General features: G+C 38.7%; 6 protein-coding genes and 4 long non-coding RNA genes across 19 annotated transcripts; 6 read left to right on the top strand and 4 right to left on the bottom strand.

Moving 5' to 3' along the window:
• Window positions 1-70618: 70618 nt before the first annotated feature.
• Window positions 70619-72065, bottom strand: LOC132916065 (uncharacterized). Its single transcript, XR_009660007.1, has 3 exons — window positions 71925-72065; window positions 71549-71851; window positions 70619-71427 (listed from the first exon to the last, which is right to left on the bottom strand). It is a non-coding gene; the product is annotated as an uncharacterized LOC132916065 (long non-coding RNA).
• Window positions 72066-112286: 40221 nt separating this feature from the next.
• Window positions 112287-113657, top strand: LOC132914481 (uncharacterized). The gene is made up of 5 exons (XM_060973631.1): window positions 112287-112379; window positions 112480-112627; window positions 112698-112850; window positions 113068-113109; window positions 113175-113657. Exons 1-5 carry the CDS (start codon window positions 112287-112289, stop codon window positions 113627-113629), a joined length of 891 nt encoding a protein of 296 aa, XP_060829614.1. The 3' UTR covers window positions 113630-113657.
• Window positions 113658-149933: 36276 nt separating this feature from the next.
• Window positions 149934-649354, top strand: LOC132914727 (fat-like cadherin-related tumor suppressor homolog). Of its 8 annotated transcripts, none has more exons than XM_060974086.1 (25): window positions 149934-150330; window positions 308873-309792; window positions 310730-313443; window positions 581867-581973; window positions 583506-583710; window positions 596769-596830; window positions 620531-620686; window positions 623652-623762; window positions 626748-626900; window positions 627582-627795; window positions 628832-630392; window positions 630791-631361; window positions 631624-631795; window positions 631873-632097; window positions 633282-633305; window positions 635594-635830; window positions 637318-638370; window positions 638587-639233; window positions 639471-640868; window positions 641133-641270; window positions 641366-644068; window positions 644316-644649; window positions 645027-645167; window positions 645500-645625; window positions 646030-649354. In XM_060974086.1, exons 2-25 carry the CDS (start codon window positions 308993-308995, stop codon window positions 646578-646580), a joined length of 14403 nt encoding a protein of 4800 aa, XP_060830069.1. In that variant the 5' UTR covers window positions 149934-150330; window positions 308873-308992; the 3' UTR covers window positions 646581-649354. The 8 variants fall into 8 exon arrangements, with proteins under 8 accessions (XP_060830069.1, XP_060830063.1, XP_060830087.1 ...); XM_060974080.1 differs by having other exon boundaries at window positions 645479-645625; XM_060974104.1 differs by lacking the exon at window positions 623652-623762 and having other exon boundaries at window positions 645479-645625.
• LOC132916064 (uncharacterized) lies at window positions 337682-340242 on the top strand. Its single transcript, XR_009660006.1, has 3 exons — window positions 337682-338397; window positions 338755-339423; window positions 339484-340242. It is a non-coding gene; the product is annotated as an uncharacterized LOC132916064 (long non-coding RNA).
• A 303-nt stretch (window positions 649355-649657) lies between the features above and the next one.
• On the bottom strand, window positions 649658-652913 carry LOC132915013 (heat shock protein 75 kDa, mitochondrial). The gene is made up of 13 exons (XM_060974626.1): window positions 652758-652913; window positions 652492-652587; window positions 652349-652431; window positions 652019-652246; window positions 651732-651898; window positions 651515-651624; window positions 651370-651443; window positions 650949-651295; window positions 650712-650859; window positions 650467-650594; window positions 650218-650399; window positions 649849-650147; window positions 649658-649769 (listed from the first exon to the last, which is right to left on the bottom strand). The coding sequence occupies exons 1-13, from the start codon at window positions 652870-652872 to the stop codon at window positions 649668-649670; spliced, it is 2079 nt and encodes a 692-aa protein (XP_060830609.1). The 5' UTR covers window positions 652873-652913; the 3' UTR covers window positions 649658-649667.
• An 8441-nt stretch (window positions 652914-661354) lies between these two features.
• Window positions 661355-906350, bottom strand: LOC132914899 (neurogenic protein mastermind-like). 3 transcript variants are annotated; one of them, XM_060974407.1, is made up of 9 exons: window positions 906140-906350; window positions 904233-905405; window positions 838505-838621; window positions 737468-739174; window positions 674272-674610; window positions 669048-669225; window positions 666369-666674; window positions 665420-665674; window positions 661355-664565 (listed from the first exon to the last, which is right to left on the bottom strand). In XM_060974407.1, exons 2-9 carry the CDS (start codon window positions 904722-904724, stop codon window positions 664324-664326), a joined length of 3636 nt encoding a protein of 1211 aa, XP_060830390.1. In that variant the 5' UTR covers window positions 904725-905405; window positions 906140-906350; the 3' UTR covers window positions 661355-664323. The 3 variants fall into 3 exon arrangements, with proteins under 3 accessions (XP_060830390.1, XP_060830398.1, XP_060830406.1); XM_060974415.1 differs by lacking the exons at window positions 838505-838621; window positions 904233-905405; window positions 906140-906350 and adding an exon at window positions 776233-780997; XM_060974423.1 differs by lacking the exons at window positions 838505-838621; window positions 904233-905405; window positions 906140-906350 and adding an exon at window positions 776233-780997 and having other exon boundaries at window positions 737468-739171.
• Window positions 715768-717375, top strand: LOC132915299 (uncharacterized). The gene is made up of 2 exons (XR_009659836.1): window positions 715768-716384; window positions 716964-717375. It is a non-coding gene; the product is annotated as an uncharacterized LOC132915299 (long non-coding RNA).
• A 1149-nt stretch (window positions 906351-907499) lies between the features above and the next one.
• Window positions 907500-909611, top strand: LOC132915190 (elongator complex protein 4). Its single transcript, XM_060974919.1, has 6 exons — window positions 907500-907763; window positions 907866-908003; window positions 908081-908116; window positions 908190-908809; window positions 908892-909104; window positions 909193-909611. Exons 2-6 carry the CDS (start codon window positions 907886-907888, stop codon window positions 909298-909300), a joined length of 1095 nt encoding a protein of 364 aa, XP_060830902.1. The 5' UTR covers window positions 907500-907763; window positions 907866-907885; the 3' UTR covers window positions 909301-909611.
• A 105-nt stretch (window positions 909612-909716) lies between these two features.
• Window positions 909717-916872, top strand: LOC132915219 (tetraspanin-9-like). The gene is made up of 6 exons (XM_060974964.1): window positions 909717-910392; window positions 910581-910799; window positions 912572-912754; window positions 913426-913638; window positions 914689-914896; window positions 914967-916872. Exons 1-6 carry the CDS (start codon window positions 910330-910332, stop codon window positions 915023-915025), a joined length of 945 nt encoding a protein of 314 aa, XP_060830947.1. The 5' UTR covers window positions 909717-910329; the 3' UTR covers window positions 915026-916872.
• Window positions 916873-988231: 71359 nt separating this feature from the next.
• LOC132908725 (uncharacterized) lies at window positions 988232-994773 on the bottom strand. The gene is made up of 2 exons (XR_009658406.1): window positions 993886-994773; window positions 988232-992235 (listed from the first exon to the last, which is right to left on the bottom strand). It is a non-coding gene; the product is annotated as an uncharacterized LOC132908725 (long non-coding RNA).
• Between the last annotated feature and the right edge of the window lie 18850 nt (window positions 994774-1013623).

Genomic DNA, 1013623 nt, shown 5'->3' with positions numbered 1-1013623 from the left:
ATTAGGTTCCTAGTTATCTTGGCGAATTGAGAAAGTATTCGCAACTATTGGCAATTTTCCTTATTAAGCGTTACGTTCGTTGGCACGTAGAAAAGTTATTGGGACAGGACGAGGACAAAAAGAAGGCTGCTCAAAGTTCCTGGAACGCGTTAAAAACGGTAGCTTGTAATCCAAGTTTCGAGGATCGTTCAGAAGAGTAAAACGACACACGCGTGTACTCCGACGGAATTTCCATAATTAGTGGGTGGCAAAGGTACAACTATTAGCACGCGAAAGTTGGCAAGTTGCTAACTGATTTGCATCGAAACGTGGGCCACATCGTATCAACATGGGCTCGTTCTACTTTCGTTATTACTTCATCAGAGCGTGCTTTCCTTGGCTGCGCCGAATGGACGAGAAATTAATTCGTGTCGGGGGAACGCGTTTTCGAGAACCAATCGGGCAAGAAAAGTTCCGCCGCCACTGCTGGAGGACACGCGTAATCGTCCGATTTATGGGACAATTTGTGGTACCAGAGAAGGAGATCAAAAATAATGATCGATATATAAATTTACCTCTTGTCGAATATATCCTTTATTGGAGCGCTATATCCATTTTCCACAATTTATATGGACTAATTTAGTTCGGTTAACGATCCCAAAGCACGAGAAATCGTCCGAGATTGGGGACATATGGCCCACTCATCAGCCTCACGCTATTTTGTCCTCTTAATGGCGTTTGGATCATATATAAAATTCTTTATATTAATGAAACGCGTCCAATATTTTATCGCTAAAGTATCCATTTGGAGAATGTTTTATGTTTACGAAGTTAATGTAACGAGATTGTCAATGTTATAAACCATAGATGTGGAAGAAACATAGGCGAGTAGATTTTTGCTTGTTATTTAAAAGTTATTCTGAAAATATGAGATACGTTTCACGTTAGTGTTCGAATTAAACGACATACATTTGCATAAGGAAGTGTTTAATTAAAATCGAGTTACGATACCATGAACATTTTTTTGTATCTTTTCAATACCATATTCCAAACTTTGAAAAAGGCAACAAATTGGTAATTTTTTGGTAGATCATCGATAATTTGAAATGAAACGCGATTGTAAAGTTTGCATAGTTATCATTCGGTTGCACCAATCGCTGTTAAGCGTCTTTCATTTGACGGTCGACTAGTTACTGCGTTTATGGAATATGATTTACGGTAGGAACGCCCAAGGAAATTATGGCGTCTTGGGTTTCCATAATGCCGAGATTTGCCACTCCTGGAGCCACCTAATCCAGCTGCATGCAAGAAGATCCTCTTATCTTGAGGACACGTTCCCTAGCCGAGTAAGACGATTATCTTCGAAACCTTGCGTGAAGAGATACCCGGCCTCCCGATGAAATTCAAAGAACCACGCGATGTTATTTGTACCTGCCGCTATTTTTCTCTGATGGAAATTTTTAATTACTTTTAAGTCAGGTATCTCGATGATCGCTGACACGATTGAGAAACGAATGGTTAATCGAATAGGACGAATGAAAATCTAGGATTGAATTCTAGACACGTTCTAGTCAAAGTGTCGAACAAGATCGATTTACCAGCGAGAAATTATATTTTCCGACACGGTGGGACCGGTATCGATCTGCGGATTTAATTGCACAGGAGCAAGCTATCTTACGGTTTACACCAGTAGGTTAGATCCTGATCCTCCATAATCTCTCTTCAAACTGGTAACCTGAGATGCTTCGGTATTACTAGAGAGATTTCTTGGACATTGGAGAACCCTTTCAAATCTACGTTTGTTTACTTATACAAGTATCTTACGGACTATCATATCGATTCCAATGATCAGCATGCCAAAAGCAAAACTATGCACACGAAATATAGTTCACTAACAAAAAAATAAAATATTAATCCTACTCTTCCCTACCACTGATCCTATCATTTTTTAAACTCTTCGATACAGAACTTTTTCAAGCCGATCGTTTTATCTTCCATTGAAATTTTGCTGAAATTAGTCGTTCATTTGGAAAATCAACAAGAATGTACTTATCAGGATCTTATCTGTGATTTTCAGATACAAACAATTCATGATTCCGTGAGTACCAACATGATGGCTAAACACAAACGCGTGCATCTATGCGGGTCGGATTCATCCGACGACAGGGCCAAGACTTTGACCGCGAAACTCCACTAAAGATGCCCCTATATCACAAAGCATAGACCACGATGCGCATAAATGTTTACTGGTGTTTAGTCTTCAGAGACGTGTCATTTGATTTACAACATTCTCTCGCATTGATTCAGCAGCTGTAGCAGTAGCAACGACGTCAGGTGTAGGAATTGTGGAACAACAGCAGGCGTCTCCTCCTAGTTGCGCACAGAATTGTGCTGAGTTCGTGCTGGCAAGGCGACGTACGAGTGATTTGCATCGAACTCGCAACCCACGGGAGGAGCGAGAATAACGGGCCGGTTAGCCACTCGACGCCGTTTCGTGTCTGCCACTTGGTCACCGGTAATTAACAGGCTCTGTGAAGCACTGTATGAATCGAGTGGCGGCGCGCGACATGCTTCTGAGGCCGTGTCAAGATGCTCCCCGGCCGAGACGCGTCGGCTTTCCTTGTGCCCTCTGCTACCTGCCATCTCACCGACGATTAATTGCCACGGAAACGCTGTTGTTTCAACGGAACCAAGCCCCTCGACCTTCTTTGGCCATCTATATAGTACATAGTATATCGGTTTTTCTAGGTTTCTTTGGAATTTCTGGCTCTACAAGTTTGGAGAACTTTTTGGATCGAATTTTATGGTCTTCCGAATTCACATCGTAGTCCTCGATGATCGTCTGTTAACTTTATGGGTCCGAGGAATGAGCGAGTGTTGATTCTTATTAGAAAATCGAACATTAGGATTGAACATTGTTACGAGTACGTAGATCGTTGTGGGATTCCAATATAATAATTGTTTGACTCTTACATCGGTACTGATTAAATATAGAAATTAAGTATGGAACTCCGTAATACAACCAATTGAGAAAAATATTATCGAACTTATGAGTCAAATGGTTAATATCGGGATTACTCATAGTTTTCTATTATATCGTAATATTTTTCAATCTACGATTAAGCGTTTGTCGATGTACTCGTATATCGTCAAAGAACCTCTTGAACGTCTGTTCGCTTCTCTTTCATCAAGAACGCACAATGCGATCCATCGAGTCGTCGCGCCTTTAAACACTGTATCATTCCGCTGAATCAGGTTGAATAAGTGTGGAGAAGTTGCCGGCGGGCTGTTTACTCGAGAAGCTTATAAATTGGCTCGACGGTCGAGAGAAGGCATGCATTTCCAATTTCAAAGAGTGTGTCTGATTGTATAGAGGCGACGTGTTTGCTAGAGAAGCTGAAACAGAAGGCGATTCTAGTTGCTAGAGAACAGAGTCGCCCGTGAAGAGGATTCCACCTGATACTCGGCTATCTTCTCGCGCCACCCAGTATTGTGTTCCTGCCGTGAAACCCATTTGCTTTCTGTTAGAGGGCCGTGTAACGGTGGAGACGGCGGAGAGGACGACGTAGCAACCTCGGCTACTATCACGAGGACGAGAAGAAGAGTGAGAGAAGAGCCGACTTCGAGAGCGACGACGGTGTTCTATTTAATTAAGTTTGCATTGTATCGAAGTGCATGCTACAGGAAAAGATCGTTATCGAACTTTCGCGAGATATGACGTTCACTGGCCCACCACACTTATCAGAGCCGATCTTCCGGAGCAAATGAACGGTCGCGTTCGAACGCTCACTCCTAACGAGATCGAGAGCTTCCTTCGTCGGCTTTCTTCTTCTTCTTCTTGACGTCGTCATGTAGCGTGCTCGTTTCAGAAGTCTAACGTGACTTCTCTACGCTTCTACATGCAGAAATGCTTCTGTTCGAAGGGGAGTACTTACCTGACTCGCGGTGCAGCGACGACATCTGTATTGCGGAGGCGCGCGGGTACAATTAACATCCTGCAACGTCGACGTCCGACGTTGTGCTAGGGAATCTCGTTTTCTGGAACAAATGTGCCTCGACGGGTGTTTCGACGTAGATATACTGCGCTGAAAACGATACATAGGAAACGGCGACGATGAAACCAGCCGAGTTACTGACAATTGTGAATATTGACGTCGAGAATGGAAAGGATGCTGGACAAAGCAGTTGAATCGTCCGTGTAATCTCGTTACGCGAACAATTGATGTTGGCTGGCGAACGTTTGAAAATCACAAGATACGAGTGTTAGGGAATATATTAATCTTTGCTTTTAAAACTGGCGTGGAGATGGAGACATTGATTTATAGAAGTCATCAACTACTTATAATCTTCCTCGAAGTTCATATTTACTATTCAGCTCAGCGTGTCTTCGATGCTTCAAAATGTCTTCGAACTTTTAATAACATTTACAGCAATAAAGAGGTAGCTTCGATGTTTGAATTCTATTTATTACGTTGAATTAAGTTTGAGTTTGATTATCAGTCGAGTTTTGCTGGTTTACTCAAATTACTAATAGAAGGTGGAGCCGCTTCCTTATTGCAACGGTAGAGTATTTCGAATTCGAATTTTCAATTTCTTTCAATATCAATTCAATTCTTTTCTTTCTATTTGGAAAAAATTCGACAAACAGGTTTTGATGAAACAAGCATCAAAGAGCGTGGCATACATTAAAGCCAAATTTTTCGAAACGATTTTAAGATTCGGGGAACGTGCTGATTCAAAATGCGGCCTGATCACGTACATTATATTAAAAAGGGTTTCGTATACGTGTGGCCTTTTCAGCGGCGCGTATTATTGCGAGTTATTAGCCCGACGCATCACGTGTGTCGCGTTAAACACGCGGGCAGATTATTTGCATTCATGAGTACGCCGTGTGTCGGTAAAAAAGTAAACTGTTTTCACAATGGAATCGTGACAAAATATTCCAGGAATGCAACTGTTCGTCATACATCGTGATCACGTCCCGTTTGAAAAGTTTCTATACGGATAATTAAAATCGGCCGAGTGTACGCGACATAATGAAACGCGTGAACGCGTGCCCTGGACGTGTTCGAATTTCTGTATCACGACTAATTGAAACAAGAACAGCCGCTTTGTTGGAAGCTACAGATAATAAAAGTTTTTCGCAAGTCGCTTTTAATAATCCCGAACTATTATGAAGTAAACTTTTGCGAAGAATAATATTTCAAGTATAAATCTCGGGAAGTTTCGCGTGTTTTAAAGATACCAGATGCTTGGAAAAGTTTTATCGTTACTAGATGCAAGACAGGAATTCAAGCTTTTAAGACAATTTATTTAACGTCAATTTAATGTGTTATATAGGTACAAGTTTGTGGCAGATTCGTGGCTTCTGTAAATTGATATAAAAATTAAAAATATAGTTTTAGATGTACTTGTATAAATCACGATAGATACTTTTATAGTAGTTGTTCTCGAAAACCTGGAACTGTACAACAATTTTCACAAATGCTTTCATAGTTCTAAAGTCATTCAATTATATATAAAAAATGAAAAGAAAAGACAAAAATGTTATTTATGGTTATAAAAGTATGTACATAAAGTATAAATAAAAGTAAGTAAAAAGTGCTCAACTATAATTTTATATACTCAATTTACTGTACTTAATATAATATACTCAATTTTTATCTGCTAATGAATAATGGCTATTATTTAAAAAAAACTATAATATAGTAAACTATAATGTTTTCCATTGTTGATATTTAGCCTGTTTTATTAAATAGTTTGAAATATAATTATCAAATATTTATTTGTAACGTTTCAAATATTATTGTCAAAGATAAAACCATCGTTCAATATCCAGTCGGAAAATTTGCAAATTGATAATGTCAATGTTTATTACTTTCGGACGCTGTGTGTATATAGGGTTAATTTATCGTAATACGCACATCAGTTTGCTGTCAAAATCATTCTACCGAATATATATCGAACCAGAAACTAAGGCGTGACGTTACTTTCATGCAGAATTGCAATTTCCCTATTGTAATATTTATGAGTTGCATTCATTTTGTATCGGCTATTGTAAAATTCCTTTATTATGCATAGCGTTGTTTCTGAAATCGCAGCAAACGAACAAAATTTTAATGCGGACGCTGTTTCCAATCAATGCGATACCGTTAACATAAATTACGACATAAAAAGAATAACGAAATCTCTTTTTATTTAGTTCCTTTTGTATGTTAAACTTCGCACAACAAATATAAAATTCCAAATTCGGAGCGATGGAATTGAGACAGACGAAACATGAAATTTTGAATAAATTTTTGAAAAATTGCTGTAACTATTTGGTTATTCAGATCTCACCTGATTGACGTTTAGAAATTGTATATTTCCTACCCGCAAGATATAATGACAATAATTTACAGATTAGACGAGGTACGGTTATTATCGATCATGTTAAATCCGGATTACAGTGATATTTGGGTTATCAGAGCAAGCGTAAATTATCCGTCTTATTATAATTAAATTACAGATGGAAGTCGGTGATAATATTCAGGAAGTATCTAAATAATCAATGAAACCAGGAAGCAAACAAACATGGTTGATCGATATAGCGATTAGATCACAGATATAATATTCAAACGTAGATCTGAAGCAAAACCATGCTCAACATATAAGATTTAAATCAGCACTTAATTTTTATATTTTCTGATTGAAAATTTCATTTTCTTCGTTTTACATGCTTATTACCATTTCTGTTGTTTTGTGTCTTTTACTTACAACCTGATCAACGTGTATTACAATGATTTGCCAGCTCATTCGATAATGATGCTCTCCACACAATAAAACGCGTCACTCGTTTAGACAGGGTTATTGAACAAGAGTTAGTCGAGTCGCAGTTATGCAACAAATTTAATAGCAACGAACACAAACGTGGCCTGTTTCGTTCAGAGTAATGCAGTAGCTTGCGAAGATCATCTCCTGTCGTCATAACTGCACGGTTAAATGCCTTTTCATGGCAGTAATGAATTTCTCGAAAGATTAATTCGAAAATCTTCATGCGTCACGCAATTTAACGAGGGCCCGCGACATGTGTTTCAGTTTCGGCTGTGCACACGCGCCCCGTATGCGTGCTTCATGCACCGACGTGTACTTTATCTACCACTCGAATCGTAAAAAATACGCTCTAATGAGCCGGCCAGCATCGTTAAAGTAGCCCTTTAAAGATTCAGTGATGATAAATCATTGTGATTACCTGTCAAGATATCAGGTCCTCTTTCCTTCCGGCAATCGCCGATAGGTACAAATTAAAAGGACATCATCTCTCTGTCGCGGCGTCATTAATTAGGATGTTTACGCCATTAGCGAAATTCTACGTTTTTTTTTAATTTTCTTCGCGATAGTCTTACTATTCGTTTCGTTCGAAATTTTCAATTTGCAAGTATATTAGGTCATAAATGTGCTTAATGTAGACAATGATGATTGTTAGATCAGGTAAAACAGATTGTGATGAAACTAATATAATTGTTGTGATTAATCTTACACATATATTCTAGTGCCTCCAGATGCACTTAACTCCAGTACACTGCATTTGACTCCTGTAGTATCAGGTGTTAAGAATAATAGGTAACATTGAACAAAATGATGAAGAATATTTATTTGTAAATCGAAGAAAATTGGAACAATTTTTCTAAAAATTTTACAATCCACATTAATTCTGAAGCCAATACTAAATTATTTCCTCGATAACACGATTCAGGTTTTATTAAACCGGTGCTTTATCCAAGCTAATGGCTCTGTTAAAGTCTACAAGAAAAAGAGATTCTCGCTCTAGAATGTCCTTAGAAAGTTGCCGTATGGTCGTAAAATTGGCACGTTCCGACTTATATCGTCAACGAATTATCCGGTCGTGGTAAGTTGCGAATCTTGTAGGAAATCGATGCAGCCTAGTCGTCGCGATGCTCTTTCCGGCTTAACGCGGATCTAGCGCGTAAATACGCAAACCAACGTCGTCCTGGCGAAACGTATCACGAACCGGTCTACACGCCACTTAAAATGTATGTCTGAACGAAACGAAAGGGAAGGACGCTTAAGATTACGTTTCAACTGTGGAACACTTAATTGTATTTATGTTATGTCACGAGTCCTGTAAATTTCATCGAAGTAGCTTGTTATAATTACCGTAGAATTCAACGACATCAACGCGACAGTATTAAAGTTAGCCGCCGATCAACGTTAATCGCGTGCTCATCTCCGGTTCATTAGCTGCTACTGACAGAGTTAAAGAAGAAAAGGCTAGTTTCTAAGTCGCTAGAGGCTTCGGGAAGATCTGAACAAGGAGCGGGAGAAATTGGCTTGGAAGATTGGTTAGATTCGTTGAATATCGAATTTATGGTAATTATTGGGTTGTGAGGTATAAAACGTCTGCCTGATGAAGGCTTTAACGATGAATACGAAGTTAGAATCTCAACGAATGCAGTAAATAGACAGGTTCGGGTTACTCTTTCGTATAAAATTTGACTCTACTATATACTATCTTATATACCCTGTATATGTTATGAATTTGACAAGTGGAAATTGGATTATCAAATTATGTTATTAAAAGGCTTGAAAATGTGAGAGAGAAGTTTGCGAGAGAAACAAGAAAACAATAAAGCGATAAAAGACTTATATTAATCAAGAAAATTAGATATTATATCGCTTTATTCAGTGACCTGCTGGCTTCGTTTACCATATATTTATATCTTGTTCCACCATCGTAAAATCCAATACACCTATTACAAGTTAATGATACGTAATCAAGAAAAAGGGTTTACTTCAACTCTCTTCAATGCAAGAGAAAAATAGTTACCTCTGTCTCATAAATTCACAAACCCGCAGCCTAACCATGAAACGAAAAGATTTGTTTTCCAAGATTCAGGGAACGATCACGAGACACGCTATCCCTCGAACAAATTTCCCGAAGAGTCCCTAATCAAAAACCTGTAACGATTCGTCTTCCTTCTATCCGAAGTCGCTGGCATTCTACAACTTTTGCAACTCGTTCGCGAAAGTGTCTCGGCTTAAACGTTGTATACCTTGATTAATAGAGCCGCTCAGTTAAGAAGACAAAGTGTTCAAGCTATTCCACCGTGCGCTAAACTTCCTCGGCTCAAACGAGGCAGTCTTTACGATGGCGGCACGTCGCGTCGTATGGAGGTGGCATCGATCCGGGTTACTGGTCCACGTCGGAAGAACAGTCTAGGTTCCCGGTTGAACAGAGGTTGGGCCCTATCTCACCGGGGTTAAGTAATTTGTCGTTGCCGATGGGTTAATGTTATCCATCACTAAGCGGGAATTTACGATGTAATAAGGCCACAGACCGACTTCCACGATCTATCTCGGGAACGTCTCTTCTCGATCCTCGATTCTGTGGCTCGTGCTGTTTCCTTTGGTTCTTGTCGCAGTTTCCATCGTATTCTGTGTAATTTTCCTTGCCCCGAGAAGTGTCACTGCTCCATCCAGAGCTGGATTTCTTGCCGTGATTTAACTGGTGTTCCGTTACCTATTAATTAATATGATCGAGACATGGATGACGGACAATAAGAAAATATCGTGGCACCTCATAGCTCTCATGTACGCGACTGTCGGAGATGCTTGTGATTCCATAAGCTGCAGAGAACTTTAGAATCCCCAGAATCCGGAGGATTCTAAATATTTTGAAAACCTCGAAGAAGGTAATTTAGTACAATTAAAACTTCTATGTATGTTAATAATTAGTATTCGGAATTCCTTAATGATCAAATCGATATCGAATGAAAGGATACAACAAAATTATCGTATCCTCTATCGTTCCTCCAGATTCTAAAATAGGAGTTTGGATGAAAATATCGACGAAGTCGAGTGTCTGAAAAATGAGTAGAATTGTCGGTTTGCTGAAAGTTTCTCGAAAAGGAAACGACGATGCTTCTTCACTGTGGCAAAGGAACACAACTAAAACGACGGTTTCTTCCTCTACGAAAGTTTATCGAATTGCGGAGTCTCGAGTTGTACTCCCTTAAGTATCGTCAAGCGTCGAATCGAAAACATGACGAATGCACTTCTGTCCGGGCTGTCGCGTGGGAGAAAAAAAAAGTGCAAGTTAATTTCAACCGAATGGAAGGAGGAGGAAGACACCCGACGGAATAAAGTACTCTGACGGTTTATGCAATGAGATTTATTCTCGATCCGGGACTAGCGACGAATAGTACTGTGACTGTGGTGCTCGAAAAGCATTCGACTTCCGTGTTGATCATTTTTACCGAGAAATGTACGATAGGCACGCAAGTTTTATCGTAAATCCTACGCGTCCCGCGGCGAGGCGGAAATAAACGCGACGCCGAAGATAAGTTGGACGATCGTCTCGTTATAACGCGTCGTGGCAATTAAAAAATGACAAACGGGAAAGCTATGAGGTGTCGCTACAAATTCAGATTATCTGATAAGCGTATTATTATTTAATGAATCGTGACTAGAAATGTCGTTACACGTAATATAGCTTTTTTTCGCTGGACCGCGCGTTTTGTATATTTTGCGTCATTCTACGAGTGTAATATTTAAACTTTCGCCATAATCGTATACCAATCTTCTTGGCTGATAATGATATAAGATATACTGCAAGAAGATATGCGACAGCATATTCGATACACATTCGATACTTCTACAACATGATGTAGAAAAAAATCATAGAAAATTAATCGTATTAAATTCATGGTAAATTGCGACTCAAAGGTGAAATAAGTATTAAGCGAATCACAGTATTCTACGAATTGAAAATGATAGATTGACAACAGTACATATAATATATATTAGTAATATCGATTAAAAGGACACAATTATAAAATTTGTATTTATCGGTCCAATGTGGAATGAAATTCATTATTGCGATGGCTACTTTCTACAACATTAACTCGATAATTTATGAAAATGTTCTTGATTATTTTCCATCATTTCTCATCCGATAGTAGACCATCAATTTACAAATAATGAACAAATTCATTAGAAAACCATAATTATAATACGAACATTTTTCTTTATGAAATTACACACTACCCTATTAGCGAAATTGCTGCAATAGACTTAATGAAGTAAAAATTCTAATAGATACGTTCTAAAACCTCATAAAATCACACTTACTATACATGTATGGCGTATAATCAGCATCATTCCAATTCATGAATTCTGCTTTCAATTAGTAGTATTCGCTGAAAAAACGTGCACTATCAGGATCAACGGCCACGTTGATCGTAAAGACCAATGAAAATTGCGCGAGGGAATTGCGTTTCGCTTTGAAATTGAATAAAAAGGAGTCGCGATACACGTTGCGTCGTTGGTGAATACCGAATGTTCTCTCGAGATTGCTTTTAATCCGCGAACGATCAGGTCAACCCTCGTTAAGTACGATGTCGTAGTTTCAGCTCATGGAGTTGGCTTACACGCGTCGTGTACACGCGTGCAGGCGTGCTCATATAACGCGGTTGCGTGATGATACCAAAATTAATTGGAACCTTCAAGAGAGAAGGAAAGGAGAAAGGAAGGCAAGTCGACGTTTGTAGCGGAGATTACGGCGTGTGTGCGGGCACCTTACGAGGGCGATACCTCGTTAGTCCTATTCCATGTGCCACGTGATACGGAAAACGCGCACGCGGTCAGAGTGATCGAAATAAAAGAAAATCATGAGATGACGCGCAATCCTGGTGGTCACGTGTGACCGGATACTTGGACGCGAAACACGACCAACATGGCAGAAGGCTCGCTTTTTCTTGTTCGAGCTGTGAGCTCGAGTTTCAGATTTGGAGCCTTCAAAAAGAAACGTACGTCGCGTGAGAGAGACATATTAGTTTGGAGGAACGTGTTTGAGACATTAAAAATAATCATAAGGATTTTAGAGTTTGTAGTTGTTGATATATCGAATTGAGAGAGCATACATAGTTGGCTTAAGTTTGTTGGGCAACTTGTGTTTCGTGGTATTTGATAATTTCTTGGTTTCACGATATACTTGACTTTTCGTCGAATTTAATATTATTTTTTGTAGTTTTTTTTATATAACATATTAAAATTCGAATTTATGCAAAAATATTAATATTCGTAATTGAATATTTATAATATATTTAACATATAAATCACCGACGATTACTATTTTATGACATATTTGCAAATTCATTTTACCTAAATATTTTTTACTCACACCTACTGGTTAATTTAAAGCATATAATGCTTGTTCTTAAAAATCAAGTTCAAAATTGAAGTCTCCAAGAGTAAGGGAGATATTAAGATATTGGAAGAAGAGAAGAATTTTAATTTGAACAGTCCACGCTAAAACCAAACTTTCGTTTAAAAACCAATATGAATACTTTTTACGAGCAACTCAGTACGGAGAGGTACCCGAAGGAGGCAACCGACCCGATCATGTCGCGCTACGTGAACGCCGTATTAATTGACATTTAGTATCGATGTAAAACAATTTGAAATCATTGCTCGAAACGTCAAAGTTACGGTTATTGCTAGTGGTACACATGTCGTTACCCTCCGGTCCGGCTGTAGGGGTGACTTTATGAGCGCATCTACTGACGTGTTGCCTCGTTATCTGGCACACGTAAAAGCAGTAATTGATAATAGACACGGTGGCTAAAGGTACAGCATCATACCTGGTTATTAACTCTATTTGATGTCCAACGTGTATCCGACACAGATAAATGCCTTAAATCGGTAATAATCGTTTATGAACATTTTCTCTCTGCTCGTACGTCAAAGACATGCAACGTATTATCTTTTATCTTGTTAAAGAAAATCAAAATAAAATCCTCCAACGCGTAACAGCCTTTATTTTAATAACTCATTTTAACATTTCTATCTTTTAAATCTTGAATTTTCTGTAGAGCACTCACACTGTGTGACAAGCGTATCAGAGTAACGGATTAAACAAAGCCTTCAAATAACGTCCATTATTTCAATAATTAATTTTTAACATTTCTGTCTTTTAAATCCTAAATCTTAAATTTTCGTGCCTATTAATACTTAATTATATAATATGTTAATATGATATGCACAGAGAAGAGATGACTAAATAAAGAAATGCTAATTTGATTGATTATTTCTGGTACACTCAACGATTGAGTAATAATGTGCAATACTTTATTTATCTCTGTTCCGCTAAACGTCTCCCTAGCTCTGCAATATATATTTATAGACATAGTACGCGCATGTGACAAAATTGAACAGTTAATCTCGCAAATACGTCGAATACCGATAAGAGATATATCAATACTTGCAGTTAAAGATTGGATAAAACTCTTCGAACGTATAGTAATGAAACGTACAGTATAACGATTTACAAGAGAAGCAATTCAAGGTGCATGATACTGCGAGACCTCGCGAAGAAATGCTTCCATCACATTCGTGAAACACCGGTTACGACGAGTAAATAACCAGATAAGATACCATTTACGTTCAACTGTTCGAACAACATCGTACATCCCCGCATTTCTCAATACCAGATATCTAGGTACATAGATATTTTCCAAGTAATGTACGTGCATCGTTTCCATTTCTAGAATAATCAATTCTTTAAATCCGTGGTTAATGAACCGGAGTGAGGACGTCGCTGTTCACGGTACGTGTAAACGTGATTCGCGTTGCTTTCACGATTCGATCGATCCGTTAGAATCGGGTAGAGATGCGAGCCAGGAACCGATGAGTTCCTGCAACTTGAACCCTTGTTGGCCGTGATTCCCGCCTTCCTGACCATTCAACTGTCATTAGAGTTATTTATCGGCTCTGAAATGAATTACAGTCGGTGTAAATTCTAGGCTGACCTACCTGACCATTGGTATTACCGGATGAGGCGCCATGAAATCTTAATAATGACGACAGCGCGTCTATCCAATCGTTGTCGCTGTCTATTCCGGACTTGTTCTCTCTATTTCAAACGAAGTGCTCAAAGAAGAGCGTCAATCCACTTTGTAATAGAAAGAAAAAACGGGACTACTTGAGAGAGAATAATATGAAGATGTAAAATCATCGTATGCTGAAGGATGAAGAGTGAAATGACAATGGGACAATCTAGTGAAAGAACGTTGTGTAATTTATTAATTTTGATACTGTTAGATCGAATACGACAGTAATTTTCTTACTTTTCACATAGAATAAAAATCAAAGATTAATGTGAATAGTACCCCTTTTTTTGAAGAAGAAAGATTTTTTTTTAAATGGGATGAAATTGCTACTACATTGAAATCATATAAAAAAACAAGAGAGTAAGTTTACTAGAACTATATGTGCTTTATCACATTACAATGTTTGCTGTATAAGAAATTCATAGGAATTACATAAAGTGAGAGACTCGAGTTTGTACAATCATCAGGAGCGCCATGTTCTGAGCAGAAACTTATGAGACCTAATGTCTTGTAATGTAATAAATTAAAGGCCGAACTCAAGCTATTGATACTCTCACGTAGAAAAATGAAAAAGACAATGACCTCAAGTAGATTCGTGCTTGCAGTGAAAGCTGAGATCTAAAAGCAAAGAAGAGTGAAGAAACTAAGCTGTAATCGTATCATTAAACCGCAATTGTAACCTTTCATCGTACCATCGCTTCTCAAACGTTTCTTTATCCTCTTTAAAAATTGAAAGATTTCAAGAGATTACAAATAGTCAGATGCAATCTCTCGAGTTAACGATAGAATTTAGTGCGCGTAATTTAATGATGATATTTGTACGTCGATTAATGGCGTTTGATGAATTTCCACTATTTAAATCATTCTGTCGATCATGCGACCGGCCAAACGGATTATTATTTCGCTTCTATGAATTACCATCGACAACGTCAACTGTTCGGCGCATGAAGCCATTCTCGTTCATTTGGCTGCTACACGAATGTGTCGCCTATATTTGAAACTGATTGGATACTTCAACAGCCAGAATGTATGTTTCTCTCGTTATTTACCGACGTTCCAATATTTTGTTCGTTTTTCGTGAGAGCTAGCTGCAATTAACATGCAGCAAATGCGGGTACTTCGTAAATAGAAAAAATACGCTTAACCCTGGCGATATCAATTACGGTTATTTTGTGGAAATCTGTGTCGAGAGTTTCTGTTTGAAATATTCATTTCTTGAAAATTGTTTAAATATAATTTGGAAAAATGTTGTGATTATGTGGACGCATAAATATTGGCTGATGAAACTTTTTAATACGAAGACCAGGAGTTAATCAGATATTAATGATTTACGAAGAAATACCATTTATTTAGAATATGACGACATTCTTTAAAATAATGCAACGTGCTGAAATAAATTTTATACTATTAGTGTACGTTGAGTGGCTCTCGTGATTCTCTACGAATCTCATCATTCTCTGTGAATCGTGAATGTGTTTTTCATTGATCATAAAGTCAGAGAGAACTGTTCGCCGAAATAGGATTCCACGTAATTGAAGGTAGACAGAAAACTGGAGTTTGGTGTTATCTACCGGTAATAGAATACAAAATTCCATTTTATACGGATAGCCCAGTTGAAAAAGGATTATGCAAACGCAGTCTCGCGTTACGTCCTAATATTTGTACGCAACAGAAATTATACTTATTCAAATTTATTCATAAGGTTTTTCTATCTCACGGACGTAATTGATACCTACCGGTGCCGCGTAGAGTCTCCGAGTCTAGAATGAAATTTATCGATACGAGAAATGGGCGAAATTTTCTTGGTAGACAGAGGAGAAGAGAGAAAAGGAGATTGCGTGTCAAAATAAGAAACAAGTGCGACAAAAAATGAGAAGAAAAATGAGAACGAAAACAAAAAAAAAACGGGAATGAGAAGGAACGAAGAAAGAAACAAGAAACGAAACGAACGAGTTACCGTAATTTTCGCTCAACTTCTCCACGGTGCTCGGCCAGCGTGCGTCCTTTTCGTTTCATTATGTTTCAACTTTCGTTAAAGGGGGAAACGAAAGTAACGCTCTCGTAAATGAAAAGGGAACGGAACGAATATTTCTGCGGTATAATGAAAACTTCAACGCGCTGGCTCATTAGCCGCGATATTACGTGACTGTTTTAACGTGACCGCGACAAAATCGTTCCTCTTTTTATTTTTTTTTCTCTTGTTATCGTTTCCTTTCTTTGTAACCAATACGTACGCATTACAATATGTGTATGATGGAGTGCAGGAACGTGCCGAAATATATACAACGACAGGAATTAACGGCGGAACAAAAATGCACGCGCCGATACTTCGGAAACTGAAGTGCCGTAAAACGCACCAATTTAATTCAAAAATGTTAGCACGCGTTAACGTTGATTCTCTGTTACAATAATATTGAGAATATTGAATACATGACGAACTCTCGAATTCTCTGTTTTTCTTCTGTAATTTATTGTTTGCATTGCTGTAATAATAAAGTTTGAATAGAGAATTTAGGATAGAATCAATTTCATTGGATATTGAATATTCCAATATCTATCGAAACACGTATAGAGTAAAACGAAATGTTCCTGTTTCTTTGGCCTTTTAAAAACATATAGGCGTTTCGTTTTCAGAAAATAGATCGACGTGAACCATGTGTCAATCGCCCAATTCAATAGAACCAGAAAGTAATTTAAGTTTGTTCAATTTATTGGAGGATGTTGGCTGTTCTTAATTCTCGTTACAGCGATTTCCAAGTTTCCCAACAATGCTAGCTCTTACAACAGTTTAATTGAAATCCGGAAATAATCGGCGAACGTGCGTGGAGTTCGAGCTATTCGCCGTTCCAATTGCCCCGTTTTTACAATTTATTGAATTTGTTCAAGCTGGAAGAAGCACTGACTGTTCGGTTTTCAAGAGATTTGTCTTTTCTTCGTTCTTTAAATAAACAATCATTTTTTCATATATATCGCTTGAAGAGGAAATATCTGCCGATAGTTTGAATAGATTGATTAATTGAGTTTTTCGATAAATGAAAGATTTATTTTAAAATCATAACTCGACAATCCGATTAGTCATTTCAAAATATTATTATATATGTTTTATTTATTATTATTTCGATTCATATGGTTAACTTACATATATGTATATCCTGTTGATACAATTTCGTAACGTTTAGAAAAACATTATTGTCGAGATCCACCCTTGTATGTACATTCATATATGTTTTTCTTTCTTCTAAAGATATAACATTAAAATACTTTTCGTGGCAGTCGTACCTATATAGTTATTTGGTACAATTATTCCAAGTTTCCTTGATTTAGGTCGATCTGCTGTTTGAATAGTGATAAAAGAATTATTAGAAATATTACAAAAAGAAAAAAAAAACGATGATTTTATACTAAAGTAATTTTATGACGAATTAATAACTATAAATTTTTGAATGTTATTTTCTGAGAGAAAGCGGTGGCCTTGATTTTATTTTTCGTGAAAGTTCTTTATTAAATTTATTAGCATACTCTTTTTTTTTGTTATTGTTCCATTTCAATCTTGACAAGAGAAGGAGAAAAAGAGAAATAACCGGGTTATTGCGGGAAATTACGTTCCTCCGATTGAAGCCAGCCTGATATTAGGTTCGAATCGATGTCGACGACGCACTTCTATGTGCTCGCCAATTGTCAGCTAGGATACAATCGTGATATCTGCATGTGCCAATCCGTCAAATTCTGGCTGATTTGCCCACTTGCTATGATTACTCTGCCAATCTGCGTCGCGACGATACGTTAATTTGCTGATCGTGCTTCAGGAATATCGAAGCAACATTCTCGAAATGTTGTGCGCGTAGTACATAACAGTTTTTCCTGTTAATTGCACTTTCTTTCATAAAAATATGCACGTGAACGAAAAAGATTTGATAACAGGTTTCGATAAATTTTCTGAGTACTTTGAAACAGGCATAGTCATTAATACTTTCTAAGGAACTTCTTGACACGTTTCTTAAGGAACAGCCTCTTGTCATTAATGGCGGTTTTCTGAGAATATAACTGGTAAGTGTTAATGATCCTGTTTACGGAGAGCTATAGTTCCTAGGCGAAACATGTAGAATACAGCCTTAGAACAGATAAATTGGTTGTAAGAAAACTTGTTTGAAGGCAGTAAAATGTGTACCCTGTCAAAAGTGAAATTCCCCTATTTTTGCTAAAAAAATCGAAATTTATTATTTTCTAAATCAATTGTCATATTTTTGTGGGGGAAACAAGATTTAATAATTAGTGCTGTGTATTTGCATCTATGTGTATTTATTTCTAAGCTGTCGATTCAAAAAGAACATATATTATTGGTAAGTTTGAACATTTTATATTTGCTTGCCCTATTGATTAAATTTACCATCGATTGTTTCTTTTCAACAAAGTGAAGTTTTCAAATTTATAACATTCCTCTGAAACATTCCAAGAACAAGGAGAAAAGGATTCCTTTCCAACAAGCACAAAAAGCACTTCATAAACTTACAAGATTTAAACTCTCAATAACTTTGAAATACAACCAAAAAATGTATAAAAGTCAAACTTTTAATCGTTAAATCATAAAATCCGCGAGTACTTTTTGACCGGATCACCGTATAAACTTTCACAATTTTAATCACGGGACTGAACATCTCGTGTATTAAACAGTCATATTTTTCCCGTGAGACTATACAAACGTAGTTGTTACGTACTTATTACACCTGTTTGAACAGAATGTACAAGAATAGATGTTCATGACGAATAAAAAACTGGAATTACGTTCACCATCCGATATTGCATACGCCATGAGAGACACGTTATTCGAATGTGCACCGACCCTTTTCCTCGCGGTTGAATCGTTCCTGTCTCTCTTATAGGGTTGGCCACGACGTTCAAAATTATTGCTCTCCACCTACGAACAACTGGAATTCGTGCATTCTCTCATGGAGAACAAAGCTAGAACCACGATCTGCAGAAACACGTTACGCTGGTAGCAACAGCACCTTTGTGATGGAGAAGGTGAACCAGCGGTATCATACAAAGCTAGTATCTTCTTAAAACGTTTGATGTTTCCTGGCAGTTCGCGGCTGCTTAGTTTACGTGAATAATTAGGAACTCTCAGAAAGCTCTATTCCTACGATCGAGCTGGTGTAGCTGTATTCTTCTTTGTTATGACTTGGTACCAGTGTAGTAAATCAAAAATTCGCATAGTTCGCATTCTTGGATATCATAAATTACATTTCATTCTTCTTACGGCGCATTGTAAAATCCCAGAAAGCTCGTAAGCGCTGATTAATTAAACTAGCACTGGAACATTGGTTAACCGCGGCTGGGATACACTGAAAGTGAAATCTAGCCCGCGGCGACAAAACATTAATAAGACGAGTAATTTGCTTCGAATTATCGCAAAAGGTACAATAGCGTTGCTGTTACGAAGTCGTTTTTTTTTTAATGTAAAAATTGGTGCGTTTGAAGGCGCTAAATTTTGATATTTGATTTTTTTTTGTTTTAAGTGAAACGTCTACGAACACCACGGAATTTGAATTTTCCGTATTATTTTGCATAAAATGACATTCTAAATAGAAAGGAAACTTAAGGTTATGGAAAAGATGTCTAAATCTCTCCATCAGAAAAGTTTGACTTAAATGTATAATCTTCTTTGGATTCATAAACAAAAAGAAAATATCCAAATAAAGGAAGATCAAATATACGTAAAATTAAAAAATGGCAGGGTATCAGTCTATTATTTCAAACTGAAGTTGAAGTTACTGAATATCAGATCTCGCTTCGCGGTATCTTAAGTATTCACCCGCGCTACAGTGAGTCCGGGATCAAAGTGGCTCTGTTTCATTAAATTGCAAAGCATTTCACATTGTAGTCAAACTTATGCGCCGTGAACATATCAAATTTATTATACGAATTATACGTGAAATTGGATTCAGTCACATAGCTCTTGACGTAACAAGTGTTCGAGAATCACAGAAGCGGTACACAGGGACACTGGTGATCCTTGAAAGGAGAGAAGCAAATAGAAAATAAATAGAAAGAGTAAGAGGAACGTGTGCATGCAACAGAGAGGATGTACAGTCTCGGTCATCTTATTTTTTGATCGTTTTTGACGACTCTCCTCTCGATGGGTCGACGTGGCCGTTAATTAGACCGGCTGGCGACTTGCCCTCGGCTGCACTTGGCAATTGCAACAGCGGCTTAAGAATTCAAGGTGGCGTAATCTCTCTCCCATGCGAGTACGGACTGGAAGAGGCGTGCGCAGGTTAAAATAATTCAGCGTATTACATGCATAGTTTAGCACGCGAGCCGACGTCTGGCGTCGTAACCACCGACCTTCTTCACCGTCCCTTCTTCTGTTTCCCCATTCCTTCTTCTCTCAATTTATATTTCCCCTTTCTCTCCCATCCTTTAGTTCTCTCATTTATTTCTTCTTTTACTTTTCTTGAACTTTCCCTACAAACACTGCACTCTGAACCACGACTTTAGTCCACCATGAAAATGGTAAGCAAACTTTCGAAGCTCCAACTGAAGTGCTAGATTTTACGTTGCTGACTACCATCAACTACTGGCAAGTATCAGCTTCGTGTATAGTTTAAATAAAAACGAACTGTTCGTGCTATGTGGACCATAGGTGAGATACGGTAATCAGCGGAATACAAATTTTCATTAAATGAATAAGTACTCATTCAGATAATAATGTATGTAAACGAAGATCAGTGTTAAGAATATAACGTATTTTCTCTTCATTGCTTAATTATATGGGATATTTACTCCGACGCAGGTTTTTTTACTACAACTTAAAATACCTTACAAAACCTTTAGCTTTCTCTTTAATTGTTAGTCGTGTTTCTCCTCCAGTCAATAGATACGCATCTTCGATAGAATTTGTGAATTTACAACGTTGCTGGTCCGTGTTTCACGAGATTGAAAACAGCGCTTTTTCCTGATACGGTTTTCAATAACATTAATTTTATCGAAGTCGTAACTGAATTTGATGGAAAGACGAGGAGGAGGAGGAGGAGGAGTAACTGGAAATTCTATTTATTTTCATGTATGTACTACCATAATTTTTATACAGAAATTGGAACTGAAACAAACGTTAAAATCATTACAGATATTTCACAGGTATACCGTGACCCATAACGGAATATTTAGGACCACTGCTTCCACAGGTTAATACGGAACATCATCGAGCCGATCGATCGAACCCATAAATTCTGCGACCGAATTCCCCATGACACACCGTGCCGCTACTTCGGTTTGGTCCGTTGTGTAATTCCGGCAAAGACACGATTACAAAGTCACGTGATCGCAAATGGTCGGCCCAAGTCCGCGTTGATACAGGCGCAGACGCGCGAGTATTTAATAATGTGCATTAAAAAATAATTACGCATTCCGTAGAAAGGAGGCTTTTAAGCCGCGACATACATTACGAGTACGGCCTGCCCAGTCGGATTCACAAAGGGTCCCGCCACATGGAATTTTTCATGAAGGTTAAACCCCTCTGAAATTACTTATTCGCTCCGGCTGTTCCACTCGAATAAATATGCTTTGAAGTGATACTCTGACCGCGTCGCTTTATTGCGAACACCAGTGCCTGTTGACGTGAAGCGCCACGGAGATATATACGTATGCACCATCAGAAACAACGAAATCTAGGACTATTGCGAAGGCTGTTTCCAGATAGACGAAATGAGAAACACGTATCGTACAGTCAAACTTTAGATGTCTTTACTTGAGTTTGTCGTATTTTTTTAATTGTTTGTGGATATAGTCCATGTTTTATATATAGTACATTATCGGTCATAAGTATTGAGACAGCTGCTGATACTTAGTACAGGTTGAATGTTTTTCACTGCTTTCATTTCCTAATTATTTTATTATAAATCTGTTCATTCGTGTAATACGAGGCTTATAATATGGAATATTAAACGACTTTATTAACATTTCTCAATCATTGTAATAAACAGTGTTAATATACATAGAAAGCGATATTCATTTATTTATCAGCTATTTCTTGTATAAGTAGATAAATGTAGTTTCAAGACATCTTTACACATAAGTAAAATGGAATTCTCTATTTATTTCAAATCGTCATCATCCATGGTTACGTAAAACCGGGTAACTGACCGAGTAACAGAGAGTATATATATATATATATATATATATATATCGTTGAACCAATAATTATCGTGCACCTTTAAAAGCAGATTTAAAATGATGGCCTCATTTTTTCCGTAATAATCCGCAATATCGTTTGCGAATCGTTCGTCACACACGACGAACGTTTTTATCATTATCACCTGATGTTATTCCTTTCTGTTTTTTCTTTCGCGAACTTACCCGGAGCTTTATACAATATCATTTTTACGCCGCGGTTTAAAAAAAATACACCAGCGAGAGAGGTCGATACTCAATACAGCGAGCAACGTTTCGCCGTGCGAAAAAGAAAAATTGTCACGCAGCGAAATTGACGCGAATCGAATCCAATGGAAAGAGAGGATCGCGACCGCAATGCAACGAGACCGATGTCCCTGCAAGACGAGATCCCCGTGAGAATACGAATGGACCATTCGGTATAATATCCGCGGCCCTGTGGCTTCGTCGAGCATTATTATCCCCCTCGAAACGCCCTTCGCGCGCTTCTACGGCCACAATCTAAATCTTACTTGTTAGTTACGACTTAGCAACAACCGACGATTATGGTTTTGCGGTAATTATAATGACGGACAACGTAACAGCCCCTTTGACAATCTCGCCAACCCTATTGCAGCAACCATGACCCGTGCACTTTGATATCCGACCCGTCTTGTTTCGCGGCACAAGAAAAGACCGGTCCTCGTCTCGAAGGCGAGCCAGTCCCAAGGCGCGCTTTGTATGAATTTGTATATACGATAACGTGCTCGGATACTTATTGCATCCTCTCGATAAAGTGTGGATGAAGAGAATGATCAAGCGAATGAATCTTTGAGAGGATTGCTTTTTGTACACTTCTTTTTACTTGGTGCTGCAGTAGAAATTTATCGAAGAAGTATTTCTTGAGCAATCGTGGATTTAAAGGGTGAAAGTCGATGTATGGACATGAAGTTTGAGATATTAGCTGTTAATGGACTGATATTGTTGCGAGAAGTAGCTATAAATATACTTTATTTTGTCTTGGAATCGTGTTCGGCTGTGGTGTTTTACATTATGAAACAGGTAGATTGAGTGTTCAAATGATCGGTTAATGAGTAGTTGGATACTCACTCGACGTTACATAATGACTTATGCAGTAAGTGTTAAAGTTCATTTCGATTAAATAATTATCATTAGATGTAGGTTAAACATATTAAAGAAGATGTTAGAGATCTGCGAATATATTGTTGTAACAGATTCGATGATAAAGGTATATTTATACCATTCTCCATTGTTTAGGTCAGATTTAAAGTAATAAAAGTTGTTTATATAACATAAGAAGAACAAAAAGACGTCTCTAAAAATTGAATAATGAATCGCTTAAATAAGAACCGAGTTTGACCTACAAATGAATTCCCAGTCCACGAATATATCACGAAGTAACTTTATTCCCTAGAAACCATCCTTCCATTCTTGCGTGGCACCATTGACTGCAACGTTACCCGTGACCGCAAAACACGACAGTATTTCATAATATCGAAAGAACTACATCTGCCGGTAAAAATTTAGAAGAGTCAACGGAATTGGCAAACTTTCGGATCGGGACAACACGTATCGAAGGAATATTCTTCCAAAAACGAAGCATAGAAGCGTTTCATTTTTCTCATTATCTTCCTACGACGTAAGAGCTCTTGAAACTCGTCGCTGAGCGGTGTTCTTTCGGCCGCATCGAGAAATTAATAATCCCATAGCGGAGCAACTTTCGAACGTTACCGCAGAACTGTCGCCACCAGCTTGGTATCGAAGAATTCCCGATAGTGTGTCGGTTAATTTGGATCCTTGCGGAAGGCAGAGTAAGAAATAAATATAAAAAAAGGAGAGAGAAAAATCGGGAGAGGCCTTCAACGCTGCTAACGATACATAACGTCCGTTTGAAAAATAACCGTGCCGTAATGGCAACTGGCTAAGTACCTCCAGCCGCGTCGCTGACTGTTCGTCATAATCTGTTCACGTTCTCTGGTGTGCTCGGATCGTTCAAGCTTGCAACAATGTCAAGGTGGGTCGCCGTGGGTCAATTAAACAAATCTGGAGCAGAATTTTTAAAGTCTCTGTTTCAAAGAAAGTTCTCTTGACGTTTGACGAACGAGACCAATCCCTGGTTTATCGCGAGCTCGAGTGGATGCCTGTGAAAAATCGTACCTCCGTGAATGGGGGTTAAATACGTAATTAATGTTCCAGCGAGAAAAGCTGTATCGTTAGCGACAGCTTTATTTCGAACGCTGAACAGTGTTTGGTTTTAATTATTTTCAGTGGCGCTGCTTTGCGAAGTCGCTATCCATGTTTTATCCCTGTCCAAGAGTGTAATATCTACCAATTCATACTGTATCCACGCTTTCGCGGTCTTTTTATATTTGAGCATTGCATTGTCCTATTTGTGCGATTATCCGTTGAAACTGATTGTTATATAGAGCGCGACCGTGAGTATTTAAATGACTACTGATAGTGTGGTTAGTTCCTATAGTGGATCAATTATTTGATATTGATATCAGAACATTTTAATATTTGAGGGCGTTTTTAGATTCCTGTATAGAAATATTTTCTTTTTCAGCGAATGATTTTTAAAAGTTCTCGATACTTGCAAATTTCTATATACGTGTATGAAAATTACATATCTAGGATTTAACAGAATATTTCCATGTGCGTTGATCCGAACGAGTGTTCTAGTATTTTACTCAAAAACGAAGAAAAACCGCAATGTTAATAATTTCACTTTCTTGCACGGTTTGTATTTTACAAGCAAAGATTGCACAAGTTGAAGAGACGACAATGTTTATGGCTTATTTTACTAAAGAAGTTTAGAATGCTCGCCAATCATTCTCAGTAAAATTTATACCTTACCTATCTATATACATAAATATTTACGAGGAAAAGAAATACTTCGCTCGTATTAACATTTACACACGCTATACGATTTGTCAAATACTCGACAAAAAGTATCGTCGTGTACGTTCCAAATACATTAAGCGTCTACGATATTACACTTTTTTCCGTATGATACGTACAGCTCCTATTATGGTTCTCAGTAATAATATTCGTAGATTTACGATCACGTAAGTTCCACACCGAAATACACAAGTATATGTGTATTACGAGCAAAAAAGCATCGTTTGCTTGCAGTAAAAACTAATGAAGTTGTAAATAGTTCCAGCTTTAATATTAATATCGGATTAAGAAGAGAAACGTTTTACGATTTATTACTCGCATCTTTTACGTTCGACACACTTAAACCGTGTCAGTTTCCGCTTAAGGAAAGCAAATATTCGTAGAAGGAGGATCCCGTAAATTGCTCCTGAACGATCCGTTTTTTCACGATTTCTGCCTCGATCCATTTCGTTTGTAAAACCTAGGAAATCACTGTCAAGGCTTATTTGCGATAGTCAGTTGCTTCGTTCAAGAATGATAAGAAAATCTAATTAGAACACTTTTTAATATTTAGACGAGTACACATGGATTAATGAAATACGCGTTCAGTAATTTGCGCAAAACTTATTATAATCAATTCCATCATTTTCTGTTGCTGTAACGCAGGATAAATTTTCGCTGTGTCGATGATCGGCACGCGTTAATGGTAGCGATTAAACATTATTGATTCGTCGTTAGCGCGTTAACAGGTCCCATGCCCGGGGAAAATTAAGCGTTCTGGCAGAATTTCAAAATAGAGAGAAAAGGTGATATGGAAAAGTTACACAGAATTATTTAAAGTCTCGATATTCTAATCCTACTTTTTTCGTACGTACATCTTTCACTTACCCACCATTTTACTTAAGTAACGTTTATAAGAAAAATCTATCTTTACTTAGTAAATCTTATTCCTATTAATTATCACGAGTCATTGCGATACGAAAAATATTAGATTTGATTTCAATTTTGATTGTCAGACATCTCCTTTATCGATTGATATCAATTTCATTGCATATCTCACGCGTGACCGATTGTTCTGGTTAGATATTGCACTATGAAACGCATATATGACGTCGTTGCCATATGGCTGAAACACGTTAAGGTCTACCCTTCGCGACCAAAGTTACAACAGAACGTGCGACAAGTGAACCGTAAAATAACGATGGCGTTAATATTTATTTCTCACGCTTTTGTACTAAGCGTAGCACCCACCCATCGAGCACAATTTTATTCGTTGCCTTGCCCTGATTCAGCGTCGACGCCCTCTTTTAAAGACTGTTTTCGTATCTCCAGTTTAACGTTATAATGAATGCCGTTTCCGCAAAGCTGGATGAATTTAATCTCGCCGTTCATGTTATTCGACTCCACTAATTTCTGCCGAGCCTGACGTTTCTATTTTCCCCTACTTTCCTTTTCTCTTCGCCCATCTTTGCTTTTTGTGACTGGGCCACGAAAGCTTGAATAGAAGCCGGATGAGACGTCGAAAAAGAAAAATTCCCGCTAAAAAACGACGTGCAGACGATTAACGAAATACGAATAAACTACATAAATTAATAGATATATTTGTTTACGGAAATGTAAGGTATGAGTGAGCTTGAACTTTAAAGCAACTCAAAGACATGGATACTTAAAATGAAGATTTTCACGTTTCAACGAATAGTTTCAGGGGATATATTCAACCGTACAAAAACTCTTTTTTCACGTTAACGTTACTGTTTTAAAATAACAAGACAGAAAAACATTTTATTATTAAAAAAAAAATAAATTGATAGAAATGGTTATCGATTGTGTTAACGCAGTAAAATATACCGAAAGCTTGGTCAAGAATCGTCCGTTTCCAAATATTTTCCGTTCGTTTCGGTGTTTTCTCTGCTCAAGCACGATTATTATTGATTCGAGTATCAGCGATCGTTTAGCATAACCAACTGTAGCACACGCGCTGTTCAAAAAGCAGCGGAAACGACCCGAATACATGCACGAATATATTAACGCGGATTCCGTGCTCTTTCGTCGATGGAATTTCTCGCATGCACGCCGACGAACGTCACGAACGATAGAGACGTACAAAGGGTCTTATTTTTCAATTTCTTCGAGTTCGAATCGACTTTAAAATTGCTTTTCTTCTTTCTTCCATTTTCCGTATTGCTGTCTTTATCCCTTCTCTTGGAAGGGTTCTAGACACGCGACGATAAATGCCGCTTTATCGAATATTAGACCGGCATTGTTCAATAAAGATAAAAGTACATTGTAAATCCCAATACATTTGAGTTCTTTGATTATAAATTCTCAAGGTATTTTTATTTCATGGAAGTTTGGCGATTTTTATAAATTTTTATCTTGCTTTTTTCAAAAAACAGTAGTTGATAATTTTTTAAAAAGTCGTGACTTTGTAATTATCTTTTACGTATTACATATTAAAATTAGCGTACCTTACAATATTTTCAAAATACATTAACTGAGAAAAGATATATTTCATATTATTTCGTTATTAACTTATTCGATAGAATTTCTACTGTTAGTTACAGATGATCCATTGTCTAACAGTAGATTTCTTGATAAATTCTCAACAAGGAATGTCAAGTCCATTGTAATTGTATTTTTACACTTCTTACAAATACTTTCAGGAAAGTACCAAGATTCTTGAAGCAATCGGAGTTTTTGTGGAACGCAGTGAATTTAATTTTAATTTTGTGGTGTGCTTTGCGGAGCGGCATCAATTAAACATTCTTTGCCGAAATTTTGCAGACAGCCCGCAATTTTCGGGGTAACGAAGCGAAAGGAAAACCGCTTGTAATGAGGGAACCGACGTTTCGTGTTGCGAACTACATGAATTTGTGGTCGTTCTCGCTCGTGTATACAACATTTCTACTAGGTTGAGCTTGTAGTTTCTTCCGCCGCGAAAGAAACATTTTCGTCGTGTAGAACGTCGAAATGTGGAAGAGAATTGCTTTACTTGCAACATATTGAAAGACAGCAGGAAACAGAGTAGAAATAATTGCTACTTATATCATGGAATTTCTACGGAATTTCAATGAAATTTCAATGAAATTTTCTACGAATAGAACGTAATATATGCTGTGTGTTCGTGTATGTGAATGAATAAAACATGAATGGTGTTTGTAACTAAATGTTACTTTCGTTCTTTTTAATTCGAGAAATTATAAAATCGTACTTATACGTGTGCTAATTACACATTGAATGTTTTTGAAATTTAATAGGAGCAAGTTATTAATTAAGTTCAAGCTGTTAGCTTGCCTTAATCAGAAACTGTTGTGAGATTAAAAATTCATTAATTTCAAACTCCAAGAATAGACTTTTGCTACTGAGACAATGGATAATTAATAATCTCTAGATAAATAAATTACTATGTTCAAAAGATATCGAAGAAAACGTCCTCAATTCAACGGTACGAATTCTCCGCAAGCAAAGTCCAACGTACCCTGCACTCTTTGTATAGTTTAGCCATAATTTGGGCGAATTTCGCGAATGCAATTTTGCTCCAAAATTCGTGTGTGAGGCGGAATATCTTCCTATTAATTTCTGTTTGATCTACATTCTAAAATCAATTTAAACGAATGCATTTAAGCTCAGTACTTGTGGTTTAAGTTCAAACGGCGGACAAACGAGTGTATAAATCAAGATCTTTTTTCTCATTAATTCGCCAATTAAAATCCCATCGATGATTAATGATCCATAACACTAACATGAATACTCGAAGCGAAAGACAACCATAAAGCGCACATCAACCTTAACGAGCCGTTAAATTACAAGCGAAGATACAACCATGGTATTAAACATGTTTCCGTTTCCAAACACAAATATCTTCATCGTCAACAACTTGATGCCCAAACAAACGTTCTTAAAAAGTTCTTAAATCAATGCATTTAATATCCTTAAATTATTTTCAATCCTCAAACGAAATATTTAGGACGTAGTTTGCCCGCAACAGTTATATTTGCTTAGTCTTGCTTAAATCAATCATCAATAAATTACATAATACATAGAACACGAGTGAAGATTAAATACTGTAAAAATATAATGTAGTGGAAAACTTTAACCTAAACTACCTATCATATATTATAACGAGTACTGCACGTTGGATATTTTATATATTTTTGTATTTCTGCATTTTTGCACCTTTAAATTCCTCATAAATAAAAAAATCCCTGGTCTATCTCTAATCAATCTAAAGTTAGATCAAGAGGAATAACTGTTTAGTGACCGTACTAATTCATACACTATCGATCGCGACAGATGTCTCCTCTGAGCGGTTTAATTATTTTATCATCGGAGGAGAGAAGTTCAGCTGCTACTCCGTAGATCTGGTTCGAGGCAAAGGAGAAAAGAAGCGGATACAATTAGACGCGACTTTCCTTGAAGATCGTAGCGCAGCTCGTCTATGCCGGACAGTTATTCTTCCACTGACGTATCCATCAATCACGGTTGCCGTGCCACGTTGTTTCTTCGTCCATGCGACGTAAGAACTTTATTGTTTTAATTAACCCGCCTTTCTTTCTTCTACCAGTGCGCGTTTTCTTCGCCGTAACCGCGAGCAGTCGCGCACGACTGGCTCCCTTATTATCGCACGGCAATGATCGTTTCGACGAAGATCATCACGATCCGAAAACACACGGCATTCCTTGCGTCCGTGGATGGAGCAAATGACTGTCTGCAAGCCCCGATACCAGGTCGAGTCGTGCTCGTTTACGGAACATACGGTTCCTCCGTTTCTACTTTACTTCGTCTCCAACTCGTAGACTCATAGCGGACCACAGTTGTTAGAATTTCTGCACACGAAATTTTTGGAACGTTTTAAGTGTTGCTTCTTGTAGTTTATTTTAGTATTTCGTTTAGTAATTTGTTTGTTATGGTTTGTTATGAATATATGGTTTGTAAAAGTTTGCGAGGATCATCTATTTTTTTGAATAGTTATTTCTTAATTCTTGGTTCCTCATTGGTATCATTTCGAAGATATTGTTAAATATTTCTTTGACAGATTATATTACATTTTATATCAGTATAAACTGATAAGCTCGGTATAAACTATAACGGTATCTTTCTTTTTATTTTTATTGATCACGTATTGACATGTATTTCTTCCACAAAATTTGCATCCTAAAAAAACCGTGCTACATGGTTCCACGCAATATCAGAGTTTTCGATTACTTTTTCAACTTTGTATATTGCACTATACTTCCGTCCACTGGCATTCACTGGCGCGATACAACGACGAGCCCAACAAACGCAGAGAAAGTAACGCCGGCGGACAGCGTTCCCTGAAATTTAACGACCGCTAAAACGCGACCGCTCTGCTCCACGAGGATACCAATTACAGAGGGATACGGCGTCGAAAGCGTGAAATAATGCCGCAAAGAGAAGTTAACGGGCGACATTTACGGTACGCTAAACTTTCGTGACGATCGAGTCGCAGATACAGGCCAGAATCATTTTCGCTACTTAGCCCCGTAACTATTCACGAGCATCGTCCGTGCATCGGTTAGAAAATGTCACTGGTCGTTCACGATTTGTCACGTTTCAAACGAAATCAACGATGTTCGTAACATCGCTCGAGTACTATTCTGCGTCGTTTGGTATTTATTGGTCCCCTCGTAGAACGTCTCTATTTGCATCGGTGTCAGTGAATAAACGTTCTTTTAGGCGCAAAAGATGCAGGATGTGTCGGGCTGAGAGTAAGAACTTTGATAAATTGCTCGAGAGATTGTTTCGAGCAAAACGATTCGTATGAATTGCTGTTTTAAATGTGTTTGCAGCTAAGAGTGTTTAAAGTACGATCATGATTATGACGGAAGGTGGTATGCTTGAGCTTTTAATTGTTTAAATATTAATTATATAAATTGTATAAATGTCGTCGCGTTATACTTGATGTAGTGTTTATTAATAACATTAATCAAATAAAAACATGAAAATTCACGTTTTCCGCTATTTTGAACGGTTACGCGCTTCTTCCTGAAGATTAATACTTGGCAAAACATCCTTGCAGACTCTCTCTCGGTAGCTTGTAGACGACTTCTCTATTCATAATCATAATTATCATACCATGAAAATAAATAATACAACCAATAATACTTAGGCGGCAAGCTAATATCGAATTAGGGAAATAAATCGTCCGAAATGATTAACGAGCGTCCACAGGCCGGTATGTCTGTGCGGTTAATAGCTTTCCCCTTGATTGCCTCGAAAACGAAGAAATTAGACCGTGCTTTTATAGAGTTAATAAATTAACACCGTTCGGAAGGATCGGCGGTGAAGATGTGCTCGCTAATTGCTATTCACCGCCGCAGTCGGTTGGCAAAATCGTATGCCAGAAAACAGACGATCGTGATAAACTTGCCATTACGCGTCGTTATTTTCTCGCGTTTCAATCTCGTGGCATCGTGTGCACGTTCGTTGCGCGATTCCCTGCCGGATGAACGGCGTGTCTTTTTCACGACTCTCCTTTTAATGGATGGCAAATATAACGGTGGACGGTCCCTTTAAGTAGACTGCGCACTTCTAGAGATGAGGTATTAAATTAAATTACTGCTCTTCCGTCTGTGTTTTCACGGCCTCTTTAACGACTAGCACTCATTAAAATTCGCGGTACGCCCTTTACGAAGGCGACTTATAGAAGAAGAAGACATCTTTTACGAAAGCGTAACCGGAAATTATTTGGTGTACGGGATTTTCCAACTGTATCTCAATTTTTCACCGCGTCATTCAAGAGGACTTCTTGCCTGTTTCTCTGTCGGAGAATACAAGAATCGCAGGTAGCGATGCATGGGGAGCATGTTCGTGACAGAATAGAATCGAGCAACAATAGATTTTATGATATATCGCGATCCAGAATTTCAATATTTTGCTTGATAAAGGAAGGCGTGAACTAAAAGATATTAATGAGAAATCTTTAATAACACATGCGGCAATTAATGAGTGTATAGCGCTTCTCCGAGTGACGATAAATTTCGTGCATATTGCGCGCTGCTGACACGAATGATAGTAGAAATAATAATAATAATAATGATAATAATAACGGTAAAGATAACAATAGCAATATCAGAAATGTTGTACTGCGACAGGTTACGCTCGACACACATTCGGGACGTAAACACCTTAATAACTTAAAAGTAAAGACCTTAATAACTTTTTGTCAAAATTGCCTGCTCAAGATTTGAATTATCATAATTTGTTTCAGATTATGTGAAATAACATTGGTTTTCTAGTTTTTGAAAAGTTCTTTCGAATAATTCTTTATTTCCACTTCTTTTTCCCTTCTTATCTTTTTCGTCTTAGGAATATTTTATTCCATATCTTGCATACTTTAATACTCTATATATTTTTACTTAATTTCAGATATTTTTAAACAGCAATTTAATCAATGAACATTGTAACAATCATGATAATGACCATTGTAAACGTTGCAATCCATCGTTTCGATGGCGACGCAACATTCTTTAATGTTACTGAACGATTATGCACGTTGATTATACAGAACTCTGAAATTAAGAAAAATATTTAAAAAACGAAGGAACACCTTAGAGCATGAAAATGATCGGCGATCAAAGGCTCGAATTAAGACATGATTTAATAGGTAGTAAAATGTAATGGCGACACGAGCGTTTTATATCCTTCGTGAAACAAGACATCAATAACAATAAATTTATTTCAAACTTCACTAATATAATCACGATCGTCGAGTCCCATAATAATGCTAATGAAATTTCAAGTTACGTACACATAACACAGATAATTCAGCCATAAAAGGTGTCTACAATTATTCGGATATTTTCGCCAACCTGTGTACATGTATGTACACTGTACAGTGACTATCAAAAATATTGACATACCGTTGCATTTATTACAGCATTTGCATACCAATTAATTAGGTTTAAGTATATTAAATTTCGTATCATTTGGTACTCTCGTATGACTACGAAAATTATGACAATATATATTAGTATGACAATGAAATATAGAACCTGTTCAAAAAATCTTTTCACCGACAAATAAGAGTGCGCGCCAATATTTTTTAACACCACCGTACAACCCTTAGGAGCGAACTAAATCGTGCATGCTGTACGCTAAAACGTGGTCGTGTTCACCGAAATTCCTCTAACTGTTTCCAATAGCGACAAGCGTGGAAATAAGGAGACTCGTGGCCGAGGCGACGCGCAGGCTAATTTATCGCGTCTGTCCGTTCCATGTAGCCGATGTTTCGAGTTTTCGAACGTGTCCGACGCCGACTATTACCGCGAGGGGCGGGCGCGAAGAATGCGACAAGTGGCACACTATAAACGCACACACAGAAACATTTCCATCTATTCGTATAGTTCTTCGTCCTTCGCATCCTCGTCGTCTTCGCCATACACGCACGTCGTCGTAAATCTCGTTACGGGCTTATAATTTCGTTCTAGGGGAAATTAGGCGCAACGCCGCGCCATAGAGTGCGCGGTGCAAATTGAATTTGCATAACATATCCACCGATCACCGGTAGACGAGGCTTGTGCAACGTTCGACGCGCATCCGTGCCTCTGTCACGCAGTTCAAAATAGGTCGTCAGACAGATCCTGCTGCATCAGCCGATGCGATCGCCCGAATCGTTATCTTCGCGTTCAGGATCCGTTATATAGTGTGATGGTGGAAAATTTTGAGAGATATTTAGAATTGATTTGCATTTTGAGTCGGTGAACGGAGATACTGCTTCTCTGGGTCTTTCACGGGGTTTAGACGAGAGGATGGTAACTGTTTGGCTTATGAAATTCAGAGAAAGATATGTATTAGTAGATGGAATTATAGAATAGAATGGCTATTTGCTTAATTTAATATAAGAATGAAAGATAAAGTAATATTCTCGGTATATTTTTCCTGATTATTTATTTTTTAATAATGGTACTTTGCCTTCAAGTTATTTAAAGTTTTAGTTTGTTAAAAATTTTGTGACACGATATTTATATCATTTACTAACGTATAAGTTAAGTACTATGTCACGATATATTTGTAGTACTTTTGCGTTAGTATTATGTAGTAATTAGTGTTTTAAGCTACATTGATTTCTAATAGTAGGGAGAGCTTTCACTGAATAATAACTGATGAATTGAGTTGAGAGAGAAATACACTCGTTTCATAAAACTCGCGCGTGTTAAATTTTAGATTAAGTTTCAGTTCGCAGCTCACAATTCTTCATTGTGATCATAATAGATAAATATTGATACTATTTCATTCGGTCTTATTTTTTTAACGTAATGTATATTCTATTATAAATTGATATTTGAGAAGCAATAAAACGATTAGTTGAATCGCAATATTCTTAATAAATTATTGTTCTCTAATTGTATATCATGTTTCATAACAACATAAATACAACCACGTGGGAAAATCAAGTTGTAACAAAAGAGTCGATAAACAAGGAGCTTTGGTAAAATAGCGAGTGAGAGGAAGGAAAAGGTAATTGAAGAAATGTTGAGTACGTTGAGTTGTAAAAAATATTCAGAGAATATTAATTATTCGTGGTGATAAGATAATTATTCCATTTTTAAAGCTGAAATTACACGGTGCTGGGAAGGAGAGTTCAAAGTACAACGTGTACGACATTTTACGATCAATTGGTTGCAACATTTTCTCCTTTTATCGTGAAAATTTATGAAAAGAAGACAAATTCCTTCCGAGTAATTACACTTCGTTAAGGTTAACAAATTACCTACATTAATTCAAGAGGAACAGCCGTAAAAGGTAAACCGAAAGTATGCAAATTCATAATTTCTAAGTAAATTATTGAAATAATATTCGAGTTTCTTCTTTAATGATAGTACTTGAACTGGTAGCCTTGATCGTTTTTACTTTAATTATTACATATTTATACGTAATTATAGGATATAGATAAAACATATATATATATATATATAAAAAGTTGATATGCATATGAATGCATGAAATGAATTGCAAAAATCTTTCTACCTTACAAACCTAAAGAATCCCATTCTACTACAAAAAATATTCTAATAGTTTATTGCTATAAATATAATCATTAAAGCAATACCACTTTATTAGTTTCAAATTTCGATTAATACACCATTTTCTATCAAGAAAAATATTTCTAAATTTTCCAATTCAGTCCCGAAACGTTACCGTCATTATTCTATTATTGCTGTATCCCGTTTATATGTTCTTTCCGCGAGTATAATAATATCGATAGTCGTTGATAAGACAAATCGGCACGAGGCAGGATTTTCTTTATTTCGACTTCGATGCGGATAATCTCGGTCATTACATGTGTCTTTAAAGTTTCGCGAAGTATTTATTGAGAAGTCGCCTTATCAACTGGAAGGCTTTAGCGCTTGTAAAAGGATACGAGCCAGCCTGTTTGGAATGTCAAGTATATATCCGATATAGTTCACGGTTCAACTAGTCCCCCTCTTTTCTCTTCGAATCCCTGGACCGTTCGAAACTTTTGAGACTTTCATTCTCCGCCTTTCGGAAAATGCAGTTGCAGGTGCACTCTTATTCGAAGCAGAAGTTCATGGAGTAGACAGCGAGATTTACTATCCGGATCGTCAGCGTTCCGCCGCGAATGAAGATTACGGGAACGTCATCCGCAGCGGTATCGCCCGCGCGCTGATTAATTATTCAATTAATCCGCAGCTATTTTGCTCAGTCGTTGCCTGGAGAAGTCGTCGTCTCGTTTAGAATTTTACTGTCTAGCAACGGCGCGGCGGTCGATTACGCGATTAGATTCGAGCTGATGGATTACGCATATTAATCAATTAATTTAAAATAATTGGTTGAAATCAAATGTAATGGTCTTTCGTCATTTGCTATCCATAAGTACGTTTTTAAAATAGTCAGGAGATTAAATGGACACTTATTAGTTGTCTAAATTACAAGTGAAACTACATCATAATGTATTTCCAAAATTTTACCAAAAAGTTATCTCGCAAGACGATGTTACTGAAAATTTATTTCATAAAATTAATAATAAATAATGTGATAAATGTTTGACGACCTACGACAAATACACATATGTAAATTATTTTATTTAATATATTTCAAAGATGTTGACTACGAGATTCTCGATATAAATCCATTTGCCTGTACATCATGCTCTCTGTGAGCGGTTCCCATCAATATTTACGATAATATGATCGTGTAACCTTTTTAGTATGAAGTTAAAATTATTTTTAACACTCTATTCGTAAAAACCACACGGGCGACACACACACACAAATACATACTTTCTTGATGGGAAGAGACGAAGCAAGTTCAAAATTTGTTCTCTACAAATAAGGACATTATCCAGTTAACGCTGGATACAACTTATTACGATGGTAACTGTGGTTATCTCCTTTTAATGTAGCTTTGCCAAACACGACGACGTTAGAGGGGATTAAGAGTCGCGGTTCCACGACGGGAATGGATGAAACTGGTAACAGCTAATGCGAACATAACGTAATGTGACACTACAGATATCCTACGTCCCCGAGACCCATTTGAACACGTAGCTGTATACTGTAGGAAACTCTCCAGCACTCTTGGGAGTCGACGTAGAAGAAAGGAGGGAAAGAAAGGACGAGCCTCTCCTCGTTCTTTAACGGCAGTCAACCTCTAGACGCCTATTAGAACCAATTATCCATTGCTCCGTAACATAGAGAGAAAATATCGCCCTGCCTCCGGTCAGCCATCTTCCATCGTTAATGTCCATCATATGGGTCAGCCGAACGAGGAACTAGTTCTTCGCGTCTGCGTGCCTATAAGCGGAAACGAGCGCCAAGTGGTTAGATTTCGACCTTCCTTTCAATCGAAATATCTGTGCCACAGTGTCTATTAATATTCCTGACGTTGGCCTGCATCTGTCGATACGCTGCGATGACGATTTAATAATGAATCGACAGAACCAGCAAGAAGCGCGAACAGCCATTTCTCAATATTGTTCGGGAAATTGACGATAGCGTGCATAGAGAGAAAGAGAGACACTCTATTAGACTTTGGATATTTTTATCGTTCCTGATTTGAGGAGAAAATGGATATGGTTAGAGATTGATGATATCAAGGCAGATATTATGAACGTGAAATTGTGCTCCTCCTCTTTGACGAAAATGAAAAACAGGAAATGAACAGGAAATACTTTTTGTATAGTAAGGTAGAGTTATTTGAATTAGCTGAGTTCCAGTATCTTCAAATTCAATCTTGTATTTTACACAGAATAATGGAATTTGTTATATTATGAGTATTATGAGAATATTAACATTAGCCGGGCACATTTTTCTTTCAACGAGTAGAAGTTATATTCTCGTTGAAAACTATGGTTTTCCAGGTGTCAAAATAAGTGCACGATATATTTAATTATTTGTCATGCCACTGATAACGAGTTAAATAGTCTATTCTCAAATAATGTAGATAATCTAATTTGGCGAATTATAAGGTAAATTACTTGAAATTACTTAACTTATCTCAAATATCCTAACTCAAATAACTTTCCTTAGCCGGCTCGAAGTAGAAATAAGAAAGTTGAATATTTCAAACAACCAATGTGTTATCTTGATCGTTACGATAGAAACTTTGTAAGAAAGAGTCGATGGTTAAAAGTTACATATAAACTGTAAGCTTTTTGGTTATCGAACTGTGGAAACTCGCGAGAACAGCGGTTACCAGAGAAACGCAACTTCTCTAAAACTTGTCGTTTGAAACGCGTTCCGCTGCAAACGTATACGCGTATAAGGCATAACATAGTTTTCTTACCCTTTACTTATGCATAGTTGCTGCTTTCGTATGTATTCATTCGCAAACAACGCGCTGTCTTACTTTTAGCCGGGTAAACAAGTTTATCCAGTCGCGACGACGAGTTCCACGAAAACTCTGCCCCTACTTTTACATTATAAATTCTCGGTTCGTGCTCGTATTAAAATATGAGCGATGCAGAGGTCGGAACAGGCCTGTAACCGCGAACGTTTAAGTTTCCTGGGTATCGATACGAGAAACTGCGGGTAACGGTATCAGATCGACTGAGGAAAGATCAATCGATTATACTATCCAGATAGATAATTCCTAAGAAATCTTCACTAATTTTTACGAGAAAATTTTTTAATCTTCCTTCTATTTGTTGGATATTTAAATATTTTTTACGAACACAGGTGCATAAATTTTTGTGGAAAATATTTCCATAAATTCTATGCATAATTTGTTTCTATATTTCTGTCTTGACAAGTTATATCTCATCTTCTATATATTGGTCTTGGTATACGTATATTCAAACAGGAAAGAGTAATAGAGAAAGTAATACAAATTAGAAAATAAAATATCTATGTAAAGATACATTAAACAAGAGATAGTAAAATATGACTTATGATATAAATGAATAGAATTATTACAATCTAGTGAACCAAAGAGTAATTGACCAATTAGTGTGAGGATTATTTGTGTTGCAACTCGAACTAAAAAATATAAAAATATTTATAGAATTTTTTAAAATGAGATACCTTCTATATCTTTATATCCGACTGTCCAACTTATTCTAAATGTCAAGCTTTACACGTGATCGGGAATAATCACATTACCGTCGTTTTCGAAAGCAGCGCGAGAAGGAAGAATCTGTCGATAACCTGGATAATTCTGTTCATAGAACGCTCGTCAACGATCGATTCTTCTTCTTCACAGACAAAGGGCAAAAGCAATCTCGAAGAGAGCTCGATGTTCCCGATCTTTCTGTTTCATGAAATGGGACACGTGTCGAAATAATACGGATAAATACATGGCTTGCCAGTAGCATTCTCTTTGTAAATCCCGTTAATCAATCTCGTTCACCATTGGTTTGCGGCCACCACATGGAAGCCGATGAGAGGCATTTCTAATTGGAAGTCCTTGATCCTTGATTACTTCCACGACCTCTTGTCCACGGTGTGTAGATACGATATTGTCCGGTTTTAATGAAGTTTACGAGGCCGATGCAAACGATTCACGTTACATCCCCTTTTGCGTTTTTCTCGCGCCATCAATGAAATCGATTAAGCCGGATTACGCGTTCTGTTTCCTTTGCATAGCTTTCTCGGCTTGCGATGAACTTCCTTGTATTAGATTAGTCGAAAGACAAACTTGTTTCATCAAGAGATTGACTTGACTGAGTGGTACGAAGAGGATTGTGCTGTTAATAAGACGAATGAATTTCCAAACTTGAAATAAGTAACGTAGGTATATTGGTATATGTATTATGTATCTATTAGAAGATAATTACAGACAAAATTGAAAATTGAATTAACAGATTATGACAGGAATATTATTGTTAAGCAAATTTAGTAGTTTCGGTTTATCATAACAGATAATGTACGATGATAGGAGTCTGTGGAAATTTGTATTTGTTTCTAGCTAGGATATTCAGTTAACGAGAATCATTAATAATAAATTATGCTGAACGAAATTAATGCTTGACGTTCTACACACTATGATATATAATCTATTTCAAAGTCCATTAATCCTGCCTTCAGCTTGATACTTAGCTTGACCGCATTTTAAAGCTACGTTTATCCAAAACGAATAATTATGTACAGAACTTTTGATTTGCACTTTCCAGTTACCTTCTCCCAGAAGAACCGCCCTACTTTTTCCTTGTTCCATCATTTTTAACCCATCCTCCGTGAACAAGAATCAAACATTCAAGGCAACACACCTCCTGCATTCGAACTAATACCATTTTTCAAAAACTCCACTGCATCTCGTATAAATCAAGAAGCACCGAGCTTACGCGAATAGTTCTTTCACGATCGATGGATCCTCCATTTTCATGATTTCATAAAAAAGAGTACAGAGAAAACGAACGATTCCAATATGTATGTTATTGGAGAATTTGCAAGTCCTACACAACAAAAATTCTATCGTTCCACGTGATTTGTCGTTTCAACCGAACTTTTCCAAGTATTCTCTCCATATTCCTATATTATATATTCTTGGTTACAGCAATTCTCTGCATCCTGATAATGTCTTTCCTGAAATTACAATTTTTGTACTGATAGATCGTTGTTGAAAGTAAGACGCGATATGTTTGGTGATTTATGTAACATGCTTTTATTCATCAGCAAGGTTATTATTCATGTAAATTTTATTTTAAGTACTATTTTCAGAAAACAACAAATTTTAGATAAAGATAGTTATTCTCAATTCAGAGGTATCGATTAATTGTCTTCCTTCCTCAACTGGAACTCAGACATTTCCGTGACCATTCTATGCTCAAAATCAATTATCCGATTCAGGTCACCTCTTAGACTTTGAATGACAATCTAAATAAAGCATTCATTCACATAGCTTCTATATAGAATATACCATGTATTTCGAATAAAGAAGTAGATATAAAATATTGATAATTATCTTACGTATAATCATATTTTTTAGAATATTTAAATGTTTAATTACGCTATAAAATTAGAAAATAAAAGCCTAGATGTCACGCACCAAACAGGCTCGTAATTCATGTAAGGACTAATTAATTCGTGTGATAGTGGACCACGCACGGCTACCTTACCAACCGCGTCCAATAAATCGAATTCGTCGATCGAATCCACGGGAGTTCACCGTTTCACTTTAGCTGGTTCGGAATGTTTCCAGTTTAGGAGCGTTCCACACAGGAGGCAATCACGGAATTGAAAATTTATCGGAGCGCCGAGACAAACTGTTCCCCCCTTTTCTTCTTCTTCCTCTTTCTTCGTCGTGGGTGTCATATTTTCTTGTCTTTGTTAGTCACGAGACGAACAAGGTTCGAATGCCCTGCAGAAAACTTTTATTCGACTTCGAAAAGGTTTTTTTCCACTGCCAACTGTCGTCTCACAGCGAACACTTGCTGTTACGTTTCTTGTGGGTAGGATCGTAAGATCGCTAAATTGTTCGACGACCGGACACGTACGAAAATGTCTCCGAAAAGGATAGCTTCCTCCAGGCAAGAGCTTTGAGTAGTAAAATAAAGTGATCAAGCTATTACAAACACGGAGGCCTTAAGGTTTAACGAGATAAATGTTAACGACAGAAGAGTTCGAAGAAAGTGTCGGAAGTATGTGTTATAATACTGTTTGGATTTTGTTCAATTAAAAAATTTTCCCATTGAATCTTCTTGTAGAAATATATTTCATTAATTGAACAAACGATACAAATAATTATCGATGGTGTATCATGATAATTTATAAAGTCATCAACCATCATATAATCGATTTACATTCCCATTTATATAAGAAATATCTCAATTGTGTAATATTGGGCTTATTCGACAAATAAAACATTAGTTCAATAAAATATAGTCTTTATGGTGTCTTCACGTTGCACATATTTATTCCAATTTTTCTATTATTTATATGAAAACCTGTAAAGTACCGTATCTATAATGTCTATAATGTGTAGTGATACTTTCAGAGATTCTACATAATTCTGAATATTGCACATTGATATTCCATTAAAGGAACGTTTCCATGTTCGAATACATTTAATAATATTGAAATTAATTTCTCGCATAAAAGACTGTCTTCTCTAGAAACAATCCATAGGAAACAAGGAACGAAACGAGCTCTTCCTTCCCGACCTTGGCGACGTTCATGAAACTACCGATTAATGAAACATTACAGTATAGAGAATCGAGAATAGAAGGTAAACGATTGACGGACATAATCATACGTTTCACTCGTTATCGGTCCATTAATCGATTTAGTGATCGGTCCATTAATCGAATTACTAGAGCATGGAGCCCAATGAATAACAGCAAGATTCGCCATACACAAGTATCTACACACGTTCGAGATAGCATCTTTTCGAACGTTGAAATTTACATTGGAGCTTTTTCGAACAGCCATAAAAGAACGCGTGCTGTTATTACTTGGAAATTCATTTATTACATTTTTTCCTGGTTGCACGATATCTATCACACGTTATCCGACCCTCAATTTCCAGGCTCGACTCTCGGCGATCATTTATTTCGCCGCGTTTATTGCATCATAATCACGTAGAAACCTTCACTCATATTTTAAGTCAAGTGGCATCACGTAATCGCGGCAGCTATCGATCTTCCTAACTCGGCTGTCTGCCGCAACTATCCGTCCAGTAAAATGCAACCTCGATAAATTTTATTCATTGGAATATTACTCCTCTAACCTCTTGCAGTAATCATATCGTAGAAGATGTCGGTGAACCTTTCAATCTCCAGTCTTTGGTGACATTAATCGAGGGAAAAATCGGGAGAAATAATTGGTATTACGTTTATGCTTAATCACGTACCACCAATCGCTCGTCTCTGGGAAGATTCTGACTTCTTATTTCGTTATTATAACCTAGAGAGAAATTTTATTTTAGTCAATAGCTGCAGATTCAGTTTACGATATAATTTATATCTGGCTGTACTAATTATAGCTAACATTATATGTGTGACCTTCGATGAAAGATAAAAGATTAAATGGAAAGATTAAAGCTTAAATAAAGAATTAATGCTGCAGAAATAAATCAGATCAAAGAAAATCTCTATAACTATCTAATCATGGTACGCAGGAAATCAAATAAAACCAAACAAAAGGTAGGATGTCCAATAAACATGTGTTTAAAAGGACAATGTGGTCACAATTATAAAAAAAAATTATCGAGAGAAGACAGTATTATTCGATCAATCGCGTGGGGAAAGTACGTACAACGTGTGGAGAGAGTATTCCTTGAAAGCGCTGTAGATGATAAAGAAGAAGGAAAGAAAGCTGCAAATGTGAGAGAGAACGTCGAGGAGGAGTGCCACACAGTTCTCATTATCCCAGATCGTTTTAATCTTCGCCGGTGGCGGCGAGAGTTATAAACAGAGAAAACCAGTGAACTTGCATTACGCGACCGGCCAGAGAAATGAAATGAAAGAATAAATTATTTGCCAGGACTGTTTGCACCCGATCTCTTAGCTTTATTTCTGTACCATGCTTATTCGTATGTAATTAGCATGCTATAGGTATTGGGAATTATTCAGATACGCTACGTGATATCTCGCGAAGATTTCAACGGGTCACGCATCGTCGACAGCCAATGGCTCCTCTTTCCTTGCCTCTCATCACCCTCGTGACGAAACGTGCCATCCTGTTTTCCATTTTTAATTACGATTTCCGCGACGATAACTCTCCAACTAACGCGACCTCTATCGTTGAATAATGCGATGAAGGTGATGCGATGCGTCTGTCTCGAAATATATGAGCAACCACAAATGGTCGATATATCTATCGGTATCTTCGCCATTTTTCTTCAGACTTTTGGACCTGTTGACGTCACATTTGGTGGTAATTCTTATAAATTTAGAGTAACAGTCGTAAATTGTTGCCTTCGTGAATTGCAAAGAATTTTGTGATTTATAGAACGTAGCTCTCTTTTGCGGTAATAGCAAGCTAATCTAGCTAACATTATCTTTATTAACACAAAATTTCACAATCAGGAGACTCTCTGTCTAAGAAGCGAGCCAAGCTGACAATTCGAAGTCTCGGACATTTTTATATAACTGTACAATTTCAGTAATTTTATCATTTCATAACTTCTCAGAATTTTTCATCATTTTAATTAAAACCAATTTATTCCAGTTCTAACTTTCTACTTTAATTATTCGATTCCAATATCTTTTATCTGCAATTTTATCAACTGAATGGTCGCATCGCCTCCGTACCTTTGATCTGAATTCGCACGGCAAACGTAAAAAAGCGAAAGAAAGAAACGATTATTATTGCCATTATTTAAGAATGGTTCTCGTTAACAAACGCAATATCGATTAGCAATGTAACCAACATGGGTCGGATACCGGTGTGTCCACTTTCACCCTCGTCAGTTTAATATCTCGGGCGGAAGTTTTTGGTTTGCCCAACTGGAAATATAATGGCGTGTTATCGATAACCCAGGGACAAGCTTCGAATTTCGATTCGACATTCTGCACGATTTCGACGCTTTGATGTATTCCGCCTCTCTTGTTAACGCGAGCAACCGATCGAAATAGTTGGCTACCGAACGAAAAGCAAAAAGAGGGCAACACGTAACACCGTATTAGTTCCACTTGCGTCACGTTCACCCCTTTCTCGATTCCTTTTTCGTTCTCTAAGGGATTTCTAGTTCGCTGTACGATGACGCGTGTCTGCCTCCAATCGGGTTAAGAGCGCCAGCTTATGATACTTTTCACGCGAGCTTGAAAGGTCGTAACGGATATTTATACAGATATAAAATGATCGTGAAATTATATTCGTTTAATTCCGTTGGTTGTGTACATGACAATGGTTGATTCCAATGATTCCGATAATTAATTAATTTACAGAGCCTCCATTAATTAATTATCAATTAATTAATTAATTAATTTCCTCGTAGCTGCTTTACGTTCGCAATGGGACATATTAACGTTATCGTTGTATTTTATTTTATATCCTTAATTCTTCTTTCCAAATCTATTATTTTGTTCGTCTGTTTGTACTTCACGTTAAAATATTATTAAATAAAACAGTTAGTCTCTTGGTATATTATTATCGTAAAGATGGAAATACGAATACTTCTCCTGTAATATATCTAATTTATGATGACTACAAAGAGTATCAAAAAGCGGATTCCTGGCTGAATATTGAAATACTTCGGATATATCGACTATCCAGGGAATTTTGTGAACACTTGAATTAATCTTGATTTATATGAAATAACAGATTTAATGTATTAAATGAAAAATGACGACAATATTTCTTTTGGTCAAAAATACCATCGATAATACTAACATATTTTACCCTTTCCCGTATTTATTCGTAAAATGCGTGCTTGCGTCCAGGATTGGAAGCGAATACGTTTCTCGAAGGAGAATTAGCGCGTGTTTGCATCAGAAATGTTCGTAAAAAAAGGCGGACAGCTTCGATGGAAATCCTTCAGGTATAATAAAAATTTATACCCCCGCTGTAACTGTATTTCATCTTAGGCAGATTCCGTATTCTCCTGCTGTGCCACAAGGAAAACAATTTATCCGAGGACGAGCAACTTGGACGCAAACTTGCTTGACGTGTCGAAAAACAAAGAGGAGGAAGAAAAAAATAAGAAAGACACCAAAAGAAAAGGGAAGGAAAGGGAAGAACTTTAAGAAGACTGGACCAGGACGCGTTCGCGTTTTTTCATACTCCAAATTGATATCTGTGGTGAGCCATGTATGCTTACTTCTATCAAAGCGATACGATGCTATAAAAGTATAACCTTCTGTCATGTTATAGCTGACAGTTACGATGGACATTATAGCGAAGCACTTTTAATAATGCACTCTCGTAACAAATGTGTTGCCTTAAAATATTCCATCTTTTTTTTCTTGTCTCCACGCCCGATGTTTGCATAAGCAAATACGAGTACACCTTGCCTTGGTGACAGTAAAACAACGAAAATACATAATACAGCAGAGGCGCGTTAATTAAACTTGAACCGTTGAATTAACGAGTCCCTGGTGAATTTCTCTCCCAAGGATTGTTAGGGCTTGGGAAGATACCAATGGAAAATGCATCCAAGGGAAAACACAAATATCCCGACTATTGTAGAGGATGGACGATAAAGGAACAATAGAATCAAGAGAGAGAAAGTCAAAGAAGAGTTTTTTAATTTTTTGGTAAGGAAAATAGAAGCACTCGTTATATTGCGATTAATCCACGGAGATTGATATTATAGATATAGTATCATACTATACATAAATACTGTGGATAGACAAATATAATATCCACTTTAATTAGATTCTTTAGTTAGTTTGTTTCTAATGCTTGCAGCAATGAAATCCAGATGATTCGATTATTCAAATGACGCGTTTCAGAGGGTGAAAGCCACTTTATGTAATTAAAAAATCAACAGCTGTTAGTGATATACTATTAGAAATCTTATTATTAGAAATAGAGTTATTAAATTTTAACGTTATTCAAGTTTTAAACTGAGTCGAAAAAGCCACATTATTTTAATTTCCATTAAATAAGCAAATATGTTTAGTATGTATACATTTAATGCAGCTGTAGAGTACACCGCGTAAAATTAAATTTAAAATTTAACTGATAGTGCAGGCACCTGCTACGTAGTCTATACCACGTAAATCCTCGGGAATAGAGACGCTTTCGTCGAATTTCGCGCGTTTTAAGCTGCTTGTCGAAGAAAGCTTGCGCGGATTTGGTACGAGGAAATAGAACGTTCATCGCGATAAGAAGAAAATTGCGGCTGAAACGTGACGTGTAACAAACGAACGCAATTCTTAACGTCAAAAGGTGGCTAGCAAGGAAATAATGTCCAAGTTGTTCACCTTCTAAAGAGCGTACAATAACAATCGCTTCAATCATCGATCCCCGTAACGTTGCAACTTCAGTCAAAGACTGTAATTTGTTTCATGATACTGGTCACGCGAGTCACAAAATTGTTTAATCATTTCACGACTATGAACCGACATATGGTTTTAAACGATACAACCCTACGGTTCAAAGACCTATATTATTTTTTCTTCCAAACAATTATTAACGACGCATTGGATGAAAGATTGTTTTAAAATATTCTTGCAAAATTTCATATTAAAATTCATTAAAACAACGAGATTATGGCATTTTATTTTGAAAATTTGAGCTGCAAGAGATATTCGATATGCTTCAAAACTGTCCTCTATACATTTTGTAAAGCACAAACTTCATGGATTTACCTGGTGGTTCCTGCGCGTTGCATCAACCAAGTTTTTAATTAGATTTGCATATTTGTGACATATCATGTTCCCCTCGTTTTCATTAGATCTATCAAGAGATAATAATTCAGCGAACGCTAGATTAAAATGTATTTCGCTAACTTTGAAATTAGATGAGCTCTCTGATTTAATTTCATTAGACCTGCGTTGTATTCGTTCATACTGAAGGCAACAGCATAACGATTACATCGATGTTTTAATTTACGTTGAAAGCTTTCAATTAACGTAATCAATTTTCGCAAATACTCGATCGTTAAGATAAATTACATTATTTATTTAGTCATTTCTTAATATTATTTATTGTTCATATACTTAACAGTCATTATAATAATAGAGGAAATAATAAAAACTCGTTATTCACACGATATTGAAGCTTTCGATGTCCTCAGGTTTAACAACGTATATTACGGTCGGAGCATATGACTTTTACTTCATTTAGTGGAGCAAGGACGATAAAAGGATCCATTCGATTTTGCAAGCAGATCGTTCGAAGAAAATACAGACATTCCTATATGAGTGTCAGGGAGTAGTAACGTTATCATGATGCACAGATCAGTGGCTAATTGCTTAGTATGTTACAGCAAAAAATGGGGTACGCGAAGTTTCATGGTAAGCGCGTATGGTGAGAACTTGTATCATGATCGAGGTAATTGAGCCGATTGTTACCTTGATTGACAAGGGTAATAAAGATGTATGTATGAGCAATGTGACGAACGCTATTATTAATATAATTACACGAGTTACATAGTGCTACTGTATAACAGGTAGTTGCTAAATTGTTCCAAGAAAATTATCGTTCGACGCAAAATTAAAGTGTATCACATCAGAAACGATTTCGTAGAACGTTGTCCGATAACACGATCAGTTCACGTCGGTCTATAAAATAAATATAAAAATTAATTAACAGCGCCACGTGATTCGTTAAGGCGCCCAACCTGTAGGTTTATATTTCACAAGTATTTTGATAAGTAATAATTACAGGCTTAATCGACGTTAATCTTATCAACGGTGAATCAACCGTTTCAATTGTCCCTTTCCTTTCAATAACACAGTATTTTCTTCTCTTTCTTTCCTTTCTTTTTATATTTTATCATTTTTTCTTTTCTACTTTTTAACCACGTTAATGATATATTGCACGGAGAAGGTGTATATTACAGCTAAACGACGGAGCAGGCGTTAATTAAAAGCAGACGTCTTGGAATTTTGAGTGCGTCCCAGATGTTGAACCTCGATAGGCAGAAAATTAATAATAACTTTAGCGAAGTCCCGGAATTCTTCGTGAGGCGAACACGATATCGCGTGGCACAGGAGAATGTGGCTCGTAACGAGTTAGAAAGCGATAATTATTGGATTGGACAAAACTTTTTTATTGGGTTTTCGTGAAATTACGACAAGACGAGGGAATGGTTAAACCTAATTTGTGCTCGTTAATACATTCGTTCGAGATAATTACCTACAGCGAGTAATATCCGTGAATAAATGGAGGGATAAATTTTCGAGAAGTCGGTGGGGGTGAAAGAAACCAGATTTTGATTAACGAGTCGATCGATGCATCGCATTTTTCCCGATCTCGATAGCCTACGAGCGTGGACTGTTTCTTCGAGAACTATAAATAAAGCTGACTTTTACAGCTCCCGCCGGATTCATTTGTTAATTTGCCCTAATGCGTTCCACCGTGCTTGGGTACACGGGGACCATTATTAATTAAATTATTGAATGCACTACGATTCAATATCCGCTCGCCTACTGTCTACTGTTGTTTCCTTATCGATATCCATTATGGTGCTTGTTGTTTATCGGTATCGATTAACACAGAAAATACGAGCGTCTTCGCCCATTTATCGTTCAAGTTTGCAGTTAATTATGTTGGACTTTTTTTTTTATTTTCTTCAATACGAATAATAAATACACGTTATAAATATGATAGTATGAGAAAAGTAGCTTTATTATACTTTTCGAACTTTTTACCTAAATATATTGTCATTTGATGCGTGTGTGTGTGTGTTTTCTATAATACATAATTTCTGTTTGCATTCATTACTGTTTCCCTTGTTTGTATATTTGTGTTATCTAATACCATAATACTATATCAACAGTGAATATAATAGTCTGTATTATCGGTATTTCGGATACACACGTAATAGATATTGATCTATGACAAACATGAGTTAATGTTCATCGTCAATACGAAGTCTATTTACTTCGACAAAACAAATGAACATGACATCGATCATTATCGATAAACAAAATTGAGAATATTAGAGGATATTTAATAGTTTAGTTAATCAATACCAATCTACGTAAACCTAATGATTGAAACAAATGTGAAGCTTTTCACGTTTACTTACGAGACAGATGAAACTTTATTTAGGTGATACGACAAGAAGGGTGACCTAACAGGAAAGATTCTTCTCGGTGTCATGCTCGAAGTATGTTCAACCCCCTAAACACGACGTCACCGTGGATACACTGATTTTTCTTCTTTTCAACGGAGCGTGAAGCGCTTGCGAGTGGAGACAGACGGAAAAGGAAGGAAACGAGGAAACAAAATTTTGTTGGACAGCAGAAAATGTGGTGTAACGCGAGTACATGCATTCAGCGGAGAGTTACGTCATTGGAGAACACAAGGACACACATCCCGACGAAAACAACGTGTTGCTGGTCAACGAAACTTTCCTACTTTGCTGGAGACACTGACCAAATATTAATCTTCATCTAATGGTAGAGTTAAAATTCCCATGAACTCGTTTTTCTGATATTAGTTGGATAATAAACGTTGGATAATAAAGTCTTTTTAGGTAATATCCTTTGTGAGATTTGAAAACTTAGACAGTTTTAAAGTAGAAGAAATAAGTTTGAGGAAATTGTCGCTATGTACCTAATCTTAAAGTTATATTCTAATTCTTTGATAATTATGTTATTTTGCAACAGGTACGTTTCCATTTATGCTATAAATATTTTAAATTATCTGTTCATTATCTGGTACAAAAATACATGCACTTTTTATGCAATAATGCAACTGTATTATCGTTTTCGAATCGAAACATTGACATTTTTTATTATTACGGAATCGACAGGGTTTAGTTCATTTCCGTCTATCTGAAACTTGTTTTTTTCAAACTTGGACTCAAATTTAGGAGTCAATTTTATGCAAATTACTTAAGTTATGTTGTCAAAACATGATTATCGCAAATAGGTGTAATAATACTGGCTCAATCATTTACATAGACAGACAATAACAGACAGAGCATCATATCATACTGTGAAGTTAATTAAACGCGAGGTACGCTAGCAGAATACAAATCGCGTAAATTTACAGGCGATGAAACGGTGTTGGTCTTTCAACTATCCGAGTTTCGCCACGATACGTACGTATACCTGGTATAATAGAGGATCGAGGAAGCGTCTCTTAATTTGAGATACTCGCTTCGTGAACGGTGAGTTTGCAAAATTACACGCTACTTTATCAAACGAACCTTGAACCGGCCAGTATGGAACAAGATCTTTTCCTATTTTTGACAAAATGCCCATAAGAAGATTATACTCTCTGTTCTTATATTTTAATACTCGTCAAATCTTTTCTAGAAATTTGATCGAATTTCAACTAAGTTTATAAGTTAAGTCCTTGTTACAATTAAATTGTGATGTTTATAAAAAAATGGAGTTGATCAGTTTGACATTTGAGCGAATCAAACATCGAAGCTCTTGTATTCTTAATGTTTCCTAAATTCTCTGCTAACAAGTAAGTAACCGAATCGAATTAATAAATCTTCCCTTTAATGCAATTTTGTTCTATTGTAAAATAAGCTTCTCGACGATCACAGTGCATGCTTTTATTTTTATTAGAAACCTACATCCCACAGAAGAATGATAATGTAACCTGAAGCAATACTACAAAATGATATTAGTCGAGTATGACAACAGTTAATGCAATTTCAAGGAATATCGTTTTTAACTGGTCTTTCAACGCTATTATTCTTTCCATAGAGAAGGTATCTGGTTTCTGTGCGACGTTAACGGATATTTATTCTCTTATAGCGGTACTTTAGATTTTCAGCCATGAAGATGATTCACTGGTAGAAGAAAGACAGAAGGAGGACGTGTATCGGCCGTATTTATGCGCATGGAGGTAATTAATAATTGTTGTCACCGACATACGCTGTAACGTCCATAAATTAGCACCCTTCCTCTCCCATTTTCTTTTCATTCACCCTTTGCCACCATCCTTCGTTCAACGATGTTAGCATTGAATCTATTGCCCATTCTTTACGTACCTAGATGACAAACTCGTACCTTTATTATTAATTGACTCATAAATATTCTGCAATGCGCTTTGTCTTAGGGCTGTGTCTGTTATACCTTCTTCATTAAAGAAAATTCTTCTTCATTGAACTACATAGACCAGTTATACCCCATCTTCTTTTCATAATTGAATATTTTTAATATGGATATAATTAATATTTTCTAAACTTACTCTTTCTATATTTTACAAATTTAATAGAAATTTGTTCTTCTATCGTATAATTTGATATCAAAATAGGAAATTTAATACATCCGTAAAACTCCAAAAGATTTTAAATTTGATTTTTATTCTTTCCAATGAAGAGCAGAATATCTGCAATAGTTTTATTTATTAATTCAATTAAAGTGGATTCTTTTGGTTATAAGATATAATATTGTGTTCTAAATACGTTATCCGAAACAATGTCTCATAAACTATTGGACCCGTATTGTAACGATAAAGTTCTGGCTATTATCATGTTATCTATCTATGACAGCAGCTGTTATCAATGCCACGTAAATGTCGGCGAAATCAATGATATCATTAAACGACGTTCCAGATAAGATTCGGTAGCTTTATGGAATGATACGATGAACTCATTATTCATTATTTTTTCCTTTTATTTTATCCACATATTTCTCCTAGAAAAACACGAGATAATTGTAAATTGGTTAATCACGCCAACAAAAATAATTTATTCCGATTCCATCTGAAAAAACGATATTCATTAAAGAATATTTTCGAAAATAATTATCACAAAAAGATAAGCAAACGGATAACTAAACGAATGAATCGTATGTAGAAAGAAATCTATAAATAAAATTGGATCGGCATATGTTTTTAATATCGAGTGGCTCTGCTTATGTTCGAAATTAACTCAGAAGCTATTATATCACATGAATTCCATTATATTAAATGTCATTAGTTCCGACAATTTTAACCTGAATCGAAACGCAACGAAATCTCGATTGATTGTCCCGCCATCCGTTTAAAATATCGAACGCCTGCCGCGAGCCGCGTTTGTGTGTAATAAAAATTCGTTCCCTCGTATATTTGAAAAGCCAGGATTACCTGCAGATCCCCCGGGGAGCAGCAACAATGTTCCATATCGATACCGTAAGATTAAAAGAGACTCGTATCGTGCTACAATTTTTCAATATTGGCAACGGACAAATTCCTCCCAAGTTTACACGTCGTGAACACTTTCTAACTTTATTCGACGACTAATGACGGTTAATTAAAAGTCTCGTCAAATGATTAACCGAAACAAACGATTACAACGCGGTTAATCGTGAAAACGTTCGTTGTTCGGGACAGGGTGAAAGTTTAATGGGAAATTCATTCTGCTCCCTAAACCGGCAACTCCTATTAGTTTGTATCACGTAGTTCTAATAATCGATGTTGTAAATAATACGTCGTGAAAGCGCACCTTTCGCTCCTGGTTATGCTCGTTAAGTATATACGGTGTATTCGATATGCGTTGATCACCCTCAAGGATCACCCTTGCAGTCAGACAGGAATACCGAGAAAACTTATTGCTGTAAGGAAATTGGTTTAATGGAACAAACGTGTAGATTCACCGTAAATAATCCGGTGTATCGTGTTTGTGATTTATAGTCGTGTTATTATGTGTGCATTTGCACTTGATGATATTTAATTCGAAGTAAAGTTGCGGTTCGGTTTAATGATCAAACATGTTAGAACTGCTTGAGATGCATTGGTGATAATGATATACGTAGTTAATAGAACTTTTGTAATAGATTTTCTACCATGCATATTTTAGTACAGTATATATGTTTCTATACGAACATCAATTCCCTGTACGTAACCAATATAGATAATCTTCGAGAATAAAAATACTGTTGTACCAATACATGGGGTCTTTTTATTTGAAATACGTATATCGAAGAAATTAATATACAATCGTGATTAACTTGAACCTGTCTTTCCAGTATTCGGAGAAATCGAATCAGGTAACTCAAATAAAAATAACACAACATACTCATTGCATTCGCTCTATATGTTCTATACATTTCTTCACATTAGTTCCACCATATCCATCATGCGTCTTTGCTGTTCAAAATCATGTAACCAAAGAATCAGTAAATCCTTTATAAAATTCATTTTATCAAGTGACAAATCAGAATAATAAAAATAAAACAGGATCGATGGACCACGAATAAATACACAAATATAGTGGCATAAATTATAATGGCATAAAGCCATTCTCGATTTCGACCTTGAAGACGCATAAACGATGGGCAGGAAGATACGTGCGATGGAAAATCGCGGTACGGGGCGATGAACGTGCGAAGTTCGCCAGCTCAGTTCGTACTTATTGTCTGGGAGAATTTTTCCGATTCAATTTTATCGACTCATCGGGACTTTATATCGGTAAAACGGGAACGAACGACGCGGGGAGGGAAACAGGTTCGAAGCGGGCGCGAATACGAAATTACGAGCGGGAAACGAGTCCCACGGCTGTTCTCCGACTTCCGTTGATGGCGCTTTTCGAGTGGTTCGTAGCGACGCAATATCCTTAGGGTGCCGAAAGTCACATCATACTCGCGACGGTAAACGTTTCGTCGAACTTCCGTTTGCCGCGCACGCCCATCTAGATCCCGTGATTTTGTCCTCCACTCTTACCGCGCCAAATGCTTTCTACCGTTTGCTACAAGTCCAAGTGGCACGCGCATGAAAACGAACGATTTTTGCAAGCTGGCATTTTCATAAGATTCAATGGAGAAGAAAGTGGGATGGTTTTATGTTTCTGTTTAGATACTCGTAAGTATCGTCATCTTTAGAAGAGTATTTTAATAATGGTTATTGTAGTTAAGTGTTAAGTAGAATTTGAGGCTTGTAATTTCTACAATTTGAAACTCGTCTTGCTGGAAGTTAATAAGCCAAATATAATTTTAATCTACTTGAATTCATAAATGGAACCAAAATAATATAGCTTAATAATATAATTTAATTGCAAGAAAATAGAAGTTAAATTTGTACCTATATGTTCATGTTTCATTTATATTAGTCAGTGATATTGTTCGTGATATGGAGTATGTAATTCCCATTGTTCATAAGGGAAATGTAATTTTTTGGAACGTCCAAAAAGGAAGAGCTTATAAAGCACAAACAAATGGTCCGCTTTTACAGAGTAAAGAACACTAATGGCCATAGGAAGTCGAGTATTTAAATTCACGTGTGTAGCATTTTCAAGATTAATAATCTGACGCGTATTTTAAAATCTTAAAAGCGTTACACCTTCCGGATCGTGTTTCACGAAATATTAATATAATCGCGATGTCTCATTAACATTCTCGAACGGGTAAAACGATACACGGAAGTATTCAGCTCGTGCAAAACTAACAACCGATTCAACGTATTAACCGATCATTGCTTTAACCGTCCTTTGCAAACTTTGATCATAAATTCTGCTTTTTTTTTCTCCCGTCATCGTATCTTTTAATGCAAATAAATGTAGTGAACGTCCCCAAGTGGCTGTGTACTTGAAGCCAACGAGCATAAGTTTCATTTCCATTTGCACATTTTATCGACGTTTACTAACGAAATTTGAATCCGTGGTGTGCCTTTTGCGTTAGAAAATTATATGCCTTAGGTAAATGTAAATGTATGCCAAATTATAGGCAATGTGCTTTGTTTGCTATTTTATTTGATGTAATGTAATAAAGTAAGTTTGATCGTGTTTCGAAATATATAATATTGGCGCTGTATTGCATTCGCAAATTTTATTGTTACGAATTTTCGAATAGTTATACGTGCGCTGATTGAACACGTAATGCAAGCAAATTAGAAAGAATATAATTGGACTAACAAATATGAAATTGTTTTAAACGTAATAACGTAATAAATAATGAATGGAAATATTAGATGATACTAATAGCAATTATATACATATATTATTAAATCTCGGTCTGTTTTGTTTGGGTATTTCAAACAGTAACAAATTTACACGAATATTGACCACAAAATTCTATGTTACACTGTTTACGATAAATATTCATTTACTGTAATTAGTTGAACACATCATAACGATGCATCTTTGAGAATATTATGGCGTATCATTATAAACAATTCATATATTAATACCGCAATGCTGATTTATTGTAATCAAGATAAATATCGCGAAGCAAATGGGATTGAAGAAAATTGATTGGAATTCATTAAGCCGAATGTAGTCATCCGTAGAATTCAATGTAGACGATGTTGGAATTATAAAAACCATCGCAGACGATTTTCAATTAGCTGAATTCGAAGCGGATTATAGCGGATCAATGAAATACATTACAAACATGAATACATATGCATAAAACTCTCACAAATCGAGTCGTATCTATAAATCTTAACAAAAATAATGCAAAAATAAATGTTTCATTTTGATATAAGATGGTTTAGTGTCCACTGTAAACTGTCTAGTATTTTATGTCAGACGTCTATTATTCATTGCTTCATGTTCAGTATTCAATATTTATTATTCATTGCCAAGCGTCTACTACCCATTTTCCAACTCCAGTACCTTCTGTCCAGAATCCGGCGTCCAGGGAGCAGTATATAGATTGTAAAGTGCAAAGTTCAGAGCTTCCTGAGTCTCAAGATGATCCCTGCATATGACAGAATTACGATTGCGTTAACGGTCTTCTAAAAGTTCACCGATTTTATATCTCACATATTTCAAGCGACTTAATAGTTTAAAAATTATCAGCATTACTCGTGAAATATTGCTCCATCCGTGGAAAATTACACACACTTCCCTAGTTTTTATTAAATTCCTATTAAACAAATATCAGTTTCCCGATATCCTAAAAAACGTAAAACTCAGTGAGAAACATTTTCAATCATGTTCGACGAATCTCATAAAAAGAAGACAAATACATCCTTCCGGATGGAACTCCATTAATAAATGGAACAAAGTTGCAAACACGTGTAACGGCAATTAAAATATGAAAAATATTCATCAAACGAAAACAGGTTGCCAAACACGCGCCACTCCAATCGTATTTTACACGATCGTATCATTACGCGTCATTGCGTGTACTACAATTAAAATCCGGTCGCTTGGAAAGTTTCGCCAACGTACCACGATGTACAACAGCTGCAAACAGTGTGAACACTGCCTAAAACACGAGCTTTGGAACCGAAGACAAGAAGTTACAAGCCGCGCATCGTTATCCGTGACCCTGTACGCATTTACCATACGCCCCGTGCAAAAGGTTTCTTCAGGGTTAAACGCGGGTATTTGTAGGTACGGTAATTTACGAAACGACAACCTTGGGAGGTTGTAACGATCCACGGGAGGCGCTATCCACCGCAGAGAGCGTCTCCTGTTTGTTTTAGAGGCCGTTATGAGGAACGCGTAAGAATCACCGACTCCGCTTTAATGGCTCATCCGCCGATTTATCGCGAACCTTCAGACGCATACCTTTATGGATCGTAAAGAATCCAAGTTTCGACGGCAGCCCAATTACTTCGACGATAACTTTGAATCGCGGTCACATTGTTGCGCGCATTTACTCTCTTTCGCTTCTTAGAAAAGCGTACGCCGCACTTTTCACTTAATGAGTATGTAGGTATGTACCCAGAATCTGTTCCTGTCACTTTGGAAAGTATAAGTTTTAGCTGTTTCTGTTTAGCTTTTAAGGTAGACGTTCTTTGCTTCGATGAAATTCCACTTACTTGGACCTGTTGAGGGACAAACAGTTCATGATTCTCCTTGCTATCTACAATTGGATATATATGGGGTTTTATCGTTTCATAATTTATCTACTGGTTAGATATACAGAGTCGGTGAATTGGTGGTGCGATGGTAAAGATGAAAACGGTACAGATCTCGGGGATGGAAACATGCGTGCTATATAAATATTTTCGAGTGGCAGAGCGGCCAGATTGAATGCAATTTATTATGCACCATTACATAAAGGCTGTGGTTCGCCCGGCACGAGCCCTCATATTTTATGATAAATAACAGGTTGACCCCTCGACACACTGGATATATGGTGAATTAATGGTCCCCGTTTGGGTAAAAGTACATACGTCCGGTAGATTAAAATTATTAGCGGTGGTCGCGAGTCGAATAACTCAATGCACGGAATGTTTCCTTTTTTCGCTTCTTTTTCTCCCCAACCACGACAGGGGTTCTCAAAATTTCGTATTCTTCAGGGAGAATCTCCTTTTTACTAGTTCCGTGCGATTCTCCTGCAAAAGGAATATTTATTTCTTCTTCTCCTTTTACCCTCGGACCAACGACTGATTCTCTATGGCTCGTAAATCATTCCGGGTGGTTCGTCGATAAGCAACTCCCGACTCGAACGTTCCCCTTGCGATGCTTGAAATTAAGAAACAAACCACGGGACGTGTGACGAGGAATGCTCACGAAACGTAAATACGTACATGTATGTATGTCACGTTCGTGCGATAAATCACGCGGACCTTCCGGAATTCCTGACTAACAATTAGAACACGAGGAAGGACGACGATTCGTCGCTAGAGTTCTAGATTTTCCACGGGTAGTCAGAGCGAGAACGAGGTCGAAGAGAAATTTTGTAATTGATTAAGACACGCGAAACTATAATAAACGATGAGATCACGAGAAGCGGAAAAAGTAGGTATGGAAAATTTAATGGGAGAAGTAAGTGGAATAGAAATAACATTTGTATTTGAAAATATGCATATTTTATACAACAAAAGAAGGAATATATTGAGAGAAAGGAAGCTAGAGAAAAGATGAAGCGTTAAAGAGAGGTGATAATGAGAAGCAGAGAAAAGCACTGATGAAAAAGATAAGAAAAAGAAACTAATTTGTGTATGCCCTTTCAAACACCCGCCGGGTATGCCATCAATAACTAAATCCAAGAAGAAAAAGGATCGAGCAATCAGTTTACTGGACCGACACTCGAACCCGAATCATTCGTTTGATGGACGATTGCTCTGATCAATTGAGCTGTCCAGCCGGTCGAAGGATTCTTTCTTCGCTAAGAATAATACTTCAAAGTGGCCACTGCCTATTAAAATCAATCAGTTTTTCGATTACGGTCTTTATTAGCAAGTATCACTTTGCACAATTAGCGATTTGCGAATGACTCGACTGTTCGCCGAGAGTATCCATCGAATACTTAAGGTAATGCTGATTCATTCGGTCGGTAAATAAAGGAAATTTCTTTATTTATTAATAATTTAATAATTTATTATGATCTTTATAATTTCACTCAATGAAATATGTGTAAAACTACTTGTGTATATTTTAACTAATAGAGACAATTTTTAATAAAGATAATTGTAATATCTGGATTCAATTGATAGTTATGTATCCAAACAGAAGGAAATTTTGTATACTCGTTAGATTCTTTAACCAACTTCGGCTGACATCATTACGATACTCTTTGCGGATGAAAATTGAAGTCTTCTGTAGAGCCTTAATTTGTTTTCTCAGCGCACTGAAGTTTTGGCTTTCTAAGCGATTGAACTATCGTCATAAATTAAACATCGATAAATCTTCGTTTCAACTTATAAGAAAGAAATGGAAAAGGTAATAAAGGGAGAAGGGAAACGATCCCAGGGAGAGGTAAGGATGTAAAGTGGAAGATGATCGAAAAGACAGAGAAGAACAAGACCGAATCAGGAAGAAGAACCGAAAGATGGAAAAAAGTGTTAAGAAAATATATACATTGATAGGAATGAAGGCGTAGAAGTAGAAGAATCATAGAAGTATATGCAATGAATAATTACACGCGGACTTGGTGGTGCAAATAACGAATGATTGATCGTTCGTTGCTGCGGGCGGGGAAATGTGAATTCGAAATTCCCTAAGGTTCTAACAAAAATAACATTCCGCTTCTCCAGAAATTTCCACCGACATATATGTACATATAAATATATCTATATTCATACATACAGACCCAAGTATTTATGATAGCGCACACGAGCGGCAGAAATAGGCGCTCAAGAATAACTGTACATAATGTGTACCGAAGCGCAGGAACGCGAAAGATAACGCGAATGAATGATTGTCTGAATTCGTGTCAGACCGTTGAATAGCTTACGATAAACGATCGTAGGAACTGTACTGAATATCGAGTCTAATCGTCGAAGAGGCTGAGGAAACGTTAACACGGTGCTTCGGCGTGTCGCGTGATTCGTGATGAAACCTAACCGAGTACTCGAACGATCCTACAGTGGATCATGATGGCTTGCGATTATGGTAAGGATCATGTTGCGAACTTTCATGAGATTTCTGCTAAAATTTGCTTCAAGCATCTATGTATATAATTAATTTGATAGCGAAGAGTTTTTGTAACAGAGAATTGTGTTAATCTATGGATTCTTAATGATGTTAACGGTTGATGCTATCTACGTTGGTCGATTCGATCCACGAATATGATCCGTTGTTTGAAAGGAGGGAAAAGTCTTTCAAGAATTCCAACGACAAAGAAGAATAATCAAATTTATACAGATATAGATGCAAATCTTGATTGATGCCACAGCAATATGTTCACAACGACATTTTGACACATTGAGGATAAAAAGCAGAGTGTTATAAACATTCACATATTAATCTTCTATAATGCCATATAGCTTGGAAGTTACCGTGTACCTATATTTTATACGTATTATCTTGTTTGCTTATCACTGTTACTAGTATGTATGTTTTATGGCTGTACTACTGTGCTGTCACGAAGCAATTAATTTGAAATTATTCTACCATCAGAAAGAAAAACTCCAACCCAGCTCAATTTCGTTTCTGATAAGGAAACGAAAAGTCCACTTACGACCATTAGAGTATATAATTCACTTAATAACTTTTTTGTAACAATTGCAGATTAATCTGGTATCAACATCATCCAACGACACAATGTGCTTGATTTTGCTCTGTTAGATCTAGAAGCCTCGAACCTTTACGAAGCTGAACGAAGACTTCTTGATCGCTCGTGTCGAAGCGCACTCCGACAGCGAGCTACCTTCATTCCAATCTCAGTCACGTTTTCCGATCGAAGTTTCTGCCGCTTTTATATATGATATTATGGCAATCATTAAGGAAGAGGAAGACAGCTTTCGCCCGAAGTGGATCACTTTGAATTTTAATCAATTCCCAACGTCTTTAATACGTCCATGGGGCCGCGATTACGAAAAAAAGAATTGCGACACGTCCTGCGACGAAACGCGGCGCCTCTGGCTGACATGGAAAATTCGTTGCACACCTCGACCTGCGGCCATTCATGCTCTTGGCTATCTAACTCTCCATCTCCAGATTATATCGATATTTCTATCATAAGCTCTTCGATTCTCCACGTACACGAAGTGCAATTAATCCTTTGATTCCTAAGCTTCACTATGGTGCTCTTTTACCAAGTGTTAATATTTGTTAGGAACGAAATATTCTCAGAGTGACGATGTCGTAAAGAATTTTTCAGAATGAATGAATATGTATTTTTGCCTTGTACTTTTTATTACAAGCTACTACTATAGTGAAATGTCTTAGAAATGTTTAAATCTAAAAATTAACTCAAAACGCGGACTATTTTCTAGGATGGCAATGTCTTTATTTTAGTGCTTAATAAGAAGAATGTGACACACAGCAAACCGATATCTTTTTATTGTTAAGATGAAACTTGAATTTTAACCATTTAGAATTATTTCTTGAACGATCATGAAGAGACAATAGATTTCCACCTTCTTGAACATCAGTTGCGTGATTTCTGAGAAATATGATGACATAAACTCAACACGTGTAATTGAAAGAAGAATCATTAGCAATTAAGGATAAAGATAGGTGTTGTAAATGGGACATAGCGGGATTTAAACTCGGAGATGTAAGAAGTAGGTACATCGACTTGGTAGCTTCGGGCTTCGTTTTCAAGAAAATCGAGTTTGGAACTTAGTTAGATAGATGGCTATTTAAGTATTAATAAGAAAATTATTTTTGTTATTTGCCGAGATTTTATGTGAAGTAAAGGGGACACACCTAATGTAATAAACAACCTCGTGATACTACATTTTTGAAATATAAATTACACTTTCAAGTATAAATTAAACTATACTGGCTTTCCAAGACCTTGTTCAGGACTACCTGAAGAAATATTTTCCTCGCAATTACTAAGTGTCCAGTGACTTACGGATGAACGTACATGAGAAATTCTACGTAGAGACACTAATACCCTAAGCTGATTATCTAGTCATAAAACCCTGCTATTTGTTTGCAGTGAGCGAACTTCAAGTGGCATTGAAAAATGATCAACTAGCCACAATCATAAATCGTATTCCGGAGAAAAGAACCAGTGACTTTGGCGACTGTAAAATTCATAAAAATCTAAGAAGTACATTACACGTCACGTGGCTCTCCTTAACAATCTGCTGCTGACGCTCGTCAAATGAAGTGTTGCTTTTTATTGAACCTCTCTATTATTATTCGCCGTTATACCGGTCCTCGTTAATGTTACAGCAATGAGAGAGTTCTCCAGAATGGTATACGATGTTTGAAATGCAAGGGTTTTCAGGATGCCTACTTATGTGCATTCGAAAGACCAAGTGACCTGCCTGCAACACTGATTACACTGCGTACAAATGAATATTTAAAGGCGAATGAAACGAAGAAGAGTTTAGAGAGTTTTTAAAAAAGGATCTTTATAGCTTAAAAACAAAATTTACATAGCGATTTAATGTTACCCTGAAAAGAGAAAACTCAGTCTTGAATTGATTATGAGGCAAAGTATAATTGATAAGGAAATAAATGTGTTCGCTTATAATACGTTGGCCTCCTGGTCGGTCCTCGATCAGAAAAACTCTGATTTGAACGACGAGGCAAACAGGCGAAAGATTTATCAGTTTCAACACGGCTTAGTGTTGCTTTCACTTCGAAAGAGATGTTCGATTCGAATGCCGTTAACTTCAATGCATTCCTCAACGGTATAAACGTATAACTATGTTGCACTTTCAACTGTTCCTCGAGTGATATACACTTCATAATCCGGAGCTACGAAACGGTATTTTTTATTGTCTAACATTTACATATATCAATTTCTCGGATTAACCTTCATCGAGATATCAACTTATCAGCTTTCTAATCTAAAATTTCCTCTTCTTATTTTTGAAAGACACAGTAGTAAATAATATGTAATCACCTAATCACTGGACAGAACGTCACAAATTTCTTAATTAAAAAAGAATTCATAAAAAATACAAATTCTCAGTCATTTAATTCGTGTCTCAATTACGATCCACTGCCAAGAACAATATCATCTTACTCGTTTCAAACAAACGAACAAACCGTACGAACCATTTGGAGCAACGTTCGCGAGACATCGAGTTTCAAGAACATCGTTTCTTGAATTCTTTTAACGAGACAATTTACGACACAAGGATACTTACAAGCATAGTACGCGACAAAGGCAATTTCTCGCCAACAAAGATACAGACTCGGTATTCAAGCATTTCATACGAGGCTAATAAATGAACAGTATTTCGAACTTTGCCACTAATGACGTTAATTTCGCGCCGTCTCTTTCTCGTTTGAACTTCCGCGAGAAAATCAGATTTATCACGATCTCTCGCTAGAGAGAGAGTAAGAGCTCGTGAAATTATATCCGCGTAAATAGCGGCGCGGAAAGCTCGTGTACCACCAGTATCCGCGTATTTCATGCGTGGTCGTCGCACTAGGCGCGAATTTTTCCTCTCCCTTTAAACGTACCGCGATCTCATACGACCGCAACAACTTTGATGCTTCGACTTCGTTAATAAAAAGAAAACGGACAAGCTAATTACCGTTATCGCAACTTACGTAAGCGTACTAGTACCTACGTATCCGCAACAGGCAAATCGTATTGCGATTTACTGGTAGGGTCAACATCGTTAAGAGCTTGAGGAGGCACGTTATTTTCACGAAGGCTCGCGAAACGCGTCGGAAGAAGAAGGATATACCGATTGGTACATGCTTGACGATTTTCCCAATTCTCCACATATTTTCAAACCGATGTCTGCGGTTACTACGACAAATTCAGTTGCGTATAGGGCCGCGATTATTATCGAGACACGAGCTTATTCCCTAAGTCAGAATGGAACATCGATTAAACAGACATTTTGCGGTCCGTAAAACGAAATTACGTTTCGAGATGGTTTCTTAGAAATCTATTGGAAACGTTTACGAGAAGACGCGTTCACGGCTGAAATTTATTTTCTAAATCATTTTTTGCTAGGAAACGTTGTAATAGCGCGACCGTTATGAGGTCATTATGCGTGCGGAATCGCGAGAGGAGGTAACGCGGTGTAAATCACCGATTTTAACGAGCTTTTGCACGGCGATGGAGCTTGAAACGGTGGAGCTAATGATATTGTAATTTTAGGGGCCGACAGTTAATAGTTTAGTAGATATTTAATGTACAAGTTTCTAGAGCTCTTTAAATGTCGTAATAGATGCAACGATGATTGACTGAGTAAGTATCCATTGTTTTTGCGTGGAGATTCTATTTGCATCCTGTGATCATATTTAGTGAAACAGTTACATTTTAGTACAGCGTGTAATTACAGAAGTTAATTTATTTGTATGAGAATGTTGTCAGTTTAATATTAACTTACACTGCACACACAATATAGGCTATAAAACATTCCTGTTAATATTTTTTGATACTTCTGTAAGCAGAACTAATTTTCCAAGCATTAGTTTTTATTACATTTATAATGTTAGCATAAAAGTAGACTTTTACACAAATAATATTATTTCCTTCGTAAAATTTCTAAACACACTCTTTTGTATAATTAAGATATTTATACTAGAAGATTTAATTCTATATACAATGTTAACGGACAATATTGTTACGTTTATTACACGAAGTTTTTTATAACTTATAAATTGATGAAATCTGCATTGGAAATACAGGACCTGTTTAAAAGGTCCTAGATACAGCTTCTATAATAGATACCGTTTTGAGGATCGGTATCAAGGTGGCAAATTTATCCTTTTATAGACAGCCTCCTACAACATGACTGGCATTTAGAGAGTCGTTATTAAGCCTTTAAACGCCTGATAAAAATGAAATCACGATCAAATTCTTGGCAAACGTCGTAATTCATACATCTAGACGTTAGGAAGTCTTGAGACGCGGGGATAAATGAGCGTTTCATGAACATCGTCCGGCCCGTCGTGCTTCTTAACGATCGTAATAACGACGTCCGATCTATATTTTTCGCGTGGCATTACATTTCCCGCGGGGGAATGTAAATTTCACTAGAACAGGATAGAGCTTGCGGAATTCAAGAAGACAGCCGGCGCTGTATCGCGGGTAGAACTGTATAATTTATGTGGCATCGCGTATCATTACCGTTTCAACTTGGAGCACCATTCGCGGTCTATTTAAACGATGCGCGGAATCGATCATATGGATATTTATGCGTTCGTGTGTCGGCATATCGCGTCCGGTTAACCCCCGAAACACGATGGTTATGGTATTATTTTGAAACGTGTATACAACCGTGTATAAATATATCAGCCGATGGGAATTCCCTTGGAACTCGAAATCGTGCTATGAAAATATACATAAATTTCTGCAAATTGTGGTTCTAGGAGCTACGTTGCTCGCGGTAATCCCGCGAGGCAGTCGCTTTAAAATTAATGGAAGCTAAAAGCTAATACCACGCGTGGCTTCGCGAGTGGTTTCGCTGTTTCTTTGCGGATCGGACCGAGATCTTGAAAAGTTAAGCGGAAGAACAGGCTAGAATTTAATAAAGAAGAGAGAACGCGCACATTTATATAGATTTCCGTTACGTATTCTCGTTATTTTATTTTTTTCTGTTGTCCATGGTGAAAAGCAGGATATCCTTTGACGTGGCGGATTCTCGTCGCTGCATTGCCCGAGGGTTTAACCGATATTAATTAACATATTATAAAGACGAAGGGGGCGTACCTGGAATTATCATAATTCCTCAATTACCTCTTAATTGCAATTACCTCTTGGTCGATATCTTAATTACGAATCTATTTACCGCCCATTTCCTTCACTATCAATAAGCCGTGGTGCGTGATTTAGCTGGTCTCGAGGCGTCGTCGGCGAGCTCGCTGACGCGCGCCGCGACGTTGAACCACTTACCGGTCGAAGTAAAGTAGTGCAGCGACCGGAAAACTTATAAGAGCTAAATAAATTCAATTACGGATCCCAACGTTTCCCGTAAGAAGCTGTATCTGCCGCCGATCTTCTTTCTACCCGCTGATATATCTGCTGCAGCTTCTAGAAAAGAATAAGAGAAAGTCAAACCGAACCAACAGTCGGAAGAAATGTAAATTTGCAAGAAACGCTGCGCTCGTAATGTTACGTTGCAGCCGGTATTTGCGAACGGGCGAATAGTCGTTCGTAGCATTGTAAACCCGGGGCTGGAACGTGGGAACCAGCTACGTGCGATTTCCGTCCGATTCGTTCCGCGAAATCGCCAGACGCTCGCCGATTTCGAATATTAGACCCATGGTGAAAGAATCCCTGTTCGTTGTTGATTCGGATCGTTCAATCGACTGAATAGTCATTGGAAGAATGAGAAATGCAAGTCTAACAATCGACTCGATTGCCCGATTTCTTCACCTTTCCTATAATTTTCACGAAAGGCAGATTCGATTTGCATTAGGAATTTTGATAATCGTTCCTGAGAATGCTTGGTTTTACTAGGGTGTAGTTATTTATAATTTGAACAGGTGTTCTGGTAAAAGTGAAATATTACTCTTCAATTTGATGTAATTCAGTCGAATAATTATATGGATAGTTAATATCGTTGAATCCTTGAAGAAGTGATTTAACCAAGAAATTTTACGGAAAATTAATTTATAATAGACATTATATCATTGCTGTCTTAGTAAATATTTCACTGTTAATTTGTTACAAACACCTGAAGATTTACTCGCCGAAGAATGGTGTCATTGAATAGTTAAATTGATTTGAACCGATGATAAGAAACTTTCGTGAATTGGAAACGGAAATTGGAAGCAATTACCAATGATATAAAAGATAACGGTACCATAATCTAAATACGTCTCTATCCAGTCTATAATTATTTTATGTGAAAGATATACTTTAAACGTATTATTTATTTTAAGTAATTTATTTCACATCCTTTCCAATTATCGTCCATTATAATGATCATCAACGTGTACCAGTCGCTCGATCCATCACTTAACTTGGCAACAATCGTTTCAAACAATCAAACTTTCCTATCAAATGAAACCGCTCTATGCAGTTGAAAAATTCGAATATTTGAAAATTTCTCTATTCAATGCCTTGATCGATCGATTCTTTTCATTCTGACGAAATCAATCTTGACGCGAACCTCGGAGCTGCGCTTTCAGACGCCCACATCATGTTATTTTCACACACGGACACGACAGGATATCACGACTCAAGGAGGTACGATATATATTTAGCCAAGAGAAATTGACCTTTTCTTCCGATCGAACAGAAACGTCGACGTTTCCGCGAGCGTTTGCCACAAATTCGCGGACCTCGCCAATAATAAGCGTGAACTTCCAGTTGCGTATCTCTGCGCTTCGTCAAAGAACGAACAATCGACCGACGAGGAACTTTCTAATAATCACGGGCCCGTGCCGCTTTCACGATCGTGGCGAGTGTACGTGCCAATGCGTTTCATTAAACGATCCGATGGTTTTCGTCCGATCGGCTACGAGGAAATTATAGATCCGCAGATGGGACGGCCCTATCGATATCGGTAATCAGAAAATACTCACAATGCCCGTTCTCTGAAAGATTCTTCCTATCTAAAGCCAGATTCACACATTTGTTAAACACGAATATTGGACATTCATTATGATCCACTGACCAATGCTCGTTGTATGATTTGTTGTATGCAGTATCGATGATTTCTATCTAGATACATATATCTATTCGTTGAAATATCAATGCTTAAAATTCCAAATTCCATGCAATGGAGTTATTGATCAAATGCCATATTATAAGATTTTAATATATCTGAGAATAAACCAATAATATGGAATTACATTTATTTTCTACAAAAATGGAAGCAACGCAAAGATTGATAAAGAATATACAAAATTAACATATAATGCGTACTTTTAAAGCCAAAGAAAAGATAAAAAATTTTCGGGAAATTGCTCAGCTTGGCTCCTGAATATTCAAATGTTTGTCGAATCGTATATATTATACGTTCTTACTTATTACGTTCCTATTTTAAATTCGTTAAACATCAATGTGTGAATCCGGCTTAAATGTAATGTTCACCCTTAATGATATACCAGGCTATACATACACGATATTCTCGTTTCGCTGTTATTCACAGTGTTTACTTTGTACCATGAATACCCGTGGAATGGTAATAGAAACATCGGCGGAAGAAATTTAAAATGTGTACACAAAGTACGTCCGAAGTTTGCGCTTATCCTACATGTACAAAGAACGGTATGAGTGAGAAAGAAAGAAGAATATTGCTGAATCCCTTCAATTTGTTATTTTTCAACGAGTCTTCGAGCTTTTTCCTCGTCGGAACTGCAGTTTGCATGGACGTTGTCGGTCACGAATGTACGAAATATGTTTGATATCGAATGGTGATACTGGTTTTTGCGACTCAAAGCAGACGAGTCTGTTTTTGTTCTATAATAACGCGATTGGTGCGCATAAATGCATCCTACGTAGCATTTCGAAACGCATCTATGAAGAATCGGAAATATCTAATTGCTTCAAGAGCAATTCATTTGGGACTTTCAGGAATTTCTAAGTCGGCGATATTATTTAGCTCGTCTACTTAATCTACTTTCCGCGCGTATTCTTTTTTCATATAAAATATATTTTATGTCACTCGAGAAAGGTATAAGAGAATAGAACTATTGACATTTTCTTACACCATGTTAAAAATTTATTTTTTTTGAAAATTTCGAAATTTTTTTTAAAAACGAGAGCAGGAGGCTATTATCGAAGTTAGCATCATTCGGTGAGTTTAAATCGCAATAGATGGGCTTTCAAAACTTTCTTGCGATTGAAATTATTGCAGAACCGTATTTGAGATAACGCGCAAATTAATCGAAACTTCTTAAGATGTATGGTACGAATCTCAAGGGACAAGAGGAAGTCCGCGGGTCAGTCGCAACTACATTTGTTACGAGACCATGTTCCTTTCTTCAGCTCGTAAAAGGACTTTACGACCGTTATGGATTATGCAGGTTCCTTTTGTGAACGGCGAACTGTAGTCCAGACTACGTTCTCCACTAACCCGACTGCGTCTTCGGGTGTTAAATCCCTTGATTCTTAATTCGTGACGCGGTGTGAAAGTTCATCAACGTATTCTTGGCCAGAAAGCATTTCTGTAAAAACACAATTCCGAATGAAGATTTAAGTACGTGATTCTTTTTTATTCAGTAATGAAAGATGCTGAGAATCACAATGATATTGAAGAAATCGAATTATGGAAAATACTTGATGGGAATATCTATCGAGTTATTCTGTGAATTTGAATACGAAAAGAAGCAAAATAATTTCAAATATACCCTCCGCGTAACGAAATGGTTGGCGACGATTCGACATTGTAATTATTATTATATTATGTACATAGTATATTCGTCAGTAGCTTGGACCAGTGTTGCTAACGTTAATTAGACGGCAATTGCACGAAAGTGGCGTTCAAATGAATTATGCGAGGAAATAGTTTAGCCATAGGACTACTGTGCGTCTACCGTATTTTCATTCCAAAGTATTACATTTTATTTATTATAATGTAACTAAGCGGCGAATAATTTATCAGCAACTATCAAAATGTTACTTTAAGTACTTTTGAAAGATCAGAGATAAGATATCGATAGATAATAAGACGGATGTAACTGTATCACCATTCAAATTTTCGATGTGTTGAGCGAACGAGCGACCACGGTTAGTTTCGCTAATTGTTTGTTTCTTGCACACGACATGACGTCTTCGTTCACTATGAATGAGACGCGCCGTTTATTCTCGTTTTCCCGTTAAACAATTTAATTAGCGACGTGTCGCGAAAGAACTTCCGGCTTCGAAGCCAGTCTCGCGACTTGACGAAACTTCTAATTGCCTTCGCGAGACCGCGTTAACAAGCAGAGGCATCCCTGCAGAAAACGCTGATGGATGCGGTGCGCCGGCATTGTTGCGCGATCAGGCCGCGTGAATGCGGCTTTCGAAGTGACCTGCCCATCAAATACGATCATTAAGCTTTTATGTTACTGTTCTAATGACGTGAAGTATGAAGATGAATAAAGCAAAGATACAAGTTGCGTTTCTATTGTGTTTAATGTATACCGAAGCAAAAATAATTAACCGAGGAATTAACGAAATTTAAATTAAGCATACACAAAGTTGAAAGATTTAACACAAAAGTAAATAATATTCATGGAACAAGATAAATCGAATTTGTTTAATATTCTCCACGTTCTAACTTATAAAGTTTGTTCACGACATTTTTATTGCGAATAGATTCTGTTGCTTTCTTACCACGCTGTGTTGGCTGTTTTTGCCATAGTGTTGATCTTAGTAATAATTTCCAACAATATGTATGTATGTTTGTAGTTTCAAAAGTAAAATTGGAGTGTATGAAATCTGGCGCCAGTGAAGTTTCACCGCGTCTTCGGCTTCCTGTTTAATTGAACTGTTGGCAAACTCATTAGCAGACTCTAGACAGTGCAGTTCAGCCGAGCTTTAATCTAGTTTTAGTTCAGTTCTACTTATAGTTGTGCTGCTAGGTTTTAGATAGTTCAATTATCTTGTAAAATTTTGTACATTCTAATAATTGCTTGCAACTAAAATTTTCTAGAGAACTAAACACATAATAGAAGAGTAAATTGCTTGTTCATAGGTATATTCCAGTTTATGTTCTTGCAATATACAAATTTCATACTAGCGTATGAATATAGAAATATCGCACTGAAATAATCAGAAAGTTTTTTAACCTAAGACTTTCCAATGAATTTCTAATATACTTTCTGCGATGTATGTCATATTTTCAAAGTTTATAAAAATATTATTTTAATCTTGCCAACGATCGAAGGATTTTACATAAAGAAGGAACAGCGAAATTTGATGCGATATAGATTTCATGAACCTTCAATTTCATCATGCGTCGCAAACTGGAACGATGTTATGCGTACAGTTTGTTACCGATGCTATTTCCACGGAAGCATGTAGCCGGAAGCATAGTACGTGATAACAGACATTGTCGTTTTCGTTGCATGTAGTTTGATGTTGCCATAACGGAACTCGAGAACTACTCTCGATATTAGTAGGTGGAATGCGTCTTTCTAGCATAGTAGATTAAATTCTCACCAATGTTTCCGGTACGCCAAACGATATTTTGCACTAGTTCAGTACTTAGGTATTTTAAAATATCTGACATCTTTTATTAATCATATTCTATCGAAATAATCATTCTCTACCCCTATAAACGAAAAGTATCCTTTCATTCTTCGAGTATCTCCCAATTCCGAATATTCTCATATCTGTCTAACATCTCCTGTTTAAATTTTTCTAAAATTCACGCGTAATCATTCCATGCATACAAATACATCATCCAACTTGATCTTCATCGTCCATGTGTCCAACAATAAATGCACACAACGAATGAAATACATTCAGCTCTTCTTTCTCATCCTCTCTCTTCCCTCCGTTTCTATCCATCCGATTTAAAACAATAATTTCATTAACTAATAATATGTAGGTGTTTCGAGAAACATTCAACATCGGAATACAATTTTATACTCTCATATACACCGTGTGGATCTGCAAACGTTCAAAGATCAGTATTCATGATCCGATTCAATCACGACAGATATAACAACGGTATCGGTGTTCAACGCGAAAATTGAAATAATCCGCTGAATCTTTTCTCCTGCGATCAGCAAGCATTCGAGGCAATTCGTATAGCGCACAAAAGGGATCTCTGCAGCGGCGTGATCGCGCGTCAGTGGCAATATTGAAAGGATGAAATCCCCATTTACGCTTTCAGCGATCGTCGTTGATACATCATTCCGTGGACTAGCGACAGAGTTTCATGGACCGTGCCGGACCAGACAACAATGGTTGATCCGGGCGAATGGTATTTTTATAGTTTCAGGGCCTCGCGACGTTGTCCGGATGGACGAGTAGAGTCCAGACGCGTTCGCGCGCTTATTCGTTTCGGCAACAACAAAAGCTCGGCAGATTGATGCGCGATTGCTCTGAGGCAAGAGCTTGAAACTTTTCAGACAGCAAAATGGTTTTTTCATAAAAATGCGGCGCAATTCGTATCGTTGCTCACGTTTGTACGCGTATGGTTGGAAATTTGTTGTTCCTCGAAATAAAAAAGAGAACAGAGAAAAATAAATGAGGAGGTAACACATAGTCGATAAAATAGAACTGTTCATGTACAATTACAAGGATCAAACAAAGAAGATCCATACGAGTACTATCGAGTAACAAATTCTATAAAAGAAAATACAGAAAACGAAAGAAGAAAACAGCACCGGAAGCGAGTCAAGTACAACTAACAAATGACATCCGCAGTAGATGCTCCTAAAAAAGAAATAAGAAGAAAATAAGGGATGAAGTAAAAGAAGGAGGAAGGTAAGAGAAGAAAAAGACAAAACACTTGTCGTTGATCAAGGTGAATCGATGAACGTGTAAGAGCACATACGTAGTTGGACACCGGTTTAGTTGGGTTCGATCGGAATCGAAGGGGGTGACGCGTGTATCGGCCTTAAACGGCTGCTCGTTTACGACATCGTGGGGCCAACACAGTAGCTACATCAGGCGGTACAGGCTTGGTGTAAGTGGCAAGAGTTGCCAGTGAGCCGGAGAAACCCTTTTTAGGTTAATGCAGAATGGTATAGTGCACTCGAGCGCGCAAGAGTGTCCCAGCGGCACTTAAATTACACCGATGCGCCTGTAAAAGCCTGGTCCCATGCAGGATGAATGCAACTAGAAGTAACGTTGCTGGCTACAATAACAAGGTCAACGTTTTTTATTCCGTCTATAAATTTTCCTTGGCTAACATATAGGGCTGCAATTACGCATTGGCGTTTGTTGCAAAAATTGCGTTTCGCTTGTGCCTGCGCTGTTGCAATCTCATTGAAGGAACGATATTTGGGAACGGTGCACTAAATATTCCAGCGAATTGCGCTAACTTTTGACGATTTCTTCGATTAACGCATTTGCACATTTCGCCTTAAAAATCTCTCTCTAAAAAAAAAAAGAACAGAACCATAGGTACATATTTTTGTTGAATGTTGTTCCACTTAGAGCATGCTAATTTCTCTTAGAGTTTCTTCTGTGTTTAAGAAGAAAACGTGGAATAAGGAAGAAAGGATGCAAGAAGCTGCTGGAATTATTTAAAAATCGACAACAACATCAAGTAGATGTTCTTGTTGAGAAAGTTTTGTTTGAAATTGGACATGTGTAGAACAAGATTAAATCGGAGTGTCAGACTTCAATGGGATAATTGATTCTATCTACCATAATATTTTATGAATGATGGAATAGTTAAAGTAAATGATTCGTTTATTGAATAAGTATATTCGCAATGACGTAATCTATTTTTCGAGATCCTCTTAATCATTCGAAAAACGACCACCGTGAAACACTTCCTATCCCGTGTACTTGTCACCAACTTTAGTATTCTTGCACACGAGGATCACTGTTTGTGCAAGTTACTTACAACTAGTCATTTGTCATTCGCTATCTTAAAGTAACTTCTACATAAATCAAGCGTCATCGCTTAGTATCTGATTCTCTGTACAAAAAACCATAATCCAATGCTGCTTTACTCGTTTATTAGAATCATATTCGTCGAGTTTCATAGTTTCTATATCTACAATATATTTATATATATTTCCATGTTAATTAAATCCGAATATTTTTTATTTTAACTTCCATTGTTCAATTTCATGGTATGAGTAAACATTTTAATGAAATCTGAAACGCTATTAAAATATTTAATTAGAGGGAACAAGCGTTTGCGCTAAATTCTTGGAATTCTCATATCCCTTTACTCTCACTCTGCTTAAACAGAATAATAAATAATATTTTTGGATTTTACATTTTCGTTAATTATTTTAATAAATATATTTTCGCCTAACGCTATTTGAATACTTTTATACAAATTTTATAGCAAACTTCTATCACTTACAAGTAAAATTTGGAAATCTTTTCTTCGCGTACTATTTTTATGATTCACAATGCGAATGGATCGGACTTGAATGATTTTTCTTGGCGGATGCCCCGGGCCCGTTCATCGACTCAAAACCTCGTAGTCAACGTTGGTGGCAACTGGCGATGGTGAAAAACGGGTTTAGTCCGGACATCGTTAGCTGGTTTATTACCGATTAAAGACTCAACGAAAGACGCACGCGGAATTGGCGTATTTGGGAACTGATTGCGACACAGAACGATAATTATAAATTACGCGGTTCTTACGCTTTACTGCGGTGGGTTACGGTTCTCTTCTCCTTCGACTCGTAATGAAAATCATTAATTCAACCATTGTGCGTGATCGTATAACTCACGTGTTTGCCGGTCAAGGTCCGGGAACAGCTATTTTCAACCACGACGAATACAAAGACGATTGTTCGTTCGAAGCGTGGATCATCGACAACAGCTGTTTGAGAAATGGCAATGCCTGTTTGCTCATTGACTTAAGATCGTGGAGTACGTTTACGAAATAATGAAACTTTATTTTCAATGGTTTGAGCGAGATAAAGGGAAAACGATTAAAGGATTTTAACTGGTGCGGCGCAGGAGTCATTGATTAGATTCGCCAGTGGTGTTATGAAATTTACTACTTTAACTTTATAAATTCGAATAATCGAGTGTCCGCGCTTCCATAAACCAAATAAATTTGGAATCTCGCGTGCTTGAATGTTTCAAACATTTGGAGATTGTATACTTCAGAAACTCGGGAAAATTCCATATTATTCAATGTAATTATGAAACAAGTATTTTATTAAAATGTGAAGTTCTTCTTAATCATAGATCCTCGTAGAACGCGTACTTGCTTTTAACGTCTTACAGAACTTTAGATTCCCTTCGATATTCCTCCATACGATTCTCAACGTTATTAGAAAAATAGATGCACTGAAACTAATTTCTTCCACTATGCAGTTAAGAATCTATGCAAAAGCCATCTCTAAAAAAAAATAAATTCAAACCTCGAAATGCCTCAAGAATTAATCCAAACGGCATTTCGTCAGAAATAACCCCCAAGCTATAAGTATATCAAATAAACGTACATACTCATCTTCCAATAAAACGTCTAAGCGAAGGAAGGAACCAGTTCCTATGCCATATACCGACTATAATTTCACCGTTTCAGAGACGTTGGAGTCGAATTCTGGGAAATTCCGGCTATTGTCGATTCCCGTACATTCCCGTATATTTCTCTCGAACCGTTTCGCGGAGAACGTGTTTGCCAAGAAGAAGACGGCGACAATCCCGACGTTCGTATTTCGATATCGAGAAGCATCCTTATTCACTGTTCACCATCGGATTTATGCGACGACTACAGATATGCGCGTGTCGTAGCTAACGGCGGATTTATCCAACTTAATTCGAGCGAAACTCCCTCGAGTTTCGTCGCAACATCGCGTCGCGCACGACGCTTCGACTACGTCGTTATCCGCGCGACGACGCTCGAACGAGCCTCGCTATTATTTAATGGATGCAATAATCCGTAGCTTTTTCCCTCGTCGACCCTCGTTCTTCTCTCTTTCTCGCTTCTTTTCTCGTCTGGTCGGCCAACTTCCACGTTGCTGTCCGTTATCATCGGCGAAGAACGTGGCGCAAGTTAATTAATTTCCCCGTCGCGTCGTCTCTCACCGCGAAACGTGTGTTCCGCCGTTGCGTAACGCGACGAAAAGACGCGACGGGATTACCAGAGCTGCAACTTTTAGGATTACGCAACGACGTTAATTAATTTCGTGAGAACGATTCGATCGATGAGCCGCGGCGAGAAACGACGACGAATTACGAAGTTCCTTCGATGCCATGTGGTTCATGGATTTATGAGCGAGTTAATCCCTTCTGAGAGCTAGAGATGGATGTATCTACGATCACGCGGTTGGCAGGGGTCATTTTGATACGCACTGGAAACATTTTCGCCCGTGTTCAAGGAGCAATGCTATATTAATCTTATATATGATGTTGTCACAGTGATTTTTTTTTTTTATTTTATTTTGGTTATTTTACAATTTGTCCTTGTGGACATTTGGTAAAGTGTTATATCTTGTTGGTGAAGAAAAAAAAATATAAATAAAAAATAAATATAGCATGTGGGCGGCTACCCCTAGCGGGGTGCCAGCTTCGTTTTTTCTAAGTTATATCTTTTATGAGGTCTATTGGGTGTTTCCTTTTTAGTCTTCTTGCGGTATTTGTTGTGTTGCACGTTTCAGCTGCCATCTGGTTCGGGTGTGTTTCTATTCTTGCTCTGTATCTTGTTGCGAATCTGGTAATCTCTTCCTTGACTGTTGGTATTCCCAGGTCTTTCCGTATGTCCTCGTTTCTAACGTACCATGGGGCGTTTACCATTGTTCTAAGGATTTTGGCTTGGATTGTTTCTATTTTGTTTATATGGCTCATTGCTGCTGTTCCCCATAGTGGAATTCCGTTCGTCACAGTGATGAGCGAAATTTTTGATACAGATCAAGTTTCCTGGCAAAGCCTTGTATAAACTTTTGAGGATTTTTAATTTAATTCTTATTTGTAATTACTGTGTCATATATATAGTAGCATTTTTCATGTGTATAATTGCGATTTTTTGTTGCATTTAATTTTAGTCTATGAATTGTAACAGCATTTTGCTTTTTATTGTTCGGAATATATATGTTTAAAGGTATTATAATATCAGGAGTAGTGTAAATCATAAAGGTTAAAACCCGATTTCTTCGAAACAAGCGCTTAACTGCCTGTCGGAGATAAAACCATTATACCTCACATATATTCTGCGTTTTACTATCTCGTTATTTAAGTCGTAACGAGAAACAAATATAGGTATAATTATTTTCCAGAACATAAACTTTATTATATTAAATAATACAAATCAACAGCTACATTCCCATTTACATTTCAATTTGTCATCAACCAGAATCACCCGAATAATTATGTTTCATCGTAGCGACAAAATTTGCAACACATCCATCAAGCTAGACTTAAACCAGACTTTGCTGACCACGTTTTACCGCGGATAGGAAGTGACACTGTTTTAATGCATAATTTAAAAGTGTACTCTTTATCTCCGCGAACCGTTCTTTCCTCCTCCCGGCGACTTCTTATCGTTCCGTTATCGCCGTCACGCTCGGAACAAGAATATTTCGCTAATGAACCTCCTCGTCTGGGAATCTGGTCGTGCGATCTAAATCGTAATTTTCTGTGTGCGTAATTTCGCGGTCTTGTCCAGCCACGTCGTCAGACGAAAAGAGAAAGAGGAAGGGAAAAAGCGGAGAGATCTCGAACGAGTAGAACGCAATTGCGTGACTGAAACGATCATTCGTTGGCCTTTTCATTCGAAAAGCGGAGTTCGAAAAGAGATTCGAGGGCAAAACGACGAGTCAAAGCGCGAAGGATCCTCTTGAAACGATGCGTTCGCTGTTCGTTGAAACGTGGACCTCCGGCTCCTTTCTTAGACTCTCTTTTTCACCGTTTCCCCACCTTCTGCATAATACTCGATCAGCACGCGAAATGAAACACGTCGCGTGTCCCGCTACAGGGTAGAAAAATAGAGAAGAGGCGTATATGCACAAAGAAAGAAAGAGAAGAACGACGATGGAGCGCGATAACCGGCGTCGAAACGCGTCTATAAATCTTGGCGATGTGTTTGGCTGGTGGCGCGCGCGCACAGCGACATAATTACCGCCCCCATTCGCCACCCCGCGAGATATATCGCGGCTCTTTCGTCGGTAGGCAATCACGTTTGTTTGTACTTGGCGTTCTCGCTTTCTTATTTACGACAACCGCGATCATTCATAATAAATATCTTCGCGGCAACGATATAATGAATGACTTCCCCGATCTCGGATCGGTGGAGAAGAAACGAGGGGCAGCGGTCGAGGACACGCGAAACCGAGAGAAGGTATAGCGTAGGTACGTACTCGATGTGCGTACAACGATAAAACGAGAGAAAAAGTCCGGTTTCCTCGAGGGGCAGGGGGCAAGGTAAAAGAGGAAAGGAGCAAGTCTACGAGCATAGACATATACAGGTATTAAAGCGAAAGAGGGAGCAAACGGTGAGAAAAGAGGAGGGGAAAAAACGCGAGGCGGAGATCGCCGGAGGCATCGCGCGGGTAGGTACGCCGTTTTTACTTGATTTATATAGAGGCGGTGGAGCGAGTAAAGTTGCTAGAACATAGATATTCTAGTTAAGAACCGGCTGAGTCGATCTTCGAGGAAAATTGCCCGCGAGTTTCGAAGTTAAGTTAGGACGAGCGACACGAAAACCGTACGAGCCCTCTACGTTCGTAGATGATGGATGGTCGCAGTGACATAGATCAACCAAGAGCCGAAATTTATAACAGCGGACGGGATCGGAGATCGTTTCTGTATTTGCTAGATATGTGGTCGTTTTGGTTTATGCGTTGCTATTGGAAGGTTAATAATTCTTCGTTATTAATTTTAGTGATTACTTGCTGTTTGTATCGGAGTTGGATAAAACGACGGGTTTCTGAAATGAATAACTCTGTCGATTGTAAACGATCAAAGGAATAAAGAAGATAAATGTGAAAATGAATCGAATTCTCTGTTTTCATCAAAGCATGATGTATTGCCGATAGCGTTGAATGAAAGTAACCTACAAGCAAAGGATCTAGATTTGAAGTCGACATCAGTAAATCATACGGTGCGGTTCTTTTTCTCTTGCGGTGATACGGCCTTTTCACCGAGTTATTTTGTTATTACACGCGTATAACAAGATTTTCTAATATAAGGTTTCGGAGTAGTTCGAAGAATGAATCTGTCGATAGCCTAGATATCTTAACTGGTCAGTGTGACAAGCTGTAAATAATAGGTTTGGTGTCCCATTTAAATAAATTGTGCAACTCAGTCTTATTCTTTTATTTTTTAATCTAGATTTTTAACATTTCCTTCTCTCGATTGCAGATAATATCAGTGTAAAATGCAGATTCTGTATTTAGCATTATTATCTTGACTCTAAACGTTTTGTTACCATAGAAATTAGTTTCTTTTCTTTTTAAAGTGTATGGCAACTTTTCGAAGCACATAACGCAAGAGATTCGTGTACTTTTCTTAAAAAAGTTCTTCCAATAAAATAAAACTTACCGTCTAACAAACTTTAGATACTGAAGAGGAGTTTGAAATCTTTCTTACGAGTCAAGAGTATTTAAAGAAACGTCACCGTTCTGTGTTTGTGACAATAAATCTTCTTCACCCTTCTCTACACGAGAGTCTCCTTACAATCAACTATGCTCGAAGTGTCTGTAACTCTTTTATACTTTATTTTATAACAGTCTCCATGCTTCGAAACAAGAAAACGAAATCTTGGCGCGATTTAACAGAACGCCGCTGAATTTCTTTCTAGTAAATTGTCAGAATTTATCCAAGAAACGTAAATACCAAGCTCTACGCGACAATAAAGAAAACTTTGCTCCTTCGCGACATGAAACACAATGGAGTTCGAAAGCGACTTAAAGATTTTCTTACGCGAAGTATTTGTTACAAATGCCAATTTCCAACTATACGTTTATCAATGTCGGTATTTATCGAGCAATATTGGTAATCTCGCACCCGTTTCAAAAAACAGAAAGGCTTTCAATGTTTTAAAAATCACTAAGTTAACGATAACAATAAAGGATTTTAACTTTAGTCTTTAATTTATCCTACTCCGTTTTATTTCTTTTTTATTTCTTCTCACCTGGTCGATTTTCTTTTCATGCAACACTCGTATCAAAGCTACGTGTCACCGGTCCCCAGTGTCTGCTGAAAATTTACCGCTTCCTCGAGACGAGCGTAACCGTAGACGTCGCGTTTCCGCCGTTAATTCGCACAGCCGTTCTGCGGGTCGCAGTGTTCACGGGCCACGGAGTGGTCGTGATTCAAGTGACGCGAACACAATAAGTAGCGTCGACTCATGGCAATTCATCGCACATGGATATTTAGAGAAACAAGTCAGACACGTAAAATGAGGTACGCTAGTCTCAAACACACTATGCCGAGCTTCTAAATTAAATCAGCAACTAGCAGCGACAATCACAGTGATGTAAGTCAATCAGTTAAAATTTGTATAAATCAACGCTTTGCGTTTATTATTCTAAAATCTGATAATTTATTAAAACGTGTTTTAGAGAAGAAATTATCTGCTGTAGAAAACAAATTTGATATGAAACTAAACGAAGCTAAATCGTAAAGATAAATTAACCTAAACAAACGACTTTTAGGAGTTCAAAGACACGCTTAACTTAGACTCGTACTTAAAACATTGATTTACACTACTGTAGTTCTCGTTTCGATAATTATGTAGGGACATTAACGATAAAGACAGTGGTTTACGCTTTTTCAATTGGAATAAAAACAAGACTGAAATATAACACGAGTCTTCTTTTTTCCACGTTTCTTTCGATTTACTCGTCCAGGCGCTCCTACGTTTACATTTTGTCGGCTGACCGATTCTACGAACTCGCTGTAGTAATGACGGAAATTGCTACTCGATACCGCTGTGGATAAGGTGTTGCGGTCGTTTCGTAATATTTAATCGTTGATGGTAATCACATACGGCAACCGGCAAAAACGTCTCTAATCGATTTCCCATAATTATCGCGACGCCTGCACCCTGATCAATGATATCTCGTCGACGGTAATAACGCTCTCTAATCCGCGTGTCGAATTTCATTCGATCGACCGCAACACTATTGCCGCTATCTAATTATGCATGGTACAGCTCGCCGGAATTGCACTCACAGTCGTCCGGCATGTAGACGCGATTCGTCGCGACGCGTTACAACATGCGTAATCGAGATCGGTGAACGTAGATAATGTCTGTTCTACATATTATGGTTTTCAGATCACTGTGGAAAAGCATTTGGCCGTGATGTAGTACGAAGATATAGAATTATGCAAATGTCTATCTCATTTGTATAATAAATAATAAACTTCCTTTTCCAAGATATCATGCTAGTTTTACTATTCCTTTTGCTAGAATCTTTCAGGATTCCCTATCTTTTTTCTTCTTCTTTCTTTTCTATTTGAACTTTGATGTTCCCTCGTCCTTTCTTCTACATTATCTCCTTCCGCTCCTTTCCATTTCCATTTTATCTCTTTCTTTCTCTAAAGCTTGCCAGGACCAAGTATTATTATAAAAGATTCTAATGAAATTAAATCCCTTTTATTACTCAAGTAACGCAATTAAAACAAACCACGCCGTTTCAAACAAAAAATTAACATTTTCAGGGAAAATAGCAATTTTCTTTCCTCGTCTATCCCTTCTTCGATCTCCTTTCGTTTTCGACTCCTTCGTTATCCTTTCATGAAAAGAGGCAATCATCGTCGCTGAACTATCGATAGACGGAAGGGTGCGCTGGACGTAAATTAGCCCCGAACTGGTTTAGCTGAATGTGTTAATTGCATCACTCTCTCGGTCTTGATTCGCAGACCGGCGATTATACGGTCGATTCGAGGCTATACAGCCAGCAACAATTACCTCACGAGTTAGTCGAAGCTTCTGCCTATCTACGTGTGCCTCGCGCAGACCAAAGGACCTATCCTCGTCTCTATTGCAGGCTTCGTAGGTAGGTGCATGTACTCTGATGGAGAGGATGAGCCGCGAGAATTGGACCCGATCGAACAACGCGTTCTGATATTACTTTCCGTTGCTCACGAGATGCTCGTCGTCTCGCGTGTCTTAACCCTCCATTAAGCTAAGTACCTTGGGTATAACGATTGGCCGATTCCCCATCGGAAAATAAAGAAAACATCGAAAGAAAAAGACCAGACACTAAGAGGAGAGTATACGTAAGTACGCCAGGCTGGAAACGCTGCCACGAAGAGATTCCTTTCCTCGATTTCTTCGTCGCTTATCGATAAAGTCGGCAGAGGGAAAGAACTTCATTATATGGAGTAATAAAGGATCGTCAGCTCGTCCCTCTGGGCTACGAGGACAATCGAGCGAGAACCTTGGATTATTACGTAAATGTTGCCCCTGATAGCAAAATGACGTTCTCCGGCTTCGGCTAAAAGAACGAGGAAAAGTACGACCGAGACTAATCGTAAGATTTAATTACTCGGGTGCCTCCAAGCCCGACGATAGTACTGACTTTTTAGTTATCTGATTCGAGGCAGCCGTGGTTCTTCGCGATTGCGAGATTATTACATAAATAACGTTACTTTCTGCGGTGTTGCGAAAAGGGAACAACGGAAAGATCGCATACATCGATGCAAAAGCGCAAAGACAAAGAATATTGTTTGACGTAATAACTACTTGCTGGAGGAGGTGCATGAAATTGTACAGCTGGCTTTAAAGCGTATGAAGCTCGCAAGGAATCGCAAGATACGAGAAATCGCATTTGCTTTACAACGTAGCGAAGTGTAATGCTACCGTTGGATATCACTCTGTGGAATACTCTGTTTCGAAAGAGCTGCTGGACTCAGTAAAATAGGTAAGGAAAATGATAGCGACGATTATCTGGAACGGAGATACGAACAGTGTGTAACCATAGCTCGAGATGAATATAGTCGAGGCATCAAAAGGGGAAAGCATCGAGAATGATAGATCATAGATATTAATAACGTTAAGCTCGCGGCGGTTTCACGCAATTTTCAACAATTTCATTTTAATTTCTGTTATAATAGGCCCGTAATTACGGCCTACTTGCTATCAAGATGCATTTAATTTACACTGAAACGTACGATACTTTACGTTGAACTCAATTCAGGAAAATACAGAATCTAGAATGTAGCGAATTAACAATGCAAGAGAGTAAAACTAGTTGTAACCCGATATATTTAATGAAAAAGGAACTTTAAAAGATACAGTTGTCAGAAAATTGATCGAAAAAACTTTAGACCATCATTATTACGTATCAAGAAAGAATGAGAGATCGATAGATATTCTATCTATGCTATCCTACTTCCTTTTCACAAATCTTTCTACTAAAAACGCTTCTATACACCAGACTCAGGTATATCTTAACAAGTGCAATTAGTCGTTACATTCCTATGTAAAAATCTTCAAGCTGAAGCAGCTCGTTATTTTAATACGATTAAATCTGAAGGATTGAAACAAATTTCTCTGAATTTTATTTCTATTGATCTCGCGAAGCTTTTCATTATTAGGTTTTCCAATAGGTTAGCGTTAAGTTAATTCGTAACATAGAACGATCGACATCATCCTCAATAATCTTAAATTGAAAAGACAGATCAAATATCTTTGTATGATCTGTAAGCGGTAGCATATTTAGAATAAAACAATCAAAAATAAAAAATTAAAAGAGTATTTACGATACCATCGTCCCTAACGGAAACACGTGCGTGCATGATTTCTTGAAGGAGATTCCAAGCGCAGAAACAAGTCGATGTCCGGCGCCATTTCGTTCCTGTGGTAATTAAAAAGGAAACGGGCCAAGGCGCGGTCATCATTCCGTTCACTCGTGCCAGACAATATATGTAATACACGCTTTCGTCCGTGTCACGTACAACTGCGTCAACTTTTTCCAATGGATCTCGTCGACTCGAGCCCGAGGCAATTTCGGGATTTCGCAATTTATATCGCTACGTTAACGAGAACACGATGGCAAGGAAGATAATTCCCTCTTCGAGTTCCCCCGATAATGCACAGGTCGAAATCAACCAGTGATCATCGGAAATAAATTCGCTAATTGATGCTTCCGTATAAAATGTATTATATGCATCGATTACACAGCTGCGAGAGTAATTTGCAAATAATTCCTTCGCGAGCAGCGATTGCAGGAGTTTTCCAGCTGAGTTGTAAAACGTAGAATATTGTGATGCAACATAAAAGAGAAAATAAATATCATACCGTATGAGCGAAGAGTGAGAAGACTACACAGGGCGCAGTTAGCTTACTTATTATTACTTTTAATATCTGATTTCTGTCCATTTTACTCTTTGGGGGATTCTTTGTGAGTTACATGTGATTTTGGAACACTTCGATACGCGCTATCATGTGCGTTTTTCATGGTTACATGATGTTGTAAAAACAAGAAGTTTAGATGTTTGTATCGATTTCTTCTCGCAAGAAAGTTATGCATATAAGATTAAGAAAGCGTGTTGACCGTGAAATGACTTAAAAATGGTACAAAATATAATAGATTCTACATGTAATTAATATAACCTTGCCTCGTTCTGCAGAACATGAAAATATTCAAACATAAACATTATGCAGCATCTGAAAAATAAAAGTGATACGACAATAATGATAAACAACGACGGAGTTTGTTAAAAGTTTCTTCTGTTAGTTGAAAGCTACGATTTGTCACAACTTTGTTATAACTTTGTTACGACTTTTTCTCATAAATAGGAACGTGTTACGACAATGAATAGATCGGTTACAACAAGCAGTCAAACGACGAAATTCCTGTGCTTCCAGGATCAATTAGATTATTCGAGACAGACGACAAGTTGAGAAAGACACACCATGACAGTACGCCTGTATTCGCAGTGAAGAAAACTCCGTCTCCCAACCGCTGTTCATCATTGTCGAAACGACAATGTTCTTAAGTATATTACGACAAAGAGGGGAGTTCAATTTACTGCTACAAGACACGAACCATTTTAATGGCGTCTTTTAGGAAGCCACCGGCGTGATTCGAGACGACAAAATATTAAATTAGCCGACGAGCGAGAAGGATGCTGTCTGGTTCCTTCGAAATTTATACTCCATGCCGAAAACTATGCCGAAGCGTCGCGCATCGTTCGTGATAAATCGCCTGCTTGGAACTTGCTGTTGCGCGACGCGAATCGACGAGCAACCAGCAAGAAATTATCAGGGGACCGTATCTCGTACGAGCATACTTAATATCTAGGGGGAAATTGGGTCGTCTAATGTTTAGAGCAGAGTTGAGAACTCTATTTCAAGGCTACTTAAGAAAACGCAAATGGAAATTTAATGGAAAATATACTTGAAATTTATGAATACATTGCAAAATATTAATAATATCGTGCAAAAGGAAAATGATAATTATGTGTTTATTATAATGAAAGTCAATGTTATGTTAATCTTGTCAAAAAAATTTGGATACTTTTATGTACTAACTGGGGGAAAAAGATTTGAAACACGGTATTTTGACAAAGGATAAACCATAGGAGTCGTACCATATCATCACGAAACAATTAACTCTTTCATAATTCTAATATCTATAGCATCTTAAAACTTAAAACATAGAGTTTAGTTTCACAGTCTTTAAATGGTTTGAAATAACACCTGCGGCTCTATAATTTTCTAGAAAACGATGCCACAATACTTTAAAATTGAAAACCCCATAACTCGGCGGTTACTAACAATAAGTAGGACGGTATTTATTTTTTAGATCATCCAGAACTAATTTTATGTCCTCGTGGCGATACACGCGAGGCTCCATGACCTCGATATTGTACTAAGTGAGTCTTGTGGCTCTAGGGTTATAAAAATTGAAGTCATAATGCTCTGAGACGGTTCTAAATAACTTGCATAGCTTTTTGCTTGTTCGAGATAATTCATGTGAAGTCGAGATATCGTCGTGGAATTCGAGATAGTTCAAAATGAATCCTACGTTCTCCATAAAACTAACAAACACGAACATTTTTCTATATAGAATTTTCTCTCTAACAACAAAATATTATGGTACTTTAGCCTATTTCTCAAAATATTGACACTCAATATCCTCGTCAAACTTTTTTGATCAATTAAGATCTGTCTCATCGATCTATTAATTCATTCTCACAAATTATCACTCGCAATCCTATAAGCCAATCGGATTAAAGGCTCTGAATCGTACACGAACTAATTTCTCGGAAAAGATGAAGGGCTAACGTTCAATCTTATCCACGTCAACGTGTAATAGAGAGAAATGACATCGTCAGGTCGAAGGTACCCACGGTTACCAGTGAATTTTTGTTTCGCAAACGTCCGGCACAGTTTCCGAACTTCCTATCTGACACAATTATATTGAGAGAAGTTTAGATAGTTCTGGTTGGTGAATCGGGAAATTGCAGCGTTCTGGTTTCGCTTACAATATAAGGAAATGTCGGACGTACCGGCGACAATGCCGCTTGGATTTCATTATAACCCGAGAAAACGTTTCTTTGTCGTCGTGCGTATTGAAGGGAACATCGACTGTGCCCGAGAAATATTGTCACGAAACAATGAAACGTACTCGTTCTTTCAATAACGAAATTCCATCTCAGGGCTGATTTAACATTTTCTTTGTCACTGCAAAATTTCTATCAAATTCTAACCCTAACGCGTTCTACAACCTTTACGATCGTTCGTCGACTGATTACATCCAGTTCGTTACTACATTGTTGAAAAGATTCAGAATTATGTATCTTGAAATGAAAGCTGCGACTCATTGCTGATACAGCGGTGCATGTTAGAAGGGACATAGGAATACTATAAACTGATTCTAGAAGTTCGTTCATTAGTATATCTGTTCGCTACACTAACGTATGAAGACTGAAATATGTAAATGTATTTAGGAATAATCCGTTCTAAGTTCATACTTTAAAGGAAAGTTAGCATCAGATAAAAATAATATGAAATGAATTTATTCAACTTCTATACACCGCATATGGTAGCCATATCGAACCTTGAACAAAATTTTTTTAATCAAAAGCATAAACAACTTTATACATACGATCGTTGTAGTACCTTGATTTTATTGGCAAAAATAATACAATCTAACATACTGTATCTTAACGAAGTAGCAGAAATAACATTGCCAATGATCAATGTTACGCACATTACATCGGCCGTTCAATTAAACTCCCGACATATTTAAACATCCGCAACAATTCTCGCAGCTTCGAACATTCCCTTACTGTTCTCCCTTAACGAACCTGATAACTCCTATTCGCCTACGATAAACGAGAAAAAAGGTAGAAAAATCATTCGTGCAACAAGATTGAGATAGACCCGGAAATTGACGTTCATCGAGCGCATCGCAAGTTGATTTCACGGTAGCCAGTATGTAAACCTGCCAGAAACTTTGAGCAAGAATTTTTTTGTTGCAATCATATGCAGTTATTAGGTATGTTTCGTTTCAATCGGCGGTTTTATTAATTTTTATTTAGCCAAGTAATTAAAGGGTTTCCGCGTTTCGCGGCTCACGTACGATATTGCCTGTCTAGTCTGAGGCCGGGCCGGAAGGATGGCCACAAAAGATTTATCAAACCAGTTTGCCGCGGCGATTATCAGCCGGAATGAGTTACGATCGGCTGCTTCCAATCTCTTTAAATCTCGTCCGCTCATCACGCGTTATCTCCGGCCAATACGTTTTCCACTTTCAAAACTGTTTACATCTATTTGCTCGCAATAATTTAATGATTCGGTGTTCCGGGGGAACGATCAATGCCGACGACGCGATAAAACGCAGTCGCAGGATCAGCGAATAAATTAGAATGCGTGTATAATGCTCGCATAAATTATCCTGGTCGAGATACACGACCGCGACATTCTGTTACATTATTATATTATTAATAAGCGTAATTTGTACAGGAAAATTAATATTTCGTCGCGAGGCGCGACGACCGCAGTTCGGAACATCATCGAATTCTATCACAGCGACACGCCATAAAATATTCCTTCCGGAGGACGAATCCGTCGAGGCTAGATCCTGTAAGATGAATGTGCGCCTTACTCTGTTTTGCGTGCACCAATCGATTGTCCTTATTCCTTAAGGGACGTGTATGTAGACGCAAGATTATGATTTCAATGGTCTACTTAACTTCATCCATCCACACTCGCTGGTTGTTTGTTCTTCTTTTATATTTATATTACATTTCGTTGTTTAATCGATAGGTTGTAACAAAAACATTTATTGTTATTGTTTGGTACTAATGATTAACAACATTCGGTAGAGTAGATATATTAGTCAGACTCAAGACATAATATCATTTGATGAAAATATTTTGACTAAGTAGATCATATCTTTTCCGCGGTTTACATTAATTATTTATACTGATTCGATATAATGAGAAAACACACTTAACAAGACCCAAAACCTCTTGAGAAGATTTTAGTCGCTTTACAAGGATAATGCTTCTCTCGATAGACACAAACAATCAAGTAATTTCAAATAGAAAATAGAAACTATGTCGCTATATCACAAAGATCGTGACAATGCTTCAATCAGTTCGCGCCCCTTTTAATCCGTTGGAATGGCAATTCAGCCTAAAATGGCAAGCGACGCTTTTCACCGGGTTAGGGAACAACAAACTTTCGACGAACAATTCCAACAAACTCCGTGAGAGAGGCAGCCCTTTGGCCTTTCTGTTTCTCTGGCTCGCGAACGCGGTCAGATTTCAGACTTCCGGTTACCTCGATCCTGCCTCCATCCTCCTTTCGCACAGACCATTGCCGCTGTGTGCCGTTTACCACGAAGGGAGAAGTCTCGGCTCTTCTTATATCGAAGCTAAAAGCTCGTCCCGTCGACTTCCAGAGCTGTTTAAAGAAAGTCCCTCGTTGCAGGATAACGCCGGAGGACAGAGAGGACTCTTGTAGCAACACGACAACGGACAGTCCAAGAACTAGTAATTTTTTTCTTCTCTCGCGCGTGAACCGATTTTATCCACTGAAAACGTCGCTCGTTAAATCCGTCCCTCGACCGCTGTTCTATTCCGCTTACTGAAGGAAGTAGCTTGATTTTTTGCAGAAAGGGAATGATGTTCTTTTGAAATGTGTTGTTGCATTCGTGGACTTTTATATGGTTAACACACGGAACTGGATTATTCTACTTTAAATAATACCGTGTTCATAAAAATATACATAAGTACACGAAGATTCTTATGTTTTACTTCAGTTATATTAATTATCGTTTGTTATTTTATGCAGTTTACTTCTCATTAGTCATTAGCATTTCTTATAAGAAGGTATACGAACTCGTACGTAGAGATAATGAGCAAGAGAAACGAGTGCATATTATACATATATATCTGATGCTAATGCAAATAAATTAATCGATATTTCCTGTAGCAAGAACCGACAGCTTCCTGTTCTTAAACAGGGGCAAGTATTCGGCGAAATCCAGCGTGTAATCGCAACGATATTAATGTGAAACGTAATCGACTCAACGTAATATGTACCCATTTACTATAAAATTCCTCTTTCGTTTCGGAATTTTTATTCTTAATCGAAATCGTCGCAGTTTGAAATTCGAGACATTGTACGGCGATAACTTAAAAACTTCCTTTCAGTTTAGTCGAGAACAGCTTTTGCGAGTCAACGAAAATCATGCTTTATACGCGTCCCTATCTCCCATTTACGCTTTTACAGCGTTATTCGCGAAATGATCATGTCCAAGTTGAAATTCATTTAATTGCACATTGTAAAGTGATATTGGCCGTAAAGGTATTCGGATAATCACGTTAGATGCCCTGATCACGGGCGAGGTTCGACGAGAAAAGATAAGCGATACTCCTCCAAAATTGAAGCTATGGCGTCTGACTTTACGATCCCGTTGTTCTTTTCCGTCTATAAACCGGTTTCACGTATCAGATCGAGAAAGAGAGAGAAACTGAAGCGGACCTGCCTCCGCTACGAGTACAAAGACCATTGCACGGGATGCAAAGGTGCATCTCTCTTTTCTCGGTAGAGGAATAAAATGATGCGTATCGAAGCAAAAATTTATGTACCCCGACCACGTTCCCCCTGAGATCCACCATAAAAATGATGACGCTATATTATCTCTCAATTGATAGATGAAGTATTTGTTACATAACTGATAGGGCATACGAGATTCCATTACGACATAAAGTAGAGACGAAATGCAAAAATAGAATGCTACCTGAACGATTGTTTCCCAAGTTCTTACTATCGAATCAGATTTCGAAGAATTTTTCAAGTAAAATTTTGATACACATGCTAACTAGATTAACGCTAAAACTATTCGAATAATAATAATAGCCAATTTCTAAGTCTTCGTAGAAATTTTATAGGTTTTATAGATGACTTTCTGTGATTGTACTATGTAAAGAGAATAAATGCTTGTATTCCTTTGCATTATGTCTTAACATAGGAACCGTTTCGTAGTAGAAACCATTCGCGATAAACTGTTCGTTTACAATGCAATTAACCAACTTTACAATTATCATAGATCTCGATGAAGCTACGCTTTTAACGTTTCAACAGACTCCGATAAAAGCTACATTTACTCAATCCTTTCTACTAGACATCCTCGCGACTAAATGTTCGATTCAAGCGGCAATGGCGAACAAGCCGCGTTTCCGTTAAACGTAACGCAATTATTCACGAATCGTTATTAGACAACCAAAGTTGACTTTCTCCACGATTTATATGCTACTTGTGCTCGTTCGACCGCGTTTCGAATGGCGTCTCGTGCACCGCGACCCGCGCAAACTCCACTCGAGAACTTGAATACGCTGGATCACGAGAAATCGAAGAACGCGTATACGACGAATCGAGAGAGAACGAATCGAAACTGGCCGAGAGAAAGCCAGAGCAGGTTTAAGGGATCAAACGAGCATCGATATTTTATATTAGGAGCTTAAACCTACGTCTGACAAGGAAATCTGATTTCACGAACCGGGTAATGCCGCGTAATTGCCCGCTCTTATTACGACGCTTGCCTGGCTGTTACTTTAACGACGCGTAATCCGGAACGGAATCGACCAGCGATATCTGACCACGCGGCAAATTCTGTTTTCCGTTTCGATCGGCGCTCGTATTACGCTGCCACGCCGATGCTTCTCGATTGAATAGCTAACCAGCCAGAAAATAGGATGATCGATTCTTTCAGAGATCGCCCTTGCCTCGCTTTTTTCTTCTCTCCTCTCTTCTTCTTTTTCGAGGACGAGCAATTGCACATTATCGATGACTTAAAGCGGCGCGAAAGTATATAAAAGTGTGCACCGGAGATCTGTGAGGTTGGTAGATAAACGGAGGTTACTCGATTGGAAATCAGCGTTTCAAGTGTTTGAGGTTTATTACGTGGATTACTAGCTTCGAGTATTTATATTCGATATTTCGTTGAGGTAGCGCAAGGAAGTTTTATAAAATACAAGAAAATTGAATCTCTCTTGAAAGTAAATTGAATCTCTTCGATTGCCACATTTCTACGAATATAAACGCTAATGAGTGTTCTGGTTTGCTATAGGAATTCTAAATTAATAACGATCTGCATTCAAAGTATAGTAGATCTTCTCAGGGATTTATGTAATAAGAGCTCCCCCACTATTATATTTCGTTAAATAATAGGAGTTCACGTTCAGATACATAGATTTAACCGGTCGGAGTTCATTCCATCAAACAATAGCTAAAATTTCGTTTAATTAAATGGAATCTTATTAATACATACTGCAGTAAAATTACGTTGATATCAAGAAAAGTACATCGCCGCTAATAAATAATCCTGAAAAAAATATACGTAGACTCATCCTCATTTTATTCACTCACGTATAACTCTGCATTATAGATCGCTGTAACAACCGTTCACTATCGAGTTTTTCTACCAGTGTCGATTTCATCCGTGAGAGCTATTCGTCTGAACAGTGTAAAGTCTAACTAATAGATAGGTGGGAAACTTTTCATGGTTGAACGCATGGTGACATCGGCGCGGCGCGAAGCGATATTCTTCGCTAACCTAATTTCAGTAAAGGATGATATTTTAGCCGAAGACGTGTCTCGAGGTTAGAGAGTTAATGGGTGCCTTAATAGGCACCTTCGACTCGAAGAAGATAGGGGGTACCATTTACCAGTCGACCGAGCGCTGAGCGCCACTGAAAACAATTCAACGTAACGGAATAAGACGAGGGCGCACCTGTACGGAACGATTGTTCTCTATTCACTACGTCTGCTCGATACTATCTCCCACGGCATCTGCCTCGTAATCATTTCTCTCGATACGCGAACCAGGCAACAGCTGCATCACTCGGCATTTGCGAAAACATTTCTCAAGATGACAGTCGATTAGCCCGATGAGCTTTCCATCGACGATTCTCCCCGCCACTTTCCAATCTACTCTGCACATTTTTTCACGCAGACTTTCTCGTTGCGTCAACGTTCGGTCGTGGTTTGCCTAACGACGCGAGGAATCCCCGTCTGTTTGCTCATATTTTACCTCGTAATGTTTTACGATGCGTCGGCATAGGAAAATGGAATGAGTGGTTTTTTGTTAAATATTATCGTAACGCGCCTCCGTATCGTTGAAACCATGCTAAACATCCTTTGAATCTCAAGTTCTTCGGTCATTCGGATGTTTTTCTTACGCGCATCGTGACTCTGATTTGTTTGCTTAAAGAATGTCATATGTTTTGTTAACGGCGTTCTATGATACAGAAGCGGCTCGAGTGTTCTAGAGAGGAATTTTTGAAAAATATGGTTGCGAGGAAGGTTTCCCTTGAAGATTTAACCAGCCGGATAGCCAGTTACGTCAAAAGTGGAAAGTTACAAATCGTTTATAATATGCTCCAATAACAACGAAGCTATTTATTTAATAGTTGAAAATTCGATAACCCAATAGTTTAGCAATCCTATTACGTAATTCATTTTTTTTTTTTTCAAACTTCTATCTGCAGCATCTGCAACTACAAGTCGTTCAATTTCTAAAATTAATCGAGCAGTAATCATATACATATATAATTACAAAGAAGCAACTGCAGTAACTAAAGAGATAATTCTGAATAATCTGATTATTTCCTATTGCCACTTATTTAAAACGAGATAGAAACGAGCGTATCGAAATTACAGAGAAAGCAAGAGAAATCTGTTAGTGGAAGCTTTAGAAGAAGGAGAAGAAGAATCACGAGAGAATATTTTATTGTATCAATTGTTTTTTACGGATGACGAGGTCTGAGAATATTCGTGTCGTGAAAGGCGGTGCGGGGAAAACGAAGGATCTCGTGGTAACTCAATTGAAGAATCGTCGAATGTGCTCGACCGGGCCCGGCAGTCTGTTTGCATGAGGAACGTCCTCCATGGCTGAATACCGCAGAAGTATCACTCCGAAATCTACAGGCGCGCTTCAGAACATTTGAGAACGGCACTGTACTTCGTTAGTATAACCGCAGAAGTGGAACGTGATCCAATCGTTCCTCTCTTGTTGCCGTGACTGTGGACGATGCGGTGCAATGCCCGTTGCACTTCGAAACACAATATCAGCAAGCACGTATGATACGCGGCCGCGCGTATACACGTCGAATAGTACCAAACAGAATAATTGACGTTCCTCGTCACGGGAGTCATCGAAAGGTCGACCGTGAAACCTCACGAAGATGCAGTAATTTTTGTTCTCATTTTTCTTTCTTTTTCTAATCAATCGTGAATAGGATGCTGTGCTACGAAGGCGGTAAAAGGAAGTGCTTCGTAAGCTATTAAGATTTCTTCTTGTTTCTCAAGCATTTAACGTATCTTATTGTTAGTGTTATTTTACTAAAAGTATATCACATAGTATGAAAAAGTGGCTGATTGGTTATCAGTTTCATTGGGTATCCAAATTTTGATTAGAAATTGATCATTAGAAAAGAAGTTGGTATCTAGTTAGACATAAACTCTATGGCTTCGTTAATTAGGAATAATGTAAATTCATTTATTTATCGTAAAATTTGTGGAAATGGCAAAGTTTTTATCTGATTTGAATTGAGCATTTTTGTGCACAAATACAAGATATTTTGTCGATTGTATCAAAAGAGATTTGAGAATTTCAAATTACAAAGGAAGTTTTTGTTCTTCCTTTCTCATTTCCGCAAACATTCAGTCACACGAAAGGAAGCAACAATACATAAAACATAACTCGTCCATGTTGGTTATGATATCGTTTCATTTCGAAATATGGCGGAATACACAATATGCGTCAGTACAGTTTCTCGTTTAAATACCGTTGCACGCGCGTCTATCTAGTCCCTTTTCTCTAGCTACTTATTAAATGTAGGTTGTCACTCTTAATAGCATCGTGCACCGTTCTCTGGCAGAATTAGCGATGCATCCGGATCTAATTCATGCAATAAAACGAGAAAGAAAGTGGAGTAAAATTACACAACTAGCTACAAGTAACAAGAGAAAACCTACCGATAAATTAATTTGATTACTCTTTCTTTTAAAGTTCAAGGATATTTTGTAGTTTTGGTTTTCTAAAATTGCAACTATGTTTAACCATTAAGAACATGTTTAAATAAATATTACGTCAAAAACATTTTTTATTGCGACTTAAATAACGTAACACGTATTTTTATACACGAGATATGTTGTTCAAGCATGTCTGTATCAAACCATTTTAGAAAATTGTGTATAAGAAGTCACATATTCTTCCGACATCGGTTAAAAATGTTTATCTTCCTCGTACAGCATGTTTGTTAAAAAGCTTGCTTATCACTTCTAGTTACTATTATTCATTTTATACCATGGAATTACATAAATTCAATTACGATCATCTCCATAAATAAAACACGATATACCAAAACGATTCCTAGCAACAGATGTTTATCTTTATAACGATCAAATTAATACAGTCTAGAAATCATTGAATTCCAGCAATCAAGGATCGGCACTTACACGAATGAGACGTTCGCTACATCCATTACAATTATCGTCTCAATATATTTCCTTATCTACCCCACACATGCTACAGATTATATATTTTTATCTCTTTCATTCAAACTAGTTCATCAACAAACGCAAGAAAGCAAACTCTAAACCAGAAAATATTACCAATTTCGTATCTCATATTCACCGCAAAATTCCAACGAAATTTTTACAAGATGCAGAAAAACCAACTCGCCCATTCCACAGCTCCTACCCAGGACATTGCACGATGCACCCTGTGCACGTCGCGACGGTTCCTCCGTTTGGCATCAGCTGAAAAATCAATTTCGCGTGGTCGAGAAAGCACATCCATCGCGTGCTTAAAATTTCTTCGTGAAGACGGAATTCAGGGTCGACGATGGTACGGCCACTGGCAAAAACGAGGAGGCGTTTCCATGGTGGAGCGCGGCCTCATGAGAAATCGTATACGGAGTTATCGTTGAAATTTCAGCCAGGTCCATTTATCAGCTGGCTCCGCGGCCTCCTTAGTCCTGGAGTCCGTGGTGTGTATCGTGGTGAACCGACCTGAAAGGAGCAGAGAGAAAGAAAGAGAGAGAGAATAAGAAAAGGAGCGGGGGGAGAGGGAAGAGAGCGATGAGAGAGCGTCCGGTCCGGTGGAGAAACGTTACGTGGTCGGTACCGTCGGGCGCGGACGTTGCCCGACCGATAACGATCTCTCGCGGGGAATTCTCAGTAACATTATAACTTCTCTGCTTTGAATAGCTTGGGCATTTTATAGATTCCGTGAACGGCGGACTCGTGCTACTCCGGGAGCTGTCGACGCGAGCCCCTCTCGAGTTTCGTACGCGTCAGCGAAAATATCAAAAGGATAAAAGGCGGGTCCGTGTCCCGTTGTCCTTCGCGGATCCGCTCTCGCCACTTCCGGCGGAGATTCCTCGAGTTCCTCGACGTTCACCGCGCAAGCGAGATACGGCCGCGATTTATAAAGCCAACCGCTTGGTAATTGTCGGCGTCTTAATTACCGCGGCAAAGAAATGTCCGTAGACTTCGTAAATGTCGTGTTTGCGATTTCAGGTGATCACCGGCCATCTGTCATCTGCGTCAACGGCGCCCTGCTACCGGCCGCGTCTCCGCTCTTAAACGTGAGTTTGTGGCATGTGGTGATGAGAGTTTCAGGTAAATATTGGAAAATATGGGAAACATGTTGCGAGAAAGAATATAATAGCCTTCACTTCTTAATATCGGATGGAGGGCTAAGAATCATAGCGATGTAAATTAATGTACCAATATTTTTCATTAATTTTGCGTTCACCACTACTCTATTTTATTTATAGTATTTTTCATAATTTTTATATTTATGATAGCATAAATACTATCCTTAATAAAGGTAATTTTATGCTGCACTAAGATAAAATTTAGGAAAAAAATTAATCGATTAGTATTTTTTACACGTAACTATTCTTGAAACTATTTGAAGCAATATAATTTGCTTTTACACAGTTTTGCGAATCATTAACCATTCATCCATTCGTCACAGTTACAACTTCTATAAACATTAATGCTGCGGCCTTCGTCAGAACTGCTTCCAGTGTTTCCATGTTGCAGCGATGTTCACCAGTTATATCAACAGATAACAGTTCGCCGTACCTGTTGGCAGCCTGATAAATAAATTGTTTCGTTAGCTTTAGAGATTTCAGAATATTGAAATTGAAAATCTCTGTCAGCAATTTGTAACAGCTGCACCGTGCAATAACAGCAATATGGTTTTCTTCAATACTTCATTTCATGTAAACGTTGATTGAATTTCAACGAAACATGTTTTGTTTTTGAACGTTCATTTGTAACTAACGATGATTTTCGGAATTTTATGATAGAAATATTTTGCTTTCGAAGACCAAATCTATGGAACGTTACAATCTACATATTTTGTGTTCTTTCACAGAAGAACAATTTAAAAATTTAATACATCTTCAGTCAATCCCATATCACCAACATTGTCCTTTCATGCAATTTACGATTTAAAGATATATTTTATCAAAACTATTAGTCATGGCCTATTTTTAAAATGATTATTCTTTAACCTAACGAATTAATCTTCTTTTCGACAAATATGTCATATTAAAGCATACTTTTTTTCTAGAAAATCAACAAAAACGGAACTAACTGATGGTTTTTCCTCCATAGTCTTCATATAGTACGATCGACTCAATCAAACTGTCTACGATCATTTTTTCGATCGGCGGAAAAGTGATTGAAGACCGATTGATTAAACGCCTTCATAGGAAAACCACGCGATTAATCTTAAGAATCCCGGAATGATCGATGGTAAGACTACAAACAGAAGCTAGTTACCCGGGACATCTCACCATTCGTCACACCTACAGCCCAGTAAATCACAGCCTCCCTTCACGAAGATCGCGTTCGATGTGCCATCGACTTATCGAGGGGCGACCACTTAATGAAGCGTACCGCGATAATTTAACGAGTCTGCCCGGCAGATTGGCCACGTTCCACGGCGCAATAACATTAATTAGCTCGGCAAATGTTTCGAGTGTCGAATGGTCGAAGGATAGGCGCGAGGCACAATAACTCAAACTCCGCCTCGATCGACGAAGACCAAGCCGGCTTTTGCGCTCGATCAGCTTCAAAGAAGCGCATTATCCGCTCACGGTGGATCTAACCTGCGATTTACGCGTTGCTAGCGCTGAAATTGGCTAAATATTTTGCCGGTTGCAAGTTACTTCACTGTTAGAGGTATCGTTACTTCAACATCGCGAGTAAGATGCGCTGAATCTTTTTTATTATATTTTATTTCACTGGTATAAACAGAATATTCGAACGATGCGATCGCACGAATTTCGTAACATGAATTGTAGCGCTATTAAAAATAATTTGAGCAATGGAAAGAATTGATTCAGACTCAGGTATCTTGATTAACACGATAAATTAAATTTTATATACACGCAAACTCATCGACCTGAAAAGAAACTACGTTTAATGAGTGTCTTTTATTAAAAGAAAGTCGGAGAGAAAAAAAAAACAGTTATCGCTGTACCGATGTATTGCCTGTACAACTGATGACGTAAAACAATGTCGATTATCTTAATTATCTCGTCTCATAGACGATTAAAGAAGAATGTTTGTCGTACGCGTACACGTAGATTGTAATTATTCGCAAGTGTGAAGTATATTTTATGGAAATATAATTGCCTTCGAGGTACGTTCGGAGAATAAATACACGTAGATTGAATACGAAGCATCGTTAAAAATGCTATATGGAAACAACGGTTAACGATCCAGATGTACGTATCTACAAACATTTCGCAAATATAATGAAAGATTGATATATATCTATTAAAAGTTTCAAATTTTGTATTTATTCACTTGTACTGTTTGATTGTATTCTTATTTACTTTCTTCCTTATTTCTTAATTTATTTTAGTTGCGTACACCTGCTTTAAAAAAGGCATGTTTAAAACGATCTTTATAATTACATTTCCAAAATGATTACTTGGCGAACGTTTGCTCGTAAATATAGAAAGCGATTTCGTTTGAAAGTAACCGAATCGAACTGATCTCTGCTGTCTGTCGTAATTACTTTATATAATTTTTTATTAATCAAACTTTTTTAATTGCTCGAACGAAAACTCGTTGCCAACGTATAAATTTCGCAGTCCTCTCAATGTTTTGCCAGAAATTGAATTTCGAGATTAATGCGCCTGTTTCATTTTACTCGAAGATTTATCAAAATTGTAGTTTCGAACCTGCTCGACCATGTAACTCCGACTCCAGACATCTCATTGTTCGTTTTCCATAAAAGAGAAACTAACTAACGTTACTGAGGAATCGAAACGCCGATCTGACGTGACACGTGTGGTATTTTAAGGTGAGAATTTCAGGAAGTTGAGTATGAGTATCTTAAGATGAATCATTTCTGACTACATATGTGCCTGTGTTCAATGGTGATATACTGAGAATTTCTACTTTCTTAGTCATCACCGCCCAAAATATTAATTTTATCAATCGTTAATAGATAGTAGAAACTCGACGGTTTGATTATAATCGTAATCTTCTAGAATCTAGAATCTTGGAAATCCATAGTCACTAAATCAAAATTTCTAAATGTATAATGCCATAAATCCTCTGAATGTGGCCACCGGTATACCATCAAGTTCAGCTAGTTTTTGCGAAATCTTTCCTTAAATAGACCTTCCGTGGTAAATAAGGATTCCCATCTATAATTCGCTGGACACATTTTACGAAGATAAATACTCAAGGAAATTCTGGATAACATAAATTCCTTTGAAGAAAACGTACATATAAATTCCACGCTAAAACAAATTGAAATAAAAATCCGTAACTATAACGATTCCATTCTTCCTTGAAATTTATCAACCGTCCGATCCTGGTGTATATTTATAAACCGCTAGAAATTCACATACTTCCGTGGTTCGTCGCTCCATCACGAAGAACATTTCATAGAAACTTTTCCGCGATTCGACACGCGTTACCGTGAACGCTACAACAGCCGCGACTAACGAACTTTTTGATCCAAGTAATTGGCCGACGATCGTCCAACTTCTCGAAGAACGGTACGCGGTGATTCGACTTGACGAGCGTCCGTAAAACCCGACGACGAGAGTCCGGAAACGTTCCGCAGCGTCATAGGGCGGTAATTAATTCAACTCGCCGGCGTTGGTGATCGTTACACGATCTCGACGATTGCTATTAATCACAAGCTGGTAAGAACGTCGAACCGATGACCGACGAAAAACCGGAAGCCGAGTTTGAATCTGCCTACGCACCCCGCAAATATTAGTCAGCCAAGTTCGATCGCCATTTTGGTATCGGTTCCTCGCACGTCACGCGATCGATTTCACAACTGGCCACGCTAACGAGAACGTGTTCACCATCTTTGAATGCTCCTCTACGATAGCGCGGTAAATAAATATAATTTATGTGCTGTCGACGCAGATTGGCATTAATTTCGCTTCGTTCGGTTGCGCAACGTTGGTTGGTTGCTTGGTTCGTCATGGACTAGGGTATTTCGCAAAGAAAACGGAGGATGCCGATAAAATCTGTTCACCGTCGGCCCGCTCTAGAACCAACGTCGACGAAGACTCTGTCATTGGAAGAGTTCTTCCTCGGAGCACAGCTGCGCCACGGGATAAAATGTTTACGAGCGAATCACCGCCACACGGAACACATACCAGCCGTGCGACACGTGTTTGCGTAACTTCACGAATATTGCTGGAGTTAAGATCGCTCGCGCGAGAATACGTAACGATATCTGAGCAATGATCTTCGCGTGGACGCCCCGGCAGCGAGCGTAAAGAACAATTTACGCTGGCGCAGAGTCAGTCGGTTGCAGAGGGTACGTACGCTCATGAGCCTGAAAAGGCCGGCTTGCCTCGTAAATGTTACATTGCGTGTAATCGAACCGTGATAAACAGTCTTGTACTGTTTGATAATTTATTTGCTCCTGCAAGAACCGACGTGAGATCTATGAAAGACTTGCCTAGTTTCTCGTACTACCGAAGATCGCAGATCGCGATGATGATAATGTGTACGTAATTGAATGTTCGACAGCGATATTCGCAATTCTGTGGAAGAATTGTTTGCAAGAGGTGATTTGGGCAATTTGTTACTATGGTATAGAAATTTGTTTGGATGGAATTGAGATAGTCTTTTGCCGTTCTTTAAATACCATTGGCTATGCTGGAAATTTTAATACGTAGAATTCAGTGGAAAACGAGATACGTATGAACGAGTAGTAGAGGCGTGGCTTGCTAGTGCGTTCCGTATCTACTTGACGCCGCGCAACCGATAACGCGGCATGTATTACTTTGTTTAGCGAACAAAAACTGGTGACTGATAACACTGTACTGTTCTATAAATTAATACTAGCGACTGAGATACGAGCTACTCGAAATTTTTCCGCTTGTTCTATTAATTTTGACTAAATGGGAAGAAAGGTAGGTGTAAGGAGACAGGGATAATGGAATGGGCTGAATGATGCATCTGTCTGCAAGGGAAAGGTAAATATAAACATCATTAGCGTAAATTAATCTTTTTGTTTGTTAATTTAAAACTTTTAATACTTTGCCTACTTTACAAGAATGATCATCCTCTGAGTTCTAGCTAAATATACAGTTTGTAGAACTTCAAGTAAACAAATTATGTTTCATAATGATACAAGGATACTTCAGACTATTCTACCATGAATAATATCTACCCAGCAGACAAACTTCAATTTTGTATTACGCGAAGCTCGTACTCGATAAAATTTACAGAACTACTTCTAGTTTTAAACTTCGCTACAAATCACGCAAACACGTGAATTGTCTAAGTCGAGTGTAATTCACGTGGAGTTTAAAACCGGAATGGTTTGCAACTTTCAATTTTAATCGTTAAAATGATCCAATATAAGCAGCTCAAGAATCGCTCGAACGCGACGAAGGAGTATGCTCAAGTATTTTGCAATCTCGTGTTCTCGTACTCTCGAAACTCGAGTCTCGAGTAACAAGCGTCCCTTTCGCGCGGATCTTGATTCAAAACGCACAACTAGGAGAATTGTAAACTCGCGCATCAGTTGATGAGCATTTGAATATGTTAACGAGCATTTGTGACGAATATGCGTCGCGTATTTCTGCTTTGAAACGTTAATATAATAAAAACGTTTGTAATTATACGAGCACGAGGAAACAAATATTAAATGTAGAATCAAGAGGATAAAGAAGGGAGAAAAAGGATAATTATAACGAAATTATATCCAGAAAGAAAAGCCGCTGCAATTATCTCATTCTTAGGAATTAAAAGCTGGTAGAAAAAAGGAAAAAACTTTTCTTAAGAGCTGTACGGCAATTGCTTGATAATATAATACGTTGTCTTTAATGGAAAAATGCCTGCTACTTACGTTCAGAAGAAAATTACGATTTAACGCGTATCCATCCACATTCACTATCCAAGTAACAATTATTCGCCGACGTTCGTGAACCACTTGCTCCACCGACAGATAAAAGAACTGAAGAATCAGCACGATCAACGCGGCGAAACATTAGAATCACGAGCAATTTCAATTACGAAAACCAGGGACAAGCGAATCGTGAGATTGCCAGACGGTAAAGGAGTGGTTCTTCTCGGACGAGGATGGATCGTTTTACGAGTGGTTGTCGCGGCTCGTTCCGCAGAAAGCGCGAGGCAGCCTTGCAGCCCCCGTAAAGCTAGGATATTAGAGACCTTACCTGGATCCACCGGTGTAATGACTATTTAAGTAATCCAGAAACCAGCTACTTCGAGTTAATCTAATTGACATAACTGCCCGTTAACGGATCTATTACGAAAGCCGCACTTAAGCGTCGGTTTAACCGGACCGAGCTTCATTCTGTAGCAATTTTGCAATTTCTGCTGTACCAAGAAACGTGTGCATGTATATACATCTCAGTCTTAATGACGAAATGTCTTATCTAGCAGATATCGATTCTCAGACCACGACAAACAAAGGCGCGCCATTGATTCGGCCTCCTCTTTATCGAGCGACTTAATTTCCTACTACAATGTAGAGTGCCTGTTTGAAAGTTCGTTTTACCGAGTTAACAGAATTGAAGTGGTCTCTTTTTAATCTTTCTTCTTCTTTTCTTTTCGGTCGCTGATTGAAATCGCGAAAGCGACAGTACGTGACTGTTATTCATCGTGATAAGCGAGTCGAGAGTTTCACCGATGATCGCAAAGTTCTCAGGAGTGGACCGCGTATTGACCGAGAATGCGACAAAAGCCGAATTGAACCACGAGGACACTTTCGTATTGAACAGAGTATAACATAATTAAGGGGAAAAATGAAACTTTCAAAATTAGCGCCGCACATAATGACCGGCCCCGTATTAAACACAGCGACACATGTTCTTTATACGCGTGTACGAGCCGACGTTAATTACGTGTCGCACTTGCGATATCAACAACAGCCGCACCGCGTTTTATTTATCGCTGCGAGCGTGTGATATTCGTATACGCGCGCCATTTCGAACACAGTAGTTAGCCTGCCGTGCTCGATGAAAATTACACGCGCGTAATTTCTCTCCGGCACAATCCTACTTTGACGCGAGAAGAAGCTGCTCTCTCTTTTCGTTACTGACAATTTACGACTTAAATTCGCAGCGAACGCGCGACTCGGTATACAGGTGTTGCGCTGCCTTTAAAAAATGACGATGATCATTGGGGCTTGCTGCAATTTTCAGGTTGCAATTCGAATGTTGTAAATTTCGAAATGTTCTCTTGGTAGTCTTTTTAAATATTCTCAATAAATCCTTACCTTTTTTAAAGAAAGGCTAAAGAGTTCTGAAATATTTCTTATAATGTATACCGTGCAAGAGCTCGCAACGTTGTACATAGAGGTCATTCGTAAAATTTATTAAATTTCTTCATTTCCTTTCGCGATTCTGCAACTTACGAATAAAACACTGGAAGCTAATAACGAAACGGAAACATTCTGAGCCAACCGAATATTCTTAAGAATCATATACTAATTGATAAAAGAAATTAATTCATCGATTCTATCTTAGAATTACAAGAAGCTCAGATTGACAGCATGTACCGGACTCCCAGTGAACACAACTACGAACAAATATTGGCACGATATTAAATCCACAGACGTAACAACACGCGTTATTATGATTTGCAAACCACCGGCTGTATCTTCTTTTTCATGCAGGCTGAATGCATTCATCTCAAACGATCCACTCTCTTTCATTAACACTCTCACCTCTGAGTCGGTCCAATTGGCCGCTCGTCACATAATAATTACCTTTACGATTAATGGAAGTGCAGGGTGTCTCGGCGGCGTGGCGGACAGAAGGCCGATGAGAAGCAGGAAACTTATAATAGTCGGAGACCTCTTTTAAATTCCGCCCACGAGGTTGCAGTTGGCGCGATGGCCACCAAGGGCCGAAACCGTCTCTTGGCAATCTGCCGGACGAACGTAGCGTCCTTCTACGTTTTATCGTCACCCTTTTTGCTCTTTCTCCCTCTTCCTCTCCCTCTCGTTACTATGAAACATCTTTCTAACAAGGACGGAAATCCACTCGTTATACATCTTAGAACGTGATGTCCAGAAGAAAGAGATACGAGTACATGGAATGAGCCTGGGTTTTCCGGCCGTATCTGTATTACTCGACTCTGTGACGGAATTAAGCTAGGTTCTACCTATGTTAGTAAGTGGATTAGCAACCTTAAAATACGCAACGTGTTATATTTCATGTTGTGATCCACCGGTGTCGTGGTAATCCGTCTCTGGGTTGTCGAGTCAGACATGGTTGTAACGCGGTTCACCAGGGAAACAGATGATTTCGTGTTTGTCGAGATAATTTAATATTATGAATTCGAATGTCTTAGTCTTTGTACCAGAATGTGTTTATCTTGAAGATTTAGGAAGATGACGGCAGTTCACGAATTGTCTTCGAAATAATGTTTATGTAAACAAAGTATGTACATATTCGTTTAGAACGAAGAATTAAAGAAACTTTTTCGTCGAACTTGCATTTATGCGAAGGTAGAATATTTTATACAAAAACAAATCTGTGACATCTGCTAGTATATTAGGAAAATTATATCGTATTTTTCTAACTTTGAAAAAGAACGGGATTTATACGGACTCGTTTAAAATAACACGACAAGAAATGTTATATTACTCTTAATAACTTCGCAGCAGACCTATATTTCAACGTAAGCTTCGAAGCCTATAGTTCGATGACAGAATGCAATTGATACACACTAAATCGAATCATCGTAAATCTCGTGATCGTGAATATTGGTTAGGCCTACAGTGGCGATAGATCGTCGCCGTTATTGCGACCAATTAGTCATGCCGTTACGATATAGGTCGAGACACATTCTCACACATATTTTCAGACACGAGAATCGTGTAGGAAGGAACGATGTGCCGAGTTTGCTAATCGAGAAACGATGCAGGTAACTGTACACGCAGTCAACGTTTAATCGAATTGAATGGCACATTGCATTTACTCGGAATAAGGTTTAACGAACTTTGGAAATCAAATGTTTCCAATAATGCACTTATAAAACATAGGAAGCTCGCATTTCTCGAATTTATTTAGAATTGTACAGTGCAATGCTTCAGAAATGAATAACAACGAGTGCTCAAAAATTGTATCTCACACTCCATACATCGTATTTTCATTTTCCATTTCAAAGTTTACCCAATTTCATATTCAATCAATAAAGTTTATGAATATAGAAACTTTCGAAATAAGATAAATTGAAATGAAAAATTAATCTTCGTGCAAACGAATTTCATATAAGCCTTGTACAATATTTTATAAAAAAAATCCGCGATTTCTACGAGAACTTCCTATCAAGGGTTGCTATATCTTGTACGAAGAATCTATGAATTCCCTGTTTTCTATTCCCTCAATCACGGTGTTCGTTTACATTTTACCTCTTTGTTTCGAGCACCGTCAAAAAACATCACCATGATTGAAAACATGTGCACACGCTCGTAACCGTTGTCTAAACACACGCACACGGTGACTAACTTGGCTGTTCTGGCTTACACGCATGATTGATACGAGAATGGCGATCCGGTAATTTAACAGGATCCCGGTTATCCTTATACATAAATTCGTCGGTGACGTTGAAAAGCATCATTTAAAACTAATGCGTCGCGATATCATAATTCATGGTGCGCGTACCGCGCGGTGCCATATATTTTGAAACCGGTATGCGCGCAGTGCGAGCGTGCGCGGTGCAAATTTAACGTTGATTTAATCGTTGAATTCTGAATAACAGAGGCCGCGTTTAAAATAAATGAAATACACAGGGAACTACTAAATTTCGCATTTCGATACTGTCGTCGCAATCAATTATGCTCTCCTCCATAGTTTTTGGCTTGTTTTCTCGCGAAAGCCCGCGAGTATCGCAATATAATATACGCACCCTAATCGCGTGCGTTTATCGCATAATTTGCAGTAGCTTTACGCGACGGCAATATCGTTAAGAGGAATTGATCGAAGGTGTGAGAAATTAAATTTCGGCTCGGTCAATTGGAATTCCTTGTAAACCTGTGTTGAATATTTGCATAAATTCGTACGAGGGGTGGCAAGAAATGGGTGCGATAACGTTGGTTAATTATTAAGGCAACCTATCTAAATATTTCACATTTTCGATCACTTTATTTCCAATCATTTGTTAGTCGCATCGCGGAATAACGTGTAGGCTATCACGTGGTTTTTGGTGCGTTTCTACGTTCACTATTGTAGGTTCAGCAATTTTTAGTACTTAATATTTTCCGTATTTTGTTAAATAAGATAATGTTTATTCATTTTGCTATTTCTTTAGTAATATTTTCTTTAAATATCTTACAAATTGAGAAACAGCTAACATTACAAAGAGCTAAATTTCCTTCTCGCCACTCCCTCGCTTTTTCCTTCATTTCTTTCAGTTCGCTTTAATAACTTCTTAAAAAAAAAACATTAGAATTGTTGATATACATACTGTATAATATTATACTATGTTTACTCCATCGTGTTGTGTAAGAACATCATAAATCTTCTCGAAGTAAAAGTTGACAAGATCCTCTAATGTCGGCGTCAGGGAAGCAGACTCTCATCTTACAGTTGTTGTATTATGACAAATGTCGCGTACATTTTCTTGTTTCTTATTACAATCGTTTTAAAAATAAAACTTTTCTTGACTCGACACGGAGTTTTCTTCCGCTGTCCTGCAAACAAACGAAACTTTTATTTGTAGGAACAAGAAAGCGAATCGCTCCATTTTCGCTTGTCAAGACTTCCATTTAACGTAATAAATCTGATGAATTAACCTGCAGTGAAAAGAGTTGCTCTGACACTATATCACTAGATAATTAATCAAGTATCAGTCTAGATGATGAACTGTTTTCATTAAGTACGATTGTTCCATCAACTATTTCGATGTAGCTTACGTGCGTAAAAGAAAAGAAGATGAAAAGAATTGTAAAATGTAGTTTTTCTATAGAAATATAGACAAGCGTTGCTCGTGTGTTTCACGACAATGCGATTAACTTCTTTACAAATACAATATCGTAGTATGTCTATTATTTTTGACCCAAATTATAAAATTTACCGCGGCAAGCCTTCTAATGGCTCAACAGGAGAATGGGATCGATCGTTCTCGTAAAGAGCACTCTAAAGTAAATCAGGTTTATGAGAGATTCCGAGGAAATAGTTGCTTAATAAAACTACGCGATGAGTTAAATCCACGGGATAATGTAATGCTTAAATTAAAGTTAAAAGCACAAAAGCGAATAATTTTTCATTTTACTATTGGCTTACTATTTCTCAGAGCAATATTTAGTACATCTGTGAAGCTGTATTTGCGAAGTCGAAATAACTATTATTTTTAGAGAAATTATAGCAGGTAACACTGATAAGTTTGTTAATTTAACGAAAGAATCTTCGTAGTGTTTCAAAATTAACAAAGTAAATAGTTGTTCGTACGATGAAAGTATGCCTCGTCTTCCAAAATTATACGGAAAATTTATTCTTCCATTTACACTTGCACTTCGATAAACTTGGTACAAGCTGGTATAATTGCAGCAAAGGAAACTCTCCAAAACTCCTTTAATCAAACACCACAGATTCCGAGCTACGTTTAAATATCGCAACCTGCTTATTCGAATCCCATGGAATATTTACAATGCAACAATTAACTACTAAATCCACATCGATTACACCTAATATGCACGTACAATCCCAAAATAGTCCACGTATTTCTATCTCTGTACCATAATGGATAACTGCAAACAAGAAGCGCAGCTACAGATCTGCCAAACGTGTCCGAAGGTAGCTACATCCTGTCAAGCACCGCTATAAAAGGCACAGCTATATATTATTCCTCGAGTTGTAGGTCGAGGCTGAAGCGGAACAGTGCTTTTCTTAAATCACTGCACCTTGCAAAGGCCGGTGATCGATGGCCGGACGACGAGGAACAACGCGACACGTCTCTGTAAGCTCCTCTGGAACACCGTCACGATCGTTGGGACATCGTGTAATAAAGCGAATACTATTCGTGCCTACGCATAGATCCAGCCCGGAAGCGTCTTTTAAAGTGTCCCCTCTCTCGACTGAAAAGGTATCCTTAGACTAATTATACATGCTCGTGGCGATTACACGTTGCTCGTAGATGCAGATGTAATAGCCGCATACATTAGCCCTATGCACCAGTATGAATATTTCAACCGCGTCGAGGACACGACATATCGACGACGGAAAAGGCAAATTATTCGCCAACTTTTGTAAATATTGATCGCGTCGTCGGTTCGGTAACAAATCGAGGGCCACTCGAATCGAATCTGGACTCCCGTAGAACCATTTGTTAACAAATTGTAATAATTCGAGAACTTCTTGACTCCGGGCAAACCGTTCGACTTCGCGACTCTTAACAACGAAATTATTTCAGAACCAGTTTACGCGAAACGTTAATCGTCGACGAAATAATTTCCCGATGCCAATTTTATGTAGCTTACTTGTTTAACGTTGCAAATCGTTAGCAAACTGTTAATTGCGACAGGAAATTATGAAACTTTGGTTAAAAATGTGGCGTAAAGTAAAACGAGATGGTAAGAAGCGAGGAACATAGAGACGTGTAAAAATTGAATTTACGATCGTTCGTTAGGAATCAGTTTCAATAATTCTCGAGGCGGTGCTTCCCAACTGGAGTTTGCCGTAATTGCCAGTTCCGAGTTCGCCATGCCGCCAGAGAAAATTTTTGGATCTTGATAGCGCATAAGTAAGGAGCCGCGATAGAATCTTTATGTCGCGCCCTAAAAACGCGCCATATTGCTTGTTTTATACGACAAAAAGAACATTTTATCGCGAGATCGTCTGCTCGATATGCGACATCTTCTGCGAGCGTGTCGGGAATGAAAAAACGCTAAGAGAAAAAATACCCCTCGTATGTGGTTACTTGAATCCATCCAGAAATTTATTACTAAACTATACCTCTCTACCGTGGCTGCTTATACGTAAAGTATGAAAGTTTGGAATATTTTACGATGGCTAATTTTATTTCTTAAACTTCGGATATGTAGAATTTCCATAAAAAGAAATCGATATCGTGTCCACGACATAGGTTACAGTAAGTAAACGCTTCATAAAAACAGACGATGAATTTTTTACTCTTTTACTTAGAGTTATTTATCCACAAAGTTCCCTTCCTGCTTACAAAATAATTATATATTAATTACATTTTATATTATCGTCTCGTATGTCATCTACGTTCTACATAATTAATGAAAATAATTGTAAACGATACGCATTTGTCACTGTAACTGCTCAGCTTTATATTATTCCAAGTGTGTAACAAATGTTTCTGCGACACTTTATCAGACACGGTTCTGTACACGCATGCCATCGATTGTAAACCAGTCGTCCATCATTTGAAATTCATTTGCGTCAAAAGTGGTGTTTTCATCGGAAATGAATTTTCTTCGCGTTAAACTTTCGCTCTCTTATTTGTGTTATACGCGTATCACGTCACTTATACATCCATGCGTGTATATATTTTGTATTGATGATATATACTTGATAATTCAGGTCTTTTTTATTCAGCAGCTCACACCACTTGCACTCTTCCAAAATATGTACATAAAAGATACCGCATGTTCGATAAAATGGTGACGTATACGGTCGATATAAATCCAAACGATGCGACATAAATATCTCAGCGACACTCGAAGACCTTCGGGTTGTCTTTCGTGAAAGTAGACACGGTGCAGTTATTTACCACGACCATACGTCTCAATCTCCATCTAATCTCGCGGAACACCCTCGATCGATCGATACCATACCTGCTTCTTGCATTACTCTTCTATCTTCAACCTTCTGCACTTTTTATTTTCATTCTGTCTCCCTTATTTCCCTCCTTAACTCTCCTTCTTTCTAATTTGAAATGAAAATACATGCAAATCGACGGAGAAGAATTTTTTCTGGCCTTCTCACTTAGTTTATCGACACCACTAACCGTATTAATTTTCACGGGAGAACTTGAACGAACCACTTAACATACGAATCGTCGCCGGTTAGCGAGAGATATCGTCGATGGGAATTCCTTTATGCAGAATATGTACCATACAGAGAACTATTCCTCTCTCGAACGCAAATATCACGATGTTCTAATTACTTTTATCTCGGCTGCGACGACTGCTCCTTCCCAGGAAACTACTACAGAGATGTCTTGAAGATCGAATTAGCCTCACCGTGCTAACGATGAAAGGAAGATTCTGTGGTTGATCGTGTTCCAACGAATTCCAATAATCTTATGAAAATAGACAACGAGTGAACTTGTTGCTTCCTCCTTCTTCCCGTTTTTCTTTCTCATCGGTGTCAGGTATAAGTAATATTTTCAAAATTATTAACACAATTAGTTATACAATGATCTGGTCAGATATTCATAATTATAGTATAATAACTTATACAAATATATAATTAATATATGTATATATAGAAGAATATATAAAATTTAGTCGAAAAGGAACGTTATATTATATAGAAGTGGCTACTGACTGTGAGGACTACAAATATTAACTACGTTGAACATAAATTCTTATACGATGAAACGCAATTAATTTGATAAATAGCTTTATTTAATGATTTTAAGGTAGCGTACGAATATCCAAATATTTGTACGATAATTTATACTTTTATTCGCTTGTATACATATGTATACAAGAATCGAAGCTGGAATTTCGACTGCTTTAATTAAATTTATCTTCGGAAATGCAACAGAAGTAGCTAGAAAGATAAAATGTTAATGAAACAAAACATATAGAACGGACGTAAAAGAAGGATAAATACATTTCTCCTCGCAAAAGCGTAATAAATCATCAACGATGTTTTACAAATTTAATATCACCTTATCAATGAAAAATTGGAAAAACCATCAGATCTAACAGATAACGTATTATTTTTTACGCTAGCGAAACATCCCCCGACATTTACACTGAGCAATTACGGATTTTATTTTGATTAATACGAATTCCTAGAAAAACTGCTTTCCCGATATTGGATTGCCCGGAACAATAAAAAGTCCTACGGAAAAAGGAGCAAGATATTATTCTTTCATTGAATAACCATGCTCAAAGCGGAAACGGGGAACGACTTCGTTGAACCTGCCTTTCATTCATATAATAAAATACGGCTAAAACCGATTAATCGAAATGTCTCTCAAAAATTCATATCCGCACCCATATGCAAATGTATGGCAATCCGAGTCGACATTACACGTTATAATTTACGAGTTTCAGGGCTCCCTCCGTAACTTGAAATATAATTGGTCGCGGTAACGAAATAACGTGTACGTCAGTGCAGAGAAGACGAGACTCCAGAGACAAACGTTTCAGTGGAATTCCTCCGGACGATAAATTCACCATTGTGGAACGAGACTTCGGGCTCTGTAAACGTTAATGATGCATTGACTCAGGCTCGTGAATCGATATTAAGATGATTCACGCTGTTCTAACGGTTAGCCGTGTTGAATAACGAGAACTATATCGATGAGAAAGCGAACATGGTGCGAAGCGATCGATGTTTCTACGTGACTTGAACAGTCCCTCCTCGAAATCGAGTTAGTATTACCACGATCGATGCGACGTTTAATACGATTAATAATCGTACGCCGCGACGGTTCAACGACCCGAAGTCATTCGTTTCGTCAATTAGTAACGATTAGTGGCTCGTTTGACCACAGATGGAGAACTCACCGGAGAAAGTATTTGTGAGTCTTCGTTCGTCGCTCACCCTTCGGAACATCCCCGGTAATACCTTGAAACGACTCAATCGGCTTCCCTGGCAAAGATTATTTACTCGTTAGGAAATTAGTTGCTTTATTATCGAACGGTATCGACTGATTCTATCTACGGCATCGCTCGCAATTTCGCTACGTCGCGTCGTAACCGATCGCCAGCTATTACGCGCCCTGCTGTAGCTTTCATCGTAGCTTTTTATCCCCTCTCCCGTACAGTTCACCGTGACGAAGTAAAAGCCGGTGAAGCAACCTGTTCGAAAACTAATTTTTACCTCGTATCGGCTGGTTGCCATTAAATTACCGATCCGATCGATTCCTCTTGGTGCGGCCAACGAACGAGCAGAAACATTGCACCGAAAGGAAAAACCGGCACTTTCGGGTTAATGCGATAGCCGTACGTTTCCGCGGAAGCTTTTGCTGAAATTTTATTTCCACCGGTATCGTTTAGTAAACACATTAGATCTGATTTAACCGGCTATCTGGTCAAAAAATATTTCTTCGCATCGGTACACGCCCACGAATTCTCGCTATCCAGAGGAAGCTGTTCGCTTTATGGAAGAACGTTTCATTTTCGACGCGGAAAAATTGTCACGGACCTGAACGAACGGGAATGAAATCAAACGTGAGACGAATATCGTCGAGTCGCGTTCGTTTCGGCTAAATTTTAAGAATTTTTCCTTCGATGTATACCTTCGGTGCATGATGGGTACGACGACGACCAGGGACGAACAAAGTTCCTTGATCGTCGCACATAACGAAACAAGCTTCTTTTCCATCCGCCTGGCGTTCCTCGTATACACTAGGTACACTCACTTTCCAAGAGTGAAGAAACGACGAGACAGGAAAAGAACAGAAAGACTGAAAAAAGAAAGAAAGAATGCCGCTTCATCCAGTGCAGCCGAGCGGAAAATAGCTAATATTCTAAGACATGGGCGACATCGTGCTGGAGATGAGCTTTGGCTGGTAGTTTGTGTATTTTGGAGAACAACCACCCCTTCCGAACTATTTATTCCGACAGAGGACGAAATTCGCCAGCAATGAAAGGCAACTCTGCCACGCTCTGTACGTTTTTAATTTTAACGTTATCATTTGATTGCACGATAATATACAAAAAGCTTCGCATCAACGAATTTATTCAAAATGTATATTAAATATTTATATAATACCCACAGCATACGTATGCCATCTTTCTGCAAACATAATTTGTAAATATTTCAAAATTGTATAATAGACGTTACATCATTCGGTTAACGGAACATGATAAACATGAAAGAATACTGACAAACTTTACAAAAGACGAAATCATATTGAACGGTATAATATAGTAACATTGATTCTAAAAGAAATACGTAGTTTCGTGTATAACAGCAATGAAAACACATTATTTATCAGTTTGAAGCAAATTGAAATATTCTTTATATCGTTTATAAAGTTTAATCGGGAATTTGCAGGGATACAATTGAAACGATTGTAATATGAAATATGTTATATAAAATACACGATAAATTGGGTTGAACATAAAAGAATTCTTTTTAATACAGGATACATAATACGATTTTGATCATCGGCGAATATTTAAAATAATCTTTATTGCACATTTAAAAATAAATATAACAACAGAATCCTTCCATTTTCGCAATCCATTCCAATTAATCATGACATAAATGCATAAACGTTTGTAAAAATATTATATTTCATGCCCAATTACCTAAAAGCAACATGTCTTCGGATTCGATGCGTTGGAAATCGATCTGCGCCAATGAATACGATAAGCACATTAAACACTGTTATCTTGCCAGAGATGCAAGTTTCCGGAAGCCATAATTTACACCCTCGCTATTATATTCTGTGTATTAAGGTGTTTTTGCAACTGTGAAACGGAGTATATAATCGACTAACTGGTCCGTAACCATCAGTAGTCGAGACCTGGCGTAACATGAAAGTGACAACGATACTACTGGTGTATTTTGCGTCATGGGTAGAGGCCCATCCAGGTCTTCTGCTCTCGGAAAAAGTCGAGAACAATTCGGTACGTAATGCAGTTAAACTATTTTATAGTGTCTTACTAAATTCTATATAAATTATAGTTATGTTAATTTTACGAATTAGAAAATTTGTTATCCATTTAGGAAAAAGAAATAGTAGAGAAGCAAGAGGTGCCGAATGCATTAATTGGAAATTTATTATCATTGAAGGATAAATTTATACCACTGCAAATGTTTGAAAATAAAAAGTTAGGGGAATTGGAGACACTTAATATAGCGCAGCAGAGTATCGGTAATGTAGTACAAAAGATTAAACGAGATTTTAGAAACATTGATAATATTTGTGCTGTTTAATTACGCAGAGAAATATGCAGTTCCTCCGTCACCGATAGCGTTCTTTTTTGATAAGAACAATTTCATCATTTCGGCGATCTTAAACGTGATTGGAACAGCCACAGAAGTGATTGGAACAGCCAAAGAAGTGGTGCAAACAATCAAAAACAATATTCAGAAAGGTAAATCGATTTGTATATAGACACACAAACATTTAAGTGCAAAATATTTCTTTGCAAAGTACACGTAGACTTTGATATTTGAAAACAAATAAAACGAATCTGTAACGCGAACAAACAACTAATTCCCAATCAAATGGGGCTGAAAAAAGGAAATTCGACAAAAATACGGGACCAGTAGAACGGTAAAATTAATGAAGATGCAATTTATATTTTTCAGTGATAAAGTTGCCTTTCATCGAGCATGAAGAAAAGACAGCAGGTAATGTAGAAAGCCTACCCCCATCGTTACATTGAAAAAGTTTACTTTTAAAGAAGCAGACAAATAAAGAAACAACTACATATTACTTTTTAAAGGAGCCAGTCTGGGCTTCGATAAAATTGATTCTGCTCGGTTGAAAGGGCATGAATCAAGTGGTAAAGACGATTCTCGACTATCGACAGGAATTGAAAGAATCGATATAAACGAAGTGAAAGAAGGTTACAGCAACGGTTATCGGAAATCAACAGAAGGTGACGCAAAAGAAATTGCCAGCGAAAAACACGTTATTCACTCTGCTGATTCTCCGGCATCGTCGAAAGGGAATGCAAAAACAGATACCAGCGAGGGAAAACACTCGGAAGGGTCTCAGATATCAACGAAACTGGAAGAAAAATCAACTAGCACAAAAAAGCAGAGTCATTCCGCCGAAAAAGCTGAGAAAAAGTCGTTAACTAGCGCGAAAGAAGAGACTTCTCAAGGTCCGATGAATGTTACGGAAAAAATAGCTGTCGATGAGTAAAAAGACAATTCGAAGAAGAGTAGAAGAAGCGTAGTTCTTCATCGATCGATCGAACAGAGAAGTAATGCATTAGATAAGAATAACACGATTGTTTGATTTTGTCAAAGTTAAGAAAAAATTTTCCAAGAAGTAACAAGGAAAGCGAGATAACCGGATGATAAAAATTGATCAAGAAACGTCTATCGTTGAAAGAGAAAATAAAAATGCTTCGCATTTATCTGGAAAAGTTGCTACAAATTTCAAGAAAAGACATAGAAAACGCTGACACAACGACATCTGTTGAAAATAATATAATCACGCACAGAATGCTCGAACATAAAAGGATGAACTCCATCGAGTGAGAAAATTGATGAAAAATCATCCGCTGTCATGTAACGATCGATCTGCTGGAAAAATAACTATGACCAGAAAAAGGCGACAATCTTTACAGACTATTTCAAGACATCAACAGAAATTGATGAATAAGCAGTAATCGAGGAGGAAAAAGACGGCCGCTAGTGGAATTTTATATCATCAACTGGAATTTCTAAGCAAGAAAACTAGAAAAAGACGGTCACTGGAGTACCTCTAGTGAATCGACTAAACGTGTCATGCAAAACATAACTTTCAGAAGAAAATAGTTTTAAAGTATCAATCGATGTCGTCGGAGATGGAACCGAGAGCATGGAAGAAAACGAACGCGTCAGGATTTCTTGCGTATTAGCTAGAATTGATGAGTAAGCGATTGTGGACAGCATTGATGTCGTGATAGAACGATTGTGAAGGACTTTAAAGAATAAACGTCAAGTGCATAAGGAGGAATACTAACTAAGGCTATTCAGAAGAATGAATAATTATAAAATCATTTGCAAATATCAAAATGTCATATGTTTGAAATATTAACAAATGCATCTATAATCGTCATTGTATAAAATTGTGAATGGTATAGTTAATATTGTATGAGCTAATGGACAAATTATTTCAAACGTTATGGTCACAACTTGTAATTTACAAGTATATGTATTAGTGGTCTGGAAAGTTTAATTATTTAATTATATAATCTACGTTACATATATGGATGTTTCTTTATTTTTATGTATCTTGAAGGTAATACATATCTTGTGTAGGCATTACCTGCTTGTATTTAATTCGTTTATTCACCTTGTTTTGTTAATTTAACGCTAGTTATTAATATGAATATCTAGTATTAATTTACCGCGAAAGTTACATATAATTTATATTTATAATTTATATGATAATTAAATATAATCCAATAGAGATAATGGTTTCTGTATTTTGACAAAAGGGAATATATTTAGGTTCGGTATATTTTCAATGATTAAATTCTCTAAAATTTCTAAACTCACCTGTCTATATAGAAACACAGCACGACAATAATTAACTGTAAGCTTCACTTTGACTAGTTTCTTCGTATTTATCGAGTTACATTTATGTGATATCGCAAGTGTGACAATGCGACTGTTACTAGCTGCAATTGCGGATGATCTATATCGAATGTGAACGTTGCGCAGCATGTAGGAAGTTCTACGGCGGCGACCAATTACGCGTCTCCGGATATAAATCATCGGAAATATGAAGCCTACTGACGCAACCCGTCCATTGATACATTGTTACCATTGTGAGAAAGTAGCGGTGCATCTTTAAAAATATACGCCTCTAAAATGTCAACTCGTACTACGAAACGCATTGCACAATATTCAGAATCCTTTCTCTCGATTCTAACGGAAGAAAGTTTTCCTTCCGTCAGAGTTTCGTAAAGAAAACGATAAACTAATCGTTTTACGAATTCAAATTTGAAACGAAAATATTTTACAACTAACACATAATATAACGTTTGAAATGTTTCATGGTGTCGTGTTCCAATTCTAACATTTCAAAACATTAGATTTATTAATCACATGCTGACCTTTCAAAGACTACAGCAGACAATAATATATACTAACGCTAGAATGCTAGAACTCTTTCGTTCGAACATACTTCCTGTTGACCGACGGATACAATGTAATATACAATTTATTTCAAAAAAGGGTTACGAACATCTACGAAAATGACATTAACTGGTTTATCCAAGTTTAACATAGGTCAGATAGAAAGTCGCTTACAATAGACATAGTAATTTCTTGAAACGTTAATCTCGTTCAAAGCTTCGACAGAATCGGAACAATAATCTACCAGGAAACCCAATTCGTCTCGAAGCTTCCACTAACTAGGAGAGTGCAAGCTTTTCGCGTCACCGACTTCACTGAAAGTTTGCGCGCGAGTAGATTCTATTTTTACAAAGATTACTACAGACTACATTCTAGGATTAAATATACGAGATTTTATGAAACATTTGTTACTGAAGGTTTTCTGGATTAAAGTACAGTTAAATTATAATTTTAACAAGAGAATAAAACCAATACATTAAAATCTCTTTCACATATACTATATCAAATCGTTAAAAATATTTGAAGCTTCTATCTAGCTTATAGGGAAAACGGCACAGAAGTCGACGCTGTTTCACAGGAACGCAAAACAGACAGTTTATAGGCGTTCGATTTTCTGGAGGTTAATAGGCGATCGATAGTCAGTAACTAGCAGCGACGCAACGCCAGTGGCGTTTTTCCCGCGTTTATCTGGTGTCGATTGGTTTAAATCGCGATCCATCTCGCGGTGGGCCGCTGTTAACGCTCGGCCCGGCGTGAATCGCGCGCTCCGCTGGCGGCCCGCAAATTACAGACTTCGTTAGAATCCCCGTTATCTCGATACCTCATCTCTTCCCCGGGAATTATAAAAACAATTCAGATTTATACCTTACGGCTTATCACGCGGGAGAAAGTTATCTACGTGCGCGGGCCTGGTTAGTATGTTGCGCAGACAGCGGTCGATAAATCTCCACGAGGGAAAGGTTTTGTTTCCAGTAAAGATTACAGCCGTTCGATAAAAAGTCATTGTACTTGGTCAGGCAGCGAGCAAGAGAAACTCGGAAGGAAAGAAGGAGACGCAACACGTTCGCTCGGAGCCAGGAATTAGAGCAATTTGAGTAAAGATGGATCAGAAGAGACAGGCCAATTAAATTCGTATTTCTCAATCTATTTGTCAGATACGTAATTCGTTGATACTGGCTGTTATAGTAATTGCAATCGACCTTGTAACAATAATGAACCACATGTAATAAAAATTGAGGTAGACTTTGACATCTCACATGCATTACTAACTTGCATTAATTTTATCAACAAAATGATAAATACAATGCTTAGTGCCTTAAAAATATTTCAATTCGAGAAGTGTTTTAAAAATGAAGTCCACCTCCTTCTTGTTCTGCCCTACGATGTAACCATAGAAAAATGATGGAAATATCTGTCAAATTGTTAGGCCACGGGAAACCTCCATTTCCAATCGACCGTTCATCAGACACACCGTGTGTGAGGAACGTGCGAAGGAATGTATGTATCCTGGCGCCCTTCGCACGGCAGCAAATTTCGCCAGACTCCGTCTCGGGAAGCCATTCTGCCTTCAGGAGAGGATACGGGCGCGCGAGATGGGACGCGTACATTCGAATTAATAAACCTTTCATAACGAGGCAAACGTTACCGTATAACTAGCTGCGCGTACACGGGACCCTGTCGCGGTCGCAAAAATACAACCGTGTACGAAATTTACGCGCGTCGTGCCGCATAAACTGGCGGTGGCCGCGTGCCTTCCCCTTCGTGAATCGGGACCAGCGCGAGTACAAGGTGGTGCGACAAAGATACGCTTCCTCGTTACCAAATGGAGATCGAAGTTCTGCTCTCTATGCCCCCACGTGCTCGCGAATCGAGAATCGTAGTCGGCCCATGCACGAGATTTATACCGGTGCACACGCATTATGGCGTTGTTAATATGCAAGCCAGCGAGCTGAGTGTACGTGTGTATGGCGCGCGAAATGGAGAAGGTAGAGTGCGAGCAACACACGAGTAAGCGATCAGAAAGAGAAGAAAGAGGGAGAGAAAAGACACAGCTGAGCCCGCGTACTTTAGTAATTTATTTAGCTGCCGTGCCGTAATCCGAGATATTCATCCGGGTAATGGGTAATCGTAGACGCACTCGCAACCGTGCCTCGGAATCGCGGCAATTATAACTGTATACACCGACACATCGGTGATACACTCGCGTACGGGTTGCGGCTACGAGAACACGCGAACGCACCACGCTCGATCTTGCACCACAAATCCAACGATTCTGTCTCTTCTATTGCTCGACTATGTCTGTTTAACGATCGGTCGAGCCGCAATTTTGCGTTCTCGGCTGGCGTGCACTCTTAACGTGGATACTTTCAACCGTTCTATTGTCAGATGTAGAGTGTTTGGAAAGTTCAAAAGTTCAAGTAATTTGTAAGGGTATTTATATTTTGAAGTAGGATGTCAATTGAATTTATAAGGGCGTTCTAATGGATATGAGTTGAGCAATCTTGTGTTTTATTTGAAAGACTCGTGTGCAAAAAAGAAGGACAGAGAATGAGAACAACTAAGTGGTATGAAATCTGACCTTATGAATTTAGAATTTTAAATTAGCCCGAGTTAGGGTTAATCTAATGCTAATATCGAGCAAAATAGCTCGGTGAACTGTATTAGTTATATCAAACAGGACTTAATGGCAAGTGATTTCATAGAAGACATTTATAGCGGTCTCTCCTAGAAGCCACACGTGCGTTGTTATACATAATATTGTATATATATGTGAACCGTCACGTGCATTCTAACACGCCCGCCTTATTCCAATTGAGTTACGCGCATTGATCAAGTATTTTTGCAATTCTTGTAATGTTCGTATCACGCCAAAAATCGATATCACGATATCTCTGCCATGCTATCTGCTTCTAGTTATATAATATGTCTGCAAATTATTCAACAGCTCTTTCGAAAGATTTCTTATAGTAAACTTACCAATCAGAGGATGAGGTTCATGAGATGAATAAATGTCGAAGACGATCGTTTCTAGATACTTGTAAAAAATTAATGTTCATTGTTTTGTTGTTTGACGAAAGAAAAGTTGCTTCGTCGAAAGTTAACGTAAGTCGACTGAGATTTATACCGGTAATCCGGTAAGCCATTTCGAGCAATGAACAGCGAAGCACTCCGGCGACGAAGTACCGTGGCGAGATTTAGCTCGAGATTAAAATTTTAAGTGCCACGGAAAAGCCGATGAAACGCTCGCGTTTCAACGTGATTCACTACCGTATCGTGTTTAGTTGCATTTGCGACGAATATGAAGCTTTCTTAGAATTTCTATACGCGAAACGTAGAGCCAACTAAATAAATGATTGCGAAAATACTCGCGATTCAAAAAGAAATACGTAGGTTGTAACGTATCCACGACTACGAATTTTTAATATCGAACATAGAGTATCCACAGGCTCGACCTGTTTCTCTTCTCCTCATCGTTCGATCAATTTTTATCATCAAACTGAACGTAGTCCGAAGGAGACCCGTAGGGTAGGCGAAGGTTAAAAAAGTCATGGAAAGGTCGCCTTATCGAAACACGTGGGAACCATTGATCTAGGTAATACGTACATACAGGCGAAGTTGGAAACATTGTTGAGGTTGATCCATCGGGGAAAAGGAAGGAGGAAAAGAAAAGGGGAGGAGGAAGAAGACGACCCACGCGCCTCAATAACGATCACGATGCGGTCGTGGCACTAGCCCGAAGCGGGCAACGAAGACAATAGCCGTAAATACTGGACACGAGATGCTCGTCATCGTACAGGGAAGCAAGGCATAATTCACAATGGGTATATCTCTTTAAATCGCGCGAAAGCGTAAAAGCTCGTCGCGCGTTCGCCCAGCGAGACCGTGGCTGCACCGGCTATGATATATTATCGCGGCTGAACTTCGCACGTTTCACCGACTGCGATCGAACGTGACTTTTCCGCGGGCAATTGAACGCCGTTTCGCGCGAAAAGACGCTACAGGGATCAAATACGTACGAATGATCCTTGACACTGCAACCTGCGACAGGAGAGCAACGAAGGTTGATAGATTAATCTCGTGCCTAGTTAACGTCAGGTTCTCCATTCTTCGGCCTTCGGAAAACGTGAAACGTGTACGTGAGCCTTTTATATATCTCAAACGTATCGCGACGTGCGTTAAAAAAGTCTGATCAATAACACCATGTGCCAGAACGGCGACTATTTTTCAACATTTAGGATCGTTTTAATAGAAACGAATATCCTAGGTGATAACAACATGTCGATATTCATGTACAATATCTTCTGTGTTACACTGCAATTTATTATTAATTAAATATTCATAAAATACATTAATTAAAAGTGAACATAATAATAGCATTTCAACGCAACAAACGATAGAGTCTGTTTTCACACATATAGGAATCGTGTACCATATTTTGCATAGAAATTTCTAGAGCATCGAGTAGTTAAATGGACAACGATATAATGGAACAGACCGCAAAATAATACATTTGAAGCGTTATTGACACGGCCATTAATTTAGGCGTAACAAAGGATATAGAAAGTACGTGTTTGTTATAACTAATGAACTGAACGTCAAATCGCGATTCTATATCGCGGCCGCGGCATTGTTTTTACGGGTTCGTTTGAATACCGACGTGGCGCACCGCGAGACGAGTCGAGCGAAGTTTCCTGTGGAATGGAAAACAGATAGCCGGCGAGTTCAATAGCTTCAGCAAACGTGACTTTCGACAATGTCGGCATTCAGCCGGTCGACTACTCTTGTCCCTCCAACTGCGACCAACGTCGATTCAGTCGCTGCGTCGTTTTCAACATGATAATCGTTTCCCGCCGAAACGTGCATTCGTCTGTCACCGTCCGCCAAATGAACACGGTCTTTCAAGCCGGTCTGAATCGCGGCGCTGCCTTGAAAACTACATCGAGCAAAAACACAGTCATTTAATCAAAACCACCAAGCTCCCCGTGAATACGCCACCCTCCTTCGCTCTATCTCGCCGTCACTTTTTCTTTCTTCTCTTTATTCGCCGTATCGCGTGTTGCAAAGCACCGAATTCAACTGAATTCGCTGGAACGCCAGATTTTCGTCGTTAAAATACAATTCGACTGTAAACTCCCCCGTTGACAACGCGCTCGCGTGATTTTACCATTTTACCATCGCGACATGTCTAATTAATTGAGATGATAAACGTATCCGATTCTCGAGCCAGTTGGCGCGGTGTGTACGTCGTTTCGAGGCGATCAGTCACCGAGGCTGGACAAAGATGCGATTTCCGTTAGCCACGCCGCCATTGAAACCCTGCCTGCCGCAGCTCGATTATAAGTCGAGGCTTAAGAAGACATCAAGCGGTATTCGCGGCTATCGCCTCGTATGTCATCTACCATTCAATTCATTCGTCATTCCTCGCAGGCATAATACCACGCGTATACAGAGACAAACGGCGCCATCAGTTCAATTAAAATTGACGACGACTCAAGTTCCAGACGTAACACCGTGAATTGTACGTTGTGTATAAGGAGAGAAGGATGTCAAGGAATAAAATAAATTCTGCGACGCTTTCATTGTAAGGTATTTACGTTGAAAGCATAAATTTGTTGAAATTATCGAACAGATAATATACCAGGATACAATGAACTATGAACAGGTTCGATCGTAAAAAATAGAACTGTCAAAGAACGTTAAATTTAAAAATATGCTTAATAAAATGAATCGTTTGATGCTTTGAACGATTGACAAGGAAAGTTCGCGAACGACGAGTGATAGTGGTGGATAATAGGTGATAGAGAAAACTAACCACCTCAACGTATAATTTTCCTATTCGTTCGTTTGCAATTTACTGTCAGGTGTTACGACGTCTTAGAAAATTGCTCAGGAGCGCCGATCACTGCTACGTAACTGAATATATTTAATATTTCTTCCGTTCCAGGATAATTTAAAGACGAGCCGCGTTATTTCGTAGCTATCGAGCCTCGAAACTAATTGCCGCGGAACAAACGCGACTGACAAGTGAAAGTGTTCGAGGAAATTATGCGAGACTAAATTGAACTTTATTAAACTTCGATACGCGTTAAGAGGGAACGTTGGAGGAGGATCGGGCCGGGCATTTAGTCGCTTTCACGTCGAACGTTATTGAAAACCGCATGGAAAGCAATCGAGAGAAAACAAATACGTTGCAATTTACGTTAAGAAAAAAGGAAGAATAAGAGAAAAAGAGAGCAGAACGAATGGACAGAAAGTGGAAAAGAAAAGGGGTTAACTGCAAATCGAACAAGCGTGATTCGTCGAGCAAAATAGCCGACCCGATCGAGGATTTTTCCCCATGAAACGCGACTTTGCAATATCCGTCATTCGTTGTTCATAATTCATCATTGCGACGTGTATCATGACAAGAAAGTATATTGAAGCGTGAGCATAAAACACCAGCAGCGCTGAACGATTCATGCATTATAAATGTCGCCAATCAAGCAAGTCGAAACGACGTGAAAAGACCGAGACGAAGGAAAACTTGTCTAATCGACGTGCATTCGTCGCAATAAAAGATGCAACGGGATGGTTGTACCGTAACTGGAAGGGAGCTGTCGTCGATTCTAGACACGACGCTATCGTCTGTGAAAGACTAACGACTATCTGGGAATAAGCAGCTGCGGCGTAATGTGTTTCGTTGTACACGCTGTTTGACATTCGCGAATCGTTTTCAGCGTCCGATCACTTTTCACCTGGCAGTTAACTATACGAAGTATCGTGGTAAATGTTAATAATAACTTTCGACCAAAAATTTGCCGTAAAACGACATATAAATTTGTATTTAGTATTCTCTTAGAAAATTCTATGCACGCGGTTTATTATCATCTGTATAAGAGGTAAAAGTAATCATAGAGAATTTTTTTTCCCTGTCTCTGTGTCCTCTTCAGATTGATTAGGAACCGAGAATTACGAAGCAACAAGGAAGATGACCGTGCACTATCGAAGTTCCCACTAACAAACCGTGTTGCAGTAAATGACGCGTACAGATGTGCGAGTTTATAAATTATGTAACCATAATTTAGAGGGTAGACGGAGCTACATATTGTCAATCGAATTCAAAAGAATCCTAACACACGTCTGAGAGCCAATCTTTTCAAAAACATTGAATTTTATAGAAATCAGTAAGACTACGATACGAGCGTACACGTAAATCGCGCGCTCACTGTCGGTGCTCGCCCATTCGATCTGTTATCATCGTAATCTAAATAGCGATTCGTATCTTCCGCATCCATAGAAATAAAATTTTATTCGACAAAATCGAACGATTCTACGAACTACAGGGCGTTACCAGACTTTAAAGAAAATATCCGCTACGTGCAGTACGCGCACGTGTGCGTTTATTGTTTTCGTTGTGGTGGACAGTCATTAGGTGGGTTGCGAGCTCGACTCAATCCCTCGCGCCAGCGAATCGTTCGTACGGCCGTTTTAATACTCTCCGCCGGTAAACTGGGAATTTCTCCTGCGGGCCGGCGTGGCTAACGGTAAATTAACAACGAGCAACGAGCGAACAGCGCCCAACCAGGATCGAAAGGCTCTCTCCGTGTTTCAGAGGAGAGACTTGCGGCCGAAACGCGCGCATCGGCGCCGTCTCATCCTCTTCCCCTGGAACAATGCGAGACCCGCTTACCACCCAGAAGTAATTTCGCGAACGCGTAAAAACTTTTTTACGATACTTTAATCGTCCTCTTTGCCCCCGCTTTCTCCACGCTGCGCCAACGACGAAGATGACGACGACCGGTCGTTTCACCGTGCGTTTTCAACCGTGGCCGAACGATTCTGCAACGTCCTGCTACCACGTTTACCGTGGACAAGTGTAACAGTACGTAATTGATGATGAAATACGCGATATTGTAAAGATTTAACGTTTCTATGCTGGTTCGGGGTCTCCACGGATGGGAGTTCATTGTGTTTTTAATTTTACTATAATTCTGGATTACTGGAAGCTGGATTAATTTCTCGTAAAATTGCGACAGCGTCGTGAATCGTGGTTTGAAAGTGGAAATGAAATGTTAAATCCTGTATTATGGAAGAATCTGGCCCTATTTAACGTTCTGCTCACAAAAGCTAGGGATTCGTATAATTCCTGCGGACTGTTTGGTGAGATTCAAATATTTAGGTACGAAGTTACGACGTACGCGTGATTGAGTATGCACATCTGTGTGTACGAGGTGAAAATCGGGTTAACGAGTATGATATGAAAACAGGATAAAGGGTAGCTTGGAATGGAATTAAATACTGTATAAGCCATAAAGAAGAGAGATAATTGTGAAGAATTTTTATCTTGTATTTTTTAAAATTGTATTTTTTTAGCTGTGTTCCCAAAAAATTCAGAGAAAGAACTCCTATTTAACAAAAGTTATTCTACCGAAATCATAAATATTCGATGCATTTGTACAGATTATTCATTTAACTGCAGTATTTGGAGCACCGATTGTGACTAACTGTGTAAAAACTTGTGACACATCTTTTATGACATTTTAGATTAGAATTGATATACACTATTTACGTTGATACTATTCGCATACGTATAATACACAAACATGTTAATTTTTGAAAATTTCTGGAAATTTCTGCAAAATTTTCAAACTTGATGAATCAGCGAACTTTTCTTCTTAGCATTTGCTCGAAACTTTTGCTGTTGAATTTGAAGTTTTTCTTTCAGCACGAATGAAGTCGGAAGTCAAGCATATAGAAATTTTTCTAAAGAAGATTGCAGTACATTTGTGATAATTTCTCTGTTCGTTAAAAGACATCGCAAGAAAGTAGAAGTCTAAAAGGACGAAAGGACAATTTCTGTCAAAAAAGAAATTGTTCTGGGGACATGTCTGGAGATTTAGATACATCTTGTTTCTTTTCTTGATTAGAAATATGAAAATATTTAAAGCATTCTCAAATATTTGCATGACTATTATTTTGTATTTAATTTATATTCAATTTAAATTATCACTGACATTTGAACTTCTGTGATCGTGGATCACTTTAATCATTTCATAATGTAACGGAATAACAGGATATACGACGTGAACGTTCCTTATCAACAAAATTTCTCTTACTCGCGGCATCAGATATAAATAATACACGTCACGTATGACATATTACATTCTCAATAACGAATTTAACTACTTACCCGATCTCTAGATGCATTATAAAAGGATTAAGCGGTATATATACGGATATACACAGGTCCATATAAGAAGAGCAATGATCTCGGATCGATCTAATTTATTCTCTGTCGTTCACTTGCAACCCATTGGTCAAACTCTCTACAAAAGAATGACGAACATCTCGATTGATTAAACGTTAACCCGTTTCAACCAATATCCGTACACTTACTTTACGCGGGCAAACGTAAAAGGAAAGGAAATCACATGTACACAACGCGTGGCACTGTACCGGCCTTCAAACTTGTACAACGTGAGCACCATCGGCGAGAATTGTCGGACGTTCGAGGAGCTCGGGACCAAAGGTAAGGAGACGGTCCTCGAATCGTTTCGTTTATCTCGAGCAACGTCGTTTCGCGATGAATAAACAGCAGCGGAGCTTCTTCGAAACAATTTAATCTACATAAGCTAACAGCTACCTGTCTGGCCTCGTGGCCAATGGGGAGATTTGAAGCACTGGCCGGAATATAGCCCGGAGCATCGTCTACAGCAAGTCTTGGACCTGTATGTACGTTCGGAAGGACACGATAGTCAGGACATCGTGACTCGAAACACGAGAAGAATCATGTAGACGGAGGAAAGTGCGTGGACAAAGAGAAAAGCACAAAGAGAAGAGCGTTTCTGAAATCTACGAGGCCACAAATAAGAGATAAAGCTGGCCTGGCACTTCCTATCTCGGATCTGGCCGCTGGTATCACCGAGAATCCAGGGATAAGATGGAAGACCTCCCAGCGGAGCGTACACCTTAGATTGAATTATCGAATCGATCGATTCCAAATTTAACCTTGCACCGTTTTCTCGTATGTCGGCAACGTGCTTGCAATGTGCTTGCAACGTACTGGCAGCGTGTCGCGTTGTCGTCTATCGGCGTTACATAGTTCGGCGAAGTTCAAACGAAGGATCGTCGTTGAACAAGCAACAATTAATCGTTCGTATACGAAGTCACGGTACGCCGAGTTCGACTCGAACAACAAGTCACGCGCAAGATATTAAAACATATTACGCGCGGCATTAAACGGTAGGTTGTGGGGCCCGCACGATCTTCGAGAATGTTATTCGGCTGTGAAATATCAAGCAAACGAGCCGCCCGCGGCGCACTTTCGAACGGGCTAATTGAAATAACAAGTGCAAACGAACGATTTCCACGGGGGCATTAATCTTTTAGCGCGATTAATTAGGGGTGGAGCGTAAAGCTCTTTGATAATGAAAACGTCGAAGCTCGTTAGTAGTGTTCAACGATCATTAGTCACACATTCGTGCGGCGATCGTCGCGGAATGAAACGAATTTAAATGATAAAAATTACGGTGAAACCAGTCGCCGATGTTTCGCCCGAATATTGATCATCCTTCATTAACGGATTCATTAAAATTTGACAGACATATATTTTCAATAGGCTCGAGTTATTCTTTCGCTTGCTAGTGATTAAACATACTCTTCTCGATTACGACAGTGTGATCGTTGAAAGGTAACTGAAAACGTTGGAACTCGAACAAACCTACGAGTATGTGTATGTACACGTAATCTTACAACCGAGACGTGACTGTATCTCTTTGCAAAAATTAATTATCGAGAATTACCGATTTGCAATATGTACCTAGATACACTATAGATACATAGACGATTATAATTGAAGCGAACATACATATATCTAATCGTACGTTTTCCTCGATAAAAGTCAATATTAGCTTTGTGAAAGGTGCGTGTACGTACATTTCCAATAATTGCAAAACCAAAATATCTTGTACTCGTCGCTTTAACGTTGAAACACTTGTAAACAATTACATTCGTCGGATAAAATCTCCATATGCATCGGACGAGGACAAACGACGTCGATATCCTTCTCTTCGTGTTCAGAATTGGCAGATTGACGGTTAATCCTCACGTTGTATCGATAATGTTCGTCGAAGTAGCAAAAACCGGCCAGAAGTAACGTTATCCAGTCGACGAGGGAACAAAGGCGTTGAAGTTATCTTCTCGATCCGTGTCAACTTGTCTCGACTCGTCACGACCCACACCGAAAATGTCTGAACTCATCATAATCCGGCTAAAATCGTTTTCAGCATACGCTGACTCGTCGCAACCGGTTCTGGCCCGTGTGCGTCCGTCCTAACCCATCTCGACCCGTCCAGATTCGTGGCTCGTTAAACTCGTTTAAACCTTCCCAGACACAGTTCGCTCGCGTCACCCTGTTTGGATACGTTTACTTTTGCCGTTCAAATTGACCTGGACCTTCTTCTTTAACGTTTCAGATCACGTGGATCAACGTGGATTTGTCCACATTAGCTTGGATTGTTTTCTCGTTGCTATTATTCGCATCAGACGTAATCCCTCGCGTCGATCTTATCCTGACGATGTACGTATTTTGAAATTTCTGCAATCAATGACTGATGGTCTCCTTGATCGATTCGACACAGTGGTTTCGTGAAATATTTTTATGTTTATTATTATACGTATAAAAGCAGATAGCGCGATATTTGCAAATTCTCGATTCGTTCCGCAAACGTAGAATATACATACGAAATAAATTTGGAAATTGCAGGAGAATGGTTTGAGATTACAACATTCTATTTTATTCAAGTATATTAATTCAAGTAATTTTTCTAGAAAGTAAAATTTGGATGAGAAAAATAACAACAACAACAACGATATTAATACTAATAAATTTTACTTTTGAAATGGAAGTATTATTATCGTCACGCTGCTCTACATACTTAACATAAGCTATTACCTTGATTCGAATTCTTTATAATAAGAAAAACCGGGTAGATAAATTAGAAAATAGATCCATACGAATAAAAGCTTTTGATCTTCTATTTCGGTAGCCAGCAGGAATTCATAAATTCATAAAATTTATCTCCGATTCAACTCGGCTCGCTAATAAAATTTAATTGGAATCGGATTCCCATTGAGCGGAGCGCGCGATGCTCCTAATAGTTAAGCAAAGGACAAGAATTTCGTAGCTGGACGTGTAGTAACAGAGAGAGAATACCGAGGAACGTAATATACGCACGGACGTACAGTAAGCGAGAGAACCGCCCGTTTTTCTCCGTTTCCCGCAGCAAGGTTTCAGGGTGGTTCGAACAGCCAGCAGGGGTCTTTAATTAGCGGACTATTTAGCTTTTATCTTATCGCAGCAGAGGATCGGATAAGTTACGTGTGGCCACGTGTAGCTTTCTATCTGGATAGCACGTCGACGGAGGGAAGAAGAAGAAAACTGTTCGTTGGACGACCTTTTAACTCCACCGTTGAGGAATATGTTGGTGAAAGAGGACGACAAAAGTGGGAAGAGGAACCGAACGGTAGGATGCAACCGCGAGGCACTTACCTTAACAACTCGACAGATTTGTGAAGCCCGCCTTGATAAAAACACACAATTACCGGGACCGTCCCGGCACATACGTTCACCGTAGCCCGAGCCTTTAAGCATTTTTACCGAGTCATTGCTTTATGCGCGATGGCCGACATTATTTCGAGTTTCCTGCGGCGCCGTAAACGTCTCTCCCTTTTGCTTTTAAAAAGAAATCACCGTATTCATAGGTCGCGGAGAGAACGAGCGCGCGTTTTTGCATAGACCGTGTCGCAAACCTGCGACTCTGATTCGTCAAAACGTAGTGAAAATTAACACTTTTGCGTCGCGTGCGCGATACGAATAATCAACCGTACGTTTAGTAAATTAAACGAAAGTTCATGCGACGAGTCGAGTCGGTGCAAATAAAGAAAAGATACGCGTGAAAGCACGCGACTAGTCGCAGTATCCTCCTCTATGGCAGCAAATATTGCTCTTGAATTTCTATCATTATAAACAAATATTAATTGCTTTAAATTTGTTATTTACGTTCATGTCGATAGCGAATAATTTCACTATATGTACTATGAATATATTAAGATTCAAAAAAATAAAAAAGCTCTCTATTTCATGGTGCGTGTAGAATACTATTATAACGTGTAACACATCACAGGAATTTCCTCAAAGTTATTAACTGGACTCGTTAAACAAATTATACGCATTAAAACACACCGCTATTTGCGGTTAATTATGTACTTGTTTTTGACCATCGATCGTGTGGTAGATAGTAACGATGGTCTGAAAATGAACAAGATTTTTCTCCAACCGAGTAAACGACAACGATCGGTAATTAAAGTCCGTTAATGGATTCTAAACTGTAAATTACGAGTTTTTAGCATTCGTTCACGCACGATATCGCCTTTACCTACAAGGTTTTCATAGCGCATAAAGATCGCGGAACATGGAAACTCGTCCGTTTGCAGCGCGTAACTTGTAGTTAGCATCCCACGTAATTCGTTAGTCGAGCGAGACAAGCTCGTAGAAAAGCTGTACCTTAGCTGGAAAAACTGGGACTACATCGAACGACGACTATACTTCACCTGGGATCGACATTTACTCAGAGTTCTTATCTGGTCGCGACAAAAACGATTCTTTTTAACGAGCTTTAACGCTGTTCTAGCTTTATCGCGGATATTTTTCTGCGTTTCTGCGAGATTTTCATCGATGTTGAAATTGCTCGGATCGTAAATATTAATGGAGCGTGCCAGGTACTGCGCAGCGGTGTGTTCTTGCGTTCGATTTGCGTAATTTGTCGATGTTCGATCAGCAATAATTATTGACAGCGGACGACAAATTAAATCGTCGCGTGTATCTCGATCGAAGCCATTCAAGATCCGATTAAATACGCGGATGATAAGCATTAGATCGAATTCAGGTCTCTGTTGGCCATTGAAATGAGACGTGGCGCGCAGTTTTCCATACGATACAGCTAGGTATAGCCGGCAATTTCGTCCGCAATCATAGAGACAAATGAGAATTGCCGAGTGACATTAGCACTGATTACGAACAGGATTGCTAATCTATTTATAATTGTCCCGGCTGCATCGTGTCCCTAAATGCGATGCCAATTAACCGTTGGAATCGTTTGTGCGCGCATCAAGAATAGTCTATAGACACAGGATGCGCCAAATGGTGAAACTTGCACCAAAAATGGGACCACGTTTACATGATCGAGCATGTAATTATCAATCGATGTTTATACGAATCGTTTATTTGATCGTTAATGTGTAAGTAAATGTAAACTATGTATAACGTAAACTAGGTTGAATCTTAGGAATGTAAGTGGAATAACCATACCTGAAATTCATCTTTCTAATTTACTTCTTGTTTTTTTACAATTTTGTACTCTTAATCGCCATCCCTTTAAACTTTCGGCTACACAACTTAGTACCGCAAAACACTTTCTGTATAGTTAAGGATTTATAGTAGAAAAATCTCGAATAAGGTCTTAGTAAGTGCATTTCACGTAAAAGGTATAACAAATGTTGATTAGAAAATGAATTTTACAATGTATCTTAACTGAAACGCAGAGATATTTATATTTTAAAGACAATATCGTATAAAGATTTATGGCGTATAGAAAACGCTTAGACAGTTCAAAGGCAACTTTAACGCGGTTATTAAACGTGTAGGTACTAAAGACGTAAGACTAACTGACAGTGAAATAGCAATAATTTGCTATCATTAAACGAACGCTAAATAATCACATTAAACGTAGCCAGGGTTTCACTATCGCTCGTACAATCTTATTGTCTTTCTTTCCCATATAAAGTAACAATGCATTCAAGTAGTCCCGTGCCTCTAAATGATTGTGCACGCCCACTAACAATAAAACATGACTTGTTGTTGTGCATACATAGATTATCAAACAATTTAACGAGACATCGAATTAGAAAATTGTTTACACGATTGACAACTTTGCACGCGAGGTTCTAACATACTTAATTTGAAAAAAAGTAAAATAGATATAATTCAAAACAAAGTTCCAAATAAATTTCATCCAAAAAAGTCTTCTGAATTTGTTAGACATCAAAGCAATAATTTTTTATCAGTCCACCCAGTACAACATTTACTTAACATTTTCGGTCAATTAGCCAGGGCAAGCATTTGCTATCCGTGTTGGAAGTTGTTGCATCAGGCAATTATCGAACAGTTGCGAAGTTTAATGAATGCGACTTCCCGACAGGATTTCTCGATTTCAGATCGAAATCCGTCGGACCTCGGAACCGCATCATTAATTCCCTGTTCGTTTCTTGTAGGGCAAACTTGAACGAGATTTCTCTACGAAATTAGCACAACGCTGTTTGCTGGTGTCACCGCAAAAAAGGATTCCATCCAGAAGAAATTGTTGCGCTTGGAGGCTGCGCTCGGTCGGATAGTTACCAGTGAGATTGCAGCTTTGTCCCCATGACACGCTATATGCCGAGAAAGCAATTTTCTGAATTCGTTTCTTTTTTTCGTTGGAGTTTTGCATAGTTCGAATAACGAGCGACGATAACGCGAAAAACGACACAATTATTTTGAACGAAGTCTACGAGGCGAACGGAGGCAAAGAAGGCGATCGTGAACGACATAAATGGAAATTATATTGCTTTTGACCGCGTTTACTACCAGAGAACCGAACTAATTTTCTATAAGCATCCTCGCGATAATAACTTTGCAATTACCATTTTCAAGAACAATATGAAATTCTTGCGCGGTGTTACACGCGAGTTAAACACTGTTTAAAGGTCGTTTTTGTCCCACGACCGATCTGTTCGATCGTTCAGCTTTTCAAACTGTGTTTAAACCGCTGTTATATCTAACCTGCTTGTAAAGCGTGTTAACTTTTAGAAACATACAATTTTGTGTTTCCCTGCGTGTATAGAATCCGATAGAAGAATTTTTCCAGTCTTTCTCTAAAATATTACCGACATGTAAATATACATATAATTTCTTTTAAACCGTACTATTTCATAATAGATAGTATTAATGAAACAGATTGTAACTGCAACGTAACCAATACGTACTCGATAATTCGCTGTACCAGCACGCTCATAAAAAAGAGATAATTGCAAGATTCGTTAGTAGATCGTGTGGATACTGTCAGGAAGATGGTACACGATATCGTTGAATTGTGTGAGAGCCAACTTGTTAACCGTACAACGGATCGTGAGTGTTCTTTCAGTGGAAGGACCGATGTAGTACGTTATGTTCGCAACAGTAAGAAATCGAGACTAATAATTTTGATTTAATAGCAACGGAATGAAATAACTTTAGCCATGATAACTCGTAACAATTAAAACTTGCCGCGTTATCCTCTACGACTTACCTTCCATCTTAGACTAAGGGGCACTATCCGCACTGGCAAACTTTGTATCATGATCCACGGTTATGGCGACGTTTTCATGGGATTACGATGGTACTACTCTTTCTCATTTCGTCGACCAACCAGGAGGATACCTTATTGAATCTCGATAGAAACTCACTTCTTCTCTCATGTATTGAAGCAACCATTTTTAGTGATGATACATATTTATAGCCGTATGAGGTAAAGTGCAGTTCATCTGGGATCATGTACCATGTAAAAAGGACAGACTGGTCGTGTTGGCGCTTTAATAATGCTTGCTACTGAAATATTAACTTTTTTAACGTAATGACTGATATTCATCTCCCGGTTTTTTAAAGCAATAAAGTTATTATTATTTATTTATGTATCATAATGCACATTTGCGTATAACACGCTCTCTAATTTTGAGTGAATTAAAACGCAAACAAAATCGAATAACGAGTAATGAACAGAGGAAAGAGTTTCCATTTTGATTAATTAATTTTTGTCCGCCTTTGATTTTAAAAGCTCATTGTGCACTTTAGCTTCATACAGATATGAAATGATAGTTACGAAAGCGTGATAAAATTATATCAGCTTTAGGATAAAAAATTCTCAAATTTTTTTCATTTCGTAAGTGTTCAATCACGAACGGTATACTAAATAAAAGAATTAATTTCATTTGAAAAAAAACCTGTTGCTATACATTTACCGCTATTGACACCTAATGACCAGATGTTTGATTGCTGAATCGTTGGAAGCAAACGATGAATCACAAATTCTGCTGACTCAAACAAACATTCTTTGCCCGATAGAATCCTTCCTCTCAGCCACTTGACACCGACACTTCGTCGGCTCAAATGAAACAGTAAATATCCGTTTAGTTCATTCATTCATTCAACGACAGAGGTTGTACGTTGTACTATACTGTGCGAACAAGTATCCAATCCATCCAGATAAACGAATCGCATTAACCTACACGTTGCCTATCGTTTAAAACATTGTTCGTCAAAACGCTATACAAGACAATGAATAAGGTCGCGTACACGGCCCAAGACAACTAATAAATTTGTATTAAGCTTTGTGAAAGTACAGACAAGGCGGTATCGTATTTCGTTGCAGCACGCACCAGTAGTTTCATTGCTCACGCTTTTGCGATAGTAAATACGTTTCGGGCCTCTCCTTCCCTTTCAAAACCTGCGTACCTCGTAAACCGGATTTTATTCGAAACACTTATCTCATCAACGATATCGAGTGCAAAAGTCTCGCGTTCGCGCGAATTCATCGTAAATCGTTGTCCGGTCGTTCGTTAAGCGACCAAGAACTCATAGACAGTACGTATGACGCTCAATTAAGCGTATTTCGTGCCGTGCTTCTATGCGTTTAACATTAAACGAGTTACACGCAACATGAGGAGCACGTGGAATTCGGATAACGTGCAACTAAAAGTCGTGCGATGATTGTTTCCCGGTAAATAGTTAAAACTTTAATCGTGGCGCGACGTTACACTCGATTACGGTGAAATATGGCCTGTTTCGAATAGCGAAAACGATTATCGCGTTTCACATTGGATAACATACTCAACGAGTTTAGTCGATAGACTCTTCTCATTCGTTTACACCCGTAAATCACCACATACATGTATTTTACAGTGTTATCGTTTGGAGATTAAAAGTTTGTGCTATGAAATTGCAGATATAAAAGGTTGAAATAAAATTTCGTTTTCCAGAGAAATTAATTCAATATGTTGCAAATATAATTAACGTTTGTCGGGATTGGACTAAAATCTGTACCGTGAGTGCTATATAATTATTAAAAACGATTAAAAACGTTTTAGAGATTTACTAGATAAATCAGAGGATTTCCTAAATAAAAAGATATCTATCAAAGGAACATTGTGTTACGCGCAGAATGTCGTTCTTGGAAGTTTTCATGAGTTCTTGTCAGATTTTCTCTCACTGACGCTAAGCTTCTTTTGAGTCTTAAAGTCTGGAGATAAAGTTCTTCCTAGTCATTATAGAAGAATTTAACAAACAAGATGACATACCAGGTACTTAAACAATCCAGCTCTTGACGATTAGGGGGGTTGCTCAGGTTAACTGTTCCGAGCACGTGCGAGACGACGTGAAATTACGGTTTAAACTACAGACGAAGCTGATGAATAAAACAGACATGTCGTGGACTGAAAAGTCTCGGCCTCTCGAACCGTTCTAAGATGGACTTGCATTTCAATGCAAATTTATTATACAAATGTCGATATTAATGACAGAGAAAGAAAACTTAAGAAAGAAACTGAAATACGACTTTGTATGCGATTTCTTTAAAACATGGTGAAATTAATTCTACAAATTGACTGAGCTAAAATAGGCTAAATTTCTTTAACGCTATGTGAAATTAACAAGTTACCAAAGGAAATATTTGACAATTATTTGAACGTTTTAATACGTAAAAAATTTTCTATTTGTCCAAATATAAATTTCGACGATACCACTGTAGAGTTATTGTTTTATAACATTCTTCTATAACGTTCTTTATTATAGACGTCGTGGAAACAGATTATTCTCTTTCTCTACGAAAAAGAAGAAAGCTTCAGTGTTGACATTATCGTAAAAGCTTCTATGAAACTGAACCGCGTCAGATCTTTCAGCAAAATTTGCACCTTTAACTAAACGTGCGTCCGAGTTGCGCCGTGACCAGTGTGGGCGTAACCTGATATCAGAATACCATGCGCGGAAGTAGAACGTAAAGGCAGCTCGTTTAGTACGAACGTTGCATCACAAGAACGATAGCACCGCATAATACTATGGATGAGAATAGTTTGTGAGCGTAACGTAGAAATTCGCCTAGCTTCGTCTGTTATTTCGAAGTATTTTATTAGCCGGACTGACCGCTTCAAACGTAAAACTCACCCTCATTCGCGGTCGTCTAATAGAAAGCCTTGTAATTCCTTGCGCCGTTTTAACCTTCAATTATATGCATTACGCTCTACAGATGAGTCGAACAACGCGGCACGATAACAGCACACAAACAACGATCTATGGGACGATCTATGTTCCGAAGGGTTTTATGATTTGAACGTCTGAAACATGAAAACGTTTGCATAGACGTTCAGAGTCTGACTAACAATTTTAGAAGATTTAAAAATTCTATTCCTTCATTAGAGACATTGTCATCGATTGCAAAGCGCGTTTTCACAAAATAATAATAATAACTAGATTAAGAAAAAAATCTAGCTAGTCACACCATGGACAATTCAGAGTAGAAATGCTAAAACATTATCTCCCCCAAACCTTCAATTCCTACATCATTCCCTCGTTTTATGAACGATGTCCTTGAACTCTTTATCAGAGCTTGTACTTTCGCAGTCACTTTCTCGCATTCATCTAATTACATGCATCTAGGTGATCAACCCTCTCGTCGACAGCGTAGATGTTTCACGGTCCACGTCCAGAGTTGGCACAATGCGATTTGCTTAGCTATGGACGGAAGTAGGATGTCGTTTAACACAAGCGCTGCGTCGTAGCTATGATAGCGCCACGTAATACTACGGATGAGACTATCTGCAGAGCGTAATGCAGCAGTAGGAGGGCTCGGGGGAGTCAGGAGCATGGGAAGTCGAATGAGTGGGGTGCGAATATAGGATGATTATGTCACGGTATGATGTATGTGGGTTGGCAAGCAGCCACGCGGTCACCCAGCCGCAGCATAACGCTCTCTTCTCGTGTCTTCGTTCCACCATCGTCTTCCTTACAACGCGCCACTACCTTCGCCGTTTATCCGAGCATCTTCCTTCGAGCACACTCGCGCGGAAGTTCAAATCTGATTTGGATTCGTCAGACTCTTCTGTGCCGTAATGAGAAGTTATTATCGACGAACATTATCGGATACGAATTTTAACGAGGATATCGACAGAACAAATCGATATCCTCTTTGTTAGCGTGTATGTACCAGTGTACACCGCGAAGATGCGACGTAGACAGAGAGCTTAATGTCGTGTGTAAATACGAAGCAGATGATGTACAATAGGAAATCGATGTGCGAAAAATTTACACGTACGCGTAAGAATTCAATTTGGATTTATTTGCATCGGTGGGCAGGGAAACTCGCTTTGCTTGTCTTCAGGAAGCTTCGGAAACGTTAAGGAATTCGTAATTTAATATCATCACGAGAAACCACTTTGAAACTACGTAATTTGAAAGCTGCGTGTGTTTTAGAGCCGCAGCACCACCGTTACGACATCGTATTAGGCTTATGGCAGGTGATCACACCTCGGTGAATTGCAAGCAGCCGTTCTTCAGGGACGATTCTGATATGCTATTATACCGCTTTAATATACCCACGCGAGATTCGGCTTACGAAACTTATATGTACAGGCTCGATTCCTACGTAAATGTTACAAACAGGTTCATTTGAACGGAGACGGGGATAATGTCGCTGCGGCCGCAACACGATAGCGCACGTGAAACCAATTTCTCGTAGGAACCAAGGCTTTCCGAACATTGTCGCCATCTGTTCTGGAATTAATCGTTCGTTCGCGTATTATGACAACGTTGTATATGGAATTTATGGAAATTTAAACGGGCCAAAAGTTCAACCTATACAGTACGGCACGCTAGTTGTATTAATGCTCACCCACTTTCCTGCGCGACTAACCCAATTAATACAAACACTAGAAATAAATTTTGATACACGAACCGCTGTACCCTGTTTACTGTTTCATCTGTACAAATCATTTTCGTTAATGGTCGACATTATTTTCTCAAGTACTTGACTCAACCACAAACTAAAATGATTTTATGGCATTTCACAGAGTAAACTGATTAAACAGAAGAAATCGTTAATTTAATTAATTTGCGGATCGCTAAGCGATTTCGGAAATTCGCCAGTGTTTCTTGGAAAGTATCGTGGCCAGTGCCTCCGCGAAGAGGTCGATCGGTGCGTCCCGTGAGTCATTCATTCTCACAAAGGGGGAAAAAGTGGCGCCAAGTAGGAACACCTTGCGAGGTTTACGCATCCAGATAAGACATACACACACGCGTCTGTTAGCGAAGGAATCGCTACTTTCCCCTTTCCCCTTTTCTTTATCTCTTCCTTCATTTTTGAATTTATCACACGCGCGTCTCAGCTGCATTCAATTTAATCGAACCGATGTTCCGTTACCTGCTAAAATACTGTACGCTCTTTTGAATTCATTTGAGTCGAGAGGGGCGCGCATCAGCGTCGCCTCCGTGTTCCGCGCTCGTATTTATGAGCCGTGGTTCGAGTTATACGCGTGCATAAACGCGTGTAAGAATCAGACGCGAAGCAAGCAAGGGGAGAAAAGAAGAGAGAAAAAGAAATGGAAAGGAAAGAAGAGAGTATGGTGGAGGCGGGAGAGGGTTTCGTAAAGCAACAACACCGGCTCTGTTGGACAGTTAGAGTTCTTATGCCGGTGCTGTGCATTTATTACGTAATGCTTACAAGCGTACATAAACGCTCGTTCGTGACTACATGTTATTACACAGACCGTACAAGCCTTCAGATTGGACTATTCAAAGAGCCTCGTGATAAGCTTGAATTGCTCCGTTGACAAGTAATTCGGATAATTTAATTGCGCCCGCCACGCTGTTGCGTCCTCGGCATTTGTGGAAGAAAAGAAAACCACGCTCACTTCTTTTACCGTGTCGATCCGTGTAATGAGAGCAACGAACCAGAGCTAATTTTAATCCTGGTCAGGTGGAAACTGTGGCTCGTCTTTTATTGATGGTTATTATTTCGTCGTCGTATTGCGTTCACCTCGAATTACGAGCATTTGCAGATTGCTTTTTATTACAGTGTAAAACGGATGGCGGTTTTGGCTGGAGACACGTAGAGGCTAAGATTTCAGCGACGATAATTTAGAGTGGAATAAAATGTCGTGGATGTTTAAACGTCCGTGGTGACAGGCTGCTCGGTGTGCTCGAGGTGTCACGTTTACAGTACGACGGGCAATTTGGCCAGGTCTACGTGTGTACATGTACACATATATATTTACAATATCGACAATGCCTTATTTCTTTGACTCGTTTGAAGGCGTTGAAGATAATCTCGATATTTCCTTGACTCTTTTATTTCCCGTTATCATTGTTATCGAAAAAGAGATACAAAGATTGGCCATCTTTTCGCGAATGTTGACATCTTTGCTCAAGGAAACGATATACTTAACACGTACAAAATTCATTTATAAATCTAAACGTAAAAGCACAAAACACTTATACATCATGAACCACGTAACAAAAGTTATACACCATATTTCCATGTAACAGAAGTTATCTCGATTCCACAGACGATTGCACGAGCAAAACCGTGTCGTTAGACAGCAAGGGAACTTGTTGCGCGATTCTGTCTCCGCTAATGGCTTTCCTAGTAACGATGATCGAAGAAACAGTCCCTATGCCGCGCCGCAAGGATTCGCTGAACTATGCGTCTCGCTGCGAATCCCTGGTCAATGACGAATTCCTGCGGAAGGAATTAAAAAAGGAAAGAAAAAGGGGAAAAACGGGATCGCCGTCGGTGCCTGTTAAAGTTCACGAGCGGCGCGGCGGCATAAATTCCCGCAAACGATCACGGATCCTAGGAATTCCTGTCCCACGATCCTGAGATCGGGGAAAAACGGGCCACAGACGGGTAGGGTCTTGACGGGACTTCGCGGTTTGGAATCGCGGTAGTCGAGGTGACACCTTCTACCCCGAAGGCCGAAAGGAGTCCAGCGGGATGACTCAACCGGTCGTGCAGCGTGCCGCAACCGGTCTGCATAGAAACCTGTAGCATGCTCAGCACCGAGTATCTGATTACGCTCCGAATTTGGTAGTCTTTTGTGCGTAGGAGCCAATTAACGTCCGAAATCGGTGGACGAACACGGAAAGTCCCTGGGATGCTATTACACGCAAGCTTCTACCGGTTGATGCTCGTACACGTTTACGTCGAAGGAAAACGATAAAAAGACCCCAACGGATGTACTATAACGTATTGTCGAACTGTTGTAAATACGGGCTCGTCCGCTCGTCCGAGAGTCGGTCGAAACCAAGCATAGCCACGGTAATCGCGAGCGCTCGCACGAAAGAGCTCGAAGTTGGTGCGAGATAAGTGGCGAATTCTTGGCGTCGTGTCGTACACGAAATATGCATTTATGTTGACCTACGTATCGTTGCCTCCGCGCTGGGAATCACGGTCGACTTTTGCGTTAACTGGAAACCTTCTGCTGAACGACCAACACAAATGTATACCACCAGGAAATTAACTTAATATTTCGCGATTGTGGCCATTGAACGCTATAAATCTGGTGAAACGAACTTGAGATTGGAACGAAAAATTCATCGCGAAATAAATCGAATCGAGAAGGTAAACGCTGGTTCGTCGGCTTCTCATGACAGCACCGTTTAGCTTTCTCTTTTTCAGAAGCTGCCGGCGGCGTCGTTCGATAATAATCCGATACCTCAGGAGTACACGTATTTCACAGCGTCCAACCATCAAACGAAACGTACACCGGCGAATGTTGCTCGAATTCGCACGGTGATGGTAGGCGCGGGATACAAATGAACGATTGAAACAAGCGAGCAGTTGCATTTACACGGACGTACGTATCGGTTACATTAATTAAATAAAGTCTGGCCCCTGGTATCAGGCGCAGCGTCAGTGGTCGAGCATGTATACCATGACTCTGGTATACGTTACAACATTTATTGCACGGCATGCGATTCGCGAGGGCTCGCTATAAGTCTGGCCATACTATCGGGGGTTCCGATCACGTAGGCCCATCCACTCCTGCACTCGAATACTTCGCTTCTGAATACTATTGGTCGTGGCCCGATATGTGTGCCGACTTACACTACACGGAACCGTGTGTACGCGCAAACATGATCGTGAACCGTGTATCCGTTTTCTGCCTTAAACCACCGTAATCCCCGGACGAGGATCGTCCTCGTGTCCCGATGCACCGAAGTGGCCGCTCGCTTGCACGCTTTACGAGCTGGACCAGACGATCGACCTCCTTCGATTAAGCACCACCTCGTCGCCGTGCGTGTAATTAACACGTCGATCGCGAACCGGCCACCTGATCCCCTTTGCGCTTCAGGGCTGCTTCCACGTACATTCCTTGGTTCGCGGAACTCAGAGAAACCATCGTATGCAACCGTATATACCTACATACGTGTATGTATGTAAATACATTTACTAGGTCGATCTCATGACGTCTGTCGGCAGAAAGCACCGCATGAAACAACCGCTTTCAAAAATGGCCGACCTTGTCACGGCATACCTCGTCGTGGAAACTGCTATTTGCTTTGCAAATACATGTTGATTATCGATAGTCGATCGCGTACCGCTACGCCAAACAAATAAAAGGAACATGTTCATATATCGGTCAGAGAAACGTTGAAAGACGAAAAACAGCGGGCAAAAGAAGAATAAGAAGAAAAAGGCAGTTCGTTCGATTGGAACAGACTTTCAGTTAGTTCGCAGGTTGATATAAACACTTGGCGTTTCCGCAGGATACGAACCGCAACTTGAACATAACCGTTATAGGGTATAACCGGCTGGTATCGAGCAACGTTCAATTTGAGCGTCCCAATGGTGAAGTAATGGTACCCCACGGGTGCGTCTACGAGACCCGAAGAATCTCGCGGTGCATCGTCATTTTCGAATACCGGTGTCTAATTACGCGTTAAGAAACACTGACTCTCGAATTGACGTTCTCCGCGCGAAAGAAGTGCAAAATCGTCGCGCGAACTGTTTTATACGCGGAACCGGCGAACGTACACGTGTAAGTACGCGTCGAGAGAAGCAACGAGGAGACAGACTTAATCACACGTTTCGCGGCATTATTAAAATTTTCAAGATTTACACGGACGATAATAACCTATAACCGTACTATTAACTGCGTTAAAGGGAATTTTTACGACGCATTAAACAGATAGACTCCGCGCGGCTCATAGCTACCGGTAATTATTCTTTATCGCGGAGTATTATCGGTCGAGAGACGCCGTTGCAAAGTGGAAAACGAACTAGATTAAAGTGGACGTGTACACTGGTCTCGACAAGTCCACCGGTTAATAGGAGAGGTGTAACAGATCATCGTGGAAGAGGCGCGTGAAATTTCTTTTCAAGCACCGGTCGCGTTCTCTCTCTTCCTTTTTTCCTTGCGTCAAGATGGCATCAGTGATAGCGATGACGATGGCGGAGACCATGATTTTTATTACGATCGTTCGAAACGCCGTTAAAAATTAAGGCATCGATGCGCCCGGCTATGCCATGTTGAAAAATAATTCAATTCGTCGACGGCAGTATCAAAGAGCGTTTAAGACCGCTTAATTCGCTTTGCTTCGAAGCGGTACCGGCACCTGGTGCAGCAGGTTAAGCGGGAGACGTTGACAACCCCTTACTAATGTCCGTAATTCCTTATTCTCTGGGGATCATTTATAAAATGCCACTGGCTGCGTGTCCGTCGAGATCCAGGGATAATTTGTTTGAAATTTGGTCCGTGGATCACAGAAAGTGTAACACCTTGATTAATATTGTAACTAACTTCGAGAGTTAAGCCCAAGCTGGATTACCAAATAAAACGTTACCTGAACATGTTTGATTTGTTCATTTCTTTGCTTTCACCTCTGCTTCGCATTGTCCCCTCTGTTGCAACACTGACTCGAGCGTCGATTACCTCATCCAGGCTTTCGCTCTTGCGTTTGAAAATGTTTCCTATCTTGAATAAATCTTCTTAGGCAGGATTGTCGTTGAATGACACAAGAGGAGAAATTTTACTATATATATTTAATGGTAACCGTAACTGACAATTTTAATTTAATTTCGCCATAACAACTGGAAACCTCGTTAAATCCTGACCGATTACTATTCTTCATAAGTACTTATTACATGCCGCTGCAACATCCGGCATAATTATTTCTTTATTAAATAAAAAAGTTCTAGATGTTATAGTGTATTAAAACATCATAATTGGAGGCTAGCTGAGTATTAGAGCTAAAATCTTCTTTATTTACGATACAAGAACGAATATAAAGTAACGTGGCCGATGACAGTCGCGGTCGATTAAATATTATTCGCCGCATGTAGTAACATTAAAACGATTATATATTGCTTTGCCTTGTTGTTTTATGACATTTTCTAACTTAGGACAAATGTTACGATTCGATTATTTATGCGTATATCAACATGCTATAATACGAGGATAAAATATATTCAGTTACCGTACATATATACAATTCTGCGGTACTTTCAATATCGTAATTACTGTTACGTCTTCTCTATGCAAATCTTATTCTTTTTTTCTATTTTCTAATTTTAAAATTAAAAAATTAACGGAAATCGTTGGTCGCTAAAGCACATTCCTTCATCGGGTCGATGTAACAGCAGTAGTAAATTACAAGGAAGGAAACCACTGAAAATTAGTCACGCTTTCGCGGTTCTTTGTAAGTGAACTCCGCGATATCGAATTAAAGAATCCTCTCAAGGCAAAACCATCGCTTCGAGTACCTGTAGGAAGGGTGAAATCCTCCTGGAGCGAGTCCCCTTTGAATGGAGATTGAGCGAGAAACTATAGGGCGTCGCGTGACTCGACGAGCTTAGAATAATTTCGAACGCGAAAGCGATCATTCTCCGTTCTTTTGTCGCGACGAGTATTCCGCGAAGCTTTGAACGAAAGTCTTTCACGAGCGATCGATCACACTGAACGAGACTCGCCTTGATTTGTACCCCGATCATTCGCTCGCCTTTAGATTCCTCTTCGTAAAAGGGACGCAAAACGCGAAGGGGATGAGGAACGATGGTGCGTTCGCGATAGGAATGTACGCCGTGGCAAATGCTTGATATATGATGGAAATGATACGAGGGGGAGTAGAAGACTGGATGGGACAAGGTCGTCCCATGAGCCACTATCCCGGCGTGTATTGAAATATTTGCAATGGAATTCCTGTAAAAGGTAGCTAGAATACGAGTGAATGAATGGACGGACGACCGGTTTACACTCACACCTACAACCTTTGCACCATTGGGATTCATAATTCTTTCAGGAAACTTTTTATCGGTATTTTCCACCTGTACGCACCCTGAGACATAGGGTTTCGTCTTCGGAATATCTTACGGAGGTCGAATCTTTTTCGCTGGCGTCTTTTCCCCTCGGTTACTTATCTCGCTTGAAAGTGTTCGCGTCAGACGAAAACGTCAAAGCAAATCTACGGTGCTTTATTTTTGTGATCCGCTAGTCATTTACAATGCAAAGGATACAGTCCTCTTACGATCGTGATACATGTGACAAAGTACGAACAGTGAGGTAATAATCTTCGTATTCCTATATAAACAGAGAGAACCTGTCTCGTTTTGCCACACGATGAACGTACTTGTAGGTTCGAATAAATCTGAATAATTAAACCGTACACAAATTATCGTTCAAATAATGAGATCACGACGAGAACATCGACAGACAGAGCGTATAATTACGTCAGATTCGTTTCCAATGAACAGCATTCCATGTAGCATTTATTTCCACTCTTGGATCTACGACAAATCCGACAGTGGAATACAGTCAAATCCAACTAACTTCTTTCGAATGTGCAAAATAAACTTTTAAGTTATCCACGTTCAATCGCAACTACGAACCACAACCGCCATCGGTTTATTTTACCTGGCCATCAGAGACAGAAAGACGTCTCGGCTTCTATCAAATCCTGTGGTTGACAACAATAATTACAGTTTTAATCGACATTCTACTCAAGTTTTGTTAGTAGTCATTGAAACGTTACGTGATCGCCGTATATACGAATTCCAGAATACGACAATCGATTACTATAACCGCATCGAGCGTTTACAAACGAACCGACGATTAACAAAAATTAATTCAATACGAAATCAAAAGATTGGCAAATTGGATACGTGAGGAAAAAGAGCGAGCGCGCTCGGTCGCCTACGATCGTTAAACGAGAGAGCCGATCGACTCCGGAAAATGGGTAATAATGTAATCAAGTATGCGTTGAACGAGATACTCGAAATAGCCTAGAACGTATATTGCTTTTAGCGAGGATGAAAAACTTGTTACACTAAGGAAAGTGATATAGAAATTGCCGTATATACATTATATATACATTACGTCTGTCTATAAGTTAGCTCAAAAGCTTGTTCTTAGAAGATGCTTGAATATCTCGTTCGTATAAGTGCATTTCAAATTTGTAACATTAGTTAGCGGCTAAGTAGAAGTAAAAGCTTCGATAAAATGAAAATGCAGTCAAAGGCTTACCAAATTTCCATCTGATGATAGTAATAATCGATAACTTGCTCGTTAGAAAGTTTTGTGTATGCACGACATCGAGGACAGCATAGAAGATAACACAAGCTTCGGAACAAAATACGTCGGTAGAATTTTGAACATCATGGTTGTTGAGTCGGACTCCAAGCTCCGAAAATCACTAAGCCGTAAGGCTCACTCCGGATCATCGTAATTCCGTGAAACCACGAAATCCATTACTTCTTCGCTGAAAGAGCAACTGCGGGAAACCAAGGGTCAGTGCCACTTCAAAATCCATGAGACACCACACGACTACTACAAGGCCGAACTCAATGATCCTGGAATGGAAGAGTTGCAACGCGAATTCCAAGGCTCGTGTAACTGAAATCCCAACACTTCAGTTCCATAAGAAACAATATGGAAATCACACGCTCTTCGGAACGAGGATTTTCATTATTCTCAGTTTGCAAGTTTTGTTCTTTGTTATTTTCGATTTAGATTATTTTGGATTTAAAACGGGGCTCACTTCTAAATTCTGGACCGAAACTTCACGTTGTAATTTTGAGATCACAGGCTCCAACACCGAGACGTTAGAATACTAAAATCTAAATCTAAAATCTTGAGCCTCAAACCCATGATTTTACATTTCAGACCTCCATTTAAAACTCCAAATTTGAGATCCCAGGCTAGTCAGGAATCTAAAATCGTGAACTTTGAATTTTGGCACTGGCTGCTAAGATACTCATTTCGTTTAAATTAAACAGATAATGTAATCGTGTCATTAGATAATCTTACAAATGAACAATTTTATATTCTATAATATATATATTCAATTATGTATACTACTGTGTACGTATATTCAAAATATATATATTCTGACGAATATACATAAATTAAAATTTTGATAAATTATAAATTACAGATGTAAAGATCCAATGTAACTTAGTCAAATGCGGCATAACTATTTCCTACTGCTATTTTTATCCCATGGTGAAGATGAAAATCTTAATGCGTGTAATGTTAACGTTGATTACACTGCCGCCCATTTTAATCAGTTACGGTATTCAAATATCTAATCAACGATAAATTAATCAGTCTTCATCATTTTCTGTACAAGCGCAACAACATACCTGTAGCAAAGGTTAGTTAAGAGCAATAAAGATATTACTTCATTTATACCGAAAAATCATCGGATGGCGCTTAATGTTGAGGTTTGATTTTTTTTTTCGTTTCGTCGTTGTAAGAATGTGCATCGCGTGTTCGAATTCGACCTGAATGATTACGAGTGGAGTCACTACAGCTTTCCCGAAATGTACGTATTTACCTTTACACAGAAATCGAATCGATAGTCTTAATGGGGTAATCTTTCGGGACTTTGTACAATCTTAGCTGGAACCGGCAAGGAGACTGTTTCGTATGCTTTCATGGCGAATATTCTCTTATACACCGACGAGTAATTCTCTCATCACGCAAGCTTGCGATGTAATTTCGCCGAATGATTTATGACGGCTATAATGACCCAACGAAGGTCACGATCCCGACGAGATCTTCTGGAATCGATCGAAGATCGAGCCATACCGAGCGAGCCGCACTGTTGTACACAAACCAGAAAACTCTATTTAGTATTGCTTTTCGTAGTTGATTTTGTAGCTGATTTGCTTTCAACAAGATCATTTATGAAGAAGCTGTATAAATTACCTTACTCTTTCTTCATGAAAATGTTAAAGTACATCGACGCAAATGCGTAACCTTGAACCTACTTTTCTTCCACTTATTAAGCCACCAGATATTTCATATAAAAGAATATTCTTCTGTATATAAAAGCGTTATACATATATGTATACTTGTAGCTTTTTATAATATATATTGTTTAAGCAATAGAAACACAGAAAGAGGCTTGTTCTCGACTCAGAGACGAATCTGGATCCAGCCTATATCCTAGTATATTTTGTTCCCACCGCTTGACCGGACTAGTTTTTACGATCGGGCATGACTCATTGTGCGCGAGAGATGAACCTGTTAGCGCCACCCTCTGCGTCGAACCGATGTATCTTACCACCATCTTAGCCAACCGTTCATTAAAAAAAAAAAAAAAAAAAAAATCCAACAGGTCCAACGAAAAATGACCGTTCCTCAACGTTCTCTGAAGTTATAGCCATGTATGATACAGGTAAAAACGATGGTCGTGATCATACCGACTATGGATGCCGAAATGATCGATCAGACCGATCAATTTCCAATGAACGAACCAAACAATTTAATGGGTCCATTAAGACAGGTCCTCGTCGAATTAATAATACGCGTTCGCTGAACGTGGACGTATCTGTATACTCAAATGACGCGCATTCGGCGAACGCGATAAAAATTCTTGCAATGCAATCAGTCGGCTTGCTTAGGACCGCAAAATTGCGGGCACCGAGGGTAAAATGCCAGGGAATGGGTATGACCCTTCGGACGTGTATATGCGGACAAGGGTCGCACACATTGACAGCGCAGTAGTTAATGGAAGCTTAGAGGTTGATAACCTTGAGTATGTACCGCGGCTGGTCGTGCCATGGCCGACCGATTCTTGGACTCTCTCTTGAGCTCGTCCGACTTGACCGCTCTTTACCTCTAGAAATCCAGCCGCTTCTCTCACCCTCCTGCCAGCTGTCCATCCCATTCCATCCCTATTTCTGCGGCTCGCTCCTTTTCCAGGCCATCACACTGCTTCCCTACTCCGGATGTGTTGCTGCTACAGGAACGCCAGCCGGCATTCCACGTAAACAGCGAGAAGGTTTTCGCTTGCCAAATTGGTCGGATAACGAGGCGACCGCTAGAGGGATAGAAGATGTATGGAAAGCCACGCAGGATCCCACGCCGTTGTCCTAATAACCATTCTACAATGTTTCCCACCTAAGGGAATATTATTATGTATTAGCTTCCTGTAATTCCATAATTATCATACTAATTTACAACTTAACAGCATTTTGTGTATGTCAACGATTAGATCGTTAACCTTGAACCATGATCATCATAAGATTTCACATCTTTCATCGGGGCAAAATTAACTCGCTTTAAGAAACACTTACGGGAATGGGTCCAGGAAAACTTGGCTGTGACCGAGCAAGCAACGCTATCCCAACACAATTTCAAAGCAATGAGCGAGGATACTTGAGAACCAGAAGCAGGAGGGAACGAGAGAAATATATAGGGGTCTTTGATCTGTACACCCTTCCTGCAAGTTCCTGGTACATGGCCGGTCCGTTACTCTAGTCACTACCAACTACTGGAGTAAATAGTATCGTGGTCACGTGTTTGTTCAGATCCGGACGCAATTTACCATCGTTCGCGGTGTCTATAACTAGTGTTCACGATAGGTGTTGCGGTGACCAGTATAAAGGACACCGTAAATGAGACATTTGGAAACTAGAGATTACGTTCGTGAATGTATCTTCCTGTTGTACAAGATATAGTTAGGTAATTCGCTCATTTATAGTAGCTCGTGTTTCATTCAAAATTATTTATCAACTAAACACACCAGGATAACGATGATTTATCGAAATCAAATTTCACGCATGTTAACGAGATAAGAAATCGAACAATAGGATTATGGTACGGCAAAATATAAACGGTATTCGTTTTTCAAGTAACAAACAAAAAATATTAATGCAACAGTTGGAACGAGCAGCGAGTGAGCTTATTTTAACTACTATAAATATCGTATTCCTTCTTTGAAATGGATAGCATTGAAATTCCAAATCTGTTCGTCCGAGGCGCATAAAGATATCATCTTTGCTATAGAATTTTCTAAGAATTGGCTTCGCATATAAATTACACAAAAACATAAATCGTCATTGGTGAAAAAATTTAAATAGTGTTAAAGCTTTAATCAAAGCAATATTCTACATTATCAATTTCAAAGTATTAACGAAATCAACGACAATTGTCGACTATTCGAACTTTATATTGCAAACAATATATTGGTCGATGAATCGCGTGACCATTGTTAATACGATAAGTTGGTTGCAAGGCAGTTCTAACGAGGCAGTAAATAAGAGAAAACTAAGGAAACACAGGACAGTAATAAAAAGAAAATTGAGGTTATAAATAATGGTTATGATTAAGTGAGGAAGAGAGAGGCAGACTGGTTGATTCTGAAGATTCTTTCGCTTACAAATTGGCTGTCCAAAAAACAAGCAAAGAGTTTAAAACCGATCCTAGAGGTTCTACTGGTTCTGAAATGCCCAAGGGTAAGAGACAGTCGAAAAACTTTCTTAGTCATGCAAGATATAGGTCGCAAAATTTCTGAAGGTGATTTCAGGAACACAAAATTTACTTAAAATGACTCGAAACAGAAACTCTTATTATTACCTCGCTTCCAATTTAAATTAGCTTAGCATACATTATTTGATCGGACTATCGTTTCGATACGTGTAAGTCGTATTATGCAAATGTTTCTTGTTTCAATTTTTCCTTTACTGAATGACAGAACTTACGTAAAAGTTGCTCGGTAAATCACAGCACGAGATAAAATAATTTCCTAAGATGTAAATTTGACAGTTAACGAACATCTGGTCGATCGACAAAGGAACTGTTTAATATCGCTCGCAGATGTTAACGTTAGCCATCGATGATTTCTCGAAACGTCAAGATATTGTAATCGTAAGTACACTGATACGCAGCGGTACGATACAAAGAACTCCTTTCTGGCGCCATATCGACAGTCACGGGATTCTTAAAAATTATAAGTCATAATACCTCTATAAATATCGTATTGCGACGGTACGATGTTGTCACTTTGGAAAAAATGGTATGTCGACATGATATAAACCATACTAAATTTCATCGATGATGAAACGATCTCACGACAGCTTCATATTCAAACTTGTTTTCTTTTTTCAAACGACACGCAATCGAATAAAACAAACGAAATTTATATTCTTATTTCATTCTTTATGAGCAATCATTGCCCTTTCAGTCATAGAACAGTTCATGAGAGTACATTTTATACCAACGTACATCATAAAAATTGATTTTAATTCGGAGATAAAAATTTTTGGCGAATAAAGCTATACGATACAGTGTATCAAATTCATAGAAAAAAATCACATGGAAGACTAAACTATTTCGAACCAAATTATTTTACCCGTACGGACACTGGTACAAAACTGAACAATCGAAAAACAGACTTTAACACGCCCTAACTCGAATTCGTGCTACCTACCCGTTCGTCTCACTCTAGCGTCATGAATCATGTTATATGGAGCAACTTATATTCTCCATATCCACACAGAGGCCATCCATTCATCAAAACTCCGAATATCAGGTCGATCGGCGTTGGTGAGATCCGCGTACACCAGAGAGAGTATCGTTCCCGATGTTGCGTGCACTGTGTGCAGTGGTGCATAACGTGGCCGAGGTTCTCCCAAGTGGGGAGAACGAAAGAGCACGGTACACACGGTGGATGTGGATATTCGTGCCGGACTAGAGGGACTCGGCTGGAAAAGGGATCGGGTTGGCTGGTCTGTGTAAAAGATCGTTCGTGGAGAAGGGATCGTCGTCGGCTGTGGAACACGGTGCAAAGAGGAAGGGATTGCGCGTGAAGGGGAACTCTGGGTCCGTAGAGGGGAGGAGGACACCGAGTAGACAGAGAGAAACGGTGCGACGGAGGGAAAGAGAAACGAGGGTGCTAGAAAGGAAGAGAGAGAAGGAGAGTTGCCGCTCGAGAGAGATGGGAGAAAGGCCTGCTAGGCTCGCCTTCGTTGACTGCCGCGCGGCGCGCTAGTTTCGGCTTGCCGCTCCGACGTGACGGACGCTCTTTTCCAGTGGTCGCCGGCTTACACGTGGAGACGGCCTTCTCCGGTGTGTCGTGGTTTTCTTTGTTTTGATCGCGTGTGATATCGGGTGCACGGCCTCGACGTACAGTGAAAATTCGGTGTAATAGTGAAAACAAACGAATTACATGCGGTAATTTCGTTTTTCGACCGCGTGTACGCAACTCGAGTGAGTTCAGTGAGCACAATACGACGCGTTGAAACACGCGTTTGTGAGACTCGGACGGTGCGTTTTATTCGAGTCTGATCGCCACCAACTACCTCGATTTGGATTACCTGAATCTGAAGCATCGGAACGTGACGAGAACCGTGAGGGAGAGAGCAGCCAGAGCGAAACTCGACATTCAAAAAGGTGCGTCTCGCATTCATACAAGTGTCTTGAAATGTTCGAACGTAAAAACAGTCAAGGATATACATATCACCTCAACCCACTTGTCCGGGGGATCATTTGTAAAAATATTCTGTGTAAAGTGTCTGGATTACGTGATCGGTACTTGATTTCGATGTGCGCAGTTCTAATCGTCGGTGATCTCTAACTGTTTTGGTAGAATGTTTATTTTGAAATGCTCTTGGAGTTCAGTTTATCGATCAAATATTCGATCGCGTATATACCACAAAATGGCGTCGTCTATCCACTATACCATAGTCCTATGGCGCGGGAAAGAAAATTAACAATTTCAAAACGTTTTGTAGTAAAACTTTTTTCGGTGCAAAGCTTTCGTGAAATTTACGCTTTTCTTATTTCGTGCACTCCGAAACTTGTTACAGAGAAGCCAAGAGTATTGATGGTAGATTTTTCGATAATGAAATCGCGACAACTGATTTTCGTTATGATCAACGGCAAACTCGAGTGACCAATCAAAAACTGTGACGTATGTGTATCTTCGACTGAATGTCAAATCGTTAAATTAGAAGAACTCCGATTCGTTGAATTTATCCGATATCTTGATCCAGTATCGAGTGTAAACATATGTATACGTTTTGTTTGGCGGCGAATTCTTTTTAATCGTAAAATTAACCTGGGACGTATTTTGTAACAACAAACATCGTTCCATTTTGCGCCGCAGATGGTGTCTGGCGATTCTGGGAATTTTAGATTTAGGGGAACACCTGAACCATTTGTTTGGCTTGACGAACCTTAGCAATGCCATGTTTTTACTAAGGGCATCGAGAATGTGTTCGTCTCGTATACAGTGTCAACAAACTCGGTCGTTCGTTTACTTCGCTCGTTGCTTTGTGCTGCTCGTAAAAGTATTCATAAAAAGAAAGAGAACGTAAAAGAAAGTAAAGTTACATGAAATTTGTAATTATGCTTTTTCTGAAATTCGAATAAAAAAATACAAGGGCGTAGATAAAAATATAACATTGACGCAGTCGGAAGAATTTTAAACGAATATGCACAAGAACTACCGAGGGTTAGAGTGTTATTTTACGATGCTTGTGCTGTTTTATCATCAAGAATGTTATTTTTTCATTCGTGAGAATCAAAAGGGAAGAGAGGAGTGGCGGAGGAAAGAAAATGATAGATGCGATATTTATTCGCATTAAATTAACCGACGACGAGACCGATCCGTGTTAAGACTTAACGAATGTGTACCTTTCCATGGACGTTGAAATCCTTCAGGGCCACTCTATTATGTCGGAACGAGTTTCTTAGTTTCAAAAACCAGTTCTCGAAAAAAACATTTTTTTTACCGTGTAACGCGTCGTGCAGGCAAGAAACATTGGAATTCGTCAGGCGATGAGCAAACTTTTCTTTCGCCAGCAACGACGGAACCACGACGTTTTAAAGCGGATAGATCGTAGCTATAAAAGAATGTCTATATTTCATTATCCTTTAAACGCGAATTGTACGCACGTTTAAAAGTCATCACTCGAGCATATTATCGTAGCTACATAGATCGTACCATTGAATATGTATGTATTTAGATAAATTGTATTCGTGTTTCGACGTTCAGAGAAAATAATTTTGTTACAACTTCAAACGAATAAATATATTCTAAACTACATGTAGATGGAGAGATATTGCAAAATTTTATTTTTAGGATCGTTTACCATTTTTGTATATGTGATAAAAGCAAAATGGTCCAGTGGTTTCAAATGTTATAAAAAATATATCTAGCAGTTCGTTTTTCAAAAAATTGTCATGGAATCGGAAAAAAGGTTTCCGAAAGTGGTTTTATTAAAAATTATCTGTTTAGTTTTTTGCTTTATGGTTAAGGTTGGGTAGGAAAATAAATCGTTTTAATTATGGAAAGGCAATAGTTTAAACGTTGGACGTGAGTAATATTCTTTGATTTGATTCTCTTTTTTCCCTGTATCTCATAAACTTATTATTATCAGATATTTTTCGTGTAATTATCACTTAGTTGGCCGAAACAGCTAAATCATATTTTTAAATAACTTAAAAGAAGGCATTAAATGTCGAGAATAAAAAAATCAACATGTTCAATTTTCTGATTTATACGTAATACGATAGATCATTTGATGTTTCAATTGCTTTATTACACAATTGTCCAATTACTTTCGAGCAATATGTTTCAATAAAGAGCATAATTCTCCGTTTGCAACCAATTCCTGATAAGCTCGGCAAGTTTGTATATTTTAACAGTAACATTGAGCTAGAATAGCAATTTATGTATCTGATCAGGAATTTATGTATCGCTGTTTTTTTAAAACTGAATACACGTGATAACGCGTGCAAGCCACTTTACGAACCACTAGAGAATATCATAAAATTCAACACAGCAGAATATTTACATAGACTGTATATAAAAATAGAAACATAATTTTAAAATGCAATATACTGTCAACCTATTCTATTTATTATCAAATAACCTATACTTTTACTTAAATATTACTATTAATATAATATTATATATATTAAAATAATATTATTATTTAGAAGTGAAGTATATATATTTTCTTTGTCCTTTTGAAAGTTTCAAAAATATCAGTTGTCATAACATCTTTGGACCTAACAAGCTTTCGACTGTATCATATTAAACTACTGTCATTCAAAATCAGAAAACCAAGAGAAATGGAGTTGTCATGTATTCGTCCTCGGTTGTCTTCATCCGATATTGTTCTTCGTAAACTGACTGATATGTTTGCGTGCAAACAGGCACCACCTAAATTTGTCCAACGATAAGATTCACCGTAAAGAAATCATATAGGAATCGAGGATAGTGGTATATACTTGGAAATCGTATCGTCGGTTATTTCGTCTATTAGTAGGGATCCACGGTACGTTGTTAAAAGCTACGTACGTAGTTTCCACGGGTGCTTTGACCTCTTGTCTTAGTCCGCATGTTAACGAGGCTTCGTTAATTACACCTCGTGGGATTACGACAGGGACAGGTGGCCGACGATTATCCATTATCCGTCCTAGAAACGTTGCTCAAATGGACACAACCAAGCATCGGAGATAACCGCTGATTAATACAGTCCATTCGTGACGACGGAATCGATGTCCAATTGACCTGGTCGGTTTAACAGTCGAATCTATAGAAATGAAAAAGTGGTAGGACAGGTATTTTACGATTCCACTGTTTTATCGTGACATTTCTCGGAGCTGCTTGCCTAGATAAAAATTAACTTCGTCAAATGAAAGAGAAGAGAGAAGGAAAACTGTACCTATAGATCGAATTTCAGAGAAAAGTAGGTGAAAGCCTTAGTTAGGATTCGTAAAAAAACACCGATGCCAATAGGAAAGCTACGAGAAGGTATCGTAAACTCGACCAAGACAATAAATAAATGGTTGAGTAGAAGCTCGGCTGGTGTATAAAGACGACAATGATGGGTCGGCTCTAATACACGGGAACAGCTGGCACGGTCTTAGATTCAGCCTCTCGAGAGTGCTGATCCGAAAGTGACAAAGGCTAATTTTACGAAGGGAAGAAACACGAGTGGTAAACGCTCTGCTCGAATTCGTACTGGCTATTCCATTCTTTTCGTGTCTTAATCGATCGAGATCCTGATTTTTATTGAAGTAATATATATTCTTTCACGACGCGGACAGGGGTATTGATTGATTGTCGTTGTTATCGTCACCTTATTTTTGCTTTGTTACAGTTCTCTATTGGTTCTTTCTTTTATACGTCCTTTGAAATTGATATGTTCTTTTTCAAATGGAGCTACAGCTCAATTGTATTTTCACATGTAAAATTGCTTCCTTTTATGCGTCCTTTGAAGTTGATATGTTCTTTCTCAAACGGAGCTGCAGTTCAATTGTATTTTTATACGTATAGTTGCTACGATAAATAATTTCAAATCAGACGTGTTATAGTTTGTACTACGTTCTCGAACGATCTCGTATCGCGCTTTTAAACGCTTGTAAGAGGCCGGTGCAATCTGAAGTAAACTCGCCTCCACTCGTATCGTAACCAGAGCATGAAAAAGGCGAGGACCAAACAGCGACACGTGCATCGGTGGAAAAAAGATGGATTTTTGAAATGCATGCTCGAAGCATAGAGAAATGTCTGACGCACGAGCAACGTGGTCTAATCTAGCTTCGAGTTCCATGGATTGTTCGACGTTCATTGAATATCCTGTAACGAAGTTTTCGGCTCGATTAAGAACGCCGTCGAGATCGATATTTTGCACGCTTTTATGGTTCAACGGCATCGGTCGCGCAACCTTCCGTTTAATATTCTAACGAACTTCCATTCCTTCGCGCCTTATTTTCGCATAACTTGGTAAAACACGGATTTTACTTTTGTTGTTGGTTTTTACATCTTACAAATTTAGTTGTTTGATAGTATATGAAGATATTTTGGTTACGATCCTTAATATTTTTAAAGAAACGAAGTATAAGAGTGTTGAAATAATTTTGTAAATTTATGCGAGATTATATTTATAGTATATTGCACGTACAATAAAAACAAATATCAGATGATAATATATGCAGGTAACATACTTATTTGTTATCCTCCTAATATTTGCAAGATTTAATCGGTAAACTTTAGTAGGTTAAATATAACATGGCAAAAAGCCATTCTCCAAATAAGTAAGCAATTCTCCAAATATCGCTAAAAATTCAGTGAATACATTTTTTCAGCGAATAATTTTACTAGAATTAATTCGATCTATCCGCGAGACAGTATAGTTATTACCATCGAGGTGGTATTGCCATCCAGAGAATTAGAATGCGTTATATGATATTCTTAGGATGTAACGAAGAGTTATAAAATTTGCGAGTAATGTTCGAACGTAATACATGGTGTCCTCTTTATACGGGAAGAAATAATAAATACTTGAGCGTCATACGTTTGACCGTAATCGAGGAAACTGCCGGAAATGAAATATTACTTGGCGTATTTACCGGCTTTAATAGCATCGCGGAAAACGTGGAAATTCATGGTGTGCGATATAACGATTACGTGCATGGTTTCGCTGGGAGAAAACTGCCATCTTACATTCTCGTTAACATTTATAAACTACGTCAGATTAGCAGGAATTTTTCTGGTCTCGGCAATCTCGTATACCCGCCGTTTCTTTGTCTCTTATTTGTCTTTATTTTTTTTTTTTTTTTTTTTTCTAATAGCTGCCTGTAGCGTACAATAACTCACGAAAATATTCAAACACATTTATGAATGTATAATCTCATTTATATTTTTCCGAAAAAATGTGACCGATAATCATAATGAGAAATTTCGGAGAAATCTCAAAGGTATACGTGATTCGATTCGAGCCGTCATTGCTTTTCCTTTTTATTTAAACTCATTTACCGCGAAAAATGGAAGACGGTTTCGGTTGAATAGGGTAACGTAGCGTTGTGCTCAGTTTTGCAACAGGTATACAAAGTATTCAATAGGAGATACAGCCACGGACAATGCGTTTGCTAGGTGTACGCATTTTTCTTTTTCGGGAAAAAATTGATCGAAAATCGGAACGTAAAATGCGTATAGACGTGACTGAAATATGAAATCGTTTTGCTGCCTTTTTCGTAAGAAACTCGTACAAATTGAAGATACGAGATGGAATATTTTGCATGAAACGTGCATTTCACGAGCTCTTATGCATTATATGCTACCGAGCTATACTTGGAGCTCCTAAAAGATATTGTAACGTGGAAGATAGATTCTTCTCTATAAGATGTACTTGTATTGTTTCTAACTCTTCTTGTTCTTGCCGTCGCCGTTGTGCGTGGAATGTTAACGAAGAAGATATATTCTTCCTCGATTTTTATATTCATAGCTATTAATTTCTAATATAGCATAGAAATAGTTTGACGTTGAATGAACAGCGTTAGAAGGTTTTTCTTCGATTGAAATGTGACAGGGTATTTTGTCAAGTTTAATTAACTTCGATATACATAATTCGCGATAATGCCCCGAAGAACGTATCATCCAATAACATGTACTAATTGAACGTCATTTGCTGTAATGTATACAAAATTAATGACATATAATTAAACATGAATTGTGTTAATTAATTTGTCATTCGTAATACGTTAGTTAATTGAGATATATGTTAAACAAATTAACCGTGGTTTCATCCATTCTCACGTTGTTTATTTAATTATGTTCTTTGACTTATAACGACCTATTTTACATGCGCTTCGATCTGTTTAATATAAAGATGGAAAAGTCACTGAGTTACGAAAACTATAATTCTCAATTCTTCCATAAATACTTGATTTAGTAAACGTCTGTCTTGTCTACTTCCCCCCGGATCTAATCTTGTTTCTTACAATTGGTTACAGAGCCGGTAGATCGTTTTCCATTATTGTTAAAGAGCGTTATTGTTTCGAGATTATACATATACGAACATTACTGTTATTCGAGACAGTTGCTAGTATCCGAGAAACGCCAGTTTTTTTCTTTTTTCTCGGTATTTCCGTGCCGGTAGCCGCACGAGTCAGCACGAGATATATCGTACCTTGTAAGACGTGTAGTTAATAAAGTATTATATATAACCCAACTCTGCAATTTTCTTACCTATGCAACAATTATCAACTAATTCCACCGCTATTCTCGGAGTCGAGCCACTCCCGGCATGAATATTTCGTAAAAGTACGTTTCAGATAAATGTTGAAGCACTTAAAGTAATCTGGGCTTAGCACGATATTGCGATTATTAAGCTAAGTCCACGGGATGTGCGACGAAACGATCGCAAATGGGAATGCGCTAGAACTCCTGAGCTGATTAATAACCTGGAAATTACGTAGACTCGTCTCTGTCTCCGCTTCCCATCTTCTATTATCTATCGCTTCCTGCTTCTCTATATTCCTTTCTTTCTTCTTTCTTTCAATTTTCTATCTTCGCCTCGCTCCTTTTTGCTTCTCATTCGTTTCACGTTTTGTTCTTCTCATCCTTCGCAACAAAATCAGATCGTTGAAAATTGGTCTGCGATGAAGGTGAAGCAAGAAGTGCGAATACAGCTCACTGGATGGACCAATTCAGTCGCAGACGTGAAGACGCCGGTAATCGTGTCGTAAAAAAAAAAGATAATAACTCGACCAGTTTCGCGCCGAGTACGCCTTATTACGAGGCGCTCGTGAGATCGCTCTCCTCGTAATGAACAGAGATGCCGTTTCGTTCACTCAGGCGATGATCGTTGCCACGAGGAATATTTAAAACCCACTGTTCCATAAATAAATTTTCGGTTACTCAAATACCTTTTATTGTCGTTCGAGCGGTACATGAAATTCGTATTCTTTCAGCGTTTCCTAATTTTTGTACTTAATTTACGCAGAGATAGCTTAGGTATATTATCGACGTGGAAACAGTGCGCTCGAGTTGAAACACGTAATTGCATATTTAATTAAGTGTTGGAAAAAGTGACGTTTGTCAGATTCTGTTCTTCCCATACCACTTCTTGCGTGTGACTGACAACGTATATCTGTTAGAATGTTTTTCACTTGAGGTTTTGTACATAGGATAAAATATTCATTGAAATTTGTAAGGAGAATTTGCTTGGCTGAAGGAACCTAGAATCTTCTTTACCTTTTAAATTACTTGTATTTGTAAAATCATTGACATTTTCTGTCGTCTAAAAGAAAGAATCAGTTTCAAACATTAATGCATTAAAATCTTACTAAATTATCCTAAATGAACAAACTATCTATACTGTAACATTGTGTAAGGAAATGATTCAGATACCTTGATACCACGTTTCCTTTCCCCAGTTCACACCAAATATCTTACGTCGTATAAACGTCTTCCTTACTTGTTCCTACAATTCCCTGGGCTTTGCGTTTAAACCGACACAAATCGCTTAGATCACTATCCCGACCATCAAGGCGCGATATATAACACCAAGTGAGACGGCCGTTACCCATATAAAAGAAGCTGTGAAGCAAGTGCTTTACGATTCATTCTCTTGTGTCTGATTCGTCGTGTCGCAGACGTCTGCCACGCGAAGCCGTGTTGCCAAAGTCGAGAGAATCGGCGACAGAGTCGTTGACCGCCACTCCGAGGAAGCCTACGCGTATTCTGCACGCATAGCTGACCCTATATAACCCACGTAACCTCGTTCCTCGCAACGAACGAGGAAACGAATGAATGAACCGAGCCAGTCACCCGTTCACCTAGCGTACACGAACGACTTAACACGGTGGCGTCTAGTTTCTACTCGGCGCGACAGGAAATCGTTGCTTTAAATTAGAAACAATAACCATGTCTCGTTGTAGACAAAGAGAGAGAGAGACCCGTAGTTGGCTCTGGCGCTTTGTTATACAGTTATCTATAGTCGTGGAAAGTGCGGCCGGATTATAGAGTGCACAGCTACAGCCACGGTAATAAGCTCCTCTTCTAATTCGGTACATGCCGCTGGAGTAGGTATGCGCCATGATACGAATGTCGCTAATCTTCGCCGCTACCTTCGCTCGTTTTTATACCAGTGGAACGCCTTACGTAAACGATCCCCATCTCGAAACCGTCTTCGGTGTTTCTTGGTTAAACGAGCGCCGCTCGACAGACCGGTCAGCTTTTTTCGTTGCCACCGTTTTTTGTCACGCTTTCGAGACGCGTACATGCTTCTCTATGTAGGTACCTACCGGACCGAAGCAGCTTACGATCGTTTACGATTCGTTTTACGACCAGCGTTTTGCGAGTAAATCACGGAACGATGATGTACATACTTAGTACGCGAGGTATCTGGATAGTGTGTTTCGTTATATGTATGTACACGTAGTTGGGTGATGATTGCTGGAGCGAAGGGGAAAGAATTTGTCGGTAGGTTGGACGACTCAATTCGTCGTTGGTCGGGCTAAGCTGTTGGGCTTAGGGATCTTCCCCCATTTTGTCTCTATTATCGCAGGTCGAAAGCAGTGGGTGATGGCATGAACGTGTTGGCGAATACAATGGATTCTTCGGAGAATCGTTGGGTTTATATAAACTTGTAGTAGCATGTAGGAGATATGTGATTGTTTTTTTGTTGTGGACGGTATCGGTACATAGGTCGGAGAATGTAATTGAGGGAGAGATGGAATAAGCGTCCTTTGTAGGGAATTTATGGTGCTTTTTATGATCTCCTTTCGCATTTATGGATGCATTGCTATGTTATACTTTTATCGTCCAAGTTTTTACACGCTCGAACAAATTCTATATCGAATAACAAAATAGCGTAGCATTTTTATGAAGAATATTTTATTTTCATTTCTAAACGATTTCTCCTGGTTAAATTTTAGATAGTACCCTCCGTTTATATGAATTTCATTTATTTGAACGAGCTTATACGTATAATGTCGAATTAAATGAACGAAAAATTGTAAATAAACGATGGAGAGAATATGTGGCCCCCTATTATATATCACAAACTACTTGTCGACCGACAAGTTCATATAGATGGAGTTTACTGTACGCACTTTTTATACAAAAACTTTAATCATGATCAGATTAGTTTCTACTTACCAATACAAATTCAATTTCGATTCATCAACACAATCCAATAATTCCTAATCTTCGCAACAGAAGAATCTTCACGCGCGCTTTCAGACGATGATTCCTGACACGACGATCCTAAGAAATCGACAATGGACGACCACAGGGGAAATCTACTTTATTGGTTTCTTTGAGACGCTCACCTCGTCATGCCCGCTTTTGTTTGTTGAGTCGGCTTGCGAATTTTATCGTCGGCCATAAAGCGCCGGTATAAAAGCAAAGGATACGAGAGTAACGATACGAGGGAACGAAAGAGCTGAGCTACCTTGCTTCTCTGGCACGCACACGCGTGTGCGTTCTTCGTACTTACACGCGAGGTACTCGCCGGATACACCGGCCTAGTACCGTCAGACTCGTCGGCATTGTTCCCTACTAGTCGAGTTACGTGTTCCGCGAAGAAGTTTCGCGTTATTTCTATAATACACGCGATACGGCGTCCCGTGTATGGAAGCACGACTCGCGCGATACCACTTCGCGTGCTCTTTACGCCAGCTTACACGCACGGAGCCGACCGAGAGACACCGTGAATTCTACGTCAAATCTTGGTTTCGTGCGTGATGAAACTTCGTTACAATTTAATTGCACAATCGTGAAATTAAACGGCGCTTTTTTCGGACTAATAATGGAAGCGATTTTATCTTGGATGAATTTTGGGCAAATCGTTTGGTAATGTAATGCAGTTTTAACTTTTTTGGTGTGTTATACAGGATGTAATAAAAATAAGCGTGGAATTGTATATGATTGTGTATTAATGAAATTATAGTGATTACGGAAATTGGTGGAGTTTTTGGAACGATTAAACGGAGATGCTTTTACCTCTGATGAGTTCTAGATGAATCGCTGTATGATACTGGTGATTTATTTTAGAGTAATTTATTTTTGCAGAGGATGAAAAAGTAAGGAAATAAGTTTATATAAATAGATGTTCTATAGATACGACTTGTTTTTGTGTTACGGAAATTTATTGAATTTTATTAATTCTCGAGTGGTGCACGAATGGAATAATTTTTCATATTTGTTTCAGAAATAAAGAACTATGAAAGTGCTACGTAAATTTATATGAAAGGTTCTCTGTAACTCGATAACAAGGTGAAACAGAACACACGTCCGTGCAAATCTTTTTTATTATCTTTGAGTTTAGAGAGCGATTCTTATCTCATATTCATAGTATAGTTAGATTCGATACAGAAAATTGAACAACCGTATTGAATTAATAGACGTTGACTCAGATTCAATCTACAAGAGGAAACAGATTATAAAGCAAGCACTAGGATCGTGAATATCGCAGTGGCTGGAAACTACCAGTCATCGTTTCGATTATTTTAAATTCATTGCGTATCGTTCGTAGCCTGTAATAGAGTATTAGTCATTAGTCTGTGCAGTATGCAGAGCAGGTTTCAAATGTTCGTGGAAGAAAATGCATTTATATCCAGATACGTACTGCGGAGGTCATACGGTTTAGATAGCTGGATCGTTTTTTCTAATTCGTCACACTAGTAAACAACAACTTGGACACATACACGTACAACTTTACTTTTATTATTCCGTATACACCTCTCAAGCGTTAACATATGTTTAAAAAAGCATTTTACAACTTTACACCATTACAGACGCAACCATACGATCGACGTACGAACGTGCATAGCCATACAGTTGCATTTTATTGCACACGTTCCTCGAAGCAGTATCTTGATATTACATTGTCAATAACCATTCCCTGAAATAGCATTCTGTGTATTCTTCGATGCTCGTTGTCATTTTTCACCAGCCAGATATTGACTATTTTTTGTATTCCTTTTTTTTCCCCTTAGATTTATCAAAGATAATGAGTCTCTGTTTCTACGCTTTCTCTCCTTCGTTTGCTATCCTGCTTTTTCTTCTTTTTTCCAACGTCTCTCTCGTTTTCCATCGCGACGTTGCCTGTTTGATCTTCAGGTTTTCTTATCGGGCATCGCGACGTCTCCACTCGAAAGTTCATCAATATCGACCTAAGATGCTGCCCACTCCACGTTTTGCTTGTCCCATTACCGCTTCTACTTCTGAAACAATTTCTTTGATAATCTTTACACGGATCCGTCGATCTCTTCCGCTGACGAAGACGCTCCGCCGGCATTGGTAATTGGTTCGAGGGGAAAGGACTATTCACGATCGGCTCGCAGCGCCAATTATTCATGTTCGTGTTGCTGTCCGATTATGATTAATGATTCACGAACATTCCTATCCTTCGATTATGCGCTTGTCCCCTATCCTTCCGCCGGCTCCAAAACCATTTTCATTGTTTCACACAAAATGATATCAACGATATCGCTTTTTGTATCGATAATACAAAGTTTCGGAGTCTGAAGAAGAGAAAATTTCACCTAGGATCACGAACGTCTAGATGCGTTTGAAGAATGATTTTTAGATTATTATTTAACTTAGGTACAATCTGACTCGTTAGAGGTATTGATATTCGATAATTAATGAAATGTATGCAAAATAAAAGACAATCATTGTCGATCGTATGCACAGTATTTAAATGCAAATTGCTCACTTATGGGAGTGTATCCGGAATCGTGAGTATCTCTCTTGCTTGAAATATTACACAATTTCTACGGTGAGATACCTGACGATGATAATATCAATGTGACTTGTCCCAAATAGAATTTGGGTAGCCGAAATCACAGTAATTCCTGTTACCGATCATATGTCAGTGTCACACGCTTTCGAAATCGTAGTCCACGAACGGAATGCCCGATGCTATTCAAAACTTGATATTCATATACATGTTTCTAACTGTTAATTCAATTTTCAATCGAAGCAGGAGCAGATAGCCATCGAGTCGCTTTTTGTTAAAACCAGATGTAGAAGGGAATAACCTCTTTTACAACAGTACATATATCAATGTTTCTCGCTATCGAGGATTTAAATAAATATCAAGAAAACTAAAAGGACGAAAGAGAAAAGAATTGAACAAACTCCAAACGAATTTCATTTGTCTGATAGACAGATCATTCAACACAAGTTCGTTGATTCTCTCCATTACTTGCGACTTTTCCTTTGTATATTGGTTCGTATCTAGATAAGTGAATTCCATTGTCGTTTCTTGAATTCTACGTATCCAATTTTGTTAGAGATAGAAAAATCGAATCGTTTTAATCAATTACCTGTTTAGAATCCGCGTTCGTGACATCTTGTATAACGTGTTAAAAATTCGAGCCAGTTTTGTCGAAAATAAATCAAGTTGAAGGCTTACTCGACCACTGATTACATAGAGTTTCGTTCCAATAAACGAAGTTTCACTGTTAATTTAGTAAAACGGTACTACAGTATCGAGCAAGTTCTTTTCTGGCCGTAATCTATAAAGGAAGCATATCTCATTGCCAAGGTTCCGCTAATATACACATTCATCGATACGATATAATAGCGTTGCTCCGTAGATGCTCATGGAGGCCGGTAAGTCGTGACAACGACAACGTGGAATCCGGCGAGTTGACCGTTCGCTTGTTCCGACTGCAATCTAGCGTCATTACCGACATCACAGAGAGCTCGTTAGTCTCATTTATATTCACGTTGCTGGAGTACAACTTATGTTGCGAAGGAGATGAGGAAGTTGGCCTGGACTCTCCTGCGCTATCGTTGTTGCGCCGAGAGTAGACTATGTTGCTTTTGTTGCTCTAGAGCGAGCAGCTGACAAAGTGCTGGCCGGTTCCGGCCTTCCGTATGTTCTTCACGTTCCGTATAAACTTTCCACCCGGGTGGTAATGCTGCTTTTAACGAAACAACCACGTTCTCATGACCCGTTGTCGTTGGCGTCGTCCCGTTCGTCGAGATTGTTTCGGAAACGTCTTAATTGTACGAGGGCTGTATTACTCTACCGTGTACCACTTGTGCTCTCTTGAAATTCAATTTAAGACACAAGTTACAGACAGACCCCATTGAGGAATCCCGTTTCACTTCCGCGTATCGATACTCCGATTATACCGCTTCTCAGATAAAATTGGCTAGCTAAGACTCATCGCTTTTATTTGATTCTCAAGTTACACATGTATTTTTCAATCTTTTCAAACTATCGAAGCTGTTAAAATATTTCTCGTCTTATTTTTAAAGAATTTATCTTTGGACCAAACAACTTATTTTCATTTTCAACAATGTGATACCAGAGTTGTCTTGCTTAATCAGAAAACCGATATAAAGTTATTTATGTTTTCCTCCCATGATCTTTATTTTCTTATTATCGCTAATCTTTCCATTTTATTCGCTTGGAATCTCGTCGCTCCACCTCTTGCTACATACCAGCTCACCGTGTTTTTTTTTAAACTTCAGATACGAGTATATACCGATATTTTTGCATTCAACTCTGTTCCAATCGCGACACAGATCACTATAAAGCTGCACCCGATGGCACACACGCACTTTGATTATATGACACGATTATACACGCGTCCCAATCGCTCTCTTCGTTCTTGTCCGCCTGGATTTCCCCGGGGCCTGATGCGACTATAATTAGTAGAACGTGCCTGGATAGCGATTTCAGCGAACACTTCGGCAAGGTAGCGCGCAAACACGGTGAAATTAGTAAGCCTACAAAATTTTCGGACCGTTTCCCCCAGATTATTCGGCTCGATGGCGTTTACGCGTGCTTAAATTAGATGATATTTTAACCCCTTGGTGACAACGTCAGGGTGATGGAAACCCCATCGTGTCGCTGTTAAGGCATGCACGGGCGACTAGGTTGTTGTGCTTAGGTTAAGCTTATGTTTGCGTCCTTATGTTTGGGCAGGTTGTTTGGAAACTGTTAAGTTTGGGTGGTTTTATATATAACATATTATACAAGGTACAAAGTAAGTTTTCCTATGTTTTTTTTTAACCTGCCTTATTATATAGAATACTCGTAATCTAATATCTCGTTTGGAATCAGACTATGTATACTTACACGAACCAAGTTCACGAAGAATAACGAGCACGTTAATAACGAGATCGCAGTACAAGAGTTTCCAGAAAAATTAACATTTAATCTGCACTTTCAAAGGAAAATTCCAGAATTGGCGAAAGCTCTTTCCCTATTTTGTTGAGTGCAAACATTTATTCTAGCACACCGTTTTAAAACCAGAAATCGCAAGTTAACCATAGGCGAAATTTCCTCCTCCATTGTGCGTAATAACTCCAAAATTTCTCTTCTAACAAGAAATAATATGTACGTACTACATATTCTAAAACTAGCTACGGAATTACCTCACAACTGATTCGCGTGAACTTACCACGAGCCAAATCGAATGAACAGACACATTTAGAAAATTCTCACTCCTAACACCAATAACCCTAACAAACAAAAAATACGAAATAACGTAAGGAATAGCTAGGCGGTCATGAGCATATTACCGGCGAGTGTATTTCTGCATGAAGATAAACGCCAACTGATTCTCCATGTAGTCTTGTTACCGCGTGATTTCATGGCGCTATCGTGTAAGCAATTTAATCGTTGTGAGAGTCCGGTGGTGGAGGTGCATGCTTGCTTCTCGTGCAAACGATACAAGACACAATTAAGCGGTACGGGTGAATCTCGTTTGTTTCGCTAAGATTCCGCTTTACGACGCAGTTCGTCAACACCCGAGTTACGAAAATCCCCTTGTAACCATCGCGAGTTATAGTGCCACCCCTGAAACGAGGGCGGTCTTCGCGCGTTCCTTCATTGTTCCCGAATGTGCCGGACCTCGTACTGTTTATCATCGTGTGCACCCTTTTCGAAACGATGTACGTATCTTGTTAAGGGAGCCCGACCCCCGGGATGATGATTCACTCGTGCATCTCCATCCCTTCGAGAAGGGCGGGTGGGAGAGACTACGTTTAGGAATATGTATGGTAGTAAGCCTCGCCCTTGGATACAAAACGAAAGGAAATTGCCATTGCCGCGAAACTTCCCCTCGGTACCCTTCTTCGTTCGGCTCGTGCCTGATCTTCTCTTGACCCTCCGCTTTTTGTTTCGCTTATACTGGTCCCTTCTCTCGTGAAGGCTCAGGATATTAAGTCACATGGGGAGCTTGGGTGGCCGAATCATTCGTTCGCTTGTGAATTGATATCCTTCGTAGAGTTGGGATGCTGTTACGTTTCGATTTTCGTACTGCGGAATTAGTAAAATAAATTTTTGTTGGTATTAGGTTTGAGGGTGATTTTATTTTGAAATTTATTTATTTATTATTTTTCGCACTCAATATGAATCCAATGTTAGAAGATCTAAAAAATCGAAAATCAAATTGATCAACTCCATTTTCTATTCATTTCTTAATTTCATTATATAAGTACAGGATTGATATACAATTTTCAAAAGTCAAGTGACTTGGTTCCATAGGTTCGTTCATCGCAAGAGAGAGCATAAATTATAGTAGATTCTAAGATGAATTTACGAAATGGTGTTTGTAACGTCATCATTTATGAACTCCATCAGTGTTGCTTCTGAATGGCTCATAATTGCATTCCGACTCGTATTTGAAATAAATAATTCTTCGATCCGGCGCATTGCAAGACAGCATGAGACGTGGCGTATGCTGCAATGTGAATGGCACATGGTTTCCGCTTTATATACATCGCGATTGTAAACGGCCTTTGCACCCTTTCCTTTCCTTACATTTTTCTCTTACATTTCTCTCTTTCTCTCGTATTCTACACGCACTGCATCGCGTTGCGCTGAACCGCGTTGTCCGGCTTTGTTTGTCGTTGCGACAAAAGCGTTTTGTTCAAACCACGCGCAAGCCCCTGCGTCAACATTATTATAAAATGCCGCACGCATTCCTTTCTCCTTTTTCGCTGCTTTCCGAGAGACGACAGATGCTTCTGAGAGAAATAAAGCCACCAATTCGCGATTCGCGATGAAGATTTACGTAGCGACCGCTGTTTTCAATCTCCCGCGGGAAACCATCAGTAAACGGAGTAGGAGGGGCAGTCCAGAATCAAGTTTAATTCGACTTAATCAGACTCTGAGTTCGTTCGAGGTTCTTTGGAGAATTAGAGTTGGAGTTGGATATTGATTTTTGAATGCTTGAGAATGGAGAGTTGAAGGGGTGAAACGCGCCTCGAAGGGGTTGAGATGACTACCGAGGTCTAATGTTGTATTTTTCGAAAGTTAAGCTCAACGTCTAATAGTCGATTACTGTAGACACAAATTAAAAAATGTACAATATTAAAATATGTAATTTTAAGTTGAAAGTAAAAGAGCAGAATATAGTAAGAACAAATGAAATACGATGTCTTATATTTATTTTGTGCATCGGATAAACTTTCGTATCAAAGATATTATCAAACGAATGAATAATAATTTGTATATTAAAATACCAGTAACTGTGTTTAGGAGCTACTTTATTGTAGAAAATCAAATATTTCATAAGCCATTTGCGCTCTGTTTAAACAGTCGCGTAAAGATTTAACGTTTCGATTCGATATTCATTGTTCACAGTTACATCGAACTTAACGCATTTTCCTATTTCACGTTATCATATATATAAATCGGAGCTGAAGAAACTGATAGAGATTCGATGGAAAGCGAATATTATTAGAAACGCCATTTCGAATTCTTAGTACTCATTAACATAGTGGACCTATAAAACGGTGTGCAGTGACACTTTCCGTGACACGTGCGCTCGTAAAAACATACATACGTTACTCAAATACAGTATATCAAAGTAACTAAAACTAGTACTATTCTTTCTTCACGATAATACGTATTCAAGAGGAAGAGATATCCTCGGCAATATCTGAGACTGTATGTCGGACAGAATTGGCTGGATGCCAGCCAAGAGCCCGGAAATGTGGTCAAATTAATTGATATCGACGTGCCAGAATTGCGCGAAGATAGCGCCATTGCTTCCGATCACATCGTGTAATGCTTTCAACTCCGCTCCTTTGCATAAGGACAGCTTATTTGCTACCGAATAATCACAGTTCGTATCTTTTTCGATTTAATGGCAATGTTCGACGAATAATCGATTAGGAGTGTCGAATAACTTCTATTAGCGATGGAAGGAGAGGATGAACGATTCTAATCGTTAAAAATCGCTATGAAGTACGTCCGTATTCCTCCGAAATCTTTTTATAATATCCTGATGTTATCACAGTTTATATCTGGGATCCACCGATCCACGATGAGTTTACAATGTGCATTGAGAGACGCCACACGATAAATATGACGTACGCGATTCTTATCATCGATTACTCGTGTTCTGTGTCTCTCTTTCTCTCTTTTATTGGATATTGTATACATTACGAGGTATGGTTCATTAAGCAAACGCAAGCTGCGTTTCTACGAAGCGATATGATACTCGTATCGAGACCGTCTTGTCTGTTGCAGTATAAGTACTATCGGTCGCTGATTTATTGTGACGCCAAGCAATAAAAATGAAATCGTAATCGTGACCGTGTTAGTCAGCGATCACGATAATGGCCGTTATTTTGTCTCTTCTCGTTTATGATATCTGTTGCATCCACGACGTAATTAAATAGCGCGTAGCCAGCTCGGTTTCACATTCCGCTACTTTGCCGAGCAGCGTTCAACGTTATGTCATAAATCAACTCCTCTAACCACTTAACCACTCGACTAGTTGTCAACGTATGATCTCCATATTTGAAATTTCGCCACCTAATCAAGCGATAGATTGCTAAATTAGCAATTATACGTGTCTTTCTTCATCGTCGTTTTCAGTCAGAAGATGCAAACGTGAACAAAAGGCAAGAAGAACAGAAGGATTATCTCGATCATTAATTACATATTAAATACATATTATACGCATAGTTTATTCCTTTTTATTTCACTATCTATTTTATGCGACTAAATCAATATTTCGAAATGAACGATATTTTACGAGACACGTTAATGCTTCACTGACTATCGTCAGGCATAATACAATCAATCAAATGTAATCACAATTGAAACCGACGTTGCCACTATAACTAATGTCGTAACACGCACCTAAGTATCGGGAAATCATTGTAAGTTGCATTGCGACCTTAATCTCGAATATGCTATTTGATTTGTTGAAACAGTAAACTATTAGCACGCAAAATGCGTGATATAATATGTTATGATAGTAACATATAGGCGAAGGTAACAATATCAATGTTAAACACGAATATTATCACTCTAACTAATTAGACAAATATTCCTAAAGACATAAATTCTAACATAGGTAGCGTGTTAATTTTAGTTACACTATACGCTTGGTCTGGAGTACCAATAATTATTCTCGCCCATGACATCCAACGATATCGTAGCCATGAAAAAAAGACTTGAAATATAATTAAGACGGAGCACTTGGATCTCGTGTAGATCGTAACTAGCTTTCTCGAGGGTGAGCGTGCAATTTCCAGCGACGAATGGCATGACTTTGATTCTTGAGGACTGAAACTCTGGCGCATCGATTGTTTCTTTGCAGCGGGCGTTTATCATCGGTTGGCCGTTGACATCCAACTCTTCGTGCTCGGAACACGCCTATTCGCCGGTGACTCGCAACTTTTGCAAGATCCCACCCACAGATGCTGCTTGCCTTACCCTTCCTTTCGTGAGTGGTAATCCGAAAACTTCTGACGATTTGATAAAGCCACGGGCTGCCTTAGATTGCACCGTGAGAGCAACGTGGAAAAAGTAAGAGAAGTAATCGTTTCGCGAGATTTACTGTAGCACTTAGGAAGTTGTTTCGTGTGTACGAACGCTTTCGTCGGTGGCGAAAGACGAAACCGCCGTACCGCCCCTCAACTTTTACCGACGCTCGTGTTCCGAATTTCTCAGATTTTGTCGCGTCAGAGCCTCGAGTGAACTTTTGATAAGGGGAATACTACTCGGCATTAGCGTTATCGCGTTACGACGAGAGACAGACTTCTCGGCGAATTCAAGCGTGTGCCAATCCCTCGAGAGAGTAACGAGGTTGATCGTATCGATCGTGCGCGATGCTCCAGATATCGTTATTTCGGTGGTTACCTGGCGTGTGGCGAGAAGTAACGTTATTCTCGTATAACCTTCGACTTAGGAATGATTCGGACAAATTTTCTTGGCTCTATTGTGTTCTCTTACGGTACGAGAGTCGTTGGCAAAAATCTGAGTACTATCGACCAGACGCTGTTGCATTGGTTAAATTATGTACATAGTTTGCATGCAATTCTTAGGATATTATTTGGAAAATAATTGTATGTAGGATGATTTCGATTTTCGAACGGCGTTTCCAGGGAGTTAATTATGCAATGCAGACAATTCAAACGAAGCGATACAACAAAGCGATAGAAGGATGTATAATTTACATTGCATCACAGTCCACGAATCTACTTTTAATTATAAGTCCCGTTTCACAATTTCAGTACCTAACATAATTAAATTTTTCAATAGAAGCGTAATCACAGAGTTGGTTATTCTCGATCGGCGTAACGAATTTTAAAAAGTAATCTTCCCCTCACGAACTTTTTATATGAATTTTAATCACCCTTTTAACGTACCGATCTCACGTTATCAATTTGTTTCAAGATAAAGTTAAATAAAAATATGGCTCTTTAATGGAATGATCTCGTAGAAATAAACGTAGTCGCGAATAAAATAAAGAAAAAAAGAAAAGGCACGTGAAATGTACCGGTGTCACGCACGAGACCTCGCACGATCTCCAAAGGTGATAGCATAAATTCTTTCGAACCGGATCTGCTCGCTAAATACCTTGAATCGAATTAATTAAGTATCACCACTGGCGGTGATAATTTTACTTAACCGTGGGATCAAACGACTGTTGTGCATTAACGATCCCTTCGGTGGTCTGCCGTTTTATAGAAAATTCAGCTATTTGTGGCGGATGTACCGGCGTATTTACAGAAGGAAATGCGTGCCGTGCCAATTGAATAGCGATTAATATTAAACGTCCGACCGCAACATGACCTGTGAATTCGGCAAAGCAACGCTCTGCTATCGAAACGGTATCTCTCTCACCCTCTTTCCCCGCTTTCTCTTCATTTTCCATCTCTCTTTCGCTTGTTGCAGTGCGCGCACTACGGTTCACTGATTTGCTATTTGCGAATTTACGCAATTTTGGTTTTAAATTAGACCAATCGACACGTACCGCTGCATACGATATAATTAACAAATATTTATCTAAGAAATTATCGCGCGCACACTTTTGCATAATGCGCGCCAATGTTTTATTTATCATTGCCATAAAATATGCAGTTCTAATAAACGTGTTCGCCTAAGAGGACCATCGATATATAAATATCGCATGCGATAATCTGAGTGCGATATTTATAAACGCGATTAATAATATCTTTAGTAATATTGGTCTTCGACGAAGTTCTATTCACAATCGTGAAATCTATTTTCTGATCTCTGTAAACATTATCAGATTGCCTAAACCTAACCCCAAATATAATACGGTCAAATATATATAATGTAATAATACTGTTTTGTATGTAGCGGCACATGAGTCGACGGAAGATTTGAATCGGAAGAGACTCATATTATTGTACCTTGGAATATCAACGTTGTTTTGGTTTGCAAGGTTCAAAGGTAAATGAACTCTGGACAAAATATTATTGCCGTTATTTGTAATCGTCAACCGGAGTTACGTTTTTTAATAACACCGATGCAAATAGACGAACGTGTACTCTAGAACAGGCAGTATAGCGAGTGATTATAGCGAGTCATACAGTCGAGTAGTAAAGCGTATAGTTGAACAGTAGCATTGAGCGAGCGACGATTACGACCGGCATACAATATTTCTAAACTTGTGAATTAAAGTGATTTTAATATACACTGACTATTACAATTTTATCACTCGTCTCTTTAATAAACTAACCAACACGTATAATAATCCACCTCATGTACGAATTAGAATTATCGTTATCAGATCGTAGAATCTTAGTTACCATTTCAGCTAGTTCGCAATTCAGTGACGAAATTCGACCACAACAGGCGGAGAATGTGGTCCAATGGTACTTTCTAACTCTCTTTAAACATGATTTCGCAAAGCAGAATCAGCGAACGAGCGTTACATTAAAAAATTCTGCGTGGACAGTGCCAAATACGAGCGTGCGCTCGTAACCAGGACTTAGATGGAATGTAGGGGAGCAAACATTAAGAGAACAAAGTGGAACTCTAGGAAATATGCTTCCGCGAGAAGTCGTTCGAAACGAAAGCGCGCGTAGTAACCTTAGGAATTGTGTTGCAGTGTAACTGTTTTTAAAGGAAGGGAGCGCGGAAATATTATGTGTAGTTTTGGTCCATATTATTCTACTGGGAATTTTTGGTACAATGTGAATAATACAGTACATGGATGTGAAAGTAAGATGTTTTCGTAGAAATGGTATTTTACTAATCTTTTTTTTATATTCTTTTCATATTAATAAAATTTCTCCAAAATTCGAATCGTATCGTTAATCCATCGAAAAATAAATGCAGATTTAATTATGTTGATTTGATTTATGTAGCTTATAAAAATTTCAGTGATCTGAAATCTCCAATTATGTGCCTTGTAAAAATATAGATCTTAATAAAAGTATCTTACTTTCTTAGCAATTTATTTATACCAAATGTAAATCGATAGTAGCATTATAAAACTTCAATGAGACATAATGTACCTACGCGATATTTATTAAAAAATGATGCTTTCAAAATAGTATATTCTATCTAGTAAGCATATCTATTTACGTCTTGCTAATAAGGTCGTCCGGTCGTTCGACATCGTCTCGCATACTCGCCGGGGAAATTAGTGGAGTACAGTCTCGGAAAAAACACCGGTGGAATGGCGACGGAGTATTGTTAGCTAGCCAGACACCGATTTAATGTTTGGTTGAACTACCACGGCCTCATTAAACCTCGGCCTCGTACGTATTTTCCGTCTCCGAGATAAGGAAGTAGGAAAAGGAGACGGAAAAACGTTTCTTGCGAGAGCGCGCCATTGCGTACTTTCGTTCTTCGGGTACAGGAAACAGGGGTAGTAATCATGCTCGTTGTTTTCACTGATCTCTTCTCCTTTAACGACGAAAAGCACTCGATGCTGTTTCAGAAGATATTCATCGTAAAGGTGTTGCTCTCGTCCCCTTTAATAATAGTTTCTGTTGTTAGGAGTAAATAAAAGTCTCATTCTACTTTAGCGAAGAATCTCCGTAATCGTACTCGCAAGAAAATTAATGTCGCTTAAGTAGATAAGATTTGCGACAGAACGGAATTTCTTCCGGTATCTCAGTCTCTGCTTCTTTCGCACGTAATTAAAGCCATCTGAATGTTGAATATACTTGAAACGTAGTTCCTGTTCTCTCCTTTCGCTTATTTGACGGAGAATTACCGAAATTCGCATAAATATGAATAAATACTTAAGATTCCTTTCTTACGCTGATTTTTACTCGTCTTGCGTTCCCTCGTCGTAAATACATCGCAACCACTTATCGTTTGATCTTCCTCGGCTACGTTTAAGTCGCGATTAGTACCGGTAGAACGGCAGCCGTTCACTTTAACAATGACGAATGTTAGGTATTACGTGTACGAAGGAAGATTTGCATTGCAAAGGCTGTTCGGTACAGGGCGCAATTGGCAACGTTTGCCACCAAGTGGCACACACGGTGTATCTACTTGCGTCGGGTATACTTGACCGGCAAATAATCGCGGAAAATTTGTATTCGTAATTTTTGTTCTCTCAATTTCAAACGTTTTTCTACGAACCTCGTAGAACGTACCTGGAAGAACGTGGAAAAGTAACGAACGAATTGCGTTTGATTAATAAAGAGAACAGGTTATACTCGCGGTGTTCTCGTTTATTAAAGTACGAACGGGATAATGATAACGAAGAATAAAACAAATTTAAGATTAACTGTCTATTAAAAATAGGTTGAGATTTTAAGATTAATAACGACACGAAATTCATTCAGATCATAGTATGTTATTTGGTGTGGCGGTAAATTCCGCATAGTCGTAAGAAATTCGAACGAACGACAAAATAAAATAAGATTCGTACGAAACGAATTTCATTAAAAAATATTCTATTCGAACCAAACATGAAATATATTTCTGAATTTAACACTTCTAATGAACATTGTCAACTGTCTCCCGAATAGTACACACAGCGGATGGACCTTTTATAGAGCAGAACGGTTAAATCGATTATCAGAACAATTCTCAACGTATCGATGTCTCCACTCGGCATTGTGGTTGCGAGCAATCTTGCGCATATTGATCCAAGGAATTATAGAGACACCGCAAGTGCAAACGTTCTGATTTACGTTGATTAATTACGCGATGTTTGACCTAATTGAACGTCTTGCCGCGCGATTCGATAATTCCGTCTTAACGATCCAACACAACCTGCATGTACTGTACACATATCGTGCTTGCTCGATGATGGTCGCTATTAAAATTGAAAAGCCAGGGGAACACCGGGTCGTCGAGGACTGCGCGGAGAATTAAAAATCGTGGCGCAACGGGTCGTTTTCGCGAGAAAGAAATTACGCGGCACACTTTTTCCCACCGCCCTTTTATATTTCGCGAGTTACGTCATACGCGTTTAAATCAAGCGCGAGCGGCCTGTTTGCACACGCTGGCATTTTTCTCAAGCAGGAGACTCTACCTTGGCTTGAGGTTGGTTATATTACATGTTAAAACGGGCAAATTATGTTGCTCGTTGTTCTACGAACGGAATTTGCAATAGTTGTAACCAGTGTTGGTCATTTTTTCCTGTGTAGTCGTGAACTTTTTCAAAACGAAGTTTACTTTCAAAGTTGCTATACTTTATCATCCAGTGAGCCACTCCTGCGATACAAATTTTATTCCGCCGATTTATTTCTTCCTCCGTTTACTTGCTTTTTCTCTCGCCTGTTTTTCCTGGCGTTTCACTCGTAACGAGTCGAAAGAAATTAAACTGTGATCTCGATTCGTAACGCACCGTGAAAATGTTTTTTCATCGATCGATATATCGGACGGATTGCGATCGTTTTTGCTATGAGACGCATGCCGTGTCATACAGAGTTGGCAAGTTGGCATGCGGAAGGAATGTTCGATAGATCCACCTGTCACAGGATCATAAGGCACACTAATTTTTGTTCGTGACCAAAACTGTCGTATCTGGAATCGAATGATATAGCATCGTATGACAAAGAGAATGAACGAGACACATCAATCAATTCAGAGGAATAAACAATTTCGAAGTATTGGAACTACTACAAACATAAACTCTGAATTCTAATCATTAGTATACCATAAAAACTGTGAACACACGTGATCTATCTTTGTATATCATCTTATTCGATCAAGAACCTAACAGGTTTGGGTCTCTCGAAGTATCAAGTTTCTAGTACCTGTCATTTTATTAACCATCTTCTCGTTTCTATTCCTTCAAACTTGTCACTCCTTCGAAATCAAAATTCATACGATCTATCATAAATTTATTGTCCAAAACTAATTACGCAGGATGAAATTCTGACCAACGTTTTTATCGTTTGCCTGTGAAAGACAGACTCAAAATTGTAACATCATCGAAACGGTTCGTTAAGTCACGTTTTTGTTAGCGACGCATTTTCGGGCTCTGAATAGTCGCTGCGAAGCTCGTATAATCCGTATGTTTAAAATGATACCCAATTATTGGACCAATTACTCGGCCAGATTCCGCGTTGCAGCATTTGCCTTCATAAAAGATACAGAATCGGCGCGCTCTGATAGCGGTGTTAATTAAACGAGAGGTTGAAGGGCACGCGAATTCCACTGCGAACTCGCCGGGAATTCCCATGGAAACATCACCATCGGTTCGCGTTAATAACGTCCTCGATCGATCTTTATGTACAAATGACTTGCAAACGATGATACGCGTATGGATACTTACTATAGAGTTACTGTTGCCACCAACGAGTAATAAACGGGCTTAACGCTCGATGGTTGATGTTTGTTGACGGAAACTGACTACGATTCTACCGATGGAATATAGGAACTGGTATTTTATTGCAGCCAAACGGAGTTGGATCAAGAGAAGTAGCTTGTGGTTGCGAATGGTTTTCCGTATGGCATGAATTCAGGCAAAGATTGATTTTTTGGAAATTGTGATCGTTTCTAGAGGATTAGAAATAGAATTTATGTTTGCACGTACATTTACTGAATATCAACTGTTTAACATCTGGTGTAGATTATGAAAACTCGAGGATATCTTTCTACGTACTTGAAATTAGTAAACGTAATGTATAAAGTCGTAAAGAATGGCATACGCTTCGTTCCAGATTGATTTAATACACAAAGACCCGTCACAAAGGTTGTTTAGCAAACTTGATTTACTGATAGACTGTTAACAATTTACTTTATTTTCATACGACACTCGAAACAGTATCTCGTATGTTCTAAATCCACGTTAACTGAACGCATTTAATATAATTTATCAGAGATGTCCGTAAATGAATTTTCTTCGTAACGTACCGTATTTCATGACTGCGATACAAGCTTCCGTTCACTTCAAATACTCCAATTGCAAATATGTAGATATTTGAAAATTCACGAAGCGTAACATCTAACAACCCACAATTAGCATCAATCTGCTCAATCATACTGCCTTAAGAACTGTCTCATACTGTTTGCAAGAATATTACCATCTCGAGACACTTAGAGACCAGCGCTATTTGGGTTTCGCAAGCGTTCGCTAGCTCTAACCACAGGTCTCAGGTTACGTTTGTTACGCCAACTTACATATGTCCGCACGCAGCGAACATTCGTGCGAGCAGGTGGAATGTGCGCGAGTCGCATACTTAGGAGCCAGATATCTGACTGCTCGTTAAATAGTGGGTAGATGTTAGACTACCCGAACACGCCGTGACCTATGTGTGCTACGTATTACAGTTCTAGGCTGTTGTAATGTTCCGATATTCTTCTTCGTGGACAACCCCGCGTGCAGCGTGTGCATGCATGCTCCACCAGGTCACCGATAGAATAGAGGCTGACGTGAGCAGATCTGCAGGGGTTCTCTGACCTTCCCCTTGGTAGGGTCGCATGTCGAAGCTGGCCGACTATGTTCTGGAAGCTTTATGTGGTGCACTGTTGTGCTGTTCTCCCGTGACCCTATTGGAGCCATTACCAAACCGTGCATTTTCTCTTTTCTCCTCATGTGTTTTTTTCTCGTAAGTCAATGTCGTTTCTTGGTTCCTTGTCTTAACGACTCGGCTCAAACTTCACGGGTGTTTAGACATTACGTCAAATATTTGAACTGGACTCTAGCTTTGATTTATCCAGACTCCATCAGCGGGTAATCTGAAACCCCTTGATCCCGTATAGACCGCCCTGGGTTCCTCTCATATCCTTCCAGCCTGAATTAGTTCCGACCCGCCTGTGAACCTGGCCGCCCTCGATCAGTTTCGCCTTGTTTGGATCCACCGGCTTCACGGACGGATTCTTCGACCTAGCAACAGTTGGGGAGGGTCAAGAAAGGCCTGGCTAGGTAGAGGAGAATAATGGAAGGAAGTTGCGGAGGGTTCACCTGCGTGGGTATTCGTAAAGTACCTCATAATCGGTTTATGGCAGTCCCATTGGAAATATTCTTTAGTCCATGTTATAGAATTTTCAAGAAGACGAATTACACTTCTTCTTTTTTTCTTTTTTTGAGATTTGATATGTAGCTTTAGAAAGTAAGCCGATGTAACGTTGCATAAATTACCTTGTTCTCTTCTTAAGAAAACAAGGAATTAGGTGCTACGTGTAACATCTGTTAGAGGAAACCAGAATCAACCCAAGCGAACTACGTATTAAGTCACGTGACACGTGATTTCCAGGTGGTAAGGATCCTTCGATAGAGGCGCCCGGTTTAATCTGATGGTGTATAATACACGGGGCTTTTGACATTCAGGTGTGGTACCGTTTTAGCTTTAGGATCTTGCGTTTACCTTTGAGTTATGTAGCGGTTTTAGTCACGAACTAATTAAGTCGCGCTTCATCTTAACGCCTGGCGATAACTGTTTGAATTTCTTACTCACAGAATATCATTTAAATGTTGAACTGGACATTTAATTTCTCCTTCATATCCATAACTCCTTCTTTTTTTATTAATTTCTAACCGTCTGCCGCTACCATACCAGCAACATGTATACCGAAAGTTGACACCAATGCTATACCAAATTAAACATAATAACAAGCTATTAGTCCAACATCTTTTCCAAAAACATCAACGTACCTCGTAAAGGTTCTCGTATCCGTATATGTAAAAGAATTTCTCCGAAGAATTCAATCTACCTCTTCCCAATTAAACATCGTAAAAGTCGAGATTCTCTTCCAAAATTCCACGCTTCGTAGTAAGAATACCACGCGTGCAACGGTTCGTCGGTTTTTCTTAGCAGGTATGCATCAACAGTCGTTTCCTATGAAAAGGGGGGCCTGCGACTACTTTTTAACGGGGGCTCGGTTGTAAGCGTTAGAGAACAAAGGTGGTTTGGACATGCAGCCTTACACAGTGGCAAAAGGGTAGATAGATAGATCGGCGGTTCCGTTGCTTGTTACGTGGTATGTCTGGGACAATATATGCGTGCACACACGAACCGTACTCGCTCCGTACTTATACGGCATTACCATTGCAGGTAATCCAGACGATAACGTACCGTATCTCGCGCTCTACGACTCGTTGTTCGGCATTATGAGCGGAGATACTAATACGGACGGTCGCGAAGATATTGCGCTCTCAGAAATACACTATAGAAATCCAAATCTCCGCGCAGATGGCAGATATTTCATAAATAATTCGCCTAGTGTAACTCTGGGCGCGTGAGAACCACCAGGGGACGCTTCCTGCTCGGGGAACGGTGCTTTCAATAGGGCTCGCTTTTCCTTTCACTCGTTATCCTCGTTGTTCAAGGGTGATTTTTCGATGGTAACTTCGATAGTAAACGATCAAATGTTAAGTATCGGCGGATGTGTTATTGGGGTATTTATGAATGTTCGTGGAACGTTATCGAATTATTTTCTCTATACATTTGACGTTCACTGTGTAGAAAATTGTCATACATTGAGAAACTTGGGATAACGGAACTGGGATACTGTTTTCACGTTAGAATAAATTAGAATTTACTCTTAAATGCGTGTAGTATTTCACGTTGTATTTACGCGCAGACCGGCCGCGAGATTACCTGCGGTGAAACATTAATGTTGCGCTGCGCTGTCTAGATCGTAGTCGATATTTTAGTTTCAACACGTGGACACTTTATCGTTTGTACACTGTGTTTTCGGGGATATTTGCATTCGTATTGTGTGTTTTATGTACTACATTTACATTGAAAATGAATATAGTGACGTAGTGGATTTTAATTTTACTTGCCTGTTTCTCAATTAGTAACAACAGTCATATTTATGCGATCCAGTTAGACCGGAAAATGTAGCTCCTATAAGATAGCTGATTTTATTGTCTACGTCTAGTATACGGAAGAAAACTGATCGCGGGTAGATTTGGAATTTTTCCTTCTTGGAATTTCGTCATTTGGACGCGCGCTCGTGATTGGCGTCGCTGCACAATCAGTGACCGTTGAACAGTCCAGACGGTTACGCTCGACCGAGCGAAGAAATGCACGCGCCCCATTGATTTATTTATTGTCGAACGCATGAACCGCCCCACGAGCCTCTTATTCCAAGTATTTTAATTGCCTGAATAAAACGCACGAGTGTATCGACCACGTGATACAAGAAAAACGTAGTACGAGTAGTTTGGAATGCGCTATGGTCTTTCTTCTGCACTTTCCTTCGTGTTTCGTGTTTGCTTGATATTTTTTTAGTTTGACATTGAGATTATTATTATATATCGTAATATATATTTTTTTTTACATATATCTTTCTTTCTAATATATCTGGTATAAGTTTTGTGGTTTACTTGTCGGTAGTTCCATTAGTCGGTAGTTAAATTATGAGTTTGCCTGAATACCCTATGGGATACTTTAAAATTAGACTCTTAGCTAAATAAGTACGTTTTTTAGTCTAATGGATGCGTGGTGCCGGTTATCAGTTGGTTCTTTACTGGTTACGTATTACAAAAAAAACGTCCCACTTTCTTGCGTAAGTGCTATGACTAAGTGATAAGAATAAATGTGGGTTGAAAGATATGAAATAATTTCAGGAAATAAAAATTCCAAAGTATTTTAAGAAATAGTAGTTGTTCAACGTAATAACGTATCATGTTACAAGGTATAGTTAACAAAGAATGTCTATAGTAGATTAAATCGTTATGCAAATCGAACGTAGCAGTTGTGACGAGAATAAGGCAGTAGAATTACAATGAGAGAATTCCGTTCGAATACGTATCATTATGAATATAGATAAAAAGGTATATTGAACTCGAGCGAACATGACTTATTAATATCGAGAATAAAAATAGGTGGTGAAAAAATAGAAATTATATCAACAAGAAAATTACTTGTGTACGCTACGAGGCCATTGACTTATCAAGTCCGATATTTATAATCGTAAGTTGAAGTTCAATAGTTCCGATACAAATTTTTTCATTAATTCAGTAGTTTTTCGGGAATAAAATTTTTCGCACTAATAATTATTGATACACTGAACCCGGAATTTAAAAATTTTGGTAGAGAATAGTTATCTGCAATAACCTTTCCAACATCACATAATTCAAGAATTATTCGTAAAATAAGATTAATTTTTGATCGCTATTTAAGTCAGCGCCATCCAAACTTTTCTCCCGAGAGACAAATGCCATCCCAATTATAATCTTAACGAAAACACCGCACTTTCCATTTGTTAAGCTGCTAGACGTTTTAGACCACGAAATCGTGGGTCTCTCATGGTTGACCTCTTAGCATCGTGCGGTTTCTTTGACGACGAACGAACACGTTGAGTAAAACAACGGGTGGGAAAGTATCTCCTCGTTTGCATATATCCGACTACTAATTAAAGGCAGTATTAATAATGAAACGCACGGAGCAACACGGTGAATTCTATTGCGCGAAGATTATTCAACAACGGATGGCGAAACATGGTAAAACCTGGCTACGTCCACAAACAGGAAGAAATTTATTGCTAATTGATTGCACCAATTAACGTGGCCGATACTTTCTAATTACGCTGTCCGTCCGTTTTTCCGTTGGTCCGTCCGTATGACAGACGAGAAACGTTTTTGCAAGTCAAAACAGCTGTTTTTACAGAGCAACCTGGAGTGATAATTGCGCGAAGCAATCGGCGCGGCGCGACGTTCAATTTCAACGAATTGCCGTGTGAATGCGTGATAAAGGCGAACAGTTATTTGAATATTTTACCGGGTGCTCATTAATTATGCAACGCTTGCCGTGTTACGAGTCGGAGCAGAGCTCAATTGTGGTAATCGCTCGACCTTAATCGCGCCGTCGATCGATCTTTGTCGATCATTGCGAAATCGATTAATGGTGGGGAGAGCAGAACGACGAATCTGAAATTTATTCCTATTTTCACTTTTAACGCTATGATTACACTGCTTCGAATAACTGTCGTTCTAGGGGATGAAATAGCTGGAAAACGATATTATGCGCGTATCTATTCTCAAAAGGATCCATGTATGAAGATCGCTGGGACAATAGCTCATCAGAAAACGCATTCTGTGCAACCATAGCTTTAGTAGCGATGGTGACAAATTTCTGGAAAGTACGTGATAGTGATCAAAGTCAGAAGCTTGACAGAATCTACACGAATGCCTGCAGGCTAATGCAGTCTAATAATTGTCCAATGTGGACGTTGAACATATATCTTTGCTTGCAGCATGGATGCATTAGAGATATCACGTATCGACCCGATTGTAGCCGCGGAATTGGAAATGTTGAAGCGTGGCGATGCATGATTTTGCAAATTCAAGTGAAAGTGAAATTACGTGAGTTAGGCTTCGACGCAATGAAAGATCCATTCTATGTCGGTATCGGTATATGACAAAGTTGAATTTGTCTGTATGAAGAAAATTGCTGGATTAATATGATGAATTATCTTAACCATGAATAGATGGCAATGTCACTTTCTCCCTGAATGGCTGTAAAAAATTTCAGCAAAAAGACACTTGGCACGTTATCTTTGTTCATCAGCGCGCGTTTTTGCACTATTGATTTTCATCGAAAGTTTAACGAACCACAATATTGGCGTGTTTTACTAAATATTACTTTGCTCATTGAATCCATTTTGGGATACTTTTCCATCAAAATAAATGATACTATGTTTAAGTAGACTTCTTTTACTAGAAAAGAATTCTTCTAATATCGTTAGGTCATCTATCATTGATCGAAACGTATTGTAATTACGAAAATAAATTTTCCTTCCAATCTACTAGTCCAATCAGACAACGATGAATCGACGACGGATTTAAAGCAGACGCGTTGTAGCTTCGTCGTTTATATCTCGTCCCCTTGACATTGCCATTGCATTTTGTAACGCGTCACAGTGCTTGTTTCGCGCGTGTTCGCCAGTCTGCCGCCAGTTTACGCATGCTCGCGTGATGTTACGGTTAAGAGAGTGCTCGCGATCCACGATATTCTATTTCTGATCCGTCACGCTGGACGCGAAGATTTGTCGGACACTTTCCACTCGAGATTGCGAATGTACAGATGTCCCGTGCTCTTACTGCGCGTCACAGAACGTAATTTTCGTTGTATGACTCGTTCCGCTCAGAATTTCCATAATTAAACTAACTAGGGAAAGATGGATGACTTGTTGAGATAGAATTATTGCACTTTGTCCAGTTTTCTGACACAAATTGGCTAAATTCTAGGGAAATTGAAACTTTAGAACAATTGAAAAATTATTCATATATACAACTAACATGATCGACGAGAAGTAAAATTTTTTGAATCAGAGAATTTCAACAATTAGTTATATCGTAAGTTAAGATTTCTGGGTATTCGTGTAAAAGAAACGATACCGTTGTTTGTATCAAAATCCACGAACGAAAACCTTTAAAATTTACAAATGCTTTAGTCCTTTACCTTTACTACATTTATTAAGAAAAAGATGGAATTTTTAAGCCTCTTCTATTACTTTATCCATCGTCTTTTTCCACTTGTTAGCCAAAAAGTTACGAATGAAAAATAATTCATCATTTGTATCCGAAGCGAAGAATGAAGCGATCCAAATAATACAGAACTTCGTTGATTAATAATGTACTAGCAAAGGAACGGAAAACACGTTTCAGAGTAAGCGAGAGGTGAACTTTCTGATTTAGTTGACAGGAAAAATTGTCAGCAAAAATGTTTACATATCAATGCCTGTAGCAACGCAATATATCTGGGATGAAATAGAGTTGGAGAATTGTTCGCGGATCCCATTTCCCTTTTCTCGCACGAGCAGAAGTTTTCCGGTAGTTGAAGATTGCCTCGAACTGGAAAAGAGCTACATAATGCGGCTGGCTGAAGAAGAATGAACAAGATGGTACTTTCGATCGCGATTGTAACGCAAGACGATCCATTTATTAAACCTTCTGCTCCTTTCTATTCTATTTTTCTCGAACGTTCTCTCGTTTCGATAAACTTCACAGCGAATTCCAATTGAGTTTCGATCGAAAGGAAACGAATATAGCGGAACACGACGCATTATGTAATACTTTCTGAAGAAATAAAAGAAGAAGATTCACATCTTTCGAACTCTGCGCAAAACGCGTTTCTTTTTCCAACGAACGTTTTTATTTTCGCTCAAATAATTCTTTGAAGATAATACGCTATTAGAAACGATTCAAACACGTTTATACGCATTTGTGAGCATACAAACACCGGTGAGAACATCTCGAGCGTTTTCAGTAGAAAAATGTCAAATGCAGAACGGCTTGGTCGTGTCACCCGCCAGACACAGCTTCGAGATTTTGGCTGCTATGAAAAACACTGCTGTTGTCAATATCATTTTCTCGCGTGAACTGAAAGGAAGCGAAAAAAGCTGCTCGTAACTTGGTCACTTTGAAAAAGTTGAAGTATTATTTATCTGATTTTCCAATGACGATATAGGTATCTGTAGGAAATTATTATACAACATAAAAGATTCTAAGCATGCGAACGCGTTAGTGATACGATACTTTTTTTTTTTTTTTTTTTTTATAACGTTTATTGTCCAAGAAGATGAGTATTACATGTGTATGTTATTCACAATAAACAATGAATTTCGGTTGTAGGGTGGATTAGGCAAAAGTACCGATACGCGTCGGTACGATGTAGCCATGGTCTAATATGTGTCGTGGGTTTTCGGTTTTTGCGTTTATTTTTTTGTTTTTTTGGGTTTAAGTCGCATTGGTGCGTGATTTTTGTGTATTCTTGTGTGTGTTGTATTTTGTCCTGAAACTTGGCCGCAAAACAGGACTAGTGATACGATACGTTTGTCTTCCGGTGATTCTTACAATAATCTAAGTTATATTCTTTGTATTTCTCTATATGTATGGAGCATCTGAAGTATATGATTCACAACACATCGCTAGATAACATTGAGGTACTTCTATAGGGTATTGAGGCAGGTTGACAGTGAATTCGAGCAATACTTGACAGTTTCGAACGAAAGAGATCTATGATAAAACGTTTAAAAGCTTATATTCGAGTCTGGAATGTGATCACTGGAAAAGGTTTCTATAAGCATGTAAACAAGTGGTACAAAGAAGGGGATATATAGAACATGTATTTATATGTGAACTATTCTTTCTTTGTTATGTTCACTTATTTTGAAACATATTATACTTATTATTATACCAAATAGAAATCGACGGAACATCGCAATAGTTGCAGCGTTTTGATCGAAACCGAAGTATCCGAACGATACGCGCGGTATAAGGAAACAATACTCCCAGAATCCATAAAGTATGAGTCCATTGTGTACTAGAACGATAGTTATTCCGGAAAGAAGCATTATCGGTCAACATTGATTCGGAACTATACATCGTACATTATCCTTTCCATAAACGAGTATCGACGCGGTCACGTCATCATCGATAATAATCGTATTAATCGTAAAATATGGTGTTGCTCGATAGAATTTCTCGCATCTATACGATCTCTCTGGGTTTCACGCGTCGAACGGTAAAACACCGTACTCTCGTGCGTATCGCCAGCAATATCTCGGGTTTGCTTCATTTCGAGACGCAACACGGTCTTGTGTGCTCATCCCTTTCTCCTCTAATTGCGTACCGAGTACGAGGCAGACGTTCGGTTCAATTTTCTGGCCAACGAGTCGGACGGGGATTGTCAGGATATGATAAATACCGTGTCTCGGTTTCACGGTGCGTGAGACAGCCTTATCGTCGGCATCGATCGTAGATTTATCGACCGTTGTTCGTTCGACTCTTCAGAAAATCAATTCCACGCGCGCGAACCAGGGACTCCATCTCGATTTCTCGAGCGGAGAGACCGACTTTAATACGGTCGTGAGTAGTGGACCGTCCGTAATCGCAACGAGGTCATTAATCTGGCGAGCATCGGCCACGTCGTGGCTCTTCTGTCTCCTCGGAGCACCTACTGCTCGATATTGATCCCTTGGACCGTCTTGGATCGCTGTCTCCAACACCAACTTCACTTTCCGTGGCTACCGTCTTCGTTACACGTCCTTTTCCTTAACTTCGTCGTGTCCTCGTCGTTGTTTTGAAGAGGACACGTAGGTATAATCAAACGCACGATGGAATAGCCCTTCGGTAACTGTCGTGCCAATGTAAGGCAGCAGAAATGTAAAGAGAAAGAGAGAGAGAGAGAGAGAGAGAGGTCACCGACTGCAGGGCAATCTTGCTTGAACGTCGGTCCCCGCGGTACTCGAGATTGGATCAGCGATTTGAATGGGGAATGAGAAGAACACGGTCGTCTCGTCGAAAGGAACAAGCGTACGCGCATTGGAAGAAAAGATATCGCGGGTACAAACGATCGAATCGTAATTTCGGTAATTATCTTGACAGCGATAAGGTCGGATGACCGTTACGCCAGGCAGATTATCTATTCCTTCTACAAGACGACGGTTGTTATTGAATTTCTTCGTGTTCCATTAAACGACCTTACCACGAGCACAAATGGAATACGGGTGGGAGGACAGTGCCACGACCGGTCAGCTAGAGCTAAAACGAGTTTCGAGTTATTGGGTAACCCGATAAAACTCGGCCCAGACACGGAATTACTAAAATTTATATTTCGCAAGTTTCGTCTTACGATAACGTGCTACGGCCTGGAATCCTTTCTCACGTGCCGTTTTCTCATCCGACTCGCTCTCTCCGTTTTCGTTTTCGTTTTCCATTTTTCCCTCTTCTATTAACACGGGCTATTCGAACGGGCGCGCGCGTGTTACGCTTCGCGTGGCCAGCGATAAACCGTTTCGGCTAATCGCACCTGATATCTACCACTTCTCGCGTATACCGACAGAACTTTACACCAGATTTCCAACATGTGTAATGGAGTTAGGATAGCGGGACGATAATCCAGGGGAAATACTCGGCCAGGTAAAGTTTCGCAATTGCAGCTGAAAAGTTCAACCGCGATCTTTGTTTCGTCGAACGATGGCTCGATGGCTAACAACGCCATAGCGCCTTGATCACAAGGAAACCTTTTCAATTCGTATTTACGCGCTGTTCCTGGTTAATTAGGAAATGAATATTGTTTCATTGGAAATTGAAATAATATATTTTCGATACTAAATGAAATACGTGGTGTATATACTACTCCCTATGGGATCTCACTCGTTTGGAATTCTGATATTTTCAAATTTCCATTGAAAGTAGATGTTTAATTACTTCAAAATGAGAGGTGCTTTGAGGAATTTCCTAACACAGGAACATTTAAGTCTTCCAGAAGCCATCTAATAGCAAAGGTGTTAATTCTTTTACAACGGATAGTAATTAACATAACGATAAATATTTGTTCACAAATACCACGTGCTTATACCGCTATAATTATCCAAGAAATTACATGAAATTCGTGAATTGCCTATGACATCTCCGCAGTTTCCACATAATGTGATGTTCTTTTAAAGTTCGACCATGACGTTCCATAAGTAAGGTACCGTTGCGTTCGCGCGACAAAATTTCGCCTCTCGGCAACACAGCGCTTGCATACTTTGCTCGATTATCCGGAAACGAACGACGAATGAAATTCTGCTTTGATTTGACCCTCGATCGCCGAGGCCAACGGAGCATAAAGTGTAACGAGCCATTCGCGGTTACAATACGCGTGTACACGAACGTGTGTACACGTATGCGTGAGTTTGCGTACGGTAATAACGCGTTCACTTTGACGAGACGTGTGTAATAATCAATGGTTCCCCCCTTTTTTCTTCTGTTACAGGTGAGACTGACAAAGGGCTCATTGAAATTAACGAAACGTCCGGTAGTTATTGTGCCTGGGTACAAAAGGACCCCACTTCACACGCAGGTAGACGATCTTGTCCGTTTTCTCTCGCGCCTCCTTTGTGCTTTTTAAACGTTCCTCTTGCATTGTACGAAAACGCATACTTACTTACACGACGCGTACTTACACGATCCCTCGGGTTAATCGAAGCATCGACCGGTCGATCGAGGAGCTATAATTATCATTGGCTCGGTGCGTGATCGTTGAAGAGAAGAATCGAATATATCGGACGCGGAGAAATTTAACCAAATACAAATTCACCACCGAATCCCTTCGATACGTAGCCCGGTTTGCGCGGGTCGTTCACCTAGGGATGTTTCGAACTCGCGTTCCGCCGGAATACCTCGGATTAGCACGTGTTTGGAAGATTTCGAATTTGCACATGCCCGGAGATTCCATTGTCGCGCGTTTACTCAAAGTAGCGTCTACCTGCTGACGGCTCATATTGGAATATTTCAGATGCGATAGCTCAGAGATAATATTGGTGTAATCGCTAAAGTATTCACCAAGTTTCACGAAGTAACTATCTTATAAACGAAGTATATAAACGCGTAAATTGTTGATTAAAAATTCCGCGCGAGTTATAATTGTCGTTATTAACGGAAAGATTAACAAAGACTTCCATTAATAGCAGCATTCTTTCCTCATCGTTTTAAATATAGTAACGAATCAGAACACGTTGTCACTATTTACTTACTCAAAAAAAAGTTGCATCTGACTAAAATCTTCGTCTATAATAGCGTACCCTTCCCATCACTCTAAACCTAATAACAAATCGAACCACACTGTCATAATTTAATTACACGTTCGATTCATAAACACACTGACGCGGACATAGGAAAATCATTCGTTTCGTTGCTTATCTGAATGATCTGCCTACGTCAGAAATCAGCATACAATGCCGCGAACATCGACGGTTTCCGTGGACATTTACCGGTGCCGTACCCACGCGGCGAGGACCATCTGTTCTTCGCAACGCTGATGGAGGTTTCACCGGGGGGAAAACGAACGCATCTCAAAAATCAGCATAGCCGTTTGCGTGCGGGGGAACGGTCGGTCGACGTCTGTCAAAGTGATCTATGTTAATGCGAACGCGTATTCTAATCTACATTTTATGCGAGACCGTCGGATTTGTGATTATAATCCTGGAGTATATAGCCGGAGGCGCAACCTTGCCGCGATTTCTTGGTCCGTTTCTGCCCTGTTCCGCGCGAACCGTCGATTGCGCACGAATCAGGAATATAATGTCTCTCCTCTCTCATTTGCGATTCCAGCCGCGACGGAAGGCCGCGAGAGATGGGAACGGAAAGGTGACTAAGCCGTGTTCGCAGAAAACATTGAATTTACCGGGTATTCGACATTCCGGAATCGATTAACGCTCGAACCGTGTCCTCCGTGACGAGCGACGCGACTGCTTCTTGTACTCGACCGGGGTTGACGCTCGAACGTGCGCGGAATCCTGTCCCGGTCCTTTTCCAATCGAATCGGCCTATTTGCGAATCCTCGCAACTGCCTAATGAATGCGAAACGATAGAAATTGGATTTGTTCCATTTGATTGATCCAAGCATGTTACTACGTCTAGATCATGTAAAAACAGAAAAGTTTCTCGGTTTTATTTTATTATCAATTCATATTTCGCATAAATTTCGTATCGAAGAAAGGAGACTCACTTTTTGCGAAAGAACTCGCGTTTAATAACCCATCGAATGTTTATTAAAATAACCAAATATGGTGAAAGGAGAAGAGAACTTTTTTTACATCTTAGATTTCAATACGTGTGTTTCAGTATATTTTAATCTTCCTTTTTTTGTTACTTTTTTGTTAATTTTTAAATCTTTTAACAATTTTTAATGATTCCCTTTTATTGTATTTGATCTATGGACTATGCATTCAAAGGGTTAAAAAAGTTTGCTTTGTGACATTGTTAGATGAGCATAATGAAGTTTATTTTTACATCTCATGTCATCTGTCCTCGTAAGATAGTATTCTTTAGAAATCTCTAGATATACGAGCGTAACTCACGCGACTGGGAATGTGTCAGGATATCGCGATGTGTATCTGCCACTGATTAAAACTCGTACCACGTCTCGTTACCTTGAACGGATTAATATCTAGAAGTATTACCTACGGCGCAACGCCAGATGCGGCTATAAATATTGAGATTAAGATTTCTCGGTGTTACCTGATATTAATATTCCTTAATGATAGGACAGAATCTAAAAACGGATGAATGAAAATGAATAACTATATCGACTGGGACAACTTTCATCTTTTCTGCGTATTCTTTTTTCATACAAAATCGTATTTCATGGGTTTTACAAGCGACTTTTAACTCAAGGTGTTCTTTCTTTCTTTTAAGTTGTTAGCGCCAGACTATTCCTGGAACTTTCACATTCTCCGCATTCTAAACCATCTTACGCTTACTCTTTTCAGGAGAAAAAGCTGTTCCTTTTCTCAATTTATGAGATGTTACCGTTTAAAATGCGCATTAAGGAATCTTATAAAAATTTTGTGTTATACGTTTCTGCTTATCTTTCAACTCGAGAACGTATTAACCCATTTAGAATCGAGCAATGTTCATCGTAATGTTGTAAATAAGTTGATTTCTTTTAGTTCCATAAAATTGTAAAATCTAGTAGATAGTAGAAGCAGTGACGTAAAATATGTCGAACCAATCCTTGGAATTTTCTTTCATGGCTACAACGTTAACAAGCAGAATGTCGTAACGTAGATTGATTGAAAAAAGTTTCGAATGAAACGTTGCGTTGAAGCAACGTTGGCCCTCTATGGGTTAATGCATTATCCTACACGAGGTTAAAAATATAATTCTGCTGGATAAGTTATTATAATAAGGGGAAGATTTCATAATTTTCGAATGATATTAACATAGTTTGATATTATTCGGTTTATTTCCTTTTACCTCGATCGTTTTCTCAATATCCTGCAAGTTTCTCAAAGATTGTAATAACGCGGTAATCTGCCATGTCAGATTCCTAATTAACAGTGAAACGTAAACGTAAACATTACGCGAAATTTGATATTCGTCCGATGTTCTTTAATTGATTCTCGTTTTCATATCGACCAAAGGCGCAATGTTTTTACAAGTAACCGGTATTTCAAGATTTGTAGAGTTGATTTGCGTTAATATCGGTGCTATCTAAAGACGTCGTCTAAATTATCATAGCTGATAACTGGTTTGCATGCGACGTTTGAAGAAACATAGAGAAAATTCGTCTTTGACACTTTGCTGGAATAATTGTCTTGTAACGTAACTCATATTTATCGCCGCACGACTGATAAATTAATAAAAAGAACGAAAAGAGTGAGTTTTTAATTATTTCAAGTAACGTTCTTTTATTTTTTATTCGTATATTTACAAGTTCATATCTATAAATAAATATTTGATTAAGGATGTATAAATAGTCACTCCACACAGTTGAGACTTGTGCATATTGGAATTACATGTGTAGTTTAAATATTGACTCGATAATCGATCAATGTTACGAAGGCTGAACTTATTGGATTGGTCGATGTCGTCTGAGATTGACGAAGGTCGAAATATCATATGTTAAACGTGTTCTCTACATGGATTGTGTATTTGCGCGTATTTTTATATATCGTTAACTTCTCTACGAATTCACCATTTAAACATTTAAGATCTATTTGAACGAAAGAGCAGAACAATTTCTCTGCGAACAAGTTGCGTAATCTGATTCAAATATCCAACATTAAGTTGTATGCTCACGGAACACGCATGCTATCAATAGAAAATTAATTCCAACAAATTAAACGCTCGATGCTCCTAAGACTAACTACGAGTTTCTTTCGATTCTGAGATTCACAGGCAGCATTAGAAGCACCGACTAAAACGCTGAAACTATTCCAGGAGCATGGCCTTAATTGCCGTTTCCCTCGCGAGTTACGCGCTTGCCATTCAACGGAGGCTAGCGGGTGACCGTTAAGTCAGTTCAGCAATTATGACTTCTCGTTATTCTTCTTGCCTCTCCATGCGCGGCGAACGTTGACAATCCCACCAACCCGATAGAATGCAAACGATCTCTCTCTTTCCTTTGTAATGAACGCGCCAGCTATTTACACCTTTCCTCTCTCTGCTAAGCTCTCGAGCTACTAATACTCTTTTCCCTTGATCCGCGCGTTTAACGTCGATTACAATGGGCCGTATTTCTTTCGAAGCGCGGACCAGACCTTTGTGTGCAAAGTCGTTCGCGCGCGTTATTTGCAGTCGCCAGTTGCCAGATTTATCTCGTTGTGCCGCTTCTGCTTATACCAGCTGCTTCGCTGTTTACCTGCAATATCTGCTCCCGGCCGACCCTCATTACGGAATGTCGTGGTCGCGTATACACTTAAATTTCTCACACTTAAATTTCTTTCGTCAGATTCCACCGCCCTTTTTCGCGCTGCCCTCGTAGTCAGGCTGCCCTAACTGGGCTCCTCCTGCGCGCACATGAATCTGCAGCATGGATCGTTTGTCTTGTCGCGACAATGCTTCAGGTAACACATCCTGGTTAGGTCTGTGGCAGCCGACACGATGTTGGTTGCAGGTGTCACGATGTGGTTTTACATGATTTTCTGTTCTGTCCATGGCTCCCTCTCGTTCTCGTCGTCGTACTTTCTCCCTCTGTCTTTGTCGCTCTCGCGTGAAATTCACCTCGGTGCTCGTGACACCAGCCGTGTAGGCGTGAAGCGAGCGATATTAATGCATTTATTCATGGGAGTAATTAAAATTAGCGCGAGACAGAGAGAACAACGTTCATATACGGCACGAACGCGACGCGATCATTATCGCAATCAGGATGAAGTATTATCGCGCTTGCCATTAGTTCGTACAACAGCCTCGGCCGTGAAGATGCCCAGGATACCGAGTAACATCGAAGCGAATTGGCTTGTTCCACCGGCAATATCGTGTGTGGCTTTGCGATTTTGGTCTTTTTATGCGCGCGTTTGGGAGGATGCGTGGGCTCATCGGGGAAAAAATATGCGTCGTCACAGGTGTACGCCGTTAGCAGGATCAAGTCCAGCCGAGGCTTTTATGCAACAAAAGCAACGTCAGGAAATGGTAACGAGCGACATATTTTATTGGCGGCTAGATGAAAATATAATTTTTGACCGATCGTACGTATCACGTGCGATTTGTGGAATTTGCTAACGTACTGTGATCGAAACGAACCGTGTCAACGTACAGATATCGAAAAACCTATTGCTTCGATTAAACAACCGCTTTATTGAACAAATACCATGAATGATTATTCGCGAGTCAAGCATTTGTTGCGCAGTTCTCGTTATTTAATGTCAACCGCCTTCGACAGCGCGATATAACGCTGCCTGTGTAATAACGTCGGTGATTTTAGCAACGGGGTTTGAAATTTAATGAAACAAAGCGGATGGGATTCACAATGGATAACATTAACGTTCTTTTTTGGTTCCTGCCTGTCGTATTGATTCCCCGGAATAAATATCTCTGCTAGTAATGTGTTACAATAATTTGTCAACCATTAAACGTGAAATATCGATGTCGCGTATAACAAAGAGCATAACAGGCGAAACAGGGTGCTCAGTTGGTTCGTAATTATAATAGAAACTGAAATTGTCACAGCCTGACCAAAGAATAAAAGTTGTATGCGAAAGATCACAGTATAGAGAAAGTTTTTGGTTATCTCTAGCTTTTCTCACGCCGTGTTCCCTGAGACTGTCTTGTCTGAGACAGCAGCTCGAAGATTGCCTCGTCACAAAACTTTTAATGAAAGTTCGCCTAACCCCCGCCATCAAATCTTACCAGCTAATTCACGGTATAGTTCCGCGTTTATCTGGTTGCCAGAGACCACAGGGAAGCTGCTTTTCTACGTGGTTTCACAGGACAAGACGCAACATGCATGACAAGCTTTAGGAAATATTAATTTCCTAGAAGCTTCTACGTTGTGACTTCATTATCGTCTAATGCACGTTGCATTTGGTAGTGGTACGACGAAGTATAATCCATGTAACGTGGTAGAAGTGGTCTGAGTAAAAAATTGTATGAACTTTTTATAGAGTAATTGATATAAATTCTGATAAATTCAATGTTTATCTTTCTTTTCCTATTTTCCTTCACTCTCTTCAGTTTTTTTCTTTCTTCGGTTAATTGTCTTGATACTTGTTGAAAGTCGTGATTGTGTTACATTAAGGTTATTTCAGTAGATAACATAATCAGTTGATTAAATGGTGTCCGCGTGTCAAGATTATCTCAACGTTTATGGCTTATGATATCATTCGGACGATAGTTGTGACTTTATCTATAGCGGTTTTATTATTTCTTAATTTGTCAGAGGAATTGAAGCTTATCAGCTCTACTTTTCATTCGTATTGCTTAAATATACTATGCAAATTCAGGAGATCAGAAATCATGATATCAGTTTGTCATTAGTTGCGTCGATACTCAAATTCAAGAGAGTAAAACACTGATTTTCGACGGAGTTGAGCCACGTTCTTTATTTTCATATAGCATTCCTAATCAAGCCGATGAATGAAACCAGCTACAATTGTACATTTTCACGCGTGACATTTTATTGAAATTAAAAAGTCAACGTACTGAATACAAAGAATCTAATTTCATAGTAATCATGCGAGACAAATCGAGTTCTAATTTTTCCTTTATTTCCTAACAAATAATACGATCCGATTATTCTTTAAACTACCTAATCACATGGAAATTGTTTGCATTTTACCTTTTTCTTAGACATGGCAATTAACGGGACGAAAACCGTGAATTGGCACGCGCGTGCTAATTTTCTGAGTTAATTGAACGATAACAAAGGCTGTAACTTGTCACGAGTTTTGTCGAGTACTGACGAAATGCGTTTTAATGGAATAGAAATGCGATGGACGTGGTCCAATGCAAACATCGAAGAGAACAAAAGTTGAAAAATTACATACGAGACTCGTCAACTAGACAACGCAATTTCTACGTATTTCCGTTGCTTGTATACGCCAACTTTCCTTTGCCTGCAAATGTTTGACGATGTATCGGTTTCGCGTCGAAGAAACGTCACGGATGTTTTATTGAAATTGCTCGTTTGAACAGCTTAACTTCGTCTTCCCCGTGTTGTTTCGCCGATTACGAGAATAGTCGTGGGAAAGCTGCGGTTGGGATAAAAATCACACGCAATATGTCTGTTAAAATTTTAATTACACAATATTCTTCTTTATTTTGTAGATCTATCGATTTTTATTATATATATCATTATTATTAGGGTATCATTATTATTAGGAAACTTTTCTATATTCTTTCTCTGATTTTTATCGTAATATTTTCATTAGAAATCTTGAATCGAAAGTCAATCAAAGCTTCAATTTCTAATCAATCTTGTTTCTAAATCACAAAACAAATTAGATCACGTATTTCCACTTTTTTTCAATTAGTCTCAATTAGTTGAATCGTGGGTAGACCTTTTGCAGTAAGTTACACCACCTCGACGTGACCGAAGCAGCTTATTAGCGAGCTGCTTTCTCCTGTTCGACTTTGCGTTGGATTATACGTGTTCGTGTGATCCCATTGATTCAACGCCACCATTAAAATCTGTCAATTAACGCGACGCGACGGTTCGAATATACCACGAAATCAATAACATGTTGAAAATACCATCTTGAAATTTGTTTTACGCAAAGTTTCGTGTTACGTTTACAAAATGATTAAATATCAGGTACTGATCCTAGAATCAGATTCTGTTAAATCTGTCAAACGACATGTAGGTTACGCGTATGTATTTTTAGTCGATCATCTAACCACTCGTCCATCTTATCAACAAGTTTTCTTATTACGAACGCTTTCGAAAAATCTTGTAAAAATATTTGAGATGATTCACGTTATGCTGACTCGGTATAAAATTACAACTGGAAGTGATATCAATCGCGCAACAAGAACCATTAATCTTTCAGTCGGCACATTTTTTGATTACAGACGCTTTTCGACCGAGTATTAAATCGTATCTCTCCACTCCATTTATAGCACACGTGATTCTTAATGCGATGTCTACCATAGACGTATCAATGTTAAAAATAAAGACATTCGTTGACTAATGATAAAATAACTTATTCAAAAAAGGAAGTATATTTTCAAGTAACAGGTCAACTCGTCTTCGCCAGTTAAAATATAAACTTCTGGCACATCATACATCTTGTACTTTTCCAACTTTAACATATACATCCACTTTGTAGCAAGTTATGACATAACTTTGTAGCAACTATGTTACCTTAACTTGCAGTACAGATGGCGTACGAGTTTTCATCATCATGATGTGCTATACTATACATGATCTACTTTATTACCGTTGAAGCCACTCGTAACTTATCGACACGCAACAATATATTTAATTTCATTAAAAACCTCATTGAAACCTTCGTTGAAGCCTTTTAATAACTATAAGTCTTACTATCGATCAGCACAATGCAAACACACGATAGAAGGAAACCAACGTGGCAAGGGTCCTAATTTAATAAGATGGTTCTCTGTGTACGCGTTGAAAGCAGAGAAATAAAATAGCTCGTACAAAGTATGAGTTACGCTTATACTTATTTCATGAAAGCGCTTTCGTCGTAATAACGTATAAAGTAGCTAACACCCAAGCAGGTCGAGTTTATCCGCGTTGACGAAGTTTTACGAGACACTACTTAAACGTGGACACGTAGCTTGCAATATTATTTGTGTATCGTCACCGCTATCCTTGTTGCACTTTTAACCTTATTATCGTCTCTTAACCGAGGTTAACCATCTATTAAGGTTAACTCAAATATTACTGCCAACGACGAAGATACCAGAAACGCCAATCTTAGATCTTGCGCCACGGGAAGAGTTCAATTGTCGTTTCTTGGATACTGCGAACGAAATGAAATTATTGCAAAGATTATTCGATCTTCAGAATTTACACATATACATATGAGAAAATGGTTTGGAAATTTTGGTTCTAAATATAGTGGAATTAACATGATACTAAATATTAGATTGTCTCGTTCAATTTTTACTGTTGTATAACAATTATGAATTTCTTGTAATGTTTCCTTCTTCTGTATCATTAATTTTTTGTCACGCCATTAATAATATCGGAAATAATATCAAACACGACGTATAAATTCAAATCATGGATGAAATTCAAGTCGATCGCTATCGATTTTTGATAACTCTTTGGAACTTATCGCACCATATAAACCAAACATACAACTTCCTGTCATTATCTTATGACTATCTTCTCAACGATGCTATACAGTACAACCTAGCAAACTTTCCAAAATCTTTGTTCCGCGACCAGTAGAGTTACGCGAACTTTCTCCGTAAATATGCAAAACACGTTAAAACAAGCATGAAATGCAGGGACACGAGCCAGCTGGAAGGCAACACGTGCGAAAGCCAGCCAATAAAGCGAGAAATTTGTTCGCGCGTGGTGATAAACCGGTCGACCAGACGAGAGTATCGATGATCTTGATTTTGACAGGGAAACACACGGCGTGGATGGGTCTTGCTAGCAATAAAGCCATTATCGAACAGTGGTGTGGCGCTATTAGCGGTGACACTCGCATGCACGAACGGTGCGGTACAACTAGCAATGCAAAATAGCGGCGCGGCGCGAGTCTCTCTCTCGCAGATATATCGAGGTCCGTGTGCCGTTTCATCGTCGTCGTTCAACGCCGTAAGTTTCACCAGCCACGGTTGCCGGTAGCCCTGCGACACCCGAGAAAATCTACTCTCTGACCGGGACGCGATTAGGTGTATCGTGGTGTGTGCGCTTGTGGACAGGGAGAATCGTCGCCGGTCCGTCGCATAAATCCTTTGTAAACGGAATAGACGTCCGCTGCATCGAATTAGCATCGGATTAGCCGAGTTAGTGCTCGTGCCGGTCGGTATCCACGGTCTAGAGCATAGAGTCTAGAGAGTGGATAGTCCCTAAGCCGGCAATGGGACGATGCGAGATCGTGAATTTATGCGGCGCACGTATCAGTCGTTTCGGTGCTGCCGCTTGCAAAACCCGCGGACAAAAATCACGCCGCTTTGATACGTCGTTGCCTCTGCTACCACTACCGAGCGCCGCCGTTCCTCCTAGTACTTTTAATTACCATACGATCGATCCCCCAACGTCGACGCTGCCTCTACTTCACTGTTTCGCAACGGTACACGCCGACTGTGCCCCTGACTAGAGCGTTTCGACCCGGTTCTTCTCTCGATTTTCAATGAGTGCGTGTATTGCGACGTGCAAATGGAAATTTCATGGATTGTAGAATAGACACGATCGTTGGTCGTATATTCACAAATTTTATGATAAAAATTCGGCGTATGTTATAGGTAGTCGGTGCGTGTTTTCTAATATGCATATGATAGTTTGACTATAAACACATGTTTTAAATTAATTGGTAAACATATTGGCGCATTACGAAACACCGTGTGCCTTTCTCGTATATCTATTAGATGTCCATTGATTGTAACCTTTGATTGCTTTCCGGAGCCAGTAGTCATTCATGCGATTCTGACTACGAACACACGCACAGAGTACAACCGGGGATAATTAAAGGTGCATCGAGTAGATTTACGAAAGTACTCTCGCAAACGCCGCCTGTTCGAGTATCGGGGTTACGTCATCGCGTCGAAATGTCGATACGGTTCGACCGTTTATCGGGACACCCACGGAACGCGATGTAAGCGCACTTTTTTCTTACAGTCGAAATACACCTTTAACAGATTTTCTAGATACGTACATTGGCTCATGAAAGTACGTGAACATTTATCTTAGAAAATTCTTGTAAATATATTGTATGCGTTATACGAAACTTTTTAAAATTTCATTGCAGTGTAATAAGATACGACTATCGTGATTATAGTGGTAAAATATGAAACCAATTCGAAAATGTATTTGGAAGTCGCAAGGCGTTTTCGTAAATATATATGATACTAAAAAATTAGAATATAGTACGAATAGGCATCTTAAAACTAAAAACTGTTAAAGATGATCTCATAGAATATCAAGACTTATTAGTATAATAGATAACTGACTGACTACTTAACTATTTAAATATTTTTGTGATGTTGTACTTGCAATTTTTAGGTTCGTTTCAAATTTTACCAGCGTTACCATGATTGTCGTGTCTATGCATAAAAGATGTCTATAAATATTCAAATATTTTCGTGTATCATCGTACACGGTACAGAAAAGTACTGGTCGGATATAAACAGCAAAGCTAAAACGAACATGGAAAGGTTCCGCAGCGTATCTTTCGAAAAATTTCACCAAAGGTAGGTGAAACGTTGCGATAACGTTACACAAGCTAGATGACAATATTTACCGATATTCGTGTCGACTATTCTCATGGATTTACTTTCAAAGGTTGAAAAAGATTTTTATCGCATGTTCATACATATACTATGATGGAAATCACTTACGACTCCACAACGTTCCCACTTTTCTCTTCGATTATTTTTCGAGTTCGTGCTCTCGGTTGTTTGTTCTGGTGCAGGCGTACCTGCCTTATTCGTCGATTGCCTATGTGTAATTTAGGCAGCTTGGATTTTGCTCATGGCGTAAAGTTTTAATTAGTGCTACGAGAGTTATTGATATTTTCAAGTATTTATTATTTATATTTATTATATAGTATTTATTATATAGTACGCTGCCACACTGGTGACAGTGATCGATGGTACACCGCACGTGTTACTATTTTTAAAAATTTTAATTTTTGACAACATGTTTGATTCAACTCGACGAAATAAAATGTATTTCAGAGAAAATAATGCGACATATATAAAGTAAGCACAAGAATTACTAAAAAATTATTTAAAAGAATTATGCGAACGTTCTCACACGACCAACACATTCTCTACCCCTTCCAACTTTTAATTATAACTATTTAGTACCAACAAACTTGAATCAATGACCACCATTGTTGCAAAACGAAAAAGAAAAAAAGAAGAAAAACGCATGCACAGTGCCAATCATACAGTTGTTACAACAGTGAATTAGATCTCTGGCGTTTCAATTGGTCGTATCCTGACTACGAGATAGGTTCTTGACTGCAAGCTTTCGCGAGCGTAGCAGCGGTAATGAAGTCTTTGACGAATCTGGTTGCACGCGATCGGCCGGTCAATAGGATTGGCATCGATTATCAGGAAACACAAAGGGGAACGAAACCGGCGAGGTCAGCGATACCCCTTCAAGCTAGCTACGCGTTTTGTTTCGATTTCCTGAATAGTGTAACCGGTAGATCCAACGCGAACGGGTCGATTGTGGATGTAAAATGTTACCGTCCAAGCGTCCGAGAAACAGGTGTGCGGACTATATGCAGTCAGTCGATTAGACGGGTGTCCAGAGCGCATGTCGCCTAGCGGTGGAATTGTACGGTCATCGTGTGCGTACCGTGACACACGAGTCCTCTGGTACATACCGCGGTCCACAATACCATAGCGCGGTATGCTCTCCTCTGTAAGATCAGCAACACGTATATCCATGTACTTACACATAGACACGTGTGTATGTGGCGTGGTCGTGCGTAGAAATAGGAGGTAGCAAGTACGAGGAAGCTGTGAGCGGAGAAGCATGGGATTGAGCATAACCAGTTTCTGTTACTCGTCGACCGACCGTGTGGCGTAACGTGGTCAATTGGTCAATCAGCTCGCTCCAATATACACAGCCATACCGCTCGATTTTCTCGAGAAATGCAGCGCGCTCTCTGCGAACGTTTCAACCTCTTGCAATAAAAGGTAGAAGAAGATTCCGAAGCTCGCCGGGACAATCATTTCGCGCCGCGTAATTGCATGGCCAATTACCGACGCCACCCAGTTGATCCACGCTGATCCGACCGGGATCACGGTTATTGCTTCTACTGAAAGAAGTCGAACCGCTTCTACGAAATTTGCGGACTGCCAGGAAACTACCCTGATAAGATACCTGCTGCGATTAGCTTTTTTGTTTCTTTTTAGTTCTTATCGGCTGACTGACTCTTTTATTCTGACAACTTTTGTTGATTTTCCTCGTGGTTGCTCGTTTCTTGCTGGTTTTCTTTTTCTGATTTTTGAATAACTACGAATAGCATGATAGAAATCCTTACAGTACAGAAGATGCGTGTACTGTGTTAGGTTTGGTTCAGTATCAAGTGTTCATCAGAAAAATGTGTTTCTGTTACCAACAATTGATTAAAAAAAAGAATCTTTTTTTCACTTTTTTTGATGTTTTCGTCGAAAAAAACATCATACACAGGTTTTGTGAGGAGCGAATGCATTTATTGTTTAGTTAGTTAATACGTTGTTAAAGTAGAATATTGTGTGGATATACGGAATGTGGAAGAATTAATAATAATAGGTACCTATATTTTTCAATGTAATTGTTCCAGTTTAATATATTAAATGATATACTTAACGGTGCAAAGTGTATTTCGCAGCATTTAAAAATTTATTACGTTCGTTATGCGGAATCCACGGTAATTCCTTAACTACGCTATACGAGGGCTCGCTATAATAGAAGATACAGTGCGCGTTATCTTGACATGATTTAAATTGCTCGGGATCGTTGTATACGAGTATGTTTAGTAGAAATTTAGTTGGTAATTGTCGGATGCGAGGCGCGAGTACATTGATTGTCACGTGGGTAACCAGCGTCCAATGATATTTACCAGGTACGGAACTTTCATTGTACGGGCGAACATATTTCGGATTTCGATAGTCGAGTAAAGTAGAGATAAAACGTGGTTATGAATTATTTAACGTAATTTCTACTTTCCTATAATTAAATGCTCCGTTTCTATCGGAAACCGCAAATTTTAATTAACTTACGATGTAACGGTTAACGCGCGATTGTACGCGTTACATACATGGAAGTATTTTAAACTAGAGAGTATGAAATTATGTATCGTAGTTCATACTCTTTAAATAACTGTTTAACGCGATTCTTTGTTATCTCTGTTTGTTAAGAAGGGGAAAACTCGTTGAAGATTGCTATAATAACTTTGACCTCGTAGAAAGAAGATTTTAAAACATCTATATCTTCAACGTATAGGAAATTTACCTGTTAAAGGGACAAAACAATCTCTTATCTATCTATATCTAAAAAGAATATTTATTTTAAAAATGAAAATAATCTACATCGTAACTTTACGTATAATCACTTACTAATTTATCTTTCTTAACGACAATACTCGAAGATTAAAACGATAGATAGTCATCATTCACTCGTAACGTGTTAATTAGCAAAGTAAACAATTATCGCTTCTTCTCTAACGATTTAAACGACCTACTCATCTGACTACGTTTTAGTCGTCGTTATTCGTCCATTGAAGTTCACCTGTTAATCTTTTATCTCGGCACGAATTGGTCGGGACACGGGAATCGGCTTGTACCTCCTGTGTTTTCGGTGTCGCGTCGATAAGTCTGACAGGGCCGACGAAGCGCATAGCACGCTCGGTTGAGCTATGGGTGGTAGGTGTTTTCCATACCTGGATCCAAATGGCTTATCTGGCCTGAAACGTCATGCTGCCAAGGCTAATGTACCTATGTACGTATATCTCGACTCGTTGGAACTGAAATAACACGAACGATGATGTCATAGTTGCGCCGCGTGCTCTCGCGCGCGCCTTTATACGCCAGACTCGGCAATGAAATACACTGTTTGCCTATGTTAAAGCGTGCTGCATCGCGATAGCGGTAATCTAGTCGCTTAATGAATCTCTTCATCCTTCCACGTCGTTCCGCCGATATTCCGGCTTTTCAAGACGCCACATCTTACGTCATTTCTCGCGAATGCCTCCTCGCGGCGCACAGGTGCGCCTTTATGCGGCTAAAACCGTCGTCCATTTGCATGCGAATGAGCATCCTCGCGTCCCCATGCCTCTTTCGTGAGTTCCCTGAATTTCACGATTGTTACAGAAATCATGGCCCTATCCGGTGCTCGTCGTCGACAACCACGAGTATATGGCAAGTGGGGAAACTGCGGCGAATACTTGTTGCTTTCTCGGTTCGCTCGCCACCGGGTGTATTCAGCCGCGGATGATGTTTTTAGCGGGGACTTCGAGTTTAGCGAACATTTTACTATCGATGAAATTTTCAGAAGAACTCGGAGGGTGTTATTCGATGAAACGGTGAACGTTAGAGGGAAAGCGACACGTGATGTAAATTGGCAAGAAGGCGTTAGTAGAATCTGTGCGGCTTTGATCGCTCGATGAGAAATGGTTTTGTAGGATATTACTGTGTTATCTCCGCAGTGAAATATCTGGAATAAAAGCGAGGTGTGTTATAGGGGACTCGTGGTCGCAAAATGGAACAGCGTGAAGAAGAGAGGAAAGGGTGAGGCGCGTGTAATCTCGCGTGTCCAGGGGATACCGTGGCGTTCGCTATGAAATGAAATTGTCGTTCTTCCCACCTCGCTCGGGATTGTACTGGTAATAATGCCAAACTGCGCTTTACGTTGATCATTTTTGGCGAGGGAGATTTAGAGGTTCGTTCATGTTGGGGGTAGGTAATCTTTAACTCGGATTATTCTTTAATCCCTTGATAAATTAACACGATGGTGAATATTCAGACGAATATTCAGGTCTTACTGTGTTTAAAGAAACAAGAAGCGATGGGCTTCTTTTCTCGACTATATTTTATAAAATAGTTCCGCAGTTGTTTTCTCTTATCTGCATCGTTGAAACAATGCCATTTCAGGCTGACACAAATAGAATGCAATATGCTCGGTCTATCATCAGCACAGTTAAAGCACCAGCCACTCGCTAGAAACAAAACCAGGTTCTCAAACGTGGAAAAACGGTACACGGGACACGCGATAGACGTGATACATGATTTTCTTTTTTTACACGCCTCTCGATTTCCACACAGACGTTCAACGCGACACAATAACGTACGGTCGGACAATTAGAACGCATGGGAGTGTTAGCCACTGGCCAATTTAATTCTCCAGCAATCGCGTAGCCATCCGGCGTATCGCGAATTCACCGAGTTATCAGAGGTTATAAAGGGAGTCTGTCAGGAGATCTGTGTAGATTCAGAGAGCATGAAATCCGCGGCTTGAGGAGCATTCCATCGGTTCAAATTCATTCGTGCATCTGCACAAGCTGAATAGATCTGGGGGCAACTCTCCCGAATTTTGCAATCGCACCTTGCGGCATTTCCTAGTTCCACTACACTCTACGGCATGGACATTTATTCGAACGCGACCAATACAATTCATTTAGCGGGATTTCTGTGTGGTACCGAGAAACTGCATTTCTCCCACTTTGTTCCGGTGTGCTCTCGTTGCTCGAGTTTATAGATCATCGCCGGGGACGGCTTTGTCGTATTATGTTCGAAACGCGCGCAAGTTTGTCTGTACGGCTCGCCAGCCTTGCATAATAAAGTTAATCTTTGTAACATTGTTGGGCTGTTTATGTGAATAGGTATCGATCGCGATACCTATTGTTGCTTCCTAGTGAATTTGTTCGTTGCGAACTTGATTCGAAATAGAATTCTGCGGGTGGGTGAAAAGACTTGCATTAGAAAGTTCCGTCGTGCAAGTTTGTTCGCGTATAATGCGAACGTTGACCAGTCACGTTTGATGTTTATAATTTTATTCAGATTTGAATAACGAGTATATAACTTGACGCTTTCCTGTCTACTTATGCAGATCTGCCCGGGAACAGATAATTTGTATGATTGAGTCATCTTGCAGAATTATACTACTATCATTAGCGAAATTTTACAAGTCACTCGTGAATTTATTATTATTATTATTATGGTAAATCATATAGAAGAGCGCTCACGAGTTCATCGATTCTCCACGTTACCTATGATTTTTCCTTCAATTAAATATACGGAATATCGTCCAATTAAATTTCCTACATGTAGAATGTTCATATAACTAGTACTTAATGTACCACAAAGAAGAGCTAAAAACGGAAATACCTTAATATAATATTCGAACAAGTTATTTAAATCGCTTAAGAAGATCACAATGGAATATCTTTAATTCTCGTCGAACAAACTCGGCCACGAATATACTAAATATGGTCTAAATACGCACAATGGAATTTCGGTTCGTTACCGTTAAAACCAGTAGTTTTTTAAGTTGAGTTTGTATTACAGGGCTTTGAATTGTACAAAAGAGGGCTATGCTAGTATCGTAATGTTTCGTGGATGCACGCGTGTATTGTTATTGCCTTCAAATTTGATTGAGCGTGGTATTCCCGGCGTTGCGATGCACTTGTCTCGGGTGTTAACCGTGAAAATATCAATAGCAGGATCAACCATTGCCCGGCGAATGGGCACTGAATTGCGGTTTTATACGCACTTGGAGCTGGAAACACTGGTGTGTGCTGCATTCGCACTGCTGGATTCTGTCAATCTATTTATTAGAAAGAAAAACACGTTGCGCAAAAATAGAATACGCGCTGGTGAAAATCCGGTCGGCGGTGAACACCCTTTACAGGAACAAATTCGCACGGATAATCCCGGGACCTGTTTTTCACGCATTTACATCTGCTCGCCACCTCTCCTCTCTCTCTCTCTTTCGCTCCCTCATAAAGAGAGAACCATCGTGAACAATGATTTGGCTACCATTTGATGCGCTGGATTTATTTCCGTCCGTTTGCGATTCTATAAAAATACATACATATCGTATCTTTTTGATTTGGTTGGCCTTTACGCCTCCTTTTTTTTCCTGTCAATGCAGACAGTCGGTATTTCGTTTGCCCGTGAAATTCAAACTAACGAATGTATGTATACGTGTGTACGTGATTTTTTCGAGAATGTTTCTTTCCTCGTTAAAATTGCTCGCTGAATGTCGAGTTTTTAACACTTGGCTTTGCGTGATTTCGCTGCTTGAAGATTCAAGAGTTGTTAGGATGAGAGGCGGGGTTTCAGTTTCTTGTAAGAGGTCTTGTCGTTTTGTGTTACGCGCCCAGCGATTTTTATTGTATCATGTAGGTTAGTCATGTTTGACGAGAGATCGCGCTCCTGATATCTGAATTCATTAAAATAAGCGTCGATGATAGTACGCTCGAAGGTTGCTCAAGATTTTAAGATTAAATTTTTCAAGTTAAAATTGAATGCAAAGTAGAATGATATTTATGCAAAGATGGTTATTCAAATTATAATTGCTTCTGATAGAAATGCATAGATTGGAAAAGCGCTGTGTAATTTAAAAACGTTCTTTCCTATTTAAGACATGGCTGGCGAAACCATTTCAGGTCGTGAAAGTCATTTTTCCCAACTTCCTTCGTTGAATCTGAATTTGAATCGCCATTAAATATCGTCTTGGCAGGCCAATAAAGGAAAGGGGAAGCGAGCAAAAGCGGTATGCGTTTCATCCGAAGCGTGTTAATAGACTCGCCAGTAAGGCCATCTAGCATTGTCCTGGACACAGGGATAATCGACATTAGGACATCGGAGCTATATCAGTTCCATTCTTGGTTAGCTTGGGAAGCAAATTACTTCTCCCCCTCTGTCTCCGTCACTGTGCCATAGAAACGGTGTGCTTGACACGGCATTACACGTATGAGAAATGTATACTCCCCACTGTGTTTCCAGCAAAATCTATTGCTTTTAATAACGGTACATGGTGGAAGTCAAAGCAGCAAGAGAAATCAAATATCAGTGATCTAAGAAATAAATATCAGTGGAAAAATTTATGAAAAAGAACTGTAAGATATGTCAAGAATAAAAAAAAGGGTCATAATATAAATTCACTTTATGCATAGTTTGAGAATAAATATTTCTATAATAAATAAATATGTGCGAGGGATGCCATATTTTAATGCATACATGTACAATTTCCTCAAATTTTTTAAAAGCATAAATCGTTAAGAAAATCTGTCTTGGACATAAACGATCCAATTGTTTATGGAAAGTTGACAATCAAGCAAATATCATAAACGCACCGAACTGACTTTTCTAATCTCTCTCATATATTTCATCTTATGGCAAATGTTCGTATAAAAATCGCTATGGTCTCGCGATCCACGGAAGTATACTTTCGCATTCCCTTTGGTTTCCTGTTTTGCTGTTCGTGGCCGATGACGAAACAAAAGGGGAAGCAGCAACCGTGAGGCGGATTCCGGTGGTAGAACGGAAAAGGGAGCAATTCGCGGGCAACATTACCTAAAAGCAATCTTCGTGCTAAAGTAAATCGCTTTCGTTTTTGAGGCGGCCTGGCTGCTTGCCGCACTTCATATACTTCCCATATACATACACGCGTGTATACGAGTCTTCTCACGTGGGTTATACGTAAGTGTGCTTTACATACAAGCTCGCGAATGTATTCGAACATTTGCAGGCAACTTTTACGCATGAATATATTATGTGTGTTGCGCGATACATTTAAAAGTTTCATTAGCATTTTAATGGCACCATAATTATAATTAGAAGGTGTGAAATTTGGAACGCGTCGGAAAATGCTTAAGATGGCTCTGTTCATGCTATATTCTTACTAACTTCTTACTAAATACAGGCTTGCAATAAATATTTTGTAATTTCTACATAGCGCATTTTTATATAATTGGTTTCAAATTTGGCCAATGTAATTATGATACACAATATTAATGAAATTTCAAAATGTTTTATACAACATAATGCGAACATCAGAGCTTTCTATCGTAAGCGTTCAAATACTTTCGTGAGTCACGTATATGCGTGTGTTTCTGTTACACATGTATGTACACGTGTGCGCAGGTTACAGGCATATGTATAAGAGTGTAGGTTGTTGCAAATAGGCAAACAACGCAAGAAGATTGTTAGCAGTCAAGCCAGCCTTCTGGCTCTCGTCCAGAATCGATAAACCGTCGCGTCGACTGATGAATGAATAAACAAAAAAGAAAAAAATGCGAAGAAACGGCGGTCGCGCTCCCGCGTAACCGCACAGCGTGGTTTAACATCGGCGTCGACGTCGCTCGTTGCTCCACGGCTTGGTTAATCCGCGAGATCAGCTTAAAGTAACCACACACGGTCGCTTCGGCCTTGTGTAAGCGCGAGCGTTAGACCGACGTCGTTTTAATCTTACGGCGCCGATGAAAACACAACGTATTCCGTGTGTGCCCGGTATATCGGCTGATTCTCTACTGTGGCTGGCAAACATAATTTGCGGGCGGAAAAATGGCGAGAACGAGCGGATTTCGAGGAATTTCAGTGAATTTCGCGTGGAACGTACACGGGGTTTATAGCGGCTGGACGAGACGATTAGCGAATTCGTGTTTAGTAATGGTTACTGTTATTTATCAAGCCGCTAATACAGGATCTGACCACGATAACGAATGCGAATTTGATGATTCATTGAACATGAACATGGATGTACCACATGTAGAGCGCCATTCGGAAAATTAGAGCTTTGCAGGAAGAAAAATTTGTTGAAAGAAAATGGTATCATAGAAAAATATTTAATAGGTATAATAGAAAGATTAGGTATGAATTTTAAAATATCTAGTTGTAATATTCCTGTGTAAACTTTAGATGAAGATTACGGAGATATGAAGGTTCTACATGAAATCTTATTTTAATTACAATTTCTGGGCTATAGTTCATATACTGTATTCGTTATATTCTATATCTACATGATTTGTACGTTTGCAGTTTGAATCAGAGTAATATTTCTTGCTTATAAACGCGGAATTTAAACTGTCCTTTCATCTCTCGAAGATGATTCATGGTGTATATGGCGATAATTAATAGGTAGCCTGTGTTTGCTCGAGGCGTTACTTTATCACGATTCGCCGTCGCTATGAGACTTGAATATGATTTAATACTCTATATTCCATACACTTTTGTAACACGAGGTTAAATACCGTCAATCTTCAGCATATAATTCTATGCATTGCGCATACAGCGTCAATTACGGTTCTTTGATTAGTGTTGAAAGGCCATTTTATGCATTTTCCTTATCGTTTAAGATCATTTACCTTCATATGCTATCAATCTCCATGATACAGGAACTGGGGAATTCTATTCCTTTATTTATCCTTTTTATATTGTAAAGTTCGATTAATTACCAGTCACGATTAAAGACATGTCTCTGAATTAGAGTCAATCACGATGAAACGATCGAGACAAAAGATTATGAAGATTCACAGTGTTTTAAAAAATTCTGCCTTACCTTCTAATAATCGTAAAGAGATTTCGATCAAATGAACGGTCCTCGTTAAATTGCGTTACATGTCTGCGTTAAGTAGTCTTACATTTATCCCCTTCTCTTCCTCTCGGTGGATAAAATCAAATAAAAGTTCCTCGTTAATTGAATTACGTTTCTGCGTTAAGTACTTTTACATTTGTCTCTATCTCTCTCTTTCCCCGGATAAAATACCAAGGCAATTTGCAAATCTTGCTCTCTGACTTTCCAATCGATTAATCATTTTTTTATCCCGTACTATCGATGTGATAAATTACTTGCACTATACAATGTTACACGCATATTCATTATCACGTCGTCCTTCGGTTTTTTGCAAATCGAAAATGGTCGTGACGCGCGACCGGTTTAGTTCTGAAACTTTCGATGCGTTAATTTTATCGCAGTTGTGGCGTTATATCATTCAATGCCTCAGGGTTCTATCGTATAATTACGCGATTTCAACGGCGATGCGCTTTCTGATAATTGCTAGGATTTGTCTGTCCTCTTCCTCTCCCTGCCGGAGCTGTCTGTGTTTATGGGTGCACTTCGAACGCATTTATTTCGAACAAGCGGAATCATGGGTACGTTTTATCCACGCGATGTGTTAATTGGTAATCAGTCTGCTGCAATTAATAAGGCCGGTTACCGTGTTGCGTTGCCGCCGATATCGCGGAATACGCATCGATGATTCTGCTACGACTATCAGAATGTTATCGCGGCCAAATGAGTTTAAAAGGCATTCAACTGTTATCCGCCGTGTTACTTCTTCTGTCCATTTCGGTTGTCAATTATAAGAGCGTTATCTATAAAAAACATTGCCTGCTTTTAATCTACCCTTTGCTTTCTTAATCTTTTCATCTCCTGTAAGATATTGTTTGACCAGTATTTTATATTCGATAATTCCAGCAATTCGAACATCAGTTACAGCTAAAGATCAATATTCATGGACAAGAAAAAAGTGTTGCGAAACGTGTAACATCAGATACCAGACATAATTGGAATAAGCGTTTTTGGAAGTGAATATTACGTTCGGTATTCCGTGTTTCTTTTTACACCTTCAACTTTTTAATCGTCGGTATCGCACGTTCCACTTTCCTCACGATGTGAGAGAAGTATCCCTTTGAGCTTATCGACGAAACAACGTGCATGCTTCGCTGACGCAGATTTAGAAGTCTGATAGGGTGAAACGAATCTCGACGATGTACTCGTGTGCTTATTAAGTATCACTTGCCGTACAATTAGGCCAGCAACAGAGGCTCAGTTATATTACGTAATAGAGCTGAATAAGAGAGATTCGCCGAGACAGGAAACTGATTAAAACGAAATTTTGTCTCTTTCCTCCTGCGTTTTTACTCTTCCTGAACGGTGTCATATCAGAAACATTTAAGCACAAACATACAAAGTTGCAGAATAGAAAACAATTTAAATTATATAGTAGTCTCTTTTGTGTCTTTCTCTTCAAATTTTTTAAAGATCGGAATCTATGATAATAATTTACCAAATTTTGCAATGTAACTGAAACTGTTCAATCTATTGCCTAATATAATATTTATGATTATCCTAGTGACCAATTTATCTGATTTCTAGTCATCTTGACGAAGAACAGAAACGCAGAAGACGTTAGACGAGCAAATCCTAATCAGGAAATATTCGCACACAAATTCTGAAGAAAAGCGATGTTATGGCCAGAGTAAACTTCATTTAATGTATGCTACTAATTAGTTCGAATATCTGTAGTATGTCGTTGAGGGGTTTACAAAGCTGACATTAAGGGCAAAGAGCGCAATGGCTCGGGACATGTAATTAACCGACGTTGATTCGTAAATATTTGCACGCACTCGAGGTTAAAGTTACAAAGCTATGACACGCGTTGGTACATACTATATGGGCCTTGACTTGAGTTGTACCTAATATTCCAGCCAACTATCGTCAGGTTGCTGCTCTTTATCGATGTCAGAGAACAAGGGGATCAGTTACAGAGGTGAAAGTTACGAGAGGAATTTGACAGTAATGCGATTATTAGTTAAGATGTTAGTGATAATATTATATCATTTGTAATTCAACGTTCGTCGTTGTCGTTGATAAGATAAAGTGTGATTATCCGAGTATTCGCAATCGTGATTAATACGCTTCTTCTGGTTTGGCAGTGATGGATCATTGGTGTTTATCCAGAGAACAGTAAGGTTTTCGGTAGTTGCTTTTTGTTTGTTCCCAATGCAATCCATTTTCATTGGAGTGGCTGTTGACTACAAGCTTGCTAATAAACAGAGAATTACTAATAAAGAAGCTTTATTATCAAGTTGATATTTAATCATTGGTAGACGAACAATCGAGATCTCAGTCATCGAAAAAATTCTTAGTTTCATTGGAAAAGTTCGTACGATTATTCTATTGCGTAAATTTGTCTCCACGATATCCAAGTGTAAAAGTAACGATTCTCTTCAAATTCTTGCATTATACCTAAAGTTTAATAGCGAGTCGTGTCTCTTCACGATTATTCTTCGTAGCAGTGAAAAATAGTAACCAACTCCGAAACAAAGCGCTCTAACACAAAAGATCCACGACCAACATGTAAATTAATTACTATATCCATCCTGATTTCTCGCTGTCGCTGGTGAATTGTACTTTCTGAACTTTAAGTAAACGTAACCTATGCTCTCTGAAGAAACGTGCAAAGAAAAGGACACGACCGAACGAACGCGTTTGAAGAATATTCTCGTCGAGCCAGCAAGATTTTACCACGACGGGATCGTGTAAACGGCGAACGTAACCGCGGGAACATCGGACGTCTCGTTTCTCGGTCGACTAAAGCGAACCGTTCGCTTTAGCGAGACATTACTCGCGCCGTAGTCCAAGATTGCGTACGGATTGTAGGATGGACTCGTTATACGCTCGATGCACCTTTATGGCCGCATCAATTCGAACGTAACGTTCTAGAATAATAACGCGGAACTTAACGTATGTGTACTTGAACGCGTCGTTCGTACGAAATGATTCGTTTCCTTTGTTTACCTCCAACTTCAAAAACAGAATGCATACGATTTTTAGAAGAATAGTCAAACATTGAACAGAAGCATGTTCTTTATTAGAACCGTGTTCTTTCAGTTTCCTTTTATTTCTTTATAATGTAGTCATTATTGATGCTGTAAATATGTACAGAAATAATCTCTAGAATATGCTTAACGTATCAAAGTGCGATAAATAAATTATTTCCACAAGTACATATGACCTACTTGTGAAACAGTAACTGGATTAATCTTAAAATAATTGACGTACGTATAAGTAAGTCTTGTATAATATTTGGTAAATTTTAAATTTTCTCTAATTTTTTCAATATCATTCTCACAGTATCTAACTATTATATCTAATGATATTTCTAATAAATTATTTCTAGTAAAACTTTTAAGAATTCCCTACTTTGCTAAAAATTCTTCGAGATGAATGATCGTCATAGTTTCTCCATGTAACAATAGAGGCTTCGATGTAAATGGAACAAATGAATTCCTCTGTATACCTCAGACGCGACTGTTGGGACACATTTGTCTAGAAGTGTCATAAATACAATCGCTTACGCGTCGTGTCTATCTCCTAGCGGTTGCTGTAACCTATCCATCTTGTCGATGCATGCTCGACACTGAGAGGGTATCAAAGTGACCGCGAGCACGTCGAATAGACGCGAGCGAGTGCTTTGCTTGATGTACGATCGCGAACGCAGCGTGTCGCATTGCTCTTGCCCTTTGACGTGCAATAACACTACTCGATCGCTACAACAAAATGCATGTAATACCGTAGTCTCGTTAACTGCCCCGATTTAATGGCAAAGTCTCCATACCCTTTTTATTTGAGTACTATTATGACTACTATATGTATAATAATAATACGATGCATTAGGCTTTCGTCCATCTATACATTTTGTTTATTGTGAAATGAATTTATCGTTTCTATTGAAGTGATCGCCACTTCTAAGAAAACTCTACATCTGGTCTTCGGTTTTCTCAAGAGCTAAGGTCATCGATAGCGCATAGACAAAAGAATGTGTCGGTGACAGACCATAAGCGGTACACGTGCGACGTTGGCTTCAGGGTTTTTTTTTTAGTCTCAGGGTAACATTGCTAGCGTGCGGATCTGGACCAGCTTACACTGTATTCCACACTTTGTACTTTAATATTCACAATATATATATACTTACAATACCTTACAATTTACCCACGCGTTTCTTTAATTCCACATACATCGAATAACCTTAACAGTTTCTCTTATTGAAAATCTATTATTTCGAAAGATTCAACGATGACGCGTGGAAACTATAGCGCGATGTTTATTATATTTTTTATTCTCACACAAAAGTGGTACAGAGTTCTAAAGTACGAATCTAAGTCGAAGAATATACGAAATAAGAAATTACTACAAAACAGTGATATCTTCAGTGTACAATAGCAAGCGAAATCATTCATCATCGTGAAAAAACATCCCGAAGTTGTAAAATATGTAACAGTGTATAGAAATGTCTACAAATTATTTCAGAGTAAAGTAAATAACGTAAGTGGTACGCGGTTAAGTCATTTGCAGCGGCAGTCGTTGTAGGATAGTTTAAACGTTTTGGCAAAGTTTGTAGATAGACTAAATATTGTATATCAGCAACACACCAGACTCTGGCGGCTTCATCGCGATCCTGAGGACGCTAATGTCCGATGCAGGTGACTTAATGCACTTTTAACTTTTGGCTTTAGCACGAGGTAGCTTGAATACTCGGTACATATTAAGAATTGCGATTTATTATAACAACATCGTACTATCACATAGCTCTTCTACTTGTTCGAGACGTTTAACGAGTCTGGAATAAACAGAATAATCTACAAATATTTTGTATAAATCATATGAAGTAAAAGAGATGTTTATGCGAATCATTTTCATTATTTTTAAGAATTGAATTCTTTTTTAATTTGGGTCGTACATTTAACACACAATAATCTGTAATTTGATATAGATAGCGAAACTCCACAAATACAGTGAAAATCAACATTTTCCGGAAAATTTTCCACATAACCGTCTCTGTTCGAATAAAACAAAGTCGTTGCCCAATTAGGACGAGAATCCTCTCAAACGTAATACGAGAACGTAGTATTCTCATGAGCTACAATTTAATATCTGCCGCGAGCAATTTGCGAGATCCTGTGTTTGTGGGTTCGTTATAACAACCCGGATAATACCGGCAAGCAAATCTGTTCTCCTTTCCGGCCGTGACTTCAGCGTAGTTCGAAAGCTCCCGCGACAGCTAACGAAGAAACGTCCCTCGACGGCTCGACAGGACGCCTCGACGGATCGCGAACTTGAAGGAAGTCGTAAATTAACCGTCGTCCGCTATACTCGCGTTTGTTGGCGCGCTACCGAGCGTAAGACGCGGCAATGTCTCGACGAAATTGCACCGGTACGGCCAAAGCATCGCCAAACAATGCACTCGGATGTCCAAAGATGGATAGTTGCGAGCTGAATGGTCCTCGACGAGTCTTTGGATGTATACGCTACACGTGGAACGCGGGAAACGCGAAGGATAATTCCCCTGCAACGGTGGATACGAGGTTCCTTGCGAATTTCTAGGCGCACGTGAGACCAACGATATTTTTGAGAATAGCAAGCGTAAGATTTTTCGTATTTCGAAGCACACGCGAGTGAAAGGAAATTTTTCAAATAGGTGGATATGAGATTTCCCGAGTTTGAAAGTATACAGAGCAGACGTAGTGTATGAAAGTAGCGAGTATAAGATTTTTCATATTCCAAGGCACACTCGAGACAATGGAAACTTTTGGAAACAGAATGGACATTCAATTTGTTGAACATTGAAACGCATAGTGGAGAAGTCGAGAAGCATTGAAAATTTTCAAAGGAGTGGGTATGAAAGACCTTTCGCTACTCTCATTCTTAGACGCTTACGCTTATTAGGATTAAACAAATTTTTTAAATAAAATTCTCAGTGGTGTTTTATCGGGATTATATCTTGTTCTTTACGAAGAATTTTAATAACGCGCTAATAATACGCTATTGCGTAATGAATATCTCTGAACCAGAAGTATCAGCACGTTCTTTGAGACCTTACGAAGTAACAGATAGGATTAGCTTTATAACTTTAAGAGATCTACGAAACTCGAGAATTTTGAAAGCTTTGTAAATACAGATTTTATAGTTAACCCTTTGGAACTTTCGAGTTTCGAGATCTCCGGTCTTTGAAGTTGTATCATAGTTTATTGTGTTTGCGAAAGGCAGCGTTACCAATCTTGCCTTGCCAATCTACAAGTGTAAATGTATATATTTACCGCAAAGTCTTTTTATACAGATGATGCATACACTTGAACTCCTTAACTCCAGTCCGTGTCTTACTGCAGTTGTAATTGATATGCTTTTACCAGCGATTTATTTATTGCAGCAGTTGGAGTAACCAACGTTTATGATACATTGAGATAGTGGATCTGTGCCTTGCAATTAGACTGCCCACACTTCTCATTGTATACATACATCGCTATATAAAAAGCAGCTGCAACATTCGCATTCCAAGTTGCATTTCTTACGGATCAACGTGATACAATTATTGACATTTGTATACCACTAGAAAATCTTTATTTTAAAGAAACGTGTTTTTCGTATTTATAAAAGGACTGTCGCCTTTTATTTGCTATTTTATGTTGCATTTTCTTAAATTGTTAAAACGGTTGCATCGAAAAGTTCGATGATTTTTAGGTTGAAAGAAGCATGAACGTATTAAGAGTCACAAAGCTTAACGGTGCTGGTAATTTTTGCTCGCATATAAAGACTTCCGGAAGTAATGACTTAATATAACATTCAATTGGAGAATGTCCGTGAAACCTTAAAGTGATAATAAAAATGGGTAAAATAGTATATGTACCGTTTCCGCCAACAGGTTATAGTGATCTTCCAGGCAATAAGGAAGAATCTCGAGTTTGGTGCCGGATGGAAATTTATTGCTGGCAATAGCCAATAAACATGAACAAGTAATTTAACCGTTTGCACGTAACTGTGCTTAACATATACACCCGTAGTAGTCGCATAAAAATAAAACGATTCATCATGCTGCAATAAAAAGTACGTGTATTTCATTTCGAAGCAGTAAACGTGGGAAATAATGATTTAAAAAGCTTTATACGTTCATACGAAATAATTTTCTTTCACCATTGTTCGATCTCACTTAAATACCGTATTTCCTATCGTGGCGCACAACGACCACCGATAAATATTAATTTAATATTCATAAATGAACTGCATCCGCCGACCCACAATTAATAAACCATTTTGGTATTTCCTGTTGACGCTGCTTTCACCATCGATCAGTTGCTTATTTTTCAATTAATCTTCCACCAATTCTCAATACTTTGCGCTCGATATGCATTCATTTATTTAATCCATCGATGATTCTTCTAAAAAGGAACGTCACAGGGTGTTATTTCCCTCGATGCATTCATTACATTACCTCGTTGATCTATAGAAGCGCTTATTAATTTGCACGAACGGAGGAAATAAAAGGTCCGGTGTAAATGAATAGGATTTGAGAGAAACGATATTAATATGGATATGGAAATCTTTTATATTTTTCAAACATTTGAAAAATACTCGTCCTGTACTAAACTTTATATTCGATAATTATTTTAATATACCTCATCGTCATTTTATTTCGTATTTAGCCTGCGTCACAACCGCAAGAATCTTTGATTCCTACGAACACCAAATCACTAATTCTAGATTTCTCGTTTTGGTCGATCTGAAAAGTTGAAAAGTCCAAGTTCTTGGACAATTCGCTGATGAATTACGTTACACACAACACAACGGAATGTCTTCGCGGCAGCGCTTTATTGTTTTAGCTGACGGAAGTCGATTGAACTCGCGCGTCGAAAGGAAGAGCTTTGTCGCCCAGACAAATAATGGGAATCCGTGGGTGTCTCACGCCGGCACATGTATTCCATGGTGAACACTGGCGAAGTTGTCGCGTTACGGACGATAATTCGCTTAGCTGTCGCGACCCAGTCGTTCTCATAATGAAATTCCGTTCGAATCCACGGTGGCCTCGGGTTGACGCGTTTTGCTTATGGTTTAAAATCAAAGGTACCACCAGCCATCGAATACGGTCTCGCCGGAGACAATAAACCAGAAACTCGAGTAAAACGTCCTGGCTTTAACTGTTCCGTGCAGACAATACACCCGGGAAAACCAAGACGACCGTGAAACGCGAAGTATGTACATTTTCGTGTCTTCCTTCTTTCCCAGATCATGGTACACAGGATTTACGTACTGATTCGTCGTTGCAGAAAATATTATTCGCTTTATTGACGTAAACGTTAATAAAACGTATAACGAGTGATGGATTTCACGTGTTTTAACATTTTTGCGGAATAATGAAGGTTTATTCGTTTTGTACGTAGGCGAGATTAATATTTTGATTTCAATAGAAGTAAAATGCATACGTAGTAGGAAATATTAATCGGTTATTTATCGTTATGGATTTACGTATTTCGTAATATTCATTGCATAATTGCAAAGCAAATTGGAAAAACCTTTTGATATCGACACACGAAGTTAAGAAAAATAGGACTAACGATATGGCAATGAGAAGTAATTAAAATTATTAAAAATTCTTACAAAATCAGCGATACAATATCTTTTTAATATTGCTACGCCAGAAACGAATTAACAAGCGTTCTGAAACTTTGAACGTTAGTGTAGATTGTAGACGGAGTAGAGCGAGTGGTTTGAGAACGATCAGCACGCAAGAGCGCTACGTTTACGAATTCTTTGTTCAGGAATACGGCTACGCCTGGGGCGCATAAATTCCCAGAGGAATTCGCGAGGGTCGACGTATTGGAAAGCAGCACGAAAAGTAATATTGAAAGAAGAAGATATCTCGTTTGAGTTATAGCCATGCGGAATCGGGGCTACGGTTCGCGACGACTATCGTTTTAATAAAACGCAGTTTCGCGATCCGGTCGGCATGTTCGTCGGTTCTTTAAAGGGGATGAAACGAAAGGAAAAAAGTTGCGCCGCGGGGGATGGCGGGGTAAAGAATGAAAGAGCAAAGGAGTGGAAGAGAGACAGAAAGTAGAAAAAAGGCCGTGTAACCGCGGGCCACGCGGGCGAAAAAGAAAGGAAGCAAATAAGGAGAAACGGACTGGAGAAAAGTTAGAAAGAGGAAAAAAGACAGTGGAACGGGCAGAGAAAACGGGCGAGTAGGATGAAAGAGGCCAGGCCAAGCTCGCTAACTTGAACAATATCTCTCAAGATGCCGTGCCGCCCGGAGATCTAGGCTCGAAACTTCCTGGGTACGCGCATCTCGCTGCCAGCCAGTGAGAGACCGAGTTTTCTACGTCGGAGAGAAACTTTCACATATTCCATTCACGAGCAGCGTTTTAGATCGGTGCTTAAAGAGAAAAACCGCCGACGGGGGGTAAAACGAAGCTCGAAGAGAGAAAGAGGAAGAAACAGAGAAAGATAGAGACAGGAAGATTTCCGAGAGAGGCAGCCGTGACTATCTGCCTGTCCGCTTTTCAAACTTCCCGTTTCTCTGACCCATTCAAAGCGGTGGTAAACGATCCAAGAGATGCCGAAACGACTGGAACTCGTAAATAAATTACGGTGGAACGCGCGAAACCTCTCCGTTGACGGCCTTTCAATTCTTCATTCGATTCCCTTGGCCCCGAAGGAACGCTCCGAATTCTCTTCAAGGGGATGAAATTACTACCCCTGCCGTGCGGCTACGACTCTCTTTCGGGCTGTTTCGCGTTCGACGCGAGAATCGCCCGCTTTCACGGTGATTTCGCGCACCGCGTAAAGTCCAAAAGGTAATCCTCCTTGTTGTTCGTAAAAGTTTTATTTCAACGTCGTCGAGTACCCCGTGCGCAGATTCTAACTCCCTCACAAACAGCGAGCTTTATTTAACGCGTCAAACGACCGCTACCGGTCGTAAACTTGGCGAACGATCGACATATGCTACACTGGCAAACCATCGACGCGCTTTTTGGTCCGTAGACTTCGCGACGCGATACATGCGAACGTGAACAACGCTCTGTTATGTCTGTCGCGGCACTTTTTCGTTGCTTTCTGAACCAGCATAGAGTGGAATGGCCTTATTCTTCTACTGGAATCCAGGCAAGAGGTTATTTCCGGGTTTAAAAGCATGATTCTTTAAGCTGTTGTAAGATGTTTGAAGTTTGAACAAATACATAAGAATGGTCCTTAACTTTCTTGTACTGCATGAACAAAGTAGACTTTGAATGAGTTTTGATATTGAGCAATAATTTCGAGTAACGTTGGAAATGTTTGCGCTCCATATCTTTTTGTATTTTTTTATTTGGTCAACCATATATGAAATATACTTCAACTCTTATTTTGTGGTTTCTTTTCTATTACCATTCGCAAATATCTATCGCAAACAATGATATCACGTTAAGCTAATTTAAGATGTTTATACTGGTATACGTACAATTTGTCGATGCTCTCTGGTAACTTGTACAATTATCGTCCAAACTTCAAGAGTTCTAATTTATGCTGTCAATATTGATGTACGGTATCTACTAACGTTACGAAACAATTTCGAATGTACCTTTTTCTTTACACCCACTCGAACGATTCGAAGGAATTTACGTTTGTTTTTAGCCGGGTATTGCGGATTCGAAGGTGTAGGCCACGGTCTATTTGTACTTTTCAAATTGAGATCCCGTTACGGTCGGAAAGTTTCCTGCTTGAAAAGTACGAAAGTCCCTTTATTACCTCTCTGCCTTGCCTCGACATCCCCCTGTGCCATCTTTCTTGCATCACATCAGACCACTTGACTCGAAGACGCTCCACACAGTCGTCAGAGTTTCGTATTACTATTCGCATCGTTTTTCTCGTGTATTCGTAGAAGCTCCCATCTCTGGAACGCGCAAATCCAGTGAATAAATTGCGCAATCATGTCGTCGGCTGAGACAAAAAACTGCTTCAGGAATCGTTTTCACCTTTGCCGTTTTCATATTCTCTCCAATTTTTGTCTCAGAGGGATATTCTTTTATAATTTACGTAATACTTATATTACCTCTGATATATAATATCTGAAATATCGTTACCTGTAACGTAACGTGACATTAATAATTTTCTGTTGTAATTTTCAATTATTTAATCGATGTTATGGAAAATGTATCGATTAATTTAATTTAGTTGTATAATTCCAGTAATTGTAAAATATTTTAACACACGTAACATACTTTAATATTAACGTACGATTGAAGATTACAGAGAAACAGCATAATAAGTACATCTTTGTGTTTTGTTAAAATTGTTTTCCTGTACAAAATAAGAAACGTGACTTGTCATGTACTTTTGTGTGTCTGCGACTGTTAAAGATAATGTAAGAGATTTTTATATGCATAGCGATATGAATATTTTAGTGCAACTAACAATTAGCACGCAATTCAAGAACAATTCCATTGCTTCCGATTTTAAAAATTCCATAAACTTTTTAATTACGAGGAAACGTTGCAGACTTAAGCTTAGTTGAGAAAGGAACTTCCAGTCTCCATTGTGAAGCACAGAGTGCCTATCGCAAGTGTAACGCGTTCGAATAACGCTAACGAGGGACACCGGCCGAATTCAATTGGCTGCGAAACTTTCGTCGTTTCCGCGTGGAGTTTCGACCCGTGGTGTATTTAAAGGAATCGGATTTATAATCCATTATACGGCTAGTGACAAAAGTGGCGTCGCGGAACGAAGTTTCCGAGGAAACTGCTCGATTCATAACCGGTCGACGCGAATACGCGGCGAGCGTCCGCGCCACTTCCAGCCCCGAAGTTCAGGGTGAAGTTAAGCGGCCGTAGCTTTATTGAAATTTCATCTCGGTGGCTGACACGAACCCCCGACTCTTCTCGTTCTCGTTCTCAGCCCGCGGGCTAGTTGCAAATAGTCTCGTTTCATCTACATTAGTTCATCCGGTTCTGTGTCTTTGAATCATCTGAAATCTGAAATCAGTGTCACGTTGAGCGCCACTGCTTTCATCCTAGAGGCTGTCGTAAAATTAGTTTCGCGATGATGTGCTATGTTTCGAAAGATTTTACATGTACTTGGATATAATATTCATTTTATTTGGTTATTTTATCTATCATAGAGAAACTGTCAAATCTACTCTTTTATAATTTCTGTATTTTAACTAGTCATGCTTTAACTAGTTTTTGATGCAACATACAATACAGTATAGTCTTTCTAAACAGCTTTGCAACGAAAAGGCGATTTTACTTTGAAGTGCTTAAACGATATGTAATGTAAGAAATGAAAAATTTCACAGAGGATTTATTACATAAAGTTGTTATTCAGCCTTGTGTTCGATAAGTCATAAAAAAGCTTGTTAAACGGAACACTTTTTGTGTAAATTTACTATTGACAAATATTCCAAGATATTCCAAAAAAGAGGGATACCCAAAGAGATGCAAACATGAAAAAATAAACATAAAAAGACAGCAGGGTTGAGCTATAAAAAGATTCTTAAGAAATTATTAATATAAGAATTCGTAGATTACTTTTGAAATCGAACAACAATCAAATTGACGAAAGAAGAGCATACCGAACGATAACAAAGTATCTAACCAGTATCGCGGAATCTACAGCTAAACGATCTTGATCGATCAATTGATTTCAACTCGTCTATAGCTCGAAGCGCCACGTCTGGATCGAGAAGTCCGGTTCGTGCTGGAATTCGATGAACTAGACTCGTCCGTGTGACAACGCGCGTTGGATCGCGCGCGTGGATCACCCACGCTTCTCGCGCATAAGGGCAGAGCGACGGGTGTAAAACGGGCATCACGTCGGTCCGTTCGTTCTCGAGATCGTTAAGCCTGACCCCCCGGCGAGCGAACGTTAGCTACGGAGAAAGAGAAACGAGCCTCGACTACCGGACGTGCAGGTCGGGCGACGTCGTTAGCGATCCACCGCTTGCACACCGACCAGATATCGAGGCTTCCCGCGAGATCGCCGTCTCACCGTATTCGAGTGTGACCGCTTTCGCTTTCTAGAAAGAAAACCTTTCGTTTTTACGTAACAGACGTTGTTGCCTTATTAATGATCACTTTTCTAGAACGAATCCGTGGGAGGATAGTATCTTCGTCTTATTAACAGATTCTGTAAGCCACTTGTTACTCGCGATATGCATCAAAGGATGATTTGTCTAGACGAAAGGATAGGTTACTCGATCTGTTGTTCGAGATCGATATTTTTAGTATATCTATATAGTATTCACTGAACCATGCATCTTTCTCCTCTTGGCTTCTTGACTTCGCTCCTTGACGATCATTCGTTTCTACCTTCTGACGTATCTAAGTTGCAAACAATCGCTGATACAAATACCAACCCAAAAACGAGGAGGTACTGACCCCCATAAAGAAGCCAAACAATCTATGTGTATCAATAAATCTAAAATAAAGATATTGAAATATACGTCACACTTTGAGAAGAATTAATTTGTCTCGTTCACGTTAAACTTGGTCCATCAATTCCATCAAATATCCAAGTCGATCCTTTGCAGTGCAAACGCGTGGCATGCATCTTGCGACCATCTTCGCATACGGTGGAACGCTTTAAAAGATAACGCCCCGCGAGCGAAACAGCCAAGAGCCGTTAGAAACGGAATACATTAGCCGTAACAAAAGGTTATTGGCGAAGAGCGGCACGAGGGTGAGCGCAAACGTTGCCAGCACAATCAATGCGGCCGTTGTGACAGAAGGAAACATTATGCACGCCTGTCGAGCCTCGCACTTCGCCGTAACCCCTTCGACTGCTCCAGACGTGTATTTACGGGCAAACTTTGCTCATTGGCCGCGCTTGAAAGGTATACTCTCTTGTCGGCAGAATAAATACTATGCAATGACGCCATGACGCCTGGTTTCGTTCGGCTCGCCCGTGTTCGCGCGCCTGTATATTCGATTCTGGCGTGCAGTATTTATCCAACAGCGCGGCTAATATCAGTAAACACAATATACGAGTTTATCGTTTCCCGTTCGAATCGATAAAGCGCTATTGCTTTTGCATAATGAGAGGGGCAGAGGTTAACGTAAATACGTTTCTCTAATCTGTACTTATTAAAAGGAAATCTATCCTTGTCTACGTTTATCTGCTCGTGCGACGACCTTTTCAGATAATAATCGATACACGAGGCCTACGATCCAGGATAAAACGAGGCTCGAAATAAGAACGAAACAGATTGGGAATGTTTTCATAGTTACCTCAGTGCACCTGGATTGTAGTATTTGATTGGAATATATGGGATACATATGTGTATGACGGGATTGATGAATTATATGGAACATAGGTTAAGAACACGAAATTAAATCTTCTTTACACGAGATCCTTTAATTTGTCGAGTAATAATTTGTATAGGATACAAGAACGATATTTTTATCAGTTTATTACTTCACGAAATAATCAAATGAATGAAATTCTTCAAATGATTAACGCGAACAGATATGGTAGACGAGTTCAATGAATCAAAATACTCATCATTTACCAAGTGAACAGAAAATGAAGAGTGAAAGGAAATAAAATGAATGATGCAACTTTAGAACAGAACGAACGCTGATTCGACTGCTGGAATTCGATCATTCACCACTTATACCTACTAGCTCGCCTCCACTATTATCGTTATAAATTATGATTACGTACAAAATGCTGTACACTGTGTACACGATCCTCTGTGTAATCAATCTACTACACTTCAACATTTACAATCTGGGATGAAACTGCAGAAAGACTGACTATCCTCCAATTTCGATGAGTTTTGGATATCTTGTGAGACTCAACATTTCGAACTTCTTCCTACATATAAATATATATGCCGAGTTATTCACGAAAAACTGCCGGTACGAAACATTGAACTCTGGCTATATTTATGCGTCTGTGTCAGCGTATGCCAGTATTGGTTGCCAGGCGCCGTGAAGCGGCCGGATAAAATAACACCTAACTCACGCCTCATTCTTATCTTTTGTTTATACTTTATATAAGTTTGGGTTGGGTGTCATTTTATCCGGCCGCCTCACGGCGCCTGGCAACCAAACTGACGCATACGCTGCGATAGACGCACAACTATAGGCGGAATTCATCGTGTGGTGCTGGCAGTTTATCGCGAATATCTCGAAAACTAAGCGAGTCCAGTCCTTATGTGTATAGGAAAAAACTGTTCGTCATATCGATTTCTATAATATCGTTATCCAAAAGTCACCGAACTCGGAGGGTAGTTTTTCTACGGTTTCACCCAATCTCGTTATATCTTATCCAACTAGGTAACCAACTAAGTGAATGCCACTGTATATGCTAATTTCCTATATAGGTTAACATAGGTTAACAAAGGAGGAAACTTGATATCGTATCGGAATATAATTTTCCTCGCGTTCTACGACCACACCCGAATTAGATATTTTTACACGATTGAGCGAATTTCCGCAAGACAGCGTTTCGATAGTTAGGGTATTCGACGACGCGGTTGGAAGCGGTGAGAACGAAGAGAAGCGAACTTACGACCAGACGCGGTGATGTAGTGGGTTAGCGCGAGCATCGCAGCACGCGATAAGATAGACTAAATAAATAATTGAACGTCCGGCTGTTAGCCAGCCGCGGGTTAAGGCGTTGATAACCCCAGGGTGAGACGACTCGGTTCTGGGAGTTTATCTCGGATCTGTCCAAGTTGGACGACTAGGGATACGTCCCAGTTTATAGTCGTCGCGCCACAGTTGCGGACGACAGTCACTTCGTGTGTCCAAAAATTAGAGCCATCTTCTTCAGAAGGATGATTATGAACGATGAAGACGAATAGCTTGTCGCCACTATTCTGAGAATAATAATTGGCGATGTGGAGCGCGTTGAAATTCAATGGAAGGGAGAGAAATCTGTTAGCCTAGTGACTTATCGTGACATTTTTTTTAGGATTGTCATTGTATCCGAGAGTACCATAATTTTAAGAAACTATAATATTTTTGTCAAACTTGTTGTTCGAGTTGAAAGATAACTTTGAAACATGTTTGCGATGTGAAATGTAATTAGAAGATAGTATTCTTGTGAGTTCTTAGCTGTTAACGAGACACGTCTCAATCAGAACCTCCTATTCAACTTGGGATTAAAAATTAATAAACAGAACTTCACTTCTGCCGTTGCCAATGCGAATACGGTATAACGTATTTTTAATAGGAACGTAAGCGAGTAATAAAAGAGTCTCAAATCTCTAAATCGATAAATCATTACGTCCAGAAGACGTAAATCACTTAATCTGAGAATAAAATGTGTGTCAAGACTTTCTGTTAATCGTCTTTCGTTTGAAACAAGGATTTTCAGAGTATCTCGCAAATAATAAGAACGAAAGAGAAGTTAAAACGAAGAGAATATTGAATATTGAAAACAACCAGTAATATCGATTCGTGCCGCTGCAATCACGCGTGTATGCAAAAGCAGAAAGTTGGAGTGCACAGCATCACGAGAAACAAAGTTATTAACCGGAACCGAGGTCATTCAACAACGGAACACGATACTCCAGGGTCTTCGAACTTTCGAGATGCAATTTTAGAAATCAACGCGAATTGCCATACGATAATAGACAGACAGTGCCATTTCCGTGTTTTTCAGCCTAAATCTTGGGGGATCGATAGCGCGAGCTACTTCTGCATGGCAATTGCAGCGGATCGAGTTTATGCAAAAGTTTTCGAGATGGCGAACGATACTTACATGGCCGACGGCGACTGGCGTGCAGTTTCGTTATACGATTGTTAAGAGTTTACGACGTTCCTTGGAAAGAATATATCTAGGAAAGAATCGATGATTTTTCCAGGAATAAAATAAACTAAGAAACTCTTCTACGACTTTAACACGGAAATTATCAACATGCGATATAATAAATATTATAGTTGAATCGTTCAAACGCTGAGGTCAACTTCCTAAATTGGAGGACCAGATATTACAGATTTTAGTTATTAAGATCTACCTTGAAATTTACGATTAAAATCTGCCTTGAAATTTGCGATTTAAATTTACCTTGAAATTTACGCCCCTTCTGAGCCGCGAGTAATCTCACAGAAATAAGATATTTACTTCCTGAGAAGTTGGACGCAAATCGTATAACTAGAAAGTGGAATTGAAAAGTGTATAAAAAGTTCTCAATGAAAATCAGCATCAATTTTGCTAAAATCGTCTGCATGATTTTTGGTACTTGTAAAAATAAAAATTGAAAATTCCGATATTTTGATGGATTTGATCGCTTTAGTGTTACTCACAGTTAGATCATTTTCCACGGTTCATTCAGGATGAGAGAGATCTCGGTTCGATTTCACCTTCATCACGTTAGACGGTTAACTCAAGACGGGAAAGTCGTTTTGATCGACTAGACACGTTACGGTATCGTTTCATTTTATGGCCAAGCGATATATCGCCAGATTATAATTATTAGATGTCAATATGTGAAATGTCAGCCGTTAGACAGTTTTGCAACGTTTATGTATTATAAAATGTAATTAGATATAGTGTTTGGTTACTCTGTTTCTCTTTATCTGACTTTTATCGGCACGGTTTCTGTTCCTGACGTAGAACTAACCGGCATTTATGAAAGAAGCCGATCTTATCGGTTTCCTTGGAAATACTCGACCCTGCCTTTAGTAGCATGGTAAGGAGACAAGTATCGATCGATCATCGTCCCACTCACAACACGGAATTTTTAGTGCTACCGTTTTCACAAATTATTTGTATCCATACTTCTTTTTTCCAAGTGTCTTGCTTAAAATAATGAGCAACTGTCAGCTGTCACTAGAAACATCCTACATTTTCTCGTTTGCATTAATTTGCCCTCGTGATGTTTCAATATTTGTAGAAAGTTTCATATTCAAGCCTCTCAGCGCCAAACTAATCAACTCCACTTTTTATTACCTTCTTAATTTCATTACGTAATTACATACACGATTAATATTCCATTCCGAAGATACAAATGACGTACTTTCATAAATTTCATTCATCGAAAGAAGACAATATAAATAATGGTAAATTTGATCATTCGTCATTTTCATATTTAAATTCGATTCTAGAAATATCCTCCGCATATTTATTGATACTCCGTATATACATAGTACTGTATCGTATAATAAATATATAACGATCATATAAAAATCGCTAACTTAGAAAGAAAGTGTCCTTTGGAACGGTGATCGCAAAGAGTTCACTCATCGCTAATAGGCTTCAATCGGATCCGCAAGATTTCTATCGAGGCGCGATAACATAGATTAGCACGCGTGGCCCTTGTGTGGATACACATACCGGATATATATACATACATATGATGCACGTGCGAACTCTCGACGCGGTTGTTCGTAAATCGATTTCGATCGGCGTGTAATGCTAGTGCAATTCGTATCAGCGATAACCGGCGCTCGGCACTCCTAGCATTAAGATTAATTACGGTGTACACGGATCCTCGCGTGTCGATGGAAATGCGCGTTTGATAAACCCGCCGCCGTGTGAAAATTAATTTCGACCGACTATCGAGGAAGTAATCGCAATTACGGTAGGCTGATACGTAGCGTCGCTGAGATTGCGGACAGATACCAAAAATGACGTACAACGCGTACACGTTTGATTAAACGGATGAACAGGCAGACGATACATACTCGCGTAATCAGAGAGGACGACAACCCCCTAGCGTTTCACCATCGTCATTCGTTTCGTCGTAGTTCAACCGATGTCTAGTCTGTAGAGGACATTAGCAGTTGTTATCGGTTTTATTTAAATAAGCAGCGATAGAGCCTCTCGAAACACGATACCGTGGATATCGAGGTACGATCAGGAATCCCTTGTGTACACTGGATGTTATGTCGGTTTATACATATGGTTGATCTTAATCTTCAGTATACACTGGTCGTGATGAATAACTATGCGCGCAATATTAATTATAAGGACTGTGTGGCTGGAGAAGATGCAGCCTCCTGCAGAAGTTGGTACGCTGTTTGTTACGGATAAGTCTCGCAGATGGAAATGGAGCTGTGAACCTTGTGTTTGAGACACTAAAATTTGCCATGAATTGTATAGTTCGTGATAGTACTAAACAAGCAGAGTTTAAGTTCTGAAAATTGTTAGGTTAAAAGCTACTTCTATTTCAAGAGTTATAACGAAGTTGGAGGGAAAAAATTACGAGCAATATACAATTTTACCAGATTCACGTTGCACGAGCATATGGAAATTAATCAAAACTTGGTGCAACGATGCTGCATCGTTCTCACGGAGCAACGAAATATGTTGTATATTTTTCGACCTTCCGCGCTTCTTCCGCTGTAATCGATCATAATCGAGCCACTGCGACCAGCGTTCAAAATTAATTTAGCGCGGTCACGTGAATTCTCGCGTGTCAATTGAAATGCGGCTCGCTTCGTTCCCTGTCGTATAGCGAGAATTAATTCGGAACAGATGCGGGATAATCGTGGGCGTGCACGTCGCTGGATAATTGCGATTATGACTTGTAATCGATCTCCGGACCGTCATCGATCATGTTCGTGCTTGTGCACGCGTGATCGCGTCGATCGAAACTCGTGCAATCATAAGACTAGTCATACGTGTAATTTCCAGTAGGACGATTTTAATTTGAATGCCCGGTTGTTATTTCCTGGGCCATGATTTCTTAGTTAAACTTTAAAGTTTCTTCGATTGATTGGAACCGGAATGCAAATACGTACGATATCGCGTAATATCGAGAGGAATATTAAAATGCAATCGAGCACTTTTGTAGGATGAGAGAAAATTTTATTTTGATGTGTAGTTTCTCGTAGTTTTAACCTTAATCCCAAACTAAATCTAGACTCTGGGCTCTAGACCCAGAACCTAGAGACTTCTAGACTTTCGAGAGACTTAAACCTCAAAATCCAGATGTCGAACTCCGAATCCGAGGATTCTATATTCGGTTGATCTTGGTGATTACCGCGAGGTAAAGCTGAACCTCAACATTGTACGCTCATAGGGTAGCTCGTGATAGGTTCCGCAATTTTAGATTCGAGTTTCGTGGTCTTGTGGCCTAGGAATGGTTCCCAAGATAGGTTCTATATCTCTAGATTATGGTTTTCGAGTTTCAACTATCTTATAACTATTCTAGACTTGAAGATATCTTATCACCTTTAGCTTGCAGACCTTCTACAACTTCGTGATTTGAAGTTAATCGCGTATCTTAAAAACACAAGGTTAATAACCTTCATAATTATCACGAATCTAATATGTATACTTTTACACAAGCAACAATTATACCGGTCTCTTAATATTATATTCCAATTTTCATTAATTATAATTTTGTTTCTTCGTTAATATAACGCCTAAGCCTTTACTTTCTCGGTTCTCTAACTCCACGTTCATTTTCATTATGTTCACAGGTATGTACGAATTAACGAAAATTGAATTGGACAGCATTGCTACAGGGTGGAAACTGACCATAGTCACGCGCGACCGTCAGTTTCGAGCGGAAGAGCGGCGGGCCAGCGATGAACGATAAGTAAGGATAAACGTAAATCACACAGATTGACTGTACGTCGCGCGCAGGTTGGTTCGGTCGGTATCGATGCGCGCGGTGTTATTCAAATGTATATGACGTGCATATGCCACGAGTAGGTCGTACTCGTGCACGTGGCCACGCATGCACGCGTTCGCCACGGAAGTGCATCGTAATGGATGCGGTGCGCGATACATGGCTCGCGTGTCCCGTTCGATCTTTGCCTATTCCGCTTCATAAATTTCGGCAACGAGAATTCGTTGTAAAACGCTTGGAATTAGATTATCCTGAAACGTCCTTCGACTTTATCGCGTTGGTTGCGTATCGGTACGCGTTACGGTACTTGGCGTTGTTTAAAACGCGCGTTTAATTGTACCCTATTGTGTTCGCGTAGTTGGCTCGCGACGATTATGGCGCGTGACGTTCTTTAAGCGTTCGCTTAATTGCGTCTCATTCGCCACTATCTCGGTGTGGCAGGATCGATCAGTAACGTCCGGCCCTCGTTTCGATTCGTTCTGCTCTACTGCCACAGTGAACCTTGAGATACAAAAGCGATTGCCGCTTTTTCGAGTGTGAAACTTCTGCTGAAAATGATGTGTATATATTTAAACTTAAAAGAGCGAATCGCTCCGTCATTTTAAAGTAAAGCGTGAGGGTATCGATGTCTGTATCGTCAATGTTGGTAATACATTTTTGGGGGGAATGAAAGAGCTTAAAAGGGAAAGTAAATGAGGTGGGAAGAGAAGAAGAGGAAGGAAAGAAAGAAAGGAAGCATGGATGTGAGAGGAAGAGAAAAAGTGAAAAAAGTAGGTCGAAGGAGAATGTAGAGAAGCAAAACAAAATTAAAGGGGTTGAAGAGAAGAAGAATAGAAAAAGGAAAGAAAGAATAAGCAAAGGAAAAAGTGGAAAAATGGCGGATAGAAAGAAGAAAAGAGTATGTAAAAAGCAAGGGTAGGTTATGAATAATTGAGAAAGTAGTAGTCTGTTAGGTTATCCGAGTTTTCCACGAATGTCTATTTATTAAAACGCCGTAAATTTTAACTAATTGTCAGTTTTTCTGTATTAAAATTGTTCTAAATTCTTCCAGTATTTTCATCGTATTTCCAGTTTCTCTTCTAAACGACTGCCTACCATTTCTCCTGATACACGGAAATCGTTCGAACAAACTCACGGTCAGTGATTCCTCGTTATCACGACGTATTCAACGACATTGATCCGGATGTAACGCGCAGCGAGATATCGCGTTACAGCTGGCGAAAAGGTGTATCGCGCAATGTCCTTTACTTTTCCCGGCACTTCTGTTTTCCATGCTCCGGAATTCAAATTCCAGATGAAATTCTATCGCGACACACTCGTTAACCGATGGAGTTAGATCGTGATGATCGATCGAGCAATTTTTCCTGATTTATTTGCGTGAGATGCGCGATTCAAGGAAAAAGAGCCGGGCTGTGATTCGCGGCAGTGATAAATTTCGATCGTTAAAATTGTTCAACGAGATGTTTCTACGCGTATACAGGCTATATTATTATAGAAATATTGGTTAAAACTTTCGACGTGGATTCCGTTGGTTATAAAAAGAAAAAAGAATCGTATTGGTAATGTTAGTCGTAAGATTTAAGAATCTTTAAGAAACAGAGATTACATGATTTCCTTTTATTGATTTCCATTATTTCATACAACCGGTTGTTTATGTGTGATAGGAAATTATAAATTTTATCATTAGTAGTATTTTTCGCTTCGAAAAATCAAATTGAATGAATTCTTATAGAATAATAAAATAAAGTTTGTGTAGAAATTAAGTATATATTTGAAAATAGTTTTGTTCCAAGTTATAATTATATACTTACAACTTTTGCTTCAAATTTTTCACCTTCATATATACCAAAGCTTTAAACCAACACTTTCGATACACCCTGTACACCGACCTAGCCTTACACGTTACAAGGAAAGATATTTTATATGTTATTTACTTATTAAAATTCTTCGGTTTATTATAGTGTTTCGATAGGATCGACGTGAATTTACAGTTCAATATAACGTTATACGTGTCAGACAGGGAACTATAAAATGGCGTTTTGAAAGGAGGTACTGTAACGTGTAGCAAGATCACAGATGGAGGAAATAGGGTCGATAATTCGAGTTGAATAACCATGATTCGAGATTAAATTGCGTCATACTTGTATCGTAATTACGATCTTTTCCACGGTAACGCTTTCGCCTTTTGCCCGTTTCATAATCGACCATTTACAGAAGCTTATGTCGATTCAGTTCGAACAAAATACAGTCTTCTAGAGAGCTATAGAGCTGGAAACTGTAAGATACGCCGAACGAGTGTCGTGTCAGAAATAAAAAGAACAAGCGTGATATTTTTAGAATGTAGAGATTTCTGTAATGCGGGAATAATGTTCGATAAACGTTGAATAAGACTCAAATATAACACACCAGGGTCACGTTCTGTATAAAGAGCTGTATTTATATGAAGCGACTGTAGTACTAATCTGAGACGTATCGGAAAATAATAGCTCTTTCTTGCTATCCGAACGTCTCAATACGTCAGACTTGTTAACATTAAAATGCATGCCGTGTTTAACTTCTGACGTATTCTTCTTTGAAAAGACTAGATCTACGGTGACGTCTGTAGAAAAAAGGTGACAGTGCGTAGATGAACAATTTCTAAAATCATAGTTGTAAAAAAGGAACTTGTGTATTCATAATCGTTCGCTTCGTGTATCCGTTGATGTACGATTTTATTATAAATCAAGGAAAGGAAAAAAGAAGGAAAAAGAAAAGTTTTCGACAAGGATCGTAGACGTGTGATAGGCAGGTTGAAAATTTGATGGGCTTTTTCATAGAACCGGAGATTGGTTTTTGTTCACATTAGAATGGAAAATTGAGAATCGTAAACTCTAGATTGGTACAGCATACAGAATTGTGTAAGTTTCAGGTAGGAGAAAAGTTGCAAAGAATTTCTCCCTTGCAAAAAATTTAAATTCGGGATTCCAAGAATCTACCATTTAACGCTTGAATTCCAGTTATGTACTCCACCATTTAAAAAACATCTCGTTTCTGTGGCAATCCAATTAACGAAATTTTTATTTACTATTGCAAAGTTTAAGGAAACCACAGAAAATTCTACTTGTATATGAAAATTGCTTTTCCACGAATGTAGCTAAGATTCCCCTTTCAAGCTTCAAAAAATAAAAAAGAAAGTAGGGCAAATTCGAAACGATAAATATGAAATAATACTATAAATATATTACTTAAATCCACTCAACGGAAGAGCAGTACAAAAATGAATTTGATCGATTCGAAAAATTCGTACTACTGAATCGATAAATTTCGTGTTTGCCTGCAACCAAAAAGAAAAAAGAAAACGAAAAAAATACGCATTTAAATTGAAATCTCTCGTGAGTCAATATAAATATATACATACATAAATAAAATCGCTAACGAACTCGACTCCTTCGTAGCATATCTTCTCTCTCGCTTTCTATCAGGTTTTTTCCACTCTCTTTTCCTATTCATCTTTGAGGTGAGTCGCTGACGCGCAAGAGGGTAGTCGGCCGCACGGTTTACCGATTACTCGGTTGGCGGATAGAGTTCTGGCCTTTAGGCGCGAGAGGGAAGCGTCGTTCCTTGCGAAACTAAGGGGTGAAAAGCACGTGCACTCGTTCTACTCTGTCGAGCGCTTAAATATGAATTCAGGTCAACGGCGGAGGCTGCGTTGCAAAATAATGTGCGAAAACAAGGGCTCTGTTTAGCTATTCTCATCAATTATCTTTGACTCATAATCGTAAACAGTGAGGTACAACGAATTCTGTTTGTGAAATTAAATCGCAAGGGACGCAAAAGATTCCTATGACGAAGCAAGTGCGTTTATTTTTGTCTTTGCTAGTATTCGATATCGTTTTGACTTTGTGATTTTAATTGGGACTGCTATAAACAGACACAAATTATCTTCTTGTCATTTTCGTATTGTACAGTATAGGATATTTAAAAATATTTCCATCAAACTTTAAAATGGTGTTCTAGAAAATAAATAAAAATATTTAGAAGATGAACTCCAAATATTATTTTTTCATGGGCGTGGAATGAGTATGCATATTTGTTTAGCAAGAATATGAAAACAAAAGGATTATGTTTTTTCTATTATTTATTATACTCACGTAAATATACATATGATAATACAGCGTATACTTATATTAGTAACATCGAATAATATTACGAGGAAACAAAAGTTAACTATGGTATACACTTCGTAACTTATGACAATAGAATATTCACAGTTTATAGCAGTACGCAAATGAAAACAATGAAATCCAACACAACGAGATAAACTTGACAGTACTGAAACGAGAGATGGATATTTCGAATAAATATTTCATTAAATGCAATAATCGCGTCTTGTCACTTGGAAATAAATGGTTCTCGTACGCACTTTCTCTTTATTATTACAAACGTTGTATGCCTTTCTAATTTAATACAATCTCTTTTAAATCTAAAAAACCATCAGATCTTATATTTTCTTTGAAGATTTATCGTACTTCTATTATCTCAAGCGTAATAGATTTTCCAAATCATCCGATACGCACGCGCGTCCTGATTACACGAATACATACTTATTTGTAGACATTAGCATCCAAGGGATAAAATTTTGCGTTGAAATATGTACGGAGCATGTCTAACGGTAAGAGATTAAATTCCGTTTGTTTCAATGTACGACTTCGTAGATGAAACAAGGCGCGAATCCGCGTTTCTGTCATGACGATAATTTTCTCGCTCGAGCGATCTTGCTATCTATGCTTCTGCTTAAAATATTTCTTCGTACCTCACTACGTATACATAGACAGACCCATAAAAATATCCGCGCACTTATCACAGGAAATTTTTATCAATATATTATTACGAGTATATTATATATAAATACTTGCATTACACATCTTGTAATTTCTATACATACATATGTATGCATGCTTTTTCAGATTTGTTTAAATCACAGTCAAGTCGCGTAACAGCGCTAATGAAATTCCAAAATGTTTCGTAGATATAATCTACATGACATATTCATAAAACTTTTCATAAGCGTTCGAATACCTTCGCGAGTCCGTGTACATTCAAGAGCCTCCAAGCAGAACATACTCTTTCCGATCTATTTTCTCATTCGATTTCTTTTCTATTTTTTTTATCTCGACGATCGTATGCATTTGTACGAATAGCACACGTATGTTTATGTTTGTGTTTGCGTTTGCTTTCGTATATCTGAAACTAGAATCGATGAGAGTATCTGGCTGCAAGGGCATCTAACGGGTTCCTCGAGGCTCGTATCAATACGGTCGGTTGGCACGCTCCGCTTGGAATTTCCTGTCCACGACTGGTGTGTAACAACTTTCAGTATTTCTTCCCTCCGTGACACGGGGATGTGACGCCGGCAACCGCGTTTTTTCGCGATAAATCGTCGCGTAGAAACGATGTCTCGTGGCTGGCGAAAAAAGCCGCGCGGCTAACGCGAATTAAAACGAAGCCCGCTTCGTGAACGAGCCTCGCGAAATCCTGATAAATAGCTGGATAATATTGTGCAAACAGCGTGCAGTATCCCCGCCATACGTCTTCGGATGGACGCGGCGGAAATAGCTTTGATACGCTCGCGTACTGTCCGCTCGAGCCTTCCGCAAATTATGCTCGAACGCGCGCCGTAAGTGAATTTAATCGGCTGTAACCTCTTCGGCCGACTGCGCTCATGACATTACCTGTTCATACAGGACGATCATGAAAGTATACTGAAATATATTTAACCATCGTCAATTCGTTTCGTTACTGTGGCGGTGGATACGTGGGTGCTCGAATCGTGCAATTCGTAAAGTAGAACTTATGGGTAGATTAACTTTGAGATATAAAGTTTTCATTCTTTTTTCAACAACTATATATAAAACAGTATTTGATCTTTTACAAAGACTCTTTTTTCATCAGTCAATTAGAGATCTTAGAGACATCTCGTATATTTCTATGGTCTGGTATAATGAGTACAATAAAGTATAGTATTTTGTTGATGCAAAAGTTACGATATCAAGAACTTTTAAGTGGTTAGTTTTAAAATTGGTACTGAACTGAAACGTTCATTTACGAATCGAGAAATACATCTATAATTTAAGTCGATGAAGTTAAAAATTTTTAGTAATATTCTCCTAGGTGTACGAGCATATTATATCACCGTTAAAGCCAAACTTAATTTAATTTTGCTGTTTCAGTATCTCCCGAGCGATAGTAAAATGAAAGTTTTCATAGCGCTATGCACCCATAATGTTATAAATATTAGGTCAGCGAACTTTTATGTGGAGGGTAATTTCGATGTCAGTGAGTTGACGGTCAGCTACTTTTAACTTCCGTTCTCTTAAGAATCATCGGCTACCATCGCTCGATATAACCTCGTAAAGGTCTCGTTTTCCGTTCCCAAAACGCTGGCTCGTCTCGTGATAGCGCAGCCTTTCATCTTCTCACCTTTTCATCCTAGATGTTGGTCATGTAAAACTACTCGGTTTCATTAAAGCTCGCGTGTTCAACTTTTGACGTGATACGCGATTAATCAACGCTGCGTTAATCACCAGAAGAGAAATACTTGCAGCCTCCCCTGATATCTCGTGCTTGATACTACTCGTCCACGTGTCTTTTTTCTTAAATTATGTTATACAGCGTACATGAAATTTCAAAATATTCCGTGTATCGTACATGTTATCTTAATAAAAGAGAAGAGAAGATACACACGATACATATATAAAGGACGCATTTAATTTTCATGAAACTTTTGCTGTTTTTGAAAACTCAAGTTGCTATCATTATCAATCATGCAATCATTATTACAGCGAAAATAGGATTTAGAGCATGCATATTCACGATAATTGATTGTAAATCGATGGATGGAGTACATATACGAGATAATGGCTCATTATATAGAAAAGTAGTTAGTGTTTTGTGGATTTAATTATGTCAGTAAATCTATAACGGGCATGATCGCCTGCTATAAAGAATATATAAAATACTTTCGGAGTAATTGTTCATTTCCTAGGAGAGAGGGAGTACTTGAAGAGTACTTGCACCGTAAGTTTCTGAAGCACCATTGTCGGGTAGCTTTTATGACTTTCGGGACAATAAGATTGAGAGTTTACGAGCGAGCATAAACATCCTCGAGACCGTTTTATCACAGTGTTAGAGAATATCGACCATATTCTCCTCATATCTATCAATTAGATACGTATAAATCAGGAAATAATCAATGGGATCGTAAATTCTTCTAGTCACACTAGGTTGCCTTGAACTTTCCATGTTTCACTAGTTTCCTTTTCCACGGAATATTATCGTCCATATTACACGTGGAATACGCTTCCATGGAGAATAGAAAAAAAATTAAAAATTAGAAACTTGATTAGAAATCTTTGTAGTAGTAGTGGCAGCTTCTACGTACATATTCAAATTTGTTTGAAATTTTCCCAAATAAACAGGATAGTCGTATCTCGTTACATCTGTAATAAATATACATAAATATATATAAATATACAATGCTAATAAATATATTCATAAAACTTTATATAAATGTCCAAATATTTTTGTAAGGCATTGTACACACGATAACCAAAAGATGACGACGCATCGTGATAAAATCCATCATGCTCCTTCCTCCACCACGTTCCACGGAGATTGCGTGACATTGTAAAATTTTTTAACCATTGCGTCTGGCGATTCACTCTCTTTTTTTTTGTACGGATTCTCGACTGGTTTTCAGAGCTTTTTTTCTTTGTTCGAGGCGGCGGTTTCGCCGCCTGGTTTCGAGGATCGTTGATGTAAAGACCTCGAAAGCCTGGAAACTCTTCCTCTGTGTACTACAGGCTGAATTAAAGCAGCTGTGCGCGAACTTTCACGTGGGTCTGGCTACCATTGCCGTGCATTGGTCTTTCGCGGACCAGCCTTAATATTCACCGCGTAACAATGGTCCACTAACCCAGATGCTGGCACACCGGTCGTGATTTACAGTTTTCTTTCTGGCCAGTTCCGTCGTTTGTGTGGTCACGTGACTTTGTCTTCGCTTTTTCGAGGCCAAACCGTATGTGTACTCGCAACTCCGCCCTCGCACGGGTCAAGAATGTTTCTCTAGAATCTTGTAAAAGGCCCGGAAGATTTCTTTCAGAGATAATATCAATGAGAACGTCTTTCATGTTTTCTCCTGAAGGGGCAGCTACCTTCACGTGAATAGAGGAACGACTGAGCATCGCCTTCATGTTATAATCAGGAACGTGTTTAAATGTTCGCATGTAAAGGTGAGACTGTTGGGAGAAGCGGGGGCCTCGATAATTGAGGTTAAAAGTAATGATTAGAGCAAAATTAGATGGATCGAGCTAAAATTAATGGTACATTAATCATTAGAGAGCGGTGACCCAGGCGGTGAGTCATCAGACTAACACCAAAGGTTGGGGACTCATTGTCCGGGTCATTTGTAAAGATTTATGTTACTAGCCAATTTTCGGATTGCAACTGAACAAGGTCGTTGAGTCAGAGAAAAGAATCGTGAAATGAAGAGTCAGGAGCATAAAATAGATGGCTTTAAACTTAAGTAGGAAATGAATATTCTACTCAGCTACTGGGCAGAGCCCCGTTAGTATATGCCGGTCACATATGTGTTAAGATCATCGAACTTGGCTTCTGGATAAAGTCATTATCTTATCAATTTCCAGGTTTAATATTTATTCTTTCGTGCCCTTGTTCGTTCACAAAATATCTCGCATGTTTGTACTTTTATATTTCACTATATTTTTATATATCTACGGTAATAATCGTGCGTGTCACGATAACTGACTGGATAGATAGTCAAGCGTGTGTACATTGGTAAGATAACGAGGCAACAGTTGCGTGTGGAATGTTAAAAAGTTGCATTCTAATTGAACGGCATGCACAATGACGAAGTGTCAGCGCGAGGGTTGAAACTTTTCTGCTCGCTAACGCGCGTTTACCTGTTTGCCAGCGGAGAATAGCGCCGGCCCCCTCGGGGCTAGGCTCCGTTGAAGCTAGACAATCTGCTCTTTCGACTCTGTTTATGAGGAAACTTCGCGACGAGTCGCGGCGAAGAATAACTTGAACGAACACCGGACGGTCCTTTTGTTCGTTTAATTGCGTTTACAGTTGTACGTGTTGGTTGTTGCGACGTCTGGTAATTAGACAGACTTCTCCGTTGAAATAGGTTCAAAATAGGTTTATTCATTGTCACTATTTCATATTTCTTTTATTTTATAAGTAGGTTACGATGATTAAAAATATTTCACAGATTTAATTAGATCAAACATTACGTTTCCTAATAATAAATTGTTCGTTTAGAGACTTTCGAAAATCATTGAAATATCGTACGTGACAGTCCGAATTTTTAAAAAGTTTGTTACGAGTAAAATTTTTATTTGTCGTGGACAAACCGTGGTGGACTACTACTACTATCTTTGCCAGTAGTGTGTCTGAATATTATAAAGCAAAGGATTAAAACTGTATTCAGTCTAAGTGGAAGAGTATGTTTCTGAAAAGTAGCCTGACAAAAGAACGCTTCAATTTTTAAAAGACTGTCTTGTATTATTCGCGACAGCCTTCAAGTTTCCAGGTGTCACGAGTCACGACGCCAGGTTTCTCGCTTCATGACGTATTCTTTGTTCGAATGTATTCTGCGTTTGTCTCGCGGACGGATCAATATGTTTGTCGTTGGGGGAACATATTTTTCCACAAAGAACTAGAGACCGCCATGAATTTGTATTTGCAAAGTAGCGCGAGAACGAACGGCATTAAAATTGATAATACCCATTGAGATGCAAAGACTGTATTTTAACGATGCTTTCACGTGGAAACGATCCTTTTTGAGTTGCATCTGGTTTGTCGATAATTTTGCGATACATTCCACGATTCTGGATTTTCATGTTGGGATGTTGCGTAAGGCAACCTTAAATGTAAAACAGCTTTTCATTTGAAAATATCATTTATAAATATATATTTCTTATGTTACAATGCAATTACAATCTTGCACAAGCTTTAGAGGCTCTTAAATGTCAGACTGAAATAGATCTGGATAACTCGTAGCAAATTGATTTCTATGAATTATAGTGCTTTTTAAGTAACATTTAAAGTTACAGATATTTCTGCATTTTTACTGTCATGATATTAAAACACCATGTGCTTGTAATCATACGAAAGAAACAAGATCGGTGAGTTATTAAAAATTATGAATTTTTCCCACTAGTTGATTAATCTTCCTTTCACAATTGCCTGACATATTGATGATTGATCTTCTTTCAGTGCTCGCCATTGTATGGTATATCGACGATTCAGACGTTGCTACGTCACTCTTCTTCAAAAGCAATATTTGTCAACTTTTTGAAACTAATGGTTTATAATAAACCCGTTACAAGATAGTAATAGTTGCTTTCAATGATTTTCTAAATATTTAACAATCTTGATCAGCACGCATAGTCCCACCATATAAAACCTGTTCAAATCTTTTCTAATATTCTATGCCAATCGATTCATAAAATCAAACCAGAACAACAAATCACGTGTCATTTAGCGTTCGAAATCCGTCAAGAAGCAATTACGCGAACTCGTAGTATTGTTCGAAACAAAAGCTTGGCCAGTCACGGTTGCCTACGAAGCAAGAAGAAATAGAACGAGCTGTAACGCGTCGGAATGCACGCAACAATGCATCTTGGTTGGTTGATTAGATACGAGTGGAACGATAACGGTCGAGCAACCAGTCACAATTTGCTGTCAGGCAAACGCTGTTGGGACTCGACGCCACAACTACGGTGGCTGAGGAATGATGGCGCCTTCGGCCACGAAGATGCGCGCAGACAACGTTGCAAATTCGTGGCCATGGTGCACGCGAGCTGACTAATGCACGCCTTCCACATTAGGAAGTGAACCTCTTGCAAAATGTAACACGGCTGAGTCTATTAATTTCTACCGATCTTCGACTTCTGGATCTTTGATTATTATTCATGATCGCGTGAAACAAATATCACTTCGATCTATCCTTCACATATGAAACTGGGCGAGAAGAGAATGAATCGGCCGGGGAAGCTGAATATTCATTCACGAGTGAATGATAAATAAATATAAAGCTCAATTTACAATTATAGTTATCGTTAGGACCTAAGTGTTACCTATTATGCGAGTATAAGATAAATATTTAAGATTAAGAGAAGAAATAGATAAGATTGCATTTATCGCAACGCACAATGTGAAAAATTTTATGATCTAAAAATCCGTTGCATTTAGTCATTGTATTTATTATAATTCAAGATAAAACATTTTTACGTAGAGTTTAGGTGAGTGATAGCTCAGGCCGTGTTTATTACGGTAGGTAACATTTCTACGAGTCTTCTTCGAAATGAATTGCATATAAACTCCTTGTACATCGTATACAGAAAAACTTACTTATCATTCAACCGCAATCTCTCATTGTAGAGAAACTCTAGACAAAAATTCCATCATTCAAAATCTAATTTCTCCACAGTATTATAGAGCTCTTTCAAATGAACATAAAATTAATTTTGAAAGTTTTGAAACATTCGAAGCGATATAATGTTATAGAACAATTTTTCTGTTAACCACATACTTAACAATTTCTCAAATACACCGTGATACACTAACGAAACCCTATTATACCTCAGTTTTGATACCGTACTATCTACGACTTGATAAAAACATAGACATTCCTTGGTCGATCATTAAGCAGAACGCTCGTGTGTCGTGTATTTTGTTTTTGCGGGGCGTGGAAATCGTTCAACGGGGGATTTAGCTAAAATCATCCACGAACGTCAGCGATCTTTGACCTTTTGTGTCTTCGGTCCGTTGATCCCGTCGGCGTTTCGTCGAGGTGGTCTCGAGCAGCGAACTTTCTCCGATGCTCACGAATTACACGCTTCGAGGTGTTTCTGACATTCGAGCACGTGCGTCACGCTGATATACGCGCGTCGAGTTCTAGATTCTAAGCGAGCGACGCTCGCGGCACGATACCAACCAGCCTAGTCGAGGCCTCGTCGTTAACCTTTAACGAGCGCTCTTCGTGTATTTGGAAATCTATTAAACGCGCTACGCTGATCTTTCGCCCAGCTCGAGCTCGCGCGATCTAGCCCGAGTGCTTAACTGTTTTCACGATCTGCTCGACGTTGATTAGAAATAAGATCTTTGGAAAGATTATCACAGGGTGTTTCTTAGAATATAAATAATTATAGGGTTTAATTAAATTATTATAGACTATAATTACATAAATAGAAACATAAATAATTGTAAGGCTTGTGTTAGTCTATCGAATTTCTGATACTTCTCTAAAAATAGCGTTCTTGAATAAAACTCGATTTGTATTTTTCTTGTTTAAACAAGTTTCAAGATACAGATGTGAAATATCGTCTTCCAGTTTTATGGGATCTTCCTTCCAACAGAACTGAAATAATTTAGATACAATTTACAAATTTCAATTCGAGTAGACAACAAAGATTTTTAGAGGCTACCCTACTTTCCACTTTCCATATCTCTATATGAGGGACAATACGTTAACAGGGAAAAAACGCAATGGACAAAATATAGAAACAGAAAAGATCGACTAGAATACAGCGTTAGAAGAAAAGGAACGAAACTTCGTGTCCAGCTACATTGTTAGAGATTTGAACCATTTGTATATAACACACGAACTACGAGTCAAAGCACGTGATATGACTGTAAACGTGGCCCACATACTCGATCAGAGTTACACTTCAGAGAATAGCTCCGAGCGATTAAAATCAAAGATTTTAATCGTCACGCTCTACAGATTTTGTCCCTTTAAGTGTGTTATCATTGTCATTATTGCAAATCAAACTAAACACCGGATTCCAAAGCATCTAATACAGAATATCTTAGCAATGTATCTAGTGGCGCTAGATAAACATCGAGTCGTTTTTTCAAAAGCTGGCATACTCAATTCTCTGCTACTGTATAATCACAAAACCGTGAGTTGTAAAAGCACCGAAGAATAGAACACGGTTCATTTGTCAAACTGAACGAACGATCAAGATAGGAACAAGTATGTACTTCTTCCGCTCTACGGTTTTTATACTTCGTTGAACAAATGTGTCGTTATCGATAATGATAAATAGTACATTTATTTAGTATTATAAAATACCAAAGATATTAGAAACATAACGCGGAAAATATCAAAAATACCAAAAGTATAATGCACAAAGTGTCAAGAATATCGGAAGCATAGCGGAGAAAATATCAAAAAAGGAAAGATAAATATAAATTACATATATAGCGAGGAAAATATGAAAAGTACAAGGCGCCAAATATGTCCATCTTTACCTACGATATCGAAGCAAAAATAAATCCATTAATTAATTCACACCTTTAATCTTCGCTTTGGAAAACAATCTAAGCAATACTTGACATAGCAGTGCCAGTCGTTTCCATAATTGCAACTCGTGTTCAATTTTCCAGTGGTTGTAAATCACCTGGACGTCGTTGGGCTTGCGGGCACGTATCTCGTCGGGGGGATCGACGTTGCTTCAATTGATATCGCGACCGGTCGCGCTCGATTCTTTAAAGCGTGATTAACGCGCGACTAATAGGCGTCATTAACTTTCGCCGCGGCACGATAATCAGCGACGACCGGGTTCAGGCTCGTGTGTTACCTTAGCGACGCGTGTGAAAGGTGGCTCGACGACGTTCAGAGGAAGAGAGGATGACTGTCGAGGAGGAGGACGGGGCTAATGAAAGATAGATGCGTTCGTAATTATCGGTTCCACGCTGGGAAAATGCTGTTGGTTCGATGCGTCGCGGTTTTTCACGGATAGAGACGCGGCCACGGCGGAATTTATCAAAGCGGAGAAAACGAATAGTCATCGTGGTAGCTATTTACAGGATACTATTTTGCAACGTTTCCTGGCATCTAATAGCGTCTGCCATTCGAGAAAGGTGACTGTGGATCGGCTACAGAAGATGCTAATGATCGAGACAGTCGGTTTTTTTTTTTTTTTTTTTTTTTTTTTTTTTGGTAAGTGTGATTGAAACTAAGAATTTTCTTCTTGCGAGTTTGTAAACACTTTATTGGCTGCACATATTGCGCTTTATCAGTGGTAAATTCGTTGGTCATTGCATATCGATACTTGCAATGTGATTACGATGTCATTTATGATTGCGTATTATTATGAACTTTGTTGAATGGCAGAAGTAAAATAATTTTTTCGAGAAGCAAATAAAAGACGAGTAGATTAATTCTTTCTTACTTTGTTGTTGATTTATCGATACGCAAAAGTATTTAGTAAGCAAAACAAATTTCAGTTTAAGTACTGTTTTTTAGTTGCGTCCATGAAAATATGAATTTGTATGAAAATCCGCTGTCAATTAACTCATCGTCGTTATTCGCAATAATAGAAATTCCTACTCACAAACAAAAAGAGATAATAGGAATATTTTATCGACTTTTATACGGATCGAATGACAGCGAACGATTAAGCGTAATCGTTCCTGTTTCGTGTTCAAAGCGAGTCGAGCTTTGAACACCGTTGAAGTGTAACCTTTACTATCCTACGTGGCATTCTATCCTTTGTATTTCTGCACGCCCGTTTACTCCACCCTGTTATTTGTTTTAAGGATAGAAATTGTTAACCTGCAGGTACTCTTTCTTCTCACGCGTATTGAAAAGCGAGACGCGTAGTCGGATTACAAAGAGTAATTTCTGATTACGGCAATGCTTTAGCGATGTGGCGAAAATGATCCTGAGAAACTAGTTTATTTTTAGATTGTTGCCTCTGGAAACTAATCAAGCTATAATATAGTGGCGGACTTGTTCTAAAATTGCTTACAGAGTCGATGTGCTACCCATACAAAAACTTGCTCGTATCAAGCTGAATATCTCGTCCTGTCATTTGCACTGTTGCTGGAGCTTTTACACGAAATGACATTTAACCAGTGTTGTAAATCCTCGCAACGAGATTCATTGATCTTCGTGAAAGTAGAAAATTGAACAAACGTCGCTTGATCGTCCAACTCGATCGTATGAAAATAATCTTCATCTTGATGATCTCTTTGCTTTTCGGAGAGACAAACAAATAACTTGGGAAAGTAAATAGATTGAAAATTGCAATCAAGAAATTTTTACCAATTTACAAATTGCAACAAGGGAAGGAAAACACAGACCGAAGGTTTCATAAATTGCCTAAGCTTCTTATTAGATACCATCTAAGGATGCCATTAAATCTACCCCATAAATATCCGCTGGGTGTTCATTTAGGACAATATCCATGACGTTCCTCTCGGAATTACAGAGCTTTGGATCATTCCACGGCTCCCGGCAAAAAACTTAGTCATTTCTAAAAACTTCAAGTCGCGGGGGCAATTACAAAAATCAACGCAATCAACGTTCCTTTGGACGATCAAGAAAAACCGAAAAACAGCAAAACCGATTCGCATCCTGGGGAAAAAGTCGTGGTCGTGGTTAATGTTAACACAGTGACGTGACAGGGGCTCGATATCATTGAGTAAACACGGCCGAAAGCGAACACGACGGCATGAGTCGGACTTTTAAAAAAACCTGTTCGCGACAGCTATATCTCGTATGGTCGACGACACCGGTGTCCGTGAATGGCGATGGTAATATTTGTAACAATGATGGCTGATCCCCGGCGTCGATGAGAGGCTCTGCTCGCTTCTACCTGGACGTACAGGCGTAGAATCTTTGTAGTCGATAGTAGCGTGTAGTGGTCGAGGCAACACCGACGGTGGATTCGAGCAAGGAAGGAGACTCGTAGAAGGGCGAGAGAGACTCGAGGTAAACGCGAGACGTCCTACCGAGTAACTGGACGAGAGCGGAGGCCGCTACTCGTCAAACCAGTTTTATCGGCTACTTCCTTCGGGATGAGCAGGTAGAACGATATTCAGCTCGAAGCCACGGCACCCACCTTGCGCCGCTCGTTTTCGTCGACTACAATGTAAACGGGCCACGCTGGTTTCTTTTATGAGGAAAAAGAAATTACCGTGCTCCGACTGGATGTAGGAAATTCCACGTCGAACCACCAAATTCTCTTGTTCGTTCTTCGATCCCCTTTTTCATCGAACGCTCTTTTTCCTACATCGTGGAATCGCGTTGTCAGGATTCAGCTGAAAAATCCCTGAACATTGTGTCGAGTGTGGGGCAGATTTTGTGATCCGTGCGACATGGGTTCGCGTCTAGCTCCATTGAAATTCATTCGGTGGAAGTTGGAACGATCGTGTTGGAACTGGTAGTCGGATGGCGACAAAGAGGCCGTCTACGCGCAACGACCCATCTCCCAGAGAGTCATCGAGAGTTGCGTATATGTACGTATCCTTGGAAACTGCAGGATTTTTCATTCATCGAGTTCTCCGTCTGGAGGCCGAGTCAAAAGGTCAAGAACGTCCACGGTTTTGCTGGAGGTTCGAAGTTCGCTGTGCCAGACGACTAATTAACGCGTGGATCGGAGCGTAAATAGAAATTACGGTAACCGGATAGATAAGCCTTGACGAGAACTCGGGAGTGTCGAATAAGCGTTCCGCGCGCGGCGAGCTCGAACGCCACGGGGATTATCAATTATGAGCTACTGTGTCGAAACGTGATATACGTGCACGTTCATGCGTCTCGGTACGTGGCCGCATTTATGCGCGCGGATTATACGCGTGCACGCGCCAATTGAAGCGGGCCTGTGTCGGTACGCGCACCCGCTCGCCTATGAATGATTATTTGGCACGCACTGTTACGCGGAGCTGATTGAATAAGTAAACTGATGGACCGCGGTAATAATCGATACACGCCGCTCGTTACGAGTGAACGTGTCTCGGTCTAGACATTGCGGACTTTCAATTGGCGCCCCGTGTCTGACGAGAGCAGCCTTAGGCATGCCGCTTGATAGAGGCGTTGTATTTTTTTGTCTCGCGCGGAACATGCACTGGGAAAATTGGGTGAGTTATAATAATCGATAGTGTTGGTAGTACGAGCTTGTGTGTGAGACGAAGCAAAGGAGCAATGTCATTTCTGTTGGTTAAGGGAACACGCGTCGAACGAACTTTGATATCTTTTATTCAATGGTGTTTTGATGTTATTCGAAGTTGTCAGGCGTGGTTTATGATCCTTTGGAAAAGATATCTGACGCGAATGTTTAAAGATGTATGAATGAGGTACGGTTACGAAAGATTTTGATATTAGGATTATGGCGTTACTTTCACGTTTTAGATTGTAACATATAATTATACATTTTATATGAGAAATATTAGAACGTATCTATGGTAAAAATATAATTGACAGATATATAGGAGTATAGTTGCTATATTCAAAAAGTATTTGTCGGAAATATTTCACGGAAATCCAACAATTCCTTTTCTTATTCAAGTTACGCGACACCTGTCGCATTCGCCACACCAGACTCCTCTACATCAATTCTCTCTCCATCTGAAACCTCTTATTCTAACCTCTCACTTTATCGTCGTATAGACTCTCCTTCTAACCTCCTTGGGTATAACGCCGGTATCCCTAGGACACTGATCGCTAACAGACCTTTACCATTCTACCCATCTTTTTCTCCTCTCCTCTCCGATCTCTCCATCAAATTCTACGATCGTCGAATTATTCGCGATCGTCGTCCATCAAGTTCTCTGATTCACTGATCGTTCAACCGTAACAACACCGAAATAGTCGGAACATTCTTGAAACATTTCCTGTAGCCTTTCTCTCGCTTGAAAATCACGGCGACAATTTGCATTGCATCGCGACATTGCGTCATGACGAGTCTCTTCTTGCTGTAACCGCTTGCTTTCTGTGTTTCAAAGACGTTCCGACGAATTGTCTTCGAAGGAAAACGAAAACTCCGAAGGACGTAACGTTGATTTCGCTACTTTCGTACGCCGCCTGTTCTGTGCCTTGAAATTCACTCCGGTCGTTACGTGTACCGTTTCGAGAGTGGTTTCGCGATATTACAAGCTCCGAACCTGTTCCCGACGCGAGCGGGATATGAAACGAGCCCTTGCTCGCGACACACGCATCGTCTTCTCTATCTCCGATCCGCGGAATGTACAATTGCTCAAGAAGACGGCGAGGATCGCTGGATGTCTGCGCGATGACTCATTGTTGGTGAGCAACACCGAGATCCAGGGACCGGTTTCTCGCGACTCGCAGGCCTTACGATCAAGGTCAAAAATGTGGAACATTTTTAAGGGATCGATCGAAGACAATAAAGCGATCGAGCAATAAAGCGAACGATCGAAGCCAGAGAATTGCTCGATCGTCGATGATTGCCGTGCCGATGCTGCAAGAGGAAGTATCGTCGTGTTGGAAGGATTTCTTCTCGGTATGCTGGATTTACGATATAATGTGCAATGGGTGGTCATGTTTCGAGCGAAAGATTGAGTATTTGTACGTATGATCTGGGAAGTTTGACGAATTTTGAAAAATTGACTAGATTAGAGAGTTCCAGGTTGTTTGATCTCACAGCGTTTGGTTTGATAAAATGGAATTCGTTTGGAAACGTGAATTATGAAATACTTTAACAGGTATTTCGGCTGTAACACATATTTTAAGAAAGCAGATTGCCAAGTTTCGCAAGTTACACAAAGATAATTCTCTTTATAATAAAAAGAACATGATTTTACGTATTTATCGAAAATTCGATATGTTTGGAACGATCGAGCAAATATTTAAAGAACGGGTAAACAGCGAGTGTATAGGAAGAATCGTTCTCAATAAAATGTTCCAAATTTTAAGTCGCACAGATAAATTTGCATTCTACACGAACGATGTTTATTATTGTCTTATGTTTCACGAAACGACGACAAATGTTCGAAGCAAACGATCGATGTTTCTTCGAGAAATGCAGCCAGAGTTAAACGTTAAGATCGAAATCAAGGAAAATAATTGGTATTACCCAGGAAGCAAAAAACTATCATAAATTGGACGCACGCAAATAAGCGCAAATAAAGTCCGCGTATGGATCGGCGCAACGATTGACACGATTGTCGTGTTGACTTCGCCTACGTTCCCAATTAACGAAACAGAGAGGTGTAGCGCAATTCCCAGGGATGTTGATCGAATCGTTGTGTGTTTAGCTTGCAATTAAGCTTTTACGGCAGGAATATACAAGGTATTGACGACAGACTGCGAACCGTACTACTAGTATATTTAAACAACCAGGACACGATACCGTTCAGGGAGGTTTCAGCACTAATCGAACGACTGTTTGCCATCTAATTGACGTTTGTTCGTTCCAGAAAGAGCTCAACTCGCCTTGTAATATCTTGAGTTTCACTTCCAGGCCGGCTACTATTTGAATTCTGGCTGTTTCTACTTGGCTAGCTTGCTGAACGAAGGAATTTGATCGATGAACGGTAGAACGTGTCGATCGATCGCCAACGGTTGACGTTTCACTGAATGCGCTTTTTGTCGATGCCTGTGCAACTCTCTAGGAATGCAAGTGGCAAAGATTTATGTGCGGGAAGTGGCCTGAGCGCGACGGTCAACGAATGGTCAGAGGAGGATTTAAGATTGACGTATCGTTCGAGTTTTCTAATCGATGCCAGCGACATATCCGGTGCGCGTTGTCTCTGAAAGTTGCCTGGAAAAGTAGCACGAATAGTGCATATGTATATACGATAGGACGACCATTCATCGTTGGCTGACGGACAATGAGAGATAACTTGTTTGGATAAATTGGAATCGATGTATCGGTTATCGATTGTCTGAACCAAGCTTCTACATAAAGGGAAAAGATATTGAACGCAACTTTACTAGTTTGGGAAATAGGACATTTCTGTTAATGTATTTATTGGTAAAGGGTTAAGGTTTTTAGAGAGAAACCATTAAGACTATCTATCATACCGCCTCTCTTCATACTTATACGCGGTGCTTATATATTTCTGTAGAAAGAATTGTTCCAACTGTAATTCGTTGGCGAAGAATTTATGATAAACGGAAAGTTCGCAGGTGAAATTGGGATCTTTTCCCAGTCGAAGACACGATGCAGTTTTGTGTGGTAATTTATGGTTATCCACAGCAATTTCCCTGCTCGCTGATCAAACAGCCGCGTAATAAATTTAACCCGGCGCCGTGGAAGCTTGTAAATAGTGCGCGAGGGCTAAAATGCCAGTACCCGGCCGAGGTGGAACTTCGTCGAGGCTCGTCTCTTTGACCCCGGCAACGGCTTAACTTTCTAATTAAAATATAAACTTGCCTGGAACTTGGTCTGCTTACACGCTTAAACAAGAAAAAAAAAAAAAATGGAAAAATAGGGAACAAAAATCACTTCTATCTAGGCCTCGCAACCACGTTCCTGCATTACGTGCTCGAACATATTGTACACGTTAATCTGCAAGAAACAGGAAGACGGAAAAGGGTGTAACTCGAGTTCTGTCCTGTAAATTCCTAATCTTGATCTGCTCGTTATCTCATGTCGCTATTAACGTTGCTTGTTCACGGATTTATCGAAAGTCCGATAACTAACTGATTTTTCCTCCTCGTTCGACCTTTTCTCTCCGCGACACGCGCCTTACTTTTCGTTTTCCTCTTTCTTTCTTCTCGCAAGATAGATCTCGCTTCTATTTCGCCTCCATTCCTTTCGATCCGTGGCCTTTCTTCCTTCGAAACTATCCGAAACTCCATCAGTCGTTAATCTACGATTGCAATCGAATGCGTTATCAAAGGGGAACTTGCGGTCGTTATACTCGACCACGTTTCTATCTATTCGGCTATTAATCTGCGCGAATCGTTCGCCTTGCTTTCCCGCGACCATACCGCTGCATAGCTTCTTTTATCCATGGCTGTATCCTGTGTCGATAGCTTTTTCTTTGCTTTTTGGTTTTCTTTTATAGTCTAGCCGTTGCTGCTTGGTTTTATTCGAGTGAAAGTAAAATATTGTTTTAAGAGAGGCGGAGAGTGGGAGCAAGTGGTTGGCCTGGATATTGTACTGTCGCCGAGCAATTAAAACGATGAGAGAGAATTTCGGAAATTTCTCTGTGATTTTACACTGGCTTTTAATTTCCTCGGTAGAGATTTGCAGATTATAGTCAGAGAGAGTTTTTGTAAATGTCCGTTTCATATGAATTTGATGTGTAAAAAATTATGATGGTGAAGATAGAAATTCCTTTAATCGTAAAAAGTCATAATTTAAATCCTTGGCTTCCTGTGGCTGTCAAGATTTACGAAAGTCCTACGTACTTTATGATCATTTAGTTTGAATTTTCCTATCTCCTTTGTGACCATACTTTTTACATTACCTCAGCGTTACTTTACGTTTCTTTCACTCCAATATGCATAGAATTGACACGCCCCGTTCGAGTCATCGCTATCTATAATATCATTAGAAAACAAAGCGATATTGAAACACCCTGGATAATCGTTCACGGGTATATTATACCTAGCGTGTAATCATTCAAGAAATTTCTATCACAAACCATCATAAACGCTAATAAATGTTATTTGCGTGTACTTATATCTGACATATGTCCAAGTCTAAAATATATTTACTCGAGCGAAACAGAATGAAGTCACCTTCTTATATATAATATTCTACATTTATTCTCATAACTGTTTTCCGTGCACGAAGGCTGAATCAATTTTACAAATTTCCTCCTACTGTTCATGCTAACAGACGTACAAACTTTATTTTTTAAGATCTATGTATAAAAGCATTTAGTAACTACAAGATTATCTTAGTACTTGTTTTCCAGACTTAACACAAATCTGAAACCTTGACGATACTTTTGGATAATACTTGCTAGGATGACGTGTTTAAAAAGAAGTCGCATAAAATGCGTACATCGATCGTGATCAACTTCTTAGACGGATGAATAATCCCAATCCCTCTTTCGTCTTCTGATTTCACACTTAAATTATTGATTGACAATTTAGAAGTATTTATGAATCTATGCTTGTTTCGCGAATGGTATATTTCATTTATAACGGTAATACAACTCATTAATTATTCTCATATTGACCTTTCCCAAACCTAAATCGATCAAAATTCCATACCTTTGTTAAATCGCTGTATCACGTGTCTGTTTAAATCACGTATAGTGTCTTTATTATAGACGCACATAGTTGCACAATGTTGAGATTGCGACAATAACCGTGATCGTTAAATCACGTTCGCACGACTCACCGATACATCAGTTTCGTTCAATCTCATTTTGCTCGATCCGGCTTTCCCAATTTGTTGTAGCGACGTAAGAATTACGGCTAGGTCTCGTTACCGAGCGCGTTGAAGTTACAAATGTAAGCTAGTCAGGGCAGAAATAGATCGCGTACTCTGCCGTGGCTCGCAAAGATAAATCATCCACGATCTCGATGAATTTCTCGGCCGACACTTTGACACTGTCAGTCACTGCTTATTAGTTTAAGAGTCGCTCGTTCCCCAGTCACTAATTTAACTTAACGAGCCTTTCATACCGTTGCCAGACATTTCGTAGGAATCCTGGCTAATAAGGCGTGTTCCCGCTGGTTCAATTATCATTTCGTCGGGGTATCGCGTGCTTATTCTCGACAATTCGTTCGTTTGTTCGTTACCACGTTGAGCACCATCGGCTGAAATTGCCAAGATGAATTGCGATCGCGTGTTTTGCCAAATTTCATATAATTATCTTCGTTTGATTACACTTTTTTTCACGTTACTCGAAGCTCGAGAGTGTGAAAAGAATTTCTTTATGGCGGTGTCCTAGCGTTAAATTTGAATTTAAGTGTAGGTTGTTTTGATAAATGAAACGCTATCTAAAAGAATTTGCAGCGAAGAAACGTTTCAGGTTATAGTAGTTAAAGATTGATCCGATGAAATTTTCAATTTTAACGTTCAATCTGATCCTATTTAACCCTTGATCGTTGGTTCATAGCTGATCGGAGTTACATAACTTTAGAATATTTAATTTTATCTTATAGGAGAAACTATCAATCACATTTATGTCAGATTCGGAATTGAGTAATTTCTACCAATTTCAGATTAAAAACGGCCAATCTTGATTAATAAAAACCTTGTTATGTCACAGTTTACAATGTAATCTGTCAAAATTCACCATCTGTTCGATCAAGCCGATGTAAAATCGCTCACGAAAAGGATTACCGGGAACAGGTTCAAGCGGGGGATTGTCAATGATTACACAGTCGACGACGCCAACTTATTTACGTAATCATTTTCGTTTACTTGAGAATTTTTCAGTGCGATGTTCCGTTGCCATGAGCGTACGGTTACGTAACAGCTAATATTTGGTTAGTTTATTATCTACAAACGCTTGTTCCTGTTTGAGAGCACGATGGCTCGTTACGTCGGATGCCAGACGTTAAGTCCGAGAACCTTGCATTAATCCGACGAAGTGCCGGACGTTTGTTACGCTCATGCTTCGTCATAGACAACCACGATAAATCTTATCGGTTTTAAGCGCCAACAAATTGATGAGCTTTCCTATGTTCCTATGTTCAAATGGACAACCAACTAAACGACGACGATCCAATAAATCCACGAATATAATAATTGTAATCTCTCAGAAATTATACCGAATCGTTAAAGTGTCATGTATGATCGTCTAATTTTTCAGAAGTAGAAACCGGACGTTTAAGAGGTTGATGTTTTAAGAAATACTATAATAGCTATAAGTATGATGTACTTAAGACAGGAAATCACGCGACCAATGCACATTGGAAACGATTCTTCCTAACGTGTCTCGAACTTACGAAATCTATCAAACGATAAAGAGACAGAATTCGATCTAAATCGAACGATTCAAACAATATAGATGGATTAAAGAAACCAATTACTCCACCTCTTTTCCAAAACCACTTCACTCTCTTCAAACTCCATCGCTTGCGGAATCGAAACGATGTTTCTGAAAAGCGTTCCGCATGCATGCACGCACACACACACACACACACACACGCATGTATATTTATCGCGTGCGTTCAAGGAGGATCGTGCTCCGCGCGGAAACGTAGCGGAACTCGATTACGCTCGGAAGCAGGATGACATTCGCGGGTAGGCGTAATAACATTCATGGTAACGTGTCGGTGGTAGCGCGTGGCAAGGGATACGAGGGAAAATTCAATCGCGCCGCGGTCGTAATAAAGCGATATGTAAATCCGTGAGCGCGCGAGCCCCGCCGTTGAATTTGACATTGTTCGCATTCGCGGTGTAGCTCGGTCGCTTCCTCTTTGCCGCACGACCTACCCCTAAAGAGCTTTAATTGGAAGCCTGTCGCTTCAAATTACTGTCACTAGAGACGCTCCAGTTACTCCTTTCGACGCTTCGTTCCCAGCAGCAGCTTTTCCAGCTGCGCCGCGGCGAAGAGGACCGACATTATTTCAACAGGAAGTAGGTTTATAGGTCGTACCTCTCTCGCGGGGACAACGCGTTTACCTTCTCTTCCGTGGCGCACCGACCGCGTCGAAAGCTCTCGTTTTGGATTCCACTTGTACCTTCGTTATTTTTCCTCGTTTCTTTCCTTGGCCTTGGAGCTACGCTAGCCTCGTCAGCTGGGGAAAATCGCTTTAACGCGATATCGACTCCCGACGACCTGTCGGCTTTCTTTCTCTTGCCAGCGTGTTCCGCGGAGATTTCAGAGAGTCGAGAGACGTTTCTGCGAGGGGGTTGTTTGAAGCCGAGCTTCCTTTGTGTCGAGTTAGGGGATGGTCGACGTCGTAGCCTGGTTAACGAGCACCGGATTTTCAGGATTGCGTAATGAAATGATTTCTAGGTCGATCGTATTGATCAGAGTTTATCCACAATAAGGTTTTTAGTCGAATTTAATGGGACAATTTCTTTCACGTTGAATTAATCGCTGATCTCAATTGATATGGGCGAAATTCTGCTAAAATTTTGTTACATTTAGTAAACTAGAACTAGGTGTCATTAATTTAAGTTATTAATACAGGGGAACAGTTTACGACTTTTTGCCTTTCACTATATGTGTCAAGGAAGAATAATGGCTGACAGCTTATGGTCAGCCATTATTCTCATTTATCATGACTATTTGTTATGTGAAATGTAGGAGTTATTTTACGCAACAGTGGTCCCTGTTATCTTTTATAAAAGCAATCGTACCCTTTGATTTGCCTTGATAATTACGGAAATTGTAATGTGCATTTCTGTAAAGGTACAACGATAATACCTACGTATAGCAAATATTTCATGTTTGTAATACAGTAGTTGGTTTTGATAAGTGTGAAGTTTGATTATTTACGAAAAATTTTCACTCTGACGTTAGAAAATCGCCGCGAATTGAAATTTTTATTATTAACCTGGCATTGCACGTTCGGTGCGCCTTCCTCATGTGCTTTATTTATGCTCGTTACTGTTGATAACGACATGCATACGTGCACGAGTACCAAACAATAATTCTACGCAGCAACTAAATTATTTTGTAGCCAACTGTTACCGACATAATTAATGAAAACAACTTAAATTAAGCACGGTATCCCGCGGAAATAATAACCTGCACCAACAGTTGAAACTCTGTTTATGCTTTGCATCATTGTCATGAATATAAAACTACATTGTTCGCAACTTTCTGGGTGGTTCATTAATATTCCTATGTTATATGTTTGTGTACAAATAGAAGTAATTTTCACTTCCCTGACCATGAATTATTATACAAAATAATGAAAATAAATTGTATCAATTTTTGTACTTCTGCAATTTATGCTATTACCTGTTAAATTACTCTTTACTACGTTCGCACGAGATCAATGTTCTGTTGAAGAGGTCGTGTTCAATTGTTCGTTCGTTTATCATTTCATTCGTTCCATTCATACTTCCATTCCAGTCTGCGTTGTTGCAAATTACCCGAAGCAGGATTTACAATCTCACGAAGTCCTGAATCAGGATTTTGTGTACTCGTTGTTACAAATAGTGGCGATCTTAATTTCTCACAATTGTACAAAGCAAAGCAGAAGGAATATACAGAAGGAAGTGTTATTAGACTTTTGAAACGCGTAAAATGACATGTTCTGATAAACATCCAACTACAACTCCTTTCAAGTTATGAGATAACTCATGCTTGAAAATTGACGCGAATGACATTTAGTTCGAGTTTCCGATACAATCAGCGACACGACAGATCGATTCGAATCTCTCTGTCTTACATATTTCTAATATCTCGTAGTTATATTTCGCTGTATGTATTACAATTTCCGCGACAGACAACATTCTTATCTATAAGCCACTTGCTAATTTTCAACGTAATGTTTACCGTGATGGATAATAGTTAGATTTTAGTAACAAGATATAATTCCTGTTTTACTTAACAATTTTCTACAGACTTACACCGGATAGCGTGCGTGTCTAAACTTTACTTAAAAATTCACCCTCTATATCTATCAAATCATGTAGCGCTTAGTAACACTATCCGAAAATGAAATAAATGTCACAATTTATCGTTCTATCTATCCTTTAAACTCCCCCTCAAATCCCAAGAAGCCATTTGACACTCAAGAAACTACCTTAAAATAGAAAAAGTCACGTTCCACCGAGATGTCGCGTCGCGTCATTTCGCTCACCCCAACCTATAAACTACAAACTCTCCATCAACCTTGCGCGCAAACACCCCAACGTCATCTTACAATCACCACAGTCCCTCCCCTGTGAGCAGCATCTAATCCTTAAAAAAACTAGTCGAAAATAAAAGAGGTGACACTCCATCAGTACATGGTTCGAGGGAGTGTTCGAGCCAAATTGCCCGAACACGATCACCGCGCGTGTAATTCGAGCGTTTTGCGTGTCGAGCGTCAGAAAAATGCACAGCAGAGACTGCAGCAGCAGCAGCAGCTGCCGCCGCGTTTTTCGTCGCGATGCGACCGCATCGACGCGCCCTTTTAAACGCCGCGCTAGGACGCGAATAGAAGCGTTTTTATCGAGCTCGTTGCGCGTTAGTTTTATTCTGGGACGACGATTCGAACGCATGACTTTGGCCGGTAGTTTTCGTCGAGTGCGCGCAAACGACGTTCACCACGTTGTCCTCGTCATCATGGTCGCATCTCGCTGCGAGACACACACACCGGTGACTCGTTAAAGCGACATTCACGACACACGATTCCATGGGAGGCCTTTTTGCCCGACGTCGTTTGTCATGCTTTTGCTCTCAGAGGCTGTTGTTTCACGGATATAGGACGCAGCTCCTTATGAAGCGCGCCGAGACTCCGGAAATTCAATTTTATACTTTTGCTGCCGGAACACGATGTATCCGGCCCACGCCTCTTTCGCGATTCGCCGTATCTCTCTATCTGGATCTCCTTGCGATTCTTTCTCTGTTAGATCGCTATCCAACGATGTTATGGAAATTTTGTTTGACGCTATGTGTCGTAAATTAGGCGGACGACTGTGCTTTCTTCGTCCTTTTTCGAGTAGCGACACGATTCGGTGAAGAGTTATTGAGAGGAAAATTGCGAATGTCGTACTATAGTAGATTTTGTGACGGAGAATATCGTGTAATTTAACTTAGTTTTCCAAGATTTTCGAACATTCATACGCGAACATCTTTTTCCAGAGTGTAAGAATTTAGGTACTTTGTTTATGACTCTTCTGGAATTTTCTAATTTCCTTTATTGCGTCGATGGTAATATTCTTTTACCTGTTTCTTGTCAAGAAACATACCTTTATATGGCCAATTTTAATAATCACGTATAGAACAATGTCAAACACACATTTGACGCGTTCTTCGAGACTACGAGGGAGCAAAAGTTCAGATGTCAGAATATTACCTATCTGCAAGAGAGAACTTATCAAAGAGACAGAAGGAAAACCGTACAGAGAATCTCGAGTGGAAACAGTATCGCGGGTGGTTCGTGTCTGTCGCGTATCAATTTTCTCCCGAGCGAAGCGTGATTCACGCCTTTCCCTCTCGATGTCTCTCGCCTTTCCTTTACGCTCTACACTGTTTGATTAGGTCGGATAAGCTTGTACGTGTACCTAGCATTCCGGCCAAGGTTTATCTGGCTGAATTAGAGATAAACTCGAAACACGGTCCTACGTTTAGGTGGAACGTCTCAACGTCGAAGTTTGTCGACGCGATAACGACCAGGTGAAAACGTATTCCGACGCGATGAACGTGGAAATCTTGTAACGCTTGTATACGATCTGGAAAACGAGTGGATTCGTTTCAATCCGATCGTTGGCTAGCTGCTGTGTTTCTGGTTGCTCTCTTCTGGCTCTCTCGACCGCCCACCGTCTCATTGATTTACTGTCCCGCGTCACGATCCAATCGGTCGATAAAATTAATCATAATTGCGCTTAGCACACGGAATGCCGCGGCTTGTGCAATGCTCTCCGCCGAGAGTCTCGACCGAGTCTCGGCTTATAGATAGAGCTAGCGATATTAATTAGTCGTTAATAACATGTTGCGCGAACGGCTCCGTGTTTCCTTGGTTTTCCAGGAACTGCGTGATTGTCCGGTTGGATATCTTTCTCTTCTCTTTTTCGATCCTGAACGTGATCTTGTTACGAAATAACGAAGAACCATTTCGAAAGTGAAACTGGATGAATTCCTTCTCTGGTGGAATTTCTGAATGAAGTTCTGTATTGAACGTTTGGCATGAATGGAGTTACACATGGGGGATTTAGATTGATGCGAGTGACGAGAGATTGAGATTATGTCGAAGGGATTAAGTTAATCTGTTTAAATGCGATGAAATGGAAATTGGTATTTTGCGTTCACTTGTTCTTGTCATGTATTATCTTTCTTACTCGTTTATTTCTTCTTTTTTTTATGTACGGTATTTTTTTACCCCTCCTGACATATTGAAATAATTAATATAATATGTTTATATCGGAGCAGATGGTATTAATTAGGAAAGACATAGACAGTAGGCTAATTGCTAAAAAATGTACTCCGTTGTTTCATATATTTAATTAAAATATCAAATAATTTCACTATCTTTTTATTGATAAAATTATGCACGTTTCTATAACACGTGATTGATCTATATTTCTAAATGTCGAAGACAACCTAGTAACAAATAAGATGTAAAAGTATATACAAACTAGAACTGAGAGGTTGACAGAGAATAGTAACACAGAATCAATATCTGTTCCCCATTTCGTTAAGTTCCATGTAAATTTCTACTACAAACATAAGGACGGTTATAAATTACAACATGCATCTTCCTTCTAGAATCCGAAAGAAAGAGCTTTCTTAATACAGAGATAAAATGGCCAGATTTATCCCGATTCAAGTTAAGTAGAGTCTTCTTCATAATCCAATTAGTATCCGTCCCAGAGTTACATCGGTGATAATTTTTCCGTAAGGGAAGCAAATTTCTCGTTTGCAAAGAGGGATCTACGACAAACACGACGAAATAAGACGACGGAACGAAAACAGGCCGAGCGTGCAAATTTATCGCATCGCTTTTGGATTACTGTAGGAGTGTAATTGAGAAACGATCCAAGTTTCGCGGGCTCCTCGACGATCGTTTAATTGAATGGGTCGAGGTTTGCAAACTGTTCCAGCAGCACGTTCCCGTAACGGAACGGTTGCGATAAATTTTCATACGACTCCGTTAATGCAATTATATCCAGCGATGAATTGTCGTGACGAGCGCTTTGATAAAGCTAATGCCTGTTTAGGATCGTGCTCTCCCCGTTCTCAAGGATATAACTGTGCTTAGGAAAAGGACGATGCTTTGGCTCGAGAGAGCTTCAAAGAGATCAGGATCATTGTGAAGTCCCACTTTGAAATTAATTCTCTACCTTGTGAAGTATCGTAGCACCAGAGTTGCGAAATTTTCTGAAAATTGAGTTGGCCAATTCGACTTTCACGCGCGAAGGTCACAGGGAAAATTATAATAAGTCAAATTATCGAACAATAAGAAATTTTTATTTCGTCTAGAGAACGCATATTACGATAAAACGCTTAAGAAATAATTCTTTTTTTTTCGATATAAATTCCTTCCTACAAAATGAAGTTAATACAATGAGATTCAAATATCTCTTCTAATAGAAATATAAAAGGCTCACCAAGGATTAAACTGCTCAATGAAAACTATTATCTCGAGAATCAAAGAAATTTCAACGAAATTACACGAAATCAAGGTACATTCGATACACCATAACTTAAACGTGCAGCAATTGACGCGAGGACCGATGACTTCGCAAATCTATCGACGTGGCCGCCAGTGGAAGCCGGTTTGCACGCGATCGTGTGGGTGTCGCCGCTATGCAGAAGAGAAAGTAGTGTGCCGTTAATTTATGTAATGCTGATTTATGTCCATCCAGGATGATCTTTTTTAATCGACCGACCGTTGACGCGTACAGCCTTTGTGCAGAGCCATCGTCGCGCTCGAATTACGTTCATCGTCGTTCTTCAAGAACGACCTAAATCGACTTAAATCGAAGATTCGTCGACGGAAGTGTGACAATGTAACGATGCTCCCCATTTTTCATATATACTTTAATCGTGGCTAAATACCTTTAACACTAATTCTATATTATCTGATTAATCAATTTCTCAATATTTGTTAATATAAGAATTTACATAAAGTTGGATGGACAAAGGAAACAACAATGAATGTACAATTCTAAATTAAGTTTTGGAGCTGTTGATTTGACCAGGCCTGGTAACATTGGTATTAATGTTGATTGATTTGTGATATAAATAGATTAGTACATTTTATTCGATGATAATATGACGTGGTGATATAAGAGAGATTAATCGCGTAAGAGAACTAAATGAAATATGCAAGGAACAGTATATTTTAATAAAATATTAACGATATTTAGTAAAATTGGAATATCGATGTCCGATTGAAATGATTTATGGAAATGAAAGGTTGGACAGGAAATTGCGAGGATAACGATTGGCAGACGAATAAATTCTATTCTTCGTAATGAGTGTGGGAGGTGTCACTGTAACTGGAATAGTCGCCTTACTTTCACTGTAGGTTAGTCACTCGCTCAGAGTACGGTTAGAAGGTGAGCTCATATCAAAGTCCTATGTGGGTTCTTACGTTGCGAGTTCCGAGTATAGGAGAGTATGTATGTAGCATTCTTTTTGCTTCCGTCCCATCGCGTTTCATTATACTACGTGTCCGTTGAACGTATATTACAGATGATTTTTAAGAAGTAATCGAGATATAGAACGTAGATGAGAATAATTGAGATATAGATTAAATAGGTTTTAAAGAACACGAACCAAAGAATGGAATTGTTAAAACAGCCTCTGTAGAATAAGACATATGTTGCCTAATAACGCCCAATTACGATGTCACGGAGATTCAATATACATTCAAGAAACTTGGGGGGATCAAAGTTATAAAGATAGCTACCAGCATCCAGAAAGTGACACACGAGGATCATGAGTGTTGTGCATTGTGTATCCTCCTTAGTCTTCCTTCTTTACAATAGCAACTTTACGATTCAATTTTCCGTCATTGTCTTCACAAAAGCAACGGAGAATGCTATATCTGGTCCTTAAGGGAACGCTGCTCGTACCGAAGAGCGTTCATAGCGAAGAACTTAAATAGAGGATACGAGGACCAATACCGGAAAGTTTAAATATCACGATCCTCCAGGCAATCTAAGGTTACCGAGGTGAGATCAAGTGCGATCGAGAGAGAAGCAATTTTCGGCGAACGAGGAGGAAGTCGGAGCGGGATAAGAAAATCCATACTCCTCTTGCCTCTGACGCGGCTCGAAATCCGGCCGTAAGTCGATGATCCAGCCGCAATTATGGGAATCCACATCCTCATAACGCTGCATCCCCTCGCGGTTTGCCCGTTGCACCTGCCGCTCCAGCCAGGCTGGTTCTCCTCCAGCCACTCCACCATTCTTCTTCTTCTTGTTTATCTCTTGCCATCCTGTGCTGCGCGCCCTTCCTCTCTCGTGGCTCTTTCTCCCTTCCTGTGCCGGTTCGCTCGTTCGTTTTTGCCTATCGTCCTCTCGTTTCTCGTCTTCCTTTCGCCCGTTGCCCTTGCCGTGTTGCACCGACTGCTCCTCGGAAAGAACCTTTTCCTCTCTTCTCCTCTCGTTCTTCTTGCCTCCGAGGCAATGCACCTCCGAAGAACGTTGACCTCGCCTCCATGGCTTCACGGCTCCGCTGGTTCGGTCTGTGTTCCTCGCCGAGAGTAGGCCCTACTCTTCTCTGCGCCTCTTGCTGGCTGCTGCTGTTGCTTACTTGCTCGCTGTTTGCTTCTTCTTCTTCGCTCCTACTTCGTCTTCACTCTCGTCTACTTCTATTTTCTTGAGCTTCGCGTTCAGTGCCGCTGCCGCCGCGCCGCCAGGAATAAACCAAGCTCGACGCGAAGCAACGGCTCTCGCTCCGGGCCATCGGCGAAGAATCTCGATAAGCCGCGTGGAGAAATTAATTGGCTGGCCTCGAAAACGAGCCTACCTTCCCCCGAATCGCCGCGGATCGTTTCGCTTCGTCTTGAGAATCGCTGAATCTCCTCTCCTGGTTCTCTCAGAGGCGGTACCCATAGGGAACGTCGGATATAAGTAAATTGGTACCGATCGCTCGAGCTTCGATGCCAAATTGGATGCCGTTGTTTCTTCTTCTTTGCGTCGATATCCTCGCGTTTTTGGGATTCCAGTTATGCAAGGATCAATTGCGTTTGATTTCTTCTATTCTAGTATAATTGATATCGTAAGTGAAATTTAGTTGCGTACGTAGAAACAGATGCCTAAATAGATTTAGATAATGTATTAATTACTCTTTCATGGTATTTCATATTTCGATTACAAAACTACAATTTAACGAGTCGGAGCAAGTAGTATTTAACCCCTTCTGCTAACAAGAACCTAGATATCGCGGTGATTGTGTAATTAAAGAAAGCTCGTCTTTTCTCTAATAAAATGACCTCTTTCGCTAATAGACACCCGAGTACCGAGGTTATTAGTTAATTACAAGAGACACGAGGTCTTGATTCATAATACGTCTTTTCCAGCTAGATAATTTTCTTTTTTAATCTATTCCGCACGATACCCGTTATCTTTAACGCTTTAACGTCGAACCATCCAACAAGAAATCTTTGAATACTCTTCACGATTTCTCCAATCGCATACAGCTTTCTAAGACATACGACGAACATCGAACTCTCTGGCTTTAAGATTTGAACCGAACGTGGCCCAGATGAGTGGGCTAATTGCAATTAAGGACGCTGGGACAGAGGTAGGAGGGAGAAACAGACAGAAGGTGGAGAGGAAGGACAATCCGTAATTGTCATTCGCGCGCTCATTATCCTGAAATCCGTGGAATCGGCTGAAGGTGCATTAGGAAGAGGCCACAAGGAGAATTATCCGAACGGGCAGATATGACGTTAAAGTCTCCATTGTTCTCCGTGTCGCGTTTAAGGCGCGAAGACGAAATTGGGTCAAATAGCGATTAACCTCATCCAGAGTACGTGAGCAGTTGAACAGAGCGAACTTGTTGAAAGGACAGGCACCAAACCAGAGAGAAGGGGAATCCGTCTTTGAGACGTCGATCGTCGAACGAAGGAAAGGGTAGGGAGTCGATGATAGCGCTCTTCAGACACCAACCACACGATGTTCGTGATATCGGAATAAGAATCTGTGGACGTGAACTCGGCTCTCAATGAAATTGCGAAACCTGGAACGCTTTTATGTTGATTAAAACCCTTAAAAGAACAGTGAATTGTTGTTTACGCTCTGCATGGTAATGGTTTTGTTAATATAAAAGGTAGAACGATAATTCGAGAAGTTAGATTGGAAAATTAACAAGGGGATCTGGGAGTTTGTAGAGTCACAGTAGTGTAGCTGAGAAGAGAGAATGCTTAATTTAAATTCTTACAATATTTTATGTGAATACTTATATGATATTGATTATTTACTGCTCGAATATCATGGTAGATAAAAATATTGAGAGACTGTGTGCACAATCTATGCTCGGCCATCCTTTCAGAAGAACTGTAAGTAAAGTTTCTTACAAATACAACTCGCTTTTGTCGAAGTAAAATTATAATTCGTATTACAAGTACTCGATATCGTAAGAGATATTTGTTTTCTACGAATAGATTTGTGTCAGATAAGACGTTATCTCTGGTTTTATTATCAGCATATAATTCTTGTTAGGAGACGACTCTGAATAAGCTCTTAGTGCTTTACACCTTAGTACGTGCTGCATCAATATTATCTCATTTACGAGTTCGGTAAATGCGGTAGTAGAGCAAGGTTAATTAATACCGCGAAGTTGATATCCGCGAATACAATTAATATTGTCCATGTAAATTTAATTCTATATATTTAACCTGACAAAATTTAATTATAACATAACCGAATATATACTTTCCAAAAGACTAAGCTACTTAGCTCACCAGAAAGATAATTCTACTTCTTTCTGAAGATCCAATCTAAACCATAAATCTACAAAGTGACTTACCATTTATTTGACTGGAACAATTTATTGCAAAATGTGAACGAGCAATTCCACCTTTCCAGCGAGTAACTTTTATTTCAACGTAACTGAAACTTCAATTACATTTGGACATCTGTTTCCACGCGGCGACAGGTCCTCCAGAGCGGGTTTCCGAGATCGCGCTAACCTCCGGCATAGCAGCAACGTCGTCGATCAAGCGGATCATCAATCGCGAATGATGCTTCTCGGAGGGTCCTCGACGGGTTCCGTTTACACGTCAGGAACATTGAAGGAGTGTCTGCTCTTCACGTCCATCAGTAACCTGACAGATTCCATCGGATCAAAGGACAGACCAACACACACGTGATACCGTCCCATGGATTCAGTTTGTTCTGGAATCGAACGATCTCTCCCTTTCGCTCCGAAATTCCAAGAGCCACCAGCTACTCCGGCATTCCCCTTTGATTGGCTACGCACACGATAAGATGACTCGATATACGTCAAGGGTGAAATAAAGAAGAAATCTAACAGATGGGTGTTTACGATTCGATTGATTCGAATTGCTTCCATTGCGGAGTAGATTTTCCAGAACTGACGCAATTACGATCTACGCGTTCAAGTATTCGCTCGTTCGGAATTTATGCGCTCAGTATCTACGCGCAGAATTTACATGCGCAGGATTCACACGCGCAGGATCCACGCTCGTAGGACTCAGGCGGTTAAAATTCACGTACGCAACAGCATCCATATGTTCAGAATTTGTGTAAGCAAAATTCGCTTGCGTAAAATCTATGCATGCAGAATCCGTGCTTTTAAAATCCACGTGTGCAGAATTTGCTCGTGCAAAGGACGATTATCGCGAGAGTACGCGTCATCGAAATTCGTAGCACCTCCATTCTCGGTAAAGTATACTCTAATTCGCGATAAATAATCGTAATTGGGACGAAATGGCCGAGCACTCGAATAACGTAGATAACTCGTGCTCGGAGAAATATGAATTTACTTCCTTAACTAGGTAATCTGCGTGGTTGCGGCGCGGCGTTTGTTTGTCTCGATGACACGCAGTTTGATTTGATACGCGCAGCAACAGGTTACAGACCTAATCGGCTCGTTCGATTATGTCGAATATAGCAGGATATGTTTACTGGGGGATGATGTTCGTCATCGTTGATCATTTTGCAAAAGTTGGGAAGTATTTGCGAACGTTCTTCTTCGAATTTACTTTTCTCGATTTGAATTATTCAGTGACACGTTTTTCGAACGTTGTTTCGCACATGGTTTGATAAATAAATGAAAATGATAATTTGATCGAAATACCAATTTTACATTGGGATATTAAATCAGTTGATTAACGAGTGTTTGGTAAAGGATAAAAGATAATTTATATGCACCGAATTTAACGATAATTTAAGCAGCAACACGAATTGTTGAAATATTTCGTAAGTCTTACTAAAATACATAGCCTTCGTATCAATGGAATTATTCGGATTGTCTTGTTTTGAAAAATCAACGTTCTTCCGTTTAATCTTCGAATACTTTATACGTCGCAAATATCAGGATGCGTTTCAACTGGTTTCAGAAATAATTACGAACCGCAAGGAACGGTTACATCAAATACAACGTATAGAATGGTGCACAACGGGAGAGAAAATTAAAACGGAACAGCAATCAACGTTCATCCAATCAACAGACTCTCAAGTCACGAGCAAACGGTACACGTATATACCCGGGGCCGGCATTGCAATGACTCATTAACTTTTGCCGTGACCCGTTTCGCGGTTTTCGGTTCCTACTTCGTACAATAATTATCCATTTTCACGACGTCTCGTTATCTTCCCTCTGTGACACGATTACCAGTATGCCATTCAGTTGCAGTGTTTCTATTCGACAGAAGCGAAACGCGACCCGAATATTCGCGCCAAAGTAAGAGTGGGCAAGGAAAGAAAATGAAAGGAAAGGGAAAAAAAAGCGAAAGAAAGAAAGAAAGAAAGAATGAATGATGGGGAAGAGAATGAACGAAGGTAAACGGGGAAATAAATTACGCGGCTGGGAAAAGCGTTCAAACAATCGACACACACGGTGGCTTAACTGCACGCGCACCCGCGTCTTTTCAATTCTCCGACTCGGCCCTTTGATCACCGCTCGTCCGTCATTCGCGCGGAATTTTCATTGCGGACAGAGTTGTACCGCGTTACGCGGATCGCAGTCGTGTCATAACAAATAGAGAACAATGCAGCCAGCGCGCGGATGGATAATCTTTCACAGTTTTGCGTACAATAGCGCCACGTTCTAACGCGGCGATGTGTCCCTCGGCCCTTTTTCCAGCCGGAGCTTCGCATGCCACTGCCACCCGCGTGATCTACGGCCGTGGAAAGTCAACGCGTGTTACTCTGTTTTATGGAGAAACGAGATTTCAAAAAGAGAAAACAGCCGGAGCTCTGCTCTTTTTTCCTCGTGTAGCGTGCACGGTCTTGCTTTAATGGCGCGTAATTAGTGGTTTGGGAATAGCGTGCCTATACCTATGCCATTCTAAGAAATTTGAATGTGTAAAGATATAAAAGATACGCGTTCGACACCTTGTTAGACATTTTCCTCGGCCCTATCGACATGTTCAGAATTTTCAAACTTTATCGAATTCTGCGGTAGGTCACGAAAGTATTGGAACATTTATAGAATTCCTTTGAATATATTAATTATGCACGTTATAAAAAAACATTAACACGCAGGTTCGAAAGTTCTTATGAGCATCTTAATGCTTTTTACAAGCCTGTGTCTGTTTATGTACATGCATTTTACACTTGTACGCTAATGGAACTTTATTCTGTATATAAAATAAATGAATAAATAACGCGAGGGAATATAGAAGACGTCCATTATGAAGTATAATATTTAATGGGTTACGTGAATCTTTATTTGGTTTCCACTAGCCCTTGAAATATGTACACAAAAATGACGTAGACAGTGGAAGGTAAGAAGGTTCTATACAACTGGCCTTCGAAAGAGGAAAGAATACTTGGAAGAAAATGGAGCCATGCATTTGAATAAATATTCATAACAAATAATATTCGTACGTACCATCCTGAACTTTTGCCATATCCACACGCGCGCATCGAAAATGTACGGTGAGCGGATGTCCTGGCTTTGCATCTCGTATGAAAAATTTACGAATTTTTCAGATAGCAAAACGTGATCTTGCACTTTTGAACGACAGCGTATTTCTCTGAAATTCCGGCGGTCTGTTCTATCACGAACCATTTCGGGTACGATCTGTAAGGGGCGAAAGAATGTTGGGAGAAACGTCGGAAATTTTCGCCGGAAGACGTGAAAAATTTCAATATTCATTAATTATGTCTCTTACATGGAATGTAATATCGATATTTCTATATTAGCGCGATAAAAGTCAGTTTAAACCGACGTGATCCTCTGCCACGAATTATATTTTTATCAGGTTGTGTAATCTATCGTTTTTTATACAATAATATAAAAATATTCCCCAGAAAAAATGGTGTCGAATATTTACATGTCGACTTATCCACAAATCTGTGAGTGTTAATCCTTCGGGACCGAATTTAATTCAGCACCGAGTTTTAAAACAATTGTCATACTTTTTAAGCCGTTGCTGCTCAGATAAATCTTTATCGTTCAAAAAATGTTTTCTCCGAGATAACTTTATTATTGACAAATTCCACATACAGAGCTTAACTTCTCAGCCCGCATTTTGCTTTTCAGATGATAATACTTTTATATTTCTATTTTCACGCTGTAGCTTTTAATTTACAATGTTCTAGGACAAATTGCTAAATACACAGCAATTTAAACCACGGCAACTTATTATCTTCACAAATATTTTATAACTCAAAACCATTTAGACTATTCAGTCAGCAATCCTACCATCGCTACGTGGACGATAAATAATATATTTATTATTCTAAATTAATGAATCATTTCGGATGTCAAACCTTTTAAGAAATTAATTTCTAACCTTCAAATCCTTCAATACTCGCCATATATCTTCAAACACAAGACAATAAAATGAATGTAGTTAATCTTACGAAACGTAACCGATCAAAAAATCCAAAACTTTAAAGTTAATCGCATATTTACGTTCTACGACGAAACGATGCTCGGTCGAGGGTCGTAACATCCACCTGCGGACGTATCCGAACCTTGATCGATTCCCAGAAGAGGCGTTCTTGCACGTTTCAACCGAGGCGAAATTAAAATCTTTCGTAGAAAGCGGGCAAGAACACAAAGCCGAAGAAACCGAGAGAGAACAAGACGACCGAGGGATTCAGCTTATCCACGGTAATCGCGACCACGTTTTTGGGCTCCATAAATCTCATTATCGCGACAGTTTTTGCCCCACGGCGCTACGTTACTGTTGCACTTCCCTCACTCTCGTTTTTCTCCGCCTCGTCCTCACCCTTACTCGGACATTTGCAAGGTGAAGCTCCTCTTCGTTCCAAACGACCTCTTTTCTTTTCTGTCGCGTAAAGCACGCGGCGAGAAGCCGCTGAAAACGACTCGCAAATTCGTCTTTCTCCCGCCGCGTAGCTATCGCATTATCTTCCAGCGTCTTTCGGGACCTCTTGGGACTTCTCGCGAGTTCGTTTCACAGGCGGCACCGCACAAAGGTGCTTGGTTTCGCGGCTGGTAATTACCAAGCGGCCGAATATCCTCTTTCTTGGATGCGGCCATAATCGCAGCTACCAGAAACACGCGCGTGGCCGCGAGCATACGAGCAACGCAAAAACCGTTCCTGTTTTTAAATCCGTCCCATATGACCGTGTAATCAGACTGACTCTTTTCGCGTAATGGAGTGGAATTGAGAAAAGTACCGAGAATTCAACACGAGTACAGGTGCGAGCTGGTTTTAAGCTCCGCGCGAATCGAAATGGCTCCATTCGTTTCCAGAACGACTTTTCAGACCCTTTGCGGTTTGTCCTGTTGGGTAATTGCCGAGATACAGCTGCAGTTGGTTCATGTTTTCTTATATGGTACTTTGCTACAGTATGAGAGACCAATGGATTCTCGATCGGAAATAAAAAGAATTGCTGATGTATTTAAATTCTAAATATTCTTTATCTATGATCAACTACAATTGAAAATTCTAATTAAGCTTCAATCTCGAATCTCATTGAAATTATTAATCTATCATCGCGTTAAAGTACCACTTTAAAATCACTCAGGATTCTTAATTACATTCCTTCACTTTCTCCATAAGAGATTATCTATAGGATAAATGACCAGACTTGAAGATGCTTCAAAATACCTACGTAATATCATACTCTAAACACCACACTTCCATGTTTCCCGTATCTCGTGGTACGCGCAAGATAGCATCGGTACACCTACAGGGTGCGCCGTTAGAATCCGGACAAAAGAAGTTTTGTGCAGAAAGTTGTTTATTTAAGTCAATACACAAAAACACATGAAAATGTTGTTATATCTCATTTAAAGGGTCCTTGCTGAGAACTTTTATTCTATGTAACCACCCTCTGCCTCTATGACCTGCTCTATTCTTGCTCTAAAGCGCGAGCACGCTGACTTCAACTGGTCGCGTTTAATTGTCGCGAATTCTGACTCGATAGCAGCTCGTAGGGAGTTGACGTTGGGGTGCCTGCATTTATTAGTTTGTCTCTCGATAACGCCCCACACGTAATAGTCCAATGGGTTTAGGTCGGGACTGTTAGGAGGCCAGAAATCTTTCGACCAAAACATGTCCACATTGTCAGAGAGCCAATTTTGAACAAGATGACTTGTGTGAGCAGGTGCGCCATCTTGTTGAAATAAATACGGCCTTCCAGAAGCCGTAATTTCCATCCACGGCTTTATTACTGTCTTCAGGACCTCCAAATAAACCTCCTTTGTGATTCTTTCGCCTTTTTGGAAGAAGTGCGGAGGCATGACGTCGCCCTCACTTGAGACAACGCTCAAAACGTGAACACTTGCTGGAAATTTGGTTTTGCCCACAACAAAATTAAATTACCGTCGATCTTGGGTAGCTAAAGAATTTTATAATTTCGACCGGCGTTCTCCCGGCGCGAAGACTTTCTATAATCGCCGCTCTTCTATCGTATTCCGGGTTTTGCTTAACGAGTTCTGTCATTTTGAGGTTATAGAAGACTTATTGACATATTTAACTAACTTCAGAGTCAATCAGCACAAACATCTGAATTCTAATATGGTGGGAACTACAAATTGAATTCTGTCCGAATTCTAACGGCGCACCCTGTATATCTGTTTGCTAATAACCGACATGACTCGCGTCCGAATGAATGATTATTTCATCAGACAACGTAGCTGCGCGCAGATGATACCGTGTCGCATCACGCGGAGCGTTGCCAGTCGCTAGTTTCGCGACGAGGTTTAATCGTTTTTCTTGCGGATAACGGTGCCACGTCTACGCAACGGGTCCATTGTTTGCGCTAGTGGGGCGCGCAATAATTCATCGAACGTACGATCCCGTATAAAACTCTATTCGGAGCCATCCAATAGTTTAGTGAAGCTGTCCCAGCTTAGTCGAGCAGTTTAGTGAACTGGTTTGTCCACGCGGATTATACAGCTTGGTCGAGTGATTTAGTCCAGTTAGAATCGCCATCCTTACGAGTTTCAGGAAAAGTGCTTGTTTACGATGGAAGTTGTTACTGTATCCTGGTTGAGATTTTATATCTGTATTCCTCCGTCAGACGTTTCTTTTATTAAATTGTTCGTTTTATTTCTTCGGTATCTTTAATAGCGCTTTAATCCTGGAATACTTAATTTTTAACATTGGCCATTTTGATTCAATGCTATTGCAAAAGTTAGATGATATTTTCTATTCGATTCTTATTGCTCTAATATGTATCGTTCGAAGATATACTTTAAAAAGGTAATTACTAGTTTTCTCCTAGTTACAAGAAGAAGAATCAATGAAACAGCCAAATAAACTCAAACCATTGTAAGAAGGATTCTTTATCTGTCATAAATTAATCCTTCGTTAAACCTACTCGACAAGCAGAAGCAATCTATATACATACACCTATTAAACTTAATGGTTCTACTAATTTAGTCGAAGCTTCGTTTGAAAGCTACTTGTCTGTCAAGCAGACAATGTTTCGACTAAACTGGTAGAAATGTCTAAAGCTGTCTCTCGACGAATAGAAGGCAAAGAGCGTGATCAGGCAAGAGTTAGCGTGGCATTTGCTTCGACGGCGAAAAGATCAATTGACATTTCAGCGCACGAGAGGCGTCGAGTATTGATTTCATCGATTGCACAAACAACACGGCTGACTCGTGACTGAACGTTGCAAGGGGTGCGAAAATATTTCACCACGATTTCGATCCGAGGCGATACCGATCCTCTTTTCTCGCGCAATGTTTCCCAGCATCCCAGAACGTTGAGCAATCTGTACATCCCAGCAAGTGTTTAACAGTTCTCGATGGGAAAGTTCTACGTAGAAGCTCGCGTTTCTGAAGTTAATTAATCCGAGCGTCTACGGTTTCCAATAAGGTTTGGTTCTCTGGTTGGAAAACCGAGAATCTACCAAACGCTCGAAATATTCCGGAGTATCGTCGATGCTATTCCAGCTTAGGCGGATACCAAACGTTGATTTTATGATAATTGCACGTCAGACTGAACGCGGCCGCGGGACGTGGCGAGCATTTGAAAGGCAAGGCCAATAGCGTTAGCCTTCGACGGGGAACGCGCTCTTTATGATTTATGCTGGCAATGAAAAGTGCCAGGTATTATGGAGGAAAAGGTGAAATAGCGCTGGAGTTGTCGCTTGCACGGTGAATAGTGGAGGGTGGGTCGTTTGGAACGAATTTCTGACGCGGTTGATTAGTGTTCATGCAGGATGTGTATTCCAGATGATGTTATTTGAAACTGATGGTTTCTCTTGTAGATGTTACGTAAATGTGTATGTGAATTTAATAGATAGAAGTGATTAATTCGATCAAACTGTGAAATGTCACGTCAATTATACCTGACAGTTTTTGACAAGCACTTTATCGGTATTCACGATTATTTTATTCAATAATGTAATAGTTTAATTTTCAATCTAATCTTGTGAACTTTGTGTGTGGCACATTTTCAGAATGTTTCGTGACATAACTTTTATGCATCTCACGTTTGGAATTAACTTAACAATTTTAAATTTCAATTTCAAATCGGAATTCAGATATTAACTACACACATGCAATGCTGCGTCGGAAGAAAATTACATATCAGAACCAAAAGCAGAATCGCAATGACGAAGAATCCACATCAATCATTCCTTCCCACTAATTCCAGTACTATTCACCTCGTACCAAGATATCTGATACCCTCTATCAAGAATTTCGAATCATCCTAGTACCTTCAACACGTTAACACACCGTTACACCATACACCATTTTCAATCTTAGAAGATGATTTTCAAGCGAAAGCTACATCGTCCAACGTTCGCGATTTCTACCATTAATGTTCACGATTTCAACCGATGGACAATACTCGCGCAGGTGAAGTCAAATCGCGTGGCTATGGTTAACCATGGTGAAACGTCAATGGACGCATCGAGAATAACCAGATCGTATATCAAAACGGTTTACGCGTCCCGGATCTCCGATCTTGCTCCGCGAGCCCTTTCACCTCGTGACCAAGGTTGCGGGCCAACGTTACGAGACTCGTTGATTTGTGCACCGACTTCGCGGTCTTCCCTTCAACTGGCCTTTCGGTCGTTCAAAGATCTGACTCTCGATGCTTACCGCATCTACATTCGAAGATCTTCTCTGTACGTTGTGAATCCGTAGCCCGGCTGATTCGGAACTTAAGCTGCCTTATTGAACGATGGATAAGGCGAACCGCATTTCACGCCGAATTGCAATTGACTGCTCATCGATTTCGATTTTAGCCTTTGAATTTGGTATTCGAAGATTCAGATTGATTTCAGAGTGGAGTATGATGAGCACGTCTTGGCCGTTAGGGAGATTTTCAAGTTGGTTGTGCGTGGAATTCCTTTAGGAGTTCTCGTTTACCGAGTAATCGAAGAATGGCGCTTCGCGAGAGGGATTTCTCGCAAGGGCCGTTTTAATTCTACTGTTAATTTAACAGGTGTTTGCATTTACTTTTCATTTGGAAACAGGCGTTTGAATAAACACTAAATAAATACTGGTGTTATTTTGTTTTCGCTGGTGTCCATTTAATGGGTATTTTTTCATCAAACTGCGAGAGCTTTTTGAAATCGAAGGATTTTGATGAACAGCGTAACAAGTTTACTCGTGTTGTATGATATTTTAATATGAAACAAATAAAGTGCAAAAGTAACAAGCTTTTAGTTACGAGAAAATATCGATAAATTGTCGTGTATCAAATAAGAAGTTTATATTCGAAGCTGACAATGCCTATACATTTCTCCACTGAGAAGCAATTTTCTTTGGACCGCAAAATAATACGCGAAAAGCAAGAAAGAATTCCAAAAATGCATATTCTACAACATGTAAACAAAGATGTTCATGATCGGACAAAACAGCCGCCGTAATTTATGAAAACCGTTCGACGTTAAAAGCTGTCGACGACAGGAATACCGGTCTTTTTTCAAGTCGTAAAAGAAATCCCAGGCCGGACAGCAATTTCCATTCCATCGTTCATCCCCGCAAAGCGTCTTATCATTGCGGACGTTTCCTAGTGTCCTGTCTCGTGGAAAATTCCGTCTTTCCGACTGCCAGCGTGGAAGCCCTCCGGCTTTGCTCCCGGAGTCATAGTTTTTTCCGAGCTTTGATCAGAAGTCCCAATCAGGATTCATTGCTCAAGATGAAACGGAATCTATTTCGCGTCGGACGAGATTACGGAGTAACGCGGGCCAGGTTGAATGTTAAATCACCGACCGTCATTGGGTTGACGTGTCCCAGAAAGGCCGAGAAATGCTAACGAGCTGCCGATGCGGCGGCACAGCAATCGCCTTCAAAGCTTCTAAATCCACGATTCCACCACGTGTCCGTCTTGCGTTGCTTCTTCTGCTTTTCGCTTTCTCCTCGTTCGAACGAATTCCCCTCAATTTCTGTCATTCGTTCGCCTGAAATTTCGCCGAGTCTTCGCCTCAGCTAGCAACTAAGCTGGTTACGACGAGCCCGAACATCTCGTGGATTCGATGAATCTGCCCCGTTAAACTATCGGACCAAAGTGGAACAAAGGACCGGCGTTCAGCACCTTCTCCCGTTCTCTCTCTCTCTCTTTCTTGCACACACGCTGTCCTTCTCTTTCGCTCTGGTCTGAAAATGAGATCCAAAGATATCCAGCGAACAACAGCGTCTAGAGTTAGCCGAGAGTTGGCAGAGACCGGGGCAAGTCAAATTTCGAGCACCTCCGCTTTTCCAGCGCGCCGCATCGAAAGTTTCGAGTAATTGCGCCACCGAACCACGTTCCATATATCCGGATACTTGTTGCTCGGCCACATAACGATCTAATTTCGCATTTTTACCGAGGCACGCTCGTTACCGAACGCCAACTGCGTTGTCGAAGCAAGTCGAGGGAAAATCGCTGGTGGAAGTCCTCGGAAAGCGAGCACGAGGGGACACATGGAGGAAATTTATCGAGCGTGGAACTCGGAACTTGTCTCGAACCATCGTAAATAACCGATAATCCGGGTGTAATTCATATTTTACGAGGAAGTGGGGCTGCTTCGTTCTTCGCGGGTAATCGAATGTAGTAAACGTTACTGCGTACGGATTGCATCGATTGATCTATGTATCCGTGGCTCAACGTGATGACTTACGTGGCCTGTTCAGCTCGAGTTGGAGAATGTATGTTGAATTATGTGAGGTAAAGTGGCACATATAAGTCAAAATCGAAATAATTGTTTCATATACAATGAATAGACAAAGTGCTTGCACAATGTCGTATTTAATGCAGTGTATAGTTAAATCCAAATATATTGAATTTCGTATCATTTAGTAGCGGATACTTTTATGTGATTAAAAATTTCGATGGTCCTTAAATGAAATGTAGGACCTGATAAATAACGGATCATTGGAAACTAATGGTGTGCGCAAGTATTTCTGCCGCCGCTGTATTTTTTAGATTCGAAAAATGAAAAATGTTGCAGCAGTAATATGTTCTTGAAGTTATTACCACTAGAACAAGATTCTTTTAAGCAAAATAATGAGTTCCAGGTTTTTTCCAAAATTAATGCTGGCTGTTATTAAAATGGAAGCTTTATATACGTCCTTTTTTTATGATATTGCTTTAATTATGATCATTCGTGTATGGAGATACATACATATACATATGTATATATGATCTTGCAAAGCAATAAAGATATGGAGGTCGTAAACAGCTTTATGGGTGAAACAAAATGAATGTATAAACATGTATAAACATGTATAAAATAAACATGTATTTTTAATGGGAAGAAAATAGTGGCGAGGCTTTTTCGTTTAAAAATAGAATTTCTCTACCGAGCAGACTAAAATAAACTCGAAAAATTTGGACGTGGGTTTGATTTGATACAAAACAGAATGCATACGTGCGTGTGGTTATTGCGAATGAAAATTTTTGCGTAGGAGGTAACTTGAAACTTTGGAATTGCGACAGCTGCGTCAATAGTGGACAATTTCTCAGGCTATTAGAGGATCGAATTACGCGCAATTCTATGAGTTGATACGAAATACAAGCATTGTCAATCACGCGAGTAACTGATGAAACTTCATAACTGTCCGCCATACAAATAATTCCAGTTGAAGCTCGGCTTGATTGAAATTACCCACAGTTTGTTACGCGTGTCGTTCCAATATTGTTTGCACGCTTATGGAGCTTGTGTTACACCTGTATGGATCATTGTAATTTAATTCGCAGCACGAACAGGTTAGAAAATCTGTTTAATTTTATTCTGATCATTCTCAGTTCGGTCATATTCAATTATTAATCATCTTTCTAGCATTCCAATGAAAGTTCATAAATTTCCTTAACGTTCTTTTTATATTGTAAACTACAGTTTATAATTCTGTTTATGAATACAGAACTAAATTGCAGATAATTTAGAAATAAATCACAGACGATCTCTTCGTTGTTCTGCAAGCTATTTAAACAACCGAAAGTTCCACCGCATCAGGAAAGAATTAGGGAATTTCTACTGTAATATTTCACCAGTTTCATAAAATAACAATTTTTATAAAATGCCCCATCGTGATTTACGAAATGCTATAACAGACGATGTATATAATAAATATCATACTATACCGTTTTACCACAGTCAAAAAACAGGAAATAGTTGAGAAAATAAATAGTCAGGGGACATATCGAATACGTCGTGAATTTGGTAACCACCGAAGAGTTTAACGAGTGTATGACCGACTCGATAGAACTGGCACATCCCGGGATTCGTCGACTCGTCACCCCCGCCTCGATCCGGTCAATCGAACCCGGAAACTAATTCGAAGCCCCGATTCGAGCACCCGGCTTCCGTGAAAAACCGTGCTCCTGGGTGTTCTGTATTATTCGAGCTATCTCGACGATAAATATCGGCGTGCACGCGGTGGCAAGCTCGTGGCGAAGTGCATGTACCCGCCACTACCGGCCGGGGCACAGGAATATTTACACGGCCGTTCGATTTATCGCATGCTCCGACCGCACCCTTCCCTCCGGCACTCCGCCTTTCTTTCCCCTGTCCCGATCGCGCGAAAATTGAAATATATTTCTGGCGAAGCCTGGCCGATTTTATTGCCCAATTCGATCCAGCTTCAGCCTCAGCGATTGTTCGTTGCTGTCGCGTCGCGACGCATCGCGAGGCCCAATGCGGACGAGATGTTATCGTGATTTTGTAATGGTGATGTTGGATGATTTGGCAGCTTTGTGTTTTTTATTGAAGGATTGTACGCTATTGTGTGTTGTGTTTGGTCAAAAAGTTTCCTGATATATTCGTAAAATATGGAGAAATTGTTGTTGGAGAGAGATTTGATAGTTATTAGGGGACTTTAGTATTTTTATTGCGAATGGAGCATATTTTGTCGTGCTAGTTTTCCTTATTAGGTATAATGGAGATGGACGACGACGCAACGTTGCAATTTCACAGCCGCGATGCAGTGTGGAATTCGCTATTTCTACATTTTGAATAGCAAGGTCGTCGCATGTTCGTGCATCGCGTCACGTTTGCGCCTGAAGAAATCACAGATGAATAAATCAAGGATTTGGAAGAAGTTACAAGCGAATGCAACAGCGACAGGATGATACAGGTTTATCTCGACTCTGTAAAACGATTCGGCCGGATTTCCTTCCGGTTTGGTTCCTTTCCTTAGCCCAGTCGCGTCTCGACGTCTTTGCCAACGTTTTCTTAGCGTCACCAAGCAAATGTGTAGAACGCGACTTGAAGGAAAGTTCGAGGCTGGATAAATTCCAGCTACCGTAGGCTTTGACGGTAGTTTGTTTTATCGGGATCGATGCTGCTTCTATCGGAGAATTTTGGATGACGTTAAGTCGAGTAACTCGGAGACTTAGCACAGTGTAGAATAACGATATCCTTATGGTGGTAGTTGAGTAAATTTATGATTTTCCTGGTTGGGACTTTTAACCTAGTATTGTATTTTTATAGATTTTTTTTTTTTTGTGAAATATTAATTTCTAGGTATACTGATTGATTTTTTGCATAGGTATATGAAATATTGAATTTACATTTAATTGGATTTTTTGCTGGCTTTATTCTAAGCTGAAATCGATATCAAATTTTAATAGAAATAGATATCTTATATTGGAGATAGAAAAGAAGACTAGACTGAAATTGTGCAATTCATTTATTCAATTTACCTAGTTAACTCGCTAAAGATGGAGCAATAATTTGTGACAGTGTTACAAACACCGCAATTTCTTAAATTTCATAAAATCTAAGTGCTAGGCATCCATTCAAGTGAAAGAAATAGCGATGAAAAAAATATTACGCGAATTTCTGTCCAAATAATCCTAAAAATTTCCACGCTTCAACTTCGAACGTAAGTAACATTTTCTATCGCTGGAGTCAAACATTCGTCGCATTTTTGACGATAGTTATTTGCCGGATGTCGATCAAGCGTTTGGCGACACGACGTGTACTCGAAATACCGGGCGCGCGAGTGGGCGTAACGATTAATTGTCTCAACGTTCAGGGATGGCGTCGATTACGAGAGTTCCGGACGCACGTGCGTCGGCATGCAAGCCGCTCGTAACCGCTCGACGATGTGAATGAGCTGCCGTCACGTCGTCGAGTGCCTCGAACAAGAAAAGACGGCCGTTCTCCGCGAAAGAGGCGTCGCGACGCCGACGAAACGCTACGTTCGCTACGGCGTTTTTAACGCCTATCGTCGTCGCTCTATAAGCTGTACATTCAGTGATCAATGGATACGCCTCGACAACACTCGTCCTTGTGCCATTGAATCGCGCGTGCTGTTTTCTAAAGCCTCTGTTGGAATATATACGACAGACCGTAAAATGAATTTGCGCGAATGAACGTCGGGAAGGTGTGTCGGCGATGAGACGGATGAAGTATTATGGAAAATAAACATTTAGAAACCAACGAGACATGAACAGCGACAGGAGTTGTACGGTTGATAAGTGAGACGGTTGTATCGAACTTGTCATCGGCCGATCGTTATGATTTTATCAACGATCGAGTTTGGAATGAAGAGATCAATCGAAGCAGTAAGGGATGCAGACATTGTTTATGAATCGTTTATGGAAAGCAATCCCAGTTACTATCGTCAGGAACTGAAATATCGCGAGAAATTATAATATTAGATAAATATCGTGATAGGTACTTAATGAGAAGAGAATGATCTCGTGATATCATCGTGGTTGCAACATTTGATTTGATGTGATTGGTAGGTATGTTCTAAAAATATTCTGTATTACGATATCATCGAGTTCTCAATGAATAATGCATTATGATTCTCTGTAAGCGCCATCATAGATAGTTCTCGACAATTGCTGACGCCTTTCTAATGGTAGTTATAGTTAATGGTAGGTTTTCCTAACGATCGTATTTTACGGTACACTGAGTAAATATTGCATATTGTATGATAAAATGATTATGACGAACTGCTAGAAATGCATTAATCTTGCAAGTATTTGCATTCTGTTTTTATATCGTTCGAGCATGTATTTGATCTACCGACGACGCAAATATTCTAAGAAACATCGATAAAAGATCAAAACCTTCGCACCGATAAATAAATTCGAACATCTCCTTTGTTACTGAACTATGTTTCAGCTAAATAATCAGATTTAATTCCATTAGAATGCAGAATATAAAATATATTCATCCAACGGTACGTAGTTATAATCTCAAACGCGATTATTGAGGATTAAATTCTCTGCAAATGATTCGTATCTCTTCCCGAGACGGTTTTAGCTCCCACACTTTCAAACGAACGCCATTCTAAAACGTTTCAAAGCGGTTGGAGTCGCGTGTGCACGTGCGAATAATGCAGGGTCCTGGTGCACGCACGTCACTGCGAGACAAAACGCATCGCCGTCGACTAGCTGCAACGCGACGCGACGGTGAAACGTGCACCGCGGTTTCTATCCTGGAAGCCCGTCGCGGATTATGAGCGTCTGTACCCGATGAATCGGCAAACAATAAGTGCGACGGCTCCCTGTGCACTAACGCAGAAACAAAGGTATATTCACAGAAAGAAACGCGGTGATTTTGTCTTACACGTCACTGAAAATAGTCTAAATGGATAAACGCGAACCACATACCAGTCATGGAGAATAGAACGTGCTGAATCAGTTTGAGATTCGATTGTCGAATTTATTGGAAATAAAACTATGATATATGGGAAATTTTCTAATTTAAAAGTTTGGTTGAGTGAAGAGGAGTTTTATGATTGGAGTTAGATTAAACGTACACATCTGGACGAACTGTGAAATCAAGCCAATAAGTTTAATCATTTTTGTCTAGTAACTATCTAATAATACGTTTCTCGCAGAAGAATTTTCATAGGCAATTAAATTTAATAAATAATAATAAAAGGTAATAGGTTGTTTCGGATATATTATTGCATGTATTAAATACATTCATGTACCTCTGAGTACTTATCGACGTAAAAACATTTAACTATTGTAATATAATCTAAAAAACGTTTAATCCACATTTACGACATATTGTATCTACTCGCGTGTAACGATATTAAAATAATTAAATAAAAAATGTATCAAAAATTATAGTAACAATCCTACGAAGCCATCAGATAGAAAGTATAAAGGACTTCACGTTTCTATACAAGTTTCACAATTTTTCCAATAACAACTTCATACTGTCATGCGACGAAACGATCTTTGCAACTCGTAATACTTCCCAATTCAGAAACACGTACACGAACGAACACAGCTATTCCGCAGTTCCTATGCGGAAACGAACCCTCTCCATGGAGAACTACACCCGATGAATGGTTGGGCGGGACAAAAAGCCGCGCGCGTGGTACGAAAGTGAAAATAATTTAATTCGAAAGCACGTCGTTCCGTTTCCTTTGCACCGGCCGATTGTCCCGTTGAATGTCGCCTTCCATGACATCGGTATAAAACGGCCGACATTCAGAGAAGAAACACGGCAGAGGGATATTGATGGCGTGGAAACAGAGAGACCGACGTGCATCGCGTATTGTTCCAACCGACGAACAAAAGGGCCCACGATAAACAATTCCTGTTACACCGGCACGCGAACGCGCGCGCGTTCTCCACGTTCCAAGATAACTTCTGCTGTTCGTTCCGGCATAGTTGACAACAAGGCGTGGAGCTAGTAGCGTCCGTGTATCTATTCAGAATTTCTCATGTCACGACGTGGGTTTTCGCGTTTTAACGCTATAATAAGCAGTGACGCCACGGTGGCAACACGCGAGGCCCAACCGTTAGTTAAAACCATATTGGTATCACGTAGGTGTTCATTGCTAATGTGTAATTTCTATTACTGAATTTTGTCAAGTTCACTTATATATTTCTATTGATATTAAAAGTTCTTGTACTTTTCTACAAACATAAAAAGCCCACCATTGTGTGAAGCGAATGTCCATGTTTATTTTATGTTTCGAAGGGATTAGGTTTACGCGGCTCTAGGTTGATCTATACGCGTGAAACGTGAATTTCATGGTAATTCATACTTTGAATAAGAGATCGTTGAGTTGGAGGGAAGATGTGAAATGTTTAGGGTTAGGTCAATGTTTAGGGAAGGGATACTTTAAAGGGAGTTAAAGTGGGATGAGACATTTTCACGTGAGGAGTAGAAAAACAATTTAAGCCTACATATTTGGAGTTTACGTTCGGATAAGTAGATTCAGTCGGCAACAGTTCATTTGGTCAGACACCGAGCAAGACGTTCCAATACATAAAGTTCTATCGTAGAAATGTACAGAAATATAACTTCTTATACGTCGTAACGTAGCTTTATGAACTTTAATGTACTTTTATTCTCATTTTTCAAACATACGATATTTCGTTATACTACTTATCAATATACTGTTACATTTTCAATGTATTTTGGAAAAAATAATCGTTCATTAAATAATAGGAATATTTCTTCCAAATCAAACCTTTTCGACTAAAATACAATCTTGAACCAGAGTAATCACCAGTTCGATTTTCTTGTCTGTTACAGGTACACTGACTAAATTACAAGCTCTCCTGTCAACAGCTTCGTCAAAGAGAAACATTTGGATTGGTCGACCTGGCCTTGCTTTAGCTTGAAAGGTAGTCCCTTCAGTTTGATTGTACACGATACCCGTCTTGAATCTCTGGATTTCCTCTCAAGGAACGTTTTGATTTTGCCAGTGGGAATTTCAATCGCAATCTCCTCGTAACGAATATGTTTATTCGACCGGGTTTGCGCGCAGTAACGCAAATCGATTTACTTAAGGAACGCAATGAGGATGGTTGACCTCAGTAACTTTGATTTACCTTGTGTAAACGTATGTATCTCGTAGCGTTAGACTTCGTGAATAATCGTTGAATCGAACGAATAGTCGTTATCGCAAATATATTTGTCCAATGCGTAAATGTAAATTATGATAGAAATTGTGAAAAAGACAATGCATCGGTTATTGGAATGAAATTTTAATTCAGGAAAAATTTATGCCATTTTGGTTGTACTCTTCTGTAGAAATGTTACTAACGGAATTATATTTAGGTAAAAAAGAAAATGTTTATTTTGTCTCTGTTGCCATGCTATATGAATATCGACTAGGTATTATTTGTAACGAATTTAACGGACAATCGATTGTTCCCAACAATCGTCTTAGTGGTCTATCTATAGGCAGCTTTAAATTAATCGTTTCTATCTTCAATTCACTTTGACATTCTCTAAGTGCTTTTCTTATAATTCGAGGAACTCACGATATCTGATTTATGCATGACATCAGCGTGCTAAAACAGTATTCGAACTTAAATGTTTTGTCTATTCGATCACCGTTCTCAAATCGAAACTGATAAATTCTCTTTCTTGAAACTATGTCGAATCTTAAATCTATTATTATTTTTCAGAAGTAAAAGTTCCATTTTTAAATTAAAAACTGCATTAGATAGTATCAAGAAGAATAATGATCGCCAGTTAATTCCTCCATTTTTATGAAATGCATAATTACACTACGTCAATCCAATATGTGAATGTTAGAATTTTTCTGCAAAATTACCGATGAACGTACCAAAGCAAATATTACCTTTTCATAAATCTCTCGAGAATGAATTCTTCGTCGATTATTAGCTAATATACGTTTCAAGTTTCCATCGAGTGTCTCAGTTTATACCAAACGTTTATTGGATCAATCGACGAACTACGTGAAGTTCGTCCGCTCGATCGATCATAAGCCGCTCAAGTATCTTAATGGATTCATCGGATTAAGCGAATTCGCAAAGTTGTAATTACTAGGTTCTGGGAATTTTTGGTGACTTTCAGCGAAGCTTCCCGAGAACGAACATTAGTCTAACTCCTTGGTGGTTCGGGAACTTTGCTTTTAGTCGAAGTTGACTTTCATCGGGAGCACACTCGGAGAAAACTCGAAACACTTTCTTGATAAGTGGTCGTAGTTCTATCTGGACGAATTTGTTAATCATAGGGGCCAAAAGTAAACTAATAAATAGAGCGCAGCTTTTCTCTCGAGGATACCGTATCGTTGAAAGTGGTGCTTGTATCGAAAAACAAAGACTATTCTGTATCGAATGTTTGTACTTTTCGAAAATTGTGAAAACGCTACAGGGGGCAAATAAGTAAAACAAACAAGCGAACAGAAAAAAGAAGAAGGATATCGATGGAACATTCAAACTCTTCTCGCACGAAATTTTTTCGCATTTTTAATTTAATTGCCCGTGCAAATAATTTGAGTAGATTAAATAGACGTGTGTTTCAAATTGAAATCAACGTATTTTTTCATAAAATATTGTTTTTTATATTTTGTGCTGGTACTTAACAATTGGAAAATCTAGTCGCCCAATGTCATGTAACTGGATATAAAAAGTTCTTTGTCTCTTTTTTCATTGAGTGGAATTACCGATTCGAGTGTAGCGGAATATTTTCTCTGCGATGGGGTATTGTGTACAATCGATAAATAAACCCTGTCGGCGAAACACTGTTTCGTTTCCATTGTTACGTAACGAATTTTTCTCGAGCGTTTATATCCCGGGTCGAAAACTATAAACTATTCAAGGAGCGACCTGTTCCCACTGCGTTAAAGCGTAACCTTCCTAAGTCGAGCAAGCATTTCATGCAAATCTATCTATTTTCAAAATGGATTGAACGAATTAGAATAACGGTTCGAAGTAAAAAATGAAATTTCTATAAAATTGAGAAACATTCCTCTGCGATTTAGGAAGATTAATAAAAAGAGATAATAATATACAATATATATTGCAACTATCTATTATACAGTAGATCAATTAAATCGATTTTTTAAAATACTAAACACAGAATTATAGAGAAAATACGAATAGGAAAACAAATTTCCCCGCGAAAATGGACACATAATTTGTCATCCTGCAATTTGTAGTTTTAACACTTTCGAGGTACCACGAATGTTTTTACTTGGCAGGCAATAATTTTTCCACTATCAGTTACACCAAGTAGATAGTAGTTTCTTCTAATACGAACGCAGACCGCTTGTCACAGTTTTAATCTCATTATCTCCATTAGCGTGAAGAGTAATAAAAGACTGTACTTGCTTCTACCCAGAGAGTGTTCACCTTTTAACGCTAGTTAAATGAACAAAAGAGTTCCATTGCGATGCAAAAGGATCACGAGTACAAGCCCGTTCCAGTAATTACCTGACTATTGTAATTAATTCACGAAGCAGTTCGTTCCACGCGACTGCATCGAAATCTCTCGCTTCCACCAGCCAAACTCAACTATTCACATTTACAATTTTTATGTTTTTATGACCTGTTACAATGAAATCCTTTTATTCTCCAATCCCACGGTCCATCCATACAAAAAGAAAATTTCGAATAAATTGCAAACAATATTATAAAGTATATTTTACATCTTAATAGACATATTGTAATTAGGAAATTCCCAAATGAAATATATTTCTAAGGATTTCTTCGAGTTTAGTTTTGTTTAAACGAAAATAACCAATTATTTGCATTAACTGCATTAACTGCATATTTATCATATTTATTTTTTGAAATAATATTAGATACACAATCCATCAAACGTCATTCTCTTAATGAGAAATTAACGCTGAAAACTCGTGATTCTTACTCGTTCACCTTTAATTAAATACCCCTTTAACGTGAAAATTAGTATCTGTGTAAAAGAGAAAAAGACAATTTCACGTTAATGGTTATTTCTCCATTTCGTAGTGCATTCACTGAGAGAAATTTTAAATTATCATCATTCCATATTATTCTCCATATTATTCCGTATTGTTTTTGAAATACTCGCTTACTTATTCATCTCGAGTCAGTTTCCACGAGGATATTTCCATCATGGCTGCGTTATGTAAGACAAGATAATTTTCTCTCGTCCTGTGACTGGTGCAAAATCAAAAATTTTATTCGAAATGACGCAACGGGAAAAGTCGTAAGAATTTTTACTAGAAGGATTTATCGAGGCTGACATCTTCGACTGGAATTTACATAAGGAAGCGGTTGATCGCCCCCTATCGAGACACCGAACTGTTTGGGTGCGCATCACTGAATATTAATTTATGATGAAATTGATACCTCTGCTTCACGCCTCTCATCTTTTTGAGTTACAATCTTCTTTAACCAATAATTTTGATGTATAGAGTATACCGTTCAATTTGCGTGGGTTGAAGATATTCGTCGATAATGTGCGAAATATTGATTAAAGATTACATTTTTTTAAAGGCCTTCAAAAGAGAATAACTTTATTTTTGTGTAGTCTATTTTTATTCTTCGCTTGTAGTTCTATGTAATCAGTAGTTATTCCATAGCTTGCGCCAGCTGCTGATTTCTTTTCAGTTTCGCAATTCTACAAAAATGTCATACTATGAAAATGAAGGGTAGAAGTTCATAAAAAAAAGCGTTATTGAAGAATGAAGGTAATTTGTAACTATTATATTACAAATTCTAATAATATATGAAGTTGATTCATTGAGATTCGAGCAATGTTGTAATAGAAATATGATTGCAGTCGCGTTGTTGTCAAGTTTTCGATAATTTCGCAACATATAACTAAAGAAAAATGTCCCTTTCATTTCATGGCTCTAATTTCAATTTTCCTTCCTACTATTCATCAAACATTTTCTATCTATATTTACACATTTCGCATGAAACGTGATAGAGAAACGAAGTTTCGGGAAAAAGTAAAAGGGGATAGGGACGATTAAATATGGACCCCGTCTAACCCAATTCGATGGTCACAGGGGCCAAACCAATAGTAGTAGACCTTTCCCCATTTAACGCGATTCGTGCATTGTGCAGGGGCCTTAACGGGCTTAAATATTCAAGGCACGCGCAGCTGCTGCCATTCGTGTGCCGCACGTATGTCGTTCGTCTTGGCCGTAGTCCCCAAAAACAACTCGTCTCCGATATAATGTGCGCGAGAGTATTCACGCGGGTACTCTCCCACACACTTGCGTGAAAATTCTTTGCGGTCACGTCGATGTACGACCGAAATTGTATCCAAATTTATGCTAAACCGTTGGAGAGTTGGAGGACCGAGTGGTCATCGTGTGGTCAGACCACGAATTTGTTGCGAATCGAGTTTGATCGAAGGGTAGTTGATATATGGCAGCTAAGTCGAGCTGGATCTTGTCGTCGCGTCGCTGCGGCTAAAGGGCAGGGACACGTTTATGGTAATCGATGCGAGTACTTTAATTCCTTGGAGCTTAGTTTCCTATTAGAGATTGCAGTTTGGGAGAAGAAGCTAATAGGATTGGTGGTTTCGATAGTGGACGCTGATGATTTCAGGGATGTTGATCCTTGATCCTTTTAGAATTTGGTCGAAGGTTTCGGTGGAGATGTGGTTTCGTTAGGTGAACATAATAAATAGAATGAGAATGTTTATGCAAATTTATTTTTATGAATATAACCCAGGAAATATTAGAACTTATGCAAAAATTTGTTTTATGCAGTGAATATTATAATAAAGTATTAAACATAGGTCTAACTATTCTTAATTTGATTGAACAGCCAGCGTTTCTTAATTTTTGAGGAAGAAACTCTGCAGTTTCTAATGTCGAATCGATATTTTTAAGTGCAATTACAGTTATGTGATTGACATTCACAAAGTAAAAGACAGTGAATTATTTCGACGAAAACTAATCAAGAACCGCTGATGTATAAAGAAAATCAGTCACGACCGAAGTCATCCTCGATATACACAACAATTATAATCATTCAGTAACGAAACAGTTAACACAACGGGGACAGTGAACAACTAGAACGTTCAATACTCTCAACGAAGAAAATCCGTAACTGTATAGCAGCAGAGACCAGTCTTGAAAGTCTATTGTAGGCATTTTTAAACTGGTTTTCAGGGGTTACACAACAAGGAGTTCGTAAGGTTTCCACGGCGTGATCATTCGACGCGATCAGTTTTTTGCTCAATATATACACAGGATTTAAAAATAATGCGAGTGCTTTTGAACGCTTATACGCAATTGAAACAAGGGTAACAAAATTATTGTTGAGGTTATTAGATGTATTTGAATACAAAGGAACGCGTGGATAAATTCTAAGGTAGAAAATATATATTTCAAATACTGAAGTGTAAATATAAATCGGAATATAATTGAGCTGATCCAAATCCGCACGCTAGCTGTGTTACCCTATGACTGAAAACCCTGAAGCCAACGTCGCCTATCTACTGTGTATGATTTGCCTTCGACGCATTCTTTTGTCTATACGCTGTCGATGGCTTCAGTGCTGGTGTACATACTTAATTACTTAAAGATATCGTAAAAGAAAATTTCAACAATTTCCTGTAGTACAGAGAGTACAGTGATTCTTGCGAGGTTTGAAGCAAATTTAAAACAATGAAAAGAAAACATATAAGAATGAATTCTGAAGGCGAAGCGACGCAGCGTGCATGCTTGTTTGACAAAGCAGAAACACGTAGGCTGTTGGATTCGGTGTGTGCAGTTCGTGCAACACCTGGCCATCGAAACGCAGAGAAATAAAAGCTGCTTCATCGAGTAAGCGCTTCGAAAGTGTTAAACTTTCTTCGGCATTCCAATGAAGTGTTTTCAGCCGTTCTGGTCAGAATGTAAAAGCACTTCGTAACCAGTATCGTTATAGAATCAGCAGGGTAGTTTGAAAGTGTTCGCAAACCAATGCAGACGTGCAAATCAGAAAAGAACCCTCGTTTTTCTTCCTGTAATTGTTCCGTTGGATTTTTCATCTCGCGACAGATTCCAGCATTTAATTATTTGACAACTACATCCTTATTGAAACATAAATTTCGAGCACAGTGTGTAGTTTATCGAAACATCGGATTTGAATTTTACATTTATATCATTTATCACATTTATTAATCATCGCAGACAGTTATCTTTTTTCTCGATTTTAACGTCTGGCATCATAGATAATTAAAAAGAGGAACAAAGAATAATTGGGAATAATTGGGAATAATTGGGAGGGTATTTGCAATTTTACATAATTTTACGCTTCGAACAGCTGACATCTTCCCAGCATGCAAAGATTTATTAGAATATTTAAATGTAAATGCATGTTCGAAAAATTTCAATTCGAATGATTCGAAGAGCTTGAAAATTCAATATTATTTGATTCAGTCCAAACAGACTTGTTCTTTATGAAGCAACAGATAACAAGTTTGACAAACTAGCACAACTCGACTCATCGACATCCAATAATCGATACAATATACTTAATGCACATTGAATTAACCATTCCATTTACACGTAAATATTGCGCATCGACCCCACTCGTAAATAATTTTCATATACGTTATTAAAGAAACGGTGTCGTAAACCTTTCAGAAAGCTCCATTTCCTGTGTTCTTAATAACATCGTGAGACGATCATCGTTACGTAACTACATTTTCTCATTCATAGGTGAACGGGTTTAGGCGGTCGATGAGGAGTCGATTAACATAACAAGCTGGCCGTTTGTTCGCGTCCTAACGGGGTACGGGTATTATCGGGGTCATCGTGATGAAGCTCGAAGCTACTTGTTGTCGGGGTGGAAGTATCGGTTTCCTCTCTGCTGCCAACTTAACTAACAATAAGATACGAACCCATCGTAGAAAGTAGGGAACAACGAACGAAAACTCTAATCTTGCTCCACTGTGCTCGTATACACGGAAGAAGACACTCTGTACAGTTAATCGACTTGGAGGCCGCATTGCTGATAATGAAGTACGATGTTGCTGCTGCGAGCCAGCGATCCTCGAAAGGTTCGTTTGCGCGGCGTTTGTTGATTTTTCAAATGGCCGCATCTTTAGTTCGCGGACGCGCAATCACTTTGACTTGGCTGTAGAAGTTTCATTGGCTGTATGGGATGGAAAACAAACGAAACGGAAACGTGAAACCCCCTGTGCCCGATATTTCGTTAAAAATGAAGGATACACCGTCGTAGTTACGCGAAACGAACTGTTCGAAAGCAAGACCGATCAATGCTGTAAATTGGAAAGCAGAGAAGAGCGAGGATATCGCGAACGTTCTTTTTAAGAATTGACGAAATTTATACAAAAAGACAAAGTTGATCAATTAAATTTCAAACTGCATAGCATCTCGGTGACTCTGAAAAATAAACGTTTCCGTTAAGACGGCAAACAATTAAATACGCGTCTTACGAACTGCTGCGTAATTACACTACACTGTAGGAGAATACTCATTCGTAATACTCTTTCGATTCTCCAAGGGTGTTACAGGTAAACCACGTTGTAGAAACATAGTATTTATTCGTGTTACCAGCATCTACTAATTAATTACTCGTCTATATGAAATCATACACGCGAAGAGTTACAATTTAATTCAGCGATGATTAACAGCAAAAAAATTACTGTCCTCGATACTTCATTCTCTACCTCTCTCTCTCTTTCTCTCTTTATCTTTCTCTTTCTATTTCATAATACCACGGCGCGTTACACGCGCGCAGCGTTCAACGTTTAAAATGCTAATAACGAGGCTGTTAGCGTAATGGCACGGCGTAATCCGGACGCTTTCGAGCGGCGAAATCTCGCGTGTATTTAGCCTGGACTTGGAGGTAGACGACAAAAGCCAGTCAGCCGCGACAAAAACGTTTAATATACGTAATTACTCGGCCGGATGCAATGACCGTTCTCGGAAACTATCGATCTGCGCGCGAAATTATGAAAAACAAGGATGGAAATCGGCTGGAAAAGTGTCAGCCGATCGTCGCTGTCGTAGAGAGGCGAGAAACACGGGGGCATGTTTTCCGCGGGGGTTTATATATCGGCGCAGCTGGTCGAAACGCTCGTTTTTATGTCAGTCGGAACGATGGCTCCACAGGACGAAATGTGAAACGAATACGTGGCTACCGTACTCTTCGATGCCAGCCACGCTTTTGTCATCGTCGATTAAATCCGCTTCATCGAAGAATAATTACGACCGAGAATATCGGTCGTGTTGGATCATCGATGGTGAAATGCGTCAATCTTTCGACCTATTTATTCCACAGAGAATAGTTCGACACCGCCTCGTTTCGATAACGCATCCTTCCTGATAGATTTTCAGTCAGGCCTTTTCTCTCGATAATACGCATCCGCCCTCTGCGCGTTGCCACTTGTACGTGTATTGTAGCTTACGAATGATTGTTTGTGGACTTGTTTTTAGGTCTCTGAAAGGTGCAATAAAGACGCTGTGCCTTTTTATAAATAAAATAATAGTAATAATACGTACTTGCTTCGTGATTTTATCAGAAAAAATAGTATGCAAAAGTACTCGCGCTTCTTTCCTGTGTCGTAGAAGTAATCTTGTTCCTGCTCTATTACTATGTTCAATGATATTGCTGCCTAGTGGTCCTTCGACTGATGCCTGTTGTTACGCCTGAATCACGTTCGTATCATCTGTCGTATCTGTTTCCCAGATTCTGGATGCGATTTCTCGATCCTTGTATCAATGTTTCGATGTCGCAGCTGATCGACTCGGTGTTCAATCTATATTTCCTATTATATATAAAACTACGTCTTTAGAAATCGTTTGGACATTCCATTATATAATACAGCAAGAAATATACTATAAAAGAAGCTATAGAATATCTGCTCTTTATCTAAATATTATCCTTATAAACGGTCGATTATTATATAACTGCTCGCAATACGGTTAATCAAGTTTTCATATTTTTTACTTTCATGGTACAATCGATTCGAAGAACCATCGAATGCAACTTCCACCAAATTACCAGGCTTCTTAAACGTGCAGTAAACGTAACCACATACTGCCGCTAAAATGTAACCACAGAACGACTTGGGCCAAGTTGCATTAAGCCATCTTGATGTATTAGCGGGGTACCACCACTACCCAGTTTGATTCTGATCGGCCATTAAATTGAAACTCGGCAGAAATAATACTCATCGTTCCTAATTCAGCACGTACCTCCACATATGGATAAGAAATTAAGCGCTGCAACCGGCTAATGCATGTAATTGTAACGTTATAAGTGGACCTGAACCGAAAGTAACGACGGCTTTGTTAATCGTCTTTTTCTCGATCAGTTTGCGTCTTTCTTCGAAATAGCTTTGACCTGTACCTCTCTTCCTTTTTTTCTTTCTCCCGATTGAAAGTGCAATGAAACGCGTCAGCGGCGTACACTTTAATTTCAAGCGGAAAGTCGAGGAATAACTGTGGTTTCAACATTTTTTTTTCTTTTCGTTTTAACTTAAAGCAAGCTTTAGTGGATTTCTTGTCAAGAAAGGAACAGAAACGATATCGAACGGTGTAATTTAGCGCTAGAACCATCGATACAGGCGAAATAAACTATTTCTAATTTTTAATAGAAAGTTTATAAGTTTTCTAGGAAATTGAGAAGCGATTTATTTTTGATAGATCTGAAATATTTTTTTTTTACAAAATATATACACGAGAGCCTCTATTTCTTTTTGTATTATAATATAATATTTCATTTTGATTTATTTGGTACGAGTGCTATAGTTGATTCGTCGGTAGCTCTACTGTTAATACTTCGCGATTCAATCGCGCCCACGGGCATCTTCGTGTGTTCGCAGCGCGAGCACGACGTGTCTTGGAAGTGATATTAAAATTTAGATTAGTGGTGCTACGAGTGTAATGAATGATACCGGTTGAACGAGAGCAATTCACGAGAGTAGAGGCGAGGGCGAGATCGAAAAGTATTAAAATGTAATTTTATATTCATGCCGCGATTCGTTTGGTTATCTTTCAAGTTCTCGCTCGAGGTTTGTAAACGACTTTCATGGCTGTCGTACTCTTTCTGATTTATGCTAGGGTTTGCCCTATTTATCTTACGTTTATCTGTGACATTTTATATTATTACAACTCTCTGATTCTGTGGAGGATATAATTAATAATCCGGAATGGATCACTTAATGAATTCTTTATTATACAATCGTTATGATTAATTGATACTTTCGGTTTACAATTCAAGTCAATCCAATCTTCTGTTATTCTCGAAGAGAACCAACTTTTCATCTAAATTCTACATGTGTATACATGTAAAGATATTTTCACGTGGCTATACATATCTAGGACCCAGGGTGTGTCGTACAGGGTTATTCGTTTGATAAATGTCAATAAAAAAGAAATTTTCAGTAAAGACACCAATAAGACGCCGAACATACCGAAGACCTATAAATCAACAAGTATCATCCCACTTGGCTATCCTGGGACCGCGTGTATTCCCGCAAAAATGCGAGCGCACGCCTCGAATTACGTCGAATACTATCCTGTCGAAACGCGAATTGAAAAATGATAGACACGCTCTCTCTGAGAGCGGAAACTATGACCGCAGGAATTTAATATCCCCGTTGAGCTCTCCGTATACAGGTTGCTGTATACATTCCCAAAGAACACGCATCGTTGTCGTCGTCGATGTCGTCATCAAATTTATATTTCACCGGCTGGCGGAGGACCAGCAGGTGCCCGTAGTGGTCTGTCGGTTATACTCGTTGGAATCGACATGGTATACGTGTATTTATCTATGTGTGTGTGTGTCTGTGCCGTAGGCGCGCGCAAAAGATGGCAATCATTATAAATAACTTAGCCGACAGCGACGTCACTATAGTACAATGGGGGCTGCGCTCGCGGGGGAAACGGCCGCGATAAATAACTGGGTAATAATAAAAAGCCGCGCGAAAGGGGCCAGAGATCGGTCGTTCGGTAAAGGAGCGTTATTTCCGACGAACGGGAACGAATCGGGTAATGTACAGGGGCCACGGACAATGCGTTGCACACCGAGGGAGAACCAGAGAGAGAAAGAGAGAGAGAAATCGAACCGCGCGTGTCCCACGGAATCCAAGTCCCGATATTAAACGCTGCGGCGAGCAAGCCGTTCGGAAAATCGTGAACGAGACCTGTGGACCGTGGAACCAATGACTCAACTCCCCTCTTCCGCAACCAATTGGATCGGAGTCGAACGATGCGGGAATCTTGGTACTCGCCGTGTTCCTTGTGACGTTTATAGCTCGAGCCAAAGATTTAGGCCGCTCAAGGTCGCTGGTCCCCACCACTCGGACCACTGGAAACGATCGCCAGTTTTATGATCTCGTTAGGTCTTTTCCTGCTTGTTACTAGCGTTACGAGTGTAGGTAAATGATTTTCTTCCACGTTTTATTTGTCTCTTTATCGTTTTACTCGCCTCTTTCATCATGTGATGATATAGGTGTTTATGTTAAAAGAATAAAGAAAATCGAATTTCTTTTTGTGCGGTGAACGTTGGTTATTGGGCACAGCGAATTTAGGATAAATTTAACGTTAAACGTCCCCGAAGAAACCTTAAGAATAAATTAAGCCTCGTTATAGGATTCTTTCTGAAAATTCAAGCGTTCGCTATTGAAGGTTTAAACCGACTTCAGAATCTGAAAAGGTGCTTTCCAAGCGTTTCAATATAATCCATTGAACGGAACATGTTCTCGAGGAAACTTTCGTTCGGCAAACTTGAAATTTAAACTCGAAAATTACTCAAAGTTCCGGAGGTAGGTAGAGTCTATCGTCGAACGACGAGGCGACAATCAGTTCTGTGGAGAAGTCTGCCAACAGGTAAATACCTTTTCAACCCGTAACCCGTTATGTTTGTTCCAGATATTGGGTTTATTTTAGCGTCTGTTAACTATTCGCGAGCTATCGAGTGTTCCCGGCTTCCGACGCATTGCGCGCAGAATTCGCGGCTGAATTGAATTATTTCGAGGACGAGGCTAATGAACTCACCAAGGGATTAATTGACTCGACGTTTAAACCGTATAACGGAGTGCGGTGGAAAAAAGTTGAATGGTAACTCGTCAGAATATAATTGCCGCTCGCGCATACTTGCGAGTTATATTCAGAATCGAAACGGGGCCGTCTCGAAGGTAACGAGTCTGTTTTAAGTTCATTAGCGCCCCGTTTCTGATTACATCCACCGGCAAGGGATTGAATATGCATCGACGATGTTTCCGTTTCTAATTAAGTAAATCTGATCGCTGATTCTAGCTAGATGCACGTTCTTTCCAGTTAATTTTACCTTTGCTATTTGCCGTTAGGCGGTTCGAAGGATGTTGATACACGATATAAAATCTTGAATGTGCCAACTTGCAAGCTGAAATTAGACCAGAATATATATACTGATAGCGCTCTTATACCGTACGTAATCTTTGTTTGTATTTATCGTGCACGTTTCTAGTTTATTAATGGAAGAGGAAATATCATGGACCGACAGTATCAGGCGATCTTACTCGACATAATTAAACTGTGAGATTTAATTTTTTAGAATACGTAAGTAGGTATACGACTTGTACAGGGTAGAATAGTGACGGATTACAAAGATATTTAGATCATAGTTTTCTCAGTTATGTAATTAGTTTCTTAATATGAAGTACTTTTGCGTTAAAGAGAGAATAAATGGATGCAAGTTGAGCTTAAATTAAATCACCTGTAGATTAAATCTTTTTAATATTCACTATGTAATTAGTGAAAGCTTACAGGAAATGTTGGTATATTTTCGTGCTATCTTTCACTAAACCGAAGACAAATTTTAATAATTTCGAAATAAATTCGTCGTGGATATGACGTGATTCGAATAACAGAAAAATCTTAGTTTGTTTGAAAAATGAACTTAAGCGCCAGATAGCTTTTATTTTTGGATTTACATGGAACAAATTTTTAATTAAAATTAATTTACTGTTAGTATGTATAAAAGTATAAAGTGACGCTGTAAATTGTAATTTTACCTACTTTTTTAAGCAGCGAATAACAGTAAATATTGCGTGACAACTGTGTATAAAGTATGGTAGAAATGTGTAGTGAAAGCTTCCGCTAACAACTGTTTTGTGTTCCTTGCCGCGCGGTTTTGAGGATACCAGTGAGAACACAAAAAGAATTAATGCTCAGGAGGCGAATCCATTTTCAACGCTTTCCCCGTAGCTTTAATCATTAACGCTCGGTGTTTCTAACTTGAAATAAAATATTAAGCCGACGTGGTGCGGCATCGCGGAAAAATAAACCGATAAGAAAAAACAGCTTAATTTATTACACGACGTTTGCTTACGAAAATAAACACTCGGAGACAATTATTTCGTCGAACGATAAATCAGATGTGCAATTTAAAAAGTCACATATTTTACGGTGATATATTCGCATTACCATAACTATCTACAATATTTATCATATCATTTCTACAAGACTACGACCGAAGTTAATGATATCAAAGTTAAACCATATAACAGACATGCAACGATGTAAATTTCATACGTAAAATATTTTTCCTTTGATTTGACGGAAAGAAAATATCAGCTGGACTTTTATTCGCTTGCTGTTGGTTTATTATAAAATCCATATTATATTTTGTATTCTCGCGTAAGAGATAGCGCATGGATCCTAACACTTACAGATGTTAAAAAAAAAAAAGAATAGGTCGTACAAACCGCAGCCCATTTCCATCACTTCTTCCAGCTAACTTTCACCGGGCTCAGTATTTTATCCAACTTCCTCGATCGAACCGCGTATCCTTCTTACCCTCGGCACAAAGTAGCGCGAACGGTACTTTGTAAACGAGCTCGTTTTCGATCCAACCCCTGGTGAGATAGCAATTGAAGTAAAGCGAGAAACAGACTCCTTTGCCGCACGTCCTGAAATCCTAATATCTTTCGTAGAAAACGACGATGTTAGAAGAAAAGACAGACGAGACTTCGATCTTTCGAAAGGCGGTGTTTTCGATTTTCGAAATGGAAGGACGCCGTTTTTCAATTCCAATTCGATCTGCTTCGAATGACGCGGACGACCAGCTGCTAGGGAAATACGCGTCGATTTACGTGCAAATTACAGCTCGTTGTTCGCGGCCGAGGCTTTCCAATCGCGCGCACGCCGAGAACAGCTTCGCGGCCGAAACCTCGTTCCGGAAATTGCAATGTATCCGGTCGGCGAAGTTGCCGGCCGTGTGTGTGCGCTTTGCGCGAAAGTAATTAAAGCTTTCATGCTTCCGGTCCATTGCCGCGCAAATTTGTTGCGTCAGAACTGACCCACTCGCTATCGAGGTAACCGTGCGCGATAGAACCAAAAGTTTCGATCACCATGTCAAGGAACGAATCGCTTTGTTTCCTTATCGAGTCGAGCGTACCGTGAATGCGAGTGAATTTTCGGGTACTTTTTTCTTTTTCGTTCTGTCAAATCTTGGATATTGTAATGCAGTACTCCACGTTCTTAATTTATGAAAATAAATATAAATAGTTTCTTTCAAAGATTATATTCTGGTTAAAATATAAATTAAAACACAGTAGAATTCCGTTTATATGAACTGAACATTTTTGTAATCAAAGTTTATAGGATAGGAGTCTACTAATTGCAATTATAATTTTTCGTTAGTATAATAGGAGTTCACGTTCAGATAACCATTGTAGGTTCAACCCAGAGAAGTTCGTTTAATGGAGTAGATTTCGTTGAAATAAGTGGAGCTCGTGTAATCGAAATTCTACCGAAGCATAAATTATTAGAGAAAATATTTCATTACACTACATTTTTGTCAGATATATACTGTTACCTTCATATTTCAAAGAATTATTAATATTCTCTAATTAAATTGTAAAATAATATATTCGCCATCGAATTACAAATTCAGAAACAAACATCAAATTACAAATTCAAAGATGTATCTGTTCGAATCTGTTTTCAAAAAAACGATCTCTATTCCGCGTTGTCTCTTTTGACGTGATTCGAACAAGGTAACAATTTTCATGCTACGATTGCTAGATCGATTGGCCAAGTCGGATCGCGGAAAAAGAACGAGTTTGCAGAGGAACGAGAAGAGAGAGTTGCGCGTGGAATTTTTTCGCACACTTGCTTTATTGAATTCGATATTGCATTTCAAAGTAATCCTCTAGCTGTGTGGTGCATGCTCTCGACCAAAACATTTTATATCATGTTTAGTCTATGAAACGTTCTTTGAACATTTACGACAGTTTACAGTAATTTATTCCATGATGTTGAAAAATCGGTATAAAGTATATAGAATCCTTAATACATAGACTAAGAATCGTGGTTGGATCGTTTCGAATGTTAAATAAAAAACCAATTTTCCAGGAAAGGACAATGTGAAAATTCGTGTATCGATCTTTCGGAAGTATCGTCTCACGTGGTACCTTTCCAGTATTTCGGAACGATTCTGTGTGTATGTAATTCAAATATTGGATCAATGTAATTGCATGGAGTGTCGGCGGCAGAGGTAAAATTTTGTTCGACCGATGAAATAGTTTCATTCTGGAAGCATAAACCTACCTACCATTTGCCTACGTACAAAGTCCAAACTCACCGCTGCAACTTCTTAATTTCCTTTTTTCTTACTCTTTCTGTTCGCTTTTCACTAGCGTAGTCTAGAATTATTTGAATTTATTTATCTTAAAATTTCAATCTTAACTCACGTTCTTTCATATGGATATTCCATTTTCACCAAGTTCTCGAATTCTTACATTTAAATTCAAGAATTCGCTGACGATCTATGTATGTACGATACAATATCTCGAACATAAAAGTAACGAAATATTCGGAAAATTATATAAAGTTCGCGTTTCAAAATTATGAATTTCCATGGCGAAACTCTTCTCGTGAAAAATCGACTCTGTTTGAGTTACACGGCTTGTTAGCATAATTGTCACTCGCTGAGCTGTCACTTTTCGCCGATTTAGCGTCGCAGCGTCTCAACTTGGAAGCTGAAGGAACAGGAGATATCGATTTAACGAGTTGGGAAGCGTAGACGCGAAGCCAGACACGTCTACTCACCCCCTTCCCGGGTATCGTTTAAACTGGAGCGAAGCCCCTTTGCGATGTCTTAACCGGAATTTGGTCGCGGCGAAGAAGGCGAACAACCTCGAGGCCGCTTCATTTATATCTACTGTACGTGTTCCACGTCCCGTGACTCGTTTGAGGGATTTGTCTGTACCGGGGAAACAAAATAAAGGTTGACAAACATCCCCTTAGTCCTAGCTCTCGAGATTCAAGAGAACGAGAGTCGAGGATAGATTGGCCCGTGGATTGCTTTACGACCTCGAAAATAAAAGGATATTTTCGTACGGCTCGCTTCGTGCTTTTAACGTGGAACGTGTTACGGACCGAGCGTGGGATTGCTCGTGTGGATTATGGAGGATAAAACATTTGGGTAGGAGAAATTTCGGATCAGCCACTTGGAAAATAAACTGATCAACTCTATTTTCCGGAAGAGTTTCTTGATTTTAAATATAACGATAAGTTTAATTCTTCGAAAATCAAACTGTTAATTTCGATATAGTTAATATAGTTTGATTTCTATATGGCTCGTTTGTCCAAGTAATTTTCCGAGAATTTATTTCAGTGGATATTCGATGGTTAATCTATCGATTAATTTATTTTTGCAACCCGAGAAGGAAAGGGAATATTTTGAGAATCAAAATAGAGGTTCATATATATTTTACAATGTATTCAAGTATTATTTCGCGTTTGTATAGTTTACATAGTTTCTATAACATTCTAATAAAAAGCGCATCGAATCCGTTTCAACTTCTCAAAGCATAGTAATTGAATCAGTTCCTCGGAATATCCTTCGTTGTCTATTTTCTTAGTAAATTAAGTTGCTTCCGGATTCTGGTTTCATATCGATGGAAAGAATATGAGAATCCTCCAGATGGATATTGTGCTCAGAGAATCATAATACGCAATCGAAAGTATCTTAGAAAACTCGAACGAAAAGTAAAATATCATCATACTATTCTGGGTGTTATTGCTTTAATTTACGTAAGTTTGCGCTATGTCGTAAACGTTGGTATAATCTCTTGTGGAAAATTAGTTTTCGGAGTAACGTCATATCCAGAGGCATCCTGAAAAGCGTCGTTTCATTTCGAACCGAATTACGCCAGACAAAAAGCATCACTGAGTCTAAGCAGCGACCGTCGAGAAATTATTCCTATTAATCGTCCACTTCCTGCATCGATGCTCCTATTCATCGTCACCATACGATGTCCATTGGTTGTAATACAGTCATATTTTAAATCATATTAATCCATGTTACGATTTAAACCATATTAGGACAGATAAAAACGAAATAGAATTGATTAACCATGACGTAACCATTACTGATGTACCATGTTTAATAACATGTCCATTTGATCTATTGTATTATATCTACAATATATATATATTGTATATATATATATATATATATATATATATATATATATATATTGTATATATATATATATATATGTATCATAGTCTTCCTTTTTATGTCACATTAGAACAGCTTCAAATAAGGGCTGAGACACATTTGATAATTTTGAATGAAGTCCAAAGACAAATATACACTGAGTTGACCATTATTATTCTTGTCGGTTCATACACATTTTCAAGAAAAAGTCAATTAAGTCACTATCCTCCTTGATCAATCTACTCGAAACTTAATTTTCAAGTCCCTTGAACACCCAAGGGAACGAAAATCGTTTCGTTATTTTCGTCGTCCAAATACCTCAACTTCGGTCTCAACGCGTGCGTTTAAAACAAGAAGTCAAATCGAATATCTGTGGATGTATTAAATAAAAATAGTTTTATAGAGGTCGTTTGTTGCTCTGTTATGCGTTCGGTGCGACATGCAATTAAATCTCAAGGGAGTCGGTCATTTTGTTGATTAACGTCTCTGGCCGATTTGAACGCCCACTGTCTCGATAATTACCGACAACAAAATTCAAGGCGAATCTCGTTGGACGTTTTATCACCGGACTTGAACCACGCAAAAGGAGAGAGACCTGACCATCGAGAAGAGTTTGGAATCCCATTTGGAACAGATGCAGTCGAAGCTGAATTTATCGTCGAACCAAAGGAGCACGAAGTCCTTCGAGCAGTTTTTCCTTTCGGTGACGATTAACACAAAGAACGAACTGGCTCGAGCTTGCTTTAGTATAATTACCAGCCTCAAATAAGGTATAACCGGTTAATCGGTGGAATTGATCGTTGAAGCGCTAAAATCGTCATCGAAGGTATGGAAGGAACGTTCGCGGTGGCAAAAGCAATTTAAACGAGCGAATGGCTGTCGATCGTTCGACCGTGCGTTGCTAGTTAATAGATCCTGCTCCTTTTCAGTGAACGCTTGGTGAAAAGTAGACGAGACGTGGATACAACGCGTCCAAAATCAATTGCACGTTGAAGGTCGTCTCGTCCTCCTCCTTTTTCTGTCTCACCGTCTCCAACACGTTTTCACTGTTATCTGATACATTTTAAATTGAGAATGCGTGTCTAAATTTCTCGTCGTTAAAACGAGTTATGTGAGAGAAGTGTAGAGAAAAAGGAGGTAAAATCGGGATTAAAGTTGTTGATTGGTACCGTGAGATTTATTCCGTGGTACATCGTGGCGTGCACGCTCATAAAATGAGTATTATATCGAAAATATGTTCGATCTTTTATTGAATCGAATCGTAACTCTATCTGTTACAGTAAAACAGGTTCTACTGGAAAGTTACTTCTCACGTGCGAGTACTTCGTTAAATTCTAAATAAAGTTCGTGCGCTTATTTTTATATATTTTTGCAGATTAATAAAATCTTTCGAAAGTATAGCATAAAATTATTAAATACCCATATAATTTAATAAGATATCCACGTTTATTTATAAAAATATTCTCTTTCGTCGTAATTCCCAAATAAATCTTAAAGCATCGGCTTATTTTAAATTTCATTCCTTAGGAAAATTGTTTATTAATTGTTAAATAAAACGTTCTAATTTCTCTACCAAATGAACGGATGCGTGTAGAGAGACAGGGCGTATCTTCTAGATTGATTTAATCGTCAGCGGTTGTTTGTCAAGGGTGACGTCCAAATGCGGGTGGCCTGTCACCCCTTGCTCTCTGTCCTTCCTGCGGAACGCGCTCTTCTCTCCCTGGGGAGCCGGCGACTCGATTAGGCTACTTATAGCTCGTTTGTCAACGCAATCGCCTTGCACCGACTCTCCACGGATCCTTCCTACTAGTATCCTTAACTTTAACGAATCCACTCGAGTTTTGAAGCCAAGAAGTTGTCGCTTTTAAGCTGTTTTCTAGAAAAGTTTGGCAAAGTTCGAGAAACAGGAGCTTGTTTAAACGGAATTTGATTAGATCTTCGTTGCATCGAGAGGCTTCTAAGTTATGTATTGGAATCTTTCCCTTGGAGCAAAATTTCTGAATGTTTTTGCGAGAGAAAGGACACGACGCAACAATGTTTCTTGATTATATCTAATTCATATGAACTTCTTCTTGATATTGTCGGAAGCTTTTCAGAGAATCACGTCGTCAGTCTTTCTACTATCGATAAACGCAGACATGTAACACTCTACGCGTGTTCATAAATATGCAATGATGACGTACTTTGAATCCATTGGAAGTAATTTTATTCTGCTTCGCGCTACCATTTTCCATATCTTGTAAATTCTTTAACGAGCTATAATTACGATCATTTGAAATTGAACGAACAATTTGTTCATTCGTAAAAAATTTTTCAAATTTATCCTGCTTAATTATTTCTGCGAGTTATTTTGAAGGCAATAATCCAATTGAGATTACATCGTGCCATATATCAAGACACTGCATCATCAAGATGTTACTATCTCTACGACTTCATTATTCTCGCTCACCTCATTTTTGCACCTTCCATCTTTTATCATTATCGCGATACGGATTGCCACCTGGAGGCTATACCGTTTCGAACTAATAAATCAATCATCTTTTCCACCCGTCCGTCCAGATCGTCGACAAATTCATCCTCCGGCTCCTATCCCCGTTATATAGTTCGCTTTATGAATGAAACATTATCATCCGTAAACGATAGCAGCTCGATTCGACGCGGGCCAAAATGCCGCGCCCTATCGACCACGGCCTCGACACCTGCCAACTGCACGGAGTCGATAGTAAGACACGTTAATCGAGCCGAGTATCTGCAAAGGTCGAACGTGGAAGTCGATTCGATAGCGTGGGAACGGGCCAGAACTGGATCGTTCGTGAGAGACGTTACGTTGTCATCTTTGAGAGCTTTAGTTGCTGATCTAGTAGCGGTACTAGGGCGAATGGTCGCGTTTCCAACGTCTGGACACGTTGCTTTCCAGAACAACTCAGGAAAGTTTGTAGTAGAGACGATTATTTGAGCTACGAGTTATATTGCTTGGCACAGAATTATCAGCGAGTAGACTACAGATTTTTATGCATTTAAAATTAATGCACTCTTTATAACAGCTTGTAGATAAAATAAATTTCTGGTTAAGAGGTCTGGCTCTCCACGTTCATAAAAACATAACATTGCATGAATGTCTGTAGTTTCTTTTTAAAAATACAACTTTTTATTTTCTTTATGGTATTACACTGTTGCGAAAACCACGAACTGTACGCTTTATTTTTCCAGTAGTTTTGAACTGTACGTACTGTATGTACTCGTTCGTTTGTTTTTCATATAGCTAACTGTCCAATCCTTTAATTCTTCGCGATCATATTATCTGTTCCAAGTTTCAATCCATTCTCTGTTAAATGTGAACGAGTTGCATAAATTCCGAACGACATAAATCATCGCGATCGAGCAATAGTGTACATAGAATCTGACCAAACACCGTGAGAAGTTACATAAACAGAGTTTCTTCTACGGCTCCCCAGGAAGCAGACACACGCTTACACCAGGGCTCACTCTTGAAAAGACGCGATAGTTGGAAGTATAGCGATCCCAGTCGTGGTCTGGTGATAGTGAGAATTTGATAAAATGCAGCCATGACAACTAGCGGAGAAAAACCATAAAGAGCACTCACGCGTGGCGGAAATCCGTGCACATGGAAGTTAGTCAAACACCAGTTCAGACAGATGGTAAAATAATGGCTTTTCCGGCTGGGTGGGCGACCGGGACTGCCGCGAGGTCAAAATAAAAGCAGCCTCGGTGCCGCTTTGATAGAAACCGCCAGCCGCGTTAGAATTATCAAATACTGAGAACGCGTGCGCGAGTTCACATGTTCCTTGGCCAACGAGAAAAATAAGCGCGAGCCTCTGAACGATCTCTTGCGGGTGTTCTTGCGACTCGAGGGCCTAAGGCTGGCTGCTTTTTTACTCGTCTCTCCTATTTGTTGATCGCAAAAAGAAAGAAAAGATACTTGATACACGGAGAGTCCTTTTGGGACTCGAACGCGTGATCCTTTTGTAACAACTATCGTTTTAACAAAAACGACAGCGAAAGCGTTGGCAGGTGCGATTCTTTTTCAATTTCAGTTAGGATTTCAATTGTCTTGACTGCGTATAATTTTCTTGATTCTATGCATATTTTTAGCGAGATTTATTGTTTCGTCGTACCTTCGTCGATTATCAAATGATATTCGATGATTTGTTTTTATTCGTTAGTCGATGAATTGTTTATTTTTTATTGGAACGAGATAATGTATCATCGTATAATTTACAAAAATTAATCTGTTTGTCTCATTTAAAATTCTGTACATGTCGGAGAATATTAAATTACAAAGAAATAATGATTTTAATCTATTACGAAGACTTTATGTTGAAAGATGTTGGCTTTAGAATTTGAAAGTACAGCTGAAAGGCGAGATAAATGTTGCGGTTCTTTGTTTCTTACGCTATTAAAATTCAACAGGCATTCCATAATATTCCTTATCGGTTCAAACAAATGCTAGCTTTCAAAGTAGCGGAGAATGTTCAACGAAGACGACATGGGAAAAATAAACAAGGAATTAAGACATTGGTTACAGAATGTATCGAAACAAGCTTCTACTGCCTCGATATCGTGCTTCTAGTATCACTGAAAACGTTGTCGTATTAATCTGACAGCGTCATCGTTCGCATCGACAACTAGATATACAAGCGTCCACCTGTTAATCGGATTTATTCCGAGTCATACGCGTGGCTCTCGCGAAATACCGACAGAACGGTTAGTTGCCTCTTTTATTTTTACACCGTACCGTGCACGTTGCAGAGAAATGGTCGGTGGCGGATGGACGACGTTTGCCGAAGCTCAAAGAAATTAATTCTACGCTCTGTCTGATTCCTCCACCGGTCGTTCCGTTAACGAATGCGGTCGCACGTATCGTACGGCCAAAATACCGACCGTGGTCTGGTTTACCATTGTTTTCATTCGTCCTCTGCCGATTCTTTGATCGCAATTGGAAATCACCTGAAACTTTGCCACTTTTTCTCTTTGGCCTTCGCCTTAACATAAATTTACGTTATCTCCAGTTAAAACGTTTTATTTAAATTTAATTTCTTAATTTATTCATTTCTTCAGATATGTTGAAACATTTAGAGTTCTCGTGTTCCTTATTTTTCAATGCAGCGTTTTACAAAATAATTACTAAATAGTTTTGATTGGCCAAGGAAAAACATAGACGATGCAAAGATATTAAAAGCTCTGATTTTCTTCAATTTTGATATAGTAAATAGAATATTTTAACTGATGTCTATTGCAAGTATATTCATTGATACAGAAAGTTCTTTTCTAAGAATTATCTAATTCTTAAATCGTACAGCGTCGTCAACGTTGCAAAATTATATATCATCTGCACTGTATCTAATATTTTCATCAGCAGAATCACACGATCGCTCGTGTTGCATCATTAGAAGTATAAACTTGCTGAATGGCAGAACATCACCGCTGTCATATCGCAACGACATGGCATTTCTCGTCGGCGCTAAGCTCGGTTTGAAACATGAATTCACTTCCCGGCAGACTTAGCTTGCCGTTGATGTATCGGGATCAGTTGCGCGTCTCCGTTTCTTTTCAGCGACGTGACGCGAAAATTTATTTTGCCAGCTGACATCCCGCGGGACCAGTCTCGTTTTCGTCGCCTTGGTAAAAGCATTGTCTCATCGGAACTCTTATCGTGCCTCCTCACCTCGTTCACGAGGCCACCTTACGAATTGGAACACGCCAACACGAAGAAAACGTTCCTCCTGATAAATGGTTCAAGGTAAATCACTGGAGGGTGGATGAACTCCTCTGGCGTTCGGTGGAGTGAAGGCCGTTTAAAATGGCGTTAAAGTGTTTCGTCGGAACCCAAGGTATGAGGTATTTCATTTAATACCTGTTTTCAAACGTGCCATATTACGTGTGCGATGCATTTCTTGGGAGATAGAAAGATGCTGCTGCAGTTCTTGGGAGATGTTCGGTTAAAGTATATTAGACTTCTTTTTAGTATGCGAGCCAAGTTGTTCCTATTTTCTTCTTGAATTTTTATCTTCTGCAATATTGTACGATTGTGTCTTGTATTCGTATTTTCCTCTCTTCTTTCGTCTAGCATTTTCCGTCTTTTATGAGATTAATTTTTGCAAATTGGCTTCTGGATGTAGACGTGGAAAAATTAGTACCTTTAGAAATAAAACAATATGTTTCATCGTATAATAAACAGAAGTTAAAGAATACAAATTCAATATAAAAAAAGACCACACGACGTTTTGACTATCCTCGTAAAACGAAATTTGGCTATCTATCAAATTCTTATTGCAATACTAAATACAATATTAGGTATAGCGATTTTTTTTTTAAATTATAAATTTCTAAGATTTATTTCTTATAGTAAAAATGAACATACCATTATTCAGAGCTATGAAACGAGAGAAAGAAAATATTTTGACATTCCCATGTTCAATAGTTTCACCGTAACGCTCGTCTCAGCAATATACAAGAGTCAAGCAAAGCTCATAATAAATCCCATAGGTGTTTTGCAACTATCTGTGTATACCACGCCCTCCGTCATCGGATCCTGCAGCAACTTAACACGTCGCTCGCCGAACATTTCGTATCGCTAGCACGTACGATGCCGCTTTGACGAATCGAAATGAACGATGCGAAAAGTTGGTTCTCGGTACAGGCCATTCTCATAAGCAGGTGTGGAAAACGGGCGAGCAAGGTTGTCTCGGAAGGTTGGTTCAAGGTTGGTTGGTCGTCTTGCCGAGAACGAAACGTGAATGGCTGAGCGGCGCCAACCTGGCGCGCTCGCTATTCTCCGCTCTCGCCTTGTAACGTGGAAATCTCGAGAATGCCTAAAAATATACACCGTCGTTTTGGTGATTTTTATCTGAAACAACTCGAATCATGGACTGTTTGTGCTGGTGGACAGGTTCGTTTCCTCTTTGGAAAGTGCGAGGAGTAAAGCGAATATGTCTCTGCGGGAGTTTAGCGAGCTCGTTTACTGAATCTAAAGTCACCTATCCACTGGTCGAACAAGCAATTCGCGACCGTTTCTTGTAATGTGGATAGATACGACTACAGCTACGAACACGCAAACGTTTAAAGTTGTCTGAACTTATCTCACGTGTAATTCACTCGTTTTCAAGTATCTAAGTGTTTGCGACTGGTATTAGAATTTTTTAAATTTGAGTTCATTTGAATTACCTGTCCGTATATTTCTGCGAATAATTTCCCTGTTCGTTGTTTAACGTGTAAATATATGCGTTTACCTAGCGTACTTGACTGCATAAATGTGTATAAAATGGTATATTTCGGCGAATATATATAATGCCGAATACATTCTTCGTATTTTACAATTATCGAAGTACGAAACTGGTTTTATTTTTATTCCTACACATACCACAATAGTAATACTACTACTAATAATAATAATAAGACGTATGCTGCAGGATTCGACTTTATCCACGTGTCATTAAAATTTATTTTCTCTCGCCGTGAGCATCGACGATAAAATACACACACACACACACGCATGTATTTTTAATATAAAAATGCACACAAGAATATAGAAAAATCAGATATTAAAGAATCTTTTTTCTCTTTAAATTGATAGATGCTTTTCAAGAATAAATGACAAAATTAATTATACACTGTGAGAGTTAATTTATTAAACTAACTTTGTTCGTCGTTACATGCAAATTTATCCAGATGTTGGCGAATGATTTTAAACATTCTAGACAGTCAACGGTTACGCTGCTTATGAGTAGCGGCGTGCGCCGTAGCACGATGCTGTTTATTGTAGTAACTGTACTGATAATCTCGTCGATTTTACACCGTGTAAGAAACCTGGCGAGCAGCGTGGAAACGCACCGCGATAATTAGCCGGTTTGTCTCGAACGTTTTTCCTCGACGAGGCTAAACGCACCGTTAGCAGGTTCGACTTTTATGTTCTGTAGAGGAAAACGTTGGTTAGAGCCTGTCCGGAGATTTAGCAAAGAAACAAGATGAAAGGGGGAAAAAAGGTTCCAGTGTACGGCATCTTACCAGCGTCTTTCAGTTGTCTAGGCGCGCGCTTTGAAGTCGAAAACTGCTCTTGGTTATGCTGCGATCGCGTATTAACCGGTTGCTCTTTGCGGTTATACGGAAATAAAGGCTTGTGTTAATTTGAAGAACAGAGAAGAGGTTTAGAGAGTGGAAGATATTTTGACGAGAGTCTCTTTCGAGACACAATATAGAAGCAAGTTACATGGAAATGTAAAAAGTTATTATCACTGTTCATAGAAGTAATGACGAATAGTTATCGTTCGTTTATTCACTATAAGGGAATCATCGAAGTTCGGAAACTGTAAATTTCAATGTTCTAGAAAGTTAGAATATTTAAATATTTGAAATTTCAAACATTCGAAAATTCGAAAGTTAAAAGATTGACAACTCGAAAATTCGAGAGCTTGAAAATTTAAAAGGCAAAATGTCATACTTGGAAACGTTCCGCAATAGTCGGAGAGAAGCCTGTGCTTCATCGTCGTTTCCAAAAAATTCGTACACCAATCAATACGAATGAAGTAAATAGTCGGCAACACGAGAGCCTACTTCATTTGTTTATATTCGAAACAGAACGCATTTCACTGCTTTTTCACCAATCGATGTATCGATATCGTATTTCCGGAGCTTCGCCGTAGCCGAATATATCGATCAGTTGGATCGTCGCTGCTGGATACGTTGCGTGCCAGGAACTACAGATTGAAGAGTGCGAGCGCCGATCGAGAGCTTGGTCGTGGAGCGTTCGAAGATAGGCAAAATCGCGGCGCCTGTTATCGGATCCGACGTTTTGCATTGTTATCAAACTCGACTACTGAAACTGTCACGGTCGAAATATTCGCCGGCCCGGCTAGAATTCGAATGAAAATGTTTGTGCAATGGTATGACACTTCACTGAAATTTGCCGACTCTGTAAGAGCGTAATTGTGATGTACAAGTCCGATCAATTAATCTCAAAATGGAAAGTCGTAAATTGGATGGGAAAAAAGGAAAATTTTGTCACAAAAGTTTAGATCTTGATTTGTATTGCTTTTATAGATATAGCAGTGAGAACTGAAAAGTTTCCTAATTTAGATCCAACCACATTATTGTCTCGTTTGTAACTATTGTTGTCAATTATTAAAATGAGGAAAGTTGCTAATCAAATATGAATTGAATGACATTCGATTTAAGACAGGAATAAAGTGGGGCAAGAAACAATGAAATTATTATACTTCGTTGTCTAGAACGACTAATTATGAATTTACAAGAACAGAGATATCTTTAGTGTTTCCATTCTATTTCAAGTGATTCTACTGAAACTCAGTAAAACTTTAAAGGCATTAAAAGATAGATATGAAAGTTTTGTTATTAAAATATACCAGTGTGGTTTTACCAATTCAATTATTCCTCTATAACCCAGAAAAACAATTAAACGCATTAAACGACGTTAAAAGATATTTATAATCTTAAAATGGCGCGTATGTATCTTGTCCACCTAAAAGCAAACGTACGAGCTCTATAAAAGTGAAAAGCAAATAGCAAAAAAAAAAAAAAAAAGATATGTATAATACGCGAATTAAGTTGACGATAGATCGTTTGTGCGTAATTGAACGCAGCGGCGTCGGTTGTGCATCAGATTTACTTTTCATCGCGCTTAATAGCCGCGGATATCGCTCGAAATTGAGCGTTATTTTCCACGCTTTTAACAATCCTCGTTTCTGGATACGCGTTTCCAATTGATGTCAATTATCGTCCGACTATTGAATTCCGGCTCCGGTTACGCATGCTTCCAAAAAATTATCGCATGGCAAAATCAAAGCTCGATAAATTCATTAAGCGAAACGACAAATCGATAGTCGTGACAAGTCCGCCACGAACGCATTATATCGTGCTCTCACCGAGCATTAATCGAACTCACGTATCGAACTGGTATTAATCCTAGAACTAAATTTACAATTAGAATTTCCAATGAATCGTTTACGTTGTCTGCTATCGTTTGCATTCCCGTGAAACAACTTGTCCGCTACACCCTCGGGCGGATCGATTCTGTCACATTTATAGGGAAGCCAATCGTACCATGTATTTAGTTAACAGAACCTCTTGTACCTTGTCAGATGGTTGGTTAAACCGCGATCTTTACTTTTTATGTCGGGTGAAACCTCGGAAGGATCCAGTTTATCTTCATAGAGATTGCTTCGAAAAATATTTTGAAATTTATTATTATTACTCCTTTAATCTAATCTACAGTACAATTAAAGTGGAAGATAATAGTCGTTAATTTGTCATGAGATACCTGTACTTACATGTAAAAGTTCCATTTGGCTACATTACAAGATTCGTTGTTCCGCAACGCGTGCATCGATCGAGCCGCTCGAACCCCATCACAAACGATATAAACTCTTACCCTTCGCTGTCAATAGCCCTTTCCTTAACCCCTTCGGGTAAACCATCTACTCATCATGCTCGATCGAGCGGAAGCCAATAGCTGTCGTCAAGGATAACCCGGATTTAGCGCAGCGACTGCCACTTCATCCGAGCTTTTCTCTCGAATCGATCCCCTGGTTTGGTTCGGCTAAAGGCGAACGACGTAAAGGATGTGCCCGATTCTAACCACCATATTATTTTCTGTTCACAGGTTCGGCCAGTTCAACAAGGACGGAAAGCTCAGACCACGGAGCCACGGTTCCCTCGTCCAGCCAGGGAAACGACGGATTTCACTGGCAAAAACCACTGACGATGAGCTAGCGACACGACGATGAGGAGGATGAAGCAGCGCGTGCTGCTCGCCTGGCCATGGTTGTGGCTGTGGCTGTTCGCGGCCACAGCGGGTTCCCCGTCTTCCGACCCTTTCGCGTCGACCACGTTTTCATCGTCAGCCAGTAGCAGCAGCAGCATCAGTAGCTCGAACGCCAGATCGTTCTCTCCGACGCTACCGACATCCACGTCCGCGTCGTTCACCGAAGACTTTCCCTTCCCTCCAGGTCACAAGTTCCGCTTCACTCTGCCATTGTACAATGTGTCGATTCCGGAGAACTCGATCGGCAAAACGTACGTGGTGCCCGAGGAAAGAATGGGCATCAAACTCGCGTCGCTCGACTCCAATCTCGACATTCGTTTCCGCATAATGAGCGGCGACCGCGACAAGTTCTTCAAGGCCGAAGAACGCACCGTCGGTGATTTTTGTTTCCTGTTGATTCGGACTCGAACCGGTAACGTTGACGTGTTGAATCGCGAGCGAAAAGACCGTTACGTGCTCGAGGTGCGCGCCACCTTGAATAAAGGCGACGGAAAAAATCGGGTAACTATCATGGAGGCGGATACCACGGTCGTAGTGACCATCTTGGACACGAACGACCTAAACCCGCTGTTCTATCCGACCGAGTACGAGGCAACTATCACAGAGGACACGCCTCTGCATCGCAGCATACTCAGGGTAATAGCCGAGGACGCCGATCTCGGCAGGAACGGCGAGATTTATTATAGCTTCGCCGAGGAGACCGATCAGTTCGCCGTTCACCCGGTCAGTGGGGTAATAACGCTCACCAGGCCGCTCAGGTAGGTCCGCGTAATAGAATTCTCGTGTTTCGTTTGATGAGCTTGAGGATCGTCGGTCCACGCCTCGAGATACTCGTTTGCCTGATCGTTTACGATGCCTTGCGATGCTTTAGGCGGATCTTGTCATGTACTTGGACGGGTTCTTATTTTTTCTTCTTTTTCTTTTGATACAATGTTATGCCGAATAGAATAAGGAGAATGTGAACATATTAACGAACAAATCATTTTTCTAATTTTTCCATGATCTTGATTGATACTCGAACTTCTTGCTTACGACGGGATATTATTTTTCAAGGGTGAATATTGAATCATGAAGCATACAGGAAATGCCTCTGAAATAAGCGATCGCAGTTTGAAAGCGTGTCAGCTTTGAAGTTGAAAAATTGACTTTTATATAAAACCTTGCAACAGAATTATTTCAGAATCAATGGTACACGGCATCCGTATAAATTTATTTCTACGATAATACTCCATTTATTTGACCTCTAATTGGCGGAACATTTTTCTCATTGCCTAATTTACTGAATTTCTGAATTCGAGCTATGTAAATCCAAATGGCTTCAATTATGTAAGATTTTGCAATTCTACTCATATTACGAATCAAGCTATATTTGAATTCAGTTATTCCAATGCAAACTCTGGTTATTTGAACGAAAAGCTATGGGCAAGGGAAATTAACGAACTGCTATTACGCAAACTTCAAACCATCCAGTTATTTGAACTATTTTATCTTCAAATGTAATGAAATAAATGGAGTTGGATCGTAATTGCTCAATTATGTATAGATTGGTTATACTAAACCATAAAACAACCAAAGTGAATTACCGCTATACTGGAAACTTCTATTAATCGAACAGTCAAAGAATTCAAATCAAATCCCCAACAAACTAATGCTCAACTCTTCGAAAGTAATTTATTATTATGTATTTTCACCCAGATACTCGGAGCGAGCACTTCACGAGTTGGTAGTGTTAGCAAAGGACCGTGGAGCCCTTTACCGCAGCGGAGGGACCAGAAGAGCCAGCACAGCCAAGGTGACCATTAGAGTTCGTCAAGTCAATTTACATTCACCCGAAATCTACGTGCACCACCTGCCAGATATCGTAGAACAATCGAACGCCGACATCTACGCGATCGTTCGGGTGGTCGACAACGACGAAGGTATTCACGGTCAGATCGCGAGTCTGGACATCGTGGGCGGTGACCCAGCCGGTCACTTTAGGGTACGGCCAGCCGGTGGACCACATTCGGGCGAATACAATATCGAGGTGCTACATTTACTGGATCGCGAGACAGCGGTTCAGGGTTACAATTTGACACTCCGTGCAACAGATCGGGGCGTTCCACAACGTTACAGCTACAAATTTGTGCCCGTCCATCTGGCCGATCTGAACGACAACGCGCCAGTGTTCAGTCGAGAAATCTACGAGGTGAAGGTGCCCGAGACTGCTCCCATCAACACGCCGGTGATCAGACTGAAGGTGACGGATGCTGACGAGGGGAAGAACGCGTTGGTGTTCCTGGAGATCGTGGGCGGTAACGAAGGTGGAGAATTCTACGTGAACGCGGAGACGGGAATGCTGTACACCGCGGTGAACTTGGACGCGGAGAAGAAGGCGTTTTATACGTTGACAGTGTCCGCGGTGGATCAAGGAAACGCCGGAACAAGGAAACAGTCGTCCGCCAAGGTTAAGATCAACGTGGTCGACACGAACGACAACGATCCGACGTTCGAGCAGTCGGAGATGGAGGTGTGGATCGACGAGAACGAGCCAGCCGGCACATCGGTCGTGAAGATCACCGCGAAGGATCGTGACTCCGGCGAGAACGCCTACATCTCGTACAGCATCGACAATATCCAGAAGGTGCCGTTCGAGATTGACCATTTCTCCGGTATCGTGAAGACCAAACAGGTGCTTGACTACGAGACCATGAAGAGGGAGTACTTGTTGCATGTGCGGGTCAGCGACTGGGGCTTGCCATACCGGCGACAGGCAGAGATGCAGCTGCACGTGAAGGTGCGCGACGTGAATGATAACAGACCGCAGTTCGAGCGAATCGACTGTACCGGCCACGTGCCTCGATACGTGCCCATCGGCTCCGAAATCATCACCGTCTCGGCCATCGACTTCGACGCCGGCAACATCATCAGTTATCGCATTGTCTCTGGCAACGAAGACGGCTGCTTCGCCCTGGACTCGGCCAGCGGCGTACTATCCGTGGCTTGCGACTTGTCCGACGTCAAGGTTACCGAGCGAATGGTCAACGTCACGGCCACGGATGGATCACACTTCGCGGACGTGAATCCCGTACACATGCACCTGGTAAATGCAAAACGGAACCTAGGCTCGCAGGGAAGAATTTTAACGGATCAGAGCGGCGCCTTCGAGTGTCGTGACACGGGAGTCGCTCGAAGATTAACGGAAGCCATCGCTGCCGCAGAAAGAAACAACATGCCTTCCAAAGACGACGAATATGCTTTGACACCAAGCAGATACGGCGAGAACATTCACGCGCCCGAGTTCGTCGATTTCCCTAGCGAAATAAAAGCCAATGAATCGGTAAAGATAGGAACGACCCTCGTCAAGATACGTGCCAGAGACAGAGACTTGGACTACAATGGGAAATTAGTGTTTTGCATATCCAGCGGTGATCGCGACTCGGTATTCGGTATCGATCCTGACACGGGCGATTTGAACGTCATAGGCTACCTGGACAGGGAACGCGAGAGCGAGTATTTTCTGAACATCAGCGTGTACGATCTGGGCAAGCCACAGAAGTCTGCGTCGAAGATGCTCCCAGTCACAATTCTCGACGTGAACGACAACGCTCCGAAATTCGAGAAGTCCCTGGCAAGCTTCAGGATTTCAGAGACTGCACTGAATGGAACGAACGTGTGGCGGGCGAACGCGACTGACGCGGATCTCGGGGAGAACGCGCGCGTCACTTATTCCCTGGTGACCGAGACGAACGATTTCCGTGTAGACCCGGTGACGGGCGTGCTGACCGTTTTCGGCAGATTGGACAGGGAACGACAGGAGATCTACGAGCTAAGAATACGAGCGCAGGATAACGGTGGCAAAGGGACCGACTCGCCGCCATTGTACTCGGACGCTTTGGTCAGGGTGACGGTCGACGACGTGAACGACAATGCACCCACTTTCGCGTTGTCCACGTACACTGTGAAAATTCGAGAAGACGTACCGATATGGACGGTCGTGGCGGTCGTGGACGCGACCGATCCCGACGAGGCATCCGGTGGCGATATCGAATACTTCCTGTCTGACGCCATGGAGAGCGAAGGCTACTTCAAAGTCGATAAAATGTCCGGCACTATTAGGACCACCCAGAGCTTAGACTTCGAAGAGCGCCAAGTGCATACGTTGACGATTGTAGCGAAGGACAGAGGCGAACCATCCTTATCCTCCGAGACAATGGTTATCATAGAAGTGGTCGACGTAAACGAGAATCTACACGCGCCGGTGTTCGATGATTTCGTCGTGTCCGCGAGTGTATTTGAAAATCAACCAATCGGGACTTTAGTGACCACTGTGCGCGCGAAGGACGCGGATCCGCTAGGAGGAGACTCCAGGATTGGATACACTATTAGGGGCGGCGACGGCATTGGGATCTTCTCCATCGACAACGAAGGTGAGTACTTTGATTCATTTATTAATTTACGTAGGATGGGTTTACAAGTTCGATCGTTTTGATTAATTCTGTTATTTTCAGAAATGTAGAAAATATGAAATATATAATATGAGGAAGGTCAGATTTTTTTAGAGCGAAGAATTTTTAAGGATTTCGAGATCAGTTCTTTTAAAGTAATATGGTATTTATTATATCCCGAGGTTAATGAATATTTGCATAATTTCAATGGGCTGTTAAAATCAATATCCATACACAATAACCGTAATTCTGGCATTAATTCATTGAATTGAATTCGATCAAGATAACACGTGTAGCTTTCTCTGCATTCGTTAAACTTCCTGACCTCTCGTTGTTCCGCGTTATTTCCACAACGATTTTCCCGACATGAAAAGGAAAGTTGCAAATCCACTGCTCTGACACGCGACCTGCTAAAAGTGTTAAACGCGAAAATTAAGCAGGAGGAGGAATATTAACGGCCGGTAGCGTGGTACGACAATATTTAACTTTTTCATCCGATTAACTCCAATCCCGCGCGATAACGCAAATATATTGGCATGGAAAAGTTGCTGTTGGACAAAAACCGACAGCTTTCAGCAACCGGGTTCTTCGTATACCCATAAATTAATTGTACTCGATTTAAACTCGATATTCATCAGCTTTTTGTAAAGCAGTTTCTATAGAACAATTTCACATTCCGCTTCCCTATATTGCGTACATGGTGTTCCAATTTCTTTCACCATACGTTTCTTGAATTATAGAATATTCTGACCATAGTTTGTTCCTCTGAAATTGAGAAACTTTGTTTGAGAAATGCAATGAGACAAGTGAATTTCATTTTGTGATATTTGTGCTGTCTTTTATTATCGGTCTTTAATGTTTTAGTTCCAAATTTCGTATACATCCGCTAGTCAATGCAACAAAGGTTTCTCAGCTACCGTTTATTTCGCTAAAACAAATGGCTGTTCTTTTACGAGATGTTCGTTAATAGAAAATTTGAATTTTAAACGAGGAACAGAAAATCAATCGGCGTGTCGACGTAAACGTTTATTTAAATTTTCACTCGCCTTTTGACGAGCACCCGCCGCATTAAACCATCCGGCTGTCGAACCTGTCGTTTGCATATTAACCTTTTTTTTTCACCAGCAACTTTTCCCCCAGGCGTTTCCGTCGCACCAACGGCCAATTTAAATTCATTTCTTCCCGACTTTGAAATTTCACGCGCGAAATTCTTCTCATGTACCGTTGGAAATGGTCGATAGTTCCCCGTTCGAACGCTCCATGAAAATGTTACTCAAGTTCTCGCATGCTTTTAGGCGACAACTTTTGTGTAATGCGTTCAATTCGGTTAGTTGCCAAGTTTCTCTGTTCGGAATTTGACAGTTTCACGATTGTACGAAGTTCGTGAATGCGTCTTAGGGAAAAGAAACTTGTAACAACGTTCCTTTGTGTTCCTTCACTCCTACGGGTGTAATGTTGCAGATTATCTTCTTCCTTTTAATATAAAATTTCTGATATACGACAGTACCTATCGAGCAGTTAAATTTGAGTTTAATTCTTTCAAACTATGCTTACAATTTTTTCACTCTCCCGTTAACAAGATTAACTTACTTAGAACCATGCAATAAAATAGTCTAAGTAAAAGTTGCTTCCTCTGATAGTCTTAAACCCTTAAGTTCTAAGAGTAATTTAAAAACAAATAGAGAAAATTACGAAATTTTTTAAATCACCAAATTGAACTAAAACATAATAATATCCCCTATTTCTCTGCTACACTACATTCTATTACTCACCGGAAAAAAATTAATTCGACTAATTCGCAACAGGTCAGTGGGAAGGTTGGATCTCGTATCCAGCGAGAAATCGAGTCGAACGAATCGTGTTTTCGCCTCAGAGGGTTCGTGTTTTCGTAGATGGGGATTCCGTTCGATGCCCGGAAGTAGATTCGAGAGCAACAATAGTTTACTTTAAAGTCGGGCTGTGGAGTTTGTCGCAACCGTGTTCCAATTTATTCTTCGAAACGGACGAGCCGTACGCCGTACGCCGTACGTCCGCGGGACATGTCTCTTTTCCGCTTTGCTTGCTTCGTCTATTTTGTTCCTTTCCTGCTTGCTCTGTGCCGCTATTGATCGATCAAAAGAAACGAAAGAAGAGCACGAAGAAAATGAACGAAGAAACGAAGAGGAAGAAGAAGAAGGAACAGAGAAAAACGAGTGAGTGAGAGAGAGAAAGAGGGAGAAAGAGAGAGAGGAGAAAAATACGGTCGAAGGGGAATACACGCCCGTTGTGCAACGCTTTTACATCGGACAGGCGAAAGCCGATGTTCCGTGGCACCAGTCCAAAACGAAGTTACAGCGTCGCGGCCCATTAAATACCGACGCAGTGGGTTTAATTGAATTATGGGACTCGCAACGGGTCCCTTTTTTCCCGGGCCAAGCCTGGTCGCGCATTAAATTCCTACCGCGGTCTCCTTTCACCGCGAAAACCGACTCGAGAAATAGCACGTCATCCTGTTTAATAGTTGATCCCTCTCGATTGGACCACGTTCTTCGGCCACTTAACTCTGCAACAAGCTTCTCGCGGTCCTTTTTCAGACCAATTGCGACTAATTTTATAAAAGGACGAAATGGAATTAAAGTAACGTGTGCGTTCCGTGTCTTTAGGTATCGTTAAAAGAGCATCTTTGTTTATGAAACTGTTTTATGAGTTAACATATTTGATAAACAGCTTTTAAATAAAAAAAAAAACAAGGGCTTGTGTATCCAGCTCAAGCTTTTAAATTCTGTATTTTCACTCGCATTTTGGTCTACGGTTGTGTTAAACTAGTAAACATTAAATAGGAGCTGTAGTTTATTTGCTCTCGTTGAGTGTACAGACGACGATATAAACGTGACTGAAATTCGAGAGACATTTAAGAAAGAACAGTTTGCTTATGTTTTGCTTAAACATTATGTATTTAGTTCTCTTATTCTTCTTTACTCTTTAACAATGGCAACCTGATTCTCAATTTCAGTTCCAAGTTAGAAAGAGAAAACAGAACGGAGTTCTTTTTCTTTCGTATTCATAAATAGAAGCTTATATTTATAAAATACAAATAGACGTACAGCTTTAATCTCATCCTAAAAGGCCTAAAACAATTCTATACTTCAAGAACGATTACACCGGAGTGCTTGAAAAACCTTCTTGGACGGAATCTGTCCTTCGCGTTGTTTTCTGCAAGACAGTCGCTAGACGTCTAATCCGAGATTGCTCGTCGGATCTTCTTATTTTTCATTTGCAGTTTAAACGCGCCATTTTCTGGAACGAGCCCCAGGAAAGGTTGAGACCAGTCCGGATTACTTGAAGCGCAGCCGGCTGAAAATATCTGCTAAAATCTCGTCGTGTCAACTCATCCCTTTTACCCTTCTTCCTATCTTTCTGTCAGGGAAAGAGTCTAATTGATATAAACGCGATGCAAACGACACGGAGCGCTGATCACTATCGCAAGCAAGCCCGCTTACTTCTTTCTCCCCTTCTTTTCTCCTTTTTTTCTTTAGTCGCGATCTATTTGCTAATGACTAGTCGGCGGTTAGATTCGCAGAGAACGACTGTCGGTCGGTGCGCAACTATAAATCGAGTCGTGACGTTTCGATTCCAGTTGTACATTTCGCGCGATAAAATACACCGGTAGGAGGTTGAAAAAAATACAGTGGCCATCGTCCACGTTTTAGTCACGATCGACGAGTTTCCATCGTTCACCGGAACAGAATGCGGTCGTGCGCGCAGCGCTCTCTCGCTCTGCACCCCGTGGCCTCGGTGCTCTCTTTGCGAATAAGCTTATACACGGTGAGCTCGTTCGAATGTTCCGTGACGATTTTACGTCAATATCGTTATCGTCCGGGACTGATATGCCACGAGAATATCTGCGTGATATTGAAACGAGAGGAAGAACACGTAGAGAAATTTTTTGGAAATGTTTTGTCTCCAATTCTTGCGAAGGAATTTGTACGAGAACAGGATCGAAATATAAATGTTATCGCAGTAAAATTAATCTTGTGGAAAAATTTATCACAAATTGAATTGTCATAATAAAATTTGCGAAATAGTTGAATTTTACCTTCAAGGTTTCAAAGTACCTACTCTTATAAAACTTCAAATCCATTTTTTCACTTCTAAAATATCACAATTTTTATACCATAAATCTTCTCAAAAAAAAAAAAACCAATAAAATCGACAAAAATCGTCGAGCCAAATTTAATTGCAGCAGAATCGGAAAAATAGTTGGTGACTTTAAAACGCCTCTCTATAAAATTTTAATTCACGCTGTCTCCCTTAAAATTACACGATTTTATACCGCCCAACTCTTCAAGAACCGCTAATTTTAACAAGAGGCATCAAATCGAATGAGTTCACCCCGTATACGTGACCAGGTAACCCGCCTACTTACGTAGTTCTCTGTTGCGCGACTGTATCAAATGGCGGGAGTCGGTGCGCGGTCGAATGTGTGCCGCGCGGGGGTTGTATCGATCCCCCGTCGAGCAAAAATAATACATTGTCAGTGGTATGCATATTCAACCGGTGTAAATATTCATAAGTTGTGCTGGTGTATTACCTTCGTGTTTGAAACACGACCGATCGTAACGTCGTTCGCGGTATTGGTGCAGTTCCTCGACTGACAAATCTCGCGACTGTAGCTCGCGTTCTCGTGGGCCGCAATGGAGGATATTCGTTGTGGCAAGATCGTTAGAATCGTTCGCGAGTTTAACGAGAACCGTTCGCCGAGCAATCGTGGCGTTCTTTTCACCGGAGAGTGATTGCCTCCTGTCGTGTTTGATTACGAATCCATCACATGTTTCCCAATGTGTACGCAAGTTTGTTTTCTAGTCTTTGGCGATGAAATTCACGTGGGATTGGCTGTTAATCAAGTTATGATATCGTTTGTATTACTTTTTAATTGTAGCCTTTCGAAACTGAATTAGAACGTGACATTTACGTTGTATGATTTATTGACGAGGGAATTTATAAAGATAGAGAGTGAAAGAGTTGGTGTAAGAGTAAAGTTGGTAAATAAGGCACGGTAATAAGAAGATGAGTTCACTATTGCACTTGTGCGTACACAATTTTAATACTTTATTGCCTTCTGTCGTATATTAGTTCAACATATTACGATTTAAAGAGAAAATTTGCATAAAACTCTTCGTAAAAAATGTTCTGTTATGCACATGATTATTATAGTTCACAGTCTTTTATTCGCATACGTTCTACATTACTATTCATCCTAAAGAGAACTTTGGTCACCAACCTACGAACATATCTCTTCTATTTGCAACCACGTTAACAAACAAATAACAAATAAAAGGATAAAAGGCAACGATCATACACGATCATACAATCTTCCAATATAACAATATCAATCATCAAATTTCGGAAACCACTCAAAAGCCTATACCCACCAGGTATCTTCACGCGCATGGTTAAATCAAACCTAAATCAGGTTTGTCACGAGCGGCCGTTGATTTCACAGATACGGAAGATTACATCGACGAAATTGAAGCGGCGCGTAGATCCCGCACACCCGTATGAACACGGTCGTTAGTCGGCTGCGGATTCACTCGTCCGTTAGACGGTTCGTTGCGAGCGAGCGACGTCGCCGGACGATAGACTAAATTTGCCATGACGCGGTTTACCCGGTCGCCACCGCGAGGAAAATGCAGTTAAACTCCGATCACCATAGAAAACTGGCGCACCTAGTTTGCGCGGGATGGAGCGGAGAGACGCGCGTTTTCCAGTAAACGAGCTAACGCATTATTCCGCACGCCGCTGTCCACTTTGTCGCCCGCGGCTCTGGCGGCGTTAGTCCATTAATAAAGCGTCCTATACACGTGCACCTGTGCATACGCGCCCATATTACTCTCGTTGTTCGGACTACATCAACTATATGCGACTCAAAGCTCGATCTTGGAATATCTCTCTCTCTTTTTCTGTCCCTCTCGACTTTCTAAGGAACGCAACTTGAAAAATTCGAACGAGTGAATTGTTTTATTTTTTCGTATTTTGGTCGTTTAATGTGTGGTAATAAGTATAGATTGTGGGTGTTTACGCATTTTAGAGAATATGAAGATACGCGCAAAAGATTTAATCATTGGAACAATTCTGTCGTTTGATTCCATTTCTGTTATTGGATTTATAAAAATATGAATTTGCATGAACATGGTTTAATAATAATACTGTGAATGTTTATACAGAACTGCGCTGAATGCGCATATGATATGCAAAAATGTGTGAAATGTCTAAAGATTAGGTTTCAGTTTTCTAGTTACGTATGCAAGGATATAAATTTGCATAAACATCCGCAATAATAGTCAATGTAGTGGAATAACATTACGCGCCTCTGTGACATACATCCATCTTTTAAACGAAGAAAGAATTTTCGCACGTGTCCTTCGAGTGATGTCTACAGAATAAGTAGATTAGGCAAATGCGTTTCAGACTCGCAGACGTGGAATAATACGTTACACAGTCTACTGATCAGACAAGATTGATATCAAAGATATACCATACAAGCGAATATGGAAGTACATAATACATTATGAAGATTTGTAGACTCAAATTATGATCGAAGACTGTGGACTTATATCGTGATTGAACACTTGGTGACTTATATTATGACCGAAAAATGTACGGTGGAATACGATGTTGCTCAATGTGCTGATTTTATATTCTAGCATACAGAAATACATTTTATAACTGTGTTTTATATGTTATAGTATTCTTTTTTAATTAAACCACATTTTCTGTTTAACATACATTTTCATACAGAAAAGTGTAACAATACGCGTATATTACATTTTCGTAAAATTTCAATTATCGCGAACTCTCTATATTTGACTCCGAAACGCGTTCAGGTCTGCCTTTTACGAGCACGATGTCTCGCAAAGCAAAGGGAAACGTTGTCGCGCGGTCAGACCGCGTAATTTCAAGCAGATGAATCGGTATCCGGAAACGGTTGACCTCACCACCTTTTCCCCAGTTGGGTAGCTGGGACGTGTTCTCTTTTTCTCAAGCTGTGGCGAGTTACTGTCTCAGAGGCAAAAGGTCCGCCACGATTTGCAGCACTCACCACGATAAGACCGGTGATCCATTACGACGGGCATTCGAAGAATTCCGCGGACAACCGACATCGGAATGTAACCCTCAGTTCCCCTTTTACAAGAAAGAGCTCAATACGAAATATTCTCGTTGCAAATTAATGAGAACTGCACGTCGCGCGCGTTTCTCCCTTCCATCGAGACTCGAGCAAATTAATTAAATCATTCGAGCAGGTCGCTGAAGATCGTGGATTGAAATTTCGCGAGTAGAACAATTTATAGATTTCCTACAAGTTTAAAAAAATGTTCAATATATTTTCTTTTTATTCCTTGTCAAATTAATCTCGTTCCGCTTATCCCTTTTGCTTCGCTCTCTGATTGCTTACTCTGATCTCTTCATTTTCCAGTCTTTAATCTAAACTATTAAAAACCACTGTAGGTTTTCTTTTCCAATTTTCGTAAACTCTAAATCAAGTTAACGTATTAAATTCAACTCTGATAAGGTAGCCTCGTGATGGTTGAAAAGGAATGGATCAAGGACTAGCTCGATAAATACTAAGCTACTCGTCGGATAAACGAATTAAACGATTCATCTGATCGAACATCTCATTAGTAACGCCGGCGTTATAAAGTAATTATCGGTGGCGATACGTCGACGGGACGATGTCGATGGAACGAGAGAGTTCCGGTGACGTGAACGCGCGAGGAATTGGACAGGGAAGGAGGCCTCTCTCATCCCCATCGACGCGGCAAAAATCCAATTTAGCCGACGAGTGGTGCACAAGGCTGGGTATATTCGTAGCAGCTCGTGAATTATACCGAGCATAACGATCGTGCGCGCACCCGCCCTAAATTACCTCTATCGACAAACGCGATGTTTTTATTCCCCTCGAAAGTCGTTTCGTTCGACTACGTTCCGCGCACACCGCCGTTCCACGTCCGCGTTTTGCAATATTGGACGATCTATCGATCCCACTCGAAGGAAACGAAAGGCCACACGCAATCGATGATATTTTATTTACGTTCTGCTTTCGTATTAATTCGAAGCTTTTACGATTTAAAATGGCGAGCAGCAGCAGAATTAAAGAAAATACTACAAGCCCCTGAAAGGGATGGTTCTGGAATTTTGCATTTTTTAATCGTCGGAGAGTTTAAACGTATTATTTTAATGATTACCTGAATTGAAGGAATTAGATCAGATGTTTGCTTTCCAAGTATTTTTGGAGTTACAAAGTTTTTGAATTCGAAAGATTAAGTGCACCGTAGATTTCTCCCTTTTATCTACATTGCACAAATTATTAGATTATTGGAAATGAACTTCCAATAAAATGATCTGTAAAGATTCCACCAAGAAAGGTAGAATTGAATTATGTAAGATGTTAATACTACTTGTGAATTGACTTTTTTTATTAGAGTACCTTCGATATCGATCGACATGCTTGACCTGAATTTATTTTACGTAACTCTGCCACTTTGCAATGGTAAATTCCACCTTTCGCCACATATTCTATTAACGCAACTAATTACGCTATAAATACTCATTCATAAATAGATATTCGTTATCTAATGTTTATGCATTCATAGGATATTTAAAGATCTAAGAAATGCACGCAATGTAGGTACTATTCGAAAATGTATAAAATATCAGAAATAAAACGTTTATTTTGATATACGACGAGTGCAAGAAATTTCTACTCAGATTCCGTTTCTTTAATCGCATTCGTAAAAACACGAAATTGCATAAAGATTAACGTTCTAATAATTAGTGTCGTTATCTACTAAATCACTCATTTATCGAACCAAACATTAAATAATTCCAAGACTCCAGACATTCCTTTTATATCGTAATGAAGACATTCCATTTTCTCAGAGCAGAGAAATCACGGAAGCCAGATAGAGCGTCATCGATGGTGGTCAAACGATTCTAAGCTGTCGTTGGTTCTTGTCGTTCTTCGAACGAGCAACCCGGCATTTGGCGCATTGTGTCGTCGGAATTTCTAGCATTGTTAGCGGTGTTTTGTTGTTTTTTTTTCCAGTCCTCTGCCAGGTGGGAAGAACAATCGAGGCGACATCGTGGTCGGGACAGTTCCCTTTGCCTCCTTGCGCGCCTCTTTTCTTCACGGGCAACGTGCACTTACTTACGCGTCTGTCTCTCGCGACGAACACGCTGCGTAAGCCGTACAAAGGCTCGAGAAACGCGAGTACCGTTTTTGTCGTTTGAACAAGACGCGCTGGTGAACATCGTTACGATCCCAAGAAGAAACCCGCGATTGGAAAACACGGTCTTGTACAGAGCTACTTTGTTTTAGTTTAGAATAAAAAGCAGCTTTTTTTAAGATAGCTGCGCTGATATTTAATTGGAATATATATATATATATAAAGTATAGGATTTTAAAATTACTTTCGTACGAAAAATTAAAAATGTGGGTTATCTTGGTTTTTCCGCGTCTTTGATTTCTTCTGTCATTGGAAATCTATAGAAGTTCCTCATTTTAGTGAACGAACGTGATAGGTAGATAAAAATTCTGACGTTTGATGTATTAACCCTTCACAAACTAAATATTGGTCTTAATTCAATAAAAAAAGTAGATGAATATTTTTTTGGAAAATATATTTCTGGACCATGTTAGTATTTTCGAGAATTTTTAATAATTTTATTAAAGGACATAGAACTTTAATATACTTTCCTAGAATACGAAATTAAATTTTTTATTCAGTTACTAGAAATTCCTATGATATTAAATCCATTCTTATTTTATCATAATAAAAAATGTCGTCCAAGCCACATACGTTTGAAAAATTCAAGGCATTTCATTATATGATCGTACTATAGCTCTACCTTGCAGGATGGACCAGGCAGCATCGTGACGAGAGGAAACATCGCAGTATGCAGAATGAAATTTTGTTTGTACATTCGTTTCGCGTGAGCTCCGACGAGCGGTACACGATAGAAATGTTACTTTTTAATTTCCCTTTGAAACATTAATAATCGTTTAATGGATATCCTTTTGACGCACAACAAACTTCCCGAAAAGTGCAAATTAATGAAGCTAAAGAACATTCTTTTAGCGCGAAACTGGACAAGATTCGCTCGGCTGATGTATGTCCGGCCACGAAGCTCTACTTAAATATTGTGCTAGAATTAACAGGGCCGTGTCGAGCTGCAACGAAGCGCAGAAAACAAACGAGCACAACTGGAATAACGTATACTTACGCTCGACGATATGTTCGCGCCTCGAAAGACTGACCACGGTTTGTAACTGTCTTGGTATTTCTTTAATACGCTGTCATTATTATCATGTGGTCGAAAGATGGGCGGTTTAATGCTCTTGGTGCTCCTCGCGTGTAAATTTAATCTTCCGTTTGTTAATTTTAACGAGCTAATTATTGTCTCTGTTTTTGATGCAATGATATCTATCATTACTTGAAATTATGGAGAGAAATGTGATAAAATTAGGACTAATTACTTTTTTGTGCGTCAACTTCATTTTATTTAGGATATTTCTTCAATTTTCTTTTTCTATATAGCGATCAGAATATTGAATTACACGCAGAACTTTTTTAAGACAACTATTTCAACCTCGTTTAGGTATTTTAGATTTAATTTACATCGCTTTGGCGAAGAATACTTAACATTTTCTCAAAGTAGCTTCGTCGAAGGTCTATAGATTTTTCTGATATTTTTGGTTTTCAGTTGCAGGGGATGATCTTATAATAGGAAGCCGAGTATTAGTGACTAATTGAGAATTAGCTATTTGGATTAAGTGAAATACCATTGAAGCGATGGGATACCATTTTAAAATAAAATTACTTACATCCAAAACCATGAAGTAGAATTTAATTAGACTCGCGAACAGTTCAATTAGTTACTGAGAGGACTAATTAAAATTGAATTCGCTTCTACGAAATTATCTCTATATATAAATCCGATCTTCTTTAACGCGCGAAGGAACGTATTCTCTGTATTAATTCCAGATTACAAAATGATTTAATATATCGAACTTAATCTTCTACAGTAGTATAGAATTTATGACCCCTTTAAAGCATCTCGAACACGCGGTTCGCAAGTAATGTTTCATATTCGGGAGTGAAAGTATACCTCAAAACTGATCGTATTAAGTATTCAATGTGGTTCGACAAAGTAAATCAACGCCGGAATACGAACGCCCTTTTACCAATGAACCCTCAATCGACAAACAATAAAATCAAACTCCCATTAACCTTATATCCCTTCAAGTAATAAATATGCAAATACGAACTTTTGCCACGTAGTAGAATCCGAATGTAGGAGAAAATTCTTCGCGCGCGAAATATGATTTAAACGCCACATTAAATTCCGGACGATGTTCCGCCGCGTTCTCGATATTATTTATCTTCGATGAATCGAGATTTCGTGTATCGGATACTGACGATACGAGAACAGTATCTTGTCACTATCAGATGACTTTCTTCTTTACGATTTTATAATTTTTCCGCCAAATAAGATAATCAGATAATGTATAATTTGTAAGATTTCGTTTATTTCATTATCAATCCTCTTAATGTTAAACAAGGGTATTTATTAATACCCGTAACTTGTAACTTGTGGTTTATAAAATTTCGTTAATATTAATTACGCGAGTTGGCTAAGCAAGCTTTAAAATAATTGAAATCACGTATATTGATCACATTTGTCTCTTTCTAGGTGTTTCGAGTATTCTGTAAAAGTAAACTGTAAAAGCAAATTGTAAAAGCGAAATTTTTAACCTTTGATGGTATCGAATAGCACGTAAAAGCGTTATCGGCAAGAAACGGGAACCGTTGAATCGAATGTAACTACAAAGGACATCTTTTTCAAGTCCATAAACTTAATTATTTACAAAAAGGCTCTGTGCACACAGCCTGCAACACGGAGGAATTGGAAAAGTAAATAGTTGAAATGCGCTTGTTTAGTTTTTTTTTCTGTGCCCTCTGAACATCAAAGCGCAAGACAAATTATTTGTTCCAGCTGTTTTTAGTTCGGTAAAGCCACATATTGCTCCCTGTTTTGTTAAATACTAGAATATCATGGCTTTTCTATTTTCGTGAACGAGCTGCACGAATGCAAGCGTTATTTCTGTCACTTTCAAAACGAGATAGTCCGATACTCGTTGTTTACGGTGTTTTTCGATGATGTATATAATTCGATCTAGTCATAAAAAGATTTGGGTAGAACGGAAAATGTCGATACTGTTTGGTTTGAAGTTTGCTTCAGTTATCGCACCTGGCGAAGCTTTTTTTCAGATTTCTGTGCCAGTTTTTCATATTGATATATTATTGGCATATTTCTCGTGACGTGTAACATGAACCTATTTGTTCATTTACGTGTTTCTATTATCTCTCGCATATCGACGTTTACCTTACGATACGATCATTGTAGTCTATCTCTGATAACTTTATTAAAGTACAAGTTGATGTTCTGTTTCGATGTATATCGAACATTTATCACGGAAATTTAATATCTAGGGTGAATGTTTATAAAACAATTTCCATTCGAAATTCTACATAGAACGGACATAATTGCCGTTAAAACCACAAGTGAGGCTGATGATAAGTGTCACGTTTGATGTATAATGTATTAAATGTATAACGTCAAGATTCCGGGCGACGAATGTAACGTTGTAAAACACATTTTCGACGGACGGTCGTGCGTGAGGCGCGTATGAATTTTCATCTGAACTTCTTATACGCGAAGGTGTCATCAAACTCGCGTCATTAAGTCCACGTATCTTCGTAAATTGCTCGCTGCGTTTAGCCAGCCTCGAGTAAAAGTAAAGTCGGTCGACGAAGGTTGGGCCACCTGTGTCCCAGCGAAAGAGGCTCTAAATCAGCGTCACTGTAATGCACGGTGATTTTCACGTAAATTTCGGAAGGAGAATTCCAGAAAGCGAAATAATCATTATGGCGAGCAATAAAATGTTCGCGATAAAATTGAGCGATAAAAGTTGGTGCGGCTGTACGGATAATTAGATTTCATTGGTATCGGTTGGTCGATCTTGGTGCACGATCAATTAAGTCGTAAACGATGGTAGAATTCCAAGACCAAGTGCATTGCTTGAGAACAGAGTCTGGTAAAACGTGAAAAAATCTTGATCCTTTAGTATCAGGAGACTTCTGTAGCACCAGACTGTGATTTTTTATCATTTCTTCTCGCGTTGCTCCATTCATGGATTATTTTGTTAAATCGATAATTAGCACTTTTAATACGTTGCTCAAGAGCCCTGCAATAAAAAGTAGTTCACCTGTATGTATATTTAACATTTTTTAGAAGGAAGAAAGTGGTAGTAGAAGAGTATGACGAAATTGCTATGACACGTGTCATGTTAAACGTTATTAAGACAACATCATTACGAAATAACCATACTTATATTTCTCTAGTTATACGCTACGTTAGCGCAGATTTTATGGAGGCAGTTAAATATCTAGTATTGCAAGCTATTAAACACGGCTCGTTACATTTTGAAAATCTATTAGCATTCTTAACAAGTTTATGATCGGGCGGAATAAATCTTGGGTATACATATGTATTGAATAATTGAATGACACTTAAATATTAAATACATTTTGATAATGCAGTGTTATATAGTATACTATAATTGTTCCGTAACCAATTTACATTATATTATATGTAGTAACTCCTATGACGTAGAATGGGCACGCGCGCACGGCGGTATATTATCTGTCATAAATTAACGCTACAGCACAATATCGCAAAGAGCCGAATATGTTAAGTCAGCTTTATTGTCACGTATGATTATCCGGGTTTTAAAGCAAACAAGCAAATGGATAGAGAAATTATGCAAGCGGAACAATTTATATTTCATAGGGTTGTATCGTTACAAAATGACGAGGATGTTGATGAATCTAATCTACGCTGTTTGTGCGAGGAATGATTATAACCTGTGTGTCATAGAGCAGTAATAATTTAATATTCCATAAAATAGATATCCTGTTATAGAATTTTACGAAATTTTACGTATTTCATTGTACATAGAAGAAATATAAAAATACAATTTCTGAAAAAGAAATCATCGAGAAATGTCAAGAATTAAAACGAAGTTACAATATTTTTGTCTTCGCTGTTATTCTACACGACGGCGGCGAAGTAACGACAGAGGCGTGAAATAATAATAATTATAATAATAACATAGCCTTTTAAGTTCTCAAGCGTATGTATAATCTAAACTTGCACATCATTTGCGTCCGTGGCATTGATACAAAGCGATGCTTGCATATTTCGACGGGAACGAGTTCGCTAACGAGCTTGCTGAAAGCATTAAGGGGTACGGACACGAGCCGTGTCTTCGAACGAAAAAGGAAACAAAAGAAAACAAAATGCTAAGCGGGACACAATGTGTCAGTAATTACGAAGTCGTCGCGTACTGGTTGCGTGCGAAGCCGTCTTCGAATCCGTCACTCGGTTTCTTTACACCAAATAGTTTTCGTTTTACCGATGTGCAGCATGCATACGTGCACGTACTTGGGAAAACGTCAGCTTTTCGTCGTTTATAATAGACGACGTCGAAAATGAAACGGTCGTAAGTCACTGACAGTGACTCAATTTGGAAGTTATTATTGCTATACCTGGCTGAACGGGCCGAACGACCTGAATATTTAATTCCAGCCGTAGCTACCAGACAAGCCAATTGTCTGTTAACTGCAGCTTCCTTTGTCCGCCGTTTTCCGCGTCGAGTATTTTAAACGATGAAGTGCAATTTGCCCGGTGAATATAATAGAAGGAACGCCTCTTACCTCTGTTCCTCTGGAAGCGTTATTCGCCTCGGTTTTCATTTGGTTTCCATTGTAAAATACCGTTTGTCGTTGAAATTGATTGTGTTACGCACGGTCTGTTCGCGAGCTGTCCATCAGACAGACATCGTACGCTATGCCATCGTCTAACGACTCTCTCTAGTCGCATTCTGACTTGTGTTAAAACCGTAACTTTTCTTTCATCCTCCCGTCTGTCGCTCTCACCCCTACTTCTTTTCTAGATTTCCTTTCTTCTTTTTTTTCCCTTTCATCTCTCGACTAATGTTCTTCCCGACTATTTCCTCTTCGCGCTAGCCAACATAGCGTCCGCCAGGAGGAGGAAGAGACCGACGAAACTTTTTTAATAAATCCACCGGCAATGAAGTTAGAATCGGCGCCCCATAAACCGGTGCACGCTTCAACGTGCAAATTTCATAACCGATTAAACATCTCGTCGAGACTATTCCGCGTACGCGAATCAGCCGAGACGGACAAAGAGCTCCTGGGATGGACGGAATAAAGGCGAACGAAACGCGCGTTGCTCTTTGACGAAAGATCGAGAAGAACGTAATCTGCGCGCGGATAAAACGCGCTCGTAATTGACTGTCTTCTGAAAACGAGAGAAAGGCACGTATATATATACCTGAGCATAGCCAAAAGAAAGGATTGTTCAGAGCCGAGCAGTTCCCGAGCCAACAGCAAACTCTCTGTGTATTAAACAGAATCCAAACTCGGGTGCGTTTGGAAGATTTCGACGTCAACCCTCTAGAAGACTCGCTGCTAAAGCTAAAAGCTGGCTGGCGCGAGTAGCTTTTGGAGAATGCTCGCGGTGAAGATGGCGGAAGGGTAGGAAAAGAGGAGAGAGAGAGAAGAGGAAGCCAGGATGGGTCATTGTCTCGAGACTGTGCAGGCCGCGATATACGCGTGGCCCCTATGTGACGTCACTTCCGCCGCCCCCAGCCTCTGCCTCCTCGAAAACCGGTATAGAGAGAAAGCGTGGTTCGCGAGAAAATCTCGATGCAGCTCGGCTCTGGCGTGGGCGGTGTTTCACCGCTTCGGGGATTAGATTCACGAAGAAGCGCATACCGGTCATGCTCTCCTCACCCTTATCCGCTGCATTACGAGCACGTAAGTGCCGAGCTCTCGTTTCCTAGAACATGTACCGGCGGCTGAACGCGCTGAAAAGACCAACGATTTACCCCTATATACGTGTGCCTCTAAGTATATCGGAATCGCGCCGCGGCCGGTTATAGAGCGGTTCTTTTCACGGGATCATCGAGTTTTTTGCCTATTTACCCGATGTGTGTGTGTGCTTGTTCGCCTTGTACGTATTCCGGTCGCGTCGAGGCTTCCATCGTCGAGTTTCAACGTTTCTGAGAGTTTGGTCTTTCTCGCTTTCGACTCGTAGATCCAAGATCACGGTGTCGGGCCAACGTGTGAATACACGCGTTTAAATTGGTTTATGTAAACGGAGATACGGTGTCTCGTCGCGGGTTAATCCGAGCAAACCGATAAATTACACCCGGCGTTCGAGTCTTTCGGGCAATTAATGGTATCGTGGCATCGATGCATTACGCGCGCGTTACGTCGATACCCGTACACTGATAAACGGTGCGCGCGTGTTATAAATCTCGCGATGTCCGACCTCGTCGCAGGGGATGGCTATGGCAGTGCAAAAAAGGGCCAGGATATCGAGGATATCGTGATCTTCTTAGAGTCGTATCCTTGTGTGAATATGTATGAACATATTGGTTTATTACGTATAGTCCATTTTATTCCAATAGAACAATAACGAGAATAGAACAGTAATTCAATGGAATAATATGAAACAAGAAATGTCGTGCATCTACTACCTCCTTGTAAAACGAAAGAAACTTTTGGGACAAGCTGATATTAACCATATTTCCATCTTGCATACACTTTGAAATTGTGTAATCTACCAGAACCAACAAATTGCTTCAGCAAATTCCTATTTCCCTTACCTTGGAGATATTCTTATATATATTATCAAAAATATTCTTCACAGCATATGCGATTTCTATCTCTCGTATAGAAACATTTCTTTCGAATTTCTTCCGACCTTTCCGTTAGTCACAAATCCATCTTCTACATCCTACGAATCGACATCACGTGAATCGTTCGCGAGGTAAAGGAACGCGCGGTGCGAATTCGCGAAGGAGAACGGCACGAACTTTCGCCGCGCCCATCGATATACATATATCGTAAGGTGCGGTGGGTGCGTGGACGTGGCGCATACATCGACTACGCGGGGATCGGCTACGTGGAAATGCACGGTTGGATGAAAATTATACGGTCCGCTGGCCACGGGCCGGCGGCGGTATCCTATGCCCTTCATTGCTTATCACTTCGGCTCGATAACCGGCGAACCGTGGAAAAATCTTCCTGTCCGATTTGGAACCATCAATTTTCACTTGGCGTGCGCCCGTATGCGCGCTGATATTGGCAGCTCCGTGCAAAAAGCTCAGCCTGACTCGAGCCGATACGCCTAGATAGATTCTATGACGGTTCGTACTATTAGTAATCATCAGATGTTGACTTCAAATATGATCGATGCTTGGATACATTTTGAGTTGATAACTTGGTGACTCGATATTGATGGATTCATTTTATTTTGTCGATTCGGAAGCAATTCTCCATGAGAGTTTCTCCTTTCGAAACACTTCTTATCGTCCGCATACCAAAGAAATCCTATTTGAGAGACTTTATCTAAGTTAACCACTTTCTTTAATCTTCTAAAACCAATTTGTAAGTATTTGACTTCCCACTTCTGTTACCAGATAGCGAGATACTCTGTAGTTCTACGATACTTTAGAGTGTAATAGGGAATCGTATAGGAGATACGATTTTGGGGCTAATGGTCGAAAAACCTTTGAGTGTTGCGTAACAGGATGAAAAGAGGTAAATTCCGTCAAACTAACTCTTTTATTCAGTGTGGAGAATCTTTTATATAATTGTTAATGATTGACGTACTACTCAATCAAGCGTTTTCGAAGCTAGTATTAGTTGTCGAATAAATTAAGATCTCGATAAACCTTTTCTTCGAACTCTAGAAATATGCATTTCCAACTTGTTTACTACGTCCGTAAGGAACTGGTGACCAGAATTCCCGATATATGTACGCTTGAAATAAAAACGTAGATCTGCGCTCTAAATCGTTCGAAATGGCACTAAATCGTATCTTTCATATCTGGTCAATTATCGTAAATAAACTTCTCACCCGACGGCGATTAAAAACGAATAATTAAAACGAGCGCTCGTTCCTCATGTGCAAATTCTGCATTTAAACCTTTCGAAATCTCCTGGCCAGAAGCCATTACGATGCTGGTTTTTAGGCTGTCTCATAAATTGGCGTCAATGTGCCGTCAGTTATACCATAAAATTTTACACGATCGTTCGCGACACGATCGTTGCATCTAGCGATCGTAATCGAAGCAGAAACTCGTAAAGATTAAAAATTTCATAGGCCATCTGTTAATATTATACTTTGGATGTTAGGAAAACTTTGTTATATAACCGCGAATGTTATTCAATCTTTCGAGGTATCTTCCATCGAAATCTTTTGTAGAATTTTTTTAAATGTTCCATTACTCGCAGCAATTAGTCAGTCTTCGCCTACAATATGTTTTTAACATGTCTCGTGCTACGCGACTCATTCGTCATTCGCGATAACCATCAAGTGTAAAATTTTCATTAGACGGATAAAGATGTCCTTTGATTCAGTGTTCAAGCAAAGCTCGTACGAAGCATTAAAGTACCCAACGTTGGAATTCAATATTATTGTTGCTTCTCTGTAATCAATTCTATCCTTTAAGTGCTATCATATCGTCTTCGTCATCTATTCCTCATTCAATTTCCTACGATTTCACGCGAATGCGATTAATCTTCGTGCATAAGTATCTTTGTTATTAAATGGTAAAAACCATCGTAATTATCAAAACATCGTTGCCTCGCGTGTCTGCTCATATTACCGTAGACATTTTTCTTGGCAGCTTGGGTAAATGAATTGCAAAAAACTAATACAGCTATGTATTAAAAATTCCGTTGCTTCATACGTTTACTCGTATCACTGTACTACATTTTCTAAGTAAACTTTCCTGCCTGATGGTACTCGAAGTTAGAATAAAGATAAACGATCCATAGGGAGGCAACGATCGATGGTGCCCCGTCATTTCCATTGGAGCAGGGTGAATCGTTGTACGAGCACGCTTTACGAGCCCTTCCCCAAGCTCGTGCAAATGGTATACATCTAACGATTAGTCGGCAGAACGATTAACCTAAATTCGCTGTGGGCGCACCTGCACGCGTTGCACGGTTAAGCCGGTCTTTTGTGGTTAATGATACACGCTGTCTTGCAGGTTACGTAACTGCCGCGCGTTCACTTGTTAACATTCACCGACTTTAGGCGAAGGCAAGCGAATCCAGCTAGAACGGAAAATTTGGTTACCTCAGATGAGGTGTGTGCCGTCGTCGTGTTCCATGTCTCTCATTTCTCAGCCAACATCGGGTTAAGCTGCGCATTATTCCGTCTTATTATCAATTCCAGAATTAATCTCGACGAATATTTCGTAGGACTTGGCTAACTTCGCTATTGTTTGGAGATTTCGAAGTGCGTGGAATGGAAAACGTATCACTCTGGATGGAAGAGGTCACGTTGCAGAAATTTCAGCAAGTATTCACAGAGCTAAACGGAATTTACTAACGGTGTTTTATCAAAACAGTGTTTCCAAAGTATCGTATTATGCAAAGCTTGCTCAATTTTCTGGCCTTCTTATATCAGAGTCGTATTCCCAAAGTACCACGCCGTATAAAAGTTAGGCGCGTTTTAAATTAAAAGTGTTTTATGCTTTCTACTTGACAGAACCGTTTCGTTACGTCCGAAGCATGTAATAAATTGTTATATCGTTCTTTTTTCTTTTTCTACTGACAAATAATCAAACGAACTCTTATCCTTCAAAGTCACATAATAATTTTCAATTCGTAATTTGAATTATTTTGCTAAAATTCTCGACACTTTAATTTATGTATTTGAAACCAGTTCCACGAAATATTCTTCTTATATATCCAAGGTATGTGTCGGAAAAATTGATCGTGTTCAACTATCTAAACTGACGAAACGTGTCGATAAGATATTTCCTCGGTAACAAACTTCATCTCAGACTCGACAATTGTATCTCGATTCGTTAGAAATTCGCGACACCACAATACAAGACGTATTCATCCAGTTTGAAGACCTATTCTTATTTCTCAAAAGCGGCGCCGGAATGTCGCAACGTTAACTTCCGCCATAAATTTATCTGGAGTCTCGTTAGTCTCGCTTTTATAAGCTGCCCAACGTAAGCGAGCAGTGACGTTGCAATGTGAAAACAATGTGAAATTGTTAGTATCAAAAGACTTATTTCGGTGACTATACCGAATATTCATTATCAAGACTGACTTTCAATCGCTCGTGGTAACCTACACATTCTCAAATTCCACAGAAGTGAAAAAATTGACGTTCCATGCATATTTTTTGATTCGAATTGAGTTGAAAGATTTATTCTCTTTTTCCTGAATTTACGAACGGTTCGATGTATTCTAAGCATCGAGTTCAATAACGTTACGAAAAGCTTCAACGATCGATGAGCGAACTTGGCGGGGAAACCGTTTGTTAAAATATCAATAGAACGGTATTTTATAAACTTCGTGTATTCGTAGATAACTGGTAACATTGTTTCGACTATGCGAAGCTCGTAACTTTTTTCGCGCGCGCTAGGTAAAGAACGTTTCTTTCTGCGCAGACAATAAATCCTGTTTTGATTATGACCATTACATCATAGACACGGAATGGACAACAACACGCGATGCTGGAGTAAGTTTTACAACTCAAGACCGTCTCTCGTTCTTTTCGAATTCTCCTTAAAAAGCTTGGAAACTGTCGCTCCGTAGTTTATTTCGGTGGTCGCCTTGGCTCAGCCTCGCGACGCTAAACTTCCCTTTAACTGTCGTCGTTTCAGCGAGCTTTTATGCCACGTTCTTCGCGTTAGCTCTTGTGGATCTGATGTTTTCTACCGTTCCATTTACGAGGCTGTTATGAGAGACGTGTCCCTAGTCTCTGCAAATTGTTTTTCGTATTTTTAAACGACCCCGACTCATTTTAAGGAGTTACGTTACATATACGCTTTTAAGCTTATAATTAAAACCAATGGTAGTTTTGTATTTCATTGCAAATACATATACATGTATACGTATAATTTCAAAGTATAATTTTGTCGGAAGTTTTATGAATTTTAATTCGTAACTGGTGCAATGTTCTTTTTACTTACGAAATTCAATATGAAGAATTTTATAAGAATCAAACGAACGCTATTTTTTAAATATAATACACTCTATGTGTATCAGTAATCCACGAAGTTCTGTAATAATATTGTGATAATTTATATTTTCAAAATGTTTAACAGGACGCTTCCGACAATATTTAATCCTAGAACACAATTTTAAAATGACTTCATCAGTTTCTAGATTTCAGATCAAAATAAAAGAGTCGTAATCCATTGCGATTCTATTCTCGAAATTCGAGTTATGGAGGGTTTGAAACGAGATAGAGTTGACTGATCCGTGTCGGGTAATGTCACGTACGGGCAGAGGCGAACGAAACTAATGCTTACGATAAAACCGGGTGTCGAGTGCCGCACCGCGCACGTTTCCAACTTACAGAGCCTCGAAAAATACGTGATACATGCCGACGATCAGTCTCGTGATGGATGGCGTTTCGTGGTAACCGTGTGCCAGCCTGTACATCGTAGAAACTTCCGCTTCCCTTCGCGCACGATCCTCGCCAAGTTTCCGCGAAATCGTTTCGACGGCGGCGAAATTTCCTTAATTCCCTCTCATAAGCCCCGTGAACTCCCTTCCTGAGGAAAACCGACGTTACGAGAAAGATGCTAATAAATACTAAAATGGGGCAGGGTTATACGACTTAGAGTTGTTTTATAATTGAAATTTTTAAAGGAACACAGGCATGTTTGACGAAATAATAGCTCGTTTTAACGAGTGATCTTTCTCTGGCAGTGCTGAATTTCGAAAGTTGGAAATCCTGTTTAAGCGAGGGTGATTTAAAGAGAAACGGTATAAGAATACTTTTAAGAAAAGTTAAGAAAAGATAGTGAAAAAGTATATCGAATTAGCAATGATTGTTAAGAAAATCGATTGTTCTTTCGAATTTTCGTTAATTGGTCAAGTAAAACTTGTTGAGCTCTTCCAGCTTATAATTAGCCTCAGAAACAAAGCTGAAGTGTAAATTTCGATAATTTAGACGAAGAAAAACATTTAACACGTTCAAAGTTCTACTCTGACCATTCGCTATTAAACTGATAGATTGCGGCTTAATAGAAGATTTCTATATAACTTCGTGTACTTTTAACTCTGAAAAAACATACAATGTTTCCAACGGTTCAACGATTCAGATTAATATCACGCATTTTTAATATCGTAAAATATAGAACGATTATCCCATTCCAACCTAGCTTCCTAAACTATAATGTTAAATCTAACTCTGCAAGTCTACACCTTTATCCCTTTATATCTCCTAAATCGCTAAATTTTACGTACGAAATATAATTCCAACTAATGCAGCGCGAAAACACCACCTTCGGTATGTACCACGCGGACATTCGGAAGTTTCCTCGAGAGACTATCGACAGAAGTTGGACAGAGAGGCGATAACGCGATGATGCATGTTCGTGGCCCTGCCTACGACGCGCCTAACGCCTAAAATATGGCGTAGGTAAGGCGCGAGTCCGGTCCGGCCCACATCCGCACATCTCGTTCGCGGGTCGCGGAAGTCGCTGCTTGCAACTGCAACCGGCGGCGGCAGGAAAGAAGCTCGGCTGGCCCGGTGTCGGTGAAGTTCGCACGGAGGAAACAGACTGTGGAGAAGGAAGAGAGAAGCGTGCACGTCGAACTGGGAAGACGAAGAAGAAGGCGGAGATGGAGTCGTGTGGGTACCCGGATCCGATGGCGCATGCGGTTCGCAGAACCGATCGGGAGAACCGGTTTTAGGACGTGTTTCGCGCCGTATATGCACGCCGGATCGTCGATAATGGACGGAAGAGCTGTCCGCCGACGGTGCCTCTCGTCTCTTTTTTTGCAGCTGAAACGCAAGCGGGAGACTCGTAATAATCCGCAGATGCGACTAGAATTCGATCTCCCGTGAGCATCGAGCCCCTGTCTCGGCCACGTCTTGTCCACCGGGACGAAGAGGAAAGATCGTTTCTTTGGATGGCTGGCTGGTCGCGACGACGACGATGACTCATCCCGTAGACCCATTTCTCGTGTTTACGGTGCGTAGGTTCGACGCGTTCCTTTGGTTCTTTCATCTTGGCGTTCGTGAAATGATAAGTATTGTTGGGTGTACTGCTTTTTCTATACATGTAATAAGTAGCTGGTTAGTTTCGCATGTTAACTATTTTTTGGTTCTAAAGATTAAATATACGATTTCTTATAGGTTTTAAGATTGAAGGGTTTGCTGCAATAGGAAGATAACTACATTTTCCTGTAATTTGAGTAATTCAATGAAAACCAATTGATTAATTTACCTTTCTTTCATTCAAGTTTATAGTTTTATGATGGTAGCGATAGTCATTAATGGGGCGAAACGTGTGAAATTTGTTCGATGCTTAAAATAAAATCGTGGAATGTATAGATCGATCGTCCCTCGAAGATAAATTCGAATGATTAGAAATATGTATATGATTAATTATCGATATATCTTTAGCTTGGTAGAAATCACTCGTTACGTTAACTGATCCTAATAGATCGATTGATCAACCTGACAAATAACCACATAGCCCGAACGCGGTTTATTGATTGAAAACTAACTATAATTGCTCGCTGCTTAATTAACTAGAAAACCTTGAGCGTTTCTTGATTAATCCATTCGTTTGTAATATTAACTACAATCACCCATCATTAAGCTTATATTAGCTGCAAACGTATTATTATAAAGAATGCTACTTTCACCGTAACAAAAACTACGATATATACATTCTCGAATTATAAAGTAACTTATCAAGAGGATTATAGTTACACGAAAGTCGAAGAATCGATTGATTTCTGACTATATTCATTAGATAATTGGTTTGTTAGACAACATCCTAATTTGCAACAGCATCTCGAGAAGTAACTTCGGCAACAACGTAATGGCATTTGCTGTAAGATCTTTGATCCACCACAGCATTTATGTAGAACCGTCGTAGCTAATCTCAACGTTAGCTTCTAAATGAACCGCATCTTTGCCTTGCTAAAGATACAGTGGCTACGAAGACTATTGGCACGTGGCCTTATTTCTCAATGAAATATTTTTTCGTTAAGTTCTACATTTCATCTTCAATCGCCAGCTCACAAAAGTATTCAGACATTACTGAAATTTTTAAATGTGTCATATAATGCATGCAATATATGCATATGTATATAGACAATTTTTTTATAGTTAAATTTTTACAAATTTTGGATGAAGGAATTACTAAATGATACGGAATTTAATATACATGGACCTGATTGATTAGTATGTAAATGTTATGATGGATATAAAGATATGGCAATATCTTTGTAACCATTGTAGGAAATAGAAATTGTAAAAACCTTATGAATAATAAATTTCGATTTCCACCGGAACGTTAGGTCGATGATAAGTTTTGAAAAATGTCGTCGTTGCATATCCGTGAATTTTGCGTACTTTTCAATGTGGTATCTCTTACCTGCGTTTTTCGGAACCACTGCAAGTGGCTGCTTTGATTTATATCGGCGTTCCCGTCTGCACGAAGGAAAATGGGTCAGATAAAAGTTACATAGTTTTAAAAAGAACGCGAAATGGATGAAATAAAATCTTTCTTGGTAGAAGCTCATGGTTTGCGTCTTTTTTTTTTTACAAGATCCTCTGGATAATATAAGGGCAGATAGAGAGAAATTTTGAGTAAGAAATGCGAAGTAAAACATATCGATGTAATAACGTGGGAAATTGGATAGTGAAACATTGATTTATACATTGATTTATACATTAGTTACGTGAAACCTCCTATTGGAAGTGAAAGATAATTTTATCTTTCGATGGAACGTTGAAAACTTTGTAAGTAAACCTTCATAGCGATGTATAACAGACGCGATACATTAGAAAACATATATTTTAGAAATGAGCTTTTACATCGTTGAAGAAGCTTTCAAAGCATATCGTTCGACCTATTTTAAAAGATTCATTTTATTTTTGAAATCATATCCTCTTCTTTCGAATTAAGGCTTGGTACTTATATAAAAATCGTTAATTAATTGAAATTATTTTTCTGCAATTGAAATTCAAGTTAGAATTATGCAATTAATAATGTATCGCGAAGCTTCTCCGTAATAAATCTCCTCGTTTGGTTAAGGATCGTAAAAGAAGATTAAGCCCGCTTCTAATTTCATGATATAAACCCAGCTTGCAATTTAGTTTGAGATATGCATCCACCGTAATCCGTTAAAAGATATAATAATCGATGCAGCGCATATTTTCAAGCTTTCTTAATAATTTTTAAAATGACAAAAATTGCCGAGGAATGGAATCGCAGAGCGAACGTTAGCAGCCGGATAACATGACCGAGCTCGTGCTACACGAGAGAAAAATTAATATCCAACGAGATAAGCGGCAGGAAAATATAGAACGGCGATAAAACTGTGGCAAACGTTCTTTGGCACTTAATGTCCGGCGTGTAATTTACCACGAGTTCGAGGTAGTTAACTTCCACTTTGAAGTACGCTGGCCCGGGAAATTAGCTATAAACTCGAGTTTATCTGTAAACTTTTCTAGTGGTAAAACCTACCACTAAGGCGAATAATAAATACATTCTCCCGGTAATTATTATTTTTAATTAAGCGTCGCGACGCTGCGGCGAGGCGGCGACGAGTGAGAAAATTTCGTCGAAGACTGTAATTAAACGCGGAAAAAAAGCATTTTTGCTTAAGGTGAATTAAGGAAGATTGGATATTTTATCAACATTACGGAAGTTAAACAATCTATCAATTAAAATTTTTAATTTCAAAGTAAATATATTTTTAGCTTGTGCATTTAGTAGGTGCATCGAATTATCGGATTATGTTGTTCATATTTTATTCTGTTCAGGTAAATATCTTCTTCTCTCGGAATTTTCAAAGATATATATTCGTAGAATATTATTTCCAGATACACCAAACGATGTCTGACTGACGTTCCAAATCTACTTTAAGCGCACTGTTGTCCAGTTAACAACAATCTTATTTTCGGACACGGAATCTTGTTCGCGGCATGGATTATGGATCAAATACGACAAAAGCAGACTATTTATATCAAAGTACGATCTTAACTTTATATGCATGTGCTACTTGAGACATAGTGTTCAAGCAGCAAATCACTAGTCCCAAGAGAAGATTCGCAATAAAAGTGGTTAGAATGACACGTGAAATTGCCAGACGAAGCTAAATAACTTACGAATCGACTACGAGTTAAGAGCATTCGTAGATTTTTCTTTTTCTGCCGTTTCTCATCCGCAAGAACACGTATCCTGGTTACGGTACTATCCTCTCGCGAAAACTGCTAACACGTATATAGTCGAAGGAAACGTGGACGCGCGGCTCGCATATGAAACTGTCGAGACACGTGGAACACTAATTCAACGCACGTGTCACCTCCTGACATCGCGGCACGTGCAAGTTCTTCCGTGACCACTGTATGTGAACATTGTGAAGCAACTTGCCGACACGCGATAAATTTCGTCGTTTGCAACATCCTCGCGAATTGTCCCGTGCCAATGACACGCTACAACGCTGGATATTGCGCTAGCCGGAGGAAACTAGAACTCTATTTGATCATATATGTTCCCTTAATCGTGACATTAATCAAAATTGAATTATGGTGTTATTGTTCATCTTGACAATTATTATTTTATGGTTGATGAAAACTCGAACATGCAAGAAAAATTCATCAACTGCATCAACTATTGTACATGTTAGATTTTTAAGAAATGAAACACTAATCGTCTATATTATTATTAAAAGTGAGAAACTTTTAGAAAATAGAATCCATATGTCGATTTTTAAAATGATCAAGGTCATCGGAACGTCCACTTTGCTTTCGCTATAATCACAGCTCGTGTATTTTACTCATGGACATCAATCGTTGTAATCGCGCGAGTTCTCCAATTTCGAAACTGTTAAGGTTTTCATGCACTCGAACTTGGCTCGATCGGCTTCACGGCCAAAATCATTCAAAGTCTCGAAAGGCCTCGCATTTGTCGTCTGTACTCTCGAAAGCCGTGTAATTACGCTAAATGAACGGCCACGCGGAAATCGAGACAGGAAAAAAATCGATAAGTACGTAATGACGCGTTGCAAACTGCGTACCGTCAATTATCAGTAATACATTTGCGTATCGATACGTCACGTGAAACTATTTTTGTCTCAGCGGTTGTTTTCGACTTACGAAGGCCGCCTTCCCTCTTACTTTTACCTCGAAATTAAACCAAGATGCATTATATCCTGTAATATTAAACTGTCCGTGGTTAATCTCGAGGAAAGGAAATTGTGTCCAGAAGGAGCAAACCGATAGAAAAATATTGAATTTGGTCTCGGATCGGTGAACCTTGGTTTGGGTTCTACTCGTTTTGCCGCATGAACGCGTGAGAAAAGTCTGCGACATTCAGAAATCGTCGGGAGTTATACATCATCCGCGAATGATAGCGCCGTGCCATGAAAGTTATTCGTTTCAATGCGTACATTCATGGTCGTGGCTGAAAGCACCGACATATTCCGCCTGCTTTTTCCACGCGATCTCTGTCTATACCGAACGAACTATACTTACGAATTTTCTGTAATTTATGTTACGGTAAACAGAAATCAATAAACAAAATATATATATCGAATGCTTTATTTTTATTGTGGTGTAAAAAAGAATATATAATATTCGATATATAATGATAATATGTTCGATATGTCCAATATATTCGATAGAATTCGATATACTCTCTTTTTATCGAGTTTTTATCGAATATTATATTATTTAAAATACTTTAACATTGCAACAGAAATAAACACGATTCCTAAAATTACATTTTCCCTCATCTCGAAAAGAATGGATATTAATCTGGGAACTTTCTCATTTCTTTCAACGGATTTTATGTACACTGAGACTTCTTCATATCTCTTTTATGAAATGTTCCTATCTTGCGAACAGCTTTCATTCAGATCCGGTGGATTCTTGCTCACAAGAATTTTCGCTTTCCTCGGCAACTATCAATGGCGAATAACTTTAATGGAAGTTGTTCATCATCGCACGATACGCCTCATCGTGGCAAGATCGCTCGTGATCGGATACCTAATCGAAAGTCACGGCACGTTTTCCAGCCAGATCGGCATCAAGCTATTTCGATCGCGATCGTCGAACCGCATACGGTCAACAATGACCCTGTTGAGGTTTTCTGTCCATGAAACGAAACGTTTCACGTTCTTCGCGTAAAAGGAGGACGTTCATACTCGTTGAGACTTTCTTTTACGGACATAACATTCTAAAAGTCGAAAGTGAATAAATATAGCGGAAATTTGTTAATTTTTAGATATAAAGATTATTTTTAAACGTAGTAACTTATCTGAATTATTTTTTTTTTGTCAATGTAAAAATTTAAAATTTTAGAAGTACCTTAATGATTATAAACCGAGATCTCTGAGTATTTAACTTAATTAAAATGGGATAAGAAATAAGAATAATTATATTTCAGCGATATAGGTGAATCAGAGAACATCGTAGCTTATAAACAATTTCACGACGCTCGTCGTAATTAAAACGAAAATATAAACGTGATTGAATTAAGACTGAAGCAAATCGCGAAACGCTTTTCGTCGTCTCGTTGTCGTCGACGACGACGACGACGACGACGACAACGTAGCTTCTAAATAATTTCAGTTGCCTCGCGCGAGCAGTAGTTGCGTTTCATTCGCCTTTGTCGTGTTTAATTCTCGACGATCCTGAAGAAATCACGGAATCCCATCAGCGCTTGCCAGGGCGAAATTCAATTCGCTGAAAGAACTTTCATTAAGACAGAAATTAAAACGAATCCAATAAAACCCGATTAAGTATTAATTGTTTCATTCGACTATTTGCCGACGGCCGGCAAGAATTCTTCACGGCCACGCTCGACAGTTAATTTTGTCTGCTGCTGCTTCCAGCAGATGCGACCATGACTTTTTAATGTTTCCTTCGGAACGCTAATTGGAAGTGAATTTACAACACGAATGAAGCGTTTGTCGTTTTTCAGACGTTGAGCGTCAAAACTTGAATACTTTATTCAGTTATCATTTATATATAATATAAAGGTTTTGAAAATTAAAAGTAAACGCTACATGATCGCAGCGTAAATTTTTAACAATGATAAATATTGTAATAAATATAAATTTAATATTTGAATGGAAATATTTACGTTTACCTTAAGTTCTAGGTAGATAGAAAAATTCCAAGAGAAAAGAAAGATTAGAATTTTTCTATAAAGCCCAATTTCAAATTTCACGGTTATTTTAGTTTACTGAATCTTTCCAAGCATGTATACGTTGATCAATTTGAATCGATTTTCGATCTGATGCAACTCTTCACAAATATGTTCGTGCACCTGCTGAATCCACTAGGATTACTCGTATCTCGAAGTATGTATTTGTATTACAACGTACTCTGATACTCGCATTCGTTCGGTATTTATTCATATTTCCAACGCAATGCAATCGTATTTGATCCGTATTTTCGTGCGTACCATCAACAATGGATTGGTAGATAAGACGATTAATATGGTCGCTGTAAATTACGGCTTTGATTTTACGTGAATGAGGTGCGATTTCACGACGTGAACGATGAAGCAAATATTTGTTTCTCCGCAAGCTCTTTCCGCTTATGAACAATTGAAAAATATCGTAATTTTTAAAGGAAATTTTGGGGTTTTCAAAAGCAGAATTAAATAAATTTAATAGGATTAAATATATAATTTTTAAAATACCTATATGTAAATTAATTTTTCCCAATCATCTAATAGATGATATCATAGATGATAGAACGTACACGTCCGCTTGTTATCGTGTCCAGCGATATCCTCGAGTAAATAACGTAACTCGTTCACTAAGTTTTCTTAATTAACTGGATTTTTCAAAGAAACTGCATCGTTTGCTTGTGAACAGGTTCTAGAAGGCGCGAGCAACTTTGTAAACAGAATTCTGCCAACTACTTGTTAAACGGTTGATGAAACACACGCAAAAGAAGTGCAATTGCAGTTTTCTCTCATTGCCTTTCCTCTTTCTGTTTCTTTCGTTTTTCATTCGCATCGTTAGAAAACTTCCAGCGATTCAATTCCTTCATAAAACCTCAAGTATTCGAGTGTCCTCCCCGCAAGAAACGGTTCATTTTTTGATAAATGTAGCACATTTCTCGTATCTTACGAGATTATGAACTTCCCCAAATTTTTACTAGTCTCATGAAACGGCTCTTGACTGTTCTCCAATTAAATTTAACAATATTACAGAGAAATTAGAATTTATTTGTATAATTTGCTGTTATAAATATGGAAAATTAGTATAAAACTGTTTTATGCATGAATGAACACATTTCATTAACCTTCTGTAACTAGCATTTCGTTTGCATACGAGGGGAACAGGTTATAATTCGTTACAATTCGTTCGTTTAATTAAAAATTTAATATTAACTATGCAAGTAGTAATTGTCGCAAATTAGTGATTTCTATCAAATGTTCAAGTACAGCGTTGCATTAATAAAATGTATAATAGTACAATGGTAGAGAAATAAAATGACATTAAAGAACAATTAGCACACAGTTATACAATTTCTGTATCACATAACGTTATAATCTTTCAATTAATGTCTAAAATATACTTTAATCGCCAACCATTTAATATTGCTCCAATTAAAAAATATACAAATATAAAAATAATCTCCCATAAACATTGTTTACGAAACATAACGTATAACGTGAGAAATTGAATAAAGTATCAAATAATCGAACCACAGATTTACAGTATATATTCACCTCTTATTTCAAACCCTTCAACAGCACACTCTGACCCAAATACAAACGAAACTCAGTACGCTGTAAGCTCGATTCGTCGAATCCGTAGAAGTTCCTGATTTATTCGGTACGGTTCGCAGCTTCCGTGTCAACAGAAATCAGCAAGCCTGAAGTTTTTATCGGATTCGAGCTATCGTTGCGGGTTAGGTCGACGGGGATAGCCTATATTCTACTCGTAGTTACTGTAAAATCGAGAAACCGACTGGGAATCGCGTTGCGGCGGCACATCGAGACATCACTCAGAACAGTGTTAATTAACGAGGTTCTAGGTCGTTTTGCGCGAAAGCATCGCCTGTCTGTCGGGTGTGCTCGGGGAACAATCACAGTTGCCAAAGTTCAAGCTAATCAAGTTGCACAGTTTACAGGTCGGTGATGAAGCGACAGCATGGACTTTGACTAATTCATCAACGTACATTGAAATACTTGGCTCGTGGACTGTTCGAATCGTTTCGATTATCGTGAATGTTCTTTCCTCTCTTGGCAAATGATACATAATTCGTTCTAGAAAATATGTATATGCACAACGAAGGTAGTAAAACTTCAGTGAAGTCGAAGACGAAGTTCGAGTGGATCGTGCGTGACTAGAGTTCGTTAGCTAGAAACTTTACAATCCGAAGTCGATGGAGCACGTACCTTTTCTTTACACTGACAGCAATAACGAGTTGGATGGTTTAGTGTCACGAAACGGTGTATTCATCGGATCAGATGACACGTTGCTCGTAAAAATTAAGATTTATTTTTCGGTTGTGCATTGTTTTAGGTGTTTCTACATTCTTATAGCGTTTACGAAGTATTCGATAACTTTGATTTATAGACATTATCCTGTTGATATCTTCTTTCGATTACATATAAATTAATGCAGATGTAAATGACCGTATAACGTATTGTCTCGGAATGTCAAAAGTTAACGCAACATTGTTGTATAACTTCGGAAGTTATTCAAAGATACGTATTTTAGTTGACATCAGAAGGCACTGTTTTAAAGACACTAGGAGTTTCAACATTGAATTCGTTCTAAAGAAAACTCTTTCTATTTCGTCATCTGTCATTTCACCTATCGCACTTCTACTCAACAATTTCAGGGACGATGCAACACCTATAGGTTATCTTCTGAATAAATTTAGCAACAGAAGAGTGTCTTTCTTTTAGAGACACGTCTTTTACAACAACGCATCTTTACACAAACATGAAACCTAATCTGTGATCTTTATTTTGATAGAAGAAAATGGACCATACGTAATTTGATAAAATAATATAAAACGGAAAATGTTGTGCATCCATTATTTCCTTATAAAACGAAGGAAACTTTTCTGACGACCTAATACAAGCAATCCCGTTGCATTGCTCGGAATTACCATAAACATTTTCTCTTAGTCACGTCACTGCAACTCGCATTTAATTGGTTTCTCGACAGGATCGTGAATTTTTTCGGTCATTCGATAATCAGCGAATTTTTCGAGTAGGGAAAACAACGAATAGCACGGTTGGCTAATAATTAATTAGGAAGCGGCCGATGCTCGATGATTGGGTCGGTGATCGCGTTATGGGTATAGCGGCGTAATCATCCGAAAGCATTAGGAGCATGCGAATAAGCACGGTATTATCCAGGCTAATGGGAATAAAATTATTGTTCCTGTGAGTCGATCGACCGTTCCAGCTAACGTCGCTGGTTTGTTGTTTGGCCTCGTTTGCGATGGTCGATTTCAGCCTTCGACGATCGCCGCTGATAACCGAATGATCTTCATGGTGTGTGATTTTCAACTCGCCTTTGGGTTTTTAACATCGAATTACCATTTTTGATGGTCCGCGATAGACTTTATGGTCGTTTTTGCGGTTTTAATGAATCTGTAAATCGGTGTTCCCGTTTCATATCGAAATTATAGGTTCTCTTGTACGGGAAACTATTAGTATTATCATAGTAAGTTATTATAATCCGGGTTCATATTGGATGTTGTACGAGTATTATCAAACTTCCTTTTTCTCTTATCTTCCGAGAACATTGTAACAAATTTTTAACATTGCCAGGAAACTTCTTCGTAAAATAAATACCTTTTCGTTCTTAGAAATAAATTATTCGTAAATTTATGATTTCCTATCTTTTTAACTACATGTTTTCGTTATACTTTGTCTTTCAATTACGACTCATCGATACACACATACATATTTCCACTTATTGCAATACATCGTGATCAGAGTACATTAAATTTCTCACTTCCTGATGAGCCCAAAACGGATTAAAATCGGCTAGTACTCAGTCAACTACCCGAATTATGAATTATTTCCTTCACTCGTTAAATCGCGAACCGCAGTTAATTTCACGGCGGGCCGACATATCCGACATACATTATCGAATTAAAGTTACTCTTTTTCTAGCACCCAGCAGCCACGAATTGTTTCTCCATTAAATTAATGTTTCTCTGTACACTAATCCAAAGCGATCGATGATCGAGTAAGATAAGCCTGCACACGGAATATCGTGCATTACCAACCTGAATCGACTATGTTTTTTCGCGTTTTCCATTTAACAGACTGAAACACGAAGAGCCGCGATGCTGTTCGCCAGATAGAAGAGGCGAAGCTCGGTATATCATTGAAATAGCGCCAAGACAGAAACGGTAGGAAAAGGATTTCCAGATAAAAATTCAATTAAAACGAAATCCTTGGCCAGCAGTTGTTCTTGAAACGTGGCAAATAAAAATTCGACTGCATCGTGTTATTAGGATGCATTTAGAAGGCTCGTCGAGAAAATAGCTTGTGCGTATCTTTTTCTAAAAACCACATAAATACATACGGGAAACGATACATAGGTCTTGTATTTATCTAGAGAAAATTTTTACAAATGTTCCTTTATGATATTAACGACATTTAATTTCTTAATATTTAGAAACGTACAGAGATATTTTTATTAAAATTTCATTAACTTTTCTCACAATTCCTTCAACTTAATGATCTTATCTTAATAATAATAAAAGATTGGTATCATAAACCGATTGTCTCGAGTATATCATCGAACAATAAGCAGTTTGAACGTATCATCAATTTTAATAGAACAGCCTACACAGACGGAAATCATATTCTATCGGTGTCACATCGTACTGTATCCTCCTCTCTAGTTTCTCGGCTTTTATTCATTTGTCTCGCATAATTGCCACAAGACAATCGATGTATCAATCTAATAATAAATTCAGTCGCTTCAATGGCGTAAACTGATGGTGAAAAAATATAGTAGATTGAAAATATATTTACAGTTACGGAAACGATCTTCGTAACTTGGTCGACTGCTTTTACAAGAGGAAAAGTCGACGAGTACGGTGAAGGAGGACGAAATTGGAATTCAATCGAGACACCGGTGAAATCTTCACAATTGAAAAGTACATCGGGAAATATAATACTAATTGGATTGTTACCGGGATTGTATCGCGCAAACACAGTCGTTGCCAATAAAATCAATCTAAAAGCAGTTACGATTTTCGTCGCTTAATAACGTCGATTGATTTTACTTTTATACCTATTTTTTCTGTTTTCTCTGTTGAAGTTTAGCGGAACTGGTATTCGACCGCACTCTGACGAGGCAATAAATGTAACGTACGCTTGGAAAGCTATTTGTTTAAAGGTTTGATTCTTTGTTAAATTTTATACAAGTCACACTTATTTTGTCTGATATTTCTGATAATAATGCGGCATCGACGAGATATGAGATATTACTCATTCAAACGAAGAAATTGATACACGATAAGATGACGATTGATTCGTGATCACAATTAAAATAAAGCTGGTCAGTTGAACTATTGGTACGGCTAGTCGATGTATAAACTGATTTCGACGTTCCAATGAACAAAGTAATTTATGAATAACGTCGATATTTGTAAAAATAATACATTGAGAAAATAATATCCAGATCGATCAATTAGTAAAATTACTTGTATAAATACAAGATGTGCTGAAATATTGCATATTCCACTCGTTCACGATGTTTCAAAGAATAATTCTTTATTCTTTTTCCGAGGGCTAATTTCTGCAGGCTAATATTACCTTGAAGCAATATTTTATTTGCAATTTTTTTGATCAATTTATATTACCAAATACTGCCTTTTAACATTACTGTTATAAAAGGGAATTCTAAAAAACCATCATTATTTCCACCATTTAAATCTTACAATTTCATGAAATTTAAAAGACCTAAAATATGTATAATATTATGACAAGCCATTGTTTGATCGTTAACGGATTAATCTTCTTTTTCCTATCTTTCATAGTAGCAAAAATAATTTAGTTATACAATTTAAGCGAGAATCCCTTCGGGGAGACATTCGCTTGTAGAACGAGAGCATCATCTTGTTCGAAACAAAGGTGTAAAACAGAAGATAGAAATATTCGAAGAAGATAGAAGCTTGACCGAAGTATCTGTGGAGGCATCCTTTCGCGTGTAAATCACACAGGCGCTGGAGCAGGCGAGTTTGCGCGTCACAAAGCTCGAACTTTTACGTTTATTTCCCATCGGCGAAGTAGCCGTTTCCTTTGCCTCGCAACCGAAGGCTAGCAGCCGAGAAAATTGTTTCTCCGATTGCTGGCGTCGAATTCGACTTTGTCAGCCACTCGAATAGTCTACATAAGCTGGCAGCCAAGCAAAAGGGTAGTCGGGCTTGGATGCCTTCGACGTGAAACTTCTCCGACGCCAAAGAGGAATTCGCGACGTTCCTTTGCGCGTATTTGATATAGATGCCTCTTTTCCTCCTTATTACCATCACCACTCACCATCTCCCTCTCGCACGTGTATTTATCAGAATGGAAGATCCGAGACTGTTTTATCACGTGTATCAGTGTGGCTGTGCATCGAATTGAAATTCAATTAGCGCCCGGTTTTCCCCTCGTTTGCACTGAAAACGAGATCCAGATGGGCGCGATCAGTCGTGTTAATTCCGTATTAACGTGTTGGCACGAATATACAGGTCGTACTGGCTGGTTTTTCGTTTCGATTAGCGTAGCTGCACCTTTGCCCTCTGTCTCGCGAAGGATCACGTGAAATGAAAGATTAGGGAGATTAGTTATATTTGGAATGAGAGAGTTAGATACGAACCACTTCGAAACCATGCTTCTCTGTAAATTCAAATGAATAGAATAACAACAATTACAAACACGGTTTCTAAAAATGTTCCTTTAAAATTTGGAAAATCAGACTTACAGAATATCATTAGCAGAATTTTACAAATCGCTTATAATACGCCGAGTAACAGTGCGAATAATTTTTCTTGTATAACAGTAATAATTTTGGCAATAAATCAAATGAAATTTTGCTATCAAATATTACGGACCACGAATTGTCTGATTATCTTATTCGATATAAAATTGTAGAATTATAAAAAGAAAGTCTATAACTCGTACCCTGCAAGTTATCAATTTACCACTATTATTAGTTGGTAGATTATTGTATTAACGCTGAACATCTACATGCAAAGAATTAACAGACAAAGCAATGATTGAGTGAATTGCGATAGAATAAAGAAAGATTCGTTTCCTCACTCAATAACGATAGACGATGGAATCCCGACCTTTCCCTGTTGTTTCGCTTGGTAATTGAATTTTTCCCGCTGCAAAGAGAGACGTAAGGCAGTACACGCTAACGTTACGTAACATGGGATACAATGTGTATACAGTGAGTTTGAGCGTTGTAGACTGACCGAATCGGCAAACCAATAATTTCAGTTGGTGTAAATGTTTACGGACGTGGATAGGTAAGCTGCATTAAATCGTACTAGTCCAATGTGGTAACCCGCGAGTGTGACGTCACATCCGGACCAGGATAATTCGTAGCTGGAATGTTGAGCGGTACAGATCACCCGAAGATCAACAGTGTACAGAATTACGATGTTAGCGTGCTTGAGTAATATCGAAATCGAAACGTTTGTTTAACGTTTTCTATTTGTTCAGATTTATTGCAGCAAATAATATTTTAATATTATCGATATTTTAATAGCACGGCGAGCGATATTTTAAAAAATTTGTTTAAATATGAAAGAAGAAACACATATTTAGCTCCAAAATCAAATAAAAAGACAATTTTGGTAACACGGGACAAATTGATAATATGCTACATTTTAAAACTGCTTCTGTCTAAATGATACGTTATAAGTCTGTAATAGACAATTATAGTTATAGATACCTCATCAGCATAAGAAGCCGTAATATTTTTACGGTCAATATTTCTTTAATATCATAAATATATATATAAAAAAAGGAGAACGAAAATTCTGACTTCATTTTCCTATGAAACCAAAGTCTTATCTCCCACTTCTCGGGGAAACGGGGTTGATTAGTGTAAAAAAGATGGTAGGATCGATAAGAGAGTTCGATCTGGAAACGCGTAGCGAAACGTTGGTCTGCGTCATGGAGGAAACAAATTGAGGACGATAGATAGAAGCGGCGGACCACTGTCAGGATGGATAGTCACTTAAATAAAAACAGCGAAAGGAATCGAGGCAAAACGAGTAGGAACGCTGACCCGCGTTGCGTCAGGTGTTAGGAGATTCATGGCCGTCCGTTCGCTCACAAATGACGTCGTTACATAAGTACACCCTTGGCCGGGGCCACTTCCGACGATGAAAGACACCCTTCAGCGTAGAGGTAATGGAAGTAATCATTCTATAAAGTCATTTGAATTTTTATCCCTTGGGAAATCGCCGGTCGGTTTATCTTCCTTGATACGCTGAGACACCGGTTACTTCACTCTAAATGGAGAACGCGTTCTACGTGCCTGAAAATAATATATCCTTGGCGAGTTAACCACGGTTGAAAAATCCCCGAACGATTAAATTACTTCCTCGATTACGTTTTTCCCTCTCCCGTCGATCAATCGCCTCAGAATTTATAATGGAAATTTATTTTCTACTTGGTGAAAGGTAGACCGAGTTGTGCGCTGTGTTTAATTTAGAAAAAACCAAAGGAGTATGTTTAATTAGGGGTTGATAATAAGCAGCTATCGAACCTTCGATGAAATTAAAACGATTAACTAATTCTGTGTATATCCGTCCCGATATTATCAATTATTCCATGTAGTATCGTATCTCGGTACGCGACGATGAAAAAGATTCGATATATCGTAGACTTCATCTTCGAAGACCATTCGTTTTATTTCCATCGCGTCGAATGACTCGTTTCGCGTGGAGGTATCGCTCGTTGAAAGCAAGAACAACATCCTCGGATACTCCGCGACACGTACCTAGAGCCGATGAAGGCTCGAAGGCAACCGCTACTCAGCGGGATCGAAAGTAATCCCAGCTATTTGGCTTGCACGTTACTGTACGGTTGATCGACGTTTTGTCTGGCGGATAAGGTGATGCTCCGATGAACCTTTTGAGCAATAATTGTTCCTCTTCTGAGATAATGGTTACAGTGGCTGGATGTGTTCGAATGAACTACTCTGACGAATACATACGTCACAGCTATTAAATGTGTATATAGATTCTTACGGTTGTATGCATCTCGATCTTCAAACGTTTCGTTCGTCGAAATTTATATAACGAAGGTATTTACAAAATTCATGAAATTAATGTATGTGATATTGCACCGAATACATCACAATGTAGAGAATTAATAAAGATTAATACAAGAACAAAGATATCAAACAGAGGTAACCAGATTTGTCTAGAGCACCGTAAACACCCTCGTAAATGTTCTCAGCTCATTTTTCCCTGCTCCAAGACACGACATCGTTCCTTCTAAATTTCTTCCCGTTTTTGCGATCGAGTAATAAGCAAGAGAGTGCTCTCTACCGTGCTACGTATCAGGATGCAGCGAAATCGTTTTTCTGGCAACCTTCTGTCCGAGGGAACTTTGAAATATCTGGCATGCTAGTGCCTGAGATGAACGGTCTCTCGTAATTAAGCGACGCCAGCGGGGGGGGGGGGGCAGCGACGGCGCGAGTACTAGCGAGGCGATTGCTCTTCCGGAACGAGTCGCCGCCGGAAGGAACGTCGATCTTTCTCGCGTGATTTTATTCCTTCTCTTCGTCTCAATCTCCGGTGCCCTTCCTCTTTTTTCCACCGATCGAGAGACGCAAGAGCGAAAAAAGAGCGTAAAAAGGATGAAAACAAGAAGCAGGATCAGTTGGAAAACATTTTCATGAAAATAAATTTGTTTTTGCTATTTTTCCACGGATTGAAAAGTCTTTTGGGGCGAGGAGAGGGGCAGAAGCCTCTCGGACCGTGAATTGGATCCCGACCAACTTTGATCCTTTCAGACTCGTCCCAAACTCCCTTCCTTCGGAAATCATGCCTGCCATGAAAAGAAACGCCCAGTCGACCACTCCTTCCTCTTCGAATTCATTTATTAATTCCCTTCCAACGACTTCTCTTTACCTTGTTTCCTCTCCTTCTTGTTTGTTCTAACTGATAGCTGTTTGTTTCTCTACCGAGTTCTTTGTCACTTGCGTTAATTTAGTCAATATGCACGATGAGGAATTTTATTTTTTGTCGTACTTGATAATAAATTATGATAGCGCAGAATCATCTAGGTGTTCCTTTTACGAAACTGCAAAGTTATTCTTAATGTTTCTTTTATAATGGATGATGATGGATCTTGGAAGCTTTTGAGCTGAACGTTAAATGCGAAACTCTTTTTGCCACTTAACTCTAGTGTAAGCAACCATTTCTATATATTTTTTTAACAATCTTTTTATTCCTTATGCTGATCCTCTGGGTATTTTTATGTTGAATTTTGCTGCAAAAGTTTTAAATATTAAACTCGGTAATCTGCAGCATTGAGGTTGCCTACTTAAGGGTCAATGGAGAATTCTGGATTACCTTTAATATCTGGCGTATTTCCATTGAAATTTTATTGTAGAAGCTTCATTGTGTTCCTCTTTCTCTTTGTACGTAATGAAATATTTATCAAAAACTTTTCAGAAAAACTCGTTCGACAACACGTCTATTTAACAGAATCTGATACTTCCATTTTTACGAAACGTTTAAGCACATAAATTTATGGATTCTATAATGGAGCCGGGAACGCTCAGGTGACAATTTTGATTGCCTTACAGTTAAGTTGTTTGCTCACGTCGTGGAAAGAGTAATCCGGAGTAACCACAAAGTTGCCTAATCAAAGAGAGCGGCTGAAGATAGACAAACTCCGTTTTACGCTGTGTATGATGTGTATATAAGGAGAAAATTTCAAGCAAGAAGCAGTAGTAGACTTTCTTGGTTTTTTTGTCAACTGTTAGAAGGCCCTCTTTCGTGATTGGAAATCTTCGGAAGCTAACTAGAAGTCACCGAAGTTGGTCTTCGTATCGAGTTGAACGGCTCGTAATTTCGAGAACTTGCTTGTCGATGGAAGATGAAAGAGAATGAAATTTTTCATAAGATGCATAAACACGTAAAAATATAAGAAGGAAGACTTCGATTTTCTGGGAAAGAAATTAAAATCTGTTTACGTACATTTTATATTTTACATATCGACTAGTTTTAATCCGAGCTTTACACATTACTATTTTTATACATTTTTTATTAATACTACGATTATTGAATTATCTTCTATAAAATACTTTCATTTTCGAAAGATATCCTCTACTGAAAGAATTTATGATAATTGGATTCGATCTGCGCAACTTTCTACAAAAGTGTAATTTACTCTTTTCTTCGAAAAATTCTTCATAAGAAAAACGAACACGTAGGGAAATGTAAAGGAAACGAAGAATTTTCCAGTACGGTGTTCTTGGTGCTTTTCATGCTTCCCCGTGCGATTGTTCTTGATACTTTTAACGTTTATTCAGTTTCAAACTCGATTCAAAGTTTTGCCTCGTGCGGAACATGTTGGTCAGTTTGCAATTCGAAAAATAATATCCTAGGCAAACCGGCGGGATATAACTGCGGACATCAAGTTTGTCAGCTTGTCGAAGAAAGTTCGGTCTCTGGAGCATCTCTGGTAACCGGATCCGCTGACTTCTATAAATAATTCTTATTTGGATTTATGGATGTAACGTACGTTCCAACTTTGGAAATCGACTTCTCGCAGGGCCGGCCGTGCTCGTGCGAGGACTCGCCAACTTCTTAACGAGATACCGGTGTTTTTCTGAAACGTATAGTACGTGCTTGAAATGTGGTTGAATATTGTTATTACGTGTTAGCTCTTCCTATTCGTAGAAAAATATTTACAGAATTATGGGAACATTGAAATGTCGAATTTATCGTAGATATTAATGGAATAAATTATTCCTTTTTACGTATTTTATTCCTTATTTATTCTATACATTTCTATTCAGACCGCTTAGGACGTCTCCTATAGTATTCAGTGTAGCTTATGAATTTCAAATTGCATTTACGTTTCGATGAAGACGATGATATATTTGTAGCCTATACGTATGTTTTCTTCTTCCTATAAATATTATTTTTTAATGGCCTTACTATGTGCTTAATCTTTCCAATTTTGAAGCTAGTACAGATAATATCTGGAAACTTTTGAACGGGAGTGTATGTAGAACGTAAAAGACATTTTCTTAGGCTTTCGTATAACGTAAAAAGGCTTTTCGTGTAACGTGAAAAGACGTATAACGAGTTTCGTAAAACCCGTATTTTTCGCGTTTAACCTGTAAACCTTACCACGAATCTCGCGACAAAGGATTAAAGGGACAAATTTTCATGTCGCTGTAATCGCGAGAAATCTTCAGCGTACAAGGAACGTAGCTTGAACGCGTCGCATTAAGAAGAGCAAAAAGGCATAGACGGAATATAAGAGGATAATAACTTGTTTCGTTCGTTCCACTTGACGAAGTGGCAAAATTCTAACGTGAACACGGGCGAGCGAGCATTTTTTTGAAGAAAGACGGCTACGATGCTATGAGACGAACCTTTAAATCAAGGTAGCCCAGTTGAAAACAAGTAGCCCGGAAGATTGAATCATACTCGGTCAGGCGATGCTGTTCTGCATTATCCTCGACGTTTTTCCGCGCGGAAATAAAGCTGACAAGGACCGCGAAAGAAAGGTTGAGTAAGTGGAGGAGGATCGAGGGACGAAAAGAGTTGGAAAACCTCGAACGAAAGTCGTGAAGGTGGTAACCGAAGTGTACCGAAAGAAAGCCTCCTCCGACCATCTTTTCTTCGTTAAGAGATTCGTCGAAATTAAAGCGACGTTTCGTTCTCTGCTTACGAGGATCGGCCACCACCGCCAAATTCTCAGAACCAACCAGGAAATCTTTTAACAAAGAATCAACGGAACTGGTATCGCGAGTCTTGTAGGCTGTTTCCGCGAACCTTTCAACGTTGGGACCACAGCCGCTCAGCAAGACGACTACTACGCTGGCTATAGTCCGTCTGAAATCAATTGGTCGCTCCAGGCCATTCATGGCTCTACTCTAGCCCCACGTTATCGTGTCTTGACTGTAACTAGGGATCGCGATTTTCACGAGTACCTCTCGAACAGAATTGCACTTAATCTTGAAAGTTAATGGCCGGAAATAAGTTTTAGAATATTTTTGTCTGTTTCTCGATTTAACGGTGCGCTAACTTCGTATATAATAATAGGATACGAGAGAGTTGAAAGAGATTGGACGAATAACGCGCAGGTTATTTTACGATGAACATTACGAGCTATAGAATTGGAAATGTCGAACCGTTAATTTTATTAAGTAAAACGAAGAGATGTTTGTGAAGGACAGATGCTTAAGAATTTGTCGTTGAAACAGAACTGTACAAGTAATTACTACCTTGGAGAGCTATTTTAATTGCTCGATTATATCCTTCCTACTACAAACCACTGAAATGTAATATCGTTTCAAGATATCGATCAGAAAATGGCTTTAAACAGCGAACCATAATCTTGGAAATCACAGTGTTTGGGTCTTCGACGGTCGATGGTGTGTAGCTCTTCCGGTCCGTTCTCCTCCCGGAGCCAAAGCGATAGCAAACAGGCTTTCCCTGGCGAAATTCCATCTAATTAATTTCCTCGACTCGGCGTAGCCAATTCGAGTCGACGACGAACGGGCGTGGTCGTTCTAGTCGCAACTGTTTTCCGGATTTCCGTCGTCTGGAACGTGAGAAGAGAAATGGTAGAGAACTATGGGAGGAACATGAAAGCGAGAAAGCGAAAGGGTATCCCAGAACACAGATAGAGTCGACTGTGTCGGTGTTTGTCCCGGGCTAACCTGTGTACACACGTGCTTCCTCTCTTTCGGCGGCCATTTAAATTCAATGTTAAACCAGCGTGTTTTCTCTTCTTCCATTCGTTGGTCGTCTATCGTGCTACTACGAAGAGACAACGAATGGATCGTCGTCTTTGTCGTTAGGAAATCCTTCGAAAGAGAGTGTCTGCTCCCTCGAATGTATCCAACAAGAAGTATGTCGACTATCACAGAAGGTGGCAGACATCGTCTTCGTTCGACCGGAGAGAAAGAGAAAGAGGGAGGTCGAGTATGCAAATGAACAGCCCGGGAAGGTGCATTGATATGCAGGTGAGGCGCCATCGACGGGCGTCGAGGTGGCTGTGAATGCTCGTTGCATTTCGCAAGAGAATGAGAACCATTAACGCGCTTCCTGGCTCTCGTCTCCGTTGCTCTCCGCCTCTTCTGCTACTCCTACCGGCCGTCGCGCATTACGTCTACGTGTCGTGCCGCGCTTTGATTGACTAATAGCTGTTTCCTCCGAATTGCTGTCGCTCGCCTTAGTCCGTGTCACCAGTATACGCGTTCATCCTAAATGCATTCGAAATGTCGACGCCCATTCCTTCGCTATTCCGAATGCGAGATTCCTTTATCATATCACCGTAGATGCCGTTTTCCAAGTTCGTTATCTACCTATCGCTGCTGTATCCTCATTCTACAATGCCAATCGTAGTTTGTTTAAAATTTATGTTCAATCGTTGTGTAGTAAATATTCACGATTGGTGCAAATTACATTGTTTTAAATTCCGGAAATATAATTCTACCTCCAAATATTCCTCTCTTCCTCCAAGAAATACGTATTTCTTCTATCATCTTATGCGACCTTCGACATATATATTCAAATATGCCCAGTGTCTTATCTATATTGCAACCTTATCTACTTCAAAAACGCCATTCTCTGTCAGTGATTACAAAGGAATCAAATATGCATCAGTTTATCGCGACTATTATTCTTCTCCCTTCACGAAGTAGAATTAGAATGTGGCGCATTGTTTGCCACGAGATCGTTTCGCGTTGTACAATAAGATCTTGTTCGAAATCCAGAATCCTTGGCTGGCTCGCGGTCTCCGAAGAACGAACAAACCTCCGGCAAAGGGAACGTAAGAACCAGCTTCGCCGTTATTGGCCGCCATCGCGATTTATCACGAGCTCGGGGGTACGAACGGGGAAACGAATCGTTCCCCGGAGCACTCAGCCAATAGGAGTTCCGTATCTCGTTCCGTCGACACTTACCGCAAAGCACATTGGTATCCACGCGCAAAAACCATGCAAAAACAATTTCACGAATGCCAATCGCGGCTCCTTTTTCTCCCGATTTTCCTTTACCGTCTCTATCCACTTGCTTCCCACCCTGATCGCTTCGCGAACACGCTATTAACGCGACTGCACAGGAAAGCCAACCAAAAACTCTGGGATACCGAATTTTTAGGAATTGAAAGATGATCCGATTTGTGCTCGAAGATTGATGCTTTGGTTGATGGCTCTTGGATGGTATATTATGTAGAGTTTCACTCGATCTTTTCTTCGGAAACTTCATGGCAAATTCTCCATATTTTAGAGCTTTCAGATATGTCTTCTTATAATGTAGTGAGTATATTACTCTTTGTGAATTGATATTTACTCTTGTCACTTATGTTACTCTATCCGAAGATTTGATAAGTTTGAAGAATTTGTCCTGCTTTCTAGGGATTAGGTTCTTAGCGCTATACGATAAAATCACATAATTATGGATATGTCTCTTATGGAAGGTAGAATATTATACGATATAAATATGGTAATATTATTAAATATGAACATATGGAAATTTAAGCTGTAAATTACCACTAAAAGCATCGTGATTATAGACGGAGATTCCATTTCACACGAGGATTAAAGCAGAACTGTAGAAACCAATAAGTTGTATCAGATACGGAAAATAATAATCATATTTTAATCTTTCGTTAGTTCTGCAACAATCTTCTTTGAAAAATATATTAACAAGTATTGCCAATTAACTAATATTTACCGCAGATCACCAGTAACCAACCTACATGTCGTAATCTATGCATAATGAAATCTTGCACAACAGTTATTCTTTGAGCGTAACAAACGTCTCTTGCTTCCAGTCACTGTGATAATAATGCAGCGTTAGTATATAAACGTAATTTGGCCGTAACGAAATGCTTAATAATTACATTTCTCACGCCCAATCTTCTAACATCCGTCCGCCTATAAATGTCTGTTTCTACTAGGCGTTGGGAACCTGTCATCGAACGTGTTTGCATATGATTCACGACGATGACGTACGATCTATAAATACACATACGTATACGTATACCTCGTATTTCATTCATCTAGCTCTTGTAATACCGTTCGCAAGAGCTTATTTCGAGATTTGGAAAAATGTATTTTAATCATGAACGGATAGGCATATCTTTGCAACATCACGTATACGAATACACGTTTTCCTATCTACAGACTGTAATAAACAAAAATGGATAGAATTATTGTAGCATAGGTATTTAATAGTCCAAAATTAAACGACAGCTCGAAACATCTCTCATATCCATTCACATACTACTCAAACTATCCTATCCACAAGAAAATAAACAACCAAATACAATATATTCTACCCCAAATATACTAAACTAAACAACATTCTACGCGAAATCCAAAATTAAAGCAACCGCCGCAATAAGAAGGCAGTTCCACTTTTCATTGATTTGAGAAAACTAACGATATCCATCTCAAAATCTATCAAAATCTGACCACTTTTTGAAACATAATCGATTAACGCTTGTAGCAACAAAGTTATACACTTTTGAACATGAAACCTGTACCTTTCTTTCTCTTCCAATAACTACAATTTAAATGTTGGAGCAGCCACCTTTTTCTGCGAATCTTTCTGTTCTTCTTCGCCTGTTCGTCCAAATTGACATTCCTTGCCAAACTCTATCCAACCGACAGCTAACCAAACCGAACATATCCACATTTCTCACCCATAATTGCTTCCTAAATCAACACGCAACCAATACTCGACCGAGAGCGCATCAATAACGTTCCCGGGTAACCGATCTTCCTCAGGAACTAGACACGACACACGGTTCGCGCGCGGAAACAATTTCGTGGCGATATCCTAACGTAGTCATCTATCGATCGCGAGCCAGCTCTGTAATTTGAATACAAAGGTTCCGAAGCGGCGGTGATACGATGGATGCTAGGAGAATTCTCGATTTCTAACGTTCCATTGAGAATAGCGCGAGCACGGAATTCGAGGTGTAGCGGAGGTTTGCTGGCGGAGCGATGGAACTGTGTCAGAATTCGAACAAAATTTCCAGAATAAATCTTATCGTGTGTTTGTCGATCCATAGCATGGATCGTAACGTTCCGTGAAAAAGAGGCAGACGTAGACGAGGTTCAGCCGTAGATCAACCGGTTTTCGATCGCGTTTTGAAATATGTAATCAACGGCCGTGATTTATCCTCGCGTCCTGATTACTATCCTCGGCTGATCGGCCGGCGCTGATGCGCACCGCAGTTCGCGATATCGCTTGTTTACCGGAAACGAGTCGTGATCCGCTGTTTCGTTTCTGTGCTCGGTCTGGATGGTCGTGTTATGGGTCATTGGACAGAGATCGTCGAGTTTTTGACGCACATGTAGCGTTCTTGAACGTGGTTAAGGTTCAGCCAAGGTGGAATCGCTTAAAGAATCTGTTATATTACAAGTTGAGCGGAGAGCTTAAGTATATTCGTAACAGCCACGAATTTTTGTGAAAATTCATAGTTTTATGAATAGAGATTCCGTTTAGTCCTGTTTTGCGGCCAAGTTTCAGGACAAAAATACAACACAAACAAGAATACACAAAAGCTCCGCACCCCTGCGGCTTAAATCCAAAAAATAAAAATAAACACAAAAACCGTAAAACCACGATACATAATATAGCATGGCTACGTCGTAACGTCGCGTATCGGTACTTTTGCCTGACACACTTTACTCAAATTCATTGTTTATTGTGAATTTCAAAAATGTATAAAAAGAAACAAATCTTGGCAAAATAAACGATTTAAAAAAAAAAAAGAGATTCCGTTCACTCTCTAAATATTATAATGTAAGAAGTTTATTTGGATAATTTTATATAATTTAAAGGATTAGGTATGTAAAGTAAAATTATTCATGGAGTGGCTTGATAACAGGAAAATTCGATCTAGAGCGATTGTAATTGGTAACCTATCCATTACGTTCTCAATAACATAATCAGAATATCAATGTTTCTATTACGATTCATCTAACCCGTAACAATGGGTTACGAATAGCAAGAATAGCATTCGATTCACATACAGCCAGATGGAATTTTGAGGAAGCCACGGTTGAAAATTACATCGCGCTTATTCCCATTGAGTGGTTGTAATAGCGTTGCTCTGTACCGCGTTGGAGATCGTAATTAAACAGACTCGCGGCATAAATGCACGTCTGATTAAGCGGTTGTCGCCTGAATCGGTTCGTTAATTTGACATTCGGCGAATGCGGAGTCGCGAGCGGTGCGATTCTCTCTACGGCGACGTTTGTTATTTCCGAGCAGCTGTGTCCCGGATCGAACACGTTAATTACATCATTGCAATCAATAATAATCGAAATATTATCAAAAAATTCTATTTCGCGTTAATTCGAACATCTTCCCGCTAAAAGTCTTTGAGCAATCCTAGTATACCATAAATTATTAGCCATCTACTTCCATAATCAGATATTTATTTCAGTTTCAGACACTCTACGATTATGTAAGGACTCATCAGATAATCAACGTTACATCATGAAATCTATCCTTGATAGTCTCACACGAGACACTCCTATGACTTACATTATTTAACACGTGCACTGTGCTATGTAACACGCTGACATGTCACACCTCATCTGACCTACTGCGCCTGCCGACATACCGCGTTACATTATGGTATATCTTACTTTGTATTCTAATGTAACAATGACATGTTTCACTTTATTATTCTATGTCTTACATCAGCTAATAGAACAATTTATTGTGACTATTACACGGCGTGTAGAATCTATTTCATTGTATTTCATTTTCGTGATTTGAGGATTGCTTTTACTTCGATTGAAGAAATTCCGAGATAAATTTATCATTTTGTTTACTATCGCACGTAGAGAGAAAAATAGAAATTGCAGGAATTGTATCCAATGTTAATATCATATAAGGTTGAACATAATTCCCATCATTCTATCTTCCTGGCGATTTTTCCGCAACCAACATCACCGTGTTCCAACCACACCGCTGCATTGCATTCTAACGAGACGTTTGTTCGTCGATTAATCGGCCTTGATCCGGATCCAGCAACGGCAAACAGTTTGCACGCAGCGCGAAACGACGACCAATCACGCCCCGGAATAATAGAACAGTCAAATGTCACGACGAGCCGGATGACGCCACTCTTCCGTTCGGCCACTTTACGAATTCGCCGCGCAATTCCGTCCTCGCGCCGATGATATAAGAGGCGTCGTTGTTTCCCGCACACGAAATGGCCATTTGGAGCTATCAAATACGAACAATCAACCGTTTTATTTTCCTCTTTTCTGTCTTCTCCCACTCTTCTTTTTTTTCTGTTTTTTTCGTTTTTCAATTTGGTCGTCGACGATTCTATGGTGACGATTGATTATACGGAAACAGCAAGACATCAAGCAAACGCAAGCTCGTTCTTGGTTTACAGTAAACTGTACGCGTTATTACCACGCAATAATGTGGTGATTAATTAAACGTTGGTTTATATCGGTACTACGTTACAAAGGAAACTAATTCACACGTAACGAGTTCGTCCGTGTATCGATAAATTTTCGAGTGGTTAATTAAAAAGTAATTACGAACGAAAAATAATTTCATCGGTGGTGACTTTCATGAGGTCGCTGCTCGACTGCTTCTTTAACGGGACACACGCGTTGCGTATTGACACGCCATAAAAGTGTTATAAAGACCTCACCGTAATGCTAGTTAATTTTCAAATGACATTTAAAATATGTTATAAAGTGTATTTAAACATGCATGATAATCGTATAGAAAGCGAAATTTATAGATAAACGCACACGTATATACAAAGTATTACGTAAGTATCTTCTTTGTCAGAGAAGTTCGAATCCTCACGGCTGATCGTATCTCTCAAAGTTGTCTCCTCGCTCGGAGAAGAACCGAATCCACCACAGGGAATTCGAAATTTGTTTCTTATCGAATTCACTCTGTCACATACCGAGCAGGCGTGCATACACGAGAAACAGTAGGAGAATCGAGACACGTAAAGCACTGTTGTGGAGGCTAGCCGGGTATTCCGTCTTTCTATCCTTCTCTCAAAGTGGCAACTCGAGTTTCATTCGAGAATTGCAACTCCGTTGAAGAGTTTTTGGACTCCAGACATTTTGGAGGGATCAGAATTTTTCAGAATCGATAGTTTTCCAATAATGAAAGTGCTCCAACCGGTTTGAGTTATTTGATGTATAGCAGAAATAGGAATTAGAAATATCTTTCATATTTGAAGATGCTCAAACGAGACGATGCTAAATCTCTTCTTCTGCTTCTCTGTAAAATCTACAGGATTCCGTTTCGGATCTAGCGTTTACAGAACTAAGAATTTGCCGCGATTGAGAAATACAAAGAGAAGGCAATCAAAGGGTGAGTTGCGATTGTCAATGACGATATTCCATTCATACGTGATACATAAATTGGAAAACAGAGCACTTTTGGGGTCGAATTGTTCATTCTACGACGATGTTTGAACGCCAAACATACGCGGCACAATTCCACGATGGATATCATCATATCGAGTACCATTATCGATTTGGCGTCAATAAGCAAATGGCGTTTGTTTTTTAACGAACCAGCTCCAGGGAGGCGAGTTACATCATCGATTCGCTCGATCAAACATGCGAAATAATCGAAAATCACAATTAGTTGAAAGAACAGGTTTTTGAAACTACATGAGCTATTACTTCTTTAGACTTTACGATGATAACGAGTAATTGAAACTAGAATTCACTCGTTCCGTTTCAGTGGTACAAGTAATTTTCCTAGTAAAATTTATTCTAATATCTCTCTATCCCAATAACCCGACGATTTTCTCGACTGTTTTCTGTAACACGAGAAATATTCAGGTAAATCATTAGACGTAGCATTATAAATTTCACATCTTAAACGTCATCATAACGCAATGATTATTAATATTTAGGGCGTACAAGAATTTGACAAAAGTATGCATTTCGTACAATAAATCTTAAGGATAGAGAAACAATTACTTTCCAAATTCTTCATCCTGAATTTATCGTTATTTTCTTTATACTATCAGAGGGTCGAAGCTTCCAAGAATCAACTGTCAAGACACAAAATCAATCTTAACACTTTCCCAAGAATTCCTGTATATCTACCATCATTCACTTCCAAACTATTTCTCGCTATCTACAAACAAGACGCTCAACAGAGTGGCAAATCATATAGACGTTCCTCGAACAAGTCGAAACACAACGATCCGCGTGAAATCGCGCGGCGCTTCGAGCGACGATAAAAGACACCGTTGTTCTTCGTTTCTCTCCAGAGAGAGCGGCTTTTCATCGCTTGCAAAACCGCGTGTTTGACATGCCAGATTTAAGGTATCCGTCGTCGACAACCGCAGAATAATAATGTTCCCGTGGAAGTGAGCTACGAGGTAGACGTGTCTGCTCACGGTGCTTGGTGTAGATCTGCCACGTACGATCGCGCACCTCGACATGGCTGGCACATATTGAAAGCCCTCGCTAGGGGCTTCGCCACGATTTGCGGATATTCTCGTCCGATTTCTTCAAGCAAATACGTCGAATGTCTGAGTTCTCCTGTTTTCTAGTCGCATTCGGATTGAGCCGATCGGCAGACGATCGTCGATGATCTCTCTCTCTGATTCTTTCATGCGATGCAGGTTGATGGACAAATTAAAAGATAATCGCGCAGAAGGTAATCTCTGAGAGAACGTGAATTGGTGCACTGGTGTCTTTTACTGAATCTCGGAAAGTATTATTGCCGTACAACTAATTTTGAATTTCGCAATCGTAGAAGTTTTTGGTGAAGAGAAGTGATCTAGTTAAGAAGTTAATGATAGAAATACTCATTTGTTAAAGGGAAATAGGAAATCTGTATAATAATATAATTGTAACAAAACTTGACTTTTCGTGGGCCGCTTTACTTGTGTGTGCGAGTATAGTGCGTCAAGTTTGAAAAAATTAAAAGTTCGGGTGCAAAAATTAAAAGCATTCGTTGAGAATTCCGATGAATTTGCAGGAAGTTTTAATTGTGACCAAATATGGGTTTCCATATTCCCTCGTACAATAATTTAATGATTAATAAATATTCGAAAAATTGGGAATTTCTCAATCGAATTAGTTCAAATATTTCTGAAGAACGTAAATCTCATCGTTCTTGCGACATTTAAGTGAAACAAAGCATCGACCTACCAAATAGTCAAGTCTCTCTCGCTCGACCTAGCTCCGTCGCAGGAAGTCAAATAAAAAAGTCGCTGTACGAGGTTGTAGTTGGTGAAGCATGGGTTGGAGTATATTCAAGCGAACTGAATTCTTGTTTCAACGACCGGCTGAAAGAAGTTCGAGAGCAAAGGATTCGTTCTCGAGAGAGAGCAGAGAGAGAGAGAGCGAGGTGAAATTCAGGCCCTTCGCGGCTCGAAAAGGTCAAGAGTATCCTGTGCGTTTGCAGGCGAAACGACGTGCAAGGTCGTGGCGCGAAATTCAAACGTTGCGAGCCCTTGTCCCGTGAAGGAGCTTGCTCTTGTACCCGGTGACCGAGTTTCCGAGTGCCGCGATTATCGAAACCGTGTCTGTCGTTTTTGTCGCTCGTCTTGGTTTCCTTTGCTCCGCTGAATCGACCCAGCTGTAGCTCATTAGGCCTGCCAACGGAAAAAAGAACGAAAATCTCCGCAGCATAAAGGCTGCGTCGTTTAATTTAAACGATCAACGAAGAATATTCTCGCGGATATCCGTGACCGATTTTCCCCGAAGAATGCGACAGTGAGAAGATGAATTTGCAACGACGTGTGCGAGCGATGATAATATGTAGTTTAATGGAATGTTAAGAATTCCACATGTTGAGAATTTGTTATTCTGTATTAAAACACAACCAATGATAGTTCTTTTGAATGTGTTATATTGCTAGAATGATTCTCTACAATATGTTAAATACTATTAATTATTTATAGTAATGTGTCAAAGTTTGACTATCTTGGCATGTTCTAAATAAGAATAGATTGACAAAGTAAGGATGTAATGATTTAAGTTATAAATTGTACGTTCCAACTCTGAATAATTCGCATAATAAATATCGCGTCAACAACAATGCTGCTCACAATGAAAAAAGGTAGGTTAAAACGCGCGAACATGGCGGAACGAAATTGAAACAAAAGAACCGCTCTTTTCCGCCGATATACAGTTTTCTCTTTTTTATTCGGTCGATGGTATATAATTAGTGGAGTTCTCGTGAGTACTCGACAATGGCGGATCGAAGCGAAAGAACGACTAATTAAAGGGCGGGCTAGGAAATCACATGATCGGATAACCGAACAGATGCTCGTCGTCGACTTATCTATACGATGAGTTCAAGAAGCGTTCCTGCTCGGAAACTGGCCTTTCCCTTTCTGGTTCTTTGATCCGGAGAAGCAAAGCGCCAGCCGACGATAAGCGTTAACGTGAGAGGTTGTCGGATAAACGGGGGCCGGAAGCGTTATTTCGGATTGAAATAGTTTCCGTCAGAAGCGGCGCCAAGGTTTCCGGTATCATGGGTTTCAATTAAAACGTCGGTGAAACGGAAAAATGTTGATACCTTGCATCGTTTTGCTCGATGGCAATTACGCGGAAACGGTCGGTGGGGTGAAGAGACGAGGAGCCAATGGGAGAAATAAAAACGTGTTTCCCGTGACGGGTTCCCTGCGTTCTCAGTCGAGCAGAAAATTATATTTTGTCGTAGTTGGTTGTTTGCTCGAGTCTCGTTAAAAATTACAATTTAGTTTATGAAACGACAGACATATTGACTGACTCTTTCTAACTCGCGCTCTCTTCGCTTGACGGTTTGCGAACAGAGAGAAATTTTTAGCTAAATACATGACGCGTTACAGATGATTTTACGTCGCGCTTGTGGTTCTGTGGATTATGCTATAATTATAGTAGAAAAATTGAGGTGAAGCGGTATTATTGCCGAAATTGACTCACAACAAATTGTTTTCTCTTCAGACATCCTTCGTGCTATCATATTTCATAAAACAGCGAGTTTAAAAAAATCTATTACAATAACAACAGCCGCAAAATCTTATTCTCCTTTGAATTCTCTCTACTTTTAATTCTTTCACATGACACAAACTGTTAACTATCAGCCTCGTAACCTCCAAAACAACGTTATTCCTTCACGAATCTTCCATCTTATTAAATTAAAGTACCATTAGCATTCCTTGGCTACGACACACCCCCCGGCTTGCATGAATCTCCATTGCCGTGGTCGTACGTATTCGTAATAGCGTCTTTCTCCTGTCCTCTCTTCTCCGTTCGCGTTAGTCGCGCAGCTGGTTCGAAAAGAAGCCGCGGGCGTACACGGTCGCGGCGCATGCTTGACCTCTCGTACGCGCCCGTATACGCGGCTGGATAATTTGTAACGCGGTTTTGCCGGTCGGCCTCGGTAAAAAGCAACCCCGAGAGAGGTGTGCACCTTTTTCCTACGTTCGACTGGCTCCACTGCTACGGAAACCAGCGGCAGGTTACCTTCACACCGAGCTTGCTTGCTCGTGCACAGGCTGCGGCTTTATCACAGTCCACATCAGTCTTGCAGCTGTCTGTTTATCGTTGGCTCGTAACAACGCAGCAACTCTACGTCGAATTTTCATCATTTTGAGAATCAATCCTGTCTTTACGTAGCTTTTGTTTCCTTTTAACTTTCTGTTACAAGAATAGGAGAGTTACGGGAGGAATCGGTAGCTTTAATATTATTTTCTTGCTTGATTGACTTTTAATTCAGAAGAAGATAGATAATTAGAAGGTTTGGAGCAATAAGAAGCTCTAACATTATTTCATTTCTTCTCTGTGTTAATTCTCGTAAAACAAATAAATTTGATATGCTTCGATCCAATATTATGTAGAAAATATACCACTTTCTAGTACGTTTTCGATTTTTCCAATAAAATAAGGCCGTAATTATTCCGGCTATTAGCAGTATTTGTATTTTGCCTCGCAAACCGATGTACACGAATTCTTATAACGAAGAAACCACTTCTTATTACGTAGATTGTAGATACTGGTCTGTTTTGCGATTCGGCGTTGAATTCGAATTACAGCTGCGTATGGACCAATATTTGCATATTCTACTCTCAGGTGCATTTCTCCGGAAAATATTCCGATTCTACGGATCATTTTCCGCATCTAGGGCAAAATCTAAATTTATTGTATTTCGTCTCTATTGGACCTTTCCTTATTTTTTTTTCTTTTTCTTTTGATTCTATTCTTTTTTTTTTTTTTTTTTTTTTATTGAGGATTAAAGTTTAGATTTATATCTTGAAAGGAAAGACTAAAAACGTAAAATACTAAATGTTAAAAATCATAGAAATTTCTTTCGTACATAAATCTAATAAAATGCAGGTGACAAGCGTTCAGAATTTCAATATAAAAAATTAGGCATCAGTTGATCGTATAAAAGCTTTTCGAGGCTTTAATCCGACTCCGTGTTCACAATAGCGGCAAGCATAAAAAATACCGACAGCGGCACAACGAAGAAAATTTCCTGTGGTCTGTGCTACGACAAAAGGAAGCGTTCCCTGGGTGGGCCATAAGCAAGAAGATATGTGAAGGAACCAATTTACTGCTCAACCTGCCCTTTGAAACCACAATCCAGTTCCGAGTATATCTCACTTTCATGAAAAGTGAATTTAGCGCTAGATTATATCAATTTCTTCTCAATCTTGTTTGCTTTGATTGCGTTTTATCGATTCCACTGAATCCCATTAACGAAACGTTCGAAACGGTGCATTCGACATTTTAAATACGAAAATACATGTCGAGGTGAATGTTGTGGACAGATCCCGGAATACGTTCGCTTTCTTCGCGTGTCGCCTTAACAAGGATTTCGATTTCCTCGAAATTTTATTTTCGAAGTTTACCAGGATGCTCCATTTCCGCCGAGACACGCGAACTTTCGCACGCCTTCGTCATGCAACGCGCTCGTTCAGCCCTTCTTCCAGAACATATTCACGTGACCTCGCTCCTCAGAGACCGTCCGCGAATATCGTTTCGAGGGAGCATGACTCTACCTCCTAATTTGAAGACTTGAAAACGTGACTTTCTTCGAATTCCAAGCAAATGCGTTTGAGTTTCAGTCGTGGAATTCGTTGTAATTCATCCAACTTAATCGAACTTATCTTTTTGATCTATTCTTCACAGAATTATTTGTGCTCGAACTCTTGTATTTTCTTTCCTGTTTTAAATATCAATTTGTTAAAATTAAGATAAAATTTCTATCTACAGCAGGAAATTTTATATACACGCGTGAAGTTGAATAATATAAGTTGTATTTAAATATTAAAATACAAGACGTACCGTGTAGGTATCTCGCATATTCAATACGGTTGGTAAAAGTAGAATACAAAGTACGTGTGGAATTGGTGCAAATAAAGAGATTATAGATTTAGAGCTGATAGCTATGTAAGTAATAATTTTTGCAACATAGTTGTGAAGTAGCTGTCGTTAAATCTATATCTATGATTTAGTGTCGAATAACGAAAAAAGGCTCCTTACCGAAATAAATTAGAGTTTAACGAGCAGAATTTTTTAAGAACTTAGCCTAATCTATTTTCGATAGCATGTAAACGCGTTACAAATCCGTCTAGGTTCTAGAAAGTAACGCATAGATTAGTTAAGGAGATTAGATTGCAAGTAAATGGCGCGCTGAGCTAAATGTCTCGGTGTTCTAGTAATTACAGTGTTGTTCGATAAGCCGTTTAATTAATGAACTTTAATTAAGAGTCTATCAATTGTCAACGCAAGACATTTAAGTCTTCGAAGAGTTAGCTGATGTTGTAAAACTAGTTACTTACTCGGATCTGAACTAGTTATTGATCAAGCAATGTCAATTAAAGTAAAAGGAAATTGGCTCCTACTAAGTTAACATCAAACCATGAAAACTAAACTTCCATAATTAATAATTTTGCTTCTTGTTCGTTTCAGGTAATGGCAACTCAACGTTTAATCAATTTCGGGTCTTCAGTAAGCTTCAAACAGTACGTCAAAAATGAATATATATTTTTGACAAAATTAACAGAAGTTTCAAGAAGTAAGTCCATCTTTTACATGTAAGTTTTATCTACAAAAATCATTACAAACGCAGGACTACGAATTCACAGTTAGTATTACTAAATTATCTCATCTTGTCGTCACATTTTCGTTCATATAAAACTAAATCCAAATCGTTAGAAAATTAATTACACAACAGTACAGAAAATTCAATTTCACTGCAAGAAATTTTACAAATCAAGTAGCCATACAAACACACCTACATAAACATTTTCCAAGCTGAATTACCAGCAAAATTCTCCGAAATCAGCGCGTAACTCTTTCTTCGTTGTAGTCACCCAACGATTCGAGGAAACGAGTTACCCGAGCCGACGAAAAATTAACTCGAAACCTCTTTCCTCCAAGCAACGCTAGTCGCGACTGGTCTTCCTCGTGACTGAACGCTTTCTCTGGTTTGACCGCGGGACGATATTGAAATTATGCGCGCAATGCCCGAAGCGGCACGGCACAAAAGGGCCCGGCTGGTCGGGCATAAATTGGTCGGTCGAAATTCCTCGAGGCCGTGCCGACCGATACACGCCTCGAGTCGTGGAAATCTTCGGAGGATCGCAGCTTCCATCGAGTGGTTCGCGAAGAAGCTTCGAACTAAACGAGATTACGAATTTATGGGAGGAGGCCTATTAGGCTTTTGTTTCTTCGATTTCGAATCGACGAATAGTTTAAGCTTCCACGGTGCCATTTGGCGAAACAGCTGCCGAAGATTCCGTTCGACATCTGTTAACCGCCCGCTCCGAAAAGATAAATGCAGCCGCCCTTTGCCGATTGTAATTCTTCTCTCGACTGACCTAATGGCAGAGAAAATTAGGACCCTTGAGCGGTGAATGGTACTGTTTCGTGTGCAACGCGCGAGCGCCGTATCGCACCTATACTTGACACCCATTGTGTCGCGGCCGGTTGATGGATGTCTGTCCGTAATTTCGTTCGACGCACCCGCCTGTTTTGACGAACGTGTGTTTGATGACTCGTGATGTGACAATGCTTTTATACAGTTCATTACCGGGTTCTTTGTGTCCTTCTGTTTCTTTTATGCAACTTGGCAAATCGAGCTTTCGGTGAGAGTTGTAACACGTTCGTGTGCGTGCATCCTATTAAGAAGGTGTTTACTGATGACTCTATTGGCGAAAGTAATACGAAGTGTTACTGTGGCATATGTGAGGTTTTGCTGATTACTATGTAACTTGGTACACACGATGTTTCGATCTTGCGAATCATATATCATCACATTTTCCATCATCATGTGGAGGTAGAAATTTGATACTTTTTATTCAATTCTAATATATATTTATTTAATTAGTATTAAATCTTACAACTAATACTAAAAGGGCTTTAATCGATCGTAAAAATATTCTTAAAGAGAACACCGCCACTTTTAAACGCCTTTTAGCTGTTGCTATATTTTCCAAATTCGTATTGTACACAGAGACAGCGTTCGTGCCCGTTGCGATCGTAACTCGAAAATCGGAAGTAATGAAATTGATTCTCGGCGAGGCGGTAACTTTTGCCGATTTTACTCGCGTCGAATTTACGAGTGGACTTCGATCTCATCCAGGTTCTATTTACGCGCTGTCCACGACGAATATTTCCAAGTGGTATCTACCGGTGGAGCGATAGTCCGTGAACAATTACCCCGGTTAGCGTTCGCAGCCGCGATAAGTCGCGGAGAGTAAATGCGCTCGATATAAAGTGAAATAAGACTGGGAGATTTTGATAGACTATCTCGTTGGCCGGTGATTTATAAACGTGCGCCTCTGGTTCACGGCTGAAATTAGTTATTCCCACTCTCTCCCGCACGACTCCCCGCCGTCGGTGAAATATGAACAGAAAATGAAGCCGGTTTTAGTGAACATTATGTCGTATATCCGGCGCCGATACGTAATCACATGAATCGATCAACGCGATTTCGAACGGTTCCGGACAATTTGTGCTTGAGGTTTTAGCGAGATTGTTCTATTTAATAGGAAATTTCGGGTGATTGAGGAAGGTAATGCAGTAGTAAACTGCGGCGATGGAGATCGTAATTAAATGGAAAAGTATATGTGCGACCGAGGTCTAAACTCTAATCATGAATTTTCTATTTATATTGAATTAGGTGCAAATTTCGTTTCTTTGATGTTCGAGTTTGATGAGCAAATATTACCAGTTAAATTTTATCCTATTACATAATTTTGTCAATTATTAAATAACTACTTCAAAGGAACAATAATTTATGATAAATTATGTAGATATATTCTGTATACATATTAGAATATTTGTAATAAAAATATCAAGATTCATGGCGCATGCGGCATATATATTTCTTATGATAAAATTAATAAAAGAAATACCGTATATAGATATTAAATTTGTCCCTATGAACATTTTTATATCATTGATCGTAGTGGATTCAAGAAGAAGAAATCAGTTTCGTCAATTTTCTATCAGCCTTCTGTCGATGATTTCTTACAAAAATTATACTTGTATCGGACATCGTGATTCTCTCGATTATTAACAACGTCAGATGGATATACATACTTGTTCGACATGATATTACGAAGGCAGTGTTTCGAATTATCAAATGCTGCGTATTTATACGTGCAAACTCTACAGATATACGATACAGCGGATATAGATGGATCATAAATGTCCACTCGTACATATTCTCCCAAGCACAGTGCGGTATTTGTAAATTATTAATGACTATCAAGGCAAACTAGTCGTGTCATTTTTGGTCGGTAATTTGACGTGAATCGGAGCTAAATATTCCAAAGAGCACTGGCATATCCGCGATATCGTAATTGTATCTATTAAACGATATCGATTTATCCTCCATCATTCATATATTCTCCTAACAATTATCTCCAAATTTTCAATCTAAATGTACTTTTAACAAAACGAAATCAAAGATTCCAATTTATGTACGAGCAATAAATAAATAAATAAGTCAATAAGAAATAGATCTAAGTAAAGACGAACAGAGAAGGAAAATTACATATTTTGTAGCAAAATTGTAATTCATAACTATACTCCAGCATCTTCTTTCTACACCGTCGATATTCATCCGATTACATCACCTTGTCAGTCGCTTTATATTGGAAACCTTCCCTCCGATCGATTCGATCGGTCCAGTCGAGAATACTGGTGGTTCTGAGCATTACATGAAGCCCAGGCTGTCGAAGGAAAGCCGAGTGAAACCTTAGACTGCTACGTCACCGGAGAACAGAATCCATATTGAAATGGAAGGAAGCCGGGCCGGCTCGTGTCCGCGTTCAAGATAGAGTTACTCCGCAGACGACGTAACAGTGTGACGATAATAAAGCGGCATGAATAATTCATAATTTTCACAGCATGTCCAACAGGAAAGCTCTCGTGGTCGGCTACGAACCGATGGATCGCCTTCAAAAATTCATAAACCTGTCTCTCGATAGTTCCCTAGAAATCTATTCTCCATCTCACGGAACGCTGACATAGTCTCGACGAACAATGGTATCTGAATTTTACAAGATCTTTAGGAGACAACGTTTTTGAAAACTATGAATTCACTAGTCTACGGAAGAAGATGTAGCAAACGTTATTCTGAATAAGTATTTTAGACTAAAACCAATATAGTATTCTGTATTTGTAAATCAGTTGGTGTTTTATATTCAAACATCGCTCGATTGAAAGACGCTATAATGCTTTAATGCTGTAGATTGTCCAAGTTAGATCATCTCACAAGTAACGCGATTTTCTAATAAGTTGAGTTCAAGTCAATCACTTAATGGTACTCATCGTTGATTAATTTTACCAAAATTCTTTATCTTCGTTCGATACTCGTACGAATCGAATTACTTAAAGAATGACCCAATAAAATAGCGAGCTTAACCCACAAGAACCGTGACATAAGCAGAATCGTGCCCTCTCGTAGCGCAAATACTCGCTTGTAGAACAATACGAGAATCTTTTGCTGCGAGCGCAATCGGCATGTTTCTCGTATCATTCGTATCATCGAGATTCGATAGTCGGCGAATGGACGGATATGTTCGACTCGATCGCTGCTTACTCACGTGGTTACACGCCGCCGCTGTCACGAAGATTCCCGTCTGTTTGCTTTATCCATGACCCTGGTGGCAGGCTAACAAGACCCCGGGGCCGGCGTACAAGACATCGACGATTCTGTGGACTTCGATTCGCCCAGTCATTACAACTATTACAACGGGACCTTTAATTCGACCCCTTGAGCGGATTAACGACTTCATCTTGCCTGACGGGAGAACACTCTGTCGCCGTGGCACGTCGCGCAGTCTCGCGTCCATCACCGACGATTGTTCCTTCGTTTCGTGGTTTTCTCCTGTCACGTGAACCTTGGTGCTCTCGCGTAGAGGAATTCGCACACGGATGAAACCTGACAGGATTTATCGAGCCGCGTGATTTATTTTAAACTACGTCTCCACCGTGGAGATGTATGTCGAACGAGTTTTGTTACTGTCGAGTAGGCGGAGAGTAACTCAAGTTTTTCTAGAATACGCGATGCAATAAATTGTCAAAGAGGTATGACTTGGTCTTCAAAACGCTCGGAAATTATGGCATCGAAGGTGAGCGTATTTGCGTTCAGGATGCAAGACACGCGTTCTTTCTTCGTATTAGGATTACTGCGTCTTGTATTTGTTATTGGCTTGTGTAACTGGGGATTTGGATATCAGTGAAAAATGTATAGTTCTGTAATATTGAAAAATGTGGAAGAAATGGGAAAGAGTTAAACGTATTGATTTTCAGTCGTGTCCTTCTCAATGGGCATTACCATGTAATAAAACTAGGTGATCGTCGAATTTCGTAAATACGTGAATGAGGAAATTACGATCGAACTGTTGAATGAAGCGTGTGGAACATGCGTATGGCTTACTTACGAGGGTGCGTATTCTTGGTCAGGGTGATTCATAAATGGAGTTTGTGCGATTTAGGGGAGTGTGAATAACCCCATATTCCCTATCGTCGTCGATGATTCAGAATGTTTAAAAAATTATTATTAGAAACTGATATGCACGAATATGAAAATCACATTATCTATAAATCTTTATTAATAATTACGTGCAATTTGAATTTATTTTAAAATTATACCAGCATGACTGAAAATCACGAGAATCTTGTTCACCGAATATGTTCGTATTAAACGAAGAAAAAAGCTATCAACCTACTTCGTACTTACTAATCAAGTAATTCACATTTTTCGATATAAATACATACTTCGGTTAATTGCAGGAGATGGTAGCTTACCAAAGAATGGATGAGCGAGCATCGAAACGGTACTCGGCAAGTACGTATCGCTCGAGCGGTAAGAAGAAAAACAGAGAAGGGAAATAAACTGAAAGATAAATAAAAAGAAGTAAGCCACATCGTATCCGTTGCAGTATCTCGAACTAATAAATCATGGTTTTCGATATAAATGTTACGTGGTCGAGTTACCCCGAGGAGACGTAACTCGAGTTCACGCTGAAAAATTACCCGCTCTTAATTCCCGCCGACATTTAAAGGAACGCACTTAATTTTTCGTAATGGCCAATCATGGTTATTTATATGCGCATTTATGTATGAACCATCCAACGATGGAGAAGTCATAAATGAGCGTCGTCGGGTGTTCGAACACCAAATTTTCCTTTCTTTCACCCTTTCATCCCGCTGTTCTCCCCTGCTGATCAATAGTTAATGTAAACGTGGCGTAACGAATAAAACTGGCCTGTCTGCGGGGGGTAAAACGCTTGATCGTCGTCGTATAATTAAGCATTTTGGCGTGGGCTCGATAAGACACGCTACGGAGGTAATTAAACGTCGGCGTGTTTTCAAGAAGCGTTGTCTGACGTCTCGACGCATCGTTCCGTGTGGCCAATGTTAAGTTAAAATTGAGGACGAGTTTATTGGGCGGTATAATTTTCTGATTAAATTTGATGATGGGGGCAGAACGATTTCAGCACTAGAGTTATCATAGCGAGAATTGAAAGATGGATAATAAATATTTAAATTTGATAAGGATCGAATATAAGACGATAAGAAAAAGCAGAATATCGTAGGTATAGAGTAGTATGTAATGTTATTAAGAAGAATTTGATAATTTATGTTATACGTGGGCTATTTAAGGTTATTGGTGCATAATGGAATATCTATATACAATACACATTTTATCTCGTAATTTTCCAAAGTACATCCTCAAGTTTTCAGCACCTATCTTGTGTTATATCTCTATGCTATACCCTCTGGATTATTCTATTATTTTATCATAAGCTCGTAAGATGAACCCACGTAATAAATCATGCAATTCCTTCTAAGGATATTACTATTGTATAAAATATGAAGTTAAGATACCACACTGCAAAAGAATATGTGTTTCTATTATTATACGATATTATATTGTACAATATTAATTTAGCAACCTAAAACCTAGCGATTAACTTCGTTACAGAACTTCCGTCTATGTATTTGTATAATCTGTGATAGAGGTTTTAAATACTGGATATAAGCAATAACGCACACCTTATCCAAAATTACGATTACAATTGCAGAATAACATTTTTCCAAAATTTGAGGCCACGGGTATGGGAAATATAAAATTTCAGAAAAATATTCATATATGTACATTTCAAAGTAAAATTCAACTACTTTGCAATTTTATTCGCTACTTTTGTACTAACCCACCAATTGGATGTACCGTTACTTTCCGTTTCTGTTCGATTTCCACTTTTCGCGTGTCGTTGTACAGTTCACGGGCCATCAGAGGAAAGAAGAAGATGCCGCGTGCGGTAAAAGGCAAGATTCGATATCGAAAGCGCTGTTTGGTAATCAAAGAACGGTACTCCGGCGTGGGTTCAAGGGTCAACGGTAAGTGGCATTGCGCCAGGCCAGAAAAACGGGACGAATGTGTAATTATCGGGATCGAGGGAACATAGTCGGATAATGAATGTCGACCAGATCGCGCGGTACCTTGGGCGCAGCTTTCGCGGTTTGTCACGCGATCGAAATTTTCAACGGTATGCAAAACACGGTATACCACTTTCGTCTGTTGCTAATGGGACGAGCGTACACGCTCGAGAAGACGTAACTCGGGTTCACACTGAGAAATTACACCGCCATCCATTCTTTCTCTGTGTTTACTTTGATTTCTTTGCTGTTTCTTTTTAATTGTTTTTGTCGACTATTTTTTTATATATTTTTTTTTATTTAAAAAAACGAAAGGAGATAGTCGATTTTGTATAAATTGTTGAATAGAATCGTAAAGGCAGAACATTCAGGGTTTTCAAGCTTGGATAGAAATAGATTGAAATCCATAGAAAAGTACTCCAATCTGTAGTATAATCAATGCACTGAATAGAAACGAGTATTTGCTTGCGTATACTCCGTATGAGTATGTTATTTGCTACCATGCAACTGACCAGAATATACATCGCGCGGATAAATCTTTCAGTTGGAAAATAATAGTTTTTCATCGGTATCATTCTTCTTTGTTCGTCGAGAGCCATTACAGTCACTAGATACATCTCAAATAAATAATCACGAAATTTTTAGAAAACTTCATCATTTTTTTTTTTTTACATGTAGTACACACACGTAATATACGTACAGTTTTGCAGATATTTCTTATACAGAAACAGATCTTGCGTGGAAATTCGCGGAGCATAAGTCATAGAAATTCGATGAACAGTGAACGTATTGATCTAGCATGATCCGTTCTTTCAAAATACACACATTGTATCGAGAAATCCCTGGTAAACGAGTTATCATGGTTTGCATAGGAAATAGTCGTTGATCCTACTGATCTTCGCTGATGCGCCTACAGGGAAGAAAGTTTCGATCGAGCAGATTCACCAATGGAAACGAAACTATCGCGTGTAACGTCAATCGTCCGGTATTCTTTAGGTTTTTATCCGGCGATGATATCTCGCAGTGGGGCATAATTTCGCGCGGACAGGATCGGCTAAAACAAACACGCGGGGCCCATTTAAAATTTCTACTCGTGACGTCTTCATTTCGCGTGCCACGCCGCCACAGAAATAAATTGTTCGCCCGTGGCCTGTCGAGATCGAGTCGCGTGTTCATCGATTACCATCGACTTTGCATGGGAACATTACGGCCACGGAGAAAGTCGTTCGTAGGCGTTCATGCTCCCCTCGTAACAATTTCTAAAATCCGCTGTTGCGAGACCTCTTTCGAAGCTGTTTACCTTTTTAAACGGTAATTGCAGGCCTGCGTCTGGTAATTGTCCCTCTTACGGAAGGGACACTCTGTTATTTTTCCCCTTGAAATCTTTCGTCGTTGGTTTTTTACGAAGTAAGAAACGAGGGAAATAATAATAGCGTATTTTTCGAACGGTAAGTAGATCGTGTCAGAAGAGCCAAACATCGCCGAGAGCATGCCTTGCACGGCGTTCTCTTTGTATAATCTTTTTGCATTCTTGTCAATCATAATAATCGGACGATGTAACGAGGCGTGATGCAACCAGGGAGAGAGAACAAACTTTGGACGCGTAACTTCGCTCCACGTGTCGATAAGAGCCTTTGTATTTTAAGACTTGTCTGAGTGAATGATCTGATGGTACTGCTTTTGTCTTATATAATTGCACGTTTAAAAGCTGCATTAATTTGAGAGGTTTATTTTAAAGAAGAAGTGAAATATGAAGGAACTCTTACAATATCTCTAGCCTGCACAAATGGTTCATTACTTTATCAAATTTAAATATGTCAAATCAAACCATGTATCTTAATTTAAATTACCGTTTAATCTACGATATCGTAAACAATAAATCGAATTTTTACAAACGACGAAATTTTATAACCGACTCTTTCCCTTGTTTACACACTTAATGAAAAACATGGTGCCAAAAGTGTTCATCAAATAGGAAGAGACAAGACGAATGCTTTGACCAACATTAAACGACCGCGCAAGTATATAAACCGAATAAAAAATTCTGAGAATAATTGTCTCTTAAGTTGGCCGACAGCCTAGATGTTGAGATATTCCCACCGGTGTGGTTTCCGGTCCCGCGGCCAATTATTATCTACCCCGGGCCGGATGCCAGGCGAAAGAAAACCACTTACGTGACACGCTAATAATAGGTCCTCGTACACCGGATTACGCGGAGCTTTTGTTCATTAGCGTACCATTTCGGTTTAATTGACACCTCTGACCCCGTCGGCGTCGGCTCATAGGCAAATAATGGATATCCTCGTCACTTTGTGGACGCCGGCACCGGTGGTCCACGCCAAAACCGATCAACCGGATGTGATTTTCCTTCGTAAGCCACGAATACATACTCCGCTTCTCTCGGCTTGCTGGTCAATCTTTTACCTTCATCTTTTTTAGTTTTTTTTCCTTCTCTGGTTTTCACAGAGTAGACGTCAAAGGATAGAGTGGCTCGTTTGGCAGCGATTAGAAGTCATCGTTAGCGATAAAAGTGGATTGGTCGGGGTGTATGGCTTTGATCTTTGATTGGTACGAACTAGTGCTTGTTACGTAGTTAATTGCGATCACTGGAATCGCTGGTCGAATTAATAGTAGATAATTTATTGCTTCGAGTTACGTCTTGTATTATATTTAATATGCTATCTTTTCTTTTATTAAAGAGACTAGAATATTAAATGGATAATAAGAATATATTGTTATCTATGAATCGCATTTTTTTCGAGAAACGGCTCAAAGTTAAATTACTAAATCCGTTTGTTTATCGACATACATTTTTAAAACGTACCATTTTAAATCAATATCAAATGAAGATCTCATTTTCAGCCCGCTGTGAAAAACAAGTCTCTCGGATTAATGACCAGCCGCACGAAATACAAGGTATAAAACTTCCGATAATGTTCCAGATAAAGTAAATGGAGCGGTGAAAAAAGCGGCAGGCTGGCGACCAGAGCCAATCAGAAACGATGTCCTAAAGTAACAGTGTAAATCATTTTAACACCAGCCCCATTAACCGACGTCCAATTAAATAATAAAAATAATTAACGAAAAATCGCTGCTGCGATGCTCGTCAGCGACAACCGGGTTGATCAACGAGAAAAAAAGAAGGACAAGAAAAATCGAGATCAAAGAGGAACACCGTGCGTATCGATGATGTCTCTCGAGAATCTTGTTTCGACACTCCGGAGCCGGTCCATTAACGAATTAATACAGGGAGAAACTTGGTAATATATTCATGACCGGTAGTCGATTTTCTCGTCATCGACTGGCCCCTTTTGTACGCACCTTTCAGCCAGAGATCACACACCACTCCGGTTAATCACCGTACTCGCCTCGCGGGATTATTAACCCTCGTTCGGTCGAGAAAGAGGCGCATTACCGGCGTGTTCGAGTAAAAAAACAGTGCAGCTTTCTCGTCCAGCGTTTCATCGATACGTGTACCGGTACAGAAATCGATCGATTCATTCGGCCCTTGCACGCGAAACCGATTGTATCGGTGATTTCGTCAGACACAGTCTGGTGCACGTGTATCTCCATATTTTCTTCCCTCTTCTCCTCTTCTTCTTGCTCTTTTATTTCTTCTCTTTTTTAATTTTCTTTCTTTGTTTTTTCTTTTCTCTTTGACCATTCTCTCGATGGAAAAAAATAATGAGGCAATTTTTGTTCGGTCGCGTGTGTTGACGCAATGGACCCGCTTCTCTTAGGCAGAATTTTAAGCGCTTTCACTCTTGTTCGATCTCGTCCCAGTTTTTTCTTCTCGGCGAAAGTCTCCAGAGGGAAATAATAACCGAGAGCAAAGGTACGTAAAATCGGCGGATCCTTTTAACGAGATCGCAAAGCGATTGTGTAGCGATGATGTGTTGCGGGTTCGTCTTGTGTAATGGAGGAATGGGATGATCGAGTATTGAACATTTACAAGTACAAAATTAAGAAGTAGGAAATTGAGAACTCGCCTGTGTTATTGTGCTGGCAGATTGTTCTTGTGAGTTTTAAGTAAATTAGTTTTTGATTGTATTTATTGTTTCATATTCAATTATTCTTAAAAATCTAATATTCTTTTCGCATCAAGATATCTTCTTACTGGAATAAACATTCATTTTAGGAATCTTAGGTGATATAGTAAAAAACTGTATGCATTTTTTAATATTCTAATATATTTTCTAAGAAAAAGATAATTATCCTCGAGATCTCAAAGTCACGTTGGTATCATAAATTCTAGCGAGAACATCAAGTCAAAACATAGTATGTAACACTTTGATATTTTCGCACTACTTTCTACCTATTGCCTCAAAGAAAATCCACCGAAAATATATCAAAATAGATCAACGACATTTGTAAAATCCTACAGCTATTTCTATCCTCGATATAACACTGGTTTAATAACAATAATTTTTACCAACCCGTCGAAGCTTCGTTCAAACCTCCTGAACAAAGTTTCCACGCATAAATTGAAATAATATCTCCGCTGGAAAAACAACGGCGACTAAAAAGTGGTACTCCGGGAAACGCTTAAGCTTCTCTAATATACCACGAGACAAAAAGATTAAATGACAAAACGGGTAATCAAGGATTCGAATGAACTGAACGCGATTCGTGAATTGTCTGGCGAACTGCTCACGCGATATGACCCGGCGGAACAGAACAAACGGGAATTGGGATAACTTGCCATTATTACCATGACGAGGCGGCGATTCTTTTGTTTCGTCTGAAATTACTTTCACGTATATGCGCAACGTAATTCCAGTTGCAGACCGAAGAGACACGGGGCGATTCGTCTTCGAGTTGATGAGAAAACGTCCTTTCCCGTGGACGAGCTTATCTCGCCGCTGCCAGAACCACTTTCGAGAAATGAAATAACATGGTAACCGTGTCCCTTCAACTGCTGGAAGTCGTGCGACGACATCGCGACGTCCTATTCGATGAACGTGTAAGTAGCAGCGACAGCAGCAGCTTCGGCCTCTCGAGTGTCAATCCTCTTTGCATATCGGACGAGAATCATCGAAGGAGCTACCGGTGATATCGTGTTTATGCATAGAATATTTCTATTTAACGTCCACGAGAACAGAATAACTCAATTAACGCGATTGTCGCTAAGAGAGCACATCTAATAGACGATGTCTGCCGTTGAAAGAGCTTTCGTTTCTGAACTTACCTTGCCAAAGAATGTTTCAGTGTATTAATTTTACTTCGTCTAGTTCGTTCTTTTCGATTAGAGGAGTTTGTTTTAGAAGAGAAAAAATTCCTCGACTTCTATTACATTTTTACGTTGCTGTCGATTCTTACATTGAAAGGGGAATGAATTCTATTTTTCACTAGATTAACATCGAATTTCGTGCAGCGAATATAATGATTTTATAAGTCTACTAGATCTTTGGTGTGAAACTTACGCATGTGACAAAACATAAAAATACGATTTACTTCATTTTGTTCGTCCTATTTTCACGAATATTAATCGAAGCATCAAAACACCAACGCTGATCATAAATTAAACATACGCTTTGGAACTGACTCGTTCTAAACGTTACGCGGATACCAAACCTCAAAGTATCAGGAAGGTGAGTCTTTCACGTTCTGTCAAAGATTCGCACTCTCGAAGATCGTTGGTAGTCGAAGTTAGCATTCCCAAAACCGTCCATTACAAATTCCTCGTATTTACATAAAGGCGATTAGTATGTATATAGTCAGCGGGCCAATTGACGTGACCGTAGCAAGCAGAACACTAATAAATGACCAAACTTGATCTAATTATCCAGCCGTGCGGCAGCGTATTGACATGTGCATCGAAACGCACGTGCTGATTTCAATTCTCCACCCCGACGCGTAATTGCATCTATTTGCTTATGCTCGATTGGCCCCGGCGTTACTCGTCGCAGTTCGTTTCGTCTGTCCATCACCGGACAACGCTGTGCCAATCGTCGCCCCCATCGTCGATCATAAATACATTTCCATTTGCGAGACACTTTTTTTTTTCTCGCCATATTTTCAATCGTCGGGGTATCGATTGACCACGTACAAATGTTTGATAAAATATCGCGAAAATATTGAGTCTGGACGATTCATGTTTGGATAGTTTCAATTTAACAAAATTTCAGAGATCGCGATACCAGGGCCGATAGATTTCCACGAGGGAAGCCGACCGTCCCGTGTATTTTTACGGCCAGCTTTATACGATAAACGTCGTTTTAATAATTCCCTGTACGGGGCCGCGCCCCGATTTATTTCCGTGCGATTCCACAGCCACGGAAAACCGCGCCGATACAACACGCTCGATAATGATCGTAAATATTTGAAAGCAAACATTTCGTTGCCAAATATTTAATATGTTTTCACTGGGGATTGTGTTAAGCGGTGTCGTTCGATCGTTAGAAAATAATTATCGCTAAAACAACAGAGTTATTGCCGACTGTTAGCGAATATTATTCCCCTTTGTCGATATTTATCTACGTATCAAGCGAGATTCTTTCGTCGAACGTAGCAGACTTTTTTAAATGTTTGATAAACTGGAAAAAGAAAAATCGTTCTACAAAAAGATTTCCTTGTTCGAGGATGAAAAACAACGAACAAAGTAGCCTTTGAGACTTCAAAAATCGCCGTTCCTATATCCTACGAAGGAGAATCCACGTGAAATCTTAATAAATCCGGTAGAGATCTCGCGAAAAGATTGGACACAAATAACACTCCTTTTTCCCTTATATCAGATGAGAAACGCTGCGTCATGCTCGTGACTGACCGCGAACTCCATTCACGAAAACTAGGTTACGTTCTTCGAAGTAACGATAACAGTGACGAGTTATCGTCTGGTTCGACTCGTTCTTCAAAGACGCGAACAACGATAACGACGCGACGAGCGAGAGCATCGCGTCTTGTTGGCGGCCTTTATGTATCACCCCGTAACCGCGCCCCTAAGAGGCCCATTCTCGGTTGCATTACTTTTTGAAAGTGCGCCATTCTTGCCGCGACTCGCGGTGGAAAGCTCGTTCCATGCTCCTCCGGCGAGATACTATCGTTATGTACGACCTACCCTTATTATCGGACTGCTTTATCGGCTCCATGCTTACGAGTATAAGAGCGTGAAGTCCGCTGCGCTGTTGTTACTATGGTTTGTAGAGGGTTAACGCGAGCTATCGCTAACGATTTGATGGACACGTGTGTTTTGTGCAGCGTGTTTAAAGTGGAATGCTGCGACGTTTAGATCATGATGAACGATCTTTTGATTTTGATGTTCATGAAGTCAGTTGTTTGAACATTCTTGTAATCTGACCGTGATTTAGGCTGCGTGTTATATTTAGTAGCATTTAGAGTTATAACTCTATTTCTCAAAGTTTGTTTTCTGCGAGTGCACTTGAAGATAACGGAGATTTAAAAATATAAAAAGAAATTTTTTTTAATTTAATCCTTGCTCATTTCAATACGATATAATTTACTTTTGTCGTTCCAAGTGACAAATTATCTCGCCTTCCACGGTCGATAGGTTAAACAACGACGCATCACCGGCGATTAGCGAATCGCGACCTTCGTCGCATTCCCAGTGCGGCTCCGATAGTTGTTCTCGCGGTGAGGATGAAATTGGGCGACTCACGGACGCGTAACGACATTAATTACCAATCCTCGAGGAAACGCAATCAGCGTTTATTGTCACGTGTGCTCGGCGTGGACGTCGGCAGGTGCCAAAACAAACGAACCTCCGACGCATCGTGTCGGACATGCGCGCGCGGTTAAATTGGCGGCATAATCTGGCTAAATCGGATAAGCAATTAGAACGATTCACTTGATACGCTCGTTATGCGAGGAAATAAGAGCCTCGTAAAAGTAGCTCGTAAAACGGTCGATGCGACCGACTGGGAAACACGGTCTTTCTCCCCTTCTTTTCTTCTTTTTTTCTCTTCCTTTTCGCTCTCTATTTTTTTGCTGTCGTCCTACCCCCTCGTTCTATTCGTAGTTTGCGGAGTGGAGTCGACGTACGCGACAGAGGGATTTATTTACTACGTGCGGGGTAAATTCAGACTTTGACGAGCAGCAATATTTACCAAGTCTCGCGCCAGGGATAAACTGCGACAAACTATTGGATTAAAACTGTGAAATCGAACGTGTGAATTCGACATCGCGATGGAAGATAGGATTTCCTTCGGTTGGTTAAACGAATGGCGCGTCTTTCCGATTGATTTATCTTTTGTAAAATGCTCTATGTACTTCTGACTGGTTTTTAATTGTCACTTGGGGCTTTTAAGGGCTAAGGATCATTCTGTTCCATTATTTTTATATGTCGATTTGAAAATTTCAGAAGATCAAGGGATAATGCAGGAAGAAATAGACGTCGAACAAGACAGATCAGGTGATTATCTAGTCGATATTTCATCCAATTTATTCTTCGTCGCTTAAGACACTTTTCACTAGGTCAAGCTCTTCTTTAATTCCTTTTCCATCGATTGATTTTACACACACACCTGAGAAATAGTATTTTAACATCACTGAACAGTAAGAATCATTCTATTTCGTTTCGACGTGTTTAGGACTGTACGTGGAACCGTAATCGAACTGTATGCATTTGCAAATGCGATTACGTGTATATCGCATATTTACACGCGAATTTTTATTTGTTCACCGAAAAGTCTGTAGGTTCATTGTAAGTTGAAACTTGATTACGAGGCTACACAGAAGATATCGATAAAAAGCACAGAACCACTCGTGGCTAGTCGTTGGGTCCATGAAAGCGACCACGTACATTGAAACTCTGCCACGAAAATATACGACGGTCTGGCTGGACTAAATGGACTAAGTGAAAGAAGATTTAATTGAAACGAGCTGGCCAACGTTGAAACTTTGCTTGGTCGGAGATGGATATATCGATGGAGAAACATCTCATAGAAGTGCGATATAGTTTTCTTTTCAGAGACTGTAAGAGCGTAAATCTTATTAGTTCTCAACAATTTTTTTTTTTTATTAAGATACACATTTTTCAATAAGAGCTTAAGTCACTCAGTCCATGAGGGAAGGTATTGCAAAACGTTTTCGCAGAATAATTTGTCAACTAGTAAAATCGGTAAATTAAAGATCAAGACAAGTTAGAAATTTTAGTTAGACTTGTCTTTCATAACTTTTCAATTCTGCGTGGAATAGAATATTCAAATAACCTCTAACTTGCAAAGATTGACGCTTGGAAAATCATCTTTCGTTTGTAAAATTATATTCACTAACTTCGTCCTTATATTGTAAGACAACCAACTAACTTCTGTAATTAATTTTCTTTTGCACAAACGACGAACGAGCTATCTCTTATTCCACTATTGTTTTCCCTATGTTTCGCGACGATGTTCGTGAGCTTACGAATCCCCAACCAGTCACGTCCGATATAATTACCGGCTAATCGAGCGGCGCGTAACGCGGCACAATCACGACGCGACTGCTCCATTCGATTCGATGAGATAATTTAGCGACGTGACATCGACGAAACATCGTTAGTAATTAAATTCATTCGTGTGTTTCACGTTAGCTAAACTCTCTAACCATCGTTGATTCTACGTTTATTTCATCGATTAATTATAAATCATCTTATTCTCTTGCGAATTGTCAGAAGATACATCCTCGATTAATATTATAGGAATTATTATACTAACAAGATCGCTATTATCATAAACTGTATTATTACAATTTGCAAGCATCTTTAGCATTTTTCACCTATCAAGGCTGAACGTTGCCATAGCGTAATATTCCATTTATGGTCAGATACAATATCAAATTTTAATCTGAGTATCCATGATCAGCTTACTTATAATCTCACCAGCTACCCGTATGAGAACACGAGCGAATCTTCTTCTTTCGATTCGCGTTGGTTTAGTTTCGTTTTACCCCTCGCACGGTCCGATACGCTTGACCAGGCCGGTTTTTCCGTACTTTAGCCGCTCGCAGAGCGGAAAAAGCGCCGCCGGATTTGTCTTCTCACCCCATGGTGGCTAGTGGTTCTCGCGAGCTCGTAAACATTGCCGGCAACGTAGTTTTTCACAACGTAGAGCGTTACGGAGGGCTGATAAGGCGAGAAAGATAGAGTGAACAGGCGTCGTTGGTAATACACGATCGATCGAGTCGTGTGGACGTTGATAAATCCTTCGTTCGATAAACGATGTACACGAGGCCTCTCGTGTTATGACTAACTCTATAAATAAATCCTGGTTGAGATGATCGCGATGTGGAAATTAGCGGTGTTTAGCTTTATAAGCTCTCACTTAACGCAGCGAACAGTTTTGGAAAAATATACGTGTCTGACGCGAGGATATTATTAGTATTAATAGAGTGCTAAATTTTAATAACCTAATATCTTGTAGTAGGATTATGACATATACATACATATGTATAGTGTAATAACTAAGGAGATGGCAGTGTAATATTAGCTTTTCAGGTAAGATACGAACGACGTTTTGTTTTCAAGCATCTCAGATTCTTCCTGACTGTTTCAACAGCTTTGAATATTAACGAAGCCATCGATAATGAAAGAAGATTTCAAGCTTCCTTCCTAAACTTCTATAAATTATGCATTAGTTGCTCTTAACGTTTGTACTACGTAATTTACGATTCTTGATAGAATCTTAAAAAAAAGAAGAATAACTAAGACTACGGTACGAAACTATATTACAATATTCATGTACTAGAAAGATGTGTTTTAATGTAATATCTTCAAATATAATTTCTCGAATTTTTTATAATTTGCATTTCGATTCGGATCCGAAAGAGTAATATCCACATTTAAGAATATGTCCAATTACGATAACGGGACAAATTAAAATTCATTGGTTTAATACAATTTTTAATCCCTTAATCTCCATTAAATTTCTTAATCTCCAACTAAACGAGTGACCCACATACACGACTCTAGAGCTACCAAGAGTTAGACTTAAATTTCAGGAAAATAAAAAAAAGGATTGCTTCCATCTCCTTAACGTTACGCATACGCTCTTACGAATTTCCATCTTATCCGTCCGAATTCCACTCCATCCTATTTGCATCCCAGGATACTGAGAACGCGTTCCTACACAAATGCAGCGATCTCTACGTAAATTTTTTCCATCCGATGAGAAGTGACGCAATGCAGTTTCCATAGGAAAACTCGAACGTGTATCGCGGCGAATTTTACGATTTACGAAACTTTTTGACGCCTTCAGTCACCGCTTGACTGACGAGTCTATCTAAACTCTGCTGTCGGGATACTGGAAATGTTACCAAGCGTAGACGATAAGCGTATCCGTTGCTGAAGTTCAGATTGATTCGTGTGCTCAGAATCGATAGAAATAGTTTGCAGTACAAACTTCGTATGGCGATGTCGAATTTTGAATATTTTGATTTGTAATGTAACATTTTGAGATGAATTCAGACGTAAGGAGTGTAAATTGGTAGTCGTCTGGAATTGTTAACTTTAGGTGAAATTAATATTCGTGCAATTAGTTGAAATACCTTTTTGTAGAAATTTATATTAAATAAAGATATTCTTTATAACGTGACAGTGGTTTAAAAAAAGATCTAAGAATCAATTTAAAAATCAGAATGTTCAAAGGAAAATATGCTATCAGAATTCCTCCCAAAATTATTATTCAAAAATCTCCGGTAACATTGGAAATAGTCGTTTTTCTCTCGTTTTTAATTTTCCGCTCGTTAATCGATCGTTCCACGCTCTAAACCAAAATTTTAACGCGATATATCAATTTCCGAATCTATTTGAAAATCTATTTTTTGTTACAGCGATAAAGGGGGCGGGAGCAGCGCGAGAAAATCGTCGAGGTTTTTGAGTGAAATCGAGTGAATTTCATGTTGCAGGGAATGCATTAAACTCGAATGACACCGCGTCCAGGCTGCAGCGCACGGAATAAAAGAGCAATTGCTGTAACGGGTTCGGTATTCATTTCCATTGAAACGCGACGTTCGTAAATGTTTTAAAATGAAAGACAGAGAGAAGCGATACCCACGATCCAGGGGATCGAGAAAATGCCGCTCTAAGCTTCGTATGATTCGTTTTACGTATCATGCATGCATACATTTCGATCATGTAAAAATACATTTGGACCAGGTGTTCGGTTCCCAAAAATTATTCCGTTTGGTTGCTGCAGGCCATACAATTTCGTGTATTATTGCATTACCGCTCTTGATTCCATTGTAAAATATCGGTTAGGAGAATGCCTCGTTGTTTCTTCCATTTATTCTATTTGAATAGGCTTTAACATTTTAAAATTTTGGAACATGTCGTGAAGCTTGCGAGGAAAATAAATGGGTAAACTTGAAGATATTAATCATCCTTTTAATGATTTTCATTGTACATAATTCTCAGAAATGGAGCACGTAAATAATAAACGGAAGCGTAAACGTAACAAAGCGTAATAGCCTGTTCATCAAAATCCGATATTCAAACATTCAAACATACACCGATATTTCGATATGTAGCAGCAGCTTGCCCCGCTTCAAAATTAATTACTCTAAAAGGAATATTCCATTAATACAATATTTCAAATTGTTATCGACGAATATCTAGTTTGTAATGTAAATATTTCTGTACTATTCGAAAAGATTTTCTGTCGATCATTCTATAAGACAAACTTTAAAAAGAAAGTTTTGTAACATACATATGTACCAAGGAAGTAATCGCGCAAAAGAACGCTCGTAGAGAGAAGCACTTTTGCATCGGGTCGACACGTGACACGAAACGAAACGAAACTAATGTATATACAGCTAAGAACGAGAATGGATATATAGCAGAGAGGAAAAAGCCATCGGGTGTCGTCTTTCGTCCGTTATGGATCATTCTTGGTCCGCTGATTTTCCACGACATAATAGCGGCTTTAGAAGGTACGCGAGCAGGATACGCGCGCCATGATTGAATGCCAGCGACGAAAAATAAACCAGGTCGACGAGCATGAAACTGTGCAACGTGACGCCATTGTCCAGCGAATAGAGTGAAGCGTTCCCGGCGTAGCCACACGGTGTCGTCCTGTTGAAAAATGCGTCCCGTTGACGCAAATAAACTTCCTCAACGTGTAATGGATATACCCCTGTGCGCCGTTTCTGCCACTGTCGACCCAGATAATAACCCCTTCGTCCTGCCTGAAACCGTTCCTTCCACCCCACCCATCGTCTTTTCTTCTTTCGCTACTTTTTCTTCCTATTCGTCCTTTTTCTTCTTCCTCGTCTTCGACCTACTGCTTCGCGCATCTATCGCAGCAACGCGTGCGACGGGACACGTCGTTTCTTATTAATGGTCGAAGACGCATTCGTGGCTCGAACCATCTCCCCTAGCCGTGTTTTACGGCCTTTAATCATCCGCAGCGGTAATGGAGAACTTCTAAGGTCGACGTCCGTGATACGTTCCTATGCGAGACACCCCGTGTGTAATTAGATGTTGTTGGGTGCTTCGCGTGAATCTCGAGTACGCACGCTCGTGTCGTCAATTTTTGGATCTTGCGCGGCTTTTCGGTGGAGGGATAGAGATTTGAAGCTTTAGGATTCTTCTCTTTTGTATTTGGAAGATGTTTGGTCAGTTTGGAGTTAAGTTTGAGTAAGATAGTTATTGGATTTAGATTAGGTAACATTTTATTGTATACTTGCGAGGTGTTTTGTTAATTACAGCATTTAATCATGGTTAATAGGATATATTTCGTTGCAATGATCTCTTTCTCTTTATTTACGACTTACTGTCGTAATATTTAATTTCTCCCATCATTACATCGGAGAAAAGCCATTCCTATGGAAATTTCGGTATTTTGATACGGACTACGTAAGGATTATTTATGGATGAAATAAAACTTATTTATAACTGTAGAATTAGCTTTTGACCAGCCGTTTACCCATTCTAGTTCCCATAATTTTAGTTGCATAGAAATGAGAAGGTTAGATGGAAAAGCGAAATAAAGTTTATGTGAGATGATAAATATTATTAGATGATTATAGACTAAATGTTCATGGTTCGTTTCACTCTCTGACCTCTTTAAAGAGTCTTCGAAGAAAAACTTGAGTCTTGTATACTTAAGCAAGGGGTCAAGTATGACAAATCGGTCAGGCCTGACCACAGTCACGTATACCCGATCATAAACTTCCGTTTTATGAAGGTATAGAGCTTGCCATTAGATTTATGGGGAGGCATTCATTTGTTAAGAACTCTGATTTCTGTCCGTTTAACACGTTTAGCTTAACGTGACTCACCAGTAGGTCACGACGTCTTGAAATTTCTGTAACAATCAAAAATACTTGTTATGCGTGTAAATAGTCTACAGTTTAAACGTGTTGATCTAACATTTTATATGTATTTATAACTTTTTTCATGGTGAAAAATTGTCAAATTTACTAATACTAACTCCTATTCCCTTTGTATAATATATATTTTTTTTTATTTTATTTTGGTTATTTTACTATTTGTCCATATGGACATTTGGTAAAGTGTTATATCTTGTTGGTGAAGAAAAAAAAAAAAAAAAAAAAATAAAAAATAAATATAGCATGTGGGCGGCTACCCCCAGCGGGGTGCCAGCTTCATTTTTTCTAAGTTATATCTTTTATGTTGTATAATATTTGTTCCATTTTCTGGAGTTTGATTTTCTTCAATGTATACACAGAAAAGCGAAGTGGTTTTCTTCGCTTTCATCGAAATTCAGCGAACGTCGCACAATTGTCCGCATTGTGGAATTTCACCATGATTCAGACAGAAACGCGTTGATCCTTGTTTCCCTTCTTATAGAATATCATGGACAAATCACCTGCCCAGGAAAATCACTCATTCGCCAATATCTCGTATCCCTGATCTCCCTTTCTAAAGTCGACCGCCGCGTTCTACTGGCGTCCAATAAACTTCCCGAGAAACCTACGCGATCGAGAGCTATACTATAAGAAGCAATCGACCCAATCAATCTTTGCTCTACTGTGCATTAACCCTTTCATCAGTGCTTAATAAAATGGCGAAAGTCGAAAGCGTCATTTTTCGAAGCATTTAGATTACTTCTTGTTGATACGAATAACGTATGTTTTACATATACATCAGTGTACTATAGTTTACATTCATTGTATTATCTTTTATTTTTCTAGCGAATTTCCTTTCTGAATAACAGATAACAAATTCTATTGTTTCTAGTTAAATAGTCGATCAGGTTGTAGAATCTCCGTCATCAAAAATCTTCATATTTTCCCATTGTATTTATAATAATGTTCATTGTCATTCAATGCAATATTATTTATTATGGATCATATAGCGATATAAAATACAATAAATTATTTTTCTATCGTTGGATTAAATTCGCCAAGTATTCTTACAAAAGTTTGAATCAATCCTTGACAACGCTCGATAAGTACTTAACGAAAAATAATGCATCCACAAGTGAAAACAGCTCGGGAACTCTTCTATTATTTTTCCAAAGCACGCTTATTTCAAGACTTCAAGTACTATTACTCTCTGGACTTCAGCTTCCAATAAGAATTTCATGCAAGATATTCAAGCTCTTTCTCGCGCGTATAGAACTCGTATCGATACTTTCGCGCGTTAAACTTTAAAGTTGGTGAGCAGAATGGAACCGTTCGAGCGTGCTGTGAAATATTCGTGCCGGCTAATAACGCGGCAGATACGATCGTTTCTGGCTTACACTCACCAGGAATAACGGTTCCTGTATCCATGGAATAGAGCTGAAACGCTTCCGATATTCCTCTCCTGATACATGCTTAACAGTAACTTAGTAGTGTCGTAAAACATGATCGAATTTGCATCGTTCGGAGAAGAATGACGTAATCGGCAACCAGCTCGATATCAACCCCCGATCTATCGTTAACAAAACTTAGCTTTGTGTTACGAAACGAGTAGAGAAGAATTTTTGTGATTTATTTTACGTGTTGATATATGCGTATAAACATACGAGTTCTATAGAAAATTGTTATATTAAATTAACTGTGTACATTAAAGTAAATAAAATGGTTAGTTAGTGGATAATTTAGTAGTAGCTTCAAGAAGATGTATAATTGAATAATTGACAATTGTATGAACATATTTAGTTTAGTTAAGTAGGGATTAAAGAGATTTCCGTTGATTAAATTGTGCGCTGAAAATTTTCCTATTCGTTCCAGCAGAATGATAAATTTAGTTAATAAATTTAGTTCGTGCAGCATGATAAATTTAGACGAAGTTAAAGAGGTTGGTTAATTACAGTCTGAAATAAATTTTTTAAAAACTTGGTTCCTTTCAAAATATCTCTCTTTATAAGATTATATTTAAAAAGTAATATTCAAGAATCTTCTAATATCGTAGAATAGTAAGATCGAAGTTTAAATTTAACTAAAGCCTTCAAAATATAAAATTTAATTAACCAACGTTTGAAGATTGAAAGAATTATTACTTAATACATAAAAATTACGAAGCCAAGATTAATTACGATCAAAGGGCACCGATTAAAGGATGAAAGGGAAGAATAAATCAGTATATAAGAATTATCGCTTAAAGATGAAATAATACAGCGCGATTTTCATCCATTGTATCAGGGCTTAAATTAAGATTCATTACTTTTCCTGTATTATAGAGGATTCCAGTATTTAACCTACCTATTCTTTGTCCTTACACAATCTATTCTCTGTACCCTTAATATTGTTAAATGAAGCGCCTTAATTTTTTCACCTACCGTTTCTTTAAAAAGAAAAGCGAAAGAAATAACACGAGTAAAATTGTTAAACAACATTTCCCTTACTTTAAAAGTAAAAAACATAAAACTCATCTATTATGAAATCGATAATATTTCACACGTCAGATAAACTATCGATCTATAAAGGATCGATACAATTGTAGCGTTGATTTGGCACAGTCGAAGGAGTTGATTTATGAGGCGATTTGCAATGTTGCAACTCGGTCGCCTTACAAATTCTAAACCATATATTGCAATGCAAGGGAGAACATTATTCAAGTATCAAGAATAGAACATCGCAAGAAATTTCGCGAATTCGTATTGTCGAGCGCGTTTGCGTGGAACATGCGGTACGATATATCACGTGGCAAGTGGACGAGGATTCGGACGGAAATTAGTCGACGCTGTTTTTCAGAGACAACAAAATAGGTGTGCAGGGACAGGTAGATACGAGGCTGGACGCGGTTAAAAAGAAGAAGAAGGGCGGAAACGATGGGAAGAAAGAGAAAGAGAAAAAGAAGAAGACGTTTGCCGGGTGAAGTTCTCGGCACCGTTAAACGAACTTGGGACTGGTCGTATTTTTTCTCCAGCTCATTTTTCCTTTTACCCCAGCAACTGCTATCCTTCGCGCTACCCGGCTGGGATTCATTGTCGCTGCCGGAAAAACAGGAAAAAGAATGGACAGACGAAAAGCGACGAGCAAAGGCGTCGCTTTGCACGCTTTATTTACCGCCGAATCTTGGACTCCGTTGTAAATCAAAATCAATTGTTTGATCCATTTTGAACGATTAGATTAATGTTACTAGCTACATTTTACAAGTCACGAATATTGTATCGCGAGATTCGATTTATGGAGTTGACAGAATCTTTTAAAAGGCTCGTATAAATTTCAATTTTCCATTAGTCAAATAATTGAATTATTATGAAATTATAATTTATTTGGTACATATAAAAAGAAGAAAGCTGTTTAACAATCGTAACAGTTATCGATTCACGAACATATATAATATCAAGAAAGTAAAACTAAAATTTTCAAACTTTCCAATTTCCCCAAGTTCCTATTTTGTCTTACGTACCTTTCTTCCAGAAAACTTTTCAATCGTAAAACTTGTTGAATCGTAAATCTTGTCAAACACTTGCTATTATTAAATTCCTCGTTCAGTAGATATATGATAATACCGATATAATGATAAATTGTCAATAAACTGAAGGAAATCTTGCAAAACATAGTACGAGTATATTCCACTTGTAGAAACGAATTGCAATTCGTTGCACGCTAGAAGACGCTGAGAGGTACTCCTAATTCTCCGACAGAGCTTCCTTGACGATTGTTTAGCCATGAAGAAAATTACATGTTTCCACGAGGACGATTCGCGTTTCTCAAAACGTAGCGAGCACACGGCCAACCATCAGATTTTTCAGTAAGAAAAGAACCAAGTCCGGCATCAGGCAGCTGCCTGTATACGTTCGAATCGTTTTAAACTGGAGGCAGATATTTCGATTTTTAAATGGGGAAACACGTATCGCTGCTTTAAGTCTAAGGGGTTAAAGATCAGATAACCGTAAACGCTGCGGCCTACGTGTTGCTCTTTCCATGGAAATGTTATCCGCGAATGATTTCCGTTCGTTTCCGTCGATTGGTGAAATTGATATGCCAGGATATCTCTGTATAGCGGCGGAGAGGCGATGAATTCATGGATTGATCGTTGCGCAATGCTACGTAGCCTTAGGCTCCTATTGCTTTTTCTGTTTTATTCTTGGATATAAATAGCAGTGTAAAAAACGTGTTCTTTCTAGCTTCAATGCAGACGATGTATTACATAAGCTTTTAAGCACGTTGACTTTTTTTATTCAAACAATTTTTCTTCGGAATAAGGACTTGGTAATCTGTTCTGCTGTTATCTTCGAACATAGTTTAAATACAGAGTGTAATTTTCTTCTTCAAAGAATGTAATTCTTTTAAAGAAACTTGATAATATATAATGTAAGTTCTTTGTACAATATATTACTGAATTTTTGTAGGAATTTAACTTGGAATGGAACGTTATTCTGAGCGGTAACTTTCAGCAGCCACTGCATATGTATCCCAGCCATACTTTCAAAAATCTCTTTAACGTCACTTTGAAAAGAAACTAAAAAAAAAAAAAAAAAAGAAAGAAAGAAAGAAAACCGCATCACTAAATCCCGGTTACTCTAGCTCAAAGTTCCGTTAAAAGAACTTGTTTTCGCGGCTCATTCACTCCGGCGCGAGACCAATCAGCTAACCCGTGCACCGAGACAGCTTCTTACACAACACAGTCATTCATGGGCGCAATTACCGTTTTCGTTCATGTTCCGGCTCGCGTATTACACCTAATAAAACGCGCGCAAACGAAGGACATTCACGTTAAACCAGGCAGAAACCGCACAATCGTAACGTGGTTGACCATCGAACAAAGCGAAACAAATTCTGACACGGGCCGGTCCAGACGATGAACAATAACGAATCTTCGTTGAAGCACGCGTCTTCGACAGCTGACGCGAAGGATTAAAGAGCAGAGAGCGAACGAAAACGGTTGTGCAACGAGGGAAGAGCGTAGAGAACTCATTGAACAAACGGCGCGCCAATGTGAATGACCTTGCCGCTTATTGCTCACCAGTCGAACGGGTTGACAGCGGATATGCAAATCCCGCTCATGGCCTGTCAGAAGCTGTCCTTCCGTCCTGCTTCCTCTCCCTCTATTTTCTTGCGCGCGGCCAGACGCTCGAAACTCGTTCCGCGCGGAACTGGGACTCGCACAATGCCCGGAGAAACCGAATCGCATTCTCTACCTTGTGTATTGTGACTGCGTTTATCTGCACGGGACATCTCGGCCGAGAGCATCGAATCGAAACGCGACGCCGATTCGGTTTTGCGAAACAGGAAGCAGCGGCTGCGAATGCCGAGGGCGTGTTTCTGCTGAAGTCTGGAATGTCGCACCGAGATGGTTTTATCGTGCTGGTTCCGCGAATCTTCGTCGGAGAATAGCTCACCGACCATTTGTAGAGGTTCTTCCGAGGAAGATGGCGATGAGGTTTTTGTATGATTGTTTCGTGTACTTAGTTCTCTGTATGTACATAGTTTCTTGTAGTATTCTATCTCTTGTAGGTTCTTTGAAATTGCTGTCTTTGATATTACGGAACTCGTTTCTTTTTATGTATTCAAAAAGATAATGGAGAATTTTATTTGTCGTTTCTATTATCTGTATTTTATTTTCTGTTTATCTTGTGGTTATTCGTCGTTTAATGGATTCGTAATCTTTAAAATTGAAAAACTTACGAACAGTTCTTATTGTTTGTATCGTACTTTCTCTTTATCTTGTGGGTATTTATTGTTTGGCGAATTTATAATCTTTAAAATTGAAAATTTTCTCAGCAGTTTTCTCGAGAATCAGTAATTACTCGCATTTTGTATTATCAGACATAAAAGATATAACTCAGAAAAAACGAAGCTGGCACCCCGCTGGGGGTAGCCGCCCACATGCTATATTTATTTTTTATTTTTATTTTTTTTTCTTCGCCAACAAGATATAACACTTTACCAAATGTCCATAAGGACAAATTGTAAAATAACCAAAATAAAAAAAAAAAAAAAATTTTGTATTATCAGAATAAACTATTTCTAAGGAAATAATCAATGGATACACAATCTCACAACCACTCTTCCTTTTACAAACAACTTACCTCTCGATACAAAAAAGTCTACGATCCCAAAGAAGAAACTTCTCGATGAAGTCGACGCATTCCATTATTCCTTTCGCGGACTCGAAATCGAAAGCGAGCGGGAGAGGCTGGCGAATACATACATAAGTATACTTGTTCGCTGCACGTTCGAGCAGCCGTAACACACGTGCACACGCACGTTCTCGGACCGGACCTACGCAGGCGCGTTTTCATTCACGCGCGTTGCCACTCGTGAATGGTACGGGAAACCGTGGGCGGACGTCCGTGGCTCGAGCGTGCACACAACCCGAGACTCTCAGCTTCTCTCTGGTCGGCTTCTTTTTCCATGAATGAATTTACACTGAGTACGTCGCTTCTTCCTCCGCCCGTTCGTTTCTCAACCCTCGTCGTCATTGCCCGTTATACCTTTATCTCGACGACCCGTTTCGCTTCTCTCGTTTTCTTCTTTCTCCCTTTAGCGACTCGTTCTACTCGTATGTGCTGTGTACGAGTGCTGCATCAATGTCGTTTCGTGTTTCACGAGCGAAAAAGATTGCACATATTTGGTTGATAAAATGTGGAAGATTTGGTTAATATCATTGTTTACTTATGGACATTTATACTCGCAGAATGAAATGTAAATAGAAACGGCAGAATTTTTACAATTGTACGTGTAATAAAGCTAATGTTTACGGTGCGTATAGTAAAGTTTGAAGTGCGAAATAGAGTTTCATGTTTAATCATTTACGCGAATTGTTGTACCACTGCATTGCGGAAGAGTAAACTGAACCATTAACATAGATATTATGTACCTTTCCAGAAAGATAACCGCGAGAGAATTTTTCTTTCTATTTTACCATTTTCCTTCTGCTTGAACAGTTGAAATAATAAACGAATAATAAACAACGGCGGAAAATGTAATCAAATATATTGAATTAAAATTCCAAATGAAGGACGCAATTATTTTGACAAATATGAAGAGCAACATTTTTATATCGGAGATGTGCAAATACTAACTCGATGCAAACATGCAAAAATTTAATGAACATACCCGATATAAATTCCAAATAAAGAATGAAATCATTTCGAAAAAGAACAAAGAATAAAAGTTTGCATATGTATATGTATACAAAGAGTACCACCTTCCTGCAAACAGAGTTGAAAAACACATTTGCTTGGACGTCGAAACATCCTGTGATTTCGAGCCAGCAGGGCAGAGATCGGGATTGGATTCTTCTCCCGAGGGGTCGCGAGATACGTTTTACCAGCGTAGCGAAACTTGCCGCCGATTTACGGCGCTTTATGGAAAATCCGAGGCGGAAGAGATGCCTGTTGTTCGCCGCGTCCGTAAACAATCCGCCTATGATGTATCTATCGCGGAAGTTTCAATGGAAATGCCGCGAAACTTCTATCCAATTTCGTCCACGTTGGCTCGCCATATCCATTTATGCATTGCGTCGATACGAGGCCAAAGTTTCACCGTCACGCAGTGTCATCGATCATTTGTTCAGCACTGGTTAACTTGTCGAGACTTTAATGGAAGGAACGGCGGTATCCCCCCGAGGAATAAGAAGCGAATGAATAGAAGTAACGACGCCGGAAGCTGTCCGGAAGTTATGCACTCTGGCTTTTACTTAAATTTTTCGTTATGGCTCGACTATCGGAATTTTGGTCGTTCGAGCACGTCAAAATACTTCCATTAATTTTCTGTATCGACCTTTATATTGTAAAGCGTATGAATATATTTGAACATAGTATTGATTTTTCTTATATTGATTTTTTCACAGTTAGAGGTTTTTGGAAGTTGAAGGTGTTCGTTTTGCACCTTTTTGGATATCAAGGTAGTAGGATGGTATATTAATTCGTTTCGATTACATTTTATGATTTAAGTATCTTTTGTGTGGTTCAAAATTTTTAACGATTATATTCTACGTTCTAATATAATATCCATCTTTCTTACAGTCAAATTAGAAGCTTATAACATACAAGTTTGTTCGTCTATATTTTTATTGATTTTAGAGATCGAACTAGCAGGATAGTCTTCTACTTCGTTCAACTTTGGTTTTATGGTTCAGAACATCTTTTACTACAATTGTACTTCAAATTCGCCAAATAAAGATACTGATATTACCACACGTAACAACAGTCAGATTCATCCTTTTAATTCCATCATACTTTTAATTGCAACACTCAGCACTTCGTTTCCTTCCATCTTCCAGTCATTGATGCGTATCGAAAGTAGGCAACGAGGTCAGATATTTCTTCACTCTTATCTTCTTATATCTTTATTTCACACTTATTCGACTATCTTGCTCTCTCTCCACCCCGACGTTTTCGCGAATGATCCGGATGATCCGATCCCACAGGGAAAGCATCGAGCTTCCCTTTCGAGGGGTTGGCTTATAGACTTTACGTAACGTCCCTGACGACGAGTAATGACGAACAGCTCCATTGAGAGATACTTTAGCCGGAAGATCAACGCGTTCCTCGTCTGCTTTGCACGCTTCCAGGGGGTGGTTAAAGACGCCACTCACGTGTCTAGAGAGAGGTTGTCGCTTCGAAAGGCTGTCTGCTCGGTCACTATGTCCCTCGTTAAAGTAGTCAGGCCTGCATCATCGTTGTACAGTGTCCTGTTTGCTTTGGCAAACCTGCCATATAATGAAACCTCATGAGACGAAGTTGAAGAGAAGAGAGAGATAAACAGTTAGGAAGCAGCAGCGTAACGCAACCGTGGAATTAAAGACGGAGAGTAGCTCTGTCACGGAACAAGTGTCAAAGCAAATAATTGCAATTTGCAGTTTAGCTCGGCACACTACCAGACTTTAGTAATTAAGGCTAGCTCGGACAGCGTGGAGACGTTACCGTTGAAATAAATCGTTCCGCAGGGGCAAGGGACGACGAAGATGCGTTCAATCCTCGACCAAGCTAAGCGTGTAATGAAAACTGTGGACTCCTCGTTCAGCGAGTCACGACCAAGAATTTTACTGGTTAGATGGGAAGCACGGGTATTGAAATTTTTTCTTTTTCACGGATTTTCGTCGGACAATTTGAGTAGATTAAAAATACTAGCGGTGAAATTGTAGAAAACTTGAAAATTTTAATTAACCACTAGTTTTGCGAAGATTATTATGTTAGGTAGGGTATAATGGAAAATAAAGGTAAAATAAAATATTATAGGAGAAAATTACATGAAGAATTCAAGTGCAATGATAATGAAAAAATAGTATAGTTTGGGCTAGAATATAATATATATAATATTATGTTGAAATATGACACGAAATAGAAATACGTAAATTCTAAATTGCTATCGAAATCCGAAAAGTTTGTCAGTATTAAACTTCGTCTACGTAGACATCTTCCCTTAAAGTACGTAGGTAAATTTTCCATAAGTCTTGCGTTCGTACTTCGAACTGCCATGTCTAAATACTTTATAGTCTCTTTTTAGACTTCATTTACATATTTCGAAAAGGAATTTACCCGAAATATTCAAATTTCAATTCTCACACGCTGACCTTTCTTTCAGATACTTTTAACATTTTTCTATTACAATAAACGGTCAAAGCAATAGACATTAAACAAAAAATAGACACGTGAATTTGCATTTCCATATATCGTTCAAACATAAAAGTTGGAAAGGAAACGTATCCATATTCGATGGGATCAACTTCGTCTCTCAATTTGCCGACGGAATATTCGGTAAACAGATAATCGAAACGCAATATGTTTCTCTGTATACGATTCCCGTGGCATTGTCAAAACGTTTACTCGATGGAGAGCAAATCAGCGTGAACGATATGGTTCGAACCTGCGACCGAATAGAGAAGACTATCGCGATTTCGTTCGCCGGAAGCAGAGAATTCGAATGGACCGACGATGCTTGACAGTTTGAATTCCGTGTCGGTACGAGCTTGCATTGGAATTTGCGTTCGCTAAATATTCGCTCGGATGAAACGGTAAAATAGAAACGCGTCGCGGTAAGCGGGTTAGTGTCAAAACGTCTTTCACGATTGAAAAGATGAGACGGGAACGATCGATAATTTCCTTGTAATCGGTGTATTCGCGAGGAAACTATCGACGGTAACGTGTGAAACCGGAAGATAAAAGAAGATTAAACGAGGTAATTAAAGGGAATAGACAGAGGTTGGAAAGAATCGGCGTGATATGTGAATCTTTAACTCTACTTGCTTTGACTACCGTTTATACAGTAGAATAAGTACGTGTAGGTGCAGCAATATCGACAAGAGTTACTGCGGAATGTGCTTTGCAAGTGTTGTGTACGTGTGTGTGAGTGTAGTTATTACGAGAGGATGAGAGATTGTTTCATGGGAAATTTTCTGGATGGCTATTCGTATCTTGCTAGAAACGTAGGTATATTGCTATTGAGTTGTGTATTACGTAATTTCAAATTTTCTAAGGAATAACTATTGACTGAATGTACGATCAATAACTCTGCTTAATTTTTTTATTTAATATTTAATTATTGCAGTATTTTTTAATTTAATATTGTGTACTCTTTATGACGAGTAAAATATTCAAATATTTATTACGTAAAATGTAAAAATTTCTTTCTCCACGTGCAATCTGCTGAATAGCATTATCAAACAAAATTCATTAAAAATCTACTTATTCATCGAATTATTCTAAAATAAACATTCTATATGAACGTCAATTGGAACAATCGATATGACGATGTTTTCTAACAAGAGAACTTTGATTGATTAATTTCTCCGAAAAAATAAACAAAAAATGAAATGAAACTGTACAAATGTTCCGAAATTCCATGCCTTCTGCAGCGCGGGCTGGCAGCGTTTTCTCTGTGGAATCGTGCGCTCCTCGGTGAATAGAATCTCATCGAGAGGCTGTCGTTGGTGAATATAAAAACCGAAAAAAGGCAAGAGGGACGAATGGAGCAACCGCGGTAAACAGTCGACGAAATAGCTGTTCGTCACTCGGTTGACCGCAGACTGTATGCTGAACGTAGTTTCCCTTCACAGCGACCTCGTCAGAAGTGCACGCCGACCTGCCATTTTTCTAGATGATAAGGATGATGCCGTGGGTCGCCGTCGAGGATCAGTGGAAACAAAATTGTCGGGAAAATTATGGGAACGGTGTCCGTGAAGCTGGTTGCGGTTGCAGGTTACATCTTTGAATGTTCTGGGTGCTTGTAGGAATTTTGACTCGAGAATACACGATCTTTCTTGTAGCTTTAGTGGACGAAGATCGAGAGATAGCTAGAAATACCTGGATACTTAGATCTACTCGATGTAAACGATGAAGCTTCGACGTGGTAATTTTACACAAATAAATTTTTAATAATTCTGTTACTTTTAAAAGTAATTAAATATTATTATTGTAGATCAAGTTACCTTCTATCTATTTTAAAAACATTTTTAGATGAATTTTTGTGAGTTGGAAAGTTCCTATTTGTTACTCCGTTTAAATTTTGCATCGTTGAATGTCAAACCAACTGGGTAAAATCGTTTCATACACTTTTTATAGCCACAACGGTGCCTGTGACGAATGACTAGAGCCGCACACATTTAGGAGAAGATTTAAAACAAATACAGCGATATAAAAAATATAAATGTAGTGCTCTGACTCGTACATCGTGAAAAAAAGATTTTCAGTCGAGGCATTAATCAAATATTTATTGTTGTTTTATTGTACCTTTGTGTACCTTTTACCTTTGCGTACCTTTAATATACCTTTACACCGTACATCACGTTTTGTGGAAGTGTCGCCGTGCATATTTGGCCAAATATCATGCATCACTATTTTTAATTTTGTATCATTTCTACTTTTATCTTTACTGTTTAAATATAGGTTTTTCCGCTGCAATTGCAAATATATCTCGAAATCCTGAACACTTTGCAAATTGCATGCATCGAGATAAAATTGCACATTGTATATATAGATTACTCAATATAAATATATTCATACTCTGTATAGATAGAGATAGAGATTTTTTTAGGTATGAGTTCGTAGTTTGATTTAAAGTATGGACAAAGAGTATCACAAATAAAAACAGTTTACTCACTGCCTACAACCCTCTTTACAGACTTTACCTTCTTTTACTTATTTTTATTATACATAGCTATTGCACCAAGCCAAGTTGCAATCAATTTTTCACGTCATCGAATCTAATTATCAGAACTTCCATCCTACAGGCAGGTCGTAAACGTGACGTTAACATGCAGCAGACGTGTAGAACTGCACTTTCTCGTGCCATTCACCTTGTTCTACGCTCACCTGCTACCAACTGTGTTCTCAACTTGATTGTCAATGCCCCTAAATCAACGTAGTTTCCTGCTTCCCGAATTAGCCATGAGGCATCGTGATGAGACGACCGCTTTAAACATCTGTCTCCTCCTCTTTCGTACCCTCATCCTCTCATCCTTGGTTTTGCTGTCAATTCGACGTAGTCTCAATCAGACGTCGAAAAGCATAGAAAAAAGCGGCTTCTCGAGAATTAGTGTCTCTTAAATTGCACCGAATTTAGTAGACGCTGTTCAAAGGTTGTTCGTATGTACGTTTGCTTTGTTCCACTCAATTCGGACAAACGACTTGGATTTGAGATTTGTGTGTCTAACGAGATCTTGATGAATAAAAACTTTTTGCAAGTTTCTCAATTTTATTATCTGGTTAGAACTACTCAAAGAGCTTCGATAAGTATATTTCTTACAAAAAAAAAATCACATAAATATGAGGAAATTCTAAGGAAATTTTTTGGTTACATTCAACATATTTTTTATTTTCCAATTTATGGTGTTCGTCATCAATTCCGCCCGATCATACCTTGGGCAGTTCAAATAAAATTTCTATTGTTTCATTTAAAGTTTCATGATGGCTCACTGCACAATCCAACACTCCTACAGTTCCAGCTCTCCTTTTTACTTTTCCCCTGCTCGCTTCTATTCGATCCAACTTCTGTTAAATACACGAATTCGTCAAGCGTGTAATTAAAGCGGCACTATTGTATACCTTAACGTTGTAGCAGTTGCGACGGAGTTACAAAGCGAAATAACGAAGCAGAGTAAAAGTAATGAGGATATCATTTAGTATATACCGTTGCTACTAAACATCTTTGTTCGCTAACGACATAGTTCGAAATTTCTCTTTTTTTAGCGTTTAACAATCGACGTTACGATATTCAATTTGAGATGATAGAACAGATGATAGAAAATTTAGCCCGGAACAAGCAATTTCTAATCCACTCTACGTTATACATTCACGAAATTACAATGGAGCTAGTGATAAGAGCATCGTCCAGTCAGGGGTTCGTTTATCTAGCAACGATTGCCCGAAATTCAAAGAAATTAGACAAAAACTTGATTTATAAGACGTAGGTAAAACGTTTCTACCATTCTTTAAAAAACAAGCATTCGATCCTCCTCTTTTTAACAAAAACTCGAACACAAAAACATTATAGCACACTTTCTATTTATATTTATATGAGCCACTTAGTTTACTAAATAAATAAATTCTACAGAACTGAAAGTACGGAAAATTGATGAAACTAGCATTTTATTTTATTAGATAAGCGTCTATCATAAGCGTGCGTTGACGCTAAATCGTGAAAAATTTTAAAAAGTTTAAACGACCACTTTAACCTGTAAACGGCTCATAGATGTAAATGTATTCCTTTCGCAAGAAATCGACTCTTCCTCGGTTACATCACAATTTCTTTTCACGATTTTATTGTCGATAGTCATCGATCTTGCAGACGTTTGAGATAGGCGTAATAAAGTACGCGAAGTTATGCAGGCGCATGGCCACTTCACGGCGGATATGCACTTTAGCCCGGGTGAAATTAAGGGCATCATCGTTTTAATTAAAATCCTCCGGTCGCGAACCGCCATCAGTTTATGTAAATCTCGCTGATAAATGGCCCACCGTGATATACGATGAAGTTTGGCCGGTTATCTCGATCCTCGTAACTAGCTCGGTCACACTTTTAAACGCCTTCACATTTTACAACTCACTCCTGTTTCATCGTACCGTGCGCCACGTTACCACGCTTCTATTTATGGGGGTGGCTACATCCCTGTTGCCTCCGTGTTTACATTCACCGAAAGAGAGAAAAAAGTACAGCGCCCCACCCGAGCTCTGGCTTTCTCGCTGCATTTCATCGCAAAATCGCTTTTTTCTTCGCTGTTGCGAAATAGGAGTTAGAAATATATTACATGGGAATGGAACATTAATTACTCGAGATCGTTTCGCAAAGCGTGGCGGTTGTTCGAGTAAATTTTAGTCGATGAAAGGCAATATAAATGGCGTGTTAAAGTGGGGAAAAATGGGGAATGTTATATAATTGGTGTTTGAGATATTATTGACGTTAAAAGTTGCATTTGTGGAAGATGTATGAGGAGAAAGGGAAAACTTTGGGCTTTTACGTAATTTCGCGTCTGGTAGTGTTTCGTGTTTCGAGTGAGAGATGAAGTTACTGCGGAGTAATACGTTGGTAGAAAGTTAGCTTAGTCTGGTCTCGTTTATGTTTTCATAAATTGGTTTGGCTTATCATTTCTGGGAATATTGTAGCAACTAATGAAAGAAAATATAATTGTAGTGTAGTAAAACATTATCTTTTCTGTTACATGAAATCATTATATTAAAGGTAATTGTATTAAAAGAGTATAATAAGGTATATTAAGTACGTATTAATCATCTCTGCAATAGTTACGGTTTCCAATGATGTTTCCTGCTTCTGGGTTACCGTCTCTACATCATTGTCTCGCCAAAATTCCTAGGATAAAATGTACAAATACTTAGGTAACAAATTAGAATAATTCCAACGGAATAATACGCAGAATAATACGTTCGAAATTTTGTAATAGGAATTACAATAAAAATATTTTTCTTGGTACAAATAACTTCAACTATCCTTATTAAAAAATGCCTCTTGCACTCGCACGTTATTAACTGAATTATTAACGCGATCAATATTCTAATTATAGTTAAATATTTATCAAATACTACGTTACATATTATATCAATATTGTAGCAAATTAGTATACTCTCATAATTTCATCTTCATAATCAAAATCTAAAATATACATAGCATAATAATTGAGGCAAACAGGTATATCAATGAAACATTTTCTACCATAAATTGAGTCGCATACAGTAGATCATTAAGTCCACAAGATCGCTTATTCGGAGGCGACATTTTATTAAACCCAGCAACTTCATTTCTCTTTTTCCCCATTTCGCATTTCATTCCGTGCACCGCTAATACTCCGGCCAAAAACGCGGCCGTTAAAACAATATACAATCCCGTGGCGCAGCTTCTAATAAAAACAATCGCGCGGCAAGAACGCAAGGTAAGCATCGAGCGTAATAAACGAGGCGCCAAAAACTCTGGGCCGCTTTCGCCTCGTCACTTTACCAGAATACGTGAGCCAAACCTTTCCATTTCTCGAGGATGGAAAAAACAACGAACTCGCCGCGCCGCGCCACCCGATAACGTAAATGCAAAGACTAAAAGCGCGTGTTCCTGTTGACGTGTATGCGAGCATAAGTTTCTGATAGGCCTATCGTGTTGACTGCGCAGTCGGTTCCGCTTCACAGTTTGCGTACGTCCGCGGCGTCATCGTGGTATGCAGATCTCGTGTTCGAACTTGGCTTTAAGTGCCGCGTAATTCAGTCCGCAACCGGCGACCCTTTGCCTGCACCGTTCCTCTCTTCTCTTCGTGTATTTTCCACTTCCTTCATTTTCCTCCGTATAATATGATTTTCTACATCACAATTTTAGAGAGATAAATAAACTGAATTATAAAAATGGGATCTTACAGGTGATGTTATTTATTAATCGTCGCGAAAAATTTTATCAATGAATTTAGCTAACCATCAAATCCATACAAGTTTCAGATGAAAATATGTTATCCTATAGATTTAATTAATTTTTTGTAAAGAATCTGTATTGAGAGTTACACTTCGCTTTTCACTTGGCTTTTGCGATTAATTTAAACTTCGTGAGGACTAAAGCAAAACATCGACGTCCCAGATCATCGCGATCGAGCGTAACGAAACTTACAGCCTCGTAAAATTGAATACACGGAATCTCGGTTCTTTCGGTACGTGTTCCTTTCTGTGAAAAACAGACGACCGCTTGGCGTAACCATTAAAATGGCCACGGGACTTTCGAGAAGGCACAGTTTGTCTCGTATGAAATATTTTTTTTCCAAGGCCCGATCGTCCGACAGATAAACGGGCAAGATTCGCTCTGAACCAGATCCAGCACCGCATGCAGAATGATTTATCGCAGAGACGTGCCACTTAAATCGTTTCTTTTCGAGAGAAGACAAACGCTACAACATAGTCGATTACTGCCCTCGTATCGGTGCAATTTAGTTTCCGGTGCAACTTTTGGTACACGGTTAAATGAATTCCGTGAGTTATGGACGGCGGTTGATGGAAGAATTGGTTTCGCGATTGTAGGCTCAATGCCGGTGCTTTATAAGTCGTTCGAATTTTTGTTTTCACGAATTTTGTATTCGTGATGGTACTCTAAGATTTAAGATTCGCGCGAACAGAACGCGTTAATCGAAACTTCTGAACATCGTGTATATACGTTACAGCGACAGGAATTCGGATAAAAATTTCCCACTCAATTAAATTGAATATAATATCCTCGAATGCGTAAAAAAATGCTAAGATTTACTAGCACGACTAACGATTAACGAAAGTGTTAATTAAAGTTGACCTGCTAGCTCGATCGGATCAAGATTTATTAAACAAGCCTATCGACAAGATTATTGCCTACCGGTAATTTATTGTCGTCGAAAAAGATCCCTGGAAGCGAATCTCGAGCAATGATCTGAGGAAAAAAAAGGAACCATACAAAATTCTCAACAGAACTACTCTCCGTCCAGATATTGATTTATTATCTGTTTATATCTAGCTTTATCGGCGAATGATATCAATTCGCGTTAGGCGTAACTCGATGACAAGTGTTCATATGTGCTTGGTACCGTGAGTCTCGCGAGAAGGGGTTCGATTTTTCGAAAAAATCGGCCGGATTCTGGTGTGTAATTTAAAATGCAAAGCGCACATTGAAAAAACTGGTTCGCCGGGTCGAACCACGCGGTTGCGCTTATAATTACACGCATGATATATCGCGCGTCCAGGGTAGCAGGGTAAGACTCGTTATATCGACGTGTCCAACTTACTCGATTCTCGATAATCGTGATACGCTTTCGTAATTTCTCGTTCGACGTCTTTTTTCATATTTCTTCTTTTTAATCTTTCTTCCATTTTTAATTCTCCTTTCGAGTCAAACTTTTTTCCCCTCTGTTCACGATTTTAGACGAATTACGAGCAGACCGCCAGATAGATTTCGTTCGGTATTATCAATCATTGCCTATTAAGCTTCACCGTCGTAAAGACCACTGCGGTTTATTATTAAAAAAGCAATCTCGTTCTTCATCTCAAGCCGCTTAAGACGCGGCGACCGTTCAGATGCAAAAAGGACACTCATGCCCTGGTCGGGTGGTTTTTGAATTATTCATAGGTTTTAATACGAAGTGCACGCCTTCGTTTCGTCGATTTCCATTAAATTGCGATACTTTCATTTCGTTTCATTAACCGAGCCGTTTTCCCGGCACGTTCGTTCGTTCGTTCGTTCGTTCGTTCGCGGGGCTACCGGTTTTCTTGGGTTGTCGTTCGTCCCAGTTACGTCTCCTAGCTTCCTGTAATTGAGAAATTTCTTATTGCGCCGGATATGAACGACGTCCGTTTCGATTTCAACAGCCGTTGCAAGAATTAAAACCATCTCGAAATCTATAATTCCACGTTCCTCCGGTATCGTGTCTTTTACATATTCAGAGACGAAACAGTTATCCAGAAAAATTTGACCGAATTTTGTTTTCAGTATAGAAAGATATATGGTATTTTATTGTAGAAATCGCAAGGGAGAAAGTTAGAAATCGTAGAAATTTCTCGGTGAATCAAAGAAAATTGTCAAAGAAACGACCGAGCAGTTTGAATATCAATAGATTCGTTTAGGTTGCTATTCGAAATAAGATTTCCGTTCATTAGAACAACTGAAAATTGGCGAAGATGAAATGAGTGTGGATATCGGAAATGAAAAGATATTCAGGTCTGTCAGTGGTTACCAGACGGATCGAAAATCGATAGGGAGAACAGAGGGAATTGGCGGAATGCGAATTGCTCAGTTGGGAAATTCCATGTAGAAGGGAGGTGTAGAATTTGTAATAACAGAATGTAGAACTTGGAGAATTTAGCGTAATGGTTTACTGATTGCAAAGTGCACTTTGGAAATAGAGAGACAGAAAAGATTCTTGCTTATCTTTGATAAGAAACTATTTGATTACAAATTCATTATAACAGTTGCGTATTGCCAGAAGTTTTGCCTCAACTTTTTCCTATAATGTATATTTTCGGATTTCTTTCAGGATTTACCAACATAATCGTAATAACTATGTATCATTACAATGCTAATGTTTCAAAATGTTTCAGTGTACAACACGCATAATACTATAAAAAGTATCTACGAGTTTTCTTATAGAAGCTGTACGTTACAAGAGTCAAAAACATCTTTCTTCTTGTATATAACATTTTCCTCTCATGACTTCTCATCGTAATACGACGTACGTATTACGTAACATCGTAATACGAGAGCAGTTGCCAATCTATGGAAAATATGGGATTCTTGCGCGCGGAACATCGCGTTAACCAATGCGCGCATTAATCCTTAATTTACGTTTCAAAGACGAATATCTGGTGTAGCTTGCGTGTAATTTGTAAAGCGAGCACTGAAAGAGCATCCGATTAAGAGTAGCAAGCTACGATCGGAGACTGCGATACTTCACGACGCAGGATATGGGATGTGGTGTCAAGCATCCTTCTGTCTCGGATTAACGATCGACTGACAAATTAAATTTATTGCGAGATTTCGTTCGCGTGATGCTTAAAGCGGCTAAACAAGCGTGAAAGGGACGCTATTTGCTTCCACGATTTCTACGATGCACATAAATTAAAAAATCCAGCCGTTTGCGCGAATGATCGAAAACTCGGATCTAATACTTGACATTTAAATCTAGCGAGAGCCGAGGATAATTCGCACTTTGAAAAGATCGTCTTGGATATAAGTTCTATATTCGAGTCGTTCAGAAGCCATGTTGATCAACTTTATCGATTGAAATTATTTTTAAAGCTTATCTTGGAATTTGCTGCTATTTATGTCATCAGTCTTTTAATAAATGAACTTATGGAACCAAGTACATATTTAATTTGGTTTCCGAGAGGCTGATTTATTGAAACGCGTTGCAAATCTTCCGTATTTAATGGCTTTGATCGATCAAGGCTGATGGTAGAAATGAAATTATCGTATGAAAAATTTCGTTTCGCGGAGTCTACGTAACGAGAAAATTCCGTGGTCGTTGATACGTTGTGCAAGTAAACGTGCACGCTAAAAATCCAAAATTCAACACAACGCGAAGAAAAACAGACAGAGAGAAACAGAACAAAGCGCGTATCAAAAATTTTCATGCGTTCGCTACGTTCAGAGGTAGACTATGATAAAAATTTTACACCGGCCGTGACCACGCGTTCAAATTTCGTCCACGAGACACGCGATGCACGCGGGCTTTATCGTACACCGAATGTTTCGCGGGATGTACACGAACCACACTACAGAATTAAAATACAACAAAAACACAGCGTACCTATTTTTGCCCTTTGTATTTTTCTTACTTTTATTTTGTTTTCCATTTCCTTTTTGTTCGCGCGTTTCGCCTCGCGTAACCTGCGGGAAAAAGCTTTTTCATCCACGATATCGCGGTGGGATCGCAATTATCGATGCATCGCTTATCGGAATTTCCCATTATACGAAAATCTGTTAGTCGAAGTATCGATAATCCGAAACAACGAGCGGTCCATGGAGTTTCGCGTGCAAAATATCGGCCGCGTCGGCTATTAAGGCTTCATCGATAGGCTAACGAATGCAGTTTTACGCGAAATTCGTCCTCTTTTCATGAACTCTCGACGAACGACAATGAGAGAACCGAACAATGATGCCATGAAGATTAACTTGAAACCATCTCACCGCCGATACCGATATACGCGTGTCGCGATTTTTTCGAGATAAACAACGAAATTACTGATCACTGATAATGATTATTTATGCAAGCAAATGTTGCTTTTTAATAGTGTTTTTTTTTTTTTGTCGGAAAATTGTAACGTTGTTCGAAAGGGTAATTTTACGGAACGGTAAGTTCGTTAGTAAATTTGATGATTTGTTGGAAATAAACGACTGTATTATCGAACACCAAGTGCTGGTAAATTGACTGTAAGTGGAACTGTGTGCAAGCGATTCGTATTAAATACTTGCTCGAATTAGGGTTTAATTGGTGTAGAGTAATATGATGAAGGTGCGACAAATTATTCACGTTTCTTTTACGTAGAACAGGTTTTTCATTATGAATAATAATGTTTCCGTTTGATAGAAACAATTCAGGCTGTAAAGACAGCACCTTTACGAAATTGCAATTTACCATAGTCACGCAACATAGTATTTTCATTTCCTTCAGACAGCGTAAGTCACAAAGAACTTTATAAATAATTCTACGAACGACAAATATTAGTCACTGCGATAAAACATTGTACAATCGACTGAAGCAGCCATTCTTCCGAAGAACACGATGCTCGACTTTCAACAACGCCGACATTCTCGAGAAAAAAAATTCATAGCGCAGTAGCATAATCCGCGATCAGCGCGTAGCAAGGTACACATAACGTTTCTCGCGAGCATCACATTCTCCGTTCGCATTGTTCGACATTGCATTCTCCGTGCTAGCGCACGGCTTCTTTTCAAGTCCAGGTCAACTCCTTGCTACATCGAAGCAGAAAGAAAGAGTGGCTTTATCTCAGAAAGGCACGGTTGGATAAAGCCACGGTTGGATAAAGCCTTTCACGACGCGTCGAACTGGCTGTTACGCGACGCGATAATGCAAAAGCTTAGAATTTGATGCGTCGATCCTTTACAAATAGCCATCGAGAAGCAAGCATCCTCAAGGATCGTGCAAATCAGCTCACCATGGAACGAGTTAATCATGATTGATATGGATTTGCTTATCGTCTGTCCAATCTCTATTATCCTGTCCCTTTTTCGTCACACAACCTCTTTTCACGCTTTCTTACATTTTCTGTTCCTCGTTCTTCCTCTTCAGATTAGTCTCTCTCTATTGTTGCTGTATTTTCTTTTGTTGTCTTGTAACTTTACTTTTCACCAAGGTTCTTCGCTTGCGGTAAATTAAATTTTCAGAAGATTCGATAGAAGTATAAGAAGAAGTATTGTGATTTATTATTAGATCGTGAGTTATTTTTAACTATGGATAATAACGATTTACCTATAGGATGGCTTGTTTGAGGTAGATGTGCATGCAAGCTTGATATATGTGGAAATCGTTCAATAGTCTTTGCTTCTTTTTACTGGAATTAGCGGCAGGATAGGAATGAAGCACGTGAAAACATAAGAAACAGATGTAGAAAGGATTTGGATTGAACTACCTACGCAAAAATCAAAGCAATACACACCTATTTACGAAATTAGTGTCATAATTCAATAAAATTATTCTCAGACATTACGCGTTCTTCTCTCGTTTCACATCGATTCGAACATTCTCCTAAAACGCAACACACAAAAGATTACACAATTATAGGCACTACTCGGTCAACTAGCACGTCACAACAAGATGTCGTTCGACGAGATCACAAACGGAGAAACGGAACGTTCGCCATTTCGCGAACTCTACATCACCGTAAAGCTTGGCAGTTATATTCCGCACTATGAAGTCGCGTAGATAGGAGCAGCTTCGTTGTCGTTTAGATGCTAGAAAAAGGCCGCGAAGCCCTTTCTTCGCCGGATAACGCGGAGGGTGAAAAAGAGATTAATTCCATCTGCTTGTGTATCGCAAGCAAACGTGGCTAAAAGGGGTTGCCTGCCCTCTTTCTCTTGCTCTCGCTTTGCTCGCCTAAAGAATTGCTAATTAGCCGAGACTTGCTCTTTTTTGTCAGTCGGTGTTACACGCGCGTGTTTTCCCTTCAACTTTCCAGCCTCTTGCATCAATTTCGCATCTCTTTCGCCTCTGCCATATCTCTGCGAACATCTTTTGCGTCCATCTTCCCGGACATGACTTTTTTGGACGACGGTTCTTAGGAAGCCGGACGGTAAACAGTTTTCGGAACGTGTTCACGGGACCCAGACCGGGCTGAAGCTTTTGGAAGGAAAAAGGTTTAGGAAAGGGTTGTTACGTACTTCGGATGATGTGAAATAGGAAAGGGACGTTTGTTAGGATTGCGTGAAATGTGTTTGGAAAACGCTTATTGCATGAGGGATAGAGAACGAATTTTACAGTTACTGGTGGACCTGATGTTTGTGCATTTATGGGAAATTTAAGGGTGCAAAAATGTACAAACTACGTATGGAGATCACAAGATCACAAGATCGAAGACGTAATAATTTGCTAATTTCCTAATGTTAACGATATCTTTTCTTAACTACGATCGACTGCGCATTTGCGGGGACTTGATTAAATAGCGCTCAATTAATCGTCGAGAATCTCATTCCTCGCACTTTCACTGAGATAATATCGACGATTTCACCGGTAGCTGGTTACTTCGTGAATAGGCGTGGATCGATCTTCTGTGTTCTTTCTTTCTCTCGTTCGCTCAAGAAGACAGGCCTTTGTTTTGATATTTGCGATGTTGAAGACAGGCAAAATAGTTACATTAAGAGATTGCATAAAGATGAGAGGAAAGGTTGGCAAGTTTATGATTCTCTGAAAAGAGATTCCCACGAGGGAATCAGACAGGCGTAGCTTCATGTTAAATGAAAGTGATTTGTTCGTAGATATTTTTATATTCCCTCGGGAGAGATGTTTAACATTTGATATTTGAGAAGATGCATATTGTTACGAGCGTTTGAACGCGTGGAAGGAACGCAAAGAGCAGCGGCGGAAGATGCATATAAAATATTTGGCTGAAAATAAACTTCGCTTAGATATTCTTAGATATTCTAAGTAAAGACTATGTCGACCCAGAATCCTCGAGTTACCGTGGACGATTCCGTGAGCTGTCAAACGCGACGCAAACACTAGACAACTGTACAGACAGCACATGACATCCAATACTGATAATTCGGGATCCGTAGAAATTAATATAGCTCTGCCTCGTGCCGTTAAATCCGATACAGATATTGCTAGGGTCATAGAATTCGATATAGATCACGTAAAGTCTAGGAACTGGATATGTACTAAACCCAAACCTGCGGGATCTCATCTAGACTCCGTCAAACACGCGAGAGCAGATGTAAATGATTATTAACCCAGGAGATGTTGACGGAAGCAAACGGATTCGTATAACCTAGCTCCGACATCAGAGGATTGGGCAGACCAGATAGAGACGTTACCAGATCCATAGAAACTATCATATGAAAGACGTTCCACCTACGAAATATAATATGTGAAATATATGCGTATAATATAAGCGACCTTTGGCACGCAAGATATAATATAGAGGATTTAAAATTGGTAAAATTACACACGTTACTAGATCTATCTATGAAATTTAGATATCTCCAAAATTGTGCTGTTACGTAAATAAACGGCGGATTTTTATGTATTTGTAGGAAACTTGAAAGAGCAAGATCTAATAAAATACACATAGTATGGAGAAATTTGTAAAATATCCAAAGTATAGTCTTTTCTATAATACTTGATGGTTAAAACAATTTTCTACCGAGGTTCTATGTTTTTTAATTATATAATTTGTATAGAATTTGTATAAAAATCCGTACTCTATCTGTTAAATTCTATATTATAGTCACTTGTTCTATTCTCCGATTCCAGTTCCATCTCAATTCTCGTTCGACAAACCCATTATCATTACGTCGATAGATTCTATCGACACATGTAAGTCTAAATCGTCGGTCAATGGACAGTTTGCAACAAGATCTGTACGTTCAGAGTCATCTGTATCCTATTGTATAAACGTGACATCTGTATCGATTCTCATGAATTCGAGGACGTTTGTGACGTGTCCCAGGAGTACATATCGTCTGGTCTAGTAATCCACTACTTACACGTGTCGACTTTCGTTGATACATAATGTACAGTTGTTGTCTTACCTTATATGTGCGAAAACATTCGCTGTGCTTATGACTGTAGCTTTTAGTGTGTACAGTTCCAGGTCTTGCAGCAGTGGCAAATACCACTGCGTACTGGCGTTAATTATTCTTTCAGCTTTTTGGTTGAAGTTTAACAAACATGTAATGTAAATTGTAAGTCCAACACAAACTTGAAAACGTAGAAACGCACTACGAAGAAAATCATGTACATACTGTCAGAAACATGTAAGAAATTAATTAATATCGTAGATTAATACTCGCACGTTTTACATAAAATTTAACTCGGGTGTAAGCAACCAGGAATCCATTTCTGTACTTCTTTTAAAAACTCTTTTATCTCTAGAAATTTTAAGATATTAAAAAAATTATTTTTACGCTAATTGAATAATCATAGAGTTTCGTTGCTTACATAAATTTCAGATATAAATAAAATACATTACAATGCACAAAGCTCTAAGAATATTTTTACGACAGAAAAAGGAAAGAAATCGCAATAACAACGATGGAAAAATGTCATAGGCTCTTTTGGAAAATGTAAAGGCAAAGTTTCGGTGACTTATAGACCATAACTGGTTGCCTAAGTTAAACGACTGGAGTTTTGCACCGGATAGTGACACGATGGATTAACGATTCTCCGCGACAGCAGAAAGAAACTTTTAATTTATACCGAAACGGGCCGTCCCGCACAGAAGAGTCTTTCCTTCGCGATATCTTCGTCCACCCATCTTCCACCGTGACCATCTGGATATGGGACTTTTATTTTCCGACCAGTGTCCGCGTTCTCCTTTATATCTTACCAGCAAACGTCAAACGATGTGGAAACTAAGATATCCTTCCTATCGGACGTTTCTTCTTATTCTCTCAGCCAGCCGAATATCGTCGATTGCGACTTCCCTTCAGGTCTCGAGGAGTTTCTACGATTTCTCCGCCAGACTTCTCGCGATGCTATATTGCCTAGTTTTTTAAAGCCTCGAAAGGAGTAGTTGAAACGTGAACTTTCGTTTGAATGGATCAAGCCTCTTGGTTATTGAGAAATATCTTTAAAGATGGTCAGAGTCTTCTAAGTACTTTCTTAGCTCGTTTTCTTACTGTGATTATCCTTCGGCGTGGAAATACAGAAAAAGGAGAATTGATTAACGAAGAAGAACTTGCTTATGCTGAAAGATATCCGGAAGTTAGACTATGTATCAATAAAGAATATATATCAAGAAAGACTATATTAAGATTTTATCCGGATGAATGAGAAAAGATAGATTTCTTACAACACGAAAGCTTTAGAAAATTAATTATTTAATTAAAGTCAGATCGAGCTGTCGGAGAAATAAGAAATTTCAAGAGTAGATAGTAGAATTTTCCTTACGAAGACCGAGTGCCGTTGACAATCTAACAATAAGTGAAATTTCTCTTTTCTTTCGAATTTTCGACTTAACGAACGATTATGTTATATAATGCGAGAGATACGTCGATAAGTATTGCAGAATCTTTTTTTAGATTTCTGAAAACTTATGCTAAAAATTTGTTTACCCTTGAAACATTATATAAAATATAAATTCTTTTTAAATAATTTTTCTATAAACTGCAAATCAGTACAATGTTATTTAATATTTTCTGATATATTATTTGATATATTGCAAGTGCCACTGTGAATTTCCATCAGTCTATTTCACTCAGTTATCAACTATTAACTATCCACCGCAAATTACTTCGTTAATGTTAGCATTGGATTCTCGTGATGGTTTCTTTGACTAAGATCTTGCTACACTATTCGCACTGAGAGAATTTCTGTTGTGAAACAGTAGTTTCCACAAGTTTCGAGTTAACAATCAATCACTTCGCGTGGATCAGTTGTCTGAACGCCAGGCGCAGTTGCATTTAAAGCACGAGCTTTAGCTAGTAGGCGGCTTACTGGCATAAACTACCATTTGCTCCATTCTCCGTCATCGTTCCGATATATTCCATCGTTATCATTTCGTTAGAAATCATTAGTTTCTACCTGGATTCTTCACGCTAAGTGAAACCAAAATTTGTACCATCATATGTTAATTAATATGTTAATTTCTATGATTTTTTCAGTTTTTCATAGTTAAATAGATTTTATAGAATAAAGTAAAGTGAGTCATAGAAATTTCGTTGAGAAATTAATTCCTATACAAGACTGAGATGTTCTACAATTATTGCTTTAGTGTGAGATTAAATAGAAAGGTTTGTGATGCAGTCAATGCAATTTAGGTCAATGTAATTCTCGTTTGAACGTACTGCCAGTACACAACGTAATATCGAAAAGGGTGAAATATATGAGATCAAGTGTTTGCACCTTTCTCTTGCTACGTTGAGAAAGCAATCTACGTTTTCTTGGATTAATAATTTAATACAAGAATTACTATAATTCTTATTTAATTATAATAATTTAATAAAATAATTTATTACAATCTTCTTTCATGAAACCTCAAATCCGGCGGTATTAAGTCTTCATAATCATATAACAACAGGTTAGAATATTCCAAAAATCCATTCATCCTTGCTTCTAATCTCCCTGAATCGCACGACACAACAATCAACCCTCCTTCACAATCCCACAAACGACATAACCAATTACTAACTCCACTTCACGTGGCAGTCACGTCAAACAGTTATAACCCGTTTCGTTGACAATAGATAAGTCCGTCGTTCACATCGATGAAACAATTATTAAAATTCTTCTTACCTGACATTTTCCACGGCGAACACTAGGAACGTTTGCGATTCAACCCGCTGCGTCCCTTGCAGTCGTAATGTATTCGCGTCGTACCAGAGCGAGCAATATTTCAGCGGAGACTGAGATAGCGTCAATATGGCGGCTACCGGGCCCAACACCCATTGACCCCGCATCCCACTCGTTCGATCTTAAACGGTTCATTCATAAACGGACGGTGGGCGTAAATGAATCGTATTCCGGCGTTGTTAATATCGTAACTCGGTGGCGTGGGCGTGGTCGCGGGGTTTGTTAATCGAGCGTCGTATCTACGGACGCGGAGAAAATGTATTACTTAGCCAGTCGGAAGGGCGTATCATAAATTTCCCAGTGCCACGGCCGAGATTTATATGAGACACGGTCGAACGCAGCGTCGCTCTACCACCGTCTAATCGCTCGCCCTTCTTATTACATTTTCTTACGACCTCTCTTACCCCCTGTTTCTTCACCATGTTCTTCACCACGAATTTGTCCCTTGGAGAATAATCGTTTATCCGAGAAACCGATTTGGCGCGGGCCTGAATGATGGACGAGGAAACGTTAAAGATGGTTACACTTGTTTTGAGAAGTTTTTGAAATCTCTAGAAATTTGGATGTCCGTCGTTGTTGGATGTAAATAAGTTTGGTCCAGGGTACCTTTGTAGAGATTCTTTTTGTTCTTACTTGATGCAGTTTCAGTTGATAGTAGAAGGTTTCAGACACTTTAACTCGAATTAGTGATTTTCAAATGAAAGGAGGAATACGTACTACGAATCATAATTTGCATCATAACCGCATATTATACTGATTTGTGTCCTAGTTCTGTCTTGTCTAAATTAAAAGTTACCACACAAATTGTTAAACTATAATTACCGGCTGCTTAAGTGATTAATTTCTGACACATTCAATTTTGTGACAGTATCGTAGAAAATTAATGATAATTAGAAAGCTGAAGAGAATCGCGACAGGGATTAAACTAACTAAACTTGATTAAACTATTACGACAATCAGTAGAAATCTTCTTCCTAGTAGTTTAATTGAGTTTAACTAACTGCCATTTACAATTCTACGAAATCAAAGGTCGCTGTTTGTTGCTTGGAAAAGACAGGTTGTAATTTGTAAATCATCTTGAAACGGTATGACAAAGGGGTTATACATCTGCTAGTAGGTTGATAGATTTACTTCGGTTGAATGAAGATATATCGATTGAACTAATGCGTATAGATCTCGCCTGATCTGATAACCTGAATTCAGTCCTACGATGATCAAAGTTGTGTTAGCTTCTTAAGATCTATTGTCGCGAAACGCTATAAATCCCGACTCTAGACCAGGCTCTTGACGTTCTATTGTGCAGTGCTAAACAGAATTTCCAGTTCGATGGTTCACAAATATTTTACTTAAAGGCAGTGATATGAATCCTATCTATTGCAGAAAAGCATTAAATCGGACTATTCTTTCCTTCTACCTTTACTACAAAGGTATGAAAATTCTAAATTTTATTCTATGAATTTTCTGCACGTTCACACAATTCCGTTCAATTTTCGTAATTTTCTTTGCTTAAATACCAAATTTCACGACAGGCCAAATGCCACATAGTAAATCACAAACCGGAGGGTTCTTGAATAATAATTTACCAACTAATAATACCAGTAAACTGATAAATTACAAATTGTAGACTTCTTTTTACGTGACACAAGTTGATCAAATAATTTGTAATTTGCAAAATTTATTGGTAATATTTAATCAATCCTATCAAACTCGTTACTCTGTTAAGATAGAGAATTTCCCAATATGTGTTTATATAAATCGTGGTTTATGACTTGTGTAAAGTTTCATTAATAATACTAATTATATACCTAGTTATATAACACTAATTGTGCAAGAGGATCTAGAACCTGCACAAAAGAATTACTTAAAAAAGGAAGCTTGTTCTAAAAACAGAACTCTAAATATAGAAGACTAACCATTATACACATACATTCGTGGCAGTTGTTGCGGCAGGTAGTCAGTTGAACGAATCAGGCTTTTCCCCGGTGCTACGGAGATAAAGTCACTGGGACACATCGGGTAGGTAAGACAAATAGAGGACAGCTCTGTCGGGCCTCCCGGTAAAGCCGACCAAACACTAATGAACCCGACGAGTCCCTTGGAATGGTATCGGTCTGGGGACTCGACCACGCTCTGGGTGATTAGTCGTTAATGCTTATCATTAACCCCCGGGGTTAATTCCCGCATTAATTACTCGGCCGTGTCGCCTGTTGGAAACTATCTCAACTCGGTGCACGCGTGCACACGCTGCCACACAGGTGCTCCTGGTTTCGCGTGGTTCGTGTGCGCTGCCACCGTGAAAACCAGACCCAACCTCCTGTTCACGAGAACCAGAGATCGTTCGTCTTCGAACGAATTACTTCGCCAACGATTTATTTTCCTTCTGATAATTGTAATTTGCAATTATCCCGTTAAATTCTACTTTTAATTGAAACATTATTTGTCCCTATGTTTGTTCCTTTTTATTGAAATTTCCTTTTTGAAATCTAGAAGCTAATTTGTTTATTTACTAATATTATTAATCGGTAAATTATTACGTAAGAGATTTCAGCAAAATATAAGATTTGTGTACCGTTTCTATGTAATAAATCTACAATATCGATCATCATATTTGTTGAAGATTATTTCCAAAACGCGTTCACGAAAAGGTATTTTGAGCAATTATGTTACATGATGCGCCAGTCACAACTCACAAAAGGAAGGAGTGAACTTTACGATATACAGATATCATCGGTCATTATATCACACTGGTAATTAAGGCATCGCGATGGTCAGCCAGTACGTATTAAGAGACCTGGCGTTTAGATCGACCAGAGCAGTTTAAGTTCAGCGAATCGCGTGTCGAGAAAATATTACGACTGGCCGAGTTCCCCGGAAATCCGCTTCTTTATGCCAACGCGATACAGGTCCCCCACGAGGATCCTTTAATTCTCCAGAAACCTAGATAATACTAACAAACAAAACAACTATATAACAACCGCAAACGACACTATCTAAATAATGTACTCATTAAAATGTATAAAACTCTTTTTAAATCCTCCCTGAAAGCTCTTGGTCACACGTACATTAGTCTGCAAATTTTCCCTGCCACACAAAGTATGCATTTCTAACTTGCGCTTTGCTCGAAAATTTTCATTGCCCTATCATTTCGACGCGTGCGTTAATTTATTAAAAAAACCATCGTGAGTCACTGGGATGTTTTCAACGACGAAGCAATTAATTTGATCACTTAGTCACCGGCCGATCTAATTCCTATCGAACCCTTTGTTGAGTAGAATTCAATTTGTCTCGAGAACAATTTATTACTCTTTTAGGGCTATAATTCAATTTGTCTCCGAAGCAATTTATTCTCGTAAAAAGAACGATGGAATGGTTCGAACGAAAAGCTAATTACGTCGTGAAATTTGATAATGCGCCATGAATAAGGAATTTGCTTTCCCTTTGACGAAAAATCGCGGATGTTCTCCGGTGACGTAACGCCAGTGCGACGTATCGGATATCCGGCGCAATAACTTCGGTTCGCGGGACAAGTTTACGAGGGAACTGTCATGCAATAAAGATGTACAGTTCGGTAAATAGCATTTGGAATTCAATGCAATGTGTGCCGAAGGCATAATACACTTGTAACCGCCATACAGAGCCAATAAAATTTCTCCTGCGTTCTTCGCCCTCCCGAGTGAAGATGTCTGCTGTGAATAATCGTGCCACGAAGTCGAATCAATCGTGCGAACGCGGCTTAAATTCTGAAAGAAGTAGCAGTTTGTTGACCCTGAAAAATACGAACGTCGTTTACAGCTCGAATTCGGACTGGTTGCAGATCACTTGTTTAAACCAGAATTTTTTTCAAGATCTCCGTCTGTTTTGAATTGCAAATGAATGAATTTATAACGATTTCCTTTTACCCTAATGTAGCAAGAATATTAAATTTAAAAGAAACCTTCGTCAATGTTTGATTTTTAAAAAATTTTTACAGTAACACGAACGCCACGAATATAATAATAGAATATTTAGAAGAATTCATTTATAAATGTAGCCTTCATAATCAGCAGTTTTACCGTAATATTTTATGCATTCTATTTAAATGTTCTTCATCAAGAATTTTCCTTGTAGGTTCTTTTATCCAAGCACCTTGGCGACTTCTCACTGTGAATCAGGTTTACCGTTAATCGCACAAACAACCCGTCTGGCCTCCAGATTTTTTCTTCGTACGTTCCTCAATGTTCAACCATCACACGTTCATGAAACATTCAACCAAGAAGATATCCAACATATTCTTTCGAAATTATTTGAATTATACTTTACATATTTTTCACATGCTGTACACTTTTTAGACTGTTGTTAATTTTATTTACTATTATTATTGCTTCCTATTCTTCTATTTACATCATATTGCAAACCTCTAATCAGCTTGATTAATGCTCTTAAAGTAATATGATGAATATCGTTGGTAAGCAAATTAAATTCCAGCAATAGAAAAGTAAAACGATTCGAACAATACAAACAAAACGATACTAAAAACGCAGGTGTTTTTTAAAGAAAGGTGTGGCAACGGTATCTTTGATCATTTGCAAAAATAGGCAGACCGCGTCCGCTGTAACTCTTCTCGAGTAGAGATTTAATCGTCCGCAGCTGACCGAAAATATATATCGCCTAGACGGGTGGTGTACGGAGCTGAAAATTTCCTTAATTTCCCCGACGAAATTGCGCCGACCTCGATGAAACCGGCCTCGCCGGTGCCTCGCGCCGTATATATCCGAGCATGAGACCGGTCTTTCCACCCTCGAACGAGGGTGATGGCTGGATAGACGTTGCCAAGCCAGTCGGGGTAACTTGAAGTATGCACTTGTCGCATGCAACCTCAACTACGCCGTGTATTTTCGAGCAGACGCGGAAGCCTATCCTTCTTTTCTCCTTTCCGGAATCCTTACCTTCCTTTCATTTTTCTCCCTCAATTATTTAACCCGCTGCCGTCTATGAAATGTTTGGTGTAATTTCGACTTCCTTGCTTTTTATATATCAAAGAAATTGGAGATCTTTTATTGTATTTAGAAACTAAAATTAATAGGAAAATTTAAAGTAAAATTTACTTTAATCGTGTTATGGAATAGAAATTCTAGGCAATTGAATTGACGGATACATAGTGAATGATATTATTAAAAAATGTATCGATCGAAAGTGAATATTTTCAAATTTATGATCAATAGTTTTCGATATTTTGTTGATGGACAGTAGATAATCGCATAAAAAGTGACTAAAGTTCGTGGATTTCTCTGTGTTAAATACGAAGAAAGTTCAAGTACTAAACCTGAATTGTGAAAGATTCTGTCTCTGAGATACAATTACTTTGAAAATCGTTCCCTTGTTGTTGAACTTGCAATCTTGTCTTATAGTTGATCACTTTGAGATCGCTTTGTGTTACTTAAAGCGGTTTGGACACGTAGTTGCTCTGTACTCTAGTAATCCGTAAGCACTGTGACGAGAAGTTTCCTCACGGGTAGATAGATTGCAATGGACCAGTTACACGGTCTTCCTTTGGAATTGTAGTATATTTTGCTTCAATACAAACGCCTCAAGAATACAGAAGTGCATAGAAGGGACTATGTTCCAACTAGAATTGTTTTATGTTTCTCTACGTCTTACAACTTTAATTCTCAAACACCATTGTAAGATTTCACATGATATAAAATAGTAGTTAAAGTACGAAATATACGAATTTCTATAGTGTGCAGAAATAAAATATTCGTTAAATGAACAAATATATTCTTTAAGTACATTGTTCGTGTAGATGTAAGAGAAAATGAAAGAATCAAAAATTCCTCTTCCTCTTCCTCTAATCCTTTGACATAAGATTAAATAACAAAATATTCTACATGAATAATACTTAATTTCATCGAATTCTGCATATAAAAAAATGACCAAAACGAAAGAATTTGTATCATTTTAGAATTCAATAAAAAGTCGATGTTCTTATAGTGCGAATAAAAATATTTAACTTGTTGGTTGTTGTTTGATTTAAATATTTCAACTTAAAGTTCTTCATTCCTACACCTGGTGCTGTCTGGTCACGAAAAGTGTTAAACCACGTGATTCGTTCAAACTTATCCGAAGTTTGAAAGTGGTGGTTCGCCCTCCGGTCCTTTGGTTCGCTATCGGTTCTCTCCCTTGGAGACACGTGTATCTGTCGACGCTCCGGAAGTTCTTTTCATCTTTCTTCTCCTCTGCCTCCCCTCGAACGACACCTCGAGAAAAAGTTACGCCTTGGCCAACTTGTTCCCCGAGTTTCTTGTGTCAACCAGCCTCTGTACATGGCTTCCAGCGGCAGTTTGGCGATTGTCAAGGCGGTTTGCAGTTGGTTTCGTTGTCGTGCTAGGGGACTCTCGTAACAGTGTCGAATTAATTGGCCGTCGTCCCGTCAATATCCAGTTTCGCGCGCGTGTTAACTGATACACGAGATTTACGAGGCGAAAGCGCGAAAAAAACCAGATATAATATCGCGCCGTGGTGGTTCTGAATAATGAGTCCGATATCCATAATTGTCTATCAAAACTCGTTCGCGCTCGCGTGCACCTTGATCGCCGATTAACCGTGGCGCAGCGAATCGTTTCTTCTCGATCCTTCGCTCGCTTTAAAATAAAAAGAAGGGGCTAGAGACTTCCAGATTTGTGAAAAAAAAAAAAGAAAGAATTATGCGGGAGTTACGTACTCAGTGTGGGTCAATCCAGTAGGCGTTTAGTCGCGAAAAATCCTACAGGTTTTGTTTAGCTTGTTGGTGAAAGTTTCGTCAGGTTTGTAAGTGACCCGATATCGATGAATAAATTAGTCATTCTTGAGATATATGAATTTCATTGATACCATATCCTTTTATTCTACTTAGAATATAGGAAGAAAAATGTTGATCCGTTATGTGTACGAGATCTCGATCTCTCACAATTTTTTAGAATTTTATTTCTTTCCATGTTGTAAAGTGTATCGCCTACTTCACATCGTAGGAAATATTTATTGTTCTCCAATTTACTCACAATGTTAGAACATTCTTGGTACTATTTCTATATCAGAATTTCGATATAAATACCTCTTTCGTAAATTCATAACTTGAAATATTATCTCTCTCAAAGACCAAAAACCAAATGGCCATCGGCCGCAGCCACGGTATCCGACACGTTGCAAGTTCAATCTCCCATTCAAGAATCGACCGCACTCGCGATTTTGTCGTTGTTACACGTCGTTGTAAATGAGCCAACGGGACCACCAACGTGTCAAAAATATCCGCGTATTCCGGCAAACGGTACATACGTACTTCGCCTACGGCGTAGCTCTGTCCGAAAACGAGTGAAACAAACAGCGTTATAGACTCGCGACGATCACCGGCGGTGAGCTCGTAAAACGTCTGGAAACTTGTGTGGGAGGAAACGTCAAAGTTAGTGAATGGTCCATTCAATGCACTGTCGCGTCCGGTCAAACCGGTCCACGATCTCTCGCTGTGTTTATTTGGTACGCTCGCTATCCTCGCGCGGACGAGACTGCGACGTGGAGACCGGAGGAAACAGAGAGGCCGTGAACGACAAGAAAACGAGACACGGAAACACTATAGAGGAAAAACCGACGGAAACGTATAAGGGACAGCGGAGAATGAGCGTTCGAGCACGTTTATCGCGAACCGAGCACGAGAACTTTCTTCGTTTCCAAGTGTTATCGATTCGTCTCGACAGGAAAGGAACACTATCGAAGGACAGGAAGTCCTGCTGTCAGCTCGAATCAGAGCGACGGCAGCCAAGTTCCTTAGCAACACTCTTACTGTTCGAAGACAATGGCTCGTGACTATGGCGCGTCTTCGAGGACCACCGCAGAATATTGTCTTCGTCGCTTGAAGCACAACTCGAATCGATTGGCTCGCGAGAGTTGTCGAGCACTGGATGATTCACCGCGTCGTTAGCATCCTTGACGCGACATGGATCGATTCGCAGCTGGTCGTGGGAAAAAGACAAATTTCATAGGAGCGCGAAAATGGGCCAGAGATGATGAATGTGCATTCCGAGGCTCTCTTCCCTGTCGCGTTCCACCGATCTTTCTTCCGATAAAAAATAACGTCGCGTCCGTGAACACGTTTTTCGGATCGCGCACATGAATCTTTGCGATTTGTTTTCTTTTTTCTTTCTCTTTTCATTTAACTTATTTGGAATTTGTCGAAATTGTCCCTGGAAATCCTCCCTGTTGATAAGTTCGATAAGAAACGTTGTATACGTTTTATACTTTTTAATACTTTATATTGTCGTGATTATGTCGAGTCATATCCATTTATATCGCCCATATTTACATTTATACGCAATAACCAGCATTACCTTTTAGTTTCGATATTTCGAAAGTGAACGTTATGAGTTCATCCGTTCCGCGTATCAACCGAAGGAACAAAACGAGTCGTTTAAAGCAAACATTTCTTAATCCAGTGTCGCGTTTGCTTATTCGATCGACTTACAATGACCATCATTTTTTCTGTTGCAGGTAAGCCTATGGCAAAACGTTTTTCATTCGTTCGATCAAATTCAACATAAGCCGTGAGTATTTGACGATGAATAGAAGTAAGAGCGTTGGAGCAGAACCTTCAGCATGTGTTCATAAACAGCGGTTCTCATCCGATCTTCAGTCTACAATTTTGCTATGTTGTACATAAAGTAGAAAAGAATCAGTCGATTTAAAATATTTGACCAAAAATTAAATCGTGTCTTTTTAAAATTACAAAAAATCGCAGAATCGTGAAATTCGAATTTTTTCTTGATAAAGATACGAGTATATAAAATGTCGCGACGTGTGAAGTCATACCGGTTTATACCGTTCTTGTCCGACAGGACTATGCACTCGCGATCGTTTCGAGTCGAAACGGTATCGAGACGTTGTCCGTCTTGTTTCGAACTGCAAGCTTATCCAATCGAACTCGAGTCGAACGTGCTGAGGGCAATTGTTATTCTCGTATAACTTAATGCCTTAATCAACAATTCAAATCAGACCTCGCATAAAATGCACCAACGACAGCCGCTATCTCTGGGGTTGGATATTTCTTGCAGCTGTAAAATTGCCTTCTTGCTGACTATTGTTTATTTACGGAACTACTGCGTAATCATCAATTATGGATGAAGCTACGAACCGAAGGAGAGGAAAGAATATGACCTACTGAGAGGAATGTTTTGTTGGAATTGAAATTGAAAGGATCGTAGTATGTATTTCAATGAGAAACGCTCTTAAAATTCTTTCAATTTTTGCGTTGCCAATTGGAAAATGATAATTTTAAGACGTGATCCATAAAACGATTCCAAATTTTTTGTATGGGAATCATAAAGTAACATCTTAACGTAGGATCTTAGAATTTAGCGTTCTCCTGTTCTCAAATGTTTGTTTAAAATTCAAAGTAGAAATCATAATTATTTTCCTGAATGTTAGAAGACACGTAATATTAAAAGTTTCTTTCTTAAATTTCTGTCAAAAATTCCTACAGTCAAGAATTACCTTACCCAAACTGCACCAATATTACATCAAGTAGTTAATGTCAGTCATTAGTCAGACAGAAAGACAAAAAGAACAATCATGCACTAGTACCTTTTTTCACATACGTAATATAAGTTGTACGTAACTTAGATCGACGAAAGACACTATAACGATAAGAAATAAACCCAGAAAATTTCTCGAATCGAACGAATAATAACTTTCGAAATGAGTATTTTTGTTACAAATGACAGACGTACGAGGAGAAAGTCAAAATAAATTCAACAATACGAGAGACCAATCATTGTCAAGATCCCAAAGAAGAATGACCGCGTCATAATACCATACAGACATACGTATTCGTCGCAATATACTTTCTAATTCCTCAACACCAACACACAGTCCAAAGAATCGGTGTGTAATACCCTTTGACAGATTCCTTTCGTCATTGCTAAGATCATACACGGTCCTCATTATCGTCGCTGTAAAAGGAATAATAATTTGCCGATCGTTGACTGATACAATTACGAAACTTTGACGAGGACGTTGATCCTTGAACGTAGGCGGAAACATGGTTCTGGAAAGAACGCGTTTCTGGCTTCTGGCAAGCAGAGGAGGGCCGAAAGGCGGTTACACGACTGGACTCGCGCGTGTTACTAGACCAGCGGCGATCTAGTATGCGGATACAGACATTAGCCGTACACAGGGACCGATAAAACGCTATGCGTGTCGCGTTTATTATGCACGCTGTTGGCTTGTCGTGGAATCAGAGCCCGCGTCGTCCTCGGAATCTCGTTCCTCTCTCTCTCTTTCGATGCAATTCCCTACGGCGTGTTCCGGTTTTACGTAGCTCGCGTGCCCGCCCGCGAATCGCGTGCGGAAAATCGCTTGCCGGCACGCCCGTTAACGAGCGTAATTAACTTACAATCGGTATCACTTGCCAGATTGCGAGGTTCGTGTCACTGAATACGATATCATCGATGCTCTTCTTGGAGATTGATTTGAGATATGAAGAGATTCCTCAAATTAATTGAAGATTGAAGGAGATTCTCAGGGAGAAAGCTAGCGGGTGTTTGAGTCTTAGCTCATCTTTCTGTTGCCTGATAGGAAAGTATAGATACGTGATATTTTCTGTACTGGATTGTTCTGCAGTGATTTTGTAAGTGAGTGCTTTGTTTCCTTTGTTTCTTTGTGCGAGGATATTAATTGCAATGGTTAGTGACGTAATAAGACGGGGCGCTAAAATATTCGATGAACTGTTGGATAGGAAAGCTTGGAAAGATGCAACTGTTCAGTAATTTTCTTAATAGCTTGATTGATTAAGGTGGTTACTAAACAAGAGGAAGTTCCGAGTTGCGATTCTGATACCATAATCCAGTCATTGATTACTTGGATTCATAGAATTTTACAATTTTTTATTTCGCTTTTCGATATACGCTCTTACTGAAGTATTGCTACAAAGAATGCGAATATTTTTCAAAGATAAGTATCGACATGAATCTCCACTTTCGAAGACAATCACACTACATTCTGCTCCAGGTACGAACTACCACTGTTCTACTGCATACCGCAACCAACATTTCCCACAAGAAAAGCCAACAAACTTCCACGTGCACCGTTGTAACAAATCTCACTAAAACTATTCACCATAAACGTTCTCTCGTTACAAATCCTGTTCACGGCAATGTCTGTCACGCGATAAACTTTTGCACTCGATCAACCAGCGAGCGATCGAGCGAATAGGCGCATAATGTTGCGTTCACACTGAGAACAGAAACACGTGATAAAAATTTGGTGATTTGGACATTCTCGCTGCGAATTCGTTAGCGAATAGCTAACGCTTTTTGTCAAGGAGGCGGTATATTATGATAAGCTTGCTTTTAAGTTGTTTGCAAGCTCCGCAATGCTACTATTCAAAATACATTAGCACTCCATTTATCTTAAACCATTAAAGAACGAATAACTCGTGTAATAAAAATTTACTGATTCGGATAGCGGAATCTAAGCGGCAGGAATATCAAATTTTAAACTAAAATTTTGTCGCAATAAGTAAAGTTGAGTAAATAGAGTTCCACTGTAGAACACGTTTACTTTGTGCAGTGAATCCACAACTCAGTCATCTACATATCGGAGTAGCAGCAAGCGTAGCATATCCCTTACTCCTAATATAGTGAACTTAGTTCTAGTATAGTAATCTTACTCCAAGTATGGTACAGTAAACTTCAAACCAGTAAATTTCCATCCACGTATGGTACGTCGGTCTTCGATTTGTAATTAAATTGAAGTCGGCAGTTCATATGAGATTGATGATGATAAATATTGTTGCGAAAGTAACGAAGGTGTTGGGAAATAATTTTTTGATGAAGGAAACAGAAGAGATGGAATTACATGGCGCAAATGAGCAGTCGTAAAATTCGACATTTCTAAATTAGTGAATCATTGAAAAAACCATTGAGTTGTTAATTCGTTAATATACGTTATCGATTTGTAAAGCACTGAATATTTTTCATTTGCTGTTGAGTATTTTTAATTCGAATAATATTTTTAAAACGAAAAGTACCTACTTTCGATCACGACCACCATAAAACAAACGATACTCAAACAGTTCCGATCAATGTGAACGCTGCATAACGCCATCTCCTCGTCACAAGGTCCGAAAAAAATCGGTTGGATGCAGCAGCCACGGCGTTTAAGCTTCGATAATTGAATTCGTCAATATTAAGCCGTATATTTCGTATTAAAAATTCAGGCTTGCCCACGCGTAGCTCGGTTCCGCGTGGGCGATTTGTGCGAGCTTGGAGCCTCTTTATCTCGAAACCGCCTCGACCCTGGGATCGAACGACATTCGAGGGATCGTTACAACTCAGATAGCATCGAGAGAGAGTCGCGTTATTACTGCGACGGGATGACACTCGTGTCACGCATTTTATGCACGCGATGCCAGCCGTGAAGCGGAAAGTTGACGTTCAAAAAGGGTCGACGGGCGTCGAAGCGATTTTCGTTCCAGGTGTTTAAAAGGAATCGGACATCGGTTGTGACATGGCATACTGGCTACTGTGCTGATCGTAACGGGGACTGGTATTAAGTTCCAATTGACGTTGAGCATTTTCTGACAAAGATGCAAAAATTTAGAGAATGCGAAATTTCATGATATGCATAAAATATACAAAATATCGTAAGTGCACGGCTATTATAATAAGGACAATGAAATGACGAAAATGAAACGAATCTCTGTTTAGATTGTATTTTTCTAATTTTCTAAAAATATCTTTTTATAATAGTAGAAATTTCTGAGGAAAATCTTGCGTGCTACAATTATAGTGAACAGAATTCTTTCTATAATAACGATGTGCTATTATAAAATAGAGATTTTTATGAAATCTGATTGCACAAATCAACGATGTTAACAAAGCAAAAACTCTCATTTCACGAATGTATTGTTTGCTATGCCACGTCATATTCAATCTTGGACGCAATATGTCACAATCAATCGTGAACGCGTTACCAAAGAACGGCAATCAACCGACAGAAACGTATCGAATCGTGACAGTTCATTCGCTCATCGTTGGGCAAACGTTTTTGGCATTTCACGTACGCGTAGTATATAGAGTTATTACAACTGCCACGAGTCGCAATGATTTTGAAACAAGATTTATCGGCACTATATTCCATGCATGTTTGCACGAGAGAAAAAGCTTAATTTTTTTCAACCGCTATTTTTTGCTTGATGAAGGCATAGTTCTGAAACGTTCTCGTGTCAAACAGAAAATGAAAGTTTGAAAAACATTAATCTTTTTCTTCTCTATACGCGCTTAAAAAAGCTATAAGATTAAAACTCCTAATGAATTATTAATACGTATGTATATCCATTTTTTAACAATACAATACGATGCAATGTAAATCATCACTGATACCAAAAAGGGGAAATTGAAATGACAATAAAAAAGGAGAATCGATATCTCCCGTAGTTGTCTTAATATTTCGTAGCTCGTTTTCGAGTCATCTGGACGAAGAGCGTCAACGTTTCCTTGTCGTTTTTACCTCGTATGAAAGTCACACACTTTATCCAATTTCGCTGTACGAATCATAATTAATTTCGATGGGAACGAATCAAGAGATTTCACGGACGTCTCGTTCGCTGGCGAGAGATGCGGCGCGCGAAAAAATAATTTACCGCGTGGCTCGATCGGACCGGATCGGGGCAATTTACGAACGGGTGAAAGTCATCGATTAATTTAATGACTGACGGCGTCGACTTCGTGTTCCCCACCGGCGTGTCTCGGCCAGGTTCGTTCGTTCTCAAAGGCGACAAATAATTCTCAGCCGAAAGTAGAGTGTGCGTTGCACGCAAGAACATGTGGTGAAACTCTTCTCTCGCGGCGTTCTTTCGTACGGTAAATTAACGAGGCGCTTCCTCCATCCAGACGATCAGTAAAATCGCGTAAAATGCCGGCGTCCGATTCGTAAATAAATTATTTATACCGCACGCCCGGGGTAAATTACAAACGCTGCCAAGTAAAACGGATTACGCGCATCGTCTACGTTCAACCGTAATTAAATCATAAATTTCTCGGTCGTAAGAATCCATTGGATTCCCTGCTACAGCTCTTTATCGTTTCGACCGACCGACTCGTTAAGACGTGTAATTAAATTTTGTACAAATCGACGGGTAATTGTTCATTATCCGGCTGTTTTAAAACGAACCGCATCACGCTCGATCTTGCGTCCGTCGCTACTCATCGGCCGTTTGCTCATAACAGAAGGTGCGAATGTTCTCTGTACAAATCGTATACACCGTGTTTTATCGTTGCGATTAAAAGCATACTTAAGTGTCAAATTTATCTGCATTATATTTAAGATCAAATCAAAAACTTATCAAGTATGAGCCATATTGCCGATTTTATAGTAGCCTTACGATAATGTAAATTTAACTTTAGGATGGTTTTATAATTATGAAACACGATACAGTTACAATTAACGGTGTATAGATACTTATAAATTTAACTCGACGTATCTAATAAATTATTTCAAAAAACACTGTGCTGTTTCCGTAAGTCGTAAGTTGTTGAGTCCGTGTGTATTTACATCCAGATATTAACATACAATTTTCTTGACGTAAAATATTAAACGTCCAGCTCATTTATTGTCACTCCTTCTACGTTAATAATTTCACCTCTTTCACGTTTTACGATGAAATAATATGAATATGGGATAGAAAGCGAGATGCGAACAGGGAGAAAAAGTAAGGGAGCGGTAAAAAGAAGAAGAGTTGGCCTGTAAAGAGAGACGTTTTTGCTGTTTATGAGAATTATCCGATTGCACGAAATGTCATCTCGTCTGGACATTGTCATGTCGTTTCGCTCGATGGCATCGTTTAATCCGTGCAACGACGTATCGCGATCGTTTTCCCGATACTTATTCGTCGTCCGGTTTTATTGTAGCCTCCCCTTCTTTACATGTTGAAATTAATTAGAACACCGATATGGCTGGATTAACGACGTTCCGCTTGACAGGCCACTGAGATAGCCAATTTCTTCTTCGTTTTCTTTCTGATCTCTCAGTTTGTTTCGACGTTTTTTTTTTTTTTTTTTTAATTATCATGGAGAGTTCAATGAGAAGTAATTAAGCGTTATGATAATTTCTTTTCTTTGAGACGATCGTCTTTATGTTTTTTATTCTATCACGAAGATCTTCACAATTTTTTCCAATTTTTAAACGTAATTTATCATCTCCTTTATCCTGCTGTCTTCTACGTGTTTTATTTGCCATTAGAACATTCAACGTTGGTATAAGAACCAATTTTTAATTACGCATTGGATTTCCCGTTGAAAAAATGCCGTATAATTTTTCTTCTTAACATAGTTCATTTTCCCTCAACTCCTCGCGTATGTTTCTTCCATAAATAGATGAAAACGTCCGGATATTTCAGTAACTGGAAAACAAATAAATCCGAATCCCATCGTTTTAGCAAGAAATGCAAATTTTCCTTACACCGGAGACTATATTTGCACATATTTATAATATCAGGCTAAACCTCTGTTTCCTCCAATAACAAAAACGTCCAAGTCTAACTACCAAAACTTTTATATCGACGTAACAACGCCATAAAAAATACCACTTGCCCGGCCATTCAGTCGACCATGCTCCCTAAAGATCCTCAACGAATTCGATATCCCCTCGACTGAAAATCGGCCGATTCGCCCAACGAGGGGAGAACACTGAATGAATCGATAAGAGCGAGTAGCGCGTGGGTCGAGATCGCCGGCAACGTACTACACGCCCGTCTCATTTCCCGTCCTTTTCTCTTTATTATCCGGTTTTTACCCATCTGTATTTGGAATTCCGCGTAGAACCAGTTTACCTTATGTTCTTTCCCCTCTATTTCACTCTGATTCTCTTTCTTTTTCTCTATTCGTTCTGTAACACAAATAAAATCCTCGATTACCAACGACGGAATAATTTCTCGATAATGCGCGCGGAGTAAATGTGGAAAATATCCCAGCAATGTTTACGTCTTAGGTTTTTAGAAAACGTATTTCAATAAATTTCGAACCTGTAATATACTAGACAGGTATAATACTAGGCTATTTTGCACGGCTTTTATTCGGATGGCACACTGACGCTCACATGCACGCGAGGAAAAGGCACGTCGTTAACCGCCAATTACTTTGAACCAAATTTAGATTCACGATGACCTAAATGACTTAACAAATTCAAGAGTGGTCGATTTATCTGTGACGCATCCTATCCTAACTTTACGTTCCGAGCTTTCCTTTAACTGTTTCAGTTGCATAGCACTTCTAACGTACAAACACACGTAGCTATCTCTAAATACCGTACACAAATAAATTACCAGAATTACGAACATTAATGGTTGGTATTTAGGTTTAATTGTCGCAATATAATTAACCAACGGTGTAAGTTCCGCAGAATCTCTGCTGCTTCCTTAGACAAAAAATTCATACTCTAAGAAGTAATTTTTCTGTTGTCCACTAGAAGGAGTGGCAATTACCGGTAGTTTAATCGTGCTGGTTGATTTATGATCGATATAATTATTCGATTACGCCGGGCTCGAACGTCGAGCCGGTTTTATTACGTCTCGAGCGATGCTCCAGCCTCAGCCTCGATACGCGTAATTAGGCTAGAGACGATAGCGATTTTAATTGGCTTAGGACACACGGCCAGTGACGAACGATTCAAACGAATGGAGAACAGTCGGACGAGATGCTCGTGTTCTCGTAACGAGATTAGGCGAAATAAAGCGCTGCAGGCGACCATGGCGCGTTAACGACGCGTCGAGAGCATATTTCGGCCGCGACGATTGCCGTTTTATTCTTACACGGACCTTCGTCGTTGCTTGTTGACGTTAGCCTCGATGCGTATGTTTCTGCGTCTCTTTATCTCTTTCTCTTTGTTCCATCCCAATTAGCAGCGAGTTTGTCGCGATCTCCCCACTTGTTAATCTCTTGAGAACGATGACGTGTATCGTGTTGGATTCAAAATGATGGATCTTGCTGCGGTTAATAACGATTCTTAGGTAATTTAATCGAATTGGATTTTTATGGATCGATGATGAGATTGGATAGATATTAGCCAAGCGGTAAGAAAGGCTGGTTTCAGAGAGGAAATTTAGAATCGATATCTTTGATCGTGATTGCATTATTAGTCTGTAAAGTAGAGCTGAGGTTTATGATGGTATAAAAATACGGTGCGCGGAGATGAAAGACATCTATGAGTTTATAGCGTGACTTTAATACTGGTATTTCAAAGTGTATCTACAGAAAGGATGATATAATATTGAAAAATTTTCAAAGAATGTTGAAAAAGCTCTCGTACGAACTAATTAATTCAATTTAGAAATTCGTTCAGAGTTGAGAAGTCCAGAAATTCTCTTATCAGCTAGTTGTATGTATTATAAGTTTCGTGTGATTCTTATAGGAAATGAAAGATTACTTGTTTATCGATTGGAGGATTTAACGAAGGATTTAAAGTAAAGATGTATCTATCGCTTTAATTATCGCAAATTCGCCTCTCCAGTATTTATGAACTGTAAGCATTACTGAACGAAATATCTCCGGAACGGAACGGAAGAAATAATATAGTATTAAAAATACGTTTATTACTATTTATATCCAACGAGCATTCTCATTGAAAATCTTAAATCTCACTATTGTCTGAGTTTCAATTCGACAGTGCAATCTCTTCCATAATTAAACTTATCTTTGTATCATGATATTTCATTAATATTTAATACCCTCGTTTGTATAAAATTTCAATTTCATCCGTAGTCGCAAACAATTGCTTTTGTCATACAAATGACGATGTAATCGAGTATTCGCTATAAACAACCGTTTTGGGCACTCAATTAAGGTGAGAAAGAATTTTGAAATGACCTTAATAACGCGATTTAAAAATCGATCGCCTGCCAAAATTTCTCTTTCCAATCGCAATCTATTGGCCTAACCATTTACATTTAAGTGCACTGCTTAACCAAAAAAGGCGAATATAACATTTTCAACTCGATGCTCCAGCCTTTTGTATACCAAGGTACAATAGATAAATAGGAAGGAGAAATTAGTACGTCTATCTCTTCGCTATTATATACTTCTTCATGTTCCATCAGATATTTATTTTCAGTAAAATCTCATTTGCTTCTCCTCGGTAATATAACTAGCTTTATATTACAATTGATCAATGGATAATTAAAAATATCTCATATTGACATTGGTACCGTGAGCATTTTTCCCAGTAAAACGCAACGAAATCATCGGTGAACAGTGGACATTGTGATTTCTTTACGACTGTTGCGTGTGATCTTTCAGAAGAAACAGTGTGACTCAGCACTTACAAATTTCTTATCGTTTAACTCCTCTCACAAACTTCTCCTTTTCTCGGTTTAAAAATATATATCACGCTTCAATTTTGCATTCAACTGCGTCGCTTAGTCCAAAGTGCTCCGGAATGCGTCACGAACAACAACGGCGATAAGAAAATCGTGAAAAATATTCTCTGTTGAATTTTTCACGATGCTTAATGGAGCCGCGTGTGGTAGGAAAAGAACACAATTTCGTTGTGTAACGTAACAGAGATACTGTAGGAATGGCGAATCGGGAGAAGAGCCGCTGTTTATAAGAAAAGGGAATCGGTACGAATGTCGTCCCACAGGAACGCCCACTACGGGACGAGCTTTGCCGGGCGGACACGTCAGACAGCCTTGCCTTATACGTCGCTCGGCTGCATTTCCACGCTTGTAACCTGCGACACGGCCCTTTGCATCTGTTCGCGTCTCCGCGGTTTTAATGGGACCACCTCTGCGCGTTCTGTCGCGACACGCACACTGACAATACGCGGCTACGTTGAGAGAAAAAAAAAGGAGCGCGCTTATCTTCCATAACCAAGGTGAGAACAGAGAGACTAGAAAAGGTAATCACAATGGTTTTCTGTCGTCTCTCGCTGAGTCTTGCGCTGGATGAGCTGAAAGGACACTGATACGTTTGTAATTTCTATGTTTTTTCAGTTTTAATATCTATGTATCTCAACATTACGCAGTACAGTTGGTTGTTTTCCCGGTGCATAGGCGATGAATAATTCTACTATGTCTATTTTATTCTGTTTCTAGTTTATATACAGTGGCGGGCAAAAGAGGGTTTAAAATTCATACTTGTGTATAATAACTACTCTACATTTATAGTAACATTGCAGTACTAAATATTTTCTACCATGTTGATAACATCAGCGATAGTAATTTTAATTGTTTTTATCGATTATAACTCCATTTTCTAAAATTGTGCTGTTTTCGTGCTTACCCTTTAAACTTTCTCTTTTCTTTCACTGTGTATTGTCATTCTTACTCAATAGAGTTTGCTGTATGAATGTTGGTAAAATATTCACAATCTAGACTTTACATACAGAGAAAATGATTGTGCGTGGAAAAACAAATGAAGCTTGGTTTACGCTAGCCCAGCCGCTGAATCCAACGACTGCGTTCCGGTGGTTTGACTACAAATCGATCTACATTATTTCAATCTTTTTTAAACTGTTGATGGTGATATTATTACTGTAATAGTAATAGATTCACGCAAAAAGCGGTAAAACAATACATGTGCGCTTCAGGTAGCACTGGATATTAAGTCGTCTAGACGATTCCAGTAACGCTGAGACGTATTCTCGATGGTGGGAGTAAGGACGCTGGATTAAAATGTACGATCCAGCCATTGACTCATTCTTTCGATCTAGTCGTTGAATTGGATTGCTTTCTGGAATGACAAATACTGGAAGGAAAATGATGTTCACATTATTGCAGTTACGATCCAGCGCTGCAATTTCATTGAACTGGAATGCTATTGGAACTCTTATATCCAGCTTAATGAAAAAGATGAGGTGTTAAAACAAATCACGAAAATAATGGAAAAGAGGCTAGATTAATATATCAGAATCCAAGTTGAATCCTTCGATCCGATCATCGAAGATTCGATTCGATTCGAGAAGAAAGACCTCAAAGAGATGAGATGTAAATTAAAGGAGGCACTGGATTAACGGTTGAACGGTATGGATGCATTGTAATCGTGTATGTGCGCGCATGTACGTCGGTGTGAGACCAGGCACCCAAGGGAGTCACGTTGATCTTACGGATGTCACGTAGACGCTACGGGATCAAAAGGTCAATCTGTTCCTCTTTCTTCTCTTCCATTTCGATCCATGGCACATCAATTTCCTCGCCGCTGTCATAGAAGCACGTAACTTCGGTGTTAGTCCTCGCACTTATCGCCGGATCGAAACCCTCTTGGAACTTGGAACTTTTCATTTGCGTTGCGGCGCTTCTCTATCGAGCAAATACGAGTGACATTCGATCTCTTCTCTTTCAACACGATAACAGTGTTCAGTTGAAACTCATCGCGAATTCTCAACGATTTATCGTCTTTCTCTTACAGATATTCGCGAACGGATTGAATCAAGCGACGAATATATACTTGACAGTTGCACGGAAGAAAGAATTATCTTTCTAGGTTTTTGCAGCAGCAAGGAAATTGTCTTCACGGTTGTTGAATCAGCTTAAAAAGCTTAAAAGCTTGGACCTTTTAGATAGGTTTGGCTAACTCGTTTTACACAGGATATCTATTGGAATTCCCAATTTTTCAAATTGCAAGATAGAATAATTGAGAGGTCTTCTTGGAAAAGAATCCATAAGAGGAAATTGTGAATCGAGCAAATTACTTTACAAGTTTTAGTTCTAGCTTTTAAATATTAGATACGTTTGAATTGATAATTGTAATAGCTTCAAAAGAAAAATATCCTTTTTACACGATAAAAACTTTTACAGCTTGATAATAATTCTATGTATTTGTCATATTTCTTTCTTTCAAAAGTACAATAAAAAGATTGTCTTGTTTCCTCAATAAAACTTGATATGTGTGTTTCTTCTGTTTGATCCTCGCACGAATAACGAGTATCCAATAAATAATTTAAATCAATATCTCGAGTATAAAAACTGTTCGTTTAAAACCAGAGTAATATATAGTTAACGTTTATTTGTGATACAAAACTTTGTCGCAGTTCTTCTTTCCGCGCTTGTAATGAAACATAATATTAAGCTTAATTTTCAGCGAATTTTCTAACGACCGGAACTTTTTAGGTTTTCGAGAAACAAACAAGGCAATGTTTTCTTTCCACCCTGTTCTTTCCCATTCGAGCTAACCCGAAATAATTTAGCACCGCTCGAAACAATGCTCGAGCAACCCGATGAGCGTATTTCATGCGATTACACGCATTGTGGTAAAACACTGCTCCCATTTCCGTTTTAACCTGATTGTATCCAATTACCGGGAGTTTGTTACCAATTGAACAGTAAGTTGTGCAGCATTCTTACCATACACAATGCCAGATCGCTGGCATTCAACAAGCCAACCTAGTAAGCAACGTGTTTATTAGTAATTCACAAATCGTATAACCGATACTGTACTGTAAATGACGTTATATTTTATTACACGTGTATGCATACGTAAAGAGTATTGCATATTTAACAATGTCACGGAGAGGCAAATGGCGAAGCTTCGTTACGTTCGCAGCGTTGCGTTGCGTTAAACTTTAGGATGATCGCTACGCGTGCATAGAATATTATATTTCATAGTATCATTAATTGGTATCACGTGCTCTCAACTCCTGACACGTTTAGAATTTAATTGGATGCAGCGAAACAAGTTACACCAAACGAATACCATTTCGATAGCGTATTTCTTTTATATAAGGAAAATATGTATTTCCCTTATGGAAATAGATGTTATAGTAAAATTCTATATTGAAATTTATTGCGCAGAAAAGATTTCGCGGAAAAGTGACGAACGAACCGAAAAATGTAATCACATATCGTTCGTTTGGAAAAATGTATTTCAAGCTCTTTAGAGATTGCAAATATTTTTGACGAAATAATTGTATACACTGTTGCTTTGTGCGCTTTGATATTTTTTCATATCGTTCCATTCCCATATTTTTCCACCTTTCGTTCGTAAAATATAAAACCCATTAAAATCTATAATTTTTGGTATGTAATTTAACATAGATATATTCTCAGTGAAATAAAATTCACAATTAATTAAGAAACAAATTCCGTGATATCTCGACAATTTATCTCGACAATTATAACTACATTTTTTAATAAACAAAATTCTCTTGTCGTACGATGTAACATTCTTTGATGGTAATTGTGTAATTCTCTATTTCTTAGGTACTACCCATCGTATACGTGACGATAACTCGCCGCAAATTGCTAATCGACGCTCGAGAGAGGAAAGTTATCGATAGAAGCTGGCGATATTAAAGTCACGGAACAACGGTGCCGGTCGACGATGCGGAGGACGATACAAATATCGAACACGTCACCGGCCATTAATCTAATGTCCTGTAGCTTTATCGTGCCGTCTAATAGCGGCTATCGGCGCCGTGTCCGGCCGCCGATGTCTTCCTCTCTCTGTCGATCAACGCAGCTTATTCGCCACCTGCCGTTGCACCTGAGTGCTTGAAAATCGTTAGCCTCCGACGTGGATTTTCTTTATTATGCTATCGTGCAACATTAGGCCCGTTTATCGCGAAGGCTATGACAGTTTGTAAAACGACGATCATCGAAATGGAGTACCATTTTTATCGTTACAGTATTGGTTTCTGTTTGACTAGGCAGACCATTTGTTCACATTTCGCTAATTAAAATTTAAACGTAAAAATTTGTACAAAGTTTCGAAAATTTGAAGGTTTGAAAATTTAGAAATTTGAATGTTTGGTGATTTGAAAATTGGAACATTTGAAAACTCGAAAACTTAAAACCTTGAAAGTTAAAAAAATTTATGAATTTGAATTTTTGTTTCGAAATGTTGCAATCTTTCATATAGCATTACCGATTGCCAGATGATTATCGAAATCTGTTCTCGTTATCGATGTAGCTCTTGTACTATTTGAAACATATAACCGTATTCGAGTCACGCATCATTGATCAACGAGTCATACGCGATACCTAGCTTCTGTATTTTTTTTTATATTTCTTCATCCCTATTGTTATCTATTTTGTTTATCCATCCTTCACCGTGCTGAGATATGTCTGTTATATTTTTTAAACTGCATTCTCATATTTCTCTTCATATTTCTACATTTTTCCACGAAATTTCCAGAAAAAATTCCACAACGGGTTTCGTTGTTTTGGGATAACGAAAATAATTTTAATATCGCCTCCTTTTTTTTATGTAGAAATAAAGTTTTAATATAACAGGTAATAAAAGAAATGGTGAAATTAATAGCAGCCAGCCATTTGAAAATTTAAAAGATGACCAGCCATTGTGGAATCGTATTCAGCGAGTTAATTTTTCGAGAATGTTAAATCAGCAGAATTGATAACGTTGAAATTCGAAATTTATGAATGAATGCAAAGCGAATTGCGATTCGATTTGGACGATAGTAAAAAGTAGCCGTTAGTCAGGCATGGAAATGGCACGGGTAATAGTTGATAATGGCTTGTAATATCGAAGCAGCGAATACGTATTGCGCGTGAAAATGGAGGGCCAAAAAGTATTATATGACATAATACTGCCGAATAGTCAAACCAGACCATGCAATAATAATCTGACTGCGCTTTGGTACGGATACTAGCAGCTACTCGTTGGAATTTTATTATCGTAGCCACATATCGGATTGTTTTTCGATCGTATGTTATTATTCCCCTCCTACGTGTACTAATATTCTCGATTCACGGAATGAAAACTTTCAAAAAGAATGATAAGGAGTATTTCATATTATTTAAAGTCGTCATAAAAAAAAAGTAATTGATTGATACAGACATGGACTTATAAATGTTCGTTTCCGAATTATAAGATTTCTATGATGACTTTTATATACAGAATATTTCATTTGAATGCTCTGTAATAATCGAAATGGACTTGCGATGTGAAATTCAGGATTTTAATCGAATATTCTTTTTTATTACAATTGGAGTTTGTACAAGAACTGCATTTATATAATTAGCAAAAGAGCATAGTAATATAAGTACAAAACTAAAGTTGGAACTTTTATCCTATATATAATTCTCATCAGTATGCATCTATGCTTCCTTTCAATACAATTAAATGACTAATACAATTAAAATAAGTTGGAGAGAGGGATGACTCAGATAAAAGCTCAGCAAGATGTCGGTGATTCAAGGAAGTGTATTACAATTCAAGAAAATCTACGACGTGCAATTATCCCTCGAACTATATTTATTATTCGTAAAAATGTTTCGAACAGCGATAGATGAGGCGAGGAAGGTTCATCGATAGACGCCTCCATAGGTTACTCAACTAAAATATTACGAGAGACGGGTGCACGTCGTTTTGTTCCGATCGAACGCGTCGTTCCGTAGGCACGCACGGCCAGCTGCATGAATACGCCAAGATTTATGATATTCTTTCCGCGTCGAGGCAGGACGAGAGGCTTTGCAATAAATAACATTTCACCTCGAGGACACGCATACGAGCCACGGCGTTATCGATGCAAATGCACCTTGCCGCACCTACTCACGATGGAAATAAACAGGGTCGAACGATTTTCGGAGAAGCTCGGCGACACATACGATAATTTATCTGGGAAAATTTTCAAGATCGAACTTGCGTTTCACCCAGATGTGTACGAATGCTAGCTTTTCGATACCGTAGTTATTAACGATGTGCGCGGTTTAAAATGACGGCGCCAAGCCATTTCAAGCGTGTGCTACTCGATTCTCGATGAATTTTCACGAATTCATTTTTCGCCTCTTTCACTTATTTTTTGTTTGATTTTTTCAATTTATTTCTGTTTTTCTTTCTTATTATTTTCGTTTGCGCTGCAGGATATTGAAACGAACGCGTCCTACCTTATTGTATCGATCACGATGCTTTTTTTATCGTTTCACGTAGAACGAATTATTTTGATGACGAAGCGATGAAATTTCGAGGTAGATGGTATGAAATGTTTTTTTCGTCAGTCTACTGGATGCATGAAAACCGTTAAAACAGTACAACTCGTACGGTCTATACAAAATTTGCACAATGTACATTCATACACTCTATACAAATTGTTACAATTTTAATTGCATGAAAGGAAACTGCACATTTAAAAGAAATTTATGTCAAAGCCTGTAAAGTCTTAAAATATCTTCAACGAGTGCAGCCGGATCATTTCGAAATAACTGCACGGTATCTTCCTCTGACCAGTTGGTTTAATCGGCAAAGACCATGACCATGCTTGTACAACCCTTCTGAATATCTCTACAAAGAGCGATTAAATGAGATGACCGTGGTCGAGGACCGGTATATCGACGCTTCTAATTGTCCGGTCGTCCCTTTTAATTTTTCCACCGCGAGACAATACCAAGTGACGTAAGTCCCCGTTGAAACGTCGTCCGGGCAACCGCCCACAGCAATCATAATTCCGCCTAATTGCCTCGTTTATTAGCTCCTCCAGGCATCCGGCTATTTATAGGGAGCTAGAAAGCCTGTGCCTCGCATCTACATTATATCACGGTATAGTCGACTGTTTTTCCATTTGCCTGGCCGTGTCTGCTCGACGAAAAATCATTTCGAATGCTCATCCACCTTCGAGCGTCCCTTCTCTTCTGCCCCCTTTCCCCTGAGCAGTGATCGATTAACTTCTAATTGACTCTTTTCACAGACTGGTCGAGCTTTCGAAGCTGGCAGACTCCTTGTTTCACCGCGTTCTGGCCGGTCCATTCCAACGAAATCTAGTTAAGACCGTGTCCGATTGGTTCTGTACCGGCCAGCCCCCCCCCCTCGATGCCGTCCCTCTCTAATTGGATTCTTTTCCCTTCGTGTTCTCTTTTTCTCATCCGCCAGCCGATTCTTTGGCTACTTGTCCTTTGTCTCTATTGCGAAACGGTCTGGTTTAACGCCGGCGCCCTGCTCCGTCTTTTATTTATCGTTCGTGAAGTTACTCGAACGTAACAAACGTATAGATATTATCGTCAGTGTAACAAAAAGTTGGGAACATTGACTGGTCGAGATTATGGGGAGAAAAAATGGCGATAGAATTTGAGCTCAAATTCGGATAGATGATGTAGTATTATTAGGCTTAATATCGTCGAATCGAGATTTTTATTTCGATCGATTCCAACGATACCTAGTGTTTTGAGTAATGAATCTGATACGTATTGGCAAATAGCGGAGATTCGCCTCCTCAAGAATACAACAATATTTGTAGCACGCCAGCAACGCTATAGAAACACGGTTGGTTAACTTTTGCGGTTAAAACCCTATCAGAGGCCACAAACGGTTTATCTCCTAACTCTGTAACAGTCGAAGGCATTTCCATTTCGAAAACAAACGACCGCCTAGCCAAACGACGTTTCGTTTCGTTACCATTAGAACATCGCAAACCTAACCAGCTCGAATCGTTCGAGTTTCGTCGATCGTAGAATCGTCTCTTAATCGTGGCATCCGATCGCAATTGTACGCAAACGGGAATTTATGGTCGCTCGATTCCCGTGAAATAACATTCGCGCGGTGCAGCCTGTCCGCGTCGTTAAACCGGAAACTGCTTTCTCTCTTCCTCGTGTGTTTATCGAGTCAATAAACCCGACCCCTGTGAATTTTCCACGGTTACGGCTGGATCCTCGCCGGAAATTATTCTCGTCGGTCGGCTTTATCCTCGCGACATAATCGACCATCGGCTCGACGACCTTCGAATTTTCACTGGGACCATCTTCGCCGCGTGCTCGGGACAAAAACCATTCCGTTGCCAGACGATAGCGATGACCGCGCGGTTCGTTGAACGTCGAGCGTTGGTAATACGAGTGAGTTTTCACCGAACGTCTCGCGGAGCGTGCACCGATTCAACAAGAAAGTTGGCTAGTGTCCAGATACCGGCAGACGCCGCCGGTAGTTTTCGGTGTTTAGCGCGATCACCACGATTGCGCGCGTAATCTCGCGTGCCAAATGCCTGCTGCCCTTTCAGCACCGCCTCCGTTGTTCCACCGTTCCCGATTAGTACCCTGCTCTACGAAATATGCAGCCTCGTTCCCTGGAATCGATATTGCGTCTCTGCAGTTTCGCCTGATTCGCTTCCGGTGAATAGACAATGGATCGTCTATGGAGGATCTTGTAATTTATACGCGTGTACCTCTGCGTGATTCACAAGTTACAGGGCACAGGGGCGGCAGTCGTATTGTTAGGAGTAATTAAGGTTTTATCAAGTTTACGATACGAACGTGGTTCCTCTGCGATTTCTGACATTGGAATTTTACTACCCGTTCTTTATTTTTGTTTATGTTAGTTTCTCTACGATTAACAGAAAATTCAAGGTTCTTGTATCGCTGCATAGCAATCGACGTATTATGAACATAATAGAGTCTGCAGTCCTATCGTTGCAGATTAGTAGATGCTATCACTCTGGGTTTTTCCTAGCTTGAGTGACTCTAATATTCCGAAGGTGATCAATATTTGAGAATTTTACTAATTTATTATTGATCAATGCCTGATGCCAAATATCTGAATAAGAGAAATATTAGAAATAAGAATTTCGTACATCGTCTACTCTTATAAAGGAGAGGAATACGTGTAATGATGGTCCTACAACGCTATAAACCAATTAGATTTGCATTCCTTTCACAGATCAACTTTCCAGCCACGAACATAACACTACGTAGTTAGGCTACGTGCTTCTTATTACGTGGTCGATGTCGATGAGCAAGGTTCGAAGCGGAAGTTCGATTCATTGTGTACGCCAGAGAGTTGGATGAATGAAATGTGAATGAAGAGTATCTATTTGAAAAGTTGGCTATGAAGCAGAAAAGTGATAAATAGTTGCGTGACATGGTGAAAGAATTATGTTGGATGTACGTGACCGAATGATTTTTAGAAATGTACGAGAAGAGATTTAAAAGAGTATAAATATGCGTGAAGCATAGAGGACTGCAGGAAAGACACGAAAGAAGTGACAAGACAAAGTGTCGGGAATCAGAGTCTCAGTTAAGGAATTCTAGAGCATCGTGGGAAAAGGCACGAAGCTTTTTTGCAAGTCTAAGAACTCGGCAACTAGGACTTGTATGAGTATAGGAGACCGAACGATTTTTGTTGGAATTTACATAAATTCCAAACAAGTATAATAACATTATCATAATTTAGAAAAAAGACGACGCGTGTATAATATTATATTTCCGTGTTCTGTAACTGTTCTGGTATAATAAAACGGAGGAATTCATAAATTAGAATCAATTAACGTTTGCTAATTTGTACTTGGATCAATACGAGAGACGCGTATTAGAAAAATTATTTAGAGAAAGTTACATAGTTTGTCATAGTGCTTTAAATTCTTCAAACTTTACTGTAGTACTGCAATTACTTCGAAAGTTCATAAAATTGTAAAATCTCGTTGGGAGGATAATAACGAAATTGGGGAAATTCCTGGAATTCCTCTTCATAATCATAGTATGAATTTGAGAGAGCTTAATCGTGTGAATGGACTACATCGCAAGTATCTGAAAAATGTTCATGAACCGTTAGGACGAGCACCTTGTGTATACGCTTTGTGAAATCGTGCATCGTCGAGACGAAGGCGGATTTAGCCCTTGGCAGTGAAAGTAGCGGTAATTTTATCATCGCATCGTCAGGATAGTTTGTCCTACGATCAGGTACTACGAGTTAGTAGAGAATTGCTTCTCCAACAAACTTAACACAACGAAGGAAAGTTTCCTTTGAAATTTATACAGTTTTTCGATAAAAAGAATATTCTGCGAGCGTTGTTTTTGAAAATCCTCCCCAGGGTAGTCAGATTCCTTTCGAAACGCGAATCTTACTAGAAGCAAAGGGCCGTAAATTTTGCCATCCTCTCATCTGAATTTCCAAAGCGATGTTGGCAACGCGATACATGTTGCTTGGTTCGGTTCGATGCGGCGGAAAGCGAGACATCGGTTTTTGCTCCCTTTTCCCGGTGGAGAACTTTTCGAACACGTGCGGACGTACGGAAATGTGACAAGTTACGTTTCGGTGACGCGAGAGACACTCGTTATCTCGAAACTTAACGCTTCGACTGGAGCTACGTGCTTGACGGACGCATATAAATATCCGATGATAATGATCTTCGTTTAAAAACTGTCGACCCTCTTCTCCTCTGTCCTTGGTTAACACGAACCGACTCGCAAAATCTTCCGGCCTCTCTGTACTTTTACCCGCAAATGTCTTTTTTATAATTATATAAATATAATTGTAAATCGTAAATGTAATTGCAAAATGTTCTAAGTATAATAATATAAATATTCTAATCCTGCGATTCTTCTGCCAAGCCTAATCTTTAAGATCAATTGTTAAAATTCTGATGGCATAGAAAACTAAGAAGTGGCGTCAAACAAAACCCATATTCCAACGCTTTCGTTTTCCTTAAAAGCGGTGCGTGCACCCTCTTGATTCGGCGTTCCAGAGCTCGAACAACCGGTCGTTTCACGAGTGATTTAACTTCGCGGGCGAGAGAGCGCTTCCCTGGGAAAACTGGGCTTTTCCTAGATATTTCATTGGGTATGTGCGGGACTTTTTAATGCGAGCGTCGAGGGCCCGTTCGAAAGACGGCCTCATTAGGGAAATTGGGACGACACGCGACAATGAGCCGACGAACGGACCGTGACGAAAGCCACAGCGATCCCGAAAAGATGTTCCCGTTGCTGAAATGCATCAACCTCGTCCGAGACGTGCTCGTTTGTAGCGATAAACGTGACCACGACCCGGAAATTCGACCTCAACGAATTCACTGGTCCTTTCCGTTGACTTCAGATCTTCTTGGGTTTCGAAGATAGAGGTGGATGGATTTCAGAGCGAATGACGTGGCAAGCGCATGGTTCGAAGTATACGAAGAAGCTTTCTGGCGAGACTGACGATGAATGATTGGCGTGTATGAGTTTCGATGGGTGAGCTGGCGCAAGAACGAAGGTAAGTGAAGACGAGATAGCTGTGGTTACGGCAATGGCGAAGAGAAGCATGTAAGAAAATGTTCCTGTGAATTTCTATTTGATTGATATCTTTCTGTTTGAAAACTACAGGCGAAGAACGTTATAAGATATATTTATTACATTTTAGAGAAAAGTAGTTGTCAAATTCGATACATTTTCAGTGAATAATAAAGATGCCTCCAAGATTTAATTATCGCTATATCTATGGATATAATATGTCAGGAGTAAATATTTGTCTATTTCTACTTTCTTGTGTCACAATTCAAATATAACCTATTTTATTTAAAAATACAGACTAAAATTCTTGAACGCTGGCGGATGGGAAGTACCATTTTTCATCGCATAGGTGATACTTCATTTTAGTAAATTTCGATCTCCGGTATTTTTCGAGAACTTTAAATTACTAACTCGGACAACGTAGAATTCCATGGAAACGAGAAAAATCTTCTCCTATATTTAATGATAAATAAGTATATAAAAATATATTACCAACTGGCTACTATTCTTCAAATTATCCCTGTCCATAAAATGCTTGGTTCCAAAAAAATAATCGTATAAAAGAGACTCAATAATTTATACTATAAATTTTTTATTCTCTAGCGGACGAGAGTCAAGTTCAAAAAAACCTTATCCTTCGTCGAATTTATTTTAGCGACGATAATTTACGAGCCGTGAAATTTTCATGGTAACGTACGCGACGAAAGTGAAGTTATGAATATTCATTCCACCGACTGTTACACGATTCAGAAAAAAAATCTATCTTCTCCAGCTGTAAATATTCCGAATCGATATTCCTCTCTGGTTATAAACGTGCTTTTCTTTCTGGCGCGCAAGACGCTCACCAACACCGTCTATTGTTGCGGAACCTGAATAAAAATAAGAAAAGACGCGGCGAACGAGCTTCGAATACGCTTTCACGCCTCGGGAATCGACTAACGAATAACGCTTTTCGCGAACGTTTGAAGACGGACCGAATAAAAATTGTCGCGACGCGACGCTTTAATGTGACGTAAAACTGGCGGGAACCCGTCCGAGCGTTTCCGCGTTCAACCCAGATTCATCTAGGCTGCTCTTTATGCACCGACGAAGAAGCACCTGCAACGAACGATACACTGAATAAATCATAACGAGGCAAACACGAAGGTTGCGACCGCGTTGCCCTCCTATAACAGTTAATGTCAGTTGGACAGTTTTGTCATCGAAGAAAACGTTAGAGCCTTTGCGAGGATTATCAAAGAGACCGAATCGAGAACGCGGTGTATATTCATCGCTAGTGGTCGCTGTTTTTAGATTCGGTGTTTGCATTTTAATTCGCTACAACGGCAGTACTACGTGATTCTTTCTCGGATTTATCGTAGGTTAACGTAACAGTGAAACGCGTGTTCGCGTGTTCTGTGAATTTATGTCGATTCACCGTTCAGATACTTGTTTCGTCTTTGGAATCTTTTCGCTTTGGAAGTTCAGAGAAATGGCGGATTTTTAGAAGGTACAATGTAATTGTGTCTAATTTCGTGAACGTTACAGAATCAATGGTACTGCGAGAGAAAGTAAATACGATTTGGTAAATGAACATTCGATTTGTTTGAATATAAAACGATTTGTATTTTGTAGCATATGCATTTTATAGCATTTTCATTTCTGAAGGAAGAAATTCGAGAGTAACAGGGAAAAATAAAAATAAAATATTAATCTGTAAATTATAAGTAGAGCATGAGAAGTGGACAGATCATGAATAGCGAATATTGTAGATTCAAGTACGTAAATGGTACACGCGTTAAATTCCAGTTCGATAGCATCGCAGCTATATTTCCCTCTAAATCGAACGATTTTTATTTAACCGGTTCTTCCTGACAATTTTCAATCAATTTCCGGAAAAATTTCACTTCGATCTTGTTCTCGTTTGCATACTGATTGTATATTATCCTCGTAACTGCTGTTTTTATTCATCCACAGAAACGATCCTTATAAAAGTTACTGAAAACGTTTTTTCCTCTAATTCGTGCATTAATGTGCCATTAAATTTGGTTGCTACGTTAAGTGAACGAGAAAAAAATAAACGACATAAAATTCGGATACGTACAGGTACTCGAAGCACGCGATATGCGCAATTGAACGTGGATCACACTTAAAACTCAATAAAATAGCTTTGTTTCACGCTGGCTGAAAATGTACCGCGGCAAGTTTTAAAGTGTTCGACCTTTCGGCTCTCTGGCATCGCGGTACTTTGTTAAAGGGAGACTCTCGAGATCCTGGCAATGCAACGAACACCGTTACCGTGAGAACTCTGCAGCCTCCGCCAACTTCGTTAAGTTATAGACCTTCTTACGCGTTACTACGTTAAAACCATACCCTAGCCCGTGGCCGCAATAAAATTTTCAAACTTGCTGCCGCTCCTAACGCTTTCGTCACGTTCTCTCCTTTCACAACTTTGTTGTTTCTTTTACAATTATTTGTCCGTGGTTTGTACCCTGTTTCGGCACATGAATTTCGTATCGTTTAACTTCCCTTCGTTTCAAGAGGTTGCTTCAGTTTAAGTAGGTCTTCTCTAACGGTTCTTTGAATTTTTCTCTGCCCTAGCTGGAAAACACAATAAGAAGAAGATTTCGTTAAACGGGAAATCTTGGAGTTTAAACTGGAAGGTTCGAGGTTTTTTAATTATTTTTTTAATTATTTTAAGGATTTTCTAATAGCACCATCTATTTTATATAACTCCAAACGATCTTCAACTCCAATTATATGATCTCAACAAGCTGCACGTGACCTAATATGAATCATTAAGTGATCTTGTTGAATCCTAATTATATGACTACATAGAATCTTCAAAGCAACCGCCATTCAAATGTTTAATAAAACACAAGACCGTAGAACGCAAAATCAGCATTAACTCTACAATTTTCAATCGTCGATATCGTCATCCAATAAAAAGCTTTAAGAAAACTCATTTCTTAGCGGGGAAGGTGGCGAGGCTGGTTTCCCAGACCCAATTTGCCGGCAGTCCTTTGAAACTGTAACGCGAGCAGATCCCTCGTCTCTGTCAGGGGGCGCGCTCGAAGACGATAACATTTATCATTCAGTTCTCGCCGGGGGATGGTCACGTCGCTGCCTATTACTCGATTGTTGCCTCGACTTCGCCCCGATCGAGTCGTTCTTTTTTCAATTCCCTCTCTTCGAACTCACGTTCGATTCCCCGCTCACAAAAGAGACGAGCGCGAGATTCTGACACGGCACCGGGAACGAGTTTCGATCGCCGGCATCCCCACCCTTTCGCTTTTTGTCGTTTCGCTTTGCATTCGCTAGGTCCATTTTCCTTCTTTCTATCCATACCGTACAGAAGGGGGAACAGTGAAAGAGGCGAAACTCTGTTCTTCCGCTCAAGTACCGAAGAAGGAGCTTTTATTGTGGGTCGATGAACGCGGAAATAAACGATATATACGCGCGAATGTGAACGCTAAGGCAACCCTTTGCCCTCGCCCCTCTGCTGCCACCTACGCCGCACCCAACTCTCCATGAATGCATTTCGCCTCTCTGCGTAACAACAATTTTTCCTCGAAATCGCTCTTACCTGGAATTCTATCCGAGCATCTTTTTCGCTCTTCGCTTTTTTATCTCACAGGAGATGTGGATGATATCATAGCATCGTAGGGGATGTGAATGAGTTCATAACGCCCGAGGATGGGATGTTTTCCATTACGGTGTTGATATTCAGCTGACGTGGAAATTCTGGTTAGTATGCGGTATTATCTAAAGAAAACGTGTGTCGGAGGGGTACGGTCGTTTCTCTGGAAGAAAGATCGAGTCTGCGAGTTTAAGTGGCAATAATCTATTTTATATTATACCCATGTAAATTTAGGTGGATGGATGGTGATAGTATACTTTGTACGATGGTACATGCTTTGTTTTTTTTTTTTTTTTTTTATCGCTTCTATCGGAAATATACAAGTAGGCAAGTAGAGCTTTTTTTACATTCCATGAGCAAACTAGCTAGCTTTTATTCAAACGAAATTTTTTTCAGGGAGAAATCTAAAAAATTCTGGAATACTTCACAACGTTCTGTAACCACGTTAGGTACGCCATAGTTCGCGAAGTCAAATAGCTGGAACTTTTTTCAATTAAAATGAAAACTTTTCGTTGAAATTTAAGGATGAAATTTCGCCAGTTTGCCTATGAAAAATTCATTATACGGAATTTTTTTCTTCCGCTATTTTTTGTTTCAGCTGTTAAGATTAGAATTATCTTGCTTGATCTTCCACGATGAAAAATAAGAACTTCAAGATAGTAAAATTATTAGAGAGTCGTACACTGCCAATCGTACTTTTTGTAACACGCTAATTTTTCCTATTCGTTCTGTGGCTAGCGGTGTTTTTCGACATTAATTTTGGCGCACGTTTTGAACGCGAGTAATTTTAATTCAATCTGGCCGACCTCAAAAGCAAATTGACGTTCACGACGGTAGTAGAGCCATGTAAATACCGCTCGGTACATATTCATGTTCTCGGCACGGAGCTTAACATGACTATTTAATTCTGTATAATACCGGCAGGGACTTCAAACACGACCTGCATAGCAAATAAATTGTTAAAATCCGTGGTAAGCCATAGTGAAAATAGCGAGAGTTCGCGACGATGGTGCTCCCATGAGGAACAGAGAAAAAGGAACACTTTTCCTGGCAAACAGTAGCCGCGTTACGATTCTCAAACTACGGATAAAAATACACGTACACCGTTAACGAATAGAATCTCGTTAAAAATTCATTTTTTAGTTTCAAAAATACCCTGTTGTGTATTATCTGATTGCGATGCAATATGTCTCTAATCCTACATCTAAAATTCCCTTCAATTGTCTTTTCTTTATTCCCTAAATATTTACATGGCTGATGATCATATTCTATGATTATGTGATAAATTAAATTTACCTGTCTATTTTATAACTTCGATATTTATTATTAGCACGAGAAGAAGAAATCGCGTATCTCAATGGATATTGACGTTAATTAAACGTATCAAAATGAATAATACTCTCTCTTGTAATATTTCACATTTAAGAACCGGAAGTCAGTGCTATTAATAGTGTTTTGTCATGCATCGTCGTTTTACTACTTGTACGCCATATCTCTTACATTTAGTGATATCAAGCTAAAAGTTTATGATTGAGAGAACTTTATCCAAGACGAGTGAAAATAAATGTGTTATAATTATCAATGTATGTTATGCTATCATCGGTACTCGCGCTTCATTCACTGATACGTTCATTCACCTCTCGTTGCAAAAAATACACCATACTGGGTGGTCGTCGAGTTGATCTCATCCATGGCAATTAGATCGTCGGCAAAAATACATAGCAGCAACTTGTGCGACCTATTGATCCACGCTTATATATTATCTAGTAAACTCGATAAAATTAGATCAGCAGTCAATACGATAATTTCATTTGTTTTAGAATAGCGAAATAACATCCTGGTAATGGATTGCACAAGTTTAAACTAATAAATATCGTACAAATCGCAAAAGTAAGAGGCGAGATTAAACAATTTTATACGTCAAACAATTTAATTTGAGATTTTCAAACGTACAAAGTCATTCGTTTAGTTTCTTACGCTGTAGCCACGATCCAGGACTCGCGTAGTTCTGAAACCACTTGGTCATGAATTCACGAAACTCTAATCCCTAGGAAGATCTAAAGATTTATCATGCACCAGGATGCACCGAGATTAAAAGAATTCTGAGCCAAACAGATCGCAGATCGAGTAGTCCTTAGGATCAATGATATCTTGACGACCTTACCACTCTCAGCATCAAGTGGTTCCTCTATCTAAATGGATCCTTGAACCGTCAAGTATCCCAAAAGTCTGAGTCATTCCTGAACTTGAGTAGGGCCAATACAAACGTTTCTTATAGACTACTCAAACGCTCTAACAAATTATGCGACATTGAAACCTCTGATATCGAACTATCTCAACATCACGAACGCAGAAGTCTACATTTCTACAGTGAATGTTAAAAAATTGTGAACGAATGGAATCGAAGCGATGTAAACGCGGCTAATAGTTGCGAATGTTCGACGTTAACGCCCGAGGGTGGCTCGTTATCAAATTTCTTCAATTTCATCTCCAGCAGGAGGGTGGATGGTTAACGTGAAATTACCGGCTGAAATTACTGAAACCCTCTCTCAAAGAACGATCGACGTCGTAGATCTGCTTTCACTTGCCGCGAAATTTCTCTTCCCTTGTGAAACATTCCCCGCGTCGCATCGTCGATGTAACGAAGCCCGCGATTAAATTCCATTAAGATAATCTCCTTGCCGCGCTGATCGTCGTTATCAGGGACAAGCGGCGAGCGCCGATGGCACGATTAAATCGCTGTCGGGTTATTACATTTCACGAGCTCTCCCTCTCTTCTTCTCCTTCTCACATCCCTTGTGGTTCTCCCTTTCTTCGTTCGCGATTATTATTCCTGCGGTAGTCGATTTTTCGCGGGCCAAACGAGACGCGTTGCCGATCGAGAAGGGGGTTAGACCGAAAAACAGAGGTAGGCTCGCCAACGGAGAAAACGGGAACGCCGCCTCCGGCTGTTCGAGCCGGTCGGAATAATTGTTTGTAAATTATCGTGTGGTGGTGGTGGTGGAAGAGCCGGTCCTCAGACGCAGCTGCCACCCGTCGAGTAGCCCGCAACTCGAGAGGCTTTTAGCCCCGAGTGAATACAGAAACTTCGTCGAAATATCAGACTCTGTCTCGGTTTTCTCATAATTTCGTACCCCCTTTACCGTTCCGTCTAGATGTTCTCTATTCGGCTCGTCTCTGTCGCCTTACTGCTGTTTATATTTACGCGGCGAACGACGATTTTGCATACTTCGTTGTACGCTTGGTTTTCGGAGAAACTGGAATTTGGTGCCGTGATGAGGTAGAGTAATTTTGATGAAGTTGCTGTACATAGTGATTGATTGAATGTATGCGTGGCATGTTGTTGCTTTAATATATTATCCCTGTGATTCTTGTTGTAGGCATGTATTTATTGTTTCAGCGCAAAATTATGTTCAATGAACCATAGTCTTAACTTCAACTCTTGTTAAATTAATTGTTAACTTTAACTTCGTTGTATGATATTTGATTGACTCACGACTCGAATATGGGTCGATATCGTACAGCTAGGAGTTAAGTCGACGATTAAGTGATCTGAAAGTATGTATTCTTCCCATGAAATTTATAATGAAATATTCTTACCATAAGGGGATTTAGTGTTATCTTTGACGTCGATATCTTGATTTTATTTTGTATTTTAGGGTACAAACGAAATTTAAGACGTTAATTTAAGAAACATATTGTTTATTCCTCACGACTAGGTAGTGATCTCAGTGTAACTTTCCTAAATATTTAAAAATCTATAGATATAACAAATAGGTATCTGTGGGTGTCTAAATTCTATATGAATCTAGAATAAAACTTTCTAAACGTATTCGTTTTAACCTGAATTTCCAATTGCGAATAAAAAATGCTATAGGTGTTTAAATCATAAATAAGTGACAAAGAATGATCAGTTGAGGGGCGAGTTCGATTTTTTCGATGGAAAACCGGGGAGAAGTGCGCGCTTCGTCCAGGGAAAGAACAGGGCCGTTGATTTTCTATCGCAATCGGATAATTTCTTTCCGGTTGGTTCGCGGGATTCTGCTCGGAAGATCCTAATTAGACACGATTCGTTGATTGTCTTCAGAGAGCGATGTTACGGTAGCAATGGCTTTCGCGCAACCCCTACTAACGTTTTAGAAACAAACATTTTCCTGCCTGTTTAATTGAAATTCCTTTATTCAACTTTTTATTTCTTAAGACTTTTCCTCCTCTTTTCTTATTCTTTTTCATCCCTCCCGAAATACTTAACTACCGCTAGTATGGGGAAATTGAGAGAATCTACAACGATCGGAAGGTAGTTTATGTTTCGTCATTGGTCGATCTGATAATATTAATTTTCAATAAATGAATTTAGATTCGACATATTTCGTATTAAATTTATGTTTTTAGAAAGATTCCTTTTTTTTTCTTTTGTCTAATTGACGAAGATCTTGTGCCGGACGCGAAAGAGGTCGTAATGCTTCCCAAGACAGGATACGGAAACTTGTTTGGAAGTTGGAATCGTTGCCATTTTACATCGCGTCCACAAAGTTGCCTCCTTTTAGGAAAAATTTTTCTCCTTCGGCTGTTTGCCTCTTAGCTTCCTTCTATCTGTCTCGTCGTCAAGGTTTCTCGATCCCCGGATATCATCGGGAGACGAGCACGATAATTAATCCTTTTACCGGAAGTCCGTGTAAACAACCGACAGGGAAGGGGACGATGTGTACGCCAAGTTGCCAGGAACTGGTCTGACTTTCGAAGATAAACAGTTCTGCCGACAAGGATATCTCTGACAGTAAAATCGTGTCCTGTCTAAAAGGCTGCCAACTGCCGCAGCGTTCGAGTTGTCAAAGTCACATACCACTAAAATGATTAGGGATTATCCGTGAGTGTTAGCGCGAGACGTCGCGCCATTAACAACCATTGCATTTCACTTGAAATTGTATTGATAATTATTAGGATCATTTGTGAAATTATCTTCGTTCGAGTTGATCGGAAAGATTGATCATGTTGACATATGCAAACTGTGACGATTCGTTTAAGAGGATTTTTTTGTTTCAGTTTTTAGATATTAAAACTAATCTCAAGATAGGGGTTTTCATATTAAATTTATGATTATTCGAGGTAGACTTTTCTCTTTTATTCTTTAATCCTTCGAAGTAAGAGCACTTTTACGAGGACTAAGCTTTTATGTTCGTTTTACATTGTATCTACAAATGAAATTTCTAAGAGATCTACTTACAGGGTGGAATGTAAAACGAGCAGATGCACAGATGAATAAAAGATTACGTATAAATAGACAAAAACTGTACGTGGTACTTTGATATTTTCTTTATTAAAGTTTCATACCTTTACGTATCAAACAATCAAAGCAAGTTATAAAAGGTGATAATATAGATAAAAAAAAAAAAAAAAAAAAAAAACACCTCTGACGCATGTTACAAATATATGAAAAGAAAAATCTTGGTAATTTACGATGGTGCCTCCAGCTTTACGTAAATATGAAGGGAAAAACGAGGGACGTTCTACAAATCGTCCTTCTAAATCATCGTGTAACGTGATATCGGGTGGAATATTACGTGAAATAACGAGCCGGTGTCGGTTGAATCGATATTAATTACGATATTACCGATTACCATTCGGTTTGCGAAACCTAACCAGCACAGCGGTTATATAATATTATACGATCAAAGCGTTGGTTAATGCAATTGGTTATTACCTCGTGTGCACTTGGTGCGAGGTGAGGATCGAGGAAGCGTGCAGAATACGCAAAGGACGCCAATATCTTTAGAGAAACGCAATTGAGAATTTATACAAGATTATGATAATTATCAGGACGAACGATTACGTTTGTCATGAGCGAGTCGCGACGTTACAGAGTTATCCGAGCTGATCGACTGTATGTTATTTAATCGCGTTTAATAGAAGTATTAATATTTGCCAATATGTAGCTATAGGATACGGTTATAATGATAACGTATTGTATTTGCGATAATCGCGATCATTATTATCATGGCTCGTAGTTTACCTTGCGAATAAACTTTGTAATTACACCTCATCGGGTAATTAATATTTTATACCGTTCGTGTAATCGATATTATATGAATATAGATGTTGTGTAATATCAGTTCGTTCTTTTAAAGTTAATTGATGTAAAAACAAAGTAAAGGTGTGAAAGTTATTTTTTTAATAAGCTTGTGATAATTAACTGTTTATTGCATATAAATTTCCATTCGATATTCAGTTATGATTAAAATGTTACGAATATAAAATATTCTATAATACATGCAATGTATTCTATCGAAAATACGAAATGTAAACTTGCTGATATTGCAATCTAGCTGAAAGAATCCATTCCATACGTGCAACGTGCGCAAAAAATGTTTACACATACCTTCTGTTGGTAGTTGGATCCTGCATTTTTAACATTTTTATTTCGGAACACTTTTAGTTCATGGAAAATTCAATTTCTCTTACCGCTTCCTACAATGAAAAATCATCGCTGTTAGACCCTACAAATCAAAGTTAAATCATTCTAACATTTACATAAGCTTCTTCAACCGCTAAATCCATACCTTCAGCAACTTTTACACTGCATTTCCCAAGTTTAAACTCATAAAAAAGTTACGCGAATATCCGGATGATTCATGCCGTTAAACAACGAGGTTCCCAAGAATTGTATTACAGTACTTCTTAAAATTCAATACACGTGTACTATGCATAGTAAATTTCTTTTTTTTTTTTTTTTTTTTGCTACTGTTTCTGACAGAAATTGTATATCGATCAAAATTTAGGACGTCGTATTGTCGACGTTGACTTCAAACTTTGAGAAAACAATGCTACGAATTAATCCATCATCCTATTCACTTGCAAAAAATCTGAATAGATAAACAGGCAATCGAAATAATCGATCGTTGGAGAATAGAAAAGCAAGGAAAGGAGATGTTTAACGAAGAGTACGTCGAACAAGAAGCACGAAACGAAGGCAAATGGAAGAAGTTACATCGCGACGAAACGCTAATGCAGACGTCGGATCAACGTTATATAAATAACGATTACCAAGGAACGAAGAGAGAAAGCAGGCACGTTCGCCACCGGCAAAATGCTTGGATCTCACGCGTTTTACCGCCGCCGCTCTTATGCTGATTTATCGCGGCTGATAAAACGCGACCGCGAATATTACGCTGCGAAAATTTATCCGAGACACGAGGTAAGAAGAAGCGCAGACTCGAGTGCTGCCTTTCAGCCAGCCTTCCACAGCCTGGAAATACGGCTGATCTTTATTGTTTCAAACAATCGGTCCACGATGCCGTTGGAAATACCGCCGCCATTTTGGAGAAGCACGGAAATTTAATTTCACTATGAGTTTACCCGCAACTCTCATAACTTCGTTAATATTGCGAATTTTCTGATAGAATTACGTATACTGTACCTTCTAAACATTATTTACTTTAGGTAATCTTTTTCACTTCCCGTATCTATCGTCGTCATTTTGGAAATCTATAGGAATTTAATTTCGGTCTGAATTTATTTGAAAACTTTTGTAAGTTTGTTATTATGTACTGCGATGGAATTACATGGATGTTCTGTACACCCCAAATATTATATCATTGTATTTATTGTACTGCTCGAGCATTTCGTTACGACAGTTCTATGCTGTTTTTTCTTATAAAAAAAACTTGCGGATCTGCAAGCCAGACATCGGCTTCAGAGTATAGTCTTCGTTAAAATAAAAATCTTCTGCATTCTTGTCTTTCTCAGAAAATGTCTCTCGAGCAGTAATTTCAATAGAAAATGTTCCCAAACGCGAAGGATCAAATACTTGAATTTAAAGTTCGCGGTTTAAAAATTGCAACTTTCGTTGCAATTTCCTCCATGACACGAAACTCGTTAAAGGTTCTCGGTAAAGACAAGACATTTCACTCGACGATAATTAATTTTGCTGGTCGGTGGGTTTGCGTCGTTTTTAACGTCTCCTTCGGCGACAGAAAACGATTTAACTGCGGTCGACTTTTAATTCGAAACCGGACAAACGTTACGCGGGCTGTTGATTGCGCGCGGTTAACGAGTCTTTGTCTTTAATTGCGCGTGTTCAGCCCAGCGGAAAGATGGTTAGCAAATGAAAGTCGTTATAAAGTATTCTATAGCGTACTCTCGGTTATGGAATTTTTTCGCTATTGACTGTTTGCCTCCAAGTTTATGTATCTATGTTGTCACTGATTTTTGTCGTTTTCGCGTTCGAACGTAACAGTAGAGAAAACCTGTTCGCGTTCAACAGTCGGTTTTGCGAGCTCGATGACCGAGGGTTTGATCGTTTGAAGATTGGAACGTGGCGTTTGATGGGCGTGAAATTCGTCGACGTGACATTTGTCAAAGAGTAACGATTGTAAAACATCAACGCTATCTCTCTTTGCGTTTCCAGGGGCGAGAAAACATCGCGTGTTCCTCGAACTGCAAATGGTGAATTCTTGGAATCAGGTGTTTCGAGCTTGATGTACAAGAGTATCGATCTACCGCTTTGTACACAGTGTATTGAATATCTCGAGCTAGTATTAAATGACGCTTTGTTCTAGAATATTGCAAAGTCGAAATTATTTCAGACTACCTCTAACTTTTACGAGAATATCGAGGATAAAGTTGTAAAGGTAAAGAAGCGCGGCGGATTTAACGTCACGTCTATTTGCGATTTAACAAGAGCAATTAACAAGAGTTTCCATGGAAATTAATGGCTTCGTCGGAACTTTAAAACAAAATCAAAAAATGGGTTCTTTAATGACAAAAACATGAGAAGTTTGCAGAATTTGTTTTACTTGTCTCGTATTTTATCTCTGATGATTGATGTTAATATGGAACATAGAACATAATACTTGCCTTTGAAATACATTATTATTATTTGTATAAATACATTGCTTATTTGAGTTGTATTTAGTAACAAAAAAAAAAATAGATATCTAATATATATATATTAATAATAATTTTAAATAGATTCAATATTACAGTTCCATTACATACCGTTATAAAAGCAAGTCTAGTACCAGAAATATCAATACCTATTTGTGAACCAAATAATGGTAACGCTCAGTATAGGTCAGTTAAGTAAGTATACGTTTAATATAGATCACTAAGTACCTATACATAAATCACTATTCTTGGCAAATCAGAATCATTCAATTTGTCGACACGAATGCTTCTAACAACGTCGTCAACTAAAGCTTGAGGGACAGAGGAATATTTTTTAACCGTTTTTTAACACCTAACTGGTCTCACAAAGCAATGGCACGCGAAAGAACTTTGATAACGCTTCTTTTCATCTTGCGCAGTCGAGCATAGCTGACATATGGCGGCCCGTGTCGCATTTGTCACGAACCGTATCTGTTAAATCAACGTCAATTGAAACTCCTACATCTCAATACCGTTCCCCACTCTTCGATTACGCATGCATTTCATCATATTAGGTGTGAAGGAATCGTTACAACAATGGTAACAAGACAATCGGTACTTCAAACCGCGAATAATCGGACTGTCTGCCTCCTGACAAAAGCCACAGATACGAATACATTGTTCTCTCGTTGCGTCGTTGAACGCTTGGAAATTCGCTAAGATGCATTATGATCCAATAAATATTAATTATTTTCAAAAGATTTATTATCAAACTTGTTACAGTGGCACGAAGATAATTATTAATATCCGTTGGTAACGCGTAATTCGTAATTTCTAAAATTTAACTAATAATATTAACTGCATTGCGCAAGGTGGCTTTGGTTTGGTTGACTCTCGGATTTGTGTCTATGCCGCCTTTGATAAATCAGCGCGGTTAGAAATTTTGTGGCCCAGTCGTCGGAGGAATCGACGAGTAAAAGGATCCGGAGATGAAACTCGCTTGGTCGGTCAGAAATCTCGTTTCCGAAAGTCGATATCGTGACTTCCTCCGGAAGACGGCCGGGAACTGTCGTAACCCGCAGCCGTGAACCTAGTGGCTGTAAAGGCGCGTGCAGTGAAAAGAGTGGGGCGTAACTTAAATTTTTAGAAATGATGATTGTACGGACGGTACATAAAATATTAGGCCGAATGGAAGAAAAATGTAAAGTATCAAAATATCTGTTAGTACTTATTTAGGATGTATCGTATTTAAATTAAATTAATGTTTTTTACATTTGAAGAAAAAAAGTTCTTTTTATCGTAAAACGTAGAGAAAGGCTTTTAGAAGGATATATCGTCTAACAGTAAGATCTGGTTCTATAATATTTCAATTACCCTTTTTTTCCTTAGATATTCTTCCATATCAATAAAAATAATTAAAATACTGTTGAATCTAATCTTAAAATCAAATCTATATTAAAAATTTACTTTTCTCAAACTTAAAGAATACAAAAACATTGAGAAAGGAAGAATAGTACGATTAATTAGGAAGAGATTCGGAACCGTAATTAAATATAGGGTTAAACGCAGGATCGAATACATTTTATCATGCATTTGCGTAGACGAGAGATGGACGTCGGTGGAACGTAACAATTCACGCATCTCTTGTTGCGGGAACGCTGGTTGAAGCTCTGTTGAACCGGGAATCTGCAAGCGAAACGTCCGTCCAGCTTGCGTTAGCCGCGTACGAGTAGACGCGTTGCCGCGCTGGCGAAAGATAGAGAGCGGCGTGACCGCGTGTCCTGCCGAGCGTTTGGTTTATGGCAGGTAAACGTATTTGCATGTAAACTCGTTTGCATGGAGCGGGGACGAACGCGGGATTCCAATTCCAGAGGACCACGGGAGTGCTCGTCTTGATGCGCTATCAGCCTGGGATAATTCCCGTGATACACCGCAGAAGGTACTTCATAATACCGTGTGCGATAATGGCACGTTGCTTTTGAGTCTTGTTCTCCTTTCTCTTCGACACGTTTCAACTAATTACGCCACCCATTCGACGTATAGAGATGTTACGTATTCGCTAATGTGGAAGAAAGATCATTTTGTCATTGGGATATATTGAATATCTTCGAATGGAACGAATGAACTTGTGGACGCTGGACTTGAAGACTTTTAGATGCTCATTGTGGACGTTATTACGTTATTATCGATAGGTAGATTGGTTATCAGTGGTAGAGAAACGATGTATTAAATTATAATGAAGATATTTGTGTATATTTTGACTTAGGATTTGTATTTTAATATAGAAGGGTAAATATCGGATTCTTTTAGCACAGTTTTGGATATTTTCGTATGCGACGTTAAATTATTCTACGAGTCTTTACGACACGTCTCCTCTACTTGCGACTCTAGTAATTTAATCGCATTTATTCGATAAATATACGTGAAGAGTTCACGGGAAAAAGGGAGAATTTTCGGCATTTCGAAATGAAAATTTATTTCTCAGTATATAATATCAAAATGTCTTATTTTCTCGCAGATACTATATCAAAATAAAACATTTTATTCTTCATTCTATTTTCCACCATTTACAATTTTTGCGTACAACTGTAAATAATATATAATACATTAAAATGTAAAAAAAGTGAGAAGTACGTTGTATACTTCAATTTCTTATAAGTTCTATAAAATTGTAATTCAAATTAATACGACGTAGCCGGTAATAAAGAGCAGATACAGGATCATACGATTGAATATTAGTCAAAATTTGTTAAAATCGACATTGCCTTTTTTCCCATTCATATACAATAAACCTGATAAATATAATATGACTAACAGTTGAATATGACCCGTTCGTATCGATCAGGTCTAAAAATCAGAAAGTAGAGCATGTTAAGTGGTTCAGTTTTTTTACGAATTTTGAGACGATGGTGTGGAAATCCTACATAAATCAAAGATAATTCTGTGCTTGAGAACAGATCAAAGGCGCCTTATAAATTGATTTATCGAGTCAACTTTCATGAGTATTTGAAGACTTAGATAGATGATAGGTGAATAAACGTAAAGATTGCTATTTATTTGTATAGAAAAAAGGCTTGACGAAATACTTAATGCGTCTACGTAGTATCGTACGCTAGAATTCACTTCCATTGGTACATTTGATCCACTGTTCGTAGGCAACGATAAAAACAGTTGATTGCGGCAGCAATTTATTGTAAATTAAGATGTGATCACAGCGTACCTGTCATCAATCACCCCGGATTATGTTAGTGTGTGACGTATACATCTCTGTAATGTACGTGCGTAACATGTAATGAGTTCAAAATCGTAATACGAGATAAAAATCACCTTGTCGGTGTAATTTAGATCGCATTTCAAGAAACAACCGATGTCTACGAAAAATGATATTTATGATATTTATTTCTGTTACATTTATATTCTTCCCTCGTGTTTATCTAAATTCAAGAAATTTTATTTATTTAAAAAAACGTTCTACATATTTTGTATTCCGCCTTATTGTATAATTTCTGATAGTATCGTAATATTCGGTCCACATTGTACTTAATTATACATTTTCCAACCTTATTAAAAATATCTCACACTCTATCCTACGAATCGCGGTAATTCCCGAGCATTTGTTGGAGCAGTTTAGATAATCCTGGCTCCCGCGATCGTTCGTTTTTAGAGGAGGAATAATTATACATCAGGTCGGAAGCGAGAGAATCGGCACAGTTTCGAACCTATCTCATATTAGAGATCAGAACGATAATTTTAATCGACTATAGCACGTTAGACCTGTCCATTGGGAAACGTTCGCTGTAATGGGCCAATTCAACATTCCATTTCTGGTATCCATATCGTGCCAAAAATTCCACGGTATCGTCACCGTAATGTCCCACCATTGCCTATATCGAATACAAATCAAACGACCGCGATCAAATTCATTGGCAAACTTTTGCAGTAAGATGTTTTAGTCTCCCCAGGAAATCGGAATTCCCGCTATCAGAGATCTCTTCTCGACTCTCCGACAGTTCGTTCTTCGAGTTTCTTTAAGCGTTCCCGATTACCATAGATGCTTATCGATCGAACAAAGCGATATCTTGTGGAAACACGATCTCCTGATACGCTCGCCTCCCTCTGAAACCACGGCTTCGCTGTTCACCGATCAAATATGGCCTCGTTCTTCCGAACAGCCGGCGTGTTCGATGAGAACCACCGATCCCAGGGGTGACTCGTCCGTTCACGAGGGGACAGTACGTTTCAATCGAATCGAAGAGACATCGTTCGCACCGGACGATTGAAATTCGATGAAAAGGGGGAAAACGAGGCAAAAAGGTAGGAAAAAAGATGGCTCGTTCTGAGCTTCGTTTCGGACACTGGCTCTTGATTGTTACGAAGACGCACAAAGGCGCGATGTCCATTAGGACGAAATGGCCTAGGATCGCGATGAGTGCGTCGTTTGCTGCCGACAATTCTCCAAGCTACCGTTGCACCGCAAATAATTCTCCTTTCACCCTCTTCGCAAATAATTCTCCCCCGTTCGTAGTTCGAGTATTCGAGGGTCGAGTATTTGCTTCTTCATTCGCCTAGGGGAATTCGGTGTTACTTCAAGGTGACTGTGCAACATCTAGGAAGCCATGTCTTTGATTTAACTACGTCTTTGTGGTTCGGTCGTGGACAAATAGCCGCGAGCGCGATAGGTGTCTTCCCGGGAAATCTCATTAAGCGCCGCTTCGTGGCGGTCAGATAGCGGATTCTGCATAAGAACGCATTGACGATGGGCGTGTTCCAAAACGAGGGAAGTTATTCGCACGTAAAACGAAAGCTGATTTATATGCTAATCGCTGACTGTTTAAATCGAACGGATTGGATGGTTTATGGGTCGGCATGGCTTTCTAAATTCTATTCTGAAGGGATGCGTTTGACGAATTTTGCCGATTTCCCTTTGAAAATGATAAATTATATTATTACAAGTTTTGATTGATGTGGTTATTCGAACGTAAAAGGTTCAACGATTGTTCAACATGGGAAATGCTGGATGATACCAGGGAGAGAGAATGGTAGAATACGCGATCATTTTCCAATAAAAGCGTAAATGGCAGCCAGAATGGAATTCGGTTCGATTATAAATTATCCTTCGACACTTTTATCCCGTAAATAATTATTTTATACCAATACGATATCTTCGCTTGAATTCCTGATATTCCAGGAACAGTGTTCCTATTTTCATCATTTTCGAACGATGCAGGTCGCATTTTTCCTCGATTTCGTAAATATAGAAGTACTTCGATATCGAATATTTGAATATTTCAAATAGCACGTAAATAGAAAATTGATTGATCGCTCAAATTCACAGGTGTTTTAATAAAAATATATCTACGTCGCGAAACTTCAAAATAAACACAAACTTCGAGTATTTAACTTTACAGTCTTTTTGTCTCGTCGTTCGTCGACCTTTCGTTGAATGGTCACCAGCGAATTCTTATGGATTTTTTTCCGGATGATAACGATCGCAGCGTGAGTCGAACGAAAGAAGGAGAAGTAGAACGCGGGACGAAACAATGCGGTCGGTAGCGTTAACTTTGCTGAGAGTTCAGTGACGCGACTTGAAGCAGCCGAGGAGTTACGTGACGCGGCCATAATCGCGTGCAGTTTCGCAAACTTCGGAACAAAAGGGGGTCTGGCATAGAGGAGGCAACGCGCAACTCGACAAGCAAAATAGAGGTTCGCGATCAACAGCTTAGCTTCGTTGAGAGCCAGAACGTCAGCCGATTTCTGCCAGTCTAGCGTCTCGCTGCTGATATCTCGCTAATACGCGTCCCATAATTTCGAACTCGCGCATCCTACTTGGACGAGTTTAATAAGTTGGAGATAGAGGAAGTTGTTCTAGAATGATGTATTTCAAGATAAGAAAGTAATATGGGGAAAATAGTAGTAGAATTGAATTTTGTTTATTTGTAACCGTTTAGTTCTTTGCCTAGTTGGTTTGATGAATCTAATTCAATAAACAATTTTTTAACGTCTGTGAGATATTTTTTCGGCTTTCGAAAGGTTTCTCATCGCTTTTCTCATCGACGTGAGATTTTTCTATAACATATTTAAATTGAGTTACATTTATACCATATAGTATAATAACAATTTCAATCCGATACCCAACCATTAATAACGAATATCTTCGTTTTTCCATCTCGTGTTATATTTCATATTTCGTGTTGTGCTATAGCAATTTATTTAGACACGAAATGTATTAGCAGATTGATCAGGACTCGAGACGTAATCCTCCGTTTGCGAGAGGAAAAATCTTCCAGTTGCTAATAACAATACCTATCCATCGTATTAAAATACGAGCGCGGTTTTGGGCTTTTGTTTGAATTCCCCGCGCTACCGAGAATAATGATGATAGTAATTCGACGCGATTAATGTTAACGCAGGCGACGGTTACGTCGGTAACGTTCCCAACAACGGCCAAAACGTTGATTCTTGTCAGCCGAATTGGCCTGCGGTCGACCGAATAATCGCCATCCTCGTAATTTTCCGGCTATCAAATCTCCCGCGCTTTGCCGCGCGCGAAATGCGCGACGGTCGTGTTGCTTCTGAATTTGTTGTGACATGGCCGTGGAAGGTTAGGGGAAAATTGGAATGCCAGCGGTATTTTATAAATATATAGCAATTTTTGGAAGAAGATAGAATAACGTAACGACGTGGGTACGAGACGTAGGTAAATTTTCTGCCCCTGTATTTAATATTCTGCGATTTATAAATTTCGCGCATGCAGGTTAGCGAAATTTAATATCACGAGAATGCGATAAGCGCGATCAAAATTAATCGCACAATCGATTTGATTATCGAAAAGTGAAAAGTAGAAATTCGTAAGCTTCGAGTATAAAGTAAAACAAGTTCCTTGTCTTACGGTGATCTCACGTTCGTACACGCATTTCTCACATTTACTCAAATAATTTTCTGTGCGTTACATCGATCGCGGCGTTATTTTTGTATTATTGAATTGTTCCAATTCCATTGGAGGAAGAACCATTAAGATATCGAAGATAAAACGGAATGTTCCTCGCAGACTCTGTTCCCAGAAAGACTCTTCCTGAGAAATGTTTTCAAATATCACAATTCTGTCGCCGCCATTGGAAGAGATTTATCTTAGAACGTACCTTCGGTTTTTACCACCCCCGGTTCTAGGTGCTTTTCACCAGATGAATCCTATTCGTCTCCCCAATCGATGACCCATTCTTCCCTACCGCGACTTCCAGATCAAATCCATTTTTCCACCGCGATTAATGTCCGAGAAATCCGGTCGGAACGCGAGTGGACGATTAATGTCGTCCAAGATGACCAATCGGTGGTGCGCGCGGTGTATCCAGCAGAACCAGAAAGCGGACACCATATTCTTTCTCCATTGTACTCCCACCTTTTCCTCGGTCGGACAACAAAAGCCTCTCTTTAAGATGACGTCCACGGATGTGTCTCCGATGGCACGCCTAACGGTTCCGTGTCGCGGAACACGGGCTCAGGCTCGAGCGCGTACGGTGCCATTATTTCAATTTCATGGGTGACCCGCGGTGGATTCATCTTGATGCACGCCTAATGAGTGTTGGGATTGTCCCTGATGCGGCAGGGATGAACAAAGAGCGGTTCAGCCTCGGCACGCACGAGCTGCTCATTAGAGGAAGCCCTCCCTGGAACGAACACGCCCCTACCGTTCTCACGACTCTTTGGTAATCGTGAATCGGTGCAAAATTGACCGTTTCCATTTACCTTTTTCTCGGCCCACGTACATCTTGCCAGGTGATGCTCGTGCACGGTTAATGCGTTGGTACGTTGGTCGCGACATTATGAAGCGGAGAAGAGTCTTTGGAAGGAGAGTCGTCGTTCTTACTGGATCGTCCTACCTTCTTTCGAGATATTATCGAAGAGAGAAGAGGAAGAAGAGGAGTCTTGAGCGAAGGAACGAGACGTGTTCGAGCGGAACTCGGTCGAGTTCGAATTATGTCTCGGCATGAGAATGTAAGACGCCTCTCTCACGAAATGGATATCGAAGTCGCATTTAACACGCTTGTCATTGGTCCACGGCGAGATGGCGTTTCGAATGAGCCGTTCCGTAAGGGTCAGCCGCGTTATTGATGGCCTTGCGTTGCTCCCGTGGCGAATCTTAAATGGCAGCGAACTCGCTTGGAATATTGAAGGTTTATTGGGATTACGAATCGCGAATGAGGTTGTAAAAGTACGCTTCGTGAAACGGTCCATCGGTGCACTGACGCGAGATGCGACCAGACATAGTTGCTGCGTGAGGTGTGTTTGGTGAAATTTTCATGGTAAACAAAGAATTAGAAGCTCTTTTATCTGTTTTTTTTTTTTTTTTTTTTTTTACGTTTCGCTATTTTCTTAACCAATCATTTTTCTCATCAACACTTTTAAACACAAGATGATTCGATGACAGTGCAATTCTTCTTAAAAGAGAAAAGGTAACAACGAATCTTAAAACATCGTTTCGCAAATATTTGATCACGATTCCTTTCATTTCCAACATTAAAAATAAAACTACCTATCAGAGATCATTTGATTTTCGAATAAAACATCTGACGAAAGAAACGATCATTCTTCCACGGTGTTTTTATTAAAATCAATGGACGGTAGAGCATTAAATGACATTGGTTCTGGGAATGGCAATGATGATCGCCTTCGGCGAAACGTTGCGAAGTGTTGTATCGATCTACCGAACAATAGAGACAGGACGGTAGAAAATCGTGAACGCTAATTCGCATCATCGCAGTCGTTCAGATTTTCTCACGGATCATCGATTACGCGCATGTTGCGTGTCAGCCGTGTCGCGTGTCAACGACCGCCACCGCTCTTAATATTGTCCAATTCGAAGCCAACCGCGTCATCGTCTGTTCTCGGTAAACGACCACACGATTCGCGCGAACCGTCGATCACGCTGTGCTCCCGTTACATAATTCTCCTTATTTTGAAATTGCCACGACCGCTCTAATACGGGTACCTCCTTGAAAAATTTCAATATTGTCAGAAATTAATGTACACGTGATAAGACATGATAATCGTATAATAATTACTGAGATTTTATAGATCAGTGTATCTTGCGATATTGAAAATACTTGAAAAATTTTATACGAAGCCTATTATATTTAAGGAACACGAGCAGAACATCATATTGAAGACCATAAAGTGACGATGCAACGATTACCTTATATTGGTGATATTATTGAACCACCTAACGATACGCAGGCGGTCAAAAGCGGAACAAGGCGAAGCGTGACGAAAGCAATCGAAAATCCGCTACGAATCATAAAAGGAGTCATTAAATGGCCCCTGCTAGTCGTTCATCTCGCCCACGCGTCTCACCTGCAACGAAACACTGGACGGTGGAATTGCTCGTTTAGCCAGATAACGTCGTTGACTCGTCCTCTATTCTGTCCCTTCTCCCTATCTTTCTCTCTCTCTCTCTCTCACTGCCTGTTCCCCTGTGCATCTCTTTAATGCCACGCTCGCATAAACGGCGCGCTGTCTTGCGGACTGTGACGCGGCAATTTAGGCATTTGACCCGAAGGGTCCTCGCTGGGTTCAGCCGTTTAACCTCGATGCAATGTCTCTGTCTGCGGCCGTGTCGGCCGCAGCGTGCCTTGCTCCTCGCGAACGCGCCCACACGATCTCCCCTTGTGCATTCTTCCTCGGCATTCCTCCGCTTGTCTTCCTCCCCGCGCTGACCGACCTTCCCGAACCGAGCGTCGACTGCTTCGTGGTTTGACCGCCTCCACCTCATCCTCCTTCCCCTACGATCAAGTTGCATAGCGTCTCGTTAATCCTTTCGCGACAGAAACGCTACTGCTTCACCAGAGGATGTTTGTAGAGCAACGATAGACTCTTTTCTCACGCTAAGTTACCGAAATTTCTGAGATAGATCGGTTGACATCGTTAGAAATACCGATTTATCGAAGTGCGTGAAATCTTTTTGCAACTGAACGCGAAACATTCAGAATGAGAATTTCACGTTTAGATAATAACAACACGCGCGTGAATTTCAATACGGCTATATGTGCGAATATTCCAAATATTCTGGCGGATGATCTTTAAACGCATCACTGTCCGAGTGAAGAAAGAACGGCATCTTGCGAGCAGTGAGACTTTAAACGCGTTTCTCGCCACCTTCAGAACGAAATGGCTTTCGAAAAAAGTGCGCATACTCCGAGGCTACATAACTGGGTCTTCGTAATTTGCCGCTCCCCAAAAATATCCTTAATTCTCCGGTCTGGTAATAAAGCACCGCTCCATGCTGTAGCTCTACTCCCTTTTACAATTTTTTCTCTTCTCCCTCTTCTGTCCGAGTTTTCCTTTTTTTTTCTTTCTAATATTATCCTGTAATTTTTGTTGGCGTTCTTTTAAACTCATTACAAACTGAAACTGCAGCCGGTGCTTTGCGTGCTTCGAAGAAAATTAGGCGTCTAGATTGTCCCGAAAAATATACGCTTGCTCTTGCGGAGTAACTGATGTGGTCCAAGGATGACGCTTGTTCGAAGTTTACGACTTTTGTCATTTGGAGCGGAGCTTGTTCGAGGATGCGCAAGTAACCCATTAAGAATCGATAAACTTTTTGCGTTTGCGAGTTTCCGAGTAACTTGTTCGTCTGATACGCTGATATCTTAGGTATGATAAAGATTCTATTATGTAACAGTGTTGTTTTATACTTCACATCTAGATTCTTTACGTGTGCAGTATTATCAAAGTTTAAATTTTTTATTCGCTTCCGATGTGCAAATCGATGTGATATTCCAAAGATACTTCGACTTAGATGCGAAATATATGCAGTAAATGTATTCATATATTTAATAGCAGCTTATGAAAGAAGAAAATAAAGAAGAAATTACTATTTGCTGAATTATTAACAATTATGATTTTTAATAAGATATTTCGTAACAGCAGAGAAATTTCATAAAAGGCAATCAGGGAGGAATCTCGGTAGAAAGTTCAAACGTATCTTCTCAACACGAGTCATTACTCAACGAAAGCAATTATAATGATTCAAAGAACTCTACCTCCAACAACATATCTTTTCTTTTTCCCATAAACTTCATATATCGCGAACGTTTGACGGACTTAATTTTCTGTAAGAACAGACTGAACACGGTCGTACAATGCATCTTATTGTATTGGTCGAAATGCAGTAAACTGCATAACTGCGCAACACGCGTTCATCAGCATCGCGAAAGGATTGACGTGACGCTCGCATTGGCACAGACCATTCATCAACGCTGACCGACGGTGCATTTCGAAGCCGGATCATTCGTTTGTCGAACGACAGGTTCGACCAATTGAGCTATCCAGACTGCCGGTAGATCTCCTCCTTCCCCTCGTAATGCTCCAAACGAGCACCACCTACACGACTCTAGACGGGATTCCTCGACTAGCGATAATTTGCATAACCGCGTCTATCCGTCGAATATTAATACCAACGCCGCATTGCCGCTGTTGGAAATATAAAGCTGTGGAAATGTGCAGTATTTGAAAAGATTTTAAAAATCTCCGGAAATTGCAACAATGTTACATCATTCGTTTACACTCGAGCTTGGTAGACGTTCCTTTACGACCACAGATTCGAGCGAAAATACAATTTTGCTAATCGTTATCGCCACAAAATGTTCGCTATCGCTAAGAATATTTTGCCCTACTTTCGGAGATCCTTAAAATGGGTTCAGCATCCACGGGTTAATCGCGTTTAATGATACTTTCAGCTACAAGCTGCGGCATGAAAAATTTCCACGAATGTGGAAGCAGAGCGTTATTAGTAAGAACGAGGGTAGATATAGCCATAAATCGTAAGAAAAATTCCCAAGTAATCGCCGTGAATTTTTCCTGGTTTCCCCTTTCCTTTTCCTTGTTCTATCTTTTTTTCTCTCTTCATTTTTTCTCGGTTTCCTTTCGTAACGCGCTCGTGCATCATCCCCAACGGCCTTCCAAAAGTGCAGCCGAGCAGAGCAGCAACCTTCAGGGGACGGTTAACCGCTGCTCCGTGAAACGGTTTGGCGCACCGTGAGTGCCTCGTTAACCCGTAAATCGAGTGTCTTCTCAAACCGAAGAGAGTGCACTTCGGTGTACTTAATGTCGTCGGCGAAAAACGTCGAGCTTGCCGATAAGCTATCAACGATTAGCGCCTTCCTCTTCTGGTGAAACGTCTTCCTGGTCAAGCGCGTTAACACGCTGAGAAGGTTCGAGCATCTCTCGAGGAAATTTATCTGCTGATGCGAGCAAGATTTTCGTAATCATACTCGAAAGGTTAACGAACGATATATGAAATCGTGGAGCTATTGCGAGTGTTTATTTTAAACGCAATATGTTAACCGAAGCAGACTTATAATAGTATCTTCGAATTTTCTTAGTGTCATGATCAAATGATAACGTAGGTCAGCACAAAGCTATGCAAAGATTTCCATAAACCTTCGTAATTCATATTTCTATGCTTTCTTCCTCAGATTTTTATTTCTATATTATTTACTGGGATGTTCACACTTCTATCTCAATCTCGGTTTCGTTTCAACAAATGACAAGACTTTCGATAATTCGAAAAAGTTTGTAGCGCAAAATTGCAAGGAGAAGTCAAGCTTATCAAAAACGATTTAAAAAAATCTTCGAATAGAAAATAATCCAAGAAACACGGTGGGATTAAATATCTAAACTTCCATCTAATTTCATCCGTCAGGACGAATCAAAACACATATCTCCTGAGAAAGCGGAATGTACTTACATCCTACATACGCATTACGCTTAATCTCTCTACAATTGCTGAACCGTGACTGAACTCAAGCTCCAAAAGTAGAATCTTCGGCATCTAGTCTGCTCTAATGCTGGCACAAAGGTGTCACATTGTGAAAATCAGGAAACTGGAAAGGACAACGGAGGTCCTCCGCCTAGTCTGGTAATCCTCCTTGCATAATCCTCTTGCGAATTTCGACAGTGTTCTACTTTGCCCCGTGTTCTGTGCATGGAACAACATAGAAACGATACGAGTTACATTCTAGAATTTAAACTCCGTGTTATATTCTCTGGATTCCGGATCTTGATAATTCGAATAATTATACACGTCTCGGTTAGCACATTCCAAACAGTGGAAGCTGGTTCGCGAGGAGAAAATGATCGTGGAAAGTGTGTAGATGGATACGTTTCTCCGTGGGAGACAAATTCTGTGTCCAAGAGGGCACGCGTGGGTGGGATTACATCAGCTTAAATGTCGTTTGGATGTCTTCGTGTATGTCTGATGGATAGATAATGCTCGTGTTCATTACATTAGTCGCGTATGAATATTAACTCGTTTAGGTAGAAGGACGTGTCTCATTTGCCTCGTGACTATAATAACGAGAATTACATTTATCGTACGAGTCGAAGATATTATGCCTCTTCCGTTTATCAGGATTTATTCTGAGGATTTATCAAAGGTTAATCATTTATTTCGAAACACCTGGTATACCATAAAAATTATATAACGTTTTCAAAGTTCTATAGCTCTTGTAACAAATTTTTCTTTTTGTTATTGGAACGGTTTAAATCCGGGTTTAAATTAATGGGTTAATAACTTTGCCGAGGCAAATAGTTAATCATTCCGTCACGGGCCAATCCGACACGACGAACTTCTTCTATTTTCCGCCACGTCGTACGTAATTAGCAAAAAGCTACTTATCGTCTTTCTTAACGCTGTGTCCAACACAGGTCCAACTTTTAATGGAACCGTGGTTAATTATGTACAATAGCGATTTTCACCAAATGCACGAATTTACGGAATAATGCAAACGAACGTGGCGGTATTAAGAATTTAAGAGTAAAAGATTCTTTTACACGCAGACTGACACTATCAAATAGGCTTCGATCGAAACCCATTAAACGATGTTACCAATAACAAAACCACATACCTATGCGCAGTAATTATCGTAATTTCGTTTCCTATGAAAGATCGTTTGTCCATGTTGTACGGTCGATCTGTTCCCCTTGTTTTTCCTTGGGTTTCAGAGTCAAATATCGCGCAAAGTCAGGCGAGGCATAGACGGGTTAAAGTTAAAATTATCCATCGACGAGGTCCCTACGCGGCGAGTGGCGCTTTAACAACCGTCTGGAGTAGCAAGTAGTGCTAATGACGAGTCTGAAAACTGTGAAGATGCTAGAAGGGTGCAGTGAAAAGAAGGCTCTTGAAGCGGAACGTCGGCGTGGTTGCACGTGATGCATGAAGATCGCGTGCCATCGCTGTTCGTGAAAAGGAAAGAATAACGTTGCGTAGAAAACCGAACTGATTACACACTTAGACAATGACGTCTGGGGAACACGAGGCACTCTCGAGGTCGTGAGACGACGCTAAGTCCCTTGAAACGCGACGCTTTGTCGTTCCCTTCGCAGAAAAGACGCTAATTTCCATATTGCGTTTAAATTCTTCAGATGATCGTAGACTCGACGGTATAAAACCCGAGCTCCATTGAGGAATTACCGTGTTGTGTGTTATTACAGGCCTACGGAGAACCTTGGTTACGTGCAAATTGTAATGACGGTACGCATAGCGTAAATTACGCTTTCTTTAGCCTTTTGGATTTCTTTCGTTCATTAGCGCAATGGGGAGTTTCCTTTCTTTCGAAGTTATTTTAACAAGCCGTGTACGTTCGTTATATCTTTTTTGATGCAAGAATTTATAGTCTTTCGTAAGATTTACTATAGTAAAAAGTCATTTCTTTGGATACAATATCCGTTGAAGAAACACACTGAAAAAATCAAATAAAGAATTTTCTCTCGTTTATAGATATTCTGATAATCCATTGCCTTTCATAAACCTTGCTGCTCGAAAAAAAATCTCCTGTCAAATTTCACATATCGCACAACAATGTCAAACAAATTTCACAAAAATGTCGCTGCCGTGAAATACACGCTAAAATTGAACAAAAACATAATTTACTTTTGATTATTTAGAATTCATTGAAAGATTTGCCACGTAGCAGTTTTATGCACGCGCGTCCAGTCAACGAGGAAGAACGTTCTTTCGTATATCGAAGAATCGAGGTCGCGTCGCAAGCCAATTGCGCGAGCCGTGCTTTTTAAATGGTTTTCCATGCGAAAACGTCCGGTTGACGAGCGTTCTCCGCGCTCCGACGACCGGCAATCATATATTCAAACTGCGCACTACCATTTACATAAAGAGTCACGGAAGAATGATTCCTAGATTTCGAGCGTTCGCCTTTACAACGTTGCCTACGGTTCAGGAACGCTTATTCGATGTAGCATAAAGCAGAATTATACGGCGGCCTTGGTTACGAATTGATTCTTACGTTCTTCTTACGATTCCTCGACTCGATAGATTCTTATTACTCTACGCAAATCTGCGATTCGCGATATTTTCTTTTCGCCACTTGGTATTTTCTTTGTCGTTTTGTAGATTATATCGTAGAGTGGCTAAAAAGTAAATTGGCTTGCGAATGGTAATTATATACCTACTTGTGGTGGTATTTAAAATGTCTGAGGGTATTAATGTTTCTAATTGTAAAAGGATATACTTTGTGTAATTTTATCATTTAATTTTATTCAATTAGATGATTTTATGGGGTTCTGCATTCCATGAGATTAAACTGCAGCTGTTAAAAATATTTCACCGTATTACACGGCAAGCCGAGACAGCCTGCCTTTTTCCTTTGATAAAATGAAAATTGCTTCACCCCCGAGGGATATTATATAATTAAAGTGGGAAAACATATTTTCAAATGTTGAAAATAAGAGAGATATTTCACGTAATAAAATTGGTGTATCCAGTAGAAAATAACATCTGATGTAACACCTGACATGTTCGTGAATAGATATAAAAGTCTGCTGTACTCGTATGCACTTTATAAAAACGAAGAATCCTATCTGTTAAATTGACTCATATTTCATTACATTTCCATTCACTATCATTCTATCATTGTATCGTATATCTAAATAATTACCAAGAAAAACCGTAACCTTTACAACAATACTCCAGTCAGAAACATTGACCTTTTCACCTCCATGTCTACCATGTATATACGATCCATGTAAATCAACGCCAGTGTAAAACACCGTCATTAATGTTGATTTAACGTAGCGTTCTCTCGCTGCAATACTCAGCTACGAATCGAACGTGTGGCGCACCTATTGCGTCAGCTCTACCTATTTACGCGTTCGATCGCCAATAAAATCGGTCTAATAACGATCATCTACGATTCTTTAATGTCGTAGCATCTACCGTGGGATCGGCGCGTAACTTCCACTGGTAACTGGATGCTTCTTTATGAACACGATCGCGGTTTGCAATCGGGAGATAAAAAAAAAAAAGAAATAAAGGGAAAGAAATACAGGGGAGACTGCATCGGAAGCGAACGCAAGGTTATATTATGCTTCATTAGCCGAAGAAGAGAGAGGCCGCGGGAGCGTCTCGAGTACAAAACGAACGCGATCGAAAATTTACGGGGGATGTCGAACCGTCGAGAATATGGAAACGGAAGCCTGCACGATCCAACTTAATGGCCGCTAGGATCGCGAACGCGAAATGAGCAGCCTTCCCATCGGCTTGCTGCGCCCGCTTGCCTTTGGTCTCATACTCGCTTTCAAATGTCACTGTGCGGTCTTTAACGCGGGCGTAACATGCGAACTTTGCACACCGATAACGAGGCGAATCTTAGCGGTATACCTGGCCTTCGTCGTTTAATCTAATGATATCAGAATGAGCAGAGTAGTCAATGTGATCAATACGTAATTTACTATTGAAATTTCAGAGATCAAAAACGATTTAGGATTAAATGGCATTCTTGAAGATTTTGTATAGTTTTTAGTAAAATATATTTTCATGTAGCTTTCATTTATTTTTCGAAAGTAGCGCCCTACGTTTTTCCGTCTTTCATAGTTTCACAAGTTTTACAAAACAAAAGTTAAAGTACCTATTAAACTAATATTTTCGACGTAAGTAAGTTAGTAATTTTTCATAGAGAATTTCGAACTGTATTAATTAATGTATTAAAAAATACATGATTCTATTAAAAAAAGTAAACTTGTTCTTCACGTGAGCCTTAAGCACACACTTGCAGAAGAATTAATATAATCAGAGTATGTCCCCTTTGAAGCCATTCAACTTTTGTACGAACCATTTTTCGACGTAATTAATAATATAGAAAATATTTGAGCTTAAACTCTTAAGTAACTCACCCTGTATATTAGCCATGTGTCGTTGAGTTTGAAAGTCATGGAGTTCTATGTGAATATATTTGGTTTGCTTTCTATTTTTTCGGAAAGTGGAAATGGTTTGCAAGCTATATATGTGAAATATAAATGGAGATTTAAAAAGAGCAGAGGTGGTAGCGGAATAAAAAATTTTATGAAAATATTTGCGTGAAATATTCGGTGGTAAAAATAACATTCTTGTTTGCTCTGATTGATCTTTTTTAACCTTGCATGATTTTTGAAAATGTTTCGCTAGAGAGAATTTTTGGTTTAGTACGTTCGTTTGAAAACGAAATAGCAACTTGATGAGATAAACGAATGTTCTGCTTCGGACATTTTGCTCTCGAATGTAAAAAAAAGAAGAAAAAAAAAAAAACGTACGCATGATACGCGGGTTTTCAATTACACATGCATTAAATTGCGTTCTCAGTTAAAATTGCATTAATTCAAAAATATTAAATTGAAAGTACACTTTGCTAGAATAAAATATTTATAAAATCTACGTGTTTATATTGAAACATATTTTATACAATTTATTGTTCAAATAATAATATTAATCCTTCGAAAAAATCGAGAAAATATTTAATGCAGTCGAAAGATGGAAATACGTAGGATATTTCGTGAGTCTCGCGTATCTTGTCATATGAAATGTATCTTTTTCTTCTCAGAACTCTGTAAACTTTGCGCGTTTGTTAAACAACTTCCTACACGATGTCATAAGTTTACGGCATATCAATCATGATCGGATGCTACGATGCAACATGGAGCTTTATGAAGCAACTTCTAGAATCTCTCCTTATTCGACTATAAATATCAATCACTTTGAGTCGCTTTTACTTTTACTTTTATACTCCTTCAAAATTCTAATTTGGTATCCTTCCACGCATTCGTCGTTAAACCTTACATAAAAGAAAGATCAAGAAATGGAGAGATAAAGTGACTACATCGTTTTCTAGATTACAGTTTCATTATATGGTTGCAGTACACAGGAGTAGCTACACTATCTCGTAACAATCGTGAGAGGCTAATTGATTTTGGGCGCAGCACGCTGTATGTAGTCCGTGGAAGAGGTATAAAATAGATCGTAAATTCGAGCAGGCGTCAAACTATAACATGTTTCAATTACCGGTTCCTCTCGAGACAAGGACTCAGAACCGTATATATTACATTCCATTTCCTTGTTAAGCACGTAGTGATACGCCTTTGTAACGCAACTAATGGCAAAGACTGAGAATCAAAATATTAAATTCTTTTCCTAACTTTATCCTTTCTAACATTATACCTTTCATGAATATTATGCACGTTGTACGAAACATTCTTAACTTTCATTATTTCATTTTATCATACAAGCAAAGTTTGAAATAAATCTGAAAATGCATAGAAGCTACAATTTATTCTTAGAAATTTACAATTATTTTTACATTAAATGTCTAAACACGTTTAATGTCTGAATACAACTTTTACCCTCCATTCGAAGACACGCATTAAATTCCAAATCTTAATACGGCCAGCACCGCTCTAATAAACTTCCTCCATATAAACCCGCTTCCAAACAATTCTCTTAATAATTACATTGCCAGTACCAAACGAGAAAACGCAATTAGAGACAACACGCTGGAACTCCCGTCGATTTCCTAACCAAACACTCCCAACAACCACCAACGATACTTAGGCGCGCGCATCCTTGCTTTTACCCATCCTTCCATCCCAATTAGTCTTCGAACCACTTTTACCGCGGCGCAAGAAGAGTCGCGGAGGAACTGCATACCTGCAGTAGTTTCGAATAAATTTCTCGGCGTCACGTCGCAGCCAAGTTGCGGTTCCCTACGCAGCGAACTTTCTGGGAAAGATGTATGTATATTGTATACCTCCCTCTGGTGGAATCCGTCGACGGGACCGAAGTAATGGAAATAGCGAGGCGGTAGTGGTCTGCACCGTAGATACGTGCAGGAGATGGCGGTATCTGACGAGACGCAGCCTCGGGTCTCAAGCGTGAGGCTTAACCATGGCGGAAGTGCCGCGAGATTCTCTCGGAGGAAAAAGGAAACGTCGACTTACGCACACGATATCGGGTTCCTAGCACGCTCCATGTATTTTTGAATCGACCTGGCTACGTGATCCAACACGATCTATCGTTCCGCCCTATCAACCATTTGCTTCGAGAATACCAGCATTCCACCGATTGCTTGCTGGTGGTGATCGTGTACTTTTTTTTTTTTGACAATCAACCACCGGTCTGATTTGTTGTGGCCACGGACAGCCAAGAAATTCACTTTTCGACCTCGGCATTTAGATACGGCTCTGTGGTAACCCGTGTCTGTTCGTTTGGTTACATTGGAGAAGCTTGACGGTTATGGTCTTGTAGGGGGAACATGAGATGTGCAAAGGGCGAAGGAAATGTTACAAGCGAATGGTATTCTTGCTGGTGCTTGGAAATTATGATCCGTTTTATGGTAAGCTGTTTAAGCAAGGGTTATTGAGCTATCGATAGTGTGCTTTAAATTTTGATGAAGATTTCGGTTGTTTGTAACGAAACGAAAGCACCTTCGAAATAATCCCTTGAAATATTAATTCTCTGTGATGTTAGATACATCAGTGTACATTCACTTGAATCTACATAGCTCCGGCTATATTTTAATGTCTAGAAACGTATCAAGCAGCAATATACATATTCTATATACTAAAACTGGAACAACTATGAAATATGTCGAGTTCAATTGAACACAGAATGTCAGGATTTTAAAAATACTCCGAGTCGGACTACGACTTTTAACCTCTTGGAATATATTCGAACGCGTGTGCATTTAGTTCTTCTTTAACTCAAGAATAATTTAAGAAGCTACAAAAATACAACAACTATGTATCTTCCCTTGGAATTTTAAATATTCATAAAGTTAAACATCACCAGTATCTTCGTACCGGTCACGACGTTTCAAAGCGAATAAGTATCTTCTAACTTCAATAACCATAAAATAAATCATGAACTGAGGCGTTAATAAAGCTACAATCTCTACTTGCAGCGCCATTCCAAACACCTGCAATCACCAATGAATATCTAACCTAGAAATCCAGCGAGAACCAGAAAGAAATAGAGAAAGTTCGAACCGCGATGCATCGAAGTTCGCCAGACGATGAAACCGGACGTCAGGGCACGAGTGTCGATCGCCATTGTGGGAACGAAGTTGCAACACGCCGCTTCCATCAAACCACGAATCTCTTTCTTTCTCTGGTTCTCTATGCCTGGTATGTTTCGTCAGCGGGGCTCAGGCCGTCGATGTCAGTCGGATACGAAAGCGCCCTGGTGTTTCAGAGAGGCAAGATGACTGCCGGAAAAAATTAGAATACAGCCGGGCGTGTCCGGTAATACTTCCAGCTGAACTACAATGAACCGATGTACCCTGGAAAGCGATTGCTACACGGAAATAAGCGTATATGCTGGCTGTACCGGCTACACGTATGATAAATAAGGGGAGAGGAACCATTCCTCGGCCTTCTTTCTTTATTTGCCCCGCTCTTTACCGCTCCCTCCACCTTCTGGAACATCGCGCGGATTGTTCCTGCGATTGTTCCTACGAGAGAAACTCGCTGCTTGCCGTAACAACCGCTGGTCAACGATTGTGCAACCGCGATCTATCGTTTCTTCGTGAAATATGCGCAGAATGCTTGTATAGTTTTCGTATCAACAGATTATCCTAAATTGAACGAATAAAATAATTTCTATTGTTCTATTATTTTTGTTCGTGTATTTTTTATGTCTCTATATCGTTATATTTTATTATTGAAAAAATTTGTGAAAGGTTTGTTCTATCGTTGAGTATCGTTTCACAGTGGTTTTGTTATATGTTATCGGAAATTACAGTTAAAAATTATTTCTCGTTTCGCTTCTACATTCGTGCCACTTCTACTGTACAGCGTTCTGATTTTTTAATAATCAAGAGTCGCAATTATAGCTTCCGAGTAGAGCCAAACTTCTTATCATTCTGTGGATGTCATTTCTGAGACCAAGCCGTTTAAGCAGAACAAATTATAATTCAGAAAGTTGAGAATCTCGTTTCATCTATTATCGACTTTGTTGATTCTCCAGGGGAAACATTAATTTCTCCCCAGCATAACTTATATCGCGTTTAACACAATTTTATTATCAATAGCTAAGAGTCGATTTCAACTTGTAGATATTTCATTAATTTTGTTATAGCAAGCTACTATCACTTATATATGTAGCAATCGTTTAATCGTAATATTTTCATAAAATGAATTCCAATAAGCTTTGCAAAATTTCAAACATGAAACTGATCTAAGAAGGACTACAATTTAGGAAACTAGTAACTACTCAGCGTAGACTTAACACTTTGACAATATTTTTAACAACATCTTAAAAATCTTGGAAACTACAATTGTACCTCGTTTCTCACCAAGAAGAGATCTGCTCTGTAAATGTTTGCCTTGTCTAGACCCGAGATAAAATCAATTAAGTCTTTTTTCAGAGAAGCATCTATCGATTCGAGAACAGGGTTTCGTTCAAACATCTTGGTTAAGATATTCTTTTATCTTTCCTTTACACTTTCTCCGAAATTTTTAATAGGTACACAGACCGCGCGAATGTCAATTTTGTCAGAAAGCGTGCGATCACGATGCTACTTTCTTCAGGGTACTTCATTCTCCACTTTATTTTGTTATTCTTTTTTCCATCAGTCTCCGTTGAATAATACATGGCCGGAAGGTTCGACCGAGTTGTAATTCATTTATCAAAGTAATAAATCAAAATATGGTTTCCGAATTATTAATAGCTTCCACATTTCTGGTATAAGTACGATTCACCAGAATGCGGATAAAATGCGAAGAGCGACTTTCTCGCGCTTCCTCGAAACGCTTTTCGTTTCTCGACATCTTGAACGTGACTCAATTATACAAAATTTATGATCTTTCGCTTATGAGCAGACGCGAGCAAAAAATATGTTTGTAGCAATTATTGATCATAATTAATTTAATTAGTCATCGTATAATAAAGTTGGAAATGCTTCCACTCATTAAGGATCTAGAAATAACTTTCCATACTTATTTAAATTTCATAAAATTGTAAAATCAAAATGGAAGAAAAATGGTGACGAAAAAGTATTAAACAAATCCTTGAAATTAACTTTTAGATAGTTTTTAACTCTTAGATAGCGTTAGAAAATAGAATTCTATGATGTGTATTTTTCTTCATTTCTTTCTTCTTTTTTTTCCTTATTCTTCCCTTTCTTTTTTCTCCTCTCAATCTTTTATTCCATATCCTTTTTTTTCAATTTTTCCCTCCTTTATCTTTCATTCTTTTTCATTTGTCTTGTCTACTTTTTCGATACTGCTTCTGTAGAATTTCTTCGCGAGAAGTTTCTTGGCGTAAAATTTCATAAAAAAATGAATATCTTCGAACAACGATCAGGCCAATATTGCGTCTGTTCCAGCAAACTCGTTACTGTATCCTTATTTAATGCAGCGTTCGGTGTCGGTTCCCTGTGCACGAGTTTTCCCTTGGAAATTGCACGTAAACGGCGCGCGAGGAGGGTGTGTGATCAATAATTTTCACGTATACCGACGTTTTTATCTGCGGGAATAATTCAAACGTGCGCGTCGACAACTCTGTGTATTAAACGCGTGCACCACACACGAGCGTCGAATGCGACGTTACCAAGAAAAATGAACCTTTAAGCGGGCCGCAATCGTACCCGTTTTTATTCCCGTTTATCAACGTTGCGCGATACGTCACACGTTGACATTGTAGTTGCTCGCTTATCGCGTTGTTGCGATTCAACTTCTCGTTTTGCAGTTCCATTTCGCGTTATTTTCTGGCACCGCGTGTGCGTTGCCGGGTATCGATGGGTCAATTGTGTTAACGTAAAACTGCATCGCAACAACCTAGTATACCGATGATAGTTACTGGCATGACGTTTATCTCTTCGTTCGTATCGAAGTGACACAAAGGCATGAAAGAGAGGCTGCAAATATCGATGAACGTTATGATAAAATCCCACTAATAGAACGAATCCACGCTTTTATTTATTTTTCGGTTATAGAAGATTAGTTTAACCGCGACACGGTACGTATTAGAACGTTATGCTTTCTGTCGTAAAAATCGATTTAATGAATTTTCATCACAAAATATCGGAATACGAAACACTTGTAACAAAGATTATCAAACAATTATTAAATAATTTATTAGCTATTAAGAAGAAAGAGAACAAATTTTATTTAAATATCACAGAATCATCCTTTGACCCAATGTCTGCTAACCACAGATACATATTAACCACGTTAAAATAATAAAAGAAGTTTCTTCAAAGGTATTCCAGCATCCCCGCAGTGTTCCAACAGACCCCACGCAGTCAATTAATTTTGAATCCCGAGCATAACCGTAAAATTCGCCTGGCGACTGCCCATCAAGATCCCTCGCGTCCCCTTGGAGGGTGCGATATCCCGCATTATCGCTTCGTTAGTCGTTGAATGAATCATTAAACGAAATGGTCCGCGGGTAGGCCGCCTCTGAGACTACTTTCGATCGATCCGATAAACAAAGCGTTCGCCACGCGTCCTTTGTGCGTCGGGGCGTCGTGATTAAGCCCCAGCCAGCCTCGTGATGAAAAGGGCGACGGAATTTTTCACGCCGCGAAAACGAGAGAGGGCCGTTCTCGCGTTCTTTCGGCCAGTCCCAGTGAGCCCCATCGAGTTCTACTCTTCACCTGGTACACCTCTTTAAGACGTTCTCTTCCCGTGGCCTGTAGGCGCGTCATCAATAACGTCCTTTCCATTCTCTCGCTAGCTCGAGGGCGAGAGAAGCACCGACGTAAGTAGGAGAGGCTAGCTCGAACCAAGAGAAAGGCACGACAGAGAAAGGGATAAAAAAAGAAGGAAAGAACGGAGAAGTCTGGCGTGGCGCTGGTTTTTCGTAGGGAAGAAAGGGTGGGCTTGATCGCCGGGCATTATCTTCCTAAATTGCCCTGGCGCACCAATATCCGCATAAAGGCTGCACCAACCAACCCCAACGTCTCCGGGTTCAATCTCTTGTGTACCGAGGCAAGAGTGTCGAACCGGCTGGCGCGCTCTTCGAGAACGAGCTTCTCGCACCCTCCCCGTTATTATTATTATTATTAACGCTACTTCTCATCTGCGTCCCGTGGACGTTCCTGAGGCGTGTTACAGAGCTCAATTCAACCCCTGGTGAAGTTGTCTGGTCTTGGACCTCCAACTAGACCTTATGTTTTCCTTATGTTCGTTGTACCGTGACGAGCACATGGTATTTGATATTGATAATTTGGAACTTGAAATCATTTGGGAATTAAAGATGTGTGTTGAGTATGTAGTCTAGCGAATGGAAGATTGCAACTTCAAAGTTTTATTGCAATTAAGTTCTTAATAGCATTCTTAATAGGATGTATGGATGCAAATACATATGATTTATCTATTCGTATCACTTTATGGATAAGTGGCTAATGTTCACATCAACGTTACACTTAATTTAAAATACGCAACAATTTGAAAAAAGTAGTGGAAAATTTCTTCGAAAATGATCAATTGATAAAGTGTGTATATAAATATGATTGGATTAATGATTAACAAAGTCGACTATTTTTAGAATCTCGTTTCGCAAGTTGTTCGTTAGCGAGACGCCACGTGTGCTTTTACCGATCAACTCGCGCGTATGCGCGTGCAACCAGTCGATCCAATCTAATGCAAGTAGTTTTTTCCGCTTCGCTGTTCGCTCGGCGAGTCACGCGCGGAAGTACACCATTAACCTGTCGGTGACTTATGGACAGATCACACATAATAGCGCGTTGATACACAGGGGTCACGTGGTGTAATAATACGGAGAAAGGCCCGCAGGCATGCATTAAAATAGTCTAATCCGGCGTCGATGCACGCATGCCCTGTTACGAGCCAGTAATTATTGTATTCCGAGAAGGTCTTCGCAAAGTGGATAATGACTGGTAAACTTCATTGGCTCCTCGAACCTCTTAAACGCCGCTTGAGAAAATCGTTTTCTCGCTTAACAAGAATTTTCGCTCTTATCTAGCAGTGAGCGGCTCTTTCGATAAGACCAAGGAAAAGAAAAACGTTATCTTGATTTTATATCTTATATCTTGGTGGAAATTTAATTAAATATAAAACAAAGGAAAATGTAATTTTCTACCGTACGTATCTGGAATATTATATGCGTTATCTAACGATGAAGTTATTTTAATTTTGTACTGTATTCAAGTCATGTTACAGTGTTGAGATTCAATATGCCGTTCAGCAAAATCATCGTTTCGTGTTTCAACGTTTAATATGTCGAAACAAATATTTTATCAAGCCGTGTTAATATTACAAGTTTTTAGTTTAACTTATTAAGGTCGCACTTGATATCACGAAGCACTTTGCTTGGAAACGTTTTGCCTCTTGATGTAGAAATATCTCACTGTAGCTTATTCCTTGCTTAGTAGATTATGCTAACTAGTGTTTTAAAGCAGGTCCAAAAAACTACACGTGTGCTTGTACAAAATATGCATACGAAGAATAGGGTTTAAGATTAAGTATGTTAAAGAAAATTCTGCTTTGTTAATATAACAAAATAAACTTTAACATTTTACTATTGAATTATGAATTCAGTTTATACATATTCATTGGATTAATAAAATAAATCGTTCAACGTTACTACCTTAGCTAATATTAAAGCTAATATTAAATATAAAAAATATTAAAACTAGACCTTAATATCTTCTCATGTATTTTTCATGTTATAAACGTAATTAATATTCATTGAATTAACAAAACAAGCTTTTCAACGTAGCTATTTTCATCTTACATATAGCAATATTTCACGCTTCCCGCAACAAATCAATTTGCTAATTACACTTTTCTTTCTCTGCTTACAGGTAAGAATTAGCAACCCTATATCAATACCAACGACTCGTAGTCACAGGAAAAGCGAAGAGCACTTGGTGAGTACAGGCTCACTCGATCATCCGAACGATGATGTATAACCGGACGGTTCGTCAGCGATTATGAGGATCTATTCTTAACGAACGGTACTCACGACCACCTTGTCAGCGTTTTTCCGTGATCCCATTCCCGCGACGTGACTCTACTCGTTTAATATTCGCGTCTCGCGGTGAAGAGTTTTCCGGTCAGCCGAAGAAAGAGAGGAGGAAGCGTGAAATTCTATGAATTCGCAAAATTCTTCGCAGACTCCGTAGCAAATGCTCGAAATCCGTTTCTGATAGATGGTGCACGGTGTACAACGTGTATTTCATTTCCTGTATTCAATGGAAATTCATGTGCCCTCGCTATATCATCCACGTGTTAGTCGCAGTAATATCTTTCTGCTTAAATGATATATTCCTGGCGGACCATTTGAGACCAACACGATCGAATCAACGCGATTCGAAACATAACTTCCGTGGTTTTCATTAATTGAAAAGTTAATTTTCATTTGGTTGGAAGTTTCCTTTCGATCTGTTTCATGTACTTATGAATTTGTTAGAGCGAAGTATTTTACGCGTATCTCGTTTTACACGATGGTATAGTCATTTATGATTCTTTGTTTTTATCGTAAAAAAAGTACATTAATGTTCGCATGTCAAATACGACCTATATATCGTAGCACGTCCGTTCAGTATGCAGTTTAGTAACCCCACCCCATTATTTTCTTACCTCTTTACTACATAATAAGAAGCCATTATGGAAGTATTTATATGCTAACCGATAGGGGGGTTATAGCGCTGACAACATTCATTACTTCCCATCTCGAGCCCCTTCGTGTGTGCTATTTTTAATTCCATTACACGCTCATTATATTCAATGTTAATTACATTTCTTTTTTTACGCTACACGTAATACGTCGTCTCCGGTCTCCCCCCCCCCGCTCATCAACACTATAAATATTCTCATTTTTCCACCCTTCTCACCTGGCTTTATCCCGCTTCGAACGATCGAAGAAAACTTACATCGACGAATAAAGCCTCATTTTCGTGTTCCGTTCGATCGTTATCCTCGTAGGGACGTCGTTACAAGCGATTCAATTCGTTTTATCCGTGGATCTGGAGTCGTGTTCAAACCATCGACTTCTCGTCGTTTCAGAAATTGAATGCACGATAAATGCGAACGGGAGAACGGGAATATGGAATTTCAGGGAATACGCGCGACGTTCTGTAATGGCGCGCGAAACGCCGATCCCTCGGTCGTGCGACTCCGGTGAACGATAATAATTAAGGTAAAAACGGGACGGTTTACTGGCTGTTGGTGAGGGCTAACCACGCGGCTGATTACTATAGTTAGAAGGACATCAAGAGCGGCGGTTTTCATGCGAGGGAACAACGTAAATAACGCTAAGTCGGTCTCCATCGACGGTTTCTTTCCTGCGGGAGCCAGGCGCGAAAGCTGTCGAGGATAGTAAACACCGGTGCGTATACATAAAACGAAAAACGAAAGCAGCCGTTTCGAGAAACTACTTTGTTTAAGAGCTGTACTTTCATGGTCACGCGAACCTTTCAGCTACCACGGCTGTTTCCTTTCTCTAGACTCGAGTTTAATTTGTTCTACTGGCTCTTTCAAAATCGTCTGTGGTTCTGTGCTATTGGTTAACAGAAGTTGGCAGAAATAAAATAGTATTAATCCTTTACACGACTGTCATCAATGAGCGATACTAAGATTTGAATCGACTTTCAGATTTGGAAATTTTATGGATAATTCTATTTCATAATTACTCTTCCTATACGAATAATTCAATAGAGTTTCGTGTTTATGGTACACTTCTACGGCATGCCTAAAGGGTTCATCCATTAAGCAGTAAAATACCATGTAAAGCTTTTGTTTTCATAAGTAACTTTGAAACTCGCTTCTCTTAGGAATGGATTTGTATTTTCAGTGAGGAAAATGATCGTTTTGGAATAAACTGTTCCCAGCTAAAACGCGTATGAATCTCGTTAGTGTTTGTTGGAAGATAATATTTATACGATATTATTCTTCGCTGAAGTTAATAAATTCGTTATAAATACTTCCCGTTAGAAATTCAAGGAATTTATGGAAACGTAGGGCTACAGGTGTGGTAAACATCTTACAATTAGCATATTCGTTTTTTGTTCAGCTTGTCGTTTGGGTTGTAGAGTTATAAAATTTCTTGCATTATTTATACTGCCGGGTACTTGGTATAGTGCTTAGCTTGGCTATAATGCATAGAACTAAATTATAGTGCGCCGAGTAATTAATCGCCAGATGAAGTAACTTTATTGCTCCGCATGATGTTACAACCTACGTGGCGATTTAACACTTGTAACAGGATGAATATAAAATCAGGCTGGTAGAATGCGAGAACAGTTAGCTTCTAGGTGATGAAGAGCACGTGTTACTATTCTGTTCGAGTGAATACGGGAAATTTTCAATGAGGATCGGTAATTTTCCATTTATTGTACGATGCAAATGAATCTGAATGAAGGATGATCAAACGCTCGTGTAAGCAAGTTTGTTCGTAATAAAAGAGATTTATTAATGTTCTAAGAATACCCAGCTTGATAGCGGATTGCTTAATCTTAATCGAGAACTGCATATCGAAATGCTGCTTACGCTGCGCAAACGACTTTGTGTCGAGGATAACATAGAGAGACTCGTTCATTTTATATTCCCACGTTTCGTTCCGATTATGATTAGTACAATATCAGCGTACCAAGAAATCGAATGTTAAAGAGAAAAAAGTTAGACATAAAATTTATGCAATATTTCTTCCTTGACATTTATATCAACCATGTACATAGAATCTAGCACGGAAATATTTTCAACATATTATTCTAATTAGTTTCGTTATCGATCTTCTAGACGCATATATGCGAGAACAATGGAAAGCATCATCGTAAATAGCAATTTTGAACGTACGACGCGAAAGTTACATGGATTGCAGTTTTGCAGACTGTCGAGGCGGAAATAGGGGGTGCAGGTGCACGCGGCGTCGTATCCAAGAATCGTCGAAAGGTGAACAATGTTTGGAAGTTAGAATGTTACGAGAAAGAATGTGTATGTACAAAAGAGTGTTGCGATAGAAGCAGGAGGAGGCAGAGGGGAGAGATATATAAAACGCTAAGGGAAGTTGGAAAGAGGTACGAAAAGTGACGAAGAAATGTGCGAGAAGGGAAGGTAGAGAGCAAGAAAAAAGCAAGGAAATTTAGAAGAGGACTAAAGGGGAACAAATGATGGGGGTGGGGAGGGCAAGAGAAGAGAAAAAGAGAAGGAACGAGGAAAAGAAAAGCGAACGGAAACAGAGGGATGAAAGAAAGGGATTTCAAGTGGGGAAAAGGAAAGAAATAGGAAAAGAGCAGGACAAAAGGATGAAAGGGGGGAATAGAGAGAACTTTGTCGACAACTATCGCTGGCTCGAAGCCCTGCAGGCACTGGGGAAATATGCGCTGTGATCGGAACGTGTATTGTATATCAGCGTAAAAATCGCACGACAGAGATGCCGAATCGATTCCCGCGGAACAAATCACGCTCTCTCCCAGGTTCGTTTCTTGCTCTTGCACGGAGGTGTCTCGCGAAAGGGAGAATTGATTTCACCCCGGTCGTGTCACTCGATATTCGCGATAAACGCCGCGAGAATACTTTATCTAACGAGCGCTGCGATCCTTCTCGATCGAAAGGAAGAGAGAAAAGTAAGAGGAAAACTTTGTACGTAGTCGGTGTATAACGTGGTTCGGATTATTCGAGTTACTTAAATTCGAGTTTGCGTTCGAATAAATGGAGTTACATGACTTGAAATCGTTTGAATTCAGATAATTTCACTTTAAGTGGATAGTTATTGTTAGTGGAAAATGGATATCTGAAATGGTCTGTGGTTAAACTCGATTTGGTTTAGAGAACTAATATTTGAGCGAACACGAAACTGGAAATAGTAGGGAGAACTTAAACCTCGCTCGAAACTTGAAAGAATATTTCAAGAGAAATAAAATAACAGGTTCACGAGTTGTTTAACTTTGTATCATTTGGATTCGAGCAACTTGACTAATTTGTATGAAGTGTAACCGGTAACGAATCACAACGTTTTAATAGAGAATAATAATAAATTGTACATCCGCGTTAGAGAATGTATAAAGGTTAGCGCCTGAATTATGCGATGTACCTGGTAAATACACCTGGCTTATTAACGTCTCGTATCCTCTATTATATCGTACACGATGGAACATTTGAATGGCGAATACTTGAAATCCTTATTCGAAGAGCATTCCGGAAATTGCAAGGGTCCTATCGATCTTTCTCCTTCTCTTTCTAAAACAGCACGATCGATGTAATTGTTTCTTCAACCACGACTCGTGAGAGGAAAAAGTACCAGCGAAAACGTACGGTACGCGCGAACACGTAGCCGACCGGCAAACTCATTAAGACCTTAAGTGCCGGATTAAACAAACCTTTCCGAAGAAAGCAAGCAGATTACAGGCTTGCGACGATGTAAACGAGTTGTTTCACGAGGTGTATATGTATACATAACTTCACGTAAGATACGTAATTGCGAATTAGTTTTCTTCAACGAATTCCTCGGTTGGCCGCTCGATAATCCTCGTTTACACGCACGATAACTATTATTAATTTCCTGTAGCCTAGTTGGTCGATACGGCGCCGGATCAACACGAACCCTAACCGAAGCGAGAAGTACTACATATGTACATCCCGCTGGCAAGCTCTGTACGTAGACATAGCTGTATTTGATATGAAACGAAATGCCTATAAAGAAACTGGCTTCCATTAAACCACGCGTATTCGACACCGATAGCATTTTCGTGTTCAATTTCCTGGTCGATCCACTTTTTTCTCGTCTTTCGTTCTTCGAACGAGCACCGACACAGCGAAAAATACGCCGAGGCCATTCGATGAGTTTTTTAAGCTCTAGACATAGCTATATCTCCGGAGGACCTGCTGCGCGAAATTGATATTGTAGGAGTGGTTGGTTGAGCTGCCGGAATGCGAATAGTCTTTTGGTTTTCCGGTTATAAATTATAATAAAATTTCTCTGACTGACTGAAGATCGAGAATAAAGATATCGTGGCGCATTGGTATCTTAAGGGAAATACGATAGAAGTTATTTTAGAATCACATATTACGGGCTCTACGATGTTATTGCAAACATATAAAAACTTTTCCCTATGGTAATTCCTTGAGTGGCATCGTATAATAAAAATCTAACAAACATGGAAACATGGAACTCAAGTATCATAAAAGAAATTTCCACAAATATATTATTATTTTCTATTACGTCAATCAAAATACATATACCTTCAGAGTTGAAATAAATTTATCCTATTGACAAAATGGAGAAATGAAATATCAACGAAACTGTAAAATTTATTACTTGACTTTAAAGCGAGCATTTTAGCACAAGTTTCGAGAATCATTGCAAGAGACTCGAGCGTTTTTCCGCCGCAATGGCGATAGTCGAACTTTCTTTTTACGTACGAGTATCGCGAGTCGAGGATATCGTCCGCGACACTTATTATCAGAATCATTGAAAGTTCCCAAAAGTCGTAACCCAACGGGCGTATTTCATCCGTCATGGCCAACCGCGGACCGTTATACCTTAACGATCCTATAAATGGACCAAACAGCGAGACCGCGGAAGCGGAACACTTCTAACGAGTTTCATTGAAATTCACGAGAATCCTGGCTGACCCCTCCATAGTACGATGCCCGGCGGAACTTTCGAATAAAATTACCTTGGACGCACAGTGAATCGCGAGCGTGGCAAAAGGATGAGAGCAGAGCGTGTTCGTATCGGTATTTCGAGAGCGTAGAGAAATTCATCGGTGGAAATTCATCGATCGTCGTTCATCGATCATCATCCACCGATGACGCGATGACAATTGGTGCCAATCGAAGCTCTAGAGCTGCATATGGTCGCCCAAGAAAGTCTCCTAATGAAAGATGGCGTGCTAACACCGCGAACAGCAGAAGGATGTTGCACGAGTAACAGAAAATAAACGAAATTTCGTTTCGAACTGAAGTCCGTTGTGTCAGCAGTATTTGAATAGAGATATCTCGGGTGATAAACGCGTGGATAAGAATCTCTGTTGAGTAGTGACTTATTAAACTTTTTTATTTGAAAATTTCTGAAATTCTCAACATATTTATATCGAAATTTTAATATTTCACATTTGGAATAAAGCGTCAACATTTGCTCAGGATTACATTTAAAGTTTAAACATGATAAATGGAAAAATAAAAACAGGAGTTATGCAAGCCACACCTAAGATTAAAAGTATCTCACAGCACCTTGCTATCTAACTCTATGAATACGTATGACGCATTCTACCTTTGTACATGTATAAATTTATTTCTTAGAAATGTGATTACTCATATTCAAATGTTACTTGCGCAGCATTTTACCAGTAGTATTTTATTTTGTAACATAGTGGCACGTACTTATATACTTATAAATTATAGACGAGTATTGATAAATAGAAGTATTAAAGTATATTCATATCGCTTGCAACTTTGTTCCGCCACATTCTCGATAACCCCATGGAGAGAGTCGTTAGATCTGATAACCGATAAACATAATATGCGTGTTACACGATAATGCCACAGGGGGTCATGGTCTTCTTTGAAAAACGGCGCCAGAGTTGCATAGCAAGATACTGTTGCAGAGCTTAGGCCCTCATTCTCATACGTGCTATATGTGACGTATAAATATACCCGCATAAATTCCCATCCTCTTTTCAAATTGCACGTAAGTACGAGATTTTGATTCGAAACAACGTGCATTCCATTCTTTGAACGTTTCAAGCTGTACGTTACACTTCTAGAAACATGCCTTAAAGGTAAATTTTTCGTAGCTTTAGACCGCATTCTTACACGTACGAACCGTTACTCTGTTTTCCAACTGCACGCACGTAAGAATATAATTTTGACACAGAACAAGAGTCCCACTTTGCACGTTACGTGTACAGAAACACGCCTTAAGGAAACGTTCTTTCACTCTTCTTAACCTAAACGATTCTCGGAATTCCGTTATTTCAGAGTCTACATCAAACTACTGTATTTTGATTTACAATTCCGACTACCGTACAACACTTAAAAAAGATAAGCTTTCAACGTGTGATTTACTTTAAAAAATGAAGCTTAACTAAAGCTAAAAATAGGGATTAGCATTCAACACTCACCAAAAGTCTAATCATGTTGCACGTTGTATTCTTTCACATTGCGTGTAGCGTCAAAATTGATGTCTTTAGAAAGATTCGATCTTGTTTATCGTCCAAACATTACAGCGATGGAAATTCGGCTTTTTCAGTCACGTAGTGGCTCCGGTTCTACCCGAAGCCCAACAACACTTTCACAGTTCGGTATTCTCCCATAGCGCAACTGTATAACGCGATAATCGCATCATGCTCGACACACAATGGCGGATTAGTTGCCGATTCTCCCCACGGCGTACAGCCAGTTAGTTGAAACGGTTGCACAAGCAAATTGATGCGTGATCGTCACATTGTTCCCGGAACTAGTCCTCGGAGACAAATACGGCAAGATTTCGCGATGCCGTTACATTACAATCCTATACACAGATCCGACAAAAATTTCTTAATTTATCTGCTAAACTGTAAGGTGCTTCAATCGTTAAGTATAAGTTGTGTATGTCAGATGTATACAACTACATATACGTTGTTTATTGTTGTGCGAACGCAGCGCTCTATGACTAGCGTTCGATTTGTAAAACACATCTTATAACAGTAAGAATCTTATTCCCACCATAATAGTGTTGGATCTGTATAATTAAGTACGAATACGTGCGTTGCAATCGAATGTCGACTAATCTTTCCGGGGAAATATCGTATTTACTCGCTCGTTCGAAAGACGATACTGGACATCGCGCGACCGCTGGTGATATTTCATCTCTTAATGTTCCTCGATCGAGCAACGGAAGATTAACCGTCGAATATGGCTGCTGCATAGATATTTCAATACGTATAATAGTTTGATGGAGTACACACAGACGTTAGTAAGAGGATTACTGAAATACACGGAATGGAAATGAGGTTAGGTGAGAAATGTTATCTCGTAAGATAAGCCGCCAAATGTTACCGTATTTTTCCTGCGTAGTCATATATCATAGTCTGTATCTTTTAATTTCTTCCGCCATTTTCTTTTCTAAGACGTTCTCTCACTGACATCTGCCGTGTCTTCTCGCAAGCATTTATCGCATATAAACTTTAAGTACCGTATTCCATTTTGAAATCCGCGCAAACAGTGTCTGTGAATTCCATAAAAATTGTTCCGGTAAGAAACATCCTTCGAAACTAGTGCTCGCGAGTGCAAGCCTCCCGGCAATTCATAAGTCGATTTAACGAGATTAAGTGGCAGGGGACGGCGTGATTCGTACATACCGTGAGTGATGAGACGCATGGCGTCGAGAACGGTGTCATTCGATCCGACGTGGCTCGTTGATTTGCTCGATAAATGAAATTTACGAGGTACATATAATGTGCGCGGAAAGTGGTGACGAGCATCGAAACAGCGGATCAAGCGATTTTTCCGAGTAGCATCGTCTAACCTCTTTCGAACGACACGACAACGACGATGACGATGTTGACGAGAAGAACGGTGTCAATGGACGAAAACGCGAAAGGCGAAAGAGAACAGGGAGGAAGGAGAAAGATGGGTAGCGTGTACCAGGTAATGTATTAATGGGATGCAGAAGCAGCCGAGTTACCCAAGTAAGTGTCATTAATCTTTCGCTGGCGCCTCGCGCGCAAAGTGTCAGCTTGTATGGGTTGGTTCGTGGTGCGCGTCCATAGGTGCCGGTTGCATCGACCGGAAGTCGAGACAGTCCGACAAAAGTGTTCCCCTCCTTCAGATCGGAACTTTTTGCTGGTAATTAATGACAGGTCATGAAACAACGGCGCATGCAAAGAGATCCGTTAAGTGTGTAGTAAACGCAGCTTTGTGAGCTGCTCGAACAGTCGAGCATCGAAGTGACGTTGCACCGAGAACAGCTGGCTAAGGGAATGTGGGCGTTTTGCAAGAATGTGAGGAATCCTTGGACGAAGGAAGGGTATAAGGTGTTGAATTATTTTAGGTAAATAACGATACATTATTTTAGATGTGAAGGTGAGGGGATGCGAATGTGTGTAGGGATTTATGTTGTTACTTGAAATACTGAAGTAGAAAGTAGGTTCTTGTAGTACGTAGTATGTTGGTCTAGATTGATAAATCGGGTGATTAAGCGTTGCTTAAATATGGAAAGCATTTAAAATTAGAAATTTACATCAAAGCGAGTAAGGATCAGCCTTGATGTATTGATATTTGTACAGAAACAAATTCAAACAATTTTGTCAATATTACTAGTAAATTTTAAGAGAACACTTCGTAATTGTATATTTTCTATTGTACAAAAGTCGAATAAAATATAGCATCAATTTTCAATAAAATTTTCCATATATGTGAAATCATCACAGATCCAACGCATATATATATATGTTAGCCAATAATATTGAAACTTTTATAGCTGAATCAAAATCCAAATAGGTCGTAGAAATTCCTCTTGAAAGTTCTACAACCTAGGTCATAAAGATCTCTCGAATAGCTTCTGCAGCTGGATGTTGATCGTTGGAATTTTCAATCATAAAAAATAGATGCATGAAAAGCTGGATAAACTCAAAGTACGGCATTATAAGGAAAGGACAAATAAGAAAGAGATCCTCTTTACACGTCGATGATAATATGTATTGAGAAATTCTCGATAAAGTTAACATTGGTCGGCCGACACACACAGCAGTTACATATTACATTCGTGCATTTACAGACAGATTCGATACGGTTATCTTTCATTCTGACGCAGATCGCTCGAATTAATAGCGTACGATCCCAAGGAGAAAGTATGCCGCCATCTGTGGTTTTATCCTTCGAAACAAGGCTCGGTTAAATACGAGCCTGACATCCTGGCGAACTTTCGCCATTTCGTCGGTCCTTCAAGATTTAATAAAAGCGTTTAGTTGTCTTTACAAACCGCCATTTCGTTTCAATCACTTTATGAAGTCGCGTTAATTCTGTAATATTTGCCAATTTTTATATCTTATAAAAAGGCGTAACTTTTAGAATATGAAGAGGTTTGATAACTTTGTTTGCAAAAACGAATTTTTATTATAAATATCGGGATGTGATTCATATTATTAACGAACAGGGTTTATAATATAACCAACTTTAACTCTTACAGTTTTTAAAGGTGTTGCGTAGGTTAAACGAAAGTTTCCAGATTCGAAGAATGTGATATCGAAATGATTATCAACAAAAATTTATGAGAAAGATTTACATATCTCAGAAGTTAGTGTCTACACTTTTCATCCTTTTTGAGATTGAAATTTCATTTAGAGTTAACCCTTTTAGTGCGATCGAAAGAATTATACCTAAGCGAAGAATATCGAACCTGTTTGATGTAATTTGGTAAGGTTTGAGAAAAATATTATTCAAATTTGTGGAACATCTCACACAGGGTTTCTGAAGAGAAATTCAACCATTTATAACGTTTCATAAATTTATTTTGAGATAAAGTTCTCTCGCGATGCAAATTGTAAGACGCCATCGCATACGTAATGATGTATCGTTATTGGCACATTTCGCAAGTGTTGTTAACAACGATATATCGTTGTTCGACGCTAAAAGAATTAAACAAGAAAGCATTATACGATTAATGGGTTTTAAAATTATTTAAATAACTCGTAATTACTTTGAAAGTAAATTACTTACATATAAATTCCATATAGATACATATATTCTACCGGTAAATAAACTCCTAAAATACAGTTATAATTATAAAATTTTTCCATGATATTGCAAAATATTTGCCATTTTTAGGATTCAAAGAGTTCATTCACGCGCAACATTTATATACGAAGCATATTTTCAACGCCTTTTCCCTTTTCTTGAAATTTCGATTTTCAAATGATATTCTTGGCGAACGAGGAGTGGCAACTGAGGATCACAAGTGTAAATAATGATTTGATCGCGAGGAAGAGGAAGGAAAGATGGCATATTCGCGACATGGTGTAACGCCTATCGGTTTTTATGCTTCCGGTGGAACTTCTTTGGATATAGGAAGGATAACACGCGGTATAAAAGTGCATCATCGTAAAAGTCGATATTGTAGCGCACCGTGTGTGTCTGCGTATCACTTCTTTATGCCGTAGATGCACTTTTTTGTAGCGTTTCAATAAAATCACTTTATTTAATCCGGATTACTCCTACAATATCCCACGAGCTACCAAATTCTTTTGGGGCAAGGGTCTGTCTAAAATATTATGTCAGATCGAGTTTCTATCGTGATTTGCAAATTCTAATTTATACTCACCTCCGACTATAGTAACAAAAAAAAAGGACGTATTAAATTTGAGTCTCCCGATTTCCAGACGTTTCATGTTACGGTGTACCTTGAAACTTTCCGGCAAGGCTACTGACAGATCCGACTACCAAATTTCAACCAAGCTTCTGAAAGTTGCTTTTGAATACAAAATTGTTAGCGTTCGCTGGGTAGAACGCGTGAATATAAAGAAGAATAAGGTTGCATATTTTATATAGCGAAATTAAGTATTTTGCAGTGAATAGACATTCTCTTATGCTAAGCACCTTGTATAATATAATATCCGCTTAATGAGCTTTATTTAGAATACAAAGTACATACATATTTTATACATAAAAGATAGTTATACGTTACTACTATATCATATATTATTGAATAATTCATACAGTTGATCGTAATTACAATTTTTCTTGAAACAGGAGACCTCAACTAAAATCACTGAACATGTAAACGATCGTCTTACGTTCACCCGAATTTCTTCCAAGACTTCGCAACATGTATACATCCACGATCCGCTGCAACCATAAAAAGTTTAAAAGTTAAAGTCCTAAGAGGATTATACAACGGGAGGATCTGTCGCTTGGAGCAAATTTAAATCGCACATTCGATCCACGAATGGCGCGTTTAATTATCTTCAGCCATCTAAATGTGACAGCGTGCATGGCAACGTAATAAACTAGCCTCGATGTGTTACGCCGATGTATTCGGTGCGGTTTTATTTGGCCAAGGAAATCTCGAAAACCGGCTCGGGTATAGCCGGTTGGAGGCCGCTCCAATTCCGTAATAAGATCTGAAATTCCCGGGAGACTCCGACCCAATTTCCGTCTCGGCACAACGCGGTTTCATGCCTTCAACCGCGAGCGGATCGTTTAATTCGCTTCCTTCGACCGCGGGATTATCGCGTTATTGCTCCAGTTATTTCGCTATTCATGACCCAGAGGCAAACTTGTCTGTGTCGAAGGTCTTCTCGATTGCTGTCCTGTAAGTTCTCCGTGTACTTTTTTCCGATTGATTCTTTTATGCTCATCCATTCCAAGTTGATCGAATGTTACTGTGGTCCTTGATTCGTAGACTATTGATGAAAGTTGAATGGAAATGTGTTGTTGCGTTCCTTTTTTGCAATTGATTCGATGTTAATGTAATGGTAGAGGGAAGATAAAGGTTGATTGAATGTAATGGATGAGGCGTGGACTTGCTGAGGGGAGGTATTGTGTGTTCAGGTTGATGAAGGTCTGAAAGTAAATGGAGAATACAAAGCAGTATTAGGCTTCATGGTGTTGATTAAGAATATTTGAGGTATATTCTTATAGCAATCGTTGAGGTCGGAAGGTATTTTTGATAGGTGGTTAAATGTTAGATTTCTGAAATTTACCTTCTAAACTTTTGAAACTTGATTTTTGTATGGTATTGAGATTTATATATTTTATATTAGGTTGTCCTCAAAGTTTCTTTAGAAAAAAATAATATATGGACTACATTTTTTGTTTTAATGCTAATCGAAACGTGCCCTACGATAGCTAGAAGACGATCGAAGATAAAGACCACAACATTTGACAAATTAGGTTTCATGTTTGTATCAACATAGCCAGATAAAGCAGCTGCATACAGATAGCGAAAGACATTTTTGGGACAACAATAATATTTATTTAAAGACGATGCCTCTTTCTCAGGGAACGTTCTCAGGTATATGAAACTACAAACTCACACACTTTGCACATAAAAAACATTTACAAATTTGCTGTCCGCATCTTGCGATTATCTTCAATAGACTTTCTCAATTAGAAATAGCTATATTCGCTGGTTTACCACCACGATACCATAAAGCATGTATCGAGTATACCTAACAACATCCTCGTTACTTCGTACCCGATTTTCTTCTCGTTTCTCCAGAAGCGTGAAGCAAAGGCGGTGATTTTAGTTGGAACGTTGCTGCAAGGTTGAGAAGTATTCCCCAAGTACAAGGATACTCCTTTCACTTTAACAGCAGGAGCTTTGAAACTCTAACCTAGCAAGACGCGTTCGCTTTATAAATACCAGGGTATCGGGTTCGCTGGTGAATTTATAGCCGAGAATTTTGCGGACTAGAGATTACCTGGAAGCTACGGCTTCATTCGATCCGTTTCTGAGGTAGAGAACCTTTAGTGAACCTATAGCAGATGTTCTTAGTAGATTTTTGGAAATTTTAAGGTTGAAAGTAGCTGAGACTTTTTACATTTTTCTGTCTATCTCTATCTCATGGTATTTTTAATGTATTAAAATTTAATATTTTTCTTAAAATTTTCTTTTTTGAACGTACTGTGAGTTCTTTCAAAATTCTTCTTCTTGGATCGATTAGAATTGTTTCTAAGAATTTCTTGCTGGTTGAAATTTAGATGTTACTGATTTTTATTGTTCAAGTAATTATATTTTATTTATAGTCTCGTTACTAGAGACGAAAATTACTACAATAAAAACACCTAATGAGGTCAGTTGATTGCCAAAGCAGACAACTAGACGCGCCGCAATCGTGACCAATTCAGACACAGAATAATTTCAAAGGGATATTCATTAAGAATGGAAATCAGTTCACTAAACTGTACGAAATGAAAGAGCCTACATACATAATGCACATCGAGCTTTATCCAAGATTGCTTCTATGGGAAACACTGTTAATTTAGTCCATGGAATTAACTTTATGAAACTTCAGAATTCTAAATTCACATCTACGGGTCCTACCATAAAATCATATTAAAAATTCTGAATTAGAAAATCCTTTTTAATTATTACGCAAATTCTTAAATCAAGGGAAGCAAACAAAAAGAAAAAGGCAGAAAGGGAGCAAATAGGGAGAATTTTGATAAATATTCTAGAGAGTACAGGAAGGATAGATACTGCAAACTTCCGTAATCGTCCGTTCGTTTTCCATGGATAAAAGAGGAACGACAACGTTCCCGTTGAACCAGTTTCAGAATTGTAATATCCAGGACGGGCTAATATTTACCGAGCTGATGCAGCACGCGATATATGCTCCCTTTCGGTTACGATTTTCCAGAGTAGAAACGGGCCACTCTTAAACAATACGACCACCGGTAACCGCGTTCGTTCGCCGCGTTTATTGTGATTGCAGTCCTCCGTGAAGTCGTTTCGCGACGTCGCTAACTTATGCGAATATATTAGCCCGACGGTAATAGTAAAAATTAATTTCGTGTCTCTCGTTCCGTGACCGACCTCCTCCCTCTCTCCCAAGTCTTCCTTCCAAGGATGATAATCACGTCGTTCTCCTGCAAAAATGCTCGTCCATCTTCACTCCGTTGCCGATGACAATGTCGGTTAACCGACGACAATCCCCAGAGACGTGGATACAACGTTGAATTACCTTCCAATGTCGCTGCTACAGAACGAGAACGTTTTCAGTGGTGGAATCGTTTCGACGTAATTTGTTGCTTTTCAGGACGTGGTCTAAAGGTTCAAAGGTTAAACGATTTTGTAGGATTGTTAAATGCCAGAGGAAGATTTGATTATCGTACAGGAGAACGACGAGGCTGAAAATTTAGGATTAATGTACGGGTAATACGTCGCTCTGAGAGGTTTTGTGATATTCCTGGCGCTTTCACTTTGGACTAATTAGATAATGAACGCAACGATCCTCATTTATGACTCTTCTTAGCTAACAAATTTATTGAAAATGATGAACTGGAGCTCTGATCTACAGTGACTACAGAAAGTATTTACACGCATCCCTATTTTTCAATGAAGTATTATTTCATCAGATTCTATGTATTTCGTTTTTATAGTCATTTCGAAGTATTAAATAATACAAAATTTAATATACTTGGATCTAATTAATCAGCATGTATATTCTATAATAGATGCAATGGTAACACAATACATTTTTTAGCCAGATTAATTTCTGTAAAATACGTATGGCTTTATGTACTCAGATTCTGAATTTTAAAGTGAGTTAAGAGAAGATACCAAGTGAGAAATATTATTATTCATATTAGAAAATCTGTGAAATCAAATCAAGGGAAGATCATAGATCACATTTTATCACACTGCTCTTCACTCTGTACTGTATCGCTCAACTATTACACATGTTCATCGTATTCCCCTTTAATTTCCAATTCTTCCATCGCAAGTTTCAACCAAATGCGCACACATTTAATCCTTCACCCATGAGATTCCCGCGAATTTTATGCATAATGCGTGCGTACAAAGCCTGGTCGCGGTCGTTTAATTAAACGCGTAACGATCGCGGCGACGCCGATGGATCACGCGCGACGCGAGTCAGGGTCCAGCGTGACCCCCCGGGGCGGCCTGTTCCGCTTTCTCCCTTCCGGCGTGTCACGTTCCTACGTTCGGTTCACCGGCGGTCAACGAGTTCCTTTAACTCCGGTTTCGCCTTTGTTTCGCGGCCTGAAGCACGTGCTCCGTGACTTAGCGTCATAGTTTCCCTTCGGTTGAAGAGGAAAAAGGTAGAACGCGAAAGTTCATTAAATAGTCCTTCAATATACGCTTCCGAATCGAATGAGAATTTCAAAGAGAGCCGCCACCGTCGACGACCACCGAAATTCCTTCGTTTATTGCGTTGGAACGTTACGGCTCCTGACGCGCTCGAAACTTTATAGGTGGTCCTCTGCGGCCTTCAATTTGGGTCTATGTAGGTATACCGAGCTATACCCCTGTCTTATTGTATGTAGGACCCACTTCAGGAATTGTATAGGCGAAAAGAATCCACTACGGTCAATTCATTTATTTGGAAAGATTTTATTTCAAAATTACTTACAAATTTCGGATAACACTAGAATGCATTACAAAAGTCCGGACCAATGATAAGAAGTCTATGATCTTATCTTTAAATATAAAGTATGCAATTATTTTGAGCATCATCTGTAAAGATAATCAGATAACAGATAAAGAAACAGAAGACTATATATGTATGTATGAATCTTTTTCACTGTGTGTTCAAATGTCTAATTATATAATTTCTAAAGTAGAATCCACACATTGCAGGACACCCTGTATATGTAGATTTCCTTTGACAGAGGAGAAAAACGAGAATCTTCATTTTTCGACGTCCCTTTATCTATCTCGTTCCTCTTCTCGTTTATCCAAACTGATGATTCAGATTGGCGAGACTTTGCTTTATGGCGGAAATGCCACTTCGAACAATGTTCCAAGAGGATGGCATCTCGAATCGCGATGTTTGTCGAGTTACATTCGGATTACGGTTTGTCCGTGGCGTGTCGTCCACTCGAGTGGAAACCAAGCAGTAAACTAACGTTTGCGGTGCCATTGGGTTTGTTACACGACGCTTTCGTGTTTGCCTTGCCCTGAGGAGATTCAACGATATTTCTCTCAGTTTGGATTCGAGTATTTTACCTGCTGCGCCGTTTTGCTTTGGTTAGATGTTTCGTCAATAAGAAAATTAATGATATTTTTAGATATAGATACAAAAGATGGCGTTTCAAAATATCTATATGAAACACAAGTGTCGTAGCAAATTGGTACATACATAGGTAATTGGAACTGAAGTTAATCAATTTACGAGCTTTTTTCATATTTGTATCCAGTCTTGAACATCAATGCGTGTATATGAAATTCCACGAACAACTAGAATTAAATGGCGGAAATCAAAACGAAACTGCATGGTTAGAATTCAATTTAACGCAGGAAAAGAGTTATTCTCTGTATTTTTGGCGAATTCAGTGAAGATTAATTTGAAAAAATTTAGAGAACTTGGGTGATATTTCATTCATAACTTCGAACAATTTTGAAAAATCGGTTTACAAATAACCCTTTGCTTTCAGTGAAATAAATTTAAAATTGAAATAAAGGTAGAAGGACAGAGATAAAATTAGCTAAAAACGATGAATCTATGGAAAATCAAGTTCGTACAATTGCGTGTATCGATTGCTAAACGTCCTTCTGACGCTCTCTGGCTACCCTTAACGTGTAAATAAATTAATACCACTTAATCGATCGTCAACGCCGTCGACGATAAACGGGACATTTGCGAAAATTCATTTCAGTTGATGGCACGCCGTGTTCGCGTTTAGAGTGAAAAAAGAAAGATGTAGAGGCGTAACGTTGCAAACGCTGTATTTCGAGGGGTGCAACAATATTGGTAATCAACGTTATGTATCACACTGTTAGCGCGTTGCAACCGAAACTGCGTTTTCCAATTAAAACTGAAAAAAGAATGGTAAGAAAAATGAGGCCCATTCACTGTAAATGAAAATATGTCGACCGTCAAAAGGTAATGGTTTATATATGTACGTATCTAGGTATAACTTTGTCTTTTGTTATGACGCACGTGAAAGAATCATTTAAAGAATATTTACGCTCCAGAGCAATATTTAAAACTAAAATTTAAGCATATTAATCAGGAAGTCGACATTTCGTTAGGGTAGGTTTATTTGAAAGTGGAAAGTAATGTGAAACTAATTGAATCTGTTAACCTTGTTTGTTCCTTAATCAACAAATTTTATATATAGTCGTAAAATGAAAAATTAATAAAAACAAATTAATTAGAATTTAAACAGTTCTTATAAATACGAACATATATAATATATATGATAATTTATTTTTAATAGAAATGAAAAGAAAATTCCTAAGTAAACAACAAATTATTATATTCAAAAGAGTAATAGTCTGCTTCAAATATGAAATTAAAAGGCTCTACCTTCTAATCAGAGATCTAGATTGTAGGCAAGAAATTCAAATCGAAAACGCAAAACGTAAATCGTACAGTGGATGCATGCAATTAGTTGAAACTTGCTAAAACAATTTCTGGAATTAACGGGCGGTAGAATCATCCATCCGGTGACGAGAATTCCAGAAACGTTCGTTTGTGTTTAAACTGTTTAAAGTATCAAAGCGACCGCGTAACGTGGATTATTAACTTGGCGTGCCAGCCGATTACAGACTGTGTAATAGTATCGCGGGTAGCTGAGCAATTTTTTTCGCGGTGGAATGTAACACGCTCAAATGGCGGAAATTAAATTAATCAATAACATTACACACTCTTTGATATTTTACTTGCAATAATGGCCGGCCATAGGGATGATTCGTTTCGTTCACGGACTATTTGAATTCCAATTCTCTTTTGTATAGTCATGTGACAAGTTTACTACGTTATGATCGTGCTAAATGTATAGAAAATACGAAATATAATCATTTAATTTATTTGTTATGAGAAAAAGGAATTGAAATACTATATTTTCTTTGAGAAATTTGTGGAGATTTTTCGTTTGGAAATATGTTTTGTGCAGTTATATTCGGAGATTTAAATGTTTGAAGTGCACGTATGCATTTGAGTTGTAATAATAAATTTGGAGGCCAGTGGCCTGGAAAGCTTCCGAAATAACGCTCGTTTAGAATGCTAATTCGCGTGTGTTTGACAGATCCCAGAATCGCGTGCATTGGAAAGATTCCAGAATCCTGTATGTTTGACGTAGGTATTTGGAATTTGCGCGAGTTCGGTAACTTCAAAGTTTCATATGGATTAACGTTAAGTCTTAGCTGAATTTTCATGAATTTTAATGAATCTTAATCGAGCTTAAATATGATGGATCTCTCTCTGATTGACGAATCACCAGATTTACAGTTGGCCAGAATTCCAAAATATTTGCAATATTAACAAATATGCTTAATATAAATTTAATACAAACATATGTCACATAATATCCAATGACGTATAACTGTAATAATAACATAGGATAAAATCATCATTGATATCTATTCATATATTTGTAATACTGTAATTGAATTACCTATATCCTGTCAGGATATGTAACATTCAGTTAATTAATACTATTGTAATCAAACGTGTCAACAAAATGATGTTCCGAATTTCATAGTACACAAATATTAATGTAATAGTATCCTAAATAAATGTTCGGGCTCTTTCGAACAACCTTATAAATGTTGAACAAATTCTTCTAATAAGTTTTCCAGATTAAATGCGAAAGTTTTCTCCGTAATAGCTTGTCTTCTTAGTTAGCATACATTGGCGAGCTTTCGTGCTCTAAAAAGTTCTGAAAGCTTTCACTGAGATACCATTGACTGGATCGTCCAACGATCTTTGTTGGCTCTCGTTGTGTTGCGTTGTCTTAAAGCTATCGTAACTTCAGCAGTTTCGCGGTTGTTTAAGGAAAGATTTTAACGTAATCATGCTTCTCAGTTTCTTCTCTGTCTGGCTATTCTCAAGTGTATTTTCTTTGCGATCTGCACACAAGCTCGGTCCACTGGCGTGGCATCTCCATAATTTTTTCCCACTCACAGGCGCGCACACACATTCCTCGCGACTGTTCGTCGCCGTGATCCCGAAAGTTATCTTCTAAAATTGCCTTTCCGCTTACACGACGCGAAACTTTTTTCCTTTCCTACCTTTTTCGGACTTGCCTCTTCTTCCCTTTTCTTCCGACCGACGATCAAATTAAACTCTCGTCCGGACCGTTTGAAGTTACACATAGCAACCAACCCTCGTCCATTATATGTAAAAATTAGGATTCAAATGATCGTGTCCGAGACTTTCCGTTTCCGTGCTTCAACGAAACTTTCCTCGTTTACGTTCGCGTATATCCTCCCTTAGATATTTACCTCTTTTTACTGCCAACCTTGTTGAAACTTTTTTACTTTTCTCCATTCCGTCGCATGGATTGTAGGTCACTGCGATTGCATAAGTGAAACGCAATATGACATTTCGATTATAGAATTGGAATTTTTTGGACCCAGGTAGTTTTCAAATATGTTTTTACAATTACCATACAGTAGATTTTCATCAAAATTTCTTGTTACATTGCTATATGTTTTTTCAAAATAAATCATTCCAGTGACAGTTGAAATCATTTAGAAGCATCTTCTTACAATATATTTCAATAAAATATCCAACATTGTTAGGAAATCTTTAAGTGTGAACACTGTGAACGCTGTGAAAAGCGTCTAACAACAAGTAGATACAGACGTCTGACGTTTATTGCAAATCCCATTTTGACAGATATTTGATACACACTTAAATTAATACTCTACATTCGTCCGTGACACAAATTGTATTCAAAATGAAAACCAAATTCTATATAGATCATTTTGAAGATCATTCATGATCGTTGGGTGTTATGAAGGGCGGTGCGAAATTGTTCACGGTAATTGAATATTTTTTTTCGCACGAAATCCTTTCGACGTGGTCAGTCAAGCGACGATGCACGCGCAGTAGCGGCAGTCACTAACGATCACAGCTTTTAATCAAACAAAACGTCCGGTTTGACGGACGTGTAAACATAGGGCTGTGAATAAATCGTGGAAAAATAAACGGGTCGGCATCCGAAATGCAGGCACCGCCTGGTTCGTCTATTCTATACCACGATCTCGCTCGTCTTTCTTTTTTCTTTCTATTTTTTTACGTCCATTATTTTGTTGTTTCGTTTTCTTCCGTTTATCAGCATTTTTCCTTTCGTGTTTTCGATAAAAAAAATTTCATCGATTACCGAACGATATTTTATCAGCGGGGCATTATGAAGAGAACGCATTCTCGCGTGTTTCATTCACAGAGGAAATGGAAAACTCTCGCGGATGATTGGCGAGAATTTAATTAATTTCTCCGTCTCTTCGGCATTTAACCCTCCGTGGAAAAAGCTCATAGGGATGTTTTCACGGCCGATAAGGAAGCTCTTAAAGCGAACACGCATTCCACCGCATTTTCTATCGTCTCGATGGCTGCTTTCGATGTGCTTCGCCGCATTTAACGTGCCTCGCGTCCAACGATCGTTGAGGGTGAATTTGACGAACAAATCGAAGTTTGGAATGCTCGGTGGATTATTGAAGCAACTCGTACAGCGTAGAAATAATTTAGCACCGTGGTTTCGCGGTGATTAATCTGTTAAATTGTTGAATTGACGTTAATGGGCATCGAGTGCTTAGCGCTGAGCGAGTCAATTAATCAATCTTCGAAACGGTTCAGAAATATCTTGACGAGTTAGAGAAGCTCAAGGAGAATGAATTGTCTTTCTCTTTTGTCGAATATCTGCTACTTGCAATCTCTAAAAATATACAATGATATTATTTCAGTGTCAGCCTTTTTATTTATATTTATATTATAATATTAGAAATTTATATTATTAGAATCAATTGATTGATCAGCATTCGAGGAGTATTCAGAGGAATAAAACTAAGAGGAAGTGACATCAGAGAAAAATATTCGAATACATTCTGCATTCTTCAACTTCATCATTCTACTTATTTTCATTTTCTTCAACTCATTTCCACGTTCTTACATCACCAGTCATTACATGTCGACGCTTTTTCGTAATAAAATTCCTATTTTAAACGCAATAATCAAACTCGATCGTATCTCAATAAACTCTTCGAAAAAAAAAAAAAAAAAAAAAAAAGAAAAAAAGAAAACAGACCAACACAAGCAGCACAAAAATGAAAAGAACGGGTTCTCGCAAGATCTACCATGAACGATCATCGAACGGAGCAATTTCAATTCGTATCAAAGCCACGTTGTCTCTCGAAGGATCCATCGGCTCAGTTTGGTCCCGTTAGCGTAAAAACCGCTAGAAGTAGCAGCGTGTCGAAACGGCGGATAGGTCACGGCAATAATCGTAAACAAGCATAGAGGTTGGAAAGAAGGAAAAACGATGCGGCGAAATCGCGGGCCATGGCGCGGTCATTCGTTTTAATTCGGTGTGGACCGCTCGATTGCAGGGAATTTTACAATCTGTCGGCCGCAAGAACGCAGCGAAAAAACGCGGCAGAACGAAAGGGAGAGGGCTTCTCGTTCGTGGGAACGTCGCGGCGAGAGTTTGCCTCCGTTCGAAACAAAGAACGACCGCGAAACTTAACACCGGTCGCGGAATTCAGACAGAGAAATGGAGCTCCGGCGTAAAACACGGCTCTGGACGTGAAAAATAGAACAGAAGGGTGGAGGGTCTTGCGAAGCATCTGGAGGTCGAAGAGTAGGAAGTTAGGTGGAGGTGGTTGCTAGGTGGTTTGAAATAGTGTGAATGAATTGGAATCTAGATCCTGGTCAGATTCTTTGGCCAAGTACTTTGAGAATTTTAGTACTATGCAGTAGGACTCCAGTGTCTGAATTAATAGGGATACATTTACAGGCTAATTGAAAAAGTACCTATTCTTCTTTCTAATAATTATTTTGTACTTTATGAAGTATAATTCCAGTAAGGAAGGAATAAAATGACGAGGTGATGTAAATATAATATTATTTGAACGTGTTATAAGTCCAATATTTTTCTTGCTGTTAAATCATCTAAGTTTTGAATACAATTGAGTAATTGGAACAAGATAATACGCATAATGCGCCTAGAGCTATAATACAATATAATTCACGGATATTACTTTCTTAAATTTGCTACAATCCTTTGAACATCCTCACTTAAAATTGCACCGGTGTATGTACTCGTGTAAAAATCCAGAACTAAAAGCCATTGTAAAGCTGCGGATGCAATCGAGAACTGTTTTAAATAAAATATCGAATTTCCTATTCATTCGTAATAACATTCGGCCAATCATTGCTCCCGAAGGGGACGAGTAAACGACGAACAGGGAACGTTTCACGGACAGTTGGTTCGCAGACACAGGCGGTCAGTTTAAACGCGAGCACACAGTTAGAATACGTTCATCGTGTCTGACAATCACCAATGTAAAAAAAAAAAAATAGGAAAGGTTTAAAAAGAGGAGACAACTAGAGATAGAGAGAAAGAAAGAGACAAAAAAAGAAATGAAAGAGCGAACCAACTCGAATGAAATAACCGAACAATCGAACCTCGCGGAATCGTCGTGGAACCTTCAACGGTGCAGAAAATTGTTTACAACGTATTTTTTGTTTTGCTGTTGTTGTTGTTTTGAATTTTTTATATTTTTACACACGCGATACAAGCCAATTAGAAATGGGACGCGCTCATCGAGGGAAAATAATTATATTTCATGAGCGCCAGCTACACGTTTCGCGTACTTTCCAGTTGGATGTCGTTGTTTCCACCCCCATCGAAGCAAGCGATGCCTCCCTTTATGAGCTGCCGTAAAAAGGGACACGTTCATTCACTCGCCGCGGAATCTTTTTTACGCCTCTCTTTAATTTTACTACTGCTCGTACGATCGCACGCTCTAAAACGATTCACGACATTCGAAATCGAACAGCGAGCGGTCTTCCATTGAAAACAGGCCGTTTCTGTACGATGATCGCTGCTTCTGTACTTGGAAATTCGAAAGCAGTAAAAGAGATTTAGTTGGAACGAATGGATGATTTTAGATGGCATGTGAAATTTATTTCAATCGTGAATTAAGTATTTGATATACACATTTTACGACGTGATGGAATTTTGTTACGTAATTTGATAGAATCGACGAGTAAACGTACATACATAAAAATATCGCGTAGAATTTATTCATGTTTCTGCTCTATTTTTTTGCGTTATCGTTGCAATTTTATTTATGTTCGCTATGGTTATTTTTCCATAATTATTTTTTTACGCAAATATTACAGTCTACGTATATTTTGAAATTTTTTTATCTAAATGTTTATATCGAAACTGTACTACTAAACTTTTCTACTACTTTATTTGAAAATGCAGTTTGAATAAAAGAATAAGGAAAATAAGAATAACATAGGATGATAAAGGGTTGTTAAGACTGAACAAGAAACATTTCATTTTTATTTTCATCTTCATTCATGTTCCATTTGCCATTCAAATAATTTATTTATACTTATAATATTTTTTATTGTGTTACTACTAAATCATATTCTTAAACCACAATCTTATATTGTCGAGGTTATTAGATGTATGTGAATACAAAGGAACGCGTAGATAAATTATAAAGTAGAAAATATATATTTTAAATACTGAAGAGTAAATACAAGCCGGAATATAATATGAGCTGATCCAGATCCACACGCTAGCAGTGTTACCCTATGACTGAAAACCCTGAAGCCATCGTCACCTGTCTAGTTCATAAAAGATATAACTTAGAAAAAACGAAGCTGGCACCCCGCTGGGGGTAGCCACCCACATACTATATTTATTTTTATTGTATTTTATTTTTTCTTCACCAATAAGATATAACACTTTACCAAATGTCTATAAGGACAAATTGTAAAATAACCAAAATAAAATAAAAAAAAACCTGTCTAGTGTTTATGGTTTGCCTTCGACGCAGTCTTTTGTCTATACTCTATCGATGGCTTTAGTGCTTGAAAAAGCTAAAAGACCAGATGTAGAGTTTTCTTAGAAGTGATGACCACTTCAACGTATATCAACCAATCTATCTATCAATTCAATATATAATACTAGCCAGTAAAGTTTTATCTGCAAAACACGGTCGATTATATTTTATTCAAATCGCCTATAAATAAAACTACTAAACCTTGTTCATCGCGGTTTCGATCCAACTAAATTTCATATCGAACGTTTAATAATCGAACGAATCCCACCGAACGTAATAATTCCCAAATATCCAAACCGCGAACGTCCTGGTCGAAATAAAATTCAACGCTGATAAATCACTTTTTACCAGTGTATCAGTCTCCGAGCGGTTGTTGATGGCTTAATCTCTGGAGAATCGCGTATTACATCGCGATAGCGAGCTTGTGAAATCAAACACGTCAGAACATACCAAGGATCACACACGAGATCGTTATAATTATCAAGCTTGTCGATAATTGGCGTGTTTAATTAAAAATCGGTTAATTTTTAATCGCAGATAATGCGATTAAAATACGGATGGTAGCCTTCGAAACGCCAAATCGACCTTCTTTTCCTTGGATTTTCGTGGCTCAGATTATTACATTACATGGAATTTTGTTCATTCTGTATTTCTATTGTTAAATGTTTGGAGACTTTATTTCGATACTGTACAATCTTTATCCTGAAACTATAAATCTCATTATTTTAGCCAATAGTAGGAAAATTTAAATCGATAAAAAAAGGAAGTGAACGAATTGTTTGAGATACGTTTTCTAAATAATTGCACTGTTCCTGTAATTATATATTTAATTACGACTACTGTCAACTAGATGCCTATTCTTTCGGAGAATACGTACGTTGAGAAATAAGAAAATAAAACCAGATATCTTGAAGAATGTAATCGTTAAAATATTTTAGAGTCCACTACTATATAAATTTACTCAGATTATGAAATGATAAAAGATCTCTCCTGTAAATATCTATGAGAATCGGAGAATTAATGCATCGCTGAGAACGGAGTCGTAATTTAACGTGGATAACGTCGTACGTATTTACATTTTGCAAAAAAAAGATGGAATAGACGCACATCGGTTTGCATAGGATCGGCAAATATATTCGCCACGGACAATTCCGCGGCAAAAAATCGACGGAGATCCGTGCGCCTGATGGAAACCGCCCTCGCGACCGGGGCAATAATTTCTTCATCAAAATTCGACGACATAATTCGCGACCGTGTGCCCGCTCGCACAACAATTGGCCCCCTTCAAAAGCAGAACTCCACTGCGACCGACCAGCGACCATTTCCATGTTCCATCATCCGCGTGTACCCGTGATTCGTTCTACGTTGGGAAATCGCTATCGAGGACCCACTAAAATCGAAGCCCCTTGTTGGGCGAACGTGTTCGAATCAACTTCGAATCGTCGAAAAAGAAGGGTTTACAGGGACGGCGAAATTTTCTTGTGAAATTGAACATTTGTGATTTGGGAGAATTTGATTGATCCATTGAAAATCAATGTAGACATTTTGGAAAAATTTAAATATTGTTTTGCCGAAATATAATAAGTTCAGTAAATAAAATAAAAGTCAGGGATACGAGAAATATGTCTATGATTTGGATAAAGGAATATTAAAGCAAGAAGATTAAAAAGTAGAGTTCGGTAATATAGATTAATGAGAAAAATTACTTATGAAATGTGTAAATTCAGCGTAAATTCTCGGTGGGATAAAATCAGTGGTGCTTTTTTGTTAGTAAATATAATTCTAGCATAGACCCCTTTACGCTATCTATACATCGTATATTTATGGTAACAATTTTTCCGTTCTAAATTCTCAAAGTGCACAATTTGTTTGAAACTATATTAAAGTACTTAACCAACAACCTCGAATAATAAACTACCTAATAAACTACCTTGGGCAACGGTTAGACGGTCGAGAGTAAGGAAATTACGAAAGTACAAGCTTCGTGCTCTGTCGCAATATTTTCGTTTATATAAAAAGATGAATTTTATAGCCGAGATTAGCGAATAATAATAAACGAATTATTTATTATTAGTCGAATATATCGTAGTAGATAATTGTAATTATTAAACGAGATCTTATGACATGAAAAGTTTAATCAATAATTATGTACAAATATTTCATATATCTCTAGTATAGTATATACTTTCCAACAGGAAAATAGATCACGAATTTGGAACGAGTTAAAAATAGCCTCGATTTGGAATAGTATTGGACAAACGAATGAAACGTTTTTACACGTTCTCGATACTTAATCTACGTTAAATCATGTGCATACATTGCATATAAATTAACGATAAAAACTGTGGTAATCAATCGATTGCCGTAATTAACAAGCTCAAGTCCAGAGTAGAAAAGCTGATAACGGAGGAAATTACAGCGTAATCGCGGCACATGTCGGAGGTTAATAAACTTCGAAAGCCGTGGATTGGAAAAATTTATGTTCAACACGTTCGGGTAACGTGAAATATTTCGTGCACCTGAGGATCGTTACGAGAAAATCTATGCAACAGTCGCGACACCGTTAACGAGTTATAAAGAGTAATTAGGGTACTGGACTTCTTAGAAACTCTACGGTTGTAGACATAATAAATTACAACCCTCTAACGTCATTATACTCTTACGGAAGACCGAAACCTGTAAGATGTAAAAACTTTGTAAAAAAAAATACCATTTTTACTTCTGGACAGTGCAAAGAAAACAAAGTCAGGATGCTCATCGATAGAGCTTCAGAAATTCTAGTTGACTCTCTCCCTCCACGCCAATTAGAATAAATTACTTCTCACAACGATAGCAAGGAGAGAAGCGCGATATACCGGGTAGGAAATCCGGATTGCTTGGTTCCCTTTGTTTCCCTGAATATTCATCAGTGTTCGATTCGTTCTGCGGGATTTAAATGGACTGCCGAACGAAAGAGAGGACGTGATCGCCGGAAGTTCAACCGAATTCGATCGATCGTCGTATCGGGCGGCCACAGCTGCGCGATACCAACGGCAAAGATCGATAGATCACGCGTTATTCGACGCGTACTGACCCGCTAAAAGTGGATAGCGCACAGTTGTTAGACTCGGAAGAGCATAGAGGCATAGTATGTGCGCGCAGACACCGAGGAATCGTTCACGGTGGTTGAACGCTTAGACTAACAAGCTTACTGGTTAACTGGATCCCGATTGAGCGAAGTCGCGCGCATCTCGTGTCACGAATTCGCGAATTTTGATTGCTCTGAAAACACCCATACAGGCAACCTGTTACAAGCGTGTTGGTAGGCTGGGCTATGTATAACTATGTTATCTGACTTAAATTTAGAAGATATTCGCAAAATTTAAATTAATCAACCCCACTTTGTATTAATTTCTTAATTTTACTATATAGACTATACAAAATTTAGTATTCAATGCCCAAGAAATGAGTTAGTTCAGAGGATCAGTCGTCGCAACAGGATGATAAAAATGATGGTAAATTCGAAGATAAATTTTAAAAACGATGATGCTTGTAACATTATCGCTTGTCTCTACCTTTTAATTCGTAGAATTGATAAAGGGAAAATAGTTTAATTATAGTTAAATTTTTCTTAACTTTCCCTACAAATTTTCCAAACAACCGTTAGGTTGTTTAAGTATTAAAATATTAATTTTGGTAAACGCCTATAAACTTCTACAACAGAGTGAAAAACATAAAAAACATACCGCGCATATTCGTAGTAAATTTATCGTGTTCACTGGAAATCAGAAGATCAATCTCGAACAGCGCACATATATGGAGCCTCTTGATTCCCATATTTTGAGTTGGCGTACGAGCTTCAACTTTGGAGCGGTATTCGACGACTTGTTTGGCAGTTTCCACCGTGCAGTATTACTTTAAAGCGTGTCGCATGGTTGGTTCTCCCATCAGTTCCGGCAAAATGTCAGAGCCAAGAAACCTGTCAGCGTCGACAGATGCGTTGCGTATCCGCGGCGTCATATTGAGCGTGCTCGTTTCAACGGTGCTCGCGCGTGTACTCGGGGTTTCCGCGGTGAAATCTGAATACCAGTCGCCCTACTGAAGGTAACGGTGCAAAATTTCCGGCCGTGTGCTGCTAACCGGGTCCAAATTAATTTCTGTAACTGCCACAAACTCGCGGACCTTTGCTACCCGCTGTCTTAACCCTTTCACGACTAAGAAGTTCCATGTTGTCGTGTTCATGCTGATATGCGAATGGTGTACACGGTACTTACGTCACTGTGAGTCAGATTCGTGGAGGAAGCTGAGAAAATAAAGGGATTTCTAAACATAATATGTGTAGATATTTGGTATGATTATAGTATTATAGCTTCGCGAAGAGTTTTCTTTTTCCAATATTTTTTGTAGCTACCTTTTTAAAAGTAAATAGTTAAAGAATGTAGTTTAAAATATTTTAACGAATAGGTAGGTAATTCTCCTAAAAAAAAAATTATATATTCACTCAATATATGAACAGAGATAATTATAGATCGCTAGTATTTTAATCTCGACAGCTAAACACTGTCCAACAACTAATTTTTAAACATATCGTTTTAATTGCGAATTACGTCGAATAAAAACAACTAAAATAGCCTGACAGATAAAAAAAATACAAAATTCGAGAAAGTAGTAAACATGGCAAAAGATAGGAAATAACAAAGGAATATACAGACAAGAAACGTACCGCGATTGCCTGTACGTGTATCGTCTAATTTCGCGGTGGCTAGTTTTATGAGAACGAGTTTTGTAGCAGCCCTTGCGCGCGTTACCCGCTTCTGCTCGTTCGCTAGGCTGGCGCACGAGTCTTGATTACGTCGCTGAGTCACCGACAGTGTTGGAAATTTATGGTGCAGCGAACGATCAAATTTTTTTTCGTCCCTTTCTTCCCCCGCTCCCAACCCTCTAGAGTCGGATAAACGGGTCACTTCTGTCCATTAATCCGTTTTCGCGGCGTGCGCGTTCCACTTTTATCGGCGTTGCGAGATTTACAACGCATTCAATTGTCCGTTGAAGGCAGGGGAACCCCGCGACGCGTATTCAAAGGCCGAGAATCGGCTTTTATGCGTTCCCCAGCCCCGCGAGGGCACTAGATAACGCTCAGGAAGAGTTGATAGTTATTAGACAACCATCTGCTGAATGAAATACGCGCTGAAATGATAAAAGGAAGGAGAAAGTTAGGGTAAATTTTGGCGATTTTCTACATTAGAAATATTAGTGTAGTTTCTTGGTAGTAGATATACCTAAACTTAAAAATGTTCATTGAAGAATAATCTATTATTATTTTAAACAAGATATCGAGGAACGTTCATCTTCCTTTGAGCATGAAAAGCTTGCAAGTAATTACAAGTTATTAATCGAAGTTAATGCATCGTGGAAAGTTCGATGATTTTAGAACCTTATACGTGTGTAGTGTTGGTTGCAAAAGTATTCGTTCACATACTGTTGGATGTTTTCAACACACTATGATAGTTCATTCAAGTTTTCGATGTTGTATAACAATTGTGAATTTTTAGAAATATTCTTCAAGCACAGAAAATATTTGATTAATAAGCTCTATAATTTCTTCCTCCATAGGGGTTGAATTCTTCCTGCGAACCATCTTAGATCTTTTTATTTCACGCGACTAAAGAAAAGGATAGCCACCGGGAAAGAAATACGACGCTTTAAATCGCGTTTAGAATAATTTTTGCAATTTCGTTCGCCTTTATTTGCCTCGTAATTGCCACGAGTACACGGTGTTCGCCAGCGGGCTCGCGAGGAACGGCTCATAATACTTTCAAATCAGCCATTTCCAGCACACTTGCACTCCCTTCCCGTCCAGTTATGTTGAAAAACTCTCTCTTAGCGCGCGACGATTTATTCGATCCCCAGCTTGAAATTATCACCCACGGAAGCAGTTGACCGAACGTGTCAGCACACCCTTTAACATCGAGTTCATCGTGGTTTGTTATACGATCAGCGAGTATAATTTCATGATTAACCGATACACGGCCGCAGATTAAGCGGCAACGTGTCGTAAATCGCTTAGAAAAGCCACAATGTGAATCTAAACCGTGCTGTTAAAACGCGACCCTTCGATTTCGATAGTTTCCACAACGCCGTATATTTACCGTGTTACTAAACTGCTGTAGTTCTCAAACGAATCGGTGTTTGGTATGTTTCTTCGCTGTTTTACTTGCCAAAACGTGAATCACACTGAAAATCACCAGAGTGAAATCTAGTTCTACCAGAGAGTATGCAGACTGCGTATGCAGAGCTCTCCTTAATATAGAGCCTGTTCGAATAATAAATATCATTCAGCCATTTGGGAAATCGATGGAACTAAAAACGAATCGTGTATGTACGTAGTTTACAAATCCGAAAACTGGAATGCGTTTTCATGAAACATATTGCTATTCGGGGAATGCAAGTATTGAGAAACCTTGTAAATTGTCGTCTTTTTCTTTAAAATTAAGTGTCCTATTTATTTAATTATTATATATAATTTATTTGAATTTATTTTTCTATCGAATCCTTCATAGAATAACAATCATACTGTTGTCAAATTTATATCATTACTATATTAGAATTATAACTATGACAACCTTACAATCAAGTCCACTTCCATCGTCTTCGGTTCTATCGTAAATGAACATAAATAATATATAATACAAACTCCCAAACGCTTCTCAAGATCTTCCAACCTATCTTCAATCGTTCTTCTGCAATCTTCTTTCCCTTACCTATAACCAATCTCGATAATCCCTCAAGCAGTACCCGACTCTTCAAAAACCTATTACATCTCGATGATAAAGGAACGAAAAAAAAATCGCGGGTATATTATTTATTACCATAGCAGCAGTTTTGTCACTTATCCGGTCCATGTCTGACGGTAAGCCATCGTGAAGAGGGATCACAAACGCGATAACATTCGTCTTGTCGATGGTTAACATGGCGGTGTATCGGTAGGCGTTTCCCTGGTAAGATTATTTGCATGGAAAGAGCTTGTTACCGAGCGTGTAATTTCGCGAAAGTTTTATCGGGGGCTGGGTCGTTCTGGAGGCCGGCCACGGGGATGAAGCCACGCGCACGTAGACCAAAGCTTAACCCTTCTCTCTGCTTTTGCTCGGTAATAATGTTGGCAGCATATGACAGTCACGACGTAATTAAAGAGTGGCGGAGCGCGGGCGCACGTTCTCTCTCTGCTTGCTGTCCACGACGCGGCCATTAAACGTTTTCTTTTTCGCCAGCTGACGCTCCTTCCTTGCAGGATACGTCCTCTGGATGGTTACGTGGCACGGCCACCGCTTTGAGTCGCCCACTCCGTGGTCGAGCAAGCGACAAAGCTTTCGCGCCGCGCACCACATTTATTTTTCTCCTTTTTTTTTTTTATTTTTTTTTTTTTGCTCTTTGTCTTGCTCTGCCTTTTCGTCCTTCCTTTTTCTTTACCTTTCCCACGCTAAGAACATAGGGTTTAGAGTTAATTTTTGCTAATACCGGGAAAAACGCAAGTTATTTAAGTCGACTGCAGATGGTAGAGTCGCTAGTTTTAACTTGTTTCCAGCAGTGAGGATATAAATCGCCGAAATTTCTCAGAGATGCTTCGTTCGTTGCTTTTCGTTTGAATAAAAGAATCAGATAAGTTTGCCGGAATTTGATAATTAGAATCGTTTACTTGTTTAAATTTGAATTTGTCTGCATTTGTCCGGACCATTGAGTATCTGCAAGCATAAACCAGGAATTCGAAAAGTCTCCGAGAATTTTTTAATCGTACCCCCCGACCTCTCTCAAACCACTACCTCGATCATACAATAAAATCAGCCAACTTTTCGCTTTCTTAAAATCCATTACAGAACGGCGCAACTTCGGAATCGACGTGCCTCGAAACGGCGGCACAAAGCTAACGATCTAATAACCGTGACATACGGTTATAGCGATGCGAATTCGCCATTCGTAAATTCGCGAACCTCATCCCCGATATCGAAGGAAACGACCAATAAGCGTGATAGGAATGATCTTTATTGGCACGATTCGCGTCGCAATAAACACATAGGGTAAACGTTGTGCCACGATAATTCGAGCCGTTTGGAATCCGCCGGTCGAAGAAAAGAAAATAGGAAAAAAGAGAAGAAAAATATCGTTTATCGGTTGTTGCGGGATATTTCGATTGGTTTAGCGGAGTATATGCCGGAAACGGTCGATGGCGAAATTAAAATTCAATTTGTACAGGTTTAGCCAGATCGTATCGAGTCGAAGAAACTGGAAAAAATCGATCTCCCCCTTCGAATTTACATATCTTTGTTTCTGGAACATGGTTACGGTAATGGGCACCCTCGATCGCCGCGAACGATACGCAGTCAACGATCCTTTCGCTCGCGAATCACGAGATGGAATAAGCGCGTCGATTATTTCGGAGATAATTGAAACCTGATATTTCCCGGCTAGAAATTTATAGCCCACCTGGTTTTTAAGTTTCTTGCGAAGAATGCGTTTTTACATCTACTAAGTCGACTAGGCTCCTTTCATTCGTGTGGAACACGTTCTTATAATCGGAGAGAGGAAAAAAGATTTTCTTTTCTCTCTCTTCCGGTACCCCATTCTACTTCCCTCTTATATAGTTCATTAATCACTCGGTGCGTCTCTCGTCCGCGTTATCCGAGCAGATCTTCGCTTTACTGCTCTTGCACTTCCGCTCATCTTCGAGTTTATTCAATCGTTTCATCTCTCATTTACGTTTTTAATTCGGTTCTTCTCGCGCCTGTGCTCGCAGAGTCGCTTCTCAGGCTGTGTAATTTCATTAAGATTGTTTCTCCAAAGTAATTTCCGCAAGGGTAATCAACCTTGGATTTTGTTCTATTTATGCATTTCTCCCAGGGCAAACTATTCTTAATCTCTTTGATAGCTATGGTAATTCGATACACTCGTCTACAAGAGTCGCAAGAAATTACCCGATCTTTTTTGGCAAAGTGTAGCTTCTAAACTTTCCATGTACGTATAGAGTTTCGAAATTATATACCGAGGGCGGTGAAACAGGTAATACTTTAGATCTGGAAATAAATAACAGGAACTACGATAGAAAACTTGACCTAAATATCAATGTGAAAATTGATTAACTGGTCGAATTTACTGAGAAGCGTGTCGAGCATAGGGAGAATAATATCTGATTTTGTCGCACATAATCTATGAAACTTGTATTATAACATTGAATGTGCGATATATTCTTCCCTTGTCATACAGGTTCGTTCAGATCAATATTCGAAAAGGAATATAGGTTCTTATAGTTACTCATAAATATTTCAATATCCATGAAGAGAGCCGTATATCGGCATCAAAGGATTAATCCTTCTATCTAAACCGAAATGGTATTCTCCATAAATCTTGTCCTTTATATTAAAACGATACGATATCGACCACTATGATGACCCAATCAATTCGAATCGAACACAGGTTCTGTCTCATTATCGCGCAAGTCGATTCTAGCGAGCGAGTTGGCGCGTAAGATTTAATTAGAAAGCGGATCGTTTAGCGCGTACTCGCGAGCTTTTCACCGTTAATCAAATCCTGCAGCAATGGTAAGTAATGCCTGGAACGAGCGAGTCGCCGCAGGAATTGGACCGATCTCAATACAAACGGCAGGTGCCGCTAGTTACGCTTAGGTAAACGAGTTTCTCGAGGCTGATCGACCAAAGCCTTCTTTTTCGTGGCTGCTATCTGCGAATTCCATTTCTGCTTGGTGGAAGCTGCCGATAAACCGCTAGACACAGTCTTCTGGTCCTGTTTTCCTTCCATCCTTTCCCTCTGAAAGTCTGAAATCCTTTGTCGCTACTTGTCGCCGCTTTTTCACGACCCTCTAACTCGTCCGCTCGAAAAACAAGGAATTCCGGAAAAACGGACGTTCCAACGACGAAAACAATTTCGTAGCCAACGAGTCTATCGAAAAGGTAGCGATGGAAGAGTCTATCGATTAGACGTTGAATAATGTAGCTTCGATTACTGACTCTTTTCCCGTCCCTTTAAAAAAGAAGAATAGAATCGATGCGCGCCGACGTTTCTTCTCTCTATCGTATTTACTGAATCGACCTAAAGTTCAAACGAGCCAAGCTCTCTTGTCTCTTCTCCTCGCTTCTCGCTATCTCTTTACGAAGAAACTTCATTTATTTCGCGTGAATGGGAGAGGCTGATCCTTGCGAGCGATTCTCTGGGAATCGCGAGGATCCCCGTGGCATTAGTCAAACGAACTTTCGAACGTACCAAACCGTTTTACGCCGTTCAAACGACGCGAGCTCCTTTAATCTTTGACTCGATCGCCTCTGCTGGATCGAGAACTCCACGCTGAAAGGGGAACGAGACTCGACCCTGTCTGCTTAAGCGGTATATTTCCAGCTCGCGCCTAGAAGAGGGTGAAACTCGGCCACCTTGGGTTCTAAGATAGAAAACAAGTCTCGCAAGACGGTTTCGAAACCTTTTTACGATCCCCCGTCTTTCGCTGATAATTTTCACGCTCTACCCGGAAAATCTTCGATAATCCACAACCCCGCTTCGTCCTACTTTCTTTTGAACCTTTCCATCATCGTCGTCCATCGCGTCTTTCAACCTCGTTCTCCCTTCGTTTCTCCAATGGTTTATTAATCAGAGGAACCAAACGGCTCTGTAATCGTGTCGAACAAGAAACTCCGAGAGCCTACGGTTTCATTTACTCAAGACTTGCCACGTTGATACGTCAAAGACATATTAAGGATGCGTAAGAAGCTCCTTTCAATTTCGGCAAGGAGTAAACTCTAAGCAGATAACTGGAATGGCTAGATTCTTTGAGAAATACACTGATAAACGAGATGCAATCTTGCTAGGATATTATATACACGTATACATTTATAGACATCAAAGTATGTTATACGAAACATTTCACACTATTACGAAATATACAATATGAACATAGAAGCTTCTCCACCATGATGAGTATTTAATAAATAAGTTCGTCAGCCACTATATTTGTTGCAAAAAATACCAAAATGGAAGATATTTAAAGAATTATTAAAGATCACTATTTTAAGAGTAAAGAGCTTCGCTTTGTCAAGAGTCGTGGATATCACGACGCGATTTCTTGCTCCATGTTTTGATAGAAATGCTGTTTATAAAGGATGAAGCGCTGACTCCTGTTTTCCACGCCGGTGGAACAATGTGCCACGTCAAAGCTCGTAATGAAATATGATAATTTTATGCCGCTCTTTGTATTCCAAACTCGCTCTGTTTAAAACGCTCCTTCTTATTGATAGCATTGTTGCAGCGGATGTAATCCATAAAATTTTCGCGAAACGAACTCTCCTCTTATTCTCCTTGATATCTAAAAAGTAATAAATAGCTAGTTGAAATGTTTCTAGAATTATTTCTTTTATTATGTCGAATCACTCGGTGTATTCTAAATATTCATATTAGTTCTTAACTGTCAGATTCCACATGGAATTATTAATTTACTTAGACGATCCAAGATTTCAATAGTTGCAATTGCTATCACTTAAAAGTATTTTTATGGAAACACATTAAAAATATTTTTATATGTCCCCGTTTTTGACATCTAAGGAGTAACTTTCTCTAAAATACATTTTTCGAATTTGAAAACAATTATTTAGGTCGGAAAGGATTAATTATTCGTCGAAATTTTTACCAGATATCGATCAAAACAGGTGTCTACAAATTGTCAATTACTCATCTCACGTATCACAGTACGAAACTCATTTAATCTTAAATAACAATACTTCAATAATTTTTCGAATCGAGATAATCAAAAAAACAATCTCGATTTACAACCCTAACGAATTTACCTCTTTCCAAATGCCAAAAATCTTAAATCAAACTCAAAGAAATATCTCTCTAAGCTTTTAAACCAGCTGACAGTAACATGTTCTAAAATCAAATATTTCTCACTCGTGCAATTTGCGTGGCACGTTAATAAAACAAATTGGGGAAACGGGAAGCGGAAGTTTCCGGGTCTGAATGGCTACGGCCGTGGAAGGAGAAGCGGCGCTCGTAACGAGAAAGACGTGCAACTTCTCAAAAGCCGGTCGTCCCTTATTCCACGGGTATCTCGAACGAAGACACCGAGCGACAGCCCAACGGAATAATTAATTGGCCCATTTGAAGCGGCTCGGACCCGCTGTGAATTCCATCCTTCCGGTTAGAACGAGAAACTGTTTGGTCGCATGAAAGAGAGAGAAAGACGGATGAAAGAACCGGTGGATCGGAAGGTCTGTGATGAAAAACGGTGAATTCGGGGTTGGTTCCGCGTCTAATGAAAACTTTTTGCATAAGACGGACACCACGGAGACGCGTAATCAGCCTTAATTCGAAAGGACGTCGCTAATTTGTTCGACGGTAGAATTGGAAGTTGGAGTTCCCCCAAAAAATTTGTCGACAAATGGTCGTGAAAGAAATTTGTACAAAATTGTTTTATCGCTCTTGGGAGATTCGCGAGAGGAACTGTGAACACTTCAGGAAATTCAGAATATTCGATACGAAGATCGGAAAAACGGAAACAAGTCACATCCTTCAGCTTTTGGAGGGACAATTTTAAAATTCAATATGTTGTCCATGAATTTTGTACTTACCAATCTTTTTATATGATTCTATTATTAAATGTATCTTTGCTACTTTCTTGAATATTTCAGAAATGTTAATTGGTATAAAATTATACTACATTGCTAGCACTGAAATTTCATTTATCAGCTAAATCTTAAGAAAGATCATTCCCTATACCATCTACATTCCCTATCAAATGTGGAAGCTTCGAAGATCGAATCTATCTCCTGTTTCCACTTGCCATTCAACCGCCAATCGAATGGAGCTCTTATCAGTCGCTTAGAAATTCCGTTATTTCTTTCCTTATCGTATCGCGCTCTGCCCTAGAAACTTACATCCTGTATCGTTTAAAACTTTTCTCCGGTGCAAACAAGAAGAGCAACGGAAAGGAGGGAGAGAAAAAAAGACGACGCGGCATATCAAACAGGGTGACGTCTCAAAGGGAGCAAACGAAAGAGAATAAGAGAGAAAAAGAGAGAAAGAAAGAGAGAGAGAGAGGAGCGAGCAGAAAGCGGGACAGAAGTCGTGGCGAGCGTAACGAGCTTGTCACAGCGTTGCTTAAGAGTTTCGTGTGGACATATCGGAGTGGAAAGAAGCGTGAAAAATGAGCATGCGAGCGCGCATAAAGCGTAGGATATCGCTGAGCGCACAAAACGTATGATCGATGAGCGAGCTCTCCGGACCAGAGAGAAGGTCGGTCCCTTGGAAATTCGGTCTTCGCCAAGCAAACCTACGAATAAGAGCTTACGGGCTTCTGCGTCCTAGCTTGCCCTTTGACTCGTAACTTTCTCCTCGTATCTTACCGAAATCTCGATTCGGTACCTGAAGCTGTTCAGTTTCTTCCTGGCTATACTAACAAAACAAAAACAGAAGACAAAAGAAAAAGAATAAAGACAAGAAAATAAAGAAGAAACAAAGAAGAAGTTTCTTTGAAAATATTTAGGAGATATCGTCGTGGCACGCACAATCGAACGATAAATCACGATGCACTAACGGACAAAGGTCCAAAGAGACCAATAACGAAAACAATTTCATTTCTTCCATTTTCTACGAACGACTTCTGCCCGATCTTCTTCTTACCAACGACGACCTCTTTGTAATCGTGGTTTTCCTCTTTCTCTCTATCGATGGTTCGCTTGACATTTTGCTCGCTGGAGCACCGGTACCACTTCCGTATCCGTTAGACACAAGGGAAAGGCAAACCGATTGCGGAAATCAAATTTAGACATCGCGAAAAGAACTGCCACGTAACTTTAATTTCGTCGTCTTCGAATGACGAGAGAGACTCCCTTTTGATCGTCGATTCTTGACTGGTCGCGAAACGACAGCGGAAGAAAACCATCTTCAGGCTCGCTCGTGTTCAAAAGCTCAGACTTCGTCCGTCCCTTTATCGAATCCCTCGAAAGCAAATTCGATTAGCGAACGACAGATTGAGCCTTATTGAATCACACCGTTCGCAGGGTGGTCTTTGTTATCACGATTTCTCTCAGGATAAGTATACGTTTTATATATGTATGTATGCATGCGTGTATAGTACAGGAAGGTCGTATTCGCGATCACGAGCAAACGTCCACGACCGAGGATCGATAATAACGATTCAGATGATCGATCGCGATAAAAACCTTTATGTCGGATTGGATTTCTTTCTTCTCCGACTGACTGCGTTTTTCTTTATTCTTTTACCACGACGATCGAGAGATTAAGGGATCGCAGAAAGGCGACTTGTCTGAGTTTACGTCTAAGCGGTGTGAGGTTGATTTTGGAAGATCGTTCTTAGGAATAACCAAGGTTTTAACGCTAGATTTACGATATGGACATGATTTCTCTGATATTTTCGAGTTTTAAATTTTCAGTAATATTTTCAGCAATTTATGTAAGAAGAATAAAAGTCGAAATGAGAAATTCGTAGCTTAGCGAAGTTTGGATTAACCGCTGTGTGTTGTTTGGATCATTCACCACAGAATCGTAATTTTTTATCTTTATAAAAATTCTCATCTTCTTTTGTTCCAGAATCTGAACGAACTAATATTAAACATAAGTTTCGTAGGTACTTTGAACGCGCTGACTGGCGGATTGTTGAATAATGAACGTGGAAGGAGATAAATGTAGTAGATTCCGGATAATTTGATTTGATTGCATATGGTATGTGTTTATATGGGTGGTTAGGTGTGGGCGTGAAAATTGCTTCGCGTTTTACGCTCGTTTTCTAGTTCGTTTGCCAGAAAATAGGTCTCGCTTGCGTGCGTTGGTTAGTGGGTTGTTTAATGGTACGAGAATTTGATGATTGGTGAATTAAAGTTGTGTAAACTTTTACGATTATAGTTCTTGTAGTTTTGATAGTAGGCCAGTTTTCTCAATGCAGATGCAAGTTCATATTATACTACTATGTGATTTGCTAATTCCTAGCTTCTGTTGATCTGGAGATTATGCCAGTGATTTGAAATCTACTTATATAGGGATATAAAGCAGCGAGCGAATTACAATGAAAATGTTGATTTATATCGAAAATGCATTTAAAATATCTCTCTGCTTCTAGTTCGAATAAGTATTTTATTTTAATTCTATTGAAATCCAACGTGCGTTAACATATATAGAAACACATCTAAAATGAGTTCAAAAATTAACATAAGAATTTTACCGTCATATTTCGATCGTCAGACGAAATTTGTCCAAATGAAATGCTTACTCTCCATATCACATCACATCAAGGATATCACACCAACAGACGTAACAATTGAGAAATCCCTCAGATAAAACAATTTATCGTCGTCTCTTTAACACGCAAAGCTCATATCAATTATACAAATCTCATTTTCCAAACGTCTAGACCATGGAAACCAGCCGGCGTTCTATCAGAAACATCAACTACCGTGTAACTGCTCGGATACGTATCCTGCGCATCAAGCTATCAAAAAATCTCCATTAGTCCGAAATCACGCAGTTAACGAATCGTGTAAGCAAGCAAAGAACGAGGTATTCCCCGTGGTCCACAGGAGTCTCATCAAAAACACGTCTCCAAGGCCGATTCGTCACGGTGCACGGGTTGGAACTGGCGTAGTCAAAGCGACTAATTCTGATTAGCTCCCAAGCGATCCGAGTATATCCAATTACGGTGTCGCTCGCACGTCGCTCCGTTGGCCCGCCTTAATCCCGCGGAATAATTCGCCCCTGTACCACGGTGGCCTGTCATGTGTCGTAACCGACAGTGAAATAGAGGTAGTCGTCGGAACTATCGTACGTTCGCGTGTCTCTTCCTTGTACGGCGTTGTAAATTCGGCCGTACACCGACGAATCAATTAAACCCCGAGCCAGTCAACCGATCGAACGCTTTCGCTGCAATTAATTCGGTCGACTTTGGTTTGATCATCACCTTTTACACTCTGTACGTTCTCTTCGTCCTTTTTTCATGTCTTTTTTGTCCTGTTTCGAATTTTTGGCTGTCCTGTTTACTTTCGAACCGATGAAGCGATAAAACTTGTTAAGCGGATCTCGCGTCTGCGTGTCTATGGATGGCTACTGGATCGACTACATTATCAAAAGGATATTAATTTATTCTCTGAGGTTGTTTAGATGGAGAGGAGATTGGATAGGTTTTGGAGCGTTTTTTTTACACAGTGGACAGTTTTTAATGAGATGAATATTAATTGTTGGTAGGCAAACTAGATCGTTGATGACTCGAGCGAAATTTTAATTGATTTAACGTATAATAATCGAACGTGTAGTTGGCTCTACTCTTGTAACAATATCTAATAAAATACAGCCTTCAGCGTTCCTATCAGTTCTCTGTCAACGATAACATAAATTACTTGCTCGAGAAAAGTACCTATATTAGTCACATCCAACTTGCTTCGGACCGATTAAAATGTTTCGCTTAGTCGAAAACACGCAAAGATATCGCTGGTATCTATCGAGATAACAAGACCCAAGGAGAAAGGACCGCTCTATATAATATACCTAAATGTCGGAGGCAATCAGGCGAATCTCGTCATTCGTACGATCTTACTCCATTTCCCCCTCTACTGAATCCATCTCGCGGACTCTTTCTACAAATTAAATATCGACTTGGTTGTTGGCAGAGCCGTTGGCTGGTAACTAGCCGTGTTTTATCGTCGCGGCCGTTAACACGGTAACACGTGAAGCACACGCTAACGAACGACGCCGTTCAATAATTCGCGACTAACGCGAGGTCAACGAGAAGATCGTAGCATGACGCGAATTCGTCGTAAAAATCACAGAAATTGCACGACCTGTGTCCTTCCTACCGGCGATTTATTATTACCATTATTGTCCCTGACTTCTCGACGCGTTCCACCCAGTTGCCACTTTCTAATCCGCCTTCGAAATCGATTCTACGCGCAGATAACGACGATCGACGTGTCCGCTATCGATCGACCGTCAACCAAACGGTTTCCAAGCGTTGGTCACGCCGAACACGGCCACAAAGGGGGATCATCCTTCTCTCTAGCTCTCTGGCTGCGGGACTATCCTACGGGATAGACAGACGTTGACAGTTTGTTCGCACGGTTCGACTCTCCACGTCGTTTATCGGTATTGTCGCGCGTTCGAAGGCCCGTGGCCTGTGATCGGCCAGAGAGGCGAAAAAGACTGCTTCGACTGTCGATGAACGCAACTTCGGACAATAGCTTCACCACTTGAAAGGATTGACTTTTAATCTCGGGACCGACTGCGTGCCTCCCCGACGCCATTTTGCGCACCGTTGACCAGCCGGCGTCGAACAAATGGACTGGAAAGTCTCGCGTTCGCTGCGTGCTCCCGCTTTTCTAGATCCGCCGATGCGAAACAAGGGTTTCTCCAGATTTTCACCTGGCGCGGAAGTCTCCTGTCGTTTGATCGATGGGTGGTCTCGGGCGCTCTTGTTTGGGTGCAAGGGTCGAGTATTGTTGTATAAGAGTGTTTTGCGTTAGCTCGGTTTTTGAGATATTTCTTTTTGTCAGAATCCGGTGATTGGAATGAGAAGTCTTCAGGTTCGCGACTTTAAAGCGTAGGATTTTTATTATTATCAGTATGGAAGAATTAGTATTTTTATAATATAGTGAGAAATTCGTAATAATGCGATAGCGCATCTATGTAGAAGTCTGTTAACGTTAAGATCTGAGTATTGGAATCATAAAAATCTAGAAATTAAAGTAACAACCACTTTGATTTAATGGAGGTAAAATATCTAATGAAAGACAATAAGAAATAACAAGATATCGAATTAATCTGCATCAGTAGTACGTTTATCCACACGTAGTCTATTTTTAATTCTGTTGAAAGAAATTTTATTTTAAAGCAGTTTCTTCTTCAGTTTCGAAATCGTTAGCTTATCCTTCATCGTACATCGTGTATGTTTTATTCAGATAAACCTTCTAAATTACTTTACCAAGCGTGAATGATGTACTTTGATGCGCATAAGGTAGATTCTCGACAAATCGGCTACCCTGACGAGAAGGCCTGAATCTTTAAAAGCACTTCTTCACTTTTGGAGTAGGTTCTCGCAAGTGCATTGGTACAGAAAACGTCTCGCTGCTCGAGTGTTCTCTCGCACGCTTTGAACTTACTCCTTTAGATTTTCAATTTGTTCATTCCGATACAATAAAGGAAAACAAAACAGAAATACCTTTCCACGTTCTATTTATTTCTCATCAAGAATTAAAACTAATTCGAAAGCTAATTTCGCAGCTCATTTTTTAGAATCGATCGCTTCTTATATGTTTTACTAATCTTGATGTTTATATGTATTTCGAGACGCGATCGTACGTGTGTGAATGAAATTTCGACTTTGTGTGGCAGACAAATTTCAAAGTATTTTTGAGATAACGTTCTCAGTTCAAGAAAACTTGCAACGCAGAAAGTTTGTGAAGTTTCTTCGTCTCGACGATATTTCCATATTTCGTAGAATCGTAAAACAAAGTTGACGAAACGTTTAAAATAAAACACGGAACAAGGAAGCCAACAAAGATACGTTTATCTTACAAATCACAAGATATGATTCCAAAATAGAAGACTCGGACACAACTATAAAACACGTATCTCGTACAACGTAAAATTATAAATACCGTTTCGAATCAAAGTAAAAACAAACACACCGTCCAACCACAAAGACCGTTACCCGGTACAAATACATACGTAATTGCTTCACGTCCTATTAAAGGGCGTTGTGTCGTCGCAGAAACACAAACTGTAGCAACGTGTTGCGTTCGAATTAATCGGAAAGAGTCGACAAGGCGCCGATCGTAAACTTGCCTGCCAGTGCGATTCGTTACGTGTCCCGACGAACATCGTATTTCCATCCATTCGAGGATCATTGCTCTTTATTTCCTGTTTTATAAATCGGACGCTGTCGATCGGTTTTCGCTAATTAGAAGAAACCAATCGACGTTATCAACAGGAACAACAAAAACACGAAATATTCCTCTGTTCGTGACCACGGAGATCTCCACGTTGGAAACCAGGTGATTTCTTTTCTCTTTGGATAATCGTTCGTAATAAAAGTCACGCGATTGCTTGCAAAATACTCGTATCAGCATTAGTTTAATTAACTAACCTCGTGTTTCCTGTGTTTACTTATAATTAAGTATAGAATTTTTCGTGTTCTCTCTCTTTGTTTGGTTTTTCCTCTCTTCGATTCCGCAGGTAACAACGACTTATACGTAAATTTAATCGCGTGAACGAGATAGAGACTGCACGTGAACGAAACGAAAAAACGCGATTGCGAAACATCGGAATGCCCGATTGCGTTTCCTCGCGGAGGCGCGTTCGAAAGGACAGAAATTATAGGGCAATTTCGCGGCAGAGCCTACGTTTCTCATGGCGCCGCCGGATTCCTTTGTAATTTCGAGCGCGCACTTTGTCCGCCGCTTTCGACAATCGTCGTTTTCAGCCGAGTTTACGACGAACGTTTTTAAAACCTATATGTGTATGTATGTGTGTGTGTGTATGAGAGAGGGGGGGGGGAGACGAAGTAAATGTTGTTGCAGTTTGGGTCGATGTGAAATTTGGTAAGAGAAAATTATGTAAAATGTTCACATTGTAAATTCTTACTTCGATTAATTTTCTTAACGCTGATTATGAGATGCTATCTACTATCCTCGTTCATTTTTTGTTTTATTTATTTCTAAAAGATATTAGCACTCTGTCGTTTATACTTTCTGGTAATTTTTTTTAATACCGAAGCATTTAAACTATTTAATTACGTGTTAAAACTTTCAACTTTGAATGTGAATATATCCCATTTCGATAAAGCTAGGCTTTCTAAAAATTGAATCGTGCATGAATAATATAGTACATAAGGTATCATCATAATTTCAAAGAAATTGTAAGAAAGTCGATCCACGCTGCAAATACTTTAAACTCTATTTGCATTTAGTTTTGTTTGAAGTTATTTCTAGTTACGTGATATATATTATTTAACAATATATCTTAATATATTTAATACCGATATTTGATGTTTGATATTTATTAATAAGTATTAATTGTGCGTATCAGTAAATGAATTAAAATATAAAATAGCGGGTTGTGTTATACGAGTAGAAATAGAGATTATATTTAAAATATTGCAAGATGAATTGAAGAAAATGGTTAATACGCTACTAGTCGTGTTTGCATAAATGTATCTGACCATTTCATCTTTTTATCACTCTAAGTAGTTGTACGCCAATTAATTTCAACATATACGTATAATATACCGCTCCGTTAATGGCAAATGTGATGTTGGTTGTTATCAGATTACGAACACAGCGTGTAGGGTATATCGCATGCACTTCCATCCACCCCTTTTACCTTTCATTTATTAATTCAGTGCGATATCATTTTCCATTTCTCATCTAATGTTATTAACATACAATTAAGAATCATTTTATAACATCTAACCTCGTAAAGAACAAATATTGAAACGTTAAGTGCTACATATAAAATTAAAAATGTAGAATTCATGAATTCTTAGGAATATGCGCGTTTCTCAAAAAATGTCCTTCCTCCTTTTGTTGTACGTTTAGAATATACAGACGTGACTGTATATGCTAATCAACTACCAACCTCTTATCGCAATAATTGGATACGAGAAACGTAAAAAGAGCGTTTCTATAGAAATGTCCTTTTTCCCATTTAACAGCTTGTTAATTATGACCTGTTCCTTTTGAAGTAAAACATGAAGCATTTTCCATTTATAATTGGAAAGATACATTCACAATTATTAGATTTTCCATATTTTATATAAACAGTGTTAAAAGAATTCTTGTAATTCTTCGTTACAACGTGCGTTTTTTGTGTTTAAAATATGACATTATATACATACATCTTCTTTCAATACTTTCCGTCAGGAGGAAAGCCGATAAATGGAAAAAAGCGAATGAATTTCCTATTATTCCGTCGTTTGTTATTCAGATTAAAATTAACATATATTTTGTCGCCCTTTCATTCCTCGCTAACGATAAACCTTACTCAACGTTGTTTTAAAAAGTATTCTATTTGTATTACTGTTTTTGTTAATAGTGTAAAGCTTTGAAATCGGAATATTTGCCAGAAACGCCCTTATTTCTTAGAGCCCTTCGTAATTCATCTCATATAAAAAGCTTGATAAATCGGGCAGGTATTCTCGTTATCTCAATATATTTCGCAATTTTCTAAATCCAAGACCAATCCCATTCACGAAGAGCAATAAATATAGAGGAAAGAATAGGAAAGAACGAAATTGATCCTTTCGAAGCGAAACCTTAGCTGCTTTCCTCGAAACTAGTTTGCATTCGAAAGCCTCGTTAATTCGCAGCAATGTGACCAAATGGAGGGAAGATTGGCACGAAAAAGCGCCGTTAGCGGCGAGCTAAACGCGCCTTCAACAGGGTTGCCTACTACGTGAATCCAATACATCGCCTCATGTGCACGGGAAACGAAAAAAAGAAGAGGAGAAATTGCAAAAAGAATTGTTGCGTTCGTATGTAAAGCACGATTCCTTCCGACGATGGGCGTATACGGAGCATGCTCTGGAGGCCTGCAACTATCGGCAAATCTATAATTTTCTGCAGTATCTTCGATAACTACTTCCGAAACTACTTATATACTTTGGCAGATCCTCGAAACGCGATACCTGGGTAGAAACAAGGTGGAACCATACAGAAATAAGGGATACTCTTAGGGCATCGAGCACGGATACAGGATTACCATATTGTTCGCTGAATAGAGGGAGAAAGTGATCCTACACGATAAAACGAATAGCGTGGAAGAACCAATGGGCCCTTGGCGGCAAATTTCAATCAAATTTCACGCATTACGCGGTGGGCTTTTCTTTTCTGTCATTTCTAGTAATTTTATTATCATAATATGTGAATCATGCTTAGGCTTGAACAATGACGATACATTTGTAACAGATTTAGTTTAACAATTTAGAAATTTCGTTTGCTAGAATTGGCCTGGATAAAGAAGATCTTTCGTTAAGTATTAACCTTAGTTGGTATCTCTTGGAGAGCTTGGAAATCCTTAGAGTCTAAGGACTCTAAGGGTTCCGAGTCTGAATCCGCTAAGCTGTGGTTCGTTAGAAAAACAGTGTATTCTGTTTAAGGTTTAAGATTACACTCCGTCGTGAAAATAAGGATTAAACTTCCCTAGCGCAGGAATAAAAGTTGCAATGTTTTACGATACAATATTTATGCGTCTTACAATACTCTTTAATCGATAAAAATTACGAAATGTATTTAAGTAGGTACAAAACTTTTAAATCAGATTAGTAATATTCTTGTCAGCAGCAACGAGATATTTGTACAACAAAGATTTTAGCAAAATTTGTCGTTTGCAAGAGTAGATAAACCATCGAGAGTTTTCGTTCTATGAAACTGGAAACATTAATACGGTACCGTGAATCAAGGATTTTTTCCTTTCGCTCTTATTCTTTTTTCGTGCCTGTTATAATGTAACGCGTTCCGTGCATTCATAAGCCACGACGTTTCGTGATTCCATACACACCGAGATACAATTTCGTTTAATCCGAAAATTAAAATAATAGCGGGTTGTAGTTTATCTCGTGCTGGACGTTTTTATGTATGTAATTACGACTTAGCGAGATCGAGGTTTACGATGGACAAGGCCTTAATGTAATTATTTTTTCACACGGGTACACTGCCTCTGTATATGTGTTCTGCTACTTTTCTTCGAGAATGTAATTTAATGATTATCAATCGTTAAATTTTATCATCTCGCGAGAATGTAACTCGATGCATAAATTTTAGTAAAATCGATCTTAAAATTGTATATTTCACTTACGAATAAAAGCGATAATTGAAAGTCTGGACTTCAGTACCGAAAATTTCAGGGTGGATATTTCGTGTAAACACATTGACCGTGGTAAATGTAGAGTATGGATCGAGAACAGTTTCGTAACAAGCAGCGAAGAGCAGGTTTGATGCTTTCCAACGTAAAAGTTCTGCTTTATGTACAATTTAAGCGTGCCTGTAGTAATTTGACATATTTTTTCGAGATCATATCATCGTTATAAAATTCTATCTTTTTTATAACATCCTTAAGAGCTTCCTTGCTTTTAGGAAAATATGTTTATTTACATACAAACCCTGTATAAAATCCTATTACATATTTCTTTCGCTAAAAAGTCTGTAATACCAAGATGTGACACACATTCTCAAGATAGCACATTTGTTACGAACATCGTAATATTTTCATCTTAAATAGACTACATATATATATATAACATCATATATGAATGCTTATTCAACGCGTTTTCGCCAAGATACATCGCCCGATCTACCAGAGGAAATGCACACACACAGACTGGGCTAATACGTTTTTAATTAAACGTTGAATTAATTAAAACAATTTAATTAAACGCGAGCCATCATCATCCTAAAATTCTTCCAACAGAAAATGCACCACTGTAGAATGCGTCCATGTAACATAACACTCTTCACTATTTTAGTTAGGAAATATTCACAAGATTAGATCATGTTCCTGTTTCCTCGATCGAGCGAAAGTCAGAAATATTTTGAACGTATTTGCTAATAATTCGCCGTGGAGTTAGGTCGTTTAATAGTTTTTCCTACGGATTGGTGTCTCTAGATATTTAGCGATCATCGACGCGATTTTTAGTTCACGTAGACGTCTGAAAACTATTGCGATAGGTATCTTAAACCTAGGCGCGTCGCAAATTCGAATTTGCCTTCTGCCTGCTCTCTCTCTCTCTCTCTCTCTATCTATCTATCTATCTATTTATTTATCTGTCCATCTATCTATCTATCTGTCTATCTATTTATCTGTCTATCTATCTATCTATTTATTTATCTGTCTATCTATCTCGCGTCGTCGTGTGTTCGGAGCAAATGATAATTAACTAAAATTTCGGATCAACAGAGGACAATAAAATCGCTGGTTAAACATGAGAGGGTTTATCGAATCGAACTAATGGAAATCGAGGTCACGACTTGGCTTTTACCATCAGCCAATTAAGTGGTTTCTCAGTGGGTTCTGAAGGGTACAGTGACGCTCGTGAGTGATAAAAAGCGTTCGCAAAAGTTGGGTTAGAGCTAAGATGGGCTCTTTGAGCGTGTGTTATGTACTTGAGCGCCATTGTTTACTACGAGTGCAGTTCTGCTGAACCGGAACTTCATTGATCCACGTGAATAGAGAAAAAGAGTTATTTGTAATTGTCGTTTGAATTTCGAAAACTTCTGTTACGTTTTACAAATACTTTTTTCATGCTTTTGTTATCGAATAAGTATTTTTGACTTATGCTGCGGAAAATATCAACAGTATAATGGAGATGGACGGAGGCATCGTACAAAGAACAGAATCGCATTTGCAAAGAAACGTAGTTGCGATCAATTGTAATCAACCGAACATCCATACGCGAATTCCGCTTTTCTTATATTGACGGACGGCACAAAGAAACGCCGCTATCGGAATACATTTTCCTTATAATCTATTTTATGCGGTACATTACACGATATCTTTCGTTTCCTTGTTTCTAGGAAGGACGATCTATAAAGTTCCCCTTACATCATGATTCCTTTACTATCATTCGAACTACTTTATTATTGATACGAGATATATAAAAGTGGAAATATACATTTATTTGATCGATTCACAAATCGTTAAATTTTTCAACGTTTTGGATTTTGTACCGCGATGTGTATAATTCGAAAATATAAATTCAGTGAATTTTATAACCACAGATTTTCTTAAGAAGCAAAAATTCCTTTTGTTCATCGGAGCACAAAGATTCGAAGACCGTAGCGAAGTTAAAAACAGTCTTGGCCCTATGTGATTTAGCAGAATCTGATAAATTCGAAACGGTGCAAGAAACGAACCGGGATTGAGTCCTTTTTTTTTTTGCCAGGCCACGGTTGTCCGGCTCTCGATTGCTCTTCCCACAGGATACGCGTGTCGTAATTGATCGAGAAACGCAACGACCCGGACGATACGCGAGCAAGTCACGCGGCGGAAGTCGATAAATGCAAACGAGATCAAGTTCGGTCAGCGGTTCTTATCGTTCCTAATGAAGAAAAATTGCCCCGTTCACGTGGAAGCACGCAACTATACGGACAGTAAATAATAGTCGGTGTTCGATCGCGTGGAACATCAAGGGATGGACGAGGGAAGAAGCGTTTACACACGCGAGTCCGCAACAGGATCAAGACGAAACGGGCCGCGTAATTGAGACGCGACGTGTACCGAAGACTTCCTTATAGACTGTGTTTCCGGTGGCGGTGTTCCAGTTGCGTACAGTAACCGTCTCCGATTGATCCTCGTGGTTGTTAAAGTCAAAATCGGAATAATCGAAATCCACGAGATTTCCCCTCAGTGTTTCCGTTTGTTAAACCATCGATAAGCAACGAGAGTGTCTCTGTTTCTCGTTTGGACGCGATGACGTTTGACCTCGGGAATCAAAGTGATCGTCCACGGTGCCGACGACTGCTTGATTACCGTTATCCTTCGATGAAAAATCTTCTACTTCGTACCGTTAGATTGATAATGCCTGGCGATGTGTAAACATGTGATTTATTAGGTCATCCTTTGTGTAAGACGATGCGCGACCCAAGTTTGCCAGAACATGTTTCATTGTCGTCTTATAAATCGGATACGATGGACATTTGTTTAATGTTTGATGTATACCGAGCGTTTATTAAAAAATACAAATACGATAATCGGAATAAATACAACATTTCGTAATAGTCTAAATTCATCAAAGCAATTTACCAAGCAATTAAAAACTGACTTGTAAAAATGTGCTACTGCGAACGGAGCTTTGCGCTAATGATACTTGGCTCGTGTTACAAGTTCGTTTAATCGATCTTGCTTCTATAGTTTGCAATATGTTTCAGCAAACTCGTCTCTAAAATATTATTCCATCTTCGTTATATTTCACTGATAAATCTTTTTTATCGTTCTTACATTCTATATACTTATACATCAATTGTATAATTACGTACTTTACGATTATTCATTTCTACACTAGAAAACTCTTGGCAAGAATGAACATCTCCAATCTCCGTACTCGTGTTCTGCACTCGACCAATGAAATAACTCGTCTCAAGAGACGTGGTTTCATCGTGTCTAACTACACGAACAATTTAAAAACCTTTCGTTCTCCTATAATTCTTCGAACAATCGTTTCTAATTAACGTAGCAACACATAATAGGAAAATAGTCCATTCTAAACGTACCGCGTAACGTGACGTTTACCTGTAATAACAAGAACGTTTTACGATTCGTATTTTCCTACACAAGACCATAGGATTGGCATTGTATGTGGAAAGGTTTCGATTTCGTTTCGTACCGCAATGCTACAATTTTTCGTTCGTCTCTATCGGCAAAAAAAAAAAACCGCTAAAAAAGGAGAAGAGAAAGCAAGAAGAAAAATGTGCATTATTCCCGACATTTAATCGAGGCATTCAGACTCACCACTACGGAACAATTCTCCTTTTCAATTGCAGGTACGCGAGAAGGAAACTGTATCTGTGCCCATATTTACCTCGGTTCCCCGTATGGATCGTACTTTGTAACGACGTCATGGGGGAATCGAATACAAAAGAGGCCCATTCACCCATTCCAGTTTTTTATCGTTAATATTAGAGGGTTCTGGCTTTCATAGTTGCGTAATGCAATCACAGAGAAAAGAATTCGCCTATGGCTTATAACAGTGGTATTTCCTGCACTTGCTGTCGATGGGGTTTTCATCGATTCTTGTTTGCCCGAGTACCCATAAGTGGCTACCATTTTGATTTGCCAACTACCGAAAGGGGACTCGCAACTCCTGAATTTTAATGACGGGATAAATGAAGGATTCCAATTGGTATTACGGTTGAACGACTTTTTGTTTTAATGACTTTCGAAAGTGGGATTATCCTTTTACATTGATTTGAGAACTGGATGGTAGTAATTCTTGATTATAAAATCGCTTGATTATCAGTAATTATCAGTTGGTTTCGTTTTATTTTATTTTATTTTTCGTATTAATAGTCGGCTGATACTTTGACCGAAGTTAGAAAGATTCAAAACTGAAAAATAATAATTTCTGGTAACATAAACATCTTCGATGATTGGATTGAATTTAGAAAAATTCGAACTTCAAGTTTCAAATAACAAGATTTTTCTATATTGTTTAACGATTGTCTAGAAAGTAGGTTTCTAATGGATTGGCAATGTTTAAGGTTTTATAGAAGAATGAAGAATCGTTTCCCTCGAATCTGTTAATAAGTTTATCGATCAGCCCACGTGGCGATCTAACGCGCTAAGCATTCGACATTGAATAAAGCATCTGCAATGTAGGAATCAATGGCCAGGAATTGATTTACCGAGAAGCTCTCAACGTGTGAGGGTTACTGACACAGATCCTTTGTCCCAGCATCACATGCCTGAAGTACGAGTCTGCTTGATTAGGGCAGTCCTAGGTTTACCTAGGAAGCTTCAGAGACATACCGATATTTGGATGTTGATCAACTGTGCAAGAGTTTAATTAATATCTACCAAAATTATCTTAGAATAAAATTATCTTATCTGTCGCCACAGAATCTTCGAGCATAACTGACATTTCTGACCCATTTCTATATTTTTTAATATTATCTACTCAACGAGAAATAACCAAAGATATAAATCTTAGTTTAGAAAATTACCGGAATTATAGTTTTTCAAATGTTACACTGCACTCATTATACATAGAAGCATACATTACAGAAAAGTAGAGTAAATTACAGCATTGAGCTTATGGGTAAGTAGATCTTCACTTTCGGTTAGATTATGGCAAGCTTATATGAAGTTTGGGTTAGCATCCGAGTTTAGATTGCGGTTGAATCTAATTTCAGGTTATATTTCACAAGTTGCCCAAACTCAAAACTGGAAATTTCTTCTCATCGACTATTATTAGAAAATATAATAGTTGTCTAACCAGCAATCTTCAGCGGCTTAGAAGAAAATTCAATCGCTATTAATAACATAATACATATACACTCCATCTAACCAACAGCGATAATTAACGTCCAGAGAGCCAATAAAACTACACGACGTCCTCTCCATCTCTTAAATCTAAGACAATAGAATCGACCGATAAACCGAACAACTTAATTGCTTAAAGAACCATTCCAGCAAAAAGACTCTCGATTCCCACTTTGTTCCAGCACTCGAGACCGATCCTTGCATTCTTCTCTTGAACAAAGAGAAGAAAAAGCGGAATCAGTTCTGGTCGGGATAAGAAATTCCACGAACGGGGTTGTTGCTTCTTGCGTAAACGAACCGCCATAGTTTCGAAGCAAGGAAATGATATTACGCGTTCGCACATGAGCAACCGCCAGCAAAGGGCCTACCTAATTTCATTACAGCGTTTGATGTTTACTGCGCCCGGGAGACCGCAAACGAACTTGCTCCGCCTCCTCTTTCCTCTCACGTGCCACCGTTCCGTTTCCGCTATTATCGCGAGTCCTCGTGGCACTCCAATAACATCGTGACTCGTGGAATTCGGAACGACCGAGCTTTCCTAATTCGTCGAACGTTACGAGTCACGAATATTCACGTAATCGGGTTAATTCGTATGCGTCTCTGTCCCGCAGAGATTTGGCGTCTCTTCGATCACGTGGCTTATATTACCATGCTTGTAAGCGAGTAAGTATGAGATATTCTCAGAACATATTTGAACACGTGTACTTGAAACCTGGAGCAACCAATGACTAACACAACCAGCTCCTTTGCTCATAACTGAAACATGGTAATATCATTAATAATTATCATAATTTCTAAACACTGTAATTTACTGTAAACTTGTAATTCACTTGAATTCAGATTTTAATTTTAGTTATTTATGTTTATTGCTATAAGGTGGTACGTACTCGGTAGTGCATGGAATATGTGTTTCCTTTGGATTATGTAACAGAAGATATCGTGAATGGTATCTGAACTCAAAGTAGGGATTTTTAGTAGATTTTTTAACGCATAAATAAAATCTATTTAATCTTTCGCAAAGGATACAATATTTTTAAACGAGCAAGGCCACGCGTATATATTCCAATCTTTCACGATTTCTCACGACATTTTCCGCGCGTTAACTTTTTACGTTCTACGTAATATTTCGCATTTCCCTACGAGTCATCCATATTAATCCAGCACAGATATTCGACGTTGAATATGCGATAAGCCTCCGTGGTCGCGATAAGCCTCGTCCAATGAATAATGCATCCTCTGTGCACGTCTAATTTTTACTAAATCTCACCTTACGATCGATTCAAACAAGCCTAACGAAGACCACCGAATAAAACTATCTTCGATACAATTCATCACCCCATACACACACATGTATATTCGATTCAATTCTATAATAATATCTTGATGTCCGTCACTCGACCGAACACCGTCAGACTTTTCGTTTCTCATTGATTCGAACGATCGTTACGGGGTCATCGAGCAGGTTCGCTTCATTGGGATGTGTCGCAATTGTCATGGAAGATATATGCCAATTGATCGTATGTCATCAATCTCCCGAGTAGCCGTGAGAACTGCGGGTCCAACGGCGCACATGACAGTCTTAACTGCGAGCTAGCAACGAATTTCTATACCCATTGTCTTTCCATGGCTGGTGGCTCGCGATCGAACGACCATTGTACGTCCTACGTGTACCTTCACGGAGCTCTATAATTGGAGGAGTAGACACAATCAGGTCGAAAATCGGCCAGGAGCTAACGTTAAAATCTGTTGGACTTGAAACAAGTATTCAGTTTAAGTATTCAGTTTAACAAGTATTCAGATATTTTTTGCGATATAAAAATTCGCTGCTCTAGAAAAGTAAAATTTGAAATACGCATATTTAATCAAAGGCCATAAAGGTTCTTACACTGACATTTGTCATTCTTTGATACCATATCGTATTTTTGGCTAAGTTTCTCATTGATTTAATTGATTTCATCTATAAAAGTTTCACGTTACGATAGGGCGATCGACAGTTGCAAATAAAATTCCTCTGTTTTCTAATTAATCACAACTGTTATCAAAATCTTCGGTTTTCTCTATCAAGCTCATAGAGTCTCTTTTAATTAATTGCGAACAACTGCGTTACCAATAAAGCAGTTTTTATCGACTAAAAATTAATACGGACTGAATATCCCGCAGTTTTCATAAAATATTCTAGATTTAACAATAAACTTTTGTAGCCGGAGATTCAAAGAAATTCTATACGACACGTCTAAATCTAGATCGTCACCTCACAAATTCCCACTTACGACGTTACTATATCGATTCCTCTAACTATACCACGGAAGCAGAATCGACGCGAGGAAGAATCATAGAGTTAAGTGTCCTTGTGGATCAATGCATAATTTGCCGAAGAAAACTTTAGATGGATAATTAACGAGGACGATCTGTTGTTCGAATATCGGCGAACTGACCGTTCTTGCTCGCTCGAAGCATTGCTTCGGTTCGAATCCGAAGTCGAAATGCGTGTACACTGGTAGAAAACGAAACGAAAGGAATCCGATAGCTAAGCATGCAGTTGGAAACTGAAATCCGGCTTGAAAACAAGAGGGAGGACAGTCAGGTAACAGGGAGTTTCGAACGAACCCGATATTCGTGCATTGAGCTTTCGTTATACGATCTGGCTGAAGTTCGTAATCGGATAAATAAGACGCATTTGCGAGCAGAGTGGGTGACGTTTTATTTGACGATCTCGTTCATCCTTTTTTGCCAAGTTTTTAGCGATGTTATTTTTAGACATCTTTTCTCCGTGTCTCTTATTGGAAATTGACGATGTTTCTCAATAAAAACGCTTCCGTAAAGTAGGTCTTGTAGAAAAGAAATATCGTAACTGTTATGAAATGAAGATGTTTAGAATTAAAATGATACAGTATGTCAGTATACTGTAGATACAAAATTATTTATTAGATAAATTATATTGGAAATTTTACGTTGGATTGTTGTTTACAGGAAGAATTTCTTTTAAGTTGCAGAATAACGTAATCTATTGCTAATTTAGCGTTGCGGGTTTCGCAAGTTGGACGATCCTCTTTGTCAAGCTTTTTAATTTATTTAATACTCTGAGAAATGCGGAGAAGCGAAAGTTATAACTTAAACCAATATCTCGAGACTCATCCATCGAATATACTTTAATTAAACTTTGAGGCTATTCTGAAATCAATATTTGTAATACTTCAAAATTTTCGCAAAAAATGAGTAAAGAAAAATAATATACTTAAACTGGGTAAGAGATAAAGAGAATACTTTTCGCTTTTCTCTTCGAAACAAGCAACATCCTGGATATAACAGTTTGCGGAGAGATCGTGAATTTTTTCGATGCTTTCTAGATGTTCCTTTTCGCTGGTAACGTCGACGAAGGCACGTATCCCTCAGCATGATTATAGGGATAGAATGTACCCCGTAAAGGAAACGCGAGCTATCTAGCAACGACCAATTAAGAAGCTCAATGGAACGTGGTAAATAAGTTGGCGCGAAGAAATTCCAGTACTCACGGTGGCGTTCGAAGATCTGGACTTTTTGGAATGTCTCCTGTAATTTCCGACATTTCCCCAAGATGGTTGGAATTTATGGAATAACGCGGTCTATTAGATTCCGCATGAATCTATCTTTCGCCCCAGAGTTAATGAATTTCACACTGAAATATCTTCTTTGTCATCGAATATCGTTAACATTCTCGTCGTTACTTATATCACTGGCAATATTATGATCCATTGAGATTTATCTGTGTCGTGAAACTTTCAATATTAATTACACGTCGATAAATTTTACTACTTAATCACTTATGCCCCAAGATAAAAGAATTTAATACAACATAGTCTATTTTAGTAGCTCGTATCGATATTAATACGATTCATCTGGATTGTGCTTCTGCTTCTATTTATCGTGATCCTTATTTATTATGATTGTTAATGATAGCTCTAACATATGTATCGGCGATAAATTTCGTTCGCTTCATGAGTATAACGCGAGTTACAGTTCAATGTATATGTTAATCCGCGGCAATAAATTATCGTTTAATTGAAATAAACGTTCGAGTTCTAGCAGTATCGTTTGATGTATCTTTGATCTTATGCATACGTTATGGTTAGTGCAAGTTAACGTCTTCGTTCGTATTCGTGTTTTGTAATTTATACGAAGAGGAGCGTGCATTCTAAAAGATCATTCGATTCCGTGAAAGGTAAGCTTCTCCTTAATCTCTGCTTAACACGTTGCGGGGGTGTGACTAGTGATTTCATTACAGTTCAGTTCATTCGTATCTCCGGAGTAATTTAGAATTCTGCATAATGCACATTCATTACGAATTATGTTCTTTTCTTTTTAAGTTGGATGTCTGATCAATGAACGCTTCAATTGTAGTAATTGTTTCACAAATTTGAAGAATACAATTTTGTTATACACTCTTCGTAATTGATTGATATTCGAACGCTATTTGATATTGGATAATTAAAAATAATATTTAAAATTATTTTATTTACTATTAGCAAAATTGACTATTTATTACTAAATGCCACCATGTAAATGTCATTCTGTCACCATAGAACACAAGAATCGACGTGGTACCAAATTAAGCGTTCTTCAAGCGCAAAGGTCAATGGTTGCTCGCGGCAATGGCGGCCTGTGGACGCGGGAAAGGAACGAAAGCTTCCGAACGAAGGCAATATCCCTCTTTACAATTGCACGAGCATGAAATTGATTCGTAATTCTCGGAAGACGGCAAAGGTGAAACTAATAGTAGGCATTTGCGAGCGTGGATCTAACATAGAGAGATTCCCAGGAATTCTTCGCGCCGACCCTATTGCGTTAAGCCATTAAGTTCATTACGTCGCGAGTAGAAACTTTCCTTCTCTCGACCTCCTTGACTCGAAACCAAGCTTGTACGCGGTGCAACGACGATAAGCTCGGTGGATCGCGTGCAACTCGCGAGTGCACGGTTGCGCTCCCGTTCCTCAGTCCGCCATTATTCGCCTTCGTCCCTGTTCCGGCGAATCGGTTTCCTTAACCACACTGGCCGGACAACCACCTTCGACATCGGATCGTTTATTAATTATGGATGAAGCGCAGGTAGTAGAGGGCGAGGCAGTGACTGATTTAACCGTCGATCGACGCCCCAAGGAGAATGTGCCATGGTAGTTAATGAAAATAAAGGTGAAACGGCCGAGAGAGGTAGCAACGAAAATTGAGTCGATTGGCAGAGGCACGAAAGTAGCTTGCACGCTTTTAGAAACTCTGGCTGCTTGGGGAATTAGCTAGAAATGGGTAGTTTGAGAGTTTATGTTCTAGAGGCCTGTGTATCGGATCGGGAGAAGAAGATGAAGTTTGGAATGAACTGCTTAACGGCGTTTTAAGTGTTAGTTGGATAGGTAATGCGTAGATTCTGCGATATCTTGAATTAAGTAATAAATTACTAACGAGTCTCGCTAATAAAATGCTTTAGCATATTATCTACATTTACTGTATGCATACATAAAGCTGTATTAGTATGCATACATTTAGTATATATATGTAAAACTCTGTTATATATGTAAATATATAAAAATATGTGAAACTCTTCTATTAAACAACTACATCAATCCCAATGAAACATCATAAATTTTCACAAATTTAAAACTCAGCCAAATTAAATACATCTACCTGCTAACTTCTACATCGAAGTGACTACACCTGTCGCGAACAGCTTTGATCTGTAATAGAATTTACAATTTAAAACCAATCTCCTTTGGCAAATAAACTTCTCGTGCCGCTGGCAAGCTTCAAAGAACATCCATAGCCAATTCCGGTTTCTCGAATCGACTCGTATATTTCCACTTCTGAGCCGATATATCAACTTGACCGCAAAGAAACTTCTTGGCCGGATGAGAGCCGATCGGCATGCATCGCGTAATCCCGCAAGCCCATGCGGCTAATATTAACACCGAGCCATAGAGCTTTGGAACCGTTTCGAAGCCAGATCGTCCATAGATCGCGATCGTGCGCATATGGATCACGAAACGCGTGCGGTCAACGTTCCTCTCGAGCCTAAAACACCTGGGTTGCGTTTAGGTGGGCGTGTTCCGGCCGCCACGCTGTAGAAACACTTATGCACGCTCGGTTCATTAGAGGCCTGTGGAAATGCGGCCCGTATAATCCCCCACGGAGGTTCTGCAATTGTTTCCCGCTTAATTGCCTTATCGAGCCGGCCTCTGCGGTACCGAATTGCTCTCTCTGCCCCGCGTCGCGTTACAACCAGCCGTAAAAGTCCAACGCCGAAGCCGTTCGATTTCTTCCTTCCCAAAGACGTCGAGAATATGCCAGGATAGCATAGAGGAGAATGAAAAGGAGAGAGAGGAAATCTAACCCTCTTTGAACTACCAACGACGAAGTTGTACCTATGATAACGAAGAAAAATGCATTCGCGGTGATTGGTATTCACGTTCGATATCGTAAGAAGTTTTCAGAGTTATTTATCGAAGGGAGACAGTGGCTCTATAGATTGTCGATGACGAACTGACGTTTTTCATTGCCTCTAATTAAAATGGTCGTTATAGTTGAAGTCGTAAAATTTATCAGTAATACTCAGAGTTACGCGGACAAATTTTTAACATTGGGATAATGCACTTTATTTAAATTAAAATTTATCTAGCCTATATGTTAGGCTCATCGAAAAGATACCGAGCTTGACAGACGGTTTTCATGAATAATGTGCTTTTTTTCAGCAATTCGTCGTATGCATTGAACTTGGAAGATTTTTCAGTGGTTGCGAGACGAGTGCGGAGGATAGTTTATTACGTTTTTACTACCGCGAACAGAATTTATGATGCGCGTCTGGATGGTGAGAGACTTTTATTCGAGAGGTTGTCACGTTGATCACCAGACAGGTTTTATGAGCTCTAGGGGTTGTGCGAAGCATGCAGGTGTTAAGTAATTATTAGTTTATTATTCATTTGCTTTAGGGCAGATAATTCAAGTGCTTGTTATCAGTACACGTTAAACTTTATTTGTCTAGAAACAGTCGTATCGTAGCTATTATCGTAGAAAAATAGTAATAAGTTTTGGTCTTTTAATTAAAATCCATTGATCCCTCGTGGTAAAAAGTGTTTCCTTAATGAAGATAATAGAATCCTACAGAAGAGGATGAGCAGTACATAAATATTTCAGGTTTTACTATTATTGACTCGAAATACATAGTTTGTTACTATAATTCTCAAATCAAAATCTCTATTAACTGCAATAAACCGAAAAATATATAAAGATCATTAATTACCGATTCTGATGGGAACGAACACACTCGGAAAGTAACGCTTCTAGTTTACACGATTTTGTAATATCTACGAAATCAACAAAATGTACATAAAATTTACACGGCACGTAGGACTTACACGAAACGTGTCACAGCGCTAAAAATCGCTGTAAAAGACGAGAAAATTCAATTTCTCTGCAAAACTACCCTTATCCTTACGTAGCCCCCAAAAAAATGTCAATCTTCTACAAAACCACTATCAAACGCCGCACCGAAGGAAACCAATGCTCTCTACAAGAACACCACTTTTATTCTTGAAAAGAATCCCCAGGTTTCTAGGTGTGCACATCTATTTCAACGTTCTATCGGTACCGGTCAGCGCCGGTTTAGAAACCGAGGACGTTTCTTGGGTTCGATCACACGGTACAAGCTTGCCACCGGCTGGACATAATCTGACATAATCTTCAGCGCGTAATATAGGAGGGTAAGGAGCGCCAGATGGTGGTCAGACTCGCATAATCGAGAGCTCGCCGGGTCTATACAGGATCGCGTCGAATTCTGGCCACAGAAGTTGTACGGGAACATATCTACACGAGCACTGGCACCGGGCCATTTTGTGGCCGGCTTTTGCTTTCGACCGCAGTGACCGGTCACGATGATTTACGCGCTTCCGGTGGCCGGGTTACCGCGAGACTCCGCGATAATCAAAAGCCGCGTGACTACGAAACAACCCCGGATTGCTTTCCGCAGTTTTCCAACGATGGAACAGGAATTGGACTAGTAGAGATACGCAGGCTGACGCGTATCGCTGCCACGGGAAATCTGCTCAACGATGCCTCTCGTTTCCATGTCAATCGAAAAATTGAATTATTTTGCGTTTGTTGGATTTTTTCTCTTTTTCCTTTTTCTTCTTTTTTCAAATTTTTTGGAGAACGTGGAAAATCTTTGATATAGATAAATTCTTTCGTTAGCGAATTGCGAGCGTGTTCGATGTTCGTTTGTTGGAAGTTGGACCATGTGTGATTTATAGCTTGGGTGATGGCGTCAAGTAAAGCGTGATTTATTTAGTCGCTTAAGGTAGAGAGCAGAGTTTCTATTTTTCAGGAAGATAATTTTGTAGGCTACGAAACAATTTGTTAGTGGTATGTTATTAATGTTTGTTTAGAAAATCGTATTCTTGCATGGATTACTTCCAGTCATTCGACTATTATAGAACATTGTATTCATACTCGTATTTAATATTGGAAAAAGTTCCTTGAACTTACAATACTATTGGAAATTCCTAGTTGTTGAGTTTAACAACTCAAACAGTTACAACTTTGGTAGTTTCTTCTAGTAACAAGTTTCATTTATTTTGTTATTTTTCCAATTAAGTCTTCGGAACGAACAATGGTTTCTTTCTTAAGAAGTTCTTCCTCTAAAGGAAAGAAAAGAACAATCAAAGGCAAGAGATTTATTCGCAAAAATACGCAGCTGGTAATCTTGTATAAACAGCAGGGGATCGTTCACCAGAGAAATAAAAAGCATCGGCGCTTTAAACGGATAAATCGTCCTGATTGATTTTGTACGTGTTCTCGAGCTTCTTCTTTATCTCATGCTCGCTCAGGCCAAATACCTTTTAAGGGTTCATTGATTTCAGATGATCTACAAGTGAGCGACGCTCCTGAGAATCTTTCGACGCGAATTGACAGATCGGCCCCCCTTCTCTCGTGCAGCTCGTTCCTGATGTCGGGTCTTAACTATCGTCGAACGTATTTCTTCTTAAAGCCATCTTAAATTACAACCCCGTTTTCGCTTCGAGCTCGAATCAAGGGATTCTTAGTTTCCCGAAAGAATAAGGCTCGCTACCTGAAATCTCGCTCTTTATTTCCCTCTCACATCGTTCGTGGATCGTCGTGAAGCAACGAAATCGGGTTAAACGCGGCCGAAGAACAATCGACATCCTTCCACCTTTCCCCTAAGGCGCTAACTGCTGGCAAGTTACTTTAAGAAAAAAAAAAAAAAAAAAAAGGAATAAAAAAGAAACCTCGTTCACCTTCTCTCCGCGCTAAACTCGTTAACAATAATTATCCCCCTTTACGCGGCCGTTTAAGGAAAGGACGAAACGTTTTGAAGAGCGCATTGGTCACGATTTTCAAGCGATACTTACGGTTTCCCTTTTATTCTCTCGCGTTCCTTCCTTTTTAACAATTTAACGTCCGCGACTTTTATCTTTGCTTCGCCCGTTACTCTTTGTTCCCTTTGCCAGATAGTTTCCTCTCTTTTCTTCACCTTTCTTCTTCCATTCCTCGAAAGATCTCCGTGTGTTCATTCGCTCTTTATCTTCCTCCTCTTCATTCCTCGGCTCCATCCCTTCGCCCTTATCTTTCTATTTCACGGTTTTCTCGATTTCTTAGCTTATTTCTGCCCGATCAGCGTGGAACTTATTTCTGGTGGCCGAATTGCCGACGATTTTGTCCCGTTTTATCTCGTTACTCTCGTCGAGCACGCTCTCCAGCTCGTCGTACCTCCTCGTCGAAAAAGTAATCTCAGATAAACGAAAATGCGAGATAACGCGAGCTTCGAATGGGTGGCCACTCACGCGCGTGTTCCCGGTCATCAGTGGCGAACACCGCTTCCGGTGGCCTTTTGTCAGCGCTCCAATTAGATGGAAGCGCGGCAACGACATCGACGTCGCGATAGAAACCGGCCAATGCATCGTCGGAACTCTCGTCGTTCGCGTTTCCTTTACTCGCCCCACGATTCCGACCGCCGCTTTTTGCGCCTCTCTTCTTCTTCCTGCTTCCGGTCACATTGTACTAAGTTCGAGTCGACGGATGTCCTCGGAAGTTCATCTTTCAACGACAAAATGGATTTCCTCGAGGTGGAAATTGAGTTCGGCCAGGACTCGGCTTATCGGAATTACGTCGATTTTAGAGGTAATATTTCGTGTTGATGGACGACGTGTACGTTTCCACGCGTACCGCGTTCCGCAACGAGATCGATTCGTCCCGCAGATTGTGTCCCGTGGGCTACCATGATTATTTTTGGAACGATCTATTCGCTCAAATGCAAGACGTAAACGTTGAGATAAAGGAAGTTTGGTGTAGGAGGAAACGATAGCTTGTTAATCAAAATTATGACTGACTAAGATTTGGAATTGTTCTGCTACTGTTTTTCTTCTTTTTAGTCACTAACTTTTAGCCAAAAGAGATAAAAAATCAACAAAAATGGACTAATTATATTTTGGTTTGATTGGGCCACGTTTTCACGTCGTTTTCGTATCATAATCAATCCTGTAAGGTGACTATTGCTACTAAAAATTTAACGAACAATTATAATTAACTTAAGAAGTTAATAAATATTTGTATCGTGAAATATTCCTTCATATAACTTACTTAGTACAGAAATTACATTGTTATCTTGTTCCAAATTCTGGTACCTTAATTGCTCGTATAAATTTTAGAGTATAGAGAATAGGCAACTCCTTCCAATAGCCATATAGCACACTACTTGGCACAATATCGCGCAATAGTATACCTACGTTAATCCGACTTTTACAAGAAAATGTAGGAAATTATGTTCACACGGGCCAAAAGCCGCTGTGCTTATTTAATACCGTGCACGGGAAATGTCGACTCGATAACGGTTGGCGAAAGAAACATAATTCACCCTCTCGCGACCAATTAGGCGAACCGCATCAGTGAGTCCGTTATTTTATATTCTTGTTTGCTCTGTGCCGATGTTTATTCGTCTCACAGCAATGATTCACGAGCAATTAAGTCGACAAGCATAACGCAGCGTGTAAATCATCGTTGAAATTTTGTTGGACGGCGCCACCGGTGTTGACTGGATCGTAACGATATAACGAACCTTTTTCGACGTTGAATAGTTATACATAGGAATAAGATAAAGCTCACAGTAAGACGTGTTCTATTCGTCTAGGTATTGCTGCCAAAAATCCGCTGAGTGTTTTCCACCGTCGCGACCATGTACAGAATTGTCAGATATTGGAATTATTTTAATATTCAAATTTTTAAACACTCAAAATTTTCATACGAATTTTCGAATCATGTCGTTCTTATCTCTTTATCCTCGGAAAGCAAAATAAATGAAACAAGTGCAAGTACTTAGTTACTGTTACCTATTAATAAAACGCTATCATAAAGTGGAATTCTTAATCATGGTAAATTGGTTTTCAAGGAGCCGAGAACAATTTGGAAAGGAAAGTAAAACTTTCACCTTTACGTAGAACGTATACCATAATCGGACACACCCAGCACAAACACATTTACCGGTCATCGATCAGCAACCCGTCCATTCACAATATACGAACGGTCGTTAATGAGAGAAAACTTATATATACTAATATTAAGCGTGTTATAAAGTAAGACAGTACCGATCGATCATTTTAATTATAATATTTTGTGTCAGTCGACTGGTTAATTATTTGAGAGTTTTGTGACAGATGAAGAATTTATATTTATATTTATATATTATATTTTGTGTCGGCCGACTGGCTGATTATTATTTGAGGGTTTCATGACAAACGAAGAACTTATATTTATATATATATGTGTTCCATTGAAATCTAAATATAACAGAGTTTGCGTTTCGAGGCGTAATTTCTATTTGTTACATTTGAACTGCAATTTGCCTCACGTATTACACATAATTCAATATTTCATATTATTCACAGTGCACAAATTCCATTGTTACAATGATTCAAGTTTATATAAATTAAATTATTCCATTCAACAGAATCTAAAAATATACAGAACATTAACCCGAGTCAATTAATTAGATCATACCTTAATTGCGATCTGCTATAATCAGAAAATCAATGTTAATAAAGACACATTAATTTGAGTTAGATTATCTTAGTTATTGCAGAAAAGAAATGATGTAATTTATTCTTAATAAAGATAAAACAAAGTAATTTTAAAAATAGTATATTTATATTTCTAAGTGAAGAAATTATAATTGAAATGATCAAGCGATAAGTTAAATATCTCGACCGCTAATCTCGCGTTCAATAGATCTACGATGTCATCCAAAACTGAATCATTTATAAGGAGAAAGATAGCATAGATGTGTATAAATCACCGTAGAACAGCACCAGATACAAATTGTAACACGCGTAAAATGTTACAAAATCCTATTACAATTTACCAGAACGAACCTTCGTTCTTGAGATATTTATGTTCAAGGTTTCGTAAGTGTCTAGTAGTACATTTGCATAAAACTCATTCCTGTCAGCATCCAATCTCTTCAAATCCGTAACCACAACCACATCACAGTACTCGTACAAGAAAATCGATCTTCGATACATAAGGACACACGTAGGTCTCGAGCTCGATTCATTCTCCACAAAATTTTGCGTTGTAAAGTCTCGGTTTAAGGTTTGCTTAAGGCGCGCCTAGTTAAGGTAACGCCATTATCGATTCATAGAGACGGAGTTACGTAAGCCACGTAACAGTACGAGGCAAGAGGGCGGGAGATTCGAAGGGAGGGAGGGAAACCGCCAGATCGGTGCTCCTTACGTAACCGGAAATTCTGCGCGCGATAATCGCTGCTTCGGTTTGTAATTTGGACGGAGCCGTGCAATTTCGCGCGATAAATCAGTCGAGACTGCTTCGACACGCGCGCGCGCGCGTCCGCGCGTTTCGGTCGGCGAAAAGATCACTGAGAAAGAAATAATTACGTCGAAGGGGAACCAACCTCGATCATTATCGATCCTTGCCAAACGATACCAAACTGGTAATAACTTCTTTTGTCTGCTCGTTGCGTCTTCGCCTTGTGTATCTTTATATATCGTTACTTTTGTGAGTATATAATATTGTGAAGTTTATTATATTGAATTGATTAGTTGTGATTTGATCGTGGATGTTTATGCATTTATGGAGATTTACGTTTATGGTAAAGTGGCCGCCGTAGAAGAATATATTTCATTATAAATACAAAACGGCTGACAATTATAAGGGATAGTTGTTTTGATATTTATAGTTATAAATATAAGTAAAACTAGTAAGAATATATTAAATATTCAATACAAATTTTATTTCTCCCATTATGTTGTTAAAGATATGAATTTGTGTAAACATCGACAGTTTACCAGTTAACTGTCCATATTCTATATGTAAATTAATAGCCAAACTTTTTCTGTTGCAGGTAGGCAAATTGGTAGATTTTCCACTTCTCGACCCAAACGACGTGGATTTCTGAGTGAGTCGAAACTTAATCATTTTATAATTGCGAAACTGTAGTCTAATTATGGATTATTAGTGGCATCGAATTATGGCGAATTAAATTTGTGCGAGTAATCGACAAGTATGTAAAATATTGCTACGTATATTGGACTGTATGAGATAAATATTATGGGATTTGCAAGTTGTTGTCATGTCGGTGTTTTACTTCGATGTAGGAAATTCTAATTTCGTCGATCGAATGGAGATCTGTTTGGTTCCTCGCAAACTAAAGAAGTGAAAGGAGAAAGGGAGAAAGGGAAAAAAACGTAGGTTGCTCGCTTTGTATACGCCAAACTGGTTAAATTGAATTGATCTGCCGTTGCTTTGGATGCTCCTACTGATGTTTCGCGTGTAAAATGAGAGATTTGTTAGAAGAATGATTCGTTCTTTTGACTCGGTGAAATTGGGTATCTTTTGAGAGTTGCCTGGAACGTTTTTATATTTTTCATTTACTTCTTTTCGCATTGCACTCCGATTTCGAAGAACCGCTGTCCTATGGAACTTTTATTAGATGAAAGCAATGCCTCAAATTGAATTGATACTGTGCATTTTGTTAAAAGGCAATAAGAAATTGAAATGAAAAGAGAAGAAACGTAAACGACAGCATCAAATCTGAACTTGGGGAAACAAGTTCAAAGATTGAATTTCTCTAACTAATACTCTACCTTTTCATAAACTCGCAGCGCTTAAGTTTTTACAGCACATTTAAAATATATGTTTTTGACCACCTCGAGACCAAACGATAGCAAACAGTGCTGGAATGTCGACCAAGAGAATCTCAAAGACGCAGCCACCGTGTCAGCATAAACTTCTCGATCGTTGCCGAAAATTTACGACCCAGGACTTTATTACCATTTCCTCTCCTAAATTTATTATGTGTATCTTGAATTTCATCCCAAGACTAGAAGATACGAAAAAAAGAGGCTACTAAGGTCGAAATCATTACACACGCTAAAACGTGAAATCCATTATCATTTTACGGTCTATTCTATGGTTGCCCAGATGGGCTCATTCGAATAACTTCCAATTTTTCACCTTGTATAGCCTGGTCCCGGTGTAAAACCTATTCGAAACGTCCTTGCGAACAGGATGGCAGCGCTGGGTGGCATTTTATTCTCGTCGGCAGAGAATCAACTCCGCACAAAGTTTCTTTATCGTCCACGAATTCCAACCATTTTATCGAGAATCCGGTAGTAAAGTTTCGTAGAAACCCGGTCACGAGGATCCGCTCGAAACACACTACGCTCTCCTTGATCGTTAAATCTGAAATGAGTTCTTGACCCGGGATGCACCTTGTCCGTTGATAGTCGTAGGCAACTTTTCTATTTTCCTTCTTTCCACCATCTTCCACCAACCGTCCCTTCCACAAGACCAAGTAATTTCATTTTTAGTACGCAGCCACCATCAGTTGCACGTGCCCGGCACTTCGATATCATCTTCTTTCAAAGGAGAAAAAAACTTTTCGTTCGCCTCGTCCTTTCTTTCCCGCGCGTCGACTAATTGCCAATGGAAGAGACTTCAAGTATTGTATATCGTTAAATTCGCCAAGTGGAAGTTCCCCCGGATGGTTATTTGTATTCATGGATGAAAATTATTCCGGAAAGGGGTGGATATTTTTTATAGGCATCGTGTTTTGGTGGGAGAATTAAATTACGGATTGATGAGTTTAATTCGAATAATGTAGTTCAAACTAGAGTTACTATTATCGATTAGGAGTATTGGAATTCATAATTCTGTTAGAATATTGGATGCAGGTGGATCCAAAACGTGACGCGCTATTGTTAATTAACCCTCATCGAGTCGCTGTCGTCTCGCAAATTATATCTCTGATTCAACAAAGGTGGATTATGTTTAGCTTCGATGTCGGTTTCAATTCTTCGAACTAATAAAAACCAAGCACGAGTTATATAGAATATTTCGACGTTATCTAACACGATATTGCAAAGTAATGATCGTACGTCTAACGAAGAAAATCATCACGGTGTAAAAGTTGGCGTAAGAAGCGTGATGTTAATCGAGGACAATGATCACGAAAGCTGACATAGGAAAAGCGAGAAAAAGTAGCAATCTGGAGTTTTCCAGGCTGGAACTTACAGTTTCATAAATTAGAATTTAAAGAAACTTGGAATCCTAAGCCCTCTCACTTTCTCCCCTCTCCTCTCTCTCTTTCTCGACGCGTTTCTTTTACGAGGGAGATTCTGTTGGCGGATTTCTAACAATCTGTTAAGTTTAATGCTCTTTAGCCGGACCGGGAAGGGAGAGGAAAAAAAACCGGCGGCCAACTCGTTCAAGTCGGGAAATTTACAATTTTAGGTTTCCCAGGGAGAGAAGTTTTCTCGTTGCCGCCCCGTAATCTTGCCGTTATTGATTCACGGGGGTAAAACCGCGCTTCAAGAAACTGAAACTGAATCTAGATCCTAATTTTTTCTTCTCGCGGGCAACTTTTATTTTAATACCCACTAGCTTGGAGCAAGCAAGAAACTTGACGACTATGGCGCGTAAAACTTTCCCTCTGGTATAGCTGGGATTTTACGTTTAATTAACCCCCGTGTTCGATGTTTTCTCCTTTCGATGGCCGGATGGACAAAGTGAGCGAAAAATGAGAAAACAAGTGTGCAAAAATAAATACGGTGTCCGTCGCGTTTGCCTAGTATGATTAATGGCTCGCCAGAAAGCAATACCGGTAAAGTTTTTCAATTTCATCGTTGCGTGTCACGACTTTGCTAGACCTGGCCAACGTTTAGTAAAGGATCTCGTTAAACATCCTCGCAAAGTGCATTTTGATACGTAAACTCTTGTTCCACTAGTCGGTTTTATTAGAAATTCGATTTTCTTTATATTCTTTTGTAATTTGTATTTTTCTCCGTTTTTTAAATTCAACTGTATACATTGGACGGATATTTTTACCTATCTACGATTTTTATTTTATAATATTGATACTATGATCTATCTGCTCTGTCAAACGGAGTTTTACTTTTTTAATTCCACAATATGAATTTCAGAACGATGAATTTGTAACGAATCGCCGTCTAATTGATTACAATCTATCAAACCAACAGACTTCTGCACCCTTATAAATTCATGAAAATTCATGTATCTTTGAATGCAATTAAAAAATTGAAAGAAAATTGAGACAGAAACTATTATTGTAGACGTTATAAGAAGTACTTATACTACCACTATATTCTATATATTTCTACATCTGCATTCACTCCATTATGTTTTTACACCTTGAAATCCCACAAAGACATTCGTGATCTACTGTCTGAAAGCGAAGAGGAGAACGTCACATGATCAACCCTCGTATCCCTCAAATTCCCAATCTCAATCTCAAATCCAAAGCTCCAAGAAAAGAAAAAAAGGAAAAGGCACAAATGTAATTTAACGGTCAGAGAACACGGAACGCTTAAAAAAAATCTAAAATACGTATCTATCTTCTTCGAATCTACTCCCTAATCATATAGATTTACAGTGCGTATTGACGAGTTACGAATTCACATGATACAATATTGGCAGACGTGGTTCGCATCGTATCGTCGTGTAAGGCTGGAGGCCGGTCCACGGAGCCGTGCAATATTGAATTTCTTTCAAATAAGAAAATCGTATTTAGATAAGTACTTCAACGGCGTCGCGTGATCCTATCTTATCCCGTTCCCGACTAGCGGGACGTGAAGAGAAATAGCGGGAATCAGGGGATGAGAAAGGGCGAGAGACAGCGAGGGAAGGAGAAACGAGAGATTTATTCGTTGCACGCACACGCGAGACACTCGTGTACGTGAAGCATCTGGTTGGTATGACGGTGTCAACGGAGTCAGGAGAATTCTAGTTTCTTTTCCCTTTGCCAGGAACCCGCGAAACACACTTCAACCGCCACCGGTCCCCGTGAAACTGATTCGCATGAATAAATTTCTGTGCTCTGCCGCTGACACTCTTCTCTGTTTCTGCCCGCGCCAGCGTCTTCCAAACTGATCGAGGTTTCCTCTTCGACTTTTCTTTCAAAGTTGTTTTAGCCTGTTAACCGGGTCACCTCGTAACCATAAACTTTTGTAATTATCGAAGTAAAATATTAACAGAAATGGATCAGTTTTAGTAAAGCGTTTGATTGTATATAGACACGGGACTGTAAGTTTAACAAATAAAAAAGAACAAGTCACGCGTATGTTTCTTAAGCTATAACATAGATGTACATGATTTACAGCATCTTAGAGAAGAGTAAACATAAAAACACGCTGTAACATTTGTGACTTTAGTAATAAATCCCTATCGATGTTCCAAACGACTAATAAACGAGATGTTTAATTAAGTCGATCTCATATAGTTGCAATTTGGTAAAATTTATATTATCTTATCATGTAGATCAAATAGAATTTTACACGCACATTAGAGTTGGACAATTAGTCTTCATACGATAAAGTTCATTAATTTGTCTCATTCATATTATTTTTTATTCACAATGTATAATAGGACTTCAAGTTAAGATAAGTAGGTTTAACCAGTAGGAGTTGAGACAAGAAGATAGCTAACAAGAATTCAGATAAGTAGATTCAACCAGTAAGAGTTCAGACAAGTAGATTGAATCGACAAGAATTGGTATAAGTAGATTCAACCAGCAAGAGTCAGACAATCGGGTATTAGAATTTCGTCCCAATAAATGGAATTCTACCGTAATATAAGTAACACGAGTATTATAGTGAACAATCCATAAGTACAATCCATATTATTTCATGTATATGAAAAAATAATCGAGACTCCAGGTGCTATACACCGAGCTATTTTCTTTATCGATTTTTAGATTGCAGTAAATGCATGGTCCATTGCGCCTCAGGTTCCAGCATATAGCGTTGATTTGCTTGATTCGATAATTCCTGCGTAAATTGTGATAGGAATATTGCATAATGTATAATGCGGTATAAGCACTGTCACATGTCAACATTTGCTTGAAACTGTATAGAAATCATAGGTTCATACGAAGCGTTATGATAATCCAGGTATATAACATTTCGTAAACTTGATATGTATATGATATGAATGAAAATTGAAATTTCTTTTTATTAATATTCCAATAGGTATTTCAGAAAATATTTTCTCGTTATATAAAAGGGGTAATGGTAGAAATTCATTTATTCTGTTTTGAATAAACCTATATTACATTCGTATTATTTTAACTTTGTATTAATTTATATAAAATCAATTGCCTATTATTATTATTATTATATTTTATTACACGAGAAATGAAATTTTAAAAAGATAGAGAAATTACAGAATTATGCATCGAGAAGTTGATGAAAATAATATCGAAAATGCATGGAAATATATTATATCGAACACACAATCCGAAAAATAATTTCTTCCATTAATGCGCCACTACCGTTACGTGTAATTACTATACGTTATATAGCGTTACACAATGCCTATGTATTACGTACCATGTAATACGTTTAATTGACCTATTTAAGACATTTTACACGTGCAAAAGCAAAATTGCCCAGCATATTGCGTGAAATTGCTACAACAAGGTATGCTTTGCAACGGTTAATTTTCTACAATCCGTTTATCAGTAAAATCACATGCAATAAACAATGTTATTCACCAATTAATGGGAAAAACTCTCAGATAATATTATTCGTAATAATTATATAATTCGAAAATCGTAAAATCGTGCCATTTTACCAACCACCGTTCTCTGCACTGTGGCCAGTCCCAATCATCGATCACGTTGAATGTATCCAAACCAACGATTTCTCACGTTTTCGACGATGTCTATGGCGAAGAAACGTGGCATTTCGGTGGCGCGATTCGGTTTCTGTTTCCTGTGACATAAAAAAGCCGCACACCAGTTTTTATTCGCTGGCGCGGTTATCGATTCGATTGAAAAATTCTCGACGAACTTTCGGCGGCACGGAAATGTATACGCGTGTACCTGGCATGCTCTATTCGACGAGCTTTGCCAGAGTTCCCCGTGAAGTTCGAGGAAATGTTGCACACCGAGGAAAATTCTATCGCGAGGAAGAATTCGACGAGGATACTTCCACAAGAAGTTCTACCTAAAGAACCGTTTCCTCCAATTTTTCCTCTACTTTATTTTCCGTGTAATTTCGAATACAATTTCCACAAACGTCGAAGAGAAAATAAAGGAGAATATCTCTCACCTACCAATCTATTTTATTTTCATGTGACAATCTAGTATTCTATACAAGATGGGGAAATTTTAAACATTCGAGTAATCGATTTATTGATAAAGTTATAATTTAAATACTCCGAGTAGATGTTTGGAAAATAGTATTAATTCCTGTAATCATCATATTAGATTGTCCGAAAAGTTTCTTTCGCTTCATAAGGTGATAGTAGATGAACAACAATTTCTGTTTTATATTATTTTATTAAATTAGGTATGATCCATTTCGTTATATTTCTATTATTATGTTTGTGCATAATTCAATAAACTAATATAAAACAAAAAACATCGTGCGTCTGTTATTTTCTTATAAAACGAAAGAAACTTTTCGGACAACCTAATACATATTATCCAGAATCTCTATTACTTTAATTTTATTCTCCCAGATGTACTTCCTTCTATCACAAATTAACAGTAGGAGCAAATGTTATTACAACAGAAATTCTCTACTTATGTCGTCGAGTGCTCCTCGTATAATTTTCTGAAATATCCACAAGCATTGAAGGGGTATTAGAAAATATCTTTCACCTTTGCTTTAGAATCCATTCCATCCCTTTTTTCACCCTATACGATCTTTTACGATCCTGTATTTTATTTCGTCCCTTTTTTGAGCTGAAAAACGCTATTCGTCTCCTTTACAGTGAAAGATGACCAGAGAAACATCGTTTCACGAACCTTGTGAATAGGCAAGGACAAAGAGCTCCGTCTACCCTTCTTCTTCACGCAAATCCGAAGGACGTGTCATCGTGCGACCGCCCGACTGATTTCACAGGATAAATTTCCCTCAGAGACTTTCGAAATCCGCAGGCTAGCTAAGGGATTCGATTCCATTCTTCTTATTTGCCGTATGTTTGGGTTGCTGGTCGTCTTATCCCGGTTTTCGGTAGTCACTTCATCGCTCACATTAATCTCGAATTGAAAATGATCGCTCGAAAAAGAGGGTTGAAAGGAAGTTTCTTATCGGCGGAAGAAGATTATTACGTTACTCTTTTTATTTCTTTCTTATGGACAAAAGAAGTAGCTGACAGAAAATTCAGAAACGAAGTTCGATCGGCCGGCTTCCATTTATTTGGACAGAGTTTTACTCGATGATTAATTTACTAAACTTTCTCTAAACCGGTGAGCTTGCTCTATACTTCAGAATATATCGAAAATCGAATATTTTAATAATCTAAATTTTAATCTAAATAGTATTGTCGAATGTTCTATACTATAAAGGTATCAGATAATTTATTTATCTCATCATTTTAAAACTTTTTATCATCGCCTAAAAAATTGTAAGAAATTTACCTATATTCGAGTGAACAGAGCTCTGTTATAGTTAAATCTGAAAAGTTATCAGTCTCTTTTCTAGTGTGCTCTCGCAATTAATCCGAAGCTTTCGATCTGTTTGCAATACGCGTGATCGATTCTCTGTCACGGTAAATATCGCGTCACTTTTGTAATGGAAATTACGCGGTTACGCCAGACGGAAGAATCATCGAATGGCTAGATGTGATGCTTTTGACGGTGAGTTTCACACACGCGGTTCCAGTCGAATTTTTTAATGGACAGCAATTAATAGACGCTTCAACTATTCGACATATCAACGTCTTCCGTCTCGTTCTACGAACAGTTGCTGAAAATATTACTTCATCCGCCTGTGATGTTTAACGATACGTAAAAAACTTCCCTCGTACGTAGAACCTCGATACACGACTGCTGTATACGAACTTTTAGGAATTTTCCAATAGTTGTTCCCTTGTTATAACAGATTTTTTTACGTCTGGTTAAAATTTCGTAATATAGCCAATAGCATCATCTATATTTCATAGCTTAAATTTTTATCTACTTTTTATCGTTTACATATTTTTGTTTCCAAGCATTTATTCATAAAATTGAATTCATTAAATGGATTAATTATTTTTCAACAGTACGATTTATATCAGCAGTGTGCATGTTTTCATCAAGGTTCCTCCTTCTTTCGTATAATTTTTATTTGTACGGTAACACAATGCATTCGTAAGGTTCTCCAATCGACCGCGATTCGGCTGTGCAAATATTCGAAGAGGAAGAGAAAGGAGGCGATGCATCGTTGAAAGGCTGGACGAGCCCACTTTAAAGGGCCACCCAAGAAATAGGAGTGGTCGGAACAGTAGCTTCTTAACCGAACACGATCCTCTTCACGTGTCAGCTTAACCACCTTTCATGTTGCATCTTCTTATACGCGATACCCTGACTGAATCCAGGACTGAATCCAGGACTGAATCCTCATAAACGGCGCACACGGTTAACATTGGCGAATTATACGGCGAAAAGAAGTGCCATCGCTTCCATGTCGTTGCATATCGTTTCGCAAACTTCTTCAGAAAACATGCATCTGACGTGTATTAGCTTTCTTCGTTTCAGCTTGGTTTCTCGAAGTTTCGCTAGTTTGCATAGGTTTCCGGTTTCTGTTGTTTGTCAGTATGATCGAATTTATAGAGCTGCAACGATAAAGATTGCATTATCATTTGTAGCAAAATGTAAATGTAAATGTTTGTCAAATTCGAAGATTGATACTATTTGTTAAACGAATTTACTGTTCTAAATACAAGAATGTGAGACATTTTCAAAATACTATTATAGAATTAAGTTATTTATATTATTTTTATTTTTTCATATTATTTTTTTTGAACAGCCTTTGCTACCATGTTACTACCATTAAATCAGAATGTGAAATATGAGATTCGCGAAAGCCAGTTGCTGCTTTGCTACTTGTTCCGATAATACCACAAAGTGGCATTTTCAATCGCGCGTATCTACTAGAAACAGTTAGCGATTAACGCTGCTTTCGAGCATCAATCATTTACGTTCTCTTTACACGTAATTACAAGGGATCATTACTCACTACTAATCAGACCATGATCTTAAAACATCAACGAGCTCGCCGACGAACGGAACTTCTCGAATCAAAATTAATTTCGTATATTAATTACATTAATTAACGAGCACGAACTTCGTCCATTTAAAGGTCTTGCAATCAGATTGCAACAAGAAATGTAAAAATATCAGTGTGTAGTGCCGCGCGTTACGCTTGCCGCTCGCGTTACACTTTTTCCTGGTTAATTGGGTCGAAGTCAGCGAAACGACTTTTCCTAATTAGCGAATCAAACAAGCGACTCGGCAGAAAGAGTTCGACACGCGGAACGTTGAAACTCGGCCATTGATATCTGAAAACGTAAGCTTTAAACATGTATAAAATTATTTGCTATTTATTCTTCTTTTGAATCGCGCTGGAGAATCAAGTCAAACTGTCCAAATTCGTACAAATTGAAAAGTTCAGCAAAAATCTTTTGCAGAGGTCAAGCACTGTTCTGGCCCGAAAATTGAAAAATTCGTGAAAAGTGAGGTCGATTGGTTCAGCTTTTATATAGAGTTTTATTCCTTCCGATGCTTTGGACTTTGCAGGAAGTAATAAAAGGAGTGAAAAAAGAAAAGAAGTGTAACTACCAATCTTGTAATCTTTTGCATACACTTTAATCAAAATTTTGTTTGCGAGGAAAGGATTATGATCGATTACTGTTTCTTATCGTAATCTGAGATCTAGAAACTACTAGTTTTTTGCTGTTAAACAGGAACTTGGTTTACTTATGTGAAAAGAATTATGATTGATTACTTCCTTTTACCGTAATCTAAAATCTAAGAAGTATAATTGATCTAAATAGATCGTTTAGCAACAAATTTAGAAAAATGTAGAAAATACTTTCGAATAAACGAAATGTCGAATATTACTCAATAATTTTTCTATAAAAGTAAATTAACTTTTGATATAGATAATAGCGTATATGATATAAATTAACTTTATAAGCAGAAGGAAAGAATTCTTTGATATTTCGTTCACATCGACACATTTTCGCTCCAAGTGCCATCTGCTCGATGTGATTTTTTTGTTAAGGTTTCTGTACGGAACTTCGACGATTTCTGAAAGTTTCCCTCGCTACTTCGTTTTCCCTCCTACGCAAGCTCCTCCTTTTCGTCGGTCTTCTTCCATCGTTTCGTCTCTGTTCGACGAACCGTCACGATGGTATGTGCGTTTGAAAGGAAGAAAGAACGACACGGTCAGTCGACGAGCGTGAATGCCTGGAAAATTGGAAGGTAGTCCGTTCGAAAATCGAACGACCTTCTCCCTTGTATCTCTCTTCTCCCTTGCTACTCTTCTACGAGCCGTTAATGGCTCTATTTGCGACTATTTTTTTCGATCCGTCCCGACGGGAAAATCGATTATCGGGAAAGGCAAAAAAAAAAAAGAAAAAAGAAGAAAAGAAAAGGCGGAAACGATATGAACGCGAAGAGGAATTATCGCCTTTTGAAATAAACGTTGTTTTTATCCCCCCTCCGTAGCGACTGCAGACGATATCATTCACTTTTATCGACAACTCGATTGAATTTGTAATATTGTTATTTTATACGCGTTTAAGAATTGGAAAACGGTCTTATTTTCTTTTATCGAGTTTATCAGGTGCTTTAAAATAAATTAACGAGGTAACTCGATGTTGACACTCACAGTTTTCTACTCTGAATCCTACTGAAAAGTTTAAAGTGAATTAGACAAGAAAGTCCACGAAATTTGGCTTCCTTGCAATTTAATATCTCAAATTTTTTTTTTCTTTTTTTTTTATCGACATCTTTTTTTTATTTTATTTTGGTTATTTTACAATTTGTCCTTATGGACATTTGGTAAAGTGTTATATCTTGTTGGTGAAGAAAAAAAATAAAAATAAAAAATAAATATAGCATGTGGGCGGCTACCCCCAGCGGGGTGCCAGTAATATCTCAAATGAAATAATAATTTTCATAAATTTTGGTAACTTTCTAATAACTTTTTAGCTTTCTTATATTCTCATAAATATCCTGATCCTTATGAGCGTGGTTGTACACAACATCTAACTCACATGACATTCTATACAGCTAACATTTACATTCTGCTTGCTGCTTGAAAACTCACAAAGCTGTTCGAGGTTCAACTATCACCAACTCCGTGTCCCTGTACTACAATTACATAAGTTTTCCGCGACAACCGAGGAACCAGTCTCGGCCAAGTTGTTGACGATATGATCTCTGTCGGTTCCGTGTCGTAGTTGCGCGCTTCCTCTCGGCCCTTTTGATTCCCTTTTCTTCAGAGCTCCCGAGACAATTGGCCGCGTCCGGCGAAATTACACGAGAGGCTGTCGGCCACGGTTTCGACCGGTTTCTCGACTGCAAAAGCTGTACGTGTAGCACGTGTCACGTGAGACGGGCGCTATCAATCACACGCAAGGAACATGTTTCTCGGAAGCCCGACATGCTCTCGTGTCGTCTGTTTGCGGCCTGGAATCTTCCGCAACGTGCATGCACGCGATACGGAAGGGCATTGCGAACTGTCGAACACCCGTTGACATCTTAATGGCGGTTAATGTGTAACCAGCGACGCGTTATTGGATTTTCAATGGGGTATTCGGTGGGACTAGGGTGTACAGGGTGAATATGGGATGATCGGTTCCCTGTATTAATGGTGGAGTTGCAGAATTACACTTGCTTTGTCGGTTTACAGCATTTTTTACTTACCTTGGTATTTTGTTCCGAGGTTGTGGTTATGTATTTTTTGAACCTAAGGTTTGCATTTCCTGTGGATTGTTAGTATTATTACGGGCAAATGTCGGGTGATCGGTTCTGTGTATTAATGGTAGACATTTCTTTTGTCAACTTGTAACATTTCTTATTAGCGTTGGTTTCTTCTCTTCAGATTGTGGGTTGTATTTTCTGTTTGGATCGTTAGTATCGTTACGGATGAACGTCAGAGATAATTCGTTCCGCGAATTATTGATGAAGTTAAAAAGATACGTTTCTTTGTCGATTTGCAGTATTTCTTATTTGCGTTTTCTTCTTTCCAACTATTATTATTTATTCATACAAGTAGATATAGCAACGATTAACGCTGTTTTACAAATTGCATGCGCAGTGCACGTTCCGCGAAAGATGTGTTTAGATAAATCAGCTTGCTGGCCAGGGCCCACGTTATTCCATTTCTTCTCGAACGAAGTTAGTTTCTATGGAACACCAGCAGCGTGTAATTTGAATCATGAAGGTGTATAGCATTTATTTATTGCATTATTTTCTAAAAGAACTGTTTGGGAACATTCTTCTGATGTCGGTGATATTTGAAATTACACAAGGCGCGATGTCGTTTCGAACTTTTCTATTATTCCATGAAAAATTGACAATTCGCATTGAAAAAAGCCGGCATTCAGAAAAGTCTTTCGCGACCTTTCACATTGTAACACCAGCAATGTCGATCAAACCGACGTAAAATGTCGAATAGCTTCCGAATCGTGGCGAAGTAAAATCGGTTCGACCGATTCACTGTTCTGGTGGCTGTACTTGCTTCCTTTGTTCTGTCCTCGTGGTCTGCAACGAGCCGCACTAGTCGCTTTCCATGCAATGGTTTTCCACCTTTACGACACGTTCGATTACTACTTCTGCCAGCAGTATTTTTACGTATTCCGACTGAGCATAAAACTTGCCCTCTTCCGTAAAGAACACCTCTGCATCCGGATGTTCCGCGTCACGTGATTGCATGCATAACGAGTTTTCTTCAGCACCGTGCTCCCGAATACTTGTAAAACCTCGTATCCCACGATTTTCGCCTCTTTTTCGAACCTGATATGAATGTATCGCATGAAATCGTCGGAACTTTTCGCTATTTTCTGGCTTCCGTCAAGGTGCAGAAAATGTTCAGCCATCGCTGTGTTCGTATTTTCGTTTCTATTTTTGTTGCACAATCTACACATGTATTTTATCGCTTGAAAATTGTATTTGGTAATATGGAATTTTTAGTTATTTCTATTACGATGATAGATCGGTCATGTGTCATTTTCGTTTTGATAAATTTATAGTAATTATCATTAATATATATATGTGTACATTGTAGTTCTAGTGCTAAAAATTTGCATATTGTACTTGTATTTATTAATAAATAAATCCCTATACGCGGAAAATTACAAATTTGAATTACAAGGTTACATTTCATAAAAGAAAACATGAAAAAATATCCGAAACACTGTTGAAGAAATATGTAAGGATGATAATTCAATTATTTAAAAGATCTCGCAACTGCACATAAAAATTACGCTCTGCTTGGTCTGTGGAGGCAGAAAACGAGGGTACGAGATAGGAAAAATTGCTTGGTCGTAAAACGGGAAGAAAATTTCGGCGACGGGAGTAAAAAGCACTCGGAGGACAGCGTAATTGTAGCTTGATGAACGCCGTTACCCGAGCATAGCTATCCACCGGGCGACTTTTAACAAGGAGAGGGAGAGAAATGCTTTTCGCCCCGTAATCAGACAATTTTCTCTCTGTTCCTATACTCTTACGTAAGTACATTGGCCTGGCCTGGGTGTTATTGACACCCTTATTTCTTTCTTTCCTCTCTCGAGGACCCTCGTGAGTATCGCGGCACCTCAATTACCTGAACGCCTATTATACGGAAGGATTGATCAACCGGACGCCTTTATTCTCCAAACGCGTTTCCCCCGAGTGAAACTCTATTAATCCTATTTCGTTCGCGCGAACCAGTAACGCTCTCCATCCAGTTCTTCCATTTATCTTCGATTCGATCAATGGAGCGCAGATATAACGTATGGATAGCTATCGATTTATCGGCTATTATCGACAAGACCAAGACGATAAGAAGCTTTTAATACGATCCTTTTATTGTAACGTTTATAGTGGCCGAGTTTAAGATGACAGAATATTAACGCGTGTGTCATAGGCGTTTACGAAGGGAACGAGGTAGTAGTAAGTGCTTGTAATAACGATCCGTGCACTACAAGTCTTCCAATCTTGTAATTTTCTTAATTCCGTGCAAACGAGTTTCTCAATCTTCGTCCATGACGTTGCCGGTACCTGGTTAACGCGAAGAAAGATTTGTAAAAATGGAGGAAGATTCGGAGCAGAAATAGAAAGTCAAGAAGTTTGTAGATGCTTGAACGACGTTTATTATGATTTCTTCAGATCTTTTTAAATATTCCTTAATTTTACCAATGAATTTGTAGAAGAATATTCACCACAGATATATAAACTCTTGATCGATGTATCAACCAAACGAGCACGAAGATCTTCGTATCTGTGCTCAATTGTAAAATTCAGCATCTACGTATGGTGGACCGACAAAGTCAGATATACAATACCAAGAATACCAATAGAAACACTAAGTTTCAGAGGCAAAATTGGACGGTCTCGTTTCGAAGAAAGAGATAGAACGAAAAAGACGATAGATTATTCGATTTTGATGGAAAATTAACCGTCTTGTCGTAAAAGGTAAGGTTTTACAAGACTGGTAGGAGGGAGGCGAAGAGAAATACGGAAGATCGAAAGGGTATTGGCTTCTAAACGATGAAGGAACAAAGAAGATGAGAAATACACGACGAAGGCGGATCTCGTGGCACCCTATAGACGACGATAATTCACGGTAACCGACTTTGTCGTCGACAGAAAAGCTTTCTCGTATTAAAAGGAAATAACGACCTCCTTGGGAATGATTCTGATAGTTATTTTCATAGCATAGCGTTCGTTTTCCTTTCGTTACTCTGGAAACTCTTCGAACGTGATCGGAAATATCGCTTGCCAAGACTCTCTGCTCCTCGTCGATCGCTACTCGTTACACGGTTTCCATTAAATTAAATATATTTTTCCTCGTTTTACGACCGATTTAAGTATCGCCTTAGCAACATATAACACGATTGATAACCCAAAGACCAACTACGATGAATTTTGTTTCGTTTGATAAAAAGAAAAAAGCTACAGCGTTATATATAACTAGAGGGATGAATTCAAATGTAAAGAGGTGTTTATGAATCTAGAATAAGCAAGAGGAGTTTGTATAAATTGGTGCACTTTTGTTTTTATCAGTTTCAACTGGTGCTCTTCTATTTGGAACAACACTAATTCTTTAGAATCCACATTTCCAGTTTCAAATCGTTCAATCCACCTGGTCTGAATTCGATCACTCTTAATTCGCGTTGTTGCACTCGGATCGCCTTCCAAACTGATCAGTTTGTTTAGAACATCCGCCGTTCGCGTAATCCCGCTTCGATCAACTTCAGCTAGCTCCGATTTATGTTGTTTTATGGTAGAAATTTTTAAACAGAATTGTATTCTAAAGATTCTAATAATTTTAAAACGTAGAATTTAATGGTTTCTTTTTTACCTTTTACTATTAAAAAATGATACTATTTTATAAACGGTCGAACGAACAACCAGGAGACCGTCGATGATTTATATTTCAGTAGTTCAAGCGTTCATTCGATCTAATTAAAGGGCGAACGAGGAAACGAAGGATTTTTATGAGAATCGTGGCTCTCTCCTCGGTCGGTTTGCAACGGCCTCGGCACGAAGTAATTTAGGTTTAACGAAGAAAGGTCGAATGTACTTCCAATGAGATAGCAGACCTTATTTCGCCAGCTGTTAATTTTACTTCCGTTAATTCGTTCATAGCCATCCCGTTTACGTAGCCATGCTGTTCCCGCCATAAAACCGTGATGCTACTAGAAATGGTATAATTATTCAGATAATAATGGAAATTGCCTAATAAATTGTTTTCGCCGCCAGGATCTCCCTTGTAATTCAATCAGATAAGCAATATATTCTCACATTCAAAGATCCATATTTTCACATTTTTAAGTTATACTTTTATTTAGAGATTTTCTATGATACCGTAATCGCGTCGTTATATATCTATATGTTAATTTCAAATACAGAACTTTCCATTATTCACATTGAAACTCGCCTTTTACAAAAAAAAAAAGAATAAAAAAAGAAAAATAATAAGAAAACGAAGAAAAGGAATTTACTTCGTTATTCCAACTTTTTATCTCTTATACATACCAACGAAGTACAAAGTCTTCCAGTAACTCGAGCAAAACTTACATTGCCGTTTAAAAACCCAGACACAAAAGATCCTGCGCAATCAAACGAACTCGACGCGTTCTTCGATGGAACTTCGATGACGTTCGAGGGCATCGTGGCTGTCGAGTTATTTGCGTTCGCGCGACTGTAATGGCTCACGACGTAAAACCGAGAATATAATGAGTTTACGTACACCGATGAAAATAATGGTCACGACGGGTACGTGTACAGGCTCGTTAAATGAAAACTTTCGCAAGTCGTTCCTCGTGAACTGCTGTGCATAACAGTAGACAAAGGAGATCGTGTCACAATGATGAACTCGTGATTTTTTCTTCTTGCCTCTACTTTTCCTTTTTCTTTTTTTCTTTTTTCCCCCTTTTACGTTTGCTTCAGAGAAGTTCTCGTCTATTTCGTCTATAATTCCAATATAAAAGGAAGGAAATTGCTGACGCGGGAATTTCACGATTCGTGAGATATTCGAACGACCGATGATCGCTGAAAGAGTCCTACTACTCGAGAAATTCCGAAAGAGAAGCCGGCATTGATTATATTCTCAAGAATGCGCGTACTCGACGGGGTCGTTAAACCCGATTTACATGGCGCGACGGAAGAAAGGTGTACAAGACGGAAACGCGTGCAATTCCATCGTGTTCTCCATCCGGATTTATTCGACCGAATACGAACGCTCGACTAATTACTCGTGAAAACAGCAATATCGTTGTGAAACGCTTTGGCGAAGCCTGACACAAACAGTTTTAACAACGTTGATTATATGCTATTCATGCAAATTGTAAACGAAGGAGTTGTTTAGGAATTTCCAAGCTTTTATTCGAATACTCGACGAAATAAATGAATGATGTCTGATTGATATAGGTATTTCTAATTAACTACACATCTTGAAATGAGTATGTACAAATATTTTAGTTTTATAACCTAGGATATCTTGTTTCCATATTTTGCTTGATTAGTGACAGTGCGTTTTATCTAATCGAATCAAGTTTCAAATTTAGATTATGGATTTTGACTTGTACTGATTGCATAAATTAATCGAATTGATACAATGTTTACATTAAATTTATCATTATAAATATCCAATTTATATTTGAGTTAATATTTATGGAGAAAGAAGCCAAATTCTATAATTTCCAAAAATTATCATATACGATTCGGTATCACTATGCCTGTTAATTATAAAAAGTAACAACGAATCGACTTCTATAGATGTACTAAAAAACGAAACACAAGGCTCGCGACTAAATTTGGTTCGAAACCTCGTACAAACGAACTAATTAAAAGAACGTATTAATTTCTACGTTATTAATTGCCATAGACCGGAAACATTATCGGGATTCGATAAAAGTCGTTTAAAGTAAAATACCAACGTTGCCGTTGGCCGAAATAAAAAAGTTCTCTGCTAAAAAAATTTTTTACTCGAAATATTACAGCGAGCGATACCGAAGTTTCGTAAAAGTTTATCAAGTAAAAACTACGACTATGACGTAGTTTCACAGTGTAAAATAAGTTTTCGTCCATGAAAAAAGACTGTGCTGAAAACGCAGCGATCACTTTATTTGACGCTAATTGGCCACCGTCGAATCTTCTGTGCGAACAATTTGCACGCGAATTCGATTAACGTTGTTCTCTTCGGAACGATGAACGAGAAATATTTGGAAACGTGGAAACGCTCGCAATGCATGGCGATCGGCGACGTCATTGCAAAGGTAATATTCTGACAATTGGTTTACGCTATATGAGAAAAAGAACAGGAAGATAAACGAGATATTTGCGTACGAAATGTCAATTGTCGATTACCTTCGGCTTCTTTTTCATCATCCAATGGAAACAAATTTAGATCGATTTTAATTTAATTGCTGATACATTGGGCGAGCAACATGTACATTTTAAGTCAAAACAGAACGGCGAAATTGTGCAATATTATCGAACAAACAATTTGAAACAAGACTACTACACCACAGAGAGACACAGCAAATATTTCCTCGTGATTTAAAAAATGATAGTTTGTGAATAAATCGTAGCATCTATTTGGCAAAAAGGAAGAACGAAGAAAAAAATGTTAAACAAATCCATAGTATTTTCTTTTATGCCTACGATGTTAAAAAACGAAAAACAAAATTACAATAATATAAAATAATAAAAGATAAATGCACGTGAAATGTTGCGTTATCGCTTGGTGCATAATGGCTTCGAAAAATATTGAGCATCTGATTATCTGTCCATGGACCATAATGGGGTACATATTTCTATAAACAAAATGACAAATACCATCACTGTTCGAAGTTTGAATTAAATCGATGACCTGTGACGAACGTCTTACACTTTTCTTATTAGTCGCAACAGCATCCTGACGCATCGTGTTTGCAATGACTCCTGAATGGTAATAGCGCGATCGTAAAGTCTTTGTCGGGTCGATGTTTTAGTCGTTAAAAGCTTTTCGTGAAAACGCGTTTTCGATTGAACCCCAGAACAATTTGCCTGTGGTGATTTGGATCTGGAACGCATGGAAGAATTTGCACGAGCCGACGCGGCACCGCGTCTCGTCTGTTTCGTTGCACCGCTGATGCTTTTATCTCGGAACGATTTGCCATCCTCGTGTTCTTTTCCCTCCATTACACGCTGTCGAATTTCCGCCTGGCATTAAGTCGTAAATAACGCCGCGAATGAACGGATCTAGATTCAGAGAAATCGCGTACCGCATTATTTACTTGCGAGCAATTGAAAATCAGCGTTCGGGCTTTCACGCGGTGTGTTGCCACGAGAAGTTAAGAGGAAACGGCCTGTGAATGGTTATAATGGCCGTGTATCTGATTTCCCTCTGGTATTTTTGGTTTATGGGGAGGCTACCGTGTTCACGGTTTCGCATGACCGCGCGAATTGAACGTGATTTGGAAAAATTATGTAGAGAATTGTACGATTAGGTCTACAATTAGCGTTGAACTCTGTTATTCATGGATCATGACTGTAACATTACATTATACCATCTATTCGCCTGATCTCATTTGAAGATACTACTTCTCGCGAATAAGAAAATACACTTCTATTAGGTCGTCCGAAAAGTTTCTTTCGTTTTATATTATTTTATCGAATTACGTATGATCCATGTTGTTCTATCAAAATAAAGATCACAACGTTCGACAGATTAGGTTTCATGTTTGTGTAAGGATGCATCCCTGTAAAAGACGTGTCTGTAAAAGAGAGACAACCTAATATTTGTATATCTTTGTATACTTGTCAGTATATTGCTCAATTTATTTCAATATTCCTTGGGTATATCTTTAATAGCATAGTTTTCCCATAGTACTTCCATTTCTCTAACATGTCTATCTAATTGCAACTTTATCTCTGTGCTAAGATTGTAGCCATATTTTTCTGCTATATTAGCAAATATTCTCTTAGAGTTTCCACAATAGTCTGTGGTCTTTCGCAAATTAACATTATTGCTCGAAGTAAAAAGCACTTTCACGGAGTCGGCCGCGACTTTCTTCACGGACTATAATCGTAAATTCCTTTCAGAAATATAGGAAGCATAGAGGGGTACTTTTGTAACGTTCCATCGTCCATCTTGGACGTAAATTCCGCGGCTAGGGTGTAACGAGTTCGCGCGAGAACAGAAATTACGCACGTACGTTATTACGTTCCGCGTGTAACGTATTCCAAACATGCACAGAATGCTCGATAACGTTCTCCTTATTGAGTACGAGGCCGCCTCCGTGGAAATACCTCAACGACAATAGAGCAAAGGTTATTAGACTGTTTTATATCATTCTTCTCCTGTCTGGCTGGCCTATATTATTTTATTTTAATCTTGTTACTGCCTTCCAACTTTTCTCGATACAATTACATTCTCAGTTCTATTGTGTCGTTAGAAAGAAACGCGTGAAAGAAAAGGACAAGAGAAGAGAGCTGTGTCTTGTCTGCCTTCTAATATATTTACTCACCAGTACACTGCAGATATTTGTACAGATTTATATATTTCTTCCCTTTTTCTGTTTTTGGATAGGCAAACAAGTGGAACTTGTGGAGATTTGTTTCGTTTACCAAATATTATAACGCTACCTTGGATGTTCTATTGTATCTTTGAATATTATGTGCAGTCTGTATATCTCTACATCTTGAAATTTCTAAATGATTTCTGGCTATCATTTTATAGTAGTAGTATAAGTCAGCTTTCTTATGGAACTTGATAATTAAATAATAAGATACGTTGTCTCAATTTTTCTGGTTGTTTATACAAAGAAATTAAACGATTTTCGCTAGCAGATGAACGAAAAATTGTGTATTGGAGATTAATAAAAGGATTAAATATATCTATCCTTCTGCTCTGCGCCTTATCTTCACTCGCCAAGGAGAAACCTTCTTACGTTTAATTTTCCTCATTGTAGTTTAATCAACGCGGCCACCGCGCGGGAAACCAATCGCCTTATCGTGCGTAAGAGGCTTTCGCCGACCCTCGCTTCCGGCGCGCAAATGGGCTTGCATTCGGGAAATCGCTTCTTAGAAACGGTCGAAAGGTGTTTCCAGGCTATTAAGCAGAGCTTTAGAAGGAACATCTCCGCGTAGTATGCTGCCTTTTTCTTTTCATATTCTCATGAAAAAAAGAGGATCAAAAGGGGTGGAAAAACATTATCGTATCCCCGTGGCCATATGACATGGATATATTATGTGAGAAAGGGAGAACGCGGATATATTGCCTGTCGAATAAACGTTAAACAAGTGACAGGGATAAGTTGAATACACATTTCCTTTCTTTGTGTGGCAATATTAGAGACAGAAGTCTTTGCGGGCTGATGCAAGTAATAATCGAACCGTATAGAAATGACTTTGAGGGTAAATGGAATGGCTGGAGAAAATTTTGTTTATGGTGATTGGTAATCGAAGTGAATTTTAAACGTGGAAATATTTGTGGAAGAACTTTGCAAATTTGATTGGAATTTACATTGGAAGAAATTGACGTTCATTGTCGGGTTCTATTACAATATTATAATACGGTTGCAGAGGATGTTACTTCTTATTTCGCGGTATAGGGATGTCAAGTATGTGTTTTTATATGACGTAGGAAACCAGTAACTACTTCTCGATTCGAGTTTCGTTCACAAAGTTACATTTAAAGTAACAATGAACAATATAGGGTAAAAGGGTATCGTTTAAAATATCATATAATGCTCAATATTCAAGCTCTCTATACCAAATCTTACACATCAGTTAGAAAGAATGATTGACACATTGAAAGCACGGAAAGGATAATTTCATCCAGCAAAATCTCACATATAGAACCAATATTCCAAATATATTTAACGAAATAAATCTTATCTCTCCAAGTAAGATATATTTACTCTCTTTCTCTCCCCCCTATCTCCCCCTCTCTTTCTATTCATTGATCTCAATTAATTCCTGTATTATAAAACATCTCAAGAGTCGCAGCAACTTTTTATCAGATAATTAAACTCGCCCATTTCTTCTCGATGACAATGGCGGATCCATATTTATCCTGGAAATTTCCGTGCCAGTTTCAACGAATCTAGCTATCGACTACTAAACGTAAAGATCGATCACCGGAGAAGCTTCTTAGTTTCTCGATGTCCGTGGAGGAGTGTCGCGATCAAGACGTATACATTCGCGGGCTATTGGCGAAGCGTCTAAAGTGTCGCCGTTTCGAATCTGGGTTAACGATCGGCCATAGTTCCTCCGCGGTGGATCGAGAGTCGAGAGAAATGTCAGAGAGAAAATGAGGTGGATGGAGACAGATGGAATTCGATAAAAGAATGAAAGAAGGACAAGAAGCTGGTTCACGGGGGTTGGAGGTCGCGAGGATAGTTCGGGGATGGCAGGTCCGACTATAAAATTGCGCGTTTTCCGTTCGAAGGCTCATCGATCGGTTCGCTGCACGTTTCCGGCGAGCAGAGGCATCGTTACTCGGACAAAAGCTCAAAGCCCTCGCGAAAACGAATTCTGTAACTCTTCCGTGAAGCTCTTACGGATCCCGGACGCCAAATGGTATCAGCCGTTTATGAAATGGGATAGGTCGGCCCTGGCTGAAATTACCGAGAAGAGATTTTTACGATTCCTCTAAACATCGTTCTCTCTTCCCCTTTTCCTCGGGCTCTCCTCCCTTTTAAGATTTCGAAGATTCTTAACGCCTTCCAAGTTGTTGCCCTCCCTCTCGCTCTTCACGAAATTGGCACACGATCTGGAAGATGCGGAGGATGAAAGGAACTGATAATAGAAAGTAGGAATTATGTCGCGCTTTTATGAAGATAATTTTGACTCTCTCGCTAGAAAATTATTTAGGGTACACGAATGTTTGTAATGAAATTTCTCTGTTACATTTTTCTTATTATTTTCTTGTTTATCACTGACTCTAGAATGCTACAATGTCTTTTTCGGATTACCAAACGTTACGTTGGAAGTTTTTCTCACACGTTTCATATAAAATTCGTATGTTAAAACAAGCTTGGCTATACATGATAAATTGAATGATAAAAGGAAAATAAATTGCGTTCGATTTACTTTAATTAGAATTTTTTCATGTTGATATTCGATTCGTGATAGTTGTTCGAGTTTCTAAAGATTTTATTTCGCCGGTTTCGTGAAGTTGTAAAAGTTCATGGTTAGTTCGGAGTATATATGTTACCAATTGAATATCAGACGAGAACGTTAGCCGTGTTTTCCACATCTTACGGAACTAACTCTCCTCATTCCCGGAGCAATACTTGCATCCGTGGCTTGTAGTTAGATATTTTTCTTTAATGTTACTGCTTTAAGTAAATGCTCAGTGTTCGATTCGGTTTCTATGTTGTTCTAGCTTTTCCTTCTTGAAGCAATGACTAGAAATGCAGTCTTTCAAACTGCTTTTGTTTTGTTGTTGGAAAAACTTAGAAACGAAGAGATATCGTATTTCTTTATTTAATGCTTCGTAAATTAATGTATTTTCAGTAGAGACAATGAAACACGATAGGTCGTGCATTTTCAGTTAATTTTCTTAAAAATCTACTTGTTATACTTGATGAGATTTCTTTGTCAGCGTTACCCCTATTATCCCTGCTACCTTAATGAGCTTTCCTCGCTTTATTTTCATTATGACGATAAGAAAGGTTGATCGATGTTTGCAGAAGAAAAGGTCATTAAATATTCTGAAACAATTATTAATTTCCATCACTATAATCGTGACAGTCGTGTATCGTTACAGAGTTAAAGAAATTTCGTTATTTCACATAATTGACACGATATACGTGTATACGTAAAAAGCTTATATGGTAAATACTTTCTAATACTTTCAACTACTTTCGTCAGCGACTGTAATTACACTTCATCATATATACAGCTAAAATCTATTAATTTCAGAAACCACTCAAGAAACTCTTCTCGGTACCACTCTTCGAAATCCTTTCCACATCGACTTTCAACAGCGATTGCAAATGCCTCAAACAACCTACCAATCATCCGAAATATTATAGATCGTAGCAACTCGTTTTTATTTAGTTCAATCAACCATAAGATCACTAAAGAAGTTATCGATGTACAACGCGGTTGGCGAACTTATTAAATATTTGCCACGCTTCACGGTATTCTACTCGACGTTCGAGTATCCGCAAGGATTATGCTTTCGATGGCCGATTCTGTAACTGTTAAGATTATTCAGTGGATGGATTTAAATAACTGCGTGAGCAAACTGCAAGGTATTGAAAGTGTATATATTGTGACTAGTAAATTACAAAATATGTGTTACAATGTGAGCCTATCCAGATCCTCTCTCTAGCAGCGTTACCCTTAGACTAAAGGCAACTGCCTCAACCAACATCGGACGTGTACCGCTTATGGCCTTTCCTAAACGCATTCTTTTGTCTATGCGCCTTCGAAGACCTTAGGCGGTTGAGAAACCGAAGACCAGATGTTGAGTTTACTCAGAAGTGACGATCACTTCAACAGTAACAAACACGCGTGCCTTTGATCGCGAGTCGATGATGAAACGTTGGAACAGCGTCACGTCGCGAATGCTTTAACACGCGCTCGTCGAATTCCCTCGCCGGCTCGTTAGAAACGCGTCGCGGCATCAAATTGGTCGAAACGAATCCTGATATTCTTCTTGACGTAATAACTGTGCGTTCGTCAAGGTGTCGGCTGCAGGGGAAATCGAACCGTCAGCTTGATCTCTAGAACTCAAGTGCTTCCTATTACTTAACGCAACAAGTCGCTTTACGACCGATGAATTTAATGACCAACAAGTCGTCAAACTTCGTGTCTCGCCACTATGGTATTAATACGAATGGTATAGCTGGTGGAAATTGTTTCTCTTTCTGCTTGTCGTAGGTAGAATACCTTTGTTAATTTTGAGATTAGCACGAGGTGGTTAAGGGAATGTTTCGTCGTAGATTTTGATTCGAAATTCATCGATGAGACTTTTCTGAATGATATTGTGGTTAAGAACATTGTATTGATAAAGTGTGATTGGGAAAAGGAATTGTTGGAATGTGTACATCATTGCACAATAATTCATCAACTTATGTTTAATGTCAGTGAATTGACAAGTTAGAGGCTTGCAAATATGTCAAGGCATATCCAATAGTTAAATTATATTTATTGGGATAGAAGGGAAGATATAGGTTTCATATTCAAAAGTGTCAAATTTATTATTATTGAATATGAGTTGACTATGAATTTATTGCAGATTTGGACAAAAATTTGATTTATAGTTAGTTTTTGTTGATTTACTTAAATTATTGAAAAGTGATGCTGCTTCCTTAATGCAGTAGCCAATTGATCTATAAATTGTAGATCACAGACTTCTCTTTTATAATGTTACTTTAAATAGGATTGTTACATGACGTGTAAAATGCAAATATTACTTCTAAAATTGTATCTGTTTTATTATCAAACCCGTTATCATTACAGAAGAAAATATATTAATATCGATAATTTGCAATTTGTGAAACGTAACTTTGAAACATAAATAGACCCGATGGTAGAATCGTGTTATGGAAATCGTGGAATTGAATTTCTGAATCTCCGAATGGCGTTATTTGACATAATACGCGAAATAATATATCACTGACTGGCATCGATGTATTAATTGCGAACGATTTCGATCGCTATTAAACTTTCTAAATGGACGATGATTTGAAACGTTTGAGAACTCGAAGAGGTTAATTCGTGTGATCGAAGTGATTTATTGTTTATTGCTGGCAAATCGAATTGCTGGACAAGATTCAGGCTCTTTCATATCTGTCATTTGCCGGGTGAATGCTCCGACCGATTAAACTGTTCGAATTGCCTACAAATCCTTTTTCTGTAGGTTTGATATTGACAGCGGTTATCTGTACATCGATATACTTAATAAATTCGCAGTTCAGCATAAAACAAAGTATATCATTGAAAAATTTTAACAAATTCCAAAAAAAGAGGAAAAAAGGCACGAAACATGTAGTAAATAAAAAATGGCTTTTTCCATGATTCACTATTCAAAAATATAACATTGACACTTACTTAAATTCTTAAAATTCTTTACGATTGTATGACGCACATAAAATGTAAGAAATGTGAAAAATGCAGTGAATAAATATCAACTAAATAATACAAAAATGTATTCTCTCAGAATTTGTTAAATTTCTTAAATTTACTTACCAGTCCTTCTATTTCTGTTTGCATCCGAGTATGCTTCACGAAAATTGAAGAGGGAGATAAAACCAGCGGGAAACAAGAATTCCAAGATTTCAAAAGATCGTACATCCGATAGCAACCCAAAATCAAAACCGTCGTTTCTTCTGTTCCTAAATCGATAAATTCCATTTTCCCTCTACCTAGTAACGAACATGATTCGCAATAATATTACGGAGGGACGTCTCTTCTGATCTGGAATTTCGCTGGATTCCCTCTACCATTACGTAATAAAGTGAGCAGCAAGTTATTCGAAATCCTACCCGTCGTCGATTATAATTATTAGAATCATCGATGTTCCCGAGGAACAGAGAGTGCAGAAAGGGGCGAGCCGGCAACTTGGAAATTGCATGCTCCAGATGAACTTTGTACGACGAGAAACTCGATCTAACATTGATTATTCGAAAGTTGCTAATTCGTAGTGGTTGAAATGCTTCGATTTATTCGGTGGAAGCAGCGAATACCGCGGAATGCTGCGAAATAGTAGAACGAAGTTGACATTGCAATTACATAGACGTCGATAGGATTGCAAAATTAATTTAGCGACGAGCTAAAACGCGTTCTCTCTCTCTCTCTTTCTCTCTCTTGTTTTCTACCGCTCGCCGATGATTCTGTACGGTAAAGCAGCGGGTAAACTCGTTTTCGCGAGAATGATTTAATTCTAATCCTAGATTGACCACTTTGATCGAACATAATTCGTGCACTCTCGCTTTTTTCTCTATTGCCACGAGATCTTGTAGAATTAGAATACTATTTGAAAGTTTTATTATACATTTTATTCTCTAAATGTTCTGTTATTGTGTATTATCTTCGTTAACTCTTTTGACGTTCCTAGAAGAATCATTTTTAAGGTAACTTTTAAAAAGGATACTGAATTGTTATAGTTTCCATAGCATCACTGATCTCTATGGAGGCTATGTGTGTCGTTAAAAATATTTGTTTCCGAATTTTGATTATATCGTAGTATTGTATTTTATGTTAGTATCGTGGGTTATCGGATTCGTTAAAGATAATTAAACGTAACTTCCTTAGACAGTGCGGAGAAAAGAAAGCAGAGAATCCAGGCTTTAGAAGTTAGAGTCACAAAGGAATTGTAAATAATTTGGCGCTAATTAAGAGAACAAAAATTATCATTTTTTATTCTTAGCTAACGGCATAAGCAATTAAAAATTACTAAAATTACAATTAATTATTATAAGATAAAATGAGTATTTCTTTGTCCGAAAATTACTTCGTTCAACCAGTCGTATTCTCCAATTATATCCTCGAACGTACGTTCAAACGAATTCATTTCGTGTTACAAAGAAAATCTTTCTGTCTTTAACTTTTTCCATTAGCCACCACCACCTTAGCATCTCTCTTCTCGTTTCATCCTTCTCTAGCTTTTTGCTCTATCCCTGTCTAAAAAGTTTCGTGGAGCGTGTCTTTTGACACGGAAGAAAGATAGTTTCTTGTCGCGAGAGAAAGCGACCGCCGCCCTGTTACAATCCGGAAAGAAATTAAGTCCGTAATGTTGTTTAGACAAAAAACTGGGGCATGAAAAGCGAGCATCGCATTCGACTTTGTAGGATATAGTCGTATCTGCTTCTCTTTCTGTCTCGTTCGCTCTACCATTATACGATGGCATAAACTGCTTGTACAAGTTGCGTTCACGGTAGCGAATTTAATTTATTCTCCCCTTCCACGGATCACTATTAAACGTGCAGCACGTGTCCGCGTCCCCGAACCCCTTCTATGCTTGAACGAGCCACGAAAACACGTGTAACGCGTGCTCTGCGGCTACGAAACAATCGCGGAGAGTGTAGAGTCAATGAGACGTTTCTTTCCAATTAATCAAAGTTTCCTTGGACTTTTGAATTGCTGTGAATATCAGAGATTAGAGTGTCAAATTTTTGAAAACTTCTCGTTTCTTTAATTTTGGAGATTAGGTCTATGTTTGAGCCGTTTAGAGGCCACATTGATCAAACGTGTAAATTTAAAAGCAGAGAGTGATGATGAGAGATGATGTTACGAAGACCATCTTTTATTATATGCATTTTCTATATTCGTCTTGGAATTTGTTATTATTTGCCATTTTGTTGAAATAAACGAACTCATGAGCGTAAGTTATTTGTTTTCGAAGAATTGGAAATTAAAACGTGTATTTATCTAATGCGATTGAGAAATTAACAGAAAGTTGAGCTAATGAGTTTAGCTTCTGAGAAAATCATTCTTGATTTATATCGGGTGGATTGGAAATTCTAAAAAAATAGTACGGTATAATATACTCAATATATTAATGCAAACCAGCATTCCAACAGTCCTGGAAATACCAGTCATTGAACGCAAGGAATCCAATAATTTCCGTCGACCGAGTAAATTTTTCTATCTGAATACCGGATTATATACATATATCGAAGAATAAATTAAGCATTGATATCTCAGGCGCCGCGCTATCCTCCAATTACATGTGTAGCCATCGTTTTTCTTCGTCCGAGGAAATCGTGAAGTCGTGAGCGCGGATCACGATTCCACGGCCGTGAATTTTACGGGAACGAGGCCATAAATAATCGAGGACACCGACGTGTATCTGGCTCCCGCTGGGCTGAATTTCGCCTCGGCTCCGATAATTAATCGATATCGTGGAATTACGAGCTCGATATTATACCGATACTGTTGGGCACGCATACAATGTACAGCTATCGAGGAAGTGGTGGGTCGAGCCACGCGAAAGATCGGGATTAATGAAGATGCTGCAGCGAAATCTGAAGATGCAATTACTGACAGAACAAATCGGGGATAATCTTGATTACGATCTACATCTGCTCTCGTACGTAACATCACGGATTGCTAATTAATCGAGGTCTCCACCTCTCTCTCGTTCCCTCTCTTTGCTGCCTCGATATCTGTTAGCCTTTTGCCCGTTCCTGGACCACTGGTCGCCAGGTATCGAGACGTTATCGTTTTAATACCGTAATAAACCAAGCGTGTGTTCATTGATGGCGTGTATCGCGGTGCAAGAACCGACCGTAAGCACTGGAATGTCGCAAAAACGATCGAAGACACGCGGAACAACGTGCTCGACGTGTTAACAACAGGAATGCAGTCCAATTTTTGCACTGACGCGCGAGAGCGCGCGCGCGCGGGTGCACGCTTGGCAAGTCGCCATCTACGTGCACGTCATTTCATATCGGTCCTTGTTGCTAGCTATCTGGCAAGACGGTAATAACGTCTCTTTCCTTATCTTTCCTGCCCTGTCTTCCTCTTCCTCCCTTCTTTCCTTTTTCCACCTTCCTTTTTTCTCTCCTATTTTTCGCGCATAGAACGACCTGTTCCTACTCAGCTCGCGTCCTCTCATGGTGATATCAAAGAGGTGAAAATGTTTCGCGATACCGTGGCTATTTTCAGCTATTCCGTTTGCATGATTAGTTACGCGACGAGACGTTTCGATCGAGCATAACTTGATTTTTTTTTTATTATTGACGATCGAGAAATGTTCTGGAATCGGTGTACGGCAGCGAATATTCCGTTACATTAGATTTATCTTATTTTCTCCTTTTTTCTTTTTCTTTTTAATAAAATGTGTTTTGGCCTTTCCAGGTAACATCAAGACGAAGGTTATGTTGGATGTGGAGTCGAAGAGAGGATACTGGCTGACGGTGTACGCGCAGGATCACGGAGTGGTTCCTCTGAGCTCGAGTTTGCAGGTTTGTGCAATGCGCAAGATAAATTACATGTTTAATGTATTATATTGTCCCGAGAAATATCTTCGTGTTCCGAAATTTTTGATTGTCCACACTCATACAATGAAAATAGGAACAGGCAGAGAATACATTGCCACAACAATTAACGTGGATATATTTCCCAAATGATATTGGGTTTTTGGTCTTAATAATAATAAGTCTTAATGAATAATAATACGTCTAAATAAGTCTTAATGGAAAAGAAAGAAGATGAAACAACTGATCTTTGAAAAATATTTTCTGGGACACCATAATACTAGAAATTCGGGAGAAATAGTAGAATTTACTTAAATATTTTGTATTTTGAGAATATTATAGCAAACGTACAGTACAACTTTGGGCATTTATGAATTTTTCAATTTAATACAATTTTTTGTTAATTCCTCGGTAAAATATCTGTGTTCCGATCAATGATCAAGGAATTATTAAAGAATTAGTGCTTATGACGTTGTTTACGTTAAACTATAAACACTGCCATTACATTTTTGTCATTGTATTGGAAAAATATCACGAACCACTATTTATTTCGTACTTTCTACGTGCATAAGCTTCTAGTAGCGAAACGATGGCTAGTCAAAGAGCCAATTTTCTCTATCGACTGCTACAAATTTTTCGTATCACTTATCTCCCACCATAATATTGCAACATACATTACACTATTGGAAAAAGACTTTCTGTTACCGACGCGACGCAAAGAGTTTAATTTACTACACTTTTATAATTGCGTATATAGATAGAAATTTCACTAGTGATTTAACATGACCAGCTAAAATCTCATCGTAGACACTGCAATGCACTATAATCAATACTGTGAATTTTTATTATATATGCCGCAACTGGTATTGTAGAAAATAATCAAGATAAGGAAATGAGAATTCAGTAATGATACTGCCCAACGTTGCGAAATAAGATTATTACCGAATTGTTTAAAAATACGCTCTCTAATAATATGTATTCACTTTGAACTACGATTTTAGTCTTATATGTAGTATCTATAGAAGATTAATACAGGAAGTGATACATTAATTACTATAATTTAAACTTCAAATATTCCTGCTCTTTTCGCTTCATTTCACATTAAAATCAATTTCCTCGATTACATTCTTCGGCGAATAAAATAGAAGTTCACGAATGTACATTTCATAACTTACACATTCAACGGTAATCGATAGAAAGAATAAATTATTCCAGGAATCTTCCAAACGATACCTTTTAGCAATTATTTATTCCAAACGAATTGCGTCAATAATTTTGTACCGATTAAAATTCAAAACCGGTCATTTTCGAACAGAATTCGTCTTAATCTCTACTGCTTTGCACGTGTGATACAATATAATCCTCGTTTCTCAAAGTTCTGCTATACTCGGCGCTAAAAAATCCGCCCACAACTCTAGTTTACAAAAATATGGCAATTTTTTTTTCCATTTTTTCGCAAACGCACAGTAGCGAGGATTTATCTACCTCTCGTAAATAATTCACAGCCGATTTTCCTGCAGGTGTACGTGGAGGTGCTGGACAGGAACGACAACACCCCGTTGACTGAAGTTCCAGTCTATTATCCATCGGTCCTGGAAAACTCTCCGGCAGGTGTGAGCGTTCTTCAAATCCAGGCATTCGATCGCGACGTCTCGCCCCAACAATTCACTTTTTCCATCACCAGCGGCAATCCGGAAGGTTATTTTCTCATCAACTCCACCACCGGTAAGTTCCACATGGTCAGTTAGAAAAGAGCCAATATCTTGTCACAGAATCGAAATAGATTGGCTACAACGATCCTTGACTGTAACGAAATCAATTTGCCCGTCTATGAATGAGAGTTTTAATAACGATGATTCGAAAATAAATCAGAGCAAGAAAATAAGTTCGAGCTTTTTGAAATTTCAATCAAGAAATGTGGATTGAAGAAGATGGGAAGATATTAACACCAGAATTATCGGATTGGTCAAAATTCATGATTGGTCAATATTTATTTTATAGATTTATAATGCTGCATTTTAGAAGATCTGAATAATTTTTCGCAAAATATATTTTCTTACTGCGTTATGTGTCTTTTCATGATAGCAACTTCTGTATTTTAATCGTCGATAGTTCTAGTACTAACGTAAAACACTTCCTCTGTTGATACATTCGTATTTGAATTTATCGAGAAAGAAATTTTAATAAATGTTTGACTTGGACGATAGCTCCGATTAAACGTAATGGGTGGTAGTTTCGCCCTCAATCTATTTAATAATGGCGTTCTGTCACACAGATTGACCCCTGTCAGTTCTCGCGATGAATTAAAGAGATAGGAGCTAGTTGAAGCGAATGCATATCGTAACGATGAATTGGCATAAAGACACAAGGCATGGTTTAAACTGCAGCGAACGATAATAAAATTGCACGTTACCTTCGTTTAATTTTTATCATTGAGCTCGAAAGTTTCAATTTGCTTTCACTTCTGAATATCACAATAGTCTGGTTTTATAGCTCTTCGTGAACAATAAATTTTAATTATAGCCCATAAGTTATTTATATTTGACGGCTGGCGCGAGACTCTCTCTCTCTCTCTCTCTCTCTCTCTATCTCTCCCTCGTTACATCATGAAACGACATTTTAATGAACGTACAGTCTATTTTCCAATGCTTTTTGACTATTAATATTTTAATTCCACTTCACATAAAATTTTCCATCGAAAAAAGATCTCGATATTTGAAACATCTTTATCTCTTCATTCGTATCCTTTTAACAGTTCTGTCTTTGCACTCGCGGAATACATATGTAATTTCGATTGCAAACCTACCATTACGAGCTCTCCTAATTAAAGAGCTTAAATATCAAAGATGAAGAGTCAGGCAGGAAGTTATCGACGCTGCAGGCGCGCGCCAATTTTAACGCTTCGAGCATGAAGCTCTCCATAATAATTCCAATAAACAAGATTTATTCGCTGCGATTCGATATTTCCATATCGCTTAACGGTAAATTGACGATTAGAAGAAAGATTCGATTTAATGAAGATAGCAATAACCGGGGCCACTTGTACGAAGCCGACGCTCAAATTAAAAGTCCAATTTCACCCCTCTGGGTTCATTTGAAAGTCTGATTTAATCGGTCGCTGGCCCGCCAAGATTATTCACCGAGGGTCGAATCGAATTTGTATCGCAAATTGTCCCGCATTAAAATTGATTCTCACTCGTCTGGTGTACGCGTGCCTATTTACGCGCAGTATCATCGCCCTTTCATCTCCAGTTCCACTTTTCCACACCCCCTGATCAGTAATATAACCGCGTCCCGCTACCTTCTTCTTCTTTTTCTTTCAATAACGAGTTTCTGACTTTTCATCGTTTCGTAATTTCGCGGGCTAACACGACCGTTCCACCAGAAACGATGAATAATGAATGGCGCGGCTTGATCGGACAAATTTGCATACGTTATCGCGTAAGTCGAAAACAATGACTCCGGCGCTTCCGCTTCTATGACGCGAGTTACTTTCCCGGAACATAGAAGACCAGAGAAAAGGGGAAACTGCTAATAAATAATGATTGACGGTTTATTAATGGAGCGAAATTATAGGGAGATAACGAGGTAGGATAATTCTGAACGCGCAGTGATATTAAATCCATTTTAATACTTCGATAATGTAAAAAAATAACGAATAACTCGGAAAATAATTATTTCCTTATGTTTATAATTGTGTCTGTATTTCTGATCTCGCATACGAAACACGCGTACTATTAATATTTTATAGTAAATAAATGTCGATAGTTGCATTACCTATGATGATGTTTAAGACGGATATTTATAGCTTTTACAGTTTAGCTTGATAATAACCTTCGAACGAATAAATCTTGGAGATGAAAATCGAGAGATCGTTTCATTCGTTTTCTTCGTCATCCCAATTTTCTGCAAGAAATTCGCAATGGTTAATTACAAAACGGGCAGACGCGGAACGAAAGTCTCTGCAAATCGGAATTACACATCATTCATTCAACCGGTGTACGTTCACCTCGCAGCGGCATCGCCTTTCCTCCAGAAGTTTCGTAAGCGGTCATTTATTCCCAGTCATCTCGAAGATCGATGGGAGGCGGTGCGGAAAATTGCTTACACCGGTAGAAGACGGCTTGTAATTAAAAAGTCGACCGTCCGCTGATTCGTATTCATCAGTCTTCCCGAGCCACGGGAAACTTTCCACGGTTCTTGGATTGTCGGTCCAGAAATTACGAAAAGACACCTCTACCTTTTTCCTTCTCTTTCTTTTTTTGCGTTCGATAAGGGGAGAAAAATGTACGCGTCGAGGACGAACTGGCTGACCGAAGGAAACTGTAGAACGAAACGAAAAACGGACTAGAAAAGTCGCCATTCGATGCTCGTACAAGTGGAACGTCGGTCAATAAAAAATGAGTCGTATCTCGTCGAGTGTCGTTGGGTTATCGAACAATGATTCCGCGTTGGTCCGCGAGAAATGGTTCTTCATCGTCGATTTCTGTAGCGCATTCACACTGTGATAAGAAGCCTACGGATTTTTGTGTCATTTCGTATCTCTATGAACTAGAGAAATCGAACCTGTAGGTACAGATTTGTTCCGTTTGTTTTTTAATAATATAAATCGGGAGGGTAACAATCTGTCTAAAGAGAATTTCTCTGTTAAGACGACTACAAATTGCGATTTATGGTAAACTATTAATAACGTCAGGAACGATTCAGAAAATCATGTGATATACATATAAAAGTATCGTATAATTAAAGAGAAAACAGAGTTTCGTGTGAATCGTTGAAAAATAGAGACAGTATCACAGTCCAGTTATTTAGAAAATATTTTGAAAATTATTATTATATACGTATGAGATATAGCTTTTTTTTAATTTAATAAGCAAAATTCTACCTGCAATCCACGAATCGTACATAGCAAATAATTTAAACACTTTGAATATTCTATACATTTTCGTACCTAGATGTCCCATAAATTACATAAACATTCGCAATCTCTAGCTATAATTACCGATCGTTTCGATTTTCATATTTTCTAATTTATTTCTTTCCTTTCGATAGAATTTGATGTAGGTATCGTTGCCACGTTGAAAAGCCACTGATCCCGCTTTTGTTTCATAGAATGAACGATGTTTCGGTTAGTCGAATGGTTTGAAAATAAATCGTACTCCATGATTCACAAAGTTTCTTGCACGTTCGCTATATCGCGCGTTTCGATGCACGTACCGACGATTGTAAGAGGTTGTTCGCTGGCCGGGATTGAAGTAGATGAAGAGAGTCGGCTTTTTGCTAGGTGAATACCTCGATGCGTGAAGTGGATCTCGAATTGGGGTGAGGTTATGATCCTTATTTATGTGAAATCATGATGAGATTGAAACGATGAAGATGTTGAGAATCGTGTGCCTGCTGGAGATCGAATTTAAAAGTAAATCTCTTGAATTTATACTTTCGCTTCTTTACTCTTTATATTCACCAGACTAGTCACAGCTGACCTACATTTTTTAATGAAATTTGTGAGAAATTAGAAATTCGACTTTTTGATCCTTTAACCTGGGAATATACAGAATCCTGGCTTTTTCATTTCTTCGTCGAGTCAAACATTAAATAATATTTTATACTAACTTCATAATTCACTATTATTTTTTGTATTTTTTTAATGATTAGTATTCTCACGATTTAATATTTTTTTAAAGGGTTGGTTATATAATCAGTCGTTCTATCTGTAATATTCAAAAGCTGGAATAATTAAAATGCTTGATTCAAAATTCCATGCATAGCGAACTGGTATTAAATGATATAAAGAAACTAAAGGTTTTCAGTAATTACAAAAATAATTTATTCCGATAAAATGTATTTTTACAATTTTTTCTTAGCTCGTCAGAAAACAGTACAATGTAATCATAGCCACAATACATTAATATTTCCAAGTGATTTTTCTGGTATCGAAATTTCCTCTATAACAAAAGGAGTTTTAAAGATGCTGCGTCATTTACACTGCTTTTCTTCTGATTCTCGCAATTACTATCACGAGTCAAAAGATTAGTGTAATGCGACCTCGGCATATCCCTTTCATCAACAATGCACGAAACCATTTGCACACCGTGTGTATACGCGACTTAATCTAATACAGTGATTAAGTGAAACGCGAACGCATTCGGTTGCTTCTTTTCCTCTAAGCTGTTTATCCGGTGGATCGTCTGTGACAAAGCGTAATAATCTCGGATAAATATGTAGGAGACTACAGGGGTGCGTAAAACGTTGCGTGGTTTAACGCGGTCGTCGAGTCCGTTAAGCCGATTTCGCGATCTCCAGCGGGAATTCGATGCGTCGAGCACGCTAGATCAAATGGTAGCTGGAAGTTAAGCGCTTTTAGGCTTCCGCGGTTCAACCGGGATATATCCGCGGGATCGTCGGAAATGAATTTCGATCTCACAGAGCTGACGGTTCTACGGCTGCTGAGCGACAAATTGATGGAGCTCCGTGATGCTTGAATCTTGATGGAATAAGGAGCAGGAAGATATAGGTCCTTGGAATTGCTTCGAAATTTTGGCGTTCTTTAACGTTACGTTTTATTATCTATCAATTATGCGAATAATCTTTCCACACGTTCTATCAATTTATTTCAACGAACACGTTGACTATCAAGATCGTTGATGGTCCGTGCGATTAAATTTTTTAAAGTAATTAAGATAAGGTAAATTTTATGAAGTAAAAATTTGTTAATGATGCGAGTGATTTAGACAACATTATCAGAAAAGAATTTATTTATTTATCATTATCAGAATTTGTCAATATAACGTAATATTTTGCAAAAATTAAATATTATAGCGTAACATATTTCAATCTATTACAGCTTCCAGGGAAAAATATATAAAATCCGGGTGGAGGTCAACGCGTTGATCTATAAATTTAACATCAATCTACAGCAAATAATTAAAAATGAGCGCTCAAAATTGTAATCAAAGCTACGTAGTATATTGTGCGATGCGAGAGTAGAACATATCTAACATTAGAGTAGTCGACAAATGCGCATCGAAAATACTTATCAGAATATCCGACTGATCATGAACGTTTACGTGGATTCTGCTTAGTCGGCGAATACGCAGATTTAGAAACAAGCCGGGGAGATTCGAAATAAGCCTACAGATCGCCATGGTAACTACGATGATCGTGCGTGAAGAACAGATAGGTCGTTTAGCCGGGAATTTCACCCTGGCCATTTTGCAACGTATAAACGTATGCTTATACGCGTACTTTCTCTTCGTCTAGCGAACGCGAAATTGATCGCCGCGATTAGGAACTACGCACGCGTGCGTACTGTAATCGCTCGGCGATTTGTGAACCGATGCAATCGCCGGCCTTTGTGGGAATCGAAAGACGCAAGATGGTAGCGATGCCTGATTGTATGAATTATCGTTGAGGGAATGGAGAGTTGGCCGGAGGTAATCGTAAATGTTTCTGATAGGAAGAAAGATGAACGCGAGGTACCAAGATGAATTATCTGCTCGTTAATAAGTATTTAATGTATTGATTGATGCTGATGGTGGTGATGATAAAACAACTATAATTTATGTCTATTTCATTCGGTGTTACTATTGAACCAAGAATTGCGTCGAGTTTGGAAATTGGAAACATAAACTCTGAATCTTCGCCTGATTATCAATGGATATTTTACTATAGGAATTTTTGTAAATTTAAAAGGAGGCGAATGTTAATGATATGAGAACAGAATATTTGTCAGAGCATTAATTAGAATGAAATTCTTCCCCTGATAACAATATTTATGAATTTTTATGAGATGCTAGATCTGTAAATTTATTACTACTCTGTTTTCAAACTTTGCTACTATCTCGATTACAAATGGAAATTCTTTTGCACAGAGATAAGCTTGCGATTAACTACGCGTAGCATTCTCAAATTTCTAACAAATTAGAACTGTTTCTTCGCTACATGTCTGACATTCGCGTGTAAGAACGAAAGAAAGAATTGTTGGCCGATAGGATCCAGTAAAAAGAAAAGACACTGCACAATGAACTGCAGCACGATTCCGGCCATAAAACATCCCAACAATCAACTCGAAAAGAAGGTCAGAAATCGCATGTACATTGTACAGCATAACTCCCTCAGGTTCGTTATCGCAATTACGCGCACGTAACGAAACACTTCTCCATTTCCTTTCTTTAACCGTTCCCGATTCGAACGAAAAGCAGAACGAACGAGTTCGCGGAAACCAAAAGAACAAATCGCGAAGCCTAACATAATTCGTAATTACGTGACGTAAAAGTAAATCGTTGGACCTAAAGTGGACAAATGGATGACTTCAGTTTAGACGATCACAAGTTGTCCGAAGGTTTCCACTTGATTGAAATTTGGTTTACACGGAAAACTTTCAACTGAGTTCCAATGATTCGAGACCGATCGACTGTGGTCAATCGAGCAAAAGTTGCCTAACGCAAACGCTGCTTAAAGAGCCGACTACTACGGACGAGATTGCGTAAGTTACAGCGCGAGAGTCACCGCGAAGCGATCTAATTTCGCGCGGTTGTTACGTTTACGGTTCACCAGCTGCATTGTTTTTATTTAAAGAAACGCAGGAAATAATAACGGATAATCACGACGTTTCGGGAATGCTATTGCGGGGATTAGATCAGATACCACGGCTCTCTCGGCTGTGTAATACGCTGCAGCCCGGGGAAAGCTGTGTGTACACATGCGCCAGTGAAACAGGTTAGTCGTATCCGGTGAACATCGCGTTTTATCACGAAAAGGTTTTTTTATGTCTGCTGCAATCGAGTATTCGAACAAGCGAACAACGATGGGGATATTATTTTGGTTATTCGTCCAATTGAAAAGATATTTGAAGCGAAATTTTATATTTATGCAAAATTATGGATCATTAGTACATTTTTAATACTGTCAATGTATTAATATATTTTCAATCCGTTTTGAAAGATATTCACATTTCAATGTTCAGCTTTTAACTATGTACTCCTCGTTTTATCCTTCGTTGAATCCGACTAAATTTTGCTATACTTTTACCTGAAATCGTGATACTTTAATATCTATTATACAAAGTTACGTAACAATATGATGACCTGTGACGTGACGCTATCGTCACACGAGTATTAATTACTAGTTTTCAATATACATATTTATTTATCTGTTTATACGTTTCTCTGGTCATTTATTGTTTCTATTTTTATGCTTTTGAAATATTTGAAGTTTCTGAAATTTCCTGCAAACATGACATGAAAGCTATATTTTATTCGCATGTCCTTAACTTGACGAATATAAAACTCGGTAAATCTACTTTTTCTTCCACCAAACTCTCGTCATACATTTCGAATGCGAAATTCAGTCGCAACCAGGGTGTTCAGTCCAGCTCATTCAACCCTGCGATTTCGCTCTTTTATTTTTATCCCGTTCGCTCGTTCCTTCGTTTAACACCTGTTCACGTGGAAACTCAATACGAAGGTCCTATGTCGTCGATTGAGAGCTTCTAGAATCGCGTTCGCGAGTTTATCCAAGTTTATTCGACGATCGGAACCGATGGAATAAGGTCGATAGCTCGACATGACCGAAAAACACCAGCCGATCCGGCACGAATTTTAAGATCCCGCGACGCATTTGCAATTCAAAGCGATACGTACACGTCGATAGGTAGCAATTGTTTCGATTCTTCATACGCGATCAATGGCAGCTCCTGATTGTACCGGCGCTCGTTAAATTTCCAAGCGTCCTGATTTCGTGCCTTCAACTCGCCGGAGTTTCACCTTTACCGATCTATGGAGCAAGATGCGTAATTTGCATACCTAAATAACACGTGACCGCGATAAATCTCCCGATTCTCGAGTTCTGTCTTGATTTCGATCACGTGCTAATTCTATGAAAATGAATTATGCTTGATGAACCACTTTTTATCAGGACGCTACAATAATATTACAACTTGTTACTTGTGCTGCATTTCGTTTTAACATCGGATTAGTTCGTTGTAGAATGTATGTTACTGAATATTTCACGATATTTTAATGTTTAAGCTCCGTTACGACCAGTGTTCGCGAAACTAACAAATAATATGCGACCATTTAACCCGTTAAAAAACACTTCGATCATCACGCAATTGGAAATTAACTGTTAAGGTTATTCTTTTGTCTACGCGCTATCGATGACCTTAGCACTTGAGAAACCGAAGACCAGATGTAGAGTTTTCTCAGAAGTGGCGATCACTTCAACATTAACAAAGACACATCCGTATCATTTCGATTCGTTTCACTTAGGCTTAGCTGTAACGAACGTAAATATAGTGTATAATTAATTTTTAACATAAATCAAACTTGACCAATAACACAATATATACAGTTCTACCTTCTAAGATGTCACTAACATTCCTCTGTTCCCCAAAAGCCCTTTTCAAACTTCGATTCACAATTTTTCCCCGCTCAAACACGCAGCCTATATACGCAACACTGTTCGTTCAGTCGCGATATTTTCACGCGGCGGGGATGTTCCTCGAATGCACGTGAAAAGAACCTCTGCGACACTCTTCACCGGAAATCACGCTCGACGACGCGACGTGAACTGTGCAGAGAAAAAAATTTCTCCGGGGAAGCTGACTGGTCCCACGGTTTTCCACGGAATATTTTTTAGCCGTCGTCATAGAGTAAGCTGCCGGCGGGCTTCGAGATCTCGGGGATGAACGTCGTCGGTTGTGCTCCGGGGAGACGAAAAATAAATCCGTTCTGATCTGATGATAGCGGCACATCTTGGTATACCGGCGGAACCAGATAGTACTGTCGATAATATCGCGAATAGTTTTGATTTCCGATAACGAATTTCCCGCGGAGAAAGCTGTCTGTGTGACGAACCGCGCGTTCATCCGAGTGAGTCAGTCGAGACGACGATGTCTCGATGTGATGAGACCGAGGGACCAAAACGAAAAGCAATTATTTAAATGCGTTCTATGTCGCGAACTTTTCTATTCGTCGTCGAGTTTTTACCAGTATTAGGCTTTCCCTTTCTTTTCCACTTCGTCTTGTTCACTTTATTTTTCGACAATCTCTCGTTTCTCGCGATCATTCTTTTCTTATGTGGATTGAGTCTAGAGGGTGGCGCGAATGAATCAGGGGAGTAGAAGTATTGTACCTTGTTTTGTAAGAGTTTTGGATCGTTTTTGAACCGGAAGAGCGCCATTAAACGTATTAAATTACGTACGTTGTGTTAAAATGTTATTTAAATTGGTATGCATACAATGTAGTTTAGTGTAAATCTTTTGTTTTCCATTTTAGCTTTTGTTACATATTTTTTCAATAAAAAAGGGACTTGCTTATTAAAAAAGGAATGTAGGAGTTAAACGTAGATCCCAGTAAAATCCAATAATTAATAAATATAAAAGAATCGTAGAGAGTATGTGTTATTATAAATTATTTAAATACCTAAAAAGAATAGAGCATTTTCAAAACTATTTTAATTTTCATGTTACGTAACTATAGAAAAATCAACAAAACATCAATCCATTCTTTCACTCTGTTATTCGAAATTCCATATGTTTCTCTAAATTCCATATAAAAATCAACTCCGTATCCATAACCACACGAAAATCATCTCCAGTTTGGAGCTGCAGTGCGAACCGAAAAGAACTCTACTCTATCGTGGTTCCATTTTATCGTTTACATATCTTAGCTTTGACACACGTGTATCACCCTCGTAAATTTTCCAACAGCCTTTCAGACTCACCCTGTACATTCGTCGCGTCATCTCACCCTTCTAACCTTCCCCTTTTTCTCGTTTCACCAGTGATTCCAACGAGAAAAGCGCGCGCTGGCAGAACGTCGACCTTTATTACCACGTCGAATCTTTTGGCCAGAAAAGTGTACGTCGTACCAGCGTCGCATTCGAGCAACGACATTGCATTTGACGACCGTACTGTCGTTTCTTGTCAATTTTTTATATCGACCTGTGATTGTGATCTGGGCTCGATTCGATCAAATGACGCGATATCGTCATTTTGATGGCGCTGTGTGATCCGACAGCTTTGTGTTTCTAATTATATAATACACACAAGCACGAGCTTTTGTTATTAGTAAACTGCGTATTTTTATGTAATTTATAGAAAATTTGTGCTTTAAATGAAATGTTTGGTTTCGTTACAAAAAGTAAATTATATTATGCTGATGTTGTCCAACAGTAACCAAACTGAATTATACAGTTGAAGAATATTGAAACGTTCGAACTTTGTTGGCATCTATTGGAATTTTAATGTATACAAATCTTCATTTACTTACTAAAAATTCAATTTGCAATTGTAATTGATTCTTTACCATAGCTAATTGGGTATTCATGCTCGTTTCGTCAATTATGTTCAATATTGTAATTAATTTTTTTCTTTTACAGCCACGCTACGTAATTTAAATTTATATATAGATATTATTGGACGAATGTACCTGTAAATTATTTTTTATCTCTGAAAGAAGTAGACAAAAGGCACGTCAACGGAAGAAGGAAATATTTGAAAATAAATTGCGATTGAATTACAGAAATTTAATCAGCAATTCATTTTTACGCAATTTTTGATAATATTCCCTATTGAGTACATCAGACCTCAAGGAGCTAAATAAAGCTTTCTAATTAGCGCATGCATTTGGTCGGTAATTAGCTTCCTGAACACATTCGTGAACACAATTCGTGAACACAGCCGCGTTCAATATATTTCGCATCCACGAAATTCAAACGTTCCCCACTCAAAGTGTAATGGAAATGCACAGAATCAGAGGTTTGGTAAATTTCGCGCACGCGTGGCAAACATCTCGCTTCTTCGCGAAATAGAAACATGCGGCTTCTTAACCTGATTAGTATTTCCGGTTGAAATATAAAATCTGCGTCGTTTGCTACGGTTGCCGGAAGCCGGAGAAACCGTGCAGAAGAGAAAAAAAAGGAATGCGACCGCGGGACAATGTACTCTGGAAATATTTTCAGGGGCTTCGTTTTTGTTCTGCGATGTTGCTTTTAGAAACGTTCTCAGAGTCCGGAAACTGTCTGCATCCGGTTAAATCTTCTGTCATCCTGTCAAAAAGTTGCTCTGGTAGATGCTACATACTGAAATATAGTTAAAATGATTACGTTGTAGGTGTAGCTTAACAAAATGGAAAATTCTTTCTAACTTTCGAAAGAAGTAATTACAAAAATCATTGAAAGAGTCAGTAATACTAAATAGTACAGTTTGGATTAATTTTTATTTCAACTTATTCGAACAAGAAAACATTGGTCCTTCACTTTCTTCGTCAGAATTGTTGCATTTAACCATGAACGAAGGATTTACATTTAACTCTTCAAATATATTTCTAATTTTACTCATCGACGGGAAAATTTTAATTTAACCCATTTAAACGGTAATATCAACGCTTCAGTCTCATTTCGACCATCCATTCTTCTTATAAATAATTAATCTTCTCTCTCATCTGTGCAACATCAAATCAATCGTAAGAAACGTTCCCCCTTTTCAGTCTTTCTCCGGATCGAATTTCTTTCGTTCCTGGCGACGAACATCGGTGGAAAAACGAGAAGGGACGCGTCGCGGAGAACAATTTGCCGCGAAATTGTTACGGTCTCCGAATAGAGGGCCGAAACCCAATTACCACGTCGACGTTTCTCGATCGCCAACGTTCGAAGCTCGGCTACAGACAATGCCAGACCCGAAACTCTCATTTTTTTCCCCCTTCCCTCAATTATTTTTCGACGACACTCGTCGAAGGCAGACGGATGCGCGAAACGCCCGGTGTCCGCGAGGCATTCGAGCCTTTTCGATTCCACGCTGTGACGGAAAACCGTTCGTTCTTCGCTGCGAATTGAACGAACGGAACGGCATATCTATCGTCGGTCATCGTTAGTCCTCGAATTTTCGTCAAGTGAAACCACAAACGAATCCCTGAATGTCGTGCATTGAATCGTGGGTGTGAAATAAAATATACTGTATGTGCGTAAATATACAGTGACACTCGAGAGTATTTAAACACACGTGGAATCTCCTTATGAATATATTGTAATATTATGTGTGCTACAAGAAACCCTTTGAAATTTCACTAGCACTATGATGAGATGTGGCTATCATAATTACGTTCGCAAAGTTTGAAACGAATTTGAAAATGTATCGAGAAGATACGGATATTTCGTGCAGAAAAAGTCAATAAAGTATTTGTACAGTCATTTATACATTATAGAAAGCCATAATATTTAACGAGGCCATCTTTAGCACTAATTATATATTTAAGACCTCTATCCGTGTCATATTAGCTTTTTACTAAATTTATATATACTTGCAATATACACTTTGTTACCAATATATTTCAGAAGTTTCAGAAAATCTTGTACAACACACATAATATATTCATACAAATTTTCTACGCTAAATGCACGAATATATTCGACAGCTACAGTATGTATATCTATACGTAATTGCATAGAAAATGAAAAAGAGACGAGGAGAAAGAGGTGAAGGGAGAAAATGTGAACAACGAGGGAAAGAATAGAGAGACGAGTTCGACGGGATCCCGGTGAAATCTGAACGCTATAATTTCGTGGAAACCGTGGGCATCGAGCTAATCTTTGTCCCGCTAATTGAGGCCTTTTCATTTCACCGTAAATTGCCACGGAGAATTGTCCTCCGGTTTGCTCGGTGGCGTCGGTTTACCGGTCGGTACTCGACGATAAAACGTCAGCCCAGAAACCTTAATTGAAACACCGTTTAATCGGGATTTATTAAGGTTGCTGATCTAATTCTCTATTTAATTATGTTTCAGGTTTGATCACGACCAGTGGCCGGAAACTCGATCGAGAGAACCAAGCGGAACATGTTCTCGAGGTGAGTTTGCATACAAATTATTGTTCGTAAACGGAGAAAAAGAAAATTTATACATTGAAATTTTATTCGGGATCATGAATCAGCCGTTATTTGTGAGAGTCCTGGATTGTTTGGGTGACGCGTCGTTGTCTTACGATTAATCGAACGGGTCATGTTACATTGAATACGGAATGATACATAAATTGCAGGTTGATGGCATTCCACCTATTTAACCTGTATGCAAACTTGTTATTTGAAATTAATTTTTGTCAGGATTTGTTTTTTGGAAATAAATTCGAACGTATATTTAATCGTATCCACGTAATATGCAAACGATATCAAAATGCAAATTTACATCTTCATTGCATTCCGCTAAATTTCCTCCGTCACATGTACGTATTTTCAATTAAACATATTTTTTATAATTTCTCTAAATTTTTTCTGATTCTGTATATGCATCCAACATCTAGAAAATTCAATCGTGTATAATCCCTTGATATTAATCTTATTAATAATCTGATATTAATCTTATTATTAATCTTTAATTCCTTGATATCAATCTTATTTAATTCCTATATGAAAATCTAAATTATACTTCGCTAAACACGTAAACTAGATTTATTTGGATCCAGTAGCTACAAAATTCATTAATTTCCAATCGTATAATAAAAATTCATCTTCACGTGGTAAGCAACCCTTATTTAATTTCTGTTTCAAATTCTAAGCCGTGCCTCACAAAATTCATAAATTACGCTTTCAAAATTACAATCAGGTCCTTTTCACAGTGCATTCGTATGCAACACAAGTTCTGTATCCCCTTAATCGTTTATTTTCTGACGCGATTACTAGCAGATCCCGGAAAGTTTTGACGCGATACCGTACCCGGCTTAATACTAGTTGTCCGACTCCCAAGTAGCTTCAGCAAAATAATCACCTTACGCTAAGTATAATCATGCGTCGATGTGTACGTGGTCGCGCAGTTGGCTCTTTGCACACGAACCGTGGTCGGGTTAAGCCGGATTCGCGCGAGTCAGGCCATGACGAGGCGACGCCGAATTTCTCAGATCGCGATGAAACGCCATAATGCAGATTCTAAATCCTTTTTGCTCGGGCTTAGAGGTTCTTCGCTAATTGCTCCAACCAAACTACTTTCTTCATTCCTTTCTAATAATTCCTGGGCGTTAATCGAAATGGCGAAAGAGGAAGTTAATAGAACTGAATATAGCTTTATGTGAGGAAGTGGATTTACGAATGTACAAGTTTCATTTACCATAGTGAATCTGCGAATATTTGGAAAGTATAATTGAAATGATTATATGCTATGTGTAGAATGTTGATATTTCAATTACGACTAGAAAATACTATTTAAAGGGCAAAATGTCTAATTAAGTATCGTACATGGCTTCTTGTAATGTGCTCTGAGTACGTTATTAGGAGACTACTCGCATATTTTCATAATTTAGTAATTTACTGCAGGACGTAGTGACTAATTGCTTTTAATCCCTTTCACCATTTGACAACATAAAACGTAATATATGCATGAGCGTATGCTGCGAGGCTGGAAAACGTATTCTATAACACCCAGTATAACTACAAATAGTGCTACATATTTTCGTATGCTAATTGTTATGCAGAATTCTGGGATACCTGAGATAGAAAATTCTCAAACTTTCTTTGGTACGCTCACAATGAAAATAAAGAAAAATGCTTACAAAGCAAAAGTTCTGTATAAAACGGTATAAAAGGCTAGATTTCCTCCATTCTATTAAGCAATATCACTTTCCATAATGTAACAGTTAAACATGGAAAACTCATCGAATCCTTATCCAAAACACGATAGCGACTCATTTCATCCCCCGAGTTTAAAACGTTCTCGCATTCTCAAATAGCCTCTGGTGAAGCAGCGTTCTACGCACCCAAATGAAATCGCTAAAAAAGATACAAAACACTGGAAAATATAGTCCAGATGTTTAAAGTCATTCAGGAGAAGGAATCTTGAAAGTGTTGAATGGTAGCAAGCCATTAAGGTAAATCGAATTTCCTAACGGTGTGCTAACGCAAACAGGTGATAGGTCGATTACCGATGCACCCTTTCTATCTCTTTAGTTTCACCCTCTTCACCTCCTAGCGAATCTCTCAAACCGTTCCACCCTTCGATCTTACCCCCTCTTTGGTACCCATTCGCTCGCTTCATCCCCTAATATTGTCAGACTGGAAATGAGGAAGAAAATCGCATCCTCCCGAAGATTGAAAAGTAAAATGAGGAGAGAATCTCCTGTCTCGCACGGTGAAAGCGAGAGGACCAGCTTTAAGGGTGTCATTCCCTCGGAGAAACACCGAAAGAGAGCTTCTCTCCTCTCGGAGGGATGAATGGGAGAGATTGTGTTAGAAAAGGGAGGAAAAAGGAAGTGATACTAAAATAGACGGATGAAGGAAAGAAAAGCAAACTGTCGGCCAGTGAGTGGATAGAAAATCAAGGACGGGACAAGGTGAGGCATTTCTCTGCGGCTCTCTCGTCATCCGGGGCTCTCAGGGATTTCTCTTCGCGTTCGGATTAAAGGAAGAGCACCGGCCGGGTTCCCCTGCCGTGTGTCTTTCTATAAGACTTCGTGTGTTTGTATGTGTGTGCATCTGTGTGTCGTGAAACACCGGAATTTCGTTACAATGGAAAGAGCAAAGGAGTGGTATAGCAATCTTGGAAAAAGCTTTCCCGGCCGCACCGAGGGCTACAGATAAATGGACGCTGCTAGAGACGACGAATGCTTTCCAGCTCCGATAACGAGTTTTTACGTGTCAATAGATCGGGATTGCGTGGACAACCACGTCGGTTTCCGATACAGCAGATCTTCAAGAGAGGATAGAATTTATTAAGTCACGCGGTTACGATACGTTCGATTTACGCGTATCGGAATTGAGTTGGTGGGACGCGCTGCTTACATATCAGCCTATTTGGGATTTTTATTTCATTAATTTGTAGTAATTCATCAAGTTGGAGAGTGAATCCAGCGACTGACGGTATTGTTCGAATTGTGGAATTTAAAGATTTAGTTCTAATGTTTGATATTCCGCGAAGATATTTAACAAGTGGGTTATTTTTTAAAAATACTCGCGTCTCTACCAGATGTTGATGTTGTCGCTAACAAAACATAAAAATTCCTTGTAATCTTCGTCTATGCTTTATTGCCTCGACAATAACCAACTCTAAGCTGGTCTTCAAACATTTCACCTTTAAATATTCTTCCTGATGTCAGCGTAGAAATTATTTGAGAAATGTTGAACGAATGCTTATGCCATGTTTTATACAGTGTCAGTGTAAATGTTACGATACTTGATTATACGTTGTCTAGCAAAAGAAACATCAGTGTCAACTAGAAACTTGCTCGATGAAATTTGTTTAGTCTGTCGTCGTCGATCCAAGGTTGAAGTTCCGCCTCTCGAAACTGGCTATCTGTTAGTGTCATCGTCTCGTGGTTGCATAGATATTCCAAGATCGTACGTTCGTAATAGAATTGAGATTGAACAGCTCGTACAAAGAGGATAAGTCTCTAGCTTCCAGGTCTACTTTAATCAGAAAATTTTCTTTCACCGAGATGCAAGTTACTTCTCTGTTGAACGGAACGATCAAAGGTGGCACGATACGTAGCGAGTATAGATCGATAAGAAAGTCGAAGCTGAAATGAGTCTGCAGCGACATGGTAAATGCATGTTTTTGGAAGTAGTTTTGAAAATGATGTTTGTGAAAGAAATTCAAAGTGGCTGGTATCATCGTGTATGCATAGTTTTGGCAGCATGGAATTAATTACTGAATGTTAAAATTTAACTTGTCTGTTGCCTTCGTATGATATTCATTAAAAAATTTGAATAAATTAAACCACTTCTTGCTTGTATTCCCTAAATGAAATTCAGATTCAAACACCCTCCAGATACTTTCAAAAGCGGTCTGGAATATCTACGGTCCATAGGATCTCTCAAACTTCTGCTCTATGAAGCATTTCCTCTAAAACCACTGTTACCACTACTGTAACCACTTGGTGGGCACATGTACATATAATAGTATGCGCATATTCAGTGTGACTTGTGAACTTTTTCATACCAAAACTTTCTAAATTTAAAATATGCAGCTTTTTTTTTGTTAACATCATGCTGGAAATATTTTCCCAAGTAGATATGTAAATACGTATGATAAATAAATATGTATGTAACAGGCAGAGATATACAATATATTGAAATGTGCATGTTTATCTAATTGTATTCATAAAAATATAAATTTGCATACACATCCACAGTCTAATAATGGCTATAATAAACAATAATATCTATATATTAAAATCAACATTATATATTAGAAACGAAAAGGGTTTAGAACGAAGAAGTTGCGTGTTCGCCAGCGATTATAGCAATATATCAAAGATTCAATCAAATGCACATAAAACTACAAGTACTTAGCGTCAACGAAGTTTTCACGTAAAACTTTCCGGACGATCTAATAAATTACGATTATCAAATTTTACTATCGTGTTAAAACCCTGTGAAACGAATAATTACAGCTTAAGGGGACACGCGGTCGCCACACTGAAATCACATTAATTTAGTGGAAATGGGATATCCAGTGGAGAACGTCATCGAGATTCGTTCGAGTTACATTTCATATTGCACGGAACTTTGCAATGCAAATAGACCGGTCTCTTCCTGAATATATCCGAGATTAATCTGCCACGCGAAATAATGATCCAGAACGATATTTAATATTTGAAATACAAATTTGTATTAGCATCGTTAGTTGATCGTAATGGCCGACGTTAATAAATCGCGCGAAGAATATCAGGGAGAAAAAGAGGAGAAAAGGGAGAGAAAGAACGAGCGATTCTCGTTGAAGCAATAATTAATTATCGTACAGGTGACTCGGCGTTATTCGTATAAAATTAACCCAATTATCGTCGCAGTCTATGTTTTCCATAAGCGACCCGTGATAATTAATCGAACATGCTGCAGGAAGAGACACGGGTCTTCTTAATTGAATTACTATAATAGGAGGATATTAATTGTCACTGAAGTGATAAATCTCGATAATTCTGCAACTGGACCGGTATCGATGATTAGAAAGGTTAAATAGTTGAAGTAACATTTTATATTAATAAGTAATTGTTTATACAATTCAAATTGTCGCAGATAAATTAAGAAAGAAAATCGCTTATGGGATGACTTAATATTTTGGTTTCGTCCCTATTCTACTTCACCTCTGAAATTCGTTTATTCGACCAGAATACATGGTAGTCGTACGTAGATTCGTGCGTTGCTGCATTTTCGCAGAAACGTCGGCGAAGTTCGTGCCTTTTTTCATAATTCCGCTTCATAATTTACGAGCCTCGACTACCGCATTCGTAGGCATGCAGGAAACTAGAAACCGCTTTTCCTCCGCAACGGAAACTCGACTCGTGCTGTCCGCTGCTTTTTAAACGCGATAAATCCTGGAACCGTTCGCCGTTTCGCAAAAATCGGCATGATTCGATTCCAAAATGTCGATATTATTCATAGATTTATTTATTACTTTATTTATATTTCGAAGAAAAGGAAAAAGAAGTGAAATGTATTTACAGGCAATCGTATCAATGGTATCAAGTTTTATCTATATACTTATCTATGCAAATAATCGGCATGTTCAATATATACAACATGGAATTATTTCGATCCTGCATATTTAATTACAGATTTATAATATATGAAGATACGTGATTTAAATGGAATCTCTTATAATGATATCATTCGAAAGGTTTGATTAACAAATATTCACTTTTGATGTTGAGTGGTGATGTTTGACGTTTGACTAGTTGATTAATAAATCAAACACGTTATTGAACCATAAATCGCCCATCGCTCAATTTTCTAATCTAATAATGGCATTTCATCAGTTAATATTCAAAAGCAGGAATTATTCCCACTAATTTTTTATTTTAAATTGTACATTCATATAATTTCTGATTTGCTCATCTAATGACTACGAATTAAGGTTATTCTTCGACCTAGGGAACAAATGTACACTTCCAAAACTTGCACCGGTAATATTAAATTATGGCAACGGCAATTAGTTCACGTCGAAAATTTGTCGAGTCACGGGTACACGATTCAAGTTAATATTCGCTTCTTGCTCCCAAAGTCTATTAGGGTAATCATTGATAATAGTAATCGCAATAACTGCATTCTATTTCGCAAATGCAATTGTCGTTTCATCATTGAATAAAACATACATTAACTGACGTTAATCCTCGAATTGCTTCGATTGTCGCAAGGAAATTTAACTTTTAAAAGGATAACTTGAAACTGTGTTAAGATTCGTTAAATTCTTTAGCGAGGACACGATAGTACAGCGATTCGAAGAAAGTACTTCGCGAGTTGTTTTGAAAGATAACAGAAGGAATACCAGGACCAGTGTGCAAATACCTAAGAAAAATTGTACTTCTAAGAAGATTGAAGGATTAAAAGGATTATTTTTTGAACAGATCATATATATCATTTTAGAATTAAATCACATTCATTCCTACACCATCGATTAATCATATCGCCTCTACATAATAGCAAACGAATCAAAATTACCTACTACACGAGAAACGAACAGACACCCTTAGGTCACCATTGGAATTACCCTTGCATTACAATAATCTTTTTCCATTGAAAATTTAAATATAAACATGCCCGTAACCAAATAAAAATATGTCAAGGGAAATCTCGTCGCGTTTTATTCAAAGCGCGACTAAAGCCCCGTGCAACCACCTTTTCTTTCAAAAGGGCCGAATCCGTTTTAAAATACGGTTCCTGGCCGAAAGAACTGTTTATTCCCGGTTCTAAATCCTGCAATTTTGCATGGAGGTTAAAGCGCCACATTTTTAACCAACGTACAGTCGCAAAGGATTTCTAGAATTTGACTTGCACAACGTTGGTGTGCAAGAGGAGTGAGAGAATCTCATCAGTTTCTATTCTAGCAACTTCTTGCTCAGTCATCTTATTATAGTAGGCTACTCGAAGAACTAGATTCTTCATCTTGGCATTAAACGTGCTACAACTCGCCGTTACAGCGATAAGAGACTATGAACTCCTGTAAATACCTCTTCTATTGAAAATTAGGTCGTTCGAAAGCTTTGTTGCACGGTTATTGCCTAGAACAATAAGGGAACCATGATCCTGAATACCTCTGCGCTAGGAGTTTACTGCTTACAGGCAATTAACGTTAAAGGATCATATGAAAGTTTCCCTTTAAACCATACTCAGGTAATTTATGAATTGATATAGTTGAGAAACTTCTAATAAAATCGAAAAAATCAAATATATAATATCGTGCGCTTTTTATCTAGAGATTAAAAAGTCAAAACTCTCTTTGAGGCAGGGAATAAATTTCATTTTATAAAGCTTTTCAAAGGTTCCTTTGATAACAAGGAAAAGAGATTGATAGTTATTCGTCCCATTTCGTAATTAAAACTGTTGGAGATTAAAATCCCGGAAACGAAATTCTTTTATTTTTAATATTCTTCCAAGTCGTTTAATAATTCAAAAATAAGCTTCATTGAAGAAATATTTTAATTCGTGATTATCTTTCTTGGAACGATTCGTTTTCTATTTATTTCGATTAATTTTCAAAAACAACTAACATATATCATGTTTCACTCTGTTGAAATTTTCATCCGAATCTGTGAACACAAGATCTCACATTTTAACAAGAATACAAGCAAATCATCCACGAAATAAAGAATCGCTATAGAGAACTATTCCATGTAATCGCATCCTATTCATCCATATCACAACCTTCGTTAATTTTCACCTTGTCCGTTTCATTCGCTTCTTTTTCCCATCGAAGTTCTCATATTTCGAGCTCGAACATTAACGAAATAACGCGGAAAGAAAATGAAGGACGAATCGCGAATTCTGGCAACAAAGTTTCCAGTTTCCGTAGTCGAAGAAAGGCTCGCAGAGTTTCGATGGCTCCAGGTTTTCGGGGGCCGGTTCAGTGATCTTATTCACGAGGCACGCTTCCAAATACTCGACCGACGGTATTCGAAGTAGGCTTGAAACTTGCTTACCAACGGCACAGGACGCCAAGTGTCTGCTGGATACAGTTTCGAGCATCTACTCGCGTTATAGACTGTTGAAATTTATGATCGACGGACGAGGTTAAACTCTGGCATTGCAGATTCTTCGTTAATTGAACGAATATCAGGCACCCCGCGCGCTTTCTCTCTCTCTCTATCTATCTATCTATCTGTCTATCTATCTCTCTCTCCAACTTTGTGCACTGTTATCATATATTGCCGCGTATTTCGTGGGGAATTTCATCGATGCGACGACGTCCCCACCGCGATGTACTTCGATCGAGAACGCATTACGCGTAATATCCACCTGCTGCCAGGGAAAATATTTAAACGTTGTAATATCGCCAGTACAGTACGCGCAAGATACCATAAAGCCTTTCCCTTTTGTCGATAAATTGAAGTTGATGACGATTATTGAAACGGATAATGAACAGCCACTGACAGACGTTTGTCGTTGTTTTGGTATCGCACCGATAGGAATTGGACGGCGTAAACGCTGATTGTTCTCGCGGAATTAATTGGCAAATTGTGATTTATCTATAGAGACTTTTTGCAGACTTTCATTCCGGAATGTCGAGAAGATAGACAAATATTTACAGAGTTTTGTTTTTCCCATGTACACATGCTGTTATTGCGAGATTTTACAGCAAAAATTGAAAATCATAGAGGAACGGAGTAAACAGAGTGTTTTGCGTCTGTGACAGGTTGGTGAATTGCATTGAGATGCTGATATTCTCAGGATGTATGACGTCATAAAATAATGTTTTATACATGTTCACATAGTGAACGACAGTCTCTCTTTAAATTTAAATATTAAAATTTTGATACAAAGACGTAAAAGCTGAATTTGTTGAATCTTTTAAACCACATCATGCATTCAAAATTCTAAGGCCAATGGCTAAAAGACCAGAAAGAATCTACAAAACTACATATATCGCAAACCTACATATATTTACATACACCTAGCCAATGTAAAATCGTGGATTCTGTTCAATCAGACGATCTCGAAAACAAATCTCCGTCGTATATTTCATACGAAACGTTTTCATCGACGTAACGTATTTCGAGTGTACCACGAAAATACATTTCTCCTTTGCGGGAAACTCGTAGAACCAATCAATCGGGTACCTTTGAAAACTGAGTTCTATCTTTATGAATACCACGAGATACAGAAAAGCACGATCTCCTTGATAAATAAATACTCCTAACAAAGAAGATTTACGTCTCGACAAAACGGATGCATCTCACCGGAAAATTACTTGTAGCACAACAGCCAACATCCGAGTTATTGCATCGTAGAAACGCATAACTGTGAAAGCTATCCAGCTTAGCTCCGGCGTGCAACTCGGCCGAGCACGCCGAAAGCTTTTTGCCACGGCTTTATTAATAGCCCCGATTTTTCATGCTTTTTCCTCATCTCGTTCCGTCCCGTCCCCGCCTCGCTGACAGTTTCTCGCGCGAGTCGCGCGACACGCGCTAAAATATTTCAGCGCCGTTGCAGCTGAACCTTTCCGACGTGTAGCAAGTGCATTAATAAGGACGCTCGCCGCCTAGCCAGTTCCGCTATCCTTCGCCTGTGTTTTTACACCCGGTTTTGCGCGTTACGTCCTCCACCTGTAAACTCAATTAGCGACATAATTAACGATACAAGCGCCGAACGTCCTTCGAGATTGCCTCCAGGATGATAAAATGCCTGTCGATTACGTGACGTTTGTGGCTAATTGTCATTGAAACTAAGATCGTATGTTTATATAAGGTATTATTGCTGTGGTTATTTGCATATATGAAAAAACGTGCGATCAGTTTTTCACTGCTAAAGATACTGAGAAGTATGCCTGTACAAATATAAATTTTTGTGAGGGAAGGAATAGTATAAAGGAAGAAGAAGGATCATATGGAAGAGAGAAAAGTATACAAGCAGGAAGATTTAGAGTAAAGAAAGAAGGGAGGATAGGAAGGCAAGCAAATCGGAAAACGCATTTAGAAATTATTGAAAACTTGTTTAGAAGCAAAGATAATAATGTACGATACCTTTCAAAATCATGAAACTTGTATCACTGTCGTAAATCCAGAAACGCTACGCGCGTCTGACCAATAGCTTCCTATACTACTTATTCAAGAGCGTTATCTGGACATCGGCGAAGAAAACGTCTTCCAGTGTACCATACTCAACGGCTTCGTAGCAATGACATCTGACAAGCTATTCGCGTAAACCGACCAAGAAGCCCGACTTGCAGCTTTCTCTCGTTACCACGATTCCTTGTGTCTCGTATAGCGTACGATCGCTTTCAGCTGCTTAGATGGAGCCCGCCAATTTCCGGTCGCAGGGTGCTGCTGCACCATGACGGAAAAATATCGCGCGTATTCAGCGTCTTTCTAAGGTGGTTAACCAAAAGGAGGGTCACGTATTACGACGACAGGCAAAAAGAGGAACGGAGGAAAAAAAGAAAGGGAAAGAACCGATCGTAGAGCGCGGCGAAAAAGGCTCGTTCAGCAACGGCGAATTCCTTTTTCCCCACCCTTATTTTTCATCGACTTCTTTCTCTTCCGTCTTTCTTCTTTCAAGGCACTCAGCTTCTCGAAGAACCCTTACGCGCTATGAACACTCGAACTGGCCGGTAAAGTCGCTTAATTGACATTCTTCTTTTCCCCTTTGCACACCGCTTATGACGACACCCGGCTATATTTCTGAACTCCTCTCGCATTGTAATGAAAAGCTCCGCTTTCGTGCACATGACGGTTTGAAGAAGAGAAGAGGAAACTGCGAAAGAAGAAGGATACACGGGCGGAGAACACTCAGACGATTTTTAAGGGAGTACTGAACACACAGGGGTCTCGAATGTGCTTGGTCTTTATTCGGCTTTGACTCGCGACAGGTCGGATTCTTTTGAAATGGCGACTGATGAACGGGAACGCGTGAAACACGGTTCTTAATTGAAGAATACATGGGTGAGGGATTGAAGTACGTGGAGGAAAATGGACGCGTAAAAAGATTCTGTCTTTAAGTAATTCTATGTTTTAGTATTTACGTGTTCTTGTTTGAACTTGTATAATAAATGGTATTCAAAGTGTAATTGTTAAAACAGTATATTTGTATGAGTTCTCTAGGTTTTACTATTGCCTCTCTTGTAGTTAATACTGAATTCTTACTAGATTTTATTTTTAATCGATTAATGCAAATTTGTTATTTTATTAAAAAAAAATATACTCGGTGGCAACTGATTTCTGCTGCTTGCATTGTCGAAGTAGAAATAAAATGAAATACTGCAACGCCTCATCAGCTTTACGACCTCACTGTTTTTCTTTCATCAGGAGTACACAAAAAAGACATCTTTTTTTTTTAAGAAAAAAATTCTGCGTTTCAAGATTCTACGAACGATGATACACTGATATCATCGCGCTGACGAAGAAAGCTACGAAAGTGTTTCGCTCTAACGAAACGTCAATTATGTCGCGTGCATATGAACGTCTTTCAATTGTTTCCGCGGAAAGTACGTTTATCTTTTCGACGATAAAGTGTAAAGTGAAATTACGAGAACGCTTTCTTTTACGTTATGTTAGTGTTCTTTTCCGTGACAACGAGCCGTGGGCCTAGATATTGAACTGTCTACCTAGGTATTTTTTCGTGAAACCACTCGGTCGCTTAGTCATCACGAACGACGTACGAGCTTCGTCGCCAGAGGATATAATATATGTACGTGTACATATATACGGCTCGCTTGATTTTCGTCTCGTTACACGTTTCTCTTTTGCTCGAGTTTCGAAATAAGAGATGGAAGAAAGCGCTTCTTTCTCGAGAAGCTTGCACAGTGGCGGTGTAAATTGATGTTCTGACAATACGTTTGTTATTCTGTTCTTTTCTCTTCTCTCTTTTCTCTTCTCTGTTATGACTCGGCGTGAAAGGGTTTCTTTTCTTTTTTCTGCTGGAAAGTAACTTTTGACGGTGGAAAAGAAAAAGAAGATGAAATGATAGGAACTGAATTTTGTAGACAAATTTTATTGCTTGAGTTACCCAAGTAAGTTAGAAGGTTTGGTATAAGAGAAGAATAGAAAAACTAATGAAATCGAAGATATTGAAATAGAGAATGAGTAGTGTACCTAGAAAAATAAGTGGAAAGAAGGTACTTAAAAACACGATAAACAAAATGGAAAGAATGGTGCGTAAAAAGATCTCTAAATAATCGAAAGATTTGGAAGTTTAAAAGTATAAAATTAAAAGCTTGCAAGAGTTTAAAATCAACAGTGCAAGGGCAATGTTTAAAAGAATACTAACAACAACAATAGAAAGTAAAAAGTATCGCTGATAAAAGAAGCTCCTAAACAAGAATCACAGAATGTTTAAAAAATATAATACCAGAGCGTTATAGGAATGAGAAAGCGCGGAGAAAGAACAGAGAACCATAAAGGTTGACATAAAGTAGCACAGATAGTAGAATACGCGTAATACGGACATGGAGGAAAATAGAAAAATAGAGAAAGACCAACGCGAGGGTGAAAAATAGCAGACTACAAGCACGAAGAATCATAATGATGAAGAAACATAGGTACGGCAATAAACTGTAGCAAAAACAGAAGAATAGCTGGCAACGGTTTCCAAAAATGAAGGAGCACAGACGGTTAAGCGGTGATAGGGAAGAAATAACGGATCAGAGGAAAAGTTGGGAAAGGCAAGGAAGCGAGGAGGATAAGGGGAGGAACTAATCAGAATGGTTATTCAAAAATCTTGACGATGGAAAACGCCTGGCCGCGAGCGTTCTGCGTGGTACGGTCGAACGATCATCGGGTGAAAATGCGAAGCTGCCGCAGAAAAAAAAATCCGACACAAAGAGAATACGGGAATGCGTGAACCCACCCGCTTCAACGTACCATTGTCTCGAATTCTAAAGCGGCTATGTATCCGCGATTTTCATGGCTGCCTTGATTTCCACGAAACCTATTCGGCGATGATTTGACCTCGTGCCCATTTACTCTCTTGTATCGCCATGTGTACAACACGTATCACTCGTTAAACTACTCGCCTTTCTTTTCTGTACAGCAGCGCTTTTGAATATAAATTTTTGTTCGATTAAATATTTCAGTATGATTGCTGTATTTCTTTCATCCTTCGCATGTAATACATTTGTATGTTTTATATTTTATAAAGGCTGTTCGATTGCCTCATGTAAATATCTTCCTTCGTGTTTGTATTCAAGGATCACATATATACGTGGAGTGAGAGAATCGGTTGGAATTTAGATCGTAGTTTGTATCGCTGAGTCATAATGACATCACGCAGTCCATAACAATTTAGGTTAAATTATTGTTAATTTTAGAGTATTTAATATTACGTGATATTTTATATTTCACGCGGCAAACATTATCGATCTTTAGAACTTAAAATTAGGTAAATAATTTTGATTACCTGCGAGTTCTAATGACACGAACTGAAAGCATCGAGCATCAACTCTCATTTTATCAATCACGTAATTCTAAATCCTAATATAGAATCCTATATCCAAACTAAAACGCAAGCGGTGCAATATAAAGCGCATAAAAATCCAATTTCACCCGTACGAAGAATGTATTCCCTCGGTAAAAATCCGAGTTATTTGCCATGATATCGCACGGGTACACTGAGGAGGTAAGAATTTCCAGACAGAAATCGAAAGGCTGATATCTTGGAATCTGACTATATACTTTATTGCCAGAAACGTCAAAAATAGCCGGCAGATATAGGAATTCCAGCTCGACTTTGGTATTTCAGGCAGAAAACGGGAGTATGCTTGAGGCTAGTCGGCTCGCTGACGGTTTCACCGAAACTTCATCAACGTTGTCCCATTTAAAAGCATCTTCGCGGCCAAGCAAACCGAGGAAGGAAGAGAGATATCGGGATCCGCGTACCTCGATAAATCGTTCCGCAGAACGCAAACTTCGCGGCAGTCAATCTCGTAAGAGCCATGGTTCTCGAACACCGCCTTCGGGGCTATAGTTATTAATTACACGATCTGGCTGCTCGTTAATTGAAGACAAACTTCCTCCGCGGGCAAAAACAAGTAGACAATTAAGAGAAATACCGGAGCGTCGGCGACGGTCGTAGTCAGCGGATCTTCGATACCGTCTGCCCTCTCGAGCCAGTTCTAATTATTAACGACCGCAATTACTACGGTGTTTCCTGTGATAATATCTTTCAACCCTGTTGTAACTTCGTACGCGAGGAGATAGGGAGCTATCACGTATCAAGAGACAATGGAAGTATGTATCCAGGGAAGGTAATATGGTTCGTCGAGTGACGATATGGCGGTCATTTTGGTGACTTTGGTTATAGAGACGTTGATATACTTGGAGCAATGTATTGGTAATGATGGATAAAAGATTTTTATATTTAGAGTAATGGATTATACCAAGCATTGTATATGTACAATTTTAGATCTCGATTGATGTCATTGAATAGTACAGAAGTTTAGATTCCATTGCTTAATTCTTTCTGAATTTCTTTACAACGAGATAAAAATAATTTTGACAAAGTTAATCTGATGTTCAGTTATTGTTGCAAAAATGTACCGAGCGTAATGTGTTGTTTTTCCAACTGACTGTGTAAATGCATGTCGTTTTAGTTTGCCTGGTATCAAAGTGTAGAACTCGGGGAAGTTTCAACAAGCCTTTTATATGCTTTTTTGCGCAGCTTTATTTTCTAGGTTATATGAGGTGTAAATAAGTTGCAGCTATAAAGTTTATGATGATATATCAGGAGTTAGATGAGATTCAATCTTGATACGTGCTATCAAGTGTCTCAGCTAAAGTAAGCCAGAGTATATTTCTTGCAGATGTTCTTATCAGCTTTTGTCGCGCTCGATTCTAAAGATATGAACTAAAAAGGAACTATGTTAAGCTAAAAAGGAAATAAAACGACTGTCAACTTGCAAATTACATGGATATCTCAAAGACCATTTTTATCAAAAATATCTTTCTTACTTCTAACAAATTTTATTTAACCTTTAAGTTAGTTATTTATCATTTATTTGTCCTATTCTACTGCACGACTATAAATTCTACCAAGGATTTTAATTTCAAAAACTATTAAACTAACAGTTTTTGCACTCGTTTTATAAATTGTCTCAGCAGCGCTTAAAAGCTACACGAGCTTTTCTTGAAATAGCGAACAGAGATATCGCGATTTTAAGGAAACTTTCCTTCAGAAGAGAACAAACATCTACGTAAGAATGGCTTCTTATTGGATGAAACCGAAGAATCGTAGAACAGCAGAATTTCGCTATCGCATCCATAAAATATCGTATTAGTCGCGCACATTTTCAAACGTCCCACGCAGAAGCTCGGTTTTATTTCGAAACCAAAGACACGTTGCCCGAAAGGATAACGTTTATCTAGCCACTTAACCGTCTTGTGTGGGACCTTAAGCGTTTTCCAATGCATAGCTGCGAGCTAAACGAGACGTATCCTTCCAATCCTTTAACCCTATTTCGATCCACGCCTGCAAAAAGTCTGTCGATGATCGAATCGAAGCGACCGTCGATCCTCCATTTGTCTTCCACTAAATATATTCTCGTGTTTCATTAGCATAATTATACAAAAAATTGATGAAAATTAATAGACCACAGCGGTTGATCGAATTGAGCGCGTATTCTATCGAGAGACGCGTTTTCTTACAACCTTGTTGACATTTTTTAGTAAAAAGTCGATTGTATATATTTTTGAAAAACTCTGCTCTACTTTTCCAAAGTTGTATAATAGGATACCCCTTTAAAATAGTGATTTTCGCTGATTCGAGTTCGTAACACTAATAAGATGAAAAAATTCTAATGAAATTATGATGGGAAGCCATGAGTGACAGAAAACAAGTGGACGAACAGGCTCGAATTATACTTCGAATTTTAACGGTGCACTGTGAAATTTTGCATTCGTGGACAGCCACTTTCCGATGCTCTTTCTCGAGCTTCCGCCGGTGAAAATAATTCATCGTGACCCGGTACCCTTGCTCGAATGTAATGGAATAAAAATACGATATCTTGTCGTATAAAAGCGAGAGAGAATTTTTCAACCGCTTCCCTACAGTTGCCAAAAAGAATAACAAATAAGTTGGTCAGAGGGAAAATAACAGAAAAGGATTAATTAAATTGAAGTTTGAAAACGAATCGTTCATTAGTCACCTCGGAACTTCACTTAACATAGTTTCAAATTAGAACTACGTGCTTTACCTTTGCTTCTTACACGAAGAATTATTTTTGTATGAGAGTTTAAGTCGTTCGCCGGAAATGGGTTCGTCCAACGAAGAATAGAACGAATAAACGTGACAGTGAACGGCTCCGAAATTATGTATATTTTTCTACCGAAACAAAAAAGCGATACTGTACTAATGAGTTATCGGTGTAGGTGGAACGAAAACAAAGACAACGACAAGATCTAAATGAAACGTTTCGTTAAATAAAACAGGAAAATTTGAACCAACGATTTTCCGACACTTGGGTCTTTTACGAATCTAAAAACTTCTCTAATAAAATGTTTTATGCTGTCTATAGTTTATGGAAAAACATAAACTTCCTCGTGTAAAATCAATAAAAAAAAATTTTTTTTTTGCAATTTAAACTTTCCAAATTTGTGCCGAATTTTATAAACATATGTTTTATTAATCAAGATAAAATTGGAAATTATATTTTTATATTTTACATCATCCAAAATTATTTAAGCTCGAAACGTCGGAATAAAATAGCGAGAATATTGATTGAAGGAACGTTTGGAAATGTTTTATTTCTGAAAGGAATAAAAATCGGAATAAAAAATTTTACTTCTAAGTTACACAAAAGCAAATGATATAGCAGGAATGTCCATGATAGAATATGTTCACGATTAGTTATCCGGAATTTTCCGCCGAGTTTCACAAAGCTTTGTGGCATTGGAATTTTCCACAAATGAATGAAGCAAGTGAAGCATTCTAAAACGTACAGTCAGATAAAATTCTGATAGACTTCCCGGGACAATTCCCATGAATTCGAGAAAATGAAACTGTGCATAAACTTCCTATAAAATTTAAATTCAAAAATTAAATCTGCCGGGTAAAATCTACCTCTTATGAACTATAACGAGCATTAACGCGATGAAATAGTGAAATGCTCAAAAGAAATAACAGCAATATCTATGAATATCGAATGATCGACGTATAAGAGGCGAATATAAGACTTACAAAGGGAAAAGCGAGAGAAATAGAAACACGTTAAAATTTTGTTTATCTTGAGAGAAATTTCTAGAAGTAGAATCAATGGTAACGGTAATTGCATTCGGGAAACCTTTTAAATAAACTGGTTCTTGCGGTGGTATCGCGTCGCTTTTGTGCCCATTGATAAGTTAGAAAGTTTGTAAGGAAGTCTTTGCAAAGCTGCTGTCTGTAACAGAAATTCATCGAGGCAGTTCCTTTCAAAATTCACTACAATTTTATCGCAAATTCCAAACGCAAGTAAATTGCGCGAGTTATGGAAAATTAAAAGCTATTGACTTTATTCCAATGACTAATGCGTGCATAAAGAAACTTTCTCAATCTCCTTCCTCTTTAATTTACTTATTTCCATTTTATTCGTAATTACCTGATATTTATTTTCAATATACACTAAATTTTCGTCGGACAGTTATATTCGCTTAAAAATTGGAAAATGTTACAAACCTATTATATCGTAGCAGGTCATTTAGTTTGATACCTTATATCATACGTTAACAATTTTGTTCAAAATGTATGTAGATTAAATTCGTAATTTAGCACCAAAATTCTCAAAATTTTAAAATTATTATAATTTGAAATGAAAAATGGCATGTGTCCTGGAATTTTTCAGCAGCAATGTATTCCTAATTTAGATTTTGAATATTCTGTGCCATGATTCTTATCGATGATCCATTGTGACTAAAACATGATCATCTGCTTCAAGCCGATTCGAGTTCGATAGAAGCCTGGCTCTTGTTTCCACAATAAAAATGAAGATTTTTCTGTCTCTACGTCGCAGTAACTTCGGCATCAGCTATACAGCGATACGAGTGTATTCCTCCTCTATAAAAAGGGCCGTAAAAGTACGGACAGCGGTTCACCGAGCAAGACAATTTCGAAAAGCGCAGGTAATGGCGCCTACTGGGCGCCATTGACGATTTACACAGTCCTTGAAGCAGGTTTTGCCGCCCTGGAGTGCCGCTTTCTTTCGTCCGCAGAAATCTCGACATCTTTCTCGGACAGGTCGCTGCGTCTTTCAACGTGGCTTCAAAAGAAATCTTATCTGCGCTGAGTTCTGCGACAGTATCTGGCAACATTATAGAGTGGTATATTGGTCGGATTTGCGCAAGGTTGAGACGCAAAGTGCATGGGGAAATTAAGGGAACGATACGAGACGGGCTAGCGATAAGCTTGTAAAGGACGATGGAAATTTTATGGGCTCTCTTATTTGTCTTCTGATTATTTCTTAAAATATATTTTATATATACGAACGTAATAAAGTACGATAAGCTGTTTGATCCATTTAATTTGTTTCTAAGTGCTCTGCAATGTTAAAGGAAATGATAAGTTCAAGTAATAATACATTCAAAGATGATAGACATCTCTTATATTTTTATTTATGTAATGAATATCACAGAACATATATATGCGGATAATTCAAGAAAGTCCAATTGTCTGGATAAATATTATTTTTACTTTATATCGCGTATTTAATAAGTAGAAGGAGTACTTGACCTTGAAAAGAAAGAACTCATTCCGAATTTGGAATAATCGCAGCCTGAAGGAAATATTACGTGGATCTCTGCTTTTCTAGAAACTAGAGCTACAAACTCTCGCGTAATTACCTAGTTTCCATCAAACATTTTCCACAATTAACAAAGAAAGCCCATCAGAGCTTTAGTTACATTTACCTTCCGAATTCGTTCCACTATGCCCCGTGTCTCTTTATTTTAACCAAAAACAAAACCACACAGAGGTTGCCTCTTCCATTAAAGAAAATGATAGAAAACGTTTCGTTGACGAACATGTAGAGATCCACATAGGTAAAAGGTTAGCTGCAAACACGGCCGTGCAGTAAATTGCGGCCGCAATTGCGCGTTCTCATTTCGTCTATATTTCATCAGATTCGAGAATCGTTTCAGCTTGGAGGAACCAAGAACAACGTCGATTGCGTGTCTCAGATGAACGACATTCCTGAGATCGAACTTTATCATCGCGATATTTTACTTGCCGATTTTGCTATCAACGTGATCTTAACATTCAATCGATATTGCTGGCTTAGGAGCTAGAAAATTTCATTTCAAATCATTTAATTCTATTTAGTGACTACATTTCGTAACAAAGATAATTTTCATCATATAAAATACAGAATACTAAATAAGATTTATGTGTCCCGAAGTTAGGTACATTGGACGAAATTTGTATGTACCTAACTATATCAATTGAGCATTAAATCCGATGAGATCATTAGAGGCTATTCTCGTAATTGCTAGAAGGATACTAAATCAAAGGAAGAAGACGCTGAAGAGTGCACAATCACTGCTGCGTTGTCACCGGTAATCGTGGGGAAGACAGAGGCCCTTCAAACAGGACACGTCCTCGAAGATGGAATCGAGCGAGTTTGGAACAAGGGGTTTTGTTCCATTGTGCTTGCGTTCGCGGAGTTAAATTGTTTGTGACCTGTAATTCGTATAGAAATTGGTTGATAGTTTTATCAAAACGTTATTTATTAATTGGATATATATTAGAAACTACCAGACGAAACTGACCAATTCGTAATTTTTCATAGAAAGTTTACGGATGTACAACGATGAATTCTTCGCAATTAAATTAATTTTTCATGAAGTGCATGACAAGAAATTTGTTTTTCTCGTTTCATAACATATGTTTTTTATAAATCTTCCACTTTTATCTTTTTTTGGCACACACTTCGCGTTTCAGTCGTCAGTATTTCCAATGTTAAATATTCCACCAATTAATTCATTTCTACATCGCCAAAAGTATCCCAGCCATAGCGTCGAATTAACATCACTATCACGAGCTACTTAAATCGTATATTCAAATTTAGAGGAGGATTCGTTCCAATTTACACTTAACTACCCTCGTCACGCACGCCAACGATGTATACACGCGTTACGTTACCACATATAGCAACGTTAAAACTATACCTAGCTACTACAGCCAATGGAACATCGTTTCTCGTTGGTTAGAGTTTCCTGGACACACGAAACTCTCGAATCCACTGTATCGTGGTGAGGGAGACATTGTAACCACCGAACCTATCCTCTGTTCGCTGGATAAAACAAGAGTTTCGTAGTGCTAATTTAGTGCAGGTGTTACCAAACCAATGTGACGCGTAGCCTTCGCGAAGTGTCCATCGGGACGGCGGATTTGCGCTGGAAATGGCTGCTCGATCATCCGTCTATCCACGGAAATTACATTCCCGGATATCTGATCATTTTTGCGTTGAACGATAAGGTTCCGTTGTTTATTCATTGCTGCAGAGTACCGTAAAGCTCGCTTTTAGTCGGCTTATATTTCGTTGAAGGCAAACCAGTAGGGACCATTGAAAACTTTCACTCAGTGAATAGAATGAATAGAATAATGATACAAGTTCCACAAATGTGCAACTAATCTAAAATATTTCACAAAATAAAGGAGAAAAGCATGACAAAATGAGAGAAGATGGACTATGATGAAATTGAGACTATAAATAGAAAATAAAAATTTAATTCATAATAAAATTTAACGATGCAACATAATACACAGAAAGGTTTCATGAAAATCATAATTTTCGAAACAGTTCTCTCTTTCTATTAAACTCGCTTCCTCCTTAACAGTTTAGCTGGCAGAGACATTTCGAAAGAACTTGATGCTTTAATTAAGACTCAATAACTCCTGTACTTGGAAGAAACCGAGTGGGCATTCGCGATACTCGGCCAATTTACTCGTTTTCTCAAAACGACCCTGTCTTTCCGAGCTAAATTAATGAAAATTGTTGTGTCGCGTCGCCCGTCGTGGGAAACGTTCTAATTCCACAATCGTTATTTGAGGGATTTTTCGAGGCTTCCGCGTCGAATTAAGTGAACTTGTCCGAGAGATTCTCTGACCAATTTACGCTTAGAAAGACCTCTCCCTTTATTTCGAAGAGTAACAATCGCGCCCGTCTTAAACATCCTATTTAGAACGAACCACAGCGACATCTTTCGTTATGTATTTTCCTCTTTTTTTCTTTTTTCTTTTTAAGCAAGATACCGAGATAGCAGTTTCTCTGGTTTAGAAAAGTCACTTTTCGCGTTATCGAAGAGGACGAGGGAGGAATGGAAGAGTAATCGAATGGAACGCGAGGATTCTAGATGTCTCGAATTCGAGCTTACAAGCATCGAGCATCGTTGGCTTTGTGCATTCCTGACCGGTGGATGTGATTAAATATCGATCGGCTGCTATGTCAGGAGAATAAGACTGGCCGTGTAAATAATTTCGCTGAAAGTGCTTCATATCGCAGGCATAATTGAAACGCGTCCAGCTACGGTAGAGAATAAATGGAAAATAAAAAGCGGAAAACAAAAGGAAGAATAAAAAGAGACGCAATCAAAGTAACGAGGAAAGAGAAATATATTACCATGAACCGTGAAAAAATTCACATCAACACCGTGAACGAACATAATGATAAATGAATACGTTCTTTAAGTTTCGATATCGCGAATTTCTTTTCGATCAATATACGCTAAGAATAATTGATAACTCGATATCGGTTAATCAATACCAGGGACGATGCTCACCGTAGCTGATACACAGTCTGTGGAACGATCGACTCTCCGTTGATATATTGCACACCGGCTATTTTTTACAGAGACACGCCAACATGTAAAATCGTGCCGTTGCATAAGGCAAAACAGTCACGTTTCCACGGCGAACGAAACAACCGGTCCAAAGTAATTAAACTGTATCCTCGATCGTCGCCGCTCTGGCTATGACAGCTTCCGATTGAGCATTTTGCTAAATTCAATAAAACTTTTGCTTCTTCGTGCACACGGAATCAACTCTATTGATACGCGTTCGTTTTCTTCCTGCCTCAACCTCGTACTCTCTTTTGCGCTCGTTCGGATCGTTCTCGCACCAGCTTTCAATAACGCGACGATAAAACCGTTCTGGTTCCCGTGAAAATCGCTGCGATAGCGCGGAGGCACGCAGGAAGGTGTGCGACGAATTTTTCTCAAGGTTTTGGAAAGCACATATACAACTTTGATTTAAAGGAATTAATGGAGATTCAAGACGGCAATTTTAATTTTCGAGCGGATTGTCACAGAAACATAAAATGTTTTTGACGTGACCAGATTTCAGTGTGCTAAATAAAGAAATTTTTGTTTTTGAAACAGACCTCTTTGAGTTTTACTAAAATTCTATATATTCAAAGTTATATTGATAAATGATAAAATTGATCGCATTATCGATACAGTAATTTCTACTTCTATAAAATTTCAGACCATTGAATGAAATGAAAATGTGACCATAATTAAATAGCACTTTGACAAATTAAATGAAAGTATTTAGTACAGAAAGAATTTCTTTACTCGCGAAGGACAATTATAGAAAATTGTTCCTACTGTGAATTCACTTCTGAAATAAAATGTCTAATCGATTCTATACGCAAGTACGTTCGGTTAGATAGAAACTGCGGAGGATCTTATCTTCGCAGGAACCTTTCTATGTCGAAGAAATAAGTTTTCCTTTTGCTCACCACGAGATTTCGTCGGCCTTTTACATTTACGATTGTGGGAAGGAACCGGTCAGCCGTGCCGATTGTGCAGATCGTAGCACCCGATATTCACGAATGAAAAGTCGGGATTTCGCGGTACCACAGCGAAGGAAGTGGAAAGTGGGCGGGATAAGGGTAACGGCAGCGATAAGTGGGATAAAAGAAAAAGGAAATTCCTGATAGACTGTACGGGGAAACTAATCCTGGCGGCAAACATTTTGAGATATTACATTGGAAAGGTTGCTTTCGTGTTTCATCTTACGATTAATGTAAATTGGAGGCGTTTAATTAATTAAAATTATAATCGTAATTTCAGTGCTATCTCGATGACATAGATGTTAATTTAACAAAGTTCTTATTTCAACCTTTTGATGTAGCGCAGTCCAGAACCATGAGAAGAATAATGAAAAAAATTAGATTTATCAAATATACATAAAATTACAGGTTTTTTTCAAAATGATGATAATATACCTGCTTTCTTTTTTATTTACATAAAATGATTATTACAGAGGAAACTTAAAGCATCAACGATAAACACGTTAAGACAGATCGAGATTATACATGGACGTTAAACCGTGTTTAATATATGCAAATGCACGTTACCGTAACTTGTCCGTATCTAGGAATTAGTAGAATTTAGTTTGAGCGAACTTCCTGAATACTGATTGGCGATGGTTGAGTTGTAAAGACCGACCTATATTCCCAAACATTGACCTTTATTCCCATCTATTTCGAGAGACCCGATAGAACATCCGTCTACAACTTTCGTACAAAAATGTATCATAATCCTTATAAATTCAGGTATTTCTAACAATATTTTTAACTTCGACTGATGTATGAAATAACTTTGTACGTAAAATACATAGAGTACACGATTACAATCGATACTCTCTTATTAAAACTACGATTCTGTGTTTTAGGTGACAGTCAGGGACGATGGAAGACCATCTTTGTCCTCGACGACCCGCGTCGTGATCGCGGTGGCAGACATAAACGACCACGGTCCAGAATTCGAGCAAAAGTTCTACACCGTTCAGATCCCAGCATCACCATCTACCGACAAACCACTGTTCCAGGTAAGCCATCACCTCCGGAAGTACACTAAAATCAATCTTCGTAATTCTGTCCGACCTTCTAGTTGAGAATTAGGAACTGGCATCGCACCATTTTCTTCGAGTCTCGATGTAACCGAAGAAACAGACGGTCGTCTGTATTCTGTCCCGTTTCGTTTTTCTCTTTGTCTCTTTGTACACCAAGTAGAAGTAATCCCCCGTATCTTGTTGTATATACATATTATCCGTTCGCTCGTGAAGAATCATCCCCCGTCCCGCGACAGGATTACCACTCGTCCAAATGTACGTATGCCAAACCAAAGGGAGCCGCGAGAGTTGGAATGGACAATTAGAAAGTTGTAAAGGATTCGAGAATTTTCAGTAAATTCGAAAATTTTGATTCCAATTCGAGGAACTGTTCTCTCTTGGAACTCCAAGTTTCGACTCACGTGCTTCCCTTGAGTCGAGCGCAAGCTGATCGGAAGTGAACGTTACCGAGTGAAATTTAACACAAGCTAATCTTGTAATAGTATCGACAAATCTATTGGCTTGAGAGTATGGATTCTAGTTTGATAGTTATCGAAGTTTGATAGTACGTAGTGTGATGTTAAAGTTTGTTGAACGTAAGGTATCTATTATTGGCTATGCTTCTCTTACCTAAAAGAACTATTATTGTACTTTTTATAATTGTTGGACATTGTTTCTAGAGAGCACTATTTCTATTTCTAGAATTATTAAAATTAGACCACTCGAGAATTATGTTACTGAAAATTAAAAGCATTCATTCCTTCAATAACATTAATTTACGATTACCACTTCCCTGCAAATCAGTAGCGTTCACTTCGAACAGACCAGTTTCGCTGTCGACTTTGGTCACCCAATCAAACCGTCTGAAAATAGTGTCAGAACCTTACGCTTTTCTGTAATGAAAGCCAAAATCTTCCAACAGAACCAACTGTATCGATACCGAAACGTCGCTTCCCAAACCCACCTATTTGTTGGCGATTGCTTGCAATCTGTCTTAATTTTGTACGCATATATCGCACGACGTACTCAACACGATACCGAAATGTAGAAAAAGTCTGATATAAAGCTCATAAGAAAATAGGAAGAGGGAATGAAGAATGGGTCGGTCACTCGTTATCGAACGTGTTCTTTCTTGGAGACTTGTTTTCGATGTGATCAAAGCAACCCACCGGTGACTATCATAGCGTGAAAGGGTTGAGAGATTTAGCACACGGACACCTTCGCACTGAATTCTCCCGCAAACTTATCGTTCTTCGAATTTACGGCGCGAAGATACTTCTGGTTACGCGGTGGCGCGTTTCACGCGTCGGCAACTTTGGGATCCTGAGGACGGAAATCGCGGTTAACGAGTTCCCTTTGTGACGACCTTCGGTCCACCGGTGTTCTGAGAACTAGCGATCGATCCTGGCCTCGACTGCCCTCAATTTTGCGCGTTACTATTTGTTTAAAGACATATAGAATGGACGTTGGCCGATTTATTGAGGTATTAACCGTAAATAATACATCACGTTCAGTTTTATATCTTTAATCGTTTCAATGGTTACGATATGTTTGTGTCGAATAAAGTTTCAATCAGACATTTATTGAATAGTAAAATTAAAGTAACTAAAATTGTATTTGGGTCACATTAGGATTGAAGGAGATTAAGTTTGTACAGAAATTAAGCGGACTGTAGTTGCATAAATTATTATTATTTAGTTTATTTTGCAGGAAAGATGCGAAATGTTTCAGTTTAGGATTATCAACATATTTGAGAGAAATCTGTCGTCGTGTGCAGTACCGTATTATTCTAACCTTTTCAACGTGGCTATTACGAAACATTCCATGAGTTGCAAGAATTTAGCAACAGTGTTTTGCAATGTTAAAAAATGTTCTCTAGCATGCTACAAGTTCCTAACGTTTTATAATAATGTTAAGTGTAATTGTGAAATATTCCATGTTATTCAGGGGATTTTACTACAATGTTTGCATAGTATTGTGATGCATTTCATAAGAGTTTAAAGTTTTCAGAATGTAAATTTCGACAACATTCTTACGTTAGACACCGCGTACGTCGCATTAAAATCGAAATATTTCACGTTGTTTTTAATCATTTTCAAACAAGCGTAATTCGCTTCGTTCACATAGAGACGTTATTAATTGCTGATAGTATTACGTTACTACGTATCGTTCGAAGCTTGTTAAATATTTGCGTAATTCGAAATTTCGCTAGGGGAAATAAGATAATAAATGCTGTTATCGAAGGCAATAGAGGGAGGAACCTGATTAATCCGATGTCAACAGTGACAATAGCTTTCACAATATACCAGGAATATTCAATATAGCTCTCCACCAACGTCGAATTTTGTCGAGGCCAGATTCGATTTCGACGGATATAAAGTTACGATTGCTCGTTTTCGTAATTTCGGTCGGTCACCGTATATTACGATCGAGTTTCAACTTCTACCCGGGAAAACGCGTTTTACATGCCGCATACGTTATGCCTATTCTCGTTACAAGATATACGATTAATTAAATTAAAATTCTGTCAACAAAGAAAAGATCTGCATTTGATATAAATCTTATGCGTTTGCAATAATTTAGAAATGCTCCACATTTTATGTACACTTGCGTACTTGAATCGTCAAAAAATCGCATCATTGAAGAAAGAGGATTTAAAGCGTAGGTCATGGATCAAATAAAAATACCATCTATTTCACTCGCGCCGTTTAAAACATCGTTAACCGCAATTTCGATAAATTGTCTTTCGCATTTACTGAAGAAAATATTCTCCACCGTATTCGCCAATAGTACGTTTCGAGCGGTTTAGTGATTGGAAAAAGATCAACTGGTCAAAGCCAGCAACTACTTTCGATCGACGAGGCAGGGGAAAAAAAAGAAAGACACGCGGAGGAGAGGGATGAAAGCGAATTAGCGGAGATAATGCGAAAGTTAAAAGGCTTCCTTCTCTCGTTCTCGACAGAAATCGAGGAACCGCTCGCGGGAGTTCGACCTTTCGATCGATACGTTACTAGAGAATGGAACTTGGGAGACATTTAGCCCCGACAGCTTGTCAGGAGATCCTATCTTCAGGGTAAGGACACCGTTGGCACGTAAAAAAAAAAAAAAAAAAGAAACTAAAAACGCCGTCTCGTGGCACGGGAGCATAAATAATTTCTGCGTAAAAACGTGAAATTGGTCTCGGGTAGTTTACACGAGCTCTTGTGCATTGATTTATGACCCGCTTTTATGTATATATATATATATATATTTTATACATATATTATATGTATATCGACTGTAACGTTCGTTCTAATTATGATACTGCATTTTCATGCAACCCCGCTCTGTGCCCGTTTTTTTATAAATAGGAGCCGCCATGCATTTCGTCTACTACTTGATCGATCGTCTTTTGTCCTTTTTGCCCGATGCAACCCTTCTTTTTGTACACACGAAGAGTCTCTTGAATCTCGCACATCATGCGACTCTGAGCGAAACTTTGAACGTAGAACCGAAAGATATCGGTGTGGCGGGGGAGAAAAAGTTGATTTTCAATGAACGCAAACCACTGCTGCTGCTACTTCGTACGCTGAACCCCGGGTAATTGAGGCTCATTCGTAGCTGTCCGGGGATTTGGGTCGAGAGTGGAATTTATCTCCCCGAGTTATTAAGTATCAAGTGCCCACCGGCTTCTTAATTGCATTCAGAGTTCATTGCTCTCTCTTACTCAGGGGGCAGACTAAAAGAATTCGATATGCCTTCGGTATTTCTAATGCGTTCGAAGGAAAACTCGAGGACTTAATTATACCTCGAGTGCCTTTTAACTGAACCGTTGTTCCAGGTGTAAAACTTCAACTTGCTTTTTTTTCCTTTACGAATTAACGCGGTTCTTTAAATGCGTTTATCGTTACGATGTTAATCATAAAATACTCGAAATAGCTTTAAACGACTTGCGCTAATTTCGAAAATTAACTTTAAAATCCCTAGGTATCTTAAAGGATATATTTAATACGATTACCATTTCAGTAACACGTCAAAACTTGTCAAAATGTCTTTTTAATTCTCTGCCAATTCAAATTCTAAACGTTACCCCAAGATATTATTTAAAATGAGATCTTTTATGAATATGAAACGAGACGTTCGCTCAGAATCGCATCATGCGTAGCCCCTTTCTCCATCAGCTCCAGTGTATGCGTCTATCTCGAACTCTTCGTCGCGTCTTGCCCGTTTTGCTCGTTTCTTTGTATGTATATATATATACGTATGTATATTATGTTCTTGAATTTTTGCATTTGTCTGTACGAGGCAGTCGCCTGATCATTTTTCCGTCTGTTCTTTCTTCTTCTTTTTTTTTTTTTTCTTTTTGTCGTAATTAATAAAAATCACGGCATCGGGGCAAGCCGCTAAGTACGAACGCATGACGCGGAAATGAAAAAGAATGGAATGAAAGGGAATGCTCGTAGCAGACCAGTTTTCTTTCCCACGTATTGAACGGTGTTACTTCGAGAATGAAAATTGCTTTAGGTCATTGCAGCTATATTAATTACTGGGAAACTATACAGAATGTCTTGTTAGATGTCGTAGCTCGAGCTTTTTTAAAGTGCATCGTTGCTTCTAACCTATTAACTAACAAATTTAAACTAGGAATGTTAATAAAGCATACGAATTACCAATATCTTGCACCTATTTGGTTATTATTTGTTTTATTTCCATGACTAGAACTTTCAAGCATTCTTTACGGTATTCACTCAGATCTTCTATTACAATGCTATTTATTTTTGCAATTGAATAATTGAATGCCATTCGTGTCATCCAAACTCGTTATCGCCTCAGAAACAGTGCCAAAACTCCATCGAAAAAAGTAAATTCTCTTATTTAAAATTTTCAACTAAATAATTTAATTTTTAATTCGATCTATCAATCGGAAAGGTCACTCTGCTTACCGAATGACCTATAAAAATCCTTTGATGAAATCGAACGTCAGACGAGAGCCGCCATCAAAGGGAGGCCTCGTGGATCAACAGGAAAAAATCGTGGGTTAGAAAACCGGCAGCCGATAATGAGCTCTGGCACACGGGGGAAACATGTTCGTTGTGGGAGAAAAGACGCAACCCCGGCATGAAGACTCAGCCCGCCATTTAATGAACCGACGACGATACATTTTCCCGCGCGGTTCCGCGTGCATCAGCTCGTAGCATCAGCTCAAAACATCGCGTTCGATCCGCGCCTGCCCGCGGAAAGAGCGCGTGGCCTGTGTTTTAATACGCTTTAATGCAGATCGATATTTGGCAATCCGGGGAGGCGGAGATTTCCGGTGTCTCCGTCTGTTCCTCCTCCCCTGTGTTCTATCTTTCTGTATGTTTTATTTCTCCCCGCTCTTCTTTTTTTTTTTTCTTTATTCATTTCGTGTACCGCATGCTGTCGACTGTGTGAATGCTACGCTTCGAGGTCACGAGCGCAATGTTTCACGATGGATCCAGAGGGAGCAAGATTGAATGAACGAAGGAAAGAGAAAATAAGAGTATGAGAGAGGGTGTAAGGAAGGTGAATTGAAAGATTTTAGAGCGTGAACGAAATGTTTTAGACAGAATGGGTTGTTTTCTTATTTTAAAATTCTTCTTTTCTTTCTCGTGCTAGATTTGCGTATCTACTTACATACGTAGATTTCATTCGTCGACGAATGCAGACGCGTTCCGCTTTTTCTCTTTCATTTTTTTTCTGACGTTCACACTCGACGTTTGCACCCTGTGTGTGTGTGTGTCAGTCTGTCTGTCTGTTTGTTTGTCTGTTTACGAACGCGAGTATGGAGATGTGTAAACGTACACACACAGGGTATATCGAGGCTTTTCTTTCCGGACAATTTGCGGCCGCATTTCCGGAATAGCATTATGAATTAGAAGCAGCTTGATACTTGCGAATCGTTCGAGATTCCTTTTCTCTTTCTTTTGATACAGCCAATGACCGATACTAATGTTCTCTTTTATGTCGTGTACAGCTATGTTAGTAGAGAATGAGAAAACGAAGGAAGCAAGTTTCAAAAGGTTGGTTCTCATTTTTCGTTTGTGTTCCTGTACGATAGGTACTCGCGAACGATAAAGACATTGGTGATAACGGGAAAATCCAGTACAGTATCAAAGGTGGTCGTGGTAAGGGCAAGTTCAAAATACATCCAACTACAGGAATGGTGTACTCGCAACGTGGATTCGAAGCTGGACAGGAGTACGAGATGATGGTAAGTGGAATGATAGAGAAAATTACACATTTATTTATTTATTATTATTATACATAGAAATATTCCTGCCTTTTCAAATAATTAATATTGTGAAATATACTAATTAAATATAGATAGACTCGGGAAAAATCAAACGATCGATTGTTGCCTAAATATGAAACAGAAGAATATTAAAAATTAAACGTTAAATTTAAACGGAAAAATAAATAAAATATGACAATATATGAATATATATAATCTACATGAATAAAGAAAATAAATAGAAACCCATCAATTTATTCTTCGTTCTTTGGATTACTATAAATAATTTCAGTCCTTAATGAATCTTAATACTTGCTACAAAATTTACTCTAATTCTTCGCGAGTTCTCTGTTAACTAAAATACCAGCATTTAAAATGAGCGACTTATGATTTCCAAAATCGGTCAAAACGTTCTAAAGGGACAATGAATCGCGTAGAATAATTGAACAATCCTTAATCAAAGAATTAAACAGAAACATTAACTCTACGATGTAGAACCGTTTCGCCGCAAAGGGTTTCGAGCGTATTTCGAACGAAGCACCCCGTAAATCCAACGCGGTCGGTTCAGAAGTCATAATTCATGGTCGATCGGGAAGCAACGTTCCCTTAATACAATTTAAGTTTGAGCTTAACTTGGCCGCGCACGCTTCTGTTTGCCAGATAAGGGCCGCCGATAGCGGGGAACCGCAGCGCAGTCATCAAACACGTGTATCCGTGCAAGTTGTCGAGGTTCCGAAGGAATCCGAGAATCCGCCAGTCTTCAAGACGAACAATCAGACCGTCGAGGTTACAGAGAGCGACGAAGTGGGCTTCCTCGTGGCACTGGTTCAGGCCGCGGACAAAGATGGTGACTCCCTGTGGTATGATATTGTTGGTGAGTTTTACTATTTTACGTTATTGTCGAGAAGAATAATTATTTCATATTGTATTCATGGAATTAAATTGAATGGAATAAAATAATAGCAGTAGAGCATATTGGTGGTTATAAGTTTCAGTCGATCATGAAATTTTATTTTTTTATCGTGGTTTTGTAGTGAGAATATTTTTATAAATAAATATATCTAATATCTCTTTGTTGACAAGGACTAAGTTAGAAAAGGAAGTAATTTACAATTGAATGAATTTTTTAAATCTACCTCCCTGAACGATAAAAGAATAATCTATTCTTGATATGTATTTTATGGCTGATAGCAATTTTATTTTCTCGTATCGCTGGGTAATTAATTTGAGTGCTGTATCCGTGTTAGCGGAGTTTGAAAACTCGTTAGAATTCAGTCGGTCACGATATCTTGTTAATTGGCGAAATATCGAGTGATTTCGTTGGAATACATTCGAGTGGTCGGAATAGCTCGGGGCCTGAATAACATTTTCAAAGTTGGGAGGATCGAAGTTGGAAAGTTGCACAGCTGGATCGCATAGGTAACAGTTAAACTTCGCGCCACCAAATGGCTAAACTAGTTGGAGACACATCTATGTCACATTAAAATTATAAGACATTTAGAGATCTATTAAGATCCTAAAGTGGAAACAATAAAACAATTTGTTGTCTTTCTTTGTATTTTATCCTTCTTATAATATCTACATTTAGCATAGCTATATTTCAAAATACACACGTGCTTGTGTAGCGTGTGTAACGTTATCGTAATAATGTATCTTCTGAATCTGAATTTTATCCAGTTAATATAAAATTAATTTATTTAATTAATTTTAACCAGTTAATATAAAAAATAAAATAAATGTGATAAAAACAAGTTACTGTGATAAAAATACTTTTTGACACAACTCTACAGAAATTCATGTAATCATCATCGAACGATGGCTGACACAATGAATAGAGTCTTAAGTAATATTCCTTCGCCTAAACGTGAAAGCAAAAGTAACGAACGAGAGAACCACGAATCTACTTGCAGACGGTGACAAACGAGATGAATTCTTCATCGGTCGGGACAACGGAAACGTGCTGCTAGCAAAGAAGCTCGATTGGGAAACACAGAACTTCTACAACCTGACAATCCGTGTTACGGATAGCGTGCACACTGCTGAGACTCAACTGCTGGTCACGGTGATCGACATCAATGATCACCGACCGGAATTTACCGAGAACATTTATCACGTAGACATTTCAGAAAACGTTGAAAAAGGCGAGAAGATTCTACAGCTGCATGCAACCGACGAAGACGAAGATAAGAAAGTATTCTACAGCCTTCACGCTGCCCAGAATCAAGCTTCTTTGGAAATCTTCCACGTAGATTCCGTGACGGGAGCCGTTACATTGAACGAAGTCCTGGATCGGGAGACCATCGAAGAACACGTACTTACCGTGATGGTAAAAGACCAAGGAACTCCCGCAAAACGAAACTACGCCAGGGTTATAATAACGGTACACGATCACAATGATCATGCTCCAGAATTCATCAGCGAGATCATCCAAGGAAAAGTCTACGAAACTTCTCCGATTGGCGCTGCCGTGGTACAAGTTTATGCTATAGACAGGGACAGAGGAGATAACGCAAAAATAACCTACTCGATTACTTCTGGCAACGTAGGTAACATGTTCGCGATAGATCCAGACCTAGGTGTCATTCGCGTGGCTCGAGAGCTAGATCTAAGCGTCTCCTCTGAATATATATTATTGGTGAAGGCTACGGATCACGGTTCTCCAGCTTTGTCCAACACGGTGCCTGTACACGTGATGGTCACCATGGCTGACAACGCTCCGCCTAGGTTCATTCAGAAAGAATTATCCGCCGAGATCTATGAGAACCAACAACTGGGTACATACGTGAAACACGTGGAAGCTAGAAGCACGTCCTCGTTGCAGTTCGAGATTGTTCAAGGCAATAAAGACGACACGTTCTTCATGAACCCCAGTACAGGCATCATCGTGATTAAGAACGAGCTAGACTATGAAAAGACCAAGTTTTATAACTTGACGGTGGCGGCGACTAACATGGCCAGCGCAAAGGCACACTGTAACGTAATTGTCCACGTTCTGGATCGAAACGATAACGCGCCAAGGTTCCTGCAAGCTACGTACAACGGAGAAATAAGCGAAGGCGCTAGCATTGGTTCCTTAGTACTCACTAATTCTAGCACCCCACTGGTCATAAAAGCGGAGGACGCTGACTCTGAATTGAACGCTCTTTTGAACTACGACATAGTCGAAGATTTACCTCGAAAGTACTTCCACATAGATTCGAGCACAGGTGCCATTAGGACCGTAATGGTTTTAGATCACGAGAGCATTCCAAAGTTCACCTTCCACGTGAAGGTTTCCGATTTAGGGAAACCGAAATTGTCTTCCGAGACCACGGCCAAGGTCATGATCGTAGTGACTGATGTAAACGATTGTCCACCCAAGTTCCTTGAAAACGACTATAACGCCACTGTACTGCTACCCACGTATAAGAACGTCGCTGTGATCCAAGTGAGGGCCGTAGATCCGGACAGTTCCGAGGGTGTCCCACTCAGGTACGTGTAACGCCATTAAAACGTGCGTGCCTCTGTATTTACGGCCACTTTAAAAGGCTGATTCATATTTATGCAGACTGCGCCGTGGCTTCGTTAGCATTCATTTACTATTATAATTGTTGCATGAAATTTGTATGATCGCCCTCTGATACACGGCCGTTTTTCCTGCGCGCAGAAAGAAAATTACTTACTGCCCACTTGTGTATACCGTTGGTGAAGGGACCAACCTTCCAATTTGCATAGAGGTGCTTGCGTCACTGTTCTTTCTTTTCTCTCTTTTTTTTTTTTTTTCGTCGGCACTAAAAACGGAAGGTTTAACGATCCTTTGCACCTTTACCGAGGTAGAATATCGTGTGTTGTCGAAGTAACAACGACCTTTTCTTTTTGTTCCGGTTCAGGTACGACATCATCGATGGAAACAAAGCGCATACATTCGACATAGACCCCCAGACCGGTGTGATCACAATTTATAATCCGGAACGTATGAAGAAAAGCTATTTGCTAAGGGTCCGTGTCTCCGATGGGAAGTATTCGAACGTTTGCCAGGTGAACGTGATGGTGGAGAACTCGGAGAACTCCGGGCTGATGTTCCAGAAGGACGTCTACGAGGGTACGATCCCAGAGAATTCGACGAGGATCACGACGGTCGCGGTTGTGAACGTTTTGGGCAGCGCGCTCAACGAGCACATCGTCTTCAGCATTCTGAACCCCACCGACATGTTCGTAATTGGACCGACATCCGGCGCGATCCGGACCACCGGAATTAGATTCGACCGGGAGGTTTGCGAACATTACGAACTGATAGTAGAGGCGAAGAGTCAGATACCGGGCAAAGAGAAGCCAAGGGTGGCGCACGTGATCGTGAATGTCACTATATTAGACATTAACGATAACTGTCCTATGTTTGTTAACTTGCCCTATTACGCCGTCGTGTCCGTAGACGCGCAGAAGGGCGACGTTATTACCAAGGCAAGTGGATTACGGTTGTTCTTTACTTTACAATCTAAAATGTTGGACGTAGAATAGAGGTGAAATGACTGAGGCTTGACTAGCTTAATATAATCTTCTTGATATTGTTTCCACTATCCTTTCCGTTATTCGTTTTATAAAATTATATTATTATTTTAATTCCCTTTTACTATGCTGATAAAAGATATTCTTATTTCGAAATTTAAGATATTTTCTTCTTCTAACGCAAAATTATAAATAGAGCACTCCACTTGGCTTGTAGGTACATGCAGTAGATATGGACAGCGGTGACAACGGAGAAGTCAGGTACGAACTGAAGAAAGGTCACGGAGAGTTATTCAAGGTATGCCGGAAAACGGGCGAGATATCCCTGAAACAGAATCTGGAGGGTCACAATCGCGAATATCAGCTCACCATTGCCGCATATGACGGAGGTAAAGTCGCTATTTACAGCATCTACATTTTAATTGGCGTTTAAATAGTTTTCGACAAGGTTTCGACTTTATTTCAGGCATAACACCGTGCTCTATCGAGGTGCCAGTGAACGTGAAGGTGATAGATCGGTCGATGCCAGTGTTTGACAAGCAATTCTATACGGACAGCGTGCTGGAAAGTATCGAGATACATTCGCCCCTATCTTTGTCTATACAAGCTGAGTCACCGTTGAATCGCAAGCTCATATATAGTATAACTAAAGGCAACGATTTCGAGGAATTCGCTCTGGATTTCAACACAGGTGAGCGAACGTTCGTTGGTCGCACGGCGAAACAGTTTTTCAAAACCGTGGATGAACGATGAAGCGAAGATTGAATTAAACGCGTAGCGCCCATGCACGGAACGATGAAGTTGCAACTCGAACAATGTAGCTTTCAACAACACACGACGATAAGATTCAAAAAAACTGCCACGTTTTCGGTCCTGTCGATTCTGCTCTTTCGCGTATATATTTTTATTTCTTGCATCATCGTTCCATGCGAAACATGATACGGTCAAATGGTAGTGTATATAGGTATATGTCCCACGAATGAGATTTTTCTTTTCGCCCCATACTTTCCTCTTTCTTTCTTTTTTTTTTTCTCTCTTTTTTTTTTTACGACGAAAATTTCATCCAATAGCATCACGACAGCGGCGAACGTGTGTTACATTCGAAATTATAAACGCGCGATCGGCGAATGTTGCGCCCTAAATCCAGTCCCAAATAAAACATCTCCCAAGGATTGTCATTCCAATTCGGCTGTGGGACTTCTAATAACTTTTGACCTTTTCATTACCGGAAACGTTCGCTTCATGCTTTATGAAACGTGTTTCTAATTTCCATAGTTAGAGTAATAATCGTTGCAGTGGATGAAATAACTTTTTATTTCGTATAGTTCGTGACATTAAATCGTTCATCGCAGTAAATTAAAGAGTTTCATATTATTTTATGTATTTATTAACGTTATAAGGTATGACGAACGAATTTATGCATTTCCAAATAGAAACAGTAATGAAGAGGTTGAATATAATATAAATGGTTACCTCGATAATCTCGTACTCAACAACCGCGCTTTCTACTTTAACGAACGACGTGTTGGTTCCGTTATACATGGTATCCGGTGACTAAATTCTAATCAAGTCACGGTGTAGTGGTGAAACAGTAGCAAATTGGGGATGTTGGAATGTATCGCACGTAACACAAGCTGCAGTTATAATCGTATGATTAATTTATTCGTATATAATTAATCATAAATAATTATATATACTTCTCGAGTTAATTCTATTCGACGTTGAAACACGTACGTTCGCCATTACATTTTATCGTAGTATTTTTTTTAAATTAATTCTCCTTTCTTTACCCATCTCTCCTATAATATATTCTTTACGAATGCTTATTTGATTAAATTAGAAATTAAAGTGTTATTGTATCTCCCTGTTTCGCAGCCCCCGACAGTAACAATGGTCCTTGTGAGTATAAAAAAATACTAGTTCTATCGGTCTGCTGTGTTGCACTATACCATGCTACCGCACTGCTCTCTATCTTTCTTCATTCTAAGATTTTCATGCACGACTCAAACAGTAACAATGAGTTTCTTTCGGCCGCCAGTTTCTCGCGTCGATCTTCGAACGATAAATCCCCACCCTGTCGCTATGCACTGAATTAATACCAACTTCATGACCGGCATACGACGTCATACAGTAAGTTAGAATAACGGCGAACACCGATCGGGATTTCATACGAGGTATCGATCGTAATTCAAGCGGATGTCGCGATGGTAGAGTCGTTACGACATAGAAATTTAACTGCAAATTATAGTCTAATTATAGTGTATACCTATATTTTGCAATCGTTTCGATTCACTGAATTTTAAGAAACAATAATTTTTAGGACCACCTTGGAAACTTTTTAAATACAAATTTTTGGAAGACTCGATTTCAGACGTATCCAATATAAATCTTCTTTTATATATGTTTTATTATCTATCATTTTTGTACTATTTTTTATTTTTTAAATTGTTGGAAAAGATATCAAAAACACAAGGACCTCGAAGAAACCAATACGCTCGAGTATACACGTGGAACGGTTAAGTGTCAAGAACTGAAAATACCGGAAACTCCGAATCCCAACTCAAACACGCCGGAACCCATATCATCGGACGGCCGAAACTTCCGCTTGCCATACACAGCTTCTATGATTGCACGTCACTTACACAATATCCGGCATCCTTCGCAATTTCTAACCGCTTGTCAATCGATGCACGACATTCTGAAAAGTAAAAAAAGCCATCGCGAAGAAGCGAGACTCAGCAACGATGCAACAATTTAACGGCATGTTGATCCTCTTGTCCGACGTAGAGAACGCTTCTGCTCTGCACTTCTGCTCTCACTTTTACTCATCGTTTTCAACCCAACCGGTCCCATTATCTCATGCAGAAGCAACGAAGCTGCGTGAAAAACGGGTTTGGAGCACAATGTTGCTTTTAAACGCGATACGTGGTTACATCGAGGCCGCAATTCGCCCGGTGATATATCTCGAAACCGCGTTTCAACGCTGCCTTATCGTCGGCACACCATTTTTTTTTCTCTATTTTCTCCCCCCTTTCCCCTCGTTCTCGTTTAATTCTCCCGCCTCCCGTAATTCTCTTACGGCTTTCACTCTGTTCTTCGCATGGCGTGCCTGCACCTTACGTCGCGTGCGAATTGGGAAAGATACCGTGCTTGTACCTTAAACGAGCTACAATGCGTGGAAATAGCAAGAAAGGGAACAAGGCAGCTCGTTTGTAACAGGTTGACTACGATACGTGACACTTTTCGCTTGTTCGCTTCTTGAGATCGATCGCAAAACAACGAGAATAGAACGACGTGTAGAGAAATCGCTTTCCATTTTGTGCAACATATTCTTATTCTTCCTTCGATCTATTTTAATCGAGCAAGTGAGAATTCTTGCAAATTTTATGGATTCAAATGTTTCGATTGGGATCAAAGGATTAAAGACTGGTAGAAGAATTGGCTAAAGTAAAAAGTACGTTAGAGAATACTTGAGATATTTTGAATTTTTTTAAAAGTACATACTCCTTTATTATAATGAAATAAAGAATATCGTCCAGTTACTTTTTTATTCGACAATGTCGAGAGTTGTCAGAAAATTTATAAAGATCTCAAGAAGCAGTCACGTAATATCGCAACTCTCAAGAGTATATATGTCCATTATAACATTCCAAGGCTCGGTAAACGCTCGTGAGAGAAAAATCGAAAACGTCGAGTTGAATGGAGTCAACCTGTTAAGTTGCACAACGCGCCGTCGTGTTCGAAGGTGCAGACATTCTGGTAGCATCCGCAAATTCATTCACGGTATCCGAGCGTCTTGTATAAACGTGTTTACCACGTGACTTGCATTCACCAATGTTCTCTTCTTGGTGTCCGCGAAACCGAGCAACTCCTTGAATTACCCAGTCACCATCGTATAGACGAATAATTAAACCACGTTTCGACACCTCTACATAAAATTTGCATAAGTTCCGCATTAAGTACAAGCACATCGATAAACTATGCTGCTTCTCAAGATGCTCTTTGGTAAAATATCGTATAAAATGGCACACACACACGCGCGCACATTTACAAAAAAAAGAAAATACACACAAGAATGTCGGGCTATTAGTCAGCATCACGAATAAAAAGGAAAAGTTTCTCGGCTTTGTGGACGCTACGCTGCATAGACTGCTTTTGGGTCTACAATCTTCTCTTCGATAAATCAGGTGTAATCTACGTGGTGGACGAGCTGGATTACGAGCAAAAGAAACAGTACGAGTTGACCGTCCGCGCGACGGACAGCGTATCAGGCGTCTACGCGGAGGTACTCGTTAGCATCCTGGTGCTCGACGTGAACGATTGCCCGCCCGAATTCACTCAAGACTCGTACAACATCTCGGTCTCCGAGGCTGCGCCGTTCGGCACTTCCGTGTTGAGAGTCAGCTCCAGAGATAACGACACCGGTAAGCGGTTATTAAATTCAGCTATGCATATTGCTGTCCATATAATCATGCGCAAGAAGTGGAATGTTCTTAGTTCTTCTATCTACCTATGTTTGAATTTGAAACACAGGTTTGCATAATATTTGCATATTGTGTAATATACTTGCGTTTACTTTGGTATATTCATTGGACATTATAATTTTATGAAACAATCAATATTTTTATTTTGTCTCAATAATTTTGGTCGGTTGTAATATTGCAGAAACGAATACCTTAATTATAAATATGGTTTTACGATAGTATTACGAGTAGATTGATTTAACGTTAAAATTATAAATTCCTCCTGATATTTTATACATTTCTAAATCCATTTCTTAATCTAGAAAATATCGACAGCCTCTAATATCTTCTAACAATATTCTATATTCTAACAGTATTATATCTTCTAACAATATTGTATATTCGACTATATAACTCTACTCGAAAATTTGCGATATCCGTAATTTTGACCAACAAGATTACACTTATGGACAGTAGTGTATATCGCAAGATACGCATTGAAAGATCGGATTGGCTTCGTGAAGCTTGAAGGCCCGGCTAAATTTGCAATTAATGTCGAGGCAACGGAAATTCGCTCCCTCTGTCTGTGTATGTCTCATAAATAACGCGAGGCAGTCCTGTTGGAGCAAGATTAATGTTATTGTAATTATTGTGAAGGATGCTCTTAGTGGGTACCGAGGCTGGATTATCGCGATGAAATATACCCCGAGTTGTTACATGATTGTACGAGAATGAGACGAGAAAAAGACGAGAAAAGGATAAATAGAAGCTGATGTTTCTCGTTGAGAGATTTTGTCCAGTGATTTATTTGGAAATTCGCTCATGGTAACTCAGAACTATGTCAGAAGTTGAAACGAAGCTTTAATTGGTTGAACTGATAAAGGAGAAATATTAAACTCATAAAATCCTGAACTGTTCCATGTTTGTTACTTGTAACTATCGTTTATTATCTTAATCACCGTAGTTTATCAATTTGAGTTCTTAAAACATTCTTCGTACAAAATGTTTTTCTACCATAGTAAAACAGTTGTTCATAAATGATATCAACAGGAAATGTTAATTAAGCTTCGTTCTCGTGTACATGGCATAAATAATTTTCCAGCCATGATATTATTGGAAACTTTATAACATTCATGTAATTTGTAACAACATAAATACATTAATACTTATTGTAGAAACCGTCGCTAACGTAGTATCCTTCATTTATATAATTATATGTACACAAATACACATAGATAAAATACTAAGAATTCGAGATTTTTAAAAATCAGATCACCGATATACCAGGAGATGAGCTCAAAAAATGAATACACCCTAAGAACACATATTCTTTACGTATTACGTTCACATGTGACACGTGTCTCCTATCTTGTATTACACCCATCCATTCCTATGTAAACATCACCAGATACCATAAACGGTAATACCATGAACTTTTCTGTGTTCAGACATAAACCAACAGGTTCGCTATGCAATTCAAAACGACACGGAAAACAGCACTGACCTGTTCCACATCGACCCGGAGGAGGGTGTAATCTTCCTGAAGAGATCTTTGGATCACGAGACCCACGAATCGCACCACTTTACGGTGATCGCGATCGATCGCGGCGTACCCAGTCTCTCGAGCACAGCCCACGTCTGGGTGACGGTGATCGACATGAATGACAACCCACCCAAGTTTGAACAACCCTCGTACACTTGCTCGTTGTCGGAACACGCGGAAAGGGGTCAGTTCGTGACGGTGGTATCTGCAAGTGACCCGGACTACGTAGACGACAAACTCACGTACACGATAGTCGGTGGTAACGAGCAACAAACGTATAACATCGACCAATCAACCGGCATCATTTCGCTGATCAATATGCAAAACTTTGGCGAGAAGAAACTCAGCATGCTGAACGTCTCCGTCACGGACAACGTGTACACCAGCTTCGCGAGAGTCAAGATCGAGATATTGCCTGCTAATAGACACAATCCTACGTTCCCAAACCCTATAGTAGAAGTGACAGTTTTTGAGAATCAATTGCCTGGCAGATTGGTGACGAGTGTGATAGCCACCGACGAGGATTTCGGGGAATATGGCACGGTGATCTACACGATAGCTTCGGATCTGATGAAGGAGATATTTGACATAAATAGACAAACTGGCGAGATCGTAACTAGAAAGAAGTTGAATCGAGAAGAGCAGAAGTTGTATGAAATACCCGTGATGGCTACTGATGGAGGTGGTAGATCAGGTTTCGTGATCGTTAGGGTGAAAGTTGGAGATGAGAATGACAATTCGCCCGTGTTTCTGCTGAGAGAATACAAAGCCAGCATTCATGGAAATTTGACTACTAATACGCCGTTCCTGAAGGTGAAAGCTCAGGATGCTGATGAGGATGACGCTGCGAGGATTGTTTATTCGATATACGAACTGCAGACTTCGGAAGCGAAAGCGTTATTTGGGATTAATCCTGATACTGGAGCGTTGTTCCTTCAGAAGAGTGCTATGCCATGGGGTAAGTTCTGCGCTATATTCTGTTGCTCATTTTATTTTCATTGGCGTACTATATGACATTAATCGCTAAAATTATATTTCTTCATCTTTAATATCGTACCGAACATAAGAAATTTTTTTGTAATTAAAATTTCTGATCGAACCATAAAAGAATTCTCCGATAATGATCACAGTAGGTACCGTAACATGTTGGATTATTATCTATCTAATATTTTAGAAAATCAACTATTTGAGCTCTTCATTCGGGCGGAAGACAAGGGCGGAGCAACGACACATCACGCTGACGTTCCCCTCAGCATTTACATAATGGGACCGCAAGATATTCCACCTTTGTTTGAACGAAAAGAGGACAAATTCTTCATATCAGAAGCGTCTCCTATTGGAACACCTATAACAAGGCTAAAAACCGTGACAAACACTACAGTCACATACAGAATAGTTTCTGGAGATGAAGATTCTCCACTTTTTATGATCGATGCTCATGGACAAATTACTTTGGTTAAACCTTTGGATCGAGAACTGAAGGATAATCATTTGATCGGAGTCCTCGCTGAAACGGACTCGAGTCCTCCATTGACAGCTCTAGCTGAAATTTCGCTCCAGGTGTTGGATGAAAATGATCATGCTCCTAAATTCGAAAGTAATCCTTATGGTATCAGTCTGGCGGAGAATATAGAGGAAGGAACATCAATTTTGAAAATTATCGCGCACGATGAAGATCTGGGTAGCAATGGAGAGGTTCGATATTCCTTTGGCTCAGATATTGGCGAACTGGCAAATGTCTTCACTGTAGATACGTACACCGGATGGATATCGACACTAGTTCTACTTGATAAGGAAAAGCAACCGGAATATAAGTTTCAAGTACGTTTAATTAAAAATTAAACATTTGTCATAGACAGTTTTTACTATTTTCTATAGAGAATTTGGTAGGTCAATTATTTAATAGAAAAATAGTCTGAACATGATGAGAATCTCTTTTCCTTTTATAATTTTCAAAGTAAAATTAAAAAGGATTTAAATTAAGATTTTTCAGAATTAAAAAAAAAAAAAGGAAAGAAATTTATTATAATATTCAATATACATTTTTGTCGTGTCTAGGTGGTCGCTACCGACAATGGAAATCCAAAGCACTTCGCAAGGACTTCCGTGCACGTAAAGCTAAAGGATTACAACGACAATCCTCCCGCGTTCGTAGACGATCGTTACGAAGCAGCGGTGAACGAAGACGCTCTACCAGGAACAGTCGTGGTCAAGTTAATCACTATGGACAAAGATTCGGACGTAAATACACCCATAGAATTCTACATAACGTCCGGCGATTCGAGATCTCAGTTCCAGATTAGATCAACTGGCGAAGTATACGTGGCAAAGGCTCTGGACCGGGAAACGATCGATCGTTACGAGCTCGAAATAGTCGGCACCGACGGCAAATACGTCTTCAAGACGCGTGTAACGGTACAAATACTCGACGTGAACGATAATCCACCATATTGCCTCAGGTATCGTTATCGAGAGATCCTGTCTGAGGGATCGCATCCTGGCACGTACGTGCTCACTGTTCTGGCCACTGATTACGACGACGAACCGAATGCCAAGTTGCGCTTCTATTTAACCGGCGACAATAACGACAAATTCTCATTGGACAAAGAGACAGGCGTATTAAAGACGGTCGGTCAACTGGACCGGGAAACTCAAGCGAAATATTCGCTCACAGCGCATGTACAAGATAGAGACAAACCATCTTGGGAATGCTCCTCTCAGCTAGAAATTCTGGTCTCAGATTTGAACGATAACGCACCGAAATTTACTATGCAGACGTATAGCGCTACACTGCCTGAAGACGTCGAGGTCGGTACCTTAGTAACCAAAGTACACGCCACGGACAATGACATCGGCATTAATCGTAAGATCAGATATGAATTCATCGATTCTGCCGATGGTCACTTCCTCATCGCAGCGGACAGCGGCATCGTTACGCTTGGGAAGCCGTTGGACAGAGAAACGAAGGCCATGTACAACGTGACTATACAGGCAGTTGATCAAGGCACCCCTCAATTGATGAGTGTGACTTCGTTAATTGTCAACGTGCAGGATATTAACGATAATCCACCTGAATTCGCGTCGAAGGTCTATTTCTCAAAAGTTCCTGAGATCTATGCAGTTGGAACGGAAGTAGCTCGAGTTCTTGCAACGTCTAAGGATACTGGAGTCAATGCTGATGTTTACTATTCGATCGTTGGCGGAAATGAACATAAGAAGTTCCAGATAGATGCCCGTAGTGGCGTGATTACCATTGCGGAGCAATTAGATTTCGAACGTGCCAGAGATTATTTTTTGACCATCCAGGCTATAGATGGAGGCATTCCGCCTTTGAGTAATCACGCTACGGTTAATATTACCGTGATCGATAGCAATGACAACGCGCCGATATTCAGCGAAGTTTCATACAGAGCTTCTATACGGGAAGACGCAAAGATTGGAGAAAAAGTTACGCAGGTAAGCCTTATACTTATATATATATATATATATATATATATATATATATATATACAGCTTATGTATAAAAAATAATTGATTGAATAATTGCTTTTATTGTACAGTACTTACATATAACAAAATAAACAAAAATTTTAATAAACTTCATATTTTTAGAAATAAATTTTAAAATAAAAAATAACGAGATGAATCTCGGATAACTTAAATATTGTCTGAACTATACGCTAACTGTAAACTAATTACATATTACAATGAATGTATCAGGTATTCGCAAACGACTTGGATAGCGAGGAGAACGGGAACGTGTCTTATTACATCGAACGAGGTGACAGGCAGAAGCAATTCTCGATCGATGAGAAAACAGGACAAATTACTGTCGCCGCACCATTGGATCGCGAAGAAGTCAGTATAAATCATACGCACCATTCATTATATATCTTAATGCGGTTGTAAGACATTTCGAATGCAATCTACAACGCGATATTTCATGTTTCCAGATCGGTAATTACGTGTTGGAGGTTCACGCCCGTGACAGCGGCATACCTAGGCTATCCAGCTTCGTGATGGTAAACATCGAGATTCTAGATGCAAATGACAACCCACCGCTGTTCTCCCTCTCAAATTATACCGCGGTAGTGCAAGAAGACAAGCCCCTTGGCCACACCGTATTACAATTCGTGGTCACAGATGCAGATATTGAACCGAACGCCGCTCCATACACCTTCGACTTCCGATCCGGGAACGAGGGTGACGCGTTCAGATTAGAGCAGGACGGAACACTACGAACTGCTACCAAATTCAACAACAGGGTCAAAGATAAATACGAGTTGCACATACGCGTCTTTGACAATGGAAGCCCACCTCTCTATTCAGACGCATGGGTCGTGATCAAAGTGATCGAGGAATCCCAGTATCCTCCGGTAATTACGCCTCTAGAGGTGGTTATTAATTCCTACATGGACGAGTATCCTGGTGGAATCATCGGAAGGGTTCACGCAACGGACCAAGATCAATATGACACGCTTTCGTACAATTTGGTTCCATCATCTCCTATCCCAAACGACCTATTCAAAATTGACAAAATTGATGGCACTTTGGTTGCCCTTCCGCGTCTCGATGTCGGCGAATACAGAATAAACGTCAGCGTGACGGATGGAAAATATCATTCGCATTCTATCGTTAAAGTAAATGTTGATTTGGTAACGGAAAAGATGTTGGAGAATTCTGTAATTGTAAGATTCAGAGAAGTCAGTCCGGAAGATTTTATACTAAGTCATCGTAAGGGATTCATTAGAACCGTGCGCAACGCGATGAACTGTAGATTAAAGGATATCGTTATTATCAGCGTCCAACCTTCTACAGACGAAGTGAATCTAATTAAATCTCGCACTATTCGCCAAACCGTTCACAACGATCTGGACCTCCTATTCGCGGTGAAGAAGAGCTCTACACCTTTGGGATCACCGACCTTTTATGGGTCTGAAAATATACGAGAGGCGTTAAATCAGCGTATCGAAGAACTCGAAGAATCGACGAAATTAGTCGTGGAAGAAATTGTTAGATTTAAATGTAACAAAGAATACTGCGTTTATGGAGATTGTCAAGACAAAATTGTTCTCGACATCACACAAATAACACCTGTAGCTACTGACGTGATGAGTTTCGTGTCGCCGCGACACAGACACAAGATGGAATGCAGTTGCAAAGAAGGATATGCCGGAAATCATTGCGAGGTAGTCGTCAACGAATGCGCCAGAGATCCTTGTCCACTGTTCAAAGTCTGCATTCCCGATTCTTCGGTCCAAGGATACTCGTGCCAATGCCCTGAAGGTTTCGCCGGGCAAACCTGCGATATTGACATCTCCAAGTGCCATGACGAGTCTTGCTACATTCCACGAAACCCCATATCGTTTAGTGGCAAGAGCTATGCTCGTTATAGGATCGATAAAGCCCTCATCAAACAGACTATCGAGGATCGTCTCAGTTTATCTTTGAGGATCAGAACAGTGCAATTGACCGGAAACTTGATGTATGCAGCTGGCAAGATCGATTACAATATACTAGAAGTCGTGAATGGAGTTGTTCAATACAAGTTCGATCTGGGCAGCGGAGAAGGATTGGTTCGCGTGAGCAGTGTATACGTGAGCGATGGGCAATGGCACGAGATTCAACTAGAACGAGAAAGCAACAGCGCCAAGTTGACCGTTGATGGAAAGCACGTAGCTCATGGATCTGCACCTGGTATCAACGATATCCTGAACCTTCAATCTGATGATCTTTACTTGGGTGCTGAAGTTAGACAACATCCATCAGTTCTGGGCTTCGAGGATGTTCAACGTGGTTTCATAGGATGTATGGATGATGTCAGAATCGCCAGAGTATCGGTACCGTTACATATGAGTGGCGCTAGCAGTGTCGCTGTCTTAAAACGCTTTGCAAATGTGGAATTCAGCTGCGACGCTGCAACGGTTTTAGTGCCCCCAGGGATCTGTGGTTCGCAGCCCTGTCAGAATGGCGGAACATGTAAAGATTCTGGTGGCGACAACTATGAGTGTCAATGTCACAGCAGATTTGCAGGGCTCGCTTGTGAAATTGACACCGATCCTTGCGCCTCTTCACCCTGTCTCTATGGTGGTCGTTGCAAAGTTATACCAGAGGGAGGTGACTTCACTTGCGAATGTGTTGGACCAAGTCTGAGTGGGAAACGCTGCGAATTCGGAAGATATTGCAGTCCAAACCCGTGCATTCACGGTGGAGTTTGCGAGGAAGGCAATAATGGGCCGATATGCAAATGCCAAGGATTCATGGGAGAACGTTGCGAAACAGACGTTAATGAATGCGACACCAATCCCTGCACAAATGGAGGAACCTGCGTGAACGAAATAGGGACCTATAGATGTATCTGTCCTCCTAATATGACCGGACTAAACTGTGGAAATCCGGCGTATTCCACACCAATTATATCGAGCCACTTTAAAATCACATGGGAGCAGCTAATGTGGATTGGCGTTGCAGTAATAGTGAACATATTCCTGATCATCATATTCCTCGCCTTCCGACGGATCAGGATGAAACGCACGAGAGCACGGGCGAATAACATCAACAACGAAACCAGGAAGCAAATTGTTTTAAATTCAGCGCGACCTCATGAGCACGAGTTCAAACGGAGCTCAAAATTGAGCAACCTGGAAGTGATACAGGTATCGTGTCTAAATCAAAGAAATAAATATACTTGTTTGATTTGTCAGCACTTAAGAGAGAAGACTGCATGCTTTTAATCATACCTCGATCGTACGCCAATGATAGACGATTTTTCTTTTTTTATTTTTGTCTTTTTTTTTCTAATGGCGTTCTTTTTCTTGATTTGCGATCATCAGCCGATATTCCCTCTCCTGCGAGTGATGCGTGCATTGAGTTTAAGGTTTTTCGTGTGATTCTTTTTTGCAGAGAGAACCTCCCCAATGCCCTCCTAGACCCGCTTCCTATACTCCCAGCTCGAACAACGAGCCAGCCGCGTACGGTAACTCGGCAGCGGTGGCACTAAATAATCTAGACACACTGCGAAGTTATGGCAGCGCCGGTGACGAGCTGGAGAATTTCCCGCCAGATTATTTGAGAAACCTAAATCGCAGCACACCTGTGCCCCCTCCGTCCTTAACCCTCGCTAACCCAGTCGGCGGAAACGCTACAGGCAGCGACACGGATAGCCTTCATAAGCCGAGCTGGCAAGAGCAGATGCAACTAGCTTCCTTCATCACGGATACGACAAAGATAAAAAATGGTGAGTAGTATGCGTCGCTGATTCCCCCGATTCATCGTAGCTTCTTACTTTTGTTTTCGCTTGTCGCATGCATTCGTGGGTGGAATTTATAGCTTGATCCATTGACTCTATCTCTTTTACTTATCCTATTCTCTGTGGTTCCTACTTATTTCTATCTGTCCCTCGTTTCTCTCGTTTAATCATTTCGTCGGACTTTCTCACCTTCCTTTATCGCCATTTTACGCCTTTGTCACTATCTTACATTCTACTTCTCGTTCTTCTGTCTGTTTCTCTTGATCGTTTCCCTCTTCTTAATACGAATGTCCGGAAACGTATGCTGACTTGGGCGTGTAGCGAATCGAATTAACATTGGTGTATCGTATTGTGTGCGCTAACAGACCTGAAACGAGCGAGCCCAGTGGTACCGGAGCTGACCACTGGAGGACTTCTACTAAATCCTTCTCGACGCGTGCCTCATGGAGGTGGGACCTCCGTTGCCTCCATGACGTCCATCGAGGATGATCCTCGTATAGTCGGTGGTAAGTCGAGATAGTAATGCCTGAAAGAACAGTCGAATACCTAAGGATACACATTTTGATATTTGGGTCGCTTCGCTTGTCGCTATCTCTTCCCTATCGGCTAGATTCTACTTTTTTTTTTTTTTTTTTTTTACCCTTTATATAATACCAGGCAGACACTCCGCTTCCTTCTCTCTCTCTCTCTCTCTCTCTCTTACTCTCACTCTCTCACTTTCTTCTTTTCTCTTTTTCTCACTTTCGACTCCGTATCGCGACGTCAGATCGTCGCATGTAGCGTGTCGGAGTACAGTTGTTGTCTGCAATGCTTTTAGGGTATCACTGGGATTGTTCAGACTGGGTCAGGCCAAGCCAAAACCCCTTGCCTAATATCACGGAGGTGCCTGGAAGCGAAGTACCAGACTCGTCCAGCTTCCACAGCAATGAGAGTAACGAATCAAACACTCATCAGTTACCGTCAGGTGAGTACGCGACTGCATGTTTCGCAGTACAATTGCTTCCACTCGCGGCTAGTTGGAACAGTTTTAGTTCATTATGTCTGTAGACATATTATATGTAAGATAATATTAGGCGAGGCTATCGAATCTTTTGTTTCCTTTAAACGATTTGTCGTCTTAAATGGATAGTAGCTGCAGAAAGGGATGCATGTGACATAGTACTAAGGTAGACTTGGTGGTTTGCCTTTTTAACCTTCGATTGGTAGGGTGTAATATTTGTAATAAATTTTTATAATATCCAATGAAATTGATCTGCGACTTCAATTGTCCCCTCTTTTTGTTTTTCTCAGAGAGCTGCTTAGTATTTAATTTAATTGTCGATTATGAATGAATCGCGTTATTAAAATAACGAAATGTATTCATTTTAGTGCACGGCTCTGTAGATCCAGCGAGGGACATCGAGACGTTGAACGAAGATCAAGAATCAGAGTACGTCGGGGACTCGGAATGCGGGACTGAATTTTCCGAGCAGTATCAGTGCGCGGAAACGCAACGTTTAAATCCCTTGGATAGCGGCGGTGAGGGAGAATACAAATATAAAGGTTCCGAAAGTTATCTCCGTCATCCGAACTCTTATCTGCCGCATTACAACATCCACACGGACACGGAGAATGAAACAAATCCTTTGAATGGACGTCTTAGTACTTTAGAATCCGACGAGGAGGAAGACGATGTAGTGCCTTATGGTTTCCCAAGCACCCGACGCAACCGATGCCACAAGGGAGACGAGGTCGACGAGATCGGTTCGGTAATCACCACGCTCGAAGAGAGAAATTCATTATTGGGCGGTGCAACCAGCAACAGCGACTTATCAACCAACTTATGCGAAATTGACGATTCCGAATACGAGATCGCAGATCAAAAGAGCAATGGGCGCTTGTGGCTGTCGGGGAATGGTATCACGCAGACCTCGGTGTGACAAACAGTGGTGCCACGACTTGAGAACAGACTGAACGTGATCGTGTTTTTCTGTGCTTCTTGAACAAAGACAGTGCGAATGTTATGTGAATATACGATGAAAAAATATTGTACATACGTATTATCGAATCAGAGGTAGAGAGAAAGATAGAAGGTGTGTACAGAGGCAGCTATGAATATAAGGAAATTGATGAATACGAGCTAATTAAAGAACGGTATGGAAATAATCACATACTGAGCCAACGGTGTGCACCGTTCGCACATCGTACCTCAAATCTCCTATGTAGGTAGAGCTTAGGTACTCTAACGTACTTAATTCAGCGATCCTCGAAACAATTCTATTGAGCCGCAAGTATGAAAATGAACGTACATGTATCTGGGAACAATTCTTGTTTTCATACGACACTTACGTTGTATATTTCATGGTAATTAAAATAGAGCCATTTAAAGAATTGGTAAGGAGTTGGTTACAAAACATTACATATTCTATCGAAGACGCATTCATTTGATAGAAAAGTTACATTCTGACGATTTTACGATATATGGACCATTAGGAGTTTTGTTTAACGGTAAAACATCTTTTCAATTCTACCAGAGGGGATGAGGTTTAGTAAAAAGAAAAAAAAATATATAATATACATATGTATATGTATACAATATGAAAAAATATATGTATACATATATATCGTGACAACTATACGCAACTATTACGAGTAAGAAATTATCTTGATTAAGGATAAAATTTGTTACTTGAGAGAAGTAAATTTAATCACGACCGCGTTGTCAGACCAATGACTATTATTTAATGACCTATCGTTTAAATTTAAAACTTATCCACAACTATAATTCCACTGCAAAAAAATACATAGGTACATTTATGTATTTTTACTATTTGCTAACCGACTTTATTTTGGTTACGTACGAAATAAACAGAAGGACTACTTAATAATATAGATATAAGTACAGCATAGTCTAGTGAGTAAATGAATTGACTCTAGTGAAAAAAAACAGTGCTCTGCTTCTAGGGCGAATATATGTGCATGTCTGCTGGCGTTTACTGCAGCAAAGCACAATAGTTAAAGAGATATGAAATATTTTTACTGTGATGATAATAATGTTTATACAATGATCAAATACTATGACTTGTATGATAATGATTGTAATATTAACTATCCAACGTTTTTTAAATGAAAAGAAATTAAGGAATCGCGGAAGATAGTATTCCATTTCCGCGCGTACGTATTGCTAAGTCAATGTTCTATTCGTTTAACTGCATCTATTTTATTTTCCCTCTCTTCTTTTCTCATTTCTTATCTCGAAGTTTTCCTTCCATTAGTCACCATCAGTTCAACAGACATAACTGCATATATGGTGCTACTACTTACATCACGCTTTAACATTTTTATCTACTCGATAAGACTGCTCAGCAATGTGGATCGTACGCAATTCATCGACACTCTTATCATGAATTACATAGTTCTCACGCTGTTATTTTTCATCATGAAAATCTGTCCAAGTAACGATAATGAAACATTTTTTGAACTGCCAACTTAATAATAAATGCCGTACGAACAAAGGTATTTCCCTTGATTAATTTGTGTAGTTAAGCGTGACACACAAAGAGTCAAGAAACTGTTATTTCTGTGCCTAATGTCTTTTAAATACCGTGTACTTCCATGCAAGATACGTTTTCTTTCCGTTGGACAAATATTTTAGCGGCAGCTTAATTGGGAGAGGTGTACACGTTCTTTTTATACATGTAGAATTCTACTGACAAATTTATTGTTTATGTTCCTGTTCTGTAAAGAATGCTAGCCATCTTATTCTACATTTAGTGGGATAAATCAGTAAACCACGTTAATAATAATGTGAAACAGGGTGACATATTCTTTTTTTGTTTCGACCAAGAGGAAAAGAAAATTGTCTTCTTCTTATATAAGTTTGAAACAGCTGTGCCTCTCCTTTCTGAAATTTCAATGCAATTACTTACACGGATACAATTGAACATAGACAATTTATTCTATATTAGAATGAAATATATAAGAATACTGTACAGTTTTAACTTAACAAATTGTATCAGAATCAACATCAACACGCAATGAAAATTTCAGTTTGCGTCGAAGCACAGCGAGGTTCGTAACTGTTAAGATTAGTTTTATATTTTACGGATTAACAGTGAAGACATATTGGTTAAAGACTGTAAACTGATGCGGATGAAACGAGATCATCCATTTATAAATATTGTACCAATCAGTTTGTAATCATGTGGACGTTACAAAATATTTGGTTGTAAAAATAAAAATGAGGGAGCGCAATATTTTATAGAAGTTCTGACCGATTAGCGATATTAAGGTTTGGACAAAACGTTTTCGTAAAGTAGGATTTAATAATTTCGCACTATTAATGGTTTAAGCAATCGGAATTGATCGAAACGAATATATTTCATTTGTGTGCGTTTACTTTTTTTATTTTTCGAACTACTTATTATGGATTTTTATACTTGATTATAACTTATAAAATAATAAATAGTTCCACTTATTTCTTATTTTATTGTAACTTGCCATAATTATACGACGATGAAGTATGTAGGAAATTAAACACGAAAAAGATGTGGGTACAACTTCCAAATTCACCGCAACTTAGCCCTGCTAATAGGATACATATCGATATCATGAAATCCTTCAAACAATGAGGAACTTGACTTGTTATAATTAGAAGGCTATAATTAATTTGTACAAGATCAACCTATTGTAATAAATAATACAATCTTGCCTACGTTTTCTCTTATTATATTAGTTCCAAAAGCATTACCACACGAGGTATAAAAGTATAGAGGTTACTATGCTATTACCTGTCTCAAATGTTTCCTTTCCATGTTTCAATTTATTAATTTATTAATTTCCTAGATTTATATATTTATTTATTATGTAATAAAATACATAAAATAATTTATTCTATAAAAATGATAAATATAAATAATAATACAATGAATCTTTTCCCTTATTACGAAGTAAATTTTAATCGAAAATTATACAATGGCCAATTGTTTTATTTGAAATATTTATTAATGTTAATTAATTAATGTAAATTAATGTTTCTCTAATGCTTCAATCAGCAATTTATTCAGAGACAGTAATAATATACGTGGGTTATCAATTAAACCAGCTTCTACCATACTGTTCATGAATAACTGGAACAGATTAAGAAGAGATTTAGAACACAAAATCTAAGGCTATAAAAAAATAACATAATAGATCATAACATAATACCTGTTCTGTGAGAAGATCTGCTAATTTTGTATTGGTGTTCATTAATTCACAAAGCTTTTTAATGAGGAAATGATTAGGATTTATTTCCAAACATGGCTGAAGCATGGAGTAAAGCATTTCATCTCCTAATCGACGTGTTTGTATGCGGGTAAAGTGTCTTGCACTTGCCATATCTGCAACTGTAACAACACACGGATGTGACTCAAGTTGAGTCGTTGTTTTAATGTCATGAGCCTTGCCGGACAAAACTTTCTTCATGTATGTTATAAGATTGTTAATTTCGCCTTGATTAATAATACCTAAACAAGAAGAAATATTAAAATAGAACAATTTATACAAATTCGAAAGTCATTCAGACATATCACGTACCAGGACTATCAGATTTTGAATCTGATTTACGTAACTCTTCTTCAACGGAAGTTAAGTTATGTGAGTTAAACTGTTTCAAGTGTAAGAAAATCACATCGTCATACGCATCATAGCAAAATAGTACTTCAATATTCTGTTTCTTTAGAGATTCGTAATATGGTGATTGTTCAGCTAAGTTTCGGCTAAAATTAAGAAGTAAATACAAATACTGCCATAATAACTTATAGTAGGGAAAAGTAATTAAATTACCTTGGTGCTAATAGGTAATAGATCTTATTTTGACCATGAGGCATTCGTTTGCAGTAATCTTGTAGACTTGTTGATTCCTCTGGTGGCATTGCAGATGATTGGAATCGTAAAAGTTTAGCAATGTCTTCCTAATAAACAATAACACAAGAACCAAACAAAGAGATATATAATAAAAACTATTACAGAAGCGGTGAAAGTAATATCTACATGTATTAGTAAAAAAAAAATATATATATATATATTACCTTTTCTTTTTGAATATCAGTGCTTACAATACCTTCTTTTAAAAAGATATTGTAATCTTTATAAAATTTGTCGTATTCCTCAGGATTTTTCTGAGATGTTTCATTCAAAAATTTTAAGATTCGCGTGGTTAAAACAAGACGCAATTTCCTACATTAAAAGTTAAAATAAATAAATCAAATTAAAATGATTACAACCATTCATATAACATTACATATTTTAATCAACTTTTGTCTTACCCAATTAAAGTACTATTCTGCAATAATTCACGACTTAAATTAAGAGGAATATCTTCAGAATCAATTACTCCTTTAATGAAACGCATCCATTTTGGCAAAACATTTTCAACCTTATTTTTAATTAAAACTTTACGGCTATATAGCGAAACCCCACTTGTTTCACCTTGCGCGAAATCAAATAATGGTGGTTTTTGTTCTGGGAAATATAATAACGCCCTTATATTAAGTGGAACGTCGGTTGAGTAATGTAACATGAATCGTGGAGAATCGAAACAGTTCCCAATATACCTATAGAACTCTTTATGTTGTAATGGTGTAATATCTTTTGGATCAAGCATCCACAATGGCTAAAAAAAATACATATAGCTACACAATTCAATATGAAATATCCTGGGAAATGTAAGCATTTCTTCTATCATACCTGCAGGGTATTAACTCTTTTGCCATTAACATAAATAGGACTACTGATGAAGTTGCTGTACTTCATGATGAGACCTTTAAAATATTAATGGATTAATCAATAATCTAAAAATAAATAATCGCATGAAAATGTTTAAACCACATACTATTAATTGTGTCCTCATCACTATAACTCCGGCACTCTGGAGTCAAGTGTATAACAACTTTAGTTCCTGGTTGAACTCCCTCAGCCTTTGAGATTTTAAATGTGTCAGAACTGAATAAGAATTTATATTTTAATAATATATACATATACCTTACCATATTTCATAAAAGTAAAAATTTCTAATTATTAAATTAATTATTAAAAAGTACTCTTTTTACCCATCAGAAACCCAGCAAAAACCTTCAGCATCTGGTGCATATGATTTTGTAAACACTTCTACTTTATCAGCAACCATAAAAGCACTATAGAAGCCAACTCCAAATTGCCCAATAATTTGTGACATATCACCGGCATCTTGTTTCTCTTTTAATTTTTCTATGAAAGCCTATATTAAAGAAAAATATACGCGATAAAATAAAAAGTTTCTGTGTAATATGGCTAAAATTGTAAAATATATGTAGTATATAAGTAATTCATTTTAATTGATATTGTTAATTATACTTACTCTAGAACCAGATCTAGCTATAGTTCCTAGATTTAATACCAGTTCTTCATGAGTCATACCAATTCCTGTATCCTGAATTATAAGTATTCTATTTTGTTTATCAGTACCAATATGAATTTCCAAATTTCTATCACCAATAATATCTGTAGCGTTAGAATCACTTAAGCGCATATATCTTAATTTTTCAAGCGCATCACTTGCATTAGAAATTAATTCACGTAGAAAAACCTTTAGATCAAAGTAAAAGAGGAAAGCAGTTTTTGATTAAATGTTTATTTCCTAGAAATTAAGTAGTATTAAGATAATAGCATAAGATAAGGGCAATGTTACCTCGTTATTTGAATACAAGGACTTTGCAACAATTTGTAACAGCATCCGTGTTTCTGATTGGAATTCATGTTTGACTCCTTCCTCTAAAAAAATTAAAAGATGTTATATAAAAGATATATTTTGAATATTACATGTGCAAATACCTGTAGGTTTTTCTACATCCTTTATAATATTATGAGTTTCTGTGGTTTGTGTCGCTGCCTGAGAAGAATAGCTTTGTGCGAGAGTGCCAGCTATACCTATACATTCAAAAGTCAATTATTTTGTGTATACAGAAGGTAATTATATAAATATTATATTACGTTCATTTTATACGATTAAGGAAAGCATGTTCCCATAACCTTAAAATGTACGTAATTAAAAAGATAATATAGAAATGAAAATTATATGACGTAAAAAATATACAAACCTGAGAACCGCTGACATTGTTTTCTTAAAATTCGTCTTTCACAGCTCAGACTTAACGGTCTTGTAAGGTATTTTCCGAATTTAATCGCGAACCCCAATCTATGAACGGTAAACATAGCTATACTTTCGAAATAACTAGAACGCCACTAACATTGACGTCGCACGAAATTGGTCGAAAGCTAAACGCTTAGCGGCGATTCGAAAACGAGCGGTAAAACATTGCATGGTACCACGAGCACATACATATAAGATTTTGATCATCATTTCCACACGAGAAGAATTGTTTTAGCTCCATCGGTCAAGTAACAGAATTAAATTATTGTAAAATGATATAATTACACAAATTATTACACATAAGTTGTAAAATTGTACAATTATTGTAAGCTTACAAATAAACAAAACGTTTAATTATATAAAATCCTTCCAACATCCATAATCCTTAAATCCTTTCCAATTCCTATTAGTTTAAGGAATAAATTATTAAAGAATGATCTAGAAGTTCGAGAAAATTGATAAGTATTGTCAAGTATTAAGAGAGTATTAAGAGAGTATTCAATAAAGAGACATAAGAAGTATTAGAAATCTTCCGAAATTCCAGAAAATGACAACATTTTCTGAGAAAATCCAAGAGCTGAAATTTGCCGTTCGAGCTATAAATCTGTCAGCCAAAATAGCGATTTTGTATCAATAGAACATAATAGCATAGGAGGTGGCGCGACCTCGGCCATTGTTGGAAATAACATCATATTCCAAAAATTTCTCAAAACCGAAATTTTCAACTGATTGTAACATTTTTCGGCCGACTTGCGATTTTATATCAAGAAATCATGATAACATAGGAGATGGCACTATTTCGATAAATGTTAGGATTTGACGTCATTTCTCAAAATTTTCGAAAACTATTCCTTTTTCTATACGATTCCTTTTTAAATTTCGCATGTTTTTAACTATTTCCTCGGTTCACCTTTTGATTTTCTATGGGACTGTATAGTGAAAAGAATACTAAATAATAGGATTGTAAGATGCTTTTAAACTATCCTTTATATATTATAAACTATTATATACTATTATACTACTATAAAAAAATGATCATACAGAAGCTGGCACATTCTATTATAACTGTAAGATATTCTATTTATTTTGTAATGTGGTTTTTTAATTTAAATATTACAATATGAATTTCATTAGAATGAAAATTACTAAATGTAAAAATGAATGATCATGATTAGACTGTACACTTTGATATGCAGTCGTATTTTTGAGAACATGCGTAAGTAAAGTAGTAAAGAAGCAAAATTTCGGTAGAAAATTGACTTACCTATCAAGTATTAGGTCCGATGACTCATTTCTGTCCTGTTGATCTCTGAAATTGTCTCTCATGCAAAATCTTTACAACATTGAAGCAAAACCTAACTTTCTGCATTATGTATTCGAACTGTACAGTAATTGGATTTAAAAACTTTGGTTTTCCTTTTAGTTCTAAAAAAATTACTTAAATACTGGGATGAAATTGAAGTAAATTAAACACAGGTTATGGCATATAAATTTGTTTATTATTATTATCTGTATAATATATTTGAAACAATATCATTCTACAACATTGCATAAAAATATACAAAGACATGACAAAATGTCTTGACTCTCGTTTGATAAAACATGTTTATGAATAATTTGATCAGCGTTGCACCGCTATCAGATTTAACTAAATTCATTCATTTAATAGGTCACTTTCGAATTACATTATATTAAACCGCTATTTATTTTTTTCCTTTTTTTCTTTTTCTTTCTCTTAATGTCCTCACTTAAAGGATTCGTCGACGAATCTAGGGCAAAACCAAATAACCTTCCGTGTTTTATTTAGAACTGCTGTTCGCACGTAACATACGGTGAAACAGAACAAAAATTAGAGTTCACGACTTTTAAGTGGGCATATTTCTCATCTGATAAACACTTATAAAATAACTCGATATAAACGGGACTTATAGCGATATAAACGATTATTTATCCTGTTTATGTTCTTTCTTATGCAATGAAAGAATGTATGGCCCAATAAAAAAAAAGGAACGTTCATTCTCTGATCACGCGTCTATTTATCGTGTGCTTAAAGCCAAGAGAAGTCTAAGTGATCCGAGATAAATCGAAACGGAGGAAAGAATTCAAAAACCGCGCGTTCATTAACTTCTAGAATGCACGCGTCGTATTGGAAGTGTAACGAAATTTACTAGAACCGGAAACGAAGCGCAACCGTAGACGAAGAATTCGCTTCGAGTGCGTCATAAACATGTTTAGAGAGTACATAGGCCAGAAATAAAAGTAAAAGGAAGGAAGGAACGAACGAATGAACGAAAAAAAGGAAATAATTAAAAGTCGACAAAAAGAAAACACGAGAGATGAAGAAGTAGAATCGGTGTCTTAAATGTATGAACGAAAACGGTGATCCTTTTCCCACTGTGGCCTTTGATGAAAATTGAAATCGGCTCAGATTTAGCAACATTCTCATCCGAACACAATTATTATCTTTTTTTTTTTTTTTTTTTTGAGATCATTGGCCGAAGGATAACAATGGTAATTATAATATTAATAATGATAATAGTAATAAGTAATAATAATAATTAATAATAATAATAAAATAATAATATGACAATAATAATATGATAATAATAATAGTTACTTAGAAATAATAATAATAATAATAATAATAATAGTAATAAAAATAACTATCCGTAAACTATCCTTTACCAAGGGAGATATTACCCATTAGCTTATGTACATAATCTGTGTATATGATTTCTCATTTCTCTTCCTCCGTTCTCCGTCTTAAATTACGAATTATTACAATAATTCACTATCGAATTCGCTTCGATCAGCAACATAAATAACTATAACGCAACACTGTCTTCTTCCTTTCATCTTTTTTTTCTGTTTTGTTCGTTTATTTACAGGCATTGTTTCCCTCGCGTCTCCATCCAATCAACGCGTGTCCACTCACTCTCTATTTCTAACTCTTCCTTTATCTCTTACTGTTTCGCTCTTTTTTTCCCTCGTTTGTTTCGCTACTGTTTTATTGCTACCTCGTCTCGTCTCTCTCTCTCTCTCTCTCTCTCTCTTGGTAAACCGATCTGCTTTCACGTGTTCGCGAACGGAAAGAAACGGCGAAGCGTAAGTTTCACGGCACGGATCATCGAAAACTATATCGGCGAACACTCGCGAAGAATCTGCTTCATTCGAGTCCCCGGGATGATCGCTTGCTGCGCCCTCTTTTTGACTAAAACTTCCGCGCGACGAACAATGCGCCCTCTATACGTACGCGCATCTAGATATCGTTACAGCATTAACAATATAATATATCACAATCTCGTTAAGAACAATAGCATGAAGAAAGAGTATTGATTCTGCGTCGATTGATCTGCGGCGAAAGCGCTAGCACGTTCATCCCGTTTCGCGTATGGTTCTTCTTTACCCTTCCTATCGTATTATTTTCCTTAATACACAATTGTAATTAAAGAATTTAGAATTTCAATCAACAGAATTTTAATCAACATCGATATTATTCGCTTCTTGCTCTACATTATCTTTCTTCCGTCTTTCTTTTTTTTTTTTCTTTCTTCTAGTTATATATCGATTCATCCTATCCATTCATAAAATAGCGACTTTCAATAATTAATTTTTTAAATTTTCTCAATCATTAATTATTTCGTTTCGTTTTATTTCGCAAGATTGTCACTGTGCACGCCCGTTACGTACCGTCACGGACCGTATCCTATGACCTGTTCGAAGCGATTTCTCGCCGAGAAGGGAGAGAAACGGCTTTCGTTTGCATTCTCGATCCCCTCTCGCGCGCAATTCGGTCGAAGAAGAAAACATCAAGACTCTGTGGCGCGGCGGTGTTCGCCGATTATCCGTCAGCCGCAAAAATTACAGTCACGTGCTTCGCTCGCTTTCTCTTTGTTTCTACCTACCTCCCACCAACCGCATACTGACTTACTACACGCTATTTACAATATACGACGAAGGAAAAAAGAAACCGATACGTCGCTATGCTTCTGTCGCCGTGATTCTGAGTCGTCGTCGTAGCCATCGTTGTTGGTCAAATATTATTTTATCGCATTTATCGAAACCTCCTCGCGTATTATAAATACTGATCCCTCAAGCATTATTCTGAATTCTATTCATTTACCGCGAGATATATATAATCAATTGGTTCATTCGAAGGAATTGTCGAGAAAAAGATATCTATACATATATATAGATATATGTGTGTGTGTGTGTGTGTATATATATATATATAGCTATATACTATATGTATAATTATTATATTCTCAAACTCGTTGAGTCACCCTCCGCTTTTTCTCGTCTCTTCCTCTCGTTGAATCGATTTCGTTGTTGCAAAGAACAGTCTCTTCGAATTGAAAATTCGCTATAGTTCAATAACCTCGACAAACTGAGAGTTTTAATAATTAATTCGGTATTCACGTTTAAACTTGAATATAGTTTCTAACATAAGAAATAGGAACACGTAAAACCGATCGTTCATTAAAACGCAAATTGAAATAAAATTTTCGAGGATATACGGGTGTTCGTCGTAGGGACTGTCCTTGGAAAAAACGAAATTCCCTGAATGACGGTGCATGAGTGAGGTGTATGAAAAAGAGGTTTCGATGTTCGCGACAATCTCGACGACTGTTTTTCATATTCTTGTGAAGAGAGGATCAGTAGAAAATCATCTAGTCGACGCTCTACACAAAAGGCAAGCGAGTATAAAATAAACTGGATACAAGAACCACGAGTTGGTTTTATATAACCTTGAAATATAGGTATACCGTCCAATTTTTCACATTTTTATACTTCATTCTTTCTTTTTTTTTTTTCTTTTTTTGTTCTCTCACAATAGAGTGAAATTATATGTGTATGTTTTTATTGTTAGTGTTTCTTCTGTGTGAAGAACACGAACTTAGAAAATATCTCGATACTTTTACTCTCGCTGACTTTTACGACGAAGGATGATCAACGTTTCAGATCTGTCGCCGTTTTAGGGAAAAAACGACTGCGAGTTAACAAATACGTTCCTTCTAGTCAAAATATTTACGTTACGTTGGAAATTAAAAAATCATATCTTCTCGTCTGTTTCAACAGATAATTCGCGAGATATTTCCGGAAGTTTGTTATGCTCTACTGTACTTGGACTCGAGATTTTTACGCGATCCAAACGTCTTCAGTGTTTACGTAATTTGTAGTTGCTAGAATGTGCAACTTCGAAACGAGAATTTGTCCTAATCCAGAATAGTTACGTGAACTCTGCCTTTCTCTATCGCAAAGGTCAGTTAATTGATAGTTTCACCACAGATTTTTCATGAGCCATTCGGTGTTGTGTATATAGTGGAGCGTTGCGTGCTCTGTCGATGTCGACCAGTGGATCGTCATTGCACTTACATGTTCTATCAATGAAATTTGCAAACTATTACAAACCGAATATATTATTCTATTTCACTTTTGTCGTTTATCTTTAGTAATACTTATTTCTTACTTTCATCTCAAATAGTTATAACCTACTGGAAATGAAAGTAAAGGAAAGTAAGATTGCCCTAACAAATTCACTTTCTTATATCGTTCATTATATACAACATCTAATGAACTAATTCTCAAAATCATGGACTTTGGTGAAAAACGATTGGCCCACTCGAATTTGTATGAAAGAAAAGACTTATTAATCACAGTACAACTTGCACAATATGCACATTGGTATATAGGACGACACTTAACCAAGGATATAGTTATCAATACGATCAGATTATAAATCAATCCCTTTGTCACCTTGGCATACTTATTATACGATTGGGAATCTAAGATCGACGACTTTATTCAAATACTAATACTATTTGGATTTTAAATAATATTTAATAATTACAAAAGCTTGGATAAACTTTGGTTGACAAATCTTAACGGGATTCTAAATAGATTGAAGATTCTCGAGCGAATTTCAAAATACTAAATCTTGATAGATAGAATGACACAGTTAATTCTCCAAAAATCAATTTCGGAATCTATCTAAAACAAAATTTAATGAATGAATAAATCAAAACAAAACTTCGAATTAAAGGGATACTCTAATAAAACAGAAACTAAAAATACGATTCTATGATGACACGATTTACATGAAGATAATTCTACGAACAACCCAAATCGATCAACGAAACACGATAAAAAAACAAATTACTATGAATCTTCTACATCCATATGATCCTCCGTGACCTAAAACTCAACTGAATCTACTGGAGTTACTGCTCGCAAGAATCATAATCCGATGCCACCGAAATATTTCTCCATCACCATAGACATCTGCTCTATCCGAGGGAAATTCTCCCGTAAAACCGTAAAACCGTAAGAGTCCGTTTAGAGCTCTACCCTTATGCCACGATAGTAATTTCACGAGGAGCCAAGGCCGGCGAATTGACATTTTCGGGTTGGCTTCCCTCCTCTTTCCTTTTCTCTCTCCTCTTGTAATCCTTATCCCTCATCGCTGCTCCTACACTCGCTCCTATTTTCAGTCTGGTCTCTCCCTAACCGTGATATTGATCCTCCGCCCCTTTCCGCCCCCGCGTTCGTCGCGACCGTACGCGTTAGGCCGCCGCCGTTCGACCTAGTGTCGGAACGTCGAGGTGCAGATGAAAACGTCGTCTTCGTAGAAACAATGAATTCTATGAGTTAACCGGTTCACCTACGAGATAACAACCAAAGTGGTTCCTCCCCTCACGGAGAGTAATACCGTAATATTTGTTAATATAGAAATGTTCGATGAGGAACGAGGATTAACACGGAACGCGAGGAATCCGCTTAGCAACAACAGCCTCGAAGGAATCGATAATGAGCGAAGTTTCGTTAGGATTATCGCGCAAACAGCGTGGATACGCTTCGCGTGCGCCACCACCGGATCAGTCAGGATTCGCTATTTTCATTTGGTTTCTCTGTCTCTTTTTCACCGTGTCGATCGATGAGCGCTATCGTGAATTTTTCAGCGATCGCCGGCAGTGTCCTCGAGCAGAAACGCATCCACCTCCGATTCTCTCCGGAGAGAATCGATAAAAAGGTGAGCACTTCGAAAAATGGCCCAATCAGAGGGAAAATCTGTGTAGGCATGAAACGATCACCGAAACGTTTAGTTCGATTGCACGAGAAACGTGTGAACATTTGGAAGTACGTATAATACGGTGAAATGAATGGAAGATGCGAAATGGTTAGGATCGCGGACAGATCGATGAGACTCTGGTTGGTCCTGCTCTGTGTCGCTTTCTGGCTGTTGTTCTATGTAGGAACTGTGTTTCGATTATATTCTTCGCGTGTAAATAACCGACATTGAAACGCGTTAAACAGTCCGATGGATCGCGGGTTTAACACGAGTCGACAATTAGCGAAGTTACGGGGAACCCGGCAAACAGTACCGTTTTATCGACATTTATGGCGCGTCCTGCACGCGTTGTTTATCATTGGGAACGAAATTTCATCGAGTTACACGGTCGATTTCTCCCGTTTTAATCTTTGGTTTCTCCGTTTGTTGTTGTTGTGTTGGAAAATGGAAAATCGATTTGGAAATATACGACTCGTCGTGAGATGAGACGATAATATTATCCAGAAGCGAAGTAAAGAAACGATTGTAGGAACTCAACGCTTTTTATTAATAACAGTTCGAAATTCAACATGAACTTTATTCTATGCGAAATGCCCGTGTATCATATAAAGTTATAAATATTATAAATAATTAGGTATATATTTATCCGGCACGAGACTCCTCGATGAACTGACACATACCCGGGAGCCTTTCTTTTATTTTGTCCGCTTCGGCTGAAACGTCGTCTAACCAACATTGACTGTCGACAGTGCAAGAGAAAACAGCTCGATCTTTGTTATCTTAATTTTCATTGATCTTATTTCAATCTTTATGTCCATTTTTCTCTTTCATTTTTTTCCCCTAAAACGTGGAAGATCGAGTGGCATACTCACGAGGACCGGAAACACATTTTGTATGCATCGCGTAAAGATTTTCGTGAAAATAATAGAGATTAGAACTGTTAGTCCGGTATTCTGTCACGAAATAATTCGAGGCACTGATGTCTCACTTTCTCCATTGTTCTCTCTCGTTTTGTCGTGTGTATAAAAAGGAAAAACGATCCACCGCGACAATCGACACCACTGCACGCTTTTTTACTCTCTTTTTGGTTGGTCCCTAATGCTCTCTTTCTCTCTCGCATTCTCGCATTCTCTCGCTTTCGTTCGTCCACGAAAAAACGTATGTATATTCATTACTTCTATTAAAAATCATGGAAAAAAGCAAAGAGAACAGAACAACCACGTGTGGCGACTTCGTTACTGTCATCACCATGCTTGATTCTCTCCGTTTACATCATACGTCCTCATTAAATCAACGTGACACGATCAGAGCACCTGTCTCCTTCGTCCCCCCCATTTTTTTAATTATTATTCTTTCTCCACATTTTTCGCTTTTTTTATGTCGTTTTTTTCATTCTTTAGATTATGTTTCATGGCCCCAATATTTTACAAGACAATAAATGACGTTGTTTCGTCCGATTCAAGAAAATTTCTTCCTTTATTTATTTATTTTACGTTAAAAAAAAAAAAGAACCGCGTTGCGCGCGTACTGTCTTCCTTTTGCTAATTTTCGCATGACACGAACATACTCGAAATCGGAGACGCGATCTCCATCCGAGCGCTGAATATAACTGCGAGTGACGAGCGAAACTCCAATCGGAAAGTATTCGTGCACGCTTTTCGGCGAACGGTAGAGGATTATTTTACTTTTCGTTACTTTCCTGCACTCTCGTTTCTCTGCTGTCTTTCTTTTTTACTTTCTACCGGGTGTCCCGTATATTCACTCGGTGTTCTTGAATTCTAGTGCGTCTATCTTATCTCGATGGTTTCCTCGTAAACTTCGTTTTTTCATCTATTTCGACCTCTCTTTCTCTCTCTCTCTCTTTTTTTTAGAAACGATAGTTTTGATTAGACGAACCGTGAATCTCTAACTCCATTTTCATTATCTATGGAATGTATTTACTATTTGGAAGATTAGTCGCGAACCCGCCATCTGGTGACGATGAACTGTAGCTCGATACATTTCATAAATCACCGTATCAATCGAACGTTTCGCATGAATTCTGACTGAAAATGGATCAAACGATAAGTACTAATGCTATCCTGTTACAACGATTCTTGGTATTTGGAAAGAGCTGAAAAGAACCGAAATATCCGCGAGAAGAGCATTCGGTTCATCGTACCAAGAACGATGTTCGCAGCTGACCGTAATTATTTCATGTGCAACCTGTCGAATTCGGCGACAGAGCACATTCTATGGAACTAAAACTCAATAAATACGCTCGGATCGAGGAAATGTGCTTTATCGCCGCGCGAAACACACATACACAATCACGCGTTGTCTCATTCTCTCTCACCGATTCATTCGTTTCACTTTTTCGCGCCAATTATATTCTTTTTTCCCATATTCTCAAATATTCTATCTCTTTCTATTTTCATCCGTATCACTATTTCTCGCCATTCGCTCTTGAATCGTGCGTTATCATCGATTACTATTATCATTATATATATATATTTATTTATTTATATATATATATGTATAATATTCACCTATATCGTAGGGCTCTTAAATTTTAATCGGCTAAAGTTTGCGAACTTGTCGTCCTGAATTTTCTTCTAACTCGTATGTGTACGTGTATGTGTACGTGTGTGTGTTTATGTAATCGTGTATTTTTATGTACAGTCAAGATTGTATTTTATCCCGTAGCAACACTAACACTGCGTTCTTAGGAAGGGTTTCTTCATTCTCTCCCACTCTTACTCGCTCCGTCTCTTTCTCTCCTCATCATCAAACGCGACGCGAACCCTGCGAGACGTGGACCGATCGATCGGGCCGAAACACTGGCCCGTCGTCGCAGGCCACGATGTAACTCATCGGGAATCGAATAATATATCTCATAATTGACTTTCTGTTAATTGTAGAATACGCGATCGTTCGCGGCATCGTTTAAATACGCTATTAACTCTAGCAATTGTCATTATCGTAATAACGCAATTAGCTGTAAATCGAAGTTCAGCGACGGTCGAATGTCGACTCGTTCAAGAAAATCGACGATTCAATGTTCTTTAGCACGATCGTCGACCGAAAGGATAAATGGAACGTCATTGTAACAAAAACGACGACACGATCGATCGTGAACCGACTATTATTAGGACGATATTTTCTTTTATTCGCCTGTCTGCTGACGATTCTCGATCGTGGATCATCGCGTGAAAAATCAAGAGAGAGAATTCTACCGTTGGTCGTTTTGTGGAGTGCGCGTCGAAGTCACCGCGCAGTGTCGTCGACGCGTGCACTCGAGAGAGAAAGATCGATCGATCCTCACTCCGGTGCGACCGTCACTGTGAAAACTTGAGAACATGGGGAGCAGCGAAAGAAAAAGGATTCGAACATGCCACTTACATGGCGATTAAACGTCACTATATATATATATATATATATATATATATATATATATATATTATTATATGTGTATATGTAATATAAAATGTTTGCGGAGCAATGAACGACGGGACGAATTTTTACGCGTGCCTCTTGATTTCCCACGCTGTCGACCGTCCGCTGGTTCTATTTCGATCTATTTACCTCTCTTTTTCTTACTCTCTTGTTTCTGCTGCTTCTTTGATCGTTTATCGTTTAAGAAATTAAATTTTACTAAAAGGTGATTGCCTAGAAGAATAGTCGCCAGCCGAAGGATAGCTGCCGAAAATGCACTAAGACCGGTTTCCATGCACGCGAGACGTCGAACCGGATGCCCTCTGACGAACGAATTTTTCAACTCGCGCACCCTCTATCGTCCGCAAGCCGAACATCGAACGACCTGAGGAAACTTACTATACGTATAGATCTATCATATACACGTGTCGCGATACCGACCGTCATTTACTTCTGGTTCGACCGGATCAAACACCCCGACCGCGCGTTTTCAAATTAGATTAATCGATGAACATATCTGATCATTGAAGGACGAGCGTTACAGATAACCGTGATCGTCGCGGTTCGACGAGTGGTCGTCACAACACGGAAATCAATAATCTTATGTCTCCTCGTCCCCTTTCACTCGTTTCGTTTACTTTCGACTCCGTTCACAGTCCATTCACCGCTACATATTTGCCATATTACCATCAAGACTAACAAATAATACGATCACGTTCCACGAACCCAGTAAACCTGTTAACTTTTACCAACTAATTTTCTCTTGACGCGACGATTACGTCTCGCCGTTATTCATCGATCTCGAAGGAACTGTTAAACGAATTATCAGCGCAGCACGCGACGAAGAATGCTGCGTGTGCAGTCAAAGCGAATCTACTTATGGACGTAAGCGTTTTTTCAGGGGGTGATCGATCCTAGCGCGTGTACGTATCATCGTACTTATTCACATTTTCACTTTTCTTTGCGTTTTAAACCGGTCTTTCAGTGAATTAAAATCCGATTTTCCGAATAGACCGCGATAGGCGTGGTCTTACAGAATATCGAGGTTGAAGCCCGCCGTAGAGTCGAGGGAATTCAGCAGTTCCTGAGCGCTGAAGTTCGACGTGTCTCCAGTCGGAAGGTTCTCCAGAAATTCGAGGCTAAAGTCCGCTGCGGCTACGGAAGGGTCCGTAGTGGTGGCCGGCGGTTGCGCATGTTGCTGTTGCTGTTGAGACAGGCTGCGCACTCCTGGACTACCAGCACCGTACTGTTGATGCGGGTGCAGGGGAGAACCTGCAAGGGAATCGTTCGAACGTGATTGATGACGAGCAAATGATTTTATGATAATGTATAAGAAGGATGAATACACTAATGAGGATTAGCACAAATGATTTGATACTGTAGTAATATGGTCGAAGATAGAGCGAGTTAAAGTATTTGCATACTTTCGTATTAAGCACGAAAAAATGTAATTTTAGCTGTTTCCTGTATAAATCAATTTTAATAGCATCGTTGCGCGTGTTATGATACTATTATTAATTTTTAGAAATAATCAATATATCTTTGGTTTTGCTTTTGTGATACAACAATTCCTTAAGATAATCTTGTATGTAAAAAGGGACAACTTGAACTTTATTGACTGCTTTTGATCAATTACAATGGATACTTCATTAAGAAATAATAACATGAAGAACATAAATACGCATATAACAATCGTAAAACACGTTTCAATATCCTATTACTCTTCCAACAGAAATCCGATTTATCATACTAATATAACAAAAATAAATGCAAAAATATAAACTTAACTGTCGAAAACATCGTTAACACGATTAATTATTTCGTTATACGTTTTAATGGCGAACAAATCATCACATGACTATTATTTATTACTATTCTATTTAATATATCATACGAAACTGTAATCTCTCACGGTAAACACGCGTAATCGAAAGAAATCCACTTGAATAAATCATAAGTTTCATTGAATCAATCATAAAATTAACAGGTAACGAAAATTGATCAGAATCGACCATTTATCGGACGATTAATCAAGTCGGAATCATTTTTCTTATTTAACGCAAGATCTCGTTCGATCAATATTCTCCGCGGTTTGGAATCAGGAATGGCCATCGTCCAAGACTCACCGGTTCCGGTAGTGCTGACAGAGTTGACTGATGAGGACTGCGACATTTGCATCTGCAGTGACATTTGATTATTACTCTGCTGCATGGCTAATGTTTGCTGCTGGTGTTGCTGCGACAGTAACTGCTGCATCTGAGTGCTGTTGGCCATACCGGAGCCAGCGATACCTCCACTTTGTGAGCGGATCAACTGTTGATGCTGTTGCATCTGTGCGGCGTTCATCTGCATTCCACCTGTGCCACCCATACCGAATCCACCTGGAAAATGAGGATAAGTGAAACGGTTTAACACGATTTACATTTCGTTGTGATAACTGGTGTTTACTGTCTACAGAAACGCAATGATTTAATTCATCATTTATCACGTATGAAGATGTAGCCTTAATGGTTTGACTCTTCGTGTTACAATATGAAGTGGATCATGAACTAACGTGACAAATGTACGTTACTGCAATCATACAGCTTAATCTTTTCATTGTAAAATATAGAACTACGAATATAAGAATTGTACAAAATATCTTTTTGTTACAATGGATTAATTGATAGACACTAATACTAAATCTATCATTATCTTGCTATCTGCATTACGAGTAAAAGAATAATTTCCAATTTTCAAATTCCACATTTCTGTCTCTAGCAAAAATATAGGATTATAAAATCCCATGAAATGTGACTCACATTCTACTACTCCACATTATAATATAAGATTTAATTAGAAACGTATATAACATCAATTCTTAATATTTATAATATCTCTTAATATTCTATTTTTTGCAAAGAAATTAATTCTTAAAACCGAAGATAGTTTTCAGAGTTATAGTTGTAACCGGTTAACCGAACAGAAAAGTTATTTGTTAATTCGATATCGTTGGAAACGGCGATTGCTCGTACGAATCGCCTACTGCGCGCAGGATTACAAGCATGATAATGGATGTCCCAGGGAGACGCTTACCTTGGTGACCTTGTTGGTTAAATTGCGATCGCAAAGCCTGTGCCTGAAAGCCTTGCTGCTGCATGAGAACGTGTCGCCACTCCTGCTGGGCGCCACGGCCCGCGATACTATTTCCAAGGCCATCAGGCGGACCCACGCTAACGTTAGGCGGCCGTTGATTGTTAGTCCTAGGATATCCAAGACGCTGATGCATCTGATGCATTCCGCCGATGGCGGCCATACCGCCACCGCCCATGTACATGTTGCCACCAGCAGCGTGCAACGCCTGCTGTTGCTGCTGCGCAATTTGCGGCCTCATCATCGGACCTACGACAAAACAAAGACAAACGGATAGGTGATTGTTAGTGAACATTGCCATTTTTCAGGGCTTTTATGGAGCTTTGTAAAAGATTGTATAAAAATACGGCTAAGAATATATTAAGGATTCTTCTTTAAGGTTTAGATGCATTTTCTTTCATGTTGATAGGGAAGATGAAATTTCAGACGTTAAGAATTTATTCTATTAGTAAATCGTCGCTTTCAAAGAGATTATATATGGCTTTCATTTACCTTTTTCTTTATAATGATACATATTATGCCTCTTAAAATAATTTAAACCTTGCCATTAAGAATTATGCCATTGTTGCTTAGTTGTAAATTTATTATTGAATAAATATATGTAAATTAGGTCTGACCGTTTTTTTAAAATTGACAACAAGGCAGACAAACAAAAAGAAACTCTACTAGAAAAAGGAAGGATATTTTTAAAGCTTCATCTTTCAAAACTTCCAGCACATTTGCCACCAATGATATATTTTCTATACAATTAAGTCGTAGAAAATCTTCGTCGTATCAAACAGGAAATCTCTTATCAAACCAGAAGAAGGATTTTCTTGTTACAAATTATATACGAAAATATCTTAGGTAAGATTTACGACGACCGAAACAGACGATTGAATCGCAGAGGATGGTGATCGATCGCGGGGAAGCGTTTCTTCATTCTGGCTAGCCAGATACGTAAAGAAGATACGTATTACGAAGGAAACGTAGAACCTTAATGCTCTGTGGATTTTCGTTTGGATAGAATCTTATGAAAGTAGCTCCGAGCAGATCGATAGAGGAGCCTCGTACGAGCTACGATGTATAAGAATATTTACGACCCCCTTTCCACCACCAATCCACCCTCTCCTGCTCCTACACCTACATCTCGTTCTCGTTCGTTCTTTCTAGCCTCGAGCGGATTCAGCAAGAGATCGGGCTCATTTCCCTCGAATACTTATTTAACTGATCGCGATGGTTAAAAAGTGTATAAACATTATTCAAATGAATGCTTGGCGTCCGGTCAAATATTTTTTCTCTATTATTCACAGTTTACTCTTTACGTCTTTACGTCTGCTCACTTCGATTTACGTAGCTCTATGTAATCGGAATAGTCCAATAATCAAGACCGCTTCCCAAAAAATATTTCCGAGAGAAATACATCTATTACGTTTTATTTAACTTTTAGTACAAAAACTGTGCATAGTCCTGTCAAACGAGACAAGGTGATTACCTTGTCTGAATTATGGTAGGATTGTTTGAGAAACTTAATGGAAAAAGTAGTATAAGTGTATTGACATAATATCCATATAGAGAACATACAAATCTTCTTGAGTACGTGTAGCGATGTGTTTTAATGTTTAGAAATATACAAACAAGTTTAGCTACAATTTCGTTGAATTACAAATTTTATCACGTATATTCTTCTTCTTCTGAACTTCTCATTTAAGACTCGAATTTTAAATATTGTTTTGTAAGGATAGCGGACAAGAGTGAACGAAATGGAGAAATGCATCTTTAACTAGGTTTCGAAGAAACGTCTGATGGTTGTAATCTTTTCCTCGAGTACAGTTCTTTTATCCATGTTTTCAGACTCTCGTAGTTCTACAATTTTTATTACACGGTATAGTTTGTATATTTCTATAGTTCCTATAATTTTGTAATTTTTGTTATTCCGTAATGTTCGTAAATAATGTAGCAGAGATAATAAATCACAAAGATTCGAGAATAGAAGAACAGGGAAATCAAAACTGCCGTACAGTGGTTGAACGCGTCGTTTCGACGAAAGACGGAGGAATCGATAGCAGCACCCAGCTTCTCATTACCCTAAGTGCCTTCCAACTCCGACCAGTGTATATGAAAGTGACGTAACCGTCGCCACTGTCAGCGTAAAAAGCGAAACAGAGGATTGGATCGTGCCGACGTGGTTGATTTCCACTTTTACAAACGTACACATATTTGCTCCCTCGTTTTCCTACACGAGTATACAAGATCGACGTGCTTGAAAATGTATGTGTTACTTTTTCTTTCATCTTCTCCCCTGTTTATTTCTTTAAAGTGTACTCGTATTTAGAATTAAATCCCTGATCCAACAAATAAGTAAATTATATACCAAATAATATAAAAATAAGCAAAATTAGACAGTAAGACATTTTAACTGTAGAGCTTTGAAAGATTAAGAAACGACTAATACTAAATTTATCTTTTTCATTTCATTAATTACATAATTAAACTATGCAGAGTGGAGAAGTACACGATTATCCTTAATAATTAACTTAATCGGTATAAACGAAACAGACATACATATATGTATGAAGGAATTCTAATTAGCCAAACGAAGAGTCATACATTCATTAGTCGTGGACAGTACGATGTACTCACCTGAAGGTGGCATAGGTTGTTGTGTAACCCTACGCATAGGCCCGGTATTGGGAAACCTAGGCTGCTGACCCATGCCGATACTGGCGTGCATCATTTGGGCCTGTGCCGCCGCTTTGTATTCGGGAGGCGGTGGTCTCACGCCACCCATTCCTCCGGCCATGTGCTGTTGTTGCATCACCTGAAAGAACAAGTAAATAATGGATTTCAATTACATGAAATTACGTGCCTCGGATACTTTGACTTCGCGATTCGAAGTCCAGTGCGTATAACACTACTGTTGTATTAGGTTGTCCGAAAAGTTTCTTTCGTTTCGTAAGCTGATAATAGATGAACAAGAATCTCTGTTTTATATTATTTTATTGAATTAGGTATGATCCGTTTCGTTATATTTCTATTATTACGTTCGTGCATAATTCAATAAAGAAATATAAAACAAAAAACATTGTGCGTTTATTATTTCCTTATAAAACAAAAGAAACAACGGACAACTGTACTATTGAACTACTATTTGTGTATAACTAAATCTGTATATAAAAGATTATTCATTAATTATGTGGAAAACCATAAGCAACAGACATTCACAAACGTCAAAAATTCTACTCAAATACCACTCTTGCCCAATAAAAAAACATTGTAATATATCTTTTCATTCGAACTTGAAGTTCTGCTAAAAACACCTGCTACCTGCTGCGGTAACGTCATAAATGCACGATACTAAAACGGAATCGCGGATGAAGAACACGATATAAGGTTCGACTGACGAGTCTTGAACAGCGATAAGGTACGAGTTAGAAAGCCAACCGACGGATTCCACGGGGAATAATTGCAACTCAGCTCACGGTACGCATCGATGACTCGTTAGGAGTCGCATTGTCGTCGAACTGGTGAGCACGGAAGTTCCGAGCATCGGTGTCGTTGCACAAGACCCCTTGGATTGCATTTCCACTTCCTGGTGTTACGCGGCCGTCGACGAAAGTCCGCGTATACGATGACGACAATGAAGACGGAAAGGCAACCAGAAACAGTAGTCGCATGTTTTCCTCATTACCAAACGAGATACGCATTCACCATGTTTCTTCACCATTTTCTCTGCATCTTTCTTCCTAAATCTTCTACGCTTTTCTACACCCTTCTGTATTTTTTCTGACATACAGTGAGTTACAGAATTGTTTGTTCTACTTTAATACTACTTTTATTACGCAGGTAAAATATTTAGCACAATTTTTTGTTTTCCACCTGTGAATTTTTATTTTTTGGTAATATTCATATGGGTATAATATTATGGAACGAAATTTTTATTTTCTCAATTTCACAAGATATCTGTACACTAAATGTAAGACTTGGAACCAATCATGAGCTTATATTAAGAGAATCTTTTATTTAACTGCGATTAAACTTCTTAACTTGCCCTGTTTTGTTACATTTTTTAGAACATGCAGATAAATTTTAAATAACATAGTTATCACGTGATTGATGCACTGTTCCAAACTTTCTATCTACGTATAAAAATTTGAACGTGTAAAATCGGAGCACTCTCGCCAGCAAACATAAGTATTTTTTCCGTTGTTGAACGTGCAACAACCAACGATTAAGCGAGCACCGCCCTGTTGCTCTCACAACGAGCTTCTGGTGAACGGAGGAAGCACTCTTAAAATCAGCATGTAGCAATTTCACGCGCGTTCTTCCACTGATTCGTAGTTGAGAAGAAGGAAATGAAAGGTTCTCTACAGATTAACTCTTGACTGGATCACTTAAAATTGTTAGTTTAACAATCTGCTTTAATATTTGTAATTTTGGCGACGTAAGTAATTTTGATATAAAGGAGACTATTCAAGAAAATAAAAACAAACATAGTTTAAAAATAGAGAAAATAATTATAATAATATAATTTAAAATCGATACAATATCTAAATTAATCCCAATTCCTAAAGAAAGAGAAGAAAAGATATTCGTCGATACCATATCATACCAATCGATATAATCGATTATCAATCGTTAAAAAATCTGATTTAAGAGAACCGCATATTACAGATCGATCATTTCGCCGAAGAATCAACAAATCTTCGTTATTCTTCGAAAATCGAGGAAACTTCGCCAACGTTCTCACGGCAATTAGGGACGCGATTGCACTTCACGGTAGCTCAATTACATAGAAAGTGACCCAGAGCTCGACCCATGCAATCTTGAAAAATCTTCCTTCATTTTGTAACACGATTCCAAGCGATTCTACCTAACATCAAGAACAAGCAATTATCAAACGATCTGGTGTTTAACTCTTCAACCTGTACAGCCTGCGTTTGTTTTATTCCATTATAACGAACGTACGAGAAACAAAAAAAGAAAAAGGAAGAAAACGTGATCGAAGCAAATATAGAGAAAGAAGAAAAGAAAGATCCGCACTGATGAAGAATGACTAACCAATTGCGTGAGACCTACAATTAGTAATTGGAGCACGATCAGAGAGTTGCCTTCGATACTCTAACATCGTTAAAGTAATGCTTGGTATTACAACTGAGTCATTCGTTAATAAATCGTGCAGCGTGTCCGCGAGCGGGAACGTGACCGCGCCGCAGAGAACCCGTTACGATTTATAAATCGTTAATAATTTTACTTTGCTCATCGAACAGCTTTCGATTTTCTTCCAGTAGGTTTTTCTTGAAAGGATGTTGATAAATTATCGTGATTCGTTATTTCTTGATATTTACGTTCTTCTAGATCTATTCTCGATAGGTTTGGAATAAACAGAATTATTAATATACTTTGATAAATAAATCACACATTAGATATGTTTTTTAAACATTTGATACGTTAACTGCCATTTTTATGTATTTTGTTCTGAGAACCGCAGTAGATTGAGATATACTATACCATGATATTTAATCTTTGCAAAGTATTGTGTTGTATTTGGGCACTTTCTTTCGACAATGTTATTTATGTCTTTGTCGAAATTTATCATATTTTGATCGTTCTAACAGGTCTAGTAAAACGTGGTTCATCGATGACCACGATAGTAATCGACGTATTAGGCACACATTTTATGAACGTTCCTGTTGAAGGAATATCGAATAACGTTCGTGTTATAGAATTAGATCGGCAGGTGATGGGGCGAATTTATGCAAATGTGATTTCGATGACTCGACGTGTAATTTGATATTCAATGTTTTAGCAATTTTTCAATAGCCGAGCGAAGGAGCAAGTGTTCGAGGGGATAATTCGTGGAAGAAGACGATTCAGTGACAGTAATTGAGCTCGTGGACACAGTTTCTTCCGATGCAAATTGGAAATGCATAAAAGATGAAGAACACGGTGCCGGACAAGATGTAAATGACTGCATGCAAATGTTGTCTGATTGCAAAGTTGCCGGCGTTACATTATACCTCGAGTAACTAGAACAACAGGCTCGATACAGACGCACGTCTTTCGTCTCGTCTTTTTCTGTTTTCCTTTTCCTCTTTTGTTCGCGTCGGTACAAAGAACAATATAGACCGATAAACTCTACAAGTTCTAAATGGCTTTAATGCGACGTAATTCGTAAAGATGTAAAACTAACGCGTTCACCTGCAATTTAAAACTCTAATGAGCTGAATACACACGCCGATATGTATAAGTGCTGTTTATGGAATGAAAAGCAGAGAAGAACAAATTTGCATACGTAACGTCGTAATATCTTCACGACGGTCACTTTTTCATGTATATCGTATATTAGCAATTCACCGTGTTTATTGTCGTCACAGTGTTTGTTAGTGCTTGTTTTTTTTATTATTTGTTAGACGACAGAAAGAAGTACTTAAACTGGATAATATAATTTTATTAAGATTCAAACACTGGATATAACAACTTCGTTTTTGTGATTCTTTATATTAATTTTTATCCTCGTAATTGACAATTAAAACTGTAGAGAATGATACAATATGAAACATACGAAAAAACAAATTAAAGTTCATCTTGGAATATTTCCTGAAGTTGTAAATATCGTTGTGTCTGATACATAAGAAGTCTAACAACGAAGGCAACCATATTGGAGCAACAACAAAGTATTGAAATGATGGACTTTTATCAAAAGAATTATCATTCACACGTTATTCTCTTTATTTAAATTAATTTGCATTTGTCAGACAATATTTTCCATGCTGTTAGATTTTTTACAACGTAAGAATTGTAAGAATTTAAAAAATTTCGTATATTCACAAAATAAATCGTAACACGAAGTCACAGTCAATTGCATATGAATAATAGCACATAGTAAAATAAACATTTAATTTAGCAACGAAAATACATAAATAATAGGAACAAAAAATGATGAATAACAAACCGCAATAATTTCACTCGATCAAACTCTTTCAAGCATGGCAAACCGCATTCGTAAACATCGTAAAAAAGGCAAGATCTTGTTTAGTCGCGATAACACCAGACATTACGTTCTCTCCAGGAAGTGCACGCGAACTCAGATTTCCCGGTTACAGAAAAAGTTTCCATTCATTGTTCCGTGGCTTCCAAGACGCTTGTCCTATTTGCGTCGTTTCTTTCAACGCGATGGAACCGAGAAGTTGCAAAGGAGCCGCGATACCTGTTGCTCGCCATCGCCGGATACTAACTTAATGTTTCGAATAACGCGCGTCGCGACGACTCCGCGAATCCTCAATTTCTTTCTTTCTATTCTATTCGCAGAATTTGAAAAAAATTTCACTTCTCTCAAGATTCCTAATATTTTTAAATGTTAAATGTTTTGTAAAGGCTATTTCCCCTCGCTACGATAGCTATCGTAATCTCTACTATCATTTTATCCGTTGAATTAATTATTACAAAATCTAATTTTCCGGCGAACCCCTCTGTTATCTCCTCGATCAAAATTTAATAACTAATTACAATCTTACAAATTTTCCTTCGCATAATCACGATTATTTACAATCGCGATGAGAGTATAAAATACCGCGACGTTCCTCGCAACCTCCAACCAACCTTATTCCAAGAACAACACCCCTATTCCTTTATCGAAATTAAAATTCCCCCGATCAACCGCAGATTAAACCAAACCCATCACGAATCAAGTTTCCTCCCCCCTTTACTCGCGAAACACCATTTCTATTACCATAGATAAACATCGCTCGCGGTACCATTAGGTAATTAAACCATAAACCAGTCCCCTGGCTCACACCCTCGTGGCTCGGGTACACGACAAGACATTCTAGAAAACTTTCGATCGATTATGGAATAAGACACGTACCTGCTGAGCGCGCATCAGCTGCTGCTGCTGAAGAATCTTCGCGTGTTGATGTTGATCCACTTGATTCGGGGTCACTTGCTGGGGATGATTGCGTGCAGCTGCAGCCCCAGCGGGTTGGGAAACGCCACCCGCGGCTGCAGCCGCAGCTCTCTGTCTCAGACTTTGCTGCGTGAAGTTGATCGTTTGAGACTGAGAAACCGAACAATACGTGTCCGTTTGCCCGGCCGGTCCTGACTGACTTTGGTTCTGTTGCTGGTTGAAATACATGCCCTGTTGCGCCGCCACTGATACGCCTGGCTTCAGGTCGCCTGTTAGCTGCATATGCTGACCCGCGGACACCTAGAAACAAAAGATTCGATAATTAGTAATGTTCTGATTTGATTGGAAGATACTGATTCATATTAAACAGTAAATTATTTCGTATTTCAACTCAAGTATGTGAGAATATTTTCTTTTGTGAAAATTTGGTAATTGGTAATATATGTATATTCTGAGGTTTAATTACACGGTATTGATATATAAGTGAAATAGCAAATTGTTTCATCCGTCAGCTTGGATATGTACAAATACTATTTTAGAAAGATTTTCATAATCAGTCACGTCCTAGTTTGACTAAAAATATTGGTATCGATTAAGTATTAAAATTTGGAGATTATTCACTCGGGTCTATGCAAATAGACATTTATATTGTTACGAAGTTTAGGAAGAAACATTGTGTCTTAAGTAATAAAACAATCCGAATCGTAAATGTAGAAAATATTTAAATTTCCCTCTCGGTGCAACAGATTCGCTTCTTCAAACAAAAAATCGTAAAATTCTGGTAAAGTTATTTACCATACCGTTGTGAATTCTGAAATTCTACGTTCTTCCAACATACTGCGTTACCAAATTTATTGTCACTAATTTGCCTCCTAACTCTACTGTAATACTCGCTTACGAAATATACCCTAATTCTATCGAAGTATCTCAATCGTTTTTTTAATCCTTTTACCACGAAAAAACGGCTACAAAGGGTTCCACAAAGGCGAATTTTATTGCATTTCGATTGTTCCCGGACGGTAGTGATCGCATACGCGTTCGGTATGATTTGGCGCTAAAGGTATGATCCACGGTCGAACGTAGATCAGATCGACCGGTGCTTTTCATCCAGAGCTACAGAGGCGAACAACGGATCGCCACAGGCGGGCTGGAATTTGGTTTCTAGCAAAAAAGCGGTGGACAAGTGGCGACTATTGTCCTGTCGTCGCTCGTTGCCCGGTCAATGATACAAAATGGCTACCGTTCTTCAATATCTCATCCACCGGCTGGCGAAGGGAAAAAGGACGGAGAGGGAAGTGGAAGGCACGAGCGTAGTCCCTTGTATGGCTTCGATGACTCTTGACCCCGACAATCGAGTCGTGGTAATCTAGTCCGACTTTAAACCTCCCTTAATTTTTCGTTTTGTACCATCCAATGGACATCGTACGCTTAATTGTAATCCTCTAACGAAACTATCGTTTTGGGAAATTATTTAAATTATTTAATACTTCTATAACTCGAAGAATAAGTCTCGACCAACATTTTTTCATTTTGATTTTGGCGTTTGTTTCCATGTTTAACAGCAATCTTCCTGTCTCCACGTGTTTCTTAACAACTTACATTTGAGGTTTAAATGTTTGCCAACTGGACTTGACATTTTATTTCATTCGATTCTTCTTTTCGATAATTCAAAGATACTGCACACGCAGAAAGGACGTATGGAAATAAATAATAATCTCAAACATGAAAGCAACGTGTATCTACCGATAAATAATTCTTGTTCTATGGTACGTGTATCAGATCAGCGTGCATTATACGGTGTATCTTACATTATTCCAAGTTACGCAGATGAACGAATCGAAATTAGAATCAGATTATCAAACGACCATCATATCCTGCGAATTAAATTCGTTCTTTGCGAATTTCTAACGCGAAGCATCGCATAATGAGAACACACGGCGTTCCTCATTGGCCTCGGGCCACTTATTGGCTGTCTCCACCAATCCTTTGTTCGTACGTACCATATGGAAATTGCTCCGATCCGGTACCTCGTCAGTACTTTATTACAGCGAACGACTTATGACCGACGTACCTAAGTGTCACAAGGTCTTGGGCGCGTGCACCGGCCACGCATAATCGAGCCAAGCCTCAATCGTCTTCTATATATATTAAATTTTCAATTCTACGAGCTTCTAAATATATCTTATACGATGGGATATCGGAACACGCCTTCTTCAACGCCTTCGTATCACTCTTTTCTTCTTCTCTTTTCTTCTCTTGCTTATACGCAATCCACGCACATGATCAACTATTACAAAAGTACAAAAAGGTTTCCATTTTAATTTTTCTAGTAAATCTTGCATCCCGTTCTAAAATGATTGGATATATCAACATGCAATCAGTTTCAATATTGGATCGTTCGCGATTGTTGAAAGTGGAATCACCTATGAGAGATAAGATGCGTTTCCTTGGTCCCGTCGGTATCTTGAAAACTATAATCATTGTATGGAACAAACAAAAGAGCATAGTCTTCGATACTGATACACGATTATCTCATATGATTGCTATATAATGAACAGACGATTTTTAGGATTTGTGATAACATAGTAATTTACGATGAATACGCCGACTATATCGACTTATTCGCAATTATTATTATTACATATTGTTCTTGAAAAGAACGTCTGTTAAATATTCCTTAGGCTTCCGAAGTAGAACATTTCACTTCGGTTCCAAAATTTCGAGTCAGTTTTAAATTAAATAAATACAGCTTCTTAGCGTAATTTCATTCTAGGAAAATCAACGCTTAAAAACCGTGACATTAGAAACAGCAAAAGCTCTTTCAAAATCCTTCTAAACACACGCAACGAATACCGCGTATTTTAGTAATTCAGTCTGCAGAGGGTAAAATATTTGAATATCAAAAGATGGTCGATTATTCTAGAGAATTTCTGCATGGTCACGCGTCCATTTCACCGAGACAGCGACGCACCCTTTTGCGCGGACCATACCGCGAATAATCTTCATTACGGTAATTAGAGACTCGACGGTTGCGGACCTCCTGTTTCGACGCCACTCGTTCTACTGCTGGTAACTACCATTATGTCAGGTGCTGTGAAAAGTAAATAATTCTCTCCCGTGGAGTTTGTCTGACTGAGTGTAGTTGCTTTGCTCTTTTATGTTGTATCAGGCAATTTTTGTCATTAAAATCCTTAGCATGTCTGAAGAAAAAGTTAGAAGATTTGTAGAGGATCGGTAGTTAGACTAACGAGAACTTGTTGTTGCAACCCGTCAAACGTATTTAAATTATATAAATAAATATAAATATAAATAATGTCATTGAAACGCTCGTAAAAACATATTCGCTAAGACAGTGTATAATCGCTGATTACATCGCTAATAGATACTCGATAAAAACTCGTAGATACTCGTAAACAACACATTTAACTCTAGATAACTCATTTGCTTGCGTCATGTCCGTTTATTTATACTGGTCGGGGGAGAGCCGGAAAATTTAAATTCGACTTCGTTCGGAGTTTATTCATTAATACACCACGTGTATCCTAACAATCTTGATACTCCGGAGCAAAACAACATGATTTGAACTGTCCTCTAACTCATGTGCCGCTACAGATCCAAGGTTAAGCTTATCCGGAGGAGTACTTTTGGATTCATTTTGCATTCCTAGAATCTAGAAAGAAATTTTTTACTAAATATTATAACCAGCCCTATCTTGAATATTTTATACATTCTTGCACATTGTAGAATCTGTGCGTTTCTGCATCCTTTTTCCCACAAATTTATAAAGATCCGCAGTACTCATAAATCTGACCTAACCGCTTTCCATTCCCCCATCGCCAACCAATCTCCTTGCAACAATTATTAATCCAAATTTCTCTTTTCAACCTCCGTAATCCTTAATTCCTTTCGCATAACGGCAAGAAAAAGCCAGTAGTACAAGGGTAAATTGCAGGAGACCATCACGTAATCCGCATCGTCTCACGAAAACGAGCAACCGTGTAAGATGGGAGGGGGCGGAAACACCGTAGGCTTTTAGTTATGAGGCTGTAGGAGAAAGCTCGTACCTTGGTCGGGTCGCGCATAATTAGCCTAAATCACGACGGGATGTCCCGGTGGGAGCTGCTGGCCGCGACATCTGCATAGCACGTGTCTTGTTATCCGCTGCTTACAGAGAAGGAGTTTTGGTGAAACTGCTGGAGCTTCCGCGGACAAGGACGAGCTCTGAACCGACCATTCAGACGGGAATACTAATATGGAGAATGGGTCTGGGACAAGAGACGCCTTCTACGGGTCATAGGACACTTTAACGCTGCTTTGGCCTAATCGAGATTCAGACACGGTTGATGGTCGCTTCGTTCCTCTGGTTATTGTTGTTTGTGTGAGAATAAAGGCTTAAACGCGTTCACAGCGAGTCATGATCGCCAGTCAAACTGCGTGGATTAGTTCCTTCGCGGGATTGCACCGTCAACGTTTAACCAAAATGAGGCAAATCTTGTGATTCGCCTATCCTGGATATTGTATATCACGTCAATCTTAACTGGTTTCAGCGAATAGTAAATTATCGCGATTCTTGACGAACGAATTTTCTTATACGAAAAGAAGAATCCTGTGCATTTTTGCATTATTAAATTTTACAGAATAAAATTACCAGGATTGATGGATCTTGTAACGTAATAGATGTTTGAGTATTCAATGTGAATTTCAGTCAAATTTTTATTCTAATATCTATTATGGTAAATCCATTTCTTTCGTTGTAAAATGTGTATGGTAATTGATTTCTAGATGTGATCTCTCTCTATGTACTTGTAGCTCACATTTTTTAGAGAAATTGTTCAAAATGTTTCATTTTAAGCATTTCAAAATTCCTTCAGATCTTCTAGCGTTATATGTACCATCACGAACCACATTTTGCTTTATCCATAGTTTGTTGTACATAACATTTTTCGAAAACTTCTTGTTCTATCGAAGAATAAAAGAATTCAAAGCTTTTTGTCACAGAGAGTAAACCATTACTGCCAGCAACACATTAACGTTCTCAGTTTTGACATAAAAAATAGCCCCCTTTTTTCTCGAACGTGTCATAAAGTTTCCAATGGAAATCCTCACGTGTGGGATTCTGTACCATCGGATGAAATACAGTGTTCGATGCATTCACCAGTGGAAGTAAATCGAGAGAGATCGAAAGAGAGTTTAATGGTGTTGAAACAGGCTGATGAATGTAGCGTGAAATTGATGAGATGAAGTAGTGATGAGGAAGGTTTGATTTAGAATGCTTGATTGGTGGGGATATTTAGTTGCTGACGAAATAATTAGTTTGAATAATTGGGGGAGAAAGATAATTGAAAGATTGATCTGAATTGGGTCTATAGAAAGGAAGTGTTTATTTTCTCAACTCTCTATGGTACGTTTAATGAAACAAAAAGAAGAAGAGTTTGCTAAAAAAAGAAACCTACAAAAAGCCAAAATTTTATAGAAAAATTCTTTAAGTGAATGTAAATTTAATTCATCATTTTCTCCGCTTACCTTGTCTTTAAAATAAAGTGCATATGTACTATTTTCTCATTAACAATAAATTCTACAAATAATAAATCATACTATTTTTCTGCAAGTATCGTAACAATAAGAATTAACTTCCAACTTAATATATTCCTATAAAAAACCCCCAAAACTCAAAAAGAAGGACAATCAACACATTCTTCGTTCGAGCCCTACAATCAAAATCCTATCAACCCTTTTTCCCTTCCATTCTCCCCCATCTTTTTCAACCTTCTCTGAAAATTTCTCGCGTGCTCCCATTTTCTCCATCATAATATTCCTCGATCGGGCATTATCCTTTTCTTTTTTTTTTTTTTCACGTACGTGGGTGAAACGCGGACAGTATACGGGAGCGAGAATATTCACGCGCGAACGAGCATGTAGAGAGCACGAACAAAAAGAGGGAACACTTTCCGAGATTTTCGCGGATCGAGTATATTTCCAGGGTATTTCCAATCGCGAACACTGTGCAATCGAGCATCGTTAATGACGAACGGCAGCCATTAACGATCGACGCGTGTTCCTCGAACGATTCTGCACTTCGTGCATACCTTCACGTGAACACAGAGGCTTATCGATCGACGACTCGTGTCCGGGCGCAGCCATAAGCGCGGTTGCACGCGTTGCACCCGTGATACGCGTGTGTTTCGCATAATCGCCATCTTTGCTATTATGTGGCTTGTGTGCAGGAGGGTCAATTGGCGAACACGAGGTAGACAGGTTGACAAACTTGTTACGGATGATATTTGGCCGCAGGTATTGCAGGTATTCGAAATTAGAGGCTGCCTTGACTATTAGTTATTAATTACACGAACGGTTAGCGCCGTCTCGTGTAATTAATAATATCCATTCGAGCCGGTGATTGCGACTGACTAAGCGCCACGTTATCGATCTCAGGAATATTCTACACCTGTGCTGGTGTCTCGTCTCGTGTTGTAACCAGAAGCGAAATAGATGAATTTTAGATGAGTTGCTTAGTAACTTATATAACGTTTTGTTTTCTTTTTTCTCTTTTACTACGATAATTTTGATCAGTCAACCGATCTTAAATTATTAGAAATCGTCAGTGTAAATTAAATTTCGATTTAGCGGGAACGATTACCGATCGCTCAACTTGAAGATGATTCGATATTTATCTGTTTCTACTCGGTTAATCTGATGTCGACTGTAAGTAATCGTGTTAAGTTAAATACTGTAAAATCATAGATGAGGAGCAATTGAGACAATAAATGCATCGCTCTATTCATTCAGTACGTTAGTCATCTGGAACAGTAAAAATATCAGACCTTCGTTCTTTTAGCTTTATAATAATTTGTAACGAAACGCGTGCGTAAGCGTTTACAACGTAAATATGAATTGTCTACGAGAATTATTTCCAAGTATACAACACGGAGAAATAAAACCCAATTGTATCAACAAGAAACGCATTAATCAATTCAAATAGAATTCCCTTAATCTCAATTATTCGAAACGATCCTATACGATTGAACATCTCAAGTTCTCCAAAGTCTACCAAACACCTGATAGGCATTAGTCGATGTTAGATAAGCTCGTTGGGATAATCGATCGCTATTATTAATCGATGTCACGCTGGAATGCAAATTATAAGCGGAAGTAACACCAGTCGAAGCAGCTTTATCACGACTGGAAACGTCAAGTTACACGCTTGAATGCGCTTATAAGTCCGTCGTCGTCAACATGTTGCACAGCAACCTGACTCATGAGCAGAGATCTCGCGAGAATCGCGTCGCGACTAATATCACGATGCAGTAATCGCTAATCATAGCGCTCGTGATTTGCATGACGATCTACGAATATATTCTTGCTGAAGGATATACTAGGGGACGACAAATTAGTAGGTCTTTCAGCTTCTGATTTTCGATCGCAGTTGGGTTGTAATGGCGAGCAGAGGATGGAGATGTCTGAATGAAGTTGAAATGTAGATGTTGGTTTTGTAAAATCTACAGAGGTGAAGTTGATGACATGGGAAATGAAATTGAACGTGGAATTTCAGAAGTAGCTTCTACCATTCTAAGTCGTTCTATAAATAAGTCTTCCTGTTAGATGCTTTGTTAAATAGTTTGATTATATGTGAATATATTTATGGTTGTGTGTCTATGACATTGAATTTTGAGAAATGAAATTTTAGAAATAAATACAATTTTTTCTCTGAAAGGAAGTACGATGGAGATAAAATTGTTCTAATTTTCTTTTAATAACTTTCAAATTATCTTGGCGTAATTTTGATGGTCTCCTAAATAACATTTAATATAAAATCTGAACAAACCTTAGATCGAATATCTTACGATTGTTTTATTTTAAATAACCAGATATTTTCATATATGCAACAAATCTATCCATTTTCTGTTATTTTCCTTCAAAATGATACTCTAACATAAAAAACCTCGATATAACTCAACTTAACGAAGCTTTATGTCATCTATTTGCACAAAATCACAACATTCAGCAATTTCCCCTTCCAAACAAAATGTGTAATAAGGAAGTTGATTTACAATCGATGAGATTTCCAAACAACCAAACAGTAAGACGATCTACAGGAAAACATGACGTTGTCGATCGTCACCGGAAACCAAACATCCCGCCGCGAGCAAACAGTCGGCCAACGTACAAAGCAGTTAGTTCATAGGAATCCGAGGCTGCTTAATGATCCACAAATAAGTATCGCTGCCTAATGATCCACAAAACCATAATGGAGTTATGTAGAGGGAGCGCAACATCACGCTGCAGGAGAACGACTATCGAGATATTGAAATAAGTTGAAGACGAATAAAATCGTACGCACTTGTGCGTATCGGAACTCTGCTATTCTCGTCGCCACCAGTGAATGCTACGAACATGATTTTCTATTCTTTCATTTTCCATTTCTTTCTATTTCTTTACATGTTTCTCTACATCGAACCTTTTGCTAAGTTTGCTATTAATTGGAAATTATATCAATAATAATTCCACTTATCTTCTATTATTATTTCGCCTAACTTTTAGCATTAGATGACTGGTAAGATCAAGATAAGTTCACTGATAAGCCCATTAGTAGATTCTCAACGAAACCACCACAAAGTCACAAACATTTTTCTCCAAGTAAAAAATGCGGAGAAATGTACATTAATATTCCATGATACATTGCATATCGTACAAAGGAATATTTTATTTGTTGAAACATTTTTGCACGCAGACGTCGCTCCGAGTCAGGTCGACCTTTAAATGGACATTTTCTGACGGAGGATCCAGTCTGTTTGCAACGAGAAATCCGGATTGTACTCGAGAGAAGTAATCCTCTGCTTACATCATTGGACGCACGTGTTGCGTTGCTCAAGGTAGACGAAGAAAAGAAGATTCTGTACATAGGTGAATTGCACGAGTCTCTTCAGACGGTGACCTCCGTCTTCGCTTCCACGCGGTGTGATGCTGACCTCCACGATATACACATTCAACATGGTAATTCCACTATCGTATAGCAAACAGTGGAGGATTCCGTTGGATGGATATAGTAATGAAGAGCGAAATTGAGAATTTTACAAATTGAAGATTTGTACCTGGAGAATTTGAGAGATGCAATTCAAGGATAGATGGTGAGGCAAAAATAGATGTTGAATTTAAATGGAAATGTGGATACTGATTCGAAGATATGTAGTAGCGCAGATTGTGGGCGTAAATGATCAATGTTTCAGAATGTAAATTGCTGCTATCGCAGAATATTTGAGATTGACCGCATATTTGAAATATACGCGGAAATTTTGACGACCTTTTCGTTCTGAGTGTAGGAAGGAAATATCAGAGTTCAGTTAGGTTACTATGTGTAGGCGTGACGTTCTCTTGTTACAAATCACTGAGCAGATTTCGATCCTGCCGAAAGTTTATTAAAGGCTAAAAAACATTTACGTTATTTTAAATAACGCTCGCGAAAATGTCACTGCACACACAGGAAGAAAATCGATTATCTCACGTAATAAAACCTGAAATTGTAATCACGCAATCAACCGGTTTCAGATTGTTACATGTCCCATAGAATTCCGGAATTGAAGAAAAATAATCAACTGCCATGTTTCTTAGCTTGTAAAACTCCTAAAAAACTCCTAATCTAGTGAAATAAACGAAACTGTTATTGATATCTGTACAATTAGTTTCCAATTAATAGCAAACTTAGCAGAATATTCAGTGTTACATCTAACAACGAAGGTTAAGCAACCCGAAAGTTATAAAAGTTATGAAATTTTGCCTACAAATAAAATATCTCATACGTAATACAATCTGATCTTTCGTTGGTGCTATAATTCGATTTTAGGGGATGAAGTCATCGTCTGAAAAAAATGCAGTATTTTTTTTCGTGAAATATCTCAAGAACGAAGGAAAAAAATTTTCTATTTATATTAAAAATAAATGTAATTCTTTATGTTTAATAATAATCACGGGAATATCTCTAGTTCACTGTCAAACAACATCGATTCATGGACCAAATGTTGGGATATTACAATACACAGATCGATGGAGAGGGTTTTCGTGAAATTACCGAGGGTCGAACGCTGGCTTCGCGATTCGCTTTTTATCGGGTCGCGACATCTCACGAACGTAGGTGAAATAATTAATCCGAGGGATTAAGGCGGAACCGAATACTCGAGCAAATTGAAACGGGAGCAAAGCGTGCATTTGCAATTTGCGGTTCGATTCGTGAAAACCTGCTCACCGCCACGGTTTTCCACCAGCGACGGATTTAAGTGGAATCGATTTAATTGATTAGGCGTCATTCGAGTTTGTTAGGTTTCTATTAAGCGACACAGGACGTGTACACGATTACATGGTTTCCAGCATATAATAACTAATATAAAATAACTAGGTTCGTTTCTCAAAGACGAATTTCCTTCTTCATTCGAACTAACGTTTAAATAAACTCAAACTTCAGCTAGATTTACCTGCAGTAAAGGGTCACCACCAATACGCAGACTAATTTACACGTATAGCATACATAAAAGATATATGTACGAATAAGAAAAGAAAATCTGAAATCATTGACTTTGTTTAAAAGATCTTATAAACAGTATCGTTATCCTGAAAAGCAACGAAACAGCAGTGGTCAAAATGGCCGTTGGCTAACGAACAGGAAGCTGTGAACATTGCAGCGGAATAATCCGGTCGAAAAGTTAACACCGTGGAACAATGGCGTACTTGGTGCTTGCGCTGCTGCATCATGTAATCCCTCTCACAGAGAAAGAAACGAGAAACTGCGACGAGAGAATCCTTGATACTTGCTACGGCCGAGAGAATTGTAGCTGGACTACGCAAGATGAATTATACAACCTTCCCTTTTCTAATGCGCTTCCGTTGATCCTTTTAACTGTACAAATATGAGCATCGCGTGATTATCTTCGCGGAAACGATCTTCGAAATGAAGACCTTCACCGTGGACGTTGAAACTAGAAATCTTGGGTCTTGTTCTCAAAGGGATTTAATTTTCACATTTTTCCTGATTCTGTGGAAATAATTGCTCCTATCAGCATTTTGTGTTCTCTTCATTTGCGAAGTCAAATGTTTGCTTTGAGATTGAGGTTGAGAAAGCGGCTTGATAAGCATTCAAGATAAAAACTAATCGAAATTAAAAATTAGAACTAATATATAGATATATTAAAGATAATCTGGAGGTGTTGATTTAAAAAGTCAGAGATAGTGTTCTCGATAAGAAAATTTACGTACTTAAATATCATTACTACGATGGTAATAAACGTAAAATAATGAGGACATTTTTTCTTGAATAATTATAATATATATGTTCTAACCCTTTGAACAAATAAAGAAGATTATTACGGAGAGATAATTAGCGGAGAAGTACCAAAGTAGATATTTTTTGACATTAACTGCTTGAATAAACTTTCGATACTTTGACCTATAGGTGGCCTATAAATAGCAGTGCTCCAACTTATTAGCTTTTTTAACAAATTGCTTAAAATCTGCCACAGTTTCGGAACAGTTATGATAGTGAATATATTCAGTAAATTAACATCTATTAGAATAACAAATATTTTTAATTTCATGAATTGCTATCTACGTGAACCAAGGACGGAAACTAAACAATCCTGCTGCTGGCTCGAAAACAAAAAGGTATCGTTGGTGTCCAACCATGAAACTACGAGAACCGTGCTCTACTGGCAAATAATCCAATTTGAAAAGTTAACCGAACAGCACAGCGATACAGTCGAGGATACGTGATAATTCCTTTTCCCATAGGAAATAAGGGAAGAAAGGGGAACGAGAAAATCGCTAGATACTTCATCCGATCTGGTAATATCTGAAATAATATATATACACCAACAGATATATTCTTCCCTTTTCTATCTTTTATTTTCTACACACTCGTATCAAGTATACGTAAATCATGTCTCAAACAAATACAATGTTTGCACGAAAATTTATGGTTACAAAGTATATATTTTGTATTAATACAAAAATATTAATTTTCTATGCTTTATTAAAATATTACGGGTGTAGTACGTGTCTTTTGTATCATATTTTGACATAATAATTTTGTTGATGTAATAATTGAAGTAGAATATATATTTTTTGAAAGAGTTGTATGACTATGATGGTAGGATAAATTATGATTTCATGAAGTAGAATAGCGTGCATTTTAGGTCACGTAGTGTTAAGACTGAAACGTTTTAAGACTGAAATATAGATCGTTGGAGTTATTCACCTAGTTTCGAAGTTCCATCGAGCTATACCCTTTGGCGTACACTTTCCAGGATGTGTAAAATATGAAAATTATGCAAATGGATGGTAAGTACTTGCATTTAAATAAATTATTCGGAAAATCTAAAAATTCACAGGATTTTCTTTTTAACACAAAAACGATAACTTTAAAATTCTTTGAAGGACTAATCGAGCTAAAAAAATAAAATGGTAGATATCACTGAATAATATTATTTAAATTAAACAAAAAAAATGTCAATATTAACATTAAATATGATAAGAAGAATTTCATTGAATTCCAATAAAAATCAGGAAAAAAGAAACTCTGTTGAACAAGCTGTGCAGCCAACGATCAAAGACGAGTGTGCACTATATTGTCGAGAATAATCGCGGGAATAAAACGAGGGAAAAGAAACTGGACGGAGGAACGCAAACGCGGAGAACTGTAGCTCGTCCAAGAACCATGGAATCGTTATTTCTCGCGCCTAACCGGTCATCCACATTCTACTTGGAGCATTCACACGTGCATCCCAACAGCTTCAACTCGCTATGGAGAAGTTCATGAGCGCATCTCTTTCGTTACCAGTCAGACACATACTTTTCATACAAGTTTTCCTTCAAAGCGTTCTTATAAATTTTTTACATTATAAAGCCTAATCAATATATATATAATTTACATTATTCATAATATCTTTCTCCATCAATCAAATTATAAATTTTATTTTCAAAATTTCATCCTTGTATAACCATTATCTTCAAAAATTTCTTCCATTTCCTATCTTATTATACCCACTTCCTTTTCATTATCTTCATTGTTGCACGTTTCCGTTTCGTTAATCTCTATGCGCGAAACTTTCGTCCTTTTAAATTGAATTTATAATTTTTGCCTCACGCAAGGCGATCTTTTTACTATTCACGCTAACGTGTAACTTCCTTCCTCGAAAAATTTCATCGTCTAAATTTAACCATTTAAACGAGAACAAATTTACTAAGAAGTATTAATAATTCAACAATACATATCAATCCAATATTACTTCACTTAAATATGTAAATTATTCTTCTACCCTTCTATATTCACGCAAAATATTTAAGTTTATCATTCCTACGTAAATTGATTTACTATAAAAACAGCAAATATTTCGCCTTACTAGATCTTTTATAAATATTACACGCGTATTAATCTTCTCCTTGTTAACATTTTAATACATTCGTCATCCCTTCCAAACTCTGCCTTATGTATTAAAAGCGTATCGTTTTTGCTGAAGATCGACGCACCAGTACGTCACGCAAGATATCTCGCAAATCGAAGAATGTTGCCCCACGGCTGGCCATTGCATCGTCGTTTCAAGAAAATAAAATCTCGATACACACGACAGAATTCTCGGTGTCTCCCTTTCTTCGCATCTCTTTGCCTCGTTTCCGTGTTCCGATCTTTAAATCGCTCTTCGAGGCAACTCGGAGTACAGATCGCGGCAGTGGAGTAGCCCGACACGAGAGAAGCCGCTTTTCAGTAGTACAGCCGTACCTATTGTCGGACACGACAGCCTTTCTCCTAACCGAGCTACTCGATAAGCTTCGATCGGATCTGTTCGGCTAACCGATCAGGTTCGCGAACGAAACGGTTCCTCTTTATTCTCCGTTTACAAACTAAAATGGTGCTTAACCTGTACGCCATTCATAGCGATCGTAGATGATTATATTATAAGGTTCTTCTTTATTCTACATCGCTGGAAATAATTGGAGGATCATGTTTTGCGTTATTTTGGATTTATATTTCTATGTTTATATATTTTCTATGTTCGAATATTTTTACATACTCGAGAATGTTGATATTTATATTTTCCATTCTATGTTTCTGTATTCTTTAAATTTTCCATAGTTTCTATAACTTCGATATTTTATTTATCACTTCTTTTTCCAACAATTTTTCTATTTTCTAGCAAAGAATATCACAAAATTCTTCCCGATTTCCATTCTTTGAATATTTTTACACCGAAATTTATGCAAAGCTCCAATCTTATACGGACATCCTTGCAATAATACAAATATCCACTGCTTACTATCTACTTAAATACCTTCCAAATTACTGTCAAATCGATCGGTCCAATCAAAGACACGCGTCCTTAAAACCGCACCTTGGAACGAAGGCGTGCCCTTAGGAACACAGAAATTGAAATGATCGTTTTCTAAACGTTTATATAATAGGTGTGTCTCGCTCAGAGAAACAATTCCTAATTTCCTCTCTTCTGTTTAGCTACTCCCACGAGCAATACCAACAAACCACCGATCAAAAACTAATAAAATTTGTCGATACGCAAGCGCAGAAGATGTTGTCATCGCGCAAATATATCTTTGTATTCGCGTAAGGAGTAAGGAATGGATGAAAATAACGGTAACAACAGCTGCAAATATGAAACGGGGTGAACGTTAAAAGGTGAAATACAGAGGGTATTTTCCGGCACACGCGAGGGTGTGGTCACGTGACTGTGACGGTGACAGGGCCGGATAAAACGAAGAGGGTAGCGAGCCAAGTTCCGTGAAGAATTCGAAGGCCACACGCGACCAGCGCCTATAGCGTCCTCGTCTCTATCGTAACTTAAACATTTTTTTCTATCTCTTTTCTTCGTCCCCTATCGTTACCCGTTTTCCATTGCTATACAATTCACGAAGCTACGTCTTCCTGTTTTAGCATCTTTCTCTCTTTAGCCGCCTCTTCTTTCCTCTCTTACTTCGTCGTGACTACATTTCCTTCGTTCGAGTGGCAACGAGTACACGTTCCGATTGCACGGTCGATTCGAAGAACCCGCCGTGTAGTAGAACTCTCGTGTAAGTGGCGAGAGAACCAACAGGCGAACGCATCGACGTTCCCAATATAACCTCTTGAACACGTCGGGGAAATCACTGGGACGCTGATAAATTTATGTACCGCGAGATAGCGAGCCGACTCTTGCGAGCTAATGCAAATTATAAGACCTTCTAATAATTAGAACTCCAACGATCTCGCGTATGGGCTACCTCTGAATACGAGTACCAATAGATTTGGATGCGTTATGATTCATTGTTTCTACGGTTCCGATTTGCCAAATGGTTTTTCGTTCGATTGAATGGCCAATTTTCGTGTTGTTTTCCGTACGCGACTCGTAGATCTTTGAGCTTATAATAGGAGCGAAGAAGAAGCTAAATTGATTAGCTCAAAGAACAAATAGCTGGGAATTATAAGAAGAATTGTACGTTCCAAGGTAAAATTTAATTTCTATAATGTTCGGTAATATCGTCATTATTCTCTCACTTTTCCACTTATGGAGTTGATGACTGTGTGGCTTCTGAGCAGTTCATACGTAGACGTCTCTGAGGAGAAAAACGTTTATACATTAATTTATGCTTCACGCATAGACTAAAAGAATTCCAGAAGGATTCTCTAGTATGCAACAGTACGAATAACAGAACGTACTTTTCTAAATGGACATGAATAAAGGAATGGAACAAGTCAAATTAAGCTAGCACATGAAAGACTATGTTTTAAATATTATTATAATGAAAGGCTCGAATTTGATTTAATCGTTGCGTTGCGTTAGAACGTTGGTCACGATTTTATTTACAATGATCCTATAATTGAAACATCTCTTTCATGAATATTTCCATCGTACCGAACAACCGCTTTCAACATCCAATATTCTAACATCAATAACTAAAAGCATCCATTTAACGTTGAATGAAAATACAAAATTCTATAAAATTCTATACACTTTGGATAAAAATAAAACATTCAAAAGAGCAGCCGTTCTGACATTGTACATATCCTTCGTATTCACCAGCACGTTCGCATTTTCGAGTCGATTCTGTCACTGACAATTTTCGTGGGGCGCTCGTTATCGCGTATGCAGCTTTGCGTCAGTGCGAACACCCGTAGCGACGAAAACGCCTCACGTCGCGTTGCAGTCGCGATAATTTTAATTTCACTGCACTCGATCCCTAGCTGCATCTGCGCATCTCGCGCCACGGATGGAAACGAGCAACGAACAGAACAGGAGGAAAGGGGATGGAGAGGAAAAAGGGACAGGAAGGGAGAAGAACGCATTACGCGTTTATCGTGGCTGCAAGAATGCGATTCATCGAGCGGCCTCGCGTCGGCGCCACCCCGCGGGACAGGCGGCGAGAAACTCACGTTTTAAGTAGCTAATTATCGCGCGGGACCGCCACGCTCTCTGAAAAACAACGGCGCAAAATCGACAACCATTGGCCGGATGACTATGTACGTGGAGATGTGCAATATTTCCTACTATATGCGTGGAAATATCGCGAGTAATTACATAGTTTCTCTTTCTTTTTTCTTTTTTAATGAATGGTGGTTTCGTTTTTGAGAAAGTAGAATATAGAATGTTGAACGTATACGTTGTTAGGTCACAGTACTAATTTTGTTGGTACAGGATCTGTGTACACGTTTGTTCATTGTAGCGATTTTTGGTCAAATTTAATTAGAAAATTCACGAAGACAAGTATATTCTGCTTTCTCGAAGAGAAATAGCGTTTTTAAAATATATAAATGATGCTTAAGTTATTATTTTGATAATAATTATGTAGGTCAATCAACAATTCCATTTTCCCCCATTTCGTCATACTGAAAACAACCGTAGACTTGAAATGCTTTGCAATTTGCAACTAATTTCGAACAACAATTATATACAATTCTCATTGAATGATATGTACATACGCAAGACAGCTTGTATCCTCTAGTTGCACTAAAAATTCAACGAAAACCCTTCAGCCAGAATTCGTCAATTCTCTCAAGGAGAATTCCTTCGTATTCTCTCGCACGAAGGAAGGTAAAATACAACAAAACGGCGCGACCCAGCGGGTTAAACAGAACCAGTCGAATGGTTGAAACGTTTGAAAGATTAACACGCACGCGCTCGCGCCAGCATCCAGCACTTGTTCTATTATTATGATTCACACTGCGCACGATCGCCGGTGTTAAATGGCCACGCTCGTGAACCCTTACAGCGGTCAATTAGTCGCCATGCATTAACCGGCTCACGTTGTCCGGGACTTTCGAGCGGAAGGTAATTAAGCTGATTACCAGCAGGAATCTTTCGCGTATGCCCGTCGCTCTCAGCGTTCCATCATCATCGTGTACGAGGGCCCCGTGCCGCTTCCTGTATGCGGTCTCGAAACAAGCGCAATATTTCTGGACCTATACACGCGCACAGACTCTTGGCTACGTCCACAGTGAATCGAGCAGTTTTGACTCGAGGCGTGGAAGGAAGTTGATCGAGTTGATTGATTAAGGTGGGAAGATGTGCTACGAACATTTAAGTTTCATGGTATTTTCTGATGTCTCATTGCTTGTCTTTTACATCAGAATACATATATGTTATGTTTGTACAAGTAATGTATTTTTTATGCATTTTTTACAGAGCTGCGAATTCTTGTTGGAAAGTGGATCGATCAATGCATTAAAAAGTACGTGATTTTATTTTAGTTCGATAAATTTCATTCGAAATCATTGAATCAACGTTTGAAACATGTTTTGACATTGTCGGCGGTTGATGCAGAGAAGAAGAGGAGAAAAAGTTTAAATATTTTTGTCAGAATTCGTAGAAAAGAATAGAAAAAGCGATTGATTTAAAAACGGACAAACCTGTCGATGCTCGATTTTATAAACCGATAAACGTTGGTTGATTTTTACTTATCGTTATCGTCCCAAGCGATTCTTTTAATTAACCCTTCAAACTAAAATGTAAATTTAATAGAGTACGAAACTCGCAGATCGTACAACTTGAAAATACCACATACACAGCATACCAACGTAATAACACGGTATATTAATCAACTAGAAACTTTAAACATTCACGAGATCTTGCTAAGCGATAAAGTAATAAAGGCACAACAAATCATCTCGACAACACCGAGCAGCTTATTAAAACAACTCCGAACGTAGCCAGCTCGATATTGCACCAACCAAAATTAGAATCAAAAGAACCAGTGGATAAGTCTTATGTGACGAGAAATACCATCATTAACAGATACTTAAGTATGTTTTTATGGGAAACTCAAATATATAAGAACGTATAGCATACATAAAATATCCAGAAATTTACAAAATAACCAAAATAAAATATTTGTTACAATATTTACTACGTCAAACAATTTCACAAAGAAACGAGTTCCATTTCTTTGCGTACGCCCACAGAGATAGAAAATAAATTCGCGTAAACATTTATAGTTGATTAATTAACATCATCTCAAAAACACAGAGATTGAAATAAACAGTTATCTTTCGATTTTAGAAAATTTTTGTTCGAATTTATATGTTTCATTTAAGAAAATATTTTCTCTTAAAAAATGAAAAATTTTCATAGAAAGAGATATTATCCTTAGAAATTTCTTTAAATTGCGTTGTATTTCCAATAGAACAAACTCGATTATACATAATTTAGTAAAGTAATATAAAACACAAGATGTGCATCTGTTATTTTCTTAGAAAACGAAAGAAATTTTTGGAACAACCTAATATGATAGAAGTTCCAAACAAAGTTATTTTATAACGTGTGTTAAAAAAGATTTCATAAGATAAATAAAAGTACCAAACTATTAGATACTAGTTTCAAAGGTATGAAAATCATAACATGACATTGACAGTTTTATAAGAAGTATCGTGTAGAAAAAAGAGCTTGCCAAAAATAATACAATAACATTTTTTTACAGTTTACATGAACTAAAATACATAGAAATTCTATAATACAACATATAAATAGTGTATAATACGTAATATATTTCTATAATAGGATATATGAATATACGTCTACGTATTATTATACTAGTGAATTATTTCTATTCAGCGTGATAGTATTCCGTAACAGCGTTAACTTCCTCACTGTCCATTTCAAAGAGAAACACGGACAAGCTTGGAACTATGAATTATCTATGTAAATATTACAAATAATGTGATATACTCGGAATGTCAATTTCACTGTAATAAATACTTAATTTACGTAATAAGTACATTATAGCAGTACTATTCATTGAATAGTATTCAACAGTTTTTACGATAATGGAGAACTTTTTTAATATTGATGAATAAAATATCTGTTTCTACTATAGAAACATTTTTATCTGTATAATTTATAAGTTCTATTCAAACCAAAACTTTTATTTTCAAGAACTTCTCTTTATCTGATCTTGTTGATGATGTAAGAACGTTCTCTAAAACTAAAAGAAGTTTCACGGTTCATGTGTTAATAAATGCAAGAGTTCCATAACTCTTTAGATCCCTGCAAAAAACATTCTTACCCCTCCCCCTCCCTCTATCCAACATATTTACGAATTTACGCATCGTAGTGACGATGAAAAAGGTAGTATGCAAACGAAAGCAGGGAGAGAATCGATTTGCTGAGAGTCACGATGGCGGTCAACAAGCTCTTCGAGGGGGTGGTGACAAATTTTCGGGTCGGAATGGTTCGAGAGCGTGTCCGCGTGTCGCTGCCAGGTAGAGGAGAGGGCGCTACAATTTAACGCGTGGTTAATGACTCGTGGAAAGGGGTGAGCAAGAATGTAGTGAACCGAAGAGGTCGGGTAACGCCGTGAAAGGGAAACGCTTGAATACGGTTCACGCGGGGGATTGCACGCCGTAAGCGATCCTCTTCGATGAGAACTTGAGTGAACTGGGCCTGCTTGTTGGTCACTGGCGTAATATTCTCGGACGTAGGGACACTTTCCGCGTAGAGTCGTCGTTGCACACACGGCTTCCTGGTCGATAGACACCGTATTCAGGCTACACGCCGGTGCAGATATCGCGTAACTCGATGATTTGCTACCTCCACGACGACGACGTGGCAAAGGGCCCCGTGTATGTCCGATGCTTCTGACCCCGGTTGGATAGACGATGAACCGTGCGATCGCGCGCGCGCACATCCATCGGATCGATCGGTGCCTCTTCGTGTACCCTTTAAATTTCGCAGTGACGCCTCGCGCGACTAATTGGTCGACGGGTCGATCCTCAGCCGCCGGCTTGATAAGGAGGTATCGTGGGTTATGGTGTGTAATAGCCACGCTCTGCCAGCTCCGGCTGTAATTTCTAACGTTTATCGGCGCTGTCTCAGGGTTGCTGGTGTTACTGGGGGTGGGTCCGAGTAAGGTTTCGGATCATAGATTATCACGGGTTTGGATTTGTTTAACTTTGAATTAGTGTGAAGAGGGTTAATTTGTTATGGTTATCTTTGTATGAGAATTATAATTGACGAGATATATTATTTCTCAGAATACTTCGTTTTTGATTAATACGAGGTTTGGAAAAGAGGACTGCTACATTCGTAGTAGTGACTATTACATGGCTTGGTAAAAAGATATAGGAAGATAAATCAAACAGCAAGTTATGAAAATACACGTTATCTGCATTAGTTAAACGTATATTTGTGCGTATACTTGAAGAAAAAGGTAGCATGCTTTTGCACAGGAATAACAATGTGTTGTATAGAAAGTTATGTAAAAGTATGGTTCTCTTATATCGAGTATGTTGAGTATGTTTCAGTCATAGGAATCTTTTAAAAAATATAATTTCAAGCACAAAAAGCTCAGTTTGAATGATAAAATTGAAACAACTGTTGCTAATTCAAAGTTTCTGCTAACGCCTCGAAAGCTCTCTCTCTCCACAACGCAAAGTTAGTTACGAAATTAATGTATCCCAATTTTAGCCGTAAAGAGGAAGCCCGTTTAATCGAATTTAGTCGCGCAAGGATACATAAATAACCGTCGCGAAAACTTCTCCGCTTTCTGTCACGCGAAGCATAAATTGCATGCTTCAAAGGAAGGCGTTGATCGGTGAAGTGCTTTGAGGCAACATTAGTCCAGCGAATCGAGTCCCAGCGTTGGACGTAACGGAATGGACACGCACGAGACGTGATCGACACCTCTCTTCCTGCTTTCGAACAAACGGATATTAACCGGAGAACACGCTGCCGGTAAAACTTGCACGCGGAAAATCTGCTCGAGGACAACTTTCAGCCGCGTTGTTTCGTTTTCAACCGCTTCGATCGATCAAACTTCTGCTCCATCTTTTTCGTCTTCTAACAATAAACGTAAAAACAGTGGAGTTCCGTTTTGAGAGACAAAACGAATATGGTATTATTTTTGTACCATTTTTATTTCGCAATTGTACAATATTAGATGCAAATGAAAATTATAGACTTGTGTGTACAATTAAGTGTTTAATAATTTCTTTATGTATACATAACTGACCGTATGTGCGTAAATAATAAAAATTCCATGTATATTTTTCTTTTTTATCTTATTTATAATTCACAAGTAATATTTGGAATATGTATATTTTTGGATTAAAAGGCCAGTTATTTATGTAACTATATAATATTTGATTTAATAGAAGTTAAGTTAAAAGGGAATGTACTCGTGTATGTAGTAACGGTTAATTAGTGAATTTCTTTTCCTGTGGATTCACATTAATTTCATTCGTCCCGATAGTAATTTAGTTTTTAAATTCAACGGCGATCCACGAAAGTTGCGGCTTTTTAATTAGAACCGTGCGTTTTCATGCGATGGACATTTAAATTTCCGCGCGGCGCGTATCTATTTGCGCTCCCCACTCCCCTGTCGTCGCTAAAGAGTTAATTAAATTTAATTATGCCATCTACGGAATATGTGCGCGTAGGGGTTGAAGTATATCGGAAACGCGGAAGCGTTCTTTTGCCGGAAACTGCGGGGAAAATGAACGTTTAAAGAATATCGATCGATCTATAAAGTGCACCTTCTCTTCTATAATATCGTTCACGTCTAAAAATAAAATATTTATGAAATGAAACCCTCGTCTTATATCGACGAATATTTTAATTTTATTATATTGTAGGAAGTAATATGTGACAAATATTGTAAATCTGTTCCGCGAACTGGTAGTTTGATTAAAATTTCGACTGTTTTCACACGAAGTTAAGACGAACTACGTTTGTAGATTTGCATCTTCTATCATTAAAACTAACAGCGGAGTAGAACAAGAAAGAACAAGCAGACACGAGAATGACAAATCGGTTGAACGACTGGTAGGAGACTGATTTTTGTCTCTTTAATTCGTCAATTTAACTTAACACACTATAACATGTATTACACCATAAATGTGACTCGGTAATTTACAACACCACGAACATGTAACTACAAGAATATAATAAATATATTGGAATTAGATCAAAAATATCTGACAAATAACATTATTTTGAGAAACGTCGCACAAAAATTCAGACATATCTGATTTAAAATTAGTAAGTACATATCCTGTAATTTATAAACGAGAGTGTAACTCGTATACGCATACGTCGTGCAGAAATGCGAAAGGGTTAAGCGATGAAACCCAGCGCTGTCGCTCAACGACGAGTTCCTCGAGGCACTCACCCCGTAAAGTGCGTGCGATCGCCGACGAATTAAAAGCGTGGCTCGCCAGGCCGCGTCTCAAAGCGTGTTACATCGCGTTACGTCGTTTAATGTAACAAGAGAACGTCTGTCTGCTATTTTCTCTGTGATTTCCAGCTTTCATCCCCGCCCCAACGTCCCTTTTCTTCCACCTTTCTCGAATTTCGTTCTCGTGCAGCCACCGCACCCTTCCTTCGCGGCGTTCTCCTTTCCTCTTTACCTCCGACGAGCTCTTCTTCATACGCACACGCGAAAATCAGCGTTTACGACGGACACAGAGGATAATTGCGTGCGTTGATCGGTATAGTTTACCAGTATCGTGCAGCAAATTATCGGATAATGCGCGCGCGTGATTCTGCTAAATGAGCGAGTAAGTTGGCATAGCGTTCTAAAGGATTTCTAGGGTTTCTAAAAGAGCAAGCGGGAGAATACCTAGCGAGTGACGTTAAGATGAATATCGTATCCGAATTAGGAAATTTATTTGTGTTAAGATTATTCGATGCATGTGGAATTAAAGAAACGCGTGGGTAAATTATAAGGTATTGTAAGTATATATATATACCTGGCGAGTGACGTTAAGATGAATATCGTATCCGAATTAGGAAATTTATTTGTGTTAAGGTTATTCGATGCATGTGGAATTAAAGAAACGCGTGGGTAAATTATAAGGTATTGTAAGTATATATATATATATATTGTGAATATTAAAATACAAAGTGTGGAATACAATGTAAGCTGGTCCAGATCCGTACGCTAGCAATGTTACCCTGAGACTAAAAGAACCCTGAAGCCAACATCGCACGTGTCCCGCTTATGGTCTGTCATCGACGTATTCTTTTGTCTATGCGCTATCGATGACCTCAGCGCTTGAGAAAACCGAAGACCAGATGTAGAGTTTTTCTAGAAGTGGCGATCACTTCAACAATTTGAAAACAGTGTAGTTGTAACTATCTCTTATTTGAAATCGTAGAGACATGGCTACATAAAATTTCTAAAATCATTCGTGGATTCGTAGTTGAAGAATTAAAGAAGATATTCGTAACCAAAAGCGAAACTAAAAAGGAAAGACACCTATACTTTATTTACTCGTATAGCTTAGTCGAATAACGGTAAATATTAGATTTATACCTCAGTTTTTAATAATTTCGAAGTTATTTCGATGAAATCGATCATATTTTGCCAACCAATAGCAAGTTTTCGAATACAAAAAACGTTATTTAAAAAATATCTACGTGTACCGCGTAATATCGATCAATTTCAACGAAGGCCTGTTATATTTGGCCCTGTAACAGGAACACCGATTTAGGCGAACGAGCTTACAATTCGTCATAAATGACACCCAACATCCCGAAAACACCCCTATCGCGCCAGAACGTTCCCTGCTCGTTCGTTCACGAGCAATATCGTCAATTATAATATTTCACAGAGGTGTGATCGAACGAGCGTTCTCCAACCGAGTGTTCCGACGATAACGTTCCTCGTTATCGAACGTTCGATCAATATGCTCGGTCGAAGTGCAGGTAACGTTTATCTCTCTTTCTTCGTTGATGAAAGATTTTCAGAAAAAAAGAGAAACAAGATAAATGTTGCTAAGATAACGTAGTTTTAGATTACAGGACCGAAAAAATTTGAACGTCAGAATTTTTATAATATCTACTTTAACATATGTATGGACGTTGAATTAAAAATCTTGCTACATTTGTTCAAAGTACTTGATACAAAGTGCAAAATTCTCGTTCGCTATAGTATTGATGAATACCATTTCAAAAGATCTGCATATGTGTCATTGAATAGATTAAAGCCTGACGCAGGTCTAGTCTTAAATAAATATTCATATTATCATTATTTTAACTAATCGTTAATCCCCTTAATTCTCCCTCTATGGGGATATATTCTGTTGATTTTACGCTTCAAGTTTGTACGCGTATTCACACCTTTACTTTAAAGAAGTGGGATCTAAACAAAAACTTGATGTTACGAAAATGAAACGTAGAATCTGATAAAAATAATTAGAAAATTATTCTTCATTGGAAAATAATCCAAATAACGTGCTGTATGTGCAAATATCTTTTATAGCCAGTACATCGCCCTAGCGTTACTTGCAAAACTCTAGCTTCAAGCTTCAACAAAAGCAAGTTCAAAAGACAACTTCCGTACGCAACAAGCATCCTCAAAGAATTTCGAATGGAGCTACGAGAATGAAACCGAGCGACTCTCCCCCGAACCGCTGGCTGATTTCAACCCTTTGAAAAATTCCAGCCGACTCGAGAAACGAGCGTGAACCGTCAGGAGCAACGGCAGGATCTAATGAAATTGCAAGAATCGAAAAAAGGGGAGACGACGAAAAGAAAAAGAGGAAGTGGTGGTTAGAGCAACGGAGGTAGGTGGAAGAAAAAGTGAAAGAAGGGTTTCGATAGGACATAGAGAGAGGAAGAGAGAGGTAAAGATAGGTAGAGAGCGAGAGAGAGATAGATGGAGAGAGAGAGAAAAATGAGAGAGGGAGGGAGGAAGGGAGGGAATGGGGTACGAAGAGTGGCTGCTGCCTGTGGCTCCCCGATATCGATTTCCGATAGCGGCATTTAGTGCTCTGTATATTCTGTCTACTCCCATACGTGTCTGATATGGGGACGCAGAGGCCATCACAGGTACCAGTGATGAGCGCTACTACGAAAGGGTGCGCCGATGGGGTTGCACGCCTCTGCCCGCTATCGCCTAACGCAAAGAGAGGATACGTCGAGACGCCTCAAACGAAGTTTGACGTTTTGGTACTTTGATCCGGGAAGCGTTCTTTGCACCGCGACGGAAGTGATGAGTGGAAAGGTAAATGCTGTACGATGGACCATCGGTGACAGCGACTAGGTGGATTTGAGTGAATGGAGAAAATAAAACTGCAAAGGGGTGGTTTAGATGAAGATGGTTTGGATCAGTAAGTATGTTGGTACATGAATAGCTATGAGGATATACCATATGATTGACTATTATGGTAACTATGGTGGGATGGATTTGACTGGATATAGGAAACAGAATCAATGAAAGTTATAGATTTAATGAAGATGATTGAGATCAAAAATTACGTACTGTGATAAACGTTTAACATTATGTTTTAAAGGGACTCTGGGGTATATTCAATAAATTTTAATTATCTATGTTCGACTAATTCCTCGATCTAACTCGTAAAATTCTCACCTCTATTTTTCGACTTAACTGCTCGACTTAACTACACGGCAGACTTTAAACTGTTACGATGTCAGTTACCTGAGAACACTGCTCTGAAAACCAAAAACACTGTTCATCTCGGCCTCATTGTCACGCTGCAAGCGACAGGCGTCAAAACTAGAACAGTTTACCCTTCCATCGAGTCTGCAGTCGTCAGAGGATGATAGTAACATAGTCTAAACGCTAAAGGCTCTAAAGAAGCATCGTAGGCTCACGGCATTTTCTGATTCATAATACGAAGAAATTCGATATACTCTCGGATGATCCAAAAATCGATGTTTGCTCACGATCTTTCACTTAGACGTTGAAGATTTGATTTTTCGAAGAAAGTGAGGTAGTGTTGTACGTCCAGTGAACAAAGACAGCAACGCCTACACGATAATTAATATGCGGTGGAAGATGGCCAAGGTACTCTCGTGTAAACCGAGCGTGTGATTAATGACGAGTTTACCGGCTTCTTCGCCATTGTGCCGGCTAATTATGCCCTGGTCGCTCGGCAAACCTATTCGACGATGCCTTCTCGGTGTGGAAGCTCTCGGATGGAAGTAGACTCTGAGATACAACGCCAAGAAGAAACGGTTAACGTTTAGCGCCTCGTTGGTGTGTTTGTTGCAATTCTCTGAGATTCTATCGGTGGGATATGATGTTGAGATTAGAAGAAGGGATTTTAGAATGATCGTTCGGAAAACAGTGAATAGTAAAATAATGAAAGGTTAATGACAATGAGTTTAGAGTATGAATGGAATTCCTGTTATGCTTGTGAAAGCAAGTTTATATTATCACTAAAATCTGCATCAAACATGATACATAAAATAACGCTAAAGCTAACATTAACCCTTTGTCGATCATAAATTCGGCGACTTTCCAACCTTCCCTTCCAAACCCAGACTATCGGCTCGAGAAGCCAAGAGCATTGGCCAGCCAACTTACGTAACCGGAATCCTAAATTTTTCGTTTGTCGGACGAGCCGTGTAATCAATTGAATCATCCCCTGTCCACGTACTCTATCCTCCTATTTCCAACCCAGAAATGCCATCTACAAGACACGTATTACGTAACTGCAGGAGATCGATCGGCTAAAAATTGTCTTTCCTCCTGTTCTCCAAACCACTTCGCGTGATTACATACACGTAACAATATTCAAATATTCGAAATTATTCCTAAAATCATCTACAATACTCGCCATATTCCATCTTCCTTTCGATTGTTATTATTAACAAGTTGAGAAATTATCTACGAAAGCACGAGTTAGTCCAATAGTTGTTATGCTATCGATAAGAACGGACTTTGCACTAAGAAGGACTAAGGAGCAAGGAAATTGAGGGCCGCATTATTGGCGGCCGAGGTCTTCGAATATGGCAGAGAAATTGAAGGGGGAACGAGGAAACGCGGTGCATCGACACGGCAGGAGACGGGCGAAGGGGAAAGGTGGTCGGTAATCGATGCTCAGCACCAATTAGTAAAACCACCCTGCGTCGAACTGCTTTAAACCGGTTCACGGAGCAACGCACGGTAGAGAGAATGGAGGCCCGATCGATTTTCTGAAACTCCTTCGCGCCGCGAGAGAGACGATCCTCACGTGATCTTCGCACGAATGTCCTGCTCCGCGATCGTGATTGAGAATTAGGAATGTTGTGTCGTTGTGATTTTAAAATGGTAACGCAGAGTATCAAGATATGGTAGATTTATATTTATATTTTTCATAAGACTCGTAACTTTAATCATTGGAGTACTCGAGATTTTTCATTAGATAAGTTTCAAATTAGATAATAATTCTAGTTCTATAATGATCTCTAAGGATAACCTTCTTATGTGTGTCTTAATACATACAAATGGAAATATGTACAATGCGTATCTAGAAAGTTCAACAGTAAGAAGAATACGAAATTGTAAAAAAGAAACGCGTACAAATTCTGACATTCTGTTTCTTTATTTTCTTTTTACGCTCGCCATTATTTTCAAAGACCACTCAACAAATGATAAACCTGATCAAAGAGCAGGTAGAGTCGCTTTCAACCTAACAATACATACTTTACAGAAGCCAGAGCCAGAATCCAGAAACGATATATCATAAATTACACATCACTGAATCAAGCCGTGTAAATATACAAATTAATTAATTGCGTTGTATCGCATAGCCAAGTACCAGCAATTGGATTCATTCGAAAGGGTGGAGCAGCAACGCGATTAAACATCGCCGCGATTTTAATTTACCCGTTAAGCATACAAGGGCCGTACCACGGTTCCGCGAGATTTCATCGCAAACGGAAACGCCGGTGAGTTTTTGCACGACTGTAGCATGGAAAAATCCGCTGCATTTTCCCTCTGGCCGATCTAGCTCGCGGCGAGTATCCTTCTTCGTTGTCTTACTTTAGAGAACACACCGCGTTATACCATTACAAACATATATGGATACATATGGAAATATATACCATCGTTTTGACAGCAGCGATAGCAGAAAGAACATTTGGCTTCTTTCAGAATTTAACCAATAATCCTCTAACGTTTCTAACTATTAGAAAGAAATAATGCAGTTGTCGTAAATTGTAACATTTTTCTTATTAACACATTAGCTGAATAAATTCAGTTATCGTGCTTGGATTCCACGTAATGTTACTAATGCAGCTATTGTTCCCAAGTTTGTGCATTTCAAGTTTGAAGAGGAGAAGGAAAACAGCAAGTATCGCATTGAAACAAAATCTTATCACCTAAAACAAAGACCTTTCTGATGAGAAAGCTTTACTATTTAACACTTTGCTATTAATTTCTTCTGAAATATCTTAAAATTACTGATCTTTTAACATACCTTATGACTCCTAACGATCTAACGATATGCATGGCGTGAATGCGCGCGCAGTACACGGGATACGTGTGGAAAGTGTATCTTGGGAAGTTTCGTCGTCTCCTGGTCAACGTTCTTCCATCGGCGAGAGAGTTGGATATCGACCGGTATCCCGGAGGATGAGACGCGATTTAATCCTACGAGAGAAGAGCGAGCACGGAAGGGAGCAAGCCTGTCTAAGCGAACGGGCCGCTATCGGTTCGCGCGAAAGCGGATTGCCTCGTGAAATAGTCAGGCGACGGATGAAAAAGCCGGCAGAGCCCGACTCGCTTTTAAGCAAATAGACGGATTCATTTTTGAAAAGGCACGATCAACGGTGCAAACCCTCTCTTTGCCATCCCCTACCTTTTCCCGTCTTTTCGTGCGACTGTTTTCGTTGGAAAAATAAAGGATTCTTCGGTACTGATACTTTTGTACATAAAATAATATATATGTAAATATATATAAAATTAAGATATATAAAGCATCCGAAGTAACACGAAACAGATCACTATTTACGTTTTATTTGTTTAATCGAATTTGCATAAGCGTCCATGATTTGATGACAAGGGAATCGTAATGGTAGTAAGTGACGATAAAAGATCTTTAACATAATTTTTTTCTGCTAAATTTCTATTATTTGTCATATATATGGTGACAGCATTTCTACATTAGAAAAAAGTTTGCACGAATATTTGCAAGAGTAACTTCGAAAGTTTCATGATTTCTAATTTATGTCCTATATCCAAGTTGAAATCACAGGAGGAATGGAACATTCTTTTTCATCACGGTGAAAGTGTTAATACGCTCGGGTATAGGAAGAGGGAAGTTTGATGCGAAACGATAATCGGTCTGACTGGTTTACTCTTATAAATTTTTATTAGAAATCAACGATTACTTCATCCCTAAGGAAATTCCAGAATTTAGAAAACGCGTTTAATGTGTTGACAAGAATTTAAAATCAACAGGAACGATTTCATTTCAGCCGAGTATATGAAATAATTTTCATTCTTGCAATTACACGGATTAGTTTTGTAATAATTTCTTCAAACGTAGAAGTGAAATAAACTTTGCAATATTATCGTTCAGAAAAGGGAAGTGCATTTCATAAATTTATACTAAAATTTCCGGTTTGTTATTTTGAGGATAAAAGGATGGAAATTTCATAGGATTAGTTCGCGTTAACGATTTTCCGAAAATACTTATCGATCCGTACCTTACCTAATTCTAAAGTTACCATCATGTTTGGTTATACTACTAGCCGTATAGAGAATTAGTGACTAGGGTCTAATCAAAACCAATTGTCCTCTCGAGACTCGAGTAATTCATAATTTTCCAACAACTTTGCCTTGTACCTGCAAATCAAATTTCGTCTAAAGCTTAATAATTAATCAAAGTTATCATTTAATTTCCACCTTTTACAAAACACTGAGAAACCACGCACAAACCTCCTAATCTTGGATTTCCAAACCTTCCCAAACTTTTCCAAATTTCAAAGATCAAAGTCATCGTCCTCCGCTTCAAAAAACACACGCATTTCCACGAACACACCAATTTTCTTTCAGCTAATTATTAATTATTCTGTCAAACTAAAATGATCACGCACACGCGCCTGTACACACATACACACATACAGAAACATAACTGAACAATCTCGAGACGTCAAGAACCAAACTTATTGCTCTTTGCACCAAAAAACGTACACGTACTATCTCTCTCCTTCCTCATCCAACTCTTAACTCCGTCAAATCCCCGTGACTCTGCCCCAGCCCGCAGTTGCATAGACTCGTCGTTTAGCGAGACCTCGCCTCTCGGTTCGCCGCGAAATAATCCTCTCAGGAATATTTCTAGCGGCTGGTAGCCGTAGTCGGCGTCGTCGTTATCGCGGTACGGTAACGATCGTTGGCGTTAAAGTTGCTGGAATGAGAAGGATAGGGAAAGCGAGCGAAAGCAGGAAAGAGATGGTAGGAGCACAGAGCGGCGAGAGTCGAGAGAACGCCTCTGTGTAGGCTGATCGCGTTTGGGTGAAAGAGACGGGTATATGCGGTCCAAGAGAAACGGCACACGAGGGCAAAAGGGGTTAGAGGTAGGGGAGGGAGCAACGGTAGCCGTGGCAGAACGAGGAGAAAGGGCGCTTTCCTCTCTCGCGTATAGGTGTGTCTACCAGAGACCTCTTCCGCAAGGGAATGTTAATTAATTAGCGTTGCGGCATTGATCACGGCGTTACTTTGCACCGGTGTGTGCGCCCTACGCTCGACGCTGGCTGCATCGTCCTCGTCGTCGACACCGGTGCCGCCTTCATTACACGAGAGGTAGCGCGGAAATGGCTGGCTATGTTCAACTCGGCACTACCTGCAAGTGCTCGTCGCAAAACCACTACTCGTCTTCGAGGACTCTACTTCCACTCCTCTCTTCATCCTCGTCCTGTTTCACTCACCCATGGTCTTGGCTCGCTTCACGCAGCGCGCACCGTGTCACTCGTATCGACGAAACTGGTGCGCGTACACGTGGTTTCCGCACTCCGGCTGAAGAATAGAGAACCTTGTGCGTTTTGTAGAACGAGGGTTTGTTAAAAACGGGGCACAATACAATTGTTGACAACGCAGGCGGCGTGGGATATTTTTAGTGTGAAAAGGGTCGAATCCTGGAGGTTGGGAAGACGGGGTGCAGTGTAGATTATTTTTGATAACGTGAATGGCTGTTGATCCGATGGATGTGTAGTTTCTACGCGCAGACTAAATAACGAAGAACATTGTACATTTTGGAAAACGAGCGCTTGTGAACAAAGTTGAATCCAAGAACTTAAGAGGACGTGTAGTTGCGATTCTAATGGATGTTTTAATTTGATTAGCACAGAGAAGAAGTTATCATTGAGAGACAGATTGAGTCCGTTAGATATTTTATAGAATATCGATTACCTATGTTGAGAATAGACAGCGGATTAGTTTTCGATTATTCGCTTATGTATGCTGTATAAAGCTTCGCTGAAATCGCTGCCCGATATCTTGTATAATGTTCCTAATAGAAAGATTAATGTTGAAAATAAATCAAGGCTAACTCTAGTATAGGAGTCTCCTACTCATAATCCATGAACTATTCTACAAAAATTAACATACAATGATAATATTATCATCTTACACATACTCTAAATCAACAATTTCAACGATTCCGCTCGCAAGTTCTTCTATCTCACCGTCTATAATTATTCACTTACTTAATGCCTTACTCTATCTCGCGAGATTAAAACCAAAAAAACTTCTCAAATTTGATACTATACAAACGTGATCATTCGCGATTCGTAAGGATGCACGTGATCGATTTATGAAGAGGTATACCTGTTTGGAAGATTGAACGTGGAGCACTGTTACCTTCGAGAAGTAGGTAGGTAACTTGTTTAACGACCACCCTTAACGGTAATCGATAAGCGACGCTATCGGGACTACGGATCCCAGGTCATACAGAAGCCTCGGAGACGATCGATCCTCCCTCTTCCTCTTCCTTTCTCTCGCTCTCTCTCTCTTCTTCGTTCCGTTAATGGCAAAAGGAATACACCGATAATCTCGAAGGTGCATAACGAACGAGGACGCAGGCAACTTATCGATTCTGCAGCTACGGGGCGGCATCGATGGATTCTGTGACCGTCGAACGGTATCGAAGTTTCGAACGGTCTGTTAGGTTAGAATTCTAAATACGCCGTACGAACGAAATAATTGGCGGATTTCCTGCACAAACGACTTTGTAGATTGGATAACCTGATCAGTATCTTCGTCAGACTCGCAACCAGTCTCCGCGGGTTAAGTGATTAGGAACGATGTTGCGGTAACCCTGGATGAGATCATTTTGGTAAGTAGCTTTTCGGCTGATAATACGTAAGTAAGATGAAGCATAAACTTTCCGGAAGAATGAAGTTATATCAGTTCTTGAAATTTCTATTCATTAACGCGGTTTATATATGATGGATTTTTATTAGCTTTAAACTACCGTTATGTTAATTAGCAACAAACCTCCTAGCAAATTATATTTAATCCGTTTGTATTGCATTTTCTTTCTGTCGCCTTTCTTCGTTCTATACTTAACGAATAGAGAATTCATTCAGCCTCCGCACTGTTCTTTTCGTTTAAAAAATCCTAATCGTTATTGTTTACTAGGAACTTTATCACAAGAGACCTATCGATCTCGATCCTCTCTCAGAACGTCCATTGTAGCTACGATTATATCTCTTCTACCAATTTGTTGCAGTTCGGTGCTTGCTGTCGTCTTTTTCGTAGCATCACGATCAAACAAGATATATATATAAGTCCTTACTTCGTTATAATTCGTAATATGCCGAATAAGTTTTGATTAAACCCCAAGATAAAAGTACACCCCCGCATATAAAATATTTTACAGATATCTCCACCGATTTCAATAAAATTTCTCGTAAGCACCCATAGACATCCATAAACACCTAAAAACCTGAAAGCACCGTACGTTCGTCTTTCGAACGCCTTCCAAGGACCTCGTCTCAGCGATAGCCAAGACACGGAGGAGCTCTAAGGTCAACCAGAGCAAGAGAGAACATCCTGCACGGAGGAACGAGGGTGAGATATTAGTCCTTCGAGTCCCTCGAAATTACAGGCGAGAAGACCGCGTCCAGAATAGGTCGGGCCGACCAGAAGAATCGTTTTTTCCCGCGGAGATTTGTGTCAGCCGGCAGCCAGTAGCGAGCTTCCACCACGCTGGTATCTGGGGCTCGGAACCACCCACCCTCTGACACCCACGTCTTATCCTATCCACCTACACGTGAAACATTCCCTTGTCGTATCTGCGTTTTCAAATCCTGTTCTGGCAAACCACCTAAAGTAACTCGTAGAAATATTCGGACACGTGCCGAAGAAAATTTTCAAGAACATATATTATATATGTTATACGACACCGATAACTGTAATGAAGGTCAACTATGGTGATCATATGGATAAAATTCGAAACCAATCTGAAAACGCATGTACAAGCTACAAGGTATTTATTAGAAATATATATTCAATAGAATATTAGTATACAGCATAAATAATGATTTTAAACGTATAATGAGCGTTACAAAATTTGATGGGAGAGATACATCTTTATATGGATTCCATTTCATTAGTCAGTTCCTGAATTAGACCCTTAGTTAGTGAATGTTAATGGTAAATGGTGCCAATGAAATATTTTATATAACATATTCATACGTGAAAAGTTTCTCTAAATGTTTAGGTACTTTCATGAGCCACTGTATCTTTCAGAGGAAGTTGTTCGGTTACAAGAGAGTAGACGGAGTCTTTTCTCACCGAGAGGCCCCGTGCTACCACCAGCCCTAAGGAAAGTCAACAGCTTCGAGGCGAAATCGCACCTTTCTCTATCGTCTACGACTTCTATCCTATTTTCCTATCCTGCCCTACCGAACATGACAGATTCGTCTTTCCAATCTACACGAATTCGCGGTAACGAATAAAAATTCAGATTAAAGACCTATTTCAACGGAAGCGAGTCTGGATATTTAATGGCCGGTGAATGTTTTATTCACGAAGATTGGTGGCGTTTAACGCTCCATGGGATTGTGCTTAACCCCGTGGCTTGATTCGATGTAAGCGAATACGGTTCGCGGCGAGGAGGGTGATTAGTCAAATTGAAGGTCTGAATTTGCTGTAATTGGGTCAAGGGACATACACGATTGTGGTTTTTGGGAAATTTCCTTGTTGTAAACGCGTATAAAGTGAAGATAAAGAAAATCAAGTTGGAAGTAGTAGTGGTTATTAGGTTTTGTGATATGGTTGAGTTAATTCAAGTTTGGAAACTGACGTTGAAAATGATGTAGCTGGAAATTAAAAAATGGTATAAATATGTAGAAACGAATAGAATCTTTTATTGCTCCTAGACGTTGGCTATAGATATGTTGCTTGATTTATGGAGTATATAAAGTGCTGTGAAATAGTTTAATGCGAATCAGGAATTTTTAGAATCATCCTGTAGAATTTATATGAATTTAAAATTGAACAGAGAAGCAGGGGAGATCCTGCTTACGAAATAGAGAAACTGGAATATCTCTCGTAGAATTGTAGATTTGAAATACATGTATATATTTTGACCTATCATTTTGATCTATGTCTAATGGAGTAATTTATATTGTAAACTCATGGTCCAACTTTTCTGATGCTTCATTATATGTTTCTTAACCAATCTCTGCTGCAAAATTTATCGGGTCTTCTACGTGAGAAACAACCTGTAACATTCTACACTAACAAGTAGCTCGAACCCAATCCTTGTATTTCGATATCGAAATACGAGTTCGAACGCCGCGTCCCCCAGGATCAATATTTGAGGAAACTCGAACGCATCTAGCTTCGGTAATAACATTACCAGATAATGAGATTAGAAATTAGAGCCCAGCAATATCGACGTGCTCGACATCATCGGGCCGAAGAATATCACGATTTAACATTACCGCACGAAATTAAATCGACCTGTTCTGTCCTCGCATTCTTGATCGACATTCCTGATTCGATATCTTAACCGTATAACTTCATTCAAAAATTGATTTCTGTTCTACTCTTTTAATTTATCTTTGCGTAAATAATCGCTCTCCCTCTTCCCACTTCTCTATTCTACGATTTTCACGTCCTTACGACTTGTTATTACATAATCGAAAATCACAGAAGACCACAACCCCATTCGCGGCAACCTTATAAAAATTCAGATTTTTCCATCATTCGCTTACACCCTCAACGACACCCTAAATTTGCCAGTCTCTCAAAGGACCAACGATCCAACTTTCTGTTCGATACTGCGCCCGTGTGAGGTCACCTTTGACCCAGATGAGAAAAACTCGAGAAACCGACGCACGGCTAACGTAAATCGCGGCGATATTCTAAATTATGCGCGTTGGTTGCGGCTGGTTTATTAACGGCGCGGCTTGCGGTGCTTCATGATTGGTGAACGATTCGCAGGGACAGCAACGAGGGTGGTAGCGGACGGGTGAACCGTCGAGGCCGTCTTTTTCTCTCGTTTCTCAGCCCCCGGCTGAACCATAAGTCCGCTCGTATCGCGTCATGTTGCATTAGAGAGGCGACGAGGTGGCACGCCGCGCCGTCGTCCTCGGGGCTTCTTCCATTTCACGTCCTGCCGTCCCTCGACGACCCGTTTTCCAACCCCCGCAACGTCAGCCTTCGAATCGCCGCCTTTCTGCTCTCACTCACCCTCTGCCGCCCTCTACTTCCTTCATCCGTCTCCACCCTTGACACCCTCCTCGTCCCTTACTCGATATGCATGTCCTTCGTTCTACTTCTGTAACCGCGTTTCGCTCTGGTTCGTTCGAAGGCCTCTCTCTCTCTCGCGCACGGACCAACCCGCACCCGTTTTCATCCTTAAACCGTCCGTTCGGTATTTCCGGCCCGATCGATTCTCCCTCCCTTGCGTTTATTCTCGGATTTCGTCCGGCTGATATTTGCCGGCTTTTCCCTTTCTTTTTTCCTTTCCGTGTTCGTTTTGCGCCAGTTTCATGGAGGATGGTTCTCGGAGGTTGGAATTAACGGGGTCGTTTAATTCTGAGATTGAAAAGACAAAGACGAGGGCGAGATGAAGGAAGATGAAGAGTTACGCAAGTCGGTTTTGCGTGGTTTCTTTTTCGGTGATTTCTTTTTCTAACTTTTCTAATTTTTGGACTGTAGTAAGAGTTTAGGATTTGTTAGGCATATGCTGTTTAAGCAACAGATACTGCTACTTCTTGATTCGTTAAAGATAAATATACCGTCACATTGCAACATAAATCTTCTTTAAGCTTTACCGTAATCGCTATATATTTTTATAAAAAAGAAATGCTATATGCACACCTTCTAAACAATATCGTATCTACGACCCAATGATACCACGTATCACTTGGAAGAAAACCCCATTTCGAATTAAACTCAATCTATACTCTGTTACGAAAGAATCCAGCCAATCGCTGTTCCCTTATCGTCCCCATATTTTGAGAAATAATTCATTAGCCTTCGCCAAGTAACGTTCCTACAATAAACTATGTCGTTGTACCAATCCCAAAAAAATCGTTGAAACTGGCCACTAACCTTAAATCACACGCGATAAACGCAGTATTCGCGAGAGAAAGCGCAGTGCAGTGTGTCGCCTTTCAGGCGGATGAGGAAAACGCGAGAGGATAAACCGAGAACCTTAACGCTCGGTCTGGAGGGTGTCGGTGATCACGAGGATGGCTAGGTATGGTGTTGCTGGCTGTGCCTCTGGTTATATTGCGGACCCGGAGAGATCGTGCATCCTCCGGGTGAAGGACGCGGCGGGACGGAAGAGCAAAGAATTATACTACGTGCCTGGAGTGTCAAGTCGTGGGGGTGGTTTATGGTGGAACCGTAGATGCGAACCAAGCCGTTCGAGGCTATACACTAGCGTGCAGTAGTGTGCAGTGTGCATCCTCCAACGCAGCCTGTTCTCTCGCCTTCGAGCCTGTTAATGGTCGCTACCCTTTTGAATACTTTGCCGAATCGCTTGAAGCGTTAGTTTCAAACATTTGAACGGGTTTCTTTCTGATTTTCTGTTAAGTTTCCTCGCGCTTCTTTTTTCATCTTTTTTTTACACGCAGTGTTTCGAAGAACTGTGTTTCGGTAAGAATTTTTAAAGGTTTCTTCTTCTTCATGAAGTTTTGTATTCGATAATTAGTGATGTAACGTTGCTTTTATTTCCATATCTAAATTCAAGTGGTACCGTGTTCCTCTTTTATGTTGAGAAATATTCCGAGGATATTTAATGGATTATTTTACTGAGATTTCGTATTAAAGTTAGTTTGATAATTTCCGGAGCACTGTGCTTCGAATAACGACAACTATGACGATCACTGATGTATTTGAACGTTTCCTACCTGCAAGTATGTAGTAATCTAATGTCAAATGACCTTCGATCAGCAAAAAATGTTCTTTGAACGACTTGTAACCCTTTCATTTGAAATTCGCTAATTTTCCACACAGATAGTTTCTGTAGAAAGATGAAAAGTACAAGGCGACACCTGCTCGTTTGGTAATTGAAAATCAATCTCGTGTTATTTGAGTATTTTTTACCAAAGGAAGACAAGGCAAAAGTAGCTACGTATCTATAACGATGTTAAGGTTGTCACATGTTTCATTTTGCACGGAAAGTACAAAAATATCGTGCCCTGGCGAGAAAAACAATGAGTGGGATAGGAGCGAGCGAACCTTAGTAAAAGGTAAACTAAAAACCAAACTTGACAAGCTATTGCCTGTATAGTTTGTGCTTCTCAAAGACAGCTTTAGGATCGGTGTCAAGTACTGGGACAAATATTTGCAGGATACGCTTGGCCTAATCTTTGAACCTTTTAAATCGTCGGCAAAGGACGTCGTCTTATAGGAGAACAAAGATTCCTTGACACGAACCAACACAACACTCAACTTTTGTTTGAACCATCCGGAAACACGCGAATGTGGATCGATAAGAGCTTTTAAAGATTTTATTGTATAGAAAAATTTCCTCGCACCAATATTTTAATATGTTCGATGCTAACGATTATTATCTTGAGAATTGTTAATATATGCACTTTATATTAAACATGATATAAGTAACCATTTGAGAGTATTTAATTTTGAACTTTATTCTTTGCATTTATAGTGACGATACTTCCATTATCAGCTGTTTAAGAATATTTTATAGCCTGGAAATCCACACACAGCTTTCATTCCTCAAATTGACTTCACGATGATATTTACAAATTCTGCGTAAAGATACTTCTGTCGTATAATCTGCTTACAAGAATATTTTAAATCACCAAATGACCTTCGCGTTAAACTGAATTCACGATAAAGTCTTCAAATGCTGATTAAACGCCTCTTCGTACGTTTAGACAATATGCAGTCTACGCGAATGCTCACTGATATTCCCTACATCTCGAACCTTCATCGAGAGATTACGCCTAGACAGTGATTACCTAATTAGCAAAAAGCGATCTCCGCGCGTAAATTAAGCAGACTATCGCGACAGTAATTCCGTAAAATGTAGCCTCTGCTGGGAAACCGTCATCGTCGTTTGATCGAAACGTTCCGTACGATGTCGATTCGCGGAACGGAACCATTCTATTTTCAGTAAAACAGGAATCGTAAGCAAAGAGAGTGCTCTCGCGTACAACAAACGTTGGAACAATGGAGGAAGAATAGGCGCCGGCGTGAGAGAGAGAAAGAGAGAGAGAGAGAGGCCGATGGAAATGGATGGCAAATTTTTTTGACAAGCGCACGCGAAACACACGTTGACGGTATGTGGCGTGTTTAAAAGCGTGTTTCTATTAGACGGCGAGACCCCCGACTCGCGTTTTGTACACAGCGTTCGCGAAAGTAATGGAAAATTCCATGAAAGCATAGGCAGCTCTTCTTACGAGATAAAATGACGGGAAAAAATGGGGAATTTTGACAAACGCGCGCAGATTTTATTTTGCATCTGTCTCTCGTCTAAATTAATGAATCGAATTTACGTCGGAGATTTTACGTTCGTCTCATTATGATTTCACAAAATCTATAATTGTTCGTTTTTAATGGACAATGAAGTAGTATTGAACCGATTGGTTCGAAGTAGTTCGAACAGTTCGGCATTCTATGCTATTCTATTCGGAGCTTGTCCAGTCAAATTTTGCTAAATAGTAACAAAACAATAAGATTTTTCTGTCTTTTATTTCTTCGATCAAATCGACACGAAGAAACGATGAAAACAGCTCTCCATAAAATGCACTATGGCCATCTGCACAGAGCTGTAAAATTTATCTTTAGTGACAGCACGATCTTGCTTAAAACCACGATTCATTTACTTCTCATCGTTCGCGCCACTCTTAAAATCCCTAATCGAAAGTTCCAACTTGGAATCGGTCTAATTTCACACCCAATCTTCTTTCGTCTACGAGAATATCCCTCATCTTCGCCAACTTGCGCCGTTTCCCCGAAATAAATTCCAAGTTTCGGTATAAAATCTCGTAACGACGAGTGCAGAGCCGCGGCCATTTCCAACGATCGAACCGGAGTCCTCCTTCGCCCGCCAAAAAATTTAACGACGTGACGTCGACAAACTTGCGTTCGGAACTTTTCGTGTCGCAAATTTGCTAATCTACGCGAATATGGTTCATACTTGATTTGACTTCTTCGTATTTTCATATTCGCTCGTACTTTAATCCTTTCCAACCGTATTGGTAAAAACGTTGAGATCCTATCGTGATTATTAATCTAATAGATCGCTGATATTTAAGCAAATTTATCCTTTTAGGAACAAAACTGGATAAATAGAAATTTTAAAATTCTAGTCGCACATGTGCCGACGTTTGCTGGACTACACGGTCCCGTGAAAGTTAATGGAGAAATGGAAAGGAGTGACGAGATCGGCGTAATGCAATGTAGAATCTGCAACGACTCGATATTCGCGGCGACGATGCCTCGACTCGATTAAACTTTTATCACCAAAGGCAAGGACCACGCGAGAATTCCGATCGTGCAAGCCCACTTCGACAGTGCATTCTCATTTAGTTTAATGCTCCCGAGATCGCGCGAATTACCTTTTGATAGATTCACGATCGTCCCACGGGACCGGACCCCGGTTTGCATCGTAGATTCCGTTTGAATCAGACGACCCTATGAATATAACCTGTATGTCTTTCGCTCAGTTTTATCGAGATTTAGTTCAAAAGTAGCGTACCAATCATGTGAGAAAGTTAGTTTTGAAATTTAAGAATGTGGTAGAAGAAACGATGCGTTCATTTGAGCCTACTTAATTGGATTACTCTATGGTGTAATCCTGTTTTCTTTCCAAGAGTGTTTTGAACGATATTCGAATCTTTGACATTTTGAATTTTTGTAATTCCAACTTGTAGGCTACTGAACCTAATGAGTAATTTCGAATATTTTCCATTTTGTTATACTTTTTGTTATTCTAGCGTCGATTCTAAAGCCACGCGCGCATTAACGACAAAACTTTCGCTTTAATAGTTACATATAGCGTTATTGTAATGAGAAATTGAAACTACAGACAGCATAACATCATAAATAGCTACTAAAGCGACGATCATCTTGCTAGTGCCCACGTGGCTTAGTATAGCATGTATGACACGCGAGTACCGATTAATTTAGGGTAAAAGAATTAAAGAATAGCGAATTGGAGGCTAACGCGTGAATTTCGATTCCCATGTGGAAAGCCGGGACTCCCGCGAGCGTTATTTTTCGGATCAAATCAACCGAGTGTGTTATATTCATGAAATCGCGCGGAAAAAATGATATCAATGCTCAAACGGTTGTTCGCTGATGACAGTGTCGATATATCTGTCTTCAAGTTTCACACCAATCTCGATGATTGGATATGATGTTTATTTTCGTGACAAATGAAAAATATTCGAATTCATGTGCTGCAATTTCCATGAGAAGGTTTCGGCTGTCGACTAACCACTCTCAGTCAATCAAAAGTCAGCCGAGGAAAAAAAGCACCTATAACCGGAACCAAATTTTCTAAAGCTATCCAATCGTTCAAGAACATCAACCGCATCCTAAATTTTTCTAAACTTGATTGTACCCGTTAACGAATTCCTCACAATTGACAAACTGCGATCTACCTTACCTTGGACATTTCACAAACAATATCTTTCTTCCCAAAACCAAAAGCGAAACCAAAGGGATAAAGACAAAGAACAAGCTGCAGAGTACAAAGGAAGAGAGCAAAGCAGAGGAGAATCTCACGTCGCACGGGTCACCAATGAAAAAAAGGCAGGCAAAAAGAAGAACGTGGACAATATTTGAGGGTGATAATAAAAAGCGGCAGGGAAACAGTGGCTCTGGCTTTGGATATGGCATCGGTATTGGAGGGTTGAGAGAGAACCAACGCTGGTGATGGTAGTTGGCGCTGCTAAAAAGGACGCGGCGATGAAGACGGAAAAGCGGATAAACGCGTGGCGACGTTAGTTCGCGTGGGCCGGCACGTTGTGCACATAACGCGCGCGACGCCGACGCCGACGCCGACGCCGACTGCTGCAATGCGGTGATGTCGGCATTTTAATTGAAAACGCCGGCTCGCTCTAGCGATACCACCACACCACCAATCTCCTCTCTTTTTCTCTCTCCCTCTCTCTCTCTTTCACGCTCTCACGGCTGCTGCCAACCAACCACTTCTCGCTTCTTCGCTCATCCATTCGTGGTTTATTAATGAACGTTAATGTCGTAGGTGCGCGGCTCGTTCCTTTTAATTGCGTCCCTAAATTATTCACCGTGGACGCTGTAACCGTCGTTGTGCCGCCACTGTGACGGGTCCACCTCATGGATCCTTTCTGTTTGCTGTTCCTCCGCGAGATCCAACACGGGGGCAACGAACTAAAAGTTCGCGCGGACATCGAGGGAATAAGTCGGTTGGTTCGTACGTTTTTGTAGCTGTTTGGAAATTTATGACGAACGTTGAGTTTCTGATCTGTTATTGTCATGATCTGATAGTCAAACACCTTGGGCGTAAATATATGAATATTGTCTATTGGTAGTAACTTTACGTGACGTTTCTTCAAGATTATGCAAATAGCGTAGATCAATCCTCTCTGTCTTCAACTGTTGCTCTCGGACGAAGAAAATATTTTTTAGGTATAGTTATGCTTCAGATTCTAGACAATTTTTAAATTATTGAAAAAATATGTTTCATTTACACAACTATTTACGCTACCTGTCTCTACCTAAAGATTACACGTAGAATATATACTAGTAATGTAGCAGTAAATTTTGCACATCGCTTGAAGCATATAATACGCGTGATCTGCCTCTTCCTCAGCCAATCTATTCATAAAATACACAAATTACTTAAAAACTGCAAATTACCCCAACTTGATCCTAAATTCCACCAAAACTTCCAAAACTACAACACGCAACATCTCTTGTTCCTAATCGATTATTTATTCACAAGAACTTGCATCAAAGTTATCCTAAAATCTCGCTTTTTTCAGGCTCCGTATCAGAGTTTACTTTTGGGAATGGTAACGGAGAGCTCGGTGGATCGGCCAGACGAAATGGAATGGCGTCGGCGGACTGACAAGCGAGGAGAAAGAGGGATGTGAGAGAGAGAGAGAGAGAGAGAGAGAGAGGCCGGACGCAAAGGGAGACGCATTGTTTACAGTAATGAAGGCGTAAATAAGTGATGAACCGCGCGACGCATCGATCTCGGCCGGGCTATGCCTATGTTTGATACGGCACTGCTCTCGGGGTGGTCACCCCCACTGTCAGCCACCCTCCAACTGCACGCAGATGTCGACCGGTTCTTTTCCCGCCTGCTACCTCTTTCTTTCTCGCTTTACACTTCTCTCGTCTGACGGATTATCGAGACGTTAATTAACAATTAAAAATTTCGTGAATCTACCAGTTTCTTTTCACTTCTTTTTTTCTCCCTTTGTCCTTTCCCTTCTTTAGTTCACCGTTCCTTTTTATCTTCAGCAATGGAGGTTAGCGTGACGACGGGTCAATTAAAGGGACGAAACGATTCTACTGGTTTATGGAGTATGATTTTACGTAGCTTTATAGGTACCCTGCTTGTGCTTGCGTTTAAATGTGTTTAAGAGTGGTTTTATTTTCTCTTGGAATATTTGCTTTTACGTTTACGATGGATACACTCTAGTTTAATTACTCGTGTACGTTTACTGTCAGAGAAATTTTGTATACACGTCTATAGTAATGGCGTTCTGTTCGCGTATTTCAGCACGATGCGATGCAACCTAATACACATTCACGTATAATACATATTTTATTAAAAAATCAAATTTTCCGAACATTTTAACACTGCATTTAGTACAGTCACATTGTGACTATAACGTTAAAAAGTATTGGAAATTTTGTAAATTTTAGATCACCGTTGATACTAGTGGACGTATTAAATGATAAAATATTGAATTCTATTATCACTTTGGTTGTTTAGCATTTGCTCTTGAAAATAATTACATTTTACGATAACATGTATTTTTCTATCATATTTCCACGGAAATTCTCACGAAACTAAGACTGTCCTTGCAAGTCGATGTTAAACACGGCACACTAATCTCGGAATATGATAATTCAGCGACTAGTCGTCTTCCGTTTTCCTTCCTAAGATGCATATTAATAGGAAACGTTTATTATGCATTTATTATACTAGCGTCCAGTGTGTCATGTTTTCTAGCAGTTCAATTCATATCGCCTCATATTCTATTCAAATTAACTGACGTGTAAACAATAAGTCTAGGAGGCACTTTATAATCGCGAACTTAAGAATTAGTCATTTGTATTTGCATGAATTCCCCTTGATCGATTCGATATCGAATTAACTGCGAAGCAACATGAAAATTTCACGACGATAAGGCAGAAGCGCGAAGCATATTATGCAATATCAGCGCAACTATAGCGAGCTAACGTGCGATCGACCTTGTCCATACGTTTCAGAAACCGGCGACAAACAGCGTGTCGGGTTTCGCGTTAGGCTGCTAGACGAGTAACCTAATTATTCAAGAAGTGGACTAATTTGAATGGTGCCGCGGACGTGGATTAATTTCTGCGGCGCGAACAAGGAAGAGCGCAATTATGAATCGCGTTCCAGCGTCGGGAGGACGTAACACGTTTGTGTAGCGAAACGTTTCGCGTTACTAGAAGAACACGTTGAAATTTGGGTTAGAGGAACAATAATGATATTAATATCATGTAGAATATATATACATAAATTAACATTTTTAATCCTGTTACCAGAAAAATTTGAAAAATTTTCTTTCGTTACAGAAACTTATCCTCGCAACAATCAGAAATTTATCTTTCGAGCAATTGACGATAACTCAGTGGGGTTATTCATTGGCCGGTTCGGTAACTTTCGTAAAATTTGGATATTTTTAATGTCATAGAGCGAACAGATGTAACTAGATTTCAGTTTTGCCAAAGAAACGTCAGATTAAAGAACCGGAGAAACCAAATTAAATGGATCGATTGCGAAGTGCAGCTCAACGTTAGTTTATAAGATTTTCCAAAATTTAGATACACTCAATTATATTTAAAGACACTTGAAGCTAGAAATTTTAATTTCTAGAACATATAAACATACATTTTTTAATTTGAATGTAATTTTCTTGATTGCAAATTATAATATCGAGTGTAACCATAGTAAATGCAACAAATTTGAATCTATCAGATGTTAAAAAATTCCTATTCGAGAAAAGCGGTAGTAACAGAAATAGCTTTGAACAATGAAAGTATAACAAAGACGCGATTAAAAATTTCTTTAAAATATCTGGTTCGTATTTACTTTATTGTAATAGATCATCTGCGACATTTCCGCTGCCATTCAACAAAATAGTGTGCAAAGCAATAGAAGAACTCCTTTGAAAACAATAATTGGCGAGTCGTTGTTATTAGAAAAAGGTATGTTTCTATCCTGAACAATATATGCGTTTCACGCCGCGATCATGCGCTTATCATACATTCTATTTGTGCACATTTAGAATCGTGACATCTTGCGATTCCCTGAATTCGACCTAAGCTAATTTCACTGTATTGTGTTTCATAAGATTTTTAGTTGTATTGCTCGTTAAAGCCCCCTCGATCGAATTAAAAATATAAAAAGCAAAGCAATGATGAAACGTACTGCACAGGGTCGTGTTTAAAGTTTCATAATAAATGGATTAAAAACTCCGCTCATTATATTACTTGGTTACAGCAGATGATACATGTACTCCAAAACATACAATATATTTTTCATGTCTGTTTAATTAACGGAATTACGCGGAAGTAATACACGTTTTTATTGAAGAATATCACCGAAGAAAGTATTATTAAGTTTAATATTATAACTAAAGACAATCTAAGATATGCAACATTCGTTTTCCTTCGTTCCTCCATATTATTGTTAAATTTAACAGATTTTCACGTTTTATGAGGCAGAAGATTAAGAGAATGTAATGTGTACTTCGTTCGTTTATAATTAGATTGATGATTCATTAACATGTTGTGACATTACAATACATAAACTTCAAGTATAATAATAAAACAGTAAATAATGCTGACTCATGATGTTGATTTAATTTAGGGAGGAACAGCATGTTGATTATTATTCAAATAAATTTATCGCAATATCGATTCCACACTGAAACGTTCACAAAGTTATGTAATTTTTTTCTCCACAGTTGAAGTCGTTCTTTTGCAGTAAAAATATTTGGCACTTATTCTGTTTGAAATTTTTGCAAATTCCATTTGCAACATCCATTCGAACACAAATTTTTTCCACTATTCTAAACACTTGTCAGTCAACTCAAATACACAAACGGTCATTCTCTTTTACATCAAATAGTACCATTTGTTGTTCGTTTTCTGCAATTCGCTACCTTTATATTTCATTCGACATGGAATAGAAATTAAGACACAATTTATAAGATAAAAATAATTGTTCGATCATATTTATTACCCTAATTTGACGCTAATCGTTCACGATCAGATTAAGTTTAAAAGAAACTTATATTAACGCGCAATAAATATTTATTCAGTTTTCTTATTATCCATTTATATATTTTTGTTCTGTCCTATACTAAGTCTAAGACTACTGTCATAGAAATATTTTCTTCGTGTTTCATATTTTTGTCATAACATTCTAATAAACCTTGAAATTTGAATTTTAATAAAGCTTCCTTTACACGACACTGTCCTATTGCTTTCAAATTAAATCCTATTACTTTACACGAAAACTGTGAGACATGCTGTATAATATCTTGTTTAAACGATATATTTATGCAACAACGTGACTTATAGACGTTGTACGCAGCCACCCCTTTTACGATTCCATTCTTTAATCGCCATGCAATAAATCATAAGTCGACCAACTCGAACAAGAGCAACACCGAACTACGCTTATGCAATTCTCCATACGGGAAGACGGTCTTCGATATCATTGAGAGCATCTCGCCGTCATTTGTCGCGCCTAATTATCATCCCCCTATATACAGTCAACGAACACTGTTAATAAGCATCGTGCAGCGATCATACTCGATAATACAAGTCCTTTTTTCAATGTAACTTCTTCGTCTTGCGTTATCGCTCCAACTTCGTCCATTTATTAAAAAATTGCTCCCGGATGTTGTTGATATACGATTTTATAAATTGGTACCTCTTATTGTTAGAAAATGGAATCAAGGGATGATTATGAAATTAGTAGAGTAACCAAAATGATCAGCATAAAATTTTTGAAATTTTTCATACTATTTTACTAGTATTAATTTACTAATTTAAATTATTTATTTTTTATAAATTTACCAATTTAATTTATTAATTATTTAATTTTTTAAGGATTTGACTTATTTTCTCGTCGAATTATATATTTTCTATATATTTTCCTATTCACAAATCGCCTCGATTTATCAAAAGGTTACCAATCGCTGGAAAACGACTAAAAAAGGCGAGAGAATTGTAACAAAAAAATGACACTGCGCTAAATTCGTGATTTACAAGTGGAACGGAAGTGGCTATCGCACAAAGCCGTGCACGCGGACCTAATGTACTCGTAAACGAATTTTATTGTCGCGTGGTTGCGCAAACAAGTAGCCAGAGGCTGAGTGCGGGGAAAATAGAGCGGTGTGTATCGTATCGTCGATACCGAGAGCAATAACGATCGTCTGAAGCTGGAACCTCTTGTTTCCTTACGACGTGATTAAACAATGTTACACGGTGATTACGTGGCTCGATGGAAAATTTGAATCTTTGCACCAACTCCTGTGTATTGCACGAATACACTTTATTTGAAAAATCACCGTTTCCTTTGTATTTTATTTCGTTTAGTAAATGTTTGGATATAGATTGATTATTGAGCGATTAACTGAAGAAATATTTTTAATAATTAAAATAAGAATTAAAACGAAAAAGAAAATATGTATTAAAATATTCGATAGTCGCTGAAATATTTTGATATACTGTCGAAATTGTAAAAATTAAAATAAAGGTAATGAAAAACTGTCGAAAGAGTTAGACCGTGACGTTTCAATTAAACGATGGATAAGATTTCCTTAGAAAAACATTTCTTCAGGTTCAGTGTTAAGATTAATCATATTGTGTGTTAAGAGAAAGTAGAGTATCGTCACATGAAAAATGTCAACGTTCCTTCCGTTCCAAATCGAACGATAGGATTTCTGTGGGCAAGCAAGTAGAAAGAGCAGCTTCCGTTCGATTCGAGAAGCGTGTTTACAACTTCGTGCATCCCACGTCGCGTCGACCAGAAGCCGAGTTATTTGCAGTTACGCGATTGCACCCGGATCACGGTCTGTTTTTGCGCCAAACGGCAGAGGTAGAGAGCGATCAAAAGCATTAAGCAGTACGTTAAGGATCAGATTATCGAATATTTATCTACATTTTATAACTTTACGTTCAATTATCGCACATTTATCTATGCTACCGATGAACACCGTCCTAAGAACATTAGTTTACGAAAGCTTGGTTATGCAAAGAAATTCGTAGCATTCTTTAATTATTAAGCACATTTATCGTGGATTTCGTGAGACTAGAAAATTCCGTAGGAACATAGCTTCCTTGAGGTTTAGCATTCAAACTTTTAAGTTTTTAATCTATCATTTTTACCTTATTATGTAAGTTCATAATTATCCTTAAATGAAAGAAAGCAGTACACCAGCAAAAAGATCCTCCCTAAATCCAAGATTTCAAGTAATTTCTTCTAAAGAACCAACTAATCCGATCTTCTTCAGTCCTTACATTGCCCGCAACAAATATCTCCCAAAATCAATCTTCCATCATCAAGAGCTTTTATCACTTCACTTACAAAAATAAACTCGATAAACTTGCTGCGAGTTAAGCGCTACCAGGAAAGGAACACTTTCTTCCCTTTTAAGAATCCCGGGACCACCACTACTCGTCAGTTTCATCGGTGAAATTTTTCCTACCCCGAAGTGGAGTCGCGAAGGATACGAAACGTCCCGAAGAAGAGCCTTTTACAAGCCAAAAATACTCAGCCGCCAGTCGGTTTATCGATAATGGCGGCATAATACGAAACGCGTGTAGAACAACCGCCTCTATCTTTAGAGGCGAGCCATCTCGGCTCTGTGGAAAGAAACGTACGAGAGATCGAACGAGCAGATGAGAGATCTCTCGAGCACATGAACACGCCTGCAACTCACGAGCAGCGTTAACCTAAGAACACACATGGCGGTTTTTCGCTTGTGGTTTCTACTTGTCGATTGAGAAAGACGTTGCCGAACGTTAATGAATTTTCATAGAATGGCGAAACTCCACTTTTCGCGAATTTCACGACTTTGTTATCCGACTATAAATTAGATTAAGAGTGATATATTGGCTCGCTTTTATACTTACATTAACTCGTCAAAAAAAGATAGCATACGTAATTGTAAGTTTTTTAAAACGTTTATAACATATTTCTTTATTTATTCCTTAATTTCCAGATGGGGAATCTTCTAAATTTTGACAAAGGAACATAACATTAGCAACATTTCTCTTTTATCCTTTTTTATTTTACGAAGTCGATCGCTATAGTTCCTGACCGATTCACAATGAATATATTAATATCGATGATTTTAATTAAGTATATTTATAAGGAATGTGTCAATATCGATACTTTTCATCGGGCATTCAAAAGAATTACTTTAGATGTGTGAAAAAGAAACAATCGTCACGTCTGTAACGGTATCGTTAAGCTAAGATTCAGCAAAAACTGGAGAAAAATTAACGAATTGATTCAATGATTCAGAATCAATATATCGCTTTATAGCATCCGGCGAAGGCTTAACAAAGACAACGTGTTGAAAAGCATTTCGTGAATTCCTACTCCTACATCGTGTTGAATCCGTTCTCTCATTCGCGAGTTCTCGATGATGACTCCACTCGTTGGCTCGTCAAAAAGGCGAAAAAAGATGCGACAGACGCTCTTAGAAAGATGTATCGAGTTGGTGAACGCGGCATGGGCACACGGTTACTATTTTCGAGAGCAATGTTTATCTGGCCCGGATCAAATATATAGTTATGAGTTCCAGAAGGCGGTCGATAGTTCCTCGAACCGGTCATTATTAGCAGGGCTTACGCGGAGGACCGACCAAAAATACGCGTGGTCGCGCGGTTCGCTCTTGTCTTCTGAAGAACGTTCGGATTTGCGAGTTTCGGCGACACGCCAAACTTTTCCGTGAATCTTTGATCGTTAAATCATGAGTGTAGATGGTCATGAGGGTAAACCTATAGTTGAAAATGGAGCGATAGCTTAAAATGGCATAAAATAATCGATACATTCATTACTACCGAGCCATATGTTGCATCGATTCAATTACTTCATTCATTGTTACATCCTAATTAATTTCTATCATCTAGTCTATTGGCATCTTCGTTTTTCATTTTGTGCCTTTTGTTCCAGTAGAATAATCTACAACGCTATACTAAAAGGCCTGTCATACTGTTATGATACCACACGATTTTTCACGCGTCAACAAACTTAATTAACTTCGAAATGATTGCATTTAACGTAGATCAATACGAATGAAGTATCGCGTATAATATTTACAAATTTAGTTTGGAAATCTAGAGAAAGAAGATTGAATTGAAAACAGTCGACGATAGCAACTGCAGACGCATAAATATGAATTGTAAAATCTCTTAAGAGAAAATTATGTAACAGGCTCGCATTTGTCAATGCAGTTTTTCTTCGTTGATTCGGTCGGTAAGGCAACGGTAATACGTATGAAGCAATTGGAAAGACAAATTACTTTGCATTCGAAAGGTTGTATTTACCAGTCATAAACGGTAGTTAAAGGATTATCATAAACGTTACTATGTAGCTGCCTCGCTTACCTAATACCGCGCACGGATAATCAAATCAATTCGAAAACTTGTTTTTTTGCCTTTCAACATTCCAGAACTTACTTTACTTAAGCAATACTTGGTTTGTTGGATCTCTTGAGAGATCTCAGATCGCAGAAAAACTTGCGTTTGTACTTATTTTTTAACGCAATATAACAATCATAACATATGTAATATCATTTTCGAAATTGTTCATATCTCTCTTTCGTTTTGTACATTTTCCTGACCGAATACTTTTGACACGACCAATGTGTTATTATCCGCTAGACTGCGGATGTTTACACACTTATGGTAAAACTGAATGTGCAAAACGACAAAATACACGCGAACAAGGTACTAAATATCCAAAGTAAATATAATATGTACAAGGTAAATCCGATCTCTATTTAAGTACCATTTCTCTATGCAGAAATATGAATTTGCATAATCACCCTCAATGTATTTCTAGGAAAAAAATGTTTAGAGAATGGCAGGAAACATTGCGATTATTCCCATAAAATCGTTGTGTGTTTTCAATTAATCGATACATCGCTATATACTTGCCACATATATACTTCCTAGAATAGCGTACATATTTCTGCACATTTGCGAGAACCAAAGAGCTTTCAACGTTTACGCGTTGCAATATAATTATTTCACATAGCCAATTGGTGTTCCTGGTAGATAATATTAAATGGTCGATAAAGTGTTAATAGCCACTAATATCGTTTAAAAAATTGCCAACACTTTCAACTTTGACAATTACAAATTGCGATACACCTCGTCTCTAACTATAATAATTTTTCCTTTTTATGATGACGCACTTACACGCTTTTAAATTCTCATCTACTATCTCAAGGCCTGCATGAAACGCTTTAAATCGAAATACTAAAAATCAGAATTAACGACACTTCCGCGTATCCGATCCCTACAGACATTTACAGAAAATTATGATTAGCGTCATTGAAATAATGAATATTATATGAAGTTTGCTGGCGTTTTATAACTTCCTGTACAGTACCAAACGAGATAATAATTCTTAAAGATTTTAATCATTTCCTACTAATTTGTTACGTATTTCTTTCCTGCAAATGTTATAATATATGTACATATATAAATATTTAAAGGAAATGTGCTAGGTCAAATCAAACTAAATCGTATTGAAAAATTGATATGTTTCTAAACTCTAAAATACATTACAGTATAGACTTAGCTATTTAGAAATTTCTAACATGACACTTCAAAGAAACACTATCTATAATATTCCACGAGCACCCGTTATAATTTCTCTACATTCTCCACATTCTAATCGAACCAACTAAACCGAATAATTTCTTCTAGTTTTATTAACCCCTTCAAACACGTTTTCTCTTGGCTTATTTCTAAAAATTACAAATACCATGGCACTTACATCTCTAATCCAAACATAATTGCACAGAAAATACTATATCTCGTGCCGTATCTAAACACGAGCAAAACCTCCATAAATTCAAAACCGCAAAACTGGATGTCAAATCGTAGGAAATGCTCAATGACTTGATGATGGGGCGCGCGCGGCACGAGAAAATCAGCGGTGAACGAAATCGAGCGATAATTTTCGCGAGAGCGCGGTTTGAAAATTCGTGCGAGCACCATGGAAACGTGAGCCGGAAAAATGAGCAGGTTAAAGGGCTGATATTTGTTGCGTGTCGAGCGCGTCGCACGGCCCAACAATATCCCATCGCTGGCTGCGTTTGTTTGTATCGCCTCGATTAATTACGATTGTCAGCCGTCTGCGCACTTTCGCGTTCCAATTACATTTCGTCGAGTCTCGCCTACCAATTTCTCCGTTCTCGCCGCCAAAGTCCGCGCCGGGCACATTAACCTGCGTTACATCGTGATAATTAACCGACGCTTTAATTAACCTCTTCGCGTTAACAAACCGAGTCTCCCTTTTTTCTTCCTTTTGTTATTCGTTCATATTCTGGAAACGAATACCGCGAGACAATCGCATAGGCTCGTGGTCGTATTCGCGCGATGTCACGGTCGAGTTAAAATTAGCAAGTCAACCGGATTCTGACGGCAGATAGCGAGGTGTGCAACCGTAGCGAATACAACATCGATGAAACTATCTGCGTCGCCTAGTTCCTCGGCCATTGTTTTCCTTCGGGTATCGATGAGATGGAACTGCGGGAACTGGGTGAGTGTCTTCTGCCACAAAGTTCTGATTGCGGAGTTTGATAAACGGGTGATGTGTCTGGGGAGTCGGACTTTGTTCGTGAAATCGGTGATATTGCGATGGTTTTTGCGTTTTTAATTATTCCTCGTCTTGTGATAAAACGATAAACAATTCGGAATCTACAAGATTATTGTTCTCAATTATCTCAGATACTCAGAAGTACCTAAGATACTTTAGTTCGATAGTTTTAAGGATCAAATATGTTTTTCTCATAAAAATTATGTGAGATTTCCTTCCCGAAATTTGAGAATCGAATTATTCGACTGGATAGAGGATTCTTTATATATTTGGTCAAATACATAATACAACACAAAGTATGTCTTTCATTATCTTGGTACGAAAAAATGATTAAGAAATAACATTTCTAAACCAGTTCGTGTGATCCGTATGCTACGCCGTTAGAGAATAATAACTATAATAGCCAAGAATAACAACTCGTCATTGAAAAATCATTCCTAAATCGTCCCAGCTACCACATTTTTAGAAACTCTGGATAAAATAAAAAGCTTACTTCGCTCGCGGTTAATATTTATGCGTTATACTGTCGTATACCACATGCGAGTATATCTGGCGAGTGCGTACGAGAGTGTGGGATTGAAGAGAAGGAAGCGGAAAAAAAACTGGTGTCATTGCGCGGCGCGTAAAAATTAAAGTGGCCCATGCGTGATTTATATCGTATCGTATAAAACTGGTAATGAATGGCGGATGGTGTACACGCGTACATACAATGCGCGCGAAAACTCGCGTAATCGATACGAGCTTTAAGTTCGTGGACCGCGCGTCGACGACCGCGCGCAAACAAAATGAGTTTAAACGATTCATTGTTAAAATATAACAGTGGGGTCATTGTACGTTCGATAATCCGAAAAAAGAAGAATCGAACACGTTAGTCCAATTTCATTGTACGGTATAAAGGCGAAGCTCGTATTCAGTTGTCATGATTCAATCAGAAATTAAAAAATTATTCGGTTGTTACAGATGAAGTGGCTGTCTTCGCGAATGCGTAAAATCTTTCGAAATTTAGTGCATCTACGTGTTAAATGGAATTTATTATACCGGACTGTAGCACAAATAACTTTGGTCAAATAATGAAGAATAGTAAGTTTAATCGAATTTATTTATATTACAAGCCAATGTATCGATTTCAAGCTCCGAGATAATTGACAACAAGCAGTCCCACGTTTTATTAAGTTTATTATGAAGCGACGAATTGGGCTATCGATGCGAACATCGAATTCAACGATGATTACTTTTCCACAAGTTTATTTTCAAGAGGCTACAGCAAAATAATAAATAACCTGACGTTACTGTGATGAATATAGATTGAAAAATTATGAATATGAAGAATCATTTTTCTCGAAACAACGAAGAAAAGGAACAAGTATCATTTAGTAAGAAATTTAGTGCTTTAAACTATTCAAAAATTCCTTGTATCGATTCTCATCAAGAAATCAGTACTCTTGATACCAATCTTGTATTCATTCAGAATACTAATCACCCCCATCACTTTTTACTTTCCATTCAAGCGTCCACAAACATAAACCTCCACAACCCGCATGAGCACGCCATTCTTTCCAAATACACAAAGCTTCTAGCTAAAACCCAAAATTCCTGTCCACATCGACCACACCAACACCGCGGCAGATCCAAAAACCGGCAAAAACCCATGAAAGCACCTGACAACGCTGGTCCATTTGCTAAACAACGAACGTCGATTGAAAAACAGAGCCAACAAACGAGCGAGCGAGCGAGCGAGAGAGAGAGAGAGAGAGAGAGAACGGTCCTTGCTACATCGTGAAAAATAAAAGAGAAAAAAGGGAAAAAGAGTAAGAACCGCGAACCCAAAATCCAGCAGTTGGAAAATGGTATCGCAACCGCGCAGCGCAACGGTCTCGAAATTGGAAGCGACGAGAGGACAAATCGAATTCGCTGGTCTCATCCGCGCCACTGCAGCACTGATAGCGACCGATTCGGAAGAATGGACGGGAGACAATGCGTTTTGCTGGCGACTGTACGAGCCTCGACACACCACCACGATGTAGGTTACGAACGGAGAGACGCGGGTATCGATTTCAGCGCGGTATGCGGCACCGTTGTGGAATGCACACCTTCTGACGTTGTGTCGCGTCCCGCGTACCTGTAACCGCGAACGCGACTTCTGGAGAACACGCCTCGTGGACGTTGCATCAGGTTCTCGCGGGATTAGCGAAAGAAACCGCGAGATTAGAGGATGAAGCCGCAAGATACGTCCTGCTTCCTGGCGAAAGATTATGTTTTTTGTAGCTGGACGCTGTGAGTTGAAGATATCTTTTCGCGGAGAACAGTAGCAATGTACGCATTCCCTATGGATAATACTACTATAGATAATACATAGATATTAAGGCAGATAAAAAGCTACAAATTGAATGTTTATCATTTGCTTTCGTTTTCTAGTTATTTTATTATAAACCTATAATTTCATTGATCGTAATAAAGTAAAATTTTCTAATTTTCCAATACACGCAACGAATTTACAATTATTTATTCTTCTTGCAATAAATAAGTTTATGGAATCAAGTCTAATAGCTCTCCTAAAGAAATTAAACATTAGTAAATTAGTAATTAACAACGTGAAAGTTAAAATCGATATGTCTTCTTATGGGAGATCTCGAGTGGTTTTGAAAATTGATAGGATTACTGGTTTCTTTTGTTACAGAGCTGATAGAGATTTAAAGTCTAGTAGACGTGTTTCGAAATATTGAATAGCGATATGGTGCACATTGCGCGTAAAGTGAAAGTTGCAATGACTTTTCTTACGTTATTACGCAAAGTAAATGAACGTCACAGAATCTTTAATTTACTTGGTAGTATGTATATTACAAAATCACATCCTTTATCTTCACATTTTCATTAGCGTGCGAAACAACACGGTACTTCATCATCCTGATCGACCAATTCCTTACAAACACGCGGGTACAACGACGCCAGTAATTAATCGAAAACACTATGAAGCTTCTCGTGTGCTATGGAGAGGCTGTCGTGGACACACACGTTAATATCTGGACCACACACCGTGACTCTCCAACAACACGAAACAGTTCTCTCTACCGCTCGAAAGTCAGTTCGACGAGTACTGTCCCATTATCAAATCGCGCTTCAAGTGGTGTACATCCGACGTAGAAGCGAAGAACGCAGCGTTAAACATAAAATTATGAATCGCACGCGTTAATAATACACGTTCACGAACAAAGAGCTGGAATTTTTCTAGTTGGTTGAAACAAATTTCAGAGTTACGTTGACGACTGTAATTGGGTTTAATTAACTTTTAATATATAACTTGATAAGGCTCTGTGTGTAACTCTCGCGACAAAAATGTCGACTTCGAGAAATTAATTTTGAGATAGATATCGCTACGTTTTACGAGTATTATTCATTGTAATATATTTGATTAACATAACAATGCATTATGTTTTGTATATGAATTTTTATATGAGAATTTCTATATGAAACTTCATTTATACATAAAAGCTTAATATGAGTATTTTCCAATCTCAATTTATTATAACCACGGTTATTCAAATCAAACTCTGTTAAAATTATGAAAATACGATTAAAGATTCATTTTTTAACCGTCATCGACGCTTAAAATATAACACTTAAAATAAACACAGTCTTACAATATGACCACACCAAAATTCCTCCACCAAAGACCAGGTAGTCGTTCAAAGGTCATGCTCTTTCTGATCGAGCTTCCTGTTAGTTCCACAGAACAATAATAATTCCGAGCGATTTATATTTAACGCAAGACCGCGTGCCGACGTGGATCTGCTTGCCGGGGTCAAGATGAAGGTCAGTGGAAAAGGAAACGCGTCCTTGTTGCCCGCTATTACAAATATGCAGATTGACGTTACGGGTCGATCGATAACTCTTCAATGTGAAACGCACCTCAACAAACGATAACAAAAGCGGCTATGCATATCTTAAACAAATATCAGGATACGAACCAACGTAGCGAAGCAGGAAGAAGAACACCAAAAAAAAAAAAAAAAAAAAAAAAAAAAATAAAGAAAAAATGAAGGAAGACCAAGAAGAAGAAGGTTATGTTGGAAAAAGCTCAGTGACGCGCTGTCATTATCATTTGAATGCGCGTTCAGAGCTTCTGACGATTTGAATATTTCGTCAATTAAACGGTGACTCGATTTGCATAGGTGAGACAGGGTCGCCAACAGACACCGACGATTTATTTCCATGCATGGAACGCGACGACCGATCGATACCGATTCTACGCCCAGGGAGAGAGGAGATACCATCTAGATAGAAACCATCCACCCTTCACTTTTCCTCTCCTTCTCTTCTACCCCTCTCCATTTTGCTTTTTTCCGTTAACCTCGATTTTTCGACCGCGGAAATTGCTCCGAGGCCGAAAGAAAAAGGGAGAACCGTAGAAATTCGAGGGGTAGGGGGCGGGCAACCCCTCAGGCCGAGATTCTCCGCGTACCTAGTGACACGAATAAAATTTCAACGGACTCCTGTGAACGGAGTTCCTACGCTTCGAGAACAGGTAAGTTGGTTCGTCAATGAATAATTCGCGATCCTATTCTTCGTATTTAAGTTGCTAGATAGTCGGCTATCGCGTTCAAAAATTCGGTTCTTATTGGGCTTCGGATTGGACTAGCACGTGGCTCAAGAGTCAGCCAGTAAAGCCGTTCGTTGTGAACGCAAGAAAAGATGAATTTTGAATATTTCTCTGTGGTATTATGCATGAGTTTTGCCAGATTATATGTATATTCTTAAGAATATCATGGAGGTTTCAGCTTGGATTCTCAAGAATAAAAATTCTCAACAGTAAAAATGTTTGGTGTTAGGTCCACTTATGACTACGTTTCGCAGATCGACTAGTGTTTTCGCGATAAAGAAAGTTTTCTACAGTAACATTTTCATAAATTTTCTTCCATAACGAAATAGAATACCGAAATATTATTATTTATAAACGATTAGCAGCGTATTTGAAACGGTATTAATAGCGAAGCATTCAGTGGCCTAAATCTGCTTATGTAATTACAACGTTTAATACGAACGCAATACGTATTATATCTCAGCGTAACGTTGTGATTGATACCTTAACATGTGAGTGAGATGTGGCGCGAAAGCCCTTGATTATGAAACATTTATCATTCGAATCGACATTAATGTTCGATATTCGTGATTTGAAATAGATTAACGTTCGGTTTCTGAACGTACAAGCAGCAGTATTCATTTTGGAAATTCGTCATACTGTTCGATTAGATCAAACAGATCTTTGACAAATTATTCTGTGATATTTCATTTGCAAGTCCGTTTCGAAGCATTGATTAACATCTTTTTTACAATCCGTAAGTTTTACAAATTCGGAGGATATTAATTAGAATAAATTGGAACAAACAATCGCGAGCTCCTTCGTCTAATTTATTTTTATCATACTTGAATGTAACGAAACCTTGTGAATTTTCTTCGGCCGAAGTTTCTTCATAAGTTCGAGGTCGAATTCAAATGTTATGTACACATTATATATGAATACGTAATTATTGATTGAGACTATGGTCGTAACGCAAGAGTGGCATAAATGGACAACTTTTAAAGAATATCAAGGAAACCAACTGCGGTATTAAAAATTATATGTATACAGTGAGTATTATCGAGTGAGCTATTGGTTTAGAAGAAGCGACATCTATCACAGAGCGATGGTCTGCGATACTTAAAGCAGTTGATTTATGGACTGACTTATAGTGGCTGGCGAACTTGCAGATTCCAGACTTTTAGGACAGCCATATATTCGAACATAACAAGTATAAAACAAGAAAGAGAATTTTTTATTATGTTAAATTTCTTCGTAAAAAAATTCCTCTTGCATTTTAAACGAGAAAGACACAACAGCGACGTGTTAAGAATAAAAATAAAATCGAAGGAAGATATCGTGATGCTAAATATAGTATCAATGACACTGCATGCGTTCGCGTGCATTCGAAATGCGTACGATCGAAGGTTTACGTAACCTTTGAACCCGAACGGGAGGCGCTTGCGCGTACGCTCAATTTCCGGTAATAGGCGAGTGTCCGCTTATTAACGCGACCGACGAGGAAAACACTCGTACTCGGATATTCCGACGCGGCGACACGCGCAGCGGTTGGAAACGCTCCAAAATACGATCGAATCGTAAGCAGGGGAAACGTCCAACATGACCTCTTCTTATTTCGTAACACTCGTTACATTGTTCATGAATAAAATACTAATTACCCGTCAAATTCTAATCGTATAAATTTCGTATGTAAAATTACGATTTATACATGCTAATATTAATATTTGATTATTAGGTTACGTAATAATTTACGCGTGTAAAACGCGGTATACTTTGTTCAAATTATATTGTATCGATGTTGTACATAATTATACCGTTGCCTGTTCCATCGCAGATTTAAGTATTAATTTTTTCATAGTATCTAGTATAGTAGTATAGTATATTCTAGTATAGTATCTGTAAAAGTAAAACTAATTTCTTTTAATATTTAACGAAATGGTACCATTAAACGACCGCATTACGAATCATAGGAATTAATTTCGTTTTAAGTCTTACTTTTCATTTACGATAAGTACGTGCGATTTACTTCATCGATTTCTTATCAAATGCAAAGGGCAAACGTGCATAGTATGAAACATATATTTAGCAGATAAACAATGGTCTAATACAATCACCTAGGTTATTTTGGAAGTAGAATTAGTGTTCTCTGTTAGAAACGAGAACAGAATATTTTACAAAACAAGTATTATACATACGTGAGGAGTCTACAGATCAATCAGAAATTCATTCTAACAAGGTATATAATCCTGAAATTAAATGTTCTGACATTAAACGTTCCACATATGAATATTTAACACGATTCTACTATTCATATGTAATTTTCTTTGACATTCAACTAAATCCTTCTCACTTTCGCAAATCGTACCATTTTCACGTAAAGTTGCATACAAATACAAGTGGAACTCCAATAGCAACTCAAATTAAATCATTTAAATTCTGCGTTAAGAGCGATAACATTTCCTTGTGACTGCATTTACATAATTTTCGTCTTATCATAAACACCTTATAGACCATGTTCGATAACGATGTCTAATCATTAGAATGCTGATGTTTACGCAAATGTGTTTTGTGAATACCACTGAAGAAATAATATGTTGATAGAGTTCTTTGTATACTTTGTATTTTATTTTAATAAAAATGATCCCATTCTCTAGGATTTTTGCGCACGCAAAAATAAATTCATAAATATTTGTAATTTAGTGATCACTATAATGTCAATGAGGCAGTGAACACGAAGGAGGAACGACAATATACTTCGTTTTGGCATCTTTTCTAACTTCCGCCATGATAAACGATTGACCGATGCAAAAGTGGCCCGATTGATACGGGAAGCCGGAAAGCAGTGTGGGAAAATGGCTCGTTTCTGGTGTCGCAAAGAACGATATGCAAATTGACCGACAGATAACATTCTTCGACTGGCGATATTGTTGTTTTGAAATTTTCAACGCGTCTCGCCGAGCGGACGCGTGCGGGCGGCGTAACTAGCGCATGCAAATTGCCTTTCTCGTGCTTCTGATACGAAATCATGAGATTGGAAGAAAAGTTCTTTTAAACGGCTTTGCTTACAAAATTCACTGACTTTTTATACTATTTTTTTTTAGTCTCGTTAAATATTAATCATTTTCTTTCTACGATTTAATTATTGGAAATTATTTATGGAATTTTTCAAAGATATTTTTGTAGCGAAAATCCTTTTCAGAGATCATGGTTAAAATGAATACAAAGACAATGATGCCTAATATTTTTAAACAGCCCATCTAGTACTTCTATCTAAAAATTTATGGAATTAAGGGTAGTTTTCCTGTGACCAGTGATCGAAATTATCAAGAAAAATGGACAACAAAAAATTCGTAACAGATTTTGCCGAGTTTCGGAACTATCCACATTTCTGACGATACAATAAATCGCCAAGCAATAACGTTTCTCGAGGAAATGCTTAAATCTGCTTGACGAGAGGAAAACAGGAGGATAAAACCGCGGCGCAGTCAGGAGACGAAAGTACATAGCTATAACAATAAAAGGACGCAGTGGAAAGAGAAGAAACGCATAAGAGGTAGGTGAGATCGAATCGTGGTAGAGAAAAACGCGGAAGGCAGGAATAAAGAAACGTCGGGGGAGGAGGCGTCGTTCGCCTGGACGCATTGAGATGCAAATAAGCGCGGTAGCTGGCGTGATTTACGAGAGACAGACGTGTCCATACGCGATTGGGTCCAAGAGAAGAACATTTCACCAGCGCGTTCGAAGACGTTCGAGGGACGAACAGATAAGATCTCTTCGAAACATCTACAATGGAAGTAGCATTTTGTACGATCGAGCATTCGTTTCAGGTAGCTATATGATTTCTTCTATGAAACGTGTCTTTTCTAATACTTAACAATATCAACGTGATATTTCTAATATTTCTCTGCTTTTCATAGAGAGTTAATCGATTTTATTGTGCAATGTTATACACCGTAGTTAGATTAATCGTTAAGAAATATATCTCATTACTCGTTCATTTTATATTTGGCTATTTCTACGCGATGGAAAGCTAAGAATATTTAGTAGCAGGTTTGAAGTCGTTTGAAATGGTTGTTATCTACGTTGCAAAGTTTTGTTCAAACTCACGAAATCATATCATGCGTTCACAACGACAGCTGTTTAGTGTTGTAACATCTTCTTACAATTTCCAACGCTTGCGAATTACTTTGATCGTTGCTTCAAGTGTCTACAAGTAGATCGATAAAATAAATCTATTAGCGCGTAAAAAGGATCTAGGACCACCTGCAGAGGTTAGGCTATCCAGAACCGTAACAGAACTGCGAATGTTCTGGCTTAAGTGAATGAAAGCAAGATTGTCGAGCAAGATTTATACAGGCAGTACGTACTACTCTTTTTCGTGTTGTAGCAATAAACCAGAATAACGAGGACTTTAGATCCCCACAAATATTTCTCAACTACATTAGACTAGCCTGCCATTTCAGTGAGGTGAAGTCATAATTTATGGTCTTTTTAGCGATTTCGTTACTCGTTTGTTGCCTGATAATGTCGAAAAATGGAAAGTATTTAAAACATCAAAGGTAAATGTTCGAAGTTGAAGACTTCAACAAATCGAGAACGGTTCCACCATTTTCTTCGTGCGATTTCTATGTACGTATTTTATGATAATAAATTTGGAATTATTATTTACTGAAACTAATTATTTCAACTATTATATTATGATTGTCTATGTATGTCTCTATGTATGTATATGTCTCGTAATTATGATTCTACGTAAAAAAATAAACATAATAACTCGAAGAACTAAATGCCAGATTTCTTCACGGTTAAAAAAACATTTTAACATGTACATAGTTAAGTCGTCCTCGAACGACGCTCGAAAGGTAATCTTGCCAGATGAATGAAGCGAGCTCGCTGGTCGCGTGCAGGTTGTCGCGAATGCAACCTCGCGACTACCGTTCGGAGCGTATTGACGCGTATTGCAGGCGCAGGTTAAATCGAGCAGACGGTGGTGGCGTCGCGACGCCGGCTGCGCACGGCTACGCAACCCTCTCGACTCTCCCCTCCATCACCCACACACGGATCGAGGGTAGGGGCAAATAGCAAGAGGGAAAATTTATAAAGAGCGAATTGGAGGGGGAAGACTACTTGTTGCGCATTGAGGCGCCCTCGTGACGCCAACATACCCCCTTCGTTTTCTCGACTACTACTACTACTACTACTACTACTATTACTACTACTACTACTATTACTACCGACAGTACCGCTGGTGCAGATAGTACGTCCCTTCGCTAGCGACGCCACCGACGACGACGTCGCTACCACTACCAGCGTCGTCGCCACCACCAACGTCGAGTCGTGATGCCGCCCGACAAAAATAGACGCGTCGTCGCGACGCAACAGATATCATTCGGCCTCCACTAACTCACACGCGATATTTCCTGACTTTTCAATTTATCATTTATCACGTCTATTTAAAAATCTTTGATTTTCTTTTTATGTTCTTGTACTCTAATGATTGTAGAAGATTGTTATTTTTCTTGTGAATTAGATAATTTTTGAAGATTTAATCAATCCTCGCCTATCCTATTTTACTCTTCACGTACGCTAAAATTTCTTGTTGTTTACAGTTTTGAAGGTTGAGATATATTTAACATTTTTGTAAACAGTCATTTAAGTTATGTAACAAATTAATTTGTTACGTATAAAACAACGAATAATTATATTAATTACGTTACGCTTTAAAAACTGCTAAGCTTTCTCTATGAAACCAAGATAAATTTCGTAAAATCTAACATGTTTAATCTTCGACAAACAACCGAATCAAGCAAAAAACTGAACGAAAGAGACAAAAAGGAAAAAATATATCCACTGACCTGAATCTGATGTCCGGGGTTGTTAATGTGTAGCTGCTGTGCCTGGTTAATTTGTAGAGTGGATGTACCAGGTCCTGAGGGAGGTCTAGGCGGTGTGGAGCTACTGAAGGGTCCTTGGGATCCGGTTTGATTGGGTCCACCGCCTTGGGAGCCTCTTGGTGGAAGCGGATACCCAGGGCTGCCGTGATTCGGCATTGATCCTGGGCTACCGTATGGCGAATACTGCTGCTTATATCCTCCGCTTGGTCCAAGCATGGTCGGTTTACCACCGGTGGCAGGCTGCGGTCTCTTCATGTCAGCGAGGCCCGTGGCGAATTGAGTTTGCGAGCTGACAAACATGTCATTCGTCTGTTGACTCTGGAATCCGGACGTACCGTTGTTCTTGTGATACGATCCAGTGCCCGAGGTCGCTTGAGATTGTCCACCGGGTGGACCAGCGCTACCAGGGCTACCCAGATAGTCGGACGTGCCACCAAATTGAGGAAATTCCGCGTAGGGTGAACGAGCGGTTGGTCCTCTGGCAGCGGCTGCGGCTGCGGCTCCGGGATTAAATCCACCAAGACCTAACTGTTGACTTTTGTGTTGATGCTGCTCAGCCATTTGCTTCAACGTCTGAGCGGCGGGACTCATCTCGGATTTGAAGTCCAGACCGGAATAAGGTAGCCTGGCTGGAGAATACTGGGCAGAGCCAAGGCCACCAGGACTCGAATTAGCTGGAACGTTGGCATTTCCATTATTCGTACTTGTACCGTTGTTTACGCTATTGCTGTTCACGTTCCCGTGTTGCTGGTGTATCGAGTCCTTGTCATCCTCGATCTTGATCTGTCCGTTGTTCGTTCCGATACTGTTATTATTATTGTTATTATTTGCTGCCGCGGCAGCAGCCGCAGCTACCACCGCGTTGTTCGCCAACGCCTCCACAGGGATCTTCTCCTCGAAATCAAAGTCTTTCATGAACTCGGGATGTAAGTCGGAAATCTCCGAGATGAGATCCTTGAACGCGTCCGAGGTGATGATTTCGTCGCCCGTGTCATCGCCCATGAAGTCGGAAAAGCCAGGGAACGCGGCGCCGTTCGCTGCCGCGTCTTTCTCCAGTGCAGCTGCGCACTGCTCTAAATCGACGAACTCGTTGTCCGGTTCCTGTTTGCATTCGACCAGGTTACCAATATCCACGCAGCCGATTCCACCGGGAGCTGGTGCTCCGGTACCAGCGTTTCCAGTGCCTGGCCCGCCCCCAGCCCCGTTTCCAGTCTGAGGCCTAGACGTCGCGGATGCTGGCGTATCCGGACCTGATTTCGGCGATGACGACGCGTTCAGAAGATCACTCTTCACCGACGCGTTCGTCAACGCCTTCACAGTCACGTTCGTGGAGATCTGTTGAGCCTGAGAGTTAGCCGCAGACGTAGTGAATTCCAGTTGTTGCACAATTTCCACGGAAAATTTGGTCAGCCCCTCATTTCCACCACCGCCGCCGCCACCTCCACCGCCGCCATGCGTCGGACCCGTGGAGTTCGCGCCGTTCCCAGCCGGATGCTGGCCGTGGCCATGATGGGGACCGCCACCACCACCGCCACCGGGACCCTGTTGATGTTGATGCTGTGCCTGCGTGCATTGCAGCTTCACAGGGGGCTCGCCGAAGCCACCGTCTCCGCTACCACCACCGGCTGGCTCCAACTCCTCGGCCGTCCTCTTCACGAATTTTTGCTGCTGAAACAAGAAAGAGAAAACGTCGATTAGTTTGGTTACGACGGTTAGCTGAGAGTAAAGTACGGTAATGTTTCTCAGTACTGACAGCGGAACTCATGGTTGAGTAAATGCATTTGGACTTATTGCTATTTTAACATATTTTCATTACATTAACAGATACATTCAACAAAAGGAATATTTTATGTGGTTCCATGAAATGACAGTGTCATAATTTAAAGAAAGAGGAAAGACGAAAAGAACCTTCTAATATAACGGTCAAAGAAGGCTATAAAAGAAGACATTCCTTTCCATTCCTAGCGAAGAAATGACTTGAAGCAATCAAGACTTGCCATCACACGAAGAAAACCCGCGAAGATTTATCAGCTGTCACTTCGCCTGTCGAAGTCATCAAGTATCGAAGAAATCATCAAGAATACTTTGTTTCACGGCACTCTACTATCTTTAAAATGTTCGTGCCACTTATTAAGATTGTTAATAGATTCCATCGATTTCCTTATTTTCTAACTCCATAGACAGAAATTTTAATTTTTTAATTTTAGCTTTAGATATCAACACAGGAAAACTGATTTTTCCACAAAGTGTCACTAAATTTTTCGATCTAAATCATTGTGCTGTACCACCCACGTAGATAAGATGTAAGTAAATCACGCTAATCGAGAGAAAGGAGCGCGAGGAAGCCCAACAACTTTTAAATCCCCGTAGTGGTTCGCGTTCCCCATTAAAAGCAGCCAACTGGTCGAACGAAGAAACAATGGAAAAAGGGAAAAGAAAAACAGGGTAGGGAGAAGCTGGCAGCGGCGTTCTGTTCGTAGGTCAAGGCAAAACGCGCGACGAGTGCTCTAAACTCGCCAGTTTTTCTTCGATCCCGACTCACTGGTAACCGGTACCGCAGGATATTTAACTCGCCGGTGCCTGGATGCCTCGTTCTGCTCACCCGTTTCTTTCGCAATTAACCCGGCAATTTCTCACTGTACCTGTCGATACTGCTAACGCTTTTTCCCATTTCGTCTTTATACGAGATGCCGCAGTCCACGTTTCGATACAACGCGTTGACCAGTCTGTTTTATCGCCCGTGGATGTTGGTGTGAGCCAACTTGCAATCAGAGTATAGATTTTGATACACGAAACGCGATTTGATTCCTGACACGTGAGTCTATGCGTCTGAGTATCGTTGGCAATCGCTGGCTTTCATTCGAGTATCTTACTAATAAATCTCTTAATCCTTCTTTGCATCCGCTTACTCTTCTAATTAATTAAGTAATAAATATATTTTTCTATGAAACTGATCTCTATTATACTTAAATAACTAACTGAACAATAAATTCATCTCTCTGTAAAACTGGTCTGAAATTCTCGTAATTCTTCTTCCTTTTTATGCGACACGCACGTCACGATCCCTCTATATCATGGATTTTCGGTAGATTAAAAAGTGCTTCGTGTATTATGAAAACATTCACCAATAATCGTAGACAATTTAAAAAAAAAGCATTCATCCACAGAATCGTTTCGCGATATCGCGAATCAAACAAAGGTTCGTGCTCGAACGCGTAAAGGGTTGATGTTCGTGTATAGCCATGAGAGTATCCTAATCCACGAGGCAGTTGCCGTTGCGCGCTGGTACGAAGAAAAAAAGACTGGGAAAAGTTTTTCCAGGGTGCGGCCGAACTAATACATACACACGTGCATGTATAAGCTAGCAGACAACCGGGCCACACACGGTAGTATACATTTGTCATGATTTGAACCGGGATAACCTGCGCCTCGTTCTAAAATCGATAATACGTATTACCCTCTAATAGGGGTCGCTCCTCCTACGTACGTTTCCGCGAATATCCCTCTGCGTGTTCCTCTTTTAGATGGCTCTAGCTTGAACGAATCTACATCTTCAGTAGACGCAACGAAATATTTCGTTGAATCCGCATTTAATTGTAATTGAAGAAAAAATAATGTTTTTTTTTTTTTTTTAGAGAAGAGTAGGATTATTTGAGATTTTATTTGTATCATATTGTATTGTTGATATTATTAATATTGTGTACAGAGTATTAACTAATGTCGAAGTAAGAAGATTTTCATACTTTCAGTCTGAGTGTCTCAGTAAAAAATTCTGCGACTTTTCAAATACGAGTGTTGGTTGATTATATTAGGTCGCTCGAAAAATTCGTTCGATTTACATTTCGATCCAATATACATTTATTGAATTATATAGGTGCCATTTTGTTCCACAAGCTTTCTTCATCTTTCATGCAACTTGAATATTCCATCCTTCCAGAAGCTCTCAGGCTTCTCGGCGAAAAACTTTTCAATATGATTCTTTATGTCGACCAACTTCCTTTAAAATCGGAACGAACATACCGAGCGATCCGATATTTCGCTTTGTCGATAATTACTAACGTATTTGTTCATAGTCTTGTTTACTTAAGAACGATTCTTGTATTAAAAGATCTCAAAAATATCGAACATCAAACATATTTTTGGCAGCAAAATAAAATACAATACGCTATAGCTTCACGTTATTCCATAAAAAAGCTTCTAATTACTGATGCATCGATAATTACTTTGGTAAGATTCATACATTGTTACCACAGATTAACCAAAGTGCTCGTATACTTACGAGCGATACTGTACATACTTTCCAAAAGCAGCGAAACCAAGAAGGAGCGAAAGAAGACCAGAAATGAAAGCTGCGTCCAAAAATCATCGCCGAGTTTATTAGGTAAATACAGAAAGCTAAAGGAGACCGCAACGCGAAATACAAGGAAAAAGAAATATCGACACGGGTCGGCCTGTTATCTGACGAGGGCCGCGCACTTTTCGCCCCTCGAAATTGCTCCGGTGAAGGCTGCGCACCGGCGAAAACTACTCCCAAGGATCCCGTCTCTCGCGTCTATTACAGGGCCACCATCGTGCACACAATCCAGCCCCAGCTTTCTCGTTTTCCCTGGGCGAAAAATACGGGCGTTCCGGTTCCGCTAGGCGACGGAAATGTCTGCATTACCGTGCGCTTTCTCCGCAATTTCCTCGCGGCTCACCAGAGACGTTTGGGACCACACCGTCTTGCGTCGGCCAGAGACCGCGTTACGCCGAGATTTATCGCGTTCGCTCGCGTCCCGCGATACGCTCCAACTCGCCTCCATGCGGAACCACCTTTCCGTTTGTCGAATTCTCCATCGTTTACCACGAGAATTCTCGCTGCTTTCGCGAAGATGAATCGATTTCTTGATCGAAATCGTTCAATGGACGTTGGGAAATGTGGCGTTTGGCGAAAACTATCGTGAAGATTTTTTAGAATCTGTTAGAATAGAACGGAAGCTTAAAATCGTTGTCTTTTATAATATTTGCTGTCTTATCTTTGGAGGAGTTTATATAATAGAAGCGCTTTGATTCTCGCCATTATCTGCGATTTTTCGTTTATATAATAGGAGTCTATGTTCAGATAAATGGATTCAATTGCCAAGAGTTCGTTTAATCGGACAATAGCTAGAATTTTCTAAATAAATGGAATTCGCGTAAGAAAAAGTCGCAGTGTAATTAGAATCCTCCGTTGGTGGATGTGTGAAATGCGTAATACATACTCGTTACAAATGATATTAATTCTTCTCTCTTCTTTAATAAATTATTGTATTCCAAGTTTCTTACAACCACCTCGTAATCCAATGAAACTAAACATATTGTACGAGGAATCTTTCTCGCCCGGTTCAATTGCTTCGTTATTCAGAATTTCATAACTTAGGTTATTTTCAAGTTTCTATTTCAACCTTTCCACGCTCACAAATCATTTGAGATACACAAAGGAAGTCGATAAAAAACAGCGCCATAGATGGATTAGAAAAATTCAGAAGTCCGTTATCGGTCTCCTTATATTAGATATAGCGTACGTTCGGACTGTAAGTTTCCAAAGCTGACTGGTACGGGAAATGGACTAGGAAGTTTCAACCGTCGTTTCAAACTTCGTAGAAAGCGATTCTTTAAGCCGTGTACAAAGAATTCGTAGAATCTGTGCACAGGAGCGATCGATCTTTCCGCGTCTGCCTCTTCCTCGGACTTCCACAACTGTTTCTAATTAATCGGTCGTTTTTAACGAGACGTCACTCGTTGATTCAACAAACTCGATAAATTTCATTGGAATATCTTGGATCTCCTCTAATTAATTTTTTCCTGAACTTTCAGCAACGATGTGATTCACACATTTTCCTACGATATTATTAAAATTGGAAACGTTCTGTTACTTTTGAAACGAAAGATGCTTTTTAATATTTCATTACTATCTTATTATAATTAATTTTTGGCTTGCCAAAACATTGGTCAAAATTTCAATCAATCCATTTTATCACATAAAAGATATAACTTAGAAAAAACGAAGCTGGCACCCCGCTGGGGGTAGCCACCCACATGCTATATTTATTTTTATTTTATTTTTTTTTTTTCGTCACCAATAAGATGTAACACTTTACCAAATGTCCATAAGGACACATTGTAAAATAACCAAAATAAAATAAAAAAAAAATCTATTTTATCTTCGTACTAAAATTTCTTCATGCATCAATATAGAATTTTCTATGTTATTCGTAGAAACACATGGAAGAATGAGAACGAGATTTCCAAGTCCAAACCTCCTTAAACATTGAATATTTCGAAAGAAAGTGCACTTTTATAACATCTGATACGTTACATCCAATAACCATGGTAAATTACTCAACGATGTAGGCAACTATAACTCCTTCAAAGGCGTAAACAACAATTGTCTCACGTACAACACGCAAAATTGCTTGCTTTCACGCATTCATCTCGCGAGAAGAACGTCTGTCAGAAACGCTGGAAACACCTTCTACGCACCTTTCAACGCGGTCAATACGTGAAAGTAAACGCGCGGCGCTGTAGGGTGCACCGATTTTCCTCGGGCACCGCGAGAAACACAATCGAGACTGTCGACAGCGATATCCCGCGAACGACGACGCAGTTATTAACGCGGACATAAATCTTCGCAGACTTTCATTCCCGTCGGTTCGGTTTCATCAACCTGTCTCTCCCAACGCATTCGCTCCTCTGTTTCTTCCTCTGTCACGCACCTTCGTTGCTTTACCCCTAAATACCACCTCGTATAGACGAATTTTTAAGTATCTTCAAGTATTCGTCGCAATAAAGTCGAAAATAAATCATAAATATAATATTTAACTTTGAATGGATATATCGTGAAACGTTATCGTAGAATCCTTGACAATTTCTTTCGTTACGAAAGTAAAATCGATCTGAAGCGAAGTATCACAAAATTCAATACAATTCGTTACAATTCACTGCAATAAATATTTTTACTATTAATATGTAGATCCATTATACAATTTACTTACAGTATTATAGTTTCTCAATATAAATTTCGTTAAAGGAATAGTTAGGAAATATCCAATTGCAAAATAGCGATTGTGCTCCTGCGAATTAATTTCCCATAGGTAAATAAATTTTACCCCTTCGAATACGTCTCGTGCGAATTTTTATTTTACCACAGAATAATTCTAAAATTAATTAATTATATAAGAAAATTCTTCCATTATCTAAATTTAATATAAAATATCAATTGTAAAGTTAAACATAGGTGAAGTTTATAACGTATGGGTTTTGGTCTTCGTTTCGTGATTTTTCACCACTGTATAAAGTAGTTCGTTCTTTATTACGCTCGAAGAATTCATACGAGCGATTACTTCGGTGGCTTAGGAATCGCGAATTAATAGTGAGTACTATACATGTACGTATAAACGATGTTGGTTAACCGAGAACGCTCCGGCAACTGATTTAACCCCCGAAATCGGTTAACGGCTGCATCAACGAGTTTACCGAACTTGGATCCAACGTTATGCCACTTCAGCCGGAAGTAACAGTTCACCACTCGCTCATGCCCACGCATTGAACCATAATTATCTACTTCGAGTGGCGTAAATGATATTTTTCCAACGTATCGCCAAACTTGATAAAATAATAATTAATTTCTGACTCTTCTTGTAACTGGTCGTCTAAGCGCACAGTATATCAAAGATTCGTGCGTTAGGTTGGTTTTTAGATAAAATTGTTTTGCGAAACAGTTTTCAGAATTGATGATTAATGAACACTACCTTCTGAAACGAAAAAGCGATGGTACATGACGCTTCTATTAGGTTGTACGAGACCAGTCTCGTGCAACGTAGAGAATTAATTAGCGCGCGGCGTTTAAATAAGTATGAGTTTGAATAATGAATATTTACTACTAAAAAAATATTAAAACGTTTACACTGAATCGATCATTTTTCTGCCAGCATAATAGATATATCTCGATTAAAATTTCATTTGTAACACAGTTTTATATGCCGGAGATGAAGGGACGCCGGAGCCTTTCTTTCGGAATATCTGGGAAGGTCCCGAATACTTTAGTCCAGACTTTTTATTGTAGCCGTTCTTAAACAGTAAAACTGGGAAATAGCTGTTTATGAGTTAAGTCAATTATGATTGTCCGAGATTTATGACAGTGGGCTTGGGCTCGAAGTGACATAGTGGGTCACTGAACGTAGCCACGGTCACGGGAGGGACGTGTACCTAACAGAGGTATAAAGTAATTAAATAACCCTCCTTAAAAACAGAGATTGACCTGAGGGACACAGAGAGATACAGAGAGGAGTATATAAGGGCAGTTCCACTTGGACTGTCTCTCAATTCGGTAAGTTCGACTAGCCCAGTGAACACGTATATCGAGTTCCTAATCGCAATCGTCATCCCGTTATAGAACCTAAACTCATCGTCACCGACATCTCAATTATTCACTCACCGATATCACTTGTTAACCTTTGCAATACGTTCGCTTCAATAAATATCATGTGGTATACGACAACGATGGACGACTCGCAAAAAGATTCATTACACGTTCCGACTTACAACGTTATTTCGACATATATTTATCCATACTTAATGGAGACAAAACTTAAACCACTATACTTCGTTTTAGCTTCCTCTTTCCGATCTAAATAAACTATATCAGTTCCATTATAAGATATTCCCTCAGGCTTAGCTCATCTCCTATGGTTGATGATTGATATAACGAAAGAAAGAGAGGAACAATCGAAGGAAATTTCACGAGCAAAGAGAATCGAAACATGACTCGGCACCAATCGTGCAAACGACCCTTATATTCCTGTTGCAACGCAATCACGGGAAGTGAACTTACAAATAGTCTCATTTATCTTTGAATACTCGCGTCGACCTCGAGCCACGCGCAACTTCACGGTTTAGAAGGAGCATATTTTCTCTGGCGATATTTCCCAGCGACGACATATCAATAATAGAAACAACCGTTCGACAGCGTGAAATCGAGCAATCTGTTGAATCTCGACAACGTGTTCTGGCGATACACGAAAAGATAAGAAGCGTGTCAGTGAGTAACCTTGAGGCGCACGAGTTCCCTTGCTGCGTGGGAGGATACACCGCATCTATTCAGCGTTACACGTTTCGTTAACGACGCTACTAGTTCTCCGCTAGTGAACTGTTAATGCACGACCTAAATATCAGACGAGCCATTCACTGTCTGTCGTGAATAATCCGATCATAGTCGAAATACGAAGATTGTACGTGGGACGTAACGGTTTTTGTTAGAAAACGTGTGCCGAAATATTTTATTCCAGCTTATTTTAGTTTGGCAATTTTTAGAAAGAATCTGTGTTTCTTGAATAGTTTGATCGTTGTCGAGATATGGAGATATTAACTTCTGGATGTAGAAAACGTATGTTTAAATAGCTATCGTAATTAAAGTTACATCCTTATCCGTCCGATAAATGGTACTTCAGATGGCAAGTAACACCAATAATAGGATAACAGTAATGGAAAATTAGTATAAACTGGTAGTATTAAGACAGTATCGGAGCCTTACGTAGACTGGTATTGTCGAGTATTAGCTTGTTTTCGGTGAAGAGCGTATCTGTGACTCGAGAGAGTGCGGTGAGCCCTTGTTACCTGTCATGACTGGGCGACTTCACGAGAAATCCAGTCGTTTGTGTACGATATACTTCGTCTTGAGGGAGCAATTACTTTATAGAGAAAAAGGTCAAAGGTATAGTGTCTTCTTGTGCAATGAAAAATTTCTCATTTCATCATTCAAGTAGAAAAATATTTAATTCGTCATAGTAATTGTAAGTTTTGAACTTTGAATAATTCTAACGATTCTGAATATAATAATAAAAAAAAAAAAACTGCCACATCAGAATACTAAATTAAACGAAATTATGTATATTAATAGTGACTAGTGTACTTGATATCACAGACATGAATGAAGCATTCGGTCTTCGTGTATAATGACCATCGTCATCGCTCACAATGGTAATGAAACTAAAAGTGGTTAAGTACGCACTTTCCAGTCTTTATGAGGGCATAAGTCCTTATGAAGATTACTCGTAATAAACATCGACAATAAAACATTCTTCTCCTAGAAAGTACCGGTTATATCCAAAACGAAAGTTAGTCATTTCTAAAGCAAAAGAAAGCTTCTATAGACGACTTTCTTTGTGTAATCTATACAAATCTAGCTTATTGTTAAGCGATAATCGGTCCAACAATTACTATATCAAGTCTTTTTATGATTATATAAAGCCATTCTATGTATTCTATGCTTTGTATTTTATTCGTTAGTCTATTCCACGATTTAGTTCTATTATTTTTAGGCTGTGGTTATTTATGCAAATTCATATTTTTATAAACAGAATTAGAAGCTAAGTAGAGATTCGTTCTAACTATTAAATATTCTAGCGATCACTGTACATTTATGTTCCCATTAAACTTGACGAGGAATACGAATATACAGATATAACGAAAATTGTATCTTCTATAATCGTCGTAATAGAAATCTTGCATCGACGATTCTCTATGCGAACTGATTTCGACATGCTAAGAATTGCGTGTCGATATTAAAATAATTCTCAGTTGCAAGAAGAATTAAGAGAAAATAACACTTTACAGCCTTCAAATCGAGATGGGTTCGACGAAAATAGCCATCCCCGTTTACAATTCAAATTTCCTCCCATGATATTAACGTAACTCTTCTGTTTATTCACTAAACTTAACATTCCAGACGTTTATACATATTCAACTAGAAATTGCAAATTCCTGGCGAGACACGTAGGGATCGTAATCTTCTTAACCGGCGATCGTTCCTCGCGCAAGAACGCATTTACGTTATCCTTTTTATCAGGATAATCCAATTTTTGCTGATAATCTATTCGATTATCCACCTCGCATATATTATCCGTATCTTTTTACCGATTTAAGACCTGATTAATCTAAATATGATTTATAATTTCTCAAATTATATCTTTTTTATATTTTTCAAACAATGCTCGTTCTATGCGAGTGATATTCAATGGTGTGAAAAATAAATGTAAAAATTACAAAATGTAATATTATCTTTCGATAATCCTTTTGCGTGACATCGTATCGATCGAGATTCACACATTTGATAGAGGATATTTTCCAAAATAAATGAATTACCAAAGCAAAAATTGCTGGATTCCAGCGAAGTTATAAGTTAAAATTTACGAACGCAGCACATGGAAAGTGGCGCAATACTGGAATTTTGGTGGCAACGAAAGAGGTCGTCGCTTCGAAGGGTAAACAGTAAATAATAAACAAGCGTATGAAGTGCATCTCATGTGGTCGCACGTGTCGCGATGCCACACGCTATTTGCGGCCCGGGTATTTATAAGCCGTTCTAATTCGGTCGCAGATGTATAAATATCAATTTAGCGTGTGGTCGGTGTGCGCGATTACGTTACAATTAACCGTTAAAACGCTTTTAACCAAACCGATCGATTTTCCTGTTAATTCGTTCTCATCGGCACTGGATCAAAATTGTTACCATTCTCTTTCTTTGCAAACAGATTTCTTTTTCTCTTTCTTTGGAACAGTTGGTGATTATCGAGATGAGCGGAAAAGTTTGAAACGTAGAAGTAATTGTTTCCCTGTTTTTGGTTTAAAGCAATTAATCTAAGTGAAATCATTTGGAAATTAGACTTAATTCTTTTGAAATGAAATAAGAATAAGAAAAGAATCACAGCGATGAAATGAAGGAGTTGTCCCATGAAGAGTGGAATTTTCAGGAAGCTGCAAAAAGAGTACAAGGTAGTGAACAGTAGTGGGATATTGGTTGACGAAGCATGTTTAACAGATATAGATTTCCAATACGTAAGAAACCAACAGAAAATTTACAAATACATTCGTTATTCACACGGTGGGTCGTGTTATTCAAATTCGACATGGCGTTGCATCATCCATCGATAAACAGTACGTAAATTCCAAACCTGAAAACATCCTGAAATAGTGGCAACTGCACAAATAACACGAATACCCAAACCGACAGAATATTTCGTGTATTTCAATCAATTTTTGTCAGCAAGGTGCAATGGAAATCAGATTTATCCACGATTTTTAATCCAATCCGTCAAAACTTCGATTCACAATAGCGTCATTTAACAAAATACATTATTTATCGTGATTTTCAGAATCAGCCGCGATTTACATTACAATAAATGTTGAATAACGATCAGAATAATTCATAAAACAAACACATCGGTCTTTAGTACCACAATTCTATGAAAGTTATGGAATCCTTAATGATATTTGTATCGGTGATGAATAGACAATTAAAACGACGATTAACGACACAAATATTCAAAATCACGGTTCCACGAAAAGCAACATAATTAATCATTATTGCGCTAATTAACGATGCAAACTCGATTAATTTTCGTAACCGCGAATTCGACGAAAATCGTCCATGATTTCTATCCTCGGTAGCGATCAACGAACATCGTTCACTCCCATTAGACTATTAGGCTAATAAATGATCGTTGATTGATCAAACAAATGCCATTCTCAGAACTGCCAGTATGTGAGATGATAATTATTATTGGAGTAGTCCAGTACGATAATAATTAACAAAGAATCTTGCTGTGACTTTCTTCGTTTAGCCTAAATGAATATAGAGGATGCGATGAGGAAACAATTATTTATTTAAATTTATACTAATCTCCGTTTTAGGCACAAATTGGAAAGACTGTTATTTGCAATAACTGTGAATATTTATAGTAATAAATTGTGTGTAATATTGAAAAGTTAAAAAATTCGTAATCCAAGACCTATTTCAAAGCCACCAGGTTTTAATAAAACTACCTATCTACCTACTAACCTATAGTTCATTGATCCGTACATAAGTTAGTTTACGCTAGATATGTTACACTTCTTGCGTTTACTTGAATCTCTACATTGAAATTTCGTTACGAAACTAGTCGCATCTATTGAACGAATCTCTTCAAAGGAAAAGATACCGAAATATGAAAGTCCACGAAATCAGGAATATTCTCGGTGACGTTCAATCTGATAATTAACAAAAGACCTTGTTATGCACGTTTCTCGGTTTAAATGCGAGTGAACAAGGATGAAGCGTACAACGGAGCATCTACTATCTATGTAAGTTTATTATCAGTGCCTAGTAATATCGTGTCAAGCCACGAGTGTACGAAGGCGTGCTGTAATTGCGGTGGAAGCGATGCGGTTAATAGGGTGTGGCAGCCCTTGCTTCCGAAGTTATTACGCCCCTGTATTATTGATACAACTCCATTACGAAAGTCCTTGGAGAGTTCGCGTATAGGACACGTCGTGTCGAGGCTACTGTTTTCGAGACAATCAGCCTTTCCGCAATCTCGAAACTTTTCGATCACCTGTGAACACCTCGGGATACCATCGCCACTTCGAATCCTACAGTTTGCTCTTCTTCGAGTATTTTGTTTGGTTGTTTTGGACAAACTTGAAATCGCGTGTTCTATATTCTTCAAGTCAAATGATGTGCGATACTATATATAGTTCTTAATACATAAGCTTTTTGGAAGCGAAATTGATCATCATTTTTGGTTAATTTTTTGATTTCTTACGTCTAATTGTCTGGAAACAAATGACTTGCTTCCGTATGTTCCTTTTACTGCCATTTTTCAAATGCATCGCGACGAATTTTAGTCCGTAGACTAATTTCAAGAAAAAAGATCTTAACGTTTAACAAGTTAATCAAACTCGAAGAATAATAGAAAATCTTGTATTTAGACAACAAACAAGTATATGCAATTTTCACGTAAGTCAAAATACCGTGTGTATGTAATATAACTTTTTCAAAAGTTTTCATGGGAAATAACAAATTCCAAAACGTAACAGCACGATCACGATATTCGAAACTTTCGAACGTCATCTCTACTCTGTCGTTGAGACTTCAGCAGCTTATCCGCCATAAATCTACGCTTTCTACTTGCATCACCTCGCCAGCATCGAGCGATCTCTTACCAGTGACTTTCAAAAAATCGACGTTCCTAGTAGCATCGTCGCGATCAGAACGCCCATAATCGAAGATTTCGTGCACTTACGACGGGAAGAATCAACGCCCCTGTTCACATTCGGATCCGAAGCGGGCAACGAACCATAACTGGTCGTTTTCCGCGGGGATAACGCGAGAAGGAAGGGCGCAAGTCTCGTCCAATTGGCAGAAACGCGTCTTTCTTTGCGAAACTGGACCTCCAACTTTCTGACCCAATTTTTTCCACCTCTGAATTACAGACTCGACGATATCCAAAGAGATTTCTCTGTTTGCGAGTAACAGGATTGGGGGATGAAATTGTAAACTGAGCGAATATGACAAATAGAATAAGGTGAGAGGTGATTGTGTTTTGTATAGGGTATATAAAGGGATTAATTTATATGGAAAAAAGATATATTAATAGGAGAATATAGATATTTTGTCATGCGAAGCTTTGCATGAACTGTATCGAAAGACAGTTACACGTGTTTCAAACGTGGAAGAGTTTTCATTTTCATTAACTCGCAACACTTTTAACCTAATTACTTTGGGACAAAAATACTTCCTTGTACGGGATTAAGAACATTACACATCAATTAAGACATAAAAGACACATGGTTTCATGCAAAAAAAAATAAACTAGAATTAAACCTGAGTATCTTAATTTTCGAAGAAGCTTCATGCACGATATGTTACTGAAAATCAATTATTTCAAATCTACGATTACGCTCATCATCAGTTACGCGAAATACATTGAACAAGCAGACCTGTAATTTCCACTTGTACGTACTTTACATTCAGACAACATACGAGTTGAAATTAATTTCCAAATATCGTATCCTAAACTATCCAACTCGGATAATCTGCAAATTGTATTCAACATCTAACCGAGTGTATAAAGATAAGAATGATAAGACATGAAATTCGAAGAAAAACTATAAAAACTAGAAAATTCACCGCCCATAAAAATTCTTTGCTTATGGTGACTTTACTGGTTCCTTCGAGAGTTGAATCGTTCCTTTTCAAGGTAAGGCAATGAATTTGAAAGAAGAGAGATCGAACAGAGAGGGAGCAGGGCTCGAACAGCGTTCACAAAGGCCAACGTACACGCAAATCCATATTTAGACTGGATATCGGTTCGGTTACTTTTAGACTAGTGGATGGTGCTCGGTGTAGGCGTACGCTTAATGCTTACCCATCGAAAATTCCGCTTGTTGGGTAGCGATGCTCATTGTGCCAGCGAACGATCGTCTGTTTCTCGCTAGTCTGGTCAATAAAAAGTCAAGGCGTGCCTTGGACAAGCACGAAAATTCGTGAATAAAAACCAACGAGGAAACAGTGTCATCGCGTCCACGATTTTCTTGTTTTCGCAACGATCGACGACTCGGTTTAAGAATCTAAATCGAATTCCGATCTTTCGCGACCGAAACCTGTTTCATTCCAACGTGTTTGTAAATTTCATTCAGTATAGAAAATATATCTTGTATAAAGAACATGGAATATTTTACGACAATTCTATATTGAGGTTTGATTTCTGTTGATGATATTTCCACGATCTAATGGTAAATGTATGATTTACGAGTCTGTACGAAATCCAAAACAAGCGAAGATTTTGTTATCATACTATAGTACTTTCTACCTAAATAAACTCTTGAAAATAAAGTGGAGATTATTCGAGAAACCAATTTCTACCTTCTATTTATATATATAGTCATAATTAACTTGTGACAAAATTCGCATGAAATTTAAAAAGAGAGTTTCACAGATTACAAGTTATCTAATTGGACGTACAGCTATAGGATTTTAAAAGAAAAGTCTATATAATTCACGGCTTTTAACTTGTCCTTTCATTAATGCTATTAACTAATTAATCGTTATACCAGAGATCTTCATAGTTTCATATGCAATGAAAATAAGAAATGTTTAACTCTTTTCCCTGGTGGATTTCGAGCACGGGATGGTTTTCGTGCAACTCCGTTTGATGATATCGCGCGTCAACTATTACGGCGCACGATAGATCCGCGTGTCACGATACAAAGCACAAGCCCGGCCGTAGACTTTCGTCGCTTGATATGCAGATTCCAGTAATTACAATAACAAATCGCGCGCAGGCAGGCATAATGGAATCACGTGATTGTAACGTGCGTAACCGGCACATACGCGATACGCGAACCAACCAACGCAGCGCACCGATTCGCCACCTCTCTTTCTCTTTCCCTCTTCATCGTCCTCTTTCTCTGTTCCTTTCTGACTCTACTCATGTACCGAGGAGATTCTCGTGAATTTATATCATACAGAAGCTCGGTACCTTCTTGTGACTTTAAACAATTTTTCAACGTAGCAAATTATAATTATTTCTAGTCATATTGTGTAAAAAATTTTGTTTTTACATTGTGATGTGTTTAATATTTTATGAACGAGTTTTGTTGTGAAATTTTATGTGACATGTAGAAGGATACACTTTTTGGTACATTTATGGGCAATTTAAAAGTGTGGGAATGTACACAATAACAGCTAATATATAAATAAAATATAATAAGCTAATATATAAATAAATATGTAAAATATACAACGTAAATGCAAGTGATAATATCAAATAGATGTGACAAAGCTCCGATTGGATTCCATTCCTTTAACTTTATTCATAAAAGTATAAAATTGCATAAACATCCGCAATCTAATTATCGTTGACAGTAGAACTAGCAATCTATAATGTGTTCTATCCTATTGAAATCTTATTTGAATAAGATTCGCCATTAATTTTGTAAAATGTCCTGGAATTGAATATCCTTTCCGAATATCCATTCGGATATTCTCCTGTTTTCTTCGTTTCCCCGTTCTATATGGGGCGTCCGTCGAAAAGAATAGAACGCAAGAAGATAAGTTGGTCCTCTATCTATCAGGAGAAATTACACGTTCGCGTTTTCCTCTTTTTTTTTTTTTTTTTTTTTTTTTTTTTTTTTTTTTTTTTTTTTTTTTTTTTGGTCATCGATGCACGAGTGTCACCTTCGACTGGCCGTGAACGAGAAAGAACGTTGAGAATTATGCAATTTCGTTCTCAAAGTCGCTAACAATTTCTTATTTATTGTATTATTATTGGCCTTGATTCGTCCCTCGATCGTCGAAAATGCAACCATTTCAATTCGATTCGCCGAACGTTTGAATATTTAAAAAGGCATAATTAGAAGATAATAGAAAAATAACGGGTGTCTGAAGCGTTTCTGGGAAGTTCGAGGGATTGGTGAATATTCACATGCGTGTACGTTAATGCTATGGGGGTCGAAGAGGGAAGCGAAGTTGAATTCATGGAAAAAAGTTTCCCATACGTACGTTTCTTTTAGAAGGTGATATTAAAACCCTTTGCAATTGAAAGATTCTGCATTATTTAAAAAAATCCTCCCTATATCTGTTTCACTATATTTTATGCTACGTACCAAGTGCAACAAAATATCACTGAAGAATCGTGGAAATTCGACGTTCATCCCGCAGATCTATTCGCGATTAACGAGAAAAACCACAACTGCGATCGGTGTTGAAAAAAAAAAGAACTAACTAACGTGTTTATTCAGAGCGCGACGTCGACACTCGATAATACTCGCGCATTAATTTCACGTCGGCCAATCGCTATCGCGTAGTGTCCGGCGTGCAACACACTGATGCTTCTGTATAATTCACGATGATACTCGTGAAATTATTCACTATAAGCGTGGGAGATTCCATTTGCGGGACGGAGGTACACGCGACAACTTGCAACCCTTTACACGCTGCATCGTTGATACATATTCTGTATGCGCGAGCGCGCGTGTTTGCGCGTGTGCGTACGCGAAAAACTTTCCTCGCTACGTTTCTTCTCTCCAGCGATATCGCGGCCGTTGATTAACCCCACGCAACGAAATTACGCGTGTCTCTCCCTTCTTTTCGGACAATATTAATTAACGATCGTACACACTACACGCGCGTCGTAATATCGTAATTCCAATTCTGTCACCTAAATTACCTGTAAATTGTTATTTCTTTGTTATCTCCCTCGAACTACCGGATCAAATTAGCTTCCGGCGTACTTTTCATCATAAAAAATTAACAAAATATGTTTTGTATAATATATTTCATATAGCTTTTATTAATGATATTTTTTCACGTAAGTAATTGTTAAAATGGTATTCCTGCACGAAATGAGTTAGAATTACAGTTTATTTACGAGCAATTAAAGTATGAATAATAACGTATAGAAAACGTTTCCATGATATTCGATACGTTTAATGAATGACGAAATTTGATGAAACACAAATTCAGCGCAAAATATCAATCGACCCAGTCGCCTGGTAATTAAATATGAAAAGGCCCTTATAAATCTCGATCGACGATTTTAACAGAAGATTTTAATGGAAGATTATGTTAATAATACCGATTGCGTTTTACGTCGATCTCCGTCTAAAGAAATATTTGCGAGAATACTAATCAGTTTGCACATATTTATGCATATAATGAATATTTAAAACTATAGAAATATACAGAATGTACATAACGTATAAAACATTTTTACAATTTATTCTAACAGCTCTGTTCATAAATATACGAATTTGTATGAAACTGTACAATCTAACGATCCAGATAAGAATCATTGCACGTGTCTATCAACCTAGTAACTTCAGGATACAGAGCCTAATGTCTAGAGAGTCAGACAGATGTCTAGAATTTGCACATTTCTAACGCTCTCCTCATATTCGACAACTTTACGTACGTTGCTAATGATGCAACGCGTATGAGCATTTTGAGCTTTACGCTAATGTAATTAATTTCGTCAACTACTTCTGAAAAGTATTAATTCCAGCAAAGAACAAAAATTCTTTGATATTCGCGTCTTTTTATAGATATATCTCACAGAGAGGAGGAAAGAAATTTTTACGTCACGTGAGCTAAACGTGAGAAAACTGTAGGCGAAGTATATAGGCGACTATAGCCATAACATAAAGCTTAATAACAGAATCGCACGCTCGTGTGCGTTGCACCATTAATCATTAGAAATATTAAGTTAGCGAATCACACACATCGTCACTGCTACGAATTCTCAATGTTGCATTGCTCCATTACACCTATAGCCATTACTTCGGTTCCGACTAATTACCGTACATAAATGAATTCTTGTAGATATAATGCACGTGTATTGTTCATTGGATATAACAGGTGCAATAGCGAAACACACAATTGTATTGTATGAGGTGTATGTGTATGCAAGAGATATGTATAAAGCTGTCGAATTGCACACTATAATTGACGCAAAATCTCAACGAAGTTGAATGACTCATTTGTAATTTGTCTTACTCGCAACGGAAGCGTTCTCCAATGATGAATTAACTCATCACTCTTAGTTAATACTAGAATTACTAGAATGAGTGAGGCAAAATGATCTCTTACAATGTAATTTTTCACAGAAATCATTCAGGTCTGGGAACAGTGCATTTTTGGGGATTTAAATTATTCGTTGCAAGAGTTTTTCTTCTTGTATCATATATTTTTCCATGAATCTTTCATTTTGATTTTTCTTGATACAAATTTTATATCTTAACTCTTTATACGTTAACCTATTTCCAGCGTTAAACCTTTTATCGAATGTGTTTAATCTGCTTGTTTTCAACAAAATAAATCTGTTTCGTTCTTTAGTTTTCAGAAACCAATCAAACTAATTGAGACGTCAAAACTCCAAATTTTCTATACCAAAAACTAAAGTTAAAACATATTCCTTGGTCACTGTACGTAAAAGAGTTAACGAATTACTCGAGGTATTTACACCACTGATACGAAACGCTTTGAAATTTCACCGTATCGGTAGTATACATGTTGTGCAATATAAAATTATAGGTATATGCAAAATCATACGCGATTTTGCTGCTGAGACGTTTAGTGGATCCATAGTAATGGAATATTATGGGCGGCTGCCTTGACCTCGAGCACGCTGAACGAGAAACAAAACGTGGAAAAAGGAAAATATACGATGCACGCGGCGCGCAATATATCGACTGGCTCTCGTATTACAATGCATATGCAAATTTTGATATTAGGTAGCCGACGTCCCGTGCGCTTCACAATGTTCGCTGCGATGAAGCGTGAATACCGGAAAGTAAAGAACTAACAGGCTGAAGAATTCCTAGGGTGAAAACTAAAGGTGACATCGCTCGAAGATGCTCGACTTAAGGAAATAAACGTGAAATGATGTCATGCCTTAAATATTGTGTAACAAAATACTACTACTCTTGGAATGCAGCTACCTAAACAATCAGATCCAAATTGTAGGATTTACTAGAAATTTCGATTATTTTGAACCAGGAAAACCAACTCATTTATTTCTACAGCTCTTAAGAAATCACAACAGAACACACGCGATTAATTTATGTATTATGCATTTCCTACGACGTAATAACAACGTTTGCAAAATTTCCATAAAAAATTATCAGAAAGACTTACATTTTCGAAATTGATAATAAAAAAAGAACATTTATTTTCGTCAACTGCGGATCCCTGTTACTCCAAATAGCATTCAATTTTTGAAATAAAAAGTTCGCGCACTCCTAACATCGTAACACGAACCTTACAAAATTTCCATAAAAATCATTCACAAAACTGACAATAACAAAAAAAAAAAAGGAATAATCATTTGTAGATCAACTTTACACATCTATGAAACAGTTACCTCTTCCTAGCACTAATCAAATTACCAGAAAAACCATTACAAGCATTTTCCATAAAATGACAAAAAAATGCAATTCGTTAGTTGTAGGTCCCCGTAACGTAACAGAGAGGAACGCGTCGAGGAGGAAAGGCAGAGCGGAGAGAAAGCTTGCGGATCGATCGCGGGCCGGTGCAGCGGCGCTCGAGCTGCGGCAGGCTGGGCCGCTTTTCGCTGTGGCGATAAATTCTGACGAGAGTTCTCTCGTTCGCAAGCTCTCTCGTCGGAGAGAAGCAAGTGCTGCGCCCGCTCTGCCTGGCTTTCCTCTGCAAAATATTTCAGTATCTTGGCACGACTCCCATCGGGGCGTCGAATTGATTATTGAACAAACAGCGTGATACCTGACTTACGTCCACGTCGTCGCCGCGACTGTTTCTCCCCCCTCGTGAAAAGGAAAGATCGTCCGTGCCTATATTGGCTAAGACCCCGTTGAGCGTTCAACGCAGATAGAGCTACAAGGAAGGAAGAGAACGTTCACCACGAAAATTTATAACTCTGGCCATGATAGAGTCTTCCAAGCTCCGACAAGCATGTAACTTGCGATTTACAGCTCGCCTTATTACGTGGATACGCGAGCTGGCTTTGCGGCTTCAGATGATATGACGTTTTTTGGTACATATATTAGGTGTAGGATGGAATAAAGATGTGGTGGAATATTAAGGACAGGTCGCGTAACTTCTCATTCAACCGGATCAAATGAATAACGAAAGCAAAACACCCATGTTCAATATTTCTTAAAAATTCTGTGAAAAGTCAACGATTAACTTGTCTTTTTTCCATCATTTTTTCATTGATAGATTGTGTTCGCCGAATAGAATTAATAAATAGTGTAATACTAAGGGTGAATTGCTTATAGCATTTGGAAATGACTGAAAAAGAATATTACCAAGATAATTATAAATAGATTCTTAAGTCTGCTGCGAGCAAAGCATTTTTGCATTTCTTAGATTATTTTTCTACTTTTACTTTTTAATGAGAATAACGAGAATTTGGAATAAAGTTACATATTCCTTTGAATCAGTCTCCTTCTCCATTGTTTTTTCTGTTGATTAACGATACAGCTATTACGTCTATCAAGTATCTAATAAAAGTTACCGATCTACCAAATTGTCCAGCCTTAATTAAGGTTTTCTAGATTCTTTTACGAAACGAGGAAAAAAGAAAGTTACATATAATCTAATAAACAAGATGTAAAAGGTAAACTTAAATTTTTGTATCGACAATAATGTACCAACAATAATTTAAAACGTGTCATCGCACTTTTATCCAGTTACCAAAAAGTCGGAAAAGAGAAAATTCGAAAATACTCCGATGAAAACGATTTAACATTAGGAACGTTGCCAGCGTCGAATAAATATTCATTAGAACTTGTAGGTTACACACGCGCCGCGATTATTCCTACTTATCATTTATTCATCTGTGTTATGAGAGACTGGCGTGTAGAGGACATTTAATTAAAAAAGATACCGCGTGAGCCGGCGGTGCGAATTTCTTCGCGCACGGACACACGGGAAACAGGGCTAATTTAACGCGCAACGCGGCTCAACCACGCTGTGCGCCCGCTCGAAAGGAACATTATTATTCCAGCTACCGAACTACGCTAATTCACTAGCAGCTAGGTCACCGTTCGAACTTCTCGCTACGCTGACTATCTTATCTCGTAACGGAGGGAATTTCATTCTGCGGCCCGTTATATTTAATTAGTCGTCCCCTGTCGATGAGGATCGTTGTTTTTATTCGACGGGGACAGTTTGTCGACGAGGAAACGGCCAGAAAAAGAAATTCGTCGGTGAGTTTCCCTAGAGTTTTCCACGAGGACTTAACACAGCGCTCTTTTTCTGTTCTTACGATTATTTGATCCGATTAAACGTGACGTTGTACTGTGTCTTTTTAGATTACTTAATTAATTATAATGTAATTTATATAATTTTCACTTAAAGATTAAGTCTTACATGGGTAACTAAAATATAATGATTATTTGACAAATATATAAATAATTCGATGCTTTAGATTGAACAATTGTATATAAATTTCAAATATGAAGAAAGTATACAAAGAATTATAATTCGAAGCAGATTTATAATATTCTCATTAAAAAGTAAAAGTAGAAAAATAATTTAAGAAATGCAAAAATGTTTTGCTCGCAGCAGACTTAAGAATCTATTTATAATTATCTTGGTAATATTCTTTTTCAGTCATTTCCAAATACTATAAGCAATTCACCCTTAATATTACACTATTTATTAATTCTATTCGGCGAACACAATCTATCAATGAAAAAATGATGGAAAAAGGACAAGTTAATCGTTGACTTTTCACAGAATTTTTAAGAAATATTGAACATGGGTGTTTTGCTTTCGTTATTCATTTGATCCGGTTGAATGAGAAGTTACGCGACCTGTCCTTAATATTCCACCACATCTGACACTGTGAAATAGTATTATGGCAGGGAAAAACAACTTGCAGGAAGTTCGTCGAGGCAGAACTTCCGAGGTTGAAACGAAACTAAATACAAGGAGAGTAAGATGTCGAGGTTGCTTCGACGTGGTCTCCTCTGAGGGAACGAAAGGCCACTGCGAAAATTTATGCACCTGTATCCCTTCCGACCTATGTATCTTGGAACTTCGACAAATGGTAGTCTCGAATTTTGAGAAGGATATAGGGTAGCTCCGGATGTTTCAACGGATAAATTTCCTAGGGGTAGTTCAGTGCGATTCCTCGTAAATCTGTTTGGCAGAAATGTGTTTATTTAATTCTTTAGCAAGTGCATTGGTTTGCTTTAAAATGCGGCTGTTTCGAAAAATCGTACGAACAAAAATTTTTATATTACGTATTTCTCTTAAAATCTTATTTCAAATCTGCAATTACAAAGACGATTAAGATATAAATATTTCCAAAATCTTAAGTCATTTCGTACATTATACAACCATGTAAACAAAAAAATAAATATTTCTCCGAATCATCGCTATTTTCGAATATCGAGAATTAGTACAGCAAGCGTGATTGAGAATTCACGACGCGGCGAACAAATTGAAAGAACGGAAGCAACCGGAAGTCGAGGTTTTCAGCACCCCATCGTCCCAACGAGGGTTAAACGGTTAGACCAGAACGATTTTCACGACGTGCCGCCAGATATCGATTTCTTTTCGACCTCTTTCGACATCCAGTCACCGCTGAACGGCGTTCACGCTCGCACGTTGCCTTTACAAGAAGCATAGCTTTGCATCACAGTCATATACGAAAAAAAATATAAAGAGAACCAAAGCATAGCCGTCAGCAAGCATCAACATCATGAAAATAAAAAATATGAACCTGTCATATTTTACCCATATACTTTTCAAGTGTAATATACAAACTATTTTATTTACAGAATGATGAACTGTTCCAAAAGTGCATCTGTCTCTCTACATTTGACTCCTTTTTCCACGACTTTCGTGTAGTTTTTTGCATGTGTAAGTGGCGTACAGTGGAAAGTGGGAAAAGATTCAGGTACGCGCGGGAGGGTAGAAGTGGTGACACGGTCTCGTGAACTTCAGCCAGGAGAGCCGACTTCCGGACGGCGACTGCTCTTTAAGTCGTCGTGGAAAGTTGCTCGACTAGCGAGATCAACCGTGAAAAGAAAATACCTTCGTTCACTCTCGTGTCTTTGCGCAAAAATGAGAGAAATTTCCGCGATCATGATCCAGTTACACAAAATGAACACCGTCACACGTTATGCGTTACTGTGGAGTAACCATTGATTATCGCGATTTTCATTACGCCTGAAATCGATTTACAATAATACGGGGCAATTAACGCTTTAACGAACATAAATCTATTAGTCTGTTAGGCTATTTTCGCGTTAACGCTGGTATGACACTGCAAATTACCGTCAAAACGAACACTTGTTCGATAAGCAGTATGTTAAAAGTTACTAATTATGCAAATGTTCTTTGTTTTTGCGCATTTTAACAAAAAGAGCAGCGAAATAAGCAAAATCGTTTAATGACGTTAAAACAAACGTTTAGTTAAATTAAGTATATCTCTGATACAAAAGCTTGTGCTGCTTCTAGGGAGAAATTTTTGGGGCAACGAATACGTTAATGAAGGTATTGCTTTGAATTCAAAATAATAGGTAATTTCCTGTTGTAGCGGCACTAGGCCTCAAAGAACAATTCTCTTTCCAACGGTTTCGTCGGTACACAGTATACCATCGACAAAAGACTGTTTACGAAAGACCGACGAAACATAAGCAAGGCCACGATAAAGCGTAGATGTCGACAGGCCTAATGGGCCGTCGATATCCCTACGGTCCTTCCGCCAAATACCTGGAACTAGGCGTACGTGACAACGGCCGTGTCACGTAAAACCACAAGTCACAACTCAGATTATAAAAAATACAAGAAGATTGAGCCGACACAACTGTTAACTTTCTTTTTTATTGCACTTTATTATGCACTTAATAATTATAATTTAGCACATACTGAGTTGGCAAGTATAAATTACACTTTATATAGATCTAAGGGTAGAAACGCGGTAAAAAGATGTTGACTGTTCGAAAGTTGGAAAATCAGTGAAGTTTAGTGACGATGTTGTGGCGGAGGAAAGCTAGTGATTGGGTCTAAGGACACGAAAAGAGCTGATTTGTTAAGGATAAGTTTTCATTAGGAGCGTGAGGGAAATAGACTTCGTTGTCAATTGGCCGATTTTCTAGGTTGATGGGTGAAGAAAGGTGCTAACCGCCCTTGAGAGAAAGTTGCTAACGGAAGATACCGAACGTGAGAAAACTAACTTTCCCGTATCTTCCTGTAGTAAGCAAAAATATAAAGAAAGCTTGTTTTTGGCCTGAAGGACCTTAATTATGAAAATGGTTTTATGGTGGGTCCTTAAAAATATTGAAGGTACGCGGCAAGGACGTGCAGACATCTGGTTGTCGTTACAATCGCGGACGTCTAACGGACACGAAAGGTGACAGAAGGGAAGAAAGGAAATTAAGAAATCAGTCGTAAAAGAGAGTCGTAAGTGGAGAGTTGTAAAGAAACCGCTAGTCGGATTAATAAACGCACTGTTAAATAAAACACCGAGTATTCTTTTGCCACCCTACACATCCTACCACCTCACTGTATTTAATTAAATATAGATAACAGTAAAACGCGCGTGTTAATGTAACATTAAAAATATAATTAAATACACCGAAGCATCTTCTTACCCAGTTTTAACGTTTTTCCGAATCCTCCTCGGAAACTTTTATAAACTGTAAAATATGTAAGAAAGAAAGAAAGAAAGATCCTAAATAAAAATGCTTTGTGTTCAAGAAGAGCGATTGAATTGCTGTAATTGCTCGTTAATTGTGCGTTCTACTATGTAGGCAACAATATGTTGTAATTTCCTCTTCGGTTCGTTTGAAAAGTTCAATGTAATTTGAAGCTCCACTGGACGGAATAAAAGACGCTCTAACTCGTCATTGAATATATCTGGCCGATTACGTTCACGAGAATCACGCTACTATTATGCGTATGTTCATGGTATTTTAATAGACAAGTGCAATTTATCTTAATGCAAACACTAGAAATTTGATAAGATTCGAGGGACACGTGTTTCATCGGGTTCTTACAACAGATTCGTTCTTCGATAGAAACGGAGATCAAGATGTTGACAAAGTGTGATCATCGAACTACACTTTTCTGCGATAAGATCGATGTGACTGATCTTTCTATTTGAGAGTTAGCACCTAAATTTGAAGAGAGAAGGAAGAAAATCATGGAATCTACGTGAAACGACGGAGCAGAAGGAAATTGCTATATTTTGATAGAAACACGTGATTCGCACAGTATCAAATAAATTATCAGAAAATTCAAAAGATCCTAGTAAGTTCCTTTCATTCACATACATCGTATCATACATCATTATTAAGAAACAACCTAGGTAAGCTCGATTTAATTAAAATCTGACGTCAATAAAATCACAACCAAGCTTCACCATGAAACTCTGTCACAGATGAAGAAACAGCAAGTGGATTGCAAAGGAGGGAAGCAAGGGAAAAAAATTGTAGCAGTTTTAATAATGATTGGTCGTTAACGCAGTTTCCAGCTCGTCTTCTCGAATTTCTTAGCTGTCGGAAGGGCTCACGAACGAGGAAGGAACGCCGAGAGGTTTGGTATGAAGTTGCCCCACCAAGCTTTATTAACCGTTTGTGATTTACAACGACCCTCGCGGCTGATATGTTTCCCTTCAAAATGAGCTCGCGAGCGCCCGCGCGATTTAATTGCAAAAGAGTATGCCGGGTGATTTACGGTTGTTCCGTTATGGCGTCGTTCCCGATACGGCTCGTTACAAATCCTCAGTTACCGTTCTCAATGTACTCGAAACGTAACGCGATTCGCGAGAGACCCGTACGATCGAAAGCGAGGATAAATCGAGTGGACTCGCTCTTCCGCGTTTCCGTTTCACGCTTCTTCCGTCTATGCGCTTTCTTCGTCTTTTCTCTTCTCTTTTTTTTTTTTCTTTGCGTTATTCTATCGATAGCCCTTGATAGATTCTAAGGATCGAACTTGAACCGTTAGCCAAAAAGTATATTTTTTAATTTACTGAATCGTTTCGTAGTATTTTTATCTGATAACTGGTCCGTGGATGTTACTACATTTATGGGAAATTGAAATTTTAAGCTGCGAAAATTTCAAGCTGCGAAAAGATGTACAAGATATTTGGAATACAGTGCATGTTACAATATTTAGTAGGATGGATGTTCTATTCTTTTAATTATTTCGTTGAGGATGCGAATTTATATAAACATCTGCAGTCTACTCGCAAGAAGTATATTAACAATTTTATAGAAAAACAAATGGTGGTTTCTTGTTAGTTATAAGACAACCACTGTGCAATCTTACGTAAGATTTATATCTCGCAGTAAACATTTCAATGTAACTTCGCTTACGAGCTTTCGCAAAAACAAAATCTTTAATTTTCATGCGGCACAAACAGGATTAAAAATATTCTCCAAACGAAGCAACAAAAGACTGGTTAAATAATTCAGAGAGGTAAAAAGATCGATGCTATACGAGCTTACAACGGTACGGCGCTAATTAATGCGATACACGGTTGATCGTTGATTGTAATCTCGCAAACCGTGAGTTCCTAGGCGCACGTCGAGAATCGATATACAATTGGTGCTGCTTTATTGATTTTGAGTCCGGCGAATTTTTTAAAGAACATTGAATTTCACGAAGTCGATTTAACTTTTGTATCGCAATTCTTATCATTCAGATACCGCTGAAAATAAACTAGGGATATGATAATTAAAATACTCGTAGTATTTGATTGGCCGATGAAGATTATGTACCGAACGTGTTCTTACTGTAGTATTCTAAAATATATACAGAAAATTAAAAGTGTCTCATATTACAAGCTAAATTTTACTTAGCGTTAGTAACTAATAATGCCAGTGAATAGAAAATGTTACTTTACGACTTCACACTCTTACATATCTTTATAAGCATAGAAAGGAAGGAAAACCGAAATAAATAATTTCCGCGAAGAAGTTTTTAATTACAAGTTATAAAGTTAGAAAAGTTACATGAAAGAGTTAGACAGGTAGATTTTACGACTGCAAAGATAGAAAGTAGCTTTTTTAAATTCATGTATTAACACGATATGAAAAGAAAAAGACGAATTATTTCAAAGATTAATATCAAAACGACGAAAAGTTGAACGATTCCAAAAGTTTGTATTCCTTTCGTTCTTATCTACTACCTATGTACATTAATTTCATTTATGATATAATTTCATTGTTAATAAAATTATCGGCTACTTAATAAAGTCCTACGTTCGTTACGAGAACAAAGAGCAATCGAGGTTACGATCGAATTAACTACAAACTCATCCTGTTACGATATTAATTAATCTGAATTACTGATTAGTGGTGATTCCTGCGTTAGCAATTAAACCGTTGGTTAGCAATTAGTTAATCAGTAATTAGCTATTAACTAGATCTAATTTTACAGAGCGTCTTTCTCTCGAAATAATCAGCCCGGTTACGTTCCGCGTACGAATAACGAACTTGTATTACACATCGGTTCGCGCTGAATCTGCGCATTGCTTCCGGAGAATCCTCTTGGCTGTTTTACGGTCGTTACGTCGCGTCGCCTTTATTCGATATCTTTTAAATGCTCGCGACTTCGTTCTGCGTCCCTCGAATAATATCCGTTTCTCCACGTCCACACTGGAGACGCTTCGTTTTCGCGATGAAAATAACTTTTTGGATTTCGTTTGGATTCGAACTAATTTTTACTTTCGATACTTTCGTTGTCCAAGTTTTGTATATTTTACTTTCGAATTCTTTCATGTAACTTCCCTAACTCTTGTTAATTTCTAATTAAAAATCTTTTTTCGTACTGCAAATTATTTGTTACTTTTATCTTTCTCCTTCTCACGTACACGTGAAAATAACAGTTGTTAATTAATTATATAGCCACCGTCAACTAAAAATTAAGACGAATATCTGCATCCTGTCAAACCGTGACCGTGCCAGACTTAACATTTTACGTTAACGTTTTTAAGATAAAGTAAAAGATACGTAAACTCGCTGAAGTTTTCCAATCGCCCAACATGTTAATCGAGAACGTGCCATATAATGAAAACAAGGGAAAACGAAACCGTAAAACCGGATACACAACACCGTATAACTGCGCTTGTTTTACCATTTTATTTCTGATAACCCTTCATAAATATACATTTACTGTCATATTTATCTCTTTACCGATATATCACTATCCCTTCGCGTTTCCTGTATCCACGCGTACAAACTCGTTCATACGCATACAAATGCGAGAAAACATGCGGCACAACTATATTACTGGTTCAAGCTTCGTACGGCGCAAGCCAATATTTTGTCGGTCGCGCGACGCCGCTAATTAAAGATACTCGTCGCGATATATCCGACAGGTCGTGTTCTATGCACGTATGTATATGGCTTCCGTAATACTTGATCGATAACGCTGCATTTGTAACGACGAGAGAGCACGCCTCGCGCCACGTGCTCGTCACTTCTTCTTCTTTTTTTTTTCTTTTTTTTTGCAAAGTTTTCTTCGAAGATACGAATATGGTAATTCGTTGAAAGGAAACCAATTTGATAGTTCTTTGCTAAAAGGAAATTGATATGATAATTCTTGGCCGGAAAGCAACTGCATAATAATATTCTGTCCAGTTTAGGGTTTTATGTAAAGAGCATCAGAAACTAAATAGTAAAGTATTCAGTGGTTATATAAATGGCATAAGAAATATACGTACGTTCTTTAATAGAAGGTTTCTCCTTGTGTTTAGTGTTGTATGTTTTATTTGAATCGAAATATTCGTAGTTCCATGATACGATATTGAACATTGGATTAAGGAAATCGATATGTTTAAATAAACACCGAGACACGCAAACGCTTACGAAAATGCGTTTTTTACTTTCTACGAGCTGATTATTCAATCATATATCAGTAATAGAAGAAAGAGCGTATTCTGCAAAATTTTCAATTGGAGATTACTCGAACTATCTACATATAGATACTTTCTAACTGATTTGCTTCAAATTAGTGAGAATTATTGAAAAACGTATATTTTCAGTCAATTTCAAATTAAATGCATGTTTCCTCAAATTATATACTATAATCTACCGCATGCAAAAGAATTTAAATAGCTAATTTCCTATTGCACCTATATAAAACACAACAAAACTTCAGAAATACACACGTCTCGTATTTTTGCATAGACTACGAAACTTTTCCACTACGTCATCAATAATTTCCCTACTGAGAATATTCATGTAAGTAACGAGCTTGCTTAAAAGGTCAACATTGACAAGATCGTTATCAGATAGATCGTCATCGTCCCGTTTACCACGTTTTTTTCTTCACGCGAATAAATTAGCCACGGTCGAACACGAGCTAACGAGTGAATAGTCGCGCGCGCGTACACAGATTAAAAGTGTACGGTGCGCGTCGCCGCGAGGCCAGATAAACGCGCGCCGATTATTTCGTCGACGTCGGCAATGAAAACATTAAAGATACCCGACGGCCGACACGGAGAGCTCGTTCTCCGCCGATATTAGCGCCAGAATTCCCACAACACGTTTTGTCACCGATAAACCGCTTGACTCCTCGTCACCCCTGCCCGAGATAACGTTATTCCAATAAAATCACTTTCAGCCGCGCTTTCGCTCGAACAGATACCACCGCTTAAGTAAAAATCAGCTGCGAACGCTCATGTTTCAGCGCGTAAGTGATTTCTCACACGATTTCATTTCAATTAATCCTTTGATAAGGAGCACTAATCCTCGATACTTAATAGGTTAATGCTTCTAGTGGTATCTAATTTTTGCAGTTTGAAAAGTAAGATTGACTTAGTAAGATGAGATTTTTTTTTATCAATGTTGTGTAGTTGATTAGATGATTTATATATCATTATTAACATTAAATTGTTTTCGTTACTGGTCGCTGGTTCGCAGTGATAAAGCAGTAATAAAAAGGTGGAGCGTTAGGTCAATTGTTTCGTCTAAATCATGTTTAACATTTTATTGTTGGTTCGCAATCCAAATCTGGCCCAACGTGCTTGATACTTTACATATCAAACAACGTCAATGAATAGATTTCATGCCATGTACTACAGTTTTTCTACGAATTTATAATTGTTATTGACAAGTGGTGAGTGACGTGACAAGTGACGCAAAGATAACTTTTTCTCGATACTTTTCATCGGGTCCCAATGGGTTATAACGAACGCGTGATTTATAGCTCTCCTACTAATACAATATCTATTTGAAATAGCTGGTTCGATTCTCAAAAAGAGCTACTCTGTATATTACGTGGAATTGTATCGTGGTAATCAACGAAATATTTATGTGGTTTGAACTGTTTCATTTTCAAGATTACCTAGTTGTTATCCTCGCGGAGAATATATCATTTATCTGTGTTTGTTAAATTGATTTTATTACAACATTATATTTACGACTTTGCTTTTATGATACGTGTATAAAGTAAACGAATAAAATTATATTGTTTGGAGGAATTAAAGAATCGTTTAATTAACCACTACAAAAGAATGACATGAATGATATCACTTTCTTATTCTTTTGTATTAATGATTTCACTAAATACATATCTAGTATATACAGCCACGTTACTTTAAAAAAGAAATTAAATCTCTTTTAGTAAGTAAGATATCCTATATTCTCCAGCATATTGAAGAAAAATCAAAACATTCAAAATAAATAAGTTAATAAATAACATAATCGAACTTAAACAAATTTCAAAACTATAACTCAATACCAATGCCATTCCTAATCTCAGCACATAACAACCACATGTTTCCGCCAATATTCACTATCCAAGAATCAAATACCCAATCGTTTCCACACAGTCCTGCCCACAGACGAAACCAGTAAAGAGCATCAACCCTTGGACATCATACATCGAGCATAATTACGGTCGATCAAACAGCGATATCGCGAGAATTTTGCGACCAATACAGTCGAACATATGATGAAAGGCCAGTTGACGGCATTTAGCGTGGCAGAGTTGGATTTTCCAGGTGGCTTTCGACCGATTCCTCGTGGTCGGTACGCGCGACACGAGGAGCGAGCACGGCAAAGGTTGGCTACGTAATCGCGAGTTCGAGCCAAAGTCTAACAGACACGACACACCTCCGACCTTCCCTATCGATCTGTGGCCGGAGGTTTTACGCGTCCTCCGCCCTCCGCAACCTCGTCGACCCTTTCTCCCTTTCCACCCTGCTCTCTACGCTCGAGTCCTCGCGAGAAGGAAAGCTAAGCGGGTAGGAGCTTTCGTGCGAACGTTTCTCGGCCACCTCTACTCGGCTCACCCCTATCAGCCGTTCACCCTTCGTCCTCTGTCTTTTACCCCTTACCGTCTGTGCTCCGTTTACCCCTTCGAGAGAAAACCGAGGAACCAATAAACCGTCTTTACGACACTGAGATACCTACGCGACATTTCGTGCGATACTATGATTGAAAACGCGTGATTCTGACTCTGAAAGTGATATTAGTATTTGGTTCGGTTACTGGGCTGACGCTGGAATGGTTTGAGAGATGAGTTTGGGGGATGAGTGCGAAGGAGAATTGGATCAAGATAATAAGTGAAATGATAAGCGAAAGTTAATTCGTTTAGTAGTTGAAATTTTGTGGTGAATTGTTGTAATGAGTTGTGTAATTGGAATATTACTGTAGTATTTCAGGTCAACACGTTCGCTGTTTACTGGGTCTTCGTTATCTAAATAACTGTATTGTATCGTAATCAATAACTTTCATGTAGAATTTTCTCCTATATCGTAAAACCTCGTCTATACTTTACATGGATTATTAGGAAAGTATTGTAGAATTTTCTGTGATCTTTTTTACATTATGGAAATACGCATTGATTCAGGACCAACAAGAATCCAGTTAACGTGTTAAACCGTTTCGGTACCGATTGTAACAATAGAAGGATACGTACCACATAATAAGCTATCATATAATAAAAATTTATTTGTCGGAATTCATAAGGCCCACTTAATATTATGAGCACCCTTACATTCAAGAAATTTCAAAGAATCATCAAGTTCGACTTTCTTCTTAGTAACGCGCCGATCTTAGACTCTGACGTGTCTAAACTTAAGATACAAGTCTTTATCTCTGATCCACGTCGTTCTTCGAATCGTCTAATCCGTATGTTAAGAATATTCTTTAAAAACATCACGAAGAAGGATGAAGAAAGAAATCACTGCAATCGCAGACCGCGATATTTCTGGGCTGGTTAAGATTCATGGCCGGAACGACTTTTCGTCACAGTGAAAATTAGCTGAGGAACACGGTAGTTTATCGGGTCATAAAACGTGCGACCGCGTCGCGAGGAGCGGCGCGCGCAAACACTCGACCGGACGACGACGACGACGACGACGTTCGTCGCGGAAATCGGAGTAGAGGAGCGGGGAAACCGAGTGACCAACAAGAGAAAACACTTTGAATGACGCCAGCGCAAGTTACGGTGCGTCCCGGACGCGTGCACCGCGAAGAATGTCTGCGGCTGGCGCGATACATACGGATCGGTATCATTTGATTAAAGTTATTTCTGACATATGATCTTGGATTTCTAGATGTGACCTCGGAGATTTTTATTTTTTATGAGATTTTTATTACAGAATATCTCAGAAAGATTGGGCAGAGGTGTGGATATAAATTTTATGTGTCTTTTCAAAGCACGCGGTATTTATGTATGTCCTGTCTAACACTTTTCTTATTTCTCAACATACGTTGAAATATTTATTATAAAGTTAGTTTTTAAATAAAATTATAATATATAGACTGTCACGAAATATCGATACGATATTCTAAATTACACGAAAAAAGGCAAAGATGGCAGAAAGGAAATCGATAAAATTCTAGTTTTCTCCAACTTCGAAATAACAGATGGGATATTTTGAATACCGATGAATTAATTAAACGATATAATAAAGGGAAGGGTTCGAAGTATATTCCGGATATGATTATTTTATAGCAATTCACGCTGAATGATGTAGAAAAAAGAAATATCTGTCTAACCTTCAGTTTCGATCAAAAGAAAGAGGGCAGAAAGTCTCGGTGACCTAGATCATTCTTTCATGTTATCATGATATCGTTGGACAGCTTAAAAGCGAAGAAAACAAAGTTTTCTTTCACCGAATACAACAAAAAAGAAGCATGATTATGACCTTGTAAACGTTCCATCAGAATCTCATCGGGTTACTCTAAAACGTTCTATAGCAAATAGACATCCGAGGAAGCGTTATCCGAAGATAAATTGTAATTATAGAACGGATCGGACGAAAGAATGTATTACCGGATAAATGGCATGTACCAGCTTGGAAAATTCCATGGATCTACAATGGGAGTATCGAAGCTACAAAAATATACAATGAGATGCCAATAATTCATAAATGTAGAACTCGACTTTCCTAGAATGTTGAAAGAGCTAAAAACAATCAGATGCTTTCAATGATAAAAAACCTTAGTTGCCTGCTTCAATATCACATATTCTAAATAATATACATATATTTATAGATACACTTTACTGCTACCTATAGATAGTTATATACATTTTTCTTGTTAATACATGTACGGGCAATATATAACATTGACGATTTTTGTCGAATACTAAGAATATTTCAAACTTAAATGTCGAAAATTATTATATTAGCAAATATTCTGCATTTGTTCGCGCGAGTACGTGTATTTGCAAAAGCCGATTCTAACGCTGTCTATCGCCTTTTCAGTGAGATTCGCCCCTCTGCATCGTCGATCCGCGATACCCTGCTACGAAGCTAAATATATCGGCACAGACACCGGAGCTATCGACAGAACAGCAAGACGCTGAAATCTCGTTTAAAGCGTAGCCTAATAACGCGGCAAGGTCAACCGGGCGTATTTCGGTGCTTCGAATCGAGAATTACGGGACTCCGCGCGTACCAAGAGAATTAATAGTCCTCGAGTAGCTACCGATCTTGTTACGACGTATTTGTAGAAAATACACAGGAAATATGCATCTGATTCACCCGAATCTTGTACACGAAGATACGATTCGAGAAATTTAACAGAAATTATGTCACGTGAGTCACAAGTGGCACACATACGTATGATTAATTTTATTAGGTAATTCCTCTTGGATGAATAAGAGCATAGTTTGGCATATTATTCACGTAAAATCGGCACGAAGAACCTACGAATACTTGGCACGATTATTATTTTTCTACATCTAACCATTTCGATATAATTTCTTGACCTAGTTCCAAGGTTCCAAGGAAACCTTGATCTTCATATAACAGAGAAACAGTTATGTAATTATATAAATATCATTGATGCAAAAATATAAACGTAAACTGGCTCTATTTTTTGTCATTGTTAATCCACAAAGAATAAAGTAAGTAAAATATGATACAGGATAGAATGAAACGGAAACCACACGAACCAACCGAGAAGAAAGGAACCAATAAATTATCAAGGATACCGCCAGACATGTTATCAACTTCTTCACGATTCGACCGAATAAATTCGTTCTCTCCCGATGACCACCCACGTGTTTCTAAAATAAATTACACCGCGGCCGGCAAACAGGTTTATTACTGGTCGTGCATTCGCGAACTGGAGCGTCCGAAACGCGACCCTCCTGTGTCCATAAATATTAAAATGTCCTTAAAACTTTATTTAGGCGATACCGTTTCCGTGTGAGCGCACGGGTTTCACTTTCGCGCCTTCATGCAGTGGATTACAATATGAGATACTACTAATAGTTCGCAAGAAACTTTTCACAAAGTATATCTACATTCAAGAAAAAACGTTACTCGCCAAATTGAACAATATCGTGGAAATGAATGTCCAGAATTCTCTATATTATAAAAATCGATAAATGGAAGAATATAGGAGGAAAAGCGCACGAGACAATTCAACCGTAAAAAGCAGTCTCTTTTCCGTCGTCCCTTATTTCTTTCATTCCCGATGTACGTCGTCCTCGTTATCGTCTGTTCGATATCGCGAAGGAGAGCAAAGTATGTCGGATTCCTCGCATCGATGCCCGATAGAACGATGCGTGCGCGATAGCACGGCAAGCGTGGCTCGCATAGAGTCTCCGAGCGAGCTTTCGGTCGTTTCCGTCGTCTGTTCGGCGCGGCTCGTCGCAACGCGTGTAATCAAGCGGTATAAATAATTCCGTGGCGCAGCCATGAGCCGGCCACCCGAGCGGAGAGCTCATTCCCCTGTTATGACACGCCGGAATCGGGACGCGCCTGGCCGCGCGCGCGACAACGTCCCACCGTGCAACCCCTTCGCCAAACAGAACACGCGACCGTCGTTTTTGCGGATTGGCTAATCGCCATTCGCTTTACACCGCATATGAAAATGATTTTCTTTTCGAGTGCTTTACATTTCAAGCGTAATAAAAGCACGGCTTATTGCTAGATATTTAGATTATTCATATTTTGAGAATATATCTGTAGAAGTTGATTTGAATATCAGAAGCCATTTTACGGGTCACAGATACTTAAATGCGTATATTGTCTTAGTTATTCTAATGTTAGTATATTATGTATATTTATATATTAATGCTTTGTATGCTATACGAAAGTATAGTAACATAAATGTATTGTAAGATATAAAAGAAATATTAAATATTACAACATCAAAGAACAATTTCTGACTATAACGCATTAAAAAGTATTTAAATGTTAATCGTTAGATATTAATTATGATGATTTTAATTTGTTGGGTTTAGTTTCCATGCTTTGGAAACAGTATTAAAAATATATAACAATTATTTGAAAGGTAAAATCAATACTTTGAGAAAGAAAATTCGTATAATATAGTCGTATACGTGAATCTGCCTTTCGTCCGTTGAGAACCAACGAACGGCTTTCAAGAACCGTGGAAAACCGTATCGTCCGGGATGGGCCGATTCCCGACTAACGCCCCGGATCGCGAACCAGTCATTAGTGCAACGGAACCGGTGCGCCTGGGACAGAGAAACGCGGAATGTCCGCAGAGCGCTCGCACTGGATGCCCCTATTATCGGTCGTCCGACCGCTAGAATGCCGTTAGACGACAGTCGATCTATTGTTCTACGTGTGTGCATGTGCATGCGATCTTGACGCTTCTCGGGCGGAGGGCGAAGCCAACGGCCTAACTACAACTAAATCAATAACCACTGCATCTCTTTCTCTCTTGCTTCCCAGATTTTTACTTTGATTTTCGATAGGAGGAACGTCATATTTTTACATTTCTCTTTAAAATTTGGATCGTTATGTCTGTGAATGATTTCAAGTGCATTTTGATATGTATCGCGATTTTTGCAAAAATTTTTTTTAGCAGTTTAAAAAGCTCGACAGTTAATTTTGCAAAGAAAAGTAATTATTACATAAATAAATGATAATTATATGTAATATAATGAAATAAGGTTCTTAAAATTTACAAGGTACTAAAATTCTTTGAAATCCTCCACCATAGTCCCTATATATTATATTTGTATTCGATCATCGACGAGTACCGGTGTACAAAGTCACGGTATAATAAATACGTCCGTGTTATGCTCGAAGAGACACGCACCGCAATTTCAATACAAACAACTGGTGTACGTGGTGCAATACAGTTATGGCTGTCAGACGTTTCCGGTTTCTTTGAATCTTCTAGAGTGCCTATCGCGTGGGTAAGACGTGTAATAGATTTCAACCAGTGTCGTTTCAAGAGAAAAAGGATCGAATGTATGGATGATCGCAGATACACCAGCGTCGTTTCGGTGAGACGAACGCAACTTTCCGTCGATTTTTCGGAGTTGAATCATTTTTATCGTCCCGGAACTTCCGTTATCTGGTGACATTTCGTGCGCGCTCCAAGTTGCGGACACGGTTGGAGATAAACAAAAAAATTCACGAATCGATATCTTTTATCTACGTTGCTATTGGAAGCCAGCAGAAAAACTTGCTCGTGGGTCGTTATTTTTCGCCAAACTTGAACCCCTTTAATACCGATCCCTTTATATATTAAATTATGAACGATTCTGACATTTAAATTCAATTAACTCTTCCCTCTCAGAATTAGAAATTCAACTTGTGCATTCACTGTGCACTACAAATTGCTAATATGCTCGTTATTCTTATCATCAATTATTATCAATAAAATAAATATTAACGATCAATTGTTAAAATTGCAAATGTTTCTAACCTCGCATTAAAGAAAGAAAAAAAGAGAAACAAAAAGAAAAACAAAAATAGATTTAGAAACAGAGAATTATAGTAGTTGAAACCTTTCAAAACAACGACTGAACATTAACCATTCAATCGCATAAAAGGCCGTTAAAAAGGTAATATTTAGATTTGTCAGCAAACACACGAAATACAAGGGAGTAGGTAATAGTCCGATTGAATACAGTTAATGAGTCACGCTAGACTCAAAACAAACGATGACACACGCGCGCCACGTAGTGACGATAGATAAGAAATGTTATTTTCAAATAGGCATACCATCATTCCAGGCAATGTAATGAAGCACGAACGCCTCGATAGCGAGAGATTTCCTTGTTACAGGGGGGCCACCCGGGCCTGTGGCCCTGGTTGGTGGGTGCCCACCATGCCCCTCCTCCGATGGCTTCTTCTTGTCGCTAGAATATCTGCACTGATACACTATCGTTAATCGACGAATATGTCCTTTTTTTCACAGGATGATGATACGCGTTAACAGTTGTCGTCGTTACAAATACATCTTTCTTCTCTCTGTTCGAATTATGGAAGATTCTCAGCGGAACTTGAAGGTCATTTTCTGGAACGCGCCAACGCAAACGCTGTACTTTCGCTTTCGTCGTGTCTTCCGCGCTTTTCCGGAGACGCTTGAACCACCACCAGCGCGCCACCACCGGCAACAACTTTCTTTCGCGCGTAACCAAACCGAACTTGCAAGTCCCGTAACGGCGCATACACAACAAATAGGTGGCGAAAAAGTTACTAGTATGCTCAGATATTTCTTTCACAACGATATAATTCGATCAGCGCGACACAAGCATTTCTTGTTGAATGAGAACAATTCTTTCACCTTTATTGCGTTATTAATCGTACGTTGTTCTAGAAAAGATATACATGTACGATATATCTCTAGTTTCTTTTTCTTACTTTACAGCTTAACACTTTACATTGAAGCCTCTGACTCTTACTGCGTTATTTCTATTGTACACGATGTAACTGCTCCGATGCCCGTATAATAAACGTAATGCCCTTCCGATCACTTTGACTAGCTATCACACCAGCAGCGAAGTAGAGGTTAGCGCGCGCGCGCGCTCGAGAACGTCACCGCGTACGGTTTATAATACTCTGTTCCTCGCCGCCAGTCGAACGTCACGCAACCGGCGAGAAAAAGACGCCGGGAATAGAATCGACGTTCCCGTGTCCCTCGACCAGCATATCACCACTGTTTCACGTCGCTATTGGCGTCCGGACGACGCGAGCGCGCCGCTTGGATCCGCGGGCCGAAATTCTCAGCTCGTCGAAACGAGTTTGCGTGCCGCATATCGTCCAACGGTTCCGTGACCTCCGAACTCCGTCGAGTCTCTTTCTTTCCTTCCCCCTCTTCCTCTTCCTCTTTTTCTCTGTCACTCCACTGATGCGAGCGACAGATAAGACGTATACTAACAACGTCTCGATAACATTCACTCCGAAAAACACTCGGCGCGCCACACCGCCACCAAAAGTTTCACCAGTCGCATATTCGATTTCCTTTCAATGACTAAATACTTGTAAAGCACGCCACCAATTTTTTGCACGTTAATGTCCTTCAACCGGTAATACACACGTCCGTGCGAAAGATTTCACGCTGTTCCCGCGAAATGTTATCGAACACATGATAACAACGATTTCTGTAATATACCGATCTTCAGTGGTTCTTGTATTTACTAACACAATGACCGACAAGAAGGGAAGTTACTTAGACGGTTTTTGTGCCATGTCACGATGATACCACTGAATCAACTGTTACGAATAAACTCTTGAATGAATAATGAGAACCAAGCTGTCCGCGTTATTTCCAACAACAGCACGACTGTTAAATTAAGTCGAAACAGACCGTGTCGATTTTCCCTCGTAAATCGTCAACAGGTAGTTCGGGAACATTGACTCGAAACACGCATATGAAGACGAGAAGCGTGATGGTCGTCGCTATCGAAGTTCGATCGATCGAATTTCGACGAATATCGTATCAAAAATTTACAACGGACGACAATCGATCAAACAGGAGAGAAGCACAGTGCACTTCGCGGCTTCGAACAGCTGATCGCGCGCGCATCACTCTCTGTCACTGCTGGCACTACAGGGAACGGGAGGAATGCCAAATCTTACTCTCGTCAGGAATAAAATTCTTCTTTTCCTTTTTTTTTTCTTCCGTCTTGTTCGCTCCACGCACGATTCGGGCCCTAATTTATCTCCGTTTTATTTTCGCTCGTGACGAATCTCGTCTCGTGTTTATCTCGAAAGTGGTCTGCTCTCGCTCTTACTCACTGTCGAATGCGTCATCAGCACACCGAAAGTTGCACTCACTACAGCCGCTCATATTATACGTGGTCTCCTTACGTTGATAACGCGCAAGTTACACGTGTGCGTGTGTATATTACGATAACTCCGATATTCCTATTCTTTCCTCCGGCATTACTATCTCCCTTCTCTTTCGGTTCGCTGGCTATCTCTCCTCCACCGCGGAGACTGAACTATTTTTGTTGCGTTGGAAGTAACAGCGGTAGTAGCACGCGTCAGCCCCCCACTCTTTATTTTTCTCGTCCGCTTTCCTTCCTCCTTCTTACGTTTTTCCCTTCCCACGTTCTTCTCCTCGTCGTTGTCGCCGTCCTCGTTCCTCGTCTTCCTCGTCGTCGTCTTCGTCGTCGTTAGTATCGCCGTTGGCCCTTTGTTCTTTATACAGCGATCGACCGGCACGTTGCCCCCCTGCCAGCAGGCGAACGCCGGAAAGAAGAAGAGGAAGAGGTGGAAGAGGACGACTGGATTTTTTCATACGCAAACATCGGCCGGCAGCTCTTCGCGTACGGCTAACCCTTTTTTTTGCCCCCGTGTGTTACGATCACGTCTACCGAACTGATCGTGAAAATTCACTGTGAACTTTGAATGCCAGGCTTCCGACTACTGAAAGGTACTCGCGTTTCTCGTTCGACGACCACGCGGTGTCCCGAGGCGCACCACGCAACGTGTTGTTCGCTCTGCTGTCTTCTCTATGCGTCTATGCCCCTTTTTACTCGAATCAGCCACACTCGGTGCTACGCAACAGTTGTGAAACTGCGTCGCGATATATTCCGAAATTTCTCGACCTCGAAATCCGACCAAACTTTCGTTTCTAAGATATAGAAGAAACGAAAGGAATCACGAGACGAAAGGAAGAAGCGGAACGATAGAAAGAAAACAGAGCCAGGAGAAGATCGAGAACGCGGAAAGCACACGAGATCGCAGTGACACGAGGCGCGAAGAACGCGCTCGGACAGAGAGGCGTTCTAAGAGAGGAAGAGCAAGGACCTCTATGGTGCTCGTCCTATCGAAGTCCGCGAGCGATTGACTCCCGCGCGTCCCGGTCTCGAAACCGTGGCACGCGTGAGGGGCGCACGGGAGGGGATTCCTGCGGGAGGAGAAGAGGCACCAAGGAACGAGGGGAGATCGAGCGGGTATGTCGGGTAGTCGGACGAGGGGAGGGGGATTGCGGGAGGGAAAGGGGAGGGAAGAATCGGTGGCGGTGGCGGTGGCGGCGACGGCTGCGGTAGAACCAGGAGGTAACGCCAAAGAGGGACTGCGGCGAGAGAGGGGCCGGCGGAGTGCGACGCTGCCGCGCGGCGAGGGGAACGGAACGTCCACGGCAGCGGAGGGGGTGGATATGGCGCGTGCCACTACACGCTAGCAGGTGGAGTGCGCGTGCCCAGAAATCTTCTCTCTCTTCGCTCCCTTCCCTTGCTCTAACAGATCGTTCTTTCCTTCCTTCGTTCTCGTTCTGCCAAACTCGTTTCTTCTCTTGTTCTTTCTTCCTCTTTCTTTCTTGCGTCCCCTCTATCTTTATTCCTGACTCCTCTTCGTTCTATTCTATGTCGTGTCACGATCGTGTCACTTCCTCTCTCCGTTCCTCTTCTATCTCACCGCAGTGGTTATCTACGTCTACGTTCAGTCGCTTTGCAAATAAGAGAACACCTTCCTCCACCTCCTTCCGTCTGTTTCTTCTTCTTCTTCTTCTCTCGTTTCCTCGTTCTTCCGGCCACAGTCGTTATTATTCCGTTTCTTGTCGCAAACGTACCTGTTCCGCAACTAATTTACCCGCCTTGCATTCTTACCTTACCACGGTCCACTCACTTTGTACGTTGCCGACTCAATCACGCACCGATAGAGTTACTTTCGCTCGTTTAATTTCTTGTTAATTTTAGTTTTACTTAGTTCTTAGATTAGAAGGAAGTATAGGCGGAAATTCGTGGAAGTTTGAGTTTCAAGAAATTCGAAGAATTTCACTCGTCCTTGGCGACACTTCTACCCGAATGTACTTCGAGATTCGAAACGTTTGGGTCCCGATTAGCAGGCATCGCAATTTTAGCTCGTAACACGATTTGAGGATTCCTGCATTCATAATATTTGCGCTGTGCGGTCAGGTTATTCTCGTAAGCACGATAAGAGTTGCTAACGAAAGTCTCAGCTGCGATAACCGTCGAGGGCACGTAGCCAAGTCTTCGTGACAAATTTTAATTTATAATATCGACGAATCTCGAGAGATTGTTTAAAACGTGTTGTTGCGATTTATTGGTGCTACTCGTAATCGTCGGAGCAACACTTTATTCGTATTAATACCGAAAAGAAATTCCACATTGAATCGGATAGTTTAAACATCGCCTATCTGTAACATGCATTATCGCTCGTGGCTCGCGCGATACCACTTTTAAAATTTCAACTTTAGCTTCACGATATTATACAAAAAGTGTGTATTATAACTATAAACGATTTACACTTTCGAGTTTCAGTACTCTTCGAGCAACGTTCCTTTAAAAACTTAATTTTCGACTAAAAGTATCTTCAGTTCCTTCGGAAATGTCAAGCAGTCCGATCACAATAAACGAAACGCCATGTCGTACTGTAGCTCCGTATATTCTGAACGTCCGTTAGAACGGAGCTGTCACGGAGCTGCGCACGTGGTTTGCAAGGAGCGCGAAAGAACAACAAACCCCACACAACACAAACCTGACGCCCCGAGGAGTCGCCAGCCACTGACTCTCCTTCCGATTCGACTCGACTCGACTTGACTCGGCTCCGTTCGACTGGCCTCGCCCCGCTTCGCCTCGTTTCCCTCGCCACGCGCCGTCCCGCTCCGTCTCGTATCGTCTCGCCTCGTCTCGTCTCGTATCCTCTCGTGTCGTCTCGCTCGTCCCGTCCCGCTACGGCACGTCGCACCGCGCCGCGTCGTCGTGGTAAAGCGCGCACGTAGGCACGCGTTCGGCTATGCTCGTCCCAAACCCGAGGCGACCCGAGCCGACCCGAGGCAACTCGTCACGATTCCGACTACAACTTCGACTCCGATTCGCGCTCGTTTCGATCGTACTGTTGCCTCTTTGCCTGTTTTACACCGCCCGTATGATGCCATCGACTGCTGCAAAGAGGTTCACGGATTCAGAACCTCCAACCACTTGAACGGTAGGTAAATGTACCGCAACGCGTTTATCATGTATAGTTACCATAGTCCTACACACGCTGTCAGTGCAGCGGCGGCCGAAGGAAGCCGAGTCGATATGATGCACCGTGAACTGTGAGAACAGCAAGGCAACGTGAGTGACGGATCGACGGGTATTGTTACGCGCTATGACCATGTGTAGTATTCTTTAAATTCTCGCCATGACGAGGAAAGCTTTAAAAGAAATAACCTGTCGATAATGATGTTTCAATGATCGATACAAGTGATTTTAGATCAGTGTCAATAACGCGAACATTAATTGTTATTATCAATCCAATCTTTCAAAAGGTAAATTGATCAACCTTTCGTTAATTTCATTGCATAAGTACGCGATTAATGATATCAGATTCTGAAGAATCAAAGGTGTTATAAATAATAATAAATTCTAAGTTCGATTTAAAGAACGCTGTATCTAATATTATCACTTTTCTGTACTTATTTGTCAATTTATGAAGTTGATCGATGTTTTCCCTATGCGACACAATTATTAGCAATATTTTCACTTTTCTCGGAGTGATATGTAATGTGGAACAAATTCAAACTTATTTATAACGATTTGTATGCACTTGTATTATATATATAATATATATAAATTGCATATCTAGCAAAATACAAAATTAATGACTTGAGAAAAATACGAATGATAGGCGCCATTCGCACCCTTGATGATGGGTCGCGAACGCGACTTAAGCGGCTGCCGTGCAGCTGGCAGCGAAGCTTTTACACAGACGCATTCGCGACACGTCGCCCGCACTCCCAACCTCCACCAACACTTGGCCGTTGCGTCATCACGGTTTCACGGTGCGCTGGGATTCGACGGGAGGAGAAGGCGCGCGAGCGCGCAAACGGGACCACTGCGAGAGCGACGCATCTGTATCGCTCCGCTTGCACTTATTACAAATCCGCCAGTGATACTCAACCTAATTTAAACTTCACGCGAGCGTGACGTGTCGGCGCAACGGTATGGCTCCGACTTAAACGTAGATTGGTATCTCTACGATAAATTTCTTATTTTTTTTCTTTTCTCTTTACATATGACATTTGTCTGAAATCGAATGTTTGTATATAGGTTAACAATATTAAAGCAGATCGGTTTATCGTAATTGGATATGTTAAGGTAAATTATATAGATCAAATACTATTATTCTAAACTGCATATCAATTTAAACGGCTTAATATTGAATCACGGTTATGTTTCATATTGCCAATATAATTCACGGAATAACGTTTGAACGTAATAGCAAATTAGTATATACCAATATATTTTAAACATGAATAGACTAAATAAATTCTAAAGAATATTTGTAGCATCCAGATTATAGCAGATCAATTGAAAAACTTATTTACGATAGACATTTTTAATTACTACATAGAAAAAGAAAATAACAGATCAAAGTGATCGTTGGTTTATCAATTGTACATCTAAACTTGAAAATAGAGTCAGCCATGTTTTACTTCTCATTACGGTTAGATACATTAAGATCAGATGTTCCAACGTTCCACATCCTCGAAAGCGATAATTCGCGTTTAACTTCGACCCACGTATAAAGTAATTATCGCGGTTAGATCGAATACGAGCCAAGCGCTATGATTAAGGATCGAAGATTCATTGGAGCATTTGTCCACTAATGTTAGTCGGTGATATGCATCTTTGAAATGAGAGGCAATATTAACAACGCGGATGTCGCGTGCAGATATTGTACGAATATCACGACAAGCTAGAATGGCGAGGTGGCATTTGTAATTAAATGTCCGACACGGTATCATAAAGACGGGCCTCATATCACGACATCACCCGCGCAATTGATGCTCGTCCGCTGCATTCTTTGCATGCTAGATTCCGCGTGTTGCATTTCAATTAATACGAATGCCGGGCCAGACAATTTTAACGATACTTTGGTGACTTAAGTCTGTGAATATGAACTGGTGTATTTATTCTCGTTTTATCAAGAAAATTAATCCTCCATAAGCGAGCTAATCCGTTCATGGTTCGAGTGAAATTTCTCTACGTATTTCTTTTCTTTCAAAAGAATTTTCATCGTGGTCTTGGTTAAAAAATTATTCCAAATATTTGATTTATAGAATGGAAGATAGTAGACGTTTAGAGCAATGGAACACTTGAAAGAGATATTTGTTTTTCCTAAAAATTCTATTCTCAAAATTAGAGTTCTATCTTAGCAGATAATTACAATTTGCATACTTACTGATACCAACTCAGAATCCATTTAACGTTTTTAATTGGAGAAACAAATTTTACGAGCCGAACCATATCTATCCTTTCAAGTAAATGATATAAGCGATGAGTTTTCGTTGAATCGAGAGGTAATCAGGATTGCTCTTGGAAGTAATGCGGGCTTCGATTAGTGGAGAAACTGTGAACATTTTAGTTCACAATGTATTACTCTGGTATCGAAATGGTGGATATTCTCGTCAACGATGAGGGAACATAGAGAAAAATACGGACCGATTTAGGGATATAATACAGATAAGGGGAGATTAGAACGCGAGAAAACCAAAGACAAGGGGAAGAAACTCGGATGCGGTGACGAAGCGATAACGATATGTGTCTGACTATTTCTATGAAACATATAAGTTACAAGATGGAATAATATGCTAATGGTACAAGAAATTAGACATATACAAAATTTTAGTAATATCATACTGATTATGAAGTAACTTCTTAATTTCTTAAAATTTGTTTTTTGATAGCAATCATTGAAATAAAACCTTGTAATTCTTTCAAATTAGACGCTGGTTGTTTTAACGCTGACAGTTTCTCTTTGATCATTCGTTTTAACATAGAGAAGATTCTTTTTAACGTATAAGATATTTTAGCATAAGTGTTTATAAGTGTATGAGTCTACCGAAACGAATACATGAACTGAATTTTTGTTTTTAAAAAATCCCAGAATAATACGGGTGATCGAACAAAGCCGGTTAAAACACAGAAAAATTTGATTATCCAATTAAGCACAATTTGATTATTCATTTTTTAGATAAACGTCTGTTCGTAATTTATGTGTTAATACATTGAGTGGACAATTAAATAACATTGTTGTTAATAAATAAAATATTTTTTCACAGTATATGCATTGATGCACCAAGAATTTAATGTTCTAAATTCAATGGTATTATTATAGCAATAGCCGAAACAAATTAAAAATAGACCGGTTCATAAGGATCACAGTGGCTTTGTAATCAAAAAATATCAGCCAAACGTAAGACCGACAAACTAGCCAACTGGAGTTTTTTAAATTATTAATTTTTTCCCATTGAAACGTAATCGTTATTCGAAAAAGGTATTAACCATTCGACGAATAATTATGTCGTCCAATTAATTCCGGATAACCGAAGACCTGCCACTTCGTGCTGTAACTTTTTCAAACATCTATTAGCATTTCGCTTTCCCTTTATATTTATTTGCTTGAATTCATATCTAATATAATATATAATAATAAATATGTCCAGCGAAAAGAATTTTGGCTGCAAATATAGGTGAAATGATTACAAATTTTTATGTTTGAAAGTTAACTTTAATTAAATTGCTATCAAATCTCTCCTCAAAGGATATCTTTTTACTACTTTCCTTGTAAGAACAAGAGTTAATAATATTTTGTTAACAAAGGGAAATTTTAAAACATTATTGCAACCGAAGCTAAAAATCGACAGAAGACAATTATACCACATGGCTCGATTCTCATATGCACAGCTTGTCGTTTCATTCTTCGATTTCGATTAATTCGATTCATCCCCAGTGAAACAAGAGCCCCAGTTATCGATAAATCCAATTAACGACACCCGTCTTCCCCTTTCGTGACGGTGAATTATTAAAAGTTGTCAGTCATCAATAATCCTATACAGCCCACGTATCGAGATAGTCCGGCGAATCTCGAACTGCGACTTCTCTACGGGCGAACGAAAGAGTTTCTCTCCATCAGCCGCCACGCCTCCAGTACTCGCATATTTTTAGGTTAGACTATTTTCGAAAGTGCACGGAAGACAGGAGAGAGGCGCAGAATGAAAGAAGAGAGACGGAAAGAGGGGAAAAAATAAGGGAGGAGGATAGAGCGGGCGAAAATACCGATCGCGCTTCCTTTTTTTTCTTCAGCGGTATCTGCTGGCTCGTTTTCGCCCACAGTCACGTAAAAGAAGCCAGCACCGGTATTATCCGCACAATGCACACACAAAAGAAAGGACTCTCGCGAGTGGAACAAGCAGGGGAAGGTGGAAAAAGAACGGGCGAAGAAGAACGTAGTTGGAGTAACAAAGATGGCGGAAGAAGAGGTCGATGCCGCCTTCCTACTGATTTGCGAGATCACTCTCTCCTTCTTTTTTCCTTTCTTTCCCTTCGTTCTATCCCTATCCTCGTCTTTTTCCTTTGCGATCTACCTTTTCTCTCGCTTTCTTCCTCTCCCTCCTCGCGACTTGTCACCCTGCCAGTCCCTCCTGTTTCTAGGTTTGCTGTTCATCGGAATGCAAGAGTACTTGTTCCCTCTTTCTCTATCGACCTCCTTCGCGACACGGCTGCAGCCAGAACCGACTGATTTTCTGTTCCATTGCTTCAGCCCGTGCAGCCACGCGCCTATTTATCGCAACAATTATTGCTCGGGACGCCTTTTCATCCTCCGTCAATGCAACTCCTGCCGGATTCTTATTGTTTGCATGCTTCGGGTTAATCTTCCACACGCGCGTGACTTGTATGTTATGTACGTGTAGATTTTTCAGTCGCATTTTGTTTGTTTGTCATTGTACTCTTGTTACCATTGTTACTAGACGTATCATTTGCGATAATTATTAATCTCTTTTGATATAATTGAAGGAGAATGATATGGACAATTTGACAAAAGTTATCACTTTCTTTGATATAAACATGATTCTTCGCTACTTCTCGATTTCTGACATTGTGTAAAGTTTCGGATATATACAGAGCACGTAAATATAAATTTCTAACCAGTCTCCTCTTTCCTAGATTGTACTAGATTGTTAATTCAAGAGATTAATAGAGATCTACAGTCAGAATTGATCTGACTTTTGGTTTGAACTGGATCTGTATTAGAATTTAAATTTGGATTAAGATTAAGACGCGGTGTAGACTCGAGTGAGGTTGAGCTTGAGTTTGTATTAAGTGCTTAGGTGAACCACGTTATAAGTTACTAGTACACCCCTTCTCTGCATCAACATAGACATTCCTCTTCTTAATTCCAGTCATACTCGTGACACAGATAATGGTTCCGATTCAACAAACACAGATTCTATTCGTAATTAAATTTTTCAACTCTAAATTTCTTTTTTAACTCTAATTCTGAAGCAACATTTCACCATTGAATATCCTGAAAGTGTTTCGATTTCATTTTAAATTCATCGAACCTGGTAAAAGTAAATTGATGGAGTAAAATCTTCGTTAAAATTGTATATTTTCAATAAATAATACATATTTTGTAACGTTCCTCGTCCTTACTTTTCAATTTGAATTAACAAAAAAAAAAAAAAAAATACCTTCCGTGATATTCAGCGAAGATCAAACGCGACCCGCGTGTCTCGCGAATTTACGCGAGGTCGTTCCACGCGAAAACCGGCACGCCCTGCAAAGGGTTAAATAAACGAGTCTCAAAAAGGAAGCACCGAAGAGGAACTGAAATAACGCGGAACATTTTTACATTCTTCCCCTCTCTAGCCATTCCCCTGGGCCGCGCTAACGAGCCAACCGTTCCATACGGTTCGTGGCAAAAAGCCTCTTAAGGTTGACAAATTTCAATTACGCGCGCTCACTCGGCAGCGCGCCGATTTATCTCGAGGCGTGCGCGATTCCAGCGAAACCTGTCGTCAGCGAATTCCTTCGGCGAACAAAGAGCCTCCACTTGGTCGGCCAGACCGAGATTTGCTCGCGACTAACCGGCGCATAACTGAAAAGTAAAAGCGTCAAAGGATCCAGACCCGCCGATGTCTTCGCTTCGCGTACGCGACCAGCCAACGTTCCTCTCTTAAAGTCACGTTTATTTAAAAGAACGCGAGATATAGAGCGCGTGCGCGATGGAACAAAACCACGCGCGTAACGGAGGGAACGAGCGGGACAAGAAACATGGCGTAAAGATTACGCGTGCATAGTGATATCTACAGTGACGCGATAGAGAAACGTTTCATCCAGGTTGCGCTTTTTAAAGCGTTCTAACTTGCTCGTTGCGAGCGACGTTTTAACAGATCTACTGCCGATTGAATTTTTATTGTATACAGTAGCTCATGAAAGTATAATATTCCAACAGTTTCCTTACTTTTATGTATATATCATGTGTGTTATGTAAAGCATTTTGAAATTTCATTAGCACTGTTATGAGAACCGAGCTTCTTCACCACGTACATTGGCAGATATTTGAAACAAATCTGAAAATGTATATCGAAATTACAAGGCGCTTACTGCGAACATACGTTTATTAAAAAATTATGAATGGCGTTAATTTTCATAATAGCGTTAATGTAACTTCAAAATATTTCGTACAGCAAACATAATATATTTACAAAAGCTGTCTACAGGTATCTGTGTACCTGCATATGTTACACAGATAATAAACAATATTACAAAGTTTTCTTCCACAAGAATCCAGCTCTTCCACAAAAGCCCGGACAAAAAGAACAGCAGAAATATTCTCAATAATTCAAGAACACTTCTCTCCAGACATATAACGGTTCGTGAAACGACATTCGAAATCACGTCGCGGAGATCGAATCTAAAAGGCGTTTGCATGCCAGACAATTTAAAGTATCTGGCTTGGCGCGAGACCGTTCCCATTGGCCACAGTTACGAGAGCATTTATTTATTTCGTAACTCAACCAGACCTGGGATTATAACAATTTCCACGGATGCCTGGAAACAACGTTCTCCATTCTAATTGCCAGCTTCTCGGGCGATCCTGGCTCACAAACGCATCACAGTTGCGCCGAACGATCGACTGTGTCCTTCCAACTGTGTGTTACCAGGAGAGAAGAGGATCGGTTAATTACACTGCTCGGTGCGGCTATTAATGAGAATCACTGCCGTGGAATGACATCTACTACCTACTTGTTTTCATTAGAGCCTTAGAAGTGAGCACGAACCGATGGCGTGTTTGTACAACTATGCCTCCTCTCGAGCAGAGCTCGGTATCGCACATCCACGTAATTGAATCACGCTCGTCGCCCCGGCTAAACAGATCCGTTCTCGGTAAATGGGATTCCATGGAAATAAGCGGCTAGGATTGACCATGAATGAGAAACGAACCAGTTGATAGAAAAGCGTGAGACATACAAAGAAGACAAAAATTCGATAGATCGCAAATAGAGAGTTGTAGAAATAAGGTGGTAGCTGTAATATTTAAATTGTATTTATTCGAAGAAACAACCATGCAGGCTTTACATTAAAAAATGCAAAATATCATTAGTATGAATTATCGGTTGACTATGAATTTATAGTATGTTTAAAAGAGCAAGAGTTTTGGTTCTGATTGATTTTAAGTTGATCTTTGTTGGTTTTTACAAATTATTGAGACTCAAAACTGTCTCCTTATCGCAGTAATCCTTTTGATAATTATAAAATAAGATTTTGTCTTACCCACGAATCTGCGTTGTTTGGATGGAGAAATAAAAATTCTGCTAGACCACTTACCTGGAACAAAGAGGAAGGTTTGATTATTAGTTTATTCGTATGGTACGGACAGGAATGCAAAATCACAGTAGTTAAAACTAATTAGAGGATGTATGCTACGAACGAAGTTCTATTGCATCAATCAAGAGTATAATAACGTATTTCTATACATAAGTGTGATAGATTGATGTACCTGTATGATAATGCACCTGTATGATAATGTACCTGTATGATAATAAAGTTCTACGATTTTGTGCATTCAATATTAGTCATATTAAGAATAATTTGACGATTAGCGAAATGAGACTACCTTGTATTCTATTACACTGAACGAAACTAAGAGAAGTAGATGCCCATGAAAAAATTCGGTTTTAAATTATCGCAACTGAATCTGTAATTTTATAAATTACGAAGAAAATTGTTAAAAGTACCAAGCATATACTGATATACATCATTATTATTAAAAACGCGTTTTCTTATTTTATTAATAAAAATTAATATCATTAAAGTATCTTACGTGATACTAAATCGCAACATAGCGATATCTTAATCTTTTTAATTTCCTTATCTTCTCAGTTCTTTTTTTTTCTGCTCTACCTCTCACAGAATCGATATGGAATCGATATTGCTTGGAATAATTATACAGTTTTATATCTTCATAATTTACATTGGCTCAGAGATAATTCATTCGAAGTCAAATCAGAAACTTAATTCCTATCACGATGTTTTTACATTCTATTCGTACAATAATAATCCTATATCTTAACACTGTAGTATGCGATAAACTTCATAACAAAATTAATACAAATGGAAACTTAAACCACCGAAGAATTCACTAACGAATGGACAAACAACTTAATCAAAGAAGACCAAGTATATTCGAATAACCAGATAATTCGGGTTCGACATCTAAAATGGTTCAAACGACAAAAGAATTAATCAACGAAATAAGAGAAATGAATTTAGACCGATTCAAAACGTTCTCTAAATTACACATTGGTAAAGAACGTAACTGTGTACGAGTTGCTCTGACCCAACAATAGCACGACGAATCTCTAGTATTCTCTCGTTATCGAAGCTTTTTATGCCAACCTGATAACGAAACTGCAGAACACTTACGTCAGCGCAGTGCACGTCCAACAAGCAACCGCCGCGCTGACGAACTTGCTTGATACAAAGTCGATATCTTGTTCAAGTGCAATGTCACCATGGAATATCGCTCTCATCGACGCGAATACGTCCTCGACCAAAATCTTAGAATAACCATTATTTTCGATTTGCCAAGTTTCATATAAATCAAAGGCCATCTAGACGTTTCTTTCAAGATCTTATGAAATTCTTTTCTTTCCCCGAGGCTGTCAAGATAACAGATTTTTTTCCGTATAAGTGGATGTTTCTTAAAATTGCAACACGTTTGTAACTCGAAACGTTCTTAAAAAAATAAAATTAAACTTGATAATGACTTGTATCAAGGTCACAGGCTTCGGTGACGGTCGAAGACAACCTGTGAATACAAACATGTTTACCATCGCGCGACAGATATCAAATACACCCTTGGACAAAAAGATAGCACATGTGTGCTATCATTAATTTCTCATAGATAGAGTCCGAATTTCCCAAGTTTGACGAATGGCATATAAACAGTACCTTGTAGTAATAAGGTATATGAGCTTGAAACTGTATCTTCGCTATTCCTCTTGTATTTATCAACAATGATTGTGAAATCCGGTCGGCGAAATGATAGCACACCAAGCATTTTGTTTCCATTCCTTAGTATTTCTGTGTATTCTGAGTGGTGTAGACGTAGTGAAAAGTAGAAGAATTTCATTAGAAACCTTACAAATTTCGATTCAAACAATGGGACGTGGAAAACAGCTAAATAGTGAAGAGATTCAAACAGTTTTGAAATTAAAGAAAGAAAACTTTACTATTTCTAAAATTGCAAAAGTTCTCAGTAGAAGTCGGAAAGTCATTTATAATTTACTGAAAGATGTAAATAATTATGGAACAAAAAAAAGCAGTGGGAGACCTTCCGCGATTAGTACTCGTGAAAAACGTGCAATTTTACGTGCCGCGTCAAATTCGCTTCTCACGTCACGTGAAATTGCAGAAAAAGTTGGCGTAAAAACTAATCCTCGGAATGTCAGACGTGTACTACAACAATCCGCGCACATAAAGCGGATGAAATTAAAACGAAGACCAGCTCTAAAGCAGATTCACAAGGAGCATCGATTATATTTTGCAAAAGAACATATACGGTGGAACAAGAAGTGGAGGAAAGTTATATTTACAGATAAAAAAAGATTTAATTTAGATGGCCCAGATGGATTCAATTTTTACTATCATGATGTAAGAAAAAAAAAATTGTCACAAATACGGCGTCAAATGGGTGGAGGTAGCATTATGCTTTGGGCAGGTATTGGGTATAACGGAAAGACTGATTTAATATCAATTCGCAGCAAGATGAATGCTATAACCTATCGTAATTTGATACAAAATCAAATTGCAAAGTACGCAACACATATTGCGAGACAAGATTTTATTTTTCAGCAAGATAATGCTGCAGTTCACACCGCTAAGGTTGTGAAAGAATATTTTTCAACAGAAAATATTGCAGTTTTGGACTGGCCTGCATGCTCCCCCGATTTAAACATAATCGAAAACTGTTGGAGTAAATTAAGCAATGCCGTTTATAGAGAAAATAGGCAATTTGAAAGTATTAATCAGTTAAAAAAGTGCCTTGAAGAGGAATGGAGAAATATATCGCTGGATTATATTAGAAAACTATATCGTTCTTTGCCGAAACGAATGCTGGAGGTGGTGGAGAATAAGGGAGGATCCACACATTATTAAATTTTAAAAGGTTTTTTATTTTTGTACAATTTAGTAGATAATAAACACTACAACTTTTGAAAGTGTGCTATCATTTCGCCGACCGGATTTCACAATCATTGTTGATAAATACAAGAGGAATAGCGAAGATACAGTTTCAAGCTCATATACCTTATTACTACAAGGTACTGTTTATATGCCATTCGTCAAACTTGGGAAATTCGGACTCTATCTATGAGAAATTAATGATAGCACACATGTGCTATCTTTTTGTCCAAGGGTGTAATTCGTCAGCATATTGATAAACTCACAGAGTGCGACTCGGAGGAAGAGGAAAGTAACATAACTTTTTATGAAGAGAAATTTCTTTCACTTTCTTTAGTTATTCGTCACGATTCCTATATGCAAAAGTTCAAAGAGCTCGTTCCTTTGACAAAGATTAACGAATAAGAAGGAATCCGCAATTTTCAGTTGACCAATTCTAACACGTGAAACAATTACGTAAAATAATCGTAATTTCCTCCTAACGTTTTTAAAAAAAAAAAGCTATTAATCTCTTTGCATTCGTTCCATCCCTCATTACGCTGTTACTTCGTTCCTAATAAATCATCCATGAACGAATTACAATAGTTGCTTAAATTCCGAATATTAGCAATTCCTCTTCTTCAATTAAAGAATCTCTACTTTAACGAAGAGGGTAGAGTTCAGATCGGAGAAGCAATTACACAAAAGTCATTGCAAAAGTCGAGCTCTTCCACTTAATTACAATACACAACCACGATGTTTCGTTTCGCTTTGGCATAAAGCTCTTTCATCCGAAATACTTTCTTTCACCGATGCTGCCCTTTCAGCGACTAAAAGCAGAGATAGCCTGAGCCAGGCGGAGGAAAACCATCGGGAAAAGGGAAGATGACGAAAGACGATGCTCGAGAGAGGATAGCAAGGAAGATTCAAGCAAGCAACAGTGTTTACACACGTCAGCCGAGGAGAACACCTTCCATGATCCCAAGAAACCAGGCCACCGGTGTATCCAACGCCTCCTCCACTTTTCTTCTTCAACATCCACGCGACTATACATACGCTCGACTTTGAAATATCGAAACGCATTGGTGTGGCCACTATGGCCACTACGTGAATGCAAATTAATTTCGCTGAGTAAATGGTACAAACGAGAACAAAAAACGAATTAAATATTGTAAGAATATTTTTTCAAACCATTGCAAATCGTTCGATACGGTGTTTCCGTTGGTTGCCAGGTATTGCAATACATTGCCGTTCTATCGTATGAAGTTATTGTTCTTTGCAATCATGGATTTTGGTGAAAAATTGCCACGTAATTATGTAACGAAGTTCGTATTGTTATGTAAATGAATTACAGAGCAAGGGAAGCATGCTACGATTGCAGTCGAGCAAATTATGACCCCTTTGTTCGTATTCAGATTTGTTTGTTCTTATTGTAAGATTTACTCCAAGATGGAAGAAAGATCGGAGAAAGAAGAGAATTTTTGATTTGCACGAGATGGAAATGGGACTTAGATCCCATTTGCTGAAGGTACATGTACGATTAGCGATTATCGAGGATAAGATACGAGGAAATGTTTCGATACCGTGAAACTTTATTCAAAAACTTTTAAGGCAAGGCGAGGTAAAGTCAAATCAAGGACAGCAAAGTAAAGCAAACATCGATTTACAATTTTATTACATCTTGTCCCGTACAATGTCGTTTATATCTTACATGCCGCGAAACATCGACTTCGAAAAATCGCGAGATCACGACGCCCCTTCGAGGCATCTGTTCGACTTGCTCCACATGTCGATCCCCCGGAATCGACTTGGAGATTCGTTCCTTCGTCAAACGTACGATTCGTTCGGTGGTTCGATTTATCGACGGTCGAAGGGATGAATCCGAGCGTTTTGGGGGGGGGTAGGGGGTAGCGCGTACAAACGGGCAGGAGGGCGACGCTTGCATAAAGTGGTGGAAAATTCGGGTTGAAACCTGTGAAAGCGGGGAAAGAAGATCAATAAAGTGGTATGCCATACTGTCGGTGCCGCTGGTGTGCTGTTGTAGTAGCGGCTGGCTGGCTGGTGTGTATTATTAAGCGGAGGTGTGGAGCTAGAGACTGCGAGGAAAAGAGAGAGGAGAGACGTGGAAGAGACTAGAGAGAGAGAGTGAAGATAAAGAGGGACGAATGGAGTGACGATAGACGGGAGAGGAAAAGTTCGCACACCAGGAGAACGTTGGTCAGGGATGAACAGAGATAAAGCGTTGGTGCACGGGGGCGAAACGTGGAGCGAGAGAACGAATCGACGGAGAAGAGGGAGAAGGTGAGAGAAGCAGTCGAAAAGGGATAAGTTAAGATCGAAAGGAGGCGAGCAGAGAATATGGAACAAGCGTAGATGATAAAATCTCACACGAGCTGGAGAAGACTAGCGTGAGATGTCTGGAGGAATCGGTCGTGGATCGTGAATGTTAGCGGAACATTGAATATTGTTAATATTGCAAGCTATCTTTCAAAATATCAATGTGACATCAGAAGATTCGGTGCCAGCAATGACTGGTATCGATGACTGTCTATTGCAAGATGGTATCATTTAAAATAAAATATTCTTAGGGACCTATAACCTTCTTCGTGAATAGGATTTAGGCTACTGAAATCGTGGTGTATTAAATGATATACATATACATTATTATATTAAATCGCTTAAAAATGTATTGTATTTCTTTGTTATAATGAGAAATTCACATTGATACAGAACTGTTTTATTCTTTCTATTTCTCCCATCTTTGTCTTTCTTCTTTCCCATTATTACCAAAATTACGATTTCGTGTAAATACTTATACTATGGAAACAGAGTATTAAAAAACAGGTTTGTTTTATAAATTATGAATTATTTCGAGATATTAAGAGCTCGATAAGCGAACAACGGATTAGAGGAACGAAATGCGTGTAATGGGCGATTTAGTGGAGCGGGAAGACGAAAAGTGAGCATCATGTGCCATACCCGCCTCGGTTACAACACGGTCTAGTTAGCAGAGCGCAGTTTTCTGCATGGTTTACACGTGGAATGGACGGTGCAACGGGAAGAGGTGAATTAGAAATTTGTTCTACATACTTATGCCGGTGTGAAGCCGGTGTTCTACGGGAGGCTGACCTCTCGCCGCTTCAATTCGTCTAATTCTGTGTCTAGTAAATATCTAATTTAGAAAGAAATTCAAGTAAACCATCAAATACCTGATTGACAAAGAAATGTAAATAAATCATCAAATACCTAATTTAAAAAGGAACTTACATAAACTATCACAGAATTGTATATCAGAAATTTATTTAAGATTTGTAATTTTTAAAGATAACTTTTGATGCCTATAAAAACCACCGATCTTTATGCACAAAATATCTTGTAAAGTTTTTCGAGAACGTGACGTCTCTATAGAGAATCTTTATACTTGAAAAATCATTCAACATAGAAAATCTAACGATAATCCACGTAACAAACAATATTTTACTTCTCACATCTTCTTATCTTCGCTACAAAATAATCACGAAAGATCCTTCTTATCTAAAACACGAGCTTTTCTTCGCAATTTGCTCTAAAATCTTTCAAATTGTGTTGATTTGGCTAAAAGATGGTCGGAAAACGCGTACAGCTACGAGTTGCTCGATGTTTGAGTTTCCCCTTTAAGCCTGACTCATAGTCCCGCGATACGTGACCTCGCGATTACTTTTCCATTCTGAAATTCGTCGTTACTACCCCATTTACATTTAATTCTTCGAATTTTTTACCTCGTTACAATTAATTATCATCGAATTAAACTCTGGCAATTCCAGTCGATCGACTGATATTAATTCGGTCATCGTAAAAATCGGTGTCAATTCGTTCCTTGTAAAGTGGACGACGCGCGTGATTACAATTTGTGATTAATAGTCAGTAAAATTCGTTATACTACGCGTATATTTGAATGAATGAAGTTTTCATTCGTATTGGTAGAACTTTTGATTTAGACTTCCAGAATTTCGCATTTTAAAATTAATTGCAATTCCGCACATTCGTATGAAAATTGCTATGAGTTTAACGAGGAGACCTGAAAAAATAGTCATCGTGCTAGATTTGCTTTACTGCCAAGTATTATATCTTTGTCTAAATCAAATTGGAACAAATATATAATAAATATAGGATCTTCCAGAACATACAAACAAATTCACTGCGATGATGTTCTAGCTTTTGCTTCTATATTCGTGTTAAAATTGAAACGCGTTTGGCTGAAGGTGTTAAGGGTAAGCGTAACTGTCCAAAAACAAATGCAATGAAAAGGGCATAGATTCTGCTCGTGGTTTTCATTTGACGAATAACTGTTTCGTCAATTCAGCTAGTATATTACAAATAAATCTTCCTCCTTCTTTTGTAGCTGAGATACAAATTTTCAAAACCATTGCGACTTAATCATTATTGATCATGAATGAGTGTTTCTGAAGTTTAAAAACATTAAAGAATTGACTCCTATGAAATTAAAGAGATCGAATTAACACTTCAAATAAAACTTCGTTCTTTTTAATTATCGAACACTTATTCAATTACAAATACCATGTCCAAACAGTATCAGTCATAGATACAATTATATATGTTAGTATGATAAATTTTAATTTTGCTATGTGCTTTGGATAATCTTCGATCCAGTCGTATTTTTTTATCGATAAAACTACATTTTCAAACAATCTCTTAATATACATGATTTCTCGTCTATTCTAATGATTCTTTTCACAGGTTGAAAGTGTTTAACGAAGCACTCATCGTTACGAGGCGATTCGAAGGTTGAAAACCAAGCATGTATTACCAGAAAATCTCAAAAACCTGAAAATCAAAACAACACGTTCTTCTCACATATTTCACTCTCGTCATTTCCTGCATCGCATCAAGAATCGCAATAGAAAAACGAGCGAGTCCCCAGCGACGACGTACGCGATCGACTTTGCGTCTTCCTTCGCCCTCTTGAACGTTCGAGGGTTCGAGCTGCTCGGCTTCACCTTCGCGCAGCCCCATCCGCCATCTCTTTTCCCTCTGTGGTTGCTAGAACCCGCTTTCGAGCATCTTCCATCGGTCTCGCGCGCGTTTTGCTTCTATTTTTTTCTCCTCTTTTCTGTATATTTTCCTTGCTTCTCCCCCACGATCCACGGTCCGATCCGTCCTCTCGTCAAACGATTTTCTACGAGAACTTTAATGTTACGCAAGGATTCATCAGTGTAACACGTAATTTAAAATAAGGTTACCTTGCTTGTATCGTTTATTTACAGGTTAATAAGATTTGAGCGATGAGTAGGAAATATTGCGATGCGAAGAGAATTTTATTTCGCTTTAATAATCTACTTTCATCGAAGAAATGTTTATGGTAACGTGAAGTTTAGAAACGTTTTGCTTACAGATATTTTCTTCATTTATCGAAATTGTACAATGTCAAGGTTCTTCGCAATTAGCTTTTCGATTACCTCTTAATTCTTCTTTCTATATGTATTTATTCTCTGCGTGTTAAATCCAAGTCCTGATAAACTTTGATAGTTTAATTGTACCATGGTGTCGATTTAAATTAGCATTGCTCTTTTTTTTGCAAGACCTATCCGTTTCCTATTGGCGATCATCAGTTTCCCGATTTACTTCCCGATTGCCGATCTCCCTGGTGATCCGTTCCGGGATGTGAAAAATGCCGTGGTCAGACGTTTATCTGGCAACCGAGAATACTCGGATTAATCGCGCCATCGTGAAACATGTAACATCGTTGGGATTCTGTTCTACGATGGATCAGGGCTGTCACATGAAAATTTGCTTGCTAGACTTTACCGTACAATATAAAACAGCGACTTCTTAAATTAATTAAACGGCAATCACTTGATCACTAACCTAACAATCTTCTTATCGATCTCGATTTTTCATTTCTCAACACCTCAACTATCGACTTCGATCATCTCCTTACTTTACCTAATTTTAAAGTCTTCTTAAACCGTGCTGGAAAGTCAGCTCGCCAAAAGACATTCTCACCCCCGGAAGATTCTTTTTAGACGGCGCGTAGCAAAAAAATAAAAAGGAAGCACCGCGAGACAGTAAGAGCATCATCGCGTTACTCTTTGGCGGAGAAACTTCAAGGCGAAACCGGTCTCTTTCTGCCGATCACGTTTCCGCGTGAAGATCAACCACCCTCGGCAACCTTTAGCAGTTACCACTCGACGACGAAATATCCCCACCATCGGCGGGATTTCCAACAGATTCTCCTCTTTCACAAAAGCACGACCCTCGCGAGAAGCCGCGACCATCAAACCAACGAGTCGAAGAAAAGGGAAGGGAAGGGAACGCATCCCGAAAGCAGCTTTTCGCTTTTTTCCTTCGACACCAACCGACTCGTTTCCGGCCTGCTCCCAATGTCCCGTTAGAGATCCATGGCCTTCCGCATTTCTCTGGGGGAATGCGTTTTCCCAATTCGGTTAATAGCCGTGTCTGATTTATCGACAACCACTCTATCGTGTTAAATCAAAACGGCGTATCTGCAACTTTCGTCTAAATCAAGCCACTGCTACCAGGTAGCACGATGATAGCTTATCTATATCTAATATCAAATAAGAAAGTCGTATCTGCATTGAAACTGACGATATAATAGTTTATATCTCGTTGGGCGTGTGTGAGGTGATCGATGTCTGGTTGTTAAATACTAAAATTCATTTTTCTCCAAACCACATTTTTGACCAGATACGTCCATTTAAATTAACACGGCAGCGTTATACTCGCTTTCTATTGTTCTACCGATTCTAGTCTATATAGAATCGATGTACTACGATTATTTTCCTTCGGAGAGTTTCTTGAGAATTGAGTTTAATTCGATGGATCAGTTTCTAGATTCAAATCTCAAAAGAAGAAAAAAAACTCTAGAAATCTCTGTCAAGCTGTTGCCGAACGTCTCGAATCTTGAACCTCCATAAAATCCTAAGATCTGGGACACGTTGAAATACTTGGTGCGTTTAAAAGAATCGATCAGTCGTAAAATACGCGCATAAACTTATAATATACACGACCTAACCCTGATCCTAACTCGAGCTAGCTTGAAATTTTTCCAGACCTCCACTCTCAATAACGTGTTTCAACCAATATGAAATAAAAAATTTATTCAAATATTCATGAGTACTAAAATTTGTTTACAAAACTGGCTATTAGTTTTCAAACTTCTTCCAAAAAAACACATACTTCCACAAACGTTCATAAAACCTTCAAAATTTCAACGAAGCAAACTTCAAATTAGTATACCTCAGAGTCCTTCAAAAGATTTTGCCACAACTACTCGTACAAAGCCGCCGTAAAATCACCCCTAGCTACTCCAAACAACAGATACTCCTAAAGTCCTCTATTCGGACCGAAAACTTCAACTTTCTATCCCTCGATGCATCTCTCTTCCTCTTTTTAAAATTCCATTCAAAAGTACCAATACTACGTTCAAAATTCACATTTCTCCATTAACCTATACCTTCCTTATATAGAAAAACTTGCTCTCCACACTTGAAAACATTTACAAAGTAGTAAATCTGTGCTTTCTTAATTACCAAAAATTTCTAAAAACGTAGCGAACCTATTTTCTGCTCTAATCCCTAAAGAAATAAACTACGAATTTTCTTTAAGAAACAAAACTGTACCAATAGTATCATAACGTTCCTCCAGCCTCCATACGCCATAGTTGGAAGTATTTTTTAAAGAGTAAGTAAAACATCTGTCTCTTTCCCCAATTATTTAACGTACAAGACTCGCGGAACAAACTTGTCCCAACCATTAACATCGAAAAAGCGTTTCTTGGCCTGCGTATCTGAAACGCATACGCAGAGTTTCGGTATCTCGAAAGCGTCGCGCCTACTTCGAACGCAGAGGGTTAGTAACGTTCTTCGGGTACGGTCGTCCTTTCGTCCCCCGCTGGCAGGCAGGCGACGCCGGTGGAGGCAGAGAGTAGGCGGCGGGTGAAGGCAGTAGGTGCCTCCATGTTATGCAACCCCACCACCGGCTCTATCCTGACCAACCGGCTGTTTACTGTTTGGCCTCCCGGGATATCGATCCCAGTAGCGTAAGAACCGGCAGCCTAGGGCCACCGAGAGATCGGCACACCGAGAGCTTTTCGTCGCGTCGACGGTTGCCAACCGAGGCACCGTCGAATCCACGCGACGCCTCCAACCCCCTTTTTAGTCTATCGTTACAGTGGGATGCGTGTTCTGAGAAACTGTCGTTCTTAACAACTCAATACGAAGTAATCGTACATGGAAAGACGTCAATAGACGTTACCTACAGACGTATTTTCATCAGAATTATTCTGCTCAATTTTTACAATTGCTTCTTTGGAGCAGGCGTTCGTGCGTATCTCTAACCCTCTCTATTTATTTCATTCACATTCGGTGGTCCGTATTTTCGTCTTCCAGCTGTACAGTTAGTTGGTTGTAAGTATTAGGATACCTATATATTTGTTTTATTTATTGGGGAATTTAAACAAATTTTACGTTTTCTGTTACTACGTTTAATATTATAAAACACATGTGATATGGAATAATAGATTAATAATGAAATAATTAGGAAATAGAAACAGTGTAGAGAGCATGCAATTTATAGCAAATATCGTTAAGTGTCCTAATACTTATAACCGACAGTGTATTTAAAAGATGAGTTGACTGACGAGAGATTACAGCTAGAAATTTCTAGGACAGTACCTCCCCTCGGATGTTTCATTCGTCGGAACACGCGCACATCGTAACCACAGAGTTTCACATTGCAATCCGCAAACGACATCGACCACTGTCCGACCAAAGAATTGACTTCCACCAACGAAATCTGCCGCCCCTGTCCTTAATTGGAGATACCGTTAGCCTCGCGACCAAGAAGAAGGCCACTTGACCCCGCGAATCGATTCGCGACTGAGTTACGGATTTTTTCTACTGGTAGACGAGACAGGCTGAGATTATGGTAACCGTATCGTAAGGTGAGCAGCGAGGAGGCGATGAGGATGTACCAGATGGCCTGTGGCCATCGGAATGAACCAAGAGCTTGCATTGGGAAATTAGATACCTTCGCAGACCAGCGAACCTGTTTTCGGACGATACGTAAAGAGATCGAATCGAGTGGATGGCTCGAAAGTTGGGTAGCTCTGCGTTGGAGGTAATCGTTTATGAGAGTGGTGAAACGATGTGGGGTATATATGTTGCCAGGTTGAAGTTAGACGTTTACAGGGGAGTTTAAAAATTGTTTGTTTAAAGAAGATTGTTATTTGTAATGTAGTTTTTTTCTTGGGAAGGCATGTGGGAATATTTTTATTGGGAGGTGATATTTCTATTTGGGTTTCGTGATGCTACGATAACTAATCGTGTGGTTACGTTTGTGTGATGTAGGTAGTGTGTGATAAATGTGTTAGAGTAGATAAAGAATACGGTAGAAATTTAAATTCAAATTTCCAACTTCAAGCTATCAATTTTACATCGTGTGTATAAAGTCAAATACGAACTGCAACTTTAGAATTTGGATTCAGACGGAAATGCATAGAAATTTCAACGTGTATTCGTTCGAACTATAACGCGATTAGAGGTATCATTATTACTGATTATCTCAAATTCACAAATTACCATATTGCGCAACTACTTCACAACTTTCAGCTTTCAGAACAACGATTTCAAATCTCTAAAACGCTCCATCACATGATATTCTATACGATATATATATATATATGCAATATGTACATAAGAACAGAAACCCATAGTTTTCAAACGAGTAACTAAACATTTCGAGTCACCTCTTGGAAAGGAGGCTAAAAGAGACGATGGTGGTTCGCGTACGAACCACCAGCTCGTTAATTAAACCGTGTAATCAGAGGGGTAGGGGCAAAGGCTCGCAGACAGAGGGTAGGGATAGGAAGAAGCGTCCATTTATCGAGAGGATCGCGCAACGGTGGATGATATGTTGAGAAACGGAAGCTGGAACGGCCATTGTTGTGCCAAGAGGGTCGAAGAATGAATCTTGCCACGAATGGATTTCGGCTGGGATTAAGCCGTCCCACTTTCGATTCCATTCGATGCCATCGTCGCTGCCGCGACTTATTATGCCCGCCACTTCGAATAACCTTCGCTGCCAGGCCTCGCAATTTCCGGACATGCAAATTTTCGAATATCAACGGGCAGGCGCCGTGCACGATTCGATATTTCGCCGTTTAAACGAACTTTTCTACGCCGATCCGAGTCGAGTCGCGATATCCCGACATGGTTCCACCACTCGTCGCGACAAAGGAAGACCTACATTTCAAGGAAGTGGAATAAAAACGGAGCGTTCGTCTTGATCTTTCATTGTCCTCGCTATTGTTTCGACAGGTTTCTAATCGGTTGTTTTTTATTGGAGAAAAGAATTGGATGTAAAGAAAGTATTTGTATAGATTGGGCTTAAGCGTAAGAAGAATATTAAATTGAGATTCGAAAGGAAATGAAATTTTTTTCGTAGAAGAGAATTTTAATAATCACGTGTCTTTATATATTCTTTTTTAAATTATTGGTAAGGTTCCCTGTTCGTAAGGCTCAAGACGTTTTAATTAGTGAAAATCTCAAGGGTATTCTGAACGTTTTGATTCGTTCCTCGTTTGTAATCTTTATTTTCTTTCCTTTCATTATCTTTGACTACGATGTCAAGTTTCTACAAAGCCTGTCGTTGTACAATTATTACACTTTCGATATCTTTTTATTATTAGACGAATAATCTCACTGAATCTCTTTCTGCTGCTCTTTTATGCAATTACACGCGTCTGCTCTCAAGTGATATTGAAAATTCAATCTAAACTTCATCTTCTTATATAAGAAAAATATGCTGTTTAAATTCAATGAAGCTTAAAAAATTCAATACATGTCTAGATCTTTTCTTTAACAAAAGACATAGTATTACATGCTTGCCGAAAGATAATTTGCAAAATGAATCGATCATATCCATATATAGAGACGTTGTTTCACGTCCAACGAAAAGTTGGGAACTCGAATGATTTTGCAAGATTCAGTGCAGCGTGGCGCATGCTCGAGATACCCTATGCGGATGTATGCGCTTCGACTTGCATCGGTACACGTGTTCCGCAGCGTGTCGAACACGCGGTATCGGCGATGCAATCTTTCGACCCTCCACGTCCGCGCCCAATTCTCTTCGCCACTCGCCTCGTGTTCCCTAACGCGTCGATGCGTCGACTATGATACGTGATTATCATTTCACGTGGACAAGTTTCAAACTGGGCCGACATTGCATAATCAGCGTCTGATTGTCTGGTTAATGACTGACGACTGAAATTCTGTTTGTCGTTACGTAACGTAGTAAAAGGAAACCGTATCTCGTTTTTAGAAGAATACGACTAATTATAAGTGAAGTCGTCGAATTGCAAGAGCGTATAATTTTTAATTAAATATTACTTTTCACTAAAATTCATTGGTTCGTATTTTGCAGGAACAATGCAGATAAAATAAAAGGGCAAATAAGAAGTTATCAAAATCGATAAATGTTTACATATTATTCGAATAAACGAACAATAGCGAAACTGTTCTACAAATTATTAGAACTATTACTTCAATGCGTTTTAACGTTATTCTAACAATAATAAAGTAAACATTCTAACAAAAATAAAATGAGCCAATTGTATTAACGGAATCGCGACTGATACGAAAATTGGAGAAGCCCGTGTCCTCGGTGTTCTCCAAAAACGTTGGTCATCGAACCGTGAAACTGGGTCAGTCGACCATCAAACGTCGCGGCTGGTTAATTCAACGCGAAGGAGTGCCGTGTTCACAAAGGAGATCTGTTTTCGTTGGTCTTTTAAAACTAACTAAATTAGTTCGATCGATTATAAGATAAAAGTGTTTGATCCTAAGTATTATAGTTATAAACTTGAACGCATTGGAATATACAAGAATCTTGCACGTATTTGATCACATACTTCTTCTACTATGATTAAGCTTTCGTATCAACATACCAATTTCACCTCTAACTGCGAATCCCACTAATCGGTAAAATCTACTTACGGGTCACATACCTCCTGACCCTAACCTCAAACCACCCACTCGTCCAGTCGCATAGTCACATACAGTAGTGGCAAGTTAACTGGCCGAGACTTTGCCTCTTGGAACGTGCCTCTCATATTGCATATATAAAATTTACAAATTTGCATTCACTCATTTCAATAGAAAACAGAGATTCTTGGGATTTCCCAGAAATATAATATATAACACGTCCGATGTACGACGCACATATTGACTATTACTACTTTTCCAATCTTCGTTCATTTCCTCTCCTCTTTTAACATCTACGTTTCATCGCACGATGAGTTTAATTCTCAATTCTAAAAACGTTTCGAAGTAATTATCGAATCTGGTTAGCGCCAGTTACGGTTTACCATATGCAAAACATTTAACGCAAAACTCTTATCTTCCAGGAAATAATTCCGAATGTCACAATTCTGAAGATAAATATCTCGCGATTTTCTCGCTATGAACGCGTTAGCGGCCTTATTAAAATATCCTCGATGACGATTCGCCGAGGAAGAGGAATATAAAAAGAGACAAAGAGGCAGTATTATTAGACACGAAGTTGCGATGCGACTCCTAAGAAGAAGAGAACCTCTTTGCTATCGGCCCTCTTCTCTCTCCTCAGGAAGGAAAGGATCGAAGGAAGCCGTGTCGGGTTAGGAGAAGAAGCCTCTATTACGCAGTACAGGGACGGGGCAGGCAATCTGTCGGCTAAGCCGTTTCTTATTACTTTGCCATCATAAACGACTACCGGCGAAATCGGCGTGAAAACGTATACCTTCGTATACTATGCAAACGCGCACTATCTCGCGGTTCTCTAGCTTCTAACCCGTTTCTTCTCGCACGAATTATGCAGAGGCGAGCGTGTGCGTGCGTAAAGGATACCTAGAACGTTTTATGCCACGCGTATCACCGTGACTGCATTCGCATTGTACGCTGCAACGTCCTATGCCACCCACGAGCCAGCTCGTGACTTTACTCTTCGCAAGTACGCGACGCGTAGAGCCTCCGTGCGCGTCTATACGGGCAGGTGCACGCGCACATCTCCGATTTACGAGCCAACTACGACTCCGTGTCTCGTTTCGCGAGCCGATTTGCGTCGCGACGCAATTGATCGCTGGTTTAGATGATAGTTTTAACGAGCTGATGAGTTGTCGTCGGGCGTTTACGTGCGTTTAATTGGATCGACGGTTTACGTAGGAGAATTCAAGATACGGTAGCGAATCTTGTTAGTTAGTTGGATCACGTTAGGTTAACGCGAATTATTATCAGCATCAGTTGTACCGATTCGTTTTATCACCATTTGTTATTTTCGATTTTTGCTTCAAGGTATTTGGGAATGTTCTAGGAATGGCATAGAAATACGTTTTCTTGATTGATTCACGTTTCTTCTGTTCTCTGAGTCGATTTCAATAATTGCAAGTTAACAGTTAAATTAATTAATTTGGAAAATTAATCTGATATAGAATTAGTCGATTTGTGTTATAGTTTATAAGAAAAATCGGGAAAAGAAGGAAGATGAGACGAGAATAACGAAAGTACAGAGTCAAAAGTTTTGAATAAGTGAAATTCGTCCAACACACGGAAAGTCTAGCTCATAGTCGAAATCGCGGAACAGCTCGCATCTATGCGAATGTAAGAACATCCGGTGTCTCTAGTCGATGAAGACTGGCCGCTTTCACCACGCAAAATTTTCATTGTTTCGTCGAGCCTGACAAACGCACGAGAATAATTGTAATCATTGGCACATGAAACAACAGTTTAACAGTTTCCGGTTTCCGTGTATGAAAGGACACTTCGCTCAGACTTTCTCTTGTAAACCGAACGAAAATTGTATGTACACTTGCTTTAAGAATACTTTTTACACTATCCTATAGAAGTATTCTTGACGATTTGGAAATAATTATAATTCGTATGACACGTTTAAGAATAGAGAAAAATGAAAGAGATATTTAATTATCATACAAAAATATATGAAATATCAATTTATTAGCACACAGTTTTCTACAATTTATTTTTCATCAATTAGCCTCGAAAGATTCTATTCTCCAAAGACCGCAAAAACGTAAAAAATTAAGTCAAACTTTAGTACGTATTTCACAGATGGAATTTATTTCTCATTATCTTCATATTACACCTGCTTTATTTGTTTCATCTAAAATTGACTGCATCGCAAACAAAACCAATTACCATCTTCACCCTCTTCTGTTTACCCTTCATTTTCTCCACAAGTTTTGAGTAAAATTACAAAAATGACAAAAAACCAGTCACAATGAATTCGCTGCGCAATGCCAGGCTCTAAAATGTCACGAAGGCAACGCTGGTCAGTAAAGCAGCCAAACGTGACAACCGAGAAATCGTATGAGCACGACCGAACGAACCGTGTCGCGCGAGAAGAATCGATTTTCCCGGTGACTCGAATTCATCAAAGTGAGAACGAAAGAAAGAACGAAAAAGAGAAAGAGAAGGCGAATAGAGAGAGAAACTAACAATCAACGACGATAAGTCGATTATAACGCGGTTCAATATTATCGAGCGCACGACGGAACTTGGATGGATTAATAGGAACATAAGTAGGCCAATGGTTGCTACAAAACGCTTCGATTTCTGATCGTTTCCTCCACTCGTTGCTGGTTAAGTTTCGTGCGATCGTCATGGTCAGTCGAGTAGCTGGTTGACGTCTGACAAACGAGAATTCCACGCCGAGATCACTGATACCGCCTCTGTTGCGACTCCCTTGACCGGTTTCCGGGTACAAGAGGAAAGGAATCCTTCTTTTCTTTGTTTCTTCATGCGTCTAACGTGGATTCCACGCGGTTCGAACCTCGAGATGCGGAAGTAAACATTCCTTTTTTGTGACCACCACGACAATCGTTTCGTTGGAAAATGTATCTGTTTCGTAAAACTATGTTGTTTTACCTGGATTGTAGGAGTATCAGAGATTCATAGTATCATGTTTGAAAATTGTTTTTCTTCGAAATGTACAATTAGTAAGACTGATGTAAAAATAAAGGGGATTTATAAAATAGAAAAATATGTGTCGGAGATGAAAGAGACACCGGGGCCTTCCCTTTGGAATTCTTGCGAAAATCCCCAATACTTTGTAACTCATTTCTTTATAATTTAACCCGATTATAATTGTTCGAGATTTGTGATAATAAGCTTGGACTTGAAGTGACTAGTCGCTGAACGTAGCCGCGATCACGAGATGAACGTTTTTACCTAATAGAGGTATAGAGTAATTGCATAGCTCTCCTTAAAAGAAATAGTCATAGCGGCACTCGACAGTAAACATTCCAACGGTTTCTGCCCCGTTGCTCGCCACACACAGACCCTTTTTTTCAGGCAAGATGATTACCAGATGTCCATGCATCTCCACAATACATGTTTAGCTAGCCTGAAGACCGTCTATAGGATCTTAGGATTTAGTTAACTAAGGTCCTTCAAACGGACAAACAGTCTTTATCCTAACAGCCTCTAAATCTATCACCTACTACGGGAAGATACGGAAAATCTGCTTTTCTCACGAACGACGCTTCTCGCTGGCAACTTTCTCTCAAGGACGGTTAGCATCTTTCTCTAACCACCAACATAGAAATTAACCAATTTACAGCAACGTCCATTTCTCTCACTTTCCGAACGAAGGTTTTCTTCGACGAATCCGATGATCTCGTGCCCTGAAACACACCCCATCATAGTTTTCCTCTGCAGCATCACCGTGACGGAGAGGAACACTCGTGCGATCTCACCAGAGAGTATAACGTCTTTACGATCAGTGAATACTTCACGTTTTTAACAAAGAGTCCGACTTAGACTTTGGAGGAAAGTACACTTGCTATCCCGTTGACGGCGGATTCGTTATTGAACCTAAGATCATTGTCATTAGCATCTCGAATATCTAATTACCACGGTTACTTGTCAAATTCTGTAATAATCATATTTGTACTAGTATATCTTCTCTATTGCACAATAACAATGTCTAATCCAAATGAAGATTCGTTACACGCCCGTTAATCGTTTATGTCATTAGTTGGCAAATTACTAAGGGATCTTTGAGCACTTATAGGTGTTCGGGATTTGGAGTGGCCGTCCGTTTATGATTCGGACAGCATCTCTCCCTTTTTTGGAAAATTCTAAATTGCCCGTTTTTCCGAGAGGAAAACCCGATGACGTAGGGTTTAGGGAAAACCCTAGCAATACCGGAGGGTATGCACCTCCGAGAGTACAGGTAAACCTGGAAAAACCCATGGATGGAAAGGCACGATGTACGGAGGAAACTCAGCGGCCGGAGAAAGTATCAACAACATACTGGGACAGTCTTTATCAGATCGTCTTACCGCGTGGGTGAAAAACTACATCTTCTTCAGTCTCAACAAGATCTTACAACTGTTGTGATCAGAACATCAAACTCTGCTTGTACACAACAATTGCAAATAAAGTGCCAAACTATACTAACACTCGATATATTACATCTCCTCCACCTTGAGCGTTAATTCATTCAAAATTCGCGTTATCAACCGATCGGTTGATCTGACCGGTCGCTATTTAGTTGATAACTCGCAACAATAGGAAATTTGAAAATGTAAGATTGCACATAATACGAGAAAATATATAAAATGCACAAAGTACGATGGTTTCTCTAACACTCGGTAGTTGAAACAATTTTCTATCGGGATTTTACTTTCTTGAGTATATCGTCGAAAATATTAATTTGCATAAGAATCCGCAGTATGCTGATAACGAATCGAATCGCAGCGACGAAATGAAAACGTTAGCCGGAAAGTATTCGCGGAGGAAAAGCCATAGGCACGCGGCGGAATCGATCGGAGGTCGATGTACTTATACCTGTTCCCAAGCGTGTCTATCTATCTGCGAATCTGGTGCTGTGGCGGACCACTCTTCGTGGCGTTGTCGATAAATCACCGTGGTCGTTATTAAAGGACCTCGGAAATCGGCGACGGACAAAGAGGAACGGCAAAAGAGGTGGACGTTCCACCAGCAAGAGTCCACGACGACGACGACGACGACGACGACGACGACGACGACGACGACGACGACGACGACGTCCAACGACGAGCACAACGCGATAGCGAACAAGGATCGTAGATTGGACAATGGCCACCGGGCAACATGATTTTCCATTTAATTCGGGCTAGAATATTTATCGACGTTGGCAGTCGGACGTAATTTTTTAATCGAGACTGCTGTCGAATTCCCGCGCCAAACGCTGCTTTTGTCTCGAATAATGGCACCTACGTGGAAAAAAAAGGACGAGAAAATTCCTCGCAAAAATGATCGCGTGAGTTTTTTGTATGTTCGATGAAATGTTGCGTGGTTCGAATGATTCTGTCTGTTTGTCGGTCATGATAACTTTTCGACAGAGTAATGTGGAGAGATGATCGAAGATTTTGAAAGAGAATAGCGTGGTTTACGAGGAAATGAAGCGATGTACAGATGTTGCGTGAAAACACGTGCTTTGGAAACTTGTGTTTAAAGAGGCTGTAATTTTTCATATGTTCTCTAATTATATGTCCAATTTCAAAGTTTACAATACTCTTAGATATGTCCAAGTAAATTGTATAAACCGCAATCTTTCCGAAGCTTGTACCAACTGCAGGTATTCGTAAGTTTAACAGCATCGTTTAGTTTCTACTAAATTAGGCAAAATACTTCAAGTTCAAACTGTAGCAGCTTATATGTATATGAATTCACAGAAGTTTATTCTGCCTTAATGTCTAATTTACCCAGGTAATTTTATCATTGGTAGCTCTAAACCATTATTATATTACAACTACCTGTTGCTATTATCTTATTTCATCGCATAATCTGTACTTTAGCATTCGAATAATTTCAAATATCTAAAGCGCAAGAAGAAATCCTGCGAAACACAAAAGTAGAATTTCCCTAAGGAAACAATTTGTATTTCACACGACGCGTATATGTCGATTCCACGAAAAAATACATACGTGCTTCTTTCGATCGTTCGCTTGCATTTAATCGATATCCATATTTTAGTAACATTCGTGTATTCGTAATATAAATCAACCGAATTGTCCGCGTATTTCTGACCCTGCAGTGTACATGTAACAAAGGGGTAATTCCTTACGCAAAGAGAATCGCAGCCACGAAATGGAAACGTTTATTAACGCGACTGGCGGACGATCTCGTCCGATATCCCGGGGTGATCCGATCGAAACAAGGCGAAGCGACCACGAAATCGTTCTCTTTGACGGAAGTAAAGGCAGAAATTGCACGGTGAAAGGAGCAAGGGGTCGACGCTTCGTGTTGTCGGTTACCGAGGCTACAGTCGAGCTTTGTTAGCTTTATGTTGCTGATGAGAGATCGTATCATCGCGCCAAACTATCGCGGGCTCGTCTCTTCTTCTTGCCTCTACTCTGCCATTCCATCTTTCTCGTACTTTCGTAGTCGTTTCCGTTCTTTCCTCCGAGTCACAAAGACGATATGGTGTATCCCTGACCCCTGTGAGAGGCGAAAGCTCTCATTTTCTTGCTTCTGATAAGCATCGCCATCGTACCACGGAAAAAGTTTATCCACGGTTTCGCAGAGTCTCGCGAATATCGCTCGCTTCAATTCTAATATCGTCCGTGTTAATCTCGTTATTTCTCTTGCTAATCTTTCGGAGATTGATAGAAGTGGTTTCGGTTCTTTTACGGCTGAATTGATAAACTAATTTATCTCTGTTTTAGATATTTCTAAGAGAGTACTTGGTTATTTTTTGATCATCTTCTGACATACCCAATAGACCTCGTAAAAGATATAACTTAGAAAAAAAACGAAGCTGGTACCCCGCTGGGGGTAGCCGCCCACATGCTATATTATTTTTTATTTATATTTTTTTTTTCTTCACCAACAAGATATAACACTTTACCAAATGTCCGCAAGGACAAATTGTAAAATAACCAAAATAAAATTAAAAAGAAATCTTCTGACATAAACAGATCCACAGTATTCAATAATACGTTTGAACTTGTTTGTACATAAAATTACGTCTCTAAATTCTACTTTCATTTATTTTATGTACTTCAAGCATATAGCTTATGAATCGTCGTATTTGTTAGCGAACACAACAATTTTTGCTGATTTATTTCATAATAAAGTCACTCCATAAATAGTATAGCTTGTTGTCATACATCAGACGAAGATGGAAAAACCATTTTAATATTTCACTACCCAACTTATACGATAGAAATAATTATAATTATATACACACGCGAAATACGTATAACATTACTTAGATGAACTGCATTACTTACGATGGGAGGATCTAACATTAATTGAACAAAATGAACAGGCTGGTCCTTCTACCGTTAACGACGAGATGATCCAAGCTGACACGCAACAGTGACCCAGAATGTTCGCGAATGATCGGTGATCCCGATTAATCGACGCGGTTAAACACGAAGACAGACGGTTTCGGCCCTTTCTTCCGGAGAAATCGCGGTTAATTCTGGTACATGGTCGAGTCATTGGTCCCAGAAAAGACAAAGAGGTCGGGCAACGGGGAGGAAAAGAACGTGGCGGATGATTCATCCGCGGTGTGTTCCTTTCCAGCCGCGCAATTGTCATCAATTTCGGGCCTGGCCGTTAGGTGTGGTGTAACAATAAACGACGCTCGTGCAACGAATACATAAAACATTCTCTTCTCTCTCTCGTTGTTCTTTTCCCGCTCGTAAACTCACCGTGCATGACCATCCACGGTGAGAGAAGACTACTGTCGGTCCCGTCGTATGACACGCCATGTGAACCATCGCGATTTTCTTGGAACCTCGCGATTAACTCTTGTCTCGCAATTTTGTACTTACTTTGATCTCGCTCGTATACGAGTCTTTGACGATTTAATTCAGATACGCCCGAAGACTTTAACATAATGTAATTTTCCATTTATCCAAGATCTACGTTTAACGTATTAATTAATTCTGTTGCGGTTCTTGAGTTTCTTCATATGTCGCGATTCTACTTCGCGCCAACAACGCAACATCTCATTTACCAAGCAAATAAAAATTTCCGAGGCCTCGCTGACATCACCCTACCAATTACAGATTAAGAAATTTCTCTAACGACAAAACGCTGTTGGTTAGTTTCTCGAAAATGATCGTTTAATCCGTAAAATATCGGACAACGCGAACAGTGTTATAAAAATATAACAAAATTACCGATAATTAAATTTATTCCCGATTACCAATGGAACCAAAGGTTCCTTAACACTTCTGATCGTAAGTGTACACAATATGATTTCGATTTTCCTCATTGCAATATCGTTATTGCATAATTTGAAAAAAATGAAATTTTATTCGTTCGAGTATCTGTTATCTGCGCGGGATATAATCCGTGACACAGTTTCAATTACTAATTACGATGTTCAACAAGTTTCGGAATTCTGAAATTGTACTGGTCTTAAAACCCATCGTCATTCGTGGCACAAAAACGAATCGAACAATCGTTTATCAATGCGAAATACATGAGATTTATTTCCCTTTAACCTACAAAACATCGGCGAAACGTTTGAAAACGATTTAATAGCGTCGTCCCTCGCTCTTTGTCGCGTTGTAATTGTGGTTACGCGTAAAATTCGCGGGCTATGCGCGAACTTCCGATCCCCCTTGGCAGGCATTAGCCTGATTACACGAAACGACACGATGGTGGCACTTCGCCTCGGAAAACGATTATTGGCCGCTGCACGCCGCCACTTTGTATGCATGGTCCGTTTCGAGAGGGAAAGTTACGTTATTTTCGTACGGCATCTCTCGTAGTCACCTGGCACACGTTTCGCACGAAAGCCTTCGCAACGCTTTGATGCTTTGTCGAAGTTTAGTTGTTACGGCTCAAGATACACAGCGTCTACGTACACAGCGTTTGGAAATGATACGTCGCTGTGATTAGACGATGTTTAGCTTGATGCGAGGGAAATTCTACATTAGAACTATTGTGGACACTTTTATGATGAAAATTAGCACAGATGAATTGACAAGTTTCGCCTATTATATATTGTGTATAGTGGTTCATGAATATATTTGAACAATTGTAGAAGCTTTTGCTACATATATACTACATGTGTTATGCAAAAGGTTATACGTCTACATGATACGATGTGACATTGTATGGGCTATTATTGGCTACATTATATGTACACGTTTGTGAAGCTTAAAGTATATCTGGAGATATATATAAAAGTTACGAGATACATATTTATTGCAATCATATATCTCGTAAAAATCACGAAATTATTCGTCATACCGTATTCATCGTATCATAATTTCAAACATTATTCACGAAACAAGAACCGCTGAAAAGAAGAGGAGAGGAATGTGGTTTTCGAAATCTTCCACATAATCTCTATATTCATAGCAAAAGCAACAAAGGGTGTCGTTGTTTGGAGTCAACCTGACTTTTTCGTGGTTGATCTGTCGCGTCGATAAGAGGTCGAAAACGATGGAGTCTGCGGTGTAGACGCTATACAGTACACAGAGCACAGTATGGTTGTAATGTCGTCGGTTTATTGGTGGCGCGTGGAGAACGTTGGAAGGAAGGTTCGCGTGCTTGTATCTACACCCACGCGGCCTAGGTGACGACAACGTTTCCGATATATCGAAGCAGAGACGTATCTTCATATTAGTCGCCCACGCGAGAAATCGTTTCCATTGTTTGGCAGAGTATCGCATTAATTCGCCAACCGTATAGAATAATTGATCTACCCACGATGGATCGACTTGATCCTCTCCTCCACTTAATTGCACGACCGGCCACGCTGATCCGCTCTCGTCCATGTTCCGTATTCCTTGTTACACTCTGATCTCTTCACCAAGCTCCTCGATCAAGGAAGACATTATGAGTTTGAATTGCCGTTTACTCCTCTTTCGCTTCTTTTTTCGCTCCTACGCGTTTCTTTGGAAATCATCGGATCAACGGTTCGTTCGTTTCTTCCCAAAATACAAACAAGCTGGAAACCAATCTTATTGAATGACTATCGACCGACGTAAAAAAATGTACATCGAGACTTCGTTTGAAGGCTTATCGTATAAAATTTTTAGGGATACGTTATGTATTTCGTAGAATATATTTTGAAAATTCATTAGCATTGAAATATTTATAAAAGCTTTTTTTTTTATCGCGAACATACACACGGTAAAATATTATTATAACATACAGTGTAAATAGCTGGTTAGATATACGTATACACATACATATACATATGATATACGGAAATTAGCGGCATCGCTTTAAATATTGAATTTTATCAATATAACTGATAATTAATTTGTCGCCTCGTAAGAGATTATATGAAATTTTATTACGACCTTTCATTGAAGTTACACTTTTTCGGTACGGTTGAACGTGTAAGATTTCAAAGTTAGAATGGTTAATAAAATAAGAAATTTTCACTGTTTTCCTATATGGAATAGAATTCTGCTAATGCATAGACAATAACTCCGTTATTAAAAATGTGGTATACTGGAAAACGTTATACCTTCATGTTTCCATTTCAACAGTAGAATAAACCCAATCTCTACAGACCACAGCGTTACAAAGTAATTACAGAACGAAGACCTTTTTCCATTTGTTTACCACGTGTTTGAAACGCAACGTTGAAAAACTTTTTACTATGAAAGACCCGAAGAAATAATATTCAAAGCACTCCACGTTAATAACAAAGTTACAAACGCGTATCGAAACCATAAGAACATTATATTTTCATCGCTGAAAGCCTCGAGCTTTTCCACAGAACCTCGACGCACGGATTCAAGTTACTACATAAATTACATAAAAATGTACACGTTGCGCCGTTTTCGCTGTTACAATGTTCCACACGGCGCATTGTACGCGGTCGAGAAAAAAAGAGAACAAAACTGAAATAAAAAAAAATAATAAAAAAAAAAAGGGAAGAACAAAATATACACGTTGGCAGGAAGAGGCTCTGAAGGATCCCAAAAGAGAAAAACGAGCGTTTGAACTTTCATGAAAATCCAGCGTGTCCTGACCATATGGTCGGCGTATCCATCAACCGCAAAAGGCAAGCGAAAAATTAACGGGGTCGTTTCGCTGGGACCGAGGATACCGCAAAAGAATATAAAAAACAAAATCTGTCGCCCTGTGAATAGCAATTTTCGCGCGTCACACGAAATTTTAGTACATACGATGTTTGCACCTAACGTTTCATATCGACCGCGTCCAGTTCCCACGAAATATTCCAGAACGATCAGACAGATGAGTTCTTATGGTTGCTTTCGTCCATCGCGTGTATTATTCAGGTGGAATAGAAATTCAGCGGGAAATTGGTTGGTTGTTGAAACGATTTTAATTTGTTGTTTGAATTCGCGGGAATTGTTATGGATATTGAAATGTTCGCAGGTTTATTTGAATTTTGAATACTTAGTTTTCCGGATCCCGGTATGTACGATGGTACACTGAAAAACAGTGATTCCTTGGGTTCTATCATTTAAAACATTTTTTCAAGGTAGAAACTGGAGGATTTTATAATTGAAAAAAATTACGAAGCAAGCTGCAGGTATCTATTTTGATTATGAAACATCTTAATAGCTTGTCAGAGTACACATTTAATATATTTCTACAAATATATGGTAAAGTATGAGAGTATCATAGAAAGTTGTACAAATCACAGATGAAAAATGCATATGATTAAAGGTTCTTTTACACCATTAGATATATCAGTAGATAGATTTGACATAGTATTTTATGAGGTTTCTTGGTACTTTTGTTTGAGCTATACATTACAGAAAGTAATATTTTCTGTTAATGGTTCTTGTACGATGAAAACAGGTTTAGTAACTCTTGGTACATTATCAGTGATTCATTTACTTTATCTGATCGAATGCGTTGCACATGTAATGGTACCAGTCGAAGATATCAAAACTCTTTCTTAAAATATGTTTCCAAACAATTGAAATGTATAACGGGATCGATAAAAATGGAACGGTTGATTCATTTTAGGAAAACAATGGTTCTTTCCTGTTCCAAGAAAGTAACATCTTTATTCATGAAATTAATTATTATTGATAGGTAAACGTTTCCTGTGACGAAAATCGTAAACGCATTTCCGTTTCGATTAAAGCCAGAAATTTCAGAACCAAAGTGCTCTTTCGAAAGGAAGAATCGATCTTGCAAAAATTACTTATAAATTCTTAGTAATTAAAAAGGCAAACGATCTGAAATCCGTTATTTTCACAAAATTAGTAGATTCCTTTTTAAGAATAAGACACTCTATAAGAACAGCAGAATATTTCGTAATAAAATACTTTTTTTTATCAGACTTGCATAACAGCTCGTCAAGTACAGTTACGTTTTATAACACCAAGCTTCGATCACGTAGGTCTACCGGTCTCTCAAAATTCTTCTTCGAGTCTTTCCCTGAATAAACTACGTAGAGGACAGCAAGCAGATACGTATCGAACGGAAGACTCGTTCTCATCTCGACCACAAGCGCAGTACATATACATACTCGTGTGGGACGCAGAAGGAGTCATTACTCTGGGACACAGCGATCCCAGCGTGTGTGGGTGGAGATTTAATAATCCGGTAATTACCCATCCCCGACCGTCTAAAACCCTAATCACGGCGTCTTACGATCAATTCGATTTTTCAACGAGACCTGAACCGAACCGTAGCCAAGGAAGCCGCCAATAATCTTAATAACAGTAATAACAATACATGAATTATGCATCTGCCGTATCGATGAAACGCGCGTAAACGGCGAGCGTGTTCCACAAGCGCGAGCGTCATGGAACATGGAACAGAGAAGTCGAGTTGTTGTTGGTTGCTCGGTTGCGTCAGGTCGGAGAGTAACGATTAGTCGCGATTAACCGACGCTAAATTAGCGGACTCCGCCGTGGCTGTGTTTCACAATGGGCTTCTCTCGGTCTCGTGTCTCATCGGGAACACGCTAGTCTAATACGTTGGATTATCGTAGGTGTGGTTCAACTTCTTAAGCGGACAAAGAATTTTCACACTGTATCGTATATGTCGTTCGTGCGATATTTTATTTAGTCGTTCGCTATATACAGTTTTCTGTTCTACGAGGAAGCGATATTATACTGCACGATGGTGTAAAAGATTTTGTGATATTCTTGTCCTATTTTAGAGTAGCCTCTGTACACTGTACACTTCTCGAAACAATGTAAAATCTACTATAGAAGATCATTTTAATTCGATACAAGAATTTTTCTAATATATGTATAGCATCTATAACTATAAATTTGTATTCTCTCGCGTCACTAACGATCCGTGTAAGAGGTCGATACGATCATAAAGAGCGGAAGAAGAAGGAAAAAAATTGAGTTACTTTGAAAAGGTAATGGAAAAACCTTTATCCGTATGTTTGAGGAAAAATCATTAACTGCGAATCAAGGAAAAATGTTGGTTATAATATCAAGCGTATAAAACAAATCACCACTTCCATTTCTTTAATTCTCTTTATAGAAAACATAAATCTATCATAAGCACGATATAAGAATCCGCAGTCTGGTCATTAAAATCACCAAAGATGCACCGTTGCAATTAATTACAATTCTTTCGATAAGTTCCACGTCGTTTATAACGAGCAATTCCGCTAGTTCTATTATTAAATCACGTAACAAGTCGATTGTGCGTTTCGTCTGAAGGTGACGACGACGTCGGTAAAGCTTCTGATTTACACAACTAGCATTTACTGTAGGCCGATTGCGAGGCAAACGGATCGACCTCGTCAGGCTTTCCAGGTTGTATTCAGCCGTTTCTTGCAGCGAGTTGACATTGCGTAAGCGGTGACATCGAGCCTGAACTCATCGACATCGTTTACCACTGTTTCAACGTTATTCTAACACCTCGATCGGCAAGTATAATAGCCGTGAGCGGCGCGCTGCGCAGGCCGGTGCATGTTTATTGAACAAACGGCTGTTCCGTATCACGCGCGATTCTCTTTTCGCCCTGCGGATGCCGCGATTACACGCGTTACATTGTGCAGAAGTCGCGTGGCGCGCCATTGCCCACCTTTGTGCGGCCCCCATGCCTGCATTGAAATTTCCCGCGCTACCGATCAACTTTCTACGCACAGCGATGACGAACTACCGATCTCGGTGCATTTATGACAAATTTAAGTAAGGATGTCTTTCTTTCAATCGAATTATATGGTAATTTTTTTTCTCTAACTGAATGTACCGTAACCTATTACGTTACGTATTTAAGTTTGTTTATTGATTTATGGTACGTCGGTGTTTTATTGTCGTTTAATATTTATTTTCACGGTTATTGAAATATCATACATAATTTTTCATCAGACATGCCAGTAATAAAATTCACTTTGGTAATAGTGTACGTACTAATTATACGCAATTTAATTGGACAAAATGTGAAATTTTTTGGAGATAAAAATAAAAAATGTCCATATAATATGTCTGAATAATGATGATTATCAACAGGTTCGAATAATTATATACAATAGCGTACGTGCTAATTACGCACAGTTTAATTACACAAACTTTTTAAGGATAATGATGATAAAAGATTAATAAATAGTGATGATTATCGACTGACTCGAATAACTATGAGCAACAGCGTACATATAATGTAGTTATGCACAACCTTATTCGACAAACTCTGAAACCTTTTGCAGATAAAAATAAAGAAAAGTCGATAAATAATCATAATTACCAACTGGTTCGAATAATGATGAACGTACATGATAATTACACGCAACTTAATTACACAAATTGTAAAGCTTCTTCGAGATGATAAAAAGAAGCATAAATAACCATGATCATTAAATCGTTCGAATAATTATAGGCGATAGTGTACTTGCATACGATCAAGCAGGAAGGTACGATACTAATCCCCATCTCGTTTCTAAAGGATCATGAAACGGTGTGCATTATCCCGACGCGAAAGAACGTACAGATCGGTCGGAAGCTTGTACATTCGATAATGTTCAGCCGAGTTCAATTAAGTTCCGTCCCAGTTCGGCACCCGCCGTAAAAGCTCGAGCCACGCAGAGGGGGAGAGAAAGAGAGAAAGAGAGAGAGAGAGAGAGAGAGCTTTGCCAGCCAGGGCGTCTATATGCGCTTGCTACATCGGCAAGATTACCGCAGACCACACAGTCTACGTACTATGATACGAGCGTGAATATTTCAGAGTGCGAGGATCGATTTATCTCGACCTAGCATTACTCCAGTCACCAAATATAATCGCCGCGAAAATCGGCGCAGAAGTCGCCACTGTTTCGTCCTTCCACGACATTTCGTGTCAAACTTCTGCCATGCTTTTTCACGAGCGCTTCGATTTTCGTCGTGCGATACGTCTTTCGATTGAGAATTGTTCGCGAGTACTTTATTTTTTAAATTTTAGCATTACGAGTATTCACTTCCGAGAGGATTAGCTTTCAGATAATGAAAGTTGCAGTTCCATGATACTATGCAAATTATTTGTTCCTTTCAATGTTCACCAACGTGTTTAACCAGTATATTAGAGTTTCCGAAATTTCACAAATCCAATGAACTTAAAGATTCGAATATTTAAAAATTCAAATGTATACTTATCATCGAGTCACATAGAAACTTGTATCCGTTCGAGTTAGAAATTTTTGCTGATCCATCGAACAATCTTTTACCAAAGTAAAATGATAGAAGTTTATTTATCGGAGAAAAAGATATGATTCGAGTATGACTCGTCCATTCGGATATTAAATATAGTCGAACGATTGTTGAAGTCAATTCGAAAAAGTAAAAAAGTAACTTTCGTGGAACTAACAGAACGGTATTATATATATATTTATTTCATCCCCCTGGTGTTATCAATTCATGCTATTCTATAGGGTTTTTTGCGGTGGATAGCTTCCGATGCTTGACGTTTCGAAGCCTACGCCAATGGTTGACACGTTCGCACGGAGGATATGAAAATATCGGCAGATACCATCCGCCATTTCTGAAATGGATTTCGTGAACGGTCTAGTCTAACTCATCGATTGAGGGTCCATGCAACCCCCTCGTGTGACTCGCCTGCTTCGAAACGCATGGGCTCTCGTCTCTCGTTGCTTTGCTATCCAGTTATTCGTCGACAGATTCCTGTCACAGAAACTGGAAATTTTGAGTTCCACTTAATATCCACAGTAACGAATTCTTTCACATTTTAATTGCGAATATATTCTAGGCAAAAGACTGGTAACCTTGTGGTAAATTATATGCGATAAATTGAGGAAAAATTGGATTTTTTCAGAAGAAATTGTCTTATTACGGAGTAATAATATTCAATTGTTAACAATGAATTAATTCATCAAGATCAATGAAATGCAATTGCAAACAGTAAACGATTAAATACAAACAGTAACTGAAATTAAGTATCGACTAGCAATGAAACATTATGAAACAATTGCAACAAATCGATAAATTATAATTTATCATCCTTAACAATTACTTGACAATATGTATACAGACGTTCGTTAATCGAATCATTTTTTATTTTATTGTCATATCTCTAACTTATTCGATACACTTTTTAAATTAATGTGTAGTAAAATGCTTACCCATCAAATCCAACACAATTATGTATCAAATCCAACAATTTGTATCGGGTATATACGGTCTGTTAAAACGATTTCGATCAGTTGGATGGTTATCTTCTGCTTTTCGAGGGCATACCGTTCGCCATTGTAGGTCGTCCGCGTCCCATTGTCGGCGCGGCTCTTTTTCACGCTGCTTTATTTCGTCTCGCCGCAGAAACGGCATTTCACTTTCTCCGGGGCACGAATTCCAAATGGAATTCCAGGGAAAAGGGTGCGGACCGTGAACGCCCTCCTGCGACACGCTCGAATCTCTGCGCGACCAACCGATCAACACTGCTGTGCAAATCCGTGTCCCGTTTTGTTCGTGGAATGTTTATTGCTCGGTTTGTAACGTATGTACTGCCTTTTACAAGTGTCGCAGTATTTACGTCTATCGACATAATTGAACTACAGCAAATAGAGTAAGTTGATATCGATAAAGATTCAACGATTTTCTAAGATAGAAATTTCCAAATTCTGAAGTATCGAAAAAGATCCAGAAATTCAGAGATTCTAGGATGTAAATTTTCAAATTCTAAAACATTCAAGGATTCAGAAATTTAAAGATTCGAAGATTCAAATATTCAAACATTCAAAAGTTGAAAATGGAAAGTTTAAATATTAAAATTGCAGATGGTTCTTTCCAGATTCAGAATAATTTCGACATAGTCTCACGCAACTTTTCGTCAGTGGGCTGATTCATTTACAGTTGAATCATCGATGTGAATTATTAACAATCAACCGGGTGACTTATCTTCGTGGAATCGATTTTAAGATACGGTGGAAAACAGTTTCACGATACTTAACATATTTCAATACGGTCAATATATATGTCTATATTTCACGTCTACCACGTCGCCATTAAAAGCTGTCGCAGGTGACCGATGCATTACGCGTGAAAATCCAATTGTTCCTGTTTCGATCCTAAAACAAGATAAACGCGCGAATGCGAATGCGGAATTTGAAAACACGTATGTGATCCGTGCGTCAAGCTAACATAAAACACTGTTTTTGAATTAAGCCATCTAGGTGTGAGTTGTACTTTTAGTGAATTCAGCAGGTTGGATTTTAAACTGAAATTTTAAACTGTTCGCCAGAGGCAGTTGCTCTCCCTATTTAATTATATAATCTACTATTTTTTTTACCGATTAGCTACCTCTAGTTAATTAGCGATTGGAAACTTGGATCAAGAAAGCACCGAGTAATTAAGAGTTTACTTAATCAATCAATATCATTTATTTTACAAAGCTGTTTCATCCAAAATCCTATCAGTCAGGGAAATATTAAACTATTACGCGGGAGAAAGGGATTACTTTATTTTAAAATATTCGGAAATATGCAAGATTTTCGAATGTTTTTCTGATGAAATTCTATTTGAATTTTAATTTAATGAAATTCATTCTATTAATTCTTCGTTCTCAGATTCGATTAACGAATACATTACACAGACGTAAATATTAGCTTGTCCGAAAAGTGTCTTTCTTTTTACAACGACGCATCTTCGTACAAACATGAAACCTAATCTGTCCAACGTTGGGATCTTTATTTTGATAGAACAAAATGGATCACACGCAATTCTACAAAAATAATATAAAACGGAAAATATCGTGCATCCATTATTTTCTCATAAAACGAAAGAAACTTTTCGGACGACCTAATATAATAAATATAAATACAAACTTCAAGGCACCGATATTTTTCCTACCTACTCTGAGGAATATTTTCGAAATATGCGAGATATTAAATATGCGTTGGTATTAAAAACACAAATATTTTTGACGCGTCACCGCAAGCGGATGATAAACATAGGTAGAACAAATAACACGAGCTAACGTACGATTTCGATTCGTCAACCACGTCTCCAGGAATCACGAGTTTTTCCTCTCCTTTCAAGCAATCACACATAATGCTTCCATCCATCTCCCGCATAGAAACGATCGCGTCGAATCGCGCTGGCCGTATCGTACATCGGCTCGACTTTGCCACGGCTCTAACAAATGGTTAGTATTTATCAACAACAGACCGACTCATTGTGGCCACGAACCACGATCCACCGTGCTCAGAGATGATTCCGAACAAAAACACGTTACTAGTATCGAGCTATGCGAGCAAAATAAAAGACGAGAACTAGAGGAATCTCATGAACAATAGAGAAAGCCAAGGATGGACAAAGGACAGTTACCAAGAATCACTGACGGCCACTGTTAGTCACTAACGATCAAAACGTTGCTCTTTGAAGTTTCTACTCGCCAATTATGTTTTGTCGAGGAATACTTGCAAGCTTTGTATCTTATACGTTTCAGCTAAGTCGATTCTCGATTAGAGAAGATTCACAGAAGATTCATGGACCCTATGTTTCAGAAGCTTCATGAAGGATTTATAAATTTTGGGATAGAAAAGATTGATACGAGATTTATAAATTTTGAGTTAGAAAAGATTCGCAGAAGATTCGGATAGATTGAAGTTTAAAAAAGACATACAGAAGATCATATAGAGATTACATGGATACACAGAGATTAGAAGCTTGGAGATTAGAAACGTTTCAGATATCTCAGTGCAAAGTCAGCGGTGAAAATCTACTTTCAACGTGAACCTTCGTTGACAAATATTTGTTTGTTTGATTCAAAAGAGCAAAAATCGCTACCTTTTATTCTTCCTTCTGTATGTATATATTTATATGCTTTTGATCGCATTTACAGTGCATCAGAATGGGAAGAAAAATGGCATCATTTTCGATCTTATTGTCAAACCAAATTACCAAAGTTTCGTGTCAAAAGAGTAAGTGAATAATCGAGAAGTTTTCTTCGAAACCTTTCGACGATCCCGCCTTCCAGATCGAGATCTCCGATAACAAAGACCTTGGAATAAAACTTCGCGAACTTCCAAGGAAAACCTTCCTTCGAATAAGATTTAAAAAAAAAAAAAAAAAGAGATGGTCGAATAAAAGGAAGTTCACAATCAAAAATCTTTTCCTATCGAGTAAGAAGCTCAAAGAAGTTTCCTTGATTTTCAGTGATCGTCGTTTCGTTTGTTCCCGACTGATTTTATAGGAAGGCTCGCGTCAACGTCGTCGTGTCGCTTTCTTTCGTCGCGGCCGGAAGTGAAAGATTGCCGCGTCACGCTCAAAGAAAGGCGTTCCTTTATTTCTACGATAACCCGTCTCTTTGTCGATAACGAATCACTGGAGAAAGTAAGATTCCTCGTGATCCACTATCGTTTACTTCTTCGTTTCTCTTCAACACGCTCCTGAAGTTTTGTCGAATCCACCTGAAACCTGTTTTCCATTCGAAACCAGCACTATGCTCGCTACTATGCAAGATACACCTGCTGTATTTGTCTGCCGAGTGATTTTACGACGATTACGCGGTATTAATCGGCTATCGGTTGCGTTTCGCGATCCCTGCTCATGTATGCAGGCGGAAGGAACAGTGATTGGAGCGGAAAGCGAGAGGGTGAAAGTGTTTCGAGAGGTAAGAGAAACGATTGGCGAAGGATGAGATTCGCTACGGCGATCGTAACAATCTCCGCTCGGTCATTATCGGTACAGATGATCAGGTTGATTTGGTTGATCGCTGTTTCTTAGAAAGATTGATAACAGTAGATACGACGGAGAGGAAATGAGATACGGTTTAGACGTTTATAAAGTAATATGTTATTTGTCACAATAGAATCTCGTTTGTTTGAACAATTGCAGCTATACAGTTTGTATAACTAGAGCCCACGTAAAATGCAACTTTGTTGATTCTCTCCTATGATCCTTTGTTCATACGTGGAATAGGAGTTTACGTCCGGATGAGTAGATTGAACCGGCAGAAGCTTTTTAACCGCTTCGCAAAACGTGGACGAGATATCTCGCGACACAATTTCGTTCGTATGATCGTCACGGACGAAGCACCCCGTGATCTCTTTTTCCGCAATTACAACTTTTGCCCTAATAAACAGACACGCGGGATAACTCGTCCGTGGTCATCGTACGAATGATATTGTGTCACGAGATATCTCATCCGTGGCTGCGAGGCGATTAATTAATGAATAAAATTTGGTATAAAAATAAATATACGAATGAGTGAACCCTTACGACGCTAATGGCACAACGCGTCCTACGATAATTTTTATGAAAATGATTGCATTGTTATAATAACTCTGACACTACTGAGACCTACTGGGATATGAAATTAACATATTACTTCCATTATAAATGTTTTCATAATTTTTTCAAACTTGAGTATAGTATAGTCTGCGCTATAATGTTATTATCGAGTGTATTCAAGCAAAGTCTATAAACTATCGAAGTCATTTGAATAATTACAATATGATAATGCACGTGCTAATTACATCTATCCTTCTTGGACAAATTGAACAGCTGCTTGAATATGATAACGATCGAACAAGAAATTAAACGATCATAAACAATTTACGAAATTTATTTATTACGTGTGAAACTATTTCTTTGCATCTAAATCGCGACGAAATACGACTCTGCGTACTGTTTCTAAGACAACGCGCGTACTGCACGAGACATTTTTGCAAGAGCGTAGCGGGGATTGGAAATGCGTGACGAGGCCCAAATTGCAGCTACGCAACGGTGACACAAGGCACAAGAACCGCTCGCAGACGGAGATCAAAAGCTGCGTGCAACGGCACACGCCTCTCACTATTGCGAAAGTTTGCTCGGCGCACCAGCAATTCGCAGATATATGAAACGCTCTGTCGAAGCAGATGATTTACCGTGTAGAAACGCATCGTCCGCTTCCTTTCTTGCACCGCTCGATACACCGCGCTTCGATGCTCGTGACAGTTTAATCGGCGCGTTCAATTTATTACGATAAACGGCCGAAAATTAGCCTTCCTTTAATGGCTCGCAATGACACACTTACGCGCGCAAACTAAACGATCGCAACGTATTGTTTGACGTATATAATTAGACAGGTAGACAGTTTTGATGATTTTATTGCAAATGAGGAGAGATCGTGGGCGTTGATTGGCTACTTGAGAAACATCGTTTCTTTGAAAGTAAGCAGGATCAAAGAGATAATTGTCGTGATTAAAGAAAATCAATTATCAATCTGATGATCAATTAAGAAGCTAGATTTTGCGAGATTCGTGAAGTTAATTGATCGTTAGATGGTAGATGGCTACTTCGATTAAATAATTTGTTTAGATTTATCGATAAATTCTTCGTTACGCGTGGTTGATACTTGCGATTTGATTAAAGTAATAATAGTTATGAGGTTGAAATAAGAGAAGAATTTTAGTTGGAAATTTGTTACATGAACTTACCAATAAATCTGCATAATTGTAGTTCTTGTAGTATATATTTGAAGTACTTACCTGAAACAGAAAAACATAGTTTCGATTAGATTTAAGCGCTTAAAGAATATAAATACTTATATACAAATAAACTGCATTCGTTACCATAGTCGAGTAATCTTTCCAATCTCACGAGTCGCCGACCAATACGCGGAACACAATAAAGGAGATATTTCCTGTAAGCGTCAGACGTATGCGTCTGAATGCTTTCGCTTAGACATAACGTTCAGGCACAAAAAGTTTCCTATCAGAATTAGATACTTCATTTACGATGCATTGAAGTCCATATATTACTATATCACATTCCCACTTGAAAGAAGGCGTCAGGAAGAAATACGAGTCCGACCGATCGTAATATGTAGATTAAACCTTAATCTCATACGTATTCTCGACTGTAGCGTACAGTAGAATTCTACTTACTTCAATTTATCTAGAACAAACGCTACTGCAGATTTTTCTGCCATATAATAGGAATTCGGATAAGCATAACCATCGAGCAAGAATTCATTTAATTACTGACTAAAATTTCATTTCTATAAATCGACGATATTATGTACTTTTATATACACGATATAATAGAACATCATTTATTTGTCCAAATTGGATACACAAGTTCGGATATACAATGCAATAGAATTTCACTCGTTTTAAAGCCCATTTATAGCAACGTAATTTTATTCAGTGCTCGAAATAATCACCTCCATATCGCCTGATGAATACTCCTCCTGTCCCCTGTACTGTCCTTCTACTCGTCAATCTACTTCTGCGCGGTACTGATGCATCTGATGCTTATAGAAAATCTCGCCTTAAGAAAACTACTATGATTCCATACTACAAAACTACAAATCGAGACGATTCCTCCGAGGCGACTAGCTTCTCCAACATAAAACTTTCTCTCGGGAAAGGACAGGACGAGGTCTAGTCCACCTGAGCTGGTCGAGCCGAGGAAATTATATCTTCGCGATCGATCGAGAGGGCCAAGCTAGCTAGCCATCGTTGGTCCCTTGCAACCAGCCGGCTGTTCAAACGGTTGGAACACGTTCTTTTCTCCCTTGTTCCGGGGTGATGTAATCCGGGCACGGTATTACCTTTGCGAAGTGTGCGCTCTAATCGACTTATCGTCTTAGCGTAATCGATCCACGCGAACCCGATGTACAAGTCAAAGAAGGAAGAACAGAGCTTGAACGTTTGCTAAACGCGAATAGAGGTGCCCATCTGCAGTTGATCGTGTCGGCTCTGTAATGTAATCGTTTAATCGATGCTAAGCAAGCGGGCACAGGCGAACGAGGAAGCTGACGAAACTCATGGAAATGAGAAACCTGTCCGCCTTGCGAACAATACCGTCTGTCGAGTTGCCATCCTGGCTGACCGAACCGAAATCAAGATCGAAGCTCCTCTTTCCAGCCCCTCGTACCGTTACGAGGCAACCATGCGCAGAATCCTCCAACGATTGATCGCGCTTGCTCAGAGATCGTTTCTTCGCAAGTTTGGAGTTTCTTTTTTAGAGGCTTTGGTGGTCGGAATTTTTCTATTTTTGATCTTATGATAATAGGACGAATGTGACGGAATGAGGGAAACGTTTAGAGTCACAGAGCTTTAGTGAGATAGCGAGATCGTAAAGCTGGCTAGATCAAAGTTAACTTTCGCCTACTGGAGGCTGGATCCTTGTCACCAGCGTCGAATATTTTACTTTACAGCGATAAAACGAAGAATCAACTGCAAAGAATTTGTATCCCAATGTGATGAGAAAGCTTATCATACTTAACTGATAATACCGTAAAGTCGTAAAATAGTCTGTTAAAACAATAATACGTAAATGTAACTTGGGATCGTATAATATATACTTCAGCTATAATTATTAGAGCAAGTTTCCTCTGACACAGTCCGGAGACGAGTCCGAGACAAAAATTGCAAATTTAGACAAGTCGAAAAATTCCAAATCTGTTTTAAGTTAAGTATAGAATTATCTTGTACTGTTTCGTTGCCAAATTTCAATGGAATCCTCATAATGAAGAAGAACAACCGAAGAAATCCCTGTCTAGATTACTGCTCTTCCATATAAGTGGTAGAATGCAGATGCGAGCGTAGATGTCACTGCATCAATCAGTAACGCTAGGTGATTTAAGGGTCCAATTTAAGGTTTGGTTATATCGTAGGCTATACGCTTATGTTACTCTGACACAGAATCGCGCAGCCAGTTTCTAGGCGACCCGGAGATGCAGAGGCTTGCTCTGGCTGGCTGGCTGGCTGGCTGGCTGCGTTTCTAGCGTCTATCGATCCTATCGGCGAGGCTTCGGCGACGGCACACACCGAATACATTTTCACGCTGACTGCTAGCGAAAATGTCTGTACACACGGCGTAAAATCAACGCTCTGCCTTCACGTTTACGAAATAGCAAGATCCATCGGTTAGTAAAAACTGGGGTTTCACTAGGTTGGTTGATTAATCTGATACGAGGATATTTGGTCCGGCAGATCTTTGGTTTTTCCAAAAACTCGATTAGCCTCGATCATTCTCATGGATTATATTTTTGGCCTTATATCTTACATGAAGGGATGTTTGATAGATAAAATAAAAAATGAATGTTTTTTTATACACATAATGAACAGCACAATGATAACTAAATATAAAAAATATAAAATTTAATTTCTTTGTTTATCATTTTTTGGTAACAGCTTGTATTAAAATTAGCTATTTTCCATACTGCATTGAACGAAGAATATTGAAATGTTACGCATAACGAGTTTGATAGACTTGCATTTCACATGTTAAAATTGAAATCAGGATTAAAATGAAATTTGATCACGAATACAGATTTATTCGTTACGTCTGGATGGTAATCGCCAACACGAGCGTGATTCAATGTTACAAAGTAAAAGTACAGTACCTTAAATAAATTTGATTAAAACCCGAAATCTGCGTCGCTGGTCCTCGTCAAAAAGAAATACAACGTCATCACGATGATCGTGTTAATTCTTTCAAAATAAAAAGAAACTATGCCTGGTATTGTTAACTCGCAGCGAACAAACGGACGATTGTTGCCCGTTTGAAGATATAATTCTACTGGCGATCGAATGGTGCGCGGCGCGTGTAAGAAACATCCGCGGCATCCGATAGTATGCGGGCAAGAATGCCGGCGCGATGGGATACAATCGTGATCTAGAATGCGGAAGCGCTGAATTACATACTGGCAACCAATTAATTAACGGGCTAAGTACGTCAATCGAAATTCCCTGCTTAATCCATGCCGACTGCTGAATCTCGTGCTTCGCGTTGTCTCTCGTTTCTTGTCGAACTTTCTAGCACGACGAGTCACCGACGTAACCGTGTCATTCTTCCGTGTTAGATACACGAATGATACTTGGATACGTCTAGTCAGCGAGCAACACGAATACATTTGGAGAAAATGAGAAAAATTTATTCGAGGATGAGAAAAATGAGTTTGAGGGTTGGAATGTTTGGAATTTTAAGAAAACTCGTAGGATACGATGAAGTTTGATTATTAAATTCGAGAATTATGAGAAAGAAAATTGACGAAGATTATGAGATTTGTTATTATTATTATTTTTTTTTATTAATCGATTTGCTTTAATGTAAGTGATTTTTTCTCTTAGTTTGGATTGAACGAATGTATTCTGTTTCCAATTTTACAGGCATTTGCGTTACGTCATTAAAAATACATACACAACGAAAGCTGGTTTGCTTTTATTTTTTAAATAAATACGTTACTTTACAGACAAAGAACAAACAGATAAAATATCAAAAATATTTTACAGTACAACGCTCGTATGCACAACTGGCAAATGAACCAAATCTTTACATTAGCCAAATCTATATATTACGTAATGCTTGTATCATTTTATTTTTGCACTTTAACTTTTAATCTTTATCATGCTTTCACCGGTTCCTTCGGTGTAATTAGTTTACTAATTCGAATGAATTTATCTTCAGTTTAGTATCTAACGTTCTCTGTACCAACAATTCCCTGCGATTTATTTATATAAAACAAATTGAACAATTCAATTGAAATAAAACAGACTGGATCTCCCTCACATTTATTTATAAGAAATTCCTCTCTATGCAATTCGAAACCTCGAATAATTATTAATAGTAATAATATTAATAATAATAAATTATTCAACAATCTGAATGATATTCCTCTGTAAGGATTCGATATCACACAAGAAGAGCCCAAACTCTTTACTCTCATATTTCCCAAAATTTCACCTGGTACACGCTCAATCGTGATACTAGTATCGCTATTCTCATCCCTTAGATTTTCATCCAGCGTTTGCACGAACCAACGTTCCACGTTCTGATTCACCATTTACTCCTCAACTTCATTTTCTTCACCTCGCGTGTAATCATCTCCAATCGCTTCTTCAAATCCACTTACGTAAGTAGTAAGTACTTCTCGCCTTTCCTCGACATCTAACCCCGAAGCTAATCCAAACCAAACAGAAGGAGAAACAAATAAAACACAAACCAATGAAAAGGGAAGGATCAGAACCAAAATCAAAAGCATAATCATTTCCTAAAATGTCGACGCGAAAACAAGGTTTTATCGTCGATCGAAGAATTCGTTGCGAAGGAACCTCACAGAGGAACGAAGAAAATCGCGATCATGTTAAAAAAATAATAAAAAAGAAAAAGAATGCGTGGCGGTCTCTGGCAGGTTGGCTGGCTGTCGTGGTATTATTTCGTGCGAGCGGGAAATTACCATGACAAAGCCGAAATTGGCTGCGCTGAAGCGAGCAGCCCTAAGCAGCACAGCATGTACCAGTGAAACACAGGTCTCCAGCTTCATGCGCGCGCGCGCATACTGCCACGTTGTTGTACGGCGACCGTCCGCCTAATTGCAGGTGACGGCCGCTGCAAATTTGCCCTTTGGATCGGCCCGTATGTCTCCCTCTCACCCTTTCTTTTACTCTCTCTCTCCTCCTTCTCTCTCTTTCTCTCTTACTTTGCTAAATCGAGCCTTCGAACCGAGAATTGCTACGTTGTTGCCGAGAATACAATCTACCTATTACCGCTCCGTTACAAACAACCTTCGTCGTGAATACCTTGTGTCACGGAGGCGAAAGAAGTAATGCAGCCTCTTTTGTGATGTCCACAGAGGAAATTTTGCGTTCCTGGAATTGTTAAGAAATAGAGGAATTCGGGAAACGATGATCGAAGAAGCAGAGAATTGGAAGCGAACCTGTTTGGGAAATTTGTAATAGGGAAATCTTTTTTTCGGTATCTTCTATACGAGCCATATACAATAGAAGTCAATTCGATTAATTTAATCAAGATTAAGCTGTTGATCTTTGAAGAATTAAAAAAAGAAACACGCGATAGAGGGTGAATTTGTTTGGCGTAATATGACGACAAATTGAATAACGTTATACGATTGTTATCATTAAACAGAGTTTCTATCAGCCCGTCGCAACACCGATAAAGTCCAATCGGTACAATAAAAAGAAAATAAAATAGAAATGAAAGAAAAGGATGGAAAGAGCATACCAGATATGCAACATTCCAAGCTACAGAGAGTTGCAAAATGTTAATTTAAAATACACTTTTTCGATTGTACTATTAATTACGTGGTACACTGTACATGTCGAATTTATCACACCACATGAAAAAAAAGGGTCCTCAATTTTAACGATTAGTCTCCAACGTAATTAAGAAGATGGTGAATGGGCGCGGTTCCCCTTTAATTTAGATGCCGTAATAGGTTATAAAGGATTATATGCTTATAATAGGTTATAAAACTTAATTGTAACAGGGGAACCACTTAACTCAAACCTACTTAATTAAAAACAAACTCAAATCTATTCGAACTGCTAAAAATAAACGAGAAAAAAAAAATTATGCGCTGAAGATTAATTTATCTACGTTATAAAAATTTTTAGATATAAAATAAAATTGTTGACATGAATATTAAACATGTTTGTCAATATATATAAGTTAATGTCGTGAGGTAATGATTCGAGAAGCTTATTAATTATGTAAATTATTTCACAAACAAAGCATCGATAGCGCGGAAAAAATGGAAGTATTCGAACAGGTTCGACGTTCCGGATGGTTCTAATTCGACGCGAGGTTTCGCCTTGGCGTAATTTGCTCTCGACTTTCACGGAGATCAGCGAAGAAAGTGCATCGAAGAAATGGGAGCGCAAAAGGCGTCGCCTGAGAGGATCTAAGTGCCAAGTTTCTCGAATAATCGAGAACCTTTCGAAGTTGCTCTCTCGCTGTTGATTCATTCCACCGTGTGGAATGTTCTTAAACATTAACCAACAAAAAAGACCAGTCTCCTTTTCTGGTGCCAATCATACGAATGTATTACATCTATCTCGCGTCTTTATAAAGTTTTGGACCGAGTAAAAGACAGAAACTGATACGAATTAAATGCTAAGAAATAAATAACGATTAATGGCATTTTATTTTTAGTGGCAATTATTTTGTTCTGTAGAAATTAAACTATGTTCGTGTTTGTAACTTAAATATAAAGAAAAAAAAAAAAAAAACTAACCATGTAACGTGTAATAAAATGTTAAACTTCTTTTGACAAATAATGGGTGCTTGAAATTTTATTTGAAATTATTTCTTTTTACGAAGTTGCTACTGGCTCTGTTACTAACTTAAATAAAATTAAAATAAAATACAATCGCTATGCAGAAATACATGACAAAATTTTATAGTCATTTTTGATAGAAACTAAAAATTGTCCGTAAATGGTAAATGACGAAAATATTTTATTTTATTCCATATATAGTTTACTAATTCCGCTTGTGATTTAAATGAAATTAGGAAATTAAGACCGATGATCACACAAAAATAAATCATACGCACCAGCTATCGGAATTGACGTCGATTAAAATGTGTAATGATACTTATTTAAACGGATATCCATTATGAGTAAATATCGGTTACGCTTTAATATTAAACACTCACTGAATGAATATTAATCATAATGAACGTGGATAAACAATTGGCTTATGCGACTACGTATAATCGTATGAACTGAAGAAACACAAGGAAATCGTATCTTGTTATCTTTGATTCTACATAAATCATTTCATTTCCGTCTCTTATATATTATCATAAAAATTACAATAAATCAATTTATCCATTACATTACAGGCGCCACACTTTTTTTAATTAATAATAATAATAACTAAAATAAAATAATAACTAATTTTACGAGTCCTATAAGTATAAGCATCGTCAAAATTTTTATACCACGTTATACAGATCTACAATATACAAAGGACCTTATAAATGCACGTATATATCTAACCTAAATATTACTTTATCTTTCTATTATCTTCTATCATATCCAACTTTTTATAGCAAAATGACTATACAGTATAAATACAATACATCATTCTATGTAATATACTACAAAAGAGATGTGGTATATTTGTTCCACTTCCAACACATTCATTTGCAAAAAAAAACGACATTTCACCTAAACTATATACATATTCACGTGTTCACATGATTTAAGATTAACATTTCTCCATCTCCATCTGCATTCCTATTTCAGTTCCTTTCTTTTTACCCACTCGAAAACTCACTTAGCCCCCAATCAAAAAAGGAACAAAAAGATGCAATAAAATATCCCTTATTCTTGCACTTTGCAACAATTTCATGGACGAGTTGAAAACGGAATCGAAATACGCTGGAATGTCTGCTGAAAATTCCCCCGGTACGTGGTAGGCACGACCGACACGGGCCAGAAACAAATCGCGGTAATGAAAATTGAACGGCGGATTACACCGAATCGGCGGGACAAACAGGCGAGCGAGGAGCTTCGTAACAATTCGCCGGTGAAATTGGCCACGTTCCCTTCTTTCTATCTTTTTCTCTTCCTCTTTTTTTTTACGTTCGTTGCTTTTCGCAGACGCGTACCACCTCCATTCTTCTCTTCCGAGCTTCACGGTTGAAACTGTTCTCTTTTTTTCCCCAATTTTATTTTTTTCCTTTCCCTCCTCCCCTCGTACGCCGGTTTCGCTACTCCCCTACTTTGCTCTCTTCGGTAGAGAGCAGCGGCAAGCTGCTGCTGGTCGATGCTCTTTTTTCCTGCAAACAAGCACCGAGAGAGCGCAAGCTCGCGAATTTGCGTGCCACCTTTCTGCCCACGCTCGTTCAGAAACACACCGGCCGGAAATGTTAACACTTTGTCGACCGCGGAGAGGTTCCTCGTGAGCTCGCCTCTGATGACTACCGTATGCGAGTTTTATGGGACATGTGCGGTAGTAGCGCGACTTGCTTTCTTCATGTAGGGATCGCATGTTCCTTTCGCAACCATGTTGCGTTCTTTGGATCGTTTTCAATAGGCAAAAGAATCCGAGTCTGATCGACTATTTCTGGTAGATTCGATTCGATTGCAAAGATAAGCAAGCGTATTAGCCGAAAGTGTCACGTTTATAAAGAAGACCAATGCCAAGAGAGATTTATTAAAAACAAGAAACCGCGTTATCAAGTTTCGTATCCTGCAACCTTACACGTTGCTGTACAGTGGATTAATTCATTATGACTTCATAGAAATAATGAGAGGTGTGTAGTAAAAGCTGCATAATTTGGTGATTATCTTAAGGCTTTAGCTATTACGAGCGTGATCGTTCGCCACGATATCCTCTTCGTATACCTTGATATTACTACACTTACTTACGTACGATGGAAGGATTCTAAGAGACTTTGAAAACTGATAATAGATACTCGCCAAGAACTATAACACAGAAATCTAGTTATGCAGCACTGAGATATAGTACATCTTTAACACGTTAACGAATCAAATTCCAGCAATGTTACCGTACAGTTGGCTATCTTTCTGTCGAACGTATAGTGATCGAATTTGATTTAAGAAGAGCAACGTTATAGCGATAACTTTGTCGAAATTTCTCGATCTTGCGTCGACAATTCGTACGATGATATTCGAACGATGATCGCTTTGGTATTAAATTGACGCTCAATTTAGATTATTTTTCGAATAACAACCACGGAAATTCGATCGTATTTTTCGAGAATCGTGTGCACTGTAGCGCTTGTTGCCTAAAGTTGCCGGCATTCTCAAGGGATATGACGAGGTAACAGCAACGTCCCCGGACTTAGTGGAGGAAGTTGAGAGCATCGAGATAGTCAAACTGAGTAGCAGAGGTTATCCTTCGTCAGCCTTGACTAACCAAAACTTGTGAACTTCACTGTAGACGATCTTATTTTCGATGTTGGTAACCGAATATCCGACTTTTCAACGATATATTGGCAACTGGACCTTTCTTCCTCGTGTTCCTTTCATGCGAATAACGAAGGTAACGAAACGGAATATTTAATGAAACGTATGGTAAATCTAATGACGCTTGTATTATAGAATTGTACGAGCTTGAGATTTTGATGTAGGTTAAATTTAAGACAAGTTTTCAATACTCTCTAGAGAAATTTTGTCAGCGATAGAAATAATGAGTTTCTGAAAGATTCGTTTCTGAGATTGATGCGTTTAGGATTTTACTGTTAGGTTTCTATGATTTGCAGGATTCGAATAAAGGATGTTGAAGGTGATTTACTTCGCAAGACTATGTGTCGGTAGTCATAAATTCTACGCATGAATTAAAAGATATTCGGTACAAAAGATGGAGGAAAGTCGATTGATTGACGTATAGAAAGTGGAACGTTAGAATGGAAATTTTATCGTTTATCTACATGCATCGATGAAACACGCTTATAAATTATTCATATGTATGATAATTTGCGCAATTTTTAACAACGTTAACGTTCATTTAAAAAAATCCAATTCCAATAAAATCCTGTATAATTCTATTTACTTTTGACCTTCGACAAAAAGATGAGAACAGCTTCTTCAAATGTCACTCTATCGTTAATAATTCCAACTGACAATATTGTATCCTACACCATCGCAATAAAACTATTAAAATAATTCCATCCAACGTTGCTCTTTAAATGTCAAAAAATATACGTCGAACGACTCGATAATCTTTTCCACGTGTCTCAAAGCATCATCGATCGAATCAAACCCACCTAACATTTCAAATCAATTTACTACTAAATTTTACGAAACTTCGTATTTCTGAGACCTCCTCCTTCGATCCACGTCCCCAGGAAAAATAAATACATAAGATTAAAAAAAGAAAAGAAAAGAAAAGGAAAAGAGAAGGTAAGGGAAGCGGTGCTTCTTAACGATCGTAATTTACGAACGTTTTCGCAGCGTCGATGAACGCCGGAGGTATACATATTCAGCGCTGGTGGTGCGTGCAGCCGTCTCATTATCAACATCCCGGAAATCTAGCTCGCTATAAACGGGATTTTATGGATGCATGTAGACTGGCAAGTCGTCACCGAAACGCGGGTTGAGAGTAGCAGGGTTTAAAGGTCAACCAAACGATACGTATCCTCGGTCCACCTGCCGATGCACCTTAATTGCATCGTTAGAAGCTCTCGTTAGCGCTGACCAAAGGTGCACGCGCGAGGTTTGCAGCTGAACAGTGGAACTCACGGTAAGAATCTTTCAGTGCATAGTTATCGCTGACGAGAATTTACAAGAAAAAGAATTGCTTTGGATTGGATTTCTTTAGAAAGAAATGTTTCGCTATTTTCTATTTTTCTGTTAATATTTTAAATGCAAAATATCAAGAAATAAAATTCGATGATGATATCAATCGACTGAAAAAGAACGTAATAACGAGATATTGCATTAACACAATCCGGGTTTCTAATGGGTTAAGTACATCGTCCGATTGACTTTATGGCATCAAAATAACTACCACGAAGGCTATCATTGTAACGTTATATGAAAGACGACCGTGGGAGTCGTCGCGACGCGAGATCAACAAGTCGAAGAACGTCCGCGAGTGTTTCGACGAGGGCAGCGCGTTTCGACACGGCTCGTTCTCCGAATAATTGCCATGGGGACGAAGTTAAAGTCTGTGAAAGCGGCTTGATAAGTAATGAATCGACGCTAATGTGTGTCACTCGCAATAATTTCTCTATATTGATATCGTCACCAATGTCGACTCGTTGCACCTGCATTATCAGATTACACGTGCAGCTGCATCCGAGTGGGAATCGCGCCGCCACACTTTACGAGCAGTTTATGCGCAACGCACCGTGCCGACGTGCCTCTACTAAATTATTCTAGGACGATAAGAAAGCTTCGATCCATATCGTAACGCAGTTGCTTTGCACCGGCCGAATCTACTGACAGCGATTAGAGTTCTATGTATAATCGGTGGAAGAGATATGTTACACATAACTTGACGGAAGAAAAGTAACAAAATTGTACACCACAACCCTATTGTTCTGTTATCAATAACGTTATTGATAAGATAGAAACGTAATGGATATTTCGATATATTAATAATATCGTTAAGTATCAATAAGATATCAGATCAACTGTGACTTTTCTTTCTCTTCGTAGTAGAATTTAATGAAATTTGATACGACATATAATTTGAAGAGTAGATTATTAGAGCAACATAATTTGTTACTTTGCGCACGAAGCATATCCATTACGTACGAATTTTGAATATCTATTAACCAACGTAAATTTACTCCAAAATTTACCGCAACATACGTAACTCCACAAAACAATGGCAGAAAACCACTCGACCCGATCGAAATTCCACTGCAATTAACTTCTCCTTTCTCCTTCTAATTTTCCTAATCACATCCAACGAGCGAGACTCGAACTATTTCACCTGGACGTTCAGCTGAATACACGACAAGAAAACAGGACAGAATTTATCCCCGTGAAAGTACAATCAACAACGAGGCTCGGGTAGAAAAATGCAACGGCGCGAACCTTTTTGGGTCACGGAAGCTGCAGCGAGAAATTCACGCTTACAAAGTGCACCGGCCAACTGAAAAACCGCGGTCGGTACCATAAAATATCCAGCGAATGGTGCATCGTAGCGACTCTCTTTCCTTCTTTCTTGCCCTTGGTGGCGAGACTGCTGGAGAACCGCATTATGAAAATGCATCCGTCAAGCCTGATATTTCATGAACGATGCCCGTGCGAGGTCGAGCGGGTTCCTGCGACTTACGAGCAGCCATAAACCGACCACCCACCAGCTACTTGTACTTCCAGGTACTTTTCTGGAAAGACGAGACACGTCTACTATCTGTCGATCGATTACTATTTTTAAAACGTTTCCTAATCATAGGCTCAATGATCAAACTATTGCCTATTTGATGCAATGTACCAGTAAATCGTTTTAACTTTCAACAAACAATTTTTCTTCGTCAACAAAAAAGTGTTATCTCACGAGTTATTAATAGCAGGAACACATTTTCTCTGATATTTTTCCAGAGACGTAGCGTGCTAAAATTTGACTGTAATATTTTATCAAGAATCAATACATTTACTGTTTAGTTAGTTAACAACTTGCTGAAATTTATTTCAAAATCATTTTCATACGATATTTATTTGTTCTAATCACGACATTTTTCCTTACCGATGTCAACGAAGTCCTTCGAAACGATCGTAATAAATAATACGTTCATTTTTACAAATATTTTAATCTCCGCGAGACATTGAAAGAATCAATACAGCGCTTTTCGTCTCTTTTTTTTAAACTAACGTTTCACGCTGTAATTTGTGCAAAAACCAATCCAGCGGCTCTTAATCACTGTCGCGTGGCAAGATTTAACGGAGGAGAATCCTCGTTGACACGTTCTCGGATAAATGTCGAGGAAGGGAAGAAAAGCAGCATACCGGAGTATTTCCAAATCCCCCGACGTCCTCTAGCCGAGTATCGACAGGAGAGCGATGCCGATGATAGGGCCTGGCCGTAGGTGTAGCGCGAATTTCGTGACCTGGATAGCGACCGAGCTGAAATGGAGGAAACCTTCTACCATAGCTTGCTTTAACTATTCGTTTCAATCGAAAATTTCTCCATTTTCTTTCCTCTTTTACCTCTCTTTATCGTTCGATGCATTTTACCATGTTGGCTATCAGATAAATTTTCTTTCTGTTTGTTATTTATGGTTTCAATACTTTTTTCACGATATAACTATATGTATAGCTTTTAAATTTTGCTTAAAATAGAATAATACGATTCAGAAAAAAATAAATACGTTTGGGCGTTCGTTCTAATATTCCGCATGATTTGATTAATTTTAGTAAAAAATGTAATTTCTTATTTTATTTTTCCGGTAACGTAATAAAAAGCTTGTTATAAAGAAATGTTCGTCTGTGTCGAATAAGAATAAGAAAATACATTTTTCTTCGTATTAAAGTGAAGATTAAGTTTTATCAACGGAGATCAAATAACCATCTTTAGATCAACTTTCATAGCACTCTACAAATTCGAGAGTTATTGGGCAACAAAATTTTATCGACGTTTATTTCGTAATTCGCGAATAATCGAGCGATATATCAATGATAATATTAGGTTATAGTAGCGGGACTCGGCAAGATTAACTGGAAATTATGAGAATATATTCGCGCGGCGAACGGCTTCGTAAATTAATTTGCATCTAACTCGACGTTACCGATGCAATAAAATACGACACCGCCACGCGAACAACTCCGGGGAGTCGTTAAAATGGACATGGATAATGCGAAATTTCGGTTAATTGGAATAGGTTCAATGGGAAATTAAGGTACTATAACTGGAATCAAAGATACTAGTGATTTGAGAACAATAAAGTTCTTTCTCCATATTAGCGAACCTACCGTACTTTCTTAACAAAACAAACTGAGCAAACACTTATTATTCGTTGCTATCTAACTACTACATAAACATAATACTAAATACCAAAAAAAAAACATTGTGATCTTTTAGTATATACAAAATTATTACAGGAAATTGTGGCAAAAGTATCCTTAAGGTTAAAAATCACCATATAGACAACCAGATGATAGTTCAGTAGCAGAGTACAGAATCAGCGAAAGCATCAAGGATAAAATTACGTTTGGACCATATTCTCATCCGCCATAACAAATAAGAACGACCAGCCTCGAAAGCAGACAAAATCGCCGGTGTAGCACGATGTTGCGTGCGAGCAACATTCCATCGTTGCTCCACAATGGCCAGGATATTACGACAAAATGGGTAAGTCGAGGTTTCTTTCTCAAGCGTCTTTTCACCGTGTCGTCAGTTGCAAAGGAGGTCAATGTTTACCGCGACGAACATCCGAGAGTGGAGGCGCGGTAAAACCGCTATATGCGTTTTTTCGTATTCCGAAAGATACAAACGGAAAAAGAACACTCGATGAACACGAAAACGACGACGATGATCGGCGAAGAAAAATCATGAGAACAATCGTCGAGAGGGAATCAGTACTTATTATTATTATTATTTTTGAAATTGATTATAACGGATCGGTAGCTACTCGTTGTCAATTCAAGTCATAGGCTGAACTTCATCATATTCAGAAGAGATGAATAAGCATTTTACTTCGGTATTAAGTATCTGAAGTATATGTAGGATACGCTCTCATTATACCGTATCTCGTAATATTAACAAATATGTTGTAATAATAACAAATTTTCGTAATCTAAATATACTGTTAATACGAATAGATTCTATAAAACTTACATCAGATATTTGATAACAACAACACTCTACTATACATGTGCAACAACATTTTTTCCTTTTCGCTAGCCTCCCTCGAACATTTTTACGCATATTTCAAATTTTGTTTCAAAATGATCATCATCATCATTATTATTATTATTACTTTATTTTTGTAAGAAATACCGTTTGTATACGGTAGAGAAAATAAAATAGAATTATGTGAACACAGAAACAAAAGAAAAGTACAACATACTGAGTCTACTAATCCGTTCACCTAACCTGATACATAACGCGTTACAAGCCAATTCCAATCGATCTTGGAAGCGGAAGCTCGGCAAAATCCGGGTTATCTTGCGCGTCAAGTAGAAACCTCGACGATTGTTCAGCCGGCGACAACCGTTGCTCGTTCAAACGCGCGCGCGCGCCATCAAGATCGCCACAAATCTGCGACAGATCGCATTTCAAACCTCGACTATTCGTATATTCGATCTGGTTTCCGTGAGACGCAGCTGGCTCGCGACGAAAAAATAAAATAATTGCGGCTCTCTCGAGGTTGGCTTCGACGAATGGCTCGAGGACCAACTCTATCTCTCGTTTCCATCCATTCTCGCTGCCTCTCTTTCCTCTCGTTCTGTCTCTTTCTCTGTCTCCGTCCTATTTGTTCGGAGAGAACAGTGCAGAGTACAACGAAAACCCACAACGCTGGTACAACTCGAGCATGGAACAACAGGGGAGGTAGATGGTGGATGATGGACTCTCTCTCTATACGCGTATTCGCCATTTCTAATATGTCTGAACATATCTGGACGTCGTGGATGTACTATGGAAACCTAAATCGTTAGTGGAACTCGATTTGGAATCCTCTTATTACGAGTGGAGAGGAAAATGCATTTGGATACGTGAAAAGAGATTGGTGCATCGAACATTGCTGAATCGAAACATTTGAGGGTTTCGAGTTTTGAAAGGAAAAACTGAATTATTAAAATTGGATATTTTATATGATCATTTTATACGGATTTTTAAGATTAAAGAATATATTTCTCGACACAATTCTTCTCCACAATTGAGTAATATATTTCGTCTATGACAGTCATGATACAACACCGTATTAATATATCGTGTCTAATAGATTGAACTGATATTATAATTGTACCACAGATATGATTTATAGATATAAATTATGTACGTTCTTCATAGGTAAAATGTGATCGAGATTAAGTGAATTTTCTTGAATGCTTAACTTATGCGCATATTATTAAAATAGATAAAACTTTGTTTTAAACATTATCTACCTGCAATGTAATTTATAATGGAAAATATATTAGAAAGAACGATAAATATCTATACCGCAGCAAGGTGAATTATCGACAAGTTTGATAAACCGGTTTGGTGAACAGTATCGCGTTAATTGCGCTAAAATGATCGATCCTTAAATATCAGCGGCCAATTGGCGAACGGCGCATACGCTATTATGTGCGCAGCGTGAAAATGGCAGTTTGTAAAATAGGTAAAGCATAAATATTCGCCATTGACCCTAGCAGAGGTAAAACAACGTTATTGGGCACACTCCCAATAGCCAGATATCGGACTATAATTAAGCCCTATTCTTTATGTGTGCGAGAATTAACTCCCACCACCAGCGAAAATTCGCAAATATCGTGAAACAACGTTCGCCATTGAAAAAGTAGTATAAAAAAAGGGAAGGAGAAGATAGAATCATAATCATAAAAATAGATCATTCCTGTTACATTAAACTTATATTATTAAATTCCGGAGGTTAAAAATGAAATCAAACACTTATAAAAAGCCATCGGATTTTTCCTACATTGATTTTTGAAAGAACAAGAACCTATAACGTGATACCTCTAATATCATATTCTTCATCTAACAAGAAAATTCCATTCGTTCTTTACATTACTTTTCAACTTCGCGTACCAAGATCGGGTAAAGTATGATGGCGCATGCGCGTGCCCAGTCCAGAAAGTCTTCGACAATTTCGCGCGGTCCATTCGAATACTCCATTCAGAATCGATACCCCACCCCACGAGTTTAACAATTCGTTGCTCGATTATACATACGCGAAACTTCCAAATCCCCTTGATAAAACGGTAGAAGCTCGAGGAAAATTCGCGACGATGGTTTTGCATGGAGTTGAACGACGTAGCCGAAGCGCAGCATGCTCGCCATACCGAAAATATCAATATGCACGGAATGACTCGACCAGTGATACAGGAAGCTGACTCACACGCGAGCGTCGCGTGCATACAGCCTCACACAGGCGAATCGTGCCGCGTTCTAACAGTATTGCACACGCATTTACACGTTTTCGAGTTCCCCCTCGTTTCCAGCTACCAATTCCCCCACTATTATCCACTCCAACCCTCGCTGTTACTCCTACCAACTCGCAACGCAACCCCTCTCTAACGCTGCAACCCCCACCATCGAGTTGCCATCCCTCCAACACCCGTCGTTTCCCCGCTAACGCCACTCCACTCCTACCTTCTACGCTTCTCTCCCTTCCACAACGTTGGTTTCACTCTCTCGACGGTCCCACCTGCGGTGAACAACACCGAGTCCTTGTCTATGAACTCGTGAGTTCGTCGACAGGAAAGGACCTAGGGAGGGGAAGAGAGGTGGCGAGGCAGACGAAGGGCGAAGATGAAGGAAAAAGGAGCGAGAAGAGTGGACATGGTAGGGGAAAAGCAAGCGCAGGATATGCAGAGCTCGACGTGTGTTAGAGAATCTACCGCTACCTTTCCGCATATCCTTTCTCCGTGAAGGCAGCGTGCGCGCGTACAGTCCGCGCCGATTTACCGGGGAGGAAAGGCGGCCGCGGCCTATCTTGTAGAGTACCTACCACTCTCGACTCGCGGCCGCTGTACTAATCGCGTTGTTACGCCGCGAGCTGCCGGCAACACACACGGAAAGCGCAAGCGTGTGTGCTGTACTGTCCTAAGCAAAAGCCTCGGGCATTCCTCGACTTGGCCTCGCTTTGCTTGACTCTAGCAGTGGCGTGGCGTGGCGTGGCGTGGCTTCGATCGTTCGCCACTGTTCCAAAGGCACGCTGCGCTGAGTACCGTGGAAAATGTAGACAAAATTCATCGAGCTTATGGGGTAATCGTTTTCGGCTTCTCGCGATTCTATGCTATTAATTTTATCGAACTACGGACAATCTGTGTAATATTTGATTTCTACCTTCAATTTTAATTTCTTCTCTCTGTCTCTATACTGTTTTTAGTTAATACGCTTGTCTTTGCTTTAATCTTGATCAAATTCAGGACGTAGCTCCTTGGAAATATTCCTATTACACGCTCTCTTCGCTGTCAAGTTTTTCTAGTCATATGAAAATGATAGAAAATTCAATATGGAGAATTTGAACCTGCATATTTAATTAATACATACGTGGCATAGTAATTATTCAAGGAAAAGATAGTATGATATGCGAGGTCACTTGCTGTATATTTTTGATGCTCTAAAATACCGAGTTTGGTAGGCATCATTTTTTATAGAGATAGATGTTGAGCGTTCGATCAGCTCGAGGTAGAGTATACGATTAAAAGATAATTGGATCACCGGCGGGTAGGAGGATTCGATTTTTTACCCCTTTCATTTTAATTGGACGCGATATAATAGAAGGTGGGAGCGTGCCAAAACACGCTCGTGAAAATATTCCGCGTTCCGTTGGCAATCGGTCCTGTAGTCCGCTGGCTCGCGATCAATCTGCTTCGTCGTGGAGGTTCGTCGAATTTTCCACCGAGATTTCACTTTTTATCGATTGGTTAGCATGTTATCTCATTGAATTAGTCATATTCGAATTTTTCGCCGATATTGCGACAGGCAGACGACGTACACAAGCTCGCGAACGTATTCGAACATTTAGAGACAGCTTTTGTGACTCGACTATCAGGATTACGTCGCTAAAGTTTGAAACCGATCTAAAAATATATGCAGAAGCAACAAATTATATATAAAAATTATGCAAATTATAAAAATAATACAAAATACATAATTTTGTAGTCTATGTACGGAAAGAAAATAATCCGAATATCGAAGAAAATAAAATTTGAATCTTCAATCAATTTCTATGATACGAGTCGTAGGAATGAAAAACTCTGCCGGCGATGAATAGGCAATTAACGCGAGTCTTCTACATTTAGTAAAAATACGGTAAAAATGTTTTAATAAGACGAGTCTGGAGCAAGATCTTACGACAATATCACCTCTGGGAGATTTTAATGAAATTTTTCAAGATGAATCTAAAGGTTGCATAACGATATTCTAAGGAATATTTCATTTTCTTCGTATTTACAAAGAAAAAGTCCTGCTAAACAAATCTTAGTTGGTCAGAATAAACTTCGTTAATCCTCTTCTTTTACTATATCTGTATAATTTATAATGTCCTGCTTTCGATGATCTTGAAACTTTGATTTCCTATCTTTTTCATTTTTATTGCGTCCTTCGATCGTAATATTATGTTTTATAGATTACTCGGAAAAGATTTTAATAATAAAAATTCTTCTGCATATATTCAGGTAAAAGCATATTGTACACTAATAAAATCCTCAGGCTATGAATTTATGCAAAAGAAAAATTTGATTACGTTTTAACTTGGGAACCGAAAGGAAACTTGCACGTTCAACAGATAATAAAGGAACTCTTTGAACACGAACACTCTTCATCTATAAAATTTTACTAAGAGAGTGATGAAAACTTTTCAAACAAATATAGAAACGAATCATGAATATACTGTTTTTCAAACCTAACCGAGATGTAAGTTAGGTTTCTTGGTTGGTTTGATGCGAAGGAAAAAATTCCCAATAACGAAGGACCATCTTATAAAGTTCAGTGCAAATGAATTTTCTTCAACCTGTTTCAATCTCGTTTGGTTTTTCTCCAACTCGAGCATCACTCCGACAAATACAAATATAATATACAATGACCACCGGTACAAAGATGTAAAATACTCAACACATTTTCTATTATTAGATGTTATCTGTTTTGACTAATTCTATGTTTGAATCGCTACTCGTATTGCTGCATAAAATCAAACAATGCCTGAGGACACGAGTACAAAGAATTAAACTCCAATTTCTCAGTCAAATATGTTCTCCAACATCCTCTGAACACTCCTTATTCTTTACCAACACGGTATTATTCACTTGGCACGTTGCGTGGCTCGCAGCATTGACTCAAACAACGAGTATACACAAGAATCTTCGTCGACTCGTAGTTGCTCGCGAATGAGAGCCTTGCGGCATCACGGATACGCTCATTTTTCGTTCATCGAGTCCACGAGAGCGTGCTTCTCGGATCCTCTACTCGATCATTACGCTATTTACATAAAAGTTGGTGCAATTGTCGGGAGCAGTGATTAGTCGAGATTACAGAAATCAGAAATGGAGAGGCGCAAGGGGGACACAGGTGAGAAACTGGGTGAACCTTGATATTATCTGCCCCTGCATTTTTCCATTTCTTCTCGCGATGGCAAAAACAACCTTTACTAAACGATACGTGCTATCGAGCACCGTTAAAATATAGTCCAGGTCCAAACGAGAGAACAACGATAGCCCCTTATCCTAATTGGAAAGAAAAGACCGTACATCGAACACGTATTATCAGTGCCATTGCTCAGCCAAGAGAAGCTAACGATTATAACCACAGAAAAAATATCAGAGTAACGCAGTGAAATTTACGGATTTGTGAAAAAAGATTACAGTGAGGCAAGTTTATACGAAATGCGGTTAAGTTAGTGGTATGTATATGAACTAACCGATTGCTCGTGCGAAACACGATAGAATTGTAGATCAAGTTTGTTTCTTGCTGGCTTCTTGAGCTTCTTAAAAAGAAAATTTTGTTGGATTTGTATATTCTTAGCATTTGCCTGACTATGGAGTCATTCTACTTGTGTTTATAATGATGCTTCCGCATTTGTATAAAAAGGCATTTTTAGCAGAGAAAGAAGACTAGACAAGGAAATCAATAATGTTAGTAAATAATTAAAATAATGTGATAAGCTTAATACGTAAGCTTCTCAGAAGCCAAATTGATCAAAATTGTGCTTTTTCATATTTTTTTAAATCATCCATCATTGTATACCTTAAATTAGTATGAAACTACCACCGGCGATTAGTGTTACGGTTCATAGCAACATATGTACAATATACAGAAATAAATATCTAAGGAAACTTTCTATAAAAAATAAATCCAATTAAAAATAAACGCAGCCACTCACCAAAAAGCGCTTAGCAACTTCATTGGTGGTCGCGATCTATATTCTGAGATTAAACATAATTTGCAACAATCTACAAGGCCGCAGTAAGTCGATTTTTATCGAGGCATGTGACAAGTTAACATGGATGCGTGAAGGTGCAAGGAGACTTTCACTTTGAAATGCAACTTCGCGACAGTGGTTTCAGGTTTTTATCGAAGGTCGGAGGTGTGACAAGTTTGACTTGGATTAGCTGCTTTAGATGGTAATAGAATAGTTTCAGTAAAAGACGAGAATGCACTTTCCAATAATAGTTTTAAACAAACTCTCCAACAACGTAATAAGATTCATTTGGATTTGCTATAGGCTTAGCAAATTTTTTAAGAATAACAATGACGCAATTGGGTCGTAAATTATCCAAATAATGCGGTGAAGTTAAACAGCAAAACATTGACAAAGATTTATTGAAAAAGGAAAAAAAACACCGAAAGAGATACTTGAGAGGCGAGAAACAGACGATGGTACTACAAAATTTAACTGATAAATCTTCGAATCGTAGACAGTCGGTATTCGTTATCGGAAGGACGCGGTTGCCCAAGAATATGCGCCAGTGTCCCTGAGTCGCATTTGCAACGGACAGAGAGATTATCATCTAGTGGTCGTTGCCAGCCTGTCCTTGATCGATAAAACTCGTATAATTAGCCAGGAGCCCAAGGGATGCTGTGTTCCGCCAGAAGCTCGCGAATTTTACACGCTTGAAAAACGTTTCCAATTTCTAGAACGTCGCTGCATATATGCATTCCAACACAATGATGTTATATACACGTATTATAAGCTCTGATAGAACCACTAGCGATATTGAAAATTAATCAACTCTATTTACGAAAATTTCTTTGCTTTAGTATTAGAGCACCTTAACTTGATCAGTGTTTAATTCTTCAGAAACCAAACGATCAACCTCGCGTTTATACCTTAACAAGAAATTGATGTTAGTCGATGCTAAAATAATTAAGAAAATAAGTAGACGAAGATTTAATGAAAAATTAAAATTGAAACTTAAATTGAAAATTAAAATTGAAAGTTCAAGTATAAAATTGATAATCAGTAATCAAATTTGTCTGGATTTCGTGCAAATGAATGGAAAGCTCTCTGTAAACTTCTGAATTTCTTTCTTTCAGTGACTTGCATCAATTTATCTCGCGTACTTTTATGCAATCTTTTCACTCGATTTTAGAGTTCTACTGGTCGGTTCTACTGCTCTCAGAGCAAAGAGAATGTGTTAAACGTAATCATGAATGTTGGAAGAGAAGGTGGGTGGCTGCACAGGAGAGAAGGTCGATTCATCGTTATTACGTGACACCGTTACGCAACGCACGTGCTGGCGACGATCGAAAATGCTGGATTTCGTCTATCGGCATGGTAACAGAGAGGCCGTGATCACCGTTCGTATCTCATACTGTCGCTGCTACGATTCGCGAGAAATTTGCCTTGGAAACACGCTGGCGAGTGACTGGCGGAGTGGCTGCACGACTTTTCAACGATCATTCCTCCGATTATGTTCGGCTAGATATATGCCACTTACTTCAGTCATACGACAGTACTAAGGTTTTTAGAAGCTTAATATATTTAACGATTATTACAGCTTCAACATTAAGTTTGGTTATACAGTGGGTCAATAAAATGTTATCTAGAGTTATTTGTTTGTTTACTTGAACCATGAGCAATGCGGGACGCCATACCCTCATCGAGCCGTAAAAATACTCATGAATTTCTACGAAAGGAATTTCTATTTCTCTTGAACATTCTTTCGAACGTTGGATTTTAAACCCGATTGTATTACATAATGTAATTTAGTAGAGAGTTTGATAAGCATCTTAAAAATTGTTTAGATTTTTCAAAAGTCTAGAATAGTGATGAGATCAGATGTGGAGGGATCAGATTTTCAAATATACTTTTTCAAGTAAACTAGAATCGTCATACCTAAATATTAATACAATAAGTATTACATACGTAGCATGATATTTGAATTTGTATAATATTTCGTATCTAATATACTGTACTAAATATACTTTGATATTAGAATCGAATTTTTCTTTCTACATAAAATTAAATAACGATAAAAAGACTAGATAAAAGAATCTCTTTAACTACTTTTAGCAAAACAAAATCATAATAACACTACCCTGCTAATATCAATGTCCATTTTGACTACCAATAACATAAAGGAAACATAGCAAATAAATCTAAATAATCCCCTATCTCCATCGTTCCATTTAATTTCCTATCAAACATTCGCAATCCAACAACGACAGAAACAATCCTCAATATCCAATCACAATTCGATGCATAACCATAACCATTCAAATTGCTGGTATTTCTTCCTGAATGTCCAAAGCAGATAGGGACGCATGCAGGGAAACAAGACGAGGGCGAGACACCGCGAAAGTCGGTGTCAGTAGAAAGGGTCGCAAGGAGCCAGACAAAGAGATGTGGTAAGCAACGAGGCAAGGCGTCGCATCGTGGGAGGGGTAGAGACTATCGGAAATACAAGTCGCAAGGCGAGAGGGGGAGGAAATAATAGAAGGAGGGCGCGGCGGTCGGTCACTTGTTGCGATCCTGTTAGTTCACCTCTTCGCAGCCGTCTCAACGTCGCGTCGCGTTGTTGTCTTCTTTCGTGTTCCCATGGTGTTCGTTTGCGCTACGAAGGGACACGCTAGAAACGAAAACGCCGCGCCGCCAGACGGGGTCAAGCAGAATGGACTAAGGGAAACTTATTCGTAGAGAATGTTTTATTCGTTCGAAAGTATAATTTACGACTACTGAAACTAAATAATTGCGTATCTCAAATGAAATAATCCGAAAATTACGGTTTTTTGTAAATGTCCAGCTACGGGTAGTTTATACCATCATCGAACTGTGAGAATATTCATGAATTTCTCCGAAAGAAATTTGTATTTTTCTTGAAAATTCTTTTAAACGTTTGATTTCAAAACCGATCGCGTTATACTATGTAATGTAATGTAATGTATGTATGAATAGTAAGAAAATCAGACGTGATGGAATGAAATTGAAAATTGAAAATAAAATACGATTATCATAATTAAAATAAAACAAAAATAAGTGAATGCATTGAAGTGGTTGTTGATGTGAATCTTCTAAGGTCTAACAAAATTCATCGACTTCATTTACATCGATCTATGGTACTAACATTAAGGAAGCTACCGAACCAACATATATCGCACAATTTCGCTATATGAAGTGTACGTACTCGCTATAATCGGCTAGCAGAGATAGGCGGCAGCAATGGTGTACCGTTACGTTTAGACTTACCTGAAACAAAAAGGAATGCGTGCATTAGAAACGGGCCTCTATACTAAAAAATCTCGTACCGTTCCAAGATGAGGGAAGAACAGATCGAGATTTTACATTTAGTGAAGTAGAATATATTTTAACGGTACAATTATACGTCGTCAAATAATAATAAATGTGATAAAATTAAATATATATAATCAATTACCGTTACTAATACCATAGGTACTATAGATATATATATACAGGTATCTACAGATATTTATATTTGACTGTTGCTCCGAATCGATAATATTATTTCCTATAAAATGCTAATAAAACTTTTTAATATTTCATTCCAATAATTTTACTGCAATTTAAAACTCATTTCATCTATTTTACAACAATAATATAATTGCTGTACAAGGCTGGAATTATTTTGGGACACAATACAAATAAAAGAATAATTCACAAGCATTGCCAATCAAAGCAGTTAGTATTTTTCGGTTTATCATAATCTAAAAACATATTTTATAAATGCAAAGTGTAAAATGGTAATTTCTAAACGTAGAATAATAAAATTTGTCAATCTTCGAATAAAATGGATATTATATAAATCGACTATACAATTCGAATTAACTGCGTGTAGTTAACAGTTACCTTAAGAAATAACGTTTAATACAAATGCTTCTCGCTTATCATACGATGTAGTCGGTACACGAGATCGAAATACGAATTCATCAACGATCATTTGCTCGTCCAGCCGCGCAATTAAGAAGTCTCATTAAGAGCAACGAAAAGGCTAATACGCGTGTCGCAGTTTACGTACACACGTAAGTACTGGTCGTAACCAGCACGTGATTATCGCCGTTCTAAATTCTAAACGAAGACAAGAACGAAGACCTTGCTGCAATATCGCGTCTGTGTTCCAAGCAGCTGATAACGATGTACCACCTGCCGACCCCCGAGATTACCGACAATCGAAAGAGGAACAAAGTTACACCTGATAGAAGAGATTGCTGGAAGGGACCTGCGCATTCTCTCCTCGCGAAATTATTTCTCGAATCTCCTCTCTATATTTAACGTGTCTGCAGATAAAGATTTATTTCTGTGAAACTAATCAAAATCGTTTTATCTACCTACTCGTATTCCTTGGAATATTCTAGATTTCTGCGTCTGCGAGCAATTTTCATATTCTGATCACACATTTTTTACGTATTCGTACAATTTTTGTATAAAAATTGATATCATAGTATTGATTAAAGTTATTGTATTCTTCAGGCTTGTAATTACATAGCCTTGATATTATACTATAAGAATTACAATTTCAACTGTTGTATCTGACAAAGAATACAGACAGATACTTAGTAAATTGGCCACTTGGTATATAAAAATCTAGAATATTCTCTTTACGATGTATTTGATACTTTTGTAAGTATCATCTCGTACCAAAAAGTATCTTTCGTTCAACCAACTTACGAAACATCTCACACAACGTAAGTAAGCGCTGAAAGAGTTAAGCTCTGTGACGATCCTGTGACGAGCGTAAAGCCCATCATACGACAGCGTTCACGATATTGTCACTCGTCTCTTCAGCGTTACAACCATAGTTATTAACGACGGACGCGTAATGTATCTTACAGCGGAGATTCGGCGCGTATAGTCAGTCAACGTCGTTGCGCATCGAGAACGACCGAACGCGACCAAGCGGCCTCTCTCGTTTTCCGTTCGTCTACACCAACACTCAAGCACACGTATTTATCCAACCAAACGAACGACGAGAGCGTTTCCCGCTCGCAAAGCTCCGCTACTGATCGCGGAACTATAGGCGTATCGGATACGTTTGATGGCAGCATACGCGATGCAACAACATGGTCAATAAATTCACGACCAAACGTGACTATGAACTATTGACACGACCTACCAGAATTATTATTGGCCCGGATAGTTTGCGTCTACGCGTAGTAAATGTGGACAACTGATTTGCTGCGTGGGAGGTAGTGGCCTCGCGAGCAGCGCTGGTAGTCGGGGATCTAATGTAGGCCGTATAATTATTGCGTAATTAGCAAATTTGAGCACCACGGCTGGATCGATAATCGTAAATTATTGGGATTGGTCAGCCGGAGCTGATGCATTGCTCACGGCGATGCACGCTCTACGCCAACCGCGATATTGTTGCTGGAACCTGTGCGCGCACATATGCATCGTACACCCCTGTTCAAAAGTATCAGGACGCTTAGACTATGCTTACGGTAGACGTTCGTATTTCTTCCTTTTTGGATGACTGAGCGTATTTCGTACAGAGAAATTAAGTTATTGAATTAGTTGCTTTTGTTTCTGTATTGTGATTGAGTAAAAGATATACATATTTAGGAAGTATGGATGTAGGAATTTTGACGAATGAAACACCTCGAGAACATTTATCATATTCATAATGACAGTTCATCTATTGTAACTGCAGTCTTAGGTATCATTTTTTATGCCAATTTCGTCTTCAAGCCTGAATTATCGACATTCAAGTATATTATAAAAGATCGTGTAGGAATTACTTGTAAGAATTAGGAACTGGAGTTTTAGTATAGAAATAATGGAACGACTACCCTAATCTCTCGATTTAAAACGTACAGTGAAAAAGCTTTGGTGGTATTAGAGGCACAAATGTATCCCAAAATTATACGTGAAAATATTACACGTAATACAACAAACAAATGAATATCCGGAATATTCAAAATTGTGAACGCCTTTGCCAAACAATTTTAAATTTTAAATGTACGTACTCCGAATTTACGATTTTACACCGTAGCGTGCGTAAGTATCATAGCCATGAATATTCTCCGGTTATGGATACCGATAATGTAACGAAAGGATAAACGTTTCAAAAGCTTTTGAATTTTTCCAGAAATATTCCATTCGGAATATATCAAACTGCAGGAGGGAAATAATAGACATGTTTATGCTAATGTCGATAATATTATCATACATACATGGCATGTGAAATTGCGCGCAATTATACGCATCGAAAATATTTGATTTATGTTCGGTTCATTACCATGGACATTTGATATTCAGTGAATATTAGAGGATTGTATTTTAAGTATTAAAAAATAAAATACAACTATGTTCTCTGAAGGAAGACAACAATCTGGCAGTAATAATCAAAGATCCGTAATCAAGTATTCCTTGTGCCAAGTATTACCAAGAGCTATCATTTCCTTTGAAAATCATTTCTAACGTTGAACACGTTCTATTCTTACACACTAAATAGAAAAATTTTAATAGCAGTTGCGCTGCTGCACAGCCCATTTGTTAATTACACGGTTGAAAGATAATAAAAGATTGCATGAACACTGAACGTACAATTTTTGCTTGGTAACTAACGAGGGAACTTGTACGAGAAGTACCTCATACCAATATTTGACTTAATCTGGTATTACCAATCATACGATTTCCCTTTCTTTATCGAGGCCGATTATCTTCCATTACTGTCCGCCATGACTCTTCTTTCGTTCGAAACGATAAAATTACGAAACAAGTCAACAAACACAACTATAAATAACTAACATTTGCTTCGACACATTATAATTCCAAAAGATATTGCTAAAAGAACATCGTTCCTTACTACCTTCTTGAAATCCATCCCTTAAAACAACGTGCAATCAACCATCACTTAAACCTCCTTAAAATACAACCAACGAATAACCCGGATCACCGTGATTTGTAAACGTATCATCACGATTCACTTTATCGAATTACAACATCGTTGAGTGAAAATATTGCGCGTGCGCATTGAACATTTTTCGGAACGAATTGAAAGGATGATATATACATATTATTACTTGATATTTGACATAATAATGAAACTAGAATAGGTGCGTCGATATGTCTGCAAATTTCTTCACATAATCTGTTTTTCACAGTGAATGTGTATGTACAAACGAAATTAAATCGAAAACAGAATTCATTCGAAACTCTTCGTAAAAGTGATGTAGTCCCGACCTTGAACATACAACAAATCGAGCAATCATCGTTAAAGCTCCCTTCACAAGGGCCAAACGAAGACCAAACGAGCACCAAACTAACAAGCCTCGCCAAAAAAAGAACAAACTCGTGAAAGGAAAAGCAAATATATATATATAAAAAAAATAGGGTGAGAAGCAGACAACAAGCGGCAGTGACGGGAACGCGAAATTATTGTGAACCGAGTCAGTGACACGCGGCGCAACACGCTCGATATCACGCGGCGGGGGCGGATGACGATGTTCTCCGCCAGCGAGGGCGAATTTTTATCGGCGAGACAAGTGAATTCGGGTTTTGCCAATTCGCTGACCACGGATGGCTACGCGGCACGGGGCAATGATTCCGCGACCAGTTAATATCCACGATCGAAAGGTACGCCTGGCCATCGACGTACCAAACACACACATACATATATGCACACGTGTTATACACGTCTATATATGTATCTATACATACGCGTAGATATGCGCGTGCACAACGGGAATCCGTAAACGCGAACAACCGGAGGCTCGAGTAGCTCCGCGGATAATAATTATTTTCGTCATTTCCTGGCATTCCACGTGGCAAGCCCATCAATCCGAAAATCGTATAAACCAACTGTCACATTCACGCCCAAATTCAAAACAGGAAGGGGAGAAGGAAGCGGGACGAAAGAGAGGGAGGAGGTAGCCCCCCGCCCCTGGTCGCGCGTATCCCCGTGCCTCGTGAAATACCATTTAATCCCCCGTGAAATCCGGTTTAATTTCACCCGACACAATACACCCGCAACTTCGCTCGTGTTGAGCTTCGTCGTATTCGAGACCGATCGAAATTCCCTCCTACGAAGCGATTCGGTGATCGAGTCCGAGGGAACAGCTGATTAGTCGAGCAACTTACGATGGGCAACTTTCAGATACTGTTCTTAGGGGATGGATTTTATTCGCGACGATTTCAAGAACGATGGTGGCAGTAATTTAGGTTTGGGAATGAGTTATTGTTTGTTTTAACTTGCGCTCTTGTTTATTTGAGAATAATTGGAGGAAGTGATGGGATTGAGGGATTATTTAAAAATTTACATTGAAGATGCTGGGAAGTTTCGTCGTTGGTTGTAAGTATTGTGGAAAATATTCGGGGAAGAAGTGATGTTTTCATTGTGATATTTTGATGTAAAAATATTATTCAGGTATTGGATACCTGATTAACAAAGAAACAAAAATTATTGTCGCTCTTAATAAATACTAGTCAAATTTAGAATTAATAATTAAATGTAAAGAACATCCACGAATTTTTGAGTATATTTTTTCGCTATAAACGTCAATTACAAATGGTCCTATACAAAAAAAAGCAAGTGTTTTAAAGAATTATCATGGAATTAACAATTCAAAAAGTGCAAATATTTCTGTGACCTAGTCCATATTCCATATCTCGCATGATGTGCAAAATATAAAGCGTATAAACAGTTACATAAATATTATTTAAATAGTTACGAAGTTAAGCATAACGTTGACAAATTGTCGAGAGATTAATGTTCCCTCCTGATACGATACAATTTGCATGCAGTTGAAAAGCGCGCTCGTGCTACTTCTATTTCCTGCGGATTTGCTGTATGCAATGCTTGTTTGATTTTTCCTATTCCGCGTTTAACCATATTTGTTCCAACAAATATTGAATCATTTCTATCATTTAATAACATTGGTAGCCGTTGAATATTAATTTCAGAAATCATACATAATATTTATGACGAAAAATACAAGCTGTAAATAAAAATAAACTCTGAAATTATGGTTGAATCAGTTGATGATTAATTATTTGACATCTGTGACCCCATAATTTGTCCAAACAAAATATATACTCGCTTTATATTATTATCTAAATTGTTCAATATAACATTGAAACCATTTAGGTACTCTGAAACTAAATAAGATAACCCAAACTTTTGTGAGTCAGCTACGAACCAACACAATGCCGATCGAGCATCGATGGAAAAAAAAAAGAGAAGTAAAATCCAAAATTTATTCTTTTGAAGCACTTATTGCAAGGTACAAAAAAAAACTATTGAAAAAGGGGACCTTTTGTTGAAGGCAGTCATTGCTCGAGCCAGCACTCGCCCTTCCATTCTTCTACTTTTCGATAGGCCGACAATTTATCCACACGGGGTTACTATTCGACCCCCCTGTGTTTGCTTATGCTAACATCCAACAAGCAGTGATATTAAGCCGCGAGCTGAATCCCGCTGAATCGAACTGTATTGCATGCCAGGGCTCGCCGGATCGGTCTCTCGGCTTGATATTGGAAATTCACCATGAGAACGTCCTCTGGACATGGCATCTCAACGTGACCACTAAATAGAGATGGATCAGAACTGCGGCAAGTTTTATTTTTGTTTATATACCTGTCGGTTCTCAATTAAAGGTACGTCAATTAAATGTGACGGGGATAAAAATGAAAAATATCGTCGAACAATCTTGGTTATTTTCTTGTTCGTTATTTTTACACTCATCTTTCTATAAGCTTTTTTTCGCATTTGGAAGGTTAGGGCAGATACGATAAGCATTCCAGAGATTTAGGAAGGGTTATATGAGATTTTAATTTTATATTTATAAACATTTGATAGCACATTCGCTAAAATAAATTTTAAAAGTTAAGGGAAGTTCTTTTTTCTAATTTAACATGGTTCTAGGAGTGCATAGCTATAAATATATAAAAATATATACATAATTTTGATCAAAAGGATAACTAAGTATAGACTAAGTAATAACCATGACTGGAAGGGTAGATAAGAATTTAATCAAAGGGAACGATCATCGTGGAGATGATCGAAAATGTCACAGACATTCCATCCTTCCACGATTTTGCTCGCTTTACACGTTAAAAATTACCAAATACCTTGACCGTCGACTTGCCTTAAACAGAGGAGCGTATTTTTGTAATGTGCACTTCTTCGTGCAAGCTATTTATACAGAAACTGTTCGTGTTCGGAGTTAAAAGATACAAGACACGAAACGGTGATATCGACAATGAGATTCTGGAGTTGTAATTATATTCAGTGACCGACTCCGATAAGGATAGAAATACTAGAAAAACAAGTAAGTGCGGTATTCTTCCGGCCTGTAGCGAATTGATAAAAAATAATTCGATAAAAATCTCAGTAGAACGACGTGAATTTGATACAATATCTTTCATTACGTATGTAAATTATATAATATATATATTAAAAAATTGTAATATGCAAATTACTGGAATGAAAATATTATACGAGCGATAATGGCAAAACTTAATAGCTATGAATATATATACAAGATTTTTCAACATTCTCGGGTAAATACAAGTGGTTTAGAAAGTGATAGTGACTAAATTGTATGAAATACTCTGATCCGAGAGTTTTGAGTCAAATTTACCCCCTGTGTGATAAGATTCGGTTATCCACTTGACGCCACTTGTAGACGGCGATAGTATTACACGTCCAAATCCTGATATAGCTCGTGTTCATGAACTGTATCATACAAAAGAAGTAAATGCATCCATGCCTAAATATTTTCATAAGAGCTAGTTCACATTTAAATCGTAAAATCTAAAATCTTGAAACAAAGTAAGCAGAAGAAGAAGCAAGATGTTAAAAAAATAATATGTGAAGCAAGGTTATTTAAATATCAACGATAAAATACCGCCATGAAGGTTTATCAGTGGAAAATTTGATTATACTTGGCAGTTTGTAAGCCGCGTTTGAAGAAAACACGTTTAATCTGCTTCTTAAGTTAGTGCGTGACCTCACATCGCAAACGAAGGTGGCGACGACAGTGGACTGCCGCGCGTTTGCAATGGCGCGACAGTATTGCGCACAGCTACGCCGGCTAGTGCACGTATCGCGTAACGAAGACAGACAGATCAAGTAAACGAACGAGCGCGAGGAAGAGGGTTAGACGGAACCACGGGAGTGGAGGAGTAAGCAGCAAACCGGGAGGGGGAGAAGCGTGGATTTGCGACGTTGCCGGCATCGCGCATACTGGTGGCGACAGGTCAATCCCGTGTAATCGTAATCGTAATTGCAATTGTATTCGTACTCGAGTTCGCGCTGCCGGAGCAAATACGAGGACACAGGATCTTTGACGGACTTGTAACCGAAGTAGGGGGATACAACTTGAAATAGAAATAGAAAGAGATATGAGAAGGTACGAGGGAAGACGAACGAAAGAAAAGGGTGGGGTGAAGTGGGTGCTCTTGCGAAGATTGAGAGAAAGGCAATGGAGGGCAGAGGGTGCTGGTGTGCGGTACGTTACACCTGCACGAATGCAGTTGCCACTATACTGGATCGTGTGGGCGCGGTGGTGTCATCTCTCGGCGATCTCTCGAGTGACCTCCCTCCTCGTTCTATCTCTTTCTCGCTCTTTAGACCAGTTCCGTTCTTCTACAGCGGCACTGTCTAACCTAAACTAACCTAACCTAACCTAACCTCGTCTCTGCGTATGCCCCTTCCCCTTTCTTTTCCCATCGGCATATACCCACTGACTACGGTACCACGAACTTCCCCTCTGTATCACATCCGCCCCACCATTGGTTTCACCTAGTGTCCACTTCGCTCACAGTGAGAACTATGGGTGGGGTAGGCATGGGGAAACACAACGTGGTATAGGGAGGAGGCAGAGGGCGAGGACAGAGATACTGCTCCACAACGCTGTCTTGCTTTCCTGCCTCTTCGTTCACGGTCACACCCGCAGTGGTTCTCAATCACTGACCAACGGACCGATTCAGAGAGTCACGCGAATCTAATTACCACTACAGATATACAAACGCAACGTGACCTTAATGATGCGTGAATTTCTCAGTACGATTAACATCTTTGTTACGTAGCTACGATATATGAATTCGCAACAAAATGCGAGTTAATCGCCTATGTGAAGTGCGAATTAATTGTTAAATTAATTGTTAAATTGATTTCGTAACGGTCGCTTGGAACTCTATGATGAGAGTAGTAATTATAAGATACCGCATTATCTATAATTACAATTATAACTCTTATCTTTCTTCTGATACGTCTACAATTAAAAAGCGTTCGAGAAACTTTAATTTTAGATAGCGAATCGTTATCATGTTATTCGTATAAACAAATTTAATTGTATAATCACAATCACCCATAAAGAGCAAAAAATACTGTCCAAATATGTTACGATAAAAATGCAGTCGTACCTTATCTTCGTTCCATAGATCTCTAAATTTTTTCCTACACGTTACTCAAAAACTGACGTTCCGATAGAACGCCGCGCCGCAAAATGAGAGCCACTGAGGGTACAGTATCAGACCGGCTCCACCTAGCATAGGGTGAACGGGTCGGAGGCCGTTGGTTCCTCATAGAGTTGCTCTCTTCTTATTATTATTACACGAACGCTCGCGCACCAGCGCACACGGCCAGCGCTCGCACGCACGCATCCGGCACACGCATGCGCGAGCACGGTGCTTTACCGGGAGGGGGAGACCGCCTGGTGGGAATGAAAATACAACGAAGGGGAAGTAGTCCATCGCGGCACGTGGTGGGGTGGAAAACAGGTTGAATCGCGGGCGAGGCATCATGCTGACCGAACCTGCCCAGAGGAAGTGGCAGGGGGAGATGTTGTAGTCGCGTGGTAGGGGAAAATCACAACGTCGAGTGGTGGGGAGAAACATTTCGTGGAGGGGAGAATGCGACAAGCGTACGAGGGGTGACTAGGAGGTTGCCGCACTTACTCGTCTTACCACGGATTACCATTATCATTATTCCTACTTGTCGGGCGCCACTGACAGCTACGTGTCAGAGCGACCGTTATGATCGGGATATTATGTACATGGCTGTTGTTATCGTCGTTTTTCGTCTATCTACGCAAATCATATATCATAACTCTTCTTTGTCCTCCTTGGAACGTGATACGATTTTTTTCCCGCGTTTTTTCTATTGTTCCTAATGTTTGTTGACGTGACTAAGTGCTATACATTTTGTTGAAATGAATATTTATTTCTTTTTTCGTGAGAGATTAAGTGTGATATCTTAAAGGTTGTTTCACATTTACATCTTGTAATTTAAGAAATTCCATTTTTTTTTTTTTTTAATAAATTTTATAATGTTTCTGTAGGTATTTTTATGCCCTCTATTGCTATAATTATCGAGATTTTTCTTTGATCAATGTGTTCACAGCATACTTCATCTGCCAAGCTGAGCGATCAGGGGAAGCATTTCCTCCTGTTGGATTATATGTTGTAACTTTTCTTGAGCTTTCGTTCTTCCTTTTCTGAGCATTATCCTGCTACTTTTTCCACATTTATAAATACACTAGTGTGCTTGACTTGGTGTATCGTTTTAAACTTATTAGTTATTAATTTAATAATTCGAAGAATTTCTAACAAACCAATGATTTCTATTTTTATCAATTTTAATTGATTGAAAGTCAAACGGGTTATCGAATTGTATTATGATTTATAAATTTTATCTAAGCCTTCATTCGTTGCGAGATTAACACAATAAAAGTGTGTATCAGAAAATTTTCTTAATCTTCGAATTCACGATCAATGAGATCCGCCCCAATTACCACTTTGTTATTGCCACGTATTTTTCTATTAATAGTCAATCAAATTATAACGATAGCTATTATGATCTTTGATCTATTTTCGATAAATTAACCAGAAATAAATATTTATTATTGCACTACGATACAATAATGATTTATACATTATTTCACTGGTATTTGCGTACTGTAGAATATTTCTGCTCTACACGTTTTCTTTCATACGAAATATTCACGAACTGCTACATCCATAATGCGTGTTCGTGAACCCCCATTCATAGGAAAGTACTCATTTCTTTTCCTTTAAAGGGGCTTCTATTTCTATACGACATAATGATCTTCGTGAATAGCTCGCCAACACAGAAGATTACGCAAAAGGTCGCGATATCTATGTAAAAAGGAAATATGGGAAGTAACAAATTGAAAGGGAATAGATGCGAAATATTGAAGATAGTCGAAGTACAACCACCGATGAAACTATACTTGATTGGATTGCATTCTCAAAGCAGATGTAGCTATCAATTCAACTCAGGATAGTATCAAATGCTATCAGTTACTGCTGCAAGTTAGATCACGGTGAATACGTGTAAGTAATTCTTTGTACACGCAATATGCGTTAAATCAGCCTTAGGGAAATCTTCGACCGCGGTTCTAGTTCTAATTGAAAGATTGTTTCTGACCTGAAATAAATTGAAACTCTTGCACCGATGAGGATAAAGAATAAGTTCGTCGTATTTTAACTTCACTTGCTTAACTTTAATATTACTGTGCAATATTTTACGCTTTGCTCCTTAAGCTCTGTTGAAACAATTTACCTCAATTATTTTACTAGTCAAAGTATTTTATGTCGTGATAAGATACAAAGACGAATAAAAGTATTTAAAAATATCAAAAGTATGAAAGATTTCCACATACGTAGTATCAAAATTAAATACGACAGAACTCCGGAGAAATTAATTATAAACATCATACCGAACGATATTCTGGTTTCTTTTAATTCATAAACGACGGCGATCTTCATTTCCAGTCCACGCTACACATGGCAAGATTTGAAATTCCTTCGATTTATTAATTTTCTAAAGGTACCAACCTCATTAAAGCTAGTCATAGTTAGAATTACCACCAACGTAAGTACTGTATCGAATACTTCATCCGATAAAACATATAAGCTCGTAAACACGGTTATTTACGTCGGTAGTGGACGCGTGATAGCGCGAGCGAATACACTTCGCAGAAGGTATCGCTCGCCGGTCGCTAAAGAGGAACCCAATCTCATGAATCAACCGGCTCGTTCGTGGCTAATTCAACAAATATACGCATAATACGCTCGCTCGCAAAAATCGCAACCATTAAGCGCGTGGCTGTGCGCGCAAGGTCCGATCGCACACCCTGTGAGCGCGCTAAGGGATTTTATTGCCGCGGCCTACGCGCGTGCGCGCGGTAACTTGGCGACTTTAAATAAGGATCGTAAGTCAGCCGTCCGCCTCGTAAGTCAGAGCGCCGCGTCCCGACGTGCCACTCCGAACAAAGTGGATTTACGCAGTTGGGCTGTATTTATCGACTGGTCCTCAATGGCCATGGCTCGTACCATTAGTATTAGCCGGTGGTCGATTATGTTCCCCGCGTTTCTTTCTTTTTCCTCCGGAGGGAACGTGACAAAAACAGAAAGAGAAAAAGAAGGGGAAAGATGGAACGGTGAGTTTCGCGGCACGAACGTCTACCGATAGGAAGGCCGGACGCCATATTCGTTAAATCATTCCCAGCTCGGTCATATAGAACGAGGCGAATGCAAGCGCGCAATTATCGTCCATTCTGAACGAGACCCCGCTGTTGAATATCTTTCTCCGTTTCTCTCTTTCTCTCCTTGCACTTTCTGCCTCTCGTTTCGTGTTCTCCTTAGTCTCCTGATACCTCTGCCCGACAGTGGCGCGTATACCTTCGAGAGACGCTACTTGCTCGACCTTCGAAGAATTCGACCTTGAGCCGGCAAACGTAGGTAGGTCCGAGTGGAGAACTCTGATCGTGCCCTCTGACCGAACGTGTTCGACTAGGCCAACATTCAATTAGGTCTGGTCTAATTGTCGTTGGTGGACTATCAATTTGTTCGTCACTGTATCGGTTTTGCTGATTTAATAATACTGGTTGCACGAACGCATTTCCTCTATAATATCAATTTAAAATAATTCGTTTATTGATTTTAAACACTGTAGAAGAAAGTAAGTTTTTAATAAGATTTTAATAATCTTACGAATTTCAATATACAAATCTTTGCGACATAATCTTTTTTAATATGTATCTTTTGTTTTTTTCTCTGTACGACGTGATAGAGTTTATTCTTCGATGCTCCTAAACAATTATTATACGCAGGCTCTACTCTAATTGATCAGGGATAACGAAACAACTTGGATCGTTACATAGTGCTGCACACATCAAAGTGATTCGATACTCTCTTGCGTCAGCAACGTAGACTCGTTGCTCAATATTACTAGGCGAGAGAAACACGAATATTTTTCAAGAATTTAAATGTCCTTATAAATAGTTCACATTCGTAGTCAAGTTTCGAATTGTAAAAACAAAGTTGGTTATATAACAGATCCAAGATCTACAGGAATTTTTATCAGATACGAAATTTTATACATGTTTTTCACGTCTAGTGACGACGTCAAGTCATGGACTTCGTTTCTTCAGGCTTAAACTGTTACAGTATCTATTACAACGCTTTAACGAAACATGCCGAGTTCTACGAAATCACATGATTGTTTCTATTATCTGTGGGCGAGAGGACTAGGTAATCGATCTACATCATTAATCGTGTCAATCGTAGAGAGGGAAATCTTTGAACATGCAACGAGAAAGTTTAAGTAGTCCAATTGATACATGATACATATTACTAAATTCGAAGAGAATTTCAACATGAACGTACGTACAGATTTTATTCTAACTGAATTAGAAATTCCAAATTCCAGAAATTTAATTATGCCTGAATTGGAAACTTCGTCGTCTCTTCTTCAATAAAAAAAAAATGTTCAAATTCCTATTCATCTCTTCATTCATCGACTTCTTATCATTCTGTCAATTTAACAGCAAAGATACGAAAGTTATTAAAGATATAATCTGGTATCAAATAAAGTTGGAAGAACGAGAGAAGGAGAGTTGAAAGAACTGTTCGCTAGAATCTAATACCAAACAAACCCAAGAGATCTTCTCTGTATTTAATTCATTTATGTAACAATTGGCGCGAATAAGGAACCCGGAATTTTAGAACTCAAGCGTACGTACTAAATTACGTTAAACGAGCCGATTAAGAAGCAAGCAACGAAGAAATTTCGGACCCGAGGCGAAGTTTGCGCAACAGATGATAAACAGGGTAATGAGATTGACGTAAGGCAGACCAGGCCGCGAAAGCGGAAGGATTAATAAAGTTAATTGGAGCAGATCGGAGAGAAGTCCCAGCGACAAACGGCACTCGTGCTGCTCTCGTAACGCTTAGATTATCCCTTGTATACGAACCGCGACCTGTCATGTCGAAGTGCATCCGGTGCTCGCCTTAATGGACATGTCGCGCATGCGACACATGTATGTATAACGCGACGTAATAACGCGACACGATTTTCCATCTGAGGGACGACCAATAGCGTGGTTACACAGTGTCGTATAGGAATTTTGACCGATTAGGACCATTACATGGTCGAGAAGGAAGATTTATATTTTCTTTCGGTAAATTCCTAACGCCGTTGATTTAATAAAATCACGCCTTGAGCGATGCTCAGTGTTGCATAGTGTTGCCAAATTTGTAACGCTACTAACTTCATAAATTATAAATAACGAACCACTATTACCTTTGAATCAGGAAGAGAGATCGATGATAAGAAGTTTTGCTAAATGTGTTGTTTATAACGATAAGAAAGAAAATATTGGAAAATATTTACTCCAACACTTTCTCTAGTTAGTCATCTGAATGCTGTGGGTAGTGAAAAACAAAGGTGAATCATCAGATGATTTACTCGGATTGAGTAATACATTGGTAATAACTATGTTTCGTAGTATCACATGTTGCAACTCTTTCTAACATATTTAATTATTTCCAACATATTTTGTTAAATATTCTCATTTTTAATAACAAATTATAATAACGTCGAATCTCGTAAACATTATAAGAGAAAAAAGTTGCTAATTTATTAATTAAAACACACCACATGAGTCATAACAAATGACGAATAACGACTAACGAGCAAATGAAAAATCATCAAAATTTGATCCAATACGTTTCTTTTTGAAACATATTATTATATACTGTTTATACCGCAGAATATTTGCTGAGACTGGAGGATAGCAAAGTCACCCGTTAACTGAGTCGAATCTTCACTAAGTTTGAAAACTATAGTTAACCAGCTCCTTGATTATGCTCGTCGACTATCTCAATGATCTTTTTTTTTTTTTTAACTTGGCGTATCAAATTAGGGAACGTTACTTGTACAATATAACATACCCGGGAGCGTAGAATCCTAAGTGATTTAGAAAATAGGGGTTAATTTCACCTCGATCGCTATTCTAGAAACGATTCTGAGTAACCAAAACTCGTTAACTTTATAATATAGCATACTATAATGTAACTCAACTATAGTGGACCGAACCAATCAATGTAGTTCACTTCGCAGTCTCAGTGTTCTTTTTCTCAATTTCGTGTATCAAGTTGAATAACGTTTCTGGTATACTTCATCATACTTCTACAAGATAATATATATTCAACGTATCGTTCGATCAAAATTCGAACGATCGAGGTTCTCTTTGTTAACCGAAAGATTTTATGAGGTAAATCAAAATTTCATGAAATAAGGAATCCAGTACAAGTTAATAGATTTTAGGAAAAGTATTACGAAATATTGTCACTTCTTCATTGAAAAATTGCGAGAAATATATGGAAATTGTTGAACGAGTTGATGCAGGTAGCTATCTCTTGGTAACTTGTCTTTGTGTAACTTACAGTTTCAAAATTCAGTATCCTTGTTCTGTCTTAAAGTTAAAAATTTGTTTACAATCTTGAAATCTCTTCCAACCATTTCTTTGACTAATTTGTAACAAAACTTTCATTGATGAACGATAAGAGATCATATCTCAATAATGAAAAGATTACAAAATTTACATAACCATCATCGATCCCAACAACATGTAATAACAAATCTTCGCCATCTACCTCTTTCATACTCTACATAAAGTAACTTAAATTACACATACACATAATAACATAGATACGTAAACATAAAAAGTATGTTCGCAAAAACTCGATAATGGTCGTTCGTATAATTTTTATTGACTGTAATACCGTCGTTAAACCATCGAAGCGGTCAAAGAGGATAAAACGACCCATGGAACTAAGTAGCCAAGCGTACAAGTGTGAACCCTCCTTTACCATGGAGAAGCAAGCACGATCGATTCTTCGAACGCGTTACTCGCGATCACCGCGTGCAGGCACCTACGTCCACCTAGCTTCTGCACGCGCAGCATTCCACTCGGCCGGTACTTTCGGTGCACACGTGGAATTAACCACCATTAACGCCGGGGCCACGGGTCGTTCGGTGTGTCTCTACGATTACCTAGAACGCGGCAAAAGCTCGCTGCGTTACCAACAGGTAAAACGCTCCACAGCCCGTTTTACCGTGCCTCGCCAACCGGGAACACGCGGATAATTGCCACTTAACCGCGGATTGTGTATAAGACACGATAAAAGAAAAAAAGACGACTCTCGGTTGAACAACTCTCGCTACGGACGACGATGAGTCATTTAACCGGCTGCTCGTGTTCGACTTCGCGCGAATTGTTTCCTCGAAGGCATGCGCTAGGGATATTTCCTAGGGGGAAAATACAATTGTAAATAGTTGTAAGAAGAGACAGAAGAAGCAGGTTTGTTTTTGGTAGTACAGAGGTGTGATTTTTGGTGCAGGAATTATAGGAAGAAGGTTACTGAGAAGATAATGTATGCGTAAACAAGGATCCGAATGATGTAAGACTGTTATAAGGAAACGATAACGAGACGCAACGCAAATAGTATAGATTATTTTTAGATACTTGGTTTTATAACTGTTAAAGTATCACTCTCACTAACTTTTATTATTATGTTTCCACATTTCTACTTTTGTGTATTATAAGTACTATGTTACATGTAGCCAACCCATTGCGCCTTATACTCGAATACTTAACATCAAGAGATATGTATAATAACCTGGAAAGGTATGGAAAGGTAAGGTATTAACAACATGGAAATATGTATCTAATAATTGTATCGTTCTTCTAAATTTCTGGAAATTCCATCTCGATCAAATAAATAACTTTTTAAAATCCTTAAAAGTTCCATCCTAACGAATGCTCTGCACGCACAATGCTCCGAAACCTTCTCATTCTCCCTCAAATTTCCAACAACCATCAATGATCCCCCTCCAAAAATTACTGGACCCCTGATTGAACCTAGTATCGATTGGATCACCGTCAGTAACAACCATTCAGGATCCGTTACACTCCTCCCAAGCTATCGGCAACCGATCTGGTCGTCGTCGATCGCGGAAATAAATTCGCGTTAAAAACATCGTGTACACAGAATCACCCGATCGCCACACCCACAGTTTCTGTGCGGGAGATCGCGTACCTTTTAGCTGTCATCCGCGAGTAATAATCTCGTAAAGGTACGTTGCATCGTGGATAGGTTATGCGAGCAGGGAGGAAGGCTCCGTGGAAGAAGAGAAAGAACAAGAAGAAGAAGAAAGAAGCTAAGAAAGACAAAGAGGACGATAGCAAAGAGGAAGAAGAAGAAGAAGTAGAAGAAGAAGAAGAAGAAGAAGAAGAAGAAGTAGAGGTGGAGGGTACGGAGGAAGAAGAAAGAGAAGAAGAAAGGATCAACAACCTGCGGGCACTCCTCTGCATCGAAGGTGGAATCTTCCTCCGGCGAAACCAATGAACTATGCTGACAACGGCAGATCTATCCGCGCCTGGTCGTCGCTGGTGCACGGTATAGAGCTGCACCGCACGTACTATCTCCACCGAGGAGAGCTTCCATACCTAACGGTCGCAAGAAACTTCAACCATTATTGCGGTGATTGCCTGGTACCTGTTAACGCGTAGCCACGCAGATATTCACCGGACACGGAGGATCGCCAAGGTCAATGCCACCGAGACACACCACGGTTCGAACCAGCTCGAATCCTAGTTATCGGCCACACCCGATTTCTACGAGTTGCAACCACAAGAGATTGGCTGCTCCTATTTCCATGTCCTTTGTAACAACTTAGCTTTGCGCGGCAACACGAGAATATTTTGTAAAGTGGCAAAGGTACAGGGTGATTTGTTATGTGAAAAGTGTTTGATTAGAAAAGAAATTAGGATTTAGGAAAATTAGGGAAAGATTTAGAATTTCGTGGTGCGAATAGGTCTTCCTTCTCGAGTGAAAGTTTAGAAGACGTTTCGAGATTAATTTGAATTCTCTTCTTCAAATTAGTTAACACAGCTTTTTGATCATATTAAATGGTATTTGGTAGGGTAAAGTCGATAGTATAAAATCGCAAATTTAGTTAGAAGATGACATTAAGATAAATTAGAGAAAAATATTTATTCAATCCTGAAATGTTATCTGGAAAAGCTACTTTTTTAAATTATATCCCTAATCGTGCCTGATATATGCAATCGTTTCCAGGTAATTCTAGAAGTATCAAACACGAATCCTTTCTGATGGTTTTATTTTAGAAACACAAGACTTCGAAGTCAAATTAATCCTTACTACGACTTTAGGGAAAGTTTTTCTTTCGAAAATTACGTTAACCATATCGTTGATACGCGTTGTATTGCAGCTGCTACTAAAAGTTTGAAGTAAAACGTAATTAAATATCGAACAGGATACGGATATAGATCGATATGAAAAAGGAGAACGAGCGTGACGTAAGAGATTCTTGAGATACCAAATGGTCAAGTTTTTAACGTTAATTAATTTCCAGGAATTAATTCTTAGAAAATCAAGCTTACACCGTTAAGCATGCAGTGCGTGATCGAGCAACAAGAGGAAAATTTTTTCTCCATCGACCTTAGTTTTCTTTTGTTCGTACGAGTCGCGAAACCAAAGTATTATTCACCGACTAATATTAGAATCACGATGTTCACCGTGAAAGTCGGTTCTGCGGAGAACGAGCCTTTGAAGAAATGGAGCAACGCATTTCAACTGGATTGCGTTACTCGCAATGCCGCGCATTAATTAACGGTGCAATCTTTCGTCTCTTTATCTGGCCTACTTTTCGTATGAACAACGTGCCTCGATTGAAGGATGGATTAAAACAAATAACAGAAATACTGAAATCGTGCAACATGCTGCTTATATGCTATTTCCTAAGCACCCTTTGTTTATCTCTTCTTTTTAATTGGATGTAAATGATGAGAAATCACGAGTAGAATTATAAGAAATTTCTGTGCAACTATAACTTCTAATTCGTTCTTCTCTTCTAATTTAACGTCGATATTACAAATTCAAGCACTGTATAAACATATATAAATATAAAAGGATTAAATAGTATCGAATTATTGATAATTGAATAACTATGTCTTCAAAGTTGCAGTATGTTTTTAAATTTATAATAAATTTACTTTTTAATATCCTTCCGTCAACTTTCTTTAACATCTTTGATCCAATACCAAATCTAAAACTATAAAATATCAACTACGATATTCTTTTTACTTTCCCTAATTCGATATCTATAAAAATTGAAGCGGTGTAAATAAAATAAAATGTAAAACAGGACATATATATAAAACGTGCAAAGAATCTAAGAATAGAAATACAGCATACGAATGATCGGCCATGATATCCCATTTAAAATTCAATATCAAAATTGAGAACCCCTGCGAAGGGTGCATAACTTCGCCACGGTATTACACGCTATGTCCGCACGAGTCTGTTATACCAAGACTTGTCTCCACGGGACCAGCCCAGCTGTTTCGTGTCTTTCTCTCTCGGTCGTTCAGCCGACTTTCATCCCTTGCCATCAATCTGTTCCCTTCTATTTCATCTCGCTTACCATCGACCCTTCCTGCAGTCCTACTATAACTGTTCCCTTCGCTGGCTCTTCCGCTTTTCGAATACGAAAATCTTAACACTCTAAATTCAAGGCTTGTGTTTAAGTTACTGTAACGTCGAATTCGTAACTGCCCATCGAATGATCGCATTTGAAATACGATCATTTGCATCTTGTGTTTCTAAAGGTGATTCTTCTTGGACTTTATCATGTTGAATGTATGCTAGAATATTTGAATTTCTAGAAAGATCTTGAGACGATTATAAAATGAGAATAATTCTCTTAAGGCCTTTCTATTTTTATTCTGTAACTTCTAAAGGTTAAATATTTGTATTGTTTTGACGAATATTGGAAACGAACTTTTGAATTCTCGAGACGTATATGTGAAAAAAATATTTATGAAAATGTAAAAGTTAAAACTATTTCGGTTCTAAATCACAATCGTGCACTTCCTTGTGATGCGATACAGAAATTGATTATTAAATTCCTTAAAGCCGGATGTATATAATTTCAGGTTAATTCGCTAAAGCTTTATGAATGCGCCGTAACACGAAGCCATATCGATTCTATTAAAATTTCGCCGCACTCTTGGTATACCTGTTGCTTGCTACAGAATCAATTCATTTATTTCAACTCGTATATATACTGAACCTAAAAAAAAAAAAAAAAAAAAAAACAAAATACAAGACACAAGTTTCGTCACCTACAATTATTATTTTTGAAATCCTATTTTTGAAATTGATGCGGAAAACATTCGCTATTGCTTTCCTTTCAAAAGAACTACTACAATCAAACAAACCCCTAAAATATATAATTTCTAGAATACATGAATATTTTACGTATTAAAGACCATCTAAGGAATTTATCCTACGTGAGATAAAAAAGGTTATATATAAACGATGTATCCCTAAATTAAATGATCGTTATTCAAATTTAACCTAACTCAAACTATCACGGTCAGCTACGATCCATCGATTCCAGACGAGAGTTAAATTCTTTCGCGTCATTTTCAAATTATGCTCTGAAAGCAGCGTGTTGCACGCACATAGGCTTCTCAAAGGAAAGAAGAAGAATCCCTGTAATGCCAGTTTTGCTTTGCGCGCATATACGCTCTGTTCACCGTACGATGCGATCTACCTGCGAACATGTAATTCACTTAATAGCGTTCTCTCTTTCTGCCACTCCTCGCTCTTTTTTCCCTTGCCTCGGCGTGCAGCGCTCCGCGCAAGAACTAATTACCTGTTACACACTCCGCAGAGTAGAAAATGTCAGTTTCTAATTCTCGCGCGCACGCAGCAAACGGAAGCTCGCGGGGCAGCCGCATCAAAAAGCTGAACTGCGATACGCGCGTCATTGTCGCTTGCAACGATTAAATCGTTTGAAAAACATTTAAGCTTCTCGCGATGGACGCGCGTGTCTTCTTCAAGAACGAGATTATGTATTATGTTTTTAAACCAGTACTTGTTAATATTATTTAGCTACTAGTACTAATAACTAATGTACCGTAGAATGCATTATGTTTCAATGTTCTTGTAAATCTACATTTGTGAATAAAGTTATACGTATTACTATATTATAACGATAAGGACAATTTGACGATATGTAACACGAAATACGAGCGTAAATTACAAGTTTGGAGTACTATAGTAAGGATGTAATTAAAAAGAAATTTTGAGAAAGTTTTATTATTATCGATATAGGAAGGCGCATTTAAAAAAGTAACCTGGATCTTCTTTACACTTAACCTTCTTTCTCCGACCTAATATAATTCTCTCCAATTTACTCAGGTAAAACTATAGAATATCGATCGAAAGTTTGCGTTATCGAAACAGCGAAATTCAATAAATGAGCGAAGTTTTATAAAGTACAATTCTTCAGAAGTTATACGATATTATTATAAGCACAGAACGAATTAGGATATAAACAAGAATACGAACTTTCTTAAAAAATAAAATTAGTCTTAATTAAAAATGATTCTCAATAACACTCTGTATTCGATTCACGAAATTCAACTCTCCTTATTGATGCAATCCTATTGCTCAAGGTTTTACACCTTCTCATCTAAATTCATACAAACCATAAGAGTTCCAAATTGTATCTGTTAGAAACCCTGTTAATTAATCCATCCAATCTATCACCTACATTTCCACGATAACCTAACCTAACCTAATCTAATGTCGCAAAATTATTATCCAACCTCTATTATTTCTTCGCAAATAGTTTCAAAGTATTTCTACAAGAATCTATATTTACCATCCATGATATATGTATACATCGTCGCGAGTTGAACACCACTGCGCACAGGAAACGTTTGTAGTGTGATTAGTACGGAGAGGCGTGTACTACCTCGATCGCGTACGTTTGCTGTCAGCTGTCGGTGAAGAGGGTCCAGAGCATCGGCGGGCGACCGGCGACCTTGTCGGCCAGTTGTCTTCGTTCGAATCGACTAATTAATGCCGTAACGCTGGCCGCGCTATGTTGCGGCAATGGTGCCGATAATCTTTGTGACCGAAACGTTCCGCGAGAGAAATGAAACGCGCGCGCACGATCACGGTGTAACGCGGCGTTTTCGTATTCCTTTTCTCCCACTCCTTTCAAACGCTTCTCGTGTACGGACGACTCTCGACTTACACAAATGCAATTACGACCCGAGATTCGCTTAATCGAGTCCATGTAATTTAATCAATGTAATCTAAAGTAATTTCGCTTAATTGCCCTGGTATTTAATTGTTCTTTCAATTTGATTGCGGCAACGATTGGAGCAGCGGAACGTTGTGTTTTGAAGAGAGAAGCCGTGTGTTTGAATTTATAGGTTGGCTGGGTCGCTTCGCGCATGCGCTGGCGAATATTCAAGTTCTTGGTGAATGATCGAATATAATTGTCGGATGAATATAATCCCGGCTAATATTCTTTTTCTTTTTTATAATTTGTTAACGCAATATGATATTTATGTAATACAGATAGCATTAAATCTTTCGATTCGACACATTTCGATAATTTTTTTCCTCGTGCTTCACTCGTAGACCGAAATTTTCGGTTATAAACGACAACATTACAGGAAAGTTACATCATGCAGAAACGCAACACGACATTCACAGTTCGTTTTTTAATTAAATTCCGCAGATCGAGTACGCAACTATACGTGTTTTTACGACTTAGCGTACATATCGCTAATGCGACTTACGTTACCGGTTTCGTGTACTATATCGATTACCGAGAAACATTCTGTCGCGTATCTGTCATTACCGACATCGGTCTTCTATTTTCTTCGCATTCCCACTTATCTTTGCATGTATCAATCATTTATACGTATCCATATAAGTGGTTAAGAATTTTCAAGATTTACACGTTATGTGGTATTAAGTTCTACTTGCATATAGGATATCTATACAACGAAAAGCCAAATACGTGTGTATTTTTAATTTTTAAATTTTAGTACCTGCGAAATTTCTTTTTCAACTAAAAATTAGCCAATTCCACATAAAAATCTCTCACTGGAGTACACAAATACGACGAACACATAAATCGACTTATCTTCTAAAATATAAAAAAGAGCTGTACAGTTTCGATTGTAAATTCACAGTGTGTCTGGAAACGGATGAAATAGGAAGTGGGAGAAGGAGACAGAGTCGAGTAATCAACAGACGAACACCTAATTTCAGGCAGCTTCAAGGATAACCATGTCTTCATTGACTGTCCGTCACCTTGAATTAGCCGTCTCGACGAGTAACCAACACTGCCGGCGGCTCGTTCGTAGGAACGAAAAAGTTCGAAGAAGGGAGGAAGAGATGGAAGATCGAGAGAGAGCAAAACGAGAAAGGAGAAGAGCATCGAGTATATATAATGTATATGTATATCCGTTTGAATCGACGACGAGACGATTCATGATAACACGACAGCAAAAAGAAGATTGAACGCAAACGATGGCGAACACTCGACGAGAAACTTGAAGAAGTTTGCGTAAAAAGACCGCAATGATGTAAGGCGTTAACAATGCAGCCGTGAAGTCTGAAATATGCGGACGGACGAAGTGGAAAGAACTTCTTCCTTCAATCGCGCAATTCCAGCCAATTGAAATCAATGCCAGACGTTCACCGATTTCTACGTGACCTCGTAGCATTATTAAGCTTCTAGAGAATTTAACCCTTTAGTTGACGAAGTATTTTAGTTTGTGTTTTTTTTTTCCTATTAATTTTGTCTCATCATTCGCTATGATTCCAAAGATTAAAAATATATAGGACAATCTACGGTGTTGTTTTAGTATTGATAAGAGTTAATATCCCTGTATTTCAAACGTCTGGATTCAATTATACAGTAAAACGAATATTATTCGAGAAATTTGACGAATCGGAGGATATAAGTCATCAAATAAACGCTTCGATATAGAAAGAGCAAAAGTGGTAAAAAAAGAGAGAAAAATCGATGTATGTTAAATGGTGACATGAGAAAGCAAGGCACACGAATTGATCCTCGTGATAACACCTGGGGACAAGAGACCGGGTCACTCACGATCTCCGGGTGAAATTGATGCTTCCTGTCCTCTCCTCGTGGACAACCGACACTTTCACCGTAGACTGTGAAAATAGTCCACTAATGGTTACAATGAACGCGGAAGGATCGCTTTTAGCGGTTCTGTGAATGAGGACGTGAATACACACTAGGCGACGCTCAAGCGATCAGACAAAAGTGAAAAAGCTTCAATATCTGACACGATCTTTACGCAAATATCAAAATTTGAAATTAATTTGTCAAGTTCGAATAAACAATAGAAATACGAGATAGTAGTTCGAATAGATAGTAGTAATAGGAATTAGTAGTTCAAATAAATAATACACGATAAGTAACTTCTGCTACCTCATCTTCAACTCGATTAAAGACGATGGAAACAAAATTCGCGGAGTCACCGACAGGTTTCCACCTAATCCACCGGTGCTGCATATTAATACGAGAGAACTGGCGTTACGCAATTCGTAGGTTACTCGGCTACTTTCTACCCGATCAACAGCTCTCCCTCTCTTTCGAGTCTCGATCGGTGGTTCGTACCAACACAAGGTTACAACAAGTCTGCTCGTCGATCGCATCGTTTCGCGAACGACGATGCTCTCACCGACGACGATGGCAATTGCTGCACCTGTGATTCGATAACTGCCGACCAATGCTGTTGTCTACCTCCGTCGAGAGGATGAAGGTCTACACGAGGCTAATTCACGCCTATAAACCTGGTCCCCGATCGATCTTTCAATAAAGACGCGGTTATTTTCATCGTTCGCTTGGCGAGGGCTGTAAGTATTTTCCTGGGGAAGGGAGAAATACAAGGTGAAGAGCAACCCTCGTATGCGTGACGAAGGAAGCACAAGAACTTACTACGAGTGCTGTACTTCTTGGAAGTTTCTTAAAAATATAAATTAAACGATTATCAGGATCATCGAAGGATAACGAAGATACTTACACTTCCTAATCCCCATTTTATTTACTCATCGGTGTATTTGAAATACGTATCATCGTTTTAGTATTAAACGATCTATTTATAGCAATCGTCAATCCGTAAGTCTCTTCGATCAGTTTCTGTTTTCGAATAAGACAACAAAATTCCTCCTGGAAAATCATTTCACGATAAATAACCAAACACATTACTCACAGCAGACGAAATCCTTTTCTATTTCTAAAAATTTCGATCGTATTTAACGTTTCAAGTTCTGCGCTAATTTCGGAACTCGTTGCCCGCATTCTACAAATTCAACTCTACAAGCAAATTATCTCCGCAAACTCGACTAAGCGATAATACTTGCCGGCTGTGTATCGACAACGCGTTATTCCGATCGACGCGACGTTTCATCGGCGCGCCGCCGTACGATCATCCGGCCGATAAGTGCTGCCGTGGATAAATTAAAAAACTTTTCCGGAAGTTCGAAAAACGTAAAACTCCGTGGACCACTCGGCAGCGCCGATTGGAAAAAAGGTTCCATTGCCATACGGCAGGAAGTGTAGGTGCAGGTAGTTTATAGGTTTAGATGCAAGCAGCACGACCAGAGAGACGAAGAGCGAAAAAGAGCAAGAAAAAGGAGAGGCAAGAGAAGGAGAGAGAGAAGAGGGGCCCACCGGCGCGGCGTGCCGCTGCTCGAGTCTACACTGTCGTCCTGCAATAACCGTTCGCTCTTTGTCCGCTCAGCTGCCTCCTGCTCGACAGTGGTTCTCCATCACAGATTTGTTGTCGATTACTTTACTCTAAACTGTGTTCCGGCACAGGAGGCCTTTCCAATGCAACCTACATCGACGTTATCGATAAAGGAGTGGATCGATCTTTAAGAAGAAATGGCTCGTATTAATAGAAATTTTGCAACGATGGTTGTCGCAAACTTGAATAATTCATGCTTTACGATAATTTTAGTAACTTTGCTCAAAGTCCTTGTAATGAATTAATAATTATCAAACTAAATATTAAATGTATTTTTTTTTTTTAACCACTTTGATTTTCAATACTTAACTATGAGTTGGTTATTCGCTGTGGTAGAAGCATGTCTGACGGGAAATGTTCAAAGTTTCATACGAGATATAAAGGGGTAGAAGAATGAAATATCGATGTGATGAGTAGTCTCTGCATAGAGAAATAGAATTACATTTGCGGCTGACGAAATTACTATTTCTTACATTACGCGTAAGCGTAGAATTTGAAAGGCGAAGAAAAAGAATAACTCGTAGAAGAGACGTATAACGAGGATAGAATTTTTCAGCCAGTCTCTATTTTTGGATACGATCGAATACGATTCTCAAAGTGGAAGCTTCTCAGCAAGAGAAACATCGAAGTTACAAAATTTCAAAATGAAACATTGTCGCGATAAATTCTCTAATCGATGAGATTAAAACGAACAATTTTCCCGTACTATTATCTAAACCAATATGTTAATGATGAAGAAAATAAACAGAAAGCGCAAACAAGTACTAACTACTAATAATGAGAGAAGTGCAAGAAGAATATGAAAGCAAACCCGTTTCAGATATTTTCACTGCAATCTTCTCGGAAATCATGGGACAAGGAGAGACTCGCCCACGAAAAGTAACACAAAACGAGAGAAAAAAATGGAAAGAAGGCGCGACATGACGCGAGGAATAACGTAGAGATGGAGACAGAGACTACGACGAGGACAGCAACGGACAGAGAGACACTCCTCGTAGGTGTGAGGTGGTCAGTATCGAGCGACCTGCTCCGATGCAACATCCCTTGGCTCTTTTCCCGGCTCCTCAACCCTCTTCCACCTTCTCATCAACGTTATAATCCCACCGAGCGCCTTATAATTACTCTTAACCGTCAATCGCCGTTATTAGCGGTATTGCGAAACATAATTACAAGAATGACTGATTATACGCAAATATAATTAACGCAAAAAGAAGAAAAAGCTGCGAAAAGGACGATTGGTCGCCTAATTATCCACAGTTGGACGTTATAATCCAATCGTCGTGTATATGGCAGTCAAAGTTGTCTAAAGTTTAACCTTCTTAGTAATGAGAATGGTAGATCGGAAAATCGATTCGAGGAATTGAGATCAGTATGCTTTGTTCAAATTACGTAGCACTGCAAGGATAATCTTTGCATTTAATTCCACATATCAAACCCAGTGTAGAATATCAATTTCCGAAGCAAGTGAAGATTTATTTTGCGACTCGCTTTAGGTTTACGCCTGACCTATGTTGATTAATATATGCAATTACAACGTGGAAAGTAGAGCTCATTAACATAACATCGAAATGAGCCTAGGATTAAAACGAATGAAACTGATATCGACCACGATCGAGTCGTAATAATATATATCAACGAACGTGATTATTGTAACACAAGTTCAATCGTGTGGGTATAGAATGTATTTTAAATATCATCCCTGTTTTCGTAATATATACTTGAGTACTAATTAAATCCAATCATCAACTAAGTTTTCTATCGTCCAACGATATTTTCACTATGGAAAAGCAAAACTTTAAAATCAATTATCGAATGTTTCAATCGTAAACTGAAGTATTGGCAAGTACTTTTTGTATCCACCATAAATCAATAAACGATGCACTATTATATTCAATGCTAATATTAAATTTCGAGAACATAATACCACGACATGTTAGCCAGACAAATGATAAAGACTGTAACGCAGCACGAAGCGATAAATCGTGACTACTTTCAGCACACGTCGATTCCTTATTACGTCCGACAAATCGCACAGGCGCTAATTATTCCCGAGTGACGTGCGCGTACTGAAAATAGCAGCTGCCAAAACGCAGAGCTCGCTCTTCGGTTGGGATTCGCAACGTTATACAGGACGATGTTATCCCCGTGTGCGTTCCGTTTCCATAAACAAGGCGGGACACGTCCCAGCTAATTATCCCCAGCCATTGATAATTATTCCGGCTAAGGTGAGTGGAGACATTGTACCGCCTTCGGCCAATAAATAATCCGGTTGCTGCTAATTAGCACATAAATCAACCGTAGGTAGCGGAACTGACAGAAATTCAAGCTCGCGATTATCATGATATAATTTGCACGATAATTCGTACTTGTACGATGAATACCAAAGGGAAACTCGAACGCACTGAAACAAGTATAGAACAAACGCAAGTTACCAACGAGCTAATCGTAGCGTGACAGAATCTTCCTGTTGTATCCTCGATTTAATTCAATATCTCGTGTCCATCCTGTCGATCCAGACGATGTTAGCACGTTCCTTCTTCTATTTGCGCCGTTAATAATCGGTATGAAATAACGATCCAATCAGAAGAATCTTTCTATGCCTGCAAGTTACGATGACACGTGTCTCTCCAACTCTCGTGGACACGCGTTCAAAACCAGTTTCCAATGTGTGATCCAATTATAGACAAATATAAATTGATTATTTATTAGCTGTTTATGAGTCTACCGAGAAACAATGGTTTATTACGTTGACACAGTTGGTCACGCTCGATGGAGAAGGTTCACTGTCTATGAACAAGAGGTCGGTATAAAGACTTGCGACGAATGACCGACTAAATCCGGCACTAATTCCTCTCTCTCTCTCTCTCTCTCTCTCTCTCTCTCTCTCTCTCTCTCTCTCTCTCTCTCTGTACGAAGGTAGACTTATAAACCATTTCTATACAGAATTCATACCTCCATAGACATAGGTACTTGAAGGGACCGTGACGGACACTATTCTTTTGTATTTCAAGAGAAAATTTAGTATACAAATAGAAAACAAAGAAAGGACCATGTAATGTTCGTAACGGTTATGCCTATAACGGGACACTCAAAGAAAATGAAATTTTCTTCAATTGCTTCTTTGTCTAGTCTACGTTTTATAATCGTCGTAGAGAATAATCAGTAGAAACTTAGGGAAATAACTGTAGTTTTGCTCCTCGTTCAATACGTAGACCGAAAATTCTTAAGAGGGACCATAAACCAGGTATGGAAGACGTTCGCGGGGAACGAGAGCGGGTAGAAATGGGAAAACTGACGACCAGCAAACAGGCAAAACGCTCGACTGAGCGAAATTTGAAAGCATTGTTAACACGTGTCGCAGCTACTACTGCTGACCTAGAAAATTTTCTAGAAACGAAACTTCCGCTGGACGATGATATTCTCCAAGGTTTAATAATATAAAAGTAACAGGAAGAAAATAAAGGTATGAAGAATTCAACGGAACGCTGGTTTCTCTATCTTTCTAAACTTATGGTACTTTATTGAACGCATCGGAAGTAGTAAAATCCTGCTTCTTCCGTAATTAAACTTCTACGAGTTTCTGCTTCTTTCTAATTAACTTATTAAGGCCGAGCAATAAAAAGATGCGTGAAACTTGCGTAAAAATAACGTTATTGCGAAATATAAACAAAGAAATTTACGTATTGCCTGACGAAGCTACAGAAACTGCAGGGAAAATAAATAGTGACCAAGAAATTATGTTTTTTTTGGCAATGTTACAGAACACAATGGAATAATGTAAACTGACTGAGAAAAGTTACAAATGAGATATTGCGTTAATTCTTAATGAAATTAGTTTCTCCTTTTTTCGATCTAAATGAAGGATACAAACGATTAATTGTTAAGTTAAAATTATGAATAAATCAGAACAAATTTAAAAACAATCAGGTAGATAGATTGTTTTCTCTCTACAGACTTGGCGTAATCATCCTAGCCACCTTCAACCCTATCGTCTCTCCTAGCGAGCCAACCCTCCGGCCGGTTCTAGAGTTACATCACAGTACCTAACTATAGGCATACTGCTACCATTGAATCAATAAATACCTACCTGGCCATGTTGAGGACACTTGGCAGCTGTATTCGGTCCTTCGATGCTCAAAGGTGCACCGCACAACGAGATTTTTGAAAGTTCTACCTATGGAGCAAGACACCTGCCTGACTGTACACACTTTTGAAATGGCGATCAGTTAACTAGTATGACTCTCGGTAACAAAAATTATTTCGTTAAATCCTATGAAATTTTTTTAGAAAATACCTACAAATTTCAATAATTTAAACATATTTATTTGTATATGTGTTATACGAAATAATTATTTTTTAAAATTGCATTAAAGGATTTAGAAATGTTTAATGATTAGAAATAGTAGTTTAACGAGAGATTACGTAACATGCATCAAATTTGTCTTCGATCGATATTCCTGCTATTTCTACTAAATGGAATTGTTTCGTTCCATCAATATATTTTACCGTTTTATTCCTCTGTATGTTCCTCCAATTCTACATTCTTAACAAAATTTTATGAACTTTCCTTCTTTATTTTCTAATTTAATAAATGACTGTTTTATCTACTAAAAGAATCAATTTAACGTCATAACATGATCTGTATGATATAAGCACAAGTTGTTTTAATTGCATTGCAACAAATTATATTTTAATATTATAAATTATCTTTTGATTATTACAAAACACAAAAACAGAGCAATGTAGCATACACTATATATAGTATCCTTCCCTGATTTCTTCTTCTATTCTTAAACGTGTAAAACGAGAAAAATCCAGCTCAAAACATCGTACAACACCGGGTTCATTGACACCATTAAATGCTAATATTTATGTTAAGCGAAGAATTTGAGGATCGCTGTTCGTTATCCACTTCTCCTGTACCGAAACATCGTCACTACTCTCTCCGGCCATCCCCTCGTTTACTACCTTTTCCATAGACAGGATGCTATCGCTAGGGGTCGAAGCGACGTGCTCGCTACCATGTGGACCATACGTATCGCAGTGCAACCCTTCCCGGGTATAAAACATTGCCACAGACACCATATGGTTATGAACGTAGCTTTCTACGGTGGCTTAACCTCGTTTCACCGGTGTAACATCGCCGGTGAACTTAATTCTACCACACAACTCGATATTTCGCGAATCAATGGAAACACGCTTACTATTTGATTATAAATGTTTTCATGCTCTATAAGAGCATCTTTGCCATATGAAAACAAAAAGTTATGCTTATTTATAGTTCTTTGCTCTATTACAAGATTCGGCAATTAATTTCATTGCAATAGGAGAAATGCTAATTACTAGATTTTATGCATTTGTGCGATATTAAAGAAGCGAAAATGCATAGGACGTGCGATAATATATAAAATATTTAAAGCAGAGTACTCATTATAACTTATAATAACTAAAGATTTATCTTATGCAAATTAAATCTCTACTTGAAGTCTATTTCTTTAGTTATATTCCTTATATTAGTTATATTAATTCCTATAAATAAAAATGACATAGTGCGCAATAGCTACCTATATAGAATAGAGTAGCACTACTATAAAGAAACTAAAGTTGCCTCATAAAATACAGATATAGATACAAGGATATAGCATACGGCGTTATAGAGGTTAGATTAATTCCAACCTAGACGCGTATATTCTCAATTCTGTCTTTCGTCTCTTACGCCAGGGAAAGGAATGAACGGTGAATTAAAATCGAGTAGCGAATCGCTACTAAAATACTAGCGCTTTTTTCCGGCAAAGAAATGCAATCGCAAACGCTATTCCGAGTTCCGCAATCTTTTTTTCAACGCGTTTCTCACAGCAACGTAATGTAACAACAAACGCAGAAAGAGAAAGAAAGAGACGGTTACGCAACTGGTTACTGGATCATGTAAATCGTACGTACAATAAAGAAACATTGTGAAATCATTCATTACGCTTTTCAGTGGCGGACCTCGACCGAGCAAATCTCTTCCATTGTCGCAATATACCGTGCTGGCCACTTTTTACCTGCTCCTACAGTCTTAAAAAACGTTTACATCGAGATACATAGAAGATTTATTATCGATAACTCTTCCTCTGTTCTTTACTTCAATTCAATTTCTACCTTCTATACGAGATATTTGTGAATTCTGTTTAGAATTGAATAAATAGTTTCGCAATAGAATCCCATTTACCGAAATGAAATTTGATTTAGCATCTGAGTAAATGAATTCCTGTCCATTGAATCTGAATAATCCAGATCGTCTTGCGCAATTTAACTAATATTACTAATAGCATTTTACAAGCTACAAGTTACAAATTATTAGTGTTAATAGATAACCTTATATAATAGTTCAAAATGTTTAGTTATAAGACAAATGAAGTTATACAACAACATTTTATAAATTACAAGTGATTTGTTCATCCTATTTGACATTTCTCGCTATTTAAACAAACAATCATCGTCAGCGAAAGAAAAATCAATGGACTGCTACTATATAAATTGTTTATTCCCTGACATCGATAAAACTCCACTTTGCCATTCATAACTTCACCCCCACCCCTCAACAACGACAAAATAAGACACTTACAAACACAAGACATATAAGTCTAACTTATTAAAAACCTTATATTCCCTAAAAGCTCATAACCTATTCACTTGGTAATGTGCTTCGATCCAAACGTTCCTTACACGATAGAGTGGTTCAGAAGCTGAATTAAAATCGGCAATTGAAAGCAGAGGCCCAGTCGCAACGAAATCTTTCCTCTCTAGAGCCAAAGGAAGGAAACCGGCCTGTAACGTGGCTCTCGCGCGGTTCCATGCTCCATAGTGATTTGAAGACGCACGGAAGATGGTTGAGCACCACTGGGGAACGCTCAGCTGGAGCTCCGACGCGGAGTACAGAAGGTGAGGAGAAGAGAGACGAAGAGGTGGCAACAGCGCGGCGCTCGACGGACGGGTGGCACTGGTTCGTACATAGGCGCAAGCGCGCGTCTTCCGACAGAAAAAGAGAGGAAGAACAAGACGTTCGTTCGACGGAGAACGCGGGAGAAAGACGGACGAAAGCGCACAGCTCGACGATATCGCGACGAACGTGCGTAGCTTGCATGCGTTCGGGCTGTGTGCATCGCGTGAAATGCACCGCGCTCTCGGCATGGTACCACGCGTGCAACTAGAATCTAGACGAATGTAACCACGTGATCACCGATCTTCCCCCATCTCTACGTAGCTGACTGTGTATTACGCGCATGCAACCGACTCTGTACCAATTGGTAAGCCGTCCAACGACACCTACGACTGGCATCTGGATACCGAGATCGTGCCGCTTTTAAGGTCGCTACACATGGCTCAGTTTGTCAGTTTTATCGTCGAACAGATCGTTCAAACTGTTTACGGTTGTGAGCAGTAAGAATAAAATAGTCGACGATTTAAGTACAGAGATTTATTATCAGATTTATCGTCGGATCTACAGATGAGTTTAGAGATACGTTGTACTGTGTGTGAGACTCTTTATGATCTTTATGATCCACCCCAGCCTCTCGCGGCGCATGCAGAAGCGTGCGTCCACTGGCATTGAATCGACGCCTCTATCGGACCGATTCGAAAGCTACGACGAAGAATGGCGCTGATTAATCGGTATGGGATAAGGAGACTTGTTGCAGTCGAAATTATTTTGGGTTAGGTTAGGGTCAAGTTAAGTCATTTGCTAAGGTGTATTTTTGAAACTGAAAGTATTCCTGATGCATAGATTGAGGGAATTTTCATTAACACGAGGATAGTGTGCGTATAAACGTCGAAATATTTTGTACAATGAATTAAGATGTAATGTATGTAAATGAGTATACAAATTACAATGTGCTGTGGAGGATGGAAAATGGCGTCAGCTTTAGATACTATCAGGTGATGTTTTTGGTAATTGGTGATTAAAGAAATGTTTCATGTATATTTTAATAATTCAAAACAAAACTATTTGAATATTTGAATTTGTATTTTAAGTTGAAATTTATATGAAAAAAAAAGAAAGTACTCGCACGCGCGTGGAATTACGTGTATGTAAAGACTTTGAGGCTGTGGTACATGCAACCAAATTGTATCGAATGGAGAAAGTTTCTCGAGCGTGTCATACTGAAACTAGTGGGAGTCTAAAGACGTCGCGCGCGTATCTGTGTATAAACGGCACGCGTTGGGCAATATCCGTTTCGTCGTTCGTCCATTGTAAAGGGAAAGGTAATCGTGACTAAAGATTTTACTCAACGTCGTGCTGATAACGTACACGATCATTGTTTGAAATTTTACTTGTTAATGCTGCCGCTATGGCATTATGGCAGCTGATATTCCTCTAGAATACATTAAAATTGTTTTATAATATCTAAAACAATTCCAATAATGTATTACATATTTCTTACAACAAACTCCAAATATTTAAAGATATAAAACTTCTTATGCAATAAAATATGTACTCTTTACATTTGGATTCAGCAATAATTCAAGCCATAATCTCCTTTAAGTAAAACTCCTTTTCACGTAATACTTTAAATAAGCTACACGTAGGATGTTGCTTATCTTCTTACACATTTTAGATTCCGTTATATTCTTACTTTATCCACCAATTTTAATCCAAAGCTTTCTTTAAAACCCTGCTGTGACACTCCAATATTTTCTGTCTTAATCTCGCTTTTATTTCAAGCAAGAAAAAGATTTTTAATACCTTAAAAGAATCTTTAACATAAACTTAAGACAATTACCGATAACGCTATTCCTAAATCGTCATATAAATAACGATTCTTTCATGTTTTCTTTAAAATTAAGAAATTTTATAACGATAGAAGAAAATGACGCGGTCGGAAATAACTCGAAGTGTTGCGCGAGGGTTGACTTCCACTACGAAAGCATAAGCGGAAATCAATTCAAACCAAAGGAAGTTGGGGGTGTTTTCCAGGAAAAGGTCGAGAAAAAGTCACACCCAGAAACGGTAATAAAATCCGTTGCTTTCATCAGTTAGCCCTCTCGTTTTCACGTAATTAATCATAATGTTACATGAGGTTACTCGAGCATGATTAAGATGACAGTAAGATCGATGATTTATCCGCGTGCGCGTCAATTAATCCGGAACGGAAGTGAACGCGCGCACGGGGTCGTTCAATAGTGAATTATTTGAAGACGCGAGAGTGTCCTCTGTATACCAATAAGCGAAATGGAGGACCTTATTTATTATTCAGCCAGTAGGTTTGTAGCCCGTGGTGTATTCGTCTATCTCTCGACACGCATGCGAAATTATTAACATCGTTGATAAATGTTCGACGCGTGTACGTGAGCCGTGTTGTCGAGCGACGACAACAATTTTCATGTAGACCGCGATGCCCTGACGATCAGAGGCAACGTCTAAATAGGAATAAATAGCCCATTGTCGTAATGAACGTATTCTGCGTTACGTCAATACGCCGGAATATATTATGCTCGATATGTACAAACAAGATGGCGGCTGGTGCATTAAGTCGAGCTAAAGATACTCTTAACACTTTGTTCACTCGAAACGTACAATCTCCGTCCGTTTCTGAGTGAATTTCTGAATAGATAACGAGTTTCTTCGTCTTTAATCATATTACACGTACTTTGAAATATCGTGTAAGATTATTAGAAATCAAGCATAAATTTAATGAATTTCGTAGTGCAGAATTTGTGATTGGGTTTTTTACGATTATGATTCTGGTACTGTCTTTACTGATTTTATAAAATCATTCATTCTGAATTTATAGAAATTACATATAATATAACTAACGAATAATGCATCGTATTCTTAATAAAAATTGAAATACTTTTACAAGACTAACACGTACAAATATATAAATGTTGCGTACAACATTTACTTATGCGTCATGTATTAAAAATCATAGCGCATTAGAACTACGCAATTCACTATGCATATAAGATCGAGTTTCGAGCAACAAGCTTCTAAATGAGAAATAAAATTTTGCATTATACGATGGTGTATTAAGGGCGTAATGGACGTACAACGACACGCGGTAAGGCTTGCAGTTTATAAATGACGGACGAGGGAAGAATGTATTCGGCATTCAGTACGACAATTGCATTATTATTCCGACAGTAGCCCCTACAATGGCGATACTCTTCCTTCCTTTCTTCGATTCTGCCACGGGTTCACCGTTGCCACGCACGACAAAGAACCCATGCGGAGCGACTCGACTTTGAGGGAACGCTTTTTCACGTTCATTAATGCTACTTTTCACCGTAGAATGAAAATCAATGGACAGTAAGCCTAATTTCGATCGACGTGCCTGATTAGCTGTTTTATCCTCTACGTTTAATCGTTTTGAACGTTTGAAATATTTTACCGAGAAGAGATTTTTTTCGAAAATAAATTATTATTACAAAAGAACATTTTTAATATATCTTTTTTAAATATATATAATATATAATTTTCAGAATTTTTATATATAAATTCTGCAATAAATTCTGCCTCTCTCGTAAGGATAATGAGAGCCAGGTAAACACTTTCACTTTTGAAAACGAAATTTATTAGTCTCGAAAGAAGTACGCAACAAGAAACTAGTATTCAATGTAATGCCGCTGTCCAATCAATCTGTTTAAACATATCATTTACCAGGTTCTTACGTCCCTTTCAAAAGGAACATATTTTCTCATATTTTTTCTTTATTTTATCACACCTAGAACTTTCTACTACTTAAAAACATTTTATACAGATGGACAAAAACTAGTAATTATACTCTGCTTTGAAAGTGTATTCCACTTCAACAATAAAATATAAGTACTCGTATTTCACATTTTCCCTAATGAAACCTAGCTGCATCTATAATACAATTATTAAGCTTCAAACTTCCGAATGCAAATTGGCGAGATAACTTACGTTTCCCAGTAATTTCAATAAAGCAACAAAGACCAATGGAAAATCCGTTCCCTCGTGCATTGCAGTATTAAAAGTGTAGATCTCCGAAATTACGTAACGCTGGAAATTTCAATTTACGGAATTCCAAAAGCGTTCTATTGTTCTGTTGAACCGGACCTTGCTCTCTCAACTTGCATTCTCGTCTACGAAATCAGCTCGAAGCTTCTTATCGACGGTGTTTCCGGTCGAGCAATCGGCCGATCCATTAACGGAACCGCGGCCGGAGTATTATCATTGTACGATCTCGATGGCGACACGCAACCACGGGGCCAAGAGAAGCCAGTGGAATCCTCCACGAGTCCGTATATAATTCAAACAATAAGCGAGCGAGAAGTAAGTTTTCCGGGGATAGCGTATTCACCGGCGCGCGGCCCATCTAAGTGAAACGTGACCGGCGACTAAAATGCCTCTCATTACATACGGACTCCAAAAGCGAGTCATACGTGTCCATGAGCGGCACTAGGTAGCAAGAAACCACGATGGGATCTGCTTGGATTCGAGAAACAGACGAGAGCGAGCCTCGTCGTCGTTCAAGGAAACCAGAGAGAAGAAAGGAGCTGTGCTCCGCTGATGGTAATCGGTCGACCACTTTCACGGGCACGATATCTTTCCGAGTTGTGTGCTCGACATTAAAAACTCGAGCCTGCTCTCGTTCATGCCGCGTCAACGACACGACTATGGCCCGAAACGCCACCAATTCTTGCGTGGTGACAACGTCGGCATTATTTCAAAATTTTATCGGAGCTACATGAGGAGAGATCGTTTTTGATAATTATAATGTATGGTTATGACAATACTTTTTTCAAGATTTTAGTGAGAAGCATGGTTGGGCGATGCCAGACGAGAATTTGAGGTCAAGAAACTTTGTAAAAAAGTTCGCCGAATTCCTTTATGTTTAGCTGAGTAATAGAATTTTTAATTGAAAAAAAAGAACAACGCAATCATGAGACACGTTGGCATTAAAAATAGAAGACTTCTTTGACCCATTTTCCGAGTGTTAATTCGATTATAAAGCTATCATTCGCTTGAAAGCAATCGTCATAAATATTAATTATCTGTTAATACTCGTGGTTCTTCTAGAATCAAAGAATCCAAAATATTATCAATGAAAATACAAATTCTTGCTAATTTGTTAAAAAAATCATTCTAATTTGATTGATACTTCCAGTGCTAGTTCCGCTATTAAGCAATCATTCGCGTAGCGCGAAAACAAGTAGCAGGTTCTTCAAAGCGTTCACGTTGGTCTCGTTCGGCTCTCAATGCACAATGCAAACGTAAAGACCTCGAGAGGCTAGGGAAAAGAAATCGTAGCGTCCATAGCATGCGTCATACGTCCGGAATGTAACACCCTGTGTCTCGTCAGAGTGTAACCGCAAAGGGGACAACGTCTGGAGCATTTTCGAGTCGAGACTGGACAGTGCACCGCGATATGCAAGAGAAGAACCATTCGACAGAGTTACACCAGCCTTTCCATAACTTTTCGACGTTTATTGCGCAGCTGAGAAGAAGCTATCGCGACGAAGGACGTTTGTTTTTACTGACAATGAAAACCAATAGATCTAACAGCCAGTAACCTGATATCTTTCAGTGTTTGGAAATAGAAAGAGGGTTTTAGAAGAGGTTCTTGAAACTATCTGCTGTCTATGATCTGTGCCTTTTACGAGTGATCCTTCTGTATGGATTTTCTGAGCAACCACTCTTTTCTGTTTGATAATATAATTTGGAATTAAAGATTAATAGCATTGTTGATAGTAAATGGAAATTTTTATTAGGACGATAAAGATATTCGTTGATTTATTGCAGATATAGAGGATTCCTGACCATTTCAAGATATAGAATCAAGAAAAGTGTAGAATTACAATGATAATCTTCATGTATTTAAATAAATTTGATATTGTTTTATAGCTTTCTTTCAAAGTTCCGAGTCTTCCCTCTCATGCAGTATATAGAGTATTGAATTCGACAATCCTCGATGTATATCTTCTAACTAATCTCTCTACGTTACCAAAATTACTAAATGTAAATCAATCTATACAATCGGTCGCTGCGATACTGTCCATGCTTTATCAACCACCAAAATAAAAGCGATTATTTATTGACATTATCCAGATATATCTGGTTAAAATCATAGTTTGCTGCGCACGTAATTTACAAATACATTAAACTTTCAAACAGAAACTTCAACTAAATTCTATCTAATCTTTAACACGCAAATGTTGCGTGGAAAGTAAAATGAAATGTCTGCGCGTATGAAAATCGATCCAGCTCTGCACCATACACGAGTTAACCTCCTAAAACCATCCCAGACTTGCACCTCGCAACCTGCTAATCGTTCTCAGCTTCGAAAATCTGGATCCTAACCGCGTCCTTGGTCTCTTGTCGGAAGACGTGTATACACGCAGCCGCGTTTATTATACGCTGTCGAAGCTGGCTGGCCAGCAGCAACGCGAAGGTCGCTGCTCGAAAACGCACGAAATCGGGCCGACACTCACCCACATACGCTTGCTATGGGCGCGGGCAGACGCGCGCGCGCGCACCAGCACCCACGAGTCACACGCACCGGGCCAGACGCACGTTCTACCAACGACCGGCCAAACGACCGTTTATTGGGATCTCGAGAAACGACCACGACTGCCACGGGGAGATGGACGATTCTTGGAACGGTGGCTGCATCTCCAGCCTTTTGTTGCCGCATTTAGCGATATGTGTTCGAATCTCAACTTCGAAACGACTCCAAATTTTTCGACGCTATTGCGGTTCGAATCATTTCAATTCGAAGCTTACATACAACTCTTGAATGTTTTGATAAGTAGGATGTTTGGTCTTGAGTCTTTAATCTCGCTATTCTCTTTAATTCTCGTTCAAGTTTGTATCCCTTCGAATATTTTCTTCCTTTAGAATATTTTATTTATAGATATAATTTTACCTTCGTAGAACTTTCGGGAATATAATTAAATATAGATTTAATTAAGGCATCGGTTAGAGCACTAAAGCCAAATTGTACAGAATATTGATCGTGTGTTTATGTAGTGAAATTAAGAAATTAATAAAAACTGGGATTGATTAGTTTGGCTTCTGAGAGGTTCATATATATATCTTTCAGATCCCATCACTAGCTGCGTTCGAAACGATAAAAAAACCGAAATCAAAAAGCAAGCGTAGGGAGTCCAGAAAAAAAGAAAAAGAAATCGTCTTGACGACTTTCGAGGATCACATAAACGTCCTTCGACAGCCAAGGGCCGAGGACGAGCAGGCTCTCTTCTCTCTCTTCCTCTCTCTCTCTATCTCTCTCTGGGTGTGTGTATTCAAAAGTTTTGTCCGACGATACTAAATCTTCTGACTAGACATGCATGGTTTTACACCTACGATGAGTTACCGCGTAGGGTGTTTAATTTTGGTGAGTGAAAGCGTCCTTTGATTACGTATTGATATTTTTGGAAGATGTAATGGACCGTAGGAGGTATAGATACTTGATGAATGCAGACTGTGGAAGTCTGGTTCGTTGAAAAATCAAGTATAATGATTAGTGACGTCAATGCGAGAATTGTGAAAGGAGTATGAAGATTAATGTAGACGGTTGATGTGAAAAATAAACAGAATTCCAATTTGGAGTAAACAGAACATAATTTACTCGAATTGAATGAAATATAACGAAATTTGGAAATGAAGATTTGTAGCAAGAATGACAAACGCTTCAATTACAACTCTGCAAGTATCATAAATTACCTATTTTCCATGGTTTTATAGCTTCAATGATAGCAAATAAAAGATAGAAGAGAATTTTACAGAGCAATAAAGCTATCAATACATGATACTACATAAATCTTCACCATGTTTCTTTCACTATTCACAGTACGAAGAACCGACACACGCTATTCAAACATCTTTCATTCCAATATAAACACAGTAAATCGAGTGATATCATTCCCACATCAACCATGTTAACAAATAACAATCATTTTCAAAATCATAATATGCCCTTTCATGGACAGTCAAACAGAACCAAAACACCGATAAGTATCAAAGTAAACCTACAGCCTATTTCCCCTCCAATTCTTCGCGCATTAAAAAACAAACGCAAGCCTCCCACGCTTTCATAACACATGATATATACGTACTTCTTTCTTTTTCCTTTAGTTCAGATTTAGTCTCATCAAACATATCAATACGCCAGCATGACAGAGATGCGTGGCTTTCGGCAAGATCCGTACAGACAATACTACAGATGGTAGTGTTACGCATATTTTAGTTAGGAATAAGATGAACAATTCATTTAACTAAAGTTTGCTCATTTTTCTCTCTATCTATTACTTTCCGTTCATGCAATAGGAGTTGTAAGTAGATTCAATAAACATAGACTCCATTAATCAATCAAACTTAACAAATACACTTCTACTACATCGGAATGAAATTTTAGGTAACGTCCAATTGAATGAATTTCTGCCCGGAAAATTAATTATTTAACGTGACAATGAAGAAAAACGAGTTAGAGAGATTTCCAATCTCATAGACACAATTTCTGATACATCCTATAATTTTATTCGATTGTAAATAAATTTGAAACATTTTCTCTGGGATATACGTATATACGTAATTTCTATTGTAAATCATACATAGTATCGTACCTGGTTAACGCAATTCCTATTATAATTTACTAATAAATTGTAAATTAATAACAAATTATAAATTAAGAAATAAATCCCTATTATAAACGTTAAGTCACATGCGTCTAGAGGACTGCCATCTAGTTCCTGTGTGAAACTTGCCTTACGCGTTCAATTATAGTTAAGCCGCACCAAATCGGGACATTGTATCACCGTTATCATTTTCGCATCCACCGCGCGCATCGTTCCGTCGATAAACTTTATCATAAATGCACTCGTGAACGGCTCGTAAACATAATCGAGGTAGAAAAAGCACGCAACGATTTAAGCGAACCGGCAACCCGTACGAAAACGTATAACGTAAAGTCGGGTTCGAAGGCTCTGCGCTCTCTCGAGAAGGAAGAAGGTGAAGAGAGCACTCTCTTGCAGCTCTCCTTGGGTGGCCAGGACATAGCAAATTCCAACCCTTCGGAATTCCGAGAAGGACCGTTACATATATTGCCACGTCAATACTCGTTTAATGTGTTCTCGCCACTTTTGCTCCCAAAATCCAATGGTCACGCTTTGCTTTTCGAACATCGAACGTTTACAGATACGATCTAGAGCTACCGATGATGAACGTTGGCTAGGGTGAAAATAGATTGGTTTGGTTTCGGACTTCGATAAGGGAAGCCTCGAGTTTGGGAATCGATAAGCGAGGGTCACGTGTATTACGTAGTTTAGCGTGTGATTTATCGGTAAGGGAACGAGTATTTGTTTCTTGAAACGTTTCTAATTTTAGTAACTAATTTTGGTTTAAAATTTGGAAATCTTTTAGATGTATATAAGTTTGTCGTTTAGTTGACTTGTTATATCGATATTAATAGAACGGACTTGATCGTCATTTACTCACGACTGTTAGTTGTGACGACGACGATGTTAGTCGTTGGATATATCTTTTTATAGATAAATGTCAGGAGGTAATTAAACACATGTAAAGCATAGTATTCAATAAAGCCTTCAATAACGCAACTTACTGAGAGGAGAGAGTCGAAGCAGAAAAAAATCTTCCTGAATTTAGCTTTCTCGGGACCGAATTCTCTTGCGGCTAAGAGAAACTTTTCCTTAAATCAATTATAAATAATAGCTTTTACAAAGAAGATACAATGCATTAAAGCGTAGAATCAGTTATACAAAAAACAAATATTTTTATCGTTTAATTGGTACTTATTATAATTCCATAGATTATAATCGAGTGTTAATTTCTTCAAGTTATCAGGAATATTATAGCTTTCAAGGATAATAATTATAGCCATGATTTTACAAATGTTTTTCACGAAACGACTCACGCACAAAGTGCCTGTAACTGACGTAGAGGTTACTACGCGATAAAATTCACATAGAGCTTCTGAAATAGACGTAATTTTCGTTTACATCCAGCATGACACGATCGTGTCAACAAATACTCGGTGTCCTGAAATTATCTTTAGCCACACCGTTATGACAGCATTACAACGCGTGTACAGGTCGAAACGGCTCTCACAAGCATCACGCCGGCCGATACAGCCTTGAGATTCTGCGAATCGAACACAAGGCAATCTGCATTTCACGAAGATAACACCTTTGAACGGTCGCGTATATTGTTGCGATTGGAACAGCGCTGGAGCGCAGATATTTCGATCGTTTACATCTACGAGTTACTATCTTTTCGTCTTTTTCTGTCCACGATATCTCAACCAAATTGAGCAAGATAATGGGAATTTTAGAATTTATAATCCTTTTAAGCAATCGGTTTGTAATCTAATTTTTTTTAATAGCTAACATTGCCCGGAGAGATGTTTAATAATGTTCGGGTTTTAAAACACGACGACGATCAAGATACCTATACGCTGTTGCAATTGCGATTTCGTGTTGGTTCTGTTCGTAAGCTGTGTATCACGAGTGTAAATCATAAATACGTTAGAAAGCAAAGAGGCTACAAGATAATTCTGGCGTCGAAAAGAAAGTATGTTGTAGTCGTAATATTGCAAATGAAATTGGAATCCTTCAAGAAATTTCCAATCCGATTCGAAAGTCAAGGATCAAGGATTCGAAGGTCAGTCGTAGTGATATTTCGTAAGCTTATTCCAAAATTTCGAGTTACCTTGACATGGAAAGGATTGCTTAAGAACAAATATTAATAATTAATCTGTACGGTGTTCTTTCGTCGAAAGTATCAAATATTTACGTGTGTCATTTCATAAAAATTATATAACCAGATGCCATCATCTTCGACGTATCATCAACATCTACCAAACCTATGATCGTCACGAACAAGACATTTCTGTAGATTCCTGTTTTTATGAATACGATTAAAAAAATTGGAGATAAATAGAAATTTGTTTTGCGCTTTAAATATAACGACAACTTTACTTTTAATATTCTATATACCTTTGCATACGATCTGCATTTTATACACATCTCTTCACATTTCAAGTTTTCATAAATGCGAAAAAATCATAAAAGAAGAAATTACTGTAAATACATTTCCAGGCAGACCTCAAGTATCGACATCAAGATGAAACACATACTTATGAAAGAAATATACGAAAGGAAACGTGACGTTGGAACTGTCGAATCGGTACGCATGAGAACCACCGTTCCTATCCGGCCAATCGGTGAACCTGGTGCGTGACACGTGATGCAAATCATGCACATAGAAAGACGCGTCAACCTCCGCCTCCCTCCTGTGGTCCAGTATCCTTCTGTACCTTTCCTCTCGGTGTCCTGTCAACTTGTCGTCCAAGGTGAGTAGACCTATTTGGCGGAGGTGCTTCAGTCACGACCAGACCAGACCAGACCAGACGACGACGACTACGACGGCGACCAGGTTGCAAGATCGTAGGTGGAGCAGAACCCAGTCTGGTCTCCTTCTCCCCTCTCATCCTTTCGCTTCTACCGTTTCTTCTTCATTGTTACCCGTCACACCGACGCACGGAGAGCACGAGACTCATTTTCAAGTCATTCTTTCTCTCCAGGGAACCGAGTCGATCGTCTCTCATTGGTAAAATTGAACCAGCCCATCGATGAGGCTTTCCAGATAATTTACGATCTCTCAAGATCGCGCTTTGATTTGCGCGTACAGGTTAAACGAGAATTAACAAGACAGAGGAGGCAATTAGGCTAAAATGTGATAGTTTGGGAATATTTTTGGGTTGAAAAATTGGGGAGAGTCTGCGTGAGAATCATTAGGATGATCGACTCTTTCTTAGAACTCGTTTCTTGTCTAGAAATTGGAAGGAAATAACAAAATTTTATGTGGTTAAGTTGTCTATCTTACATGCGGTCATTTCGTGTTCTTATTATCATAAACACGTGATAAGAGTATTTTTAACAAAATAATCTTTCCTCGAATTTTACTGCAAAATTAATGCCTCGTATATCTAGAAGAGCAATTTTACAGAGTTACTTACAACAATGTTACCAAGAAGATATTAACGTGATCCTTGGTTTGAAATAGTCCATAAACAAAATTTAATTTCTTCCTATTTATTCGGATATTTCTCTAAAGTAATACATTTTGTTATAAAACTTACTACTGGCTAATTATAAATATTCTAGTATAACCTTGACGAAAGTATAATTTATTTTAACAAAACTAACTCTTTTTTCTTTATTCCAATATATTTCTCAAAGACAACATAGTGTACGTCTGATAACATCCAATAATATGAATCATACAAGCCAAAGTTTTCTACAAGATCTTACGACGAGCTTACAAGCTTCATCGAACTTTCATCGAACTCTGATTTCCTACTTGTAAATTCACTAATGTTATTAGTAAAGTACAAGAGACTAGAAAATCCATCTATCCAGAGATCCAGAGAAGAACGACGATGCTCAAGGATCGATGCTCATGGTTTGATTATGTTTGCAATGAAGGGGAAGGAATTGGAGGAACGATGCAGACGGCTGACACGATGCTCCTAAATTGTCAGTGGGCGTTTGACTAATAGATTGCAATAAGAGTTGTCGAGCCAGTGTAATGACAACACCGTAACGAATGTTGAGTTCTCGATCGCTTACGAAGAAAGGAGAGGCTTGAAACCGCGGTGGCAAAGAATCATTAACTTCTGTCTTTCTTTTAACCGATTGTGTCACATTATTTTTCGTGTATTCTTTTGTTATTCCTTCTTAGAATGATGTATTTGTGTGTTTGCTTTTTAGATAAACAAAATTTAAAGATTGTTAAAAAAGTAAAATCTTTAAAAGATATTCATAAATTTACGATCTTTCTAAAAACTTTTCATCGCATAAGTCAAACACAGCTTCATTTATCCATTTGTAAGAACGAAATTTTCTACTAAGTTTCTGTTACTCCTTTTCTTCCCTGTTACATTTCATTTAATCAATGAATTTAATGCCACTTGTTACATTTTTTTATTGTATAATTTTATCGATCATTTGTTAAGTCACATTTGTATTGAAATTATACTTCGCTATATTATATTATTATTACCATTTTTATTATATCCATTCGCTCACACCAAGAACTATGTACATAATAGGTACAGAAGGATTGATAGTAAATATACTTCGACATTGTACGCGTATAAAGACAGGACGATAACAATTTACAGCAAAAGTCGTTTCGATCGCTGTTTGAAATAGTCGCTGGAAAACGAAATTTATTTCAGCATTCCAACTTATTAAAAACAATTTTGAAAATAAAGCAATAGATGAGCAATTATACAAAATTTCTTCAAATTCCTAAATTACAATGCTTTAACTTCATTACCAATAATCAATTCCCCATAACATCTCAATTTAAATGCGTTAACCTATCCAAACGTAACGTTTGTCTTAATGTAACTTCTCTTCTCTGAATTCCTAAATTTTATCATACTACACTATTACCAAAATTCTTCATCGTATTGTACACACTGTCATTTGCAATATAAAGTATTATAGGCAAAATTCTGGAAAATATTAAAGTAACAGGACTCTTTGTCCGGTCCTACAAAAAAAGGGTTAAGAAAGGGAAACAAGAATCCACAAAAACAGAACAACATCGTTAGATGGATGAAGGAAATCGTAATTTCACAAAAAGGAGCTCGAATCCGACGACCGCGTGCGCAAAATGTGCGTGAATCGAGTACCACTGTGTCTGATCCCGTCAGTCTCGGCCGTTCAGCACGTGAGTCACTGGCGAGGTAGAGTCGGATAACAACGAACTCGAACAAATAACCTCGAATCCTTTTCGCATTACCGACTCGCCGAGGACGCGTAATACCGGCTAACTGCTTACATATGAACATGAATGTGGTAGAGGAACGCTGCTATCGATCCTACCAAACTCATTCCTCGGGGATGAGAACATACCATTCCTGTCGTTAGATGAGCTTGAATAAAGATGAACGCGGACAAATAATGGCAAAGTGATGCCAACAGTACGATGTAAACACGGAAAAGACTACCGTTGCTGGTGAGGTTATATGGAGTGAAACGAATTAATTTCATAGTTTTCCTTTGTTTCTTTTACTTCTAGGTGTTTCGTTGGATATTAGTTATTGATGATTTGTTATGTTTGCTAGAAAGATAAATTCCTGGTAAAGAGGACTATTTTGGAGGTACGTTGGACGATATTTGAAAGACAGAGAATACTTGAAAGTAGACGTATTCACCCGATGAAATATTTAACATAATTTAAAATTTGCCAGAGTTAAGGATTTCGTGATTCTTATTAACATTTCTACACAGTGCTACTCTACATCGACAAGAATCTAGATATTTATGAGCGGTAACGTAAATCGATATTTTATTACCCGATAATTATACAAAACGTCGACGTTAATTAATAATTCACTAAACAAATAAATCATTTAGTTTCCAATAAAAACAATCGCGTATAATTATTTCAGAGAACTTTTTTTCCCTCGTGCTCATTATCCCAATTAATAACCGCATTTATCAAAATCTTCTTAAACCTGCCTTATATTTTTTTTTATTTCATACTGAATGTAATGTTATGAAATCATTAAACATTATTGGGTAATTAGACTGTAGCAACTTACAATGCTTTAACTTCATTACCAATAATCAATTCCCTATTACATCTCAATTTAAATGCGTTAACCTATCCAAACGTAACGTTTGTCTTAATGTAACTTCTCTTCTCTGAATGAGACGCGTTACTTCAATTGGACTCGTAATTCGTCACTTTCACGTAAGTGTATTGCAACGTCCAAATTCGTCAAGCAAATCGGAAACACGTGGCACCGTGGGTAAAAGAAGAACGAAGGAAAGGGAACGCTGAAGAAGACGACGAAGACTCGCGAAGAATCTGGTTCACCGCAGTCAACTTCCAACGGAAATCGCGATTCCCACAGCTTTCCCCGCGTTGCGGTCTGCGAGTATGGGCCGCTCATGCTACTTCATTGTTAGCCAGTGTAATACAGCCGCGACGCCATTATTATGAATGAGCGAAACAACCGCGTCGCTATATAATCTGGCAAGAAACGTACGCGACTGCAAAGGCGTGTGGGTCAATTTATACAATGCCGATTCTAAATCAAAGGATGCTTAATGGATTTAGAGTTAGGTACAGTAAAAACAAATAAATTAAGGAGTTTCAATAAGAAGTTAACAACAAGTTAAGGAGATTGAAAAAGAACCTATAGGTTTCTGGTAAGTATATATATAAATGCATACTGATTAATAAAATATAGTAGTAGTAATACAAACTATCGAAGCGTGATTAGTTAAATCGTGATAACAATTACCCAGGCTATATCTTCAAACTACTACTTTCAATTCTATTCACTTCATATTTTCTATCGCCACTAAAGAGATAATACGTTTGCCACGCCGCAGTACACGAAACTGTTCTTAAACTTTCTACTTCCCTCATTATCGTTACATAATAGAATTATGTAAAGAATTCAAGAATCATCAACGATGACCAAGAATCAGTCTGATACTCGATAATAATACATTTTTAATTGCTAAGAAAATTGAATTACAAAAAGCATGTATCTAGAAAATTATTATTATAGTACCAGAATTAATTCACAGTAGGACGTGTGAATAGACTTTTATCCTATCTCTTTCTATCAAGGTTAAACCAGGCTCCATTCCAAGAATGAAAAATCATGAATATCATGCTACCTCTGTATATCGAAAATCGCCAGAAAAAGAAGTAGCATATTGAACCTTGGGAACGTTATTAACAGCTTGTATGACTCTTCGATAGAAGATAAGGTAGACGAGGACTCGGTGAAAGTAGCATATGTGTATTAATAAAGTCAAAAGTTGTGTGAAGAGGCAGACATGGATCTGCGCAATAATGTAACGCAGATAAAAGGAACGATTAATTTCAGTTGAAAATTGTGCGACCTGATAACAGTGAAGAGAGACCCATCGTAATCTACGTCGCGCGTCGTGACGAATTATCAACATCCGATGGCGGACGTATATCGTTAGAGTACTCAAAAATGTGAAAACATCGCATTGATGCAACCTGTACAAACAATAATAGCCGACCTGGTGGAATAAAAATTTCAATTTCAATGTTTAATTTAGATGTTTTAGTAACCTACAAATTCTACGCGAATTTCATGCATTTCTGTCCCATTAAACCCGGAAGGGAAGTGAGAAGAAGAGACCAAAGCTCAATTAATAATATAATAAGTAGAGTGCTGGGTTTTCTGACTTATAATCTTCACACATCTTAATTTCCTTTTAGTTTGAAATATCCTAGAATCGAAGATTTGTTATACACTGAAAAACAAGTAATTTGTAATATAAGCACTTGTTATTAATAAAGATACTTAATTTGCCTCTATTTTCCATCTTATTCTATTAGGGGATTTCCTTTTATATAAATATCTTATCTCAAACTTTCCTATTATGTATTTTAGAAACGATAGACAAAATATATTTATCTTAATCTTAAATGTGTAATCTTAAGTGTTTCACTTAACTGTAAATTTCCCCGTATAATATTTTATCCAGATTTAAAAAGTCGTACACGTCGCCGAGTTGGTAAACCTCTTTTATTTATCCTGCTATAAATAATAGTTTGCTTTCACGTTTTACGGGACGAGGTTCGTTTAATTAACGAACAACGCGTACATACACACACTGAATGTTTTGAACTTTCACAAGTCGATATACAGTTCCTCTCTTACCTTTCTGCATACCCCTCTCTCTTTTAATTTAGTCTATCATCCAGCTAATCGACCAATTAAACACGAAGCTAATAAAAGTTTCGTGCGACGACTATTTTAACCGTCAGCTTTTCCCTCGATACAATCGGTTCGGGCGTGAGGACGCTTGTCACGTAATACGTGCATAGTGCATACACAAGCGATAACCGACCGATCTATTCTGGAAACATGGATTTGCATTCGTGTTTTTGCATGCTGTGCAAATTTTTCTCGTTCTAACCCTACGTTGGAATCTTTGATTCATTATCGGTGATCGCTAGATTGCGGATGTTTATGGATAGGTATAATTAACGATAGAATCATTGACAACTATAGAACTTGAAATAAATGAATCAAAATGAACGATATATGAAAGGAATGCAAGAAAAACAAAGGTTTTACTTAGACGTATTACAAAGAATGCTTGAAATATTCAAGAAACGCACCGTTGTGAATTTATAAAATTTCTATGGAAAATTACGAATTGGTTATTCTAACTATTTTGGTATATAGTTTTAGTGGTAAAGAAATAGAAATTTTCAATGGGAAAATTAAAATGAAATATTGTAAAATTAAAAACAAATTAATCTCAATTATTATGGATTTATAAACTAACTTTATCAATTAAGGGTTATAAACGCTTTCTTTCATCCTAACGCGAATAACCTTGACTGAAAACGATTGTCAGAAACTAGTTGTAAAACGACGAAGAAATTTGATGAACAAAGATCACTTCTTTTCACGTGGATAAGAAATAACATTGCGTCAATGCGCATTTGTATAAACGGTTGATACACTTATCGTCGCTTATCGTCTCTGTAAATAGCGTACCGATGTATTTTTGGTTTCGCTTTAATTTAGATGCGATCAAACGTTTTGTATTTCGACGGTTCAGTTTAAAGAATATTCTCTTATTCCGAGTTAATTAATTTCTTACACCGATAACTGGATTGCGTGTAAAAAATCCTTTAGATAATAATGCGAATTAGAAAATCTTGAACTGATTTTATTAGACAGATCGTATAAACACTTGAGCAATACTAATACTTGAGAATCGATAGAGTATATTTTATCAAATAGACTCGAGTATACGATTACTCGATTATTACTTTTATTAACTTGGTAACCTGAGACGAGTTCGAAGAAATGTAAAATTACTTTACGGATTGATATTGAATACATTCGTGATTTTTATGTTGCAGTAAAATCAATTAACGGAGTCTGTTATTGAAATACAATACTATAGATTTATATTGGTTATTCGATTAAATAAATATATCTCACGCCAAATAAATGAACTTAATTTTTTGCAATAAAATCGATTAATAAAGAATATGAAGCAAGTAAGAAACGAAATATTCATTCACACATAAAACTCCAAAAAATCATGCTTCGTTAACTAGTATTAGTTTCACGTGTTTAATTAATAAATTATAAGAGAATCAGTGGAACGAAGTACTCCTTGAAATACAATTTTGTGAATTTGTATTGAATATCGATCGATACATTAAACAAATTATTTTGTCGAATCAGTGAAGAAAATAAAGGAACTAATGAAATAAATGTTTCCAAATCTGTATCAAATAATTGAATCTTCACTCGATGGATATTTGATTGATTGCAATTAAATTTTCGTATTGGAATCAAATGCGGAAACAAAGTATCAGAAAGATTTCGAAAGAAAATTCTATGAATTTGTATTTAACTTATCACAGATGTTAAATATAACACATAGAAAGATTATAGTATTTATATCTAAGTTGTAAGAGTTGTACTCGAGATTGATTGAAATCCAAAATGTATTTACTCGAAACTAGAACACACAAATCTCATGGGCAAGATAACCAAATTAGCGAAGATTTATAACCAACATCCTATCTATCCAACTAACGAGATGTTACCACTAACATTAATATGCGATCAACCATCAGATAATGATAATGAATTATCAGTGTTCAAATACTCATCATACCTTGGCATACCTTTACAAAGGACAGACAACTGAAAACTTGAATTCAATCTTGCGATTTATATAACCAAATGAAATATCCTAATAAATTGATACTATATGTGTGTAGCTATTCGATTATTAATTTACTTAAAACTTTGTTGAAGTTGAAATTGAAGTTTTACAAATAAATCAATATTTTGTTTACTTAAGCAATATGTACCGTGTTTGATAATTACTAAACCAACCAAAACTTTTCATTCTTCATTTTTTCCGATTAATTCTTGGAAAATTGAACAAGATGAGTCGATGATTCAAAAATGTTCCAATTAATAAATCACGTTTACCGCGATACACATTCCAACCTTCACAAGATTATAATTCCTTATACTATAGTCTCGTTTCCATTGAAATCAAATATTAGCAACATATACATAAAACCTAGAACTACAGCATAATTTTATAATTAAAAAGATACGATATAAGCGCATACTTCATTTCCTACTTCTTACTTCCTAACAGAATAATATCGAAGGCGATAAAGGAAGAAAGTGGGTGTAAACATTGCGAATTAAAAAAAGAACAGAGGAAAGAAAAAATGTAGAAAGAACATTTGCACCTCGTTGTAGGAAAGGTTGTCAGCAAGCTCTGTGAAGGTCGGAATAAACGCATCGCGTATAAGTTCGTGACAATGACGTTATACGTACCGGCGTAGAACGCCCCTGCATTGACGTAAATCCAAGGTTAATATGGGACGTCTCGAATCGAACGCCTACAGGTAAGCGACGTAGGTAGAGAGCCCACGATTTAACGATACTTTGTGCACATCCACCTGTTTCGAATCGCTTTTTAGACGACACAAACGACCGATATTATCGGGAAAATAAAGGGCGCCTGATAGATAAATATTTTTCCGTGGAAAATATAACGAACTGGCAATTTAAAATATTCATTCGTGCAGTAAATATCTATATACTTAGGATTTGTATTATGGTGTATATAATTAAACCTCTGAGAATGTGATGCGATTATAAGAAATGGGGATTTACGTACGTGTTAATAAACGAGGAAATAAGCTTTTCGTATTAACTAAATTTCCTAATTTAAAAATAGTTTGGTATAACCTTTCGTAAATTAAATAACTGTAGCAAGTAACTGCAAGAAACTGATATCTGTTACGTCAATCATACGGAAATAGAACACAATTTAACGGTTCATAATAAAAAAGTTATTCTACTGTTTAAAGATTGCTGTGAAAAAAATATGTATTCGTTGTTAACCCACGCAACGTTGGAAAAAGCAGTTAAAGTAAGGTCAGGTTTTATCGATACGGGATAGCAACATTTTAGTTGCACTTCACAAAGCAAAGCTTGTAAGATTTATCTTCCTTTTTGTTAGATATTCATGAAATAACTACACCATTTTCGAAACATATTTCTCGCGATAAACGATTCGGAAAATAAACCGATATTTTTCTAAACTTGTTAAATATTCGAGCTTTTAAAAAATATCGGACTTTAACGCTTGTTGACTCGCAAGCGTTCTATTGAACTTCGCAAGATGTTTGCAAGATTTATCTTTTATCTGATATTTCCCGGACTTATTGACTTATACTTTTGAAATGATTAAGTGTTAAAAATAATATTAAAAAAGGAAGAAACAGTCTAAGTTCATGAGCCAATGATACTGCGAGTGGAAAGTTTCGATACTTTTCGAACTTTTCCTTGTTTTTCTAAGTTAGCAGATTTATTAAGAATTATACATAGAAAAAGAAATTTCAAGCTACATGAATTTGTATAATTTGTACTAGGATTTACCTGTTCCAAGTTGGAAAAATATATTGGAAAATTATACAGTTACTTATACTGAATGAAACAGAGGATAGATTTTGGATTATTCACAAGAATGAATTGAATTTTATGTACGAGTGGCATTTGCATATGATTGTATGTGCTACACGTAATTGCTAAATTATGCGTTTAATTGGATGACTCGTGTGTTCGAAACCTAATATAGAACAGCAGCGGCAATCAACAGTTTGAATGTTTTCTAACACGAGTGTATTCGAAAATCAACTTCTACTTGTATATTAACGGATATTATAATGTAGAATCTAGTTATTAAAAACTTTATGACGAAACCAAAAATAAAGGACTTGTAAATAAGACAATATCCTCCATTATAATCGCCAATAAAAAATTACGCGACCTTAAGAGACTCTAAAGTATCCGAAATATTTGTCAAATTGCCAGGGAATATTCCGAAAATTCGGTGAGCAAAACATTGCAAATATTATCAGTGCGCGGTAACAGTTCATCGAGTGCTTTGTAAATGAAACTTGGTAGGATAGGTGTAAAGAGCATGGTATTTCATTACGCCCGCGCTTCGATTCCAAACCTGTGTAGTAGAATCTTGACCCGGCAAGTTGCCGAGTGCCGCTTACTCGCTATATACATACTACAGAGTTTAGATGTTCTCAATCGCGTGACCCTCGACGATTGCGTTTCTGGATCGAGCACGCGCGCGCGCCTACATATTTGCACGATACACATCGTAACTGTGAAGAAAGAGGAACGCTCCTCGATCGTAAATGTTCGAGCCTGCTTCATTCTCGACGAGAAAATTTGTAACGTATATCATCGATAATTTACGATGATCGTTAACAGCCGATTATCGCGATGTTTGGAGTGGAACTCAAATCGTTCCGGATGAGTAAACACAATAGCACCGACGATGCAATTCGTCGTCCTCGTCATCGTGTACGCGAAGCGTCATTAATCTTGTCCGTCGGTAGACGGAAGCGAGTGCACGAAATAACAAGGTCACGCGCGCGAAAGAGAAGAACATGCGATAAGAAGTTTGGAAGAAGAGGAAGGTTGACGACCGGCATGTACTTATGAGAGCGCGCGCGCACGCTTGCACCAGCACGAGCACCTACGCTAGAACTCTGTAAGCGCGCGCGACGAGGAACTCGAACGGGAGACAGACGAAAGCCAACAAGTAGAGTAAATGACTCACCACGTGAACACTGGAGAGACCGACCGGCTCGCTTTGCTTCTTGTCCGTTTTCTTTGCTTGTCGTTTCGCCTTACTCTCGAGGAAACGTTGTTTCAGCACCAGTGTGTCCTGAATATTCTGCTCGCACAAACCGTTAAAGCTTTGATCGAATCTTGGTATACAATCGGTCTGTCTACGCCGATAACTTTCGATCCTACGTCTGAGACGATCCACAACCGCCTGTCTCTTGGGGGTGAGTACTTCACCCATGCCAGGTGCTTGACCCATTTGTTGCTGCAACTGCAGCTGTTGACTTGTTATATTCAACTGACCGGCCGCGTTCAAATCGTGAATCCCGGCTGATTGAGCTAGAACGGTGTTCTGCAGGTTGTTTACGTTGTTGGCGTTATTGGTATTGGTATTAGCCTGGCCCACGCAGACCGAGATTGGGCCAGGCGCAGTGCCAGGGGGGCCTTGCGGGGGCTGGCGGGGCAGGAGCCCCCCGGCCTCCATACAGCCCCCTAAATCCACTGCAGGGTAAGCCAGCTCAGTGAGAACCTCTGCTACCGAAGCGCCTGACGCACGCTACTGCTACTGCTGCGACCTCGTCTCCCGCCGTTGCCCTCCAGCCGGGCATCCTCTGCCACCCTGCCAATGTGACGATCCTCAACTTCCGGTCAAGACGCATTTGGAATATGTCGTCGCGTCGTTCGCGCCTCGACACCGCCGCACCGCGCGCTTAACTTCGTCCTGTCTTGTATAAACAACAACGCCGGTTATACTTTTCAACGATGTACCAAACTTCGCGTCGATTGTCCGATCGTTTCACAGTTTCACTCAATTCGATACGTTCGATAGTATATAGCGTATAGCACGTACGGCTGATACACATAAGACACACGATATTACTCAATGTATAAATCTTCGTTGATATTGTCGTTCGATACGCACTCACGGTCCTTCGACAATTCGCTTTTCCATCAAACGATTAATCGCGAAGCTGAATGATAAAGCAACACACTATAAACAAAGTTCATCACGTTTCACCTTCCATGTGAAAGAAGTTTTCGAACTGTCACTGTTGACGAGACGCGCGCGAAGATTCGACAGTAGGACGGAACGTTCACCGCGCGCGACTAAGTTCAGGGCCTGGGAAGTCCGTGTATACAAGAGGCGCCCAAATTGCCACGCCATCTGATAGTGATCTTTACAACTAAGCGTAGTTGGCGGCACGTATGAAATTCATACTTTCTTAGATTCTGTTCAATACAAACTATGAGCGTTTATCGGTTACGAAATTGTGTTTTTTTGTTTTTACATAATGTTTTCTTCGATGATAAATGTATTTTAACAAGAAAATACTACAAATTTATTGAAATTAGAGTATGAGGTCCCGTGATATATATTTACAATTAATATACTGTTATATACATATATGTTTATTTATATTATCCGGCTTAAAATATATTCACGGAGGAATATGAAGTATTCTAGTTACTGAATCCTGTCTAGAAAATTGAAATAGAATGTTAACGAAAACATCTAATTATTTCATGAATCTAATTAGTAATAAACAAATATATTCCGAGTTTTTTTTAGAAATACGTAATGGAGTGATTTCTCAACTTCTCAATGTCAAAGGGATAGGTATCATTTACAAGTTAATAATCAATTTGCACAACCTTTTCAAATAAAAAAGAATAGATAAGATATAAATTACCTCGTTTCATAATCTACACAAAAACATATCCAAACTCACAGAAAATGGAACTGGATTTACTGAAATCGTAATCGATACAACACAGCGTCTGAAGCAGCAGGAAAGTCGACATGTATTGTTCCTTGTATGCATTCAGAAATATGTCTCCAATGCCCTCTTTAGTTGCTAAAGTCTAACTACAATCTTTCAATAAGAAGCTCTCTCTAACCGTTTTTCCTCTCTTTTCGTTCCTTGTCTCTTTCACTCTCTCTTTCTCATAGCGTCGCGCGTCTACGCGAGAGACGGGAAGCAAGATCGTAGTGGGAGTATGGGACAAGCCTTTCGCGGGGTAATATCAGTTCTGGTTCGCGGATCAGGCACACGCTTTACGAACGAAAGACTTTCTTGCGCGCGGAGGCCGGTGTACGAGCGTTCTACTGTCTCTACCGACCATGAGGGACGGTATATACGGTATTACACGGAAAACAGCAGCGTATGCCGCGTGCGCTGAATCTCTCGATTGTCCCGGTGCGTCGAGTGCACGTTGGACGTCACAACAGGTAGTTGAGCGAGGGCAGCGTGCTACGGCCTCTGTAGAAGAAAGGAACAAACTGGGAGAGCGAGCGAGAGATCGATAGGTCGGCACGAGTGTACTGGAAAAAGAAAACACGCCAATGGAAGGGGAAATGGTAGGAGAAGTAGGAGGAAGGCGACCGAGTGGGATATGCTAGAAAGAGAGAAAGATGGGATAGTAACAGAGAGGGGTTTTTCACTGTTGGTCGGATACCTCCGCACCGTGCCTGTGCACAACTACCCGTGCCACAGCGCCACAGCTTTGAATCTACAATCTACATGCACGAGACGGGTTACTCACGCGTTCCCTTTGCTCCTTCACTGTCTTCTTTCTAGACTATGTCCTTCTCCCTTTCTCCTACACTTACGTATTCCATTCCCCCGCTATGGACTGCTCCCCTCTAACTCTAATATAGGGACGCGTTTCCATAGTTTGTCGTTTTAAGTCTTCGAAAAGTGACGCATAACGTCTGAAAATTATTTTGTATAATTCAAAAGTGTTTGAGGAATGCTTGTGATATTTTTACCTTTATATTTTATTAGCATTTTTAAATGTATTTTTTGATAATTTCAAATTTTTAACTATTTATGTCAATACGCATAGCATGCTTGATTATTAACAAATCAAATAAATTTGTTTTATTGATGTAGACATTATATGGGAGGTAAGTAATGAATGTTAGAACTTAAAATCGTACACATAATTAATTAGATTACGTAAATGTTTCGAAGATTTTTAATGAAGTTATGTATACATTAAAAGATAGATATATAATTTGAACAACAGAAATAATCAGCTTTTTATGGAAAGAATTATGTGTAATAAATGTAACCGATTTTGTAATCAAAATTATAGTTTATTAATTAAAATTATTGATATGACTGCATTCTAGCCGAAGAATTACAAACTATGAAAGGCGTCAGCTACCGACTGTAAACCAGCTGTATGTGTTGCCATCTTTTGTCTATTTACCGTAATACAAATTTCTACCTCCATTGATAAACAACTCATTTTTATAAATTTTTGATTTTTTATAATTTAGTCGCACACTTTTCGATAATTCTATTATTCAATATATGTTATATGTTATATTTTAATAATATATGGAATATATTATATGATGCGTATAAACATAACCTCCAAATGTAGACGAAGTTGTTGCGACACGTAAATCATAATTCATCGTAAACAGTCACTTTTTTTACTAAAAGTTTTATCTTAAATAGCATTGACTTCGTATTGTTATTTTGTGTATATAATATTTATTGTTATGCGTTAAGTGACTGTCTTTTTATGAAAAGAATTAATATTGTTAATAAGGTACAGATAATAATAAATATCTATTTAATTGTATAGAATAAACTGTATCGTTATATTTTAGCTCGGAAATAGTTTTGAAAAATGGATCTAACTACAGGAAAAGGCAGCAGAATTCCCTTTATACCGGGGACTAAACCCTCAATAAAAAATTCACAGCTACTCGTTTCAACTGGAATTCCTTCCTTAGATCATATAATAGGTTTGAATCTATTTGCAACAATAAAATTTTTATTATGATTCTCTATCATATTAATGCATTTAAATCTATTCTTTTAGGCGGAGGATTACCTGTTGGTTCTTTGTTTCTTATTGGTATGTAACAAGTATGCTTTTCTTATGAAAATTTATATATGAATAACATGAACAAAATGACTTCAATTTTTAGAGGAAGATCGATATGGCACATATGCAAAAGTCATGTTAAAATATTTTATGGCTGAAGGCGTAGTTACAGCTCAACCATTATTAATTGGATCTAAAGATGTTGAAACATCACAGTTTGTATCAGAAATACCAGCTGTTGTAACAGATACTACATCGACTGATCAATCATCCAATTCTGATGAACAAATGAAGATTGCTTGGAGGTATCAAAATATGAAAATAATTGATACTTCCCCAACTGGAGGACAAGCTTTTGGTCATTTCTATGACCTTACAAAAAGAATGGAAAAAGAAGTAATCGAAAAAGCAGATATAACACAGTGGTACGATGATAATTGTCCTAAAGAAGACAATGCCTTTAACAATATGACATATTCAAACTTATTAAAACGTATTCAAGATACTCTGAAGAAGGGAGGACACTCAATTTCAGAGACACCTACAAAAAGACAAGTTCTAAGAATTGCAATTCATTCCTTAGGATCTAGATTATGGTGCAGTGATTCTGTAAATGATTCGCATCAAGATTTATTCAAATTTTTGTATTACTTTAGAGCTCTTTTAAGATATTCGTATGCAGTTGGTGTGATAACAGTGCCTACAGAATGTTTTGAATATTCGGTACGTTTCATATTTATGTACTTTATTTATTAAACCTTTTATGTAAATATATATTTATTTCTTCATTATTATTAATTTTCAGGATGCTACTGCACAACGGATTGAACACTTGTCGGATGTTGCAATTAAATTGGAATCATTTGCAGGCTCACAAAAAGAAACAAACCCATTATTTAAGGATTATCATGGCTTATTGCATCTACAGAAGATGCTGGCTTTAAATACTATAGCACCTCATAATCCAGAATCACGAGATCTTGTATTCAAATTACGTCGAAAGAAATTTGTCATCGAGGTAAACTGACTTTACAAATATAACAAAATTAGAGTTTAGCTATACACATAGCTATACACACACGTGTATCCTTACCGTTTTATTTTAGGTTTTACACCTACCACCTGAATTAGGAGATACTACTCAACGAGAACAAGATGAAACGATATCTCAGTTCGGATGTTCTAGTTTACCACATAAGAGCTTAGATTTTTAAGAAAGTATAATGTTGTACATTTAAAACAATTCTGCCTTTGTATAAAGAATTATTTTCCTGCCCTCTCGGCTTTTGCTTATAAAAGCTTTTTGCGTATAAGTAACCACAGACGAGTATAATACGTAATATTTGAGTCAGAAGTACATAGTACGCCGCGTGAATTAATGTAGACGGGAGGAGATAGGCTTCGTGAACACACAATAATACGCATGACACGCCTACCTACTCTACGGTATCATATCAAAAGTAAATTTTACCATAAATATTAAAAATATTAATATTATAATTGTTGATAAAGATCATTTTTGCATCACTAGAGTCTCACTCAATTGGAACAAAAATATTTAGGAAGTGAATTGAATTATACTCCAATCACATCAATTATTCATGAAATTATAATATCATAGTTAAATGTTAATTATCGTAGTTAATTATCACTAGCTTGCATTTTCGAATATCATTTTTCACGAATCGAACATACGAATAAAATTTTTACGAATGTGAACGGAAATAAACTAGTCGAGTGTTACTCATCCGTAACGATTACACCGATTAGCTGTAACTCCCCCTGTGTGAAGTTGGCCCGTATACCAGTTATATCTGTAACGATCACATAAGTACATGCATATGGACATTTCACCCCCTCCTGCATGTCTTTTTTTGTTTCGTGCCTTTCTATTTCCTTCCGGTTCCATCCGGTCGGTCGCGCATGAGGACGCGTAACGCAAGCGCACCTACAGATGCCAGTATTTGTACGGCACTGTGGAACCATCTATCACGCGGCGGCATTTCAGTCTTCAAGTTAATGCGAGCAAGTGCGCTTCGAAATTGATAAGGGAAAAAAAGAAAATATTGTCGGTGATAGGATCGTCAAAAAAGGAATTAAAATGAATTTTATCCTGCGCGTTAATGTTCTTATTTATCGCGACTATTAATGAAGTGTCATCGTGGGGGATTGACGTGACGAGTTGTCATTCTTTCGTTGCTGTTGCATACGCCTTCATATAGAAAAGGATTTAATGAATTAAAATGGAAAGGAAGAACTTTGGTGTGTCGCGAATTTTCGTGTGTTGCACAAATGTCATTTTCCTGGTGAGTTGTGGAAAAATAAATGAGTTCATTTTTTGGATTACTATTATAAGATGAATAAATTATTCAGTTTTTCCTGCTTTTCTTTGATTGCAAGAGTAAACGAATATTTTTTTCAAATTGAAAATTATTAAAGCTTTATTTTAAAGATGACGATTATTGCAATTTAAAGATGCTGCCTTCGTTTCCAGATATCAGGTTTCGCGTTGATGTCATTAGGAGCATTGTTATTAGCCGATGATGAACGTATTCTACTATCACGTTTATTGGGACCAGGGGATATACATCCCGATCAACCACTTTTTTATTACATGGCATTTGCAGTCGTTGGACTTGGATTTCTGATCACGCTCACGGGTCTGCTAGGATGCTGGGCAACTTGTCTCTATAATCGATGCGTTACAGTTTCAGTAAGAATCCATAAATTTCCCTTGTATACGTAACAGTAGACCAGATGGTTTCCAAGTGTCATTCATATTAAATACTTAAAGGATCGATTGCGGTTTTTATATTCTTTCTCAATGTACTTTAAAAAATCTAATACACCTAAATTGAATGTTAAAATTAGAATACTAAATAGAAAATAGATTTAAAAAATTAAAAATTCACATGCTATATAAAGTCTAAAAAGTATTAAGCATTATATGCAGAAGCATTATTTTCCATTCAAATATCAGCGACATATCTACGCAAAAACATATTACAATGATATTTCTCTGACATCCTGTATTAACTTTCATATCCGATTTCACATCCTCAAAATCGATATCCACAATAAAATTCCAAATTTACGAGGGATCTATGGCTATTTCTATAGTTATTGGTATTTTGTATTATGCCGCGTTACAGTCTGAACACGCTTCTGAAGTAGTCGCGCATTTTAATCGCGCAAAAGTCAAGGTCTTCACGCGCTTCTTCGTCGGGGAGCTCGCTCGACAGACCAAACTGAAACCAGATTTCCCGCTTTGCTGGACTATGGTCACGCGTCGCTGCCCGGAAACGGATCTACATAAATCCAGGCACGCGTGCTCACGTAAGGAGGGCGCATTCGCGTATCACATAAAAACAGCAATTATTTTGCAGTGTGTAGCTTATTAGACGAGCGGACGCGTGATAACACGTGAAAATACAATATGTTCGTAGGCTATTGAACGTTTGTGTCAGGATGTAAAATTCAGATAAGTGACGATGTGAAAGTTATGGATAGTCAATTAACTGCGAATACACGGAGATCCAACTTTTTATTAGTAACAGTCTGGTAACAAGATGCAGGTAGAAGGTGTGACCGTCTGAGTCAACGAACGAGACATGCTTCTCGTGTTTCACTTGTAAATGGTGTTGATGAGAGATACACATGCATTTTTATTTTTAACAGTATTTTCTTGTTACATATGATTTGCAAATTTATAATATGACGATGGGGTAGGACGGGGTGCGTGTGTGATTTGAAAAATTATTTAATTTAATTCAATTAAAAATAATAGTTATTTAATTTGAAATTATAAAATATGGTTTCATTTCCATTTTTATGTGATTACGAGATTGACACATTTGAATTTGAATTTACTTTCATACAGCTTTAATTCCAACGAACAGAATCAATTAGTAGACATATAGACATTATCAGTAGCATTTTTCTGACAAACGTTTCCTTTTCTCCTTAAAGGATTAAAGTAGGTGAAATGCATTAGAGTAATTTATCTAGCAACTGTACCGTTTCAAGCGATTAAGAGAGCATTGCTTGAAAATTGAAATAAATAAGTATAGTACTCTCAAAAAGTACAACGTAACAACTATACTAAATTACTTTCTCATATAACATATTACAGAAGTTAACTCGATCATTTAACAATTATAAATAATTATAACAGTTGATCATATAAATATGTATAATACATTATTATCATCAGTCAATTAACTTCATGTACCTAATGTATGAATACATATACATTTGCATCAAGTGGTAGCATGGAATAATAAGAATTACACTGTTTCATACACCGCGAAAATACAACTAAACGATTCCAACATTAAATATTCAATAACCAGTAAACCACCCAAGTACTATCTCTTAATTATATCACTCGTTACTTTACATTTTTACCTTTCATTCGTACTGTTTGCTTCTTGCTACTGCTTCTTAATTACTTCACTCATTACAGTTTACTCTGTATTTTTTCAGTATCTCATCACGATAATCCTGCTATTACTTGGCGAATGCACTGTGTGCGTTCTAGTGGTATTCTGGCCTCACGTTCTGGGCATCGATGTTCGACCAGCACGATTGATACGAGCTTTGCAACGTAGTTACGCCGTTCCTGGTCGAGAGCAATTCACGGCAGCTCTTGATCTTGCGCAAACAGCGGTACGTTCCTATATACAGTGATTCATTTTTATGTATATATCGTGCGTCTTACATAGAACATTCTGAAATTTTGATCCGAAGATGTACATAGTCAGATGTACATGTTACACGATTTTTATTGCAAACATATATTTAGTAATAAATTAGCTTGAATTTGCCATCGTAAGCATATAGTAAGCGTTAAACATGGACTCATTAATATTAGATAATCAAATAAATTTATATCATTTTACTCATTAGAGACACACCTAGAAACGGCGTGAATTTGCTTAGTTATCTGATATAAATTATTATTTAAATTCGATTAACTCAATTACAAATACTATTTTTTGAAAACGTAGTTGATCAATTTGACTTATGAGAGGTTCGTACAATCATGACAAACGAGTCTTATTACAGCGTTAGTGAAATTTCAAAATATTTCGTATGAGACACATAATACATTTGCAAGAGGTTCTTGCATGTGATGGAATATTTTCGCGAGCCCCTCAGATAAAGCGATTTGTAACGAGTTAACAAAGATAGCCCCGATGCACATGATCGACCATCGATCCAATCTCATGAGTGTTTACTTCGATTCTTCGAAACTGGTCATCGCTCGATTAATCGACTGGCAAAATGCAGTCACACAGTACACACCTTCCGATGTGAAACTGCACGGATCTTTTCAGTTTGCTTGCTGCGGCATAAACGGAAGTAGCAATTACGGTACCTCGTGGTGGCGACTACAGGAAGTCGGTCGACGAGAATTAGTGGTGCCTCTCAGCTGTTGCACCCTGAATAACGTAAACCAGACCGATTCTTTCCTCAACCCTGAACCTGCCAATCTTACTCTCTGCCAGGCTTTGAACCCTGCCGAACATCAATACGCCCGCCATACTACGGTACGTATCGTTAATCAGGATGTTGTTGATTATGCGAATGGAATCGGGAGTAAACTCGGCAAACAGTGCGATAAGCGACAGGTTTATTGATATGATAATGCAGAATTGTAATTGTTGGAAGTTGTGAGTCGATGGTTGGAAGGATATAAGAGTTGAGTGTTTAGTTAAGTAAAAATGTTTATGACAGGTGTTTATGGTAGGTGTGTTGTTAGAATCTATGTCATAAAAAAATATTTGTTTTATGTCCAGTCACGGCGCCTCAAATATTTATCTTCCTCTCTAGTAAAAAAATGAAATTTTTAATCTTTCTGGTTATAATATACCATTGTCATTTTCCCTATAAATTTTCGCGATAGCTTTGTCGCTTCGACGAATGGAAAATCGAGGCGAAATGAAAACAACCGTCGTTGTTCTTTGTGTCGTACACGCACACGTTTAATAATGACCCGCATGCAAATATCACAGTCTAAGGGAAATTCAGTCAGATACGGGTTGCGTAAAAGCGGCGTTGATGTATCGTGTAATCTGTATCGTATCTGGGTACAGACGCATCCGTCGGTAAAACTCGATGGAAAAAGCAAAGTTGACGCATTGTGCGAGAAAGTTTCCTTATCTCTCTTCCTCGCTGAGTATTAAATATCGCGGGACTGCGCAGAAACTGAATACAGATTGAAATGTCAACGCGCATTGACGCTACTGTTATACAAATGGCATTATATCCATATACAGACTATATTTATAAAAGACTATACATTTTAATTTACAAATGAACTCATTTTGGACGTCGAAATGTAAAGAAATATGTCACACATATAGTAATTATAAAATACTTCAAGATAGTTTAGAACAGAGGAAATTGTCTTAAAGAATTTTCAATATTCTTTCTATTTTAATATTTTATTTATTCTTTTTTGACCTACTCAATTATTTTGTGTCAAATTTTCGTGACAGGTTATTAACTCTTCTATTGCCAAAATTATTCTTTCCATATTTTACATTTTCAAAAGGAACAAAAACATATTTATAAGCAAGCATGTATTATTTTTATAGGGTTGTTTAGAGATGTTGGAGAAATGGACCCAAGACCAGGCATTAATACTGCTCACGATCGGACTCGCGGTGATTTTCGTGGAAGTAGGTGCACTTCTAAGCACATTCTTCGTCTGTTCAAAGGGCACTAGAAGAACCAAATCTCAAGCATCGACGTTTACATCCACGCAAACGCTTAGTCCGTTCAGCGAAAGTGACCACGACTTTGGTAAGAGATTCTTTCGTTTTTAATCTTCGTCTTTGTTTACGAAATAGAATTTATTGTTAATCGTTCACAGGATTGGGAATCGAGAATCGAATGCATGCAGTCGGAACGACGTTTGGCACTAAATCATGAAGGTGGCTAGAGGGCAGTGAGGGTAAATCATTAAGTGACATTAAGAATACAAAAATTGCGTCAAGTTTGTCTAGACTTAACGACGTGAGGAGATTTAGCAAAAGTATAATCGAAGAATGGAAAAACCCGCCCAAATTTGAAGATGGCGTGTTACGAAGCGATCAACTGTACGAGGAACGCGCGATAGATGTTGTGCCAGATTATTTCCATAAAACTTGCTCGAAAGAGATGAACGATCTCGAAAAAGATCGGCACGATAAAAGGGATGCGGGGAAATCACAATCACATAATAGTAGCGGGACTGTCAGGAGTATTCCAATAAAAAATTATCAGGCCTCGATAGCGCATAATATTGGGACACTTAGACGATCAGAGGCGCCTCAACTTCAATTTGAATCTTCGATGTCCGAGCCTGATAAAAATTTCAATGTAACAAAATACAGAACTCTGTCTTCTCCACAAAACGAAATTGAATCTCAAAGTCGACGATCAATCACAGCTTCGAAACGCCGGGAAACCTTGAATCCTGCCAGGAGATCCTGTCACTCTTGCGATTACCAGCGCGAAATTCAAAGCGGGCACCGTAAGATTAATTCGAAGTTAAAGACGTTAGACAGAAGGATAACCAAAAGCGAACATAACGTTTCCGTACAAAAAGACGATCAAGATTTCAGCGATTTTGGTGAGTGTTTTTACAAATCTTCCTCTCAAAAGTATAATACTACTCGTCGAAGATCGAAAGATATAAAGATAAAAGGACAATCTAACAAGGAAACCGTGGAAACCGAAGGTTCCAAGCATTTGAGGAATGAGAAATCACGGGTTAGAAGCAAATGGGGCACCATTAATCTAGAACGTGGACACGTTGGTCAAAAAATATCGGCATATGAGGAAAATGCTAAGCGCGGTAGTCGTAACAGGGAGACTTTCGATACGTATCAAGTATTTCCTGAAATAAAAAGGCATCGAGCTATTGGCGTGCCATTGGTAGGCATGCATAATGCATGTGGTTTGCCTGTAGTTGCTTCCTGGCACGATCATGAGATACTAGAACCTTTGAGAGTCAAAGGTAGAGTTTTAGGGACGTTGAGACCGATTTTCAAAGGATCACGTTCCTCGATCAATTTCCGCCATCGAACTCACCCTAAAAGAAAAACACCAACGAATCAGAGCATGTCTAGAAAGAATCGACCGTCAGATTTGAAAGAGTCCGATAAAAAGATCGATTATCCATCGATAAAATCGTTAGTTTCTTTGAGAGCAGACACGGGAGAAGTTCGGAAAAGGAGGAGACGTAGACCATCGTTTAAAACGAAGAAAAGTGGTACTACATTTTCGTCTAAAAGTACTATGAAAAGAAGGCGAAGATCGGATGGAAGAAAAGATAAAGAAAATACTCTGAGTGGTAGTCTTCGTAGGAATTCGTATGAAGCTGGCAGCAAAAGACAAACTTTGTACGCGAGGGATGATGGAGAGGACGCTGTACAAGTTCTCAAAAGTTTATGTTTAAATCCATTAGCTCGAACGAAACCTGAAACAGACATGATATGGTAAAATCAATGGAACAAATATTTTTGATTGAACAACCATGAAAAATCATAAATATCATTCAAGTTGATACAATAATAACGAAAACCGTGTAGTACAATCGTTTAATTAGGATTATCTTAATCTTTTATTTGCAATAAATGCTATATGTTACTGTATTGATTAAAAAATAATTGTAATTTGATTCGTACGAATAGGATATTAGTATATTCATTATATGCTTTGTAAATATGCCTCATTAATTGTATTGTATCCTTGGATGTTATAATAAAACAAAACCCTTGCTACCCTCGCTGGAAGTATTCGAGTATGTTAATGAGAGTCTTTAAAAACTATTCTTTTAAATATTTTAAATATGCATGTAAGATTATATTAATCAATATAATCTTATATTGGTATAGGCCAACATATATGTATAGGCCAAGGCCTATACATCGTTACACTGACCCGTACTAAACCTAAGGAACCGAATCTTTCCAGCTTAATCTCTATTCATATAAGTATTTTCGGTTCATGGATGGTCCTTAAAACAGTCCTTCTGTTTATTGCATGCTCTTACAAATTAAGGACTAACGTTCTTTGATTTCATATTTTATTACTTCATTTCTGATTATAATAACTCTAGTTTATTAATTTAATAAATCACAACAAAATTTTAATATTGCAAAAATGTAGCATTAATTGAAAAAGACTAAGATGATGATTGACGGTGTCCCACGGTGTCCAACGTTGTCCCACGGTGTCCAACGTTGTCCCACGTTGTCCCACGATATCCAACGGTATCCAACGATGTCCAACAATGCCCCACGGTGTCCCACGTTGCAGTCCAGTCTAGATCACTCAAAATCCTTTTCGCGGCTTTTGGTGACCCAAACTGGACTGGTGCGTAGTTCTTAGCTTGGTATCGTTTTCCAAAGATTAATCAACTGATTAATTTTTGGAAAACAATGCCAATTACCAGGTCTCACCGCGAGGAGGTGACTACGCACGAGACCCGCCCATGAGTTACTCAACATTACACAAAAATGTCGACATTCAAGCTGTTAACAAGAATATCGAGTTCTGATTCTACTTCATGGGCCTGCGTAAGGAGATAGATATTTCGTAGCCTACCTGCGAAACACCTGTCTTCCACGCAGTGAGTACATGAATCTTAACAGAATTGAAACAAGGCATACATCGCGCACAATCTCTCTCTCTCTCTCTCTCTCTCTCATACACGGTTTAGACAAATCTTTACAAACATAAAACAAAACATAGACAACACAACATATCCCACCCATATACAGTTAAGACGAATCTTTACAAACGTAAAACAAAACACAGACAACAAAATATAGACAACACAACATCTATCTCCTACACAACGAGTACATCGATCAGTACAAACATTGACCCGCCAGGGATGCACCCCCCCCCCTAGAAGCGACATGACCAAAGAACGCGGCACTAGGGGGTGTGGTCCTCCTGTAGCAATTCGCAAGAAACCCCGGGGCACCTCTATCAAACGTCGGGATGATCTCCGTGGAGGTTTTAGCCGGTGCGAATCCAGCACTACCCGGCACCCTCTCACCGGAGGGCGCGGGGCGCCTATGAAGGTTTCCTCCACGAAGAAAAAAAAAAATGAAGAAAGTACAAATATTGACCAATAATACACAACCCTACTGGCAGCATTTGGTATCAAAGACAGAATTGTCTAATTTGGAACCAGAGAAGGAAAATGAAACTACTGATACTCTATATGCAATTTAGAGTCTTGCAAAAGAGACAAACGATTTGTTGTAATAAACTTTTGAAGATATCGAAAGCTATAAACTCTGACGTGACCGCAATATGCTTCTCTTAAAAATGGGAGGAATGACAAGAAGAAGTCCGAACAATAAAAGAAAAATCATTCGGCCTCTAGCGTACATATTTAATATGCTATGAAATGTTCGATTATATAACTGAAGTGTATTTTCTGTAAATTGATGAATCTGAAACAAACTCATTTACAGCATTAGATATAAAAGAAACAGGCATCTCTAAAACGAGAACATTTTATACATGAATACATGAAATATAAACTATACAATAATGGTCAATTATAGATCAAATTACTATTGATTAAAATTTAGCAAAAATAGAGAATTGTTTGTATTCTTTTAATCGAAATTAGGGTTACGTTGAAAATAAGAATTTTAAGTAATTGAATTTAAACTGAATTAAAAATTGAAAAGTTCATTTGAAATAACTAAGATGAGAGAAAACCCGATTATTATAAAATCACTTGCTTTGTCTTTTAACTTTTAATACTACTTATTATTTCCTACAACAACATAGTGACTTGTAACATAGTGAACCGAAAGATATGCACATCAATCATTTTGTGCAGAATTTTTGTTACAAACGAACGATGATCGCGAATGAACTTTTGTTTCATGCAAATGAAATTCGAATATTTATAAAATTCTATATTACTGTTAAAAGATTGAAAATAGCGTGGTTGAAAAAAGTCTGGAAGTTATGGTTCTAAGAACGAACAATCACTAGCATTAATTCTAATAGCAATGAATTAAATTTTAAAAAATATTTCAAGCCTTCATAGCAACATTAAAATATTTCATTATAATACTTTGTTACGCATGAAATCGCTCACAATTCCATATATACATTATATATTCGTAATAAAGTTCTGTATTTTAGCAGTTATGGTAACGTTAACACTGATACAGAAATAAGTCTTTTAGCAGTATTTTCAGTAATAAACGTACTAATAAGGGGCGCTGAAAAAAAAAAAACAAAGCAGTAGCCAGAAGGGCTACAAAGATTCGATCGTTTTCCACTCTATATAAACCCGATCAACACGCCGAGAGTGGAACAGAATATTCTTGTTTCGCAACGCTAATTTACTACTCATATTTATGAAGCAGAAAATTCTCAAAATCAAACGCGAAGAGTGCTTTGTTATATCTCCAATATAAATTAATCTATCATTAAAATAAACAAAAAGAAAAGTCTGAAAATTCCCGAAACTTGAGACGCAACGCTAATAAATTTAAATCTACGCACTCGTATTTAAACAATACGCAACGCTAATAGCGAGAGATCGAGGTGCAACCATTTAGGAGGTTGCTGATGAACGATCACACTTGCACAGCTCTTGCAGCTGTATCGTGTGATCCAGGAACAGTGTCCGACAAATACAGTCGGAGGGTTTGGGTATTTTGTAAACGCAACTCTACTTAACAAAACGCGTTCATTCGTTGTCGCAACGCTAAAGGGAAAAATAAGTAGAACTCGCGATGGAACAATATCGCAACGCTAACTCTTATAGTGAATTTAATAAAAATTACTATTTACTATATGAAGAAGCTATTTTAAATATTCTGGTATTGCTACTTGCAATACTATAAAATAAAGTGAACACTTGTATAATCTAATTTTAAAAAATAGAAAATAGGAAAAATTCTAAAAATTGCAAAAGGCAATCGCGATATCGTAATTCGCAACTCTAAAGCAAACGCGATTATCATTTTATCGCAACTCTAATTCAAACCGTAATCATTTTTTCGCCACACTAATGCAAAGCCGCGATGTTATTTCGCAACTCTAATACAACCCGCAATTAATTTATCGCAACACTAATAAGAAAAATCGCGAGTGGAGGGCTGACATATCGCAGTGCAACCATTTAGGAGGTTGCCGATGAACGATCACACTTGCACAGCTCTTGCAGCTGTATCGTGTGATCCAGGAACAGTGTCCGACAAATGCAGTCGGAGGGTTTGGGCATTTTATAAACGCAACTCTACTTAAGAAAACGCGATCATTCGTTATCGCAACGCTAACAGGAAAAATTAGTAGAACTCGCGATGGAACAATATCGCAACGCTAACTCTTATAGTGAATTTAATAAAAATTACTATTTACTATATGAAAAAGCTACTTCAAATATTCTGATACTAAAACTTGCAATACTATGAAATTAATTGAAAACTAACATTTTTATAATCTAATTTTAGATAATAGAAAACAGAATAAATTCTAAAAATTCATAATATAAATTGCAAAAGACAATCGCGATATCATAATTCGCAACTCTAAAGCAAACGCGATTATCATTTTATCGCAACTCTAATTCAAACCGTAACCATTCTCTCGCGACACTAATAAAAAGCCGCGATGTTATTTCGCTACTCTAATTCAACCCGTAATTATTTTGTCGCGACACTAATACGAAAAGCGCGAGTGGAGGGCCGATATATCGCAGTGCAACCATTTAGGAGGTTGCCGACGAACGATCACACTTGTACAGCTCTTGTAGCTGTATCGTGTGATCCAGGAACAGTGTCCGACAAATGCAGTCGGAGGGTTTGGGCATTTTATAAACGCAACTCTACTTAAGAAAACGCGATCATTCGTTGTCGCAACGCTAAAAGGAAAAATTAATAGAACTCGCGATGGAATAATATCGCAACGCTAATTCTTAGTGAATTTAATAAAAATTACTATTTATTATATAAAAAATATTCTGGCATTACTACTTGCAATAATATAAAATTAACTGAGAACTAATATTTTTATAATATAATTTTAAACATTAGAAAATAGGATAAATTCTGATACGTATAGTTCTATAAGAAATTCTAAAAATTCATAATAAAATTTGCAAAGGACAATCGCGATATCGAAATTCGCAACTCTAAAGCAAACGCGATTATCATTTTATCGCAACTCTAATTCAAACCGTAATCATTTTCACGCCACACTAATAAAAAGCCGCGAGGTTATTTCGCTACTCTAATACAACCCGTAATTAATTTGTCGCAACACTAATAAGAAAAATCGCGATTTGCCCAATGGGACGATGGACCGATATATACATCGGCCAAAAAAGCAAGGACTACTACTACTACTAAAAATACTAAAAGCGAGCATAGTGACAAAGTAGTAACAATAATGACTTCCCATGCTCTGGATGACCCAGAGGATGGGCAGCCATTAGTAGTTGCCCTCTTGAGTGACAGTTTGTCGGGCCTCTTCGGCATATAGCCTCTTCTTTCTTCGAGCGCAATGCCCGCTGAAACTTAAATCTAAGCTCGAGACTTCTAAATCGCAAACAAAAAAAAACTTATAAAGGTGAAATAAAAATATAAACCGCGGAAGCTGATTGAAGTGCGCATGGACTGACCAACGATCACAGCGGTGATCGTTGCCCACTCGCACGTGCGTGCTCGAGCAATAAACGTTCGTTTCGAACCTACTCGCGACCGCGACCGCGAAATTCGAAAAAACGATAGGCAAAACCAGAGACGAGAGCATGCTCTACTCGTGCCGGTATCACCGTCGATTTTTCAAATAAATTTCCTGAAACAGGTTGGTCACGCGAAAACGCGCCTACCCGACCAGAGACTGTGCCAACCTGCCCGGCCCTACCTACTTATAATTAACAGACACACCAGAAAGTATACTACCTATCCTACCTAGCGCTATATTTAAAAAATGGCAAAACAGGCACACCAACACACTCACTCCACGGTTCTCACACATAACACCCGGGCGCAAAGGTCCTACACTAGAGAGGACGTCCCGGGACGCCTCCGACACCCGAGCTTAACACATCATGCACACTCTAAGGTACGTACCATTTCCTGAAATCGACTGACGAAGGCTAGTGATCATTGCGTACAACGTGATAAAACACGTCTAAAGAAATTATATTCTTTAAATAAATATAAGTAAACTTGGAATTATAATTACAATTGATAGCAATATTATGAGTATATATAGACTTAATCGTGTGGATGATATTATCACAAATTGTGATTGTATCGAGATGTAAATTGAATCGATATATGTCTCGGCATTTTTAATATTTGAAGTTGTAATGAATGAGAAAAAGCGACGCAATTCCACGACCTAACAACACACACACACAGTGTGGAAAATACGTCGTGCACGATACACTAACGCATCGTCAGTCGCTGAGAAATTATTACATTACTTAATTCTAGATCATCGTGCCCAATGTCTTTCTCCCATTCAAGTAGCACCTGGGCACGTGAATGGGGTCCTGACAATGGGCACGGAAAGGGTTAAATCTGAAAATCCTGATCTAAAAAGATGATTAGTTTGTGTAATTTTTATTTAACGGACTAACGTTCTTTGATTTTATATTTTACTATTTCATTTTTTATTAACTCTACTTTGTTAATTTAATAGTAACTAAGTAACTCTACTTTATTAATTTAATAAATCAGAACAAAATTTTAATATTGAGAAAAGGTAGCATTAATTAAAAAAGACTGTGACTCAATCAAATAGAACAATGACTCTAAACATATTACTAAGAAAGAAATAATCTCAGGCGATCTCCTTATCAAAGCACATACTCGAAAATGCAGAACCAGTGTTCAAAATTATTGCTTTGATTCAAAAATCTGCCTGTCGCGAAGTGTCTTCTTGCACGCAAAATTTCACACATTCTTGTACGGAAAAAAATGAATTTTATTTAATATTGAGTTGCCTGAAGAACGTGACTTATTGTCACGATCAATTCATTGCTTAAGATCGGGTATATTTATGTCGTACATGTATATTCGTGTAGTATTTGCCATTTGCAAATATTCATACGGAATATTAACATGCATATTTATAAATAACACGAATACATTCTCAAGTGTATATGTTTAACCTAATTCTTAAAAAACTAATTATTATAATCGCGATGTGCAAGAAGACCTATCCTAAATTAATAAATTTGAAAAAGGAATGTTACTACTCACGGGTATAAAGAATACCCGCGGTCACTATGCTCGCAAAAAATTCTACGTAATACAACCAGTCACCCGTGCCGATTCGGACCTTTCGTCCTACGACATGATTGAGTGACCGGAGGAACAGAAACGCATGCGACTCACCGTTCGAAGCGGAGAAACAGAGGACGAATATCATCAGGAACTGTGTAGGGTCCAGTGGTGGAAATGGAGGTTGCAAAGAATCTGTTACAGAACAAAACACGATGAGTGATTGCTGATTATTTAAAAGGTTGGAGATAATGAAAAATGAAAGTTTATTAACTTCAGTGACTTTAGTAATAATGGGGATTGAAATTCTAATAAATTTTGATAAGTATAAAAACTAAAACTCTAATATGAAAGTTTAAAATATATAGAATAGACATAATTGAAGTACAATATATAGAACTACTTACGTTCTTGAGCTCCTGGAGAGGCTTTATCCTCTTGAGGGAGGCACTGACTCTAATACCGAAAACGAATATTCAGAAAAATAAATATATAAAAAAAGAAAAATAAAAGACTACGTTACCGCGACCGCTTAAATTATGATCGGCGAACAAGAACTCTAATAGCGCGTACAAATTTGATTGATAAAATTTCATTACTTTCGCGTGTGATTATTCGATCGAATTTGATCAAAACTATCGTGATTTTAAAATATTGAAAAGGAACTATTGCGTAGCAAACACTGACTCTACAACCGCATTGCGCGCGGTCACAAATATTCCCTGAAAATAAAGCTGTTTAGTAGCGGGGGCTGCGGGGGTGGAAAAGAAGCGAAACGTTGTTTCGACAATTTTTTCTTTTCCCTATCGAACGTTTATTTAGGAAATACTGCTATTTCTTTATATTTAAAAATTATTATTAAGAAATTGGAACAAATATGAAAAATATTAGTTGAAAGTTGTGAGATATTTCTCGATAGCGAACAAATGCTTACAAATATCGTGAATGAAATGCAAATGTTTGTAAGAATTATACTGTTCGCTATTAGAATACATGCTGTGAATTTTCGTTATTAGAATACGAAATATACATTCCATTAATACACTATAGTCGCGTGTTATAAATATTGGAAAATATTTGCAGGAATTCAAAAGTTGGTCACTAAATATACTTAAAGCATATTGCACAAACACGCGCGAAACCTTGCTTCGAGGTATTTGTATCTAACTGTTACTAAGTTGCAAGTTTATGACGTTAACTACTGTAAATTTACATGATATAGCAAAGAAATTGAATTCGATAAGTGAATTGTTTTGAAATAACTCAATTTGAAACAATAGATAATTCGTTAATAATAATAGAAACAAGATGATTCGTTAAAAATTCGTTTGAAATAGGAGAATGATTTCATATATCGGTAATAGTAAAATAATTTATTTAATCGTCTTTACTGTCATCTTAGTATTTCAAATAATTAAGAAATGATCTATTATGAAATATGTACCAAATATATTTTAAAATAAATATAAATTGTATATGGAACGTTACCCATGTTCGAATAAAAAGACTACAGAATTGTTCATACAAAGCTGTCTTAGTTAAAATAAATTCATTGGATTGATCATTAAATTGATCATTAAAATTCATTGGATTGATCATTAAATGTTATTGCGTTTATATCTTGATATTCCTGTTACTTTTATATTATTACTGCTATCGATAAATAACTTGCACAAAAAATAATGAGAAATTAAAACAAATGTATAAAATAATTAAATGAAATCGCAGTCAAACTTAAATTTTGTTATAAAAGCTTACGAAAGAAGCTAATATTAGAAGCTAATAACAGTATAATTTAGTAAATAAACGATTGAAGAAAAATTAAAACAAGAAGTTTTAGAAAACCACTTAATTTCATTATTTTAATGTCCAATGAATCGTTAAATAAATGTTTATTAAATAAATGATATTAATATCAAGATATAAACGATAGTAAAAAATATAGCAATGAATAATACGAAAAATATACTAATGATAGTAATGAAGAACCGACGCCACCAATAGATTGGAATACGTTACAAATCCGACGCAATACGATCTGAGTTACTCGTACGACAGGAGACGACTGAATGACTCCTTGTACCTTAGTTTCTGTGAGCAACTTTCAAAACAACGGAGAAAGGGAGGGGGAACGCACGAGCTGACACAAGAAGGTACACAGTTAACACTCACACGCAGTTACAGATTAACGATCTACACAAAAAAACATATACAACTACAAAAACAATCATCTTCTACGCAACGCTTACACAAATCTTTCCAAATTTCAAACAAAACTTCCATACACGCAATACCTACATCCTACATAATAATTACATCGATCTTTATAAAAATCGTACAATAATTCGTAGCCCTACTGGCAGCATTTGGTATCAAAGACACATTTATCCAACTTGGAACGGGAAAAAGAAAATGAAGCTACTGACACTGCATATACCATTTCGTATCTTGTAAAAGGGACATACGAGTCGATGTACTAAACTGTTTAATATTCTACTTTTGCGACACTAAACTTTTGAAAATATTGGAAAGTTATAAACTCTGACGTGTTTTCAATAAGTTTTCCTTAAAAATGGGAACGAGATCGCGATCTCTTGAAAGAACTAAAACGCACGCATCCGGCATACGTGCAGGCGAGTACGTCACGCAATAGTTTGAAAGAACTGAGAGATCGGGAATCGATAAATTGCGGGTACAATGTTTCAAGTGTGGTAAGCGAGGGGATCAAGAGAGACGAGATCTATATTTTTCGTTCCAAGATGGATAAGTATCTTTGTACGGAATGAGCCTACAATGCACATAACATAGGTGTCTATCTTACGATTAATTAAGGCTAAAACGCACGCATCCCACGTTGTCCCATGGTGTCCCACGATGTCCCACGATGTCCCACGTTGTCCCACGATGTCCCCCGGTGCCCCCGCGGGGGGGTACTAGTCCAGTCTAGATCACCCAAACTATTTTGGATGATCAAGACCAGACTATATTCAAGTAGTTTTTAGCTTGATATCGTTTTTCAAATAATAATACTAATATTTAAGATAGTAGTTGGTGTATTATTATTTGGAAAACGATACCAATTACCGGGACCCACCACGAGGAGGTAACTACGCTCGGGTCCCATTTACATAAACAGTTTTTAAGCATTGGAAGCAGAGATGTCAAATTATTTTATAACAATGAAGTAGCGTGTATTGAAATTTATTAAGTAGAATGGTTGTAGTACGTGGATTTGCACAATCATACTTGAATATTGAACTTATCATCGAAGAAACGAAACCATGCAAGATACCAATTGTAGTGCGTATGGATGAATGGTGAGTTGTCGCTGCTTTCTATTAAATTGCACTTGTTTCCTTCATTCCACGAATACGGTGCTGTTTCCTTGATTTTGAGCAGACATGGAAAATTACATCCCATCCATAGAAACTCAATAGGTACACTCTGCGTTACCATTGTTTTTATATGAAATAGTGAAATGAGAAATTAAATACTATATTTAAAATTAAAAAATAATGCTGTATAGAAATAAAATAGCACTTCAGGGTCTTGAAAGATTTCGCAAATATTAAATAAAACGAAATTACTTTGAATTAATCGGAGGATATGGTTATAAATTATTGGTATAATTGTTTAGAATTAATGGAGTAATTGTTTTAGATTAATGGCTTAAATTTTATAATTTAATAGCTTAAATGTTATGAATTAATAGCTTAAATGTTAAAAATTAATTGCTTAAATGTTAAAATTTAATAGATTAAGTGTTCTAAACTATCGGTTTAGACGTTGTAAATTACTAATTCAATGTTATTGTTAATATTTTTTGTTTATTTACCTTATATTTAAGTTCTTCTTCGATGTTCACTCTCCCGTAGTTCAGGCACTAAAGAACTCGCGCGCGACTTCCGGGTTCCTTATATACCTTTACAAAGTATCGAAATGTCAATCAAAGGGTAACGATCTTTTGACAAAGCAAAAGACTGTTTTTCAATTATAACAAAATCAAATTGTCCAATTTCTTAATTTTTATCGTAAATTGGCGCCTTCAACGATTTCATACGATATCCATTTTTATCGTTTTAATAGTTTCCACAAGCTAAGACTAAATTCCCACTTCTTTGATACTAGTTTTCGACTATCAATTAGTTTGAACAAAAAGGAACAAAAAGCCTAACGGCAGTCGATGACATTACTGTGAAATAAGTTAAGGTATTAAATAATCAGACAGATAAAATTCATATTAAACATTATATTATATTATCGATATTGGTTCATTTACTCGTGCTAATTACAAAATAAAATGTTCTTTTTTCTTGAATAACACCTACATCACTGTGTCCGATATTTAAAATTCTTATTTAATGCTTACTTAAAAGTCAGGTACCTTTTTAATTCCTCTCAAGTTAAAAAATTAAATTTACTCGTTATAGCTGTAACATAAAATGGCTCTTTTATCTTCAATAGCGTCTGCATCGATGTACGTGATACAGTTATTAATTATGTAGCAAATAATACGAACTAATTGGCTGTAATCGCGGTTAGGTATTTCTTCGTTAGATCTATCAAAGGATCTATTAGGCTATTAGCGAAAAACTTATTGATTCCTTGAAGAATGGTTTGATTGTTATAAATTAATGTTTTAAATGTTGTTAATTAATGTTCCCATTGCTATAAATTAATAGTTTAATTGTTATTAATTAGTTGCTTAAATTTTGTTAATTATTGGTTGGATTGTTATAAATTAATGGTTTAAAAGTTGTTAATTAAATGTTTGCTTATTATAAATTAATGGTATAACTGTTATTAAGTAATAATTAATAGTTTAATTAATAGTTTAAATGTTATAAATAAATAGCTTAAGTGTTATAAATTAATAGTTTAAATATCATAAATTAATGGCTTAAAAGTTATGTTCTTGTTTCGCAACGCTAACTTACTATTAATATTTATGATGAAGAAAATTTTCAAAATCAAACGCGAAGAGTGCATCGTCATATCTGCAGTTTCAATTAACCTACCATTTAAAAAAGGAAATTCTGAAAATTCCCGAAATTTGAGACGCAACGCTAATAAGTATAAATCCACGCACTCGTATTTAAACAATAGGCAACAGTAATAGCGAAAGATCGCAGTGCAGCTGTATAGAAGGTTGCCGATGAACGATCACGCTTGTACAGCTCTTGTAGCTATACGTGTGATCTAGGAACAGTGTCCGACAAATGCAGTCGGAGGACATTTGGGCATTTTGTAAACGCAACTCTACTTAACAAAACGCGATCATTCATTATCGCAACGCTAATTCTTATAGTGAATTCAACGAAAATTACTATTTACTATATGAAAAAGTTACTTCAAATATTCTGGTATTGCTACTTGCAATACTATAAGAGTAATTGAAAACTAACATTTTTATAATCTAATTTTAAACAATAGAAAACAGGATAAATTCTAATACATATAGTTCTCTAAGAAATTATAAAAATTCGTAATAAAAATTGCAAAAGACAATCGCGATATCGTAATTCGCAACTCTAATGCAAACGCGATTATCATTTTATCGCAACTCTATTTCAAGCCGTAATCATTCTCTCGCGACACTAACAAAAAGCCGCGATGATATTTCGCAACTCTAATACAACCCGTAATTAATCTGTCGCAACACTAATAAGAAAATTCGCGAGTGGAGGACCGACATATCACAATGCAACCATTTAGGAGGTTGCCGATGAACGATCACATTTGTGCAGCTCTTGGAGCTGCATCGTGTGATCTAGTATCCGACAAATGCAGTCGGAGGGCATTTGGGCATTTTGTAAACGCAACTCTACTTAACAAAACGCGATCATTCATTATCGCAACGCTAATTCTTATAGTGAATTCAATGAAAATTACTATTTACTACATGAAAAAGTTATTTCAAATATTCTGGTATTGCTACTTGCAATACTATAAAAGCAATTGAAAACTAACATTTTTATAATCTAATTTTAAACAATAGAAAACAGGATAAATTGTAATACATATAGTTCTGTAAGAAATTATAAAAATTCGTAATAAAAATTGCAAAAGACAATCGCGATATCGTAATTCGCAACTCTAAAGCAAACGCGATTATCATTTTATCGCAACTCTAATTCAAACCGTAATCATTTTCACGCCACACTAATAAAAAGCCGCGAGGTTATTTCGCTACTCTAATACAACCCGTAATTAATTTGTCGCAACACTAATAAGAAAAATCGCGATTTGCCCAATGGGACGATGGACCGATATATACATCGGCCAAAAAAGCAAGGACTACTACTACTACTAAAAATACTAAAAGCGAGCATAGTGACAAAGTAGTAACAATAATGACTTCCCATGCTCTGGATGACCCAGAGGATGGGCAGCCATTAGTAGTTGCCCTCTTGAGTGACAGTTTGTCGGGCCTCTTCGGCATATAGCCTCTTCTTTCTTCGAGCGCAATGCCCGCTGAAACTTAAATCTAAGCTCGAGTCTTCTAAGTCGCAAACAAAAAAAAAACTTATAAAGGTAAAATTAAAATATAAACCGCGGAAGCTAATAGAAATGCGCATGGACTGACCAACGATCACAGCAGTGATCGTTGCCCACTCGCACGTGCGTGCTCGAGCAATAAACGTTCGTTTCGAACCTACTCGCGACCGCGACCGCGAAATTCGAAAAAACGATAGGCAAAACCAGAGACGAGAGCATGCTCTACTCGTGCCGGTTTCACCGTCGATTTTTCAAATAAATTTCCTGAAACAGGTTGGTCACGCGAAAACGCGCCTACCCGACCAGAGACTGTGCCAACCTGCCCGGCCCTACCTACTTATAATTAACAGACACACCAGAAAGTATACTACCTATCCTACCTAGCGCTATATTTAAAAAATGGCAAAACAGGCACACCAACACACTCGCTCCACGGTTCTCACACAAACGCCCGGGTGCAAAGGTCCTACACTAGAGAGGACGTCCCGGGACGCCTCCGACACCCGAGCTTAACACATCATGCACACTCTAAGGTACGTACCATTTCCTGAAATCGACTGACGAAGGCTAGTGATCATTGCGTTAAACGTGATAAAACACGTCTGAGGAAATTATATCATTTAAGTAAATGTAAGTAAACGTGGAATTATAATTGCAATTGATAGCAATATCTAGAACATGATTACACTTAATCGCGTGGATAATATTATCAGAAATTCTAATTGTATCGAGACGTAAATTAAATCGATATATGTCTCGACATTTTTAATATTTGAAGTTGTAATGAATGAGAAAAAGCGACGCAATTCCACGACCTAACAACACACACACACAGTGTGGAAAATACGTCGTGCACGATACACTAACGCATCGTCAGTCGCTGAGAAATTATTACATTACTTAATTCTAGATCATCGTGCCCAATGTCTTTCTCCCATTCAAGTAGCACCTGGGCACGTGAATGGGGTCCTGACAATGGGCACGGAAAGGGTTAAATCTGAAAATCCTGATCTAAAAAGATGATTAGTTTGTGTAATTTTTATTTAACGGACTAACGTTCTTTGATTTTATATTTTACTATTTCATTTTTTATTAACTCTACTTTGTTAATTTAATAGTAACTAAGTAACTCTACTTTATTAATTTAATAAATCAGAGCAAAATTTTAATATTGCGAAAAGGTAGCGTTAATTAAAAAAGACTGTGACTCAATCAAATAGAACAATGACTCTAAACATATTACTAAGAAAGAAATAATCTCAGGCGATCTCCTTATCAAAGCACATACTCGAAAATACAGAACCAGTGTTCAAAATTATTGCTTTGATTCAAAAATCTGCCTGTCGCGACGTGTCTTCTTGCACGTAAAATTTCACATATTCTTGTACGGAAAAAAGTGAATTTTAATTCATATTTTAAATTCTTGGCGAAATGAAATAAACGAACGTGACTTAATATTGTCATGATCAATTCATTGCTTAAGATCAAGTAAATGTATGTTATACAGATATATTCGTGTAGTATTTGCCATTTGCAAATATTCATACGGAATATTAACATGCATATTTATAAATAACACGAATATATTCTCAAGTGTATATGTTTAACCTAATTCTTAAAAAACTAATTATTATAATCGCGATGTGCAAGAAGACCTATCCTAAACTAATAAATTTGAAAAATGAGTGTTACTACTCACGGGTATAAAAAATACCCGCGGTCACTATGCTCGCAAAAAATTCTACGTAATACAACCAGTCACCCGTGCCGATTCGGACCTTTCATCCTACGACATGATTGAGTGACCGGAGGAACAGAAATGCATGCGACTCACCGTTCGATGCGGAAAAACAGAGGACGTTACCGTGGATGCTGCGGTATCCCAGCGAATATCAGTAGGAAAACTAACATCAGGCCGGAACCGTTGAAAGGCCAATGGTGATAATAGAGGTTGCGAAAAATCTGTTACAGAACAAAACACGATGAGTGATTACTGATTATTTGAAATGTTAGAGATAATGAAAAATGGAAGTTTGTTAAATTTGTGTCTTTAGGAATTATAAAGATTGTAATTCTAATAAACTCTAATAAGTATGTAAAATGAAACTCTAATGTAAAAGATTGAAATCAAAAGATTGAGAATTCAGTGATTTTTTATGCATATCAGACGGTTTTATTGTAATTGAATGTTTATACTTTAACTCTTCGATCATTTTTACTTTGTAATTAATAATAATTCATGTAAAATATAAAGAAGTAAAAAAATTGAAATACAATATATCAAACTACTTACATTTTTTAGCTCCTGGAGAGGCTTTATCCTCTTGAGTGATGCACTGACTCTAATACCGCAAACGAATGTTCAAAAATATATAAAATAAGATTACGTTTTTGCGATAGTAATCAAAACTATAGTTATTTTAAAATATTTAAAAGAAACTGTTGCGTAGCAAACACTGACTCTACAAACCGCATTGCGCGCGGTCACAAATATTTTCTGAAAATAAAGCTTTCTAATAAGGGGGTGGATAGGGAGGGTGGAAAAGTAGCTAAATATCGTTTCGGCAATTTTCTTCTTTTCCTTATCGAAAGGTTAATTTAGAAAATACAGCTGTTTCTTTAAACTTAAAGAATTATTATTAAAAAATTGGACCAAGTATGAAAGATAGTCGTAGAAAATTGTGATATATTCCTCGATAGCGAACAAATGCTTACGAATACAGTAAATACAGTGCAATCACTGTTAGAAAATATCCTGTGAATGTTCGTTATAGAATACAAAAAGGTTTTAAGTTAATGACTTAGGTGTTATAAATTACTGGCTTGGATGTTATAAATTAATGCTTTAAATGTAGTTAACTAACAGTTTAAATATTGTTAATTAATAATTTAATTGTTATTAATTAATAGCCCAAATGTTATTAATTAATGATTTAAATGTTGCTTTTTAATAGTTTAATTATTATGTATCAATAGTTTAAATGTTGTTTTTTAATAGTTTAATTGTTATGTATTAATAGTTTAAATGCTGTTAATTAATAGTTTAATTGTTTGTATTAGTAGGTTAAATGTTGTTTACTAATAGTTTAAATGTTATTAATTAATGGTTTAAATGTTGTTAATTAATAGTTTAATTATTATGTATTAATAGTTTGAATGCTGTTAATTAATAGTTTAATTGTTTGTATTAATAGGTTAAATGTTGTTCACTAATAATTTAATTGATATTAATTAATAGCCTAAATGTTATTAATTATTGGTTTAAATGTTGTTTTTTAATAGTTTAATTATTATGTATTAATAGTTTAAATGTTGTTCATTAATGGTTTAAATGTTGTTAATTAATATTTTAATTGTTTGTATCAATAGGTTAAATGTTGTTTACTAATAATTTAAATGTTATTAATTAATAGTTCAAATGTTGTTAATTAATAGTTTAATTGTTATAAATTAATCCTTTAAACGTTATAAATTAGTGATTTAAACGTTGATAGTAAATAGTTAAAATGTTATAGCTTAACAGTTTAAATGGTTTATGTTGATAATTTAAGTCGCAACAGTTCTTTTTCGATGTTGACAGTTCGGGAGGTATAGGATAAATGAGCTCGCGCGCGAGTAGCACGTTTCTTATATATCACTGGAATGCACTAAACAATGTATTGAAATGTCAAATAAACGGTAACGGCTTTTTAATATCTTAAAAGCTGGTTTTTTCATTATCACACAATCGAATTTAATAATTTTTTAATTTTTACTGTAAATTGTCGCCTTCAACAATCTATTATAATAATTATTTCTATAATTTTTATATTTTTTATCGGCTAAAACTAAATGTACATTTCTATGGTACTACTTTTTGATGTAAAACTGTTTTAATCTATATTCTATATTAGTTTATGAAGTAATATTAACATAATTTTATTATAATAGCCAAAAATGAAGTTGACCAGTGGTCTAGAGTCCCAAAGAGAAAAAATCTACATAATATTTCAATTTGTAATAATTATTGATTTTTCGGTATTCTTTTGCAAACATTCTTTACTTTGATGATCCATCATAATATTTTATAACTATTTATCAATTTTCATAATTTAATTCTAAGCATATAACATTGTTCGCGTTGATAATAAAGGTCATTTGGCCTTCCCAAAAAGCTAAAAGAAAAGTTCCAAATTAAAATAACATGTAGTAGAGTTCGAATTCTTAAAAGGTATCTTTCTCGGTAATTTGTAGAAAAATTATATAATGAAATAGAGATTATACAGAAAACGTCATATCTGAGACCAATTGAAACTGCACACACATACAATTATTGAAATGCAAAAAACGAACACATTAAAATTCTCAAATTAAAACTAAAATTCTTAACCTCATTTTATAAAAAGAAAGTATAGATGTATTATTAAATAATTCGATAAAGCAAATTGTGATTTTAATCGATTGTTTTTTCATCTTCATATTTAAAATAAATTTTCCAATTTCGATAAAGTTCAAATTGAAATATTTAATTTCAAACTCAAATTTAAGTTGCTTTAAACTTGCACAATTCTGATTAATATGATAAAATGGTGGACATATAAGAAAATACTATGATTTATTTTTAGAATTTAATCGCTTTTTATGTCTAGAACTTTCTCTCTTCATCTTTCACCTTTTTCTATCATATGTACTAATAAAATAAATAAGTTTGTTATAGATCTATCACCTTTTAGGAAGTACACTTATATACATAAACAACATTTCAAATTATAAGTATTACGTCAAAAATTCAAGAATTGACAGTGGAATTTGGAGTATGGATTAAAAAGTGTAAATGAAATATGAATTAAAGAGATACGTTTAAATAGGAGCTAAAAATCACGAAGCAGCTTTTCATCCTTACCTGCTGTGAATTATAGATGCAAAATTCTTGTAAAATTCTACTAAACTTTATGCGATTTGAGTTTGTTTCAGATACCTTCGGAGAACCAACGGAAGACATATCCTCGTAATTCAAACAGATTTCAAATGAGGTTATAATTACGATCGTCGCGACGCGATTTTGTAAATTGCAGAGGGCGCAAAAGAACACTCTGATCTTTTTCGAGGTCGGTATTTCAGAACGTGAGACTCGGAGTCTTTTTTAATATTTCATTTATCCTGTTTTTAGTCAACAGTAGAATTCTATTTCAGTCTGCATCGGTAATATCGGAAATGATACTGAAATGTTAATCTCTTTCTATACGGAGTCGATAATGTCGTATGCGAAATCAAGAGAATCATTTTATCCGCAGTTAGTGTATTACAACGAAATGTATTTCATTTCGAAAAGTAATTTCCACATAATACTAGTGCATATATAGTAAATTCACAGAAAACAGATATTTCCCTCACATAATACATACATAAATATGTATATTAAAAAGAATAATTACCTTCATTTTTATTCTTCGTTCTTTATAGAGTTTCGAGTATAATTATCGAATATTACCAATTGTGCTCCCTAGATGTCTGCACCATTGAGATTTATTGCTTGAAATTCGTTTTGAACAAACCTTAATCAACTATATTTCAACAATAATTTCACACCATCGCATAGGATAAACAATATTCAACACAATTATCCATTAATTATATACTATATATTCTACAATCTCTCTCTTCCTCAACAATATAAAGAAATAGTATAACCGCCTTACCTCTTATATACTTACATCACGTACTCCTACCTATCTTTATCTACTATCCTAAAAATCAATTCTTACACAACATAAGAATTCCCATAAATACATTCGCCTGTCAGCCATGCCGCTTTGCATAATCGTCGAAAACGCGGTCCATATAAATACAACTTACGTAAACTCGATTATATAAATTCGTTCGGCGCTCGTAAGTAGAGCGAGAGAAAAAGGGTCGAGGGATGTTCTATATATATGCAGGATGGATCCACGAAGAGAGGCTGGGACGAAACGATGCAGGGGCTCGAGTTATCTATGATAATGACTTCCATTCAACGACAGGCTCCGCCGACGCGTTATCATACGTATGCTATTATTAATACAGGACTGGAGTATATGATGTTTCTCCGGGGTTTGATTCACGCGCTTCCGCCTGATTTTTTCCCCGTTATTACATTACATTAACGATTATCGCGCGGCAGGGGAGAAAATCATCGAGCATACGATAATCGAGTCAGTCTAGCAATCCGATAATTAAACGCTCTCGCCAGGCAGCCCGACGTTTCAATCGTGAATTTTACCGTGAACCATCACCGAATCGTCGGCGCGCGACGATACAAATAATTCCATCACGGGTCGTATAACCGGTGTAAATTTGATCCGTTGATTCTCACTGACGATTCAGAGGAAGAGAAGAAGAGTGAAACGATGAAGCGAACGAAGCGTCACGAGTCTTTTCTCGATGCTTCTTCTTTATTAATAGACGCGAAAAAAAAAAGTTTCGCCTACCCTTCTGCGAAGTTTGTTCGACGAAACAGTTCGACGCGGCGAACCCCGAGTACACGGATGGACGACTTTGTACACGCGATACAGACCCTAAAAATACACGCAACGACTAAAAATACTACTTCATCGCTGCTAAATACGATTCGTTTCGAAGAAGCTTCGGTGCAAGGGAAGAATTGCATCCGCTTATATGCAGCCGTATTGGTAACTGAAAATGATAAAAGCAGCGATAATTGACATTATTGCAAGCTTAACTTAGAAACGACAGAAATTCTGAAGCAAACGAGCAGATCAATTACGAATAAAGTCATTTGATTAGTATTATATGTACTTACATATATTTATGTTGTACATATTACAGCTTACTTAATTCAAGTGATAGAAATATGTGTGTATTGTACGTAAAACCTAAATGAGAAACTTGAGTGTGTATACCTTTAAACATTAAAATACATTATTATACGTATGTCTAAAAATTTGAGAATTGTAATGGAATTTCCTAAATATAAAAGCGAATATTACGTATCGTTTCTAATATACTGTAAAGAATATACTTTTATTACTTTTCTACCGACTGCTTTAAATTCTAAAATAAAGAATAGACAAAGAACACGATTTGAACCTCAAGAATTTAATATTACATTTTATTTACGATAATTGATACAGCATAAGTACGTCACATAGCATGCTACGTTAAATATTCGCATCCATATCTATGTCTAACGAATGCCTCTTTTTCGAGTCCTTAATATTTCTCTGACCAAAAGTAACAACATATCGTTCGTAAATAAGTTAAACGTATCCGTACTCCATTCTTGTTACTACATTCGCATTTACTGTCTTCGAACATCATAGGATCTGCCTCGCTAAGCAATTCATCTTTTCTATCATCACCATTAAACGGCACAATTTTTCCTCTTATTTAACCCAGACCACTGCTTCCGATCGAACTTTCCAGGAAACGCGAAAGCAATCTCCAGCGAGGGCTTCTCTTCCAGATCCACGGTGCACGCACAGGGCGACGAGGGGTAGCCGAGGGTGGGGGCGACGCAATTAGGAGAGAACATAAATCCCGCAGTTTAGCACACTTCCTCGTAGCGCCGGTAGATCGGAGAATACAAATCAATCGGCGTAACGGCCGACTGCGCATTTAATTTCCATTCGGCTTCTGATCCATGCAGACAGGGGTGGGCTACGGGGTAGCAGAGGGGACAAATAGGACAAACAGGATGACGGAGGATAGGAGAAATTGTACGGATACAAATGGGAGAAAGAAGAGATAGGAGAAAAGGATAGTATGGTAATAGAGGAGCAGGAAGAAGAGGAAAACGGTGGAAAGTGGGTTAAGGGGAAAGGATGAGAGAGTAATTTGCGAACATCGACGCAAAGAAGATTTAGGACATGGAGGATGGACGATTGGATGGTTCGGAAAGGGACAGGAGAGAAGACAGAGACAAAATGTGGACGTATTAGATTGAACGTGGCTGGAGGAAGAATTGAGGGAGAAAAGGGTGACGCCGAAAAGAGAGTAGAGAATGAGCGAGATAAGGAAGAAGTACGAGGTGTAATAGAATATATTCGTAAAAGTGGATTCTAATTAGTACTTTATTTTGAAAGCTTTTAAAATGTAAAATGATAAAACGATTGAAAATTGGCTAGTACGGTGGGTGGAAATAAAAATTGTAAGGCATTATTTGAAAGCTGTTACGTTAAATTGATTTTTTCCCTGTAGTTCTTGGGTAATTTATAATTTACTTATCGAATAACGATCAATACCAATTAGATACACGCCGTATTTACTATTTTGATTTATCAACCGCATTATAACAATGGTTCTAACAAACTCTTAATCGAAGAGATAAATCCTATACGTTCAAGAAATGATCGCTTTCTCATCTTACTTCCTTTCGTAAATGAATGTTGGATAAATAAAGAATGTTTGAAAAGGAAAAAAAATCAATTTTAACGATGAAAAGACACATAGAGAGATACGTACGTAATAAATTCGCACGTTTACTAACAAAAGAACGTACGCTAAAAGAGAAATGGAATAACAAAAAACGGGGACACGAATGGAAAAGAAAATTCTCTAAAACGTGGAAGATTTTCTCCTGTCTGTCTAGCGTAGGCGTTCCCTCGTTATAAACGGATCCTGGAATCGATGAATGACACCGGCGTAAAAAGGATTTACCGTGTTCCGCGACGAATCGACGGTGATCCGATTCACATTAAGCCCGCGACGTGAACGCCGGATCGAATTTGTACGCGTCGTTACGCGCTCGCGCTACCTTCTCCTGGAAAATGAGCACATTCCGATAATTGCGCTTTCCATACATTGTTTCCCCGCACAATAACAATCGTCGCGACTCTTTCTTCCATTCGCGTTCCCGCTAATAAGCTTTGTAACCGTTGTTGTTCGATCGCGAAACGTCGGGACTCGCGCGCAAATGCGCTCCTATCCCCGTAACACGATTATTCATCGCGTTTCTAAATATTATACATACGAATCTTTCCTTTCTTTGCCAAAGAATTCTGTGCTTTTATGAACAAGAATTTTTTAAAAGCATTTCAGCCGTTTCCTAATTTGGATATCTCGAAATTCATTTTTAATTAAGATTAATTGAGAATCTCTCTGAAAATTCTATCGAATCCGAGAATTGGAAGAAGATATGTCAGCTTAGAAGCCTGTTACTTTAGAAACAAGAGGTCAAGAGATCTCAATACTATTAATTTCGAATTTAATGGCACAATTACCCTCGAAGATCCACTATAATGTCTATATTACAAGCGGAAAAGTGATTCCAAACTTTCGACTAGTAATTTGTTATAATCTGATAGGATATCCCTGCATGTGAACCGATCAAAGAACTGTCAAGAAGCTTATAGAAAATCGCACCGTCGCAAACGACAAGCGCGACACCCAGTAACTATTTCATTGGTGAACGAACATTGGGCTGAACGGATTTTTGCGCGAAGAAACAAGAATCTTCGGAGCGCCTGACCGGAGTAATGGTGCTCGACGGGACGTAGGTTAGCGAGGAGCAATAGATCGACGGCACTTTCGTCGGTGGCGCAACCTGGGGGACACGATTATTGCCTCCGCAGGATCCCCAACTACTTCCACCTCCCGATAAGGTTCTTTCGAGCCACGAGATTTCCCTTTTTTCTTTCTCACTCCTGCTGCTGCGTTCGCTTTACTCTCTCATCGTTACCAGAGTGGCCGTAGTATCCAGGCTTCGGCTAGAGCTTACCCAACTTGGTCGACGGCGAGCCGCGCTCCCGTCATTGCCAAGCAAGTTTATGGCCCAGACCGACGCCCATAAACTGTACAAATGGTAAATCTACCGTAAGATCATCCCAGCCGAAAATGATGTATCGTAGGTTCCGTACACGCGAGAAATCGGCGAACCCACCAACTTGACCCATACCCGACCCCCGTCCCTCTTCCCCGCGACCAAGTTATCTATGACAGAAAGAATTGACGAAGAGCGACCATGGTGAAGATGGGTCGGAGCTTGGACATTTTCGGATTTCGTTTCGACAAACTGGATCCCTTGTCGTGCTTCTTAGACCAGATACGACATTGTTCGTAAGTTGTAGGATATTCGATACGTTTGAAATAGACGTAAGTGGATATTTTGCGAAATTGAAATAAAATTGATATTAATTAATTTAGTGTATTATAAAGATAGCTGTATTATATGTATTATGTTATAGTACAGTATTTTGGAGATTTCATTATAAATCTATTTTAATAAAGTTTGTGTTTAAGATTAATAAGTGTCCCAGAATTTACGGGCAATCTATTCTATTCCATTTATTCTATTTTGTTCTATTCGGCGATTTTTGGTAGCAATACATAAAACTGTTGCACAGGTTCAACTTAATTCCACTGTTGAATTTTAATTTTTATTGATCTGCATAAAGTCACGTAAAAAGTCAGCAACCAAACAATTTTGAAAAACAGCATAAAATAGAAATTGACTCGTGTTTGAGGTTTTTACAGGGATTTTAATTCGAAAGGAATCGGGAAATGCAAGAATAAGATACGAGGTACAATGTGACGATTATACCGAAAGATTCGCAGCTTGAGTAAGCTTTTAGCTGAGGTGTCGTTGGCAAAAATCCTTTGAAATGCGCGCGAGATGCTTCGCAGAGCATGAAGCACACAGAAGGGATCAATGTACACAACGATTGGCCGCGGGAATATAGACTGCAGCTTTTAGGAGCTTATCCTTGTTACACCGTGGTGCCGCTATGTAATACTGTCTTAACCGAGGAGAGCCATTGTGATCTTATTTCCGCCCGACTCGGTCTGCCGAGCTGTATAACATCTTCAACATCGATTGTGCAACAACTCTTACGTATACTGCTTTCGCTTGCATCAGACATTTTTGTCGATCAAAAGTTCAAACTACTATTATTCTAATATTATTTTTATTACACTTTAACGTAATCCTTCAAATCTTTTATTGCATTGAAATTTTACCATCGTATAGATATACGAGAATACGAGTATACATCTTTTGCTAGATTTTTCAAAAGACTTTTTAACGTAATTAACGTTGAAAAGTAAACATTTTATACATTTCGAGAAGTTTTTTGTAAGATGAACAAATAATTCTAGTGCCTTTCCTCAACGAAGTTTTTAAAAATTAAAAATTAAGTTTCGATAAGTAGAAGCATTCTTTTTTTGCTTCAATGATTTTCGTCGATGCAAACAAATACAATTAGCAGGGATTAAAATAATTTTTAAGGGAAATAACGAATGCAAGAAAACACGTGGTTTTCAGAAAAGTAAGTTCTGGGTTAAATGCGAGGATTTAGAATACATGGAAATAGATTCTGAGGTAGATGCGGGATTTGATGGCGACACGTTTCGTTCGCACAAATATATCGTCCCATTTTCCTTTGTTTCGAAGTTAGTTCTACGTTCTGCGTTTCCAGTTGTATTTACGTTCCGACAACTGGGTAAATCGATGTTTAGGAACTATATGTAGATGAACGAAATTAATTTAGTTCCTTATCTATTGATCTCTTTTTTAATCCTCAAATTTCTTATCTTCTAAACATTCTTCCTATAGCATTAAAGTATCGATGAATTTCGTGGATGAATTTTTAAACACAAAGGTTCCTATAGCACAAAGTATAATTGCTATTAGTTTTTCAAATAGAAAATTACAAGTAGATGATGAGCAAAAGTTCACATTTAGAGACCCGTTACAGGCAATTCTATATAAACTCATTAGAAATCAAGCAATACGCTCTACCTTAAATACTAAATACCGTAATACCGTTCTGTGCAAAGTTCTGTCAGTTGTATCTAAATTGAATCTTCCGCTAATTTTACCATATTCCGTTATAAATTCAATATTTAATGCTACAAATATCAATATATGTTTCATGGTAAAATGGTCTCTGTAGATAGAAACTTTCGAACTTAAAGAGCCAAAGTACACGTACCAAAAATAACGTATACACACGCTTTCACAAACGAACTGTAAACGCAACGATCTCGCTAGCTCATTATGGTTTCAACCGCATTGTGAAAGAACGCGCTTCAGCGGATTTAACTTTCCGATATCCACACCTGTACTTTACCTGCAGCTCGAGTGTGATCAACTGTACATAATGGGACAACCCTTACTAAATCCGGCATTGTAAGAAATCTACCGGAGTTAATAATAGCGTTCGGTTTCCGTCTTTGTGAGAGCCGGCGCGTATTGTGCCGCGACGAAGATCGTAACTCGTATGGGATTCGAACGGATTGATCGAACCTGGTGCCTTATGCTCTTTGAGAGGATACGAGGATGCTACCGTCGCCTTTCACGCCCAACCAGACTGCGGATTAAGGGATGTGGTGGCACAATTCCGTCGAATTTTCAGAAATTTCACGGTTAAGCTCGTGGAGATTTGACAATTGTCGTTGATTATTTATATACCGAATGCCATGCGAATTTTATATATTTTCAACGACATATTATACGCAGTAGGTACTAAAAAATTTGTTTAAATACTAGAAATTGAGAGCTGGAATAATTTATTTTATTAATATAATGTAGGTACGACACAATCTCATTTCCTACTTGGATATAAGGATAGATAAATTAGTACAATTATAAATAATTGTAATTACATTAAGAATTCGTGATCACTCAATGGTCCAGCTGTTAATGGGTTAATACGTTTTACCGCAATATTGATAAAATGTATAATATAAAATCTATTAAGCAGATAGGCAGGTTTCAAGCAGATAGGCAAACTACATAAACCGTAGTTCCTGTTTCAGCTGATCCTCGACGTTGATCCAGTAAATCTGCGCGCACCGTTGCGATAACCGAGGAACTATTATCGGCGGGACAGAATTATTCACCTGCATATCTTGGTGCGTTCCTTTAGCCACGACGCGAGGGCAGGAAAAGCCCGTGGAACATCGACACGAAATGGAAGTAAAGGCACGAGCGGGGTTCGTCGGTGGCGTAGAGCGGTAGCATCTGGTGTGCCTCTCTTCCCTCCGCTTCCTCCTTTCTTACTCGCGGCGCATAACGCTATCTCTCTCTGTCTTATCGTTTTTATCCCTGTCCCGTATCGTTCCGTATCGCCCCTCTCTATTTCTCTTTTACCCTCTCTCCTCACCCTTTTCTCTCTTTCTCGCTTCTTCCATCCACTCTGCGGCCGCGTTCCTCTTTTTCTACCGCTCTCGTCTCTGTCCTCACTCCGGTTCAGGCCGCTGCCGTTGTCCCGACGTTACTTCCGTGACGATGAGCTTCAATACGCGCCGATAGTCGCGGCGGGAAACCAACGAGCCTACCCAAAGTCGTCCATGGTTTCCACGCATCCAACCCAACCCAAACCCAGCCTAGCTCAACCTGGGACGCGACCAATACGTACACAAACTCCAGCCACGTTCAACGAAGGCACGGCTGTATAGGTATAAACACACGGAAGAGAAACAGAGAAAGAAACAGGGAGTAAGAGAGTTAGAATGAGAGGAGGGTGGTAGGGGAGGGTTGCGCGGGCGCAACCATCCGCTCCTCGCTCCTCTGAAATAATAATAGAAGAATGAAAATGAAAGAAAAGGAAAAAGTAATAATCTCGGGGATCTTTTAAAATCCATCGAAGCAGACGAAGCCGCCGGATTGTGTTGTGTGTTAGGGCAATCTCACCGCCGCGCCGTACCTCCTCGTGTATCCTTCCCTCGCGTTGCTCTATCGTCTCTGCCGCCTCTTTTCTCCTTTCTCTTCTCGTTCAGGTTTCCGTCTTTCTTTTTCTTCCTCGTTTACTCGTTCGTTCGTTCGTTCGTTCGTTCATTCGTTCGTTCGTTGTCTCCCTTTCGTCGTAACTGAGCACACGCCCCTGGTGAAAGAAGCCAACGTCGACGAGCAAGATACCCAGAGATACGATATAGACTGATGTCGAGGGACGAAGTCATATAACCACCCGACAATACCTACGTATCGGAATCCGCGTGTGTTACGACGTTTATCTCCTTTTCTTTCCTTTTTATATACTTCTTCAACCATCTGCGAGTTTCGTTGCTATCGGGGTTGAAGATAGACTTGCTGTGTCCCTGATTTGGCCTGGATCTTTGTTATGAATTTCGTCGTTTCGTAACCTTTGGCACGGAGAGTGATATGTTTTTTAAACTGTGTGTGATAATTATGAATAAGTGGAGGTATGTGAAATTGGATGACGTTAATGTGGATCTGGTTAAAGCTACCCTTCATCATAGGAAAACTGAATTATGTAGAGGTTGCAGATTAGTACTTGGATCTGTTCCGTATTTGGTGGAAGGTTGCTTTACAGGAAATTCGGCAATGAATACATTCATGAAAGTAAGTTGCTTCGTATAAACCAAGTGAAACACTACCTTTTCGCCATTTTTCAGCCTAAAGAATTAAGGAACTAAAATATAGAATAATACTTTCTTCACGATTATATACAGTATAAACCGATATATCAAAGCACTATCCATCGTCATAAAAACATAGAAGGATATTAACAAAAAAAAAGTCATAATAAGATTCACTCGACGCGCAAACAACTTTACGACATTCCACTTTGCAAGGCATCTCTCTAGACTGATCATCCTTACTATCGTCACATCGCGTATCCTCGCGCGCGAATAGCCATAGCCAGCTCAGCAAATTGGCTTGAATAGAGGCATCGAGCTCTTTAGGACGCGAAACTCAGGATCCGCGGATGCCACGCATTTGACGCATTAACACGGTCGAAACGGCGAAAGGGGGAGCCGATGTTCAGCGGAAAACAGAGATGCCGGGGAATTTCGGGGGCCGGTTGACAGCAGCCAGATACGCGAGGGAATAAGACAGAAGGCTAGACGAGGACCGATATTGGGACAGAGGGAAGCGGGATACGTTGAAGGAGAGACCGAGTGAATGTGAGATAGAGAGAGAAACGGATAGGTGAAAAGCGAGAGGGTATGAGTGGGTTTCGTTTCGGGGTGAGCCGGGGGAGGCACAGGATTTCACGGGAGGCTGATCACGAATGGACGCGTCTCCCGCAGCTCTGCCGCTGACAGCCAGGAATTGGAATTGCATCGGCGTCGCTCGATAGCCAACCATCCCGCCAGTCAGCCAGTCAGGCAGCCAAACGGCCTAACATAGCATGCCTATCCCGTCTGCTTGCCTGCCTGCTTGCCTGCCTGCCTGCTTGCCTGTTAGCCTGCTTGCTTCCCGGTGTATCGCCTGCACGTTAGTACCTGCCTGTCCCTATGCTTGCCCGGTTGCCTATAGCGTGTCTGTCTACGCACGGACTGAATCTACTGCGCGCCTCCTAGAATCCTCCATCGATACTCCTCTTCCGTGGATCCAGCAACTGAGATTCAGAGATCCATTCTAGAGGGATAGATAGACCAGGTGGCAATCCGCGATCTCGATAGCATACGCGATACACGACTGTAGGCACACATAGACCACCTGTGCTTTTGTCGAAGAGGACGAGGATAATGTATCTTTGTGCTATGACAGCGGCTTTTGGATTTGGGCGGGAGATTTGTACGAGATGATGATCAAGGATTTTGTAAAACGTGGGAGATCTGTGTTGGAGATTTTATGGAAGTTTGTGAAATTCGAGTAGAGTCTACCGTAAATATGATACATGTAATTATGGCAGTATAATATAAACGAATTGATATTAGAGAATCGAGTATATCTATTACAGTTTTGTAATATTCCGACAATCGTTTTAAATTATAAATACACTTACATTAGATTCGTTGTATCTAATCAGATTTTCAGTGCATTCTAAATATCCACAAATTCCTTTTATAAATTGTAACAAAAATGTGCTTCTTTCGTAAAAGAAACCAAACATCTCTTTATCTCACTCATACTATATTCTTACAACCTACAATCCGTGTAGATCCTTTGCTTCCTCTTATTGCTAATTATTATTACTATTCTTATCGCTAACCGTTACTACACGGTATTTGGTGATCGCTAGGTTCCCTTTGGTTTTCGCCCTTGTTGTGGGGATTTCACTGTTGCGGTATATTGCATTTTGTCGCACTCCAGCTTGTAGTTCTTTCCGGTTCGAGTTTTATCTATCTGTTGCCTACTTGCTCTCTCAGTCTTTCTATTTCTCTTATTCATTTTATTTCCTTCCTATCTCCTGAATGCAGCGTATACAGTAGTATACTTGCTATTGTAATCTCTTTTCAAATTTTCCTATCGATTTCCCCACAATTATACGATAAATATTCTAAACATCAACAGAATCATTACACTTAACCAAGCTTTTAAAGGATTCTAAATATTCATTAATTCCTCTCACAAATTAAGATACCTACACCAATATTCGCTTCCTTATTGAAAGAAATAAAAAATGAAGATACCGAAACAGACGAATCACATCGATTTAACTACTCATTAAAAAAAAGCGTGATCTGCAATCAATATCGGTTCATAATGAAATCCCATTACCTGGAAATTACCTGTCGTGATATTACACGAGCCGGTATTCGCGGCGCGGCCATAAAGGCGGCTCTATTTACCAACGGCAAATCGTCGAAAAGGATCATGGCCCGTTTGTCGCCGGTTCTCTGGGAACTCGTTATTTGGGTTATCGAATGGATGGTAGGTGTGTGCGCGCGCGACCGTGTACGAGAACGAAACGCCAGGCCAGATACGTTACGAGCACGTATAACCCGGATTGATGCCGTTGGAGCTCCGCGAAATACCGGATGCCCGGCTGCTGCTGCTCGGCCAGTATTGTCAGACTCGTGTTTTCGAGGGGATTGGATTTTTTGATTTAAAGGGCACGCTGATACCTATCCCGCGAGCCCGCGATCGACTGCCGATTCCCGTCGCGCCGCTCTCCTATGCTATTCACGTGCACCGTGTTTCGAATTTACCGCTTAAAAACAGACGTTATCCCGCGATTACGTTCTCCGGGTATAGAAAATCTGAAACGGGCGACCGCGGGAAACAATGGACGCGACACTCGTTTTTCGTCCGCTACCGTCAACAGGGATGTATTCAGACCGATATTCGACCACGGTTAGCGCTACAATGTAAAACTCCCTCGAGGGATGTTTGCAAAATTGGCAAATCGGTTTAAGTTAGTTTTGTAGAGTATGATATCTAAAAGTGACGAGAGGTCAGTTGGAAAATTACAAGTTTCGCGGTTCGTTGAATATTTAGTGATTTTTGGTATATCTGTGTAATATTTTCTGTTGATATATATAGAGATTGTTTTAATATAGTTGTAGCTTTCGACGCATACGTTGCATTTATGCAATTATTTAGATAACATTATTGATAACATTGTGCCGGTTTCATTTTTGCCGCATTTTAGTAAAATATTTCGGAATATTGGGGAGAGCAGTGGATGGTTGTTTACTTTAAACTGTAAATAAAGGTAGATGATAAAAAAGATGCGGAAATGAATAATTACAGAATGAAATATCAGTAATTTTGTTATAAAACGGTTTCGTGAAATGTGAACTATTTAACATTGTAATAAAATAATGAAAAATTAATTTACAATTAACGAATTAGAAAATTGTGAAATTAATACCTTCAAAATATTTATTTAACAAATAACAGACTGAAAACGAATTTTCTATTATTTTCGTTCTTTTCGTAATAATTCCCTGTTAAGATTACGACATTCGCGTTAGTATCGTCACGAACCATTGTACCGCTGTTACAGGCCAAGAATATCATTCGGCTTTTCCTGCGGTAGTTTGCACGCGACGGACAACGAGCCAAATGGAACCGTTCCTACGGACGATCTGGCGAAGACGTTCAATAACAGCGAGCGAATCGAGGACCAAGATAGGTACTAGCAAATATCGTAGAATATCGTTGAATTCGTTTCACTATATTTGGCCCGTTCCGAATGAAATGACCTGAAATTCTATGGTAATTTCTACGCGATGAATCCGATAAACGTGTAATATATAAGAGAATGTTACATAGAATGATTTTGTCTTTTTAGCTCTAAATGGATATTATTGGACCGTATGTGATTAGAAGAATTGAAGTAAGACTCGAATTAAAGCGATATTTGATATTTTATATCATCTGATAAACCTTGTTGAATGTTTCTATTGTGTAAGATACAGGATATATATATATAATGATTATGATCATACATATCTGCGTGTATATATATTAAAATAAAATAGTTAAAAATTAAGTAATTTACTCCAAGCTTGTGAATCAATTGACGATTATGATCTATCCAAAATAAGGTTCTATAATCTATCTAGGAAAAATATAGAATTGTTTTCGTACGTAAATATTGAATAATTTATTTCGAGATACGAAGATGGAGCAAGAAGTTTATGTAGAAATATATTTCTATTTTCAAGCTTTCAACCACCTCCGTATTTCGATAATTCGTATTATGAACCGAGCTGACGTAGCTGATTCCATTCAGTGATTTATGATCGTCGATTAATACCTTCATACATGGTTTCTATCGATGATAAGGTATTTAGGAGTTAATACCTTTTAATAATAACGAAAAGTTGATATACTATTGATTATTTTATGTAGAAAATAAAGATGTTATAAATTCTGAAAGTTTAAACACAAACTCACCCTTAAATTTATGCAAATTTATTGATTAAAGTATAGTTTGTACGTAAATGTATGTACTTATGGAGTTAACCCTTATTTAAAACACTCTTCCACGTTCACTGCTATGTACAGTTCATGTCAGAATCTCAAGCGCTTCTAATAAATGCTAACCGCAGCATCATAAAGTATATCCGTTATGGAATGATCCATTCTTATGCAAAATATAAAAGGTGAGTGATCAGTAAAGATATAACTTTTTCCTGCTTTTTGTCACAAGATACTGTGTACATTTAAGAAAGTATAATTATCACAACTAATCGAAGAATTTTCATATGAATTGTTTGGTTATCTCAGTACTCTCGTTTCTTAATAATTTTCATTATTAGATGTGCGTTGTCAGGATAAATATCGCATGGAAGTAAATGTTTAATATGTATAAAAGTATCCCATTTATTATAAACATATGAAAATAACTGTGCATTTCACAAAAGTACAGACAAATAAGAGTATTATATCATTGTTATATATTAATGTTTCTAATTCATCATTTTTGACATGTTTCCCCAGTAACCACAGTCTCAGGCATACTTAAACGTTTGTCATTGCGCGATTACTCCCTCGGTAGCCACCGACGACTCTCATTAATTGCCTATTCACTGTCTCCCTATCACTTACCGCAACCCCAAAATCACTCGATACGTCATTAAACGCCAACGGCGTTACCAGAGTGTCCAAAAAAGAATTCCAAGCGCCCCATCGTAAATTATTTCCGCCAGAGCATCACAGAAATCGCGCGTACAGGGGCCCGCCGCAAAACGGTTACGAGGCTCGGATTCCTTCCGTAGGATCCCCGAAAGGAGAAACGATCCATTGATATTAAAAATATAGGCAACCTAGTGGAAACACGGACGAACGTCGCACAGGGACGATAAATGCAAATGACGACAAAATAGGGAGGTGAGGAAAGTGGTAAATGCGGTAACGAGCGTGAGGTTCCAGTCGAAGAAAAGAGACCCTAGGGACACTGGGGGTGCGTGTCGTTTCCTCGTCGTTCCTCGCCCCTAACAAGGACCCCCGTGGCGCGTGGAAGCGGCCACGTTTCAGCCGCACCAAACCGAAACTAAGACCTCCCACGTACAGCCTCCCGCAACCCCTTTACGACCAGCCAACCCCCTTTTCTTCTGGCCATATCGACGCTCCTAGAAAACCCTCTCGCCTCCATACTAATAACGCGGCGATAGCATGCGGCCGCTCCCACGCGAGACGCGAATGGGGTGAATTCGGGAGACGAGCCCCGTTTCATAGGATCCCCTCTGCTTTGGTATTTTTGCGGATGTATGGTGTGTGCTTCTTTGTAGTGAGGATTGTGTCTTTCTTTCAACTTCTTCGTGGGTACGAGAGGTTTTGTGTTTTCAAAGAGGCTGTTGATGGAATTGGGTGAATATTGTGTGAGTTCTGTTTGAGGGTTTAGATTAGTTGAGTAGAAGAAGAGGGTGGAAGATGAAAGAGAGAATACGACTAGTTAATGTTGGTACTTTTATTGGTACATGGGATTTTCGTTCGTTTTCAGAGAAAATTGTTTCTTCTTTTTAACTTTTCTTTTGCTGTAGTAGGTCTTTTGTTTCAAGAGATGATGTTGGTAGGGCTGGTCGACCATCGTGTGGGTTTTGTTTGAGATATTGTTGAGAATAATAATGTAAGGTAGAAGATTAGTTTAAGGGAATTTATACAAGTTTAGCAAACTTCCTGCTTTATCTATTTGGCAGGTGGAATATGTAGTGGCTAGTACTGTCTTTTACTTCAAACAGTACTTGCGAAATTTCATTAAACCATTTCATACTAAAACGCTTCTTTGTTGCAATTCTGCACAAAATCCTGCCCAATGTAATATATAAAATCAAAATCAAAATAGTATCCATTTTATTCTTTCATCTACTTTAACAAATCCAAACTTGTTTCGCTAGTTTTCCAAAAATAATTTAATATTTTAAAAAATATAAAGATTTTTATATTCGCTATCAATTTCAAATTGGGTCACACAAAGCAACGGATGTCGAACAGAATTATGCTCGCAGTCGGAAGCTGAAGACGATGGCACGTGCGTCTAAATACTCGTGACCGTAGTTTGCGTTGTTCGCACGGAAATTCTTCGTTCCAACCCCTTTTTGCAGCACCTCCTCGCCAGGGTCATGACTTATGTTCATAGACAGCATCGTTCCACGGCATAATCGCGTCGAAACATTTCGTCCCTTTTTCGCGTAATAGCAACGGACGGCGACGAGCCACGACGATCATCGACGACGAGGGGACGCCCGTACAAAAGGGGCCACTTAATTTTCGCGAGCACAATGCGGATGTGACCCTTTTCCGCAAACGATGTTCTACTCGGGGGAGCCCGATCGTTACGAAGCAATAAAGTTCAGTAATGATCGTGTTTTGAAAATAAAAAGACGAGTTCTGCGACGAAGGGTGGATATGGAAATACTCGAGAGGAAAGAGGTCAATTTCGAAGATATTTCGTTGAATGAATTGGAGAGATAGAATTTGTGAGGGTAATTTCAGAAGTAAATCGAAATCTTGAAGTTTAAACTACGTTTTTATTGGTCACTTTTGGATGTGATTAATGCAAGTTAATGAAGCTTCCACTTTTTTGACATTGAAAAATATACGTTGAGCATTAGGTTTTGTTGTAAATATTTCCTCCGAAAGGAAGAATTCTGTAAACCTTGGACAGGATAATTTTAAAGAATGCACACACAAATCTATTAAAAAACTACATATTTGATTCGATATATATATTGTTTATTATCTTGCTTGTAACAGAGTAACAAAATCCAAGCGAAACACAGAGCTATCTAAACGTATCTCCTCATTATTTAATGAACTTCATGATCATTCTTCCTCCTATATCCATTTTTCGACCATTTAGGAATATCGTTGAGTATCATTTTACGAAAACGAAGAACTATCAGAAGTATGACGGAGGCATTCAAATGATGGTTCCTTAAATCGATCGCACAGCAGCGAGAAGCTCGCAAAGAAATTGGCTAGAAACCGTATCTGTCCCGGTGCCGATAAAATACCGTGTACCACATTGCCTAGCTTGGAAATAATCTCCGTGAAGCAGGATAGCGGCGGAGTTAGGCGATTCATGCGGAAGATAGTGATCTTTACTGGAACCTGCCACCACATAAATGGCGTAATGCGCACCGTGCTCAGATATTTGCAGTTATATAAAGAGCCAGGAGACATCCTATAGTCGTACGTGCGCACATACACATACACACATAACGCGTCTATACGTTCTCTCTGTTTCTAAAAAGAGCGTGAGCACGCTTCTTTCTCTCTTCTACATGCGTACACACACATAGACACAGACAAGTATATACATATTTGCACAAATACAGTCTAATACACGTGCACAGGTTCCCTTACAGAGTGGCACGGAAAGGAAAGAAAGGTGGATAGAACGGCCCAAAGGGCGGAGATTAAGGGTCGCCGAGGAGATGAGTTTGTTAAAAAGGCAGAAGCGGGCCAGCAGCACGCATCACGGACATCAAAGAGACAAGACGAAATGAAATCCAACCGCTGCCCGTCGCCACCCCTCCTCGAGACTCTCTTCTCTTCTCCTTTCGCGTCCCCGTCCTCTTTCCTTTATCCACTCTCCTTTCTTGGCCTCGACTTCCTGCTACCGCTGTCTGCGCCATCTTTTTTTTTTTTCTTTATTTTCCCTCCTTTTTGCCTTCTCTCTACAGTCTTCGGATACTCCACATCCGCTTCAACCCCCGTCTCCATCTACCTCTATCTATATGTTTTTTTTTCTCTTTTTGGATCTTTTCCTACTTCCTCGCTCTTACTACCTTCTTTTTCCTCTACCTGTCTCTGTCCGAAGTGCTCGGCTTCAGGTTCTCTCGAAAGAGCAAGCCGGAGGAAAACACGGGGACAAAGAGAGACAGAATCGCGGAAGAGGGCATGCAAACCCTTTACACGCGGCCGAAGTGAACGGTCGGTGCACAGAGCCAACCAACACTGTTTCTCTCTCGCAATTCCTGGATCGTCCCGCTCGCGCTTTGCCTCTCCGCGGTGTTAAACGCAATTTTTAAGAACGCGAGCAGACCAGGTCGAGTAATTGCCTTGTGGCTGCAGCAGCCTGGGGCGTGTGCAATTTTGTACGGTTTCGCGTTTGAGGGCCATGAATGCTGAACGTGTCAACGGTTTTTATGATCCTCGCAAAAGACACGTACGCAGCTCGGCTTTTTATCTCTCTGTTTTACTCTTTCCCTTTCTTTTTGGTATTTTCTCGTCTTTCTTTGCTGTTCATCTTCTCTCATTTTTTTTTTTTTTTTTTTTTTTCAAGACGTGATTTAGACTGGTCCGATAGTTTTTCGTCTTCTTTATTCATGAAGTGCCGCCACTTCGAGATACCCTTCGTTTTTTACACCGCTATGTTTCAATGGCTTTTGCTAAGGGGATGTTCATGATGGTAATTAGATGGCAGATAGCATTTAATTGATCAAAGTAATTAATACGGAAAAGAGCTGAATAACTTGAAGAGATGTAAGCTACTGAAAGGAATAATGCCAGTAAAATATTCTATGACGTAGGAAGGATAAATCTTTAGTACCGAAGTAAGTAGTATAGGTCTACCATGTAGCAGACAGATACGATCTGATTATCCAACTACGACGGTAGGAGACCTTTAAAGCACTGAAAGACTATAACAGCCATCTTCGACTATAGAAACTGACAATATGTCATTTATTAATTCGATATTCTTTATAATCAAACTATTTTAATTATTTATACACAATCAGTATATTTCTATTTGTTCTTGCTTATTTCTATATATAATCATGTTTTACTTCTCAACACCTTCTCTTACCTGTTAATGTATTCCAATAATATATACTCTGTAAGTATCTCAACAAAGCTATCTTCCACCACTTCGTGGAATGTTCTCTAATTCGTTTAACTAGAAAAGAAATAAAATCTGTAGACGATTCGCAAAGTTTCCTCGTTTTGTTCCGGCGTCGAACCAATAAAGTCAGAAGAGTTTAAGGTGCACGGCAGAGTTGCTTCCGCTCGCCGGGGCGATTCAAATTCCTAGCGCGGGAATGATCAGATCATAAATATGTATCCGCTGGTAACCGGCCGGGATTCATGGAAATTCTTTAATTGAGTTATTTTGGTTTTCCGTCGGGAAAACCGGGGAAAGGGATCCAACGCCTCTGGAAAATCCTTGTGGGAAGCGTGCAGCCTCGAAAATCTCCTTAGACGAACGAGGCCGCGGTTCCGCCAAGCAAAATTCCCCTTGCTAACCGTACGATTACGTCGTTCGCCGCTTTTCGACGCTTCCTTCCGCCAAGAATCGCACGCGCGTTGTACAAATGCCGGATGTCCGGTGTGAAAACTTAAAAGCATTTACGCAAGCCGCGTAAAATAAAAGTGTCGGTTTAATGAGAACCTGGCTCAACTCCTCGTCATCTTGCAACGCCACGTACTGTCCGAAGATTATCGCGATAATTAAAACGTATAGAATTAAATTGCATTCGTCCTCTGTTTCGTGAAGTTTCACAATGAGTGTGAATAGCAATGTTCATGCCTCCTGAGTCTTATGGTTTCGTGCGTTACTTCTTGTGTTTTATGAAAGTTTCCGAACTTTCGAGTTTGATGAAATTATACGGAGGACTGCGAGATTCTTTTATAAAATATGATTTGATAATTAAGTTTCTGCCTGTGTCTTGCTGCATTTATTAAAATTTATGATTTCACTAATTCGTAATGATATGTGAAATTTTGTATCTCTCGAAATTCCTCCGAATCAGTCTTTAACACTCTGTTTCAAGCGTTTCATGAGAGGCGACTGCCAGAAATTCCTAGCAAGATATATTGAAAATTCCTGTCGTGTTCGAAACGTCGTATTATGAACCCTGCGAGATGCATTCATCCTTCAGTAATCGTCAGTGTGAGAACAATATAGAGTGAAACAAACATGTGTATAAGTAGATACGAATAAAATCATTTTATCAAATAATCAACCATTCTACATTTATTTGAAGGAGATATTTGTAACCCTTACTGATGCTCATAAAGAACAAAAGAAGAGAATTAGGATTCTACCTCCAACGAATATTTATTATTTTATATTACACATTTAAAAAATAAAACGGAGTGTACAAAAAGCAATTGCATTCTAAGAACTGATTATAAAGTACGTAAGCAGATGGATAACTTCAAGACAAAATTATATCTCATATTTGCATATTTGTACGTGATTATTTCACATGGGACATCCGTCGTTAAAGTAGTAATGAAAGAGTAAAACACATTTTATATACTTATACATATAAGATATTTTTCATTAACCAAGAGATATGTCATCACTGGACCAAGAATATTCGTGCAAGTAAAAAACCAATGGAACCTACGGAAAAATTTACCTCATTCGCTAAATATCATTCTGTACATTTTTACAACCTTGAATTTCCTACAAATCACATACATCTATAGTCTAATACATCAGTCATGGCATTTTAATGTCAGGCTTCTAGGAAAGCCTAGCTATGCATGAGCTATCGACATGGGGTGAAAGCGCGAACCGTAGGGACAGGTCGAAAGGTGGACTGGAGGGATGGATGCGCACTGAAAAGGCAAGATAGGGGAGACAGAGAGAGCAAATCGGACCAGTCAGCTGTCTAATGACTCGTTACCGGGAGAGAGCTGGTAACGAGGCCACCGATAAGTGACAGCAGGTATTCCGTTCCCCACGTGACCAAGCTTGAAGAGGGTTGCTCGAGGTGGCCGAGCTCGCTCGCAGGGAGCATACACGACACGGACAGAGGTTGCTTACCTACGGTTCTGCATGTCACTGGCACTTGCCTGGTGCCCGGTCGATGCCGTGCCGCCGTGGGGCAGGATCAAAGCGGTAATTAACGTTTCAATCTCAAGCAATTCGACGCTGAAACACGCTTTTAAGAAATGGATACGGTAATTGGACTGGAGTAGCGGAGTTTTCGTCGTCTACAAATTACATGGGACGAAATGAAACTTGTACAATTCTAGGGTAACGAAGAGGTTGAAAGAGGAAAATAGCAGATTTCATGAGAATTTTCGTTCATTGAGGGTTTAAGTGATTAATTTATTAATTTATATATGATTTGTTTTTCTTTGATTTGTTTATAATATTTCTTTTTAATCAGTAAGGTAATTACCAAGAAGGTAATTACTGGCGGAGAGTTTAACTTTTTCCCTCGCAGAGAGTTCCATAAATACGACTTGATGTATATCCTGTCAGTAAGAAAGTTTACCCACCCGCGATTTTCTAGGTTGTCAGGCGTTAATGTATCTATATAAACCACCTTTAAACCCTTCAATCGCTAATTACGCGTGATAATTTAAATAGGATTTAAATCACGTTATAATTAATCGTCCGACACGCGTTTCATAAAATACTTGCGTGCAGAGGATATTCTCGACACCTACGACACGTGTTGCAGAAGCATCTCTATACGATCAATTCTCCATGTTACTGGAACGAAGAAATTTACTTATTTCATAATCGATAGGTAATAAAATGTCATAAGATGCAATTCATAGGAATGGAATATTAAACTAAAGAAATTACAATTGTGTTTCGAATAAATCCAATATTATGTTCTATTGTATTACTTTATTCTATTGTAATACATTGTTCAGTAATACGTTTTGCAAATCTCTCATAATTAAGACTGTCATAATTAAGACTGTAAGAATCGAGGGTTTATAGTTCAATATCGTTTAACTACGTTTTAAAAACTAATCTAATTCTTTATGAATTACTTGAATATATTTGAAGTACTATACTATATTCCTTTTAAAGGTATATATAAAAATAATCGATTTTGATTGTTATTCAAGGGACATTCGTTAACGATCGATGTCGTTCGAATAATTATGAGCAGTAGTACACATCATAGAAATTATCAAAATTTCGTCAAAAGCATGGAGTACATATAAATTTTTGAAGAAGTCTAACGGCGAGATGCCAATATCGTTGTCGACTCTAATCCCATTTGCCTGTTCCTTCAGCCCCCACGGTTGCGTCCACGAACAGAATATCCCTCTTTCTTACCACCGAAACTCACCCCCTCTTCACCATTTGTCTGTTCCTATTTCGCTCTGTTTCTCTCCCACCGCCATTATGTTCCCTTTGCTGGATGGTTACGCGTCTCTATAGCAACCCGCCACCGAGGGCAGACAAGAGAACGCCGGCTACCTACGCACACACCCACCACCATCGCGAGGGGTTAGGAGCATGCGTGCACCCACGTGCTGGGCATTGCGTACAGAGTGACCCATTTTAAAAAATCGTCGCAGGAAAAAAAGGTGGGGTCGGGATTTTTCGTCGCTGGAAACGCCACGTATCCGAAGAAACATGCCACGGTAAAGTTAATTAGGTTGAGTACTTAGCAGGCAACAAGTAAGTGGATATACGTAAAGTGTCGCGCGAAATGTTTTTCTCTTCTCCTCCCTTTTATCCTATTCTTTTTCTCTTCTTTCTTCTCTTGTCTTCTTAACTTGGTTTAGGAGGGACATTCGATGAAACACGCGGTAAAGAAAACGAGTTGAAAAAACTGTGTGGTAGAAGCGCGGTGGACACCATCGTGGCTGGTAATTGAATTTCGCGCGCGCGGGAACCGAGTAAAAAGTAGAACAGACGCCGGGACGAAGCAGGCTTGCCGAATCGCAATTACTTCTGTTCTTCGACCGAGATGAATTCCTTTAAAACTTATGCTTGGCAAACAGGCATCCGTTTCAAGCCCTCAGTCTTGTTTACGCGACCAAAGTACGGGAATAAAAATTGTTTCGCGTTAAAGACGGAGATCAATCCGTGCGGCAACCTCGAGGGTGGTTCGAAGGGTCTTCTGAGTAGTTCGGTAACATTAGGAAAGTTTAAAAGTTTCAGAAATCCTACTTATTATTTACTGCATTACTTACTGGTCATAAATTTTAAGGACAATTCTAAGGGTGATTCTGTGAAAGTTTAATAAGATGAAATTCCTGCAATTTCATACTTACAAAATTTTTATTAATTCTATTTTCACACAAATTCCTCAGATATTAAAAAGCCTGTCGTGAATATCAAGTTCATCGCAAAATGAGAACAATCATTATTTCTCAAATACCTTTTCCGATAAATCTCGTTATATTGTGTGTCGATAAACGTGGACCTATACTACTTGTAACTTTTAAAACAGTGGTTGTCTTATTAGAATGAACTTTAGCTCCAAAATTCCTGTCTTATTTCAATATACCTTCACCGCCATTTTGTCCTCGCAATATACATCCCTAAATTCTCCAAATCATATTAATGAAAGAAAAAGAAAAGGGAATACTGCAAGTAGCAAACATTAAAATGATTATAAAGCCGCAATGCGCGATATTTTCCACTATTCGGTTACTTAAGGAAACACCAGGGCGAAATTAATACGCTGTCAATTGCGAAATCGGCACGGTAATACCGGCAAGTTGCGCAAAATGCCTTGCGTCCGTAACACCCGTAAATGACGTGGTGCGGATCGAAGCGCGTTCAGGGGCAAGGCCCCTTGATGAATTGTCCGCACGTGCCTGGCCACGTACCACACCTAATTACATGCTGATCACAACGAGTACCTATATTGTCCTTTGAAATGCGAAATTGCCTATTGTCAACGTTTTCGCGGTCGAAACAACCGGCAGCCTGTAATCGAAATTTACCTCCTGATACATTTTCAATGGGGGAGCATTGTTGTTCCTTTCGCAGCGTGCTCGTCGTTATACTTTAATTCCGTTCGTGATGCTGCAAAAATATATGCGCAAGGTACGATTGCATTGAAAAACTGTGGCTTATATTAGAAATGTGAATAAAAAGTGAAACAGAAATAATAGTTACACGGGATGAAAATATCGTAATAGTCTGAAATGTTAAAGATGTCCCAGAGGAATTTTTATAAATGAACAACGTGAATAAATTAATTTGCTTGTTATTATGGCGATGTATGTATTGAAGAGGATAATAAAATATTTTGAGCCAATCTTGTCGAAGTTTCTGGTACATTCCTAAACACAATCCACCGTGTCAGATAAGCTGCATGTTGATATCTTCTTAGATATGAATATACAAACATATGTAGATTTGAAAACGACAAGCTTTTCTATTTCAAATAGACAAAGGCAATCTTAATATATTTAAGAAACAATTCAATTTTCTCTGAACCTCCCTTTACTTTACTGTAAGTTTAAGAACCGTTTAGAAACATACAGTAATTTATTATATAATAACACTTCGTGGATTTTATTTCACAAATGTACGGGGCTATAACTATCTTTTGCAACGAATCAGGCACATTTTCAAAGAGCGACCACGATTCGAACGACGACGTGTCGCTGATCGGCATTTATTTTTTTTCCCATCCTTAAAATCACCCATCGTGGCGTGAGTCGTGGATTGATGTGTTTGCTGGAGCCGTTGATAGATGGAGGCGCCCGTGTTGTCGGCGCCCTTTCTACCCCCTTAACATAGACAAATGCTTCCTAGCCACCCTAACAAATATCTCTCAGATTTATTATGCGAAACCGCTTCGGCCTTAGCAAGCTCGGCGACTACGTTCCTGAAAGTTTCGAGAGCAAAAAATTGGTGTTCTTTCATGGGCAGTCGTGCATGGCCCAGAACGGGAAGGAAGACACGGCGAAGAAAAGCTCTCCCGATTTTCCTTGGAACCCGTGGGACGAGTCCTTTTAATAAGTTTTATTTCAAGATCAACGTCTTATGCCGTATTAAGTAGAATGAAAACGAAAGCCGGCAAAGAAACTTCTGCCTGGTACGACGGTTGATTTTTCGTTCGTTCGCGATTCATTACGACCTTGCCTTTCAGCTTGACCACTCCTCCTTAATTATATCCGCGGCGCTAATTAAATGCTTCTTCACTGGCAACACAGAGTTTCAAACGTTTTGGTGTTAAATGACAGCCCTGTCAAATGCATGGCTACTCAAGAAAGATACTCGTACCACAATACTTCTGAAATATAGTCTGAAACTCTCAAATTCGGAAAATCTCCGACTATATCTTATTACCAAAAACATCACTCTCTTCTGACAAGCATGTACACCACAACACAGAATCCTTTCTATCAGCAGGTCCGAGTAATTAATCCAATTCGTTGATCAGCGTATCTTAGTTTTTACCGCGAATTGCTTTTCATTCCACCCCCCCCCCAAAAAAAAGGACAAAAAAGGATCAGTAGGGAAAAAACAGAACTACAATATACAGCGAGATGGAAACACAGTTCGGAAAAATTGCAGAACGAAGATGGCGCAGGGCAGGTGCGTATAAATCACCTATCGCCACCGGTCCGCGGTTCATTATCATTACTCGCGGTTCACGTGACACGCCACGGCGAACACGGTGTTGGTGGATGACGTCGGCCGCTGACACCCTTCCCCGCAAATTATTGTGAATATAAAAGTGCCGCGAAATAACGTTGCCGAACGAACGAACGACTGCTATTCACGTAAGTGCAAACGTATACACGCGGACCGAACGAAACGCGTTGCCCGATCTCGTTGCATATTTGTGGCTCCGCTATCCGGTCGTAAATAAAGTCCCTCTAAAAACAAAAACGCAACGAAATAACGAACAAATGTAGCCATCACTTCTGCTACATAAACCTCCGCGCCAGTGTACGCCAGTCCCCAGCAACATCGGGGACGCCGATCATCGCTGATAGTGGTCGTATGCGAACTCACCGTATGTATGCGAACACACATTGCCGATTGCTCCGAACATAGTCAACACCGGAGAATTCGTAAACTGCAGTTTCGATCGATCTTCGTGTTGCAGATAATAATCGATAAATATTGATCGGTTCTGCTATCTTTCCTATTGGTAATGTGGAAACGATGCTGTGATATTGGGGATCTGTCACCTTTTTGGGGGAAAGGTGGCAAATCTTTACGTTATATATTATGATGAATTGTGTTTGTTTACATAAATTCAGTCAAAAGTACTCAAACATCGAGTTTCTAAAATTTTAAACGTCGGGTTGAAGATAAAATGTACGAAAATCCAAATAGACAACAACAAACCAAAATTTTCTCTTTGAACTAATTACATAAGCGACAGATTCAACGAACTAATTGTATTAAATGACCAAAAATTAGAACTACCCCTTATAAAAAAATACTTATCAACCGCTTTCTACTTTCCCTTCCATTATGGAACAATTTTTTCTTCCTATTTAAAACGCAAAATCAAAGTTTCTTACTACGAGTAACAGCAAATATCACACACCTATAGTCTGAAACTTCTCCAGAATATCATCAAAGTACTATCCAGCAGTCTGTACCGAGCAATAAAACAAGATTCCCGCGGATCGACGTAGGAAAAGATAAATTGCGGTATTCTTGGGTACCGTGGACGTAATATCGGTGCATATTTACGAGGCTGCGGGAACGGGGTACGTTGGTTGGGATGAGGGACACGAGATCCTGGGGTAGCGAAGACGAGAATCGAGGGTGGCGGTGGGTCGGCGGGGATGGAGGTTTCTGGCGTTTCTTGCGAGACGGAGACCCCCAGGCTGTGCCGTTCAAAAAACATTCAAATTAATTCCAGCTGGCTTGTTCCAATGATGGCGGCCAATGTTGTGCAACATAAGATGAGACCTTTGGCCTTCGTGTGCTCCTCCAGAAATACATGGTACGCGTGCATGCACGTACACACCCTTTCATCGACTTGCAAGTATGTATGCTCACGAATTCGATTTTTATATAGGATGTTTTATAACACGTGACTTGTCCCTTTGGAAATCGATGAAAAGCACACGAATAACAAACTTCGATGAGAATAATTAGTTTTTGATTTCGTGATAATTCGTGCGATGCTCTCCGATTTCTTTAACCACTTTGTAATTAATAAAATTGCCAGATAAATGTGCGGTAGGTTTAAATACATATCTCCCTTAATACGCGAAGGTTATAAATAAGGTTTATAATATTGAATGAAACTAAATTTTATAAATCACTCACTCAAAAGCTATACTAATAAACTCTTATATTTTTTAAATTTCTTAACTCTGGTATCAGAGTGTACAATTACTTTTAAATTCTTAAAAAAACGAAATGTTTAATTTCGACGAAATTGATCAATGTATCTGCTATACTTAAGCTAAAGTATTCCCTTTATGTTACCAATTCAATCCTAAGATTAGGTCGCACATTTTGAACCGTCCTGTACGCTTAAAGCGCGTTTATGCAGCGAGCGTTTTTTATGTATCCGCCTCGCGTTCATGTACCTGTCGGTCTACATATCCGTAGGTACATGCCGAAGACCACCCCCTAACCCCTTTTCACGGTGGCATCAGTCTTTCCCTCTTCGCCGTATTTCTTCTTTTTCCACGTATCCGTCGAGCCATCTCCCCCGCTATCTCGTGCGCGAGTAGAAAACTCGAGCGTGTTGGTAACAACGCTCGGAAAGAGGAAAAGAGCTTCGGAAAAAGGAACATTTCGCGGATATTCTGCGAGCTCGTCCCCACCCCCTGCTCCTCTCTTCTTCTATTTCACGTAGTCTAACGCTCCGTCCTTCTTCGAGCATCGGTCTCTCGCGTTTCCTCTTTCAGTTTGGCCCTCTCAACCAACCACCCCCCGTGGCCTATTCTGCTTTGCATGTCTTTGTAAGGGGTGGCGATGGAGGGGGGAGGGAACGACCGGCTGTAGGGTGAGTTTTCTTATAGGATACAGCGGGAAGAAGCCGACTGGGCGAAGAAAGGACGAAAGAGAGGAGAGGAAACGAGACGAGAACGAGACGACGACAGAGCGTGTGACGAGGACAGCAGAGTGGCACGAAGGGGTGGACAGAACGGAAAGAGAGAGAAATGATAATCCATTCGACGGTCATAACGCAGCGCAGCACCGTAAAGCTCACCAGACAAGAAATACGGCCAACCGACCACCCTCTCCGTTTCGTCCTCTGCATCGTCGTCTCTCTATCTGTGTTTTCATCTTTCTCCAGCCCCCGAAACCTCGCAGCGAACTTACCCCTGGTTATATGCAAACCGCCACCATTCCCCCGGGCCAGTCATAAACTTACTGAATTATATTACGCGGACCCGCTGTCCCTCTGTCCAACCCTCTCTCCTGTCCTTTCCTACAAATGTACTATATCCGCCCCTGTATACACCCACCTACACCCACAACTTCGTTCTAACTAGTTGGCCTTTTTGCTCCCGGTACTGTATCATCGGACCGCTAATATGTGAATTTTTTGAGATTATATAACGAGGAGGATCCAAGTATTTCTTGGCGATGTATTTCGAATAAGGAGAACTAGAACTTTTGGTATGACTAATGATATTTCCAGAATATGGAAACAGTGTGCACCATTGGCACAGTGAAGCTCGCATAAGAATCGCGATGGTATTTTAATGTGGTTTTGCTATAATGATTGATTCAATTGTTATTACGTTGGTAAAGTTGTTTTCCGAAGAAGTTTCGACGTGGATACTGGAAGCGTATTACCAACGTTCTAACAGAAATTTGGAAATTCAGATTCAACTCTGTTACGTTCCAAAATATTTTTGTAGCAAAGATAAGGAAGGGTGTATTTTGAGAGGAAGGGACGTGTTTTTATTTCCATAAATTGAAGTCGTGGAACAACTTTCGTATAACTTAATAACATGAATTCTATTGTTACAAGTTTCAGAGGTTTCATATCCGTGAACTTTGAATGTGAAACTGTGAATCAGATCAGCCATTATATTAACCGAAACAAAATCCATTTCTAATATCATAATACTATTCCTCTATAAAGCCCCAGTTATATATATTACATCGTTCAATACACTCAAGTCCCTTACTCACATTAAAAAAAAAAGAAAAAAGGAAGATGAAAAATAATGTCCTACACATCGTAAGAAAAAAGTCAATCCCATTGACGTCAATCTTCCTCAATCGAGTTTAGAGACGAAACGTCGCGCGAACTAGATTCTCGTAGATTTATTCCCGCGAATCGAGCATTCCTGTTCGACGTATCGATCGATTCGTTTTCAATATCGTCACCGACGACGACCAGTCACAGACATGCCGGGTCATTACTAAATGCAAATCGTAGTGAAACCAGGATCGATGAGTTTGCATGATGTACCACACGAGCGAGCGAGCGAACGAGCGAAACGGCCGGCAAGCGCGTAACGCCGTTTAACCGTTTAGGGGTTCGAGGCACGTTAACGGGGTGAGAATCGGCCGCCACTAGTCTCGACACGCGCCTCGTTGCCTGCCGATCAGTTTTTTTTTCCTCCTCGTCGCATTTTAATAACTTCGTCGCGCATTGGTTACCACTCCCTTTTCTTTTTACGTGGGCGTTACCGTGAGCTTATCAGCCTCGTTACGTGTCAAAAAAGTCACACGCTGATCCTGTTGATTTCTCAATTTTGGTCGGACGCGACCCAGTGTCCGCCTCGTCGGCAGAGAAACGGGGGTCGAATAATGGATACGGTTCTCGTGAGAAAGTGGAAAGAATGAGTTGTAGCTTTGGCGAAACGATTTGATAGATTTGATAGATACGCGTGAGAAATATTGTCATTTTTTTAATGCATGCTTTACACTGTATTGGTTTTTATTGTTCAGTTATTTTTCAATTGTACAAGGATTTTATATTCAATGATTGTAGAAGATATGTGTTTGAACGTACTTATTTTTTAAATCGCTGCGAATGTTAGACTACAAGTATTTAACACGGTTTATGGAAGAGATGTAAAATAAATGCATTCGCGGTACATTTCACTGTAAAAATGGTAGAATTTTATAAAATCAACGTTCCAAGAAATTTTATTACACAAAGTGTGTAAATACACGCGCATTCTTATTACAAAATAAATATAAGTTATTTTAAAAATATTTATAGAGATGAACAGGAATTGAACAAACTACGTGGACCATCTACCTAACTTACACTCTCTTATTTATTAATTCTTTTTCTACTATTTATTGTATCATACTCTAATTACTTTTATGTCCTATTTTTCAAAGTAATATTTACACCTTCTTATTTACAAAGCTTATCAATTTAGAAATTAAATTAACACGCTCGTAACATTATGGAACACCAATACTTTCACTGAAACATTATCTTATCTTTGTATAAAGATATTCAATGACTTGCTTAATGGATAAAAGAGAGAGATAAGGAAAGCAAGACGGCGGGAAAATCGGCGAATTGAGCCGTCATCGTAGCGACGCGTATCAAATCGCGCATTATAATTGGAACGTCGACGTGCACGTACGTCGAGCACGTGCCGGCACTGGGCCGCAGCTCGATCACAGTAAGACCTGCTCGTATATTATTCCTACAGAATCATAACTCTAATTCCCGATATCGAATCGAATTACACGGCGATTGTTATGGGAGACGTTCGATGAACGAGCGCATGATCTGGAAGGGTGACTGCGTCCGAGCAAGGATACCCGTTATTAGAGCATGTGTGCAGGATATGCTCGATGTCTGACACTTGTTCCCTGTGCAACGATATTTGACACAGGGAAATATGCAATAATACGAAGAACAACGTTTATATTTCATTGGAAATATTTTTTTTGTTTTTAATTTTCAATCGTTTCTTATATTAATTGGATCTGTTGAGTAGAGTAGAAAGCAACCAAGTATCTATCTGTAGATCTTTATTATTTGTGAACGATATTGTTTCTTTTAACAAGAGCGTTTGCCAATTAAACTATTTGTTTTTTTAATATATTGATTTTATATTACGGTCTCAATTTGATATTAAAAAATAACATTTATTTTCTAGATATAAAGTTTGACAGAGAATCATGCAGTTAGATTTATGGAATTCTAAACATGTTTATATTTATGAAATGATGTACTTGTGTTTTTAATTTCGCATGTAACTTGTTGAATACCAAGAGGTATACGCAAAGGATAAAGCGTGGTATCAGGTAGCGTAAGCAGAAATTATAACCAGCGGAGGATACTCGAAAACTCCTATCTCTTTGAATAAATGCAGCGCTCCCTCTTCGGTACACAATTTGAACAAACAACTCGAAGATCCCTGAAAAAGGGACTTTAAAATCATATTCACCCCTGCTCGCAACTGAATCTATTAGCTTCAAGCATGTACCATTGACTGACGTTTATAGTTCGATAAAGTGTTTGATGTTTGACGTACAAATTCGTCAACAGTACCTGGTGAATACCCACTAACCTACTATAGAAAAAAGAATTGTTTTTATATCCTGTATACTTGGAGACCTATACAGACTCTCTTAGAGATGTATATAGATCTATTTTTACCATAAGGACATTTTGCATTTCTAACATCAAACACATGTTTACTTTGTTAAATTTTTGACAGAAATACGTATTAACAATTATTTTACCTATGATGCCATCTAAGATATGAAATTTATGGTACTATACCTACTTAATGGCATGGTCTCTCATGTTACATTATGAAAAGGTTAATATCTAGTATATTTAATACGATTACTCTATCTAAAACTCAATCCCTTGCATAGGTAGAAATAACTAAACTTAAATCGGACTTCAAACAAATCTTCCACATTCCAATCGACATCTTAAACCTCAAAAATCCTTCTCACCTTCCAAATAAGTCTATCCAACATATCTCAGAGTCTACATAACTACCTTATTAATCGCCTACGATACAATGCAGCCAACCCCATGCCCTGAAACTCGACAACTATATCATAATCACACAGTCGTTCAAACTACCAACCCCTTGTAACCTTCTTTCACACACATACACGCACACATATCTCTTAGTCCCTACCCAAAGAACTCGGACTCGTTCTCCGGTAAAGTACCTTCGATCATAATACACGGACAGCGCAATCAGAATTTACACTCGTCTAAATCGCGTATCAATCACCGGGGGCCCACCCTCTTGCGCCTAAAGGGATGCACGCGGCACACGGAGGTCGCACGATAATGCGTTTCGCGCCGATCCTCCTGATCGTCCGACAAGCGGGTCCACGCGTCCTGCGTGCACGTATAAGCTCGTTCTTTTTATGGGTTGCCCTCCTGCAGCGGCACGAGCAGTCACGTGCCCGAGGCGCCCCCTTCGAGCAGCCTCCCTCGATCCTCAACTCGCCCCTGTGTCACGAAGCCGCCCACTTTAGACGCCCCTGAGAGGGAAAGAGAAAAAAGGACGGTCCCGGCACCAGCCTACCCTCGTCACCTCCGCAACCAGCTTCGTCGCTTTCATTTCCTCCCCGTTGCTCATCTTGTTTCTCTCTCTTCCCGGCACTTCTCCACTTTCCATCCTTGCGCGGCCGGTCGCCGCTTTAATAAAAAGCTACTTACTTTTTGGACGCGCCGTCAACAAGGACGCCGACGCGTCTCGTGACACCCCGTCGGCGAATTATTGACGGCTGATAAGGGACGATTAACGCTACCCTTGGAAAGGGAGCAGCTTCCGGAACGCGAGTCCAATGATTGCGAATTAGATCGGAATTCGTGATAGAAGATATATTTGAGGATTGGAATTTGAGGTGGAATGGATTGAAGTGGGAGAGGAAGTGAGGATATGTGTAGTTATTATTATTATCATTAGTTGATTAGAGGTTGTTATTTCATTTAATTAATAAGCTTTAATTTGCTAGTAGCGATATTAATTAGTTGTTTGTAGTATTATGCGGTGAGAGGTAGGGGTAGATCTTTTAGGAGATCGACGTAACTGATTTAAATTAGCGGAATTATTCTGATTAGTCCCTTTTGTAAAGAGAAATTACTTCACAATGAAATTCAGCCAAATCGGTTTTCACATATAAATTGTATTTAGAACACGCAACTTTAGCCGAGGTGGAAATAATTGGCTTGGACTACTGAAATTCTTAGAAAATCGAAGTTTTAAATACTTCGGATGTTATTTTCAACGAAGCCATACTCCCCGATTGAATACTGTTCATCTGAAAAATGTTGTTTCAATCGTTTTGTCGAAATCTTTCCGCGCTCGCCATTCCGTCAATCGATCCGAAAACTCTGGTTCTTCCACTCGTCTCCTCGCAACCTAAGGAGTACAATCTACCAACGACGCGACATTTCACACTCGTTCAACAGCGGCATCGTTATAATTTCGTCGCTTCCTGTTGGGCAAACAACACGAGGATAGAAGAGAGGACCATGCAAAGGGGTGTGGAAGGGTGTGTACGCGAAAATATGTACAACGAGAGCCGGACACGTAGACCGGCGTTGAACTTTAATATTACAAAAAGCTGTAATCCGACGGACGAGGTAGCTGGAGCGTTAACCCTGGCCACCCAATTTATAAAAATAACGATGAAATTACTGTTGCGTGAAGTGTAGCGTCACGCAGGACACCGATGCAACGCTGCACCCTGCGAAAGGATGACGAGCGTCCAACGAACATGTATGGGCTAGTCACATGGACACACTGGACCAAGGAGAAAGAGAGAGGAAAAAGAGAAAGAGAGATTGGACCAGTGGCTCGTCGAATGGGCGACGCGAAGGGTAACGGTGAAGAGGGTGGAGTGACGAGGGAGGAGGGAGCGTGATACACGTTTTGTCCGTCATCAGCTAGCAGACCGTCGGGGCGTTGATGTTTTAGTCTCTACTCGCGTTTTACGTTCGAAAAAATATGCGCATTGGTACGTGAGCTAATCGGTGGTAATAACGAAATCTCGGATCCGATTAATTAAAACGGTGAACGCGCCCGAAGCGGGGCTCGAGAAAACGAGCTCTTCCAGTTCTTTCGAATGCGCGCGTCGATGCCGTGTCGTCTCGCGTGCGCACATATCGCGCAACCCCGACTGCTTCGTGATGCTTCGATGCCTAAGCTTCCTTTTTGTAACTTATTGGATAGCCCCTGTTTCTTTTCTCTTTTATCCTTTTCTTTTTTGTTGCACTTTGTTTCTCTTAAAGCTTCGTTATCGCGAGACGTTTTTTTGTTTCGCGGAAGTGCGCCGTAGGCAGGCTGTAGGATAATCGTTGGGATCAATGGGTTATTTAATACTGCTTTAGGTTAAATAGAGTTTAGAAATTAAGTTAACGATAGGAAGAAGTCGATCATTCGGTATTTAGATTTGCCAATTGATTTGTTATCAATTTTTCTTTTTGATAGAACGAACAAATATTTTGTCGAAGATAAATATTATTCTGAAATCTTTAATGTAGTATTCTTTGAAGCTTTAGAGTGTCGTTAGTCTTTTAACGAGATTGAGTATGCTTAGTAAAATGACAAAACCATTCTAGAATCGTTAATGCTTGAAGCATTGTATGTACAACGCTTGAACCAATGAAGGATGTAAAACGTTTCTATAAAAAATCAATACTTGGTAATTTTGACTACTTATTTTCGTATTAAAGTCAAAATATAAGATTCGCCCCAAATTATACGACATATATTCGATACAGTATATTCGCTCCATAATCCTGAAAGTTATACGAAAAAAATGAGGATCGAGAACTAGCTCCTTGGTCATTATTAAATCACGTTGAATCACTGGAAGGCCGTGGATCCTTGAAGAATCAGAAGGGACGTCCTTCGGAGTTCCCGGTGTGCTCCTCTTCTCGAAACTGTCTGTCTGTCACTCTCCCCCCAACCGACCGAATCCTCATTGGGCCGATGCTAACAATGTTTGTAGATATATTGTATCTCACGCATCACTTGGCCCGCAAATTGTTTTATAAACAGATTATAGCGACAGCGGGGTCGCTACCAGCGTAACGCTGGTAATATACTTCGACCAACCCCCTCGCGGCCCATCCCCTCGCATGCACAAGAACTATTCCATTGTCGGCAATGGCGACCGCATCGTTGCTCGCCGTCAAATCTTCAATGTTATTGCATCAAGCGATGAAATATCGAAACGCTAAGATCATACCTGATTTCGTCTACTCGCGAGATTAAATCTGTAATCGACTTAGGAGATACGATGTTCTTGAACAAGATTCGTTTTAAGATAGAAGATTGAACTTTGAGTTTATTGCAAGTGGTTGCGGATACACTTTGAGAAGAAGTTTAACGGTTAATATGAGAATTATCAAAGTGATCAAAATAAAGAATTTGTAATTTTTCATAGAAACTTGATAGATTTACAACGGTGCAGTTTTGGAGATTTGCAGATTATATAAAGAACGTGAATAAAAGATTTTTGCATACATCGCATCTTGATTTTCTTGATACAAGTTTTATGGTCACAGATTTCATCATCAATCATCGGTAATCCTAATGTTAATTGCATATAAAATATTTTTCTCATAAAGTAAATTTTATTTTAAAAACTATGTTACATTTACAACTTAAAAACATACTTCGTAAAAGACACAACCATAAATATATCTAAAACTCAGTTTTACTCGAAATTACTTTGCTCATTGATTTCCCTCGTATCTATTCATAAAGTAATAAAAAAGGCGAATCAAATCTCTTCTCATTCCCTACAAATACATATCCAATTTTCCTGCCGATTCTAGAGGTACAGATTTTCCTATCAATTACGGGTACTCGGGCGATTTCAGGACAAAGCCGTGACCGAAAAAAGAGCAATGCGACGAATGCAGTCGATGCAAAGTTAAGAGTGCATTGAATTTCTGCATCCGGGAATGGGAAAAATCCGGTGAATCAGTGTCCTTGGCTCATTAGTTCGATGATAGCGGTAACCCGCCGACCAGAACGGAATAGCGTGCTTATTGTGGTAAACCTGGAACTTAATGGTCTGTGACCCGAGTACCGTACACCGATGCCAGGTCCTTTATCGATGATCCAGCAGGATTCGAGCAGATCAGAAAATTTAGTTATTCCCGCCAAGGCGGAAGAACTAACGTTCCCGGTGCTTCGACGCGCCTGCTGGGCGTTTCCGGTCGCGTGCCATTACGATTCCGTATAATCTGCCCCATTTAAATTTGAAACGGCCTACCCTTTTCAATGATAGTTTCCTTCTATTCTTCTGTTCATCTTCCTCCTACAGTAAATCATTCATTTTTCATATCGCCGCATAAGTAATTGATGCACTTTCTGTTTTGTAGGTTACAGATAATTTATTATGTAATTGAAGAGTTAGGAGAAAATTGGTATAAATGAATTTGAATGAATGATACGTATGTTTAAATTTTAATAAAGGATTGTATGATTTTATATTTTAGATTATATATTTCATATCGTATACTTGATTCTTAATTTTTAATAAGATTCTGGATAGATATAGTACAATTTGATGTTTTCTTTTGTAAAACTGTAGAAAAATTACGTATTATTCAAATGGTTTTAGAAATTTTAATAATTAGTCTTGAAATTATTGTTATCATAGCGGCGATAGAAATATGATGTTGGAAGACAGTACTCGTGCAATATTTATCTGATTTCTTTAATACTGATTGCTTTACAATGGATCGTAAAAATGGCACGTAATAAAACAAGATAAAGAACCAATCGTGCATGAACCGATAGTTTCTTTACAAGGTATTACGTCAAAAGTTGGCTATATCTGTCACTGAAAGGTAAACCGTTATTGGTACTCGAAACTACCGACGTCATCCGCGTATCAAAACCATCAAACACTCTACTTTCCTTCTACAAAGCACTTGGAGTTTCCTTTATTTACTTCAAAGTCATTTAAAAGTGGGTACTTCCCGCGGTGGAGTGGAAACGAACCGATAAGAGCATGGCGAAAAGTTGCCGCGTGATCATCGTACGCCTTCGACGAAGGGGTTAAATCGGTCGCAACGAGGGTTGAATGCGTACCAAGCGCGGGTTTACCGTTGTGCGTCGATGATGTCTTGCGAGCGGATATTTTTGCGAGGCAATCGGCACTCGCACGTACATACGACCCTCTGGAATATATCGAGAGAGTAATCTTCATCCAGTAATCGCCTTGACGAGTTATTTCTGTAACGTTTCCCGCACAAGGGGGGTGAAAACTGCCGTAAGAGATGAGCCGCAAGAGAGGAGGGTGTACAAAAAAAGAGAAGAGCGCGCTTGCAAGTGTGCGACCCGTGAGAGATGCCTCGCACGATTACCTACCCAATCTCGAATATAATTTTCTTGTTAGCTGTAAAATCCAATCAACGTTGACGTTGCCTGGCCGCGCCGCTCGGGTCGACCAACCCCGCGCTCCGTTTTCTTCCTCTCTCCGTTTTCTCGCTCTCGCTTCTCCTTTTTGTCGTCCCCTTTTGCTTCTCTCCGGGATCTACACACCAGTTCCAGGAATATGCCAACGGGGAACAACGTGGCAACGAACAACGAACGGGACAGAGATGAAACGAGAGGATCGAGAACTGACCGAGATGAAACGAGAGGCTCGAGAACTGGCCGAGATGAAATAGAAGGATCGAGAACGAGAGAGGACATAGAACCAGTCCAAGATGGAATAGAGGCAAGCTGGAAGGGAAGAATCAAGTTACTCCAAATCCGCTGTGTTACTTCTCACTTATTTCGTGGGCCACGGCTAATGCGATTCTCCTGACCGTTTCTAACGTCGTTCCGTAGCTACGCCACGCAGCTAACCCCAAAAGGCTACAAACTGGCCTGCCCTTTGTTTTCTGCACGGTCCTTTCAATTATTTGCAAATAAAAGACCGAGCACAAGGGTTAGACCCTTTTTCAAGCTTTCTTCCCCTCTTCTATATTGTCTTCCAACCTCTCGTTCTCGTTCCGTTACTTTCGTACGGCCAAACTTTTCGCCCCTTCGCCAATCCCGACTTCTCCAAGATTAAAACGCTGTTCTTGGGTGGGAAGTCTCATGGGCGGAGTTTTGCTGATCTCGTTGCATCTATTTGGGCCTGATATTCGCCACGAATGATACGCAACGGGAAGATTAGGATAATTTGAAATCGGTTTTCGTTTCGTGGAGGGATCGTAAATCTGATCATAGATATGTCGAATGATTATTCGAATCTTGTTTTTAAGCTATTCAAATATTGTGTACTTGGAATTGTAGGCATATCGATAGAGCCGTCAATTTTCCAGTAACAAACTTTATCGTGAGCTTCCAAACGAAGGAAACTAGTAGAACAAACTAAGAAATCATTCGAAAAATTCTCAACCATTCGAATCTCCGAAGACAATGACATCCGTCCTGATTCATTGATTCAAATATAAAGACTCTAATCAGATTAAAATAATTACGCGTCATTAAAAATAATTACCCGTTGTTGTCGTGGTAAACGAGAGGATGACAATCACAGTGATATCTACGATCCGGTTTCTTTTCTCTTCTTGGCAATTATTATATTCTCCTTTCCATCGTCCAAGTCGATTCTGTCTCGACTTATCGGCCTACCACGGAACAGAATAATAGGCGCATCCTGCTGCAGGAGATTGAAAGGAAAAAGAGGAGTGCCTTCCACGTTGGCCAAGGCTCGCTGGTAAGGGAAGCGAGTGCCCTCTTCTTCTATGCGCCTCGCTGACTACAGACCACGGAGTTGAATCAATTAAAGTTTAATCCGGAACCAGGAGGATCGAGAAGAAGCAGCCCCTTCGTCCACCTTTCCTGCGTCCCTCCCCTTTCTTTCTTTCGCCCCTTTCGCGTTCTCCCCCTTTTTCTTTCGTCCTATCTCCTTTCCCTTTGTTTCGCCCCTTTTTTGTCCCGTCCCTCGCTTCCATCTTTTTCCTATAGTCGGTTGCATCCTCTTTTTTCTTTTTCCCCCTTTCTGCTCGTTTTCAGTTTTTTCCGTTTGATACAGCTCTTGCTTTCGTCTGTGTTCTTCTCTCGACCAGATTGTAGTGATTTCGCTATTTCAGATCGCTCGCTCTTTGCCTTCTTGTTTCGATTCGGTTTCATCCGGGAAATAATGCAGGCTACTTTCGCTGCTTTCAAATTCTGTGTCCTACTTTCTGGTGTTTCTATCTTTATCGATTTTTCTTTCTGTTATCTAGATTATAAAGACGTAACTGTTATTTATTTATATTATTTTGACTGCTATTCGTTGTAATTAAATTGTAGATATTTGAACGATGAAGTATTTGTATTGTAGTATTTAGGAAACGGGACAAATATCATTTACGTTCGATACCTTTCATCTTAATCACTAAAATACGAATTTACACGAACAATCTCAATCTAGTTATACTTCCATAAATTCACTCATGACAATCTCTAAGGATCCTCTACTTCTAACTTTAAATCAAGATTCTATTTTTCATCGCTGTATTGGTCAAACCATCTCAGCCAATATTCAATAATCTACAAACGTTAAAAAGAATTAATAAAATTTCCCGCACTATGCTTCACCTATAAATTCCGTACTTTCTTCGTTTTTATTTTTTCCCTCATAATCTGTCCTAACCCCATTACGTCATTCCTCCTTCGCCATTCGAATCGTTCCTCCTCTTCCATTCGCCTCTTGCCCTTCAAAATGGTTCGGGTCGACAGATTGGAGGCATCCTGGCTGGAAACGAAACGAGGGCAACGATAGAACGAAAGAAACAACTAGGAGGAGAAAGATACGCGAAGGGAGGCTCGCGCAACGGGGTTGCTTCTATAAAATGACAGAGGAGGGGGTAGAAAATTGGGGATCCCGAAAGTGTATCGCTTACGCGAGGGGCTCCCATCACAATGGGGATTCGCAATGAGCGGAAAGAATAGTTATCTGTAATATGGGGTGACGCGTGCTGATGAGTCGGGCCGGAAGTTTCGATCACTTCTACTTCCCTCTTCTGTATCTTGTTGTCTTGCCTTCGTTAAAAACGACCTTGCGATTCGTAAGCTAGGCTATACGTTCGTTTTCTCTGTGATCTTTTGACAGAATGACAAAGCACGCCGAACGAGCGCTCATTTTTCTGCGATAAGGAGCACCAGATAACATTACGTGGCTTGAATGGACGAATGCGTTGAAATTCTCCTCTGAATGAAACACTGTTGCGTCCTCTTTGGCGAATGATGTAAATAATCATGTAGGGTTGAAAAATTGAAAACATGTAGTTTTTGGTGTATGGTGGTTTCAGTGGAACATGTTTGTGTGGTACAGAGTTTGAATGTATAATTTAGAAGTTATATTTCTAGGATTTTTATGCGTATTTATGTTATCTAATTTGAAGAGAAGTATTCTTGGTTATGTAATTTTTTGATTAACGAACGATTAATTATATTCGTTTCCAGCAAGCAGATAATTTTCTTTAGAAAGTAATAGAATGCTGAATTGTATCATTGATAATACTTATTCTTTAATTTTCTACGTATATTATTTTATTGCAATACGGGTATTATTATTATGATTAATACGAATTCATGATAGAATATTATTTGAAATATTAAAATCATAATGCACTGCATTCTCGGAAACCACTTGTCAGGGATGCTGGCGAGCTGTTCTCCATTTTCTGCATTACTGACATGTTCAATCGCAGCAGTCTGGAAAATCGCCAACTCGAGCTCCGGCGAAACGAATCTTAGCCTTATCGAAACGTCAAACATTTTAGCGGCGAACTTGACTCCGACAAAAGACCGATCACACATGTCGCGGAAAATCCTTTATTCCTCTCATGATTTCGTGCACAGCGTGCTCCAACAGCTTTTCGACGTATCAACACGGATTATACCATTCGGCCCAGAATCGAAGTGACCCAGTGATTATTCAGGAACATTTTAATGGAGCACGTTAAGCACGTTAATGTCGTTGACTATGTTGATGCCCAAATGGGAAATTTAATCAAATGATCGTTTTTAAGATTCGCGGCTATAGATATTGGGCAAAACTAGATTGTTTTTATTAAATGAAAGAAATATTCTTTCTGTATAGTTGTTCCTTAGGTTCCAAGAAATATAAGAAAATGTTTCAATTGTTAAAAAGAAACAACTGACGGTAAGAAATATTAAACCAAACCTAACTTCAAATAGAGTAATTTCCAGAGTCATAATGAATTATAAATGTAAAGTATGTTAAGGATTCTAAATAAAGTCACACGAACAGAAAAAGTTAACGTTGTGGACAGCAAAATATCCGACTGATCATTCATTATTAATTAATTTCATTCGTGTGTTGCGTCTTTATGTAAAATAAATTAAATTTGTAAGTCTTCAATGTACTTTGGACTACAGCAAACGTACTTCCAGCAGAGAGGCGTTTCAGAGAAATTAAAGCGCAGAATAAATATACCATTCCCTTCAGAAATTTGTGTAAAATGACGACTTACAACTAACGCTACCTCATTTATGAGTAGGTAAACTGCAAATCTTAGTTGGAGAAGTCGGAAACAGTGGAATATACGAATAGCGTTTAATTCTTCAGAAAGCAACAGCAAACCTCGATGAAATTGATTAGTTTAATTTCAAATTGAAGCAAGAACTCACACATATCGACAATTCTTTTCTACTTGCCCCAAACTTATGAAACTTTCTAACTTTCTAAATTTCTGTTCAAAAAACAGAATTGGTTCAAATATGTCCTAAAGAACTTTCTTTTTTTATCGTTCCGTTATTCTTACCTCTCTAAATCAGATGAAAATCCAATTCTCAAGGAATTCAACGCAGTCTCGTCGAAGATATCTCTTTTGAACACATTAAGATAAAAGCCTAAAGAAACTGGTAACGACATCGGCTGTTCGGTGAAAATGAAAAAGTGCATCTGCCCTTTGGGGTTTTTTACCGAGGAACCATGCGAAACAATGGCGACTGGATCCCGAGGATGCATCCACGGTCCGTTTACCTGGAAATGCGATGCTCGGCACAGTCGCTGACCCAAGCCAGGCAATCTCTCATTTTTGCCGGGACAAAAGAGCGCTAAATCTTATTGTTCTTATGCCGGTAATTAAGGTGGCTGAATTAGTTGGCGATTGTTCTTCTGCCGTTCGGTCATCTCCCGCAGGGGATAATAAATAAGATTCTTGAGAAATTTCTGACCGTGTTATTCCGCAATCCTGTTTACGCTCAACGGGCCACCCAAGGGGGGAGACTGGATTAACGGCAGAAAAAAACCGGCAAACCCATCCTGCCACGTTAATTACAACTGTAACGAAGTCTTCTGTTCGTTCCCGGTTATGTTACCGATTATTTTGCGCCAACTTGAAAAACCGTTCTTCTAGTGGATTAATCTTTCGCGAACTTGTATATAATACTTGTAATGTAGTATAAACGGAATACGTTGTTTCATAGTAATTAATATTTGAGTATTTGTCTAACGTTATATTTAATTGTTTAGTAATCTGTCGATTTACGATCATGTTCTTTTTTTCAATGAATCGACTCCTTTCGTGTTGGTGAATGTGATGAAGTATCTTCTGTAGATGAACTGTCTTTGACTTGATGAATATGATGACTTGACTTCTATTCCTCGAACTGTGTTTTGACTCGAACCGACTGTTTGACTGATGAGATTCGACTGTTTTGTAGGCCAGAGAAGAGAATCTTTTATTGTAACGTCTATAAGTGAAGCGTCAACGTAGTAATTTCTGTTGATTCAAACGAAGCAGAACTCTTTTTTGTTACAATAAATGTTCGATATGTTCTCCTTTCACTGCTAAGACTTACATCTACGTACGAATTATAGATCGTTCGTGCTGACAACTTCTGGGGTAACGTACTTCTCAATCAATCTACTTGTTTATGTTCAACGAAGAAACTCACTCGCGATATCGAAAATGATAAAAATCGATTTTACGTCGAAAGAATTGATTGCAAAACCTACGTATATTGATTGGACATATTTTGCTCCTTCTGGTGAATAGTAGCCCTTAAAGCCTTGGACTATTTTCTTTTGTGCAAATTGTGCAAATAGTTTAATTAGTATTTGACTTAATTCTGTTATCTTTAAAAAAAATGTTGAGATTCTTATTGATATCGTTTCTAGATTATTTAATTCTATCTTCTTCTATCAAAGTTCTGTCTCCCGCAACTTTTTGTTATTTATCCTCGTCACAAAGTTGCTTAATGTTAATGATCTACGATATACAGAAATTTTAAACTCGTGATTTATATCCTATAGAAAAAAATGAATATGAAATTGGAATTTTTACTAGGATTTAGATAGGGAAATCCCTATATTCTACGCATATTTTGCATTTTTAATCTTTCCTCAAACACACGAACATCCATAATCTCGTAATAACTTCAAGTTTCAACATATTAATTCCTCTATAAAACAGCCAACTAGCTATCGGGAACAACTTTTACAAAGTTAGGCGAGTCTCGATAAATCAAGGCGAATTACAATGAATCGCATAAATCAAGAATAATCGTGAAAGCGTTCGCCGCTTCTTAAATATTCGCGTTTCGAAACGGCGCGGCTTGGCGTGGTATTACGACGTAATACCTTGACTCTAGAACCGCAGTATTTCACTTTATCCAGGAAACGTCGTCGTCGTCGTTGTCGTCGTCGGCCGTAGTCTCGTTTCGCGAAGCGGCCGTAGAAAACTTACGATTGCAAAAACTTGTCTGGTTCTGAAGACAAAAGGACAAACTTTCCCGCTCCCGCAAGAGTTGCTGGCGACTTCTCCGTCCTTCTCCCATGTCGACTTTTTCAATTTCACTCACTTCCTTCTCTGTCCTGCTTATCCGACGGACGAACTTTTGGTGACAAGGCCTCTTCGTGTACTCCTGCTCCCCGCAAAAACGCATTTCCGAGGAGCTCCAGAAACTCGAACGAACTTCGAGCACTCGTCGATCCGACGATAATCACCTTTTTATTCTTTTACTTTCCTTCCAAATGTGAATGTTCCATGGATTTATCATACGAAAGAGTTTTATGGTGTTTATGGTTCGATAAATATGTTTTGGCACGATAGTTTTAAACATTTGATTATTTTCGATGCTTTTAGAATTGAAGGACTTGCAGCAACGAGGAGACAGTTTCCATATTTAATCCTACTGCAAATTCATTTTAAACTACTCTTGGGATATTTTTCTATCGTTGGAAAATTTCTGAAGCTGAAAGAAAACGAGGAAACATTGATACTGATTCGCGTGATTTCTCTATTTTACACTAAGAATTTGTTGGAAACGTTAAAAGTCAATCTCTCGATTGAAGAGTATCCGCGACTGAGACGTAAAGAGTTCGAGGGTTGTGAAAGAGTTAAAGTGTATTCATCGGAATAGAAAGTATAAGTTTCATATACCCAGTGCAATGGATAATATAATCATAATATTTTAAATTCTTGAATCCATGGCATTATTTACGTAAAATACCAAATATATTGTATTTTCAAGAGTTTTTATTCATTCGCCGAATTTTCACATGATCATTTTCTAACGTTTTATAATTCTCTGTAGATTTCAGATAAAATTACTCTTACTTAAAATTCAAAAATTGAAATCTGTAAATTTTTGTATCTGATATAACTATTTCCCGTTTCGTTTTTATTTTTTTTTTTTTTTTCTGTTTTGTTTCTACCTTTTTTAATTATTCACGCGTAGCACATGGCGCTACGGGGGAAAATACGCGTCATTCATCTGCAACGCTTACATTACATTTGTTGTATATTTCTGCACAAACGCGACAACATGACGCTTGACTTCGTTCCCCCGATGCGTTTTGTTCGAATTTAATTTCATTTTGCTACTTCATGTGCTACAAAGGGTATTAAATTCCATTGCGTCGCGTTAAGTGAAGCATGACGAGAAATTGCTGCCTCTCATTTTCCACGCATCGCGACACTATTTCCGGACGGAACTCTTTATTCCTCTGCCGACACAACCATACGACACAATCGAATATCGTAGCGTCGACCATTTGTTATTCGCATCGAGAATTGACGAACCATCGTGAAACCGTTGAATCTTCGTTTCACCTTTGGATATGAATTTCTCTGCGTTCGACTTTTTTTTTTTTATTCCACGATGAGATTTATTCATTGAACTTTTTAGAAATTGATACGGTGATCTTTCTTTGGATTAAATGAATTATTTGAAGAGTAGAATAGGGAACATTCCATGATAATACATCATCAATTAATATGAATAAGGTGGAGATAGTTAGCTATTTGATTAAAATTTCGGACATTGCGACAAACTTCTAACTAACTAAAACTAATCATTTAAAGCGTACTATATTAGATGATGCATCACGAATAATTAACGTTATGTATCAACCATCATATTCTACATCAAACCACTATAATTGATAATATACATATGCAGATATATACATGTGTCTTTAATGACACGATTAATTGATTCCATGTTATTCAACATCATGTTACACTATTTTGCTCGCTAATTGTAAGTGTATATTTGCCAGTTATTAACAATATACAATTTCATGTAACAAAGTGTATAATATGTATCAATGATAAAAGATAATTCTTAAAAATGATGAAAAGGAGCAATTTTACAAAAACTACGTTATTAAAGTATTCTATTAATTGCGACGAGAGCCGTTCCAAATCTTTCGCTTCCTCTCAATACAACATATTCGCCTATTCGATACTCACACAGCAATCAAACTATCCAAAATTAAATTATCATTGAACCAAGAACCAAAAGTAGCAAGTAAGCAGAAGTAGAATCTCGACTACTCGAAATGATGCTGTATAGAATATCAGATAAGTTTAGAATAGTCGAAGACTTAGATAATACGGAAAGGTCTATTACTGGTCTATTACTGTGTGTAGTAAAAACGTGATGGTATAATGTTGTAAATGTGTTTAGATTTAATTGATTACGTAATCGATTGCAAGTTTGATTGACTGCTTTTACGGTATCTGACTATCTACACTTTCGTACTCTTCGTGCTACAATTTTGAAAAGAAAATGAAGTTATGGAAATGTTCAAAGCACCTTGGATAATGCAAAATTTCGGCTAAACGGAATTCGGATAACTGAGACTCCAACTATAAATTAGTGCACCGTCGAAGTATAAAGATATCACTGCTATCTCCACCAGTTATTGAAACATAATGCGTCATTAAAAATATCAATTTAAACAAATGTATCAGATATTCCTATTATCTTCACATTCAATAAGAAAAAGAGAAGAGGGAAAGACAGTTACTTGTGACTTGCTAGAGAAGATATATCACGCTCAACAACTCACCAAATAAAATCTTACCCCGTGGTTAGTTAACAAATACATCAAGCGTCGAAACAATGAAACCTAGACGTTCGTTACAGACATCATCAAATGGATTGCTACTCAAACCGCGTCTTGATTCTCAAGTCCGGCAAAATTCGTCTCAGCAATAACTCGTCCAACTAGCAACCCGCGAAATCCAAAGAACACGAGGCTACGGGCCCCAGCGATCGAAGACCATCGGCCGTTTATCAAATATCCGCAGTTAATCCAGTTACGAGCAATCCGGTAGCACGACGCCGGCGGATTGTAAAGAGGACGACGTCGAAAGGGAGGCGGCGAGGATAGGGGCGTCCGCGCGGATAGCGAGCCGCTGATTGCAGCGGGTAATGACGGGGGCTCAGGGGTGAGCAGTAGCCTGGAAGTAAGTAAAAATTTAAAATTTAGTTACCGCTCGCGTGCGTCCGACGGTTTGCGAATGCCGCGGATGTGGGACAGGATGAGTCAGCGCGCGTGCAACCAGCAACCAGGAGGCGGCGGGGAAACACCAGATCCCGCGGAACAGCGTTTCTCAAACTTTTCCGCAACTCTCAATAGTTCAACTAAACGTGGACCAGGTTCTATGTAGGTAGAGGTGGAGATTAATATATTTTAAGGTAGAAGGATGATTAAAAAATTAGGATATTTGTGTGTACTCTTGGTTTTAATATTTGAAATCCTATAGCCTGTAGTATTGTATTGTCAGTATAATATGCCAACTCTGACTGTTTATTGTTTTTAGATGAAATAGATTGGGGAACGATTCAATTGATCGTATTCTCATTTTCTTGAAAGTGGAATATCTTTTTCCAGTCCCTATCTACATTTTATAACCTATGGTTTTAAAACGGTAGTTAAGCTATAAAAAATTGGAAAAATTGTAAAACTCTATTCAATAATTACGTCTAAATTGTATTATATATTGTATCATATAAATAAACCGTAATTAAAGGACGTTAAAGCTATAATGTCATAGAAATATTTCGACTTGGACATTAACTATGTTAAAATTAGGCAGTCGCATTCATTCAATCAGCAGGAACAGAAGCGAATTCTGTTCTAAAATCGTAACAGGATCCGCGTAAAATTCCCGTTTCCCTCGGCTGTAATCTCAGCCAATTAGATCAAGCATTTCGGAGTCAGAGGCAACGAGCAGCCACAGCACAAGTGGAATTAGACGCGAGTAGCCAGGCTCGTTTATCGTCCGACCTCGGACCGCCGGCAATATACGTCGACATAAATGTAGAACAGCAGAAACTCTTATATTTAGATTATCCTGTTTGCCCTTCGTACTTTGCAATTCTACGTAGGTCACGCGGTCATCGCTCACAGAAAATAACTCCAACATACTGCTACTCTTGTTTAACAAGAAAATATCTCGATAACAAAATTCCTCCTATTTCATTTTAATCAAAATTTTCACTTAAAAGTACGAGTTGAGTGGAAGAAATAACTTATTTATCTTCCTTTTCAATAAATATTTTTTATCAAAAAATTCAACCACGTATATCTTTTTACATTCTTTAACACGTTGACCGGCTCGCCACTAAATCTTCTGGAATAATTAGATAAATTTTCGTGAACTACGAATTTTTCAACAATGTGAATAATTTAGACAATCAAAATTAAAAAGTTAAATATTACGGTGTAGTGTATTTCAGTCTACCGCGACTGTTTGGGCAAGGTATATAAAATTTGCATGACAGTCAACGTGTTGAACAATTGCTATGACAATCCTCGAAATGTATATACTAGCGAAAGGCGACCGAATTCATTACGCGATCCAATATTATAGTCCTCGGTAGCCCCACTATTAAGTACAAACACGGCAAACAATTTAGCCAAAACCAGCTTCAAACCCAAGAAACAACAAAGAGTCTTCAACGTCGGTGCAAGCAAAATCAAAGAACCGACTATGGTTGAGAATTTGAGAAACGCTGACGCTCTTCTGAGCGGTGGCATCGCAAGGGTGTAAGCTTTAATAAGGGCTGCTGAATTTCACACTGACTTGGCTCGCCACGGATCCAAGGGGAAGGGAGAGTTGGATCCACTGGATAGCAGGAGGGGCGGTGCAGAAGGGGTGAGAGAGGATGTTGCACGAGGAAGGGAGAGAAGAATCGGGGGTTGAACAACGAAATGGGAAAGGAAGGCGTGCGAGTGATCGGCCAGAATAAAGTCTCGCGTCCTAAACACGAGGCTCTAAGCGTTTCTCCACGCACACACTCGCCTAACCGATCAACAGCCAGATTATTAGAGTATTAGAACTTGTCTCATAACTCACGAGCCTAATGGTCTTTGACCTGGTCGGCACGACGATCTCCCGAGCGTTCCGTATTGCCTTTGACGCAACCTACGATATATGTGCGTTTTCCTTGCCCAATGTCTCTTTCTCTTCTTTATTTTTGCCTTTTTGTTTCGATTGGATGTGAAAGTTGTGTAGCTTTTACGATCGAGTAATCGTCGAGGGAATAAACTTGTTCGATATCTTTGTTTTACCTTGATTTTATGTGTGTTTCGGACTGCGGACTCTTATATTTCTTTTGTTACATTATAACATATCAAACGAAATAACATTTCTTCATATTCGAAATAAAGCTTTAATGATTAGATATGGAACGATAATAATAAGACTTTCGAATAAAGCTGTATCCATCGATATGTGAATCTGAGAAGACTTTATCAAAGTTGTTGGTTTGATTACTCTGATACGAAATAATAAGATTTCCAGAGAATTTTCAGCTAATCTGATTGACTTCTCACACTAAGTGGTTCATATAAATCAATCAGTGAATATAATTTAATGAAACAAGGTCTTTCTTAATACGACATGTACTAACAATCAGTTTATCACAAGTAAACACAAGTAAATTTTCAAAACATTTCATAAACTTTCAAACATTTCCACACGGTCTCATCCAAATATTACTTGCCCCTCAAGCCAACATCGACGCATCCCGAAAGCACCCTTAAACCACAGTAAAAATCCGTGGAAACCAGAATCTCGACGGGGTTGGCGATGAGAGAAGCGAACAGCTGCGTGGAGAGCCGTGTTGGCGTTGGCACGTTCGCGAAGCTCGCCTCGACGAGTCGCGTTACCACGCACTGGCAACAGGATTGTTTTAATGCCATTTAAACTAATCGAATTAGAGAATGAATCAATGTGACGATACGGAACGATAAAAGAGGGTGATGGGGGGCTGAGGAGGAGGGGTGAAAGCGTGGTGAAGGGATAGGCGGGGGCGGAGGAAGTGGAAGCTTGGATGGGGGGTGGATGGATACGCAAAAGGGGGCGCATGGATGTGCAACAACAACCCCCGTCCTGCAAACTCCGCAGCTGCCAGGCACAGCGATCGCTCGACCGGAAGTAACACGACTACTGCCTACTATGCGTCTCCGTCTCTCCGATCCAACGTTTTCTCCCTTTCTCGCTCTCCCTCGTTCCCTCCTGCTATCGCCATCTCAGTTTCTCTCTTTGTTTTTCTCCTCTCCCCTCATCTATCATTCGTCCCATCATCCCATCTCTGTTTAACAATGTTGCATCCGTTGTATCTTGTTTCTCTCGCCTAGCCGTGTTTCTCGTTCTTCCATTCTCACTCCCTTGGCCGCCGCAATTCGCACACCCTCCCCTGTCATTTACATGCGTGCACGTGGTACGAGCGCGTAACCAACCGCCTAGACGTGTCGGGATGAGTCCGTTTCCACTCGTTTTTCTAACATTCTTCTCGACACCCTCTTTTCCAGGGATTTCGTCTTCTAAGTCGAGTGCTTGTGGAAGAATGAAGCGCGAGATCGTGGTAGAAAGTTCGAGACCGAGGTTGGAAAGAAAATGGTGAGAGTGAGATAATGGGACAAAGTACTTAGGATACAGGGCTATGTACGTGTATGAAATGATTTTGGGCAATGAAGATGCTCGTTCTGAGAAAATAGCGATATGTTTAGATACGTGCTTTGTGTTGTTGAAAAATTAAGGATTTTAGGTACAGGTTTAAAATAAACTTGAGCTGTTATAGATATATTGGAATGTTTGATTACAGGAAGATAGTGGCTATACTGAATTCTAAGCACTTTGTTTTTTGGATTATCTTGTTTTATTAAATATCTGAAATATAATTTGAAATATCTTGTTTATCATTGGCAACTATCGTGGATAATAGAATAGATAAAAGAATAAACTGATCTCATTTTTTATCCCTCTTATTCTTTACGTGCTTTACATGTAATTCGTTCTTTTTTTAACAGTCACTAGAGATAAAGAACTCCAAATTTGTAAAGGCATTCGTGTATGGTAATCAAAAACATATTTGAAATAAAAAAATGATGATTGAATGAGAGATAAATTTTGCGTTAAATTGAAACTGCAAAACTTTTTCTGACAAACGAAACTCCTTTTCCTCTTTTTATTGCCTTCTTTTTAAAAGCGTTCTATGAGTGAACCATCCACTACGAACGAATCGTTGTCGTTTACACGGTCATGTTCGCTACGCGAATTTACGCAACCATTTGGAAAGGCGCCTTTGTGATTTGACACGCGTGGCGATGTCAGATGTTTAAAATTACGACTCTCTGACCGGATCGCCTGGTATCGGGCTAATCCAAAAAACGTTCTTGCGTCGAATCGAATTTTTTCTAGATGGATAGAGTCGCACGTGTCAGCCTCGCGGTCGGATTGCCGACTATGCCGTTTAAGATTGAAACCCGATTTAACTGTAGGAACCGTGAATGCGTTCGTGGAACGAGGATCAAGATGTACGTTTTACAAATTTCGTTGAACACGTGTCTTATTACCTACAGATATTTTTTAAACATCTATCGTTCGAAGGAGTTAAAGGATCAATTGCAAATAATTTTATTGTTCGTTTTTAAATAAAACTTTATCGTATAACAATACCATACACAAATTTAATATCTGAGATTCGTTTGAACACGGTAAAAGATAATATTTGGATAGTTTGAGATTCATGTTGTAGCAAGAATCAGGTGACGAATAAAATTTCTATGATACTATAAATTACATATTTCATCAATTATACTTGGTATTCTTAATACTTCGCTATATGATTAATTCAGATTGGCCTTTCATAACTAATATGTAACGCATCTTAAAAACTATTCAAGAAATTCAGTGCGCTCATAAGATATAATGACATTCACGAATCTCTTCAACCATAATCTTCATTCATCTTGTCATAATAAGTAGAATAAATATAATACAATCAGTATCCAGAATTTCGTGTCAAATACACGCACCGAAGCTCATCATACACATATAATACATCCAGCAAATCGTTGGAAAATACAGCACGGAAAACGGGGGATGATAAAAACGTAAATTAATCTTCTCCTCCCATAATACGGAAGATCAGCGCAGTCCCCTTTTTAATAATATACAGAAAAATCGAAAACACGTTGGAATCACGACACTTTCAACCCTTCCGTCGAACGCAACGACGTCGAGTATCGAAAATGCCAGCACTCGTGACACGGAATGATAATAATAATTACGATGGGTTATAATATCACTATACACGCACTTAAACATCGAATTAACCCACGCCAAGTAACCCTAGGCTATATTGAGAGTAATATGTCTATTACACGTCTTTCCTCTGTCCTCCCTCTTTGGCTGTTCTCCTCGCCAGTAAATTACGCGCGCCCCGTTTTCTCATTAACGTGTGCGTGTGCACCACCTATAACCCTTGCTTGTTGGTACGAAGCATCGAAAAAAAAAAAAAAAGAAAAACGAAGGAAAAATAAATATAAAATAAACGACGCGTCCTTCCGACACGAGCAGCCGCGAAACGTCGATGTAATTAAATTCCTTTGGGCGATTATTTCGTCAATCGCCGCGCGCCCAATTTACATTTTCAATGAACGCGAACGCCCGTTTAAATCGATCCTCTATGAGCATATAACGTGCTTATTTCAGGAAATTTCTCCGCTGTCGATGACTTGGTGAACGGAATTCTAGAGAATTTCAAGGTTACTTAAAATTATACATAGTTCTGATACGATGTTTAATTTTATGATCGGTATACAAAAAAGAAATTGAATCTTGAGAGAGAGAAAAAGAGTTTAAACAGCTTAACATTATGGATTAATTACGAGTAAAATTGTTAGCCTCGCAAAGTGTGATGAAATATTTCGACACGGTCCCCAGACAGAAAAATTGAACAAGGTGATTGTTTCTTACGATACAACAAAGTTGAACAGTTTCCAAACACTCGTCCATATCCATAAGTTCATAATCTCTGAATTTATACCATCTCAAATCTCTAAATCGTAATCTTAATCAAACAAAAAGATTCTCAGAGTCATCTACGCATCCCTCAAACCTACATTATCCAGTTACTTTTTTCTTTTTATTATCGAAGTGAAGTTCTCGTATTATCAAGTTATTCATAGACTCTAACTCATAACAAAAATAAACAAATAAAATTTCACAAGAAGTGTGTGAGTATAGTCGCGCACCAAATTGCATGCACCCTACTACCCTTAATCCAAATCTCATAACTCTTTATCTTCACATCTCAAAGCGGCGAAAGATCATAGTACGATCTCGATAGAGACGAAGAAATCAAGGGAACTGCGTGCATCGAGCTCGATCTACGGCTGGCTATTCGTAGGTGCTGGTAGTTGCACGTCGTCGAGTCTGTGGTTCGCAACGCGCATCGAGCGTCGCGCTGATCCAACCCTCCGAAAAAGCAGCCGGCAAGAGGCCGGCTGCAACCCTCCTATCGGCATCGCTCCGCCCCGTGCCACCACTCTGGCTGCACCCCAATAGTGGCGCGTCCGCGTATAGTCGCCTATAGGGCTGCACCGAGCACGTCGATGCACCGCCACGTCCCTTTCGCGCTCGCAACCCTTCGCTGGTCCATCCGTCCGTCTGTCCATCCGCATCCCTTCCAACGATCTGCATTCTACGCGCCATCCATCTCATTCGCGGTGCGAGCCAGCTGCGGACTCGAATGTCGTTGCTGTTAACTACTCGCGGATATTTCTCCTTTCGAGCAGCCTTCCTCGCCTCGAACCACCCCTTCCACTGCTGCTTTTTCTTTTTATCTCCCTGTTGCTCTTCTCTATCTAACACACACGTGTCTCCTCCTCGATGTTTCTTCTTCCCTTCTCTCTCTATCGCTCTTTTGCAGTGTTCTCAACCCTCCTACTACCCCTGCATGGAATACCGAGTGCATGGAAATCTCTATTAGGAACTTCCATTTTTCTGCCACAATGGCGTTACCCGCTTCTTCGCTGCCTCTTTTGCCACGCGTATGTGCCGTGAGGGAGCACAGCGATATCTACAAGGAAGAGATGGTAGAGATGGGACGAGATTCTTATGGATGGTCCGTCGATTATTATTATGAAACAAGAGACAGGCAACCGTTGAAGTCGCGCTTATCGTGATTAAACGTCTCGCTTTTACTGGGCATCTTTGATCAACGACGTTTCTTTGAAATAGATGAGTTTGTTATTGCATTTATAAAGGGTTTTAATAGGTGGAATAGATTGACTTTTTGGGTGAGATTCTTTGATATCATTGCTAGTGGTCAGCCTTTATTAGGTATTATTGAATTGTTTCGGAGGTAAAAATTAAGTTTATAAGGAAAAGGATTAACGTTGATAAATATTCTCTTTTTTAAAGTATAATTAAAATGTTAAGGATTTTAGTAAAATAAATAAATGTAGGTTGTAAATAATATTTTTATCAAGGTTTTATTTATTTCTTGGTCAGAATTTAAATAAATTGTTTCTTAGAATTCATATTTCCGTATAAAAATATATAAATAAAATTTAATAATGGGATTATCATTTTCAAGTTTTCTCTTTAAGCTATTATTAATAGTAGGAGGATATTGGAATTTCTAGAGAACTATGTAAAAATAAAACTCGTTTGGGCATTTGGTTGGTAACTCATTTTTTTTATATTATAGCAAGATATACAGGATATCCAATACATTAGGGAATAAATAGCGATCCTGGTTTTTGTAGGCCAAATAGTCTACCGAACGAAAACGTTGGCGGATCGTTAATTTGAATATTGCTGAGGTGGATTTCTGCGCTTTGAGCTTCCACGTTACGATTCGCTATTCGGCACACTCGGCGATGGACCCACTAATTTTCCACATATAAAAATCTCCATGTTGAATCATTATTCATTCAACGTTACAAACATTTGTTCGATCTGATATATACATTTCTCTTTTAATAACGAGCATTCCACGAACATAATTCCATAAGCTTTAGTAAATCTTCACAAATTAACTTCTATATTTCCTAAATTAATTACTAAAAGACATCCGTTTTAACTTCTAAATATCCAATTTTCTTCATCATCTCAAAGAGGCAAACTCAAAAGTAGAACTCATTCAAACATACATATACAAGATCAGTCTCAACTCGTCATACAAATATACACGGTGAGTCGTAAAACTAGAACCTGAAATATTGTTAAAAATATTATCTATATCGGTAAGTGTATTCAGAAATACTATACGAAATTAAACGATTCCAACGTAGATTATTTTGTTTAAAAGATAACTTCACAAATGAAATTGCACAAAAAATGACTCATTAACTTCTATCATTTTGTAAGATAGAATACTACCTATATGTCATTAAAGAAGAAACATTTTAAAAAGATACGAACAGTTTCGAAAATATATCAGATTTCACTCTTACATGACTCACTCTGTATATAACACTCCATTACCAACTATACGACCAGTTTTACCATTTAAACACGTCAGTTATCAAAGCAGAACGCTGCGAATATCCTTCAAAAGCGAAGCAAACTTAAGTACAGCAGAAGCAAGGATTTTCCAAAAATAAGTTGCAACGTTTGGTTAGTCACGAAAGTTGTCCACGTCTGAGCCGGACGTCTCAATTCGCGCGAACCGATGGATTCGCATCTGAACGAGTGCAGGTCGCCTTAAAAGATACCTCCTCCCTCCTACCCGGTTAGAATGATCGAGAAGCATCTCCAGCATCCATCCCCTCTTAGAACGTTACCGCTCCCCGTCGTGATTCACGGGTGAAGAGGACACATCGACTTTAAACCTCAGGCAGACAGGCAACCTCCAGACCCTGGCGCGGAGTCTCCTTTCATTAGTTGGAGTAGGAAACCAGCCAGTCAGCCAACCAACCAACCTACCTACCAACTAACCATCCATCCAACCACCGCAACGACCTACCCACCACTACCAGCTCTGCCATCATCACCGACGAGGCCAGGCTTCCATGATCCACTCTCGTTTCTGGCGCCCGGCTCCTGATCTTGCGTGCGGTTGACTCGTTTTCAATGAATACAATGCCGGGGCAGATCATATTGAATATGAAAACGGGAAATCAACGAGTGCCTTCCCTCTCTATAACGTTTCACCGTCTCTACTCCTCTATCTGTTCCTCGTCTTCCTCTTTCTTCTTCGTTCCACCCTTTGCTTCGTCTCTTTCACCCTTCTTGCGGATCTATCCGACTCTGTCCTTGCAACAACGAGCCCCTGAGGCGGGATATCCACGGGCTCCGCTTTGTCGAACCGAGTCAAAGAGATACGAGAAAGAAGGGTACAAGAGGTGAGGGGTGGGCGGAGGGGGATGGAAATGATATCGTGTCCGAGCATTGGGCTCCGTGAAAATCACCGACAGCGATACCACCAACGCAGCTTTAATCGTTGCACGTCGGATTAGCGGTCGGCCCTGCTGCTTTCCTGGTTAACCCGGATCGTAGAAAAGCGCGCGCTGTCTACGAGATCTCGCACTAGCTTTCAACTAAGGCTCGCTGGCTTTTTCCCCTGGATCGACTTAGGACTTTCTTGAATTGTCTCATGGATGTCGCTGGAAGTATCGTGCTGAGAATAGATTGGTGGATTTTTGAGATCGTGGAGAGGTTTAAGGGAAAGTTTGGATTAGGATGATGAGATTTGACGAGGTTGTTGATTGCGTAACTTAGAGATACTTTCTTACGAAATTTATCGACTAACGGAGAATTGGATCATATTGAAATTCAATATTATTTGTAAAACGTCATAGAAGTAAGTAATTTCTCAGGAATGCATAAACATTCACACTAATCATAAATAAGATATAACCAAATATTTTGAGAAACCAATCAGAAATAAAAAAACAGCCTCTAGAAAATCCTTTTTCTAACAAAAAGGGAGCGCAATCGTGAAGGGTTAGTCGACAACCTTTTTCGTACTCCAGCCGCGATCTGTACAACGCTATTGCTCTTAATCATCGTGGAGGGTGAGTTTCAAAATCGAACGAACAAGAGAGAGAAGAAGAACGGACGAACTGTTAACGATTTCGTGTGGATTGTGTTTTCTTTAGCCCGGATCATCCCCACTATATTTCGTTCCCGTGGTCTCCGGCGGCAAACACACTTCGTTAGGCGATCCACTCTCCGTTGTTTCCGAGCGCTGGCAAACTATGCACTTTACCCTCTAAACAACCAGTACCTTTAACCCACTTACAACCCTAACGTGCCGTAGACACATATTCACGGCCAAAGTCGGCGTACGTAGTTTTATTTGTGCCACGAGATTACTACTATTTTATCGCTAACACGATAAGATGTTTTTTCTTCTGATGTAAAATCAAGTAAAATTTCGTACGTGAAATTCTTGAGTAATCAAAGGATTTTATTAAAGTTAGAAATTTAATTATGACACTCATAGGTTTTGTGTTGTATTAATAGGATTAGATGAGATTAGATTAGATTCACGTCCGATCAGACTGCAGCTATTTACGCATTAATGAGAAATTTATATTGGATAATATACAAAAGTATACAAAATATCCAAAGTAAAATTCACTAGTTATAATATATAACATATATGATCTTCTGCTTCTCTCTCGTCGATTCAGAAATCATTGCCTACCCCGATTACACCAATCCTTTAACCCCATTCTCGCATAAAGCAAACCATTCTACCCCGAGAATCAATCAGACCTCGATCCAAGTCCTCGCTGTCCTAAATCGAACCTATCGAGTTTCCAAACTTGATTCAAGATCCCGGAAGAGAGAAGAACAATTTCCACTTTCAAGGGATGGTGTTTCCAAGAGGGAGAAAGTGGGCCAGGCAAAGGACTGACAGGAACAGTACACGATCTCCACTAGCTAAGAGGAGTAAATCTTACTGAACGTAAAGATCGTCGGAGCAGAATGTAGGCTGGTAATTAACATTCTAGATTTTTCAGCGGAACATGTACATACCTACGTAGGGCGGGAGCATTCGCCGTGAGAGGTGGACTGGTTTCATAAGCAGATGCTCGATTCTTCGGATGTTCTCGCGTATGGGCAAACTCTCGCGCAGGCAAAGGTTTCTGTTGCCGGTGCTCCTCGGCGTTGTCGCTACTGCTGCCGATGCAGCCGCTTCCGGCTGGCCTCTTCAGCCCTTCGTGAGTGGAAATCCGACGTCGACAGTCGGCGCACAAAGCTTATTATGCCGGCTTGGCTCTCTTCAGAGCACCGAAGAGGATGGGCTCGTGCTCGCTGTGCCATACCACGAGTTAAGTCGATGGCACTCGACAGACATCCTTCCTGTCTACATCCTCGATTCGGCTGTACGAACCTTCTTCCCGCGCTACCTCCTTAACCCGTCCTCCCTCTTTTCCATATGATGCTCCTCTCGTTTTGCCCTTCTTCTTTAGACGAGTGTATGGCGAGGTTGCTCTCTCGCCGTCTGTTCCGTCTCTCCTCTCTTCGGTGCCTCTCCTCGGCATTCCTTTTGCCGTCGACCAAGCGTCTTCGTTTTTATCTTTCACCGTCTCGCTCGCGATTTTCCGTTTTTGGAGCTCGAACCGAGTTGTAAGCGAGCTTTCAGCCCTCTGTAAGGTTAGGATCCTCTCTTTGCTAATTGGTTGTCTGACTGGGTTTTGAGAGTCAGGTTTTCGACTGGAAAGGCTACAATCTTTTTTATATTTATATATAATTATTTTATTTATGTCGTGTTCGTGTCGTGCTTGCGAATGAATTTGTGAAAGTAAATTATTTGTTTTCAGAAATGATTATTAATCATGTACTTGTGTAGTGAAATTAAGAAATTAATGAAAAGTGGGATTAATCGGATTGACCTTTGATAACAAATGTATACATTGAAATATTTCAATTAGAAATTTTCGAATATATTGATAAAATTTTGAAAGAATCTGAAAATGGATATAGAAATTGCAAAATATTTAGTGCAAGTAATACATATGTTAAAGGGCCGTCATAGAAATGTTCAAGGCTTTAACAAGTATATTATTAGAAACAATCATTGATCTTCCAGAAGGTGTATTTACTACCCTTAACCTTAAAAAATTTTTATTTCGGGCATCCAAATTCTCCTTTGGTTGCGTAAACATTTTAACCCCGGTCTGAATTTCAGCTTTTCAAATTGGGGGAGAACAGCGTAGCGACGGACAAAGTTATTCGCGCGTCGAGCGTCGATCGGCAAATGGGAAGTCAACAAACTTCCACCATTATTTACAAGCATTATCGCGTCGAGCGTGCGTAAACAGGGATATTTGGCCTGGCCTATGTAGCGAGCTGAAAATCGTCCGCTGACAAATCACCGACGATGGCAAAACGCAAAAAAGCCTCAACTAAATTTGCTTGTCTTTAGCGAGTAAATACTTTTTCCATCGAGCGAGCCACACTTTATTTGCGGAGCAACGATACCACAGAACAAATTGCTGTTCGATAAATGATATTATATCCGTGAATATGCGTTTAATGAATTCTGTACGATGCATAAGATTCAGAAGACAAAGCGTTGGTTACTGTTCAAAAATTTTATAGCGCGCAGCTTTCGAATTGCAGGATGTCTATTCTTATTTTACTGACGATGAAATTGTTTGATTTATCAAAGTAAGAGAATATTGGATTGTTGTTTTGTAAATGCTTCAAAGACCACGAAGTTAGAATTGAGAATTTGGAATTCACAATTTTGAATTGGATTTAGAAAATACATAACATAATATGTTATATTTAATCAAATAATCAGGGCGAAGATGATGGCGAAATAGTCTATTGAATAAAAATGTTTGTCTTTAAGGTTGTTTATATTCTATTAACATCAGAATTATTCAGTACACTAAAATGAAAATTTGCATTAACTAAAGTTTAGAGAGTAAGAATAAAGCAAGAAAATCCATCAAAATGGTTAGTGCAATCCTTCTTATTTATAATAATACAAAAATACATAAAGTATATAACAATGACAATATCTGCTATTTAACATTAGCAATAGTAGACGCTTTCTGATTTATTCGACCGTAGAACGAAATATTCCTACAAATAAACCTAGTAAGATTTTCATCATCATTCGATATTCCAATCGAAAAGTACCATTATCATTCAACTTACTAAATAATCACCGCAAATCCTCTCCTCCGACAACAAGTATCACCCACCTCATATCCATCCACCTTAAACTTCTACAAACGTGCACACTCACACCCACCGTTTGCGAAGAAAGTTCCATCTCGCGCCATCTAGCATACAATTTTCTACGCGTCTACATCCACCAAGAACAACTAAAAATTCCAGATACATTCCAGAGATACCTACGCCAAATACAAATCGCACAAGGATGAAAAAAGAAGGAATGACCGGAAACTGAATGGAGCCGAAGAAACGATAGAGAAACTACAGAGAAACGAGGAACAATTCGATCGCGGATGGTGTGCCGGAGAGCTCTGTGGCTCGACTGATCGCCTTCTACCTCGAAAAGCCTTATATAGGCTTCCCCGAATTTTGTGGTCCACTTAACTAGAAAACCTGGTGCTTATCCGACTCCGGAGCCGCTGCAAAATTACACGCTTCGGCTTATCAAGCCGTGAAACTGGTATTAAGCGTCAGACGAACGAACGCGCGGGTGCTCCTGCACGCGCGCGAGGAGCCTTCGCCGGAGAGCTGAACCCGGAATGCACCAGTAAGCTCGTTTCCTAGGGTTCCTGCAATATAACTATATACACGGATATCGTTCACCTGACCGACCACCCTGACTTTTCGATCGGAACACGTCCGTGCCGAATCGACCCCCGTTCCTCGTGGACAACCACCCCCGCCCCCTTACTCTACGTTTTCACTCCTCTTCCGGCGATCCGGCTCTCTCGAACATACATCGACTCTGATATTTCTTTCTCTTCTCTTTTTACACTTTTGCTTTTTCGTTTTTATTTCGCAAGAGACTTGCACTCGATGGCACGTGAATATCGTGATGTGTCTTTTGGGAACCGTCAAGTTATTAGTGTCTGGGAATAGAGGATAAAGGGAGGGTTGGTGATTTGATAGAGGAACAAGGTTTTAGAAAATATTGGATGAGAGTGGATTTGGAGACATTTTAGGCGAGTTTGTGCGAATTTTGGATGAAAAGGGGAGCGGGAAGATGGGGAGGGAAGGATGGAAGAATCATCTCGATATTTAGCTCGAAATTTGTTTTGATATGAGTTATAAAACTTATATATTTAGTTATAAAACTTAACTTTGATATGAGAAATAAAACTTATCGTAATACATTTTTATACAATATAATTTTCGTAAAAATTAGTTGAATTTATCCGGAAGAATTTCTCTATTTATATGCTCGCCATTGTATGTACTTCGTATTATCTTCTCACAAATTTTTTATCTATGAAAATGTAAAAAATTAATTAATGTAACTCGTTCTACAAAATCTCCTATTATTCTTTTACAAAGATATCATTCCATCATTTCATTTTTTTATTTCTGAGCGACCAATCACATTGACGACATCTTTGGAACAAACGGACCATGGATCAACCGCGAGATTCCATTACGAAGTTGGCGTTAAAAAGAAGGGCGCGGATTCGTCTCATAGGCGGGGTAGCTTGTTTTCGTGGAAACTCGCAGCCGTCGTTTCACACGTTTCCGCGTGACGGATATCGCGCATACACCCCGCGTATCGACGCATGCTTGAATATCGTGCGTCATTTCGCAAGCTGGCTGAACGTGTGGAACGATCGACGAGGGCGGGCATACAGATGCAACGTCACGCGGCAGAAAGGAATACGTCATCGTCCACGCGTGAAACTGTCGAACTGTCGTTAATTCGCTGGCGACAGGCCGCGGGATTGCTTTTCGAAACCGACTTTTATCGGTTAATGGGTTAAATCTGTCGATGAACCTGTTAACCACGAAAAACCAGACAATATTTTTGATGTTCGACCAGGCAATCGTTTTATTATTATTCTTCTCTAACGTATATTATATAATTCTCCAAATTCTTCAAATACTTGAATATTTTATAAACAGCCAATAATGAAAATAAATAACTATATACATTAACAGTAAACATTAGTATTACCAAAAATGCTTCTAATTATCTTATTCAAATCTGTCATTCCATTCACATCATATATGACTTATTATACGTAATATTAAGCAAAAAAAATTTGTTAAGATTTTCCAATAAATGTGATTAATGAGTAGAAATCCTAACATTTACGATCATCAGTACATAGGTACACTGGGAAGCTGTTTCAGTTTCTCCGTTTTCTTACTGGTATTACCATTCCTATCCTTCTGCAGCCTCATCCCTCGTCCATTCTCCTATCCCTTTCATCCCTTTGATCCTTTCTTTTCAGCGCAAACTCAAAAGTTTCTTTTCACGATTCGGTACAGGATGTAATCGCGCATTTACGCAATCATTCGCAGTCTTGATTCTACGATTCCTTCGATTCGAAGGCTTAGACCGCTTCATCTCCCTCTGTCGAGTTTCGTAACAGAAAGCAGATGCAAATTAGTTCGGAGCGAACTACAATTCAATTAAGCTTCATCATTTAACCGGCATTCTCGCATTGTAATTTGACTCGCAGGTGGCGCGTGCGGTGCAGCGAGTGAAGTTCCTCCTCCGCTGTTTCTCGAGTAATTTGAGGGAAATTAATTACTGTGACACCGTGGCAACGGTATTTCTCGGGGCGAAGCCACATGTCGCAACCGTGTTATACGTGTGTTCACGCGGCGCCAGGAAACGCGTAGGCGTTCCGCGAGAGGATGGATGCCGGCCGTTTGGCGATGTGGCGTGACGTTTGCACGCATCGCGACCTGGTTTCGTGGGTTGTCGTTCGCTCATCGATTCGAAATTAAATTCTCCGCTGTGCCTGCGGAGAGGCTTGTTAATAAGCTGGAGAAAGGAACAGCCGATTCCAGCGGCAATTTATAGGTACTCCAGCATTGTCGATTGTATGAAAATTTATCGATGGTTCCAAATTTTTAGGGTTAAGTAAAATTGAATATCGTCTTCAACAAATTTCGAGTGATCTAACTGTTGGCAGCTTGAATTTGTTATCCATAGTGTGATGTTTTATATGAATGAAATTATACATATTTTTTATACCAACAATTAGTTTATTCTCCACAATAAAAAATATTAAATTGTAAAACTGTTAGATTCCAGAATATACATGACATAGACAATAATCATCGTGGCTCGTTCTCTGCCAAACGGATGAAGATAAAATATACCCTATTTTCTTCCCCGGACATTAACTTATACAACAGAGAAAACCCCATCAAAGACAAACAAGCAGATAGGCAAAAATTCCGAAAATTAGTTTTTTGCGCTCCTTACCTCATCTGCTGTTTCTGGATGACTGTCTTACTTTTTTTATTCAACATATAAACACAACACTTCTACTGTTTTATTATATGTAACTATGGATGGCATAGAATTTTATCGATGGATGAAGATTTGGGATTACGTAATTAGACTCAGATTCTACTTCTTTAATTAAATTCAACAAAGTATGGATTTGCATAAACATCCGCAGTCTGATTATCATATACAATAAACCACTTCTTTAAAACAGTATCGCATTCCACGATCGTTATTAGAAAAAGGTGCTTTCTTTATTGTATCAATTTTCTCCCTTATCCAAAGATCCCTGAGCCGAAGTGTTAAAAGGAGATTAAAGATCGAGGAATTACACGATGGAAGCCAGGGACCATCGAACGATGGAAAGAAAGGCCGACGTGAGAACCGACCGTGGGTTTCTGACGGCATCGATTTCAACTCGACAGAACGACGCACGTGACCAGAAGTGGCCAGGAACCCCTTCGACGTCCACGTTCACGAGCTCTCTCGTTCCTCTTTGGATTTTCGTGCATCCTACGGCGGTTCTGCGCAACGCTCGCCAAGTCAAGCGTTCTACGCACAATAGAAGCGGCTTAAACGCCGGTAATTATATTTGCGGCCGAGTGTCGAACGGATGGTTCAGCTTCTTGCTGAAACGTAGGTTGGGGTTAGTACTGCTGCGGTAGCTTGTTCGTACGATCTCGTGTAGGTTGAAGTTTAAAGGAGATGATTGGTGGACCTGTAGTTTCATTGCAGTAGAGGTTAACCTGTAAGTTTGTTGTTAAAGGTGCACCTGGTACGTCAGGTGACTCTGTAGTTTTGTCTCGAGATTTCGATTTATTGATTTGATATTTTATCTGATATTTTCTTTTATCAATATCAGCATTGTTTTTCTGTTCAAATTCTGTATTCGTGGGAATGTAATTGATATAAGGAAAAGAAATATCTTCCAAAGTTAAACGTGAATTAATCTGAAGTAATAATTGAACATGTTGATACGATACATATCAAACGTAATTTATTTAAGTTAAAGGCCATATCAAATTGAATTAAGGCCATATCAAAAAGAGTTATGTGTTGCTACATTTTCTTTCTTCCAATTCCACCTAAACTACTGTACTCTCGCGATCATCCACCTTGTGTCATAATCCAAACGTGCCCATCTTCAAACATCGACATCCATTACCTTCCGCTTTTACCTCCGACGTACTTAACCCACCACAAAAATTAACCTCTCCTTTAAAAAACCCGTACGAATATTCAAAACAAGCAAAAGATCGTCTAGTCTCTTCCGTAGCTCGTGCATACGCGAGTGGCGTGAACCCGCGTGTCCTCCCACTCGTTCTCGCGAGTACCACAGAAACTTCCGGGAGTTCCATGCCGTCAAAGGAGTACGTCACATTGCTTTACGACGCGCACGATACACGCGTGTCGGTCGTGTCGAGCATAAGTGGCGCGTATAGCAGGCGTGCGTACACAGCCGGTACAAGTTGTACACATTGTGAACGCTTGTACCGCGGTGCAATTGCTGGCTCGATAGGAAGGGGAACGCACCCCCGCCTCGTTATTAATGGCAATACAAATCTCGAGAGTCATCGAGCGCTCTTCAATCTGAATGCCTTCTGCTCGTGACGTCACGCGCGCGAGCCCGCGCGGCTTTTCTCTTTTCTTCGTTACCTCTGCACCCTGTACACCACCCTTCCTGTGATTTCACCCTCCCGTCCCGTCTTCTCTCTTTTTCCAAACCACCGCCGCCCCCGAACGCGCTCAACGTCGTCGTCGTTCTTTCTCGCTAGAAGTTTGTTGTGTTTTTATTCCCGTTGAATGAGTCAATCGCTTCGGCCTTTGCATCCGGCGGCATAAGCACGCGTGGCCCCAATGGGAAAGCACTCGAGCTTCATGGCACACATATATACACGAAACAGAGAAGGAAATAGACGAACGAGTCCTGGGGTGGGGCCTTCAATTAACTTTCCTGATTACATCTCGTGCCCACATGTGGTGGCACTTTTGAAGTCTCTCGCGTCGCGTGCACCCGTCCAAATTGTTTAATTGCGTCGCATTACCTTTTTTCCCTTTCTTCCTTTCTTTCTTTCTTTCTTTCGGTCTTTTAAGAGGTATACATGGGATCCCTGTTAACCGTCGGCTCTCGCTGGTTGGTTCTTTTTCCCCGTGAAAGGGATACAGGAGGATCGAGGGTGAAAACTTCCGACGATCCAACGCGCTTAACCGGTCCTCCATGCTTTTCTGATAGAGTAGGTCAGGACTCAGTCTCTTTTTTCTCCTCTCTAACCCTTTGCTGATTTCTTGCCGCTGTTTCCGGATGCCACTCCGTGCTGTTTGGCAAGAAGCTTCTAAGCTTGGTGAAACTTGCTACGAGTAACAGCACTAGGTGCTGTTTGTGTTTGTTGGGAAAGGATTGCAAATTAAGCATTGCGTCAACGTAATGTTCGCCCTTGATTGATTAATATTCTAATTTTCAGTGATTTTTCAAACTTTAAAAAACTGATCTTTCGAATTTAAGAAACTTTCCAATTTTCAGAAGAAGTATATATAAAACTGCCCTCGGTACACGTGTCTTTTTCTACGCTAAACATTTCTTTAATCACATCTCTGCCAACATTCTAAAATCTAAGACACAAAAGCGTATTTATCTGAAGCTTCGAAAATCACGATTACGTGTATCATCGACTACCTAACATCACCATTCTCGGCTACCGAGAAAATCATAAACTCGTGTAACCAAACCTGCATCTCCCGTATTCCAAGTACGAAGTATCTATCGAAATGAATAGTTATTAAAATAATTCAAGATTCCCGATTAATTTCATGGGCGAATTGGATAGGATGATTCGCGGGCAATAAAGAGGGCACGATTTCCCGATATATAAGGGTTTCCCTTTGGTCGGTCAAACACCGTTGGTCCTCTCTGTTACCCGTGAATCGAATGATAATGAGATTGTTTGACGGTGTTGGTCGATGGGCCGGTTGGTCACCGCCTGGAGCGATCCTCCGCCAGAGCAGCGAACGTGTGCACGTGCGGGTATTCGAATGTACGAACACCTTGGTGGAGGGCATCGTGGCCTCACACAGAAGCGCGACTCGAAACTATGGTATCCAGCGCGCGGTGTATAATGCGAGCCAGCAGTGCATTGGGCGTCAATAATGAGATGCAGGAAGTGCGGGTGAGCTTCTCTAGGGAGAGGCCGTGAACGTTTGGTAGCTACCAGAGAGAGAGAGAGAGAGAGAGAGAGAGAGAGAGAAGGGAGTGGATGGAAGCGAGAAATAGAGAGAATTAGGCGTAGAGAGGGCTGGATGGGAGGTTAGGCTGAGGAAGACCGATGGATGGACAGATGGATAGATGGATAGGCAGATAGACGGAAGATAGAAGGAGACGGATACTGAGGGAAACGTTGAAGAAGGATAGGGAAATAGGGTGAGCGAGCGAGGTAGAGAGAAATGCAGGTTGCAAGCACGGCTGTATGGTAGGTACCCTCTTGCCCGAGGGCGAGGACTTGGGCGAGGGCGAGGCCGAGGGTCGAGGGCACTGATATCCGCCCGAATGACTGCCACGTAATCACCGGCTAATTATCCGATAGATACCCGGGAGCTCTGCCCCGATGCCCGGCGTCAGCCACAGCCGTGCTCTCGTGTGCCCGTACGGATCGAGAGACGGAGTACAGGGCTGCCAAAGGGAGGCGAAGCGAGGAACGGGAGTAAAGCGGAGAGGAATACTGCCAATATGGCGAATATCGCCGGATTCCATGGAACGAGCAGTTCTCGTCTCGCTCTGTCACTCGATTCCCCTGTCGAGCTTTGTCATTCGTATATGGCCTCTTCTGGTATCCATCTTTCTCTATTATGTTCTCTCTACGCTTGATATTCTACCTGTTTCCGTCTATCGTTCGACAACGTTCCTGGTATCAATCCCAATGGCGAATGTCAATATCGAGGATGCTGTATAACGACGACGACTCGGTTACGTCTAGCTGCGTCTCTTCAACGCTGCTGATAGTTTGAGTACTTTTTGGGGGCGTTTGACCGATTTCGAGAGTTATTTGATTGTTTGCGTGGATATGTGGAGCGATGATTGAGATATTTTTCTCAATGACACGAAAATGTTATATATTTGAAGGAGAATGGAAAAAAAAGATTCATCATAGAAATTGAAAATCAGTTTGAAGAAACTTAAAAAAATGCAATTTGAAATAGTACCAAAGCAAGCAGAAAAGGAATTTCGAGGTTTTATCGAAAAGTAACGAAATATCTAGATCTCGGAGAAACGACACAAAATTCCTCAACATTCAATTTTTTATTGTTCTATAGCAAACGTTTGAAACAGAGAAATCTATTCGGTAATCCTTTTATAATAATTGCCACGTCCAATATTGTTACACACTTAATCGCGTTCTGCAGGATCATTACCTAATAGCGTTTAATATGGCAGAGACCCAGACCATCGGAAAGTATATAACAACATATAGCGAAATTATTTGTCCATCGCTGACCGCGAAATCACGTGTGATTTTACACCCGCCCAGCATGAGCTAATTGAAATTCTCGTGTTTGGGATAAACACGATGCTGTGTATAGTATTCGACGATGAATTTAGCATCACCGCAACGCTCCATCCAACTCCCTGGAGTTCGATTAATGACCTTATTTCAGGTAATCGGGTAATTATGTTTCTGGTAATAATGATACACGTAATTAACTTCCTGCTTTCCTCAAGTATGTTTTCTGCCTGTGTTCTTTTTTACTTTGTTAATTGTAGTTCCAATGAAAACTCCCTCTTTAATTTAAACGTCCTATCTAACAATCTGAGACTGAAAAAAAAAAGAATTTTACAATTTTTCTTCGTATCATGTTTGTTCTCCTTCGTTCAATTATAAATATTTAATCATTGTTATATAACTATAACTTAACTCAAATATAAAAAAGCACAAGACACAAAGCGTTTCAAGCATCTCGACATATCTTGAAAAATGAAACAATACTAGATAGAATATTTTAACTAACCGAAACACCCCAGAAATCAGTTTACAATTAACTCGAAAGAAAAAATCCAAATTACCTCGTCTAAAACCATCCAGAAAATGAATTTTCCAAATTCTATTACTCCATAACATCGCCAAACGATAACCTCCATCTCGCTTATATAAATCGTGCATCCCATCGTGGCTTCATATAACCACCTCATCTACGAAACTTCATCCCATTCTATGTATATAGTTTGCTCTGCGACCTCGATTCGGGGCGGTTAAAAGTCAGCGGCAGTTCGACGTACGCGGTATTCCATGTGCATCGTGGAGAAGCGAGGGTCCATGGAATAATTAGTTAACGGTATACAACAACGGGGACGCATCGACCCGTACGCTGTCCCAAATCGAAGATAACATCTAGATCCCGCTTCGCGTAAGCCTGACTGACGTTTCTGTGCGGGCCTGAGTCCTTCTGTCCTCGTCATCGAGTGGTCTCACCCAAAGAATCCATCCTGCGGAGGGTATTTTCTCGTCGAACGCCCCGTGTACAACCCTCCTTTTCTTCCGAAAAATCTTTGCCCTCGCTCTTTTCCCCTTGTGTCACCCGTTGCATCAGCACAGGAAAAACACAATTCGCCTCGTTTTTCGGCCACGTGGCCCCGCGACAATGCGGAGACGCAGATTCATCACGGCGACACGTAACAGATCTGGCCACGCACTGTTCGTCCCGAGTTTGTACAAGCATTTGTCACGCTTCGGTGAAACTAAGCCCCCCGCGGGCTGAACATCGTAAAAGATACACGGTAAGAGAATCGTAGATAGGAGGAGGAATATTTTGGGAAGGTTTAATTGGCGTTTAATCGATGACTGGTTAATAACGGAGTTGTCGCGCCCTTCAAAATGATGAATTCTAGGTTTGTTAATTTTACAAGTAGTTGGACATGCCAGTGACTGTGTTTTTGGAGAAGTTTTCAAGACGGAAGGGTGTTTCGGGAGGGTAAAATTTGATACTAGATAATTGATGCTAAATTAATATACTCGGGGCTTGTTATTAATAATCAATATGATGCTAATACAGGATCAATGAAGTCGAACGCCTAACAATCTATTAATTAAGAAATATTTGTACACATTTCGGTACACATTGTACCGTTACATATTTTTAACGCTATAACTACTAGAGTAGTCAAAATGATCAATTCGTCCCTTTTTCTCCTAGTATTTTATATTTTTTACGTATTCCTCGTTTTCATTTCCTTGCTATTTTTTATTAGCAATTAAAGTTCGAGAATATCTACAGATTCCAAGGAAGATACATTTTTATCCAATTGCCCTGTTTCGTAAGCAACGATCCAAAATTCTCGTAAACAAAAAATAATAATGGATATTTAAGGAGCGTTGCCAGCGGCATCGAGAACGATCCTCGGCAAACATCGTCGCAGCCATCATGTGGTAGCTCCTCGGGCAGTGTAATAGTGAGATAAACAGATGTTTCTGTAGAGATACTTTGGCTCGCCCGTAGGGAAACAGGGCACGTATCATTGTAGGATGCTCTAGGCATATAAAGACAATTTAATGGGTCTATCTTCGTGGTGGTCGGCGTTCAAGTTTTCTTCCTACAACGTTGACGCGCTGAACACGTAGGAAAGAGCGCCACGTGTGTAATAATAATTACGCAGGGATACAATAGGTTAAAATTGTATTCAACTTGCCAACAACGTATTATTATGTTTCTTTATCTCGTTAGTATATTGCTGCCTTTGTACCTAATTGCTTTTACGATTTATTTTACTCATGGAAGCGAACTTGAAGTTTAAACGATAGGATGAAAACAATATCATAATTTTATGAAATAAAATTACATAGAATATACACGGTTCAAAACAATTAGACAATTCTTACTGAATAAAAACTTACTGAACATATCACTTGGATACATCAATGAATAAATGAAAAGAACATTCTACAAGCTTCATAGATCGACATTATCGTCTATATGGTATTATAATAAAGATTGATTGGTTTTAGGATATTTATTAGAAAGAAATTTACAAACACAAGAGTCAAATCTAAAAATCAAAATGGCACAGATGATCTTATAACTGTTGAAAACAACACAATTCAACTTCATTTTGGCATTTCTTTCCTCTTCTAGCCCTTTACGTAATCTTATACCTGGCATCAACAACTCCTAATTTCCCTGTCCAACCAATTTCTCCATTTACCCTAATTTCCTTCAGCCGATCGCCATCCTCGTGTCCAGATCTAGGGGATCGCTTAACTGTCGCGCGCACCCTTATCGCACGGTCGGATTCGTCGAAAGGAAGGAGAGAAGATCGGCAGGACGAAGCAGGACGAAGCAGGACGAAGACAGTAGCAGAGCAAAGTCCTTCCGACCCCCGATAGAAAAATACGGCTGGTCGTTCGGGTGAAGTATTTCAATGAATATGAAAGTGACGGCCGCGTAATCCGGGCCAAATTTATCTGACCTCCTGGATATATACCCCTCGCGTTGACCCGGGTCCACGGAAACGCCCAGCCCTCCTCTCAGGCCAGATAACGTATCGAGGCTCGCGCCATCGCCGAGGCGGCCATTCGTTTTAACCGTACGCCCGCGTATATTACGCCTTGCCACGCGTCGATTGATATACAACCCATTCGTAATGACCCTTACGGTTCATCGAGAGAAACAAGCACGCCGGACGCGTTAATTAATTCGCGCCGCCCCACGAATCGTTTGCTCTTCGACTTCCTCTTACGGGTACTTGCGTCTTCGATCATGAATAATGAAACGCGGATGCTGTAAGTAAAACAATGGGATTCCTATCTGAATATCGATTGTGAATTTTCAAATGCTTTTTTGAAACGATTGCTTCTGAAAGACACGATCTCCGGTAACCTTTCTATAACTTTCAAGTATCTTTTCTAAATACGTTCAAGTGAACTTTAAGCGACCCGTAAATCACCCAGAGTGACGTTCACAGATCTGGAAATACCTGCGCTAGCTTTCACCCTCTAACTGTTATTTTTGACAATATGACGATCCTCAGCAATTTCTTAATTACCAATACCAGGTATCCTCTATGGACGTATCATCTCCAGTAGATTTTTAATTTCCAATTAAAAGCGTATGAATTCACTTGTAACGTATCCACGTGTATAATAAATCTCCAATTTAGTTCAACGCTAAAATACAACTCTCACCACGACAACGTTACTAATTTCCAAAACCACGATGAAACCCTCGAACGCTACAAACGTCACAATAAAAGAAAGAAACTAACGGAACCGTTCTTACCACGCACGTAGAACGTCGATATGATTGATGGACCGATGACGCACCGACGTGCCCGCGAACAAATTGGATCGTTCCTAAGGAAAAAAGGGCACGAACACTGCGAACGACGATGCGTAGGGTAGAAGGTGGTACAATTTGTCGAAGAAACGCGCCTGTCGACAGCCGTGTTCACATTTCCTTTCTCTCTCTTCCTCCTTCTTCCTCTTACGAAAGTCGATGATTTTACTATTGCCAGGCACGTCGTTTCGTCATCCCCCACGAATCCAGGATTTTTCGGGATTCTCTCTCGTCCTTTCTCCACCTTCGTTGTTTCTAGGCGAGGGTGTCGCGTCATTGTTTATAGGCACCTGTATGTACGTACATATATAACAATGTCACGCACACACCACGCTCTCGTTTATTTCTTTTGTTCCGCGTCGCAGCGAGGGGTTCCGATCGGCGACCCAGCCTGCTTTCGACAATCGAGCGGACGTGCCAGATCGAGACGATAAACGCGCGAGACGTATCAAAATCCGGTAGACCGAAACCGTACCGCGGCTGATACTCCTATGAAAGAGGTCAACAGAACCAAAAAAAAAAAAAGAAAAAAATAGATACGAACCTCCCAGCTCCCTTTTGTCGAATGATTCCAAAGCCGCGGATAGGGGCTTAACGTAATGGCGGGTCCTGGTTGCGAGAGGTATTGCGTCGAGGGTGTTCTTGATCAGTGAAGGTATTTCATCTTTTCCTTATTCTTCTCTTGGATTGGCGAAGTAGGTTGGGTTAGAAAGATATTGCGATACAAAGATGCAACTTCCTGTTTGATGATTGGCTTCTTAAGGTTTTTTCGATGGGGTTATATAATTAGATATCGAAGTTTGAAACAGTGTAATTATTGAAAATTACAAGTTGTACGTTTAGCTGATCTGTAGATTGACGTATTTTTCTGTACACATTGTAACGTGACTTTGTACAATCAATATCGAACTAAAGTTAGAATAATTGAGTGATGCGTCAAAGTATCTAAACGCTTAGAAATTTTTGATGACTTAATGTTATGAAATAAGAGGTTGAGTACTAAACTACTGAATACTAATAAAGACATTTTTATTTGTTCCATTTACCAACGTAGTAAAAACCCTCCATATAGTAGAATATTAAAAGTATTCAAAATCGCAACTAAATTTAAAGAATCATTCCCAATCTAGTATTCGTGTCTTCTTGTCAAAACCAAAAAAAAAAAGACGTTCACGTTATGGTCATTCCAACTGGTTCATTTGGCGAGTACTTCCTAGAAGATATGAACTATGGAAGGAATTAGGGAGAAGAGGAACTATGAAGTAACAATCGGTGCGGTGGCTAGCAATTTTAACGACGAAACTTGCTCCGAGCTTTCCATTATTTTACCGCGTTTCACCGTGTACGATTGCCTGGCTTGTTTGGGAAGATAATAACAAGCCCGGCAGATCGTCGTATAACAATTTACCGGCTAATCGAAAAACTTTGTTAAGATTGAAACTTGCTTAATTAGCATCTTTAGCGGACTGGATGCTTATCTTGTGGCCACCGTGCAACCGTAGACCGGAACACCGAACTGAAGAAATTATACAACGTGCAGAGTATTTGCGGTCTCGCTATCGATTCGACTTGCCAGACTAACTATTTGATACCAGATACCAACGACCTTTTATTTTTTTGGATCTGGTTACTTCTACATTAAAGACTGCTGACGATACAATGTGAATTTACTTCTGTTGCGATATGTTTGTCGTTAAGAGATTTGCATATCAAGTTTGATAATATTTTCAATTTGTTTCAATACTTTGTGTGCCAGCACAGGATTTATATTCTTAGGAATAATATATAATGACTCATGAAAAAATCAGGACACTATCTAAATACATATAATGAGGATCATTAAAGTAACAGATAATTGGTTGTTCAAATACTTACGCTTGTGAACGTTTCGTAAGATCAATAGCAGATGTCCAAAACATAAAAAGTAGTTGATGTACAACTATAAGTTAATAATAACAAGCAATGGGTAAATGTAATATAAATATAATAAATGAGAAGATATCAGAATTGAAATGATTTAACGTGTAAGATTATTTATTCAAGAATGATTTTTGCTTGGAAACAAAACTTTATTCCTGATCGTAGATTTCCTCAAATTAAAAAGCATTTAAATCACGCTCATTCATTTTACGTAAAACCATTTTTATGCAAGTCATAGCTTGATTTGTCACAAGCAATTGTAATTCATTACCATCGCTTGATATTCAAGAGTTGGGTCGATTTGACTTTTAATTGTAATGTTACCATGAATTACTTTCCAAGAATTACAATTCATTAAGAAAGAATCGATGTAACCGATTGATTCGAGTAGCCAATGGGATAGAATTAAACCAACAGTGTAATTTTCTCTACGTAAATTTATTCGATCACCTCTAATATTTCCTTTGTTAGTACATTTCAAATTTATATTGAATTTATTAGTTAAAAATGTTTATACTGATTTAATTTTATTAGCTACATAGGAACTTTTAAAGAAACTGATATTGAATTTCATAATACGTTTACTGATTCAAGTTGCAATATACTTACTGTCACAATGTGCAAGATATCGATATTAAATAATAATTTAATAATAATTGAAGCATTGAAGAACAAAACAGAGATGGGTGATTGAAGGAATGACACACAGTTCTCCCGTAAATTATCCGTTTTATTCCTTCAAGGCGTTATATATATATAGATATCCAGGGAATAATCTCTGTCTCATATATATATCATTCTAATAAACATGAACAATAATAAATATAATGTGTCCAAGAACGTAGGAAGTTTTTTTTTTCTTGCGTCTAATCAGGCTGCTCGGTACAAAATAGCGCGTTTATATTATGGCATTCTCGGCAAATAGCTTCCGTACAAGTACTCTTTTGATTTCAAAAGACACTGATCATTCACCACTACCCTTCTTCTTTTCAATTTGTACGTTCTCTTGCACAGTCGTCACGCACCTCGAGCATTTATCCTCGTCGTCCATGCGTTTCAAACTTCTTTCCAACCACAGAAATCTCAAGAAGGAAGGACACAAAAGAAAACCTTTCCTTTTAAAATTCTCCTTCTTCCACCGCATCATTTTGAAAAAAAAAAAAAAAAAAAAAAAAAGGAAAGGAAGAACCAAGAAAGGCATCAACGACGAGAGAGAAAAACTCGTGGCGCGCGATTCATCAGCGAATACATCTATCTCTTTTATTATCACTACGAGTCATCCTCTCGAATTGCACGACGATCAAGCGCTGTCCCATATTTTTTCTTGTCTTCTCTCTTTTTATTCATTTTTTTCAACAATTTTTTTCTTTGTTCTGTTTTTGTTTTGTCCATAGAGCGAGGGAGAAAGGGACAGAGTAACGCGGGGAAAATTGATAGTAACGTCTCCGAAATAGTAATTCGTTCGCGTCGCTCAACAGTGGCATTGTTTCGAAATCGACAGCCATGCGAACGCGTGTAGAAGGGAGAAAAAGGATCCATCGAATAGCTGGACCGGAATACATAGTCGAACTGCCTTTCGTTTTTCGAGAATCGTTCCGTCGGTTGAACCGTGAAAAAATTCGAATATCCACGGATTCCGGTTCTCCGTCTACCGAAACGTTCGAAAGTGGTTGTCTTTCATGTACACCCTCGTTTATAAGTATATGAATACACTTGCAGTAAAATCCACGATACTTACAAAACACAGAAGAAGTTACTAAAATCTGTAAAAGTTATTATCTTTGAAATATTAGATTTCGTACAGAATCCAGTATGTTCGATGTTTAATATTTACTAAGAATGTATATGCATAATATAATAGCTTTTTCTATACACATTGTCTCAGCTAACTTCCTTTTCGATTGGAGAATAAATTATTCTGCATGCAAAAAGGTGTAATGTTCTTTCATTCGATGTTTAGTTCCTGAGAAAATCGAGTTCGAAAATTGAAGTGCACGCGACCCTTGACCCGATATGGCTGTCGATGATGTCTCAACGAATCTTATCTCAAAGTCGATTTTCTCGAAATCGATTCCTCGAGCGAACAAAATTTTGCTTTACATCCTCAACTTATTTTTATTTTAAAAATCATTTTCTTATTCTTATTCAGTCGCAAGTTCGCCAAGTGCATATGTACTCGACATTTTCAAATCTGATTTTCTCGAAAACAACGAATACAAAATTTGAAACAACGAACTGGAAAACAAATACAAGTCTTTTGTATGAGACCAATGAATGTCGTGATACTTGTGAACGAGAGTGTACATATACGAATATGGTTCGATGAAATTGAAATCGAATTGCGTGACGTGAGAACAATTATGCGATTATATAATAGATATACAGAAAGACGTGTCAGAATTGAAAAGTGTCTCGAGTAGTAGAGGCGCTAAACGAGTTTGTGGATAGGATCAGTAACTAGAATAAAAGGTACAGCACAGTATACAAAGTAGCGAGGACAATCGTTTACAATCGATTTGTGAGGTAATAGGGAAACGCTGCCACGCGTATGTATCAATCCTTAATTGGTAGTTACACTTAATATCTACTGAAAGTAACGTTTATTAAAACGAAGGTACATAGTACGAAAAATTCAAAGTAACATTAAAATTCGAATATCGCATCGATATCAAATTGAAAACGTATACTTTATCGATCCAGCCTAATTTAATTTAATATAAATTGTATGTGTTTCAATATTAATTCTCAATTGAAAGAACATTAAAGAAGCTCGTACGAAATCTTTGATTTAACGCAATTTTATTGCATCGCGTGGCGATACGAAGTTTCATTCGATCGTCGCAATATCTACAATCATATTTAATAGATATCTTGTGCATATATTATATCATTGACACGTTGACTGCCATGTCATTTGACATTTAATCGCTACATTTATCGTATGCTACACAAATTTCAATTTTTACACTTATATTTTCATATAATTCTTTGGTACAATGTATATAAGCCTACGTAATCGTACCATAATTTACCAAACAATTTCTCAATTGCTTTAAATACATCGATCTTCTGGATATATTTTATTGATATTTAATTCGACGAGACAGTCAACGCGACAAATATATTCTGTGCAAAGTAAAGATCGAATCTCTCGATGAAGGCTAATCACAATAAGAGAAGAAATCGCAAGAACTAGGAGAGAAACATCGACGCAAAAAGAGTTAAAGAGTACAATATCTATAGATCGAACGATCCGTGATCGTTCTTTCGACAACCTTTCGTTTTCATGTCTGTCCTATTTCATCGCCAATAATTCTACCGTTACACACATCTAAACTCTACTATGTCTTTATTTTACACACTCTCGTTATCCGGTTATATGTACAGACATCGTTCGAAATGCTCGTTTCTATTATTCTGCTATGAAAGCGAAACGCAAAGACATTCTGGAACTCGATTGGAAGATGAAAATTTTCTGAGGATAGAGATCCTATGAATACAAAGTCCATCAGAAGCTGCTAGAACAACGAGCACGCGAATTGCGTTACGAAAATGGTGATCAAAATTGACCTCGATCATCGTATCGTTGCAAGTGTCATATTTTATTTTATAGCTTATTAATTATTTATAGATTATTTCATAATGAATTTACATTTTATGGATCGATCAGAAAGTCGAAATGAACGCAGTTTGATTCCTGTTATTATAAAATAATAATGCAATCTGAAGAGTGTATTTGAGCTTAAATTATTATTTTAGAAATGGAGAAACTTGGATAACCATCGACATGTTATCGCAAGAATGTTTAGTGGATTTTAATCAAGCGATCCATCAACGTTTCTACCAATGACGATCGATTACATCGCTGATTCTATCAACGTATTTCGGTAATGACGACAACGTTGATTCTACGAATAATGGTCAATATACCATTAACTCTACCGACGATAATAGATGCGATGTTGGTTGTACCAACGATGGTTAATACATCGTAGATTCTACTGATGAATTCCAATGAGAGATGCAATATCGATATCATCAATGATGATCGATGGTAATATTTGTTCGTTCTATAGATAACGATGGACGCATCGTCGACTCTACCAATGACGATCGATACATCACTCGTTCTATCAATGATGATGGATGCAATGTTGATTCTACAAATGGCGATGGTTGCAGCCATTAATTCTATCGATAATTATGAACGCAACGTTGATCTTACCAATAATGATCGATGTACCATTGATTCCACCGATAATGATGAATGTAACGTAGATTCTATCAATGGCGATCAATGCAACGTTAATTTTACCAATAACGATGTTGATAATGATGTTATAGCGACCAGTCAATAGACACTTCCAAAAATAAAGCTCAGAATTTTTAATTGGATAATCAAAAATCGAAAGATGCTTGAGCTGCTACCGAACAATGTTACTATGGGAACGAAGATAATTATGCATTCGTAAAAGCATTGAACACAGAAGTTTCGATGCATTGGTGACTTCGAAATATTAAAAGTATTACATGCTACGATCAATGAACGGAAGAAAAACGTCCAAGAATCAAAGATTCAAGTTTCATTCGACGATTTTCTGCAGCAATAAACAGGATCACGATAAAAAGTAGCCAATCGCGTAATATCTTCGAGATCTTGAAAATAGAAGCACGAATCTTACGAATACGCTTTGTTAATCGTGCGAAGAAAATATTTAAATTGCAATGTGCACGGAGCAAGATTTGAAGAATTTCATTCGAACCTTTAGTATAATAACTATACAAGGATCCTAGGAAAGATATGGACGCTTTCACCGGAATCAGTTCACGAGTTGATCTAATGAAAAAGTTATTATATGTATAGTTGAAAGATCTCATGAAAGACACAAAAGCGTTTGTAAATTCTATTCTAAAGTACTTATTTTTACGTTGGGAGTGAAATATCATTGGTAGAAAGGAAGACAATAAATATAGGAAAGTGTATCTGCGTATTCAAGCTTATATGTATACTTATATATATATGTGTGTGTATATGTAAATTATTATTATAATTATTATATAATTACTACTAAATTCATGATACGACTAAAAAATAAATATAACAATATCTTCCCTTTCCTGTCAACAAATCCTAAATATTCATTTTGAAAATAGACACACTATTGACTAAAACTTCATTCAAACATTAATTTCAAAGATAATACGATAGATGCTCGACTAAAGCTTCGTTCAAAAATTCATTTAAAAAATAACACAATACATAATTGACTAAAACTTCATTCGAAAGCTCATTTCAAAGATAATACATGATTGAATAAAATTTCATTCAAAATTCCAATCGTATTACGTTACAACTATTTACAATATTCGAACCTATTATTAACTAGCTAAAGGTTCATAAATAAGATCTAAGCTCGCTTATTTAACAAAATCATTGTAATAATAATTATTATGCGATCGATAGACTAGCGAAATAATGTGGCGGATATTATAAATTCGAAGCGCCATGACGTTCGCATAATTAACGCGAGGAGGAGGGTGTTAACGAGACGTTTCAAGGCTCATGTTTTTCTCGCGTGAAACCTCCAAGCTGAGGCGAATCGCGCAGATTCACCTCGCAAATTGATGCGATTTGAGATAAGCGTCGCGTTAATGACATCGCGTTTTCGCGTGCTTAATCAACGCGATCCTGCTCGACACACGTGTGTTCTCTCACGCTCGAAACTCTGTATTAAGGTGAAAAATGCGAACACCTTCCTCTATGGGAGTAATTCAACATATGCAAAAGTTAAGTGATGAATAAGTAAGATGAGTTATATGGACTGAGTGATAAACAGGGTCGAACAATTTTTGGGCATATAGTATTTGCTTTAATTTAATGAAAATCGTGATGATTTTGTTGCAGTTTTTATTTAAGTGACATCTAAGTAAGTAAGTAATTTAATTATCCACTTATTTTGACAAAATAATTGTCGAACCCTTTAATGTTGAATGTAAAAGAGTTGTCATACGGAAAATATCGTTTGTATTGTATTTATAAAATTTAAATAAATTAAAATAGGATGTAATCGAAGTGGGTACTTTAGTGTGAAAAAGATTAACTAATGCGTCTTATTTCTGTTTTTGTTAGCTGTCACATGTCTCGTAAAATTGGCCTTGTGAACGTATTACGTATTAATATTGCTAGTATTAATAGAATGATTAAACATCAATATAAACAACATAGAATGATTAAACTGTTATTAAGAAACAAACATGCAGACTTAAATTGATTAAACGTATCTGAACAAATACTATACGCTTCTAAATTGTTTCATCCTTTCGATCACCCTGTATGTATTATTACGTGGTTTATAAAAGTCAAGAGTAAAGGACGTAAAGTATATTTAGCTCGACTATCTTAACATTTTCTTGACAACACTATCGTTATATTTTTTGGAGCGTAAATTCGAT

Source organism: Bombus pascuorum, chromosome 1, assembly GCF_905332965.1.
Source record: "Bombus pascuorum chromosome 1, iyBomPasc1.1, whole genome shotgun sequence".
Lineage (NCBI taxonomy): Eukaryota > Metazoa > Arthropoda > Insecta > Hymenoptera > Apidae > Bombus > Bombus pascuorum.
The sequence above is the reverse complement of the archived record's forward strand: the minus strand, read 5'-3'. Positions and strand labels throughout refer to the sequence as shown.

Excerpts from the sequence above, each read along its gene's own strand:
- LOC132914481 (XM_060973631.1), top strand. The coding sequence starts at position 112,287 with ATGAAAGTGACAACGATACTACTGGTGTATTTTGCGTCATGGGTAGAG. Across the intron at positions 112,380-112,479 it reads AAAAAGTCGAGAACAATTCG|GAAAAAGAAATAGTAGAGAA; the intron begins GTACGTAATGCA and ends TTATCCATTTAG. Across the intron at positions 112,851-113,067 it reads CAAAAACAATATTCAGAAAG|TGATAAAGTTGCCTTTCATC; the intron begins GTAAATCGATTT and ends TATATTTTTCAG.
- LOC132914727 (XM_060974080.1), top strand. The coding sequence starts at position 308,993 with ATGAGGAGGATGAAGCAGCGCGTGCTGCTCGCCTGGCCATGGTTGTGG. Across the intron at positions 638,371-638,586 it reads GAAGAGTGCTATGCCATGGG|AAAATCAACTATTTGAGCTC; the intron begins GTAAGTTCTGCG and ends CTAATATTTTAG. Across the intron at positions 639,234-639,470 it reads AACCGGAATATAAGTTTCAA|GTGGTCGCTACCGACAATGG; the intron begins GTACGTTTAATT and ends TGTCGTGTCTAG.
- LOC132915013 (XM_060974626.1), bottom strand. The coding sequence starts at position 652,872 with ATGTTTACCGTTCATAGATTGGGGTTCGCGATTAAATTCGGAAAATAC. Across the intron at positions 651,899-652,018 it reads TAGCTAGATCTGGTTCTAGA|GCTTTCATAGAAAAATTAAA; the intron begins GTAAGTATAATT and ends TCTTTAATATAG. Across the intron at positions 651,444-651,514 it reads TGATGAGGACACAATTAATA|GTCTCATCATGAAGTACAGC; the intron begins GTATGTGGTTTA and ends AATATTTTAAAG.
- LOC132914899 (XM_060974407.1), bottom strand. The coding sequence starts at position 904,724 with ATGGAGGCCGGGGGGCTCCTGCCCCGCCAGCCCCCGCAAGGCCCCCCT. Across the intron at positions 838,622-904,232 it reads GTCTCTCCAGTGTTCACGTG|CTCGGTCGCTATCCAGGTCA; the intron begins GTGAGTCATTTA and ends CCTCCATTTCAG. Across the intron at positions 664,566-665,419 it reads TGTCAGCACTACCGGAACCG|GTTCTCCCCTGCACCCGCAT; the intron begins GTGAGTCTTGGA and ends ATTCCCTTGCAG.
- LOC132915190 (XM_060974919.1), top strand. The coding sequence starts at position 907,886 with ATGGATCTAACTACAGGAAAAGGCAGCAGAATTCCCTTTATACCGGGG. Across the intron at positions 908,004-908,080 it reads TTCCTTAGATCATATAATAG|GCGGAGGATTACCTGTTGGT; the intron begins GTTTGAATCTAT and ends CTATTCTTTTAG. Across the intron at positions 909,105-909,192 it reads GAAAGAAATTTGTCATCGAG|GTTTTACACCTACCACCTGA; the intron begins GTAAACTGACTT and ends GTTTTATTTTAG.
- LOC132915219 (XM_060974964.1), top strand. The coding sequence starts at position 910,330 with ATGGAAAGGAAGAACTTTGGTGTGTCGCGAATTTTCGTGTGTTGCACA. Across the intron at positions 910,800-912,571 it reads ATCGATGCGTTACAGTTTCA|TATCTCATCACGATAATCCT; the intron begins GTAAGAATCCAT and ends GTATTTTTTCAG. Across the intron at positions 913,639-914,688 it reads AATACGCCCGCCATACTACG|GGTTGTTTAGAGATGTTGGA; the intron begins GTACGTATCGTT and ends TTATTTTTATAG.